We start from the raw sequence: 1141201 nt of genomic DNA on the forward strand, positions 1-1141201 counted from the left end.
GAGATCACGAATGACCATATCTTCCCCATTTACCATCGCTCATTGTGACTGAATGTTTTCACCCAAAAAAGGAGCAAGGCTGGCATCCTTAGGGCGTTATTAGGGCTTTATTGAAGGGAGCACAAACGCCTCTGCTATGGTAAAAGGTGATACACCCATTTCAGGTACTTTGGACCTTCTTGCTGCTGACCTTGCTTTAAAGTTAGAGAGCTGTAGGCAGGTTGTATTTCAGTTAAAACATGGAGAAACCTAAAAGATCCATACATTTTGTCTGCACCCGACACTTAGCTTTGGGTAAAAATGCAACACATGCTCTCCCCCTAGTAAATAGGTATCTAAGACAGAGGTCTGCATGACTTCTCTACTATGTCTGGCATCTCTACTATGTCTACTAATCTGGCATGGAAACTGTGGAGCCTGTGCAGAACGCCAAGTCCACTTTTGGGCTGATTGAGGCCGATGAAGAGTAGGTCTGGCTCCAGCCATGCTATCTAGGTGCGTTGGTTGAAATCACAAAATTTGATTGAGCCCGAAACATGAAAAAACAAACAAACAAAAAGGTTTTCAACATTAATGCCATGATGCTCCAACACATCTGTTTAAGTCTGTTTTTTAATTCTCTGCACTCTACCTGCCACACTGATGGTACTAAATTTTTCAGACACTCAGGAGGTGATACTAAATCTCCTCCAACATTTATTGAAAGCATTAAAACCTCACATTACTGCATCAGAAATCACAGACTCTAACCACAGTCTGAGATCTTCCTCCCTTGGACTTTTACAATAATGCTGTAAAGATAAAATAAAGTTTGAGCTTCTGCTGTCAACACCTTTTATTTCCACGTTACCAGATGTGACACAAATAAAAGTAGGACGGAAACAGAAGCTCAGGCTGCCTGTTGATGGTTGGAGACAATAAAACATTCATTTTAACCAACTTCCACTCTGCTTGTAAACTTGTTGACTGTCTGCGCCATGGATGAGTCTCCGTGGTTACTCGGGTTTTCAGGAAATTGGCAGACGTCCACTGTGAGCATTTGCTCGCAGCGTGAACACACCGTCAGGAATCTGTGGAAGTTTTTTTGGACAGCAGCCGTACTTGTGGTTTTGATTGTCTCTTCATAACAGGAGTACAGATTCAAAAATGTCTCATTTTTCAAATGAGTGAAATAAACATGAGGGTCTTTGACTGTGAACAAGACGAAGGCTGTGTGAATTTGGCACATTTATAAGACTATAGTAAGTACTGTGAACGTACTGTTTGTGCAGCATGTGGACTTTATACAATAAGCGGATGTGGCTACCATGTTCTTTTCAAAACTCAGACTTAATCAAGTGTATTTGCCAAATTCTTGTAGACAAGTCCAAATAAGCATTAATCTCTTTCAAGATACAAAAAGAAAAAACATAGGCTTAAACCCCTTTTAATAAGTGACTCTATGCTCCAAAGCAGCAAGCAAATATGAACTTTTGAGTGTCTTTATATGAGTTACATTTCTAAAGTCAGTACTGTAAAATTCAGAATATGCCTGCACTGGTATATCAGCCAAAACATGCATTTTCTGCTCAACTTTGTCTGTCTTTTAGTACCATCAGTTTTCACCATGTTGCATTTGTACTGCCATAGCGCAGTTGTGAGCTCTCAGCCAGTGGTGATAGTTGTGAAGTACAGACCCACACCCCGTGACTTGCCCACCCCTCTACTTCCAGTCACACCAGTATCCCAGTAGGAGGATTTACTTAACCACAGTAGCACATGATACATCATATGCCTTGTTGTGGTAGAAAAGCTGTTAAAAACTGACTGGATCACTTTTCATCCAAGCGCATTTTGATTAGTGAAGCAGCAGCTTCCAATTACCAGTAAATGGGGGTGAATTTCCAATAATGTTGATGTCATTGTTGTGTCTAATGCATGACGGTAGCAGCTGTACTCGCTGTCCTGACAGCTCTTGTCTCAGCATTGAACCTGCAACTTTATGTAGGACACAGCTCAGTTTCTGGATGACAAATAGGTTCAAAAAAATGTGTTTTTTTTTGCATCAGATTTTACTTTATGTTTCAAATACTCATTTTTGCTTGTTTTATTTCTTTATGCAAACAAATCGGGTCTTTATATCCTTGAATATCATAAAATCACATACTAATCTGAACTTATTAAGAAAACAAGGACTAATGAGAAATTTGGCTTGAAATTACACAAATACACTTGCTTAGATTTGTGTAAAGCCTCTATAAAGACAGCTTGAGTTCGACGTTGTCATATTTATGTTTTCTTATCTATAGATGTTAACACTATGACATCAGTGGATTTAGATTGATACCCATCAGCCCTTATGGTTGCTTATTTTAAAGTACTTTAAATGCAATCATAATTTACTAAACGAACATCATACTGTTTTGAATTGGGCTGTAAAAAAAAGTTAGGGTCTGTAAATAAAACAGTGGACATTTCTACCACAAGTTATTCCTGAAGATCTTGTTCTAATTTCTGAAATTTCCAAATGTTGAGGATTTTGGTTTGGAGTTTGCCTGTGGAAAATCTGTTTGAAAGGCCATTGTCGAAGCACTTTCACCTTCTCCTAGGCATAAACGCACAAAATAAAGGAGTTAGGATAACTGGTGGGAGCAAGTGGTGGACTGGGATAAATCTGGACTTGAATCAGAGTTGACTATAAAGTTTGATTGTTTGTTAAGAGGTTCAAGACAAACTTTAACTTCTCTTAGCTTGTTAGTGAGTTAATGACAGCATGTCCAACATGGCAACCTCCAACATCAGGCTTAAAAACAGCACTGTGTGATGCCACTGAGATCTCTACCTTTATTTAATACATCCTACACCTGCAACAGGTGGAGTCATCCCCTGCTGGCCATCAGGAAGAGCACAGGTATATGTCACTTCTACATTGGCTTCACTTATGAAACCAAAAGTCTGTAGCCACCTCTTCTCTGCCGTCTATGGTACAGCCCACTCCATCAGCCATCTGCCCAGGTTATAATGAACGTGTGCTCCATGTCTGTGTGCACCAGTGTGTATGCGTGTGTGTGTGTTGCTCAAGGACATGTGGCTAAGACCCCTACTGTTCCTCTCTCCCACCTCCTACACACAATCTGTCAATCCTTCCTGCTGTCTAAAACTGAACCAACACTACACAAACTTCACACACAATCAGGAGTAAACATGACTAAGGTGGAGCTGATTTTAAAAGGCTGCATCATGGTCTGATTCAATCCTGCACCGTTTCATGTTCAGACATGTTGCAGTGCAGAGCTGAGAGGTCAAAATTAACTGAACGTGTGTCAGTATAAATTAGTGTCTTCTTCCTCGTCTTCTTCTTCAGCTTTCATATTCTCACTCCACAATGAAATCTCTTTACAGTTCACATAAACACATTTCTCTGGGGCTGTTCAACTCAAAGAATAACATTGTGTCAGAGTCCAAATCTGCTTGGATCCATCTCTCCTCAACCTCTCTGCAGACACTGTGCTCGTCCGTCTCTCTCCTTCTGCTCTTCTTCTTTAATTTATTGTGAGTTGATTTCTAAGGTTGTTTCGCCTCTGTTGCTGATGATAAGGTTTTCTTTTCTGTCTTCCTTTTTGTAAAATTGACCCTTTTTTGTTAACTTTAGTCACTGCTAATGTAACAAAACGCACTGTGATGATTCCAGTATTAATAAAAGTTGTACTTAAACTGTGCTCTGCCAGGTGAAGTGGGTGTTTTTATTCAGAGTGAATACTCAAGGCTGGGTCATATTATCTTTGTTTTAGCTTTGTGTGGTGTTATTATCCCTGTAGAAGCCTGCAGACCCACACAGCTGATCAGAGGATATCAGTGCAGGGCATTGTGAAATAGTGCCTGACACACGTGCTTTGTACCTTTTTGACACAGTGTGCAGGCAAGCCAACATGTTCTCTTGGCCCATTTTTTATGTACAGTGCTTAAAAAATGTATGTAATAATAATAATAATAATTTAGGTAAAAAAAAAATCCGAGCATAACTTTTACAGGCCAGTGTTTCACATTACAAAAATGGAAACATACAGAGAAAAGGAGTAAATGTGTAAGACTGTCCTTCTTGTAGAGGAAAGTATGTTAAGGAACAAATCACAGGTGACTGTCAGAGTCATTGCTATGGAAACAATGCATCGTCTCCCCCAATGGCATGAACTGACACGCTGCTAGACTGATGCAGAGCAACCTGTTGCATGCAGTTGAGTTTCAACCCAGCTCATTTTAGATCTTCGGTCTGAACTGGGATTTACCCCTTGTTTGGCACTCACTGAAATACTTGTAAATTTAATATTTAAACCCTGTGGCATTGGTGGACATCACAAGACTTTTAATTTACCTTGACAATTTTTTTTCTTATTTTTTTCCTCCATTATTATGTGGCGAAACAAGGAAAACAAAATGACCATGCAAGGTTCCTTGCCTATCTGTAAAAAAAAAGAAAAATAAATAAATAGATAAAAATTCTAAATAGTGTGGGTATGTTGATAATGGAAAAAATAAACAAATATAAAATTAAATGAGCATTTATTCACAGAAGGAAACAGGAAGTTTGAGACACTCTGGGCTGGTCAGCTTTGCTTTCGCTCTCGGTGATGTTCAGTGATTTCTGCTGACTGGATGAGAAAAATATCATGCTGGTTCTACTGTATCACAGAGAGAAAGGGAGGGACCATAAAAGAAGTCAACAAAGTTGACCATGTAGGTACATCTCAGAAAATTGGAGTATGGAAAAAAAAAGTTCATTTTGCTGTGATTTATTTTAATATCTTATAGATTAATCTCATAAAGTGAAATATTTCAAGACCTTTTTGTTAGTGGACGATTGCAGCTCACGAAAAAAAAAAAAATCACAAAACACAGATTTAAAAAAAAAAAACATTATAGAAATGCCAACCATCTGGGAGATTATGTTCTTTTATGTGCTCAGTAATTGGTTGGAGCGCCTTCTACACACATTTCTGCAGCTATGTGACATACCATGGAGTCTGGTTTCTCTCATCCTTCTCTTGACATTTCCCAGAGACTCTCCAAGAGGTTCAGGTCAGACCAGTTGGTTGGCCAGTCAAACACAGTAACACCATGGTCAGCAAACCAGTTTCTGGGAGTTTTGGCTTCACTGTGGACAGGTGTCAAGTCCTGCTGGAAAAGGAAATCAGTATTTCTATAAAGCTTCTCAGCAGAGTGTCTTGACACCAGAAACACAACACTTGTCCATTTCCTGGACCTTTTCTGTGTGTCATGGCTCTTGATCCACTGACTCCAGTCTCAGTCCAGTCCCTGTGAAGGTCTCCTAAGTTCTTGAATATGCTTTGTTTGACAATCCTCTGAAGGTTGATCTCACCCCTGTTACTTGCGCACATTTTCTTACCACACTTTGCTCTTCAAGTCAACTTTTCATGAATCTGCTCTGATACTGCCTCCAAGAACAGCCTGCTCTTTCACTAGTGGCCTTCTGTGGTTTACCCTCCTATGATTTTCTTGTGGACAACTGTCAAGTCAGAAATCTTCCCTATGACTGTGGTTGTGTGGACTGAACCAGACCAAGAGAAATAAGTGAATTTTTGATTTTCATGAGCTGTAACCATCAAGATTAAAACAAAAAAGTTCTGAAATGTTTCACTTTGTATGAGATGAACAGCAAAAATTACCTTTTTTAATGATATGTTATTTTTAAAGAGGCACCCGTCTATGATTCCTGTCCTATAGAGAAATTCAGAAACAAAGAAATTCAGACCTTAATCTCATTACAATGAATAAGTTATTGCTTTCCTAAATGAACCTTCTTTTTTATTTTGCAATGACAGCTGAATACAATAAATGTGGGAACACTGTCTCTGTAGAAATTTTAAAAATATATATATATCGTGTTTTGCTGTAAATGTCTTTTTTCTATTGTTTATACTAGATCTATCTCTTGAAATGGCCAACATTTATGAGCAGCCTTTGCTTTGAAGAATCTAAATAAAGAAAATTTTGGAGCCATTTATGTGAACCCAAATATAAATTTAGCATTTCTACGTAGCCCCCTTTTTAATAGAGGAAATTCCATAGAACATTAAAAGTCTTTGCTATCTACACTGTAAAAAAAATTCCGTTAAATTTACGGTAAAACGCTGGCAGCTGTGGTTACCAGAGATTTACTGTAAAAATTACGGTGAGAATGTATGAGAAAAAACGGTGTTTACATTCTACAACTGTAAATATTACAGTTCAAACCTGTTTTTTTTAACTGTAAATTTCTGTTAAAAAAATACAATATTGTAACCGTTTATACAAGGATTTGCTGTAAAAATAACAGTTATACTGTAACCATATTTACGGTAATTTGCTGTACAACTTACTGTAATTTGATGTAGAAATTACAGCTCTATTACAACATTTTCTACAGGGATTGGCTGTAAAAATAACGATAATGAAACAAACCTGTTTACGGTAAATTACTTTAAAAACACCAGAAATCCTGTAAACCTAAATACAGTCTATCTCAGTAATAAAAACAGTAGACCCGTATAATGTTTAACGGTATTTTATTATAACTACTTAAATTTTACAGTAAATTACTGGCAGCTGTGGTTACCAGAAATTTACCGTAAAAAATACAGGACAAAACATGAGAAATTACAGCTGATGTTTGCAGATTTTACGGTAGTAGCAAAATACTGCCCAACTTTAAATTTTACAGTAAATTACTGGCAGCTGTGGTTACCAGAAATTTACCGTAAAAAATACAGGACAAAACATGAGAAATTACAGCTGATGTTTGCAGATTTTACGGTAGTAGCAAAATACTGCCCAACTTTAAATTTTACAGTAAATTACTGGCAGCTGTGGTTACCAGAAATTTACCGTAAAAAATACAGGACAAAACATGAGAAATTACAGCTGATGTTTGCAGATTTTACAGTAGTAGCTTAATACTGCCTTACTTTAAATTTTACGGTAAATTACCAGCAGCTGTGGTTGCCAGAAATTTACTGTAAAAAATACAGTACAAAACATGTGAAATTTCAGTTAATTTGCTAGATTTCTTGGAAGAAAAAGCTTGTGTCCATATGTATGACAGGTAGTCCTTGGTGTAATGCATGAAGATGAAACAAAGTCACTTGCCCTAAATGATTCAAGAGTAATGAGTCCAGTCTTGACTGAAGAAGGCCTTCCACTTGGGAAGCTTCACGTGGCCAAGAAACTTTATCTTCTTGAAGACTCGAGCACAGTTCATCAGGTGTTCTACTTTGGACTGGCTCCATCCTCTCTGCAGGAAGTACATATACAAAGCAAAGTTAGAGTGATTCAGTGCTTCAGTTTAATGCCTACACAGATGTAAATTTGAGAAAACTAGGCTCTAATAAGCCATGCTTACAATCAGCACAACAGAATAAAATAAACAGTGTGTACAGTACATACAGATCATTTCTATAATAGAATATGGTGAAGAAACGCAAATGTACCCACAAGTGCCAGCTATTAAGTCAGCAATCACCTAACAACAGCCAATTACTTTTTCCGTTATTGATTATAATGAGACAGTTATGACATATTAATTGCAATTTGCTTTTCCTTTATAGTTTAGAGCTGTGGTGCCCAGGCTTGTATCCACTGAGCTCCCCCCTCCTTCACATATCCAAGAAGATATGGACCCACACAAAAAAGTGACATAGCTATTGCTGTAAAAACTAAACATAAATTTGAATTGATGTCATTATTTAAAGCAGTTTTAATTTTGGCAGATATTTTTAATTTTAGTCTTAGTTTTAGTCTTTAAGTGAAATGAATTTTAGTTTCAGTCACATTTTAGTCATTTCTGTCCATTTAGTTTTAGTCCATAAAAAGTCCTCACATTTTAGGTTTTACTTTTAGTCCAAGCATTTATTGTCTTGCTTAAATCTGGTACCAAGTCATAGTGGGATGTTCTCTGCACCCTGCCAAACCTGGGGTCCCTGCTTTCTACAGCTGAGAGACAGAAGAGCTACAGCTGCATTGTTTTTGACAGAATTACCCACAGTGGAGAGATATCATGGATTTTGAATGTCCGGAAAACTACATTACATTCTAGTCAAAAACTAAACTTAGTTTTTGTCAGTTTTAGTCATCACAGATCTATTTTTGTTAGTCTTAGTCTAGTTTTGTCATGGAAAACAAGGCTGTCGATGAACATTTTTAGTCATAGTTTTAGTCAGAAATTAACACTGATTTAAAGCTACACACAATAGCCCAAACCACAAGTGTTAGCAAAAGACCTTGGTATGAACCATTCATAAGGGTTATATTGTGATTTTAGGTAGTTGAACCACAAGATAAATATTTGCAAACTATGCTCTTTATATATATATTTACTTGTAAGACCACCCAAATAAATATAGAATTTGCTTTTACATGTAAATATAATATATAATTTTATATATAATTTCTATATAATTTCCCTTCGGGGATGAATAAAGTTATTATTGTAGGGTAAGCCTACCCATTAAGCCCAGGCACCATTTAAGCCCACTTGGCGACTTTGAAGTCAATTTAAAAAAAAAAAAAAGAGGGCCTGTCTTATGCTATACATTATTTGTCCAATCACACAATTTCTTAATTATATGTCAGTTTTTGTTTGACACCAATCACATTTGTAGATATTGAAAAGGCCCGCCTACATTTGTGCAGTCTCAAGAGGCTCAGATAAAGTCGCCTAAAAACTTTGGTGTTTTGGGACCCCTCAGAAGAACCTCTTTTCAACCATTTTCAGCCACTGACTTGTTAAGTACATTCATATTATGTAATTTGAGAGATTATTGATTTGTTTTTTTGTGTATAAACAGGTAGTTTTTTGTAATTTCTTCCTATTTAGTTTTATGTGAAAAGATGAGTCATGCTAGCTAGCGTAGCAAGCTAATCACTAGTCAATACATGTAGCCCTACTGATAGATACACTGCTTAATGATTAAAAATGATAAGTACACAAACGGTTTTCTGATTCATTTTACATAAATCTTACATAAAACTTTGAACAAGAATTCCTTAATAATTCAGAAAGTTTGGCAGAAGAGGAATAACACTGTGATGGCAAGTTTTACAGCATATTTAGGCTACAGGCATTTCTTTAAACATTTGTTTAATTTTGGTGAGAACATATTATCTTCATTTCCTGGTAGTCACTGTAGTACCATTTAAGCCCATCTTATGTGTTTCAATAGAAAAAATGAAATTTTGAGGTTTGATAGCTTTTGCTGTAATCCTGTGTTGGATGTTGTTATACTAACTTCATTAACACGAGTACATCACAGATCACACACTGCCCAGAAGAATTGTTATGTCAGTTAATTTTGCATAATTATTTGTTTATAGTGAGAAAAATGCCAACAAAAAGAGGAATTACAGCAACTGTCCTAAAATCATCATTGTACAGCCAAACATTAAATCTAAGTTCAATAAGATATTGTTGATTGCACTGTAATGTCATTTAATACTTTTAAAAACAAACACATTTTTTTATTTTGTCAATATTGAATCAAATTTTGTCAATATTAAATAAAATGTTCAATGAAATGTTAAATACTGAATGAAAATTAGTTTTAGGCCTACTTAGTCATGTTTGTGGTGGTCCATTGTTACAAGCCAAACATTAAAGCCAAGTTCAAAAATAAATTGTGTTTAACATGTATAACATGTTACTGAATTAATGTATGTTTACTACTTGAAAAATGTAATAATTTTTAAATTTCTGTCAATAAACGTGGTTGTGGGCTTATTTGGAACACGTGGGCTTAAATGGTACTTAGGTACCAATTAAGGCCATGCCAGACTTTGACTTTATTCATAACATTTCTTTAATTTGTTCTTTAAAATATGCATAAGTAAATAAATATACCTTCAAATGAGGGATTAATCCTTCATTCTAACAAATGATCATGTTTATAAACCATCTTAGTATCTATGAAAATACGTGAACTTAGATTTTGGTGGGCCTAATGGGTACACTTACCTAAATGCTTTGGGGTGCAAAAGGATTTTGCTGTAACAAAGATGATGGGCACTGAATTTTAAATCAATCATAATGAAAACATATGACTCACACAGAAAACTGTATTGGCCCCCATATGGTGTGATCATCAGAACACTGAGAACAAGCTGGACAAAGCAGTGGCATGGCAGTATTCTGGGTATTTCTACATGACCAGATTAATCTAAAGAATCTATTGAGGTATGTACAAATGCTGTGCAAGGCTTACCATTATTAATCCTTGATAACTGGCGTCTTTTTAGAAGAGTGGAATACCGGAGACAGTATAAAGTAATGGAGTCCTAGTCACTACTAGCAGAAGAAACAGGACCTTAAAAAAGAGTAAGGAAAAATAGAAAGACAAGGTAAAGCACCAAATCATGTCAACTTAGAAGTTTTGAACACTTATGTATGCACTGATTGCAAAGTACTATCCAATTTTTGAATTCACTCAAAAAAGGAGTGGACCCAATCTCTTCTTGTCCCGTGAGCTGAATGTCTTGTCACATCCCTTGTGTTTTGTGGCAGAAGCTACAGCAGACACAAAAATGCAGACATACATGTAGAGTGATCCAGCTGTCAAGCAGTTATCAGACGGGTGTTGCTGTGTTTATATGTTCTTCTAAAATCAACACTAAGCTGTGACTGGTGCTACCCCCTCCACTTAGAGTGTGTGTTGATCCCACAGCTCTGTATGTCATCTTGCTTGCCCTTGCGCTTTTTCTGCTCACAACAGTTTTGGTTTAGAAAAAATGCTGCACATCTATTTTTTTTTTGTTTTTTAAATTTGAAAATTTGGACACTATCAAACCTAAAAATCTGAACCAGAATCTTTATTGTCATTGTACACAAGTACAACGAAATTTTGCACAGTTCCATTCAGTGCAATTATTATTACCTCTGCCAAGGAGGTTATGTGATTGGCAGGGTTTGTTAGTTTGTTTGTTGGCAACATAGCCCAAAAAGTTATGGATAGATTCTGATGAAATTTCCAGGGAATGTCAGAAATGGCAAAAGGAAGAACTGATTTGATTTTGGGACTGATTCAGATCATCGTCTGGATCTAGGAATTTTTAAAGGACTCTTCACTATTGGGAGATAGGGCTAATGGCGGAGGTCTGCGCTCTCTGAGTGCTTTTCTAGTTTATTATTGCAACTGCTCTGGGATATGTGCTGTTTTTCAGTCTGTTAGTTTTGGCTCTTATTGTCCTGAACCGTCTTCCTCAGGATAGCAGTTGTTACAGGTGACGATAACACAGTTATAAAAATAACTGATATTGTATCATATGATGCACACGGCTGGAAGGAAATAAAACATTTTGCCAGCATTACACTATACCATATAACTACCTCTAAAGAGGAAAAATTATTACCTCTGTAGGAACTCCTGAGTGGATCCCAATGCTGGTCAATGCATAGCATGAGCTGCCTTGAAGCCTAGCAAGAGGCTCCTGGGAGGATGATAAAAGTAGAAAAGAATTACAAGCAAATCATCCATTACCATCCAAATGAGTCTTTAAAGTGTTTCTGAGATCCACTTACTACAAAAAACAATACATGGGGCAGGCTTTCCACTGGTACCCCATCTGGCAAGAATGTTTCAACAAGGCAAAAGAGGTTGTCTTCTTTTTTGTCGAAACAGGAGAGAAGCCCTTTATGTCCTCTGAGCAGCCCTCCAACTGTCCTCTCTGAATCTTGAGCTTTGTGGCATCCTGCAAAAATCAAGTGAGCTATTAAATCTTTAGTGCCATGACACTGACGTGCACATATCCCCATTGTGCATTTAGGAGGTGCTGGAGCCAACAGGTAGTGCCCAGGACCACCACAGTCCACCACCACACTATCCCCCTTATTCCTGGGGCCGCTACTGCAAATGTGAATATGGGCGAAACTTCCGGTGCCAAAACGGAAGTAGGCTACATTAAATACATGTATTCTAGTACAGCACCTAACTATGAACGCTAACAAAGAACGACAGTTGTTTCAATAGGAATTCTTCTGGAATTTGTAAATATTTATATTTTTGTTATCACATGTTCACATTGTTTGTATTATAAGCTGTAGATAAGTAAATAAGGTGGATACCACATTATTCCTGGGGGTCTACTGTAGCTATGAATGGAAGTGGAACTTCCAGTACAGTAACAATAATAGCAAAAACATGATTCTTCCAAAGGCTTACTAAAGTGATTTAGTGTCAACAGTGGTTGTTCTGAAATAAATAAATATTTGCTGTAATAAATACTGCTTCATTTTTGTTAAATCAATGAGCTGAAATTTTTTAATCATATTTTCTGCAATGCTCAGTACCTGTTGCTATGTTCATGGTACTAATATTATGACAAAGTTAAATATGTCTCTCACAACATGCTGTCCACTGTCTAAGTGCATCGGGGATGTGATTCTTTTAGTATTAATTTATCATTAATTCTTAATACAAAACTTGACATTTACCAAACTGAAGAGCTGGCAACTTGAGTCATGGATAATTTTATAAATATAATTCCCATATTTAAGAGGGATTAGTTTGTAAAATGAGAATTTCAGCAACTCCACAAACTAGAAATGTATCTTTTTATACTGATATAAAGCTAATAAAGTTAGCTAAATATGCCCGTGTAGGTTATCTAAAGTAATGTCATCAATTTGAACTCTCCAGTAGAGGCTAGAGAAATAATAATAATATTATCCCGTTTGAGGTTAAGCAGTCTAAGTTTATGTAGTTTGGTATCAAAATTGCTTTAATAGTCACGTTTAGCATCTCGTTTCTATACAAAGTCCCATTTAGATAGAACGGAGCGGAAGTTGCGCCCATATTCATGGAAGGGTAGGAATAAGCTGGAAAGCCTACCTCAGGGGACTCTGAACACAGATATGAATGTGACTCTGAACACAGATATGAATGTGACTCTGAAGGGGAAAAATCCTTCACCTTAGGTCGCTCTGAAGCATCAGTGCTGCGGCGGGACTCTCACTTTTTGGCTAGGGGGCATCACGGTCCTCACGGTCACTCCCACCTCATCTGGAAAACTCCGTCCTTTTTCTCTCCCTCTTCCAAGTGTTCCCAGCACCCAACCGCCCATTTTTTGTACATTTTTCAAAAGTCTGAAGTGGGCGGAGTTAGCTCTGAGCTTGGGGTTCACTTATGGTCCCCAACACAGCAAGTGTTAAACGTTCTCCACGCTAAAATGACAGCAAAAAATACAAATCAGACAGCAATGTTGGCTGGTCTAGAATTGAAACAAAAAGCCTCCTGACCCATTTAACTTCTACCTATAAACACGTGGTGTTACTGAATGAAAAGAACTCAAGAAATATTTGACACTACGACAAAAGAGGTTCTACATACCTTACCAATAGCTCGTAGGCTGATGCTCCGGTGACGCGTCGAATTAATACACGCCAATGTCCTGCTTTGTATTCCATCTTCGTTTGCAGCTCGTTCTACGAGCAGACAGCAACTTTATGAAATATTTCCGCGCACACGAGACCACAGAAGACACGAAAAGCTGTAGTTTACCAGGCAGCCGTTGGCGGTTTGATTTTCCAACGAACCACACACGCATGCGTATAAGGTCCTTCTTTCCCGCGCCTGCGCGAAACCGTGTCGCGCATGGCAATTGACTGCAACCACAATGCGCAAACGCATTTCGAGAAAGCAGCACTGTTTGTGTGCATGGAGGAGGTGAATGAAAACTGTTCACTCTGGAGCTCGTTTCCAAATTGTTCCATTTTTAAACACCCAAATCGCTGTTCTAGTACAGACAGAATAGAAGACGTTCCTGTGTAGACAGGGTTGAATGGCGACGGAAACAGTTTTTCAAAATTATTTTTATATATTTATTTTTATATTGATACAACTTTATTGAACAGATTCCAATAGTTAATACAGCATAGGCACATGAAACAAAACGTATTTACTAGACATCAATAACCCCACATACAGGTAAAAGAAGTTTAGATTAAATTACATAAGGTATGAGAAGTAAATTAAAATTTCAGAAACTAAACCATGGTTTCATATTGTTTTTTTTTTAAGAATTTTTTTTCCCCTTAGAAATCAATTTGATAGACTATATGTACAGTTCACATTCATTTTTAAAACTGATTATGGAGGGTTTCTTGTCATTCTATTTGCATTCATGTTTAAGTTATTTAACCAGTAAAAATAACTATTGTATTTATATAATGTATATACTATATATTCAACTGTATTATATACATATTATATATACAGTATGTATCTCTCTCTCTCTCTCTCTTTATGTATATATAAAATAGTTCTTTCCAATTACCTTGTTATATTTCCTATCGGTAATATGTGTCATCCAATTTCAGTTCTGAAAGATTGACTGAAACATTAAAGTACATCAATGTATTTTGTGTTAGATGCATTAAAGGAAGTGGAATGGCTTTACAAATGCAATGGCATTCTTTGTGAGAGCAATTAACATCATTCTTTTCCAATAAATCAGTTAAACTAAAATAATTGACCACTTTCATCCATCAAATTAAGAACAAACAAAATGATTTTGGTACCATTCTTGTTTCAATAAGGTTTTCATATTAACTGTAACTGTCCGTTTATTTCACAAGGCAGCATCATGTGGTGTAGCACTGAGAAACAAATGTGAACATAACAACAAATTGGTGCTTGTTCACAGGTTTTGCAGGTTGACAGGTTTTTACTGTATTTTCTACAGAACTTTCCTGATCATGCAGTTTTTTTAACCTCTTGTCCCTGCTAAAATTACGGTATGTGATAGCAATTTTTTTCACAGATTTTTACTGTGAATTTAAATGTACATGAGAGAAAAGTCTGTAATTTTAACAAAATACTACTGTAATTTTTAGAGTAATTGCCCGTCTTGAAGATTACAGTATTTTTCCTTTATTTTCACAATCTTCTTTCGTTTAAACGGTACAATTTTGTAATTATTACGTACTTTAATTGTAAAAATTTATGTTTCATACCGTTGCTTGATTTACAGCAATTCTGTGTATTTTATACAGTAATATATGTTTATTTATTTTACGGTCTTTTACTGTTGCTATTTGACAGTCTTTTGCCGTATTTTCTACGGACATTTTTTACAGTGTATTTTTGGAAAATCTTTCAAGTAAAGACAATGATTTGTAAAAATACTTATTCCCCCAAATTAAACCGGATACTACAAATTAAGAATAAAAACATTTGTTATTAAAAAAAAAAGGCTATCATTAAAGTGCTGTTATTATATTTTGGACTTCAGACCACCTGACAGCACAGGAAGGGAAACTAAAGCAGACCATAGCATCTTAACATTCAGCCTCAGTCGATCCTGTGGGGTCTCCACTTCAATTTATTTGCCTTTTTCAGGTCACAACCCGAAGACAATCAGTTTTAGATCACTCCTGAAGGTGGAAATGAGAAAAAGAATAGGATAAATAGGCTGTGTGCAGATGTTAACAGGTAGGGGGCGCCAGAGGTCTTCCCCTGACCCTGCAGAGTCTTCTCATCCAGAGCAGAGATAATAACACAGAAAAAGTCCTTTCAAAAATGTCAGACACCTGAACGACACCTCCTTCAGCCAGCAGGTCAGCTGGTGTCCTCAGGTTTCCGGAGCGTCTGCTTTTCTGAGAAATGAAAGGATTTTTTTTGTGGTGAGAACACAATATTAGAGGGATAAATAAACCCTCCTCCATACAAAAGGAATTAAAAAGCCAATAAATTCCCAGGCACAAAGCAGCACTTAATCCATAAAAACTGACAAAACACTTTTATTATATTTCTCTGTGTATCTCCTTCTCCTTTCACTCTTCAACACAAAGAGACAAAAGCTGCAGCGGCTGCTGCTGCAGGCCACAGAGTCAGTGAATAGACTGTTAACTCAACCAAATCTTGTCAGCGAGTGTTGATTAAAGCGCACTGACAGAACAAGGACACACTTCTTTCACTTAACACCTACTCCCACATTACACACACAGACACTCCAAGAAAGTTTAATTAAAAAATATGTGGGCCGTAATTAATCTGAGGGAGGAACGCTGCATTCAGACTCACAGCGGCTCGGGCCTGTGAAGCTGACGACCCATCCTCTGTGTTTCTAGCATTTAAGGCCCTGCTGTGAGCTCGGCACCAATCGTCTTTGCATGCAAACTCACCAGTGTTGGGCTTTGTTACTTTAAAAGTCACTCTTTGCATTACTGAGATCAGTGGCGGCTGGTCAATGCGAGGGCTATGGTGCTGCGCCCCCTCATCACTCTCTCCACAAAGAGTGGACAGATCTTAAGTTCATTGAATACATTTTTTAAACATTTGCTTTAAATATCAATACATGTATATAAATATAGATAAACTCTATTATGCATTGTTTAATATGATTTATTAAGAGATTAAAATGTGTAATAAATTACTAGATCACAAATGTTCTACACATTTGCTTTTACTTGCTGTTCACTCATTTCCTCCCTGGGGGGCTTGACTCTCGTGCCCACAGCCTTCTAAAGACTAAAGTGCGCATACTCAGTACAACAGATAGGAGCTCTGTGGGCGCTACATTTGGGCGCCCCCGAAGGGATAAACACTAACTACTCGCCAGACACCAACAGGTGGCAGCAGAGAAAAACACTCCATTATTTGAGACAGCAGAGTAAGTCGTGTGCTGTTGTTCGAATCATTTTTGCACATTGACGCCAACATTTTCATTCGTCATTCCGCATCAGTCCAAGTCTCTTACATGCGTGACTGATGATTCAGATGAGCACCTGCTGCTTCATTTTCTCATTCTCACTCACCCCGCCCAACCCCTCCCCATCTCTCTCCCTCTCTCACACCGGAGTTCACTTTAAACACCGTTGTTTGCTGGTGTTTTATGTGGATAGCAACCATGGAAATGTAACACATAAGGGCATACATTTGTAGCCTATTCACAGGTCATAACAGAGACTGAAATAAAAAGTTGCTCTCTTTATCTCCATCTTGGCGCTATAATGCATAAGTGGTTGCTGTATGAAGCTCTCTGTCAGGATGGATGGATCCAGAGTGATTTCAAAGGAGTGACGGAGCAACAGCCTCGCAATGTGAAACAACTTGCTACATTCTACGTATTTTCGCAGTAAAGGCAGATTAAAACGCAACAAACTCTGCACAAGGTTTGGGTTCGTCACATTTTTTTGGATTATGGATCAGAAAAAAAATAAACACACATCTGAAAATAACGGACCCAGTGTGCAAAGACCTTAACAAAGAAAGGCGCAGAACTTGTTCATGTTGTGTACATTAGACATAACATAACACCGCATATTTCACTGAATGCATTCATAAACTTGAATAGTAGTTTGCTTCTTATATGTAGTGTTTTCTGTAAGCGGCAACCTCTGGTCCTGAAAAATGAAGCCAATGTGGAAGTGCAAAAAATTGCAACACAACGCGTGTCCACTTGAGGCTGGCTGCAGAAACACCAGAAGAAGAACACCTGTTAAAAAGCCGTTTTTACACTAGAAATAAACTGGTTTACAGCCTGGTTCAGAAAACCAAACATGTTTCATTAGCTAATGTCTTCAAGTGCTCTCACTGTACAGGGGGTGAATTTGGACTACAATGGTTTAGATTATATTTAGAAAAAACCTCACTGCAGACTGATTGGCGTGTCTCATTTGATTTACAGATAGCTGGACAGGTAGCAGCTACGCTTCTGTCAACCAGAATGCTAGCTAGCTGACTGCAAGTCGAGCTTAGTGGAGGGGTTGTTAGGTTGATCCAAAGTTTGGTTGAGACAGCGATTTCAATATGGAAGCCGCCGTGGATTGGCTTCAAGAGCAGTTTGAGTCCGCCTATTGTAAGCCACATCTGGCTTTAACATTACATTACAGTTTTTCATGTAGAATTGAAAAAAAAAATGCATATTTGACTGAGTCGGCTTAAACAGTTTTCAGCAGCACCCTTTCTCCTTATAGTATCCATTTTTTACTGTTTATTATATTCTTAACTTTCTTGGTGCAGAGGGAGTCACCACTTTTTCATCTTCCAACTAAGTTTATGTTCCAGTCTGACGTGGATGGACTCCTCTGACTGAACGCTTTGATTGTCAGTCACTGATGTGACAACATTACTGTCAGGAGATGCAGAGTGAAGGACTGCAAGCCAAAACGTGTCTGTCATGTTCCTGATTTTTTTGTGTGATATATCTGTAGTTTTTGTACTTGTATTTCTGTGTTCTGACAACTTTTGTGTTCTTTGTTGTTGTTCCCTTATTTTTAGTCTAGTGCCGTTTTGGTTTGATTTTTTAGCTTTTTCCCAAGTGATTATTGTTCTTGTATTTGTTATGTCAGTCCTTGACTCTCCTCTTGTCTATTTCCATTCGTATGTTTCTTTCTCATTGCTCCTCAGTTTAGTTTCCCTGGTTTCCTGTTTTATTTTGTCATTTTTATCCCTTGTGAATTGTTGTGTATGGTTATATTTTAAACCGGCAATATTTCCTCCTCCTTATTCAAAAATAATCCCATCCACAAGTGCAGCTTTTCAAAAACATCTCACCATGTCAACAGTAGTCTCTCCTTTACTGTGTGGGAGAAGCAGTTTATCTATAGACAAGAACAATGTCCTTGAAGAGTTAAAATTCTCTCGTTATCTACTTGAACTGGGTCTCATCCAAACTGCCATCCTTGGCAGCGGGGTTTGTGTCTCTCTAGCGTTGTATGAAGCTGCAGTGAGTTCCACATTGAGGCGTCTCTGTCAGTCAACTGTGTATGTATATGTAAGCATATCTAAAGTTCTTTGGCAAGTCCAGTTAGCATTTTTGGATATGTTTGCTGTTGCCATGGAAACAAAAGTCACACTAGTGATGTCGAACAGAGGAAAACCCAGGGCACACTGTGACAATTAGTGTTAGGGTAGTTACTCAAAAAAGTACTCCATTACACATAACTAGTTACTTTCTAAAAAATGTAATGAGTTGAATTACTTAGTTACTCACAGCAAAAAGTAACTAGTTATATTTCTTTTGCATTACTCGGTGTCACCTGAGATCTTGTCCATCTTAACTGTCAATAAAAATACAATTCTGAACCTTACATATTCCATCATTAGTATAATATACTATTATGAAATAATGTAAACGCACTATCAAGAATATGTGAGAAGAGAGAAAGGAGGCCAAGGGATCAATAATGGACTGCTTAAGCCAGATGAACAGGAAAGCTCACGTTTTATTGTTATTCTCCACTCTGCTGCTATAAAGTCTTTATTATTATTCAGAAGATTTATGAATGTAAGGAGAGTACAAGCGTGCATTTGTGTTGTAAAAAATGAAATTGTTGATGTTTGTGTGTGTCAGCGTGGAGCTGTCCATGGTGCTGACTAACATCCGTCCCTTACAGAGAGGCTGTAAACCACTCATTCTACCATCCTGGATATTCTGAGTGATTATTGTGATTGCCCGAGTATGTCATTTTGATTGTATTGTTGATGCAGTCAGAGACCCAATGATCATTGATGCTGTTGTTTATTGAACAGGCCGGCCAAAACATGTCTTTCCTACTGCATTCCTTAATGTGACGTATCTTTGGCTAATGTTCAAACAAGCTTTGGCTACCATTATTGATGCAAAGTTAGCAGAAAATTGTTTCTGGCCTGGTCACACTAGTGTTCATAACTCCACCATAGATAGATCCCAAAGGAAATTCAAGTCTCAGCCCTTCCATTATACTCTTAATAAGGACAGTAAAAGACTACAAGATCTTAAAAACAGAGAAAAAAGCAAAAAAAGCTCTGTGGTTCAGAGTGTGCAAAAAGTAGGCAGTAAAAATTTAATAAAAAAATATAAAGGAAAAAAGATACATACATATGTACAAGGACAGTGTGTAACCTTTTTTTGGGGTCAATAAAGTAAAATAACATTAGAGGCAGGATACCTTGAGGTGAATGTGTGAGAAGTTAAAGAGTCTGTCTGGAGTAAATAAATAAACATGGACACAGTATGGATAGAGAATTGCAATAAATAAATAAACTACGAGCAGTGTAAGGTATATAAAAATATTATGAGTACCACCTGAGAAGTTATAAGTAACTGAGAACAGCATGAGCAGAAATAAATACAGAAACTAAATAATTGCATTAAAATGAATATTTGACAAAAATAATTGAGTGTGAAATGAGAAAGACATTTGTGCGTGTGGGGTGGGGTTTGCAAAGGGGGTGCTTGATTTGTTTTCACCTATTTTACACGTGGTTGGAGGATTTACAGTAATGCAAATAACGGGCTTATTATTTTATAGTGTTTAGTAAATTAGCTGCTGTATCGCATTACACTAATGCATTACTGACAAATGTAATGTCATGACAGTACCGTGTTACACCAACACTGGTGACAACACAAGCCCATCTACATTGTGGTAAACAGAGTGTCTAACAATCTCCACCCTGGAAAGTTTTCAAAAAGGTGCATTTTCAGTGACCTAAAGTGCTGTTTGTGTGCATTTGGAAGTTCAAAATGCACAGAAAAACCTTAATTTTAGAAAATACCTGCCTACATGTGGACAGACCCTAGTTTTAAATCCATTAGGTTCACCTTTTTCCTGTTTGTCACACCTGTGTCTGATCCCTCCCAGTCTATTTCCTGTCTGTGTTGCTCAGTGAATGTGTCAGTTTGTCATGTGTCTTTGCCTATGACGCTCCTCGTGTGTTTTTCTGTTTTTTGGATATAGTTTTTTGTCTTCTGTTTTTGTCCTCTTTTATGGTTTAATTTTTTTTTTTTTCCAGTAGAACCTGAACTCCAGACCTTCCCTTTTGTCCGATATTCTGCTTGTCCTGGGAGTGTCGTTCTCATACAGTTGTTCTATGAGCTACAAGTGTTGCTAGAGCTTTTTGTTTCATTCAGGATTTTGTAAGAGAGAGGAGATTTTAATGATTAATGGGGTTGTGCTTTTGTGCCTTGTCAAAATGTTCCCTAAGTCATTTCAGTGTTTCTGATGTTGTGGGAATGCTTCAGTGAAATATTAATAAAATTGTACATCAGCATTTTTCAGTCACTGCCCTGTATGTTAATGGCACAAAGAAAAGAGAGAAAACTAGAACAATCTGGGGGATTTTTATGCCTTTATTGATAGAGGAGGGCATTAGAAAGAGACAGAAACAGGTTTGAGAGCGTGGGAAATGACAAAGGAGCTGCCAACCGGACTAAAACTGTCTGCCTGCATGCACGTAGCACAACTAAATCATTCGGCATTTTGTGGCCTGAGCACTCCATTGAAAGGGACTGAGAACTGACTCTGGTTTAACACACCCACACATGGTTTGATAGCTGTCTAGATGGTAAAATGTAGACAGACATGCCCAAACCACCTGCTTTGGACTGTCAAAATAGGGCCATTTATGTTTAAAATTTCTGCTTCAGAAAAAAGTGACTTCAATTTTTACTTTGTTAACATATAACCCGGTCTGTGTGGTGCTGAGGAATGTCAAAGCTTTGTTACTTACACTATATTGCCAACAGTATTCACTCACCCATCCAAATAATTGAAATCAGGTGTTCCAATCACTTCCATGGCCACAGGTGTACAAAATCAAGCACCTAGGCATGCAGACTGTTTCTTCAAACATTTGTAACAAAATGGGTCACTCTCAGGAGCTCAGTGAATTCCAGCGTGGTACTGTGATAGGATGCCACCTGTGCAACAAGTCCAGTCATGAATTTTCCTCGCTGTGGCATTATAAAAGAGTGGAAACGACAACAACTCAGCCACAAAGTGTTAGGCCACGTAAATGACAGCAGATGCTGGGGTGTATTGAGCTTCATGGAATAGGTTTAAATGGCCGAGCAGCTGCATCCAAGCCATACATCACCAAGTGCAACGCAAAGCATTGGATGCAGTGGTTAAAGCACGCTGCCACTGGACTCTAGAGCAGTGGAGACACGTTCTCTGGGGTGATGAAGCAGTCTTCTCCATCTGGCAATCTGATGGACGAGTCTGGGTTTGGTGGTACTTGTCTGACTGCATTGTGCCAAGTGTAAAGTTTGGTGGAGGGGGGATTATGGTGTGGGGTTGTTTTTCAGGTGCTGGGCTTGGCCCCTTAGTTCCAGTGAAAGGAACTCTGAATGATTCAGCATACCAAGAGATTTTGGACAATTCCATGCTCCCAACTTTGTGGGAACAGTTAGGGGATGGCCCCTTCCTGTTCCAACATGACTGTGCACCAGTGCGCAAAGCAAGGTCCATAAAGACATGGATGAGAGACTTTGTTGTGGATGAACTTGACTGGCCTGTACAGAGTCCTGACCTCAACCCGACAGAACACCTTTGGGGTGAATCAGAGCAGAGACTGAGAGCCAGGCCTTCTCGTCCAACATCAGTGTATGGCCTCACAAATGTACCTCTGGAAGAATGGTCAAATATTCCCATAAACACACTCCTAAACCTTGTGGAAAGCCTTCCTAGAAGAGTTGAAGCTGTTATAGCTGCAAAGGGTGGACCGACATCATATTACACCGTATGAATTAAGAATGGAATGTCACATAAGTTCATATGCGAGTCAAGGCAGGTGAGCGAATACTTTTGGCAATATAGTGTATCTTTCACTGACAGCAGTGCATTTAATCATGTTATCATGCTTGCTTATAATCATTTATGGGATTGTAACTCATCTATTTCTTGTTTCTGCTTCATTTGAAGCCAGAATACAACAACAAAACAATATGTGGTACCTCGTGGTTCACATCTGCCCACTTTAATTTAATTTTTACCAACTTCACCGATAAAAGTTTGGCAAAAAAAACAAAGTTACTCGTCACTGCAAAGTAAACACTTGAAAAACCTGCCTAAAGAATAAAGACAGAATAAAAAACGGCCTCATAAAATCAGATTAACTTTTGATAATCATGTTTCGGCCTTGAAGAGAGACTTGAGAGGGAAGAATAACTGCTTTATTTCAACAAATCTACTGAAGACTTTAAACCTTGAAAATTTTGAAATTGGATAATTTTAGACTCATGATGTGACAATCAAAGGACTCTTAACTCAACAACACCGTTGTTCTGTTGAGAGTGTTGGTATGTCGACCAATCAGTGGGAACACTTTAAAAACTGGCTGTAGATCAGGTGTTGTAACGACAAACAAGAATCAGAAATACTTCATGCACTTCCAGGGAGAAATGTTTGGATCCTAGGGTTTTACTTACACAGGTAAAGCAGCATAAATCAAATGAATATAAATAAAAATTTTGATAAAATTATGACAAATATGAGGTAAAGACAAAAGTGAAGTGGTGGTTGAAATACTTCAGAGTAAAATGTGTAAGGGAAAATCAAAAATTTGTCTGATACATTAGATTGATTTTCATCTTTTTTAATACAAATTTTTCAATGACATTTTTATTTCAAATACATAAAACTTTATTTAGATCATTTCATGATGTCATGATGACCCAAATCAAGCCTGATGATCTTTAGACCTCACACTAAAGATCTTCAAGCACTGGGTCCATTTTTTTTGGATCCGTAATTCTTAAAAAATGGACCCAGTCAATCTTGCACAATGAGTCCGTTACGTTTTTATCTGCTTTCACTGCAAACAATCATAAAATGTGGCAAATTGTTTCATACTGTGAGCCTGTGTCACTCCTTTAAAATCTGACCAGATCTTTCCTGACATAGAGCTTCATACAGTACCCGCTCCAGCGTCATAGCGCTGAGCCAAGTTGGAGAACAACTTTTTAATTCAGTCTCTGTTATGACATGTGAGTAGGCAATAAACTTGTGCCTTTATTTTTCTACATTGCCATAGCTGATAACCACATAAAACTTAGGCCCACTACAGTGTTGAAAGTAGAGGAACAAGCTGTGATCTAAATAATCAATCACCCATCTTTCTGTTTTATTTCTTTGGTTGATATCCACATAATAAACAAGCAAATCCCAGTGTTTAAAGTGAGGTTTCAGTGCGAGATAGAGAAAGGGAATAGAAGGGTCTAAGCTCCGTTTTCTAACATCTATTGCCCGTTGAAATGACTTGGACTGATGTGAATTTTGCATAAAATCAGATCTGTTCCAAAAGAGATTATGTCAGACAAAAACATGATTAGAACCACAGGAGCTGATTCTCTTTTTAAAGATTTAAAAAATTTAGATGACAAAACCAGACTCAGTGTGCGAAGGCCTTAAGGGTGGAAGCAAATCACGAGAAACGTAACTACCAATCGATACTTTAAATCGAGTGTGACATCATTCCAAATGGTGTGAAACAAAGCTATGTTGAAACATGCAAAAACGCAGAAGCTTAGAGCACAAGCTAATTTGACTCATTTTTTCAACATTGAAACCTTCATAGTTAAGACGACATAGCTGGTATAATACGTTTCTTTCCTGTATGTATTTATGGCATCTGACTTCAGCAAACTGAATCTTCATTAACTAGTTAAGCCATTATCCAATCATCATCCTGGGAGCTTCTTGGCCCTAATGTCTCATAGGTTCCTGTGGATTGTTGGAGTAGATGACCTGCTGCTGTGGACTTGCTCGATTCAGTCTACTCAAACTTGTGAGCCTTGGGCTGGCCACACTCTACATGATTTAGGCCAGATTTTCCCCACACAAAAGTTGGGTTTGTTGAATTGTAAATAACTATATGTCCAAATAATCTTTGAGTGTGTGGTGTCAGAACGATGACTCTACTACTCACAGCAGTGATTGCACACGTTTATTTCAAAATCATCTGAGAAAACTCTCATACAAAGCGTTTGGAAAGGGCAAGACTTTTCAAAAAATTTCAGAAGGTGAAAGGTCACAGGTTTGTCACAGACAAACTGCCATTATGATAAAGCTCCATCTGTGCTAACAGCTGCTACAGCATTGTATAAGCAACCCATAACAATCACAAACTCATGCCGAAACAGGTCAGAATAGCAGCGATAACGTCTTTTCTGTCATGAAAAACTTTCAGTGTGGTTCTTTGCTCTTTAATTCATACAGAAATGTGGTCCAATTCTGATAAAACTGGCACTATGCTAATGTTACATCTGAGCTAATTGCTGCACTGGCAGCAGCCATTGCTTTCAGCTTTCTGTACAACTAAATCCTTACCTTAGCTACCACCTCATTCTTTTCAAATAACGTTTTTGGTACCTCACAAACATTGCTGATTGGAAATAAAGACATAATGAAGATCTTTAAGAGTTATACACCCCATCCTGCAATCATCTCAGTGACTACTGTGGGCTTATTTGGTGCTGCAGATCTTTTTGAGACTTGGGTGAAGTTGTGAGATGACTACTTTCAGTTCATTTTCAATGGCCAGCTTTGGTCTGTTTTTTGTTTCAACTGGGGAAACTTGTGTGTCTAGCATTGTGTACTTATCCACTCCATTTCAAAATGCAGACAATGATTTAGACTTGAACTGCCATAACATTGTTGGATTTAAAGCTGGCCTTACACTAGATGACTTTGCTAAAACTTTTAAAAGAAAAGACTGACATCTAAGAGCCTCTCACATCTAAAGACAATTTGTCAGCAAGTCACTGAGTTTTTAGTCTCAGACTAAGATTTTACAATGACAGTGGGTCACTAACTACAAGACTAGAATGTGATTCCTTTTGAGATTATTACCCATCATGCATCTGGTGAAAACAATTTTTGGACAGAGAAGGAGATGGAGATCTTTTTCAAGTCAATATCTCTTATAATCTGATGTTTTTAAATCATTTACATCGAGTAGAAATGAAAGGAAAGTTAAACACCAAAGCAACTTTACATGTTACTGCAACAACCAAGGAACTATCCCGGTAACACTTTAGAACTAGAAAAGCACTCAGAGAGCGCAGACCTCTGCCATTAGCCCTATCTCCCAATAGTGAAGAATCCTAAAAAAAATTCCTGGATCCGTCCCAGCATTTAGAGTACAATTTGCTGTCTTTCTCTCTGTTACACTCTGACTCGTCTCCTCGACCAGACTTTGAATGGAAACACAGCCAAAATGCTGCTGGGATTGAAGTCACTCATGTCCGCCATCTCCTGTTGTAAAGTGGTAACAGCACAGAGCTCCACCATTAGTCCTATCTCCCAATAGTACAGAATCCTTAAAAAAATTCCTGGATCCAGACGGCGATCCAGATCACTCCCAAAATCTAATCAGTACTTTATGCCATTTCTGACTTTTCCTGAAAATTTCATCAAAATCTGTCCACAACTTTTTGAGTTGTGTTGCTAACAAACACACTAACAAACAAACGAACAAACCCACCTGATCACATAACCTACTTGGCGGAGGAAAGAAAAGTACCGTACAAAACGCGAGTACTTTCACCACAGAAACAAACTGATCGGGCTTATACTTTGAAAATCCCAGTGCTGGTTTATCGTACCTGTCATGTCAGCCTGGGATGAATTGGCAGACAAGGCACACAAACACACAGGTGCAGAGATCCGACTGCAGCTCTGAACAGAAATCTCTTGAGTCCTGAGCAGAGATTCAGCAGCTCCAGATAGATCTACGCTCACGCTTACACACAACACCGGCTCCCATTGGTTGTGGACGACGGTCGCTTCACTGAGAAGCACAATTTGCAAAACACCAGACTAAAGACTTACGATGATATCAAACACTTTTGATATTATCATGACGCCAAGTCTGAAGAAAGCCCGCCTTAAAACTGTTCAAATCGAGTCTTATGACCACCTTACACCTAACAACTGCCATTAGGTGGAAGGCTGCTTTAAAGGGACATCAATGAACTGCTCCTTCTCTGCAGTGCTGAAGTCATCATCCGGTGTTGCCTAACCTTGCCTTGTTTTCCAGATAATTTCAGGGTTGCCTTGTCCTGCCTCTGTTGTTTGCATTCAAACAAGCAGACAAAAAACAGCACATTTACCACCTCTATTCTCTGAAATCTGGTCTGGCCTGTAAGTCCTTGAAAATCATAAAATATTCACGCTTCCTCCCACAGACAGTTTCTACATCCCAGGACTTCCAAATACCGCCTGTTGACAGCCTGGGCCATTCAAAGCTGAACACAGATCTCCAGATGTGCTCTCACTGTGGGACACTGAAAAATAAAACAGGACTGCATGTTTACCCAGAGGTCAGGTGCCCAGAGAAGTCTTGTTAAAGTGCACCCTCAGACCTTTTAGCTGCGTGCTGTAAATGGGAGTTTAATTATAGATGTATGCTTGCAATAAAAGTATGATATGTGATACTGTGGCTGTCAAAGAAGGCTGTATATTTTGTGGCTCACTGTCACATTTCCTGATCATTTAGCTGATTTGTTTACTTATTGGTTTCTTCTGTCAAGCTTTTATCTCGCTTCATTGTTTTCTCCTCTTTTGATTCTGCACTTTGAGATGCATGGGGAGGGAAATATGTACGTAATTAACTCTCTCTGCCTTCTGCCTCTTTTATGCGCACTCCATTGTTCATGAGATGCTAAGTAGCATGGAGTCGGTACGTGTGATGTCTGTTTAGTCTCCTTGAAGATCAAAGAGGGCTTAAAGGCGGCCCTTTATCTGACACTACACACACTGACAGTGTGGATGAAACTGCACAAAAGGACTCTCGGCTCTGTGTATGAATAATCTTACTGTATAACATGTCTGGCTTCTCCAGGTTTATTGAGTTTCTGCTTTTAGATGCATGTTCTTGTATTGACAGAGCAAAGCATGTTCTCTCATAATTAACATTATAAATTGTACCTCATTATGTGTTCTGTTGTACATTATGTGCATTTTTCACAAAGTGCATTCAACATGTGAGGCCTTGAAGGCTAGGAAACTTTCCAACTTCATTGTCTCGGTGAGAAGAAGCATGTTATGTTCAATTACAGCAGCTGAGTGCCAACCAGTACTCAGAACAATAAATGGAGTTCAGCCTTATGTCTCCAGTAACATGCTGTTCCATTGCATCTCTTTAGAGTTAAGTTTGTCACAAAATTGAATTTGTAGCGTGATTAATGTCAGAATTTCTGTAGTTAATCATGATTACTCTCACATTTCTAGCACATTTTAAAATTCTACTATTTTGCATTTAAATTTCTTTTTGTTTGTTTTGGATTTTTCTACTGCCCTGCTTCTTTCATCCAGGCTGAAGCACCGGGAATGTCTCCTGGGTTGGAATCCAGGGTTTTGCAGATGCCTTGGATGCTTCCATCTGCAACTGTGAATGGTCAGAGTGTGAAGCTATAGAACAGTTAACCCACCATCCATTTTATATACCGCTTATCCCGTTTGGGTCTCAGGAAGGCTGGAGCCTATCTCAGCTGTCATTGGGCGAGAGGCGGGGTACACCCTGGACTGGTCACCAGTCAATCACAGGGCTGACATACAGAGACAGACAAGCAGGCACACTCACATTCACACCTACGGCCAATTTAGAGTCACCAATTTACCTAATGAGCATGTTTTTTGGTGGTGGGAGGAAGCCGGAGTACCAGGAGACAACCCACGCGTGACCGGGGAGAACATGCAAACTCCACACAGAAAGGCCCTGACCGGCAAGCGAAGCAGGGACCTTCTTTCTGTGAGGCAACAGCTAACCCTTGCACCACCGTGCAGACCCAGTTCACCTACCTTGGCAGTGTAATCCATCAATCCACCCACTGCAAGGCTCAGCTGCAGATTTAGACTCGTGTATGGGGCGAGAGCAGGGAGGGGAAGGGTCGGCTGCTAAAAACAGGAACAGCAGCTGTACTTTTATGGGCACCTTTATACTGGGGGCCTGGGGCTGAAGCTTGCGTCATGGAGGGGGCAGATGAGTTGAATCCTGATGATATTGGACATGGGCCTGGTGCAGGCCTGGATGATGGCAATCAAGGGCCTGGAACAGTACAGGACCAAGGGGCTAAACCAGCATGTGCTCCTATACCTGACCAGTGTTGTCTTAAACTTGACTTCCTGTATGGATTTGGAAGAAAATAAGATACTTTGAGTAGATTGAAGATTATGACATGTCCGCTGAGCTGTCTGTGACCTCCACTTTCCACATACTCCACCTGTGGTGCTGACGAAGTCCACTGTGGAGCAGAACTCCCCTCTTCATGTCAATCTTTGTTGTTCCACTACACATACTCTACTCCATTTGAGATATGCACCATGTCTGTTTTTCACACACTCCTGCCGCCAATCCTGCTGCACACCTGATACCCATCCACTAATCAAGCTCCTGCAGTGTATATATATATATATACACCCAGGTCTTTACTCAAGTCTTCGTCTGACTGTTCAGTTACACCTCGTTGTAACTGCTCCCAGCTCAAACCCTTGAGAAATTTTGAAACTTTGAATTTTTTGTGAAACTCTGGACCCTTAAATTAATCTCTGCTCTCCTTGTCCTAGGATCTCCACTCACCTGGATCAAGTCTGTTTTCCTCGCGCAGCCCTGATCAGAGGGCAGAGATCATTGGAGAACTGCGAGTTCACACAAGAAAAGTATGTCAACAGCAGACTATTATGGCTTTTGGGGTTTATTATTCTTTCCGGTATAAGTTAAGTGATACTATTGCTTCAGCCATTAGGTGAGTACATTAGGAAGTTAAAAGGTTAATGTTTGCTTCAAAGATCTGTGGTTTTATGTAAAATTCTTTGGCTAAATGTCCTCAAAAGTTAACTTTTCCTCATCATTGAAGCGTCATTGTAGCTCTGTGACCCACTGACCTCTCGGTGACCCTTTGCTCTCGCTGCAGGATGAGATTTGCGACAGGGAGTCCATGCATTGTGTTGTATTTTGAAAGAACCAGATATTCTACGCTTGTGACTTCCTTTTTGGTGCTTTCTGATTGATGGGTATTAACGTGGTTTGGCAGCGGCCGGCACTGAAAATAGAAGACCTGCAGCCTATCTCAAACGAAGTGGAGCGAACTGGCGTTCCAGGCACGCATCGCTGCTGGTCTGGAGCGCCGGCGGTGGAAATGCTCTGATAGACTAGAGAGAGAGGGATTTGCTCTGCAGTACGTGGAAATTGGAGGTCAGAACTCAGCAGCTGGTTAACGCTTGTGCAGAATTGATGAGTTACTATTCCAAAGCGACAGCCAGTTTTCACAAACACTTAAAACTCTATGCAACACCCGACCAGCTGAGATTAACTAACTCAAGTGGAAACCTTTTGAGACGAATTAAATGGTGAGAGAGAGGAGTTAAAGTGTTGAGTGGAACCAAGTTAATTTCTGGTGGATAATTCAGTCCTTTTCAGGAGGTTGTTTTCAATCTGCACAATCACTAGAGGACTTGAAAAAGTAAAATTGTAATGTGGAAAACCAAAGAATTTTGCATAAAACCACACAACCTATGTAGCCAGCACAAACCTTCCATCTTAATGGATTTCTCGTGCATCAGAAATTTTGGTTTGCACACTGCATACTCTTACATATTAGAAACAGAGCCACCAGCAGATTTCTTTTTCCTGATTGTGCCTGTGCAAAAAAAAAAAAAAAAAGACAAAAAACCTTTGAATTCACCAGGAAAGCATTGCCAGTTTTCTTCAGAACAGACAAATCATACTGTCCTTGTTTCCCAACCTCCCTCAGCATCCATGATGGCACACAAGGGCAGCTTCCACTGGTTCAGACTGGTGCATCCTGGCTGCATGATGGCTCTGTTTTCATGTTAGGCTGATGTTAGAATACATATATTTCATAGGGGATTATAGCCTGATCCAGCTATGATCCAGTCTTGTTAGTGACTTGGACCAATGAGAGCACAGATCACTCTGTCTGTGCAGCAGTCACTAATGTAAACAAACCAAACGGTAAACTGAAATAAGTACAATGAAGGAGCTGTAAGTCTGGAGAATAGTTGGTCAAGCTCTGGCAACATCTATGCCATAATATTTTGGCACTGAGGGATGTAAGTAAAGTGAAAATATATTTGTTTGCCAACTTTTTTTTCCAGTTATCTTTGAGCGCTTTAGAGTGGCATTTAGAGAGTGTACACGTTTGAATAGTATATGGTGGTTTAATGAAGTAGTTAGGAAGTACATTTAATGCAGTGGAGTAGATATTAATGGTGTTTAAATGACTAGCAATAATCACACTATAAATACATTCTTAACTTCAGTTTAAAGTCGATCTTGTAATTAATTCAAAGCTCTCTTCTCCCACACAGGTGCTTTAATTAACCTGATGATTAGACCTCCTTTCACTTGGAGGAATGGTTCTGCTTCGTTGGGAAATGTGAGACGAGAAATCTTATCAGAAAGGATAAATGAAAAAGCCTGGATTACAAACAGGGAGCATAATGTTTATATATATGAAGATGTACAGTGGAGTTTAGTTATCTGAGACAGGCAAGGTGACTTTATAGAGCACCATTCATAGGCAAAGAAATTTACAGTGCTTTACAGAGTTAAAACAGAACAGTTATAACATTAAAGCATTAAAAGACAACCAAAAGACATTAACACTGGTGATAGCAAAGCTGGACTCTCTGGCAGAGTTTGGTCTGACAAATGTTTTGGTCCAATGACAGATTGAACTTCATTATTTTCGAGTATTTCCCATCCAAATGGGCATCGTCTTCCCACCATCTTTGATTCTGCTTTCTTCAGTCCCCTGTTCATGTGACAACATTTGCACTCTCAGGTTCAGGTAATTTCTCTGTTCCATACTGGTCCTGTTTGTATGAAACTAAAATGCCCTCCAACTTGAAATCCAGGACATATGGGGATGCATTAGACTGTGTCATTTCAGCAGGCTCAGATGACCGGGGGATGGAGGGGATTTCCCCCTCCTGCTTCTGATATCCGCTGCTGATGACATTTTTTTTGTCTCTAGGGTGGAATACAATTTATCCTGACCCCTGCTTGGACTGAATACATCCCACTCTTTAACAGTGGTGGTCTAATGTCAGTATTCTCTGTGCAACTGAAACTTTTATGACACACGACCAAAACTAAAATTTTATGTGGTCATACTGCAGTACTGATTGAAATCTATCAGTCTGGAAAAGGTTACAAAGCCATTTCAAAGGCTTTGGGACTCCTGCGAACCACGGTCAGAGCCATTATGGAGAAATGGAGAAAACTGGGAACAGTGGTGAACCTTCCCAGCAGTGGTCAGCCAACCAAAATGACTCCAAGATTGCAATGAAAACTCATCCAGGAGGTCACAAACGAACCGAGAACCACATCCAAAGACCTGTAGGCCTTACTGGCCTCAGTTAAGGTCAGAGTTCATGACTCAACCATAAGAGAGACACTGGGAAAAAAAAATGGCTTCATGGGAGAGTTCCAAGGTCAAAACCACTGCTGACAAAAAAGAACACAAAGGCTCGTCTCACATTTGACAGGAAACATCTTGATGATCCCCAAGACTTTTTTCATTACTCAGGTAGAAGTATAGATACAAGGTTTTAAAAAGACTTCTGTAGAAGTTGAAGTATCAACTCAAGCTTTTTACTCAAGTAAACGTGTAAAAGTACTGGTTTCAAAACTACTTAAAGTGTAAAAGTAAAAGTAATGTAAGGGGGAAAAAAAGCCATTAAGGACAAAAGCTTAGCCCGCGCCACAGGAGCCTATAGTGCACTTCCCCACCTCCCCAAAAAACATTTTTCTAAATGCCATAATGACTATAATGTTATATCAAAATGTTAATGTTGAAAAATTTGGGATGCATCTGTTTCAGCCTCATTTATGCCCATTGAAAATAAACACATTCACTGTATCCAGATGGGGCGATTTCTCTGGATAGGTTTTTGTTTTTTTTAATTTGTGTTTATTTGAATGATGACAAGCCGTAATGAAAACAAGCTGAAATGAAATAGGAGTAACAAGGCTGTTTTTAAAATGTAAGGAGTAGAAAGTACAGATAATTGCTTGAAAAAGTAAGGAGAAGAAGTAAAAAGTAGGCTGAAAAATAATTACTCCAGTAAAGTATAGACACCCAAAATCTCTACTTAAGTAAGGTAGCGAAGTATTTGTACTTAGTTACTTGACACCTCTGCATCTGGTGTAAAAATAACGGCATGTGATAAAAAGAACATTATGCCAACAGTCAAACATGATGCAGCAGGATAACAACCCAAAACACATCAGTAAGTCCATCTCTGAATTTCTCAAAAAAAAAGGTTTTGGAGTGGCCAAGTCAAAGTCCGGACTTAAATCCATTTGAGATGCTGTGGTGTGACCTTAAAGGTCGGTTCCTGCTTGAAAACCCCCCAATATGGTCGAGTTAAAACAATTTTGTGAAGAAGAGAGGGCCAAAAATCCTCCACAGCGATGAGAATGACTTATCACCAGTTATCACAAATGCTTGATTTCAGTTATTGCTGAGAAGGGTGGCGCAACCAGTTATTAGGTTCAGAGTATTACTACTTTTTCACACAGGGCCAGATAGGTTTGGATTTTTTTCCTTAATAAATAAAATCATCATTTAGAAACCACATTTTGTATTTACGTGGGTTGTCTTGGTGAGATAATTATCATTATTATTATTATTTTATTTTTTTTTTTTTGATGATCCGCAACATTTAATTGTGATAATATGCAAAAAAATCAGGAATCAGAAAGGGGGGCAAAACTACAGCACTTTTAGCACATATTGTAAAATTCAAAGAGCTGATGTCTCGTGTTTTTTTAAAGTCTTCATTTGTTGGTGTTTTTACTTGATACTGTAATAAATATTGTGACGTGGACTTTTTTGATATGGTTACATCCCTATTAACATTTCATCCCATGAATGAGATAGATAGATAGATAGATAGATAGATAGATAGATAGATAGATAGATAGATAGATAGATAGATAGATAGATAGATAGATAGATAGATAGACAGACAGACAGACAGACAGACAGATAGACAGATATCTGCTGGAATGCACACTCTCCTGTCTGATTGTTGGCTTCATGCTCGGTCATGCCCTTTTTCTCCTCTCAGCTTGGTGCTGTCTTTGCATCACCTAGTCTCAGCTGTTGTATTAAACAGAACTGAGGTGGAGTACCTGGCGTCTTTTTAGCCAGAGGTTGGTGTGTGAACTAGAGCCATATAGCTTATTTATAAGAGTATTGCAAGTCGCTGCTAAAGTTAGTGCTGAAAGCAGGCGACTGGGGCGCTCAGAGGAAATGGGATTGATGCCATTCTCCCTCATGAAAGATATTTATTGTGCTAGATTGGCTTTGAAACTATTGTTTTCAGGTAGAAAAAGCTACATATTGTTGCTGTTATCCTCCACTCTACATCAGTGCCTCTTGATTATTTACTGTCCTTGATGCTGACTGTTCTCTGCAGCTTTTCCAAACATTTTATTTAGTCTCTGGTGCTTTCCATTACAAGAAAGACACCTCTTTTTACATTTCTCTCTAAATAACCATCTTTAAAGATCCTTTTTCTGCATGTGGAACAAAAGTACAGTTAGTAGAGGCTTCCTGGACCAGATTAGACAGTTTTACACATAAGAAGCAATGATGTCTTGTTTAAAGAATGCATGTATGGTGCATTAACTTATCCATCCTCTACCCACTGTCCTCTACTGTTTATTATGAAGGATATGAAGCAGTCAATCCACCAGCAGGCGTTTCATTTTAACTTTTTTCATCTTTTTTTGTACATCTTTCTCAGAGCTTCTTGCTGGGAGCTTTGCAAGTCTTGCCAGAAAGAGGAGGCCACCTTTTTCTTAACAATATGGAGTCACCACTTATTATAACTGTGCAGTATAAATTTGAAGATGCATAAAAAATTGACCAGAACCAATTTAAAACTCACTTGGTGATAAATGTATTGTATTTTGTGAAGCACAGTCTAACAGAGGTTATCTGCAGAGGGATAAACTTGCAATTTCTGCCTCAGCTGTGTTACTTGTTTCTAGTTCTACTTCTGCCACTTCAGCAGCCTCCCTATCTGTCCACAAAGTGCCCTCATACTGAGTCCTGCATCACCTGCTCACCTGTATCCATTTTCCATTACCACCCCTGCCAGTCTATGAACTTGTTCCCTGTAAGGTTGTACTGCTGCAAACATCTTTCTTTCAGCCGTCTGACTCAAACCCAGAAAGTTAACTTAGAAGCTGTACCCATCTGCCTCATCTTCACCCTCTGCTCTGCAACCTGTAAACCCAACCCTCATCCCTGAACTGTGTCAGAGGCCTCTGTGTCCCTTAGGGATGAGCATGCTCTTCTGCAGTGTTTGCATCAGATGCTGAGAGAGCCTGGATTTCTTAAATATTAACAGATGCTGAAAATGTGAGAGACCTTGCTGAGGATCACATTAATTATACATGTGACATTTTTTTATTCCTGTAGTGTGTGGAGTGCCACAGCAATGACCAAAACAGCTCACCACACACAGATTACATTATTGAACAAGCAGAGTCCTGACTCCCAAAACTGGAAATCATGCATAGTCTCTTTGGTCAAACACAGCTTTTAAAAAGAACCCCGTGTGATCAGACAAGTTTTTCTTACTGGATAGATATTTTTATCTCAGATATGCATTTTGGAAAAAAAATAAAATAAAATAAAAATAAAAAATCACTGTTTATGTGCATTTTGATTGTATTTGAACTCACATACCCACCAGGGTGCCACCATGTTTTGGTCCACACTGGTACTGTATCCTCATCTGGTCACAGCACACCTCAGTCTGTACTTTTTCTATGCTTCTATTTTTCTAAACTCTATTTGTGAATCTTTCTGTTTCCGGCCCAGTAAAATATGTCACTGGAAGGATAAACAAGGTAGGAGAAAACCTCTGGTCTGTGCTTTTCAAAATAAAAGCATGCTTTAGGATTTTCTTGGCGAAACTCCCTCTGTTTGTACAAAATGCTCTTATTTTGGATAGTTCCTTGCACAGTTCCACTGTTCACTGAATTAAGTCATTGTTGGGAGCTTTATTGAGGTAAAACTTATAAGAATGACAGGGATTTGACAGCAGGGAGACACACACCTGGTATGAAAGTTTGCCGAGGTGGACACGTGCAGTAGCAGCAGATAGCGAAACACGCTGCCAGTCTAACATGGTGATTACTGCATAGTTATAGTACAGGCCGAGGAGTGCTGTAGCCAGATGACATCACAGCACCAACGCCAGATTCCATATCTGCCATTAGGCAAATCCATATTGAAAAGCTCCATTTGAGAAGAACAAGGCAGAATGGGTGGGGTTTAGTTGAACTCAAAGCTGTTTGCAAAGGCAGCCTCCAGTGCAGCGATAAGCTCTGATATAGCACTAGTATAGCGTCACTTTTACCAGAATTTGACCACATTTCTGCATGAAATAAAGAATGACAACAACACTAAAAGCTTTTCGTGATGGGGAAGATGTGTTCACTCTTGTGCCAACCTGCTTGGGCTTGAGTTTGTGAGATGCATGGGGGAAGGGGTTAGTTGCTGTGTGAGTGGTTGTATAGAATGGTTGCTATAGGAGTTACCAGCTTGAACGTAGCCACAGCTAGTGTTATACTCAAGACCAAACTATCCAGAACTAAAACTTGCACAAGACCAAAGTGCACCGAAACAAGACAAGACCAAGCCAAGACTGAAACCAAGACAAAGACAAGACCAACACCAAGACCATAAAAATCAGTTTAACCCCTTAAAGCCTGCTGTATCATTTTGATACATACTTTTATGATACCTCTATCTAATCAATATGATCAATAAATAAATAAAAAAACTCCTGAACACAATCTGATAATTGATAAATATGCCCTGAAGTGGATTATCAGTTACCAAAAACACCTAACGTATCAAATGAGATACAAAACATATATATGTTAAAATTTATGGAAATTTTGATTTTTTTTTTTTAATTTCAGGAGAAAGTTAAATTAACATTTCAGTTCCAAAAAATGATCATTTTCTGGCTATAATTTGTGTTTTCAGGCTTTAGAGGGTTAAAAAAAACATGACAATATCGAACAGTTAAAGAGCATTCTCTCTCTTCAAGTTTAGTTTTCTTTTTAATAAATCTGACAGATAAAAACAAGGTGTCTGCAACTCTTTCAAACCAAAACATACAAATCTTGAATGTTAACAAATTTGTTCAACTAATTTCTTGTAAAAAAATATAAACCCTTGTATATATTAAAAGCCTGGAATTATTTGAAACATCTAAAAATTAGATGTTTATCTAGATTTGTTGGGTGAATAAGGCCTAAAGTAAGTGTTCAGAAGTATTTCTGACTAGAAATGACATGGATTAATGTCCGAGTTTTTGCAGGTTTAGCTATTTGTTATTTTTGCAAGTGCTTTTCTTTATTATCACATTAATGTGATAATAACGAGTAAAAAATGTTCTGGAGTCCGAGACAAGACCAAGACATTCAAAATGTGGTCTTAAGACGTTTATTTATGGTCACACACTATAAAACTATCACTATCATTCATCTCTATGAAACCAATTACATTTTGCACACGAGTTCCAGTGTGCTCCAGTTTTCTTACCTTTCCAAACTGGCAGATAACTAACTTTTTGTTAACCTTGGCTGGCCTTGAGTGGTCACGACTGCCCAAAAAAAAAATAAATAAATAAATAAATAAATAAATAACGAGGAAGAGATCAGAGCATCATGATCACTGCCGGGTACACCACAGTAAAACGCACGTCTTTAAACAGCTGATTAAGCTGATGTAATATGAGTAGCTGCAGCTCATCTTAAAGCCACAGACAGGACGATAGTACAGTCATTTGAAAGGAACCCTGCATGATCAGACAAGTTCATCCTGTTGGATAGATATTTGCATGTCTCAAATGTATATTAAACTAAAAAACTCACTAAATATCCCACATATCTGCATTTTGAGTTCATTTCAGTTCATAAACTCACCAGGAGACCGCCATATTTTCATCCGTGTCATGGAGTACGACGTCACGGTTCCACAGCACTCCTCTCTGTTGCTGAGCAGTAACCGTTTTTCAGACATGTTTTTCTGCTTGCAGCTGTTGCTGACATGAGTTTGTGGCGTGTTGGTTTTGTCTCCCTGCTGCCAAAGCTCTGTCATTCCTACAAAGTTTTACCTCAATAAACCTCCATTGAGTGTATAGTGGAAGCGTGCCGGGTGCTTTTCAAAATAAAAGTATTACGTACATAGAACAGAGTTTCTCCAAAGAAATGCTAAAGCGGATTTTTACTTTAAAAGGTGCAAACCAGAAGTCTGTTTATCTTTACCTCAACTGTGTGGAAACAGAGAGCCTCATAAAGAAGAGAGGTTCAGGGAACAACTTTATTAAACAGATGCATTTTAGCTCGTGGCCTTCATCTGGTTCATCAAGAAACAGATGTTAAACATTTTCTACCCATGTGGACGTAAATGTTTGCTACAACAAGGTAAATATTGCTCTGTATTTATCTCTGTCTAGATGGACAGATAACCGCTCGTGGTGCAAATATAACATAGATGAGACCTTAAATTTTAGAATTCTCCGTGCATGCTGCATTTCTGAGATGCAGCCCTAACACTGGCTGCCAGTCTGAAACAGGTTACTGCATAGGATCACCGTGGAACTGTGACGTCATGGCGCCAGCGCGGACTAATCGGTACCAAAACATGGCGGTTTCCTGGCGGATATCTTGTGAGTTTTTTAGTTCAATATGTATATGAGAGATACAAATATCTATCCAACAAGATGAACTTGTCTGATCATGCAGGGTTCCTTTTAATGTTGCTGTTAATGTAAAATTAGAGAGAACACATTTTTTACCTCATTACTGGCCTTCACATTAATCCTACAGACACAGACTGGTGACATTTGGGTTGTTATCTGACTGCTCTTTAGTTTTGGAGTGAAATATGATGAGTGGCTGCCTGTTTTCCACGCCTCTCAACTCCATGCCTTCCTGTTCAGGCTTTTGCCTGTCCAGGGGAGATAGATACAGCCACCATAGGCTGCCAACACACCAAGGTTTACTACACTCTGCTCAGCCCTGTGGCCAGCCCTCCCAGAATCCACCACAAACAAAGATGGATAAACATGGTTTTCCTGTGCAGTAACGTCTCCTGCTGGCCCAGGCTGGAGAATTCACATTGGATGGACACTAGCGGCTGTGTTTAGGCACTGGTGACTCATTTCATGGTCTGTCATTCTCGCTCGTTCTGAGGTTTCACCCCCTTCTGGTCTCTGCCGTAGGCTCCCATGTTGTCTTGCTGCTTTGCTTTTATGTCTCGTATTCCTCTTGTTTCTAACACCTGTTGCTTGTTGGCTGATGGCAGCCTGGGGAATGTGACTATGTGCTTCAGGGACCGTGGGAAAAAATGGTTGCACAATACTTGCAGCTCCAAATTAAGATAACTAAAAATGCAATCACAGTACATAAAACAGTAAAACACTCAATTGGTAAAATACAAATAGCAGTCAAATACAACACATAACAAAAGGTGCCTATAAAAAGTGTACACCCCCTTGGATGTTTTACACTTTTATTTTATTAAAAAGATCATGATCAATACAATTAGGTTTTTTTTTGTTTTGTTTTGTTTTTGTTTTTGTTTTTGTTTTTTTTTTTGTACAAAAACCCCTCTTTAATGTCAACGTGAAAACATATCTCTACAATGTAATGACCATTCAACAAAAGTATATAATGTAAAATAAGTGACTGACCTAATTCAACATGGTCCAGCCAACTGGTGCTAGGAGTCTCACGATTAGTGAATTGGGAATCTCCTGGGTGCAGTGAATGTGTCTCAGGTAGTTGTAGTATAAAGACACCTGTGTTTGGAAGGTCCAGCCATTAGTTAATCGATATTCCTGGCTACCATTACACCATAGGCACAAAAGAACACTCCAAGCAACTCAGAGAAAAGGCTATTGAAAAAAAGACAATTTCCAAGTCACTGAACATGCCCCAGACTTCAGTTAAATTCATCACAAAAAATGGAAGGAATATGGCACATGTGTAAATCTGTCTCGATCAGACCGTCCTCATAAACTGAGTGACCATGTAAAAAGGTGACGAGTGAGAGAGGCCACCAACACACCTATGACTACTCTGAAGGAGTTAGAGGCTTCAGCAGCTGAGATAGGAGAGACTCTGCATAGAACAACTGTTAACTGGGTTCTTCATCAGTCAGTCAGTGGCAAAGAGAAAGCCACTGTTGAAGAAAATTCACATTAAATCTTGACTGGAGTTCACCAAAAGGCATGTAGGAGAATCCATGGTCAGAATCAAGGACCAAAATGGTGCTTATTTGGCCATCAGACAAGAGGCTGTGTTTGCAAATCACCATAAACAAACCATCCCCACTGTGAAACACGGTGGTGGCAGCATCATGGTGTGGGGATACTTTATGGCAGCTAGCCCTGGAAGGCTTGAAAAGGTAGTGAGTAAAATGAATTCAGCAAAATATAGGTGGACAATCTCTATCAGTCTGCAAGAGAGCTACAGATTTATTTTCCAGCTAGACAATAGCCTGGATAATACAGTGAAAGCCACACAGAAATGATTTAAAGACGAGTGAGTCAGAGGCCAGACCTCAATCCAGTAGAGGACTTGAAAAGGGCTGTTCACACTCGATCGCCATGCAACCTGACAGAGCTTGAGCAGTTTTGCAAAGAAGAATGGAGTGAAGTTGCAGCATGCAGATGTGCAAGCATCACTGAGACCTATCCACACAGACTCAGTGCTGTGATTGCAGCCAAAGGTGCTTCGACTTAATACTGACTTAAATGGGGTGAATATTTATGCAGTCATTTATTTAACGTTACATAATTTACTTAATTGCCATTACTTTGTAGAAATCTGTTTTCACTTTGACATTAAGGAGGTTTTTTTTTCATAAAGACAAATTATCTTAACCATGATTGAATTATAGAATTGATAAAAGGGTAAAACAACTAAGGGAGTAAATACGTTTTTAGGAACTGTACCAAAGGGAAATTGTGGCAAGGTTTAATAGAGTTTAAAAATAAATACCACACAACCCTAGTTTCCAGAAGCTTTAACACTGACCCTGTCACAGATCACTCAACAGAAATGGCTGGTAAAGACAAATTCCCCTCCATTCCCAGAGGAATACGTCATCTATCAGAAGTATTTTAATGTAAGAGTTTTGTAATGCGTGGCTTTATGACATGTTAAATTCAGGTAATGGCACAGCTTCACTGCTGTACATAATGTAGCAGCTATTAATATTTTATTTGAGGCATTATGTGCTTATATCCTTCTTCTGCTTGGATTCTCTTGGTAATGTGATCTTAACTGATGCTGCATATCTGACATGCTCATATTATCAGTTGTCTCATCTGATTTATCTGAGCACAAATCTGGCCTCTGCAAACATCAAACCAAAGATTGATTGCCTTTCTTTATCCCACCAGATCTTGGCACTGTCTATAATACTGTTGTTCTATTTCTTGTAAGTTTCCTTTCCTGCTTCCTCCCTCTCACAGTAACTTTTTGTAAATGCAGATTTTCCTGGGAGCCGCTGTGATGCATATCAACAGTTAGCCGATGACACAAAGTTCTCCAAACATGAGTTCTGGGCCATTAATGAAAAAGGTTTTGACTTCAAAGGGAGACAAAACGTGAGGACAAATGGATACCAGACAGAGAGAGAGAGAGAGGGAAGGAGGAAAATAAAGAGCAATAGTTTTGCTGGTGATGAAAGGAAAGTCTAATCATGGAGCAACGAGGCCTCAGGGTGACATGTTTTGATTATCACACTGATAGGTGGCCCACTGTGAGCACTCACAATGAATGATGCACACCTCATGTTTAAATGTATATATTACTGAAAATAGAGGGAAATCAGGGGAGGAATAACAAAGCAAGGTTGCTGGAGATAAAAAGGATGTCTAGGTTCAGTTTTCTGAGAGAATGACAGAAAAATGTCGTGTCTTTTCTGCATTTTGTGGCTCTCATCATGTCCTAACAGGCCTGTCAGGCTTCTGGGAGAATGGCAGACTCCTTCATCTGCAAGCAGCTGAAAGCCAAATCAGAAATCACAGAATACCTCTGCTCACAGCGAAAAACCGTCAAAAGCGTCTCTTCTGCATACGGAGTGGCCTCGAGGAGGAGCGGGGACAGGGGAGGAGGAAGAAAGAAAAGGAGACTGACAGAGGAAAGGCTGTCAGAGTAAATGACGGGCTGGAAGCTCTCGCAGCATGTCCACAACAGAGTGACTGACAAAACAACACGCCGAGGATAAAAAAACACAGCTGTGAAGAGAGACGCTGACATGAGAGAGATGACAACAGGCACACAAATGTGCATAAATAATAACAGGATATCAGCTGTCTACTTTTCACTGAAAACTCGTCGATTTAACAGTTTCATTTGTGTGTATGGTGGCCCAGATTGGACATGTGGAGGGAAACCTGAATTCAACCTATCAACAGCAAAATGATTTTGATTCGACAGAAAATAAACTCTTTGATAGGCTGTTTGCAGTCACAGGATCCTAAATGTCTGTTGAAGGTCAGTCATTAAGAATGGACAGGATTACAGAAAAGTTTGTACTTAACAGCTCTAAATGGATCTCTACGCTGCAGTAATCATCAGAAAATTTCTACCTACATGGAAAACAATCTCTAAACTTTACTGAAACGAGATTTTTTGCACAGTTTAACTGATTTACCTGGCATGGAGGCGATCACTATCACAAAAACTCAGTCCCGCAGGCCTCCTAGCATCTAATATCGTCTAGTCCAGTTATACTCAACCTGCAGTTCTCGAGCCCCATGCGGCTCTTTAGTGACAAGCTGTGGCTCTTTTAAGGCTTACCTGGGGAAAAAAATCTTTATGAAGGTAAACACTGTCATCAGTAAAGATTCATTGTAAGTCACATCAATGAATCTGTTACCCACACAAAGAAGACAGGCTTAAACTACCAAATTGAAACCTTTATTTTTTCAATCTGTATATTTTTACCGTCAGTCATGCTTGACGGAGGAGCGTGCGTAAGAGAAAAGAGCAGAGGAAGTCCGCTGGTGGTGCATCTCTTCAGGAAGGTCTTTCATTGAGCTGTGCTTTCTTGTCTTTATATTGAAGCCTCTATGCCCTTGTTTTAACGTTTTTCTCCAGTCACTTCTCCCGATGCTCTCAAACTCATATTTTATGACGATTATGCCGATGCGCATCATCATCAACGAGCATAACACACACAGATCACATGTTGAGATATTGTAATATCTAGTAAAACTTGTCCAGACGTGGGAGTTTTTGTTTGATTTTTAATGTACTACTGATATTAAATAGTGTCAAAAGAGCAGAGATTTAAAACTAACGCTCCAAAATGAGGAAGGGCTGAACGATGGGTCTGGTAGAGCTGCAGGTGTGAGGCATGGCTGGATTTAGTCATTTGGAGGCCCCTCCCCCTTTAACTAAAAATTTAATAATGAAAAAAATAAGAAAGTATCTTTTTTATGTGAATAAAGCCAAAGAACAACAGTAAATGTCCCAGTGTGAGATATAAATACCCAAATAGCCAACCATAATTCATCAGCTTTTAAATCAGAAAATCTTTAGGCCAGGTGGAACCTACACAATGCTGGTGTCTGGCCAAAGACTTCAAAATCAATACACTTCAGGGAATAAAAAGCACATCTTTTGACATTTTTTATTGCTTTAGTGCTTTAAAATTGGTTTTAACCCACTGACAGCTGTAAGAAGGGTGCCCAATAGCACCGATTTATAAAAACAGAATCATAAAAAATTGAGATACAAGGTTGTGGCCTGATGTCAGTGATAAATAAAATGAATAGCCTATATTTCTCATTATCAGTGACATATTGTTTGTTCTGACACTATACAGACATTTTTGTATGCTATTGCATCACATTGAAGCTCACCATTATCCAACAATTTACTGTTTCATTTCATTTCAACTATGGATTAACTGACCTATAATCTTCATCCCCGGTTCGGATTATGGCTATCGTTAAAGTATTTTCAAGACAATGTGGCTCTGTGGTAGAATAAGGTTGAGTACCACTGGTCTAGTCTGATAAAGGGAGACAAAAGTAGAGGAGTCTTGTTCAAGAGCTAGCTGATTTTGTCACAAACATGCTTTTAATTTAAATGGTGATGTGCTACAACTGAATAAACCTTTGACGTGAGTGACCAAGAGATGGTGAGCCATTCACGAGTGAGCCTGTGCTACAAAACGGCTCTTTTCTATTAGCAACTGTTGCTAGCTCCCTGTATATGCGAGTTTCCTGTCCTCCATCCTTTGTCGTTATTTAATCTACATTAAAGAAGCCAAACTGGTACCAAATGAGGAGCCATTTGAGAACCAAGCAACCTGCTCCACTGAGCTGAGCCAAATATCTCTAATAAGAGATGGATTTCCCATCACAGTGAGAGAGCCTGGAGGTTTGTGAAATGAGCATCAGCTAAGGAGACACAGGTAAGATCAGTCTAATGTGCTTTAACATGAAAAAGCTTTTGGGCATGAGCCTCACAATTGTTGTAAAATCTCATCTCCTGAGACTCTGCTGCAAGAAAGCTGGACGTTCAAAAGCTGTTGCGTGTTGATACAGTTGTGATTACATCTACAGCGGTTGCCTTAACAGTTTTTCGAACAAAAGACAAAGGCAACGGATGCTAGTTCAGTTAAGGGTATATGTATGATGTTAAGAAAAGTACCGTCTCCTTTTCCGTCTACACGTACTGCTCCTTGTTTTCTCGGAGTGAAAAGGTCACATGACACCGTACATTACATCCTGTGACGTGTAAATGTGGAAAAAGGGTTTCCTTTACACTTTTTGCAATTTATTTCTATATTGAAATGTCTGAAAAACCTCCTCATGAGAGCATAAAGACTTTAAAGCAATATTTGAGAGGTTTTTCAGGAGTTGGCTGTTTTCATATTCAGTTTTTATTGTGCTGTTTAGAATTCTAATGGTAACAGAAACACAGCTTGTGACACCCAAGGCTGCTTTGAAGGGAGTAACAAGAGGCAACAATAGGTGAAAAGTGGCAGAAATTATGTGAAAAAGTTGGGTAAATAGGATTAAAAATTGGTAAAAGTTGGTCCAAAGTGGCAAAAATGGGTATGGAAATAGTTCTATGTGGTTTAGATTGGCAAAAATGGCAAAATGGCAAAGAATGTTGAACAGGGGTGGCGAGTGGGGCCTAGCTGAAGGGGGGCCATGGAGGCCAGCAGAATCATGGTCCACTGTAAGTCGTCTAATTTTTTAACCTGAATAAAAACCACTTTTATCAAAACAACAAGTTTTTATTAATCTATTTTTGCGATTGTATATAGCCTTCATCAAAATGTTAACTCCTCAGTAAGCCCTCATACAGGCTTGCTGGCCTCATCCTTACTTCAGCCTCAATTTTTGGCCCAAACATGCCTTAAAGTTCTCCAAACCGTCAGTCAGGCATCAGGACATACCACCTCCTTAAAAGGAACCTGCATGCACAGTCACGTTCATCTTGTTGGATCTCTCGACAAGTTGTATCTCTCAAATGTATATTGAACTAAAAAAAACTCACTAGATATCTGCATTTTGAGTAAATATGAGCTTATAAACTCACCAGGAGGCCGCTGTGCTGTTTCAGACGCTTTTTCTTCTTGCAGCTGTTGCTGCCATAACAGCTTTCATGCCAGACACGAGTTTGCTGCGTGTTGGTTTTTCCTGCCTACTTTCATAGCTCAGTCATTCCTCCTAAGTTTTTAATAAAAAAAACCTCCCCCCAAGTGACTGGATTAAGTGTATAGAGGAAGTGTGCCGGGAGCTTTTCAAAATAAAAGCATGATGTAATAATGAAGGGAGTTTCTCCAGTGAAATGCTAAAGTGAACTTTTACTTTGAAAAGTGTAAATGCTTTCGTACTGTGTTTACCTTTACCGTGTGGAAACAGAAAGCTTCATAAAGAGTAGAAGTTTGGAGAACAACTCCATTAAACAGACGCATTTTAGCTCATGGCCTTCATCTGGTTCATCAAGAAACAGATTTCAAACATATTCTACAGATGTGGACATAAATGTTTGCTACAAAAAGGTAAATATGGCTCTGTATTTATCATTTTCCTGCCCAGATGGACAGATAACTGCTCATGGTGGAAATAAAAAATAGAAGAGACCTCAAATTTTCCGTGCGTGAGACGTGCAGCGTCTCTGAGATGCAGCCCTAACACTGGCTGCCAGTCTGAAACAGCGGTTACTGCATAGGAACAGCGAGGAGCGCTGTGGAGCTGTGACGTCACACTAACAGCATGGACCAAAACATGGCGGGCTCCTGGTGAGTTTATAAACTCAAATTTAATTAAAATGCAGATATCTAGAGAATTTCTTTGTTCAGTATGCATGCAAGAGATAGAAAAACCTATCCAACATGATGAACTTTCTGATCATGCAGGGTTCCTTTTAAAAGAAATCATGACCCAAAGTTGTAAAAATGTTCAAACACTAAAATGTATTTAATCAAAAACTTTGCAGTTTGGACCCTGAATGAAACAAAAATGATTTAACAAACTGATAAGACAATTTTTTTCTTTTTTTCCAGAGGTATCATGGCCATATGGCAATTTCTTGAAAATGTCCTAATTATCTTAAAAAATTTATGTTTTCTCAATCAAAGCTTAAAAAAAATGCATGTCCACTTAGGTCTCTGTACATCATGGGCTATATGCCACTTTTTTCCCCTTGCGACCCACTGGAAACATCTGTGTGACCCATTTTTCTGTCCTAAACCCCCTGTTAAGGACCACTGGTTTAAAGCACTGAATCATTGCAAAACTTATCTCAGCAATTCACAAAAAGATAGCACTATTTGTTGTTGACACAGCAACCATCAGCCAATAAAAACTTTCCCACTTTTCACTGTGAAATAGAGGAAAGTATAACTTTCTTGAGGTCTGTTACAATCACTAGTCTGTAAAAAGATTCAGAATACTTGCTGCAGACCGATGTGTCTCACAGCAGGTGTTTGAGAACACATCGAGGAGTTTTGGTGGGTTCGGAGTGTTTGAACTGAATCACAGTAATCAGAGATGTCAGGGTGCTGATCGTCGTGTCAGACTGAGCTGCAGAGTGACTTCAGTCCAGGCACAGATTGATGAAGTCTCTGAGTTCATGGTTTTTACCGCAGCTACACTGGCCTGGTGTGATGTGACTATGACTCTGTTTTATAAAGAGAAGACCTGCAGCAGAAACTGCAGGAGTCTCTCTTTAACAGATAATTCATTCAATAATTTCAAACTGCCTCAGCATGATTCTTCAGGGGGCAGTTTCTCACTGAAGGATCATCTGAGCCTATCAGGCTGATGCTTATGCTGTTAGGGGGGAAATTTCAAAACAAGGTTGTCTAGTAGTGATTTCAAAATCAAGAGGGGGAAATGTTAAACTTCATGGAGAATGACAGACAATGATGGCAACAGTGGTCCAGTGAAAACCCGGTCTTGGTGTTTGACTGAGTCTAACTGCAAATTGAATTCACTTTCAAACATTTCAATTTCACATTTGTTATCATCACGCTTTTAGCTGGCATTGAGCCATATCATCTTTATCTGTTACAGCTGTTCCGGTCTTTCTGCTGTAGTCTATGTTGGATCCGGCCTGCTTCTAGTCCTGGTATGTCTCTGTAAACAGCATGTCTTCACATGAAAGAGGTCACGTACAGATACAAGCCACAAAAAAAATCTGATCAATGCATGCACGGCCCAGAAGAATTCATCCTAGCAGATACAAAACGAAAAAGTGCTTTAAAATGCTGACTAAGAGCAATAATTCAATGATGTATTTGTATTCAGAATACCTAACAACACTGTATGCACTCATATTTAAGGTGGCCATTTCTGAACTCAATGCATTCATCTCTATATACAGTCTCTCCTTAGATCCTCTGATGGTGCATGCCTCACTCTTTATGTCTCCATTCACATACACTATATGTACAAAAGTATTTAACCACACCTTTTTTATTATTGAATTTAGATGTTTTAATCAGACCTGTTACCACAGGTGTATTACATCAACCACCTAGCCATGCAGTCCCCTTTTGCAAAGATTTGTGATACAAAATCCTGAAGAGCTCAGTGACTTCAAGCGTGGCACTGTGATTGATGCCAGCTTTGCAATTGGACGGTTCTTGAAATGTCATCCCTGCTGGAGATTCGACAGTCGACTGTAAGTGATATTATTAGAAAGTGGAAGCATGTGGAAGTGGAAGCCATGAAGCCGAAGACCACATAGAATCAGAGTGGGGTCAACGACTGCTAAGTGCATGGTGCGTAATAGTCGCCAACGCTCTGCGGATTCAATAGCTGAGGAGTTCTGAACTTCCATTAATGTAAACACAAAAACTGTGCGGTGGCAGCTTCATGGCATGGGTTTCCATGGCCAAGCAGCTGCATGCAAGCCTCACATCACTTAGTCTAATGCCAAGTGTTGGATGGGATGGATTAAAGCACACCTGTTGAGCAGTGTTAAGTTGTTCTGTGAGGTGATGACTCACACTTCTCTGTTTGGCCATCAGATGGGCAAGTCTGAGTTTTGTATGAAAGAACCTGACTGGCCCACACAGAGCCCTGACCTCAACCCCATCAAGCACTTTTGGGATGAACTGGAACATAGATTGTGAACCAGGTCTTCTCATTCAGTATCAGTGTCTGAACACATAAATGCTTTACAGAATAAATGGGCACATATTCCCACAGAAACACTCAAATCTTGTAGTTAGCCTTTCAAGAAAAGTGGAGACTGTTGTAGCTGCAAAAGGAGGACCAACTCCAGATAACAGTGCATGTATTTGAATACAGTGTTATTTCAGTCCCTGTTGGTGTAATGATCAGGTGGTCGAATACTTTTGTCCATATAGTGTATCTCCCTGCTGCCATCGACTGACAGAAGCTTTGTAAAGCATTTGTGGGCACATTTTCTTTTCTTTTTTTCTTTCATTCTCTTTTTTTCCATTTGTCTAAAGCAGTTGTTGCCAAAGAGGGGGCCGGGACCTCTTGGGGGGGGGGGGGGTTATTTGACCTGTTATTGTAAAAAAAAAAAAAAACCCTTAAAATGAATTTAATTCAAAATAAGGCCATATCTATTGAGTGAGATTTGTGCTTAAATGACAGTAATTTGTACAAAAACTTCTTAAAGTGTGAATTTCGACGTGATACTTTAAAGTGGCTTTTACCGCCTCCAGGGGTGGTTGGGGTCCCAGCTTCTCTGGTACTGTTATTAGTGGGTCACAGGCTGAAATGTTTGGGAACGCCTGATCTAAAAGAATCTAGAATCTGTGCCCTTGGTCTGAGTTCTTCATCTGCTCATTTACTTCAGTTGGGAACATTACAAAAGGCTGATGTTTTTTCTTAAACACTAAAAAGTGGGCATTTATTTATTGTCCTGACCTGAGGAAATGTTGGTTTAATTAAGACTATTTTCACATACAGCTGGGTATACAGTCATAGCAGTACTGGCTTCAGTATTTGGGCTTCTGTCATAATAGAGTAAAGCTGGTTATGCTGACTTGCTATGCGAATGGCATTGTAAAAGATATTTTATAACCTGACAGAGACAGAGAGGAGACATCTGGGGGTTTGCTTGGGAACCTGAACTCCCTTTTGCCCCCGGGCCGCCCAAAGATTAAACATCAATCTCTGGAGACACTTTTTAGGGTGTTGTGACATCAGTTTCATCAGCGTTGTTCAAGTTCATACTTAACAGGAGCTAGCTAAAGTTCACTTGACACAGATGAAGTTAAAGTTAATTCCTCATAGTTTAAAAGTTGACCTTAGTTTGCAGTCCAATAACTGAACAGGTTTACATTTCTGTTAAGTGCTGCATTAAGCTTCACTTTTTCATGAAAACAGTCCTTTTTTGAACGTTCACTTAGGTTTTACCCAAATCAAGGACATAAACCGTTTAAATGTAATTACTTTTATAAATTTCACAAAATCAGTATAATTGAGACAAGATGTGCTTTACTGAATGATTAATACACTTTAATGTTATACACAGTGCAGATTAATCACTCTATTTAAGTAAAAAAGCTTAGTTTAGGATAAAAGAAAGTCTGATCTGTTTACTGCTCTAAACATTGGCATCATATAGACTCTCAGAGTATAAAACCTCAGCTATGTATGACACAAACCCTACATAACAGATGAACACAACACACCACTCTTCTAGGTCCCAGAGTCTGGAGGAAGAGTGGAGAGGCACAGAATCCACATTGCTTGAAGTCCAGTGTGAAGTTTCCCCAGTCAGTGATGATTTGGGCTGCCATGGCATCTGCTGGTGTTGGTCCACTGTGTTCTCTGAAGTCCACAGTCAACGCAGCCATCTACCAGGACATTTTAGAGCACTTCATACTTCCTTCTGCTGACAACTTTTATGGAGATGCTGATTTCATTTTCCAGCAGGACTTGGCACCTGCTCACACTGCCAAAGGTAACAAAAGCTGGTTCAATGACCATGGTGTTACTGTGTTTGATTGGCCAGCAAACTGGCCTGACCTGAACCCCATAGGGAATCTATGGAAGATGAGAGACACCAAACCCAACAATGCAGATGAGCTGAAGGCAGCTATCAAAGCAACCTGGGCTTCCATTACGCCTGAGCAGTGCCACGGGCTGATCGCCTCCATGCCATGCCGCATTGAAGAAGAGTCTGGGTGCTGAACTGGCCTGTCTGTAGTCCAGACCTTTCCCCAATATGGAGCAAAATACAGCAAAGACCCAGGACTACTGAGCAGCTAGAATCCTACACAATGGTAAACATGGCCCTGTCCTTACTTTTTTGAGATGTTTTGCTGCCATGAAATCTGAAATGGGAAATATCTCAATTCCAAAATCTGATATGTTGATTATGTTGTATTGTGAGTACAATAAGGGTTTATGAGATTTGATAATAATTGCCTTGTGTTTTTATTTACATTTAAACAGTGCCTTGGAATTGGAGTTGTACTTTTGAAATCTATGTTTGGCTCATTTACAGTAATCAAGCATTTCCATTTGAATTTGCACTTAAAATGATAAATTCTTGTATTATACATTTGATAAAAGCTACATATTTGCTCATTTCATTAAGTTATAAGTTATTATGATTGTCCCGATTCTCAGGCCACCTTGGTCAACACAGGTTTCCATCCCTGATTTAGATGGTAATGTACTTCTTCCATTGTTGAAAATACAGTATGTTACACAGCAGCCAGGGTTTATGAAGGCTTTGTGGCTAAGTTTGGAGTCAATATATCCACTCATGACTGTCGCTAACAGATAATACAGTTGTCTGACTAAATCCAGCACTAGACCTTCTACACCATCTTCATTGTGGTCTGGGGTCAAACTGTCCTTTAGCCAACTTCCCTTCCTCATTTCTGTAACATCGAGTGATTTTTATCATTACTTCACACTCATTTACATCTACAAACATTTGTTAATAAGACGAGACAGGCAGTCAATAACTCGATAGAGTGGAAGGAAAGGTCATAAATCAGTGCAAAATGCAAAACTATGTTTGAGAGTGTGTTCCCAATATCGTCAATAGCAGGCAGAGTGCAGATTTTCACCTCAGCCAATCTCTGCAGAGCTGATTTCTCCATCTGGTTATAGGTGGGCTCATCAGTGTGTTGATTGCATACGGACGAGAGACACTTCTTCCAAAATCAAATAACATAGGCCCTGGTTAATATGCAAAATAATGAAGTTGCTCTGCAGCGGCTCAAACAGTGCCGGGGTTGTGATTGAGTTTCCTGAATACTAAACGAGAGAGATTTTTTTGTCCATACTGTTTCTCCCTGCCAAAAAATTCAGTCATTTTTCTTCCTTCTCTTTCTCTTTAATTTCCAAACATTTCCCCCAAACTCTTGCCCCCTACCCTCCTTTTGCTCTTTATTTAAATATTTTCATAATAGCTTTTCTTCCTCCATTTGTCCCAGGCTGTGTGTCGGTGTGCGTCTCCTCTCCGTTGTGATGGTCCAGCATTCATGGCTGCAGTTAGCCCAAAGCCACAGCAGCACACTCGCTAATTAAAGACAGCTAATGAACGACAGCATTAGCATATCAATAAAGGCTGCTCTCCTCGGCCGTGCTGATGCTGCGTCCAGGGCCGGCCACACAGAGCCAGCCCTGACAGACAAGGAAAAGGGCAAAGAAGAACCTTGACAATCACACAGTTTTTTTTTTAAAGGCTTCTCTACACTGATGAAAATGAATAATCTGTTCTATAATCAGATTTTAAATTCTGATCTCTATAATCTCCAACCAATCAGTTACACATTATCAAATAGGCATCTGTGAAATCCCTTTAAGGCTTGTAATTACTGTTAGAGGGAGGGGACATGATGAATCACATGACCTTCACTAATCTCTCTCTCACATATTGGTGCTTCAAATGAATAATAATCAAATATATCCTGAATATCTGATCTTAGATTATTGCTGTTTTTGTTGCTATGGATATTAAATGAGCCTGGTGTTTCATACTGATCCTTTATCACTGGCAAAGCAGTATGAAGTATGGCTGGTTAATAAAAAGCTATAGACTTTAAAACCCTGGTTGTTACAAGAGCTCTGCGTTTAAAATGATGTCTTGATAATGACGGGAAAATCTACAGTGTATGTGTTTAAAATCAGAGGCACTGCTTCTCTAGAGAAAATGCAAGTCTCTCCTGATAGAACTATTAGTCTATATGCCTTTCAAATATCCCTAAACTGGGACAAATCCAGCTTTGACTTGAGCTTTAAAAAATTAACAGCTGCAAAAGCTGTGGCTTTGTCATTTAAAACACAGAGGGGGGAAATCAATGACAGGGAGGTTTTGTTATTTTTCTCAAATTTTGTAACCTTGCAAAGCAGATGGATTCGCCCGTTTCTGTGTTTCTCACTGGTGAATCCATCTTGCAAAGCTCCCGTCTGAACCGTTTGGTTTTAGAAAGTGACAGGACCAATCACTTACATAGGCTTTTCTTGTGAGCCAGGAACTTGGAATCCAGTCTTAGTAGGGGGGTTGTGACCCCCTTGAGAGTCGCGAGACATTGAGAGGGGTCACAAGAGTATCTTCAAATTAGTTCAAATTGTATATGTTATCCAGTTTTAAGTATGGTTGCTGTAAACGTGAAAACACAGATTTACATGTGACTGAATTCTGGATTTAGACTGTTATACCGATTTCCCACTAAAATTAGCGTGTAAAAGCGGGTTTTTTAAACGCGGGTAAACCCGCTAACAATCGGCAAGTGACTCCTTTCCCATTGCCAGCAGACCCGGGTCTGATCGCCAGCAGATGAGCTACGTGGCTGTTTTTTTTTCCTCTGGTGCGTCAAGCTGATGTCATCATGTTGCTTTTCTAGCTCAGTCTTTAATATAACAAAGATATCCTCTGAAAATAATTAATGTTCCACTGACATATTCAGCTCCTTGAGTCTTGAATTTCTCATGGATTATCCAGGAACGCACAGTGCTTCCTACTTATGAGCGCCGCCAAATAAAGTCAAGGAGAACCTTTTCTAGTTTAAATCTGTTTATTGAAGAATCAGTATTGGAATATTCCATACAGATATTCTCATTTTATAAATTGAACAAGAGATCTCACATAAAAAAGTGAAGATACAGAACGAAACACCCCTGATGAGACAAAAATTCAGGGGGAAGAGAAAAACAAAAAACAAAACAAAATACAAGAAACAACAAAAATACCATCAAAAGGCACAAAACTACCCCCCCACCCCCGGAACCTTCCTAGTATTATGTCACTCCCACCAGGGCACCTAATGCCATTAGATATCAGTTTGATTAGTGTTTCCGATGTACTGAAGAAGGGGTTGCCAAACTTTGTTAAAGTGTCTCAGTTTGTGTGAAAGTGAGAAACGAATTCTCTCCAAGTGAGAGAGCTTTACTGTCTCCTCCAGCCATAAGTTAACTGGTGGAACTTCTTTCCTTTTCCAAAACATTAAGATTAATTTCTTTGCTATGATAAGCATGTAGGATAATAGTTTTTGTTCACATTTATCAAGTTGAAAAACCTGATCAGAGACTCCAAACAGTATGAGAACAGGATCAGGTCTCAGTGTCCTATTCAAGATGTCTGAAAGTGCTTGGAATATGGTAGTCCAGAATGGAGAAAGCTTGGGACAGCTAACAAAGCTGTGGAGAAAATTAGCCTCTCCCCAATGACATTTATCACACTGTGGAGAGAGCTTGGGAAATATTTTGTGTAATTTTGTTTTAGTGTAATAAAGTCTGTGGGTGATCTTAAACTGAATAAGACGATGCCTTGTGTTGACAGAGTGTTTGTGTATGTTCTCTAAGATGTTGTCCCAAAGAACATTGTCTAGCTTCATCTCTAACTCCAACTCCCAGTTTGTTTTTATACCCTGCATAGATGGTGAGGATCTGTGTGTTATTGCGTTATATAGTACAGATAACAAATGATCTCTCTTGCACCCCAGCTGAAAGAGATCATCAAATTTTGCTGGCTCTATTCTCTCCAAGGTCGGTGTGTATTTTTTAACATAGTTCCTGATCTGCAAATATCTGAAAAAATTGTTCTTTTGGAGACCATACTGCACTTGAAGATGGTTAAAGGAGGTGAAACTCTCTTACTTACAATCAGGTCTCCAACTGTCCTGATACCCAGGTCCTTCCACTGAGTAAAAACGGAATCTAAAGTAGATGGGATAAAGGAAGGATTTCCTGCAACTGGTAAACCCATGGACAATGATTCAATTCCAAAATGTGTTTTAATCTGTTTCCAAGTATTGATAATGCTATGAATTACATTATTGTTATTATAAAATGATTTATCTATTTTAATTGGTGATAATGTGATTGCACCAATCTCATAAAGGAGCACATTCCTCTCGCTCCATTTTAATCCAGGTGGGATGCGTGAAGGTGTAGTCCAGCCACATAATAATGTTGTGAAGTGCACATGCATAGTAATAAAATAAGAAATTTGGGAAAGCCATACCCCCCTTTGATTTGGATTTGCAACGGTGAGCTTTACCAATTCTATGAGCCTTATAATCCCACAAAAATGGAACAATTATAGAGTCAAGCTTCTTAAAAAACTTTTTAGGTAGATCTGTTGGAATATTTTGGAACAGATAAAGTATTTGAGGAAGAAAAAACATTTTGATTGCATTGACTCTGCCTACCAGGGAAATAGGTAGGGACCTCCAAAATTGGATATTGTTTTCTAGTTTAGCCACAAGAGAGGGGAAGTTGGCTCTATAGAGTAATTGAAAGTCCTTAGTTATCTATATTACTAAATATGTGAATAAATCTGACGCAATCCTGAAGGGGAAGTTATTCAATATTGAAGGATCTGACAATTTTATAGGCATTAGTTCACTTTTAAACCAGTTAATCCTATAACCTGAAAATGTTCCAAAATGGTCAATGGTCTCTAATATAGCAGGGATGTACACTGGGGTTCCGTTATGTATAACAAAATGTCATCTGCATATAATGAAATTTTACTAATCGTAGTATCTGTTTTATATCCATGAATGGTGGGGTTAGAACGAATGATCTGAGCCAGAGGTTCCATTTATATTGTTTTAAAGTTGCAAAAAGGTAAGGCCATTCCAATTGATCAAAAGCCTTTTCTGCATCAAGAGAAAGGACAACCAGATCTTTCACCTCCCTATTTTGAGAATAAATTGCATTAAAAAGACGTCTTAAATTAAAAAAAGAGTGTCTGCCTGGTATAAATCCAGTCTGATCAGAATTAATTAGTTTTCCAATGACAGAGCTGAGTCTTTCAGCTAAAATTTTTGCTAGCATTTTCTGATCATAAGGCAAAAGGGATATTGGCCTATAGCTACCTGCATCCTCTAGATCCTTCCCTTTTTTGGGAATGAGTGTTATGACAGCCTCATTCAAAGTTGAAGGCAGGGTACCATCCATCTCAGCTTGAATGTACATTTTTAATAAATATGGAGATAAAAGATTGTTGAACTCTTTATAAAATTCACATGGGTAGCCATCTGGCCCGGGAGATTTTCCAACTTTCAGGATTTTGATAGCATGCTGTATCTCTTGAATTGAGATCTGTGCATTCAAATAACTTTGGTCTTCTTGACTTAAAGTTGGGAGACTGCAGGCATCAAGAAATTTTTGTATAACCATGTTGTCTGCAGCACTCTTAGAGGAGTACAATGACTCATAAAATTGTCTAAATCTATTATTTATGTCTTTCTGAGAGATTAATGTTACCCCATCTTCTGATTTTACCTTACTAATTGTACGGTCATTTTCCATCTTCCTCAGTTGCCTAGCCAGTAATCTGTGAGGTTTTTCACCAATTTCAAAATATTTTTGTTGAGTGAATAGAAATGCCCTGGTGATTCTGTCTGAGAACAATTGATTATACTTATATCTCAGGGAGAGTATTTGTTTGTGTATTTCCATGGAAGGACTCGCAGCATTTATTTTGTCTAATTTGTTAATTTGTTGTTCCAGATCTGCCAGTTCTGCACATTTTTTCTTTTTACACGCAGATTGGAAAGATATGATGCATCCTCTTAAGTAAGCCTTTAAAGTCTCCCATAGGACTGATGCAGATGTTTTAGGACTATCATTTATTTCCAAAAAAAAAGAAATTTGTTCTTCAATAAACTTGATGAACTCTGGTTGTTTTAGCAGCTGCGGGTCCAGTCTCCATGTCCTTTCAGGTTTAGTAAAATCATCTAAATTTAAAAACACAGATAGAGGGGCATGGTCCGAGACAACAATATCATGATACTTAACATTAAGGATGTGTGGCAGTAATTTTGCACCCACCAGGAAATAGTCAATGCGTGTGTATGCATTGTGAACATTTGAATGGAAGGAGTAAGCTCTCCCACCTGGATTAAAAACTCTCCAGATATCATACAAATTTGAATCCTTCAAGTATTCCTTCATAAAAATGGCCGAGTTTGAAATTGCTGCTCTGTGGGAAGATCCATAACCAAATTCAGATCTCCTCCAATTACCAAATTTGTCTGTGAGATATCAGGAATCTGGGCTAGAACATGTTTATAAAATGCAGGAGAGTCTGTATTTGGCCCGTATATATGGACCAGTGTCACAGAAAAAGAGTACAGCTCCCCCACTAATATTAAATATCTACCCTCTTTGTCTGCTATGGTAGTTTTATGGGTAAAAGGTGTACCCTTTCTGAACAGTGTCGCAACTCCTCTTGCTCTAACTGCACAAGTGGCATGATAAGTTTGACCAATCCATCTACATCTCAGTTTAACATATTCCTTTTTATTCAGGTGGGTTTCCTGAAGGAAAATTATATCAGCACCCAAGGTTTTCAGATGCACTAGTATTTTACCCCTTTTTACTGGGTTATTGAGACCCTTAACATTCCATGTAATCCAGGTAAGCTGTTTCCCCTTCTTCCTTTGTGTTACATTATCCTGCATGATTTAAAGTACAATATGACGCAGTATCCCTGTAGGAGTGAGCACAACATATGCGCAGTACATATTTAGTATTGAAGTCCCAACCCTCCCCAAATGTCTGGCCTATACTAAGGAAACCCTGTAAAGTAGTGCGCGACCCCGCAAAGGAAGCTAAAGAACAAACGAAAGGAAACAATACATACAAAACACATTCAAACATAGCGTGCTAACTTCCCTTATCAAAAACTTCTGTACAGAAGAAAATAGCTCTGCAGAAAATATAACTTGAGCACCAAATTTAGCATATTTTGCCAAAACAAAGGACCAACAGTTTAGAAGGAACATGGCCTGGATATGCAAAAACAAGGTCTTGAACAAAACTTAGTTGTCCTTAGGACATGTTAAAGTTTTCTCTAACACCTCTGACAGTAGGAGGGTTAAATAGATGCCTACACACATCTCAAAAATATAAGTGCATAGTACATTGTGTGGCTAAACGTCATATTCATGTCCCAATCCTACCCTATTTCACCACTAAGTCCCAGTCACTGGAAGCTCCCGCCGCGCTGTCTGTCTCAGCATCCTCTGGGCCGTGGCTGGTGGCGTTGCCGAAGTGAAGTTAAGCAAACTCCTGAGCCTTTTTCGCATCTGTAAATACTTTCTCTGTTCCGTTAAAAGTCACTCTCAATCTTGCTGGGTAAAGCATCCCGTACCGAACTCCTGGTTTGTTCCGAAGTAACTCTCTGGCTCTGTTGAATGCTGCTCGGCGTTTTGAGACTTCTGGAGCAAAGTCAGGGAAGATCCGGATCCTCTGCCCTTTGTAGAAGAGATCCTTCAGGGTTGCGGCTTTCCGGAGAATTGTTGTCACGTCACGGAAATAGTGCAACCGCACAATGAGCGGGCGAGGAGGCTCCGTGTCCTCCGGACGCCGACGCAGGGTTCGGTGCGAGCGGTCAACAAGAGGTGCATCATCCAAAGACAGCACCTCTTTTAACAGGTGTGAGACGAAGGTGTTGATATCCTCACCTCTCTCGGACCCTTCTTTTAGCATGGTGATCCGCACATTTTGTCTTCTAGCCCGCCCCTCAAGGTCCATGCACTTGTCAGTTAGCTGGCTCATTTCTGAGCTTATGCGTTTTACCTCTGACTGTAATTTAGAAACTGCATCTGATGAAAGACTAGCAGTTAGCTTTAGCTCGCCGATGATCTCACCATGCTGCTTACTGGACGGATGCAAGGCTAGGATAGCATTCTGTGTCTCTGTCTTGAGAGCGGTTAACTCTCCCCTCTCGTGTTAGCAACCTCTTCAATCCGGGTGTCGATTGTTTTGAAAATTTCCACCTTCGTAGCTTGAAGGTCCGCATGTAGCGATGTGATCGCTTGCAGTATAGTAACATCTACTGTCCCCCGACCAACCGCAGGCGTGACCGGGGCTGCAGGGCCTGTTGCACTCGGTGTATTATTCTTGGTGAACTGTGTCCTCAAGCTTGTCTTCATCTTGTCTGGCAACTCGGATATTAATTCCAGGCAGTTCCTTGTCTTGTACTTGTAAAAGTCGCTTAATTTAGATGTCTCAAAACATACATTTGGTGCCAAAAACTTAAATGAAATGCAGGAGGTATCGGGAAAAGCGACCTACCACTCCATGGCTCACTAGCGCCCCCCAAGGAGAACCTTTTCTAAACAATGTTTCTATTTCAGATTTTCACATCTGTCTGCTTCTTGGAAATATTAGGCAAACATCGATCTTTTTAATGATTTAAAACAGAAACTTCAGCCTGCCAAACTCCGGTCTCCTCCATCATTATATCGTTTGAAAAGGATCTCTCTTTCCAGCTGTGCACAGACAGGACGCACGGCGCTCTATGGGCTAATCCATGGGATTTTAACAGGCTGAATGAGCTAAATCTGTCCTTGGGGGAAAAATATATATATATATATTCTCAGCGGATATGTTCATTATAACGTCTGCATTTTTGTGTTTATATGCGCTGTTAAACTGTGCTGCCATGCTGTGAAACTTCTGCCTTTAAACTTCATCCTGTGTTCACCCAGGTGTGACGTTCCCACTGGAGCCGATCAGAGGTGAGCCGATAAAAACCCGTGTCCATTGCAGGGTCAGTCGACCCGGGTCTGAATGTTGATTAGAGCCTTTCCCACTGCCGACAGGAGCCGATTGTTAGCGGGTTTAAATAGGTTTTTTTGGCCAGTGGGAAAGGGGTATTAGAAAGTTTTTCACCTGTTTCCTGGCTTGGTTTCATGTGGGGGGGGCAATATGTGGGCTCATGATGCTACGAGCCCACAGTAGGGAATAACTCAGCCCCTCTAACACTACAGTATAAAATCACAGAGCAGTTCATCTCAGTAGTCTGTTGTTAGCTGATGTCACTGCCTTTATTGAAAGAAAACAGTCAGTTAAATGTTTTTTTTTTTGTAAATTGTCTGGTAAATTTGCCAAATCTATCAGCCACAGTGGTCTATGGATCATTTCAAAGCATCCCAACAGGAGATTTGAGGCAGAAAATGGACTTGTCTCTTCTTTGGCACAGGGCCAGGCAGCTGTATTCTGCTCATGAAGTCAACATTCAGGTTGTAAATGTTTTAAATCTGAGAGGATCATATTTCTCCTGAGTGGGTGTTGCTTCTTATTCAGACATGCCCACACCATCCTGGAGCACACATTTTAAATGATTTTGAAGCTTAATTTCATAAACTCAGGGATGTTTTGGTTGACTGAAATTTGATTTAGGGGTTCATAACACAGTGACCCGTCATACAACAAACCTAAATATAGATTCATTTATACTTTACAGGGTCTTAAACAACATTCCCAAAAGAGAGCATTGTCAGCTGTCATGGATGGAAGAGTTTAAAATTGGGTTTCAGATCAGGTGTTCCTCATCCAGAAACAAAGCAGCTACGTAAGTTGTATTCATTGTTTTCTGTCATTCTGGAGCAAGAACAAGCTTACTACTATTGTCTAAGAAAGCAGCCAGGAGAACTTTCAAAATGTCAACTTATTTCCTTGTTCAGGTTGTTTTTTCCACATCAAATTACGCTGTGAGCCAGGCCACTTTAATTTGTGGTCTGAACAAAATAATTGCATTCCCGCTTCGATGTATGCTTTTATACCTGTCTCAGTATACCTTATTCCTCAGAAAACGTCTACAGCTTGTCAGAATGGGCTCTTTTGAGGTCAGAGGCAGAATAGTAAAGAAACAGGACTTAAATGCAGATATAAAGGCAGCTCAGTGTGACTGAAAGCTACAGCATTATCAATAAAATTCCACTCAAAGAGCCAGTATTGCCGAAGAGTTACAGTAAAAGGATCAGAAGAAGTCTTAGAGGAATGAATAAAGGAAGATTCATTTTGTCCTCTGTGCTTCTTCTACATTGTAGCTTTAAATAAAATAAAATCAGGATCTTGCATCACAGAGTGAGTATACAGTGACTCTCTGATGCAAGCCTTCTCTCTGTGTTATTTCACAAAGCCACTGAGGCTCACTGACTCACCATGTGATCCCGTCCTCACAAGCTCACGTCAGAGCACCGCCGACACTCAGGAGACGCACCCTTTGAACCTGAATTTGCTCTGTGCCGGTTCAGTCTCGGCCTACTGTGAAATGTGAACTTGATGTGATGTAAGCCCATTCACAGATATTTGGCGTCTCAGACTGACATTTCCTGCTTGGGGTTACCATCACAGTCTTACCATAGACACTGTACAGTCATGTGTGCTAATTTAATAATGGATGAATTCATACCAGGTGTTAGGGTTAGTTACTGATGGTTACCCTGGAGAAAATAATCTAAATATCCTCCATTTATCAACACATCTATTTATTATTTGATTTTATGCCACTTTTCATTATATATACAGGAAAAATCTGGTAACTCATCCCTGTGCATAAGCTGCTGTCTGTTTTTGTAACCTCGAAACAGGGAAAACATTTTTAACTTTTCTCTTACGTGACAATTTTCATTTTCTTTGGCAAATCCAAAAGGGGCAGTTCATGTGCAACTGTGTTCTTTTTAATACCATCTGTTTTTGTAAAATACCAGAAAAACACTATCTTAGCACGCTATTTTTTAACTTTACATGGACTAACTTCATGCTAACCTCCTTGGGACTTTTCTACTATGACTTTTGTCCATGCCAAGCCAAACCAAGCTGTGTTGATCTGCTTTTCCATCACCAGTTTTTGCTGCGGCAAAAGGTCCTGCACTAGAGCAGGGCCAAATTGAGCTAGCCCTGCCTCCAAGCACACTGTGCTGACATCAAAGTGGTTTGCGAGGGGCGATTTGCCAAGGGATTTACCCCTTTTGCTTCTGATATCCTGCCTTCTTATGATAAATTTTCAGTCCAGCCTCTGCTTGGACTGACTACAGCTCTGTAACAGGGGTGTCCCCCTCTTATAGAAAAAATATAATCTATACTTTTTAGAAACAAAATACTGGAGATACTTGGAAAACCTGAAGCCTTAGAGATAGGGTGAGGAGCTCGGACATCCGGAAGGATCTCGAAGTAGACCCGATGCTCCTTCACATTCAGTGGAGCCAGTTGAGGTGGTTCAGGCATCTGATCAGGATGCCTTCTGGGCACCTTCCTGTGGAGGTCTGGGCACATCCTACTGGGAGGAGACCCTGAGGAAGACCCAAAACTCACTGGAGAAATTATATATGCCATCTGACCTGGGAGCACGTAGGAATCCCTCAGGAAGAACTGGAGTGTTTGGGGAGAAAGGGACGTCTGGGTTAAATTGCTTCACCTGCTGCCACCGTGACCCAGGATAAGCGGAAGAAGAAAGATAGAGAGTCTTTAAATTATTAACTGGCGCTAGTAAAGCATGCTGTTCTCTTTGTCTAGTCCAAAAATATGATTGTGTGGGCACGCGCCCTCAAATGGGTTGCTCGGTTGTGGACTTGGCAAGAAACAAGAGCCGAGCCGCGCTATGTAATAGAAAAGCCCAACATGGGCCCCCTGTGTGGCTGGACCCCACAAAGCTCTCCCCTTTACCCCCCTGTTGTGGGCAGCATTGGTCCTTTCCACAGGTAAATGTTCACATTCCTGTGCTGAATATCATCACCTAATGCTTCACTTATATGCGAGTATAACCTGACAGCCTTTGACCAACTTCGTCCCTATTTTCCAAACAGTGCTAATTGGCAGTGTTCCTGCAAGACTTTCTGTGCCCTCAGTTTGCTGTTGTTTACCTTCTGGTTTAAGAGCATTATGGCAGCATGGCAGTAGTCATAAACTGCAGCTAGAATGACACATGAGCAGGATTGATGATGAAATGATCAAACATACTTTCAGTATAAGGTTAATTGACTAGATTTCTGGTGCTAACGAGAGACAAGTGGTTTAGCTATTCAGCCTTGATCAGGTGTGACAATGTGGGCTATCCAGTGTCTATAAACATGTTTTAATTATCAGGGGTTTCACAAAGACCTGTGTTGAAGTAAGTCCAATCACATCAATCCACATAAAGAAGTCTGGCTTGTTTTAGAGAAATATGTCTGGTGATACTTTAGCTAAAAAGTATGAGCCTGAAAAACAACAAAAAAAGAATTTAACCGATGCAAAGAGCTGAATGAACAAAATGACTGAGTAAAGTATTTCTGAAGAAAAGACAATTTCCTCTCTGAATATTTGAGTCTGATTAATTGAAAAGAAAATGTCAACACACCTAGAATGACTCAGAAAGTTGAAATGCGTGCCATTTCTCTTTTACTTTTTCTCACATCATGATGACAATTTTTCTGACAATGGAAAACATCACCGTTTACATCCAAATTTAAAGACTACAGATTTTACTCTTGCTGTGGATTTCAACATTATACTGTATCAGCCATGAAGATGAGCAGACTTCAGGAGAAGAACACAAATCAGCTCAGAATTTTCCCAACACACATGACTGTTCCTGAATTTAGTAGGCCTGATCAGTCAGTTCCCAAATCATCATGTTTGGTCTACTAAATATATTTTTTATCAGAACAAAAGCAGCCACAGGCACAGTGCTGTGCACACGTTTTAGGCATGTTTAGGCCAGAAGTTGAGGCTGCAGTAGGGCAAAGATTTGGCAAGTACGCTGCCTGTGGGCACCATGGGGTGGGAATAGGGATGAGTATCGAAATCAGGCACCGAGAAGGTACTGGTACCAACACATCCGATACCTACCAGACCATATTGATACTTCATTTCAGTACCCTGCCACCCTAAACGTGAGGCCAGAAAACTGTTATGGAAATTGTGTGATTTATGTGTTAAGTTACACCAGGTTCCTTTTCTTATTCCATTTAGAAGGGCATCATGTAAAGATACTTCTGTGACTCATTTATGACAGCTTTTAGTCTCCTGCTGACTTTCATTACACTTTTTCCTCTTAAAGTATCGATTCAGGTACTTGTTTAGGCACTGGCATTGTGTGAAAAGTATCGTTTTAGCACCACTATCAAAAAACCTAAAAAATACCCATCCCTAGGCAGGAAGTAGGATCTACAAAACCCTGGTTGTGCTCTGGATGTCCTTGCACATACCAGAGGCATGGGCAATATTCTGTTGTAAAATATAAAAGTCCACACCTTTAGTCTGGATTACGAAGTGGATGATGGAAGTAAGCAGGGCCTAGCTTAGTGCCCAGGTGGGTAGAAGGGTTGCCATGAGCCTCTAGTCATGCTGTTGATGTCTCAAGGGCCCCAAGACCAACAGTAGTTTCAGGGATGTCACCAGGGTGAAAAGGCCTTGACAAAATAGATGCTGTTGAGCTGGACTTCGGCTGCTGAGCAATACAGGTGAGTGTTGACACATGTCAAGCTTAACCCTGGCCACCCACCTCTCTCCAGTCCAGGTTGTAGCACAATGCGCCCTTTTTGAATCCATAGCACCCTATAAACTTATGCACATGACTGTTTATTTTGTCATGGTGGTTCTGTTCCCTTAATAGCAGCCTAATGACCTGAGATCTTCTGCACTGACTCTTTGTCTTAAAGCAGTTAAAAACTTAGTATGTTTGACTCTGCGTAAATATTAGTGCAGCTGTGGTGTTGTTAAAGTACTGCAGTAGGATGAGGATAGGGGCTGTAAGACCTGTATTTCATATTCCATTATGATTGGTGTCCGGTTATTTTAAAAATGTGTTAAATGTCTTAAACTGAGACATCTTATTTCAGAACACTCAACAAGGCAACAAGGCAGGTATTTTTACCCATTACAAGCAAATCATGCCTTTCTTTTTGCTTTTCATATATTGAAATACAATGTTCATCAGCACTTGTTAGGCAGTGTAGCTGGTAAGAAGTGTTACTAGATTTTTTCAGAATAGAAATTTAACCCCAAAAAATTAAGCAGCGTAATAGTGGCAAAAAAAATAAATAAATAAAAAAATAAAAAATAAAGTCATTTAACAGGTGAAAACCTTGCAGGAACTCATGTTGAAGAGTGATGGATAGAGAGGGGTAGAGAAAGAGACAGATGAATATAGACATAGAGAAATTATAATATCATAGAACAAGATAGATTTATGGCTAGAATGGTAAAAGTATGTGTAGTATTAGCAGGAACAGCCATGCATGATAATAGACCAATCATTCCACTGCATTAAACACAGCTATAATGATAAGAAGTAAAGAGGACTGACATTGGTTATTACAGCAGTTACAATTGAGCAGTTATTCATTCATCTTTATATTAATAATAATATATGTACCTTCTAGAAAGATCGTGAGAGGTCATTTGACTGCTAGATTACGAAATACATGAATTGTGTTGGGGTATCTTTTTAACAATTAAACAACTCAAAAAAGTACATTTTAACTAATTCCTATATATTTTTTTTATATTATTTCCTATTACATACAGTACCACGTAATCATCCCATATGAAAACACCAGCATTTGCAATTGATATTTCATGTAACAGTCATAGAACAAGAAAATATTAACTTAATGCATCTGATTTGATGATAAAACATTCAATTTTTGTCGCCTTTATTGGTTAAATCATAATTTCCAAGTGTCATAAACAAACTATTTCTATGCATTGAGGGTGGAATTGTTTTTCGATCAACGGAGAGTTTGGGTGTGAATTTTCTGATTATTACTGCAGTGCTGTTACCACCTACTGTTTTCAACTTTACCAATACTTTCAGTCTAACAGCACAGAGCCATCTATTCAGGTTTTTGTGAATAAGCTGTTGATGCTTGGAGTTAATAAAGAAATACTGTGTCTTACTAAGCTTGCAAAGCAGATGGATACGCCCGTTTCTGTGTTTCTCACTGGTGAATCCATCTTGCAAAGCTCCCATCTGAACCGTTTAGGCCCGGTTAGAGAGTGACAGGATCAATAAGCGTCGAGGGGCAGTGCTTTCAGGTGCGTTGTACATAAGCAAGCAGCAACAAGAGACTGGTGCTGTTATGGCAGAAGACATTAGTGTGATTGCTGCTCAAGCGTAAGTTTTATTAGAACTTGACAAAACTTCTTCGTTAAAAGAAGATCAAAGAACAGCGCTGAGTTGTTTTCTTTTCAGAAATGACAAAAGTCGTGTACTGTCGCCATGGTTCGTGGAGTTTGATCCTGCGGTAGGGGCGCAGCTTGGTCGCAGCTACGTCACGTGTTTTGTTGCTCTGATTGGCCCGTAAAGATGTGACATACAGAACGTTCATCCAATCACCCTCCAAGTTTTTTTTTTTTTTTTTTTTTTTTTCAAAGGCTCTGCTCTTTCCCAAATGCTGCCTATGAGTAGTTAACTAGATGGATGTGTGAAACAAATCCATCTGGCATGCCAGGTTAAAGTCTTACCACCACCCAAGAGAAATGTTATAAGCTAAGCTAAAGCAACATACTGGCAACATCAAAGTGTATTTGCATTTATTACCCCTGCCAAGGAGGTTATGTGATCTGCAGGGTTTGTTTGTTACCCACACTGATGAAATCGGCAGGGGGTTATGTAAAGGGTTCTGTATCTTTGTATGTTTCTTTGTTTGTTTCTTTGTTTGTTTGATTGTATGTGTACAAGATAACTGGAGAACAGAAAGTCGGATCTTCACCAAACTTTCAGGGAATATTGGGATAGTGACAGGGAAGAATCGATTAGATTTTGGTGATGATCTTCGCACCCATTTGGTTTTTCTCGGACTTCGAATTTTGAACACCATAGTAATCAATGGGAGCGTGAGTTCCTCGGTGGCGCTGCTTAGGTGTGGGTCTGCTGCCTCAGACGGCCATTCTAGTTGGTTAGTTAGTTTGTTAGCAACATAAATCAAAAAGTTATGGATTTAATTAAGTTTTCGGGAAATGTCAGAAATGGCATAAGGAAGAACTGATTAGATTTTGGGAGTGATCCAGTTCACTGTCTAGATCCAGGAATTTTTTGAAGGATTCTGTACTATTAGGAGGTAGGGCTAATGGCAGAGGTCTGTGCTCTCTGAGTGCTTTTCTAGTTATTATTAATATCATTTTTGATGCTACTATTTTGAGGTGAATTTGGTTTATAAAATCTTGATGAAAGGTTTTGATTAAAGCCAAAACAGTGTTTTCTTGTGTGTGTCTCTCCATGACAGCTGGATAAAGGTGATGTGTCAGTATGGTCTCACTGAAATTGTCATTTAAACCAGCCCTTGATCAGCACCACAGAGTGGCATAGTTATCCTGACTTAAAACAGCTTGGAAACTTCCACAGCTTGGTTTAATTAAGCCACCGAACATCTAAAAACAGGAGAGGGCCTTACATCTCTGACGGTCACTCTCATCTGAGGTAATGTCTCTCGGAATTTAATTTGCCGGGACAACACATGTCCAGATTTACGTTTCCTTATTTATATTCAACACTATTCATAAACAGAGTCTGCCAGTTGCATGAGAAACCACATTGCAAACAATAAAGCAACATTTCATGAATGAATGAAAAGGTCAGAGGTCTAAATTATGTATAAAAGTAGCTATCATAACAACGTAGACTACAGTGTCCTGCTTCCCTCGTAACAAGTGATTTTAGGCTGATCACAGCAGCAGACTGTCCTTGCAAACAAATCAGAGGAACCTACCAGACAAGTGAGCTCATGAATTCCCAGTAAGATTCATGGTTACTGTGTTCCTTCTTGATTTATTTTGTTTTCTGCTTTTTTGTTTAATTTTTGATGCCCTACAGGCTATACTATCACAGATATTCCCAAACAACACTAGATGGAACAAACTGTAACTCGCAGTGACCTACTGCTGGTTCAAAATAAATTAGAAAAACCTTGAATTCTGTGTTATTGTTGCTTTTTTCCTGTTGAACCCAACTCAGACCAAACCGTGACCCCAAAACTGAGGCACAAACTAAACCATGAAGAACCCAAACCATTACACCTCTACTGTTGTGTGTGCATCTGATTATAGAGATAATTTATGAGATAACTGTTTGTAAGGTGAAGTGGTTTTAAGATAAATTTCCCATGAGACCAATCTGATGTCTACTAAAAAGTTCCCTGCATGCTTTTGTACCGGCAGCTTTCTGCTGATAATTAACTGGAGTCTGAACACAGAGCTGGACTGCTGTGAATGAGCTCAAAGCCAAAGAAAAGATGAACATACTTCATTTTTAGGCCTCCTTAAACCCAGTTGGTGAAACAGAAGGTGGCAGAAGAGGAGAGTAAACAGGTAGCTTGAAGATTTCGCTCAAACAAAAACGAAACTTTGTGAGCTTTGAAAGGATTTATGGCTCCACAGTCCCTTAAGTCTGCTGGAGCACTGGAGCCAAGTGGTGTGATTGGTTTGGTCTGGACGGCAAACATTCGGCGAGAGCTGGACTTTATTTCTTTCTTTCTTACTGGTCCCCATGTCTTGATCCCACAGAGGGTAATGGCTGCCAGGACAGTGAGCTTCAAAGGCTGACCCAACATCCTGTGGAGGAGACGGACGGTTTATTAATCTTTCAGCTGCATGATTCTTGGCGTCGAAAAAGAAGAGTAAAAAAAAGAGAAAAGCATTGATGATAAAACGCTGAATTAATTAGCCACTTTAATTGTGTGTTCTCCAACTCCTATTCTCTGCGGGCATAATTAAGATGTGTTTATTTGGACACAGTTTGCTCTTCAAGGAGGTAACACAACTAATTGGTATTATACTCAAGTCACACGTACATTGCAATTATATCAACTAGCTGCTGCAGCAGGAGCCAGCGTGTGGAGCTGGCATCTCCAATTACTGATTTAAAAGATAGAAATTAGGACATGCTTAATGGATTTGTAAATGCAATAACATTTAAAGGGGAAGTTGTGCACAATCTCTTGGGAGGAGGGGGTTGGCGGGGGTGGAAAATTCAATTGGCTTTTTCACCCACAATGTACTTCCTCCAATCAGTTCCACTGTTCCTTCAGTGAGGAGGATTCGGTGGCTGGGATTAGAGACTGGTTTATTCTCTACCTGATGATGTAACATAATTACACCCTTCATTAACAGATTAGGGTCACATCTAGTCTTTTCTCTTATGTTCTGCAGAGCTCAGTCTTAGCTACACTTATTATTTAAAGCCCAGTGTGACACTTCAGCTCCTGTTTTTCTGCAGAAAATAGAAAATCAACTCTTCACTTCCCTTCCATCTACCGTCCCAGAATCATAAATATTTATTTCCTCCACAGTTTCTTAAAAATCTTGAGTGATTTTTTTGGGAGGGATGTTTTTAGGAAAAGGCTGTCAGTCAAAGGCAGCAGAGGGTTATATGTGGAGAAAAGGAAATGAGCACGCAGCGGGACATACTGTACCAGACAGAGGATTCAGGGCTTACCCTTGTTCTCAAAAGAGCTTTAAAGTGAGCGGGAAACAGCTGCCAGGGATTCCACCAAGTCATATATTTTTGAGCAAAGGTAATTTGTGAGCAGACTCACGGAAAAACGGATACGTGAGACATATTTAATATACAGTTCATGTTTTACTGTACATTTTCAGTTTTTACCCTCATGTTATTTGACTTTTGTACTGTCTTAACTGTGCACCAACATCGAACCCCTACAAGAATCAAATACTCACAGAGAGATTCTTCAATAAATAAACCAGGCCAGCTTCACTGTATGATTGTGAAAATGTTGTGGAGGATTGTCAGCTCACATTGTACGTCACGGATGAATCATTTACGCCACAAGACTCACATCTAATGGGCTCACACTGTACGAGCCAAATCAGAACTGAGCGCAGACGACACTCAACCAAGTTTACTTCGAAAACTGCCTCAGACGAAGGTTAACGTCAGATATACTGTGCATATCAGTTCTCCTCTGCACAAATCAAATACAGGTACATCTAAAAAAATTAGAATATCAGGAAAAAGCTCCTTTTCCCCAATGTTGTAATCCATATAGAGAAACATCCATAAATCCTAGATTTGCCACACAAAAAATGAAATATTTTATCTACACTAAATTGACAAAAGTATTTATCCACACCTGTTAATTGCTGAAATTAAGATATATCAAATCAACTATCTAGCTATGTGGTCTCCACAAACATCCGTGATGTAAAACGAGTTGTTCTGAGGAACTCAGTGGATTCTAGTGTGGTACTGTGATGGATGCCACCTTTGCAATGACATGCTTTATGAAATTCCATCCCTGCTCAATATGACACAGGCAATTGTAAATAATATTAATGAAAAATGGAAGCGTTTGGGAACAACAGCAACTCAGCCACGACGCAGAAGACTGTGTTGTATTACAAAGCTGGGGGGGGGGGGGGTCACTGCTAAGAGCATGATGCGTAAAAGTTTCCAACCTTCTGCTGATTCCACAGCTAAAGAGTTCTGAACTTCATCAGCATTAATGTCTACACAGAAACTGTTGAGCAGGAGCTTCATTGAATGGGTTTGCATGGCTGAGCAGCTACAAGCCTCACATCACCAATTCCAAGTGTCGGATGAAGTGGTGTGTAGGGATGGGAATTGATAAGATTTCATTGATATCAAAGCCATCGTTGAATCTGCTAATCGATTCAATTCTTTATCGATTCCCTCATTAGTTCCTTCCTGTGAGTTTTCTTTCTGTGAAAAGTGGACTATATAGGTTTTCCCTGTTAACAACTCAAACTTTTATTGAGAACACAACAGGATGTATGCCACCTTCAGTCAGAGCCTATAGCTTCGTTTCCATTACAGTTTTTTCACAAAATAAAAGTGATAAAGCAAGCCTCATAATTCTCATAGAATCTCATTTCGCGAGACTCCACTGCCAAGAAGCTGTACACTCAAAACCTGTTGCGTGTTGATACAGTTATAATTACATCTAGAGTGGTTGCACTGACAATTTTGATCAAAAGACAAAGGCAACAGATGATAGTTCAGAGGCTAAGTCAGTATGCATGGCAAAAGCCACGTATAAGGGTTTAAGTTAACCTGACACGCCAGATGGATTTGTCTCACAAATCCATCTGGAAAACCTTCGAAATACAGCGTTTGGGAAATGGCAGAGCCTTTCAGAAAAATAACTCGTGGGTCATTGGATGAATGTTCTGTCACATCTTTACAGGCCAATCAGAGCAACAGAACACGTGATGTCGTCGCTGCTACCGAGTAATAAACTCTAGAGAGAGCACCATAACGCAAACCATGGCAACTATAGACATGACAGTAAACGACTTTTGTCGTTTCTGAAAAGAGAACAACTCAGTGCTCTTCTTTGTTCTTCTTTGAACAAAGAAATGTCGTCAAGTTCTAATAAATGCTAGAAATTAGAAATTCTAAGCTCTCTTTTTAGCTTATTAGAAATGCTAATCTCTTCTGCCATAATGGCACTGTCCTCTTGTTGCTGCTTGCTTATGTCACGACTCTGTGCTGCCTGAAAGTACTTCCCCTCAATGCTGATTGGTCCTGTCACTTTCTAAACGGGCCCAAACAGTTCAGCTGGGAGCTTTGCACGATGGATTCACCAGTAAGTAACACTGAAACAGGTGAATCCAACTGCTTTGCAAGGTTAGTAATATACTGTTTGAAAACTAAAAATGTTAAACATTAAGTGTTTGGGAGGAGAAATGCCAAAATATACAAAAAAGTATATATGAAATGTCTCAGTTAAAACAAACTGTTCTTTTAATCTTCAATCTCTGAACTTAAATTACAATACAATACTACTGCTCACTTGCTTTAAAAGATAAAACCTCAAAATAAATAGAAACTAGTCTCTGGATCTCTGGACAGATTATAATTGTTCTTGTGCAAAAACATAAGCATGTCTGCTTTATGTTGGGGGGTCCTGGATCTTTCAGGGCTGATGGTGTCTCCAGCTGTGGAAAACACCCTCTTGGATGCAGTGGAGGATGCTTGAACACATATACATATATAATTATATACTTATATGCATGCTCCACTCTGTCCCTAGTGGACTGGCTGGTCTGCAGCTGTTGGACTGTGCTGCAGCTGGTGGTCCTCCACTGCAAGTAGTTCCTCCAAAGCTGCCCTGGGTTTCTTTGAAGGGGTTGTCTGGATTTAAAGGTGCCATAAACAAACTTACTTCAGTATGAATTTGAATCTATGTCATGCCCAAGATACATTCAGATGTCACTAAAAGAATTTTATTGTGGCACATTTGAATTGATAACTGAGCATACATCCTCCTCTCTCCCCTCCTCCTCATTCTCTTCATCATCACACTGTGGCCAACTCGGTCCCTCCTCTTGCTCTGGTGGCTTAAAAAGAAAATAAGTCAGTTTTCTACACATTAAAAAAAGAGGAAAGGGAACAGAAAGGTGCCACCATCACCATACATGGCTCTTCATGCTCCTCTACTGGAGTATTTTCTTCTACTGCTGCTGCCCTTATACGGTCCAAGACGGCGTCTTAGTCTATTTTCAATTTAAATCTTGGGTCATGTGCAGTAGCCATAACATCCTTTATACAAAAATAAAAAGAAGAAGAATAAAGGGACCCAGAGGTGATTCTGGAGCTGCTCCAGGATGAGAAGTATCTGACCACATGTTGGGCTTGTGTCACTTGAGACACAGAGTAAATGTGTAGAGGACCTGCATCAGCTGCTCAAATCCTACTGCCTTCCTGAATTTGTCGTCATCCATTTTCTCCACCACTCTGTAATAGTAGATCAGTCTATTTCATTTTTAACTCTAATCTTCAGTTGCGTAGGAATAGGATGACTAAGCAAGCCATGTTGAAGTTATCACATAATCTCATCCTTACTTGTCCTTCTCACTCAGCCTCCTTAGCCGTGGGTCCATGACTGCCGCCTGAAAGACAGGGAACTGCTCAAAGAATCTTTCCACCATTAAAATAGAGGGAATTCAACCGTGTCTTCACATCCAGGATGGGTGTGTGATGGGGGAGAAAGCAAAGTTGAAGCACACACACCTGTATGAGTACAAGTACACTGTTAACCCAACACCAAACCCAAACAGTACCTAAAACCCAGGGTCACTTTCTCAGATCCCCTGTTTAAAAGTTAAGGCAGTCAATATCTGCAATAGTTTCTCCATCAGAGTGAGACCTCCTGTCTTACCTCTCTTCCTCATATCCCTGGGGAAACACCGACATGAGGAGACGTAGTAGAACAAACGGGACAGGGAGGGGAAAGCAGGTTGTTGGAATCCTGAGTCATCCATTGTATGGAAGGAGGAAATGTGGAGATTTTGAGCGGACTGTTTTTTCACGAGCTGTCTAGAGCTGCCTGAGGAGACGCTGGACGCACTGAGGCACTTCCGGGATGCGTGCTCCCTGGTAAGCTGGCTCCATATTCCTTGGAGCACGCAGGTATGAGTGCTGGTCGCCACAGGTTCTACTATTAAATTGTCATTTTGAATATTGTACCAGGCAGGGATGAGGTGGTTAGATAATATTTCTCTTGAGGGTTGGCTTACTCCAGGGCCATAGTGTATTTGTCAACTCCCTACAAAATGTTAAATCAGTTAGAATAGGTCATACAACTCAACATTCATTACCCTTTCTGGACATCTGTAGGGTAAATTCGTTACATCCCCATTATGAATCATGGCATTTTTGCCAGTATAATATTAATATTCAGACATGGCATAGAGAGCCCCAGTTAAGATTATTATACCACGTATTATAAATAAACCTGCTGCTGTTTAAAATAAAGACATCTGCCCTCAAACACTATAAACCCTTAACCGACTGGACTGCTGGCTTCTCAACAGTGAAAGGGTGCAAACCTTTCACCACAAATTTAGTACTGCACAATGACATTCGTCCTTATTCTCCTGTGTCATTTTGCCCTTTGCAGTGAGTGTGAATGGGGTTTTATGCTGGTTAACTATGAGGCTAGCAACGTTAGCCTGGGAGCTAAACCTGCTAGTAGACACAGCAGTACTGGGTCCACCATCGTTATCATCTAAAATAAATCAAATGGGAAACTATTAGTACAGCATTCATGTCACTCAGTATTAAGTCAATTACAGAATCTGTTAAGTCTGGCATGCGTTGTGCTTATGTTAACACAGGACCTATGTTCCTTCCATGCCCTGCTGAGATGGAGCAGCAACAGCTGACAAGTGGCGAAGGATATCAAACACATGTGACCCCTGATATTTGATACAAATGCTTCAGGATGTTGCTGGAGTTTCCACCCTTGCATAAAATCTCTGTTTGACAGATGCTGCATGTTACACTGTTCTCATCATTTTTTGAGAAATGAAGCCACACTTTCTATCGCTTTTGCCTCTTTTTGGTACTGTCCACCATGTTTACTTCATCGACTTCTGTGTTCTTGTTAACTGGCTCTTCCCAAACACTGTTTTTCAAGGCACCCGAAGGTAAGGAATCGATAAGGGAATCATTAAAGTTAGATGAAAATTATGTCGATGGATTGAACAAATGTGCACCGGTACTCACCAGGAAACAGTTTCCGATTACCATCCCCAGTGGTGTGAAGCACGCTAACAGTGGACTGTGGACTGTGTTTGGCAGTCAGATGGGTGAGTCTGGGTTTGGTGGATGCTGGGAAAATGTTATCTGCGGTGGGCGGACTGTGAAGTCTGGTGGAAGAGGGGTAATGGTATGAGGCTGTTTTTCAGGGCATGGCTCAGCCCTTTATCTCCAGTGATGGACAACCTTAAGGCTTCAGCCGTTCAGCCCAATATTTTCATCCTTTTGGATTCCTGATGTTTTTTTTTTTTGTTTGTTTTTGCATATTTATCACTTTTATCCCCCCCTCCTTGTTAAATCATGAGTGAGTGATTAACTATAGGTCTTGGCAAGCTGAGTTCAATTTCATTGGCCACACCCAGGCCTGATTACTGCCAGATCTGTTAAACCAAGAGATCACTTAAATAGAAGCTGTCAGACAAAGTGAAGTAGGCTACAAGATCTCAGAGAGAAACACATCATGCCACAATCCAAAGAAATTCAAGAACAAATGAGAAGCAGAGTGATTGAAATCTATCAGTCTGGAAAAGGTTACAAAGCCATTTCCCAGGCTTTGGGACTCCAGCCGACCACGGTCAGAGCCATTACCCACAAATGGAGAAAACTGGGAACAGTGGCGAACCTTCCCAGGAGTGATCGGCCAACCAAAATTACTCCAAGAATGCAACGACGACTCATCCAGGAAGTCACAAACGAACCGAGAACCACATCCAAAGACCTGTAGGCCTCACTGGCCTCAGTTCAGGTCAGAGTTCATGACTCAACCATAAGAAAGACACTGGGCAAAAATGGCATCATGGGAGAGTTTCAAGGCCTAAACCACTGCTGACAAAAAAGAACACAAAGGCTAGTCTCACATTTGACATGAAACATCTTGATGATCCCCAAGACTGAGAAAAATATTCTGTGGACTGATGAGACAAAAGTTGAACTTTTGGAAAGTGTGCAGCCCGTTATATCTGGAGCAAAAATAACTCAGCATTTGATAAACAGAACGTCATGCCAACAGTCAAATATGGTGGTGGCAGTGTGATGGTCTGGGGCTGCTGTGCAGCATTTTTTCCCTTTAATAAATAAAATCGTCATTTAGAAACTGCATTTTATATTTACTTGGGTTGTCTTTTTGAGATTTAAGTGTGATAAATATGCAAAAAAAAAAAGAAAAGAAAAAAACAGGATATCATCCCTCACTCTCTATTTCCAAAATGCCTGTTTTTTTTCAGGCTGTCCTATCAAACAGACTGGAAACAAATCCTAATCAAACTTCAGGTGTTTAGAAAAATCTGAGTTGGAGTCTGTTGAGTCGAAACAGTGTGAGTTGTGACAGCACCCTGATGATCTGGGAAGGCAGGGGACAGAGTGAGGTGCTGACCTACAAAAAACCTTGGCAGGTCTAACAGGAAACGGCCAACAGGAACAGGTTGCCACTTGGCTCTGGAATATATTTAGGCCTTTCAGAGGATGAAGCCACAGTTTCTGATTCTAAATAACACTCCTACCTCTGGATGTAGCTTCGTTCCTTTTGGGAAATAAGATCAATTAATGAGACAAAGATATTTCAAAGTAAGGTTGTCAAATGATGTAAAATTGCAAAATAGTAACTCAATATTGATAGAAAATATCAGTCGATCAAATTATTTATAGCATGCTTTAACTGGAATAATTCTTCTGTTCTAGCACATTAGTTTTGAAGTATATTTTGACAATGTGAAGCATTGTTTTCTTTTTACCAGTTTTGTAATTTGGGGATTAAATGAAGTCAAACAGTTTTATTTACAGTACCTATAAAAGTATTCACCCCTTGGATGTTTTATCCTTTTTAATATTTTATTTTATAGAGCACTTGTGCTCAATATAATTTTGCTTTTTTGAAAAAATAAAACCCATATGACTTTGTAGCTGTAGGAGTAAACTCCATAGAGAACTGCATAACACAAACCACGGTGACTGTAGACATGTCAGTACACGACTTTTGTCATATTTGAAAAGAAAACAACTCACTGCTGTTCTTTGTTCTTCTTTTAACAAAGAAATGTCGTCAAGTTCTGATAAAGCTGATGCTTTAGCAGCATCCACGCTAATGTCTTCCGCCATAATTGCGCCGGCGTCTTGTTGCTGCTTGCTTAGGTCACGACTCTGTGGTGCCGGAAAGCACTGCCCCTCGTCGCTGATTGGTCCTGTCACTTTCTAACCGGGCCCAAACGGCTCAGATTGGAGCTTTGCAAGATGTATTTGCCAGTGAGAAACACAGAGAATGGGCATAATCATCTGCTTTTCAAGGTTAACTTATCTGGGCTTACAGTGCTGAAAAAAATAGTTTCTGCAATCAAATTATTATAAGCCTCTGAATTTTAAAAATATGTATTTTTAACAAAAAGTACAAAAATCTCTATTTCTCTACGATAACATTTTTTTATGTTGTAAATGTTGTCTCATTTTTTCATTGGTCTGTTGTTAGCTGATGTCACTGCCTCAGTTGAAAGTTAACATTCAGTTAAATGCTGTTTTTTGTTCATTGTGAGGTAAATTTGCCAAATCTATCAGCTATAGTGGACTATGGATTATTTTAAGTATCATAAAAGAGATTTAAACCAGAAAACGGACATTGTCTCTTCCCTGGCACAGACAACGCAGCTGCACTCTGATCATAAGGTCAACATTCAGGTGTTTTATTTCACTGAAATTTGACCTGGTGGTTCATAACATAGTGACCAGTCATACAACAAACCTAAATACAGATTCAATTTTACCTTACAGGCTCTTTAATTTTGAAGAAAAAACAAAAAAAACAAACAAACAAAAAAAAAAAAAAACAACAACCAATGCACAGTTCATGTTTTTAAACTGAAATGAGACATTCATATGAGCAGCAGTGTCCTAAAATTCCTTCACTGAGGAAGGGGAAGATGCTGTGGTGTGCAGTATCTAGTAGTTTAATCAATGTGTGCTTAATAGTCAATTGGAGAAAGCAGAACCTTATAAATGCAACTTAAAATGCAATTCATTAGTTTGGACCTTAAATTCATGGTAAATGTATGTGTTAAAGCAGACAGCCGTAGTTGTGTTACTTTGCGTTTATTTGTTCTAGAAAAAGTCTTGGGTTTATTGAGAGTTTTGTACAGATGAACTCAAAAACCTCTTCTGAACAAAACTTTGAATGACTTCAGAGCTTTTTATGACTCTACAGTCATTGAGGTTTCTCGAGTGTTGGTGAAGGAAGTCCAACTTCTCTTCAGGCTCTGACCTGGATTTCTCTGCTCTTTGACAGTTTTTGAAGACTTGTTTTTAGCTCAGAGGTTTCAACAACTACTTAATACTGTACAGGAAGAAAAAAGAAAAAAAACACATGAAATTATCCAAATTTTTATCAACTTAAAATGAGGACCAAAGAAGAACTGGCCAGTGGAATCTGTAGCACAAGACACAAGAAGTACCCGTTACAGTGACTATGAGCTACCTGAGTGTGAAATGATAGGGTGTGCTCATTGCAGCGGTGGCTTGCTCAAGAGTTGCTCTGATAGCATGTCATGAATGTGATGGACAGAACATTCAACCAATCACCATCTGAAAAGTCCTGCCCTTCCCAAACGCTTTCTTTGGTAGCTTTCCCAGATGAATGCAAAATATATTCAGTCGATCTCGTGTGTCAGGTCCCCCTTTTTCCTGTCGACAGGACTTCATGTACTAAACTTGAAGGGTCCTTCAATTCTCATCCAGACATTAGGGACTGCACAATAACACACTGCAAAAAACTAATCACTCTGTCAGAACATACAATTCAGTGTGGCATTTCAACAGGCATCCCTGTGCAACCACAGCTGTGGTCAGCCATATACTAGGTTTTAACCTAGTCTTGTTTTCTTGTGACCCACTTTTTATGAGGTTCAAGCCATCACAATCCAACAACTTTGTTTCCCGCTGAGGGCTGGTACTTGCTCTAATTATGTTATTTCTGGACTGTCAGGTCTGAAACCATGTGTTTCTTTTTTATTAACCAAACATCAATAACTTATTCTGTTTTAACATCAGAATTATCTTTTAGTAGTTTATCCTTTGTTTTATTTCCCCAAGTTCTTCGTGTTTTATTTCCCTGTTCGAGCATGTTGCTGCTACCTTTTTAGTGTTTTTTATTCTCTTTACAGCACCCTTTTATTATTTTTTTATTTCTTACTTCATTTAAATTTATTTTTTATTCTTTTTAATGATATTGTTAATTTTACACTTTAACCTAACCTCCAGTGTTTACTCATTTTAAATCTTCAAGATGGCGTTTCCTCGGTGTGTACTGGGTACATGAATCTCCCTGTTCTACTAGTGTCTTTTACTTACGATGCATTTTGCCAGTACTGTGTATGGATTGGGGGGTGGGTGGGTCAGGAGGCTTGGTGGAGTGGATTTGGGTCATACTTCCTGTTATCTTCTTTTAATTCAACTGTCTGTTTGTAAAGCACTTTGTGCTACATTTTATTGTATGAAAAGTGCTATATAAATAAATCTTGATTTGATGTAAACTCATTTGGCGACCAAAAAAAAAATCTCCAATGACCCATCTTTGGGTCCTGACCTAGACTTTGGAAATGAATGCTCTGGACTCCTGCCAGCACTTCATTTGGCTAGACGATGCTAGGTACTGCAGGACTGGGTATTTGTGGTACTGATTGCCTCCATGCCAGGTAAATCTGTTTAACAGTGGTAAAGACAAGTTGTTGTCAAGTGTATGGATTGTATTCAACGTATTGTTATGATACTGTTTGAGGGTATTAGTCTGGTGTTAGGGTCTTGTAGCTGTAGGTGTGGTTGGTAGGCGGAGAGAAGCAGGGTCATGACTAATGTCACACAATGGCAGGTGTGGTGGCTCGGCCTTATGAGGTACACCTGTGGAGGTGGAGAGAGGAGGCTGAAGAGTAATGGATGCCAAGTGAGGAGGACGCTGAAACTCACTACTCCGAAGACAAACAAGACTGAGTCAGAACATTGGTTTTTCTCTTTGTTGACACGACAAGGACTTTGGGAGCACATTATAACTGAACGAACTACAAGAGCGGACTGGCTGCAGGAGACCGCCACTGTTGGCCGACTGAGAGTGAGCTGGTCGTAGCATGCGCAGCGTCTCAGGGCGGTAAGTCACCCGCACACAAACCCCACAGACAGGGGGAGTTTAACATTCATCGAGGGATATTCAGGTAACAAGAACACGTAAATGCATCAGGGTAAGGCACTAGGTTACAGGCTCTCTAGCCCTGGAGTCAGTTGATATTAGTAGCTGGGGTTGGTGTAGAAGCGTAGAAATTTTCTGATGACTACAGCACAAAGGTCTACTTTCAACTGTTAAGTACTAAGTGTCCTCTGTTTCCTTTCATCCCTGATCATTGTCCCCCACTTCCTGACCCCCAAATGGACATTCTGGATCACATGATTGCAAACAACCTGTATATATATATGTAACAGAAGCAAAATGCACATCTGTAGTTCCCTGTTTTTTTTGTTATAATTACACAAAATTACCTGGTAGTTATCCACAAGCCTGAGAGAAACTCTGAAATCCATGATGCACTATGTTGTTTGTAGCCCCTCCTTCCTTTGTTTTCTTCTTCGTTGGTTGTTTGTATATATTCTTTTCGCCCCCTCCCCTCTGAAATGACTCCCAGTGGGAGAGGTGGGTGTCCAGTGTTTTGAGTTTCTATCTGTTTCCATCTTTATGTTAAACGTTATATCTTGTACATATTTTAGTTCTTATAATGTCTTTAGTTATTTTTCCACTTGTTTACATGTTTATTTGCTTTAAGTTTCTTCTCTCCTTACTTTTATTGATGTTTGTTTGTTTGCTGTGCACGGTAAGCTAGCTCACGTGCGCAGCGTACACAGTTAGCTTGTGTTCACTTATGTCAAACTTTGTCATGTACTGCATTTCTGTTATGTGTAGGATATGGAGCGGGCTGTGGCTCATGGGAGTTTCTGTCTTTTTATATCGTTTGCCAGCCAATAAAAGTGGTCCCAGTGAGAGATCCAGTGTCGCAGTCTCTTTCCATCCACCATAAACACAACGCAGAGATATTGCCACCGGTTACATATAAATAATACACAAACTAGAAGTTTGTCAACCTTCCGCTAAGAAAGGCATGGTTTATTAGGGATCTCAGGCTACAGCACTACATTACCCACAATGCTTGAGCATCACAGCAACGTTGTTGATTGGTGGAGCACAAATTTTGGGTGTGGGCTGCTACAAGTGATGTTGACCATCAAGGTAAAAGGGGGCGGTAACTGCTGATCCATGTGGTGATGTCAGATGGCATAACATACATCTTACAGCACCAGATCAGACAGCAGAAAATTTTCAAATTAAGTCAGTTTAAGCAGACGATTTCAACGTGACGAGGGCGGTCACAATGCATGTGTATAGCATCAAATGTAGATACTAAATACTTTGTGCTAAAATGTTAATATCTGGACCCTGACTGATCAACAGTAACATTTAATCCTCACGTAAATAGGTTTTCATATGAATAAGAGGTCTAAGGTTTTAGTCTAAGCTTTATTTTTAAGACCTTAACTTACCTCTGTCCATGTTTACCTCTCCCATCTCTTTGAATCAAACGCTCCACAGAGCTCCTTTCTCCTCAATCCTCTGCTGTTATAGACACAAATAATGCCGTCACAGCTCAACAATAGAGACAAATAAGCTAACTAATTAAAGCACAAATCCCACAGAAATATCTGCAGAGGAGATAATTTGTCACAACACAAAGTCCTTCTTGTCATTTGCTGTTTTGGCTTGAAAACATGTTTTTTTCAGCTTTTGTTCCTGAATGTGTTTTGATTCTCCCTTGATCACTCAACGCTCCGTCTTCAATCATCACACGGTTAAAAATACAATTAGCAGGAGAGGAGGGAATAGGAGGTACGTTCCCATGCATCAGGAGATTTTCTTTCAAAACTGATTACCGGTTGTGAGATTTGATTTTTGAAAGCTTGAAACCTCAGCACCTGCCTACTTAATGATCCAGCCTTGGGTTCGATACTTTCAGAAACTTCTCCAAATGTTTTATTTTAGCAGAAAGTCCCATGAATCTTGGCGTCGAGGCTGTAAGAAGTCCATATATCAGTGAGTTATGTGGAGTTGTAATATGCTGGATAGATGTACTCTCTTTTGATGTCCGTACTCGATGGGTAATTTAGTCTACCGAGACAATATTAAAAGAAGCAACACATTGATTTATTATGAGAATTGAAGAAGAAGAAAAAACCCTCTTGAGTTCAGCCTGTAATGTATTGACAAAATCACAAGGCTTCTGCATGAAGAAGGGATTTCTGTCTGCTTGATCTTTGCTTTCAAAGGAGTCTGGGCCGGATTTTAGCACTTTTTTTCTATGTGAACTCTGAAGGCTGCGCAGAGTATTTCTCAGAAAGAAAAAGAGAAGTTATGAAATAAATATTCTCAAATGCTTGGAACTTTCCAAACAGATTGCAAGTGCATAAATAAATATAGTCTAATTAGCCCATGGAGGTCAGCTGGAGTGGGGGTTTGCTGTGAAGATGCATCTCTGTGTTACAAACACGTTTGGAACTCCACAGTGAAACAGTGCTTCTTTCACTTTAAAATGGATCTAGTCCTCCTCTTGAGGCGGCTTTAATATTTATTGCAAATGTAATATAACTTTTTTTTCTTAAGCTTATGTATTTCCAAAGAATCCACAGTGCATCTGGAGAACCTGAGAGGACGCTTTAATAGAAATGTTTCAGTCGGAGACATCTGGACGGCGGTTTGAAGCTTTGAACGCCTCCTTGTTTGATCATCAGAGATCCTCTCTTCGTTTACATGTCTTCATCTTTGTCTCGCCGTCTCTGATCAGGTCTATAGTCGGCCCGAACCCCCCTACTCAGACTGCATCACCACTCATGAAAAACAAGCAGACCTCACTCCTGCCTTTGTGACAACCCTGCAGTGTTTATTATGACGGCGATGATGAGCCACACTCAGCGAAGATCAGGGTAAAATTATCACTTGTTACCACGGAAACCTTTTTATTAGCTGTGTAAGAGTTTGAAAAAGTTGTAAATATTTTTTTTCAAAGATATAACTTTTAAAGCAACAAGGCAGAAGAATCCCCTTAATAAATCATAGTACGAGCAAGACGCTGATTCTATGATTTATTAAGTGGATTCTTTTTTCCAAAACATCTTTTTTCCCTTTTCCCACTTGTGTTTTATTCCTCAGAGTGACAGTGTGAGATTAATTGAAAATAACTGGGAGAGAATAGTAAAGTGTGTGGAGAGTGAAGAGGCAGAGATGCGGTTGAAGTCCGAGGAATAAAGAAAGAACAACAAAGATCAGAATCAGAGCTCGTTCTTAAAGTTCAGAGCTGGCAGAGCATAAAGTCTGTTTTCCTGCCTGTCAGAGATAGAGTCAAGTTTAACCCCTTGTTTCCTCTTACACATGTGACTGATGTTCATATAATTTTTATAAATGATTTTGACTAGTGTACAACACAAAGAAGGGCACTTCTTTAAAGATGGATAAGGACCTGAGAGAAACTACCTGTAGCCTTGAAGAGACGATAATTTTGCCTGTTTGTCATTCAGTAGCTTGGAATATGTAATCTAGCAATTACTGAGACATAAACAGTACTCATATTTAGGGTAGACCTCCGTCCTGATTTAACTAGGATTTTCAATCCCTGATTTTTTTTTTTTTTTTTTTTTGCAGATATATAACAAATGTATACATTAGACAAAGATAACTTTAGTCAATTAAAAAATGCTGTTTTTAAAAGATGATTTCATTTATTAATGACTTTAACTGTGATTAACCACATTTCTGAAAAGCTAATTCCAACTAGCCACACCCAGACCGCTAGACCTGTTGAATCCAGAAATCCCTTAGAAGTAAGCTAAAGGATCTAAAAACAAAAAAAAAAAAAAAAAAACCTGACGCCATGGCAACATCTAAAGAAATTCAAAAACAGAAGAGAAACAAAGTCATTGACATCTTTCAATCTGAAAAGGGTAACTCAGCCATTTCTGAGGCTTTGGGACTCCATAGAAACATGGTGAGAGCCGTTATCCACAAATGGAGAAAACTTGGAACAACAATGAACCTACCCAGGAGTTGCTGGCTGACCAAAATTTCTCTAAGAGCACATCCACGACTCATCCAGGAGGTCACAAAAGAACCTAGCACAACATCTAGACCTGTAGACCTGACTTAACTCAGTTCAGGTCAGAGTTCATGAAAGAGACTGGGCAGAAATGGCACCCATGGGAGAGTTCCAAGGCCAAAACCACTGCTGACAAAAAGAACACAAAGGCTCATCTCACATTTTACAAAAAACGACCACTGTGTGAAGTCTTCACCAATCAATTCAGGCAATTTTACGCTCCTCAGGCTTGGGTGTAGGTGCCAGTCAGTCTGGCTGTGTCAAAGACGTAAGTAAGGATACTTTGTCTCTGTTTTTATTTTCTTTTCTTTAGTTTTGAAAGCGCACTAAGCAGTTTTAGTTAGTTTTCTTTTTTTTTTTTGGCAAGGCCTAGTTTTTATTTACATTTAATTAACTGAAATGATTTTCAAATGTTAGTTTTAGTTATTTAGTTAGTTTTAGTCAACTACAATAACCTTGGGTCAGAGCGCTGCGCCGAGGCGCACAGGCCTGAACAGAGGGCAGAGATCACGGCAGAACTGTGAGTTCATGGAGGAATAGTATGTTAACAGCGAATTATCATCCATTATCATCCATTCTGTCATGAATCCATGACATTATGCTTCTGCCATGGGTGAGTACATTATGTGTGGTTTTATGTTATTCTTTGGCTAAATGTCCTAATAGTTGTCCTCCAGACAGGGAGCGTTTTGCTCTGCAGGAAGATTCGCCAGCAGATACCTGGAAAATGAAGGTTAGACAGACAGCTATGCATGATGGGAAGGGAAGGATAACGTACAGAAAGTAACAGACGGTAAGGTTTAAGGTTAAATCTATTTAACAGGACAGTGTGCAGTGTCATTGATTATTTACAGAAATAAAAGATGGCTGCACCAGATTTAGCATAAAGCTAATTTCCATCTGTAGTCCCCACATTAAAGACAGACATGTACAGAGTACAAATAGACAAAGTGTATAAAATGCAGGTGCCGCGTACCTTGAGCGATAAGAGGCACCCACTGCAAAATGCATGCTACAGTGAATAAATACAACAATCCTCAATCAGCAAAATAAAAGCTGTAAAAGCTGAACAAAACTACTCAAGGCCTATCAGTACTACTCCTCTTACTGCTAGCCTACTTCTGCTGATGATATGCTAATGCTAAAGTCATTAAATCAAGAGAAATATCTCATTAATTATTAACAGTGTCCAAAGGCATGTTTAGGTCACAGGCTTATGATTGACCTATTAACTTTGATGCTGCCTTCTTATTAGATATTTAGACCATTACTGTGTGTTTGAGAGACCAGAAGGATCTGCTCATTTACAGTCCACTTTAAACATTAATAACCCACTGTAACCATGCACTATGGATGTCATCCAGCCCTTACAGTTAGAGCTGCATGTCTAATGATGCTCATGATGTAACAACATTAAAATTTCACATCACTATTATAGTGGCCTAAAACACCATGGTCATCAGTATTATGGTATGTGATAACTTTCTGAAAATGCTAACAAGAACTATGTCATTTGAAATATAGTTTTAACAAGTTTTAAACAACTGATGAAATATGCAGCAGAGTGCACAAGACACTTTTTATACAGAGCAAAAGCTGGCTGGGTAGCTCAGTGGTCCTTGAGCAAGGTCTGATGTACCTCACGTTGGATATAAGCATCTGCTAAATGACAATGTAAAATACTTATCAAAGTAAACACAAAAACCTTATCATCTGTGCATTATCAAAGTACATTGTTTATAAGGTTTGTTATAACACTTAAATACTATTTTTGATACCAGGTGCTTGTGGGTGAGTAACAGAACCCTTCTCAGTGGGTCATGACCTTGTCCCTTAAAAACCAAAAATGGCACCAAAGTCCATAAAACTCTTTTAAAACATGTTTTTTTCTTGTCCTGTCCATTGGATTTGTTTGTGTTTTGTACTGTCTGAGGTCCAAACTGTACCATTTTTTCATTTTAAAAAATGTGAGTGGTTGAAAAATGCCTATCAATGTAAGATACCCCTGTAAGAAGCACAGCAGACATTTGCATGGGCACATTGGTTGCAAACAAGCTTTAAAATGAGTGACAGTTTGGATCATCTATGCACCAACTCTCTCATTATATATCATCTATAACTTGAAAACTACAAGCCTTGCTAATATTATACCTCATTAAAAATGCTGCTTGTTAAAATAGAGTGGCTGGTTGAAAAAATGTGGCTGGTAGATTTTTGACTCCACCAGCTGCAGTGACAGGTAAACAAAAAAAGCTAAATTCTTACCCTGGTGAAAATGTTTTCCTGTCAGAGTTTTTACCCTCAGTCCTACAGTAAAAGGTACAGCAGAAGAGAGAAACCTGATGCCTTCAGTCCCTAAAAGTTTCTTCTTTAAGTGATAAATTACATCAGTAAACTAAATTAATAATTACTTCAAAGCTTTTATATCTCCCTGGAGTCTTTCATTTTGTTATTCATCACTGGTTTAATATACCTAAATCAAAAACGTCACTGCTATGCACATCCCAGAAAAAAAAAAGTTATTTAATGCTACTGTAAAGTAATCACTAAACTCCTAATGTTTTTCTTTTACATTTCATTTGATTTATAGCATCAAGGGATTCACAAAATCCAACACATAGAAGCCTGTTTGTTATGTAAATATTGGTCTTTTTGATGTGTTTGATCATTTAGTGTTTTTTTGTGTTGCGTATGAATGAATAAATCAAAGTTTTGTGTCTAGCAACACTGGTTTCCTTTTAACCCTGAGCCCTCTGTATTTTAAAAAGGTATGTGTATTAACATTTTAATATCACCAAATAGCAGATTTAATCTGTGAAAAAAAGAAAATCGATGGATTTAGTCCTATTATTGAATAACTTCTCAAACCAAGTCTTAAAATCGAGTAGTTTGATTACATGGTTTACCTTTTATGTTGCAATGTATGGCAAATGTCAAGTTAAAAAGCATACAGTTTTTTGGTAACTCTCTTTACTCTTGAAGAAATATGTTCAAATTTGGACAAACCTGCCACTGTGGCTACATCCGAGCGAATCACGCCACCAGCAGCCATTTATGTACCGACTCACACTACAGCTCACTCCTTCCCTGTGTAACTATCAGAGACTCATGCAATGATTTCTGTCATGGAATGCTTTCAGTGTTATTTTCTGCTCTTTATTTCAAACAGAAATGTGATCAGATACACCTGCAGCTATTCTAAAGCTACACCTGACCTAACCACTGCAGTAGCTGCAGCCATTTCTATCGGCTTTCAGTACAACAGACCCCACCCGTAAAAACTGCCTTGTTCTCCTCAAATGACTGATTGTTTAAAACCATTTTCGGACTAGGCACAAATGATGTAGACTGAAGCTTTGCAAGATGATTGCCTGATTCCAGACATGGAGTCTAGTTAACCCATTTGCTTTGGAAGGCTAGGAAATCATATCAGAAGAAGATGTTTTCCTTGCACAAGTCCTACAGTTTAGAGCCTGATCAAATAATACTTTTTACTGGAACTGAGTTTTCCCACATTAATTAAGACATAAATAACACACACTCTCATCAAAGAAAAAAGAAAAATAATAATTTTATTTGAATGTAAAGGATTTTTCTGGACAGAAAATGACCTTTTTCATTGGGAAGGAAAGTAATGTGGATAGGCACACTGAGCTTAACCATAAGGAAAGTAATGTCAGACTCCAAAACTAAGCCATGATGTGCACAAATGTCAGAATGCCTGGAAAATAAAGCAGGAAAAACAGAGACAACTTAAATAGAGAATAATTATATTATATAATATATTACATAATAATTATATTAAAAAGTTGGCAAAAATCAGAAAGTAGCTAAAATGGGTTTAAACTGGCAAAACTATGACAAAAATTGACAAAAAGCAATAAATTTGTGTTAAAAGTGGCAAAAGGGAATGACATATGAGCTAAGATGGACAAAATGGGAGAAAAGCAGCAACAATTGGTTCGAAGTGGAAAAAAGTAGCTAAAATACAGCAAATGGTGAGAAAAAAGTTGGGGGAAACGTGAAAAAAATCGGTTACAAGAAGCTTAAGAAGGATTAAAAATATAGCAAAATGGGTAAAAAGGGATAAAAAAGGACAAAAAAATTGGCAAAAATGGGTTTAAAGTGGCAAAAAGGAGTGGCAAACAAGCTAAAAGTGGACAAACAATGGAGAAAAGCAGGAGAAATGGGTTCAAAGTGGCAAAAATGAACCAAAACCAGGGAAAATGGGTAATAACAGGGGCAAAAACGGATGAACAATGGCAAAAAATGGTTAAACGAGAAAAGTGGAAAAAATTACAAAAAGCTGCAAAAGTGGGTTGAAAGTAGCAAAATAGTAGAAAAAACAGTGGTAAAATTAATGCAAAGTGGCAAAAATGGGCACACAGTGGCAAAACAGAAGCAAAGGGTGGAAGAAACATTTGGGGAAATGTGGGAAAAATGGATTACAAATATAAAAAAAGCGGCAAAACCAGATTTAAATTGGCAAAACAGTGGCAAGAATAACTAAATGTGGCAAAACAGCTGCAAAAATTGGCAAAATTGGCAAGAATGGGCACAGAGGCAAAACAGTGGCAAATGATGGCATAAAAGGGCAATAAACAGTCTAAATGGGTTTTAAGTGAAAAAGTGGCATAAGGATGGCAAAAAAAGCTGTGAAAAATGTCAAAAAAGCCTTGAAAGTGTACAGAAAGTGGTAGAAGGGCCAAAAACAGGGAGCAGGGAGCGGGCGGCCTGGGTTCAAATCCAGCCTGAGGCCCTTTACCCCATGCCCTACCCCCCTTCTCCTGACCCTGTTTCTGACTCTATCCACGTCCTCCTCTAGCTAATAAAGGCACAAAAATTCCCAAAAATAAATTATGAAAAAAAGGGCAAAAAACAGCAAAAAGGGGTTAGAAGAGGCAAAGAGAAGTGTTCAAAATTGACCAAATTGTGTTGAAAGGGGGTTAAAAAGATGCACGTATAAATAATTCCTACATTAGGACCCAGTAGTAGTTTGACACACTTTTCAGGTCTACAATAAAGTAACTATTAGCCAGGATGCTAGCACCAATGCTACTGATCTAACAGGCATGCATTGATGTCATTAATGAATCACAACTTGGGGAGGGCCCATTCTTCAGCTGTCCTATCAAAATAAAGGCAAAAAGCCCCAAAAATAATACAAACATTTTAAGATTGGTTCCTCAGGAATGTACAACTTCATGATCTCAATTTGTTGTTGTTTTGTTTTGTTTTGTTTTTAGAAATTAACGGATCCTCTTTATTTTTAAATTTTCCTAGAGTAGGCCTCATGGGCCTTTTTACTAATGGGAATATGGATCAATGAAAAACCAACAACATAAACATAAAACTGACTATCAGTCAGCTAGAGCTAAAGCCTGACCAGCCAGATCTGACTATGTAAATCCTAAGTCAGGGACACCTCCAATTAAAACCATAAGAGACCTGACCTGGACTTGTGGCTGCCCACAAAGACTAGAGACTTGACTGAGACTTCAATAAGAGACTTGTGCCCATCTCTGCCTGTAATGCTCTTACTCCTCTTTACAAACAACACCTCTGCTCTCTTTCTCACCGCTTTTATCCTGTCTTAGCTCCAGTCCTTTTCTAGTTGCACCCTGATCCTTCCTCACTTTGTCTCCTTTCCTCTGATCCCACCTCTCCTCCCATCTCTGATAATCTCCTCTCCTCGTTGATCTCTCCTCCTCTCCTTTCTTTTCTTCTCCTTTCATCTCCTCTCCTCTCCCGTTATTGTGCAGCCCTGACATGCCACACATTCACTCCTACTTTTTTTTTGCTGATCTTCCTAATCTTCTTAACCTATTTGCATATTCACGCTGTAATTTTCCTCCCAGGTTGCATCTAAATAATACAAATCCGGTCTATATTCGTCAGTTGCGAGACTATCCTATATTTATGAATATAATTGAACACATTCCAGCCGTCAGAAGATAGTGCCAAGGGGGGCGTAGGAACAAGAAGTCACATCTGGAGGCCCACTTTCCTCAACCTCGTTTATTCTCCTCTGAAGCCGAAGCATCTTAGCCGGAGCCAGAGTTCGCTGCCTCGCAGCTCAGGCCTCTTCCATGTCTTAGCTTTCATTTTCATGTTGTTGTTTGTTAAGGTTTGTCTTTGAACAAGTTTCTAGCAGCAGAAGTGCGCCTTCTTTTCTTCCATGTTTCTTCTGGTATTGATGTGTGCGTCTGTCTTCACATCCACAGGGTTCATTAATCTGGTTTCAAGGGTGCTCCAACAGCAGCCTCCTTTAGCTCTGTTTCCATGTAAGTGGGTCAGATTCATGAACTAATGAGCCACTTTTAATACTTTGTCTGCCACTATGAATGGGAGCGTTAATCAGTGTGGTTAATCAATCAGATTAGATTTACACCAGAGATAACGAGATCGAGCGCAAGATGCACAAATCAAATGTTTTCACATGTCGCACAAACGTGTGTGCCTGTGGATTCTGCGCCTCCATATGTGTGTTTGTGAGATGTAAGCGGAGGTGGAGAAAGCATAACCCTCAGAGATTGTGATGTGATATGTCTCCTTTGAAGCTGTGTTCTTGTAGTAACTGTGGATAATTGATCTGTGCCTTTGATTCCAGCTCCGTGTCTGAGCGCCGCTCCAACCGTCATTCAATAAGAAGTGTGTGAAATCCACCAATTGAAGTGAGAGGAGCCATTACAAGCTTTGAAGCCGACATGATGTTTGCCCTCAAAAAGAGTTTTTTGAGATCATAAATTAAATCTCCGGCATTCAGAGTCATTGCACTGTTAAACACAAGCTTAAGGCTGTCAAACAATGCAGAAGACAGAAGCATGCACCAGCAATTTCAAGAGATGAGGGTGAACGACACGAGCACAAGGGTTGTGTTCAATCAGCATGTGCAGATCGCTGTCTGATGACGCAGCAATGTCCTGTTGCAAACTTTGCAGGAATGGTGATTCCTGAAGTTGGGTTGATACGCCTCAAGAAGGAACATTTTCCCACAGTCCCTATGTTGTTTTTTCTTTGTGGTCTGAATTGTTGAGATGTGAAGCTTGCTTCTCTTTGAAGTGCACATAAAATTTCCTGACATAACTTTTTGCAGGATTTTGTTAACCTTGGCAAGCTGATGGATTGGCCAGATTCCATGTCTGTCATCAGACAGATCCAACTTGCAAAGCTCCGATTTAAAAACATTTGTGACTTGTCTTAGAGGAGATAGTCCAGTCAGCATAGTTTAGTTTGAAGAGAGTGAGGCAGTGGCGACAGGCATATTTGGCTATACTGCAAGCTGGTAAGCAAAGGCAACTGATGTTGTAATCAACTATGATAGTGGTATTTTTACAGCCTTCTTTGATGCCACCTTTAACAACTATCTCATTCATAAACTTGTAAGTCAATGCATAGTTTCTGCCTGTATTTCCTTTGAGGATGCCACAACTGCCTCTCAGAGCTGCTGTTTTGAGATAGACTTCCCTGCCCTCATAGAACTTCATTTTGAGGACGCTCCACAGGTTCTCAATAGGGTCGAGGTGAGGCAATGATGCCTCTTTATGCCCATAGTGGCCAAAGCCTCAGTGGTGTTTATTGCAGCATGGGATGGTGCATTGTTTTGCATGAAAATGATTTTACTTTGGAGGGCACAGTTCTTCTTTTTATACCATGGCACTACCATGCAAAAGGGCAGTTAGGAGCTCCTCATATTTTGCTGAGGTTATTTTGACACCTTCAGGCATCTTAAAAGGGCCTACCAACTACCAACTCCCCCACCTCCTTGCTGACGTTGCAGCCATGATGGCCATCCACCAACCATCCAGACGTCATACATCTGGACCATTCAGTGTAGCACAGCATTCATCAGTGAATAACACTGTTTAATTATGAGAATAATTAATAATTTATCATGAATTAGTCTTCATAAATTTCTGAGCCCGACGTGATCGTTTCTCTTTGTGGTTAAGAGTGGCTGAAATACAGCTTTATGTAAATCAGCAAGCCTCTGGAGGATCCTGCATCCAGAGCTTGGGACTCCAGAGGCACCAGCAGCTTCAAATACCTGTTTGCCACTTAACAGTGGATGCTCTGCAACATTTTCCAGTTTCTCCTGAGCGATTGCGAGGTGCTCCCAGGCCAGATTGGATAATGATCACTCCAGCAGGTTCTGGGTCTGCCTCTGGGTCTCCTTCCAGTTGGATGTGCCCAGAAGACCTCCACAGGAAGGCATTCAAGAGGCATACTGATCAGATGCCTGAACCACTACTTAAATATTTTCTGGATGTCCAAGCTCCTCACCTTTCTCTAAGGCTGAGCCCAGCCACCCTCCTGAGGAATCTCGTGTCGAGTGCTTGAACCTGCGATCTCATTCTTTCAGTCATTACTCAGAGTTCATGAACATAAGTGAGGGTTGGAACAGATTGACCAAAGCTTTGCCTGTCGGCTCAGTTCCATCTTCACCACAGCGGTATGGTACAGCGCCTGCAAACCTGCTGATGCTGCAACATTCCCACTGTCCATGGCAGACTACATTCTACCCTCACTTGTGAACAAGACCCTGAGATACTTGAAGGTGTAAAGTCCTCTGTAGAATATGGCTGTCACGGTGATAGCTCTGAAAGACCAGATAACTCGGAGGGTGACAAGGATTTGATGATTTTACCGGAAATTTGGAATCAGCACTGCTGCTTTTCATGAACGGAGATCATTTCCGCCGTCCACTGTATGCAAAATGCCTTGTCATATTTTTCATCCACACTGGATGCTGTTTGAGGAGTAACAGCAGTTAGCATACGTTATTTTTAGCCATTAGCGTCTGTAGCAAACATCGGGTTAAAAATGCTTTTCAGTGATTGGTTAAAGTAAGAGAAGACGTCATATCTGCAACAATATTTTACTCAGTTTGGATGGAAATCTCTACTAGTTAAGATTCACCTTATGTCTCTGTGGTGCAACTGAACAATGACACAACTTAAGTTAGAACATAACCAGTTTCAACGTAGGGTTTAGTGTGGACTTTACACCAAAACTTAAAGCTGAACTTAAGCACAGCTGGTGCAACAGGCCACTGGTTCACTGTCCCACCATCAGAATGGAATCTGCAATGACTGAACAGTCATTTGAAATCTATTTTACATAATAGGTGCAGCAACATTAAAAGCAGATTTTCCCATCCTGTCTTAACTCTTCATATTTTTGAGGCAATCCAAGTCTAAAATCAGGTTTTATAGGGTGATTTGTTTCAAAACTTATAGAGATTGAACTCACAGTTCGGCAGAGTTTGCCACTGTTGTGCAGACACTGAGCTGTTTTGAAGGTTTCAACATAATCAAAACAACTGATAGGTCTGACAGTCAGCATAACAAGATCTTTCTGACATGGATCTCACCACCAGTGCTTAGTTCCTTGGGAATGAATGCAGACAGATGTGGGAGGGAGACTGGTGGGTGAATTTATGATCAGAACACATAACAAACAACACTGGAGTGAAGTGTCCCCAGGGATTCAGTCCTACTGTGTACTATCTTAAACACAACTTTATGCTATGTTTTAAAATCACAACAGCTCTGAGAAATGGTGTCTATAGCTCATGCCGGGTAAGCTGTTCAGCTATGGTGTGGGCCTGGTACTTCAGATCACAGAGACTGGAGTGGTCAGACCCAAAGCAGGAGGTTCTCAGGGGTAAAAAAACATCATAGTCTGATGGCAGAGAGTAATTGTGGACTTTAGTCAAGAGATTTAAGTCCAGATGAACCTGGATTCTGACAGCAGGGAAGGTGGAAGCACAGAGCATGGCAGAGAGATATGTTTTACAAAGCTGATTAGCCTCATAGCCAGTGTTGGCTCCAAAAACCCGATAAGCCTGACACTCAGTAGACTCCTTGTTGCTGTGATTTCAACATAGCGGGCTGAACCCTCTTATCCCCGAAACACCACTTTTGAAGGAAAGAAAAAATACATTTTGTTTTTCAAGTAGTTTAACACTGAAGAGTCTTTCTGAAAGATAAAAATAAACCTGAAAGATCCCATTGACAGAAGTTTTTATCATGAGAAATGTGGCAAACCTGAGCTGAATTTTACGTGTTGTTGAAAGGGTCTGAGTGTGATATGTAAATGTTGCTGTACATTTTTTATTTTTAATACATTAGTAAAAAATTCTAAAATCCTGTTTTCACTTTGTCATTATGGTTTCTGAGTGAAGATTAAAGAGAATAAAAATGAATTTAAATGACTGTAGCATCAGGCTGCAAACGTAACAAAATTGAAAAAAGTGAAGAGAGTCTGAATACTTTCTGAATGCACTGTATGGTAATTAAAGGGGAATTTTTCTACGCAAGATTAAAAATCAGCGAGTTTTCAGCTCATGTGTACATGGCATTCATCGGTTCTATTAATGCAGCATGCTCAGAGATTTACTTCAGACTTTGCACAATTGTCAAACTGGATTCTGAAAAGATCAACCCATTCAGGGTCATGAGGGTCTGGAGCCTATCCCAGCTGTCATTGTGCGAGAGACTAGATAATTAAAACACAATAAGAAATACAATTTCTACCAGTCAGACTACCACAAAACTACTCCAGCCATTCTTCTTTACCCACCACTTTTCTTTCACTGGCGGGAAACTTTACAGAGGCGTGGAACCGCCAGGGCGGTAGTTCTAGTTATACCTTGGAAACATTTTTATGAAAATTGAATCAGGTGAATGAAACTTGGAAACTGAAATTAAATATTGTTGACAAGTAATAAGGCAAGTACACAAGCTTGGATTAAAGTCTTTGCAGAACATTGATTTTGATACGATTCAAATCGAACGCCACTGATTTAGAAAAACATTTGCAGTCCTAAATGAAAGTAAAATATTTTTAGAAAATATTTTTTGTGTCAGTTCAGTCACTTTGGGAGACGTATCAAATTTCAGGCTTAAACGATGACATTAGGGATGTTTTATGGCTCTTAGATGTCAAAGTAGACCCAAACTCCATGTAAGAGTCAGAAAAATAAAAGAGCGCAACCAAGTTTATCTTTAGTGGCAATCTCTGGACCTAATAGATGAAGCAAATGTAGAAGTGTGAAAACTGCAGTTTCTAAAATGTACGCCTAGGGCTAGCTGTGAAATAGTAGTTGCTAATATTTGTATTGGTACAAAAGCTTCAGAACCCATCTCTTTTTAGAATTATGCCAAATTAGATAGCCTAAATCTGCAAAATTTGAAATGTGTTGCAGGAATCAAACTCAAAATTGATGAATATTTCAAAATGAAAAAGGTTCCATATCTTTTCTTGTGCTATATTCACATGAATGTGGTTGAAAATTCTTTATTTTCTTTTTTTTTTAAGGTTTATTTTTGTGTTTTTTTATGCCTTTATTTGATAGGAGGAGGACAATGGATAGAGCTGGAAACAGGAGAAAGTGGGAAGAGATTCGGCCGATTGGAGGCTGGATTCGAGCTCAGACTGCCCGCATACATGGGTAGCTCTGTAGACCGCTAGGCCATCTGTGCGCCCCTGGTTGAAAAGTCTTTGCAAATCATTGTATTCTCTTATTATTCACATTTTGGGTTTCGACTTTTTGTTCATAATTTCATCTGATTTTGTTGTATCAGAAACTTTGAGTCAGAAAAATTTGCCCAACTTTCAGAGTTGTTGTTCAGACATTTGCCAACAAAGATCAAAAGATGCAGCACTGCTTTCAGTCATTTGGTAAGTCATGATGATAAATGACCTTGGGAATAAAAAAACTCTTTTTATGATGATTTAGTTAGGTTTTATATTTTACTGCACTCAAATTCTGTATTTAAATTCTCATTTTAGTGATAGATTATGATCTTTTTGATGGAAAAGTCTTTTCAGCAGTAACCCTGAAGGTCAAAACATAAAGAATATAAAAGAACAAAAGCCACTCATTTATGAAGAACATTTTCTATAGCAGAAAAGCAGGACTGAGCATCTTGTTTGAAACTGAACATGAAGTCCTCATTTACACGTTTTTGCAGTATAGAAAGCTTTGGTTTAAAGACTGTTTTTCAAGGACTCCTGTTCTTCACATCACACCTGATGAGCTATTCACAAAAGAGAAAATCCTACAGTCACCAAAAATGCATTTTTCTGTACACTTAATTAAAGTTTTAAAGTTTACTTTTACCAAACGACATCATTCTGGTCAACAGAGGTTTATACATCCAAATAGAGCTGTTCTCCTAAATACTGGTGTTATCAGAACTGTTGGATTTTGTGAATTTTTGCTTTTTTGACCTTTAGGGCTACCATAGCTTTAACCCTTGAGTAGACTGACAGTTCACATGATCATCTCAAAGCAAGACCTATTTTTTTGTCCTGGGAATCAGCATGAAGACATTTTTGGTAAGAAAGCATGAACAATAGTGGATTTATCTTTTTTTTATTCACTTTCATAATAAAATTTCAAGAAAACATGAGGACTTGTGCTACTGAGTGGACTGGGTGGCTAGTTAGAGTCCTCAGGAGTGCACCACAAAGCCAGCTGTACATACCCTGACTTTCCTAGAGTAGGTTAGCCCAACACAGCTTGAAGACCCAGTCAGACATACATGCTGTCATGTCATGAGGCTGGTGATGAAACTTCCCTGTAAACACCTGGCGGGTAAAGGTTCATGTATTAGAACAGAAACCTTTTTGAAACTAGACTTTCAGTACAGTGCAGACATGTACCGACACACACTTCAAATCTGAGTTCTGGTGCACTGACATAATGATTACTTCTTGTAAAGCCTGGAAGACTGCTGACTCGACATCTGTCCAGAAGACAATCGCTGACATCCTCCATGAGGAGGGTAAGCCACTGGTGTCACTGGTGAAAGGACAGGCTGTTCTCAGAGGCTGTATCACAACATTTTCATGGAAAGTTGACTGGAGGAGAAACGTTTAGTAAAAAAGGAACACAAGGGATGAGATGAGAAGGATGAGCTCAGCCTTTGAAGGATTTTCAAACAAAGCAGATTCAAGAACTTGGAGAGCCTCACAGGGAGTGGACTGAGGCTGGAGTCAGTAGATCAAGAGCCAACAAACATAGACAGGTCATGCTCTTCTTATTGTGCCAATCCTGAATAGGGCTGAAGGATTTGCAAAAAGGATCTATTTGCAATGTTTTTTCCCAAAAATTACAGTCGCAATTTAACATGTGATTATTTTTAGGTTCCCCATCTTGTGTACTTTTCAAAAAATACAAGCAATAAATCATTCTATGTCATAAGCTACAGTCAGGAACACTGGTCATATATTTAGCAATTTTATTGCAAAAATGGATACACTGTTTTACTTGGCAGAGAAGGATCTGCTCAAAAGGTGCTCCCTGGGTCAGTCAAGCTGGGAGTGAGTAGCTAGAAACCCCCATAAGGATGGATACATTTATGATTTTGTGTACTGAAAACAATGAAATTAGTTCAGAAGTAGTAGCAAGAATCTGAATATGAGGGTACAACAAGCTTTAAGCTATGAAGGAAGAGGCTGGGGTGGAGGAGGTTAAGCTAGCCAGCATCAGCAGCTTGGTGCATCAGCATTGATGCAAGCAGGGATAAGTGAGAAAGACATCATCATAAATACACCGCTGTGATTAGAGAAAGAGCTGTGATTGGCTGTGGGAGCTGGGAGGTGATAATTGGTATCAACTGGCTATCTGCAAGTAAAACATATATTGCAACTTCTGCGATTTCTAAATTCCAGCAAACTATATCGCAATTTAATCAAATTTGGGATTAACTGTCCAGCCTTACTCCTGAACCACAGGAGTTATGTTTCTCACCAGGACTAAGGAGAAAAAGAACCGGACTGTACTCAGTGTTCCAAGACAGTCGGGCTGCAGTCTGTTCATCTACTCTCACAGACCGTTCATCTGAGATGATATCTCTCAAAACTGAAATACACGCTAAAACCATTCAAAATAAAATCAGAATTAACTTCTGTTTGGGGTTAGGGTAAGGCTTAAGACACCAGCTGTTAAATATCAATAACCTGACTTAAAACCTAATTATAAAATGTTTAATCAAGCCAAATACACAGCCTGCTTAGAGGAAAAGAAAGCTTGCCCTTCATGAAAACATTCTAATGCAGCAAGCATACATGACATAGCTGTGTTAGCTATGTAGGTACTTTATTTATGTAGCTGTGCTGGCTTTAGCTAGGTTTTCTAAAGCTCACATTTCTAAACCTAACTTAGCTACATTGGCTTATGTTAGCTTTAGTAACTACCTCTTAAACGGGTCTTAACGCAATTTAATCACAGATTAGACCCCCAGCCTTTTTCTGTTTTATTTATGAAATGTTTCACAGTTTGCTTATACTTTCTTCTATAACAGACAAAAACATTTTTAGTTCATACCTTTACATGTTTTGATGGAAAGCTTCCGTCTTCGTCAGAAGTGTCATCTGATGGTGGTGTGACGTGTCCTTATCAGCTGATCTTACTTCTGACACAGATGGAAGCTTTCCATCGAAACATGTAAAAGGTATGAACTAAAAATGTTTTGTCTGTTATAGAAGAAAGTATAAGCATATCATTAAGGATAGACATAATGAACCTTTTTGGACAAATATTTCATAGTGTTTATGTTTGCAATGTAGTTATTTCATGAATGTAATTGGCAGACATTGTTTATGGATAAATAAATTTCCTTTTTAAATCTAAAACTGGAAATGCATTGTAACGTTCTGTGAGAGAGGCCATGAGAGATGAGGGGTCTGCAGACAGACCCCTCTCCAGTGCTCCAGAGTCCTGTTTTCAGACAAAGGTACATTCTGAATTTCATTTTGAAATCAAAGCCCCAGACTCTAGATCAGAGAGGCACAGAATCCAAGGTCCTTGAAGTCCAGGGTTTTCATTTTCCTCAATCAGTGATAGTTTGGTGTGCCATGTTATCTGCTGCTGGTCCACTGCTCTTTATCAAGTCCAGAGTCAACACTGTCTGCCGTCTATCGGGAGATTTTAGAGACCTTCATGCTCCCATCTGGTGAGAAGTTTACGGTGATACGGATTTCCTTTTCCAGCAGGACTTGGCACCTACCCACAGTGAAGCCAAAGCTACCAGACACTGGTTTGCTGACCATGGTATTATTCTGTTTGATCGACCAGCCAACTGGCCTGACCTGAACCTCGAGAATCTCTGGGGAAATGTCATAAGGAAGATAAAAGACACCGGGCTCAACAATAAAGAAGAGTTTAAGGCTTCTATCAGAGCAACCCGGGTTTCACAACACCCTAGCAGGACCACAGCTTGATTGGCTCCATGCCACATCACATAGATGCAGTGATTTGCACAAAAGGAACCAGTTACTGCATGCATAAATGAGAAAAAATTCCAGCGGATGAACATTTCTGTATAGAAATCTTTTTAGGACTTGTGTTTGCAATATTCTAATATTTCAAGATAATGGGTTTTTAATTTTCGTGAGCTGTATGCTGTAATCATTAAGATTACAAAAAAGAAGTCAAAGTAATCAACTTTTCATGAGATGTATTTAGGATATATGAGAATTTCACTTCATGAATTAAATCACAGGGACAAAAATACATTTCTATATAATTTTCATTTTTTTTAGTTGCACTTGTACTTTGAAACAAGGCCCTGGAAAAAATCTGAAAACTGAAAGTGTATTATTGACCTTACTACAACTTCATGGCCAAACATCTAGAAGCGTAGGGACCAAAGGGTCCCTGTTTTCCCCACAGTCTGACTCTCTAATCTTGATTTAATCCCAGAGAGTAAAGTCTGCAAACAGAGGAGGGAAAAGAAGACAAAGCTATGAGAACCAACTCGCCACTTTTGTCTGTGCAGCCAAGACAGGCATGTCTCAGCCTTAAGCACTGTTGTAAACACCCTAACACCAATCCAAATGAGACAGGCAGGACTGTTTGGACAAAAGATCTGTTGGAAGACAGATGCAGCATGACACAAAGGGTATGAGTGAGTCTGCAGCAAAGAAAGAAAAGCATGAAAGCTGAATCTGATTTAAAAAGTCGACCTCATTTAGACAAAAAATGTGTTTGTTCTTCTGACGATTCCACTCCAGGTGAGAAGATACTAAAAATATCCTTGTTTCAGAAGACACTCAATAATTTTAGGTTCTTTTTTTGGGGAATCTCTTCCACAATCACACACACAGAAACATACAAATAAGACCCACTGCTACATGCCTCTTTTAGCCTCCCTGACAGACACATACACCAGTGATAAACGCACACCTACAAAGCACATCGATTCAGTGAGCAGAGCGGAGCAGCCCCTCGACACTGATCTATAGTCGGCGATTCATTACTCTCACTAATGAGTGAGGTGAGATGGCTGCTCTCAGAGCAACCCTACAACACACCACTGCAACACTGCAGCAAATTACACCCAGAGCTGACACACAAACACACAGACCGAGGCATAATCCTCCCACACTGTTTACTATCTTCATTCCCAACCTTTGTCTCATCTTTCTCCCACAGGTGCACACATACTGTCTATGTTGCTATCCATGTGTGATGATGCATCAACTGCCTATTGATCCAAATTGAGGATCCAGTTATAGAGTGGTTAAGCTGGCAATCATCCTCAGAGAAGGTGACTGTTGATCCACATCCGCTTCATCTGCCTGTAATCACTCACAGGGGAAATCAACAGGTGAAGACACAGGAGGAGAGGAGAGGGAGCGTCTTTCATTATTAAATGTTTGAAGGTTAAGTGGTCTCTCTCTTGCTCTGTCACAGAATCACTCAAGGTTCAGACATTACTATTAAGTAAGATTAAATCTCCTGAATGCTGGAGAAAAATGAAGAATCGAAGCACCAAAAAAGTGCTCGACCTCATGTGGCCACTTCAAGAGTTCATCTTACATTTTTTTGAGATTGTACCTGTAAGTATTGGCTTTCAAGGCTCGGCATCAGGCTAACTTGTCGCTCATGTTTAAATGTTTGATCCATATTGACTGTAAGCTTGTCTTTATGCTGATATCTTTCTACAGAGATGAATACATCCGCTTTGAAATTTCACTGAGAAGCGCTGATTTGTCATTAATGCCCTCATCATGGACAGTTTCTTTCATACGCCAAAGTCTGTTGGTACGTTAGAGCTGTGGTTCTCAACCTTCTCAGCCCGCGACCCCAAAATAAAGGTGCCAGAGACCTGGGACCCCCACTGTACCTGAAGGTGGTTGAACACGGCCATGCATGATCAAGAATAGTCATGTGCAGACCAGGCTGCCCATGAGGGGGATAAATGGGAGAGCTTTCTGGGGCCCAGTCAAACTAGGGGACCAGGTAGATCAGCAAAATCATGGCCCATTGTAAAGTTAAGCTGTGATATCCATATTTTTAACATGAAAAATAACCACTCTTACTAAAAAAAAAACATTTTTTAAATTATATTGTGCCATAGTAAGTAGCCTTAAAAATGTAGATCCCTTTGCTTTAAAACAGAACTAAACTGGGTTGAAAATGGTAAAAAATGGTGGGAAAGGTGATAAAAATGGGATTTTTAAACCAGCAAAATGAGTAAGAAGTGGCAAAATTTAAATAAAAGTGGCCAACAAATTGGCAAAAATGGGTTAAAATGGTAAAAATAGGCATAAAATGGGTAATAGGGGATTAGAAAATGGTTAAAATGGGTTTAAAGTGGCAAAAATCGGCTAACCGAGGCATAAAAATATGCAGCAATGGGTTAAACTGCCAAAGACGGGCATAATAAACAGTAAAATGTGGTTAAATGGTTTTAATTGGCAAAAAGAATTGGTAAAAGTTGTTAATAGAGGAAATACTGGGTCAAAAGAGGCAACAATGGGCAGAAAGTGGCAAAAAAAGGCAGGAAAAAAGGGTTTAGAATGGACAAATGGGTTTTTATTGGCAAAAATGTGTTACAGTTGGTGGGAAGAAGTGATGAAAACAGGTGAGAATTTGGCAGAATTGGTGTAAAGTGGCAAATGTGTCATTTAAAAATTATTAAAGTTTTTTAAGGCATCTGGAGACCCCCTCTTAGTGTCTCATGATCCCCAATGGGGTCTCAACCACCATGTTGAGAATCACTGCGTTAGAGAAGCCTGGACAACAATCAGAAGACCTTTTCCTTTGCTGGAAATTCAGACCCCTGTATACAGAAATAAGACATTTTAGCTGCTGAGACATGACATTTTCTTGTAAAGGGCTAATCCATCACTCATTTAAAGAAAGTTGTTTTGAATTCTCCAGCCTCTGCATGATCTTACATTGAAGTCATGAGCCAGGAAGTACCAGGTCCCATTTGCTCCACACACCCTCGTAGCTCTGTTGGTTGAATATATAAATCTCTTTTCAGCCACTATCACAATTAGAATCTCATTTTGTGGAGGACAATTGTTTACTTGCTAATTAGCCTGCTAATTAAATAGCCACAGGCAGTGAATGTAAAGCTTTGAACACTACAGGCCTCATTTATGAAACAGTGAGTAGGAATCCACACTGAAAAAGCAGCTTTATCAATCCTGATCCATGAGGGTCATCAAGTCAATTTGGACAAGGGCCAGATTTAGTCTTGACAGACTCTGGGGGCCTTCCTGTCAAACAAACAAAACTAAAAAAAATATTTTGGGCTTATTAGCTATAATTGTATTAGTATTAGTATCTTCTTTAGAATCCCAGCACCAATATTAACCCATTTTTGACACTTTTTAATCCCTTTTCACTACTCCATTCGACCATTTCTGCAACATTTTTGCCACTCTTAAACCATTTTGAAAATTTTGAAGCTTTTTGCCCATTTTACCACTCTTTAACCTCTGTTAGCCACTTGCCTGCTGATTATTGCAACCCCTTTTCACCACTTTGTCAGGCTACATTTGCTATATTTTTTATCCTTTTAGAATATTTTCAATACTTTTGCCATTTTTGCCATTCTTTAATTATTTTTTAACTCTTTTCCTTCATGTTTTATCCCCTTTGTGCTACTTTTTTTAATCAATTTTTGCAACTTTTCAACTATTTTTTGCCATTTTTCATCTATTTTGCCCCTTTTTTAACCCTTTTCAATACTGTGTTTGCACCATTTTTGCCACTTTTAACCCATTTTTGATATTTTTTGCCCCTTTGTACCTCTTTTGCTAATTTTAACCTTTTTTCACCACTTTTCCAGCCAATTTTTGCCTCTTTGTGGCACCCAACAACCCATTTTGCCATTGGCTAACCCCTTTTCACCACTTTATCTGGCCATTTTTGCAACATTTCCACCTGTCTTAATTTCTGTAAAAACAGATCAAATGTTAGGTCATTTTAGAACTTTTCAATATTAGTTGTTATTCTATTAATTTTGGGGTAGGTTTAACAGCTGCAGACATTTAAAGCCAAACAATACCCTTAAATCCACATCTTCTTTTCCTCCTTTTCTGAATATAATGATCTTCTGGGGGCCGGAAGAAGCTTTGGAGGGCCTGATATGGCCCTTGGGCCGCCAGTTGATGATCAGTGATGTAGCTCATCCCCCTATTCTCCCCTCCACACCCCCACTTTCAACCACAAACAGTCAATACAAAGCTCCTTCTAGATAAAAATGCATGATAATGAGCCGGCACATCAGAGGTTTCCAGCTGTGAATCGGGACAAGTGACAGGAAGTCAAACCAAATAAACTGACACCAAAATTAAATAAACAGAGTGACACCATGTTGCAGCAGCATTGATGCGCTCCTTCAGCAGTGCCAAAACATCCACCATTTCTCACTACACAAGAGTTTAACAGCGGTTTTACGGTTTATGGGGCCCCACAAGGATTTCTCTAAATAATATAGTAGTGCTCATAGACATCACTGATCTCTCTTCCACTATGTTATTAAAGGAGGTTAGGCTGATCACTGCAGGATTTTATCCTATTCACTGAGGCTGGCTGCTGAAACACCAGAAGTCACATACACAACATGTTAAAATCAGTTTTTTTACACTAGAAATAAGCTGGTTTACAACCTGATTATAAAAAAAAAACAAACAAAAAGTGTCTCATTAGCTAATGTTTTCTATATATATATATATATTGTTTTGTTTTGTTTTATTTATACTGAGGAAAAACCTCACTGTGCACTGATTGGTGCATCTCATTTGATTGACGGATAGCTTGGTAGGCAGACGCTACCACCAGAAGGCTAGCTTTAGTGATAGCTTAGCTGACAGGAAGTCCGGAGATTTGTGGATCTATGTGAGCAGCCTATTGCTAAATGAAAACGTGAACTGACGTTGAACTGAACATAGACTGTAAAAAGAATTGGACAAAGCCTATGTGACCTCAGCTGTTTGACTACAGGACTCAAACAGCCTATGAAGCCAATCCGTGGAGGCTTCCAAATTGAAATCGCTGTCTCAAACGAACTTTGGATCAACCTAACAGCCCGCCCACTAACATGACTTTCTGTCAGCTAGCTAGCTAGTATTCTGGTTGACTGAAAGCTGGCCTATGCCTGGCTCCAGTTGGGGATGTTTTTCCTCCATATAATCCAAAATGATTGTGGTACAAAAAAATGTACCCCCTGTACAATGTGAGGACATGAAGACTAGCTAATGAGACATGTTTGTTTTTTTGAACCAGGCTGTAATCCAGTTTATTTCTAGTGTAAAAAACTGCTTTTTAACGTGTTGTGTACGGGACTTCCGGTGTTCCTGCAGCCAGCCTGAAGTGGACACTCGGGGTATTGCATTTTTCTGCACTTAAGCATTGGTTTCATTTTTCAAGACCAGAGGTTGTTGCTTAGGGTGAAAGCACCCAGAAGCTTAACATTAGAAGGAAGTAGATGAGTAGACTAACCTGACATGGCACGGAAAACTTTCCATATACAGCATTTGGGAAGGGGCAGAGCCTTTTAAAAAAAAAAAAAAAAAAAACTAGGAGGGTGATTGGATAAATGTTCTGTCACATCTTTACGGGCCAATCAGAGCAACAAAACACGTTACGTCATCGCCTCGTACCGAGGTGCGCGTGTGTAGCTACTTAGGAATAAACTCCATAGAGAACTGCATAATGCAAAACATGGCAACTGTAGACATGTCAGTACATGACTTCTGTTTCTGAAAAGAAAATGACTCACTGCTGTTCTTTGTTCTTCTTTTAGCAAAGAAATGTCGTCAAGTTCTGATAAAAATGGCGCTTTAGCAGCATCCACGCTAATGTCTTCCGCCATAACGGCACCGGCCTCTTGTTGCTGCTTGCTTACGTCACGACTCTGCTCCATCCAAAAGTACTGCCCCTCATCGCTGATTGCTCCAGTCACTTTCTAACTGGGCCCAAACGGTTCAGACGGGAGCTTTGCAAGATGGATTCACCAGTGAGAAACACAGAAACAGGCGTATCCATCAGCTTTGCTAGTTTACAGGTAGACAGTTTGAAGAATAATCTGAGCCTCAAATCAACAAGTTAAATGCACTCGAGTTTTGTAAAATTAACAACTTTGTATAAATTACTCATTGATAAATAATTTGAAAGAGTATGGTCAATTCTGTGTGCCCCCAATGTCCCAGATTCTAAAATACACATAAGAAAGGGCCACTGCGCACATTTGACAATCAGGTTTGTTTTCATGGCTCATGACCCTGTATAGGAAGTGGCGTATGCCAGTTTCAGTCCCTGTTCTGTGCATTCACAGTGTTTATAAATGAGTCTCCAGGCCTTCTCCTCTTTGATGCATCTCTCTACCTCAAACATGATCATTCCTGGATTAAGAAAACAAACCTTCTGATTATAAATGCCAAACTTAAGGGTTTCAAAACAGTTCAAACGTGTGTGTAATACCGCAATCACGATTCACTAAGTCTTAAAAGTGTCTCCTTTAAGAAGAAGCCAGAGCCACTGCAGGAAAAAAACAGACTGTTGGCCTGTAGAGCGTTTCTTGAAGATGAAATGAAGAGTATTTGTGCACTTGTTTTAAATAACGGGTTTAAATTCCAATTAGAAGAATATGATTAAAAGCTATGTGTGTTTGTGTTTGTGCTGGCTCGGGATGCTGTAATGCTATATTCATAAATTCAGGCTGTTATGCTTCTGATTACATGCTACACCCCCAGTAAAACAATATGATGATACACACCAACCACTGGCAGTAGATGGAGATTGCACAGCAGGAATGTAGCACGTGTTCTAATCATGCCTCTGTAATTATGTGTAAACTAGGATTTGGCAGGAAGAAACTGGCAGCTAAATTAACGACCTGTGGGCTCAGCTTTGAATAAGAAACTAGTGTGTGACATTTCACGAAATGTGACACAGAGACAGCAGCAGGCCAATTGTCTTTAACTAGTATACTTTTGCACTGTGCTGAAGAGGAATAGACTTCTATGTTTAAGGAGACTATTATCCCCACATGAGGTACTCTGTTAATTGATTGTAGAAAGTCACTGTGAGTAGAAATAAGCATACTAAACACTCTGTAAAGGCAACTGGGGACATGGTGTAGTTTTCAAAAGGGAAAGAAAACCCAGGGGAAGAAAGGGAAATATTTATTTACAACCTTAAGATGTTTCTATATCATAGCTCACATTGATTTATCCAGTGTTTACCTCCTAAAGAACATTGGTAGTGAGTGGAAAACATCTTGTTATTATATAACGTGCTTAAAATAATGATGCAGGAAAAACTGTACACAAGATTTTTCTAACTGTATTGGCCTAACTGGTCGGTAAACTGCAGCCTAAACTTTTGGAGAAGCCATAAGGCTTTGGATCAGATTCAGAACTGTGTTTTCAGCTTTTGCAGTCAGGATTATTTCAAATCTTTGTTGAAACTGGAACACTTTTGTAGCATTTGAAAATGCAATGGTTTAAAACGGTTATTGTAGCAGCTGATCATAGCTGGCATTTGGCATCCAGGCTCCAACCTCATCACTCCCAGCAGATTATTTCACAATCTGACTATGAAGAGATCTAAGAACATTTTCACATTAGGCACAATGTCTGACACTGAAATGAAAAACAGGCTGACACCATGGTGTAGCTGCATTCATGCTCTCATGCTCTCCTCTAGCAGAGCCAAAAAATCCACCGTTCACCATAATGTCTGAGTTTCACTGCCGTTTTTATCTGTTTACAAAACCCACACTTATTTATTTGCATTTTGTCAAAGTGTCACATTAGGCACAACTGCATCATACCTGGGTATACCCCTGGGTGTAGGGTTACGCCATACCTAGAGCAGTGATCCTCAACGTGGGGGCCGGGACCATATTGGGTGTCAGGAAACACTGAGAGGAGTTCTCCAGATGCCTTTAAATAAAACTTTAATATTTTTTAAATGACACATTTGCCACTTTACACCAATTTTGCCAAATTGTCACCTGTTTTCATCAATTTTCCCACCAATTGTAACACATTTTTGCCAATTAAAACCCATTTTTGTCCATTTTTAACCCTTTCCACCATTTTTTTCTGCCTGTTTTTGCCCATTTAAATCAAATTTCCCACGTTCTAAGTATTTTTATCCCCCTTATTTGTGCGCTTTTTTGCAGAAAACAAGCAGTTGTTATGCCTTGTGTTCTCACACAACACTAGCTTTTTCTGCTCCTCTGGTAAGGACTGAATTTGGAAAAAGAGCTTTTAGCTTTGCTGCCCCCTCTGCATGGAATCTACAGACTAAACTGAAACTCTCTTAAGTTATTCCACATGGGGCCTTCCTTTCTATCCTGAGGGACAGACAACGTGAGAGACAATGGAGCAGTGCCTGTCATTTAAATCTTAAATTGTTTTGTTGTTGTGTTATAGTGCCCACACTTCTTATTGAAAACACCAATAGTGTTTTCAATAAGAAGTGCGGGTGCCATAACACAACAACAAACTGGTCCCCTTGTTTGGTTGGGCCCCAGAAAGCTCACCCATTTATCCCCCCTTATGGGCAGCCTTGTCTGCACATGACTATTCTTGAATGTGCATGGCTGTGTTCAACCATCTTCAGGTACAGTGAGGGTGCTTTGTTTTGGGGGTCACGGGCTTAAAAGTTTGGGAACCACTAACCTAGAGCAGTTACAATTGACATAAAGTTCTACCTCATACACCAGCTGGACTTAAGCTTTGTTTCAGTTATGCTTATGTGCAACTTTAACACAAGGATGGAGCAGGTGTAAGGTGTCAGATCAACAGGCATCCACCACTTGGAGTCAGAGATAAAGGGTTGTTCAAAGATGTTGGCCAAACAAGGCCACAGGACATCAACAACCTACTGTCAGCAGAAAACGTCATTCCAAGAGAATGCCGGCACTGCCACCTTGGACAGGCTGTCGTTTGTCGTGGGGAGTGCATGCCCTTTGAATGGTTTTGTCCAGATTTTGACTGCACTTTCCATAAAGATCATACTCAACACAATAAGAAAATCATCATCAAGGGATTTTATGAACACATTTCCCCAAATAAATTTGTGAAAAGACATTAAGGCAAAAATGTCACCTATGAACAAGGTGGGTGTATTATTTTTAATTGACCGGCAATACTTTTTCTTTTAAAGACATTCTGATTTTGTAGCTGATTTTCTTATGTTAAATGATTCTTAATTTTCCTCCCGACTGTTTTTTGGCTGGTAGATTGTTTGCTGCTACGAAGTCTCCCTGAGAAGATCAGTTGCTGTGGTCTCGGTTGGCAGGGCCACCATACTTGTTTGTAACAATGGTAGGATTGTGGAAAAAATACTATTGTTTATCTTGCAAATTACTCGAGTTAATAGTTGTTTTTTTCTGTCTTTTGTTTGCTCTCAGGCCAATATGATATTAACCCTCCATGCTCCACTGCAAAAAATGCAGTAAGCAATGGATCCCGGACATAAAAGAAATGGTGAAGAGTGGTTACCGGCCTGCCACCATGCAGGCTCACCCATTATTCCATAAAGATCAATTTCATTCCTTTAAATCTATGAAGACGGCAGCTCCAGGAATGTCCAGACAAGCCTTTACAGCAATGCTGGATCAGCAAACATAACATTTCAGAAGAATGAGTACAGCTATGAAGCTGAAAGACCAATGTTTTACTTATTAGTAATGCCAGTTAGTAGAATGGCAAAAATCATCAGGTGTGTTCAAGCAATACACCAACATCAGAATATCAGGGTACACAAGTCATCACACTATGTCTTGGAAATATTTAAGCTTATAGACTGTTGACCATACCAGAAAAAAAAAAAAAAAAAAAAACTTAAAAATCAGAAATCATTGATTATTCTTTTTTGTCTTTAAAAGCTGAACCATATTTTGTTTATTTCAGACTGACCAATTGAATTCCAGTGTATTTCAACTGAGCTTTCTGCTGTACATCTACTGCAACTCTGAAGCAAAACAGCTGCTTGGAGAAGCACCCTTTGTCTGCCCAGCTGTAGCCCTGAAATGGTGACCAACTCTGTTGATGGTAATAGGAAACTCTACAGGTTTCAGAAAATTAACAGGTGAGTTTTTTTACATGCATTATTTGGATTAAGTGAATATGACCTTGCTATTCATATTGTTATAATAAACAGATACCTTACCAAATGATTGAAAAGCCTTAAAAGTAGTGGAGACACATGAAAAAGTTGGATGGATATGCTCCAATTGACTGGGCATGAGGGGTAACACAAGTGATTTAACGAGCGTAAATCAAGTTTGAAAAAGTAAATCACTTTTGGTCTTGCGAGTTCTTAATCCAAATTGATACTTTTGGGAAGTTTTGGATCAGTCTCTCACACAGAACTCTTAACTTTCACCATGAAAATGTCTAATGAGGGAATGCCTGTATGAAATAATGATCATCCCTCCAGTAGAGTTCCAGAGACATGGAGAATCACAGCCAAAAAACACTGTAGCTGTTCAGTAGTTGCCTGGTGGCCCAACACCTTGGACACTTTCTGTGTTTTTCTTTAACTTGTCACTTATTCCATATGTCACATTTTGTTTGTAATTAAACCTTTGTTATTACAGCTGTTGAAGATGATTTCTGCATTTCAGACTGTCTTATTTGCTAAGAAAAAAGTGCTAGATATTAGCATTTTTTATATAAAACCTCTTGCCTGTAATTTAATTTGTAGGAGTGAGGAGACTGGGTTCTTAGAAGGAGTTGTCCTCGCCAAGGACTCTGAGGGGACCAGTTTTGTTGAGGAGGTCCATGGGGCAGTCAAGAGTGTACATTTTAAATCAGGCTAAGTAATGTGTATTAATTTAAGGGAGTGTTTAATCAGGTGTTTACTGAATGGCAGAGTTATGAGTTCAGTGATGCTGTCCAGCTGTCACAAACATTAAGTTTGAACTGGATGAAAAAATACAGCCTAATTCTAATCCAGAGAGCCTAGGTCATCCATAACAGTCTTGATACTTGATGTTGATACAGTCCCAACTGTGACTGTTTACCATGGTAGAGTGCAAGAAAGGGTGTGTGCGGGGAGTCTCACTGAACAGCCATTTTAGAGACAGCAAAGCAAGCCAGCAAAGGGGATGAGGAGGGTGTTGAAGTTGCCGTGTGTAGTTATGGATTCCTCCTCAAAGGATGGTATCAAAGTTTGCACACAAAAGAGGCTTCATTGCATAGCCTACAGTCTGCTCCTCACTAATAACTTTTTTTTTTCTCGAAAAGGCTTAATATGTTCAGAGGCGAGATCTTACCCTGCCTACCCAATGTTTCTTCAAAAAGAGTTCCAGAGTGCCACCTTTTTAGCCATGGCACACACAGATACGTGCCATACCTGGACAAAGTTGCTCAGGCTCTGACTCAGCTTAAGCCTCTTCAGAGAATGAAACGTCACCTCTCTGTGATGCATGCCTAAGCCCTCACACTCTGTATTGTGGGCTTTGGCATGCATGGCTGATGTACCAGCGATGTCTCATGCTTTATAGGAAAGTATTAGTAAATGGTAGTGATTACATGATTTGATTATTACACACCACCTAGTATCCACTTATCCTGTTGGGTCTCGTGTGGCGAGGCGGGGTACACCTTGGATCATCACAGGGATGACATATAGAGACAGAATGGCAGGCACACTCAAACCTACGGTCAATCTAGAGTCAACAATTTGAGCCGATCAGCCCAGCCAATCATTTACGTCAGCTGGTGTGAAGGGAGCTCAATCTACAATGAGCCGTAAACCCACCAGTCACACAACATAGCAGCGGTAGCAACATTAGCATTCCTGTGTTTAAAATGTCAAGAAGGACTTCAAACATGAGAGAGAAAACAGTCAAATCGCCACTTGCAGCATCAGTACCACGACTGCTTCACAAGGTGGTAGCAGCAGAGCTGCGTTTAACACTTCCAATTTGATCTGTCATTTCCAAACTAAACGTGCAGAGGGAAGCAGTGACTTCACTATAGCAGTGGTTCTAAACATTTTTTTCAGTGATGAACCCCCTGTGAAATATTTTTCAGCCAAGTACCCCCTAAACAGCACAAAGATTTTTTTGGCTAAAAAGAAAGACATTAAACAGCGCTATTACAGCTGTCTGATTTATCAAACTTTGTAACTGATAAACACTCTCAAATTTCAAATATTAGATTTTTTTTTTTCAAACATTTTAAATGTCGATAATGCATGGCTAAATTAATGGCAAATACTCTCATCATTAAATGTGAGTACTCAAACTAATGTAGTGAAAACAGTGACTTGACCGGCATAAGCCATTTCAAACCATCAGTGTGCAAAACCCTGCTCAGCTGCAGCGGTCTCTCTGGAACTATGTGGACATAAAACATAGAATAGAAAGAACTTAAAACCCTGTAAAAATCATGAACTTAGTCAAAGATCAACATTTAAAGAAAAATAATAATAAAATTTAAAAATTATATATATTAACCTATTTATGGCTGGAGTGATTGTGAATACAGTGATTTAAAGAAATGTGCCAGTTTGGGTCAAACCATCCTGCCATGGGGAAGACTCAGGGGGTTTTCAGGTATTCAGTTTAATAGCCTACAAAATATAAACTCCAGTGCATAAACTCTTTGTACACCTGCAATTTTTTCTTGCAAATAATTTGCACAAAGTATTTTTTCGAACCCATAGCAAGTCAATGCAACCTTCCACATCAGCAGCGTTAATGTGGCTGATAATTTTTCGAACCGTGTTCGATTTTTGTCAAAGTTTCACTCCGATGAGCACACATCTGGCCAATCAAAACACTTGATCGTGCAGACAGCGGGGCAAAAGTGTCCTCCTCTCCAACACCACATGATGTTGCTTCTCATATCTGTCTGTAGCCAGTGTCTGTGGTTTTTGCATTACGTAGCCTGGTAGAGAGGGAGAAAGGCAGTCCGACGTGTCCATGTTAACATAAAAGGGCTACTTGCACAGCTGGAACTGTTTCCAAACTAACGGGACTTATTCCAATGAAATATTTAACAACACAGTCTCCTCTGACCTCAGACATATGGCTTATCACTACTCTAGATCAATCAGTTCACGGAAATCTCTCCTCTGGCCAGTCTGTGACACAAACAGGTGAGCTGATCAGTGTGCTTTTGGGGAAGTTAACTTCTCTCAGCCAGTCTCAGCTGTGCCCTTATTATTGTTGATCATATTTACCATAGAATGAATAAAGACCCAGCCCCCTCCTCTGAGGAAACTTGGCTGGAACAGTGAATGAAACAGGGACAAAAATCAGCACTGACCTCCCGGCTGTGCGTAAAAAGTGCCATGAGGCACAGAGCAGAGGATACAGGGGAGAAACCTCCTTTTATATTCCGCTCCTATATAGTATGCCACTGTTCATCAGAGGACAGGAAAAAAAATAAACCGCAGACATTTGCAGTGCAAATGCTTTTTAGAATGTGGATGATATACTTGCAACATCATGTTGCTCTTGATGTGCATAGAAAGGTGCTGTTTTTTAAATAGTCTATATATTTTAAAATCTCACTTAGCCGTTGGAGTTCCTTCGCACCCCTATTTGAGAACCACTGCACTCTAGCAACAGTGAAGTCACTGGAGCAACAAACTGCACTTTAAGACGAAAGACAAGTACCCTTGAGAGAGCGATAAAGCCAAAAAGGTAATGGAGAAAGTGGTTGACTTCATCACTTTGGACAACCAGCCCATCTCCGTGGTGGAGAATTTGGGGTTTTGTTGTATTCCTGTAACCTGGCACGCCAATAGACTGGAGAAAGAATTGGACAAACCCCGTGTGACGTCAGTCGTCTGCTTACAATAGGCGGACTCAAACAGCTCTTGAAGCCAATCCAAGGCTTCTACATTAAAATCACGGTCTCAACTGAACTTTGGATCAACCTAACGGCCCGCCCACTAAGCGCGACTTCCTGTCAGCTAGCATTCCAGTTGACAGAAACGGAGCCTCTGCCTGCCAAGCTATCTGTCAATCAAATGAGACGCCCCAGTCAGCATTCATCCTAAATATAATCCAAACGATTGTGGTACAAAAAATTCATCCCCCGTACAGTGGGAGCACAATAAGACACCAGCTAATGAGACACGTTTGGTGTTTTGAACCAGGCTATAAACCAGTTTATTTTGTGTGTCAAACCAGCTGTTTAACATGTGTGCAGATGGAACTTCTGGTGTTCCTGCAGCCAGCCTCAAGTGGACAGTTGTGGTACAGCAATTTTTTGCACTTCCGCATTGGCTTCATTTTTTAGGACAAAAAGTTGCCTCTTGGGCACGTCAAATGGATGTGTTTCACACATCCATCTGGAAACCCACTCATAGACAGCCATTGGGAAAGGGCAGAGCCTTAGGAGAAAAAAAAAAACTCGGAGGGTGATTGGATGAATGTTCTGTCTGTCACAGTTTTACGTGCCAATCAGAGCAACAAAAAACATGTGACGTCGTCACTGCTGCCCGTGTGCAGCTACCAAGGAATAAACTCCATATAGAAATGCATAACGCAAAACATGGCAACTGTAGACATGTCAGTACACGACTTTTGTCGTTTTTGAAAACAAAACAACTCACTGCTGTTCTGCGTTCTTCTTTTAACAAAGAAATGTAAAGTTCTGATAAAACTGGCGCTTTAGCAGCATCCACGCTAAGCTCTTCCTCCATAATTGCATCGGCGTCTTGCTGCTGCTTGCTTACGTCACGACTCCACCACGCCATAAAGTACGGTGGCCATGAAGGCCAATACAAAATAAATAAATCAAAAGCGCAAAATATATTTCAGAAAACACAAAAACATTTCACAATACACAAAAACATTTCACAATACACAAAAACATTTCACAAAACACAATACATTTCACCGATCGCAAATACATTTCACGAAACCGGAAAGGGTAGGACCATGGTACTTGTTTGTGATTGGCTAAACCCAAGTCTGTCCGGCATCAGTCATTTATCATTTCCTGTTTACACTTCTTACCGCAATAGCCGAGCGAGCACGAAATTTCAAGTGTCTACCGGCATGGAAGAGGAACTTGAGTTGATAGCGGAATACTTCAACAAGGGAAATACATATAGTGTGATTCTTGATATGCTCTCCTCGTATCATGACATACACATTTCAATTGGAACCCTAAGATCGCACTGAAAGTGGGAGGAGAGCATATCAAGAATGTTTTGTGAAATGTTTTTGTGTATTGTGAAATGTTTTTGTGTATTGTGAAATGTTTTTGTGTATTGTGAAATGTTTTTGTATTTTGTGAAATGTTTTTGTGTTTTGTGAAATGTTTTTTGTGTTTTCTGAAATATATTTTGTGCTTTTGAAATATTTATTTCGTATTGGCCTTCAGGGCCACCGTAATAAAGTACTGCCCCTCATGGCTGATTGGTCCTGTCACTTTCTAACCAGGCCCAAATGGTTCAGATGGGAGCTTTGCAAGATGGATTCAGAACACGGAAACGGTCGTATCCATCTGCTCTGTGAGGTTAGTCTTCTTGAGTTTTGGGACCCACACTATGCCCTGCCGTCTCGACATTACATCACTGACACTGCCTTACCAGAGCTGTAAAACAAAGTGAGTGACAGCATACTAGAGAATTAAAAAAGCAACTTTTCTGTCATTAGCTTAACCACAGACATCGGGAGCTCTAAAGTTTGCCCCATGTCACTGCTGAGCCTCACTGCACACTGGATTTAGACCTCCACCTTCGAGTTAAAGTCTACAGTATTTCATGAACACCAGTTTCGTGGGCCTCACACAGCAGTGCATGTAGAGCAGGCCATCAAAGATGCTGGTTTTCCAAAACTGCTCAGGTCTGTCTGCGGTTTTGACCACTTTAAGTGGATTTTTGATTTTCTGATTTAATTCAAACTGTGTAACTTTATTTTATTGACAGATTACTAAAGTGAAACAGCTATTACACCATTCTGAGTAGAAATGTTATTTCATGTTTTTTACAACAAAGCAAAATGGAATAAGCTTGAGACATCTAGTAGTTATTCTGTTTACTTCAGTTATTTTTGTTAAAAAAAAAAAAACAATTTAAACTCAAATCTAGGGAATTATGAGAATAGGATCAGGATTCTGTATCGCTAGATATTCAATACTAAAAAAAAGGATCGGGACACCCTGTTTGCAGTTGATTATTAATGGTCTAATATTAGTGCCACATCAGCACCACTGATGTGGAAAAATTAACTTTTGAGATAAAAAGCCACAGAATTTTCAGGAAACTACAGGCTCCTTGTAGCAAACATAACTTCAAAATTTACTATTTTCAGAAGCAATAAAATCGTGGAGTCATGTGGAAATGAACTACAAATCAGCCCCAAAAAGGCAATCTAATCTGTTCACACCCCTGATTTTCCACTGCTGCTGGCTCGCTCGGTGTTCTTGTGATCTGTTGCCTGGCGTGTCTCAAGTTCCGCAATGCTCCCTCGCTTGTCCTGCCGCCACTGTTTTTCAGACCTCTCTTCTGCTGCTGCCGTCTTTTGTTCCCAGTTCCATCTGGCGCCCTCCTCTCCTCCTGCTCAAGTCCAATACGCCAACACTCTATCTTCTTTCATGGTCCGCTAAAGCGGTCATCAATAAAAACAAAAGCTGCCCAGGTGTAGATCATTTACTTGTCCATCACACAGGAAGTCTCTAAAAAGTCCAATGTATACAATAGATAGGTACAACAAAAACACAGCAACTCAATAAAAGTAGGTCAATAAAACAGAAAATAGAAAATCAGGAAAAATAAAATAATTAAAGCATGAACAAATTGCAGAAATCATAAGAAAACATTTCTGCCCTTTAACACACCTGAGCTGAAACTCCAGGGTTTAGTTACCCTTTAATCCTTTATCTGCGTATCTTTTTACATGATATACAGAGACAGATTTGTGAATGTACCGTGACTGCTACGCTCTGAACACACAGAAAGAATATGAAGCCATTAAATTTCCAGGGAAAGCTTCAGCTAAAAATATGGCAGCTAGAAAAGCGTTGAATAACAGATATATATAACATATCTGATAAATCCTATATTTGATGAGTTCTTTCACTGTTGAAGCTAAAAGCCTCCTCGATCTGTGTCAGAGCGCACCATCCTCGATCCCTCGTTTAATGAAGAAGCCCTGCAGGTCTTGTCTTTTAATGACACTACACATAAAGCCGGCTCTTTCTGGGTTCATCGCCTCAGGTTAGAAATGTTCAAATTTACAAAACTGATTGAAGTAAGATCAGAAGAATAAAGGGGGATCATAAGTGGATTTTTGCTTAAAGGTCTTCATAAGCTAGGGGGAGGTACATTTCTTAAGCAGACATTTCTTTTATACAAGATAAAAAGAGAGCTGAGAAAATGAATCATGACATTTATTGAAATTAGGTGTTCAGGGACAGACTAAGCACAGACACTCACTCTTTGAATTGACTAATTAAATTACTCAGTGAATTAAATGTACTCCGGTAATCTCTTGTAGAACTTTTCTCCTCTGTAGCCGCGGACTCTGAGGTCAAAATGTCAGCTACAGAACATTTTTCAGTTTATTTTTTTAGTTTAAATTAACACGATGTGACTTATTTGTTATCATTATGGAGGTGATTAACCCTGCAGTCACGGTTGGTTTGCCTATGAGCCTTTAACTAATGTTGAACCATTTTAGCCTAACTGCCTCTCATTAATCAGTTAATCTTTGTTTGATTACACGGTCACTGTGTTATGAATACTAATCACTTTTCAATATTTCATTCTTTCATATTAAATTTCATCATGTTGCATTAGATATATTGGAGCGTATGCTTGTTTGACACAGTAATATACTGCTCCATCACTGTGCTGTCATCATGGTTAGTGTAGATGTAGGAGAAAAGCTGCTTTGAATGTTAAATAACGTTAAAAGTGCCCTGAGAAATGTAAAGTCCTGTTAAAGGCAGCTTCAGCAAGGTTATTGAATTGCCTTATATTGATATGAATCAAGGTCAAGTTTTAGAGTGTGTCATGATTATTTGTATGCATAATCTTTGCGACAACTCAGGTCATTTCTCCCAATTGTCAAAGGCTGGAAATCCAGTCTGAAGTTCGGCCTAAATTCGTGTGGTTTGGCTAGCCTTACTAATATGTTTTGTCTTGTGTGTGTGTCCTTTTTCCTTCCTCTGTCCGTGTATCATTAATGTCCTTCTTCTTATTGTTTGAAACCTTTAATGTAATCAAAATGTTTTTGTGTGGATCCCCTGAAAAAGAGCAGTACTTCAAAAGGGGTTGGCATGAGTGTTTCTAATTAGTCAACTTTATGCACCAACCAAGGGCTACTGTCAGATATTTTGTAGGTTATTCTACTCTATTCAATTATATGAGCTGACATTATTGTTTTTAGATGCTAACACATTAGAAAGTGTTAAATAAACATTTCTTTTATTGTTCCCATATTATCCCCAGAGGAGGGTTCAATGGAACTTTGAGGATGCTGAATTAATAATTTTAAATTTGCAGTCAAAGTTATCCTGGGAGGTAACAACTAAAACCATCAGCAATTATATATAAAAAAGGAAAAGAACTAAAACAAAATAGTTGTCAGCCAAAAACAAACAAAAAAGCTCTCTTTTCCCTTTTCATGAAAAGAAAAAGAAAACACTTGAAAATGAAAAACAGAGACCACCTGGCCTAAAAGGCTGGGTAACAAACATCTTACCCAAAAGACTGCTACCTTAACATGGAGAAATCAAACAGAAACGTTTAGTTATTAATGCTCATTTTCATGCGCACACTCATAAACATCGAGGGAAAGTCCTGAAAGGAAACAAGCTATGAGGAAGAGATAATGAGTCGGCACAAAACGCTGCAAACCAAAGGTGTATGTAAGCTTCACAACCCCGGAATTAATCAGGGCCAATTACACAGACACACCTGGCTCTGCATCCAGAGAGCTGCGTTACCATGAGACAAGAGTGGCTGTTTCTCACAACAAGGTTCCTTTGGAAACTTTCACCTCTCCAAAAAACAACAAAAAAAAAACCTTTATCTAAGTCTAATTCCAAGAGCAGATTGTAAGTATTTAGAACTTTGTAGGGTTTCCGGACTGATATCCCTGTGTGGAAAAGTGAGAAACAATCAGGGCTATATGGAAGGAGTTTACAATGACCTAAAGTGCAGTTTGCATGTGTACGAAAGGTCATAAAGTGTAACATCCAGTTAAATTGCATTTCTTTCAGTAGTTTATTTGCATTTCCTGTTTTATTTTGAAATCTAACATATCCTGTCATTTCAGTGCCTGCCTTCAGGTGTGTCTCAGCTCCTTAATTACCTGCAGCAGCTGTCAGTACACACCTGCCTTTAAACAGCGTGTTAGCCGGCCACTATATAGACTCCTTTGTTTTCCCTCCTCAGTTGCTAGATTTTCTCTATCATCTCAGTGAATACATTGCCCTAAAGCCTTATTTTAGTTTTTGGATTTCCTTAGTTAACCTTGGCCTGTGTATTTAAGTTGGATTGTTTGCTTGGACTGCCTTTTTGTTAACTACCCAGTTTTGAAAGTAAAGGACCAAGAGAACTTTTGAACTGCTACTGTGTCAGCTCATTTCTGCATCTTAGTCATTTTGGTACCTTTCAATAAAGCACAGAAAACCCTGTGGACTTGTCTGTGCTGTCTCTTTCTCTCTTGTGCTTGCAACCTAAGGTTATCATAAACAAATTCATAAAATCTGACAAATTTCTTTTCCACACATAAGAAGATAGGCTTTAATTGCTATTTAATTATTGATGTGCCTTGCAATTAATCATTTCTGATGACAGTGTTTATCTTTAAAAAGTTTTTGTGAAGTTTATTCTTAACGGGTAAGCATTAAAAACACATCTGGCTTGATAGCTGTGGGTTGAGTTTCACTGCCCTAATGTGTGTATTACCAGGATTTGAGGGCACATTTTAATGTATTGAGAGCACTTTATTATGTGCAGTCCAAAGGAAGGGTACCTTAGAGGGCACATTGTCATGTTTGGTCCATTGGAGGAACACCCAAATGGGCACGCTACATTCTGTCCATTGGAAGGGCAACCCTAGAGTGCATTATTTCATGTTCTGGCCACTAAAGGTCACTCACTAATGTATTGAGGGCAACATATCAACTTTTTTCCTCTGAATAGACATCCGTGAGGACACTCTTGACTCAGCTTCTCCCCTAAAATAGAGGACTGTTAAACAGAGACAAGCTCCTTGGTTCAATTCAGAAATGTGTCAACTCAAACAAACGTCAGAAACATATGAAAGAATGTGGAGCTCCAATAAGACAGATTAATCACAGGAACTTTGGAAGCATAATCATATTAACTACATAAAAGCTATGCGACATGCTCAAGCTGCCTTTTACTCTACTTTAATTGAAGAGAATGAAAATAATCCTAGACACCCTTTCAGCACTGTAGCCAGGCTGACAGTCACAGTTACACTGAGCTGTGCATTCCCTTATCTCTTAGATGTGATGAATTCATGGGCTTTTTAATGATAGAATTATTTTTAGACAATTATAGCCTGCCTGCCAATATACTATAGATCCATATCTAGTCTTCATTTGTTTGCTAAGATCCTTGAGAAAGTAATAGCCAATTAGCTAAAGGTGGCCTTACACCTAATGACTTTTCCTCTGATTTCAAAGTCGCAGACAAAATTACAAAGTCGGAGTCGGAGTACAAAGTCACAGCTCACTCCTGTTGTCTCAGTCATTAGGTGTAAGGTGGTCATAAGACTCGATTTTAGCAGTTTTAAGGTGGTCTTTCTTCAGTCTTGGGGTTACAACAATATCAAACGTGTTTAATATTGTCATAAGTCTTAGGCCTGGTGGTATGCAAATTATGTTTCTCAGTGACGCGACATCATCTACAACCAATGGGAGCCAATGTCACTTCATTCTTCAAAATATAAACATGAGCGTAGATCAGTCTAGAGCTGCTGAAGGTCCATTCATAACTCAAGAGATAGAAAAACTTTTCTTCCCAGAGCTGCAGTCAGATCTCTGCACCTGTGTTCGTGTGCCTTGTCTGTCTGTTAATTCCAGGCTGACATGACAGGTATGGTAAACCGCCACTGGGATTTTCAAAGTAAAAGCCTGATCACTTTGTTTCTGTGATGAGATGACTATTGTTTTTATGTGGTACTTTTCCTCTGAAAGGTTTCCGGGTGGTTCTTCAGTTGTTGCGGTAACACACAAAGTTGCTTCAGTGTTTAACTTTCCTTTCCCTTCCCCATCCATCCATTTTCCTATACCCCTTATCCCATTGGGGGTCATGTGAGGGCTGGAGCCTATCCCAGCTGTCATTGGGAGAGAGGCGGGGTACAGCCAGGACTGGTTACTAGTCAATCGCAGGGCTGACATATAGAGACAGACAACCAGAGACACTCACACCTATGGCCAATTTACAGTCACCAGTTAACCTAACAAGCATGTTTTTTTGGTGGTGGAAAGAAGCCGGAGAGAACACACGCATGCACAGAGAGAACATGCGAATGATTTAAAAACATTGGATTATAGGAGATATTAATTCAAATGCAATCTCCATCTTGTTCTCTGCTCAAATAATGTTGTGAATTTCCTAAAGATGCATGATCGGATATAATCTTGAAAGGAATCGTATTCTAGTCTTGTAGTTAGGGACTGAGAATCTTTGTAAAATCTTAGTCTGAGACTAGACTAAACTCAAAGGCTTGGCGACAAATTGTCTTTAGATGTGAGAGGGTCTCGGTGTCAGTCTTTTAAGAGTTTTAGCAAAGTACTCTGGTGTAAGGCTGGCCTAAGTGACTTTCTTCAAAATAACAGTCTATTTGAAGACTTTGAATCAGAATTTAGAGTCCAACATAGCACTGGCACTGCATTGGTTAAAGTGACCAATGATCTACTGTTAGCTTCTTAGATCTACTGTTGACCATCATGTCCTGTTACAGAGACTTAATGGAGTAGCATTAAGCTGGTTTTAATCATATCTCTCAAATTGATCTCAGTTTGTACATGTACATGTGACTGATTCTTTTCACCCTCAATATACTTCCTCTAGGTGACAATGTGAGAATCATGCCATAGATTTCCATTGCTATACTGATGATACCCAACTGTATCAATCACTTTGCCATGCTTTGTCCTCTAGGGAGGCACTGTAAAGCATATTTTACTTCTAATTGTTCACTTGCAGGTCACCTTGGAGGGCACTTCGTAATGTACCATGGGCACTTTATCATGTTTTGTCCCCTGGAAAGTCCCCTTGGAAGGCACTTGGCCAAGTTTTGTCCATTGGAAGGGCATCTTAGAGGTCACTTTACCATGTTTTGTCCACTCAGAGGTCACTCTGTGGTGCACTTTATCATGTTTATTTCTACAGGAGTTCCAAGAGAGCCTTTTGCAGCATTTTTTCAAACATTAGGGCAGCGGGCGGATAATCACACCTGAGTTCATCAGTGTGGCAGACCTTCACCAGCAGTGCTATTTTATTCAGCCTCATCAAACATGAAAAAGGCTTTAAATGTTTTAGTCACATCAAAGTTGACAGAGTGATTGCCTGAAAACTAAATGTGGAGAAAGAAAAATCATAACCCTTTTCACCTGCACTGCACTCCTCAGCATGTCTGGACATTACAGAAAGGCTTTATGCACATATAAAAGAAAGTTACACATTAAATGGACTGTAAATGGTAAATGGAGTGCACTTCAATGCTGCTTTCTTTGTCTTACAAAACACTCAAAACACTTAACCCAACATGTTACACTCACTTTACCCTGCAAGCTATACATGCTGTACAAGGTCCTCTTGTGTGGCACAGCAGCCGAGATTATAATGAATAAGTAGCTGTATTCTGAACATCCATGTGAGCAGCTTTTTTGGTAATTTAGGTAGCCTTTATAAGTGAATGCAAACAAAGCAGAGGCCCAGCTGGAGTGCTAAATGTATGTGCAGACCATCTGAGAGGGGGCGGGGATGCACCAAGGTGTTTAATCTGTCGTTACATCACTGTCCTGTCCCATCATGCCTCAAATCCTCCATTTTCCTATAGTGACAAAAATAACATCTGAAATGTCTGAATAACTATGATTAGTTGTCTTTTACAGATAAGGATGAAGTGCAAAAAGGAAAATGGTGCCATCCCAAATCAGTTGTTTCTCATCCCTGAATAGGTTTTAATCATAAATTTGTTCAACAATTCCAAAAAAAAAAAAAAAAAAAAAAATGAGGCACTGTGTGAAATGCATACCCAAAATCTCATAAACACCTATTTGATTCACAATAAAACATAAACAAAATATCAGATGTTTAAGCTTTTACATTTCCCTATTTCATGAATATCTAAAATATTTTGAATTAGAGATATGTAGTGCCAGCTTTCTTCACCAAAGAGCTTAACAGTAGTACCCACTTTTCCCACGACTGTTTACTTCACATGCAGCAGCAGATCGCCAAAATTCAGGGTAACGATGGGCTCCACAAGTCAGAGTTGTGGCTATGATCATCTGGCACTCCACATGATCATATAAAAGTATTTGAAATATGAAAACCATACAGTTGCAGTTATTAAGAGGCCAAATCGAATAGCAAGTGAGTTGTGCATAAAAACTTGACATTTCTGAATAATATTTACCATCTTAAAATCATAAAATGAACAAAGTTTCAGGTGTACACTTGTGTCTGTACAGACTCTCTCAGTCCAGTGGCCTTGTTTTATGACCAGAAAATCAGAAACTGACATCACATATCTTGTGTGTGTATTTTGAACAAGTTATATAAGTTGATTCTCAACCTTAACTATGGTTAATACGTGAGGAAATCTGTTAACAGACAGCTTCTGCTGTCACAGAGTGATCGCTGGCTTAAAGTCAGCAGAAACACATTAAGGGCCCAATATTTGACTGCTATAACCCTTTGTAGTTTCTGCCCAGAGACACAGAGCTCTTCTTTACACTTCTTTGTCAATTAAAGATTAAAAAAATCATGAAGTAAATTATGTCTTTTTAAGTATTTTACATTTAAAAGCATTCAATCACTTTGCTTCTGGCATTTCCTGATCCACTGCCATTCAAACACAAATGGGGCTTTGGTACTCTGGTAAGCTGAAGTGAGGCACTGTTTCATCAATAAGAGATGTTGGTGTGACATTAGAGGATTGTGAGGAACTAAAATGTGTCTGTTTAATAAAGTTGTTCTCTAAACTTCTACTATATTTAAAAAAATTTGTTTCAATACTGGTGTAATATGTCAAAGGAGAGATAAAGAATAAAACATTGGACTAGCAATCTTTTAAAAAGTACACACTTCACACTAACAATAATGTATCAAGATCATTCAGAAATGCATTTACTTCCATTAGGTTTAACTTAATAACTCAAATTTAAATTTACTTCAGTCAGAAGGCAGTTGCATGGAGGGCTACATGGGTTTTGAAAAGTTTAAAAAATGCTTAAAATAGTATGTCTCGCTGGTGGGGATTCAACTTAAAGTTTTGAAATCTGAGGCACTCAGAGGGATTGTTGGTAAAAAGCCTTTGTTTCATGAGGGCTACACAATCATAAAAGCATGCCATGTTTTATGTCTGACACAAAATTCCAAGGTAGATGCATCTCAGCTGAAACTGGGGTTATATTACTCTTTAAACACTAGTGTATTTTTTTTAACAATTACCTTATTCAACAAATGGCTCCGCATGTTGGAAAACCAACAGTTTGACTTCTGAGTAATTTCAAGCTTACAACTTAGTGTAAAGACTAGAAATACTGTAGGTCAAATCAAAATTCAGATCTTAGAGTTAATTTAAAAACTGTCTTGAAAATTTTCAACATATATTGTTTCTGTAACCATCTTTGAGGCCTAACTAGCTAACTAAATGTCAGTTTTTATTTTCTAGGCAGTAATGAAACACATTCCCCAGTCTGGCATTGAGCACATCAGTGTTAAGAGATGTGTTTGCCTCATCATGCTTACATGGACCTAAATTATTTGAATCAAAGGTGTTGCTGATGCTCAAGGTCAAACCAGCCGCATCAGGGATCTGCTGGGCTGGTTAAATCTGGAGGAAGAGCCAACTGTTGTCCAGGGGAGATCAGCCCCCTGCTGTGATTTTATGGATTATATGAATAATAGAAGGTCAAATGTAAGTACTAATCAATATTTCAGTGTTTTCCTTATCTGTTCCCATGTTCAATGTATGGATGCTGCAGTTCAGATTCACTCCTTCATCAATGCCAGCTCTGATGTTCCTCATGTTCAGCTCCATGACTTTGGCTGTGGCACTTTTCTGTCAGAGGAGACATGCCTCTGATAAATAAAGCTATTTTTGGATAAACCAGCGATCACCAGCGATCTGAACTGGTACAAAGAGGCATGCTTTGCACACTCAGCTCTCGGGGACTATGGTCGTTTGTGCGGTTTCTAGAGCTACTTCAGGCATCACTCATTCAGGCAGGCAAGTTCCCAAATCTGGTCTTTATGCAAGGCTTCGCTTCTGAGTTTAACCCTAAGGCTGCAGCCTTACTAAGAGGGGGACAAGGTACAGTTCAGACAATCTTCAAGCTGGGAGTAAGGGCTGGACGCTGAGCAGCATCAACATTTAGACACTACATGACAGACGAGATTCTCATTACTGTTGAAAGCGCTACCGCGGCAGCGTTAGAAGCCGCAGAGGAGCAATGTATGCAAATTCATGACAAAAACAGGAATCAGATGGACAACTTTTCATAGTGAGCCACTGCTTCAGGTGATTTGAAGTCACGTGTGCTACATTATTTAAAAACAAAAAGACAAAAAAAAAAAAAAAAGGAATATTCAGTAAGTCAAGATTCATGTTTTTGTTATGCATGCCGTAACTTTTCCCTGCCAAATGTGCCCGTACCTACATTTACCTCCATGTCTGGCTTCTTCCTTTGAAAAGAGAAAAGGCCGTTTGGAGACGCTGGCATTAAAAGGAACCCTGCATGATCAGACAAGTTCATCTTGTTTGATAGATATGTGTATCTCTTATATGTATGTTGAACTAAAAAACTCACCAGATGTTCAAGATATCTGCATTCTGAGTAAATTTTTGCTTACAAACTCACCAGGAAGCCACCATGTTTTGGTCCACACTGGTAGAGTGTGACGTCACTTAGCCAGAGCGCTCCTCGCCATTGCTATGCAGTAACCGGTTTTTCAGACTGGCAGTATGTTTTGCTTCTTGCAGCTTTTTCTGCCATAACCACTTTCATACCAGGCACAGTGTTGCCAGATACAGCTGATAGTTTCCAGCCCAAAACTTGTCCAAAAACTGCCAGAATGCACAAAAAAAACCCACTCAAAAATCAATATTTAGTGCTTTTTCTTTTCACAAATGTACAAAACTCCATAAAAGTCCACTGACAACTTAAGTACACCAAAAATAACTCCTATAACGACAAGCAACAACAGTCAGCCATCACAACATACTGATTTCAGGTGCATGACCACCACTTGCATCTCTATTCCTCAAAAAATGGCAGATCTTACGAAGCTCAACAATATAACAGAATTAATATGTATTAGTGGAGGAGATAACCACAACAATTGTTCACTTTGTGATACAAGCATGAAATTTGGTACAGTTATAGCCAAAGGCATTCCAAAGAAAACTGGATGTGGAGGCATCCTGAATTTTCAACATGGTGCCCATGGCAGCCATTTTTCAAAATGGCCACCAATGATAACCGTTTTCTCATCAGTTTTCTTATCAAGGATGATAATAAAGGATGATGAAGAATAAAAAGAATGAATAATAATTATTGTGACAGTAGTCATCTGTCACAGACAATGTAATAGAGTGGATGTCGAAGCACAGCCAGGGCACACTGGTGACACCACTGCTGTGAAACCCAGCATGGGGTTCAGTGTCAGCTAAATACATTAGCCATTAATGTCATTATTTCTGTAGTCAGTATAAATCTACTCCTTTTAGTGATAGTTTAGTGGTAGTGTAGTTTAGTTTCCAAAATGCTATCTAATGTTAGTCCCATATCTAGTTGATATTGTGCTTATTTAGATGTACAGTCATGGATGAAAGTATTGGCACCCCTATATTTTTCCAGAAAATACACCATTTCTCCAGGTCTCTCAGATTTGAAGGGTGCCTTTTTGCAACAGCAGTTTTGAGATCTCTCCATAGGTGTTCAATGGGATTTAGATCCGGACTCATTGCTGGCCACTACAGAACTCTTCAGCTTTGTCTCCAACCATTTCTTGGTGCATTTTGAGGTATGTTTAGGGTCATTGTCCTGCTAGAACACCCATGACCTCTGACCCAGACCCAGCTTTCTGACACTAGGCCCTACACTGAGGCCAAAAATCTTTTCATAGTCTCCAGATTTCATGATTCCTTGCACACAGTCAAGGCACCCAGTGCCAGAGGCAGCAAAATAACCCCAAAACATCTTTGAACCTCCACCATGTTTGACTGTAGGTACTGTGTTCTTTTCTTTGTAGGCCTCATTCCGTTTTCTGTAAACAGTAGAATGAGGTGCTTTTCCAAAAAGCTCTACCTTAGCCTCATCTGTCCACAAAATGTTCTCCCAGAAGGATTGAGGCTTACTCAGGTACATTTTTGCAAACTCCAGTCTGGCTTTTTATGTCTCTTTGTCAGCAGTGGGGTTCTCCTCGGTCTCTTGCCATAGCGCTTCATCTCATTCAGATGACCACGTGTGGTCCAAGCTGACACTTTTGCACCCTGAGTCTGCAGGACAGCCTGAATTTGTGTGGAAGTTGACTGAGGATGTTTATCCACCAGTCTAACTATCCTGCGTTGCATTCTTTTGTCAGTTTTTTTCTTCCGTCCATGTCCAGGGAGATTAGCCACAGCTCCATGGGTTATAAACTTCTTGATTATATTACATACAGTGGACAAAAGAATCTCAAGATCTCTGGAGATGGTCTTTAACCTTGAGACTGTTTTTTGCATCTTAAGCCCTCAGACAATTCTAGGCTCTTCTTCCTCTCCTCCATGCTTGGTGTGACACACACAGGCACACAACACAAAGGTTGAGTCAGCTTTTAGACATTCTAACGGGCTTCAGGTGTGATTTCTAGATTGCCAGCACCTGTTACTGCCACAGGAGAGTTTAAGTGAGCATCACATCCTTGAAATAAAATTATTTACCCACAGTTTTAAAAGGGGGACAATAATTTTGACCGACCCATTTTTGAGTTTTGTGTAAAATTATGTCCATTTTGGTTTTTTTCTTCTGCTTTTTTGTGTTGCTCCAATAAAGGAAATAAACATGTGTATACCAAAAACATTCCTAACTGCAACAATTTCTGGGAGAAATGGTGTATTTTCTGGAAAAATTCCAGGGGTGCCAATACTTTCTTCCATGACTGTAGTTAGATAGCCGCACCTGAATTGACAGGATGTGCCAGCTCAGGATAGCTGAGCCAAGGGTAACGGGGCTTTACATGACTTCATGTAGTTACTTGGCTGGTGTACAGATCGCACAGGAATTAAATGGCACTGGATGAACGACTGGGCTAGGTGTAGGTCAATTTTTACATCTGAACTTAGTTGTATCCCATACCTGAATGTGTGTTTCTGCGGTAAGGTGGTAAAAGGATAACATCTCTGCCTTTACTGTTAGACAATGTGGATAAAAATGTCAAAGAACTTCAAACTTGTGCATCTTGATGGTCAAAGACCATCAGCTTCTTGGATAGCTAAGACTGAGTGGACACTCTGTATTATATGCCAAGAAGACAAGGCAGAGGCATTGACATTGGCAGCACACAACATTGATCTGAAACTTAATTAAAGTTGCAAGTTCATATACAAATTAGTGTAAATTGTAAATAGTTATTTTACTTTTGTGATCAAAAACATTGGTAGGAAACTCAATTCAAGTTTCAAGTTTATATAAAACTTACTGTAAAATATAAATAGTTCTTTCAGTCTCGTGATAAAAACACTGATCTGAAACTTCATTCAAATTTCAAGTTCTTACAAAACAGTGTAAATTTGAAGTGGTTCTCTTACCCTTGAGATCAAAATAATTGAAACTCATTTCTGAGGTGTCTCTAATTTTCTAATAAACAAAATATAGCAGGTAGCAACTTTTGTTCAAACTGTATTAATTTCAGGCTTAAAAAACAACAACCTCAAACTCAATTTCCATTCCATCTTTTCAATTTCTATGTGTCGTGAAATTGCAAAAATAAAACAACCCATTTTTAAGCTACACCCATTTCTGATCATGCCCCGCCAGTTTCTTACCTAACCTCCACCCTCTCCAATGGTATCTCCTAATTAGGTCCTTAATATCAGTAAATATCCATTCCTGATCAGAAAATTGATAAGAAAACGGTTATCATTGAAAAATGGCTGCCATGGGCGCCATGTTGAAAATTCAAGATGCCTCCATATCCAAATCTTTTGGGAATACCTTTGGCTATAACTGTACCAAATTTCATGCTTGTATCACAAAATGAACAATTGTTATGGAATTTCTAGTTAAGCTGCCTCACTACATATTTCATATCATCGATACAGCAACTGGTTAGGGTTATACACATACTCCAGTTTCAGAAAGATAAATAGATCACAATGATTATAATTTACAGGGGCCAGACATGATTGTATTAGCTCACCTTTAGATACTGGGAGTTGCTCCTTTAACACACTGTTGAAGAGCACAGAAACATCAGATCATAGCAGCTGTCTACATCAGCGTATGTGGCAGCTGGGTGTGCAATACAGTAACATGAGGCTAATTCATAACTCCTCTCACCAGAATGTTTTGCTAGTTATAATGTATAATACTGAAGTGTTCGAATTTTTTTTTACTTTATCAGGACCCCCACGCTTCCTATACAACAGGACGTTTTCCAGCTTTGTATAAGCTTCGCTAACTCAGTGCAGGCTACTGTGAGCCGTAGCCAACGCCAAAAATAACAAAATTTGCCATCTTTATCCGTCTCCAAGAGTATAGCTCTCTTGCAGAAACACACGCACACACATAAAAACACACACGGCACGACGTGCACACAACTATCCCTCGCTCGCTCTCTCCCAATCACATCACAGCTCCTTCTATTGAACTCTACTCTCAGGATACTCAGAGTGACTGACAGGCTTCAGCAGCGCTGCAGTAAGTTTGATACATTCACTGACATCAAGGAGAACGCACTTACTGTCATAACTGTCATTTTACTTAACTAAACAAAACAATTAAGGATGTAAACTGGTCTAAGATGCAGTTAAAAACCCGCCTAACTTAACCCGCCCAAATTATATCAACCCGCCCAAGCCCATTTTTACCCACATAAATGGCCGTAAACCGCCCAGTTGGGTGTAAAACTGCCTAATCTGGCAACACTGACCAGGCACAAGTTTGCTGCACATCAGCTTTGTCTCCCTGCTGTCAAAGCCCTTTCATTCTTCCTCAGTTTTACCTCAATAAATCTCTCTACAAGTGACAGTGTATAGTGGCAGCATGGTGGTAGCTTTTTAAAATAAAGGCATTATGTACAAACAAAAGGAGCTTCTCCAAAGAAATGCTAAAGTGTGCTTTTACTTTGAAAAGCGCAAACTGGAAGTGTTGTACTGTGTTTATCTTTACCTGCAACATTTTGAACCATGTGGAAACAGAAGGCTTCATAAATAGTAGACGTTTCGAGCAAAGCTTTATTAAACAGACATATTTTAGCTCATGGCCTTCATCAGGTTCATCAAAAAAACAGATTTCAAACACTGATATGGATGTACATATCTGCTACAACAAGGTAAATATGGCCTTATGTTTGTCATTTTCCTATCTAGTTTGACAGATAACCACTCATGGTGCAGGGAAAAAATAGACAAGACCTCAAATTTCAAAATTCTCTGTCCATGAGACATGTAGGGTCTCTACAGCATGTGAGATGCAGCCCTAACACTGACTGCCAGCCTAAACCAGCCAGTTACTACATAGGAACGGCGAGGAGCGCTAAGTGATGTCACAGCCCCAGTGCGGACCAAAACATGGCTGCCTCCTGATGAGTTTATGACCTCAAATTATTCAAAATGCAGATATCTGAGTTTTTTAGTTCAATATACATATGAGGGCTACAAATATCAATCCAACAAGATGAACTGTCTGATCATGCAAGGTTCCTTTTAAGCTTCACGCACTGATATGCTTCTATCTCATAGCAACAATATCATGAGACTAATGTATACCTCCTCTTTGTTAGGAGGATTTTTCAATTTGTAAAAATTATTTGTGTGACATTAACAATAAACATGAGTTTGTCATTCCACTGAATGCTTTCTTTAAGGAGTATTTCAGAGGTATTGCTGTCATTATGTCAGCTTAATGGCCTTAATAATTAGTATCGAAATAACCTACCTTTTAGTAAAGGGCCCTTCATCAGCTCTTTAGATGGGTTGTTACAGATCTATGACTACAGATACACAGTTTTTTTTTTTTTTTACAGTAGAGCATTATTTAAAAGCTCAGGAGTTTGAAGATGTCTTTGTCATTTTCTTGTCATTGTGACTTATCAAAAGACATATTTACATCTTTAAAACAATTTTAGTGTATATTAGTTGACTGTTAATGCATATTGTAAAAAAAGCTTGCATGCCGTTCATGCACATTGTTAGAACGTTGCGGCCACCTCTGCACATCCCTTCCCCAGAGAAAAATTTCTAGAACCGCCACTGCACAGAGACGAAAACGGTTATAAAGAAAAATTCTGTAAGCACGGAATCATTTCAAGAAATGTCCATGTAAGCACGAGAAACAGAGAGGAAGACTGTGAAGCAAGACCCAAAACTTTCTCCTGCTGTCCTTCTGTTACACTCAGCAATGGATCTAATAACATGTGCTGACCCCCGACAGGGACATACCTTCATGATAACAACCCACTCTCTATACATTACCCCGCTTATTACACAGCTACTTACTTAGAAAATCAGTATTTTGAAACAAACATTTGATTTTATGTCTCCCGCTTAAATCTACACTTACAGCAGCATCCAAAGAAAAACGGTTTACTCTTCATAGTATGAGCAAACATAGCTGTAGACTCTCTGGCCTGGACCTGGGTCTGGCGGGATACCCACCCCTCCCCTCAGACCCAGGCAATCAAAGACATCCTTATTTAGCAGCATTAGTATTTTGGTTGTTATAACTTTAAACAGCTCCTCCTCAGTGCAGATCAACTGTACAAATTATTAAAGGGTGCCAAGCTTTGATGGTCATGTTTCTTACATTAAGAAATCTTAAAGAACACTCCAAGCAGTTTATTTACAAAACATTATATCACTGTTTTTTGAATGTATATTTTCAGTTTAACGAGTGAGAAAAGCTGCTAAAAAAAGGCACTGAGAGCCTCCTCTACTTTGCCAGTACACTGTGAAATAGTACAGAAAGGGACTATTAATGAGAGATAGAGGGGCATGCAATTATGCAAAGGTAGAGTAAAAAAAAGCAAATACTTAAATCGATCAGCTGTGCTGTTGTACTAGAGGGACGGAGGACATGAACAAAACCATGTAATTAGCCATTACTGCTGTTGATGGCTGGGCTCTGGATGCAGGTTAAATGGGTCATGACGTAATCATTTCAGGAAAGATGTTTTTGGTTGTACACAGAGACGAATGAGTTGTGCGTTTGTTTATTCTGAGACCATGTAAACGAAACAAAATGATTAGATAAAATACTTTGCGGATTCTCTTAAACTCGTATCCATGTGGACGGCCCCTAAGTAATCCTGCGGCTCTTTGCCTCTAATCAGTATGCAGCAGGCCGGGGTATGACACTAATGCCATCACTCTGTGTCCACATCATTTTTATGGATAAATAGCAAGGTTATATTAAAATAATATAAGGCCACTTCTTCACTGCGTGACCATGTACAACAGAAATAAATCCCATTTTGGGTTATGTTTAAAAAAGCTCATTAAATCATTCTTACCTGTCTTATATAAACAAGGCTGAACTGTCATATAATATTGCATATGAACAGGCCACTACAGTTTAGGAAGAAACTTCAGAGTGTTACGTCTCTCGAGACATCTTGTTTGTGCTTGTCCATTAGATGGTTCAGAAACAATTTAATTAGAGTATTCCTGGAAAGGCATTTTTGACTTACTTTACCCAGAATTCTATGGGGTTTAATAATACTGACAACTGTGATATTTTAGGTCTTTATAACCATATGAAATTTTAATATCCTTACATCTCTGAAAACAACAGCTTGATGCACTGTCAGACAGTTCTGCTGTTTGTACACTCGTGGATACAAAGAAATCTCCTTTCTGTCTAGATTGTAGAGATTTATGTGACATAATGATAGCATGGCTGATGGTGGTAGTATAGTTGTAGTAGGAGCAGCCTGTCTTTATGGGAACATGTGTATGATAGTGTTTCTGCGAGTAAATCCAGCTTTCTTGATTTAATGAGGCAGCATGGGGATGAGGTGTGGAGACAGAACAGCTGTTTGGTGGGTGGATGTTTACTTTAACATAAATCGTAGCACAGCTGAAAAAAAAGGTTACACACTGTTGTTAAAATTCACAAACAAGCCACTAGTTCTGTAGAGGACTCAGCGTACTAAAATGCATCTTAATGAAGTGTTAAACACTAAAAAGTTCGATGAAATCAACACCTTAGAGCTCGGTATGAGATCCTTTTATCCTAGTGTATTTAAAAGTTAAGAAGAACTTGTTCATGCATGTTGGAAAGTTGGTTTTAAAGCCTCAGAGCTTGAAATAAAAAAATAAACAAATATGATGTCAAAATAGGATGTTAACACTCATTATTTTGGTAGTTCAGAACATTTCTGCTGCAGTTACTATAAATAGCTACATTTTTCCTCCATCTGTGAGTGGACTAAAGAGACTAACCCCCCCCCCACACACACACACACATACACACACACAAACACTGTTTTTTTAGTATTGCATCTTACTGTTGAAAAGTCATACACACAAACACATGCACATCGAATTACAGTAGTTATATTAGTGTCTTAAAAGCTGTGTGGGGGAATTCAGGCTCTTTTCAGTGATCTGGATCATTTGGTTCAGCAAAATGAACCAAACTTTTTGGCTCCCAAATGATTCTTCATTTGAGTACCAGGTAATTTACTCCATCTATTTTTACTCTATTTCTAAAATTGCTGAAAATATCATGTAATTATTTTCAAAACGTGCCGTCTCCCCCAAAACATCTTGCAGGTTGGATGAAATCTGCTTATTAGCTGAACTGTATGACTCACCTGAAATAAAACATTGATGTTACACCATTAAACACAACTCCTTAATGCATGGTGTGCCTGCAGTTGAGGATAAAATATCATCCCTACTCATTAATAAATTAACACACAGACAGAAAATATATGTGAAAATAAAATTGGTAAGAGTAATAATGATAAAAAATGGCTCTCAAATGGGATCCGGCTCTTATCGTTCACGTGAAAGAGCCAGCTCTTTGAACCGGCTCGTTCACGTGAACGAACGTGTAAAAAGACATATGCAGGTCATTCATGAATTCATTTAGCGAGAAACTTCAATTATATTAAAATGTTTGCAAGCAGGTTAAAACTAAAATAAATAACATATAATCATAGCACAAACTTGTATATAAAATCAAAATATCTACAACTATCAAAAATGACCAATATCTTTTCTTTGTTTTAAATTCAGTTAGAAGGGCTATATTAGCCTCCTGCAACCACTACTTTAAAACAAAAATGTGAGAAATTCAAGACATCATAGAAATATTTATCTTTTTATGTTTCTACATCTTGGTCTTCATACATTTTATGATACTGGCATATTATTTCTCAATATTTTTTATGTTTTCTTACAATTTTGAAATTTCCTTGCGGATACCACATTGAGTGAGAAGAACATCCGGGTGCACATCACAGACTGCAAAATAAATACATATGTGGGCAACACAAGTTGCTGAAATTTGTTACTCAATCATGGTTGGTACCCAAAGTGACATAGTACAGCAGGATAGACATATCTGATTGGTCTTCAAAGTCATGTGACACGGACGAGAAGGTAAAGCGTGCCTGATTGGTCTCTAAGTTCACGTGACACGTGAATCTATTCTCTAGATTCTCTCATTCGCTCTGTGCATGAGACATGACGCTTAAGTAGGCAGCCTGGATGCCCTGACTTGTTAACAAGCGAACTGAAAAGAAAATCAAGTTGTGTCATGGCATGTCTCACATGCCCAAGCTGAAGTTAGCTTCCAACACAAGTCACTCTGTAGCGCCTCTTTTTGTTGCCCACCGCCATGGCTGAAAGGTTGATCTGTTGGTTTTGCTTTGGTTTTGCCTCCAGGATGCTGCCCACTGAGCCCCCAGGAAGCAGCGTCTCTAAAACACAACGAAGGATGCTTCAACGGCAGGAGACGACGTCCAGCATGACCAACAAAGACTACACTCCTCGCAGGAGAACACAGAGAACTCTCATGTTGTGTCGTGTGCACCACAACACAGCATGAGAGTTTGAACTAGTGACGGTGTTGCACGTGTAACGCCAGTGACGATACCGGTTTTCCACCCACCACTCATCTAAAACAAGTATTGCAACCACATACATTAATCATGTGTGTTACATAATCCTTTAGAGCTCAAATATAGTACGGTGAAAATGTTCTTTTTATGTTAAACACAAAGAAGACGAGATGAGAGAGTGACAGCTCCTGTTCCTTCATAAATCATGTCAAAACAAAACAAGAAGACATAAATCTAAAAATAAATATGTAAGACGCGTCGGCTTTCAAAGGTTTAGAAACAACACATGACCCCACAGTCTCTGTCACTCAAACACATAAGCACCCAAAATAAACATAAGAGCAGACAGAGAAGATATTAAAATAAAATCCAGCCTTCTTTCTGCAGGTAATTTAATTTACAACCTAAATGACTTATGACCAGGAAGTCATGGAAATGTGTATTTCTGTTAATATAGAGATAATTCATCTACTTTTCCAAAACAGACAGGTATTAAAAGACAACGTTGTTTTCAGAGATAGATTTAGTCCATGTGGAGCCTCTGCATTGTTTTCTGGCCTGAGGCGTCTGAACTCTAGCTGCTTCTCAAGACTTCAACATTTTATAAGACTTATTTCTGGCCACCAACTGTCTGATTTACATATTATCTTTTTCTTTTGACTTTCACTGATATAAAGTTCTTTTTACAGCTTTTTTAAGAGGAGACTGCTTCTGTTCTCCTGGCATTTCCCTTATTTCTGGTTAACAGTTAAACATCTATTTCTCCTGGTTGGAGGGTAGATGGTTGTTTAAATATCTGCATCTCATGTCGGTGACTATAATATTTTCAGCAGCAAACACAGACACAAAACAACACATGTTTGAGAAGAAATTAAACTTTTCCTGTTTCATTTGGGTTTTTCTTTTTCTTTCTCCATCTTGTCTAAATGTGCTCACTCTGTAAGGATTTGAGTTGACTGCTTAGTCCTGATCAGATCAAGTCTGGAGATTAGTCTGGGAGGCTCCAAAACCCCCAGCAGCTCTGGTGCTCCTCTGTGTACAGTGGCCTCTTACTCTTAAATCTCTCTATAAATGCTTTTCCATTGGATCCTACATTACTGGGTGATGTATTTCAGCCAGTATGTGTGTGGCTTGTTTGCAGTCAGACGGGGGTCAAAGGAGTGAAAACACTCGCTGGGAAATGTTGAAAATTGAGGAGTAGTTGTCCATTACAAATATTTTAGAAAATTGACCCCCACACCCCCAGACATTATTTCTTTGTTGTAACAATGCTTCTTGGTAATAAATCTTCTACTGCTGGAAAGCTTATTCATTTACCTTTCAAATGGTGGCATATTTGTAAGGAACATGCTTTTGTGGGATGAGCAGCAGAGCTGAGCACCTGCGATACACCCATGAAAAATTTGCCATATCTTCTCTGCCAGTCCCAAACAGCTTATTTTGCTGTTGCTACTGACTCTTGTTTTGAGCTTCTGGTACGCCTTGGTGCTGACAATCAGGTGTATGATTGCAGCTGATTGATCTGTGAGCATGAGCCCTGCTGTGGTGGTCAGTAGGTGTCTGCTCCAAGAATCTGCATGCCAAAATTGACTGATCTGAACAGGGCCCATGCTAGAGGGCAACTCCAAGCTTGTGTTCCTCAAAACTAAATTGTGGCATTATTTGAGCCCTTGCACCATCTCCAAACTGAAGGCCAAGTTCTAGATAATGGGGGATGTCAGAGACACACAGCAAAGTGTGTGTCCAAAGAAGACGACACCCCAAGAGGAGCCAATCTCTGGTCTCATAGGGCTGCCATAGAACTGTCAGGCCAGTTGGCGCCGATGTTAGCAATTCATGCATTGGAGCCTGAACATGTAGAGGAATGTTATGTTCAGTAATGAGTTCAGATTCTGCCTGCAGCAGTTGGACAATAGGGTCAAAGTGTGGCGAAGACACGGAGAATGCTATGCTGATTGATGCATCGATAGAGTAACATCTTTTAGTGGAGACAGTGTGATGGTGGGGCGGCATCTCCCTCACTAGAAAAACAAGGCTTGCCATCATTGGAGACAATCTCAATGCAGCGACATATCCAGATGAGATTCTGCAACCAGTGGCAGTCCCATAATGCTTGGCCCCACAGAGCGGGGTTTGTCAGAGACTACCTCCAGGATTTAGTGTGTAGAGGATGGAATGGTCTGTCAGCAGTCCTGACCTCAATCCCTCTTAACTCTTGTGGTATCAGCTTGGGCGTGCTGCTCATGCCAGACTGACCAACATAACCACATTGGCTGACTTGCAACAAATGCTGGATGAAGAATGGGATGCCATCCCACAGAAGTGTGTGACCAGGCTGGTGACCAGCATGAGGAGGAGGTGCCAGGCGGTTGTGGCTGTGTATGGTTCTTCCACTCTACTGAGGCTCCTATAAATAAATAGTTAAACTGTCAATTTGCCTTTTTTTTGTCTTTTACCTGTTTGTTAAGACTTCAATCCACTAAACAAGGCAATGACAGAAAAAGCAGTGAAGATTTGGCACAAGATTTTGGCACATTTTCATGGGTGCAACCTACATACTTACAGCAAAGATGAATTGTTAGAACAAAGAAATATTTGGAGTAAGTTTCAGTCGTTACCTTAGCTTACATAAGAACTTTTGCATTTGCTTTTTAACTAAAATTGTTTCCGTAGTTGCTGTATATTTTTCCTATTGTAAGTGGTTTCTGGTCAGCACTCAAACACTTTAAAAGCAGAGCCCAAAATACATGTAATTTACTTTCTACAAATAAAAATCACCACTGCTTGCAAATATATTCAATTGTTTAGCATGTCCCAGTTTGTTCCTGGCACCACCAAGTAGCCAAAAATTAATAAATGCAGGTTAAATTAATCTTCAGTCCACATCCAATATAAGACCTGAGAGGGGATTCTGCTTCTTCCTATGGGTTTCCATTCTTTTTTCCTCCTGCTGACCTTTGTCTGCTGACCCAGCCTCTTAATTCCTTTTCATTCTTACCTTGCCATCTGCCTCAGCCTCATCATATCTGCTTCTGTGTACCTGCTCAACCAATATTCAATCCAAGAGGGAGAAACACAAAATGCCTCTTTACGGATGGCAGTGTTAATAGACCAGGATGCACTGCAGAGAGAGGGTGTTAAGGGAGCTGATGACGGAAAGACAAACCTTTCCTCAAAAATACAGCCAAAGGTGACTCTATACATTTTCTCTGGGGGATTTAGACAGCAGACTACTCTGAAGTAGTATACCAGGGTTCCTGTGTAATTTATCAGTTATAAGCTTTTGGCACTGCTGGACATCCTTCTATTGCAGAGGGAAATAAGTGAGAGGAGTTGTTCATCTGCTTTGCTGACTTTCCTAGACCAACTACAGCATCGACCACCCTCAATGGTGCCCATCTCCTGATGCTTCCTTAGCAAAGCTTGGACAGCACATGCTGTAACCTGTCTGCCATGCGATTTCTGCCTGCAAGATTCCTCGCTGATGCAGTATAACTGCTGTATGTCAGTCTCACCACATTTGCCGGGAAACCTCAAATTTGGTGCAGATTTTGGTTGCTTTTCACTGAGTTTTATCTGTCTGCAAAGTCTGTTTATTGGCTTGTTTCCTTAACTTCCAGCTGGTTCTCCTGGCTGCCTTAAATTTCTGCACCGGAGAGGCCTTCCCAGATGCAACATTCTGTCATCTTGTCCTATACTAAGTCCTACAAAGTGATCTTAAAAGAAGATTTTGTGTTACACCAATTTTTAGTCATCAGACACGCTACAACTTGTTTACCAGCCAACTCCACAGAGGTCGTAACACCTGATTAAGAACACCTGTACAGGGTCTGTAGGGATTACAAATAAAATAAATGAATAAAATTCAATAAATGGAAGAAGGAAAATAATAAGGAAAATAAGCAAACAGGTTCACTACTGACTAGATCCATGACATTTTTCCTTAATTTAAAAAAAACTGACACTGATATGGCTGCACATTTAACTTCAATGAGTTTTATCAGAAGGACATTAAAGGACTTAAACTACTTCTGAGTTTACCTGACATACCAGAGACCATTTGTATATCTGTTGCGTGGGATATAGTTCACATTAGGCACACGCAGCTCTTTTCAAACTCTTCAATGTGTAGCAATAGATGTAAACTTAACTAACAAAAAGAAAAGTCTCCCAGACAGGTGTTATGAAAAGAGAAAATCCAATACATACTCATACATATACCTGTAACCAAAATAAACATTAAGATACCGTTTTGTGGCACTAGGCTACTCAGATTGGGACAATGCTTTTTTCTTCTTATATTTCATGCATCAGTAATGCACCTAAAGGCCTTTTTGTTTATGAATTTACTACATTTTGGTGTACAATACAGTCTATTTGTTTATATTTGTTTTCTGAAAATCAATACCCCTTGTTCGTGCAAGTCAGTCAGGCAGAATTGATTTGTTTCTTTGAGAATAAGGAAAACATTAAAATGAAAAACTGATTATAATGAACAGAAAACAAGTTTCAGAAATTAAAAATGGACATTGTAATGTTCTGATTTCTTTTCTTTTTTCTTTTTTCATGTTTTTCCACACTTAAAGGGAAATAATCATGGAACATCACGAGACAGAGTTGTTTAAAAGGCAAATGCAATGCCGGAACTACCAAGTAACTACAGCACTGCCACTGGTGTGCACTGTGTTACTCCGCCCAGCGGTTTACTGGGAAAGTAGTTCCAAGTATTTTCTTCATGTGTCGTAATGTTACATAATTATACGTTGTTATCATTTTATAGCGTGGTGAATGTGCAGGTCACAACTTGTCCACGAGAGCGTTTTGGAGTTGTCGGATTGTGTATTCGATGAGTTTGATGAGGGGAAGCCGGAATACCGTCTGCTTACATTGAGTTGGCAGAGCAGCTGGCATCTCAGTGCAGCCGATCTAAAAATAGCTTGCACCAACAACTAAAGGTAACAAACCTATTACTAAGACTATAGGAATTATGACAATGGGCAAATTTGCCAAAACATTAAAGTATCCCTTTAAATGTTCCAGATGATAATACGATTTTTAATATTAGACAAAGATATCAATAATAAGAAAATAAAATCCAAACCTGCCTGGCCCTATGTGGAAAAGTAATTTCTCTCTAAACCTAACAATTGGTTGTGCGCACCTTGGCCGCAAAAACTGCATGCAAGCATTTGCAAAACTGGCAATGAGTCTTATAACAGTGGAGGAATTTTGTCACTCTTCTTTGCAAAAATGTTTTAATTCAGCAACATTGGAGGATTTTTGAGCATGAACGGCGTATTTAGGGTCATGCCATGGTCTCTCACTGTGGCTCACTTGAGTCTTAAAGCTTTAGAAATTGCTTTGTAACCCTTCCCAGATTGAGAAATCAATGGCTTTGTTTCTCATCTGTTCTTGTATTTTGTGAGATCGTGGCATGATGTGTTGCTTGCAGCAATCAGGCCTGGGCATGGAGAGTAGAATTTAACTTAGCTTTCCAAAAATGTGGTTAATCACAGAAAGTCTTTGGATGGGGATAGTTTTCAGCAACCTTGATATCATTATGTGAAGAACTAAACCAAGGATCAGCAGTAAAAACTCCTCTGCTAAGAAAAAAGTTATAATCTGTAATCGGTAGAAGAAGGTCACCAAACAGTGCTGATACCAAGCCTAAGTACTGCTGATACTGTCCGCAATATTGTTTACAACAAGCCCCTCAGCCAAATTTGAGCCATGTCTTCAGTTTGGTGATAAAAATAAGAATGATTAAAGTCAAGCACACTGCAGACTATGCACTGCAAAATTAAGAGCATGGACAGGGAACATGTGATTTATGTGTAATTTTACCATCTGCAGTGGTATAAAGAGTTCATGTTTGTGGTCTGTATCAATGAGTAGCCAAATGTAAGTACTAGTACTTGATCATAATAAATGGATGCATTGGTGCATCCTTGCTCCTGTGGTTGTTTATAATGAACTGTGTAAGTATTCCAACCATCTCACTGTCAGTGAACTTGGGACTGCAGCGTAAACAGATTGTAAGGTGGTTTTTCTGTGATTTACATCAGCATAATCCAAAGCGCAGAGAAAAACTGCTTCACCAATCCTCTTCCTTAATCTCAAGGGAAGCTGCTTACTTCTGTCTCTGCAGAAAAGTTTACTGAGAAGTTTTCTGTATGATAATTCCAACTTTTGATGGACTCAATGCTGGAGTAAAATGTGATCTCAGTCAAAATTAGAGGACAAACTGAGAGTCTATAGTGTCTTTATTCAATTGTGCCAGGATGTTTTTTAAAACAGCTGACACATCACCAAAATCAGAGGTTCACACCTTAGTAATTGTCAGCAGTTTGCACCTACTGTATGTACTGCCTTATATACGTCACGTATCAGGAGACAGAGGCAATGATACGACATGTATGAAACTTGTTGAGCTGGGTTATTCATATCAGAGTTAATTTTGGAAGCTATTTTTAATTTTAGTCTTAGTTTTAGTTTTAGTCACATTTTAGTCTTTTCTATCTTTTTAAGTTTTAGTCTAGTTTACAAAAACTCAAAACATTTTAGTGTAGTTTTACTCCATAAAAATTTATCACATTTTAGTCTGTACTTTTAGTCTAAGCCTTTATTCTCATGCCTAAATCTAATACCAAATCATGGTAGTGTGTTCTATTCACTCTGCCAAACCCGGGCTCCCTTCTTTCTACAGCTGAGAGACAAAATAGAAACAGCTGCATTGTTTTTTGACAGATTTACCCACAGTGGAGAAATATCACAGATTTTGAATGTTTGGTGAAAACTACATTACATTCTAGTCTAGTTTCAGTCATCTTGGCGAAAGCTAAACTTAGTTTTTGTCAGTTTTATTCATCACGGATCGATTTTATTTAGTCTAGTTTTTGTCAAGGAAAAAAGGCTGTCGACAAAAGTTTTTAGTCGATGAAATTAACACTGATTCATATGACCTACACAGAATTTACGAAAGCAGATGTTCTTTATTGTAGCAAATGGCAGCAGAGGCAAATTTTTGCAGATTCTGAATTTTAAAGACTTGATTTCAGATATTCAGAGATACAATAAGTAAATTCAAATGTCTTTCCATCAATCCATTTTCTTCACTGCGTTCTTCATCGTTGGGGACCGGAGCCAATCTCACCTGTTATTTGAAGGGAGGGGGTTAGCCCTCTCTGATGTCTCTGTTGCTGTTGTTTTTGATGCACTACAAATTCCATCATTTCACGTTACAATTAGACCACTTGTGATTTCAAGAACGTCATTTTGCTTTATATTTGCATAAAACGTAGGCACTGCAGTTCGTGTTATGAGCCATCAAGAGGGAATTAAACAGCATGACTCACACTCCTTAAGAACGCTGCCTGGAGCTGTCAGTATCAGCTATGCTGTGCTGATCAAGTCTTAACTAAACCATGAAAGTGCTGCTTGTGAACCTATGATCCTATTTAGAAGCTGAGGGAAATTTAGACTGTGCAGTGTCGTAAACTGCTGGATGTGACGGCACTGGTTTGGTGAGCTTAGATATTGTTGCTATCAACCAATTTGCCTAGTGTCCTGTCGTTCACATGAATATTGGTGCTGCTGCAGTATTTTACCTTGTTTTTTGCACTGCGTACATAGTGTATGACTTGTTTCCAACTCCAGACTTTCTGATGTTTGAAGAAACTGTCCGTGATCCAGTATCTGTACTTTTGGTCTTTCTGGCAGTAGTCAGACTCTCATCCATGTTACTGATAACATGTTTTGATCTGAGGCATCAAGGAGTTCCATGTCTGCAGACACCCACTGACTCTTTTTCACTACACAGTAGGCAGTGTGTATTTTGAGGTTGCTGTCACAGCCATCTGCAACATTTGTGTCGATACATATGTCTGTCAGGAGGAGTATTTCTAAGATAAACTGAATTTACAGCCTTGCTGTGGAACTGTGGAGTAGTGGCCGGAGTACCAATACTATAATATCGATATATAAATATTTAAGAGTACTCTTTTGATAACAATCTTTTCAACAAGGTATCAATACCAAATGAGTATATTTCAAATTGTAAGAGTACATAAAAAATTCTCTGAGGTCACATGCCAGAGCCACAAAATGAGGAAATTGTAGAACATAAAAAAAAAAAAAAAATGTATTTCTATGAAAATCTTTGATGACTTGTTCTTCTTGAATTCTTGCTTGAAAGTAGTGGCTATAGTTGGACAATCTGTCTCTCTATCTGATTTTTTTTAAAAAGAAAGGTATTTGGATATTTTTATGTGTAAGTTTGTGCTGTTACTTTTGATTTGTATTTATTTTGTTTACTTTTTACCCGCTTGCACAATTTCTGAATGACCTGGATACGTCTTTATATTTGCCTGAAAAGCCTTTCTTTTAAAAGTTAGATAACCCAATAGTTTACTCTTTCTTCAAAAGTATGGCCAGAGGCGCCGACTGGACTCCTTTGTAACAACTCCTTTGTACCCAACTTTTTGGGTATTGTTTGCAAGGCAGTATGTCTAATGCTGACATGCTCAGGAGAGTGTGGATGGGGAGGGTCAGCTGCTTGATCTGGGAATGGCAGCTGTGCTTTTACAGGCACCTAGTGCGCTTCCCCGGGCTGGGTCCAGCTCACCACATACTGGGTGCCCAGGTACTCTGTAGGCCGGTCCAGACACTAAGGCGACCGCATGTATCATGGAGGGGGTAGCGGGGATGATACGTGGAAAAATCTGGCATGGGCTTGGCACAGAGACATATACTCTGTCAGGTCAGGTGTATCTAAGTTAGTTAGACTTTTCTTGGTTTTGATCATATTGGGGATCATGGGTGGTTTTACCAGTCGGCAAAGATAGGCTACTGTATCGGGCCCAAGGGGTCCAAGGGGCCTTAAGATACAGTCATTAAAAGGTATGTAGCAAGTAAGGGTCCAAATATGAACAAAATGGCTTCATAATAGAGTTTGCGTATTCAATATTATTGTATACAACAAGAAGAGACACAGGTGACAAAACTTTAAAAACCATAAACTGTAGCCACTTACTCTGTTTTCATCTGAAAGCCCTCTGTTTTGCCATTCTAAAGACGCTATCCTAGCTTTTCTAGAGTTTTAAACTTAGGTGACTTTCCGGAAAATTTAAGGATTAAATCCGCACATGTAACTCCAATACTGAACAAAGTTTTATTCCATTTCTTTTTTAATTATTTGCGATCATTTCTGATGCTAGCAGCTAATGCTATCCATCATATTGTGTCGCATTGAGACAGAGAGCCTGAGATGTGGCCCTCTGTGTCACTGCAGTCAGGACAGGCAGACTGATTTGAATAATGGTTCAAAAACTGTAAATGTCGGCTCAGCTTAAAGCGGTATGTTAACTTGGTATATATTTTACATAGTTCAAGAAACTCAGCATAATATGTGTTGTATGAAGTAGTTAAGTCAAGACTGTATCCTACGAATCAGAATTTGTTCTCTCAGTATTAATCAAGTTGATTTTTTTTTACAGTGTATGTGTGTATTTTTGATCAATACTCAAACATGGAGCAGAATACTTAAAAAAACAAGGTAAAACAGTTATGTAAACTCTGGTACACCTCAAGGACCAGGGTTTGAATAACGCAATTCTTCAGGTGTACTTTTAACCATTCATACAAATGTGCACTGATCAGTAACATAACCACAATTTCAGAGAGAAGTGTCCTTGTTGATCCGTGTTTCTAATTTCCTTCCACAAACTCAATCTTACCTTTTTGTTTGTGTTTCTCCGTCCTCCTACCATAGCTTTATTCAGCCTGTGTGTCAGTTCCACTGTAATTTGGGCTTCTTTGTGAGCTGATTTGTACAGCATGATAACGCTTTGTGGCTTGGACTAATTGGTCCAATTATGGGCCAAACTGAGTCCCAGAAGGCCAAATCCTATGCTACCAATACCATCTGTTTATGAAACACCCTCTCAATTTCTATCAGATTGTCAGTCTGCCTAGGGGAAGTAAAACTCAAACAAGAAGCAAAAACCTTCATCTTCACATATCTGTGTTTTCATCAGTGTACAGAGTGTGAGACCCTTTTTATTTTAATCATTAAAATCTAAACTGACTCATGAGGAGGTAGCAGTGGGTTTAAATTTGCTTGTTTCAAAAATTGTGGAAACTTTTTATGTTGGACCAATTCTGATGAATGTCAGGAATTTTTTTAGAGAAACATATGGACTCCAGAATTGAACTAATAATAGTAAGTTACTTTAGCAACATGTTCTGTGTGCATTCTGTTCATCCAGCTGGCTTTAAAGAGCTGTAAAAATTGGAAAGTGCTGACAGACAACGCTTCAGTATGCCATTAAAGAATCCTGTCGCTCTTAAGTCCATCTACAAATTGAAGTGTTGTTACATGCATTCAGGTTGTGTCTGACAGATTGTACAAGCAGCTGCCAGGTCTGAAAAACAGTTAAAGGCAGCTACATACTTGTAATAAGAAGCTAGACATTTCTTGTAGTGGTGTTTGAACAGGAGACATTCTGATTGGCCATAGTAGAGCTGTTTTCATACTTGCACTTGTAAAGTTCTTGGAAAATGTTGAGTGTTATTGCAAGTATCCTTAATGTTAATTACATGCAACTGGAAAAAGCAGACTGTCTTGGTTGCCACCAACATGATTTATTTTTTTATGAGGGAAAGTTGTTGTTCAACTGGATGCACTAACTGATGAGGAGACAAGCTGGGGTTACACTTCAACAGAACCCTAGGCAAACCCAGAGAGGAGCAAAAAGGGGATTAGTACTGTTTGACGCTCTGCCATCCCTTAAGGAACAGTGTACTAGTCCCAACCAAGCCTTCCCTTAACCTGCTAACAGTCATGTGTTAACCTGAGCAGAATATGACTGTCTTTCAACAAACATTGCTGCCCAAGAATAGGGACAGTAATCATACTAGTTTCTCTGGTACTTTTGGGCCATCACCTGCCCACCTTCCCTTCTGTCATTTCTCCCAGGTAACTCCCATAATTCAAACTGAGTTATGGAGGCCACTCTGCTCTTGGGGAATTTTTTTATAGCCTTCCCCAGATCTGTGCTGGTCTACAATCCTGTCTCTGAGGTCTTCAGGCAATTCCTTTGACCCAATGGTTTGGTTTTTGCTCTGATATGCATTGTCAGCTGTGAGGCCTGCTGGAGAGAGGTGTGTTCCTTTCCAAATCATGTCCAGTCAATTTGATTTAACACAGGTGAACTCCAGCCAAGGTGCACAAAAATCTCAGCAAAGATCAAGACAAATGACAGACCTGGGCTAAATTTCAAGTGTTCTAACAAAGAGTCTGAGTAGTTATGTCAGTGTAATATTTCAGTTTTTTTATGCTTATTAAATTTGCAAAAGAAAAAAAAAATAAAGAAAAAAAATCCAATTCTGTTTTCACTTTGTCAGTATGGGTTACTGAATGTAGATTAATGAGAACAAACATGATTTTCTTTCTACTGTAGCATCAGGCTGCAACATAACTGAATTGAAAAAACTTTTTTAACCCTTTTAAACCTACAGGATCACTGGCACTCCCATTTGCACATCTGTTAACTGCGGGTAGAACTGCAACCAAATGAGATAGAGAAATAATTCTTTTTGCATAGAAAAGCAGAAGAGTAACACTAACACATCACATATTCAATGTGTACCAGAGTACTGTTTCCTTCTAGAAATGTCCTTCCTTCTTTTGCAGAAATGTAGCATAAAGCGCAAACATCAAACACAATATAATATAATATAACCCAGGCTATAATTGTGCTGTTTCCTTGCAGGTCACGAGTTGCACTTATTATTGTTTCAGCATGATCTTCTGCAAACACATGTATGCTCATTAGCATCTGGCATACTTAGAGATTTGATTTCACTACTGTTAACAGTTTATGTTTTTAAAAAGATGCTGTCTTTTTGCAAAATGAGGACAATTTCATTTTATTTTTGTTTTTGCCACAGTTTATAAAGATGAATGTATTTCTAAAATGAAGTTGTAACCATACTCAAAATAATATTTTTGTGGTTTGAAATTATATTGTGCAACTTTTTTACAATCACAGTTTTGAGAGATACAGCTATGAAATCTCTTGGGAAAATGTGTTAAAATATATATGCTTTACATTTTATTTTATTTTATTTTATTTTTTGCACTTTTCAGCAATTTAATTTGTTACGATGGACTCATCACATACATATCATTAAAATTTGGGTTCTAAGGGTTGTATTGATGTATAGCCAATTCAAATACTCAAAAAAAAAAAAAAAAAAAAGGCCCTACAGCATGTAAAAATGTAAAAATATGCTCTGGCGGACTTGGTCTATGGTAGGTCATAAAGGGATAATGCACTGTTGGTATGTCCCCACTGAAGAAATGTTTGTGTCCCCACCAAATCTGAAGACTGAAGCTAAGCCTAAACCTCTGTGACTCAAAGATATCAGCTAGAACAGGGGTGGCATCAAGGCACATGTCTTGGTGCCCCTTCAGCACACACAGTCTGTGAGCTGCATACATACAAAACAGGCTTTTGAACTTACGTTTTTGCTATGATGTTCTTGTTCCTCCTATCAGAATAATGGTGATAGAGCTTTATTTAGTGCTTATAGACCGACATGGATCTGGCTCTGGCTCCAAGCTGTACCTTGGTGCTTTTTGGCAAACCAGCCTACAGATGAACCACAGTGGGAAGATGTTACTCCGGCGGTTTCCTGAGTTCATTAATTATTTGGTCTGGCGTTTAGTTGAACCCAGCCTTCACCTTCCTCTCCACAAGTTAGGCAGAAAACTTGCTCTTCCTTGTACTACTCTAAAGCTTCACCTGGAATTCTGTTCTGCTCAGATAGCAACCAAACATTTTATCTCCTCAGCAGACCACGTCTTCTCCATTTTCTGCTTGTCTTCACAACCTAGAAAATGACATGATGTCACAGTCCACGAGGAAGAACCAACTTTTTGGTTCCTGCTCAGAACCAATTTTTCAGGTTTTGAACCCTTTTTGTTCGGTTTGAATGCTCCGACTGGTTCAAAATTAGGTTTGGAAACTGGAACCGGCACAAAGCCCTGCCGGTCTAAAAGGTCTATTTGTAGTGCTGTCTGCTCTGCTGTGTCACTAACTTAACCCTTTGCATGCATGTTTGACACGGCTTGTTTATCCTTTGCTGGTATACAGCTACATACATGCAAACATGTAGGAGGGAAACAGAAACAGTGCACAGACTGGACATTTCCATATTAGGGTAGTTATTTTAGTAAATGGCTCACTCTGTGATATGTTACCCCCAGCTGTTTGGACATTGAATTAGATATTAGACAAAAAATCACATCTGTGTAATGTAAAAGAAAAGGGTACTAGAACTAGAACAGATTTTATTTACAAGTAAGGTTAAATAAATCTAGATAAATCTGATTATATTCAATTTCATGAATTAATGGATTTGCTTGGCAGAGAGTTTTGCTTTGTTGCTTTATGGATGGTGTAATAACTGTCCTTTTCAACACCCAGGAATGTTGTCCAAGGTTATTCCATGTTTTTTTCTGAGCCGCTTTTAATTTGGCCAACATGTCAAATAGTCCTTTGGGCAGAATGATCTAGTGAATGAACACATTCAAGAAGAAGAGATATTCCTGCAGTACATATGCATACAACAATCTTTACATCCTCTCTATGGCAATGAAAATCTCATTTTCTTCATCTCTATTATGCAAGCCCCTTTCCTCTGCACATACTTTTTCTTCCTTTCATTGCTGTGACATAAGCAGTCCTCTATTTGTTCAAGGATGCCCTTAAATATGAAAGAATACAACACCCAAGACATAGAGCAATAACTGTTTTAATATCCTCTGCTCCATCAAAGCTGCTACATTTTATGAGCTCTGTTCCACTACCAAATTTTCTGGACCCAGCTCGATTTAAAAAACCCACAAACTTAAATTATGAAGCCCATTTTAAGAAAAGAGCTCTGTGGGATTTTACAGCGGAGACTGCTTTGAGCTGTGTCCTTGTAAGAGACTGGTGTGCTATGAGAGTGTATGTGTTATAAAGTTATAAATAGACGGCCATGTAAAGCACATAGGGAACATCTTCAAGCTCCTGTATTTCAAAGTAAAGGTGCTGCCCCTTCTATTCAGAGACATACAGTAGTATCCCTAAATAAATCTGCCATGTCTAACTTAATGCAAGAATGATTCACAGAATGTGGCTCAGATAACACCTAATAATAGATGTCTCAGAACTACATGGAGAATGGGATGTTTAAAGGGATAGTTTGGTATTTTTTAGAGTAGGGTTGTATGAGGTACTTGTCATTTATATGTGCAATACTGCAAAGAATGCAAGAAAGAATGTTTCCCCTTCTTGATTTCTTTTCTCTTTTTTTGCATATTTCCTAAATGTTTCAGATCATCCAAAAAAATTTAATATTAGACGAAGATAACCAAAGTAAATACAAAATGCAGTTTTTCAATAATTATTTAATTTATTATTTATTAACCTACCTGGTCCTCTGTGAAAAGTAATTTCCCCCTTAACCTAATATCTGGTTGTTCCACCCTTGGCAGCAACAACTTCGCAATAATTGATACTGAGTCTTTCACGTTGCTGTGGAGGAATTTTGGCCTACTTTTCTTTGCAGAATTGTTTTAATTCACTCACATTGGAGAGATGGCCTGTTAAAGGTCATGCCACAGCATCTCAATCAGATTTAGGTCCTGATTTTGACTAGGCCACTCCAAAAACTCCTTTTTCATAGCCATTCAGAGGTGGACTTGCTGGTGTGTTTCAGATCATTGACCTGGACGATAGCATAAGTGTGCTTGAGCTTAAAGAGGGGTGTTATACTTTTCCGATTTTTAAAACATAAATATAAAGTCACAATGTTAGGTGTCCATTAGGGGTGTGACGAGATCTCGTACCACGAGATCTCGTGAGATCAAAACATCACGAGATTTCTCATTGAGGAAAAATCCGTCTAGCGAGATCAATATTGCGCAGACACTTGGAGCAGCAGCTCCCTTACAGAAAACAATACCTAACTGGTAGTTATAAAAGATCACAAAGATGCCCTGGACACTATAAAACTGTTGGTGGGAGAGCTAAAGAAGAAAAGGAGCCGATCCGTGACCTATTCAGATCACGCTCCATCCCCCAAGTTCATCATAATGGTCCAAAATGATGAAATGTTGCTTCCATGGAGTCTCCATCAGGAGAATATAGTGTTAAATTAGTTCATGTATGCGCGCAGACTTGATCTTAGTGCTGGTATCTGCGAGTTTGTAACTTTGTTTCCACGCTTCTTCGTCATGTCTCCTTCTCGTCTCAGTGTCTGTCAGCCACACATCCATCAGCTGTTGTCCGTGCCTATCATCAATCAGAAGATTAACATAAGCAGCACAACAGGCGGTTGTATACTTCAGCGGTATACTTAGTGAAACAAACTCTCTTTCAGCACCATAGAATCCATTGTTAGCTCCAAAAACCGCAGTTTTAGCCCCATTTAAATGCGCCCTGCTTGTTGTCTGACAGGCAGAGCAGAGACCCACACATGCTCATCTGTGCGTCATGTCCAACACTGTCGAAGCTCATATGAACAAAAAGCGCACAAAAACGATTAAATAATCTATTTCTCTACATTACAGCAAATGTGTTATTGACAGGAATGTTTCTTTTGAGTGTTTTAAATCTGGATGTCCTTAAAGAGGATGAGAAATAGTTTGATTTTACTGATGCAGCTCTTTATAGCTCAGTCTGTTGTAAACGGTGTTTAAAGTACTTTCAAAATAATCTAAATGCTTTTATTATAATTATTGTATTTGTGGCAATAAGTGTATAATGTAGTACAATAAAAATTTGGTAGACTATTAAAATGAAAGATTTGATTTGAAGAGCATTAAAATGTACAGTTTGAGTCAGAGTTAGACAAGATAAACTGTGTGTAAGCATTAATAGCCTATTCAGTACAAGAGAAGTTAGTTGAAACATTTCTGAATAGACTTGAATGCTTTGCAATTATGATTTTCAGTTGTATAAAGGACATATTATCCACCCATCTATTTTTTTCCAAAATTAAAAAAAAGTGTAAAATCTCGTCTCGTCATGTGGGCCCAAATCTTGTCTCGTCTCATGAGTCAAGAGTCTCGTCAAACCCCTAGTCCATACTTCACGTATGCAAATTTTCAAGACACAAGATAACCGTATGTGGCACTAATCTTCGAATTAGTGTGTAAAATGATGAAAATGGTTCCTTGGGAATCTCTTCGAGATTCTCTGAGAAGAGATTTCAATGGAGCGAACTGATGAGGTCATCGCAATAGGATCTCCTGACTGGTTCATCTGTGCTGCTGGCAAAGCGGAACAGACTGCCCCCACAAGATGAAGAGATGAATAAATACTGTACACCGGTAAATGCGGCAAGGGATCAGTCCATCATTATCAAAACCATTTAGTAACACAGTAATTAAACACTTACCAAACTATCAGGGTCAGTTTAAGGGTCTAACACGTATGGATGTATATCAAAATTTGCCATATTTTACTCAGTTGGACCGGTTCATTCAAAGTTTACAAGTACTAGCATAGCTAGATAGTAACATAGCCAAATTGGAGGGGGGGCACAAAACATTGAGTCCTGCTGTCGGCCAGCCTCCGGAAAATCGACCAATTGGAGGGAGGAAAGCCGGTTCGTGGGGGGGGGGGGTTAAAGAGACAGCAGCGAAAACGAAGTGTTTTAGACGGAGGTTAAAATAAGGGTTTTTCAGGATGCCAGTGTGAGAAACAGGAGCAGTTTTTTGAGCTGTAAACCATGTGACGCTACTACGTGGGTATCAGAGAGATGGTGTAAAGCTGTGAAAAAAAGGCATAATACCCCCACTTTAAGATTTTTGTTACAGAGCAGAATTCATGATTCCATCATTTACAGCAAGTGATTCCAGGTCCTGAAGCAGCAAAGCAGCCCAAGACCATCACACCACCACCACCATGTTTGACTGTAGTTACGATGTTCTTTTGAGTTAGTTTTACGCCAGAGCAAAATATGAGATGAGTCTTTGTGATCTTTTTTGTCAGCAGTGGTTTTAGCCATGAAACTCTCCCATGGATGCTATTTTTGCCAAGTCTCTTGTATGGTTGAGTGAGGACTTCAGGTCTTTAGATGTTATTCTGGGTTCTTTTGTGGCCTCCTGGATGCACAGTTGGAGTCATTTTCGTAGGCCGGCCACCCCTGTGAAGGTTCGCCACTGTTCCAAGTTTTCTGTAATAAAAACTATAATGCAGCCTTCTTTCCATGAGTGGTTCACAGAGCTAGAAGAAGTAGCATCATAAAAAAAAATCTCTTTAAGTTGTAATGTCAGAGCTGAAATATACTTCACAAAACAGGGGGACTGAATTACATCAGCACTGTGGGCAGACCATGAATATAGCATATCTAATGTTAATGTGAAAATAAAATAAATTATAGTGCACATCAATTATGGAAGATGTAGTTTATGCTTATTTTTAAATATGTTTACATTTACTTTTTATGTATCATATGTATGTGTAGGTACATATGATTTATCTATCTATGTAAACAGGAGTCATCTGATTAGTCAATGAAAATGTTACAATGTAAATGAAAAAAACAATAAAATACAAATTACAAAAATAAAGATTTTTATGTGTGACACAGTAAATGAAAATGACTCAGACTTTTCTTTCTACATAGACTTGTTCTCTTATCTCCTGGGAACCAAAAAGAGAGAAAATAATCATTCTGTGACAAAAAGTCTTTAAATTATCCACAAATTGACAAAACAGAAGTCCATGTGCTTTTTTGTGTTGGCTGTTTACAGGGCTTGACGTTAACTTTTTTGCTCACTGGCCACCGTGGCTACTTGTTTTTGAAAAGTTACTAGCCATCAAACATTTCCACTGGCCACAATTGTGTTGACTGGAAACTATGTGTTACATGCCAAATAGGGTATGTCTGGTATGAGAGGAAACACTCCATTTCCTTCTTTAATGGATATTTAGTTTAAACTACCGTTAAAATATTGACTTTTAATTAACTTTCTTAAAAGAAATCTGAAATGCAGCTCTTTTCATTTAATTTCCACTCAGACAAATATCCAACAGAGAATGCTGAGGTTGTGTCACTGATAAATTTCACTGGCCAAAGTGGTTAGCTGAAGTCAATGTGGTACCTGCCACAGCTGAAATCCACCTGCATTTGGCTAGTTGGCCAGTGTAAATGTCAAGCCCTGGCTGTTTATGAGCCATTATTCAAAGCAGTTCCTGTCCGCAGAGACACAGAGGGCCACGGCACAGGCTCTCTGTCTCTCTTTCTCTCCAATATGAGCTATTCAGGCAGACTCCACTGTTAAGATATGTGCAGTTTTGCAAAGCATGATACTACAGAGGAATGGCCTGCCATTGGTGGTGACAGTCTATGTGATAAAACAGTTTGGTGGCTATGCTAAGCAAGCAGCAGAAATAATAATAATGAAAAAAAAAAAGGAGTATCAATAGATAAAAAGACATCCAATATCAGATTTAATCTTTACCACCCCAGAAAGTTACCTGAGTTCTAGGCTCACTAGAAAAGCTTCTGTGTATTTTAACACCAGTCTCAGGGGGTCAAAGGGTCGCAGCTTTCCTCTTAACTCGGTACAAATGGTTATGAATGGACTTAAGCTTGATTGGCACTTTTCCAGTCATCTTATCAATCATGGTTGTACACTGTATGTCACACCTACCCATTCACACCCTTTCAACCCCACATTCTCACCCTGATGGCTGAGGTTGTTGTGGAGAATTGGCTATCAGTATTAGCTATTCCCATTCAGATGCATCCATATGCATTGATACGCACAGACAAAGCAGTGGGAGCAAATTGGGATTAAGTGTCATGCTCAAGGACACACGTGACTACAGGAGCTGGGGATTGAACTGCAACCTTCTGATTGCAGGACGACCGACTATTCCTACCAAGCCACAGTTGCCCCGGCACTACTCAAGACTCTTGTCTCCCTTTATCTAGTAAAACTCGTGGTAGCAGGTCTGCAAGACGGATTTATTTGGGATATTGATCACCCAACACCAAGCAAATTGGTCGACTCTTAAAAAAAAGGCTTTTTGTAAAATATAGAGCTCATACTCGATGTATGTAGTAGTTTTCTGATGATAGTGTTCAGTTTGGAGTCCACATAGAGCTTTAAAGTACAAACTTTCCTCCATTCTCATTGATTCCTAGACAGTGCTCTTCATTTCATGCCTTTCATCTGGCACTCAAGCACTGCCGACTAACATTTTATGTAGATAATACACAAACTTACATGTACAACTGATAAGTACCTCATATAACCTGACTTTTGAAATACCGATCTCTTCCTTTGCAAGATTTTTATCCTTCAGGGACAAACTTAAGAAAAAGTTCTCCACTTAAAGTGATGCTCCAAACTATGTGATCTGATTCTCCCTCTGAGTTTGTGCTGTGTGTCAAAATGTGTTTTGTTGTGAAGGCAAACATGCGGTGTGTTTGTTTCCAGACTGCAGTGGAATAAGACCATAATCTACATATTTATAAGTCTGTTTGATATCATTAATTTGATCTTTGATATATGCATTGGTGTGTGCGTGTTTCTGATTGATGTGCATTATGCTTCATCTCAGCATAAACTGCGAGTGAAGATTAAAGGAAAATGGGGATTCAGCAGAATGCGCTTAAGCAAGATAAGTGAAAACAGAAATACACAAGCTCTCTCTCACACCACACGCAGAGACAGAATCTTTCTCACAATTTTTCTATCCGGCTGATTTGTTGATGTGTGTTTGTTTAAAAATCAGAGACACTGCAGATGTTGGATAACCCTTGGCTTTCCTCCTTCTCTGCTTCTCAAATTTCAATGAGCTTCATCAGCATGAAATATTTCTGCATCTGTTTGCCGAGGAACACGGACGAAAACGGGGAATGATTCATCAACAAACAGAACACCACCATTAAATCAAAATCAATTAATCAATGAGCTATTTATTAATATTTGTCCCTCCTGTCTGTGGTTAAAAAAGACGCTTATTCCTCTCTGGTCTATTTCTACCTCTCTCTCCTGCTGTGTCACTGTCATCGCTCTGAAATCTGCATGCAGCTCAATACATCATATGTAATCATGGTATGAAATCCTGACTCCAGGGCAGCCATATGAGCCTTATCTAGACACAAACACTGATTCTGTGTTATATCTGAACCCTTACACAGTGTGCAGGTTACAAAGGGGCCATGATGCATTTACAGCACATTTAGCCAGCAGCCAACATATTTACATCACATTTCCATTATAGTGCTCTCTTTACTTTGAGCCTGTTGCCATAACTAATTGGCTTAGATCAGCAATACGTGGGATTGCAAAGATTGCTTTCTTTGTAACAAGCCTCAATCACAGAGATTTGGGCAAATAAAGAATTTAGGAAAATTACTACCTCAAGTATGATCAACTCGGAGATGTGTCCTTTACGTCTTATTTAGTTGTATGCAATCATGCAAAGACATTAAGTCCGAAAACAGTGATGAACAATCCATTAGTTGAACATCAACACCAGGCATCAGCCTATCCACCAGAAAATTATGTGACACCATCAGGACTCAGATCGCAGCAGGGTCTAAGACTAGACATTTTTGGGAACAAATCCACCCTGGCATTTAAGATATGACACTGGCCATTTTTGATTTTTCTCCTAGACTATGTGCAGCAGGAGATCATTAAATGTCAAAAAGCTGTGAGTGTGTAGAGTTGATTTAGACTTCCATAAAGGTGGGCAGACACATTTTTATTATGAAGTTGAAGGAAAAGAGCAGCCCCTTGACACAGGTACTGGTTCTTTGAACTAAGAAAAAGGGCCTTATGTTATTTTCAGACTAAAAGATGGAAAGATTACCAAGCAAAATGGAAAGAATCAGATCTTCCTTTCTAAGGATAAATATATCCAAATATGATCATATACACTCACCAGCCATTTTATTAGGTACAACCATTCAATTTGATTGTTAACACAAATAGCTAATCAGCCAATCACATGGCAGCACCTCAATTCATCTTGGCATGTAGATGTGGTCAAACGACTTGCTGAAGTTCAATCTGAGTATCAGAACGGGGAAGAAAGGGATTTAAGTGACTTTGAACGTGGCATGGTTATTGGTGCCGGACAATCTGGTCTGAGTATTCAGAAACTGCTGATCTACTGGGATTTTCAAGCACAACCATCTCTAGAGTTTACAGAGAATGGTCAGAAAAAGGGAAAATATCCAATGAGTGGCAGTTGTGTGGGCCTCGTTGATGTCAACTAACTGGTTCAAGTTGATTGAAAGGGAACAGTATCTCAAACCAAACAACTTGTTACAACAAAAGTATGCAGAAAACCATCTCTGAATGCAAAAACCTTTAAACAGATAGATGCTACACCATGGTAAATATGGCCCTGTCCCTACTTTTTTGAGATTTGTTGCTGCCATTAGATTAAATGTGAGCTAATATTTAATTTCCACATTACTATAAGTTCAGCAGCCAAACAGTCTCATAAGCATCAAACAAACGTTGTAAACCAGTGATCAGTGACTTGTAGACCATATCAGGATCCCCACAAGTTTCCATCACAACCCCAGAAGATTTGTAATTTAGAGAAGTAGAGGAAGAAAACATAGTTTTGTAGTTTTTGGGTATCTTTTTTCTTTTAAACTGCTTCAGCTTTTAAAACAACTCCAAAAACAATCAAACTACCACTCCCAGAAAAACTTTTCTCACTGCACTGGTTGTGCATTCAACAGTGGTAGCAGAGAATCATTCAGGTCAGGTCAAGTATGGAAGCATGTGCTGGTTCAGCAAATCACTACTTCAACTTTGGACCTGTACCATTCCGGTCTCCTGATGGCAACTGTCCAGGCCTGTGCCAGGCCAATCTTGTCAGGTATCCTCCCAGCTGGCCCCTCCAAGCCAACCCCAGTGTCTGATCCCAGCCTACCAGGTCTTGAGCATCCAGTGTGCGGTAAGCTGGATAAGACCCTGGAAAGTGCACCAGGTGCACGGAAAAGAGCAGCTGCTGTTCCCATATCAGGCAGCTGACCCTTCCAATCACTACTCTCCTGAGCACGTCAGCATTAGATACACACTTGACGATGACACCCAATGATGTGCCAAAGAGAAGTTCTCTCAAAGGAGTCAAGTCAGCTCCTCTGGCCCTCAGTCTCCAGGCCTCACAAGAGTACAGTGAGACTTGGAGGGCCAAGGACAGAAAGAATCTAGCTTTCATCCACATGCTCAGATACCGGGAACGTCGATGTCTCGATCAGCAAACCCATTGCCCCATGCACAAGTCGAAGTTGGCAGTTGACCTCAGCCTCACAGTTAGTTGATAGATGGATTACACTGCCAAGGTAGGTGAACTGCTCTATTACTTCCATGCTCTCACCATCTACAGACACAGGTTTGAGGGCATCCCCATGTATCTGGATCTTTGTTTTGCCCCTGGAGATATGCATTCCAAATGCCCCAGCAAGTGAGGAACCCTGAGCGCAGCATCATCAGCAAAGTCCAGATCAGTGATCTGGACATCGATAAATGACAACCTACAGTTCGCTGACCCTGTTATCGCCCCATGATCCAGACCATACAAGTACTGAAGGGTGTAAAGGCTGAGACCCACCCCTGACTTACCTCAGAATCAACTGGGAAGAAGTCACAGGCGGAGCTATATCTCAGAGCATTCTCTGTCCCAGAAATCATTAGCTGGATGAGCGAGGGAATCAATGAAGATCAAAAACCAATGGCTGACATCATTAAGACAACACAGTATTGTGAGAAAGCATCATATCATATTTCACCCAGTGAAACCTCAGTAAAGTATGACTATTGCATTATGTAATCGGTAATATGACACAGCTTGAACCACTGCTAAAAGGTTAAACAGGCTTTAAACTGAAGGGGTGAGACTGTGTGGTGAGCATGATTCCTTTTTTAGTTTCACCTCAAGAGTAACTGAACCAGCAGACAGAGCTTGTCTACTCTCACTTGTGTCGGATTAATTAACAGATGGAGCTATTTGAGGCACAAGCTACTGGGAATACAACAGCATGGGATCATACTGTTTCACTGTATGAAATAAGAGTCACAATGCTCAAAGGATGACAATAACAGAAAGATAACAACAAAAAATGTTTTAATCTCCTCCGGGAAAGAGGAGAAACTATTCTCAAAACAATGTGTGATGCAACCAGAGAATCATGCATAGACGGCTCTCAATTACTTATTAATGTGAGGACTAACTTAAATCTTGAGTATTTGAAAATAAAGTATCAACTTTCCAGTTTCTTAGACAACTTCAGAAAGTGAAGTTAGTTGGTCAAAACTCCAGAAGTGGGCACAGCAGTGGAACCTCGATGGAGCTGAGGCCGAGCCGCTGCTTATTTCTACGGAGACACTGGCTGAATCCAAATGTGCGGACTTCAATGATCTTGCAGACTCTTCTGCTTCACATGTGCATTCCCAGGAAGTCTGCAAGGATCCTAACCCACATTTCTCTCTGTGCACCAGGGGCCTCGAGCTGACTTTCTGCAGACTTCACAAGAGGCTGACTGAATTGAAGACTTCTCCGGAATTCACTGATTTACCTACCCACAACTCATTGCAATACAGATGTGGTCCTGCAGTTTTATTATTGCTAACCAAAGTCATTATTAAGAATGTGTAAGAGTTTACTCAAAGTAGCCTGCAGAGTTAGAAAGTGTTTGTGGCCCAAATATCAAGTCTGTTTGCCTCTTCACAAACTTGATGTGATGGCATGTCAAATGTGAGAGCATATGATGGATGTCCTTCAAAGCCCATCACACAAGTCAAGAACATCAACATTTAAATTCAGGCAATGTCCAAATCCAGAAACAATGCTGACCTGAGGTGAAAACATCTTTCTCTAGTGCTAAAAATGCTTTTAAAAAAATGCACTGAACAAACAGACGCAAAATATCACACCAGTATATAGTTTAAGCACAAAACAACTACCAAAGGGAAGAAACATTTTTGACAACCTTAAAATTGTTTAATCCATCGTATGTTTTCACATGTGCACAAAAGGCCTGACAATTTCTTCAGATTTTCAAGATGAGCTATATGTGTTTTTAGCCCAACTTTATCAGGACTTTTCCCAGCCAGCTTCTGAATTCTACATGAAGTTGGGGTGTGCACACTAAAAGAAATGAGGAATATTCAAATGTGGAAGAGCTGACAGATCACCTAATCAGTGCATGACTGGTGCCCGTTAGGAAGCTGCTCTGCAGGCATTTCTGCTTTCCAGTATGTTCCCTTCCACTTGTTTATTGATATCAAGAATGCATTGTTTTCAAGAGGCAGTGATAAATTGATAATATGGCAAAAACACATAATAGCCTCTTACTCTGCTGCTTTGTCTGCCATGCCATTACTATTATGGTCTATAGAATAAATTAAAAATCCTGAATAATCTCAGAACATCTGTAGTTATTCACAATAAATTGGATTGCTTTGGTTTTGAAAGATGATAAGCAGCATCAGGTAGACTGAAGATAATGACATAAATGCAAAGATAGAAAAAGGAACTTGTTATGGGATGAAAAAGGAAAAAAGTAAATGTTTGATTTTACAAAGTGCACATGACTTATGAGTTGTGTACTAAGCTGTCTATGAGTTATTTTAAAGTGTAATGAGGCAGTAAGGAGTAGTAGTGGACTTTTGTTATGTTCCACTATGGCTGCACTGATTATGGCTCTTAACTGTGATTAATAAATTAATGCTGACAGACCAATACGTACAGCACTGTGCAAAACTTTAAGGCATGTTTGGGCCAAAATTTGAGGCTGAAATAAGGTGTGGATGTGGTGAGTAAGCCCACCAGAGGTTGCCAGAGGGCATCATCGGGTGGAGAGTAGGATTGACAGAACCCCAGTCCTGCTCTTGATGTCCTTGGATGTCTCCAGGGCCATGGGAACATTATCTGTTGAAAAGTAACAAAGCCCACACAGGGTGGAGTAAGGAGTGGATGTGGCAAGTAAGCCAAGACTTCAGGCCGGTTCAGACGGTCAGTAGGGTTACCACAAGCTACTGGTTGTACAGTAGGTGTCCTCAAGGTGATGAATCTGTCGGTCTAATTCTTGAAATCAGCATCCTTTAATAATTCAAACCAGAGATGTGCATCTTTGGTTACTGAGAGGGCCGCATTTATTGTAATGTCATAACCCTGCAAAGCAGATGGATTTACCAGACTCCATGTCTCTCATCAGGCAACTCCATATTGAAAAGCTCCAATCAACATTTGTAAGCACCAAATACGGTTTGGACCAATCAACATTTTTCAGGGAGAATGAGGCTGTAGCTATGGGTGATGTTCAGTTATACTAGCCATCTGCAATGGCTGCCTTCAGTGTGGTGATTAGCTCTGCTGTAGCCACAACAGCTATCAGAACTGGACTACGTTTCTGTATGACATAAAGAGTTAAAACAACACTAAAAGCTTTTCATCAGGGAAAAGATATTTTTGCTCCTCTGCCAAATTGCTTTAGCATGAATTTGTGATGTTCAATGTGGTGATTAGTTGTACTGTGAGTGGCTGTATACAATGACTACTAATAAAGTGATTAGCTCAGCTGTAGCCATAGCCGCCACAATGTTCCTTTGTTAAAACAAGAGCAAAGAGCCACACTGGAACCTTTAATGACTGAAAAGATGTTTTCGCTCTTCTCCCAACCTGCTTCAGCATGAGTTTGCAGTTGTTACAGGTGGGGTCTGCTGGTGTATCCAGTGGCTGCTGCTGAGGAAGTGATTAGTGGCAGTTTAATTGAAACTTGACTATTTTTTTCTTAAAGCAAGTACAAAGAGTCACACCGAAAGCTTGTCTTGGCAGAGATGTTTTTCATGTCTCCCGTCCGGTCGTGGCATGACTTTAAATAATAAAGAAGCTCGGCCATTCAAACTACTCCAAACTACTGCTGCAGCAGTAGCTGTCAGCTCAGGAGAAGCAAATGCACACAACCTCATTTTCTCTTGTTGCTATGATTGGCCTGTCATGAAAGAGACGAGAAGTTCCTCCCATCAGCTTCTGAGAAATTTTTGAGAAGTCCTGCCCTTCCCAAACTCTTTCTGTGGGAGCTTTCCCACATGACTGTGAAATATATCCATGCAGTAGATACAGTTGAAACCAGAAGTTTACATACACTATATAAAAAGGCACATAAACTTTTTTTCTCACCATCTGACATTAAATCAGATTAAACTTTTGCTGTTTTTGGTCAATTAGGATTACCAAAATTATTTCTATTTGCTAAATGCCAGAATATTGAGAGAGATAATTTTTTAGACAATTTTTTATTATTTTCTTGAGAGTCAGAAGTTTACATACATTTCATTAGTATTTGGTAGCATTGCCTTTAAACTGTATGACTTGGGTCAAATGTTTTGGATATGCTTCTACAAGCTTCTCACTATAGTTTGCAGGAATTTTGGCCCATTGCTCCTGGCTGAACTGGTGTAACTGAGCCAAGTTTGTAGGCCTTTTCAGCTCTGCCCATAAATTTTCAATGGGATTGAGACCAGGGCTTTGTGATGGCCACTCCAAAACATTGACTTTGTTATCCTTAAGCCACTTTGTAACCAGTTTGGCAGTATGCTTAGGGTCATTGTCCATTTGGAAAACCCATTTGCGCCCAAGCTTTAACTTCCTGGCTGATGTCTTGAGATGTTGCTGAGAATGTTCTTTCCTCATGATGCAATCTATTTTGTGAAGTGCACCAGTCCCTCCTGCAGCAAAACAACCCCACAACATGATGCTGCCACCCCCATGTTTCGCAATTGGGATGGTGTTCTCAGGCTTGCAAGCTTCCCCCTTTTTTATCCAAATGTGACGATGGTCATTATGGCCAAAAAGTTCAATTTTAGTTTCGTCAGACCACAGAACATGTCTCCAGAAAATAAGGTCTTTGTCCCTGTGTGCATTTGCAAACTGTAATCTGGCTTTTTTATGTTTCTTTTGGAGTAATGGCTTCTTCCTGGGAGAGTGGCCTTTCAGCCCATGTCGGTACAGGACTCGTTTGACTGTTGATAATGACACACTCTTACCAGCTTCAGCCAGCATCTTCACAAGGTCTTTTGCTTTTGTTCTTGGGTTGAGATGCACTTTTTGGACCAAAGCACGTTCATCTCTGGGACACAGAACCCGTCTCTTTCCTGAGCAGTATGATGGCTGGACATTCCCATGATGTTTATACTTGGGTATAAATGTTTGAACAGATGAACGTGGCACCTTCAGGCATCTGGAAATTGCACCCAAGGATGAACCAGACTTGTGCAAGTCCACAATTCTCTTCCTGATATCTTGAATGATTTCTTTTGATTTTCTGATGATGTTACACAAAGAAGCAGTGTGTTTCAGGTGTGCCTTAAAATACATCCACAGGTGTGCCTCGAATTAACTCAAATGTTGTTAATAAACCTATCAGAGGCTTCCAAAGACATGACATCATCATCTGGGCTTTCCCAAATTGTTTAAAGGCATAGTAATCTTAGTGTATGTAAACTTCTGACTTTAAAGAACGTAATAAAAATTGTCTAAAAAAATCCTTTTCTCATTATTCTGGCATTTAGCAAATAAAAAATAATTTTGGTAATGCTAATTGACCAAAAACAGGAAAAGTTTAATCTGATTTAATGTCAGACGGTGAGAAAAAAAAGTTCATGTGCCTTTTTATATAGTGTATGTCAACTTCTGGTTTCAACTGTATCTGACAGTCTATCTGGTGTGTCAGGTTAGTATTGTCATGGCCAGGGGGACATATTTTTACTGCAGGACTTCAGGAAACTCTCAGTCTAATAATTATAATTATTAATAATTTAAATGGGAGGAAAATAATTCATAGCTTTCATCACAATCTAATTCATCACTTTTTTATTCTCAGATACAAATCCTTAATTCAACGAAACACAGAACTTAAGCCAATTTAAACTGCTTTTGAATGCATTGGACATAATACTAAGTGGATATTTTGTCACGTTTTACTTCTAATTGTATTCTCATTTTCATGTTATCGCAGATTTCTTCAGGTTTTCCTCATATTCAAATGTCTTGATATTTTAAATTGACTTGCACACGTGCCCACCCCCCCTACCAACCAGTTGCCTCCCACTGCTATAAAATGTTCAAGATGTGGTAATCACTTGTTATTCACGTGAGGTCAGCCCACTCTGGGAGTTTGGCAGACATGTTTGCCATAGGATACAAGAGTTAGAAGGAAACCATCTCTCACTGAGATATTAGTTCTCCCAGGAGTCTGGCCCTGCTTATTATTTATAATTATAATAGCCTCATGATTAATAATGGCACTCTACTGGACCCTGTAGGTTTGGGGTTCAGGACAAAGCTACACGGACCCTGTAGGATTATGACTGGGTCAACTTATTCCAGTGAGGCCTGTTCAGGTCTACACTAATGCAAAATGATGGACGGAAGCATACAAGACTAATTGGTAACCCACTTTTACCATTAATGGCTTTCTCTGCTTTGCACAACCTGGTACACGTGTTCTGAAACTCATATTGTGCCTGACTTGCAAAAAATGTTGTCATACTGGTCTGGTATATGTGAAACTCCTAATAAGCTGCTGCTAACAAAAGAGTGCATACCAGGTTTCTACAATGCAACACATTTTTTATCAGTAACAAGCTCTCATACATACAGACCGTGTGTCTCACAGTGAAGTAAATGAAAAGCAGGTAGTACACGCACCTCCCACAGGCATATAGTGCTCACACCAGATGCAATTAATTAGCACAAATCACACATATTGTCTAATGAAACCGAGATTCAGGTGTGGGCCTCCGGAGTAAAGTATGTGTGTCGGTGTGGATGAGTGTATGTGAGCCCGTCTCAGGCTAATGCAGGTAGACTGGAGGCCTTATGGGAGAATCTGAAAAACAAAGATTAATGAATAATGCAGAAAAATGTGCACACAAACACACTAAAACACACATACATGCCAGTTTGACAATTGCACATACGCTAACAGGAGAAAAAAAAAGCATCAGGAGTCCCCTGTGAGAGTGATTATGTGTGGGTGCGTTGCTGGGTCCACAGTCTCCTCACAGGGCAGTGGGATGTTTTGTGAGTTACTATGGAAATAAAAGTGCTTCAGTTTAGAGGGTGGGTGGCAGGTGGAGGTAGAGAGGAGTCGCTCTACTGAATATTAATGACAGTCGCACAGTGCAGAGCGATGTGTCTTTTTTGACTGCAACTTTGTCAAATATCAGTGGGATATCACAACAGCAGACTGGCTGCAGGCTTGTGACTGTGAGATTGTGAAGGAGAAGAATTTTCTGTCATTGGCTCCTGAATTCAGATGTTACTGTGAAGGAGTCTTTCTTATATTTTTATTTCACCTTCCCCAACTCTGCATCAAAGGTTTGGGGACATATCTGAGTAAGTATAGCTACTATAAACACAGTATGGAAACTGCTCCTGCAGCTTAACCCCTAATTTTGCTCAGACTGATAGTGCAAGTCCTCATCCACTGGGTCCAAGCTGGATTACTAGTTCAGCATGTAACAGTATTGTTAATTTTGCAGTATTGTGGTGACAAAAGCATAGTGATCATGTGATGGTTTCAAATGGAAGATCTTCAGCATATGCCCCCATACCTTGGCCTTCAAACCTGGTCATGTACTGCTCTGGCTTCCTCATGGCCATTGTCCAGGCACATAGCTCATTTCTCTAGGCATATTCCCAGCTGACCCTTCCACGACACACCTGGCCGCCCCCGAGGTCTGGTCCATCCCACCGGGTCCTGGGCATCCAGTATGCTATGAGCTGGATGAGGCCTTGGAAAGATCATCAGGTCCCTGTAGAAGCGCAGCTGCCCCTCCTCTATCCAGGAGCAGACCCTTCCCATCCCCGCTCTCCCAAGCACTTCAGCATTACACACATGGTCTTGCCATCCATACCCAAAAATGTGCCAAAGAGAAGTTGTCACTAAGGAGTCCAACAGGCGCCTCTGGCCATCAGTCAGCCTGCAGGCTTCACAGGTATATTACAGTAAGACCGGGAGGACCAAGGACCAAATGACTCTGAGTTGTCAGCATACTCTGATACCATTAGTGCTGCACTGCCTTGGCCAGACAACTCATTGCCCCATGCACAAGTCAAAGTCTGCAGTTGATCCCAGATCTACCACAACCCAAGGGAGGGCAGAGTCAAGCTCAACACGTTGACACGTGTGTCCATTGGCAGTCAAGGTCAAGCTCGACAGTATCTTTTTTGTCTGGGCCTTTTCACCCCTGGCTGGGGACTGGTGGATTTTGGGCCATTGAGACACCCATGGCGCATTAGTGCAAACACTGTCTTGGCCAGAGACCTCACTGCCCCATGCATGAGTCAAAATCTACAGTTAATCTCAGTCCTGGACCCTCTTAGGGGAGCAGGACAGATTTCAGGAGTGGGCACAAGGCTCTACCTGCTCTGAGATACTATATATTACTTAAGAAATATTTCACAAATAGACACCTACCTGTAGGGAAAAAATGTGTGCATACATGAGCTCCCCACCATAAATGATATACTAGGTCTTGAACTAATCCAACATGTTTTGATTTTAGGCGGTCCTAATACCTCTAAATATCACTTAAATGCTGCACCATAGCCTCAAGTCTGTGGGCTGGATTTGGTGTAGCTTCTTTCTGCTTCCTCACATGAGAATGCATGGCTCTGTGCCTGTCCACACCTCATTTTAAGACAAACAAACCCATTGAACATAACAATGATATCTGTGCTGTGAACCAAGAAGCACTGAGTTTGGTGTGTATCATAGAGCCCCTTGAGTCTGAATTTTAAGCTTTGCAGTCTAATTTTTGCAGGGCCCAGAAGCATACTGTTGTTTTTTATTTAGTTGAGCATACCCTTGTTTATAACCCTGGACCATAATTTACAAAATTAACATCGTGCTGTAATTAAGAATACTTAAACCAGTGTTTCAGACCAGAACCTCATTATCCTGAGGTATGTATCTTTGAGAAGTGGAGTTATTTTCTTGTTTCATTTAATTATACTCCTTATTTTTGCTGCCTGTGGAGTTGCCTGCTGCTTACATAAAAAGTGCAGCTTTAACTTACTCATGCATTCATGTAGGCACAGAAACATTATCCTCATACTGATCATCACAACAAAACTTTGAGGAACTTGGAAGAAACAATATAAGATGGGACTGCCAGCACTGAGCAGGTCCTCACAACTTGTGTGTGTCGGGGTGTGGGGGAGCAATGAAAATTTTATAATAACCAACTAAAACACCTCACACAAAGCTTAATGGCTCCTGCCAGTAGTTGGCCTAATTACAAAGACTGGATATTGGCATGTAGATGTTTTCAGACAGGGATTGCTATCAAAGAAGCACAATTAGGCAGTTTGCCACTGTATGTATAAGTTGCAGCAACTTCCTTTGTATTGGCGAGGCACTAAGCTTAGATGAGGTGCCGCAGTCCATCCCTATGACTGTTGTACAAGAACCAAAAAGCTCTGGTTCAGTACGGTCCCCTGAGACTATACACCTAATTTGAAGTGGATGGACCCCCTTTAATCCAAGAGGGTCAAGAGGGCCTTCACTGAATTGCACATTTTTTTTTCTTTTTCACTCACATTTCCTCTTCAAAAGTAGCATATATCAAACACATCCATTCACTTGAATAGGTTCATACACCAAAGTGGCCCAAAACTTGAAAATATCCATTTTCACTGTAACGTATGCTTTCAAATTACCATGAAAAATTCAGTTCTAAGTATCAGATTCAGGTCACTTTGACCTGAATCAGCCTTAGTTGCACTAACAGTCACCACGAACACCATACAGGGATGAGCCGTCTGGGCCCAGGCTATCATCAAAAAAATCAAATTGTTAACAATTATTGATGATTTTTAATGTACAATTTAATTTTCAAACTATTTGATTTACAGTATATTCTCTTTATGTTGCTGCTTTAAGTCAGTGTTCAAGTCAGAGTTTAAATGACTCTACAGCGCCATCCTCTGGTCAGACAGAGGCTTTTAAATCAGTTACCTTTGCAGAGCATGCACAGCCCTAAGCTGCATTTGAGTGACATGCTATTAAAAGATGCTGTTTTAGCGCATGCACAGTGATTTTTCATATGGTTTATTTTGTACAGATAAAGGCAGGTCACTACTCCACTCAATTTTTGACATTCAGTGTTTTCATGCATTCATAGCTACGTATGTTCATCAAACTCAAGCTATCTGTGGATGTGCTACCGAACAGGCTGTTGTGTTTTCGCTGTTTGCTGTTCGGTGCTAGATCCACCGACACTGTTTTCACTAAAGCAGGTTACTGTGACTTAAACAACCTGGCTTGTGCCATATTTAAGCACAAAAAGTCAGCAGCACAGATAAAGAGCTAATTTTCTCTCTTTCTCTCAAAACATTTGGACACAAAAGAATAAAATTGGTCAGCTCTCTCTCGCTAGAGCTGTCACTTTTGTTTCTCTATTTTCAGACATTAAATTGTAACACTTAACCTTTTTCACACTCAAGAGGATTCTACTAGGAAAACAGAAAACCTTTAACCTTCAACAGCAATTGAATGAAATTCACCAGAAAATGTCATAAATTAAAAACATTACACATTTAATTGAGTTCCCACCTCACCTTGAATGTGCAAGTAGTGCATTAGTTTAAATTGATTTTTACTCTTGCAGTTTCAAAATAAATAAATTAAAGTCTGTGTCCGTTGCTGCTTTTGTCTTTCATGTCTTTTTAAGTACATTAATCCTCGCAAACACAATTATGGCTGTAATCCACCCCTCGCTGAAGGAAAAAACACAAGAGTTTCTTACCACACAAAAAAAAAGAATTAAAAGTACAGAAATTATGTATAGGTTACTGGAATACCAGGCATTGTTATTGTTTATGATGAACAAAATAAATTTGACTAGTACACCTTGTTATTAAATTAAATTGCTTAAAAAATACAACATGAATTTGACACAAAAAACACAGAAATTACAAATACACATATGAAACAAAACCACAAAAGGAGACAAAAAATGCTACATGCCATATGAGAAAGAACACACATGCTCTCTGGTAAATTAGCATATGAAACCTCATTCTGTACTTTGCATAAAACCATTTAAAATTGTTACTTAAACTTTTTAGCACTTTAAACTCTTTTGACACACAATGACCAAGACTAAACCAGACACTTACCTCTCCTCAGTGTGGCAATTGCCATCTGAGGAGAGCAAGACAAATATGCAGCAAGTGACATCATCACAGGAAGACCTCAAAAATAAAACAGATTTCAAATAAAATACAAAGACCTATTAAACAAATATTTACATATAGCAAAGTGTTAACTGAAACTGACGATGGTCTTAATTTTAACACATCTTTCACATTGACTGTACAGTAGTAACTTTCACCGATAATGCCATTGGAATCACAGATACACTATATTGCCAAAAGTATTCACTCACCCATCCAAATAATTGAAATCAGGTGTTCCAATCACTCCCATGGCCACAGGTGTATAACATCAAACACCTAGGCATGCAGACTGTTTCTACAAACATTTGTGAAAGAATGGGTCGCTCTCAGGAGCTCAGTGAATTCCAGTGTGGTACTGTGATAGGACGCTACTTGTGCAACAAGTCCAGTTGTGAAATTTCCTCACTCATAAATATTCCACAGTCAACTTTCAGTGGTATTATAACAAAGTGGAAGTGATTGGGAACGACAGCAACTCAGCCACGAAGTGGTAGGCCACGTCATGCGCCATGTGCCAACTTTCTGCAGAGTCAATCGCTACAGACCTCCAAACTTCATGTGGCCTTCAGATTAGTTCAAGAACAGTGTGTAGAGAGCTTCATGGAATGGGTTTCCATGGCCGAGCAGCTGCATCCAAGCCATACATCACCAAGTGCAATGCAAAGTGTCAGATGCAGTGGTGTAAAGCACGCCACCACTGGACTCTAGAGCAGTGGAGACGCGTTCTCTGGAGTGACGAATCTGGCTTCTCCATCTGGCAATCTGATGGATGAGTCTGGGTTTGGCGTTTGCCAGGAGAACGGTACTTCTGACTGCATTGTGCCAAGAGTGAAGTTTGGTGGAGGGGGGATAATGGGGCTTTTTTTTTTTTTTTTTCAGGAGCTGAGCTTGGCCCCTTAGTTCCAGTGAAAAGAACTCTGAATGCTTCAGCATGCCAAGAGATTTTGGACAATTCCATGCTTCCAACTTTGTGGGAACAGTTTGGGGATGGCCCCTTCTTGTTCCAACATGACTGTGCACCAGTGCACAAAGCAAGGTCCATAAAGACATGGATGAGAAAGTTTGGTGTGGATGAACTTGAGTAGCCTGCACAGAGTCCTGACCTCAACCCGATAGAACACTTTTGGGATGAATTAGAGCAGAGACTGAGAGCCAGCCCTTCTTGTCCAATATTAGTGTGTGACCTCACAAATGCGCTTCTGGAAGAATGGTCAAAAATTTGCATAAACACACTCCTAAGCCTTCCCAGAAGAGATGAAGCTTTTACAGCTGCAAAGGGTGGACCAACGTTATATTAAACCCTATTGATTAAGAATGGGATTTCACTTAAATTCATATGCAAGTCAAGGCAGGTGAGCGAATACTTTTGGCAATATAGTGTATGACCTTTACTTTGACCAGGCTCATGGGCAGAGGTGGAAAATGTGCATAGCTAGTGTACTCAAGTAAAAATACTGTTACTAAGGTTAGAACTGACTAAGGTAAGAGTAACAGTTCTCGTCTATAAATCTATTCAAGTAAAAATAAAAAACTATTTAATTTAAAGTTTACTTTAAGGACTGACTACTGAGTAGCTGCTGAGGAGTTAAACACTAAATTTATGGTCCTTACTGGCAAGAACAGCGAGAGAAAAGATCTCCAACTGGGCTGTTCAGGTAAAAACTCACCTCTATAAATAAAAACAAAAATACACAGCAAAAATGCCGGAGCAGATTAAACACATATGAAGTTAAATTTAAAACTTTTAGTGTCTATGTTGGTCCACACTACACCTTTGAAAACGTTAAATATTTTACAGTGGGACAGAGCTGCAGTGATTTTTTAAATTTTGTGGCAAGGTGGGTCTCCTCTAGCAAGGGAGTAAATGAAAAAACCTAAAGTCACAGAAATGACCTCTAACTCAGTGGGTAACTTCACTCATGGTGCAAATGTGTCTCACATAAAGAAATGAGCAAAAAAAAAACCAGCAGGGATCACTGTACTACAGACAACATTCAAACACAGCTAAACTCATCTAAAACACATATACTCTGCCCAAATAACAATATCATCCTGTTTCAGATGTAGCATACAATGTTTACATATTTAAATCTCTGAATCAGTCTTATAATCAGGATTATCATCTTGTTACTTTGCAAATTCCCAGTCTGATAGAAAGGAGCTGAAGTTGCTCACACAAAGTATCAAGTGGGCTATGAACAAGGTGGATAAATCAGCAGATATTTCATGATCTGAAAAACAGTGCCGGTTAAAATAGAACTGAGAAACTTTGGAGTTATCCCAGTTGTTATGATTTGTGTGGACAAACATCAGGAAACTGGCTTTAACTCTTAAAGACCTGACACTCCTGAGGATTGTAAGAGAAGAGTGGCTGAGTTTGGAAGAAGGGTATAAAGAGACGAACGAGACTAAGGTTCAGGTTCAGGATTTGTGCTGTACTTTGTGTGAAAGTTAAGGTTGTTGCTCAGTTCTGCACCTTGATTACACCGGTTAAAAGTCACTTCCTGGAAAGGTTTGGAAGCACTAGAAATGTTAATGGCAACATGTAATGATGAATTTTTGCTGTCAAGACTCAAATTAAGTACAAAGGAAACAGAATGATACTTTTAAAGGCTAAATGAGGCAAACCCGCAGCTGTGACAGAGCTATGAGTGAAATGTTCTTCTCTTTTAGCAGAAAACAAAAAGGCCAAAAAGCCTGTTACACAATCACAATGTTATGCATAAAACTGAAGCATGACTCACGACAAACACTGGAGACTTTTTTTGTTTTTAAAAGGGTACATTTACATGAATTGTAGTGGCTCTCAGAGTTAAATCAGACTGGTATTGTTTAGGAGATAACAGTTTACAATAAAAATGAATCTCAAACAACTTCACATTTATTAGCCAATTATTATGAAAATGGTTGCCATAGTAAGCTCTTTGGCATTTTCTGTAATTTATGATAAAAAACAAATGTTCTCATACAGAAGTACTTTAGTCAATCAGCAGGGATTAGTGATTATTTGCTGGTTTGTACGTCGACTTTACTCTCATGACTATCTGGCTGATAATTGGTTGACTTAACATGCTGTCAGTCATCAGTGCACACAAACACAGGTCCATTTACAGAGGAAAGCGCCTGCCTTTCTTTAAAAGACAAGTCAATGCCTGCCCAAATGTTGTGAGATTGAAAACTGAGTCGATATAAATCACAGAGGGGAATGACATTTAGAATATTGATGAAACAGAAATTATGAGATCTGTTGCTGTTAATTTCTCCAGGATCATTTTCATCAAAGGTCTCTTAGTTCATTTTAGGTTGTGTGAAAAAGAAATCTCTAGTGAAAGAAATTTACTTTGATTTGAGTCAACAGGATCAAAACTGAGTAAGACTACACCTCTGATTGTACAGTATAGTTTAAGTTTAGGTGTAAAGGAATTTGGTGTAGGTCTAAGAGGCTTTTTTGTAGGTCTATTCTTAATGCAGACCAAAATTCATCCACCTAGGTTGGTTGTTTGAAATTATTTTTAAAATAATTTAGAATTCAATCTTTGGAGCCAAATTGTGGCCCCATCCTACAGTGATAAGTCTCGATTCAGACAGCTTAAGATGAACAAGTTGTTTGGAATTAGAAATAAATGATCGAGACTGTTAATTTAAACCCCTCTGAGGAGAATATTTTGATAATATGAGACCTGTAAAACATCCAAAAAATGCTAAAATTGACATTTACCCATTCACAGACAGTTACTTTAGTTTTGTCTGGACATGCTGCATACAGTATGGTGCAGAACTTTTAGGCATGTTTAGGCCAAAATGTGAGGCTGAAATAAGGCATGTAATGGGTAAGTAGGCCACCTAAAGGCACCATCAGGCAGAAAGGAGAATTGACAAAGCCCTGGTAGTGCTCTGGATGCTCTTTTTGCAAACTACCAGGGGAAAACAATCTGTAGAAAGAAATAACAGAGTCTTTGCCTTTAGTGCACATTAAGGGTGGATGTGTGGCATAAGTATGGCCTGGGGTACTGTCTATGCAGAAACTAGGGTTGCCACAAGCTCCTGGGGCCTCGTTTATAAACGCTGCGTACGCACAAAAGAAAGCGTACGTCACTTGTAAGTAACGTTTGGGATTTATAAAAAACAAACTTCACGGGAAAATGTGCGCACCTCCACGGCAGCTCTGACCCTGCCGTATGCACAAAACCTGGATAAACGGGAAACTGACCTCAACAGTAGAAGGATGAAATTAAGACTAATGTGAAATTGATACATTTGTGTGAAATAATCAAACATTACACATTTCACAACATATAACATATATGAAGGATATATTTGAAAAAACGAAAAAAAGAAGAAAAATTTACATTGATGCCTGAGGGAGTGCGTGAATGCAAGCACGCGCGTGCCCACACACATAGGCTTTATTATTGAATCGATCATGTTTTGTCATTGTGAAACAAACCCTATATGTTTTTATGACATCCATTCACATAAACAATAAGGCGGTCAGTAACTGTGCTCCCAAAATGTGCTATACAAATAAAGTTTTACATTTATAATAATTGTAAATAACATGACATGATCAATGACATGATCACTTCTGGCGCATTTGGTGCATCCGTGTCCCACTCCGCCTCCGTCACCACACCGCTCAGGAGGGATTCCCCAATGATCCCCGCCAGCTTGTCGTCTGTGGGGATGAGCTCCGATGTGCCCTTTCCCCCACCTGTCACACAGACACTCTTTCTATGGAGAGCGATGCGCCTTTTCGCCTCCACTTTTATGTCGGACCATTTCTTTTTTACTTCAGCCACAGTCCGACTCTCTGAGGCAACGTTATTTACAGCATCAGCCACATGCTTCCACTCTTTTGCCTTTCTGGCATTAGTGATGCCCAAACTGTGCCCACCAAATAAGACTCTGCATGTGTCCACCTCTCCTATTAATATCCGACCTCACATTGAGTGGCATTTATTTTTTTCGTTCGTTTTCCGTCTTGGTCCATCGTGAAACTGATATCATTGAATATTCATCAAGGGCGTTCACCTGACCTTTTATAGGCACCATATGGGCGGGTCAAAGCGTTCCCTCACGTTCGACAACTTTAGAGTTGATTGTGATTTATAAATGGAAACAGCCGTAGGACATGCATGCACTCTATTATAAATCTGAAAGTTTTTGTGTGCACCCATTTCCTGTGTTTCCGGTGTACGCCACCTGTAGTGATCTTTCCTATGCACAGTTTTATAAATGAAGCCCCTGGTCATGATGAAAATCACCTGTGGTCTCTGGACCTGTCAAAAGGCCCGGACAAAAGAGAAGCTGTTAAGCTTGACCCTGGCTGCTTAGGGACTCTGAATTAATCAACATGTATTGACAATGTCCCCCCAGCCTGGGTTAGAGCATGTGATTCCTCAGTGTCCTGCAGGCCTAAAACCTTTGGACATGACTGCATGTGTACCAGATTTCATGCATCTGGCTGAAAATTTGTTGAGGGGCCCTCAAAAGGCATTTTGGGCCCCTGTAAGGCACATGAACACATGAAAATTAAGTACATTTTTCTAGGGCTGATATGTCTTCAAATTCTGTTGAGATTTTAGGCATGTTAAGTCCCTCAAAATAGTGATACATTTCACAAAAGAAAAATAATAATTCCATCAGTTTTTACTGGGTCCTGTTGGAGGTTGGTTCTCATTATTTGATTTTGAAGTTCAAAGGACAAAGGTTGAGATAATGAGGACTCATGTTCATACCTTTCTTGTAAAAAAAAATCTCAAACACACTTTTGGGGACTTTCTTCAAACTTTTCAAAAATGTCCACTTTTACTAAAGCTAGAACTGATTAAGATTTTTGAGGTCGTGGTCATTTGGCCTCATGTTTATTGCCTACTTCTTCTATCTTGACACTTAGGTTCACTCTGAGCTAACTATGAACTGATTCAATTTCAGAGGTCAAGGTTGTTTGGCCTCATTTTCATCTTTACCATTCCTTCTTATTTGGCAGATGGATGCAGATGGATTTGCCCGTTTTCGTGTTTCTCACAAATCCATCTAGCAAAGCTCCCGTCTGAACAGTTTGGGCCCGGTTAGAAAGTGACAGGACCAATCAGTGACGAGGGGCAGTACTTTTGGGTGCGGCAGAGTCGTGACTTAAGCAAGCAGCGACAAGAAGCTTGTACCGTTATGTCGGAAGAGATTAGCGTGGATCCTACTACAGCATCAGTTTTATCAGAACGTGATGACATTTCTTTGTTTAAAGAATAACACTGTTGTGTCAGGTTATTAAGCTCCACATTGTTTCAAGAACAAACTGATTCGGGCCTCATATTAATTCCTTCTTTGTTACCATAATATCTCAAGTTAACTTAGAGTGTTTTTTTTTTTTTCAAACTTTGCAAAACGTCCTTTATGATTAAAGGACATTTTGGGGATCAAAGTAACTTGGCCTCATGTTCATCGCTTTCCTTTTTTCTGACTTTGCAATAAGGTTGAGTCTGATTTGAGGGTTAAGTTGTTAGATTTGTTGATGAAAGGTCAAGGTTATTGGGCCTCACGCTCATTTCTCTAATGTCATTGGTATCTCAAGAAGACTTTGCAAAAAAAAAAAAAAAAAAAAACTGCTTGGTTCAAGGAACTGATTGGATTTGGAGGTCAAAGATCAAAATTGCTGGGCCTCATGTTAATTTTTTCCTTGTGAACATGTGATAACAATGCTTTGAGGGACTTTCTTCAAACTTTGCACAAATATCCACTCCGAGTCATGGAAAAACTGTTTAGAATTTTGGAGGGTCAAGGTCACTTGGCCTCATGTTTATCTCTTTCTTTTCTTCAAACTTCTAAGGTTCACTCTGATTTAAGGATGAACTGTTCCGATTTTGTTGGTCAGAGGTCAAGGTCACACATTGTCTGCTTTGATTCAAGGATTGACGGATTGAATTTGGAAAGTCAAGGTTGTTTTGCCTCATGTTCATCTCTTGCTTTCCTTCTTAGTTTGCACCAAAGTCCCCACTGACTCAGTTTCAATGATTTTGAAAGCTGTTGGTCAGTGATCAGGAGTACTGGGCCTCATGATCACTGTTTTGTGAACGTAAGCCAAAAAGTAACCAGACAAAATTAAACCAAAAGATTTCGAAAGGTCAAAGGTTTAGGCAATTGGACCTCAAACTTATTCCTTCATATTGATGTCATATCTCAAGAAAACTTGGAGGGATTTTCCACAAACTTTGCAAAAACACCCACTTTGATTCAAGGAAGTACAGCTTAGATTTTGGAGGTTGAGGTCATTTGGCCTCATGTTCACCTCTTGCCTTTTTTCTAAGTTTACTTTTTTGATTTTGGACGATAAAGGCCAGAGTTAAAGATTATTGGGCCTCACGTTCATCCTTTTCTTGTGAAGGCAATTTCTCAAGAACGCTGTAAGAGATTGTCTTCAAACTTTGCATGGATGTCCACTCTGACTTAAGGATGAATTGTTTAGATTTTTAAGATCAAAGGTCAAGGTTACTGGGCCTCCTGAATGGGATATCTGAAAAATGTTGCATAAAGTAAAACTTCAGGAGTGCAGACATTTAAACACCCTTTCTTTGGAGGCTAAACGTCAGTGTATTTCCACAATATTAAAAATGCTGAATGGACAGTGTGTTCCATAAGTTTTCCCTCATACAAGTGCTTCTGGAAACAGGGGTCATCCGTCCCTTTTTTGAGAAACACTGGTGTGCAATTGTTGGTATTCAAAAGCTACTTTTTTTTAGTACTTAAGGATGAACTATAAACATTATGGAGGTCAAGGTAAGAAAAAAAACATTTCAGCCCTTCGTCTTTGCCCACCACTGTACTTTCACTGTCCAGTACTTGGATACCCTGCGCCAGGTGGTAGTTCCAGGGTTTTTTTCTTTTTGTGTGTGCCTACCTTCACATCTAACAACAGCTTTGTAGACTCCTAGTCCTCTTCTGTTGGTCACCGAGCAGCTCCACTGCAGCGGTCAGGGGAGTTCAGCAGTTTGCTTAAAGGCAGCACAAAAGAAGTTATTGTGGGTTTCATTTCCCTGTCCGTCCTGCAAGTTTACTTTAAGTCCTTCCAGAGAAATAAAACTGTTTCAGCTCTGAAGTATTGTGGTAATTGGGCAGGTATGTCACTCTGACAAATCCTCCAGTGGTACCTCTGTGTGCTCTCTATCTGCCTTTAAGACCTGCAGCAAAATCCCAAACACATACTCACAGACACCCTCTCTCTCTTTCCACACACACACAAAGCTGCATCCAATGACCCTATCCATCTCCTCCATGCTGTTCCCTTGTGTCTGAGCCTCACAGATCCTTCCAGAAATCTGGAAATAAACACTGGCATCATCGTCTGCCTGTCCAGACTCAGTGCCAGTCTGCAGAGCCACCAGGTTCACATGCCAACATGAATCTGTTATCATGCAAAGAGCAGCCATGTCATGACACCGCCCTGACGAGCTGCTGATTCTAAAACACATTCATAAACATCCATATGGGAGTTAAATGTTACTTGGCCAACATTTTTCTCTTTTTTTTCCTAAAAAGAGGAAAAAACCCTCTTCTCTCCTGTCAGTCTGATGTGTTTCAACCTATAAAAGCGGAAGAAAACAATGACCAAATCTTTTCCATTTACTGCGTCACTGTAGTTATATAATAAAACAGAAATAGAAACTCTGAAGAATGAAACAAACAAAGGAAATAATGGATGAAAGTACAAACATGTCCCTCTTAATTGAAATGGGGTTTTGAGTCTCCAGCCAGTGGCTGAGTCTAGCAACACACTAAAAATAAGATAAGACTCCCTCTTAATTTAACTGCAAAACAAATTAGATGTCATTTTCTCTCCATGTTTTCTCTCCTCTGATGCTCTGTCCCCCATCTCTCCATCTCTCTGCCATTAAAAAAACAGGTAAAAGTCTCCGTTTCAGTGTGCAACAAGCTTCTGAATAATGGTTTTATTTTCTTGAGGCTTGTTTGATCTCCAGACCATGGATGACTGCGGGCACTCTTATGAGCAGTTATCAGTCAGAGGCATGTCCATCGCACTGATCCTTTTTTCAAACACTTGTGAAAGGAGCCTTGTGCTTGGCGAAAATTCGACTGCTTCGCTGTTTCAAGTGTTTGATGCTGTACATTCTCCACTTGCCTATAGACTGCAGTGAAAATAAACAAGCGCAGAAAGAAAAAACGTCTTGGCCTTCATGTAAAGTGGTCATGACAGTGAATGGCTATTCAAAAGCTGTTTTCTACTGACTAAAGAGGTTTTGATGAAATGGTTTCTCAACAGGCTGCACAGTGGTGCAGTGGTTAGTGTGTTCAGCTCTCAGCAAGGTTATAGTCCTGGTCAGAGTGTTACTATGTGCATGTTCTGCCTGTTTTCATACATGAGTGTTGCTGCTCTTCCGCAGACCACAGAAAATAAAAATGGCAGAGAGGGGGGCAGAGAATGAGATGAAAACTGCACATAAATTATCATCTCTCATCATCTCATGTTTTTAAATCATTTACATATTAAAAATACAGTTCAGGTCAAATGCAAAGAAAAGCAGAAGAAACGTTGAAAGTTACGGCAACAGCTGAAGAACTTCCCCAGCATTTCAGAACTGGCAGCACTAAAGAGCCCTTGACACAGTGTATGTCGGGGTGTGTAGCAACTGAGAGAGTGTTGGAATACTTGGGTGTTAGCAATCTGTGCAGGGTGCTGCAACGTGGTGGAGAGTCCTTGTAGATCCTACCAGGATGCACATTAAATTCAAAATAATGAGCACAATGCACTTTGTATACTAGGTAGTACCTTCTGTCAACAGTAGGTGGCATTAAAGCAAGATGCTGATATGTAGAGGTGATCAGGGCAGGACAAATATTTCTTGTGTGAGATACAAAGAAAATGGGACCCATAATGGAAGAGGTTTTACTGTGTTAATGTGTACATGGCCAGACCCTGATCATACATGTGAAATTTTAAAGACCCTGTAAAGTGAAATCCAAAATTTGTGTCTTAACAAACTAGATATGTTGGAATATTGTTGCTGTAAACATGTGAAAACAATGAGATCTACATGTGACTGAATTTTGGATTTAGACCGTTTTTCAACTCTTTCCTGGCTGGGTTTAATTTGGGCGGGGCAAATATGTGGGCTGGTGATGTCACGAGCCCACAGTGGGGAATGACCCCGCCCCTCTAACACTACTAAAATCACAGAGCAGTTCATCTCAGTACAATCTGTTGTTAGCTGATGTCACTACCTTTACTGAAAGTTAACAGTCAGTTAAATGCTTTTTTTTTGTTCATTGTGAGGTAAATTTTCCAAATCTTTCAGCCACAGTGGCCTATGGATCATTTAAGGCATCATAACAGAGATTTGAGCCAGAAAACGGACTTTGTCTCCTCTCTGGCACAGAGCCAGGCAGCTGCACTGTGCTTATAAGGTCATTGTAGGTCGAGGGGCAGGCTAATAGCGTAACCGCTTTTCTCCATTCAGATGGTAACATTTTTAAAATCTGAGAGGATTCTTTTTCTCCAGAGAGGGCGTGGCTTCAGCTCACTCAACAGACACGCCCAAACCATCCTAGAGCAGATTTTACTGCCCTATTTTTCATGATTTTGAATGTTAATTTAATAAACTTGGACATATTTTATTTGACTGAAATTTGAGCTAGAGGTTCAAAACACTGACCTGTGATACAAATAACCTTAAATACAGATTTATTTTCTCTTTACAGGGTCTTTAAAGCTAATCAGATGTATGAATGTAGTCATTTAGATGGTAATAGCAGCATAGCAGCAGAGGCTGGTATGGAGAATTGGCTATGGCTAACTATTCCCATTTATACGCATCCATACACATTTACAAGCCAGCAAATGTAGCAGTGGGAACAAATTGGACGGTTCTGACTTAAACCTGACTAAAACGCTCTGAATTTCCATCACATTAAGCTGGACTACAACTTTGGAGAGGAGCAAGTCCAAATGGGTTATTTGCAAAGTTGGAAGACCATCCCTCACAGTGTTCCTCAGATAAAGCATTTGCAGGAATGACCCATGTTAAACAGAGTCCTGGCTCTGGCTAATGCTGGCATCAAGGCATAAAGAGAATGAAGAATTATCTACAGAAAAGCCTTCCTCATTGTTTTATCTAAGCTGAAATCCAGGACAGAATGAACAAAATGCACTTAAACCATGTTGTGAGAAAGAAATCTAAGATAAACTGAGGTAGAAACAAACCTGGACAAAGCCTTTGCTCTTTTAATGGCTGTGAAATCGATTTAAGTGTGTTCTTGATCCTGTTGTTCTTTCACACACATATCTGCATGTAAACATAAAAGCCACCACCATATTGTCTTTGCAGCAGCATCAAAAGTCAAGTCCCCTTATACTGAAACACGTGTTTGCCTTTGTAAATGAATAATGGAGGAGGAAGATGCACTTTTTGATCTGTTGGTATTGAATGCAGGTTATCAACAAACGCTGGGAAAATAAGTTCTGCAGCCATGTCTTTGATATATCTGAGTTATCTAACCCCTGCCCTTGATTCCCTGAAACCAGCTGCCTCTATCCCAATGAGCATTGATTCAGCTAAATTATTTATCTTCCCTCTTGCTCTCTCTCAAAGACACACATACACACAGAGCTTTAAATGAAAAAAATATATTCTATACTACTTTCTACTTAGCACAAGCGGGGCTTTCTCTGAGCTTCCCTGCAGATAAGCCCTTAAAGGAGCAATGTATTAAGACTTTTAAAGAGCTCCTGATGTTTGCTGCTATCTCAAACCCAACTCTAGGAATTGTATGGTAATTCATTTCTTACCTTTTTACACTGATACTTGTGCCTTTTCATTTATAAGAGCCACAGAAAAGCAAAGGCAGCCAACACTACTATGAGTTATTCCTCTGTAATGGTTGGAGACAACCGTATGTAATACATTTTTTCAGCTGTAAGTTTTCATCTAGCAGCCCAACATATCTCCCACTGAGTTTCAGTGAATTCAGAGCTAACAAAATCTTTCCCTCTGCAGCTGCGTCAAGTTCAAACTAGGACTTGAACTCTGTATCGCAGAATCTTCACTTTGATGCATTAACCAGAGCACACATGGGAAGTTTACTTCCCGCAGATGTTACACATACTGCCACAACAATGGCAGTGCATACAGTGAAAATAGCTTCAGACTTGAGAGGGAATATCTCATATAAGGGAAGTCATGCAGATCAATTCAAGTGCAGCTAACTGTATTTTCTAAAGGCTGATTGCATCATCTTATAAGCTGGGCAACAAAGGCCTCATAAGTCAGCAGAGGTGGACACAGTGTAAAGTCTTTACAAACTTGGTCTGTTATGTTAGGATGCGTTTTATTTTTTATTTTTTTGGCTCCGTAATCTGAAAAAACATCACGGACTCTGACCTAACACACCGAGTCCAATGCATTTTCATTTGCCTTCACTGCGAAAATTCATAGAATGTGGTAAATTGTTTCGTATTGCGAGCCTGTGGCTCTGTCACTCTTTTAGATTCCCGCTGTATCAATCCTGACAAGAGAGCTTCATACAGCACATGCTCATGTCAGCGCTGAGCCAAGATGGAGAGATGGAGAGCAATCTTTTAATTCAGTCTCTGTTATGACCTGTGAGTAGGCTACAAACTTTATCTGATATCCACATGATACATGGGAAAATCACGGTGTTTAAAGTGAAGTTTCAGTGCAAGAGAGGGAGAGAGAGAGAGGAGGGGTCAGGTGGTGGTGAGCAGGCAAAGAGGAAACAGCAGGCACTGTTTTGAATCATCAGTCACCCATTTAAATTTTATTTATCTATTTATTGAGGGGATAGCCCCTTGAGATGGATAAATGACTTGGACTGATGCGAAATTTCACATAAAATCAAACCTGTTCCAAAAATACAGTGCTTAACAAATTTATTAGACCACCTGTCATATTTGTCTCAAAGACCATCCAGCATCATGAAGTGCTTCAATGCAGACTCTTTCATTTTCAGTGAGCTCTCCATGTTTTACCATTTTGAACAGGAATGAGGGATTTCAAACTGAATTCACCCAAATTTGAGCCAGCTCACTGGGCTTCTCTGAGAAGTCAGAAATGAATTAAGCATAACATTCAACCACTGAAACTCATTTTTCTGTTCAGAAATTCAAGTAAATATCTATTATTTGACATATTCATCAAGAAATATTAATGTGCTTTACTATACTTTCAGTTTTTTTTGTAAATCAGTAAATTTGAAAATTCATGGATAACAATAATAATTGTATTTTAGCATTAAAAATATCATTTGGGTTAAAGAGCTTCTACATATTGGTGTATTAACCATTGCAGAAACATCAAAAATGATTTTGGTAATTACCAATGCTGTTAATTTAGGGCAGCTGTGGCATAAACTTTACTTTGGTTAGGGTTAGGGTGGTCTAATATATTTGTTAAGCACTGTACATATATATATATATATATATATATATATATATATATATATATATATATATATATATATATATATTCTCATTAATCTACACTCAGTACCCCATCATGACTGATATATCACATATCAAATATATGACAAAGTTTTCAGAGTATTTGCAAAAACACCTACAGTTTAGCTCAGGTTCCTCCCATTTCTCTTGATTTCTGCTGAGATGTTTCTACACCTTGATTGGAGTCTACCTGTACTAAATTAAATAGATTGGACATTAATTAGAAAGGCCCACATGTATCTATAGAAGGCCTTACAGCTGAGAAAAAGTTAAAAAAAAAAAAAAAACTATCCACTCACCTTTTCAACCTCAAGCTGAAAATAGAAAGAGAGCAGCAGAGGTCCATTAAAATTCAATTTAACTGGATCTTGGTTGATACTAACAGTGGGATCTGTAATAACCCTATATTTAATGGTGATGTGTCATTTGTGAACAAACCTGCACTAAGAGCCTGCCCTTTAATGTGAACAACAGGAGCCTATTTCTATTTCTGTCTGAGTGCTGGCTTTCTTTTTTCATTTCTCTTCTTGTTATTATAATGATAATTTTAATAATGTATCAATTAGTGACAAATGTCATAAAGCCAGTGAGCAGGTTTTATCAGACCTGCTGGACCTTTGGGAGGGATGGAAAATTTAATAAAATTTAATTCATAGCTTAAAAAAGACAACATGGTACCAAATAGAGCAGTTGTCACCAACATTTTTTCCTTGGAGCCCCCCCCATCAGTATCTAATAAATGCCGAGCCCTCTACGACCCACATGAAGAGAGATACCATGCTGTCACAAATCCCCATAAATATGATTGTTTCATTAACAAAACCCAAATGAAATAAATCTGCACATTATTCTTACTTCCTGGTTTGACAGCGCCTTTCTGTTTGGAGTTTGCATGCTCTCTCTGTGAATGCCTGGGTTCTCTCAGAGTACTCCAGCTTCCTCCCATGCACTGAATAAATGCTGACTCGGTTAACTACAGACTCCAAATTGACCATAGTTATGAGTGAGAGCGTGCCACACTGGAAAAAAGTGAAACCTTAGTGTCATTCATTCTAATTGTATTTTCAAGCTGATCTGACTGAGAACCTTGGTTTCTACTTTAAACAAATTTTGTTGATTTTGCTTGAAAGCAAATTATGCTTCCAAATGAGATTAGTTAAAACTTTGATTTGACTTCACTGTTTTTCACTTTGAATCCATGGTTCTCATGTCATGTGACCCTGTGGCATCTCACCAAATTGCTCGAGTTTTGCTGTCCATCATTATGTCGCTGTAGCACACAGAGAAGGTTATCCGGTAGGGCTGTCAATATTTATCTACAGTCACATACAGATTTTGAACTATATTTGAATGTTTATGCATATTTTTATGATTAATTTGTTTGTAAAAGGTTCAGTTGCTTTAATCACTGTGTAGTTACACATTTGTCCACTAGATGACCCTCCAACATAACATTACACATTTTAAGGAAGAAATAATGAGTATAAACTAGTTAATGTTGATTTTTATTAATATTTTAGTGCAAACACAGCCACCTGCATCATTAAGATGCCTTTAACGGGTATTTTAGTTCTCTTGGTCAACTTTAAAACGAACAAACGGGTTAGAAAAAAATAAATTCTAAAAAATAAATTAAATTAAAAGTGACCGCGTTATGGTTTTCATTTAAATGCATTACAATGGATCAAGAGTTACTTGACTGGCAGGATGCAGACAGTGTTTTTTTTAAAGGTAGTCATTCTGATGTGAGATAGGTAAGCTGTGGAGTGCCACAAGGAAGTCTTGGTCCATAAATGAACACTATTTTCACCAATGATCTGCCTTTTGTTTTAAAAAAAAAGGCTAAGAGGGCCATGTTTGCTGATGATTGTGCTATATATATGTCTGCAGTAAGACAGAGATGGATGTGTGAAATAACCGGTACGCTGCGTCAGTATGCGCTGCTGCCATGCTGTCTGGATAGTTAGCATTCAGTAGTCTCCTGTTGATCAGGCAGTGTTCCGTGGCAGTTACTGGCAGCTTTTAAGCTAGCCAGGGTTGTAGTTGAGACTGAGGTTTTCTTTTTCATCTTTTTCATGTTTGTCTTGATGGAAATTTCCCGTTCTTTCTCAAAGTTGTCCTGGACTATCACTGTAACTCTAATAATGAAAGTAATTTTTTGAATTAATTTTTGATCATTTCTGCTTCTAGCTTAGCATTAGCCACCATCTTGTTTTCCCACAATGGATGTCACATGATTCGTAACGACCAATGGCTGTTCTGTCACTGTGTCATGCTTTGCCAAGCAGCTCAGGTCTATACACTGAGAGACTGGTGGAAACAGTCCGAATAGCTAATAATGGAGCGAGGCAGAGAGTCCGTGATGTGTCCCTCTTTGTCACTGCAGACAGGAACTGCTTTGAATAATTGCTTAAAACAGCCAACATAAAAAAAGTGCACCACAGAGCTTGTCTGTGCCTCACAGGGTTGATGTTTTACAACTTTTTAAAGACAATAAGTCCAGGCGAGACAAAATGGTGTGAAATAGCTCAAAGCTCAGACGGTTAAATGAACCATCTAGTGTTTTACCACAATCTTAGTTCATATTTGACAACCTCCAACTCAGAGGGTCCAAGATCCCAATTTGGGAACCAAGGATATAGAGGGGCGACTTTTATCACAAAGCTGAGCCATATCCAAATCTCTAAAAGATACATAGTTCCCATCACTTTATTTGACATATGCATTGGTAGTATTTATGTTCCTAAGTGCTCTCTAAATTTAATTTACAGGGAATCTGGATATTTAGTTAGTGCAGGAGATTACAGCTCAATTCTGGTACTTCAAAACAACAAATCAGACTTCTTTTAGTGACTTCTGTTTTTACAGCCAAAAATCAGGTTTTGTTTTTTAAAGGTATATCAACATCTACAACTCTTGTCTCTTCACAGCCTTGGCCCTGATAACCTCAAATGAATTATTGGCAAACATATCAGGACTGAAAAAGATGAAACTCAGCACCTCTACAACCAGCTCTTTTTATCCCAAGTTTTTCTTTTCCAACACAAGCTTGTGTTTTTCTCTCAGAGTCCAGGCCAGAGGATCGGACCAAAGGAAACCGTCAGCACTGCTTGTAAGGCTATCCTTGCTTTGGTACTACTTTGACCCTGAATATGTTGGTGTGTGAGTAGGTGGTCAGCTTTAGGAGGAACTTTGAGTCTCAAGACTTTTTTATAAGAACTTTGGAAATAGTTTTGTACCAGCTTCAAGTCTGACTTTCAGCTCCTTTCCAGCATGCCATTCCCCCATCTCTCTCCCTGATTCCCTGCCCTATCTATAAAGGCAGACCCCCATCTCTGCCAAAATAAAACAAATACAACCTAAGGAAATGATGCATTGCACTATTTCTGGGAAAGCACTGAAATTAAGCTTGTTTGAATTAATTACGATCTGGTTTATCATGCTCCACCATCAGGGGCTTATTAAGACGCTGAGGCCATCTGTCTGACAGCGTCCTATATATTCATGCACATAAAGATTTGCAGAGTTATGTTTATAAACTGACACTTATTATTATCTGTATTCAGACACACTTGTGTAAACACTTCCATAGCTAGATACACCATCTCAACCTTCTCCAAAAAAAGAGGGATTAGCTCTCTCATTGAAACATTGCCACGCTGAATCTTTAAGAATGGAAAGAAAGTCCTTTTGAATCCTTTCCTTTAAATGGACATTTCATCCTATAATCTATAGAAGCTAAAGCAGAGCTCATGTTCAGTATGTCCTATTTTAATATGTTTTCTGGCCTTGTTTATAAAGATACATCAAGGTCCAAAAATGTTAACCACATTCAGAGAAAAGTGGGACTTATTACTAATACATACAGTAAGAATGAACAGCAGCCACCAGTAGTAGATAGAAAAACTGCACCTCATAGGCTCCTGAAGTTTGTTTGCAATCACATGATCTGGAATGTCCACTGGGGGCTCGGAAGTGGGGGGGCAGCCATTGTGAATGAATAGGAAAGTTAGTACTTTACAGCTCTAAAAGTATTTCTACGCTGCAGTTGTCATCAGAAAATTTCTACTTACATTGAGTACGATCTAGACACTTTACAATAAGTAAGTTTACTACCGTTAAACTGATCAACCTGGTGTGAGGCAATCAATATCAAAATGTACTCAGTCCTGCAGACCTCCCAGCATTGTCTATCCAGATAAAGGGAGACAAAGATCTAGACGAGTGTTGTAGATGCTTTCACTGAAACAGAGGTACCAAATAAACCTTGTGGGATAAGTGACGCAGTAATGATGGGATGTTTGTGAACAAGACTGCTCTATGAAAGCCACGGCCACAGTAGCTAGCTTTCGTTTGAGTGCCAGTTTCCTTTTCTCCATCCTTTGTCATTAATTAATCTGCATTTCAAAAGCCAAACTGAGCTTTTAGGGAGCCAAAGAACCAGCTCTGCTGACCTGAGACAAATGATCTGGGTCACTAAAAGGAGACACATTTGGAGACAAATGTCACAATGGAATAGAGTTGATGGACATCAGCCAACATAGGAAAAATTAAGAGTATAATGTGCAAAACCAACAGCGTCAGCAGTTTTGAGTGTATTGTGCCCCCAAATTTTGGTGAAGAGGGAGCTGAGCCAGAAGGTCAAGCTTTAAATTTACCAGTCAATCTTCCTCCCACCTCTCACCTATGATCATGAATTCTAGGTAATGACTGAAAGAATGAGACTGTGGATGCAAGTGGCCAAAATGAGTTTCCTCTGCAGGATGACTGGGCTCCAGTCGAGGTAGTTTGGGCACCTGATATTGATGCCTCCTGGAGGCCTCCCTTTGGGGGTTTTCCGGGCATGTCCAGCTGAGAGGAGAGGTCGGGGAAGACCCAGAATACACTGGAGGAATCATACATCCTGTCTAGTGGGGGAATGCCTTGGTATCCCACAGGAGGAGTTGCAAAGTAACGCTGGGGAGAGGGATGTCTGGGTTGACTTGCTTAACCTGCTACCACTGTGACCCGGCCCCAGATAAGCGGAAGAAGTTGGATGGATGGGTGGATGGATGGATGTGCAAAACCAAAACAAACAGCACTGAACTAAACTGGACCGCTCTGTGGAAACGGATCATACACGAGCATTGTGTGACAGTGATCGTCCAGGCTTTGGATGGAGGCTTTTTTAAGCTACGCCAAAGGCTTCTCTTAGCAGATAATTCTCCTGATAGGCTTTGGCATGAACTTTAGCTGGCTGTTCAAACATTACGGTAGTGCTAGCCTGTATAGCTCTTGTTAGCACTGGAGCTGAGCGTGTCTACTAAATCATGTTACCTTGACGCTCTGATTGGCCTGTCATGAACGTGACAGATGCAATGTTTGTCCAATCATCTTCTGAAAATTTTTAGAAATGTCCTGCCCTTGCCAAACACTTTCTATGGGAGGATTCCCAGATAGACTGCTTCATGTATCCACGCAATGGATTTAAGAAACTTCCTATCTTGCAGGTTAGGTAACAATAAAGCTATAGGTTAAAAAAATCAGGTTCTTTAAAAGATCTTGGTTATGAATGACAAAACAATAAATGGCTTGTTTAAATATAGAAAACCTTCACCAGCACTCAGAAGTGCTGTTTACTCTACAGTGGTTACTGAACTTGCGCGTGCATTACAAATGCACTACTGTTTCCCCTTTGAAAAAAAGAGAAAATATTCTGTTAGACACTCCTGGTACCTTGCCATCTACCTCTCTCCTTGTCCCTCTTCCACCTCGATGCAGGCGAAGAAGACAGGTTGTTTCACATATCCATGGCATGGGATATATTTCACATCCACCTGGGCAGAAGGGGCGGGATCTCTTACAAAACACTGAAAAGGATGATAAGACAAATGTTCTGTCTGTCACCTTTGTTAAAATCAACCAGAGCAACTAAACATATGATGTGGTAGGTGTGTGCTGGCACCAGGAAGTAAACTATAAACCTGAGCTCACTCAGGGCTGGTTCAGCCATGAACCTGCTCTCTCTCTGTATGCATTTATGTATTATTACAGCATGCCCTAACTTAAAACCTTCATGTACAATTTAAGTCACCAACCATTTATCTTTCTAGGAGCTGTTTTGTTCCTCAATATCCTCAGGATCGTTGGAGTGGACAGCCTGCTGATTCCAACTGCCAGAACAGCCAGAAACAGGAAATGACGGCGATGAGAAAGTCACCACTTACTCTCAGAGCCCCACCAAGCCTGACAAATTAAAGCACAGCTGCTGAGCACCTGCTTCTTGTTACAGAAAAGCAGCTCAGTGCGTACATGATTTTTTAAAACACATTAAGGTATTCCTAGCTCCCGGCCAGTTTCTCGTTACCAGTGGGATTTATGTGCATATGAATGTTATGTCTTTGAAATATCAGTTCAGAACTATGATCAATCTGTTTCTATTGACTTTTCTCAATGCTGATGTTAATCCATACCTGGATATATCTCCTAAGATGATTTACAGCTTGTGTTTTGCATCCTTGTAAACCTCAGTGATGTCTGCAGGATCAGAATGTGATTAGAGTTATTGAATTACGAGTTGTTGCTTGTGAATTGATAGGAAAACCAAAAATAACTCATTAAAGAAAAAATAATATTTAGAGAAAAATGCAGCCTTGGTGGATAAGTTCTTTTAGTGCTTGTTTAAATTTCTGTTCTCATCAGAACAGCAAAAGATGGGGAAAATAAGACTTAAACCCAAGTGTAATATAGTCACTTATTTCTCTTATTTTTCACTCTGATCCCATCACAAATCTTTCTGCTTAAAATACCCCAAAAATATATTCACTTTTTTATTATTGAAGACCGATTCAGGAGGAATAGGTGACTGAAAACCTGTTTGACAGTCAAAGATTTTGTCAGTAAAAACTTCCTAATGAAGGAAGTGCAGTTTGCGGTTTCAAGGTTGCGCCCTTGGGCCCAGTGTGACTGAACACAAGTTTGGAGCGACGAAGAAAGAGCAACAAAGAGATATAGGAAGAGTAAGAGAGAGAGAATAAGGCAAAAACAGACTGCAGCCAAAGTAATGAGCATTAGAAAAGCAGAGCGAAGATGAAAAGACTGTCTTCCATGTTTTATTCATACGGTTTGTTTTTAGCCTGTCAGCTCACATTATCTGCTGTGCACACACATACACATCAGCATTTAGAAGAGCTCACACAAGCTTTTTTTTCTTCATAAAGGAAAAAAAATGTCCAGTTTAATAACTATTTATTGGTAAATTTGGAGTTCCTGGTTGGAGGCCATCTACTGCTACATGCTGTGGTTCTTTGCACATTTCAGATTTACTCCAGACATAGAAAGGCATTTCTTTTTTTTTTTTAAATAAATGGGATTCAATTATAAAAAACAAAGAATTGTAGGAAAATGGCTCTTTAGTTAAAGCTACTTCATAGCGTCTGCTTATGTCAGTTTTTCTGTTATCTACAATTCACTCAAATTTTTTAGCACATCAGTACAACTACTGAAGATTTTAAACTAAAGGAGGAAAAAACGTGGTGTCTTGTGTTTTTCATTCTAATTCTTGTGGGTTGTTCTTCAGATTATTCTTGAATTTGTTCACAAAAAACTGAAATAATGGGTGCACAGATGGCCAAGTGGTTAAGTCGCACCCCCATGTACGGGATGACCCAGGTTTTCGTTCGGCCTGTGGCTCCTTTCCCCCATGTCTCATGCTTACTTCATCATTCCAACTCCATCCACTGTCATTCTTCTAAATAAAGGCATAGAAAGCAAAAAAATATATATATTAAATGAAGCCTGTGAGTTATTTCTGTCGATAATCTCGAGTGCAATGATTCACACCTGACATGCATCTTAATCAGACTGCATGACTCACATCCTCCTAAATTAGTGAACTATTTGAGCTGCAAGACTTCCAGTCTCCTCCTCACCCTCAATTGCCCGCTCTGCCCTGTATCAGCACTGTGCTCTCGTTTCAGCCCACCTCCACCCCAGCATCCACCTGTTGGCTCCAACTGGGGGTTTTACGCGCTCCGACTGAAGGTGAGCGGCCTCCCACACTGGATGTGTGTCTACAGCGCTGCTATGGCGTGCAGCCCTGACCAGTGGGCAGAGATCATGGGAGAACCGTGAATTCACGCAGGAATAGTATGTCAACTATATGTATGTCAACAATTTATCATCTTTTCCAGTATAAGTCCATGATATCATTGCTTCCGCCATGGGGTGAGTACATAAGGAAGTTAAAAGGTTAATGTTTGCCTAATGAATGTGTGGTTTTATGTAAAATTCTTTGGCCAAATGTACTTAAAAGTTAACTTTTCCTCATCAGTGGTGCCGTTGTAGCTCTGTGACCCACTGACCTCTCTGTGACCCTTTGCCAGGAGTCTGTGCATTGTGTTGTATTTTGAAAGAACCAGATATTTTACGCTTGTGACCTCCTCTTTGAAGCTCTCTGACCGAGGGGTATTTATGTGGTTTGGCAGCGGCCAGCACTGAAAATAGACCTGAAGTGTATCTCGAACAAAGCGGACTGGTGTGGAGCTCCAGGGATGCTCCCCTGCTGGACTGGAACTGCTCTGATAGTGATGTGCTCTGCAGTACGATTTGCTGGTGGATTGTGGCACGGTCACTGTATGTGGAAATTGGAGGTAAGCTGTTATCTTATCGCCCCTCAAATGCTATTTATAAGAATCTGCAAGGACTGATTAAGACAGAGCCTGAAGCCAAGCATGTTATGTTGCCATAATAAATGCTAAATCAAACTACATCATCAGATAATTGGCCGAAATATATATTCCAAAACAAAAAAAGAAGGAAAGTGATGAAATACCAAGGTTAGATTCATGACCTGTTCTTGACCTGAAGAGTTGCTCACATCTGTGTTCTTAAACTCATTAATGCATGCCCCTGTAAGCAGGAAGCTTAAGATGCTTTTACTTTGTAATGCATACAGCCTTTTATTCACTTCCTGTTTGAATAAAAGAGATTTCTTTGAAAAACAAAACATGAAGAACTTCAGTTAGATCTGAAGTGAAAAAAAAAAAAAAAACATAACCACAGGAAAAAGAACATATCACAAATTAAATGAAAATTAGTTCAGGTGTAGTGATCCACACACCAATGCATGGAAGTTTTAGTCTCTAGTGAGTCTGTTTTAAGGCTATATTATGTGCCATTTGTATAACATATAAACATGTCTAAAGTGCCCTTGAAAACATGCAAAACTTGGAGCCCTCTTCAGTGGCGAGAACACGCTGTATGTGCCCTTTTTTCTTTTCGCCCCTGCCCTTGAAAAAGTCTGTGCACGCCGCTGTTTACATACCAACTGGAGGAAATTGCAGCGGAAGTTCCATTTTATCTTCTGCTCTAATGTGTCTCGGTTTACCAAAGGCTATTGTTAAATACGCTGCAGTATTATGCAGCACGAGTGTTTTTAGAATATATTTGGAAAGTTGGCACAGCAAAATGTGCCTCAGAATTATTAGTATTTTCATGTTGTTTATTCACATCACCCTTGGTGTGCAAAGGCCTTAGTTTCCTCTTGTGATCGGCTCACTGATCTCTTTTAGGATGATACTGGATTTGTCAGTGCAACAGTGTTGGTGATCCACCCTGTTCAGAGCTGAACCTCTTACATTGTTTTTAAATCCCAGGGTTTATCCTGAGGTTAACTTAAAAACTGAAAAATCTGTTTCAGGTCTACAGCTTTCATCCACAGGGTACGCTGAAATCAACACAAAATCAGTGTTCAGGACTCTCACTCTGACCAGGAGTCTCCATCTTAATTCATCCAAACAAACACTGAGAAAAAAAAAAAAAAAAAAAAACAGTTCAGTCAGTTCACACAAAAACAAAGTGAAAAGGGAACAAGGCCACATGCCGACATACAAGCGTTAACAGCTCTTCTTCATTTTAATGACTTATAAAACAATCTGATCATTTTCTGAAGCAACATTTGCACCAAGGCACTGATTCAGATTTTTCTCTGCACTGTTCTTTTCTGCTCTCCATTCTCATATTGATGGAAACACTCTCCGGGTTGCTCCTTAAAAACAGTGAATCCCATTCAGCCTAGCTGCAACAAAACAAAGCAAAGCATTAAAAACAACCTAAATATAGACATGGCAAGATTACAAAGTCATTCCCAGATTTGCAGCTCAGGAGGCACAAAAATGAATAATGTATCTGTTTTAAATGGTGTTTTAGTTATGAGTTTGTAGTTTTCACATACAGTAAGACAAAGCCTCAGCTCAGGGTAACTTTTAAAGTCAGCCTGATGTGACACACACAAGGATAACAAACAGGTACGCAGACAAAATTCATCCACACAGGAAGTCAGAAGTCAGCCAGGCAGCATCTCCTTGCTCTGTTTGTGGCTAAAAAAAAAAAGGAAGAAGACGAAGGTCTGCTATTATTAAACCTGAGCAGGCACAGGATGCACCTGAGGCATCAGTGTACCTGTCATACACACTAACTGTATCTGAGGCTGAGAGTGTGCTGTGTTTTCCCCGTAACATGCCAAGTAAACCATAAAAATGAGTTTCCTTAAAGACCTAATGTTTTTTTTAGGAAGGAGGTTTTCATCTTTGAAACAAAATTAAAAACACAAGGACAAACTCATGTACTCCCAGCATTTATTTTGATTTAAAAAAAAACAAGTGAAAGGTTTCAGGTCAATAATAGCTGCATTGGCAGCTCCACTTCCATCACATCTGGCTCGACAATAATGTCACATCCATCCATCCATCCATCCATCCATCCAGCCATCCATCCATCTGTATCCTTCCATGTATCCTTCGATCCATAATGTCATCATGTTTCTCATCAGGATTTTGTCACACTCAGCTCAGTTCTTATTACCTCCACCAAGGAGGTTATGTGATCGGGTGGGTTTGTTTGTTCGTTTGTTAATTTGTTAACAACATAACTCAAAAAGTTATGGATGGATTTTCATGAAATTTTCAGGAAATGTCAAAAATGGCATAAGGAAGAACTGATTAGATTTTGGGACTGATCTGGATCACCATCTGGATCCGGGACTTTTTTAAAGGATTCTCTGCTATTGGGAGATAGGGCTGTTACCACTTTACACCAGGAGATGGCAGACATGAGTAACTTATCCAAAGTTTTGGAGTTTATAGAGTTTGAAAGACGCACACCCGGTCAAGGAGACGAGTTAGAGCGTAACAGAGAGAAAGAAAGCGAATTGTAGCGAGAATACACACAATGCTTGGAGGAATAGAGGAATATTCACCCTCTGCAATGACTTTCAGTCGTCCAGTGAGACCATGAGTGCTTCCACCATGACAGTCCACACGTAGCGAAGCCAATGCTTTACCTCACCATGTCTCCACCCCAGTAGTAGGCGAATTAGATTTTGGGAGTGATCCGGATCACCGTCTGGATCCAGGAATGTTTTTAAAGGATTCTTCACTATTGGGAGATGGGGCTGATGGCAGAGGTCTGCACTGTCTGAGTGCTTTTCCAGTTCTCACAAAGTTTTTTGGAAACTGTCGTCTAAAAAATATCAATACATGCTCTAACTTGAATTCACAAAACTGAGAAGTCAAAGGTCAGTCCACTAATCCATGTCCAATGGAGTTATACCACCCTTACAAACTGATCCAATGAACTATTTGAGACAATCATAGACATGGTGGAAAAGTCCAGATGTGCTCTATACAGGCTTAAAAACTGGCAGGAAACCACACAGTAGACACTACTTTAAATATAATTTCCAGCTTTACTCCTTAATTTATGAAAATGATTATCCTTATTTCATCATAGATTATTTGGACTGAACTGCTTTCTCCTCTCTGCACCACTCCTGCCCATGAAACAACCTCAGGTGTTGATAAATGGAGTCACAGTGGAAGTGCTAAAGCTGCACTTCCTCGAGTGTCAACTTGAGACTGGCAGCCACAGCCAGAGAAACCTCAGCTTGAAGATAAAATATGTACTTTTACAGCAGAAATAAACATGTTTACAGCCTGGTACAGGAAGATGGAAGCTATAAAAAGCCAAACAATTTATTATTATACATTTTTTAACCAGTAAAGCTTTATTTGCTTTTTAAAAACTCCTTGGTTTAATTCTAGTTGGTCCAAAGGCATGATAAGGGTCGAGGCTCATTTAATTGGCATGAAGGCACACTGTAGCTGTCTGCCAGGACAGCTTCAGCACTTCTGCTACTAGCCAGAAACTGTTGGCTTTAGGTTTTTTTTTCTCACTGTTTATTGTATGCCAGCCAAATGATGAGCTTAATGGGCATATTTTTTCAACTATGTTTTTCATTCAGCCCACCTGAGCTCCATCTATCATCCTACTTCTTCATTATCCAGTTAGCTGGAGTCTGTAAGTCCAGTATGCCATCACCCTCACTGGCTTCATATAGCCTTTAAGGAATGAAATGGTGCCATCAGTGAGACTACATCCTAGTTTATACAGTCTCTAGTACTAGAGAACTCCTTCGCCTCATGATCCCACAAAAGACTCATTTAAACTCGTTCTCTTCACTCACAGAGCCGCTCAGATCCCCCAAAGCCTAACGGCCACACTCTCCTCTGCAGACTAAATCCCCTCTGCCTCTCTCTAAGAACATGCCGGCTCTGATCCTTCTATGTTTCAGAGCATGTTCAAACCTCATCCTAAAACTGCTTTTAACATTTAATTTATTCTGCTTTGATTTATTTTTGCTCTATTAAATTTGTTACTAAAAGCTCTTAAAGGCCGCTCTCATGAAACTTTAATGTTATCTAGTGTTACTGTGTTAATGTCAAATCCACCAACCTTTAGATTTTCAATAAGTGACTGTATTTCACTTTTCATTTTGTTCAGTAGAAACAATTTCTCATGCACACACAGGCTCAGAAAACAAACAGCATGATTCAAAATCTGCCACTCTTTACTTTTCTCCAAACATTATGAGACAGCAACTGTCTGCATAGCATGTCTGCACGGATCTGAGCAGTTTGCCTAATATACACTATGTGGACAAAGGTATTTGGCCACATCTGTTCAAGACCCTGTAAAGTGAAAACTAACCTGTGTTTAGGTCAGGTTGGTTGTATGACAGGTCACAGGTTGAAATTCAGTCTGATAAAATATCCCTAGGTTTATAAGATTAAGCTTCAAAATATGAAAAATAAGGCAGTAAATTCTGCTCCAGGATGGTGTGGGCGTGTCTGTTGAATGAGCTGAAGCCATGCCCACTCAGGAGAAAAAGGATCCTCTCAGATTTAAAAAATGCTCAGTGGCTTTATGGCTTTTTGGGAGTGAGCCGATTGGACTAATATTCCAACTGGGCCCTGTGTGGGCTCTGCCATCACATCGATGGGGGTCTGTGGGGCACTGCTAGCTGCTCTATGCCTCACCCAAAAGACATAACCCACCCTTGGTCCATTCTTGGCTCAAAATTATGTTAAAAAAAACAAAACAAAAACAAAACCCAACTTGAAACGTGTGTGGTGGTGCATTAATGCGTATGTGCAAGTCTTTATAGATGCATGTGTATGTACATACATGGTGTATATATGTAGGTATACATGAACACAAGTATACATAATTAATATTGTTATGACATTTTTATTTTATTCATTATTTGATTTACTACTACTCTCTGTCTACTATCGTTGTTTTTATTTTTGTTTGTTTTTATTATTCCTGGTTTGATTAGCTGTCTGGTATCCCACCCCTCTTTTTTTTGTTGTCTGTTTTTTTTTTCTTTTTTTTTTTCTTTTTTTTTCATTATTCTCATATATATAATTTCTTTATAGCCATCCCCTTTCCCTTTAACCCACAAAATTGGAATAATTTGTAAGGTATAAGCCAGGGCACCTTACCACACCACAAATTATTCAACACCAATGCCATAATAATGTCTGTTCTTGATTTTATTTACTCATTTCTTTTTTTTTTTCTATTTATTTGTTTGTTTGTTTTTTTGTTGGTTTGCATATTTGTTTTGTTGACTTAATTGATTTTTGGTTGTCTGTTTTTGTTTTGCCTTCTTGTTACTGTATGTATGTACACTTCATCACCAATTAAAAAAAAAAAGATTTAAAAGATGCTAAAATCCGAATTGAGGAAAGCACTCATGCTATTAGTCTGACCCTTGACCTTACTTTGACCTCAGAAGAAGAGACAAAGTCTGTTTTCTGGCTCAAATCTCTGTGATTCTTTAAATGATCCATAGAGTTTCATAGTTGTTCTAAATGGCTGGAATTCTTGAGGACTGCTGGTCATTTTGACCGGGGACAAAAAAGTCTAGCAGAACCTCTGGGCTATGTCACGTTTTGTTGCTCTGATTGGCCTAAGAAGATGAGACAGACAGAACGTTCATCCAGACACACTCTGAGATTTTTTTTCAAAGGCTCTGCCCTTTCCCAAACGCTGTCTATGAGTGGTTTTCCAGATGGTTGTGTGAAACAAATCCATCTGGCGTGTTTCTTACCAAGACATAGTTTGATGAGTTTGGTGTGGAAGAACTTGATTTCCCACTAAGAGCCCTGACCTGAAGCCCATCAAACACCTTCGGCATGTACTGAAACGGGGATTGTGAGCCAGGCCTTCTCATCCAACATCAGTGCCTGTCCTAATAAATGTTCTACAGAATGAATGGGCTCAAATTTGGACCAAGAAAACACTCCAAAATCTTGTAGAAAGGCTTCCAAAAGGAGAGGAGGCTGTTATAGTTGGAAAAGGGGGACCAACTCGTTATTAAAGTAAATGTGTTTAAATATAAGGTCATTACAGTCCCTGTTGGTGTCACGGTCAGGTGGCCGAACACTTTTGTCTATATGGTGGATAATACATGATAGAAAATTTCAATTCACTGAATATTAACAGCACCTTCCTTACAAAAGTTTTATTACACTTAAGAACTTATTTGAAGCTGTATATTGCAAAAAAAAAAAAAAAATACAAGGCCTAAATAATTTTTAAAAAAGATCTGTCACTGCAGCAGGAAAGTACTCGGCAGTAAAGATACACCAAGTACATTTTTATTTTTATGCAGAGGAGAGTTACTCCATTGAAGCTCAAATGGACCTACATGCTCTAATTATCATTTAACATAAAATCAGTATGATCACTGCACAAGAAAAAAAAAAAAAAAAAAAAAAAAAAGCTTAGTCGTTATTGTTTATCGTGTGTCACACATAAGAATATTTGAGCTTCAATTTCCTTTTAGTTTTTCTTTGTAGTCCCATAGATTGGTCAAAAAATTAAGTGACATTACTGCAGCACACATTTTCTAAAAACCCTGAAAAAATGGATGTTTAGAGCTTGACTGTGCACCAAAGCGTTGATGTTTTACAAGCTTTTTAAGACAAAAAGTCCAGGAGAGACAAAACATTTTAGTCTAGTTTTAGTCAAAAGAAAGACCTTAAATTTTACTCTTTAAGTCAAAGCATTTTTTACCTTTGAACTAATAAGCCATGTTAACAATAATCATGCATTTTAATGCATTGATTTTTTTTTCACTTATTTTGAAATATACAGATGTAAATAGTGATATATGTACCTCATTGCACTGTGGAGAAATATCATGGATTTTGAATATTTAGCAGTCCCGCCCTTATGCACACCCAGCCTGTTTTGTTTTGTTAAAAGGAACTTAAGTTTGTTATGCAGGCATAAAAGCTGAACACTGAACTCTGGTGTGGACCTCACAACCAGACCAGAGTGTTTGAAAAGTTGGGTCTGGTCTGCTTCAGTTGTGATGAGAACAGCTTGGATCTGGCATTGAGCTTTCTTGGATTAACTCACAGCCAGAGAAAGTTATGTTAAAAACCACAGGCAGACCTGAAGGAACACAGAAAAAATCTTGCCAGTGTCTCTATTTTCTTCCTCTCATCAGTCTGCTGTCTGGATCGGAAATATCGCAAAGGTCATAATCACCCAGAGTTTCCCACTCATGAACTTTACCTGGGTAAGTAACTCAATCCAAGATCAGTTAATAAACTCAAACCCAGCTCACTCTGCTCCTCACTCTGACACACTCTGTCCATGGTGCTGTATTCTTATGGTTCCAGAGGGGCAGATGTTTCTGTATTAGGAGGCATCACGCCCAGGCAGGGATTGATAACCTTTGGCTGTGACACACATTGTCATACACACACGCAAACACTGTGCTGTGAAGCACACTGATTCCGCCCCATGTGTAAATGAAATGGTTGTTTTGGATCTCAGAATTATTGATTTCATAAGTATTTGCCTTGCGTTGGACAACCTCTCCTTGACATATTTTAGGGCGTGTTGGCAAGACAGTGTGTCTAATGCTGAGAAGCACAGGAGGGTGGGGATGGGAAGGGTCAGCTGCCTGGAGCAGTAGGTGTGATCCTACTGGAATCTGACACCCTTTCCCAGGCCTGATCAAGCTCACCAGATACTGAGTGCCCAGGACCCAGTGGGAGAGGTCAGCTAGAGGATACCAGGAGAGATGGCATGGACCTGGGGCAGGCCTAGACGAGGACCCTTAGGAAAGCAAAGTACCAAATCAGGGTATGCTTCCGTACCTGACCTGATAAACTGCATGAAATGGACCGATCAGAGAGCCTTTTCCACAATATCACACATTTTGGTCCACTTGCATACGCCCCCATGTGAACACAGACAAACATTATGCAATTATGCAACAATGTAACAAATTGGTCTTTGATTAAGACCACATAAACCAAGGTAGAGGTATGAAAATACATCCAGTCTCATTTTAGTCTCCTTGATAAAAACAATCATTTGTGCCTCTGCAAACTCATTTTTGCAAAACTTCCATTATTTGAGTTCCTTAAAATCCATTTTTTTAATCACATTTATCTTACTATTGACACTTTAAATCACTTATTGCCACTCTTTAACCCCTTTTTCACCAAATGTCTCGCCTATTTTCCACTTTTAACCCATTTTTGCCAATCGTTTAACCAATTTTTGACATTTAGCCTCTTTTAACCCATTTCTGATATTAATTGCCCATTTTCACTCTTTGATACTTCTTGCCCCCATTTTGCCACTCTTAACCTCCTTTGTTGCCACTCTTTAACCCCTGTTCACCCCTTTTCCCACCAGTTTTTGCCATCTAACCCATTTAGGCCACTTTTAACCCATTTCACAGTTAACTGACTCTTAAATTGGTGTCAGTTTCTTCCTTTTTTCCCACTTCTAACCCATTTTTTTTGTCAATCTTTTAACCAATTTCGATACTTTCTGCTCTGTTTTGCCTTGTTTAACACATTTTTTGTCCTTTTTTGCCACTCTTTTAGCCCATTTTACCACTTATTGCCCCTTTTAGCCACTCTTTTACCAATTTTTGATACTTTTTGTCAATCTTTTAACCCATTTTAAATTTTTTTTTTCCTATGTTTGCCACTCTTTAACCCCTGTTCACAATTTTTCCTGTCAATGTTTGCCATCTGACTAATTTCAGCCGGTTTTAACCCATTTTTGCAGTTATTTTGCCATTAAAATTAGACTGGCATTACTTTCCAGTAGTCAGTGTGCCCGTCCACACTGTTGACATTACCAATGAGTTAAAATAGAATAAAGTTTTCACACATTAACTTTATAATGGATCATGATTATGTGGGCTTCTCTTGGGCTCCTCAGTTGGCTGGGCCCTGGAAGGCTCTCCCCTTTGTTAATCCTTATGGATGGCCATGGCTGCAGATACGCACAGGTGACAGATGTGACCTCGATCCCTGCTACACATTGCAAAAACATAAAAAAAAAAAAAAAAAGACCACCCCATGCTATCTGTTGTAAACTCTGGTTGACAGTATTTGTCAGAAGAGGAAACATCACCTAAATAATAAGTAATGCCTGAATATGAAAGTATTTACAGCTGATTTCATAAGCAAAGTAAATCTTTATTTTACACAATCAGGGCATGCAACAGACTAGGGTGCAAAAAAACAGCAGCTCCCACCTCCTCCCTACTGCACAAAACCAACAAAATGTCATGCAAGACTGCACATCATAACAATGCACACAAAGCTATAGCTCCAGAGACTCTGCGTACACAAGTTATTAATGAGGCTAATAGCATCCAGGACAAATGAATGCTTGTATTTCTTTGTCTTACTAGACAGGGGCGAAGGGAAACTCCTTCTCTCTCTGCATTCAGACACAACACAAAAACGTACTGCACACAGCAGGCCAACACTGAAGGCAAGTTTGCTCCTGAATAACCGGGGTTTCATACTTTGGGAATAAGGCTTTTGGATGGAGCAGATAACAGAAGAAAATGATGCACAATTTTTGCAATTTCTGGTGAATGAGACGAGAATGTCTTTAAAAGAAGGACTTATCATCTTAGACAAACTAGATATTTTTTTACCTAACCACTGGTATCAATAACTAGAATAAATACTGTATCACTTTTTAGAGCATTTCTGTGGTTGGCATGTTGATGAAATTCTCAAACACATCAACAGATTGGGAGATAATTACCAGATAAAAGCCTGTTGGACAACACGTCCACCCAGCTTCAATTGAAATATCTAGACTTTCATGATTTCTCCTGTCACAAATTGACAAGCTCTCACTTCTTCACATGCTCATGTTTAATCAGAATAATTTTTTGGACTCATTTCATGTCCAATCGAATGGAAAAGACTTATTCAGGCGACCAGCGCTGCAATTGTTATTTCAGTTCCAATCAATATTCTGACAGGCGCTCTGACACGTTCACAATTCTCCTCCAATGTTCCTGCAGACATCTCTTCTTAAATTAGCCTAAACTGTGCATCTTTTGAAACATCATGTGTTTTTTTTTTCTTTTTTGATTGGGAGCCAAGTCTGCAGAATCTGGCAGCTGCTTCACTTCGTAAACCGAGGCGCAAACCCAATTTGGCAGCTGAGAGCGTGTGAGTCTCTGAGAGAAAACGCTGGGTCCTGTGGAAGACGATGTTTGAATGACAAGTGAAGGGAGGGTGGATAGTGTGGTGATAGAGTCTGTTATTATGTCTCCTCCCTGTTTTTTTATACCTTCCCTTTCACATCTTAAGCCTCTGTGTGCGCCTGCCTCAGCGCCTCAGGATAGCACAGCACTCAGCGGGCATCTGAGGGAGGCTGTGTAGGTGAAGAGGCATGGCTCTGTGTGTTTTTTTGCTGTATCTTTCGCTGCTCTTCGATGTATTATTGGGCTTGGCTGTTGAGAGGGATGCTGGGAAGAGGGATGCTGGGAGGGTGAGTGTGTATGTGTATGTGTAGAGGGAGGTTTATCTGGTTGCCTCAGCAGCGTCTCGCTGAGCATCTTAGCTTGATAAACAGAGAGATTGGGAGAAGGTAGCAAATGCCTCCAGGAGAAAAAATGCAGTCGAATCAAAGCTCACTCTTGCTGTGTTTTCTCTTTCTTTCTGTCTCATGCAAACACTAACAAAGAACACTGAGACATAGGCACAAACACAATTAACACTAGAAAGGCCATGACAGTCATTGTCACTGTTCTCACATTTGTAATAAGTATAACTTTGCTGAGTTAAAAGTTACCACAGCGCTGGTCCCTAACTTTTCCTAAAAGTGTCTGTATTATAATTAGAAATGTAATTTAAAAAATATTGCACAGAAGACAACTAAAATATAATCAATGTTCTATCTAGGTATGGGATTTGCTGCACTTAAATTTGTACAGTTTTTGCAGTGGTGGAGAGGAGGAGGGGAATCTCTTCAAGGATCACTTGATGAGTTTATCCAGCTCTGACACGAAAGTTTTGATATATTATACAGGTGCAAGTAAAAAAACTAAACAATCGTGAATAGTGTTTCACACATCCATCTGGGAAACCTTCCATAGACAGCGTTTGGGAAAGGGCAGGGCCCTTGAAAAATAAACTCAGAGGGTGACTGGATGATCGTTCTGTCTGTCACATCTTTACAGGCCAATCAGAGCAACAAAACATGTGACGTCATAGCCCCAAACGAGGCAAGCCGCTACCGACGAGTATATTCATTAGAGAATTTCATAACGTGAACCATGTCCAACCAAAGTCTTGAAATGTCTTACTTTGTATGAGAGGAATCTAGAATTTTTTAGATGTTTAACTTTGTAAAGTAAGTCAAGGGAAAAGAATGAACATTTACATAATGTATTTTCACAGCTGCATCTGTACATTGGATACTTTGGTTGAAATGTGTCAACTGAAAGAAACTAGCATGTTCACTTCAAATCCTGCATAACAGGATGGCAAAGTGAGGAACACAAATGTGCTGATGAAGATCGTTGTCATCAGAGGTGCTATACTGTCTGATGCAACCAGCCAAAGAATAGGATGGAGGGGACAGAGTTCTAGACTACGTGTTTAAAATAAACTGTTTGACCATCACTATTTAAAAGGCAATGCAACGTTACCTTAATTCTGTTTCAATCAGGAGAGACTGATTATGAAAGAATAATAATTAATTTTACAAATTTGGAAATGATTGGAATTATAAAATGTCTGTGGCAGATAGACTCCAACATGATGATAGTGAGGCCAACAGCAGGAGAGGACACGCCCTTATGGAGTCATCAAAAAATTGTAATATTATGTAAAAGTTTATTTTTTCCATGATTTATTCCTTTACTTAACTTTCCATACAATATATTCGAGATTCATCTGATACAAAGCAAACCATTTCAAGGCAATTGTTTTAAAATGGCTTAAGCTCACAGATATCAAAAATCCACAATCTTAAAATATTAGAATAGGTTTCTTGAGCTTTTTTCCTCTCATTCTAGGTTAGTCCACACAACCACAATCATTGGGAAGACTGCTGACATGACAAATGTCCAGAGGACAATCATTGACACCCTCCACTGTAAGGGAAAAGTGTGGTAAGAAAAGGTGCACAATTCACAGGGATGAGATCAGCCTTCAGAGGACTGTCAAACAAAACAGATTCAAGAACGAGGGCAGCTTCAGACGGGTCCAGATAATGGTCTGAAAGTGACATGTTCCTGGTGTTGAGCCACTTCTGAACCACAGACTGGCTCTCCCCTGGGCTAAAGAGAAAAAGAACTGGACTGTTGCTCAGTGGTCCAAAGTCTTGTTTTCAGATGAAAAGGGCATTTTTTTCATTTGTTATTTAAGGTCCCAGAGTCTGAAGGAAGATCAGGGGGCATATAATCCAAGGCGCTTTAAGTCCAGGGTTTTTAGTCTCCACAGTCAGTGGTTTGAGATCTGCTGGTATTGGCCCACCTAGCTTTATCAAGTCCAAAGTCAACGCTGTCAGCCATCTACCAAAAGATTTTAGAGTTCTTCATTCTACCATCTGCTGAGAAGCTTTATGGAGATACTGGTTTCCTTTTTCAGCAGGACTTAGCTCCTGTCCAGAGTGATGACAAAACTACCAGAAACTGGTTAGCGGATCATGGTAATACAGTGTTTGATTGGTCAGCCAGCTGGTCTGACCTGAACCCCATAGAGAATCTCTGGGGAGATGTCAAGATGAAGATGAGAGACACCAGAATCAACAATACAGGTAAGCTGAAGGCTGCTATCAGAGCAACCTGGGCTTCATAACAGCCCAGCAGTGCCACAGACTGATTGCCTCCATGGCACGTCACATTGATGCAGTAGTTTATGCAAAAAGAGCCCCAATAAGGTATAAGTGCATAAATCAGCATATTTTTCTAGAAGGTCAGCATTTCTATATTACAAATGCTTTTTTGGACTAACGTTTTGTGATATTATAATATAGATAAAAGGTTTTAAAAAAAGTAATCTTATAATATTTCACTATGTATGAGGTGACTCTTGAGTATATAGAGGTTTCACGTCTTAAATTAAATCATAAGATAAAAATGAACTTTTTCATTACATACTATTTTTAGACACACTTGCACGTTGTTAAACTTAGATGTCATTACTTAACCATAAAGATGGATCAGAACTGAATATTTCATCAACAAATCAGAATCAACCAGTGGTTATTTTCTTATTCTGAGAGTTTTAGATGAATTATCTATTACAACTATAGGTGTTTTTATATATGAATTATTATGGTTTGGTGTATGTGATGAATAATATTTTTAAAAAGTCTACATTAATAAGTTAAAATTTACATTTTTGTGAAACTTAGTGATTGATAAGGACATCCCAACACAATAAATATGTGTCTACTGGGTGTCTAACATCAGAGATAACAGAGATGATATCGAGTAGTCAAAATGACCTCTCTCTGTCTTCTGGTAGGTTCGGTATTCTGACCTTTCCAGAGTTAAATAAAGCTTCCAGTACAGACACATCCTCACATGTATGCACATACACGTATGTCGTCTTTATCTGTGAGTTCCACCTGCCTGGAAAGGTTTAGTATCACCTGGCAGACAGCCCGACTGGATGATCTGTAGGGCAGAGAGGGACGGAGACAAAGAGCAAAGGAACGACACAGAGGCCAGACGCAGACAGAAAGAAAAACGGTGGAGACGCAGGCTTTTTGATATTCTTTAACGGATCTGAGGGCGAGGCAAAAAAACTGATAAGAAAAGTCAAGCAAGAGAGAAAAAAAGAGAGATGAAGGAGTATGGAAGAGGAGAACTCAGCAGAGAGCAAGGTGAGAGCCAGAAAGATCAATGACCCAATGAAGAGAAAGGGTCAAAGATGAAAGAAAGAGATGTGTCGGAAAAAAATGAGACAGCAAGAGAGAGAGGAGTGAGTGTGGCAGAGATGTGAGCGGAGGAGATGAAAAGGCTGGCTGCAGGAAGGAAGTGACAGAACGCTGCTCTCTGGAGACGAGGAGAATACATAGTGAGAGATAAAGTGTGCGCTGTGTAGCAGCTGTCGCTAACAGAATCAAGGAGTCCGACAACATGGGATGGTGGGATTGAATGATGGGGGGATCTGACCGTTTAAGAAGAAAAGACCCGCGGGGATTTCTTTGCATTCTTCACAAAACGATAGCGGCTGTGGGCGCAGTCTGTCAGGGACGTATTTTAAAGTAAACGTAGATGTCGTTTTCACAAGAGGCAATGGGGTAGGCATTTCAAAACAGATCGTTAGGAAGAGAATTTAACGTTTAATTAGCTGGAGCTTTAATTAAACTATTTATTTTCTAAAATAGCAATAAAAATGAGCTGAACACGAGGTACATGCTTGATAATAGCAGGCTTTTTTGCTAATGAAAAAGCAGATCGATTAATTTTCTCACTTTATGGGGAAGCTGGAGACGGCAGTTTCACAAAGAACAAATCAAAAGCTCTTGTGAGGAGTTTTTAGCTGAGAATAACACTGGGGGAGAATAATACTGATGCCAGTGAATCACTACTAGAGCATTCCAGACAGTCACTGAGAAGACATTAACTACATAACACAAGGACTATTTTAACAATCTGAGGCGCATAAGTCTAAAGCAGTGGCTGTAGACTGGCCTTGACTTAGGACCCTCAAGAAATAGCCACCAAAATGTTAGAAAACTCCATTTATTGTGTTGCAGTTTGGACCTAAGATGACACAAAGCATACAGCTAAACAAAGACAAAGGTCCACCACCATGCTGTACAGTGGGGATGGTGAATTTGTGGTGATGTGCAGTGTTTGGTGTCTGCCAAACAGTGCCTTGCCTGATGGACATACACCATTTTGGTCTCATCAGCCAAAGAACTTTCTTCCACTTGACCATGGGGCCTCCAACATGACCTGGGCTCTTTACCTGGGCAACAGTTGTTGTGTGCAGAGTCCCTCCCATCTCAGCTGCAGGTGCCTGTAACTCCTTCAGAGTAGTCATAGGTGTCTTGGTGGTCTCTCACTAATCTCCACTCAGTTTGTGAGGATGGTCTGATCTAGGCAGATTCACACATAGGCCATATTCCTTCTATCTCTTGATGACGGATTTAACTGAACTCTGGGGGGATGTTCAGTGCCTTGGAATTTTTCGTCTCAATCCCCTTATTTATACTTTTCACTAACGTTTTCTCCCAGTTGCTGGGAGTGTTCTTTTTCTTTGTGGTGTAATGGTGGCCAAGGATACTAATTAATCAGTGACTGGATCTTCCAGACACAGGTGTCTTTAAACTACAGTCACTTGAGACACAATAACTGCACTCAGGACATCCCCACTTCACTAACCATAGTTCAAAACAAGAAGTAAACTTTAGAGATAGGTAAAGCTGAGCAGAGTTAGTCTCTACCTTCATGTTCTATAACTGAAAGCCCCCTGGCTTCAGAATTTACATACTGAGCAAGTAAAAGCACATTAAAGATGCCCTGCGAACACTTTTTAACCTACATTCAATTGAATACAAGGCAACAATAACCTGACTTTTGTCGTTTTTGAAAAGGAAACAACTCACTGCTGTTCTTTGTTCCTCTTTTAACAAAGAAATGTTGTCAATTCTGCTAAAACTGGTGTTTTAGCAGCATCCACGCTAATATCTTCCGCCAGCCTCTTGTTGCTGCTTCCTTACGTCACGAGTCTGCCGCGCCTGAAAGTACTGCCCCCTCGTCACTGATTGGTCCTGTCACTTTCTAACCGGACCCAAACGGTTCAGATGGGAGCTTTGCAAGATGGATTTACCAGTGAGAAACAAGGAAACGGGCATGTCTATCTGCTTTGCAATGTTAGGGCAACTAGATAGCTTATGTACAAACTAATTTTATAGTTCATTCATTCTGTATTTTAACCTTCCAAAAGGTTGGGACAGGGGCATAGAAGACTGGGAAAGTTGGGAAATGCTCAAAAAGCAACACCGGTATTGTCTGGGTTGGTTTTGGACAAAATGCAGTGGGTGGGCTAATCTGGAGCTTATTACACAGAATGTTGCTATGGCCTATGTAAACTGTTTGTTACCCTTGTTAAATTCTGTGCCAAAATAATAAAAAGATGTTAGATTAAAAAAAAGCAACACCAGGAGCATTTCACAGGTAGATTGGGAACAGCTGATATTTCCATGACTGGGCATAAAAAGGGCTCTCCAGAAAGGCCCAATTGGGCTCTATTTTGTGAAGGAATGTGTGGACAAACAAAAAATTTATGAACAATGTTCATAAGTGGGGCTGTACAGCAGTGCAGGGGTTAGTCCTGTTTCCTCACAGCAAGACGGATCCTGGTTCGCTTCCCCGGTCAGGGTCTTTCTGTGAGGAGTTTGCATGTTCCCTGTGTATGCCTGGGTTCTCTCTGGATACCCTAGCTTAATTGGTAACTCTAAATTGGCTGTATGTTTGTACCTCCTCTCTCACCCAATGACAGCCCCCTGAGACCCCCAACGGAATAAGTGGTATAGAAAATGGATGGATGGTTGCTCCTCAGTGTTCACCAACTTCTGTCCATACTATTGTCAAAAGAGCATCAGAGCATCTGGGGTAATTTCTGCATGTGAGCAGAAAGGCCAAAAACCAACATAAAAGCTTTTGACCCATTTAAGAGGTACTGCACTGAGAACCGTAAAATGTATGAATGTATGCACATTTAGACCGTATGTACATCAGAGACTGGCATCTACTGAAATCAGCTCCGCAACCCACTTCTGGATCCCGGACCACCAGTTGAGAATTATTGGTCTAGAGTGCATGGTCCAGAACATACTGGGGTGTACCCCATTTTGGGATGGAAATCAAAAACCTGTTTTATAAAGACCTGGCTCTGCATTTTTAAAGACAACAAAAATTCATGAACATTTGACCACATGAATGCTGCTACTGAGTCTAGTGAGTCCTGTAAAATATATCTCAAGTCATGTCTTGTACATCAGGTCACTGTGCATGAATGTTTCTCTAGTAATGTCTTTGAATAACACTGAATCACCAGCTGATTGATATTTAAAATACATGCTGCTGCAGCTGGTCGGTCATCCTCTCTCGAGCTTTTTAAAAGTCCAGTTCTACCAAGGCCATAACTGATGATGTGACCCCAATGTGAGAATTGCTACCTCAGTGTCCTGAGAGCACTGAGGAGGTTTGGAGGACCAGAGATGGGCTTTTAAGTTAATGCAAATACAAGGACATGAATTAATGTGAACCAGCAGAGCCTGAGAGAGCATCTAGTCAGCTCCTATAGTCTGCTCCAACTCTTTTCCCACAAGGGATTAAAGAAAAGGGCACAATGGTATAATATTAAACATGAAATATAAGCTATATACAAAGAAAAACAAACCAGACTCACAGAAACAAACAAATACCAACAATTAGATCTGACAGCAAGGTAGCCTGCCCTTGTGCTAGCTTAGCTTGGTGCTCACATCAGACTAGCTATGTCTTAGCGATGGTGACAGATGTACTGTCTTACTCTCAATGCAATGCTGAATTCGAGCACTGGCAGCAAGTGTCAACATCTTCTTCACATTATGACTCTGAAGACATGAGTGGTGCCCACAGGTTTAATAATGTTGGAAGCTGGGAAACTACAAATAAAACATATGAAATTACACTAAATATACTGTATGCAGAGCTAAACCTAGCACAAACAGTTAACATTTTCTCATGTATGTGTAAATTATTCTCAAACTAGTAAAGTTAGCAGAAACTTAACAATTGTCCTTGTATTAGAACAGAGTAGAGCCATATAAACAATATAGCCTACATACAGAAGATTCCTCTAAAGATGATCGCTGAAGGCAGATGGATCTCTCTCATGTGCTCTCAATGAAAAGAAAACTACTTCCTGTCACATGTCAATGGAAACCTAACTCAAAATCAGCCACTACGGGCAGAAAAACATTAAGTTATAGTTGTTACAGGACAACAGACTTTATATTTTTGTTGATCTATCTGTCATGGGATGACTTGTGAACATAATTTGTCAAGAATGAAGTATTTTTCTTTAAACTTTGCAAAAAATTTCACTAAGACTACAGGATCACCTGATTAGATTTTAGAGGTCAAAGGTAAAGGCTGTTAGGTCTCATGGTCAGTGCTTGTTCATGAAATTTGTCGTAGAAAACACCCCAGCCCTTCCTCTTGACCCACCACTGTACTTTCACTGGCAATTTAAAACTTCACCAAGACATGAATATTTCTCAAAAATACATCCATGGCAAAAGGCAATGCAATGCAACAGGACAGCCAACAAAGGTAGCTCTGACCTTCAGGGCTGTACTGTGATGAATCCAACACATCTAGACTCTGCTGATGGCAAGTTGAATGATGTTGTCAGCGATGTCTGTAATGGTAGCCATTGTTCCCTTAGAGCCATCCCTCCAGGGAGTGGTGCCACTGCAAGACTGCATGTATGACAGAGTATGCAGAGATAAATGAGTCATGGGTTGATCCAGGATCATTCTGTACACATGTGTAACCTAACAGTGCATCATAAATCATGTGTGCATTGATGGAATGAGTCCTCCTGCAGGTTATATGTCAGTAGGATCTCTGGGGGCTCTATATCCACATTGTCTTTTCTTTTACAGAACTGGGTTGTCAGCTGGTGCAGTGATTGGTAGTGATGTCTGACTGCAAGAGGGTTCAAATCCCTGTCAAACAGGACCTTTCTCTGTGGACTATGCATGTTCTCCTGTTGCATGTGTTTGTAAACTGACTTCTTCCAACAATCCAAAGACATGCTCATTAGGATACTGGTGACAGAATTTTCTCTAGGTCGGAATTTGAGCATGACTGTTTGTAAGTAAATGGACATGAGGTTGAATAGCACTTTTTAAGCTATCTCACCACTTAACAGCACACACATATCACACTTACAGCACCAATAAAAAGCATTAACTCCCTTGAATCTTAAACCCTTTTATTGGTCAATAGAATTTACAAAAATGAAAAAAAAAAAAAAAAAACACAAAAGAAACTCTTTAATGTCAAAGCGAAAACAGATTTCCCCAAAGTATTCAACACCTTTTAAATGTCTGACCTAATTCAACAGAGGTCCAGACAATTGGTGCTAGTAGTCTCACAATAAGGGGATCACCTGAGAGCAGGTAATGTAATGTGTCTCAAGTGATTGTAGCTTAAAGACACCTGTGTCTGTAAGGCCCAGTCACTGGTTAATCAATATTCCTGTCTGCGATTACACCATGAGGGCAAAAGAACACTTCCAATACTCAGAGCAAAGGTTATTGAAAAGTATAGACCAGTAACCTTGCAAAGCAGATGGATTCGCCAGTTTCCATGTTTCTCACTGGTGAATCCATCTTGCAAAACTCCCGTCTGAACCGTTTGAACCCAGGTAGAAAGTGACAGGACCAATCAGCGACGAGGGGCAATACTTTCTGGTGCAGCAGAGTCGGGATGTATGCAGGCAGAAACAAGAGGCAGTGCAGTTATGGTAGAAGACATTAGGGTGGATAGCCAGTTTTATCAAAACTTGATGAAATTTCTTCCTTAAAGGAAGAACAAAGAACAGCACTGAGTTGTTTTCTTGTCAAATGCTAACTAGAACAGGGGAATCAACACTTATTTTACATTACATATTTTTATTTGATCGACATTATTTGTTTAATTCTGTTTTCATTTTGACATCAAAGAGTTTTTTTTTGTCAGAAAAGCCAAATTATACCATCCATGACTGAATCAATCTCTTTTCATAAGCACTGTTGATGAAATTGGTCTATGCATCCTTAAATTGTTCTTTAAGTGGGTCTCAGGGGAAAAAAGACATCTGTGATTTATATGAATAATGAAAATACATAACCTCAATCTTGGTCATTTAGAACTCCAGTCATGTTACATTATGGATTTTGTCTTGTTTATCCACAACATTTGAATTGCAAATATACAACTTTAATCTAGCTGATATATAACTTTCATTTCAACGTTTGGATTATGCTCCAATGGCTGATGACTTGAAAAATATTCTCAATGTAATTTTCATTAATATTTCGGGAAATAAGAGAAAAATGTCATTTGCTTAATAATGTAGAAAGCGGTGTACTCTTTATTTTGTAAAATTATGGCTTTTATCTTGAAATTAAATATTTAATTTTTACATTCTGTATTGACTGAGATCATGCTACTGTATTTAATATTGCATTTTTTCTTATTAAATTTATTCCCCACATATAAGAGAGGAAGATTTGGATTTGTGTAGACCAGTTTCTGGTTCGAATAAAAAAAGGAACTTTGAAAATTGTAATTGAGAAAAAATAAGCAGCTTTAATCGATGCATTCCCCCCTCAGCTAAGTTCTTCTCTGAGCACACCAGTAGAAAGCTTTAGTTGTATCTTACAATGCTGGATGTCTTTAATGAATAAAAGTGTAAAAAAAGTCAGCCAGGAAAGCAGATTGGAGCCATAACCTGAATAAATAATGGCTTCAGAATGTTCCACCTGATACATTTGGGTACGTACGTGAAAGGTTGAGATGACTCATTCAGCTCCAGTGATACCGACAACATGAATACAGGTTAGCAACAGCAGCAGGAAAACAGGGCTGCATAATGAAGAAAGTGTTATTGCTGTGTGGAGGGAGTAGTTATTTCTTCCCTCTTGTGCTCTGGATAAACTCCTCCTCTTCCTATAGGGCAATTATTCTCACAGAAACTGCCCCCTTTTCCTGTTTCCATCTCCTTCTGTTCTTTTTTCATCTTCATCAAACCACAGAATCTCCACTGCTATGTTCCCTTGACTCACCATGCATGGTTGCAGCAATGAAAATGCTGTGTTTTTTCTTTTGTTTTTTTCAAAGTTCATACAAAAATGCAATGTTGTGCACATAGTGTTGTACAGGTGTTCTTCATGTGTTTACAGATACTGATAACCAGAGTTTACAACAGACAATATGTGCTTCAGTGTTTCCTTCCCTGTCTCTATATATAATGTATATATTTTTAACAATTTTTAGATCCGTAGTAAGCTGCCCATGACTAATAAACTAGAAAACAGTCTACCCCTAACTTCCATTAGGCATGGAGGTTGTGTAAGTCACTGTCATCAGCTGATCAGATGGTGGAAGAGAGAGGAAGTCAGGTCCTTTTAACGTGCCTGCCCACAGATTTGGCTGGAACTCTGAAAAATCCAGTAAATGGGCTCTCCCTAGTTTTGATTTATTGACACATTAATGCATGTGTGTTGGATGAGTAGCATTTGTACTAGCGTCATGGCTAACAGCTACCTCATTTTGGAGCTGAAAAGTGTGTCAAACTATTTAACCTCTCTTCGTTGCTGTTTCTGCCCATTTCTCCACTTTTTTTTTCACTTTTTCCCACTTTCATCCCATTTAAGCCACTATCTAACCACTTTTCACCATTTTCCCACCATATTTCCCTCTTTTTGCAATTCCTGACCCATTTTGCCTCTTTGAACCCATTATTTCCCACTTTTTAACTGGTTTTCACCATTTTCCCACCCATTTTGCCCCTTGTTGCTTTCATTGACCAGTTTTGTCTGTTTTAACCCATCTTTAACCACTTTTCACCATTTTCCCCTCCCCATTGCCCCTTTTTTGCCTTTATTGACCATTTTTACCTCCGCCAAGGAGGTTATGTTATCGGGTGGGTTTGTTTGTTTGTTTGTTTGTTTGTTTGTTTGTTTGTTTGTGGACGGATTTTGATGACATTTTCAGGAAATGTCAGAAATGGCATAAGGAAGAACTGATTAGATTTTGGGAGTGATCCGGATCACCATCTGGATCCAGGATTTTTAAAGGATTCTTTACTATTGGAAGACAGGGCTAATGGTGGAGGTCTGCACTGTTACCACTTTACACCAGGAGATGGCGGACATGAGTAACTTCAATCCCAGCAGCATTTTGGGTGTGTTTCTATTCAAAGTTTTGGACTTGACAGAGTTTGAAAGACGCACGCTCGGTCGAGGAGATGAGTCGGAGTGTAACAGAGAGAAAGACAGCGAATTGTAGTGAGAATACTCACAATGCTGGGAGGAATAGAGGAATATTCACCCTCTGCCATGACTTCCAGTCATCCAGTGAGACCATGGGTGAGGATGTCAGTGCATCTGTTGGCACTGGCAGGCAATGCTTCCACCATGACAGTCCACCTGTAGCAAAGCCATTGCTTTGCCTCAATCTGTTTCCACCCCACCGAGGAGGGAGTAATAGATGAATGCCGTGGTGGGGGGCACATGGGGATGGATCTAGGAATTTTTTAAAGGATGCTTATTTCTATTATTTCATCATTTTTCCCCTAAAGCTATTTCAGTTCCTTTTTTTATTCTCTGGCATCCTGAAATTTCTGCACATCATGGCTTAGCTCTGAACTCTGAATTACTTTTCAAATAGTTTAATCGAGTTGCCTATGCACATGATTAACATTAGCAAAAAAAAAAAAAAAAAAAAAAAAAAAAAAAAAAAGACGAAAAAAAAGGTAATTTTGGTTTAAGAAAAGGGGTTCTTTTAAATCAGGCTATATTGTACTATAGTAAAATTAAGAGCTCATTTGTTTGTTTCTTTGATGAAAGTGGCTATTAATTGGGTCACATATAAAATATGGCTATCACAGATTAACTTTACAGTGGACAATGATTTTGCTGACCTCCATGGGCTCCCCCTTAGGCTGGGCCCCAGAAAGCTCTCCTCTTTATCCCCTATTAATAAATAATGCCTGTTAATGTGTGGGAGAGAGTGAGATGTCTTGTGTTGAATATAAATCTCTCCTGTTACTTTTAACCATTTCATGCAGGTGATGCAGTGAATATTGTTCTGCACACTGTAAATTTGGCAACTCTCGTCGTGCAGATTAGCTGTTGTAGCCGAACCAATGAACATTGAACGACACATTTCAAATCATTAATGCATGAAATTTGCGGCTAAATGATACTGATATAAGATCAGACACGTGCAAAGAGAAGTGTTGGGAAGCAGAGCAGTGGTGCGCACACATTTAGACAGGTATTGAATAAAAACGTAAAATAAAGCCATTTTTACGTGTAATTTGGCCTGGAATTTTTACTCCACAAATTACAGATATGGCTATTCAAATGGGAACTCAGATGTCCTGTGTGATTTTTACAAATTACCAGAGGTCCCTAGGTAATTCTAGTCCCATGCAAATAGAGCGCTAGTCTTATATCAGTAAAAATACTTGAAACATAAAATGCCAACTGGTCATTATGTAAACAGTGGCATTAACTCTTGGTTGGCCTGGACAGTCTGTAGGAATCTGGTTCAGTACAATGAACTCAGAAATAGCCTGTTTCCACAGACACCCATCCTCACTTAGTGGATGGACTGTAGACAGCACAAGTCCCTGCTGTTCCAGCCGCTGAGTTTCAGAAAATTCAGACCGGTGACAGAAATCAGCAGGGAGTAAACACTAAACAGCTTGATTTCAGCTGAAAACTGCTGTTTTTCAATAATTACATCTTACTGGTTTTCAATGCAGTCAGTACAAATCCTCAGCTGATTAAATATGTTAATAGAAATGTTATAACAGTATGTTAATAATGACACAAGATGATGTCTAGCTGTTACAGTAGCTGCGACAATCTGAACCCCACTCCATGCTACTTCCTCTTACCTAAAGTAGGATAAACACCTCAAATTTCAGCTGATCAGCCATACAGTAAAATAATATCAATTTGTAATGGAACCTGATTTCTATTTGGTTTAATACAAAAGTTATCTCAGTGAACGCTTCATAACGTGAACGTATCTGATGCTATAACAGTTTGTACAACATAATGTAAAAGTTGAGAGCTGCAACCTGTGAATTTGTCACATTAAAAAAATAAAATAAAGGCTTGACTGGTGTTTAAATCAAACTAGAAAAAGAAAGACAGGCAGAATACATCGATCTTGTTTAAAAAAATACAACCCAGATTTTTGCAAACAGATTAACGATGACAGAGCTAACTTCATACAGATAACCAAAAGTAAAACGAAGTAGACGAATCGCTGTAAAAGCTTTTTAATGACAAAACTTTTACATTAATTCAGTTTCACATCAGTCACTGATGAACTGGGCTGATGTGTGTCTTCAGGCTCTGCTTCTTCGTGTACTTGAAATCAGGTCCACATAAACATCAGGAAACCTGATTTATGATCACAAATCAATGTCCATGGTCCAGGTAATGGCATGGATCCAGTAGTCAAGTTGTAAAAATAAATCGGGGGTGATGGTCAGGGCTGTAGCCATCATAACAATAATCCCACATTTTTTAGCTCTGTTTTATTGGGGGTTTCCCTCAGAATGAAACTAGCATAAACCAGTGATCTTGCCCGCCTCACCCCCCTCAAACACACCCCTGCACCCCTCCCCTTCCCTAGCACAGTAGCTCATCCGTTTGGCTTCTGTATCTTTCTCACTATGTTTCTAGGTCATTATCAGTAGGCTTTATTTTATTATATCACCTTAAACGTTTTCTTTATTTGTTTTCACCCGCGATCTGATTTTAAAACAGCTGATCAGCGCGAGGAAGTTCTATGCTGTCAATCAGAACCAGCGCAGGAGCTTTAGGAAATTTTACCATAAATTCACAAACTAAAGGATAGTATGAGCTGACTTTTGACAAGAGAGGCTGCAGAATAAGAGGTGGATATGCAGGCCACACGTGATTAGAGTTTCTGTGCTGCTCAGGAGAGAGAGAGAGAGAGAGAGAGAGAGAGTGGGAGAGCGAGCGCACTCAGCACGCACCTCATTGATCACGGATGGCGCTGAATTCCAAAAATAGATATCGTGAGGGTTGATTTACTAACGAAACCACCAGGTACAGTTTTTGTTTGGTCAACATTGTATCTACATTACCTTGATTATATTTATCATACAGCTGCTACCCGCCACGGCCAAAATCTACCCGCATTTGGCTAGTTGGTGGAAGTAAATGTCAAGCCCTGTGCACAAAGCCCCCTAAATGTTGAAATGGTGGTAATATTTCCAGTGTTAAAATAGTAGTAATGTTTCCACATTCATTGATAAAAATGGCTCAAGGGATGGAAAGGGGGGATGATCATTTTAGAAGGGGGATGATTTTGACCATGTTTATTTCAGGGGGGATGCCATCCCCCCTCATCCCCCCTCAACTCGAGTACTGCATGGATCTCTGTCAAGTCCAAATATCCCTGATTTAAGCAGTTATTAGTCTGTTTTCTCCCTTATAGAGCAGACAGGCTGAGCAGTCTTGGTGTGTGCTGAAACGGTCTATTATGTGCGTAGCTCCAACTTTTTGGGACAGGTAAGTAAGCTTGACACCCATACTGAAGTAGGGGTGGGAGAAAAAAATCGATAGAGCATAGTATCGCAGTATTTTGTCTGGTGATAAATCGTATTGTCTCGTCCATCAAGTATTGATTTTTCTAATTAATTGCTAATATGATCTAAAGTCTATGATAATGTAAAAATAAAATAAACTGGACAATTGTTTCTCCAGTGAGGTCAGCAGAGTGACGGTCATAGAGCAGGAGAAAGTTAGTACAACAAACATGGCAGCACCAGGGGGAGGACATTAGGAATGCAAGCAGGGGACAAATGACAGACATGACACATGAGGTTTATAAGAAGTGCTACAAGGAAATAAAATGCTGCAGAAATAGGACAAACATGAGGGAAAGGCTAATGCCACATCAGCTAAACAGTTGAAAAAATGGTATAGATTGCAATATATCGCAATACATAGTACTCACTGTGTTGCAAAATGTTTAAAATCACAATAATATCGAATTGTGACTCAAGTATCGGGATAATATCGTATCCTGGGGCCACTAGTGATTCCCACCCCTACACAGAAGGGTGCCAAAAAATGAGGACAGTAGGGGTCAGTTATTTGGGAGCCTTTCTAAATTTGATGGAAACACAGATAAATGCAGACCAAACTGAACCTGACTGCTCAGTAGAAACAGAGTAGTCATAGTTGGAAGCATCCTGGTTCAGCCACGTCTCCGGGAAGCACATGAGGCTGCACCCAGGATACTCCATCTGACCTCTGGCTAACAGTGGTAGCTTGTCCACTCTGTTTAGAGACCTCATGTGGCCTCTAGTAAAAAGGGAAAACAGAACTTAAAACTCAGTTTTTTAAGTCTCTGTCGTCTCAGTCTCTTTCTCTTCCCATGCAGCTTTTTCCCTGCAGTGTCTTTCTTTGTAGTTCTCTTGGTTTATTCAGGGTTTTAGCCATCCAGCCAGCAAAATAAAAAATAAACTTTTCTACAGTTGGAACTCTCTTCTGATTTTTTCATTAAAAGTTAAAGTGTTTGCAGGTTGAAGTGACCACATGTGCACAGGTTGTAAAAACACTGTGGTGCACTCATCTTCAGCACCAATTATCACTTAAAAAAACACTCAGGTAGAAGCTTCTCACTCCTACCAGGCACAGACTGCAGTAAAGACGTCACTGGCAGATTGACCAGCTGTCACTTATTACTATTAACTCCATGTGTAACTCAGGAGCTCGCCAAAACTATACTTTACTGAGGATTTTTTTTTTTTTTTTTGCTCTCTGCAGGTTAGTGTCTGTACTTTAGTAAGGAGAATTTCATTTGAAGAGGGAACCACCTGCTCTCTTGAACACCAATGCTTAAATGTTATTTCATCTTGGTATTTCTTCGGTATAGCAACTGCAACAGACAATCTGAAGCTGGTTTTCTCTTGTTAGTTTCAGGCAGGGATTCTGGACCCCATGATAAAATGTCTATTTTATCCACACTACTGTGTGTAACCTTTTAACCAGAGAATGATTTGTCCTTGGTGATGCCCATCTTCTGAATGCTTCTTGTTTTCACCTTTATTCTAACTTACACCCTTCCCTGCAGAAACATTCTTTTTCATTTCTGGATTTCAGTCTAAATCTAACAGGATGATAGAAACACTTGGCGTGAGTGGCATGTTCTTTAAAAGCAGTGGAATTATATGACTTCAGAGCATTAAAACATGAATCCACTTCCAATTACATTGTAGACATCTGATTCTGGAGAGCATCCATTGAAATAAACATAGCATAGCAACATGTACGCCAGTGACTTATTTCTTCTAGACACACAATGCAGACCACAGATGCAGTTTAACCAGTCCAATTTTGAATTTGCAGAAGATAGTTGAAGTTGGAGGTAGAATAAAGTGTAACCCTGTTAAAATGGCTACTTGTTAAAATAAGTAGATGTTAGAATAGAAGTGTATCTGTAAATATGTTGATGTGGTTTAAAAAGCTTTTCATAAAAGGTTATAAATATTGTTATAAATAAGTGTAATAAAGATGTTAAAGAAGGGTAAAGAGATATAAATGTTTCTGGATAAATATTTTACTTTTATTTTGAAGACTTCAGGGATACGTAGGAAAATACTGTTCATTTATTGGTTGAAGAAATGTGACCCCAGGTCAGAGAGAGAGAGGTGGATGATGGGAGAGAGAGAGATGCCGGAGCCAAGTTATGCTAGCGTGCTTAGAGTGTTAGAAAGAAAAGTGTGGTTTCAATATCCACAGACTGTCGGATGGACATTCTGAGATGGGATACTTGTTCTGCACCTAGTTTGTGAGCAGCAAAAGACATTTCTAAGCGGAGTTGCCTTTATAGTTGCACACGTGTTTAGTTAGCTCACGCGCTAATCCGATGTGTGGACTTTTAGCCACTGCCTACCTAACTCAGCTAAAGCTATTGGTTGTCTTTCATCGTTTCAACGCGAAACCTTGAGGAGTCATCAGAGACGCTGTAAGTGTGCGCCACAAGTCATCTCTCGGACGCTGTCGCCTGCTGCCTGGTTGGAGACTACATCTGGACACCTGGGGCTGTCATATCCATCGGGCTGCTGTTTGGATCGGACTTTCCCTGCTCTGTGGGCTGAGAGGACAACTGCTGTGGATTTCATCGCTCTCAAGCATCACAACATCAGGCCTGCAACGAGAGGTTTTCCTTTATATGCCGGCTGTGAGTGAGTGTGTGTGTGTATTGGAGTGTGGGCCCACTGAACGTACTTTTGAGTGTGTTTAGAGAGACCATAACAGCGATTTAATACTATTTTAAACGATCCAGTTAAATGGGAAATTTGTGATAACAAGTTTTGAATTCTCATTAAAATAAGAGAGTTTATGGTTAATACAACTGTTTGGGTGTGATATTTAATACATAGTGAAGTGCATTCTTCAGTTAAAAGGTAATTTAGCCAAATCTTACTGTTTATTCTGTTCACTAGAAAATTATTCCCAAGCTAACTTATATTATTGTAGATTTAACAAGAAATATATATATTAGTTTTGAGCACTTTATTATGAGTGAAATCGTTTAGTTACACAAACTCAGGGCCCTTCTCTAGCAAAGCAGAGAGAAGTGGGCTACAAAAGGAATGAGAGGTAAGCAGGAGGAGAGTGGCTGAATGGTTGATCCTAAGCCAGGTGAGCTGAAGCTGGTAGGATGGTGGCAGAGGTGAACCTGAGCACACCAGGAACAGGTTAAATGGCTGAGCATGCAGGGAAATGATCTCTTCTGCATAAGAGTTATAAGCTAGTCTTATTGTTGTACCACAGAAGCAGGCTGAACCATCTGGTGGTGAACGAGTGAAGAATCAGGGTGTGTATGCACAGTGTGCTGATGACTGGATGAAAAAAAAAAAGTATTTGATTGCCTAACCGTTAAACACTAATAGTGCCTGTAATGACATTTTACTCAAATAGAGGTACTTTAATATGGAGTTGCCCCCCTTTTGCAGTTGTAACAAGCCTCCACTATTCTTCTAAGGCTTCCCACATTTTTTGATGTATTTCTGGGGGAATTTGTGCTCATTCATTCATTCATAAGAGCGTTTCCCCCAAGTTGCAGGAGCAATTGATGGCACACATATTGGGATCCAGGCTCCGAGTGACACCCCTTCTGACTACTTCAACCATAAAGGCTTCTGTTGCAAGGTGTGGTGGATCATTGCATGATGTTCTGGGACATAAATATAGGCTACTTAGGTAAAGTCCACAACGCAGGAGTCTTTGCTAATTCCTCACTCTACCGCTGCGGCCAAGCTGGAACTCTGTTGCCTGGATGGACAGAGACATTCGAGGGGGTGGATGTGCCTCTTGTCATCCTGGGGGATTCTGCTTACCCTCTCCTCCAATGGCTCATGAAGCCCTTTCCTGAGGGAAGAGCCAGTACACAAGAACAAATCCAGTTCAATCACTGGCTGAGTCAGGCCAGGATGGCAGTGGAGAGAGCATTTGGGAGGTGCCTACTCAAGAGAAATGACACCCACATCACTTTTGTCAGCAGAGTAGTAATGGCCTGTTGTGTACTTCACAACTTTTGTGAACTACATAATGAGTATTTTGATGAGGAACAGGCGGTTTTTGGGAGGATGGTCAGGGTGGAGGTGACGATGATGCAGCAGCACAGCGGAATCAGGCCAGTGTTGGCCATGACATTAGAAATGCCCTGTGTGCCTATTTCTCTAGTGTTTAAGCTCTGTGATGAACAGTGCCCCAGTTCCTTGTCCCAGTGTGATCTATTGAAATAGTAGTTTTTTGGGGGGGTGCAACACATGGATTGAATTCAGGAAAAGAGGAAGAGAGGTGAGGACAGAGGTGAGGACGGAGGAGAGGAGAGGAAAGAGGGGAGGAGACGAGGAGAGGGGAGGAGAGGAGGGGAGGAGAGGAGAGAAGTAAGGGGAGAAGAAAAGTGAGGAGATAGAAGAGGTGAGGATAGAAGAGAGGTGAAGACAGGTGAGGAGAAGTAAGGACAGAGCTCCTGGTCACATTAATTAATGCAATATAATACAGTGATTAATTTTTTTATTACTCATGATTTGATTCATGTAATTAACAAACTTTTTTAAAAGGCAGTTCAGAATGCTTTATTTTTGTCCAGATTGCACTCTCAACATTTGTGTGGGTGTGTGTGTGTGTGTACAATAATTGGATCACAGTATACTGTTTGATCTGTAATAAATTTTCACTGAGCTCATTCATGTCATGTTATGACTACTATGATTTGACCACATTAAAAGAAAGTGTATTTTGGAGTAATTGGCTGTCAATTTTCAATATACTGTGCACATAATTTTTTTAAAAACATAAATGTTTATTTTTTAAGTGCAAAAATATTAAGTCTGTGGTACAGTGTACAAACAATTACTCCAGTATAAAATCAAAACTAATGTATCATCATACATCACAAATCATAATACATAGCCAATATTTAACAAGGAGAAAAATAAAAGGCTATTTTTTGAGGTAGGACATAGTGCAAAACTAGTGCAATCCTTATCCATTTAAAGAAAATGGCGAAGTTTTAAAGGAGTTTTCTGACATTCAATTCAAGCTTCAATGCTTTGAGGTAGCAAAATAAGGTAGAACAATTAAACATATATGCTGACATCTGTACCTGAAAATTAAACATTTCAAGATTTTCTAGCACCAGCTTTTCAACTTGGCTGAACATTAAGCTATCAAACACTGGGTGCAAACTGGGGTGTGTTGCCTTTGAGCCCTTGCTCAGTCACTAACTAAAGGAAATACTTGGACCACCATTTTCTTCCTCAATGGTTACAGTCAGAGGTACGGGCTATTGGCACCCAAGCTCTTGGTTCACAGATGGAGCCGACCTGGGTGATGGAGTGGGAATGGCTGAAGGAGTTGGTATAGTTGGTGGAGTGGGCATGAATGGTGGGGTGCGTAAGAAAGGTGGGGAGAGCATGGCTGGTTGAGTGGGCAGGTGGGGCATGGACTGTAGGGGCATGGAGTATGCTGTCTGAGGTTGCATTGACATCCAGTCAGGCAGAGGTGGGGGTGATGTTTGGGTTGACATGGCATTCATAACAGTTCTAATAAGCTGCATAAACATTCTATTATTTTCTATATTTTGCTCCTGTAAGGCCTGGAATCACCGCTCCTCAGCTTCTTGCTGTGCCCGCAGAAAACTCTCAAAGATTGCGGACTCCTGCCACTGGTGGCTCTGCTCAGCTTCAATCAGGGCATCCAGTTGTTTCTTTTGCTCAGACAAATATTCTTTCAGACTGCTGTCCAGACAAGTCTTTGGCCTTTTTTTCCTGGATGCAGCTCCAGGAATGGCCCATCTCTTTCCTGTCTGCTGAGACTGGTCTGTGCGCTGCTCAGAGGGCTGTCCATAGTCTTTGTTGAGGCCTGCAGCTGGATCACCTGTTTGTAAAACATATATCATACTTACAGCCTACATGACAGGGAGATATTATGACCAGTAATTCAGTGGTAGATGAGGAGGTGGGCATACTGGTAAAGATGTAATGTTACTTGGATATGGAATTTTTTGACCCTTGTGTGTGTTTGTGTGTGTGTATTATATATACAGTTGAAACCAGAAGTTTACATACACTTTATAAAAAGGCAAATAAACTTTTTTTTCTCACCGTCTAACATTAAATCAGATTAAACTTTTCCTGTTTTTGGTCAATTAGGATTACCAAAATTATTTCTATTTGCTAAATGCCAGAATAATGAGAGAGATCATTTTTTAGACCATTTTTTATTATTTTGTTGAGAGTCAGAAGTTTACATACATTTCATCAGTATTTGGTATCATTGCCTTTAAACTGTATGACTTGGGTCAAACGTTTTGGAAATGCTTCCACAAGCTTCTCACAATAGTTTGCTGGAATTTTGGCCCATTCCTCCTGGCAGAACTGGTGTAATTGAGCCAAGTTTGTAGACCATCTTGCTCACACATGCCTTTTCAGCTCTGCCCATAAATTTTCAATGGGATTGAGATCAGGGCTTTGTGATGGCCAATCCAAAACATTGACTTTGTTATCCTTAAGCCACTTTGTAACCAGTTTGGCAGTATGCTTAGGGTCATTGTCCATTTGGAAAACCCATTTGCGCCCAAGCTTTAACTTCCTGGCTGATGTCTTGAGATGTTGCTTCAGTATTTCCACATAATGTTCTTTCCTCATGATGCCATCTGTTTTGTGAAGTGCACCAGTCCCTCCTGCAGCAAAACAACCCCACAACATGATGCTGCCACCCCCATGTTTCGCAATTGGGATGGTGTTCTCAGGCTTGCAAGCTTCCCCCTTTTTTTCTCCAAATGTAACGATGGTCATTATGGCCAAAAAGTTCAATTTTAGTTTCGTCAGACCACAGAACATGGCTCCAAAAATTAAGGTCTTTGTCCCTGTGTGCATTTGCAAACTGTAATCTGGCTTTTTTTATGTTTCTTTTGGAGTAATGGCTTCTTCCTGGGAGAGTGGCCTTTCAGCCCATGTCGGTACAGGACTCGTTTGACTGTTGATAATGACACACTCTTACCAGCTTCAGCCAGCATCTTCACAAGGTCTTTTGCTTTTGTTCTTGGGTTGAGATGCACTTTTCGGACCAAAGCACGTTCATCTCTGGGACACAGAACCCGTCTCCTTCCTGAGCGGTATGATGGCTGGACATTCCCATGATGTTTATACTTGTGTATAATTGTTTGAACAGATGAACGTGGCACCTTCAGGCATCTGGAAATTGCACCCAAGGATGAACCAGACTTGTGCAAGTCCACAATTCTCTTCCTGATATCTTGGCTGATTTGTTTTGATTTTCCCATGATGTTACACAAAGAAGCAGTGTGTTTCAGGTATGCCTTAAAATACATCCACAGGTGTGCCTCGAATTAACTCAAATGTTGTCAATAAACCTATCAGAGGTTTCCAAAGACATGACATCATCATCTGGGCTTTCCCAAATTGTTTAAAGGCATAGTAATCTTAGTGTATGTAAACTTCTGACTTTAAAGAAAGTAATAAAAATTATCTGAAAAAAATCCTTTTCTCATTATTCTGGCATTTATTAAATAGAAATAATTTTGGTAATCCTAATTGACCAAAAATAGGAAAAGTTTAATCTGATTTAATGCTAGACGGTGAGAAAAAAAAGTTTATGTGCCTTTTTATACAGTGTATGTAAACTTCTGGTTTCAACTGTATATATGTACACACAGTGTGTATGTGTGTGTGTACACATACATACATATACACACACATACTGTATATGCCCCTCAAAAACACAAAAACAGGTGGTTCAGCATTTTCATATTTAATAACATCACAACAACAGGTGAGTGTGATTACAGTGTTTGTTCACAGAGCAGTGTGTGTGTGAGACGGTGCACCATATTTATAGGTAATGAGTCATGACATGCGAATACAATGAATAAATAGGGCAGTCATACGTAGGCTAACGTTATAACCTCCACAACAAGCTGCACAATCTAATGTTACTACCCTTTGATGTTGGTTGGATCAATCAACTCATCCTCAAGTCAAAGGGAGAGATAAGGCCTGTGCACTGCACAGTCTAAATATCAGTTAAACATAAACTTACCACTTTTATCGGGGTCCTCCGCATCAACCGAGGAGCTTCGGCTATCCACTTCTGTATCAACTGAAGAGCTGCTCTCCTGGGTTGGTGACAAGCAGATGCATGCTGTTCTCTTGGCCCCCTCCTCCTCGTATGACTCCACAACATTTACGGGGCTTACCACGAGGTATCAAGGTCATCAAACCACGGTTGAACCCATTCCCTTTCATTTTTTCACTGAATATTTTGAATACCTCGGTGTTCTTGTGCACCTTCTCCAATAGTTGTGAAATATTCGTCGTGCCATATATCCAGAAGGCATCGCACTTCTTCGTAACTCCACGTCTGTCCTTACCCGACATTTTGTTAGCTGCAACTTGCTAACTTTTCCTCTGACCAAAACAGGAAATGACGCTTGAACGGCACGCTTCCTGTGATTGGTGTGAATGGGGTTCTCACCAGCAGTAAACTGCTCTAGAGTTCACTTGATAGCCGTCCGAGACCACCCCTTCCAGGGTGATGTTCATGTGTCCACGGTAAGACAGACTGTCTACAAATGGAGAAAGTTCAGCGCTGTTGCTACTCTCCCTAGGCATGGTCGTCCTGTAAAGATGACTGCAAGGGCACAGCGCAGAATGCTCAATGAGGTGAAGAAGAATCCTAGAGTGTCAGCTAAAGACTTACAGAAATCTCTGGTACTGCTAACATTTGTGTTGACAAATCTACAATAAGTAAAACATTAAACAAGAATGGAGTTCATGGGTAGACACCACGGAGGAAGCCACTGCTGTCCAAAAAAAACATTGCTGCAAGTTTGAAGTTTGCAAAACAGCACCTTGATGTTCCACAGCACTAGTGGCAAAATGTTATGTGGACAGATGTAACCAAAATTGAGTTGTTTGGAAGGAACACACAGCGATATGTGTGGAGAAAAAAAGGCACAGCACACCAACATCAAAACCTCATCCCAACTGTGAAATATGGTGGAGGGGCCATCATGGTTTGGGGCCTCTTTGCTGCCTCAGGGCCTGGACGGATTGCTGTCATTGATGAAAAAATGAATTCCCAAGTTTATCAAGACATTTTGCAGGAACACTTAAGACCATCTGTCCTGACCAACATCAAAGATGCTAAAGAAAAGGCATCAAGATGGCTGTGGCGGGGTGATCCGTGGACCACACAAGCTACTCAGACACAAGCTGAGACCTGATCACCCTGGCTGGGTCACCTGGGCGAGGGTGTTTGAAAGACCTGAAACACCTGAGGACCCTAGGGACATGACGGATTATGTGTCTGAGTTGCACCAAGAGGTATTTGCTAGAACTCCTGATGGAGGCTCGATGGAGCTGAAAGAAGACATCCCTGTTTGATAAAGGACCTCAAATCACATCTGAGTGCCGCAGAGCTTCAGTTTTAGCTGCCATTTCTACCACGGACTCATGGACTTTATTTGCAAAAGAAGACTGGTGAGTAATTCAACACCTGATCCTGGTTGATTTTTTTACCCTGTGTAGCCCCCCCCCCCACACACACATGATGTGAAAACTATGAATAATGTGACAGTGATAGTAGTCCTGTTAAATATCCTACTTGAGATAAAACTTAAACAATTGTCCATGCATCTACTGAGAGACAACAAGAAACACAAAAGAGCTGTGAACTTTCAGCTCAGGCTTAGATCTTAAAAGAAAAACACATGAAAACACGGCCTGTTTCTATAAACTTAACTAAAATCAAGAAGCTCTTGTTCTCTGAAATCAAGCAAATAGAGGTCCAAATCTTACATCAAAGGGAAAGATGTCTGTAATAAATAATTTAAGATCTGAACATTCAACACAACTTTAAACAAAACTATTGCAGGTTCCATTTGTGAGCATAACCTTTCTGCAAAATGAAAAAAATAAAATAAAATAAAAAATAAACAGCAGAACAAGGTTTACAACTCCAACAGGCACACGCCTCATCCATAAATACACAAGTAATGACTTTAGAAATTTGGCTGGAGTCATGAAAAATTCATCTTTTGTATCAAAGTCAAGAACATCAAAAAAACACTGTAGAAATAAACTTTTATAACCCTGTGAGAGAACTTAAAAACAGTTCATTGCCTGTTGAGGTCATTTCTCTTAAGTGTTTGGGAACTACTGAAAACAACTTTATCTGCCTTCCAAACAATTCAGCAAAACTATAAAACTTTTACCTGCCAATGAAAATGGATCAGAAACTTTCTCAAGCTGCCGTAGCAACAAATAATCAGCCAAGGCCAACAGCAAACATCTGCTATCTTTAATGATAGTGTGTGGACGACACAGGGTGTACAACAGTTGATTATACAAGGTTACTGGATGAAAAGAAACAACATTGATCTGAAATATTTTGTTTTACTTGTAAAAGAGTGTTAAGAGAACTGTAGTGTCTAATGACAGACTGGTTCTGCCTCAGATAAACAACTAATGTCCATGCTCCATTGTGTCCTCCTAATCCGCTGTATTAATACCACTATACTGCCAAGTTCATTACAATTATAGACCAAATCTGAGTTAATGTGTGGTGTGAATTTTTCAGTCTGTTGCAGTGTGAGCTGCTTTTGATTCTGGTGAAAATCCTGATAATTGACTTACACAGCAGGAAGTTTAATGGCACACAGAAAGACTTCTCTTTACTCTCACTAACCAATGATTGATTCAAACATAATAGTTTGTATGATGATTATCAGTTTTACGTGTTTTTTTAACATCAGCAGAGACAAAAGTGTGAGGTCACTTTGTTTATCTTCCTTTATTTCTCCAGTTCCTCAATCTCACAAAATCATCTAATGTGCCAACAGGTGTGTGTTTTGCTTCTGTCTCTGCACAAATGAGTCTGAAATTGTAATTTTCTTTCTCTGTCTCACTTTGTCATTGTGGTGTTGGTGATCTAAGTGTAAAGTCAATGATATGCCACATGGCCTGCGGTATAACATGCATTAGATGTTCTTGGCTGCGGGCATTTTAGTGCCTCCATATCATCAGAGTAAATTCTTCAGTGGATTAGTTACAGGAGCGGTGCAAAATATCGTAGTGGATCTGCATCACAGTGTGTAATTTCAAGATCAAACAGTGTCAAAAGATGATGCACTGCCTATCTCTTCTGGTCACGTCTTGCTTTGAATTGAGGACTTTTTCCAATCAAAACTGTTCACATGTGGTGTATTTGCTGAGGAACAACCCATTTTTGTTTCATGCATGAATTTAGAGGGTCAGCAATTGTTACATCAGTCTTCCTGATTCATGCTGCAGGCTACTCACAAAGCATTCTGGGATTGCACGCAGCAAGGACCCAGAGGGCCTTAACAATAGTCAGATATTGCTCTTCTAAACTGTCTTGTTGGCCTGTAGGCATTTCTTATATACCTTCACATTGATCAGCAGAACTCCAAAAAGAATTCTTGATGTTATCTTGTTTTACTCTCTGGGTCTCCTCTTCCTTGACTGCAGTGCCCATCAGATCAGACATCCTGTCTTACAGCATTGTGGTCCTCTGCCTCCTCTTGTTGAACTCCTGAGATGAGAAACACCGTTCATTTCTGCAGGATATGATTGGCAGGCTGGTGAGGAGCTGGTAGAGTTTGCCAATCTTAGGATAAGCTTCAAAAAGATTATTCTCTGCCGTAAACTGGTAAACAGCTGCCATCTTTCTGGGTGGGTTATCCTCACTCTGAAGTCTGTTTATCAGGGGTTTGTGTTCAATCTCAGCTTGAAGTGAATTAACATTCCCACGTATAACATGTACGCAGCTGCTGAAAGTTTGTGATCCTCTCCTTTTATGGCTGTGTCAGGCAGGTTGAGCATCTAGTGATGCTCTGGATGCAAAGGTCAAGACCTGTAAAGTAAAAATACAGTACCCCTCATTTGCAGTTAGCTGTGTCTGAGATTAACAGTTCTCCTCCAGTCTTTTTTCAGCTCCTCCTTTCAGTCGACTGTACATGGATCATGAAGGTAGCATCCTCAGCTTCGTCCATCTTTTCATCCATCTGTCCTCAGCATGTACATATCATTTTACAGTCTTCTACAAGCTGTGCAATGTTGCTGATATTTATCTCCTCACCTATTTTGGGAAAATAAGTAAAAGTTACTCTCAAAGCCATCAGATGGATGCACAACTCAAAATCAATGTCTTTTCTCAGTTTTAATTGCAAACATATAAAAAACCACCACCTTAGAGTCAGGGGTACTTTGACTTTTGAAGTTTTCAATACATGCTGCTCGTCTTGTGACACTCAGAGCCTTTAATGTTTTGGTTCTCTGGGGGTCATGTTCCATCTGTCCTTTTTGCAAATACATAAACAAACCATGTCTTTATGTGGAACCTTTCATGAAGGAGCAGAGTTGCTCATTCACTCCCAAAAAGTACTTCTTGATGAAGTTTACAGTATGCATCAATCAGGTTCCAACAATGAGAGTGACAGTGCACAAAAGATGCCTGTTTGCTTACCTGTTCATGAGGTTGAAACACCCCCTATATCCCCGACCTATCAGCAGTCATCATGTTCCTGAACCCTGATATTTCTAAAGTCAGAGTCATATTTCCTCCATGTCCTCATGAAGTTCTTTGCAAGACTAACACCTGTTGTTTTTTTATGACTGATATAAATTGATTATAACCTGGCACGCCAGATGGATGTGTTTCACACATCAATCTGGTAAAACACCTCATACACAGCATTTGGGAAAGGGCAGAGCCTTTGAAAAAAACTCACTGTCTGTCCCATCTTTACGGGCCAATCAGAGCATCAAAACACGTGATGAAGTCGCTACCGAAGGAGTGAACTTCATATAGAACTGCATAACGCGAACCATGGCGACTGTAGACATGTCAGTACACGTCTTTTGTTGGTTTTGAAAAGAAAACAACTCACTGCTGTTCTTTGTTCTTCTTTTAACAAAGAATTGTCGTCACATTCTGATAAAACTTACACTTTAGCAGCATCCACGCTAATCTCTTGTCTCAGGTCTCTTGTTGCTGCTTGCTTATGTCACAACTCTGCCACGCCCAAAAGTACTGCCACTGGACGCTGATTGGTCCTGTCACTTTCTAACCAGACCCAAACGATTCAGATGGGAGCTTTGCAAGATGGATTCAACAGTGAGAAACACAGAAACAGGCATATCCATCTGCTTTGCAAGGTTAGATTGATTAGGCATTTTTGTGTCTTACAGATTCCACATCTGTCATCAGGCAGATCCGTATCACAAAGCTTCCAGCTGGTAAGCTTCACTGACCAGGGGTTTGTTTGAGTTAGGCGTATGCACAAAACAGAGCTTGAAGTTGGCTTATGTTGTTTCCCACACAAAGTATGCACCTGAAAGCAGACGCCAACCCTTACGTACGAAAGTTTGCAGGCAGTGGAAAACTGCTTGTATTCAGGTATTCATATAGGCCTATTAACTGTGAAAGAGACAATAGCAAATTCCTATTTTCAGGCTACACGTAGGAAGGCTATAGGCTCAAATATGTTATTTCACCCAGGTGATTCCCAGAGAGCTATGGATATTACAAGGAGGCTTGTAGAAATGATTTTAAAGGACTTGTAGTGTAGACAAAGGTTTTAGGAATTTTGTCAAGGCACTTGATCAACGCTACAAGATTCCAGGTAGGAAAATTCTAATGGAGAGGCTAATACCAGCACTGTAGGAAGAGAGCGACTCAAAAGTGGAAGAAGTCTCTGGGTGAGCAATGCTCACAACAAAGATGTGGCCATCACGAACCATAGAGGCTTGTTTAACAATTTCATGCCATATTTTGGACAACTGTGCTGGCAATAATTGCAAAGAACTAAAAAGTAATTACTGATGAATGAGGCATAAATGCTAAAGTTGTGACTGTTGTTGCAGATAATGGTGCCAACATGGTTACTGCTGTGCACAGAGCAGGTGGAGTACATTCATGTCTTGATTACACTTTAAATGTAATATTTAAAGACTCTATCAAGGCTCTCCCTGATCTTGTTAACATCCAGCAGCAATGCTGTTATCGCTAATTTCTACCTATGCATAAGAGCAGCAGAAGGGCCCAAAGAAATCTAGAAACAACAAAACTCTCCAGAACACAAGTTGACACAATCAGTTGAAAAGAGCTGGAACTTCATGTTCTACATGTTGGAGGGGATGTTTGAGTAAATAAAACGTTGTAACCACAGCTCTCTGATGTCTAGGAGAGCTCACTGTGCATGAGTGAGGAAGACCAGTCTACGATTAGTCTCCACATTGATGCCTAAGACCATTTGAGAAAGTGATGAGAGTTATCAAAAGAAAATCATGCTTCAGTTTCAAAAGTCATTCCCCTAGTCTTACCTCTCCTGAGATCTACTTCATCCCTTGAGTGCCAAGGAAGCAGGCTAGCTGCTGAGCTGTCAGCACCATGCCAGCGTCACTTCAGAGGTATTGCAACCTTCTATGGTGTTGCCGTCAGCCTCTACCTGGATGCTCTATTTAAAAACCTTGGGTGCTGTGACATGGTAAATGTCAAAACTGTGAAAGGGTGACTCTTCCCTGAAATGCAGCTGATGAGCCAGACCTCAGCCCCTTCAACATCAGCTCAAGAATCAACCTCAAGCTCAGATCCCAGGTTGGGAACCAATGCCCTAGGCCATGCTTACTGCTCTCACCCACCTCTGGCTCTGTCCTGAAGGTGTGGACTTTATTTATATTATTATTTTTTATTCTTCCCATGCCCCTAGTAATATATGCAAAGACATCCAGAGCACGACCTGGGTCGTGCTAATCCTCCCTCCTGCCCAGTGGTGCCCTCATACAAGCTATCTCCCCATGTACACCTTACTCAGCCTCATTTTCTTTGCCCAAACATGCATAAAAGTTCTGCACAGTAATTTTCCCACTTTTGTTCTCATTTTCTTTTACCTTAATTTGTAAAACATGAAGCCATTCCGTTTTGACTTGTGCAGAAAGATTACTAGGGAATCCACTCAGGTTTTTGTTGGAAGACTGAAGGAGTGTGCAAATGACTTCATAATATCTTGCAACTAAATCACTGATTTCCCTGAAAACACTTTTGATTTTGAAGTCTCTGATTCATAGGGGTTAATCTCAAGTGGGCTAGAGTGGAAGTTTGTGTGAGTACAGCAATGTTTCCTTTCTCCTTTTTCTGTTGTCTTCATTTTCATCTGATCGGATTTCTGGGCTGACAGCTGCTGATCAATGGGCATTGTCATCAACATCTTCCACCTTTGAAAGTTTTGTTGGCTTGCATTGTGTTTGGCAAATCCTTTTCCTGTCTCTGGAGCTGACTTCTAGTTTTTGAAACCCTCAAACAGAAAACTTCTCGTCGGAAGAGCATCCAAAAACTTTACAGGAAGAACAAAAAGCTTCTTTTGGGGTTTTCTTGAGCTCTAACCATTGGCACTTTTAAATCCATTTTGACTTCCACTGGTAGGTCTCTTTCTCCTCTCTTTTTGATGTAACTGATATAACTATATGTATTAAACTTATATTTTAATTGTCCCTGTGAAGATCCCTAAATCCTCCTCACACATTATGACCTTCTGTCTCACTGCTGTTAGTATAAGAAAGAAAACTGGCACTAACATTAAAGAGCTATTTCACAGAACAGGCTTCTTTGTGAAAGGTGCATTTGGCTGACAGTCCTTCAGCTTTTCAATTTTGTCACATTTGAGACAAAATAAGATTTTTTTTTTTTCATATGGTTCAATGACATTCAGTCATCATTCCTTTGCAGTTGCTCTACCTGAGATGTACAACTAATTACAAAGTAAATGGGTGAATACTAAGACATGCTGCTGCTTTTATTCTCGCTAAATAGTGGACACATTTTCTAAAGTAAAATCAAGAGTTCAGTGAATTTTTTTTAAATTGGTTTTACAAAGGTTGTGCCACCTGACATTGAAAGTGTACCTGCCCACCTGTGACTGAAAACATTTTTTATCTTTACTTGACAAGGATCTATAAACCATTTCCCTGTGCAGTGAGTGTCAGCTACAGTAAAATGGATGATCAATTATGCCACCATCTGTTTTAACCTCTCCATTTCAAATTGAATTTCCCATGATTCCAGTTGCACAGCCTTGACAACTTGGAAATTCCAGGACAAAAGTTTTTGGTTGATCCTACTAGTGTCACGGCTCCGGCTGCCTCTGTTTTTTTTTTTTTTTTTTTTTTTCCTGTTTCCCTTGTTTCCCCTTCCCTGTCTGCTTTTATGTGCCACACCTCACATTCAGCAATCAAGCACTTGGTGGGATTACCTGGATCACACACACCTGCATTCCATCTACTCATCTGCTTTCAGTACAACAAGCCTGGCTTCAGCTCCACTCATCGCCGGATTATTATGTCCTCTCTGTGGTATTATTTGTTGGCTGCTCTACTCAATTTAAGTTCAGAGGTTTTTCTGCTGTTATATGTCTTCCAGTGAATCTAATAGCCTTTTCCCTGTGGTCCGATCCTGTAATCTTGCCATCAAGACAACTCCTAAAATTAAACGCCTACAGAAAGCCAACAGCTCCAGAATTCACCCGTCTCCTCTGCTCTACCCAAACTAGCCAGCCTACAACCCTGCCACTCCCCAGTCTATAAAAACCCCGACCTTAAAACTGTTCACCTTGTATGCCTGTAATATCAGGGGCGCAGCCACCCTCTTAGCTCAGCACAAGACTTCTCTACACTCTTGTGTCCTTTCATCTATATAACGTATCCTAGGTAGCATGGGGCGGCGCGTACGAACGCAGCAGCCCGGTGCTCCATCACTAGCAGCAAAACAAAGCCCTACACATACACCAGAGCTGACAGCATGCCCACGGAGTTTACATCTTCCCTGATGGAGATTATCTGGAGAACAGAACGCTTGGAGACTGACAGGAGGAGGACGTGGAGCAGCACAAAACCTATAGCCAGTGGGGAGGAGGCAGTGCCGCATTATGCAAGAAGGCGGAAGCGGGGCAAACAAGCTGGGCTGCAGGCTAGGCTAAGAGCAGCCCCACACAAACCTGCCCTACCAAGCATCTTTTCCCCGGGTGCCTGCTTCCTTGCCAGCAGGATGGACGACTAGAGGCTGTGCATTTCTAACTACGGCTTGGACCACTGTGTTTGCTGCTACAGAGGAAACTGCCAAACGTAATTTCAATGACAATAAATGACTATCTATCTATCTATCTATCTATCTATCTATCTGCCAAGAAGACACCAGCCACTAGGAGATCTGCAGGAGTTAGTGATTGTTTTTATTCCTTAAACTGGTTTAACTGCCAAAGTCTATCTTGAGAAGGTCAAAAACATCTTCTCTACTAAGAGAAGCTTTCGGTGTGGGTCTTTTCTCTAGTTATAATAAATAAATGTGGTTAGGGTCTGATTTAACTGCTGCTTTACTAAAGCTACATTCAAGCTAATGGCTACCAGCTTACAGTACAACTACACCCTACTGCCTTCAAAATGATTGGTGATGAAAGGTGTGGTCCACTTGTGCTAAAACTTCCGCTATACTTTAGCTACATCTCAGCTGATTGCTACACTGGTTGCAGACATTGCACTTGGCTCACATTACAACTAAACCCCATTTGTAGCCATCGATTTGGTTTCCTCAAAAGACACTGATTGGTCAGAATCATCTTTAGATTGGCAGAAAGGATGTGGATTGGAGCTTTGCAAGATTGATTTGTCTGATGACTCGCATAGAGTCTGGCCATTTCAACTGCTTTGCAAGGTTGCTGTTACATGGCTGGGAGTATAACAGCATACACATAATATATGGGCAAATAAAATCAGAAAAGTATCTTGTCTAAAAACAGGATATATTTCATAGTCAAACACAACTTTTGAGCAAACAAGCTGAATGTGGATAGCTGTTAGCCACCTGCTACGTGCACTGCAGTTGTAGTTTTGGTCCAGCTACTCTCCTGGTCTGTTGGGTTGTGGTATGATTTAGAGCAGGGGTTTTCAAAGTGTGGGAGAGTGAGCCTCTCCAGAGACAAAATGATTTATTCCAGGGACCCCCACCCCCATAATAAATAAGATTACAAAAATTAAATAATATTTTCAAAAAGTATGTCTCATGTTTGAACATTGTTTGATATTTTGTTCTTCATATGTCTCAAACATCCATTTTTTCCAGCCAATCAGTTATTTAGTTTCAGTGTTAAGCTTATCGCCAGTACTACCAGATTATTATGATCTACGCTCTAATTTCATGGGAACTATGGGTTGGCATTTTTTTTCCCACAGAGGGCCAAATACTGACAGTTATAAGGATGGTGGGGCCACTTTCATACACCTCATATTTATGATATTAAAATCAGAAAATCCAGTCTATGTTAAAGATGTGCTTAGTGATTGGATATGCTTGAATGAATGGCTAACAAATAGGCAGTCATTTCCAGGATTTTGAGAGCACTTATCAGATTTCAGCTGAGCCCTAGTTGGCCTTGGCTATCACTGGATCTGCCCTGGTCAGAATGAGAATGAGGATCCATGTAGAATTTACAGTAATGTCTCAGTTTAAGTCCCCAAAAAGTACATCAATTAATTGCCCTGTCAAAATGTTTGTCTACAGAATAAGCAAAGAAGTGCTGCCTAGTGCTGAAACTAAAATATACACTAATCCAAATCAATTCATAACTTCGTCACCTCCCTCTTCGTTTTCTTATTGACAGACAAAAGTATAATTTTGTGTTATCATCCCGGACAAGCCCCCAAGGTAACACAAACCTGTACTCCTCATTCAACAAGGAAAGACATCAAATGCACACTACAGTGAAGCATGAGCTTCCTATTAAAATGGGCCATTTTTCAGTGATGTTATAGATATTGCTGTGGGCCAATTAAAAATGGGCCAAGGGCACCCCTGATCTAGTAGATGCAGGATTGCATAACTACAGATCATCCTCCCCCCTCAACCTTGCCTGGTACCCGGTTTTGATCATTGTGAGTGGCCAAAACCCGCACTTGCAGAGGCTGTGTTAGTGTATACTTCAATGTCTGAAATTCCTTTTACTTCATGTACAAATTCCCCTTGTTTTTGGCCACTAGACTCAGTGATATGTCTTAATAGAGTTTTCACAGTCTTATGCTGTCATTGGCTTGTACATCTTTGCAAATTAACTAAGTTAACTCTATAGTATCCATAAAAATGCACATTTTGCCCCATGCACAGCAGAAGTTAGCAAAGCAAATCACCTTTTTTTTCTGGTTTATGGTTCCACGCCTCCCCTGAAGTCCTGCTGTGTCCCCCAGGGCAGGCCCACCTTATACTTGTGTTGTTGCCACAAATCAACATGTTTGTCAGTCAGCTTGCTACCTGAGTGGCTATCATTTGGCTCTGTGCAACAGTCCACAGAGCATGTAGACTGTTGCTAACTGTAAATGTTTTATGTACAATTTCTGCCCTGATATTCATCCGGGCATTTCAAGGAGGGTAAAATCGCCACCACAGGAGATAATCTTGAAAACCATCACCATCAGGATTTTCTTGTGTGGACCCCACTTTCACGAGAGAAGTCGAATTGTTTTTTTTTTTTTTTTTAAATCAGAGTGAACTAAAAGCAACCCATTGAGATTTGCCATTCTCTGACTTTGTAAAACTTGTATGCACAAAGGGAACTTCTGAGACAAATCAGTTGGAAAAGCTCTCTGTGTTATTTATCTTCATGCTGAGAGAGTTCAGTCTTTAAAAGAGCCATTCTTTGCTGGCTTGTGGTCACACAGCGGAAACAGATGAATCCTCCAATAAGAACTGACTTATCTCGAGCATCACAGGCTTACTTACAGAGATGATCTGTTACCATGATTGATGTGCAGAAGATTAAACATGTCTGAGCATATAAAATTAGCACTCGTGCCTTAGATATGCATATTGTAAGTGTGCACCAGTGCAGCGTGAGGAGAATACAGACAAGGGGATGTGATTAGAGGATTGTTTTATCAGGGTGGTTTCTATATTCACTTTGAAACAAAGAAAAGCATCAGTAGCTTTGATCAAAATACTTAACCATGAAGGAGGCTTTGCAATTTCAAACACTTTATGTCCAGATATGTATTTAGTTGCCTTTTTCTCCTCAAATCTCAACAAATGTATTGATTTTTTGTTTTCTTTTTACCAGGTGTTTTATTGTTTTAGAAGTTCAGCTTTAATTGGGGCCTCATGAGACAGTCATACAGAGTAATATATGTTTTTCTCCATAAATGTAGGAACTAAGGATGTTGAGAGATTGATTTTTCAAGTCCGGGGATTCACAGTTAATTGGACAGCATTTACACTTTGAGGTGTTCCACTATGTAGTTTTTCAAGGCAGCTACACCAGCTGAGATTCACTATTCAGCTAAAAGATCTTTCTCAACCAACTGTTCTTTGTTGTTTACTTTGTAATTTACACTGTCTCAAACTAATGGGATTTTGCCTTCTGTCTGGATAAAAAACCTGCTTCCTTATTTTGTAGGAAAATAAAGAATCAGATCAAAAGTAACAAAAGTAGCTCAACACCGTGGGTAAAAACAACCTGCTGCTAAAGAGTAGGGCCCAATCCCAATGTCCACACTCACACACTCACTGACTTTGAGGCATGCTCCCGTAAAGTCTGTGAGGGCTCAGGGCTGTCCTGCTGTCAAATCATAAAGTGCGTGAGGGATCTCTCGCTAACTTTTTGAGCTCTTCATGCACCCTTTCTGCAAATGGGCATCTCTGCAGACTTAGCGTGAGGGAATTACCCATTCATTGCATTGTGACGTAGGTCAGGGATTCTCGGGGGATGCCTGCTGGTAAACGCTACAAAAGTGAAGTGAAAAAAGCGGAACTGTAAACAAAAACATGGAGGTGCAAAAAGAGGTGGATGTTGCAAAAAAAATTATTTTTCCTGTAAGTATATTATATATAACAGTCTTCATCCACTGAGATAACAGGTATACAGGTGAGGCATGCTTGTTTTTATCTTTGTTTTAAGCTCTGCAAGATGCCGACTGTCAACAAAAAACAAAGGGCTGTCCCATTCCTGCTTCTATCACTTCAAGCCCTTGCAGCCTCACTCACTCACTCAACCACTTTCCAGGTGCAGTCAGTTAAGTCAATGAGGGCTCAGGGCTCAGGGTTTAGGGAGGAGATTGAGATTCAGCCTATGGTTATAAATTCAAATGCTGGAAAAAATGGGATGTTTCAAATGCAAAATGATGTCAGTCCTTTACTGTGAGTACAGATGACACTAGTGAGTTTTAGCAAGTACTGTATGGACAAAAGCTTTGGGACAACGGACTGTCAGGTTGTTCCACAATAAACTTATTGCACTGGATCAGCCATGTTGGAATAGAAGAGGGCCTTCCCCAAACTGTTGCCACAAAGTTGGAAGCATAGCATTGTCCAAAATGTCTTAGCATGCTGAAGCATTAAGATCTGCCTTCACTGGACAGAAGAGGCCTAGCCCAAACCCTGAAAAACAGCCCCATGCCGTTATCCCTCCTCCACCAAACTGCACAGTTGGCACAATATGGTCAGGCTGGTAAAGTTCTCCTGGCATCTGCCAAACCCAGACCCGCCCATCTGACTGCACAGAGAGGCATGATTCGTCACTCCACAGAACATGTTTCCACTGCTCCACAGTCCAGTGTCAGAGTCCTGCACACCACTAATCCAACGGTTGGAATTGGACTTGGTGATGTGAGGTTTGCATGAAGCTGCCCAGTCATGGAAACCCAATCATGAAGCTCCCAGTGGACTTTTTTTTTTTAACATACATTAATGCCAGTGGAAGTTCATAACTCTTCAGCTATGTTGACTTTAGCATAAAATGCACCACTCTGTGATTTAACGTGGTCTTCCGTTTAGTGGCTAAGATGCTGTTGTTCTGAAATGCTTTCACTTTCTAATAATATCAGTTTCATTTTTTTTTAACTTATAGAGTGCTTCCAAAGTACTTTTAAACCACATTTATTGTTGCTCAGTAGACCATGAAATTTACATGTTTCTCCCTTGTGTGAAACACATCCATCTGATGTGTCAGGCTACCTTAGTCCTTGATTCAGAACAGAAGTGGGATACCCCTTCACCTGATGGGAACATGCAAAACCAAGGGGGAGGGCTAAGATAAGGACTAAGAGGTAGAAACAGGATTTCTAACAAATAATCCTCTAAATAATTTTCTTTTAAGTTGTGTGACCTAGTTGATCTGTTTGAATATAGCTTGCTTGGATATAATGACATTGTTGGGCTTTATCAAGGGGCATAAATGTAAGGGGTTAACGATTCTTTTGGGTGTATTCAACATATATTTTGACCCCATATTCACATTCAAAGAACAAATTTCCATGATTGGTAATAATCAGAGGTATGTACCTCAGAAGTTTGGTGATGCCAGTGGGTCAGTTGTGTATAAGATCCAGATGTTAATACTTGGAAATAAATAAATAGATCTCTCATTGCATATTCACCTTTTGGTGTCAAATCCAACTGTTTTCAGTCTACAGCAAAAATAAGAAATAAATAAAGGAATTGGCCTCACTGTTTCAGTACTTTTGGAGAGGAGTGTAAGTGCCTTCAATGTGATCACTAAGTCATAGTCCACTAATTCAATAATACCAATAATAGTGATAAAATAATGTTGGTATTCTAATTTACGATTTTTTTTTAAAGTTACTTCAGGGTCTTATTTCTTACCCTTTCCCATGAGGATTGAAGTACACTTCCAAGTGTCACTTCTTCTTTTGCCGGTGTTCATGTAATGTGAGTGATTAAATGGTGAGAGAAGGAGAGAGAAAGGGCAACAGAGTGACACTGGATAAGAAGAGAAGAGGGAAAGAGGTGGGGAAGTTGACATTCAGGCAGTAGATTTTCATTTTCAACATTCAGAGCTCACACCTGCGTTCCCTTCATTCGGTGGCATCCTGGCAACTGTAAATTTCCCATGCCTTAAGGCTCCCTGAGGTCCCAGGTAAATTCCCTCATTTGCCTGGTGTTGAACCCACCTGTAGGGAGGTAGAATAAAAACAGCACTTTTTGGAAACTATGTGACACATGTTGAAAAGTAGTTGGAGTGAAGGGGAAATGGCTCAAAATCAAAAACTGTAGTTAAAAAAGAAGTAAAAATCCACATCAGTCACATCTGTATTCCTTGGTTAACCTTATTCACTATTGTAACACATACCAGGTGTGCACCCCTGTACAAAAGGTGTGTTTTATCTTTCAGTAGTTCACAAACTCACTGACAGTGCAGGATCTGTTTCAGTGATTGCGTAGACCGTTGCACTAGACCCAGGAGCTGAGGAGAAAGTAAACCCCCTCTGAACCCACTGCTGCTCTGTTCAGGCCTAAGGCCCAACACATCCACTGTCTGCCTGCCACTTTGATTTATTTCACCGTCCAGGTTGTTCCCATGGCTGACGGTTGGTGGGGTAAACAGGGGGCACTGACCAAACACACAGTAGTTACCCTGCAGGTCGACGACATCAGGTTCAGTTCCTGTTTGTCCATTCAGATCTACAGCCAGAACATCTTTCACTGAGCCAAGAAGAACTGTAGGGCATTTCTGAATGAAGAGTTTGTAGAGAATGCTTCCTGTGAATAAGGAGCACACAAAGAAATACAGAGATATATATTCATGATATATTCAAGGATTGATCTCACCTTAAAGAAGTGTCTCATTTACCTTACACTGCTATTGCTTTAAACAGGATAAAATGATGTTCTACCTTTGTGTCTTTGCTCTTTTATTTTCAGAGGCCACCATGACTGTAATTATGCACCGAAAGACTCTGAGAGAGTGGATTATTTAATGCTATAAATCATTTGCATCCATGGCTTTCATAGATGTCATAAATTCAAGGTTCCCTAGAGTGGAAATTCTAAATATTCGAACAGCCTGAATAAAATATATTAAAATTCAATGTAAAGCTTTGCATGTGTTTATGAATGAAAGAAAGTAATTTTTTTGCCAACTGTTTTTAGCTGGTATTGATTCACATAAAATCAAACGGTACCACATGTCAATATTTTGAGACTGTGGAATAGTAGGCAAATCCATGCCAGACATGAACGCAGCACTGCAGTGTTTTCAATCAAGCATGGCTGATGGGAGGTCGAAAGGTATGACTGCAAAATTTGTGACGCAAAGTCCAAGACTAGCCAGAAAAATACATCTAACCTGAGGAAGTAGGGGTTGGTTGTCACATGGGTTGGTTGTCACACTCATTATATCTCGTCACCAGAGGATGCTGTCACCCAAAATTTGGTATGGAAATTTCCAGAACTGGGACCAAAGCTCACCGACATAGTCTTCTCTGGAGTAGGACTGATGAACATAAGGTGAGAAGAGTTCTTGTGTTTTTTTTTTTTTTTTGTAATGTCACATTGTAAATATTCAGCCACTGAGTATTTTCCTTTCTAGGTTTCTACACATATGGTTTATAACAAAACAATTGTTACCCTTAAAAAGCGGGGGTGGAAAATAACTAATTACTTCTACTCATATTAATGTAATTAAGTAGTTTTGGGGGGTAATTGTACATTTTAAAATCAGTACTTTTACCTCTACTTATGTAAGTTTTAGTTCTTGTACTTTTCCACCTCTGTTGTCTACACTGTATTTCAAATCTGGGAGATGTCAGCAGAGTTTCCCAATTTGCCCTTGGGCAGAGTGTTTAGATGTATTTTATATTTTTCCTTGTGTTAAGATGTTGCCTGTTGTTGCTGGAGCTCTTTTTGTTATTTTTAAGACACATTTGCACCATGAGTGAAGTTATCCTCTGAGTTAGGGCTCCCACCTGTAACTAAGGATGCATAGTGTATATTCTTCATCAGCAACCTGAACCCCTTTATCTCGTAATTTTTTACTTTTTATCTCATTATTTTGATTTTTTATCTCATAATTGCCTTTTTATCTCACAATTTTGACTCTCCGTCTCATTTTTTGACTTTTTATCAGATAATTTTAATTTTTTTATGTCATAATTTTGACTTTTTATATCATTATATTTACTTTTGATCCTATGAATATAACTTCTTATCTCATAATTTTGATTTTTATCTTATTATTTTGATTTTTTTATCTCATAATTTTGACTTTGCATCTCATAATTGAATTGCTATCTCATAATATTGACTTTTCATCACATAATTTCAACTCTGTAACTCATTATTTTGACTTTTGATCTCACAATTTTGACTTAAGTCATAACTATGACTTTTTATCTCATAATTTTGACTTTATCTCATAATTTTGAGTTCTTATCTTATGAATGTAACATTTTATCTTGTTATTTTGACTTTTTATCTCACAATTTTGACCTTTTAGCTTTTATTTTTGACTTTTAATCTCATTATTTTGACTTTTTAGCTTTTATTTTTTGACTTTTTATGTCATTATTTTGATTTTTTATGTCATAATTTTGACTTTGTATCTCATAATTTTGACTTTTTATGTCAGAAGTATGACTCAGGGTTCTTTTTGTTTTGTTTTGTTTTGTTTTGTTTTGTTTGTTTTTTTATTGCCTAACTTCAACATTTTTCTTTTTAAAGCAGCAGTAATGGGCTTCCATAGAGAAAGATAGGTACAATCTTGAGAAAAAGACTGAAATAGAATCATTGTTACATATGTCTTTTTTTGTTCAGTAGAGCCAAAAAGGCCAAGGAGGAGTACAGAGAGACAGCCTGTCTTATTATGAGGGTAGTACTTTTTTCTCGGATGTATAAAATGATAAAAATCAAATTTTACAAAGCTAACTATGGTTGTAGAAACAATGACACATGATGTCAGCGTGATGAATTAGCTGAAATGTTATGTTTTGTCTGATTAATCAATTTCAAGTGAACATGTTATTTTGGCAGCACTACTTAACTCATTTGCATTGCATGGATTTGGTTACAATTGTGAGCCTTTTTGTTCTTTTAAGTCTTCTTGGGGTCCTCTGGGCTCTCTCTCTCTATTTTAATAAACCTAACATGGTATCTACTATCTAGATGAAACTGTAAGATCATTTGTACTGGCAAGCAGTGTTGTCAGTTTATATGCAGAAACATCTCTAAAGCAATAAGATAAAGGAGCAGCTGCAGAGTAAAATTCCTCACAATAATTTCTTTAATTGCCTAGAAAGTGACGGTTGAAATTATCTCCACTCATGGAAAACAAAAACGGGAGAACACAACAAAGTCATCATACATTTCTGAGGGATGTAATCTAAAGCGTCGAAAACTCTGTCGACACCAGACAGCTGCTGAAACCCTCTGCTGCTCCTCATCCCTCTATGATATCCCAACTTGCAAAACAATCCACATGAGAAATGTGGAGGATTTCACACCTACTATAGGAGCTTGGTGTCAGATCTAAGCTGTCACTTCTGCCTCTGTTGAGCTACACTATATTGCCAAAAGTGTTTGCTCACCTGCCTTGACTTGCATATAAACTTAAGTGACATCCCATTCTTAATCTATAGGGTTTAATATGGCGTCCATCCACCCTTTGCAGCTATAACAGCTTCAACTCTTCTGGGAAGGCTTTCCACAAGGTTTAGGAGTGTGTTTATGCAAATTTTTGACCATTCTTCCAGAATCTCATTTGTGAGGTCACACACTGATGTTGGACTAGAAGGCCTGGCTCTCAGTCTCTGCTCTAATTCATCCCAAAGGTGTTCTATCAGGTTGAGGTCAGGACTCTGTGCAGGCCAGTCAAGTTTATCCACACCAGACCCTCTCATCCATGTCTTTACGGACCTTGCTTTGTGCACTGGTGCACAGTCATGTTGGAACAGGAAGGGGCCATCCACAAACTGTTCCCACAAAGTCGGGAGCATGGAATTGTCCAAAATCTCTTGGTATGCTGAAACATTCAGGGTTCCTTTCACTGGAACTAAGGGGCCAAGCCCAGCTCCTGAAGAACAACCCCACAACATAATCCTCCCTCCACCAAACTTTACACTTGGCACAATGCAGTGAGACAAGTACCGTTCTCCTGGCAACCACCAAACCCAGACTCGTCCATCAGATTGCCAGATGGAGAAGCGTGATTCGTCACTCCAGAGAATACGTCTCCACTGCTCTGAGAGTCCAGTGGTGGTGTGCTTTACACCACTGCATCCGACACTATGCATTGCACTTGGTGATGTATGGCTTGGATGCAGCTGCTTGGTCATACGTACTACGTACTGTTCATGAGCTAATCTGAATGTGAAGTTTGGAGGTCTGTAGCGATTGGCTCTGCAGAAAGTTGGCGACCTCTGCGCACTATGCACCTCAGCATCCGCTGACCCCGCTCCATCATTTAAATGGCCTACCACTTCGTGGCTGAGTTGCTGTCGTTCCCAATCACTTCCTCTTTGTTATAATACCACTGACAGCTGAATGTGGAATATTTAGGAGCCAGGAAATTTCATGGCTGGACTTGTTGCACAGGTGGCGTCCAATCACAGTACCACGCTGGAATTCACTGAGCTCCTGAGAGCGATCCATTCTTTCACAGATGTTTGTAGAAACAGTCTGCATGCCTAGGTGCTTGATTTTATACACCTGGGGCCATGGGAGTGATTGGAACACCTGTTTTAAATTATTAGGATGGGTGAGTGAATACTTTTGGCAATGTAATGTATCTCAGCTAGTGCAACACCTTAAATGATAAAGAGTGTAAATCTGTCCTAAATTAGAAACTTCTTTGACTTCTGCTTAGCTGGTGCAAATCCATGCTCGCCTGCACATCCTTCATAACCCATAACTCTAATCTGACATTGTGCACCTCTTGTTGGCCCCTCTTGGACACGGGTTCATTTTGATATGGAGCTTTGAACTTCTCCAAAAATCCCAATATTTAAAATTCAGTTTTCAGAGTGAAAATGTTCTCATTTATTCTTTATTTCTTGGAATATTCATGTGCTGCCTGTTGTTTTTTGTGAACCAGTAACACAGCAGCCAAAAGCCGTGGCTTACTCAAAGACATACTTCATTCGGCCGTTAAAAACAGCAGGCAATTATGCAGATTTTGGGTCCATAACTCAACAGGAGAGGTTCGTTTAAATGCTCTACCCTGCCTCTACCCCTCCATTGCTTCTCTGAGGAGCACACATTAATTGGGTCAAAAATGCTGCGTTCTCCAACCCAGCTGTCACCATGACACATCTTTAATAAATAGTAAAATAGGCAATTATTGTTGGTAGAAATGGGGTTCAAGCCGTGAATATGGCTGCTTCCGACGGTCTGTGTGGAGCTAAAGCTTCTTTAAGGTCAGCCTTTTACACTGAGTTCTCTACAAATGATAAAGACTTTAATGCCCTCATAATATTTAGACTCCATTCCTTTTGTGAGTCTCTTGATTCCTCTGTTTTTTTGTAACAAATGATGTAGGAGGGTGTTTCTGTTGATGCTCCAAATTAAATTAGTGACAGATGGCAGCAGCGTTTTAATTACTTACAAGTGTCTTGCTATGAGGAGACGTTGCACAGCCTAAAGAAAAAAACTCCCATGTTATGTGTTTGGTAAAGCCAGTGCTGTGATGTCTATATAATAAGAGAAACCCTGCACTGATCACGTTCAGGACCACATCCAAGAACAAGCACACCTAAGAGCTGTGGGTCAGATGGGAATGGGGACTGTACCCTTGCCCTCACAGTCAAAGACATCTGATCATCCCTTCAGACTGGCACTGAACTCTTCATAAACATTCCTATGTTAACAGTTTCACTAAAGGGATATTGCAGTATTTTTGAAGTTGAGATGCGTAAGGTACTTGGCAATAGTGGGGCACTAGCCTCCAGAGATTTCAGAGAGCATTAAGGCTGGGGTTTCTTAGCCACCCAAACTTTCATGTCTAAGAAAAGCTAAGCCACCCAAAGACCCATTTGAAAAAGGCTACACATCAATTTTAATAGTTTTTAGACAAAATCCCTACATTATGGTGCTACAGTACATACACTTGTTCTTGACAAAAGGTCTCTGTATAAACTATCTATTATTCCAACAGTGTTTTAGTGTCACTAATAGAAAATAACAGAGGATCTGTACATTTTCTATTTTTTTTTTTTAAACACTGAAACTAGTAAATGTAAATGGACCAAAACTTTGATTTTTTTTCGGGTTGTAAAGTAAAAATTTAAAAATCCAGCCACTGTTTTCATTTTTGACTTAACACTGTTGTATATTTACAATTTTGAAAACTAGAAATTTTTGAATTTCTAGAATTAAAATTAAGGGTTTTTTAACCTGGAAATTTTGCTTTTTTTTTCTCATAAATTTTCACATTTTTGCACTCTGATATTCCGAGTTTTTTTATCCTTTAAATTTACAACGTAAAGATCATAAAAATAGATTTTTTTTCTCTCCAAAAATTAGACTCCCCCCCCAAATATTAATTATCTTTATTTTCTAATGTTTAAGGTTTGCTCTAATACACCTTTGTTTCACACATTATGTGTTTAATCATGATTTGAAAATTGCATGCACATTTTATTTTGACATTATCGAAGCAGACAGGGTCTTTTGTGCCTCCCTTAGGGGGTGGGGGGCACTGCCGGCATGACGCATATGGGTACAGTTTCTCTGTGTTTAGTGAATTTTGGGTGAAAATGGGCCTAAAAACAATGTTGGTACAATTGTATTGCTTCAGGGACAGACCTCAGTGTGGGCAGAAGATTGACTCACTGTAACCAAGGGTGTGCCTCAGGGTCAACTCTGGGGCTGCTCCTGTTCATTTTGTGCATAAATGACTATTAAACAAATGTCAGATGATTTTCATTTTTATGCAGATGACACTGTCATGTTCTGCTCAGGATCTACCCCAGACCAAGCTCCCCAACTACAACTTGCTTTTAATAATGTCCAGGTGAATTTTTATGGCTTGAAACTCATTTTAAATGCAAACAAAAGAAAGGTCATGCTTTTTTTCAAATGCTAAATCTAAGCCTTTAAAACTATCTTCGATCTCCACTTTTCAGGGTTTACAGATTAAATTTGGCATGAGCTACAGACATCTTGTTATTGTGACTGATAATGTGTCTTTTACTCCTCACATCCTGCATTGGGTTAGAGGTAAAAACTGAAACTGGGTTTTTACTTTAGAATCAAATCAATTCTTTCTTTTGAATCTTGACTGGTTGTTTTGATTTTTGTGTCAGTGCTGGACTAAGGTGATGTGACATCATGAGCCCCCATATTGGCCCTGAACCAAGCCAGGAAAAAAATGAAAAACTTTCTAACGGTCTCAATCCAGAATTCGGTCACATGTAGATCTCAGTGTTTTCACATGTTTACAGCAGCCATATTCCAGCATATCTGGTGTGTTTGGACATGGAGTGGATTTCACTTTACAGGGTCTTTAAATGCTCCACTCACTGTGTATCATGGAGCTCTGAGGTTCATCTCTATCTATGAACCCTTCACTCATCACTCTTTGCTGTGTGAACGTGTTGGATGGTCTTTGTCTTCATAGACTAAAACACTGGGTTTCCTATCTACAAGGCTATTCTCGGTCTACTACCTTCATATCTTCAGAAGAGCACAGGAACTAATAATCTTTGTTCCTAGGATGTTTTTTTTTTTTTTGCTGTCCGTCTCAAAGGTCAGAGCAGGAATTAAATAAAGGCATTAAAGTTTGCTGCTCCCTCTACCTCAAATGACCTGAAACTTCATGATCTTCACTTCTGCAGCCCATTTAACCACATAGAAATCCACCAATTCATTGTTTCATTTAGTTTCTATCATGGATCTACCTTACATCCCCAGTTTGAATTGTGTTTGAATTGAATTGAATTGTGTTTTTAAGATACAGTGGCTCTTGGGTAGAAAAAGGTTGAGTACCACAGACTGCAGTTGCATAGAGAAATACCAGAGGCAGGCAGAAATACACTTGTTTTATTTGGAAAGCATGGACAGTCTGAAAGTAGAAGGAGAATAGACATAGTTATGAAACTATGAATTTTTGGACATTATATTCCACATTTATATTTTCCATGAACTCACCCCAACTACTTTGAAATACCAATTCACAAACTTGCCGAGAATGGCTGTTAAAAAAACAAAGAAATATCAGAAGGCTCAGGAAAGGATAGGAGAGTGTCTTCCAGTTGAGCCAGATGATAAGACCTGATTAACGCTCTGCAACTAACAATATATTAATTCATTAAGCTTTTATAGATGTGAATCTTTTTCTTTGTATGCTACACGCCCATTACCTGCAGCCTTTGCGGCTTAGACCCCCCACCCCCACCCCAAGTCTTTCCATCCTAGTGATGTCTGCATTTGACACTTTTAAAAGAAAGCTAAATGATTTGGAGGCTGCAGATGTTTTGATGAACTTACATATGTGGTTGGTTTTGGCAAATAGTTGCTGCAGAAATTTCTTGTGTCTTCAAATGCATTTTTTCATCCACCATTGTAATCAGTTTTATTGTGAAAATGTACAGACTTTCAGCTGTTTGCAATGAACAAATCAAACAAAAGGAATTGAAATAGCTCAACACAACTAATGCTTCAAGTGGTTTCTCCAAATCAATGCAACTTATAATGACTTCTGCAGTTCCAAAATTATACAACCCCTGCACAGAATCCCTCACATCAGCTCAAATATACAAAAAAGTGTTTTTCAAGCACACATGATGCAGCTAACCAAGGGCATCTTCTTGTACTGGAAACCTGCAGCGTGCAGAAGGCAAGATGGATTCATTGATGTATCAGGAAATCCTAGGAGGAAATGTCATGCCGTCTGCAAGGAAACTGAAGCTTTGGCATCATTGGACCTTCCAAGAGCACACTGATCCCAAGCACACCTCAAATTCCACCAAAGCTTGGTTGCAGAGGTAGTTCAGGAAGATTCTGCAACAGTCATCACTTGCTTGACTTGAAGCCCATGGAAAAAATCTGGTGGGATTTGAAGAAGGTGGTTGCAGCATGCAGACCCAAGACTATTAGTGAACTGGGGGCCATTGTTCATGAGGAATGGGCTAAGATTCCTCAGGAAAGCTGCCAGAAGTTGGTGTCTGGCTATGCAGCTTGTTTTCTATTTCAATTGCTTTTGTTTGATTTCTTCATTGCATAAAGCAAGAAGTCTTTAGATTTTTACAATAAACCTGATTTGCCAAAGTTTTCTGAGTGCAATTGTATGTCTGCTGTGTATTACTGCTCTTTGTTTGTATGAAACTTTGTGCTGCTGCCTGTCTTGGCCAGGGCACTCTTAAAAAAGAGATTTTAATCTCAACAAGATTTTTCCCTGGGTGAATAAAGGTTAGATAAAATAAGAAATACCTCAGTGTATAATGCTGCTTGTTAAATTATGGCTGATGTAAAAAAAAGTTTGTGTTTGGTAGATATTTGAATCCACCAGCCACAGTGACAGGCAGATGAAAAGGTTAAATTCCAACCCTGGCTGTATGTGGGAGATTTTTGTAAAATACACACAAAGCAGGATTAAAAGTTCCATTAAAAGTTTTAGAAATGAATGAATCTGTGCAGAGAAAGTGGAAAATCAACAAATGAAAGCAGAGTTTGTTTTTGAAATGAGTGTTTATTAAAGATAATGGCATGTCAACCAGTCAATTTCATTCTGACATTAATTACTATATTGGAGCGCGTCTAGCTGATGAGGTGTTTAACAGGATTCATCAGAGAGCACAGCCGCCACAAAGAGGGACAAAAAAGCTTTCTCTCTCTTTTCCTTTTTTCAAACATTCCACTACAGATTCAATTTGCTGACAAACCGTAAACACCTATTGTTATTTTTCATTTTGAATGACAGCCTATTCTCCACCTGTCTAGATACTGTGCTGCGGGCAGGGGACGCATACTCACATGCACTGGCAGGAGTGCATGGACACAAACACGCTCAGCTCCTCAGGTAAAGGTTATGGACTTGAAGAATGTTCTCATTAGTTCTCTGTTCAACACTATCAGTAAACTCTGTGTGCGCGTGCACGTGAGTGTGCATGTATACGCGGGTATAATGAGCTGATAGTGCTCTCGTAGTGTGAGGTTGTGTGCTGAAAGCAAAGGTGGTAACTAACACTCTGACAACACTCTCCATCACCTTAAACCCCCCCAGAGTAGAGAGCAGCAGAAAGAGCACAATTATGTTTATTAGCTCCTCTAGCTGTCAGTCAAACACTCATGATAAAATTCAGTCTCTGACTTAATGCCAAAACACTCTGACATTAAGAGCAAGTGAAATTTCATGCCAGATACACGCCATCCAAATGTAGTGAAATAAACATTTCACATTTTGTATCTCTTTAGCGAGTAAAGCTGCAGAGATGTATTAAAGGAATTCATTTCTCAACATCAGGTTGCAGGAATGTGTAGGCCCTGATCCTGTGTGTGCAACACATGATGCTTTGACTTTATGTCACTTATTTATGCAGTTTGTACAAAAATAACAAGACCAAGACTGAAAAGTATTCCATCTTTGATTCTGCTTCTGAAGATTCCTTGCAGCTGTATTCAGAACAGTTGAGTTTTGACATTTACATTATTTATTCATCGGTGTGAGTGAAGTCAGAGGTGCCAAAATGTACACATATTCATCACTTGAAGTATAGACAGCGGTGTGAAAAAAACATCACTCTGATAAGTAAAAGTGAAGAAGCAAAGGCTTTAAACTCGATGTTTGAATGTATGAAGCCGGCTGGAGGACTTTCTGCAGACTGTTTATGGTTATGTTGAACTCTGAATTCTTTCCAATGTGCAAATCAGATTGATCTGGAATATAAAACATCTGAATCTTCTTCAACATTTTAGTCAGTGTTGGCTGGTTCATTTTTACGTTCATAGCTTTATAAGTTCTGATCTGTTATGAACATCCAGTTCAACATACAGCACTTCTCTGTGGACTCATGAAGATCAGTTTATTTTCAAGCAGAATGCCTGTTTAAGACTAATTTATTCATCAAGTTACTACTCATTCATGCCTTTCCCTCTCTTCTACTTACCCTTCTCTTTCTGCTGGGGTGAAGACTACCAAACAGCCTGCTGCTTTCATAGAACCCATATTCCAAAAAAGTTGGGGCATTGAACAAAATGTAGAGAAAAACTGTAATAGTGATTTGCAAATGTTTTTCACCTGAGATCCTATTAAATACAACAAAAGCGCAAGATCTTTCATGTTTGAATGGTGAAATATGATTGTTATTTAAAAATATACTGATTTTGATGTATGCAATATGTTCCAAAAACACTGGGTCAGGAACAAAAAAGACTGGGAAAGTTGTGGAATGCTCTAAAATCCACAGGTTGTGTGGTAACAACTACCATGTAGCATGATCGGGAATAAAAAGAGCACTCCTGAAAGGCTCAGTCATTCACAATCACCAAGGGTTCATGGTTATCCACTTTGTGAAAGAATGCATGGGCAAATAGTCCAACAATTGCAATTTTAAGGAATTTGAATATTTACAGACCATCTACAGTCCATACTATAATCAAAGATTCAGAGAATCTTGAGGAGTCTCTACACCAGGGGTCATCAACTCCATTTGCACAAGAGCCAGATTATTTCGTAACAGGCACTGTTAAAATAACTACAAGTAGAAATCAATATTTTGGTCTGATTAACATATTCTTGTCAAAATACTATATCCTTGAAAAATTAATTAAACTTTTAGTCATTTGAGATCAGCCCTTATCACCTATACTGCAGCAAACCACAAGCGGGCAATTGAAATATTTCAGCTACATATTTCTGGATCCCTCAAGATTTCCATCACTGAGTTTGATACGAATATGATATGTCAGGACTGGACCAAAACACATGAAGGAAACACATCTTCACTGTAGATTCTCAGAAAGGGTATTGCACTGTCAAAGAAACTTGCTTACTTGTGTGCATCTTGTTTGATAAGTTGCTGGGTTGAAGGTTTTATTCAAACTGCAAGGAAACGAGTTAAACAATTGCCTGGTGGGGCGTGAATGGCCCAGTGCTTAGGTCATGTCCCATGCACATTGGTGGCCCAGGTTCAAGTCAGTGGCTCCTTTCCTGCATGTCTCCCAAAAGCCCAAAATATATCTTAAAAATTTTTTCATCCTTAACCATCCCTCTCAAATTTTCTGAATTTAATCATCTTCAGAGGGCCAGATGGGAAGCTGTGGGGGGTCTGATGTAGTCCCTGGGCTGTCAGTTGATGATCACTGCTCTACACATAAGAGGCAAGGCCGTAAACCAACACTGAATGTGTGTGACCCTAGATCTCTTATGTGGTACTGCAATAAAAAACAGCATCATTCTGTGATGTGTATAACAATATTGGCTTGGAAACTGTAGAAAACGATAATGAGTTAACCCTCTGAGACTGTCATTGTAGGATACAACCAGAAGAGAAACAAGCTATAATGCTATAAAGAGCTATAAACAACTTTTGAGCCAGAAATTGTAGCTTTTTCCTTTTTTTCCCTCCCGCTACTCTCACTAGCCGCTAATGCTAACCAACCATATTGTTTTCCCAGACTGTTTTGAAATGGGCTGTGACAACCAATGGCTGGATGTTCCGTTGTAGCATCATGATGTATCAAACTGTGCATTCATTAGAATTAGATCCTGGTGGAGATGGCCTAAATAGCTCATAATGGAGAGAAAGAGAGACAGAGAGCCTGTGATGTGGCCCTCTGCAGACAGGAACTTCTTTGACTAATGGCCCAAATACAGCAAACACAAAAAGGTGCTAGGACTTTTTAAAGAATATGTTATTTTGAGGTCTTTTTTTCACTCCCAAAGAGAGGGGCTGCATGGCGGTGCAGGGGTTAGCGCTGTTGTCTCACAGCAAGAAGGTCCCCGGTTTGCTTCCCAGTCAGGGCCTTTCTGTGCTTGTGCATGAATGTGAGTGTGCCTGTTTTTTTGTCTCTATATGTCAGCCCTGTGATTGACTGGCGACCAGTCCAGGGTGTACCCTGCCTCTCACCCAGTGACAGCTGGGATAGGCTCTAGACCCCCAATGGGATAAAGAAAATGGATGGATGGGTCCCAAAGAGATGGTAGAATGAGTTTTGCAAAAAAAAAAGAAAAGTCTTAGTCTTGTTTACTGTGTGTCACCCATAAAATATTTTTAGTTTTGATATCTGTTTAGTTTCTTTGCTTTGTCTTAATGGTCTCATAAATAATTTAAAATTTTAGAAACATTAATTTAGCACACATTTTCTTAAAGCCAAGGTTGTCCTGAAATAAAGGATATTTAGAGCTTGATAGGGTTGATGTTTTAAAAGCTTTTTAAGACAGAAAGTCCAAGAGAGACAGAATGGTTAAAATAGCTTAGGGCTTGAAGGGTTAACACATTACATCACTACAGCTACAGATATAAGTCACAATTCTACCATGCAAAGTATAAGCCTTATATCAACATCCAGAAACTTCTCTGAGCTGAGCTCATCTGAGATGGACTAACCTGATGGAAAAACTGTTATGTGGTCTAATGAGTTCACATTTCAAAGTGTTTTTTAGAAATAATGGTCACCAAGTCCTCTGAGGCAAAGAGGAAAGTACCACCCAGATTGTTAGCAAGGCAAAGTTCAATAATAATGCCAAGCCACATTCTGCACGAGTTACAACAGCATGGCTTCACACTGATAGAATGATGGTACTACACTGGCTGCCCTATCGTTCACTTAAAATGCAGGAGGCAGAATGAAGTGCAAAACACAACAACAGTAACCCCCAACTGTGGAGCAATTTAAGATGTACATCAAGCTTGAATGGGGAAGAATTCTACTACAATACTTGAACAAGTGTCTTCAACTGTTGGAGGAAAAGAAGATGTAATGCAATGGTAGACATGGTCCTGTCCCAACTTTTTTGGTGATGCAGGCATCAAATTTAGATTGTGTTTGTTTTGCAGTAAATAAATAACCAGTTTTAACATTGAGTATGCTGTCTTTGTGCTGTGTCCGGTTGAATACATATCTAATACAATGTCCCAACTTTTTTGGGATGGGATGGTGTGATTTAAATCTGTTCTTCGCTGTTGTTCTGTCACCCCAGCTACCTCCATTTCATCCCATCAATGCCCACCACCATCATCAAAGATACAGCACATTCCTTTGAGGCTAGATCTGTAAAATAAATCATGTTAAACTCACATTTACGTCTTTCCAGATTTAGTCTTTTTTTTCTTCTTTTTTTTGTGATGACACATTCACGTCTTTTCTCTTCATGTTTTGTGTGTCATGTAAGATAAACAAGATGGATATATCTAGAAAGTGTCTGCTGTGTTTAATTGGTATATCTAGGATGAATTGGTCTGGATGTTCGAAAGAGGGCAAGAAATGATGCAAAATAAGATAAATCATAAAATAATAACAGAAGGAGTTATGCTTTATTCATCTCTCAAGGGTGAATTCATTTTCACTCTCTGAAATGCATGCACATAGCCAAACAGGATCCTATAGAAATGCTCGAATGAAGAGATGTCAGAGTGAGGGGTGGTGATGGTGTGGGGGTTCTGTGCCTTGCTGAAGGGCACCTCTGCAGTAGTCAGGAAGTGTACTAGCACTGTTCCAGCTACCAGAACAATTACCAGACTTTGTTTTACCTGGACTAGGACCAGCAACCTTCCAGTTCCCAAACCAAGTCCTTGCATACTGAGCTACCACTGCCCTACACTGTCATGGTCACTGATTCCTCTGACACAGATTAAAACCTAGTAACTGTGACATCATCTGTTAATTTCCGAAGCAGAGTATTGAAAGCCAATATGGCAATAGCCAAATCAGAAATGTAAACAAACCTATTTTTGGTTAATTTAGGCGAAACAGTCAGAGCTGAGGCAGGACTCCTGCTGCTTGACAAACAGCTACAATGAACCTGTCCATCAGATCAAATGCTTAATGGACCGCAAAAGCTCTGAGACCTCTGAGAGTGGAAAAGTGCTTTGACCACTTGAGAGCCATTTTATACTGAGGTCTAGTCCACATGTAGGTGGACCTTTTAGGAAACTGAGCTATTTCTGCTCTTTTTACTTTTCTTAGGTACATGTAGGTGGGGCTCCAAGGAAAATGGCTGGGAAACACTGACCTATTAGATAAGCTGCAATTTAAGTGAAAAACAACCTAAATATTTGAGGAGGAAATTCTATAAAAACAACAGGAATCTGGTTGCATAAATAAAAAAAACTGATTCAATATGTAGCATGTGTGTTAGGTTGTTGCCATGAGAGTCCATGGCTAAATGACTGCACTGAAGAGGTTACAAACTTATAAGGCTAACTAAGTTTAACAAGAACTGATACTCTTTTTTTGCAAGATGGATTTGTTTGTTGAAATGTGAACTGTGGAGTGACCAATCATGCTTCTCTGTTTGGCAGTCAGATGGGCGAGTCTGGGTTTGGTGGATGCTTGAAGAATGATACCTACCTGACTGCACTGTGTCAATTGTGAAGTTTGGTAGTGGAGGGATAATGGTATAGGACTGTTTTTCAGGGTTTGGGCTAGGCCCCTTATCTCCAATAAAGGGCAATCTTAATGCTTCAGCATGCCAAGACATTTTGAACAATGCTATGCTTCCAACTCTGTGGCAACAGTTTGGGGAAGGCCCTTTTCTATTCCAACATGACTGCGTCCCAGTGCACAAAGCAAGGCCTATAAAGACATGGTTTGATAAGTTTGGTGTGGAACAACCTGACTGACCCACACAGAGCTTTGACCTTAATAGCATCGAGCACCTTTGGGATGAACTGGAACAGAGCTTGTAACCCAGGTCTTCTTGTCAAATATCAGTGCCTAACCAGTGAGTGGGCACAAAATCCAACATCTTGTGGAAAGTCTTCCAAGAAGAGTGGAGGCTGTTACAGCTGCAAAGGGGAGCCAACTCCGTATTGAAGTATGTACATGTATTTGAATACAGTATCATTACAGTGCCTGTTAGTACAATGGTCAGGCAGTAGAATACCTTGTCCATACAATGTATGAGTTAATGTACCTTCTTCATCCTTATATGTCCAGCATTATGAGGTTTGGGCTAATTTCACTCTGTAAGACCTCGATGGAGTCCACTAGACTCTCTTCAAGATCTGAATTGAACAAGTCAGACTTGGAGCTCCCAAGACATCATTCTAGCATTGTGCAGAATCCTAAGCCTTGCTAACCTTGCATGGATGGATACGCCCGTTTCTGTGTTTCTCACTGGTGAATCCATCTTGCAAAGCTCCTATCTGAACTGTTTGGGCCCAGTTAGAAAGTGACAGGACCAATCAGCGACGAGGGGCAGTATTTTCAGGTACAGCAGAGTTGTGACGTTAACAAGCAGCGGCAAGAGCTGGTGCAGTTATGGAGGAAGAGATTAGTGTGGATGCTGCTAAAGTGCCAGTTTTATCAGAACTTGTCAACATTTCTTCGTTAAAAGAAGAACAAAGAACAGCAGTGAGTTGTTTTCTTTTCAAAAACAACAAAAGTCGAGTACTTATACATGCCTATAGTCACCATGTTTCGTGTTATTCCTCAGTAGCTGTGCATGCGCAGCTCGATAGCTGCTACGTCACGTGTTTTGTTGCTCTTATTGGCCCGTAGAGATGTGACAGACAGAACGTTCATCCAATCACCCTCCAAGTTTTTTTCAAATCCTCTGCCTTTTCTCAGACGTTTCCTATTGAACCTTTCCCAGATGGATGTGTGAAACAAATTCATCAGGCGTGTCAGGTTAAAGCCATGCACACTCTGACATTAGATTCTTGCCTTTTTTCCCAGCTTCTTGCTTGGCCCCTCTCTATTTTCTCTTTGTAGCTTCATCTGTTAATGTCCTCTTCTGTAACTGTATCTAACAGCTTACTTTTAGCTAAAAGTTAACTGTGAACTAGTACGATAAAGCTCTTGCTCATCTTACAAAAGAATTTCGGCCTGACCCCAAAGTTACATAGTGCTAAAACAGGGGATGCTTGTACTCTGTGGAAATGAGATGGGCACTGTTCTCACTGTTTAAAGTGATTGTACAATGAAAAAGATACATATTGTTGTTTCTGGCTTCAAATTTACTTGTCAGCAAGCCTGTGAGACAAGATTGTTGGTTTTCTCCCAAAAAACAAGCGACTACATTGTTCAGAATATGACTTGGACAACTGCTGCTCCTGATATTCAGACGAGGGAAATTGGCAGACCTGCATGTCCAACTGACTGTTTTTGCATCTTTATTCTAATAAATGGTAATGTTGAGACTTACTCAGCTAGGCACATTGGTTAACCAGTTTAAAGCAGCTAATTAATCAGCAACCGATGCCATTTAGTTTTGATTACTTAGTGTTTCAAACCCCTTCACTCCTCTCCTCTAAATTTTGTCACTTTAAGCTTTAGAAAACCAGTGGTATGCAAAACTGATGGACTCAAATACAGAGTAAAGAAACCACTGGGTGCTGGATTAATACTGCACCCATCACATATCTATCTGGTCTTTCCTTCACGTTGATTGTGCATTTTTTCTACTAACCCTACTCTGTATACAGCACCCTGACTGTCATGTAGCTCTGCACATTTTCCCACAACATAAATGCATATAGAACATATATAAGCTTGCTCTACCTACACATGAAAATTGCTCTTCTGCATTTGTGTTAGAGAAAAATGCAGCACATGAGCATATATCCTACTGGATTTAATACATTTGGCACCTCAGGCCAAGATTAAACCACGCTATGGTGGAATAAGAAGTGACAAATAGTGCCTGAGCAGAGCAGCTGCCTTTTCTCTTATCAGCTGCATGTTGTGAGGCTGTTTCTCTATCATGTTGTGTGCTGTGCATATGTGCAACATCTTCCACTATTGTTGGCATCTGTAAAAACAAACATAAAAATAGGAATAGGGGGTACATTAAGAATAGAATGGAGAAAAGAAAAGACAAGGTTTTCACCCCAGATTAACATCAAGCCTTTTTATGTTTGGAGTAGCAGCAGTGTGTAAAAATCTTTGGGTTGTATTTTAGTGTTTTGTTGCAGAGACAGGCACATGCAGCAGCAGAGAGCCAAGTCTCGTCACAGAGCGGACAGGCGTGCAGCTTCAGTGGCCAGGGCACCACTGCAATGATTTGTCAACTGTTGCAGTTAACTGATCTGTGCAGTTGTGCCACTAAAGTTCGATATACTGCAACAAAGCTCTGGGAAAAAAAAAAACACAATAGACATCACAACAGCTGTGGAGCTGCATCTGCCAGACCACAAAGCACAAACACTCTCATATTTCCTGATGAAATAGGAGTCTGGCAGGGCTGAGAGGTGATCAGAGTACAGAGGGGAGAGACACAGGACTACACTGGAACTTTGGGGAAATGAGTTGTAGGATTGAAAAAATAAAGTTTCTGTGCTACAGTGCCAGAAGCCAGACGATGCACCACATCACACCGGGTGGCTGTGAAACTCCATCAGAGTTTCTGATATTTTCCACAACAAATTAAGTGAAAATACAAAATTAAGAGAAATAGCTGAAAACAACCTTAATCTGGTCTTCCAAATCTCATATGCACAAGGCAAATATTAACATTTTATTCTGTTTTGGCATATTTGCAATCAGAATTTAGATTTCTAACCCCTACATTCTGTTCATATTCTCTCATAGAATGGCCAGGAATTCCCTCATAAAATTGCTGTACTACATTTTCACCACTAATTTATTGACAAGTCAATCTATTGAAAATGTTGAGTCTATCTCACATCAACACATGGGTGATTGATCTTGAATGACTCAGAGAGCAGGGAGTGTTTTGTTTGTTTTGGTTTTAGACCTGCTATTGTTTTAAGAAAAAAATCCTTTCTCACAAACTTGTGAAAACATCCATATTTATTTAAAACATTGCTTTGAGTGGGCTGGTATGCACCCGTGCAGTACCAATACTTTTAAATTGTATTTCTTGGTGTGCCAAGACTTTTCTCTGCATACTGGGACTTTTCACCAGTTGCTGGAATGCATTCCTGACCCTTCAACAGCTTTACAACATTTATGGATGGTTAATGATTGCATCTAAATAGATGCATTGCCATGCTGCAATAACTACTGACCATATATATTAGAGAAAAGAACAAGCCATGAGGTCAAGGAACTGCCTGCAGATCTCAAAGACAGGATTGTTGACAGAAAAAGATCTGGGGAAGGCTAGGAAAAAAAAAATCTGTTACTCTGAAGGCTCCTGAGAGCATTGGGCTTCATAATTCTCAAATGAAGAAGTTTGGCACAGCCAGGACTCCCCCAAGAGCTGGTCATCCACCAAACTGAGCAATCAGCTAAGTAATCAAGGTGACCAAGAACCTGATGGTTGTCCTGTCAGCTATGAGGCCTTCTTTAGAGAGGTGTGTGCCTTTCCAAATCATCTATTTTCCATTCATTTTGTTTTTTACACTGCTTATCCTGTTCAGGGTCAAAGGAGTGCTGGAGCCTATTAGCTGTCATTGGGCGAGGGGCGGGGTGGTCCCTGGACTGCTTGCCAGCCAACAACCAGACACTCTCCCAATCACACCTACGGTCAAATTGGAGTCACTAGTGCACCTAGCAAGGAGAACCAGGAACCTTCCTGCTATGAGGAAACGGTGCTAACCCCTGTGCCACCCTCAAATCAGGTCCAAGCAATTTCATTTACCACAGGTGGACTCCAATCGAGGTGAAGAAAAATCTCAAAGAACAAGAGCAGGGGAGGCACCAGAGCTAAATTTCAAGTCTTTTTAAAGGGTATGAAAACTTGTAAAAGGGATATATTTTAGATTTCTCTTCTTCTTGATAAAGTTGAAAACATTCCTAAAATTATGTTATAAAGTTGTCAGTGGACAATTCAAAAGTCATCTAAACTTTGTGATATCAATCATTGATTTGTCAACCTTCCCTTAGTTCCTTCTAAAAAATAATAATAATAATAATAAAGTTCTTGTATTGTATTGTATTGTATTCTCAGTGCATAAGAAGTTCCCTTCTGTGTGGTCAAGATCATGTTACAATCTTTGATCAACCCAAAGTTCTGTGTCTTTTTCCAAAATAAAAACAGATCTGTAGGCAAAAAGGAAGTCAATCTGCCTCAGTTTAAGACAGTAAAAAAATGAAAAACGAGTCAAAACTGTAACTAGAAAAGCACTCAGAGAACGCAGACCTCCGCCATTAGCCCTATCTCCCAATAGTGAAGAATCCTTTAAAAATATTCCTGGTTCCAGACGGTGATCCAGATCAGTCCCAAAATCTAATTTGCCAATTACTCCCTCCCCGGTGGGGTGGAGACACGATAAGGCAAAGCATTGGCTTCCCTGCGTGTGGACTGTCATGGCGGAAGCACCCATGGTCTCACTGGACAACTGAAAGTCATGGCAGAGGGTGAATATTCCTCTATTCCTCCCAGCATTGTGAGTATTCCCGCTACAATTCACTGTCTTTCTCTCTGTTACGCTACAGCTCGTCTCCTCGACCGGGCATGAATCTTTCAAACTCTATAAACTCCAAAACTTTGAATAGAAAGACACCAAAAACATGCTGCTGGGATTGAAGTTACTCATGTCCGCCATCTCCTGGTGTAAAGTGGTAACAGCACAGACCTCTGCCATTAGCCCTATCTCCCAATAGTACAGAATCCTTTAAAACATTTTTGGATCCAGACGGTGATCCGGATCACTCTCAAAATCTAATCAGTTCTTCCTTATGCCATTTCTGACATTTCCTGAAAATTTCATGAAAATCCGTCACTGACTTTTAGAGTTATGTTGCTAACAAACAAACGAACAAACCCACCTGATCACATAACCCCCTAGGCGGAGGTAATAATGCAAAACAGTGGAATTTCAAATTGTGACAAAAAGGTGAGATTCATTGCAGTTAAACTTAATTGCATGACAGCCCTAAAATAAACCAATTATTTTAACAGTACAGTTTTGCCATATCTGCATATTCATTTTACCACCACATGGTCAATAGTCACATCATAGGATCCATTATTTATTCATTTTCGTCTTATCGTTTTTCTTCATCTACAGTCAAGTCTGTGAGATAAAACCATTGGTCAACATTGCTGCTATCACAGAATTCAAGTACAGATTAGATGTGAGTGCATTTCTACTATCAGTAGCACCTGGTTCCAGTACCTGTTAATACTGCGGCTACATATGCAGACTTTTAATGGAGCAGATGTGCTCTGAGTGTTTACTGTTGCAGGTTACATCTGCAGCTCACATGGAGAAGTTTGTGTGAGTCACAGGCAGCTGATCAGGGTGAGTTTTCATTTCATCAGAAGTCACCATCACAGGAAAGATTGCATAGACTAAATGTAAATTTGATGATCTGTAGACATGTTTGCTGACGTCGTTTGTATAACCAACACGACTGTAAGCCACAAGTTTATTTGCAAAGATGTCGCTCCATCTGTTCTCCCTACACCTTTCCTGCTTCTACTTCACATATGAGTCAGAGCCGTTGTCACAGGTCTGGACTTAGTGTGTGATGAGAGTGGTCAGCAGGGGGGCTAGATTTGAAATCTGAAAATGACTTAGACACAAAAATAGTATTTATGTAAAAAGACTACATTTAACAGGCATAATTTCATTTAATTAATGTAAAGCATTCATTAAAAAAAACAATTACAATGAATGTTTTTTTCATTATCATTCAGCCTTTGTCTGCACTGAAGCTCATGGTGTGTAGCTGATGAGATTCAGAGTTAAAACACTGTAGGTTAAAGCAAACTTTAGATGTTATCACTGTTGTAAAGAGATGCAAGTTTGTAGCTGAGGTGTACAAATATTAGAAATGAGGGCTTTGATTGCAACCCTGTTCTAATAATTCTATGATCAAGCTTTATCTTACTCTTTCTGCTAAAAAAAATCAGCATTTTAATGCAAACTAGACTGCAAAAATACATAAAAGAGTTTGTCAAACAGGTGGTGTCTTCTGCTAAGTAAACATCTCTTATTTGAGTCACTGTCAGTTATACTTGGTGCTGACATTGTTGACACAACAGATGAACACTGCCTATCAGATGACATGCTATGTTTGGTGGACACCAAACACGGCACGTCACCACAAACACACCATCCCCACTGTGAAGCACAATGGTGGCAGCATCAATGCTGTGGGGATGCTTCTAGGCAGTCTGCCCAGGAAGGCTCGTAAAAGTAGATGATCAAGTAAATGTGGGAAAATAAAGGAAAATCCTAGAGGACAATCATATCCAGTCTGCAAGAGAACTATGGCTTGGGGGAAGATTTATTTTCCAGCAAGACAATGACCAGAAATGGTTTAAAGACAACCAGGTGAGTGTTCTGGAGTGGCTGAATCAAGGCTCTGACTTCGTTCTAACAGAGAATGTGCGGATGGGCTTGAAAAGGGCTGTTCACTCCTGAACCCCATGCAACCTGAGAGAGCTTGAGCATTTTTGCAAAGAAGAATGGAGTAAAATATCAGTGCCCATGTGTAGAAGCCTGACTGAGATCTATCCACACAGACTGCTGTCAGTTATTTTAAATTACATATTTTTATTTAATTGACATTACTTGCAGAAATCTATGTCACAATTCTGGTTGATGTATCATTCATCCCTTAAATTTGAAATGTATTTTCATGTCTGTTTTTGTTTTGTCTTTATTAGATCGAGGCTGAAAATGTGAGGTTGACATGCTCTGAAAAGTGTCTGGATCTTGAATTGAAACTTTAACTGGACTGATGAGGACTGTAGCCTGCATCGATCACTTGCTCTGTGAGCTGAGCTACCAACACCCTGAGCTCCACATTATTTTTTTATGTGTTTATTTCTATATATGCTCTCTTTACTATTTTCTACCTACATAAAGCACTTTGAATGGCCTCTGTGTCTGCAATGCGCTGTATAAATAAAGCAGCCTTACCTTGCCTATCACACTCTCAAAAGACTGTATGTTCTACCTTGAACACGATATTCTATGCCTATTGATCTAGCCTGCTCTCACTTTCTATCTCTTATACACACAAACACAAATATGCACACACACAGGCCTGCGGAGGGGCTGAAAGGTCAAGGTCAATGCTCCTCTCTGCAGCTGCATGTTTAAGCTTTAATCTGGAGAGCCTGAGCTCAAAAACATGCCTCTTCATACAACTACACAAATGAAAACCATCTGTCTACCAGCTGGAAAAGTTGTGTTATAAAAGAGGAATAATTACATAACAGGATTAGAGTTGATTTAGTTATTTTAGTGCCATTCTGACTAAAAACCAACCCAACATTAAACACATAATATCTCAGAGTACTTTAAATTAACAAGCTTCCAGATACCATCATTATGAAGGAGAACTGCTCTAGTCATTCATTATAATGATGAAGCTTCAGAAGTTTCTGACAAGACAAAAAAGATCTTCACTTTCTTTGATATTAAAGTATTGGTTTTCTGATGCTCTATATTTGAAGACTTTATGTGTTAAAAAAAATTGAGAGTAGATCTCTGCAAACACCTCACATCACCAAATTTAACACTAAACACCCAAAGTGTGCTGTGTATTCACAAGGAGTAATGTGAAAATAATACAGTGTAGTTAAAATGATGTGTTTACCAATGGATTTGACCTAACCACCCACAGGGTCAGATCATTACCATCTGAGATAAGTCTGGACATTTGGGGAACACAGAGGTACTCAAATACCAAAATGCACTCTTATGTAAATAGAGATCAGCGTTAGTTCATGCAGGACATGGTAATCGTACACGCAGCCGTCAGCTGATACTAATTATTGCCTCCCAGCTCCCATAGCCAATCACAGCTCTTTCTCTCAACACAGCGGTCTATTTAAAAATCATGTACTTCTTATTCATCTCTGCTTGCATTAATGCTGATGCATCACACTGCTGCCGAGACTGGCAAAGCTTAAACTCCTCCACCCCAGCCTCCTCCTTTATAGAATAAAGCTTGTTGATCTCTCATATTCAGATTTATGCTTCTATGGATTAATGCTTATGAACACATTTGAGTGTCATAAAAGTATCTACAGTATCTATATGGGGGTTTCTAGCAAAGTGCTACCTGTAAAGTCAAATCATGCTACTTGATTAACTCAGAGAGCATCTTGAGTGCAGAGCCTTTCCATCAAGTCAAACTCTATATCCATACTGCAATAAAATCGTTGAATGAATGATGAGAGTGTTCCTGACCGAACCTTGTGTAGCTAGATAACCAGCTTTTTTCTTGCAAGATCATGACAGATTTTAAGATTTTCTGTTTTTTTTTTAAGACAGTAAAAAAAATGAAAAACGTGTCAAAACTGTAACTAGAAAAGCCCTCAGAGAGCGCAGACCTCCGCCATTAGCCCTATCTCCCAATAGTGAAGAATCCTTTAAAAATATTCCTGGATCCAGACAGTGATCCAGATCAGTCCCAAAATCTAATTTGCCGATTACTCCCTCCCCGGTGGGGTGGAGACACGATGAGACAAAGCATTGGCTTCCCTGCGTGTGGACTGTCATGGCGGAAGCACCCATGGTCTCACTGGACAACTGAAAGTCATGGCAGAGGGTGAATTTTCCTCCCAGCATTGTGAGTATTCTCGCTACAATTCGCTGTCTTTCTCTCTGTTACGCTCCGACTCATCTCCTCGACCGGGTGTGCGTCTTTCAAACTCTATAAACTCCAAAACTTTGAATAGAAAGACACCAAAAACATGCTGCTGGGATTCAAGTTACTCATGTCCGCCATCTCCTGGTGTAAAGTGGTAACAGTGCAGACCTCTGCCATTAGCCCAATCTCCCAATAGTACAGAATCCTTTAAAACATTTCTGGATCCAGATGGTTATCCAGATCAGTCCCAAAATTGAATCAGTTCTTCTTTATGCCATTTCTGACATTTGACTGAGACCAGATCTCTGCAAACACCTCACATCACCAAATTTAACACTAAACACCTAAAGTGTGCTGTGTATTCACAAGGAGTAATGTGAAAATAATACAGTGTAGTTAAAATAATGTGTTTACCAATGGATTTGACCTAACCACCCACAGGGTCAGATCATTACCATCTGAGATAAGTCTGGACTTTTTTTTTTTTTTGTGGGGACTTGCTTGAGTTTTGAAATGTTTACCTGGGTTGCTTCCAGTAAGGAAGGAGAACAGTCCAGCAGCAGCAGCAGCAGCCAATACTGAGTGTTTGAATGCTGTATCAACAGTCAAAGTTGAGTGTTATCACTTTGTATTACAACACTGTAAAATAATGTTGTGTATAAATTTGAAATGTTTTTTGTGTGTTTTGTTTCTGCTCATAGGCATCTATGCACACACGAGTGCTAAAATAAGACAGAATGTGCACTGATTCCATCTACTGAGACAAGGAAAAAAAAAAACAACTTAAAAAATGAACTAATGCAAAATAACAGCAAAAATACAACAACCTGAAAAGAGAAAGTAAATGTCGACCTGATTAACGAACAAACTAACAGATGAGAGAAAGCTCAGGATCAGCACCTTGGAGAGCGCCGTAGCAACAAGGGCACACACTTGGGCTTCCAGCACTGATGTTGCACTTCCTGCACCCAGGTAGGCGACACCCCTTGCACAGGCTTATTTTGTTAATAATAAATAAAGGCCTTCAACTTGGCTACTCAGAAACTCAGCAACTAAGTAACTCGGCAATGGAGAGATCCCACAAGCTGTCCTCAATGCAGTGCGCCTCTGCCACAGTACAGTCTCGTATTTCCTGTCCAGCAGGAACAAGATAGCACTGACAGTGTGGACTCAGCACTCACTTTGAGCATGGAGGGTTCACGCTCCCTTTTTTTGTGTGAGCCAACCTCTGTGCACAAAAAGTTTTATTATGTGTACGTTTTCAGCGGCAGTCTTTGTGACCTCAGCAGAGAAAATACTAAAAATATATTTAGGAAATGTTATGAAGTGACAATCTTGCTGTGGTTATTTAGATATTTTTTTGCATCATAAAATCCCCAACAGTACGGGATTTTAGTACAAATTCCATTCCATACACACAACACACAGTTATGCAGGCTTTATTGGCTTCATCCATATGTAGGCAGGTACTTTTAAAAACAGTCCTCTTCCAATATTGAAAAAAAGGCCCGTCCACACGTGCAGTATTTTAAAATTATCTTCGCTCACATGAGGACGCAAAAACAAACTGCTGTAAAGAGCACATGATGTGGACACTATACTCTACTATACTCTACCCACTCTACTCATTTTTAAAGTTGTCACATCAGCTTGAACTGAGTTTTCATTCAAACTCCCAACATGGTGGTCTGTGTCTCTCTCGTGTTGTATGAAGCAGCAGTGAGCTCCATAGTCCATTCACCCTCTGTAGTTGTACTTTATTAATGGTATTGACCAGTTTGAGACATTTTTTACCACTTTTTGCAACTCTTTAACTCCTTTTCATTACATTATTTAGCCATTTATGCAACATTTTTGTCTCTTTTAACCCACTTTTGCCACTTTTTGCCCATTTTTGCCACTCTTTGATGCCTGTTCTCAACTTTATCCAGTCATTCTTGCACTATTTTGGCCACTTTAACCCATTTTTGACACTTTCTGGTCCTTTTTGTCTCTTTAAACCCAATTTTTCAAGATTTAACCACTTTTCATCTCTTTATTCAGCCATTCCTGCAACATTGTTGCCACTTTTACCCATTTTGCCTCTCTTTAAAGCCTGTTGCACCATTTAACTACCCATTCCTGCTACAGTTTTGCCATTTTAAATAATTTGACACTTTCTGGCCCTTTATGCCTCCTTTTTTACTATGATTTAACCCCTTTTCATCATTTTATCTGACCATCTTTACCAACTTTTTCACATTTTATTTTTACTGCCACTTTAAACCAATATTTGTTACTTTTTGTTCCTTTGACCACTTAACACCACTTTCTTTGGCCATTTTGGTGGCATCTTTTCCACTTTTAACCAATTTTTTGAAACACTTTGTTCCCCTTTATTGCCTCCTTTAAGCCATTTTTGCCACTCTTAAATGCCTGTTTCCCACTTTATCTAACCATTCCTGCAACATTTTTGCCACGTTAACCCATTTTTGACACTCTTAAACCCAATTTTTGTCATTTTGCCGGTAGCCATGAGAAGATAGGAACACTGAGGTTGTTAAGGGATTGACACGGTAAACAACAATACTGAGGTAGGCTGTGGCATTTTAACAATACTCGACTGGTACTAAAGGGCCCAAAGTATGCCAAGAAATGATCCACCACACCATTATACCACCACAACCAGCCTGAACTGTTGATCCAAGACAAGATGGATCCATGCTTTCATATAGTTTACCCCAGATTTTGACCCTACCATCTGAATGTCGCAGCGTAAATCAAGACTCATCAGACCAGGCAACGTTTTTCCTAGCTTCTGTTGTACAATTTTGGTGAGCCCATGCAAATTGTAGCCGCAGTTTCCTCTTCTTAGCTGACAAGAGTGGCACCCATGTGTGATCTTCTGCCGCTGTAGCCCATCTGCGTCAAGGTTCCACTTGCTGCGTGTTCAGAGATGGTATTCTGCATATGTGGCACTCACAAAATAAGTATTTTGTTGAGATTTTATTACTTTTTGTTTCCTTTCCTCTAAGATTCACTTTTTTGTGTTTATCACAAATTGTATTGTTATTTTATGCTGTCTAATTTATTTATAATGAGAAATTACGGAGAAGCACACAATGACATGCAGTTTCATAAAATGGACACTTGGCGGCAGCACTGACCAGCAGCGTCTCTGGAACTCTTTGCAATAGGCAGCGGGAGCTGGGCTCATAATCCGGTTGGATGAAGAATGAGCAACAGTTGTCCTGTTTCCCTGATTCCTGTGTGATATTTCTAATATTTCCAGGACACTCCTGTCAGCAGAGACCTAGCCAGGACCCGCTACACATACCTTGATTGTAACAATTGGTTATTTGAGTTACTGTTGTCTTTCTATCATCTTGAACCAGTCTGCCCATTCTCCACTGACCTCTGACCTCTGACATCAACAAGGCATTTTTGTCCACACAACTGCCGCTCACAGGATATTTTCCCTTTTTCAGACCATTCTCTGTAAACTCTAAAGATGGTTGTGGGTAAAAATCCCAGTAGATCGGCAGTTTCTGAAATACTCAGTACAGCCTGTCTGGCACCAACAACCATGTCACATTCTGAGTCACTTAAATCTCCTTTCTCCCCCATTCTGATGCTCATTTTGAAGTCAGCCTGAGCTGGTCTATATGCCTAAACGCATCAAGTTGCTTCCATGTGATTGGTTGATTAACTGATTAGCTATTTGTGTTAACAAGCAATTGAACAGGTGTACCTTATTAAGTGGCCATTGAGTGTATGAAGTTACAACTTATGTACCAGGCAAGTTTACACTAATCTAACACATCAGCAAACAGAGAATGAGACCTGGACTAAAATGGTTTTGACTGTATTTGAGAGAATAAGCACGTTGCAGCTGTCTCCTACCTCTAAGTCATGGTTTTATACCACTCTGGTGCAGCAGTAAAGAACATAATAAATCTAAAAGTCAACATCATAAAATGCATTGCATTCGTCTACTTCCCTTATCAACAGACTGGTAAGAATTGCATCACAGTCTCAATATGGACTTAAAAATGCTGTGAAATGCAAAAATAATTCCATTTTAAGCATGTGATTAATACTGTGATCAATGACATTTAACAATTAAATCCAGTGATTAATTGGGTAAAAAAATCATCCTTTGAATGCACAAGATGAAAATTGAGTCCAGCTGTTATGACGAATAGTCAACATCTATATGCAGTCTTTTTTTTTTTTTTTAAAGGTTATCCCTATTACCTTCTGTGTCCTTGACACACTCGCACATGCCCTTATATTCATGCATCTTTCCAGCATCCATCCTACTGCTGATAATAACTGGCTTGCGAAGGTTGAGCCTTATCTGCAAATACTGCAGCAAAGAGAGCAAACATTCTCATGAATGAAACAGCACAACAAATGGTAATCAGGAGGTTTACAACTACAGTGTTCTCACTGGCGGGATCTGTCCCTCATAATTAAGGAGATGCTCAACAGCTATGCAAACAAAGCAGCTCCAGAAAGTAACTGTGTCCAGCTCCAGTCAGTAAATCTCACAAACACTGCACAACAGCCTCACTCACTTGTTCATAGCATGCAAAGAAAAACAGAGTCAAACAGTGAGAGAAACTCTGGTCTCAACAGTCGATTAATGTGTGACAGCAGTTTTCATGCTACACCAGTCGCTGGGTCAGGCTGGGTGTGAAGCAAATTTCTAAAACTCATTGGACAAATACTCCGACAGAGGCAGGCGTCAGTGGAAAAGTAGAGGCAGTAAGGCAGAAAACTTGAATTTATAAAAGAAGCAGGAAGGCAGTCAATGGTCTGGCCTTTAAACAACACTGAATATTGAGTGATTTCAGGGGCTAGCCAACAAAAATAGTTTTCAGAGAGGGTTTTAAAGTCCCGAATGTGGCCCTGTGGGTTGTTGGGCTTGTTGATGGAGGCAAATCAATCCGTGCATATTGAGAAATATAAATGTACAAGCAGCTTTTTCTGACCCACATTGCAAAAGTGAAATACTGTTGTGAAATTCACATCAGTTTTGGTTTCAATGCTAACATCCCAACAGAGGGCTGCAAGGTGATGCAGGAGTGAATGCTGTTTCCTCACAGCAAGAGGGTTCCTGGGTCAGACAGAGATTTCCTTTGTTGAGGTTTGCATGCTCTCCCTGTGCATGTGTGGGATCTCCAGGTACCCTGTCTTCCTTCTACAGACCAAAAACATGCTCGTTAGGCTGTTAAGTGACTCTAAATTGCCTGCAGGTGTGCGTATGAGCATGCTTGGTTGTTTCTCTACATGTCAGCTCTGTGACTGACAGACGACCAGTCCAGGGTGTACCCTGCCTCTCATCTAATGACAACTGGGACTAGCTCCAGTCCCCTGTGCCTGAACAGAAGATAATAGATGTATGGACATCCAGACAGAAAAGGCCACCAGATGTTTGTACAAACTATCCAGTGACTGTTTTGATCTTTTTTAGTTTATTTTGACAGAGGACCAAGTGTTGGTTACCGAAGATCTTTGACTTGCTGAGAATCACTGACCTACTTCACAAACTCTGTACATTAACATCATGGTTGTGTTGGGAATGAAGGGAGAAGGTGGGAGGTGTCTGCTTCTACAGTGATATTTAAAAGGAACATTACTGTCCCATCACCAGCAGGAACCTGAACACAGCACAAAGCGACACACACTTACACAACAGCACCAACTCCAAGGAAGCAGGGAAATAAAATAACCACAACCTCAACATTATGGTAAACTCATATGAGTGAGTAATGATGTCAGACAGGGACAATGTTTGTCCCCAGCTTTAAAAAACGTGTGTATATTGATGATCTGCCCATGCAACTAAAAGCCTGTAATACTGGATGCATCATTGGTGATGGATTAGTAAATCAATTGATGTATGCAGATGACCTGGTTGTTTTTGGAGTTAAAGGTCAGAAATCCAGCGGGAGCGGGTGGGAGGCAGGGCTCTAGTTATGATGCCAGTGCAGTAATGGTCTGCCACAATAAACAGGATTAGACATAAAACTTCACTGTTTTTAAACTGAAAATCAGTAATCTAAAACAAAGTCAAATAACTCAGTCATTGTTATCACAGAAAAAGATGAAACACAGTGATATCTACAGGCAAGATTTACTCACAAGCAAACATACTTACTCTAGGATTAGTTTGTGTACAGATAATGTTAAGATGTTGTTTAAAATGTTTTGCACACCTTACAAAACATGTATGGACAGACAATAGGAAAGAGGCTACAAGTGGCCATATCAGAGAACGTGCTAGACTTTTTGCTGTCAGTCACTGTGACTAACAGGATCATAAAAATTCTGTCACACCATTTTACAATCTTTTTGTTAAGATATATTTTTGGGATTTTTATGCCTTTATTGATAGAGGAGGACAGTGGACAGAATCGGAAACAGGGATGAGAGAGCTGGGGAGATCCATGCGTAAATGTGCCACAGTCTGGATTCGAACATGTACATGGTGTGCCTTAAACCACTAGGCCACCTGCACCCCTGTCTGCAACATTTTTGATATGACGTTCAACTCATAAAGAATCCTTTTCCCTACTAAAATTCCCTATCAAAAAAAAAACAAACTTTGCAGGTTTTCATTTTTTTAATGGCATGGAGAGAAAAGCCTCACACAGCAGTATAGCATTCACAGCTCATGTTGTTTTTGTTTGTTTTGACAGACTCGCGCTTTCACTGATATTTGGTGTCAAAGTCTGCTGTGACAGAGCCCACAGGCTATAAGAGGAATCCCTCTTTAATAGATTTAATAACCTCCTTGATGGGTGTGAAATAGAAAAGGGCTCTGTGTCTGTGTGTGTTGGCATGCAGGGTCATCCTCATTATTCCAGCCCATTAAAACCAAATACTTTAATGTGTTGTGTTGTCCTCCATCTTGGCCTCCAGTCCACTTTAGAGTGAGAATGAACTGAATATGACTCAGTTGTTACAGAGGAGGAAAAAAATCATGAAATGCATCAGTTAACGCACAAACTCCTCTAACAACTAATCAATAACAAATATATTATTATTCTCAGTGCACATTCTGGGCAGAAAAGGAAGGTTCTTGAGTCCCAGACAATTTTCTGTCATGTGTCTAAGTGGAGTAGTAGAGGGCTGTGGATGCTGTAAAGCTCACTGCATTAATGTAGAATGCAGATTAATGTTGCTATCATGTATGTGCCGTTACTGCAGCTGCAGCATTTTGATTGGTTGAAGATCTCAATGCAGAGCAAAAGGAAACAGTGTGTGTAAATGAGAACACGTGTAGGTTAAAATGACTCTTTATTTGGACTCTTTGATCAGAGCAGACTGGCAACTGTTAAAGCAGATCTCTGTTAAACAGGCTGAGCTACCCTGCTGTGTTAAGCTGTCAGACTAGTGAACAGGCATTACATTTCTTTAAAGGGGGCCAACCTCACTTAAAGGAATCATTTCCTCTCCTATAATGACTTAAATGACATTTAAGGCTTTCTTTTTCAACCATCTACAACAACAATTCCAAAAAAGTCAGGGCACTGTGTAAAATGCTAATAATAGGATAGTTTGCAAATATTACAAAATTCGTATTTTACAGGACAGGCAAAATAACAGATGTTATAACTGAGACATTTTACCTTTTCATGAAAAATATGACCTCATTTAGCTGCATGTTGCTCTTCAACCACTGGATATCTAGGTGGTCCAGCAAACAATGTGGGCTTTACTGACGACTGGAAATATTTTTGGGGAAAGCCTGGTGTGATAGGTAGAGATGGTATTCATCCCACTTTGGGTGGTGTGGCTCTTTTACCTAGAAATTTAGCTGATTAATCGGGTCCTAAATCCTGACAAATCCAGAGTTGAGACTGCGGTTGAATCCCAATTCTCCCCTTAACCCTCAATCTGAACTTGTCCCTCAAAATTAAGTGTAAGGGCCATCTCGTAACTTAGAAATGGGACATCCCCTAATAGCAGTTACGATTTCAGACTGTAGAGGGCAGTAATGTGCCAAAATTGCTTAGTCTGTCGATTCATAGGAAGAAGAAGAATGCAACGCCACAGTTACCGGCTTACGGTCCCAAAAATTAAAAGTAAATGTTAAGCTACAAAAAGGCAAATAATCCATAAAATAACATTAAACTTAGACAGTGGAGTTGTTTTTGTGATTTTTAGATCTCTATACAAAGAAATACTTAAATTTGTAGCGTAATTTCTTCCCCGCATTCGCCGTCATCTTTCTTTGAGTGGTAACCCTCAATACCAGGGGAGCTTCAGGAACATCTCAAAAGTGAGGGACATAAAGCCCTCAAATTAGCCCCTCAACTCAACTCTCGGGAGAATTGGGACAGCCCTCGCACTTAACTGGAACGCACATTTTGAGACGGAGGGTTAAGATTGAGGGTTAAGGGGAGAACTGGGATTCAGCCAAAGAGGCAGAGCTGCTGTCTGACATGCTCCTCCACACTTTCCATAGACCAGTTTCCCAGCCACTCTCATTCTAATTATTATAATTATAATTTAGAGACAGTGTCTGTCTGCCAACCTAGAGCGTTTATTTCAACAAATACAGATACAGAACAAATACAAAATAAATAGAGTTAAAAACAGTGCAAATCATCATAATTCATTGCAATTAAAACCACAAATCGTAATAACTGATAAAACTATTATATGTGGTCTTCTTATGAATATATATTTATTTTGTGTAACTCAAACCTTGCTACAGCAGGATTTCATATGTGTTAAATTCAAATTTCACTAATTTAACCCCATACATTCAAGACTCAGGCCTTTGGAACTGAGTGCTGATTAAAAGCTGGATGGTCCTTCTCCTCCTTAGTCTGCAGGACACAGTGTCTGTGCTTTCCAAAAAGAATATCATCTGATCTGTCTAACCACAGAACAGTTTTTCATTTTGCCTCTGTCCATTTTAAATTAGCTTTTGCCCAGAGAAGACGGAAGTTTTGCTGGGTCCTGTTCAGATATGGCTTTCTCATTGCATGATAGAGCTTTTACTTGCATTTGTGGATGGCACTGTGAATGGTGTTGTCAGTGATTTCCAGAAGTGTTCCTGAGCCCCTGCAGTGATTTCCAGTACCTAATCATGCCAGTTTTCAATACTCTCCCACCTGAGAATCTACTGAATATCCAATACTGGCCTTTCATGTTGTCCTTTGGGCACAGAGATTTCTCCAGGTCCTCTGAGTCGTTTGATATAGTAGATATTAAAAGCCTTTGCATGCTGACATTGTGGTGCACTTGTTTTACAATTTTTAGATGCAGTTGGCAATCTTGATGAACTTCTGCCCATCTTCTCTTCTGAGGGACTCTGCTTATCTAAAATGCTCATTTAACCCTGTGTCTTGTGTCTGACCTGTTGCCAAAAACCTATTTAGTTGCAAAATGCTCCTCCAGCTGTTTGTCATCAGTAGCACGTACTTTTCCAGCTTTTTGTTGCCTCTTTCCCTACTTATTTTAGATCGTTTACAACCATCAAATTCAAAACGAGCTAATCGTTTTCATGAAATGGAAAAATGTCTCATTTTCAAATCTGATTTGTTGTTTATGTCCTGCTGTGAATTAAATATGGGTCCATGAACTTTGCAAATCTTTGCATCCTTATTTGTTTTTATTTTACACAGCATCCCAACTTTTTGGAGTAGAGTTGTTATTTGCATGCATTCAAATAAATGATACAAAAACAGATAAATAGAAAGAAGAATATGCTTATATATAGGGAATGGTTTAATTCAGATGCTTCAGAGGTAAATTTTTACATTTCATACCCTGAGGTGTCCTCGATGTTCTCTTTGTTTAACTCATCCGCCTCCTCAGCACTGGCCTCTCCATTTTATGTCCCTGCTTTGAAGACCTGATCAAAATAAAAAAAAACTTACAGAAAGAATCCAGAAATCACCATATAGGAGTATACTTTCAGCTTTAAGCCAAATTTTGTGTCTCAGAGGGAACAGACTGAAAATTTTCTTTGAAAAAGTGAAAATTCACACCAAGGGTGCCAAGAGGAGGGCCTGCCTAGCTTTGCATTGCCAAGGAAGGATCATCTAAAGCTTTATACTAGACTAACTTTTTAGACAGCTGAAAAAAGCAGAATTCAAATGTCTTCTCTCCTGCTGCATTCATGCTGCAGCCTGTGTTACACAGAGTTAGCCAGTGTGACCTTGTTGACTCTTCAGGATTTAGTCTAAACGCTGCCTCGCACTTTCTGATAATGTCAACGGTAAAGGTCACATTAGAGATCTCAGCCTACCTGATTAACTTTTTTAGACTAAAGACACAATAATCTCCACATTTTGTTTCCTGCAGAGCTAAAAGCTGCAGCCAGGTAATGAAGCTCAGCTCAGGCGTCAGTGCTACTGGCTTTCTCCTGCTACACCCTCCTGGGATCAATCAGCATGTTGGTCAACTTCATCAAAAACATCATTAAGAAAGCAGCATCCTTCTTGTTACTGATAGCTACCAACAATAACAGCTGCCTGTCCTGCTTGTGTTATGTAGTTTACTCTTTGGTGGCAGTGCTCTCCTACTATGTCAAGTTTCTTTAATAAAGGTTCTGCCCTTCATAAACACCATTCAGCACCCGCTGGGTGTCTCCCAGATGAATGTGAACTATATCACACTGTGATATGTGAAACAGTCTTTACCAGGTGAGTTTCAGGCCTTATTTTAATGACTCAATCTGGTATCACTTTACTGTGTTTAGTCCATTTAAAGGGCATCCTTGAAAGCACCTTACAACATTTTGTTATTTAAAGGACCTTGATGGCATTTTGATACAACAAAAAGGACATCCTTGAATGCATTTTACCACATTTTGATTGCTAGAAGGGCAAAGGACACTATACCACTTTTACTTAAGTGAAAGGGCAAATTTAAGGACACTTGAACATGTTTTTTTCAGCTAGGTAACCCTCAAAGCATATTACAACCTTTTGTCCACTGGAAGGATATCCCACAGGGCACTTTAACATTTTTCATTGCTGGCAGGGCACCCTTGGAGGCAGTTCACCTGCTTTCATTTACTGAAAGAGATATTTTTGTGCATTTTGCCATATTTTGTGCACTAGAAGAGTAACCTGAAAACACCACACCATATTTTGCCCACTGAGAGGAAACAGTTGAGTTTACTTTACCACCTTTTGTCCATTGGGAGTGCACCTTTGAGGCCTCTTTGCTACCTTTTGTGAACTGGCAGGGAATTTGGAGGGTGCTTTACCATTGTTTGTTTGCTGAAAGAGTACCCTTGAAGGCCTTTTACCATATCCCTTCACTGGGTGGGCAACTTTGAGGGTGTTTACTGGAAGAATAACACACAGAACACTTTACTATGTTTGGCCACAGCAGGACACCCTTGAATGTCTTTTACCATGTATGTTCACTGAAAGGGCACCCTTGGGGGCACTTTACTATCTTTCATTTACTGGAAGAGCAAGTTTTAGGGCACCTTTTCACCTTGGCATCCTCGAGGGCACATTACAAGTTTTTGTGCACTACAAGGGTACCCTTAAAGGCCTTTTACCACCTCGCTTAACTGGTAGGGCAACTCTGAAGGTGCTTTACTAGATTTTGTCAAATGGAAGTATAACCCACATTACACTTTACTATGCTTTCATTAATTGGATTGATACTCTTGAAGGTAATTTACCACCTTTTGCCCATTTGAAAGGCAACTTTAAGGGACATTTTTTATGTTTGTCCATTGGGAGGGCACCCACAAAGGCTTCTGACCATGTTTTTTTCCACTGAAAGGGAACACTTGAATGCATTTTAACAGCTTTGGTCTACTGGAAGGATAACCTAATGGAGCATTCACTTTGTTTTAACCACTGGAAGACCACCCTACAGGAGACATATTCCTTTTCTATCCATTGGAGGAGCACCCTTAAAGGCACACATTTGTTTACTAGAGGGAAACTTAAAGGGAACTTTACCACCTTTTTCCAACGGAAGGGCAATCTTAAGGGGAGCTTCCATTTTTTCCTTACTGGAAGGGCAATTTGAGGGCATTTTACCATCTGTTGTCTATTGGAAGACCACCATACAGAACACTTGACCATGTTTTGTCGAACCTTTGAGGACACGTAACCCATATTCCTCCACCATAGGGGCATCCAGGAGGGTAATATTGCCACATTTTTTCCAAAGGGCACCAGGTGGGGATTGGCCCGTCTGTCCCTGAACTTAGACTGCTCATTGGGCACTGTGGGTAGGTACTGTAGATACCCATGTATATGTGAAAAACAGGGTCTTTCCATGATTTGTCACCTTGAAAGTTGTGAACTTAGTTAAACACAATGCAAATCACTTGTGGAAAAAGTTTTAACCCTTTCCCCATTTTCCAGCCGACTGTGCTGCATACTGCTGCAACTTATTTTACATCAATCAGCCTTTATCAACAGCTAATACAGAGATTTTTGCAGGTAACCAAACTGATTAGGCACTGCTGCTACTGAAATAAAGGAATTTCCTCTCAATTCAGGCTGTCATCAAAGCATCCCTATAAAAATCCACAGTAAGAAAAGGTAATTTAGCACCTTTCCACTATCTGTGAATATTAAAGTTGACACACTGTCAGGCAGGAATGAATAATGAAAAGTAGGTCAAAATAAAGAAGAAATAGCAGAGAAGAAAAATCAATAAACAAACACAAATGTAGAGTCATAACTTTTTTGTTTCTCTATTTATTACACAGTTTTTTCTGCCTGACTGGAAACCACAAAGGAAGAAGGAAGCAGTGCATCCTCAGGATTTCTGAGCTCACTTTAAAGCTTTCCTAGAAACTTCTAATGGTTCCTACACTTTCAACACCCCCAAATCTGCTCTCTTCTCACCTCTTGTCCTGACTGAACATGACAAACAGACTCTTCAGTGGGATGATCAGTTAATCTCTCTGCTGAGGCAAACACAAGAAAGGAAGGACTGAGGGATTGATCTTCATAAAGCTGATGAGATGCTCTCTAGTTTTCTGACCGAGGCTACGGAAGCTGCAGCGTAGGAGCTGATTCAAATGAGGCTTTTTAATTCGCCGAGACAGAGACACGGAGGAGGGGAGAGAGAGATAGATCGAGGGAAGAAAGGAGAGATAAATGGTGGTGAAAGAGACAGAGGGAGATAGATTGAGCATAGTCAGAATAAATGGGGGAAGAGAGGAGAGAGAGAGATGGATTGAAAGAGCGAGAGGGTGCAAAGGGTAGAAGAGACAGATTGATAAAGGTAAAGGAGGAGAGGAATCGATCTTGTGGCGAGAATATGCCCCCTGGAGAATACAGCTCCTGGAGTACCATTGGTTTTCTTTGCTTAAAGGAAGAGGTATTACTGTGATACCTCAATGGTTGGACTAATATGGGTTTTTGAAGGTCAACAGCCAAGGCTGTGCACTGAATTTAGAGTTGTCACTTCAGATTTACAAATCTTCATGTAGTAATGACAGTTTGGCAGCCTAGGTTTGTCTGCTTAGTATGTTTTCCAAGTTCTTCCATGTGAGTCAGAAGGGAGCTGCTCTGTAAATCCCCTACAGCTGTAAATGTTAATGAATGGCGGCTCTCTGTCTCTGCAGTCAAACCTTCCTCCTTCCTCTCTCTGGGGAAAGCAGGACTAAATAATAAACAGCCAGTCAATCTGACTTCACTTGAAAATAGCTGTGAGACCGAGGCTCAGGAGGCATCAAGTGTAAGTGGTGGGCGTCAGCATGGAAAGATGCTGTGGATGTTGATACTGCTGGATTGTACAAAAAGGCTGCTGGCCAAATATAAACCACCTAGAAAATTCTTGAAACATGTAATTAGTCCCACTTGATTTTTATAATTCTCTTTATTTGTTACATTTTGACTATCACTGTCTTTCTTGTTTTTCAGTGCTGATCAAAAAGCATGTTGTCAGTGGCTGCTTGAAATTGCGATAACAGTTGTAGTATTCACTGACATTTTTAAATAATATGTGATGTTTAACAGGTTGTTTGCAGTCCTGTGATCCTGAGCAAGAAGTGAAGACCTGCTAGGAATCAGTGGTGATGTAAAATGAGTCGCTTAAAGCTCAATGTCAGGGGTCCTCAATTACATTTGAACAAAGGCCAACTATTTCCTATAGGGGCAATTTAGGGGCCAAACTCAAATAAAATAGATATTTTTTAAAAAGGCTGAATTAACCTTTTTTGTTTGTTTGTTTAAATACAGTATGTTTATGTTCTTTTGAATGTGCAGAATTTTTAGACTGCAAAAATGAGATCAGTCCTATATCACAGCCAGCCACTAGGGGGCGATCGAGATATTTTAGCTGAATATTTCTGGGGCTGTCAAGTTGTCCATCCCTGGGTTTGACTATAATATGCCGTGTAATGATATGTGAAAAACCCAAGCAGGAAAACTGAACTCCCAAATCCCCTGAAGCCTAACGGCTGACCCAGAAATGGCATTTTTCTTTCTCTTTTTTTGTTTTTTTAATCCACAATGGACTGATAAATATTTATAACATGCATTATATTTGTTAGTAAAGACTGACAGGTGGATTTCTTATAAACTCGCTTAAATTTACTTAAAATGCAGATATTTAGTGAACTTTTTAGTTCAATATAAATATGAGAGATACAAATATCTCTCCAATAAGGTGAAATTGTCTGATCAGGCAGGGTTCCTTTCAAGGAGTCTTGAACTAAGGGTCTGTTTGAATAGTCCATTTTGCTTAGGACAGTTCCTAACTGAGTGAAACAACCCAAAAGTATTTTAGTGTCGACCATGATAAAGGCTGTTCGGATTCTCTAACTGATAAGGAAAGGAGCTTCATCGCTTCCTTTATCTCCTTTGGCCTAGGAAACACTGAACCATCCTTTACCAAAAGAGAGATGAAAAATGACCCACAATTCTCTGCGTAAACTTCATTTAAAGTGACGCACTTGTTGACCGCTTATCAAAACAAGCGATCAATTTGACTATAACTTTACTAGCCTCAATTTTAATAGTTAAATTCACTGTCAAACTTATAATTCATGTGATGAACAGAAGGAAACAGGGATGAACAGAGGAATATTACAGACACGAAAACTATATCATTCCACTTATGATAACGATTTCATTTCTTCTCATTTCCATTTTTATCCAAACAGAAAACCAATCAGTCAGTATGTCAAACTGCAATTGTTTCTCTATTATGAAATATCAAAGTAAAATTGATTAAAGTTTATAAATCACATTCAATTCAAGTGATAAAATTGGTGTGTTGCTGTATTGTGAAAATTACATTTATCATCATAATAACGCAGGTAAGACGCAGTTTATAGAGCTTTTCACGTAAGGAGCTGACAGAAAGACAGAACCAGAGTAGACAAATAAAATTAACCCTTTAAAGCCTGTTGTATTATATTTGACACATACTTTTATGATACCTCTATCTAATCAATATGATCAATAACTTACTTAAAAAAAACTTCTGAATACAATCTGATAAATGATAAAAAAAATGCCCTCAAGTTGATTATCAGTTACCAAAAACACCTAATGTATCAAATGAGCTAAAAAAAAAAAAAAAATTATACGTTAAATTTTATGAAAATTTGAATTTTTTTGGATTTCAGTAGAAAGTGAAATAAACATTTCAGTTCCAAAAAAATGAAAATTTTCTGGCTGTAATTTGTGTTTTCAGGCTTTAAAGGGTTAACATTGATGGGAAAATTAAAGAAAAAAATAGATAGGGAATAAAACAAAATGATTTAATATGTTTGCAAAGTAAAAGGACTTCAATATCATTCATCTAGTTGTACTGACTATGCAGAGTTCAGATTCAGAGAAACGTTTCTGCTGTTCTAGATGTTCACAGTCACAGTTCATCGTCCGGAAGAGACTTTAGGATATAAAAATCTCAATGAGCTCTTACGTATTACTGAGTTTTTCACATTTGATTTGCTGCACATAACAACAAAAACGCACTGAGTGGTGGGTGCGAATTTTGTAGTCCATTGACGTAAAATTGCAGATTTTACACAAATAACACACGTCTGTAACATCCGCCTTGGTAAAGATCAATCAGATTCCCTGATCATTGCTGTTCTCCTTTCCTATCCTCTTACTCCCACCTTTCCTTAAGGAAAAGAGAATAGGACAGGACTGAATGGACCCTAAGAGGCTGCTGCACCTTTTGAACAGTTTTCAGCCTTTGCCATAAACAGGCTTTGAATGAAAACAGTGATATACTATAACAAAATGAACCTCAAAGGGTAATCGACCAAGCAATGATGTGCTGTTCATGAATGAGCCAGTTTTACAGAGTGGCTCTTTTACATGAACAACAAAGCTGTCAGACATTTTAGTGCCAGTTTCCTTTTTTCCATTAATTTGTATCAGTTTTCTTATATTGCAGCCTGGTGCCACTGTCCAAAAGAATCATTTTTATTCTCATTAATCTACATTTAGTAACCCATCATGACAAAGTGAAAACTGAATTTTTAGATTTTTTTTTTCACATCAACTGAAAATTAAAAACTGAAATATCAAGGTGACATCAGTATTCAGACACTTTGCAAAAACATTTCAAAATTAGCTCAGCTTCCTCTCATTTCTCTTGGTAAAGGCTGAGATATTTCTACACCTAGATATGAGTCCACCTGTGGTAAAATAAATTGATTGGACATGATTTGGGAAGGCACACACCTCACAATGCATATCAGAGCAAAAACCAAGCAATCAGGCCAAAGGAACGGCCTGCAGAGCTCAGAGACAGTGTTGTTGCAGACAGATCTGAGAAAGGCTACAAAAAACTTCTGCTGCACTGAAGGTTGTAAAGAACAAAGTGGTCTCTGTAATTCTCATATGGAAGAAGTTTGGCATAACCAGGACTCTTCCAAGAGCTGGCTGCCTGGCCAGATTCAGGGGAGAAGGGCCTTAGGGCGCACTCACACTAGGTAATGTGAACTGTGGGCACGTTTGAGCCAAAATTCCAGTACGTTTGACCAGTGTGAGTAAGGTCTTCCAAGCTTGGGTGCAGCACTCTTCCCAGGCCCCAGCACAGGAGGATGAGGTGGGTCAAAGCACGGCACTAGAGCAGATGAAGGAGCACGAGCACCAGTGATACGTAACATGATGTGGACCTGACATAAGACAGAAGTTTTGGGAAAGGAGAGATAATTTTGGAAAATACTGTTTTGCAATGTTTACAAATCAAAATATCTCTAGTACATATTTGTTTTTTTTTATCAAGAAGTTGTAATTAAAGCAAAGAAGAAGGTTAATATAAGGAAATAAATCATATGAATGAGGCACACTGGACGATCTTTTTGTTAGAATAATAAAGTTAAAAGGATGTGCTGCAGAGTGCACAGTGCACCAGCTGCATACTCAGCAAAAACACTGTCCTATCAGTTCACTTAACACAAACACCAAAGTTGATTCGCCTCCGTTAAAAGTTAGACGTGAGAGACACCGGCTAATATTTATCTCTAAAGTTCTCACTGGACATCTGCATTCCTACATCACTTCTGTATTCAAATTGGCAGAAAGTCATTACAAGACTCAATCAAGTAATGGGTTAACCCCATGGGCGTCGCACGGGTGGGGGGGGGTACCAATTACCCAGGCCCACAGTATCTATCCAACAGCAGGGACCCTTAAGACGCCTGGAATTTTATTTTAATTCCCTCGTAATTAATGCCATTATTGAATCAAAAGTCACTACATGAATTGGTTAAACTTAATCAAATAAAGTAAAATAAAATACTGGGGAGCGCCTGCTCTGTCCTTTAAAACTGTCCAAAGAGAGTCAAGATAGTGGAAGGAGGGAAGGCAGGGACAGAGAGCAAGATGAGGCTTATTAAAAGAATAAGCTAATGTGAATGTAATAACACAAGTAAATCTAATTTAACCATTGTTAAAATATTGCTTATTCATATAGGGGAAACGATAGTTCAAACATAAATTAAATTGAGTAAATATTCTTAAAACAATGCAACATTTTGTTTTCTTGGCTCCCTGGCTAAAGGGGGCCCTGTGTAATTTTCTTTCTGGGGGCCCAAAATCCCTAGCTACATCAATGGTTAACCCTCAAAGTGCCAAGAGTTAATACCAACATTATGAAATCATCATGTTGCACACAGCTAGAGCGCCTTGAAACCTAAAACTCAACACATTTATCTGGATGACTGAATTTAAAAACAGAATTATAAACTATACTCATCAATGTTACTGTTCCTGACTGCAGTCTGCTCATTTTGTGATGCTCACCATTCGTTTACTTTATCTATTCATGAATTTATTTTTCTTCTCCCTCTATTTTTTTTTCTATTTGTTTAAATTGTAACTAATGCTATGGAAAATGAGGGCATGCTCTCAAAGAATGAAGGTGAACTTCCTCTGGGGTTTGTTGTTCTCAGCTCTGTGCTCACACTGACAGAATGGCCTCTGTTTCTGAAGCTCAAATATGTTAAATACTTTTTTTTTTTTTTTTTTTTTTTTACATTAAGGACTCTCTCCATCCAACAGTGGGAGGAGAGACAGGCCTGTCCATGCAGGGATGCTGAAAGCTTGGTCAGATAGAGAGGCAGTGGGAGAGAGAGGGATCTCCTCACTACACCGGCATCCTTTAAAAAGATGCAATAACTCATGATGGACAGCATTACAACTCTAAAATGTGCCAAAAAAACTGACTCTTCAAACAGATAATCCCTCTTTTACATCATGAACATGTAAAGCACCTTAATGACTGCATACAGAGGCAAAGCAGACTAAATTAATTCACCTAGAGGAACCAGAGACAGGGGAAGCTTTGTTGATGCTCAAACCAGATTAAAACACTATGTGTCTGTTTGTGAAAGAAAAAAGATAAAATAACAATGAGCTGAGCTGGTGATTGTTTACTAAACTTCACACACCACATCCTGTCTGCAGGAGTTTATAAATGTGCATACTTTCTCTTCTTTTATGCACAAAGTCATTAACACTCCTCACAGCTTTACCAGTCTGGTCCACATGGTGTCTGGTATTCAGAAAAAAAGGCTCTGCTGCTAAAGAAATGGCAGGTTTTTAGTCTCTTATTTGTTGTGAATAAACAGCAGAAGAATAACAGGCCACAGACAAATGCAAAACAGAAACAGTGTAAGAGGAAAATGTTTAAATATAGGAATTTTAAGAGCACCTACAGAAAGACATTCCTTAACATAAAACGTGTTTGTTTTATTCGATGCACATTTTTAAGCTCTCAGCACCCTAAGGCTATGTTTTCATAAAATCCTGACTTTTATCACAGGAGGAAAAAGCTGCTCCACAGGTCTTTTACCTGCACATCAAAAGGTCAGTCAGTAATACAGAACTGATTTATTTATGGATATTTTCACATCATTTCCAAAAGATGAATAAAAAGAAACATTTGAATTACTACAGATACTTCAACAGGGAGATTTAATGGATTTATGAAACATATTATTCAGTGTTGGGTGTAACGCAGTACAAAGGAACACGCTACTGTAATCACATTACATCTGTCTGTAATGCAAAAGTGTAACGTGTGTCTTCTGCTAACTTAATGTTCACGTTACTGCAAATTAATCTTGATTTTGCATTACTGTAAATTCTCTAAGTACCTGTACAATGGTAGCATGAAGAAGACAAATCCCTTCTACGTATGTGACTGTGGTTTTTCATAGAATCATGTCGTATCTTATTCTTGTACTATTTATGCCCAACATTTACTATTTAAACTGTCTTTCAAGATCTTCCGTGACATTCTCATTCCTTTCAGTTGTGTTATTTTTTGACTTTTGTGTTTCAGTTTGCTCCAATTTTTTGCTCCCAAACTTTGTAGCAGGTCCCATTGGTTAATAAAGTCATCCAGTGCTGAAGTCCATGTTGAGATCAGCAGGAAAGACGTTTATTAGCATACTTAACAAGCTAACTTATGGTTGTATAATGATGTGTTTAAGTTAGCTGAGAAATTGTAGTGTTTAAAAAATTAGTTTAAATATGTCAATATATCAAGTAAAATAACCTAGTAATTCCAAAATGTATTTATTTATCAATATTTTTATTTATTAAAGACCTTTTGGAAGAGGTTGCAGCATTATTAATAATTTCAATGTAATTTATTCAGCCTTTTTGTTTTAATACAATATAATTAAAAAAAAATCAAAAAATAAAAATCTGTTATTTATTCCCCTTAATAACCGTACTGAAAAACATACCGAACTGTGACTTCAAAACCGAGGTACGTACCAAACCAAATTTTTCTGTACCGTTGGACCCCTGAAAGTAGCTAAGCTAGGTGGCTAACTAAGGCCCCATCCATATGGAGATGAATTCAGGAGTAGTTTGTTTTGGAAACGATGTTTTGGGAGGTCACATATGCGACTTTTTGAAACCGGGTCCCAGAGTGACCAAATCTGTATGCTTACGGTTTCGTCTCCGTCTGGACAGCCAACTACATCTTTCTTGAAACGATTGCATCGAACATAGAGTAGCCCACTTAAGCCAAAACAACAATGGCGGCTTACAGGGTTGTACTGGTGCTGCAGAGGCTACTGAGCTTTATGGCTTTTACAGCAAAATCTGATGCTCCTTTACCACCACCCCAAACAACGAATGGTCATGGAGAGCAGCAAACATCAGATGATGTTAGACCCACAGTGGAGAGCAGCCAGAGCAGCCAGCGGCCTTAGAGCTGATTTTCTTGTGCAGCTCCAGTTTCGAGTTAGTAGTGAGCCTGGCAGGCAGGCACTGTGATAGTTTATGAATGGTGGAGGTAGTTGGTGGAAGAAATGTTGCCCAACTCTTCCGCTTTAGTGAAGCAACGTACATCCAAGCTAACTGCTACACAGGCCAAGAGTACCTTGATGCAGACAAGATGGCCGACATACATCCAATCCATGCCAGAAGTCTCAACCGGAAGTCCCTACATCTAAGGTTGAGCTTAGGCATTAAAACCCGAGTGGTTAGGTTTAGGGTAAGGCAGTGGGGAAGGTGATATTTGAGACCCAGCACCAGGGGTTAGGCTTAGGCACAAAAAAGACACTGGCAACACACTGGCAGTTGAGTCCAGCATGAAGAAAAAACTTCCGCTTGGGACTGCCGGCATGGATTGGATGTATAGCGGCGCCCATGTCAGCTATCTTGACTGCAGTTGGGTCCCTCTCACATAGGCAGCCATACCAGCTTGAAGTACAACTAAGTCCCACTTGTAGCTGCCGCCTCATTCTTCTCAATTGAACTGATTGGTCCGGTCTGTTTTCAGACCTGGCACAATCCATTCAAACTGGAGCTTTGCAAGATTGATCTTTTCATGACAGACATGGAATCTGCCCAGTCCACTGGCTTTGCGAGGTTAATCTGAATAAACAAGCTTTGAACAATTTTTGTTCACTAGCAGTGATTGCTCTCAGTAAAATGAGGACAGGCCTTAATTCTCATCTGGGGCCTCCAAACTCACTAAAACTGCCACTGATATGTATCCCGATGGGTGCTTGACAGGCTGGTGTAACACTTTCTTGTAGATATCCACATGGGAGATTCTTGACTAGGTTACAGACGGGGGTTAAAGGGTGTGTTGGTGTGAATATCTATGTATGTGTGCGTGTGTGATCACAGAGCAGTGACTGGAGGCACAGCACACCGTGACAAGCCTCATTAAGAGGGAATCTCTCCACTGCTCTGGCTGTCGACATCACCACCGCCAGACTTCTCTAATTACGCTCTCTAAGTGCCGTTTGGTGCGAGCAATCAGCCCGCTGCTCTTTGCATATGCAAATATGACAGACCTGATCATTAGCTTTTATGTCTCACACTCTCTAATTGTTATTGTAAAAACTGCCGCATGGAGCCAAGGGCGAACGCACTCAGTCCTCTCGCCGACTCTCCCCCATTCACTCCCCCTCAATCCATCAGCCACTGTCGGCTCCCGTTCCTCTACATGTTTTATGAGGTTTTGTCGCTCCGAACAGAGTCGTGCAGTTGAATGTCATGGTAGTATAATCAGCTAACAAATGCCTCAGCTTGACATTGTTTCATCAGAGCAGAGGGGAGAAAAATAATAGAGGAGCATTTTCCTGGCGAGGGCTAATTGGTGAAATGGAGTTACTTAGTCAGAACAACAGCCCCATCACATCAATGATGATGATGAGGAGGGTCCCAGAGAAGTTCAGAGCCCACTGGCCCAAAAATATCTCAAACAATGATTCCTTCTTTCTTCGGAGTAATGTTGGAATACTAGGAAAGTCTTTCAAGGACTGTGGGAGATTATCCTTTAGAGAATTTGCATTTGTGAAACATTGCATCCTCCTGACCTGCTGAAAAAAAAAACAAAACAAACCTGAGGCCCAGGTGAGACAGGATCACTGTAAGATGTTTAATGAGGAGCAATGCATTGTGGTCCTTCGTGAATACATTAGGAACTGTACAGCCAATAAAAGATGACAGAATAAAATTTTCCAGCCTACTTTGAGTTGTTTCCTGTTGGTTTATCTGTCTGTATAGTTTTTTTAGTGTCAGACTCAAATTCAGACTCTGAGGTGTGTGGTCACTGTGGTGCAAAGACACATTCATGTATACCAGATATTTTTCATTATTGTAGTTTTAGGGACTGTTGAAGGACTTTTTTGCTCTTCTTTAAAACAACAGGGAGAGAAGAAGCAGAGCCACGGATGTAAAAACATGTTTAATGGCTTGTATTGACTGTTTGGCTAGCAGGTTGTTTGCAGTCATGGGATCCTGATGATGTGCAAAAGTCAGATGGGGTTATTGTTGGTGCATTAGTGCCTATGGTGTGGGCAGCTTTCCACTTCTGGAAAGGAACCGTCAATGCTGAAAAGTAGATACATGTTTTATTTTTATGTATTAGGGCCTTAGCACCGACCTAGGATCTGAGAGGACCCTTTTGTTTTGGTATGTGTTATTTTACCATCAGAGGAATCAACAATTTTGGGGGTTTAACGAGTTCAAAACTCACCAAACTTTACTGAAAATTTTTGGTTTTGGTGAAGTCATGCACAACTAGCCTCTGCGTGATAGTCAGGCTTTTCTAGCAAAAATATGTGCTCCTGAATCAGAAAACTGACATCACTCAGGTATCCTTGCACCATGAAATTTATCCATTACATTATATTATACTCATGTGGGAATATGTTCTATTTTGTATGTTTTTTTAAATTTTCAATTAAGTAACATAAGGTCTCAGGTGACAGGGAGTAACGCAAAAGTAATTTGTAATCTAACAAGTTACTTTTAGCATTGAGTAACTAAGTAATGTCACTCATTACTTTTTAAAGAAAATAGCTAGTCATGTGTAATGGATTACTTTTTGTGATTAACTTCCCCAACACTACTGATGTCATTTAACATTCACATTGCCCTGAACTCACTGACATTACAAATGCCTGCAACAAACAATTCTGTGTATACTTTAGACCTTGAGTTGTAAAATGATCCTGCACCTTAACATGTGTTTAATGCTGACATGAGTTTGTATAGTCACCTTATCGATCCTTTAACAGCTGAAGCTTCTGCTAAACATGTTACAGATAATAAAGACAGTCTTCACTGGTAACTCAGTGTTATCAGCTCTGCTCTCTAGGGAACATAAGCGTGGCCTATAGCTCTGCAAGGCCAAAGCACACAGACATCCCAAAGCTGAGTTATTCAAATCGGTGCACTACAGGCTCTTTTGTAAAGAGGAGGCTAAGGTCATGATTGCAATCTGAACATATATGTTTAGAAGGACATTTTCATTTTGTATTAGCATATGTTTATGAAAGACCATGTGAAGAGAAATGTGCCGTCTAATCGGCTTAATTTAAGTTGGACTTTTATTTTGAAAAGAGGTCTTTTATTTTGAAGCCTGTTTTGTATGCTTAGAGGCATGTGTCATTTTCTGTCAGCCATTTTTTGATGAAGCCAGCTGAATGAGACCTCATGCAATGCTGTAGACACCACAGAGGCAATGTCGTGATTTTCACTCTGTCTTTGTACGAAGATGTTGAGAGCCACAGTAAAGAGCAAAGTAATGTTAACTACGACTCAAGTCATCTTTTCAAAGAAGAGTTTAGCTGGTTGTATAGCTTCAGCTGCTACGCTGAAGTGAAGACAACATAGTGAAAAGACAGTGAAAAGCTGGTGTTGTACATTCTTGGAGGATGGAATCTAGAAAAAGTGATAAGCCATCCCTAAGTGGAGGAAGTTTTCGGTCATCTGCATCAGCAGCTAGCTCACTAACACGTGCTCGTGCTAAAGCGGAGGCAGCAAAGGCACGTGCTGCATTTGCAGATTTAGAGGCAAAAGCTAAGATTGAAAGAGCAGCTAAGGAGGCTGAGTACCTAAAAGAGAAAGCTACAAAAGACTTGGAGTTTCAGCTAGAAAAAGCACGGAGGGATGCTGAGTTAGAAGCGCTTGCTAGTCGCAGAGAGGCAGCAGCTGCCGCAGCTGAAGTAGCTGTGTGGGAATCAGCGGAGACAAAGGAAAAATGGCTTGTATTGGATGAAGAGGAAGACAAAATGAAGCGGACAAATGAATATGTCCATTCTCATTTCAACCCACAATCAAGTAAAAGTCTCCCACCTGTCGATACCACAGCCCAAGCAGACATTATAGCTACCCCAGTGTCATACCAGGCTTTAGTTAACAACAACCCCTTTAATTCACAACTACACCAAGCTGTTCCAAGTGAGATGCTACATGCTAGCAATACTAGTATTCCTGTCTGCAACGATTTTGATGATGTATATGTACCACCACATATTAAAGAGGAAAATCAGGCTCCACAAGGAGAACGTGAACATGAGAGACACTAAAAGATTTGTAACTAACCTAAACAAGTCTGCTCAACCCTTTCAACCCCAGCATACGCCAGCAGCTAATCAAGTTGTACCAACAACTGAATACTTGGCACAATACTTAGCTCGCCGTGACCTGGTGAGTTCAACTTTATATCAGTTTGATGATAGGCCAGAAAATTATCGAGCTTGGCAGTCATCTTACCTCAATGCCACCAGAGAGTTAGGCCTCACAGGTACCGAGGAATTGGACTTGCTAACCAAATGGCTCGGCAAGGAGTCCAGCAATCATGTCAAACGTCTAAGGTCAGTTCATATAGCTAATCCAGCCTTAGCACTCACAAAGGCCTGGGAACGTCTCCATGGATGTTATGCGGCACCTGAGATTATTGAAAATTCTCTCTTCAGCCGACTTGACAGCTTCCCAAAGATTTCTGCAAAGGAACATGTAAAGCTAAGGGAATTAGCAGACTTGTTAATGGAAATAGAAGGGGCCAAGGAGGATGGTTACCTTCCAGGACTTTCTTACCTTGATACTGCTCGCGGTATCGAACCCATAGTTGTTAAGCTGCCTTATGGACTTCAAGACAAGTGGATGTCTGCTGGAGCTAAGTACAAAGAGGAAAATAGGGGAAGATTTCCACCATTTCAGTTCTTCATCAAGTTTGTAAGCTACGAGGCACGGAAGAGGAACGATCCCAGCTTCGCCTTTTCAAGTGCTGGTGGCTCACCTCCTAAACCTGAAAAACCCTTCTTTAAAGGCACAAGATATCCAGTTTCAGTTCATAAGATGGATGTAAGTACAGGAAGCTTAAGCACAAATAGTGCTGAAAAAGGTGTCTGTGACCCAAACAAAAGCTGTCCGATACACCACAAACCTCATGCCCTGAAGAAATGTAAAGTATTCAGAGCTAAAAGCATCGAAGACAGGAAAACCTTTCTTAAAGAAAAGGGGGTGTGCTTTAAGTGTTGTGGCTCAACTACTCATTTAGCAAAGAACTGTGTAGCTGCGGTGAAGTGTTTGGAGTGTGGTAGCACCTACCACGACTCTGCTATGCATCCTGGCCCTGCTCCTCAACCAGTGGCTCCCTTACCCTCACGACAGAATGGCGGGGAGGGAGAAGACAGCAAAGACATGAAAGCTGTTGTCAATGCAAACTGCATGGAAGTCTGCGGCCCGGGACAAGTTGGAAGGTCATGTTCCAAAATCTGCCTTGTGAAGGTATATCCTAAGAGCCAACCAGACAAAGCTGTTAAGGCCTATGTCATCTTAGATGACCAAAGTAATCATTCCTTAGCAAGGTCCAGTTTATTCAAGCTATTCAGTGTTGAGTGTGAACCATATTTCTTTCAACTGAAAACGTGTTCAGGCACAGTTGAAACATCTGGACAGAGGGCTGAAGGATTTGTTGTGGAGTCTCTCAACGGGAAAGTTACCATTCCTCTCCCACCACTTCTTGAGTGTGAGGATATACCCAACAACCGTCCTGAAATCCCGACTCCAAGTGCAGCTTTACACCACCCTCATCTCGTCAAAGTAGCAGAGCACATACCTGAGCTGGATCCTGCTGCTGAAATTCTCCTGCTGCTCGGCAGGGACGTAATCAGAGTACACAAAGTACGAGAACAAGTCAATGGCCCTCATAACGCACCTTTCGCCCAGCGCTTAGACCTAGGCTGGGTGCTGCCGGGATGTCTGCTTAGGCAACACTCACAAGCCCATCGTCAATACATTTAAAACAACTGTCCTGGATAATGGCAGGCCTTCATTTCTCCAACCCTGCACGAGTTTCTTCCATATAAAAGAAAGGATGCATCATGGTGAAGAGACTCAAAACAAGGCCTCAGGGTCCAAAAGAGCAGCTGGGAATCTACTGGGACAAACTGTCTTTCATCACATAGAAAATGATAACAAACTGGCAGCTTCCATCGAAGATGAACTCTTCTTAAAACTCATGGATGAGGAAGTTTACAGGAATGAATCGCAAAGTTGGGTGGCCCCACTTCCATTCAGACAAGGAAGAAGGCATCTACCTAACAATCGTGAACAGGCTATGAAACGCTTCATGTCACTGCAAAGAAGCCTCAGGGCGAGGCCTGACATGCAACATCAATATGTTGAGTTCATGGGAAAAATATTTGAAAACGGCCATGCAGAAGAGGCACCTCCATTGGCAGAACACGAAGAATGCTGGTATCTGCCAACTTTTGGGGTGTTTCATCCACAGAAACCAGGCCAAATTAGAGTGGTGTTTGATTCGAGTGCCAAACACTCTGGCGTCTCCTTGAATGACATGCTTCTAACAGGTCCTGACATGAACAATTCCCTCCTAGGGGTTTTGTTGCGGTTCCGAAGAGAGAAGGTTGCTGTCTTGGCAGACATACAGCAAATGTTTCATTGCTTTCTGGTACGCGAGGACCACAGGAATTACTTGAGGTTCCTGTGGTACAAGGACAATGATGTCACAAAAGAAATCATAGACTACAGGATGAAGGTTCATGTTTTCGGGAATAGCCCATCTCCGGCTGTAGCTATCTACTGTCTAAGGAGGGCTATCAGAGAGGGTGCACATGAACATGGAGCTGACACAGTCAACTTTGTCGAACGCAACTTCTATGTCGACGATGGACTGCATTCTGTGTCCACCGATGCTGAAGCAATCAGCTTGCTACGTAGAACACAGGCTTCACTAGCTGAGTCTAACCTTCGGCTTCACAAGTTTGCATCCAACAGTTCAGCGGTCTTGGATGCCTTTCCTCCTGCAGACTGTGCAGTAACAAGCAAAGAGATAGACCTCAGTGGAGAATCTACATGCACTCAAAGGAGTCTAGGTCTCTTGTGGGAGACTATGTTTACACTTTCACCTTCTCTGTGTCAACCGACTCAAAGCCTTTCACACGCCGTGGAATCCTCTCCACTGTGAATAGTATCTTTGACCCCTTGGGGTTATTGGCCCCTGTGGTTATCCAAGGAAGATCTCTTCTGAGGGAACTCACAGAAGAGTTGTCAGAATGGGATGAGCCACTACCTGAAAACAAACTAAATAGGTGGGAAGCCTGGCGAGATTCACTCCAGGAATTAAAAAATCTCCATGTACCAAGGGCTTACACCAAAGATACCCTGGCCAACGCAGTATGTGCTGAACTCTGCGTCTTCTCTGATGCTTCCATGAAGGCAATTGGTGCTGTGGCATACCTGAAGGTTACACAACAGGGTGGACAAATCCAGATTGGATTCATTATGGGAAAAGCCAAACTCACACCTCAGTCTGAACCAACCATTCCCAGACTCGAGTTATGTGCAGCAGTTTTAGCTGTTGAGATGGCAGAACTCATTCAAGATGAACTGGACATAAAGCTTCATTCCAAAAGGTTCTACACTGATAGCAAAGTCGTTCTTGGCTACATCAACAACAAATCCAAACGTTTCTACGTTTATCTTCACAACCGTGTGCAGCGCATCCTCCAAAGCACAAACGCTGAGCAATGGCACTATGTGCATACTGAAGATAACCCTGCTGACCATGCATCGAGGTCAGTTCCTGCATCATGCCTGGCACAGACAACATGGTTTACAGGACCTGCCTTCCTGAGCAAACCTTCAGCAGAACAAGAACCATCTCAGTCATTCGACTTGGTTGATCCAGATGCAGATGTTGAGATCCGTCCGCAGGTGAGGACTTATGCTATGCAGGTTCAAGAGAAAAGCCTCAACACAGAGCGCTTTGAAAGGTTCTCCAGCTTTGATACTCTTGTTAAAGCCATTGCATTGCTGATTCATATTGCAAGATCTCACAAGTCTTCCAATGGCACAGACAAATGCAAAGGATGGCATACGTGTGATCTACCTCGCACCCCAGATGAGTTATCCCAGGCTAAGGAGGTCATTCTCAAAGCTGTCCAAAGGAAAGCATTTGCAAAGGAGTTTGAAGCTTTGGAAGCAAACAAGACAGTTCCTCTGAATAGCAAGCTTCAAAGACTTTGTCCAGTCTTACGGGACAACTTCATCTGCGTCGGAGGAAGACTAGAAAACTCCAGCCTGGATAATGGAGAAAGAAACCCAGTTATCCTTCCCCAAGATGACCATGTGTCCTTATTACTGGTTAGACATCATCATGCCAAAGTTAAACACCAAGGCCGGCATCTGACTGAAGGCGCTATTAGAGCAGCCGGAGTCTGGCTCTTGGGTGGGAAAAGACTCATCAACTCTGTGTTATATAAGTGTGTAACCTGTCATAGACTGAGAGGAAAAATGCAGGAACAAAGAATGGCGGCTTTACCTCTGGAACGCCTCAAGGCTTGCCCTCCGTTCACGTATGTGGGGTTAGACGTCTTTGGACCTTGGTCTGTAACCACCAGACGTACAAGAGGTGGAGAAGCTAAAAGCAAGCGTTGGGCCATGATCTTCTGCTGCATGAGCTCCAGAGCAGTGCACATCGAAGTAATCGACTCAATGGATAGTTCAAGCTGCATCAACGCTTTGAGGCGTTTCTTCGCATTAATCGGATCTGCAAAACAACTACGATCTGATTGCGGCACCAACTTCATAAGCGCTTGTAAGGAACTTGGCATGGGTAAGGATCAGCCAAAGAACACAGTGCAAAACTATCTACACCAACAAGGGTGTTCCTGGGTTTTCAATCCCCCACACGCTTCACACATGGGCGGCTCATGGGAACGTCTTATTGGGGTGGCCAGAAGAATTCTGGACTCAATGCTTCTTGAGCAGCACACCCGTTTGACCCATGATGTCTTATGCACACTAATGGCAGAAGTGACTGCAATCATGAATGCGAGGCCACTGATCCCAGTTTCAAATGACCCTGAGGACCCATACATCCTGTCACCATCAATGCTACTGACGCAAAAAGTTGGAGTCCCGCCTCCACCAGGAGACTTTACTGAAAGAGACCTTCTTACCAAACAGTGGAGACAAGTACAAGCACTTGCCAACAAGTTTTGGAGCCGCTGGCGTCATGAGTACTTACCTACTCTTCAACCTCGTAGGAAATGGACCAAGTCTCATCGAAACCTGCAGGAGGGAGACATTGTCCTTCTCAAAGATAACCAAGCACCCCGTAACCACTGGCCACTGGCCATAATCACCAAGACGCTCCCTGGAGGAGATGGAAGGGTGAGGAAAGTGGAATTGAAGACTACGGATCAAGGACGTCCAAAAACTTTTCTCAGACCAGTGTCGGAGGTTATCTTGCTTCTTAAAAAGGACTGATAGTTGCTAAATCCCCTCAGTTCATAGTCTGATTCAAAAATGTCCTCACAGAGGCCAGGCGGGGAGTGTGCTGTCTAATCGGCTTAATTTAAGTTGGACTTTTATTTTGAAAAGAGGTCTTTTATTTTGAAGCCTGTTTTGTATGCTTAGAGGCATGTGTCATTTTCTGTCAGCCATTTTTTGATGAAGCCAGCTGAATGAGACCTCATGCAATGCTGTAGACACCACAGAGGCAATGTCGTGATTTTCACTCTGTCTTTGTACGAAGATGTTAAGAGCCACAGTAAAGAGCAAAGTAATGTTAACTACGACTCAAGTCATCTTTTCAAAGAAGAGTTTAGCTGGTTGTATAGCTTCAGCTGCTACGCTGAAGTGAAGACAACATAAGAAATGTAAATCATGGGATGTTTTATGTCATTGTTGCCCTCTCAGCCACTCATATTATACACTGTTTTATAAATTATGAGCAACTTACATATTCAGCTAATGACAGAAACCCAGAGCGTATCAATTAAAGTAGGAATGTCAAACTTAAGGCCCTTGGGCCTTATCCGGCCCACCAGCAGGTCTAAGCAGGCCTGTGAGACGTTTTGGGTTAAAGAGAATGAGGAGGGTAATATGATGTGATAAACGATTTCAATGAGGTTCATTGAAAAATCTTTATTGTAAGGAGTAACATCGTTGAAGGACGCCCTTCAGGAAGTAGAACCATGTTCTGCAAACACACTGTCCAGAAAGAGAGGCTGATAGAGATAGCAAGATGCTTCAAGAGAGATGCAGAAATGTCTTTGGTCTTTTAACTAGTTGAAGTTTTATTTCAAAAAAGTTCTGAAGATTTTATCAGAGCTGGAGCATTTAACCAACTGCACACAGATCCACCATGACCTCTCATCCTAATTAAGCCTAGTCCTCAAAGACAGACTGACGTCCAGGGACTTCAGGAATTTCTCTGGTGGGCCAGTGGGCGATGGGCTGGGCAAGGAGGAAAACATTTTTCAGTCTTCCTGTGACTCTGAGACAGACTGATTCTGATTATGCTGCCTGGAGAAGGATAGAAAGACAGGGACACCAGTGGAGGGAAAACCACACGGCTGTTCATCTCCTTTCCTTTATGCTGCACTCTTTCACTTATGCATGCTTTGAGTACTCGGTGCTGATATGTGTGTGTGTTTACCCGTCTTTGCACATTATAGCACATCATGAAACGCCTGCAACCTGCAACAGCACCCAATAGTGCAGCCTATTAGTTCCACGATGAGATGTATGAAAAAACACTCGAACTTTATAGCCTGGTTCATACACACAGAGGGTCTGAGGCCTCACAAAGTGCATGGTTAAGTCTGTTACACCATGAAATTACAGTGTTCACATGATCAGCACCATGGACAGCACTACACATCAACCAGCTGTGACAACAGTGAGACCTCAGAGGGCATCATACCCTCATTATCAACATATTCAGTCAAAAATGTCAGATACAGCTGAGGTGGGAAAACACACCATTTGTGTGCATTAAGAGAAAGCAGCTTGAAGAGAGTGAGTTTCTAGGTCTTAACCCTGATGCACAACAATTTACATTTTTATATGACTATAATCTACAGAATATGTAGGCCATAATAAAAGTCAAATTGGTTACAACTCAAGCTAATACTGACTAAATGTTTTTGCTTGTTTTGTATTTTATTATGTTGATTTAATATTTTGTTAGACAATACTTAATAAATAAAACTGATTATAATTGATACTGTTATTATTTAGCTGTCAAGGCCAGAGTCACTTTTGGAGGTGATGATGGACAGATTGATTTCAGTTGTGGTGATAATGAGAAAAACAGAGCAGAAACCAGAAAAGGGACATTGACAGGCACAGGTGCAATGAGTACAGCTGGGTAGGCCATGATAATATCCCTAGCATTAGATGTAAGAGCAGGTCAAAAAATGTTTTTTTGATTTTAAAGATAAGTCCATCAAGTCTGAGCGCCATTCTTCTTGAGTGTTTAAACTTGATGACAGCATTAGAGAACTGCAGCAATGATTATGTGTGAATTGTTTCAGAAATTGTGAGTTTACATACTGTACACAGATTTCATCAATTACTACTTTCCAGGCACAAAGCACGCACCCTGAGGGCCTCGCCAACTCTAAGTCGCAGGCCAAATTCCTGTCCAAACCATTCCTGGTCTGGGCTGCTTTGCTGCTTCAGGACCTTGGCTACTCGCTGTAACTGATGGCGCCATGAGTTCTGCTCACGACAAAACTCCTAAAGATGAATGTCCAGCCATCAGGTCGTGACCTTGGCCTCAAAGACATCTTATTCAGCAGGACAGTGATCTAGAACATACAAGCAAGTCCACCTCTGACAGTCATTAAAAAATGGTTTTGGTGTGGCCTAAAAGTCCAAATTCAAATCTAACTGAGAAACCCTCGAATGTAGCTGACTTAGAGCAATTCTGCAAAGAAGAGAGAGCCTAAATTTCCAGTGAGGTTACAGATTTTTTCACGGTTATTGCAAATGCTTGCCTGCAGTTGTTTGACACCAAGGGTGGAACAACCAGTTGGTTTAGGCAGTTATGACTTTTTCCCTTAATTCATGAAATCATAATTTAAAACTGCATTTTGTACTTACTACCTTATCTTTGGCTAATAATAAAATGTGTTTGATGATGTGAAACATTTAAGTGTGACAAGTATGCAAAAAATAATACATTTGGAAGGGGGGAAAACCTTTTCCTCGCACTGTACAGTGAAAGGATAGCCAATCAGGAAACAAGCTGACTGAAGAAGAAAGAGCAACAAACACAGCCATTGCAATGATACAAAAAGTGAACACTTAAAGTAAACACAAATCTGTTGTTAGGATGTTAAAGTCTATGTTTGCCATTGGCCCACTGCAGCAAACTGACACAATTATCTGTGAGAAAATGTATCCAAAAACACTGACTCACTACAGGCTCCATTCCCCTCCTCAGAATCTGGCGGGCAAAAATGCAATACATTTTAAAATTGACAGAAGTCATTTTTGTAATTGCAGTAGGACCTGAGTATGCATGGTTGCATTTGGTTATGTCAGTTTTGATGGTGGTGAGCCATAAACAAATTGACACTTTAGAAATACAAAAACCAATCCACAGCTAAGTGAAGTGTTGTGTAAGGAAGATTATAATGAGAAATTATTGATGAAGCAATCATACAAACAGCTTAAGCACACTGCTCAGTGCTGCAGTCATATTACACTGCTGTAAACACAACCTAATCTTAATTAATGCAGCACAGCAGTTTAGGAGAGACAAACTAAGGCAAACTCAAAGTGCATCTGCTTTTATTTTCTACTTACACCTGCTCTACCTGCAAGAATGCTGGGACAACTGCTGCTGTGATTGGGTGCTGTGTTAAGACAAACTGAATATCCAGACACATTCAGACAATATTCAGACATAGGGCATTTCTGTACCAGTCTTCTTTGGATTCCAGAGAGGTACTGCTTTTATTCACTCCTCTGAGAAAATGCATATATTTGTATAAATATACAGTGCTTAACAAGTTTATTAGACCACCTGTCATAAAAACTAGAAAACATAAATATTTTAGAAATCTTTCAAAAACTTGTTTAAAACTAAAAATGTTATTGTTATTTATTTGGCAAATAACAAGCTGAAACAACTAAATAGTCCTTTTTCTCACATAATAACCAAAAACTTCATATTTTGTATGGCCTCCTTTGGCCTTGATAACAGCTTGCATTCTTGCTGCCATTGTTTTTATGGACTTTTCCACAGTCTCTTTTGTTATTGAGTTCCAAATAGTTTCTAGCTGTTTCCACAGACTTGCTTTAGATGAAACTTTTGTGTAATCAATCTTTGAATCTACTAAATCCCAAAGTTGTTCAATAGGATTCAAATCCGGACTTTGACTTGGCCAGTCCATTAGTTCCATTAGTTCCAGTACTCCAGATTCCTTTTTCTTGGTCAAATAGTCTCTGCACAGCTGTGAAGTATGCTTGGGGTCATTGTCTTGTTGGTATATGAACCCACGACCAATCAGATTCAGTCCAGAAGGGACAAAAATGGATTAAAATGGTAAAGAAAAATGGCATTAATGGGCTGAAAGTTGTAAAAATGGGCAATAATTTATTAATTTGCAACAAACAATGCAAAAATGGTAGAAAAGAGGCAAAAAATAAATTGAGTGGCAAAAATGGTCAAAAGAGGACAAAAGTGGCATCTGTAGCCAAAAATGGTACAAAGTGACAAAAAATTGGCAAAAATCTGCAAAAATGGATTATGAGTGGCAAAAATTGACAATAGATGTTTAAAAGAAGTTATTTATTCAGGCAAAAGTGTTGCAAAAATGGTTTGAAAATGGCAAAAATTTTGTAAGATGGCCATGGGCAAAAGCAACAGAAAAGTGGCTTGAATGACCAGAAATGACTACAAAGTGACACCAAATTGAGAAGAATTGTACCCTTGCAAAGCAGATGGATTCGCCGGTTTCTGTGTTTCATACTGGCAAATCCATCTTGCAAAGCTCCCATCTGAACAGTTTGGGCCCAGTTAGAAAGTGACCAATCAGCGTCAAAGGGCAATACTTTTGGGTGCGACAGAGTTGTGACATGAGCAAGCAGCAGCAAGAGGCCGGTGCAGTTATGGCGGAAGAGCTTTGCGTGGATGCTGCTAAAGCATCAGTTTTATTGGATCTTGATGACATTCTCTGTTAAAAGAAGAACAAAGAACAGCATTGAGTTGTTTTCTTGACAGACAGAATGTTCATCCAATAACCCTCTGAGTAATTTTTTTTTTCGAAGGCTCTGCCCTTTCCCAAAGCCGTCTATGAAAGGTTGATGGATGTGTGAAACAAATCCATCTGGCTTGCCAGGTCAGAAAAATTGGCAACAAGAGGCAAAAAGGAGTGAAAACAACAAAAAAGGGGTAGGGTGGCATAAAGGAACAGCAAAAATGAGCAAAAAGTTGCAAAAAGCAATTAAAAAAATGGTAGAAAATGGCAAAAATGGTCACAAGCATCAAAAAAGTGGCATCAATGGTTAAAAATGGGTACAAAGTAAAAAACAAAAAAGAAAGAGCAAATATTGACATAAATGGATTAAGACTGAAAAAATGGGCAATAAATGTTAAAAAGAAGTTTTTTTTTATTGGGGAAAAGGAAAATGGTTGAAAAGTGAAAAAAACTGGCAAAAGCGGCAGAAAAGGGGTATCAATTGGCCAAAAATGGGTACAAACTGGCAAAAAAAATGGGCAAAAGGTGACAAAAATTGAGAAGAATGGGCAAAAAGTGGCAAAATTGGGTGAGAGCAGTAAAAATTGGGAAGTTTCAAAACTGGGAAATAATGGCTAGAAACAACTAAAGTAGGCAAAAGTTGCAAAAAGATGCTGCAGAAATGGGCAAAAAGTAGCAGAAGGTAGCAAGAAAAAGAAGAGGGGGTCTAAATATAGGGGAAAAGGGGCACACTTTTCAGCTCCAACATGAAGTAACTATTAGCCAGGATGCTAGCGCCAATGCTAGCATCCTGGCTACAATGACACTGTAAATAAATCACAACTGGGGAGGGCCCATTCTCTCAGTTTTTCAGGGACAGCCAACTCTGTGGTCAGGTCTGCCTGTACATGAGGAGCCTGGACAGAAGCCCTCTTGCACTCTTCATGGTATATTCAGACTGAAGCTCAGCACAGATGCGTCATTTAGACCACAGGGGACTGTGGTAAAAAGCTGGAAAAGGGATTAAATGAGCCACCTTTCAACATAAAACCTGAAAAGAGCTTTACATAATTGCCTTAAAGGCAAGGCAGACGAAGCTTGTAAAAACACAATTGGATTATGGGAAATGTAGGATTTTGTGTTATGGTGCATTGACCTTTTATAACATTAAAGTCTGAATATTTCGATCTTTGCTTCTTTTCTTTGTCTTGCCTTACTAAATTTATAAGAGCTGCACATGTGTCAGAAGGCTACTATATATACTCTAACTACCACATTTTCATATAACATCCACATAATGTCAGATCCTTTTATTCCACTCTCTCAAACACTCGGTCTTAGTACCTACACAGCTTCAAACATCATGAAGACATTTGTATTATGCACATTTTACATCACCTACATCATCCTTGCCTGTCATCTGCAGAGGAGAGCTGCTTTCTTCAGCTGCAGAAATCATTATCACACTGGGAAATTGTCCATGAAAGAGTATTGATGGGAACATTTTCATATATTCTTATCTATCTTCTTTATTTTTATTATTCTGTTCACTGACTACTTGTTATTATCTTACTCCCGCTCTGATACACAATCTTCTCAATTTCCCCAGACCACAACTTTTATCTGATCTGATCACATATAAAAGTTTCAAACTCAGGTGATAAAAGCACTGCGGAAATGGAAAGTGATACGAGCTCTTAATTTCTTAGAAAGAGGGGGACTTAGCAGAGAATATATTGGAAAAACCAGTTGGCTCTGTGCACAAAGACTTATGATAAAAAGAAGTAAAGTATTTGATAAAGTAGACAGAAAGGAGGAGAGAAGACATGATCAGCTGTAATGGGGCTCAGTTCAGCAGCATAACTCCGTCTCTTCTTAATACCCCGCTGGCTGATCTTCAATAGCACTGCTTGAGGAAATTATCTGCTGGCCCAGTAGCCCCTGATATATGGGTTCCTTTCACTCAATAATCTATACAGTATTACTTCTCCGACTCAGACGGTGTCAGAGAGATATTGGGACACTTATGGAGGAGGTACTCCATGCAGCATGAGAAGCAGCACAGATTCACCAAGGATCAGTGGTAGCCTTGTGCACTTAAATATTGAACAGAGAGGGAGAAAGAATCTATTCGCTTTCATGCATTATTAAAGGGAAGTAAAAACAGAATTGAGTTTCTGTTCTGTTCTCTGACGTGAGAGGACAGGGAGTTTGGAGTTATGATTTTCTGACTCTATCGGCAGCTCGGAGATTCGAGTTTCCACATCTGACCCGGATGAATCAGACAAGCAGAGGAGCTTATTTCTACACAATGACTGATGTTCTTAAGGCTCGCTTGGTTTTCATTTGCTGCTGCTGAGTGGCTACAAAGGTGCTGAAAAATGAAGCCAATGTGGAAGTGCAAAAAACTCCAATGTCCACTGGAGGCTTGCTGCAGAGGCACCTGTCTCATGCTTTATTCAGTCTTTATTTATATATCCCGCATTCATAACCAAGGTTACGGTATCTTAAAGCACTTAACTAAGAGGGCTGGTCTAGACCATATTATTTATTACAGCTCCTATGAAAAGTAATCAACATGTTGGATGTTTTACCCCTTTTTTAATTTTATAAATCAAGCATGGTCAATATATTTGGTTTTTTGGACAAAAACATGACAAAAACATATTTCTACACAGTAATGTCAGTTAGATACAAATATGTAAGGTAAAATAAGTGACTGCATAAATATTGACCCCAGTCAGTATTTAGTAGATGCATCTCTGTCCGCAATCACAGCACTGAGTCTGTGTAGATAGGTGTCAGTCGGGCTTGCACATCTGGACACTACAATTTTAATCCATTCTTTTTTGCAAAACTGCTCAACTTCGGTGTGAACAGTCCTTTTCAAGTCCAGCCCCAAGTTCTCTACTACATTGAGGTTTGGGCTTTGACTCAGCCACTCAAGAACATTTACCTTGTTGTCTTTAAACCATTTCTGTGTAGCTTTCGCTGTAGTTCGTAGTTTCGTAGTTCTCTTGCAGACTGAATAAGACCCTCCTCAGGGATTTTCCGATATTTCACCACATTCATTTTACCTTCTACTTTTACAAGCCTCCCAGGGCTGGCTGCTGAGAAGCATCCCCACAGCATGATGCTGCCACCACCATGCTTCACAGTGGGGATGGTGTATTTGTGGTGGTGTGCAGTGTTTGGTGTTCACCATTCATAGCATCTTGTCTGATGGCCAAAAAGCACCATTTTGGTCTCATCAGACCAAAGAACTTCCTTCCACTTGACCATGGAGTCTCCCACATGCCTGTTGGCAAACTCTAGTCGAGGTTTATTGAGTTTTCATTCCATAAAGCTTTAACTGGAGAAGAACCCAGGCAACAGTTGTTGCATGCAGAGTCTGTCCCATTTCAGCTGCTGAAGCTTGTAACTCCTTCAGAGTAGTCATAGATGTCTTGCTGTCCTCTCTCACTAGTCTTCTTCTTGCACGGTCACTCAGGTTGTGAGGACAGCCTGATCTAGGCAGATTTACACATGTGCCATAATTATATTACTTTTTAATGGTAGATTTAACTGAACTCTGAGGATGTTCAGTGCCTTGGATTTTTTTTTGTCCATCCCCTGACTTAAACTTTTCATTCACCTTTTCTATACTTTTTTTCCGTATTTATTTTTGAGTTTATCATGCGGAAGTGGGACGAGAGTCGGAAATGGGACGAGAGCGGGGAGAGACCTGTGGCAAAAGGGCACAGGCAGGATTCGAACCTGGGCTGCCCGCACACATGGGTCGTGCCCCAGACCGCCTTTTCTTTTCTTTATTTTTAGAGTTGCTTGGGATGTTCTTTTGACTTCATGGTGTAATGGCAGCCAGCCATACTAATTATGCAGTGACTAAATCTTCCAGACACAGCCTGGTGTCTTCATACTACAAATACTTGAGACATGTTCACTGCATTCAGGTTATCCCCATTCCACTAATTGTGAGACTACTAGCACCAGTTGGACCTCTGTTGAATTAGGTCGGTCACTTTAAAGGGGGTGAATATTTATACAATCACTTATTTTACATTACATATTTTCATTTAATTCAAATTGCTTTGTTGAAATCTCTTTTCACTTTGACATTAAAAGTGATTTTTGTGATTTTGTTTGTCAAAAAAGACAATTTACATTGACCATGATGGATTTGTAAAATTAAAAACACTGGGTAAAACATCCAAGTGGGTGGCGGGGGGTGAGGGGGTATTTTTATAAGCCCTGTATTGATTATTAATAGAGCATCTCTAACTTCCTCCTAAATTGAATTTATGGATCACAGAGAAGTCGATTATTAACTATTCACTGAATCCGAAACATAAATTAAGCTTTACAAATTAAGCTTCTACATACAAATACGTGAGGTGTTTGTCAGGAGGCACACAATGACTGAAAGTAAGTTTCATTATCTAGGCCACCACAGCTTCAAAATAAGGTTTCAATGATCAAACAGGTGACCTCAGACTTCATTCAATACTTTCTCTAGTCTATGGCAGCTCCTATAATGATAATGATTTCTATGTCTTCTTGATTGTATTTTTTGTTATGTTAGTGATGCCTGTCGAAACCAGCAGAACTGAGTAGGGAAAAGGGTAACATACATGCTCACATTAATATTTAAAGTTCATTCATGGAAAGAAAGCAACAGAAATGACCGGCTCTTACTACTGCATTGCATTAGACTGACCAGTAATCCCCTGTGGTAGTTAAAAGCAGAACACTGTAGGTAGAGATAGAAAGAAAATGGCTGAATGAAGCATTAAGGTTTGCCTTGGAACACAGAGAAGCAGCAGAAGAAGGAGCAGACTGATGGAGAGTTAAACACAAGTGAGTCAATGTTTTGGAAACACTTGACTTTGTATTATGAAAAGGTTCACCTTTAAAAATGGACTCTTGAGTGGACCTGTTTCAGAGAGGTACGGTCTTTTTTAGACTGATTGCTCCTCAATTCTTTGCCTCCCTACACAATGCTCTGCATGCTAATGTACAGCAAAATATTTAAATAATTAACCCTATGGGCCAGCTTTGCTTGAGACTGGATGATGGATAAAGTTTGTGTGGAGCAGATTTCCTACATCCACATCCTTTGTCTCCCAGTTTTGCTTATAGACTGTATTGGTGTCTGTGATGTCATCCATCAGTTGTTGCTGACCTCTTTGAGCCCCTGACCCATGCTCTGCTTGAGTTTATTTCTAAGCTGTTACCTCTGAAGGTAAAGGACTTTATCGCTGCTCCCAACAGCCACAAGCAAAATATGATAAAACAACCGTCCTTCAAACCCTGATTTGAATGCAATAATTCTGCACATATCTTTCTCTAAAGACATTTTCAGTGATTCACAGTGATTTAAGAAGTTCCGAGTTCTATCTGTCATTATGTTTGAGCACATCCAGCAAATCCTCCAGTCCAATCAGAGGAAATGACGAACTTTACGGTCAGCTAATTTCAGTTTTTGCCAGGTGTCCACACCTGGTGTCGAAATCATCTTTATTATATAAGAAAGACCCAGGAGCAGAGCATGAGTCAAGGTAGAAAGGCAAAAGGAGTTTATTTCATAACAACAGTTAAAACGACTGAGTTCATTGGCTAGTGGTTGGCAGAGACACTGCCAAAGAAACAGAGACACTGCAAAAGAGGAGGACAATAAACAAGACTAATAACTCACTGAAAAATCAGTGGATTCAAAGGTTGAAGAGGAGCTGGGTTACCACACTAAAAGTAGTAGTATACTCTGGTGTCCGATGATTGAACAAGAAACTGATGAAAAGGGGATCTTGATTGCCAAGGATTAGATGCAGCTTTCACAGCTAACGAGTTACAACTGTGACTGCCCAGTGCTCTTTCCCTCACCAACCAGCCTGCAGTGTGTGTGTGTGTGTGTGTGTGAGAGGGAGAGAGAGAGAGAGAGAGAGAGAGAGAGAGAGAGAGAGAGAGATCTGGAACACAAAATCAGTCATATGAATGCAGAGAATCATTTATACAAATAACACAGGAGATCATCATTTATCATCATGTGCAATTGGGACAACTGTGGTTTAGTAGGCCAAGTCTGTTGTCTCATAATCTGTTGTGGGTTCGGTCCCCAGCTCCTACAGCCACATGTCGATGTGTCCTTGGGCAAGATACTTAACCCCAATTTGCTCTCACTGCTGCGTCAGGCACCTGATTGCCAGCACCTGTGGGTACCAGAAGCTCAAAACAAAAGTCAGTAGCAACAGCAAAATAAGCTGTTTGGCATTGGCAGAGAAGGTTTGGCACATTTTTCATGGGCGCAACCCACATACTCAGCTCTGCTGCTCATCCCATAAATGCATGATCCTTACAAATGTGTCACCATTTAAAAGAGTAATAAACAGGCTTTCCAACGGTATAAGACTTATTACCAAGAAGCATTGTTACAACAAAGAAATAATGTACCAAACACAAATTGCCTTACTTTATGTTTTAAGTTTATATAAATGGAATAGTCCAAGCTCTGCAGTTTATTTGAAATCATGCTCAATCCCAAAAAGGAAAAAAAAGAAGACTCTGGAGACATGCTCTGGCATTAAAGCAACAATATTGAACTTTTCAGCCTTGAAATAGCAGTTTTCATGCATTCATTCAACCTTTATGTGGTTTTGAGAAATCATTGAGGGCATGCACTCATTTTCAGTGACATTCAGAGTATAATTAAAACAAATCAAAGATACAGAAAAAACAAAAATAAATAAAAAATTGTGAGCCTAATGAAGTAAGCAAACTAAGATTGCAGTCAGATTACTGAAAGCACCTTTTACACTGCAGGTCACACTTAAGCGGACCACACACTACACAATAATCGTGTCTGAATCCTCTCTTTCTCCCAAAGACAGCAAAGACCCAATTATCAGATGGGTAGTAAGATTATTTTGCCAGAATATCCTGTGGTGTGCAAGAGTGATTTTTTCCCCTCTCTAACCTGACTGTAGGAGCTTTGACTCAAGATCACAAACATTAAACATGTTCAAAATTTACGATTACAAATCCTGTTGTGTGGTGAGCACCTGGGACAGCAGAGCAGAATTATTACATAGAATTGAGCCACAACCAATCAACAAAGTGAATTACAATTTTAACCTTTATTACTGCAACAAGATTTTGGTCATCAAAAGGATAATAATTCATGTGACTCGTTTTCCAGGTTGTTATTTGTTTTGCTAAAAGATGGGTCTGTGGTAGTGCTTTGTATGTTATCCTTGATGATGACTAAATTGTAACTAAGAACTGCCTCTTTTATATGCAACTACTGTATCTTGGGCTAAATGACAAATTGCAAATTTGGGCAGTGTGGCAGTGTAGGGGGACCTCCTACCAGAGTCTGTTTAGGGCTTCACTTTGGCCAGAGGTGGCCCTGGGTAAATCTAATTATGACCAGTTCTCAGATGAAGTGGAACTGTATTCAGCACAGAATCCCACAGAAGGGTGTGGGATTGTACTATTTTAGTAGAGGTTACAGTTGAGATCATCAGTTCATGAGGACTAATATGGGACAATTGATGGTGAGCCTCATTTTTCATTTGTAATGCTGAGTTCTAAGGTGGTGTCTAGTTAATGGAGCACTGCTTAGCTATTTATTTGGATGATTTATTGGTGTTTTCAGTGGAGGATGGCATTTGGTTTTATAGTAACAGCTAATGTGCTAATAGGCTTATAGCTAATGTTGCTGATGTGGCATATATTGTGTCAAAAATGGTAGTAATGTCCACAATTTAAAGGCCATCATTCCTCTTTTCCCAGTAGTAGCATCGTTTATCTGAGTCTCAGCTCCAGTTTAGACTGATGTGTTATGAGCCCAAAAGCATATTTACTGTGATTTTTTCCACAAATAAGCCGATTCATTTTTGCAGAAATAACAATTTCATAATGCTAATCCATAAACAGTATATCATCATGCTTTGTCAGGTCTCTTATGAGTGCAGGAAACTTTTGAAGTGTCATGATTTTTTTAACAGAGTTTAGTTTGATCCTATCTGTTCTGTTTCAGGATCAGCAACAGCATCCACCTGTTGGCTCCGGCTGGGGGTTAAAGCTGTTATATTATCACTCCTCAAATCTGTATGTAAAATCTGTTAGGAGTAATTAAGTCGGAGAATGGCGCCAAACAAAATATGTCGCATAATAAATGGTTAAACAAACTTCTACGTGAGATTACTGGCTGAAATGACGCAACACTTGTTGCTTGGTTAGCTGGATAAGGGGGGGCCCTGTGTAACATTCTTTCTGGTGACCAAAATCCCTAACTATGTCTCTTATTGTTGTCAATATAAAATGTTTTACCTATATACACCAAATCCCGCTGATTGGCCAACGGAGCTTGGACTACAAATGTACTAACAATGGAAACCTGATGACAGTGACAGTCATGCCATCTTTGTCGACATTCAGCATCTCCTTGTAGGATCTGTAAATAGAGATTACCAGAGTGTGATGAGTAACATTATGAGGTTTGTGTTTACGGAAACAGAAAGCTTTCTAACTGATTAGCCAATGGATTAAATCTTTGTCTCCCTGCAGTCAAAACACAGATCTTTGTCTTCCTAAATAAAGATCTTAATTATAATTCATTCTGCCTTTGAGCTCTTGTGACTGCATCATTTTCTAAAACAAACCTTTACCTTTAACCAAACTCACCTTTTCCCTCCGCTGTGATGTCCAGGAGAAAACAAAACACTTTCTGTGTGGAGTCCATTTGACTTTGGCCTGCTGACTTTGACTTTCTTGTTGCTTAATGTAGTGTAAAAAAAATTAAATGTGTTATTGACACTTCATGCTCCCAGTGAGGCAGGTGAATGTAGTGAGCCAGTCCTCTGGGAATGCTGAGCTTCAGGTGGACATGATCCATGTGATTGTTCACTATTCAAGCAACGACACAACTGTCACACTGCTGCTCTCAGTGTGTCAGCTCTGTGAAGGGAATCTTGAATATTCTGTCCAGTATACAGGCTTCAGCAGGCTGAGGCAAAGGTAAAACTGACAGAATAGTTGGTCCACTACTTTTGAAGGAGAGTTTCAAACTCTAAAAGTGACTGAATAATTGTCTGTCAAATCTAAAACCAAGTTAGATGCTTCAACATGATTAGGAGATTATTATTTCAATACAGGTTCTACTCAAGTATGCTCTAAACTAAAAACAGGGCATTTAGAAAGTATTCAGACCCCCTACCCTTTTTTCAATTGTCTTATGTTGCAGTCTGATGCTCCAGTAAAAAAAAAAAAAAATAAAAAAAAAATAAAAAAAAAAAACATATTTTTTTGTTTAATCTATGCTCAGCACCCCATCATGACAAGTAAAAAGAGAATTTTAGAAATGTTTGCAAATGTGTTCAAAAGAAAAAAAGAATAAAATATCACACTGATGTAAGAATTCAGATCCTTTACTCAGTACTAAACTGAAGCACCTGAGCCTGCAGTTACAGCCTTGAGTCTTTTTGAATAAGACACAAGCTTTGCACATCTGGATTTGGGGATTTTCAGCTATTCTTGTTTGCAAATCTTCTCAAATTCAGGCAGTTTGAATGGGAACTGTTGGCAGACTGCTATTTTCAGGTCTCTCTAAGGATGTAGGGTCAATAGGGTTCAAGTCTCCTACTCACTGCTGTTGAAAAACACCCCCACAGCATGGTGCTGCCACCACCACGCTTCACTGCTGGGATGGTTTGGACAGATGATTAGCAGTGGCTGATTTCCTCCAGACATCATGTTTAGAGTTGAGGCCAAACAGTTCGATCTTGGTTTCATTAGACCAGAGAATCTTGTTTCTCTCAGTCTGAAAGTCCTTCAGGTGCCGTTTCAAACTCTTAGCAGGTTTTTATGTGTTTTTTTCACTGAGGAGAGGCTTCTGTAGCCACCCTGCCATAAAGCCCAGATCAGTGGAGGGCTGCAGTGATGCTTGTGCTTGTCCACACAAGATCTCTGGAGCCTAGCCAGAGTAACCATCTGGCTCCTGTTCATCACTCTTACTAAGGCTCTTCTTCCAAGAGTCCTGGTTGAACCAAACCTCTTCCATTTAAGAAGAATGGAGGCCACTGTGCTCTTCAGAACCTTCAGTGCAGTAGAACTGTTTTCGTAGCCTTACCCAGATCTCTGCCTTGCAACAATCCTGTCTCTGAACTCTGCAGGCTGTTCCTTTTACTTAATGGCTAGGTTTTTGCTCTGACATGTATTGTCAGCTGTGAGGCCTTCTATAGAGAGGAGTGTGCCTTTCTAAATACTGTCCAGTCAATTCAATTTACCACAGATGGACTCCAGTCAAGGTGTAGAAACATCTCATCAACAATCAAGAAAATCTACAGTGTTCTTGCAATGGGTGTTGATACTCATGTCAAAGTGATATTTCATTTTTTTATTTTTAATAAATTAGCAAAAATTTCCAAGAGGATCTGGCTGCAGACAGTTATCTATAATAGGGCGACCTCAACCGGGGGGTGGGAAGTAATGTGCAAATGGAATGGCGTACTGAATGACATACACTACTGTGCATATGTTTTAGGCATTTAGAGCACTAACAGTCCTTCACAGGTCCTGATGTTCCACAACCCCGGGCTGAAGAGAGGAGGGAGGGCGGCCAGAGTCATTGTCAACACATTTGACATATATGTGTGTTGCTCAGCAGCCAAGGTTGAGCTTAACAGCATTTCTTTAGTCCAGGCCTTTGCACCCCTGGTAATATGCCCAGCAACCACAGCCTTCAGGTGCTTAGAACATACACACCAGAACTAGCAACCCTCCTGCCCACCCTAACAGTACCCTAGGCTATGTTTAATAGCCACATCTACCCATAACTCCACCCTAAAGCTGTGGTTTTTGTTTTGTTTTCATCAGAGTATTTTCCCATGTCCTTGGTAATATACAAAGACATCCAGAGCATGACCTGGGTCATGTCAATTCTCCTTCCCACCTGATGGGGCCCTCTGGTGGGCGTACTCGCCATTACATGCCTTACTTCAGCCTCAAATTTTGGCCCAAACATGCCTAAAACTTCTGCACAGTACTGTATTTCCCACTTGCTCTCAGAGGTGACAGCAGAGTGAATAAAAAACTAAAATTTACGGAGAGGGTTCAATTGAAATTCAAAACTCCACAAACTAAGGAAAACCCAAAGAGGGTTAAGGGTAGGCATCTGAATCCGGGGGGTTAGGGTAAGGGAAGGGGGATAAAATGAAAAATGACACACCACAACCTATGGAAAACCCCAACAAGGGTTGGTACGTCACTTTCCGTCCCCGATCGAGGTTGTTCCATTGTAGAGGTCTGGAACTGATCAGCCCAAAATGCCCCACCATGAAAGTCTGCAGCCAGATGTCTGAGTGTAGATTGATAACAAAAAAAAAAAAATGATGGCATGACCATTTCTGTTCAGAATGCTGGTAGTTGGCTGGTAGTTGTTGGCCATTATTCTAACTTCAGGTGTTGGCATATGATATAAACTGGAGCATTGGCATCACCGCTGAAGTACCTGACTTTAATTTTGCAGGACTTGTATTTTGAATACATTGTGCAGTGCATCTGCAATTTCTCACCAACATTTCTCTTTTTTTCAGTCAGCTGTGGAAGTCCCTCTAGGACTCATCATGAAGGCAAGGATGATGTTGCCAGAGTGCAACAAACTTTTCCTCTGTCTCATAGTTTCGACTCGTGGCACCAACGTCATCATTTTCTTTTGCTTTTCCATTTGTTTTGTTTACTCTCATGACTTTTGCATGCACAGAGTGTTCTGTCCTCTCATTGTACAGCTTTACTGGCGAGAATGAAGAAAAATCAAACATGCTAGAGTCTCTGCTGGAAGGTCATTACGTGTCCCAGACATGGCCTTGATGACTCACCGACTGAGAAACAACTGATATTTTGGAACAGGCTGGTCCTGAAATCCTACATCTCCCAAATCAGGCAATAATCCAGTCTTAATTTTGGCAGCTTTGCTTCAGTCGCATTTGAATCATTTTCAGTCTTACTGGTTTGGTCTGGTGTATTCTCAGACCAGGCACAATAGTTTCAGATTGGAGCTTTGCCGGATGGATCTGCCTGATGACAGACATGGAGTCTGGCCAATCCATCAGCTTTGCAAGGTTACGATGCCTATAAAAAGTATTTACCCCCTAGGATGTTTTACCCTTTTATTGATCTTATAAATCAGTCATTGTCAATATAATTTGGCCATTATATATAAAAAAAATATTCCCTCTCTTTTTACTTTACACTGACCTAATTCAGTAGAGGTCCAGCAAATTGGTGCTAGCAGTCTCAAACTTAGAGAAATGGGGATTAATTTTGTTGACTAAAACTATGACTAAAACTATTCGTCGATAGCCTTTTTTCCATGACAAAAACTAGACTAAAACTAACAAAAATAGATCTGTGATGACTAAAACTGACAAAAACTGAGTCAAGTTTTAGTCAAGATGACTAAAACTAGACTGAAATGTAATTTAATTTTTGTCGGACATTCAAAATCTGTGATATTTCTCCACTGTGGGTAATTCTGTCAAAAACAATACAGCTGTAACTCTTCTGCCTCTCAGCTGTAGAAAGCAGGGACCCCAGGTTTGGCAGGGTGCAGAGAACACACTACCATGATTTGGTTCCAGATTAGGCAAGAGAATAAATGCTTGGACTAGAAGTGAAGACTAAAATGTGAGGACTTTTATGGACTAAAACCAGACTAAAATGTTTTGAGTTTTCGTCAATTTAAACTAGACTAAAAGTAGACTAAAACTAAAAAGGGTAGAAATGACTAAAATAGGATTAAAACTAAAATGCATTTCATTTAAAACTAAAATTAAGACTAAAATTAAAAATAGCTGCCAAAATTAACACTGCACCTGAGTGCAGTGAATGTGTCTCAAATGATTGTAGTATGAAGACATCTGTGTTTGGAAGGTCAAATGTCTGGTTAATCAGTATTCCTGGCTACCATAACACCATGAAGACAAAAGAACACTCCAAGCAGCTTAGGGAATGTCATGTTTACTGAAAAGTATGTCAGGGGATGGCTAGATCAGGCCGTCCTCACAATCTGAGTGACCATACAAGAAGGAGACTAGTGAGAAAAGCCACCAAGACACCTATGACTACTCTGAAGGAGTTACAAGCTTCAGCAGCTGAGATGGGAGAGACTCTGCATACAACTGTTATCTGGGTTCTTCACCACTCAGAGCTTTATGGGAGAGTGGCAAAGAGAAAGACACTGTTGCAGAAAACTCATTAAATCTGGACTAGAGTTCGCCAAAAGGCATGTGGGAGACTCCATGGTCAAGTGAAAAAACAGTTCTTTGGTCTGATGAGACAGAAATGGTGCTTTTTGGCCATCAGACAAGATGCCAAACACTGCACATCACCTCAAACACACCATCCCCACTGTGAAGTACGGAGGTGGCTTCTGGACAGCCGGCCCTGGAAGGCTTGTAAAGGTAGAGGGTTGAATGGATGCAGCAAAACATAGGAAAGTCCTTGAGGACAGTGTTATTCAGTCTGCCAGAGAACTATGACTTGGGAGAAGATTGCTTTTCCAGGAAGACAATGACCCGAAGCACACAGCAAAAGCTGCACAAAAGTGGTTTAAAGATAAGGTGAATGTTCTGGAGTGGCCGAGTCAGATCTTAGAGCCCAGATCTTAATCCAATATAGAATATGAGCAGTTTGGAAATGAGAATGATCCACACAGATATAGAGGTGTGATTGGATGCATCTACTAAAACACTGATTTGAAGGCGGTGAATATTCATACAGTCGCTTATCTTACTTTGCATTTTTTTATTCAACTGACATTACTTTGTAGAAATCTGTTTTCACTTTCACATTAAAGAGTTTCATTTTGTGTCAAAGAAGCCATTTATCTAATCATTAAAAGGGTAAAACATCGAAAGCGGTTGAACAATTTTTTTAAGGCACTGTAACAATGTCAAGTAGTTTGTGTTAGGGTTTATTTTGTAATCTCTTTGTCCACTTCTTTGACAGTGGAGGAGGCCTGAGTGTGACAACTGCAGTTAAACTGTGTTGGGAAATTCACATGGCAGAGAATTAAATATTTTATAGATGCAATGTGGGCAGTCAGTGCCCGATGCTGTGCATTGTGATGTAATGCTGGCAAGCTATTAAGATACAGCTTTATAATGAAATAACAAAACAGAGCAGTAGATAGTTTTTCATCTGCAAATACCCAGTGTGAAGAGTTAAAGAAGATGCTTAGGGAAGAAAAGTTCAATGTGAGGAGTCTAGTTTTATCTTTTATTAAATATTAAATTTATTGATTCAGGTGTATTTGTTAGAACAGGAACCCTGCGTAAAAAAAAAAAAGAAAAAAAAAATACATATTCGCATAAAAACCCAACATATTGGATGCAAGTTATGTCTAATTGGGCTGAATGTGCAGAAATAACTAGCATCTGAAAGTGAAACAGTGTATGTTTTTGTTTGGACGACAGACTCAAAGCTCCAGGCTACAGTTCCCGAATGTCCCTATCTGCTATCTGACACTCCCACACACCAACATACACGAGCGTGCACACAGCGACATTATACCCAGCCAATTTACAGCCCAGTGGATCTCCAGATTGTGTTTGCAGCAAAGTCCAATTGGCGCCTCTCCAAAGCGCTATTGAACATATTCCCTGTCTCTGTTTTCTTTATCGTCCTATCAAGATATTTCCCCTGATGGCGAGCCTGTTGCAGGTGGGAGAGAGAAATTGTATGTCTGGATAATGAACTCACACCTTCCTCCTTTTTCATTGCCAAGTGCTCTATAAACCAAAGTCATGCTATATCTGTTCTCCGTCCCTGTGTGTGCTCATCTACAACAGGAATGGAGCTGCTGAAGAAAAAACGCCTGATTCAGGAGGACAATGCAGCTCCACAGCTGATAATCTACTAATTGAAATTTGGTTTTGCAATGAGAAAGTCGGAGCGAGAGGAGGACAAATGCAGATAGAAGGAGAATTAAGACTGGGTGGGTTGTTAAAACGGGTGGGTGGAATAATCAATAGCATTTAGACGAGTGTGTGTTGTGTCAATCTAACAGCTTGTTCTTGTTCTAGGGGGACAAACCCCAGACGTGAAAACTGCTCAGCAGAGCCGCAGCCAGATTGACGTTCCACTTTATTGAGATTTAGTGGGTCTGCATGGATTTGAATGATCCTCAGCGCAGTCTGTCACTTGTCATGATAATGAATGGAAGATGACAGGTTCACTGCTCACTGTCTCAGGCACCAAAACTTTATGACAAGGGCAGCCAAGAGATCTAAATATGACAATATTTGCTGAGCCTGAATTATGATCAGAAGGAGAAGAGTGATCCTTTTTCAGTAGATGTTACTCTGCATCTGGATTTTATTTTGAAAACCTTTCAATGTTAATGAGTTGTTTCTAAAAGAAACCTAATTAGAGACAACCAGGGTGTCATCTGATTACTAATTAACTTCTTTAAACTCACTGAAGTCATTACCTTACCTCTGACTAATTTACTACAGTAGGAAATTACATTGCTATCAAGGATGATGAGGTCAGATGACAGTGATTTTTAATCTGTTATGAAGGTCACTATGTCAGATCAGATGATAACAGAACCTTTAATCCATGCCAACCCTTGACAAAAAATATGCTAGATTTTCAGCAGGCCTTGGTTTTGGTCCATTTTGACAGTTGTTGGGTGGCATTACCTTTAAAAGTAACTATTACTTTATTTTGTTACATACCAAGAAAAGTAAATTGTTACGATACTGCATTAATTACCCCCTGAGAAAAGTAATGTGATGGATTCTCAGATAAATCCATGTAGTAGTAGTACCCTTTTATAGTACCTTTGCTTTACCAAAACATTTAAATTTTTTTCCACATGTAGGTTGTAAAACTGACCCTTAGCCGGCTGTGAGTCTGCCTTTGAATGTGTCAACTCTACTGTTTTTCCAAGGCATAGTTGACAACCCTGTACAGCCTAAGAACAAATCAGAATATATGATAACCTTAACAGCCCTTTTATATCCTCACAATCTGATAATGAACTGTCAAGAGGTATGTGGTATTACACACAGGCTGCATGTAATGCTATATACCTCATTGAACCAATGGTAATCAAACTTTTCAAACTGAAATGTACCTTGTTGTTCTTGTCCCTTCTGTCCAAAAATTAAGTTTAATGGGGATAAATCAAATATCAGCCACCTCAGTGGCATATCAGCTGGCCATTTCAACACACTGGCCCAGCTGAGAAAAACTAGAGCTAGCAGTATTTATCAGGATGCAATTAAGGTCAATAATTAGTGCAATGATTAGCGGGTTTATATAATCTCTTTCCTTGCTTTATGTCGTTTTCAGCATACGTTGGTTGAGCCTCCACAACAACTTCTTGCAGCTACAATGATGTTAAATTAGTCCACCACCGAACCACCAACATTCACCTTATTTTTTTTTCCTTAGTTACTTGTTCCTTGTGTCCATAACAAGTTCCTTTTTCATGGTTAAGTTAATGTTAAAAACTTTTTTCCACAAGTCTGTAGAGTTTTATTTCCAATTGATTGATTCATTCATTAGTTACATGAGGAAACTGAGGCAGACATAAGCAACAACCTGGCAATAAGTGGGCAGAACACCGGGCTGATTTATTGGAGAGGTAATGGGCTGATAGAGGACAGGTGTGCTGGGTGGACAGGCAATGAGCTGATGGCAGACTGGTTAGTAGATTCCAGGTTAATAACAGGACAGACACACAAAACTAGAGACAAGTAACAGAAACAGAGAATACAAGAAAACATGAGGAGAGACAGAGCACAGCTGTGACACTTCTACTCTAGTCAAACTGACTGTATAGTCAAACTGTTGCCACCAATCCGTTTGTGGTGGCAGTCATCATATTCAGTATGCTTTGTCTACCTAAGGCAACCATTTTTATACATACTGAATATTTTTAAACTTTAAACTTTTTTTTTTTATTTCACCTTTGAGCGCTATGAAAAGTGCAGCAGATAACAAAAATCCTGCCTTCTTAGAGCAACAAAAATGTTCTTGTAAAAGATGCAAAAGTTCTTCATCCTTTAGATCAGGCTCTGAGACGTCAGCAGCAATTCTGTATGTTTCTGATGTACTATAAGGACAGAAGTATTCAGCTGCCTGACCATGACACCAACAGAGACCGTGATGACATTGTAATCAAATTCATGCACTTTAATCTGGAGTTGGCCCCCTTTGCAGATATAACAGCCTCCACTGTTCTTGGAAGGCTTTCCACAATATTTTGGAGTGTTTGTGCCCATTTATTCTGTAGGGTATTAACGAGGCCACCATGAACCCCCTTTCACCACCTTTTACACCCATTTTTGCCCATTTAAACCACATTTCACTGTTTGTTATGCCTATTTTTGCAACTATAAACCAATTTCTGCCACTGGTTATTCCTTTTTGCCATTTTCTGCCAGTTTCTGCCACTTTTGTTTACTTTTTGCCACTTAATGCCCATTGTTTGCCCTTTGAAGCATTTTTGCTACTTTTTAACCATTTCTACTGCTTTTGGAACCACATTTCACCACCTTTTCTCAACCCATTCTTGCCAATTTTAACCCATTTTAATGTTGTTTTAACCAAAGGGGTTTGCATTTCAAGAAGATGAGTTAAAAAAAAATCAGTAATTGTTGCTTTGATAAAAGCTGTTATTATCCAGGTTAAAAAAGTAAAATTAAATGTTGTTATCTCAGCTCACCTTTACAATGGACCATGATTCTGCTGACATCCATGGGCTCCCAGTTTGATTGGGTCCATAAAGCCCTCCCCCTTTTACCCCCTTGTTTAAAGCTGTTTTTAACTCCAGTTCATCTCCTGTGCTCCATATTTGACAACATGTCAAACAAGTCACGTGGAAACCACAAAATTCCTGTCTTCCTCTCACCCTGGATGACATGCTTTTTCATTACCGTGAACACGGGCACTGTATTTATTTAGACTTAATCCCCCATACAGTACGTCCTGCTGTTTCCTGACATAGATGGGATTAGGAAATATGTATTAATCAATGAAGTAGTCCCCAAATATAATCTTCTCTTTACTCCTGTTTAAATTTTTTCTAAGAACTACAGAGCTGATGCATTTTCAGGAAAACAGATATTCACGACCTTGTTGATGTGTTTACAAGGAACCAGTGTGCTGGGGGCTGAGTTTGAGCATGTACAGTGCTTATAAAAATTATTTACACCCTTGAATATCTTACCCTTTTATTGATTTTATAAGTCAGTCATGATCAATATAATTTGGGTTTTTTGACCCAAAAAATGTGTGTGGGTGTGTGGGTGTTTGTGTAAATTTCAATAACCTTTTCTCTAAATTGCTTGGGGTGCTTTTTATCTTCATGATGTAATGGTAGCCAGGAATACTGATTAACCAGTGACTGAACCTTCCAGATGCAGGCATCTTTATACTCACAGTCACTTTAGACACATTCCCTGAACTCCGGTTATCCTCATTCACTACTTGTGAGACTACTTGCTCCAGTTGACCGGACTTCTGCTGAATTAGGTCAGTCACTTTAAAGGGGGTAAATATTTATGCAGGCAGTTATTTAATATCAGATGTCTTTTTTGACATTACTTTGTATAAATCTGTTTTCACTTTGTCATTAAATAAGTTTCTTGCATTTTTAAAAAAAGCCAAATCATGTTGATCATTATTGATTTCTAAAATCAATAAAAGGGCTTGAATTCTATTCATGACCGTCTTATTTTTGACACATTTTCTCCAAGACGACTCTTACATGTCTTTCAACCTTTCCCTCACCTTGTCAAATGTCTGTCATCTCCTAGAATAAAATGTTTCTACAATCATATTTCAGGACTTTTTGGAGCATTTCCTCAGCTGAACCTTGTGGTGGTCACATGATTTCAGTATCTTTGAATATTTGTTGGTTTACTGACTGAAATATGTGGCTGTCCCAGAGAAGTGATCAGCTGAAAAGCTTTATGTAATACAGTCAGACTCAGGACGGCAAAATGAATAAGCAAACCACTATGGGGGACGCTTTTTACATATTGGGTTTTATTTTAAATCCAGGAAAGATGCACACACAGAGACAGGATGAGATGAGAGGGAGATGATGATTCAGTTTGGTGCATGCTGGGCTTTTGTCACCGCCACTGAGAGGAATATTACTCCACTGCCGGGCTTAACAGCTGACCAGATCTATCTCTGTCTGTGGCTCTCTTTTCCTGCCTGCCCTCTGAATATATATTTATAATTTTGTGATTCATATGAAAGGCATCATATTACCAAGAAACATCAGTTTAATGCTTGTTTATTAAAAATTCAAAATATGTTACATCAAAACAAAGGTCAAATTCAATATAAAGCAAAACTGCCCTGCCAAAAACAACAACAAACATTAACATGGGGATTAAAGTACAGTGAAAAGCTCTTCAAGTAAATATTTAATGGAGCTAGAATTATAAAAGAAACAGCACAGTTATGCTGAAGTCATTAAAATCTGGCTTCAGATCTCTGATTGAAAATAAGACAAAGAAATGATGTTGCAATTCTAACCTTTAAACACTCTTTAGTTACTCAAATGATAAAAATAGTAGTTAGTTATAATGGTTTGGGTCTGTGCAATGGCGTAGGCAATGAAAAGAATACCTGCTGTATGCATTAGGCACCAGTGCATTAAAAGCTGCCATACATTTATAACACTGCCGCTGGAAACCAAGACCAAAAGGTTTTATTACTACATGATTATACCTGCTGTATCTCTGCAATAAAACAGACATAGAATTATGAACTATCAAGCAATTATTTCACAAAACTACATTAGAAAGGATGTTAGAGAAGATGAACTTTACACCAGAGGCTGACATGTTTGGGGGAAAGGAATCATTCTCATTCCACTATTCGATTACTTGATTGGGACAGAAAAAAAGCATGCATGAGTGGGCAGGAGCAGGAACCACCATAACAAGAAACCAGTTTTACAATATTAACATGCACATTCAGTTTTCATGATCATTTGGTTAGGTTTCATAGAGAAACAGAAACAGAAACATAGACATAATAAAGAGTAGATGCCACATTGGCTGCTGGGGCGCAAGAACTACGGCCGCCATCTTGGTCTGGTCATCCTATCGTAAACTACTGTAAACTGAAGCAGCAGAGAATTCAAGATGCCAGAGCACTGTGCGGCGTATTTCTGTGCAAATCAGCGGACTATTGAGAAAAGAAACGTCCCTCTTCATTAACATTTCTGCTTGCTCTTACAGCCCCAGAGCTTCTCTCTCTCTCACTCTCTCTCTGAGCGGCAGCTGTCAGTCAAATCTGCCGTGTTTCAGCACCAAGGACAGCGTAAAATCACCACCAGCTCATTTAGCCACTCTCAGCATAAACATTACTAAACTTTCACAACACAAAAACCCGCTTATTCGGCTGAAATCATTATTTATGAAACTGTACCTGCCACATCATTTAGTATTCAGTAAATATTATTCTGTTATTCAATCAGAGCTTGTCTGTAAAAACAAATCTTTTCTATTAGCTGACTGCCCAAGTAAACTTTCACGTCTATGGTCCGATCATTGATTACCCTCTGTCTCTCATCTTAATGCCTTTTAATTAAAAGATCTGTGGACTGCTTCCACAGTTCACAGCGCACATGCCCACGCTAGTAGCTGTGTGGGGCTTACCTTAATCACATCTATGCCAAAAAAGACAGCAGAAAGGCTGAACCTGAGCCTGCACTGCCCACATGGCACAATTCACACACTTCAGGTGTCACTGAATGATCTGCTGACAGCTTGTTTTTATTTCATAATGAAGCTATAAATGCATCGAAACATAAATATGGGCTGTGAAAATAAGGAGCTCCTGTTAGGCAAAGAGGCCAAATTTATAGTTAAAACATCGGCTTACCTTAATGACACTTTGACATGGATGAACCACTGCCTTTCACTCTTAGGTGTGTCCCGTTAGTCCTGCTGTGACTCAGGTACCCAGTGATAGCAGCCTGCTGGCGGATGTTGCTAACTCCTCATCTCAGCCCTCAGATGTCCATACAGGTGACAACGAACTCAGTGTCTGCAGGTGCATCAGCTGTTGTTCTAGTGACTGCGGCTGATGACGTCTGTCATGGCTGTTTTTATCTTTTGCCTTCAAAAATGTTTGTTTGTCCATTTTGTTAGCTGAAATTAACTCTCTGCTAATGTTAACTTTGAAAATAGCGCTTGATTGTCTGTGATTGGTCGGTTGTTTACTGATATGATGCTTTTGCTCACAAATCAGGATGTGATAGGCTGATATGACGCTTTTTTTGTTTAGCCTGCCTACCCATAGGCTGCAACATACAGTCACACACAGCCAATACTCCTCTACAAACTAGAAAACTAACACCCAATATTATGTTTACACACACTCAAGAACGCAGAAAAGATGCAAGAAAAAAGGCCTCGGAGCCCCTGGAGGCCTTTTTTCTTGCATCTTTTCTGCGTTCCCCCTTGCGCTTTTGTGGTTTATCCATTTCCAATCACTTCTCTCCAACTCCGGTCAGCTCAAATGGCAAAATTTGATAACCTTGGTCAAGGGGGAGGGAAGGGGTGGGCCGAGGAGGGCTGAGAGATTTCATTGGACTAGCCCGATGTCCTTCAAGAAAATCAACCGATGGGCCGTTGCGGTCGATAAAAATGATTTCAATTATCCTTTTTGGTTAAATAATGACAGCCCCGGGCCTGCCCAAAAATGCGCGTTGGCAAATCGGGCATTGCCCGGGACGCCAGATGGCCTGTCCATGCCTGTATATATAGATATGATTTATCTATATGTATTGTGTGTGTTTTGCAAAATACCTATCATACATCACATATATCACATATCAGAATATTCTATTACTGTCAAGCCCACTATGAATACGGCAAACCATGTGTCCTGCATCATACCTCCATATGTGCCGTTTGCAGAAAAAACAAAGGTGAAAATTTGTTTAGTATTCAGCGAGTTATAATTAATTAAACGCGCTGACACTTCATTATGCCTGCCAAACAGATTACACTGAGTGGAGTGGGTGGGTAAGAGGGCACTTTAGAACGCGTTTTGGCTCCCAAGAGGGCACTTTGGCATGCGTTTTGGCTCTCGAGCGCACTTAAGCACATGTTTTGGCTCCCAAGAGGGCACTTTAAAGTGTGTTTTGCCTCTCAAGAGGGCCACAAGCCCCCATGTACACCCCACTGTTCATAAGGGACAAGGCGCACTGAGAATGTCCAATGCGTGCGCAGTAAGTTTAAATGTCCAAGGGCTAATTGTCCATAGGCTAAAAGCCTTAAAGTGCAAGTGCGTGTGGGTGTGTGGAAAGGTGAGGGGGAACAAGGCTGCCAGAGCCTCCTACCAGACCAACAGAAGCACTTGAACTCAGGTTGTCCGGCTCCAAGCCAGTGTCTTAGCTTGCCATCGATTCTGCATCCATACAGGAAAACCTGGCCTGTATAATATAAACAGGACCGTATTTCAATAAAACATTTCATCAACTAGTTACATTCAGTGTAAACAATAATTAATAAATAATTCAATACTCTATTAGCAACAATAGAATAAACAATCATTTCTCAGTAAAGTGCTTTGGTTTGAACACATAGTAAGGCATTTCATAAATAACATGACAAATAACATGACAATTCTTACAAAATAGTGTCATAGTCATTGTGCTAATATCAAATTAAACTGCAGGCATTTCACAACTGTGCTGCAGTGGCACATTAACCTTAAGACACCCAATGTAATAAATTCGGGTGCCAGCATTAGCATAATAAAGCTAGGTGTAACGTAGCCAGTTCATAGAGATGCATTGACAGATGCTAATGCTAACGCTAACAGCAACAACAGACAGAAAGACTCACCAACTCTTTTAAATATCCGACACACCACGCGACCAACGTGTTCCACCCCGGCACTGGTTGGTGTCTAAAGGTGAATGATGCAGCAACAGGCATTTAGAATATAACAAGAATACAAGAGTGAAAATAACATTTGTTTGGGAAACCCGACCTGTAGCAGCTGCTCCGTGTGACTCCCCTCACCTTCTGAATGAGAAACAGTGCGGACAGCTTGTAACGTGCAACAGGCGACGTGATTGGACAGTCGCAGCCCCGCATGTGTGTATGTGACGACGCAAGTGCTACGTGACCAGAAATGACTCACTCACGTATGGAGAACTGACGGACTTTTTGTATTATAATAATGAACATAAAATCAACATTGAAATAGTGGAGTTTCACCCTGGTTACACTATGGTTAGAATCATAACTATTGACGTAACCCTGACTGGCTGCAGTTAGTCCACGCGTCCACAAGAGGGTTGCATTTCCCCTTGACTGTAGAATTCACCTGAGGAAAAATACCCAAACAAACTTACTGATACCCGTCTTCCAACAGCAAAACGTGCTATGTAGTGTATTCTACGTTTCCCCCATGAATGTAAAATACACCTGAGGAAAATACCCAAACAAGCTTTTCAATACTATACTCCCAACAGCAAAAGGAGCTAACAAATTAGACAAAGTACTACCAAATGACTTAACAATTTTTCATTTACCTTCATGAAGAAAATTTGGCCTGCTAAAACAGGGTCTGTTGTCTAAATTTGTCAGATAAATGAGGTGGTAGAATCATAACTGTAGTTGTTACCTTGACTGGCTGAAGTTAGTCCATGTGTCCACAAGAGGGCAACATTTCTCCTTGAATGTAGAATACACCTGAGGAAAAATACCCAAAAAAGCTTATCGGTACTCGACTCCAAACAGCAAAAGGAGCTACAGATTAAACAAAATACTACCAAATGAGGTATCAATTTTTCATTTAACTTTATGTAGAAAATTTGGCCTGTTAAAGCAGTTTCTGTCATCTAATTTAGTCCAATAAATGAAGTATTAGAATCATAACGATTGCATTACGCTGCCTGGCTGCAGGTAGTCATGTGTCCACAAGAGGGCAGCATTTCCCCTTGAATGTAGAATACAACGAGGAAAAATACCCAAACAAGCTAAACCGATACTTGACTCTCAACAGCAAACCGAGCTAACAAATTAAACAAAATGACAGCCAAGAGCTTACAATTTTTCATTTACCTTTATGTAGAAAATTTGGTCTGCTAAAAGTGGGTCTGTTGTCTAAATTATTATGATAAATTAGGTGTTAGAATCGTAATTGCTGACGTTACCCTGACTGGCTGCAGTTAGTCCATGCGTCCACAAGAGGGCAGCATTTCCACTTGCATGTAGAATTCACCTGAGTAAAATACCCAAACAAGCTTACCAATACTCAACTCCCAACAGCAAAATGATTTAACAAATTAAACAAAATACTATCAAACGAGTTAACTATTTTTTATCTACTTTTATGTAGAAAATCTGGCCTGCTAAAGCAGTGTCTGTCATCTAAATTAGTCCGATAAATAAAGAGTGAGAATCATAACCATTGACATTACCTTGAATGGCTGCAGTTAGTCCATGCATCCACAAGAGGGCAGCATTTCCCCTTGGCTGTAGAATACCCCTGAGGAAAAATACCAAATCAAGCTTACGGATACTCGACTCCCAAAAGCAAAAGGAGCTAAAAAATTACACAAAATAATAGCAAAACTGATAACAATTTTTCAGTTACCTTTATATAGAAAATTTGGCCTGCTTAAGCAGTGTCTGTAGTCTAAATATGTCAGATAAATGAAGAGTTAGAATTATAACTATGGATGTTACCTTGAATAGCTGATGTTAGTCGGTGCATCCACAAGGAGCAGCATTTCCCCTTGAATGTAGAATACCCCTCAGAAAAAATACCCAAACAAGCTTAAAGATACTCGACACCCAACAGCAACAGGAGCTAACAAATTGAACAAAATACAAGGAAATGAGTCAACAATTTTTCATTTACCTTTATGTAGAGAATGTGGCCTGCTTAAACAGTGTCAGTCATTAAAATGAGTGCGATAAATGGGGAGTTAGAATCATAACTACTGACGATACCTCAACTTGCTGCAGTTAGTCCATGTGTCCACAAGAGGGCAGCAATTCCTGTTGAATGTAGAATACACCTGAGGGAAAATACAAAACAGGCTTTCCTTTACTCTACTCCCAACAGCAAACTGAGCTAACAAATTACACAAAATAATAGCAAAAGAGTTAACAATTTTTCATTTATCTTCATATAGAATATTTTGCCTGCTAAAGCAGGGTCTGTTGTCTATATTAGTCTGATAAAAGAAGTGATAGAATCATAACTATTGACGTTACCTTGACTGCATGCAGTTAGTCCATGCGTCCACAAGAGGGCAGCATTTCCCCTGGAATGTAGAATACACCTGAGGAAAAATACACAAACAAACTTACGGATACCAGACTCTTAAAAGCAACAGGAACCAAAAAATTAAACTAAATAATAGCCAAGATTGTACTATTTTCTATTTACCCTCATGTAGAAAATTTGGCCTGCTAAAACAGTATCTGTTGTCTAAATTAGTCTGATAAATGAAGTGTTGGAATCATAACTATTGACGTTACGTCGACTGGCTGCAGTTAGTCCATACATCTACAAGAGGGCAGCATTTCCCCTTGAATGTAGAATACACCTGAGGAAAAATACCCAAACAAGCTTACGGATGCTAAACTCCCCAAAAAACAAAAGGAGCTAACAAATTAAACAAAATAATAGCCAAAGAGTTAACAATTTTTCATTTACCTTTATGTAGAAAATGTGGCCTGTAAAAACGGGTCTGTGGTCTTAATTAGTCCAATAAATAGGTGTTAAAATCATAAATATTGACGTTACCTTAACTGGCTGCAGTTAGTCCATGTGTCCACAAGAGGGCAGCATTTCCCCTTGACTGTAGAATACACCTGAGGAAAAATACCCAAACAAGCTTACGGATACCAGACTCTTAAAAGTGACAGAAACTAACAAATTAAACAAAATAATAGCCAAGATTGTACTATTTTCTCTTTATCCTCATGTAGAAGATTTGGCCTGTTAAAGCAGTGTCTGTTGTCTAAATTAGTCTGATAAATGAAGAGTTAGAATCATAATGATCGACATAACCTTGATTGGCTGCAGTTAGTTCATACATATAAGAGGGCAGCATTTCCCCCATGAATGCTGAACACACCTGAGGAAAATTCCAAAACAAGCTTTCCAATACTCAACTCCCAACAGCAAAAGGTGCTAACATATAAAACAAATAATAGCCAAAGAGTTAACAATTTTCATTTACCTTCTTTACAAAGTTCAATACACCTGAGGAAACCTACCCAAACAATATTACCAATACATGCGCCAAACATCAAAGGAGTAACCAAATTAAACAAAATAGTAGCAAATGAGTGAAGAATTTTTCATTTACCTTTATTAAGAAAATTTGGCCTCCTAAAACAGTGTCTGTTGTCTAAATTAGTCCGATAAATGAAGTGTAAGAATCATAGACATAATAAAGAGTAGACGTTGCATTGGCTGCTGGGGCACAAGAAATACGGCTACCAACTTGACCCGGTCATCCTACCTGTGAACATAAAATGAAGCTGCAGAGAATTCACGATGCCAGAGCACTGTGCGGTGTATTCCTGTGCAAATTGGCAGACTACTGAGAACAGGGCTCGGGGGATTGCTTTCCACAGGTATGACTGAACAATATTATTGCTTTTATTTTGTGAATATAATATTATTGTACTGTATTTATGTCCACCAGCGAAATCGTAGCCAGCTAATGTTAGCTAGGCTATGTTTACAGCCGATGTTCACACAGCTATTTGGCAAACTGAGACATTATATTTTTAAATAAAAAATGTAATTTATTAATTCAAGTAAATTTAATACATTTATGATTATTATTATTTTTATTTTTTTAGAATTTTCATCTTTTCTGATGTATAAAGATTTTCTCTTTTTTTTTTCAAATATATAGATATAGATTTTTAATTTTTCTGATATATAACTTCTGTCTATTGTGTTATATCTTACATATGGATATATAATGTATTCATATATTGTTTCTTAATTTTTTTTAACTTATTAAAATATTTGAGTAGTACACATATATGTGTGTGTATATGTATAATTTATTTTTACGTATCGTGTGTGTTTTGCAAAATACCTATCATACATCACATATCAGAATATTCTATTACTGTTAAGCCTATGAATATTAAAATATGCTGAACCATGTGTCCTGTATCATACCTACATCTATGATGTTTGCAAAAAAAAAAAAAGCGTGAAAATCACTTTAGTATTCAGCGAGTTATGATATATTAAATGCACTGACACTTCATTGCGCCTGCCAAACAGATTACACTGAGTGGAGTGGGTGACCGAACCAAGATGGCAGCCCCATGGCTAGTCAGCATCAATAGGTAGCGGTCGATGCGGCATCTACTCTTTATTTTGTCTATGAACAGAAACACCACATATTGACTGCACTTGGCAGCCATCTTGCTTGTAGTTTACGTTCAGTGAGCAAACACTGCAACCCAGGCTAAATGAACTACACCCCCGTCACTGACCCTGCCCTCTAACAAGAAAAGGCATATACAAATTAGATAATTCAACAAGTAGTCAGTGACAGCAGACAAGATTAAACCTCCCTAACCCTAACCCTTTACTGAACCGCTCTCTGGGGTATGTTCGCTGAGGGCACGGTCTTACCCTTCTCTTGCACGTTCCTGTTTTTGGTTTTTTGCTAAAGGCTGTGAGTGGAAAGCCTTAAGATGTTGTAAGGAAACAATATCTGAAATACATTTAATACAACATAAGATGCCATGTTTGGGCATATATTCAACTTTTTAAATGAGCGGTAAGGGATGGGTGTAAAAAAAAAAAAAAAAAAAACTGGGGTGGGATGGGATGGGAGCGATAGTTATCCTATTTGGAGCGGGATTTTTTTTGTTTTGTTTTTTTGTTTTGTTTTGTTTTTTTAACTCTAGTTTGAGATAGATAGATAGAATAATTTCTGTGGGAGTGGAAAGGGAAAAATGCTCTCCTGTCTCACCCTCTACATCACACTGAGAAGCTCACAGCTTTTTATTGCATTTTCTCCACAATCTAACAGGTGCCCAGATTTGTTAGATTATATAGTTGTATATTTATAAAGAACAAACTCAGAATTTTTTAGTTAAAAAAAAGCAGTAACTTTACAAGACCAAAAATTCAAACATTTCTTATTCCAAAAAGTTTTAGGTATTGCCACTATAAACTCAAAAATTTCAGGTTTTTAAGGCCATACAATATGCAATATTGTAAAGTCAAAAATTTATGCCACACTAGACTGAAAACAGTGGCTGGATAGACCCAGCTAAGAGAAATGTCTCTTCTGATAACGATAATGAGGATTCTTATCTAAAGTCATAAGTATTTTTTCTGATTGATCAGTCCTAAGAAGAATCATTTGATAAAGCTCTCAACTGCAGGGCTTGTGCAAGGAAAACAGCTTTATCTGGTGATCTTCTTCCACACAGGCGGCTATTTTTGACTTTATTATCTCAAAAATTAAAAGTTTAATTCACATAAATTAACAGTTTTAGAGTTTTTTTCCCCATGAGTTCACAAGTTTCTGAACATGAACATTTCATTTTTCTTGAAAATTAACAGCCCCTGTTTTTATAGTGGCCATATCATCATAATAAAGGGCTTTTTTAATACATTGATCTTTTAGCAAGAACAAGTGTGTGTAGGTCTATTATTTTGGGATTTTGTCAATTAAAACAAGTAAAGCTGATGTTTAATTTTTCTAAGTGGGTCCTGGGGGGGCTTAGCTTTTCTTAGATTCAAATAGAGGGGGCCTTAAGGAATTAAGGTTGGGAATCACTGTCCCAGAGGGTACTCTGTCACATCATGTGTCCTTGAAGGGGGATCCAAGAGAGCATTTGGTCACTGCAAGGGCCTTTCATCCCCTTTGTTCACTGGAGGAGCTCTGTAGAGGGCTATGTCACACCCTAGAGGGCACTTTGTTTCTTGCTGTCTGCTTTCTTGTTCTATCACTTTCTCCTCTCTCCTCCTCATTTTCCTCTTTTGTCTCCTAGCCTCAGCTGTTCTATCGAAGAATACCAAGCTGGGCTAACTGGCTTCTTCTTAGCTGAAGGCCGGTGTGTGAACTAGTGCCATAATTCTGAACTTCTTGTTAGAAAACCGTGGCCTTCTGCCAAAGTCACATAGTGCTGGAGCAGTTGCCCAGGGTGCTTTGAAGTCACACTTTGAAGTACAGTCTGGAAAAAAGCAAAAACAGCTCACATTGCTCACCACTGTCCATTTTATAACACATTAGTTAAAGCTCAACAATTAGATCAACATAGATACCTATACCATAGATAACCTCTGTGAATGCTTTTGGGATTTTAACTCTTTTTGTGGCAGCAAAAGGAACAGGGAACATTTTAAAGAAATGTTTTTTGAAAACATAAATAAATAAATAAATGATCATTTGAATTTCAAATCAAGTGTGTGATGTAACTTATTTCCACATAAAAACCAGCAGGCTGCTCTGTAACACATTACCCCCCACTGCGAGAGGAAAAGGAACAGTGAACTCAAAATGCATAGTCCAGTAGTCTTAGTTTTTAGTCTGTAGACCAGGATTGATGAAATATATGCTCCTCTCCTGTATCTAACACTAAAAATTAAATTCTGATCTTCATTCTCTGGTGTCCCTGTTCATAAGAAAGTCTGTTTAGCAACAGGTTTATTTGCAAGCAGTTTGTAAATAAATAGACAAATGTTAGATGGTGGCTACTATTCATATGACGCCATACACTCACTGAAACACCCCCTGGTGGGCAACAGCTTCCTACTAGCCTTGTAAAGCAAATGAATGGTCAGATTCCCTGTCTGCCACATTTGTTACAGGCCAATCAGAATGACAAGATAAAATGTAGTAGGAGGCATGCAAAGATCCAGTAGTAATGTGAGCGCAGCGGGGAGGCAATGACGTAGTTTATGAATGGTGGAGATGTTGGTGGATAAAATTCATGTTGAGGCCAGTCGGGAGAAGAGCAAAAATAGCTTTATTGCCAAGAGAAGCTTTTTGTGTGGCTCTTTGCTCTTGCTTCAATAAAGAACTGTGTTCCAGTTCCGATAAAAACTGTTGCTTTACATAAGAGATGTCTGAGCTAAACATCACATTAACGGCAGCCGTTGCTATTGTTTTTTAGTACAACTAACCCACACCTGTAGCTACAGCAACATTCTTCTCAAATGACACTGATTGGTGTGGTCTGTCAGACCCGGCACAATCATCAATCATGCCAGATTGGAGCTTTGTGCAACAGATCTGCCTGATGACCTACATGGAATCTGACTAATTCATCAGCTAGGATTGCCCTATACTGTGTACATACCAGTCCTCAGAGGTGGACTGACATATGGAGACACTGATGGGCCAATGGGCTGAACATGTAGAAAAAAAAAAAAAAAGATGTCAGCCTTGCTTTGACTGTGCGACAGGCTGTTTCTGATAAGGCTGCATGGAGGAGAGACAGACAGGCAGGTCAACTGTGTGCAAACCAAGAGAAACCACACAGCTGTTATTCTCCTTTCCTTTATGCTCCACTCTTTCTCCTGTGTGCACTTTGAGTTCTCAGAGCAAACCTCCAACTGTGTGTGGGTTTACCTGTCTTTACACGTTACCACACAAAATCATGACATACCTGTGACCCTGATAATGCAGCCTATTACTTACACGGTAAGGTGACCTATGAAAAAAACACTATAGTCAAAAGCATCTGAGGGCTCAGTCAGGAAGCTGTGCATGGTTAAGTCTGTTTCAGCACCATGGACAGCTACACACCAATGAGCTGTGGCAGGAGTAACAGCTCAGAGGGTATCTTACGCTCTTAACTCCTCAATATACACTCTTTCACCCATCATCCATCCATTTCATATGCTGCTTATCCCATTGGGGGTCACGGGGGGGCTGGAGCCTATCCCAGCTGTCACTGAGTGCCAGTCAATCGCAGGGCAGACAAATAGACACAGACAACGAGGCACGCTCACACTCCCACTCCCAATTTAGAGTTATCAATTAGCCTAAGCATGTTTTTGTTGGTGCGAGGAAGCCAAAGTACCAGAGAGAACCTACGCATGGTGGGGAGAACATGCAAACTCTGCACAGAAAGGCCCTAATCGAGAAGCGAACCAGGGAACTTCCTGCTGTGAGGCAACAGCACTAACTCCTGCGCAGCCGTGCAGCCCCCTCTTAACTCGTCACTGACAAATATTCAGTGAAAAACGGCAAATAAACAGCTGAGGTAGGAAAAAGATTTACAAGAATATATGATTATGATTATGAACTTTATAAACCTACACACACAATTTGTTTGCTTTAAGAGAAAGCAGGTTGAAGAGTTTCTAGGTCTACTTAATCCTGATCATGGCTTGTTTTGTTATTTATTACACTGACTTAATGTTATGACAGCTTTCTAGTGTCTTTACGACTAAGCAATCCTTTATAAATAAAGTGAATGATAATTCATACCATAATTATTTACCTGTTTAGGCCAGAGTCACTTTAGGTGGTGATGAGGGACAGATTGATGTCAGTTGTGGTGATGAGGAGGATGACAGGTACCGGTGAAATGACTGGGGCTGCTAGGCAATGATATTATTTTACTGCTTTTTTTAAGCCAATTGTTGCCATCTCTTTTTGCCACTTTTTCGCCCATTTTTGCCCTCTTTCACACATTTTTGCCTTTTATCCAGCTTTATTAAGCTGCCTTGATTGAATGGCACATAATTTTCCATTTTTTCCCTTTTTTGCTGGTCTTTGCTGCTTTCTGCCTATTCTAGTCACTTTTTTGCTCATTTTTGCCACGTTTTACTGCCTTTTTACTATTTTTGCCACCAGTTACTCATTTTTCTAATACATTTTGCAACTTTTTTTTCCCATTTTCACCATTATTCACCCAACTTTTTGCCATTTGTTGCCTATTTTTCCTTTTTCACCCATTTTTTGCCACTTCTTTGCTGCTTTTTGACCCCTTTTGCCACTTTAACTTATTTTTATTGCCACTTTAACCCATTTTTGCCACTTTTCACCACTTAGCCTTTGGCTCTTGCAAAGGTATTTTTAAAAAAAAACTTGGCTCATAGGTTGAGCAGGGTAGAGTAACACTGCTATAGCAGCTTTCATGAAATACTATATTCCACATGCATTAGAGCTTCATTATCTCAAAGTCCACGGCCTGAGTTTCTATCCCAGTCTGTCCCTGCTGTATGTAAACGTCACTTAAATTTTGGCTTAGAATTTTCTGGTTTCAGCAATTTAAACAGTATCTCAGATGCTGTGAGGGTCCAGTTAAAATTGAGATCTGTTTTTCTGCAGTTGTCAGGCGATGTTAACGTGTTCAAAGTTAGCCGCCTCTGTTCTAGCAGGCCACCAGGGTTCAAATCCAGCTCTTGGCTTCTTTCCAACATGCCTCCCAGCTCTCTCTCTCCCCAGTCTCCACTGTCCTGTCTGAATAAAGGCATAAAAAGACTAAAATAAACTCATAAAAGAAACAAGGAAGTGGACTGTTAAACATAATGTTTTTATGGGGCGCTGCTTCATAACGTCCACGGATCAAGCAGGTCCCCCGACACAAAACAAAACACACAAAAAGTGGTGATAAATAGTTTTCTTTAGTCTACATGCTGTAATTAAAATGTGGTTAATTATTACTCTTAAGAATTACTACTGTCAGTTGTTTTTTTAACTAGGGGGAAAATCTGCCTGTGGTCTGAGATAATTAGTAATTAGTGCTGATAGGATTTTGACGTGATCAGCATTTCCTGCTTTTCAAAGACTCTCATGCAGGTAAAGCGTCCTTAAACACGTCCAATCATTGCAGCTCTCTGGGGGTTGAAGTATGAAAAAAGCCTCAGATTGTGTCGAGGCCACGCGCTGTTATACAACATTTATGCTCATTTGTAGTCATTTGTTTTATAGTGAAGTATTGGCTGGTTGCCTGAGGTGTTGATACATAATATAATGATGAAGTGTTAAGTCAGGATAATGGCTCAGTCATCGACCACATCTTTCTCTGAGGTAACATTATAGAAAAACCTATCTATAATTTCCTAACAGTATGCATCCCATGATACCTCACTGTTCTCCTTGCTGCTGAAATCCTGCAGAGCAGGCTCACCTGCACATGCTGATTTTAAATGTTATGCTAAACACTGCTGGAAATGCACTCCCACACAAAGCCAAACTTTGACTAAATCTATGAACAAAGTTTTGGTATGAAGCCCAAAACTTGCGTTATCCAAGGACTGCTGATTTTAAACTTTCAAAAACCTGCACAGGTTGCAGTGTTAATGAGAGAAGGAGTTCAAACAGCACAGTGGCACTCTGAAGATCTGTGTTTTGGATGAGTTAATGACCACGTAGCATGCTTTGGACCCACACAGATTCTCTCATTTATGAGCGCATAAAGAATTAACACTCTTGTCTATTGATGGGAAAAATGAAAGAGAGGTGAATATTTGTTATATTGAATTTAAGATGTTCTTTTAGCCAAAGAGCTCTCTGCAACATTCACAGTCCTAAGACCAGGCGGTGTTAAAACAACCCGAGCAGGTGATGGACATGTTTAAATGCATCACCTCTGTGACATGACGACAGCTCTGAAGTTGTTCCAGAGTTCCTGCTCTGAGCTATACGCCTTTATTTTCTCTTTCTCCCCCTGGAGGCGTTTTAAGATGATCGATTTTTACATTATTTTAATCCAATAGCCTGACGTGTTATTGGAAAGGGGAGTGATGGATCTGGACGTGCACGGCTGGACATTGATCACAGGGAGAGGGGAGGTCGACTTGTTTCCCCGAGGATTGCCCCTGACGCGCACAGAGGCACGTGCGCACGCTTTGCTGCGCTCCTGGCTGTGGTAGTGCGGGTGTTTGGGCACGCGCACGGGCACGAGTTGATTCGCTTCACAGCCGGATTGCTGAGGAGTTCATTTCTGATGAGAGAGTCGGTTCCTGCCACTCTGTTACTGATGCATCAGCCTTGATAATGGAGAATGTATGCGTAAAACAGTCTGTTCTGGGACATTTCCTCACGGTAAAAAGCAGCTTTACGGTACAACAATAGGGCCGGGCAATATATCGACTTTTTCAGATATGCACTGATACATTTTTAAACCGGATAATAGAGTCAGAATGTATTGTTTATGTCAACATAGTTCAAGTCATCCTGAAAAAAAGATGCCAGACTTGATGCTCTGGAATAAAAAACACTGTTGACAGTAAAAACTGACAGCAACGTCCAAGATAATATATTTTAAATGTTTAGTGTAAATTTGTCCAACTTTTTCTGCGCACCCCCAGGGGGAGTGGCGTTATAAAGGGGTTGTGGTGCAGCAGGGCTTAGCAACACCAGCTGATGACTTCAGCACTGCAGAGGAGGATCAGTTCATTGAAGTCAACTCAGATTCAACAGTTAGTGCTTTCATACAGACATCTGTTCTGGTGTCCCAGAACCTTGGTTCTTTCTGGAGAACCAGCCTGCATTCACACCACTTTAAGTGGATCCAAAGTGGGAGGATGGGATGGTCATCTATCACCACGTCCAGCTCCACTTTTGCCCATGTCTTTTAGTATTCCCTCTTCATCTGCTTGAGTTTATTAAATATTTGGTCTGGATCCCAGCCTTCACCATCTGTCCTGCAAGTTTGGCATGTAACTTGCTCTTCTTTGTACTACTTTCCAGTTTCACCTGGAATTCTCTCGATAGCCCGATTGCAACCAAACATTTTGTCTATTTACAGACCACTTTTTCTGCATTTTTGTCATCAGTTGTCTTTCCAACCTAGAAGAAGACATGCCCACTGATGATGTCACGGTTTGCAAGGAAGAAACAACTATTTTTTGATTCCAGCTGAGAACTGACTTTTCAGGTTTCAGAATCTTCTTTTCTTTTTGCGGTCTGAACACACTGGCTGGTTCAAAATTATGTTCGCCATCTGGAATTGGAATGGGGCCCTGCTGGTCTGAAAGGCCTAAATGTGTCCATTCCAAGTCTAAGACATTATCTGCATTTTGGATTACAGTGGTAAAGGAGTACCCACTACCAGACATGAGAGCCCTGGCCATCCTGTTACCTTTTCAGCATCCTACCTGTGTGGGATAGGCTTCTCTGCACTGTAAAATCAACGGTAAAAATAACTTTAACTCAAACAAGAAATTTCATGTTGCATTTACAAAAAGCTTTTTTTTTTAAGTCATGCACTGACACTTGAGTTTAAATAAGTTGAGAAACTTTGTGATAACATTTGATAAAGTAAGTTAGATTCAGCTATGTTCTTCATGCATTTCATTTTCCATCATTTCTACCACATACATATATCTAGGACATTTATGCCTCTCAAGGTAGAACAACTTTAGTGACTGCAAGTGAGAATAACTAAAAGGTGCACACTGCACCAGGGAGACCTCTTCCATACCTGTAGTATACCATCAAGTAAATATTACGGTTGCTCCACACAGGTGGAAGTTATCTGACTGAGCCAGTAACTTCACTCATGGTGCAAAAGTGTCTAATGCCCAAAGGAACTCTGTGAAAACTCTGAAGGCCTCTGCAGATTATGGGATGATTGTCAAGTAATCAAAGTACAAACTAAAAGGTGCATTTGATCCAGGAAATACACTTCCTCAGGGTTTTGTACATCTTCCTTATACTGTTTAAGTTGCTCTCCAAAAAAAGGGACTTACCTAACTCAGTCAGTAACTTCACTGTTGTAAAAGTGTTAACATCCATAAACAGTCAAACTCTGCAGATTAAGGGATGATTGTCAAATAAGTTGAGCTGCAGAGATCTTACATTCAAGGCAAATATGCAATTGGCCTTATGATACCTAAACCTTAGCTTATAATTGCAATAACATCAACAGATTTGCACAAAAGTTGAAATCAGAAATTTTTTGTAAGAGTCACTTTTGTTTACAGTGCGGCCATCTTGGCTCTAGCACATGCTCAGACTGTTAAAGTTCTTCTCTTTGTGTTTTGTTTGACTATTGACTACTGCCACCTACTGGACAGCGGTGTGAATCAGCAAACCAGCAGCCTAGCTTTTGTTACCTGTTTACTTTAAGCTGACTTTACTGAAACAGCACTTAAATGGTTTCTGTCATCATGCAAGTAAATATTACCTGATCAAGGTTGCCAGGTATGGGTGAAAAAACGAGCCCAATGGCCAATAAAAAAAACGGCCCAAAACCAAGCCCAATGCTGAAATTCAACATTGGCCATTAAAGCCATACCACATATATTGCTTGTGTGCATACAGGCATGCTGCTTATGTATGTCTATTTGCCAGTGTGGTACAGTGCATCTCTGGTTGTTTGCTATGTTCTAATTTTTCCTGCTTCCCTGCTGGTTGATTTAGTTGTATTTGACAGTAAATATAATCGTTTATTCTGCTTTGGATATTGAAAACACATACACAAGACACCAAAAAATGGATCCACTCAACCCGCGGACAAAAAAATCTACCTGCGGCAGTAGCCCAATTCCGCAGGAAACTACAGACCTGGCAACTCTGGACCCGATGAAAGCCAGTCAGTACATATACTTGAGTATCAAGATAAGCTAACTTTATATGTGTGAGTCTAGATCGCTAACAGGGTTTACCTTGTAATAAATCTCAGCAATAACATCCTTTAAACCTACCTCAAAGATTTTGGCCTTTTACGGTACACTTTATTGTCCCCTTAGGGAAATTTGTCTTGTCAAAATCTGCACAGATGAAGCTGCCAATTAATAACAGAAGTAATAGACTAGAACAAAAGGATGCAATCACATAACCCACACATATTGCACATACCAATATTGCACAAGACCCTCATAGAAATACTTCAAAAGAAAAAATGCTGGCAATAAATAACAATGACAAAGAATAACATACAGCAAGACAAGATAAAGTAAAAAAGATAACACCATGACATTATTGCACAATCCGGCTACATCTTCAGGAAACATTATTCAAAACTCTAATTGAGGCGGGCATGAACAAGTTTTTAAAGCGGTTCAGTTTACATTTTGGGACTCTGTATCACCTACCAGACAGTAAGAGTTCATACTCAGGGTAAAGGATGTGAGAAAACACATTAAACCCTGTGAGCCATCGCCTGGCTCTGCCTGTGTCAGAAGATATTAATACAAGTTTGATACCAGGGCAAAAAAAAAAAAAAAATATATATATATATCCTTGGCACCAAGTAATGGGTAAGTTATTGTTTTAATGAGGCTGTCAGCATTAATTCATTAATTGCATGCTTTATTTTCCTTTTCAGCACACTCTGCTTAAGCCACTTCAACATCTCTCTGCAGCCACAGCGATGTAAAATAGTCCACCACTGCTCCTTTATGCCTCAAAAATTCAGACAGCACAGTGGAAAAGTCAAAAGTATTCTGCACTTTTTTTCTTTTTAAAGCTTATTTCCTTTTCAATCAATTACATTTTTTTAAAAATTTGAGAGGATCATATTTCTCTGGAGTGGGCGGGGCTTCAGCTCATTCAACAGACACGCCCATACCATCCTGAAGCAGATTTTACTGCCTCATTTTTCATGATTTTGAAGCTTAAATTTATAAACTTGGAGATGTTTTATTTAACTGATATCTAATGTAGAGGTTCATAACACACTGACCTGTCATACAACAAACCTAAATACAGATTCATTTTCACTTACAGGGCCTTTAAATCTACCCAAACCTCCTTTTTACTTTCAAAATGACAGCAGAAACATAACCAAACAGGAAGTCTATACCATTTAGTGAAGGCAGTGAAGTCTAAAATGAAGCAAGAACAGTATTAAATGCAAGATAGTGAAATTCAGAAATGTGATATTAAAGGAATCAACTACATCAAATCTGAGATTTATCAGGATTACAAATCTTAATAGTTTGATAGTTCTAGTCTTACGAATGGGTTCCTTACCTTTAGTTGTCAGTGCAAGCTATTTTTAGATAGGTGCTGCTGAGATAGTAGCTGCTCTGCCAACACAATGGATTCTTATGGTATCCTGGCTTTCCCTCATCAGACTCATCAAATACACAATCCAACAACTCCAAAACGCTCTGGACAAGTTGTGACCTGAACATTCACCACACTATGAAATAATAACGTATAATTATGTAACATTAGGACACATGAAGCAAATACTCGGAACTATTTCTTGAGTAAACCATTGGGCGGAGTGACACAGTGCAGCAGCCGTGTCTGGAGTGTAGTTCTGGCTTTGCATTTAACTTTAAAACATCTCCGTCTCATAATGTTCCATGATTATTTCATAGCGTGGTGAATGTACAGGTCACAACTTGTCCACGAGAGCGTTTTGGAGTTGTTGGATTGTGTATTTGATGAGTCTGATGAGGGAAAGTCAGGATAGCAAAAGACTCCATAGCGTTGGTAGAGCAGCTCCGAACTCAGCAGCACCGATCTAAAAATAGCTTGCACCGAAAACTAAAGGTAAGGAACCTGTTAGTAAGACTATAGGGCTTATGGTATGGCAATTGCCAAATTCGCCAAAATGTTGAAGTTTCCCTTTAAGTCATATTTTCAAATTATATCATTTTGAATTCTAGCTCATACTTTGACATTTTCAACTCTTACTTTTGGCTTTTTAATCCCACATTTTGACTTTTAAACTCATGATTTCAATTTTTTCTCATATTTTTACAGTTTAAATTCATAATTATTACTTTTTATATCAAATTTTAACCTTTTAAACTCCCAATTTTAAATCTAAGTAGGCTAATATTTTTAACTTTCATCATTTTGAATTCTAGCTCATATTTGGACATTTTCAACTCATAATTTTGGCTTTTTAATCCCATTTTTTGACCTGTCAGTCTCACAATTTAAAATTTTAAGTCATATTTTGACCTTTAAACTCATGATTTCAAGTTTGATCTTATATTTTGACCTTTTAAACCTATGATTTCAAACTTCTCCTCAAATATTTACTCTTTAAAAACATTATTTTTCTATCTTTAATATCGTGTTCTGATCTTTTGAACTAATAAGTTGGAATTTTTATCTCACATTTGAGCCTCTAAACTCATCATTTTTACTTTTTGAATTTCCAAATGATTTATCAGCAGTGCTTTTTTTTTTTTTTTTTTTTTCATATTTTATTACTGGTGAAAATGAGGTTGACAGTGATGGTTAAATGTTGACCCTGTTAGGCTCTCAGGTTAGACCTAAATCCAGAATCTGGCCCCTGCTGTGACTGAGTTTGACACCCCTGTTCTAGGTGTTATTTTTTTTATGTCAGCAAACTTCTGCATTCTGAGTTACACAAACATGTTGGCAAGGTTTAGAGAAGTGTGTGGAGCAGTCACAGTTTCAAAGAAATCTCTCTCTTTTGGTTAAAATTATGACTGAAGTTCATTTAGTGTCTGTTTTTGTATGCAACTGATCCTTAAATGAATGGAGATTTTATCACTTAAACACTGCTAATATGTTTGACAATTAGGTGTGTAAGGGTTTGCCTGAAACTTTAGATAATTAAGGATCAAACACTGTCCTTATGGGGTGTCTAGAACTTCTGCTTTGACTGTCATGGTATCAAAAAGGTTCCTACATTAATACATTTTCACAAAAATCATATCAGAGCTTCTAATTCGAGCAGTGTGACAAAGATTTGTTATTTCTTTGCAGGAAAAAAAAAATCAATTTGTATAATTCTCCCAGCTATTAAATATCAGTGTGATATTTGATTCTTAAAGCCCAGCCCTAAAAAAGGAACTCGATCTGGTTTGATCCGTCTCAGAGCGCACAGTTTGCGGCAATTCATAGTAAGATGGATTGAGAGTGAGATCGCTGGAAAACAACGCACACTGGAGAGGGCGAGGAAGGGAGCGGAGGTAAGCGCGCACTCGAGCAGTAAGAAGCATTTTTTTTTCTAGGACGCGCACAGGCAGACAGCGCTGCTGGTCAGACAGCACACAGAGGAGAGCAGGAGAAGAGGAGGACGCACAACTCCAACACGGAGACAAAGTTCTCCTGCGTCGAGATGAAGTGCTGTGCCAACAAAGCTCTGCGTGCTCATTCAAAGGAAGTTTTGGATCTTATCGGGAAAAAGGAGAAATATCCCAGTGGAAGGAGAGCAACCATGGATTTCTGCGTGGAACGAGCGCGTTAGTGCAGCGGAGTCACTGAGGTATCCAGTCATGATTTGGGTCGCTTTTTTACCCTTTATGGTTTCGTGCGCTTTGGGGAACAGGACCGTGGAGCAGGTGCCGTTCTTTCACGGGCATGTGTTTGAGAACTCGTCTCCGGGCTCGCGGGTCAACGGATTGAGCGTCCCGTTAAAGCGGCTGAACTCTAACAGGCTGTGCGGTCCAGGGGAATCCGGATCAGCGGCGACACAGTTTAAACTCCTCGGAGACGGGAGCGAGAATTTTCGAGTATTTGCGCACCACAACCGGGGGCATATATTACTGAAGACTTCTGGGGTCCTGGACCGGGAGGAGCGGGCTGAATACGCGCTGGGTCTTGGTTTGTGTTGCGGGCAATGCGTGGGACTCTCCCGGGATGTGGAAAGTGAGTCTCCGGTGGTCACAGAGGTGGCGTCTATAAAGGTGGACGTCCTGGACACCAACGACCATGAGCCCAGCTTCCCCAGCGCTGATGTGAAACTGATCGTGGATGATGCCACTGCGCTCCGCACGGCCATCTACACGGTCAGCGCGCGGGATGATGACAGTGGGAAGAACGCGGAGCTTATTTACTTTGCGCTGCCCAAAAACGGGAGTTTTTACGCGGTGCCGAAAACCGGAGAAATTCTCCTGGTGGACTCAATTCTCGGTCTGGACGAACCGATTAAGTTTGAAGTGTTTGCCCGGGACCGCGGGTGGCCACCTCGCACGAGCCAGAGCGTCTCTGTCGAGATCAACCCTCGACAGTGGCCCGCGTCCAAACGGAAAACTACAGCGACAATTAAAGCGCACGAGCGAAAGTCCAGGTCAGTCCTGGAACCAGACAGCCCCATTTTTATCAACGTGTCCGAGGATGCAGGGATCGGTTCCGTGGTGATGAACCTGAACCCGGTGAGGTTTCAGTCGCCGGCGTTTGAGCTCGTGGAGCCCGACGAGGAGAGCTCCCCGGTTAGCGTGAGCCGGGACACCGGGGATATTATCATATCACAAAGACTGGACCGAGAGACCGAGGCTCTTCTGGAGATCACTGTCAAAGTTCAGGATAAGAGAGGTGAGCAAAACTGCGAGCACGCACGTGTGTGCGCGCGAGTTGACAGCGAGCCGGTGTGAGAGAGTGACAGAGGAGAGGGAGAGAGCAATGAACGGAGGATTGTGCGACATTTCTGTGTCCTGTACGTGCACTTCCTGTGTGTCACGTTGTCTTTTATTCTAGTTCTGCATATAAGAAGTGATTTTCTCTTCTATTTCCATATCATGTCTGCGTATACGTGGAGGTCTGTGCGTAAATACGCACGGAGAGAGAAAGAATGACCTATACTCTCAGTAATCTCTGGATGCAGTGTTCAAAATTATTTCCTGTAATGGTTTTTGCAGCTGTTTCTCTGCAGAATAGACTTGAAGTAAGCTCTAGACTTGTGTTGCTGCAGGATACAGCTTTAGCTGTGTGGTGGTGCGTGGAGAGCTGGGTGTACTCTTACCCAGCGTAGGATAACTATCGTGTATTTCAAAGACATTTGAGCCTATTTTGCAAATTTAGTTCACCTAGAAATGGGCTATTGTTACTTTATTTCTCTGCCTTAGGAAGTAAGGATCATTCTGAAAAAAAGGCAGATTTTACCCTCACCACTGGCTTACCAACTACAGGCAGAGACATATGCATTTTGAGTTCATAATTCTTGGCGATTTCGGAGGCGGTGCATTCCAGTGCACTGCACAGGTGCTCTTCTAGTGCTAGTGTTGCCTTTGCCATCCTTGGAGAGATGATAGAAGTGGGTTTAGCCCACACAGGCTGGAAAATAAGCAGGTTTTCTCCATATACATGCGCAGCACCACTGGCTTTAACCAATCACTTTTAAAAAAAGAAATACACCAGCATGTATGGATGTTTTATCGTGCTGCCTGCTCTTTCTAAAAGTCTCCATCCACTCTTAAACATTTTCCCTTTGACATTAAACTTCCACTCTTCAGAAAAGACAAAGTCAGTGGGTCTTAAAATGCAACAAAGCCCCCATTAGAGGAGAAACCTCAACCACCTTGTCAGTCTGGTGCTGCTCTTCGATCCTGTTGCTGTTCTAAATGCCACCTCAAGTGCGTGCTAAACTCTGAGCTGCCTTTCTAACTCACATCTGAGCTTCCTGTCGTCCTTACATCCACGCGGATCAGAAAAGATATCAGACTTGCCTCCGGGGGGGGGGGAGTCTTGATGTCAGCGGTATCAGAGAGCGCGGTGTTTACAGTAGAGGTTAAACTGAGTGACATTCATCAGTGTTGATGATGACTCGTGCGGGGATAAATTAGGGTAAAGGGATTGTGTCTGCAGCCGCTGCCACTAGCAACAGATGCTGGGATGTCAGGGGAAAAGCGCTGCACGCGACAGCCACCTCACCAACAGGTTAATTATGTCCTGCGGATAGAGCAGAGCGCGAGCAGACAGACAGAGAGAAATGTAACATGCAGCCACATTTGAATTAATACATGCACATGTGGAGGAAGAGGAGGAGGAGGAGGAGGGCTAATTGACGGTGACACTGAACACTGGAGAGAGAAAACAAAATGAAAAGTGTTATACTGACTCTGAATACAGGGGCGTGTCCAGAGGGTGGCCGGGGGCTAAAGCTCCCCTACATTAGATTCCTTAATTCTGATTGGCTATTTTCTAGGGCTGCTTAGTTATCAGGAAATATAATCATGAATTAGGGCTGTCAAATTTACACTATATTATATTCCAAAATGTTTTAGGGGCATTTTGGATTTTTCTATTGCCTTAAACTGGGAGTTACTGAATAGGCTGATCAAAAATTTAGAATGAACTTAACCACAGAATAAGAACGTTGTACTGGACTAAAAGGAAAATAAGGGAATGGTAAAAAGGTAACTGTGTGATAACACTAAAGGTTAATGATTTTTGACTTGTCCATTGAGCTGTTTTTTTTTTTTTTTTTAATAAATTGAGGTATAAATGAGCATTGGTGGACTTGTTTTATATCACTGTGGTTGCAATGGCTTAACCAATGAGTGCTGAAAAGGGAACCAATAAAGCATGAGATTAATTACAGTTTTAAAAACGGTAATGCACTAATTGTGGACCTTAATCGATCATAACTAATCCAGTTAATCTTGACCGCTGTGATTAAAAACATTTGTCATGTAGCGTTCAGGGGTAGCAACAACTGTGCAACAATGTCTTCAAGTTATTATGGATTATTTGGAGTCAAGCTCCTCTGAACAGAAAAACTATGTATGACTGAAGTTGTTTTACCTTCTTCAGGGATGGGCACTTTGATTACCAGGGAGGCCATATTATTTGATTTTATTTTTTTCCAAAGCCAAAGAGAAAAATTGTTAGAAATTTTCAGATGTGCTCAACTTTACCACTATGATTACTAATAATTTAATGAAACAAATATATGCCTACATGATCATTCTTAAAACAACATTCATATTTTTAAACTAAAATGAAAATATGAATGGTTGAGGGTTGCATGGCGGCGCAGGGGTTAGAGTTTGCATGTTTTGCATGTTCTCCCTATGCATGCATGGGTTCTCTCTGGGTACTCTGGCTTCCTCCCACCACCAAAAACATGCATGTTAGGTTGATTGGCCGTAGGTGTGAGTGTGCCTGGTTGTCTGTTTCTATATGCCAGCCCTACGATTGACTGGCGACCAGTCCAGGGTGTACCCCACCTCTCGCCCAATGACAGCTGGTGGGGGGGGGGGCCGCACGACCCTGAATGGGATAAACTGTATTGAAAATGGATGGATGGATGAATGGTTGATTTTACCTCAAGGGCCAACATTTTTGCATACTACAAGAAGATACAGAGGTTAAAAAAAGTTAAATAACTTTTGAACCATAAGTCATAGCCACTTACTCCCTCCCCACACTGAAGCTAGCTGTTTTGCTGTTAAATGACACAACCCATGCCTTAGTAGCCCTTACTGCAGCTTCTCTAGAGACCCTGGAATTTGGGTGACTTTCTAGGGTCCTTAAAGATTAAATCTACACCAGTCACTCTGACATTAAACGCCTTTTTATCATTTTTTTTTCATATATTTTTAAAATTATTTCTGCTGCTAGCTGGTAATACTAACTGCAATTTTGTATTCCACAATGCATGGTGACGGACGTATAGGCAACCAGTGGCAGGCTGTTCTGTCCCAAACGTATCTTTACACATCATGGATGAGATGGCCTGATAAACTCATAATGGAGAGGAGGAGATGCAGAAGGGCAGTCAAATATCGTCTCTTTTTGACTTTTCTATTGGAAACTGGTTGAAAGGAATTTCAAAAATCACTGTTTGGTTTTTATTCACATTTTACGCTGCATCCCAACTTTTTTGGAGTTGGAGTTTACATAACCTTTTGTATTTCTTTATTCTGTTCACTTTTGAAACGCACTTTATTCTGTGAAAAATCCAACCAGTTGCTGATTGATCTCTTTCCTTTAACCATAATGATTCAAAGCTGTTTATTCCTCTAAGCTAATTGCTACTATGATGGATGATATTGAATCTACCAACAGAGGAAACTTAGGGAGAGAACTGAGAAAAGGAATATCTTAACAAGGTTAGTTAAAGTCAGATGGTACGTTAAATATGAAATTATCCTGTCTTGTGTTGTGTCCAGCCAATATTAGCTACTACCTGTAAAGACCAGAGGTGATTGGACTCAAAGTAACGACTCAAAAACAGTCATTTCAGGATATCATGTCTTTATTTTAGGAGAGTTAGGGTAAAAAAATTGAAAGTGGAAAGCACAGATGAATCCAAAAATATCTAGCACTAGAAACAGAGGCTTGAAGGCGTGACACTAGGGACGAAGAAGAACTGGCAAGACGGGAAGGAAAGACGAGGGGTTCATTCCAAAAGTACATAAAATTACCTCATTGGTTCTTTGCTTTCTGCTTTTCCTTAACCACGATGAAAAACATCACAGGGTGAAGGAAAGGTGTGAGTAAGAAGATAGGAAAGGAGAACCATGGTGATGAGGGAATCCAACTGCACTTCCCATAGGTGGATTTTATGTATGTCAAGTGGGTTTCCTGTGTAAAAACTACAATTCACTGTTGATGGACTATTAATAGCACATCTGTCACTCTTCCTGTTCTCTGTGTTCATAGAGGGTATGAATGTGATGTAACAGCAGTGCAGGTCCCTGTTGTTCCATCCACTGAGTGGCAGAAAGGATGGTAACAGAAGCAGTGTGGAGTTAGCAGCTGAAAATTGCTATCTTTTTAAATATGTACATCTTAACAATGTTCACTGTGGTCAGTACAGATCCTCAGCTGATGGAATATGTTTATAGATGTTTGGAGATGTAACAGTAAATCAAAAACACAAGCCAAATCTGGGCTGTTAGCATAGCTAGAGCCAGAGGTGTTAAGTTAGGGCCGGCTCAGACTGCTTTTTTTTGTTGGTCGCTCACAACAGCACTATTCCAGACTATGCAACTAAAATCTCGACCCATGTTTGCCGACACACTGGACGCACTACGGTATGATCCTGGTCACTCATCGTACGCTGACATCACCACTATGCGAGTTCACAGGTCATCAGGGGGGGCGGGTCAAAGAGTGTCATTCACTCTAGTGCTCTGAGATTGTACTGCTTGTAAAAGAAGAAAAAAATAAACAAGAAACAGTTATGAATTGGATTATGCATAATAATTAAGGATGTATCAAAAAGACTGGCTATGGACTGGACTTTAGGTATGCGTGTAATAACCTAAATAAAACAGAATATGTACACATTAGTAGCAAATGATAGCAAATCCTGTTGGTAGGCATCAGGACTGACAATGTTGATGTTAGGTCAAACTAGACAATGATGCAAGAAAAATTCTGACACACTAGTCTTGTCAAGTCATGGTCGCAGGTCAACGCTTGTCACACTCTAGTGTGTTTGCCATTACAGCCGGGCCAAAACCCCCCTTAATTCAAGCACTCTGATCTGGCCATTAGTGATGATTACAACCTAAACTCCACTCCATTCTTCCTCCTCTTACTTTAAATGAAAATGAAGACCTAAACTGGAAAATAATATCTAAGGTGACAAGGCATCTAACGATATGTCTTGTAGATCCATTATGTCCAATCAACATGGCTTTTTTTATGGAGAAACACCAAAAACAGTCAAGTCCATCAGTGTTTATCACAGATTAAATGAAACAGCCTTTGTAAAGTAGGTCGTTTTCACACCTGATAGTCCAGGGGACTCAGTTCGGTTTGGTTTGGAACTCAAATTGCAAAATTGTTGAACTTTCCTATAACCTGACATGACAGAGTATATGTGAAACAGTATTTGTTTCACACATCCATCAGGAAAACTTCCCATAGACAGCATTTTTAAAAAGGGCAGAGCCTTTGAAAAAAAACTAGGAGGGTGATTGGATGAATCCTCTGTCGCATCTTTACGGGCCAATCAGAGCAACAAAGCACGTGACTTAGCCACTACCGAGGAGCACCCCTCCATCATCAGGTGCACTCCACAGAGAACTGCATAACGTGAACCATGGCGACTGTAGACATGTCAGTACACGACTTTTGTCATTTTTGAAAAGAAAACAACTCACTGCTGTTCTTTGTTCTTTTAACGAAGAAATGTTGTTGAGTTCTGATGAACTGACTCTTTAGCGGCATCCACACTAATGTCTTCTGCCATAATTGCACCAGCCTCTTGTTGCTGCTTGCTTACAGGGACGAAATTTGGGGGGGGGCAGGGGGGACATGTCCCCTGCACTTTTTAAAAAGGCTGTTTTGGTCCCCTGCAGTTTTTACCATCCAAAAACAATGTTACGCTATATTAAATGGAGACAGGTTGAGCACTAGGACCAAGCGGAAAACGGCTGCTCAAGCTGAAGCCTGTTTCTCTTTAGACCGCCCACTGGCCCACAAGCTCATCGATTGGCTTTGCCGTTTCTTGCTAACGTGTGATTGGCCGTCCCCGCTGTCACTCCATCTAGTTGTAAACAAAGCCTGGACTATGGCACATGAGCGCACCGGTGTTTAGCTGGTTGGCAATGAGTCCACGTTCATCTGCCACTGTAAGTTGTTAACATGTTGGGCATTTGTTCTGCCTGGGTCACGTCAGCTAGACGGATTTTGATATCAGAGGTTTCGTTTATATTAACATTGAATGTGTGTCTGTGTGTGTGCGTGCATGTGAATGTGTGTTTGCTAATTAGGCGCAGCCAGGTGGCAAGATGTCGAAAAAAAGAAAACTGGATATAAGAGACTTCTTTAGAAGTGAAAGTGTAAGTTACTCAGAGGAACACATTACACCACAAACTCCTTCCCCTCATCCATCAGAAACTCAGACTCTCTCCCCTCCTAGTATTATTATAATTATTATTAGTAGTTGTAGTAGTATTAGTATTACTTGATTTTTTTAAAATAATCTTTTATTATATAACTTTATGATAAACTTATGTATTGCAATTTATATGTTCATATTATGTAATTGTTTTATTCTTGTAAAGTGTCTGAGTTTTATTGAAAGAGCTGACAAATAAAATATTATTATTATTATTATTATTACTGTAGAGCCTCAACAACACAGAGATTTTAAAAAAGCGTATATTTAAAGCCAAAGAGATACACTTTTTGATTTTTTTTTTCATGTGTTATTTGTGTTTTGAAAAGGCAGCCACTGTTTAAAAACACTTACAATGAAAGTTAGTGGGAAAAATAAAATAAAATAAAACCTTGGATTATAAATGTGATTTTATACATCCATATTGTCTGTGAATAAATTAGACATAATAATTGAGAAACTGAGTTTTTTCTTCAGACTATACCATCAAAATCAATGATTGTTGCATCCCAAATTGTCCCACTGTTCATATGTCATCCATCAATATTTTTTTTGTCAGGTGACAGATAATAGAAATCCAGAAGAAGATACAGGAGGAGGTAGAGCAAGAGAGGCTGGAGTAGATGGAGGAGGAGAGGCTGGAGGAGGTAGAGGAGGAGAGGCTGGAGGAGATGGAGGAGGTAGAGGAGGAGAGACTGGAGGAGGTAGAGGAGGAGAGACAGGAGATGGAGGAGGAGAGACTGGAGGAGGTAGAGCAAAAGAGGCTGGAGGAGATGGAGGAGGTAGAGGAGGAGATACAGGAGATGGAGGAGGAGAGACTGGAGGAGATGGAGGAGGAGAGACTGGAGGCTCACAGGTGAGGTTGAAAGAATAAAGATATGTTAGTCATGAGATTGAGCATTGTGACAAATGTTAGAGTGATGATAATCTTATTTTTATATCTTATTATAGCGTATTATAGCTTATTTTTACTCAAAAATTAGGTATAATTTTATGTAAATGAGGTCTATTGATCATACCCCCCGTACTCAAACCAGTTGTGCCCCCCCCCCACCTCTGAAATCAAAATTTCGTCCATGCTTACTTATGTCACAACTCTGCCACGCCCAAAAGTACTGCCCCTCGATGCTGATTGGTCCTGTCACTTTCTGACCGGTCCGAAACTGTTCAGACGGGAGCTTTGCAAGATGGTGAGAAACAAGGAAACAGGCGTATCCATCTGCTTTGCAAGGTTAACTTTCCTGTGGTTTGGTTCGCATTTACATTGCCCTTGGTGAAACAAACCAAACTATAAGTTTGTGGCACTGTCCCAAACGAAGAGTGGCGAAGAAGAAGAGGAGATGTAGAAAAGGACGAAACCAGAAATCCATCTCCTTCTGCCGGCCTTTTTTTTCCCCACATGAACAATGAAACAACACCAAATTTCTACTGTCTTGGGATTTCTGCTTTTGTTTTGGGCTGTTGTGAGCAGACAGCAAGGCAGTGAGCTGTCCAACATGTTGTTCTTAACATGAGACGAATGAATCAGTACCAAAGAAAAAGAGAGCCAACATTTGAGAAAGAGACTACAACATGTTGCTATGGCTACACAGACACCAAGCGAGGTACTGACATGAATTAAGTGTACCAAATCACATATATAAACCCATAAACCATTATACTTTGTGCCATCTTATGCTTTTGGTTTACAGGTTGGTCCACTTTGCTTTCAAACTTCAAACAAACCGCACCAGGGTTTGTTTGGAAGCGAATCAAAACTCCCATTTTTAACCACACCAGAATCCACTTACTTGGTCCGCACTAGACTATCAGACTATCCAGGAATATGACCAGGATTTGTTTAAAGCAGATTAAAAAGCTCTGGTGTGAATGCACCCTTAATGCGATTTCTATTTAGTAAAATACAAATCTTTAGCTGTGATTGCTACAGGAAGTAAAAGCATCTGACCCTTTAACAGTTTAAACAACTGTTGGCTGTACCATGTGAATTTGTCAGATTGTAAAACGAAAATGAAGGTTTAACTGGGTTTTAAGTTGAGCTAGATTAAAAACCTTTTGTGTGTGCTTGAAACAGCCTCCCTGATCATAATTTTGCACATTTGTTTCTACTTTTCTGTCTCAGTCTCTGTCTTTCTGTCTTACTAAGTTCACTGGAAATACGCAGTCCCACAGCTTGTTCCATTAAGCCCAGTTAACACTATTTGACTCGAGGAGTAACCCAATCAATGTGACCCATTGGTCTCAGTAATGTGAACTATCCTCATGCAGAAAAGAAGCTGAGCCTGCTCTTGGCACACGGCGCTAATTTACTCTCGAAGCCATGCTCACGATTTGTTACGATCATTGCCTTCTTAAAGCCATCAATACTGATGGAGGACTACACATCGTCAATGCTCCATGCGACTCTTGCAGCAGTGTTGGAGATGATCTGATTGAGATTTAACCTTCGTTTAAAGTTGCTTTTTGGTTTCAGGGATCCAAATTCATCATGATTCCAGCAGGGTCAGCCTGTCTAAAGTTAAGGAAGAATTCAAGTAATCAATTAAATGTGTCAGCAGACGCCGTTTCCCTGCTGCATTCTGTCAAAAGTGAGGCTGGTTTAATCTTCCATGACAGGCCGCACTGTTTTATTTTTCCTACAAATGATTGGAAATCAAACACACGGGAGACAGCTTAAATTACGTTCCTGTCAAAAATGACTCTCCAGGATATTGGTGGAGGAGGAACAAAACAAAACAAGTTTTTATTGTCGCTTTAAAACAGATGTAAATATTGTTTGAGAGCAGCAGTGAAATAAATGTTGTCTGCATTTTAATGAACTGAAAGTTAAGTGCATTGAGAGCGATTTGGAATGTGTAATCCAGCTAAATCCAAGCAGATACAATAAGGATGACTTATATATTAAGTGTAAACTGGCTTACTGTATTTGGAGATTAGAGACACATTACATACTGTTGCTTATGAAGCCAAATCCCTCCATGACCTCCGCTAGTTTATGTGATTGAATCTTCACTGGGCCTTGTGCCTTTGTATCTTTATTGTGTTTTCATGGAATAGCATGCACGTTAATACCATTTTTTAGGAGGAGGATCAGGCAAAATGATATCCAAATGGATGGCTTTCTAAAAAGAAAAAGGCCTAACCTTTATGAGAGAGGGGAGGGGAGGGGCGGTGTATGAAATTTATTCCCATGACCTGACTGTTTACCACGTCATGCTGAAAGATGTCAGTTTTCATTTCCGGGCTTAGCAGCGTGTGGTGGGGGGTGCGAGCCGGGCTCAGCTCGTTGTCTCAGGCGTGAGGAGCGCAGCATCCGTTTGGTTGTCGGTGGCTCGGTTGAAGTCCTTTAATCCTTTTGGAGTGGAGAGTCCTGATGGAGCTCCGACCTCCCTCCATCTGCTCGCATTATCCCTGTAATCCCATCTCATTCTCTCTGTCTGTCTCTGTGTCGCACTCTCTCTCCCTCTCTCTCTCTTTTGCTCTCTTACTTTCTCGCTCGTATTTTTACTCTCACTCCAGGGATTTAGTCTGAGTGGAGCCACAGTTTAACACAGCCTGAGAGAGAGAGAGAGGGAGAGAGAGATACTGACATGATTCTTAGAGAGACGTTAGTCTGAGAGGGAGTGAGGCTACAAGAGTTGTGTATCAGGATCCAGATCACTTCTTGTCTGCCTCTGCGTGTCTCTTGCTGAGCTTCAGGAGTGTTTGGGTTTAATGCAGGTTTCTGGTTCAATGACTCACATTGTAGGGACTCCCCTCCATATTGGGTTAGTTTTTAGTTAAGTCTCATTGAGGTCATGGGACAAGAAATATTAATAGTTATAAAGAAAATAATAAAACACTGAAACAGAAACATTCCAGATTTCTTTTTTTTTTTTTCCACATACACCACCTCTGCTCATGAACTGCACTGCAGAAGAAATCTCTTCCTCTCTTGTTAATCTTTGCAATCCCACTGCATGTGCTAAGGTCCATCTCTGGATTGTCCCAGACCTGTTGGCACAGGTGTATATAGTCAAGCACCTAGCCATGCAGTCTCTATTTGCAAAGGTGATACAAAATGGGTCGATGTGAAGAGCTCAGTGACTCCAACTGTGATGGATGCCACTTTTGCAATAAGACTGTGCATGAAATTTCATCCCTGGATATTCCAGTCAACTGTAAGTGATCTTAGAAAGTGGAAGCATTTAGGAGTAACAGCAACTCAGCCATGAAGCACAAAGTTGGGTCAACGACTGCTAAGAGTTCTGAACTTCCACTGTCATTAATGTACTCACAAAAACTGTGCAGCAGGAGCTGCATGGAAAGGATTTCTATGGCTGAGCAGCTGCATGCCAAGCATCCAATGCCAGTGGTGTAAAGCACTCTGACACTGAACTGTCGAGCAGTGGAAATGCATCTCTCTTCTGTTTGGCAGCCAGTTAAGTGAGTCTAGGTTTGGCAAATGCCAGGAGAATGTTGCCTGCCTGACTGCATTGTGCCGACTGTGAAGTTTGGTAGAGGAGGGATAATAGTATGGGACTGTTTTTTTCAGGGTTTGGGCTAGGCCCCTTATCTCCAGTGAAGGCCAATCTTAATGCTTCAGCATACCAGGACATTTTGGACAATGCTATACTTCCAACTTTGTGGCAACCATTTGGGGAAGGCCCTTCTCTATTCCAGCATGGCTGTGCCCCAGTGTAAGCAAGGACTATAAAGACATGGTTTGATGAGTTTGGTGTGGAAGATCTTGACTGGTCCACCCAGAGATTTGACCTGAACCCCAACTGAGCACCTTTGGGGTGAACTGGGACAAAGCTTGTGAACCAGGCCTTCTCGTGCAACATCAGCACCTGACCTCATAAATGTTCTACAGAGTGAATGGGCACAAATTCCCACTGAAACACACCAAAATCTTGTGGAAAGCCTTCCAAGAAGAGTGGAGGCTGTTTTAATGGCAACATGATCTTGTGATCCCCTGATTCTGGGATCTTGAGTCTCCAGGGCTTCTCAAAAAAGTCAGTAGCTACCCACTGCAGTTTTTCATAAAACAGAGGTAAAACATCAAGTTTGGAGCATATTTTGACCCTTTTTTGTCCCATCATCTTGCATTATCTTTCCTGCACACATCAGACAAAACAGAGGTTGAGAATAAGATTTTGACAGTTAAAGCCTACAGAGTAAAGGTTGAAAACACACTGATTGATGTGACTTGCAATGGATCATTTGTGAAGTAAAAATTTCCTTTTTTTAATTTTTTCTTCAGGAATTACTTTTCCAAGACTAAAGACCAGTAAGAATTAAAAGAGCCACAAGTCATCCTACAAGAGCCACACGTGGCTCAATAGTCTTGTGCTAAATTTTACTATTTTAGAGGCATTTTTAAAGAAGTTTTATGACATGCTTTAGTTCAGAGGAAACGATAGGGGTTTATTTACCCTTTAGGTTATGGTGTGAAAAGAAAAGGCAGTTCAACAGGTAGCTGGTTTTATGTTTAATAAATTTTATGTTTTAATACAATGAAAATTCTCGATTTAACATTTTTTTAAGTTGCTTTTGTGCTATTATAAAGTATGAGGCTTAACTGGTTTGCAAAGTATCACATTTCCGCACATATTTAACTTTTATACATTGTCCCAACTCTTTTGGTGCTTGCTAGACACATTTCTTCTTTTTTTCTTCTTTCTTGTTTTTGTTGACAGAATGTGAATTTTCAAGTATGGAATTATTTTGTTCATTTCTCACAAAATGGAAAAAAAAAATGTTGCATATTTCTGAAAGGAGAATATTGGATGAGATGCAACTATTTAACAGAGTTTTGTTGTGTTTCCACTTGAGCTGCTGAGACTGAAGAAACAGATGATAGTCTGAGGTTGCACTGAATAAACTCATCTTTTCTCAATGAGATCACCCATGTAGGAAAACTTCATCACGTAACTAGAATTCTTTTTTGTGAGTGAAAATCTAAAGCTGTAATTATTAGTGTTTTTCATGCTGGTTTTCTGTGGTATTTATACAGAGCCAGCTGACACTCTCCAACTTCAGTCAGAGATGTTATACATCGTTTACACATCCTGATGAGAGGTGTGTTTTGAAATCCAGCTCGAGCTGCCAGAATGTAGCATCACTCACTGCTTTGCCAACAGCCATGTAGTTGTTTTTTTCCCCCTACTTGGTATTTTCTAACAATTTCCTGTTACTCATGCCAACTATAAAGACATGTTTGATTATGTGAAGGAGAATCTGTAGCGCTGCAGAGCTGTTGACGGTGCCTGTAGACTTCCTGGTGATGGGATTAAAGCTTAATGAGTGAATGTGTACATTATGCATTTTTAAAGCATACGTGACTTATTTAAAGACTGAAAACTTTGACTTTTTTCTCAGACTTTGGGGTTCCAATTCACCTTGTGAGTGCATTGTCTCATGTACAGCAGCCTCGGTCGTCAAAGTATGTTATTCCCCCTCTCTCCTCCTGAATTCTAACTCTACACACTCTCCTCTCCTGTGAAGCCAGTCAAAAAAAAAAAAAAAAAAAAAAGCCCAGAAATAATTCCTCTCAAAAACATGTATATTAAGTGAAGGCATCATTTAAATAACTTTCACATAAAACCAAAGCTTTGTTAAAACAAATTATTTATGCTAGGGTAAGAATAAAGAATTATACTAAAAATTCAAAATAAATGTTTAAAGCCAATCTTATTTGTTTAGTTATTATTATTCATTATTAACGATATGTCAAAATGTCAAGACATCGAGACAAAGAGTAGGTCTAGATGCTACTCTTTGTTTTATTTTTCACAAAAAACAACATTAATCCTGCACAAATAAAGCACTTGGTCCCAATAAGTCAAAATAAAGTGCCAAGGGTAAACTGGATGTGAAACTAATCGGTTTACATTTCAAAATAAAGCTTGAACACATTTTACATTTTAGCATTTTTGGAGGTGCACTAATTAGGGCCAAATAATGTTTTACCACCATGATGGCAATGTGCACATCAGTCACTACAAACCTGGACTGTTAAATTCTCAGGGTTAAACATTTCAGAGTTGATTTTAATTCTCAAAGTGTATTTTTTAATTGTAATGAGTTACATGGCCTTAAGTGTTGAAGTTAGTAGTGTAAAGAGTTGTTTAACCTGAGCTCTGCCAAATTACATTTCAAATCTGGGGGTGGAGTTTTCCAATCATGCCCTTGGGCGAAGTGTTTGGATGTGCTTAGAAATATATACACGTATTGAGATGTTGCTTTTTTGTACAGTGATCACTGTTGGGATTCCTTTGCTCATGTTTCTGGTGAATTATTGTTTTTTCATGTTAGACACTCATGCACCATGAGTGAAGTTATCCACTGAGTTACTGACCTCCCGCCTGGGGCAAAGGAGGTAAGAGTGGTGAGCTGGTTCTCATCAGGGGGTGTTCCCCTACCCTGCGTTTGCCTTGATGCTGCATCTTAACTAGAATACATCTAATGTATTAACATATTTATTTTAGCAATATAAGTGAGTGCTTGAATGATTGTAATCAGTTTTGTCTCATCCAGGTGCTTTTTAGACACGGTCCATTCATGGTAAGGACATTCAGATTATTGACTTCAGCACTTCATGTATGGGCTAGAGCTACAGCAGATTGACAGACCTCTGCACTGGCTTCATTTTCTCAGGGTTGTTACTTAGTTGCAACATTATGCCAAATTTGACAGTCGCCATCATTAGGCTTTATAAGGCCTCTTCACAAACTACCAGGCACCATCATGGTAAATGGACTTGAACTTGTCTACTCAAAGCATTTTTATCCTTTCACTCCATATTTACACACTGATGACACTGGTTGCTATGGACAATTTGGCCATCAGTAGTAGCTAATATGGTTACATTCAGACTCATTTACATGCCACCAACAAGTCAGTGGGAGCAAACTGGGGTTAAGTGTCTTCCCAAGGACACATCCACATTTGACTGCAGGAGCTGGGGGTCAAACCCACAACCTTCCAATTGCAGGACAACCGACCCTACCTACTAAGCCACAGTCGCTCAATGTCCTAAACCACCCCTAAAGGACTTCATCCTCTTTACACTACACTACCTTACTTAAATGCCAAATCGGCAAAAGCACAGTGAAAAGAAATTATTTTGTTGGGGCACAAACATAATTACTTATTTATTTATTTATTGACACTGTTGGCCATGAAAGATGCTTCTGTATTTGACAAGACTAGAGTGAAATAGGTTTGTGAGGTCTGTGTCTTCCAAAGTTACCATGATAATCTTATCATTGTTGTGAAGACTAAGAGTCTTTAGTCCGTCACTCTATTTCTGTTACTCTGCTGCTGGTTGCATGCATGCATGCCTTCATGTGTGTGCCCAAGCATGTGTGTATATGTTATCTCTTGTCTCAGCTTCAGATTAATGAAGAGAAACAGCTGGCTTTAATCAAGACTGTCTGTTGATCATGGACAGATCTGTGACAAAATCTCTTACAGATATTTAGAATTGTAGTGAGGAAGCGCATGAGGAACTTGAGTAGTTTTATGCTCGAAACAGACACATCAGGATGCTGATGGCTCTGATGAATAAAAAAAGCATGAAGACTAAAGTGATTGGACAGCAAATCTACCGTCCATCCACTCAGGCAAGGATCCAACTGAAGGTTTTATTTCAGCAGATGAGCCCTGTTTGAATAAAAAGGATAATTTTGCCTCAACAGCGGCATGTGTCAGACAGAAATACAGAGCGGTCCACCATCCTTCAGGTGCTGATTGCTCTCAAAGTGAGAGCCAACTTTTTAAATACTTCTGTCTGCCATCAAGTCAAAATCATCCATTTAAAACACAGTTTGATACAGAGAACTTGTGGGTTGCTAATTTACTTGAAAAGACTCTTGACAGAGGAGCATGGCAGGGACAAGGGGGGATTTTCAAAACACCAAGAAACAGTTAATATTCCTCAGACAACAGCATGCCAGGGCCATAAAATGTGTTTCTTTGGCTCTAATAGTAAAATATGTGCTTTTATTCATTAGTTTCATCCAGATCATCAGTCCATATCACGACAGAAGAGCACGAGCATGAAATGACCGAGCACAGCTACGACCCTTCTCAGTCAGGCTTGGAGTCTCAGTCAGGCAAACTCTGTAAATTTGAGTCTAAAAGTTGGTTGAGTTGGATGTCAAGACATAAGGCAGACTTTATTTACTCCTGGCTGCTGCTCTGTGCTGCTGGTGTTTTATAGTGTTGTAGGATTGTTCCAGCAGATTTAACTTAAATTTGTGATCCACTGGCACAATGGACAGAGAGCAATTTCATGAGCTGGTCTGAGCCTGATGAAACAAATCTGCCTGCAAGCACACCTAGCTTTAAAGAAACAAGAGTTTCAGTCTGGCTGCTTTCATTTATGTTATAGCAAACATACACTATCTGGACAGAAGTATTTAGCCACACCTGTTGATAATTGAATCCAGAATTCAATCAGACATATTGGAATTACCTGCCAGAAGTTATCCAGCTAACTGCCTTATGCCAACTGTGAGTTTTGGTAGAGGAGGGATCATGGTATGGGGCTGGTTTTCAGGGTTCTGGGCCTCTTATCTCCAGTGAATGGCAGTTTTAATGCTTCAGAATACCAAGAGAATTTGGAAAATGCTCTACTTCCAACTTTAATGCCACAGCTTGGGAAGGCCCTTTTCTTTTCCAGCATGGCTGTGCCCCAGTGCACATAGCAAGGATTATAAAGACATGGTTTGATGAGTTTGATGTGGAGGAACTTGACTGACCCACACAGAGCCCTGACCTCAACCACTTAGCACATTTGGGATAAACTGGACCAGAGATTGCAAGCCAGGCCTTCTCTTCAAGTATGAGTGCCTGACCTTGTCAATACTCTAACAGAAGGAATGAGCACAAATTCCCACCATAACACTACAAAATCTCGAGGAAAGCCTTGAAGAGTGGAGGCTGTTTAAGCAGCAAAAAATCCATATTTAAGTACATGTATTTGAATACAATGTCATTACAGTTACTGGTGGTGTAATGGTCAGGTGAACTATTTAGTGCACCTTGAACATAATTATCAACTAAAATGCAAAGTAGCCTAATGTTAACCAAGGCCGCCCATAAGGGGGATAAAGGGGTAAACCTTCTGGGGCCCAACTGAACTCAGCAAAAGCAGGGTCCATTGTAAAGTTAAGCTATGATAGCAATATTTTATATTTAACTTGAATAATACCCACTCTTATCTTAGCAACAAAAAAAATAGATTTTTAATTTGTTAATGCTGAGGTAAATTATAGCCTTTAAAAATGTAAATCCCTTTTTCTTAATGTGAACAGTGTGGATGGGCTCATAGAACTAAATGATAAGTAAAGTCAGACTTCAGAGCTAAGCCATGGTGTGTACAAACATCCCGATCCCGGAAAATTGACAAGAAGAAACTTAAACAACCTTAATGGAAACAAAATACATATTTATTAAAAAACAAAGAAACAAACAAAAAACAAAACTGAACAAAACAAAACAAAAACAAAAACAAAAAGGCAAACGAACGGGCATGAAAAGTGGCAAATATTGATTTAAAGCAACAAAATGTGGGGAAAATTGGTAAAAAGCTGCAAAAAGTGATTTAGTGGCAAAAAAATTAAAAGGCATTCAAAGTTTCAAAAATGGCTTATAAGTGTCAAAAATTTAAACTGTTGTGAAATGGGGATAAAAAGTGGTGAAAATTACAAAAATGGGCAGAAACAGTGTTTTTTTTTTTTTTTTTTTAAAATGGCATGGGTTAGCAGAGGACAACATTGGTCAAAAATGGTAAACTTTGGTTAAACATGACAAAAATGGGCAGAAAGTGATGACAAGGGTGATACAAAGTTGTGGAAATGGTTGAGAGTTGTAACAATGTTTTAAAGTGGCAAAATTTGCCAAAAAAATAATAAAACTGGCCATAAACAGTAATGATAAGGGGTTTAAAAGATGCAAAAATGTGTTTGTAGAGGCAAAAATGGGATGAAAGTGGTGAAAAAGCAGTTAAAAGTTGCAAAAATCGGGGCGCAGGTGGCAGAATTGATAAGGCGCGCACCCCACGTACGCGGGCGGCCCGGGCTCGAATCCAGCCGGTGGCCCCTCACTGCATGTCTCTCCCCGCTCTCTTGCCTGTTTCTGACTCTATCCACTGTCCTCTCTTCTATCAAATAAAGGCACAAAAATGCCCAAAAAATATACCTTAAAAAAAAAAGTTGCAAAAATCACTCTAAGGTGGCAAAAAATGGCAGAAACAGTGGTGAAAAGGTCTTAACAGTGGCAAAAATGGGTTGGAAGAGGACAACATCGGCAAAATTTAGTTTAGAGTGAAAAAGTGGGCAAGAAATTGTGAGGTTAACAGTGGCAAAAAAAAATTGCAAAATTAGAGTTGAAAAGGTGTTGAAAAGCCACACAGATAGATACATTCAACATCAGAACCCAATAATAGCTTGACACTTTTCAGCTCTAAAATGAGGAGACTGTTAGCCAGGGTGCTAGCACCAATGCTACTGATCCAACACACATGCATTGATACTATCAATAACCTACAACTTGGGAGGGTCCATTCACTGGGTTTTTTAGGGGCCCAGCCAACTCTGTGGGAGGGTCTGATGTCAGGGCTGACGTGGGGCTCCTTTCTCTCAAGCCATTCTCCACTTTCTCTCTCTGTCCCTAATTTTTTTCCTCTTTTCACTGTGCTAGGAAATTAAAGGTAGGAAAAAGCCCAAAAATGCAACACACTGGGCACATATGCCTAAAAATATCAAATTGTGCTTAATTGCGAGAACCAGGTTGCAAAATGACTGTCTGTACTGAGACAGATGGCAGTGAGAAAAGCCTGTTAGCTGCATATGTTAGTCATCTTTTCTTTCATCAGGATGTGACAGAGGATGTATGCAGCCTTTCAAACAGCATAAACAGCTCCTATGTAAACACTTGTGTTCACACACATGAATGTTTTCTCTGCTTCACACAGACCGTGTGTACTCAAACTTCAGTGCTTCGTGGCTGATTTCACTTTGTGTTTCTTTCTATCCTCCATCACATGTACACATCAGCTTATCTAGGGTCTGCTGTCATCAGTTTCAGCTCCAGTGATTGCCTTAGAGAGCAGTTTTCCCCCTTTACCCTCATCATTTCTCAAGAAGTCTTGTTTTTTCTGTTTTCATTGTTGTCACGTAAATGGTTCATTAAGAAACATCAAAATTCAGAAGTCTGGGCATTGTCATCACTGCAATTATTTAGCTTCCAGAGGCATTTCCATTTGCTCTTTTCATGCACTTCCCTCGCTCTGCGCCGCTGTCAGTTGGTTTAGAGCCTGCAGAGAAACACACGAGTCAGTTTGAGTTTTCTTTGCTCAAAATCAGATCTGTTACTTCGAGTCTTTCGCCAACGGTTTTGCCAACTGCCATTTGTAGAAATCCCAATTCTCAGCTCCAGAAACTGTCAAATGTGCTGTGGTGTTTCTGGGTTTCACTGGCAATGCTCACTGACTGATGGTGAGTTACTGATCGCTGTGAGGAATGGAATATGATGTTGTTCCAGTCAGCAGGAGTAATGAATAAAAGAAACATTTCATTTACGGAGATATTCCGGATCATAATTAGTTCACACAGCTTTGATATTAAATTACCTTTTTATTAGGACTGACAAAAATCTGAATGACAAGCTCAGACTCTTGATAGTTAACTGCAATAATTTCCTTTAGTTGCATTATTTTTGTTTTATTTTAGATTTTTGCACCATCTTAAACTAAAGTCTGACTTCCTGTTTGTATAAAGCCCTGCTTTTACTTTGAAACAAAAATAAGGAGCCTCATATTAAACAGGGATAATTAAAGGAACTTCTGGTTCTGTATAAAAGATAAAACAACTAAGTGTACATTTGGGAGTCTTTACACTAAGGACCTTAAATTTAGCTTCCCCCTTAAATTATAACCCCCCTCTTTTTCATAAAACATTTTTGATATTACCTGGCAGCAGATTGTCCTATGTCTTTGTTTTATTATCTTTATTTCTGTTTCATTTATTTATTTATTTTTTGTTTTTTACTAATGCATTGGTTGCTGCTAACCTGACACGCCTAAGTGTTTAGAAAAAGGCAGAGGCTTTGAAAAAAAAACTTGGAGTGTGATTGGATGAACGTTCTGTCTGTCACATCTCTACGGGCCAATCAGAGCAACAAAACATGCGACGTAGCTGCGACAAGGTGCACATGCAAAGCTACTGAGGAATAACGCGAACCATGGCGACTGTAGACATGTCAGTACACGACTTTTGTCGTTTTTGAAAGAAAACAATTCACTGCTGTTCTTTGTTCTTCTTTTAACAGAGAAATGTCATCAAATTCTGATAAAACTGTTACTTTAGCAGCATCCACGCTAATGTCTTCTGCCATAATTGTACTGGCCTCTTGTTGCTGCTTGCTCATGTCACGATTCCGCCGTGCCTGAAAGTACTGCCCCTCATCGCTGATTGGTCCTGTCACTTTCTAGCCAGGCCCAAACAGACAGGAGCTTTGCAAGGCGGATTCGCCAGTGAGAAACACAGAAATGGGCGTATCCATCTGCTTTGCAAGGTTAGGTAGCTGCCATGCGATTGGCTGATTATACATTTACGCTAGTGAACAGTTGAACAGGTCCAATAAAGTAATCAACGGATGTAAATTCAGTATTTTTCAGTCAACACCACAGTTTGTTACCCATCTATTTGTCTGCACAAATTTGTTTGCATGCACTTATTAGTGAAAAAAGTTGTTTAAACAGAGGGAGCAGAACAGTGATTGGCTGGATGAAGCCAGCTGATGAGACAGCTGATTTCCCTGTGACAGTCCAGACAGTGACAGCTTGACAAATGACAGCAGAAGTTAGTGAGCAAGAGAGACGTGAATGGGAATGAATTATGATTGACAAGGCTAATATATAGTCTGTCTGACTGAAGTTAGGCTCAGCTTTATTTGTCAGCGTTTCAGTACCATGTGTACTATGTCAGAAAAGAAGAAATTACCCAGCTTTATCAGGGCTGGCCTTCTGTTTTGTTGCTGTGGTATTAATACAAGCATTGGTATTATTTGATATTCATAAAGCAGAAAGTTTATGAACCTGGTATGGTTGAGTCTTGCCACATGGTCGTCCATTGTCTTCTCTCTCTCTGTCTTCAAAGAGGACAAACATGATGGAGGGTTGTTTAATAGGCTTTTCACTCCTCTTCTTCCACCATCTGTCATAGCAAGAAACACTTAAAGCTCTGGCCTCATTCGTTGAACAGTGCATTCTTCTGTTCTGTGACCAGTTTGGTAGATTTTCACCCTCTCCCACACACACTGCAGGGATCAGGACAAGTCAAAAACCTAACCTTAGTCTGGATTTAGTTGAAGATACTTCTGGACCCTGAACCAGCCTTGGCCTGCAACCCATCGGTGCCCAACTGGAACTTTAAAGCTTTTAGTCGTTGAATGTCAGATATGAGCAACAAAATATGCCGGCAGCTTTATCAGTTTCTAAACTTTTTAAAATTCGGGCTCATAAATGTAAGAATCTACTGCTGCACTGTGGCAAGACTTGGTGTAAGGTCTAAAACTTTCAGATGCAGCTCACCCTGGGATATTAGGGAATCTTTTGTTTTACAAAAATAGAAAAAAACTAAATCAAAAAAACATATCAAATTAGACATGATTGTTAGGGCCCGAGCCTACTGTATTTGTAGTCGTTCTTATTATAATTCTCTCAAAACAATAGCTTACTTGGGAGCCTTAATGTTTTCAAAAACTCACCAAACTTTGCAGATATATCAGCTATGGTGAAAAACTGCTTGATTTTTTTGGTGGTTTCTTGTATCTGTGCCAGAAAAGGGGCCAAAAATCGTTTTTGGGGAACCCCTCCACAAAGTTTGGGCTGCATGCATGAAAATCAGTACAGAAATGTATCATATCCAGATGAACAAAAAACAAATGTACTGTCCATTGAAAATATTAAAAATGATTAACTGTAAGGTCAAAATTTGACATCTTACAGGTCTCACATTTTGACAAACTCTGCCGAGGGATTTTATTTAATTGACTCAAGATTTTTTTGTATGATTCTAGACAAGATAAAGAGCTAAAGTTATGCAAACTGTGAATTTTCTTTCTTTCTTTCTTTCTTTTTAGCTTATTTTTTATTGGGTTACATTTTTAGTACATGGATAAATAAATGAATAGAAAACAGAGAAAATGTACAGACTTACACAAATGAAACCATTCAGTCATAACAAAAAAAAGAAAGAAAAAGTTGTTTAGGTCCATGAGTTACAAGTGTTTTTTTTTGTTTTTTTTTAAACCACATTCACCCTAGCCTAATGATTTTGGTCTGCATATGGGTCATCAGGAGACCTACAAAAAAGCCTATTGAGCCAATATCCAAATACCAACAGGAAGTCCACCAGCTTCAGCTCAATTTTAAAAAAGGAGTTTTTGACAGCACCAAATGACTTTGACCGGTTGTAACTTTAGTGTGCACTATTACGTTTTATTTCAAATTTTTTGGCAAGAACATTAATAGACTGACCACGCCAACATGCAAAAATCTAATCAAAGTGCCCCCTATTGGCAACAGGAAGTCATACAAATGGCTCACCTTTATCCCACTTACTGTGCTGAAACTATCAATCTCAGATTTTGAACTGAAGTCAACAATATTTCTCCACAATTGTTTTTGTTAATGGTTACCTCACTAGTGATGGCAAGCATTTCAAAGACTCCCCAGTTTCACAGGAAGTTGGCATATCTCTCACATGAAACATGATTTCATTCATATACCACTGCTTGCAGCCCTAGTTTTGTATTGTGCCTGGACATAATTGCCCCCCTTCCTCTCAACCACTGGTCTGCTTTCACATTGGTAACATTATTCCATGCCCAGTTGCATACAGAGTCCAATACAGTAGGTGGAGGTTGTGGCTGCTATGGATGTTTTAAGCAACTCTCCTCTTCTTCTTCCACATCTATGCAGCTCACAGGATGAAACAGGTCTGTGCTGCACAGATGCAACAGTTTTTGAAGAGACCAGGATGTGAATAATTGTCTTCTTTACCTCTCCTGGGTACCGTTCCAAAGTCCACATGACTCACTGGTGTTCACACTGATCAAATAAACCAGACCTTGGGCTCAAGTGCTCTCAGATCCATGCCTAGGTTCCTAATGTACAATCACCCAGAGATACATTGATGTAATAACCAGGCTTATGCCTCTTGGACTTTCCACCATTTATCAATAAGTGTTGTTTTTTTTTACTTTGTCCATAAGCCTTTCTCTGTAGAGGAAACACAGCAGTCAGGGGTCAATATAAATGCCTTCAGGTGTCGATAGAAACGTTGGCCTTTTTCAATCTGGAGCATCTCAGATTTTTGTAGCACTCAAAATTCAAGAAGCTGAGTTAAAGATGTCACTCACCTCACACCTACTATATCTCTGAGTGAAAAGAAATACTAAAACCAATGTTTTCCACAACATTTTGAATGTAAATGAATTTGAAACCCATCAAATTTTTAAAATGCACCTCAGCTTATGAGATATCTTTGAATATAATCAAACCACACAGCTGCATCTCAAACACAACAACAGCATAAAAAGTTGTTTTGCTGCAAGTATCACAAATATAAGTGAGTGCTGAGCTTACAGACCATGTTAAAGTAGAAGATTGACATTATACTCAAAACAAGTGGCTCTGAAACTGCCTAATATTTAAAATAAAAAAAACCCTGTAAACATTTGTCTCTATTTTGCTATCGCTGACATTTTCGTCTTAGCTGAAACTAGGTGAAATGGAATCAAGTAAAACAACCCAAGCTAAGATTACGGGATGCTTTACCGCTAAGAGGCTTTGAACCCAAACAATCCAATCAAATCCAATCCAACTTTATTTGTATAGCACATTTTACCAACACAAAGTCTTCAAAGTGCGGTGCAGGATACTGCAACAAGCGGAACAGAAAAAAAGCACACACGAAATATACATCAAGTCAATATCACAACTAACAAATATACATAAATAAAAGCCAATCAAATAAAAACACTTCATAAAATCAATAAAAGACTGTCAGAGGACCACTCAATTCTCATGTTGGGTTAAATGCCAGTGAGCAAAAGACTTAAAAACATCAACTGAAGGGGCTGTCTTTATGCGGGGGGAGAGCGTTCCAAAGTTTCGGCCCAACAACAGAAAAGGCCCGGTCGCCCCGGCTTTTAAGTTTAGTTTTTTGGACAACAAGCTGGAGCTGGCCCTCAGACCTCAGCAAGCACGCAGGAGTAATAGGGAACCGGTTTTAACAGACGACATCACATCACCGCTCTTTTAGCATCCCTACACTGGCTCCCTGTAAGTTTTAGAATTGATATTAAGATTTTACTTATCACTTTTAAAGCACTGAAGGGTCTGGCTCCAAGCTAATTAACTGAGCTTTTAACCCCCTATGAGCCAGGCCGCAGCCTTAGATCCTTGGGCGGGGGCCTCCTGGTCGTTCCAAGGTCGAGGCTTAAGACTAAAGGTGACAGGGCCTTCTCTGTCAGGGCGCCTCGACTTTGGAACGACCTGCCCGAGGAGATAAGGCATGCAGAATCAGTGACATCTTTTAAATCACTTCTTAAAACTCATTTTTATAGACTTGCTTTTATGTGATATTGTCTAATGTCTTTTAAAGTCTTTTACCACATCTTCCTTCCTTCTATCAGTTTTCTCTTTAAATTTCCTTCAGCTTCCTGAAATTTTACCTTAATGCTTCTCTGTCTGCTCCTCTCTGCTTCTTATTGTTTCTTATTGCTACTGTATCTCCTCTCTTCTCCCAGTTATTTTCAGAGCTCTTACCCCTCCTCCTCTTTTATTCTCTTAACCTCTTTATGCTGCCTTGTCCTTATAACTGATTAATATTGTTGTTATGATTTTATCATGAACAGTATTTTACCACTACTAGCTTTCTGTATTATGACTCATTATCTTTACACATTTTAATTGCTTTTATTCTACTTCTTACTGCTCTGATTCATGTTCCTTTTTATCCCCCCCTATTATTTTATTGCTCTTACAGTTCTGGTCCTTAGGCCTCTTTTTAGGTCTCTTTTAGCTGGGTTCCTGTGTTGCCTGGATTCATCTAGGTTATTCTGGGTTTTAGTTATATTTTTATTCTTTATCTATAATTCCACAGTGGAATTTTATATATCAAGGATTCATAATGTATTTTCAGCTCGTCATTTTTTTGGACTCTGTAATGGTTCTAATAGGATGATAATGATGTTACATTGCTGGCTTTATCTGTCATGGGTTCCCCTGTTGATGTGGTTTTGTCTTTATGTTCTTGCTTGTGTTATGATGATGCTCTGTTTTATTGTGTTTCATCATCAATCACCCCTAAAATGAACAGGAAGCCAATGTAACGAGGATAAAATAGGTGCAATGTGTTCTCTACGAAGTGTGCCGCTTAAAAGACGTGCCGCAGAATTTTGGACTAACTGTAAGTGTGACAAGTTAGCCTGGCTGATACCAGTGTACAGTGCATTACAGTAGTCAAGACGTGTAGCGATAAAAGCATGGATCACCCACTCCAGGTCGTTGAAAGATAAAACCAGTCTGAGTCCAGATAAAAGCCTAAGGTGATAAAAACTGGATTTAACCACGGCATTTATCTGCTTGTCAAGCTTAAAATCTCCATCCATGTTGAGGCCAAGGTTGGTGGCTGTGGGCTTGATAAAAGGCTGGAGAGAGCCCAGGTCCAAATTAAAATCGACAGATGTGCCTGGCTTAAAAACAACAATTTCTGTTTTGGACTCATTCAGGTTTAAAAAATTCATCGCCAACCAAGCCTTGACGTCATCGAAACATTTCAGCAATGGTGCCAGAGAATTATTATTTGTTTTCTTTAGTGGCAGATAGATTTGGGAATCATCCACATAAAAATAGTATGATATCCCGTGTTTTCTAAAAATTTGACCCAGTGGCAACAGATACAAAGAAAAAAGAATTGGTCTGAGAATAGAGCCCTGGGGAACTCCACAGTGTAAAGTGGCCTGTGAAGAAAAGGAGTCCCCAACTTTTACAGTAAAGGACCTATCAGCCAGGTAGGACCTGAACCACTCCAATACCGTTCCTCTGACACCCACACAGTAACAATAACAGTATGAAGATTAAAGTCCAGTGCTGCTCACCTCTGAATTGAGGACACTGGCAAATTCAAAACTGCACTTCATGAAGTGATTTACTAAATAGTAAAGCAACATTTTGGTTTTATGGATAAATTTCTCGTAATAAGGGAAATAAGATGTTTAAAAGTGCCTCCTTCAGTTTGTTACAACTATGGTGACACAATCAGTATGACATGATGCGATACAATATGATTAGATTCAGTCAGAATGGAAAAAACTACACAGAATGATATGATACAATATGAATAGAACAGTATGGAATGATAGGATATAATACAATATGATACGAATATGAAATGATACTAAACGATATGATACAATCAATATGAACGTGCAACATCATATCTTTCAATCAGTATGAAACATTATGATGTATGATTTAGTCAATATGAAAGGATGTGACATGATATGATTACATCAGCATGAAACATGATATGATATGACATGGTAGAATACGACATAACTGGTTTTCTGATTTGATATCATACGATAGCATCAGTAGGATGTGTTATGAAACAATGCAAAATACACCAACATAATATTATGATATAATTAGTGTGACGTGATTCAATAAATGGATGGAAAATGAGCTTGAGCTTAATAAAACCTTTCTAGTCCTTTGTTACTCAAACTGCTTTTACGCCAAAGATGGCACCTACCCATTCACTCCTCATTTATACACTGAAAGCAGAGGTTGCTATAGCTGTAGCAGTATCGCATAGTCCAAGTTTATCTAGTTTTTTTTACCTTTAAAACTCATGTCTTTTAAATCAAATTTTATATTTTGACTTTTAAAACTCATAACTTTGAAATTTAATCTCCTAGTTTGACATTTAAACTCACTATTTTGATGTTTATCTCATATTTTGATTGTTAAATATCATGATTTTTTTTCTCTGTTTTGCCGACCATTTCAACTTCTAACTTGACTTTTATCTCATTTGTTTTCCTTTATAGTTTATGATTTTGAATGTTATTTCATATTTTGATTTTTAAAACTCATGAATTTGAAAACGTATTTCATATTTTACCTTTAAAACTCATGATTTTGACTTTTATCTTCATTTTTTGCCTTTTTAAAAAATTATTTTTTACTCTAAAATGTCATGTTTTTACCATTAAAACTTACAAGTTTGACTTTTTATCTCAGATTTTGAGTTTTTAACTTATCATGTTTACCTTTTAATCTCAAAATCATTTAGGTTGACGCTCAATAGTTAAACACTGACCCTGTTAGGCCCTCAGGTTAGACCCAAATTCAGAATCTGGCCCCTGCTGCGATTGAGTTTGACACCCCTGCTGTAAGATATGGTAGCATATCAGTATGATACAATTTAATATATGATACTATCAGTATGATATGACACGATATGATATATGATACGATATAAGATATGATGTGTTATACAATACTGTGCAATATGTTGCAATACAATTCGTATAATATGATCAGTGTTGGGGTAGTTAGTCAAAAAAATGTAATTCATTACACATTACTAGTTTCTATCTAAAAAAAGTAATTAGTTACATCACTTAGTTACTCAGAAAAAATTAACTAGTCACGCTACTAGTTACATTTTGTTTGCATTACTTCTTGTCACCTGGGCTCCTCTGCAATAGTTGGCAATAAAAAATACAATGCTAAACCTTAAATATTCCTTATTTGATAAATAAAGCCTTATCCTAGAAAGGAGGTCAAACAATATATCTTTTTCATGTTTTTAATCAAAAACAGGGTGACAGTAATGTTGTGAAAATCAGACCAAAAGAGCCCCTCACATAAAAATATGTAAAGAACAAGGCTACAGTACTAGCGGTATTCACTTAACGTCTGTCACAAAATTATTTCCAAAACTTCCCCTGAAAACTTTAATCTTTAAGTATCTGTTTCTACTTTGTGGCCATGACAGAAAAACTTAACAAATAGTAAAATAACAACACAACATTGTACAGTGCCCTTCCAACTGTGGAATGCAGCCATGGATTTATTCAAAATAACATTACACCTACCTGCTTGGTAGGTATTGGCATCATGCAGCTATCTTGAGACTCGCTTGGGCTTCAGGGGTCTTGAGCAGCTAGCTTAGTGTTAGCGTGTTGCCCTTGTAGGTGTTTGGAAAGATTTAATGTGGAGTTCTCAGCAGTGGAGAGTTGTTTCTGGCCTGGGCAAAGTTTACATTTCACTGTCATATTCTTGTCTTTCTGTGCAACACGCTTAAAGTAACATGCATATTTCCATGCATTGAAAGGTGTCCGTATTTGCTGCTCCCTCCTCCATTGACTTGAGTTTCTGTTTTCATTCACGTAAATCATCAAGCTACATGTGAGCGTGCACTGAAAGGGGCGCTTGTTTTATTTTTCGTGCTCCCGTTTGACACAGCGTTGGAATATTAATAGTAACACAAATAACAAGCTTATTGTCTTACAGTAACTGTAACGTGGTCACTGACTTGGCAGCAGTAAAGCGTTACACTCGTGTGTTACTGATAAATGTAATGTGAATACAGTACTGCGTTACTCCCAACACTGGATGTGATTATTTACAATGGGAAACTTATGGATATTTGTGTGGACTCCTAAGTACTGCCTAAGTCTGAGGATAGGAAATAGAGTCCTGAAAATTCTGTGCAAAACTCCTCTCTATTTTTAGATGGTTTTACAGACCTACCTGTAGTGTCCCCACGAGTAGAATCACACTGTAAGTAAGTATTGGCCTTTTTAGAGGGGTTTAGACTACTGTGCTTTTGGAGAACCATTGAGTTACTGCAGCCTGATTTATGATCCTGGAGTAAAGCCATTGACAACATCCTTTTATTTAAAGTGATGCTGGAAACCAGTGTGAAAACACTTGGTGGACAGGTTACTCAGCTGGCTTTGGAAAACAGTAGTGAAGTAATGATTAAAACAGGGAAAAAAAAGTGACCAAAGATGAACAATTTGCTATCCATAACCGAAGCCCATGAGGCTCATGAGTGGAGTATTGCTGCACTGGCAGCCTCACAGAGGAGATGTACCAGAGGCAGAGGTTAAATGCCCGTTTTAAGGGCACAGGTCGGCTTTTTAAAAATAAAAGGAGCAGATGGTGTTTGGGCTGTTCAGTTTAAAAATGATGCAACAAACATCAACAGCTACAGCAGTGCAACACATGGCCTCAGTCATGAATGATTAATCAGTCTGACAAAGTAAGATTTTCTTATTGTTAGAGTCTAGACTTTTTAATGCCAATGAACTGTAGGATCACAATACACCACTTATCTGTGAGGTGTGTATACCACTCATGAGAGGAGCCAGCCGTCACACACAACTATGGTGCCAGGGGGATTATTTGTGGGAACTGAGAAGAAACTGTACTGCTGGGTTTGAATGGTGAGTGCTGTTTAGGTGCTGCTGCTGTCTCCTTCACTTCCAGTGTTATAGTAATAGCTAAGTGGATGTGGAAGGAATTACAGCACTATCTGTGAACATATGCTACTATTATGTCACTGACCAGAGTGCACCAAAAGCAGGGACAGGGCCATGCTTACTATTGTGTAGCATCCTCTACTCTTTCAATGACAGTCTGTAAATGTCTGGCAAGTGAGAAGACCATTTCTTGGAGTTTTTGGAAAGGAATTTTGTCCCATTCTTGTCTGATGTAGCATTCTAGCTGCTCAACAGTCCTGTCAAATGATTTTTATGAAAGGTCTGGACTGCAGGCTGGCCAGTTTAGTACTTAACTTCTTCTACTGTGAAGCCATCCTATTGTGAAGGATGTGGTACATGGTTTAGCATTGTCTTGCTATGCAAGGACTTCCCTGAAAGAGGATTTTGAACTCTGCGCTGATAACAAGATGGATGATCCCTCTCCTCTTTACTCTGAATGAAACGGCATCTGTAGTTTTCCAACAAAAGTTTCCATAATTTGAATTATCTGACCACAGAACCGTTTTCAGTTTTGCCTCAGTCCATTTTAAATGACCTTTGGCCCAGGAAAGGGTGTCATTTCTGCTTCTGTTCTAATATGGCTCCTTTGCAATATGTAGCTTTAAACTGCATCTGTGCATGGCACAGCCAACTGTGTTGACAGACAATGATTTCTGGAAGTGTTCCTATGCAGTGATTTCCACTACAGAGTTTTTTTTAATGCAGTGCTGCCAGAGAGCCTGAAGATCAAGAGCATTCAGTACTGACCTTCAGCCTTGTCCCTTCCACACAGAAATTTTCCAGATTCTCTGAATATTCTCTGCATATTCAGAGTCTTCAGAATTTTATGTTAAGCACAACAACAACCAGTTTTTGACACATTTTTTCAGATTTGTGAACTTCTGCTCCTCTTTACTTCTGAGAGACTGCCACCATAAAATGCTCCTTTTATACCCAGTTATGTTGCTGACATGTTGCTAATTGACCTAATTTGTTGCTAAATGCTTCTCCAGCTGTTTTTATTTGTAACACTTACTTTTCCAGCCTTTTTCCCCTTCTCACTAATCCTTACTTGCACCCATGCTGATGCACCATGCTGCTGCTGCTGCTGGCAAAGCCTAATCTCCTCCACCCCAGCCTCCTCCTTTATAGCATAAAGCTTGTTGCACCCTCATATTGAGATTCATGCTGCTATGGATTAATTGCTTTTGAACTATTTTCATTGCAATCAATACACACTGTCATAAATCTATCTGTTCTTATGAGGGTTTCTAAATATAGTTCTAGGGTTGTATTTGGATCAACACAGAACATGGATCATTTAAAATCTATCATAGTAAAATAACTATTAAAAATCTCCTCTTTAATAATCTTTGAATTCCTGCTGTTGCTGTATGAGTGCCTCAGTTTTTACATCATCTTCTTTATCTTGTCAAAGATGCTTATGAAAATGTATGATGTCAATAATGTGATTATTAATTCATTTCCACATACAGATAAAGCCGGACACAGATACCTGTGACTGTGGTTCCCAGAGTTAATTTGTGAGTTCGTACTTATCCAAAAAAAATGCATTATGCATAATTCATTGTCATTGGCAGTGATTTTGTGCCAAGTTCAGTTTTAATTTCTGAACAATAAATTAGTTTTTTTTTTTTTTTCTTGGTGCTTTGCTTTTTAATGGAATTTGGACTGTTTTACAATTCCACCTCTGCTCCTTTTATGCTAGGCGTGTGCTGCTGCGTTCCCATCCATCATTTCTATATTTCAACAGCACTATCATCATCTGTGTAACCGTTTGATAATTAGCATATTTTAATATTATGGCTGGGTTCAAACTTTAGTGTTTGATTCACAGTGACCTTCATCATATCGTTGAAATGTCACTATTATAAATGTAAATCAGCGAGGCGGTTGTATTAAAGTGGTGCTTGCAGCTATTAATACCAAACCCACATCATCGTGTGGCTCCAGAAGCTTTTATGTCTCTTTTTTCCCACTCCAGATTTTTTCCTCCATGCACAGAACATCCCATTATCTCATTTAAACCTCTTTAAGAATTAAATCTGAGCATTAATTCAAAGTTTCAAGCATTAGCAGAAGAACATTTCTAATGCTTGGTGTATCAAAGGTGAATCTGGTGATTTCTATAAATACTTTATAGTAATTATACATTTTACCTCCTTGACTTAATGTTAAGAGCAGAAATATCAGCCTGCTGTAATCGGCCCTGGCCTGAAGCTTGTAAAAGCTCCTGTAAAACGGGTGTTGGGTAGGAACCAATCTGTGCAGGCTGTATAACTTTGTTTACAGACATGGTGCCTGTATAATACTTCAGCGATTTGAGAATCTGGAAGATTAATTCTAATATATCACAGCCTGTCAAAGTTTTATGGATTAATGGATGCTTATACTTAAAAGTGTGGAATGAAAATCAAAGGTGAGCTGGGGCAAAACCATAGAAGTCTGCTGCTCTTGAGGCCTGAATATTTTTTATTTTTCATTTGAATTGATGTGAAGCCAAAGAACTTGACTTATCAAATAAACTTGTTTTTGAAGAGCAGGCCTTGATGCTGGCTGCCAATATGAAAAGTATTGCACAAAGACTGATTTGTGTTTGGCAAACTGTTGTGAACTGAAAGAAAAAAACTTTGGTATGAAAGCTGTGACTCCACTCACGATAATCAAAAGGCAATAAACGACTGAAAATGTCCCCATTAATTATCGTCACATGTTCCTATCAAGGTGTTCTTGATATGTTTTTGTTTTAACACATCTCACAGGCATAGTGTTAGTGGTAAATTCCCCCATGAACAAGCTGATTTGCCAACACTGGCAATGACGATAACAAAATATACTAGAGGGGAATCAGACTTGATTAATTTAATTCTTGAAATATACAGACTAGCACATGGTGAAAAGCATGTTCAGTTATGGTTGGAGTTTTATGCCTCTGCCAGTGGAAGCAGAGGCTGCAGTTTTCAGGCAGGCATTTTATGAACACAATATTTTGAAAAGCCTTAGAGGGGATTTACTTTGCACACATGACCACTCTGACAAAAGGATGGGCTCATACGATTTAAGAGGCCATAGCTCTGAGGTCAGGGTGACTGAGCCTCATGGTCATCCCTTGCCTGTGAATGTAACACAGTTCATTCAGAAAGTATTCAGACCCCCCTCACTTTTTCAATTTTGTTACGTTACAGCCTGATGGTGCAATCATTTAAATTCAGTTTTATTCTTGTCATGATCTTCACCAATGGAAGCCTCTCCTCAGTGTAAAACACATGAAAGCCCTCTTTAAGATAGCAAAAATTCAGGCCCCGTCCACACGGAGACAAAAACGATATATTGCATTTCGTTTTGAATCAGTGGTTCCATAAAGACGGGATCATTTAAGGAAATATCCACATAATTACAGAACCACTGAAAATGACTTAAAATGCTGTAGTGCATACGCCAAGCCTGTACGTGGCCCTGTAACGCTGCCACAGAAATGCACCAAAAGAGAGGAGAAGACCATGGAAACCTGACACAAACTTTCTTCCAGTTGCCCTTCTGGTTGTTCACGTTTGATTTAAGAACATATGCTGTATTCGTTTCGTGGTGATGGTAAAGGAGCATCAGATTTTGCTGTAAAAGCCATAACAAGCTCAAAGTAGCTTCTGTAGCACGATCACAACCCTGTAATCCGCCATTGTTGTTTTGGGTAGACCCGCACAGGTATCTTAAGAGAGCTACGCTATGTGTGGCGTAATCATTTCAAGAAAGATGCGGTTGGCCGTCCACACGGAGATGAAACGGTAGTCATTTATGGATTTGATCACTCTGGGACCTGGTTTCAAAAAGTATCATTTACAGTCACTCAAAACGCTGTTTCTGAGTGGATGAAATGCAGAAACGACAAAAAACTTTTGTGTATACTCCTGAATTCGTCTCCGTGTGGACGGGACCTCAGAACCAAAGCAAAGCGAGCTTACACACCTGGGAGAGGCTTCCTTGTAGCAACTCTGACATAAAGCCCAGATCAGTGGAGGGCTCCAGTGATGGTGGAGCTCAGTCAGAGAGTCTACTAAGGCCCGCCTCCCTAGATTGCTCGGTTTGGCAGAACAACTAGCTCTTGGAAGAGTCCTGGTTGTGCCAAACTTCTTCCATTTCCATTCCATTAGTGCTTAAAAGATTTTGTGTTAATTTTGCACAACTGTCCACACTGACTTGAAAGCTGGAAGTTAAAGGCAATAACTAGTGCTGAGAAATCGATTGAAATATAATCAAAATGGACTTTAAGAGTCTCTAACTGATGTAAAACTGCTGTGCCTGTTATTTATTTATTTTTTCCCCTTGTTATTACCAGTGTTAATTTTGGCAGCTATTTTTAATTTTAGTCTTAATCTATAAATGAAACGCATTTTGGTTTTAGAAACTTTTTAGTCATTTCTATCTTTTTCGGTTTAAGTTTAGTTTTAGTTGGCGAAAACTCAAAAAAAACATTTGCATACAAACACACTACTGGCTGTGCAGTCTTCTTCCAAAAGAAGAAGATGGCACTGCCCCATCCAGTGCCTCATGCAGCCATGGAGGATTTTTTTCATATTAACAGGAATCTCAACTCTCTATCAAGGACTGAGTGGTTTGATTTTTGAGGATATAACTCTGTAGTTAGGGTCATGTTCACCCACTGATTGTGAATGCTATATGACAAGAACACCATGAGTATTTTTCTTTAAACTTTGTTGAGATTGTCCACTCTGACTCAGGGAGGAACTGACTAGATTTTGGAGGTTGTAGCTCTGCAGTCAAGGTCAACTAGCCTTACGTTAATCTCTTGGTTTTCAGTATTATTTCTCAAGAATGTTTAAGGGCTTTTCTTCAGACTTTGCACAAAGTCCACTCTGACACAGGAAGAACAAGACTCTGGAGGTCAGAGGTAAAGGTCATAGAGCCTCATTTTATCCCTTGCATTATATTATTTCAACAAATCAAACTACAACAGAGAAAAAATCCAGAAACCAGCCTTTTCTGGACCTACCACTGTTCAAACTTAGGCTACATTCACACTGCAGGCCTTAATGCTCAATTCTAATCTTTTCTGAGATCTGATTCTTTTTTGATTGCCTGTTTACCCTGCAGTCAACTTCCAAAAGATCAGATACGTATCTGATACAAAAGTGGCTTAATTCTGATTCAAAAAGGTCAGATTCAATGTGACTTGCGCTGTTCACACTGTCAGAAAAAAATCTGATACTTGTCACTTAACTGCAGTGTGAATGTAGCCTTAGTGTGGTACAATGGCACGTTGGTCTTTGATTGGTTGATTGAAGTGTCCCACACAGCCTGGCTCCTATTAATTGCAGGATTTCTTTAGTTATTTGTTTGAAACTTTGCTCCAAAGATATTTGAATGTGTCATCACTTGCGGTATAATGAAGTGTGTTTGGGGAAGCAGTCGAAACAAGTGGTTTAATTGCTCTCAAGCAAAGTAGGAAGGGTGTGTGCACAGCTGCTTTTGTTTTCCCTCAGATTGCTCTGAAAGTCAAAACACTGTAAAAATCATCACCTGTTTACTCTGATATTAATTAGGCAAAGTGGATGTGCTCGGCAGCGTTCACACAAAGGTTTTCACCATGTCAAATGGTTCTTAATTTATCAAAAAAAGACATGACAGCAGTCCCATTCAGTCTGACCATCTTTCTTAACAAACTCTTGCTCTTTGTATGGGACTCTCGTTCGTCCAAACAAATTTACTGAGGAGAACATGGCTCCAGGGTTCAAAATAATTACTTTAAAACAACAAGGAATGGAAACGCCCCAAGAGACTTTAGCTGTTGCATCACCTCTGTGGTTTCTATTCTTTCCTGTTATTCACAAGAAAGGATTCTAACGAGAGAGGCTCAGAGTGAATGATAAAGGGAAATTTAATTTCAGACTGACTAGTCTAAAAGCAAGAAAACAGTCTAAATTGAGCACTATTTATCTAAAAGTGTCTGTGGGTAAATAATAGTTTAAATTTGGGTGCTCAGTGCTGCTAACATTAGCAGTGCGAGCTCCACCACTGTCCAGATGCCTAAGCTGGATTTGGTTACAGATTGTTCTAGTTGGTGCCAGTTTAACCTGAGTCTGTCTACAATTAGAGCTCAACAAGACTGGAACTGATATTGCAGGTTTTTGAAGCCTCTGCTCTGGTGATAGCAGGACCTGGGACAATGGTTTTACAAACTGTTTGTCCATCTGCCCACCCATCCATACATCAAACGACCATCTGGGCCAGTCTTGTTAATGGAATATTTCGGTATTTTTGAAGCTGGGTTGCATAAGATCATTAATTTGGACCCCCTCACTTTGATTGGGTCACAACTTGGTCATAGCTGTCTGTCCACCCTATGCTATTTTCCTTTAGGGAATCCAATCCACAATCCAGTCTGCTTTTTCACTGAGAGACCACCGATTTTAGCGATATTTTGAGAGGTTTTCGAAATTCAGGTGTTTCCATCACCAGTTTTTCATTTGGCTATTTAGATTTTAGACATTTCTAAGGGTAATGGAAATGCAGCTATTGTTTGATTAGCAATGTGCTAATGCTAACATCAACAGGAAAGAGGAGAAATGAGGAGGGAGGCTCAAATAGTCATGATAACATTTTACTCATGACGCCAACAATCAGCTGGTTTGACCTGTTAATTTCCAAAATAGAAAGAGGACGTTTAAAGAAGAGAAATTAAATTAATGTTATTAAAATAATTCAGCCTCCTCACTCAGTAAGTTGAGAGCCCCCCAGGATAAACAGTCTACATAGGGAACACATCATCAGCAAAGTCCAGTCCAAAGTCTGACTCAAGGATGAATCGAAAATACTTTAGGGGTACAAAATCAAGGTCAAAAAGCACCTTAACTCTTCTTCTTGACCCTCCTCCGTACTTTCTTTGGTAATCTCCCAGAATTATATAGGAGCTTAAAAGACTGAGTCCAAGTATACATATCGAATTTTTAACCTACACAGAACCACAAATAGCACTAAAACTGTTGGAAACAGCTTTTTAATCGAGCAAAAAATGCAAATAAATAACAACAATTACACAAGACAGTGAGAATGTTTTGCAAAATGTACAATGAATATGTAATCCAACATATTTCTCTTTGTTTTCCTCCAGAGCCAACAATCAGAGAATGACAATAAAGAACTCAAACTACTGCCAGGCAGTTAAATGCCTCTGTGACCTTGCTTACTATTGTTGATGTTCTGGTGTCTGTCTCTTTTAGTTCCCGTTAGTGAAGCAGTAAACAGACTGAAGTGTCTTTACTTGCTCAAATGCAGGAAATGGTAAAGCTGAGAAGCTACAAGTAAAAGGTATCTTAACCTCACGCTATGTGAAGTAGCAGTGACTCAGAGTGGGAAATTACCACGCACCACCAGCCAAATGTGGGTATTTTTAAGCAGTCCAGTCAGTTTGCTCAACCTATCAGACACCAGAGCAGACAAAAAAAAAATCAATGTGGTAGAATGATTTGTGACATTAATTGGCTTCAATTGAGGCCCAGTTTGTTGCTTGTTTCTACCGCTTTATGTTAAAAACTGATAGTTACACAAGGCCTTAATTCCAGCAGAGATTGAAGGAATTGTGCGCTAAATATCTAATTCTCTTATGTCTGACACTAATAATGCTGGAAGATGTTGCATGAATTTACAGTGCCCCATATGTCATGCAGCAAATGATGGATGAGTAAAGGACAAACCAGTCTAAAAAGTGTTTCAGATGAGTGTCAGTTTGGATCATTGGAGCACCAACTCCCTTTAAAACAACATACTAATAATAAATACTATAATTCTTGAATTTGATATCATATCTCATCTCATATGTTGCTTGTTAGAATAATGTGGCTGGGAAAACGTGTTATTGGCTGGTAGAATTTTTCAATCCAGCTGTCAAAATGGTAGGCAGGCAAAAAGTAATTTCCAACCCTGCAGTGACGACTGACCTCCAAAATCTTATCAGTTCAACTTCAAGTTTTCTGCCAAATTTTGTCTAAATCCCTCTGTGTATTCTTGAGTTATTGTGTGCACAAGACTTTCATAGTGTCCTTAACCTTGTACCCCCAAATCTGATCAGTTCAAGCTCGAGTTAGAGTTGAAATTTGTGCAAAATATGGAGAAAGTATTCATGAGACACCCCTCTCAAGGAATTGAAAACGAGGACGACTGATCTACAGATGAGGATGAAACTATTAGCCCCTCATGAAAATTTCATTTTTAAAAGTATTCCTAAGTGCTGTTGAACAGAGCAAGGCATTTTAACACCACTTGTCCAAACATCCTTTTACTTTAACTTTGGACAGAGAAATGCAGTTTTGTGAAATTATTAAAAAAATAGAATAAAAATGAGGGTCTAAATTATTAGCCCCCTGGTGTTAACAGTCAGTTGTGTCTCCATTTTGCTGGGTATCATCCAGCTCTTGTTTATTGAAGTTTTCAACAAGTCTCAGACTCCCAGCCTATTCTTCTTTGGCCAGTCTCTAAAGCTCCTCCAGATTTGATGGTCTTCTAGCATGGACCTTCGTCTCCAGTTCATCCCACAAATTTCAGTGGGATTCAAGTCAGGGCTTTGTGTGGGCCACTCAATAACATTCACTTTGGTCTTCTGGAGGTAGTTCTTCACCAGGAGTGATGTAGGTTTTGGATCGTTGTGTTGGAAGACAAAGCGACAGCCCAGATCCAGTCTTGTTGCTGACTGCTTTCAAAATCTTCACATATCCTTCTTTCTTCATGATTCCTTCCACCTTTATGAGGGTCCCAGTTCCAAACACACTGAAGCATCCCAACAGCATAACACTCCCACCACCATGGTTCACTGTGGGGACGGTGTTCTTTGGGTTATAGGCTTCCCCATTCTCTCTCCAAACATAAGCATTGACTCTATGGACAAAGAACTCTAGTTTAGTTTAATCTGACCAAAGGACACACTTCCAGTATTCATAATCCTTCTCCAGGTTGTCCTTGGTAGACTTCAGTCTGGCTTTAAGGTGTCTCTTCTGCAGAAATGGGGTTTTTCTTGGTCCATAAGGCTCTAGCAATTGTCTTCTTTGAGTCTACAGTTCCTGACTTGGCTAAGTCATTCACTAGTGCAGGGGTGTCCAAACGTTTTCCACTGAGGGCCACATATTTGAAATATATAAGAATGCTGGGGCCACTTTCATATGCCAAACCTTGAAGATATTAAACTTATTAACCAGTCTAATGTAGATTAAGATATTCTTAGTGATTAAGTGTGCTCACATGGCTAGTTAGTGATTGACAAGGTAAATAGCCAATCAATTCAAGGATTTTGGGGAGGCCAGTCAGATTTCAGGGGGACCTGGTCGGCCTTTGGCTATGCACCTGGAACAGTATAAGTGCTGCTATTTAGTGAGATAATTAATTAGAGCACTACAAATCAAGATAATGTTATTACTTTGAAATCTTTATTATTTACAGTGTTGTCTTAGTGCATTCACAAATTGATAAAAACATCAATAAGTTCTTCTTGTAAAAATGTTTGTTTACAGAATTAGCATGGTAGCACTGCCTTGTGCTGAAACTAACCCCCAATTTCCATATACAGCGTGCGCACAGCGCGGAACGCCGGCGAATCGTACTGCGGAGCATTTCGCTCTCTCTCTAGTCTATTGGAGCATTTCCATCGCCAGCGCTCCAGACCAGCAGCGGCGCATGCCTGGAGCTGCACTTCACTCCACTTCATTTCAGATACGCTGCAGGTCTATTTTCAGCACCGGCTGCTGCCAAACCTCGTTAATTCACTGCGGTTCAGGAAGCACCAACCATGGAAGTCACAAGCGTAGAACATCCGGTTCTTTCAAAATAAAACACAATGCACAGACTTCCAATTGTAAATCATCACTATATCAATATTAAGTCTCATCCTGCAGCGAGAGCAAAGGGTCACCAAGAGGTCAGTGGGTCACAGAACTACAATGGCACCACTGATGAGGAAAAGTTAACTTTTGGAGATATTTAGCCTCAGATCCTTTGAGCAAACATTCACCTTTTAACTTCCTGATGTACTCACTCAATGGCGGAAGCAATAATATCATGCACTTGTACTAGAAAGGATGACAAATTAACCCCAAAAGGTAAAATAGTCTGCTGTTGACATACTATTCCTGCGTGAACTCGCACTTCTCCTGTGATCTCTTCCTGTTGGTCAGGGCTTGCGTGCTGTGGCGCAGCGCTCTAGACCTGCTTCCAGTGGGTGAGGTTGCTCGCCTTTTGGTCGGAGCAAACCCGCGGCACTTCAGTGCGTGGCACGCACGCTGTATATGGAAATTGGGGGTAAGAAGTGCAATACAGTCAAGCAAAAGCTTCATGTTCTATTTTCATATTATATTCAAAGTTATCTGCCGGCCAGTCAAAAGTGGCGCCACGGACTGGCGCACTGGAGCCCAAAGTCCGGTTTATTTGGGTAGTGTGAATGCAAACATATTGCTCCCGGGCACCAGGCCCAGGCCCACTTGAGGAGGTGCGATTCAAGTGGACTCTGGCACAGCTCGGATGAGATCTGAATGCAACTGCACTCGGATACGGGACAGAGCGTCAGAACCGCGGCGGGGTTCGAAGCAACTGGGCCTAATGTGAAAGCACCCTTTGAAATCATTCTCTTCCTGCCTCTGCCAGGCTTTTTCTGGACATGTGGCTCTCTTTAAATTTCTTGATGATACTTCTCACTCCAGTTCAGATTTCCTTTGTCTTGCCAAGATGTTATCTCCAGTGGTACCTCAAACCCTTACGCAGTATCTATACTGTGTGTAAATTGGAAGATAACCGCCAGTTCATTTGGTTTTACAAGCTTTGAGCATTACAAAGTTAAAGCACACCACAACAGTGGTTTTTGCTATGGTTTAACAAAAGGTCAGCTCTTGGGGGGGGGGGGGGGGGTAACTTATACCCTGATAGATTTTGTGAAACAGTTTTGTTTCTGTGTGCAAAGATAATGTAAGTATCCCAAATAAAACTAGGATGTTTGGAAAAGCTGTTAAAATTCCTTGCTCTGTTTAACAGCACTCAGGAAATCCCTAAAAAAAGGACATTTTCAGTGAGAGGCTAATATTTTCGTCCTGCTCTGACCAATAACATCCAATCATTTCATCCTTCAGGCAGGCTTGACATTTGTGCAAAGTTTGAAGAAAATCCCTCAAAGTATTCTTGAGATATTTTGTTCTAAAGAATGGTCCAGCGAGACAGATGGACAGATGAACTGAAAACATTATGCCTCCAGCTCTGGCTGTCACTGGCACTAATACATAAAATCCCCCTCTCCATCAGCCCTGGCAACATTTATATAAAACTGAAATTTATAGAAACCATGACACAGCCAGTTCTCCCCTAAGTCTTTTTCTCTTTGCTCCCCTTTGAACAGCTTTTGACCCTCTCTTTCTCCTTTTATCTGTAAAGGTTGGTCAGTATCTTTTTCCAAACACTGCACTGTTGGTGGAGAGTTTCGTGTTTTATCCAAGGGGCTGGAGAGTTCACTTTGAAGCATTTATATTAAAAGAGAAATTGGATTTTTAATACATCAATAGCCTCTGTCTTTTATGCCTGCAACAAACATGAGCAGCCATGAGTGAGAGCTGTTACCTCTTTAGCCATGCCTTTAATTGAAGTGTATGATGTTGTAATGTGAGGAGGCCACAGGGTAGTGTTGTCATGTCTCGGCTTTCTGCCTGCTTTTGCTGCAGCGGGATCAATTAATGTTTGCCTGCGTTTGTCTGTACCTGCAAGCTGGAGCGTGTGGGAGGGTCAGTGAATGCGTGTTTGTGTCAGACGAGGATTTTCAAATCTATGTGAGATGCTACCTCTAGCACCTCCTCTAATATGCCGAGCACACAGGAGAGCTTATTTTCTCGTCTGCTTCCTTGTTACTTTTTGATTTCTTGTTTTTGTCTGTCACAAAGAAAAACAAAGGGCCCTATTTTGATGGAGTAAAGCCCGCTGTCCAAACACACCAAGTGATCTGAGGTGTGTCTGTCTCCATATACCTGTTCCATGGTGCACAACCTGAGCAGTGAGTTTGGTTAAGTAGACTGACTGGGCATGTCATGAATTGAACAACTCAGTGTCAAATCTCCAGACATGCCAACAGGATCGGGCAAGACCTTTGTTAACTCATGTTCTGTGAGCTCAACATTAGTTTTTGGGAACACTGACTCAATTGTCCTCTTTGCGTAACTGACACAAGACAAGAGGACTGAGTTGTATTGAAGTTTTCATTACGCTGGTATAGGGCCATGGTTCTAAAGTGGTGGGTTAGGACCCCAAAAGTGGGTCACAGAGCTCTCCCAGTGGGACATAAACAGCTTCCTGCAAAATAACTGTGGCAAGATGTCTATAATGTCTGGAAGCCCTTAGATGACTAAGTCAGATACTTTTTCATTTTATCTGGTTTTCCTGTAATAAAAAGTATATTCTGGTCTCCATTCTCATTTTCTTAAGATTTCCACATATTTCTCCCATTTTCTTGAGATAAAAAAAAAGGTTTTCCCAAGAGAACAAGGGACTTCCTCAAGAATTCACCAAATCTTCCACGCTGACTTTGGAAAAGGGAATACAACAAATGTATGCCTACATACTCCTTATAATAATGTGCTATCTAAAAATGCATGTTTTACCCTGTCTCTTTGTTTAATCATGTTTTATTTCATTAAAGGTGTAAACTGCCACTTTATTCATAAATAAAGAAGAGGGATCTAAAATTAAAAAAAAAAAAAAAAATGGGTCAAGATTTCCGATAAGGAGGTAGTGGTGTGTTCTGATACTTGACCAGTTGAGAACCACTGGTAAAGGGTCTCACCACAACACATTTAAAAACCACATGGCGAGAAGCAGCTATGGCCAAGCACACAGGCCCGGTGAGCAGAGTGCATGCTTCTACATACTTTTCATTCAGAACAACAGAATGCTTCAAATCTATAGAAAAAAGACACTTTATCAGAAGAGTTTATCATTCAAAATGCCAAACTATCTGGAAAATTTTGCTTATTTATGAACTCTGTATTTGGTTGGAGCTCCATTTGCAAAACGTACTGCATAAATGTTATGTGTCATGGAGCCAATCAGTCTGTGGTCCAACTTGGCTGTATTAAAACCAGGTTACTCTGATAGCAGCCCTCAGCTGGTCTTTATTGTTGAGTCTGATGTCTCTCCTCTGCCTCTTGACATTTCCCCAGAGATTCTTCAAGGGGTTCAGCTCAGACCAATATGCTGGCCAGTCAAACACAGTAATACGATGGCCAGCAAAGGCAGTTTCTGGTAGTTTTGGCTTCACTCTGGACAGGTGACAAGTCCTGCTGGAAAAGGAAATCAATATGTCTATAAAGCTTCTCAGCAGATGGAGCATAAAGGTCCCCAAAATGTCCAGGTAGATGGCTGACAGCATTGGCTCTGGACTTGATAAAGTACAGTGGACTAATTCTGGCAGATGGCACCCCAAACCATCAATGCCTGTAGAAAACTGAAAACACAGGACTTCAAGCACCTTGGATTCTGTGTATCACTGATCCTCCTCTAGACTCTGAGACCTTGATTTAGAAATGAATTCGAAATTTGTTTTTTTCCTTAGCTCAGGTGAGACATGGTGTCTGTGGTTCAGTAGTGGCTCAACACTACGAACACAACACAGCACTTCCATTTCCTGGACCTGTCCGTGTTTGGTGGCTCTTGATCCACTCACTCCAGCCTCAGCCAGCTCCTTGTGAAGCTCTCCTAAGTTCTTGAATCTGCATTGTTTGATAATGATCTGAAGGCTGAGCTTGTCCCTGTTGCTTGTGCCCCTTTTCTTATCTCACTTTTATCGTCCGTTCAGATTCCCATGAATATGCTTTGGTAAAGCCTTTAAGATCATCCTGACCTTTCAGCAGTGACCTTCTGTGGCTTACCTTCCTCATCGAGGATGTCGATGACTTTCTTCTAGAAATTTGTCAAGTCAGTCTTCCCCATGATAGTGGTTGTGTGGACTGAACCAGAGTGAGAGAATGAAGGCTCAGGAAACCTTTGCAAATTGGACTTTTACACAATATTGTAATATTTTGAGGTAGTGGATTTTTGTCAGCGGTCAGCTATAATGATCAAGATTAAAATTAAAATTGTTTTGATTTATTTTATTTTATTTCATTTGAGACTAATCTAGACTTATGGATTGTGAAGTAAATAATGGGAAAAAATAACTTTTCCATGAGATGCCCTGTGATGGAGTGTTCTTGCCTTGTACCTGAGCTCTAATAGGAGTGCTAATTAATGCTTTCCTGCTAATAACATGAGGGCTTGGCGTAAAAATCAAATACAGCATTTGGTGGAAAAGAGGAAAGCCCCTTAGAACGAGACATTTAGGATCCATGAGCCTTATAAACCGTCATTTTCTTTTTTCTCTCAACAACATAAATGTTTTCTTCGATCTGTCTGGTTTGTTTTTCTTACCTCATGATCCAAATCTTTCTTTTGTTGTTTCCTTTTCCCTTTAATATTACATATTTTCCCTTCCTTCTTTAGCCCTGTCATTTCATACACCACACTTGATCGCTCTTTTTTCCATCCCTCCCACCGTCCACAGCAGTTTTCTTTTATTACATTCCCATTTTTCTCTCCCTGAGCCTTTTTCCTCCCTTTTCTTCCCAGCCCATTACATTTTTCTACGGTAGCTGATATATGCCTGCGTTATTCACCTTTTCTTCACTTATTCTTTCACTACCACTTTTTTTATATCAAGGGAGACTCATTTCTTTCTCTCTCTCTTTCTCTCTCCCGGCTATCAATGTGAGTGATTGTGCAATCCTGCGGCATGTTAAAGACATGAGGAGACTGTCAAGCAGATCAATAGACGGCGTCTGAAAATGTCTTCTAACGCCTTTTCACTAAACATTGCTCAGTGATATAGAAATGTGAAAAAGGCTGACATGTATACAAAAGCTGGCAACACATGGAATATGAAATGCCACACAACTGGCATTTTGATGGGATGAATCGATGTTTTATTAAGGCAGGTATGAAGAAAGCATTCGGGACATTTGTATGGGTCACCATTCAGGAGCTTTGATTGGTCTGCTTCACTGCCATCGATTTCCTCTTTAAACCAAAGCAAAGACAGTTCATCTGATTACAGACCGACAAGTTGGGAACGAAAGATTGGAAGCTTGTCTTTCTCTCTCACTCACTCACAGATACGCGCATACACACACAGACACACAAACACAATTATGTCCTACAAGTGCCTGATCTCTTATCTACCCACTACAGAATAGAGGCCACTGCAGATTGTGGAGTTGGCATCATGTACGAAGTTGTTTGTCAGATCATCCGTCAGCGTGAAGCAGCTCCAGCACGCAGTGAGGAGTGCAGCAGCAAATCAGTTAAATTAGACTTCTGCGAGAGCTGCATCTGCAAGAGCACACTTGATTTACATTTTGTAAATTTAGCTGACATTCTCATCCGGGGGGTTGAAGGAAATCCTGTGGAGATTCTACTGCAACAACAGGAACAATACAAACAAAAACAGAGAAAAAACTTAAAGGTCAGAGCTGAGGTGGTCTGACAGAGACGATGCAGTGTAATGCTAGATACCTCTGTAGTTTTCCATATGGTGTAGTGACTGCTCTGCTTCATCCTGCACAGGGAGATTCAGAAGAGGAGTGTCTTACCTTCACAGTCACACAGGGAAGCTTTGTTGTTAAATGCTGATGCAGGTTCTTTTTTTTTTTTTTTGCTGCAAAGTCTGAAGTTCACACAGATTATTCAGCACATTATTTGTCCTTCTATCACCAATTCTGATACCCAACTTTTTATTCCAACCAAACCACCATATGAGGGAAAAATGTAAGTGAAAGACAAATAGGCCGACACTGATTGCATTTTTGAAACTAAACTGTAATAAAGCGCCACCCAGTTTTCCAATTCAAATACCAATATCGGAAATAAGTCTGAATCAGCTTAAAATGCAGGTACTACACCACGCTCCAAGTTATTATGCAAATTGGATTTTAGCGTCATAAACATTCAATTTTTTGTTTTTACATTAAACTAATGGATGGTGTTGTGTCTCAGGGCTCTTTGGATCACTGAAATCAATCTCAGACACCTGTGATCATTGGTTTTCCAGGTGAGCCCAGTTAAAGGAAAACTCCTCAAGAAGGCAGTCTACATTATTAAGCAGGCCACAGGTTTCAAGCAATATGGAAAAGAAGGGACTCCTCTGCTGCCGAAAAGAGTCAAATACTGTAATGCCTTGGACAAGGTATGAAAACATTACATATTTCACAAAAACCATCCTCCCCTGACCTCAACCCTACTGAGAACCTTTGGAGCATCCTCAAGCTAAAGATCTATGAGGGTGGGAGGCAGTTCACATCAAAACAGCAGCTCTTGGAAGACATTCTGACATCCAGCAAAGAAATTCAGAAATCGAAATTCAGAAATTCAGAATTTCAGAAATAGAAACTCTTCAAAAACTCACAAGTTCAATGGATGCAAGAATAGTGAAGGTGATATTAAAGAAGGGCTCCTATGTTAACATGTAACTTGGCCTGTTGTAATGTTTATGATTGACATAGCTTTTGATTTCAGTAAATATGACCTCCTAATGCTGCAAATTCAACAAATGACCATTTTCAGTTCTTTACAACCTATAAAATGTTCTGAAACTCTATTGTGTATGATAATTTGGAACAGTGCATTTTGAATTTTTCATTTTGGAAAAAAAATAGTTATCATTTGTTTGTTCTGCAAACTAGCAGAGGCTGGTTTACTTTCTGATATCTCACAATATCCTGAATTGTGTAGAATGTTGCAAAGAAGAGAACCTGGCCTCTGTGATGTCTCTCTCTGATTTGTATAAGTAAACAGCTGAACTGGTATACCTAATGAAGTGGCCAATGAGTGTAAAGTTCTGTGTTATACGATGTAAATTCCCTAAATGGGAATGTCATGCCCCTGTGCAGCTACACATTGTTATGGTGTAAGTGCCTCCAGAAGAGTACTGATTGTGGCGATGTCAGCTCCCAAATTCACTCCTACTCCCTCTGCAGTTAATCTGTGCCTGTGCTCAGCTACTAATCCTGTGTGGCTCTTCGTTTAAAATCACTGAACTGTTTCTAGGCCAAAAGGACAACCACCTCTGGGTATTTCCTCCACCACAAAAACTGGCACAACGCCACGATGAAAAGTAATTGAAAAGGAGTGAAAAGAGGAAGAAAACAGCCAGCCATTAAGTATTCTAGGGAATGACTCCAATTTTTGACATCAAATGCCAACACTTGACACCAGCACAGAGAGAAGTACTGCCTTTGTTAAAGCTATAAAAATGCAAGTGAGCAAGCAGAGGTCAAGGACTATTGCCAAGTACAGCTATTGTTTGTTATTGTTTGGAGTAATATACCTTTTATGATAGGATGTTTTTTGTTCCTACATGTGAGCAGTTGCATCACTCACCATAAATATATGAAAAATAATTCATTTTCTACCATGTATTGCAACCAAAGACTGTATAAACATGGACATAGTCTCTGTGATGTCACTAAAAGGTTGCTGAAGCTGAATTTTTGAAGCTGATTAAGGAGATAACCATATTGGAAATACATTTAACCTGATATCAAGAAATCTGATTGGGTCATCATGAATCTGACAGTCAGAATGTTCATCCTATCACCTGAGAATTTTTTGAAAAGTCCTGGCATGTCAGGTTAGGAGAGGGAAGGGATTGCTTCATATCTCCACTGCATGAATATATTTCACATTTATCTGGGAAAACTCCAAGAAAAGAATTTGAGAAGGGCAGGAGTTTAAAAAAAAAAACATCTAAGAAGATGATTGGAGGAATGTTCTGTCTGCCATATTCATGACGGGCCAATCAGAGCAACATGATAAATGAGGATATACGTGCTGTCACACTACTATTGCTGTAGTTTTTGAATGGTGGCAAGGCCAGATGGGACAGATGCACAAACAGTTTTTCCTACCAAGACAAGTTTTAGTGTGGCTTTTTGCTCTTGTTTAACAAAAGAAATGTTGTCCAGTTCCGACTACAGTGGTGCTTTTCTACAGCTACATCTGAGCTATTCGTTACCACAGCAGAAGCCGTTGGATACACTGTCAGACCCCACCCGAAATGTTAACAAGCACATGCTGAAGCAGAACGGGAGAGGAGCGAAGACATCTTTTCCATCATTAAAGGATTCAGTGTTGCTCTCTACCCTTGTTTTAATAAATACATGTTCGTAGCTGCCACCCGCTTCCCCTTTAACAATGCTGACTGGTCCAAACAGTTTTCGGCTTGTTGTGGATTGGAACTTTTTAAGATGGATTTGCCTGATGACAGACATGGAGTCTGACAAATCCATATGCTTTGCTAGGTTAGCTCTTCCTAGATGCTTTGTATGGGAGGTGTCTAGGAGGAATGTGTAATATAACTATGTAATGGATATATGAAACAGTATATCAAGCATGTCACATTACCACAAAACCCCACGACTGGTTGTGATATTACAACATTTGATCTGTATCTGTGAGCTCACATAGTACAGACAGAAAGCTTCCGTCTGATTTTGCATCGATTTCAAACATGGAGCATAAATGGGCCTTCAGTAAGCTCTTTGTTCCCCTCTGGGTCTCGATCTCAGATGGGGTTCTCTAGAATCTAGGCTTGTCTCTTAAATGAAGAATAATTGCTTTCATTTAAGAAATAAAAATAATTCTGGTTAAAACATGTAACCAGCTAGCAAAAGCCTTAACTTCTCTGTGCTAACAGCAGTAGGATGGTGCGATGCTATGTGAAAGCTTTGAGCAGGCCAGATGAGATGGTAAAGACGATTTAATGTACTTTTCTCTTGTTGATATACGGGTGTTCTTACACGTGTTAATGTGGCTCCAAGGTTCCTGCAGCCACACCACAATGAATGCTAGTAGAATCCATTTTTTGCATTCGTACATAAGCCTCATTTTTTTCTTCAAGGTTGCAGCTTGCAGGATATGACAATTAAGCAATGAATGAATAGTGTGCAAGGCTATAGTTTCCTAGGCCACATAAACTGCACTTTATTTCTTCACTATGCACTATTCATATATGCAGTTCAACAGCATCTACATATTTTCATCTTGGTTTGACTTTTTATCATTTCTTATTACAGCATTGAATACTCCTCAACAGTTCAATGCCAAGTCAAAAGTACTTACATTTCTTCAATGATGTGCTGCCGTTATTAAAGGAGCCATAGTTCTGAATGATGCATTTATTTTATCACTTCTTTCTGGCCAGCTTTACAATGGAAAAGAAAATACTTTTACAAAAGTGACAATAAATGAAGGTAACTGAGAGGTAAGCTACCTTAGAGCATTTATTCAGCAGAACACTTGGGGATCGCTCAGAGGTTTCATCTATTAAATATGTCTTTGGAAATCATTTTTGAAGGCATTGAGAGGGTTTCTGTAAAGTTTAAAGATGGCTGCCTCTTTGAGAAGGGTGTCTTTTGTTAGCAAGGATTCAGTATGGCTGCAGTGATAACAAAGACAAACGAAAGAAGAGTCAAAGGGTGTCTGCACCAAACATGACTCCAAGTATAATACCAGATCATCCTGAGAGGCCTGATATCTACACTTCAGTCATGTCAGTAAATGACCTACAAGTGAACATGATCAGGACTCAGTGAAAAGCTCTCCAGCAGCTTTCACACTGAGGGCCTGGTACCAGGTTCAAGTACACTTAAGCCCAAAGTCTGTGTCTTTTTGGTCAGTGTGAATGCAAATGAGCCCAGGCACAGCGCCAGGGCCTACTTAGGGAGGTGGTCTCAGGTGTGATTTAAGTGGACTCTGACGCGGTTCGAATGGAAAATGAATGCAGTCGCTCACAGATACATGACAGAGTGTTGTATCAATTCTATGACGCCTTTGTCTAAACTAAACTTCCTCACTCTGTGTGCCAGTTTGTTCAGATTTTTTCCCATTAAAAGGCGGAAATCATCAAAATCAAGTCAACAATCTGTTATGACTCACCTTACTGATGAAAAAAACGTCAGAGTTAGAGTGATCAATTAACCTAGCGAGCATGTCTTTGGTGGCGGGAGGAAGCAGGAGAACCCAGAAGGAACCCACACATGCAGGGGAAGAGCATGCAAACTCCACACAGAAAGGCCTTGACCAGGAAGCAAACCAGGGACCTTCTTCTGTGAGGTGACAGCGCTGACCCCTTCAATGCCGTGCAGCTCGCCTTCCACTTACCTTAATGTGAGCATATCTCCAATCACCATTTTCAATATCAGCAAGTCAAGCTTCTATTATCACAAACAGTGTACACAAACTGGTGCTAACGGAGCTTATTGTTTCTTTCCCTTTGAGGAAAGTACTTTAGAGCACTGGTTCCCAACCTGGGGTCTGGGCACCCCCAGGGAGGGCGCCAAAGATCTCAGACCCTGTCTGCTCTGAGGTTGTCAAAATTAGATGTACATATACATTTTTTTTTTTTTTTTGATTCATGATTAGCAACATAATTTATTAAGGCCAACCTTAATTATTTTTTCTAGATGAAGAGAATCTGTTAATTTTTAAGCAAAAAAGTCAGCATTTTAAGGGGGAACAATGAGATTATAAAGTTGTTAATTTACAAGAAAAAAACTCAGAACTTCAGAGTTTGAAGCGTAGGATATTTACAAGAAAAATGGCAATTTACAACGAGATTATAAAGTTGTGTATTGTGTCAATAGAAATTGTAGATTTACAGTTGTGTTTGGCCAAAAACTTACAAGAGACCAAATTGAAAATAGTGGTCAAATCTTTGACCTTATAATCTCAAAAAACACTACGTTTTGCTTTACTTACATTTACAACTTTTAAAGTAAAATAGGTCCACTTTTTTCTTGCAAATCACTGACTTCTCAAACTTAACAATTTACTGATTTTTCTTAAAATAAACAAATCCTCTTTATTGTTGTTCTCAAGAGTGGCCACAATACACTCATAATATTTGATAGTTTATACATTAAATTTGGCAAGAACGAGTGTATGTGGGCCTATTATGTTCTGATTTTGTCATTGAAAACAGTTAAAATTGATTTAAATTTTTCCAAGAGGTTCTTGGGGGGCTTAGCTTTTCTCAGACCCGAGTGGGGGGGGAGGCCCTAAAGAAAAAGGTTGAGAACCACTGGGTTAGTAAAGATAAAAAATATCTTTTTGGACTTAAAAATGTTGAGTTTTTTTCTTAAAAAATGAACAGATCCAAATATATGTAGGCTGTGTATGTTGGGATTTTTTTTCAATGAAAATGATTAAAAACGATGTTTAATTTAATGGGGCTTAGCTTCTCTTAGATACGAGTGTGTGTCGTACTGATAACATTCAGTTTAACAAAACCAGTAGATTTGTGATCCTCAGGGAGTCTAAATTTTGTAGCCTTACAGTGTTAGTGCAGAATGCTAGAAATGAAATGTTACTTGAATAGTGTCAAATGGAAGCATTTCAAGTTGGTCCACAATTTTCATTTCTTAGTGCACCCTCCCTCAGTCCAGAGACATGCTTGGTAAAGAGATTGTTGACTTTAAATTGCCAGTAGTTTTGAGCCCTAGCAGGACTCTTTGTGTGTCTCTGTATGTAAGCCCTTGAACTGACTGGCAGTCCAGGGTGTACCCTGCCTCTTGCCCAACAACAGCTGGGATCAGCACCACATGGGGCCAGAAGTGTAGATCTGGGATGAAAGAACAGATGCTGTTCCAAAGCTATATGGTTTAGCTTTAAAGAGCCTAAAACCAAAAGTACACATGCGCCTCCAAACCATCATGGATGTTTGTTTTTAATTGAGCACCAACTACTTCCTTTTATATTTATAGAGTTGCTCAGCTAAACAAAGAACAGCTTCCTAATTTGCCCTATTTACAAGAGCTTGGACCTATAAATGGCAATATTGCTTCTGAACCTGGTTTAAATGTGACTGACTGACAGTCACTCCAGGGTGTTCCCCATGCATGGACATACTATCAAAGCTGATTTGTGAAAATGTACCCTCTTCAGTGCAGCCATTTAGCCATGGACAGTTACCCTGACATTCTGGATAGACTGATACAGTACGTATATCATGCATGGATGTATTTCACATTCATTTGAGAAACCTCCCATATTAAGCGTTTAAGAAGGGCAGTACTTTCACAAAAATTCTCAGTAGGTAATTGGAAAAACATTCTGTCAGTCACATACATTACAGACCAATCAGAGCAGCAAGAGAAAGTGAGGAAGTAGACGTGCAACTCTGGTAAGTGCAAGCACAACATCAGGCAGTCCCATAATTTATGAACAGCAGAGCTTGTTGTTGTTTAAAACTCATGCCAAGGTGAGTCCAGAGAAGAGGGAAAACATCTTTTCTGCTAAGAGAAGCTTTCAGTGGGGTTCTATACTCTCATTTTCACCCTCAGATACCGGCATTTTCATATACATCAAAAACAGACACATGTTGTTTACAGTTAAATAACTTCTGAACCTTAAATTGTGGCCACTTATTTCCTCTTAAAAGCCCTCTATTGTGATGTTCCAAGGATGATATCCATGCCTTTGTAGCCCATATCCAAGCTTTTCTAGTGAATCTGGAACTTGGGTGACTCTCTGGGTCATTCAAAGATAAAATCCTCACCACTAACTCTAATGTTGCTGGCTGTGACAACCAATGGCTGGCTGTTCTGTGGTCACATCATGCTTTGCCAAACTGTGCATGTCTAACTGGGCATTTTATGCAGGAGACAGCCTGATTAGAGAGACAGAGGGCCTAATAATGGAGAGAGAGAGAGAGAGAGAGAGAGAGAGAGAGAGAGAGACTGTGATGTGGCCCTTTGTGTCACTGCAGACAGGAACTGCTATGAATAATGGCATCAGTAAAGCTGACAGAAAAGCTCAAGGACTTTATTTGTAAACATGGGAAGATTTTGATGAATTTTTGTCACAGAATGATTTTTTTTTTCACTTTTTGGTCCCCAAGAGATGGAAGAAAAACTTTGTACAAAAAAAATCATAGTCATTATTGTTTGCTGTGTGTCATACATAAAAAACATAGAGTTTTAATTTCCGTTTACTTGTTTTCTTTTGTCTTTATAGTCCAATAATTTAAAAAAAATTCAAGTGACATTACTGCAGCACACATATTCTTAAATCCTAGCTCGCCCTGAAAAAAGAATATTTAGAGCCTGGCTTTGCACTACAGGGTTGATGTTTTACAAGCTTTTTAAGAGAATAAGTCCAGGTGAGACAAAATGGTTAAAAATTGGACTTGGAGGGTTGGTAAAGACATGCTGCCCAGTTCTGATAATATTGCCATTTTACTAGCTACATCTGAGCTAATTGCTCCTCCAGCAGCCAAGCTGTCAGTACATCTACTTAACCTTGCCAGTAATGGTTACAAACTCATGCTGAAGCAAGAATGAAAACATCTTTTCCATCATGAAAAGCTTACAGTGTGGTTCTTGGTCTTGCTGTGTGGTCCAGTTCTGATTAAACTGCTGCTATACTGTAGCTACATCCAAGCTACACTGACAGCAGCCATTGCTGCTCTCTCCCAGCACAACTAAACCCCACCCATAGCTGTCGCCTCATTCCCCTTAAATGATGCTGAACAATCATGTCTGTTTTAAGACCTGGCACAAAATTTCAGATTGGAGCTTTGCAAGATTGATCTCCCTGATGACAGCCATGATACTGGCCAACCCATCTGCTTTGCAAGGTTAAGGACTGTAGACGTCATGGAAACATTTGAACATATATACACACACTCCACATGCATGTATCTGTGCCAAAGAGAAAACAAAACAAAACAAAACAAACAAACAAAAAAAAAACAAGAAAAAGAAAAAAAAATGAACTCCTACATAATGTTGCTTTAAAGATGAAATCATATTACAAAGAGTAAAAACAGGCTTTGTTAAAACGAATGGCTCCTCTGAAACTGTGCTGCCATCTCCACACAAACAAGAGTGTGATCAAACAAACTGAGGCACACCACACACAACAAATGTGCTCAGGTTTAGGGAACACTTGTCATCCTAAATTGCACAGTCAGGGTAATTTAATTGCAGACACAGTAAACGCCTGAAGGTGTCAGAGCAGAAGCAGACCCACTTTAGCACATAAACAATTCATTGTGTGTGTATTTTGGGAAGCATGCTGCATGTTTGTATGTGCATGCATGCCGTTAGTGCGTGTGCGATAACAAGAGCCCATGCCGTGAGCGGTAATCTGCTAACACAGTGGATTGAGTTGGCTCTGCAGGATTAGCAGTGGTGTGTAACAGAACACACTCTTAATTACTGCTATACAGTCATGTTCAATGTAGAGGAAGACGCACACGGAGCTGGGGAGAGCGAAGGGCCACGCTGCTTTTAATTGGTGTAATACATTCATGTAGAGGCAAAGAGAAATTGAAAAGATTAAAGAGGAATGGAGAGTGGGTTTTATTGTCTGTGTTTTTGGAGATGTGCTCAGCGTAGGAGGATGGTATCGCATTACATATGTAGAACCGCGCATGCAGACAAACATATGTCATTGAACTATCTGCTGGTCGCCTCTACAGCCTCGACGGGATGAAACTGTTCCGTCACTGTCATCAGCATCCTCCTATCTGTGCGTGTGGGAGTGCGTGTCAGAGGCAGACCGAGAGAGAGGTTGCCAGTAGGGGAAGATCGATATCGCTGACTGAGAGATCACAGCAATGCTTAGTACCCATCAATGACTTGTTGTGTGTGGGTTTGTGTTTATGTGTTTGTGTGTTACACTGCATCTAATGACAGACAACTGGGAAATGGCTGGAGGAAAGATGAGATGAAGGAAGAAAACAGATGACTTGGTGAATCCCTTTTCCCCTCTCATCTTGCTCTGTTTCTCCGTTTGTCTCGTCCTTGTTCTCTGTCTCTGGTTGTGTCCGATCCACTTCATGGTAATACAGTTGTTAGACTGGCTTACAGAATCCTGAAGAGACAGATTTTTCAATTATTCATCCTGTTTCAGCTTTGGTCTTTGTGTTCATCTGTTTTTCCTCCTCCATTTCTCTAAATCCTTTCTCTGTATTTTCTTTTATCACTGTTCAATCCACAGCTTTCTTTTTATTTTGGACTCTTCTTTGAGTTGAACTACTGACCCAGAAATATTTACCGTAAATCACCAATAATCCGTGTCTCATGTATGCATTAGTGTGACTGCTGGCCTCCCTTTGTTGGGAATACTTTAATTGTATTGAAACACAAATTTTCTCAGTCAAGAGCAAAAGTCCACAGACTAGTTTGTTCTTTTTTTACTTATGTGTATAGTTTCTCTTAGCCTAAGGCTACTACATGCAAAATAACTTGATGGCAACTTGAAAAGTACAGTCCACGGCTTATTTCGTTTAGTAAATAACAGCTGATCAGTCTATCCTATTAAGCCTTTATGCTGGTGATAGCTGGGATACAGATGCTTCATGTTTTCTGATTGTTCATCTATCCATCAGTTATTTCCACGGCATTATCTCAAGAATGCTTTGGAGGATTTTCATGAAATATAACACTGGTGTCCACTCTTAACGGATGGATGAACTGATTAGATTGTGGAGGTCAAAGGTCAAGGGCATTAAGTGTCAGCTTGCAATGCTAATAGAATAAACAGAAAACCATCTCACACGCTGCAGGGCTCTATAAGTCCTAGTTTTTTAGTGCACCAAAGTTACTTGAGCACTGCAGGTCCTTACACCATAAGAACGGTTTCTTCTCCTCTGCTGTCAGCCTCATGAACAGTACACAGCCCTCCCCACTCCACCCACAGACTCTCACTGAACTCAAGAACCAGCAGAAAAAATAATGCATGCTTTAACTGACTTTATGCATCACATTAACACATACCGGACTTTATCTCTCCTGTTTACAACTGTGTGTGCTATACTCTTTAGAAAATTGCACAATAACTGATACCTGCACACCTGCAGAGTTTGTCCTTTTTTGTACTTCTGTACATACTGCTACAATGTCTATATTATCACTCTCTTATAGGGCTGAAAGGCTAAAGGGGTTAGCGCTGTTGCCTCACAGCAAAAAGGTTCCTGGTTTGCTTCCTGGTCAGGGCCTCTGTGTTTTTACATGCTTCCTCCCACCACCAAAGACATGCTCATGAGGTTAATTAGTGACTCTACATTGGCTGTAGTGTGAGTCCACAGTGTGAGTGTGAAAGTGTTTGTCTCTATATGTCAGCCATGATTGACTGGCGACCAGTCCAGGGTGTACCCCACCTCTTGACCAATGACTGCTGGGATGTGCTCCAGCCCCCATGACCCCAAGACAAGTGGAAAATGTATAGAAGGATTTTGCTACTATATTTTTCTACAATAACCTATTACATTACTAGCTTCTTAATATTTTTAGTCTCCCTTTATGTTATTTGTTTTGCACCAAGCACCAAGTCAGATTCCTTGTATGTGAAAATGTACTTGACAGTAAAACTCGATTCTCTTTCTGATGCGTTTCATCAGACTGAAGTGATATGTTCAGAGCGCCTCATTATGTACAGTTGAAGGTTACATCATATGAACAGTCACATGACCAGATGATGTGAATGAATTAAGGGTTCCACGAGAGGAGGAGTGATTTACTCCAAAAGCTGACAATTTAAAGAACACAAAACATTAATTTTCATCAGATCATAATCAAGCTGCATGTCTGGAGGCTGGAAGAATAAAAGAATTATACTTTATTTGCTTGGACAACAAGCTATTTAGATTTTAAATATTAATTCCAACAATACATCTTTATTTTCCAGCAACTCTCTTCTCAATGTAGAAATTTTAGGCTGGCCTTTTTCTCTTAACCTGCTGCTTCTTTTAAGAGCCTAAACATGCTCTTGGTATCTTAAGAGCTGGCTACATTTTCTTGAATGTCAGGAATATTGATTGCTATAATCTGAACAAAAGTATTTTGATGATATCATATCCAAGTTACATATCACAGATTTAGGCTTATAAATTACAGATTCAAATATCAACTGGAGTTCAGTTGTCTGCAACAGCACTGTTAACCAAGGTGATGTTTTCCTTCCACACGTGGTGTTTCTGATTGCCACTTTCTCAGGATAAAAAAAACAAATATTTTATTTTCCTTCTCTGACCTGGTAACCGGAGGTGCAAAAAGTACACAGCTATTGTTCTTAAGTAAAAGTACATTTCCTCTGGTTAAAATTTACTAGGTAGAAGTAAAAGTACTGGTCAGGTAAATGTAAAAAGTATTTAATTTAAATTTGACTCAAAGTGCTGAGTAGCTTCTAAGAAGATGTCCCATTAAATATGATCTTTTCTTCTTTGCAAGAACAAGACAACAGACCTCTGACCGGGTTGGTTAGGTAAAGTCACATTCAGTAAAATTGGCAGTATTAATTAAACTCCTGTATTCAATTCAATTCAATTCAATTATATCCTGTATTCAACACTTTAAAAAATATCTCTATAGGTCCACACTACAATTAAACTACATTTTTGAATGTGTTAAATATTATATATAATATATATAATAATATATATATAATATATAATATATTTTACAACACAACAAAGTTTGGGTAACTCGTATAAACATGTACCAAAGAGAGTTTCCACCTGCAAAACCAAAGTTGAGAGCCAACCTCATAGCGAGGTACGTGATGAAAAATATGGACTATGCGTCACTTAAAGTCACTGACATGAACTCTAAGTCAGTGGATAACATCATTTATGGTGCAAATTTGTCTCACATAAAAAATCCAACCACAACTGAACACATATAAACCTCAACTAAATACTCTGCCCAAGGGTATGATGGCGAACCTTTGGAATCATTCTCTTACTATATACAACTGTGTAGTCAACAGAGGTGGAAAAAGTAAAAGAGTATTTAACTCAAGTAAAGGTACAGTTACACTGGTTAAAACTCACTTAAGTAGAAGTAAAAGTACTAATTTCAAAATGGACTCAAAAAACTACTCAGTTACAGTAAGTGGATTGAATGTCATGTGTTACTTTCCACCCCTGCTGGAAACTTAAACCAGTATTAGGGGAGCGGGTGTCATTGCTATATTAGGTAGCTCCAAGTCTCGGCCTACCTCCTCTGAGGGCAAGGCCAGGACGTGTTAGTTAAATGACAATGGTTTTCACCTGCTGTATTAATCAACACAGATGCATTTAGTTATTGTCCAGATACGTACATCTCATAAATCACACATGACCTTTGTCGTTAGATAATTTCTACACAGCAAATTCCCAGAGAGAAAAAAATGGGAGTTTAACAAAAAAGAGTGAAAGGGTTAGATGTTCAGAGTACATTCATGCTCTTAGACTCCAGCTTGTGTTTAGTGATAGTCCCGTGTCGTGTTAAAAAAGTAGTTCACTCACACAGTGTATAGAGAGCAGTGAATCAACACTGGTCCTGAGTTCATTCCCAACAGCTTTGTTGCCACATCTACACTGCCCTTCAAATCTGGGGAGCAGAGTTTTCCTATCCTGCATTTTGTAGCCTATTTAGATGTATTTAAGATGTTTTTAGATGTGTTTATATGTGTTTAGATGTGTTTAGATGTTGCCTGTGGTACACTTATCACTGCTTTGTTTCATTTGCTCATGTTTCTGGTGGATTATTGTTGATTTTGATGTTAGACACATCTGCACCATTGAGTTATACACTTCCCACATGTGACAAGGGCTTGCCCTTAGTCATGGATGATAAGCTGTCCATCTCTTTGCACCTTCTCCACTAGAGCACACTAGCTTAGCCACAATGACCAGTGGGAATTGGCAGGTTTTAGTGGCATGGTAGCACTTCGTCTGGTTATGTTTAAAGTGGTCTGTAATATAATCTCCGTGCATGTAATGTAACACTATAAAGTGTTAATTACTAATGCTGAGAAAGAGTTTATCTAAGTTAAATAAGATAAGAGTTAGAAATCACCTCCCAAAAAAGAGTTACTTTAACTCAGCTCTAGAGTTTATTCATTGGTCTCACATGTGCACTCAGATTGAGTTGAATTTAACTCACTCAGAGTTTATTCAAGTGACCTGAATTTGCTGTGTACACCCAAATCTACGTGTTTTTATGCACGTTTGATAAATGATGGGTGATGGTGTGATTATGTCTTGTTGCTCTGATTGAGCCTTAATGAATGTGACACACAGAACGTTCATCCAGTCAACCTTGAATGATTCTGCTCTTCCCAAACATTTCCCAGATGGATGTTAAATCTTTCCTGTGCAATGCAAATATGAAACAGTTGATGTAGAGCAGTTTAGACATGTTCATTCTTAACAAACATGATAGCTTGCAAAAAAAATACTTGAGGAGTGTTTTTGGCCTGCAAAATAAATCAACTCGCTTATAGAGGTCAAAAGTCAAGATCAGTGGGCCTCATGTTCACCCCTTGCTTGTGACCATTATATCTCAAGAATGCTTTGTGGGATTTCCTTCAGAACTTGCACATTGTTACGCTTGGATTCAAGGACAAACTGAATGCATTTTGGAGGTATAAAGTCATGGTCAGAACCACCTCAGCCCCTCTTCTTGACCCACCACTGTTCTTTCCCTGTTCAGCCTCTCAGAGGTTAGCATCACAAAGCAGGAGTTCTAGTTTCTAATTCTAGGGGTTTGGATATTTGTGTATTGAAGTGAAAAAGGCTCTAAAGGTACACTTATTGTTGAATTTTTGAACCTCTTGGCAAGCTTCTATTAACCTGTCACAAGCTACAAGTACTGTAGCTCTGTGAGCAATGTTTTGTAGACCCTGCTGTAGTCATTTTGCAAGCATACACTGGAAATGCTATGGCCATGGCTGAGTCACCCTACCTGTCACCTTTATTATCAGATGAAATACTTTCTTATATTTCACTACATGAAGTAGCCACTTCAGCTCAACCTTCCTCATCTGTATCTTCTTCAGTTCCACTGAGAGCCAGAGATCAAGAGCTCCTCCACTCTACATCAAGTTAGACCCCTGCCTCCACCTACTCGTTGAACACACCACGTCTTTTGTCTCTTGGCAGCATTTATTCTATGTAACAGGCTTCTGCTGTTGGAATAGAAAGTGCTCTCTCTCTTCTCTTATACAATAAATTCATCCCTGCCCGCTTGCTGTACATTGGCTTGAACTCTTATAAAATGATGGCTGATGCTTCAGATTTGCTTTACACAGGACAAGAGCACAATTAAAAACATAAATGAGGCAGAAATGAAAGTGGCTGCTTTTAATAGCTGGAGTAGAAAAGGCTGGAATTGTTCTTTAAGGAGCAGTCGGCCTTGAAAGTGTTTTATTGGACTTTCATTGGAGACCTGAAGAGCTTTATTTTAGATGGAATACTTTTCTGACCCTAAAAACTCCTGACAAAATACAAAAACCTCAGAAACTTTTATCCTATAGTAAATTCAGTTTGTGTTCACAGTATTAACCACCTGTGGCTTCAGTCCAGAGGTGTTCCTCCCTCAGTGCTTTGACTCTCTCTTTTACATTCTGCTCTGTCATGTCTCATTTCCTGCCTTTTCACTTGTGCCAGTTTACGTCATCAGACTGTATCCTCTCATCATCGATCTCCTGTCCATCTTCCTGTCAGCGTTTAAAGACCTGGCCTGCTTCTTCTGTTTCTCACTCCCTGCCTTTTTTTCAGCCCCCCCTCCCTGCTTATTTCTCCTTCTCTTTAAAAGCAGAGGTTCTCAGTTGGTGGATAAGGACAGAAAAGTCTGAGCTGCTTTCAGTTGGTCATGAAAATGTTTATATTCCTATAAAAAACCTGGCGAAAGTCTGATGTTTGTAAGCTTAATGGCTGGAAAAGATTACCTGACTTTTTGTAAGACGATGTGACAGAAATCTTGTCCTGTAAGTTTGATCCTGACCAGAGTTTCTGCTAGACTGATGTGTCTGTGGCATAAAATGATCAGGCAGTCCTTAAGAATTCTGGCCATTTAGAACAAACACCACATGTTTTCTCTAGACAGCCATGTGACCAATAACCTGCATTTAACAGCAATGAAACACAAAAAAACAGAAACATAGTAATATAGCTTCATGTCTGGAAATGACTGTGGAATTTCTTCAAACAAACATAGTGAAAGTTGTGAGCTCTCCCTTAAACACATGCAGTCAGTTGCACAATATACGCCTACGTAAAGCCCATAAGCAACAAAGCACTGAGATTGATGTTTTAGATCATAGCACGTTAGCTGCTACCATAACTTAGCAGTGCACAACAGCCAAATACCATCGTCCACTGATAATTGTCCACCCAGATAACCAACCATTACAACTTCAAATTAAGTCTTACCATCTATTGTCCCATATCAGTCGTCATAGACTGATGATCTCAACTGTAACCTCCACTAAACAGTAAAATTCAACCATGGTGGTTTATGTGGAGTTATCCACAAGAAAAACAAAAGCGTCCACTGTGGATAGTTCAGTAGAGTCCTCCTCTCATGGATAGCTCTTCCTACATGCATGAACACCCAGCTTCAGAGAAGTGAGATGATGCTCTTACCATAGAAAATATTTTACACCCCTTAACAGCCATATATCCAAATATGGTTCCTCTTAAATCCTACGCAAACAAAACCTATCATGGCATTTAGTTCTACTATTCGCCAGTATAATATGTGAGTTTCATGAACTCATCATGGTTAGTTATGATTTTAGGGCCACTTGTTTGGGACTAAAAGAGATAAAAAGTTGCATTTTTTAAGTTCTGGAGGAAACAGGAAGTTTCCTCATAATAGGTCTGCATACACTTGTTCTTGACAAAATATGTATGTATAAACAATCCATTTTTTTTTACGGTCTTTCAGGGCCACTCTATGAGAAAGCTGTTAATGTACATGAACCAAAATTTAGAATTTTTGATGCTATAAAGTTGAAAAATCCAGCCACTGTTTTCAGTTTGGTTTCTGATAAGTTTTTGGCTTGTCGGGGCTATAAATTTGATATTTTAAAAAATTTCAATTTGTGAGTTTTCAACATGAAAATTTAAGACTTTTAAATTCTGACTTTGTTTTCATGTAAATATATGACTTTATAATTTTAAAAAATTCTGACACCCCGCAAAAAAATGCCTTTTTATACTAAAGAATTAATGCATTCTCTTTTTAAAATCTTTTATGTTGGCCCTAATACACCATATTACATTATTTTAAATCATTATTTCAATAAAATGCATGTATATCTAATTTTGACAATGTCACAGCAAGTCTGGGTCCCATGCCCCCCTTGCGATCTTTGGTGCTGTACCCCAGGTTGGGAACCACTGAAGTGAAGGATCCCTTCCTCCACATTGTGTAGCCTAGTTTTCCATGCCTGTACTCCTGCCAGTTTCTTAATCGAGGGGCTAAGCTGACTTACATCTCCTGTGGCTAATACACTTACTATTGACAAGCACCTCATACAACCCTACTTCAAAAATACCTGACTATCCCTTTAAGTCTGCTTCACTTCAAAGTGGTCTCAATCAAATCCATCATGATCCCAGTGTGAATCACTTACACAGATACAGCTTAAACCACTGGAATGAAATGCCCCTCCAATAATGTGAATGAATGACCGCTTTGTGGCGACGCACTGTTCAAATTTCTCTGCGACCGGTCTGTCTCGATCTATCTTCCCTCCAGGCCTGATTAGATTGTTTCCCACTCTGCGGCGTGTAGCGCTCAGCAGCTAATTGGCAAGTTCAATCAGGGAGACAAATGAAGAGAGGAGAGTGTGACCTTTCAGAGGTAGTCACTGCTCTCCTGTCTTTGCCCTTCTTTCCCCCTCATATCTTGCCACGAATTCCCTGCGCTCTCAGCGTCTTTCTGCTTTAGCTCTTTTCTTTTTCTCCCTCTCCTCAGCCTTCATCTCTCATCTCCATCTTGTCTTCATTCTTCCCTTCTTTCCCCTCCCTCTGCCGGGAATGAGTTGTCAGTCATTACAATTTATTTTGACGACTTATTCTCCAGCTTGTCAGGAGAAAATTACAGAGTACATTCTCGCACACGATCTTGTCCTTGTGTGTGCGCTCATACTGTATGTGTCTATTATCACTGCCACCCACAGCTAATAGCCCCTCCCCCACTCCCAGCCACTCATTGGGGGTGGAAAGCAATGGTCCAGAGCAGAACAATGGCCGCCTGCATGCTGCGGTGGAGTCGTTTATCTGTTTGAGGCCCAAGCGTGTCCCACTTGCTTTCCGTCTGACCCGTCGACCGTGACTGATGGTGCAGCCGCGTCGCGTTGGGATCTACATTACGCCGTGACCTCTCTGTGTCAAGCGCACTCGGTAATGGCGCTGCTGCACTGCCATTCATCACCACGTCAAGCGGAAAGATGTGAATGATACGGTGCAGGCATGAACGAGTTTCTGCATGGCAGCTCATGCACATGTGTGCCACACAGCCATGAGCACATAAGCATGAAATAAATTAGCACGGATGGTGAAATCTGGACATCACACATGTACAAGCACGCCCACTTGCACAGATTCACATTACACAACCTCATTCTTTAATATAAGGCTCTAACACAGCCAAATCAGCCTCTGTAGGCTTCTCACTTTGTTTGAAGAGGGAATTTGGTAACAGCTGCATTTTTTACATAAAGTAACAAATTGTGAAATTTACTTGTGTGTATTTTGAGATGGTGTGAAATTCAGCCTGCAGCTCGCTCATGAAAGAGTCATATAAATTTTTTACAGGGGAAGATAATCCTCAGCTGCACGGATAGGGATGTTTATCAATATTTTTTCCTCTTTATGTTGGAGTAAACAGATGATGAAAAGATTTTTCAGCATAGAGGCCAAAGCACACAAGCATTTAGAAAAGCTAAATTTTGAGCCAAAATCAATATTTCAGTGGAATTATGCGAGAAACTCCTCTGGTTGGGGGCACAGAGAAGTTCTTTCAAACATTTCTTTGGGATAAAGTTCAGCAAGCTTTGACATGTGAATTCACAGCCTTGACCATTCGCAAACAACCATGACAGCTCTGACCTTTGTTGAATAGAGAAGCAGAGTTTTAGTAGTGCAACTTTATGTCTTAATACAAATGGATGTTGCAAACAGAGTTTATGTGTAAGGCGTGTGGAAGTTTTACTGAATGAGCTGCCAGCTTTGGACTGCAAAAATCACTTATCTGTCTTTAATGAGGATCTGAAGAGCCTGTGCTGGCTGGACTCAGATTTTCAGGAGCTTTAAAAATTGATATGATATACATGTCTGCAAAACTTCATCTCCCTATAACAAGAACTGAACTCTGTGTTTCGGTTTTACTACTGCATGTGACATATCTTATCCTCATGTGTGTACCCTTTAACAAGAATTTTAGTTTTCTTTTAAATAAATTTGGCAGCTAAAATCAAGGCCTGCAGCTGTTTCAAAGCACAACATGCAAAAATCTCAAATCTTTAATCCTTTCAATTGACTTCTTGTAAAAAATAAATCCTTGTATGTATTTGAAAGCCACTGACAGGTTCGGATATATTTTATATATCTGAAAATGGGATGTTTATCTAGATTTGTCAAGTGAATGACCCTTAAAGTAAGTGTTCGGAGGTATTTCTATGAAGAAATAAAATGATGTCTGAGTATTTGTTGTTTTAGAAAGTGCTTCTCCTTATTATCACATTTATAAAGCCGTAGAATAGCAGATCAGTGCTGCTCTCGACCGGTCTTGATGGAAAATCCAGAGTCCGGCCAGTTGAGTCCGAGTAAAAATGCTCTTGAGTCAGAGACAAGACCAAAACATTAAAAATGTGGTCTTGAGACAGGTCTCAAGACCAAGACCGTTCTTGAGTACTATAACACTAATTCTCTGTGTTGTAACTAGTTATTCATCCACTTCTTACTTTAAGTAACCTGTGAAAACATCACTCTGTGGCTGGTGAACGTACTGTAAATTCTGGCTGCAGCCTATTTTAAAATGAGGTCAGTGCACCCAGGATTTCTCACTTAATCTGGTTTGATTTTAACACCACCGTTAGTTTATTTTAATGTGAAGGGTTCACATGGTATCACTCTGAACTTATATATTATGTCGTATAAACTGTTATGGACTAGATATATTTACAAATTAACGTACCGTAACGACTGAAAACATTTCTGTACACATATTCCATCAGCTGAGGATCTTTCCTAACTGGGGTTAATGTAATTAAGTAGGTTTTTTTTTTTTTTAAAGCACTTTCAGCTGAAATGAAGCTGTTTAATGCTTATTCCCTAACGGTGTCTCTCACTCATCCTTTCTACAAGCAGCAGCAGCTGGAGCAACAGACTCTGCTGCATGTGACTTCACATTCATAGCCTTTATAGCCCACCCACAGTGAGGGTATGGGTGTCTGTAGAGATGCAAACTATTTTGGTGTTGAGCGTACCAAACTCCACCAAGGCGTACTCAATCAAGCTGGACCACCTGGTGAAAACGTGGTTAGTTAGCATTGGTTCCCAACCTGGTTACCGGGACCCCCCCCCCATGGGGGCGCCATAGATCTTAGGAGGGGCGAGAGGCTTTGTCTGCTCTGAAAATTAGATTTGCAATTACTGACTAAAACCATGATAAAACTAACCAGACACACCAGGTGGATTTTTTTTCACACATCCATCTGGGAAAGCTTCTGTAGGAAATGTTTGGGAAAAGGCAGAGGCTTTGACAAAATCTGGGAGTGTGATTGGATGATCGTTCTGTCTGTCATATCTCTACGGGCCAATCAGTGCAACAAAACACGTTACGTAGCCACTATCGAGCTGCGCGCGCACAGCTACTGAGGAATAACGCAAAATATGGTGACTATAGACATGTAAGTACTCGACTTTTGTTGTTTTTGAAAAGAAAACAACTCACTGCTGTTCTTTGTTCTTCTTTTAAGGAAGAAATGTCGTCAAGTTCTGATAAAACTGGCGCTTTAGCAGCATTCACATTCCGTCATTACGTCATGACTCCGCCGCGCCTGAAAGTACTGTCCCTCGTTGCTGGTTGGTCCTGTTATTTTCTAACTGGGCCCAAACAGTTCAGATGGAAGCTTTGCAAGATTGATTCACTAGTGAAAGACAAGGAAACGGCAGTATCCATCTGCTTTGCAAGGTTATGTTAAAACAGTTAAAAAGTAGTTTTTGCAAATGTCTTTTGGTAAGAAAAGTGTGAAAAGGCCTGTTTTAGGGTTTTAACATTAAAACAATTCAAATCCATGTTGATTTTTGTTGGCAGTGTGTCACTTTTTTTCTCTCTTGGGTCCTGGGGGCGAGGTACATGTAGGGGGGCTCCTAGGGAAAATGGTTAGGAAAGATAAAGAGGCATTTTCATTTAAGGAGGTAAAATAAGACCTGTTAAACATCAAAATTGAAAGTGTTAAAATAATGGGATAGTGAAATAATGTTTTGTGTTTAGTGAAATGAATGGTTTTATATGCATCAATTTACAATCTGGCTTTAATTCACAAACTCTCGGTGTGTTTCCCTGTGCCTCTAAAACATTCGTACGCATGGGTCAGAGTTTACTCACAGGTGTGCACATTTTACCATCAGGTCTGATTTTTATAGATCACACACTTGTGGCACACATCAACTTCAGGACCCATTTGTCCATGTTTACACCTTTACAAATGAGACTCCTGCACATCTGTACATTGATATTTGAAGTAGGGAAGTTGGAGATCCTAAGCACTAACTGTTTCTTACTTTTTGTGCAAATGAAACCACACACAGGAGTTTGCTTATAATTTTTGTCGAAAACAGAAATTCTACAATGCTGGGTGCCTTTGACTTCTATATTTTGTCCCCTTGGTGTCAAAAGAGTAATCAGTTTCACAAGTTTTGCATTAAAGTTTAAAAATAAGGTATTGTGACAGCCCAATTCTATCCCAGATTCCCTCAGTGATGTCTGAATATGCTCTCTCTATCCCTTCACTGACTTGCACCCAGAGCCTTATCCTGACATCCTGACCAGCCACCTCAAACAGCTAAACCGTTGCTTCTCTCTCACTGCGTCTGCCGGCATTGATGCCATAATAAGCTTTTTCGCTGTGACCTTGAGCTGACCTTGAGCCGCTCAGTGAGTGTTGGGAAGTGCCTTACAAGTTTCACTTCTGGAAGCCACAGCTTAGCTCTTTTTGTGGTTTAGCTGTGAAAATAGAGTGTGTGATCCAGCCTCCCAGACAGATCCAGTTCAGGCACTTAATGGGCTCGTGTAAGGTGGGAGTGGGGGGTGGAGGGTGGGTGGGGGGTAAATCCATGTTTCTGTGTGTGTATGTGAGGCAAGTTCAAAGACTTTGTCGCAGAGGGATGAGGAGTCAATGCGGTCAGCGAACATCGAACCGCTTGCCCTGTAGATTGGCTTGTTAAACAGCGCTTGTCTACCTGTCAAAGTCCCTGCAGACCTTCTGTCTGTCTTCTCCAATAATATCAGCCACTAGAAGAGCAGTAAATCAAGAGAAGAGTCTCCTCTGAGCATCAAAGCCTCTTACTCTTTTTTTTTTGGAAAGATGCTCGTTGCTTAAGAGCCCCGGGTGCTAGCGGTTGAGCTTCCTCCTTTCTTCTTTCCCTTGTACTGTTTGAAGTACGTTCAGTTGGTCCCTCAGCATTTTGCATCTTTTGTCTGATTGCACCGAGTCTCTCGCTGCTTCTTCTGACGCTGGCCCTCTCTCATGGGTTGTCTCCCATCTGCCGTGAGAGATGTTGTGTGAAGAGCAATCAGAGGAGACAAACTTGACTGGATCTCACAGCTCCAGTTGTTTTCTCTGGCTCTGTCCTTTTCTTTTTTTTGTTCCACGTATCCATCTTGTCTTTTCACTTTCTTCCTACAACCAGTACCATCATTTTCCATTTACATATTCCCACAGCTCTCTGAAGTGTAGGTGGTTTATGTGTGTGTGATGTACATGCATTTGTGATGTGCTACTCTTCCAAATATGCTGCTGAAGCTACTGCACAGATCTGTGGGAAAAATAGCCTCAAAATGATATGATAATCGAGTGAAAGGCGAGATCAAACGATAAAATGCCCTCACTTTATTACTGGCATTGACTCATTGGTCTTTCACAGCTGTCTAATTAGAAAAATAACATCTCTCTCTTGACACTGCAGCTTTTTTCCGCTTTCTAAATGATTTTCCCAACACAGCACTGTCATCTCTTTTATATTCTATTTTCTTATTAAAGGGTCATTCTTTTTTCTGCTCTTGCTTTTGTAATACCCTTTTGTATTATTTGAAGGGATAATAATGGGTCTGTCTGTGAATGCAAGCCTTATGACATAACCACACTGGGATATTTCTGTCTTTCATTTTCCTGACAATGCAAAAAACCTGTCTAAAAAGAGATGTCTCTGTTTATTTACAAGGTAGTGAAGGTTGTAGGGGTGGGCACGGTTAGCAGACTAAAAGACCAAGCTCAGTTTTCTGCTGTCAGTCTTTTTTCATGAGCTACCCCAATGAAGGCCATCACACATAAACCATAATAATGCCAGGTATTTCTCCATGCAAAGCATGTGGCTGAACTTAGAAGTCACATATTATGCAAAATACACTTTTTCAGGCTTTTCTAGCAAAAACATCTGCCTCTGGCCTGTCCAAAATCCCTCCAAGAATCAGAAAAATCCTTTCCCTCCCCTCTCTCTTTCTCCACCTTTCAGAAAACGTGTGCTGAAACAAGCCATTTTCCCCTCATGATGTCATGTGGGGAGTAAGCCCCACCCCCAGGTTCAGTAGGGCCTCCCTGCTTGGAAGAAAGTTCCGCCCTCCACTCGGATCAGGAGAGTCACATCCGTTAATCCACATCCATTTCCAGAGAGGGGAGGAGTCAAACAGCTCAGTGACATTTAAAGACACAGACACAGCTGTGGAAACAGAGGGTCTTCATGACATGCAAAAATCCAATACTGGAGTATGTTTTCAGCAACAAACTTAACAGGCAAGTTTTGGGGACTTCTGAGACCAAAATAAACTTGTCTTAAAGGGGTAAAATATGTGACCTTTAATCTCTGCATGATTACCACAACAAGCATGTGAGAGAGACAAAGGAAAGAGAAGGAGAAGGAAGTGATAAAATGAATTCATCCAGTAAGATGTGATGTCTCCTCTTAAAAGTGAACCTTCATGTACCTTCATTTTAAAAGTTTCCCGCAGCTGCTTGCTGCCAAACTGTCCACACTCAAAGTTTAGGATAATCGTCGTAATACATGGCTGGTTGTGACTGCACACTTTGAGGACAGGTGCATGCAGGTATGTGAGTTAACTTGCACACTGACCTGCCATTGGTTCACTAGCTCATCAGTACTAAACGATATGGCAAGGGATGATCATGCAACTGAACATTATTAAACATGTAAATACAAAGAAAGCATGAACAAAGAGCTCTTATGTATTAACAAGGCAGTCAGTAGCCATCAGTGTTAAAGAGAAATGTTGGTATTTTTTTAAGTTGGGTTGTATCAGGTTCTTGGTGATAATAGTGGTATTAGCTTCAGAGGAGTAGTGCAAAAATCAACCCATAAGCATCGGTTAACTGATCTTAACGTCAAAAATCTAAGTGCATCATTCCGTGGAACCCTGGCTCAGTAAAAATGTGGCATGAATTGGTCTATGGACCAGTTTTAACATTGGAGATTGGTTCACTGAGCCACTGCTGCCTGCTGCCTCTGTTACCATAGCTGTAAGTGAACACTTTAACTTTTTTTTTTCACTGAGGTACCTGACTGAACAATGATAAAACACAACAATAATGGTGTCATATTTCTGACATTTGCACCAAACTGATAAAAATCTGAATTTTATGGCCTTTAATTTACTCAAACGAACATCTGTTTTAAAAAATCTTTTCTGACGTTATGTGATGTTTCTACGCCTCAACTTTATATAAAAGGTAGAATGTTACACCCTCAAACCAGCTTTACCAGAGTTGGTACTTTGGCGACCATCCTCTCTTGTAACTGCATTGCTTTGGCTCTGAGAGCTCCAGTTTTAGTATTGCCAGTGCTGGAGCAAACAGCCCAAACAGGTAGTGCTCAGGACCATCAAGGTCCACCACCACTGCACAGCCTGCTTCAGGGACTCTGGAGGGGAAAAAACCTCCACCTCTAAAGATCGCACGGAGGCAGCAGTGCTGCGGGATTCTGTGTCACTTTCTGGCAAGGGGTGTCAGTAGCTGAGTTTCCATTACAGTTTTTCGCAAAATAAAAGCGATATTTCTTAAATTTTAACTAAGTGTAATTGCGCTTTGAATGCGTTTCCAATTAATGTAGTTTTGGGCGTTCAAGTAATTCTTGTAAAGTCTCATCTTGTGCGAATCCGCTGCAAGGAAGTTAGATGCTCAAAGCCTGTTGCATGTTGGTACGGTTATGATTACATCTACAGCGGTTGCCTTGATAATTTTGAACCAAACACGAAGGCAACAGATGATAGTTCAGAGGCAAAGTCCGTATGTATGGCAAAAGCCACGTGTAAGGGTGTAAGTGATGTGAAGAAAAGTCTCGTCTCTTCTGTCCACACGTATCATCATGTTGTCCCGGAGTAACTGGTCATGTGACACCGTACGTTACGTCCTGTGACGTGTAAATGTGGAAAAAGTGTTTCCATCACATACACTTGCAATATACTTATATATCGAATAGCTGAAACACCTCCTCATGAGAGCTTAAAAACTTTTTAGCGATATTTGAGAGGTTTTTCAAAATTCAGGTGTTTCCATTACCATTTTTGTATTGCGCTGTTTAGATTTTGCGCATTTCTAAGGGTAATGGAAACCAAGCTACTATCATCCCTGCCTAATCTGGAAAACCTCTTTTCCCCTCCCTCCTCTCAGTACCAAACTGCCCATTTTTAGTGCAATTTTCAAAAGTCTGAAGTGGGCGGAGTTAGCTCTGAGCTGGGGGTTTATTTACACTTTAAGAGTGATTAATTTGATGACAAAATCAGTCTGAGCTAACTAATATATTAAACAGAGAGACTTTCACTAAGCTGGTGATCATTTGAAGTCCAGGGAATTAATTTGAGAACGAAAAAAAAGAAGAGTGCTAAGATACAGAGAGTGGAGATAACAATGTTTTCGTGTCATGTGCACTAAATATTCACTTTAAGAGGAATTAATAGGGGAAAATTTTAATTTTCATTTAAAAATGGTGTTTCAATGATTTGACCATTGTCAGTGTTACTTAAATTTACACAGTAGTTTAACTTTTTTTGGAACTAAGGTTAGTAGCTAAAACCAATAATAGCATATTATTCTCCCCTCTTCTGTGCAGTTTTTTTCCTTCTGTGGCTTCATAGCAGCTCAGATCTGTGTGACAGAGATAGAAAAAACCTGTGAAGCTGTTTGTGTATCTTTTGTTGGTCTGTCAGACAGTTAGTCAGCGTGCAGCAACTCATTTGTGTGCCTAAACACAGCTGCTGGTGGATGTTCAGTGATGATGTGAAAATCCTTGATGAAAAATTGTGTTCAAATCCTCGTATGTCTGCTGAAATCTGTCAAATAGTTTCAACAAAACATGCCATTTATTACTGACCATTTGAACAACACATTAAAGAGTTGTCTGATCTGACAGTCCCATCAGCAGGACCTCATTACTGTCTGTGTCTTTCCAAACTGTTTCTGATCACTGTTGGAAAAAAGATCAGGGGAATTCAGTGGCTGAGGTTTGGTCAGGCTTAGTGCTGGCTACACACAAAAAAAATTTCAAATCCTCACTAGTTTCAGAAACGTGGAAAGTCTGGAGACACAGAGGGACAGTTTCATCCAAATTAACATTATAGTCTCACAAACATACACACTAGTCAGTTTATCAGACCATGAGGGTACACACCTGACATTTGCAGTAATGATTCCACAGCAGTGATGCTACAGATGCGAGATCTCACAGAGACTCAGGTAATCAAAAATGAGAAGAAATGCAGAGGGCGATCATCATTGTCTCACATGTCTTGCATTAAAGATTATAAAGAAAGTTGTTTCTTGGTCTTTTTTTTTTTTTTTTTTTTTTTTACAGTTTTCACTTGGCTCCACACACAGTTTTCTTGATTTTTACTGCTATTTTAATTATCTGTAAAAGCACGCAGCTGACCACTTAGCATGCTCTTCATGCTCATTGCAGGTATTCCATTGGAGGAAGCCTAGTCTGAAATTTAGATTGTGAGGCTTTGAGCTGTAAAATAAGGGCATTGGTACCACATACTTGAGGGTTATTTAGACTAGGGATGTAACGATATGAAAATTTCATATAATGGTTATAATGACCAAAATTATCACGGTTATCATTATTATCACGATATTGTTGAAATGTGCTCAAAATGTTCAAAAAGTACTTACACACACACTGAAATCATTTAACCAAGGTTTTTTTAATAAAGTAAAATAACACACACAATGTACTTTGTTGGCAGAACATTAAAATATTAACATCAAAAATACAAATGTGCATTAAAGATGGCACCTTATGGCCATAAGAGGTAGCTGCACTTTGTGCAAATTGTAGATAAGATCCAAGAATACTTTTCTTTACATTGAGGGCTCAAGACTAGATCTAGTCTTACAGATCTAAGAAAAAGTGGTACAGAAAGAACACTTTCACTGTTTTATGTACCTTTGTGTTCAATCTCTCCCTCTCTCGCTCTCTCTCGCTCTTTGGCTCTCTCTCTCGCTCTCTCTCGCCATGTTTTCAAACTGCGCACACACACCAGAGTCTCAGAGAGCGCTGCTCCTTCTTCTTCTATGGTGTTTAACGGCAGCTGGCATCCATGAAGTTGTATTACTGCCACAGAGCGCTGCAGCTTCTCCAGGAATTGAGCAGTATCACCGTGAGTTTTCAAAGTGCGGTAATCAAACGCAGTTTTAACGGTAATTAAAATTGGAAACGGTAATACTAGCCGTCTCAAATTTTACCACGGTTTATAGTGATACCAATTATCGTTACATCCCTAATTTAGACAAATGATTAGTTGTGACAAGCCTTGAATTACTGGTCCCAAAGTCGAACCTAAAATGGTCTCATGTGTAGCCAGCTGCAGGCACCACACCAACATTAAAAGGCAGGTTCGTTAAAGCTCAGTGGGTAGAGCAGGTGCCCATAAACAGAGCTGTGGGATTGATTCCTGGTCTCTGCACTGTTGGGTGCATGTCTTCCCCCCTCTCTCTTCCCAATTTCCTATCTCTCATCAATCCAACTAGGACTGTCAAACCTTCAAACTTTGTATTTTTTCATCTTAGAATTCAGGTAATTGTGAGTAACCCCCAATATTGATGCACTTTGAAATTCCACTTCATTGCATTTAAAACAGATTTGTTTAGTGAAGTGGCTGTTGACTTACTGTTTGGATATAAAAACTACTTTAATTTTAAAGAAAATCCACTTTAAGTTTATTAAGGTTATGTCTAACTTAACCACGAAAAAATGAACTTGTCATGGATTGAAAATGAAATGAAAGAACAGAGAATTAGATATTTTTTAACACAAGGTTCAGATGACTTTTAATTTTTTCACTAAGCTCTCTGTGGTTTGTCTTTAAATGGAACATATGCATTATACACTTTTTCAGGCTTTTCTAAAATCCCCTCAAGAACCAGAACCCCCCCCCCCCCCCCCACCACCACCACCTTTTAGAAACTGTGTGCTGAAACAAGCCATTCTCAGATTTTCCCCTTGTGATGTCATGTGGGAAGTAAGCACCGCCCCAGGTTTGGTTGCCCCTCCCTTCTTGGAAGAAGGTTCCACCTTCCTCTCACCTCCTCTCAGCTCCTTTGAAAGGAGGATCCGGAGAGCCACATCCATTATGTCACATCCATTTCCTGAGCGGGGTGGAGTCAGACAGCTCAGAAACATTTAAAGCCACAGACACAGAAAGCTTGTTCTGAGCAGGGCTGAAACAGAGAGGTGTTTTTTTTAGACATACAAAAATCCAATACTGGAGTGTTTTTTCAGCGACAAACTTCACAGGCATGTTTTTGGGGACCTCTGAGACCAATATAAACTTGTCTTGAAAGGGTAAAATATAATATGTCCCTTTTTAGTGTGATGAGACAATAAGGAGCAGTTGTGGACTTATTTTACATCACTGTGGCTGCAGGGAGACAAGGTTAAACCAAACTGTGCTGAGAGGCATTGAGCAATTTAGGAGGGTAAAATCACATTTAACACATCTCACATCACAGGAATCCATAGTAAAATAATCCATAAAACCGTCAAATAACTAGACCTGTGCTGACTCTGGTCGGAAGGAGGAAATCAAGTCCAAAATCAGCATGATCATCTAGTAGTGCGTTCCTCCATTTAGGTGAATCAGCAAGGGCATTAAATACAGCAGAAGGTCAAGACTATGTATGCTTGGGTGAAGTCTGGACTTGGGAATCAATGAACAGACAGTGAGTGGAGGAACTTTCTTCTGTTGGACTGAAGACAGCAGGGTGTTACAGAAGTTTACTTGATCCTGAAGCAGAGAAAAAGTCAGCTAGAAGCAGGAAACACACAAGGAAACTTTATTAGGAAGGAAAAATCAGTCCTTAATCTTTATTATGGAGAATCACTCCATCATCAAGCAAGAGAGTGTTCATATTTATGTAGTTTAGACTGGGTAATTCATTGATTCGAGCTAAAAGTTTTATAGCTGAAATAGCGGTAATAACTTTGTAGATGGCTTCCTTTGTTGTGCTGGAATTACTGGAAAAATGTCTCTCTGGCTGTCATTGTCTTTTATCTGTTGCCGAAAGCCAAACTGTGAATGGCACCACACGGCCCGCTGAAATGTTAAAACTGCTTTTGGTGAAGGCTCTCTAATGGTCCCCACATTGTGCAGAATAATTAGAGTCCTTTTAAATGTCATAAAGCCATCAGCATGACGCTGTAATTAAAAAAGAAAAACCTTTATGAGCGTGGTAATGAATTGGCTAAGTCGTTATCATCATCACTAAACAGGCTCTGCTCCTCTGTGTCTGTGTGAACATGCTGCCATTAATGTAATGAATCACACTGGACCGTCTGTCCTTGACTAAGGTATAATGAAGATTTGATACATTACTTTATGAATATCTGGTGACATGTTTTTGGTTCGTGTCATCCCATAATCCTTCATCTCTTTATAATGTAATGTTTATTTCAACCTCTATAAAATTCATCTTCTTATTAGGGATGCCCTGATCACTTTTTTATTTTTGCTGCCATGGATCATGTATGAGTGAGATCTGCTGATCCACTGCCAAAGAAACTGGCATAATTCAAGTTCTAGTGGTCTCACATTGGTGAAATGGGGATCACTTGAGTGCAGTGAATGTACCTCAAGTGAAAATAGTGTAAAAAAAAAAAAAAAAAAAAACCTGTGTCTGGAAAGTCCAGTCACTGGTTAATCAGTATTCCTGGCTACCGTTACACCATGAAGACAAAAGAACACTGGCCAAGTCAAAGCCCAGACATCAATCCAATAGAGAACTTCTCACTGGACTTGAAAAGGACTTTTCATGTCTAATCCTAGTGCAACCTGACAGAGTTGAGCAGTTTTGCAAAGAGGAATTGGACATTTGCCATGTCTAAATGTGCAAGCCTGACTGAGACCTATCCACACAGACGCAGTGCTGTGATTGCAGACAAAAGGTGCTTCTACTAAATACCGACTTTATACAGTCACTTATTTTACGTTGCATGTTTTATTTAATTGAAATTCCTAAAGAAACCTGTTTTCATTTTGGCATTAAAGAGATTTTTTAGGCATTTTTTGATTAAAAAAAAGTTATTACAATGATCATGACTGATTTATAAAATAAATTAAAGGAGAGAGCATCCAAGGAGGTGATGCACTTTTTATAGGAACTATATGCTAGGAAGAAAGTAAGGAGCATTCTCTTCATTCATCAGTATCAAAGTGGCAGAGCATCAAGGTGATCATTGGATTATACGGCCCTTTCAGAGTTCTACCTGGTTTGATCCAGTCTGACACATTTGGCTCAGAGTATAATGTCCAGTCTCGACCTGCCCCCTGCTGACTAGGTCAAGGCATGAAGATGATCTCCTGCTGAGGTGCAGAAGTACTACATCTGTCAACAGTATCCACAGATCACTTCTTAGAAAGGCAGGACATCCATCATTCTGCCCTCCACCTCTGACTTGGAACACACAGGCTATAAAACAGCTGGATCTAAATGTAGACATGTATTACATTCAGCATTAGAACTGCACACATGTACCATAATGTAAAGACCTCATATAAATGTATGCATATCTATTATTTCCCCTTTATAAATGATGCAGCACTGCATCACAAGCATTGGTACCATATTCTTACAGATGTAGTCGTGCTATCAGAAAGCACTGACAGTCAGTGAAGCCTTGTGTTGTTGTTAGTCGTCCCCTTCAGGGCTGCACGATCCAAACGGCATGATCGAGAATTCAGTTGTTAATTGAGGTCCAATGTGCGAGTCCTTTTCATCAGTGCTCTCATTCTGTCACTGGGAAATGTTTTAGTCTTTATGTTTAATGCTCTTTGGAACTTCTGAAGCTATTCACAACTATCAAGGTTCTCCTTGTATAATAAATACCTTATTTTAACCAGCAGTGTCCCAAGGGAGTTTCTTTGACTCGCCCCGGGAGAGATTTCTTTCTTGATGTTTTTATAAGAGGATTTGATCCTTTTTTGTCTTGTTGATCTCTCCTTCAGTGAGAGGCCGGCCTTGACGAATTCGGGCCGTGTAGTATTTCGTGGAAACTGGAATGAAGTTTTCTTTTGTACAGCATTTTAAATTATTTTCATTATTTAAAAACAAAAAGACATGTAATGAAACTCATTATACTGGTGTCCCTGACTCAGTCATGTTTTTTTAAAAGCTTTCTTCTGTTTGAGTAAGGACAGAAGAAGAGCTGGCACTTGATGTTCTGCTTTGAGAAAGCTTCTTTTAACAGAGCTAAGATTGTCAATCTTGTGCTTATATGGGCCTGAGGCTGATTTAAACCTGAAGGATGAAATTCAAAAGAGTGATCCTGAAAGAAGAAGCCATTTCATTTGTTATTGTTTGTCAAGCCTGGTACACTCTAAAAGATGTGTGTCAATTTTCAGCCCGATTCCCTGATTCTGACCAAAGTCAGCAATCTTCAATATCTGCCTCGACAGATTTTCCCGTGGGGTGTGGTGTTTTAAGAGTGATCTTTACCTCTTTGATCTGCTCAGAAGACATCAGAGCTGCTCTGACTTAAGATTGTAAATATTTAACATGTTCAGTAATCAGGAATCCTATTGTGTGTACAGGAGCAGCACTGTTACCAGTATTGGAGAAATAGGCAAAAACAGGAAGTAATCTGACCATAGGAGGAAGCACAACAAGCACAGCCATGGCCACAAATGTACACTTGAAGTATACCGTTAGATGGACATCAGAAAATGGAGTAATAACACCTGACTGTAATCTCATTCTACTTGTCTTTATACCACGGTCTTGGTGAATACTCGATTATCATTGGCTCTGGAAATTCCACTGGTTTCCATTAACTCCTGATATATGGACAGCTATGGAACTTCTCAAGTAGTTCCGGTCAAAAAATCTTTACGCTTTTTCAAATTAATGCACAGCAGCCGTTAGATAATTGGAGTAACCATAGCAACCTGAGGCAATCTCAAGTGACAACCTCCAGTCCTGAAAAATGAAGCCAATGCGGAAGTGCAAAAAATTGCTATACCGTGTCCACTTGAGGCTGGCTGCAGGAACACCGGAAATCCCATCTGGACACATATGAAACAGCCAGTTTTGACACTAGAAATAAATTGGTTTACAGCCTGGTTTAAAACACCAAACGTGTTTCATTAGCGAGTGTCTTATTGTGTGCCCACTGTACGGGGGCTGAATTTTTTTGTACCACGATTGCTTGGATTATATTTAGGATGAAAGTTAATTGACAGATAGCTTGGCAGGCAGAGGTTCTATTTCTGTCAACCAGAATGCTAGCTAGCAGGCTTACAGGAAGTTGCGCTTAGTGGGCGGGCCGTTAGTTTGATCCAAAGTTTGGTTGAGACCGCAATTTCAATATGGAAGCCTCCACAGATTAAGCAGATGACTGACATCACATGGGGTTTGTCCAATTCTTTCTACAGTCTATGGGCAATCTACTGTGTTGCCAGCCCAAGTAGCCTGCAGGCAGGCATGAACCGTCACTTAACTTACATAAATGTAAAAGCAGACTCAAAGTTTAAGACCAGTAACATAAGACGGTCTTATTCTTTTGATGAATGACTTGTACCCAGTCTCACCTTAACACGGAGAGGTGAGTGTTGCAAAAAAAAAAGAAAAGGAACTGTCGTCCTGTTGTAACTTCTGTAAACTGTTGTCAGAGAACTTAAATAAAATAAAATAAATGCTTCTGATAAATCGGCATGATCATATCTATTGAGCTCGAAGTGCAGAGGGAGGAATTATTCTTTTATTCAAACAGAGCTGGTCTGCTAAAACCAACTTTTCTATCATATGACTGTCCATGTTAGCTTCAGTTTAGTCTGATGACAGATGACTGCGTCTCCCTCATCTTCATGCCTTTTCATTGATAAATCCATTAAGAAAGTGTGCTGGGTGGAGTGGTTTTTTGTTTAATTGTGATTTCGTATCCGTGGCCCATCCTATTTACTGGAGTACTGAACTACGGTTTCATTCCTTAAGAACGTTATGGGATTGGAATGACTATTCCAGTTATTAGTCAAGCCCTCAGGCATTGCAAGTGAAAAGGAATTGTTTTTTTAACTTTCTTTTTTGATCACAAAAGGTATGAAATTATCCATTAGTAGTTTTATTAATTCTTTTTGTTGGTAAGTGACCATGGTATAAGCGGGTTAATGCCCTTTAAGGTGTCCAATTATCAGGGATTAATTGACTTCACGGAGGCAACTGTCCTCCAGCCTCTACGTCGTCCATTAATCCCTGATAATTGGACACCTTGTCGGACATTTACCCTTACTTATACCATGGTCTTGGAGAATACTTGATTCTGATTGGCTCTGGAAATTCCATTTTCCAAAGAAAAACATCCCTCCTGTTGTAACTTCTATAAACTGTTGTTAGAAGACTCAAATAACATAAAACAAAAGAAAAAAAAAACACTACTTCTTTTTAGAGCCAAAATAAATGTTTCTGATAAACTGGCATGACCGATAAATACTGATGTGTCTCTAATGGGGAATTAGCAACTGCAGGGCGTGGACAGTTCTGTTTCACCTCTATGACCTTGTCTTGCAGCGGGAGGTATTATTCTGTTTATTCAAACAGAGCTGGGCTTTCTATCAGATGACTGTCAATGTTAACTTACAGGTTTATAGTCTGATCACAGATGACTCTCTTTCTACCTTCATGCCTTTTCGTCGATAAATCCGTTAAGAAAGCGTGCTGGGCGGACTAGTATTGGTTCTGTTGTGGCTTCGTATCTATGGCCCATCCTATTTACTGGAGTGCTGAACTACACGTTATGGGATTGCTGAACGTTATGGGATTGCTATTCCTGTTACTAGTCAAGCCCTCAGGCGTTGCTATGGAAAAGGAATGGTTGCTTAAGTAAAAATTTCTATTTCTATTTTTGCAAAAAGTATGAAATGATAAATAAGTGGTTTTATTAATTATTTTCTTTGGCAAGTGACCACGGTGTATGCGGGTTAATGCCCTTCAAGTTGTCCAGTTATCAGGGATTAATGGACTTCGCTGAGGCAACTGTCCGACACTTTGTCGTTTACTGGAAAATATTACTCTCACTAGTGTTACTGTAAATCCTCCAACAACCTGTAAAACAGAAGCACAGAAAAACATACAAGCACCCTGTCAGTGCAGGCTCGTGTGACACTCTTCGGGGTTTTCATTATAAGGAGCTGATTGGCTCTACTTGGTTTGACTCGGCACAGCAGCCCAGCATAGCTGGGGCTTTGCTTTTCCACCACAACCAAGCTACCCGTTTGAGAGCACGTCTAGAGCTGATGATGCCCTCTTCAATCTCATCCACAGTCACTAAAACTGTATCTGCTGAGAGTAATGTAATGACAAAGACTGGCAAAACAAAGAAGGAAAGACAGGAGTTAGAGTTTAATGTCCCTGTCTGGTCTGATTGTCTTTACATCCTCTTAAAGCAAAAATCAAACTGTTTCTATGCTTAGACTGACAGCAGAGCACTGCTCTTTCCCACTCACTCTCTCTTTCCACGATCAATAGGGATTATATATCCAATCTGGACTGGGAACGCCTTGGAGCCCCCAGGAAAGACCTGGAAATTTTGCTGGAGAAAAGGGCATCTGGATTGATTTACTTGGCCAGCCATGGTTGGATGGATGGATGGTTGTAAGGATGGATTGCAGGATAGTTCAAATGATGGTTGGATGGATGGATGGATGGATGGATGGATGGATGGTTTGATCATTGCTACATGCATATGTGTGTCAATAGCCAGAATTAACAACCATAAATAACGATTCCCTATGGTTGCTATTCTCTTGATAGTTACTGAAAATGTTTAGTTTTGCCCCAAATCTTGTCAAAATTTGGTATGTTGACAACTCTAAAGCTCACCTGCCACTATATTTTTTCTCTGTTTTGACCACTGAAGGCTGTATGTATATGCAAGTTTCTCAACACCACAACAAGAGCTTATCTAAAAAGAGGATATACTGTTTACGTGTGGAAATCACAACCAGAATAGATCAAAAATGAAAATATATAGGTTTTCAGGACATTTGTATGTCTTTTTTATACTGAATTACAGTATGTGAAATATGTGAAAGCTGTGAGCCATCATACCTGATTGCTGTATATATATATATATATATATATATATATATATTTTTTTTTTTTCTTTTTTAGAAAACCTGAACTCATACCCCCCCACCCCCCACCCACTTAGAGGTGAAGCAGAGTGTAATTTAAAGATGGCATTTCCAGTCTATACTTGAGTGGAAGTGTATGTGTGTGGTGTGTATGTGTGTGTGCTTCACCATAAGTACGTCTCTCTTTTGTGAGTAATTTGCCCCTGAGCAGCGGAGAAGCTTTATAATTATAACCCTGTTTTGAGTGAATACTAATTTCAGACTGGCTGTAGGGCTCTTTCTTACCTGTAAATGCCTTATAATGAAGTAAAGAACAAAAAGGGTTTGGAGTGTAATTAGTATTCCTTAAAGTGAAACACTACTAAAATGAATAGAAAATCCCCTCTAAAAGCTTTATAAGAAACTTTCTACTGCAGGTCTGTCTCATCAACACTCACACTGCATTGCAGATGCTTGGTTACTGCAGTAGGTGGACCATAGGTGCCATGTTGTTAGTAGTGTTACTGTCAATGACTGCTAATATTGGACAATTATATGGAAAAGTGACACTGCTTGTTCGCGTCTGCCACAAAACACAGAATCCCGTCAATTACAGAAACATTCATTTTATTTAAGGGGGCTTCATGTGACAAACACAGGGCTGTTGAGAATCATCATCACTATGTTCAATGTAGAGCAGTGGTTCCCAGATGGATGGATATGACTATGCTGTAACTTGATATTTAGTGTCTGAATGTTTTTCCAATCTTTATTGTGCAATCTTGGTGAGCTTGTCCAAATCATAGCCTCATTTTCCTGTTCTAAGTTGACAGGCGTGGCACCCTTTGTCCTGCTGTGGCCCATCTGATGCGTTTGTTTTCAGAGATGCACTTTTTTCCTTGCAATAAGTGAATAATGATTTTTTTTTTTTGCCTTTCTTTCAAATTCAACCAGTCTGATTGTTCCCCTCTGACCTTTGCCTAGAGGCAATCACTGCATATCACTTTTAACATCACCATTCTCTGTACCTGAACATCCCAGGAGATCAGCAGTGAAATACTCAGACCGAAGGGTTAGGGTTAGGGTAAGGGTTAGGGGGTTGGGGTTAGGGTAGGGTAGGGTTAGGGTTAAGGTTAGTTTTGACCTTGAGTTAGCTGGTATTTACCAGTCTTTGGCCGGTTTCACAGGCAGATGTCCAGGAGATAAGAATATTAACGGCCAAAATGCCTGGCTGAAAAATATGCAGAAGTATTTTCACTATGACCCACCTCCAGTTTGGGTTGTTTATCTACGTACGACTGCATATGGCTCATTTGGGCAGCTAATATTCTTGTGATCAACACGGATAATGTCAAACAAAGGCTGTCTTTGGGGAAGTTTAGAGCTACTTAAAATATATGCAGGGAAAATAACCATGCAGTAGCCAAGGCAAGGACGGGCCTGGGCCAAGCAGAGAGTTGTACTGGACCTCCATGAGTGGGTAAATCTACCCTTGGCAAATTCTCTGACAAAGTGGAACTGTATTCAACACAATATCATGTCATGCTGTAAGGCATGGATTGGTAGGGCTGATGGCACCATCTCTCTTCTCTGTAGCTGAGTGTTCATGCTCGGAGCGTCCTGGCTAACCAGCAGCAGTTTGGGAAAAGCCACTGATGAGAGGAGGATTGTACCGAAGTATTCACAGGGGAGGCTTTTGCTTTTGGCTGTTAATTTCATTGAGATCCTTACTTCTTAAAGCAGCAGAAGTTACTAACAATATACTAATACTAAAAGCCCATTTTTAGGTAAACTTTACATGCAAGATGTACACTTCTTTGGGCATCACTGCTTAGAGGCTCAAGTGATTGAACAATACTCTCTTCTACAAGCCTGTCAAAAATGACCTTTATTGGTATATGTGTTGTTTTATGTGAGTTTTTTATTTGTTGAGCACCCTTCACTGATACAACGTTACATTTGAGTCCACATCAGAAGATTTCTTCTTTGAATTCATTTTTATTTTTCACTTTTTAGCACTGTTAAGTAATTAGGAAGAATAAAAGTAACAGAAACAGAAAATGCCAAAACAAATGTGAGCATGTGAGAGAGACTGTCCATCATCTAAGCACTGAACAATGAGGAATTCACTGAAAAATGTCAGCAATCATTCTGTTTGTCTGATTTCTCAGTCACTAAAACCTTCTGTCTTTGTTTCTTTGCAGGTAAGTGACCGTGCTGGAAGCTTTTGAAGCCTTCCGTGTCTCTTTGCTGTATGCATTTATAACAAACTCCCCATTTCTGGATGTGATCATTGCACACAGGTACTGTACGTTTCATCTCCCACAGCTGCTGTTGACCTCTGTGATCTTGGTTACTCTGGCAGATCTGACATCTCTTTCTCTTTAGTTGGCCCTGTCTGCTTTATGATGTGGCTGGGTAGTGACTTTTGTCATCCCACGGCTTCCCATAGCTTGTGCGATTGACTTTTATTTTGCTATATAGTGTGAGCTAACTCAGTTGTAAGCTGGTGTTCTTATACAGGATTCTATAGTTGAAATCTCTCTCTGCTGAATTATACCTGTGATTCTCAAACTTTAAGACAACACATAAATGAATGCGATACAAAAAGGACTGTCGTGCAGGTAGAATGTGGTAAGGGGCAGAGGTGAACACAAGTAAAAGTTCAGTTACTTTGGTTAAATACACTGGCATTGAAGTAAAATTACTGCTTTGTAAATCTACTTTGGCAAAAGTAAAAAGTTTACCAAGGCACTGAGTAGCTACAGAGGAGTTGTACAGTAAATGTGATCTATCATTACTGGTAATAACAACCTGAGAGTATGCATTTCCAATCAGGTTGTTTAGGTTAAGTTCCACCTTTAAAAAATAGTGAAATGCAATAGGTGTATTTGGCTTAGTGATTCTCTCACTATGTACTGTGAAGTCAAAGCCAAACAACTGGCCAGTCTGATATTGTTGACAGAAAGCTAGAACCTCCTTGTTGACTTGTGTTTTACTCAGTTATTGATGTTTTTAACTGTAATGATGTACAGTACCGCCACCGAAAAATACTAAAGTGAAAATAAAATTACTTATTTCAAAATATATTAACAAAAGTACAAGTAACCACTGACGATACTCATTTACAGTAATTTGAGTAAAATGAAGTTTCTTTCCACCTCTGATAAGGGGACAGTGTGTGTCTCCCTTTTTAAAAACCAAACTTGTCCAGGAAAAGCTGATGCAAGATAGGACTCAACGTACTCTGATGTCTTTGTTTAGCATTTAGTATAAATTTCTGGTTTAGATTAGCCCCACATGTCAATTCACAACATTTGCTGTAAATACTGCCCCAGCTGCTGGAAGCGAAAGGCTCACTGATATTCCTTGGGCAATGCATGCAACTCATCTGAGCTGCTTAAGGAAGCTTGGGATAGTAATATAAAAACGATAGTACGATAAGTTTAAAACAACTGAAATATGATGGCAGAATGATAGAGCATATGGAGTTGGACATTCAGGCTACAGGTGACTAAGCTGCTAAACTTATAAAAGTAGCCAATGAGAGTATTTGTTTTGGTGTTCTGTGTACAATAATGCTGTATTCAAAGCACAGCATATAAAATTCTCCCACCAGGGGGCTCTAAACCTAGTGCTACGGGTACAGACCAGTGCTGCCCAGATCTACTTATCTCTGCTGTTTACTTCTTGTTTTGAATTTAGCATATTGTTCAATAAATCAATATTTTGTTTTATTCATAAATTTCTCACAAATAGGGAGAAATGCACTTAAAGAAGGCACTTCCAGGTTTGCGCTGGATACAGTCAGATATATGGTGTGCGTGTGCTCTAGCATTGCTTCCAGCACACATGTGTATTCAAGGACCACTTTCAGCATGTGTCCTTTAAAGTGCATTTCCCTCCCATTATGAGAAAATAATGACTGGAAAACATGGCTTTCCTTTTTTTGTATTTTTTAATTTAATATATCTGAGTTTCTGTTTTTACTGAAAAGAGTCCTCAATTCATAAAAAGAAGTAGCCTAGTCTTAAGAAGAAGGCGGCTGTCAATGAACTTAGGAAGTTAAGAATTTTTCTGTCCTTGAAACAAAACCTTTGGAAATATCTGAGATTCTGTAAGACCTCAATGGAATATATGAAATAGGAAATGTCACTTTTTATATTAAAAAAGATATAGGATAGAAATTCTACATGCTGTATCTTTGAGAGACTCCTAATCCCATTGATGTCCCAAATCCTACATGGCTCTTGGTAGTGGCGCTACTGATACTCCACCGTATAGGCACCTGAAACACCCACCAAGTTAATAACAGCCCACAAAGATGTCAAATTACCAGTGCATTTGTAGTAGTATGTAGCTGCTTACCTTCTGTGTGCTGTTGTTACACTGACAGGTGTTTCAGTCCCTCCAGCATCTAGTAGGCAGTCAGGTTATTGGCTATATCACTGGGACTGTCAAATGAGACATCCTTTCTCTGGTGGATCATCCACACAGACCCTCACCTCCTCAGAAAGTGAGCTCCCATATCCCAGATCCACCCCTCCATGCTAGCTCTCACTGTCCATAATACCCTCCCACAGTCACTGCATTCTTGTGCAAAAAGGCCAAACAAGCTACCTAATGAGAGCACAGCTACCCCTGGCATCCCCATTAAAGAGGAGGAAAAGACTAAAAACAGCAACTGTGGAATAAAAGGGGGAAAAGATGGGGAAGCAGGGTGAGAAGACTGTTAAGGGTACAGCTTACACCAGCTGGGAAGGTAAAGGCTTGTTTATGTGGTGTTTTTGAGTTAGTCATGACTTTTGCTGAAAACTGCACAGGTTACTGTTTTGGGAAGTAAAGTTACATAGAAAGTACAGTGACAAGTAGAAAATTATTGCCTTCTTTGGACAGCTCAGATGTTGATGGGTGATGCCACTGCAATGATGGCGGCTAGTCAACTTCGATTGCTTTTCCTTCATAGATTTCTGCTGCCTAACACAATGGCAGCAGCTTTATGCTTGCTGGAGGGGGACGGACAAGAGCAATTAACCTGATTTCAAACCACAAAGCTTGTTGAATTTTTTTTGAAAAACATCAATACTAATTGCTTAAACCAATTGACTATAAGAAGCAGAAATTCAGATGATTTTCAGCCATCATTTCAGAAAAAACATTGGTGCAGTGGAGTTGGTAGGTGAGCATTGTTATTTACAGACAGGGACGCTGCACCTGCTAAGCTACAGGTTTCTGTGTTGACAGATTTTGCAGCCAAGTTAGACTCCGTGAGTTCATGCATTTACTGATGTGTAGGGCTCTGAATTATGGTGTGATTGCTACATATCATTGACTCATAAATCTAGAAAGTTCGCCATGAAGTCTGATCATATACTTGGCTTTGTCAGTCAACCAGTGCTGTCAAAACACCAGCAAACTTTTAACCACAGTCTTTTCATCCTCATGGATACATAATGTTAGATTACCTCTGTGTGATTGCTTCCTTTGTTTATCTCCCCTGTTATTACATCCATGTGTTATCATCTTTCTTTCATACCTATGTTTTTCACTTGTTGAAACTCTTTGTTCCTCCCTTTCCAATGATTGTACTTCAAATTTGACGACCTTTGAATGAAAATTACAGATTCCCATTTAAATGTAATGGTTTAGTCATTTATTTTGTTTTGATGAAGCATCTATAGCCCTCATTCTCACAGCTATGAACCAGTGGCTCTGGAAGAGTATGCACAAGCCGTCTGTGCTCTTTTAGGATTAAACTCTTGATTTTCCAGCAGATGTTAGAATTCCAATGCATGATAGTATCCCACATGGCCTTTTCAACTTTCTACATGGCTGCATCTGACAGACAATTCTCCTCTCCATTGCCTGCAGGGCAGTGGAGACTTTAATATTACCCAGATAGGATATTTTTGAGCATTTAAAAAAAAACAGACAGAAGGAAAATTTACTTTTTTTCAGTAACAATGAAATAATAACCAGCAGAGGAAACCTCTCATCATAGGGCTGCAGCATAAACAGCTTTTTCTCATCATCCTGGTTAGAAATAAGAATTGAAACCATGGAACCAGGACCTGGTTCTGCAGTTTTCAGAACACAAAAAAATCAACAGGTCTCAGGTAGTGTAATGTCCATCCATTTTATTCCATTTATGTGGGGCATGGATAAGCAAGTAAACCCAGACATTTATCTCCTTAGTGATGCTTTTCAGCTCCTTCTAAGGGATCGGGGTGTTCCCAGGCCAGATCCCTCCAGTGATCTTTTGATCGACCCCTGGGAAGGCCACCTAAGAGAAGCAACCAGAAGGCATCCTTATCAGATACCTAAACTGGTTTCTTTCTATGCAAAAATCAGCAACTCTACTCAAACCTTGTAAGGATGATGTATGATGTCCAGTTTCCATGTCTGGCACCAGGCAGGTCCACCTTGCATAGCTTCAAGCTGAAACTGGTCAGACCAATCAGAAACATGGGCGTAGTTTAGTTGTACTGCAAGCTTGTAAACAATGGTGGTCGTTGAAAAGATTAGGGTAAATACAGCTTTAGCGGACAACATTACTTTATGAAAAGAAGAGCGAAGACCCACACTGAAAGCTTTTCTTGATGAAAAGATGTTTCTGCTCTTCTTCACTTTGGAAAATTTCCTAGTTAATTTACCAACTGGTTCCACCGATAGTGAGCAAGTAGCCTGTTGAGCTTGTGTCAAACAATTTTTTTCCCCAGAGTGGTGCATGCCAAATGTTTTGGTTGGCCAGCAATGAACTGGACAGACGGAAGGTTCATCCAATCCCCCCTTAAGACTTGTTGGTGAAATTTTTACCCTTCCCAAAAACTGTCTTTCAGATGGATGTGAATTATAGAGTATCCAACTGATAAGTGAAACAGTCTATCTTGCCTGTTGGGTTAGCTCTACTTCAAGCTCTCTCCATTTATCTGAGCTCCTCATCCAGTCTATGAGGCTAAACCCAAGCACCTTTGGAGGAAACTCATTCCTCTCTGACTCTCATTGTTTCAGTTTCACCTGAAGTTCATGACCGTGTGGTCACATCACGGAGTGGATCAGATGCATTATTGAGCAGAGTAAATGAATCTGCATCATGCACGTTACAGACGGCACTCCCTTCTTAAAGTTTTCCTGTGAGTTCTGAGTGTTTCTAATAAAAAAATTAAATAAGCTGTAAACTGTGAGTCTGCCAAATGCAGCTGTGGATACTGTCTCTCACATGTCATGTGCATCGCAGAGGTGCTAAATATTAAGTCTTGAGAAAAAAATCACCAAAAATCTAAATGACTATTCATTAAAACTCATGCATCACTAAGAACAAATTCATGTGTATGATTTAACAAATTGTCAAGGCTTTGTCCAAAACTATTCAGACATGAATCATGCTGATTTAAAAAGTGATCTCAGAGAAAGGAGAGGCAGCTTCAATGAGATTTAGCCTGAGTAACCTCCTTACTAAAGAGTTATGTTGAACAGAGATAACAAAGATGGAAAAAAAGCAGCAAAGATAGCATAAAAAGGGCCAAGAAGTAGGGGTAAAAAGTAGTAAAAATAGTGATAAAACATATCAAAACCATGGTGTGCAAAAGATGGCAAAATGGGATCAAAGTGCCAAGTGGCAGAAATTGACAAAAAATTGCAAAAATTGATGAAAAAGTGGCAGAATTTTGCCAAGAAGTGGTAAAGATGAAAAAGTGGCTGAACTTTGCCAAGAAGTGGTAAAAGATCATGAAAATGTGGCTGAATTTGGATAAAGGTGCAAGAGAGAAGTGACAAATGAATGACAACCTGGCAAAAATGGAATAAAAGTGGATAAAAAGCTTTTAAATTCAAAGTTGAATCCATTAATAAAAAATTGGCAAAAATTACAAAAATTGAAGAAACATGCAGTAATGGGATAAAAGTTGCAAAATAGAGACAAAATGGGCAATAATAATAATTACTATTATTATTGTTATTATTATTATAATGAAAAGAGGCACAAATGGACAAAAAAAGGCAGAAATGAGATTTAAGTGGCAGAATTTTGCCAAAAAGTGGCAGAAACTGGATAAAAGTGCCAAAAAAGAAGTGGCAAAATTGACCCCCCCCCCCAAAAAAAGTAGCCAAAATTAAATAAAAGTGGATCAAAAGGTCCACAAGTAGATGAAAGAGTGGCACCAATGGGATAAAATACCCCAAAAGAGGTGGGACTAATGGATAAAAAAGTTGCAGAAATGGGATAAAAGTCCAAAACAGTGGCAAAAATGGGCAAAAAAAAAAGAAAAAAAAATCTGAAACATTGCATAAAAGGGTGACAAATGGTGGAAATGGGATAAAAGTGCCAAAAAAGAGTTGGTAAAATGGACAGAGAAGTGGTAGAAATGGAAAAAAGTGGCAAAATAATGTGAATACTGGGCAAAAAATGGTTAAAATGGATAAATGCCATGGAGCTGTGGTAAAAATGGTTGGAAATTGGCAAAACAAAGTGGTAATAGCAACAAACGGCAAAAATTACTAAAACTTGGCTAAAAGAAGTAGCAAAATTGGATGGAAAAGTGGTGAAAAAAGGGGTTGAAAATAGCTTGAATAAATAATTTTATTATCAGAACCAAGTAATAGCTTGATAAACTTTTCAGTTCCATAATGAGGTAACTGTTCGCCAGGACGCTAGCACCAATGTTACTGATCCAACACACATGCGTTCACATCTTCAAAAACAACTGTGAGGACCTTTTCTTTAAGTTTTCAGGGGCCCAGCAGCCCTGCTAAAGGTTGTGTTGAGTTTAGGTGTATGTTAGATGTTTCAGCTGAGAGCAGTACAGAAGAAGAAGAATAAAAATATGTTGTTGAACATGTGTGATGTGCTTTCAGAACAAGTTCCATAGCTGTCAGTTGGACTGACTTTAATGATTACCTCATATGATGTTTTTCTTTCTGTCTTGTGAACATACATTTATCTTCTTTTTTGTTGTTTTCTCCTAGAAATTCACATGTATGTTTGTCACGCATTGGTTATTTAAATAGGAGTCTGTTTGTGAGTTATGGAACTAGATTATCAGTGTGATTTGTGCGTGCATCAGTGGGTGTGTGATGGATCAGCCTCGTTAAACTTTGATTGTACGCCTGCCCAGCGGGGACATGATCAGAGTGCAGATGTCTAACTTGTTATTATTGTGTGCAACGGTGTGCACAATTGTGTGTTTGTGTGTACATAAGAAGCATAACCACGGTGTCATACGTTGTCAGGATAACAGATGTGTGAACAACATGCACTTCAAAGGATGGAGGGAAGTGAATGAATCATTGTGTATTTGCGTTCCTCCGACTCCTGGTTAATGAATAGAGAAGTATATCTGAAACTGACTTAGAAATAAGAGACAGTGATGAGGAAAAATATGTCCAAATTCATTTGATTTGGTCTTTGGGGAAAAAAAAAACATGCTTTTATTTCATTTAACCTTTACAGTAGTGTGAGCAGAGTAAAGCTGCTATTCACCATGAATTGCTTTACACATATTTGAACTCTTGATGCTCTGACTGGGTTTATTTAATGTGCACACTCAGAGCATTAGCTGAGAAGAATTTGTCCACGTTCTTTACATTCATTTTACCCTCACTCTGATGATTACTTAGAGGAGGGGGTTTATTGCAATCTCTATCTAATACCCATGAGTGCTTTCATTTCTCTGATATGTAATTTCCTCTTTTAAACTGCAATAATCTGTACCATTTTCTTGAACAAATCAAAAATTCCAGAGCACAGTGCTCAAATGATGGGAAATATTTGATTTGAATAGCTGTCAGAAGCTACTTAAGGCCTCTGTGGCTTCAAATCAAACTTAATGTAAAGACAAATATTTCTCTAAGTTAAAAAGTCAATATATAGTCTTGTTTTGTGATCTTTTATTCAAACACATCTTATTTAAAGGGGTCACAGTCTGAATCGCTGGAGCTTCATGCATGGTGGAAGATGTCACTGTAGTACATTTCTTAAGTGTGAAGATAGCTCGGTAATTTGAGCTCTCAGCTCTCACATAAGAGCCAAAAAGTTGGTAGAAATGCAGCCAGATCAGTTAAAAGATGCCAGAGCAACATTTGCATGTTTTAAACTGGTTCAGAACTTTCTGTGTCGAGACTCTGAAGTGTTTGAATGCCCAGTCGTATGATAAAGACTCAATTCAAAGTCTCCAAATGGTAATAGTAAATGGGCCTGAGCTTGAATAGCACTTTTCTAATATCAGAGCCCTTTTTACACTGCAGGTCACAGCTACCCATTGACTCCGCATTCACAGAGATGAAGAGAGCTGCCATAGAGGCCATCAGTATTAACTAATCCCATTTAAAATCACTTTTTATCTGTCTTTTATTGATTTTAAAAATCAATCACGGTCACTATAATTTGGCTTTTTTTTTTTTTTTTAATCTTAATGTCAAAATGAAAACTGATTTCTACAAAGAAATGCCAATTAAACAAAAATATGTAATGTAAAACAAGTGACTGCATAAATTCCATCTCATTAAAGTGACTGATCTAATTTAACAGAGGGTGGTTCAATGGGGATCAGCTGAGTTTAGTGAATTTGTCTCAGGTGATTGTAGAATAAAGACACACGTGTTTGGAATGTCCAGGCACTGGTTGATCAGTATTCCTGGCTAACATTACACCATGAAGACAAAAGAACACCCCAAGCAACTCACAGAAAAGGTTATTGAAAAGTATAAGTCAGGGATGGTTGCAAAGAAAATTCCAAGGCACTGAACATCCCCAGAGTTCAGTTAAATCCATCATCAAGAAATGAAGAAATATGGCGCATGTGCAAATCTGCCTAGATCAGGGTGTCCTCACAAACTGAGTGACCGTGCAAGAAGGAGACTAGTGAGAGAAACCAACGAGACACCTAGACTACTCTGAAGGAGTTACAAGCTTCAGCAGCTGAGATGGGAGACTCTGCATAGAACAACTATTGCACAGGTTCTTCACCAGTCAAAACCGAAAGTACTTTGGTCTGATGAGACCAAAATGGTGCTTTTATTGCAATCCAACAAGACGCTATGTTTGGTGGACACCAAACACTGCACATCACCACAAACACACCATCCCCGCTGTGAAACAGCATCATGCTGTAGGTGCACTTCTAGGCAGCCGGCCCCGGAAGACTTATAAAAGTAGAGGGTAAAATGAATGTGGCAAAATATAACAAAATCCAGTCAGAAAATCTTATTTTGTCTGCAAGAGAATGACGGACCAGGGGAAGATTTATTTTCCAGCAAGTCATTGAGTCCAACAACACAGCAAAAGATAAACAGAAAAGGTTAAAAGTGGCAGCTTTAATGTGGCAAAATGGGTACAGATTAGGGGGAAAAGCAGCAAAAATCAGGTAAAAGCAGTAAAAATTGGTTCAAAGAAGACAAAAAGTAGCAAAAATGTGGTGAAATGGGTTCAAAATGGGCAAAAAGGTGTTAAAAGTGGGAAAGGAGTTGATAACTTGTTAAAAGTGGCAAAAAGGTGTTAAAACTGGCAAGAAGGGTGTGAAAATGGGGTGAAGGTGGGGTGAAGGTGGGAAAAAGTGTTAAACTTGGCCAACAAACATGGTGCATGGAAAAGTAGCTAAATTGCATTAAAAGTAGCAAAGACATGGTGAAAATAGGTTCCATATGGGGAAAAAAGATGTGAATTTTTTTTTTAAATATGACGTGAAAATAGGTTGCAAGTGGCAAAAAGTGGTGAAAAAATGGTGAAAAGGGATATGATTTAAATGATTCTAAAATCATTATAGCTTAACACACTTTTCAGCCCCAAAATGAGGTAACTGTTTGCCAAGATGCAAGCACCAATGCTAATGAAATACCACTTTTATTGCCATCATAATTAAGTCACAACTGGGCAGGGCCTGTTCCTTTTTCTGTTTATCTGGTGCAGTTCTCTGGGTCTGGTCAAAGATCTGGTACATAATTGCATTGACTTGCTTTGTCTATCTGAAGCCTGGCTTGATCGTGATGCCTGATTTGTCCTGCCTGTTCAGGACCTTAGACCCTGGTGGAAACGTAGAAGACAGTGGGCCATATGAACAATGTAACTCCTTGAAAAATAAATTCCTGGGTACATTTGGACTAAAATCCCCTTCAAACATCAATTTTTCAGTCAGTGAAAACCACTGGGCTGGACTGACACAGGATCCAATTTATTTAAACACAATTGTATTACAACTTTGCTCTCCCAACTTTGTAATATTCTGAGAAAAATTGGAATTTATTGAACTTCATAGATCAGGGTTTCATGGTGGTGCTGTGGTTAATGCAGTTTCCTCACAGCAAGACCCAGGGTGTGACCCCTCTCTCGCTCAGTGACAGCTGGGATTGGCTCCAGCCTCACCCCTCCAGGACCCTGAACGAAAGGAGCAGTGTATGGATGGATGGACCCACAAGATCATACCTACCACTGCCCTCTCTGTAAAATCTCTGTATATGAGAAATAATATAAAAATCACTGTGATTAATGTTGTTACCCACAAAATTGCCCTGATAGGTGGGAGTCATCTGTAATTCTTCTTTCCCTCAGAGTATAGTGATCCTCAGTTTTACTGGAAACATTGATGGATTCTTAAACTGCAGTCCAAGCCTTGGCACAAAACTTTCATTAAATTCTCCTTTATTGAATAGATGAACAATTTTCTACTCTCTCCAATACAGAGCATCAGAAGGGAAATGGCCTGTAGAAGGGTAACAAAGAGCACATAATGATTTTTTAAAAATCCGCCGCTCGGAAACAGAGGAAAATCAGAGGGTAAAAGTGCTGAGCTGAAAGAGCCAGAATATAAGAGAGGAGGTTTGCTGAGCACAGGACATGTCGGAGCGGATCAGGAGAGGGAGGCAGTGAGAGGGAGGAGGAGAGCAACAGTGAGGAAAAGGAGTAATGGGTGAAAGTTGGTGTGTTGTATTAAGTGCTGCACAGGTGGAGTCAAAGTCATATACTACAAACAAAAACCAAGCAAACAGGAAACTCTTTTGAGCTTTTATTTTATCTTTTTCAATTCACTGTGGGTTTTGAGAGTTTCATACATCACGGCTGTCTGACAGCATTAGTTTTAGTCAACTGATCAAAAAAGAAAGGGAAGCCAGCGTAGAAAGATGAGAACCCTAGCGCGATGTTACAGTCTCTTTAGCAGAAGCTTCCCTCCAAAGCAATGCTCCTCTGAGAATAAGCAACAAGCAAGGATCTAGAGGAGGGGAAACAACATTAGAAGATGCCAACAAACTGCTTTACGTCCACAGGTGCTAACTGGAAGAGCGCGGGTGGATATTTTTAAAATCTTCTTTAACTGCAACATCAACAAGTTACTCATAGATGCTCTAATTAGTACCAACAGTGTCTTATATCATCAGTCACAGCAGCATCATTTAATATGGAGTTGTTCATAAACCAGCTGGATCTTAAGCTTTCCTTTTAGGTGTTTAGGGATTCTGCACATGGAATAGAGGTGATGATTAGCCTAGGGGGACTACAGTGGAGGAGTCTGGCTGAGTGCAGTGACTAGGGGTCAAAAGATGTGTTGGATTCTTCTCTTATCATAGAGCTCAACAGTAACCACACATTTTTGGTGCCTCTGGTTCTGGAAGTAAAATTCGCCTTTTGAATCCTCTACTGATTTTTTGTAAAATCCTTATTAAAACACACACACACAAAAAAAAAAAAACATTTGAAAACAAAGACAAAGGCAAGGGAACAAGACTGTGTGTGCAATTCATTATGAGGATGCAGGAACTACATATCCCACAGTCCATTAAGATTCATTTTACTCCTTGTAAAGGATTGTTTTTCAAGCTTTTAAACCATATACGTGCCTCTTTTTACGGTTTTCCTCATTGTAGTGTTTACATTTAAAATGAATGTGTTATAAATTGTAGTTAAGTTCTTATCAAAACTATGAAACATTTTCATTCTTAAAAATATGCTATCTGGTCAGTGTATTTTCATCAGATCAATTTCCTGGTTGACACCAGACTTAAAAATTTTGAGAAACGGCTCATTATTCCGATATTTTCATTTTTTTTCTCTTTTTTTTCATTTTGGTCACAAAAACAGAAAAATAAATAACATTACAAAAAAAGGAATCCATGTTTCATTCGTCCATTTAGTATTTGATTGATAATTGAATAACCAATAAATGAAAAAAAAAGACTGTTTGTGATTTATCTGTTTCTAAAACCTAATCAAATAATGAAAAAACAGTACTAGCCTACAAAATCTAAATTAAATAAGTTAAAAAAAATACATATACAACTTGAGTTTTTGATTTTAGATATTTCGGTTGGGATTAAAGAATGGAATGTGACAAAACAACAACATCAGTTAGTTTGCTTATATTATTCATTTGCATAAGTGTGCAGGTGTTGTGCTCAGAGAAGCATCCCAAGAATCACATGCCCGTCACTGAGCGGCAGTGTATCTCGGTGCTGGTGTTTGTGTTCTGTATATCATGACAGTAAGAGTGATCTCCTCAGTGATGAGCATGTGATTTCCAGGGTGCTTTTCTGAGCACAACACCTGCACGAGTAACGCAAATGAAATTTGAAATCAAATTGACTGCTTACGGACGTTTTGTTCATATTCCCTTCTTTGATCCCAACATAAATGGCAAAAGTCAAAAGTATGAATCGTTTCTCGTTTATTTTATTTTATTTCAGGAATTAAAACAAGAAAATGAACCATTTATTAATGATCAGATTTGTTTTTTAAAACAGATCAATGAAAATGAGCCATTTATTTGTCATTAAATTATCAATCAAATAAAAACTGAATTAATGATACACATACTAAAAGGAGTCTAATTTTTGTTTATTATCAATTACATTATTTTTTTCCTTCATTTAATGAAATTCTTGAGGAAAAGGAAATCATGTGACCCATTGGTAAAGGTGAGCATTTCAAAATAAAAGCCTCCATGTCAAAGCACAGTAAATGCATGCCATGTCTGGACCTGAACTGAGAGTAAAAGATAATAAAAGATAATAAAAATTACAGTCCATCAAATCACCTGTACATTTACAATTTACATAGTTTATCACACATTTTATGTGAATTATAATTCTGTATAACACAATGGATAGCTCTTGTTTTGACATCGAGGCTTTTATTTTGAAATGTTCACCTTTCCCAATGGGTCATATGATTTTCAATTTCTCAAGAATTTCATTAAATGAAGAAAATTAAATAACATAGTTGAAAAGAACAACAATTGGACCCCTTTTTAAAAAAAATGTTATTTGTCTGTTTTTGTGACCAAAAAAAAGCTTGTTTTTCTGTTTTTTTCCATTTTCTGTCAACACAAAAAAAATTGAATAATGAGAGTTAATGATCTGATCATTCAGCATCATTTGAAAAGAGTGAGGCGGTAGCTACGGTTGGGGTTTAGTTGTACTGGAAGCTGATAGCACCACGATCAGCTCAGAAAACAAAAAACTGAACAATATACTCTTTGTTAGAGTATTTTTTATTCCATTCATTGTTTGTGCTATGTAACATTTAACTAATGGATTGATTGTTGTAACAGATGATTTATTAGGGACATTAACAGTGATAAGACTTGCTTTTGTTGCTGTTGTTGTTGTTGTTGTTGTTGTTTTCCCTTAAGCCTCTGATGCTGAAGCTGGCGTTTTGCTGTTCTAATGATTCTATCCATACCTTCGTAGCCCTTATAGAAGCTTTTTTTGGGAAGCCTGTAACTTGGATGGCTTTCCCGGGCCTGTAAAGATTAAATGCACAACAGAAAATCTGACTTTGAATGTCTGTTTTCTTCATTTTTAATGAAATTTTTGATTGTTTTGCTACTCGGGGCTGGTGATAATAATTTTGTATCCCAGATCGCTTTGTAATGGGCCTAGGCAACCAATGGCAGGCTGTTACATCATCACATGCTTTGTCAAACTGCTTCAATTTAACTCCACAAATCCTGGTGGATATCTTGATAACGGAAAGAAGGAGGGGCAGAGAGTTTGATATGTGGCCCTCTTTGTCACTGCAGACAAGAACTTCTTTGAATAAATAGAGCCAATACAAAGAAGCAGAAGGCCTTTTTCGTAGGTTGGTTGAATATAGCTAAGGCCTTGAAGGGTTAAGGTAGCCTTAGAAACCATTAACTATGGGGGACTTGTGACAAAACAGGCAGAATTTCTACATTTCTTAAATACATTTTTACAGTCTATGTGCTGAACTCTGTAATGGCATCATTAAAAAGGCTGAATTTGAATGTAGAGCAACTGCTTTTCCAATGCAGCAGCAACAAAAACAGTAGGAACCAAAGCAGGATGGCGATGTCAACAAATACCTCTAACTTTACATGTAATCCACTGGTAGGTGTGTGTTTATTTGTTAATTACATCAGTTAAGGCAATATTGAGCGTGTCAAAACAATGAGATTAGCTGGTGTTCTAGTGTACAGTTCTAGAGAAATAGTTTGATTTGAGGTTGCAAAGAAAGACATCAGAATATATTCTAGCTGATTAGTGGAGTATTTTTTCTTAAAATTGATGATATTTTGTTTAACCTGTTATAACACATGATTGCGATCTTCGTCTGTGTGATTTGGGGTCTTAATATGGAGGGGGCATGTTTGCTTATGGCAGTTTGAAAGCACTTTGTACAATATGTACTTAAATTTCTTGGGTAAATGTGCACGAGTGTGGTGCAGTGGAGAGGAGAGAAGAGAAGAGCTTTTGGGATAATTTTAACCAGGCATTGACAAATTACACCTTCACCCTGCTCACACACAGACACACACACATGCATGTACACACAGTGAGAGACAGTTCCATCTACAGTTTCTTCCAGCTCATTCCAACTTTGTAACAAGCCTCCAGTCAGCTCGTCTCCTCCTGCACCACAAATACAATTACTACAGAAACTCCCCTCCTAAAAACCATGCTCTCTACTGTGTCTCACACCCTCGCAGCACATGAGCACATGCACATCCTGTAAACTTGTGTGATCTATATTTATACATGCACACAAAAGAAAATAACAAATTGCCCTCCTCTTTAGAAAACCCATGACTAAATAGAACCTAATTCAGAATGTCTTGTTACAGGATGACTGGATATCCTCATCACATATCAAAACAGGCTTATGGAGTATGTTTAACGCTCCTGATCTCTATTTTGACTTTGTAAAATATGCTATCTGGTACAATGGCGTTTTGGATTAAATCTGCCAATATTTTGCAAGTAAAGTGGTGCACAATTTAGGCACAGAGTTCAAAGACGTGGTAGGAAGTTGCTTTATTATAGATTAATGTGTTTTTGGAGGAACAAGAATCAACAAATCAGAGCCTGGTGATCCTGTAGGCTAGTGTGTTGGTATTTACACTGCTCCAACTACCTCTGTGAACTTCTCTCAAAAGAAACTGTAGGTCAGGGGTGTCAAACTCAATCACAGCAGGGGCAGGATTCTGGCTTTAGGTCTAACCTGAGGGCCTAACAGGGTCAACTTTTAACTTTAAACTGTCAAACTTATTTCACCTGTGATAAAAAAAAAAATATAGATATATAAACAAAAAACAAAACAAAACAAAACAAAACAAACAAACAAAAAAAAAAACAATAAATGATTCTCATAATTATGAGTCTCATAATTTGAGAAAAGTAAATTTATCAGTTCAAAGAGGTCAAAACATGAAATTGAAATTGGAAAATCATGTTTTTAAGGGCAAATATATTAGAAAGAAAGTCAAAATGATGAGTTTAAAAGGTCCAAATATGAAATAAAATTTGTAATCATGAAATTAAAAGTCAAAATACATTCAAATTCAAATTCAAATTTTTAAATTGTGAGTCTTAAAGGTCAGACTCTGGTATTATAAAGTCAGGGTAAGCAGAGTAAGGAGTTGAAAATATGAGATAAAATACAAAATAATTTGTTAAAAATGTCCAAACATGACTTATAATTTGAAATTATAAATCTAAAAGCTCAAAATATCATATAAGAACTCAAAATTATGAGTTGAAATGCTCAAGTACAAAATAAAAAGCCAAACCCCCAAGTTTGAGTCTTTATTGTGACATGAAAATTGAAAATATGAAATTAAAACACAAATCAATTTATTTTACCACATTACTGAATTTTTATCTAATTATTTTTACTCCTTACTTTTTCATTTTTTATGACTTAAGGATATCTTAAATCATCAAGGATAAGTTGACGTTTTTATACCTGAGGAAATCTGCATACTGATGAGCCAATTATAACAGAAATATCATATGATCTTGAGGGTCGGATTTAACTGTTCCACGGCCACGATTTGGCCCCCGGGCCTTGAGTTTGACACCCCTGCTGTAGGTTGATCAGCAGATTTAATTTTTTTTTTTTTTTTTTCCCAACCAAAAGGTCACAGATGCATGAGCACAACCTATTCCTCAAAGAAGAGTCTTATATTAGGCAGATTATATCTGCTGTCATGGCCAAACATTAAAGAAAATGTTGGCAAAGGGTGAGTGTTACACCAAAATTAGTGATTAAAAAAAAAAAAGGTAATTGTTACTGTGAACATCAGTTTTGGCCCTAATTTTCACAATCTGTGCATTTCACACCTTTATGCTGGTGTGTTCACAGGGATTCTAATTGTCAAGAGTTGAACTTGGGCCTGCCACTTACAGAAACTGGCCAAAAACCTGTAATAGATAATGATTAAAATTAGGGAAAGCATACAAATAACAAAAAAAAGAAAGAAAATAAAACACTATTAAATTCAGATGGATTTGTTTCACATATCCATCTGTTAAACCTCCCACAGACAGTGTTTGGTAAATGGCAGAGCCTTTGGAAAAAAAACTCTGAGGGTGATTGGATGAATGATCTGTCTGTCACATCTTTACGGGCCAATCAGAGCAACAAAACACGTGACACTGTAGCCGCCACTGAGGAGTAAAGTCCATAGATAACTGCATAACGCAAACCATGGTGACAGGAGACATGTCAGTACACGACTTGTAACGTTTTTGAAAGGAAAACAACTCACCGCTGTTCTTTGTTCTTCTTTTAACAAAGAAATGTGGCGAAGCTCTGATAAAACTTGCGCTTTAGCAGCATCCACGCTAATCTCTTTCGCCATAATTGCACCGGCCTGCTGCTGCTTGCTTACGTCACGACTCAGCTGCGCCTGAAAGTACTGCCCCTTGATGCTGATTGGTCCTGTCACTTTTTAATAGGGCCCAAACTGCAAAGATGGGCTTTGCAAGGTTATTAATTCTATGAGCAGACAAGGAAAGGGGACAGATTACACAATACTCTTCCCTCCATTGGTCTTCAAGTAAAGTGCAGAAGTCTCATTTATTAACACAGTGCATATTATCCTGACTAAAAGTGTACGTGTGCCCTAAATAATTCACATTTATAAAACTGTGCTCATGGACATCTTCACACATTGCTCTCTTTATATCTCAATCCTCCTGAAGAAAATGCACACATCTGCCTCCTGTCCTGCCCTTTACACGCCTAAATTCAACCATGAACGGTCAGTGTAAAGCTCTTTATGAATGAAAAGGCATATGAATTAGCTGACACAGGAGGAAGTCAAAGAAAAGAAACAATCTGACACCGAAACTGAGGTGCTTGTAAATGAAAGGACAGTAAAAAAAAGTTGTTACAGGGATGTTCAAGAAAAAAAAAAAAAAAGATAAACACCATGCAGCTGCTGCATGCATTCCTCTTACAGTGCCAAAAACATCCCTCATTCATCATTGTGCACTGAGCAGTTGCTAACGGGCTGACAACCTTCTTCTACAAATAATGTCAGAGCTCTCCCCAACTACAGGATTTTATTAAAGACAGTTTTGAATGTTCACTTTGGGATATTAACAAATAAAAGTTTGATTGAAGTACAAAGGCATTCATTTGTTTACTCTTTTTTCTGGCAAGTTCAGCTTCAACTCTGACTGATTATGAAAATATATTATGATTGTGTCAGAGCTGCCCACGCTTCATTTACACACTTTACTTAATCATATGATTAAATTATAATGCAGGTGATATAGATGTGCTCAGTGATGAGAGGGAAAAGATGACTATTTTCTGGTCTCTCTGTGAGTCTTGTAGCAAATTGAAATTTATTCAAAATAAAAAACATTAAATAAAGAAAACATAACTTACACTGTGTTCCAAATCATTATGCAAATTATATTTTCCACTGATTTTCATAAATAGTTGATGAAAATGGCAGTAAGTATAATTTTCAAGTCATCAACCATTAGAGTATGATTCAAATGTTATTGAACAAACCTCTCAATGATAACTTTCCTTTTTTTTTTTCAAAAATAAAAAAAACTTAAAACACACTGTTCTGAATTTTTATTCTCAAGAGAGTTTCCAAACATTTTATAGGTTCTAAAAAACTGAAAATGGTCATTTGTTGACTTTGCAGCATTAGGAGGTCATATTAACTGAAATCTAAAGCTATTTCAATCAAAAAACATCTTAACAGACCAAGTTACATGTTAACATAGGAGCCCTTCTTTTAATATCACCTTCACAATTCCTGCATCCATTGAACTTGTGAGTTTTTGGAGAGTTTCTGCTTGAATTTCTTTGCAGGATGTCAGAATATCCTCCCAGAGCTGCTGTTTGGATGTGAACTGCCTCCCACCCTCATAGATCTTTAGCTTGAGGATGCTCCAAAGGTTCTCAGTAGGGTTGAGGTCAGGGGAGGATGGGGGCCACACCGTGAGTTTCTCTCCTTTTATGCCCATAGCAGCCAATGACACAGAGGGATTCTTTGCAGCATGAGATGGTGCATTTTCATGCATGAATATAATTTTGCTATGAAAGGCACAGTTTATCTTTTTGTACCATGGAAGGAAGTGGTCAGTCAGATACTCTATAGATTTTGCCGTGGTCATTTTCACACCTTCAGGGACCCTTAAGGCTTAAGGAAGTGTTCGCAGCCCCATTTCCCCACAAAATCGCAAGCGCTGTAACTAGACACATGCAAAAATGAAACTGCTTAGGATGACGTAGATAAGGGAATAAAGGTTTGTATTTAGTGAAATTGTCTGAGATGCATTAATGATTAGGCCTGAATTCATCACTTCAACATGTATGTTGCCAATTTTCCTTTGCCTATTTTTTTTTTTTAACCGATTTTTTATGATAATGTTGTTAATACCCACGCCACTGAAAAGTCATTGTACTCCAAAACTCACAAAGTTTATACCTTATAGACCCGGATTTCTTTATCCAAGACTACAAGAGCTGCTGTTAGTGCCAGGGCATGATTTATTTTTTATGTTTTCTTTAAAAAAAAAAAAAAAAACTGAAAATAGGCATGCAGAGCAACTTTAAACAGATTTATCAGTCATTACAAAGGGACACTGAAGTTTTATGGGAAAACTTTTCTAACTTACTACAGTGAGTGGTGGTGAGAGGCCCTCTGAAAAGGAGGTTGGTCCATCAGTGGACAGGCCCTAATCCTGCTAAATATAACCAAAAGAAAGAAGGTGTCGGAAATTTAAGGAATAACAGCTCCCCTCATTATGTCTAAAGGAGTTTGATCAAACTGATTAAGCCTCTTGAGGAAATTGCCATGTTTACCAAACAGTAATTACAGAGCATCTGTTTTGATGGTTATGTAAATCACTTTATTAAAAACTGATTAACAAACCTGATTGAACATGTAGACCAGAGCCGTCCTCCTTAGATCAAAGCCTTGATGAACGTCATATTAAAGAAGCTCTTGTCTAACCCTCAGATTCGCTGCTGAGGGATGATGGGACTCTTGTCGGTGCTCAGATTCAAGCTTTGGTGGGCAAAGAGCTGTGGCATTTACAGGCTAATTAAAAAGTGGCTGATAAATGATTGATATGCAGAAACTCTTTTGTTCACATTAAAATAATCTAAGACCTTTTAAAGGCCATATCAGCCACGGTTCATCCCCACAGATCTACTATAAGATGGATTAGACCTCTTATCAGGACTGGAACACTTTCTTTACCTGCAGGAGCAAAAGGATAGGAAAAGTACTGTGATATGTATGTTAAATAGGACAATTTGGAACACAAGCTTGTGAGATTGGAAACTGATATATACACAAAACAGACACTGTAAATGCCAGATAGGCACCACAGTAGTCACTGGGTCTGTCTCCGGAGGAGATCAAGCCACTTAAGAAGTCATACATGTCTTAAAGCATCCAGTCGGTTTTGCAAGTAAACACCACTTAAAGACTTCTGATCATATAGCCAATCACTTTTTCAACATTACAGCAAAACAGGAAGCAGATGAACAATAAATCAAACTTGGACAAGCAAGGGAGGCCTCAATGGACAAAAAGGTAGATCTAATCCTTTTGTTTTAATTGTTACAGCTGATATTTTTTCTGCTTTTTCATGTTTACCAAGTCTCTCTGACTTGCCACACACCTGGCGAGATAATCATGAATGAAATCTTTCAAAATTGTGGTCGTTTTTTTTAGTGAGGGAGGAAGTGATATTATTATAAATTAGGTTGTTTACAATCACATGATCCTGAATGGGGGCCAGGAAGTGGGAGACAGCCATAAGGAATGCATGAGAATGTAGGAAAGTTAGTACTTTAAAGCTCTAAATAGACCTCTACACTACAATTACAACAAGAGAAGCACTTGGAGAGCGCAGACCTCCACCATTAGCCCTATCTCCCAATAGTGAAAAATCCTTTAAAAAATTCCTGGATCCGTCCCCATGTGCCCCCCACCACAGCATTCGCTGATTACTCCCTCCCCGGTGGGATGGAAAAACGGTGAGGCAAAGCACTGGCTTCACTACAGGTGCCAACAGATGCACCCATGGTCTCACCGGGCGACTGAAAGTCATGGCAGAGGGTGAATATTCCTCTGTTCCTCCCAGCATTGTGAGTATTGTCACTACAATTCGCTGTCTTTCTCTCTGTTATGCTCCAACTCGTCTCCTCGACCGGACGTGCATCTCTCAAACTCTATAAAATCCAAAACTTTGAATAGAAACACACCCAAAAACTGCTGCTAGGATTGAAGTTACTCGCTATCTCCTGGTGTAAAGTGGTAACAGCGCAGACCTCCGCCTTTAGCGCTATCTCCCAATAGCACAGAACCCTCCTGACTCCCAAAATCTAATCAGTTCCTTGTTATGCCATTTGTGACATTTCCTGAAAATTTCATCAAAATCTGTTCAGAAATGTTTGAGTTATGTTGCTAACAAACAAACAAACAAACGAACAAACCCACCCGATCACATAACCTCCTTGGCGGAGGTAATAATAAGGAAATTTCTACATAAATTGAGTATGATCCTTGCCTTTACAAACAGTGCTTTTTTTTCTACGAAATTTAACAGACCTGGCAATGAAGCAGTCAAAATCACAAATTACTCAGTCCTTTATACACTAGCATCTAGTGCAGGGGTCATCAACATCATCTGAACAAAGGCCAGTTTTTTTATAGAGGCACTTTGGGTGGCAAACTTTCAAATAAGCCAAAGACATTTTTGAAAAGGTTTAATTAACATATTTGTTTTAAAATATTTTAATTTCTTTCAAATGTAAATGGTTTTAAGGCCAGCCACAAAGTGGCAATTGAGATATTTTTGCTGAATATGTCTGTGGCTGTCATGTTGTCCTTCACTGAGTTTGACGCGAAAATTGATTATCGCACTGTACCGAAATGCCTGAAGTTGAAAGTTGACATAGAAAACAGCCATTTTTATCATGAATGGACTGATAAATATGTGTATAACGTGTTGTTTTTCATGATGACACCACTGTTTCAATCTCAACTGTTTTTGGAGTTGTTTTCACTTTTGTAGGGAGTTTGTAAAAAAAAAAAAATCACAATAATAAAACATGTCTTTTTTTTCCCTGCACATTTTCTGAGCTTGATAAGGATCGAAGGGCCGCATAGGAAGATATGGGGGGACTGATGTGGCCCCCGGGCCACCAGTTGAAGATCACTGATCTAGTGTCTTATACCCAGATGAAGAGAGACAAGAGTCTAGAGGGAGGCTAGATATGTAAAGAAAAAAATCCTTATTTTGTCACAAACATGCTTTTAATTGAAATGGTGAGAGGAACTGCTTTGAATAATCACACAAATAGAGCCAATACAAAAAGTGCAAGGACTTTATTTTTGTTAATGTATGCATATTTTGAAGACTTTCCATCACAGAACGATTATTTTTTTACTTTTTGGTCCCCAAGTGATGAGAGAACAGAATTACCATGTGGCTGTATGGCGGCACAGGGGTTAGCGCTGTTGCCTCACAGCAAGAAGGTTCCTGGTCCACTTCCTGGTCAGGACCTTTCTGTGCAGAGTTTGCATGGGTTGCGTGGGTTGTCTCCGGGTACTCCGACTTCCTCTCACCATCAAAGACATTCTTGTTAGGTTAAATGATCACTCTAAATTGGCCATGAGTGTGAGTGTGCCTGGTTGTCTGTCTGACCCCCAATTTCCATATACAGCGTGTGCGCCGTGGAACGCCGGTGAATCGTACTGTGAAGCAATTCGCTCACTCTCTAGTCTATCAGTGCATTTCCATAGCCAGCGCTCTAGACCGGCAGCAGCACGTGCCTGGAACGGCACTTCGCTCCGCTTCGCTAAAGATAGGCTGCAGGTCTATTTTCAGTGCTGGCCGCTGCCAAACCTCGTAAATTCACTGTCGTTCAGAAAGCACCAACCATGGAAGTCACAAGTGTAGAACATCCGGTTCTTTCAAAATAAGACACAATGCATGGATCCTGGTCATAAATCATCACTTGATCAACAATACGTCTCATCCTGCAGCGAGAGCAAAGGGTCACCCAGAGGTCAGTGGGTCACAGAGCAACAACGGCATCATTGATGAGGAAAAGTTAACTTTTGGGGATATTCAGCCAAAGAATTTTGCATAAAACCACAGATCCTTTAAGCAAACATGAACCTTTTAACTTTATAATGTACTCACTCAATGGCGGAAGCAATGATATCATAGACTTATATCAGAAAGGATGATGAATTAACCTCAAAAGGTAAAATATTCCACTGTTGACATACTATTCCTGCGTGAACTCGTAGTTCTCCCGTGATCTCTTCCTGCTGATCAGGACTGCACGCCGCAGTGCTGCGCTCTAGACTCGCTCCCTGTGGGCGAGGTCGCTCTCCTTCGGTCGGAGCAAACCTGCGGCGCTTTGGTGCAGGGCGAGCAACAAGAAGTGAAATTATGGTCTTGATCACTTATGTTTAAATGTTTATAAATCCTGTGGCATATTTAACTCCAGCTCTCATTAAATGGTAGAAATTCTTCTCTTCATGGTTAAATGACTTAATAACTGAACATTCAATCCTAATCTGGACACGGACTGTCAGATGACATGAGAGGTCAGCATGTTTGATCTTGGCGATGCACTAAAATGCATCCAAAATACGCACAGAGATGCGCCAGTTCATCACGCATGCAGGGATGTCAGAGGGATTCATATTGAGTGGACATGAAGAAGAACGACTCTAAGGGCTCAGACGAGCGTTAAAAGTCAAGTTTTCACTCATCAGGTGAGAGTTTGCAGCTATATAAGAAGTAACATTTTGGATCAAAATAGATCAGATCAAATATTGTGATGACATAAATCCACAAACAGTCATGTTGAATGTATATTTTCAGGCCTAATGAATATTTCAGACTTGTAAATTCATCAGCAGTGGGTCATAAAAATGTTAAAGTCTGTAAAAATTGTCATGTTACAAGGACAGCATATTTTTGCCTGACCTGTTCAGTTTACTTGCAGGTAAATTCTCTTTCCAAAGTAGTTAATTAACCCTTTAGTGTGCAAACATGCAGCACTCATTAAATGGTAGCTGCGTCTAATATTGGGTTATTTCTCTTTATGAACATTACAGCAGCCTTTATGTCAGCTTTGGTCGTATAGATGTTGCTATAAAATTGTCCGGCCTGCAGGACATCTCATTGGAGCAAGTCTGGCCCCTGACCCAAAATGAGCTTGACATCCCTGTTTTGCTGCAGTACAGTATGATTCAGATTAAAAAATAGAGCCTTTTGTATTTTGTATTTTTTGTATTTTCTTTTAATAACATAGTAAAAAAACTCATGTAAGGCGGCTGATTTGATGCAGAAATACAAATTAACTGCATGAAGTTCTTGATGGGACCTTGGGCCAGATACATTTACTATAATGTACCTGAAAACATGAAACCCTAGAACAGGATAGTACATGAACTTCAGAAAATGATGAAGAAAAGCCCCAAGTTTGTGCATAATAATTATTTAAGTACAGAGAGTCTTTATTCTCATATCTTTTTGGAGGAGACATCAGATTTATGTTTGATTTTTAATTCTCTGTCTAAGGTGGATGCAGTTTGTCCAGCTTGATGTAACCAAGTATTCACTAATACTTAACCTAACAGCTGCTGGTTATAAGGCAGATTATCTTACATTGAATGGAGTCAAATGTGTTATTAGTGGCCACTACACACTGTGCTGCTTCTGTTAAATCACACTCATATGACGGTCATCAAACAAGTTTAGGTGAGTGAGTGTTGGGGGGGGGGGGGCTCACGTTGATCTTTGCCTGGGGCCTACAAGTCACTAAAACCGCCCCTGGATGTAACTGAATGTCACACATAAAAATCTGTGACTTTGACTTTTCTTTTTTTTCTTTTTTTTTTTTTTTTTTTTGACTTTTTAAACTTTTAAGTGACATCACTGCAGCACACATACTCTTAAAGCCAGGTTGTTCTGAAATATAAAATAAAGGATGTTTAGAGCTTGCCTGTGCACCACAGGGTTGATGTTTAACAAGCTTTTAAGTCAATAAATCCAGGTGAGACAAAATAGTTAATAAATGAATAATCAATCATTGAACTTGTAAATACTATTTGAGAGTGAAAAGAATGATATGGGGAGAAACACTGACTTTTTAGTCAGTAACTTCCTGATCACTTGCCCTTATGCTTGATAAAAACTACCTTGTGATAGTGTTAAAACTGCAGACATTAAAAGCTTCAAATAAACTAAAAATCCTCTCTCCAAAAGGCCTTTTGTAACACTTCACATAACAGCTTGACAAACTTAAGCTGACCTTTTTTGGGCATGCACTGTTTATAATCATATCAGAATTTGCTGAAAAAATGTCTTATTCTATGTGTGCATGAATGTATGTCAGTAATTTTAAGGCTTAGAATGCAATTTGTTCATATTCATAAGCCCACGGGGCTGATGGGAAGTCCCTGTTGCCAAGCAAAGAACAATGATTGTTTGAGAAGATGAAACATGCTGTTTGAAAAAAAAAAATCCTGCTGTTGAGTCCGAGAAACACGCTCTGAGGCTAACGTTATTCCACCTTAACAAAGATATAAAGGAGAAAAGACGTGATTTACCTTCATCAATATTTAATTAAATGTCTCACTACATTGTTAAAGAGATCAGCTTTATGAGTGTTGTTAAATGATGCATTTGGCAGCATTAGAGCGATTCTTTTAGGTGTTTGTTTATGTGAGAGATTATGTGATTCTGAAGTTTAGATGTATTTCAGGCAGATTTTTAATCCTCCGTCTTTATCCTCATCCAGTCCCTTTCATCATTATCGTCAGCATCATCATTATCATCTTTATCGTCATCACAACCACTGGCAGAATGAGCATCCTCCTCATCATAGCTGCCATTGTAATTAAAATAGCCTTCATCGTTATTCCAGTCAACACTGTGATCTCTATCGGCACCATCACCATTCATCACTATTACAGCTGCGGTCATAATCGCCCTCGTCATCCTGCTTTCTGTGTGCCATTTCTTCTGCCACCTCCGTCTCCTCCTCTTCTTCCCTCCTTCCTCCCACCCTGCTCCCATTCCCAGCTCACAAATCCCTTTATTAAATCAAATCCCCGAGCTCCTGGAAGCTGCAATACAACCAAGGAGCAGCTAAATCCCCGAAGGTTACATAAGCTCTGTCCATCCCCGTACACCGCCGGCCTGATTGTTTGTTAGAGCGCGTGCGTGTTCGCCGCATGCAATCCATCTGAATTTCCCATGGCACCTACATACTACTTAGCCGGAGGGGAGATGTGGTGTGCGCTTATGCTTGTGTGAGTGGAGGTTATAAGCAGGAGCCTATAACAGATTAAGGCTGCATGGTGCAACGCTCAGAGAAATGGGAGATGCACAATCCTGCAACACTAAGATGCCAAATGCCCAGCAGCCATTCTGACTGGTGTGTGTGCTGGACTGTATCCTGACACTAGTGTGTAAACATAATGGTTTTTAAGGTGCTCCATTTCACATTTTTGCCCCCATTCCTCTTCAGCTCATCCATTCGAACTTTTTTTCTCAATGCATGCCTCTCTCCTGTTTGTTTTTAACTCTCTTTAAATCTCTCTTTTCTATCCCTCGGCTCTTCTTTCTTCCTCTCCTCTGCCTTCCTCTCCTTCCCTTCCTTCCTTTGCTTTCAGTGTCTATTTCTTCCTTCGTTTTTCTTTTCATCTTCTTCTCCTCCTTCAGCTGTCTGGCCCCTTAGGGTGGTGTTGGTGGCGGTGGTTGTGAGGGGGTCTTATTACTCGTCTTCGACACTACATCGTCCAGTGGCACGTACACACATGCTGTCCTAAGCCCAAAGGGTGTTTGTCTTTGATTGAGACTAATGGTGAAATTACACAGGCTGCTGTTCCCAACAATAGTCCTCACTCACACTTATCTGGGTCGATGGTACGAAAATGGGAAGCCTGCTCGGGGTGTTGGGCGCAGTGGTCGTGGGTGCCAAAGAGTTGCTGGAGGATAGTGGGAGAGAGGGGGAGGGGATGCAGCGAAGGATCCCTCTGACTGTGGAGTATCTCTGAAATCAGGTCTTCCCTGTCTTTAGGTCATGAATTTCTTCTACGTCTTTTACATTTACATGAATTTACTGTATTAAGGTTAAGCTAAAAATAATCAGTACATCTGCAGCTGCTTTGCCTTTTACAGATCCAAAAATTTCAGATCAAGTTACCTTTGTTTTTCTGCTTTCTGTATCCATGTGATGTACGGTGCATTCAGTTTTCAGACCCCATTCACTTTTCTTCAGTTTTCATATGTTGCAGCCTGAAGCTACAGTTGAAAAAGGTTATTTTTATACTCATTCATTTTACATTCAGTGCCCCATCATCACAAAGTCAAAACATCATTTTAAAAAGTTTTTACAAATGATGAATTATGAAAAACTGACACAACATTGCCATGAGTATTCAGACCCTTTCCAAAAACACTCTAATTCAGCAAGTTCCTCCCATTTGTCTTGATCTTTGCAGAGCTGTTTCTACACCTTGATTGGAGTCCACCTGTGGTAAATTAAAGAGATTGGATAATATTTGGAAGCTTTCAATGCATATCGTTAAAAACCAAGACATGAGGTCAAAGGAACTGCCTGCAGACCTCAGAGACAGGATAGTCGCAAGGCACAGATCTGGGGAAGGCTACAGAAAGTTATTGCTGCACTGAAGGTTCCCAAGAGCACAGTGGCCTCCGTCATTCTCAAATGGAAGAAGTTTGGTACAGCCAGGACTCTACCAAGAGCTGCTCAAACGTAGCAATCGGGGGAGAAGGTACTTACTCAGAGAGGTGACCAAGAACCTGATGGTCACTCTGACTGAGCTCCAGAGATCCTGTGTGGAGATGGGACAAAGTTCCAGAAGGACAACCATCACTGTAGCCCTTCACTGATCTGAGCTTATGGCAGAGTGGCCAATTACAAAACACAAAAAGCCCACATAGCTTTAATTTGGAATATTTTGCAAACTCCTAGTTTTCACTTTGTCATCATGAGATAGTGAGTATCGCACAGTCATGTTGGAACAGAAAAGAACCTTCCCCAAACTATTGCCACAAAGTTGAAAGCAGAGCATTGTCCAAAATGTCCTGGTATGCTGAAGCATTTAGCCTGGCCTGCACTGGAGATGAGAGGCCTTGCCCAAACCATGAAAAAGCCCCATACCATTTTTCCTCCTCCACCAAACTTCACAGTTGGCATGAAGCAGTTAGGCAGGTAACGTTCTCCTGGTATCCACCAAACCCAGACTTGGCCATATGACCAGCAAACCGAGAAGTGTGACTTGTCACTCCACAGTACATGTTTCCACTGCTCCACAGTCCAGTGTCAGTGTGCTTTGCACAACTCTGTCTGACAGCTGGCATTGGCCTTAATAATGTGAGGCTTGCATGCAGCTGCTCTGCCATGGAAACCCATTCATGAAGCTCCTGACACAGTTTTTGTGCTTTCATCAATGCAAGTTGAAGTTCAGAACTCTTCAGCTATGGTATCAGCAGAGCATTGACTCCGCTCTGGTCTACTGCTTGGTGGCTGAGTTGCTGTCGTTCCTAAACACTGCCACTTTCTAATAATATCACTAACAGTAGACTGAAAAATATCCAGCAAGGATGAAATTTCATGAACCATCTTATTGCAAAGGTGGCATTCATCAAAGTACCACACTTAAAGTCGCCGAGCTCTTCAGAACAACCCATTTCATATCACAAATGTTTGCAAATGCAGACTGCACTGCTAGATGCTTGATTTTGAACACCTGCAACAATGGGTCTGACTGAAAAACATGGTTGAACTGGTGTGGCCAAATACTTTTGTATAGATAGTAGATATACATATAATGTGGCTTCTGCAATAGATCTCTGACGTGTCAGTCTATCCACCATCAAGTTACAGACACAAGGCAGACTCTCTTCTCTAGGGTTAATCAGCAAGTTAACCTCACCATCACACTCCTCCTGCGCTCTATTTCTGTAGCAAAACTAAGAGTGCACTCTGAGGAGATCTATTTTAATTCTCATTCACACAGCGGTGCGGCTGCTTCCCTCCAGGTTCTTTGCTGGCTGTGCCAAATGTTCAGTCAGAGAGTTAGTGCTGGGTTAGGGTTAGAGAGTTGTTGTAGTCTTCATGATAACATGGAGTCTTATTACACCTTTCCCTCAATAACAGAGAGAAAGAAGATGTTTTTAAAGATTTACCGCTATAAATAAATGCTCTTTATTTGTTTAGAAGTGTTTCATAATAAGAATTTAAGTCTACTGTGTTGGTAGTCTCATATATATATATATATATATATATATATATATTTATACATATATATTTATACATATAAGGTGTCCAGTCAGTATGGTGATTGATAAAAGGGCCTTTGAACATTGCAGTCATTCAAACTTGAGGAACACTTGGTATTTTTACTGTCATGTCTGAGGTAGAGCTTCATGCTGGTGCAGTGAGCACTGCACTGTCACTTCACAGCAAAGAGGGTTGTGGTTCAAATCCCCATCAGACAGGGTCCTTCTTTGAAGAAGTTGCGTCCTCTCCTGGTGATTGTTCTCTCCAGACACTCTGACTTCCTTCCACAAACCAGAAACATGCTCATTAGGTTAATCAGTGAGTCTAAATTGCCCGTAGATGTGAGTGTGATCTATCTGATCCTGTATGCCAGGTCCTGTGATTGAATGCTCCTGCTCAAGAGTCTGTTCCACCTCTCGCCTGAGGAGCCACAGTCAAAATCTCCCTTGAAATAATGTGGACGGTGCAGGACAGACTTAGGCTCTGCTAAAATGATGATTCCAGCTGAGGACTATAACCTTTTCATGCTTTTTGGCTGTTTGTTTCGGGTGCCTGAAAAAACAAACTTTTGAGTAAGCTTTCCAGAGTGCAAACCTTTGGAGGGGAGCAAAAAGTTCATTGAGTTCTTCTCAGTCCAAATAACCACCTGAATTTTTTTTCTCTTTGTTGTTCACATGGCATAGCAACCCTACCTCATCAGAGAGGAAGCCAGGAAGAGTATGTGTGCAAAGTCACAACATCTACCTGTCATCCATGAGCAAGGTGATTATCAATGCATTGTCGTCTGAATGCACAACATCTTTAAAAAACAAATGGATAACAGTTCAATCACAAGTGGATGGTTTCCATGTAAATGTACCTAGAAAACACAGGTGATAAGAAACAAACATTTTAAAAACAGTCAGGGCTATAATCAAAATCAATGAAGAGAAGACGCACAACGGCAGGAAGTAAAACAAAAGACATGACACACAGAGGGTGAAAACTGCAAATTAAAACAGAGAACACAAAGAACTAAACTCAGGGCTGGGACATGTCTTGTATTGAAAAGTCTGAGTTATGTCAGACTCTTTGTTTTAGGCACTCTGTCATTAAAACAGTATGCATTTGTCTACATGTGCTTGGCGGTTTCCTGTTTTTACAACTTGCAAAGCAGATGGATTGGCTGGATTCCAAATCTCATCGGGTGGATCCATCTTGAAAAGCTTCATGTCAAGTTTGTTCTGGTCAGAGAATTAGCGGGCCAATTAGCAACGTTTCAGGAGAACCAGTGGTTTGCCACAGTTGTGGTTTAGTTGTGCTCCAAGCCAGCAAACAACAGCTCCAACAACAGCTTTGTCATATTTGACAAAAAGTGGCACAGGTAATAAAAGTTAAATAACTTTTTAACTATATATTGTAGCATCTTGCCTTTTCTTTCTCTTCAAGCTCACAGTTGTGCCATTGCAGTGACGCTATCAATGCCTTCAAAGTCCTTATGGAGGCTTCTCTTGCAAGCCTGAAACTTAGATGACTTTTCCGGGTCTTTAAAGATAAAATTTACACCAGTAAATCTGATATTGAATATCTTTATTATCCTTTCATTGAAAGATGGGAGAACAACTTTTTGGGCAAAGAAAAGTCTTAGAATTGTTTAATGTGTATCCCACATAGACATTGTTAATATTTAATTATGGTTTTGTTTTTTCTTTTGTCTTTATACTCCCATATTTTTTTTTTTTTTTGAAATTCGAGTGACATTACTAAACCACACATATTCTTAAAGCTCAGGGTGTCCTGAAAAAAAAATGGATGTTTAGAGCTTGACAGTGCACCACAGGGCTGATGTTTAACAAACTTTTTAAGACAATAAGTCCAGGTGAGACAAAATGGTAAAAAAAAACAAACAAAAAAAAAATGGATGTATGGCTGAAGGGTTAATGCAAACAAAAGATAATAGAGCTTTGTTTTTAGTGTTATGGTTTGAGTGAAGCAACCAACATAATATTAATTTTTTTTCTTTTTTTTTTTCTTTTTTTTTTTTTTAAGGCGTGATCTGCTCATTGCCAAGTGCTTGGTCAGAACTGCTTATTTTAAAATGTGATTTTTAAAAGTGCAGCAGTTATGCTGTGGGAAAATTTGCATTAAAAAAATCGATGCTGCCCAATCCTTCTAGTCATATAGTCATATAGGTTGATCTTTCCTCCTATTTTGATTTTTTTTTTCTTTATAGTCCCATAACTTTTAGAAAAATTCAAGTGAAATTACTGGAGCACATATAATGAAAAAAGGATGTTTAGAGCTTGACTGTGCACCGCAGGGATGATGTTTTACAAACTTTTTTAAGACAATAAGTCCAGGTGAGACACAGTGGTTAAAAATAGCCCAGGGGCTTGAAGGGTTAAGAGAAGAGCAACGAGTCGCTCTGAAAGCTTTTCTTGGTGGAAAAGATGTTTTTCTTTTCTCTCGGCCAGCTTTAGCATAATTTTAATTTACCAACCGGCTCCACTGATAGTGAACAATGGTAATAGCTAGCCTTCATCCTGTGTTCCTCTGGGATTTTATGTGAAAGTCTATCTGACACGACAGGCATCTGTTTTACCAATTTACTGGTAAAAAAAAAATAATGTTTTACTTTATCTTTAGAGGTTATAGATAAGTAAGAAAAAAAAAACAGCCTATCAGTTGTCTATGGCTACATTTCTGCTAGTTTTATTGGGGATTGAGAGACGACTTTGCCACCCCTTACCCCAAAATGTAAAATTTAAAAGGCAAAGGCTTGTCTTAAATCTTGGTTAAACCAAAATTATGGACACATAACCAAGTCAAGTACAATAATGTCACTGAATTTAATGATTTAAATTGGAGTTTTTATTCTCATCACTGCCTGCCACTGTCAGTGATAGTTTAATTGATTCATTGCCATTTCATCATAATGTGACAGAGCTGATCCATCACTTTACTGCAGACAGCTCATACATGGAAACACACAGTTGAAACTCTCCTCTCTCTCCTCCGGGGTTAATCACCAAGTTAACCTCACTGCCATCCTCTCTCTATTTTTGTAGCAGACGAAGGAGATCTATTTTAACCTACTCATATTTTCACACAGCTGTACGACTGTTAAGCCCGGGGTGCTTTGCTAATTTGTGCTGCATCTTTAGTGAGAGATTTTGTGTAGTGAAGCTCTCTAGGTTACTGTATAGTCTTGTGTGCATTCATGATGACAGCTCGCTTCATAAGAATAAAAATATCAATTAAAAAAATGTGCGTAGTATTTTACCTGTTTTTCCTCATTTCTATTTGCTATAGGGTGTTTTCCCCCCACACCTTTTGATGTTGGCTATTACAAAATCAACCACTGATCAGGGTACCTCACCCTGGCTTTACTTCCAGCTCTCCATTTAGGCATTTTTCTGTGTTGTGCCCCTCTTGGTTCTCTTTGCTGCTCTCCTTCTTCATGGAATAGTTGCTTTAGTTCGTGAGACCATTATAAGCTAGGGTACTTTATACCACCATTGTCACTGGAGCTTGCATGTACAGAGCCTGGGTCTGTTGAAGGTGGTGATGCTGTGGCAGCTAAGGGCTATAGTGCAAGTTATGTAACTTCTCAGTAGCACATAGTGGCATGATGGAGATCAGGGGTCTCATTTCTGAGCACTTGTCTTTCATTAGGACACAAGCAGTGGTGTAGTGCAGGTATATGGAGCATACCCACTTACTTTTAAGCTCCAGAGTATGCCCACTTCTCAGACCCCTCTAATAGTCATCATTCAGTGGTATGTTGCATTTCTTTCCTAGGATGGGAAAAAGGTTCACTGTGTTTTCCTCTTATTGGCTCTTCCTTATTTGCCATGGCTGGTTGGTTGGGTAAAAATATCAGGTCATACATACGACAGACAGCTGCTGTCTATCGACTTCACGTTGAGTGCCAGAGTGCTAATATAAAACACCTAATTTGACGTAAACTAAACATACAAGAGCTGTGTATTACACTTTTTGCGCAAAGCTTTTAAACATCAACCCTGCACAGTCAAGCTTTAAACATCCTTTTGTTCAGGACATCCTGGGCTTTAGAAAAATCTTTGCTTTAGTAATGTCATTTGAATTTTTTAAAAGTAATGGGACTGTAAAGACAAAAGGAAAGAAAAAGTTTCCTCTATTATGAGTTGTCCAGGCTCTTTTCTACAGTTTTAAGGTCAGTGCTCATGCAAAGTTCAGCAAAGTTTGATATGACAACAGAACAGCCTCCCATTGGGATGCAAACAGACAATATGTTGGCATGCTAACTGGCTAGCTGCAGGTATGGTTGAAAAATAGATTATAAATGGTTAAAAAGGTGTTCATTATCAGAGTTACTGGCGTGACTTTAATCTTTAAAAATCCCAGAAAGTCAGCCAAGTTCCAGCTTGAAAGAAAATGTCTGTAAGAGCTACAAAAGCTGGATAGTGTCCTTAGAACGGCACAACAGAGAGCTTTCAGAGGGAAACAAAAACAAATAAGTGGCCAGAATTTTGGTTCAAAAGTTATTTAACTTTGAATGACATGAACCTCTTCTTGTTGTATACCATGACGCCAGTCTGAGAGGTTTAATTAAAAGTTTACCTGCTTCTGCAGTCACCACTTCACCTGGGCACAAGCAGCCTATCCCAGCAGCATATATAATCAGTAATAAAAATAACATACATTAATATTTATCTTCCACCTCTGGCACTATTTTTAAAATCAGGATCAGACCTGATCACAAATATTAAATACACATTTATTGGGGCGATTTAACCCTTTGATAGCCAGTTTAAGTGCAAAACCCTGATGTTTATTATTTTTTAATTGAATTCATTTGAAGTGAATTATTGCAGCCTTGAATATATTAATAATGAGCTACAACTTAGAGTTGAATGCTTTTTTTTTTATCTTAAGATTTTGATATGTTGCTACACTCAGAATGAATGCCTAATATAAAATGCATGTTCTTTTTTGCTGAGTCAAAATAGCAGTTAAAATGGTTTTGGTCACTAACAGCCTTAGTGTATACAAAAATGTATACAGACGTTATTATTTTTGATATCCAAATTTTTCGAAATTCTATCTTAAAATAAACTAGAAAAGCACTCGGAGAGCGCAGACCGCCATTAGCCCTATCTCCCAATAGTAATAGTAATTTTGCATTGCTGCTTTTACAGTAGGCTTCATATATGTATGTTCAAAATCCTGAAATATTTCAGTGCACTATTAATGACAACAAGCATAAGTAGTACTGACCAGCTACTTTTGTAAATAAAGAGTGGAATTTAACTTAACTTTGATATGAACTTTCAATGTTGATATTTTCTTAGTGTCCTTTGGCCTCTCTATTTCACTGATAATGACTTAGGACTGTTTAGGTGGGTCATATGGTTTTAGTATGACATAACATTTGTATTCATTCAATCAGTTCAATCTCAAAAGTTTTTGTGTCTCAAAAGGGAATTTAAGCTGCCACATCATTTCATAAAATGCCAGCGTTTTAAAATGTTTGTCTCCGTCTTTAACCTACCTGGAAGTTTTCCAAACAAAAATCAGCAAAGATGTGCAGAAAAAAATATTCAAATAGAGAAAGAAAAAGAAACCTCGATGTCTGGCTGTCAGCCTGTCCTGAAAAAATGACACATTTGGTTGCATGTTTAAAATCCAAAAACAACTGTGCTGAATATTTCCCTGTGCAGGGCTGTCGGTGAATAATAGATGTTGTCTGTCAGCGGCAAAGAAGGAAGCTGTGCTTCGTTGCTATGGCAGTGCAAAACTGAAACTACAAAACCTCTTATGAAGAGGTCAGGGTGAGTGACTGGGTCAACAAAGCCACTGCCTCTGATCTGCCAGACAGCTGTGTGCCTTCCGCTTTCTGCTCTGTGTAATCCTGCTGCTGCTAGCTGCCATGAAGAGATGCCTTCCTAATGTGCTTCCAGTGTGAAAGATGAGGGAGGAAATCCCTGGTCTTCTATTTCTGTGCAGCAATACTTTGAAAAGTTTGATCTCTAATTAAAAGCTTTAGATCATAAAGTGAGCTTTGACATAGTTCCATAAGTTGGTAAAACTCTGGATTTTACAATGATGTAAAAGAACTGAAAACTCTGTCTTTAATTTTGTTCCAAAACCAGTCAGATCAAACCACAAAGCTGATAAAAATGATTTAAAAAACAACTAAATGTTGTGATTTTCCTTCTCTTACATTATCCTCTCCACAAAAGGCAGACAAAATATTCCCCTACACATGTGAAATGGGCCAATCTAGCCTTGGTTCTTGCTCTAATGGTTACAGTCTGGTCAAAAGAAGGTGGTAGAAATAACTGCTTTGGTTGATAAAGAAGGATGGGATTAGGTCAGGATAAGTATCCTGGTTCAAATCATAAAAGATAAAACTGAGCTTTGTATTTAGAGTTGTAAAATGAGGTGAAGCAACAAACATATTCTTAATATTTTTAGTCTATTATGAGTTTTGACATGGATGCCATCAACCCAATCTCCCACCAAGAGTTGATGAACAGAAATAATTAAATACACTTGTAGAGGTGTGCCCTTCACATGGAGTGCTATGCACATTACCAAAGCGCTTGGCCAGAACTGCGTCTTCTATATCGTGATTTTTTTTTTTTTTTTTAAAGTATACTGTGGTAAAAGTTGCATAAAAGAGTGAATACTTTCCAGTCCTACTGGTAAAAGAAGCTGTTTGACTATCGTCCTGATTTTTGTGCAAGCAGTCTTCAATTTTGTGACGGTTGTGATTAATGAAGATCCATAATCCCAGAATTTTGCATACTCTGTCTGCACAGCTATCGGCTTGTGAAGTGCATTGCAGAGCATATCCCTCCCTTTCAAGTCAATCTTCCATCTCAGGTCCATCTTCAGTATGTCCCAGAACCACTGTCCATTTGCAATATATGCCAAGTCTTCTCTCAGGGGTGGCTGCCAAAGCCCACGAGTCCACATAGAGCAGATGGATCCACACTGGGGTAAGAACGCGGAAAACATCTGGACAACGTTAAGATACAACACAATGCATGGACTTCCGACTGTGTCTCATCAGAATATCAGCACTACATCCCGATCCTGTTGCATAAGCCAAAGGTCGTCACTTGGTCAGAGAGTCCCAGATGTAACACAATGCCACGGACAAAGACAAGCTAACTTTCGAGGTGGAAAAGCACAGGATTTTAAATGAAACCACATATTCTGTTTACACAACATAAGCCTTTTAACTTCCCGATGGACTCAACCGTGGTAGAAGTTTACAGCTTATCAAGTTCATAAAGGGTCACAAGGCTCTTACATGACCTTGTGACCCTGTGACCTTATGATCTCTTAACCTTGCAAAACCAATGGATTGGCCAGATTCCATGGTTGTCATCTGGCAGATCAATCTTGCAGAGCTCCACTCTAAAACAATTATGCCAGGTTTGAGAAAGAACCTGACCAATCAGTGTCATTTGATGAGAATGAGACAGTAGCTACGGTTTAGTAAGCAGGTAGCAATGGCTGCCGCCAGTGTAGGGATTAGCTCTGATGTAGCAGCAGTTTCTTTATTATAAGAAGATTAAAGAACTGCTCTGAAATCTTTCCATGGCAGAAAGAATTTCTTCTCCTGACCTGCTTCAATGAATTTATTAGTTGCACTGCATGCTAGCTCATACAGTGGCTGCTGGTGGAGCCATGAGCTTGGATATAGCTAAAGATGCAGTTTTAATCACATCTTGAGTTTTCAGCATCATTTTATTCAGACAAGAACACTGACAGCTTTTGTATCTGTGCAGAGAAGATGTTTTTCCACTTCTTCTTCCTGACCTGAGTGAGTTGAATAAACAAACACCCTCTGAGAATTCTTTGAAAAGTCCTTCCCATGAATGTGAAATATGTCCCATTTAATGGATAAAACAGTATCTGATGTGTCAGGTTAGTGACCTCTCATTTCCAGCTGTTTAGAGCTCCACTGCACATTACTAAAGGAAAATATCAAGTGGGCAAGACCTGTGATATTGGTTGGAGTAATTTGAGGAAAGGCCTTCAAATTAGAGAATAATCAGCAGGTTCTGTTTTGATTAACATGCAACACATTTGACATTGATTTTTTTTTTTTTTTTTTTGTGGCCTTCATTAAAATTGTCTTTTATTATGTTAAATGGATATTTCTGTATTCTTGAAGTTGGGTTGTATTAGATAAAGTACTGTCCAGACCTTTTAGGCATGTTTGGGCCAAAAACTGAGCCTGATGGAAGGCTTAGATTGGGCAAGTAAGCCTGAGGGAACCACTGGATGGAAAGGAGGATTGACACAACCCTAAGTCTCGCTCCAGATGTCTTTGCATAGTGCCAGGGGCACAGAAAAATAATCTGTTGAAAAAGTAACAGAGTCCACACCTTTAGGGCGGAGTCTATGGGTGGATGTGGAGAGTAAGTACTGCCTAAGGCACTGTCCAGGCAGGTAGTAGGGTTTCCATGAGCCCCTGGTTGCGCTGTGAATGTCCTAAGGCCCAAAAAACTGTGTAATTTCTGGATGTATCACTGGGCGTAAAAACACTTTCATTATGTGTTGAGCTTGACCCCCCAACCCCTCTCCAGGTTGTGGCAACCCTGTAAGGAATTCTTAGTGCCCTTCATGCCTAACACATGACTACACATGACTAACCATGACAATAATAGTGACACTAGCCCCCAGAGATTTCAGAGAGCATTGCCCTTTCAAACTTGGGGAAGCCTACTACATAGCACCACAGAAGGGTATAGCTGTGTAAAAATGGGCCTAAAACAATGCTGGCTCAGTGGTACAGAAAATCAAAAATTCTTTAAGCATCATATTGTTGACCCAGAGAGCCAGTGTGTTTGGTATTATTTTGCAATGCAAGCTTCAGCTATTGGCTATGTGCTCTTCCACCCCAGTGTATCTGATCAGCTGTTTGTGTCTGTGGGCTTTGTCAGAGGAAAGAACAACAAACTTAAAAAAAACATTGATATTTTAGCTAATTTTCCACTTCAACAGCTGACACGAGGTTTCAGCTGGTAAACACTGTGCCGATTGTAGATTGTCTTGTTATAAGACATTAGAAGAATGAATCAGCAGCCATACACTTAGCTGGATCGGGGTCAGCTATTCGAGTTTATCATTAGAAAGTTAAAGAATGCCTATAATATGCCAGTGTCCAGTAGGCTGGGAACTCTGGATGGGGAGTGATGCAGGCAGCAGGTTCCCTACAATCAGAAATATCCTGAAAAAATGTTGAAACTAATTCCCAGTTATGACAGCAGTAGCTCTCATGGATATAGGTTCATAGTTTCCGCATCTATACTGGCAGGTAAGTCAGACTCTTCCCTGCTACAGTCTCCACCAAAGTTTCTCTTTCCTCTTTCTTCCCTCTGAGTCTCCATCTGCACAAGTCCCTCTGAGTACTCCTGCTGATAAAAGTATCGACAGTAACCTGCACATTATCATCACTCAAGTCGAGATCGCTCACTTTAGTGTTTTAGATTAGTAACTTGTTGTTTCCTCTGGCAAAGCTGCAGACCTAAACAGCTGTTCAGATGTGCTGAGGTGATAGAGTGCTGGTAACTGAAGCTGGCATTGTAAAATAGTGCCAAACACAGAAGCTTTCTGTATCAAAAATAAAATGCTTATAGAATTTTCGATAAAGCATACAGCTGATTCAGCTTCTTTTTTTTTTTTTTGGGCCCACATTTTTCTTAAACTAACTAAATTATACAGAAAAACTGTACCAATCTGCTACACTGTATAGCCAGTTTCTCCGTATTTAAATATTCACTGAAATCACTGGAGGCTAACTCTACCACTCTGACCAAGTGCCTTATACAACCCAACTTCAAAAATACAGAAATATTCCTTTAAGACAGAGTGAGTGGACAGAAAAGATATAACTCATAACTCATTTCAAGGATGTTTCAGTTCCTCTACCCTCACCTGTTTGTATGTGTGGTTGTCATATACAGTTACAGCAGGGATTCTGATGCATCCCATAGATACAGTCAAACATTTTTAGCTCCCTGCAAAGACTCAATATGGGCTTCTCTTTCTCTGACTCCTTGTTTTTTTGTCATGATTTCACAGTGTTCGCTGTGCATTTACTCACTGGCAGTTACACAAACTTGAACACACACTTACACACAGAGCCATGATGTTTGTGTGTTTCCTGCTCTCAAAGGGAGAAGAGCAGACAGGGAGCCGTGTGGCTTTGTGCGTGTTTGTGTGGTTGTCTATGTGCACGCGTGTGCATTGGGTGGGCGATAGATGAAAAAAGGAGGTGACAGAAAGAGAGGGAGAAGAGCGAGAGAGCGAGAAGTGTCGGGGGAAAAAAGCCTTGTGGAGTGTGAAGACGACAGGAACAATGATGTGGTTTGTGGCTATGTGTATTTACTGTATGTGTGTGTTTGTGTCTATGGATGATGCACTTTTTGCAATGAAGTAGAATGGCAATGAATGTTGCTCTGCCCATTCACCTGACAGTCTTTTTATTTCTTCCTTTTTTTTCCACATTTTCAAGTGTTTACACAGAAGAGCGGCTCTACTCTGTTCAAATGTCACTTAAATACACAGAAATTGGAAGCTGTTTAGACCTTGTTTTCAATGTGACATCTCCAGGTTAAATAGTGAAGGATTCAGGTTTCATCAGAGCACCATTCATTCTAAAGCCTGTGCAACAGGGAAACAAACAAGGCTCCTTAAAGGACTCGATGGTTATGGTAAGGTCAAATAAAAAGTCTTTCTTGATTTTCTGAAATTTAAGGAAGATTTCAGAGCAGATTTTCTGACCAAAACAAATGTTCTAACCCATTTCTCTAGCCTCTCTTGTCTGTGAGTCTCTCTGAGCAGTTGTGTTGCGATGCCTGCAGGAGCAGTGTTGGGGTAGTTCCTCGAAAAAGTAACTGTTACATGTTACTAAACTTAGCACAAACATTAAGAAAATTTGTCTCTGGTAGATTATTTTTTTTGTTGTAAGAATGCTTCTTGGCAATAAATCTTTTACCATTGGAAAGCCTGTTTATTTCCCATTTAAATGGTGCCACATTTGTAAGGAACATGCATTTGTGGGATGAGCAGCAGAGCTGAGTATCTGTGTTGCGCCCTTGTAAAATTTGCTAAATCTTCACTGCCAAACAGCTTAATTTGCTGTTGCTGCAGACTCTTGCTTCAAACCTCAGGTAGACAATAAGGAGCCTGATTTGCACCTGTAAAGTTCAGGAATGAGTCCAGATCCTGCCTGCTGCAGTTGCACCATAAGGTCAAAGTGTTGAGAAGACGTGGATTACTACATCTATAGAATAACATCTTTTGATGAAGGTAAGGTGATGACATCAAATGGCATCTCCTTCTCTGGAAAACTAGGCTTGTCATCATTGGAGGCAATCTAGAGAAATATCAGGATGAGATTCTGCAACCAGTGGCAATCCCATATCTCCACAGTCTGGGATGGAACTTTATCCTCCAAGATGACAAGCCTCGCCCCCACAGAGTGGAGTTTATCAAGGACTACCTCCAGAATTTGGGGGAAGACAGAATGGGAATTGCCTGCCAGCAGTCCTGACCTTAAATCCACTTAACTCTTGTGGATCAGTTTGGGTTTGCCATTGTGCTAGATTGACCAAGAACCACATTGGCTGACTTGCGACAAATGCTGGTTGAAGCATCCTACAGCAGTGTGTGACCAGGCTACTGAGGATCCTGTTGAGGAGGTCTGTTGAATGAATACATCACCAGTATGTTTGTTTCTTCAGACTTCAATCATCCAATCCACCAAACAAGAGTCAATGGCAGAATAGGCTGTTTGGCATTAGCAGAGACAATTTGGCAAAGTTTTCAAACATATATGTACACTCACCAGCCACTCTATTAGGTACACATTGCCGGTACTGGGTTGGACCCCCTTTTAGTCCTCAGGACTGCCTTAATTCTATGTGGCATAGTTTCAACAAGGTGTTGGAAACATTCCTGAGATTTTGGTCCTTATTGACATGAAAGTATCACACAGTTTGTCACAAGTTTGCAAATTTGTCGGCTGCATATCCATGATGTGAATCTCCTATTCTACCACGTGCCAAAGGTGCTCTATTGGAGTGAGATCTGTTGTCTGTTGAGGCCATTGGAGTACAGTGAACTCACCGTCATGCTCAAGAAACCAGTTTGAAAGGATTTGAGCTTTGTGACATGGTGCATTATCCTGCTGGTAGTAGCCATCAGACGATGGGTAAACTCTGGTCATAAAGGGATGGACATGGTTAGCAACAATAGTCAATTAGGCTGTGGCATTTAAAAAATGCTCAACTGATACTAAGAGGCTCAAAGTGTGCCAAGAACATATCCACCACAGCATCGCACCACCACTAGCCTGAACAGTTGATACAAGGCAGGATAGATCCATGCTTTCATGTTGTTAGGCCAAATTCTGACCCTACTATCTGAATGTTGCAGCTAAATTGATACTCATCAGACCAAGTAATGTTTTTCTGATCTTCTACTGTCCGATTTTGGTGATCACCCTGTCTGCTTCAAGGATGTGTTGTGTGTTCAGAGATGGCATTCTTCATACCTTGGTTGTAACAAGTGGATATTTGGGATACTATTGCCTTTCTATCATCTTGAACCAGTCTGCCCATTCTTCTCTGACATCAACAAGGCATTTTCATCCATACAACTGCTGCTCACAGGATATTTTCCATTATATGGACCATTCTTTGTAAAAAAAAAATCCCAGATGAGTAGTTTCTGAAATACTCAGACCAGCCTCTATGGTAGTAACAACCATGCCTCTTTTAAAGTCATTTAAATCCACTTTTTTTTTTACATTCTGATGCTCAGTTTCAGCTTCAGCAAGTCGTCCTGAGCCCGTCTACATGCCTAAATGCACTGAGTTGCTGCCATGCAATTGGCTGATTAGCTACTTGTGTTAACAAACAATTAATCAAAGTGGCCGGTGAGTTTTTAACATATATGTACTCAGAGAAATTTTCTTCAGAGCACATTTAAGAAAAATCTCAGGAAGATATTGATGAATGAGCGCCGTTGGTTCCTTTGTTGAAAATGAGACACTGCTATGGGAAATACTGATTTACACTTCATAGAATGTCTTGCAGGTATTTAATGCTGACATTTCAAGCTTTCTACACTTTCACTCTTTTTCTCTTTCTAAACAAAACATGAACCACAAAGATTACAGCAGGGAATCTGTGGACAAAAGTATTTATTTAGCACTGGCATCCAGTAAATGACATGCCCCTTTTTCTGTCCAGGTGGGACTGGTGGGGATTTTGTGAGGTCGCCTGCGAAAGGTCTATGACATTTACTAACACTTATCAAATCTTTCAGAGTGTATTGCAGAACTTTCTTGGGATTATGTTTCTGAGAATCAGTAAGAAGTGTTAGAAAGTGCACAGAGAAAGAGACATAACGTCACTCAGTGTGCTCAGGCCGTCTCTAAGGCCACCCATTAAGGGGAGAGCTTTCCGTAGCCAAGCCAAATTGGGGGCCCATGGAGAATCGCCAAATCATGGCAAAAAGGGCAAAAAAAATCTGCAGAAAAGGGTTTAAAAGTAGTAAAAATGGGGTTAAAACTAGCAGATATGAGCAGAAAAAAGTGGTGAAAAGGTTTTTAAATAGGTAAAAATGGTCACAAACTGAGAATAAGTTAAAAAAGAGGCAGAAGGGTTTAAAAGGGTTGAAGGGGCTAAAAAGAAAACAAAATCGACAGGACGAAGAGGTTAAAATGGTAGCAAAAATGCATTAATAGTGACAAATATGAACATAAAAACAACAGAAAAAGTTGCAAAAATCGGTTGAAAGAAGCAAATATGGACAGAAAAAGGGTGAAAGGGGGTTGAAAAGAGATAAAAATAAGTAAAGATTGGTTAAAAGCAGCAAAAAAGGGGTCAAAAGAGGCAAAGGGGCAAAAAGACGCAAAAATGGGTAGAAAAGGTGTAAAAAAAAATAAGTGGCAAAAAAAATGGTTAAAACTGATAAATATGGGGAAAAATGAGGAAAATGAGGTAAAAAGGCATTTAAAGAGGGAAAATATAAAAACAAAATTTTTTAACTGTTTGAAAAAGTGGCAAAAGGGTCAAAGAGGTGAATGTGAGCAACGCTAGCAAAAATGGGTTAAAAGTGACAAGTAGAATTGGATAAGTAGCAAAAAATTAATTAAAAGAGGCAAAAAGACGCAAAAAGGGGAAAAGAAGCAGTAAAAATTTTAGTAAAAGTGGCGGATATTGGCAAAAAAAAAGGCAAAAATGGCTAAAACCTTGCAAAAAATTTGTTAAAAAAAAAAAAAGAAAAATTGGTTTAACTAGACACATATGGGCATAAATAGTGGTGAAAATAGGTTAAAAAGTGTCAAATATGGCCAAAGTGGCCAAAAAGTTGCAAAAAGCTGTGAAAAGGCATTAAAATATTTACTTCAATATTAGTGTTGCACACTTCTCCAAAATGAGGTTCGAACTGTTAGAATCAATGCCAGTACCTTTGCTACTGATCCAACACATATAGTATATTGATTTCAACAAAAAAATCCCAACTGGGACGGGTGCATTTACTGAGTTTTCAGGGGCCCAGCAAATCCAGTGTTCAGGCCTGCTCTGTGGATGGAGTTAGGTGGGTTTGGGTGTGACAAAGCTTTCAGACACCAGCTATCTGTCCGTGTAAATGGACTGAATCTACTCCATTCCATTTATGTATTGCCTGTTTGTGCAGTGATTTAGGCCCTTGATGGATGCATCATTACATGAAATCTTGCTTTAGTGCAGCCTTAATGTAAGTGTAGCCAAGTGTTTTTACTCTCAGTGTCCGGAGCGGAAAGCACCGCACTATTGTCACAATTCAATTTGAAAAATATTAAAGTGCCTCCGGTGTCTGGCTGTGCTAAGCAGCGACGCTGCACATCTCCCTGGGTCGATTTGATGGTAGACTCTGTGCGTGTGTGTGTGTGCCTGTGCGTGCACATATGTCCGTAGAGTGCCTGTAAACCATCTCCAGTCTCTGTGGAATTGTAATGGGCTGTCAGAGGCTCAGTGTCCCATGAGGTTTTACTATTCATAAAGTGTGTGTGTGTGTGTGTGTGTGTCTTTTTTTATTCCTAAGTGTGTGCGAGTGACAGAGAGATAGCGAGAGCGGGAGAGGCTCGAACAGTTTTCTGTAGTAAAGTATGTTGGCCGCTGTGCAGAATGATCCTAATTTACAGTGATGGCCATTTCCTAGGGGACTCACAGTGAGGGAGTGTATATGTATATGCCTGTGAGAGTGTGCATATTTGTATATTTTTATACTCTGCACTTCCCTTATCATGTAACATCATGATGGTGCATTATTCTTACTTCATATGGTAAGTTTAAAACTTTTTTGCAGTATTTTTTAGGTACACATAAACCTCACAGTTTCAGCAGCTGCATCTACCCTAGAGAACATAATGGGAAAGGGCTCAGAGGGAGGGTTGGAAAGATACGCCCACTTCCTTCCTCCTGCTGCCCCTCATCAGCCACATCAGTCTATGCTGCTTTTTATCATTTTTTCAAATGAAACCTAGCATTAGTTCATGCAGGACATGGAAGTCATATATCCAGTTGTGACCAGCTGATGGACAGCTAATCTCTTCTCAGCCCTCACAATCAATCACAGCATTTTCTCTCAATGCAGTGCTTTATTTATAAATGACATACTACTCACTTATCCCTGCTTGTATTAATGCTGTACTAATGCTTTCTGCTGCTGGCAAAGCTTAACCTCCTCCACCCCAGCCTCCTCCTTTGTAGCATAAGGCTTGTTCAGATTCATGCTACTATGGATTGATTGCTTCAGAACTAATTTCATTGGATTCAATACATGTTTTCATAAATGCAGTGATCTATATGGGGGTTTCTAGCAATGCATTCCCTGGAAAATCAAAGTATGCTGCTTGACTAACCCAGGGAGCATCTTTTAAGCAGAGCCTGCCCTGCCAAGTAAAACTGTCCATTTTGCACCAAAATGGTTATATGTATGATGAGTGTTTCTGAATGAACCTAGTTGGAAGAAAGGCATTGTTTATTCTTGGTCTTGTGCAATAGCATTGCATCACCGACAATCCCTGAGTGTCACAGCAACGTCTTAGCAACCTAACTACAACCCAACCACTGGAACCTCACAGTCGAGCCGTGTGGTGATGGCAGATAGCACCACAGTCACTTAGCGTTGGATGGTTCAGTACAGATAGAATCTTTTTTTTTGTACACCAAATGTTAAATTTAAACACCTTGTCTAACTGATCAGTGGTATTAATAAATACCCATACACATAGGTTGTATCTGGGAAAAAATAAGTGGTCTGCAGGTTAGTTTCTCTTAAAACTCCAGTCAAACTGCTTCTCTATTGAACAAAACCTTGCTGCTGACCCTTAAATAAAAATATTGTGTATATCAGTAGAATAATTTTTCCTTGAACAAACTGGAAAGTGGGACACAAACATCCTTGAGTCATTTCTCTGGAAAAGTGTAACCAGAACAACCATTTGGTTGTTATAAACCTCCATGAGGTATTATATTGCCGGACAGTGAAAGTACAGAAGTAGAGTCTGGGTGTTTTTTTTTTTTGTTTTTTGTTTTTTGTTTTTTTTTTGTGGTAGAGAGAGGGGTACAAATACTTCTGAATGTAATGATGCAGGAGGAAGTTTTGAAATAAAGTTTGGATTACAGAGAGAGAAAAGTGTAAGGGGGTCAAATTGATGCATGAAAAAGTCAGTTAGGAAAATGCCAAAAAGAAAAAGCTTAGATTAAATCAAATTAGACTAGTAACCTTGACCATCCACCTGCAAAGTTTGAAGGATAATACACTTGTATCATATTGAATGGATAACTTCTCAGTGAAGAAATCCTGAAACCCACATATAAGCCCTTCATGTTGGTCCCCACAAATCAAAAGTGCACACTGATGGGCTGCAAGAAGGCATACATAGTTTACAAAAAGAATTTCAAATTTTGTTTCAACTGACCACAGAACAGTTATCCATTCTGCCTCAGCCCATTTTAAATGAGTTTTGGCCCAAAGAGGACAGTGGTATTTCTGGATTTTGTCCACAATTGTGCTGACAGACAATAATTTCTAGGTGTGTTCAGTGTTCCTGAGCATAATAGAATGTACTATAGCTCAGGAGTTCCCAAACTTTTCAGCCTGTAAACCTCAGAATAACAGCTTCAGAGCCTGGGACCTTCACCATACCTGGAGGTGGGTAAAGTATATGATGTGGCACAAAGCAACATGTACAAATTTGCCTTTTAAGGAGTTTTTGTACACCCTACTTAGATTTAAGCACAAATCTCACATAACTATGGTTGTATTTTAAATTGAATTTATTTTAAGTTTTTTTTTACAACAATGGATAAAATATACCACTTGAAATCATTTTAAATTTCTCTGTTATTTTTGGAAAGGACTTCACAGCTCCCTTTGGAGTCTCTCGATCTCACAGGGGACCCAACCCCAATTTCGGAACCACTGCTGTACATAGTAGGATTTTCAAAGTCATGGCAGTTTCATGTTGAGTAACATTTTTCTGAGATTATTCCACACTTCTTTGATTCAGTCCATTTATACAAACAGATAGCTGGTGTCTGAAAGCTTCATCACACACAAACTCCATCCACAGACCAGGCCTGCCCACAGAAATTGATGGGCTCATGAAAATCTCCGTAAATGGACTTAACAGCAGTTGTGATTGTTTGAAATATTCATTCATGCCAATTTTCAACCCCCTTTATTCACTTTATCTGGTCAATCTTGCCACATTTTTGCAACTACATTTTTGCCCTTTTTTAATCTACTTTTGCCACTCATAACACTTTTATTTGCCAAATTTAACATTTTTGTAATCTCTTTAAACCCATTTTTGACACTTTTTAACCACTTTTCACCAATTTTTCTGCACTTATTTCACACCTTGTAACCCCAATTCTGCCCAATTTTGCCTATTGCTGCCCTTTTTGCCACTTGCAACCCATTTTTACTTTTAGTCCTTTTTTCACCACTTTTTCTGCCCATATTTGTCAATTTTAACACCATTTCTCACAGTTTTTGCCTCTTTCAATCCATTTTTTGCCACATTCAACTAATATTTGCCAATCTTTTGGCAGATTGGTCAACTTCTGCCTATCTTTACTTCTGACAGACTCTGCCTCCCTAACATGCTCCTTTTAACTCAGTCATTTTAAGACTTTGTTGTCCTGTCCCTACTTTTTTGAGATGTATTGCTGCCATCAAATTCAAAATGAGCTGGTATTTGTTCATGTAATTTCTACATCTGATTGTTTTATTGTGCATGAATAAAAGTCATTAACATTTTCAAATCATTACATTCTTTTTTAATTGACATTCTACACAGTGTCCCAACTTTTTTGATGGATGAGCATCAAAAGATGTCTTCACATTCTCATAAACGTCTTCTCTTACCTTGACCACACACAAACTCTGTCCAGGTCGCTTACCTGCGTTTTCCGACTGGCAAAGCTGCAGGATTAGTTCTCCAGACAGAGAGCGAGCTGAGCGGAGCAAATAACAAAGCAGCAGGGAGAGAAAGAATCGTGGTTACAGAGAGATGAGTGAGAGACGATTACAAGCCACACAAGGTGAATGCCACTTTTACACACTCTATCTTCTATCATATATTTGCTCAAATTGAAGTAAATGCTGGTGGCTGTCGTCACCATTTAGTCTGCACTTAGAGAGTGATGTTGCTCATACACATTTGAGGTCAAAGCTGAAAAAAAGTGTTATTTTCGCTCAATAAAAACTGCTAAAAAGGCTGCTCTGGATCTTGGCCTTGGCCTGAGGCTTGTTTTATAAATGCATTAGGCTGAAATATCTCTCAACACTTGACCTACAAAAAGTAAAAAGCTACCCCAAACTGGCTCAGCCTCCTGCATGTGAGGGCGGATTTACATCTGCCAATCCTTGTTACCATCCGTCTTTATTCTTCCTCCTCTCAGTCATGCAAGGGTGTCATCGCCCAGACAGCAATGATGTGCATCATAGCCGTCACAGCAATGACTGCTAAGCTCTTTGATGGAGAGAAGTGTTGGCGACTACACCTTTTTTTTCCTGCCAATGTCATCGTATTTTTCATTTCATCCTTATTTGTCAGAGTGGCCTTGAATCCTGTAAACACCGTGGGTTTTTGTCATTTTGCTTTCCACCAATCATCTTTAATGTTATTATTATTGATCATCTTTTCAAATCATTTCCTCTCCTGTCCTGTCTATTTTTCACTCATTTGTCTTCTTTGACAGAGAATTTCCAGTGGCTGACAGAGATCTGATATGAAAGCATTTAGTCCCTGACAGTGAAAACACAAGCATGAATTGTAGATGTTCCTCCTTCTGAGGAAGCTAATAAGAAGTGTCACCATGTGATTTGAGACTTGTTCCTAATTTGTGCTCAAGGGCTTAATGTCTGTGCTTAAAGTCGCTCTCAAAACAGCCACATCAGTCAAAGTATTTTTATACGTACTTTCACCGGGTAATGTGTCACATTAAATCCAGCGAGGTAGAAGCATGAAGATGGTGATGACTGAACATTAAGCTGCATTTTTACAATGTATTGTGTATAACGTGATGAGATAGGAGGCATCTATTGTCCTACCTGTGCCGTTTATGTTCAGTAGCCTTTTTTATGTATTTATAATGTGCAACAGTGTATAGAGACAACCTAAACAAGACACTTATAAACTTTTCAGCACCATGGACAGTGACTTTTAGAGCCCCACCAAAGACAGAGCCATGAAACTGGTCATAAAAACAACTCAGATGATCTGGCATTGCATTCCTGAAGTGCTGTAAGGATTATTGTCTGTGAAGTTTAAAAAGACAGAGACCTTCTGTTTCTTTGCAGAACTTGGTGTCTCGGTAAGCAGCTATTGACTGTAGACACTGAGATCAGTGTGTTGGATATGTTAGCGGTCATTTGCCTCAAGCAGGGTTCATGAACTGGCTGAAGAGGTCTGAAAGCTCTTTATAAACCCAGCTCCTGCATAGTTTGAATGATTAGTCCAAGTGACTGATCAGGCAGTCACCCTCAACCCTGGAAATCTTGTATTTGAATAGTTTTGCATGAGATTATGGTTTTCTATGGAGTCACTGGTGAGATACGGTGGCAGGGCTGCAGTCTCAATGTGATTCTGAAGTACTGTCAGAAAAAAATGATAGGAACACTCGTCTCATACATTTAACCATTTTACTGCAAAATGGATATACAGTTTTACTTGGTGGAGAAGGCTCTGCTCAATAGATGCTCCCTGGGTTAGTCAAGTAGCATGCTTTGACTTTCCAGGGAGCACACAGCTAGAAAACCTCGTATGGATGGCTGCATTAATGACAGTGTATACTAAATAAAATAAAATGCTTCAAAGCAATTAATCCATAGTAGCATGATTCTGAATGTACGGGAGCAACAAGCTTTATGCTGTAAAGGAGGAGGCTGGGGTTGAGGTGTTGAAGCTGTGCCAGCAGCAGCAGCGTGGTGCATCAAGACTAAAGAAAATGAGTAAGTAAGGTAAGGGAGGGTTAGGTTAAAAAATGGACTCACAAAACGTTTTGTGTGTTCATTGCAAAGGAGGTTTGTGCTGAGCAGCGCTGGTCTCTACCTTCTAAAACAGTGTTTCCCAACCATTTTTTCCTGAAGACCCCCCTACATGTACCTAAGAAAAGTGGAACCCCCCCCCTTACAAGAAGCCTTTGATACTATACAGGACACACTGTGTGAGTTAAGATTGATCTCAAATCCTGACAAAATCAAACTAATGATGTTTTCTAACATGTTTGAGTCTGCATCTTTTTATAAATATCTTGGGTTTTTTAACGATGGTTCTTTGACTTTTAGGCTTCATACTGAGCAACTTGTTAAAAAGTTAAAGTTGTGGCTGGGATTTTATTTCAGAAATAAGTATTTTTTTTCCTTTACTGCAAAGAAGACTTGTTACTGCCACTTTTCTGCCTCTGATTGATTACGGTGATTTTCTCAATGCCTTAAATCTTTAGATATTGTGTACCGTGGGGCACTGAGGTTTATAATGAACCTTAAGTCCCCAACTCATCATTGTACTTTGTATGATCGAGTTGGGTGGTCTTCTTTGACCACACGTAGACAAAAGCACTGGCATATCCTTAGATTTAAGGCTATTCTAAATCTGCTTCCATCATACTTGTGAGATTACATTCATGTGAAAAGTTCTGAAAGTTAAAGCCTTCGCTCTGTGACTCTGTCACAAAATGCATTTTTGCTATTTTTGCCAAAGGTCTGTCTTGAAATGGGTAAAAGGAGTTTCAGGATAGGGAATCTGCTACAGAAGACTTTATGTCTGGGGTAGTTGGTCTCTTTAAATGTTTTTAAAAGTAAATTAAAAGTGTTGGAGGATGAGGCATCTGGTTGTAGATGTTTTGACTAATGACTTGTTACTCTGTGACATGGATTTGTTTGATTTGTGTTTGTAAAAGTTTCTCTGTTCTATGTCTGTAACTCTGTGATTGTGCTGCTGCCTGTCTTGGCCAGGACACTCTTGTAAATTAGATTCTTAATCTCAATGAGGTTTCTCCTGGTTAAATAAATGTAAATAAAGATTTCACTGCTTCATTCTGGTCCTTTTGGTACTGACTGACATTCTGGTCCTTTTGGTACTGCCAGTTTATGACATTTGCTTGAGCCTTTTATATAAAGATATTTCTGTTTCCTTTTGCTTTTTTGGCATCTTTTTAAAATATTCCTCTGAAGAAATATAGTATGAATTCAGGCTGTGTTTGGACACCATAACTGTTCAAAAACTATATTTAGCCCCGCTTTTGGGAAAAACCCAAATAATACCCATCAAGGCTTCCTTTTGCTGTACGCTGTAGAGAAGTTGATGGTCTTGGTTGACTCTAGCCAGTTTTATTTTTTGAAATGAAAGAAAGTTGTTGTTCAACTGGATGTACCAACTGATGAGGAGTTATATTTCTACAGAACACCATGTGAGAAAGAGAACCCAGAGAACTTTAACAGCTTGGCTCCAGCTCATAAAGTCCAATGCACAGCTCCAAGAAAGCCTTCCACACTCGAAGGATCCAGGAAAAACACACAGATGTCTGCCTTTCCAAAAACTTAGAAATGCCTTTTTGAACTTCATATCAGCTACAACTGATAAAGCTATCTAAATTTGTGCACTTGTAGCACAAAGACAAACCACACAGTTGCAAAGGCCACTGTTGCATGAATATGTTGTTGAAGTTTAAGATTGGAAGATACACAATGTAGGAGTTGTACTGGTTAAATTATTTGGTTTAAGGCGAATACAAAATATTTGCCTTGAACCCTGTTGAGTGCAGGTCTAGACTGACAGGTAATCTCTGAGCAGTGATTTGCAGGAGGAGAGTGAACACAGATGTAAAACTATTTGATTCCTCACCGTCAAAGGCTTGTCAGGTGAAAACACCACAGTGTTGTTTTTCAACCTCCAAAATAAAAGCTCTGAGTGTCAGACTGTTCAAGGTGGGAACTGAAATCTTCAAGATGGAGAATTTGCTCTGAATGGATGCAGTGACAGTGACTGTCTGATGTTGCACCATGCAGAGTGTTCTATGAAGCTCACATGCTGTTAGGATACACTGGTAGTGTATGTTAATTATCATGTCACTATAGGTGTTTTAAGCAGGCTGATTTCTGAACGATACTCAAAATGATAATGGGAGGCTCTTTTCAACAGGAAATGTGTTACTGACTAAGGAGATAAGACTTCAAAAGGCTTCAGCTTTCTTTTTTTTTAGTCTGATCATTATCTAACCTTACAAAGTCAATGGATTGGCCAGATCAGGTGTCTGTCACCAGGAGGATCCTAGTTGCAAAGAGCAGCCAATCAGTGTTGACACTCCGAAAGGAGGAGGTTATTTGACCTTTACACAAACCACCGCTACTGTGTTACTCTAATGAAGACAGTGAGAGTTAAAATGTTTGTTCTTTGTGCTTTATTAAAATGTTAAAAGTGACTCATGTGCTCCAGTTTCCTCTTTGGAGTTTTTCTGTGATAATGAGTTGTTTGAAATATATTTTAAATGCCTCTGGTCGTTTCTGAGAGCACCGACCTCCACCTGTGGATGGGTTGAAGTAGAACAAGAACAAGAGACTCCTGTTGTGGTAACTGCTGGAAGCATTGTTTGGTTTGGATTAAACCAGCTACAGCAGCCAGTTAAATATGTGTGAAACAGTTGCACAAGTGTCCTTTTGTTCTTCCTCTCATCATCTCATCATCTGTGTGAGAAATATTACAAAGGTAATTAACATCCAGGTTTTCCCACACACAGACTTTACCTGGGCATCACTCCCAAATAGGCTATGAATGGTAAGTTTATTTTTGCAGAAATCCGTAATCTGAGATCAGTTAATAAACCCACCCTCTGCTCGCTCTGCCCCTCACTGTGACAGACACGGTGCTGCAGACCAGTGTTTCTAAACTGGTCAAGCTTCAGGACCCATCACCAGTTGTGAAAACACCAACAAATCCTCCTAAAAATAACTAACCAGTGCTCTGTTAACTAGACACCACCTTAAAACTCCACATTACAAATGAAAATAGAGTCTTATTATCAGTTGTCCAATATTAGTCCTTATAGACTGATGATCTCAACTGTAACCTCCAGTAAAACAGTGATATCCAACCTATGTGGTTTCTTTGGAGTCCCGAAGAAAGACACAAGCATCCACTGTGGCTAGTTTAGTACAGTCTTCCTCTCACTGATGGCTTTTCTCACACCACTGCTGCTGATGAGCCAGGACGCCCCGGGGATGAACACCCAGCAACTTGGACTGAGATGGAGCTCTCAGCGTCAGTCCTAATAATCCATGCCTTTCTGCATGACATGATTCTGTGTTGTATACAGCTCCACCACATTTTAACTTGGTAGATTTACCCACTTATCAAAGTCCACTTTAACTCTCTGCTTAGCCCAGGCTCATCCCTGTCCCAGTGTTACCAGCCATTGCATCTGGATCTGTTCCCTCAGCTATCTTCAGGTCCTTTGTATCAGCTCCTTTGTTACCAGCAGCGATGACGGATTTAAAATCCTTCCATATCGTCGACCATTTGAAGACATGATATTTCACTACCTAAATTAGCCATGTACTGTCTTACATAAACAACCCCAACACCAAACAGGAAGTAGCTTGCACTAAGATAAATTTGAGGGTTTTTTTTTTCTTAAGATTCTTGCAAAACATTTCTTTCAGGTAACATAATATATATGATGAAATTTTTCACTAGTTATTGGGTAATTAGTATATTTTTAAGCCAGACATTTTGGCCGTTAATATTCTTTTCTGCCATGTGAAACCAGCCACAGACAAGTAGATGCTGGCTGACTGATGTACAGTATTAATATCAGCTGAACTATTAAAGTTGCATACCTGTGTACTCTGCTTTTGTGTTCATAAACTGGAAGAACTTCTGACCAATCAGAATGCACTTACTGCTATCATAGTACATTTTAGTCTGCTTGTAAGCGCCCCCAAGTGACCACAGACCAAATTTAACATAGTTATGCAACAGTTTACCAAATTGGCCCATGATTCAGAGCAGATCAACCCAGCCAGAGGTGTGAAAACGCCCTTAAACGTGCTGTACTGTTGTTTCAAACTAATATATCGACAAACTAGTGAGAAACTGAGTCCGTGTACACCAGCTGTGTTTTTTGAGCGAGCCAGCTGTGCCAGAGGTTACAGATCACACTTCAGCTTTGTCTGATATCCTGTTGTCCTTACATACTCTTCAGTGTACACTCACACAAATAAGCATCCTCTAGCCTGAAACCCACACTGCACTCCTGGGCTCTTCTGTAATGACAAACACTCCTCGCCCACAGCAGATTGTCGCTCTGACGACTTGCCATTTCACATCAGTCTGCGCAGATGACGGAGGCACAAACATGACATGGCTTCAAACCACACAGATGGAGAGGCAGAGAGACCTACTGACATGGATGTAGAGGATGCTTATGATTTAAAAAAAAAAAAAAAACTGATGATTTGAGTGATGCTGATTCTATGACACAGCACATCACATAGAAGGGAGGAGAAATCCCTGGAGCCTGGGTGAAGATGTCAAAGCTGGAGGCAGGAGGTCAATCATAGCGTGCTGGAAAGGGGAGTCAGCATCAGTGAAAGAGGGGATCTCTATTTTCAGGGGGATTTACAGCATCAGCATCGGTCACATTACTGATTCACAGCTTTCCTTACGGCTGGCTTTGGGCTCCTAAATAAGCCCCCTTTTCACTACCAGTTAGCTGAAGGTTAACAGGGCTAAACTTTAAACTACTCTGCAACGTGGCTAATCTTGGATCACAGCAGGGAGAGCCAAGCCGGAGCGCTCTTGGTTATCCATTTACAGATGTGCCAGGTTGACACAATAGCTTTAATCTCTGTCAGCAGTGGACTGAACATTTTTGATACTGAAGTGCAGTGAGGCAGTCTTTAGATCATCTTTATGTTACTCTCTACAGCAGAATCAAACTGTGGGCCCTTGGTTCACTCGGCTGGTTTTAAATCAATACTGACTAATGAGTATAAACAAAGATTCACCCTCTGCAGGCACTGGAAACTAAGAGCTCATTGATATATTGAATTTTGGTCTCAGCCACGCATACACTGGAGACAAGAGTTGCTTACTGTGTATAATGCATATGACACTATAGTGGGATAATTAGATAGGCCTGGATGGCCTCGATTTCTGAAATCACAAGGTTGGTCTAATGGTTATTCCCTTGTGACTTGATTTTTTAAATTAAATAAACCTGCCACATGCAGGAATGAGATTTAACAACAACTTAACACTGTCTTTAGTATACATTTTAATGCATGTGCAGTGAACCATTTCACTGATGTCAAGGTCAGACTACATTATCTTTCTGTATTGTGACAATCACCACTAACCCTACAAAGACGATGAATTTGCTAAGTTTTTTCCCAGCAGGTAGATCCAATCTGAAATGCTTGTACTAGGCCTGAAAAGTTGCTGGAGTAATCAGTGTGGTTTAAGGGGAACGAGGCGATAGCCAGCAGGTGTGGTGTAACTGTGCTGCAAGCAGGTAAACAACAGAAGCGTTGCAACAGAAAGCTTAAAGATGTTTTTGCTCTTCTCCCGACCAGCCTTGAGTTAGCATGAGTTTGTGGCAATTCCAGTTCAGATTTAGTCATACTGCAAACTGCATTGCCTACTGTGAAAGTACTTTTGCATTACCAAACATTTAAACCCTGAGACCAACTTTGTCATACACGACATGGAGAAATGCAAGAAACAAAAAGCTGAATAACTTTTTACCATAAATGATGGCCACTTTCCTTTTTCCCCTCTGGAAGCTGTTCTTATTCCTTCATTTTGCAGCTCCAATGACGCTATCCATATCTTCGTAGCCCTGACAGAGGATTTTCTTGCAGGAACTTGGGTGACTTTCTGGGGTCTTTAGAGATTAAATCCACAACAGTAACGCCAACATTGATGTCTTTTTTTAATCTATTTTTTTTAACCCATTTTCCGATTGTTTCTGCTGCTTGCGTCTTAGCTCTCTGCCATTGTGTCTTTTTATTTCCCACAAGGCATTGTGACTGGGGATGTGACAACCAAAGACAGGTTGTTCTGTAATACTGAGTTATACTTTGTCAAACATTGCACTGAAGTTGGCCTGAATAGTTCGTAAGAGGGAAAGAGAGAGCCTGTGACGTGACCCTCTGTGTCTCTACAGGCAGGAACTTCTTTGAATAATGGCTCCTATAGAGCCAATACCAAAAAGCATGAAGACTTTTTATTTGCAAATGTGTTAATGTTTTGGAGATTTTTTTTTGTTTCTAATGATTATTTTTAAACATTTTTATGGTCCCCAAGAGATGGGAGAAAAAGTTTGGTTAAAAAAACTTAGTCATTATGGTTTCCTGTGTGTCACGCATACAAGTCTTTCAGCTTTCATTTCCATGTAGTTTTTTCTTTTGTCTTCATAGTCCCATAAGTTTTAAAAAAATCAAGTGATATTCCTGCAGCACACTCACTCTTAAATCCCAAGTTGTCCTGAAAAAAAGGATGTTTAGAGTTTGACTGTGCACCACATGGTTGATGTTTACAAGCTTTTTAAGACAAACAGTCAAGGAGAGACAAAATGTTTGAGCATGTTAGCGAGCTGCTTTTGCAGGAGTTTGGACAGATTCATGGCAATGGTGGGTTGTTTCTGACCTTTTCTGACCAGTTTACACTTCAGCATCACATTCTTTTCCCTTTTTTGTCCAACAAATCCAAAGTAGTGAACTTCATGTACTGGAGCTGGTTTTTCAGTCATATGAATAAATGTTGCATTAGCGCACATCAGAAGGGAGTTTGATTTGTTTTCTTCTATGTCCCCATTTCCCATGTAGTTTTAGGATTTACAGTGACACAAGTAATGAGATTATAATTTCACAGTGCATATAATCTAAATGATTAACAGCAGTAAAGTGATACACTGTTGTGCTTCAGACAAATGAAATGTGATTACAGTAAAGTGTTACTTTGAATCACGTCTAACCCAACATTAGTCACAAGTATTGAAACCTGGTACCGACATGGTACTGGTACCAACACATCTAATACTTACGGGACAGAAGCAGAACATCATTACCTCATTTCAAAACCCTGCCATCCAACTGCAATCCCAAATGAAAGGCAAAAAAGTTACAGAATGTGTGTGATTTATGATTTAAGTTGCACTGGTTTCCTTTTCTCATTTGACTTGCATCTTAAAAAACCCTTTCTGCAAATCATTTATGAATCCCAGGCAGCTTTTATTCTCCCGCTGACTTTCAAAACACTTTTGTCACTCAAAATCATCGATTCGGGCACCATTTAGGCACCACATAAAACGTATTAATTTAGTACCAGTATCAGAAAAAATCCGAAACAATACCCAACACTGATCCCCACCACCTATTTTTGTGCACATTTTCATAGTTTTTCTCCTATTTACATGCATTTATGCTCAGTTTTTCACAATGTTGATGGTGAGAGTGTTTCAATGTGAGTTTATTTTTTTTTTTTTTTTTTTTTTTTTTTTTCCAGAATTAAACAGCTCTCTGCAAGCAAAGAGCTTTTTTTTCTTTTCTTTTCTTTTTGCCGTAGCTGACGATAAATGGTAGCATGCTTGTAATAATTCACCGTGAAAACCTTTTATTAATTCTGGAGAACTTTTTTTTAATGAGATGAACAAAAAACATTTAAATTAATTAACAATAAAGCACTTAGATTTTGAGGTGTCTCTTTAAATATTCACTATGTTGAATCTTTCTTCAGTCAAATAAATGACCCGTCACTGAAATTTAACGGAGAACAATTAAAGGTCAAGCATTGTGTCAGTTTTTTGTGAGTTTACTCTGCAGCTTTGTTTGTGAGAGAGATGTTTTCTTCCTCTCTGAGTTATTTTAAAGTTACTGAAGTGTTGGTCAACACACAGCGACCCCGCTGACCCCGTATACCTTTGCTTTCTCTGCTGATGTGCTCCTCTCGGACAGATGTGGTCAACACAGGGCCCTGGGGTCTCAGGGAGGGAGTTGATTAGGATGACCTAAAAACACTGAAGAAGTGTGCACAGCCAACACACACTGAGCAACATCAGAGCGCTGATTAGCGTCTGTGTCAGAGTAATGAGGACAGAGCTTTGTAAAATATTAAATAAATAAAAATTATGATGCTAATTAGTGACACTGATCTGCTGTAAAAAGACTATGATGCGTAGGATTATGTTCTCATATACTATCACCCTGAACATGGAGAAAGACGTGATAATGAAGTAGAACTTGTGATATAATATGAATGCATGACTCATTACAGTGAGATGTTTGAGTACGGGTGGAAAATAAGTAATATAAGAGCGCTATAAGAGGAGTCGTCAGGCCTCCTACTTAAAGCAGCCCCGGGCAACATTTTAGGAGAGTATCAGATATGCACACTGCTGTCCAACTCAATAAGACGCTGTTGACTCATTTTAAAAGAGCAAGATTCAACGATTCCTCCTCCATCAGCATGAAGATGATGATTTCATTCAAAACTCCACAGCAGCTTTTCACAAAGTGGTTTGTTGTTGAAACTTCTCTAAAGCCAGGAATACACTGTTCAATTTCAAGCCGACCATATGACACTCATGGCAAAATGTCAACTCATACTGTGCGTCTGAATCGCTTACGATGCACGACCATCGCACATGATTTATGTGCTCACACTCCGATGGTCACGCCCAACCTGAGTGCCCACACTGTAAGAGTGAAGTTGGGATGGACTGTCACAGAAATCAGTGGAATTTCCTTCATAAAAAGTCTCACACACTGAGGGTGAAGTGTTTCCAGTCATATTCTTTCTCTACTCCGCTTTCTCTTTCCTCTCTCTCTCTCTCTCTCTCTCTCTCTGTCTCCCGCTTTCTCTCTCTATCCCACACACACAAACAGCATCACCATCTGTGTCAGCTGCAGGTCCGTGGGTAGGAATATATCATGCTTGTGTAATTCCTTTATCACCCTTGGGGGTGTATCATAAAGTCATCCCAGCTGTTGTCATGATAATTTAGAATGTTGTTGAATGTCGTACGATCAAAGTATCAAACATGCCAGGAATCCAACCGACCAGTCAGGAAATGCTCGTGGGGTCGAGCAGTTGGGCCGTGGTTGGCTGTCATATGCCTCTGTACACAACATGACAAACGACACCCGATCCAACGGAAAGTGTGTTATTCTGGTTGTGTCTCAAATACCACTGAGGTCGCCTCATCCATCCTTTCATCCATTACCTCAAAAGTAGAGGCTCTAAGGGCACATTCAAAGCTCTGCAAAACAACTCAACTAGTCTGCTTTAAACAACTCTGGTCCATTTTCCTGCATAGTCCGTTTCGTTTGGAGTGGTGTGAAAGCTCACACAAACTCTTGTGTGGACCAAACAAGGGGACTCTGGCCCACTTGAAAACAGGGGGTCTCTGTCTGCTTCCAAACAAACCCTGGTGAGGTTCGTTTGTGAAGCGTAATGATTAACGGAATTATATGTGATTTAGAACACCTAAATACATGTCGGTACCTTGCTTGGCGTCTGTGTAGCCATAGCAACACATCTTAGTCTCTTGCTCACATGCTGGCTCGCCTTTTTCTTTGGTGCTGAATTATTCATCTTGTGTAAAGAACAACATGCTGGACAGCTCACTGCCTTGCTGGCTGCTTGTAATGCCCCAGTGCAAAAGTAGAAACCCCAAGACAGCATTAGTTTGGTGTTGTTTAATTGTTTATGTCGAAGAAAAAGACCGGCAGAAGGAGATGGATTTCTGGTTCCATCTTCTTCTACGCCTGCTTTTCTTCTTTGTCGCCATTCGTTTTGGATGACAGCTCCCCTAACAGGTGGAGGTTGTAGGTGTTCAGACAGTTTGGTCTGTTGGGCCAACAATGCTGCAATTTTAATTCCAAAAAGGACCAATCCCCCGGACTATCAGGTGTGAAAACAACCTAAAAGGTACATTCCATTTCACTGAAGTTAAACCCTGTGAATTAGCCTGTCAAGGTATGTATGCGAAAAGCATCAGGTCCAAAAGGGTCAGAAGAGTCTGCATGGATCAGACCATGGCTGGAGGATAAGATTACAACATGAAGTGGCTGATATACTTGTGTAATTGAATGCAGACACAAGGAAAGACAAAGGAAAAGGCCATTAGTAGCAGATCTCCACATGCCCACTTATTGCTGCTTTCATTTGACTAATAATCAGGTGTTCTCAGTGTAGGTCTGTCAGTTTAACCTCAACAGAAGCATGTGAAAAACATAATTTTAATATCTGGCTTTATATCTAACATAAAATGGAGAATAGATGAAAATCTGCATGCTCTAAATGGTTCCCAACCATTCAGTGAAGGTCCAGATTCCTAAAAGGTCCAGTAAAGGACAAGAACAACGAAGAACCGTATGACAGTTCAAAGGTTCTATGCATCAGCCTTCATGAAGAATCCACAAACACACAACATTCCAGCACACGTGATCATAATGTCGCTCTTTAAGCCATCTTTGTGGGTTTAAAGTGTTAAATCACCCCAGACAAAAACAATTAAAAAGGAGACACATGCATCACTTTTTGCCAGGAAGATTTGTTTTTGTTGTGGATTATATTTGCAGATTTGGGGACACTTATCTTGTGTATTTTTATTTCCAGTCCTTTATCACTGTGGTGTTAAATTTGAGATGACCACAGGACTGAAAAATCTCATTTTTAGGAAATCTGCAGCAACATCTTCCAATAATAACAGTGTCCATGTTTGCAAAGATTATCTGGCAACACAATTTTCCCCCGCAGCAGAAACAACCCTTGCCTTTAAGAGGGACACAGCAGTTTGGTAGATTTAACTTCAAGTTGGAGATATAATCACCTATTTTTGTATCACACCATAAAGTGGTTAAACAAGATAGCACTTCAAGTACATGCATCTTTATTTCTTTTTCATTAATCAAACTTTTAAATCTTAAAGTAAGAATATGTAGGAATTCACTGAATGACTCCGATGGTAACTGCTCTGTTTTAAAACACACAGTTCTGTTACAGAGGTCAGTGTATTTTAAATTTTTTTTAAGATTTATTTTTGGCCTTTTTGCCTTTATTTGATAGGACAGTGGATAGAGTCGGAAACAGGGAAGAGAGCGGGGAGAGACATGGACGAAATAGTGCCACAGGCCAGATTCGAACCCGGGTCGCCTGCGTACATGGCGCACGCCTTAACCCCTCGACTACCGGCGCGCCGAGGTCAGTGTATTTTAGAGGAAATGGATTTTATTTTGAAAGGAGAAATCCAAAATCAGGAAACAAGCCGTCTCCAAATTACTATTTAGAAATAGGACATAACAACAAACGCTTGGCCCCTTAAGGATGTTTAGTATCAAATGGAGAATAAAAAAATTAGAAATGAAAAAAGAAAAGTTTTATCTTCGGTTTCAGTTGCTCATTTTATTTTATTTCTCATTTTCTGTTTTACTGAGAGCTATGCATTATTAACAATGGTATGTTTTTTTATCTTTTCCTTCTAAGGTTCAAACCAAAATGAAAAACAATAAGTGGATCTCTGTGGCTTTAGTGTTCAATATTTTTTCACTGTCTTCACCAGGGGACACAGAAAGAGAAAAATGGAGACTGTTACAGCCACAGTGATCTGTTTTTATTTCCTTTTTTCTTTCTTTCTTTCTTTGTCTGATTTTCCTTTTTTTTATTTGATATTCACCGGTTATTAAAAACTGAGAAGCAGAAGACTAAAAAAATCTTCTTTTTTTATGTATCATTTTTAAGATAATCAATCCAAGCCCACCACATGAAAAGATGAAGGGCACATTTATTCTGTTTTTCTGTTTTTAAATGGTAATTGTTAAAATGCTTTTCTTTCTAGATTGTAATTTCCATCCATCCATTTTCTATACCGCTTATCCCGTTCAGGGTCGCAGGGATGCTGGAGCCTATCCAAGCTGTCATTGGGCGAGAGGCGGGGTACACCCTGGACTGGTCGCCAGTCAATCGCGGGGCTGACATATAGAGACAGACGACCAGGCACGCTTAAACTCACACCTAAGGCCAATATAAAGATTGTAATTTCAAACTAAAAAATACATTGGCCATAAACTACTCTGACTGTTAGACCACTCTCTAATATACAATGAACATTTATTGGCAAACAGAGGGAAGTAAAGTTGGCAAAGATGTTGAGACAACTCAAAGAATCATGTCAATTGCTAAGGCTGGCCACACACGGCAGGACTTTCAGCCTGATTTCAGGTGACCCCGACGATCTTGGGGGTGGAGCTTCATCACAGAAAGCTAGTTGTCTGAATAATCCTCATGTGTGTGGAGTCAACACGACTGGTTTGCTGCTTCAAGTCGCATCGTAGCCTCCCAGACCGCAAATGTCAAACATGTTTGATATGTATTATTCTAGGTTGTAGTGCCTCGGCAAGAAAACCTGCAACAACCAATGAGAGCGAGCAGACCAGGTAGTGTCACAAACACAACTGTAGAACAGTTCCAGCCAGGACTTCATCCTGATTCATTCCCGTTTTGTGATTTTTGCTGCACCTGTAACACATGCCAGGACATGACTCTACAGCCTTTCACACCCATTCACTCCACATTCACACACTGATGGTAAAGCCTGCTGTGTAGAGAGGCTATCAGCATGAACTAATCCTGTTCACACAGCTGCTGGAGAGGGGTAAATTAGCATGCCTAGGGACACAATGACATGTGCCTGCAGGAGATGGGGATTGAACATTGAACCTTCAGCCTCTCAGTTAAGATGACAATGGCCTTTTAAAGAACTAGATAGGCTTATAAGGATCTAAACATACAAGGTTCAAAAGATCAACATTTCAGAGTGAGACTGATTTCAGAATTTCTGTCATTAAAGGCATTTGATCAAATTATCACATGTAAAAATTCCACAGTTTTGCATTTAAGACTGTTTGTGTGTCATTTTGGATTTTCTACTGCCTTACACTAAGGATTGTTGACTTCTTGTGTGGATACAGACCTGCTTTTAAAGGTAGATTGAACATTTTTAACATGAACTTAATCACTAAAAGTAACCTGCTATAGATGAAAAAGGAAATAAGTTAACAATGCAAAGGCAGATTGTTCATAACACAAGGTGCAGGTGACTTTTAACTTGTCCACTGAGCTGTCTGGGATTTTTTTTTAAGTGAAATGAGACATTAAGGAGCAGTGTTGGACGTGTTTTACATCACTGTGGCTGCAGGGAGACGCTGCAGTGACTTGGCCCTGGTCCACCAACAGGATTCTGGGCCTGTGAAAACCTCACAGTATGGGCCCTCCATGTGTTGTGATTTATTGATGATTTCCGTGAATGTGTGTGTTGATCATTGGTGCAAGCTTCTGTTTCTTAGTTACCCCATTTTAGAGCTTAAAACTGTGTCAAACTATTGCATGGTTGTGGAATTATCTATTTGTGCTACTTTAAACTCATTTTGCAACTTTTTGAACCTTTTTCCCCACATTTAACACATTTGTTGCAATTTTTCCCACTTATGACACTTTGAACTCTGTCCCTTTTGCCTTCTTTTGACATTTCTAACCTATTTTTGCCCCGATTTGCCAATTTTTGCCACTTTTGGACAATTTTTGCCACTTTTTAGATACTTTTTGCCCATTTCTATAAAACGTCTTTGACTCTTTAAATACATTTTTGCAGCTTTATTTCCCTTTCCCCCCATATTTTACTATATTTTTTGGACCTTATTTTGTCATATTTTTCCATTTTTCACCTTTTCGCCCCACTTTTTCCCCTTTTTGAAAAAAAACTTTTCTAATCGCTAATTTCAGTGTGCCCGTCCCCATAGTTAGAAATCAAAAAGTAATTCTGTTTTAAGAGAAGGGGTTTACTTTTTTTAAAAAAAAAAAAACTATATTGTAAAACACCATTAAAAATAAAATAAAGTTCTCACAGCTTAATTTAACAATAGAAATTGATTTGTGGACCCCCACTGGCCCCCAGTTTGGCTGGGCCCCAAAAAGTTCTCCCTGTTATTTCCCCTTTGGGTGTCCTTTGTGCTCAAAAGGACAATAAAGCATGCTTATTGTGGACTTCATTCAATCAAGATTAATATTATTCAATCTTGACATCCTTATTATAATGTTAACTTGAGGATCTATATGGAAACTTTTAGTCACAGCCATTGTAACAAAACATACCAGGGTTGGCTAACTGGCTTCTTTTTAGCTGAAGGCTGGTGTGTGAACCAGTGCAGTAAGGTTTATGAGCTTCTTCAAGAGAGCCCACTGCTAAAGTTACACAGTACCAAAAGCAGGTGACCAGGGCTCTCTGTGGAACAGAGGCCAGTCTCCCTGTTGAAAGTTATTCCACTCTTAGGCTGACTTTGTTACTGCCTTTTAAAGTTTTATTTAAAGGGATATAATGTCACTTTAAAGGACAGAAAATTAAATATTTTAACACCATCAACTGATAGTTGTGTGGGTGTATGGTCCCCTTGAATTCTTATTTTTAGATTCAGTATGTCCTTTTATATTCTTAACAGTCTTTTTCCTGATAAAACTACTTGAAAGTTAATGTGTATGACACCTGAGTGGCCCACATGAGGAGTGTGTCATTGAGCTAATTTTCAAGGATAGTTTGCCACCATCATTAAGCGCCATCGCTGAGTGAGAATTAAGTGAAACTGACATGAAAGTGGGCTTGTTGCAGTAAGTGCTGAATACACTCTGGAAGTGTTAAAGTGAAGGAGATGGTTTCTCCGTAAAGCTCACATACATTCAAGTCTGCTGCCAAGGCCAGGGTCTGCTCAAAGGAAAAAAAAACACTCTTTAACCAGACTGAAGTTTTTTTTTTTTTTTTTTTTTTTTTTTCTGTCTCCTTTACTCTGAAATAGAAAAAAGAAAGAAAGAAGGAAGAAGAAGTGAGGGAGAGTAGGAGAAAAAAACAGGGAGGAAGTGCTTTCCAAGTCAATTTCTTCTTCCTCAGATTGACTTCAAAGAAACACGGCTAATCCTCTCACGCCTGCTCGTTAATAATCCGGTTAATAATCCGTTTAGCCGCTTTCATGCTGCGCCGTTTGTTGGCATTATGGTGCTGCGGAAAAGTGAAGGGAGGAGTCGTGCCGTTTCACACAACGTGCACACACCCACTTTCCCCCCACCCCATCCTCTTTCTTTTGTTAATTGGCATCTATTTTCTACTTTTTAGACATTTACAGTATGCAGCTTCACATATCAAGGCCTTAAAGTAATGTGCAATGTTTTTTTATCTTGATTTTCCAACACCTGCACATATGCATATAGATGTACAAAATAATTTGCCATCCAAACAACTGGAAGTCGTCCTAATGACAGTTTTTCCATGCACACACATGCAAAGCACATAATTGCTCTGCCTCTACCCCCACTTCCCTTTTCCTCCCTCCTTTTTATTCCATATCCTCATTTCATTTATTTCTCTCACAGATGGAAATAAGCCGGCCTCAAGGTTTTGGATTGGACTAAGTTTTTTTTTTCATAGAGCTCGCGCTGGCTCACAACTGTGCCGTTCCCAGTGAGCTCGAACACACGGGTTGCCAGATCCATCATGGTTTTATCTCTCATTATCTCAGAGAGTATCAGCCCCCGCTACTAGCCTTCTGCAACTGCTGGAACAGAGAGCAGATGAGAGATGAAACAATTAACTCCCATTTTCTATAATCAGGTGAGAGACTTTGATAGGAGAACCAGCGAATATGGAAATAATGTGTGGTTCATTTTCCGTGTTCTGTCTCTGGTGTGAGAGCACTAGAATCTACAGCTGGACGGCTAAATCAGTGGATGGGTGAGATGTACTCTGTTTTTACCCTTTTTCATCCTTTTTCTCATATGAGTTATCCAAACTATTCCATTAAATATGGCATTTTTAAAATGTAAAATATAGTGGTAAACTCAGGTGTAAACCAACTCAACACTGTTAAATGATGAAGTTACACAAGGTCACACCAATGATGCAAGTTGGTCTGCTGCCTACAATATAGACCTTCGATCCCTTTCAGGTTAACGTTCACACTCCTGTGCTAAATATCGTCACTCTATGCCTATTCCCTACAGAACAGTGCAGAACTCTTAGGCATGTTTGGGCCAAAAATTAAGGTTGTATTGAGGCCTAGATGTGGTGAGTAAACAGGTGTGACAGAAGACTGACACAACCATGTTTGTGCTCTGGATATCCTTGCATATTTCCAGGGCCACAGGAAAAATAATCTGTTGAAAAAGTAACAGTCAACATTTTTAGGATGTCTACCGGGTAGATGTGACCAGTAAGCATAGCGTTGCAACAAGCCCCTGTTCAGGCTGTGGATGTTGCAGGGGCTGGAAAAATGTTGGTGGTCTCAGGGTGTATCACCAGGAGTGAAAAGGCCCAGACAAAAAAGATGCTGATGAGCTTGACTTGGGCTACTTGACAACAGATGAGTGTTGACATGTGTCAAGCTTGACATGATACACAATATATACCAAAAACAATTGTAATTGCAACAATTTCTAGGAGAAATGGTGTATTTTGTGGAAAAATTCCAAGGGTGCCAATACTTTCGTCCATGACTGTAAGTGACATCCCATTGTTAATCCATAAGGTTTAATAGGACATTGGTCCACCCTTTGCAGCTAGAACAGCTTCAGCTCTTCTGGAAAGGCTTTCCATAAAGTTTAGGAGTGTGTTTATGGGAATTTTTTACCATTCTTCCAAAAGTACATTTGTGAGGTTACACACTGATGTTGGATGAGAAGGCCTGGCTCTCAGTCTCCGCTCTAATTCATCCCAAAGGTGTGCTATTGTGTTGAGGTCAGGACTCTGTGCAGGCCATTCAAGTTCATCCACACCAAACCCTCTCATCCATGTCTTTATGGACCTTGCTTTGTGCACTGGTGCAGAGTCATGCTGGAACAGGAAGGGGCCATCCCCAAACTGTTCCCACAAAGTTGGGAGCATTGAATTGTCCAAAATCTCTTGGTATGCTGAAGCATTCAGAGTTCCTTTCACTGGAACTAAGGGGCCAAGCCCAGCTCCTGAAAAACAACCCCACACCATAATCCCCCCTCCACCAAACTTTACACTTGGCACAATGCAGTCAGACAAGTAGCGTTCTCCTGGCAAGCACCAAACCCAGACTCGTCCATCAGATTGCCAGATGGAGGAGTGCGATTCATCACTCCAGTGAACACGCCTCTACTGCTCTGGAGTCCAGTGGTGGCGTGCTTTACACCACTGCATCTGACGCTTTGCATTGCATTTGGTGATGTATTGCTTGGATTCAGCTGTTCGGCCATGGAAACCCATTCCATGAAGCTCTCTACACACTGTTCTTGAGCTAATCTGAAGGCCACATGAAGTTTTGAAGTCTGTAGCAATTGACTCTGCAGAAAGTTGGCGACCTCTGCGCATTATGCGCCTCAGCATCCGCTGACCCCGCTCCATCATTTTACATGGCCTACCACTTTGTGGCTGAGTTGTTGTCATTCCCAATCGCTTCCACTTTGTTATAATCCCACTGACAGCTGACTGTGGAATATTTAGGACACATTCATCTCTCTCTATATATATTCACCTCTTTTGCTAAGGCCCTTCTCCCCTGATTGCTCACCTGAGACCTGGACAGCCAGGTCTCAGAAGAGTCCTGGTTGCACCAAAAGTCTTCCATTGAGAATAATGGAGGCCACTGTGCTCTTGGGAACCTTCAGTGCAGCAGAACCTTTTTTGTAGGCTTCTCCAAATTTGTGCCTGGAAACAATCCTGTCTCTGAGCTCTGCAGGCAGTTCTGATGTGCATCATCAGTTTTGAGGCCTATAGAGAGGTGTATGCCTTTTCAGTCATGTCCAGCCAATTTCATATAGCAAAAGGGGATGCCATCAAGGTGTAGAAACATCTCAACAACAATCAAGGTCAATGGGAGGAACCTGAACTAGATTTCAAGTGTTTGCAGACAGACTGAATACGTATGTCAATGTGATATTTCCATTTTTTAAATTTCTGATAAAGTTGCAAAAAAACTAAAATTTTGTTTTTTTTTACTGTCATGATTGGGTACTGAGTGTAGATTAATGAGAAGATGACGAACTTTCTACAATAGCAGAGCTTTTTAAGGGAGCATGGTTGTTTGCTCAACCAGTCTACCTAGATTTTATGGCCTTATCAAGGCCCATGATTGTGTCCTTCAGGTGGTCATGTGTGGGATTCAGATGGAATATAGAGTCCTGGGGCTGCTTCCAGAGGCTTTGAAGTTCCTGTATGACTAAAGTCAGACTAATACTATTGTTTTTTAGTCGTTTCCCTCTGTTTTTTTCTTCATTACCTAAGGCAGGTCTGTGATTTTTCTATGTTTGAGCTATTTTTAATGAAATAGTTGATTAAGTGGCAAGACAGGAGCAGATTTGTTTAGACTGATACTAAATAATGGACATGTTTGTCCTTAAACTGCTCTTCTAAAAGACTTAGCTCTTATAAAGCCTTATTAAAACCCTGTTTGCTCAAAGGGCAGGTCTTAAGACAGCCCTTTTTTATGTGGGATGAAGAAACCTCTTTATCTTGTCTTTCTTCTAGGAAGAAACACATCAAGTTGACAGCAGCTGCTAAATCTTCCTAACCGTTCAACCATTTATTAATGTTTAGTTTGGATAGATGTGTGTTAGGGAGAAAAGAAAGCAATTAATCATCCATCCATTATCTATCCTACTTAAATTGTTCAAGGTCGCAGAGGGCTGGAGCCTATCATAACTGTCATCGGGCAAAAGGCGGGGTAACACTTGGACTGGCTGTCAGTCAGAGGACACAGGCACAGGTAGGAACTTTCTGCAGGTAGTAAGAAGCATTTGAGGAAGCGCTCTGATTCATGCCAGGGCCCCTAAAGTGAAAACACCTTAAACTTATGGCTGAAAAGCACCCATACAGAGATAGAAACTCACACTCACATCAATGGGCAATTTAGAGAGCCCCCAATCAGCCAAATGGGCATGTTTTTGAACCATGGGAGGAAGCCAGATGACTACAGGGAAGTTATTTGAGAACTTGAAAACTACATCAGTAGGAACCAGGAATCTCCTGTCAGTGAGGTTACAGCACCCAACCACTGCTTCACTGCGAGGCCCATCAATAAATCAATATTTTTAATAGGATTAAATCAGGATCATCTGCCCTCTGTTGTTATCCTCTTTCCCTGCTTCCTTCACAGTCAAATATGTTATTTGTGAACCTCATATGAGGTTATCATTTAATTCTTTTATGGTAGAATAAACAGTGAGATTGGCAGGCGGATTTGTGAAGCATCAGCAGCATTAGAGATGTTGTCCCAGGCCACTGTGGAAAGAGGAAGTTTGATTGAAGACAAAGCTGACAGTTGATTTACATTCCAGCTCTCACCTATGGTCATGAGCTTTGGGCAGTGACTGAAAGACCGAGATTGCAGATACAAGAGGTTGAAATCACATTACTGGGGACAGTGGCTGGGCTCAGCCTTAGAGAGAGGGTGAGGAACTTGGACATCTGTATGGACTTCGATGTAGAGCCATGGCTCCTTCGTACTGAAAGGTGTTAGTTGAGGTGGTTGGGGCATCTACAAGGATGCCTCCTGGTCACCTGTAACTGGGAGGAGACCCTTGGGTAAATCCTTGCTGGACTGCATATGGACTGGGGATAACATGGAATCTCTTGGAGGAGATGGAAAACGTTGCTTAAAAGAGGCATGTTGTTACACCTGCAAATGTAATGGCTGCCCATATATTTCTAAACCACAAACATAATACAAATATGTGTTTTTTATGTAATATTCACACAAATGTAAGAAATTTCCCCAATATGCAAAGCAGTTGCTGACTGCAAACAAAATTCCCAAAAAGCAATAATTATCACTTTTGCAGTAATATGTCCATGAAAAACTAAATTTTTGTTGCCGTTGTTACTTTAACCATTACAAAAATACTAGTGGGTTCAAGTCAGTTTAAGCTAAGCTAACATAAAAAGCAGCACTTTTTTGTTTGCCATGAAACAGGAAGTTGTTTTTTCAGAATCTTAAAAACAAAGCCTTTTTGATCCACATATGTTGTTCTACAGTTCAAAGAGAGCTGATTAAAACGCAACTTCTTCTGCACATTTGCCATAAAACAGGAAGTAGCAAGAAACACTGTTCACTCAGCCAGTTTTATTGTTCAACCATCACTTAAAATCCCCATCCACTCAAAACTTATTTTTAGTCTGATGGAGTTTGTACTCTGTATGTTTTAGACACAGTCACTTCCTTCATTAGGGAGAGCCTCAACAGCCTTTTCCTGTGAGTTTTGTTCATGTGCAGAAAAAGTTATGTGTACACATGAGAATTTTTCAAAATTGATATCAACCCTCTCCTTTTCACATTCAAAAAAATTGTGGTAAGATTCATGGCTTTACAAGTGATTTAAGGCAATTAAAAAAAAAACTACTTCCTGATTCATGGCGAACACTAAAAGTGCCAAAAACACATATTTTGATGTTACTTGAGCTTAAGCTGACTTAAATCCACTGGCAGATGTAAAAATGCGTCACTAAGCGATGATTATTACATTTAAAGCTGCAGATTTGTATTATGTTTGTGGGCAGTTAGTAAATTTGGAGGGGTTACAGATGTCTTGGTTGATTTGCTAAGACTGCTCTAGCCTCTTCCCAACCCTGGATAAGTGGATGGATGCATGGATGGATGGATGGATGGTTGGATGCAGTGGCATCGCCTGGCCTGGGCATCCTGGGCTCTAGCCCCAAACATTTCTTGTTTAGCCCCGGATGTTTTTTTTTAACCTTATAAGGAATGAAACAGTAGTGTACATTAACGGAGCCGCCCTATAACACCAAAGGAGAGGGTAGTTATGTAATTTCCCGGCTTCAGTGAATGCAACACAGGCACGACACCACGATCAATCAGAGAGGAGTTGTATGGAAGCGGAGTATCCTCCGTGTCTCCCTGCTTAGTACAGTCTTCCTCCTGTAAGCACTGAGTAGCGGACAGACATGTCAATCAATCAGCACCTACAGCATCATCCAACCCCCGCCTCCAGCCTCAACTCTCGCGAGCCAAACACAGCCCAGTTTGCTGACACACACCGGCGGTAGTTTGTTCAAAATTAGCTGACACAGCAGTATGTTCAAATGACTGGAATTATCTGGAAGCTAGCATTAAAGGAACAACTGCAAAGGAGGAAGGACTTCTGAAGCAAAGAGAGAAGTTTTGAGGTTTATTTTCAGTCAGTGTTGGAGGAAATCCTGATGGCTCAAACCCCGCGGGTCCAGACGTGGCAGCAAGTTTAGCTAACCACCGGGCAGGTGCCACTGTCAAACCCACAGACTCAGAACATCACTGACCACTCAAACTCAGCGAGAAGCAGCATCACCAGATCAGGATCTAACCTCTCTTCAAAACCACCATCAATTCCAGAAAAGTCTTGAGCTGGTAACATGAAACACTGTATGAAAAACCAGATTATCGACCGCTAAACGGCTGCAGCAGCAAGATCATACCCGTTTCTATAGAGAGCAGTTTTTCATCCAGTCTCTGAAATGTTATAATTTATTATTCATTTAAGTGTTGAACAAAATGGACTCTTAATAGCTTATATGCAACAACTTATTCACAATGAAGGTTCCAATAGACGTGGCTCTGATAAATTTAGAGTAACCTGTATAATACAGAGAGCAGTGATGATCAACGACCAGCAGATCCTTGCGCAGCTACTGCATGTTAGAGTGCTTTTATAAGACAGCAATGATCCATTAAAACACTGAATGGCTCTGTGCTGCACTATTCACTGGTAAACTGAGAAATACTGTCAGACTAGATCAGGGTTCATCAAGTACATTTGCACAAGGGCCAAGTTTAGTCGACAAAGACTCTGGGGGCCAGACTTCAAATAAACAAAAATTAATAAATATATTAGTCTGATTAACATATATTTAGTATTAGTATTTTCTTTCAAAATGCAGGAAATGTTTAGGCATTACCAGTTAGATCTATCCATATTATCAATAATGCAGTAGGCCACATGGAGACAGGCCTGCCCACAGAATTGTCCCTCTGCCGTTATGCACCAAGATTGACTCATTTTACACTCTTTAACCCATTTTCACTACTTTTTGCCACTCTTAACATATTTTTTTATCATTTTTGCCCCTTTTAATCCAATGTTTGACACTTTTCATCCATTTTGCCACTCTTAAACCCCTTTCCACTACTTTGCCAGGCTATTTTTGCTATATTTTTTGCCACTTTTATGCAATTTTTTATAAATACTTTTTGCCACTTTCCATTACTTCTTGCAACATTTCTGACACTTTTAACACATTTTTTAACCTTACTGACTAATTTTATCATCCTTTTTCTACTCAGTATTAATACTGATTATAGAGACCTTGTTTATATTATTCAAAATTAATTTTGAAAATAAATACATTTTGAAGTACATGTTGCAGTATTTGGCTGTAGACAAGGTACCACAACACTCAAGAAGGCATAAAGTGTTTTTTTGCGGGTAGGACCCCCCAGATTCCCCGACAAGGGTGTGGGCTCAGCCCCAAGTATTCCCAGGTCCAAGAAATGCCCCTGGTTGGATGGATGCATGGTTGATAGATGGATGCATGGATGGATGGATGCATGCATGGATGGATGGATGGATGGATGCATGGATGGATGGTTGATAGATGGATGCATGGATGGATGGATGGATGGATGGATGATGCTTGGATGCATGAATGGATGCATGGATGGATGGAGGCATGGATGGATGGTTGATAGATGGATGCATGGATGCGTGGATGGATGGATGGATGGATGGTTGATCGATGGATGCATGGATGGATGGATGGACGCTTGGATGCATGGATGGATGGATGGATGGATGGATGGATGGATGGATGGATGATGCTTGGATGCATGAATGGATGCATGGATGGATGGATGGATGGAGGCATGGATGGATGGTTGATAGATGGATGCATGGATGCGTGGATGGATGGATGGATGGTTGATCGATGGATGCATGGATGGATGGATGGATGCTTGGATGCATGAATGGATGCATGGATGGATGGATGGATGGATGGCTGGATGCATGCATGGATGGTTGATAGATGGATGCATGAATGGATGGATGGATGCTTGGATGCATGAATAGATGGATAGATTGAAGTGTGGATGGATGGATGCATGGATGGATGGTTGATAGATGGATTCATGGATGCATGGATGGATGGAGGCATGCATGGATGGATGGATGGATGGATGCATGGATGGATGGATGGATGCTCCCCTTTATGCCTAAATGAAATGACATTCTAGGAAAACAAGGTCAATTTCTTTCCAAATGCTACACCTCTTTTGTTTCTTTAATGCACTGTAGTGTGATATATACATGGTTAGTAACACTAGTTGTGCACTGAGCTTCATGAAGAATTATATGTAATGGCTGGTTATAAGAGTTGAAAATGTTTGCTTGCTATAAAAGAAAAATCATCGTTAACCACGCTTTCTCTAGCTCAATTTAAAAGAGGAATGTCTTTGCATTATGAATACTTATGGGCCTGTGTGGGTTATTACTATGTAGCACATCAGTCTGAATCCCTCATGGTTTGTACAGGATTTGTATTCTTTTAATCTCAGGTACATGATGATAAAATCCAATTTCATTTTTCAGCACACAGTGTTGAATTTTATGATGCATCTGTTGTATTTTATTTTATTTTTCAGCCAAAGCAGCCCTGCTTTCATGGCTCTCTGCCATAGTCGGCATATCACTCTTCCTAACAGCAGTGCATTAGGCAACAGATCCATTGTTAGAATTGATGTAAAAGGAGCACACAAATAAAGGAAACAAAGAAAGGAAAAGGATCAGGGTTTTCTGCAGTCAATACTGACCCCTTAAAAATTGCATGATGACCGAACCCAATCCCCTGTAGAGTGACTTTAGACTTCCCTACCCACATACTGTATTCTTCAATAGAAACAAAATGGGAAAGCATCAGCAGTCAGCATGTAATTATAGAAAGTAAAGTTGCTAGATTGTTCCAGAGTTTATGTCAGTGTTACTTTAACATTGTGCTGGTATAAATTGGTTTAGGCCTGTAGGAAAAGAAGTCGGAGTTGGACTCATACCAGGCGAGGAAACCTTCAACCTAGGAGCAGCCTGTAATAGAAAAAGCATTTCAGGCAACTTGTTTTTGACTGCTGCAGAACCATGATAAACAAACTCTACTTGTAACCTCGTCACCCAAAACATAGTGGCAAAGGTTTTGTTTGCAGAAATAACTCCTTTGGTATATTTTTGCAGTTTTAGGCCACCAAAATGAATGTTCATGAAGAAGAAAAAGAAGGAAAAACTTTGGTTAAGCAAGGAGAAAAACACAGCTTATGTTTGCGGCTAGGGCTAAGAGTTTCCCTTTCAGCTAACATGTTGCTGTCAGCAAATGACTTTGATACTGTGAGGCTCAAGCTCATGTTTGGACCAATCACAGCCGAATAAGCCAGCTTCCCTTGCAGCGCTTGGCACTGTCTGTGCAGCTGCTGCTTCTCTTTTTCTTTTTTTTTTTGCTAAATATTGCTGCATTGACTTCCACATTAATTTTTGCTGCACTGAGTATGCAGGCCAAGTCTAAGAGACAGGAGACAGAAGGTTGTAATCCCCACTGAATCACAGCACACCTTTAAAGGACTTAGTGAGGCCAGAGATAATAGAGATTACCTCAGCTGAACTGTGATCTGGACTCACACGGAGACACACATATGTTGACCTGAGCTAGGATGCTCTAAGCTAATTAAAGGATTCAGTAATTAGCTGCTTGTTTAAAAAGGGTAACGTATTGTCTTCTTTTTTGGCTCAAGTTTGACGTTGTAAACTTTGACTGCTATCACGGCTGAAAAGAGTTTAGTTGCCACAAAGAGACTATTCTTTGGTCCATATCAGGAGGGTGGTATTCTGAAATGAGCCGAACAGAGGAGGGGGATGGGCAACCAGCATTAAAAAATAATGGTTGAGCAATCACAAGCTCACTGAATACCAGAAATAACTACACATGCAAACATGATTTTAATACTTAAAGCTGTTGGTGTCTACAGCCTTTTAAAATAAGATTCCAATTCCCCTTTTCACATTTTCCGCTTAAAGTGTCCTGAAACCACTTGTCTGCAAATTGACGAGCTGAATCAGAGGCAACTCTGTGATGCAGTAGAACCAAATGATTTTTCTCAGCCAATCAGTGGGCATCAGTCAACATCACAGAGAGTGACATCACACTACCTGACCAATCAGCAGTGGCCCGATGCTGCTCAAACTTCCCGTTTCCTCCAAAACTCACAAAATGCAGTTTTACATCTCTGTTGGACTCAAACAAATGGCTCCAACATCATAACTATAAAGTAATAAAACTCACACATTGTAAAAGTGGACTTTAGAGCTAAATGTCATCATAGGTTTTGTTCCTACGAATTACTGAAATTGGTAACACTTTATTTGAAGTTTTGTTCATAAGACTGACATTATGCTATCATAATCATGACATGACACCTGTCATTAACATGAGTAGGGCTTCATGAATGTTGCCATTAAGTGTCATTAAGTGTCATTCGCTAAATTATGACACCTTTACCACAAATGTAAAGTTATCATGATTATGACTTCCAAAAAAATGTCAACTTTTCAGTAAAAGTGTCATAATTTACCTAATGATACTTAATGGCAAGATTCATGAAGCCAAAATTCATGTTAATAACAGGTGTCATGTCATGATTATGACAGCATAATGTCAGTCTTATGATTAAAACTTTAAATAAAGTGTTACCCTGAAATTTAAGCAGGAAAAATATTAGGGGAGTAAAATGTGTCAAAATCATGTGGCTATTTTATATAGCAACCCATCCTTCATTGTAAGTCTTATAATGCAGGATAAAAGTACACTACAGTGTAGTTGGACATTGCCACAGGTTTGTAAACAATTAAAATGCAATCCAGTGGTAAATTTTAGGAATTTAAAGCAATTTTTAAACATATATTGTGTAAATTAGCAATAATTTCTGGTCAGTTTTATAAGCTTGTAACGGTTATACAGTGGTTTATTTAAGATATTATTTTCATAAAATGCCTTTCATACCTAATTCTGTCATGAATTCAATTTTTGTGGGTTTTTTTCGTAGGTTTTCTGATGGAATTATAAGGTAAAATAACTGTTTTAAATAGCGAAATAAGCATGACTTTAGTCAGTTTTACAACAGTATAAAAGTTTTATTCTACTTAAATTGCATGATCTTTTTTTGAATGAGTCTCATCACTGTGAAAATTCACTTTGATTGTTTTAGGTTTCCTGTCTGAATTATGAAAATGAATAAATAAAACATAAAATTGGTGGCACTAGCATCTACAGCCATTCAGGTCAGATGACTCTTTGAACTCTGAGCTTTTCCCTGTTTGATGCTCCATGTCCCAAGTTAATGTATATACATGACAAAATAAAAAAAGTATGGAGGTACGCAGTATTAATGTTCTAGAGTTTAAATTTCTAATTTCCCAATATTTGTGTCCCCTAAAGGGTTAAAAAAGCAGTTAACACTGAGGGTCTTTTTGGCCCTTTGGATGCCTTACAATTAGTGATGCACAATATTATTTCTGGGGGCGTAGCGAGGGATTTTGGGCCCCCAGAAAGAATATTACCCAGGGCTCCTAACCAGCTAGCCAAGCAACAAATGTTACGTCATTTTTACATAATCTATGCATTTAAATGTGTTTTTCTGAACCATAATTTCCCACTGTAGGAGCAAAATTTTTACTTCGGTTAATTAAAATTTATTTCACGGTGCTGGACTATTACATTCGGACATTTTAAAGGGAGGAGCAGGGCCCCCAGGATTTTATTTCACTCCGTTTGATACAAATTTCAGTCTGTTCACCAATTCATTCAGTTGCTTTTGATTCAATGATTACATTTATTACTAAGAAAAAAAAGAATAATAAAAAAAAAAAAACACTTGTCATTGCAGGCTTCTTAAGAGCCCCTCCCTACTGGGGGCCCAGGTAATCAGTACCCTTTTCCCCCCTGTGCTACACCCATGATTGTCGGTATGGCAGATGTGAAAATTACTGTTTATATTCACAACTGATATGTTGGCTCTAAAAATCTGCAAATATCTGCCGTACACTCAAATGGTTGGAGTTAAAGGCAAGCCAACAACACTATAAAAGCTGAAATCTGTTTCCTTATCAGTCCTTACACTTAAAAGTGTGTTGTAGGGACTAGCATTATTAATTAGTCTGTTCACAAATTTAAAGTTTTGTGTTTTAAGGAATCAAGATTTAGGTCTGACATGCATCTAAATAATGGTATCAGTATTTGCGAAAATTCTTATGTAAGTATCAACAAAAATCCAATACCATGCATCCCTACTTGCAATGAAAACCCAGAGCTGCGATAGTTTTTAGTTGAAAATGGGTGCTGAGCAGAAATGGCACAAGTGAATACAGTCATTGACTCCTGTTTGGTTTCATAAAAGCCCTAAAGAGAATATTTGCTCCTTTTCTGCAAAATTCTTCAATTTTTTGCCTCAGATATCAAACTGTCTGCTGTTTGGTTCTGAGGGCTGGAGGAAAAGAAAATGACAAAAAAGAATATATACTTTATTGATCCTTTTTTTTTAAAGATGCTTCCTACACAAAGGCCAGAAATACAAACACACAGATTCAGAATCTTATAGATGTGCACTAATGGAGAGCTGTCAGAGTGAGGGGGCTGCACATGAAGGAACGTTTTGTTTTGGGGGAGTTGGTGCCATAGTCAGGAGCACCTCAGTATTTGAGAAATTAGCTGACGACTCTCTAATAACATACTTTGGTCTGCATCATGACCAGAACTTGTGAAACCTCAGTCCCCACTGACTGAGCTACTGCCCCCATTACACACTATCATAAATCTCTGATCTCCTTTCACACCACATTTAAGGAAAGACTTGAACTGAGAGATAACAGTTTTTTTCTGGTGATTTTGGACACTGTCTGTCTTACGCAACTCTCAGTGCTACACTATTCTCCCACACATTAGCTTCTTTTTGAGATGATGGAATTATTTAGTTTTTGCTGCATTTGGACACCACAATCAATGTGTGGAATTCTTGAAGTCAATGGCTTTGAAATTCTGGGGTAATCTTGTGGTAATGACGTTGTGTGTCTTGGTGTATAAGTCGTCCATTTGATTGAGCCTCCGCCAACTTTTAGATGAAAAAGAAGATATTGAAAGTGCAGCACCAGATTAACAGTACTAAAAGATTTAACAATTTTCTTGTTAAAGTGTGTGGTGTGCAATGAGATGACCAATACTGCACACCACACACCAAAAGATCCATTCACTGAAAACTTGAGTCTTGACCAGCTCTTTACAACCAGCTCTGTACCTTGCATCTTCAAATGTGACTTTAGAGTAAACAAGCTAAATGAAACTAGCACCTGCTACATCCATTTCCATCTTACTCCCTTGTCAGCTGGGTTGGTGTGTGTTTTACAGGAAATGCCATTTAAACATTCATGTCATTGCCACAAATCAACAATTTTTTCCTCCATTTCTCATGTCCGTCTAACTTTATGCTTCATACTTACTATTATTGCCATGGCTGGGTTTGCTGTGCTTCCTCCTTGGGTCAGCTTGCTTCCTGATTGGCTGTTGTTTTATTCCAATTGAAAATCCTACTCATGCCTGCTCAGCTGACCTTGGTCTTCCCCCCACACAACAGGATTTCTGTTGTAAATATTGAACAAGAATAATATTTACAATCTCAAATTGGGCTGCTGTAATCGTCTTCCGAGCAGATTGGAAAGCGAAAGATCATTCTTAACCAGTGTAGTGTTACTTTTAAAACTAACTTACATTATTGCATTACCCAATGCGAAAAAACACATTAGAGTTCTTTTATTTTATTATGTTTAGCATTTACAGTGCCATTTCAGTGTTGCCACAAAGAAAAAAAAAACACATCAATAAATTCGTCCAGTCAAAATGTTTGTTTACAGTGTTAGAATGTTAGCACAGCCTTGAGCTAAAACTAAGACCGAGTCCACACGGAGACTAATTCAGGAGTATACGCGAAAGTTTTTTGTCATATTAGCGTTTCATCCACATGGAAACAACGTTTTGGGAGGCCATAAAAGCTATTTTGTGAAACCGGGTCACAGAGTGAACAAATCTGTAAACGCTTACTGTTTCGTCTCCACGTGGACAGCCAACCACATCTTTCTTGAAACAATTCTTTCATACAAAGCGTAGCCCACTTATGCCACATGCACAAGTCGAACCAAAACAGCAATGGCGGTTTACAGGATTTTGTTTGTGCAGCAGAAGCTACTGAGCTTGTTATGGCTTTGACAGCAAAATCTTGGTCCTTTAGCAACACCAAGAACAGCAGACACCAGATGTTCTTAAATCCAACGCGGATAACAACCAAGGGGGGAATAAGGAGAAAGTTTGTGGAAGATTTCTATTATCGTCTGTTCTCTTTTGGTGCATTTCCGTGACAGTGTTACAGCGCCACTTACAGGCTTGGCATATATACTACAGCGTTTTCAGTCGTTTTCAGTAGTTCTATGCTTACACAGATATTTCCTGAAACAATCCCATGTTTATGGTAAACTTTTTCAAAACAGAAATATGATGCTTTTGTCTCAGTGTAGACAAGGCCCAAGAAGCACAATACAATCAATCACATGTTTATTGTACATCATGTTATGTTCTAATGTTGACTTTATTTTATTTTGTTGAGAGAATTCATTGTGGGCCACACAAAAATAAACCATGGGCCGTATTTGGCCCCTGGGCCATAGTTTGGATACCCCTGCCCTAATTGATTGTGGTGTTAAATTCCACTGATGTGGTTCTCTGAAGAAAAAGACAGTCCATATGTAGTTTTCCTGAGAGGAACTATGCAGTCCCTTCAACATGCACCTTTAGTGTTTCTGATCACATCATCTTTAAAGTTATTAAAGACAGATAGAGGTGCGGCGCTAAGCCTTGAAGAAACTAGTAAACAAGACGGACATTTTTGTATTTAATCAGGTTTTCCAAATTTAACAGACGACACTTCTTGAGGTTATGGCAATGAAGAAAACTGAATGGTTTCATGTCTAACATTTTGAGTACTTGTTTACATAATGAATCCGTAACTCTGCAGTCTCATAACGTAACTAATAGACATAAAAACCATTACAGCTTTTAGCAATAAACAATACAAGAAACGTTTTTAAAAATATATCCGATAATTTTCTTGTCCTTTTCGTCCAAAATTCTAGATAATGTGGAAAATTCTACAGCAGCTCAATGAGCTAGTGATGCACACTGTGTTTACCTTTCAACAAGGAGAGAAACAGAAACAGTGCAGATTTATTTTCTTTCTTTCTTTCTTTCTTTCTTTGTGCTGTTTTTGTGATGAATATAACTAATAACTTATAACTTCAATTGCAACACTAACATGTTATGCTACTTCCTAAAAAAATGTAAAATAGTGCAACGTACCAGGCAGCAGTGGTTCCCAACCATTTTTCCACTGAGCCTCCCCTTGAAATATTAAATAAAACCTGCCCCCCCCCCCCCCCCCACACATGAAAAAAGTGACATATTGTCACACCTACATTATAATATTTTCCACCGTTTTAAGCCAAACACAGTATCCCAAACCACAAGTGTTAGGAGCAAAATACCTTGGTATGAACCAGTCATAAGGGTTTTAACATGATTTTAAGTAGTTTGAGTGAAAGGGGTCCAAGACCCAAGGCCATACAGGAAACTCTGTCAAGGTAATCTTTAAAACAATAAGATCATCAGGTATTTTCTGACTTTGGTCAGGATTGGGGAATCAGTTAAAAACTGGCGTGATTATCTTACATAATCTTACATTAGCTGTTGCACTTTTGTGAGTGTGTTATGCCTAAGTGGAGATGATGACTGCTGTGTGTATTTTTTTGAGCACAATATTGGCAGTGTGGACATTTTCAATTATGAGTTGCTGTGCTGGAAGACTAAGCAGTGAAACTATTGGCTAACCATTTGTATCATTTGCAATTAGCGTAAGAACTAAAGCTTGATTTTCCACCCTTCTCTCTCTCCCTCTCATCCCTCGGTTTAATTGGCATGGCCAAGAAAAAATGTGAAAAGTCACTAAGACGGCAGCAGCTTTCCATTTACACAGATTATGGATGGAACAGTTACCAGTGAGAGCCAAATAGCCCTTTGTAATCCTCACAGAGGACATTTAATTAACTGGCCTTTTTCTGCCATCCTGTCTCTCTTGCATACTCTGTTTTTTTCCTCTTTTTCCAGCTTGCCTCTTTTTTCCATTCTGCTCTCTCTCCTAGTACATATGTGTGAGCATGTATAGCACACAGACACATTACAGAGCTGCATGCACACAAACAATCTAAGGCTGCAGGTGTTGTCAGGAGTAATGTAAGTCTTCTCCACAGAGGCAGGAAGAGAGGAGTAGCCCGCGCTGCATGTTAATGCTAAATGAGAGACAGAGAACGGGGGGGGGGGGGGGGTGCAGTGAAATGAGGAGTTCCACATTATGCCTTCGATGCTGTCAGCACAATGTAGAGCAGGCGGGGGAGAGACAGATTGAGGAAATGAGGTAGCAGAAAGTTAGAAAGGTGCTGATTGGGGTCATGGGAGGAGAGCAGAGAAGGAGGAGGGGTCTGTGTTTGATGCATCTGTTGTCAACTGAGTGCTTTCTGATGTGACATCCTCTGGCTCCATCACACTGGGGTTCAGTCATGCACAAACACTTCTACATACTGTACATTGTTGATATGCATGCATTTACCTGAAGACATGCACTGACATAAATCAGTGAAAAGACAAAGAACCTGTTGTCTTTCTTACACTATATCTGCCTTCATTTGCTCCCTGTTATGATGACTCAGACTGTGCACCACTTACATCTACTTGAAGAAGCCCCATCCAGCAGGCGCTGTCTCTTTTTGCTCTTTACTTAAGGCATCATATGACTCATCACTGAGTTCTTGTTTGACGGAGATAATGGAAGCAATCCGACAAATGTTTTTTTTTCATCCAGACAGGAAGGCTCTTCGAGTCGATGTTGAGTCTATTTTGAGTCTGTTGATGTACTGTAATTTACCAACAGAGATTACGAAGCTTAACTAATTAAATGATGCCCAGAAATTGCACAAATGCACACTTCTATCTACATTCTCTCATTAGATTAGATCTGTTAATTCAGTTAAATTAGATTTAAACCAAAGTGCATAAATGGTGTGTTGCTTCTGCTTTGATGCAAAACTACCAGAAGTGAAGCATTTGATGATTTACTCCATGAAGTAAGTCATCTGTTGTTTAAAGGCTGAAATTCAGATGAAGCAAGGGGATGTTAAGGTCAGATTTTTTTCATGCATTAGAATTTGTTTTGGACTTTTTTATGTCTCTGTGCACAGAGTTAGTCACAGAATTAGCAGCTGGTGTTACAAAGTGTGAAGAATGTGCAAAAAATATAAATTAGTTTTATAAAGCACATGCATCTCCATGGTACAACCCCAGTTCCAAAAAAAGCTGGGGCACTGTGTAAAATGTAAATTAAAACAGAATGCAATGATTTGGAAATCTCTCATATTTAATTCCTACTCAAAAATAAACAACATATATCAGATGTTGAAACTAAAAATTATTACCATTTCATGAAAAATATCAGATCATTTTGAACTGATGGCAGCAACACATCTAAAAAATTTTGGGACAGGAACTTTTTTTTTTTTTTTACCCTTGTAGCATCCTGGCCTTTGGGAGAGGAATGTTGTCCCATTCTTGTCTGATCTATGATTCTAGCTGCTCAACAGTCCTGATTCTTAATGCTGGATTTTCTTTCTTTTTTTTTTTCATCATACGTGAGATGTTTGCTATTGGTGAAAGGTCTGGACTGCAGGCTTGTGAAGCCATGCCGTTGTGATTGATGCAGCTTGTGGTTTAGCTTTGTCTGGCTGAAATATGCAAGGCCCTCTCTCTAAGAGAAGCTGTCTGGATGGGAGCGTATGTTGCTCTGAAACCTATACTTTTCAGCATTGAAAGTGCCTTTCCAGATGTGTAAGCTGCTCACGCCATAGGCACTAATGCACACCCATACTGTCAGAGATGCAGGCTTTTGAAATTAGTTGGATAGTCCACAGGACACAGCATGTGTAGTTTCCAGAAAGAACTTAAAATTTTGATTAATCTGACCACAGACCAGTTTTCTGTTTAGCCACTGTCCATTTTAAATAAGCTTTGGCCCTGCGAAGACAGCTGTGTTTCTCTTTAATGTTCATATATGACTTCTTTTGTGGATGGCACAGCACATTGTGTTGACAGTCAGTAGTCTCTGGAAGTGTTCCTGAGCCCATGAGCTGCTCCCTGAGGGCCCAGAGAGCATCCAGAACTGACCCTCAGCCTTGTCCCACAGAGATTTCACCAGAATCTCTGAGTCTTTTCATGATGTTATGTACTTTAGACAGTGGGATATTCAAAGTCTATGCGAATTTACAGTGAAGAACATTTTTCTGAAATTCTTCCCCAATTTTCAGACATCGTGTTGCACAGATTGGTAAACCTCTGCCCATATTAACGTCAGAGAGACTCTATCTCTACACTGTAAAAATGAAAGTAAGAGCCTATTTAAGATTGTAAATAACAAGTTTTTACATTTTTTTTTTCCTTTTTTGAGTTAAAGGGCCCAACAAATACTTTATGTTGCCTCTTAGTTGATGCAACATGTGCCTAACTAAAAAAGCTGAGTTGGCAGGAAGAAAATCCATTAGAAATATAAACTTCAGTTCAACTTAAAAAGTTGTGCCAACTATGAGCCCCAAGAAAATGTTGGCTCAGTTTAAATCTGTGTTCAAAGAGTATATCTTTCAAGTTTAAAGTCCTTGTAAAGTAATAAAAAAATATATTTATTTTAGGTTGTTTTCATGACAGGCCACTATGTTATAAACCACCAGGCCAAATTTCAGTCTTGAAAAACATCTCTAAGTACATAAAACCAAACTTCAAAATCCTGGTTGTGGTGGTGGTGGTGGTGGTGGTGTGGGTGTGGCGGTTGAATGAGCTGAAGACACACCCACTCACGGGAAATACAATCCAAGTTTGATTTAAGAGGGGAATTCAATTTGAAACAACCTGCAACCAAGACAACTCTTAAATGCATGTCACTCTTCATTTTCATGTTTTTTTTTCCATAAATCAGAGCTACTGGTCTCCCCAGATATCTGTCAGCAGGTTATAACTCATGAATGTTAAATCAGTTGAAGACTACAGTGTTTTTTCATTCCCTGAAAAGTGGTGATTTTGGAGATACAAGGTTGCATCTCAATTTGTGAAGTAAGTCTTTATAAAAGCTTCAATGTGACACTAAAAACTCTATACAATATGTCATGCACTTTCACAGCAGTTATTAATGAGTGAATATTAAAAAGAGGATTTTAAGAAGAAAGAAGAAAAAGTCATTCATGTATTTCTGCTTTGGTGTACTGCATCTAGATTATATGACCCTTATTTTGTGTTGTTTCCTATTTCGATGGAAAGGACGGATCAAGACAAGCTTTCCGCTTCATTCCACCTTCCCTTGAATGCATCATGAGTACTGAATGTTAGCTGTGTGATGAACTGACAGGGAAGAGTCTTTTGTAGTTCTTGTGGAATTTATGAACGAATCTTTTCGGTTATGTTTGAGAAATAAAGGTCTAAACCTCCTTACGTCTTACCCAAAGAAATCAATGTATAAACCAAGCTTTTGCATGTACAAATTCTTAATAATTTTGAACTAATACATAGATTTCTCCATACACAGGTTCATATGAAACTGGCACAAAATCATCCAGATTTTTCCCTCTGTGTTTTTGTGGAGTATTTTGAAGTCAGTTTTTTCCCTCTACAGTTTGGGGCCCCTGCTCTGTATAAGGAACCTGTTTCACTGCCTGGCTGCACAAAGAGAACTGTGTTCTTAAAGTGCATTTTCAGGTTCACTTGATATCTTCTGCAAATCCAGAAAGTCTCTATCTGTTCTACAACGGATGGCTGCTGCAATATGTTGTTCACCTCTGTAAAAACAGATGCAAGAAGTTCAGTTCAATTATTTTTCTTTCCAAGATCTCTATCCAGCCATTCATGCCTTTATTGTAGAGAGGACAGGGGAGCGAGAGTCAGGAATGGGGATAGGGAGAATGTGTGGAATGATACAGGACAGGGGCCACGGGCTATATTTGAACCAGGGCATGGGTCAAGGACAAGTGCATCTGTACACAGGGCATACAGATATAATTTACAAATCTGGCCTCACTTCAGTTCATTTATACAGATATTTGAAAACAAAACTTCTCAAACTGAAGCTCTTGTTCTGGTCCATTTTTATCAATAGATACATTTATTTATCGTTTCAAAGAATTCTATTGCACTAAAACTACAGAGGAAGGCACTATGAGAAACACACTGTATTTAGTTTTAGTGAAAAATATTGTAGCATTCCTGTTGTGTGAAGGGTCGTGCCATGTCTCAGCATTATTTTGTTTTTCAGGCAGGGCTTTAAAAAAGGAAAGCATTGATGCTGAAGAAATAATTGTGCTTCATTTTCTTCCTGGTAGCACAAACTCAGCTTTTGCTTCATTACCTACAGCTTATCAGAGCCTGCATTGCAAGATTTAAATTGTAATGGTTGCACTTAATGACAGAGCCAACGGAGAACAATGTTTTTCTCCCCCCACTGTAAAACCTATCAGAGCTCAGAGTTGTAAAAGGGACAGTCCGCAGCATTGGGCAGCGCGCAGCAGGGTGGACAGCTTTCTGACTGAATAAAACAGAGACAGGCTGTGCGGTCTGCTGCTGTTTGATCTGACAGACTGATAAAGCCTGTTAGAAATGGGAAGAGATGGGGGTGTGAGTGCTTTAGTCCACTGAATGTGACTTAGAAAAACTTACTTTAAAGCTCTGTTTGCCCAGATTCCTATTGGTGATAAATGCTGGGAAAAATACTACAAAAAAGTTTTCATACATTTGTTTCTGAGAAGAGAACTGACCAAAAAGTTTCTCATAGAAAACAGTTCTTTACAGCTAAAGGTTGTGTAGTTGTTTGTGCTGTTGGCTCACAGCAAGAAAGTTACTGGTTTGAATCCAATTCTATTGGATGTTCTACCCCTTACTGGTTATAAAAAAAAAATCAATCATGAGCAATGATGTTATGGCTTTTTTACCCCCCCAAAAAAACCCTCTTTAATCCAACCATCGATTTTCTATATCGCTTATCCTGTTGGGGGTTGCGGGGGGGCAGCTGGGGCCTATCCCAGCTGTCATTGGGTGAGAGGTGGGGGACATCCTGGACTGGTCACCAGTCAATTGCAGGGCTGACATATAGAGACAGACAACCAGACACGCTTACACTCACACCTATTACCGATTTACAATGCAGCTAGCCTAACGAGCATGTCTTTGGAGGTAGGAGGAACCAGAGTACCAGGAGAGAACATGCACAGGGAGAACATGCAAACTTTGCAACCCCGCCGCAAACTCCACAGCTAACCCCTGTGCTGCCGTGCAGCCCCCCTCCTTAATGTCAAAGTGAAAACAGCAAGACAATGGCCCGGGGCATCCAGCAAAAGCTGCACAGAAATGGTTTAAAGACAACAAGGTGAAAGCCCAGACCTCAGTCCCATAGAAAATGTGTGGCTTGACTCTTAAAAGGCTGTTCACTGATCCCTTGTAAACTGACGAATTAACTAAAATTGCAGTGTCCAGATGTTAAGCCTGATTGAGACCTATCCACACAGAATCATTGCTGTGATCGCAGCCAAAGGTGTTTCTACTAAATACATATTTGAAGGGTATGAATATTTAGACAGTCACTTATTTTACATTACATATTTTTATTTATTTGATATTGCTGATCATGGAGGAATTATAAAATCTATAAAAGGGTAACATATCCAACCAGGTGAATACTTTTTAGAGGCACTGCAATTGGATCAATGGTTGGTTGATTTAAAGGAGAAAGGAGAATTTTGCCACATTAAAGTCAGATTTGCATTCAGGCCTATGCTTATCTGCTGGTCAATGATAACTATTTTAACAAACAGACAGGCAAGGAACACAGATTAATGCAACCAAGAAATCTCCAGATTCAGCTGTAAAAAGTAGAAATATTTGCTGTGTCAAACTCCATAAAGCCTTTTTAAGCTACCAGAAGCAGAAACAACAGAAAATATTAGAGCCTTTGCAAAATGAATATCTTAACTCTTCTACAAACGTGACCACAGATTGTGCTCTGACCATAAAAAACATGAAAAACAAAAACGCTAGAGCACATATCTACATATCTTCAATTTTCCATTAAAGTGCAGAGCTTCCCCTGGGTTTTTCCTGCCAGTAGGGTGACCTGGCCCCTGACAGAGATGGGTTAAATCCTTTGTTTTTGGATGTTTTTTTTTTTTTTTCTTGCATGTTAAGTTATTGATTATCAATCAACCTGTCTACACTTTGCTCAGAGAGTGAAATATTCAGTGTTTTGCAAATACAAAAAGAGAACACTGCCAGTTTGGTTCAAACATATTAAAATGAACTTATGCACATACAAAATTTTACGATTCAAAATTTTGAACCAGGTTCACAGACCAAAACATGAACTTGCTCATGTTCATCCCCGACTCCTTTTTTAATCATCCCACACTTACAAGTTTTGTCCAAATAGAGTCATAAACTCTTATCTATTAATGCTTCTGCTTCAATTGTAAAGTACAGGTTAGAGGTTTCAGCTGAATGTAGAGGGAGGCAGAGAGACACGACAGGGGTCAAGATAAAACAACTGTTAAAATCACTGCAAAGATATGTAAAATAGGTTTTAGGTGTGTTATATGACAGGAGGCTGTAATATAAGCCACCAGACAAAATTACAGCACTGACAAAACTGGTAAGCCTGTAAAATAAAGTTTAAAAATTATAAAAAATGAGGCAGTATCTGAATGTGCAACCTGTCAGCCCTCTGCTTGACATGTTCATGTCATGACAGAGTGATAGTTTAGTAATTTTATTTTCTCATCATGCGTGTAAAGACTTAAGGCCCTCTGACGTTTCATTTTCTAAGTGCACATGCGATATTAACTTAAATTTCTCTCAAGTCTATATGAGACATCTGAGTAGTGAAGCTGCTGCCACATACAATCCATTTTCTGATGCTGCCCTTTAAAAAACTCTTTACTTTTGGAGATTTTATTGTGACAAATTTGGCAGAAATAGGCCTGTTGCACACTCATGTTTCTCTCTCAGCTGCGAGAAAATAATGACGTCCTTCTTTTCTTGCAGCCCTTGTTTAGGTGTTCTGACAGCTTGTTCTCGAAACATCATCTGAGCAGAACTCTATTTCTCTTGTGGTGTCAGACAACTACTGTGTGATTGGTCAGAAATTTGAAGTGGGCATGGTTTAAGGAAAAAAAAAAAAAAGGAAAAGCACTAACATGTACTGCAGAAGGAGGGACCTATGAGTTCTTCCCAGGTGTATCAGTGTTGCCAACGTAGCGACTTTGTCTCTATATTTAGTGAGTTTCAACACCCCTATAGTGACTCTCCATAAAGCAAGTAGCAACAAATCTATGACTTTTCTGGTGTTATTGGAGCCTTTTGGAGGCTCTGATGTGAAAGCGCATATCCTTCCTGTTCCTCTTAACAAGCAGCAAGTGCCGCCATGGGCTAACCTGACACGCCAGATGGATCGTTTCACACATCCATCTGATAAACCACTCATAGACAGCATTTGGGAAAGGGCAGAGGCTTTGAAAAAACACTCGGAGGGTGATTGGATGAACATTCTGTCTGTCACATCTTTACGTGCAAATCAGAGCAACAAAACATGATGCCACACCAAGCCTCTACAGAGTAGTAAAGTCTGCATAGCACGAACCATGGTGACTATAGACATGTCAGTACACGACTTTCGCTGTTTTTGAAAAGAAAACAACTAACTGCTGTTCTTTGTTCTTCTTTAACGAAGAAATATCGTCAAGTTCTGATAAAACTGGCGCTTTAGCAGCATCCACACTAATCTCTAAATGTGGACAGTACACAAAAAATATAAAAAATATTGTGGTTTAAAGTGTTGTTTTTTTTTTTCTTGTGAATTGTTGCAGGCTCTGAAGTTGACCATACGGTTAAAAACCAAACTTATGGAAACTAAAACCTGAAAAAATAACAAATAAAAATAAAATAGTACATAATCAAAAAACAAAAACCTTACCTAAGTAACTTTTAGGTACGAGGTAACTCTTAAGTAACTTGTGTGCATTTTAGATTCTCAGATTTCTCTTCTTTGCACGTACACCATGGATCAGATGCTTTGTTTCACAAAAAAGTGAAAAAAGCCATGCTGTTCTTTAGTAATTTGATATTTTTACTGCAACTTGATTCCTAGAATTGTCACATGTTTAGGGATTCAGTTCTGATTTACATGTACAGCAACTTTAATATGGCTGAGGACCTAACGTTATTCAGTTGTCAACAGGAAAGACCAGCCTTTGATCTATGACAGGATTTTCATAAAATGAGGAAGAACTACAAAAAGAAATGGAGCCTTGCGTTAGTTCATGCAGGAAACGGTAGTCAAACGCCAACCCGGGATCAGCTGACAGCCAGCTGAATCCCAATTATCGCCTCCCAGCTCCCACACCTCTTGCTCTCAACACAGCAGTGTATTTAAAGATGATGTACTTATCACATATTCCTGCTTGCATTAACCCTTTAACTTGCATTGTAACCGTGCAGTTGACCTTTTTTCACCACCATATTGCTGTATTTAAAACCCTGAAAACCAATCTTTGCTATTTATCCTCATTCACCTCACTGACTAGTGTATGTAACACTGATTATATCTAATGGGAGGCGCTACTGTACATAAATATCATCGTCTCAAAACTGTGAAAAAAAAAGCGGTGTGACTCAGTGCTGCACAGCTCCTTGGATATCTCAGAGTAAGAGCAAACATCCAGGTAATAAAAAAAAATCTTTTTATATATCATTTCTAGACCTTCTACACTGTAAGCCCGGATGAGTTGAATTTACTTAAAATTTTTGAGGAAACCGGTTGCCCTAATAAATTTAAGTAATGTATAATGAAAACTTGAGTTAATTCAACTTAAGTTTTTAGGTACAACAAACTAAATGCCAAGTCGATTTGACTTAAAATCTCTTGCAAAGTCAATTGCTTTGCATAATTATCAAACTTGATATTTTAAGTCCATCACACTAAATTACAAGTTGATTTAACTGATTTTTAACTATTACCTGAAATGTCAGATAGTACTCTCTGTAAAAGTGTTTTGAAGTTACCATTTCACCTAATGTGGACTAACTGTGCTACCATTTACAACAATGGCTGTTAGTGACCCACTGAACCAGTAGTTGATATTACATTAATGTCAGTGTGCCATCCAACATTCATAGACATCAATAATGTTAACATCGTCCCCTATGTTACTGAGACAGCAACTTCACTGATGGTGCATTTTATAAATTTGTTTTATTTAACCTTTATTTAACCAGGAGAAAGCCTCTTTGAGATTAACAATCTCTTTTTCAAAAGTGTTCTGGCCAAGACAGCAGCAGCAAACAGATCTCTGTTCATAAATGTTCACTGAGTTTCTGTTTACAGTGAATAAATTAGCATTGCGTGTTGTACTTGATTTCAATGAAATCGCATTGTTGATTTTATAAGTATTTAGAGATAAGTCAAAAAATATATTTGTTAAATAAATGAAAGGCTATTTAACAAATTCTACTATCTGTGATGTTATATATATATATATATATATATATATATATATATATATATAGCCCACCATGGCTACTTGTTTTTGAACAGTTATTAGCCACTAAGCATTTCCACTAGCCACAGTTTTGTTGTTAGGAAACTCTGTGCTGTATGCCATATTGGGTACGTCTGGTATGAGATGAAACACATGCTCCATTTCCCTCTTAATGGATATTTAGTTCATACCAATATTAAAACACTGACTATTAATGCAGCTGGTTTCATAAAACATATCTAGTTCTCAGTCAGACAAATCTCCACCAGAGAATGCTGAGGATGTGACACTGATAAATTCCACTGGCCAAAGTGGTGAGTTGGAGTCAATCTGGTACCTGCCACGGCTGAAATCCACCTGCATTTGGCTAGTTGGCAGGTGTAAATGTCAAGCCCTGTGTGGAAGTCAAAGGGTTAATGCTGATGCACTACACTGCTGCTGCTGGCTAAGCTTTACCTCCTCCACCCCAGCCTCCTCCTTTATAGCGTAAAGCTTGTTGCACCCTCATATTCAGATTCATTCTACCAAGGATTATTGCTTTTGAACTAATTTGATTGTATTCACTATGCATTGTCATTCATGTATCCATCCATATGGGGGATCTAGCCATGCGCTCCTTGGAAAGTCAAAGCATGCTGTTTGAGTAACCCAGAGAGCACCTTTGATCAGAGCCCTCTCTGCCAAGTAAAACTGTGTGACAAGAGTGTTCCTGACTTAAAATATAGAAATTTGCGAGTAACTTCATTCACCAAACAATTGTCCTGGACAAAAACAAACGATAAAGCTTCATGTGAAAATTGGATAGTCTCAGCACTGGAGAAAAAAAACAGTCTTTTACTTCAAAAGCAAACTGGATCAATGCCAAAGCACATGTCTAGCTTTGGCACGCCGTCTTCAGCCAGTCTCTGTTCTTCTTGGAACATGAACGATTGTTCACTGTCTCTGCAGTGAAGTAGGCTCATGTTCTCGTTCATTAGTTGCAAATTGATTTCAGTTCACCATTCACCAGATATGTGAGCGCTCTGAGGCCCAGCACTAGGAGCCGGTACTTGTAGGAGCAGTGACATCATTCAGGAAAGCAAAGCGCTGCACCTTAATCCCATCAGTGTTAATTTTGGCAGCAATTTTTAATCTAAGTCTTAGTTTTAGTCTTTAAATGAAATGCATTTATTTTCAATCACGTTTTAGTAATTTCTATCCTTTTTAGTTTTAGTCAAGTTTTCATCAACAAAAACTCCAAAACATTTTAGTCTAGTTTTAATCCATAAAAAGTCCTGACATTTTAGTCTTTATTTTCTTGCCTAAATTTTGGCACCAAATCATGGTAGTGTGATCTCTACACCCTTCCAAACCTGGGGTCCCTGCTTTCTACATCTGAGAGACAGAAGAGATACAGCTTCACTGTTTTTTGACAGATTTACCCACAGTGGAGAAATATGACGGATTTTGAATGTCTGACGAAAACTACATCACATTTTAGTCTAGTTTTAGTCATCTTGACAAAAACTAGACTTAGTTTTTGTCAGTTTTAGTCATCACAGATCTATTTTTGTTTGTTTTAGTCTAGTTTATGTCATGAAAAGTAGTTAGTAGTTTTGGTCATAGTTTTACTTGACAAAATAAACACATCAGCAAAGTATTGAGTGTCTTTTCTTTTGGAGGGTAAGAAGGGATGAAGGCCTCTTGCTCCTCAAAATGACTGAAACGGGCATATTAGAGCTGATTGGGGATAGGGTTTCAGGGCATCTCTTACAGTAAATGTGCTCTGAGAGCAAGAGAAAATGAAGGTGCAGGAACTCTTAAACTTGGACTACAACCCATTGGAGCAAATGAGGTCTGTGAATTGAGGAGTCTTCTGTTAGTAATTGCACTGTTTCTTGGGATTGCAACATATCATTAGATCCTGTGAGCTGCATTAGTGTGTGAGATGGCAACAGAACCAAGCTGCATCTCCCAATGGTCCTTCATTAGCCACTAATCCACTGATGATCGTTATTAGTGAGAGAGGAGTCGCTGTGTGTGTGCGTGCTTGCATGTGTATGTATTTTGGCATGGCACTGCGTATATTAGCCCAATGATTTATTATCTGGGTAATGCCGGCCCTTCTTCCCCAAAGCTGCATTGTCCTTTTGCCAATTAATTCTGAATCTGTTACGACCACAGGGAGAGAGGGAGGGAGGAAGACAGATAGAAGGAGAGAGTGTGAGAGATTATCAACAAATACATGGATTGAACCCCAGAGTCAAGTGTGTTATACATTTTTTGTAGGATGTGCTTCCTTAATTTCTGGCTTCGTTTGATGTACGCTTATGTTTTTATTCCTTTCAAACGTTCCCTTGCTCCCTCTCTTCTCTAATGCCATTGATTTATGCAATTGCTCTCTCATGGTTTCCTTTTTTCTCTTCCTCCTCAGATCCCCCACTTTTGGTTGTTCTTGTGTTACTATAACAACCACAGGGTCATTTCTCAGCCTCTGCGTTTCACTCCTAATCTTGTTCATGCGACACTTGACTAATAACTAATCACTCACCTCAGACCTCTCACTGCGCTCTGTATTATGGGATTGCACCCTCTGAAGCATTCATTTCTCTCCTTTCCCAGCCCTCCTGTGCCTTCCTTCATTTACTGTTCAGTCACACATACTGGAATTTTCTCCTCTCCAAATGTGCATTCATGTTTACAGTTTAAAATGTAAATCAGAAGAATATCCACCATGTAGATTTGCTGTAAATGTAAACACGTGTCAGCAAGTGATGCAGCATTTGGAGTAAAAATGAGCTATCAATTTTCAACAGGTACCTAAAGTGACAGAGTGGAGAGCAATCCTCCAGCTCCAGCCCTGAAATTACTCCTCTGCCCCCCTGCTGTGGCCCAGCAAACACTGCTGTGCGCTGCAGCTTTGAGCGTGGGAGTACTGATGAGGTCTGAACTGGACACTTTAGTGTGTTTTGCCCATGTCAGAGTGATGGCTGTTTACTATGAGTGCAGATAGAGCAACACTGATTATAATTACTGGTTTAGATACAAAGATGCCCTCAATTTCTACATGATCACATGTCTGTGTCAGCTATTCACATAAGAGAAAAGAGGGAAATTACAGTCAAATTTAGGCCCATGTGATTGACTAAGAGAAATGTTTGCAGAAAAATACAGGATGAGTTTGGCAGTGTCACTGTGTACAGCTTAAGTTTAAGGAATAGGTTATGTTTCTGAAAATTTGACACAAATCAAACACTGTGATCCCTTAACCTCCTGAGACCTGAGCTTTTGTTTGGAATGCATTTTTAGTTTCCCCCACTTCTTTTGGAATACGTAGGACCTCATAAGGTCAAGCATCAGCCTTGTCTTTAAAAAAAGGATTTCTTGGAAAGTTTCCACTCCAAAATCCACACATATTCTTCATATTCAAGTAGTCCCTAAATGTTTCAGTGAAACTTTATCATAAAGCCTCAACATTTCAAAACTTTTTCCCAAAAATTCTATGTGAAAAAAAGCAAATTCCCCATCAAATTTCTAGGCAAATTCCAAAAAATGTACAAATACATTTCATAAATAACAGAAACATCCAAACAAATTCCCAGAAACTTCCATGAAAATTCTTGAAAATTATAAAGCATCAACCTCCCATTCCCAATAAAGTTACCCAAATTTTACAAATGAATCTTCTGAAATTTCAATGACAGTGTCCAAAAATGTCCAAACAAATAATCACAAACATCCAAAGCACATTTCCCCAAAACTTCCAACAAAACTCTCCAAAATATATATACCATAGCTGCACAACTTCTTTGAAAATACTTAAGAATTTTCAAACTGATACCCTGATATACAAACAGCTAATTCTCCCATTATTTCATGCAAATTGCTTAAACTTCGGTGATAATTCTCAACACTCATCTCATAGAAATATGTTGTAGAAAAGCCAAAATGTAATGTACTCATATGTGCATGCAAGGTCTTACGAGGTTAAGCCAGTGGTTTCTAAAGTGGGGGTTGGGATGTCTGGAGGGGGGCATCATGGGAAACTGGGCCCACTGCAATTTCAAAATCTGGGCGATGTGTTGGCTTAGACTCTTTACAGAGGTAAACCAACACTGGTTGATCAACAATGTCAAATAACTCCAACACTGAAAACCATTTCACTCAAAATACACTTGCTGAAATATTTAACCCTTAGATATCAACGCCCAAGTTTTTACTGTGTAGCTGCTGCCAGAGTGGCAAATAGCTAGGATGTTTCAAAAGTATATCAGCAGATATTTCAGACCTTGTCTGCATTTCGTTATTAAAACTAGAGCAAAGAGCCCCACTGAACGCTTCTCTTGACAAGGAACATGTATGTGCAATTCTCCTGGCCAGCTTCGGCATGGGTTTTATCCACCAACAAATACCACAGTTCATAAACTATGGCAGGGCACTGCCTGCCAAGCTCAGGTTACTCATGCCTTCAAAGATTTTTGGAAAACTTTTTGTATGGGAGGTTGCCCACATGGATGTGAGTGCCAAGCAAATCAGCAATAGCTTCCTGTTCATTAAAGGGATGCTGAGTGTCTCTTAGAACATTGTTGCAATCATTTTAACCCCAACTGGTGGCTTCTAATGTGACCATGGACATTTAAATTTTCACTGAAGATCTTGGTTGTCAATTTGTAGAGATTTGCACATTTAATGAATAGGTAATTTGCTTCATCTACCATTGAGGAATCAAAAGTGTGTTTCAATGCATGCCTTCAATAAATGCATATCTGAATGCAGGCTGAATTTCTTACCGCTCCATAGACAATGCAGTACTTTAAGAAGGCATGCCCAGAGGTAGCACTGATAATGTTAGCACGGCTAACAAGCAAGGACATACACAACTCCTGCAGCACTGGTGCACCAAGGAAGCTTCAGAGGGTGCACTGGAAAAAAATGCCAGCAGTGACTCTCCCTGTGGACCATGACATGAAGAGACCAACACATACATGGATAAAGAAACAGACTCTGCCATATGACATTATGTTAAGGATATTTGCCTTCATAGCAGTGGTGCGTGTAGTTCAACATATTGCCAGTATTTAGAGAAGAACATCCTCACAACCAGCAAACTTAAGGAAATGATTTCATCACGTTTATTTGGATTGCACTGCTCATTTACTGGACTGTCTACAGCAGGGGTGGGCAGCTGGTGGCCTGAGGGCCACAAAACACCTTCCACCTCACTCAGTGCAGCTCCTAAGCCAATTTTAGATATAGATGAATTGCAAACATGGAAAAAACATGACGAAAGTTGCCATCAAAACATGAAAAATACAAATGATTCTTATTACCTGATTGCCGGTGTGCATTTGGTTATCCTTGCAGAGCAGATGGATTTGCCAGTTTCCTTGTTTCTTACTGGAGAATCCATCTTGTGAAGCTTCCGTCTGAACTGAAGAGATTAGTGTAGATGCTGCTAAAGCGTAAGTTCTATCAGAACTTGACAACATTTCTTCATTAAAACAAGAACAAAGAATTTAGTTGTTTTCTTTTCAAAAATGACGAAAGTCATGTACTAACATGTCTACAGTCGCCATGGTCCATGTTTTGCAGCTCTCTATGGCGTTTAATCCTCGTAGTGGCACAACTCGGTTTGGAGCTACAAAGTCATGTGTTTTGTTGCTCTAATTGGCCCACAAAGATGTGACAGATAGAACGTTTCTCCAATTCCTCCATGTTTTTTTTAAAGGCTCTGCCCTTTCTCAAACACCACCTGTGGAAGGTTTACCAGATGAATGTGTGAAACGAATCTATCTGGCATGTCAGGTTAGCGTTTGGTGCTCGGCAGAATATTACTGGATGTTTTCATTTTTTTGTAAAACTTTTGCATCACCAAATGTATTTGTGAAAGAAATGGCATTTACTGTTTCAAAATATCAAACTTAGCAGCAACTATTGTGTTTAAAGCATTGAAAAATTTAGCTTGAAATGGATGTAATTCTCTTTATAGCTCATTAAACTAGCAATTTATATTGGTACTAGGTTTTGAAAACAATGTTGGTTTAATTAAATATAATAGAAATAACATATTCTGTCTTACATAACATTGTAGTCACGAAAGAAGTTAGATTGAAAATATCCAATAATTTGTAACAAATTAGCCCTTTGGCATTGAAAGTGAAACTAATGTGGTCCATTCTTGGTATTCTGGCATTCTGCAGTCTAAGGATATAATATCTCCCACTAACTTGCTGTACATTTTGCTCAATATTTCCTGCTCACCCTGACTTCAAGTAGAAAATGAACTGCTTAGGCTTGCAGCTCACTCCTAAAGCTTCTAGAAGATGTTGGGACTGACTTTAAAAAGATTTTCTGTGTAACCTCAAACTAGCTCTAACTTCTACAGATGCTGGAACTGTTCTTAGAAAGGCTGCTTCTTTTTTCCATACTGCCAACTATTTTCCTGGCATGGATGCAGATTGTCCAAATTTACATACTGCAGCACCAAACACCAAACACACATGCTGTACAGATTACATACATGGTTTATAACACAACACTTTGACCTGACATTTGTTCCTGACATTCTGAACTGAGGTTTAGCTGCAGAAACTGCATATTAAACACATTTAGTAATTAATCCACAGGACATGTGTTAGACCATCTGGGATGTTCTGTACGGATCGCGAATCAAAAACAATCTCTTACACCACTGGTTGACATCTGTAGTCTAAATCTGTCAGTGTTCCTGTGTGGGTCAGCAGTTTAAGGACCATGGCTGCCTTTTATCATACTCAAAGTTATTGTGATGTTTTGATTACAATAAGAGCTTGCTCTGGGCTTTGCAATTACTCAATCTTTGCTTTTATTTACTCACTAATTCATTCATCCATTCTTCCATTTATGAACAGTATGTTTCTAAATTCAATATAGGAAATCACTAGAGCCATTTCCTTCAATGAACTCATTGTTTAGCGACTCATTTAAATTTCCATCTTCTTTTTAACTCTCTGCAGGTCCAGACTGGTACCTGGTCAGGGTTGAGCTAACTGTGACGGATGTAAACGACAACGTCCCTGAATGGAGTATGGTTCCCTCCCCCTACCTGGCTGTGGTCTCCCCTGATGCTCCTGCAGGTTCATTAGTCTACAAACTGTTTGCTCTGGACGGGGATGAAGGCAACAACGGTGAAGTGGAGTACTTTCTGTCTGATGGTAGGCCATTTATCTCTATTCTTCATGTGCTTTTTGTGCTTTCTTCTTTTATCAAAAAAAGTGGTCATTTATTTCCCTGTACTCTGACTTTGTAATAAATGGTCATTCACATGGCATATCAGAGTGCATTAACTGAACAAAGTAATCCCTCAAACTGCTGTTTCTGCTATTTGTAGCAATACACTTAGAGCATGATTCACTGAGAATGGATTGCAGCTGCTAAAAGCTTCAAATATTGCACATTATTTTCTCTAATGCTCTCTATTTGCTTGGTCTAAAGGTCTACACTAGAAAGCATTCAGCTCTAATGATGTTCATGCACAGACTAAGTTTTCCTGCACTGTGCAGGTTGCTCTTGTTTTGCATCTGAAGAGAGAAACTATCTGCACCTTTAATGTGCAGGAAGTTGTACTCTAATGCTGACACAGCATAGTTTTGTCTGCATAATAATGATGAGATAGGAGGAAAATAAACTTTTTCAGTGTAAGGCCAGCTTAAAAAAAAGAGATATGACATTGAGATGTGACTTTCTGGTTTTAAAACAAGCTTCCTTCCTGAATGGAGCAAGAAGGTTAACGAAGAAAATAAAACTTACATCCTTGTCATGTGCAGCGGCACCACAGATGTGAAAAAAGTGCTGTGCCTCCAACAGTCCCAGTGCTATCAAATCCTTTGTCATATGAATAATAGTACTATTTGAGCTCTTTATAGACTTCATTTACAGATCATTTGTTGTAGATCATACAGAGACAGAATATTCTCCTGATCCCTGGAAAGTTTTGCACAACAGATAAATACTCTGGGGGATCACTACCAACACTCAGTATGTTTTTAACTTCTTTTGATTTATTTACTCACTTATTTTTTTACCTAAACCGCTCGTGGCCACAAATGATGACATCTTTTAAACAGTCATTTTTTTCTTTTTTTAATAAGGCAAAACTGCATAAAAAGTGTTTTTTTCCCCCTTAAATGACAACATAACGGCTTATTTGAATACACAACCATCACTGACAGACAAGGCTGTTTCCCCTGAAACTCATGTAAATAAGGGTGGTTTCACATTTGTGACCAGGGCCCAGAACAAAGTACCCTTGACCCCAAAGTCCAGCTCATCTGATCAGTGTGAGCACAAACATACCAAACTCTCTCTTAGCATTCTTTAATGGGCCCTGGACACTGACTATGTCCATCTGGAAACTTTCATCTGACTCTGGAGACGTTTCTATGTCTATTTTGAAGCAACTTTCTCATGACCATAGAGACAACACTACATTGGACCAGCTCTGACTTAATCTGTACATGATATACACATTCAAAATGTAAAATGCATCCTCATAACCTCAGCCTCATAACAGCTGCATCATGGCTTTATTCCATTTTGGCATGCATGTTACCAAGTGAGGGCTCCTACAAAAATGGAAAATGATAAAAAGAGTGCCATATTTACCTTATTTTGGCACATATGCCCACATCAGTAGAATACATCACATTCAAGATAAACACAGTATGGTTACTGTTCTAGTTTGTGCTTTTCAAAATAAAGGCTCAGTTTGGAATTAATGTGACAAACACATCTTGTCTATACAGAATATTTTATGACCAAAGTGTACCCATCTTCTGATGGATACTTCCAGCGGGATTATGCATCATGTCACAAAGCTCGAATCGTCTTAAATATCTGTGTGATGCTATCATGTCAGTATGGACCAAAATCTCTGAGTGTTTATCTCCAACATGGTTTTTTACTATATGGTGTGCCCTGACCTATAGGGAAATGTTTTGGTGTGAAATGATGAATCATTCATGGTTCATGTTGTTGAAAGAAAGCCCTCGCTTTCTCCCTTGCTTATTAGTTATTAATTATTTACTTTGCCTTTTAAAATGTAATAATTCCCCTGAAATATACCCAAGTAAAAGTAAAAAAAAAAATACTCAAGCACATAAAAGTATTTACAAAAAAGAGATCTGTATATGGGATCATTGTTCGCATTTCAGTCATCATCATGTTTAAATATTGTAATTACCAATCTAATATAAGTAGACTGACATTTAAACATAGATTATAATGATTATAAGTGCTCTGTTATCATAATAAGTCCTGCATTGGTAAACCATTCATTCAAATGTTAAAATCTCCATCACTGGTTTTCCTGATAGAGATGGAACAAACTCCTCCATCTTTAACTTCTCCTAAATATTTACCATAATGCAGAATCAACTTTGTCTCTCCGTATATTTCTGCCTCTAATGGGCTGCTAAGTATTTCATGCACACTTGGTTATTTTCCAGTGTAATATAATTCATCTCTCCTCCATGAAAAATAATTGCTTTTCTTATTGTCTGCAGTGTAATGATTTTGTCCGCCCATTTTGGAGCACTACCTCTAACGAGACTGTCATCCAATTTTACCCATGGGGGTAGCTGAGGATGAATCACATTGGAAACTACATTAAAAACAAAAACATTGATTTTAGTTTCCCAATTTAAACTTCTTGTTTGAATCAGCTGATGTTGGTTGCATTTATTTTGTTAACACAGCATCCAGTGATAGAGGGCATTCTTCTCAGATCTCTTCAATCCCACAGTCAAAAAGAAATCAGCTTTTAAATGCCCCATACCTTCAAATCTGACAGTTCAGTCATATTCATTGTGTTATGGTGCAAGTTCAGCCAGCATTTATGATATTACTGACAGCTCCTTTTGGCAGAAATACTTGCACAGTTTCTTGTAAAGCAGCCGTTAACACTGTTCGACTATGAGTTGTAACCTTGGGGGGCTTTTATGTGTCTGGCTACTCTTTTCTGTCATGCTGAAAGCCTTCCCAGTATGAAACATAAGTAGGTCTAGAACAGGGGTCAGGAATCTTTTTAGTGAAAGAGCCATTTTTGGTTGCATCTTCTTCCAGAAAATCTTTGAAGAGCACCAAAACATATTTGAACCTCCCAATGAAGGTGACGCAGTCAGTTAGCCTAAGTCTTTGTCTATCAACATAACTGACTGAGCAAAGGTGTGTGGACATCCACTGATATGTTTGGTCTCAATGATAACTTTACACTTAGTAGTTATTTTATTCTTACTTGGCATTTTAATCATAATTTTTATGTTGATGCATTTATGGATTTAGAACTACAATAGAAACAACTGTGTACAGATTTTTATCTATAAGTGCTATTGTGAGCCAGTGATTATTTATTTTTATTCTTAACGATACTGACATAATCATTATCATTACTTCTTTATTCATCAAAACACATTCCTTACACCTGCTGTCAGACAGAGTTAATGCAGGATATTGCAGTAGCCTACTGGTCACCTACAGATAAAACCTTCTCCACTTCATCTCCTCTCTCTATGCTGCTGTCTGTCAATCTACGTCACTTACAGGTGTGCAGTAGGAAAGACGCGTTTTGGCCTGATCAATAAACAATAGCATCCATGACCACTGGGTCACAGACTTCATCAACAATACAGTCAGAATGACAAACCGGAGCAATCACAATGATCACTCCAAATATCCATGAGAGTAGAATCAGCTGTGTGTCAGCTACATTAACGCACGAGACATTTTCAGCTCAAACATCAACAATCCCATCTTTTACAGCACAAATGCACACTCGCACACTGAACCTTACATTCATAACACGCCAGAACTATTTAAACAATCATCAAATGCATCAGTCTTCTGAATTATAATATCGACTTCACAGCAGCAGAGAGAATTACAATAAAACTTGAGCTAACCTGTTCATTTTGCTCAAACAGCCCTCTTTTGATCCCTTGGCCTCCTTTCTCTCATTCTTTACCTGACTGATGCTGTTAAGTGTGAACTTGTATTAGTTTTTCACGCTGTTTTTAACATTATCACCACTCACATTCCCCGCTGACACTACTTTATTCCAACGGATGCACGGGCTTGGTATAAAACATCAAAGTTGATCGTTGTGTTTACATCCTGACCTTCTCTCTCGATGTGCTAAACCAGATTTAAGAAATTCAAAACTTAACTCATGTGATGAAGAGCACAAAACTCCTGCTTCAGGTGTCATTTGTGGCAAGACCGCGTCCCGACCTTTGCTCCCGAGACAGGAAATCACCAGTATGTGCTGCGCCATAGAGGCATGATATGAATCATACTTAAGTTGACAAAATAGACCTACTTGTAAAAATAAAGTTACAATTGAATGAAAGAGATACACGTTTTATAGATAAAATATACAAAACTATCTCAATATAGCATTACAAAAGAAATTCATTTAATGTTGAACAATTAGTTTCCTTTATTTCAAATTTGGCACAGCTCTGGAGCCAGGTTCCCGCCCCCCGGTCTAGAAAAAAAAAAGAATTTGGATGAAAAATCTCATGCATTCTTTGCGTTCTTTTAATATATCTGCTGATTTTATGAGTGAGAAATGTTACCACCATTTTCTTCAAATAGCCTACATGTGATTAAATTCCATCCACATCTACCTGAAAAGACCACCCGCTACTCTGAATTGCTCTCAATGTTTCCTTCGGATTCTCTATTCTCCAAGGATATTACTCCCATCACCAGTGTGTTTCTAAGAAGGCTATGTTTAAAGATGAAGTTTATAGGATTAAGTGGCCCTTAGCTGTGAGGTTTCAGAGTAAATCGAAGTGACAACAGCTCCTCTTCATGCTCCTCAGGAACCCTGTGGAGGCCTGAAGAAACAAGCGGACTGCAGTAGAGCCAGCTTTATTTTGTCCATTCTTGGCTGCAGTGAAACGAATCTATGTGCAGAAGATGTTCTTTATTTAACAAACTTATTTTATATTTAAAAACTGACTCTTAATCAAGCCACGCCCTCAACAGGAAGTGACACTCTCAAAACCCTTCCTCCAGGGTTACTGTAATATAACTGTAAATAACTATAATTTGACATATAAATCAAGAAATATTAATGTGCTTTACTATTTTTTCAGTTTTTTTGTAAATCAGTAAATTTGAAAATTCATGGATAACAATAATAATTATATTTTAGTATTAAAAATATCATTTTGGTTAGAGAGCTTCCACGAGTTGGTGTATTAACCGTTGCAGAAACATAAACAATGATTTTGGTAATTACCATTGCTGTTAATGTAGGGCAGCTATGGCATAAACCTTACTTTAGTTAGGGTTAGGGTGGTCTAATAAATTTGTTAAGCACTGTACATAGATATATTCTGCATTCATCTTGGAAAGCTCTCAGAAAAATTCTCAAAAGGGATTGGAGTACCATTCTGCCTTTCACATCCGTGACTGGCCAATAAGAGTGACAGGACAAAATGAGGTTATATGCATGCACCTCTCCTAGCAGACATGCTACCAGTGCTGTAAGTGTAAATTGTGGAGTACCGGTGAATAAATTTATGCAAAGTCTGGTTGGGAGACGGGCGACAACATCTTCCCTACCCTGACAAGCTTTTGGTAAGTTCTCGTTTAAAGAAAAAAATGTGGTCCAGTTCCAATTAAACTGCCACTTTCCTACTGCTACGTCTGAGCTAAAAGCTACAGCAACCATTAGATACACCAGCAGACCCCCTTTAACAATGGCAAACCCATGCCGAAGGAGGTTGGGAGAAAAGTGGATACCTCTTTTACATCATGAAAAACTCCCTTCTCCCCTCCTCCCTCCACACTTTTCAAAACTGACAACAAATTATTTATCAATTTCATGAAAGAATCGACATCTCAGAGTTTCAGTGGTTGTTAAATGTTTGACTCCGTAGGCCCATGAAAGTCTTTACCTTTGTAAAGTATGTTGTGTCTTTAGTTGCACTCTAGCAATGCAACTCTGTTGTCATGCACCTAAACCCAGTGTCCTTGGGCGGTGGGGTTGTTACTGTTCCCCCACACATTGGTGGGGCTATGGTTGGAGAGGAAAGGGTTCACTTATAATAAAACTAAAAGAATATGTTGTAAAAAGAGCAAAAAATTAATAAACTAAATAAAAACATGCTCACACCTTTAAAAAGTTCCTCTAGACGATGTAAACACAGAGATAATAACAACAAACCCAGAGGGGATTTTGACTTTGACAATCTATCTATCTTTATCTATCTTTATATCTTTTAACAAACTATTGAGCTAAAGACATAGGAATGTGTTAAATGTGGTAAATAACTGGTCTTTCACGCTGATCCAACGTTACCTCTATCTACAGGTGGTGACGGTCGTTTTGAAGTGGACAGGAAGAGCGGCCAGGTACGGACCACAGGCCTCCCCCTGCAGAGGGACAGGGAGTACCTGCTGACTGTGGTGGCTGCAGACCGGCTGGGCAGCCGCAGCGCCCCCGCAGTCGTCTCAGTGGTTGCTGGAGCCCGGCCGCCACAGTTCACCAACGCTTCCTTCACCATCTCCATACCGGAAAACACTCCTGAAGGACAAGCGTAAGTTCACACAGTAGCTGAGAATCCATGACTTTTTTATACTCTGGTGATAGACCTGCGGTGCATTCAAGCCTATCTTGTGAATGCAATATCTCAAGAAAACTTTGATGGATATTCTTCAAGCTGTGTACAAATGCCCAATCTTACTTAAGGATGAACTGATTATAGCAAAACTCCAGGTCATTAAGCCTCATAGTCATTACTTGCCCTTCATCTTTACCAACCGCTATACCTTCACTATACAGTAAAGGAATAAAACCACCAGCGAATAAATCTAGTCATCTATTTTGTGGCTGGCTTATTGAATTGTGCATTTCTATTTGCATTAGAGTTTTAAAATATAAATGGTATAATGAAGTCTGTAAGAAGCTATGAAATTGTTCCTTCTGGCAAATTTTAAGCAGGAAGGATTGGCCCTGGTGATATAGTTTGAGTTTGCTGTTGTAGAAAAACACATGAAGACATGCACATCAGTAAAACAGGGCTAGAACCATGAAGAGCAGTAAAAAGTAGAGAGGTCTGCACACCAGCAAGCTTCCATATCAAGCATTTAATCGCAACAAGCAACATTTGAGCCAGCAGACTACCAGGAAAGGCATGGCTCAGAACATCCCTGTCAACCATGGTGCTGATCTGCATGGTGTCTGCATGTTTTTCCTGTTTATGCATACTCCTGGGCCTCATGGTTGGTCCTTGAACAGAACATAAAATAGCCCTTTAACTTGGCCCACCAATGTACATTCACTATCAATTAATTAGAAACCTTATGGAGGCATGGAACCACCAGGCAATTCTGGGTTTTAGATGTGTTTAGCTCATTGTACATCAAGGCCAATGGGCCTCATGTTCATCTCTTAATTAGGAATGTAATATTTAAAGAATACTTTGAGGGATCTCCTTCAAACGTTGCAAAAATATCCACTCTAATTTAGAGATTACCAGAATGCATTTAGAGATACAAGGTCAAAGTCAAAAACCATCCCAGTCCACCTTCTTGTCCCACCACTGTCCAGCAATTTCTGACTTGCGGAGAAATATAACTATCCCTAAAGGCAGTGCTAGTTTAACCTGATATTTTTCTATAGACATCCAAATAAAAGGTTTCATTACACTTTATAGATGTAAATACAAAACTGCATTTATTTCACAGCATCTACTTTTACCATGCACAGACACAATCAATAACCACTTATATAAGAATGGTTTACAGCTCCTCTGAAGTTTATAACAGATCCATAATTTAATCTTCACAAGTAATATTTTTTTTTATTTTCTGTCTGCCCAAGTTCTTCTTTATTCAAGTGACTACTCAATAGATATTTGTATTGTTAGTATGACACATTTTGCCTTGAGCATGTCCAGTATACACATGATTCAAAGTTTGATCTTCAGGTAGAAACACTCAAACAACCACTCAGTCTCAGCACGGACTGTACTGGCAACAAGCATCCTTGCGTCTGTTGCTTTGTCCCCCCCAGCTCCTTTCATTGGACTACACATCTTGTAAAATAATGAAGTAGATATCTAAGTCTATTTTTTTTAAAGATTTCGCTAAAAATATCTAAGAAATGTCACAGAGTATCTAACACACAAAGTTTAACCCAGCACTGTAAACTAGTACATCCAAACCTCAGCCATCTTGTTATACCTGCAGACAGAAACTCACCTGGCTTTACTGAACCTATTTCTACTAAAAGTTGACCTCAGATGAAAATGTATACTCTGTCTGCTACTGTTTTGCTCAGTGTGAATATTAGAGGCTCATCAAGGTCTTGGGTTAATTTCATGATTTAATCATTTAATGGATTTTTGAGAAAGCTGAATCATAATTACTGCTATTCCTGTACAAATTATTTTAAAAAATACTGATATGTGACTGGACATGGTAATTAGTTATATTTTACATGAATTTGGCAGTCAATTTTTGCCCAGTTACAGTTATATTCAATTCTGCAAAGTTTTTCCTCCCACCATGTTGAAATGATCAAATTTCACTCTTGTTACTGTGTTACTCATTTCATCCACCAAACTATATCTAATCATATACTGTACAAAGCATTTGTATAGTCTCAGCAATGCCACCCATTGGTTTCTGCATGGGAATTTTGAAGCCAATAATGGTGGAAGCCATACTGGACAAAGTATCTTTTGGTCAGTCAAGAAACAGAAAGGGTGTCAGAGCTGGCCACTGGTGAACTCAGGGGGGGTATGGAAGGGTGATGGGGCCCTTGGTGCCCTCTCGTGTGCCCCATGGTAGAAAAACAGTTAAGTAACACAATTTGACAAATTGTGTCACAGTGTCCTCTAAAATTAAAAAAAAAAGATGACAACGTTCCCTTCTAAGTGCCCAAACACACACACACACACACACACACAAAAAACAAAAAAAACGGACAAAGAGCCCTCATTTGTAGCCTTTTAATAGACAAAACTAGAATGGCCATCTGAGGCGGCAGACCCACGCCTAAGCAGCGCCACCAAGGAACTTACACTCGCATTGATTACTATGGTGTTCAAAATTTCGAAGTCCGAGAAAAACAAACGGGTGCGCAGATCATCACCAAATTTTAATCAATTCTTCCCTGTCACTATCCCAATATTCCCTGAAAGTTTGGTGAAAATCCAACTTTCCGTTCTGGAGTTATCTTGTACACATACAAACAAACAAAGATACAGAACCCTTTACATAACCCCCTGCCGATTTCATCGGCATGGGTAATTATGCAAACAGCCCTCCTAAGTGCCCTCACATTGGACAAAATTAGACACATTACCTCAGAAGTGTCCTCTAAATCCGTGGCTCTCAACATTTTCAGCCCACAGCCCCCCAAAAAAAGATGCCAGACCGTGGGCCCCCACTGTACCTGAAGGTGGTTGAACACAGCTATGCATGATCAAGAATAGTCATGTCCTGCCAAACTAGGGGATCATGGAGGTCAACAAAATCATGGTCAACTGTAAAGTTAAGCTCTGATATCCATATTTTACATTTAACCTGAATAATGACCACTGTTATCAAATAAACATATCTAATTTTTATTATTTAGTGCCGGAGTAAATAATCCTATTAAAAATGTAATCCCCTTTTCTTAAAAACTGACTTAAAATGGCTTAAAAATGGCAAAACGTGGTGGAAATGTGGTGAAATTAGATTTTGAAAGTAGCAGAAATGGGTTAGACGTGGCAAAAAATCTATAAAAATGTCAAAAAATAAGCAAATAAAATAGCAAAAATTGGTTAAAGGGAAAAAAACGGGTATAAAAGTGGTAAGATAGCATCAAAATGGCTGAAATGGGTGTAAAATTTGGTGTAATGGGATGAAACAGTTTTCAAACTGGCAAAAATGGGCATAGCAAATAGTGAAGTGTGTTTAAATGGGCAAAAAATGACAAAAAAAGGATGAAAAGTGGCAATATTGGGTAATTAGAGGCAACAATAGGCAGAAAGTGACAAGAATTGGTTTAGAAGTGGCAGAAACAGGCAGTTAAAAGTGGTGGAAAGGGTTTGAAATGGACAAAAATGGGTTTAAGTGGCAAAAAAATGAAATTTAAAAATATTCTTAGTTTAAGGCATATGGAGATCCCCTGTCGTCTCACAACTTCCAAGGGGGTCCCCTCACTGAGAACCACTGCTCTAAACGGAGAGAATTTAACGATATGCCCTCTTAAGTGCCCTCTAAGTGGACAATACATGACACAGTGTCTCTAGGTTGCCTTTGACTGGACAATTCATGATAAAGTGCCCTCCATGCTGTCCTGCCAGTGGACAATAAGTGATACAGTGCACTTCAGCATTGTTTCAACAATATTGTAAAGTACATATTTTCTTTCTGCAATATTTACTGTGATTTTCTTATATAGGTCATTTTCAGATTTCAAGTATCACACTGTGCAGCCCTCTGGCAGTCGCTCTAACAAGGCTGCACACAGAGGAGGAAATGAGGAGAGAGAAAACAGGAAGGAGTGTCTCATTTCTTCATAAACTTTACAAATAAGCTAAGTTTCGCTGACCAGACCAGCCCTATGAGCTTAAGTCAAGCTTGTCAAGCTGCTCTGACTGTCTCACACTACAGCACACACATGAAGCTTGATACTAAACAACTGGCCGTCCTTGTCAGTAATTAACCATACATTAACAGGCACTGGAAAGAAGTGCTGCAGATAGTGAGACTCCGCCCACCTTTGATTGGCCTCGTGTACCTTAGTATCTGCCTTCAGCATAAAATTGGTGGCAGTAGTGTCACTTGTAGCCTGAATGTTTTACATGCAGGAGACATATAAACTCTGCCTGTACAGTCACTCCTCTAACAGCTGATGGTGACGTCAGACAAACTTTTGTCATAAAAAAGAGGAAACTTGCAGTTTTGGTTTACACCCAAGACCCAGAAGTGGCAGCATAACATGCCAAAGGTCACATGACTAACATTGCATATCTTGTGATGTGACTTTTGTGCATGTGCATATTGCCACTGCCACTGTTAGACAGTTCAACTCTGATAAAAATGAAGTGATGAAAGAAATCATCCCCAGACAGTGAACGCCAATAAAAAGAATTGAGTTTTGTTTTTTTTTTTTGTTTTTTTTTATTAGATTAAACATGTTTAGTCCTGCCAATGAAATGGGCATTTTATTCAGGGACATGTAGTTTTTAGTTTTGCCGCCAGCCTCAAGTGACCACTCTTAATCCTTCTATACTTTGGCTTAATTTTTTAAAGCCTGGGGTTGTTGCTGGTGTGAAACTGGCAAATCTCTATATGGTGCAGAAACCAACAATATCTTGGTGACTATATATATGACCTAAAGAAGGTTTAGTTCAGTGGTTGGACTTGTCTTTCACTGTTTTTTTGCTGTCATCCTTTTTTTTTTCCTTTTCCATAACAATTAAAGGCCAACAGATTATTCGGTTTATCTTCTTTGTTTTGTAATAGCCACAGTTGACTTTCTTAACCATTAACCCTTTCCAGGGCACTCACTGAAATACTTTGAAATTCAAGATGTAAGCCTTATATTACTGGTGGACATCCCATGACTTACCGTTGTCACTTTTCTATATATTTTACATTATTATGCTGAAAATCAAGGTCAATGAAGTGGCGATATGTATAGTTTTTTGGCCCATAAAGGGTTGACATGCATCTGTGCTTATTTATTTCAATCCTGGGGATTTTTTTCTTAATTTCTCCAAAACAAAGTTTGAGATTGAGAAGTTTATTTAAGGGTGTATCTCTTTTGTTTCAGGTTGGATGTAATTAAAATCAGTACAACACTGGTTTCAGCACTGAGCCAACCATGCTGTTCTGTGGATACAGCATGTGATTATCTCTGCTTGTTTTTAAGGAGCTCAGCTTGCTGCTTATTCACTCTTCAGTCTTCTCAAAGTTTGAGCCAAAATAAGATTTCCTCCTCTTAAAATCAAACATAACTGGTCATTATGAACAGCCAAAACAAAACAATGAGCTGGTAAAGTTTGTTTAGTGGGGAAGTTTCATCACATGAACAACAGATAGGATGATCCATGTTAGTAGGAGGTAACCAAGGCATTTTCTCCACATATTTCATGGTGCTAAGTCAAATTTTTTTTGTGTCTTTCCAAAAAAATGATAACTTTCTTTAGTGGAAGCTAAGACCAGGTATGGGTGATTTAAGTGCCCAGGAGGGGCAATCTTAATTCTATTCTCACTGCCAAAGGACCAAAGTGTTACAAATTGTAGGATACTCTATCTCTTCCATTATCTACACTATTTGTTCTGTTCAAGGTTCCAAAGCCAATCCCTGCTGTCATTGTCATTACAGACAGACCAAAAGCAACAGACAATTTAGAGTCACCAACCTACCTGAAAAATGTCTTTGGACCATGGAGGGAAGCTAGAGAGAACCTCCTGGCGACTCAATGCCTCCACAGTTGGTTGGACTGTAAATGTGCTGCTACAATGGTTTCTGTGGTAGTATCATTCATAGAATTGTCATGAGCAACTGCTAACCAAGTGACCTAATGACCTTGACCTTTGCTTCGCTCACTCCTGACCCATAGTGGACATTTGTTAAAGTTTTGAATAACATCCCTGAAAGCGTTCTTGAGATATCACACTCACCAGCAATGGATGCACATCGGCCTGACCTTTGACATCTGGCCTCCAAACTCTAAATAATTCTTTGGTGAGTCACGGTGGACATTTTTGCAAAGTTTTAGTAAAACCCCTCAAAGCGCTCTAAAGACACCACTGTTACAAGAACTGCCTGGAATGCAAGGGATGGTCATGGGGTGCATTTGGCTCAGTGTTTTTCTAAATCTCCTTTAATTGTTAAATTGGCTGGAATTCGTGCTTCTGGAGGGAATTATTGTTTCAACTGTTTTCCACTGGTATCAGGATAGCATAAAGCCAATGAAGTGAGAGGTAGAGCAGGATTAAACTCAAAATACTTGTGCCATACAGAAAGGATAACTGCTCAGTGAAGAAATCCCTAAACCCAATTAAGCCCTTACTATTTACCATCGTAAGTCAACCGTGCAGACTGATGGGCAGCAAAAAGCCAACACTCACCAAGGTTGTCTATTGGGAACCCTCTTTTTCCTGGTGTTTTGTTTAGTTAGTCCCATGACACTTTCAGGAGGTTAAACATTGATCTCCAGCATCCCAGAGCCAACTCTCTCCATGCAATCCTTCACTGCCCACCATGCCAATATCTTATCTAACATGGCCACCGTTGCTAAAACAGAACAACCACTTTCAACAGACCCAGGCTCTGCACATGCAAGCTCCAGGTAGTGACAAAGCTGATTCCACCTACCCTAACACATCTCTTCATCACCACAAAAAGAGAACTATTATAATATAGTTCTATATTATAGCTATAAATGCTATGTTATAGCATTTATATATAAATGCAGGGGATTGGTATTTTTTATATTTTCAAAACAAGCAGAGGAAAATTATTTGAAAAGATCATGTAGTCCTTCTGGTTTTATAATGCAAAAAAGTTATTGTGATTCCATGATCATTTGCATCAAACTGAATCATATCAAGCTGAAAGATTTTTATTCTAATGGATTGTGAATTTGATCATTGTCTATGAATCAAGTCTCTAATTGCATCTCTAATTGAGATGCCCACCCTAGAAAGCGCTTAGTGCAGCACTATAAAACTGATCAATAGTACCACCTTAGCATCCGCCTGTGGGCCCTGACTGGGGTTTAAGCTGTAGTGGCTGAACAATAGGAAGGGACAGGGCATCACCCTCCCACATCACTCTCCAGAAAGAGAAAGACAGATCTTAAGTTCACTGAATAATAGAAATGAATATGCATATCTCTACAACACCAATTCCAAAAAAGTTGGGGCACTGTGTAGTGTATAAATAAAAAATCAAATGCATTGATTTACATGATGAACTTATACTTTATTGTCACTAGCACATAAACAACATATCACATATTGAAACTTGGACATTTTACCATTTCATGAAAATTGTTCGCTTATTTGGAATTTCATGGCAGCAAACGTCTCAAAAAAGTAGGGGCAGGGCAACAAAAGGCTAGAAAAGTAAGTGGTATTGATGAAAAACTGCTGGACAAGTATTTTGCAACCAATTGCATTAATTGACAACAGAACAGTAACATGGCTTGGTATAAAAGCAACAATTTCAGGAAAATGTCCCTCAGCTTAACCCCTTAAAGCCTGAAAATATAAATAATAGCCAGAAAATTCAAATTTTTTGGAAATGAAATGTTTATTTCACTTTTTACTGAAATCTAAAAAAAATCCAAACTTCCATAAAATTTAACATATATTTTTTTGTATATCATTTGATACATTAGGTGTTTCTGGTAACTGATAATCCACTTGAGGGCATTTTTATCATTTATCTGATTGTATTCAGAAGTTTTTTTTAGTAACTTATGATCAAATTGATTAGAGAGAGGTATCATAAAGGTATGTATCAAATATGCGACAACAGGCATTAAGGGGCATGGACTCAGGAGCACTTCCAGAAATCACTGTCTGTCAACACAGTTCCTTGTGCAATCCACAAATGTAAGTTAATGCTGTATTGGGTGAAGGACAGGAACCAGAGCCAATGTTGTCTTCTCAGCACCAAAGCTCATTTAAAGTGTACTGAGGCAAAATGGAAAACTGTTCTGTGGTCAGATTAATCAAAATTTGAAATTCTTTTTGGAAAGCCTTGTGCTAGAGGAGGGGGTCCATTCAGCTCGTTATCAGTGCATAGCTCAAAAGCCTGCATCTCTGGTGGTATTGGGTTGCATTAGTGCCTATGAAGTAGACGGCTTACACATCTGGAAAGGCACTGTCAATGCTGAAATGTAGAAAGAGGTTTTGGATAAACATGTGCCCCCAATCCAAATGTCTCTCTGAGGAAAGGCCTTGACTATTTCAGCAAGATAATGCTAAACATCCATCATAACAGCATGGCCTCACAGTAGAAAAGTCCGGGTGCTGAACTGGCCTGCCTGCAGTCCAGACCTTTCACCAACAGAAAACATTTGTAGCATCATAAAACGTAAAATCCAGCAAAGAAGACCCAGGACTAATGAGCAGCTAGAATGCTAAATCAGACAAGAATGGGACAACACCCCTCTCAAAACACAGGCTATTGGTCCCTTCACATTTCCCAGCCATGTACAGACTGATAGAAGAAGGGATGCTTCACAATGGTTAACATGGCCCTGTCCCTACATTTTTGAGATGTATTGCTGTCATCCAATTCAAAATTAGTTCCATTATTTGATATGCTGTTTATATTCTATTTTGAATAAATTATAGGTTTATTAGTTTCCAAATCATTGCATTCATCCAAATCATTCACATTTCTCTGGCCCAACTTTTTTGGAATGGGGTTGTAAATAATATACTAGATAAATATACAACATTTTGCAATTATAATGTGCAACAATAAGTAGATTAGAAATGTTAAATGTGCTTGATGTTACTTCCTGGTCACATGCTTCTGGCTGAAGCGCTCAGATCTTTGCCCATGGTGTTCCATTGGCTGTGGTTGTAAGTTGCACATGCCTTAAGCTCCTCGCCAATACTAGAGATTGAAGCTCCTGGGTTGCAGAAACGATGTCCTCTTGGATGAATTACCAACCATCATTAATTCTGTCTTGTTTCTGGAACATCTGGATCTGACCCAGCTTGGGTTTAGATAGGTTTAACAATTTAACGCACTTCTTGGAGAAATTTAGGAAGCATGCTATTATAACCATCTTTGCTTTAAATTTGACCACAAACCTATCAAACACAGATGTTAAACAGGCATTTAAACTTATTTAACTCATAGTGTAATATCTGTTGATATATCTAACATATCTGAAGTATAAAATTGGGATTTGCTATATCCCCCATATAAAAATAAACCAGTAACCACTGGATTTAAGACACCATCTCATCACTTCTCAGATACCTGTATATCATTGAATGTTAGGAATTAGTGGTCAGTCTCAATGCAAAACACAAACCAAGGTGTGCTTCCACAATAAATATCTAAAAACTGTCCAAAAACTTTACCAACAAACTCCTGATCCACAACCACAACAGTTCATTCTCTTAACTGCTGGTCTGTGCTCTGCTCTTTACTTCTATCACTCCATGGTGTCCTTCTTCTTCATGTCTCCCCAGCTTCCTGGTCACCCCTGCTGTGTCCTTCCAGGAGAAACCAATCACCTACAGCCTTCTCATCAATCCCAGCAGCCTTTTCTCCATCACAGCCGAGGCTGGAGAAATCAGCCTGACCCGGCCTATCGACTACGAAAGCGACCAGCACCGCTACTTGCTACTGGTGCGAGCCAGCGAGGGCCTGGACAGCCTAAGTAGTGCTGCAGAGGTTTGTTTGTCTCGTGAAGTCACACTAATTTCTCCTGTTAATGCAGTGACTGCATGGTGTTTAGAACTCAAAGTTTCTTGACATTACAGGGCTTTCTCCTCAAGTCTTACAGTCTACTGACTACAGCAAATAATATCTGACAAGTCTTCAAATTAACAAGTCTCCTACCAGCGGGGTGATGTCATTTCACTTGTTTGATCTGCTATATTTCAAGTTGCTGTCACTTTATTCTTAGAGGAGGATTGTAAGAGGAGCGCAGTGATAGTTTCCTGGATGACAGCTTTTGGGCTGTAGTGAAGAGTAGTGATTATGATATCTTTCAGACAATAAAATAACCACACTCAGTCATAAAATCTCAAACTAGTGTGAAAACAAACTTCAGCATGATGTGCTTACATGCTGAGTTGTTGTTAGACCTGATCCTATTGATTTAAGGAGGCTGTGCGAGTGGAGAGAGTTGTGTTGAAGTCAAAATGATGTCCTGGTTCAAGCTCCTCCTGATGGGCCTCCTTTAAAAAGTGAGCCATTGTGAACTCAGCAGTGCTACATGGCCTGTAATCCTGGTGCTCTTAGCCTGAATTGATTGAAAAAGAACCAAGAACCTAAAAGACAAGTGAAGACATCAGCTCAGTCAGAAGTTATGAGATTTGTCTCCAGCCAAATCCAAATAGACTTGTCTGTCTGGACTGACTGCTCTGGATTCCCCCATGACTTCTTTGTGTTGTCAGGAGGTAAGAGAGAGAACAGCGGCTGACCGCTGCAGGCAGCGATGCATCTGCTCCGGTTTCCATCATTACTCTGGCCTCAGGCTAAAACATGTCCTGCTGAACCATCTGTCCTCCATTGCTCCGCGCTGAGCCCCGGTGGACTCCTGAGCACCGAGAGCCTCTTTGTAAAGAGACAAGGGGATAGAGCAAAGAGGGAAACTTTAGAAAAGCACATATAGATTTTGGGTAAGGAGAGAAAAGGGACTGAATAAGGAGGATGGGAGAATATAAAGTAGCAGCTGTTCTATATGAGCCCTTTGTCTGCGCAGCTTTAGCTCTCTGCCCTCACTATATAGTCTTAAAAAAAACTCTTCTCAATCTTGGGACCCATCCACTATCATATGACAACCATGTAGGGAGTGTTGGTGAACTGTTCAGGCATTTTTTAAGACAGCAATCAAGAGATAAATGAATGCTAGCGCTAAGTACCCATAAAGCTTAGCAGCTTTGTACAGTTCTGTTAGCAACTTGAGAAGAAGCCATGTGTTTAGATTAAAGGTGTCCAAAGTTTTTCCACTAAGGGCCACATACTGACAGTTATAAGGATGGTGGGGCCACATATACCTCATCTTTATGATACTGAAGTCAGAAAATCCAGTCTAATTTACATAGCTGTCTTGGAGTTTTACGTTAACACAACTTATTTTGTTAACAACCTTTAACTGTTTGGTCTCACAGTGTAGAAAAGCCTCCATTAGGGCTATGAAGGCATGGATAGCTTCATTAGAACGGCACAATGGAGGGCTTCCAGAGGGAAAAAAGGAATTAGCTTAGATTTATTGGTCAAAAATGATCTAACTTTAAATAACTTGTCTCTTCTTGTTGAATACAGCAGTATCTGGTGTTCAATCATGGCACCAGTGTACACCGTGTTCCAAATTATTATGCAAATGATATTTTTCTCTGGTTTCCTAAATAGTAAATGCAAAGGACAGTCAGTATAATTTTCATTTCATCACCTGTTAGAGCATAATTCAAATTCAGTTAAACAAACCTTCCAATGATAATGATTTTTTTTTTTATAAAAAAAACTCAAAATGCACTGTTCCACATTATTACACACAACAGAGTTTCAAAGCATTTTATAGGTTGAAAAGAACTTAAAATGGTAATATGTTGAATTTGCAGTATTAGGAGGTCATATTAACGGAAATCAAAAGCTATTTCAATCAAAAACATCTTAACAGACCAAGTTACATGTTAAGATAGTAGCCCGTCTTTGATATCACCTTCATTATTCTTGCATCCATTTAACTTGTGAGTTTTTTGAAGAGTTTCTGTTTGAATTTCTTTACAAGATGTCAGAATATCCTCCCAGAGCTGCTGTTTTGACATGAACTGCCTCCCACCCTCATAGATCTTTAGCTGGAGGATGCTCCTAAGGTTCTCAACAGGGTTGAGGTCAGAGGAGGATGGGGGCCACACCATGAGTTTCTCTCCTTTTATGCCCATAGCAGCCAATGACACAGAGGTATTCTTTGCAGCATGAGATGGTGCATTGTCATGCATAAAGATCATTTTGCTACAGAAGGCACTGCTCTTCTTTTTGTACCATGGAAGAAAGTGGTCAGTCAGAAACTCTATATACTTTGCCGAGGTCATTTTCACACCTTCAGGGACCCTAAAGGGGCCTATCAGCTCTCTCCCCATGATTCTGGCCCAAAACATGACTCCGCACCCTCCTTGCTGACGTCACAGCCTTGTTGGGACATGGTGGCCATCCACCAACCATCCACTACTCCTCCATCTGGACCATCCAGGGTTGCACGGCACTCATCAGTCAACAAGACTGTTTGAAAATGAGTCTTCATGTATTTCTGGGCCCACTGCAACCATTTCTGCTTGTGAGAATTGGTTAGGTGTGGCTGAATACTAAGTTTATACACCACTGCAAGCCTCTGGAGGATCCTACACCTTAGGGTTTGTGGGACTCCAGAGGCACCAGCAACTTCAAATACTTGTTTGTTGCTTTGTAACGGCATTTTTGCAGCGGCTCTCTTAATCCCATGAATTTGTCTGGCAGAAACCTTCCTCATTATGTCTTTATCTGCACAAACCCGTCTGTGCTCTGAATCAGCCACAAATCTCTTCACAGTACGACGATCACGCTTAAGTTTTCATGAAATATCTAATGTTTTCATTCCTTGTCCAAGGCATTACAATATCTGACGTTTTCTGCAGCCGAGAGGTCCTTTTTCTTTCCCATAATTCTTGAAACCTGTGGCCTGCTTAATAATGTGGAACATCCTTAAGTAGTTTTCCTTTAAATGGGCTCACCTGGCAAACTAATTATCACAGGTGTCTCAGATTGATTTCAGTGATCCACAGAGCCCTGAGACATACCATCCATGAGTTTAACTGAAAAACAAAAAATTAAATGTTTATGACACTAAAATCAAATTTGCATAATAATGTGGAACACGGTGTATTATTTAGTTGAACACCACAGTGCTGGGCCCAGGCCCTGCTGGCCCTGCTGGCCCTATTGGTTGTTCAGTCCATGTGCCTTGAATTTAACATAAAAATTGTAGTGTTTTTAGAGACACTTTTTAACTTTAGTTGTATGAATTTGGAGAAAGAAAGCAATTTTCTTGTTATTAACTTTCAACAACAGGGCACAAGTTTGTTAAAGTACCGACATCATGATGAAGAACTGTCAAAAGAAAAATATGAACTTTTTAGGGTCAGTGCTCAAGAGGAGGAGAAAACAACTTTTAAAGTGCTTTTTTTTTGTTGAATGGAGGTCAGATTGATATTTTCTGATGAATTTCGGGTTGTCAGAGGATTAAAATTCCACTGACTCACAAACCCAGTGTCGGCTTTTTACACATTTTCCAAAACAGTGATGAGTTGGATTTATATGTAACACAAAAAGATGTACATTTTTCAGTATATTTAGAGTTTAGATGTACCTGAGCCACTGTCTTGATTCTTGTTTGGGAATGTGTGTGGACCCTCCAAAAGTCATATGAGAGGAGAAGGAGAGTTCTGGGCTGACTTACTGAATGATTGCTGGTGGTGTTTTTCTCATGGATGGATTAAATAATAAACTTAAAAGCCTTTCCTGCTAGGATTTTATCATATTAACAAAATTGTTGTGCTCAGTAAGTGATGTATGACATGATTAATCCCCGTTCATTCTCCAATCTCATTTTTTCTGCAGTAAATTAACAAGATTGACTCATTTTTTGACAGCCCTGCTACAAATAGTGATTCAGTTTTAATACATAAATACTGGAATTCGTACAGTCATGAAAATAAGACAAGTCGTGACCTGGAAAACAGCCATTTCCATGCCTAGAGAAGATTTTCAAAAGTGAGTGAATCTCAGGACAGTCATGGGCATCAGCTTGATTAAAGCTTGTGTATTAAAATTTATAAAGGACCAAAACCCAGAGGAGAACAGAGCACTTTCTTCAAATCCTCAAAAACTGAGCAAAGAAACCTCTCCAGCTGGAGACAAGCAGTGCTGTGGGTCACTTCTGGAGCATGGGAGATGTAAGGCCGCTGTTACCCATTTCACAGCAGAAAACATACAACAGTCAGCTTTTTCAATCAGTGCATTCAGAGGGAATGAAAGAAAAAAATTCACTGCTTCAATGGCATAAAGCTGCTGTGCACAGAGTGAAAAAACACGTTCAGAGAGAAGTGAGGCATATGTTTTCACCGAGCGCTCAAGGCTAAAGAGGGGAGACAAAGCCAAACTAAATGTTACTGTCTAGGGGACAGTTCAGGCTTAACAAGCCGAGTCCATTCTTCTGTGTCCTAGAGAAAAAAATACTCAGAGTATTTTCACAAACCAAAGACATCATTCTTATGAAATCCAAGTTATCTTGACAAGGCAGCTGAGGAACTTTGGGTAGACATGACATGTTATGCCCTGAACTTAACTGCAGAAAAAAAAGGAACTTGTTATGGATCAAAAAGGAAATAAGGGAACAAAAATAGTATTTTTTTTTTTTTTTGCCACAAGGTGCAAATAACTTTTGGCCTCATTGAGCTGTCTTTGTGTTTTAAAAGTAAAACGAGCAGTGGTGGACTTATTTCACATTATTGTGGTTGCAGGGAGATGCTGGAGTGGTTTAGCAAAAGTGTGTTTAAAGGGATGATATGGATTTTCAGCAAAATCATGGCCCATTGTAAAGTTAATCTGTGATATTTTTTTTTTTTTTTTTTAATTTTTTTTTATTAGTAGTAGTAGTTTTTTGACCTGAATAATAACTAGAGTTATCAAAGAAAATTTCTTATGTATTTATGCTGCAGTGTATATCCTTCTTCAAAATGTAACCCCCCCCCCCCCCCCAAAAAAAAAAGAGTTACAGGTAAAAGTAACTAAGATGGGTTAACAGAGGAAATAAATAGGCAGATTCAGGAAAATTGGTTAAAGAAGGTAAAATTGGTTCAAAGTGGCAAAAATGGGCATATCAAATAGTAAAATGCAGTTAAAACGGGAAAAAAACAGGCATAAAAAGTGGTGAAAGTGGATTTAACAAAGGCCACAATAGGGGAAAAGTGGCAAAAATTGGTTAACATCGGTAAAAACAGGCATAAATTCATTGAAATTGGGTTAAGTGGCAAAAAGAGGGCAGAGAAATGGTAAAATAGAATGATAAAGTGGCAAAAATTGGAAATAAAGTAGGCAGGATTGGGTTTAGGGTGGCAAAAATTGTTGTAAGGAATAATGAAGTAAGTTAAATTTGGCAAAAATTGGCATGTAATTTGGTGAGAAGAGTTAAAATGGGCAGAAAAGATAGCTGATAAAGGCCTTTAAAAGCAGCAGTAAAAGTGGCTATGCTGTGTTTAAAGGAGCAAAAAAAGGGGGATAAATACAAAAGAAGTTAAAAATGTGGCAAAAATTGGGAAAAAGAAAAAAAAGAGGATAAAATGGTTAAAAGGTGAGCAAAATTGATGAAAATGGAAAACAAAAGTGGCACAAATTGGCAGAAAGTAGTTAAAAGGGGCTAAAAAGTGGCACAAGTAAATGATTTCAGCACCAAAACCCATTAATGGCCAAACACACTTTTCAGCTCCAAAATGAGGTAACTTTTAGCCAAGATGCTAGCACCACTGCTACTGATCCTACACACATGCTGTGATACCATCAGTCCATTACAACAGCGCTGATTCTCTGGGTTTGTCAGGGCCCAGTCTACCCTGTGAACAGGTCTGCCCAGAGGATCTCATGAATCTGAAGACAGCATGCTATGAGTCACTCTTCAAGGATTTGATTTGGTTCATAGTCATGCGCGTATATTACTTAGGCTCCGACTGTGCTGCTCAGAGATTATGGACATTTTCTCTCTGCATTTTTCTTGTATACATTAAATCTGATTGTTGAAAAAGCAGCTATTTTGCCTCTACTTGGATCAGTAACAGCTGCTTTACATGCAATTATAGTGACTGACAGTTTAACTGTATCCTTTATCAAGAGGAAGCGAACTATGTCTCTAGAAGTGATGCTTTAAACAGCTGTGTTTATCTTAAATGTGGCTCCTGTGATCAGCACCTTATGATTTAACTTCTTTTAAAGTTTGCTCGTCAGAGGAAAACAGCTGCATTTTTTTGTTTTCTTAAGACTGTAGAAATAACAGCAGTGCTTGGCTGTCCTTCTGCAGGGAGGTTGATTTTATGTTGCTTTTCAGAAATGTGTCTCATTTGTCTCAAAATGGCGAGCAGAGATGGTGTGTTTGTGTGGACCGGAGTCACTGAGCATGTCTTTAATTTGCAGGTAGTTTCCAAGTTTCTCCCTCCAGGAGTGATAGCTCATCGGCACCATTAGTTACCTAACCAGCCTGAGACCTGCCTGCAGCTGCCTCCAGAAAGCTCATCGTGCTTTATTACAGCTGACTTCCCCTCTCTTCTCATTCAATCTTGCTTCTGCTCACACTCAGTATGTACACACGGAGAGCGTTCATATATCTCGCCCAGCCTTCGCCATTTCCTGTCATAATGGCACAAAGGCCGGCCAGCATTGGCATGCAAACACAAAATCAAACAAAGATTAAGAATCCCTGGAAAACACAAACAAATCACCTCAGGGAGATGGTCAGATATTGTTCTGTGCTTCATTGCTTTGGAAGCTGATCTTTGCTGAAGGATTATCTAATATTACAGAACTTCATCTTACCTACTGGGACCTAATACCGCTGCTATTTACACTCCCTCCACAAACGCATCGCTACAGCGAGATGTTGTGAGCTTGTGTGTTGACCGCTGTGAGCAGAACCGAGGCCGGGGGGTCACAGAGGCTCGCCTGCCAGCGTATGTCTGTATTTATTCCTCCTGAATGCTGCGAGCAGGCAGTCAACATCTGGTAGAAGATGCTGTATTTGCCTTCATGTCCCTAATGAACTCAGCAGCATTACACTCACTCACACAGACACACCATACAAATTCATCTTTGCACACTGATCCACTCTCATTTGTTGGCTCAGGGCTTCTGGAAAACTGCACCTCATTGCATTCTGTGCTGATCTACTGAAGTGAATGCGGTGCCGACTCTGCAGCAGCCCGCTCACTGAGGAGCAGTAAATAAACCACAGGGATCAGGATCAGGGCATACTTTTGGAATATGTTGGGGGAAGGCCTTTTTTTTTTTTTTTTTTTGGTTAGGGACAGGGTTAATTTGGGTTACTCACACATGAAAACCTCCACAGCTCCAAAGAAATCCAATTCCAGATGCTGCCTGAAGTAGTAATCCCAGATTTTAAATTTCATAACTCTAACCCAGTGTGACTTTTAATCTCCAGCTTTTCCTCTTGTGATTGCCTGGGCAGTTTTAGCACATGTGGAAACATCGACAGCATTACTGAAACCTGCATGTGATCAGAAAAGCAGAGAAGCTACAGTCATTTCTGTTCCTTACATCAGTGGTGCTGCAAGGCTATGTGGGCCCCATGGAGGGACATCACATCGGGCTCCACCATTCCAGTCCAAATTAACCCTGCTAAATAGACCCTTCACTAAGGCTATCCCTAGAATGGCCACTGTCCAATCCTACATGAGCAATCATAACTGTATACGGGAGGCCTGTCAAGCTTTCAGCAGAAGCTAGTATGCCAAAGCAGTGTGCTTGCTGGACCTTCAAATCTGACAGCCAAAACTCCAAATGTGAAGTGAGGTGTTGAAATTTGCCATTTCCCAAAGCTGAACACTCTCAAGGAAGACATCAGATATGGATAACAGTGTCTGCAATTTATTTTGGCTAGCACAGGGCTTATGTTAAAGTCATATAATGAAAGCTAACTTCCATTATAATTCTTGCGTGTCAAGACATATTGACTTAGCCTGCTGTGCAAGAGCATGGTTGTTTTCCTATGTTTGCCCAGCCTGGGTCACATTATACAGAAAACAGGTGCATCTAAAAAAAATTAGGATATCATGTAAGGGCAGAGCTTTAAAAAAAAAAAAATAATAATAATAATTGGATGAACATTCTGTCTGTCACATCTTTAAGGGCCAATCAGAGCAACAAAACGCATGATGTAGCCGCTACTGAACCATGGCAACTGTAGACATGTCAGTACACGACTTTTGTCATTTTTTTAAGGAAAAAACTCAATGCTGTTCTCTGTTCTTCTTTTAACGAAGAACTGTCGTCAAGATCTGATAAAACTTTCGCTTTAGCAGCATCCAGGCTAATCTCTTCCACCATGATTGCACAGGTCTCTTGTTGCTGCTTGCTTACATCATGACTCCGCCACACCCAAAAGTACTGCCCCTCGCTGCTGTTTGGTCCTGTCACTTTCTAACCGAGCCCAAAATGTTCAGATGGGAGCTTTGCAAGATGGATTCACCAGTGAGAAACATGGAAATGGGCGAATCCATCTGCTTTGCAAGGTTTAGCCATCCCAGCATCTCCAAACAATATATATAACATAATTCTGTTTTTTCTTTATTTAAATTAAGGACATTTTGGGTTAACCACTACTTGATATCAGAAACACAACTGAGCAAATAATTTTGTGCAACACTTTCTTTTGGCTTCATTGACAGAACAATGAAAAGATCGATTGTGCTTGGCTATAATTGACCCAAGTGAAAAAATTCATTTTCCCATGATTTTCTTCACTTTCATTCAAATTTCCATATATTCTAGCTTCATCTCATAAAAAGTGAAATATTTAAGGACATTGTTTTGTTTTGATTTTTATGATTATGGCCTTCAGCTCACAAAAATCCAAAAACCACAATCTCAAAATATTAGAATGGGTCTCCTGAGACATTCACTCACTCTGGTTTAATTCACACAACTGCAATCATGGGGAAGACTGCTAACTTCACTGTTGTCCAGAGGACAACCATTGTCATCCTCCACAAGGAGTGTAAGCCACAGAGGGTCACAGCTGAGACGACGGAGGCTGTATCAAAGCGTATTCATGGAAAGTTGACTGGATGAGAAAAAATGTGGTAAGAAAAGGAGGGTAAACAAGAAAGATGACCTCAGCCTTCAGATGATTGTCAAACAAAGCAGATTCAAGAACTTAGGAGAGCTTCACAAAGAGTGGACTGAGGCTGGAGTCAGTGGATCAAGAGTTTCCACACCGAGACGAGTCCAGGAGATGGACTACAAGTGTTGTGTTCCTAGTGTTGAGCCACTCCTGGATGACAGATTCATCAGAGTATAAACCAAGCCATGAGATCAACAAAACTTCCTGCAGAGCTCAGAGACAGGACTGTGGCAAGGCACAGATATGGGGAAGACTAAAAAAAAATTCTGCTACTCTGAAGGTCCAAGAGCACAGTGGCCTCCATAATTCTCAAATGGAAGAAATTCGGCACAACCAGGACTCTTCAGAGAGCTGGTCACTCGGCCAAACTGAGCAATCAGGGGAGGAAGGCCTTATTAAGAGAGGTGACCAAGAACAAGATGGTCACTCTGACTTAGCTCCAGACATCCTGTGTGAAGATGGGACAGAGTTCCAAAAGGACAACCATCACTGCAGCCCTCCACTGATTTGGGCTTTATGGCAGAGTGGCTGGATGGACGCCTCTCCCCAGTGCAAAACACATGAAAGCCAAGCTCTGGCAAAAGGTCTGAATATTTATGTCGATGTGACATTTCAGTTTTTTTTTCTATTTTTCATACATTTGCAAAAAATTCTAACATTCTGTTTCACCTCACCATGTTGGGGTACTGTGTAGATTAATGGGAATAAAACAATTTGCATGACTGTAGCATTTGGCTGCAACATACTTCTTGATGTACTACTCTATAAACATTTAATGTTTTTTTTTTGTTGGCCTAAATGAAAATAAAAATCAATGCATGATGTAACTTTTTTCTGCCCCTCTGCTCGCCATGACTCAACATTTATTTTAAAACTACAAATCAGAATGAATCTCCATGAGTCGTAATGCTGTATGTCATCCTCGATTTTCTTCACTATACTGGTAGATGTTTTTTATTTTATTTTGGTAGAGCTTTTAAAATTCTGAGACAGACTTTAATATAAATATCTGCATGATTACAATATCAGCATTTTTGCCTCACATATCTAAAGAAGCCAGATCTTATTTCTCTCCAGTGAGCTTTGACAGTGTTGAACACAATATACACACACTGTTTAGTTAGCGGATGTTTGTGTGTCTGTCCACAGGCTGCTCCTGCAGTGAGTGATCTGTGAGTCAGACAAAACAACAAAAAGAGAGCGTGTGTCCAGGGACTACATCTTCAGAGTTCAGATTGAACACAGCGCTCTGTAAAAGAGTTTGTTTGGATAAGTTTACAGACCACAGCAGGCTGCAGGAGACAATGCAGAGACAATACAAAGGTCATTGTCATCAGGAATGAGCGGGGTCATGGCTTTGCTAACCATTATTGTGTTAACAATGGCATTATTAATAATTATGTGTTGCTAATGTTACAATAACTGGAATAATCATGAACAAGACATCAGCTTTGTGCAGTGTCAGCACTTTTGAATGCTTAAGAGGTCATGAGATGTAAAATCCCACTTGAGTCTGTTTTAAAACTCTCCATAGAAACTATTTTCAGAATCAAGCTTTATTGCCAAGAACATTTTCACATGCACAAATTCTGACTTTATGTTTGGTGCAAAATCAATCACTGCAGAGGAAAAATAAAAACAGTATGATGCCATAAAAACTGCAGGGCTTTTGCTGACAGAGAAGAATTAAACAGAAATTAAACATCAAAAAAGCAAGGTAGGTATAGTATGTTGGTGATGAGGTTATTGTACATTTATCTTTAAAAATGATATAAAAGACAAAAAGTGTCATACACCATAGCCCATTAGATATAGTTATGTTTGTAAGTACTAGGACAGCAACACTACTTTTTACTTTCTCTCTATTTTCCACCACATTGAATTTGAAATAAAACAGTCAAGTTTTGACTCAAGAATTGACTTTCATTTTTAGTTTATGGGGTTCCATTATCAGTTGAAGTAAGGAGGCTTTAAATAGGCTGAACAAGTCTAGCTGATAGATAGCATACATTCTAGAAGAGGATAAATCAATAATTTGGTTCATTCTTGAAAAGGAAGAATAAGCTGGCAGGCTCAGTGACATCAAAAAGTTGATGAAGCAAAACCCCTCCACAACTTCTCCTAGAGAAGGGGTGTCCAAACTATGGCCTAGGGGCCAGATGTGGCCTGCAGTCCATTTTTGTTTGGCCCTCAGCATATTGTTCATATAAAATGAAACATGACCCACATTTGAACATGAATATTGTGCTTGACTGTATTAAACTTTGTAGTTCCAGCACAATCTGGTGCTACCATGTTAATTCTGTAAACAAACAGTTTGACAAACATGTATTTATGCTTTCTTTGTGACTAAACAAGGACAACACTGAATACTGAACACATTTTCAACCAAAATAGTCACAATATATTGATTTATAAGTCCCCAATGGATTACAGTAGCAAATAGCAGTACCAGTAACACTTTAGGGCCAGAGCCATTGGTAGCCAGGGCTGAAAAGGGTCCCCGGAATCCTGAAAATGATTTGTCTATTTTCCTTGTCAGCTGTTAACTAGCCATTAAGACTTTAAGTTACTTTACATATCTTAAACTAAATTAAAATTGGTTTTTATTGGTAAGTAATATGAAAATGGCCCCACCATCCTTATATATTGCTGTATGTGGCCCTCAGTGGAAAGACTTTTGCACCCCTGTCCTAGGGGGTTGATCCAGTTCTGCTCAAATTTGGTTTACTTGTGGAAGACAACTTACTGACAAAAAGTTAGCAGACTCGTATACAAAATTAAAAATTTTAAAAGGCATTGGGCATGGGAAGCCCTCAAACTAACATGATTTGCCATGGAACAGGAAGTAGTAAGTTGTACATACTCTTTACTTACTCAGAATTTGTTGGAATAAGAAGGGTCAAGCCATCATTTTTATATGATTATATTTTGTTACAGTCATTTGGCCCTCTAGTGTAAGAGGAAATGTCATACTGGTACTCCAGGAGGTTCTGTTCTTATTCCGTCAATTAAATCCCAATCACCTTTGCTCAGAAGACCATTAAAAGTTGTTCTTGATGTATTCAAAAATCTTTTAGTGTAAGTCAAAGATTGCATCTGTTTTAACTCTACCAGCATAGGCACATTTCTTTTTGAAACGTAACAAGCCACAGCATCACCTACTGTCAGCATAAAGTTACTATTATTATCACCTGGGATTCCATTCCTATGTATTGAACTCTACATGTTTTCTCAGATACATCAGAAGATGTTCCCCAACCACTATGGCAAAAGCCACAAAGCTTTGCAATATGGCAGCCATGGCATTTTATTTATTTATATATTTTTTGTTCACCTTGAAACAGGAAGTAGTTCTTTCAGGGGCTGAAAATACATTAACTGCCATGAATATTGGCTGGCACAAATCCGGTGGAGTATTTCGAAGTTTAACATGGGTTTTATGGTGGGCAGGCCTAAATTACTTAATTGCGCCCCCTACAATAATTTTTAAGTCCAGCCCCAGCAACACCCACAACCTTGACTAGTGAAATTTGGCTGGCATATTTGCAATGTCAAGACTTTTACAATTGCTTTGTTTAAGCATATCACCAAATTAACAGCAAGTTGACCCTTTTAAAATGATTGATGATAAAGACTGGTTAAAATTGGAAATTTGCAGGGCTCATTTTGGGTCACCTGTTATGAAATCTAGTCAAACCCATGCAACATTTTTTGTAAAGCAGGAAATGAACTGGTAAAATAAAAAATTAAAAAAAAAGTTATTTAGCTCATATACAAACCTTAACGCAGGGGTGTCCAAACATTGTTTTTTTTAGGGGCCACATACAGAAATATATAAGGATGGTGGGGCCACTTTTATATAGCTCACCTTGATAATAAAGTTAGTAAAAACAGTCTAATGTTGGTGAAGGTATGCTTAGTGATTGGGTATGCTTAAATGGCTAGCTGATGGCTGACAAGCCAAATAGCTAATCTTTTTAAGGCTTTTGGGGAGTCTAATCAGATTTTAGGGAGTCCTAGTCATCTCTGACTATCACTGGCTCTGCCCCTGGAACATCTTAATCCCCTAACATTATCCATTAGGGTGTTATAAATCAAGGTATCTTTATTATTTTGGTTGCCAATATTTTTACCCCTCATAATGTCGTCTCAATTTTATCCTGATAAAACAGCAATAAATCCTTCTTGTCAAAATGTTTGTTTACAGTATTAGCATGGTAGCATTGCCTTGTGCTGAAACTAATAAGAATAATACAGTGTAGCACAAGCTTCATTCTCTAGTGAGGGCCATATTTTATTTAATTTAAAGAAACTTTTAGGGGGCCAATCAAAAATCGGTGGCAGACCACTTTTGGCCTCGGGCCATAGTTTGGACACCACTGCCTTAAAGGATGTGGCCCTGGCCAAAGTTTGATCTCTCACCACACAACAGGAAGTTTCTGTAATTCAAACATACTGAAAACAGTCTGAGACTGTACTTATGTGATTAAAAACCACCACTTATGCCAGCATTAAGTATCTGTCATAGCAACACCCATGGGTAATGACTATTAAGACCTGCATCACATGATCTTAACCTTCTGCAGCTGATAGACATCACTGCGGCCGCACAGTTTGCGACTTTGCCTTGAACCTAACATGCATCAAACCTTGATGCTTGCAGCCCAATGTTTTTAAAAAACTTTTTTCTGTTATTTTTTTCTCAGTTTTTCCAAGTTATTTTCCCCGAGTTAATCACCTCCAAAACACAGCAGAATCTCTCATGCAGACCGTTCAAGGAAGCAAACATGGCCCAACTGTTTAGTTTAATCCAGTTTTATTATGTTTGTTTGAAACACTTGGAGATACTCATGAAAACGGCCGTTGGAGGGTGAGCCTCATTAGTAGCAGCAACCACATTCAGGTGAGAGCTTCAGCCTCAGCTGGCCGGTGTATGAAATAAATTTTACTCAGAAAACCAGAGAAAAAATTTAACTCAAGAAACAGACAGAGCAGGAAAAATTTATTTGCACAAACCTGTCTGGTAATTCTGAGATAATCATGTCAGACTCAGAAAAACACAGCAAAACTTTATTTTTTTCACGTGGATGCGGTACATTCTGTTGAAATACACCAATATATCAACACTGAAGGGCCCATTTCTTTTCCTCCTGTAAGAGTCTTGTGGCATCTGATTTGACACCTACAGTTGGAATTAGTGGCTCTCATATCAAATTGGATTATAGTGAAGGTCAAACTTTTGTCTCCTGCTCACTAAGTTTTTGTCTTTTCATGTCCTCCTCAGGTTCGAGTAATCATCATCGATGAAAACGACTGTGTCCCAGAGTTTCTTCAGTCCATTTACAGCAAAGATGGTGTACCAGAGACGGTGACGACTGCAACCTCTCTGCTGCAAGGTGAGCCATCAGGGCAAATGTTCACAGATTACTTTGTTTTTCCATCAATACCAACCCCCATCACGATTAAACACCCATTAAAAATCATTCAACTTCACGAGCAGCAGTGAAATGATGTCTTAAAACAAAATTATGAAAAAAATTATTGACAAAAACAAAACATTTCATTTGTTCTGCTTACAATGGGAAAAGTGTTTCTCTTTTTCTTAAGCCTTTGTGTTTCTAAACAGCCATCAGAGAGGTGCATTACCAAAGACAGCTGCCTTTGTCATATGTTCCAATTTAATTTCTCTGATTTTAAACTCCCACACAATAATGAACATGTGAGAGTGTTTTTTACTAAGATTGTCCTGCTAACCAGCTCACAAAAACAACAAAAGAATGTGAGGAAAACACTCTATTACAGTATTTCCCCTCTGACAGCAGACTGGTAGCATGATGACTGCGTACTCTTTGTGACATTGCACTTTTCATTGTGGCATGCATGTTAAAGGTCACATATTTGACCCCTTTAAGACAAGTTGAGTTGGTCTCAGAGGTCGCTGAACCATGCCTGTGAAGTTTGTTGCTGCAAAAACACTCCAGTATTAGATTTTTGCATGTCTAAAAACCCCTCTGTTTCAGCCCTGCTCAGAACGAGCTGTTTCTGTGTCTGTGGCTTTAAATGTTACTGAGCTGCCTGACTCCAGCCCTGACTCCTCCCCTTTCAGGAAATGGATATAGCTCTCCTGATCCTCCTCTCAGCTGGCAGCTGATCAGGAGAGGAGGGCAGAACTTTCCTCCAAGTGGGGAGGTCCATCCGAACCTGGGGTGGTGCTAACTCCCCACATGACATCATGAGGGGAAGATCTAAGATTGGCTTGTTTCAGCTCACATTTTCTGAAAGGTGGAAAAGGGCGGGGATTGTTGTGATTCTTGGAGAGATTGTGGACAGGCCAGAGGCACATGCTGTTTTTAGAAAAAGTATATTTTGCATAATATGTGACCTTTAATAAATTAGGACTTTTAGACTGCCTGCATGATCCCTTTGTCACTGATAAGTGCTAAAAATCTTGGAAGTTAGAGGGCTGTCTATTTTTACCACATGCCATGTGCATTTTTTGGCCAAAATTGACAGAAAAAATAACAGAGTCATAATTACCTTGTTTCATTAGATTTAACCATCAACACAAGCAGAATATGTTACGGGGAAGTTAAACACAGTATGATAAAACTTCTGGTTCATGCTTTTCAAAGTAGGAGACTGCATTTATGTGGAGAAACTCGCCTTGTATGTACAGAATGCTTCCAGCATAATTAAACCCTGCCCGTAGCTACTGCCTCTTTTTCTCAAATGATGCTGAATGGTCAAAAAAGCGGTTCCAGGTCTAGCAGAAATGGTGCAGATTGGATCTTTGCCAGATTTGCCTGATGACAGACATGGAATCGGGCCAATCCATCTGCTATGCAAAGTTAGAGAATTCCTTTTAAGATAGACTAATTTACAGTGGATACAACTTGCTTTCCTCTTCTTTTAAATTAAATGTGTATGTCCATATTTCAAACATGTCATACTAATCTATTAGTCAATATTCTAGTCTTTCACAGCAGCCTGATTGTTACTTGTTTTTTTGTGGACAGAGTTGTACAAGCATCTCTCTGCAACACATCAAAAAATTTTAAAGTGTTTTAAGGGACATAAACATAATAATCAATGTCGCACACATACTTATTTACTGCTGCTGTCTCAAAAAACGATATGATGTTTACATGCCCAAACAGAAACAGGGACACTTAAAAAACCCAGTGGAAATGGGGACAGCCTACTTGTATCAATGTAAATACTGTCAATGAATTAGGTCACTTTTAGGGAGGTTTATTAATGTAAAATTTGTGATGATGGACAGGGCTGTGACAGTAGGAAGTTGCAGCCAACATGCAGCTCACATGCAAAGCTGTGGCTATGCGAGCTAGCGCTGACACACCACAGCAGTCATACAGCCAGCCTGAAATGGCTGCCAGCGTAATAAATATCAAAATATAATCCTCTGTGGATAATCAGGGGAGTGAGAATTTCTCATATTCCATATGCTGTGGTTACAAAATTCCAAACTCTTTCTAAAACAGTTCCTCTTTCACCCTCCAAGCCCCAGGAGGTAAATGCTAAAGTGGTTGCAGGTCAGTGTGCTAATGAGCACCTGCGTGGGGTCTCTTATATGTAAATGTGTGAGGAGCATGACTGTAGTGGCTCTCAGTTCAGAGTAAAAGTGGCTGTGCTTTTTTAACATTCATGTGTTTTGACTGGTCAGGAAACGGAGTAGGTACTTGTCTGCACTGGCAGCCGTGAAATCACCGGCACTTCCATCAGCCGTGCTGCTCCGGCCTCTCCTTCACAGTAACGACCCAATTTCTACCCGGGGATTGCTTAAGTTCCATCTTATTTGAGGAAACGGTAATAGTGACTGAGGTGGGTTTGACTTATCACAATGTGATCTGTCACAGTGTGACTTACCACTGCGAAGCCTCGTCTTCTTTATGGGTCTGACAGACTGCCAACAAAATTTACAGCAAAGAATTTCACCCTTTTCTTCTCCTCTACACCCTCTTAAAGTGCCACTCTATCAGAAAAATGAATCAAAGTGTGATGTTTAACATGAAATAAACACATTTATTCACACAGTTTAACTACAAAAACACCAACAGACCCAGAATTGTGTGTTGACAAAAATAAAATGTAGGGAAATAAAGCGCTGCATGCAGTGCTTAAATTATTAATGACTGCAGTTATGATACCTCTTTAGAAGTGCTCATTAGCTCAAGCTTCAGGCAAAAGAAGAAAACAACAACAAAAAGAAGACCTTTTGAGTTGGGTTATATTACAATGCTGGGGATTTTTTCTCTGGAGCTTTCTCTTGCATATGCATGTTGTGACAGTCGCACTTACCATTGCTGGTGTAATTATCACCATTAGTCAAATGCAGGTTATTTAACAAGGTGAAATGGGGGGCATGCATATTATTTACAGACCACAGGATGTCACGACCGTCATGACCTTTCAAATTACCTTTACTTCTAGAAAAGTCTCAAAGAATCTCCAACTATAGATTGCATTAAGCAGAGAAAATGTATATTCACAGAGAACTTGAACTTTAAAACCCCCGTCAAAAAGATACAAGAGTCTAAAAGTCTCTAAGATTGAAATGTATATAATGCGGGCCTTACACAAAACAGATCTGAAGTGATTTAAATGCCACAGATTTAGAAAGTCAGGAGATTTTTGTTAGTGTCTGGGTGCTCCCATGATCCCAGTCATTTTGACAGATTTAAGCTGTTTTAAATAGAGATACGTATATTAAAAAAATATTTTGTACAACCTCAATTCCAAAAAATTTGGCGCAATGTATAAAGTGTAAATAAAAACACAATGCAATGATTGCAAATTCCATAAGCTCATATTTTATTAGAACATAGCAGAACAGAATCTAACATGCCAGATGGGAAAATCTTCCATATAGGGCGTTTGGGAAAGAGCAAAACTTGAAGGGTGATTGGATGAACATTCTGTCTGTCAAATCTTTATGGGCCAATCAGAGCAAAACACAAAACACATGACATTTTAGCCCCAAACTGAGGCGTGCTGCTACCGAGGAGTAAACTCCACAGAGAACTGCATGACGTGAACCATGGCAACTGCAGACATGTCAGTACACGACTTCTGTTGTTTTTGAAAAGAAGACAACTCAATGCTGTTCTCTGTTCTTCTTTTAACGAAGAAATGTTGTCAAGTTCTGATAAAACTCCTCTCCTCGCTGCTTGCTTACGTCAAGGATCTGCCACGCCCAAAAGTATTGCCCCTTGACGCTGATTGGTCCTGTCACTTTCTAACTGGGCCGAACTGTTCAGAAGGGAGCTTTGCTAAGTGGATTCACCAGTGAGAAACACAAAATTGCCATTTAATGAAAAATATTAGCTCATTCAATGGCGGCAACACATCACAGAAAAGTAGGGACGGAACAAGAAAAGGCTGGAAAAGTAATTGGCACAAATGAAAACAGCAGGATGACCATTTTGCAATTAATTGGAAACAGGCCCGTAACATGGCAGAGTATTAAAAAAAAAAAAAATCATTCTACAGAGGCAGAGTCTTTCAGACTTAAGGATGAGCAGAGGTGCATCAATCTACAAAACATTAAAAAATTGAAAAATGTAAAACAATTTCAGAAAACTGTTCCAGGACATTAAATTGTGCAGACTTTGAAGACCCCACCATCTCCAGTCCATGATATCATCAAAAGATTCAGAGAACCTGGAAACATCTGTGCAACGGATAAGGCCAAAAGGAACACCACTGTCTGTCAACAGTGGCCTTGCCATCCACAAATGCAGGTTAAGCCTTATGTGAAAATGATCCAGAAATGCTGCTGTCTCCTCTGGACCAAAGCTCATTTAAAATGGACTGATGCACACTGGAAAACTGTTCTGTTGTCAGATAAATCAATTTTTTTTTTTCTCGGAAACCATGGACACTGTGAGGACAGGCACCATCCAGCTTGTTGTGAGCACAAAGTTCCAAAGCCTGCATCTCTGATGGTATGGGGTTGTATTAGTACCTATGGTGTGTGCCGCTTACACATCTGGGATGCCACTGTCAATGCTGACAGTGGATAGAGATGATAGAGCAACATATGCTCCCATCCAGTCACCTTCTCTTTCATGGAAGGCCTTGCATATTTCTGCAAGGCAATCTTCATACTGCATCCATATAAAAACAGCATGGTTTCACTGTAGAAGAGCCTAAGTACTACCTAAGTCCAGACCTTTCACCAGTATAAAACATTTGGGGCATCAAAAAATGAAAAATCAGACACAGAAGATCCAGAACTGTTAAGCAGCTAGAGTCCTACATCAGACAACCGCAATGGGACAACATTCCTCTCCCAAAGCTCCAGCAACTGGTCTCCTCAGTTTGAAGATATTTACAGACTGTTGTTTAAAGAAGAGTGGATGCTATACAATGTTAAACATGGCCCTTCTTTTTCGAGATGTGTTGCTGCAATCAAATTCAAAATGAGCTATTTTTCAAGAAATGGTAAAAATTCTGAGTTTCAGCATATGATATGTTTTTATGTTCTATTGCAAATGAAATACCAGTTTATGAGATTTCCAAATCACTGCATTCTGTTTTTTATTTACACTTTATGCTTTTTTTCAGAATTATTGCACATACACGTGAGTATCTGTACTATCTACCAATCCACAAAATGTGAAATGAGCAAACACAGTCCTTTGTTGATGATTCTGCTATGTCCATTTTGGCAGTTTGTTTCAAATCCGATCCCTCTGTGGCTTCACATTGATGCCCCTCACCTGATAAATGTTGAAGCTGTATTCAGCCACAGTTTTGCTTTGTTGTGGAGTTATATTTATGTCTGAAGCTTTACTGTTAGATGAAACAGCTGTACCAGCTCTTTTCTTTAAACTTTAAAGAGAGATAACCATGGTGACACTAACGCCACACTAACAGTAAGCAAACATGCAATTATGGTCTCACTTCCAGTAAGTAAATGGTGACAGCAGCCTGTGCTGTTTAGAGTCTTGTACCTTTGGGAGTCCCTTTTAACCGTCTGCAGAGGCTGCTGCTTCAAGCACGATGAAAGTGCACTTATTATATTTTTGATAAAGTTCATGTACTGCCAACTTTTTTTTTTTTTTTTTTTTAAGGCTGAAATCTTGAGCAGAACCAGATCATATTGAACAGTCAACTGCTGTTGAGTGCTGGAGTTGTGAGGGGACAGTGGGAGATTCAGCCAAGGAGACAAGCAGAGACAAACAGAACAGTGAAAAGACTTACATACTTTTACCACGTAAAAGTATGTATGGTTTCAGAAACAACCATGATTGACTGATTATTCTCCTGCCAATATTAGCAATTGTTATTAAATGGGGAGGTTAGTATTACACCTGCAAACATACTAACTGCCCACAAATGTAATAAACTTTATCAAACCTAAATGTAATAGCAATTGTGGACCACACACATCATACTGAAATCCCACAAAGGGGATTAACTATGACATGTACATGTGATGTGATGTAAAGTTCTTTTAATCAAATGCTGTGTTATTTTAACGCCAGTTGTAACAGGCTGCACACCTTCCAAAAAGTTCAACTTTTGTCTCGTCAGTCCACAGAATATTTCTCCAAAAGTCTTGGGGATTATCAAGATGTTTCTTGATGAGCCGAGCCTTTGTGTTCTTTTTTGTCAGCAGTGGTTTTGGCCTTGGAACTCTCTCATGGGTGCCATTTTTGCCCAGTGTCTTTCTAATGGTTGAGTCATGAACTCTGACCTTAACTGAGGCCAGTGAGGCCTGCAGTTCTTTGGATGTGGTTCTGGGTTCTTTTGTGGCCTCCTGGATGTGTCGTCGTTGCACTCTTGGAGTCATTTTGGTTGGGAAGGTTCCTGGGAAGGTTCACCACTGTTCTCAGTTTTCATCTTTATTTGAACTTTTTTTTTCTCTGTCCTTTTACATGGCTGTGATCAGATGATTAAAAGTCAACAAATATAGGCAACTAGCTTTATTATCTGGAAAACTTTGCATGCTTTTGGTAGGCCGACGCCTCCGGGAAAGGTTCACCACTGTTCCCAGTTTTCTTCTTTTGTGGATAATGGCTGTGACTGTGGTTGGCTGGAGACCCAAAGCTTGGGAAATGGCTTTGTAACCTTTTCCAGACTGATAGATTTCAATCACTTTGTTTCTCATTATCTTTGAATTTTTTTGGATCATGGCATGATGCAATTTGTTCTGAGATCTTGTAGCCTACTTCACTTTGTCTGACAGCTTCTATTTAATTGATTTTTTCATTCAACAAATCTGGCTGTAATCAGGCCTGGGTGTGGCCAGTGAAATTGAACTCAGCTTTCCAAAAACTGTGGTTAATCACAGTTAACACACTGGTAGAGCCATGAATCATTGCAAAGTGGGTTAAAATGTGTTGAAACAGCGCTGTGAGGAAATTATTAAGAACGTATAGAAACACTGTTCACCCAGTTTCATTGTTTTACAACAACTTCAAACTCCCATCCTCTCAGAATTTGTTTTTAGTCCAATAAAAAGTTGAACGCTGTATGTTTAAGACACAATGATTTACTTTCATGGGGGAGATACAGGACAGCCTTTGAGTTTTGTTAACATACACAAAATATTCCAAAAAAATGTGCTAAGATTCATGGCATTAATATTGTTTTAAGACCCTTAAAAAACTCCCTGTTTCCTGGAGAACAAAAAATCTCCATAGCTTTATATTCTGATGTGACGTAAGCTTTAGGGACTTGAACCCATCAGCAGTTGTGAAAAGGCTACAACAAACGATAACCACAACTTTTACTTTCTGATTTTCATATTACATTTGCAGGAAGATAAAAGGATATTTTGGGATTTTTTTAAGTTCCCATTTATAGCCACTATGGGCTCTCTACCAACCCAGCTTCAAAAATCCTGAAACATCCCTTTAAGAGAGTTTTGAGAGATAGTGATTTTAACCTTTCAAAAAATACCTGCAAATGTAATAGCTATTTTGGTTTGGGTATTCAACTGCTATTAAATTTGAAGGAAAACTTTTATATTTGCAGGATTGTTGCATTAAAAGCTGCGTTCGTTATGTTTATAGGCAGTTGTTATTTGCAGGTGTTACAGGTGAGACACAGCTTTGGCAGTTTTCCAGTGAAGAGTGAGAGCACATGAGTGTTTTTGGTACACCATGTTACCGTGCTCTACAGCATTTTTGTACGGCAGAAACATGCTGTACAGGAGTCAAACCCAGACAAAAAAACAACACTGCAAACTGAAACATTGAGTAGAGAGCCCTCACCAAGCCCTGACAAGCACACAGTGGAAAACAGAGAGGCTGAACATGATGAATAGTACATGGAGAGAGGTCATGTAAAATAAATCCATTCAATACAAACACAAACTATTTAATACAGCGCAGTGTAAAAGCAGTTCAGTCTCACACAGCTACTCCATCATCAGAAGAGCTGCTCGTTCTAGTCACTCCCTGTAATTATCTGGTTCAGTATGTACATTGAAGCTGAGAAAACTGTGATTTTATATTCACTCTGTACCTGTATGCATGCTCTCCATGTGTATAGGGACTATAAAGATGAACTGAGTGATTAAAAGATCATATAGTCTTTTGAACAAACAGAAAAGATGTAAAGCTATCAAGAATATTTTGACAACGCTTATCCAAGGACACCGTGTTTAATTGGGTCTTAAATCAAACCAGAAGTGTTCTCTGACATAAAGCGCTGTTTAATTAACAGGCAGTAAATACAGTATGACAGAAGTCAGAGGGGAGTTTTGTTAACACGAAGAGGCTTTGCTTACTATATTTTCTAAGTCAGAGATATAAATATCTTAGACACAAACTGTCTGAGTTTGTGAAAGCTGTATGCTTTCAAGAAGTGAACGTGGTGATTAATAGCAAATCCCACCCTTTGGTTTTAAGTATTATATTTTGAGTTGAATAGATTTAGGCACATGTACCCTGAGCCACTCCTGTGTTGTTTTAATTATCTCCTGTCAGAAAGGTAGAACCAGAGGACAGTCCCACATTGTATGAACAAAAGTGCCTTCATGTCATTTACATTTCCAGCAAAGATTATTCCCTCCCTTTCTTTACAGTGCACTTTGTGCTCTCCCCTTTCCATTAAACAGCTCTCACTTTAATTCAAGTGATGAGCTGAGGGAGCCATGGCCTGTACTCCAGGTGGTTTGAAAAGCAAGAGAGCTAAAGGAGATTAGAGAAAGGTAGCTGTTGGTTGGCCACAACATGAGAAATAAAAAGGACTCAGTCATAAGGAGCCACATTGGTTTTTAAGGATTCGGACATGGAGCGATTCAAGATAACTTTCATCATGACTTCATACTAATGACAATCATCCTAATTATGATTTTTGTCATTGTCTAGAAGCCCCATATTGAACTGTGGCTGTTTTGCTGCACTGTTAGCATTACCAGCGCTAGCTCTCATTGCCCGTAGGGTTTATATTGCTGTGTCTTACTTAGTGATGGTGCTGTGATTTGATCACCCTGTCCTGTTTTCACTAAAGAAAAGCATTAATATTCACCGTGGATTCTACAGTCCCTGGGTGACAGGAAGCCAGCCTGATTTTACGCTAAATGTTTGAAATGAAAGTAACGTATACTTCAGGAACATGATCATGTCATATACCACCATGCTGAATAAAGATAAACAGAATGAATGGTATGCACAATAAAAATAACCAGAGTCATGATAAAAGTTTTTAAAACCTTAGTAGGCCTCTTTTCTATGCTTTAATATATTTATTCTATATACAGTGCCGTGAAAAAGTATTTGCCCCCTTTCTGATTCCTGACTTTTTTGCATATTTATCACACTTACATGATTCGGATCATCAAACCAATTTCAATATCTCACAAAGACAACCCAAGTAAATACAAAATGTAGTTTCTAAATGATGACTTTATTTATTAAGGGGAGAAAGATCCAAACCTATCTGGCCCTTTGTGAAAAAGTAATCACCCCCTGAACTGATTAACTGGTTGTGCCACCCTTGGCAGCAATAACTGAAATGATGCGTTTGTGATAACTGGTGATGAGTCTTTCGCATCGCTGTGGAGCAATTTTGGCCCACTCTTCTTCACAGAATTGTTTTAACTCAGCCATACTGGAGGGTTTTAAAGCATGAACTGCCCGTTTAAGGTTAAACCTCAGCATATCAATTGGATTGAAGTCCAGACTTTGACTTGGCCACTCCAAAACCTTCATTTTGTTTCTTTTGAGCCGTTCAGAGGTGGACTTGCTGGTATGTTTCGGGTTGTTGTCCTACTGCATGACCCAAGAGTGCTTGAGCTTGAGGTCATGAACTGATGGCTGGATGTTGGCCTTCAGGATTTTCTGGTAGACAGCAGAATTCATTGTTCTATCAATTACAGCAAGTGGTCCAGGTCCTGAAGCAGCAGAGCAGCCCCAGACCATCACACTGGCACCACCATGTTTGACTGTTGGCATCATGTTCTTTTAATCAAATGCTGTGTTATTTTTACTCCAGATGTAACGGGCCGCACACCTTCCAGAAAGTTCAACTTTTGTCTCGTCAGTCCACAGAATATTTCTCCAAAAGTCTTGGAGATCATCAAGATGTTTCTTGGAAAATGTGAGACAAGCCTTTGTGTTCTTTTTTGTCAGCAGTGGTTTTGGCCTTGGAACTCTCCCATGATGCCAGTTTTGCCAAGTGTCTTTCTTATGGTTCAGTCATGAACTCTGACCTTAACTGAGGCCAGTGAGGCCTGCAGGTCTTTAGATGTTCTTCTGGGTTCTACTGTAACCTCCTGGATGAGTCGTTATTGCAGTCTTGAAGTCATTTTGGTTGGCCGACCACTCCTGGAAAGATTCACCACTGTTCCCAGTTTTCATCATTATTTTAGCTTTTTTCCATGTCCTATTACATTGTTGTGATAAGCTAATTAAAAGTTCACAAATTCAGGCGACTAGCTTTATTATCTGGAAACGTTGCATGCTTTTTTGATGTAAAAAAATACACAGTAGACTGGGGTAGAAGCTGAAATAATCACTTCTTTATAAGAGAGAGGAAAAAAATCTGTGAATAAGGAATCAATTTTAAGTTTGAAATGGAGAATCAAATCATGACCTTCAGTATCTGAATAAGAATTGAGAGAAAGTGAAAGACTCAACTCTCTGAATAAACAGTATGTATACACCACTGAAGTAAAGTTGTGGTAAAGACTGTACTGTGTAAGGATCACAGTTATCTGGAACTTTAGTATGTTATAAAATCAAAACCATATCAGCTATATTATTTTGAACAGAGAATTAAAAGGTCTTCTGTAGCTCCATGTTTTGATGATGGTGGCTGACACTTTTCATAGCTCTTTGTTCCCTCCAGGTCCTCACAGTAACAACAGAACTGAAATCTATGAATTGAAATATCCTCCTTTGTTTTCAATCTTTTCATGGAAACCTTTCTTAGAATACATAAGGATGATTCTACTCAATGTAGTTGAGAGTATAAATCTGAATCACCAACACTTACAAAGGCAGTGCTAGTAAATGCTGTCAGGTGACAGATTTATTGAAAGAGTAAGCGTGCGTGGAGATGTGAGGTGTGCGGTGTAGGAGGCACAGCAGGCCCTCAGCTCGCTGCAAACAACATGTGCAGCAAGGGAGGTGAGAAGCTTCACCCTGCTGGGCTTCTGTAGATGTGATGTCCCATAGGCGTGTTTCTCTTAACACATTTGATTCAGAGATTTTCTACACTTAAGTGAGTATATTTGATGGGAAAACAGATGCTATATAAAAATCAATTCTGTTGTGCCTTATGAAAAGAGTATCTTTTAAAACAATGCATGCATGGGAGAACCTTTCCAGTTTCCAATTTCCAGATTTGATCACAGACAATTAGTTTCAAAACTTGATGAGGTGGAAAATTGCTCACGCAGGTTGCATCTTGCCAAAAACACCTCTGTAGCTCTCATTAAATTTTGAGAGCCTGCACCTGAAACTACACAGCCCAATCTCCTGAAAAATATTCATGTTTTTCCTTCCACACTTGATTAACCGGGTTAAACAGCACAGTATTAAATTAAATGAGTGGGGAAAAATAGGCATCCAGCATCACTCTGCTAAATCATGTGCTAGTAATCCCATAATCAGTTCCATCGTGAGAGAAGACAAATGCACGTTTCGCCAAGTTGTGGGGGAAAAAATGCCATTCCAACAAGCCAATTATCTCACTTTCTGTGGAGATCTGAGGCTCCTGCAGTTTCCTTCTTCAGTGCAGAATCATTATATGCCAGAAGTACATGTGAGACTTGGCTAGAGATGTTCTGTTTCCCCCAATGTTGTAATGCCAACACAACAATGCTGATTCAAGATTAAAGATGGACTCCTCGATAAATACATCTTCAAACGACGCTCCGAAGAGTACAAACCTCTACCAAGGAAGTTAAATATTGACTCATCTGTTACATGTGTGCCAATGAAAGGACTGGACTTTGAGCAGACAGAACTGCATTTCTGTTTTTATTTTTCCATAGTCGCTGGATGAGAGGTTATTCATCACTTTAGAGCAGCAAAACAGCCACATTTCAGCAGCAGTTCAGAAAAATGTCAGTCCTTGTTACCAGGACTGAAGTGCAGGGTAAACAAATTTAAATTCACTTTATCCAGCCCTCATGGCTGGGAGAAATCCAAATAACCAAAATTACACACACCATATTGAATAAGATGAAACGTGTTGCCAAAAAAGCAGAGAGAAATCCATTTTCATGCCTGATTGCATTCATTTTTGTTGCAGTTTTTACCTCTTTAAAGGAAACAGGACTGAGCAGCATGTACAGAAGATATTTCTGTATTTATAAAACAATGCTTTAAGCTGTTTATTGATTAAGCATAGGTCTCAGCTGAATTCTTTTTATATATTAAATACGAGCATATCATCAAGCAGCTGACGAACCAAAAATTGAATTTAAGCTTAAAAAGATTAACCATACACCAAAGACATATTTATAGATCAGCTGTGGAGGTCCAGGTTTCAAACCAAGCTCCTGCATTCACACACTGATCTGTCACTATACCGTGATCTGCTCTTACTGCAGCATCAGTAATGTGGGAGTGTTTCTGAATGGGATTAGTGGATGGTGATGGACACTTTATGCAGCAGCCTTTACCATCAGTGTGAAATAATGTTGTCATAGTCATAAATACACAGTGATTAGCGTCATGTTTTGAAAACCTGAGTTCAATTTTACTAGCCACACCCAGGCCTGATTACTGCCAGACCTGTTGAATGAAGAAATCCCTTAAATAGAACCTATCTAACAAAGTGAAGTAGGCTAAAATATCTCAAAAAGCAACATTAAGCATTAAGATGTCATCTAAAGAAATTCAAGAACAGATGAGAAACAGTCTGTCACATCTACCAATCCAGACAGAGTTACAAAGACATTTCTGAGGCTTTGGGACTCCAGCAAACTATGGTGAGAGCCATTACCCACAAATTGAGAAAACTTGCAAAAGTGGTGAACCTTCCCAGGAGTGTCCGGCCTACCAAAACTACTTCAATAGCGCATCCATGACTCATCTAGAGGTCACAAGAGAACCCAGAACATCTAAAGACCTTTAGGCCTCACTTGACTCAGTTAAAGTCAGAGTTCTTGATTCAACAATAAGAAAGAGACTGGTTTCATTAATTAAGTGAAAAAGCCATCCAATTCTACCTGGCTCTGTCTTAAAAAGCTGTTGCCTGCTAAATCTAATAACTGGTTGTGCCTTGGCAGCAGCAACTGTAAGCAAGCATTTGCAATAACTGGAAATGAGCCTTTCACATCACTTTAAAATAATTTTGGCCCAATCTACTCTACAAAGTAGTTGAAATTCAGTCACACTGGAGGGTTTTCTGGCATGAATGGCCTGTTTAAGGTCATGCCACAGCATCTCAATCAGATTTCCACTCCAAAACCTTCATTTTTTAAAGCCATTCAGAGGTGGACTTTCTGGTGTGTTTTAGATAATTGTTCTGCTACGTAACTCAAGAGTGCCTGCACTTGAGGCCACAAACTGAAGGACAGACATTTTCCTTCAGGATTTTCTAGCAGAATTCATGGTTCCATCAATTACAACAATGGTCCAGGTCCTGACAATCACACTGCCGGCACCATGTTTGACTTTTGGTATGATGTTCTTTTTATGAATGCTGTGTTAGCTTCACTCCAGATGTAACAGGAAGTACATCTTTTTGAATGTTCAGCTTTTGATCTCTTCAGTTCACAGAATATTTTCCCCCAAAGTCTCGGATTGTGTCCTTTTCAGTCAGTGTTGGATTCGTCCATGGATGCCGTTTTGGCCCAGTCTCCTTCTTATTGTTGAATCATGAACTCTGACCTTAACTGATTCAAGTGAGACCTGCAGGTCTTTAGATGTTCTGGGTTCGTTTGTGACCTCTAGATGAGTCATGGATGCGCTCTTGGAGTCATTTTGGCAGGCTGGCGGTTCACCACTTTTGCAAGTTTTCTCAATTTTTGGGTAACAGCTCTCACCATAGTTCACTGGAGTCCCAAAGCCTCAGAAATGTCTTTGTAACCCTGTCCAGGTTGTTAGATGTGACTGCTTCTCATCTGTTCTTGAATTTCTCTAGATGGCATCTCGTTTTGTTGCTTTTTGAGATCTTTTAGCCTACTTCACTTTGTCAGACCGGTTCTATTAAAGGGGTTTCTGTATTCAACAAATCTGTCCGTAATCAGGCCTGGGTGTGGCTCGTGAAATTGTACCCATCTACTTATGAGAAAAAAAAAAAAAAATTACAGACATAGACGACACAGTGTCAAACAGAGCACACGTACTGTATATTTTTATTGTAACATGTAGTTTCCTTTTCTCTTACATTGCCAAATGTAATGCTGGGTAAGTCGGTGACTCTGATGCTGAAAGTAATAGTTAGCAGAAAATATGCTTATACAAATCCCTTGTGATCTTTCCAGTTTTAGTAAAGCAATCAATTTAAGGCAGAGCAGGTCCTGGCTGCCTGGATTTCCCAGTGTGTGATTTTAAAGCCACAGTGCATGCAAGTACCTCTGAACTCCCATTGTGTTGTAGGATGGAAGGTTTAAATCAGCTAAATTACCATTTTCCTTTCAGTTTTTATCTCTGTCTCACAGCATGAAAAGAGAATAGATCACCTGTATCCATGTCGAGACTATTTCTCGGTAATGTTGTTGATTCATTTAGTTGCCTTATCCTTATGTTCATGACATGAATAGGCTTGCTTTTCTGGTATCAAAAGCCAGTTTTATCAGAAAGTTTTGTTTGAATATATTTAATGTAGAAAAAGAAAATAAATGATGTAAAGCAGAATAAGGTTTATCTGTTTCCTGCTTGGTTTTAATATAAAATCTATGCAGGTCAGCGGTTTCAGGGCAAAAACACTTCACTGTCAGCAGTCTTTTCAGTGCTACAGTTAAAACAGTACCTTTTAAACACTGTAATGCTTGTCAGTGTGTCAGCAGATTCATGTAAGGGCAGGACACCTGATTGTGCCAGAAAAATTCAGGTCCAGGGTGTCTTTAAATTGCAGCACTGAATACCTTTACATTGCTTTCATTTTTTTTAGGTGGTGTTTTAGGAGGTGCACGTGCACAGCTACCGAGGAATAACGCGAACGATGGCGACTATAAACATGTCAGTACACAACTTTTGTCGTTTTTGAAAAGAAAACAATTCACTGCTGTTCTTTATTTATTTATTTTTTTTAACAAAGAAATGTCGTCAAGTTCTGATAAACTGGCGCTTTAGCAGCATCCATGATAATGTCTTCTGCCATGATGGCACTGGCCACTTGTTGATGCTTGCTTACATCACGACTCCGCTGCACCAGAAAGTACTGCCCCTTGTCGCTGATTGGTCCTGTCACTTTCTGACCGGGCCCAAACAGTTCAGCCAGGAGCTTTGCAAGATGGATTCTCCAATGAGAAACAGAGAAACAGGCGTATCCATCTGCTTTGCAAGGTTACGGACACAACAGAGGAAAGTTGAAGTTCATATTTAATCAAGCAACAATAAGTACTGTTGAAAAGCAGCGTGAAACTGAGGTCATTAGTAACACCAGTAAAGTGACACAGCACATCCATGTTTCACAGATCTGTTGTATGGGATATACACTCCTGATCAAAACCTTAAGACCAGCTGAAAAATTACAAGAATTTGCATCCTGCACTGTTGGATCTTAAGAAGGTTCTAAGTAGAGCTTCAAAATGCAAAGAGAAGAAATGGGAGTGAGAAAAAAAAATTGAGTGAGCAATTTATTGAAAACAACCATTAAACTGAAATAGACTGTTCATCAGCCGATCAAAAGTTTAAGACCACAGCCTTTAAAAGACAAAATCTGCACAAAAATGTGGATTCAATGTCATTTTCTGGCAGGTATTCACACTGTCATGATCTCCTGATGGCAAATGCAAAAATGCTTTCCGTCTTTGAACGTGGTCGGATTGTTGAGCTGCATAAGCAAGGCCACATGCCATTGCTGCTGAGGTTGGACGCGGTAAGACAGTCATTTTGAATTTCTTAGAAGGTCCTGAGGGTTATGGAACAAAAAAGTCAAGAGGTAGACCCAAAGAAGTTTCAAGAATGGTCCAGCTACTCATCACTGAGTCCTCTTTTTTAACTTTTATTTCTGTTTTGAGGTGGGATTCGGGGTTTTTTAGAGCTATGGTCTTAAACTTTTGCTCAGCTGATGAACAGTCTACTTCAGTTTAATTGTTGTTTTCAATACTCAGATTTTTTGTCTCACTCCCATTTCGTCTTTTTGCATTTTGAAGCTCTACTTAGAACCTTCTTAAGACCCAGCAGTGCAAAATGCAAATTCTTGAAAATTTTCAACTGGTCTTAAAATTTTGATCATGAGTGTATTTCATATCAGGTCAAGATTGCATTGACTCTGTTAGGGAAGGGCAGAACCCTTCCAGAAAGATCTTGGATGGTGATTTGATGAACTTTCAAACATAATTTATTATATTCCAATCAGAGCACATGATGTTGAAGTATGCACCACCCAGTAAACGGAATAAACAGCATAATTCAAGCCTGATGGGCTGCTTTTAATTGTGTTCACTATCAGTGGAGACAGTTGGTAAATTAAACTTTTGCTGAATCCATCTTTTCCACCACAGGTTTTCAGAGTGGTTCTCTCATTAAAGGCTAGCTACATCTGGGCTAATCTCTGACCAAATGGCACTGATTGGTCTAGTCATTCTCTGACCAGTTGCAAGCATATAAGCTTGAAGCTTTGCAAGATGGATCGATCTGATGACACACATGGAATCTGACCAATCTTTTGGTTTTACAACGTCATGCTGCTAGTGGAAAAAAGAACAGCTTTAAATGGACACAGGCCTAACATGACTTTGCATTGTGTTTGTATGAGTGTTTACTAAAGGAGAGGTCAGCTAAGACAGAGTATATTCAAATGCATTTAACCTCTTGATATGGCCATTATTGCAATGCAACATCTTCATGTTGGCATTGTTAGTAGAGTGGCATCAGATTGAAAACTGTGCGATAACTCTAAATTTGACTTTTAACTCTTTCTCTAAATATTTGAATGAATGATGTTTGGAGATCTGGTTGAGTTACATTTGTGCAATTTTGTGTAACTGTGAGGCTAATTGTAGACATCTGAACATCAAAGCCTATTCCACATGTTTTCAGATGTTTTTTTTACTAGTATCAAAACTTTTAAATAACACAAAGAAAAATACACTCCAAGTTCATCACTTGCAAAGTCTGAGTAAATGTGAACCCAGCACCGGATAAAAGCGGTTTTGTTGATAAATACATCAAATAACTCATCTATGCTTAAAGTGGTAAACCATCTTTTAAGAGGAACTGTTGGGAACCAAACACCCTTTTCTGGATTTGTTGAGGAACTTTCTCTGATTTCTCTGTTCTGATTCACAGTGTCAGCCAACGACTGCGACTCAGAGGAGAACGCTGAGTTGACTTACTACACCCTGAGCCAGGACTTCACCATTTCCCCACATGGGACCATTTTTCCTGCAGGACCTCTGGACTTTGAGAGGCCAAACCACCTGTACGAGTTTGTAGTGATGGCAGTTGATAAGGGGGAGGTCCCTCGCACTGGAACGACTACAGTACGGATACGAATGGCTAACGTCAACGATGAGGCTCCTGAGTTCTCCCAACATATGTAAGTATAAAAAAAGTCCTAAAACTGACTTCTGATACTCACAGAACTGTTTCATAATGATGAGATGGTAAATTGTTCTGGTAGAACTGTGTAAAACTGAAGATTCAGTAGGGATGGTCAGTCTGGTTAGAACAGGGGTGGCCAAACTTTTTCTACTGAGGGCCACATACATATATATATATATACAAGGATGTTGGGGCCACTTTATCAACAAGGTGAGGTATATGAATGTTTGTAAAACTAATATAATTTAGGTTAAGATATGCTTAGTGACTGAGTATGCCTAAAGGGCTAGTTCATTCAGGAAGCAGCAAAATCCCAGAGCAGAGCAGGAATCAATGACAACATAAAGACTGATTAAGTCAAATGCAGAATAAAGGAGGAGCGGGGGTGGAGGAGGGTTTCAGAGCAGCTTTCAGAGAGAGGATCAGAGCTTGGCCAGGCAGGGGGAGTTTTTATAAGACAGCATAAGAGTAGCCAATAGCTTGCTCAGAGAAAATCAGCTGGTCTGCGTAATTATGGCAGTGGCCTGACTAAAGTTATATGCTCAATTTAATGGCTGACAAGGCAAATAGACAATCATTCCAGGTTTTTGGGGTGGTCAATCAGATTTCAGGGGGTCCTGTTTGGCCTTAACCACCACTGGCTCCACCCCTGGAATATTACTGCTACTGCTATTTTCTGCCATAACCCTTTAGAGGGTTAGAAAATCAGAAAGCGTTATTATTTTAGTTGACATGCAGAGTGTCTCAATTTGGCCACACAAAAAACACACTGATAAATTATTCTTGTAAAGATGTTTGTTTACAGAATTAGCATGGTAGCCTGGCTTGTGCTGAAACTGCAGCTGCAGGCCAATCAAAATTGGTTCTCAGGCCACATTTGGCCCCTGGACCCCCTAGGTTAGAAGAACCAAGTTCGTCTCTGTGCAGTGACAGGGGACACATGGCAGCAATGTGTTCACGTACATGTAGTTAAAAGCAAGTATATCTTTAGCCTTATTGTGGTGCAAACTAGCAAGCAATGTTAAGTCAGCTAATCGTGCACATCTTTGATGTATAGCGTTCACACTTTTAAGCCTCTGCACGAATTTAAATTTGCAGATGGAGTCAAAGGAAAGAGGCTCTAACTGAAAACATTCTGCAAATAAATACAGCTTACAAAATACAGAGTTTTGTTTTTGAGTCTAGAAAAATGTTGCAATTTTGGTTCTTTCACTCTTTGATAAGAGTCATTTGATGTTTTCCTTCACTGATTCTCTGTTAAAGTTGATACTACACTAAACAGAAGACTGCAATTATCCTGAAAACAGAAAAAAGATTAAATGACCTCATTTTGATGGGGGCTTCGACACTGTTGTGATGATCTGACACATGATGCATTCAGACTTATTAGAAAAGCAGTCAGACCACCAAAGCTATTTACCAGCCAGGGGCAGAGAGAGACCGTGTATGTGTCCAGCCTTGTCAGGTCAGCTCCTTACAGCTGCTTCCCAATTCAACGTCGCAGCTGCTGTTACCCACAATTCCACTGCCCCTCTCCCCCCTGCCAGTGCTGCTGTGGTTGCCTGCATCTTTTAATTGGTTGATTTTCTGGCAGAGAGCTGGGCAGATTGGTGAGGCAGGGTCAATCAGCCGTGCCCACCAGCACCCTCAGGAGGGCCCGAGCCCACTCTCTGTGTGTGTTCGTGCTTGTGTATTTGTGTGCGTGCGTGGATTCAGTAATTGAGTACGTCCCTGCAAAGTGGGCCGTTGGTATGGACAGAGTGATGTAGTTATAGGGTGCATTCATGCATCATGCATCTGATATGCATGTGGTTATGTTGTTTGTAGCAGAAGAGGAGTGCGAGTGTGCTGAACGGGGGTCTGAATGCTTGTATTGATTTACTGTCAGTGACAGCAGAATAATCAGTTGGTTAGTTTTTCTTCTCAACCCTCAACCTTCCACTATCGCTGCTACAGAACAGAACTGGGCAATCCTTGATGTATTACTCAAAGACACACAATGGTACAAAATCATCCATGCTGGCTGAGGGAGGCCGTTTGACCATTTATTTCATACTGGCAATATCAGCCACTGTGTAGCTTTATTAGTACTCAGATTTTCAGTACTCATACTCCATTTCATAGTGCTAGTATGAAACCAGGCCTTAGTAGGAAAGCTAAAAGTCTTACTAGTAATACTAGCAAGGACAAAAATGTCAATTAGTGCGTGTAGTAAATATAAAAACCTCTACTAGTAATACTAGTATGATTTTTAGTATTACTGTTAAGCCTTAAAATGCATTCAAGTTCTATAAGTCAGAGCACAAATTTCCACAATGTTAGTAGCAGAAGGTTTTTAGGTTTACTAGAAGTTATGGTGACCATAAGTCCCAATTTTATTTGTCAGACCCTGCAACCTCTGTCCCAACAAAAAACATAAAACACCAATATTTCCCATTTTTAGACAACTCCTGTCCTGATTTTAGCTCATGTAAACACTAATCAATGTACCATGACTTACATTTGTCTGTATAAATGTCGTCGCACAGACTGTTGCTATTTAACCCTCTGAGACTGACGTTCACTCAGAAAATGATTGTAGGCCTTAGTAAATGTCAAGCTTTATTTTTGGGTAAAGTTTAAGTAAATTATATCAAATCTAATGTTATTTCATCGTCATAGCTAAACAACATGTAAATATGCTTCATGTAAACTAAAATTAAAAACTGGGTAGACTCAACACAGATTTTTGAGAAAAGTGTGACTAAATTACATCAAATTAAATGTAATTCAATAACAATAACTTTACCTAACGTAAATATACTTTGCATAAACTCTATCAAAGCAATCTGAGAAAACTCTATGTGATCAGATGGGTTTGCTCCAACTCTCTGAAAGGGGATGGGGCAAATGCGCGATAGCAAAGGTAATGTCACTACTGGGCTAATGCAATTCAGTTCAGTGCAACTCTTATGTCTGACTGGAAAGAACAATAAAGTTTCAGTAATCATGTAGAAGTCTTGCTTGAGATTATTATGAGACAAATATCTCCTAAATATTTCAAGCACTACATTTTAGAACATGTTGACTTTAACCAGAATTAGAAAAAGATTTGCGACCCTCTGTTCACAAATATAAGACAGCTTTTATCAACTAATAAAAATGACAAAATGAGGTTAGGTTACCTTATTTTATTTTGATGTAATCTTGATTTTCCCTCTCAAAATGGCTAAGAAAACATTATTATTATATTATAGTTCTAGAACTGAAAATTTGAGTGTGAGTAAAGCTACACGATATCACTGATATCAAATAAATGCTCAACATCTTCCCGTAGGCGCTCACACCTTCATGCTTGCATAAATACATTTATATGCACATTCACACAATGTCAGAAATGAACAAACACATCCGTTTTACTGTGAAGAAACAAATACAACAGGAACAATCCTGCAAGATGAATTTGATAAACATGAAATTCATTACTTTCCCTGCAGACATGCTGTTAGTCTGTGCTCTGGTGTGTGCATGGTGAGATGAGCATGTGTGTAGAGTAATGTGATGCACATGATGAACAGAAAGGGAGAAAGGGGGGGAGAGGTCATTAAAGATATCATTATCCAGGCAGAAATTCTGCCCTATTTGTATCGATTCCTGGACTTGGAAGCAGCAGTAATGACCATGTTTGTGTGTGCATGTCTGCCCGTTTTCACTTCTGTATGAATGAAGGCTACCAGTCCAGAAATAATACAGAACATACTCATTTTGATGTCAGACTGGTGTGATTTGATATGATTGATTTATAAGTGTGAGAATTGAAGGAATAAAGGATGAAGTAAGGAGAAAGAGGAGAGTTAATAAACAACAAGATGTATTTTTCAACTTTCATGAGTTCTACACTCTGGCTTTCAGATCTCCTTCTTCACTGCACAGCTCTCGCTCCCCGAGTGACAGAATAGTTGCCTTTCATCTAGGGGCTGTCACTTTGCCATCAGGAACCTATTACTGTACCTACCTTCACCTGCCTGTTGCCAGGGAAACCGCCCAGGGAGGCTTCCTGCAATGTTCTTGCTGTGCTTCTATTCACCTTACACCTTGAGAGCAAAGTCTTCACCTGTTTTCTAAGAGCACATGAAGCCAACAGAGATGGTCTTGGGTTTGCACCTGAACATTTTTGAGAAGAAATGAGACATTTCAGTGGGGTGTGATGATTTATCATGGATGAAGCGTCAGCTTTTTTACCATTTGAGGGTTTAGCATTGATACCAACAAACAGAAACATCTCTTTTATATCTTTCTTTTTCAGAATAGAAAAGCTTTTTTAAAGTGCCTCCCTTTTTTGGAAGCAACAAAATATTTCTATAATTTTCAGCTGTATTTTTCTAAGTGGAGTCCTGACCTCCAGGAGAGTCGCCGTGAGGATGCTAGGGGGTTTGTGGAAACCTGTAGGGAAAGAAAGGGAATGCAGAGCAAAAATAAAAATTAACTGATGACATTATTTGCTATAATTAACTTTGATATCCTGAGTATTTTATCTTATTTGTCATTTCCTATTACAATCTGTAGGCGTCATTCAAACAGTAGCTTCTATAGGATTTGTACTTACTTCCTGAGACCTGAAATTTTGCTTGGAATTTTTTTTCCTCCCTCTTATTTGGGGTCATAGGAGCTGATAAGGATAAAATCTCAGCTGTGAGTCAGCCAGATCAGTTATTGGGAGTTGTTAGAAAGTAGGAAATGGTGTAAATCACTGAGAGAGGTACTGCCATTTTTCCTTTTGTTTCTGTTATTTTGATGATGGATTAAGAGGAGATTAAAAAAGGAAAATTGCCACTTAAAGTTCTGAATTTCTTGGAAAATCTGCTTTCCAGAATCCATACAAACTCCTTAAAAATGTCAAAGAAATAACCAAAATTTTCTATTAAAAAAATCTTAAGCATTCTTAAAGTTTCCCACAAAAAGTATCCTCAAATTTCTTCAAAGAAAAAGAAAAGAAATCTAGTGAAACTTTGTCAGAAAGCCTTAACATTCTGACCAAAAAATCCTGAAAAATTTTCATATAAATGACAGAAAAATAATTAAGTAAATTATCACAAATTAAAGCAAATGCTACCAAACTTTCCTATCAAATTCCCCAAAAAGGAATATTTTCAGTGCAGTCTTTGCAGGTTTTTCTATGCGTGATTGCCCTTGAGGTGACTCACTTCAGTTGACAGAGTAACTTATATTTCTAAATAGGCTAATTCTATTTTATTTCTCTTACTTTAATTGCTCTGCATAGTAACTGCATAGTAGCCTAATGTCAGCAGAGGCGCTTTCTCCTTACACAGAGGGGGACTTCATGGTAGTCACATGCAGTGGCGGCTGGTCAATAGGGGGCGCTAGGGGGGCCACTCTCCATCACGCTCTCCACAAAGAGTGGACAGATCTTAAGATCACTGAATAGATGTTTTTAAACATTTGCTTTCAATATCAATACATTTATATGAATATAGAAAAATTCTATCATGCGCTGTATAAAGATGATTTATTAAAAGATTAAAATGTGTTGTGTGCAATAAATCAGTAGATCACTAACATTCTATGCATTTGCTTTACTTCCTGTTCACTCATTTCCTTCCTAGGGCGCTGAGCTCCTGCGCCCATAGCCTTCCATTGACTGCACTTAAAAGCTGCGCGTGTACATTCACTCCTCTTCAGTACAAGAGATAAGAGCTCTGTGGGCGCTACACGCCGGCGCCCCCAAAGGGATTACCACTAACCATTCACCAGACGCCAGCAGGTGGCAGCAGAGAGATACCCTCCGTTATTTGAGACACACAGAGGAAGTCATGCCCCGTGGTGGAACATCTCTGGCTTTCCTCCAGAAACTGCACCTACGTTTGTTGTCTATCTCATGGAGAGATGCTAGGAAGACAGTTAGTAAAATGCAATAAGAAAACTCAGTTAAGTGTTTAAGAATAAGGTCTTTTAATAGGAGGAGGACATTGTAGGAGAAACTTTGAATTAAAGAGCTTGGACCTGACTGGCCAGGTACCAGGATGAAGCAACAAAGCTGTTACAGGGGGGAGAAAGTCCACTGATGGCATATTAGATTAATTATTATAAGTAGTAAATCAATAAGTAATAGTTTGTGTGTTTAAACACTCTTGTCACATTCAGGTCTGGCATTTATATTTTTTACTTAACCAGTCACTATTGAAGCAGTGACTACTTGCATCTTATGTCTTTTGTAAATGTCCATATTTGGAATAAATATTCAATTAGCACTTTGACATAATATTGTCATGTATTGAGTTGATTTGTGATCATGTGTGATGAGTAAAAAATGTAACTTGACTGTGATAAGAGTTAGTTACTTGTGGCTGCTGGTGACCCTTATTATAGCCATCTTATACAGTATATTAGATTATATATTGTAACATTATATTATTATATATACTATTAGTTCACCAACCAAACAAATGCAGATGTAAAAAAAGGCATATTAATATGACTTAGCTCATGGTGTAGTAACATCTTTTGATGTTGGGATTTTGTTGTAGCGCCCTCTGAAGAAAAATGCCCCAGCTGCCACTGGTCACATGTCTGTAAAAGGTTTTTGTAGCTTTTTTTTATTTTTTAAAGAACACTAAGGTCAATAAAGTTACCCTATATTTAAAATGTAATATTACTCAGTAGAGCCAACACTAGACCCTATGCATTTAATTTTAATTTTTTAGTCCTAATTTAAAAACAGGAAGGAACTTAAGACAAAAACAATAAAGAAACAGTTTATATAATCAACATCCTGGCACTCCGGTTGGTTTGGTTCTCCTCCATCCATCCTGTTTGCCTGGACTTGGATAATCAGCCAATAATTTTTGGTCAGTCCCACCCCCCGTTTTTTTGAAGTTTTCCCTTCTGTGAACCTCGGGAGTGTGAAGGATACCAAAAGCACTCCTGCTGTCCCTCTTTTTGGTGGTTTTATTTCCTACTGTAAGACTGTAATCTCATTTGTAAATTTTCTAATCACTCAATGGTTACTAATAGTTATTATATGAAAAATCATAGACTCTAGAAGGCAAGACTGTAGTCTCAGTGTCATCACTCATTGGTTTATGAGGTATAGTTTTGAAGTCAATTGATGGCACTCACCATTTGAAATAAAGTATCACACCAACTTAATGTCGGACTGATAACAGGCAGATAGCTGGAGCTGAACAGCTTGCCTACCCTTGCTTCTAATAGTGAATATCCTTTAGTGTTCATATCATCTAAACAGAGGAGTTACAAAAATCCTACTTTTGCTGTTTTTGCCCATTTAAAAAGAACCACAGACATAGGCAGTAAACAGTTAACTTTACTGACATTTTTGAATGGGTGTCTACTGGTCCATTCAAACTGCCAGTTCAGATTGTGATACTTATGCCCCTGTGACATTTAGCCCACAGTGTGAATGTCAAAGATAGAAGGTAGCAATAAAGATGTCAAAGGGGAGAGAAGGGATTAGTGGAGCTAGCCATAAAGCATTGTGTGTGTATTTTTAGTTGTGTGGGTATGTGGAGCCCCCACTGTGTAATTACACTCTATGTCCACTATCACAATGAATGTATAAATGCATAATGGCAGAGGGAGCTCAGTTTAGTGCTTCAGTGAAAGAAAAGGGCTAATGTCCCATCTAGGGCATCTGCACCTGAGTTTCCATCAGCCCACATTCACCGGTCTGTGGCCAGTTTAACAGTTCCAATGGTGAAAATGTCCAGCTAAAAATTACGCTAAATTACGCTAAATATGTACATATCATATATTGTGCTGGGGTTGTTTATCCACTCTGGCAGTAAACACATGGCAAATTTATGCACGTAAATGTTCATGAGATCCGTGTGGATGAATTTAACAAAGCTTTTGTCTGGGAGAGTTTAGAGCTACTGAAAACTATGCAGGGGCATTTTGGCCAGGACACTCTTGAAAAAGAGATTTGCAACTTTAATGAGGTTTTCCTGGTTAAATAAAGGTGAAATAAAATCATTGGTATGGAAGGAATGTGAGGTAGTCATTGCTGCAGGTACTAAAGAAGCTGAAAGAAAGGGAACTAGAGACAGCTGAGCCGTATCAACACCAACGCAGTGGCCGAGACAAGGACAGGCCAGGGAGAGTAGAGTTGTGGTGGACTTCACCGAGTGTGTAAATCTACCGATGACAAATTCTCAGATAAATGGAACTGCATTCAACACAGAACCATGTCGTGCAGAGCAGCATGGACCACTTGGGGCCAATGGTGAAAGCACCATTTGGTAGGATTATCTACAGTTATTCCTTTCCCCAGTTCAACCAGCATCAGTCACATATCAGCTTTAAGAATCCAGACTCATGGTTCTCACTGAATTTTTGTGCCAAGGTAGAATTGGACATTAGTCTATCACCAGCCCTGAGACATCAGTCTGTTTTTGTTTTGATCTTAATGAAATTTTGAAAAGAAAAGACATTTTGTGACAATGTTTTAAGAAAGACGCAGACAAAAAATGTCTGAAATTCTTGTAAAAATATTTTAAGATATAACATATATGTTTGAAAATAGAGTTGTAGTACATTTATTGTTTATTGTTTATACTTTGAAAATTCCTGATTTTTAAATTCTGTATCATTTAATTGATGACTGATGATATCTTTATTTTTAACATGTGAATGACTACTTAACTTCCTGAGGCCTGAGCTTTGGTTTTGAATGTATTTTTAGTTTTTCCCACTTATTCAGGATAAGTAGGGCCTGATAAATTGAAACATCAGCCTGGTATTTGAACATCAATTTCTTGGAAATTTCCTTTTCCAAAATCCACACAAATTCCCTTAATTTTCAAGGGAATTGCATACAATTTCTGTGACAATTAATTATTACACATATTTCCAGAGTATCCGATAAAATGGTACCCCAAATACTCTTTGACAAGGCCCCAAATGTTTCAGCAAAACTTTATCATAAAGCCTTAAAATCCCAGTAAAAATGTTCCCCCAAAAAGCCATCAACATTCCTGCAAATTCACACAAAAAATTTCAAATCAAATTCAGCCTTAAAATATCAAAGCAAATTCCTGAAAATGTACAAAAACATTCTTCAAAATATCATTAAAAAAATCCTAATACATTTCACCAATGTCTATTTCAAAGGACTGAAAAGTTCAAAACTAATTTCCCCCAACATCCAAAAATGTTTCCCTATATTCCTATGAAAATGCCAAAAGAAAAATTCAAGGCAAAACCTTGATGGAGAAATATCTCAATTATCACCATGTAGGAAAGCCAGAATCTTCTGTTCTAATGAGGATAATTAACAGTTTTTCATGTTTAAACATTTGTATTTTAAATCTGAAAAGAAAAGTCTGATGAAATGTCAAAGATTTTGTCTGCCTCAAAACCCATAGAAACATTTTTTTTTTTTTTTTTTGGGCAGTTTTTACGGTTTTATATATATTTCCAGTGCATCTTATTATAAGATGTGTTTCAGTAGAGTGACAAACCATAAAGAAGCTCATAATCAGGATGTGGCTGCCTTTGACTGGCAAGGCATTGCTGTATTCACCTGTTCATCAGGACAGAGGCTACATGGAGTATAACTAACCTCTGAAAATGATGATGGATGATGAAATATTACACCTCTTGTTATAAAAGGGAGGTCCACAAATTGGCTGGTAATGCCACCGTGGTCAAATCCACTGCTTTTATACAGCCACAGACAAATGCTGTTCAATCCTTTGCTTTAATAAATAGAGAAGGAAACAAAACCTCTTTGTACATTAAACCTCATTTCAAATTTCTGACTGAACAAAACGATTATATTTCTTTTACTAGTATTAAAGTATGGGTTCTAGTCACCAGTTTTTGGTAGATAAATAAACGAAGGGTCCAGGGAGCTGGTCAGGCCAGTGAATAGAGTTTTATTATATGCACGTTTTTTTGCCAAAAATGAAGCCACTCAGCTGATCAGAGACCCCCATACTTTCTCTTTGTTTTATGTATGCCTCCTGATATCCTGATATATTGACGTCTCTGTCTGCCATCATCTCTTTATAATCCCTGCTCAGGCATCACTTGTTATTGTTCTGGGAGACACTTTCCTCCAAATCAGATTCCTCTCATACCAACCTTTATTTTTCATCCCCTGTATTTTGATTCCCTGTATTAAGTTGATAAGGGCAGCGACGCAGGCTCTGCAGGGTAAAGATAGACAACTCATGAAGTTAAAGTCAGTAGAAAACTCACTTTTAGACTTTTGTCCATGCACACAGATGCTGTGGTACCAATGATGACATGCAGATCAATTCTTTGTCTTAGAAATGTTCAAGTAGACCTTTGTTCTGTCTTTAGTGACAGGTGAGAGGGAGGAGATCATGCAGACAGTTACTGAAGTCCATCCTTTGTTTTGATTGCTTTTTTTAATGTTCTTTTTGTCTACTTTGATATGATTTTTAGGTCAAACGTGCTTAAAAGAAACATTTTTTTTGATAAATAATTGAACTGCCTGCAGAGTTCAGAGACAGGATTGTTGACAGACAGTTTTGGCACAACCAGGCCAAACTGAGCAACTATTGGAGAAGGGCCTGAGAAAGAGAGGTGACCAAGAACCAAGCAGTCAGTCTGACTGAGCTCCAGAGATCCTGTGTGAGGATTGGACAAACTTCCAGAAGGACAGCCTTCACTGCAGCCCTCCACTGATCTGGGCTTCATGGCAGGGTGGTGGAAGCCTCTCTCTCCTCTACAGTTCTTTGCTAACTCCAACCAGGCTTCATAAATCAGAACAAGCACATCCTACAGCTACTTCAATTTGGAGGAAACATCAAAACCTTGAACTCTCTGACTTGTTCCTTCAAGCTGTCTTCATCTTTTGCTCCATGGCCCAGTTCTGCTGCATACATAACCATTGTCAGCACTTCAGGAGGTGAAAAGGATTCAGTATGGGCTCCTTTACTGTCCTACATGTACACAGCCAACTGCACTCTGTGAACTTTTTCAGCTGTTTTTCTTCATGATCTGACCACACAGATCGGCTGTCCCTCCTGGACACCTTTGTGATCCTTGATTGCTTTTGACCCTGGTGTTGTGCACCAGTTGCAGACTGGGAACAGCTCACATGAGCTTCAGAGCTAGAGATGAGCTTCATGCAGACGTTGTCATTACAATTTGGCTCATGTTGAAGCTGCTTACATCCTCATCCTTCCCTTTTTTACCACTTCCTACCTTTCAAGGACAACGTGTCCTTTTGCTGCCTGACATATGCTCAAACTGGCAGGTGCCATGGTAAAGACAAAAGCAGCATTGTACAGAGAGAGATCAGGCTTCCTCCCTAGACTGCAGGGTTCTGTCATCATCATTCTGATGTGTTGTTACTGTGTCATTGAAAAACATAAAGAAAATCAACAGATTACGCTTTCAAACTATCCACAAGGCTTGTTTTAGGAATATTGATGGAAGCTGTTCTCAGATATTTTGTTTTCTAAATCAGGATGGCATATTAAAGCTGCCAGGGCTAAAGCAAACAATGCTGCTTCACTGCTCATATTACATTCACATCTGCTACCGTTATTACTGGTGCTCACCTTAGGCCCCACACCACCTGAACATGGCACCTGGCCCTGAATAAAGACCGCTTCTGCCAACTCTCTCTCTGTGTACTCAGAGAAAGGGACAGATTTCAGGTATAGCAACTGTGTAAAAGCTGTAAAGAAACTCTTTGATAAGTTCTGATGCCGTCTGCTTTAAATTATACAATCTCCATCATTTAAAATATTAATCGTGGTGAAGAGTATCAAAGCTTTAAGAGCCTACAGATCATCATTCATCTTTTTAGCCTCAAGCTGCTTCAAGAAGACAGGATACAGCAGCGGGACTCCAGATTCACAAGTTGGCAAATACTGACGTTTCTCAAGTTGTCTTAGCACCTCATAAAGATGTAAAGGAAACATTAATGCCTCTTAACGACAGTGTTCAGGGGGTGTCTCACAATTTTGGTAGCTGTAAACAAGAAATTACCAAACATTGGATGACTTGGGCTTCTACTTGTCTTGTCATACTTTTTTAAGAGACAGTAAAAGTTTGATTTTCACCAGTTCATATCAAAGTTTAACCAAAGTGAGCTTAAAGGGACAATAAAGAATGCAATTAGTCATGATTGTGCAAAATTTAATGCTCTGAATATGGACCTTTAATATATTAACTCAGACAGCCCCAAAACACACACGATAACCTTTACAACTCTTTAAAATGTTCACAATCTGACTAAACTGGGAAGAGGAATGCCGTATTACACATAGGCTGTGTATAACATTGTATGCCTTGGTGAAACAGGTGTATAGCACAGCCATTTCAGAAGGCACGCATTGTTCTTGTTCTTCTCCCTTTGGTGCAAAAATTCATCATCATGGAGATATTTCCACAGTGTAGTGCCCTGCTTTTTACTATGTCACTAGCTTAATGAGCTAGCTAACATGAGCACAGTTGTGTTTACCTTACGCTGGCATGTAGTTACATGTCAGTGTGCCAAAGGCAGGACAGAAAAGAGACAGTATTAATGCTTTCGGGATTTCCTTTTTTAGGTAATAAGGAGTCATTTATGGATTACTTGCACAGGAAAACTGATATGTTGCATTACTCATTACAACTGGTTAATCTCGTGAATTACTTTTTTTTGGTCGTGTATTCATTATAATGTTACAAGTAGCTCATCAGGTATGTCTTTAAAGAATTATAATTAAAGAAATGTTATGGAGAACACCATGTAGCATCAGTTAGCATGGACACAAGTTAGACCAGGGGTGTCAAACTTAAGGCTCGGGGGCCAAATCCGGGCCCATGGTACAGTTATACCTAACCCGCCAGATCATATCCTATTCTTATTATAACTGGCCCACTGGTTTGAGATCGGCAGATTTTTCTTGTTCTGTCATAAAAATGAATTAAGTAAAAAAATAAAAAAATAAATAAAAAGTCAGGAATGTGGGAAAAAAACATTTTTCTTTTCATATTCTTGATTTTGCATATCACAGTTATCACGCAAAGTTATGGTTTTGCCCTTTAATTTAATATTTTGACCTTTTCAGTTCACATTTTTGAACTTTTATTTATTTTTTACCTTTTAGATCCTCAATTTTAAAATTTTAAGTAGTATTTTGACCTTTTTAGCTCCGTACTTTGACTTTTATCTCATAATTTGGCCTTTTGTATCCTTAAATTTAAATTTAAAGTAATATTTTGACATGTAAAACTCAAAATTAACTTTTTTTTCTCAGTTTTTGACATTTTTAACTGATGATTTTGAAATTCATCTCATATTTTGACCTTTGAAAATCATTATTTCAAATTTTGGTCTCATGTTTTGACCATTGCAAATCATGATCTAATATTTCTTTCTTATATATTTGCCTTTTAAAAATATGATTTTGACTTTAAATGCCTTTTGAGCTCATAAGTTTGAATTTTTTTTTTTTTCAGATTTTGAGCCTTTGAGCTTACCATTTTTACTTTTATCTCAAAATTATTAATCAGAAATGCTATGTTTTTTTCCCCCCTCTTAATTCATTGCTGGTTAAAATGAGGTATGGTTAAATAATGACCTTATTAAGCCCTCAGGTTGGACCAAAATCCAGAATTCGGCCCCTGTTGTCATTAAGTTTGACATCCCTGAGTAAGACCATAACACCACCGAGCTTTGGGAGCCCCTCTTGTTCTTGTAGTGAGTTTGTTAACTCTGTTTGCAAGTGTTGTCAAACATTTGATAAATGCACTCGCTCGCTCAAACGCTGGTGAAGTATTTGACCTCATCGCTGCTCCAATTCAACCCGTTTTGTCATCAGTCTAACTGGCTAACTAGTGTCTTAAATGCAGTGTTGGACTAGTAGGCTAAGCAGGGTCATTTTTACCTACTATGTGGGTAAAAAAAGCAGGCTGTGACGGTTGTCGATGGGTGCTTTGGCCCACTTTACAACACTGTGAGCACAAAACGGCCCAAAGGAAAACTGCAACAATGAATCATTTTATCATCTGAATCAGAATGAAGCAAATGAGCTGTAGGTGTGGGAGCACCCCAACAATTAATGAGCACTTCATCCAGTTCACAGCATTTGACAGAAATGACCCAACAACTATTCAGAACACGCTCCCTCACATTCCTCCATTCTCTATCTTTGCCTTATCTGGAAACACTAAATGAGCTCAATAATTAAATTCAGTAATTAATTTTCACATCTGAAATCAGGAACCAGCCTCAGGGATGCATCTATTTTCTCTCCTGATGAACAGAATGAAAACAAACTAAAACAAAAAAGTGTAAAACAAAGGGGTAGAAAAGTAATTAGTGTGTGGTGGTGTATGTCTGAGGTGCTTTTCCATTGATTGCTGCATTGATCAGGCAAAATTAGAGTCATGGTAGAGCCCAAATGTGCCTGCAAAAGGCAGTTCAAACTCCCCTGACTTTAGGGAATTGTGCTCCAACAGCCCTGATCCCTCTCTACCCAGATTCTCTTTCAGGCAATATTATCGACAGTCTGTCACACAGTCAATTCCCACAAACATCTTCTTTAAAAGTATTATCGGTGTGTTTGTTTTGGTTGGGTGTATTTCAGTGGCAAGGCAAACAAATCTTACAAATGCACTCTAGGAACTTTACTATGGCATTGCACCATTGTCTTCTTGCCAAGAGATGTGCAGACTGACAGGGTGGTGACTGGAATTGTGAAGTTGTGTGTCTGATTGGTGACCAGCCAGCACGCTTCAATAAGCCCATATTGGACTGATCTAAAAACAATACACACAAGCAGCATTCTTAATGCCATATAACCGTGACTCACACAAAGTAAGCTAACTGCAGAACATGCTAAAACATCCCCGAGTCATTACCTCACTTTGCTCTGCTCAAAATGCGCACATCTGCTTTAGATTGAGGTGCTTCAAGCTGAAAACATCAGATCAACCTGGACAGGAAATCACTGAGCATTTCAAAATAAAACACCGTGCATGCCAGTGTTTCACACATCCATCTGGAAAGCCACTCATAGACAGTGTGTGTGTGTTTGAAAAAAACTTTGAGGGTGATTGGATGGACCTTCTGTCTGTCACATCAGAGACACTGGCTGAGCCAATATCTGTTCTTTTTTCTCCTTTTACAAAGAAATGTCTACAAGTTCTGATAAAACTAGCGCTTTAGCAGCATCCAGGCTAATAGTTGATGTAAAATTTTACTATTTTGTCTATTTTTGTAACTGTCTTTCTGCAATTCTTATGTAAATCTTTACTTTTACCTTCTTTCATTTTCATTTTCTAAAAGCCTAACTAGGGACAGGAGATGGAAACTAGCAATAGCTATAATCTCTATATGTGAAACATCAGTTACTTTTAGCTTGTTTGTAACAGGCTGAAGTTTTACTATGTAATTTGCATTGTCCCTATCAAATAAACTTTATAAATAAATAAATAGTTCCTCCGCTATAACTGCACCGGCCTCTTGTGACTCTGCCACGCCCAAAAGTACTGCCCCCTGTCGCTGATTGGTCCTGTCACTTTCTAACCAGGCCCAAACTGTTCAGAGGGAGCTTTGCAAGATGGATTCGCCAATGAGAAACACAGAAACAGGCGTATCCATTCACTTTGCAAGGTTACCATGCACAGACTTCCAATCACATATCCACACAAGCTGTTAGACTTACACTATTCAGACAAAGTATTTTTCTGCATCTATCAGTCGTCTAGTTCAGGTGTTTTGATCAGACTCGTTGCCACAGGTGTATAAAATCAACCACTTAGCCATGCAGTCTGCATTTGCAAACATTTGTGATACAAAATAGGTCGTTCTGAAGAGTTTAGTGACGTTTAATGGATGCCAGCTTTTCAATTAAGACGGTTGGTGAAATTTCATCCCTGCTGGGGAGCCAACTGTGAGGGATATCATTAGAAAGTGGAAGTGTTTAGGAACAACAGCTGTGCAACTGGAGCCTCATGGAATTGGTTTCCAATGCAGAGCAGCTGCATGCAAGCCTCACATTACCAAATCCAATGCAAAGTGTAGGATGGAGTGGTGTAAAGCGCACTGGCATTGGACTGTGGAGCAGAGGGAACATGCTCTGTGGCGTGACGAATCTAGCGTCTCTGTTTGGCAGTCAGATGGGTGAGTCTGGGTTTGGCAGATGTTGGGGAAACATCACCTGGAGGGATAATGGTATGGGGCTTTTTATCTCCAATGAAGGGCAATCTTAATGCTTCGCATAACAAGACATTTTGGACAATGCTATGCTTCCACCTGTGTGGCAACAGTTTGGGGAAGGCCTTTTTATACACCAACATGACAGTGCCTCGGTGCACAAAGCAAGCACTATAAAGACAAGGTTTGAAGAGTTCAGTGTAAAAGAACTTGACTGGCCTGCACAGAGCCCTGACCTCAACCCCATCAAACACTTTTGGGATGAACTGGAACAGAGATTGTGAACCAGGTCTTCTTGTCCAACATCAGTGCCTGACCTCATAACTGCTCTGACAGAATGAACGGTCACAGATTCCCATGGAACCACTTAAAACTCTTGTGGAAAGTCGTCCAATAAAAGTGGAATTCCTGTTGGAGAAATGGTCAGAGGGGCAGTTACTTTTATCTATGTAGTATACGTTACACTATGAAGTTTGTCTTGTCCTATTGGTCAAAAATATTAAAATAATGGGAAATACTTCCACATGGTGTCTTCTCTGCTGTCTCACTGACTTATTCAGCCAGCTACATGCATGCACTGACACATCCTTGTTTACCTTTCTCTGGCAAACAGCTGTGTGTCAACAGGTAGGAGAGAAACAGAAACGGTGCAGATGATTTTTTCTACATTTTTGTATTCTGTATTTGTTTGGTATGAAAACAAATACAGGAACTCATGACGGACCATTTGAATCAGAAAAATAATACATGTCATTGTTAGAAGATCATTATGTGAAAGATTGGATATAATTGATGAGGAAGGAACATTACATTTGCTTTATGAAATATTCGGGGGACACTTTGATTCTTGAGCACAAGGGAAACTAAAAAGTGTTTCACTTAAGATAGATGTAAAACAGCTGTGGCTTACTCAGGAAAAAAGAAATCCTGGTGAGAGTATTCTTTGTATTTGACGTATTCCAAATCTGAAATCCCCTGCTGATAAAACCGTTCAACATTTGCTGCTTTTTCCATTTCAGGCTGCTCATGATCTTAAGCCTAATTGTAAGCCAACTCCATCAGAAACTATGATTACTCAGTCTGCATCTGTAATGCATAACCAGAGGTAATTTGGGGATTCAGGACAAAAGAGGCTTAGCAGCCTGTGAGAAGAGTCATGCATAAATTCAGCTGCACAGACAGGGTCTGTAATTTTGCCATCAAATTATGGGCAAAAATTCACAAGGAGTTCTTACTGGCTTTCAGGTGAGATAAATACGAGCAATTATCTAATGATCTTTCAAATAGCTTCCTAAGACCTCAAGTGGAAGCTGTTTGATCAATGTGCCCTATGTACTCGTGGAGAAACGACATAATAAAGAAACACAGCACAGCTTCTCCCCTCGCCTGACTTGTGTATTGATCTGCAGGGGAGTGTGCAGCTTGCAGAGTGTGAGCTGAAATTACTAAACACGCTGCAAACGGAGTAAACGAGCGGCACATCACTGATCTTCCCAGGCAGAGCTACTGCAGCGGTTGTTGAGGCAGAGAGACGGCAGTGACAAAACATGATCACAGTGTTCTGCAAGTAATGAGAGTACCTTGTTTTCTGTGAAAAACAAATAGGTCTCCTCGCTAGAGTGGAGTGGCAGATATTTATGTCAGACCGTCGGAGTAGCTCGACCTGCATTCTGAACGTGAGTCACACGTGAATCACTGGAAACAACGGCAAAAGGAGTTTATATTCAGCTCAGCACTAAAAGGTTTTTCACCCAAACACAGACCGGTGGTTTGTTGAAGGTTCTGTCTGTTTCCTTGACCGTCAGACTCAGAACACTGGTTACAATTGCCTGCAGCTCTGTGAATAAGAGACAATTGTAAGATAATGTTTTCCTCTCACATCGTCATCTGCTGTTGTTGTGAAGCTTTTCAAGGAAAGATGACGTCCAAGTAAAACCTGTTCATATTCTCCTGAGCATTCACAACACCATCTTTTTAAATAAAAGCCTGTTGAGAGGAACAGGAAATGCTGAAACCATATCACCACCTTTCTCTGCTGCAAACACAAAACTGTCAGCTGACCGGCTCAACCAACATCTTCTTTGCTTTCTATTGCTTGTTATAGTGATAAAGTCTTTTTCTTTCAATGCTGTAGGTAAATCAGAACGATTTCATGGTAGAAGTGTTAAACTTTACTCTTACACAGTCTCGTGTGCAGTAAGGGCATTTTCTACACCTAGTTTGGTTGATCTTGTCCAAATCATGAACCTTTTATTTACAGTTACAATATTGCATAATTACACCATGATTGGTCTGTGGTCACATAGGCGTAATTAAGTGGACCAAAACATGTGATGTGTCAGGAAAAAAGTTTTCTAATTGGTCAGGTATAAATACACCTAACCTAGCAAATCAGATAGAGTTACAAGACAGGCAAATCTTATAAAGCTTTAATCCACAACATTCGTGGTCAGTGTCACTTGGGAAAAACAAGGCAGAAGTTACGGTCAGGGTTTAGTTGTAGTGTGAGCCATTAGCAATGACTGCCTCAAGTGTAGTGATTAGCTCAGATGCAGCTACAGTGCTGTGAAAAAGTATTTTCCCCTTTGTGATTCCTAATTTTTTTTGTATATTTATCACACTTAAATGTTTTGGATCATCAAACCAATTTTTATATCTCACAGAGACAACTCAGAGAATAGAAAATGCAGTTTCTAAATGATGATTTTATCTATTAAGGGGGAAAAAATCCAAACCTATCTGGCACTGTGTGAAAAAGTAATTGCCCCCCTTGTTAAATCATGAGTTAATTGTGATTGACCACACTTCTTGGAAAGCTGAGATCAATTTCACTGGCCCGCCCGGGCCTGATTGCCGCCAGGTTTCTTGAATCAAGAAATCACTTAAATAGAAATTAAGTGAAGTAGGCTACAAGATCTGAAAAAGAAACGCATCATGCCACGATCCAAAAAAAATTCAAGAGCAAATGAGAAAGAGAGTGATTGAAACCTATCAGTCTGGAAAAGTTTACAAAGCCATTCCCAAGGCTTTGGGACTCCAGTGAACCATGGTCAGAGCCGTTATCCACAAATGGAGAAACCCGGGAACAGTGGTGAACCTTCCCACGAGTGATCGGCCAACCAAAATGACTCCAAGAGTGTAATGACGACTCATCCAGGAGGTCACAATAAAACCCAGAATGACATCCAAAGAACTGCAGGCCTTAATGGCCTCAGTTAGGGTCAGAGTTCATGACTCAACCATAAGAAAGACACTGGGCAAAATGGCATCCATGAGAGAGTTCCAAGGCCAAAATCACTGCTGACAAAAAAGAACACAAAGGCTCGTCTCACATTTGCCAAGAAACATCTTGATAATCCCCAAGACTTTTGGAGAAATATTTTGTGGACTGATGAGACAAAAGTTGAACTTTTTGGAAAGTGTGTGATTGGGCGTCACTTGATGGACATGATCAGTACATGATGGGCTACTGTCCCTGTCAGAGCCAATCTGTGCCATGAGATAATTAAATGGAAGGTACACCAACAAGGGGGCATCCCATTCGGGGACAAACCAGTATAGTTTGAAACAGGAAATATCCCGTCTGAGATGGAATGGTTAAAAAATCCAAACTTTAAGGATAAAAAGTTTCAAGTTGATTCAGTTAAGCTTCTGTAAGTTAGACATTAAAAATGTTTGTAACTTTAATAGAAGAGGCTGCTGTCTAAATAAGGAGTAAAGTATTAAAAAGTTTAATTTCCTGTTACCTAATGTCTCTGAGCACCCACTTGGTTGATTATGAATTTGGATTAGTTTAATATGAGCACATTAACTGAAGTAGTCAGCCAAATTAAATCACAATAAATCAGTCAAAAACATTGCAGTAATTTTGTACAAAAAAGGGAAGCAAAATAAAAATCTCCATTCTTGTTTGACAGTACTTCTTTATCTCTTACAGTTTCCATTCTTCAATGATATCTGCCTTTATCTATAAGAACAGCTAAAATGTTTTTCCAGAATGGACTGTGTGATCTTAAGTCAACAAGGTAGAAAGGCCAGCCTTTTAAGAAAAGTTTTACTCCCAAGCACACCAGTGGTTTGAAGTTGTACTGTATGTGTAAGGCCAAACGAGAGTTCAAAGCTGAAGTTCAAAGAGCAGCTCCAAGATACAAAGACAAAACCGAGGAGGACTTTCTGGGCAGGAGACTCTGCTCAGTTTGAAATGTGTGGGCTGAGAAGAAATGTGTACAGGCTAGATTGATTTATATGCGTTTTTAACACAAAATATCTAGATTTCATCTGAAAGCAGATGAAATCTAGATGTGTGTAAATATAGTTGAAATGACCTGTACACTTTAACAAGAACATTCTGTTGATACTAGGAATTCAAGCAAACCACTCACAGCTGATAAAATGCATAACTAATATATCCCTGACCTCCTGGTGAATTATCATGTTTGTAGTATTAAACTGATGCGATAATATTGTTGCTTCTGTGGCACATTGCTCTGGAGCATTACTTAAGGCTAAATGCTTTAAGCACAATGTTGCTGTCTTTGCTGTCAAGGATGCTCTCCTTGACAGCTGTTACTCTAAAAATAAGATGAGATCTCAGTCATTTTGGTTTCCCTCCAGGATAGGGATGAATTAAGGCAAAAGCAATCAGGACAACAACATCATCAACATCATCTTCACAGTGTTTAGTCTGTCCCATTCATTCACACTAGGAAAATGCAGGAGTGCATGTACAAAATGGCTCACTGGCATTCGATGTTCACAAGCCTTGAACAGGCTGCACCCATGATTGTGGGGGATAACAGCCTGCTGGGCTGTTAGCAAACTCAGAAGACCCACAGAAATTACCAATAGAGACATAACAAGTATGCTCAAACTAAATATGGCAGTTTTACTTGAATGTGAAGTACAAGAAGTGCTACAGTTCTAAATGGTTGTAGTGTTTCTTCAGATAAAATCCACAGAGATTTAACAGTAGCATTTTAGCAACTCCAGTGATAGAAATGGCTGCAAACAGAAGAGGTACGCTGACCATGTCTCATATATTTTTTGAATAGTTACAACATGATGGTACATTTAGAATCACTGGGTGGTGCAGTGGTTAGCAATGTTGCATCACAGCATGAATCCACGTCTGAAAGGGCCTTTATGTGTGGCGTCTGCATGCAGGTACTCTCTGTTCCTCATCCATTAAAAACACCTGCTCGCTGGGTTAAGTGGTGACTCTAAAAATAGCCTATAGGTGTGCTTGAATGCTTGTTTGTCTCTGTGTCTGCCCTGTGATTAACCGGCAACTAGTCCACAGTATAGCCCGCCTCCTGCCCACTTATGGCTGGAAAAATCTCCAGACTTCCAAATGGAGGCAGCATGGATGGATTTTTTTCTTTGCTGTGAATATTCTTAGCATAAATTTAAAAATATATATATATATTAATATTATCTATTAGCTTTAATGGTCTTCCATGATATCAAGATCCATCAATCCATCCATTTTCTATACCGCTTATCCCATTCAGGGTCGTGGGTAGGCTGGAGCCTATCCCAGCTGTCATTGGGCGAGAATTGCAGGGCTGACATATAGAGACAGACAACCAGGCATGCTCACATTCACACCTACGTCCAATTTCGAGCCACCTATTGACCTATGAGCATGTTTTTGGAGGTAGCAGGAAGCCGGAGTACCTGGAGAGAGCCCACGTGTGCACAGGGAGAGCATGCAAACTCCACAGAAAGGCCCTGACCAGGAAGTGAATCAGGAACCTTCTTGCTGTGAGGCAACAGTGCTAACCCCTGCACCACTGTGCAGCCCTATATCAAGATCCAGTGTAGCTAAAATACTCGATTAGTAAGAAACTGAGATACTTCAGTGGTTTTAATATTGCTTTTTTTATAATGAAGATATGTCTACAAGGGTTTTTATCTAAATTGCCTGTAATGAGACATGCTGTCTATTATTCATTGTCTTTTTTAAGTGCCATAGACAGTTTCCATTTCCTGACAAGTTTAATTTTTAGTCTGACTTGGTTTTTCAATTAAACTTATCCTCAAATGCAAGGTTTGGTGTTGAATACAGTACATGTTATCTGTGTTTGACCAGATATAGAACGTTTGTCTCGGAGGATGCCGGCCCAAACACACTTGTTGCCACGGTGCTGGCCAAGGATCCTGACGGAGACGGGATCACATATAAAATCACAACAGGAAACGAGGAGGGAAACTTTGTCATCGACAGCCAAAAAGGTAAGACTCATATTTCTTCTCTATTTCTTTTATCTGGACATTGATTCACATTCAGGGCTGTCTTTGTTACTCTTGCAATGTGGTCTCAAATCCACCACACTGCCACACTGCTATGCCACACTTACTAAAATTTTCAGCCCTCACAAATATGACTGAGAGTCAAGGCAACAGTTGGATGGGTTAATTTTTTTCGTAGTTTTCTCTTTTTTCCATGTATTCTTTTATATTTAAAATCTTTTCTTTCTTTTCAAAGAACAGTGATTACATACAGAATAGTACAATATTTAGCTTTGGCAGCTGTGAGCTGTTCTGAAATAAGTGTCTCTAATTCATTACAATCAGCCACCAAAGTATGCTTGGCACCATAGCAACACTAACCTCATTTTCAGCACCACTTTTGAACAGCTTTCCCCCTTGTTAGGTCACAAACATGCATTTAAAGAAAACAGTGGTATACTGTTAGGCACATAAACCCTGTGGAGTGTTAATCTTTTAAAAAGTCTCCACGATTAGCAACAGCAAGTGTCCACTGGAGTGTGCAGCACGATTCAAACTAAATTGGCCCATAGTTTGGGGTCCCATTGGCTTAGAGCTCAACCACTGCACTACAAACATATACGCAAGCTCCACGTGACAGAAACACATGCTTCTTGGTCTGATGTTGGAGAGATGGAAAGCAGGAAATGATGGCGATGTTTTTAGATGTTCAAGTCTGAGCTGATGGTGTCATGTCTGTAGTCGTTACAGAGGAAGAGAAAAAATATATGAACTTTATTTTCTATATATTTTGGTTGTCTCAACACATGAAGGTCTCGTTGGTCTGTCATGTATGAGAGTGGTCAAAATGTTCTGCTCATGAAAGCTTTGAATCACATGCATGATGGTATATTGCTGGGCGAGTGACCACAATGCAATGTAGGATATAAAGAGTGCACTACTGGGCCAGTTTTTGTCATGAAAGACAAAGAAATGTTTTAGACTAATTATTAATTATAACATTGAAAAGCAGATGGGATTTCCAGCCTCTATGTCTGTCATCAAGCAAATCCATCATGAAAAGTCCTAATCCACAACGTTTTTACAGAAACAGTTTGGGTCAGTCAGCATCATTTGAGGAGAACAGGGCAGTAACTACGGCCAGGGTATCACTGAGCCAATGGCAATGGCTGCTGGTGGAGCATTTATCTTGGATGTAGCTGTAGTACAATGGCTTGTTTTGTCAGAACTCAGCCACATATCTTTATTAAAACCAAAGCAATAAGCCACACTAAAAGCTTTGCATGATGCTCTTCTGCAGACCTGCTTTGGCGTGACATTGTGAGTGTCGGGGGGGTTCACTGAAAGCAATAATAAATGCCTTAACATTATGTGTCTGTATCCACCAGCAGCACCACTAACTGTGGGTTCAGATTTTTTAAAATGTGATCAGTGAAATCAAAGTTCAAAATCCTGGAACCTTAAAATCCTGCTTAGGCCAATTTGGCTAACAACGAACATGCACATGTGTACTGACATATAAACTTGCATGTCTTGTCCAACTGTTAAACATTGGCTATAATGATGTCCATAGCAATGTAAGATTTAAAAAATCTTTAATTCTTCTTTCTGTGTGTAGATGGCTATTAATAGCCACACATCCTGCAGCAGCAAAGTCAAGCACAGTTAACTATCAGCAGTTGCTAAGAACATTTAAACTTTACCCTTTTCAGGTGAAATTTAGATAAAGTCATCAGTGCTGGTTAACCAGTGGGTCCATTACTTTCCGATACTTTTTTTTCCAATCCATAATCAGAGAAAAGTCACACACTCGGACTTTGCACAGAGTCCAATGTGTTTTTATCTGCCTTCACTGCGAAAATTTATAGAATGTGGCAATTTTTTTGGTATTGCCAGTCTGTGGCTCTGTTACTCATTTAAAAATCCAGTTGGATCCATCCTGACAGAGAGCTTCATACAGTACACGCTCATGCGTCAAAGTGCTGGGCCAAGTTGGAGGGATGAAGAGCAACTTTTTAATTCAGTCTCTGTTAATACCTGTTAGTAGGCTACACACGTATGCCTTTATCCATCACATTTCCATGGATGATATCCACATAATACACCAGCAAACTAGGGTGTTTAAAGTGAAGTTTCGGTATGAGAGAGGGAGGGATTGGGCAAGGGTGAGTGAGCAAGAGAGAATAAAGCAACAGGTGAGAGGCATCTGGCTGCAGACCTTGAGCAAACCTCTATGGTGGGTTGTTCAGCAGCAGACCTCGACACTGGGGCGATGACGGTTGCTGCTCTCTACATGACAGATGAAAGAGAGGAGCACAGGATGACATATAAAACTTTTTAAAGCCTTTTTTGTTGGTTGGTTTTAACCAAAGTATTTAATCTGTAAGAAAATGTTCAGGATTCAAAACGGATTAACTTTTTCCCCCTATGAGGATTACAAGACATGAGACCATCATCTCTCTGCAAGAGTAAGTGATGATGCACACAGAAATGTATACCATTTTACCACTAAAGACACAATATTTTTATCTATTGGTGTTTCATTTTTGTGAAAATACATTATGTCCAGTATCAGTTTTCAGTGAATTTCTACCGTTAATATCGATCCTCAGCTATTGTAGCTAAACATTTTAATTGTGAGATGGCGATGACGACATTTCCTGCAGCTGGAGTAGTGTCCAAAATCATTTTCGTGTTTTGCAGTTGAGCCCACTATATAGTCTACGATATGCTGCTCACTATATAGTGGTTAGGAAGTAGGGAATGAGTGTGTGGTTTCGGACACAGCCATGGCCATTTTTACATAACAGCACAGTTTTTTGAAAAACAAAAAAATAGAAAAAAAAAAAAAAGATTGAAACTCTACCAAGTCTTGCAATTTTGGCTCAGGTAATAATATACGTCATTGCCCCAGTGTATAGGTCTGCTCGAGGTCTGCAGCCAGATCTTATTGCAACAGGTGCTGATCTGAATCAATCACTCATCTATTCATTATATTTCCATGGTTGATATCCACATAATAGATGAGCAAACTGTGGTGTTTAAGGTGAGGTTACCGTGCGAGAGAGGAGGGGTCAGGTGGGGGTGAGCAAGTGGGGAGGAGGTAGCAGGCACTGTTTTGGATCATCAGTCTCCCATTTTAATGACTTGCACTGATGCAAAATTTTGCATAAAATAAAACCCATTTTGAAATAAACTACATGAAAATTTTGGCATCAGTGTGCAGTTAGGTTTAGAACAACATGAGCTTCATTTTATTTTTTAATGTATGAAAAATTTGGACAAAAAAATGGAGTGTGCAAAGGCCTTTAGACTTAATGCAGTTTGTTAAAGAACTGAATGAAATGCCTGCAGAGGCATGCTCTTCTTGCTGTGCTTGTGCATGCACGCCCACAGGTGCTTGTATAATGCGAGTTTTACACACATGGGGGTAATCGTGTCTACCTCCGTAAAATTTGGGGAAGGTTTGACTGTATCAAAAAATAGACACCGCCCAATCCTCATTTACAATATATATATATTTTTCTCATTTTCTAAATTAGTCCCAACATCTTAGAGGGGATCTGTTCCTGAGCCTTCTAGCCCTCTGTGTAGTCTTAAAGAAGAGAAAGCATTGAACAGCACAGGGAACCATGTCTGACATTAAAGTTGTTTGTTCAATTTTACTCACGTTCCTTCTCTTATTTACTTAAGCTTATCTTTAGTCTCCTCTCTTTATCGTTGCTGTTTCTGCCTATTGCCTTGTCATGTCATCATCCTGTTAATCACTTGTTTAGCATTTTTTATTACACACTCTGAAAACTCCCCAACCTCCCCCCAAAAAATAGATAAAAGAGACAAACAGGCATTCAGAATGAAATATTCAGTGCTATTCCCTCTTCTCTTCTTCCACTTTTAAAAATACTGAAACCATTAAGTATTTTCCATCTGCTTAAAGTGACATCGTACTGCAAGACAATTTATAGTCCTGGTTGTATATATCAATGCAGTATTCAGCAGAATCTACATACTTTACTTTAGACTTTCATGCCTTTGATATACTATTGCTTTGAAAATTGTTTTTACCTTGCTCTTGAAAATGTTTGCAAAAATGTCTTTGAACTTTAGGCTGCTCTGAGGTCTCTTTTTAATGTGCTATTCATATGGAAGCTGCAAAAACCCTGAAATATCCACAAAGCTTGTTTTTTTCTCCTTAGTTCTTCTCACCCTGCTTTGCTGTCTGCCCTCCCTGCTATATTTACGTACGCTGTAGAAATGTAAAAGCGCTGCAGTTTGTCAAGTGTGCCCCAGAGGGTCCTGAAAATATGCTTCACGCAGAGCATGCAGTATAGTTTTATGTCCTTCATCGGGTCCTCTATTCTGTGGATGAGAATGCTTCTCCAGCCTTCCTTTCAGCTGTGAGGAGCTTTGTCAAGGATATTTAAGTCCTGACAGGTGATGTCATGGAGCCACTGAGATAATCAGTGAATGCAAGGAGCATTTACACCGCCTCTTTGTAACAAAATATCAAGTGAGGTTTGTAGTCGCACATCTCAACCTCCTCTGAGGCAGGAGCAGCCGTGCCAGAAGCTACGTGAAACAGGAAACTGCATTAATGATGCACGGGGTGTTTGTGTGTGCTAAGTAGGTGGGGGATGGTGGCGTTTTCATATTGGTTCGACCCTTTTGTAAATTGCAACCACCTCTGAATCTACATATCATATTATAGGGTAATATGATGACTTTCACAAATTCAATTACTCAAAACTTCAAGGCACAATTTCCTCTGTTCAACAGCAATGACACTCGCTGTCAGCTGATAGCGACGGTCACTTTATTGAGCAGGGGGAAGATTTGTAGCTTTTAACTCGATTCCATCAGTTATCAGATGACTGCAGGCTCGCTTTGCATTTTGTATTATTTGTTCCTCATTAGCATATCTTCATGCTGACTGAGTTTCTTCTTGTAACTGGTCAAAAAGAACAATTTTAGGCTTTCTGAAAGACAAAGACATTGCAAAGTTAAATATCTATCATCTGGATGATTGATGTCTTCAATTTGACAGCTGTTTTTTGAGCATACTGATCAGGAATTTGGAGGCACTGAATGTGCACATTTTATATATTTTTTTTAAAATCCGTGCACAGTGCTTTAAAAGGAGTAATCACCCCCTTGGATGATTTATACATCAGTCATGGTCAATGTAATTTGGCTTCTTAAAAACAAAATTACAAAGAAAAAAATCTCTCAGATGTCAAAGTGAAAACATAATTCTACAAAATAATGCCAAATAAATGGAAATAGAGAAATATAAATCAATAAAGATCCACTAAATTGATGCTAGTAGTCTCACAATAGTGAAATGGGGATCACCTGAGTGCGGTGAATATGTCTCAAGTGATTGTAGTATAAAGACACCTGTGTCTGGAAGGCCCAGTCACTGGTTCATCAGTATTCCTGGCTGCTATTACACCATGAAGACAAAAGAACACTCCAAGCAACACAGAAAAAATGTAATTGAAAAGTATAAGTCAGAGGATGGATACAAAAAAAATCCAAGGTTCTGGACATCCCCCAGAGTTCAGTTAAATCCATCATCAAGAAATGAAAGGAATATGGCACATGTGTAAAGCTGCCTAGATCAGGCCGTCCTCACAAAGTGAGTGACTGTGCAAGGAGGAGACTAGTGAGAGAGGCCACCAAGACGCCTATGACTACTCTGAGGGAGTTACAAGCTCCAGGAGTAACAACCTTTTGTGCCCGGTTCTTCCCCAGTCAAAGCTGAATGGGAGAGTGGCAAAGAGAAAGCCACTGTTGAACAAAACTCAGATTAACTCTTGCCTAGAGTTCCCCTAAAGGCATGTTGGAGACTCCATGGTCAAGTGGAAGAAAGTCATTTGGGCTGATGAGACCAAAATGGTGCTGCTTTTGGCCATCAGATAAGATACTATGTTTGGCAGACACCAACCACTGCGCATCACCACCCTTACCCACTGTGAAGCACAGTGGTGGTAGCACCATGCTGTGGGGTGCTTCTCAGCAGTCGGCCCTTTAAGGCTTGTGAGAGGGTAAAATAAATGCTGCAAAATATAAGAAAGTCCTGGAGGACAATCTTATTCAGTCTGCGGGAGAAATACGGCTTGGCAGGAGATTTATTTTCCAGTGAGCTGAGTATTTCTATAAACATTTTTTCATACTCAGGCTGTTATTCTCCTTGGGCCAATGATCTTGTGTTTTTCTCTACCTGAAAATGGTCCCACAATAACATAAATAAAAACCCACATTGACCAGCTCTCCAATGCCAAGATTTGTTTTTTTATCTTTTATAATTCAATGTTTCCTTTCAGAGCAGATTATTGGAAAAAGGAGGAGAAAACCCTGAGCTCAAGGAGCAGGTGATGTGCGTTTTTACAACAGCAGCCATGAAAAGTTTTAGTACTATATACAGCACCTCATTCATCAGAGCACTTATTCAGGATTGTGCACAAGGTCAGCTTGTAGACTGCAGAAACTCAGAGATGAAAGTTTAAATTCTTAAGTTGGAGGAGAACTCAGTTTTATGCACTGAACCAACCACACCATCTAGAATCTGTCAAATGTTCTTTGTCATATTTACTTATTTTTAATCACTTTTTAACATGAAACCTGTCATGTCTGATACATTTGGATTCTATTAATCATTTTTGCAGCTTGATTTCACCAGTATCATGTGTAATGTGTAACATTAAGCGAAGAGAAAGAAAGTCTGTAAAAGAAGCTAAACCTATCATTGATATGTGGCACCAGTGACTTGTATATCACGAGTTGATGCAACATTAAAGGCATGCTTGGTTTACCTACTGTCTATTAGTTTAGCTAGCATTGCACTGTTTTACCACCCATTCCTACTGTAATGTCAACACAGTAAGTTTGTATGGTTTGTACAGGGGTATCTATCTATCTCTCGACATAACCAAGGTTTGTAATTCAGTAGTCAAAATGACCTCTCACAGTCCTTGTAGTAAGCATGGAGTTAGTGTAGGGCAATAAACTGTCATTCCCATGCAACAGAAGGCCATTTTGTGCTCGGAGCCACACTGTAGATTTAGAAGTAGAAAAAGGAATATTTCTTGTGTCTCAAAAAAAAGAAAGGAAAGCATCTGCTATAGCTTGTAGGATGGACTCAAACAAACCTCAAACCGTCCATCTGCAGAACGACTGACCCTGCCGACTGAGCCAGAGTCACCCTGCGCCAGAATTTGTGCCTTTACACCTAGGTTGGAAATGAACCCTTTTGCCTACCTGGCACTGTGGATGGTGGATTCAGAACTCCACCAGACACTCACTTTTTTACCAGTCTCTTTATTTTAACCACTAACATAATGCAATAAGGTATGATATAATAATCAAGGCCAATAGTGGTCAAAGCTAAAAGCTTTTTAATAAAGCGGAATGTTTCTTTGGTATTTCACTGCATAATCAGTGTCAGACTTGCGAAATAAAATATTTTGTGCACAATTCCTGCAATCTCACATCAGAATTCCGGCCTTGGTTAACTCTCTTGGACTTAAGATGAGCGAAACATTGGTTCAAGGACACCTTTAGCAGATACACCTGCTGCAGCACTACTACTGATATTGAGTCAAACCATCCCAGCCCACAGCTAACAGTTAGCATGACACAGCTCTGACACAGGAATGAGGAGGCACGGCTCTTTGGTCAGTGCGGCCATCCATTCTGGCATGAGTCCTTGATATTATTGCTTCCACCATCAGTGAGTACATTAGGAAGCTAAAAGGTTGATCTTTGTTTAAAGGATGTGGGGTTATATGTAAAATTCTTTGGCTAAATGTCCTAACACTTTTCCTCGTCAATGGCGCCGTTGTAGCTCTGTGACCCACCCTCCTCTCATTGACCCTTTGCTCTTGCTGCAGGATGAGACGTGACATTAATACAGCGATGATTTATGATTGGGAGTCTGTGCATTGTGTTGTATTTTGAAAGAACCAAATACTTTACACTTTCATTTTCCTATTTGGAGTTTTCTGATCAATGGATTGATGCGGTTTGGCAGCAGCTGGCGCTGAAAATAGACCTGCAGCATTTCCCCAACAAAGCGTAGCAGAGTGGTGCTTCAGGGAAGTGCCACTGCCGGACTAGAGGGAAGACAGTGGAACTGCTCTGATTGGCCAGAGAGGGAAGGATTTGCTCTGCAGTATGATTCAATGGTGGATTTCGGCACAGCCTCTGTAGAAATTGCGTGTTGAAGTGTTGATGAAGAAGGACATTTGTTGTTGTTGTTAACCTGACACGCCAGATGGATTTGTTGAACGTTCTGTCTATCACATCTTTACGGGCCAATCAGAGCAATAAAATGTGACATAGCTGCTATCGAGCTGCGCGTGCGCAGCTACTGAGGAATAACAACTATAACGAAACACTGCGACTATAGACATGCAAGTGCTCAACTGTTGTCGTTTTTGAAAAGAAAACAACTCACTGCTGTTCTTTGTTCTTCTTTTAACAAAGAAATGTTGTCAAGTTCTGATAAAACTGGCGCTTTAGCAGCATCCACGCTAATCTCTTCCTCCATAACTGCACCAGCTCTTGTTGCTGCTTGTCTACGTCACGACTCTGCTGCGCCCGAAAGTACTGCCCCTCGTCGCTGATTGGTCCTTTCACTTTCTAACCGGGCCCAAACAGTTCAGATGGGAGCTTTGCAAGATGGATTTGCCAGTGAAAAACAAGGAAACGGGCGTATCCATCTGCTTTGCATGGTTACATTTGTTGGTGATCATCACTGATATCACCAAGTATGCTGGCCAATCATAAACTCATCAAAAACTGACTACTAATGCAGGCTTATAAAATCAGCTGTCAAAAACACTGTAACATGATTCAAAGATGTATGGATAACCAATATTACTGTGATTTAAATCTCTTCATAGAGAAACACATTGAAGTGCCAGAAAAGCTCTGAAAGTTTGAACTGGTGTTTCTGCATCACAAAAGTTTGCAGCTTTTTCCTCATTCCGTGGTACTTTCACAGTACCTGTCTTCATCAAACACCTTCAGCAGTGATAGATTCAGAGGAAAATAGCTGCGGACAAGCCATTTTAACACATTCACTTTTAGAAGTGAGACTTATGCAGATGCTCACATAAGCACTACACAATTTTTCTGCAGCAAAGCGTTGGTGCCAAAGAGTGACACCATAATGCTTGTAATATGATCCAATATCTTGTTTCAAAGAGGCCAATATTTGGTCATTAAAACTGTTTTATGATTCTTATAATGGAGGGCGAACACATTGGATCCCTCCCACCCTCTCCAACCCATCTCATTCTCTCTGCGACTGATGAAAATCGTTTATTGCCTCCTCTCCCCCTCTCATTGCCTGCCCCCCTCCCGACTCATCCTAAATGTCCGACAATCATTCAAGCGATTGTTTTCCTCCCTTCTGGCAGGAGCAGCCCCGCCGGCCTCCCTCTCCATGTTAATTTGCCTGTAACTCACCCCAGAATACAGTGTGTTTCCCAGAGATTTAAGGCGTCCATTAGGATCTGGGCAGGCCAGTCAATATGATGATCACGCTCTTCCTATTAAAACCCATAAATACAGAAACAGTCGCTCTGTTGGAGGGGGGAAGTATTCACGGACAGCTGAAGGAAATGCTGGCGCCAATAAATAGGCTTCGATCAACTACTTTATTTCTCAGCTAAGTTTTATTGCATTTCAGAAAAGAGTACTTCCTGCAGAGGGGAGAGAGCTAAGTTTGTTGTTTTCTGTTCAGACTGTGAGATAAGCGTGATAGGGAGGCATTGGTCGCCCTGTTGTCTTGTTTTATTTCTGTTATTTAGGCTTTTTCACTGAACTGCTCACCTCTATATATTGTGTTTGGCCTGATGTGCCAACCTGTGTCTCATCCCAGCTTTATGCAACAGTCCACATTGTTTTCTCTTTGGAGAAAATCCTGTTATTCCCTCTATCTCTCCATCTCTTCTCCATTCACCACTGCCTGCTCTTTTTCTCCTTCTCTCCCTTTACTTCTCTTTTCTCTCCATCTGCATGTGCATTTTCTCTAGCATGATGGTGAGCTGAGGAAGCACCCCCCCACCCTGCCCCTCCCTCTGTCCCCCGTCCTCTGTGTCGTCTCATGCCCATCCCGTTGCTTTGTCCTTCCACTTGCTCCCTCTCGGCTGCACTTCATGTGAAGTGACGGCTGCTCGCTGATCCCCCAAGGAAACATCTTCTCCATCTCAGATCAGCGATGATATGTGCTGGCTCTGTAAGTGGCTACATACACAGAAATAAAACAAACTAACCGACCTATTCATAGTGACTGTACTTTCATTTTAAACAATAAGAATGATAAACAGTGCACATAAAACAGAAACATGAGGGGGTGTTGGTTATAGAGATGTAGCCGTGTTAACCTAATGCTGTATATGTTCAGTTTCAGTTCAGTGTCAGTTTCTTCTGTTCAAAATTAAAGGTGCAGTATGTAAACTGGGATTTCAGCAACATCCAGTAGTCAGATTCTAAATTGCAATCCTCGCTTCTTGTGGTAGATCTGGCAACCAGTGGAATTATAGCAAATACACATGAACACATATATCCAATCCAAACATTTTGCCACATTCTATGGATTTTTGCAGTAAAGGCTATTGTTGTAGTACTTGAGACCAGTCTCAGGACCACATTCTGAATGTCTTGGTCTTGTCTCGTACTCGAGAACATTTTTACTCAGTCTTGTCTTGGTCTCGGACTGGCTGGACTCAGGATTTCCATCAAGACCAGCTCTGACCTGCTGTTCTTGGACTTCATTACTGTGATAATAAGGAGATGCACTTGCTAAAACAACAAAAAGCTACACCTCCAAAGTTTTAGGAATCAGTCCATCTTATTTCTAGTCTGAAATACCACTGAACACTAAAGGCCTCATTCACCTGACAAATCTAGATATACATCTAATTTTCAGATATTTAAAATAATTTTAGACATGTCAGTGGCTTTTAAATACATACAAGGATTTATTTTTTACAAGATGTTAGTTGAACAAATTTGTTAAGATTTGAGATTTTTGCATGTTGTGCTTTGAAAGAGTTGATTTTATCTGTCAGATTGATTAAAAAGAAAACTAAAATTCAAGAGAGATTGTTCTTTAACTGTTCAACCTTTAATTTTTTTTTTTAATTGTTATTTTTATGGTCTCTGTCTTGACTCGGTCTGGACTCCAAAAAGTCTTGCTCTTGTCTTGGTCTTGGTGCACTCCAACCTTGTAAAGCTGACAGATACGCCCATTTCCGTGTTTCTCACTGGCAAATCCATCTTGCAAAGCTCCTGTCTGAACAGTTTGGGCCCGGTTAGAAAATGACAGGACCAATCAGCGATGAGGGGCAGTACTTTCAGCCGCGGCAGAGTCGTGACGTAAGCAAGCAGCAACAAGAGGCTGGTGCAATTATGGCAGAAGAGATAAGCGTGGATGCTGCTAAAGTGCCAGTTTTTTCAGAACTTGACAACATTTCATTGTTAAAAGAAGAACAAAGAAGAGCAGTGAGTTGTTTTCTTTTCAAAAACGAAAAAAGTCGTGTACTGACATGCCTACAGTCGCCATGGTTCGCATTGTGCTGTTCTCTTTGGAGTTTACTTGTTGGTATCATGTGTTTTGTTGCTCTGATTGGCTCGTAAAGATGTGACAGACAGAATGTTCATCCAGTCACCTGCCGAGTGTTTTTTCAAAGGCTCTATCCTTTCCCAAACATCATCTATGGGAGGTTCTCCAGATGGATGTGCGAAACAAATCCATCTGGTGTGTCAGGTTAGGTGCACCCTGGTCTCTGTCAAGTCTAGGTCTTGAGTACAACGCTAGTGAAGGCAAAAAAAAAGACAATGGACTCCTGAGTGCAGATTCAAGTGTGTGATGTTTCTTCAGATTACAGATGTAAGAAAACCCATCCAATAATAAGAGACTAGGAAGAAGACTAGCTGGAAGTACATCTTTAAAGATAAAATCTCTGACTAAAAGTAAGTTAGTGAAGAACACTTAAGACAAAAATGTAATTTAGTTTTCATCTGCCATTGAAAACATGATTTTCTGCCTCTCTGCGGTAGAAAAACGAGTTCCCAGGTTTTACAGGGTCCATAGAAAACACGTTTGATTTGGCTTCAGGTTCAGGCAAAGTGAGAGAAGGTTTTGACAAAAATGTGATAGTTTTTGACTGACTACAACAGGACTAAAATGGACTTTTTTTTCGTTTTCATCAGCTAAAACTAGACCAAGAGTGTAATGGTCAGAAATGACATAAAATATGACTACAATAATGAACATTTTATCCTTAAGACTAAAACTAGAAATAGCTGTCAGAATTAACGCTGCTACTGAAACACAGCTACCCACAAGGAAAGCACCCAACTAAACCTGGACCCTACCGACCACTGGAAATATGAGGACACGTTGGGCATGAAGAACTTCACACATCAGTTCCTTGGCCCTCTTAGCTTTTGGAAAAAATAACAATAATGATAAACAAGAAAACTGAGGCATGAGTGTCCCTGGTCCCCTGAGGAGTGTTGGGGTGCTGCAGGGCTCAGAGGTTTAGTAGAGCTGAGGGCACAGCTCATGTAGCTGACCAGCTTATTGTCCTTGAACCACAGGGAACTCTTCTTGTTTACACTGTCTACCTGGCTGTGGATGACAGTTGAACAATCCACCTCCAGGCCATCAGTGTGGTTCCTCTTCAATTATTTACAATCTGCTTTGTAAGGTTCATGTTGTACAAAGAAAGAAAGTTAGGATTGTTGGGATTTCAAGATAGAAACAACACAGTGGCCACAACCTACACCAGCGACAAATAAACAACAGTTTATAGCCATTTGAGTCACCTTGAAGTTTCTCATGGTCATTGTACCCCATCGCCACTTTTTGCTTTTCTAATAAAGCCTAATCACGTGAGTAGACCTAAACTGAGTACTACTTAAAATTTCCTATTTAGCCATACTTGCTGTTGTGCAGATAATACATGCATCCCTACTAAATATGAATGCACACATTAAAGACCAGAAGAGATAGGCCCTTATTTTCTTGGGTATCATGGACTAGCATTGGTGCAGATGGAAATCAAAAAAAACTTTTCTAGATAAATAAATGAAAGTTAAAAGCACAGAAGCTCACACATCTAAACTCACACAGGCCAGCACCCAGCACACTAACATTCACGCAGGGACCCACACAGAGAGATGGAGTTCATACACTCAAGCACGACTATGACCCACTCTGCAGGGACACATTTCTCTTAGATTAAAACAGACGCTCGCTGTGTTCTTTGTTCTTGGAATGTCCTGAAACCTTTTCCATGTCCCATTTTCGACCACTTACCCAGCATGTGTTGCTCTCATCTGAGGCTTTTAGGCCCTATTAGATGTTTATGCCAACCAGAGGGAGAGTAAGGACGGGATTGGAGTACAGGGCGCCTCCGGTGCTCCCTGTGTAACTCAGCGAGCAGGCCGTGGCCTCTCTCTGTGTCTGCCCGCTGCCTTTACTGAACCGGTCACATTTATCTGGCCTTCTGTCTCAATTCATTAGGCTTGAGTGCACTCCCTAGCACTACTGGAGCAGCGTGGGTGGAGAGAGGGAGAGCAGGGTGGACTAGTGCTTACACACTTAATGCATCTTTGCTATGGATATACATGGTTTTTCAATTCTGATTCAGGGTTCTTGGGGCTTAGAGTGCAGCTTTGGGTGATCAGAAAGCTGACTTTAACATTATCTGCTGCTTTATTTGTTTCATCATTTCTTTACTCTGGATCACTATACGTCTGCCAAAACTTGTTTGTTTCTCCTATTGAGAAATACCAGTGACACAAGACAGAATGAAATATTATCTGAGAAATTATGTTGCATGATGATGGGATGCTTTACAAGAATGTGTGATATGATACCATGCAATGGGATACAATATGATGTAATTCAAAAGGATAAAGTGTACAATACAATGACAAATAATACAATACCATGTAATTTAAGGCAACATGAACAGTTTGAAACTTTAGACTTTGTGTCAGACCAATCTGATAAGTCCATCAGGGTAAAAAACAAAGAAAAACAACACATACCATATGATATATTCAAATTTGCTAACCTTGGATGCATTTGGCGATGGTATGAAACAGTATGATACAATAAGAGATAATTAGAGTGCATCTCAATACAATATGAGATGATACACTTTGATAGGATAAGATCCTATATGATAGGATACTGTATGATATAATGCTTGGATACAACACAATATAATATGATACAATGGGAAATTTTCTGCATCAGAATCCTTAACTACTGTTTCCACATAATATAAGCTCCTAAGTAAAAACAATGACAGTTAAAGTGTTAAAACAATCACGGTATAAATGGGTGGTTGAATTCATGATTACATTGTGACCAGTTTTATTGACCCAATTTAGATGCTCTTTCTGCAGCAGACAATTGCTCTAATTTTAGTCTCATTGTATCTCTACGTTTTCTTTTTCTCTTTTTCTTTTGTTATGATGATCTCTCGTAAGCCTATTCTACAACCCAACCCCTATCAACCCCAGCCACACATGCTACAATAGCCTATTTGGGTTTGGATAATGAGAATTTGGGAGCAAACCATCCAGACGGTTATTTTGGAGTGGGGGCAAATTGCTTTTTTTTTTTTTTTTATCATAGAAAAGGTGTCCAGGTGGTAGGGATTGGCCTGAATATATTCAGCCACTGAAATGGACCTGAACTGAAAGTAAGCAACACTAAAGAGTTCATAACTGAAAGCCTGGTCTACATGAAAGGAGCAGATTGAATTGCTTACACAGACTTGTACTATGTAAAGGGACAGAGGAGCTCTGGTTTGAAATGAGAGGGAATTGTGGTGCAGCCTTGCAGGTTTTCTGTGGGTCAAGTCTGCAGAAAGCTTTAGTCGAACACTGAAGTAATTCTTGACACATTTCTATTGCAAGTTCTTCCATTATGATAACTTTTGTCTTCATCTGGGCTCATATTTGACCTCCCAGGTATGCAGCTGGTGCTCTTCTTCATACTTCTATAGTATTATATTGTGATAGAAACATAGAGTAATGCATAATGCAAATAAAGGAATCATCATGGCCATGGATCGTTCAAGTGAGTGCAATCACAGAGTCATTTTATGGAAATAACTGTAATAAAGACTTGCTGTACAATCAGAGAGCCCTGTTCTATTTAGGCTTAGTGTTGTTCCTACATAACATCAGAGCACAAAAGGTCTCTACTGTAATAAAGGAGAGGGTATACGGTGCTGTGAGTAAGTATTTGCCCCTTCTTGATTTCTTATTCTTTTTGTCACAATTAAATGTTTTAGATCATCAAACATTTTTTAACCTTAGTAAATACAAAATGCAGTTTTAAATGATTACTTTTTATTAGGTGGAAACAGCCATCCAAGCCTACTTGGTCCTGCATGAAAGAGTAATTTCCCACTAAACCCAATGACTGGTTGTGCCACCCTTAGCAGCAAAAAGTGCAAGCATTTGTGATGCCTGGCCATGGGTCATATCGCTGTGGAGGAATTTTGACCCACTCTTCTTTGCAGAATTGTTGAAATTCAGCTGCATTGTAGGGTTTTTGAGCATGAATGACCTGTTTGAGGTCACGCTATCTCAATCAAATGTAAGTCTGCACTTTGACTAGACCACTCCAAAACCTTCATTTTCTTTTGTTAAGCCATTCAGAGGTGGACTTGCTGGTATATTTCAGAACATTACCCTGCAGCATAACCCAAGTGAGCTTGAGCTTGAGGTCATGAACTGATGGCCGGACATTCTTCTTCAGGATTTTCTGGTAGAGAGCAGAATTCATGGTTCGTCAGTAGCAGCGAGTTGTCCAGGTCTTGAAGCAATAAAGCAGCCCATACCATCACACTGCCACCACCATGTTTGACTGCTAAAATGATGTTTCTTTATGAAACACTGTATTAGTTTTACTCCAGATGTAAAGGGATGCACACCTTCCATTAAGTTCAACTTCTGTCCCATCAGTCTAGAGAATATCTCCCCAAAAGTCTTGGGGATCATCAAGTTCTTTGTTGATAAATATGAAATGAGCCTTTGTATTCTTTGTATTCTGGAACTTTCCCATGGATGCCATTTATTCCCAATCTCTTTCTTATTGTTGGATCATGAATACTGACCTAATTTGAGCTAAGTGAGGCCTGCAGGTCTTTAGATGTAGTTCTGGGTTCTTTTGTGACCTCCTGGATGAGTCACTGATGCGCTCTTGGAGTAATTTTGGTAGGCCGGCCACTTCTGGGAAAGTTCATCACTGGGTTGTGATGAGACTCTTATCTCACAAGACGAGACAAGACAAGATTTGGGCCCACGAGACACGAGACGAGAATTTACACTTTTTTTTAATTTTGGAAAAAAACAGATGGGTGGATAATATGTCCTTTATACAACTGAAAGCCATAACTGCAAAGCATTCAGGTCTATTCAGAAATGTTTCAACTAACTTCTCTTGTACTGAATAGGCTATTAATGCTTACACACAGTTTATCTTGTCTAACTCTGACTCAAACTGTACATTTTAATGCTCTTCAAATCAAACCTTTCATTTTAATAGTCTACCAAATTTTTATTTTACTACATTATACACTCATTGCCACAGTTACAATAATTATAATAAAAGCATTTAGATTATTTTGAAAGTACTTTAAACACCATTTACAACAGACTGAGATATAAAGAGCTGCATGAGTAAAATCAAACTATTTCTCATCCTCTTTAAGGACATCCAGATTTAAAACACTCAAAGAAACATTCCTGTCAATAACACGTTTGCTGTAATGTAGAGAAATAGATTATTTGATCGTTTTTGATCGTTTCCATTTGTAGATAATGGCTCTCACCATGGTTCACTGGAGTCCCAAAGCCTTAGAAATGACTTTGTAACAGATGTCAGAGACTTTGTTTCTCATTTGTTCTTGAATTTCTTTAGATTGTGGCTAAATGCTCTTTGAGAGCTTTGTCAGACGGATTCTACTTAAGGGATTTCTTGATTCAACAGGTCTGGCAGTAATCAGGCCTGAGTGTGCCAAATACAATTGAACTCAGCTTTCAAAAAAATGTGGTTAATCACAGTTAATTCATGATTTAACTAGGGGGGCAATGACTTTTTCATATAGGGCCAGGTAGGTTTGGATGGGTTTTTTTTTCATTAATAAATGAAATAATTGTTCAACCGCTGCATTTTGTATTTTAAGTGCGACAAATATAAAAACAAGGTAAATCATAAAGGGGGAAATTCTTTTTTTACCCAGCACTGTAAATTAAAGGCAGTTAGGTCTTAATGGTCTGTCATCTGTAGGCCAATATAAACATAATATTAAGTTCAAGACTCATGGCCCAAAGCAAGTCATTAGAGTTGTACTAAAACTTAGGATTGGTTTGAAAAAGACCCTGAATATCTGTGAACCTCTCTATCAGAGAGCCAACCTATTCTTGTTTAGTTTCATATTTTCATCTTGCTAATGCCAGTTCCTTGTCTTTATCTCGTTCACCCCTCTCCATGCCTTCACGCATGTTGCTGTTGCAATGTATTTTCTGTTAAACTTGACACAAATTCATGTCTGTGCCAAGATTTATTGGAGCAAGTCCACTGTGACTCTGAAAATATGTTCATCTCCTCTATTTTCTTCTTTTAATCTTTATTAGAGAGCAAAACCACCTGCTATTGATTATTGGACAACTTTCTCTGCTCTTTCTGAGCTCATCCTTCTGCTGTCGTGATTGTTTCTAAGAGACAAAGAGAAATCATGCTGATTGATTTTGCTGCAGTCTTTCTTGTTTAAAGCAGGTCTACTTATTGGCATGTAAATATCATGTATGTATGTATGTATAGAAGGCATACAGCTATTAGGCACTAATGTCTTTAGTCTTTTTTATTACATTCAAATGTAAACTTTTAAAATTACAGACGGTACTTTTATTGTTTGAGAGAAAAGTTTGTTACATTCATGTCTCATAGGTTTTTGGTACAGCAGCAAGACTCCTTCAAACTGACCATATGAACCACATATTGGGGTCAAGTTGACTTGAATAGGGGCCAGGTTCCCTAATGTCAAGACCTATAGTCTTCCAATTAGGCTGTCCATATGGGCTCAGAAGCTCAAAAGTAGATAAAAAACTAAATGTAGAAAATGTTCACACATGTGTGCTCAATAGGAACCCATTAAAGAGTCCAGAATCACCCACTGTTGTAATCTTTTGGATGGAGGTGCCATTAAGGGTGCGTACAGCAGAGAGGCTATAGCGGGCAGGACAAAACACTGCCAGAGTTGCAGAGCGAATATGAGTGTGATTTGATTATTTGTGCTTTACAGCATCAACACTGTGATGTCAAAAGGAAATACTCACTGTTTTTTCATGCTCACATGGCTCCCTTTATTATTTTCCCCGACGGCTTTCCATACCATCACTGCTGTCGTCCTGTATTCCTCCTTAAAAGGCAGCTTTTGCACTGCTTAAACATCCTCATTACATTACACAAAAGTTTAAAGCAGTCACATCTGCCGTTCCCAACTTTTATTGAAGGGGAAAAAGATGCCACTGTTGCATTAAAACAATACTGTGTTTGCTGAGTCTAATACAGTTAAATATTCAGGCACTTGAGCATGAAGCGTTTAGGAATGATGCTCCGTCTGCTGTCAATATTTGGAGCATTTTGGTGTCACAGCTTCAAAGAATATTAAAATTCTGGGCCGTCAGAGCATGTCAACACTGTGCTGTGTGCAGCATGTTGTGAAAATTGGGTCAGCGCTGCAAAGCTAACACAACAGAACACAGCTTAAAGGTGCATTTGTGTTTGAATAAGAGGATGTAGACTTCCTGTAAACAGAGGTGTCTTTCCAATATCATACCATTAAAGCATAAAGCTTGATTAAACATCTTTGTTGACAAGATGACCCTGCTGTTCCCTCTGTACTCAGAAAGCTGGCCTTAGAAATATCCCTGCTGGACTTAATGGTGCCTGTAGAAACCTCGGCAACAGTTTTAGCTAAAATTCTGCCTTTATGTGCACCTTTGTGCACTTAACAGTGTAGATGTGAGTTTGAATATATTTATGCATTTTTATGAATATGACACTACACATGTGACACGTCTTTCTTCAGGCATCCCTCCCTCCCCCTTACACCTCTATGGCTGTAAACTGGAATAATCCTTCTTTCTCTTTTTTTAAACTCGTCTATTTTTATCTCTTCTTTCTCACACAAACTGCATTTACACATAACCTGCTTAAGCCCACCGGCAACAATAGTCACCAAAAGTTAACACTTTTCATTCCTCTTCAGTAAATACATTTTTTTAATGTTATGCATGTTTTTCTATCAATAATATCAAAATAGACACCTCTGTAAACAGTTTTTAGACATAAAGTTTTTATGTATTTCCTCTCACATGAAGTTGTTGAATATATTATCTATTTACTCAAGGGCAGAGCATCAATAAAGCCTCACAAGTAAAGCTGTTTTTCATGTTATAATGATGCGTTTCTGGTTGATATTTATACATGATAATTTTACATTAAAAAAGGAAAAAAAGTCTCAAGTTTACATCAAGAATGTGGCAATGTAGGACTTAAAACTGTGGTAATACTAACATTAGAAAATTAATTGTCTAAAAAATGTAACAGTAAAGTCTATTATAATGTGATAATGTAGTAGCTGGCGCTAACAACTGTTAGCATTGAAGATGCTAATGTTAATACTGTTTGTTTAGTCCAGATGGGCTGAATGGTCACAGAGGACATCAAAGACCTGAACAGAAATTTAGAATTGAAGCTGGATTATGAAAAAAACTAACCTTGCAAAGCAGATGGATTTTCCCATTTCTTACTGGCGAATCCATCTTGCAAAGCTCCCATCTGAACCATTTGGGCCTGGTTAGAAAGTGACAGGACCGATCAGCGATGAGGGGCAGTACTTTCAGATGCAGCGGAGTCGTGACGTAAGCAAGCAGCAACCTGAAAGCAATTATGGCGGAAGAGATTACTACTAAAGCGTCAGTTTTATCAGAACTTGATGACATTTCTTTGGTTAAAAGAAGAACAAAGAACAGCAGTGAGTTGTTTTCTTTTCAGAAGTGACAAAAATCGTGTACTGACATGTCTATAGTCGCCATAGTTTGCGTTATTCCTCGGTAGCTGTGCATGTGTACCTTGGTCGCAGCTACATCACGTGTTTGTTTGATTGGCCTTTAAAGATTTGACAGACAGAATGCTCATCCAATCACACTCCAAGTTTTTTTCAAATCCTCTGCAAACCCAAATGCATAGCATTGAAGGTTTTCGTGTCAGGTTATCTACAAACTGCATGTTAGAAATATGGCAAAGTCAAAAGAATGGTCCACAAAGTTCAGAGACAAGGTCATTGGCCTTCACAAACAAGGAACAGGATACAAAAAGATAGCAAAGGCACTGAATGTTCATAGAGACCATTGGAATTATAGATCACAAGCTCAAAGTTACAGGAACAGTGGTTACACTATCTGGACAGGGCAAAAAAAGGAAGCTATCAATGCTGCTACCTCAAATCTGAGATGTCAGATTGTGGAAAACCCTGGAGTGACTGCAAAAGACCTACAGCAAAACTTGGTGGCAACAGGAACTGAGGTTGCAGTGAGTACTATTACTAACCCCCAAAGTACAGAAAAGTCAGCCTTAGTGTGCTCAAAATCATAGATATAAGTCACAGAGGTTTTGAGATTATTTTCTGTGAAGCGATGAAATAAAACTTGAACTTTTTGGCATGACAGATCAGCAGTATGGACTAAGAAGAATGAAGCAAACACTGAAAAGAACACTGTGCCCACGGTTAAGCAGGGTGGTGGCTCAGCGCTCTGGGGCTGCTTTGCATCCTCTGGCACTGGAAACCTGCAGCATATAGAAGTTAAGATGGATTCATCAAAGTATCAGGAATTTCTAGGAGGAGACGTCAGGCTGTCTGTAGAGAAACTAACACTTGGATGTCATTGGACCTTTCAACAGGACAATGATCACAAGCATACCTCAGATTCAACCAAGACTTGGTTGAAGAAGTTAGTCGCTCGACTTGCACCCTATAGCAAATCTGCAGCATGTAGACCCAATAATATGATTAAACTAGAGGTTATTGCACACAGGGAATGGGCTAAGATTCCACAGGAATGCTGACAGAAGCTGGTGTCTAGCTATGTATTTTGTGTGCAGCAGGTCATAGAAGCAAAAGGGTACTCTAGTAGTAAAGATGCTCACCATTAAGGGCTGAATCATTTTGAGACAGGAGAAGTAGTGAGTTGCATTTTCAGTTGAATTTATGAAACCCCTTAAAGCACTACTTGTGTTGAGCTATTTCAGTTGTTTCAGTTTAATTTGTTCATTGCATAAAGCAGAAAGTCTGTAAATTTTATGATAAACCTGATTTGTAATGGGGGTTGAATAATTTTGATTGCAAATTGCAGGTGTTTTTGCACTTGTGTGAATGTGATATTTTAGCTTCTATTTTTAAGAAATTTAAAAAATTTCTAGAATTCTGTTTTCACTTTGTCATGATGGAGTACTGAGTGTAGATCAAGGAGAATAAAAATGAATTTATTCGACTGTAGCATCAGGCTGCAACCCACAAAAACTGAAATAAGTGAGAGGAGTCTGAATAGTTTCTGAATAAACTGTACGTGCCCACTGGCAACAATAGAATTTCTTTATAAGACAGCACTAAATGGAGGAAATAACTGCAGAACGTATTCATATGAGAGTCAATTAACCCAATTATGTACAAAAAGATGTAAAGAAAACTTTGGGAAGAAATGGGTTAACCGTGGATATTGTTACAAATACCTTAAGGCAAACACCCCCCTCTTTGGCAGACCTCCATCTTTTTTGAAACATACAACCACAATGGGAGAAATATGTGAAATGTTGTAAATGTGCAGTTAAAAATGATTAGATTAAGTGCATTAATCTGAGTAGAACAGGTCCTCTCTGCTTCAGCGTGTTTCTTTAATCTTTCATTCGGAGAGACTCATTACAAATCACTTAATGCTGATCCTCCTCCTTTATCACGGTGCGGCGTCTACGGACACGAGCGCACTCTTATAAAAACACAAAAACAAACAACAGAAAGAAGAATCATACATGGCCAGGCTTTAATCTATCTGGCTCATTCCCCTTGGATTAGTAAACAGAGACAGAAGGATGATTACTTTACGCTCACACACACATTATCTACAATAAGTGTACATATGATTCCTCTTCTCAGGTCTCTAGTGAAGCAGCAATCAAATGAACACACGACAGCACCTGCCCCTGCCGCTGGAGATAAGGAGGATGTAATAAGTGTGTCCACACTTTTAGCCCCCACACACATGCACGCGCACGCTCTCAGACACAGCGAGTAAACAGAGCACGGCCGGCTGAGCTGAATACAGAGTGGAGGAGAGTCATTCAGAGCACAGAGTGGGATGCAGATGAGACGCCTACACTGGACTGAAAGAGAGTCAGTAAGAGAGAAAAAAGACCGAGAGGATGAAATGGAATGCCAGAACGTTGCAGGCTAAAAGGGAATACCAATCACTTTAACGATTCATGTGTTTTTTTTTTTTTCCTTTTTTGTTACCCATAATTATTAAAATCTTTCCCAGAGCAAAGCAGAAATAAGAGAGCCTTTGTCCACCACAAACTTACTCCCCTAGGTTTGGCTTTTTATTCTCAAATTTCAAAGGCAGCTTTTATGTTCTTTTAACATCACCGAGGTTTTGAAGGATAATGTAGGTTGCTTTTAAACTGTATTTTTATGGTATCATGTTGATTGTGTTGAATATTTCATCCTTCATTTTCAAGATGTGCTAACCTTTGGTTGCTAAGAGCTCCTTATTGCTGCATCATTGTGTGCAGGTAATTGTCATCTCAAACTCTGAAAATGAAATCCAATTTTTGTATCCCTTTTGATACCATTCACCGGAAAAGAATACAAGAGCCATTGCTGTCATCTGTTTGTGCAGTCTCTCTAAAGTGTAAGCTTTGAGAACATCTGGAATCTGTAATAAATGTATTCTTATATGTTTGTAATGACTCTTATGCAAAAAATAAATAAATAATTTATCTTAAAAGAAGATAGAAATAGGGGGGAATAAAGCACACAGAATTTTGCCATGCACAACCACAAGTAATCATGTGCAGACAAGGCCACCCATAAGGGGGGATAATGGGGAGTGCTTTCTGATGCCCAGCCAATTGTGGAGACCCTGAAGGTCAGCAAAATCCTGGTCCATTTTAAAGTTAACCACTCCTATTAAAAAAAAAAAAAAAAAAGTTTAGTAATTCTATTGTGCCATAGAATATATATTTTTTAAATGTAAAACCCTTTGCTTCAAAACAGAATTAAAATGGGTTAAAATGGCAAAAATTGGTGGAAATTGCAGTGGCATAGGAATTTACAAAGTAGCAGAAATGGGTTAGAAGTGGTTAAATATAGCAAAAATTGACTAATGTAGCAAAAATGGGCATTAAAAGTGGTAAAAGGGGATTAAAAAGTGGCTGAAGTGGCAGAAATTGGAAAAAAAAATGGTGGAATGGGATAAAAATTGGTTTAAACTGGCAAAAATGGGAAACTGAGGCAGAAATATCAGCAGAAATTGTCAGAAATGGGTTTAACTGGCAAAAATGGGCATACTAAATAGTGAAATATGGTTAAAAAAAAGGGGGGGGGGTGTAAAACATGGTTAAAGTGGTAAATAAAGGCAATCATGGATCAACAGAGGAAACACAATAGGCGGAAGGTGGCCAGAATTGGCAAAATAGGAAGAAAAAGTGGTGGAAAGGGTTTAAAATGGGCAAAATTAGTTTTAATTGGCAGAATTGTGGGAAAAAGTGATAAAAATTGGTTAAAATTTGGCAAAATTGGTGTAAAATGACAAATGTATAATTTAAAAGATATTCTTCATTTTTTTAAGGCATCTGCAGACCCCCTCTCAGTGTCTCGCGACCACGAAGGGGTCCTGACCACTACGTTGAGACCCACAATAGAAAGTAATGGGGAATGAACTACTTATCATTAGAGGATAGACTGTTACTGTCAAGTTCAGCCCTCATCTACACATCGACACATAAACCTTTACTGAACAACAATCTCAGTTTTACTCTCTTCAATCCCCATCATTGCACAGGTGAAACTGAGGGTGAAATATCACCAGCAGTATTTCCTTGTGTTTGTCTTAGTGGTTGTGATTTACTGAAGATTCATTGTTAGCTCTCCCTGGAAGCTGTCTTAGCTGTACTTTTCTAGCAGTGCAGAACGGTGCAGAATGTCAATACTTCAGGAGTCCCACTTGGGGAGTCAATGTCTTCACCCTTGCAACCTCATTGACCATTTTTGGTCATTTGAGTTTATTTTTTGCATTCATTGTCGCTGTGGTCACTCCTCACCCGTCATTTTAGGTGGAGGTGGGGGTTGGATTCCAATGAATGGTAAAGGCAACACATTTGTTGCACTGTGATACAAAATACATGCATTCCCTTGAATCATTCTCAGATTCCCATTTTTTTCAATAGCTCACATTGCACAAGTATGAGCATGGATTCGCCAACGTGTACATAAACATGTGCACACATTTTCATGAATGAACCATGAACCAGTGCAGAGCTGTCGATGTTTGTGCCAAGCATAGTAAATTTGTGTGCCAGAACCGCACACTGAAAGCTTGTTTGTCATGATTTGGAGGAGGACAATAAAACAATAATGAGACAATAAAAGACTGTCTCAGTAAGACTGAGTAAGCAAGAGTGTAAATTTCTTTTTTAATTTTTATTCAAATTGATTTAACCAGAAAGCCTTTCTGAGATCAAGAATCTCATTTTTGTGCAGCAGCACCAATAGCAAAGACATGACAGCAGTCACAAACACAAACACAGATCAACCAATCTAAGTCACAGAGTCAGAGTTAAAAACATCTACAACCCCACTTCCTTTAACACCTTCAATCTGCTTTGGAAAAGATTCAAAGACAAAGTCTCCTGTAGCTGACTCCAGGCTATAGGAGCAGCATCTGAAACTCCTTTTATACATGTCAAGATGGACTTTGGGAACAAAGACCAAAAATACGTCTAGTGACTGAGTCACAGAGTGAAGAGAATAGCTTCCAGAACTTTTCGCCTGAAAAAAATCCCACAAGTATGATGGAGGCCATTTAGCTTTGTAAGTAAGGATATGCCAATGATTTAGCCTACGAGTGGTCAAAGAAGGCAAACCAACTTGATCATACAGAGTAAAGTGATGAGTTAAGGGTTTGTTATAAACCTCAGTGCCCCATGGTAAACAGTATCTAAAAATTTAAGGCATTGAAGGTCATCCCAAGGCAATTGGTCCTGGGGGAATGTCCAGACTAAGAGCAGCTGAATTGGGACTGTTATCTCAAGGCCGCCCACAAGGGGGATTAGAGGGAGAGCCCTCTGGGGCCCAGCCAAATAGGGGGTCCATGGAGGTGAGGAAAGTCATGGACCATTGTAAAGTGAATCTGTGATAACCATATTTTATATTTAAGATGAATAATAATCACTCTTTAAAAAATAATTTTATAGATTGATGCTGTAGTAAAATATAACCTTTTTCAAAATGCAAACCTCTTTTCTTAAATCATAATTACTTTTTTTGGTAATGTTTAAAATGTGGATGGACACATTAAGTAAACCACTTGGAAACCGAAACAACCAAAATAACTTTACAGGAAAATAATTCAAAAGGACAAAAAGTGGCAAAAACGGATGGCTAAAGTAGTGAATAGGTGTCAAAAAGCAGCAAAAATTGGCAGAAAAAGTGTTAAAAAATGGTTCCACTGTGGCAAAAAAGAGTTCAATATGGCAACAATGTGATAAAAGAGACAAAATGGGCATTTAGAGAAGCCAATATTGCTAAAAAAAAATGCAGAAATGGGTTCAAAATGGGTGGACATATGGTGAAAACTAGTTAAAAATGGGCAAAAGTGGGATGCAGAGGCAGAATTGGCCAAAAAAGTGTCAATAATGGGTGGCTAAAGTAGTGAAAATGTGTTAAACACAGCAAAAGTGGTAAAAGAGGCAAGAAAAAAAGTAAAGTGTGGATAGAATGTTGAAACATGCAGGGTTTTCAGGGAGCCCCGCCAATTCTGTGGGCCAGCCTGCCCAGAAGTGGCAAACCTGGTTAGAAGAGCTTGACTGTGAGTGTTTGGTGAAGAGATTTGCTCTTTTGGCATCAGCATGCTTCGAAACAGGCACATTTGTTTCTATAACAAAATACATCATGGATAAATATTATTTAGCAGAGCGTTTTACAAATCCACTCACCACCAGAACAGCAGGGTGCAGGTTGACTATAAGACACATGATGCATAATCTTGAGCTGTTACATGGTAGGCATGTAAGGGTGTTTTCTGCAAGAGTTCCCTTGCTTACTTTATCAGTGAAAGGAGCTTCTTTTTTCTTCAAGTCTAGCCTCATACAGGAAACTGGAAAAATGTCTCCACCCCTTAAAGCTCATCTTCTAAAAGTGGAAGCTCTTCACAGACAAAAGGTGCATTTAGCTTCTCTCCACATTCAGTCACAACACAAGAGCATTTTGCGCCCTGAATATCATTGCCACAGAATGTTTGGTGAATTAGCCCCTTAGACCAAGCAGAACAGGAGCAAACGCTGCACAATCCTCTGTGCTTTTAGAGGCCAGATTCCATTCATACTGAATTCCCCCAAAGATATACTTTTTGGTTAAGTGCACGGCTGAAAGTAATGGCTTGTTAACAGGAGGAACCATAGATTGACCCAGTAGCCCTAGAACTAATGGCCAACACCACTGTCTCCTCTCCTCTGGGCTGCAGTTGCCTCTGACGCTCCAGTAACTCTGGCTTAAATCCAGAGTTCTTAACTATTTATCCCAGACAGAGTAAACACAGCTCCAGGCCTTTCCAAAACACTCATTTGCACACGACAGATTCAGTTACACAAACAGTTACACTTATTGATACAGATTATGGTGTTATACCAACCACACCTCTTTAACACAGTAAATGTTTTTACACTTTCTGCCATAGATCATCTCTGGGCATGGTTGTGAAAAGATTTGAGACCAAATGATATTCAGAGGATTATTTTTAAATGAAAAGGGATTTCAGGTGGAGCATACATGAAGGGAATTAATCATTTACCTGTGCCAAGGTGTAGTGATAGCTGTGTATGAGTGCACTGGTACGACAAAGTGCAGTATTTTTAGGGACTTTCTGAGGTTGATACAAATAAAGGGGCCCATTCTCTGGGTTTTCCAGTCAACTCTGTGGGCAGGCCTGCTGACAGCCCTTATACTAATGTATTTTCATATGAAGATGAAAGATGGAGATGGGGAGTATTTACTAATGCTGCATCAGTAGGACCTAAAGCAGTCTGTGTTTAACTCATCTGTCCTTATGTTTGGCTGCAGGTTTGATCCGTCTGCGCTCCAGCCCTCCTCCTCACCTCCAGGGCGTCGAGTATGTCCTCAACATTACGGCGACGGATGACAATGCCTCGGGCGGACCTCAGGCCTTGTCATCCACAGCACAGGTCATAGTGGGAGTGGACGATGTGAATAACAATAAGCCCGTCTTTGAGAAGGTAAGACGTGTTACCTCGTTTAGCCTGGCTTGTTATCGTCTTGTGTCGGACACATAGTGGGATCTGCTCTCCTGCTTGCTGTGCTGTTTGCCGCCCTTTTTGTCTTATTATATCTCAACGACTTCTCACTCCATCCTTTTCTGTGATGTAACTCTCCTCCATCACTCCTCTGTCTCGCTCTCTTTGTCTGTCTATCTCCGCTATTTATTAGCTTCTATCTCTCCTCTCTGGAGAAGCGATTAGCCGGCTTGACCCCAGTCTCTGCTCTCTTGTCTCTCTCCCACATCATCTCAGTCTTTTAATTAAAGCTTTGAGGAATGTGGCAGAAATCCCAGCCAAGCAGCTCTGGAAGCGCTGAATCTCCATGTGTCTTTTCTTGCCATGTCTCAACTTTAAATAAGGCGACTTTTCCAAGGCCCCTGAGGTATCACAGGCCCAGATTAGGATGGTGGGCTTGCTGAGTAAATGTTGCTGACTCTCCTGGGGAGAGGAAATGGGCGCCAAGTGTTTCCCTTTTAGTTTCACCTTCTATGGGAAGACACTGAGGCATAGGCGACAAGATGAGAGCCAAGAGAAAAGAGAGTTGGAGAAGCAGGGGCCTCCTGGTCTGCACTGTTTCATGTGCTCTGTGTGCTCAATTGTATCTCTCAGGAATCTCCTGCTGGCATTGTACTCCAAGTCTATGATTCAGTCTATTTCTCTGCTGGCATGATGCTGATTGCAATGGACAAACACACCCATGAGCCCCCTGCTCACCATGCCTCTTCTGAGTCAAAGAGAGAATTAAAAAATAAAAGAATTGAAGGATAACTGAAAATGAAAAGAAACCAGCAAACAAAGCATATAAAAATGTCTGAACAAAGAAAAACAAAGATGGACGGAGAGAAAAATCCTGGACCAATACAGCTATATGTATCTGTGGCTTTGGTTAAAGTTGGACAAAGAAAGAGTCAGAAAAAAAGAAAAATAAACTAAAACGAGGGTAGAGTGCCCCGGTTAGTAGAGACGTCAGAGGTTAGTTGGTATTTGCTCTGTCACTGGCAGCCAGCAGCAGGATACTGAAGCAGAAAGGCTCTTTTATCTTCTTTTGATGCCCAATCTCATAATGTAGCGCAGCCTCTCAGGAACTTGGTCGACCATGAGACAGAGGGAGAGAGAGAGAGCAGCACATACAGAGGAGAGTGATCTCTTGGATATAGAAAAATCCTGTGTGCCCCTGTGGCAAGGATATCAGGATATTACCTTTAATAACCCTGTGGCCCACTTTATTATTGGTTTATTCACTTGTATTTGCCAACACAACATACTGAAAAGAAAAAGGAGAGCTCAAAGCACAGCTCTCTCCATTCTGACCATGCTTTATGCTCCAGGACTGGTCAGAAACAGAGTATTTTGGAAGAAGAACCTTTGCCCTGTAGGACATAATGGCACAGGTTTCAGGGAACACTGTGACCACCGTGGCAGTTTGAGCAAAGGCATTTAGTGTTTTCCTACCAAATGGTTTTCTGTCTAAATCCCTCAGAGCTTTAGCTGGGGTGCATCTTCCCTACTTTTGCCAGTTTATCACACTTAAATGTTTTTGATCATCAAACAAATTTTAACATTACTCAACAATACCCTGAGTAAATACAAAATGCAGTTTTTAAATGATGATTTCAATTTTGAAGGGAAAAAAGCCATCCAAACCTACTGGGTCCCATGTGGAAAAGTCATTGACCTTGTTAAATGGTAAATGAACTGTGATTGACCACATTAATTTTGGACAGCTGAGTTCAAATCCACCAACCATCCCCGGGCCTGATTACTGCCAGACCTGTTAAATCAAGAAATATGCTTGAACAGAACCTAACTGAGTGAAGTAGAGTACACGATCTGAAAACACAGCCGCCATCTAAAGAAATTCAAGAACAGAAGAGAAACAAAGTCACTGACATCTGTCAGTCTGGAAAGGGTAACAAAACCGTTTCTAAGGCTTTGGGACTCCAGCAGACCTTGGTGAGAGCCATTATCTACAAATCGAGAAAACCTGGAACAGCGGTTAACCTTCCCAGAAGTGACTGGTCTACCAAAAGTAGTCCAAGAACGCATCGACAACTCATCCAGAGGTTTCAAAAGAACCCAGAACAACACCTTAAGACCAGCAGGCCTTACTTGACTCAATAAAGGTCAGTATTCATGATCCAACACTAAGAAAGAGACTTGGCAACAATGGGAGGGCACCAAGGCCAAAACCACTGCTGCCAAAAAATAACACAAAGGCTTGTCTCATATTTGACCTGATGAAGACAATTGGAAAATATTCTGTGGACTGATGATAGAAAAGTGGAACTTTTTGGAGGGTGTGCGTCCCGATACATCTGGAGTAAAACTACAACAGCTTTTCATAGAAAGAACATCATGCCAGCAGTCAAACATGGTGGAGGTGTGATGGTCTGGGGCTGCTTCAGGACCTGGACCACTTGCTATAATTGATGGAATCATGAATCATGAATTCTGCTGTGCAGCAGAAAATCCTGAAGGAGAACATCTGGCCAATCAGTTCATGACCTCAAACTCAAAGGCAAGAGAACAATGACCTTAAACGCATCAGCAGGTCCACCTCTAGATGGAAAAAAAAATTGGATTGGCCCAGTCAAAGTCTGGACTTAAATCACATTCAGATGCTGCTAGGAAACCCTTACATGTGACAGAAATAAAACAATTCTGCCACAAAAAAGTGGGCCAAAATTCCTCCACAGCGATGTGAAAGATGTGTTAGCAGTTACTGCAAATGCTTGCTTTGCTTGCAGACGTTGCTGCCAAGGGTGGAACAACCAGTTAGGTAGGTTAGGGTGCAGTAACTTTTTCACATAGGGCCAGGTAGGTTTGGATGGCATTTTCTCTTAACAAATGAAATCATCATTTTAAAAAATGCATAATGTAATTACTCAGGTTTCCTGTGGTTTTTGATACTTTTTTTGGGTAACAGCCCTATATGCAAACATTTTCTCTTAACTTTTATTATAAAAACAGATTAGAGTGTATCTAACTGGCCACTTCCTCTTATAAAATTCCGCAGCTAGATAGACCAGGTAGCAGCATAAAGTTAATTTGACAACGTATAAATACTGGTAACAGATATCTTCTCAACATTATTTGGCAGACGACTGATGCTTGTAAAAAGAGCTGATGTCGACCAACAATGATGTTAAACTGATGTACTGATGTAACAGAAAAGAGATTCTCATCTTCAACCAAAATAGAACTATAGACTATTAGCTATGATAAAACATAACACCAATACGATGCAGGATACCTGAGAGGTCGACAGTTTTATTGTTGAGGACAATCCCAACAACCATGTTATCAAACTTGGAGGCGCTCTCTGACTTCTACTCAGCTGCAAATATTCTGTTTCCATTAAGATTCATACTACCCAGTTTGTCTCTTCTAATTGAGAATTGACAGCAAGGAAAAGTGACAGGCACGCTTTTGTCATTAGTCTTACTGTTATATTTGATTTTAATGGAATGTCGGTCTAATCGTCCTTGGTTGCACTCTCATTTCTGAGCATCCCTAGCACATAGCGCTCTCTTTGAAAGTCCTGGTTGATTGCACTGGTGAATTCTTAAATGGAAGCAGCATATCTTCACCATCTCCATCCCCTCCACTGTCTGTGGCACATCAAAATCAATGCTCAAATAAAACAGGACAAAAGGAGATGATTGAGACATAGATAAGAGATGAATGGATAGAGAGAATCCAGTAGAGAAAAATCAGGAAGCTTTCAAATGCCAAAGAAAAAGAGTTATTCTTGTATCTCATGAGTCCAGTGATTGACAAAATCTTTGACAATCAAATACTGAGATGCTTCCTCACAGACACCAGAATCTGAAATGAGCGTAAATCTCTTGAATGAGTCTAAAATTGATTTGTTAATAAATGGGAAAAGGGCTGTTATTGTTTGGTATAATTTCAAAATTGACAGGGAACAATGAGAAAAAGGTTGGGATTTCTTTCCAATTTCAGCACCGTGAGGAACATTTTTAATCAAAAGTGCTTTCTTTTCTCATGTTTGATGTTTTTGAAAAAAGAAAAATCTTTATCCTTGATTATTTTTTGGCCTTTGGGTAGAAACAACAAAATGATGCTCCTACAGAATCTGTTTCCAGCACTTCCTCGTATTAGTTTTGATACATGAGACAGGTTACTGAGGAAGTTAGGAGCAACTTTACCATGCAGACGGGGTTAATACTGCAAGCATAATAGAACAAGAAGATCACCCTCATGTACTTTTGTTCCATTTCAAAGGTTAATGGAGGAAATTCAGCCTTGCAATTTCATAAAAAGCTGCAGAGAAGAGAGACTGATATGTGGGTAAGAAAGTGGGAAACGAAGCTCAGCTTTAGTTAACAGAACTCTAACTCCACCAGAACAGCTACAGATTGCTTTGATTCTAATTGACTTACAGTACTTCAGCAGTGACCACAGTTTATGTTACCAAACCTTGACTCAGGAAATCTTGTGTCCCTTAGTTGATCAAGTCTGAGTCCAACTCACCAAAGAAGAATCTGAGTCCACCATTGCCTGAGATAGAGTCCAAGTCCTTAAGGTTGAGTCTGAGCCAAAGTGGGCCTCAGTTTTCCACTTAAGCACAACCTCAGTGATGATGTACAAAATGAGGGGTATCTTAACACTAGCATTAATGTTGTCAATGAAAATGAAAAATGCTTCGAATGTTTGGCAACCTCTTTCTGTGACAAAAACGCTTCAATGACCCTCAGTGCATCTCTGACCAACTTCTGTTTTATTAGGGAGACCAATCAAGACTGAAGTGGCGGGTGCTAGACCGTCAAACATTCAGAGATAGTCTTCCATTGTGTGCAGAATCTGTCAAAGTACAAGCCGAGGAGAGGTGAACGCGCAGGAGGAACATTTTCCACGTTCCTGTGTGAAGCAGTCTGACAGAGAGAGCATGAGCTGTTAGGTCTAGCTCTTCTGTGTAGGGGTAGTGTTTGCATCAAATTCAGCAGAAATGTGGAACCCCTGAATGCTAGTATTATCCATAGAGATGTAGACCATTCAGGAACACTGATCAGGACTACCAAGATCAATGAGCATTCATGAGCCCTATCCTTACTGTGAAAGTACTCCATTAAACATCAAAGAGTCTTTCATTCAAGGTTGTCAGGATTCTCACCAATTTATTTTGAACTTATTGGTAGAACATTTATTCAAATATTGTCAAATTGGCTCATTATCTTAGTTTAACAATAGAACCACTAGAGATCTCTTTATACCTAAAACAGTCAGTAGGAGACATTTCCCCATTATTAGAGTGCATTGATTTTCATTAATAGCACTGATCAGGAGCATTAATTTAACCACAGACAATGAACAGCTCATTAACCATGGAAAGAGAACTACAGCACTGTCAGGATATAATTTGTCACATCTAAAATTGTTCAAGAACGGATCCAAAACTTCTCCACCATCAGATTCTTCTTCACTCCAAACATTTAGCAAATCTAATGACATTTCACACTCATGATTCTCTTTTTTTGCCTGTAGTGTTCTCATTACAACAGCTATTTTTTGTCTCACTCTGTTTATCTAAATAAACTGTGGGGAAAATAACAGCTTCTTACATTTTACCCACATGGCAGCTCTAGGTAGAACTGGCCAGTTATGAAATTTAGATTCATGCAAACATTTTTTTTAATCATACAAAATGCTACAAAACAAACTTTTGGAAAAAGGTGGATGACTGACAGACTGTTATCAATGTGAAGTTAGGCACTATTGAAGAACAGCCTTGGGTAAATTTGTCTGGACAAAAACTTTTAAATTTTTTTTTTTTTCAGAGTAGACGTTCACATGAAAAAATATCTAAAATTTGACCTAAAAACAGGATATTTCTTGGTTGAAAATGATTTGATGTTACGCCTGCTACACTAGTAGATTTGGTTCCATTTGCCAACCAAGAATCCAGTCTCAGAACATGACATCAAACACAACTTTAAAATATAAACTGAAAATTGCTAGCTACCCGCTACATCCACTGCATTAGCATTATCAGTCCAGCACCTCTCCTTGTCATTTTGACTGTAGTGTGAACAATTCTGTTGTTTCCACAAATCATCAAGCTGGTCCTCCATTACTGACATCCATCTAACTTGATGCTCTAAACTTACGATTGTTTCAATGGCTGTGTTTACTGTGCTTCCTCTTTCCATCAGCTTGCTTCCTGATGAGCTTTTCCTCTGTTCCACATAAAAATGTTTAATATTTATGATTTCACATCAGAATGACTCCAGTTACCTTCCAAGCAAACAGAGAAAGATCTCTTTTGACACCTCACACCACAGGAAAATATGGAAAGATCATCTTTAGAACCATCACAATAATTGAGCCTTGTTTACTTTGCTCTGAAGGGGGAATTAGGCCAAAATTTGGTAAAATTGTTTTTTCTTCATTCCAAACTTGATGTATAACTCATAACCTTCTTAAAATCAAAACAGACAGGTACAGTGTACAACTAAAATCAATTTTTGAACCGCTATAAACATGTTTATTTCTACTGTAAAACCCATATAAAGAGTATTTCTCTGTGTTCGGAAATGGACCTAATTCCTTTTCAGTTTTTAATTTTCCCAAAATAAGGCCTTTTCAATTCAGCTGTGACCGTTTTCGGTTCCACTGCTGACCATCGCTGTGAACTCTGCCCACATTTTATTTGAAAAAATGTTTTGGACAGTGCAAAACACTCCAGGTGAAAAAGGGTTAGCAGCTTTTATTTTTACCAAAGCTTTATTGAGCCTCTTAAAGCAGCACATCAAGCAGCTACTGAGCACCTTTGGCCAAAGGCTCTAAGACCTCTGAACCCACTCCCACCACACAAAGGTCAAACAAACATATAAAACATGGCGTAATGGTTTTATTTCTGTATGCACTTATTATTCTGTGTCCATGTTACACTTTTTGTCCCACCAGGAAATAATCTGTCATATTTCCTTTTAGAGTAAAACCCTCCACTGCCCACATGCTTGTTTACAGATTCAGAAGAATGGGGTATTGATCTGAGTTTCTCCATACTTATATTTCTTCGATCCTCTCTTCCTCCCACCTGTCCTCTCTGCCCGCTGTCTTTCTATCTCATCAGTGTCAGCAGTACAGAGAAAGCACGTCTGTCCTGGAGAACCAGCCGGCGGGGACGTTTGTTCTGCAAGTCCATGCTGTGGATGCAGACGAGGGCTCCAACGGACGGGTCACTTACGGCTTCATGCACAAAGACTCGACTGTTCCTGCATTCAGCATTCATCCAGACACTGGTACTGACACAAACACAAACTAACTTTCTTTGTGCAAACAAACAGCAAGGAGCACAGATTTTTTTCCCAGTGGAGTTGCATGATGTACAACTTTCAGCATGTTTGATGTTTTTAAGTTTATAAGATTTTAAAAACTTGGATTTAGTGGCATCTTTCAGGCTTCAGGCTATGGTATCAGTCCAAATATAAGACTTTATTTATCTATTTATTCCCGTTTTTACTTTGAAACAGAGACAAATATAAAGAGGGGCCCTGTAAACTTTGAGGTCTAAAGTTACAGAAGCTACTGCCGTTAATGACTGAGACAAGCCACCATGATGAAACATGATGATTGGCCAAAATAAAGTGACTCAAAAGTCAGTCAAGTGAACCAGGTAGAACTGTGATGCAAATTTCAAAGTAGCCTCTTATTGCAAAGACTGTCATCTAAGTTTTCTAAGCTAGTGGACAATCTGCACAAACTCTCTACAATGCAGATGCATGCCCTGCAGGCAGAGTAGTCAGACAGACATCCACTTTTCAAGCCTTTAGTCACTTGACCACGTAGAGGCCAGGAAGGCAAAAAGAACTGTACAACAATGGCAGCTATCGTTGAGTGTTTTAAGGCTCTGCAGCACTGGGCATTTTATTTTCCGTCTAACCATTCTCCATCTTAAAAGGAACCCTACATGATGATTCATCTTGTGGGATAGATTTTTGTATCTCACAAATGTATATTGAACTAAAAAACTCAATAGATATCTGCATTTTAAGTAATTTGAGTTTATAAACTCACCAGGAGGCCGCCATGTTTGGGTCCAAGCTGGTGCTGTGACGTCACAGTTCCACAGCGCTCCTTGCAGTTTTTATGCAGTAACTGCTGTTTCAGACTGGCAGCCCATGAGGGCTGCATCTCAGAAACACAGCACGTCTTACGCAAGGAGAATTTTAAAAATTCTATATTTTATTTGCACCATGAGCAGTTATCTGTCCATCTAGACAGGAAAATGATAAATACAGAGCCATATTTACCTTCTTGTAGCAAATATTTACATCCACATCTGCAGAATATGTTTGAAATCTGTTTCTTGATGAACCAGATGAAGGCCTTGAGCTGAAATGCATCTGTGCAAAAAAGTTGTTCCCCAAACGTCGACTCTTTATGAAGCTTTCCGTTTCCACATGGTTCAGGTAAAGGTAACATGGTACGAAAGCACTTCTGCTTTTCAGAGTGAAAATCCCCTTTGTATTTCTTTGGAGAAACTCCTTTCGTATGTACATAATGCTTTAATTTTGAAAAGCTACCGGCACACTACCTCTACACGCTGAATCCAGTCACTTATGAGGAGTTTTATTGAGGTAAAACTTAGGAGAAATGACAGAGCTTTAACAGCAGGGAGACAAAGCCAACACACAGCAAACTCATGTCTGGTATGAAAGCTGTTGGCAGCAACAGCTGCAAGCAGCAAAACTGTTTGAAAAATAGTTATTGTATAGGAACGGCGAGGAGTGCTCATAGGGAGTGCTGTGGAACTGTGACGTCACAGCACCAGGGCGGACCAAAACATGGCAGCCTCCAGGTGAGTTTATGAGCTCAAATTTACAAGAAATGCACATATCTAGTGAGATTTTTTTAGTTCAGTATACATTTGAGAGATACAACTATCTATCCAACAAGATGAACTTGTCTGATCATGCAGGTTCCTTTTAAACATTCTGTGGTTGTCAGGCTCACGTTTGTATTACCTGACATCCATTATTACTTTCAACTGTTCAGAAAAGTCTGAGCCAGAGCTTAGCTTCAGGGATGTTTACTTACAGGTGTACACTATATTGACAAAGGTATTTGGCCATCTGACAATTACACCAATAGGGACTCTAATGACACTGTATTCAAATGCATGCAATTTAATATGAAGTTGGTCCCCCTTTGCAGCTATAATAGCCTCCTTTCTTCTTGGAGGAGTTTCGCAAGATTTTTGTGTGTTACTCAGTGCCCATTCATTCTGTAGATCATTGGACGAGAAGGCCTGGCTCACAATCTCTGTTCCATGGGTTTGAGATCAGGGCTCTGTGCAGGCCATTCAAGTTCTTCCACACTAAACTCATCAAACCATGTCTTTATTGTCCTTGCTTTGTGCGCTGGGCACAGTCATGTTGGAATAGTAAACGGGTCTTCCCAAATTCTTGCTACAAAATTGGAAGATCATTGTCCAAAGTGTCTTGGTATGCTGAAGCGTTAAGATTGGCCTTCAATGGAGATAAGAGAACTAGCCCAAACCCTGAAAAACAGCCCTATACTATTACACCCCCCATCAGACTTCACAGTTGGCAAAATCCAGTCAGACAGGTAAAGTTCTCTGCCAAACCCAGACTCACCACCAATCTGACTGAGTCCAGCCCTTTTGGTGCTTTATACCATTCCATGTGAACCTTGGCATTGAACTTGGTGATGTGAAGCTTGTATGCAGCAGCTCAGCCATAGAAACCCATTCATGTAGCTCCCATTACACAGTTTTTGTGCTTACATTAATACCAGGGGAAGTTCAGACCTCGTTGGGTTTTTCGTGGTCTTGCACTTCATGGCTGGATGGCTGTTGTTCCTAAATGCTTCCACTTTCTAATAATATCACTTTTAGCTGACTGTGGAATATCTAGCAAGGATGGAATTTCACAAAACAGTTTTATTGCAAAGGTGACATCCATCACAGTAACATGCTTGAAGTCACTGAGCTCTTTAGAAAGACCCATTTAGTATCACAAATGTTTGCAAATGGAGAATGCATGGTTAGGTGCATGACTGTAACAGGTGTGACTGAAACCCCCGAATTCAATAATTAACAGGTGTGGCCAAATACTTTCGTCCATATGGTGTATATCTACTAGAGGAGAATCTTTCTCCTTACTTGATGAAAGTCTGCAAACATGAATGAGATGCAGCTTCTGGTAGTTTTCACAAATTCTCTTGGTTTATAAACTGTTGTAAATATCCAAGGTGATGTAAGAACTTAATGAATATATAACATAGAAGTAGTCATTTTTTAGATTAATATAGACATTCTAGTGTAAAGACTCTACACGATGTAGCTTTAATTTGTCTTGCAGAGTTCATCTACAGTAGTCACTTATCCCAATAAGAGCTTGATTTCATTACTGAGTGATACCAGGGTCCACCATTTTTTTGGCTGTAAAATGACTTAACATGAAACAACAAGGGTCTGCACCCTGTTTTAAATTAGAGTTTAATAAGCCGATGAAAGCAAGCATGAATCTGTCAGCAGACATAACAAACAACGTCTTCCTACAAGGCAGAAAGCTATGCTACTTTTCCTAGAAGAGTTTTAATTGATAGCAGGAGGAGAAATATTGTTATTTGATTAAGCCAGTTGTTTGTGGGGCTGTAAGGTGACTGTTAAATGTTGGGCAGGCAGACTTCCTTTCATCACTGGTGTCTGTTGGAGCCAAACGGTGCCTCTCTGTGTACAACGTTATGCCTCCTCTCCTTTTGAGCTTTTTCTAATAAAATACAAGATCAGTTCTAGGAGTGTAAACAGTTGGATCGATACCAGATTTTTTAGTTTTTGGAAGATGTTCTTATGTTGTCAGATTGGCCAACTAAAACAGTTTGGAAGACATAAAGTTGTAACTTTTCCACAGTGTTTCAGAACGTTCTCATTATGGAGGCCTCAAGCTTACAAGACAAAAATGAAATGTTGTTTCAAAGATGGAAAAAAAAAATCAGCCTAAGTGGTTAAAGAAGGCTTTTGAATGTTGTGTTCAGGCTTTAATTGGCTTTTTTTGAAATACAGGAATGGTAAGTAAGGGTCAAAACAGTCAATGAGAGAGTAGCTATAAATGACCATAGGTCAGTGATACTCAACACGTGGCACTTGAGCCTCATGTGGCTCTTTGTGATGATTTGTGGCTCTTGTAGGTCTTAAATTTGAAATATTATTCCCCAGAAAATCTTAAAAATGAAAACTTAGAAATTATCAATTGCAAGTCACACTAATCAGTTTGTTTCCCATGCAGTAGGTTTTAATGGTCAGACTTAACTAAATTTTAACCTTTATCTTTTCTCTGTATAATTCCATTTCTCTTATTTGCAATTTTTGGCCCCTTTTTTTTTACATTTTTGCCACTTATTTTAGCCACTTTTGCCTGTTTTTACCCTTTATCATCAGTTTTAGCCACTTTTATGCTGCTTTTTTTGCATTTTTCCCCCGTTTTTGACACTTTTCACCCATTTTCCCACCTTGTTATAGCTTCTTTGTACATTTCAGACACTTTTCACAAATTTTTTGATGCTTTTTGACCACCTGTAACTAAATTTTGTGTGTATTTGCACCCATTTTTGCCACTATTCACCTTGTTTTGTCCATTGCATGCCTATTTTGCCCCTTTTTCACCCAGTTTTTGCCACTTTTTTGCTGCTTTTTGACCATTTTTGCCACCTTTTACTAATTTCTATTGTCACTTTTAACCCTTTTTGCAACTTTCACCATTTACTTTGTGGCTCTTGCAAAGGCATTTTCAACAATTTGGCTTTTTGGTTGAGCAGAATTGAGTAACACTGCCCTAAGTGGAAGTCAAACCTGGTACCATCGTGTCAAAGGTAACTGGCTCTGCAAAAGAGACACACAGTTTGATCACACTACACCATTGTCAAAGTCTGTGCATTTTAAAGCCAAATCCTAACCTGAGACTGTAACCATAGATTTTCATAAATGCGGCAACAGCAAATATAGCGTTGATAAAATAAAAAGAAACCTCGCCAGGCTCCATTTTGTCATTGCTGAATTTGCTTTCAATAGAGACAAAAACTGACAGAGGAAAAATGAGATTATGTCCTCATGAAAGTCAGAGCTTTATTGTTTTTGTTTTCTCAGCATGTTTCTTCTTCTTCTCTTTTTTGTTCAATTTATTTTTTTGGCCTTGTTCATCCCTTCAACCTCAACAAGTTGTTTTTTTTTTTCTTTTTTTTTGCAATTTTGTTAAACTGAAATCAAAATGATTCATGCTTAAATCTACCAAACATGCTTTAAATTAGAGTGATTGGATGAACGTCTAGTGTGTCACATTCACATTCATTATTACAGGCCAATCAGATCAGCAAAACATATGATGTACTGTATAAGGGGTGCGCTGCAACTGTGGAGTAAACTACATAATAAAAGTCTGTCAGAATCAGCTTAATTGACTGAGTATGCTCATGCAACACAGAATTTGACCTGGTTAGCTTTGCTCTCAATGTACAGGAATTGTAACCTGACACGCCAAATGGATGTATTTCACACATCCATTTGGTAAAAACCTTCAATAGACAGCGTTTGGGAAAGGGCAGAGCCTTTAAAAAAAAACTCAGAGGGTAACTGGATGAACATTCTGTTTGCCACATCTTTATGGGCCAATCAGAGCGACAAAACACGTGATGTCCTCCCCGCTACCGAGGTGCGTGTGCGTAGCTACCGAGGAATAAACTCCATATAGAACTGTATAACACGAACCATGGCGACTGTAGACATGTCAGTAAACGACTTTTGTCATTTTTGAAAAGAAAACAACTCACTGCTGTTCTTTGTTCTTCTTTTAACGAAGAAATGTCGTCAAGTTCTGATAAAAGTGGGGCTTTAGCAGCATCCATGCTAATGTCTTCCGCCATAATGGCACCAGCCTCTTGTTGCTGCTTGCTTACGTCACGACTCCGCTGCGCCTGACAGTACTGCCCCTCGTCACTGATTGGTCTTGTCACTTTCTATCCGGGCCCAAGCGGTTCAGACGGGAGCTTTGCAAGATGGATTCTCCAATGAGAAACAAAGAAACGGGCATATCCATCTGCAAGTTTGCAGGAATTGAGCATTAAACATAAAAATAAATAAAACTAAAAAAGTGGGAAAATAAAGGTTTAAATATGTACAAAGCATGGAGGGGACAGCATCGTGGTTTTGGGACTCCCTTTCTTCAGCTGGACCTGAAGTTAGAGTTTAGGTAGAGTAACTGAGAGGGACCTGGTTGCAGCTGAGGACCTCCACTTCATACTGGAAGTCGGACAAGCTCCGCCATATCTCATCTTCTAATAGCGGAAGTCACTTGAACTGAACGTCTTCTACTTGTTTTCTTCGTGCATTGCCGCCATATTAATATAGGCAGGTCGGCCACATAAAGAAATACAAGTAGACAAGAAATATGTGAGTTTTCAGACTGTCAGGCACAGCGATAACATTACATTAATTTTAATGAATCGATTTATAATCCAAATTCAAGTATCACTTTGCACAGACATAACATGATGGGAGATTGGCCGGCGCTGATGTCGCTGCCAGGTTGCGAGAGGCAAGTCCGCTACATCATTCAATACAGTAGACGAGGATTGTGCAAGTTTCTGGAATAAAAAGCGATCAGATTAACACACACACATATATACACATACACAAAAAATCAAAATCAAAAATATTTACACATATATGAAACTGTATTATATATAAGATTTTTTTTTTTTTATCATGGGTTGCATCTTTTCACTTAACTGAGAAAATACAAGAAAACGGAGTCTGCTTTTACATTTCACTATCAGTTATTATCTTAATATGGATCATTTATTATAAATGATTCATTAAAATCCATGTAATCTCATTGTTTGAGCTTTTTATTCCGAGAACGTGAACAGTCCTTGTCTGCTGTATTGAATGACGTAGCGACTTGCCTCAATCTCGCTTCACATATAATGTCTGTGCTCAGTGATACATGAATTTGGATCATAAATCAATTCATTAAAATTAATGTAATGTTATCACTGTGTGTGTTAAGCCGAAAACTCATAGATTTTACGTCTACTTGTATTTGCTTATGTGGCGGACTTGCATCTATTAATATGACGGCCACACACGGAGAAAACAACGAAGAAGACGTTCAGTTCTAGTGACTTCCGGTGTTAGAAGATGAGATATGGCAATGATTTTCCAACTTCTGGTATGAAGTGGAGGTCCTCGGCTGCATCCAGGTACTCTTGGAGAAACTTGAGCAATTCCAAATATCAGTCAGTTTTGTCACAAGACCTTCAGGCATTTTCTAGATAGATGAAAACAAATTTCCCCTTTGTATTTGGATGTTCCACCCAGAGTCCTGGAGTCCTCGATGTTAAAATCTTTGGGGTGACCTGAAAAGGGCTGTAACCAGGAAATGCCCTCTCACTCTGACAGATTTTGAGCACTTTTGAATTTTACAATAATTCATAAATGTGTGGATTTGATAGTGATAACTCTTGAAAAATTCCTTTCCCTTTCAGTCCCTCATCCTCTGTCGGGCCTCTTTAACATTTAGCTTTAAGGCAAACATAAAAATCATCAGTCTCAACTCTCAAATCCTCTGATGCCAAGAGACAGAGAGGTTTTCTGTTTGATTTGCTCTCTGATGAACTGTCATCCATCATCTGTGTTTCTAGGCGTAATTGTGACAGCCAGGAAGTTTGACCGTGAACGCCAACGGGAGTATGCTGTGACAGTGACCGCCACTGACCAGGCTGCTGACCCGCTGATTGGAATCTGTCAGCTCAACATCCTCATCCTGGACCAGAACGACAACAGTCCAAAGTTTGAGAACATCAGATATGAGTGTAAGTAGATATCAATAAAGTCTGGGGGATGTTGACTGCAAGGGATCAGTCACTGCAGTTTATTTTTTCTGTGACAATGTGGCACAGGATTCTGAAATTAGAAGAGACAGTGGTTACAGAAGGAGAGACACTTTCAATCATAAGTGTTCATCAGCGTTGAGTGACACCTAAAAATCCCTTGTCATGAGTAGTCATGTCCCATTTGCTTCCTCATCACTTGACATGTTGGTAGTTTTGTGTGTTTTATGGTTTGTTTGTTTTTTTCTTTTTAAACTCTGCAGCTAAATCCATCATGACACATCAAACACTGCACATCACCATAAACACATCATCCCTACTGTGAAGCGTGGTGGTTGCAGCATCATCCTGTAGGGATGCTTCTCAGCAGCCAGCCCTGGAAGGCTTGTAAGAGTAGAGATTAAAATGAGTGTGGCAGAATACAGAAAAAAACCCTAGAAGACAAGTTAATCAGTCTGCAAGAGGACTATGGCTTGGGAGACTATTTTTTTCCAGCAAGGCATTGACCCAAAGCATACAACAAAAGCTACACAGAAATGTTTTAAAGACAACAAAGTGAGATTTGAAAAAGATAGATTTGTGGCTGGACTTGAAAAGAGCTGTTCATCCTCAATACCTGTGCAACCTGACAGCGCTTGAGCATTTTTGCAAAGAAGAATGAAATAAAACTACATTATACCGATGTGCAAGCCTAACAGAGACCTGCCAACAACTAATCCACTCTGCAAATGGTATAGAACAGTGTTACTCAACACGTGGCTCTTGAGCAAGATGTGGCTCTTTTGTGATGATTTGTAGCTTTTATGTACTAATTTGAAATATTCTTCCCCCAGAAAACCTTAAAAAAAAGGAAACTTTGATCTTAGAACTTATCCATCACATGTCACATAAATCAGTTTGTTCTTACACTTCTACATTAGGCTTAATTGTCAAACTTAACAGTCAATCTTTTTGGTTTGTACATTTCCATTACCCTTATTTGCAATTTTTGCCATTTTTTGCCATTTTCTGCCATTTTTGATCCATTTTGCTGACTTTTTTAATTAAAGGCCACGTTTTCCCATTTTGCCACCCTTTTGACTGTTTTTGCCACCTGTAACAAATTTTTTTGTCACTTCTCACTCATTTTTTCCACTTTTCACAGAGTTTTGCCATTTAATTCCTATTTTGCCCCTTTTTTGCTACTTTTTGGCCACTTTTGCCACCTTTAACTTATTTTTGGTGCCACCTGAACCATTTTTTGCCACTTTTCACCACTTAGATTGTGGCTCTTGCAAAGGTATTGTCAACAGTTTGGCTCTTTGGTTGAGCAGGGTTGAGTAACACTGGTCTAGAAAATCTAGCAATGCAGAGCAGGCTGAGGAATACAGACAACTGTGGTGTTTAGTGAATATCCCTTGGATTGATTGAAAAGACTCTTCAATTCAAAACTGCCAGGGACTTATGTGTCCAAACTTCACTCAATCAATTGGACCGTAGTTTGAGAGCTCTTCTACCAAACTGGAAGCTAGCAGGACTGAAAACTCCACATGGAGAAAACAGATGGTGTGAGAACAGAAGCTCCACAATGTGGACTTTGCTAAACGCAGTGGAATTATTATGTAAGAAGACAGTTTATCCCCTTTTTCTCAAAGAGACTTCAAAAGACAGACTGGGTCTCATATTGGTGAGACTTACAAACCCCTGTTCCAAAAAAGTCGGGATACTGTGTAAAATATAAAAAAAACAGCATACGGGGATTTGCAACTCCCTTTCAGTCTGTGGAATTCAGCACAAAGACAAGATCTGTGAAACTCAGTGGTGTATAGAAAGGTATACAAGTAGTCTCCTTCAAGTATACCCACTTTTCAGTCCCCTTTGATTCAGGATTCAGTAGTATCCAGCATTTAGGACAAGTTGGCAAAGGCATAAACCCACCTTACTCTGCCTCTAATTTGACAGTACTTATTAAGTACCTGTTTAGCATTGCTTCATTTTAAAGGGTCTATTTCTAGGTCCACTGACGATGCAACAGTGGTCTGTAACACATACTATTTATCCTTTGCTGTGTTGCAAATGACAATACATGTCTTAAAATAAAGACTATACTTACTTCTACAGGCACGGGTTACACCACTGTTCAAACTGATCAACTTTGTTCATTTTTGGATATACCCAAATAATGTTAATGTCAAGCTTGCAGCGTGTTTCAAAAATGTTGGATAGCAGCATGTCAATCACTGCCTTATTCCTTTCTACAGGACCCTGTAAGCATCCAGGGACTGAAAAACCATCAGACTAAAATTTGCCATGCATTTTTAAAGAGAGACAGGTGTAGACTGCATGCATGCCAGTCTAGTATACTCGCTCTTTTACTGTGAAACCATGCGGTTGTAACTCTAACAGAGTTGCAGGTGACCCATGCCATGGGCTTTAATACACCCCCACACCATTACAGATCCTTGCTTTCAAACTTTGCACTGATAGCAGTCTGGCTTTTCCTTTTACTCTGTAGCTTGGAGGACTCAACTGCCATTATTTCCAAAAAAGATTTAATTTGGACTCATTCACAGAAACTCTGAATGTTGATATATGGTTGGGTCTCTATTTACATTTTTATATTTATGATTTTTATTCTTCGAGGTTCACTACCATCATCTATGCAGAGTTGGTGTTGTTTGTCTTTTTCATTTTAGTGTTTTTTTAAATCGGTGGTGCTTATTCTCACATGTTTTAGGCCTCACATTGTTCAAACTAAGGCATGAGACCTATTTCCTTTCCTTCTCTTGCAGACTTCCTTCGTGAGGACACAATGATTGGGACTAGTTTCTTGCGTGTAGCAGCTCATGATGATGACTTTGGCACCAATGCAGCCATCACCTACTCCATGTCCAATGAGCAACCGGAGTACCTGCGGGTCAACCCTCTGACAGGCTGGGTGTACGTCAACCAGCCTATATCACAGGTACACACTACAGTATACAATCCTAAAATAACCAGTAATGGCCAAGCTCCTGACAATGAGAAACACAGATACTGGAAATACAGATACTATCATGAAGTAGTTACTTGGGACAGTGAATGCAAGCATTACGTATTGTTGCTGTGGCAGTGTGTGACTAAACAACATTTAAATCCATACAACACTGCAGACATTTTCAGTATGTTGGTATTTTGCTGATTAGCTCTCTGAAGACAACAGACTCAGTGGTGAATATGGGAAGCATGGTGTCAACAATGTACCTGCTATCAGTTTGTTCAGGTCTGGTATACAGATCTTGGAGCTGGTGGTGATTTAAAACCAAGCCTTGTCTGTTTGGATGGAGTGGATCCTCCTCGGTCTGTCAGCTGATGTGAGCTAAGCCTGGGTCACAGGGGTCTGCAGCGCCGGGTTGTCTGACAACTTGAAATGTGTTGTTTGGCTAGGTGTTTCGTGAGATTGGAATTACTATTCTTAGAGATGGACAAAGTTTTCTTTTCTCTGCTTAGACTACAGCTCACTAATACATACTTTTTCTTTACCTCAAGGAGGAAAAAATAAAGTATTTCAAGACAAAAAGTTCCTGCATAAATGACCGTTAGCCTGTACATCTTTGTTCCATGTGATAAACTTTCTCTCAGGATCTTACCTCTACTGTTAACATAAGCGGATGTCATTGCAACTTAATTTTATGCAGTTTTCACAACTTTAACAGTAAAGTTGAGTGACAGTCAGCTACGTAGTTACTGATAACGTCATGAACAAATCCTCATAAGAAGGAAATAGTTTGCAATAACTAAAAATATGTATTTGCAAATTCTAATGCATACTGCTAACAACAGGCAGCTTACAAACTGTGCAAAGTACAAAAATACTAGTAGAGGGGTAGGAAAAAAGTTTAGAAAATTACAACCTGTTGACCTACTCACTGTCGTAGTCCTAGTCAGTCACAGCCAGGGCCGTTTCTAGTTTTGTGGAGCCTCTATGCAAAATGCTGTTTGGGGGCCCCTAGTTAGACAAACTACCATAGAGAGTTTCCTAATCCAGTAGATGATCCACGAACATGCTAATGATGCATGCATGCATGATATGCATGATAACCTCTTATATTAAAATTAAACATCTTAAATTGAGCCATTCAAGCAAAATAACAATGAAAACAAAAATCCTCTATATGTCAATAAATAAAACACATATCGAGTGTTTTAAAAAAAAAAGGTTTATTTAAAAAAAAAACAAGAACACAACTGATGTCACTTACTAAATAGTATTTATCTGAGGCTAGCTGAGGACAAACAAAAAACTATTTTTGTGACCAAAATAAAAAAAAAAGAGAAAATGGCCTTTTTTTTTTCTTTTTTTCAAACAGGAAATGGATGTGCAATTTTGACTTAATTATGCCTCATAAACACTGGCAACAGCTTATTCTTATTTCATCCTGATATCCTACTTTTGCTTTTAAGCATATACAGTAAGATATGAAGACAGGTAACCTTAATTCTCCTCAGATTAGGCTGAGCATTCAGCTTTGGAGCCCCTATTGGCTTGTGGGGCCTGATGCATTTGCATAGGCTATTTGCATAAGAAATGGCCTTGGTCATAGTTTTGATTTACAATCCTGGTTTGTATTTAAGAGGATGATGGACTTATTTCTCAGAAACTTTCTCCATGTACTGCTGCAAATTTAAGGGTCTAATATTACCAGTAAATTGGCAGTCGAGTAGACTGGGTTTGCTCCTCGGCTAGCATTAGCAGTTGCCATTTCAGTTGTGTTTGCATGACCTTTGTACTTCTTTTGTATTTCAGGGCAGTTTTGCAGATTTTTCAAGTTTCAGTATTACTAGTTCCCTTTTTTAGTGAAGTATTTCCACACACCTGATGCATTACTACTGGTTGTCTCCAGTGACACACTATGCCCCTCACCTGCTGTTTTTTTTTTTTTTGTGTCCATATTGTTTATGCCTAATCACCAGTATTGGGGCTAAGGCTTCACAAAGTAATCCATTAGAGTACTCAGATTACTTTTTTGTTGTAAAGTAATACTGCAACACTGTGGAATCATCCCCATCCTGATAGATTTTTGGATAAAAGGGACAAGAACAGCATCGTGATGAAATGCAAGTTTAAAAGCTCCATTTGCTTTCATTGAATCAGCTGTGCAGGCGTTCCAATTACACACTGTCATTACGCTCAACGTTTGAGTTATTCTCTATGCCTCTGCTTAGCTTGTTGCCAGGTTGTGAGCATGTTAAAGCGCTGTAAAGGTTTTCACATCTGTTAGTTTTGTTATCAGGTGGCAGGAATACAGATTGTGGGCTGTAAATTAGGCTGAAAATTGGCATCAGAGTCTGCAAATTGAAATGACGTGTGGTCGTTATATGCTGTTTTTGCGACTGACGAGTGGAACGGGTGGCTCAAGGGTTTTAATATTATTAATGTAAAAGTACTTTAATGTGTTACTTTTAGAAGTAGGTAACACAGTAACGGAATGAATCCATTTTCTCACTATGTAACTCAGTAATCTAACGAATTTGTTTGAAAAGTAAGGTTAACCCAACACTGCTAATCACATGATAACAGCTAGTCGAAAGGAAAAATGATAAAGACACAGTCCATGCAACCCATAGAGTGCAATTACTTTGAAATGTTGCATTTATAACAAGGTTATTGAATTTGGCAAATGCACTACAGGTTACTGCAAACATTGGTGAAGTTACAGTAGAGTTTTACAAAGTAACCTGTTAGTTGGTACGCTGATAACAATGACACCTATTTGGTACAATTGTCAAATGAATTCCAAAAGATAAAATACATAAGTAAAGTCATGTTCCCTTGAGGCAGTGATACTTTGTTGGAAATCTGTCCAGTTATTTTTCATTATTCCAAGTCTGACTCCTTAAAACTAGATTGAGTCGACTGATGCCATTCTACCTTTTATTTTGACCAATGGCCTTTCTTTATCTCCTCTGTTAACTAGGTATGTAGTGCAGTATAATCTTACTTGTTGAACTTGTTTGTTATGATTGCCAGCAGCTAAAATCATAATTCCTGTGTAAGTGTAATTCCTATAACTGCATTGAACACCACTGAAAGTATTTCAGATACTGAGAATCCTGCAGGGAGGAGTTAACTATATTGTTGAGGTCATCTTTAGTTAAGTCAGTTCTCCACAAAAGTATTGGCTTTGTTATGAATTTTTGCACTGAAATATCTATACTAATTGGAAATGACTACTCCTGTCTCCTAATATTTCAACAGCTGTCAAGCCCAGAGAAATTCCTAATATTTATCATTGCAGTGAGACATGTCTTGTTTTGGTCGATGCCATGTCAGAGCCACTGTGACTTGTTGATCATTGCCATGAGAACAATAGATGTTACAAGAAAGACTGCTACATGATGAGGGAGGAAGCTGCCATCTCATTCATATTTTGTGCTGCTTATTTGTGATGGAACACAATTATTCTGAATCAACTTCAGTTGTTTTAAAATGAGGACTCTGTTCATTAGCAATGGTGTTCAATGTGTAATATTTACAAAACACTATTTACAATATAATACAAAGATCAACTTACAACAATACAGAAGAAGAATCTTAAGACTGACCAGGAATAAAGTGACCATTACAGGTAAAGTGCATAAGGTACAGGGAAAAAATAGGTGCATTTATGTATGCAATATTGCCCAAAAGCTGCACACATACAGTCAATACACATGCCTTCAGATGACTGCTAAAACTTGCAAAGCTGGAGCTTCCCTACATGTAGGTGCAGCACAAAACAAGAACTTTGAACAGCTTTTCTCCCTCATTATGTGGAAAACAAAAAGTCAGCCCTAGTAGAGGTAGGCAGAACTTTGCAGCACATCACTACTCTTGTTTGTTATTGTTTTAATTGAGGCAGAATACAAATACTATGCATTTTAAATTGTGTGCACACATACAGCTTGTTACTTTCAAACAACCAGCTAAATTCTTTCTGCATTCATGTGCATAGCTTCTGTTTTGCGTGTCTGCGCTGCACAGCCTACCACAGCCAGACAGCAGCTCTCCCTTAAATGAAAGCTGAATATTTTTGGCAGGGAGCTTCTTCATTGCTGCCCTGGTAAACAGCCTTCTTTGAATGTAGTTGAATCAAAGGAAGCGCCTACAGTGAGCTGTAGCTTGCCTTGAGGATGATTTAGAAACTACTGATTCAAAAGGGCTGCAGACACTGGGATTCACCTGTAAAGGCAGTGAGTGCACTTCTACAAAACACATTTTTTAAAATTCAGCAAATTCATGCTGTTTCCTGTCAGACCTGGCTCTGTACATTAGAGCAGAATCGTCGTCTTCAAGCTGTAGTTCCCACCATTTATAGGGGTTCTAAGGCCACTTTTGTGTGCTCAGATTAACTGCATGTGATCATAGGCATCACCCTCTCCTTCCACTAACACATTCCCAACTAATGGAACATAATTTTTAAGGATCTCTTGAAAGTAATCATCTCAATCAAAGTTGCTGAATAACATTTTTAAGGGGAAAGATTGAAACGACAGGTCTAAGGAGAGTACTTTACATGAGGAAGTCTGTGTGAACATGTGAGATTGTTTGAGAGAAGTGAGGGAGGAAGAGAGCGAGCCTGCTCCCTACAGTACACTGTATTATTTGAGTTAGTTGTTCAGTGTCGATCTGACTGCTATGCAAAGATGCAATTACTCTCTGTTGGATGTTAAAGCTTTACCACAGTTAGTTTTTTATGGCTTAAATCAGTGTATACAATAGTCAGGCATGTTTGCCAATTCTGCATACCAATAGGGTGTCTCATTGTCAGAGCTGCTGGGCTCTGCAGGTTGAATAGATCAGCTAGGTCACCCACAGAAAAGCCATATCACGTCCAAGATGGCTCTGACATCAGACCATGACTATAAAGGTGCCATGTGCATTTCTAAACCAATACATTACAGTGAATTCAGCAAATTTCTACCCCAGCATGGAACAATTTGGGTTGTTTATTGGACTTTTTGCTCTACTTTCTATCTATGTGGGTGTTTTTAACACTAATGATGAGTGCAAACAGTGAAGACCATGCCTATGGGCCACTTAAAATGGAAAAAGCCCTTCAAGAAAGTTATAGACTGCAATAATTTCACTGACGGTCTCTGGAGATTTTATAGCACTGTACCTCACATTTCCTCTAAAACAACATGATAGTCCTCTCAGTGCGAGGCCAGAGAACAAGTTTATTTGCATTCCAGGTCTTTGCTGCTGACAGCGTTGGGGGCAGCAGCAGACAGGCGGCCTGAATATGTGATAATGTCTTCACTGGAACCTTTTTCTTGGCAACGGGAAAAAACAACACTGCTGTTATTTGCCTCACTTGACTGCCTCCAACCCTCAACCAGTAAGAAAAACAATCTTGGCCAGAACATGAAAAAGCAATAGGGGAAACTGCCACATAGTGAGCACAAACAAGTCTACGACTCGGAAGAGTGCCACGATTATAAAAGCCCAAAAAGCAACAACTCACCATCTTAAGCATCAAGAGTAAAGAAAGTGTCAATCCTCAGCACCTTGCATCTCATTTAAACTTCATGCCAGAACCTGTGCTTTCAAGAAAAGTTCCCTTTTGCATGCTTGTTTTTGAAGATACAAAACTCTGCCACTAATGAAGACAACTGCATACATTAAAATCAGAGCATTGCATTAAAACTGAGAAGGAAAGGTCTGGGTGAACTGCTACCATGGCTGTTAATAATTTAGTTAGTCTATTCATCAATGTTGGTTGGTAAATTCTTGATGCTTTGATAACATATCATCCTTTTTTATCCTTCTGAGCTTTTCATTTCTGATTTTGTTTAGATTTTGCCTTTATTTAACTATGAAAAAAGTCAACCTTGCTAAAGCTGATGGATTTGCCAGATTCCACATCTGTCATTAGGCAGATCCATTATGAAAAGCTTAAACCTGATACGGATGTGCCTGGTCTGAGATCCACTGTACCAATCAGTTTTGCTTTTTTTATTAATCAGATTTGGACATTTCTTTACCCTTTTTGAGCAAGTCACTTGGGTTTCTTAGTGGACCCCTCCAACTTTCTGTGGTACAGCTGAACCAGAAAGATTTTTCTCAGCCAATCAGAGGAGATCAGTCAATATCACATTAAGTGACTCTACAGCATCTGACCAATCAGCAATTGTCTCATACTTCTTGTGTCCTTCAGAACTTGTAAAATGCAGTTTTACACCCTTTTGGGTCCTAAATAAATGGCCCCAACATCCTTAATAATCATGATCAGTTGATGAAGCTTTTATAAATGCAAACAGTAGAGCAATTACTGAAATTCTGGTGTGAAAACTGGAGGAACCATATTTGGACATACACAAGTTTAGGCATGTAAAATGGTGTGTATGTTAAAACATATGGCCAATTCATCCAGCAGCTATACTAAGGGTATATCTTACAAATAACTAGAGGTGTTTATGTTTGTATTCATCGGTTCAGGGTTCACAGTTAGGTGTACGTAGTCCCATGACAAATACGTCTGAATCCTTTTACAGTCTGTGGTCTTAATGGCGAAAATCACAGATGATGGTACCCCCCACCAATCAAGGTGGCAGTGATGCACTTTAGTATCAGCTAAGGACTTTTAATCAAACACCGAAGAAGAGAAAGAAGCCGACAAAGCAAAACACACGATGAAGAAGAAAAGTCAGCTACGGGTGCAGTAGCAGCCAAAAGCAGAGAGGGTTAAGGATTTTAGCATTGTGAATACATTTTAGTTTTACACACTTTAACCAGTGTTCTCTACCTCTACATGTCAGCGTAAAGCCTTTTATATGCTGTCAACAGCTATGTGACAATGTCACAGCTAACCACATAAATCATAAATATGGTACCTTACAAAGGCTCTAAGATACATGTATTTTATTTTCATCATTAGGTTTTATTAGTCTTATTATTTAAAGAATGTTGCTTTTAATTTAGCATCTTTAAATTAATTTTTATTGAATAAATATTAAAAAAGATGTGGTTTTTGGTCATTTGTATACCACTAAAACAGTTTTATTAGTTACATGGTTTGTGACAGTTATCATTTTCACTGTGAGCCTCATTTCTATTTAAATTAAAATGTAATAATTACACTTTTACAATTTCATTTAGCAGATGCTTTCATTCAAGGCTGCATACATCTGACAAGTAGACAGATGTTCAAGGTATTGACAACCTTTCCCAAGGGCCCAAACTGGATAGTGATCAACCGTGATTTCAAACCATTGATCTCCTAAACTAAAGTCAGTGATGTAACCCACTGAGCTACCCAGCTGCTATCAATAATTGATATAGACATTCAATATTTATGACTTTTTTCAGGTTTTCTGATGAAATTATAAGGAAAAATAAGTGGTATAGATAGTGAAATATATGGGATTTTAGTCAGTTTTACAACACAACAATTTTGTTAGTTTTAAATGGCATAAATAAGCTTTTATTTTTATTGTGAGTCTTATCTGCTAAAATTCACTTAGTTTGTCAATATTCGTGATAACACATTTTAACAGATAGGCATAAGAAATTTCCCATCTTTCTGGCTTGTCAGGTTAAAAGAAAAACAAGTCTTGTGAGGTTAAAACTCTCAAGGCAGTTAACATGGTTCAGTCAAACAACAAGCAGCCATACAGAAAATGTCATATAATATACAAAATCCAAATGCAGTGAGACACAAGATAAAATTAAACAGCAAATGTTTGCCAGATTTGACCACTATTGTGAATTGATCAGACAAAGCTTCTGCAGCCAGATGTGCCTGCCTCCAAGTCATTAAACATCCTCTTTAAACATCCAGTGAGAGCAGCTCATTAAGTTTCAGGTCTTTATGCAATATGTTCCAAAGGAAGGGAGCAGCAAATTTGATTTTTTCCAATCCCAGTTTAACGTCTTAAAGAGGACGATAGATACAGTTAGAAACAGGGGAGAGAAAATGCGCTACAACATGCAAGGAGCCACAGGCTGGGATTGCATCCACACTGCCCCCACATAAAAGGGGTGTGACCTAACTGTTACGCCATCCAAAATGTTTTTTTAATGATACAGAGCTTCTTATGAGTTTTACCAAAAAAGATGCAAAGACAATTCCCTGTGGATTTGCATGGCCCAAACACCAGTACTGGCATTTTAAATTTACAGAGGCCAGAGGAAGTCTCAGCTAAACAAATACATGGCTCAAACATTGCCAGTGTTTCAGCAATAATCCCAGAACTACAGGGGTTTGGCAAACACACTTGTGTGCTCTGCAGTTGAAATGGTGTGGAAGAGTTTGCTCGCCATTTTTGGTAATTAAAAATTAAGAAATTGTCCAATTTTTGTTGTTTTGGACTTACTGCGTGTCCTAACAGCATGTGATGCAATCAAGTGTCTGCAACAAAATCTTCATGATTTCCCTTTACTCTATTGTAGGACTATAACAGCCAGAGAGCCAAGTAGCGCCAAGAGACACCAAGCAGTGCTTGGCAGCGCCAAGAAAAACCAAACAATGCCAAGCAGCGAGTCACAACCAACACAATGCACCATTTTTATCCTGACACCCTGGCTCTACTTCCATTCCTTTTAGTCGTTTAGACATGGATGAGGAACGAGGAATTAGGGAGACTTTTTCCCATTTTACTTTCACAACAAAGCCTGATAGCTTCTTTTATAAAGTGGAGATTGAGCTATAAGTAGCTTAATGTGTGAGGAAAAAGTGTCCAACTCACCACCTGGAATTGCTCATCAAAACCAAGCACCACACCTCTGTTTCTCCACCTTCAACATAAAGCCATTAGATGTCAAAGTATTTAACTGGAATTCACAGAGCAGAGAAGTGTATTACTGTGTGGACAGCAAGTGTATGGTGCCTAATTTGAAGCATAATCTGATGTTTGCATGCTAGTAGGACGTGCTGTCATTCGTGTTTCCAAAATTGTTTAAAAAAAAAAAAAGTTATTGGTATCCAGTAGTGTTGTAGTCAAGACCAAGACTTACCCAAGACCAGAGTGCACTGAGGCTTTTTTGGGGCGAGACTGAACTGAGACCAAGACAAGCTGAAACAGAGACAAGCCCAGATAAGACCAAGCCTATAAAAATCTATTTAAAAAGATCATCTCAAGTTTGAACAGTCAAAGAGCACTCTCTTTAATTTTAGTTTACCTTTAAATAAATTTAACTTGAAAACAAGGTGTCTGCAACTCTTTTTTCAAAGCAACACAAAGCACAAACCTCAAATCCTAGCAAAGTTTGTTTCAGCTAACAAAAATAAACCATGGCATGTATTAAAAAGCCACAGACAATTCTGGAGTTGTTTTAAATAACTAAAAATGTGATGCTTCTCTAGATTTATCAGCTGAATGGGGCCTACAATAAGTGTTAAGATGCATTTCTGACCAGAAAGAAGATGGACTGGTTTGTTAGTCTGGCTGTAAGCCACAGATCTCAGTTGATCCCCACGCCCTGACAGACCACTATGGTGAGACATGTAGGTCGTTTCCACCGAGCGGTCTGGCTCAGCTGTTTCCTAAAGCTAGAGCCATTTCAGAAGTACTGACACAAATGATGGCTTGCTTAAGCTATGTTTGCTTTAGCAAAACTCTTACAAAGTAGAATAACCACATAGTAAGTGGAGCTACAGTATATTAGCTTTAGCTAAAGCTTACATAGCTACATTGTGTTACGGCGTGATATTAACCACGTAGCAAGTGGAGCCATTTTAGCTTCAGCTAAAGCTAACATACTGTATCTCAAGTGTTCAGCATTTCTAATGTCCCTGGTCTTTTTTGCCATTTGGTGCTTGTCCCAAGTTCTGTTTTAGGACTTTTAAATGCAGAGTGCTGCTGACCAACAACAAGTTGATTGGTGTTATTTTTGGCCTGTCCCAGGCCAGCTGGCCAATGAGGAGGAGTCTGCTTGCAATGGCACTGTCAGAGAAGTTACAGTGGTTCTAGCAGACAGGCTAAAGTGGTGCAAGATGTAACTTGATATTTTTTGGTTATGCAACTCGTGTTCCAGGCCATTTACAGATCTCAGGCCCCTGGAGGATGCCTTGCTGCCCTCATGGTTAATACAGCCTCGCTAAGAATTTTACCAAAGCTTAAAACTCTGGTGGTTTGACAACCCTACAACTAAGTTCAAAATGATGATGTGCAAAGTGTTTGTGCATCCTGGAGTTGTATATTTCAGCTGTGGTTGCCTAAAGTGTTCAGTGGAAATGTTCTGTGACATGACCCGGGTCGAACAGAGACTTTATTTTAGACTGTTGGTAAAATACACAAGCATGGGAAAAGCTCTCTCTGTGACAGGCAGTTAGTTTAAGAAAGTAAGTAAAACATTCATTACATAGAGCCTAAAATAAATTGAAAAAAGTAAACATTGAGGGAGATAGCTCTTGGTTAACTTATTTAATTCGCTACTAAAACAGATCATTGCTCTTGATTGCAGCGGCTAAAGCTAATTGCATTTTTAAAGGTGACAAAATTGCTGTTCTGCTGTCTGACTACCCTTTCATCAATACAATTATCTTTAAGTGTGTTTGTTTAACCAGACAGTCAATTTCATCCTGCACTCAAGTATGGCAAAGGACCTCTTATATGAGAGTTGTCTCGTCTGTGTTTACAATGCTTATCATGCTTTAAGGAGGGTGTAGCTACAATAAAATGACCTCCTGCCTCTTCTTTTTCTTCTCTCCATCTGTTTGGTCTCAGCGGACCTACATCACCAGGGAGATTGTGGCCACAGACGGAGGGAACAAGAGCAGCTCAGTGGAGCTGGCCGTCACCATCACTAATGTGAAGAATCAGCCACCTCAGTGGGAGAAGGACAGCTACAGTGTGGTCATACCGGAGAACACTGTCCGAGACACGCCTATCGTGGTAGGTTGGGGTTTGGGTGCACGCAAATGGCTGCTAACAAAAATAATGTTGAAAAATGATGGCAGTGTTATTTTTATAGTTTCTTGAAAACTTGTAGAGGCACACTGACCTGTTGGATTGATATGGAAATGAGCAATGCATTCTGCCATGAAGGTGTCCTTGACAAAGACCCTTAACACAAGCTGCAAAAGAAACTGTGGCCTTCAGAGGAATTTTCTCATTAGATTAAGGTTAAACAAAAACAAGAAAAGGCCATTCATGGTGTGAATGTGGAGGTAATGGTTTCTTGCGTCAGTCAGTCTTCAATACCTTTTCTCTTAGAATCAAAGGCATGTTACAGCTATGACATGTCCTGCCTATAGGCCGTATAAAGGAAACCTTGAACACAATATTTTCTTCTTTGTATGTGCTGAGCATTTTACCTGCTGCCATCTTAATTGCCGGTATGGAAGTTATCAACCATGGACAGGTGGTGGGATGTAAAGAGCTCTACCTTCAGCTGTGTTGTCATTGTTAACAGGTAGCCTTTTCTAACAGGCCCTTCATGTGAGGACTGGTGCCAGGTTAAATTTATCCTGTAGGGAAATTATGAGACAAGCAACAGGAAGTGTGTTTCTTTCCCCACTTCTACCAGACATTTTTTCTTAACAAAAAAAATGTCTGTCAGAAGCACTTCAAACACATTTTAGATTTTTCTCCAAAAAAGATAACTTTCCACAGCTCAAAAACAAGTGCATAAAAATGATCTGAAACACCTGATTTATGCACCCAATTTAAAGAAACGTTGTGTAAAATGTCAATAGAAACAATCACTTTTTCTGAGTGTGTGTGCTGGGGCAACATGCTCCTCTTCCTGCTCCTCTAAACACTCCCCGACCTTGATGTCACAATATGGTGGCACAGAGCGTTAAGTATAGTAAAAACTTTGATTTTGACCTGTTTTCAGAGCCTTTTGCTGTTTCTAGGTGTATTTTTAGAAACTGTAGACACAGCTGTACCCTGCAGTTGCATGTAGTGTAGCAACAGTCTTATGATACATGAAGTACTGTGCAATGTGTTTTTTTTTAAGGCTAATCAGCTAGTAACTGGTCAATGTTGCTAGAAACATTGACTGGTTAACCCAAGAACGGCATCCATCGTTTTTCCAGCTCGTGATTGTGACAATTGGAACACAAACAACTGGGAAATCCTTTTTTTTTTTTTTTTTTTCAGACGAATGTGAAGTCATTCTCAGTTTCATCATCCTTCTTTTAAAGTAAATGGAACACAGCATTAGCCCAGGTGTGCCAGAGCCTACAGGTACAGGGAGGAGGGAAACTAGGGAGCCAGGGAGAGAGGACATCCAGTAACCCAGCTCCATGTAACATCACATGAACAGCATTGCACGCAAACAGAACTAGCAGCTAGATGATAACAAATATACTGTGTCAGTCTGAGGTCCACAGGAGGGCCTATTTTCTGCTCATTTATAATCGTCTGGCAGGCACGCCAAAGTTGGGTATTCTGCTTGTGTTTCTGCTCTCACTGTGGATGTGCTTGCCTTCATACAACCAAAATATCAAACATGCCGGGGATCCATCCAACCTTTTGGGAGCAGCTGGTCAGGCTGGGGTTGCTCCCAGTACATCAAATGATGCATGATGAGGCTGAAAAGTCGACACGACTACCAAGAGAGTCATGCATCTCAAAATACACTTACCAGCCACTTTATTAGGTACACCTGTTCAATTGCTCATTTACACAGATAACTAATCAACCAATCACATGGCAGCAACTCAGTGCATTTAGGCATATAGACATGGTCAAGACAACTTAATGAAGTTCAAACTGAGGATCAGAATGGGGAAGAAAGGGGATTTAAGTGACTTTGAATGTGGCATGGTTGTTAGTTGTTGTGTATTTCAGAAACTGCTGATCTACTGCGATTTTCACTCAGAACCACCTCAAGGGTTTACAGAGGATGGTTTAAAACAGGGAAAATATCCAGTGAGTGTCTGTTGTGTGGATGGAAAAGCCTTGTTGAGGTCAGAGGTCAGAGGAGAATGAGCAGACTGGTTTGAGATGATTGAAAGGCAACAGAAACTTAAATAACCACTCGCTACAACCGAGGTATGCAGAATACCATTTCTGAATGCAAGACATGTCGAACCTCGAAGCAGACCACACCTGGTGCCTCTCTTGTCAGCTAAGAAAAGGAACCTGAGCCCACAATTTTCAAAGGCTCACCAAAATTGGACAATAGACTCGGTAAAACATTACTTGGTCTGATGAGTCTCAATTTCAGCATTTGGAGGACATTTGGATGGTGGGATCAGAATTGAAGTTCCACTAATTTCCAGGTGCATAACTATCTAAAGGGTGTGTAGTTCCTCATAGTGGGACATGGTTGTCCCTCTTAGTTCACTCACTTAATGCTAACACACAATGGAACTTCCCATTAACAAGCTAATAAAGTTAGCATTATAAATGCTGTTAATTTAATAAAGCTAAATGGTATGAAAAAATAATTTGTTTCTTAGGTTATGAGTTACTGACTTAGTTTTTAGCATCTCTGTTGTCTGCAACACTTGAGTCTTTTGATTTAAAAATGTCATTGGCTAGGAGGCCGTCCATCCGTCCATCCATCCGTCCATCCATCCGTCCATCCATCCATCCATCCATCCATCCATCCATTTAGCCAGTGGGTGAAGAATCTTTTTAAAATGATGTGGAGAATACTTTCCTCTTTTAAACTGAACAAAAATGGATACATTTGCCCTGCTAGCCCATTCATAACGATTGTCTCTGCCCATTTCTCCCCTTGCTTCATAAAAATTTGACTTCATTTTTGCAGCTGCTGGATTTCCCTCCTCCAGTCCATTCAAAAAGCTGAAGGCTTTAAGTCCTCAAAGGGAGACTTCCCTTTTGAAACCAAAGGCTACGTCCACTTCTTAGATGCAGTCCTTGCTTTGAATAATTTATACCAACAATGTACTTCTGGGATTCCACCGGGTACTATGATGCTGCCTCTACCACACAGTTTTGCTCTGTCCTTCAAGTAACTTTGAACCCACAGAGAGCATTTCAGATGCAGAGAGTCCTGCCTGCAGAGTTAACTACAATTCACAAGTCTTGTTGTTTTGGTTAATCTTTAAATTCCATAAACTTTGTGCAACCACAGATCTTGTTGTTAAAAGTTGTTTTGTCAAAACAATTGGCTCATTTCATTCTCCATTCATGTGTGTAGCTTCCTGTTTTGCTTGTCTATGTTGCACAGCTTGACGTGGCCAGACAGCAGCTCTTCCTCAAATAATTGGTGACTGTTTTTCAGAGAGCAGCTTCTTCATTGCTACATCAATGCCCTGCTTTGGTTGAATCAAAAGAATGAACTAGAAGGCCTGCAGTGAGCTGTAGCTTGCCCTAAGGACGATTCTGAAACCTCAGCTTTGAAATAAGTGCAGACACTGGAGTTCAGGCCCACTGCTCCCCGGAGGGGAACTGATCATGCATCGTGTGTAGGGCCTCATCACCTATGGGTGCCTCACTTTGAGCTTTCATTTATTTATTTATCCATTTATTTTGTTACCAGGCATGTTCTGAAGGTTTTGATACAAGTTATAGACATCTAACTTCTTCATGTTGAGGTCTGTTGGTTTCAAATCAGAATCAGATTGCAGCAGAAAGAATAATGGTAACTTAGGCTTTCAGTCAGTTTCATAAGAGATCCTGCTAATAAAGAAGGTCACTAAAGTAGATACATAGCAGAGGAGAAAGGACTGTGAGCTGGAGTGTTCTGTCAGCTAGAAGCTTGTCCCCTTTTTTTTTTAATCTAATTTGCTTAAAAAGAAAGACACATTTTCATATAAGAGCATAATACTGCAGGGCCGTGTGCAAACACAGAAGATACATGGGATCAAACTGAGAGGTAGACAGCTGTCAGGAGTGCTCAGATTTAAACAGCTGAAGCTGAAAATCTGAATATGAAGTCAAAACTATGAGATAGAAATTCAAATGATGAGATATAGTAAAAAAATGGATATAGTATGTCATAATAATGAAAGATTAAGTCATAATCATGAGACTAAAAATATTCAAAAATATGAGATGAAACATCTAAATTGTAGAATACTTAGCCATAATTATGAGATAAAAAAAGTTGAAATTATTGAATAAAAAAATCTAAATTATGAAATAAAAAGTCACATTTTGAGATAAAAGATTTAAATTATGAGGTAACAACATTTAAATTAAGAGGTAAAATGTCAGAAAAAGGAGATATAGATGATTATGTAGTCATGATTATGTAATAAAACTTCTGATCATGAGATTAAAAAACAAAGTCATGAGTTAAAAATATCAAAAGTATAATGAGAGATCAAAATAGATAAACGATTATGAGGTGAAATATTACTATTTTGACTCATAATCATGATTTTTGAACTCATAATTCAAATTTTTTATCACTATTTTATTTTTAAATTTAATTATTTTTACTTTCATCTCATATGTTTGACTTTTCATCTCATAATTATGACTGTTTATCTCATATTTTGGAAATTTTTTGTCATAATTTTGATCCCCCACCCCCCATGATTTTGACCTCTTTTCTTAGAATAATAACATCCTACCTCATTTTTATTTAGATATTTTATTTTTACATTTTGTCTCACAATTTTACCTTTTTATCTTATGCTTCATTCAGATTTTTCAAAATGTAAAATTATGACTCCCATATTTTTGACCCTGTATCATGATTTTGAATTTTCATCATAATTTTGATAGTTTTGTCACATATTGTTGACTTTTTAAATCATTATCATGACATCCTTCCTCATTTTTCAGACTTTTGAAATAAAATTATGACACACTTTCTCTGATTTTTGACCCTGTCAGATCATGATTTTGAATTTTTATAACTTTGTCTAATAATTTTGATGTTTTATGATTTTGAATTTTATCTCTTAATTTAGACTTTCATAATTAAAACTGACTTTCTCATAATTTTGATTATAGATTTTTAATTTATATATATGTAATTTTAAAACTTTCTGATTTTTTTTCTTTTTTAAGTGGCAGAAATAGGCTGCCTCAAGTCGAGTTTTTCTTGAAATGAAACCAAACAATGCAGATTTATTGTTTGAAGCTCAGTGCCACTGTTTAAATTCAAAACCAATGATCTCACTCATTCAGAAAAACCTGTAGTCAGAGCAGTTACACATCACACTGCTATAAGAAAAGGATCTACAACATATAGCTTTAAAGAGAGATCATGTCTCATTTTTTCAGAATTATATTGATTTTGTTTAACATTTGTTGAAAATGAAAAGTAGTTAATTTTTAATCTCAATTTAGAAACCCTTACCTTGGTGCTTAGAGTTGACATTTACATCCATGATTGCATGAGCAGATTAAAAGTAGATGAATAAATAAAGATGATAAATCCCATGCTTATTCAAGTCATATAGGAAGACTTTTTTAGTGAACATAGTGTTCTTAAAAACTTTGCAAAATGATTTAAAGAACAGTTTTTTTCTTAAGGAGCTTGTTGAATAAGGTCCAGTGTTGTGATTAGAATTACCTGCTAAATACAACAAGCAATAAACCTCAATGACGGTTTTGTGCTGTGTTTGTTTCAGGTTAAACTTACTTTTTTGAAAAGCCATGTTGTTTTTGTAGTAGAGGAGTTTTAAATGTGACTTATTCAACACAGAATTACCTCTTTCATGTCTCTGTAACTCTGCATCAGGCTAAGTTACAAAACGTAAAAAGATGTTTGAAATGACATTCAGTTGAGTTCTTATTTTGTTTGAGAAACATAGAAGAGTATGTCTGAATGGTGGGGTATATAGAAAGCTTCATACAGAAGCCTGCTTAGGACTTCACTTTGGCAAGAGGCAGCTTTGCAGGAATTTTCTTCTATGATGGCATGTTTTTATCTAATCCAACCTGTTATGAATGTGGTTGAATCAAAAGAATGAACCAGAGGCGCCTGCAGTGAGCTCAAGCTAACCCTGAGAAAGAATGAGAAACCACAGTGTTAAAAGAAATGCCGACACTAGAAGTGAGTACACCTCTTATTCAAAACATTGCAATAAATTCTGCATATTTGCTCTCTGTCCTGTCAGATCTGGATCTAAAGTGTGTAGGAGGACCTACAAAAGGGCTCATCACAAAACCTGATGATATAAGCTTTAGTTTCCACTTTTTATAGTATTTGTAAGATCTCATAAAGTGTACAAGTATGATCAAGCCCATAAACTGCATGTGATCGTAGGCATCACCCTCTCCTTCCACTAACACATTCCCAACTAATGGAACATAATTTTTAAGGATCTCTTGAAAGTAATCATCTCAATCAAAGTTGCTGAATAACATTTTTTAAGGGGAAAGATTGAAACGATAGGTCTAAGGAGAGTACTTTACATGAGGAAGCCTGTGTGAACATGTGAGATTGTTTGAGAGAAGTGAGGGAGGACGAGAGCGAGCCTGCTCCCTACAGTACACTGTATTAATTGAGTTAGTTGTTCAGTGTTGATCTGACTGCTATGCAGAGATGCAATTATTCTCTATTGGATGTTAAAGCTCTACCACAGTTATTTCTTTATGGCCTAAATCAGCGTATACAATAGTCAGGCATGTTTGCCAATTCTGCATGCCTGATAGGGTGTCTCATTATCGGAGCTGCTGGGCTCTGCAGGTTGAATAGAAACAGCTAGGTCACCCACAGAAAAGCCGCATCACGTCCAAGATGGCATTTTTGATTTTAATTGGGGTGTTTATGGCGTCAGCTCTGTGTAGCATCCCCTTAATTAGTTTAGTGAAAATGCTGAATGAAGAGTGTTGCTTTGATCCCACAGTATTTCAGCCGCTCGCCATCTTCTCTAACGGTTTGAGACTCACTGCCTTAACATTTTAGTCTTCATTATTATATTATAAACTGTTTTTTTTTTATTATTATTTTGGCAAATTTCTCTCTTCAGTACACTTCGTACTGTTAAAGCAGAGCAGCTCCTCGCCATCCTCGTCCTCAGGATCATCGCTGGCATTAAGCCTCTCTTCCAGCTTGGAGATGATAATTGGAAACATGCTGTTAGTTGGTAGAGTTTTGTTTTGTTGTTTGTCTGTCACGTACACCAGAAAATGACCACAAGTCTCTAAATCTAACAGTGACAAAATGAGAATAAACTTTACTGAAATGGAAAATTACTTCCACACAACTTATAATAAGATTGAGAGAGGAATTCTTTTGGGTCAAAATTTATGCCACTTATCGAGTATGACTGTGAATGAAATGAAATCTTCAGACTGAATCTGGAGTCTCTGAGCAGCAAATACAACAGAAGGACTAAAAAGAATTACAAATAATGTGGGACTCTACACACTCCACATCAGTGGTTCTCAAATTTTTCAGTCTGCAACCCCCAGAATAAAGGTGCAAGAGACCCGGGACCCCCACTGTACCTGAAGGGGGTTGAGCACAGCCATGCACATTCAAGAATAGTCACGTTCAGACAAGGTCATATTATATATATATATATTTTTTTTTTTATCCAATTGTGCTCTAGTATGTAGCCATCTTAAAAATGTAAACCCCTTTTCTTAAAAGGAACCCTGCATGATCAGACAAGTTCATCTGATATTTGTATCTCTCATATGTATATTGAACTAACAAAGTCACTAGATATCCTAGATATCTGCATTTTGAGTTAATTTGAGCTTGTAAACTCATCAGGAGGCTGCCATGTTTTGGTCCGCACTGGTAGTGTGTGACATCACTTAGCCAGAGCACTTATCACAGTGGCAAAAACTGGAGGAATACTTGGTAAAATTGAATTTTTAAAGTAGCTGGAACAGGTTAAAAGAGACAAAAATGAGATGATGATGGCAAAAAAATGAAAGAAGTGGCAGGAATGGGTTAAAGGGGCAAACATTGGTGTAGAAGAGGGGAATAAAAGGGAATAAATGGGTTTAAAGTGGTAACGAAGGGTGGGAAATTTGGTGAAATGGGATTTAAAAGATGGGAAGAGTAGTTTAAACAGGCAAAAATTGGTTAACTGAGGCAGAAAAATGGGAAGAAATGGGCAGAAATGGGTTAAACTGGCAACAATTAGCATAACAAATAGTCAATTGTGGTTAAAATGGGCATAGAATGGGTTGAAGATGGCAAAAAATGGAGGATACGTGGTAAAATGGAACTTGATAAGTAGCAGAAAAGGGCTAAAAGTTGCAAATATTACATAAAAGCAGCAATATAGAAAGAAGTGGCAAGAGTGGGTTACAGTTGTGTATAATGGGAAAGAAAAGGGTTAGAAATATATTAAAAGTGGTAGAAATGGGTGGAAAATTTGATGAAATGGGATTTAAAAATGGGAAAGAGTGGTTTAAACAGGCAAAAATTGGTTAACTGAAGCAGAAAATTAGGCATGAGCTCTCTGAGCACAACCCTGTCAGTCCCATTAACTGTTACCAGGCTTGTGCAATATTTTAAACTCCCTTTTTTTAAAACAAGTTGACTTTTATTACTAAAATTAAAATGAAAGTCTGAGTTTTAACCAGACAAGTATGTTCAGAATGATTGTAATTAGCACAACAGACAGGCATGTATTACAGGCGTGACTCATGGTTGTAAGAGCAGCGAGGATGACGAGGACATAGACGTCACTGAGCACTGAACACACAGAGCTTTTACAAGAGCATCAGTCTCTTTACAGACGGCTTCACTGGTAAACTGAGTTGCATTAGAACAGATGATAAACTGAAGTGTATGCTACTTTTTCCTCCACCTGTGCATGATTGCAGGCTAGGATTTCTCTTCCTTGCTCATCATATGCTGACTGAGTGGAGCCGACTGGCAGCATCACTTTATACCAGCTTTACTCCCTCATTATGTTAAAAACATACATTTAACAAAACAGATTCAATGTTTAATAGATAAACTGCTTGGAATGTAGTTTTTAAAGGCTTCTAAATTCAAGAATCGTGACCACTGGTTCCGCTATTTTATAGGGGAAGTTGTTCCATAGTGGATAATAATGATAGGAAAAAGACTCAAAACTCAAAAACTAGAGCAGTGCCTAACAGGACGTCTTTGACTCCCCTGCAGCCTGAGGGTAGGGTGAGGAACCTGGCCCCACCTGGTTTGTGGCTGCAGGCTAGGTCGGGCTCAAGCAGAGATTCTAACCTCTATTTCTTGCGTTATGTTATACTTTTAGACTCGTGCAGTTATTCATTATTCATTGATGGTTCACTTTTGGTCCAACTTCGTTTAATGGTTTTATTGGTCTTTGCACACCAGGGGCAATGCAAATGAAAGAAGATTCTCTAACTGAATGATGTACTTTTTTTTAGAAAAGCTATTGTGCTGTAAAAGCTGTGTTTGCACTGTTCACTGGCAAACTTAGACACATGAACAGTTGATCAAATGAAGTGTTTTTTTTTCCTCCCTTTTTGCCTCCTGCCCTGTGCATTACAGCCTGGTCACTGCTGTTTCATTTTCTATGCCATGACTTTGATCAGTGCTCCCTTTCTTTAGCCCAGATAGCCAGGGAGGAGAGCCTACATGTCACTCATTCTAAAAGTAAATAATTAATATAATAGTGAGTTAATAAGGGTCTGATTAAGGTTTGCTGTGAAGGGAGGCGAGGCAACTTCAGGTGTCTGATTGACCTGGTGCAGTGATTAGCCGATTATTCATGTACATCTCCATCTGTTTACATAGCACATCCATTTCATTTAATGGCTCCCTTTAAAATCTGGAATAGAATTTAAATATAGGAGGTAGATCCTTTAGGCATCAAGCCCCTCTCCTTAGGCAGCATCTACCTGTTGGGTTCCAAGACGCAGACACTCTCTCTACCTTTGAGAGTAGGCTTAAAACTTTCCTCTTTGATAAAGCTTGTAGTTAGGGCTGTAGTGGTTTGGGCCAGTTCTTAGTTACTTATAGGCTTAGTCTGCTGGGGTCATGCACATTAGGTTTCTCTCTCTCTCCTCTCACTCTCTTTATCTCTATATACATTCATATCAAATTGATGCATCTACCACTATTTTATCTATTAACACCATCCTTTCTTCTGTTATCTTTTCTGAAACAGTTAAATTGAATCTCAGAGAAACTCTGCACTTACAGTTGTTAATGGCAGCTCTCTCTATTCATTATCATCCTGCTAATGCTAATATTTCATTGTTCTGTTTTCTATCGATCATGGTTGTTATTGCTAATTTTTAACATATTGCCAACATCATTATTGGTGTATTAGCAAAAAAAAAAAGTAAGATAATTTATGGCCATGACAGACATAAATTTGTCTTCCATTTTTTGTTTAGTTGTTTCTCTTGTCCCTGCTCCGCATCCCCCTCTTCTCTCTTCTTGCTTCCCTAACCCCTTTCCAAACCCAGCACAGCCTCAGCAGATGGCCGTCAACATGAGTCACAATGAGAGACAAGTTTATGGCCTTGACTGCCATAAAGTTGTGTTTCATTTGTTGTTTTGTTTTTCCTCTTGTCCCTCTCCTCATCCTACTCTTCTCTCTACTACCCCTTTACAACCCCAGCATTGCTTCAGGTAGTCAGCATTAGTCTAGTTCTGCTTGATATTCCTGCCCATTAAAGTGAAGGTTTTCCTCTCCATTGTAACAACAACACTCTGGTTATAAATTGGTGCTGTAAAACAAAAAATTGGTTGGTTGGTTTGTTGGTTGGTTGTTTGGTTGTTTGGTTGGTTCATTTCTTGGTTGGTTGGTTGGTTTCTTGGTTGTTTGGTTGTTTGGTTGGTTCATTTCTTAGTTGGTTGGTTGGTTGGTTGGTTTGTTGGTTGGTTGTTTGGTTGTTTGGTTGGTTCATTTGTTGGTTTGTTAGTTTGTTGGTTGTTTGGTTATTTGGTTGGTTTGTTGGTTGGTTGGTTTCTTGGTTGTTTTTTTTTTGGTTGGTTGGTTGGTTGGTTGGTTGTTTTGTTGGTTGGTTGGTTTCTTGGTTGGTTGTTTTCTTGGTTGGTTGTTTTTTTTTTTGTTTTTTTTTAGTTTGTTTGTTTGTTTGTTTGTTTGTTTTTTTGTTCGTTGGTTGGTTTTGTCTTTATCAGGCAAATGAATATCATAATAAACACAAATTTAACCTGGCCGTACCTAGAGACACATTTTTATATGAAAAGGAAAACTTTGCATCATGCTGATGAGTGTTTTTAGGAGGAGGAAGTTTTTGCACCTCTACGGTCTGCCTACAAACTCTTTGCCATAGAAAACACTGAGTGTTTTGATTGGTCAGATGTGTGCTCCCTGGTGGCGAAATGTTGGAAAAATTTTTAAAAAGTAACAATTGCAACTTTTTGGGAAAATTATATCATATGTGTGAGAGCATACATTAAATGGCTGCAGGTTTAAAAAAAATTACATACATACAAATTAATTACATAGTGGCTTGTTGTGCAATGACCTTCCCAAAACTCCACTTGTATGCTGTTCACAGTCTGTTTTTGGTCTCTAGCTTCATCTTGTGTTTACATGGCTGCTTTTACACAAATAAGTTGCTAATAGATAAAGTACTTTGAATTTCTTTTTCTTTTCTTTTAAATGAATTACTTAGATGTACCTTTTATTTTCAGTGATTTTTTTAACATATTTCAGAACATTTACCAATTTAGTACAGTGATGGTAACCAGTTTTTTCTTAATTCAGATCAAAAAGTCACAGTCATCATTAGAGGGTTTTATATAAGAATCATTAAGAACTTTTTCTTCTTTGTTCCCAAACAGACCATCAAAGCCACTTCCCCCCTCGGAGATCCTAGGGTAACGTACAACCTGGAGGACGGGATGGTCCCAGAAACCAACATGCCAGTTCGTTTCTATCTGACCCCAAATCGAGAGGACGGTTCAGCCTCCATCCTGGTGGCAGAGCCTCTGGACTATGAAACCACCAGGAACTTCATGCTGCGAGTTCGAGCACAGAATGTGGCTGCTGTACCATTAGCTGCCTTCACTACGGTCTACGTCAACGTCACAGGTCCGTGTGGTTTTTGCTTTTCTGTTCAATTTTGATTTCTGCTTTTTTTCACCTGTGTTGATGTCTGCAAGTTGTGCATGTTTTGTTCTGTGGTTTTTAAATCCAACTGTGGTTGTAGAAACTATTGTTAATTCTCAGACATCTGTGATTTTACCCCCAGTGTAAAGCACATTGGAGATTTTTTTGATGATCAATGAAGTTATATACATGTTTGTTCCTCATGCAGAAGTTTTAACTGCATATTTTTTCATCATTTCTGTTGTTGTGGGAATATTTCAATGAAATACAACCTTATATCCCCCATTAACATGTTTCATACAGTGCCCAAATAACAGTAATAAGAATCCAGCTGTAGATCAGTCTGTTAAAGAATAAAAAGTCAGATCTGCCATGAGAATAACAACAAGCCACTCCAATGTTCAGTCTCCAGTAGAAGTTCTTCAGTGCTGTAGGAGCACTCTGCTCACAGGTTATTGTTAACAGGAGAGAGTGAGGGAGACCAAGAAGTGATTCCTTTCTGTGGATTGTACAATAGTTGGATGACAGATAGTAATGATAACGGTTGGCCTTGTTTGCCTCTTTGCAGACCAAGCTGTACAGCTCAAGCATGAGTAATATGTGGTCTTTTTTCATCTTCTTCTTCTGGATTGGTGGTTTTATGATGATTTTCAACCTTCTTTTGAACATCACACAGACCATAAAAGAACAGAATTTCAGCTCTGGGGATCAATAAAGCACCATCTTACCTTTTGTCTAAAAAATAAAATGTGTTAAAATTATGTAAACATGGTTTAAAAACCCATTATGGATGCGTTTATCTGTGATTTTAAAACAAATGTTACCACCAAAATCCTAGTCAGTGATACTAAACCATGGTAAAAGGAATTCAGGCATGGTCTGTAGATGTGGTATGCAGAGGGGTTTTTTCTCCAGTTTTTTATGTGTTGTACCTCAATCCCATTCACCAACCAGCAGAGTGACTCTTTAAGGTTGAAGGATAGAAAGACAAATCAGGAGTCTCATGATTATTCTTTTGATTGCCGCTTATGGCTATAAGCTAATGGATGGGAATAAAAGATTTTTCTTCATTAATTAGCAAGATGGGCTTAATGGACTTTTTAGAGCATAAATAACAAAAGCCCCCTTAAGAATACCATTAGGCGCCATGCTTTATAAAAGCCTCAATGTTTTTAGGAGCTGGTTGCACTAAAAGCTCATATTTTACAAAAATGCACTCCCAAAGCACTGACATGCAGGGTATATACACAGTATCACTTTTGAGCATTTTAATCTTGTTTTTAAGTTCACTTAAATGCTCAGAATGTAAATTCAGCTGTATGAGTAGAGACCAGCGCTCCTCAGATTGGCCCATATCTAATACTTCTTGTTTTGAACTGAGAACTCTGTTCATAAAAAACTGCACTCTATACTAGGACTGGGGGGCTAATATGGTATCCCTGGGTATTTAAAAATAGTCACAGAATCACTTTAACCCTCTAAGACTGCAATTGTCCTATACGACAAAACACAGATTACAAGTGAAATAACTTTTGAACCATCATTTATAGCCACTTACTTTTCCCCTCTTGAAGCTGGTCATTGTGCCATTGTAATGATGCTATCCATGCTTTACAATCCCATTTTGGGATATTTAAAGAATGATTATAAGCCACTTAATTCAATATTGAGTATCTTTTTATCCTTTTTAATCAGTTTTCAATCATTTCTTCTGCTAGCGGTTAAGGCTAGATACCATATTGTTTCCAAAATGCTTTGTGATGGGCTGACAACCAACAGTAGGCTGTTCCTACGTCTCATCATGCTTTGTTAAACTGTGCAATTTTCTGGTAATTAGGTGGCATTTTCTACTAACCCTCTAACCCTAAACTCTAACATTAACCCTCTAACCCTAAAAAGGACTCACTTTAATTAAGTGGGTCAAGATGAAGAATTAAACTAGACATTATAAAGTGACCTATATAGAAAATTATCATCTTATTTCTAAGGAATTACTTGGTAAAATGCCACCTAGTTTCCAGAGAACTGCCACATTATTACGAGAGTAGGGCTTAGGGTTAGAAGGTTAGAGGTTTTGGGTAAAATATAACCTAATCTTCAGAAAATTGCTGTAATATTGCAGGGAATTCCTTAATAATAAATGCATTATTCCTAAGTGAATGCTTCCTTTACATGTCTGAGTTATTACCTGGTAACATGCCACCTTATGACAAGGTAATTACTACCCCATTGTTGAGAAATTACATGATAATTACACTCAGTAATATAAAATAACTGGGTAATTAGGGCCCACTAAAATGACGCACTACCTTTTTTGATTTTTTTTTTACTTTTTGCATCAGCACAGGTTCTTTCCACCCTGCATCCCTAAGACTATGTATATGTTTTCAGGTATATACTTTTTGTCAGTTTCACTTTTTTTTACTGCAGCATTGAAGAGGAAGACAGAAAACAGAGAAATACGGGGGGTATGACTTGAATCAGTGGTTTCCAGCTGGAGTCTAAGCTGTGACAGTTGCATCTGGGCTGCTGAAGCATGGGCTGTAACCATTTAACTGCCGGGCTGCTCCCAGCACAAAGGTTCTTCTATAGATCAGCAGAACAGAAGACTTAACAGTCAGTCAGACAGATCAGGGTTAATTACATTCAAAAGTTTTTAAGTCCTGGTGCATTATTTTCAAGGCCATGAAATTTTGGATATTTAATCAATTGTGGTTGCTGCAAGTGAGCATAATGAGCAGCCACATTCTTGTCCTTTATACACATCTCCAAGCCTCAGAGGAAGTCACCTTCACAGAAGGTCAGAAGAGTGTCCCGTGGCTTGTTTGCTCCCCTGGTTAAGCAAACACATTCAGGTGAACAACTTCTGGTAACATAAGTGATGAGATAATTGTCTGATCACTAACAGTGGTGTTATAAGTCAGCAGTTATGCATTACATTACTCCCCTAAATGTAATCTGATTATGAAAGCATGACTATTTCAGTCTGATGTCGCTCTGTTTCTAACCCCCTGGTAGTTTGGCTTATATCACCACCGTCGCCGTTAAACGGTGGAGTTTGCTCGACCCTGACCTCCTCTCACAGAATTACACTGCCTACATCACACGCTCAGGACTCCCCTGCATTTAATTCCCTTACAGCACACACACGCCCACATATTTCACACGTTAATCCAGTGAGGAATAATTAATTCAAACACACTCCTTCCTTCATCTCGCTCCTAACTCCCCCCTCTCGGCCCCCGTCACTCACCCCTCCTCTCCCTTATCACTCTTAATAAGAAAGCTCTTTGACTCCTCCAGAGGCACTGCAGCAGGGGGAGGCGGGGGGGTCTGTAATGGATTTAAGACCCCATTTTTAATTCATAGATTGAGACATTTGCTCGGAGGAGAATCGAGGAAATAAAATGGCACATGGAGCAGCTTTAGATTTAAGAGTTGTTCCATTCAAGTCTCTTCTGTAAGGCTTTTAGGCTTTAAATCAGCCATATACGATTTTGGCCCAAGCTTTCCAGGCGATTTTAGGTTCCTGTTCTTAATATTTATTATTCAGCAGCATGTAATGCTCCCTGTTCTCTGTCTTTGTCATTAATCTGCGGAAAAAGGCTCATTTTGTGTTAGTAATTGTTTGAAAAGAGGAGATTTCTGGAACCAAGCCCCATGTTTCTCCAAGAGGTCATCAAAATCACAGTTCATAGTTAAGCTAAGCTATGGTGATTATTTTTTAATTCTAGCCTGTCATCCTTAGCCTGTTTGAAAACATAAATCCCTCAACCTAAAAGAAACTTAGCCTGTTTCGATAAGTTTTACAATGAAGATGGGACAATTGAACTGAAACATTTGGCTTGTAATGTCAGATCTCATAGCTCAGCCATGGTGTGCCCAAACATCAGGATTCAAGAAAATAAGTCAGAAGAAACTGAGGCAACTTTAGAGGGAAAGATAGACAAATAATTAGGAAAAATTTTGTTAAAAAAGTGACCAAATAGTTGTGAAAATTGGCAGAAAAAGTGTCAGAAAGGGGTGATAAAACCTGGTTCTAACAAAGTTGGGGAAAGTTGGAGCCCAGTATGAACCTGAAAACACACATTTTTGCTCCAAAATGAGATACATGTTATCCTGGACACTGGCACTAATGCTACTGATCAAAAACACATGCACACATATTTATAAATCACATGTGGGGAGGTCCCATTCACTAAGCTTTACAGCGACTTACTGCATTACTGCAGGCCATTACATATGACCAGCTCTGCTATCTAATGCAGTCCCGGTACAACATATGCCAAAAACTCTTCTTTAAGCTTCTCTAAGTTCAATTTCCATTGATATGATCAGAGAGGTGTTAATTCTACCTTTTTATTGAAGTTGTAGTGGGTGGGAAAGCTGGTATCATTTGAATATTTACCATAGGTCCAGATGCAGGTGGATATCCTTGAGCAGTGTTAGTATACATTAATTATTTTCTAGCCCTGCTTGAATGCAGAATTATCTACATCCACATCTGGTTGCACTGTGGAAATGATGACTTTTTAACTCCTTAAGTCATCTACCAGATGTTGCATACTTTCACAGCTCACCTACAGTTAGAGCATCGTCCAGGCTCAGAGATTCCAGCTCAGCCCAACACTAGCACAAGCCCAGCCTGGTGAGTCCCATTTAACTGTATTCATGGGCCCAAGCTTGATTCAGAACTAGCTATTTTCTAATGCACTGGCTGTTAAAATGTATATTTTGCGCTAAAATGTTTTTAATGACGGAAAAAATATAATAAAGCTTAACTCAGGAGCATGTTTTCACTCTTGTTCCACTTAGTGTTTAGAATAAACATAGCAGTGCTGGGCAATTCATTGAGTTTCAAATTGAATCACACGTTTAGCTTTCCATGATCATGTAAACAAGATACTGTTTTGACCATGGGTTTGTCCATAGACTGTAAAAAGAATTGGACAAAGCCTGTGTGACATCAGCCATTTGATTACAATAGACTCAAACGGCTTTTGAAGCCAATCTGTGGCAGCCTCCATATTGAAATCGCTGTCTGAACTTTGGATCAACCTAATGACAGACAAGAGCCCACCCACTGAGCTGGACCTCCTGTCAGCTAATCTATCACTAAAGCTAACCTTCTGGTGGTAGAGTATGTCTTCCAAGTAATTGTCAATCAAACGAGATGTGCCAATCAGTGCACAGTGAAGTTTTTCCTGAATATAATCAAAACGATTGTGGTACAAAAAAAATTCACCACCCGTATAGTGTGTGCTCATGAAGACATCGCTCAAATGGACACTTGCCCTATTGCAATTTTTTGCACTTCCACACTGGCTTCATTTTTCAGGACCAAAGGTTGCCGCTTGGTTTTGTCTTGTTGTTGTAATATTTTAGGCACAGACTTTTTTTAATCCATGGTTTTATGATATTATTTCTTACATTTCTGATTTTTTTTTTTCACTTATTTTTATTTGTCACTTGTGTTTCAAATTGTTGAGTGTTTAGGATTAATAAATGTGGTTTAGCTTTAATGTGGAGTTCATAGCACACTACAAGTGAGCTTCCGTGTGTTTTGCACTGAGGAGAGGCTTCCATCTAGACACTGCTATAATGCCCAGATCAGTGGAGAGCTGCAGTGATGGTTGTCCTTCTGGCACTTTGTCCCATCTCCACACAGGATCTCTGGAGCTCAGTCAGAGTGATCATCAGGTTCTTGGTCAACTCTCCTATTAAGGCCCTTCTGCCTCCTCAACTCAGTTTGGCTGGGTTACTAGCTCTTGGAGAGTCCTGGTTGTGCCTGTTTTCTTCCATTTGGGAATTATGAAGGCTCATGACACTTAAGTCATTTTTTGTGGCCTTCCTCAGATCTGTGCCTTGCAACAATCCTGTCTCCAAGCTCTGCAGGCAGTTCCTATGACCTCATGGCTTGCTCTGATATACATTGTCAGCTGTGAGGCCTCCTAAATCATGTCTAATCACTTCAACTTACCACAGGTGGACTCCAATCAAGGTGTAGAAACATCTCAGCAAAGATGCAGAGAAATGGGAGGAATCTGAGCTAAATTTCAAGTGTTTTTGGAATGGGTCTGAAGCCTTATGTCAACGTTATATTTCCGTTTTTGTAAAGTTGCAAAAATTTCTAAAATTCTGTTTTCATTTTGTCGTGATGGGATATTGAGTGTGGATTAATGAGAATAAGGATTTTTTTTTTCTTACTGTGGCATCAGGCTGCATCATAAGATTATTTTTTTTAATGAAGGGGGTCTGAGTACTTTCTGAATGCACTGTAGATGGCAAAAAGATTGAATTATTATTTAAAGAGCTTAGCAGCTGATTGCTCCATGCTGCTTCTTAATGAAGGTCCACAACCAACCAGAATCCAGAATGCTAACAGGTAACATCATAAAAAGGCTTTTAAAAACTTTTCCCCAGCCCACTGATGGACTAGAGACATATGGTTGTTGTTGTTTTTTTAATCTTCCAACCAGAAAAGTCAGTGGAAACAGATTATTTTGGAAGGGAACTCTAAAACCGTAATGTTCATGTTGTTTAACAACCCTGTATCAAAACAATGCAGAAGGCTTTATTGGCAACATTCATTAGACTCAGCTACCTGTGAGTATACATCACATATCAAAGTGTATGAAGGTCTATCCAATGCCAAACACTCTTCTACAAATTGAATAGGTTTTTATACTACTTTACAAATCTGGAATATAATCACAGGGGTAATTATTTTATCTTGTGTTACATGATTGTAAGGTAAACAGGAAAAATAAAGCTCCAACGTTAAAAACAAATCCCTCGCCAATTTTGACTTGGCCACAGCAGAGCCTTGTCGAGTGATGCTTTATTACATTCTGGCAAAGCTTAAATGGTTCTTTCTCTGATATTTTTGTATTTTGTAAAGCCAAAGACAGAGACAGGAGGGAGATTTATTCTAAGTAAATATTTGCTTCCTAATGGAGGAATTTAATTAACTTGTTCAATTTGTATTGCTTACATTTGGTTAAAATTACAGTTTTTGTTCTTTTTTTCCATGTTGTTGAGGTTCTGCTGACCTTATAATAAGATAGAGGCTGTTTTAATGAAATTTGAGTTAGAAGAAACATTTTAATTAGTCTGGAGCAGAACAAAGCTACTCTGTCCATCAGGATGTCTGATGAAATATGACTTCAAAAATTGTAATATACTCGGCATCCAAACTGTGACTGGTTTTATTGTAACTGACATAATATTACATGGAATTTGATTATGTAACAGTAGAGCATGCAGAGTTTGGGAGACACAGATTTAGATTATCTGGATTTTCCTGGAAACAAAGAAGGAGCTTACAGGTTAAAGTAGTGACTTTCTTTTACAGGGCCAGTGACACTAAAAAGTCCGATCATAAAAGTTTAAATTTAGTTCAGTGAAAACAAGATGTTTGTCATCTACTTTTTGTCCATGAGGAAGGTGATGACTATGATGATAAAAGCAGCAGGTAGGGACAGAAAAAGGTATATACACAGAGGTATATAGATAAGAGAAAGAGGGTTAAGCTCAGTGCAGAGCTCCAACTCAGGTCATCAGGGATTCAAAAGCTTAAAATATGAAAATTATATGTTGGGAGCAAAACTCCAATGGCCAGTGAGATATACATATAATGAAGTCCATTTATGACATAAACTGGCATCACATACCCTATCTGTATTGGATCATAACACTTGAATGTGGTTAATAAGTTAGTTTATGTGTGAAAAAGCACCTAACAGGCAGACAAACTACAGCTGCTGCTGTCACAGAGCGATCGCTCGCTTAAAGTCATTAAGAACACAACACCAGTAAAACATTTGTTTTACTGCCATTCAGTCTAAGGGCTTGTTTTGGAAAGTGGGAAGTAACGTTGCGCTGTCCTATCCTTGATAGCTACAGGCTACTTTGATTTCAAAAGACTTCCAATGGCAGTGACCACTGCTGTTGTGAAGCCACCAAACTTCAAGTTGGACACAAATGTTCAGTCCCCAGCGTTTAAAATCTAAGTCTAAGCCACCAAAACAGAATCCAAGTCAAGTTCCTATCACCTGAGATAGAGTCCAAGACCTCAAGGTTGAGTCTGAGCTGAGGTGGGCTTCAAATCCTCCCCTTTAGCACAGCCTAAAGCCAGGAGTACTCTGTGATTTCAGCCACAGTGGCATGAATCACTTGGAAGTTTGGCTGACTTTCAGCCTGATCATTGGTTGCGCGGTGTAGAAGGAGACACGGCGAGCAGATTCTCTGACTGGTTGAGGATATTAAGTCCTGGCATATTATGTATTTTGGTTGTATGACTGTGCACACTTTCCAAATAAGAGTGTAGAGCTTGAGAAAACCACAGGAAGAATCCCCAACTTTGGGCCACTTTTCCTTTGTAATCTGTCAGACAGCATCTTAAATTTTAATGAAACCAGCAGGAATGATCCTTTTGTGTGTCTTTCCCGACTATATTAACGGAAAATAAACGAGCAAGAAGTAGGGCTACCAGTGGACCTCCAGCTAATATGGAATATTTGTTATTACATAGCTGCTGGTTGTGTTTGCTGATGATGCTGTTTATGTGTGGGTAAGAGGTGGCAGGAGCAGTTCTGAAGCTATCTGAAGCATGAAACAAGACAGTAGGTCTTACTTTAACATCAGTATGAGAGATCATTGACATTTGCCACAGTCCATCCTGACTTCACTTGTACAGTGTCAACACTCTGGACCATCAGACTGTACAGTGTCTGATGGATGGACATTTTAATCTCACACTGTGAGCTGAAATTCCACCATGACAGAGTTTACTTCAAATTGCACAGTGCTTTTAGAGATATGGTTTTGCCTGGTTTTAGAGATACCATGCAGATGAATGGGTCAACAATCAACATCAGGGTTAATTTCATCAATGAAAATATGACAGATTTTTTCCTGTCACAAAGATGGGATAGTGATGAGCTAAAAATAGAATTTTGATGGTAAAATGTCTAACCAAACTGTTTTTGTGAAGGAGACTAAAGACTGAAATATTGGCTTAGCTGGACAGTCAAACATCCAAAACCCATTAGATTTGTCCACTTTGTAAAGTCTCTCAAAATATAAGCAGAGGTGAGTCAAAAGAGCTGGAGGAGTCCATATGTGCTGGTATAAGAGGCAGAATAACTCAGAACAAGATTCGTCAGAATAGTTTTAGAGATAGACAGATGATCGGCCCTGTCAGTGATTGATGCCATTTGGCATTTAGCCAGATATCAGTACCAACATTTCATTTAATTTACAATTGGCCAAAATTAATTGATTCAAAGGTACTTTGGCACCATTGTAAGATGCGTCTTCCCCTCTGGTTTCATTTTCATTCTTCACAGTCTTACAATACCATGTGCCTAACCTATAACATTATCTGACTGGCTAGATGTCACAGCTTCCAGCCAATCAACACTGAGGCCTGGCACAGGGAGTGCATGGCATTGCATTCTTCTGTGTTTCTAGGTGCTGTTTTTCATACTGATAGAGCTAGTGCTTATTTTTTCCTTCATTTTTAACATGTTTTTTTTTTTTTTTTCAACCTTTGATTAGATTCCAAATCTGGGTTATTGGTCACATGCACTACTAATAAAAACCGGTATCCATATTGACCCTGAAAACCAATATTGGTCGACACTTAGACTGTTCAACATGTAACCCTTCTGTGCATGCCAGGGTAGTGTGTGCATCCAATTAAACATAAATGTGGTACAATTAAATGGTTGTAAAAACTGTCAACTTTAGTTACTGCTGTGAGTAACATTTAGACAAATGGTAGTAACAGCTGCTGCAGTTTGGTCCACCCATTCTCCTCCAAGTGTTGCTCTCACACAAGAGGACTTCACTTACACTTTTAAAAGACTCTTAAAACACTGACATCTGAGACCCTCTCACTTCTAAAAATGATCTGTCAGGAAGTTGCTGAGTTTTATAGTCACAGACAAAGATTTTGCACAGACTCTTTGTCACTAACTACAAGACTTGAATAAGACTCCTTTGGATATTTTTTCCCATTATGCATCTGGTGGAAATTCACAACAACAATGTTTGGCAGAGAATAAGATGTAGAAGGAGATGGAGATAACATATGAGTTAATATCTCTTATAATCTGATTTAATTAAATCATTTACATTGAAGGGAAATGAAGGGAAAGTTTAAAACCAAAGCAAGTTTGCAAGTTACTATAACAATAGAAGAACTATCCTGCACACTTCAGAATAAAAGACAGATTCTCTCACCACAGAAACAAACTGATTGGGCTTTTACTGTAAAGCACCGAATTATCGCCGGGTCCCAATTAACCGCTGGGTCCCAATTAACTGCCAGGTGTGGCAGTACATTTTGACAAATAAACACCTGTTCCAAATAAATGCCGGGTGTAATTTATTTACAGCTCCGATATGTGACTGAGATGAGATGAGAACCATATAGAATCAACTCCCAACTCCCCCTCCCTTCCTGTTCTTCTCCCTGTTTGAGCTCCGTAGCTCCGCCCCTCTCTTTATGTGCCTCCTCACGGGTGAGAATGTCCACTGAATTAAATACTCACAGTGGCAAAGCGCTCGTGGAGTGATTTTGCGCTGCTTTTCCACTGAAATCAATGGCCGAAGCACAGGCAAGAAAACACTTCATCTCATCACAAATTCTACACAGGACCGAACACCGCCGTAATTCCACCATTGAATCAACTTCTCACTGAACTGAGATACGGAAGTACAGCGGCCAATAGGAACACTCCCTCTGACCTGAGCCTGATTGGCTGTGAGTGCTAGCCTCCTCATTGGCTGGGGCACCCCTGTCCCTTGCTCGTTTTCTCAAGTGAGATAGAAGCGCCATGCCCCGGTGCAGCCAAAAAATAAAAAGTACGACATGAACTTTAAACTGTCTGTCGCCAACTTTGTGTTTGTTTAGTTCCTTACCAGTATTTAACTCATTCTTTAACAGTTGAAAATGACTGTGATGCTATATTAAAAGCAAGTTTTCTTACAATATAATATTGTTCTGGGTAGAAACAGAGGACGAATCAGACTTATAAATAAAATTCAATACATCTGGGATGGTGATGAGTTAAGATAGAGCATTTGGAAAGTTTTAAAGGCTTCCCATGTGACATTCAGAGCAGATTTTCAAACCTAAACAAAAGCTCTTTTCAGACACAATCTCCTTCATTCCTCTCCATGTCCTTCATCCCTCTGGTCCAATTTACCTGCACAGCATATGAACACTCATTTGATTGGTTTCAAAAAAGTACTCAATCACCGACAGTCATTATGCCCTTAAGTACTGTGTCTCTAGTCCATGTGGTGGCATGGTCAGGATCTGTGAGTGCTCTGCTGGAGCTGTATGGAGCTAAGCCTCCTCCAGTCAACGCTCATGTTTCCACTACATGCACCATGGTTGATCACTGGTGTATTCCAGAAGCACCACTCCACTCTGCTGTGCTTGAAATCCATGCAGGGTTTCTTTTCAACAGAGGTGCTTACACCATCAAACTCAACAGACCAGATCGACAGGAAGTCAGACACGGGGATGCACAGAGCCACTGGCCGGTTATAAAATGAAACATGTTCTGCCGATGGCACACTCCTATCTCCATATCAACATTAAGTAGGCCCAAAGTTCACCTCAGGAAAGGCACATCAACATGATGTTTGCATCAGGATCTTGTGGGCTTTAGGGGAAATAGAGCAAATGGGAGGAAAGCATGAACAAACAGGTATGAAACATGTTTGAAGCTCTGACTGAAATAGTAACAAGCTTAGGGAAGCACCACCCCATCTGTGTGAACACAGAGCTGATAACAACAACACCCAGAACCCTTTTTCCCACACATTGACTCTTGACTTGGGTGGAAGGGGCGGCTTATTTTGTATGTTTAACTCAATGTAGGCTGTTATAGGCTGCTGAATAGATACAGCTGCGTTGTTTTTTTTGACAGATTTACCTATAGTGGAGAAATATCATGGATTCTGAAAGAAAGATGAAAATTACACTACATTCTAGTCTAGTTTTAGTCAATTTCAGTCATCACAGATCTATTTTTGTTAGTCTTGGGCTAGATTTTTTCATGGATAAAAAGGCTGTCAACAAGCATTTTTGGTCATAGTTTTAGTTGACAAAATTAACACTGGCATGAAGACTGATTTTTTGAGGCAGAGTATTGCAACCATCATCCTTGAGTGCAGAAGCACAGGGTGATATCAGCAGCAAGCATCTGCAGACAGATGTCGAAGAGATGGCATAAGGTGGATTCTTAACATTTAACATCAGTCATCAAGTATTGAAAGTACAAGAAGACACCTCTTTCGTGCATGTATGGTGACTATATAAGGATTTAAAGAGGAAGAAGGAAATAAAATAGTCTGCAAATATACCTGGGTGGCCTGGCTGTGTTTCATCTATGTTTGGGAAACACTGCAGAGGGATTTAGTCATCACTTTATCTGATTTCTTCTATATATTAATACTTATAATGTCACATATCATAAAAAATAGAAGACTACAATCCAAAGTTTTTATGGCTCTCTATAGATGAGAAAATGAAAGCATAAAAATCTGATTTTAATATGCTGGTAGTTATAAATCGGCCTAGTCTAGACTCTTACAATGAAATTTGTACTCTTCTCTCACAACCAGAGATGAGCCCTGGTTCCTGGTCTGCTGTCCAGTGCTGCTAATGGAAACTACTCACTGAGAGTTTTGTACACACATTTGCAACTTGCATGATTACAGGGAAGCAAGTATATTAAGGACTACATTACTATCAGATGAACATAACCCGTAGAAATAAATTAGATGGATTTCTGGATGAGAAAATCCATCTGATTAGATTTTTATATCAAGCCTGGTTTCTTTAGACCAAAATGTGACCAGCTAAAAGGGTTTAAAATATGTATGTCTGGGAGTTAGGACAAGGTTCAAATAAAGGTCTAATGGGAGAGATGTGACTCTTAGAGAGACGGATTGGTTTTAATGTTAAAATTTTATGTGGACTTACAGTGATGGCTAATGCGGATCTGAGAACAGTCAGGTGGATTTTAACAGTAGATCAATTATGATTGTGATTTTCTTTCAATTAAATGTTTGGGAAAAACTATGAAAGTAAACAATTTCAAGTGTCTCCTTCCACTTTAAATTGTGAAAATAAACTTTTTTTTTTTTTTTTGGAAGGAAAAAAAAACACTGAATACGTCCCAGTGCAGCGGGAAAGTAATTGCTTGGCTGAGTGTCTGAAACAAGTTCCTTGTTTACAGCCTTATAACCATCTCTTCAAGGTTGTTGATGTCGACAAATTCATGAGGAAAGTGTTGTTTTCCAATTTGCAAAGACACTCCATAAACAAATCTAACTGAACAGCAATAACTCTTAAATTTTCTGCCTGAGCAGGCTAATGCTGCTAAACTTTATTTCCAGAATGAGGAGAGTACATCTGAGTAGAAATAATTTTGAAACAGCATTGTGGTGGAGTGAATCTTTGGAGTCTGTCTAAAAATAAGCTTTTTAATCAGGGGTGTAGCAGACAAAGAGGTCATGGTTTGATTCATACCTTGGTTTTTTAAAGGGATACTTCAACATTTTGGCAAATTAACCCATTGCCATAATCCCTATAGTCTTAGTAATAGGTTCATTACCTTTAGTTGTTGGTGCAAGCTGTTTCTAGATGGGCGCTGCCGAGTTCGGACCTGCTGTGCCAACTCAATGTAAACAGACGGTATTCCGGCTTTCCCTCATCAAACTCATCAAATACACAATCCAACAACTCCAAAACGCTCTTGTGGACAAGTCGTGACCTGTACATTCACCACGCTATGAAATAATCATGGAACATTACGAGACGGAGATGTTTTAAAACTAAATGCACAGTACTAAATGCTTTTTAGCCATCAGACAAGACGTTATATTTGGTGTAAACCAAACACTGCACATCAGCACAAACTCACCATTCCCACTGTGAAACACGCTGGTGGCAGCATTATGCTGTTGGGATGCTTCTCAGAAGTCAGCCCTGGAAGGCTTGTAAAGTTACAGGGTAAAATGAATGTGGCAAAACATAGGACAGTCCAGTCTGCGAGAGAACTACAGTTTGGGAGAAGATTTATTTTCCAGCAAGACAATGACCTGAGAGCGATAGCTACTCAGAAATGGTTTAAAAACAACAAGGTGAATATTCTGGAGTGGCTGAGTCAAAGCCCAGACCTCAGTCCCACAGAGAATCTGTGACTTGACTTGAAAAGAGCTGTTCACACCTGATCCCTGTGCAACCTGACAGAGTTTGAGCAGTTTTGCAAAGAAAAATGGAGTCAAATTTTAGTATCCATATGTGCAAGCCTGATAGAGACCTATCCACACAGACTCAGTGCTGTGATTGCAGACAACAGTGAATCTACTAAATACTGACTTTGAACAGATTGAAATTGATTCAGTCACTTATTTTACATCATAAATTTTTATCTTATTAACATTACTTTGTAGAAATCTGTTTTCACTTTTAATTTTTTGTCACAAAAGCCAAAATATAATGACCAGAACTGATTTATAAATTCTATGAAAGGGTAAAACATCCAAGGGGGTGAATACTATTTATAGCTACCATTCAGCTAGATCATATTTCAAGTTATTTCTTATAAATATTCAGCTATTAGCTCGGATGAGGCAGCTCACCCTCACTGCTCTGGAAAGAAGATTTACACTGAAAATGCAAACTTATTGGTGCAAAAATGCTTTAGATAAATTACTGAGCCGAAGTTGATTTGTTCCTTAAGGGTGCTCAGGTTTGAATCTGACCTCTGGCTCCTTTCAGCACTGTCCTTGACCACCCTCTCTCCCTCAGTTTCCAACTCTGTTCACTGTTCTGTCACTATAATAAAGGCAAAATAAAAATAAATACATAAAAACACAATGCAAATAAATCACAGTCTCTGTCCAACACAAATGTTTGGTGGCTGAGGACAGATAAAGATGCTGCTGCTGTCAGAAATTTCTACAAAAGTTCCTGAGTCTTATTTTAAGGTGTAATGGTGCATGTGGAACAATCAGTGAGCTCTCCCCCACCATTTAATTCCACTCCTGCAGCCTTTTATTTTTCATAACCTGTGAGCCAGCGACAAAGATCCAGACAACTAAAGACCAGACTCTCTCACAAATCTTCATGACCAGAGCTCCACACTGACAACATTTACCATCCAGGCATAAATGCAGAGTCACAAAACAATGATAGGGCCAGAGGCTGTAACAGTTATTTTTATGTGGTCGAGAAAAAGAGAAAAAACAAAAAAAAAAGGTGCAAAAAAAAAAAAAAAAAAAAATCAACAGTCAGTACTGTCACCTAGATTTGGGTGTAAATACTGAAACGTGTGACTGTCTTTATCTCCACTCAGACCTATTCAGTTCTGACTGCATATATGAACCATGATGTCCAATCTGTGATGGTACAGGCCAAATATGCATACCTTTACACCTCAAAATGTGATTCGTAAAGTTGTTACTAGAAGATGTGGCTCGTCCTGCAAGTTTGCAGGGTTGCGGGAAAACCTCATCTATCATCTTCGATGCTTCTGTGAAATACAAAGAGACTTACCTTCTCTGACTCTCTGACTCTCTCTTCCTTACTCTCTCCCCCAGATGTCAATGACAACGTCCCATTCTTCACCTCCTCCATCTACGAGGCCTCCGTTACTGAAGGAGCAGAATCAGGAACGTTGGTTTTCCAGGTGTCAGCCAATGACCTTGACCTTGGTCTCAATGGGAAGGTAGGAACCATATCACACTGGCAACATCAAACCGAAGGGTCTGAAATTAACACCCACCACGGTGCCAAATGCAGGCAGATTTTCCATTTAGCAAGTAAATCTCTGAGGGCACACCACCACATGGCTGGTAGTTGTTTGTGCTAAAGCAGTTATATAATAGAAACAAAATCCGCAAGTTTTATTACAGTTTTAACACCTGATCCTTTATACAACTATGTCTGTCCCAACCCTCTACTCCCCAGATCTCCTACTCCCTGCTGGAGGATCGCAGTGGGGACCACCAGTACTTCCGGATCGACCCAGAGCTGGGATTTATCTACACACAGACTGTGTTTGATCGTGAGACCAAAAGCTCATACCTGCTGGAGGTCCAGTCTGTGGATGGGAGAGAGTCAGCGCGGCCTGGAAAACATGGGCAACCTAACTCTGGTAGGGATGTCCCGCAACCTGTGAATGAATAAGGTCTGACTGCTTTAGTGGATGCAGTTTGTCAGTTAACATTGGCCTAGACAGCTGAATCTAACATATGAATGTAAGTGTAAGTGCAAAAACAATCGCATAACCAAAAAAGTTGGGACACTGTGAATACAAACAACGTGATGAAAAGTATAGCACTACAACACTGTCTTGAATTGAAAATGACACATAGGCAGCATTTCAAATGTTAGAACATACATTTTTCAAAGGCTTCTGAGTAAAGTCATGCCCACCCATCCATTTTCTACACCACTTATCCCACTCAGGGTTGCTGGGGGCTGGAGGCTATCCCAGCTGTCACTGGGCAAGAGGCTGGTGACACCCTGGACTGGTCACCAGTAAATTTGGGCTGACATACAGACAGACAACCAGACATGCTCACAGTCACATCTATGGCAAATTTAGAGTCACCAATTAACCTAACAAGCAGGTCTTTGGTTGTGGGAGGAAGTCAGAGAACCCAGAGAGAACCCATGCATGCACAGGGAGAACATGCTAACTCTACTCGAAAAGGCCCTGACCGAGACGCAAACCAGAAACCCTTTGCTGTGAGGCACCAGTGCTAACCCCCTTTCATTTATTTTATGTTTCACAACCTACCAAACATTTTAATGGGTGACAAGTCACCAAAGTGGGCAGGCCAATTTATCTCTCTTTGACTACAGAGACATGCTTTTTAATACAGCAGAGTTTATTCTAGGAGACTTTAGAAAGTCTACTGTGGGAGTGACATTAAAGTTATATTTCATGATTGGAAGATTCAGCAAAAGATGGGGACCCATGTGGTTAACAAAAAAAATTTGTCAATCAAAATACAAAAACCCAAAACAGCCTTTTTTATAAAGTCTAAAATCACCAAAGTTGAACTCAAGTCCAACCCTCCTAAAAAACACAAAGAAGGAGCCAAGAGACAAAATCCCATCAGGACAAACAAGAAGCAATTAGAGAAGAATCTAAGCTGCTGGCATGGAGACACACAACAAAGGTAATGATGGCAGACTTACACAGAAAGGAATTAACACAGAGAGTATTTCAGCCTAAGGGAGAGTCATGTGGTGAAGCTATGAGCAGGTGAGATTTGACTTTCAGGTGGTTCCATTTCTGTCATCAGGTGGATCTCTCAAGCAAAGCTTCAGTCTGTAATGTTTGCCCTGTCCCAAAGACTCGTCAGACCAGTCTGTGTCATTTGAGGAGAACAGTTTTATCAGAACATCTTTGATGTTTTCTGCTACTGGCCTGGCATTCTATCAACCATATTGTTTTGTCACATGGGTTGTGACAACTGGCATTATGTCAAAATTTGCCATACTTTCCATGTCTTTGCACTTAGAGCATTATGGAGACGGCCTCAATAGCTCATAATAGAGAAAAGGAGAGAAAGAGAACCCGTGATGTGGCCCTGTGTCACTGCAGACAGGAAATGCTTTAGATAGTGTCACATAATCAGCCAATTTAAAGAAGCTCAATTACGTTTTTGTAAATATGTCAGTATTTTGAAGGTGTTTAGTCAGAGAACAATTATTTTTTCACTTTTTGTTACCCAATAGATGGGAAACCAAGTTTGTGCAAAAAGTCTCAGTCATTATTGTTTACTGCGTGTCACACTTAAAAATCATTTAGTTTTGATTAAGTTTTGTTTTTACTTTTGTCCTTATAGTCCCATAAATTTGAGAAAAAAATGTTTAGAGCTTGACTGTGCAACACAAGGTCAGTGTTTTATGAGCTTTTTAAATTGATAAGTCCAGGTGAAGCAAAATGGTAAAAAATAGCTTAGGGCTTGAAGGGTTAATGTTAAAAAATCAGTCAAAATGGTCCCTATGTGGTCTGCCATGCTTTTAAAATCAGATTTAAAAATCATATAGTGTGCAGCCTGCCTAACAAAACACAGGTCAAAATGAGGGCAAGCAAACAATCACAAAGGACTGAAAACATACAAAGACAGAAAGTAAAACTAGACATGAACCACTGGGGCAAAAACTTCAAAATAAAAACAGGACTAAAGAAACACAGAAGACCAGACTCAGGTCAAACACAGTACAAAGACACAGGGAGTGAGAACCACAAGGGAAGACCAAATAAAACACAGACTACATCCAAAATATAACTCAACAAAAGCTTATAACACTTACCGTGCACAATAATACAGCATTATTCCTCATCTTGGGGATTTTTATTGTCACTGAATAATACGTTTTCACGTCAAATGTAAGCAGAATGATTTGATGGCAGGAGTGATTTAAATAATGTATGCACTAGAGTTGAAATATAGAGATAGTGGCGAAAAACATGACAATCACTGAGAGGGAGAGCTGCTAACAGCTGCTCTGTAGACTTCATTTAAAGCTCCAAATCTTCACTGAAGGCAGCAATAATGTCTGTTTCCTTTTTTCTGTCTCTTTCCCACATCTGCTCCTCTCTCCCCACTGAAGGACCAAAGGCCATTTTTCTCTTTTAGTCTATCTCTTGTGCTCTCTCTCTCTGTCTCCTTCCACCCATTTCTCTCTTATTTGCTGCCAGATGAAAAGCATACATGCTCTAACGGTATAATAGAGACACACAGAGAGAAGAGCAGATGTTGAGGCAGATGGATGGATGGGGAGAGGTGTCGAAGAAACAGCTAGGCAGCTAAGGATATATTTTTCATAAATGTGATCATAGATTATTAACACATCTTCACTCTAGGTTTGTCTCACTGTGACACTTGTGGCAACGTAAACAGAAGTTAAATATTAAGCAGAGCGGAGACTGGGGAGTTATTTTATTCCTTTTTCAGGATCATGAATATTGAATGAGTTAGCTCAGAGAAGGGCGGGTTACTAAATTAACACATACTTGGCACTGATGCACACACTGAAACACGATCCTGTGAATGTATCCAATTAACATTGTTGTAAATCCCTGACATGATGTTTCCAGGGAAAACATGGAAGCACTGTGAGCAAATGTTACCTAACAATCTGTTACACCTGAAGTGAAAGAAATTTCAACACATCTTGAAATGTCTCAGACCTCCACCTCCACCTGAGGTCAGACTGAAGGACTTTCTGGTTTCTGTAAAAGTAAACAAAATGGTTTGTAAAGGCATGGCAACATAACAGGAAGGCTTTTCTTATTAAAAAGGACCCAAAACACAACAGTACCCTGTACATGGAGCATAATGCAAATTACAACAAATAATGCAGTGCCTATAAAAAGTATTCATCCCCTTGGATATTTTACCCTTTTATTGATTTTATACATCAGTCATGGTTAATATGATTTGGCTTTTTTGACCCCAAACGTTACCCAAAAAAAACTTTGATGTCGAAGTGAAAAAAGATTTCTACAAAGTAATAAAGATTAAATAAAAGATATGTAATATAAAATAAGTGATTGCATAAATATTCACCCCCTTTAAAGTGACTGACATACAGTAATTAGTTAGCTCAAAGTTAGCCTGTTAGCACATAAGCTGCACCCACAACTTAGCAGCTTACAACAGCCAAATAACATTCTTCACTGAAAGCAACAACAAATTGTCCTAAACAAATAACTAAACACTGCTCTATTAACTAGACACCACATTTAAACTCCACAATACTACTGAAAAATGAGTCTTATGGTCATTTGTCCCATTTTAGTCTTCATAAACTGGTGAACTCAACTGTAACCCCCACTAAAACAGTAAATTCAGCCATCATGGTTAGTTGGAGTAGTCCTAAGGAAACATAAAATTGTTCACTGTGGATAGTCCAGTACAGTCCTCCTCTTATTGATCGCTTTTCCTACACTGCAGCTGTTGATTGGCCAGGATGCCCCAAGCATGAGCACTAAGCCACAGGGAAGTGAGGTGATGCTCTGAACATCAACCCAAATGACCCATGCCACTCTGCATCACATGACTCTGTGATAAATACAGAATCATGTCAGGCAGAATGGCAGCCACTTCATCAGAGAATTGGTCAAAGGTAGATTTACCCACTCATTGAAGTCCGCTACAACTCTCTGCTTGGCCCAGGCCAGTCCTTGTCCTGGCCGCTTCATTGGTCATTCAGCTATCTCCAGTTCCCTTTGTTTCAGCCTCCTTATTACCTGCAGTAATGACTCATTCAAAAGCCTTCCATACTGCTAATTTCCCTGCACAGTATTCAGTAGCTCTAAAGTACCCCAGAGAAAGGCTGTCCTTGACGTCTTCCACGTTGATCACATGAATATTGAGTGGCTAAATCAGCCATGTGAGATGTAGTAAAATTAGTTTGAGTTTATGATAAAGGATTATTTTGATCAATCTTCTAGGTAACACAATATGTAATAATTCACCATTTACTTATTTGGTAATTGGCCTATTTTTCAGCCAGACATGTTGACCGTTAATGGTCTTATCTGTAGGAAATCAGCCTGTGAAACTGGCTAAAGACTGGTGAAAACCAGCTAACAGGAGAACCTCTTTTTTTTTAACTGTTTGATTAAGTTTGGAATTGGCTTTAACTAAATAACTGACTCCAGAATCACCATGATGTAGATTGCCTTGCTTCATCTGTAAAAAAATAAATAAGGAAAATACTTTGAAGATGTTCCTGAGAGGGGAGGACATGCTAATATTTGTTGTTTTAACTTTGCATATCTGCAGAAACACCCAGGTGTTGCTGAGTAAAGATATCAGAATCTTGTCAAAAGATCACAGAAATAAACCTTGATAAAGAAAGTTCTCCCGGGGAGTAAACAACCTAACTTGTTAATCACAAACTTTAGTGTGGATTGGAGTTAGAGGAGTGATTTTATCATGTTCATGCCTCCAGAAGTGTGAAAGCACAGTTGAGAAAAAGGGCAATATTAGCAGGTGAGGGTGAGGCTGTTACATCTGCTCATCCACGTTCTGTTTTTGTCCTCCCTCCCACTGATTCTAAACACACACACAGCCTCGGCATCTGCCACTTGTTTTGTTATAGCCAAAGGGCTGCATTAGTTTTCTATCTGTGCCATGAACTATATACCATCTCTTCCAATGGCTTTAATAATTCATCCCTTCTTCAAATGTCTACAGCAAATTATGCTCCTTCTGATACTGGTATCAAAGGAGGTGTGGTGTGTTTGGTTGCTCAACCACCAAGCCTTTACACCAATGCCCCCAGGGTGCTTTGTACTGCGCTCCAGCCTGCGGGTTGATGCTGTAGGAAAAGAAGCTGCTGGATTTAATGGTAAAATAGGTAGACACAGTGTAGATGGATGACAGAATTAACAGAAAGGTGCTAGACAGTTTGTGGATGGAAGAGAAAGAAGTGCTATTTTTGTGTCTTTCTGTGGGATTGAAGAAATGTTTACTTTCCCATCTGTCTTTGTGTGCGTACATGCTGCTGAGAAGCGACTAAATTGTTTGTTTCCAGAAAGACAGACAGATGTTTGTGTTCACGTTGACAGAATAAGAACAACCACATGTTCATAATGGCCTCTCTTTTCTGTCTCTTCCCTACTCTCTCTCTTATCTTATTATTTTCAGACACGGCATATGTTCGAGTTTTTATCAGTGACGTGAATGATAACAAGCCGGCGTTCGCTCAGGCATCCTATGAAGTCGACGTGGATGAGGATGCAGACGTAGGCTTCGCCATCCTCACCGTCAGCGCCATTGATGGAGACGAAGGTGGGTGGCATGGATGAAGGAGGCTGTGGATGTATGCCTGTTTATAATGCAAAAGGTGTAGGAGCGATGGCTGAGCAGGTGCTTAAAATCCATAATTGAGCACCTTCAGACACACCGCTGAAGTGGTTCTCCTTCTCTTCTCAGGAAAACTTCTTCTCTTCACTCCACAGCTTTTGTCTGACCCCTTTTACTTTGAGGAGGGAAAAAAATGATTTGCACTAAAAAACATGTCTTGAAGTCATGAGAAATGCTGTAATGTGAGAGTTTGAATCAGCCACAGTAGAGGAGCCCATTTAGTCTAACCTTTTAATGTAAGGCAGAGAAAGAAGCTCTCATGCTTTTAAATGTCTACTTTGAACATTTTGGGCCTGAAAACATTTTTTTTTCCACTGCAGTCAAAAATATCTTTCTGTTCTGATGTATGGCTGGGTGTTCAGTGTTGGAGAGAAGTGACTCAGACATGAATGGTAGTTTTAGTTTTTCAGCTGGCAGCATTTGAAGGGACCAAACTGCTTTGGCCCAGCATCGAGAAAGTGGAAAAGTTAATTAAACTAAAGACAAATGGTTGGTTACTGCAGACTACTGTGAATGGTATACACTATATGCTCAAAAGTATTCAGCTACACCTGTTGGATTCAGGAGTTTCAATAAGACTTGTTGCCACAGGTGTATACATAAAAGCAAGCACCTAGCCTTGCAGTCTCCATTTGCAATCGTTCTCAAGAGCTCAGTGACTTCATGCATGGATGCCACCTTTGCAATAAGAGGGTTAGTGAAATTGTATACCTCCTGGATATTCCACAGTCAACTGTAAGTGGTTTTATAAGAAAGTGGAAACGTTTAGGAACAACAGCAACCCAGCCACCAAGTGGAAGAACATGTAAAATCTCAGCATGGATTGCTAAGGTGCAGATTGCGTCACCCACGCTCTGTTGATGCAATAGTGAAAGAGTTCAGCACTTCCACTGGCATCAATGTAAGCACAAAAAACTGCAGTAGGAGTCTCATGGAATGGGTTTCCATGGATTAGAGGGCACATGCTAGCTTCAAATCACCAAGTGTGATGTCAAGCATCAGATGAAGTGGTGTAAAGCACAAGGGTATTGGACTGTGGAGCAGTGGAAACATGTTCTGTGGATTGACCAATAACCCTACTCTGTTTTGGTGAGTCTTGGTTTGGTGGATGCTGGGAAAATGTTACCTGCCTGGTTGCATTCTGCCAACTGTGAAGTTTGGTGGAGGGTGAACCGGTTTGGGCCTGGCCCCTTATCTCCAGTGAAGGACAATCTTCAGCATACTAAGACATTTTGGACAATGCTAAACTTCCAACTTTGTGGCAACAGTTTAGGGAAGGCCCACTTTTATTCCAGCATGACTGTGCCCCAGTGCACCAAACAAGGACTATAAAAACATGGTTTGATGAGTTGACGGATCCCTGATCTTATTCCCACTGATCACCTTTGGAATGAAATGGAACTGAGATTGGCCTTCTTTTCCAACATCAATGCCTGACCTCATAAGTGCTCTATAGAATGAATGGGCACAAATTCCCACAGAAACACTCCAAAATCTTGTGGAAAGTCTTCCATGAAGAGTGGAGCCTGTTATAGCGGCATCAGCAGGGCCAACACCATATTAAAGTACATGTATTTGAATACAATGTTATTTTAGTCCCTGTTGGTGTAATGGGCAGGAGGCTAAACACTTTTGTCCATATAACGTATGATGATACTGATTGTTTAAGTTGCATATGGTATTGTTACATCCAGACCTTGAGAGGCAAATCTAGAGAACTGGGAGAATAATGGAGAATTAGGGCTAGGAGGGGCGATGTCCATCAGCTTTAAAAAAGGCTGCCCTCATCAGAGAGACACAGGCAGGAACACTCATTGTTTGAGTTGTTTTAACTCACAAAACTCCCTCTGAGCTTGGTTGGATGGCGAGGGCCATCCATGTCTGTTACAATGGTAAGGCATGAAGGCTGCCTTGTCAATGGTTAAATCCAAGACAGTCAAAGCGACAATAAAAAGAAAAAGATCGATAATAACTACAGCAAAGTTGACAAAAAAAAGTCAGACTAAGAAACATAAGGATTTAGAAGCAACAAAGCTGTAGTGTAACTTGAAGCATAACAGATGAGCAGACAAGCCTGAGTTGTATTCCCACAGAACCCCATCTAAAATAACAAAACCCAGAAAGGAGCAAATATCAGTTTCATACTGTTAGACGCTCCACTGTCTCTGCAGGTTTAAATAGACAGCTGAGCCAAAAAGACTTCTCCTGTCCTGACATAAAGCATCTTGTTAACTTGATCAGAAAATGACTACCTTTTAAATTTCAGGACACTGGGTGAATGTGACAGCTAGAACTGATCCTCACACTATCATGTAATAACAAGAACCAACTAATGTTGTATAATAAGCACTCACCTATGCTTTGATGATAAAGATTTTCTTGCCCTTCACTTCTCAAAGGTCAGCTTTACTGACCCATGTCACTGTTTTTTCATACCATTGTAAATTTTCACTGTGGAAGAAATACGTTCCTCTTCTGTAGTTTATTTATATATGTAAACACCACCAAGGCTAAGTCCTGGCTTGGACAACAATTTAAATGAAGGGTCCTACATGACCATAATTTACAGTTTTGTAAAAACATGGGACATGTTTAAAGGTATATTTCAGTGTTTTTGAGTATAGGTTGTATAGGGTTCTTGGCAATTGTAGTGGCATTAGTCTTGCTTTCAATATGAGTTGGCCTTTTAAGGGAATTTGCAGTATTCCAAAATTTGGAGTGTTTTATTTTTCCCCCAGAACGCCTCTGTGTTTGGCACTATTGTGTGTTCTTCTGCCTTTGTGTGTTGTCATCTCTTGATCAGCTGGTTTGGTCTGCAAAGTTCGATGGATACAATAACAAACTAAACTAAAACTAGTTCATCTCAGTTTTCCACTTCAGCAGCTGACATGTTTTCAGACAGGAAGCATACCATTTCAACTGTGGTTTGTCTAATAATCAGCCACAGAAGGATACAGCGGCAGCCATAGACTTACTTTGAAGACATATTTCCATTCAGCTCTTCTTGTAAGGGTTGTTTTTACTCATGTATCTTCAGGAAGTTTAAGGTCTATAAACCATTGGTTTTCAGTAAGGCAAGGAACTCTGGATGGGGGAGTGATGCAGGCTGCAGAAGTCTCTTAACCACTATCCTCTAATCATAAATGACCCAGAGTAGTATTATACCAGAATCCCACTCCTGACACTAGCACCTCTATGGTTGGTGGGCATAGGCTCAAAGTTTACACACCTACACAACCAGGTACCTTGGTATCTTTGGTGCTCACCAGTGTCAACGGAGGTTTTAACCCTCTTTGGCAGGTGACAATGATTCCAGGTCATATCTCCTCGAATCAGTGACGACATTGTCACCCATTGGGAATATTCACTCTCATCATGCCATGTACAGCTGCCATTGGTGGTGGCGGCACTTGCAGACGTACAGTACTGGCTTATGTTCCACCTTTTCTTTGCTGTTATAAAGGATATAACATTTTTTAGATGGAAAAACAGGCATAAAAAGTGCTTGCTAGACAATGAATGTCTTGGGTCATTTAAGAAGTTTTAGGATTAAGGAAGAAAAATACTATTACTTTAAGTCATCACATTTTACTCTTTCTATTGAATGCCATGTCAAATCTTATGGAAAATTATCTAAATTGACAAAATTATCTGCAGAACTTGAGCTCAGGGACAGAAAGTGGCTATTTTCATATTTAATTTAAGTTTGGTTACTTAATTAGTGAATGGCATCCTGGGTGTTCTCATTAAAACTTGCAAACTCTCGATTATATAGATTTCCCTTGCTGCTGCATTGTGTGTGAAGTAGCTGCAGTTTTAATCCTTATTTGCAGCAACAGCCATTCAAGAAGTATCTCCTCCTGTCTCAGCTACAATTTTCTGTTATTTCAGAATAAGCTTTATTTGTCAAAGAAGTGAACAAGTTCCAGGAAGTCAACTCTGTCTCTCTTTGTTAACTTGTATAGCTACAGCTCGACTGGTGGGCACAGCGACAACAACAACAGGGTGTTAATTTTAGCTGCATTTCCAGTTATTTAACAACCCATATCAGTAACATAGGTTTGAGTGGTTGACCTTTTCAGCACATCCATGTTCATGAATTACCTTAATTAATGTCAGCACAGAACATGCAGAGACACTCAGCTTAACTGGTAAGTGGTAGGCAAATGTCAGCTGAAGACAGTATAGATGAGACTAATAATACTCTGAGGAATGAAGAGGATCATACGAGCACTGTGGCACACGCCAACAAAGGCCATCTGTAAACTTGGCAGGGACTTTTATCTGAAAAGGACTGGTACTTACAGGTCAATAAAAAAGCAGAAGTCTTGTAAAATGGGAGTGTATCAGAATACCGCTGAGCAAGAGTCAATAAAGAAAAATCTGCTTTACCAGAACATATTAAACGCAGGTATGTCAGAGTTGTATTAAGCCATAAAAGCAGATTTAATACACTGGTTTGGATTAAGAACCATGAGAGCTTGGCTTTTTTACAACAAAATGAGGTAAATTATTCTGATACCATGATCAACATATATCAGATGTCTCTTAAACAGGTGCAAATCAGCAGCTAAGGTTATAGGTTGTTAAGCTGGAACGTTAAAGCTCTAGGTGGACCTGCATGCTACAATTATTATCACAAAATGTCTGTAACATCGAGTATGAGCCATACACTTTACAATGTATTTATTTTTATTTTTTTCCCATTGCTTAACCAATTTACCCAGTTTGGAGGCATTTAATATCACAACTTACTCAGCCCTGCAGACCTCCTACAAAATGTCGAGCCAAATGAAGAGACATTAAAGAGTTTTAAGAAGAGTAGAACTGAGCTTAGAGGCTAGCTGCTCCTCTTTAACAGCTTTTCTCCTTTGTATTGTCATGCTTTCAATGGAAACCGTGATGTACTATTGAACAAATGTACACTGTGGGGTGAAAAACCAATGATGTGTCTTTCAAGAATGAGTGCTTGCATTGAAATTGAGAGCCAGTTTTCTTTCTTTTATTATTTAATGTATATTTTAAAAGCCTGATTGGTGCCAAACAAAGAGACATTCAGATTACTGGTTCCCAGCCCAGGCACCAGAAACTAAAAACATAATTATATATATATAGTGTAACAATGTGTAGACCTATTTTGGAAGGGTTTTTTTTTTCCTTAGAAAATTGTGTCCTTTTTTTTACACAGTTGGGTTCTGGGGGGTCTCAGCTTTTCTTAGATTCAAGTAGGGCAGGACAATAAACTGAAACAATATGGCCTACCCAGCGGTGTTGTGCAGGCATATGGATACCCCGTTTTTAAAACAGACAGTATTTCCAGAAAACAGACTATAAAAATTCTGAGTATAGACAATTTTGCACACACTACATTACCTGGTTTCCTGCAAAGAAAGTAACATTATTTGACCTGAAATGTTTGTCAAAATACCAGTTTAATACTTTTTGCAGTTTCAGCAGCTGAAATGCTATGCACTACACATTGTGCAAACCTTTGTCAAACAAGTGCCATGTTTTTCTAGAATTGTTTCAAAAATATCTTACTTTCCTTATTTTGTGTTGTTTTTTTTTATTAAAAATGTTAATGAAAAAAAAGTTCATTCTCTCATAAGTTAACTCAAATTTGCATTTTGTGTAAAAAATAATTGCGATTAGATATTTTTTCTTAAATCATTCAGCTCTAAATATAAGTAGGGGGGAATCCGGAGATTACCAAAAATGGCATCTGGTCTAGCCTTAGAGGTAAGGTGAGGAGCTCAGGCTTCCAAGGTGGGCTTGGAGTAGAGCTTGTTTCTCCTTCACCTAGGAAGGAGCCAGCTTGGGTGGTTTGACATCCGATTAGGACTGGCTGGAGGGATTATTATCCCATCTGACCTGGGAACACCTTGGAATCCCCCAGATGGGGTTAGGAAGCATTACCTGGGAAAGTCTGGGCAGTAGCTGGAGTTGATTTGCTCAGCCTGCTCACCTTTCTTCTGAAAATAAATCAATTTAAAAAATCCTTACTGGCAGGATGATGCATTTAGTGTAAATAGGATGTTTTACTTTAAACCCGGGGTGCCCAATACGTCGGTCGATCGCGACCGACGTATTGGGCACCGCGATATGCTGGTCGATCATATGTCGTTTGAGTAAAGTCATATGTCAGTCGCCCCATTGACGTGAAGAGCGGCGGGTTTGTCAAACCCAAAATGCAAGGCGCACCAGTTCACTAACTGATTTTGTGAGCAAACATCTCTGCCTATCTTAAATTAATATGTAACGCGGGGAGCCAAAGTTGACAGAAAAATGAGGAGTGCTCAGAGTGCACAGCGCGCGCTTCAGAGAGAGCGCTTCAGACACTGATAGTCAGCTCAGACTTTGACACAAGCTCCCAAGACTTTGCTGTACTTTTTGCTGCATTCACATGCTTTCCGTTTAGGGAGAATAGCAAGGTTGAATCCCTGGCCTCAAAACTTGTTTCATATGATCTCATTCGCACTGATGGAAGAGATCTTGTCACTGGAGGCTGACATTTACTCCAAATCATGGATTGGATAGTGGTGGAACTTAGGGAAGAGTGGGGTGATTTGTGCCAATGGGGAAGTAGTGCCACCCCTTGTTTATAGAAAACCATAGAAGAAATTGGTCATGTGACCACATATTTTTGAAGAGCCATCCATTTTACTCATCCTGCAAAAAAGAGAGACACATGGCATGAGAGGTAAGCACGTTGTAGCTCAAAAAACTGTTTTTGCCTTTCAAAGTAAAATTTCTATGATCAAGGTTTTTTGATTGTTGTGTCTGAACAATTATAGACACGCATGTTTTAGTGCTTTGATATGAGTCTATACAGTTAGCACGATGTTAGCTCTAAACTGCTGGATCATGCTAGTTTTTCAAAATGGTGGGGCTGGGGTGATCTGTGCCAAAGGGCCTGGGTTAAGTTGTGCCAGTGGCACACCCACAAACCCAGACCCACAGACACACCCAAACCCTGACACCCACACAACCAGACTCAAATACCCACAAATCCAGACCCACACACCCAGAGACACAAATCCCAGACCAACAGACCTAGACCCTAACCCATCCACTCAGTCCTACATACTCAGACCCACACACCCAGTCCTACACACCCAGACACACACCAACACACCCACCCTAACAAATCCACACAACCACACACAGAGACCTACACACCTAGAACCCAGCAAAGAAGGGCCAAGAACAGCAGGAGAAGTGAGGAGATGGGCATGCCTCATCAGTGTTTGATTTACCTGTCATTTGTTTAATTTAGCTAACACTGATTTCAGTTTTGAGTTTGCACTGTTATTAACGAACAGTTTTTTTCAGTTTTTAGGTGGCCTAAGTCACAATGGGATGTTCAGAAACTGGCCTAACTCACTTTATTTGTATATGTTACATAATTGACAGTGTTCTATGTATGTCAACAGGCATCTATTGCCAAAGCCTTGTTGCCTGAAATAATTCACAAATATCATATACTGTGCATTAAAGTTTTTTGTGTTTTCCCAAAAACTAGAAAATCTGACTTATGCCATTAGTTTAATAGGGTGATGATATCTAAATAAACCTTAAATGAGTAATTTTGTATTGAATTTGTCTTGCTTTTATATAGTGTTACAGTTTATGAGATAAAAATGTTCTGTTTTACTTCAATAATCTTCAATAATCACTGGCACTATTACCCCAACGTATTATCCCCAAAGGCACAACTTGCCCCGCACCGGGGGCAAGTCGTGCCACGAGACCACTTTTTTCTGAAAGCTATATTTCTTAAACAGTTTATTTCCGATCCAAAGTTATTGTTCCCAGGGATGCACCACATCCTGAAATATGTGTACATACTTAAGTTGGAGGCATTACTGTCATGGCCTCACTTTAAAGTCACTTTGAGTAAAAACTGGCACAACTCACCCCCCTCGCCCCTACAGAGGAAAAGTATCTCAGCATGAGAAAATGTGCGGCCTCACTAACCCACTCTAAATCTGCTGAAACATATTCTGATGTGGCTCTTACTGCGTGTGTAGCATGCAGTGTGTTTAACAATGGATTCTGTGATGTTTCAGTACCATGGAGAGCACTGGTTCAGTGTATGGGCATGTGTTTTCACAGTAAAATAAAGGGACAGTCAACAAAAGGGGGAGAGGGAGAAAGAGAGAGAGATCTACAAACAAGTTTAAATATGCCTACTGGAACTATCAACTATTGTGTGTCTATTAAGGAACAAAAATTTTGAGGGACAGCTCGTATGTGTAAAACTCCTTTGAAAGATTGTGCTCTGACAACTCAGTTGGCTTTTGCATGTTAAGATTCTGCAAGTCACATACAACAGAAAGTTGACACTCCATTCACTTTCTTTCAGCAAAGAACTCACGTTTTGTGTTGTTTCTTGTGTTAGAAAGTTGTTGTTATCAAGCCCCCTTGCAATTTTGTGATTATTTTTTGTTTTGTTTTTGGTAGGTAGATCACGCTGAGCTGGTCATTTCATAAGTAGCTCACAAGCCAAAAAAGTGTGGGCACCCCTGCTTGAAACTATCTAGACTTAGTACTGCTCATAGCTGACAGTGATCCATTCTGTCTGGCCTGGATAAAACAGTGGTGAGATGCAATCTGTTTCTATTGAGACTGACAACCTTGTTTTGACCATTCTGGCGTTTTAGTGACCTGAATTGACCTCCATCTGGTCTTTCAGCTCAGGCTGAATTGGTCAAAATTGCCCCTTCCACCGTGGCAAAGTGTCTTTTCAGTTGGATCAAATAGTCGAGTTCTGGGACCCATTACTAGCTTGTCGTGTTTCAGCTGTGAAAAAGATGCTTGAGAGAGACCACTGTGTTAAAGAGGAGGGAGTGTTAGATGTTGAAGGTGCCCAATATTCAAGCTGTTTCCATCCATCAGACATGTTCAGTTCCATCCAAGACAGACATGATGTCCATATTCTAACTTTTATTGTGCTTGCAAAAGCAAAAAAGATGCTGATCCAGTCTTGGTTTAGAGCCAGAACAAATCAGTATTCATACTCATAAAAACCCTCATTGTCTTCTATTTTCTGTCCACAATTTGTCAAAATGTCCCTCAGAGAAATAATCCTTAAATCACAACACTCAGACTCTAATTGACGAAAACAGCAGTGATGATTTGCACAGATGTCAGCTCAGAAGGTTTATATAGACTCTTCATTTCACTCAGTGTTTTTAGCCCTTGGTGAACAGAACTTTTATATAACGATATATTTATATAACATATTATTCATCTATCAAAATAAAGAGCAAAGGCCTAAAACTACTGTGAAACTCACCATCAACAGCTGCACACATGCACAAAAGGTCACACTCATTCTGCTTACTTAGTTGTGTTTGAGAAACATGCTGACGGCTAAAAAGAGCTCATTACCTCAGATAGAAAGGGTTTGGGTGATAATCACTGTCCTATGTTCATGTTTGATATTTTTTTGGGCTGGTGTTTAAAGGGAGACATTTGTAATGGAGGACAAAAATGATGAAGTGCTTTATTGTTGCTGTTGGTATAATGAGGACAGTGTAATGTTTTATGCATATTCTACAGCTCATGTAAAGTATGTAAGCTCAATTTATCAATGTAGAGACTTTGGTATTTCCAGAAAGCTAGTTTAAAATGTCTTTCTTTCACTGCATTGATGAAAACTTTGGGAAGAACTGCTTATAAGTTGAAACACTGCAGTAAATCATATATTATTAGATTCTTTCTGATATGGAATAAAGGATCACTAATCTTTTCAGTTGCTCCTTGCATTGTACCTTGCAAATAGATTGGCCAGATTTCATGTCTGTCATCAGGCAGATCCAGCTTACAAAGCTCCAATCTGAAATCATTATGCTAGTTCTGAGAACAGATCTGACCAATTAGCATCATTTAAGAAGAGCGAGGCAGTAGCTTTAGGCGAGGTTTGGTTGCACTGGAAGCTGTTAGTAATAGCTGCTGCCGGTGTAGCATTTAGCTCGGATGTAGCTATTGTATAGCAGCAGTTTTATCAGATCTGGGGCACATTTTTTTTTACAAAATAAAGAGCAAACAACAGCACTGAAAGTTTTTCATGACAGAAAGGATGTTACTGCCCAATTAGTTGTACTGTTTATCCCACAAATGGTGTGGCAAGGTACACTGGTTTGCCTTGGGCTGTCTCGGTGTGCCGTGGGAACATGTACAACCATGCATAATTGCCATAATGATACAATAACTTGAGCTCCGTTAGGACCACTTGTCAAGAAACACACATGATGTGTGGTCATAAGTTTTCTTTATAAGCAGTTATAACTTTGAACTCATTACTGTTTATCATATGACTGTTCTGGGATCCCTCTGCCCTTCCACATGCCCACACTGAAAGCATGGTGAAACCTTAAGGAACTGTTGGTTTTTGAGCTTTTCCATTTACTCCATTTTCAATGCTGGGAGTTGTTGCTTGGTTTAAAGTAGAATATCTCTTATTTTCAAGATGAGCAGTGCCTGAAAATTAAAAAAAAAAAAAGGATATCAGAAACAACTGTAATCTAAGCTCATACAAAACAAAACTTATAACAACAAATCCCTTAATCAGTCCTATCTGGTAAATCAAGAGCAAAATGAATCAAACAAACAGGGGCTTCTCATTTCCTGAAAAGATAACAAAAGCATTGTGCTCCCATTTTAACATGATTTATTTGATAAAGTTACTAAAACCAAAGAGTTTGGAGTGGCGGGTTGAAATGAAGCTCTCTGTAGTGAAGTGAGATTTAGAAAGGCTGGTCAGTCTGATCCAGTAGCAAACTTTAAATGGACCGATCGGAGACAGCGCCTGCATCAGCACCACATTCCCAGAGAAGGAGACACGCTCACATACAGTTGAAACCAGAAGTTTACATACACTATATAAAAAGGCACATAAACTTTTTTTTCTCACCATCTAACATGAAATCAGATTAAACTTTTCCTGTTTTTGGTCAATTAGGATTACTAAAATTATTTCTATTTGCTAAATGCCAGAACAATGAGAGAGATCATTTTTTAGACGATTTTTTATTATTTTCTTGAGAGTCAGAAGTTTACATACATTTCATGAGTATTTGGTATCATTGCCTTTAAACTGTATGACTTGGGTCAAACATGTTGGATGTGCTTCCACAAGCTTCTCACAATAGTTTGCTGGAATTTTGGCCCATTCCTCCTGGCAGAACTGGTGTAACTGAGCCAAGTTTGTAGACCATCTTGCTCACACATGCCTTTTCAGCTCTGCCCATAAATTTTCAATGGGATTGAGATCAGGGCTTTGTGATGGCCACTCCAAAACATTGACTTTGTTATCCTTAAGCCACTTTGTAACCAGTTTGGCAGTATGTTTACGGTCATTGTCCATTTGGAAAACCCATTTGCGCCCAAGCTTTAACTTCCTGGCTGATGTCTTGAGATGTTGCTTCAGTATTTCCACATAATGTTCTTTCCTCACGATGCCATCTATTTTGTGAAGTGTACCAGTCCCTCCTGCAGCAAAACAACCCCACAACATGATGCTGCCACCCCCATGTTTGGTGGCAGCATCATGTTGATGGTGTTCTCAGGCTTGCAAGCTTCCCCCTTTTTTCTCCAAATGTAACGATGATCATTATGGCCAAAAAGTTCAATTTTAGTTTCATCAGACCACAGAACATGTCTCTAAAAATTAAGGTCTTTGTCCCTGTGTGCATTTGCAAATTGTAATCTGGCTTTTTTATGTTTCTTTTGGAGTAATGGCTTCTTCCTGGGAGAGTGGCCTTTCAGCCCATGTCGGTACAGGACTCGTTTGACTGTTGATAATGACACACTCTTACCAGCTTCAGCCAGCATCTTCACAAGGTCTTTTGCTTTTGTTCTTGGGTTGAGATGCACTTTTTGGACCAAAGCACGTTCATCTCTGGGACACAGAACCCGTCTCTTTCCTGAGCGGTATGATGGCTGAACATTCCCATGATGTTTATACTTGGGTATAAATGTTTGAACAGATGAACGTGGCACCTTCAGGCACCTGGAAATTGCACCCAAGGATGAACCAGACTTGTGCAAGTCCACAGTTCTCTTCCTGATATCTTGGCTGATTTCTTTTGATTTTCCCATGATGTTACACAAAGAAGCAGTGTGTTTCAGGTGTGCCTTAAAATACATCCACAGGTGTGCCTCTAATTAACTCAAATGTTGTCAATAAACCTATCAGAGGCTTCCAAAGACATGACATCATCATCTGGGCTTTCCCAAATTGTTTAAAGGCATAGTAATCTTAGTGTATGTAAACTTCTGACTTTGAAGAAAAGTAATAAAAATTGTCTAAAAAAAATCCATTTCTCATTATTCTGGCATTTAGCAAATAGAAATAATTTTGGTAATCCTAATTGACCAAAAACAGGAAAAGTTTAATCTGATTTAATGTTAGACGGTGAGAAAAAAAGTTTATGTGCCTTTTTATGTAGTGTATGTAAACTTCTGGTTTCAACTGTATTTCCCAACCACACACGACATGAGAAAAGAAGCAGAACTGCCTCCTCCTTAGCTGGGTTAGCAGCTGTCGGCTTACATTCACAGAAGTCTCAGTGTGTCTAAATAGCAACCTACATTTTTGCCCTGATTATCTGTCAAGATGTTCTCTCTTACATCCACCCCTACATAATGACACGTTCTACTTAACAGCTCACTTTGTTGTGATCCAGCTTGGCTTTGCTACCCTGGTATGAACTGCTTTACCCCAAGCTGTGCAGCTACAGGCTGTTAAAAGATAGTTTTCCTCTATGGAGCAACCCTAATCTGCTGTGATGGGCCAGATTTACTGTGCTCTGCTTGTTGCCTCAAAGTTTGCTTTATTTTTTAGTGGACTTTTGGCCATAAAGGTCTTGCTTTCAGAGGTACAGGGGTTGACTTCCACAACCTTTGAAAAGCAAAATGTAATTTTGTTAAAATACTAAGTAGTGTTAGTCCTTTTAAGCAAGCAAACTGTTATTTTTTCACACGTTATACACTCTACGATTTTTTAAATGGTGGAATGTCATCTCACACAATGACAGAGAATATTTTTTTCAATGCAAAATCAAAACTTATGCATGGTTCAATTCTCAGGCAAATCCTGAGAGCTTGAACTGTATGTGTTAATTAAGGATGTAACCTTGACAAATGTCATAAAAATGAAATAAAATACTTATATTGTCAAAAATGCTCTCAATCTCACACTCACGCTCAGCATCATCAACAATTATGAGCTAACTAACAGCTTAAACATAGCAAATATCCCACTGTCTGCAGATTATCTGTGGTTAGTTTTGTGGTTCATATTTAGACTCCGTCAGCACTTGAAGGCACAATTAGGGAAAATTTGGAGAATCAGTTCTTGGTTCTGCTATTACTTTGCTAGAGGATGCTGTTGTCTGACCATAATTTCAAACATGCCCTTATTAATGTGGGAGCCACTGATCAGCCTACATAGAAACAAACATGCATTTGAGCAGAGATTTGGCCAAACTTCATCCATCATGTGACACAGAATTTGGGGTAAAAACGGCCTTACTTCCCTCTTGGTTATGTTTTAGGCTCCTAAATGTCCTAGTTAGTTTGATGAAGTGATCATGGTTTAGTTCAAATCCTGAATTTAACATAAGATTTGATTTAATATTTTTTTTTAAACACGTAAAATCAGAGTGTATTAAAGTTGGCTTTCAAGCAAAAAAGATGAATGATTCCAAAAATAACTTTATTTGGCATGCCATCCCTCACTTCTTTCATAGGAAGTTACCTATGAATCTATAATTTTTGTTTGGAAAATAGAACACAGTAAAACTCTGTCTAGTATGGATGGCAATTCAACCACTGCTTTGAAATGATTTTGGAATTAAAATGAAAATGTGAACGATAACAGTGTAATATGATACTCTTTCTCCTTTCATTTTTAAGTTATAGAGCTATGATTAGGTCTAATCTGCTGCCTTCAATTAGCTGCGACAATGAAACGCAGCCTTGCCTGTGAGCCTGTGCTGAGGGGAACAAATCCAGTGCCTACATTTACAGATCTGAGTACACATTTGCAGATCATGCACAGCAGAAGTGTTGCAAAAGTCACATGGTTATGACAGCCAACTGAGTGGCAGATTTCAGTTTAACTGATGGCTTGTGAGGACTTTGACAACTTAAAGCAAAAGAAGAGTTGGTTTTCTGAACCAAAATATACTAAGTCCACAATTAGAAATTGGTCAACACATTTGAGGATTTGTGCAAACATTTGTGGATCTTTGTGCAAATTTGCAAATCTATTTACAGATTTGCAAATCTTTGCAAGAATTTGCAGATCTGTTCACACATTTAAGGATTTGTGCACACATTTACAGATCTGTGCATGCATTTGCAGATTTGTGCACATGTGTACAGATCTTTGTACACACATTTGCAGATTTGTGTACAGATCTTTGTATGCATTTGCAAATGATTTTGCAACAATAATAGCTGCATAGTTACCTACATAACTATGGTTTTATTGTCATTCTGATGTCTCAGTATTTTCAAAAGCCCTATGTAAACAAAAAGTCTTACAGGCTTGGACATACTTGCCATCATTGTACCTAGGGGCGGGAATTATGGAGGAAAAATATCTCACAATATTTTTTAAGGTTGGATCACAATCTCTATTTTATTGTGATTCTTTTCATTCTGGTTTTTAATGCTAATTTTTATGTTATAGACCAAGAAACAAACTCATTCCCACCATATATATTTTTTCAAATGCACAACACTGAGTTTTAAAGTACACTCCAGACTTTTAAAAATGTATTTTTTCTGCATCAGCAATCCGAGGGATAAATGAAACATTTTAATATTTAGCATTTTATAGTTGCCACCACCAGATAAGAAGGGTCTGGAGGTCCTTTCACAAACATTTTACTCACCTAACATTTTTATCTCCCTGCATTCATCCCAATGAAATTAGGTTATTATTTTGTGACCTCTTTTGTATTTTTAAATCTATTTAATGATGAAAAGGTACAGTTTTACACAGTAACATTTATTGTAAAACATGGACTATAGGAGGAATCCATACAGCTGTAGCTCTATACAGGTAGCGTGTTCATATGCAATATTATATGACAGGGTGTTTGTTTAGAGATTGGTAAGAACATCAAAAGGACTTCTTGAACATAACCCAAAATTAGAGCTATTTATGTGATATATAGTCATGCAAAAGAGGTTTATTTTATTTTAATATAATCATGATTTTTATTCATAAAGGCCTCAGGGAATCATTTATTAAGACACAGCACTGACATTAGTGTCACACCTGGCTGCTGCCACTGAAGGAGACAAAGAGAGCACCAGGAGTTGCATGCATGTTTCATGTAAACCATGCATGCAAATCAATAAGTATGATGTTTTAAAACATTTTGAGGACATCACCACCTTCCTCTACAAAACAGACTCTGGTTTAAAAGTTTCACTTGTGATTCTGTTATCTTGATGGGTTAAGCCTTGTGTGGAGGTGCTTGTTAATAACGGTTAAACACTAGGGGAGCAGAATAACATCAACCTTGACAATTAAAACAACAGGACTAGATCTGCCTCTACCACACGCTCTGTGATACAGGGTCATGCAACGAAGACTGCAGTTCTTATAGAGGTGTGTCTGGCCTCCCCTCACCTGTTTCTTTCTGAAGATGCTGCCTCATGAGATTGTCAATAAAGTTTGAAGACTTTGTGCTGTTAGTTAAAGAAATAGTTCTTTGTGTCCTGATGGTTTAGAAAAACCTGAAGCAGTTCCATAGAGGCCAGTTAGAGTTGTCCTTAAGGACAAAATCCACCTAGGAAGCAGAAGGGGAGGGGGTGAGTCAACATAGATCTACTCAAGTAAAATGCAGTTCTTCTGATGCCCTTAACCTTGAGGGTTAGAGTTATAATGTTTATACTATCATGTTGTTTATACTTAGGAGCATAGGAGCATCCAAGAGGACACTTTCTCTCACATTAGGGACCCCCCTCTGAGTTCACCTGTGTTTTCACTGTAGCCTCTGCTCTGAAAGCACTCATGATGCTGTCACAGTACTGTAACCAGTCAGTGCTGATGCTTTGTAGGAGGGTATTTAAATTTTCACATCACACCTCTGCTGCTTGACTCTGATGGAGACACAGAGCATGTTGAAATGTTTTGCACCTTATTAAATTGCAAATACGGCTCATGTGCTCCAACTGAAAGAATCAATTAAATTAGTTTTGTATATTTTAATACTTCCAGTACACTCTACACACCTTATTTATTTTCTAAAAGCATGTCTTTATCCTTGAAAAGAAATTAAAATATGCACTTCACATTTTATGATGGCTGCTATCATTGAAGACTTAATGATGATGAATATTGGAGAATAAGTGTTGTGCATTTCTAAAGTCATTAGACATGCTTATTTCAGTATTACTACTAAACACATACTTTTCAATATCCTCCTGCTTCAGCACTCTCTCGTCTTCACCTGCTGATGTTTCTCCTCTTGTCTGTAAACAGCAAACAGTAACACTGACAGTCGTGATGAGGGGGGAAATGTTCAAATAATTATTTTTTAACATTTTTGAACAGGTTGCCTTACTGTCAGATGTCTTACCCTGAGAATACTGCTTTAAGAATGATGTGATTGCTGCAGTTGCATGTGCCAGTTTGTATATTCTGTGAGTGGTTAACCATTTATTACCTTTACCACGAGGCTCCTTAGAGTATGAGTCTCCAGGCAGTTGCCTACCCTTGCATAATGGTGAAACATCCTGATTTCTGAGTGCTGAACAGTATACAGGCAATGTGAGACAGCAGGGCAGACTCACTGGCTAGGACGTTTATTCCCTACGTTCACATGGCGGCTCACTCCTACATTAATCTGTCTTCGTAATGAGACTCTAGCAGGATAAAAGCTGATAAATGTCTGGTGAAATGGATTCAGACGTGTGTGATCTCCCTTGACGCTCCCCTGGGTAATGTCCTGACATGTTCATGAATGTGGTATACATGTGAAAGGGGGGCTTTGGTCCCAGCAGCGCTTCATATTTACCTGCCTAGGTTCAGTCATTCATGATTGCTGACTCTTGACTGTTAAATCTCTATGTACAGTGCCTATAAAATGTTTTCACCCCCTTGGAGGTTTTACCCTTTTATTGATTTTAAAAGTCAATCATGGTCCATATAACTAACAATGTAAGTAACTTTTTGAACAAAAAAGCCCTCTTTAATTCACCTCGTTGATTGTAAACCATTTCTGTGTAGTTATCGCTGTATGCTTGCAGTCATTGTCTTGTTGGAAAATAAATCTACTCAAAAGGCGTAGTTCTCTTGGAGACTGAACAAAATTCTCCTTCAGGATTTTCCTATATTTTGCTGCATTCATTTAACCCTTTACAAGCCTTCCAGGGCTGACTGCCGAGAAGCATCCCCACAGCATGATGCTGCCGCCACCATGCTTCACAGTGGGGATGGTGTGCTTATGGTGATGTGCATCGGTGTCCTCCAAACATAACGTCTTGTCTGATTGCCAAAAAGCACCATTTTTGTCTTATCAAAACAAAGAACTTTCTTCCACTTGACCATGGAGCCTCCCACATGCCTTTTGGTAAACTCTAGTCCATATTTAATCTGAGTTTTCATCAATAGTGGCTTTCTCTCTGCCACTCTCCCATGAAGCTCTGAGTGTTGAAGAACCCAGGCAACAGTTGTCGTATGGAGAATCTCTCCCACGTCAGCTGCTGAAGTTGTAACTCCCTCAGAGGCATAGATGTCTTGGTGGCCTCTCTCGCTCGTCTCCTTCTGCACGTTCACTCAGTTTGGAGGATCCAGGCAGATTTGCACATGTGCCATATTCAATGCATTTCTTGATGATGGATTTAAATGAACTCTGGAGGACTTACAGTGCCTTGGAAATATTTCTTATCCATCCCCTGACTTGAAATTGTTATCTTTTCTATAAGTTGGAGTGTTCTTTTGTCTTCATGGTGTAATGGTAGCCAGGAATACTGGTTAACCAGTGACTAGACCTTCCAGACAGGTGTCTTTAAACTACAGTCACTTGAGACACATTCACTGCACTCATTTGATTCCCATTTCACTAATTGTGAGACTACAAGCACCAATTAGCTGGACCTCTGTTAAATTAAGTCAGTCACTTATTTTATTTTGCATATTTTTATTTAACTGACATTACTTTGTAGAAGTATGCACGACTATACACACTGTAACTGTTTATTCTCTAATGTCACAATGCTGATAATTGTCATATTTTTATGTGTAACCCATTGGCTGTTGGATTTGGGCTCCTAATAACTCCTCAACTGCATGTTTTTTTCAAATTTTAATCTTTAAAATGCATAAAGACCTATCTTTTTTCCATTTTCCATCATTCATTCTGATGGAATGTTTTCGCTTAGAGAGTGCAGGGCCGGTAGCACTCAGGAAGAGTACCCGGATTGATTCCTCTTAATAACAGTGTTGAAGTTGGAGCAGGAATAGAGATCTCTCCTCAGCCTCCATTTGTAAGGCCTTTTGTTTGATGTGTTGGCTTTAGTGATTTCTGTCAGCCGTATGTTTGTTGGTGTGTGTCCTTTCTTCCCTCTTCTCTGAGCTCGACACAACAGTTTGAGTAAAATAAATTAAAGTATCTAGGGAGAGTGGAAACAGTTCTGAAATTGGTACATCTGGGAGAATAAAACATTAATTTTCTTTTTGTTTGTTTATTTGAACAGTTGTATTACATCTTGTGCTGTTTCTTGTGTCCTTTGGGTCCGAGCAGTTTCTAAATACTTCAGAGACTGAAAACAGAAGAAAAGAGGGCGAGAGAGAAGGCAAGATGCTGTTGCATATATCCCCTAATGTCTCATTTAAATTGCCAACAGACAGACGGTACAAAACGATCTGGATTAGTGCTTTCTCCTCTCTCCTTCCTTGACTTTCATCTCGCTAATAAGCTGGGAATCTCATCTCGTCTTCTGAGGTTTGTGCTTTCCCTCTCATATTAACACGAGGGGTGCTGGATGCATCTGTGATTGAGATGCAGACCTTGGCTGTACCAGTAATTGCATTGAGGGGGAAGAGTTTGTTGATCAGCATCTGATAGACTTTATTAAGAATGCTTCGCAGAGCTTCAAAAGAAGAGAGATTATGAAGAAAGACAGCAGGAACTCAGGGATTATGCATAGAAACGTCTCGGCAGTATGACTTTGTAATGCTTGGAAGAATGGAGCACTTACTATTCAATTAAAAATCCCTGAATCTCTTTAGTGTCAAAGTATTCTATGGACCCCACTTCCAACAAAAGTTTGGACATTGTGTAAAATGTGAATAAAAACAGAATATAGCTATATGCAAATCCTTTTCCTCCTGGATGCAGCACATAGACAAGATATTAAGTATTCAAACTGACAAACTTTATTGTTTTTCAGAAATGTTCAAACATTCTGCATTGATGCCTCCAACATGTTCCAAAATATTTGGGACAGGTGCATGTTTACCGCTGTTACATCATCTAACAACACTCTAGGCGTCTGTGGACAGAAGGTACAAATTGTTGAAGAATTGAAAGTGGAACTTTTTCCTATTTATGCTTAATGTTCATCACTGTTTTCTGTATGTTGTGCTTCATAAAGTGTCAGTTACAGTGGGAGACAGGTCTGGACTGCATGCAGGAAGCCATGCTGTTGTAACTCATGCAGAATGTGGCATGGCGTTGTCTCTCTGAAACAAGCAGGGTCGTCTCTGAATATGGCTGCTTCATACCAGTGTCATAGGCACGAATACACCTCCACATCTTCACAGATTATAAATAATAATCTGGATGGCCCTTTCTTCTTTGGAGCCCAGAGGACTCGATTGCCATTGTTTCCAGAAACAATTAAAGTGGACTTGTGCCTGAGCAGCATGGCCATGCAGGGGTTTACCCCATCGCTTTACAACAGGAACATTCCTGATTCACATCCCAGTGAGGCCCTTTCTATGTGGAGTTTGCATGTGCGGGGTCTCTCCATGTGCTCCAGCTTCCTCCCACCAAAGACATGCTCGTTAGGTGAGGTTAGGTTAATTGATGACTCTGAACTGACTCACTGAATGTGAGCATGTCTGGTTGTCTGTCTCTCTGTGTTGGCCCTGTGATTGGCTGGGGTGTGCCCTGCCTCTCGTCCAGATGGACTTCAGCCCCCTGTGACCCCAGATGGGATAAGCGGAAGATGGATGGATGGACTTGTCAGACCACAGCACGCTTTTCCACTTTTTGTAAGTCCATCTCAGATGAGTTTGGGCACAGACAAAACAGCGGTACTCCAGGATGTTGTAGATATGTGGCTTTGGCTTTGCATGAGTGCTGCAGATGCAGCAACATACTGCATTAATTGACAGTGGCTTTGTGAAGTGTTTCCAAGCCTTTGTTGTCAAATCCATCACAGAAAGATGCCGATTTTTAAGGCAGCGCTGCCGAACAGATTGAAGGTCATGGGCATTCACTGTTGGTTTTGGCCTTGCCCCTTACATGAAGAAATTCTTCAGATTTTCTGAATCTTTTGATAATATTTTGGACTGTTGATGATGAAAACTTAAACTCCTTGCAATTGCCAATGAAGAAAGTTATTTACAATATGTTGGACTATTCACCAAAGCAGTCTTTAACAAAGTGGAGAACCCCATGCTGTCTTTGACTTAGGACATTTAAGCCTTTCAGGAATGCTCCTTTTAAACCTAACCATGGCATCATCTCCTATTAACAATTAACACACATACATATGAAGCGTTTGAGATGTTTTTGAGCATTCACCAAATTTCTCAGTCTATTTTGGCCTTGTCCAAACATTTTTGGAGCATGTTGCAGCAGTCAGATTTAGAGTGAGTGAATATTTCAAAAGCGAACAATACTTTTATCATAAGAAAGCTTGTCTTTGTGCTGTATTTGATGTGCATATTACTTTAATCTGTTTAATTCACATTTTACACATCTCAGCTTTTTTGGAATTGGGGTTTGTATTTCACTGACTCTGTGGATTAAATTCAGGCTCATGGCTACATTAGGCTTTGTAGTCAAGACCTGATTATAAAGTGTCACTATAATAAGCCTCGTTGTGTTTGATTCTTGTCCAGTTTAAATGAGAACATATAAATAAGTGAATTTCTGCATGCCTCTGAATGAATTTCATTCATTCTGAATTTGAACCTGCTCCAAATATTTCCAAATTAATTCTTGATTTTTCAAGGAGCAGGTCTTCTTGGCTGCATGAAATGAGAACTTTGAGACTTGAAAACACTATTAAACTGTGTTTTAATGGTCAGGCTCAATGGTATTCTGCGTTTTCAGATCAAAGTGAGTTCAGTGCTGTTTTCACAGCGGGTAGTTTGATTAATGAAACCAAACAAAAGTTTGCCTGGTGTTAAAGGCAACAAAACAGCATCAGATACAAAGTTTTCATGCCTCAGCACACAGCAGATTGCAGGAACCCATTGTGAATCATCTCAGCAATTTTGTTTCAGAGTTGTTTTGAAAAAAGCAATTACTTGGTTTAGCCTTGGTGATAAGATGGAAATGTTAATCATCATGCAAATAAGAAAGTCAAAGATGTCTGCTACTAGAATGGTTATATTACAAGAAGTTTTTTAAGACTTTGGCATAAGAGGACATTTCATTTAGGCTCTCTGACAACATGGTAATCATTTCTGCTCAGTTTTTGTGATAGTTGGGAAATTATAGTGTTTTTGTATTTCAGTGAAATATTTTTTAAAATTCAGAATATTTTCATGGAAATTTATGTAAAATATTTTTTTATATTTTGGAGGCTTTAGGGAAATTTGCTTTGGATTGCTTGCTTTGTCATTATAAGGAATTTGGTCATTATTTTGATGTTTGGGCATTCTTTTATCTATTTGCAGGCCTTTTCATAGAAATTTGAGAAGTTTTTGGTGAATTTTGGAATTTGATTGTGAATTTCAAAATTTCAAGACTTTTCATTCAAATTTAGCAGAATTTGGCTGTATGGATATTTCTGCTAATTTCATGGAATTTCTGGGAATGTTACGTATTTTTTTTTTTTTTAATTTGTTGCAAAATTTTGAAGGTATTACAGTATGTACTGACTTGACAATTTTCAGGAATTCATGTGGAATTTTTGGGGTAATATTTTGATGGAATGTTTAGGCTTTATGACAACATTTCACTGAAACATTTGGAGATTTTTTAATACATTTTGGGATGATTTTTATCATTTATTTTGAAAATATGTTTAAGAATTTTCCCATTAATTTCAGGTAATTTCTTTTGAATTTTAAGGAATTTGTGTGGATTTTGAAAAGAAAAAAATCTGAGTAATTCCTCTTCATAGACAAGGTTGTAATTTAACTAATCAGATCCTGCTTTTCCCAGTTAAGTGTGTAACTGCCCCCGGTGCAGTAAAAGGCAGAGAGTCTCGACTGATGCTTCTTATGGGTTCATTGACGTACTCGAAGCACCGTGAAAACTAAAACAAGAACAAAATCTTAGTAACAATTCAACAAAACAGACAATAATCTCAGCCAGACTTCACCAAAGGTAAACTGGTGACATATTAACACATTTTACATCAAATCAGTATATTTCAAATAAACATTAAACATTAAAGGCAGCAAATAAGTTTGTACAAAAGAAAATGCACAAATCTCTTAGACAACAATGTGACGTCACAAGCCAACAACCACGTGTAGACGCACATACCTAACAAATGGCCACTGGGCCACTCAACCAAACTATACAATTTAACAAGATATAAACAACCCTCACGTACCTCAGTCCGCTCACCCTTTGGTGAGTGGACTGAGGCTATACGAAATTCCCACAAACTCCAGGTTCCGTTCTCTATGATGTGGAGGACATAGCGCAACATTTAGAAACAGATTCATTTTAACTTAACAAGACGTGTTCTCCAGCACTGCTGCACGTCCTCACTCACGCTGTCAGGGACGATAGATCCCTTCTGCCGTCAACCCTGCCGTAAAGCAGGTCGTAAAAATACCTGGGTGATACCAACTACCGTTGGACAAGGTAAGGCAACAGTGCCGCCGAGAGGCTTGTTGCTGTAGTTGCAGATGAGTCGCCCAGATCGAGAATGATCACAGTATTTACAAACAAAAAAACTACCCCAAACAAAGTCTCCATCAAAGGCAACAAAATAAACTGAAACATGATCAATACAACATTCTGCAGTCAGTTACAAAGTGGGAGAAGCATTCCAAACAAAAGCTCCGGTTGCAGGAGGGTAAAGTAAGTAGCTACCTCGTCTTTGATGAAAATCTTTCACATACTTAAAGATTTTTAACATTTCAACAGTTTTTAAAAAAGTAAGAGACCTCACACATAGTGACAAATTATGACAGATTTATCAGTTTTGTTGTCGTACTGTGGTGTGAAACCTGATCAACACACTAACAGATTCATACACCAACAACATTTCTACCCTCCAATCTCTTCATCTTAGCAGTCAATTCTGACTTCAGAGAAAAAAGCTTTTAAATTTACCTGCATGGAAGATTTAGGTATAAATGGCCACGTATAAAATTTAGATTATGCAAACTTTTTTTTTATGACAGATTTGTGGGTGAAGTCAAAGGCTGAAAGACTTTAAAATTGTATAAATGCAAAGTTAGACACAATTGAAGATCAGCCTCAGGTAAATATTACTCAATGGCCATTCTTAAGTTAGAGCAGCTGGATTGTCTTTCGAGCAAATAGGAGAGGGGAGTGATCGCTCTTTACACCACAGGAAAATCTGTCAGGTTAATCTGTAGAACCATCGGCTAAATGAGACCACACAGCTCCAAAGAGACAGCTTTTATAGTGGACAGTGTGTAATGTCATCACAGACTCAGCATAGAATATAACAGAGAAAACTATTCACTTCACATTTAATGTGCTTGAACACATTTCTTATCCAGACTGCAGTCCAGTAACTGCTCTTTCAACTTACTCAGCATGTCTCACAAGATGCATGTGTGGACGGAAATAGAGGATTAAGGGAGAGAATATAACAGGGGATGAACATTTTTCCTATCATTTAGGCCTTAAATATCTCTTTTTACCACCATCCTATCTCCTTAACATAAAATGGTGTACAAATATATCACTGCATCCCGATTACAATTACTTTAGTTTGTATACTTTTTCCCTTGGTTTGTGGTTGTTTATTTTGTAAAGACAAAATAAATGAAAACGTAAATTTACTTTTGTTCTCTCTTTTCCCCAGTAAAATGTCATGTTATCCAAAAAAAACAAGCATTGCTAAAGTCTGGATTTATGACAGTGGTTGTGAAAAATTCTGCATGCAAGCAAACAATGCTTTCTCACCTATCATGTGTACATATTAGCTGCTGGATGGAGGCCTGAGTCTGATCCACATGCTTTCACACTTTTTCAAAGCAGTTAGATGGAACTTAAGCTAGCGTTCAGCAACTCTTATCATGATCTGGGCCAATATAGAGGCTTTTGTATTTATACTGGATTCAGACATTTATAGCAGTAGCTTTATATTGGATTTTTTTTGTGTGTGTGTGTGTAAGACTTTAGTTAAGGCTCCACAAATTATCAATGAGTTATCATGAATACATGGATGAAAAATGATTAATTAATGCATAAATTCCTGATGAAATATCAGTGGCACACATGTACTTTAAGACTCTCATGCATTACTGTATACATGAATTCATGTGGTTTAAATCAACATGACTCATGAGTTATTAATGATGTTCATGATGTCTTGGTCAGGTTGCATTTTAAAGGGCTAAACAACCGACTGACCAGTCTGCTGAATTCATAATCACCCCTTCAGCATGACTCCTTTATGGATTTCATGTACGGAGCCTAATTTGATTACAATGATTTGTCTTTAATGTAGAATAAACAATCATAGGTGGTGTAAAGCTTGCCCCTTTTAGTTTCAACTAACCTTCATAACCATTAATAACTCATGAGCCATGATGATTAAAATACCATTAATTCATGTATGTAGTCGTACAGCTTCACACATGTCACATCACGTACTCGCTGTCCACACTGCATCTGTTAACTATATACTCTTGAGTTTTCCACTTGTGAAAACAAAATATCTAGGGCTTTTAACTTGAATGGAGAATGAAGTGAGAATTGGAAGTGTGCTGCTTTTTACAGACAAGCCTTTGACGGCTATGATTCACAGTTTTGCTTCTGTGATAACACGATTCAGAGGACAACGTATCAACATATCACTGTCTATTTCAAACCCTTTCTACCACTTTTTTCACCCTGTTTTTGCCACTTTCCAACTATTGTTGCCTCTGTTGACCCATTTCTGACATTATTAACCGCTTTTTTTGTCCATTTTGCCAGTCTAACCCATTTCTGCCTATTTTCTTTCTGCCTCCGTTAACCCTTTTTTTGCCATATTGAACTAATTTCCCCTATTTCATCTAATTTTCCACCCATTTTGCCATTTTAAACCCATTTCAGGAACTTTTTAGTCCTCTTTTACCCATTTTTTTATTCTCGTTTATGCCACATATAACCCATTTTTGCTTTTTTCAACATCCCATTTCATCACCATTTCCACCAATTATTATTATTTTTTATTTTTATTTATGTATTTATTTATTGCCATTTTTAACCCATTTTAGCCATTTTAACTTGTTTTGATTCTGTTTTTTTAGGAAAAGGATTTACATCCTTGAGACGCCTATTTACTATAGCACAAAATCTATTTTTTTATTATTTGAAAAAAGTTGTTTTTATTCAGGTTAAATATAAAATATGGATATCAGATCTTAACTCAATAATTGACCATGATGTTGCTGATCTCGATTGTCCCCAAGCTAAGCTGGGCCCTTGAAAGCTCTCCCCTTTATCCCCCCTTACTGGCAGCCTTGTCTGCACATGATTATTCTTGATTGTGCGTGGCTGTGTCCAACCACCCTCAGGTACAGTGGAAGTCCTTGGTCTGTGGCCCTTTTATTTTAGGGGTCGCAGACTGAAAAGTTTGAGGACCAGTGCCTTACATGATGAGTCCCATTCTGCAAATAACGTTCAGGTTTGGTAAGCTCTGTGCTGCACCTGAACAAGGTGTTTGTGTGGAGCAAATGATGCTTCTCTTGCTGCATTTTTTTCAGTCTTCTGGTGCTGTCAATGTCAGTAAAAATGGGCCAGTTTTGCCGGCACCATTTGCTAACATGGTTTTCTTGTGCATCACTGTAGTAGCATGCTGTGTTTGGTCGTGTCACGTCATGTCATGTTTTTGTTGTCTCCAACAAAAAACCTTGGTGCTTTAGGCTACCAAGGTTTTTTTTTAATTTTCTTTCCATTGCTCACACTTGTTTTCTGAAGGACAGTGTTTCATTAGAAGTTTGTTTCATTTCATTCATTTTGGTATTGCACTATCTGGTTTATAAAATCAATCGTTTGATCAGTGTTTTATATATATATATATATATATATATATTTTTTTTTTTTTTTTTGTCATTATAGTGCAGCAGGTTACAGTACTCCGCTTTGTAGGGCCAGAGGCAGCATGTTTAAAGAGTCATACAAAACCACATAAAGGACTCTGTGTCTGATTCTATTGTGCCAGCTGAAGCTCACTGATGCTATCTATCTCACTTTAGGGAGACAGATTGGTAGATTGGCAGAAACAGACAGGAATAGAGTGGATGGGGACTTCCAGTCCATCGAGGATCCGGTTCTCACAAAAGCTCTTTTCATGGTTCAAATAATCTTAAGCTCCTGGCCTATTATTTTTCACCAAAGCTCCACGACTACTTACTCACTATGCGCTTCTCTGTAAGTAACTGGAGCTCATTTATATAAACTGTCATTCTTCATTCAAGCTTCATCTTCTCCCATGCAGGTGGAAATGCTAAGCTGCGCTACCAGATCACATCAGGGAACACTGGAGGGGTGTTTGATGTGGAACCTGAAGTGGGCACCATCTTCATCGCTCAGCCTCTCGACTATGAACAAAACAAAAGGTAAGACATACTCTGGAGGAATCCTATCAGCCATAAATATCTGTTTCTGTACTCTAGCTGTCTTGATTATTTCTGGAATTATTCTCAAAATCCACTCTTTAACTTACATGTTAATGTGTTTGCAATATAAAGTCTTGCTTATTTTGTGAATGAATTTGATGAAGATATATTTTTTGCTCAGGTACAAGCTTCATGTCCTGGCGTCAGATGGAAAATGGGAGGACTACACAACGGTGACGGTCAATGTGGTCAACAAGAATGACGAGGCTCCAGTGTTTACTGTGAATGAGTATTACGGCAGTGTCACAGAGGAGCTGGATGGCTCACCGGTGTTTGTGTTACAGGTACAGACTCATCTTTATTCAGCTGTTTGATAGAGATGCATCTTGATCTGCTTATTTAGCATATACTTTATGTTTATATGTGTAAGTTATAATTAATTACAATGCCCAGAAGACATACACTGCAAAAAAAATCAAAGGATTATGTAATTACTCTGCATCAAGATGAAATACCATGGATGAAATACCAGCACTCTGGCAGTTTCTCAAGGAGAGCTGGACAGGGATGTAGAAGGGCACCGACCCAGTAGCAAGGCCGTTATCTGCTCCTCTGTGTGAGGAGGAACAGAAGACACAATGCCAGAGCCCTACAAACTGACCTCCAGCAAGCTACTGGTGCTCGTATCTCTGACCAAACTGTCAGTGCTCAGAGCCCAGCACCGTTCAGCTTGATTGGTATTCGGCAGAGAACACCAGGGTGTCAGGTCAGCCGTTGGTGTCCCAGTTCACGGTGTGCACCTGCGACAGGCAGAGACTGAAGACACTGTAGTGAAGAGTATGCTTACTGTAACATCATCCAGCATGAGCAGTTTGGAAGTGGGTCGGTGGGAGTCTCGGAGGGACCCAGAGACCTCTATGTCATGTTCTTGCTAGCAGTACCCTGACAGCTGTTAGGTGCCACGATGAAATAACCAGAGTGATTGTCAGGTGCAGTGGGCCCTGGGTTCCTCCTGGGGCAGGACAATGCCCCACCTCATGTGGTCACAGAATAGAGGGAGTTGCATGATAATTCAAGGATAACTAGTGACCATAAAAAAACAACCTAATGACTTCTGGTAATGATCCTGTACCTGCGCTTTTGAAATCTGCTTCTACCAATCTGTTCCTGCTATTCAATTAAAGTATCTAGCTTGAAGCCTATAGGTTGTTTTCAATCATGTGATCCAGATTGTCTGCTGAGGGTCAGGGAGTGAGAGCAGCCATAAGGACTGAATGGGAATAGAGGAGGGTTAGTACTTAACAGCTCTAAATGGACCTGTACACTGCACTTAACATCAGAACCACGGTTTACCTGATTTACTTGGTGTGGAGGCGATCAATATCACAAATTACTCAGTCCTGCAGATCTTCTAGTGTCTAGCATCATCTTTCCAGATGAAAGGAGATAAGAATCTAGAGGAGTTGTGTACTGAGCCCCATAAACATGCTTTTAACTGAAACAGTGCTTTACTAACAACCCAATAAACTATGTGAGTTTAGAGTCTGAGTAATGATGTGCCTTTCACGAAAAAAAGCCTCTTCTACAGAACGGCTGTTTGATGCTAGCCACTGTAGCTAGTGCCAGTTTCCTTTCCTCCATCCTGTCATTATGTAATCCCTATCAAAAAAGCCAAACTGGTACCACATGAAAAACCATTTTGGAGCCAAACAACCAGCTCTACTGAGCTGAGCCAGATGATCTGGATCTCTTAAATGAGACAGAGTTCTTGTCACAACCAACAAGTCTGGATGGACATCAGCTGAGGAAATACAGGTAAGAACAGAGTTTGCTTCACCACTGTTTCCCAAACTCTGTTTCTGGTGAACTATTTTGTACATGGTCATACAAGCTATCACAACCTAAAACTTTGTTTTTCATACAGTATTGCTCATCAAGTCTGCCTTCTGCACCGTCCTTGGCTGGTTGGTTGAGCTGATGACTGGTTCTAGCTTGGATAACATTAATTCTGGACTTAATCTGGTGTTGACTTGGAACTTTCTGTTTTTACAAATCTGTAAGAAGCCACTTTAGCTCTGTCACATAGGCCTTCTTCTCACACTCACACCCTTTGACCCTGTAAGAGCTGATAATGTAACAAGAACAGTCTAACAAAAACTCATGTAATAATGTAAAGCAAGCAATTTTTTTTCTTCTAATAATGTTATAATTATGTGATATTATAGAGTGAGTATATAATTTGTGAAATAACATGATATCACCTCAAAACAGCGTGTAGTCTGAAATCACAATATAGCCTTCTTAAAAAAATGTAAACCCCCTAAAACAAAATGACCTTATTATTGGTATTGTTAAAAATGTGGATGGTCACACTGAACTAAATGATTAGGTAAGTAATGTTTACTTCATATCTATGCCATAGGCTTGCAACACCATTTGAGAACCGCTGGTCTATGGGGTGTACCCATCCATCCATCTATGCATCCATCCCTGCATATGTAAATAAGTCTGTCTATTATCCCGGGTTTTAAATGAGGTGTTCCCTTGTTTTTTTGAGCAGCATAGACATTACAGTGGTATAAAGCCTGATTTTGGTTAATGTGTGCTTCTTTGTTTACATCAAAACATGCTGTCTAAAACATTAAAAAGTAAACTTAATTTTAATAGACTACCTTTATTTTCTGTCTAATTGTGGCTGGATATGATCCATGAAAAACCATCCAAGCTTCAGCCCTGAAGCTATGTATTTTATAATTAATCAGAGATTTTAGCTTGTACAAATAGTCCCATTAAAAATGTGTAATCCAGCACAGTTTTAGATGAAAAACTCACTGTGAGAAGTGAGAATAATTCCTCTTAGTTTTTACCAAGTCTCAGTACATGAATAATAATTCTTTTCTTTCAACTTAAATCAATATAGTCCTTTTTTCTAAGCCTGGTGTTCTCTTTCCTCTGTACGCATGTGAGAGCACATTTCTTCCTCTTTAAATGAACACAAGTTGATATTAGCTCTACATCACAGTGCAATTACTGAACCAAATTGAAACATCTTTGGCCTGCCCAGGGTGTAATTGCTGCTGAGGCTGAGTGAAAAGGAGCAGGCAGGGAAGGGAGGCGGGATAAAGTGGGGGATTGGGGTTGAGCAGGATGGATCATTACCAGGCTTACCTACCGGAGAGTTTATAACTGTGCCGAGCAGGCGAGAAACGCTTCCAGTCAAGATATCACTTCACGTCAGCAGCATTTCAATAATTAAATAGTTGAAAAGTAAAAAGTGATTACACCCTCATCACCCTCTCTGTCTCGCTGTGCCTTTGATGTTGCAGGTAACAGCTTCTGACCCAGATAAGGATGCTGATCAGGAGGCCCTGCGTTACTCTCTCCATGGCCAGGGTGCTGAGAGCGAGTTTATTATTGATGAGGTCACAGGGAAGATCTACGCCCAGCGGACACTGGACCGTGAAGAGCGAGCTGTGTGGCGTTTTGTCGTCTTGGCTACGGATGAGGGTGGGGAAGGTCTCACTGGCTTCACAGACGTCATCATTAACGTTTGGGACATCAACGACAACGCGCCTGTCTTCACCTGCGCCCCCAGCTGCCTCGGAGAAGTAGCTGAGAACTCAGTGGTGGGGACGTCAGTGATGGAGATGACAGCCACCGACCTGGACGACTCCGCTGTGGGGCAGAACGCCGTGCTTTCCTACAGGATTCTGGGAAGTTTAGATGCCACTAACCTGGAGGTGGGGGGGTTGCCAACCTTCTCGGAGATGTTCACCATCAATCCCACTACAGGGACTATCTCTGTGGCTATGGGAGGACTGGATAGAGAGCAGGTGGAGTCCTACCTGCTGGTTGTGGAGGCCAGAGACGGAGGAGGGATGACAGGAACCGGGACTGCTACCATTAAAATCAAAGATGTGAATGACCACGCTCCAAGATTCACCGATCACACCTGTATGGCCAGGATTTCTGAGAATGCAGAGCCCAATGCACAGGTAAAAATTACTTTATTTATTTTGGATAGGACAGGAGAGTGTCCCTGTTGAGTTGATTTGAACTTTACGCCAGGAAGACTGTAATTTGTCTTCCATCTCAGTATTTTACAACATAAGAATTAAAACAAATACAAAAAGACACATTTGATATGACATTTAAACACCAAGAAAATATTCAGAGGCCTTTGGTTTGCTTTTGATCAGGGATTCAGCTCCAAAGATAATTTAAGAATTGACTGGAGTACAAAAGAGTGCTTCTCTCTGACCTTTTAAAAATGTGAAGACCCTGTATCAACATCGTAGATCACATTCACTCTTCAGGGTTTGGTAAAGGTCTCAAAACCAGTCGTCTATCATCATCTGATCAATGGTAGATGCCTCTGAACATTTATATGCATCATAGATTTTTTCATATTTCCATTGTAGCCAGGGCCGGCCCAAGTCTACATCGATCCCTAAGCAAAGTTTGTCTTTTGGCCCCCCAACTTCCAATCAATGTTACTGACTCAAAAAAAAAAAACATTTTATTTTGAATGGTAATAAAACAAATGCTACACAGAGTCAAATTCTACATTAGAAGTATGGCTATTAAATAATGAGACTGCGCTTATGAGGATAAAACCACATGGTTCACAGTCACTCTGAATGTTATATATAAAAAGGTTGGGTATTCACGCACAACCGCTGTAAGTTTCAGATAAGTGACGTCTTTAGATCACTGCTAGTTTCTGACTGAAGTGCATATTTTTTAACCTTGCGAAGCAGATGGATTTGCCCGTTTACATGTTTCTTACTGGCGAATCCATCTTGCAAAGCTCCCATCTGAACAGACTGGGCCCTGTAAGAAAGTGACAGAACTTTTCAGGAGTAAGAGGCAGTTCTTTTAGGCATGGCAGAGTTGTGACGCAAGCAAGCAGCCACAAGAGGCCGTCGCAATTATGGCGGATGAGATTAGTGTGGATGCTGCTAAAGCGTCAGTTTTATCAGAACTTGACGTCTTTGTTAAAAGAAGAAAAAAGAACAGCAGTGAGTTGTTCTCTTTTCAAAAACTTCAAAAGCCATGTACTGACATGTCTACAGTCGCCCTGGTTCATGTAATGCAGTTCTCTATTGAGTTTACTCCTCGGTAGCAGCACACGCCTATGATGTCACATGTTTTGTTGCTCTGATTGGCCCGTAAAAATGTGTGTTCATCCAATCACACTCCGAGTTTCTTTTCAAAGGCTCTGCCCTTTCCCAAACACCATCCATGGGAGGTTTTCCAGGTGGATGTGGGAAACAGATCCATCTGGCCTGTCAGGTTACACATTTTTTGCTCAGGCGTCAGAAAATGATTAGCTTAAATACTGAGCAATGCATTATCTCGAGTTTTTATTGAATTGAACAAAACAGCAGCCAAATCTTTTGGTACAATAAATGAGGTGCATGTGGAACACTGCATGTCACGTGTACATGTGTTTGAATGGCAAAAAAAGATTTAGTGAAGGCAGAGAGGATGTCCAAGACGATGAACACTCTGGGTGCCCATGGAAATCAAAAATTACTGAAAACATTCAAGAAGTTGAACACATCATTCTAAAATGATCTATGACTGTATAAAAATGATAGCAGAAATGCTCTCTTTTGACAAAGAGACAGTTCGGTAAATTCTGCATGAAAATTTGAACATGACATAAGAGTGTGCCAAAGTTTTTCCAAAACCTCTGACTCCTGATCAAGAAACACTTCTGGTGTAAGAGAGAAGTGAGACTTCTTGTGTTACATATGAACTACTATAATAGTGGAGTGTCTGTGCACCTGTATATGTCTGTCTTGCTCTGCACGCCACACCATCGCTACAAATTTCTTCTTGGGTGTATTTGCAAGATGGATTTGCCAGTGAGAAACATGGAAATGGGCGTATCCACCTGCTTTGCAAGGTTAAAAAAATGTTGCACTAATAATACCAAACAAGGTCCTACACTTCTACTAGAATTTAATCGCTGTTCGCAACCAACTTTTGAAGGTGCATATAGCCACGTACTGTACAGGAGTGTGCAACCTCAGGGTGACATACACTCTAGGTCACGACCAAACAGAAATCTCCAGTCATGAAAAATTAAGCCAGTGCGGAAGTGCAAAATATTGCAATACAACGAGTGTCCACTTGAGGCTGGCTGCAGGAACACCAGAAGTCCCGTCTGAACACCTGTTAAACAGACTTTTTTTAAACTACAAATAAACTGGTTTACAGCCTGGTTCAAAAACCAAACGTGTATCATCAGCAAATGTCTTCTTGTGCTCTTACTGTACAGGGGATGATTTTTTTTTTTGTACCACAGTCATTTAGATTATATTTTGAAAAAAAAAAAAATACTGTGCACTGATTTGTGCGTCTCATTTGATTGACAGATAGCCTGACGAGCAGAAGCTATGTTTCTGTCAACCAAAATGCTTGCTAGCTAGCTGACAGGAAGTCGAACTTAGTGGGTGAGCTGTTAGGTTGAGCGAAAGTTTGGTTGAGATTGCGATTTCAATATAGAAGCTGTCTTTCAAAGCAGTTTGAGTCCACCTATTATAAGCAGAAGGCTGACGTCACACAGGCTTTATCCAATTCTTTCTACAGTCTATGGTCAGGACTAGAGGGCTGCATTGGTAGTGGGATCCTGCTGGAACCAATGGAAATCTAGCAGGAGCACGTGGTTTTTTAAGGAAAAGCAAGTACTAACTATGATTGAACTAAACAACTGATGTGGAAAAGAGGATTTATACTATTCTTTACAACAAAAAAACAGCAATGCAAATCTGTGAAAGAATTTTTCATAAGAGCAAGTGAAAAAGAAAAAGAGAAAAAGACTGAACTTTGTTGAAACACAGCCACTAGGCATGGCTGGATGAGATGATACCCCTGCTCCACTCTCTGACCAAAGTAAGCTCAGTTAACTTTTGTAAATACCTGAAAAGGCACAGCTTTATCTGTGTGGGATTGGACACACCTGTTTCATGTTCAGGTGGTTATGGTCAGAAATCCAGTGGAAGTTGGAAATAGAAAAGAGTCCCATGCAGGGCTCAAGTTTTTAGTAGTTTTTATGCAGATGATGGATGTGGATGTTATTCTGCACTCTATGGATTTATGATCTTTACACACCAACAGCAGCCCTCCTCGCACAGATCAGCTGTTGTAACATAATAACTGAATGTTGAGTGACACGTTACCTAACAAAAATTGCGTTATGCATCAAATGTTAAGCTAAATAGTACTAAAAACAGATAAGACACAGGTAAAAAACAAAAAAAGCTGCTTGAGACAGAGCAAAAGAGCTCTGCGTATGAAGAGGGCAGCAGTGCATGCATGTACATCTGGACAGTACAGTCTGTATAAACAAGTGAAGAATAATAAGGTCATTTTTTTTTTTTTTTACCAGAAAAAGCCACACAGGTAAAGCCACACTGTAAAAAAAAACAAAAACAAAAACAAAAACCTACACAATTACCACCTTATCTTACAGAGAAGCTGATTGACACAGGATTAGTGTTACATGTGGACCTATGCGTGTGCTAAAATATTGTTGGTAATTTGTCCTGAAAGTTTTACAATCCAGGCATGGTCAGTTAGCACGGGATCAAAATACACAGACGTCCTGCACAATTATTACAAATTACCAGGAGTTCCCAAGGTAAAACTAAACTCTGACAGTAAGAATATCACATCACTGGGGAAAGTTCTGCTGATTAATAGCTTTAATGGTGTGGAAACACTGGATGTTTATTACCTCACAGAACCATAATACTGTCATAGGAAGCCTCTTGCAGACAATACAATGGTCCATATCTTTCCAGAGGGAAGCTTGTTGATTTCAGATTTTTATTTTCATGGGAAAAAAAAGGAAATCCACATTTCTTTTCTTTTAATTAAGTTCTAAATAACCACAAATGCTCTGTTTTATTGCTTCTTGAAGCTGGCTAAATAAATATTTTGAATTAGCACATTTGAAATGAATGTGAAATCCTGTTCAGTCACTTATTCTTATTATAGATTTTAATGCCAAATCTCAAGATTGAATTCATTTTCAGCCAGGATCTGTGTTTACAGATTCTGTGTTGCTTATTTGAAGAAGAAGCTTGTTTTGAAACACATGGTTCAGGAAAATCATCAAAACCAGAGTGATAATATTACCAAATTACATCGTGTGCAAACAGCTGTTCTTATTAAACAATGGCATATGCCGATATTAAACAGGAGAGGCCCAAAAACAAGCAGAGCTATTTCAGGAAGTGTTGTGCTAATAGTGTTACTCACTACTGTGAGCGTCTGTCACAGTGGACAGGAGTGGGAGGGGCATAGAGAGAGGACAGTGAGCACTTATTAAGTGATCGTGCCTTTTCCCATGAAAATGTGAACAGTAAATACCAAATTGTTTCATCAAATTTATTCAGGCAGTATTTAAGATCCCTATGGGTGGCCCAGTTATACTGTGTGTATCTGATAAGTGCTGGATATTCATTACTTTTGTTATTTTTATCATATAGCAGACACTTCACTGGTATAGGCAGCCTCTCTCAGGACATTAACCTTGTGAAGAAGAGTAAGAAGCTTGTCTTGTTGGAAAATATGTTTTTGCTCTTCTCCTGACCGGCTTCAACAAGTGTTTTCATTTCATATTGTCAAATTTTTGATGATGACTTAAACTGATGATTTTGACGTTTTATTTCATATATTTAGTTTTTAGATTCACAATTTTGACTCTGAAGTTATATGTTAACCTTTTAGGTTTACAATTTAAAGTTTTAAGACATTTTTTGACCTTTGTACTCATTATTTTGAATTTTATCTCATGTTTTGACCTGTTCAACTTTTAACCTTGATTTCAATACTATACTTTGACCTTTTAGTTACACACTTTAAAATTAACTCATTTTTTGACCGTTGAAAATCATGATTTCAAATTTTATGTCAAATTTTGTTCTTTTAAACTCATGATTTTGACTTTTTAGTTCATATATTTACCTTTTACACATATTATTTTGACTTTTAATGTCCTCATTTGACCTTTTAACTCATTGTTTTGAATTTTATATCATGTTAGGACGTTTTCAACTTCTAACTTTGACTTTTTATCCCATATTTTGATAACCTGACACACCAGATGGAAACACATCCATCTGGAAATCCTCTCATAGACGGTGTTTGGAAAAGGGCAGAGACTTTGAAGAAAACTCACAGGGTGATTGGATGGACGTTCTGTCTATCACATCTTTACAGGCCAATCAGAGCAACAAAACACGTGACGTCTTATTTTGGTGATGATCCGGCTCATCGTCTGGATCAAGGAATTTTTAAAAGGATTCTTTACTATTGGGAGATAGGGCTAATGGCGGAGGTCTGCGCTCTCCGAGTGCTTTTCTAGTTAAGAAATATCGTCAAGTTCTGATAAAACTGGCGCTTTAGCAGCATCCATGAGAAATGTCTTCTACCATACTCGCACTGGCCTCTTCTCACTGCTTGCTTATGCTATCCATCTGCTGGTTGTGTAAAGAAACCAAACTCTTTGCCCTTTATATTCACAAGGTTCTGCACCCTACACCAGATTTTTTTCAGAGAACTAGAAAAAGGGGCACTGTTCAATCAACAAAAAACTAAACTAGATGCATGACCAAGAAAAATTTTTAAGAAAACTGAAAAATCAGCAGACTAAAATGTACTTTTAGGATCTTTAATTCTGTACAGTGCCAGAGTTCAAACCACCACAAACAAATAAAAGATGGAACAGTCAAAGGCTGCTACCATTAAAAAGGCATGGTTTGTCAGAAAGTGTAAATAACCGCATCAATATGTCAACATTAATGTAAATATTCAGGATAAAGTGTATCGTATAAATGATCAGGTATACAGTTCATTGACCTCTGTCTTGTTTCTCAGGTCCTGGAGCTGGCTGCAGAGGACAGAGACACTGGAGAAAATGCTCAGCTGACCTTCAGCGTTGTTGCTGGAGACCAGGAGCAGAAGTTCTACATGGTCAGTCACAAGCAGGAGCAGCGTGGCACCCTGAGACTCAAGAAACGTCTGGACTACGAACGACACAGCGAGCAGAGGTTCAATCTCACACTGAAGGTACGTGAAAGCTGTTGGAAAGCCTTTCTGTGTTTTGTCTTTAATATCGGAGGTTTTATACCTTCAGTGAGAGGTTGCAGCAAATGCACATCAGGTTTAGAGTCTTATTGAGTGCAGTACTTTGGTATCTGGTTTTCTATTGTTGTAAATATTACATTTATTTTGGTTGGAATTTGAATTATAGGAGGAGATTTGAGAACATTTCATAACCACCAACCTCAGAGTTATTTGTTTTTCCTCAAAACTTATAAATCCCTCTAACCAACCTTTCAGCCCATCTGTCAAATGTCAAGACAGAGAAATTCCAGCTGAATTTGATGCTTTAAAGCCATCTAGCAAAAGGTACCAGATGTCACTTAGAGATGGGAACTTTAAGGTTCACAAGGGACATATTTAGCCTCTACTGTTTAAGAGCATTTAGAATAAGCTAGAGGAGATGTGTACAATTCTTTATAAATCAGGTAATATGGATTAAATATTTCCATCTATCTTTCAGGTTGAAGACCTGGACTTCTCCAGTCTCCTGCACTGTGTGGTGGAAGTAGAGGATTATAACGACCACGCTCCTGTCTTCATCCCACATTTCCTGTCTCTGGCCCCTCTGCCTGAGGACATCACCGTGGGAACCAGCGTGGCACGCCTTGTTGCCAGTGACTCTGACTCCGGCCTGAACCGGGAGATCACCTACAGCCTGTCAGAGGACTCTGATCCAGAGGGGCTGTTTACCATTGACCAGACTGGACTGCTCTCTGTGGCACGGCCTCTGGATCGGGAGAGGATAGCCCAGCATCACTTGGTTGTCATGGCAACTGATCATGGAGTTCCTCCTCTAACAGGCAGTGCCACAGTCCAGCTGCCTCTGTTGGATGTAAATGATAACGGACCAGAGTTTGAAGCATCGTACTCCCCGATCGTGTTTGAGAATGTGGCTGGACCACAGGTAGGTGAAGTCGGGTTAGACGTGGATATGTGTTGACAGGCCATGAGCCTTGGCATTTTGTGCTCACCACCTCGTTCTATTCTGGACAATAGTGTTTATGTATAGATCATAGTGTGGATATCTTTTTGTACACCACTATTTTAACTCCAAACTGGGACTAATGATGCTCTCCCTCCTTGTTTAGGTAGTAAGGATGAACCAAACATCCACCCTCCTCCGAGCGGTAGACCGGGACTCACCAGAGAACGGCCCTCCGTTCCACTTTACAGTTCCCTCTGAGTATCGCCACAGTAATGATTTCTACCTCCAGGACAACCTCAACGGCACAGCGACACTTACAGCTCTGAGGACGTTTGACCGAGAGCGCCAGAAGGAGTTCCTCATCCCGATTATCATGAGCGACAGCGGACGACCCGCCAAAACTGTGACTAGCACGCTAACAGTTACCATCGGGGACCAGAATGATCACGCACATGTGGCGGGGGAGAAGAAGATTTTCATCAATAGCCACAGAGGTGAGAGGGTCAGCGCTGTCTTTATGTCTCATTCAGAGACCCGGGCAAAGATTTATGAAGTGATTAAGCTCTGATCCATACAGTTAATTCTCCTCTCTCTGTGGGTGAAACTCAAACTGCTGACCAGTTAACTCTAAGTCAATGTACAGCAATTAAGATGCACAGATACTGGGAGTATAATGGTTCACAGAGGTCATGGCAGGGTTGTACCATTGGTTCAACAGGAGGAAAGAAAAAAAGTTCTGCATGCAAATTTCTAGGTTTCTCCTATTATTTGTTGGATACATCATTCTAATTTTAAATTAATATTAATATTACTGCTGCCTAATGCCAGAGTTAGCAGCTAATGTTAACTGTCCTCTCTTGGCACGTCAACTTAATGCTTGTTTCACAAATAGACCTAACAAAGTGTGCTCTGCAATATCTAGTACTGAGACAAAACACTGGTACACCCTTAACAGATACACCAGTCATCATTGTCTATACAACTGTAGGAACATATTTAGACTGAATTATTCCTAAGTTGCTTTGCTAAAGGTCACAGAAAAAATAAGTTGAATTATAAATGCAGATAATCACAGCTGCAGTGTTTTTCTTCTTCAGCCTGTTACATGTCCTATGCGTAAATAAAAAAAAGTAAATACATAATCATGCAATCAGGGTTAATGCTAATCATGCAATGCATCTAATAAAAGACACAGATCACTTTGTGAATATTTACTTGATTTAATGCATATTTTTTAGTTCAATCAAATCAAATATTTAACGTTTATTCAGATGGTATAAGTTGTTTACCTTTTTGTCCAAGTATAAAAAAGCTGTGTCAAGGTCTTTGCACACAGACATGTTTCTTTTTTGTGCAATGAATTTGCACATTTCTTTTATTTTGCAAGTCTAGCAAACCATGATCAGTTTTTCTAGAGTTTCACTCCTGACAAGCACACATCTGATCATTCACAACACTCTTTGTTTTCTATGGTAGAATACTTTTGAAGCAGACAGATGAGCTACAATGCCGCCTTCTTTATAACACATGATTTAGTCCCCTTTTGCATATAAATATTTGTCTCTAGCTAGTGCAAAACTGTTTTAGTCTTTAATCTGATATTATGTAGCCTAGATTGAGACACACAGCGGACAGCCTGAAACATGTCCATGGTAACAGAGATGTGTACAGCTGGTGCTAACGGGACTTTACTCCAATGATGCATTTAACATAAAAAATCTCCTCTTACCTCAGATGTACAACTCATCCCTGCTCCGGGTCAACCAGCTCTCTGAAATGACTCCTCTGATCAGTCCCATAACACAAACATTTGAACCAACTACCCTTATTGTGAACCTCGAGTTCATCCCAAATATTATATTTTAACTATACCTCCTCCCAGCCAGCTTTGCTGAAAAGAGGGAGCAGTGCAATGAATATCAGTGAGAAAAAGTGGAAACTGATCTCCTACCTGCTGCATAAAGGTGCTCTCTGCATAGACCGCAGAAGAACATTTCATGCTATAGTGATGGGAATTTCAACTCTTTTCAGTGATCTGGCTCATTTGGCACAGCTCAGCAAAAATAGTCAGCTCTTTCGCCTCCCAAATGGCTCCTCTTTCGGGTACCTGTTGGCTTCATTTGACCTGCCATTTTTTGCAATGTTATAACATCTGATCGATATTTTGGCAGGTATTTTACCCCAAATATGCTAATTTTTGAAAATGTATGAAAATATCATGTGATTATTTTTCAAAATCTACTGTCTCCCCTAAACACCATGTGAGTCACACGAAATCTGCTTACTGAGTGGGATGTATGACACACCTAACATACAACATTAATGTTACACCATCAAACATGAGTCCTTAATGCATGGTATGCCTGTGGTGGGGAATCAAAGAACATTCCTTCTAATCAAGCAAATATCACACATACATGCACAATCTATTTACAAATAATAATAATAATAATAATATTATTATTATTATTATTATTATTATAAAAAAAATATAAAAACAACTCTCTAACAGGATCCGGCTCCTATCATGTAAAAGAGCCGGCTCTATAAACTGGCTGGTTCAAGAACAACCCATCACTATCACGCTAATATATCTCAGTTTACCAGAGCAAAGTACAAAACACACTGCTGACTTTTGCAGCATTTATTTTTAGAATCTGTGTAGTTTATTTGGAAAATTGTGTTACTCCGGATGTAAATAAAAAGGCATGTAAGAATCGCCTCCAAATTTTTCGTATTTTTATGCCATTTATTTGTGTCAACCTTGATGTGCAAAAGCCTTTACAGTTGTTTATCACAACATCTAACTTTAGTCTGTTCTTTCTTACTTAAATTCTTAATGCTGGTTACAAAAAGCTTGGCACTATGAGCTGTCTCCATTAAATGACACAGGCGTTTTTCTGTTTAACTTCTCTGGCAAAGACAAATGGCAGGCTGACATTCAGCATGGCAAGGTCTGCCTTTTATTTTAAAGGCACTGACTGAATAATTCCCACATGGTTCACAGAGTCAAGTGAAGAAAGAGAAAGAGTTAACGCCAAAAACAAAAAGAAAACAAAGTGTCATTGTGCTTTCAAAGAGCAGTTTTCCGTGTATTTGCATTGTCATGATATGCAAGGCTCACCCTTGACAGATTCCTTTAATATCAAAGTTTTAACATAGTGCACATTCAGACGAATATGTTAGTGCGGATGCATTTGCAGTGAGGCAATATTATTTTTTATATACAGATTGTTTCTTTAAAACTGTTTAACTGCTGTTTTCTGTTGTCAGGCCGTATGCCGACCACCGTCCTGGGAAAGGTTTACTCTCCTGACCCTGACGACTGGGACAACAAGACATATGTCTTTGAAGGACATGTGCCAAGGTAAATAATCGGACACTACACGCTTCTGTTACAGATTTATCAATGCAGTTATCACAGTTTTATTCACACCAACTTCAGGCAAAGATGACCACAGATTATGAGATTAAAACAACTGTTTACTTTTTAATTGTCATATTGCACATATCAGAGTTTTCTAGTTGGGATGTGTACCAATAAATGTTCACTGAATAGCAGTGATGGATAAGCAGCAAATGTTTCATATTATAATCTGATTTAAAAATGTGTTTTTTCTCAGGATAGCTGTGTTCACTTTGGTATGATTGAGCTTGGTTACAGTTGATTTTTAGTTGAACCAACAACACAATACCATATTTATAGGCCGTGACTGACTGAAATCTGTTGTTTGATGATGATGCCGGTTTCCTCCTGCCTCTGAAATGTTCATGGATGTTCACAGATGGGCCACAGTTTGCATCCTAATGTGAATATTTTACCATCAGGCCTGTTTACTAAGTTTCACAAGATTACAAACTTTGAGTGGGAAGTGGTGTACGCCAGTTGCAGGCTCTGTTTTTCACAAAGGCAACATTTAGAAAAGAGATGCCATGATGAGAACTTTCACAGATTTCGGACCAGAACAAAATACAGGTCCATCAAACACATGAACATGCATGAGCCTTAATGATGCAGGATGAAGCCACAGGCGACCGCTGGAGCTCAACACAACAGTGTCAGTGCTGTCTTCATCTTTGGCTTTCTTTGCACTTCTGCAACAAGCAGTTAAAAGCTACTACATTCCATTGTAAAACCTGCATTGATGGACTGGATGGCTGTTTTAAGAGTCTGTGACAGCCTTTTATAAAGCATGGCTAGTCTTTTTCCAGTTTTTTACATATTGTTGGAGCATGTTTTTGTCATGTATTTTGCTCCCCAGTTGTGATGAACGCTGTAAAATGTTTAACCAGGCTGATCTCCTAATATTTTTTAATGTTGTTGGGGGTTTTCATGTAAAGATTCTGGTCTTTCTCAGTGAAAATAAATCCCTTCTTCAGACTTTCAACTGCCAGAGGCGACAGTGAGCAAACATACTTTATTTTTCTACTTTAACTCACTCACAGTCATCCACAGCTCACTGGTTCATGTAATCCCTTATATAGTAACACTTTGGCAACCCTACCCATGTATTCTTCAGATGATGTAAAATAAGCTAATCTGGCCCTTGTCTCTACAAGTGCTTTTTTATTTGATTTGCTGAGGTGCTGCCTTGGATTTGCTCTGTAATTAAACTTGAATGAGCTCATTTACTGTACAAGGGGGGCATGAAGAACAGGACCAAGCGAAATTACCTCCCTGCATGTCTTTGTTCCTATTAGTCAGTCTAATAGTCTAGTTTTCCTCCTCTTTCTCCCTGATGCATGGAACCGCTCACTTTCTGCTGTTTTCTTCTGGAGCGATGGGGTTCAATGATCAGACTGAGTAAACAATAGAAGATGAAATAAAGTGAGTTATACACAGTTTAATTAGATAAATGAGGAGATATGCCTGCTTTACTACTAAAAATGTGTCACATAAATAGCACTGTCAGGATTAATGTTTTCTGCTTCTTCCCACTGATTATATGAGCAGAGCCGAGCAGACCCACACATTCACTTACCAAAAAGCCCCACTCCGCCTCCCTGTGTTAGAATTGGAGTCAAATGTGTGCTGGGATGCTTTGACTCAGTATCATATGAGAGTTTCCACTTCAACTGGATGTCCCTTCACCAAGCCCCTCCCTAAAACGGCCAATATCCAATCCTAGGTTAGCAACTGTAAATATGCATGGGAGGCCTGACAAGCTTTAAACAGACACTAGTGTACCAGAAGTGATGAGCTTATGGGACCTCCAAATATTTACAGTGGGGTGTTGAATTTTGCAGTTGCACAAAGCTAAAACAAGCGGAGGTGATGTTGGATATGCATAAAAGACTGGAAGACTAAAGACATGAACAGCAGCAGCAATGTATTTTAGTTAGCAAAAGGCTAATGTTAACACAAATATATTACAGAGGGGGATAGGTTGAAGGTGAAGGTGAACTAACTGATGCTAAAACCTCCTAGCTGAATTGTTAACTATAAGAAGGCTACTTACAGAGAAAGCAACTAAACAGGAACTTCTGAAAAGTGTAAATAATGTCACATATACTGGGACCACAGGATGTCAGTGAGTCATTTTGTACATGCACTCCCGCATATTTATTAAAATCAAAGAGAGTTAAACTTTATATTCCATAGAACAGGAAATCTGAAGTTGTCATGTACCTAAAGCTGTGCTCTCAGAACAGACTGCAGCACTCATAATAAATCTAAGAGTCAAGACCAAAGATGCAGCTCTTTGTTAATTTGCTTCCAAAATCAAGACTCATAAGAACTGCTTCTCATTCTCTATGTGGATGAAAAAAAAATATTTTTAATGCAAAATAATAACATGTAAACAGGCAGTAAAATGCAATTCAGGGATTAATTGTGATTTAAGAGATCATTACTAATTTGACAGCCCCACATATAAATGATTCACCGTCTGCACTGTCCAGACCCTCCAAAACTGTTTCAAAAAATAAAAAAAAAAGCTGTACACATTCCCACTGACTAATTAATTAGGAAATGTCCATGGACTGAGTTTTCCGTCTCTGAATTATCCCCGCATGCAGCAGCAGAGAAATAGCCCCTGTCCTGCTTTGTTGACTGTCAGAGCAGAGCTCATGTGTAATAATACTGTAGGATGTCTGGTCTGGATGACTCTGACCCTCCAGACAATAACCATGCTGTCATAATGAACATTTCTTATCCACTTAGCTTGTTACCATGCTGACCTTTGATGAGCAAATATCAGAAATGACTTGTCTCTGCAGACTCACTGTGACGGTTTAATGACTAATCAGTACAACACCAGCAGTCGGTCCTATAGATTCTGCAGCTTGACCCCCTCAGGCACAAAGCCATTAGATAATCACTCATGTTGGGCCATGCTGAGACACACTGTTTGCCTGTAGGGAAATTAGATGTAGCAAATATACAATACAGGGTTTGACCCTTGTTGTATTGTGATCTGTCCTGCTGGGGATCTGACGGAGCTCCAGAAGGCTAATTGAATTTCCACAATCATCTTAGAACTCTAAATGTTGCCAGTTATGAGTCAATACTTTACTAAATAAGATGGAATTAGTGGTTATTGATCTATGATTATTTCTGACCACAATAAAGGCAAAATGTTAGCTCATATGGAGGGGAGGTCAGACAAATTAATCCCTTTATAGTGCTCAGCTTCAGTGAAAAAGAACAGAGGCATTGAAATCTGATTCTTAAAAGGATTGCTCTGGTGTTGGGTCCTCTAAACTTCTGCAGATGTGACAAAAACATTCTCCGAGCACCAGTGCTGTTGGTTCGTCTGTAAATGAGCCATCGTGCATTCATTTGGGCAAATTTTGCCAATTTCAGTACAACTTAACCTCTTCACAAACATCCCTAAACCATTTGTAGTAAAGTTTTACCTTTTTGTAATTAGAGCTGATGGGAAATGCACCACAATATCTGTAATGGCTGCTTCAGACGCCGTGTCACAGCTTGAATTTCATTTCAACTTGCAATGTCAACAAGTCAAGGTTGCCTGCATTAGCATCTTGTGCTCCAGATATGCACAGATTTTATAAAGAAACTCACTTTAGTTGTGCAGAATTCTTTTATTCTGAAAATTTTTTCTGTTCATAACACAAATCAGGTCACTTGTATAGAGATTTATTCAAGTCAAGCATGCAAAGAAATACAGGGCTGTTAATGCAGGGGGATGCAGCCAACATGCAGCTCATGCCTGGTAAACAAGCAGCAAACACACACCAAGCCTGAAGTGGAATTGAGGGATGTCACATGCAAATACTCCAGTGAACAGATCATTAATTCTGTTTGACACAGAAACATATTATCTGTTATTTACGTTTATGTGTGTAAGTTTGGAAATGATTGGGTCTTTGTAAAGGGTGGGTTTGTGAGTGGTTTTCTTGTCTGGAAGAGCCACTCAAGCTTGCTTATTTAAGGGAAGCGTTGTTATAGACCAGCCTTTCCCAAACTTCAGGATGCTGGATGCTATAAAACATTATTTATCATAATGTACAGTATATGCCTGCACTTTAGGAACGATGTAAAAGATTAAAAGTCGTACAATAAGATGCTGAGTATTGGATTTTTGCCAAAATCGGATACATTTCCAAATTCTACCAACATACACTATATGGACAAAAGTATTTGGCCACAATTGCTACCTCTGCCAGGGAGGTTATGTGATCGGGTGGTTTGTTCGTTTGTTTGTTTGTTAGTTTTTTAGCAACATAATTCAAAAAGTCATGGACAGATTTTCATGAAAAAGATTTTGGGAGTGATCCAGATCACCGTCTGGATTCAGGAATTTTTTAAAGGATTCTGAACTATTGGGAGATAGGGCTAATGGCGGAGGTCTTTGCTGTTACCACTTTACACCAGGAGATGGTGGATGTGAGTAACTTATTCAAAGTTTTGGAGTTTACAGAGTTTTAAAGACGCACGCCCGGTGGAGGAGACGAGTCGGAGTGTAACAGAGAGAAAGACAGTGAATTGTAGGAGAATACTCACAATGCTGGGAGGAATAGAGGAATATTCACCCTCTGCCATGACTTCCACATGTAGCCAAGCCAATGCTTTGCCTAACCGTGTCTCCACCCCACCAGGGAGGGAGTAATCAGCGAATTAGATTTTGGGAGTGATCCGGATCACCGTCTGGATCCAGGAATGTTTTTAAAGGATTCTTCACTATTGAGAGATAGGTCTACACTCTGAGTGCTTTTCTAGTTAATTATGGAATTAATTTCAATCAGACCTGTTGCCACAGTTGTGCCAAGCACCTAGCCATGCAGTCTCCATTTGCAAACATTTGTGATACAAAATGAAGAGCTCAGTGACTTCAAGCGTGCTGCTGTGATGGATGCTACCATTGCAATCAGATGATTCATGAACCTTCATCCCTGCATGATATTCCACAGTCAACTGTTAGTGATATTATTAGAAAGTGGAGGCATTTAGGAACAACAGCAACTCAACCACAAAGCAGAAGATTCACAGCGGGGTCATTGCCAACGCTGATGCTACAGCTGAAGAGCTTTGAACTTGGACTAGCATTAATGTAAGCACAAAAACTATGTGGTGGGATGGATTTCAATGGCCGAGCAGCTGAGTACAAGACCAAATTCAATGCCAAGTGTCAGATGGAGTGGTATAAAACACACCGTACTGTGTTTGATGGATGTTGGGAGAACATTGCCAGCTTGACTGCGCTGTGCCAGGGTGAAGTTTGGTAGATAAGGGATAATGCTATGGGGCTGTTTTTCAGGGTTTCGCCTAGGCGCCTTATTTCCAGTGAATGACAATTTAATGCATTCCAAAATATTTTGAACAATGATCTGCTTCCTGCTTTGTGGCAACAGCTTCTATTCCAACATGAATGTGCCCTACTGCATGAAGCAAGGACTATAAAAACATGGTTTGATGATTTCATTGTGAAAGAACTTGACTGGCCCGCACAGAGTCCTGACCTCAACCGCACTGAGCACCTTTGGGATGAACTGGAATGGACATTGCAAGTCAGGGCTTCTTGTCCAACATCTGTACCTGACTTCATGAATGCTCTAGAGAATGAATGGGCACAAAATTCCCACAGAAACACTCCTTGTGGAAAGCCATCCAAGAGGAGCGGAGGCTGTTACAGTTGCAAAAGGGGCGGGGGGGGGGGTACTCTGTGTTAAAGTAGATGTATTTGAATACAATGTCATTATAGTCCCTGTTTGTGTAATGGAAATACATTTGTCAATATAGGTTGCCTAAGATCAGTCTTTAAAAATACTTTCAAGTTTTAGGAACAAGGATGAAGAAAGAAAAAGACTTCAGCTGACATTGTTCTGTTGGTCTTGCCCAAAATTCCACAAATTCCCACTACACAATAACCTGTAATATAAAAAAAGAATGAAACATCCAGGCCATCATCTACTGGCAGGAAGAGAACAACAGAGAGAAGACATGCAGCCTGATCTACTTCTACTCTAACACATTGAGCAAAACACCGTTAAGTGCACTATTGTGCTCAGGTATAATCAGTGCAATATTCTTTGTGATTTGGGACTGGAGTTAGTGTCTGAAATCCCTCTGTTGGACCCTGCGGGTGAATGCCAGGAAATGGCGGAGGGGTTGAAAGCAAGACAGATGTAATGATGCAGGTCAGAGCCGGCGATGGCAGTGCAGAGAGAAAAGATTGGAAATCTGCAGCTTTAATAGAACGTCAGTTAGAGGATGTTTGTCAGCTGATTGGATAATGGTTCATGTCAAAGGTGAAATCAGCCCAGCTCCACTTGAGTTAGCTCCATTTAATGTGTCCATGTGTTTTTTTTTTTCCCTAGTTACTTCATCCTGAACAAACGAACTGGCTTCCTGATCATCAAAGAGAATGCTCCACCCGGCACCTATCAGTTCCAGGTTCGCGTGTCCGATGAAGTGTGGCCAGACGCCGTCTCTGCTGTCACCGTGCATGTTAGAGAGCTGCGAGACGAGGCCATCTACAACTCTGGGTCCATCCGTCTGGCAGGTGAGATTGACACTAGACACACAGAGACCCACACCTGCCTCTGGGTCTGGTCAAGAATAGTCTCTGGTGTCACTGCGTGTCCTTCGCGGTCAGACTCTGTCTGCCCACTGACACCTGGTGGATAACCTTTGACCCTTTACCCTGCTGTGTTTGGTTTTGGTCCAGTGTTCACAGACAAGCTCATGTTTTTTATGCTCACTTTGTCTCTGCTCCCTGGTAAACATCAGCTCTCCTCACAGCTGTTTGGAATTCTTCACTGGGAAACTTCATAGCTAACCAAGTACATTTGCCAAAATGGAGTTAAAACATCTCATCACATTAATTTGAGACACTTTCACAGACCCAGACAAGCTTTTTTCTTTTTAACCAAAATTTACAAAACATAAAATAAGGTCTGCAGAATTGTAATATGTACATTAATTTTTTGCAGTGGCAGCTTAGCTTTACTCTTAACAAGCAATTGACCTATGGCTATGTCCCGCTCTCAAATGCGATGAGCCAATCACAGTGTTTATAGCCACTCCAATGGCTATACACTCGGACATTGGCTGCCTTTTTTTTGGGGGGGGGGATTTTAAGTTTAAAAATGGTCAAACGGTGTTCATGGGGTACATGCGACTCCTACACAAGGTATCCTGAGAGTCTGGGTGACGGAGTGTATTTTTTAAAAGTTTTGCGGTAGACTACAACATCAACTCAACGTGGATAAAATTAACATCTGTTCTAAGGTAAGCCAACATTGTATTTGAGGCAGCATATTGTCATTTTGCTGGAAAGAAATATAAAGTTACCTTTAACATCTCTAAGGTTAGCTAAAGTTAGCCTAACGTTAGCCTAACGTTAGCTCCTAGCTGCGTTGTTTGTTGTGTCACGTTGTTTGTTGGGAGTTCATTGGCATTTTTTGTTCTAGTTTTTGTACTTTGGTGATCGTACATCATTGTTAGCTGTTGTCCAAAGGGCTCTAGTTAAACTAACGTTAACTTCTGGAGCTTAGCTTCATGAACTTATCTGTAATAGCCGAGATAACAAAGGTTGGCAGATGTTATGCTGAATGATTCAGTGTAAATACTGCAGCACCAAACTACCGGAGAGACACTCTTGGTAAAGATGGTAAAAAGGCCGTTATATTTTTCTCATATTCTGAGCCAAAAACCTTAACTTCAGTGGCACTTTGATGCTGATCCTCTATCTTGTGGTCTGAGTCACCCTTTTAGTGACTTCTAGATGATATGTGATCTTTCTGTCTCCAAAAATCATCAATGGCCTCCTGTAAAATGTGTACTACTGTGACAACTGCAATAGCGTCTGTTACTGAATGTTCATTGTTTGTCCGAGTGAGTGGAGGGGGCGTGGCTTAGCCATAGGTCAATTCAGGTGCTTCTACTGGTGCATCTCAAACATTAGGATATCATGTAAAAGTCCATTTACAAAGGTTTAACTTCCATTTTTCCATATGCATCACATATAAAATTTAATATTTCAAGGCTGTTTTGTTTTAATCCTAATGATAATGGCATACACCTCACAAAGTTCTATCTCAAAAATATTAGAATATTGCAGAACACCAATTTTACAAAATGATTAATAATACTGACATGGTGGCTCTCGATCCTCTGAACCTCAGTCCACTCGTTGTGAACACCCCCTAAGTTGTGGACCTGCTTTGTTTGACAGTCCTCTGAAGGATGGATTGTCTGGCAATCCAATTTTCATTGGAGATCCCCTACAATTACTTAAGAAAAGCAGCGCCCCCCCAGGACCCCAGAGAGAAGAAAAAGTGGCACACTGCTGCCAAAAAGCAACATAGATTTTATTTGTTTCACTGATAAAGCCCTAAAAATAGCCTATGCATGCTTTTCTTGTTAAAAGACCTTTGTCTACACTACTTAATAATTGCTTTATCACAGTTTTAGTCAATATTTGCAAATCTAATTTTGGCAGTCTCAGAGAAGACAAAGCCTCACACCCACCCTAAGATCTTTGGTTCCCCCCTTGGGGGTCCTGGGCCCCAGGTTGGGAACCAGTGTTGTAAATTATTCCTGTCCTGAAAAGAGCTCTTATCAACTAAATAACTCCAAACTCCTGTAAAGGTTTCCTGAACCTTCATTCTTTTCTTTTGGTCCAGTACGCACAACCACAATCATGGGTAAGACTGCTGACATGACAAATGCCCAGAAGACAATCGCTGGCGCACCTCCACAAGGAGGGTAAGCCACAGAAGGTCTCATGGAAAGTTGACTGGAGGGGTAAAGGATTGTCAATCAAAGCAGACTCTGCTTACTGGGTGCCGAACATGTCTAGCCCAGCTACATTTCTTGATTTTAAAATTTGGCCCAGTAGAATTTGTAATTGAATAGCCCTGGTTTAAGGTGTCATCATCTGCTGCTGTTGGTCCACTGGTCTTTATCAAATCAGAGTCAACACTGTCAGTCATCTACCAGGTGATTTTAGAGACCTTCATGCCACCATCTGCTGAGAAGCTTTATGCAGATTCCTTTTCCACCTGCCCACAGTGAAGCCAAAACCACCAGAAACTGGTTTGCTGACCATGGTATTACTGTGTTTGATTGGTCAGCTAACTGGTCTGACCTGAACCTCTTAGAAAATCTCTGGGGAAAATGTCAAGATGAGACACCAGACTCAATGATACGAGCTGAAGGCTGCTATCAGAGCAGCCTGGGCTTCATAACAGCCCAACAGTGCCACGGACTGATTGCCTCGATGCCATGTTGCAAAGATGCAGTAATTTTTTGTAAGCAGAGCCCCGATCATTTCTATAAAAAAAAAAAAAAAATTTTTAGGGCTGATGTCTGTGGGTTTTTGATTTTGTGAACTGTAAGCTGTAATCATCAAGATTAAAACAAAACAAAAAAAATCTTGAAAGTTTGACTGCTTGAATGAAATCACAGAAAAAAATTACAACATTAATACTTCACTAACAACCAAAATACATCCACAGAGTATGAATGTCAAACCAAGTTCCACCTCCAAACATCCTTTTGAATGAGTCATGTTTTGACACCTTTGCTCACGACCTTGCCAGCACACTTACCTGTTTCCACCCTCAGGAAATATCACTCACAGCCTCTCCTCTGCTGTCCGCTCTGATTGATGGTGTGAGACAGGCTGTCCCATCAGCCCCTTGGATTTAAGGCAACCTTTTTTTATATCTAATGAGCTGATAAAATCCAATGCTGCTTAAAAATAACGAAACTATGCACAGCTCAGCACTGCTGACGAGGGAGTTGTTGGAGATGGCGGTCATTATTTGCAGACTTCTCTCTGGACGGATAAAAATTAATGAGCGCTGATTACTTTCTGCTGAAGGTGTTTGCAGAGTTTCAAAGGACTGTCATCCCCTCAGTTAAAGATGTTTCCTTAGCAAAATTACAGCCATTATTAATTCCTCTCCCCTGACTTATGGGCTTCTCTCACGATGTTAGTGCACGCACAAAAAGAAGCCTGTTTCCATTACTTATGCCGGAAAAAATAATTAGTGGAGAGCTTTTGCTCAGCCAGCACATTCTCCTCACATGTTGAGCAGCATCCATCATTACCTGATGTACAGCGCATCGGCTGTCCGCTCAGAATTAAATTCGCTTTAGAGAAATGGGACATGGCTGAGGGATTTTTATGATTTCAGAGATATTGAAATAGAAGCGGAGGGTGGGGGTGGGCGGCGGGCGCTCTCCAAAGACGGGGCCGAGGGAAGAGGGAGGGGAAAAAGGAAAGGAAAAGGATTGAAGAGGGAGTCAAGCCTCATATAAGACGATAAAAGGATTTGCCTCTCATTGTGAAAACAGGGCTGAGGTAAATTAATGTGCACCAAACCTAGAGACAGTGTACAGAGGAACAGTTGGCACCCACATTTCAATATTGGTTTAAGGAGGATGAATCTGTCAGTAAAATGTAGACTGGAAAATGTGTGCTTAAGATGAATAATGTCAATTTAAAATGAAAGCTCTCCATCCTGTTATTTGTTTTAGTGATTGAAAGACGTATTTTCCTTATATTTGATTTGAAATGAGAGGGTTAGCTTTTGTCAACTGATTCTTGTGGTTTAGTGAATTCAGTTGGGATTGTAAATAGCTATATCGTCATCTGCTGAGAATAATATCTAACAGCCCCAGATGTAAACCGATGATCTTCAGCAGGGCAATCAATAATAAGAGAACCACATAGGGAACTTGTGAGAGGTTTCCATGCCATGAAGAATGTTCTGTCCATTAAACGCTACAAAGCCTCTTAACTTCTGGCAATAGCTCTGAAATGCAGAGCTGTCATGATACCAGAATTTAGAATTTGGATAATTCACTAGTGAAAATGACACTGACAATACTTGCTTCAATACTACGAATACAAAAAAACGTAACTTGGACACCAAAACTGCTCCATTTAGTTATTTATTCAATTTCCAACCTGCACATAAAAAGGCTTGAGACATGGTTCAACATAAAAAACAACAACATGAATAATATTTTTTTTAAAAGTGTATCACTGTACCATCCACTGATCTGGTCTTTATGGCAGAGTGGCTTAATGAAAAGTATGCTTGGAGTTTTCACCCCAAATTTCCATATACAGTGGGGTTCGCTGCGACCAAAAGGCAAGCGACCTCGCCCACTGGAAGCGAGTCTAGAGCGCTGCGCTGTGGCATGCAAACCCTGATCAGCAGGAGGAGATCCCAGGAGAACTGCAAGTTCACGCAGGAATAGCATGTCAACAGCGGACTATTTTACCTTCTGGGGTTAATTTATCATCCTTTCCAGTATAAGTCCATGGTATTATTGCTTCCTTCATTGAGTGAGTACATTAGAAAGTTAAAGGTTCATGTTTGCTTAAAGGATCTGTGGTTTTATGGAAAATTCTTTGGCTAATATCCCCAAAAGTTAACTTTTCCTCGTCAGTGGTGCCATTGTAGCTTTGTGATCCACTGACCTCTCGGTGACCCTTTGCTCTCGCTGCAGGATGACACGTAATGTTGATAAAGTGATGATTTACGATTGGGAGTCTGTGCATTGTGTTTTATTTTAAAAGAACTGAATGTTCTAAGCTTGTGACTTCCATGGTTGGTGCTTTCTGAACGACAGTGAATTTACGAGGTTTGGCAGCGGCCGGCACTGAAATAGACCTGCAGCACAGTGCACACTCCAGGCATACACCGCTGCCGGTCTAGAGCGCCGGCTATGGAAATGCTCTGATAGACTAGAGAGGGAGCGAAGTGCTCCGCAGTACGATTTGCCAGCGTTCTGCGGCGCGCGTGCTGTACATGGAAATTGGGGGTCAGACTGTGAGTAACAAATCTTTCTGGTCTGATGAAACAAGGATTGAAGTGTTTGTCCTCAATTCTAAACATTATGTCTGGAGGAAACCAGGCACCCTTCATCACCTGCCCAGTGCTATCCCAACTTTAAAGCATGGTTATGTCAGCATCATGCTTTGGGGGTGTTTTTCAGCAGCAGGGACTGGGTTTAGAGGGAAGCCTCTCACCAGTGCAAAAGTTCAGCACTTTTGGTGTTATAGAACATAAAAATGGCATTATATATTAAAATATCTTGCAAAATTCACTTGGGGGAACATTGCAAAATCCTGGATGGGCAGCCCAGCTAAGAGTGTGTCTGGAAGATGCTGCATGTTACTTTCTTCTGTAACATTAATCAGTTTGCCACACAGCCTTTATTGGCCATAGACAAACTAAAACATCAAGTATCTGGCCCAGGTGCCACATACATGCCAAACAGCTTGCCTAACACCAGTGCAGAAAGTGTGATGTGGCTTAACCAAGCATGCAATTAATATGACTGAACAACATTAATGCACACACTTTGGAACCATATTTTCATCTCTATTAATGCATTAATGCTGACATCCAAAAAGCCCTTATAGTCTTTAAACTAATGTCCAGAGATACCTTCACCAAAAGTGAAAGGTTGAATTAAAAAAGAGTCGTAAATCAGAGATTAAGGCCATGAGATCATCCTGAGGTGTAGGGAACCAACACAAATGTTGGTTTGTTTGTGAGGAGGATGTGTAACAGAAGCCATTTCCAGGATTGCATTTTTTCTTGTGGAGCTTTGGAGTAAACAGTCTCATTGATTTTCAGTGTCGGGGATTATGAAAATATTCTACTTATAGCATTACTTACACCCTCCTTGACATTTTAAATCCCATTTCAAGAACAAATGTGGATTGCAATAAGGACGCACAAAGAAAGCTCTGGTTAAATCTGCCGTGGTGAGATTAAGGCTCGCTTACTTTCCTTCTCTTTTTCTTGATATTAATGGAAAGGTAAAAAATGTAATAAACAAAAAGTCCTTGAAATACGAACATAACATGAGCTGAGGGTGAATGCAAAGTGCTTAGAGGAAAAATACAATGAGATGCACATAATGAGCACACACAGCACATGAGCTTTATTCAGCGAGTTGATGTGGCTTGTATAACATGACAAAAGGAGAATATAAAGAGAGGGGTGCTTCTCCTTCTCTGACCCTCTTTCTTCATCCACCTGCCCTCTGAGATATATGTGTGATCCATACGCACAGAGCTGGTTAATATCTCTGCCTCTTGCAGGGAGAATATGTGATTTATTTATCAGGCATCAGTCATATTGCGTCTGCTGCTCTCCCTGTGGGTGACTGGTAAAATTAGAAGTTCTTAAAATGCATTAGTCATGAAGGTTTTCTCTCCTTGTGTTTTTTTCTTTGTCTTAAATAAAACAGATATAAAGGATGGTGAAGGTGCTCAGATCCAATTCTGCAGCCCCTTTAAAAAGACAGTATGTAAAGTCTACCACTAGGGGGCTCTCAATTTAAACAAAAAACAAAAACAAAAAACAAAAGATTACAAGTAGATGCCAGTTCAAGTTCAAATGTAGCCTGGCTTGAATGTAAGTTTTATCTTGTGACAGAGTGTAAGTGCTACATTTAAGGAGTTGCACCAGCTGAGATAGTTTCAGTGTAGACTTTAGTTGTTACTGAAATGTCACACCTACTTTCTAGTAGGTATTGAGTCCTCTGTAATATGTGATTGTTTAAGTGATAGTTTTGAAAGGTGGGAGAACTTGGAGGACAACAAGATGCTGAGGTTAACTTAAGCTACCTATCGCCAAATTTTTTTTCTATTACCAAATTTATTATGTGTCTCCCTGATATTTATGTGTCTGCATAGATAGTCTAAGGATGAAAGCTTTAAGAAAATGTGGATCAAAATAATGTAAAATCCTTTCTGCTTGTTTCTACTTTTTCTAGCTTTGACTGTTGAGGTCAGTTCCACCTGATCAATAACCAAAGTCAAACTGATTCCATCTGACATAGTTGCTCGGCAACTTCTAGTTAAATCAACAGATGTTTCTTTTGCTAAATTCATCATGTTGCCATCGTTATTAGGCCTCCATGTTTGCCTGCTTCCTACAGATCAGCACCAATCACATCCTCCTCTGATTGGTCTGAAATGGTTGATTAACAAAAGGAACTAAACTTTTTAAAAGACCTGCTGCAGTAAAAAGTTCTTTAATAAAGAACAGTTTTGAGGTGCTGACTTGTCAAATTCATATTAATAATAAACAATAAGATATCTAAAACTGTTATGGAGCATTTTTCATGACATTTTTACCTCTGCTTTTAGCAGAATATTCTAGTTGGACAATCTAACTATTTCCATCCATCCATCCATTTTCTATACCACTTATCCACTTTGGGGTCGCTGGAGCCTATCCCAGCTGTCATAGGGCGAGAGAGGGGTTACACCCTGGACTGGTCGCCAGTCAATTGCAGGGAGACAGACAACCAGGCACGCTAATGTTCACACCTCTGGCCAATTTAGAGTTACCACTTAAACTAATGAGCATTTTTTTTAGTGGTGGGAGGAAGCCGGAGTACCTGGAGAGAACCCACGCATGCACGGGGATTACATGCAAACCAAGTACCTTCTTGCTGTGAGGCAACAGTGGTAACCCCTGTGCTGCCATGCAGCCATGATCTAACTATTTTATCAGTAAAAATTTGAATGCAGAGCTTTCACTTAACCTGCAGGCACACCCTTGGTAAATTCCTTGGTAACTTTTGTACTGTAAATCATACACACTGGCTTATTTTTCTGTCTGAAAGCTTTCAGTTTTGTCTTTCCAATGACCCTCCCTTTGTATTTGTAGCTCTTACAGAACATTTTCTAGTGAGCCTGGATCCTGGCTTGGTCTTTAAAGATTAAATCCACACCAGTAACTCCAATATTGGACATCTTTTTATACATCTATAATCAATTTTTCAATCATTTCTGCAGTTAGCCGGCTATACCTGTTAGCCCACTGCCATGTTGTCTGTTTGTATCCCAGAATGCATTGCAACTGGGCTGTGACAACCAATAGGAAGCTGTTCCGTCGTCATGTTGTGCTTTGCTGAGTAGAACATGTGCACAGACTTTGAAAATTAAGAAGATGGCCTGAATGACTCACAGTAGAGAGAAACAGATGCAGGGAGGCTGTAATTGTCCCTCAGAGCCACTGAAGTTTAAGAAAAACTTGGCCTGGAAATGCCTAGTGAAACCAAATCAGTACAGAGTAGGGGGTTCACATGAGCTGGGGTGATTGAACTTACATCCAATGGCAGAGAATAATCATGGTCCATCTCAAGTAAGCAGCATAAAACATGAATGAGATACAGCAACAGAACAGCAGCTTCCCTTCTGAAACATAAAATACAGAAGTGGTCAATTTCATATAGATATAGACATTTATAGACATCTCAGCGCAAAAATTATACTTACTGTAGATTCAAATAAAGTCGTTGCTGATAATGAACTCTCCTAACCTTACTTAGTCACTAAGAGTCAAATGGCATAGAAATACAGTTTATATTTGATTAACTGCAAATTCTGTCAAAGTTAATATTTTATCTGTTAAAAGAAGGTATCTGTTGAAGTCTTTGATTTGGGTTTTTTCTTTCTGACCAAAAGGTCAGAACTTTTGAACTTTTGAACTTTTGAAAAGATTTCAACATGAGGAAAGAAAATCTAATTTGGAAGGAAAGAACCAGGAAATAGGTAATATTGTTATTCCTCAGCGCTGGTTATAGCCAAGGTCAGAGTTTTGTATTCAGGTTGTCAGTCTGCCCGCTCATCCAGGCCAGTCTTAGGAATATCTCAAACACTTTGAAAGATTTTCAACAAACTTTCCACAAATGATGACCCAGACCAAAGGATGAAATGCTACAATCATGGAGGTCAGAGGTCAAGGTTATTGGTCCTCCTGCTCATCCATTGTTTTCCAGCCCATTCTGGTGACCACAGTTTCTTCAGAACGGCCAGAGGGATTTTCCTCAAACTTTGCACAAATGTCCACTTTGCTCATGGATTACTTTTGCTTATAACATTTTTACCCCCCAAAAAATATCCCACTCCTTTTATTTTCTTACCACTGAACTTTCATTTTCCACCACCTGGACACTTCATGAAGGAAAATAACAGCCAAGCAGTCCACTGAGTTTTTATTCTTACATTTCAGACATTACAGTTTGATATAGAGCTCCTTTAACAGGTTCTGGATCCGTTGGCTCAGGAGAAATAGTCAACTTTTCTTGCTTTCTCTGGGTGCGACAGAAATCCCAAAGTCTTTCCAGCAGCTGTTCCTCTAATGACTGATCAGGGTCCTGACAGAAAATTGTTTTAAACTAAGTATCAAACATTTCTGATTCTCTGCAAACATAGTCTGAGAGTTAATTGTGATTTGTCGTGTTTATTTTAGAGAATAAAGTCTACATTGACTCAAGTTAAGTTAGTAGAAATGTGACACCCGAGAGCCATCTGTAGACAATTATGCAAATGATAAATGTGTTAAAATTTGCTTCATTATCTCTGCGTGTTCTGTTTATTATGGTACAAAGCTGAGGGACAGGTGCAGAAACTTCCAAAAACCCATCACAGAAGCTAAACTCAACTCTTTAAAAGGGATTTATTGGCATAATGTTCCAAAATAATTTTGCCAAATTAAGAAAATTTAATCAGCTTAAGTTTCAAATCTAACTAAAAAACAGCTTTTTACTCATTTTATTCTAATAATGACACAAGTTGAGTATCTAAATTACTTATAAAGCCAAAGCAAACCATCAAAAATTAACCTTGCAAAGCAGATGGAGATGCCCGTTTCCATGTTTCTCACTGGCGCATCCATCTTGTAAAGCTCCCATCTGGACCGTTTGGGCCCGGTAAGAAAGGGACAGGACGACTCAGCAACGAGAGGCAGTACTTTCAGGCTCAGTCACAATGTAAGCAAGCAGCAACAAAAGGGCTTAGAAGAAGCTTTAGAAAAAGCACTTTGAAAAAACCTAATACGGACATCTCAAGCTGTATAAACTTTCTGAGTACAAAATGTGCACTACACTGATTACTGTGAGGGAATTTGTGGATGGCAGCAGTTATTTGGCACTGGTTTACAGAGAGTAACAAGGGTGGGGATGGATGGGATTGTCTGTGTGACAGATGCTAAAGATCTATTGATTGATCCTTAAAGCAGTGATTCCCAAAGTGGGGCCCAGGGCTCCTAGGTGGATCCAAAATTGACAACAAGGGGGGGCAACATAAAATCAATGCCCACTATTTTGCACTGCTACAAAAGGATGGAAAATGTTGCAAGACAACTTCCAGGAAGATGGAAGACTGCCAGGATTATATTTTGAGTCATTTCTGGCTGTTGGTTTCAACCTTAAACGGTGGGAGGAGAGCCACACTCGACAACGTACCTTTGTGAGTGACTTCTGCTTAAATACTGATATATGTTTAAGCATTGATGTGTACACTGGAGGTTGTGTGTGTGTGGTGGTGGTGGTGGGGCTTGAAAATATATTTATCTGCTAAACGGTTGCCCATTAGAAAGAGCTTGAGAACCACTACCTTCAAAGTTTAGAAGACAATAGGACAGTGCCATTTCAAAGGTTTGCACTCTGGAACCCTGTTTTTGAAGCTTTCTGTTTTCAGGCATGACAAAACATGGCAAATGTCACAGTTTTCAACTAAACTCTCTGTCATTTAATAGTTGCATATATCTACCTAGAAGATCTTATTTCAGAAAAACTCTTAAAAGTACATTTTGTCTGGGCATTCCTTCAAATAATGATGCTAACTGGACTTTTTAGATGATTCGGCTAACTTGAAGTATTACTGAATGTATTTTAGACATTGCATTTGCTTAGACTGGAGTTTTTGCCGTTTTGGAATGGGAGGACAAAGCAGCCAGTAACAGTCTGTCTCAGTGTTTCATTCCAGTCTTTCTCATATCACTTCTCTACATTGGTAGGATATGTATTCCTGTTTGTTCCCCTTTGTGTGAAATCAAAAGCCTACAGACAGGAGAGCATCTGTGCTCTACTGCCTCAGCACCCGACTCCGATGAAGCCCCTGGGAAGGAGAAAGCAGCAGTGAATAGTGAGGCTGGATCAAAGCCAGGTGCAAAGGCTGCCACTCTGCGTTAGGAGTAACTCCCCTCCCTCGCCAGCCCCCGTCCCTCCTGACGATCTCTCTGTCTGCCTGTGTCCTTGTTTCTCCCACCGGACTGACTGATAGGAGCTGACATTAGCCTCGATCCCTCTCCTCGTATCCGCTGAGCCCATTCTGAGCTCATTTTGAGCCCCATGTCTTGTCTCTTAATGCCTGAGCTCTGTCTCCCTACACACACCCACAAACCTAATCACCCTGCCCAACCCTTTATGTGTGGGAGTTATTGTACCTCCATCTCTGTGAGCAGCACTTTGAGCCTCAGAGTGACGAGCATGAAGACATTTTAGTGACGTAGTTTTCAGTTTCTGGCAGCCCTTGGAATCAGCCCTCAAGGTAAAATCTCACTTTTGAACAGCGCTCCCATGCCAATGTGTACAGAGAGAGAGGGAGAGAGATCTCTTCCTGATGTGATTTTAATGTCAGAGATGGGAGGAAAAACCCACAGTCATTGTCCTTGTGTATTTTCCAAAGGTACATTTCTACTTGGCACAAAACTCCACATTTATGTCACTGTCTCTCTGCTGGAGCTCGGCTACAAAGAACTGTCTGAGGACAAGAAGGAGGATTTATTTTTTTAACATCATAATCAGTCTCAACAACATGGTGACGCACAGACAGGAAGGTGGTTTCTACCAGTTTTTGAAATTAGATTTGAAAAAAGTTGGAGCGCTGTGTTTAGTGAAAATGGAGACAGAATGAAATGATTTGCAAATCTCAAAAAACAAGTATTCAAAATTGAACATCCATGACATATCAGATGCTAAACCTGAGACAATTTAACGCTTCATGAAATATATTAGCTTAATTTGAAATTGATGGCAGCTCAAAAAAGTAAGGACAACCAAAGGGCAGTCAAATGCTTGAGAGAGTAAGTGGTACTAACCTGACATGCCAGATGGATTTGTTCCACACATCCACACATAAATGGACTGAGGCAAAATGGAAAACTGTTCTGGGGTCAGATGAATCAAAATTTGAAAACTCTTTTTCAATTCAGGATACTTGGGTTGGACCATGATATTCTCTGCCATTAATTGCCAGTTTAAAATCAAATGTCGTGTCCTACAGACTAAAGAGGAAAGGGACCATCCTGCCTAATTATTAGTGCACAGTTCAAAAGCTTGTATCACTGATGGTATGGGGTTGCTTGGGCAGCTTGCACATCTGGAAAGGAACTATCAATGCTAGACAGCAGAGAGTGGTTTTAGAGCAGCAAATGCTCCCATCCATACAGCATCTCTTTCAGGAAAGGCCTTTATATTTATATCCGCAAGACAACGCTGAACCACATACCGCATCCTTCACAACAGTATGGCTTTGCAGTGGAGGAGTTTGGCCTGCCTACAGTCCAGACCTTTGACCAACAGAAAACATTTGGAGCATCATAAGACAAAAATCCAGCAAAGCAGACCCAGGAATGTTGAGCAGCTAGAATCCTACATCAGACAAGAACATTTTCCCAGACATCCCAGACATTCTCAGACTGTTATTAATAGTAGAGGGAATGCCACACAATGGCAGTCTCTACTTTTTTTCAAAATAAGCTATTTCTTTTATTTATGAAATGGAAAAATGTCTGTGTTTCAACATGCCGTTCATGTTCTCTTTTGAATAAAATATGGGTTTATGATATTTACAAATCATTGTATTCTGTTTTTATGTGTATTCTACACGCCGCCACAGCTTTTTTGGAACTGAGGTTGAAAAATATCTAAAATAGGGCTATTATTTCATTTAAGTAGACTTGATGTTTGTCTCCATGTGTTGTGTGAGGTGCTATCACTCTCACCATCCCTCCCCTCCTTCATCTTCATGCAACCCTCAGTGACACATTCACATGCTCTCCAGCTTGACCAGGCACCTGGGCTAGATCAAGCGCTACCTGACTCTGAGGATGCTGTCACATAAGGGGCCTGGATCCAAGTTCTCTTGAGCCCATAGTCTGCTTCCATATAGTCAGTGTAAATGCAACTGTACCACACTTAGGCTCCGGGCCTCAGGCATGATTCACACGGGCTCTGGCATGCTACACATGAGATGAGATGTGAATGTTCCTGATACAAAACAGAGTTTCAGCATCTATATGACATAAATATAAAGACAAAACGTAGTTCAGTTTATCCCAGCAGTTTGTCGACACTTTTCTACATGTACTGCGGAAATGATCAGATTGTAGTAAATAAATGATCTGATATGACTCACCTGTTATCAGTCAACTGCAAAAGCAATTCTAAATGTCTCCTCTCTTCTCATGAACCATCATATCAGCACAGCATGGGCCCATGTTGACCTCTCAGCTGCACAGTAGATGTGGAAGTATGACGAGGGTCCTTACGGCATCATAACAATGATTAGAAAGAAAAACACAAACACAAACAAGTAGCTCAGGTCATGACCTTAACAGTTGCTTCATCTTTCTTCTTCTTGGTGGATTTGCAAAGCAGCTGCATGCACACTGCCACCTGCTGTATTACTCTGTGCACATGCACAAGATGGCTCAGGCTGGAATTATGCTACTGGGAGAGAAAACCAGTGGGGAGGAGGGGAAGGGGGGGTATCACGCCAGGGCCCTGTATGAAAACATCTAATCCATCACCTAATGAGAAAGCACTAAAAATGGCAGTGTGATGTCAAAGAGATCATAAGAGATCATAAACATTGGCTTCACTAAAGAATTTGCGGATGCAGAGGAGAGGGCTCAGTGTGGTTTATGTGTGCAGGAGCTCAGTAATGAAAACTTGACACCAAAGTTAGACATCTCAAAACAAAACATACACCAGCTCTTTCTTGTTTTTTTCAAAGCACAAAGCTTAATGCCTCCTCTGTGGATGCTTACATCAAATACGCCAGATCCATCCCAACTCTTTTAAATTGCATCCATGCCAACTCTTTTGAGTCTTTTGCTTGAATATTCATCCTTCCCAACATAGAGAGACACGAGGAAATGTAACAGAGGGGAGAGGACCGAGGAAATACGTTTTAAGATATGAGACACTCTTTACTTGGCAGCAAACGTCCGACATTCATACAGCAATGTCCGTATGTGATGGCAGCATCTGCTGATCATCCGTCAGCTGTCGGCGTGCAAAAACAGTTGTTTGTATCTGTATCAATATACGCTGTATTTATTCCCATGATATAGCCACAGTATTTGAGCTTTTGTTTTAGTATGTATGTGATTGCAAACATATGAACATGAGGAGCAACCTGATTAAAAAAAAGTAAATGGGGAGACAGACCATTTCTACAGGCAGAAAGCTTCATTGTAATTGTTTCTTTCCATCTTTGGGCTATTAGATTTTTTCGAGCCAGCAGTCCCTCATCTGGTTGAAGTCACTTGACACACACAATTAAACTGAAAATGTTTTCACATTCATGCCATACCACTTGCTCTGACTCTTTTTGTTCTTGTTGTTAAAAAAGAACTTCAAACTGTTTTTTTCTTTTTTTGGTAGCTTTTCTTTAATGTAACATTTAACACTCCAGCAGCACAGAGCATTGTTAAATCTGTTGACACGGAGTTGAACAGATCATAGCAAAAGGCTGAGTAAAGGATAAAAGACTGCCTCCATTTCTGCCACCTCCCACACACTTTCTTTTCTCTGAGTTTAAGCTGCAACTTAGTGGAGTGACTAAACCCCAGAACAACCTCCTCGACTTAGAAAGCCATCTTTTAATCCATACCTCCTTTTTATAAGGCTGTGATTTAGTAGAAGCAAAACAAAACATGCATCCATCCTTGGTAATGTGTCCATTGCACATTCTCTCTGTAGTAGGGAAGATCAGTCAGGCCCTTTATCTTTTAGAGTATAGTCCCTTTTTTCTCTAAGTATAGGTTTAGTCCCTTTTATGTTGCCAGAACAAAGCAGGACTTTTTCCTGTTATAATCTAGGAATTTTCTCTGAACATAATAATGATTTTGGAGGTTTCATTGTCTTTTAAATACATATCCTTGGCAATTGCCATATTAGAAGATTAACAAGGCCACATATCCAGCTAGCATGTCCATGTGGGCCTCATATGGGTTATATGCATAAATAACCAATATGGAGTCTCCAGAAAGATGCTCCAACTGGGAGACCATGGGGACCCATAAAGGCCCCATCTCAGGTAGAAATCCACATGGGCACAGTTGGAGCGACCATGAAACACACGGACAAACCAACTTGGGGTGTATATTTGCACTCTATTGCTAAATGTATTCGCTCACCTGCCTTGGCTCGCATATGATCTTAAGTGACATCTCATTCTTAATCCATGGGTTTAATATGACGTTGGCCCACCCTTTGCAGCTAGAACAGCTTCATCTCTCCTGAGAAGGCTTTCCACAAGGTTAAGGAGTGTGTTTATGGGAATTTTTGACCATTCTTCCAGAAGTGCATTTGTAAGGTCACACGCTGACGTTGGACGAGAAGGCCTGGCTCTCAGTCTCTGCTCTTATTCATCCCAAAGGTGTTCTATCAGGTTGAGGTCAGGACTCTGTACAGGCCAGTCAAGTTCATCCACATCAAACTCTCTCATCCATGTCTTTATGGAGCTTCCTTTGTGCACTGGTGCACAGTCATGTTGGAACAGGAAGGGGCCATCCCCAAACTGTTCCCACAAAGTTGGGAGCATGGAATTGTCCAAAATTGTCCAAGGTACCTTACATAATATTTTTAGAAAAAGTGAATATTTTTCCTAGTCTCCAAACTAACAGGCAGGATCCAATGACAAATTTTTACAAAGTTTATTTACAATTTTTTAAATTAAACAGGTCACTCAATAGGCTATAATTTCAAACAAAAAGACTGAAACCAAACTAAGGAGGTGATCTAGCTCTCAAAAGTAAAATTTATCAAAAAAAATAAAAAAAATAAAATAAACAAAATTACTCAGAAGGGACAAACTAAGACTACAAAACAAAATCAAAGCTACAGCTAAACTATGCTGAAATGCTAAGAAACGCAGTTGTCACTAAAGTTTTGGAGTCTGGGATGAAACAAAGAGGTGCTGCTGTCAGTGAGGCTTCCTGTCAACTGCAGGCCACCGTATTTTAAAGACGTGGAGAACCAACCAGCGCCACGTCTCCTTGACGCCACCCTACTGGCCAATTACGCAGCACCACCTGGACACAACAAAGATCCACTCACACGACAGACCGCACACTCACTCACAAACACACGGGACAAAAAAAGGACTAACTCTCGCACGAAACAAGACAAAGATCCACACGACAGCAGAGCACTCACTCAGTCACAAAAGAACGATACAAAATACAAAACACAGTAATACAACACAATACAGCCACAGCCGTAACACTTTATTAAAAGAAGAACAAAGTTCTGCATTAAGTGCTTTTCTTTCCAAAAGTGACAAAAGTTGTGTACTGACATGTCTGCAGTTGCCATGGTTCCTGTTATGCAGTTCTTTATGGAGGTAACTCCTTCAGTAGGGGTGCAGCTTGGTAGCGGCTACGTCACGTGTTTTGTTGCTCTGATTGGCCCCTAAAAATGTGACAGACAGAACGTTCATCCAGTCACCCTCCATTTTTTTTTTTTTTTTTTTTTCAAGGGTCTTCCTCTTTCCCAGTCGCTGTCTGTGAGTGGTTTCACACATCCATCTGGCATGCCAGGTCACAGGGTTGATGTTTTACAAGGTTTTAAGACAAAAGTCCCGGCATGGCACAATGGTTGAAAAATAGCTTAGTGCTTAGAGGGTTAAATATTTCCATTGTCTTTGGCCTCATTTCTGCCATGGCCCATAAGATATGCTCCTAATCTTTACACAGGTCTTTTGTCAACACACAGTAAGCTTACTGGCTACATTTTTCTGGTTTTCATCAACAAAGAAAAGGAATAGATGTATTATGCATGAAGCTTACAAGAATTGAAATGACTTTGATGGAAGGATGAAGGAAAGAGGGGATGAAGGGGTTAAGGGTTGAGGGATTAGGAGATGAGGGAAAGGGCTCCAGGGATGAAGGGATGGGATAATATTGGTAGATGGCTTAAGTATGTAGTTAAAAGTAAAAGGAAGAGGGGATGAAGATGAGGGTCAAGGGATGAAGTGGTGAAGGAAAGGGTTGCATGATGTATGGTTAATTTTGTGGACTAAACTATGACTAGAAGTGTTAGTCAACTATCTTTTCTCCATGAGGAAGACTAGACTAGGACTAGCTAAAACTTCAATCTTTGGTGATAAAACTCTGACTGACACTACAAAAAAAAGTTAGTGTTGGACTGTTGGACGTTCAGAATTCTTGATATTTCTCTACTGTGCATATAGTTGGTAATACACAAGGAGCGATTAGGTAGACAGCATTAAAGAGTAAGTATGTAGACAAAAGTATTTGGCTGTCTGATCATCACACTAAGGGACTGTAATGACATTGTATTCAAATACATGTACTTTTATACTGACATAGGACCCACTTTTTTTCAGCAATTACAGCCTCCACCCTTTTCAGATGGCTTTCCACAAGATTATGGAATGTTGTTGTGGGAATTTGTGTCCATTCATTCTGTAGAGCAGTGTTTCCAAACCATTTTTCCTTGCAGCCGCCCCCCCAACATGCACCTAATAAAAGCGGAGCCCCCACCCCCCCAGGACCCAAGAGATGAGGAACAAGTAACACACTGCTGCCAAAAATCAACACAGATTTTAATCGTTTCACTGATTAAACTTTAGAAAAGGCCTATGATTTTCTTATCGACAGACTTTGTATAAACTACTTAATAACTGCTGTATCGTGGTTTTAGTCAATATTTGCAAATCTAATTTTGGCAGCCTCATAGCAGACAAAGCCTCATGCCCCCCCTAAGATCTTTGGTGCCTCCTTGGGGGGGCCCAGACCCCAGGTTGGGAACCAATGCTGTAGTGCATTTATGAGGTCAGGCACTGATGTTGGACAGGAAGGCCTGGCTTGCAAAATCTGCTCCAATTCATCCAAAAAGGTGCACGTTTGGGTTGAGGTCGGGGATCTGTGTGAGCTTGTCAGCCACTCTGAACTCATCCAACCATGTCTTTATAGTGCTTGTTTTGTAGACTGGGGCACAGTCATGTTGGAATTACAAAGGGCCTTCTCCAAACTGTTGCCACAAAGTTGGAAGCATAGCATTGTCCAAAATGTCTTGGTATGCTGAAGCACTGAGACTGGCCTTCACTGGAGATAAGGGGCCTGGCCCAAACTCTGAAAAACAGCCCCATACCATACCATATCCCTCCTGCCACAGAACTTCAAAGGTAATAGATGGAACAACTGGCCTGGAAACCATTCAAGCTATGTTGAATTGACGAGGTGGAGACCGAGGATGGGAAGTCATTTGTTGAACTTTTACAGACAGAGTGCTTACAGTAAAAGAGAAGGAGGAACAAGCAGGAAAAAACAGAGGAAAAGAAGAGGGTTTTTGGGGGAGGGAGGGATGTGAAAGCTGAATCAAAGGGAGAAGAAATGGATGAGGTGTGGTTAAAAATCTGTGCCATGGAGTTGGATGCATATGTGGTGTGGCTGCTGTCCCTTAACCAGGTGTATTAAACTTGATATGTTATTTCATGTATCTCTGATTGGAGAATGACCCAACAGCAGGTGCCAGACAGATCTGGGAAAAAAATCATGAAAATGATTCCTCACTGCTGAGTATGTTTAAAATTCTCAAACATTCAATTATAAATGTGTGTTTACCCTTGACTGGCAATATTAGCTATTATAATCCATTTTTAACAGACTACCTTTATCTGCAGAAACCTTTACACTCACACAGAGAAACGCTAATAAATCTGCTCAGACTCATATGCAGAACAATAGATTTTTGTGAGATAAAGTCAGTCATTTTCAATAATTTATCATTACAGCTCCAGTCAGTGAGTTTCAGGCTGTTTTTTTTTTTTTCTTTTTTTAGCTAAGCACTTGCGCCCAGTTTGAAAATAATTGGATTTATCCTTGAGCAGGGGTGGATATAATGAGGCCACTTCCACACAGTCAAAGATTTCACTGATGTGTGTGGTTGTGTGTGTTTCACAGACATCACGGCGAAGGAGTTCATTGAACTGAGAGGGAAGCAGCGAAGTCGCTATGAGCTGTTGGTGGACTTCCTCTCTGAGATGCTCTCCGTTCCACCTGACGACGTCAACATCTTTAGCCTGATGGACGTGAAAGAGCGAATGCTGGATGTTCGCTTCGCTGTGTACGGCGGCCCGTCCTTCATCCAGCCAGAGAAGATGCACGGATATCTGGCCGCTCACAAACAAAAGGTGAGAAGTTGCTCCAGTTCTTAAGCTTGTAAACCAAATGTTATAGCATAGTGTGATAACTTTTGTCAATGTGGCTGATCTTTAGGTGAATGAGCCACTGAAGAACCTGACATGCAATGCCATAAAATCAATGAAATATAACTATTAACCACAACAGTGTGGTCTGGTTTGATATGTTATGCAATTATTTGCACTTCCACATTCAAAAGTTTGGGAAATGTTCTACAATAACAGCCCACACAGTCCTAATTTCTTGTCACCATTCTGTCAGGTTACCCCGCCAAAGAGCAGAGCCCAAGAACAGGCTTATAAAGGAAACAGGGATATACTTTTAAGAAAATAAACTTGGAGGGTACTGGTTAGATTGGAACAGCCCCTTTCAGGATTACAAGAGACAAGGCATAGTGATGTGTCAAGCTAGTTCTTAAAGCTTTTTAGCTGGCTCCTGTTTGAGAGACTGTTTTCTTTCTTCCATTTTTGTTCTCACTTAATAGACATAAAATGTCAAACTGGTTCAAATGAAGAGCCATATGGGAGCCAAAAGGGTGTATTTTATTACTGAGCTGAGCCAAATGATCCAAGTCTCTAAAAAGAGCTGAAATTCCCAGCTCTGTGAGCAAGCCTGGACAGACATTGGCAGTGGAAAGGCAAGCAAACTCAGGGCAGCAGAACATACAGCTGATGGCGGAGAATAATCATTATCTGCCCAATTAAGCTGCACTAGACATGAATGAGATACTGCAACATAATAGCAGCTTCCATCAGTTCACACCATCTATGTAGCAGTCTTTGCATAATATGGAATGTTAAGATATACTTTTATTAGTTCAGACATTTCAGTGCAGAAATTCCCCATGTTGTACTGTTAATATAACTGTATGCAACATATTACATAATGACTTTATGATAATAAAGTAGAAATAAAGCAGAAACATCCACCAGGAACAAAGTGTGCTCAAATAATCCAAACTAACCTGCATATTTCACACATTCTGCCAGCAGCGAGCTTTAACTGAGTGTGTAAGCTCTCACCCATTGGATGCATAGTGGAGGAACTCTGAGTACAGAAGCTGGATAGGAGAGATCACATGATCACTGGAGAACTACGAGTTCACTCAGGACTTGTATGTCAACAACAATAACTGCCTTTACAAAGTCAATTTACTGTTCACTTCTGTATTACAGTATTCTGTTTTTTTCCACCATGGCAGAGTACAGTAGGATTTAAAAGGCTTATATTTTCTTTAAAAGATGTGGTGTCATATAAAACTGCATGGCTCTCCACCTTAGATGGAGTCCATACGCTGTGAAGTTGACCAGATTTTTCCTCCTTGTTTGAGTCGATCTGCTTTTCAGGGATTGACATGTTTTGGGAGTGGTCTCTGTCAAACATAGACCTGAGTGGTTCTTCTGACATGCCCAGCTGATCAGCCAGAGCACATGCATGTTTCTGCAAAGATAAAACAGAGAGTAGGGGTGTAATGATAGACAAAAAAATTTTGTTTGGTACATTCCAAGGTTTTAAAGTCATGATTAGGTACATCTTTGAAACAATAATTGAAACAATTGCAACACAGAATTTTCACTTAAAAACTTCCCTTGTACACATTGTCTAAATTGCAAAATCTGTAGTTCTGGCTCTCTGGTATACTTTTTTTCCTTTTACATTTAAGAAGAATGGAATATATTGCACAAAAAAATCACATTTGAATTAGGAATAGTGCTGCAACCTCCTACCAAAAAGTCTTCAACAAGAAAAGATACTGAAATAAATTCTGCGTATACTAGAAATGGGATAATATATATTTCTGAAATACCGATACTCTATCCTCTTATTATCATATTTCCCAGGTGACCTTGAACACACCATGATATAATGATTAGTGAGCTCATTAAGTGAGCATATCTACAGCTTTACTGCCAATTTCAGCATAGACTTCTGCACTGGATTTCTTTAGCAATGGAGCCTACTATAAAGTTTGGGAGCACTTTTCATGCCCTGTTTAACCGTTTGCCGTGCTTGTGTGGTTGACAAGACAGCATGGCTGCACACTCATTTGTCTCTGGGAGCTTATCTCTAGCCTACATGTATCTATATACTACACCAAAAGCCCTGTACTGTATCAGTATGGTACCAATACGTGTACATTTACACCCTGAATGGCCATAGGGTGCACTTCATGTGTGGATCACTGTGCAGAGTATGTGGAAATTGAAGGTAGATCTTTCATGTCGCTGCCTTTATACAGAACTATCTCTAGAATTACCCTGAAACACCTCTTTGTTTAGGTGTTAGAAAATAAACCCTTATATGTGTCCTTCTAGGCAGCCTGAACCGCTTATGTTAATGTGATATGAGATTATGAGATAACATTCACCCACTCAGACAGAATGTTAATTGGTTACTATAATAGTCCTAAATGGAAGGCTCTAACACTGTAAAAGTACTTTAATAATATGTGGCAGATGCCCCCTAAATGACTCTGCTGACGGCTCGACAGTGTAGCTGTTCAAGCTAACAATGGAGTCAGACACTGACAGCCAGAACTGCTTCACAGAACCAAATCCTGTAAGATTCAGGGCTTTTACAGCGATGCCCTTAAGTAATATCCATTAATGTGTAGCTTTGAGAACCTCTCTAATGTTATTATCTGACAGTTTCACTCTCTAATATATTAAAGGCTACTTAGCTTCCTGCTAAACACCTACCTTTGAATCTGATGAAACCATCCTCCTCTGTTGCTCATTCATCTTCCTCTCATTTCTGAGCCAAAAATACTTCTCCGACTCCTCTGTGCTGTCGATGCTCTCGGATGTTGAGGTGTGCATTGAAAGGATGAGGAACAGAGATTTAAAGGGACGCTTGAAACCTTAAGCAGATCAAAAGCAGGTGCAAAATGCCCACTACAGTGTTTTTTTTTTTTTTTTTTTTTTTGAAGTGCCGGCACTGAGTCTGAATGAGCCCCCTCTGGGTATGGAAGTGTGTGAGAACAGCTCTTTTAACAAGAGAAAAGCTGCTTATTTTCCACCACATTTTGGTACAGCCATTCTCACCTGTCAAACTGAACTTGTTCTGCTGTAAGCGCTGAATAGTTTTATTCAGCCTCTTCATGCACAACAGGTGTGAAAGCATCCCCGGGTGTGATCACACCTTTTTGTGCATCCAGGAAATATTAAGGCACTTTTTCCACTGATTTGGCTTTTCTATCAAGCATGTCTAAATTTAAACCAAACAGTTTTTCAGAGGTAAATATTCTGATGTTCATTCCTAAGGGCATTTTAGAAAATCTCACCATAAACACTGTAAAATATGTTGAGGATTTTGTAAATAGCCCCTGATTTTAAAAGACCTGAACAGAACAGTGACCTGAAACATTAAAGCTGCACTTATATAAAACTTTTTGACTATTAAATAGAAGTTTCAGCGCTATGCAACTCAGGCAGTGAGCTGCATATCTCCTCCAGAAAGTGTGCATGGCCTTACAGCACTAGTTTACACACCAGCCTTCAGCTTAAAACCAAACCTTTACACCCCTCTGTGTGATGTTTAATAAACTAGCTGAGGCTTAGGCACAGGAGAGCATGATGACTGACGAAACTAGGAAGAGAAAAGAGATCGACCTTGCAAAAAGCTGGACTTGAGTAAATTTTCCTCTACGTGTTAGTGAGAGCTTCATGGTTTTCTACAACACTGTGCTGACTGTTTTGTAAGGATGCATTACAGTGGATTTTTGCCGATATCCAATGTGCATGCATTTAAAGAATAATTCAAGCTAATAGCTCTGTTTAAATGTAGTTCAGACCTGTTCATTTCCTTCATAAAAACTATGATGAAAAATGCTTGTTTGTGACCTTTTTTATTTGACAAAGACAAGAATGGGCAAAAAATGGGTTACTGATTATAAAACTCTGATGAAGCGTATGTTGAATTTTAGTTACAGCAACAAGCCAAGACTCATATGCTAGTGCTGCTGATGGAAATTCAAATACCATGATACTTCTCCACTGTTTGAAAATATGAACTCAAAATTGAAATCCAAGTCAAAACTTGGCGAGACAAATGCTAATTAGCAACTAAATGAGGTGGTATACAATTACAATGTGATGTGTTTAATGACAGCTCATAATTTTGATCTTTAGGGTATAAGAAAAAAAAACCGCTTTATCATGATGTGTACAAATGTCATATGAAGAAAATGAAAATTCAGTTTCTTTAGTATGAAATCTGAATAAATGCAGCTCTTTAACCCTGTGAGCCTGGCATTGTTGTGTACGAAGTGACGCAGTTTACTAAAACTTAAATTACTTCTGAACCATAAATTGTTGCCTCTTTATTTCCTCTTGGAGGTCGTCATTGTTCCATTCCAGTGACTCTATCCAAGCCTTCAAATTCCTTATGGAAGCTTTTCTAGCCTGGAACTTTGAGTGACTTTAAAAAACAAGCCTTTAAAAAAAAAATATGGTATTGACATCTTTTTATTCCTTTTCAATCATTTCTGCTGCTAGCAGGTGATTCTGTTGTATCTCACAATGTTTTGTGATGGGCTGTGACAACCAGTGGCATACCTTGTCAAATTGTGCATGTCATAACACTTAGATCTGACGGAGAGGGTCTGAATATTTCATAATACAGAGAGAGAGACAGAGAGGCTGTGATGTGGCCCTCTGTGTCTCTGCAGACAGGAACTGCTTTGAATAATGACTTAAATATATCCAATACTAAGACATACAAAGACTTTTTTTTTTTTGTAAATATGTGAAAATTGTGATTATTTTTTTGTCAGAGAAAATCAGAGAACAAGTTTGTACAAGAAACAAGTCACCGTCATTATTACCTCCACTAAGGAGGTTATGTGATCGTGTAGGTTTGTTCATTTATTAGATTGTTAGCAACATAACTCAAAAAGCTGTGGACAGATTTTGATGAAATTTTCGGGAAATTTCAGGAACGGCATAAGGAATAACTGATTAGATGTTGGGAGTGATCCGGATCACCGTCTGGATCCAGGAATTTTTTTAAGGATTCTGCACTATTGGGAGATAGGGCTAATGGCGGAAGTCTGTGCTGTTACCATTTTACACCAGGAGATGGCGGACATGAGTAAATTCAATCCCAGCAGCATTTGTGGGTGTGTTTCTGTTCAAAGTTTTGGAGTTTATAGAGTTTGGAAGACACACGTCAGGTCGAGGAGACGAGTCGGAGCGTAACAGAGAGAAAGACAGCGAATTCTAGCGAGAATACTCACAATGCTGGGAGGAATAGAGGAATATTTACCCTCTGCCATGACTTCCAGTCTTCCAGTGAGACCATGGGTGAGACAGTGCATCCGTTGGCACCAGCTTCCACCATGACAATCCACCTGTAGCGAAGCCAGTGCTTTGCCTCACCGTGTTTCCACCCCACTAGGGAGGGAGTAATCGGTGAATGCCGTGGTGGGGGGCACATGGGGACGGATCCAGGAATTTTTTAATGGATTCTTCATTCGTCCGCGCTCTCCGAGTGCTTCCCCAGTTGTTACTGTGTCTCACATTAGAACATCTTTTGGGCAGATTCGCAAAAGAAAAGCACAGCTTTTTGCAAGTTTTTTTGCTGTGGAAATGGCAACAAGATGGTGTCTTATCCACAGAGCATGTGCAAAGGGGAAATCCATGCTAACTGGCCACAATAAGCATGCAAACAGTGCCCTGTTCCATTTACATGTATGTAAAGTAGTAAAAATTCAGTGCAAATTGGCTCCACTCACATGCAAATGAGCCTCATTACAAATAGCAGCTTATCCACAAAGGCAACAACACTGGTCCTAAATTACTTTGATTTTCCTGTAAAAGAGTGTAAAGAACACTGTAGCATCTGATAACAGCTGGTGCTATCTCATATTAACTAGTATGGTGTGAGTAGTGGTAAGAAATATCTATCGTCCTGCTCCGTTCATTCTAATTATAGATTACGTTTGTGTAAACGTGTGGTGTCATTGGTTCTCATGAAAAAAAAATCTGAACAGTCAGCATAAAATGACTTATCTCTGCTTTAACTGACCAGTGACTAATTTACAAATATACTAATTTGTATGATAACTATGTGTTCCATGGGATTTTATGATCATCTAATGTGCCGGCAGGTGTGCCTTCACTGTATGTCTCAGCATGAACAAAATCTTGGTATAAAATGTTTTTTTTCTCTCTCTCTCTCTCTCTTTGTTTCTGTCTCACTCTGTCATTTTAATGTTGGTGATCTAAGTGCACAGCCACTAATGTACAATTTTTCCTGTTGCAAAATGTGGGCTGGCAAAATTTAGGACATATCAGCGTCTGCATGCCTTAAGAGCAAATTCTTTAGTTAAGTTGTTGCAAAAAGTGAATCCCCCTATGAGTTTTGATTTCTGTTTAGGTTGTTCTTTTGTATTTACAGTCCCATAACTTTTTAAAAATTAAAGTGACATTGCTGCAGTACACATATTGTTAAAGCCCAGGTTGTCCTGAAAAAGGATGTGTAGTGCTTGGCTGTGCTACACAGGGTCAACGTTTTCCAAGCTTTTTAAGACAAATAGTCCAGGTGTGACAAAAATAGTCTGGGACCTGAAGGGTTGAAGGTGTGTTTTAACTGATGACTCAGTTTGGACAAAAGCAGCTATAAACACTGAAGCTCCATACACTAACCAGTACATCTACTAAAGCTAAACTAAATCAATTATAAACACAGGTGCGGTAACATAGAGATACCTATTACACCACTTCTCTTTATTTAAGAGCTTTATTTGTGTTGATTATGCCATCACATGTTTGTTTTAGGTAGAAAAGGAGGTAATAGCCCCTGGATATGCATCAAAATGTGTAATCCTTAAAATTATTATAAAATTAAATTATCAAAAAAAATACTAGGATATAAAATATGAGTTTAAGGGCCATATCACCCAACTCTAACTCTTTTTAAGACACTACCACAAAGCTGTATGAAACCAGGCAATGAACATTAGCCAAATTCTTGCTAAATTGTGTTGTAATCCATTGTATTAACTACAAAGCTTTCACATGGTCCAAAACGAACTTGGAGCCAAAACCTCACCACGTTCAGATGGATATATTCCTTTATTTGATGGTTCATCTAGTGCCAAATCTTGTTCCCATTTTTTCCACCAGCAATTGCCAGCGACAGAGCCTGTATAATTTAGTAAATGGGCCACCTGTGGAGAACGTTTTTTTATAGTGTCACTGATATATACCCGTCTCCACAGATCATCCTCTTCCTAGAATAAGAGCACAGGCCATTTCTGGTTATTAGGACACAGGGAACTGAGCCCAATTTAGACCATTGTCCTGGACGTTTTTTTTTTTTTTCTGGGCCAACTCAGGAGAAAAAAAAAAAAAGTTATTTGTAGTATATTCATAGTCCATGAGTGTGGAAAATCCTTTTAAATCCAACCCAATTTGACTCTAACAGAAATGCACAGTGTGGATTATGGGTGTAATACTTCGGCCGTTGCAGGCACGAAAAGATGAAAAAATACAAGCTCTGTTAAATGAAAGGGATTGAAAATGTGCATTTATCTACTTTGATAAATTCTTCATAAATGACATTAAAGAAGACAAGTTAAGCAGAATTCAAACATAAAGATCATTTTAAGAGGAAAAGTGTAGGTGAGCGTTGGGGAGATGAAGAGAAATGTCAGTGTTTTTCTGACCGCTGGCCTCAGTCAGACCTCATTTCACGTTTCAAAAGTCTGAATGGAAGAAAAAGACCGGTGTGTTTGTGTGAGTCTGTGTGTAGAAGTGAACCATAGAAAGTAGAATTGTACGTATTTCACCAGCGGGGAGAGAGCTGACCCAGTGTCCTCAGAGGAATGATGAGCTGCTCTGTATTTGCATATGTGCATCTGTGAGGGAAGAAATGTCACAAGTCCGATCATGAGCGTGGTGGTCAGTTCAGGTCCAACACGGCCCTCCATGCCCTGCCTTACCTGGTGATCTCCTCTCCATGTGCCGGTATTGGGCAGTAACCATGCAGCAAATAGTAGTTAATCTACATTTTCTAGTAGCTTTGGCATAGCATCGTGTTCTGAATTAAATATCCCTCTTGCAGCTAGGCTGCTTTATTCAGTAAATGGTATGGTAACATCCAAACATACTAAATTTCCACATTACACAGTAGGAGAGCAACAGAGCACTCTGTCAAGGTCTGCAATAAAACTTTATCGCATGAGTTGAAGATGCTAGCTGATACATGGACAAACCCAAATTTCCCAAAAATTAAGATGTCGTGTGAGTTGTGAGATCTAAACCGAATACAGCCCAGTAATGAACAGTGTTGACACGTTACTTTTAAAAAGTAATTAGTTCTAGTAACTAGTTACTTCTCCCAAAAAGTAGCTGAGTTAGTAACTGAATTACTCTACTATAAAAGTAACTAGTTACCAGGGAAAGTAACTATTGCGTTTTTAAGTTTAAATATGTCTAAGAATTTGGATTTTTTTCTAAGCAGGTTTCACACTCCAGTTGCATAGAGTAGACTTGCATAGAAAGGTACTTGCACAGTGGTCTGTTGAGGTGCTTTAGTGCACCTCAACAGACCACGACTGGTAGACATATTGTACTTCAAGTATTTTCTTCATCACAAAAATACACAGTTTAACAATATAACAATTAAGTGCTTTTAACTCTCTCACATAGCATACATGCCTATCATTCCAGTCAGTTCAGTCTGTGTCACAAGTTTTTGTGAAGCTGGAGCAAAAAAATCAAGCTTTAGCTGCTTGGACAACATGGCTCCAAGCTCACGTTAGCCTCACCTGGCCTGCTATCATCATCAACAGTGTCAGTGTAAGCTATTTTGTTGTTGTAAGGAAATTCAGTGTCCTGTTAATAAACCAGCAGTTTATGGTAGACTTTTATTTTGAAGGAAAAGGAGGAAGTACAATGCACAGTGTGTTGTTGTAACTTGACGACTGTACTGAATAAAGTTTGGACCGTTTCGGTCGTATTCCTTACTATATGTTGTTGTTTTCTCCATATTTACAGTTTAGGCACAGCCCAGATCACTTGGTTACATCAACAGCAGTGTTTTTGGCCACTAGTTTTGTAGAAGCATGTGCCGTTGAGAGATGCTTCATTAGATTAGAGTTGCTTACAACGGGCATGGACAAACACTTCACTCCGAGACGCAATGTACACTTCACATGTATGTTCTTGGCTTTTACCTCATGGAGAATAAAGTAGTGTCTGTACTACCACTTTAAAAACGTCAACTTTCCCTCCAGACTCGTCATTGCTGCCACTCACCTCTGTCAGTTTGGGTGTGTGGGGCCGCTGTGCGCATGTGGTCTGTGTGTAAACTGAACACTGCCTCTGACTGGCTTACCATGAAAGCTTACTCTACCTTAGCCAATCATCATCACTTATGCGGTTGTCATGTCCCTCCCTTGTCCCTCACCAAAGAAAAAAATAAACAATTTTGCAGCTCCTGTGACTGAGAGCCAAGTCGGATGACAAGAGCTTCAATGAGTAGTTTTAGTTTATAACACGCCCCATTTTGGAATTTCCCCTTGTGGGACTAATAAAGGAATATCTTATCTTATCTTAATTGTCAGTAACGGTAACGGCGTTGTAACGATGGAAATAGTGATTAGTTAGAGAAAAGCTGTTTCATCATATTTCTTCTAACAGTACTCAGAGAGAGGAGTATTCCAAGAAGAAGATCTGAGGAAGACTACCAAAATCAATCTGCTGCAGTGAAGGTTCCCAGGAGCACAGTGGCCTCAATAATTCTCAAATGGAAGAAGTTTGGCACAACCAGGACTCTTCCAAGAGCTGGTCACCCCTGCCCTCCTGATCAATCGTTGGAGAAGATCAAATGTGGACTTGTCAGAGTAGACTCTGCTCAACTTTAGGTCAGACCATCTCAGATTATCGCAGGCCCGGAAAAGTTGGTGGTAGTTTTCGAACTCTTGGGTTTATGACTTTTCTAAGCAGAGTCTTAACTTGCATTTGTAAATGCAGAGACATACTGCATTAACTGACAATGGCTTCTGAAGAGTTCCTGAGCCCAAAATGTAACATCCATTACAGACTGATGCCATGTAACGCAGTGTGACCATTCAATTTTGGCGTTCAACTCTGCCTCTTTAATCTTTTGTTTATAGACTGTAGATGCTCCAATTACTTTGCAATGCACATTGAGGAACATTGTTCATAACTGTTGGACCATTTGCCCACACAGTCTTTAAAGAGGTCGAGAACCTCACTCATTTTTGACTGTGAATCAGAGTTATTTTTGGCAGCTCTTTTTAATTTTAGTTTTAGTCTTTAGATGAAATGTCTTTCAGATTTGGTGACTTTTTTGTCATTTCTATCCTTTTTAGTTTTAGTCGATGAAAAACCCAAAACATTTTAGCCTAGTTTTAGTCCATAAAAAGTCCTCACATTTTAGTCTTCACTTTAAGTCCAAGCTTTTAATTTCTTGCCTAAATCTGATACCAAATAGTGGTAGTGTGTTTTATGCACTCTACTAAACCAGGGGTCCCTGCTTTCTACAGCTGAGAGGCAAAATAGATAAAGCTGGATTGTTTATTGGCAGATTTACCCACAGTGCAAAAATATCACAGATTTTAAATGTCTGTCGAAAACTAAAGTACATTTCAGTCTAGCTTTAGTCATCTTGACAAAAACTAAACTTAGTTTTTGTCAGTTTATGTTATCACAGATCTATTTTTGTTAGTTTTAGTCTAGTTTTTGTCATGGAACAAAAAGGCTGTTGACGAACATTTTTAGTCATAGTTTTAGTCAACAAACTAAACACTGCTGTGAATGACAGAGTCTTTCAGATGTGCTCCTTTTATGGTATTTTCACCTGTTACCAATTAACCTACCAACCTGTGGAATGTTCCAGGTGATTTTTAACCATTCAACAACTTTCCCAGCGTTTCCTTGCCCCTGTCCCAACCTTTTTTGGGACCCATTGCAGGCTTCAAACTCAGAATGTGAGTATATATCAAAAAAACAGTACAGTGTATTCATTTAAACATGAAATATCTCATCCCTGTACAGCACTCAGTCGAATTTGGGTTAAAATGATTGTAAATTGCTGTCATGTAGTAACAATCTAATCCTCAATGTCCACGTCTCTTCTGCTGCATACAGATGAGAGACATGAGTCCACATACTCAGAAAAACACAAGAGAATCCCAAATAAACCAACACAACCAGTGCTTGAAAGGTCAACTGCCACTTTCGGGAATTAACTGTAAAAAGAGAGAGACTTCTTGTAAAAAAAATTTCTTGTAATTTCTATTCCAACATTGTTTTGACTTTTACAGAAACATCTGATTTAATTTGTGTGACCTTTATTTAAACAGGAATACCTCGTAGTAGTAGAAAAAAACCTTTTCAAGAGTTTCCTGGCCAAGATGTGCCTCTCAATTTAAAATTTAAGCTCATTTTTCTAGTACAGAGTAGGCAACAAATTAGTTTGATATTTTACTGTGTTACTGTTGCTTTGCCTGCTTCATTCTACTGGATGAAGCTGTGGAATAGTAAAGTTAATTTTTGCATAGAGTAACTAGTCACTTAGCTTTCTATTGTACAAAAAACCTTGGCTAATAATGCCTATTATCAAGAAAGAAAAGGGAATGTATGTAATAGAATATAATGGGGTTTTTAGTCAAAAGATAAAGCTGGGCCACACACAGCAGCAGCCAGCGAGAGAAAGATGCATTAGGAGAGAAGTCTTAGTGGTTTTTATGTGTGATTTGTGAGGAGTGCAGCCAGCGTTCTCTGAATTCATCCAGGTACTCCAGTGAAGACATTGATCAGAATGAGATGTGAAGCGTGGCGATGGAGAGATGAAGAGGATGAACAGGAGCTGAAGAGAGGGAGAAAGAAGCGGGTGCCAGGGGGAGCTGGTGGAGGGGAAAGAAAAAGGAAGGAAATGGGGGGGATGGAGCTGCACTTATTATTAATATTCTCAATTCTCCAGTAATGCCTCAGAATTAGGAGACTTGAAAAAAGGAAATTTCATTCCCTATGTCTCCCTGTTCCTCCCTGCTCTGCCTCAGTAATGGAAGTTATCCCTCCGTGTTTTCAACCCACAATGCTCTGCTTGACTTTTAATGATACTGCTTTGGTTTTTGACTTCTTTAATGTCATTGGTATGATGCTCGGATACCGAGGCTCATCCTGTCATTAAATTAATGTGGCTCAGAGGACAGTGGAGAAGCTCCTTGTTGCAGCGGGACAATAGTCAAAGGAACAAAGCGTCCCTCTGGCCCTTTGTTGCCTACTATACAAACTCTAGCTTTAAAGGATTGAGTGTATGCCTCTCTTTGCATTGGTAAATCTAGTGCTCTATATCTAAAAGACCCTCTTGTGCATGAACTAATTTTTTTAATTGTGTGTGGGCTTTTGGGGTCTAGAGTCTTCCATCAGGATAATGCATATAAAATAACATATTAAGATGGAGTGGAGGGCTTTGCGATATTCTGGAATTAAATTCTAGCATAGAGCAATGCAGGCTGGAAAGAAGTGGAATAATCATGAGAGAGATAAAAGCTCTAAAAATGAAAACTGGTTGTTTTTTCCTTACAAAATAATTTAAATGACTTATTAAAAGTGAAAATAGATTTCTACAAAGTAATGCCAGTTAAATAAAAACACGTCATGAAAAAAGAGTGGTTACATAAATATTCACCTCCCTCTAGTCAGTATTTAGTAGATGCATCTTTGGCTGCAATCACAGCTCTGAGTCTGTGTGGATAGGTCTAAATCAGGCTTTCACATCTGGACCCTGCAATTTAACCCCATTCTTCTTTGTTAAAGAGGTCTGGGCTTTGACTCAGCCACTTGTCTTTAAACCATTTCTATTTAGCTTTCACAGTATGCTTGGGCTCATTGTCTTACTGAAAAATAAATCATCTCTCAAGCTGTTGTTCTCTTGCAGACTGAATTAGATTGACCATCAGGATTTTCCACTGTTTTGCTGCATTCATTTTTACCCTCTACCTTTACGAGCCTTCCAGGGATGGCTGTTGAGAATTATCCAAACAACATGATGCTGCCACCACCGTGCTTCACAGTGGGGAGGGTGTGTTTTCTGTGATACAAACCAAACAAAGTTTCTTGGCACCATTTTGGTCTCATTAGACCAAAGAACTTTCTTCTGCTTGACCGCAGAGTCCCCTAATTTCCTATTGGCAAATGCTAATGGAGATTTTGATCTACTTAGGTAATTTCCATCCATTCATGCATCCATCAGTTTTCCACTTATCCAGGGCCAGGTCGCAGTGGCAGCAGCCTAAAGGCCTGAACATACTCGAGCGTACTGTGAGCGGCGCAGACTCCGCGTGTAATGTCCGCGGTCATCAGAGCCTCCATAATCGAGCGCACTGCCATGTAGTAGTTTCCTGTGAAATTTCCGTGAAATCCTACATTTCCCACAATCCTTGCCCATTACTTACATTTTTCTGTCATAGCGTCGTACACTGATGACGAGGAAGAGGAGCTGCTCTGCCTGCTGGCTTTGCAAAGCAATAAAATTAAGAGATGGTGGTATGTACAGCCATTAAATGCCACAAGAGATGAGGAAGAGGAGTATGCCATGTTGGTGAAGGACATGCGAAGTATTAACGTGGAAAAACAAGTTCGAAATGCAGGTCAGTGTCACATTTAATGCGGGTCGATGTGAAAACTACATGCCGGGCATTGTTTTGTGTGACACCAGTATGCGGAGTGGAGTTCGCATGGTTGTAAAATTTGAGCTTTGCGCCCACAGGCCTTGCAGACGTCACTTTGAGTCTGCATGGACCTCCACAGAGTCCGTTCCACATACGTTCCGCTCTATTATGTTTGGGCCTTAAGCCAGTCAGCCCAACATCCCTGTCCCCTGCAACATTTTGCATCTCTTCTAGTAGGATTTTCTAGCATTCCCTTCTCTGACGAGAGCAGCGGCTCTGCTTCCATCTCCCTCTGAGCTCCTCACCCTGTCTCTAAGGTTGAGCCCAGACACCATCCTGAGGAATCTTATTTCGACCACTTGAACACGTGATCTCCTTCTTTTGATCATCACCCAGAGCTCATGACCATAGATGAGGGTTGGATTGAAGATTGACTGGTAAAGCTTGGACTTCAGGCTCAGCTCTCTCTGAACAAGACTCTGAAATACTAGTATAGAGGAATTTACTTGTGTAAGAACTAGTCATTTCAGGTTAAAAATACTCTAGCTTCTACCACCTAATAAATCATGACCAGTTCATTTGATATAGGGTTGTAATGATGTTTATGTGTTAGTCACAGAGAAGAGCTGAACAAGTACAGAGTCTCTATCAGTATTTTCTATGTTCATTGTCTAGCTGGGAGCGATGCTCATGTAAAACCTGTGGGAAATGCAAGATGTATTTTACCTTTGTAATATTTTTAACATAGACAATAGCCTGATGAGTGGAAGAAAAAAACACTGTTTAGTTGTTTCTTAAAAGTCTGCCTGTGGTTTTAACACATGCCCAAGCTGCAGGTGCACCTAAAGCAGCCAACATGACACCGACTTCACTGCAAACCTCCTGGTCTGCAGACATCTTCCTCATGTCTGTGCTCGCTGCATCTGTTGCCCCAAATCCCTTCTCCTTTCCCCCTTTCATCCCCTCCTCTGTTTTTAGACATGTCTCCTTGATTGAATCTCATTGGCTTTAAATGTCAAGGATTTGAAGGATCCATTATCCTGTGCTGGGAAGGAGACAGGAAAATTTAAAGAACTGACCCACATAGAGAAGGGCACGTGACTGCTACAAATGTTCAGATGTCCAGTTGTTGAAGCTTTTTGGTACCAGATGTTGGATCATTCAAATATGCGGCCCAACGTTGATTTAGTTTTTATTTCTTTAAGGAATATAAACGCAAAGTCTGTCTTTATGTGGGATTGTTGTGTGAATGCTGTGTAAATGGGACCTGCAGTTTGAAACCACTCTGAATAGTCAGAAGTCTTTAAAAGTGATGAAAAGCACCATAAAAATTCAATTACTGTTTAAAAGGAGCCTCATATTGGTGTCACTGGTGGAGTCTGAACTCAGATGGAATAAATCATATTTGTCAGTTTGCATGCAGTGAAGTCCTGAGCCTGTAAAGAAATGATCAGTCTTATCCCCCTGTCTACATGTACGTATGTGTCCGACCTAAACCAGAAAGGGATCCATGATAGGAGGAACAAACCGATGCTCAGCTTTTTATTGAGAAAAAAAAAAAAACGATCCTATTACATCATAGTATTTTAAGCCGTGACTCTGTTTTTTTTTTTTTCTTTGTTTTGTTTTTGTTTTTTTCTTTTTTTGGAAACTCCAAATTCGTCTAATCTCTGTGAAATTAAAATTGCATGCTTTGAAAGGAACTCTTTTCACCCTTCCTAAACCCTTCGAACCTCACTGCCAGGTTCATCCAGCGGTCACTGGTAACCTTATTTTGAGTCCACTGCATGTGAGTCGGGGAAAACCTCCTGGTGGTCATCCTAAACTGTCTAATAGTATTTTAGGCTTATCTGTTTCTTTGAGAGCCAAAATCTAGGTTATTAAAGTTCTGTTTACCAAATAAGACTAATATAATCCTTTATGGGGCAAGGAACCATATATGACCACTACGGTATAGACTTCCTTCCTGCCTCCCCCCAACTCTCTGTGATACAGTAGAACCAGAAGGATTTTCCTCAGCCAATCAGTGGAGATCAATCAACATCACAGAAGGTGGCATCACTCCTTCCAACCAATCAGCGGTGGCCCAGAGTATCTGAAACTTCCTGTTTCTTCCAGAACTCACAAAATGCAGGTTTACATCTCTTCTGGTCCCAGACAAACAACCCTAACATCCTAACTCTGAAAATGGAGAAACCATATTTAGACATAAGTTTAGGGGTGTAAAATGGCATCTATATCAACTCATATGGCCTTTTCATCTGGCAGCCATAGTAATGGTATTTTCTTGGGAACTAACTCATCATACTGTGGGATAATAATCATTTATAGAGTAGTTAGATGCTGGAACATATTTGTGAAAAATTTAAAAGTGATCCAGTAGTGAATCTGATTAATTTATAGAACGTTTCAAGGTATAATTAGTAAAAACTAACTATTAAACTTGTATGGTTTACATCAAATTTTATTTTAATTTTCAGTCCTTTTTTTCATTCTTTAAATTTCTGATTAAATTCATTTAGACATGTAACGTTTGGAGGGGGGGTTGATCAATTTAGTTTCTAATATTTATGATTATTATATGTCTTCTTTTGGAATTAAATGGTAAAACTGGTGGCACCACCATTACTTTTACAGTTTTCTGAATCTAGAAATGCCTTTCCTCATATGGACGTCTGAATCTGAAAGGCAACCTTATTGATAAGTTTTATGGAAAAGCAGGATGTCGATTAGTCCTTACAGTTTCATAATGTACACTAAATTGCCAAAAGTATTCGCTCACCTGCTTTGACTCGCATATTAGCTTAAGTGACATCCCATTTTTAATCCATAGGGTTTAATATAACATCTGTCCACCCTTTGCAGCTATAAGAGCTCCAACTCTTCTGGGAAGGCTTTCCACAAGGTTTAGGAGTGTGTTTATTGGAAAATTTTTGGACATTCTTCCACATTTGGGGGTCACACACTGATGTTAGATGAGAAGGCCTGGCACTCAGTCTCCGCTCTTATTCATCCCAAAGGTGACAAGTGATCAGGTTGAGGTCAGGACTCTGTGCAGGCCAGTCAAGTTCATCCACACCAAACCCTTTCATCCATGTCTTTATTTACCTTGCTTTGTGCACTGGTGCACAGTCATGTTGGAACAGGAAGGGGCCATCCCCAAACTGTTCCCACAAAGTTGGGAGCATGGAATTGTCCAAAATTTCTTGGTATGCTGCAGCATTCAGAGTTCCTTTCACTGGAACTAAGGGGCCAAGCCCAGCTCCTGAAGAACAACCCCACACCATAATCCCCCACCACCAAACTTTACACTTAGCGCTATGCAGTCAGACAAGTACCGTTCTCCTGGCAACCGCCAAACCCAGACTCATCCATCAGATTGCCAGATGGAGAAGCGCGATTTGTCATTCCAGAGAACGCATCTCCACTGCTCTGGAGTCCAGTGGCGGTGTGCTTTACACCACTACGTCCGACGCTTTACATTGCACTTGGTGATGTATGGCTTGGATGCAGCTGCTTGGCCATGAAAACTCATTCCATGAAGCTAATCTGAAGGCCACATGGAGTTCGGAGGTCTGTAGCAATCAACTCTGCAGAGAGTTGGCAACCCCTGCGCACTATTCACCTCAGCATCCGCTGACCCCGTTCCATCATTTTACGTGGCCTACCACTTTGTGGCTGAGTTGCTATCGTTCCCAATCACTTCCTCTTTGTTATAATACCACTGACAGTTGACTGTGGAATATTTAGGAGCGAGGAAATTTCACGACTGGACTTGCACAGGTGGCATCCTATCACAGTACCATGCTGGAATTCACTGAGCTCCTGAGAGCGACCCATTCTTTCACAAATGTCTGTAGAAACAGTCTGCATGCCTAGGGGCTTGATTTTATACACCTGTGACCACGGAAGTGATTGGAACACCTGATTTCAATTATTCGGATGGGTGAGTGAATACTTTTGGTAATATAGTGCGCATTAAAAATATTCACGAGTATAAATGAGATATTTGGTATTCAAATAGATTTTTTTATATGTGACTAATTAAAGTGATTTTACTTCATATGTGTTATTATTTCCATTTTTAACATTTAATATGCATATTCTTTATGGACTTTTTTTTTTTTACCATAAACAGGCAACAAACCATATATGCTCACTGTGTTGATCTTGACTTGTATCAAAATAATGACAAGAAAAAATTATAAGTAAAAAAAAGATTAAAAAAACATCTTGGGATGTCAACCAATAAAGTTCTAAGGCTTAAATTTGACAATGTCCAAGTATTTTAAATATAGTTATTATGGATTCTTAATATATTTATTTCCTGCAGACAATATGAGAATTTTTCAATTACAGAGCATAAAACATATCCTCTGATGAAATGACTTGTTTCTGTCTAGATCTGCACCATCATTGTAAACATGGAGCTGAGTTTTTCAAGCTGTTTCTTCAGTGCACTGCTGATCTAGTACATGGTACTGCATAATCAATCTTTGCCAATATTGAATAAGTCATTTAAACCAAAATCATGTGATTTTAAGGTGTATTTGATGGTTTGATTTATGTGTTAATATTGAGGTGGCAGAGCTTATTTCCCAGTCTGCGCAGGCATGTCTAAATATTTTGGCTTCACTCTATATAATCAGTTGTGCAATCCATATTTTTATACATTCACATTTGCCACTGCTTATGTATTTATATGAGCTCAGATTCAGTGAAGACCTTAAACTGTCAAAAACAGAACAATTTACTGTAATCAAGAATATACTGTACATATTCTGAGTAATATTGAGAGCGTCGTGTTCTTATAAATTGAAAACCACTTAGACAGGTGTGTGGTGGATACAGCTTAACTGAAACATGACATGGGGCAGCTCTGGCAGCGATCTATAAAACGTAACCTTTATGAGTGTTTCAGTCACAGCGCTGTGGGTCATTGCAGAGAATCAGTGGAATAAATGTGACATGCATGTTCAGTGAGCACAATCCAGTCACTGATGAAAATCTAATCTGCACAGAGCATTGAACATAATGCGACCCTGTTTCGGTTCAGCACGGTTCACCTGTGGTTCTGACGCTCTCTGTGGATGCATCCATGTACCTGTGCATGATGAGTTCACTGATTTGTATGTAAACTCAGCAGTAATCCACCTGTTACTCCTTCATCCAAATGCAAGAAGACAGAACACAGCAGAACACCACAACACTTCAGTGCATATTCAATTTCAGTTCATTTTTCCTTCCACTACTTTATCAAACTGTTCCGCCTAATTCAGGCTTTCCTTCCTGCCTCATACAGCCCAGCCCACTTTGCCAATAGCAAGAGTGCAGAAAAAGCAGATTTATTTCTTAGGCTGCCAACAGTTCTGTGATACATTCACACGTTTGGGTGCACTTTCTGCGTTATCCTGTTGTTTATGTGCAAATTGGTGTGTAGGCACATGTTTATTGTCTGTGCAAACCGGTTGAGTCAATAAACAGTGACTTCCCTGTGCTTTCACAGTGTATGAATGCAATCATGGCAGTGTTGGAGATGTTTTTATCAATTCTTGGACGGAGTTGTTTTTGCATATTCGGACAACTCTGGTCACCGTGTCATTTATCAGAAGGAAAGACTGAAAATATAAATAAGAAATGCACGCTGGAGGCTGCAGAGTAACTGCAAAATGAAGTCAATGTATGCAAGAGGATCAATAACACTTTCATTTTAAACCTAGGGAAGAGTCATTCAGTATTCTCTGGGGACGCTGTTGATTTCCAGACAGAGTGGTGCTGGGAATAAGCTAATCATCACTTATGTGTCTCACATGTAACTACAGATCTATCCCAGGAATTAACCTAGATTCATATTTATGTATTTGAGTTATCTAAGGAAAATAAAGAAGGAAACTGCTGCTGCATGTAGATATAACACATATTGTTGGTTGAAAGTGAAGCATGCTGTAAGCACTTCAACATATTCAAGGTTATTCCTCTCTTTAGTTTTACAGTCTATGACATTCAGATGAGAGCTCTATTTTAAATGTATACTTACAAGATATATTTACACCAGGTACCACGGTGAATGCAGCATGCTAAATAATATGAACCTCAAAATGCTTCTCTCTTGTTTTTTCTTGTTTTTTCAGATGTTATAGTTGGGTTTGTAATGCTTAACATTATTTTTAAATTAAAAACAAGTCAAACTAGCAATGTGCAATAACTGAAAGAGACATTTCTAAAGGTTTAGCTAAGTAAGACTTAAACACTCTTGTCTGTTTAGTTGTGATCAGACTGGCAGTAAAGGTACCAGATGATGGTTAAGTAGAGGCAGGGGCTGAAAAGCCTGTCAAGCAGGAATGGAGAGTTAGAGTCTGTCTGGTGGAGGTGGGATGTAGAAGGTTTAAAGCAAGATCGGCTTTCTTTGGCCAAAGCCGGAAAAATGTAACCTGGCATACCAGATGGATTTGTTTCACACATCCATCTGGTAATCCTCTCATAGACGGTGTTTGGGAAAGAGCAGAGCCTTAGAAAAAAAAACTCGGAGGGTGATTGGATGAACGTTCTGTCTGTCACATCTTTACAGGCCAATCAGACCAACAAAACACATGACGTAGCCGGGGAGTAAACTCAATAGAGAGCTGCATAATGTGAACCATGGCGACTGTAGACATGTCAGTACATGACTTTTGTCATTTTTGAAAAGAAAACTCAGTGCTGTTGTTTGTTCTTCTTTTAATGATGAAATGTCAAGTTCTGATAAAACTTGTGCTTTAGCAGCATCCACGCTAATGTCTTCCACCATAATTGCACCAGCATCCTCTTGCTGCTTGCATTCGTCATGACTGCTGCTGCGCCTGAAAGTACTGCCCCTCGACGCTGATTGGTCCTGTCACTTTCTAACCAGGCCCAAACGGTTCAGATGGGAGCTTTGCAAGATGGATTTGCCAGTGAGAAGTTGGGGGGGGGGGGCTCCAGAGATCTTAGGGGGGCACATGGCTTTGTCTGCTCTGAGGCTGCCAAAATTAGTTTTGCCAATATCCACTAAAACCATGAAAACAGCAGTTATTTAGTATTTTCAGGGTTTTATCAGTGAAACCATTAAAATCTATGTTGAATTTTGGCAGCAGTGTGCCACTTTTTCCCTCTCTCTTGGGTCATGGGGGGGGGGGGCTTTGCTTTTCTTAAGTACATGTAGGGGGTGCTCTAAGGAAAAATGATTGAGAAACAATGACTTAGATTACATGTAAATACTAGACAAAGGAAACAAACACTTAACTCCACTGCACAAACACAGGTTCATGACCAGGCAATGTTGGCCTTGTCTTGTTTTGTCCAGTAGTTGAACTCAGTCATATGTATTTGAGACTAGAAGCTGCTGGAATCATTGTCACTACACTTTAACTGCTTTTGATAGGTAGAAGTGCCTGTGCAACAGGAGATAAGCATTGTTGTACTACTCCTTGTCTGTGAGCTAAAGGTCACTCTGAGAAGGCTGAAATGGTTCGAAATAAAAAAAAGACTTCCAACACTTCACCTTGTATTTCATCAGTGTGGGCTCATTCTCTAACATGTCCATGTTTTCTTCTTTGTCCTTCTCCTGCCAGCTCCAGTCCTTCCTGCAGGTCAACGTTTTCCAGGTGCGGGTGGATGAGTGTCCCGGGTCAGAGTGTGCCGGGGCGGGTGGCTGCACCAGTGTTTTGAATGTGCGGGACACACCGACAGTGGTGGATTGTGGGACCATGAGCCTTGTCTCTGTGACGGTGGAATCCACAGCCGTGTGCTCCTGTCCTGGCAGAGAGCAGTCCCACCAGCCCTGCAGTGCATACCCCAGAAACCCCTGCTTCAATGGAGGCATGTGTGTGGACACGCAGCACGGCTATAGGTAAGAGTTTGATGAATTGACGTCACCGCGCTAAAAGGGAAATCATTATCAACAAGCTTTTACCATCTGAATGTTGATTAGTGCTTTCAGAATGTTAAAACCTGCAGACTCGAGCTCTGACAGCCTGCACAGACTGATGCAGATCAAAGCAGAGGTCTTTTTTCTGAGGGAAAAATCCCTTTTTTAATTTGTAATTATCACATCAAGAAAGTCGATAAACTGGGGCAATGATGTGTTAAGTGCTCAAATAAATGACTGAAGGTAGAAGATGAGTTATGAAAAACAGTTTGGAAAATCCTTCATAATAATAGATACATACTGTGATGCAATTAACTGAAACAGTTTACCTGTCAAGATGGTTGAAAAAGCTGAGACTTGATTCAACTGACAATTTATCTTGACACTGGCCTTTAAATATAAAAGAGCGAATGCTGTTTAATTCATACTGCAGGCACAAGTACTAACATTTAAGCTTTGGTGTTGGACCAGCTTGGATAGTTTAAACATGTTGTGCATTCAGAAAGTATTCAGACCCCCTTCACTTTTCTCAGTTTTGTTATGTTACAGCCTGGGGCTACAGTCATTGTAATTCATTTTTTCTCTTATTAATCTACACTCAGGACTCCATCATGACAATGTAAAGAAAATCATTTTAGAAATTTTTCAACTATTAAAAATAACATTGTAGAGTTACTGGACAGAAGCCTGTCTTCAGTGCAGAACACATGAATGCTAAAATGGCTTCTTCTGTAGAGGGACTTCCATCTATTCACTCAGCCATAAAGCCCAGATTGATGGTGGCTGCAGTGATAGTTGTCCTCCTGTAACTTTGTCCCATCTCCACACAGGATGTCTGGAGCTCAGTGACCATCAGGTTCTTGGTCACCTTTCTTACTAAGGCCCTTCTCTGATTGCTCAGTGTGGTGACCAGCTCTTGGAAAGAGTCCTGGTTGTACCAGTGTTCTTCCATTTGACAGTTATGGAGGTCACTGAGCTCTTAGAAACCTTTAGTGTAACAGATTTTTTTTCCAGATCTGTTATTTGCAACAATCCTGTCCCTGAGCTCTGCAGGTTGTTCCTTTAATCTCATTGTTTGGTTTTTGCTCTAATTTACAGTACTGTGCTGAAGTTAGGCATGTAATGGTGAGTACAACCACCTGAGGGCCCCATCGGGTGGGAAAGAGGATTGACACAGCCCAGGTCGTGCTCTGGATGTCTTTGTACATTACCAAGGGCATGGGAAAATAATCTGAGAGGCGGGGTACACCCTGGACCGGTTGCCTGTCAACCGCAGGGTTGACATATAGAGACAGACAACCAGGCACACTCACATTCACAGCTATGGCCAATTTTAGAGTCACCATTTAACCTAACGAGCATGTTTTGGTAGTGGGAAGAAGCCGGAGTACCCGGAGAGACCCAGCACGTGCAGGGGGAGAACATGTAAACACCGTACAGCCCCAGTGTGATATATCAGGGTTTTTTTTTTTTTTTTGGATAAAAATGTCAAATCCTGTTTTCACTTTGTCATGATGGGGTACTGAGTGTAGATTAATGAGAAGAAAATGATTTTAGATGACTAGCATTAGACTGCAACATAACAAAGTTGAAAAGAGTAAAGCGGATCTGAATAATTTCTGAATGCACTGTTTTTTGCTTTTCATGGTAGAGATTCATGGTTCAAGATTGTCTGAATCTTTTGATAGTATGGACTGTAGATCTTGAAATTGCTCCCCTAAAAGGCTCAGTTGATTGCGATCAGTCTGTTGTTAAAAACAACTTTTCCAGTTTTTTTTTATGCTGTCCCAGCTTTTTTGAAATATGTTACAGGCATCAAATTCAGAATATGTAATTTTTAATGAGACTGAACATTAAATCAGTTGTCTTTCTGATGTTCAATGGATTTTAGGTTAAAAGGGATTTTGAAATCACTGTGTCCTGGTTTCATTTTTGTAACAGTATTCCAGCACGTTTGGGACTGGAATTTGTTAAAACCTTAAATCCGAAAAGCTGGGACCAATCCACCTGACATCAGCTGCACAACAAGATGCTTTGCACCAAGACCCTTTGTGATGAGTGTACAACAGGGCTCTTTATGGGGCTTGTGGAGTTCAAACTAGCATTAAAAGATGAGATCTGAATCACATACAGATCAGGGTCACTTCTGGCTACAGTGCTAACGTAGCCTTTGATGTCCCTCTTGCATTGTCGTCATAATGAAAGGTATCCTTTGACTTCCAAAGCCATTAATATCCTGATCCCATTACTTATGGCTCTATCTCAGCATTCACACACACCTCCTCCATCAACCATGACTCCTCGTAGAGTCATAATTGAAATTTGGAATCCTTTCTCCCTTACTACAGGTTTGCCAGCTTCTACTGCAGAGCAGTTTCAACATAACCACACTTACTTCAGTGGCTTACTTCTGTAGCTGCTGTGTGTGCCATTGTTTTTGTTGCATTTGGGCCAGTTCAGGACCAGGAACAGTTTGAGCCACAGCTGTTAGGCCTTTGTTTAGCCTCTGATAAGGTACAGAAAAACTATGCTTGTATGAATTCTTCACAGCATGAAATATTGGTGCTGTAGACTAGCAGAGAAAAAGAGAATGAAGGAGAGATGGGACAACAGCAGTGATGGGCTACTGATGGAAAAAAATCACAAAGAGTGCAAAGGGTAAATCTGGACATGATTGTACACTAGAACGGCTCTCTGGGTGCACTCGTGTGTTTACTCCTCTCGCTCTCATACCATTGTGTATGTGTGTTCATATGTTGAGAGATTAAAGTTGAGACCATGTGGGAAGTCATTTTACACTTCAGGCTATTATTTTCTGTTCTGTGGCTGGAGAGTTTCTCTCTCTCTCTCTCTCTCTCTCTATGTTTTTGTTTGGCATTGTTGCCTGGCTTTAGCTGTTAAAAGTTTGCAGGGAGATACATGAATACTCTATGACGCCTGTAGAAAACTGTTTTTGAGTAGAGTCTCAGGGCACTTTATCAAATAAAACAACAAAAAGAAAAACTTAGCATATGCAGTAAACTTTATAGAAGAAGTGGGCATGACAACCTTATGCCACATACTGAATAACAGAGTTGTAGTTGAGTTGTGGCCTTGAGTTTTGCATTATGAATTCTTTAAGCCAAAATGGACCGTATTTACAGGTGCAGCCACAGAGAATGGAGGATTTTGTAAAGAGCTGAACTGTTGAACAGCATTCAACATGAGAAAAATACTCAACATACTCAGCTTTCAGCTGGGTTAGAGCCAAAAAAGTGTTTTCTACGGAATTAGATGATGTTTGTGATGAAAGCACTCAGGAGCTGCTAGTTTGTCTGAAAAATAAATCCAAGAGTTTGAGAGAACTCGTACCCGGTCACATATTTTGTATAGCAGAGTGATCTGCCATTGAACACAACGAAAAGGCTATTTTAAAAGAAACGGCCATCACTGCAGCCTTCCTCCATCTCTGCGAGGAAAAAGACATAAATAAGACTCCTCAAACTTGAAGCTTAAGATAAGTCAAGTATTACAAACAATGAACAAGCTTACCAGACAATAGAAGCACATTAAACTAAAATTTACCCTGGGAACCATTAGTCTGTTGACTAGAAATGATTACTGACCACAGTTAATGACATTATGAATAAACTGTAGTTAACATTTGTGTTAATTGGGGTCATTAATGAATTGGTTTCAGACCACTGTGGTGAAAGGGAACTGACTCAGAAAGGCAAAACTCTCACTTTACTGGTTGATCTTCATCCCAACCTTCAATGAATGAAAGAATGAAGTCGCAGATTCAAGCGGTCAAAGTGAGAGTCCTCAGGAGGGTTTCTGGGCTCAGCCTTAGAGATAGGCTGAGGAGTTCGGACACCTGGGAGGAGCTTAAAGTAGAGCTGTTACTCCATCGTCTCAAAAGGAGCCAGTTTAGGTAGTTCAGCATCTGATTAGGATGCCTCCAAGTAGCCTCCATGTGGAGGTCTTCCAGGCACATCCAACCAGAAGGATTCCCCGGGGTAGACCCACGACTCACTGGAGGGATTATATGTCTCATCTGGCCTTGGAGCACCTCAGAATCCTGCAGGAAGAGCTGGAAAATGTTGCTGGGGAGAGAGGTGTCTGGGCTGACTTTCTAAGCCTGCTGGCACTGTGGAATAGGCTACAGATAAATGGAAGTAGATGGCCAGTAAAATTAAAAGACATCAGCTTTTGCAAATCAATAGATTGGAATTCCAAAGAGGCCATGACAACTTAAAATCTCAAAATCATACAAAGATTTATCTCTTCTCTCTAGCTGTGCTCTAGAGGTACAGACTATAGGTACATGTAGGTGCCTTCACTGTTGCACCAGCTCTGGAAAATAGAGTCAATGTTGCACTGGAATCACATACTGGTGAGAAATCTTTCATGGACTTTCCTCTCTTCCTTCTGTGTTCTGTGTAGAGCTATAACTTTCGGCTTTAGAGTTTAAGAAGGCAGATTTTTCATAGTTTTAAAACACATCCTCAATTCCAAAAAAGTTGGGGCACTGCAAAATGTCAATACAAATAGAGTGCAATCATTTGCAAATCTTCTAAATCCATATTTTATTCATAATTGCACACAAACAACAGATCACATGTTGAAACAGACATTTTACCATTTCAAGAAAGATGTTACCTCGTTTTGAAGTTGATGGCAGCAGCACATCTCAATAAAAGTAGGGACAGGACCATGTTGCTCCTTTAACAACAGTCTGTAAATGTCTGGGAAGTGAGGAGACCATTTGATGGAGTTTTGGGATAGGAATGTTATCTCATTCTTGTCTGATGTAGGATTCTAGCTGCTCAATAGTCCTTGGTCTTCTTTGCTACATTTTTCCTTCGTAATCTTCCAAATGTTTGCTGTTGGTGAATGGTCTGGACTGCAGACTGGCCAGTTTAACAACCGGACTCTTCTACAGTGAAGCCATGCTGTTGTGGTGAATGTAGTGTGTGGTTTAGCGTTGTCTTGTTGAAACATGCAAGGCCTTCCCTGAAAGAGACGCTGTCTGGATGGGAGCATATGTCGCTCTAAAACCTCTTTCTACTTTTCAGCATTGATAGAGCTTATCCACTTTTGTAAGCTTTCCATGTCATAGGCACTAAATCATCTTACAGCAGAACATTTTTCCATTTTTCCTCAGTCAATTTTAATTAAGAACTAACCCAGAGAAGATGATGTTGTTCCAGGATTGTGTTCACATATGGCTTCTTCTTTTTGTGATACAGCTTTGACTTGCATTTGTGGATGGCACAGAGAGTTGACAGACAGTGATTTCTTGAAGTTTTCCTCAGCCCTTGCCGTGATTTCCAGTACAGAATCATGCCTGTTTTAATTCAGCCCTGCCTGAAGGCTGGCACTCAATATTGACCTTCGGTTTTGGCACAGAGATTTTTCCAGACTCTCTGAATCTTCTGATGATATTATGCACTGCAGGTGGTGGGACATTCAAAGTTATTGCAATTTTGAGATTCTGAGAAACTTTTTTCTGAAATTTTCAGCTGTTTTTCACTAGTATCACTTACTTTCCCAGCCCTCTGTTGCCCTGTCCTTACTTTTGTGAGATGTGACGCCACGGTAAAATGTCCCACTTTTAACGTATGATATTTGTTTATGTGCTTCTGTGGATAAAATAGGGGTTTTTGAGATTTGCAAAGCATTGTATTCTGTTTCTATTGACATTTCACAGAGTGTCCCAACTTTTTTGGAATTTGATTTGTACAAATACAGAAACTTTGGATTAAGTTCTATGGTAATGTTTCTAATCTGTTAAGAGGTGTTGAACTCTATATACAAAAAACTTGAAAAATAGATCAAATTTCATCAAATCCTGCCTTTTTAAGGGATTCTAACATCGCCATTTTACATTCACTGTTATTTTATATGGCCAGTGATCACTGGGAGCTTCAGGTATTAACACTGAGCACTTTTGTATTTTTGTTTGTTGTGAGGTCTTAAGAACCAGCCAGCATGAAGACATAACACCAGGGGGGTTTGAGGAAATGGCAGAGCTTATATTTATCTGTACTTGGTCTTATGTTTTTATCTGTTGAAAACAGGATGTTGGGTTGATTGGTTTGGTCTATCTGATGTAAACCTCTGAGATAACCTCCTCCTGCTACAGGACTCCTTTGATTTCCACTGTGTGAATTTGCTCCCTGTTGCAGTTATTAGTGTTTTCTTTGCTGTTTGAAAAGATGAAAATGTTTATAATTGAATAAAATGCTGAATAAAATGGAATGGCAATCAAAAAGGGATAATCTCTGGACATGGGTTTATGATACATAGGTGTACTTGTAAGCTTCTGCACTCTACAGCTAATCCTACTGGATCATGCTGGAGGAGTGTAGATATAACAGTTATCAAGAAATCCCAAACATCCCGTGTTTGCTCTGGAAATGAGAGCACACATTGATTTAACATGCCTGCCCTGAGGTTTGAACACTCTCTTGGTGCTTCAGGATCAGTAAACATCTGGTTCTGAAAAATCTTTCCCAACATTTTTACTGGGAGAAAAATTATGAGCTTAAGAAACTGAGGCACAGCTAGTTTAATGCCTGGCCTTTAGGCTTGAGAAACTGCACAATGAAGGATCAGGCCTTTGGTTATGAGGGGTCCCCTGTACAAAGAAGCCATGCCATGGTCAGCGAGACTGGTGTGATGGTTTATAAGGAGAGCAAGAGGGATAAAAGCATACAATGTGGTATATAAGAGGTCTTTATTTCATTTAAAAAGTTGGCTATGTCCTATAAACATGAGCAACCAATATACCACACTGAAAAAGAAAACTGTGGACCCACTTAAAAAAAAAACAGTTTCTAGTGATAAGCATCCGATTAGGTTTATTCAACTCAAGTTAACAAGTTGCAAGAAGCTAACTTGAGTTCCAATTTCAGTTTAATAAACTAAATATAACTGATTATAGAAAAAAAAAACTGAAGCAGCTTTTTTTTTTCTTTTTCTTTTTTAAGTTGGTCCACAATTTTCTTTTTTCAGTGCAGTATGAAATTGTGAGTACGGCTGACACCATCCACTTCAGGTTGGTCAAATAGAAGCTACCATGGCAACCACTTGGGTCTTGACCTGAGCAAAGATTGTTTTTGTTTTAACCTGGGAAAACATCCATCCTGCTACCATGGATGATTTCAAATCACTTTTAAAGATGCCAACAAAGTCACTCTTCGTATCTACAGAGGATTACATGGGCATTGAGGTGACAGAAGACTGTCATCTCACTGACTCCAACTTGTGTTCATTCCTAAGGTGAGTGATAACAGACCATGTGTTGATTTCCTCCTTTCATTGAGGAAAAATGTGAACAAACCGCCACACTGTGGAAAAAAGTTTACTTTTTACAATGATGTCGTATAGCTGATACAATGCTCTGTCTCATATCTGGATGTGGTTAAATTAACATCTCATTCAAAATTTGCACTTGAATCGGACCTGAGACCACCTCCCTAAGAGGGCCTGGGCCTGGTGCCAGGGAGCAGTTGATTTGCATTCACACTGACCAAAACGAACTGGACTTTAAGCTAAAGTGCACCCAGATCCAGGACCAGGCTCCCTATGTGAGCGCCACATTACTTACAGCCTATTATGTTTTGACCCTCACAGATCCTTTTGTGATTCTTTTGTTAGACTAATCCTTAATGTCTTAGGCTATTTATCAGTTTGTCAGCCTAATTTATCAGTTAATTTTAGATCTCATTTAGCTACACACGTTGTTGCATTCTGTGCCAGTTTTTTAACAATATTTTATATACTTGCTGACCCTTGGGGGATTAATAAACATGTCTGACTGAATTTAAATATTAAACATTTTATAAAGTTCAGAAAGTCATGGTTTACGGCATTTTTCAGTAAAGTTGTAAATTTACAAGAAACAAAACCCCACTGGTTGGATCCAAGTCGTCTCCATCATGCTGTCGGTGTGTTTTTCTTCTAAGTAGCCCCAGTTTTCACCTCGGCACAATTGTTCAGGAGTTTGTGTCACAGCTGCAGTTTGCAAATCTGTTTTATGAATTCCCTTTATCAGCTCATAATGATGTTCATGTTAACATCAGTGTCTGATACAGTCAGAGAGTAGAGCAGAGAGACAACAGTGCCTCCTGTCCCTTACAGTTTCCTTTCAACTTCTACTTATTTTCATTTGACCACAGTAGCCCCATCCTACCAGGACAGTATTAAAATTTTCAGCAGTTTTGAGCTGTCCTGTCCTGTTAGTTGTTGTTTTTATTTTAAAAAAATGACAAAAAACATTTATCTAAAGTTACAAGTATAGATTTCTAAGGGTGCTTTTACACTAGTGGCCTGGTCCTGGATCCGAGAATTCTTGAGCCTAAAGTCTGGTTCGCTTTGGTCAGCGTGAATGCAACTGAACTGCACCCAGCCTACTTAGGAAGAAGGTTTCAGGTGTGATTCAAATGGACTCAAATGAATGCAACCACGTCCTGAGAAGGGACAGAGAGCTGAGTCAGTTATTTGACGTCATTGCAAAACTTCTTTCCTGGTGCAGCAATTTGTTCAGTTTTTTTCTAAATAAACATCAGAAATCACCAGAATCTAGTCAAGAAATGCTCTGTTAAGACGCTTATGATTGAAAAGTTGGAGTCAGAGAGATGAAAGCAAAAGCAATGAGTTCTTCCTCTTTCCCTTCCTTGGTGGGTTTGCAAACCAGCTACATGCTTATCAGCATCTGCTGGATCTGAATATGTGCGCAAGTGTGCCCCGGCATGGACTGATGTTGCTAATGTGAAAGCAAGCCAGCGGGAGGAAAGGGAATCAGAGCAATCGCACTGTGGTGTGGTTTGAAACAATCATGCCTAATGTGAACATATTAAGTTTCAAAAGTAATTCATGCCACAAAGCTCCACTGCTTAAAATGCAGACAAGGTTAGCGGTGCTACTTTTTAACTGCTTTTCTCTCTTGTTTGATAATAATTCTATAAAAAATGATAAAGGAACAAAGTGTTTAAGTGAAAAGACTCCTCTGTTAAAGACAAATCTAGTGAAGTTGGGTCGTGCAACCCTTGCTGTGGGTCTGTACTTCACAACTATCACTATTACCAAAGGCTGAGAGCTCAACAACCTGTTCAAATACAGGGTTGAGAGGCATTGCAAACTCTACATGGTGAAAACAGGGGGTACAAAAAGAGCTACAATGCTGAACAGTTGTCACAACTAACAATCTTTCACACTGGTGAAACTTCAGATTTTGTGGTAGATGTGAAAGGCAACATTAAAGGAGTGATAATCTGAAAGCCTGCTCTTCAGAGACCATTATAAATGGAGGTAAATGCTGTAGTATTTGTGTGAAGCCTTGCACTGAAGTGTTCTTTTTGTTTACTGCAAAGGCAAACACCCTCAGAGGATGCTACTGATTAAAAACTGCTGAAGAACAAACACTTCAAAACAAACAAAAGGTCCTCTCAAGGAAACTTTTATTTAATGCTAGGCTCGTAAATGTTCCAATAATCTCATAATTGCTGAGCGCTTAATTTGAAATCCCAGGTCTTTTCAGACACATTTTGCTCAGTAACAGCAGAGTGTTGTTTGGCGACTGAAGACAAATGATTAAAACAGAGCTGCAGTCAGAGTCTTTAGTCAGCCTTGGAGGAATGCTTGAACCCTGTTTAGCTGTTAGAGGCTTTCACAGTGTGATAGAAATCCTCATCTGTCAGAGGAAATATCAACATGGATGTGCTGGCAGTGTCAGCTTACACACAGTAAACCTGAGAAAAACCTGATTTTTATAAACATCAGTGTGACCCAAACTGGGTTAGGTTTGCTGAGCATTATTCATAGCTCCACAAAGGCCAGGATCTGTCATGCTGCAGCAACAATAGGCAGTAGTTACCTGTGGTTTTAATGTGCTTTATTATTTTTTTTTTTTTTAAGGGATTTTTTAAGCCATACACACATGGACAAAACTGTTGATACCGTTCCATTAAAGAAAGAGGAAAACCCACAATAGTCAGTGAAATAACTTTAAACTCACAAAAGTAAAACAAATAAAAATGTACTGAAAATTAACTCATGAAAACCAGTCTTTGCATTTGAATTGTGGTTCAACAGAATAATTTTAAAAAACAAACTAATCAAAGTTGCCTGGACAGAAAGCTATTAAAGCTACATAGATAATGGAGCTAAGTAGTTAATGTAGCTGCCTAGCTAATGTATCTATGTAGCTAGGGTAGCTTATGCAACAAACATTGCTCCATAAGCTGCATAAGCTTCATAGATAAAGGAGCTATGTAGCTACATATTCAGTGAAGATATGTGGCTTATGCTAAACTCTCAAAGCAGCTACGTAAACTGCATAACTAAATTATCTACATTGCCACTTGCTTAAGCTGTGTTTGTTTACTAAAGCTAACATTGCTAAAGCTAACTTATCTACATTTTCTTGGACAGTAACATTAATTATGTAGCTAGTGTAACAATGTTAGTTTTAGCCACAGCCAATGAAGCTAAAGCAGGCCACCTTCTAAGGGGATTTTTTAACCCATACCCATGTGGACGAAACTGTAGGTACCCTTCCATTAAAGAAAGACAAACACCACAATTATCACTGAAATAAATTAAACTGACAGAAGTAAAACGAATAAAAATGTTCTGAAAATTAACTCCTGAAAAATAGACTTTGCTTTTGAATTGTTGTGAATTGTTCAACAGAATCATTTAAAAAAGAAACTAATGATGTGGCCTGGACAGTAATCTGTATAAGCTACATAGATGGTGTAGCTAAGTAGTCAACGTAGCAACTCAGTTAATGTATCTAAGCTAGCTAAGGTAGCTATGTAGCTAACTGCTCCATTAGTTGCGTAAGCTACATAGATAAAGCCAAACTCTGAAAGCAGCTATGTAAACTGTGCAGCTCTTATGGTAGCCATGTAGCTTAAGCTATGTTTGCTGGAGCTTTACTTGCTGAAGCTAACTTATGTAGTGTTATGATGTTAGCTTTAGCCAAAGCTAATAAAGCTAAAGCGAGCCTTCTAAAACAGGTCTTAATTCCAGATTCGACCTCTGACCTGGTGATTTAACATAAATACAACTAAAACTGTAAATATGTGTATCGGCAAATTACATTTCTGACACAGTCGACGTCTCAGGTGGACAGCCTGTGAGCCAGACAGTCTTGAAATAAGATGGGGGAATAGAAGGGAATAGTCGAGGAAGGAAGGGGAAATAATAAGGGGTGGGGATAAGGGACAAACAAGAGGGAAATAAGGGAGTGGTGAGTGGGGAGAACGGGAGAATGAAGGGAAAATGAGGAGGGAGTACGTTTGAAAAGGGAGGGATAAGGGATAAAGAAGTGAAAGAGGGGCTAGGTTATGAGGGAATATGGAGGTAATAAGAGTAAAATAAGTGGAAATAAAAAAGATAGAGGATAAAGAATGGGAGAATGTGGAAAATATGATGTGTGCTCCAATGCCTTTGGTGTGGGATTCATAAGAATGTGCAGAGCATTTTCTATTGCAGCTGTTCTGCAGCATCTCCATAGTTCCAATCAGAAAAGTAGATTTCAGTAAATGTACAGTGCTTAACAAATTTATTAGACTGCCACCCAAAGCAAGGTTTATGCCACAGCTGCACTAAAGGAACAGCATTGGTAATTACCAAAATCATTTTTTATGTTTCTGCAATGGTTAATACAACAATATGTAGAAGCTCTTTACCCCAAATGATATTTTTAATACTAAAATATAATTATTATTGTTATCCATGAATTTTCAAATTTACTGATTTACAAAAAACCCTGAAAAAACAGTAAAGCACATTATTATTTCTTGATTCATGTGTCAAATTATAGTTATTTACTTGCATTCCTGAACAGAAAAATGAGTTTTAGTGGTTGACTGTTATGCTTAATCATTTCTGACTTCTCAGAGAAGCCCAGTGAGCCGGCTCAAATTTGGGTATAAAAAGTTTAATTCAGTTTGAAATCCCTCATTCCTGTTCAAAATAGTAAAAGGAGGAGAGCTCACTGAAAATGAAAGAGTCCGCATTAAAGCACTTCATGATGCTGGATGGTCTCTGAGACAAATATGACAAGTGGTCTAATAAATTTGTTAAGCACTGTAAGTATTTTATAGACTTAATTCATTCTGTGGAAAATGCACCAGACTAAACACTGACGTCAAGGGAATTCACAAACTAGCAGAGAATTAGAGGAGGTCACCAGATAAATACAAATCTTGTAGGATTAGTGCTTTTTGAACCTGCTGTTTTGCAGAAATTGATTCTTGTATGACTGTATTTAGTTTTATTAAAATGTGTTATGTGCAGCTACTGTGTTTGTAGGTATCATTTGTCTAAGAAAGCCTAAAATTAGATCTTAAATTAAGTCCTCAGTAAGAGGAATGAGGAAAGACAGTTTTTTTTTTAGGTGTCTGCCAACAAGGACAAAAGATTTTAATTTGGTTTGACTGAGTGGTGTCTGTTCTGCCTCTTTTTCCTTCTCAGAATTTCCAGAAGTCTTATAAGCTTTTGTTAAATGACAGTGTCTGAAAATATAATTATTTTTAGGCGACCAAATCAGCTTTATGAAAGCATGTTAACAAAGCTATCTTCCTTTCCACTTTGCTGGCTCTAATAAAAGTTTTACATTCCTATTTGTGGCTCCTTTATCCATCTGCTCATTGTTGAGGCTGCATTAAAGTTCCCTCACTTTTTCTTAATAAAAGTACATGCTTCAGTTTAACAAAGCACAAGAGGACTACACTCACATTTTGCAGCATTTGGATTTATACTATGTAGTTTACAAGGCCGCAGGGATGAAGGCATCAGTGTTTCGCTGTTGCTGGGTAGGTGTTAATGCCTTGCTTTTCTTTGATAAGGAAGAGTAACTTACAGATGGAAAATTACATTTTCACAGGATCTTTTTGCTTTTATATTATTCCAACGTAAAGAATGGAAGAAAATCTTCACAGCTAATGGAAAGTCTCGCATGTTAGCTGTCACATATGAACAGCTCTTGTTATAAATTCCTGTAAATTAATGAATAGTGTCATTATTAGCATAACTCTCTGTATACAAGGGAAAAAGTGGGCTGAGAGCAATTCAACAAATCCTTTAAATACAAACACAATGACGAAACAAGCTCTTTCTAGTGTTTGTAGAGGAGACATGACGACCCTGTTTAAGTTTATGTAATCCATCTTGATGCTCTGTGTATCCTCAGGCTCGATCTACACTGGTGGAAGTGAAGGGCTCTTTGCAACCAATTAAATGAAACATCAGTGTCTGGATCTCAGCTTTTATCGCCGTCTCATTTAAACTCTATCCAGTAAACTAGTATAATGATGAAATTAAGAGCCAATTCACACATTAACATTGATTTATTAATAATGCTGACATCATGCTCTGTGCATCATGTTGGCTTTAATGGTAAAAAGATAAAACTATATTTGGTATTCAGTTGAGTTCACAGATAGAGATTTCAGCTTCTACAAAACTGTGTCCTTGATGAACTTTATTGATTGCAAATCATTATTCCTATTAATTAATCATCAAATGTATTTAGCAGCCTGGTAGCCATATTACTACCCAGCACTGGGATGTTGTTTTAGGCTAGTTTCAGTACTTGAGTTTCCGCTAGACTTTTTGTCAACAACTACCGAACATTTGCTTTAGAAAGCCATGTGACCAATAACCTGCATTTAACAGAAATACAACATATAAAACCAGAAACACTGTGAGCTTCCATGTCTGTGCTAAAACGGTACTGGGTACACGTTTGTATTTCTGAACGTGACTCAAGTCTGAAACTGAATTATTTAACAGGTTTAATGCACCTATGTTAAACACAAAAACAACAGCAGCACTTGGCTACAGATAAGCAAAGTTACCTCTAAGTTCGTCCCTTAGCACATTAGCTGCTACCATAATTTAGCAGTTAACAGCATCCAAATAACATCCTCTACTGAAAATACCAAACAAATAATTAACCAGTACTCTGTTAATTAGACACCTTAAAACTCCACATTATAACTGAACATTGAGTCTTACTGACAACTGTCTCATATTAGTCCTCATAAACTGATGATCTCAACTGTAACCTCCACTAAAACAGTGAATCCAACCATTGTGGTTTATTTGAAGAAGTACAGAAAGACAAAAAGCTCCACAGGTGGATAGTTCAGTATAGTCCTCCTCTCATTGATGACTCTTCCCACAGCTGAAGTTGCGTTCACTTTTGCTGCTGATTAACCAGGACGCCCCGAGCAGATAGGCCCAGCTTCAGGGACGTGAGATGGTGCTCTCTCCATCGCCCCTACTGATCCATGCCTTCCTCATGACATGATTGTGTGTTTAATACAGTTTGACTTCATCTGAGAATGGGTCATAGTTAGCTTTACCCACTCACTGAAGTCCACTACAACCCTCTGCTGGGCCCAGACCTGTCCTTGTCCCGGCCACTGATTAGGTGTTTATGCCACTCAGCTATCAGCAGTTCTTTTAGTTTCAGCTTCTTTAATACCTGCATTAATGACTTACTCAAAACCCTTCCATACTGCTGATTTGTCTGCATAGTTTTCAGCTGCTCTAAACTTCCTCATTTTTGTTTGATGTGATCCATGTTGAACACATCAATATCCACCGCCTAAATTAGTAATTTCCTGAATTGCTACATAGATGAACAACCCCAGCGAACAGGAAGTTAGTTGTAAAATTACTTATCATATGTAATTATTCACAATTTTCTTAATTGGTGAAAGGCATATTTTTCAGCCAAACAGTTTAACAGTTTGGCCATTAATGTTTGTATCTGCTGGAAATTTGTCCGTGAAACCACCCAAAGACTGGCAAATACCTAACGGGAAGCCTGGTGTATGTTCAGTATACTTGCATATACCGTGCACAACACCACGTCTATTACTAACTATTACTGCTGCCAAAGTTTGAGGAGACAACCAGTCACTTGTTCTGGTTGTTGGCTTGGTTGCGTTCTTGCTGTAAACAAACCGCACCATGGTTGAAATGAAAGTAAGCTGAGACGACCTCTCCTTCACATCTCAAACAAATTAGGCAAAAGGGGGAATGTCACCCTTTTTTTTTGTAATAGTCTCTGAAATCGATCCAGCTGCAAATATGCTCAATTTGCATATTTAAGATCCTGACCAATTTAAATAGCATGACTCTGATTTGTTGCATATACGTTAATGAATCGCACATTGGGTACGAATTACAGTTTCCTCTAAAGACACATTGGCCAGGCTACCCACAAAGCAACTATGGATGGTGTGGCAGAATAAAGCACAGGAAAAACTAACAGTAAAGACATATGGCATTAAGTTTTGGATAGACTAAAAGTTTTAAACAAGACACGACCAGTTGGTGTGTATAAAATTATCAAAACGAGCTGACAGATCATGTGAGGAGGACGTGAAAGCAGGAACACTTTTTGTCAGACTTTGGTCGAATTAGACAACACAAAAGAAGCAGCTGCTGCTACAGGTGTTGTTTGCTTAACATGCTCAAATATTTAATCCTCCAGCACCGACGCAGACATACGTGTTCAGACAAACACGCACAGTCTTCCTCTAAACTTCTGTGAGAGCAGATGAACGTGAAGCCTGGGCTCACATGTGGCTGCTAAGCTTTCTGCTTTTGTGTTGCAGAAGTCAATTTTACCCTTCAGCTTCATTTAATTAGAGGCAGCGAATGAAAAGGGCAGGATTTCAGTCTGGCTGGCTGCAGTGACCGTGTAATGTGGCTCACCGCTGGACCAGAGCAGGAGGACTGACCAGATCCATGTAAAAAAAAAAAAAAAAAACAGGATTATATGCTCATAAACTCAAACTGGTTGGTGGATGTTTTCTCCTTCTATTATTCTCTTTGTGGTAATCTTGTTTGCCTGCATTGAATCTCTTTGTATATGGAGGCATCTTAGTTAGTCGTTTAAGTCAGTGATTCCTAAAGATGGGCCTGTGGCTCTTAGGGGGCGCCTGAAGCACTGTCAGGGATTCAGCAAAGCTGAGTAAAAATGATTTGTACAGCTACCCCCTAGCAAACACGACAATATGAGAGGACTTTAAGTAAATGTAGGCCTACAAATGAATCTACACCAGAGGTCACAACTCTCAAAATAAAGACAACAAAGCTAGGCTGTGTCATACCTTCCTTGGCTTCATCCATACAGTGGGGGGTATTAAAGAGAGATCCAAACTCATTCTTTATGCCACATCCTGCCACTGTGAGATAGGATTACTGTGTACATTTCATGTATACGTTTGTGTTGATGAGCAGTGTGGGAGGCCTTTAAAGTATTACGATCTGCCAAAGAGAGGCCTGGAAGGAAAGTTTGGGACCACTAGTAATGATGCAGAAGATAATTGTTCATTTATTTCAGATCGGGGAGCAGATGACCTTGTGGTTAGGTTGCACTCAGGCAACCGGGGTTCAAGTCTGGCCTGTGGCTCCTTTCCTGTCTTTCCCCTTCTCTCTCTTCCCTGTTTACAACTCTATCCACGGTCCTCCTCTCTAAAAAAAAAAGGCATAAAAAGCCCCAAAATACACCTATAAAAATAATTGCAGTTAAAAATGCTTTACATGACAACGGAAAGAGTGACTGAAAAAAGATAGTAGATGCATACTAATGTACACCAATTTGAATTTAATAAAGTAGCAATAATACAATGAGATAAAAGTTTGAAATAGCAGATGTTAAGAATTCAAATGAAAAGCAATAATATTATGAATACATTTAAAGGACATTTTTAAAGTTAATAAAAAATAGTAAATCCTAAAAAGGTGACAAAATCAAAAATGATAAAATGTTAATGAAGTAGGAGATGAATTAATCAGAAAGTAATGACAAGAGATGAATATAAATACAAGAAACCACATATTAAACATTAAAGTTTGAAAGCAGAATAGAAAAAAGCAGTTGTGATAATAAATAATGAAGTAGGTTAAGTGACTAATGAGTTTTTAAGCATTTACAAGTATTGATATTTTAAAGTTCTTTCAAGGCAGCTTCAGCGTCTCAGAGTGAACGAGGTAAAAACAGCATCACCAAATCCATAGCTGGAGCAAGGGGCTGACTTACAGGACTTGAGCCACTAATGGTTCTCAAAAGCCCATAATCTTTTGGGTTTAAAAAAAGTACTTTATTGATAAATACAGAGAAAGCAAGCAAAGCAAAGCAAAAAGTTGACATAAATTTAGTTATGAATGGGTCAGGTAGCCTTAGCACTACACCCTGCCCTTCCATCCCAGCAAGATCTGGGACACCTTACCCTTGGGTACAAATGCACAACATTTAGGAAAGTTACATGAAAGGGATGAATCAAAACTGAACCTTTCTCTTTATGTGCCTCTTATTGCCATGTGGTACCTGTAAAACAACTTGCCAGTTTATATAGTTTAGGAATCATTAAACCTGTTTATGTCATCAAGTCTTTTTGTTTTCTCATAAACTAATATGTAACTTCATTTAAAATGAAGTAAAGTACAACACTTCCCCCAAAAAGTATATGTTACATTTACTGTATTTAAAAATTACTAAATAAAGTAGAATTACACAGCTCATTTATAGAAGCCTGAGTTACTCTAATGATCTACTTTTCACCTCTGCATGTGCAGTACTGTGCAGGACTTCTCAGCATGCTTGGGCCAAAAACTGAGGGTATTTTACCAGGGGTTAAAAAGGCCCGGACAAAGGAGATGTCATCAAGCTTGACCTTGGCTGAGAAACACCCATATGTGTCGACATCTGTTGTGCTTGACTCTTATACACATGATAGTATGTCATATAACTTTAAAGGGATATTTCGGGATTGAAGAAGTTGGGTAGTATGAGGTGCCTGGCCACAGTGGTAGCATTAGCCTGCAGTGGTTTCTGTGAAAGTTGATCCTGTGGTTATTATGAGCTCAGGGAGATCCGGGGCATAGAGGCTGTAGATGGGAACGTTTTATCTGCGTAGTTTAATGAGTTTTATGTAAAAATGGGCCAAGAAAGTGTGTTGGCTCACATGTACACTGTGTCGAAAACATATAAAGCATTTTATTCCTCCAAAAAAAAAAACCCCTCTGTGTCAGGGACTGATCAGCTGTGTGGGTCTGCTGGCTTCCACAGGGATATTTCGACTTAAATGATGATGTGCCGTTTACAGTGGATTCAAGAGGATAGTTGTATGAATCGGAGTACACTGAAGAAGAACTTTTACAGATGGAGAGCCAGCGGGCTGAAAGAGAGAGCAGATAAACTTCATTTGAAAGTTTTGAGCAGGAGAGATCCTGAGTTACCTGTCGCTGTAGGTGTGGAAAATGCAAACCCATGCTCAGGATCTCAAAACTTTCAAATGAAGCCCTGTAGAGGCCCGCAGACCATACAGCTGATAAGAGGATATCAGTGTGTGGCGGCAGAAGGAGACAAAAAGCCAAAAGCTGCATCGTAGATTAGTGCCTCACACAAAGTTTTTTGGGGGGGAGAAATGAAGTGCTTTGTACATTTTCAACAGGCGAGACAACATATTTCCTTGGCACATTTTTACATAAAACTTGTTAAACCATGCAAATAAAATGTATAACAACTAGCCGCGGATCTCTTGAGCTCATAATAACCACAGGATCAACTTTCACAGAAATCACTGCAGGCTAATGCTACTACTGTGGCTGAGTACCTCATACAACCCAACTTCAAAAATCCCCAAATATTCCTTTGAGAAATAAAGAGAAAATTTTTATGTTTTTTAGGGGGTGATTTTAAACTATTGTTGAATCAGATGGATTCATATTTTCTCTTCATTATGACAAGAAAAACAACAGTCACATTTTGGTAGTCATTGCTTTACCATCCGTAAAACCCAAAACTCACACTCTGAAATGACAGGGGTCAAACTTCTTACAACACCATCATTTAATATGTTAAAAGAAATTACACAGATAAGATTTGTAATATCAACTGATCAACTGGAGGTTTAGCTACATTTTAAAGGGAATCTAAGTTAGGATAAGGAATAGGTAACATGTCTGAAATATTCCTTTGCCCATACTGCCCTCCAACATCTATCACAACTTTGATTAAATGGAAATAATGATGATGGCTTGTTTTCATGACAGACCAAGATGTATGTTAATTTCACAAAGAATTGTGGGTCACACTTTCTTCTCTGGTTTTGGTAAGAATAGTCCTTGGCATCCTGCGCTAATGTGGAAAATAAAGTAATTAAAGCACCCTTCCTTTGCTATCAGAGAATTCAAACTACCCTTAAAATTCATTTTTTAAAACAGAAAAGAATGTTTCATTCATTTTAAAAGAATACCAACTAAAGTGAACTTTGAAGAGCAGATTTATGCCCACATTTTTACACAGATGTTGATTCCTGAGCTGGAGAGCCTGAGGGAAAATGTTGAAAATGTTTGTCTGTGAAGTGTCGCCTACACAAACTACAGTGGAAAGCAAACTTCAACAGGTAAAGCCAAGCTCTACAGCATCTTAATGTCATTTAGCAAGTGCAGTTTAGTCAAGAAAAGTAAAAGAATAAAGAACAAGGGAATGTAGAGACAAAACAAAGGGGGAAGCAAAAGTACAGACAGACATGGAAGTGGATATAAGTGGACAACAGGCGAGAAAAGAGGTGATGGGATAAACAAAGAGGAATGAATAAAGAGAAGTAGTAGCAGTAAAGAAAAGAGGTGAAGTGAGACGGAATAACATGTACTGTAGATCAGATAAGTGTTAACACAAGATTGAAGTGCTGTAGGGTTTTTTCTGCTCCAGAGGCTTTCTGATATGACCCCACCCCAACAAATACACAAACAGATTACAAGATTGAAAGAAGAACATGCAGATAATCGAGGCGCTGGGATTAATAATGAGATTAGACAGGCGAGGAGAGGGATGGGGGGTGGGGGGTGGGATTACAGCTCCCTGGTCTGACGTTAACAAACACAAATTCCCAGCAGACAGCGAATGAGCAAAACAAAGCTGCCTTAAGAGGATTGGAGGGCTTGGCCATTGTGACTAAAACTATGTCTCAGATTGTCTCTTGTGCAGAGAATTAGGATGACATTGCCAAAATGGAAATTCAGTCATGGATGTTTCCCCGGTGCATCTACTCACACACATACAGAAATTATGGGTTGTTTTAAGGCAGATAAAGGCATTAAAGCCTCCAGCACTTGGCTCCAGATCATTTTTATTAAGTACAAACAGCCATGACTAAATAAGAAACATTTAGATTTAAAGTTAGGGTAAAAGAAAAGCTCCTTTACATGTCAGATTAAAAGTTGGATTTAGCCAGCTGAGTGAAGCCCACTTGGGTGCATGAGGACCACGCCTCAGGAGCACCATGGTTTGAATTTTTTTGTGGTGTGCATTTAAATAAATCAGGGCTTTCAGACAGCCTGCTTGAGCTCCAAGCTCTTCATGCATCTGATACCTGCGTCTCATGCACAGATCATCAAGACAATAGAAGGCTTGTCTATTTTCTGCACATGCTCATTTCCCTTTCATTGGCACATATGCCTGCATAATCTGAGATTACCTCTATCCACTGTTGCAGCCAGAACTGTTGGAAGAGGAATGATAGCAAAGATAGAAAATAACCAATGTAAAAGTAGAGGAATAATGATAACATTTGATTTTTACTTTTGTGCTCCAATGATAACCTGACTGGATTAGGAAAGAAATACAAAACGACGAAACTTACTTTCAGTTGAAAACAGGACTTTTGACCACTGAGCTCATCAATAAATGTTGCTCACACACTAAACAGGGCCTGAAGGTGGTGTACGCCACTTCCCACTTAAAGTTTATGATCTATAAAAAACAAACGTGATGGTAAAATGTGCACCCCTATAATCTAACTCTGACACATGCTTACGAAAGGAAAGGAATGAATTATTTTTGCCGAAAGCCATTTCTGAGGTTTGGCAATAAAGCTTGGCAACATGACATCTCACCCCAGTCTAGTGATAGGGTTTCAGGCTCTTCTGGATCATTTGGCTCAGCAAAGAGAGCCGGCTCTCTTGGCTCCCCAACATCTTCATTCGGGTACCGGTTTCATTTGACCAGGCTTCATTTGACCCACCAAATTCAGCAATGTCATGATAAATGATTGATATTTGGGCATGTATTTTACTCCAGCTATACTCAGTTTTTTTTCCATCCATCCATTTCCTATACCCCTTATTCCTTTTTGGGTCGCGGGGGGGGCTGGAGCCTATCCCAGCTGTCATCAGGCGAGAGGTGGGGTACACCCTGGACTGGTCTCCAGTTAATCGCAGGGCTGACATATAGAGACAGACAACCAGGCACACTCACATTCACACCTACGGGCAATTTCGAGTCGCCAGTTAACCTAATGAGAATGTTTTTAGTGGTAGGAAGAGGCAGGAGTACCCAGAGCGTACCCACGCGTGCACGGGCAGAACATGCAAACTCTGCACAGAAAGGCCGTGGCCCTGACCGGGAAGGGAACCAGGGACCTTCTTGCTGTGAGGCAACAGTGCTAACCCCCGTGCCGCTGTTCCGTCCCTCTTTTCCAAAAGTCCATCCATCTATTTCCTATACCGCTCATTCCGTTCCGGGTCGCTGGGGGGTTGGAGCCTATCCCAGCTGTCATCGGGCGAGAGGTGGGGTCTCAGTTTTTCTATTTAATGAAAATATCATGTGATTGTTGATCAAAATGTACAAGACTTGCAGGTTAGATGAAATCAGATCACTGGCTGGGCTGTATGACACACCTGGCATTAAACATTAATTTTACACCATCAAGCATGAGTACCTAATGCACGGTGTGCTTGTAGAGAGAAATGTGAAGAGAAGCTCATCCCTTCTAATGAATCAAATAACACACAGACATAAAACAACAAATGATAATAATAATGATAATATAAGGCAGCTCTCAAATGGGATCTGGCTTTTATCATTCACATAAAAGAGCCGGCTCTTTGAACCTGCTCGATCATGGGGTTGCCATATTGTGTGGCCATGGCTGTAGCCCCTGCAAAGCGGTGTTACCAACCTCCTGGTTTCCACACACTTTTTTGTGCTTCTTATAGATCCAGCAGTGGCTGTGTTTACTTGAAATCCCTTCTTTTTGTCACAAGATAGTCTAGAATCAGATTGAATTGTAAGCCCTTGATAAATAAAGCTATTTTTCTAAGTAAAAACCTTAACATGTACCCAGCCATTGGTAAACTGTCAATGGGCTTCCAGACGTTTAAAATTTCAAAACTGGGCAGCATTTAGACCACATATGAGGAAGCTAAGAAAATTATGTGAAACGTAAGAGGAGGCGTGGTGTCTGGTTCACAAAGCCAGTCTTCCTGTTCTTCTTTTTCCTTCTATGTTTCTGATAATATTAACCTTTTCATACATCTCTTTGTGTCAGGTATGAGTCCGTCTCTGTATGTACCACTTTCTTTTTCAAACAACTTTCAGCATTATTAGGTTCACCTGAATAACGCTTGCAACTGATGGCCCTCCAACATGGCTGTTCCGACCGGTTCCAACCCAAACAAATCCCATAATGCATTGCACAGTGATGTCGATTGCCAGGTTATTTTCTTTGAGTCTGGATTCTACACACTGTTTTCTAAATGAAATCTGAGTTCTTTTTCTCTTTAGCCCAGGTGGGAGGCCGATGACATCTGTGGTTTAGGAGTGGCTTGACACTCCAAACACAAAACTAGTATCCCATTTCCTGGACCCGTCTATGTGTGGTGGCTCTTGATCCCGAGTCCACTGCCAGGGGCGGTTTTAGTCAATTGGAGGCCCCAGGCAAAGATCAATGTGAGGCCCCCCCCGATATCACTCACCGCAACTTCTTTGATGACCGTCATATGAATGTGATTTAACAGAAGCAGTACAGTGTGCAGTGGCCACTAACAGCACATTTAACTCCATTCAGTGTGAGATAATCTGCATTATAACCAACATCTGTTAGGTTAAGTACCAGTGAATACTTGGTGACATCAAGCTGGACAAACTGCATCCACCTTAGACAGAGAATAAAAAAACAAACATAAATCTGACGTCTCCTCCAAAGAGATATGAGAATAAAGCCTCTATGCTTAAATGATTTTAATGCACAAACTTGTGGCCTCTCTTCATCATTTTCTGAAGTTCATGTGCTCTCCTGTTCTTAGGGTTTCATGTTTTCAGATACAATATCTTAGTAAGTGTATCTGGCCCAAGGTTCCATTAAGAACTTAATACAGTCAATTTGTATTTCTGCATCATGAGTTTTTATGATGTTTTTAAGAGAAAAATACAATAGGCTCTATTTTCAGTCATTTTTTTCATTGAATCATGCTGTACTGTAGGAAAACAGGAGTGTCAAACTCATTTTGGGTCAGGGGCCGGATGTGCTCCAGTGAGACTACCTGTTGGCTGGGGATTTTTTTTAGCAACATCAGTACGACAAAAGCTGATGTAAAGGCTGCTGTAAAGAGAATTGATCCAATATTAGATGTAGCTACCATTTTAATGAGTGCTGCATGTTTGCACACTAAAGGGTAAATTAGCTACTTTTGACAGAGAATTTATCTGCAGGTAATCTAAACAGGTGAGGCAAAAATATGCTGTCCTAGTAACATATGACCATTTTTACAGATTTTAATGTTTTTAGGACCCACCGATGATAAATTTACAAGACTGTAATATTCATTACAAATATACATTTAACATGACTGATTATGGATTTAAAACAGCAACCTGTCATCCACAATGCCTGATCTGACCCTTATTTCACTGGGCCTGGGATAAATGCACAGAGTACAGCGGGAAGACGAGAGAGAGAGAGAGAGAGAGAGAGAGAGCTGGGGAGGCACGGAGAGACAGAGACAGAGACAAGGATCTTGCAGCGATTCATCGCACTTCTGCACTATTACTGCTTATAGAGATACAAACCCTCACCTGTTGAGTAAAAACTTGACTTTAAAGCACATGTCTGAGCCCCTAGAGTAGTTCTTCTTCATGTCCACTCTCTGAATCCCCCTGACATCCCTGCATGCATCATGAACGGGGCCATCTCCGTGCGTAATTATGGATGAGCTGCGCCAAGATCAAACATGCTGACCTCACTTGTCATAGGACAGTCCGTGTCCAGATTAGGATTGCATGTTCAGTTATCAGCCTAAGTCATTTTCACCATTATAAGAATAATTTCTACCATTTAATGAGAGCTGCAGTTAAACATGCCACAGTATTTATAAATGATGTCCTGATTAAACTGAAGCGATCAAGACCGCAAGTTCACTTCTTGATGACATAAAATAAGATCTTATGTAAATAGAATTAGGTTATATTAGTCTGGCATTGCAGATTTGTTTTAATGTAGGCTTAAATCAGGCTGGAGATTGAACTGAGCCGCTCACCAAAGCGTGATGCAATGTCTGTGTTTGTGGATGAGGGACAATTCCGCAGAGAAAGTATTTGTTATCCTAAATCAGCTGTTTTAATCCCACTCAGGGGAAGAACTTTGGTTCTACAAGGCAAAATCCTCTGGCTTTGACATTTGTTAAGACCCTTTTGTAAGAAACTTGTCAGAGGTGAACAGGACAAGACTCGGTGAGAGAGCAGAGTTGATGCTGCAGCTGCGCTCTGCTGTGCATCTTTTTTATGATGTTCCTCACGGCTCTAAATGGTAAACTATGAAAAATTTTCTTTGACCTGGGGAGTGGCAAAAACATAAGTGAGCTATAATTGTAGGAAAACAAACCTAGGCAAATTCTTGAGGCCCCCCTTATGGACGAGGCCCAAGGCAATTGCCTACATTTGCCTAATGGTAAAACCGCCTATGTCCACTGCTTGTGAAGCACCCCTAAGTTCTTGATTCTCAAAGCGGAAGGCTGAGATCATCTCCGTTGCTTATACACCTTTTCTTACCACATTTTTCTCTTGCAGTCAACTTTCCATGAATCTGCTTTGATACAGCCTCTGAGAACAGTCTGCACTTTCAGGAGAGACCCTCTGTGGCTTACCCTTTCTTGTGGAAGTTGTCATTGATTGTCCTCGGGACATTTGACATTTCAGCATTTTTTCCTTTTATTGTGGTTGCATTTACTGAGAGTGAGGGAAAAATTCTCAGGAAACCATTGAAAAGACATTGTCTTTTTCATTTTTATGATCTACACTGCATTCAAAATTATTATGCAAACATGCAAACTGATTTTCCTAACTAGTCAATGCAAATGGGAGTCAGTATAGTTTTGTAATCATCAACTGTTAGAGCATAATTCAAATTTTATTGAACAAACCTCCCAATGATAAGTTTTCTTTTTTTTTTAACTAAAAACTCAAAATAGACAGTTCTGAATTGTTATGCACAACAGAGTTTCAAAACATTTTATAGGTTGTAAAGAACTGAAAATGGTCATTTGTTGAATTTGCAGCATTAGAAGGTCATATTAACTGAAACAAAAGCTATTTCAATCAGAAACATCTTAACAGACCAAGTTACATGTTAACATTGGACCTGACCTGTTAACATAGTCTGAGTTTTTGGAGAGTTTCTGCTTGCAGTTCTTCGCAAGATGTCAGAATATCCTCCCAGAGCTGCTGTTTTGATGTGAACTGCCTCCTACCCTCATAGATCTTTAGCTTGAGGATGTTCCAAAGGTTCTCAGTAGGTTTGAGGTCAGAGGAGGATGGGGGCCACACCATGAGTTTCTCTCCTTTTATGCCCATAGCAGCCAATGACACAGAGGTATTCTTTGCAGCAGGGGTTGTTCAATTGTCATGCATGAAGATAATTTTGCTATGGAAGGCATGGTTCTTCTTTTTGTTCAATGGGAGAAAGTGGTCAGTCAGAAGCTCTATATACTTTGCTTAGGTCATTTTCACACTTTCAGGGACCCTAATGCGGCCTACCAGCTCTCTCCCCATGATTCTGGCCCAAAACATGACTCCGCCCCTCCTTGCTGATATTGCAGCCTTGTTGCAACATGGTGGCTGTCCACCAACCATCCACTACTCCTCCATCTGGACCATCCAGGGTTGCACGGCACTCATCAGTAAACAAGACTGTTTGAAAAAGAGTCTTCATGTATTTCTGGGCCCACTGCAACCATTTCTGCTCCTGAGAATTGGTTAGGGGTGGTCGAATAGTAGGTTTATACACGACTGCAAGTCTCTGGAGGATCCTACACCTTGAGGTTTGTGGGACTCCAGAGGCACCAGCAGCTTTAAATACCTGCTTGCTGCTTTGTAATGGCATTTAAGCAGTTGCTCTCTAAATCCGATGAATTTGTCTGGCAGAAACCTTCCCCATTATGCCTTTATCTGCACAAACCCGTCTGTGCTCTGAATCAGCCACAATTTTCTTCACAGTACAATGATCACACTTGAGTTTTCCTGAAATATGTAATGTTTTCGTACCTTGTCCAAGGCCTTGCCCTATTTGACACTCTTCAGCAGCAGAGAGTTCCTTTTTCTTTCCCATATTGCTGAAACCTGTGGCCTGCTTAATAGTGTGGAACATCCTTCTTAAGTAGTTTTCCTTTAATTGGGCTCAGATAAACTTAAATGATTCAGAGAGCCCTGAAAGACAATACCATCCATGAGTTTAATTGAAAACCAAAAATTTGAATGTTTATGGCACTAAAAACCAATTTGCATAATAATTTGGAACGTGGTATATAAGTTTAAGTTTTTGAACTTAATTACCATATAAAATGCACTCTTCAAGATATTCTAATTTATTGAGCTTCACTGGTAGTTCATGGGATGCAAAAAGTTTTACTATAACGGCACAAAAAGACTAGATAAGTGGTTTTGTATTTCCATGCATCTATTTGTCCTTTGTGCTAAAATTCAAAGAGGAGTTCTCCAGTCAATCAGTGACTCTCCCTTTTTTCAGTAATGAGAAGATCTGCATCACTGAAACAATTAGTGAGGGAGATAGCTGCAAGGGGAGGCTGTCTGAGAGGAATAACAGCCAGACTGGAGCAGAGTGTAGAAAGAATGCTTGTAGTCTTCAATATATTGAATGGTTCAAAAATAATAAAGTGGGGGAGTTTGGGATCAGAAAGCTGGCTTTCAAACTACTGAAGCCTTTTTGCATATGTGCATCTGAAAATTTTCAAATTGTGGAGGAATGGCAAAGAAAAAAAACACTATTGCAATCTTCATTCAGTAATTCATGTGATTTTGTCTCACGATTTCCTCTTCTCCCAAGGTGCCAATGCCCAGCTCAGTTTGAGGGGCCTGAGTGCCAGCAGAACAAGCACAGTTTCCAAGGCAACGGATATGCCTGGTTTCCTCCCATGATGCCTTGTTTTGAGAGCCACGTGTCCCTGGAGTTTATCACGGACGTTGCTGATGGACTGCTGCTGTACAGCGGCCCCTTAGCCCAGCTGCAGGCCTGGGACCACGAGGACTTCATAGCCATAGGTAGGAGGCATCACAGACTTCCTTACATGTCTAATTCTGCTCTTATTCTTCTTAGGTCTGAATTATGGCATAAAAGACTGTTCATGGTGTTTTTAATGGTTTTAACCTTTCTAAAGTTGTAGGTAAAGGTCCTCCGCAGAAACTGACTGTGAGGTTAAAAAAACTCAGTAAAAGTACAGAAAAAATCAAAGTAACAGTTCAGAGAGACTGTGCTTCACATTTTTATGAGGCTTAAGAAGCTGAACAAAAGCAGAATTGCATTAATGACTTCTAACATTATCTCAGAGGTACATATTCACTTCATGCTGCGTTTAGCTAAACTTTGAAAAGTTGTTTTGCTGCAGGGGGGTCATGACTTTAAAGTGAAGCTTATGGCGATTATTAGGTGAGGTGAAAATAGAATAATTTAGTTTGGTGAGACAGAAGAACAGGAGGTATAGAGGCATCTGCACTCGTGAACTTTGCTCAAAACAGACTAAAAGGACTAATGAGCACAGTGTTCAGACTACAGGTACAAAATATGGACTAGAGTATCTGGCTACACCTGTTCATTACTAAACTCAGGTGTTACAATCAAACCTATTGTCACAGGTGTATAACACCAAGCACTTAGCCATGCAGTCTCCATTTCCAAACATTTGTGATACAAAATGGGTTGTTCTGACGAGCTCAGTGGCCTAAAGTGTGGGATTGTGAAGGACGACACTTTTGCAGTAAGACTGCAAGTGATATTAGAAACTGGAAGCATTTAGGAACAGCAGCAACTCAGTCACGATGCAGAAGACCACGTAAAATCACAGAATGGGGTCAATGACTCCTAAGTGTGTAAAAGTTGCCAACGCTCAGCTCGTTCCAGAGCTGAAGAGTTCTGAACTTCCACTGGCATTAATGAAGCACAAAGTGTGTGTGGTGGAATCTTCATGGAATAGGTTTCCATGGACAAGCCGCTGCTTGCAAGCATCTGGCCCTCTGGCCCACACAGAGCCCTGACCTCAACCCCATCAAGAACCTTTGAGATGAACTGGAACAGAGATTGTGTCCCAGGTCTTCTTGTCCAACATCAGTGCCTGACCTCAAAAATGCTCTACAGAATGAAAAGGCCCGGATTCCCACAAAAACACTCCACAATCTTGCAGAAAGCCTTCCAGGAAGAGTGGAGGCTGTTGTAGCTGCAAAAGGGAGACCAACTCCATATCTAAGTACGTGTATTTAATGATGTAAGGCCAAATACTTTTGTCCATATACTGCATTTATACCCAAGTGTGCTCTGACAGGGTTATGTGAGAAATTTACAAAAATACAAAAGGAAAAGTGATCGTGATGAAATCCAAATGTTTGGTCTTCAGTATTACTCAGTTTTCATCAGCAGCTGCTCTCACAAACATCACATTGAATGTCTCTGAAAAGATCTTTTCTCCTTGAACACATATCTTTATTTTAATCGAACCACCAACGATACAAGGAACAAAATGCCATGGGGCTGTAATTGTCTGATTTCAAAGAAAGACACTATTGTGATTCAGCAGAACAGGAATATTTATCAGACAGTTACAACACAGGACTTGAAGGTAATAGCTCAGCTATTTCTTTCTTTTCCTTCAGGAAAATAAATCTGTGGTGAACTTATTGTACCTTTAGCCACCATGGTAACAGGACAATAAGCCTATGTTCATACTGCAAGGGAATCTGAACCAAATCTGATTTTTTTGTTCAAGTGTGACACAGCTGCAACAAAGGAAAAAAAACTGAAAACCATTTATGAGTGTTTTGGATGACTTAAGAAAAGACATTCAAAACAATGCTATTAGGGGTGTTCAAATAAGACCCTCAGGGTTAAGAGTGTACTGCTGCCAATAAAAGCTGGCGGTCTTTTAACCACAACGTTTGCAGTCTTTTTGGCTGACTGTTAAAGAAAAACATCGAAAATATCAAGTGTAAACTGGGTGTTAGACTTGTGAGAGCTCTGCACCACCTCACAAGGAATGATTTATGAAACCACATACAATCCCAAGACTAGTTCAGTAGCCAGAGAGAAACTTGTGTGAAAGTAGCACTTGTATTTTTCTGTATAGTTTAACTATTAAGATCGTGATTATAGAAATCCCATTGAGGGGAATGTTTGGGCTATAACTACATCTGTAAAAATCCCAGGAGGCATCAAGTGTGGATCTTCTTTAATTCTGGTCTTAGCAAGATTCAGTTTTTTAATGTCCTTTAGGCGACTCACTTTAATGGCCCTGAATTACGTCTCAAATGTAATTACTGAGGAACATGCAAATTCCGCAATACTCCACCTGCACTTGGGTCTTAGAAGCAATGGTTTGCTCCAACAGAGAGTGTGCGCCCTCACCCACTAGATGCATTTCTGGAGCAATGCGCGGTGTAGCCCTTAGCAGCTGGAGACGAGAGATCACAAAATCTAGGGAGAAGCACAAATGCACAATGTAATAGTAAGTTGACATCAGATCACTTTACCTATGTCAATTTGCTGTTAACTTCCAATATTAGTCTGGGATCTTTTGCCAATTGCTGCACATATGAAGTATGTGGAGTTGAATGAGCAAGTGTTGAGGCTCATTAATGCTCTGAAATGACTGAAATGACTATGGATATGGACAGAGCTTTCTGTCCACACTCTTGTAGGCTATGAATTGGGAGGAAATGGTGCAATACCAATGTAAATTGTGGGAGGAATGTAGCCTAAAGTTCTGCCACACCAGCAAAACAAATAAAGAATATATTGAAAATTGCAAACTTCATCAGTCTTTCTGGTGAGATGTCACTGAGAGATAGACATAGCAGAATAGGAGGGTAAGGGTATTAATGGAGCAGCAAGTAAGGAGTTTCGGAGTTCTGTGTGAGACAGCACATTTATTCGATTCTTTTTAGCCTTTAGGTTGGCGCACCCAAGACGATTACAAGTTTATCTTTAGGCCAATTTGACAGTCAAGGGGCTGTCCTGAGTCGAGGTTTGTTATACTGACAGCAGCTGTGTGATGAAAAATTATCTGACCCTGTCCTTGTGTCGGTGTTTTCATTTTTGAAAAAATGTTTAAGATTTGAAAATCATCCAGTGTGGGGCCAGCCTGAAATGCATTGTAACCTTTTATCAACACTGGTACTTGTGCTTACAATGTAGTTATTGACATCATGGTGGTCATGTAACTATATAGGCTGTTTGCAATCACGTGATCTCAAATTCCTGATGGGGGACAGGAAGTGGGGAACAGCTGTTAGGAATGGATGGGAATGGAGGAATGTATTTTTTTAAGGATCCTTTTTTGGGCTTTTTGTCTTCATTGATGGGTCAGCTGAAGAGAAACAGAAAATATGGGAAGAGAGAATGGGGGAAGACATGCAGAAATAATGCGCTATGACCAGTATGTTGAGTATTATAGCCTCAGCATATGGATGCCTGCTCTACCAACTGAGCGAAACCAGTGACTGTAAAGTTGGCACCTTACAGCTTTAATGGACCCGAATGCTGCAATTCTATCTCTAAGGCTGGGCTCAGCCTTAGAGAAAGGGTAAGAAGCTCAGACATTCAGAGGGAGCTAGGAGTAGAGCTGCTGCTCCTTCACATTGAAAGGAGTCAGCTGAGGTGGTTCGGGCATCTGATTAGCATGACTCCTGGCCGCCTCCCCATGGAGGTGTTCCGGGCACATCTGGCTGGGAGGAGACCTCAGGAAAGGCCCAGAACTTGCCAGAGGGATTATGATCCTGTCTAGTCTGGGAACGCCTCAGAACCCCCAGCAGGAGTTGGAAAGTGTCGCTTGGGAAAGAGACGTCTGAGTGGACTCGCTTTGCCTGTTACCCCTGTGACCCAGCTCCGGATAAGCGGATGAAGATGGATTGATGGATTTTTTTCCACAGTTTAACCTTGCATAAAGGTGATCAGTATTGTAATTACACAGTCTTGCAGACCTTTTAGAATTTAGCAGTGTCTAGCCAGATGGAGGGAAACAAGTGTCTTGGGAAGTCTTGCACTGGGCTTAGAGGCTAGCTGAGCACCTTTAAAAAAAAAAAAAATCCCAGTTTTTTTCACCAACATTCTGTCAACCTGAGCTTCGAAATGTGAGCCTCTGTAGCTAGTCTAGTGCCAGTCATTATTTAATCCACATCTAAAAAGCCAAACTGGTACCAAATGAAGAAGAGCTGTTTGGGAGCCAAACAACCAAACAACCAACTTGATCCAGTATTTTAAAAGAAAACGATTTCCCATCCCATTGAACGAGACTGGATGGCCATCAGCTATGGAAAACACTGGCAAGGTCAGAGTTTAATGGGCTAACCATGACAAAAGTGCACTGAACCAAACTGGGCTGCAAGATTGTATGACACCACTGATTTAGGCTTTAGACGGAGGCTGTTTTAATTCCTGCATGCTGTTGTTTCTCCCTGAGTTTTTTAAAACTTTTTTCCCTGAATATTTCACAACTTTTGAGACACACAAGAAGCTTAATAATTAAAAAGAATTTTATTCATTTCATTTTGAACGCTTGGCATGGTAATAAACAGCTCATATCACGGCCTTATTGGTAGCATTTTTTTATGCAGAAATCACTTCTTGCCCCCTGTCGGGACCTCTCTGCAGCTGCATGACGTTATCTGCAAAGAGTCTATGCAGTCAATAATGATGTTGCCTGTGTTCTTTTGCAGCTGTGCAGGTGAGCTTCTGCTCCAAGTTCTAACATAACCAGAAAAAACAGGGAGAAAAAGACTGAAAAAGAGCACTTTTTGATGCAACAAATGACATGGCAGCATAACACACATCACAGGTGTTGTTATCATTAAGTATGGCAGAAACAGAGATGAACAAACATGAGAAATGTACAACACTTCACCTTTCATTCCCCTTTGTTCTCACCCTGCAGCCAAGGGATTGATACCAGACACAAAGAAAAGTGTTCCAGGTTTAATTCCCTTTGTGCATTAACTTGCCACGACCTCTGGATTTGGCAGTGACTGTCAATCTTACAAAGTTCAAACACATGCTGGATTTTGATCTTATTTAAGCTGAAATATCATGCATTTTGATGTGAATCACTTTGATTCCCATATGAACATGATACAACCACCTACTGCTGCCTCTCTTGATGATTTATGGTGAATATTGGTGAGAATGTGCTTCAGCAGGTTTACATTTCTGGCTCTTAAGGGAAATAGTTTGTCCTTTCTCTCATTGCTGAGGCAATATTGTTGAAGTTTGAGGACAATAAAGGTAGTTGAACTGAAGGGCAGGCAGACAGGAATTACAGACAGATGGAAACAGAGAACAAAATGTCTCCAACATTTCGGTATATTTAGTGTTTTAATCTGAGAGACGAACGCCTCCTTGTCTCCCTCGCTACATCTTCCCTTGCACTGGCTCTCTCTCTCGGGAAGAGGCTGTTGTTCTGTCGCTGCCAAAGTAATATGTGTGGGAGGTGAGGTCTGCCTGGAGAGCTGGACGTGCTGCATATTAGAGTGCAAGTGTGTAATAAACCAGTTTGCAGAGTGAATTCTGAGTTATCTCTCTGGCTGCGCTCTGTGTCAGAGCCTCTGTGTGTATCTGAGGACCAGTCAGCATGTGCAGTCAGAGCAGAAAGAGTTAACGCTTTGTGGAGTTCAGGCTCATTTTGTCACTGCACAGACTAATTAGAGTCAGGCTGTACATATTTAGAGCTCTAATTAAGTTGTTTCAAGGTTCAGCTCCTGCATGGAACAAATGCATCGGTGAGCCTGGACTGTGCTAGAGCTCAGTATAACTGCATTAAGATGTGTTTCTATGTTAATCTATTAATGTGACAAATAGTGTAATGGTGGAATAATTTGTTTGGGGGCTTTCTAGTGCATAGCTGTGTAGAAGTTTTGCAGCTATAACAGCCTCCACTCTTCCTGAAAGGCTTTCCACAAGATTTTGAAGTGTTTTTTGGGGAATCCGTGAGCATTCACTCTGTAGAGCATTTGTTAGGTCAGGCACGGATGTTGGACAGGAAGGTCTGGCTTGCATCCTTATATTCAGTTCATCTCAAAGGTGCACAATCGTGTTAAGGTTAAAGTTCGTCCACATCAAACCATGTCTTTATAGTCCCTGTTTTGTGCAATGAGGCACTGTAATGTTGAAAAGGAACAGGCCCTCCACAAACTAGTGCCACAAAGTTGGAAGCAAAGCATTTACAAATTGTCTTGGTATGCCGAAGCATTACAATTGTCCTTCACTGGAAATAAGGGGGTTAGCCCAAAGCCTGGATAAACAGCTCCGTACCATTATCCCTCCATCCTTTATAGTTGGCACAATGCAGTTGGGCAGGTAATGTTCTCCCAACATCCACCAAACCCAGACTTGCCCATCTGTCTGCCAAGTAGAGAAGCATTATTTGTCACTCCACAGAACATGGTTCCACTTCTCCACTGTTGTGTGCTTTACACCTCTCCATCTAAAGCTTGGCATTAAACTGGTGATGTGTGGCTTGCATGCAGCTGCTCAGCCATGGAAACCCATTCATGAAGCTCCCACTGCACAGTTCTTGTGCTTCCATTAATGCCAGTGGAAGTTAGAGCTCTCAACTATGGAATCAGAAGAGCGTTGCCGACTTTTACACACCATATGCCTTGGGCTGGCCACACAGTACAGGGTTTTATGCCCAATTTCAGGCCAGATTTGCCTCCCCTAACAATCGTGGGGGTGTACACCAAGTTGAGGCTTGTTGCAAACGACTGTTTATCTGAATAATCCTCGTGTGTGGTGTCAACATGATTGTCTCACTGCTCTAAATTACACCATAGCCTCCAAGACTCAGAATAGTAAATATCAAATGTGTTTAATATTTACAATTGCAGGTCGTAGTTCCTCTGACGGAGTACCTTTAGGAACCAAAGAGAGCAAACAGGCCAGGTAGCGTCGCCTGCTGGCTCATACATACTTTCATCGCTCACAAGCATAAACACAACTGCACCTTTAATCCAGCCAGGACTTCATCCTGATTCCTTTCCTTGTTGTATGATTTTTGCTGCAACTGTCACACATGCCTGGACAGCTTGTGGTGGAGGGACAGCAAGCCATTGGTATGGATAGACATACATGTTTGTTTTTCTGAAGTTGTGATCACACCAGGCTGGCAGGTTGGCGGGTGTGTGATCTCAGTGGTCTCACAGCCTGGCCGAGTCATCCAGTGTGTGCGCTCAGAGGATCATAAGATGGAAAACTGTTCAAATCTCCCTCATGTCTGTGATCTCTCGTGTTTTAAAATCCTTTAAGATTTGAAAACCGTCTAGTGTGTGGCCAGCCTTAGCAGTTGTTGACCTTGCTCTTTCTTCTGCTTCTTGGCTGAGTTGCTGTTGTTCCTGAACACTTCAATTTTCTAATATTATCAAATATAGTTGACTGTAGAATATCCAGCAGGGATGAAGTTTCAGCAACCACCTTTCACCAACCACCTGCCACCTTTTCTTATTATAAAGGTGGCATCCAACACAGTACCACGCTTGAAGTCACTGAGCTCTTCACAATGACCCATTTTATATCGTAAATGTTTGCAGAGAAAGACTGCGTGGCTAGGTGCTTGATTTTATTCACCTATGACAACGAGTCTGATTATAATGAACACTAGGTTTTATTTTATGTACACTGTTTATCATAACAGTGGAGAAAGGGGTGTGTGTATTTAGGGGCTGCTGTAAATGTTTGCAGAGAAAGACTGCGTGGCTAGGTGCTTGATTTTATTCACCTATGACAACGAGTCTGATTATAATGAACACTAGGTTTTATTTTATGTACACTGTTTATCATAACAGTGGAGAAAGGGGTGTGTGTATTTAGGGGCTGCTGCTGTGTCATGTTTGACCAACTATTATGGGCTGGTGTTGGCCATAAAAGAGGGATGTTTTTCTGTCCCAGCCTTGCCTTGTTAAAAGGTAAATATGCTTCATGTAGAAGCCTTCCTTTGGCCTCAAATGTGCACCTGAAGTTTTTCCACTTTAGCTAAATCCAAACAAAAACTGTATGCAGAATGAGTTGGAAAACAGTGTAAACAATGCATCAATTTAGTTCTACGTTCTCATCCAGTATGTATTCTCATTTGTGGTAAGAGGTGAACAATATCCAAGTGTTGGAAAAGTTTTTCCACAAACTTCATTTTGTTTGTGTAATCCCCAAACACTGGTATGGTGGGTTCAAGTTAAACCTAACTGCTCATTCCTAGAACAGCTAGGCAGACATTAACTCACTAAAATAACTGATGGCAATGAACCTTCTTCCTCCTTTGTTTGGAGTTTCTGTTAATGCTTCTTATAAATCCTGTTCAAATGTACAGAACATAACCTAAAAAACCACAATGAACGAACTTTGACCTTGTGAGACCTTCTAATGGCTTCTTAAGGTAAGGTATAGCAGTTTTCCCAGGGTTTTCTCTCGCCTCATAAGTTTAATCAGCCCACACACCACATGAAAGGATTTCTTTGCTTGGACACCCAGTGCACCACACCATCTGATAAACAAATATTATTAAAAAGAAGCCATATTTACCAGCCACAGGGAGGGATGAATCTACATCATATCTGATATGAACAACATTGAAAGCCATATATCTGATTTTTAATAAAAAAGGATAATATTAGACCATATATTACAGTGGTGCTACTATACCACAGGCCGTAAAGCTCCACTATGTGTCAAAGCATAGGTAGGATTTTTTCATGTTTATTAGATATGAGAAAGAGAGGGAGTATTGACTCTACTGTATGTTGAATGTAATATTTATATCCATCTGTGACTATTCTTGTAAAGAAACGACAAAATATAATGAAGACTCTGTGTATGAGTCTCATACAAAACAGTAGGCTGATGCAGAAGTGTTGAATAAACAAAGCACAATAAAAGAGAGCAGGATGTATGAAAGCACAGTATTCATTAGGACCTGCTGTTTATTCTAACAAAGCTAAAATGACTCAGAGTTGATTTCCTGGCCAAACTCTGAACTTATCGTCTCCAAAACAACAAAAACAAAAACTTTTTGATTAAACAGGATTAGACGGTCACAGGGGAACAGGAAATGCTTTTTTAAACTCAACATAAGAATGCAGCTTCAAAGATTCACTGCTCACATCAGTGCTCAAAGAGGCAAATTAAATTGGCTCATTAGAACAAGAGGAATTGGATGAAATTGGAAGAATCACTTCAGAATAAAACAAATCTTAACTGATTGCCAAAATACCACAAATGTTAAAGTGAAAGAACTCCAAACTGTTCCTGTGTCATGACTACTAGTTGAATGTGTTGGATAACAAAGGCGGGGATCCCTCTCTTGGCGCTGCTTTGGCGATGTGAGGGAGTGGTGGAAAGCAGTGTTTGGTGCATGGCAGTCAAATAGGTGAGTCTGGGTTTGGCGGATGTCAGGAGAACATTACCTGCCCAACTGCATTGTGCCAAGCATGAAGTTTGGTGTATGAGGCTGTTTTTCAGGGTTTGGGCTAGGCCCCTTATCTCCAGTGAAAGCCAATCTTAATGCTTCGGCATACCAAGACATTGTTGACTATGCTAAGCTTCAGTTTGGGGAAGGCCCGTTTCTATTCCAGCATGACTGTGCTCCAGTGCACAAAGAAAGGGCTATAAAGGCATGGTTTGATGAGTTTATGTGGAAGAACTTGACTTGTCTGGACAGAGCCCTGACCTCGGCCCCATCGAGCACCTCGGATTGAACTGAAATGGACGTTGTGAGCCAGGTCCTTTTGTCCAGCATCATAAATGCTCCTACTGAATGAATGGGCACCAAAGCAAAACTAGGAACCGAACTTTAAATGATGCTAAGACAACACTGCAGTGGACAAAATTGCCAACAGGTCTGTGTTGAAGACGAACCAGGAAAGTTTGGTCAGGAAGAACAAAATTCAACATACTGCATTCACAGAGAAGCTGGGAAAAGTAATCAAATACACCATGATTGTGGCAGTGCTTAAGCAGAATCATGGGCTTCCAGGCAACATGAGAGAACTGTCATTACCTCTGAGGAAAGATAATGAGTCAGCTCAGAGTGTTGGACGCCACAGGTATGTAAAAATTCACCACACCTGGTCCAATCAGGGCCAGTCAGTCACAAACACACATCTGGCACCACACTGAAATGATTCCCTTACCACACTCTGGCCTTGTTAGACAACGATTTTAGTCAGAAATGGCAGCTTTTGTTGCTGGGTTTTTTTTTTTTTGCATTGAGATTTTAGGTGCCTGAATATGAAAAGGTGTGAAAACAGTGCTTAAGTGTCCCTCACAGTGTCACCTGTCGATATGAAAACAGAGACTTTGCACACATGCACATTAGGTTTCCAGCCAACAGCCACATGTGAGCAGTAGGGATGGGAATCATCTTTATTTGTCTCAGTGTTGATACCCGTATTGATACTCCCTTTTGATTCATGTCCTTATTGATAATGCTTTCAATACTTCTCTCAGCGTGACATGTTAGTTTTATTTCAGTGTTCGTTTTCATTCTACAGTTGTAAAAATCAATATTCTATCTATTTATATCTATTTTATATTACTGGAAAGAAAATTCTCATCTTTATTGCTCTTCTCATCAAAAACTGTATTTCTTTTAGATGTTACATTTGAGCCAGGGCTGTCAAATGGTTAGAATTTTTAATCGCACTTTATCCTAAATTTTTTTCAATCACAATTAATCAGGAATACATTTTAAATTTTTGTATTTAAAACTATTCCTGTGTTATTTTGTCTTAAACTAAGTGTAAATGGCTTTTTGTTGGATACATGTCTGCTTTTATAAGCACATTGAAGATTATGTATTAACTTAACTATGGAAAAAGGAACTTGTTATGGACTGAAAAGGAAATAAGGGGCCAGTAAAAACGTGCATGTTTGATAACACAATGTACAGATGACTTTTGACTTGGCTGTCTGTGAGTTATGCAGCAGTGGTGGACTTATTTTACATCACTGTGTCTTTGAGCTTAACCAAAGTTAACAATGAGCATGCAGTTAATTGGTATTTCTTTTTCAATGAATGCACTAATTCACCTGGAAGTGTGGATACACCTGCTTCACATTCCCCAAGCAAAGTTAGCTTTGATATTGCTATTATTTGTCAATAGGAGCCACCGGTGCAGAGTCTAGAATCTGGGTTTGCTGTTTTAAAGCTCCAGAATGAAGTGCACGCTCTAAAACTTTATAAATGTGTCAAAGGGCCCATTATGCTCCCATAACTGAGTGCACCAGCGTGCAGAGACCCTGAGAGAGTCCCTGAAACCTGAGACCCTCAGAAAAGTCCTGCACAGGGCTCTACTTAACAGTATTGCATTTTTGTTTAATATGATGCACCATGCTGATGTGCCTCTTGTAAGAACTGCTGTATGTTTTCGCTGCACTTGTATGATGAAAGTATGTTCTGTCACAGAGCCAAGGACACCTGTATGGATACGCTAAAATATTGATTTTTGAAGTTTGAAAAATGCAGACAAAGGCATACACTCTGTAGAAGGAATAATATGCACATGTGCTTACTGTTTCATTACAAAATCACACCACAAACTTCTGACCTGGCATGTTTTACAGCATATTAGGGAGTTTTGCAGATTGACGTACATGGCAGTTACAAAACGTTGTCGCCTGAATGCAGAACAATTTTGAAAATGCACATGAAAACCTTTTACTTTTTAAATAATCTAAGAATAAAGTTTGTAAAGATTACCTTTATCATCATCCACATGTGAAGACTGTCTGAAGCCGTTATGCACAAAGAGGTCGTGAGTACTGTTTTTCTTTGAGTTGTCCTTGCTCGCTATTCAGACAAGCAGGTGAAACTCTTATCACATTTTTCAAAGCTGGCCTCAAAATAAACTTGAAAAACTTCCCCCTCCCTTCATTTCATCATTGTTGTGTGGAGAAAACTGAGCTCCATCAGCATGAGAGCTGGGCTTCACACAGAGTGAAGGCGCGGAGAGCTTCTCTCCTCATACAGACACAAAAACAAGGCTGCAAACTGCATGAAGCAGGACAACTCTTTGTGTTTGCACCTGAATGTCATCAGCTCTACGAGCTTTGTGAATTAGACAATGAGGCAGAGAGAATGATGCATGACGTGTTGAAATCAGACATGTTAAAAACCGAGTAAGATCACAGTATGAGCACCAAACTTGCAAAAACAGGAAGATGACTCAATTCCTGACCTCAACACTGGGATTATGACAAACATAATTCATGCCTATAATTTTAACATTTGAATTCTTTTCCCTGTATAAAAAGTTTGTCAAGTATTTGCAGCAGTTTCCAGAAATCAATAGCTTAATATCCAGCTTAAACTAACAAAAACAATCCTACAGGACCAACATGAGATAAAATCTCCCTAATGATAGCGCTTAATGGTTCCTCAAGGCAGAGTTAAACCGTTTTTAGCTGCGTTTTCCTTGTCTGTTAAGTTTAATCAACCCACACACAGAATAGCAAAGAATTTCCTAAATAAAACTGGCAGTTAACTGAATGCCTAAAGTCCTATGAATGTGTTATGAGCTGTGCTGCACCTCTCTAGTGGCATGACTTCATGTTCAAGTGTAGTTTGAGAAGCTTATTACAATAATAGTTTCAGATACAGATGGAGCTGCAGTGAAAGCGAGGTGAAATATGGATTAGAAGGAGCAGAAGTGAAAGAGGAGGACAAAGAGAAATGCTCAGTGGATCCAAGGAGACTGCTTCACTACCTGAACTGATTTTTCATTTATGAATGTCAAGAGGCACATGAGCAGCTGCTGAACCTCCTGAGTTTAAAATATTGACCATTTCAATGTTCTGTGTGCGGACGCCATTGTTCACCCGGTTATTGAATATTGTTGGGTGATCCTGCACATCAAGCCTGATTGTTCCCTGGTGCTTCACACAAACCCACTCTGAGACCTTCAGCTCCTTATTGAGATGCCTGTTTGCTCCTCCAAAGCTGCACACTCATCCGCCCTTTATCCTGCCGCAAGGCAGCTGCACCGATTCAGCCCTGCTGAGTGGGCCAGAGAAGGTGTAAGGTACACACAAACACACACGCACACCGGGATCATGGTTGTGTACTGCACCCAATCTCTGCTGCAGGGAGAGAAAAGATTACATGGCTCCAACACACAGCTGGTGTGGGGCTTAATAACCCTCGTACCTGAGGTGATCTCTTGTGTTCGTGGTAGGATCAGAATATTTGATGTTTCCTTTAATCCTTTTACTTTTACATTCACTGCTAAATGTTTTCATCAAATTGTGAAGTCTTAAATTTTCATCAAGGTATTTTGAGGTTAGAGATGTTTTTGTGCTCAATTCATGGTCAGATTTTCTGGGTTAATCTCCTGCTGCACATTTTCATGCCTACAGTGCATAGAAAAAGTATTCACCCTCTTGAATGTTCTTCCTTTTTATTGAATTTATAAATCAATCAGGATCAATATAATTTGGCTTTTTTATTTTGAAAAAAATACAAAAAACCTCTTTAATGTCAAAGTGAAAGCAGATATCTACAAAGTAATGTCAATTAAATAAAAATATGTAAGGTAAAAAAAAGTGACTGCATAATTATTCACCCCCTTTTAAGCTGATTCAACAGAGGTCCAGCCAGTTGGTGCTAGTAGTCTCACCATTTGTGAAATGGATCACCTGAGTGCAGTGGATGTGTCTCAAATGATTGTTGCAATAAGATATCTGTGTCTGGAAGGTTCAGTCATTGGTTAATCAGTTTTCATGGCTACCATTACACCACGAAGACAAAAGAACACTCAAAAAAACTCAGAGCAAAGCTTATCAAAAAGTATAAGTCAGTGGATGGACATAAAACAAATTTCAGGCACTGAACATCCCCCAGAGTTCAGTTATCATCATCAAGAAATGGAAAGAATATGGCACATGTGCAAATCTGCCCAGATCAGACCATCTGTCAAACTGAATGTGCAAGAGGGAGACTAGTAAGAGAGGCCACCGAGACACCTATGACTACTCTGAAGGAGTTACAAGCTTCAGGAGCTGAGATGTGATAAACTCTGCATGCAACAACTGTTGCAGGGGTTCTTCACCAGTCAAAGCTTTATGGTCGAATGGCAAAAAGAAAGCAACTTTTGATGAAACACACATTAAATCTGGAATAGAGTTCACCAAAAGGGATGTGAGAGACTCCATGGTCAAGTGGAAGGAAGTTATTTGGTCTGATGAGACAAAAAATTTGCTTTTTGGCCTTCAGACAAGATGCTATGCTTGGCTGAAACTAAACACTGCTCATCACCACAAACACACACCACCCCCACTGTGAAGCACAGAGGTGGCAGCATCATGCTGTGGGAATGCTTCTCAGCAGCCGACCCTCAGGCCATATTGGAGCATATGCTGGTTCGGCACAACATGTCCCATCCTTCCAGGTTTCCTCCCAGCACACACGATCCTGGGGACCCAGTATTCAGTGAGCTGGATCGGGTTTTTGGTAATGGCTATCAACCAGGAAAAGACCTTTAGACCTTTATTTATCAAAACTTTACTAAGGATTAGCAAGATATGTGCAATCTTGCTTTTCCCATTGTTACTGACAGCCCAACAGCACCAGTAGCAGCTGCTTAAACATCTGATGTTATATTTGTGTTATCTGAGTAATTCTAGAGACTTTGATGATTAAGTTGATTTATAATTATCAACCACAAAAACTGCATTACTATAGGAGAATGACTTTTTCCTGTGAGCGTTTGTCACCATGCAGCTTCTTGGAGACTATTTTCTTTTCCTCAAGACTATTTCCCAAAGTGTCTACTCATATATCACTGAAAGCATGCACAGCATTTAAAAATGTTTTTATAGAAGGGAAATGACACTCATGAACATTGGCTCCTATTGTTGCTGTTGTGATTAAACAGGTTAAGTCATATCCAGATCCTACACTTAAACACACTGACTATAAATAAAACAGTATTATTAAAATTTAAGGTAACTCACTCACCTGTCCTGATCCTCCATGGCCCTCTTTGGCTGTACATGTGAGATTAATTGTGGCGTTAATGATTTGTGTCCTGCAGAATCAACGTTAAATGACAAACATGGCTGGAGGCATTAAACCTGCTCTGAGCTTCTTTACCAAGCATACACACATCACCCACACTGCCAGAGGCCAAGACTTGTCCAATCAATACACAAATTAACAAAACAAATTAAATTTGTGTAATCTCAACTGCCTTGTAGAGTGAAATAAGTCTGCCGGCAGGGGTTCAGATAAGGACTGGTGTGTGTGTTTGTGTGGTTTTTAACTCTTCTCTTGAACTATAGGGACAGTTTTCATCCTTGGATGGTTTCTCATGTCTTGCTACAATATGAGAGGTGGATTGTGGAGTAGATAAAGACAGTAAATGGAAGAAAAGGTTTCTAGCGAGCATGAGCACACACAAACACACAGATTCATTCTGGCATTACGTTCAATTTCCACAAAGCTGTTATGTAGCAGTACCCCCCAGCTTAGTGCTGCAACAGCTTTCAAATAGGAACTGCTGCTGGATGTGGAGATCCAATATGCGTCGGCTGCGGGGCTGGCTAGCTAGGTGACAGATCGTTTATACAAGAAGCTCTCTGCTCTGCACTCGCCGCTTCGCCTGCTGGTTTGTACACAGGCTGACTTCTTTGGATATTAGTCTATGCGTGGGTGTATGTGTGTAGCAGTGTGATTTGTAATGCTGTTTATGCAGTCCATATGCTCTCAGTTTGACTTCTGTGTATCCTCAGGCCGTCAGAAGAGGAGGACATTTTTCATATTTAAGAGCCCCCAACACTGTGGGAGTCGGACTCTTCTTACACACACAGCACACGCTGTTAGCCTCTCACACTCTCCACCACTGCTCTTTCTTTCTAGGAGGTAATGAATTACGTATGAGCCGCAGTAAAGAAGCCTGGTCGTGTGGATGAGCCCTTTAAGAGCAAAGTCTTGTCCTAACCCTGCTAGACCAGGAGCATTATAAAGGCAGGCAGACCTCCGTGAAGACGCTCCCAGTTGGCCTGCCAGCCTGCTGCTCTATGAGCAAGCCATCTCTGTTTGTCTCTGCATTACTCTTTGAATAATTCCATTAAACTTAAACAAAACCAAATAACTTATAAATCAGCTATAGAAGAATCATACAGCTGATCTCTGGGCATCACCCAGGGTGCATACATCTATGATTACTACTGATTTATCATCTTCTGTATTCAATTACAAATTTAGCTGGGCTAAATGTTGAAATTAACAAATGTAGCAGGGCCAGACATGTTCGTCACCCAGTAAACAGCTGGAAATGTCAAATTCAAACCAATACAGATCAACTTGATGAGAAATATGCACTTTGTATTCATAGTCGCTCTTTTGGCAACATGACAAAAGCACAAAAAGTGCATAAAAACACAACAACAGAGCTGTATTTGAACATAACCTGAGGTAGTAGGAATGTTTTTTTTCACTTGAATAAAAATTAAATGAAATTCTGTAAATAATATTTTTGGACACATCTTACCCAGGTACAGTATATCTTAAAGTGCATTTAAAGTAAATTTTCACTTCCGTGGGAATTTATGAAAACTTGCAAAACAGGTTGCCCTCTGCATCTCTGGCATGACCACAGGCTGGGCCATTTGGGGGTTGGTTCTGGGCCTCAAGTGGCCGCTAATGGAAGAGGCCTGCCGTAGAGTGTAACCACTTCTAAATTTTGTCTTCTATGATGGGTAAGACAACAAATTAAGCACATCTATATACCAGTGGTGATATTAAATTTTCTCCTCTTTCATTACGGTCTGTAATGTGCAGGACTGTGCATCATTGCACAGTAATACTGTGCAGGAATACCATGCATGGAATTTGACAATGTGGATATACTAACTAAATATGTAAGAAGGCATTTTATATCTATCTGCCTATAAGCAGACTACGCACAGTGTGTGGGTTCTCATCAGCTGGGGGACCCTCACTTTGAGTGATTTTTTTTTTCTCTTGCTCTGTCTCTCATGCCATCCGTGATCAATTGTTAAGTGTCCACTCGCTCTCCCTCGCTCTCTTCCTTGATATTTGCAGCACAGAAACTCTCATCGCATCTGTCACATTATTCTCCAACCTCTCTAGTCAAACGTGAACTTCTACCATTGTTTAGTTTGTGATTTATGATAAAACTTCATTAAGTTCCCACGCTTGTTCTAACAAGGAATTAATTGATGTTGTCGAACTTTCCTGCACACATCAGCTGTTTTGAAATCAGATCGTGGGTTAAAATAAATATAGACAATGTATATTTTACAGTGATTTAAATAAAAGAAAGGCTACTGATGATAACACTAAAGCAGAAAAACGATGAGGAAGAGAGAAAAGCAAAACACATGAGCTACTGCATGTGAGTGAAGAGGAGGGGTGCAGGGGTGTGTTTGGGGGGGTGAGGGGGCAGGGTTTGCTAGTTTATGCTAGTCTAATTTTTGAGGAGAATACCCCAATAACACAGATAGCTAATAAAGTGGGATTAATGCTCTGATAAAAATAATAATCCCACAGTGATTACTTTAAAAAAAGACATGGAAATTTAAAAACATATTTATGATTGCAACAAGGACTGTGATCATTTTTGTGATATTTTTTCAGATAAAGTTAGTATTGCTGAAAGACAGGTCTGGTAGTTTTGTAGACTTTGTATAAATTATTATTGTATTAATATTTCATTAAGTTATTTTAAAATAATTTTGCATATTGTTGAGTGAGTATGTTGGGACGATGGTGGTGGAGGTGTGGTGGTGTGGGGCGGCAGTGTTGGGGGACGTCGTCAGAGTCTGCTTAGGGCCTCACTTTAGCCAGTAGCAGCCCTGGATTTTCCTGTGGTGTTAAGATTAATCTTTCCCTCTTAGATCTGCTCAGAGGATAGCTGAACGTGGATTTTTACAATAAGCTGATGAATGGAAGAAGCACAATAAACGCCGCCATGGTGAGAATAGTAAACATGACGCATCAGAGGGATGTCAGGAATGGAGGACCAGCTTGTTGATTTGTGGTAACAACATGACTGTTTATACAGCGTGTCCTGTAAAAATACTGTGATAGAACAGACAAAAAGAGGAGCTGGGTCAAAATCGCATTCACAAGGATGTGGCAGGTAGCAAAAAGTCAACATTTAGTGTAGCCTAAAAGAACACAATTTAATGTCTCATGCAGTTTGTTTGGTCTCTAATATTTTCAAAATCTACAGAGCCCCAGAAATGACATGGTCAAAACAATTTTTAATTGTGGCCACATTATAGCTAAAATACCAAATACTAATTCATGGCCAAAAAATACTAATTTGTGGCCACGAAGGTATAATGTGCACAAGAAATACTAATTATTAATATTAATATCTATCCTGGACAGCTGGGTAAGCAAATCGAGCGCACCTTCTCTAACGTCTAAGGTAGAGGCAGTAGAGGGGCTAAAGCTACATGATGGCCAGGGATAGTATGATTGAACTTTATTTTAGGCAGGGAATGAATGCCTAAAATAAAATTAAAATTCACATTATACTTATTTTGTGGTCACAATTTAGTATTTGGTGGCCACGAATTAGTATTTTGAGGCCGTAAATTATTATTTTGTGTGACATTATAGCTATATTGTGGCCTCAATTCAATATTTTTTTGACAATGTCATGTCTGGGGCTCTGTAAAAATCAGTTGAGATTTAAAAAGATAACACTGAATGTGTGCCAGACTTTATGGATCCAGTCTTATTCTGATTTCTGTCCCACTTTTTATTTTCTAGGAAATACAAAGACAGCTCTTGTTAGAATCTTTGCTACATTCAGATTTCATCACTGATGAATTTTTCATAGTTATTACAAAATAAAAATATTCACACATTCTGATTCTGCAAACCATATAAACTTAAAAAAAAAAAAAATTAACAGAAACCAACCCTGATTGTCAGTGTTTTCATCAAGTTAGAAGAATACAGCATTGCCTTACTCAGATCTTTTTCCTGCCTTTGCTTCATCTGTCTCCATCTGCTATTTGTCATCTTCGTGATCCGTCATCATCTTTTCTTCTCATCACCTTCTGTTTTTGCTTTTTGTTAAATCTAAATTGTTCATTTCTTCTTTACTTCTCTCCCAGTCCATCCTCACATCTGTCATATTTTGGTTTTCTTCTCAGTCAGACTTTTTCCTGATCTTTCCTCTTTGTATCATTTCTTCTCTTCACTCCCTTCCCCCGTGTCTACTCTTTATTTTTCCTGCCCTTTTCTTACCAGTTTTTCCAGCTTCTTGTCACTCAATCTCGCTTCTTTCTTTGTCTGTCCATAATTAACTTGTGCTCCTGGGGAGACCTTGGAGACTGCATTAATGCCATGTGAAAATGTCACATCAGTCTTGACAAGAAGCCTCTTTAAACGTGCTCGATAAAGAGATGGCTAGTTTACTCTCAGCTGTGTATTTTTATATGTTGGCATACATTTGTCCTTATTGATTTGCAGTTCCTTATTAGTGGAGGTGTGCAGCTGTGAAGGCAGATATTTTTATCCTCAGTGGGGGTGTAAATGAAAGGTTGGGGGTAAGAGCACAAACTGGGGCTGGAGAAAGAATAGAATTCCCAAGAGGGTGTGGAGGTGGTCTCAAGGAGTGAAAATTGAAAGACTGAGACGTGTGAGATGGGGAAGACAAAACAGTGAAAATTCCCAGGCGAGAGAGTGAATGTGAAAGGACTGAGGGTGGCTACTGGGATGTGAGGAGATGTAAAGCCTAAAGACAGCACTGAATGAGTGAGAAAAAGAAGGAAGGCTTTTGATTTCACTGATAAATTGAACATTTATTTATCCCTGTAGGTCAATAGTCTGGCCAGTGTCTATACATTAAAATAAATTGGATTATTTCAGTGAGTCACACCTGCAGCATGCTTAAAAACACGTGCAGCTTGTTAAAGAAAAGTTGAAGGAAACAGATGCCAGCAGCAAACTTGCTCTCACTTTGGCTTGAAAAATTACATCGCAGGGATTTGATTTTTTTTTTTTTTTTCCTGTTTTTTTTACTGATATGAGAGGCAGCATAATGAAGTATGGGACACTCGTAACAAAGGCACATCTCAGCCTTGACAAGGCAATTAGAGAGGAGCAGCATCCCATGTGCTCAACAACACCTAATTTCATCTGACTCAAGGTGGAGACGCGGCAGAGTTCATGACATGAAATCATCAGAGGAGGTGATAACGTTATTACACACAGTCATTAAAGCTGGAGAGTGGGACTTTACATGTAAACAAGTCTGTTACTGCAAGGCACTGCCAAGAAAGTTCACCAAATGCTGCGTACACCTGTCAAAGGTGATTCTCTATATTTTGAAGCAAACTGGAGATTTTTTAATCTAATATAAGCAGAAACATCCCAGGCATGCAAACTGTGACAGAAATGCACAGATATTGATACCAAGCTTAAGAACTCATGCATGTATTTGAAAAATTCTGGGGGTTGATGTTGCTTCGTGTCTATTGTTTTAAAGACCAGTTGAATTGGTGGTGAGCAGCTGCAGCACATGTTGTAGAAGGACACGGATTTGCTTTAAATTTTTTCAGCGGTATCAGCTGCAGTGTAGCAGTCTAACGGTATGAATCCTGTCCACCTCTGTTGCCTACTATGGCCCCATCCACACGTAAACGAATTCAGGAGTATACGCAAAAGTTTTTGTCATATTGGCGTTTCATCCACACAGAAATGGCGTTTTGGGTGACTGTAAACGATACTTTTTGAAAACGGGTCCCAGAGTGCAAAAATCTGTTAACGACTACCGTTTTGTCTCCGTGTGAAAGGCTAACCGCATCTTTCTTGGAACGATCACATCACACATAGCGTAGCTCTCTTAAAGGGATACTTAAACATTTTGGCAAATTCGTCCGTGCCATAATCCCTATAGTCTTAGTAACAGGTTTGTTACCTTCAGTTGTCGGTGCAAGCTATTTTTAGATCGGCGCTGCCGAGTTCGGACCTGCTGTGCCAACTCAATGTAAGCAGACGGTATTCCGGCTTTCCCTCATCAAACTCATCAAATACACAATCCAACAACTCCAAAACGCTCTTGTGGACAAGTTGTGACCTGCATATTCACCACGCTATGAAATAATAATGTATAATTATGGAACATTACGACGCATGAAGCAAATACACTGAACTATTTATTGAGTAAACCACTGGGCGGAGTGACAGTGTAGCAGCCATATCTGGAGTGTAGTTTCCGGCTTTGCATTTAGCTTTAAAACATCTCCGTCTCGTAATGTTCCATGATTATTTCATAGCGTGGTGAATGTACAGGTCACGACTTGTCCACAAGAGCTTGCACCATCAACATAAGGTAACGAACCTATTACTAAGACTATAGGAATCATGGCAATGGACGAATTTGCCAAAATGTTGAAGTATCCCTTTAAGACGCCTGCATGGGTCCGACCAAAACAATAATGGCGGATTACACGGTTGTGTTCGTGCTGCAGAAGCTACTGAGCTTGTAATGGCTGTTACAGCAAAATCTGATCATTACCACGACCAAGAAACGCATACACCATATATTCTTAAATCCAACGCCAGAACCAGAAGGGCAACTAGAAGAAAGTTTGTGTCAATTTTTTGTGATCTTCTTCTCTCTTTTGGTGCATTTCTATGGCAGCAATACAGCATCACGTACAGTCTTGGCATATGCACTACAGCCTTTTCAGTCGTTTTCAGTGGTTCCATGCTTACACGGATATTTCCTGAAACTATCCCGTCTTTACTGAAAAGTTTTTCAAACCGAAACTGCAATGTATCGTTTTCATCTCCATGTGGACGGGGCCTATGTTTATATGAACTTGGGTGAAATGAGGTGTCTTTTCAATAACACCTGAACTCTGTAAGGTTTAGGTACTGTAGAGCAAACCAGCGTCTCATTTATGCGTATGAATTTCAATTACTGATGGAAAAAATATGTTTTGAAGTGGTGATGCCATTGAATTTCTGCCACTCTTTGTTTTACTTGCACACATTCCAGTGTGCGACCCACCAGCTGAGAACCACAGCTCTAGACACTGTGTGTCATGGAGCTCAGAGCTCCATATACAACTTTAAATTCCTCGATTATTTTATATTGTAAAAATATGTTGTGGTCTTCCTTGTGCTGACAGACTAAAACACTGGTGTGTTCTTATCTAAAGGCTTTTCTCAGTCTACTACATCAAAACCTACATTAGTCAGAAGAAAACAGGAATGTATAATTTTGTTCCCAGGATCTTTTCTTACTGTCTGATCCAAAGATCAGAATAGAGCTTGTAAAAAAGGTGAGAAGTCTGTTGCTCCCTCTGCGTGGAAGGCCCTACAAAAAGACAAAATGATTTGCTCTCATTGAATGTTTTTAAGAGAAAGCTAAATGACTTGGAGGCAGACACATCTGGCTGCAAAATTTTTTGGTTAACTTACATTTCAATGCATTTTTAACCAACCTGAGAGGAAGAATGTGCTCTCACAAAGGCCTGGTATAAAGTAAGATGTCAGTAGAAAGCGTTTGTGAACTATTTCAAATCTGCACAATATAAGAGTGTCAGTTACGGTGAAAAAGTTCATGAAAGAGTGAAGCAAAGCGCGAGGAAAAAGAGACGGGAGATGAAAGAGTGCTGATAGACTGACATGGCAAGAAAGACAGTAAGAGGGATGACGAAAGCTGAGCCGCAGTCAGACACAAAGCAGACTGAAGAGCAGTAAGAAGGGAATTTGATGCTTGTCAGCCTCTTTTGACTTCCAACTTCTTCTTACCCTTGCATGAAGACAGTTGTCACAGTGCAGAAGTGAGTAAAATTCTTACTGTAGTTTTATCTCGTTGAATATAATTCTAAAGTATACAGTAACCACCTATGTTTTTTGTTCTGCGGTAACCGGGAAAGTGCCAAATCGAAGTCCTCAGCTGGAAACGTTGGAGCAAAATCCTTGAGTTCAAACTGAATCTCTAATTCAGACAGTGGGTGTGTGGGAAAGTAGCTTCAAGGCGGCAGCGGGGAAACTTAGGAACAATGAGCTATTGGACATGAACTGTGACAGCCTATTATTAATTTTTAATTGAATACAGCCAACAGAGACGTACTGCAGTCTTGACACAGACATTCATTTAAAAACCACATCACTAAAGCATTTTTAATGAAGTCACTGCATACAGTTGCAGCTGTATTTTCTTTCAAAATTTCTTGTTTGAGCCAGACTTTACTTTTAGTACACCTCTTTAAAACCTGCACAAGAAGTCAGGACTAATGGGGATGTTAATTAGTCCTTATTGTGATGGCTGGCTGACTCAGAGACGTGTTCAGAGAAAATTTGAAGCTAAAAAGTACTAAAGTTGATTGTCCAATGTCATAACATCATATTAAAAAAGGCCTGTTGTGTGTGTCTTTGTGTTACTGTGTGTAATTAAGTTTGTTTGTTGACTTCACAAAGAAAGGAAAGTAATAGACTTATTTCCAGATTAATTAATGCCCCTGGGTTTTGTGCAAAGCAAAACCAGTTTCTGTAGTTACAGCTAAATCCAAAAGAAACACCTCATTGTTTGAAACAAACTAACTTGTCTTTAACCTGACACGCTGGATGGATTTGTTTCACACATCCATCTGGTAAACCTTTGATAGATGGCATTTGTGAAAGAGCAGAGCCTTTGACACCAAAGACACCAATTTTGTCCGATTTTTCAATGAGTCAAAATCATCATAATTAGATATTTTTCAAAATTATTGTATATCAAATCACAATAGCAACACTGGGGGAAAAAACACAATTAGATTATCTTCCCAAATCGTTCAGCCCTAATCAATACTTTTAAATGTATGCTATGATTTAATCAAAGTTCAACATTTGTGTTTGGTTGTAACTGTAGAGTGGACTAAGGACAGTATATGGACAGTATATGTATGCTACTGAATGTGGGAATAGTAATGAGCTAGAAAGAATGCGGTGTATATCCATTATGGTTTGCAGACAACTACATTTGTGAATAGTGTCTTTGTTTAAATACAAGCTGTCTCCATATTGCCACTGCGGCCTTTGCAGAGCACAGAGATGTTGAGTGTTAAGCCTCTGCATGGAGTTTTTTTCAGATTTCAGCATGCATGATGATGGATTACCAATGCTGATTGGAAGACACGCATTCCCATAATTCCTTGCATATGGTGCAAGCAGTCTTAACCACTTCATTAACTTTTAATTTCCCATTTGAGTAAGTCAGAAAATAGAATGTAATAACTTTTGTCTGATGTTTGTTGACATCACGACAGACTGTGTGCAGTAATCCTCATTGAAGTTAATGTGTAGAGATTACATTAGCAGTTTGGAAACTTATGCACCACACTGTAAGTATACGCTGTGTAATACGTGACAATTCTTTGGACTTTTTAACATTTTAATGCACATATATTGATTGAAAGGCAAATATCAGTCATCTTCAGATTCTCAGATAAACTGAGGCACTCAAGTTTACTCAAACCTGTTGTTCTCTGAGTGATCCTGAGCATAACCAGTCTTCTTTTTCTCCCCCTCCCTCTTTCTCTTCATCTAGAGCTAATAGATGGGACCCCCACCTTGAAAATCAACCACGGCTCGGGAACAGTGGTGCTACAGTTGCCAAGCAACGTGAACGTGGCAGACAGGCGGTGGCATCGACTGGATGTCCGCAGCAACAGCAAGGTGGGATGCTTCACCTATTTAACACCCATCAACTGTTATCTGGAAAATTAATGTCTAAGCATATTCTCGCTGAGCTGGAGAAGCAGAAAAAAAACTTGTTTTTGTGTTGATTTCGTCTTTGGTTTAAGAAATGTTTTCATGCATCCACATTCTCAAATTTTAAAAACAACATTTCAATGACAAGTGGATTCTAAAAGTCAGATTTCACAAATTTTCTTATGCAAGGAAATAAACTGAAGACTGCTGCATTTCAGCTCAGCTTTGGCTTTGTGAATACCTCAACATTTTATAGACCCTTATGTAGTTTGGAACAACTTTTCAGCTGAGTACAATACAAATTCAGCCAATCATCCCTGGCTTGATGAGGCTTTGTGCTCACAAACATCCTCCTACAACTTTGGCTGCAGTTTGAGATCAGCTCACGCAGAGAGCAGGTGGTTCTGAACATGCCTTTGTTTGGCAGATGTTTTTGTCATGAATATTTGTGAGCTGCACGCAGCTTGAATTCTGGTTGATGAGGGAGGTAACTATGACCCCTGAAACAGATCACATCAGGGACAAATCAAATTCATACGACACGATCATCTTCCTCTGAAAAGCAAAATACACTGTCTGGATGTCACTTCTCTTGGTTGACGTTACGTCTCTTACGTCTGTACAGACATGGCAGCAGCTGGTGAGCATTTTCAAAGCATTTGTACACTTCATGAGCAGCCATCTTTCCAATAATTCACAAGGCAGTCTTGGATATTTTTATGTATTTATAATCCATTTTTCAATAGTTGCTGCAGTTAGCCGTTTAGCCCTATGCCATATTGTCTGTTTATCTCTTTATTTATTTTCTGTTATCCCAGAATGCATTGGGTGGTGACAACCAATGGCAGACCCTTCTGTTGTCATGTCATGCTTTGCTGAAAAGCACATGTGCACAGACTTGGAAACTGCAATAGAGAGCCTGAAGGAGTCATAAAAGGGAGAAACAGGCCCAGGGAGGTTGTAAGTTGTCCCTCAGAGTCTCTGCACTTTAAAAAAAAATGACTCAAATTCCTTGAAGTACAAGGCCTTTTTTGGTTAAAACATAAATATTTTGAAGACTTTTCACCTCAGAATGATTGTTTTAATTCCTTAGTCCCAAAGAGATGGAGAAGAGGTCATTAATGTTTACTGTTCAATAGATAAAATCTTTGACTTTTAATTTCTGATAATTTTTCTTTTGTCTTTTAAAGTCCCATAACTTTTTAAATACTGGTTTTGAGTGTTCACGCCAGGTGACGGGGTATCCCCGTATTCTCTTTTGAATCAAGGGCCAAGGGCTTCGTAGTCCTTGAAACAAAAATTTTCCAGGACCACACTTGAAACCAAAGGGTATGTTAAGCTTTCCACCATGCACTGCATTTACTTGCAAAATGACACAATGGACTACAAAGGAGGCAAATAAATGTAAATATTTCTGCATTTATAAAGGATTATAGAAAATACAACAGTTGTGTTTTCTCATATATTCGATCTTTAGCTACTTGGGATGGGAATTTGTTGTATTTTTGGTATGCAAACATGTAAACTAGGGCTATTAACTATATGAATATATATAGAATATTAACATGGAGAGCTATAGTATGAATGGGATGGTCAAAGCTCTATTGTCACCTCTGATGATGTAGCTATTTATTGGCAGTGTGTGATGATAAACAACAATCAAGTGGCGTCTCGTTTCTTTAGGGAAGGTTTTCTCCCCTTCCCCTTACCGCTCTGTTTAAAGGTGCAAGATGAAGGGGTAGACAAAGGGGAAGGGTTAAGGGGTAGAAATTCGATTGGCCCTAAGACTCAGTTTTAACATACTGGAATCCATATTAACAAGTCAGGGCTTTCACACAGCCTGCATGCTCATCACATATCACAAGCTGGATATGCAGGTCTCACTTTCTGAAAATCTAGAGGATATAAGGTTTGCTTATTTCTGTTGAGCAGAGCATCTCTCGGCCCAAAACAGAAATTTATGCACTTGATATGTATGTCCATGTTGGTAGAAAATTTGTACTCTAAACTTCAACTGTTGCTTGAGCTTTCTGTTTTCAAATTGGTAGAATATGTCACAGGCAATATAAACACAGTTTAAGTTCACTTCTGTTTTTCTCCGTTTTTAAGTAAAAGCTTCATTTAGCAATTCTGTGAAGAAACTTTTATTCTGAAAATCCCAACTCAGTTTAGCGATACGATGAGTTGAGTCACTTGTAGGGAGATTTATTGAGGTTAAACTTATGAGAGGACAGCAGTAATAGAGTCTGCATCTGGTATGAAAGTTGTTATGGTGCAGCTGGAGCTGACATGCAAACATGTAGCAAACATGAACCCAGTCTGACACAGACGTAAGGGTTTATATGCTGTAGGGGATCCTGTCTCATTTCAGTTCAACCTGAGCTTAAGGGCACTTTCACATTAGGCCCAGCTGTTTCGAACTGCGCTGCAGCGCGATTCCTCCCCCTCCCCCTTCCCCCGCTGGCTTGCTTTCATACTAGCAACAATGAATGGGGCGCGGGCACACTCGCGTATTTACTCAGTCTGAAACAGCAGGTGGCGGTATGCACGTAGCTGGTTTACAACCCTGCCAAGGAGTAGAGTGAAGAAGAAGCTACCATGGCAACCACTGGGGTCATGACCTGAGTGAAGATTGTTTTTGTTTTGACCCGGCAAAAAGTCCATCCTGCAGCCATGGATGATTTAAAATCACTTTTTAAGATGCCAGCATCTTTGCTCTTCGTATCTGCACATCTACGTGCAGCTCAGAGGATTAAATGGGCTCACACTGCACAGATACAGTGGTTTTTGAGGTGACAGGAGACTTTTATTGCCTTTGCACCTCCTCTCACTAACTCCAACTTGTGCGCTCTGTCCTGTATTTGGTTGCATTCACATCTCATCCAAACTGAGCTAGAGTCCTCTTGCACTGCGCCCAAGACCACCTCCCCATGTAGGCCTGGGCACGGTGCCCAGGCATGGTTTGTTTGCATTCACACTACCAAAACGAACCAGAGTTTAGTCTGAAGTTCACTCGGATCCGGGACTGGGCCCCTAGTGTGAAAGTACCCTAAGTCCACAAAAGTAGGGAGAACGCTGCTCCTGGTATGATCTAGTAAGTAAAAATATGGTTGCAACTTGTGCGACATCCATATGATTAAGTCTGGCTTTTTTTGTTGTGAAATGCAGATTTTCACTGGCACCATTGTGCACTTTGGTTAGTTGCTTGGTCAAAAACACAATCTGATTTAATCTGAAAAAGCAGATTGAACATGCTGCACATTGATAGGGGTGTGGTTGATGAGTTGAATCAAAAAGAATCCCCGCTTGCCTTCATTTAAACCAAAGGCAAACTTACAGTACAGGTTCCTACATTATCCCATGTTAAAGGCTTTGAATATTACCCATTAGGCTTTGAACATGCCTATTATATACTATTATTAGGGAGCAAATTGGGGAAGATGGTAGCTGGTGATTTAGTGCTGTAGAGCCATCTGTACTAAGGGTACAAGGGAAGATAATAGAAGCAGCAGTCCTCTTATGACATTTTCCAACCTGGATCATTTCAAGGGAATTTAATTAGGGTGAAATTAAGCTAATCTTCATTTGACTAAGGACCGCCTAGAGCTGTTCACCCCCAGGACTCCCATATAACTGCTATCTTTTACTTCTTACCCCCCTTGAATATCAGAGAGACAGTCGGAGAAGAGATCCTATTTTTAGAGTCTTTGATAGAGCCCAGACTGAAATCTTCAAGCTTCACAGTCTCTCTTTCGGTACAGGACACCTTGAAGCATCTGGACAGGCTGCTTCTCTGCTGTTTTGAAACTCATCTGAATGTGGATGAGAACACTTCAGAGAAACAACCAAGTTGAACTTTTGTCAGAAATCTACCAAAAGTGAATGCTTTCATAGCAGTATAAAAAAAAAGCCTTTTCATTTAAAACTTCCATTGCTTTGTTAAGATGGTAACTCAGAAACAGTGTCAAATCAATGAGTTAATCAAGCTTTATTTGTTTGACACCAATTTACAATAAATGTTTTCTTAAGCCACTTTACACATAAAACAGGTGCAGACTGTACTTTTTTTGTTTTATTATGTAAAAAGACCAAACATTAATCTGTCATGTGCTCAACACTCAGCAAAGTTTTACTGGCAAGAAACATTCCAGTTTTAACAGGCAGAAACTTCGAGCAGAACTAGACTCATGTTGAAAGGCCATCTGCCAAAACCATATTTGGTATGAGGAGATATCACAGTGTTGCGTAATTGTAGGGATGAGGCTAATTGCTGGAATGGTTGTCCCAGTGTCACTTAAATCCAGCTTAGCAGAGACAAACACCCTTTTTCCTGAATGATTAAAATAAGTGGGATGTGGCTTTGTCTCTCTCAAAGCAGTACGTTATTCCCTGCTCTCTAACAGCACCACTGTGCTAAAGTTAGGTAAGTATCTGTTGATAGACACATTCAATTGCTGCAGCATTCATCTAAGTAGAGGTCTCCATTTTTAATTTTCATTGAGGGGTTTTATTATAAATGCCAATAAGAAGTAATTGATAGTTTTCAATGGAAACTTAACAACTCAGACATCTTTTAAAAACAGTGACACTAAGAAATTTAAATGTTAAGAAGCCTGAGTCTTTAGATGCAGGATGAGAACATGAAAATCACTTTTAGCACTAAACAACTGGCCTGGTATGGATGAGCTATCGGCCTTTGGTATGAATGTGATTGTAACTCTGGTGGCTCAGACATAGAGCTGATAGGCCATGTGAAGTAGACAAAGGAGTCCTTTGTTGAGGTTGTAACATTTCTGTTTCTTTTTTAAATTTTAAATACGATGATCTCTCTTGTGAGTAGGTATGGTTTCAGTGCAATCAGCCAATACACCTAGAGCATCCTAAAGCAAATATTACTGCCTCAGTTTTCACGATTTTAAGCTTGATTTCATATTCCTACACGTTCCTCATTACTGAAATTTCAACCAAGTGGTAAACAACAAACCTCAAAAACATATTTTGTATTGCATTACAGTGAAAATAACGACAGTGAGATCAATGTGGTAGAAATAGTTGTAGCTCATCCATGCCAGTAGTAACAGAAAAATTATGTTGGGTATTAGTGAGCAATCATGAACCATAATATAATTGTCCTTCTAATGTTAACATTAGCATCTGTAATGATGAAGAAATAGGTTGGTTATTGTAGCAGCTGGAAATCATTTCTTTTAATGATAACAGATGTCAGAGTGTTATGTCATTCTTGTGGCCTAACTGACAATTCAAGCCAATGTATAACTTAAACATCTTATACACACACTGCAATTTGAAATGAAGATTGTTTGATTTTGAACAACAACAAAAAAATCAGCATGTTTATGAATGAATCTATATCTGAAATAAATGTGTTTTGAACATTTACACTACACTTTGGTGCTGGGCAATTAATTGAAAAATAATCAAATCAACATTTAGAGCCAATAACTGACATAAACCTGCTGTGTCGGTTATTTTGGGTTTGTCCCCTTGTGAATTTTTATTAATGCACCATAGAAGCACACTATGTGAGAGGCAGTCACATGACACTGCCCCATCCAGCGCTACACGGAAGTGCTACGGAGTAAACTCGAACTGTGGTGCAGCGAAGGGGGGCACGCTTTGAGCATCTCTCTCTCTCTCTCTCTGCACATCAGGCTGGTGTTTGTATGATACATATGATCAAAATAATACGTAGCCCATACAACATTGACCAAACATTCTTATCTGGGTGTCACACATAAGTAAATTAACCCCAAAGATAACTAGTTATGGAGATCGATGCCATCTGTGATCAGTCAATAAGTGCACAGTGGTTACTCACACTGCATCTCTCTCTCTCTCTCTCTCTCTCTCTCTACACAGACTCTTTCATCAGGTCTCTCCTGTAAATGCATCCTCTCCTGTTAAACGACAACTTCTACCATTGTTTAGTTTGTGAATGTATTAAGAAAATACGTCAAGTTACTTCCCGGTACTTCAGCTTCTTCCCACCACCAAAGACATGCTCATTAGGATAATTGATCACTCTAAATTGACCGTACTTGTGAGTGTGAGCATGCCTGGTTGTCTGTCTCTGTATATCAGTCCTACCATTGTTTGGTGATCAGTCCAGGGTGTACCTTGCCTCTCGCCCAATGATAGCTGGGATAGGGCTTTTTTTTTTTTTAGAAAAACAGGCCAAAGTGGTCAACCGCTTTGGCCTGTTTTGTGACTGTCTGCCATGTTTACTTTCTTGACTTCTCTGTTCTTGCTCACTTCACTGACTGCCTTTCATGAGACTGTGTTTTTCGAGGCACATGGAAGTAAAGCATTGGTAAGGGAACTGATCAAATGTTAATGATGTCAGTGGATTGAACCAATTGGAACCGGTTCTCAACTGGCATCGGTTCTTCATTCCCATCCCTAACCAGTACTCTTCCAAGAGCTGGTCGCCTGGCCATACTGAGAAGGATCTTAGTACGAAGAGGACACACTACATACACACACTCTTGTCCCTGATTTGGGCCAATATTTGTCTCCCACGACGATCCCTCATCACAAACGACTGTTGTCTGAGTAGTCTGCACGTGTGTGGTGACAAAATGATTTTTTTACTGTTTTACTGCTCCAAATATAGCCTCCAAAATCCTAAATCGTAACAACAACCAATGAGAGTGAGCAGACCGGGTAGCATCACAGCCAGATCATACATACTTTCACCGCTCACAACCATGAACACAACTTTAACTTAATTTCAGCCATGATTTCATCCCAAGTCTTTCCCTTGTATTATGATTTTTGCTTCAGCTGTAACGCATGCCAGACCAGCCTGTTATGGAGAGACAGCAAGACGGTATCGACAGACATCCGTGGTTTTTTTTTTGTTTTGTTTTTTTCTGAAGTCATGTGATCACGCAAGGTCGTAGGCAGGTCGGCAGGTGTGTGGTCTCCAGTGATCTGACACTCTGGCTGAGTCGTCTAGTGTGTGCGTTCAGAGGGTTAAAGATGAAAAATCTTTTGTCCTGAAGTCTGTGGCCTCCCACAGTTTAAAAATCATTCCAGATTTAAAAAATATCGTCTAGTGTGTGGCCGGCCTAAGACTCTGATGGTATCTCTGACTGAGATCGAGTGGTCCTGGGTGACGATGAGACAAAGTTCTAGAAAGACAAACATCACTGCAGCCAAAGCGGTGCCTGAAACTGAAAGGCTCTACCTTCCATACTACTAATGGAAACTTTAGGTTACCACCAGCAGACCTGCTTTCTTGGTGCATCCTGTTCTTAGTCTTTATTTCACACAGGATTTAAAAAAAGAATGTAATACACTCTAACACTCTTTGAAGTACAAGCTAACCTTTTTCATGAAGGTCATTTTCTTCTCTGTGGAAACTGCATGTGTGTTCCTAACCAATTTAGTGCAACACAATCACTTTGAGAGAAACTGGTTTTGTTCAGTGTCTTTATTCCTTAAATGTGTTTTGAATGAAAGAAAGGAAGCAGCTCTAAGGTCAGGTTCACACTGACGACAAGCATAAGCACAGTGGAGCAGCCAAGTGATAACATGAATGCACCGTGACTTTGGGTTATACAAAAGCTTTATTTTGAATAACATGAACACAATAAAGCGATGGGGCTCTTGTGATTACAAAGAGGATTATTCAGCATCACGGCAGTATTATTTTTAATCACTTGTGAATCTATTCATTTGTCCTGACTTGAACGCAGGAGCTTGTACAACCTGGTTGTGTGACCTGGTTGAGAGTGTTGCTGTTATGTGTGATAACAGCACACTTTACAGATTCAAGCTGTGTCCCAATTTAGGGGCTGCATCATTGGAAGGACATCCTGAAAGACCAGTTATGGCACATGGTGTCCCATTTATTTTATTAACACAAGAAATCCCCTACATAGTAGACCATCTGACCTCACTACAGTTTATGGTGGCTTTCACACTGGAGGCCCTTGAGCAGTGCACTTGAGCCCAAAATCTGGTTCGTTTTGGTCAGTGTGAATGCAAACGAATTGTGCCTGGCACTGGGCCAGGGCCCACTTGGGGAGGTGGTCTCGGGTGCAACACAGTTTGAATGATATGTGAATGCAACCGTGCCCGGACATGGGACAGAGTGTATCAGCTTTATTACGCCAATTTAAAAAACTAAACTTTGTTCCACAGCGTGGCAGTTTGGTCATATTTTTCTTCTTTTAAAGGTGGAAATCATCAGAGTTAAGTCAACAAATGTCTGTTATGACTCACGGATGAACACAAGTTGGAGTCAGTAAGATGAGATGCAAAGGCATAAAAGTCTCCTGTCGCCTCGAAAACAACTATATCCGTTCAGTGCGAGCCTATTTAATCCACTATGTGCACTTAGATGTGCAGATATAAAGAGCAACGCTGCTGGCATCTTAAAAAGTGATTTTAAATATGATGACAGCTATCTGGAGTTTGGTTTTCTTGAGAACAGCGATGGAAGACCAAAATGTGTTGTGTGTCTTCATGTGAAGCAATAAAGCCTGCCAAGCTAAAGTGTCATCTGCTAACAAAACATGCAGAGTCTAAGGATAAGACAAAAAAAAATTTCTGACGAAAGGGTGAGGAATACATCCACTGAATGGTGAACCTGACCTCAATCCCAGAAAAAGCACGGAGGGCTTCTTATTTGGCTGCTCAAAGGATCTCGAAAAGTAAGAAGTCAGACTCAGTTGGAAAAGAGATTGTGTTTAGGTTGAAGAGTTTAAAACACAGCCCCTAGGGGGGGCGCAGTTGGCCATGTGGTTTAAGGAGCGCACCATGTACACGGTCAACCCAGGTTCATGGTGCATGTCTCTCCCCAGCCCTCTCATCCCTGTTTCTGATTCTATCCACTGTCCTCCACTATCAATCAAGGTATAGAAAGCCCAAAAATTTATCTTAGGAAAAAAAATGCAGCATCTAGGAGTACAAATGGCAGTTAACATGTTTAATCAGTGAGAGGATTATGTGGGGGTTCTTGGAAAATGTTTTGCCCTGTAAGGGGTCCCTAGCCTCCCAAAATGGTATATGGACTTTAGCTTGTATCGCACTTTTCTAGTCATCCGATCAATCAAAGTACTTTTTATGCGCTAACCCATTTACACCCATTCACTCCACATTCATTCCTGTGTTTTTATCATCTTGCTTGTTAACTGCATTTCTTAGCTTCATCCTTTACTGTCATCTTGTCCTAGACTCAACTTTTCTTTCAAACAGCCCTGAGTCGAGCTCACTGGCTTCTTTTTAGCTATGGCTGGTGTGTGAACTAGTGCCATAAAACGATATGCACTTCTCTCAAGAGAATGGGTATCCACTACCACATCTGGGTAGTGCAGTGCTGAAAGAAGGCAGCTGTTGTGCTCTGGGGTGAACATCGTTGTCTCTGTGAAAGTTATTGTACTGCTAGAACATCTTAGGGGCTGTTTTAAGCGAGGGAATTTACATATTGTTGCTTAAGGAAGCAGAGTTTTGTTAGTGTATACAGTCTGTGCTAACATTTCATTCTGCAAACAAACCCTGTTTATGTGATGGGATAGTGCTAATTTATGCTACTGAGCAATCAGCTGGCACAGCTGGTGTGAATAAAGTTAATAAGCTGCTGATTCCCAGCACATTCCTCCTGGTTTTAAAGTCTAATATAAACCAGAAGTGGAAAACATTCCTGCACAGGGGACTCAGGTTTAGCTAAGAAGTTAAATAATGCATACGGAGGCTGAGTTCTCCCCCTTCAACCCCATTCTCTGTTCTTTTTATAGTATTTTCCTCATCTACAATCTTTATTAGCAAACGGAAGTGCCTCAGCAGAAATCTTAAAAACATAATCATACATTTAAAAAGATCTGGTACGGATTGGTTAAGATAGTATGCCTTCATAAAATCACTTTCATAACTTATGTACTGTTCAGAAAAACTCCATATGAACTGCACCAAATTCAGGACCAGGCTAGATTGTCTGCCAGAGTTGCAACATTGCGTGCATGTTTACAGGGAAAGGATACACAGACTCTGACTGTAAACGGCTGCCTGAATGTGACATCAGATGGACTTTTCTTGTAGATAAGTGATGGGAAATGAGAGTCTGGCAAGTTTTTCCTCTTGCATCCTGCAGCAAAAAAAAGCAGCAGCATGTTTTACTATTTACTACACATCCTGCAGTGTCACTATTGCACATGCTTGCATTGGGATTTTATGCAGACCTTATTCGGAGGCTTCACAGTTTAATGGACAGTTCAGGTTTTTTGACATGAGTTTCTGTGTCCACAGTGTTCCACCCATGCCACAGTTTTGCTCCTCACCCACCTGGGCCATTTTTGAAATGGGATTTAGTCCAGAGCATCATGTTAATGATAAATGATTGTTTTCAAGAACCTTGGTTTAATTTGGAAATGTACTGCTTAGTGCTTGTGTTCCTGTGTCTGATTTCCTGTTTGGGTCATCCTGCTCTGCTGTGTACAGGAAGCAGCTCTGCTGAAAACAGACTTGGCTTGTATCTTGAGTGGAGAGATGGATCGTGGTGCATAATGTGGAAACCCGCTGACTGACTGATTGATTAAAAGGTGCAATTTGCCCTGGATCATGTGGTGCAGATGGACTGCTGCACGCAAAGACTATCTGGTAATTGTAGGTTAGCCACTGGAGATGCTGGCTAAAGGGATATTTCAGCATTTTTCATGCTGGTCCATATGAGGTATGTACCAGTGGTAGGGGCATGGGCATCCAGTGTTTTCAGCAAGCCCTACTCCTTTATGAAGGACTTGCTGGTTGTACTGGTAAGGAAGCAAGGCTATACATCATAACAGATTGGTACAGTTTCTCCACAGAATTTCACAATTTTGGGGGGAAAAAATGGGCCTCAAAACAATGTTGGCTCAAACAAACACACTATTGCTATAACTTTTGGAGCTTTTTTTTTTTTTAGCCCAAAAGCCTCTGTGTTCTTGGCACATTTTTGCAAAGCAGGTTTTAGCTACTGGTTATGTGCTCTTGCGCTGCAAAATACTGACAAAAACACAAGAGGCCTCCTGGATAAATAAAATGCCTCAGAAAATTTTGATTGTGCACACATTTGAGCCAACATCGTTACAAGCACACAAGTAACCCTTTCCCCCTTTAACTATCACACTCACGCTGAAGCAGGTTGGCAGAAGAGCAAAAACACCCTTTCTGTTGCAGAAAGCTTTTAGCGTTGTTGTCTTCACTTGTTTTAATAAAGAAATGTCCAGTTTTGACAAAGTGCTGCTGTGATTAATTCAGAGCTAACCGCTCCATTAGCAGCCACTGTACACAAGCATTCACACAAGTTACCTTTGCCCCTCAACTATCACATAGTCATGCCAAAGCAGCTCAGCAGAGGAGTGAAACATCTTTCCTAACATGAAAAGCTTATAGGGTTGTTTTTATTCTTTGGTCATACAGAAATATGGCCCAGTTCTGGTGAAACAGAGGCCATGCTGAAGCTATATCTGAGTATTTAGAGCAGTGGAGGCAGCCATTAGAGGGCTTTCAGCACAAATAAACCCCACCCATAGCGCAACTCTGTATGTGTGGCTCTAGTTAACACAGTGGAGACAGCCATTAGCGACAGCATTCGGTACAAGCAAACCCAACTCTGTATGCTACAGCTCTGAAAGTAGCATCACTCACTTACTTATGCTTATGCTGATGCTAATGGCTGCTACCAACCTGGCTGCTAGGGTGTGTCTGCTTTTTCTCCCCAACATCTCCCTTTTTACGATCATGGTGGTCCTTTGACAACACATCATAAAGGTAGAGGTGTTTTTTTAGAGCTCCATAGACTTTGCTTCTGTTATGGTTGCATCTCACAACACCAACTTCATCCCTCTTCTCTTATGTTGCCGTTTGGTTAGTTTACATTTGTGACTCATGCATGTGCAGAGTGCTCTGTGCTCTTTTTGGTCAGCTTCATTGATCAAATGAAACAAATCGTAGAAGGCAGGACAAGAATCAAACAGGCTATACTCTCTTTCCAGGAGGTCAGAAAGTGTCTCAGACGTGTTGTTGATTGTTGTCCATTCTACAAGATGAAATGATATTTGGGGCCAGAGGGTCCTGAAACTCTATGACAGTCAGACTGAGCTACAAACACACCAAAAACTGGAAGACTACCTTCAGCTTTTATAGGGGCTGGGCTAACCAGCATCTGCTAAGGCTAATATACTGTTTACAATCACTGCATACAGCCCCACATTAAAATATAAGAACATCCCTTTATACAGCCTTAATAGTATGTGATGGTGTTATATATGCCATAGTATGGTGATGGTGATGGGGACTAAAAAAAAGAAGGAAAATAAGAATGTGGAAGGGTAACGGATGGACCAGATTCTGTACTATTAAAAGACCTTATAAAGTTCTGATAGCCATGTTTGATGAGACTGAAATATTGGATGAAATTAGTGACTCCAGCTGCTTGGTAACATGTTGTCATGGTTTCATCTTCACCACCCTTTTCTTTCTGCATAAACACACCAGTGTATGCTTATTAGAACATGGTGGTTTAAGAAGAAGAGTCTGAGTGTTTTTGTTTGTGCAGTAACAGGAAACCTAGCAGGCAGCAGCAGAGTAATATGCCCTAATGAAAGAAACGGGAGTCAGAAGGCAGCTCCTGCTATAGTAATAATAGACAAAGAGCACTTGACAGCAGCAGGGGGTACTCTCATTATAATGCAGGAAAAGAAGGGCATTATTAGGGCTCTTGGTTTCTCTGATAAGATCGTTTCTATACAACATGTTCTTGTGTTTCTGTCCTCCCCAGGAGGTGAAGTTCACTCTGGATCGCTGCTCAGGAGCAGCTGTGATGGAGATGGAGGGACTGGGCAGCTGGTTGACCACAGAGGACCACTCCTCCTGTGAAGTGACAGGTGTCACACCAAACACAGACAGGTACACACCAACACCTGAATGAACACAAACACACCTTTTCATAGAAACTTTTCATACTGACTTTTTCAATGTGCCATAGCTGTTCATTTTGCATTTAGCTGCCAGGAGGTTCTCAAACAAACAGTTTAAAACATAAAGAAAACAGACACTTTGGTTCCTTGGTTCCCAACCAGGGGTCCAGGCCCCCTTAGAGGGGTGCCAGAGATTTCAGGGGGGGTGTGAGGCCCTGACTGCTCTGCGGTTGTGAAGTTAGATTTGCACATATAAAAAAATATATCATAAAATCGTGATAAAACACTAATGAATATTTCATACAAAGGTGTTTGGTTTAAAGGAAAATAAGGTGGGGAACCACTGCTTTAATTGATCCCAGAATGCTTTGTAAGTAGCTTGCACAGTAAACCAGAAAGGCTACTTTTAACAGCTTTTCTACCTCATCGTTTGAATTCATCCATGAAACAAAAAGGCGGTGTAGCAAAAAATACGCTACATGAAAAAAAAGTCTTTGGCCACAACTTTTGATTATTAAATTCAGGTGTTTCAATCAGACCTGTTGCTGCAGGTATATAACTCAAACACCGAGCCACGCATTTGCAAACATTTGAGATACAAAATGGGTTGTTCTGAAGAGCTCAGTGACTTCGAGCTGTGGTTATGCAACCTTTGCAGGAAGATAGTTTGCGAAATTTCATTCCTGCTGGATATTCCACAGTATATATATAGTATATGTATATATCACAGCTGTAAGTGAAATTATTAGAAAGTGGAAGCGTTTAGGAGCAAAAGCATCTCAGCCACAAAGCAGAGTGCCATATAAAATCACAGTGTTGGATCAACGGCTGCAAAGGCACATGATGGGAAAAGTCGCCAGCGCGCTGGTTCTATAGCTGAAGAGTTCTGAAATTCCACTGGCATTAATGTAAGGACAAAATATGTGCAGCTAGAGCTTCGTGGAATGGGTATCCATGCCCAGCAGTTGCATGCAAGCCTCACATCACCAACTTGTGTGCTCAGCATTACATAGAGTGGTGTTAATGCCACCAACACTGGACTGTGGCAGTAGAAACCTGTACTGTAGAGTGAAGAATCACGCTTCTCTGTTTGGCAGTCAAATGTGTTTGGGGGATGTTGGGGGAACAATACCTGCCTGACTGCATTGTGCCAACTGCAAAGTTTGGTGGAGGAGGGATAATGGTATGGGGCTGTTTTTCAAACCCTCTATCTCCACTGAAGGCCAATCTTAATGCTTCAGCATACCAAGACATTTTGGCCAATGCTATGCTTCCAACTTAGTGGCAACACTTTGGGGAAGACCCTTTTTTGTTCAAACATTTCTGTACCCCAGTGCAAAAGGAAAGGCCTATAAAGACATGGTTTGATGAGTAAGGTGTGGAAGCACTTGACTGGCCCACACAGAGCCCTAACCTCAACCCCATTAAGCAGCTTTGGGATGAACCAAAACAGAAATTTTGAACCAGGCTTTCTTGTCCAACATCAGTGTCTGGCCTCATACATGCTCGGCAGAATGAATGGGCACAAATTCTCATCGAAACACTCCAAAATCTTGTGGAAAGCCTTCCAAGAAGGGTGGAGGCTGCTGTAGCTGCAAGAGGGGGTACTCCATATTAAAGTACACATATTTGAATACAATGTCATTATAGTCACTGTGGGTGTACTGGCCAAACAGCAGAATTAGGGAATCCCAAGATATGGACAACAAAATTTGAGCTGGAATTTTTACAATTACTTTTTTCTTAACTTTTATAAGGTGGTAAAAGTCTCATTGTAAAATGTACGAATGCATGTTTTGTAGCTGGCATGTTTGTAAAACAGTGTGAAATGTTGAAAATCTAAATTTCTGTTACATTGATTATAAAGTTCAAGGAGCAGTTACAAAAAGGTCACTACAGCTGAGATTTTGCCCCAGTCTCAACTGAAAACATCCTTAGTTTTAATGTCTGGATGACATGCTGCTCTGTATTTTTGTATCTGTTTCAACATCGAGCTCTTGTTGCCCTCAGTCGCTGTTTTAATCGTCTATCCCTCTCCTCGTTTCAGACACCTAAACATGAGCCACGTGCTGCAGCTCGGCGGGGTGAACGAGGACATCCCTTACATCTACCCTCAGCTTCAGCACAAACACTTCACCGGCTGCATCCGCAACCTCATCGTTGACAGCAAGGTAACGGTGCCACAAACCTCACAACCATTAGAACGGTAGCATGCCAGCGGACTGAAACTCACACCTGCACTCTGGCTGATAAATGGATTAATAACAGGGCTCAACATTCACAGCACCCCTGTGCCGTGTTGAAGAAGTTTTTTATGCTTTTAACTGTAAAGTCAGAGCCCTTTCAACTACGACACACATGCACTTCAACAGTGAAACAGAATATGAACCTTTCTACACCCCGCACACTTCAACACCACACCAAGACTTTCAAGTAACCATCCCCTAATCTGTTTGAGTGAAAGTCAAGGACTCCATGCTCAACCATAACATTGCAAGGCTGACCTCAACAAAGCCCAAATCATTTCTCTATGAACACAGGCCTCAGGTTTGACAGCCTTTTGTCAGGCCACTTTCTTCTAAAGCCTGACATTTTGATTAAAATTGTATTTTCTGCTGCAATTTCTATGCTTTCTTCAAAATAAACCTCCATTTAACGTAGAAATTTTGAACCTACTAGTTCAAACTTCAAAGCAGTTTGGGTCTTTTTAGATATTATTACTACTGATGCAACAATGAATGCTATGCAGACTTCTTCATGATTTAAATCCTGAGCAGAGTGACTCAAAAAGTTCATTTAATTAAGTATTGGTGATTGGAAGATGTGCAGTTTACTGCTTTTTTAGCGCCCCTAACCTCAATGGAAGAAAGCAACCCACATTCTTCTAGGTCACGAATGTTGGACTCTGACTGGAAGTTGAACAGTGATCATGTATTTCTTCCAACAACTATAAGCTTGGAATGCATGGAATTAGGAAAAAACAAAAATAGATCTCTTTCACGCAAAAATAAAATAAAACAAAAATTTCAACGAGTGTCCGTTCTTCTGTATCAGAAGATAGAGTTCAGTCCTGTGTTGTGTGTATAAGTTTGTCTTACTACTACCCGGGTAGGTTTTTGTGGTGAACGTTCTTATCTGTGTCAAAGTGAAGTGAGTAGATGTCTGTAGTCCTCAGAGTGGATCCTGATCTCCGTTCGCTGTCGATTTATTGGCTCGCCACTGAATCGCCAAAGGTCCAGAATCGTACCGATCAATCCCTGGTCCAGCATAAAACCAATCTACATGCATGGTGCAAAAAGACATTTCAATAACTACAGTATCAATATTCATTACATGACTTTCTACTACTCCTACTCTGATGCTCTGCATAAACATATCCATTTGCAGGACAAGCACTGCTTCAATCATTGTAAATGATGGTGCACACATTTACATAAGAAATATTTTAACACAATTATTTATCATGAACTTGTATTTTAAAGTAAACTTATTTATCTCTATAAGCAGTATTTATATTTTTAACAGCTTCTTTCTAGTCAATATTTATCTTTTTAACTAGAAATGAACTGTATCAATCCACTTCTTTATTCAACATGAGTATTGAAATAACCCCAATGAAATAAATCAAACTATGTACACAAAACGGTACATCAAAATATAACCTGGCATCATACTCAATCTCTGTCTCCCTCATTAATATGGTGGTGGCATGATAGCTCAGCCAGCTACACCATTAGCACCTGTGTTGAATACCAGGTTGAATACTGTACATGACCTAGCTTAACGGCGCTAGCCACATTAGCGTTAGCACGGTGGCTAGCGATCTTTTTAAAGTAATATTTTCATAGAACACAATGATACAACAGTACCACGTTGGGTTAAAACATTGGATAACATATCTGTAACTCTGACTGGTTTTATGAAAGCCTCACAGTAAGCAGCTTTTCATATGAGCTAACATCAACTAGCTAATAACAAGGCTTAGCCTCTTATGTAGCACTGCTCTTACCGGAGTCCAAAAGAATCTTATATGGTTGAAATGGCTCCTCTTTCTCCTTACAACCCACAAGACTTTCTCCTGATAAACAAGAGATTTGTCAACACTATTCAAGGATTAATCAATTTATGAGGTTTACATCATGTTTCATACCAGGATGTGTCAGCTTACTCATGAGTGGTGCCTTTCGTCAGCGCCTCGTGTGAGTCTCAGAAAGTGCTCAGCAACAACGACACACAACAGGGCTAGCGCACCATCATGTGGCAGGGCACGGTAATTACCTCACATGACATAAATGGGTTTGATACTCCTTTCTGAATCCAATTCCCGCTGGATATCTTTAACCTGACATGTCAAATCCATCCGATAAACCTCCCATAGACAACATTTGGGAAAGGGTGATTGGATGCTGCAAAAACTCGGAGGGTGATTGGATGAAAGTTCTGTCAGTCACATCGTCAGAGCAACAAAACACGTGACATAGCCGCTACGGAGGTGCGCCCCTACTGAGTAAACTACATAACGCGAATCATGGCAACTGTAGAAATGTCGGTACACGACTTTTGTCGCTTTTGAAAGGAAAACAACTCACTGCTGTTCTTTGTTCTTCTTTAACAAAGAAATGCCGTCAAGTTCTGATAAAACTGATGCTTTAGAAAATCCACGCTTATGTCTTCTGCCATAACTGCACCAACCTCTTGTTGCTGCTTGCTTAGGTCACAACTCCGCCGCGCCCAAAAGTACTGGTCCTGTCACTTTCTAACCGGGCCCAAACTGTTCAGACGAGAGCTTTGCAAGATGGATTCACCAGTGAGAAACACAGAAACGGGCGTATTCATAGGCTTTGCAAGGTTATCACACATTCCAGCCTTTAAACATTCAGAATAACTGGCAGTACTGTTAACAAAAGAAGTGGCAATATTGTGTTCGCTAAAGCACCAGCTTGACAAAGTTTCCTCCCTGAATAAAGGAGAAAACAAACAGATCTGGTTGTTTTTTCATGTTTACAGCAACCATACTCCAACATATCTAGTCTGTTAAGACACAAATTTTGGATTTCACTTTACAGGGTCTTTAACTCCTGGTTATGGCTTAGTAATAGTAATGTAAAAGTAATATTTACCGACCTTATTTACACGTAATATATTTCTAAGTCACAAAGAAGTGGAATTGTTTCCTGATCTCTGGAAAAACCACAGCGTGAGCACTTTCATCACAGTAGGTTAATCTTTACTCTGTTGATGCTGTGCTGTTAATGTCCTTGTCATTAGAAGATTATTGCAACAATGCCATTTTACATGGAAAGGGGTGTTTTCCATTATTGTGCTGTGCACGCAATAACTGAAGGATTAAAGCTGCGCCTCTTGACTTATTTATAAAGTCTTTGCGCATGCACTTTATTGTGGAGCTTTAAATCAGCATCACACCATTTGGTTGCATGGAGACAACCCCAAATTCTAACAAGCTTACCATATGCAGCACAATTGACTTCAAATGACAAATAACGACAATTAAACTGTGATTTCTGACAGCAACAGATGGCACATCTCCTGTTATCTTGTTTAATATGAGCATAAAGAGAAGTAGTTGGATCAGAGATCGTAGAGTGGGTGTATCTTCTCATCTAGCCATGTCAAATACTTTTGTTGACGTTTCAACAAAGTGCAGTTGTTTCTGGCTCTGTCACTTTTAAGAAAATTAATTCACAGGCTGGCATTGCTGTTTAACTGGTTTTAGAACAGTATGAATCCTCCTCTCCACATTATCTGTTTAGTTCCGTCATACTAATCACTTGCTTTCCCTTACTAAATTTGATGTTCTGGACCTGCAGCATTTTTTTGGTCCTCCCACTCCTGCCCACAGCAACGTCAAAATCACCCACTCCTGCAAGATTTTGGTTGGGTCCCATGGGACCTGCGAGATCCTGCTCCCAATGCAGAACTCTATTTCAGTGCGGTGTTCATGGCTGAATCAATATAAAATGTGCTGTGAGTAGTTAGACAGCTAAAACTTTTCTGTTTGGTAGATTATTTCTTCTTTGTAACAATGCTTCTTGGCAATATATCTTATACTGTTAGAAAACCTGTTTATTTTCCTTTTAAACTGGGCAACATTTGTAAGGAACATGTGGCCATAAAAACTGGCTAAATCTTCTTTGCCTAGCCAAACAGCTTATTTTGCTGTTGACTTTTAGGTTTAGCTTCTGGCATCCCCAGGTGCTGACAGCCAGGTGTCCAGCTCCAAGAATCAGCATGACACGTTTGACTGAGCTGGACGGGCCTGTGCGATAGGGCAACTTCAAGCTGGTGTTCCACAAAACCAATGCAGCACTACTTGGAGTGAGCCCTCTCCATACTGAAGGCAATATTCCACTTACAGGGAAGGTCAGAGCGTTCCAAGAAGATGACACCCCAAGAGGACTGTCTCCTTACCCTGTCATCACTTAGGAACTGTAGGCTGTCTTCTACATATGTGTAGTCAAGATTTGCAGGATGATATGGCCCACGGCTCTCTTCAGAACAGAGTGCGTGCACTCACTCTCTGGTCTCATAGGGCTACCAGGAGGTCTGCCATGACTGCCTTTCACCTTCAGGCCCGATTGCGCTTGTGTCATGCACTGGAACCTGATCTTGTGGAGGAACTTTATGTTTGATGACATGTCCAGGTTCTGCCTCAACCCAACTCAACACTTCTGGGATCAACTTGGCCGTGCTCTTCGTGCCACAGTGATGAACACAACCACATTGGCTGACTTGCGACAAATGCTGGTTGAAGAATGGGATACCATCACGCAGTGACCAGGGGGAGGAGGTGCCAGGCTGTTGTGGCTGTTTATGGGTCATCCACACGCTAACAAAGTTCCTCGTTGTTGAATGAATAAATTGATAAATTGCCAATATGTCTTATTTCTTCAAATTTCAATCAGCCAATCCAGCAAACAACAGTGAAAAGCCGAATAAGCTGTTTGGCATTGGCAGAGAAGATCTGGCAAATTTTCATGGGTGCATCCCACATCCTCAGCTCTGCTGCTCATCCCACAAATGCATGTTCCTTACAAATGTGGCACCATTTAAAGGGAAATAAAAAGGCTTTCCCAGGGTATAAGATGTATTGCCAAGAAGCAATGTTACAACAAAGAAATACTCTACCAAACTCAACTTTTTTTGTGCCAGGTTTAGTTAAAAACTGTACAATTCTATTTCACCTAAGCTTTTGGTGTGACTTGTACTTGCTTTAAGAAGAAATTTGGTCCAGTTCCAATTAAACTGCCACTTTTCCTTATTTGATTTAATGTGTTTGGATTAAATCTTTCACTGGATTTGGATCCCAGGTACCCTTTCCAAGGCAGCAGAACCATTTTTGAGTTATTGTTTTGATTTGTTCAAACAGTAGTGTTTTAAATCATCGAATATCCAACATGTTCTAATATGATCCAATATGGCAACCACCATCAGTGGGCTTCAGTATATTGCTTCAAAAACATTTGGTGACATCGGTGAGGCTATTTACATGTTTTATACAGTCCATTGGCAGTGGTTCCCAGAGTGAGGCGGGCCTCCCCTGAGATTGAGAGAGTACTTTAGGGGGTAGAAATGTGGGAAAAAAAACAGCCAACTTCTACACTGTGAGGGGGAAAAAGGGAGATGTTTGATAACATAGAGAGAGGACTTTCTAGAGTTAGCAGGAAAAAAAGAGAAATATGACCACAAATGTTTAAAGTCTGGATTTTACTGAATTTGCCCTGATAATGCTCTGCAGCTATGTAATTTGCAAATAGATACAAGGTAATGACAGCTTGATGCCGCCATGTAAACTCCTGCATCATTTAGGTAAGCATCAAGGTTGGGTTGGTTTTTGCTTTTTTAATATTTTTGACAGGGAACTAAAGGAATTATAGTCACAGAAAAGAGTAACTGATGCTTTCAGTTTTATGAAAACCAAGGCAACCTTTGTGAGTACAGCTTTTTAGCATTGAAATGATGAAAAGCAGGTACCTGGCAAGGCTGAAGACTGTGGATGATCTGTAGTTATTCTTTGCACAGGGCCACCCTGCATCACCCACATAGAAGCAGACTTGCTGTTCCTACTAAATTACTTGCAATATCTGCAGTCAATTCACTGCCAAAAGCAATAAAGAAAGTGTTTCAGAAAGATGAATGTTTAAAAAAATATGCATAAAGAAAATTAAAAGTCTTACAGAAATGTTTAGAGATGAGACACAAATTTCAAAGACTATAATGATAGAGATTTTTAAAGAGAATTTTGCAATTTAAAGACCCTGTAAAGTGAAAATAAGTCTGTATTTAGGTTTGCTGTATGACAGGTCAGTGTGTTATGAACCCTGAGGTCAAAATTCAGTCAGATAAAACATCTCTAAATTTATAAAATTAAACTTCAAAATTATGAAAAAATAAGGCAATGAAATCTGCTCCAGGATGGTGTGGGTGTGTCCTGAAGCCACGCCCACTCAGGAGAAATACGATCCTCTCAGATTTAAAAAAAAAAAAAAAATGCTACCATCTGAATGTTGACCTTATGATTAGAGTGCAGCTGCCTGGCTCTGCACCAGAGAAGAGACAAAGTCAGTTTTCTGTCTCTAGTCTCTGTTATGATGCTTTAAGTGATCCATAGACCACTGTGGCTGATAGATTTGGCAAATTTACCTCACAATGAACAACAAAACAGCATTTAACTGACTGTTAACTGTCAATAAAGGCAGTGACATCAGCTAACGACGGACTGTACTAAGATGAACTGCTCTGTGATTCTATTAGTGTTAGAGGGGTGTGGTCATTCCCAACTGTGGGCTCAACATCATGAGCCCACATATTGGCTCCGCCCACATGAAACCAAGCCAGGAACGAGGTGAAAAACTTTCTAACAGTCTAGATCAAAAATTCAGTCATAAGTAGATCTCAGTGTTTTTGCTGGTTTACAGCGACTTTATTCCAACATATCTTGTGTGTTAAGACACAAACTTAGGATTTCACTTTACAGGATCTTTACTACTGTTTTTAATGTAATGGGATGCAGAATCCATTATGTTTTGTTAGGGAAGCTTCACTCCCACACTGACAACCCCTATTTTAGGTGTTTTCTTGGGAAAAAAAAACAAAACTTTTGTGAAAGCTTACCTAAGCATTATAGTTTTTACAATATGGTTGCATCTTGATGCAGTGTAACTGAAAAAAAAAATGAATGAATTACAAAGTAAGCATAAGATAGAGAATTTTGAAAGGCTGTTTGGCATTTAGTAAAGGCTTGGACAGAGTTGTTCTCTGTGGGTGAAATTTTTAAGTATTGAAAATGTTTTTTTGTTGCCTCCAGGCTCATCGGGTCATTCTATCTGCACAAACTGGATGGAAAGCATAGGAGATCTGCAGTATTGCACATTTGTTCATTCTTCATCCTCACCAGTTTAAAATTGATGTAATTGAAAACAGAATTGAACTGCCCCCTGGCAGGCAAGACAGGCCTCCTACTGCTGACCAATATAAAGAAGTTGATGGTCCGGGTTGCAACCTTCTCTGCAAGATTTAGTTTTACTGTTTTGAACAGAAGACTGTTGTTCTTCAGCTGGATGCTTAAACTGATGAGGAAACAAGGCTTGGTGATACTTTTACAGAACCCCCATCAGACAAACAGAACTCAGAGAGGAGTCGATAGCAGATTAATAGTGTTAGATACTTCATCGCTCCTTTAGGGAACAATAGAGCAATGCTAAAAAGATCCTGATTGAATTGTTAAGTTGTATTACCTAGCCATTTTTAGCTAATTAGCAGTCACCTATGCTCCTCACTTTTCTCTCTCTACTACTACAAATATAACAGTATGTAGTTATCACAGAAGTGAAGTTCTTAAGGTGACCAGACGTGCTGATTTGCCCGGGACTGTCACATTTTCAGGCTTTGTGTCCCAACAAAATCAAGAAAATGGCAGTATGTCCCGTTTTTGAACAACCCCTGTCCCAATCCCAAGCATATACCTTGAACACCAAAGCTGGGTTGCAGAAGAAATCCAGGAAGATTGTACCATCACAATGGCTTGACCTGAACCCAATAGAAAATCTCTGGTGGGGAAGAAGAAGGCGGTTGAAGCATACAGACCCAAGAATATTACATAACTGGAGGTAATTGCACATGAGGAATGGGCTAAGATTCCTCAGGAACGCTGCAGGAAGCTGGTGTCTGGGTATACATCTCAACTGCAGCCGGTCATAGAGGCAAAACAGCTCTACTAAGTACTTAAGATGCTTGCCATGAAGGGGTTGAATAATTTCGAGCCCGGAGAAATCATAAGTTGCATTTTCAGTTGAATTTTGGGAAACCACTTGAAGCATTAGTTGTGTTGAGCTATTGAAGTTGCTTTTGTTTGATTTGGTCATTGCAAAAAGCAAAAAGTCTGTAAATTATTATGATAACTCTGATTTGCAATGGGCATTGAATGTAACTGTGCTTCATCAGACCCAACTTAATACTGAAGTTATACTGAAATACTAAAATATCCCTTTAACCTCTTGAGACTTTAAGAAGTTAAAACATCAGCTTTGTCTTTGAACATGAATTTCTTTAAAATTTTCCTTTCCAAAATCCAAACGTATTCCCTAAAATTTCAAAGAAATCACCAAAAATTTCTTAAACATCTCTTTAAAGAATCTCATTAAAAACTACCCCAGAATTTCTTGAAAAGGTCCTTAAATCTTGCAGTGAAACCTTATCATAAAGCCTAAATATTCCAATAGAAAAAATCCTCCCAAAATCCATGCAAACTCATTATCAGACATTTAATGAAATGACCGAAACATTCAAACAAATTCCTTGACATTTCCATAAAAATTCCCAAATCCCCAATCAGAGTCCTAAAAAAGGACAAATCCCCATGAAAATGGCAAAAAAAAAAAAAAAAAACTCAAAATCTTCAAATGAAACTCTTAAAATCAAACAAACACATCCCCTAAATTTCAAAGAAAATACTTCATAATTTCCAAAAAAATTCCCCAAAATATCCAAACAGCATATTATCCCAACATTTCAATCAAATTACTTAAACATCAATTACAACACAAACACAATTTTCTAAAAAAACAAACAAACAAACAAAAAACAAACAAGCAAACAAAAACAGCAGAAATGATGACTATGTTACAGGAAAGCACAAATGTACTTTCCTCATGTGTGCATGCATGGAATTAGAGGTTAAATGAATATCTAAGGGTTGTCAGGTGATGTAAACATGAGTCATTTGAGAAGCTGAAGCATAAAAGGCCCAGCGCTGCAGCTCCACATAGTTGTCAATGCTGTCCAGAGTGTTTTTTACCCTCCAGCCATCCGTCCTGGTCTGAAAGCTTTGAAAAGTCTGATCAGCTGTGGCTGTTTGAATGTATAATTGCAGTCTCGTTACAGCTTTAAAGCACACCAATGTATGCAACATGTATCTATTCAGCAGACTTGAAAGCTCCTAAAATAAGATACCGAGTTTGAAAAGCAGGGACTTGAAAGGCTCTTCATTATCCTGCTGCAGTGCTAAAAGCTGTATGCCGATGTGTGGTACCTTACATGAAGACATGGCAGGAGGCTGCACAAATGTTGTGTATTAATGAGAGAAATCTGCATGAGATGTGTGGGTGGACATGAGGATAATAAATCTCCACAGAGCGAGCAACAAGCAACAGTAGGCGGACTGATGATTAATAATGTTGATGGACACGTTCTGGCATTGTATGACTCCTTTTTTCTTTCATTTTTCTTTTTTTTTTCTGCTGCACTTATTAGCACAAAATGTGATAATGTGTCACATTTGTTGCTATAGGAACATCATCTGTTTTCCTTGATGTGTGAGTGTCTATTATGTGAGAAAGGTAGTTGACATTGGTAAACAAACTGCTTTATGTTTTCCTATTATTCAACAGTTTTCTGTAGATTTCTCTGCGTTTATATATATATAGTTGCACATGTCTTTTTTTCATTCTAGATCAGTCCTTTATGTCTTTGATACATTAATGCACCTCTCTTGGAGCCAGACAGAGGTACAGCAGGTCAGGACCTTGTCACCTCAATTAAAACCTAATGAAGTGTGATACAAGACCCAGTGAATGAAGAGGAGGATGTAATAGACTCACTGCAGACAGACGAACATGGCAGGCTATGTCCAGGAAGAGATTTTTCTGTTTCATAATAATTGTGTTTCTATTCTGGAGTTATGGCTCTTCCCTCTGGCTGCCGTTCACCATCCCCAGTTTTTCACACTCAGTTCTAGTCCTGTCATTATCCTACTTGTTTTTCCTCCCTTCAGCTCCCAGTCTAACACTCCTTCTTTAAGTTTTTCTGTGTTTTTTTGTCAAATCTGTCATTCCATTGTAAGTATGGATGTTTGCAGTTTCAGAGGTAATGGCTTCATGAATGGTAGGAGCTCTGAGTGGGAGTTGGATTTTCTCGGCAAAAAGTTTGACTCGTTGAAGACAATATACAACAGACAAATGTAGAAAACATACAGTGTCATTCTGACAGAATATATTTTGAGACCAAATCTGATTCTTGAATGTTTGTGGTGGTTTTCAATGTTAGCAGGCATTCATGAAAGCTCTTGGGGCCGGATCCAGTAAAGAACAGTGCTGTTATTTGTACATGAAGCTGTGCAAACAGGGATTGAATCACGGTCTCGACACGTTTGGTGCATGTCTTCCAACACCTTCTCCGCCCTCTGTTTCTCTTCAGCTGTCCTATCAAATAAAGGCCAAAAGCCCAGAAAAATAATCTTAAAAAATGCCACAGTTATTTAGAAATGAAAGAAATGCAACTGATCGTTGGAACATAAATGAGCCCTAAAGGCCTCTCTCATCTCACAAAGCAAAAAAAACAACAACATGTGTTTGGCCAGAAAGATTTTGACCTGCCTGCACAAAGCCTTGACCTCAACTTTGTCTAACACCCTCTGAACAGAGAGGAACAACAAATATCCAAGCCAACAGCCAGCGGGGAGCTGCTGATTGGCCAAGGCTTTATATCTTACATCAGAATCCAACTCTTAAGGCCTTAACCCTCTGTGCCCTCCCCATGTCCTCACAGTCATTTATTCAGGAGACACCACTTGTTTTCAATGACACTGTCAATTGTTTTCTTCGAATAGTATTCTGCAGTCCTTCTTTGGTGGGCAGAACTGACACCTCTTCCTCTTACTACCACATCTAAGGGTAGTTTTGGGGCTATAGCTAAATTTGGGGGACTGTCATCTGCAGTGCCCTATAACCTCTGAGCAGCCACACTCACAATGTAGCTATATTTTTTAATCCCTATCATGAAAGCCTGGCTGTTACCAGCATTTCTCGACTCTCCCATCTATAGCACCACCTGTTTGGGTCAGAGCCAGTCAGACTACACGTCTTGTATTGTTTATGTGTGCAAACTTAACACGCTTATGTGGTAAGAAACTGACTCTGTGTCTGGGATTTCAACTGTCAGGTCATTTTGACCTGAAGACTAGAGTCGTGTGTTTTTTGTAAAGCTTACATGGAAATATGAATAAAGGCAACTTCACTTCTTCTAATGTAGGGGTCAATCTTGGAAAAGGCTTAAAATTTCAGGTTGAAAAAATCTGGTCTAGGCTATTTTTCTCTGCTTTTAAACACAGAGGCAGTTCATTTTGGAGGGTTAACACATCAAGGGCGACACAAATAAAGCACAGAAAATTGAATTATTTAGAGGCGAATTTCTAACTGCCTTCATCTTCTCCTCAGGTGTGACACTATTTTCTGAAATAATTATGGACATTCTAAAAAAAGTCATGTTGTAAGTCTGTTTTGACTGTTAGAGCAGAAGATAAAATGAGGTTTTTGTCCTTCTTTCCTCCTGGTTCAGAGGACTAATTTGAAGTGTTTGGCTAACCCAGGACACTGATTAGTTGTATGTCTGAGGTAAATGATTTTCATCAAACAGTCTTAAAGCCAGCATTACTGATGTGTTTGCAAATTTAAAGACATGACGATACACTATATTGCCAAAAGTACACTCCTAAACCTTGTGGAAAGCCTTCCCAGAAGAGTTGGAGCTGTTATAGCTGCAAAGGACAGACGTCATATTAAATCCTATGGATTAAGAAAGGGATGTCACTTAAGTTCATATGTGTGTCAAGGCAGGTGAGTGAATACTTTTGGCATTATAGTGTATGTAACTTTTAAGTTATTTGACCTGATTAGATATTCGCCCTGTAGGGGAGGTTTGTACAAGTTTCAGTCATTTTAATGAAACTTCTTCCACTGAAAAGCACAATTGTAACTTTGTCTTTTATACGTGGGTCATAAATCACTCCACATGGCCTGAAAATTTATAACAAATACATGAGATTCATCTTTGCAAACACCACATCCTGCACTGCTTTTATTTGTGGAAGTGTCAGTCTGATCAGCTAGGGCTACAATTTGTTATTTTAGGAGAAACAGGTTTACATTTGTACTTAACTCATGCATCAGTCTGAATGTTTTTCTCAGACAGAGAGCGTGACACAGATTCACAGAGGAATCAATTGTAGCCCCCTCAGATGTCTTTCAGACATTGATTGCTCATGTCTGTGCTATACTGCTCAGCAGTCAACACAACTTGCGTAAATGCTGCAAACAGAGGAGTCGTAGCTTTTAAAGGTCAGCAACCAATAAGATGCCTCTTTGCTGGAGGTCACAGCCAATCAGCAGCTCCCCAGCGGCACAACTCCGACAGTTTTTATAATCTGTTGCATTCCTAAATCCTCAGCGGTGGCAACACAACCCATAAAGTTAGGGTGAAGCAGGAAGGAGATTGATCATATTAATGTCTTTTATGGCGTGTTTTTGTGAGGGACACAAATTTAGACGGTCAAGGTTCCTCCGTCCTGTGAGGTCCCTGCACGGTGGGCTATGTTTTTGGTCTGTTAGAGCATCACTCTACTGTTTGGTATTGATCACAGTGGGAGGAGAGAGTATAGGAGGAGAGAGATGAAATCCAAAGTGTGTCCCTGAGCTGCTGTCCTTCAACACCTTTAAAAGTTTCCCTTCTGAATTCTTTAACTTCCACTCTGCGTACCTCCTATCTTGTCACATCAACTTTCACAGATTTCTTTTAAACTTTTTCCCCCACTGTCATTGACTTTTAATGTTTCTCTACCTGTCACCACTCACCTTATCCTAATTCACTCTCACTCCTTGTCGTCTGCTATCTCTTCCATTCAGCTGTATGATTTGGGCTCCCCGGCCGACTCTCAGTCCAGCTCACCGGGCTGTCTGACGACCGACAGCAGCTGTGTCAACATGGGCTACCCGTCCTGTGGCCACCGGGGTCGCTGTCATGGCGAGTGGGGCTCCTTCAGCTGCCAGTGTGTGCCAGGATACACGGGACACCAGTGTGAGGAGGGTAAGCCAAACTCTGTTGGACTTGTTCCTGTGGTTGATGAAACTCTCACCAGCAGAGCTAAATGTTTCATGTGTCCTGGAAGGACCATTTGGCTCTTCAGTAAATGTTTGGTTTCATTCAGGAAAGTCTGAGCTATCAGCCTTGATTAGCTGCAACAGTGCAGTCTATAAAAGTGTTGGTTTCTAAATTGATACTGCTTCCATATATAAACCTGACCATGTAAATAGGGTGATAATTATTAAATTACATGAACTGATAAAGGCATCACATGTGACATGGAAAGGGAGGAGTTTCTTGTAGCTTTTAGGCAGAAACATATGGCCTGCCCCAGCTTCACCTTTTTGTCTGTTATTAGGTTGATCAAAGTTAGTTTGAGATGCTGCAGTTGATATCCTGAGATTACATCCTTAATTTACAGTATACTGTTGATGTTCATTACCCACTGCTGTTCTATGGATCCGATACACTCACAGTTCCCAGTGCCAGCTGCTTTTTGGCAAACAACACAGGTTGGATGTAGTGTTATAAATTTATATATAAATAAATTTAACACTTCACTCTACCTTAGAGGATCCTTCATTACTGCCTTGTATAACTCCTGTTATAGTCAGAGACCAGCATGCAGGCCTCTCACAGCATCCATATTAAGGATCCTTACATCCTGCAGTAAGCAAATCCTCAATGTGTCGGCTTTAATGACCCACACCCCCTCTGGTCCTGGACCACCTGTTGTACAATTCCTGCACTCAGAGGAGAGCTGCATCGGAGATGTTTTCTGCTGATGCAGCATCCTGTGCCGAAGGAGTGCTGTGAGGATCTTGTCTTTAACAGCATAGAGAGGCTGCCTGACAGGACTCTGTAAAATGTGCAGGTATAGAATATGCAGCAGTCTTCACTTAACAAAGTCATTTCTGCTTTGATGAGACAAACATAGTTTTTGGTTTTAAAGAAACAGTAGGGGGGCTTGTAGACCACATTTTTCTCAGAATAACTAAGCCACCTAATTAATGAATGAAAAAATGTTCATTGTGAGTGAATCACTCACTGTGTTCTTGAGATGATTCAGAGTTTTGAATAAGCAACAAGCTCTGGGTTAATCACCTACAAGGGGCATGCATGTTTAAATTAGAATACCAATGAGGCAGCATCTCAAAGAGATGAGCTGCTTTCTTTCAGATCCTTCTCACATACAGACTGTGTTTATGTGAGTTATCCTGATTTCATTCAGATTATCAGGGAAGGCAGTTTGGCATGCTTCCCTTTAAAGGCTGTGCCCTTCAGCTCAGGGATAAGGTATAATATGCAACATTGGTTCAAATGTCCCACTTTGGCCCCAGTTTCCCAGACCATATCATGTATTTGCATTTGAAATCATTTTGCATGATGGCAAAAGCTTAACGAAGAGCCCAACAGAGTTTCCTTTCACCCCACAAAATGTGGTACATTGCCCTCTAGAGCAGTGGTTCTCAACCTTGAGGTCGGGACCTGCTTGGGGGTCATGAGACACTGAGAGGGGGTCACCAGGTTCCTTAAAAAAAAAAACGAAGAATATTTTTTAATTACACTGTTGCCACTTTACACCAATTTTAACAAATGTTAGCATGTTTGTCATTTAAAACCCATTTTTGTACATTTTAAACCCTTTCCATCTTCTTTTTCTGCCTGTTTCTGCCACTTCCAAACCAATTCTTGCCACTTTCTGCCTCTGTTGACCCACTATTGCCTCTATCAACCACTTTTTAAACCACTTTTGGCCCACTCCAACCACAGTTAACCCATTTTGCCAGTTTATATCAAATTTCCATCTAATTTTAACAATTTTTTTTGCACTTTAAAACCATTTCAGCCACTTTTTAATCACCTTTTACCACTTTGTTCCTTTTTTTGCCATTTTTATTTTATTTTTTCCACTTTTAATCTATTTATGTTCTTTAAAAATCTAATTTCACCCCCCTCCACTATTTTTGTCATTATTAACCAATTTTAGGAATTTTAACCCATTTCAATTATGTTTTTAAAAAAATATTTCATAAGAAGGCTAAATGTATAAATAAAGATATTTGTTTGTTGATAAGAGTGGTTATCATTCAGGTCAAAAATAAAATATGGTTTTCACAGCTTAACTTCACAATGGACCAGGGTTTGGTGACCTCCATGGGCCCCCAGTTTGGCTGCCCCCCCGGACAGCTATGTCTGCACATGACTATTCTTGAATGTTCATGGCTGTTTAACTACCAGTAGGGGTCCCCGGTCTTGGTACCTTTATTTTGGGGGTTGCAGGCTGAAAAGGTTGAGAACCCCTGCTCTAGAGTGCTTTCCCAGTGGATAAAATATGATAAAGTGCGCTCCAAATGCACAAAAGGTCATAAAGTGTCCTTCCCTCTCCTGTCCAAGATCCTCAAAATGAAAATGCCAAGTCCTGAGTAACAACTGCTTCAGTAGAGCGGTCATTTTCATATCTGAGGCTGATCAAGACCCAACTCAGGAACAGATGGGGGTGAAGTCAGACTCTGATCTTTTCCCAGTTGGCTCAAGCAAGTTGACTGATGTCTTCAAACATGACAAAAGAATTCTGCTCAAGTTCCAGCACCCTGAACACTCCTACCCTGACAAAGGTGATTTGTTTTACTGACATCCTTTGTATTTTTGTGAAATTAATAGCATAATAGTTCATAATTTCTCATCAGTTTTATTGCAGAGCTCTTGTAAATGTAAGATAACCCTTTGTGCAGTGTGCCTCCCCACATGCAGCAGGTGATCTTTTTATCATTTTTGCTCCTGGTCCTCAAACACCCTGACTCCACCACTTGATCTTTTACGTATTAAAGTTCCATGTGATGTGTTTGCCTACACAGTTGAAAAGAGGCCCATGTTAAACACCATATGTTGTCTTCATAGCAACAAAGAAACATTCTTCTACAATTACAAATACCAAATCTACAAATCAAACATGCTCCATCCAATGAACATTTACTGCAGACTTTAAATATCGAGTAACATGTGGTAACCTTCTCGATGACGTCTGCACACTCCTTAGCAATCTTATGGCGGCACACGCTTCCCCTCCTGGGATCAACTCGACACAAACAACCCAATCTGTTTAACTTCAGGTCGCCCTGACCTCCTGCATGATACTAAATGTTCAGCCAAAATCCTCCAAGATGCTGTTTTGGTTCACCTCCATGACAGGATTTATGTGCTATGTGTGTCTGCTATGGATGTATTATTATGTGATGTTCTTGAATATAAAAGTGAACTTTATACATTTATAAAAACATATTCAAACAGGCTTCTCCTCACTTATTATTTTATTTACGTAAAGTTGATGTTTGAATACAAGTCCAGACATAAAACTACCAATGTGTGAAGTCTTAACCAATCAAAACAGGCCATTTTACACTCCCCAGGCTCGGGTGTAGGTGCAAGTTAGTATGGTTGTGTCGGAGACTAAAACTAAGGATATTTTGTATCTATCTTTTTTAGTTAGTATTTTCAGGCGCACTATACAGTTTTAGTTAGTTTTTTTTTTTTTTTTTGTAAAGCTTAGTTTTTATTTAGTTTCAGTTAAATTTTTAGTTTTTGTTATTTAGCTAGTTTGACTTAACTGTATCGATCTTGCTTGAAATAAACTACACCTACCTCTCTATCAGTTTTCTGACTGTGTGCAGCCGCTTGCAATCCTGATCCTGATTCCTGATCTCCATTCAAATATGTAACCCAAACATGGTTTGGTTGTTTTTTTTAAGCAGTCACACATGATCATTATGTTCTTCTTTTTGGAAATACTCCACTTTACTCCTGTAAAGTAGTATGCCTCTACAGATAACATCCCTGAGTAGGTGGGCTTGTCTCGCTTCCTCCACATGATATCAGTTTTAAGGTGGGACAGAGTATGAAATATGTTTTAGCCTCTAATATACAAGGTAAAGGAGGCTTGTCAGTGTTAACACTGAGCTGAGGACAACAAACCCAAAGAGAGTCAGGCCTCTTTTTGTTTTACAGTGGTGTATTTTGTTCTAAAAGATTGATATATTCTAATCAGAGATGAAAATCTGTTGAGGGGCTGTCAGTGCATAGGTCTTTCTTTATTGTTTATCCATTTACTGAGTGTCATTTGGCTTCATTTTGAGTTACAAAAACTCTCTCCACTTCAATTAAGTGAAGTTTAGCACTAGAATTTATTTGTAATGATTCACACAGGGTATTTGCATTCACCATATTTAGATTATACTGATGATGAAAAACTGAAAAAAATACTTTTTTCTCATAGAAATATCTACATTTAAGATGCGAACTAGGAAAGCCTTCATTGAATGGCAGACACAAATTCTGGCCAAATTTTTTCATATGACAACAAAACTGATCACTTGTGGTAGGAAAAGAAAATCATATGCAGTGCTGTGTAATTCCTTATTAATGTGGATCTCTGTAATTGCAGTTACAGTAAGCTCTTGTGTTTTTTTCTGGCTTGCACTTACGTACGCTTGTCTCTGCAAGTGTGTGTTGTGCTTGTTTATGATGCTTAAATTTGTGTTCTTTTGAAGAGATTGAAGACAATATTTGTAGCACTTGGAGTCTAAGACTAATTTTCTAGGGACAATAGGATGCGATGCGGTGTGATGCGATACGACAGGACACAACACCACACTATATGATACAATACGATACAATACGATGTGATAAGATAAGCTTAAATAAGATCATTTGTATATTATATTACATATTGCATATTATAATTGTATATATATTCATATAATAAAATATGATATGAAACTACTGATATGAAACAGTACAATGTATTACAGTATGACACAATACAATTCAATATGATATGATACAATAACAAAACAAAAAAAACAAATAAAACTTTGAAATAAGAAAGCAGGCTGCACCTGAAAGCACTACATTTCCTTATGTGGGTGTTCAAAATAAAAGCACTCTGGAAAAACAAGAACTACAGACTTTTTGAAAGTAATATAAAATGCAACAATAACTGGTTTTATGTTTAAGTTACCATCTGAAACCAAAGGCTGGATCTTCTGGCTGCTGAATTTGTTGGATCTCCTTCTATCTCTGCTGTGTATGTGTTTTCTGTAGCAAAATATGTCTGAAAAATGCACGATAACTCAGTAATAAAGAATACAAGAGTGTCAATAAATTAGAAAACAGATAAGGTACCAGCTCAGACAGAAAGCATTCCAACATTTTTCATCCACATATTAAATAAACATTCTGTTATAAAGGTATTATTTGTCTGAAATAAGGATGCTAATATGGCATCATACAAATCCCGCACAAACAGCTCTGTAGCCTTGATAAGCACGATTAATAGAAAACAGAGTATTGAGGAGACATGCTTGATCAGATGCATATTGCATGCTTTGAAGAAATAAAAAAAGTGAGATTTAATATTGCCTCAAAGGAGGATCTTATGAATCACTCAACTCTGTCCAAATAACGTGGAAGAGAGACAAAGAGAGAGGTGTTGAAGAAAAAGACGGGCGGAAATGTTACTTGCATATGCGATGAGATGGAAGAATGGTTTGGAAAACATTTTAGGTGTGCTTGGTTTAGTCTGACTTGCATGCACAAAATCCACTTCTGGGAACATGGGTCTAAGAAAGAAGAACCAAGCATAACCCAGGCTAAACCACACATACATATTCAATCTTGTGTATTTTGCATATTCTGTCCTGCAACACAGCTCTCGGCATGAGAAGAAAGTTTAGTTTGATTTAGCTGAAGTTACCTGAGGTCACATTACCCCCGAGTGAGGCACTTTTTAATGTTTAAGACAGTTTAAAATTTTGTTTTCAATCATAGCTCTTTCTGACAGTTGTGTGTGTTTTTCTATCATCACCAGAGGTCCCAGAGTTTTCCTTTGACGGCCACAGCCACGTGCATTTTCAGCTGACGTCCCCGCTGTCGGCCCGGAGGACGTGGGTTCAAGTCCTGGTTCGAACCCGTAAACATAGCAGCACCATCCTCAACTTGATCTCAAAGGAGCAGAGTGAATACATACGACTGGAGGTAAGACCGCTGCCTGTGTTTTAAAGTGAGTGTGCTTGGTGACCAGTCTGCCTGTAACACAACGCTGGCATTTAGTAAGGCAGGAATGGAGAGTGATGCAGACTGCAGGCATGTGAGCTGCTATCTTCGATCAGAAATGTCCTGAAGAAGAGTTGTGAAGCAGCAGCAGCTCTCAGTGTTCCTGTGAAAGGACTAACATTTTACACATCTACACCACCAGGTAACCTTGGATCTCTCCCGCTAACCAGTCTCCACAAAAGTTTCTCTCCCCTCTTTCTGCCGAGTCTCTAGCTGTAAATGAATGAGTTCACGGTTCATAAAAGTATCCCCTCTTATCCACAGTAAACGGCACGCCATCGTCACTCAAGTTAGAATCACTCATTTTAGTTTTGTTTTGATTTAGTTACTTCTTTATTCCTCTGCTAAAGCCTGCAGAGCCGAACAGCTGATCGGATTGGCTGGGGCAGAAGAACACAGTAGCCGAAGCTGGCATAACAAAATAGTGCCTAGTAACTCACTTTAATAAACAGAGAAATTATACCTGTGAACAGCAGTTCATAGCCTAGCTTCTCTGGGTGCTACTATCATCAAGTACCTCATACAATTAAACTTTAAAGAATCTGAATAATCCCTTTAAAATACAGTAAAATATTGTAAAGTAAAGTACTGGGGTGGCCTGCTCCTCCCTTAAAAATGTCCAAATGTCCAGCATTGCAAAATAATACTAGTAAATCTAATTTCACCATTGTAAAATTATTTCTCATAAATGGGGAAATTATGGTCAAAAATTCATTAAAATGCATAGATATTTGTAAAAATGACGCAACATTTGTTGCTTAGCAAACCGGTAAAGGGGAGCCCTGTGTAATATTCTTTGTGGGGGCTCAAAATCCCTAGCTACGTCCCTGCAGCCACAGGTAATTACACCATGTGACTAGACCAGGAAGTAGTGAGAAAATGTCAACATGGAGGTGTTTCATAGCATGTGAGAGATTCCTGTAGCATCTGCCATTTGTCTAAGCCTTTGATAGCATCGTGGGTATGTATAATTTGTTTGATTGTAATCTTTATGCTCAGATGTGTATTTGCAGAAGGAATGTTTTATTTTGTGAGTTTGATGTCACGATTGTTTCAGGTGCCTTCCCCTCAGCAGCTATCAGGGCTACGCGGTGATAAATACAAATAAATACTTTAGTCCATTGTGAGAAAGAGGATTAAAAACAAGAGATCATTGAGATTAAAATGTAATAAATACAGTAAGGTTAAAAACAGATGTAATTCATATGATTGTGTATATTTTTAGTATATGATTTATGCGTTTTGTGTGTTTTAGTTTCACACTTTTCTGCACCTTCAATAAACCTGTGGACAAGCTTGTCAAGATATGTATGGCACGTATAATTAGGACAAAACACCAACCATGTTGATAATGAAGTATACACAAGACAAATAAGTAGAGCGGTAAAATTCATCAAGACACAATACAATACTAGAAAAGCACTCAGAGAGCGCAGACCTCAGCCATTAGACCTATCTCCCAATAGTACAGAATCCTTTAAAAAATTCCTGGATCCAGATCAGTCCGTAATCGAATCAGTTCTTCCTTATGCCATTTCTGATATTCCTGAAAATTTCATCAAAACCCATCCATAACTTTTTGAGTTATGCTGCTAACAAACTAATAAACAAACAAACTAACAGGCCCACTTAACCTCCTTGGCGGAGGTAATAAAAGGATACATTACATTACGATATAGAGTGGTACAGGTATGGTGCGGCAAGAAATAGTACGATACTGTAGAATAGAGCCGTTACTATACAATGCAATATGATAAAATACATTATGAGGCAATATAGTACACAATACAAAACAACAGGATACAATATGACAAAGGGACAGTGTGGTGCAAGTATGGTACAGTACATTATGATACAGTACAGTACAGTACCTTACAATGCATTATAGGATAATGGGATAAGATGAAATATATTATGTGATGAGATACAGACCAATAAGTTCTTATACAATAGTATATAATACGGTATAATATGATACAATGATATCAGATACAACATGATACAAGACCAGACAATGTATTGCTGTATGACACGAAACGATGATACAATACAAATGATAGGATACAACGATACGATAAAACAGCATCTGATAAAATACGATAGGATGCAAACAAATGATATAATAAGATACAATGAAATAAAATTATGTAATCTGGTAATAGTTAATACTTTAAGTTAGGATATGATAGGATAATATTTGTGATACAAGAATATATATTGATACAAATCTAACACCTGGGCGGCGGTAGTTTATTGGTTGAGTTGGTCTACATCAAGGATGTCAAACTTATATTGAGTCTGGGGCCAGATTTGCTCCAATGAGACGTCCTGAGGGTTAGGCCAGGAGTCTCAAAGTCAATGCGAGATTCTGAATGTAGGCCTAACCTAAGAGCCTAGCAAGGTCAACATTTAACCATTAACTGTCAACCCCATTTTCACTTCTGGTGAAAATGAGGTGGAAGAAAATATGAAAAAAAATAAAAATGAATAAATATATAAAACTGATAATAAATCATTCTGAGATGAAAAAAGTTGAAATGATAAGTTGAAGGTTCAGAGTCTGAGATAAAAAGTCAAACTTATTAGTTCAAAAGGTCAAAACATGAAATTTAAAGGCAAAATAATGTTTTTAAAAGGAAAATATATATAAGATAGAAAGTCAAAATCACAAGTTTAAAAGGTAAAAAAATGACTTAGAATTTTAAATTGTAAATTTTGAAGGTTAAAATATGATATGAAAAGGTAAAAACATAAAAAAGTCAAAATCATAAGTTTTCAGTCTGAATTGTGAGTTGCAAAATTGAAAATATGAAATGACAACATTAATTTCTTGTCTCACCTTCCTGACTTTTTGTCTAATTATTTTTACTCTTTACTTTTTCAGGATATTTTAAATGCTTAAGGTTAAGTTTACATTTTTATACTAGAGGAAATCTGCAGACCTCATACAGGTGGTCCAGTTATAATAGAAAGATCAAATGATCTTGCAGGCTGGATACAACTAGACCACGGGCCGGATTTGGCCCCAGGGCTTTGAGTTTGACGCCCCCGGTCTACATGGAAGGACAGGCTGCATTCCCCAGCTCCTGCAGCAACATGCAAATGTGTCCTTGAGCAAGAAGCGTAACCACAAACTGCTCCAATGCTGTGTCAGTGGATTGAAAATATGAATGGGTTAGTTTATGCCAATGACCGCAGCCACTGCCATCAGTGTGTGAATGGGTAAGAGTGACACGGTGTAAACAGCACTTTGTGTAGTTAAGATGACTAGAGCTCAAGTGTGCTCACCGTTTTAGATGTTGTTGAAAGTCTGGGAAATTTTGCTGCCTCATTTTCTTTTGCTTCAGTTCAAAAACAAATCCAGTACAAACTGAACGATCTTAAACGCAGAGAAAATGTTTCTTCTGCTTTTCCTCCTGAAAAATAACACCAGTCTTTTTGTTTACACTTTTTTTTTTTTTTTTTTTAGCTTCTAGCAGCCAGCCAAAAAGAAGCAACTAAAAACAATCACCTCCAAGAAACTGAGTATTTCCAACAGACGCTACAAAAGCTGCCAGGGTTTACTATATGACACTGCACCATCTGCATGGATCTATATAGGGGCCGTTCAACCTGAGGAGCAAAAACTTATCAAGTTATGTACTGTATACTGCAACAGAGAGAGAGAGAGACAGAGAATGATGAGAAAACTCCCAGCAATCTTGTCTGTTTATTGTGTTTATGCTCAGATTTGACTACCTCCTATATTTACTTTGAAAGGCACTTGGACTACTCTGTCTGTAAATCAAACATGGATATATACTTGTTCTTATGCATTGACCCATGAAGCAACATATAAAGGCTTATCCATGCTCTACATTTGAAGCGCATATGGGTACAGATGCACCTTTCTAATCATACTCTGCAATCATTTGGTCCATTTCTAGCCTGTTCTCTGGAAGCTTATGACTAAAAAAATGAAATTAATCGCATTTTCTGAGGAAATACTAAAGAATAATAAGTGAGATGCTGGTAAATACAAACATGTCAATGATGTTAGCTCACCTGGGAAGCAGTAGACGGCCAGTTCTTTCTTCAGTCTTTCAGCTCAGTAATAAAAGCCGGACTTCAAGCTCCTGCCTGACAAACGTCCTCCTAATTCATAGCTTTCACGTGGTGCCACACACTCACGGACTCACACTCCTGACAGGAAAGAAAGGCTTTCTACTGCTGTACACTACTAAGAAGTTAACAGTCTCACTTGCCACCCACCTGTTACAGCCAGTTTTATTTTTATCTTCAGTGAAAGGAAGTTGTTGTGGTACTGGATGTACTAACTGTTGAGGTGTTGCCCTTCTACACCACCCCATGTGAGAAAGAAACCCAGAGAAGATGATGAAAAATTTCCCAGACAGCAGCATAATAGATTGCAACATGTAGAAAATACATAAAACTACACATACTTGTGTAGGCCTTCATTCTGGTAGATGTTTTAATGGAATGATGCTCAACCACTGTAGATTTGGGCAGACTGGTAAGGACACATCATTGGCTGGGACTTTGTTGGTTGGAGTGATTTAAATACTGCCCCTGCTTTATTAGGGTAACCTGACACGCCAGATAGACTGCTTCATGTGTACATTGCATGGATATATTTCATCCGGAAAACCTCCCATACAAAGCATTTGGCAAGGGCAGGACTTTAAAAAACATCAAGATGATTGGAGGGATGTTCTGTCTAATACATTATGGGCCAATCAGAGTGACAAGGCAAAATGAGGTACAGCTCTGACAGTAACATGAGCGCAACAGGCTGGGGCTGCCATAGTTTGTGAATGCTGGAGCATGTTGATGTTTAAAACTCACTCTGAAGCCAGTCAGGAGATGCAAAGCATCTTCTCCAGCGAGAAAAGCTTTTAGTGTGGCTCTTTGCTCTTGCTTTAATAAAGAAATGTGGCCCAGTTCTGATAAAGCTGCTGCTGTACTGTAGTTATATCAAAGTTAAATGCAACTGCTATCAGCTCCCATTAAAACTTGATCCCAGGCATGGCTACTACCTCATTCTAAAATGACGGTGATTGATTAGGTTCGCTTTCAGACCCGGACAGTTGTTTCTGACTGAAGGTTTGCAAGATCTTCCTGATGACAGACATAGAGTCTGGTCAATTCATCTGCTTTGAAGGTTAGTATAAGGGTCCAAAGTGACAAAAACGTACAGTTTACAATAGGGATGCACAATATATTAAGCATAATATCAGTATCAGCAGATCTCAGCTCAAAAGCCCATTTAGCAATAATGTCAAATATGATAATCTGCTAATATTTACAGCCAATATTTAGACCTTATATATGAGTAGGTTTAACACATATATTTGTACCGCATAAAGCAAAACTGATGGTCCTACCTCAGCTTTATTCTTTCTTTATTTCATCCAGATTCCTCGCTAGTTTAATTTCTTGCAGTTCAGAAGAATGTGTTTTATGTTATTTTTGTGACTTTTGTGTTATATTTACTCAGCCTCCCTGGGAAAGTTTACTCCCAAGACTCCAACTGATTGTTGAACCCCAGATACAGGAAGGAAGATGTGGATTATGTCCTGGTCGTGGGACAGAGGACAAGCTCTTTACTCTTGCAGGGCTTCTTGAGGGAGTATGGGAGTTTGCTCATCCAGTCTACATGTGTTCTTTGAACTTGGAGAAGGCTTACGAGCATGTCTTTGGGGGCTCATGTGGGGGACACTGCAGGAATAAAGGGTCCCATGGCTGCTGCAGCAAGCTATCAGGTCCCGGTGTAACCAAAGTCAGAGCTGTGTTTGCATCCTAAGCACAAAGCCCCTGTGTGTGTTTTGGTGTGGCTTCCCCTTATCTCCATTCTGTGATTTTAATGGACAGGCTCAGTCAGGGGGAGGAAGGTTCTTGGTTTGGGACCTCAGAATTTCATCTTTCCTTTTGCAGATGATGTGGTTAGTGTCCTCCAGCAGGCATTGAGGCAGTTTGAAGCTGAGTGCAAAGCAGTTGGGGTTGGGGTCAGCATCTCCAAGCCTGAGGTCATGGTCCTCTGCCGAAAAACGGTAGATTTCTCCCTCCGGATGGAGGGGGTCTTTGCCCCAAGTGAAGGAGTTCAAGTATCATGGGGTCTTGTTCATGACCAAGAGTAGAACGGACGATGATGTTGACAGGTGGATAGGTGCAGCATTGGCAGTGTTGCAGACATTTTACCAGACCGTGTGGTGAAGAGAGAGCTGAGCTTGAAGGCAAAGCTTTCAATTTACTAGTCGATCTTATTTATTTATTCATTCATTTATTTAAGATTTATTTGTTAGGGACAGATACAGTAAACATAGAAGTAGTTCCAGCCCTCACCTATGGTCACAAGCTCTGGGTAATGAGACTGAGATTGACTGAAAAAAGACTGAGATTGCGGGGTTCAAGCAGTCAAGATGAGAAGAATGTGTCTTGGCTCAGCTTTAGAGATGGTTAGGAGCCTGGGCATCCAGAGGGAGCTCGAAGTAGAGCTGGTGCTCCTTTGCCTCGAAAGAGGTAGTTAAGGTAGTTCCGTCTCTTGATTTGAATTCTCCTGGACGCCTCCCTTTGGAGGTCTTCCAGACTTGTCTAACTTGGAGGACAACCCCCTGGTTGACCCAGGAATCGCTGGAGGGATTACAGTTCTCATCTAGCCTGGGAACACCTTGGAATTCCCAGAATGGGTCAGTTCTGTTACAGGAAAGATTGGCGTTTTTACAGTGATTTCTTTTTGTATATACTAATATTGCCACAAAAATGGAAATATAGCATATCAGATTTTAGTAAAAAGTTAAAATTGTGCATCTCTACTTCACATAAATATCTCAGATTTCCTGTGGTTGTTAGGTTAAGTAAACATGCATTGTGTCGAAGAAATGGAGAATAAAATGCCCGGCGCTGCTGCTCCATGCTCAGTGTTAGATGCTTCTGTCCTAAGCTGCATGTAAAATCAACCTGCTGGGGTGATGATGGGAGCCTAGACGGCAAACACAAACTCTGTTCTGCTGCTACAATAAACATTATGATCAGTTACAAATGGGAACTTGTTAATAAGAAAACTTGTTAAGAGGGGAAAAAGAGGTAATAAAGTAGGCAGCTTCATCAAAACAAACACTTGGCAGCTGTCACTTTTGAAAATGAGTTTTTATACGGTGGGTATTTAATATAAAAGAAGATTTAGATCTATGATGAAAGTCCACTGCCAGGATTGAATGCACCAAATATATTATTTGGTTTTGGTCTCAAAGGTTTCAATTCTTTCCCTCATCTTTTCTTCAGGTTTCTCTCTCACACTTGAATAGTCCTCTCATATTTGTTTTCCACCCTCCCTCTGGTTTTATTTTTCACCGTTTTTGTTTTCTCATTCTCTCCACCCCTGACTCACTCCCTGAGATCATGCAATACCTTCTCTGTGCTCTCCTCCTGCTGTTTCCCGCCTCTCACTGCGACCACGGGTATTGATCAAACATCAGTGTCTAAAATGATGATAGTTATCCCTACCACAGCTGCCGTTCTAGTACAACCTCTCCTCTGATCCCTGCCTGCCTGCCACCCATCCGTGTGTCCCTCCTATTCACCCATTACTACATTTCCTCCTAAATGTCACAACACAGCCACATGGGGAGAGGGTTCCTATCATTTATCCAATATAAACAATGCATTGATTCCTGGGTGAAGGCAGCATGAAAATGTGTGTAATCTCATAAAGGACCCCTCCTCTCTCTGAAAGACTGAAACTTCACCACGTCCTTTGATAGAAAAATAACCATTTTGCCTTCAAGGGTGATGTTTTTCACTTTAATAGTTCTGTTTGCTTTTAATCAGAAGGAGGAATTAGTATGCGTTACTCTTGGCTGGCTGCAGACTCACAATCTGAGGAGTTCTTTGTTTCTGTTGTTTCTGTGTGACTTGAATTCCAACAACAAGGTTGTTGAAAGATATTACATTTCCTTTCTGTACGCTCTCCATGAAGGTTAGTCTGTAGTGTGTTAGTATGTTTATAGATTCATATCATCATTCTGTGTTAAAGGTCTTGTATATGTGGTTCCAGGAAGTTAACGTGATGGGAATTTTTAAAAAGACAGGAAAGTTAAGACACCAACAACCATCAGCAGAAAACTCTGGATTTTATTCACACCTGCAGGTGGACACACCAACCATGACCACAGAATGGCCATGGCAGAATGTGCCCCAAACCTCTTGTCTGGTGCTCTCTTATATTCCAGTTTACAACACTCATTTGCATGCCTACAATTCAGGTTACACACAGATTTTAAAATCTGTCTTAAAAAAAACAGTTCCCCTGCTTACTGGGAAAACACGTATCTCCATGCTTAACCCCTCCTGGGCCATATTTTTCAGATCAAAGATCCTTTTGTTATGCCACACTTGATTGCCTCTGAAACTTCCCCAAGAGGGGAACACCTGGTCAGACACTGATTTCATTACTCTCAAGATAAGGCAAGGTTTAGGTTGGTAAATTCAAGGTTACAAGGTTAAGACAGATGTTCAATTACATTAATCAGTGTGGTTTTTCTGAACTCTTTCAATCCATTTCAGCTCATTGTATTCACATTTATACATACATAGCTAAAATGAAGAAATCAAAAATACTAATAAATACTCTACATTTACAGAACGACCTTAATCCAATCAAAACAAGGCATATTTCCTTAAGAAACAGTTTTATAACCTCTGAATTGTTCCTACTACAGAATGCCCACACTAAAGCAGACACAGACATTCACCAAAACATGGGAAAATACATTTTTAAACACATTTTAAAGGAACATACAGTTACAGCAGATCTCACATAACCATAAAGCTGTATCATTTACCAAAGGGCTGCACAGTGACATAAAAAAAAACATAAAAACCACAAAACCACAGTAAACATAAAAAACACCATGAGATACGTAAAAACTTCAAAAGTAGCTCAAACATTTAAACACACACATAAAAAGTAATAAAAAACAAAAGCAAGTGGAATGAAATGAAAGACACACAGGATATCACAAAATGCTAAACTTTCTGAGTCATGGCTCTGGTTATCCAGCTCTTCCGGTTTCCACTCCTCCAACATTTTAGACCATGCACACACATCCAGGGCTGAAATGTTCCACTTTAATGGAGACTAAAAAGCAGTCCAGACCATCTTCCTCCTCTTCTGGTGTCTCCTGCTTTATTTTAACCTTCTCTAAAGAAGGGAGTGATGATGAGATGAGGTCTCAGTGAATGTACCAATAGCACCGATACATCCATTATTTTCTTCTGCATCTGATTCTCCATCTACTTTCTGTGTCTTCACATCACCAGCTGGTCTCTGCTCTCCTTTCCCACCCATGTTTTCATGTTAGGGGTCAGGAAGCTGATGGTCTGCTGTGCTGACAGCTCTGACTCCACTGTCAACAGGATTTTGGCTTTTCTGGTTGTATTTGGAGTATAAATTAAAATCCAAGGAATTAAATTAAGTTTTAAGACACAGTTTAAAAGTAGATAAGATGGGGGGCATTCTGATTTTAAGAGGCAGCTCATTCCAGAATTTAGGAGCCACAACAGGAAATGCTTGTTCGCCACAGGTTTTTTAAGGGATATTTCGGGATTTTCCCGAGTTACCTGATAATGTAGATGTGGAAAATGCAAACCCATGCTCAGGATCTCTCCTGCTCAAAACTTTCAAATGAAGTTTCTCTGTTCTCTCTTTCAGCCCACTGACTCTCCATCTTTATAAGTTCTTCTTTGGTGTACTCCAGTTCATACAAATATGCTAATGAGCAGGGTCATTTGAGTGCAGCTCAGCTTAACTTTGCCAAACTGGTGATGGAAACAGTAAATAAGCATGGCTCGGTTTGGCTCGGCACAGCCAAAAGTCATAGTGGAAAAGCCCCATAGGACATTCACAGAATTACCCCTAAGCCACTCCAGTGTTGTCCTGGCAGTGTGCTTAGGACTATTGCCATGTTAGAAGATGAACCCCAGATGAACTGCATGAAGTGCAGAGCCCAGTCCGAGGTCCTGAGCTCTGCAGGACAGGTTTTCATTGAGGATATCTCTACTTGGCTCCATTCACTATGACTAGTCTACTAGACCCTACTGCTGAGAAACACCCCCACAGCATGATAATGCCACCACCATGCATGGGCAGTGTCTGGTTTCCTCATAATGTTTAAAACTGTGGCCAAACAGTTTGGTCTTGGTTTCATCTCACCAGAGATTCTTGTTTTTCACAGTGTGAGCGTTCTTCAGGTGCTTTTTTGCAAACTCCGAGTGGACTTTCATTCTGCCACTCTGCCATAAAGCCCAGGGCTGCCATTATGGTTGTCCTTTTGGAACTTTTTAACATCTCTACACAGGATCTCTGGAGTTTAGTCAGAATGATAATCCTTTTAAGCTTCATTACATTTATCAATACTTCTTTAATGTCTGTTTGGCTTCTAAAATCTCACCTCAGGATGACTAACATCTGTTTGTCCTTCTTTCGTAAAGTTATTAGTGTCCTTGCTCAGTATCACATTGCTTTAAGTACGAACACAACTTAATATTGTGTACTTGATATTAAACCTGTAATAAATATGGACAAGAAGCTGTGAGCCACAACACAAATTCATTATGTTGTACTATGGCTCTGATACAAACTCGGCTTGGACCATTGGGCTCCATTTAACTAAATGTCCCAAAAAATCCCTCTTGGCTGTGATGTTATCTGGATGCTGTTTCCTCTCCTCGCTGCTTTCTCAGTGTGTGAATAATACAGGCAGGATGATACTGGAGTCTACACATTAAAAATAACTCCCAACACTATATAACTGATGATATGAAAACCTCGAGAAAGGAAATTATTATTAGACAGCATACACAGCGGAGATTATTATTCCACAATTTGATGATTATATTTTGTCGAGAGCGTGGGAGAAGTTAGTCTAAGGATGCAGAAAGAACATCTTTAATCATTACAGTTCAACTAAGAAATAACAAGTCTTTTAATGCCAAGGGTTTGAAGCTGGGGCCCAAGGGTCAAATCTGGCCAGAAGGCAACCTTAGCGTGGCCCCAGCCTGACTAGCTATGTGAATCCGGTGTATTTAAAATAATGAGGCATATACAGTGTGCATAGAAGCAGCTTCAAAGTAAGCCATCTTCCCACATTCCTGTCTTTGTTAAGGGATGTATGTGTGCAGTACAGTTTTTAACACTGTGGCACCAAATCATGCAAGTGTCAGACACTGTGCAGCATCTGTTGAATATGTATTCTCTGCTCTGTGAGTTCCAGTTTCCTCTTGCAAAAAACAAACAACACTTTTATTTATAACATGGTGATACAGAGGTGTTGTTCTTTGCACTGATAAGAGTTTGATGGCTGAAAGCTTAATCGTTTTGTCTCTGTGTTCACAGTAGTCAGAGCAAAACATGTCAAACATGGATATGGATAATATTAAGGAGTAACTAAACCCCAGAGTTTCAGACAGGTACATCTACCCTGGAATTTCAATGAATGTTTCTAGAACATCATGGACAGGGCTGTGAGAGAGGGGCAAAAAGACACAAACACTCCCTCCTTCCTACTGTCCCTTATCAGCCACAACATCATTAGTCCATGCTGCTTTTTACATTTGATTAAAAGCCATTATGTCACCAACCAGTCACCATATGCTTCCTGAGTGTGAAAATATTGATGTATGGTCATGTAGAAGTCTTAAAAATATATTTCAGCAACGCTGTTTTAAGAGAAACCATGGTTTATTTGCAATCTTTGTCAACAGCACAGCATTACCCACAATCCTAGAGTGTCACATCAGCATCTCTGGCTTTTCCCACCTTTACATGTGAAATTACCATATTCACACCGTTGCTACTGGTACTTGTGAATTTAATGAAACAAGGTATATCTAGGGACAAGAAGATACGCTTTTAGTCATAAAGAACACAAGCACATGAGCAAGGACATTTTTGACCTTGTTTTAAGGAAGACAGTTTGTTTGGGATCTCAGGCAACAGCACTACATCACCCACAATCCTAGAGTGTCAAAGCAACATCTCTGACCAATGAAGCTGTGAATTCCTGCCAGGGGGTGCAGGTAGGGATTTAAGGCCCCTAGAAAGAATATTACACAGGGCCCCCCTTAACCAGCTAGCCAAGCAACGATTTTTGCCACATTTTTGCAGATACCACTGCATTTTAATGGATTTTTGTACAATAATTTCCACATTTGTGAGCAATATTTTTACTAAATTTACTTGCATTTTTTGCAGTGCTGGACTACAGCATTTGAAAATTTTAAAGGGAGGACCGTGGGCCCCAAGTATTGCATTTTACTCTATTTGATACAAATATCAGTCTATTGACCAATTCATTGAGTCACTTTTGATTCAGTAATGACACTAAATGCTAAGAAAAGTAAATAAAATCACACTTTTAATTTAGGGCTTCTCAAGGGCTCCTCCCTACTGTGGGCCTGGGTAATCAGTATCCTTTTCCCCCTTGTGATACGCCCCTGATTCCTGCTGTTGGTTGCTACCATTGAAGTGAACAGACATGTTAAAAGTAGGCAGAAAACTTTGAGCTCTGTATCAATGACAGTTTTCACCGCAATCGTCACTTAGCACCAGATCAGCCAGTAGAAAAAAATAAAAAAATAATAAAAAATTGAGAGGCATCCAGCTGCAGACCTCGACCTTGGCACAGGAAGTGATGTGCTTACTCTTGTTGGGGTTTTCCTTAGTCTGTGGTGTGTTATTTTTCATTTCATCCCCCTTCCTCTCCCCCTCACTCTAACCTTCATGGTGCTGGGGCCTAATCCTAACTGTCTTTGGGTTTGTGGTGTGTTTTTGTGAAAAATAGCCACTTACTGTACTCTCTGACAGCAAGCAGAAAATGTACTGTATGTCATTCAGTACGCCATTCTGGTTTGGGTTTGGGTAATGTACGTCACTTCCTGTCTGCGGTCAAGGTCGCCTCATTGTAGAGGTCTGCAGCCGAATTCACCACCATGCAGTCAGATCCTCTGCAAAAATCAGTTGCAGTAGAGAGTTTCAGCCTGTAGAGAGCAATTGCTATGCACATTTTTTACATAATATATAAATACTTGTACTAAAAAGTCAAGATTTTGACCCTAACTGGTTAACAGTACTACATCCTCATATATTTATCTTTTCATCTGAAAAGTGGTCTGAGAGTTTAGTTACTCTGTTATGCAACAGTTAACAACTATCTCCATCATCCAGCAATCTCTGTTGAGTGAGGAAAGTGACAGAAAATCAAGAAAATATTCCTGTCTGGCACTCCTGTTACCTTGCCATCTCCCTTTCTCCTTGTTCCCTGTCCATATCAATGCAAACAGCAGAGAGGTGAAGAAGAATGAAACAACACTGCGTCACTCTTGGACTGTCAGGTTACTGCAGTAGGAATGAATGTAATCAACCTGATGTTGTTGCTGATGCTTGAGTACAAATAAACTTATGTATTTATTTTCACTGCCAAATTTAAACACAAACTAACCCACCTCCTTTGCACGGGTGTACTGCAGTAATAAAGTTCAGCATTTATTCATTACAACTCTGATGCGGTCCTGCACAGCCCAACACAGAGCCGCTGTAGCTTCACTCTGTGAGTCATAGATGTTGGCAAAGATGAAGCAGTCATTCACAGACTCCAAAGCAGTGAGAGGACACATGCTGGCTGTTGTGAATGGAGTGACTGATAACCCAGAATTTAAAGGTAGCGTGCCATCGTCTATTAATAATGCACCCCTCTAAATCTTTAACATAGCTTTCATGTGATGTCACTTGCTCTTGGAACTGACCCCTCCAGGCAGGAACGGCTTCCTTCTGCTGCAGACTAAAAAGAAGTTTATCATCTAAGTTACCCCCCACATGTTCTAGCCAATCTTTATTATTATTTTTTAATGGAAAAAGTTGTTGTTCTAGATGTGCTTACTAATGAGGAGCTGAACCCCAGGTTATACTTTGACAAACCCTATCAGAGAAAGAAACTTCACAGAGGAGAACATAGGAGATTGATAATAATTAGACACTCCACTGTGGCTCCAAACCTGGGGTCTGGATAGCCCTAGAGGGGGGCACCAAAGATCTCAGGGGGTCCAGTGTGCTCTGATGTTGTCAAAGTTAGATGTGGATATGCATATTGTTTTTAATAAGGGCTGCCCTAAAAGTGAAAAAAAAAAAACAGAATCTGCTTTTTCTTGAGAAATAAAAGAAGTCATTATTAAAGAAACTAAAAAATTTGAAATTTTTAGTCATGAATTTACAACATTGTTAAGCCAAAACTTAAAAAAAAAACAAAAACAAAGAGAAAACAGTGATTAGATTACCTTAGTTTACAGAAAAGTTTCTTCTAAGACTAGAAAATGAATAATGATGATAATTTTGGGCTAAAATTGCAACTGTTTTCTTATCACTTAGCAAAGTATCATTTAATCAGGCTCTCTGCTGCAAGACAACTTGATCTGGTATATTTTTTATGTAGTCTTATTTCAACTTTATAATCTCCAAAATTCTACATTTAAGCTAATGTAAATTTAGTCCTTTCACATAAATCATGAGTTTTTTTTCTCATAAATGTATGACTTTTTAAACTTAAAAATGTTATAGTATTTTTACTAGAAAATAAACAGATTAGATTATGAAGAGGTCCTAATATGCTATAACAATAAGGGATAGTTTACACAGATCTTTTGGAAAGAACAAGTGTATGTAGGCCTATGGGACCAAAGGTTATTTAATTCTAAATGTAAAACAAAAGATTTTTTGTGTCTGTGTTTTTGACACAGAGGAGGAATAGGTGATTCAGGTAAAATTTGGTTTTAAAGTCCTTTCACTGGTTGCTTGTTAGTATCCATATTAAAGGGGAGATATTATGATATTATGCTTTTTTGGGCTTTTCTAACTAGAATATGAACCCCTGGCCTGTCCAAAATCCCCTCAAATACTAGAAAAATCCATTCACTTCAGCCCTTTCTTTCTTCACCTTTCAGAAAATATGTGCTGAAACCATTGTCATTGTCAGATTTTACCCTCATGACCTCACATGGAGAGTTAGCACCGGTTGGCCCTCACCGCTTGGAAGAAAGTTCCCTCCTCCTCTCCTGATCCTCCTCTCAGCTGCCAGCTGAGATGCTGCATAGCTCAATGGGTTCAACTGCTGACTTTGATCTGGGAGATTGATGGGTCCAATCCTAGTCAGGACCTTAATCAAAGTGTCTGTGACATCAGGAGTGCCATGTTTACATCCTGAGAGGGGTGTGGTCAGGGGCAGACATCTGCACTTATCAAAGATTTGTCTTTGAAAAAAGCAAAAAAAGACTTGAATTTCTGGTTTTCAGATCTTCATTTGTCATTGAATATTCCTGCCTTGCTGAATTTATTTGTGTCTCCAGTGATGAGGTTTACAGTGTACCAGAAATAAATATTAGCTAGTTATTAAATATATACTCATTGTGATGTTTCACTTTATGTAAAAGAGGAATCTCTGTTCTGATGCAAACAGGAAGGGAAAAATATGAACATAAGAAAACAATCTGCACTAAAGAAGCGTTCATGCATTCTTTGAGGACGCTGGTGTAATGTTTTCATCCCCTGGTTTTCCTTGGTAGGTGTAAATGACCTATTTTCTGACAGTGATAAATCACCAGCCAATAAATATGTACACAGCCAAATGAAAACCATTAAACAGCCTGACTACACACAGTAGCAACAAATTATGATTTCAGCTAAACAATTAAAGTTGGTAGAGGGTCACCTTCTGAGAATTTGAGCTACAAGTTTGGGAAACTGCAGCAACAGTAGAACTGAAATAAAGACTTCAGGATGTGTTAAGTGGTGTCCTCTGTGGTTCTGTGTTTCCCTTTAATAAAAGTTTGATTGGGGAAGGTGAGGATGACTCAGTGAAGACTTTTTTATCAGCAGACATCTGGAAACTGAAACTTGAAACAAAATTGAAGCTCACATGGATTTTTGCTCTCAGCTGAGGAAGATTTAAACTCAGCCGCTCAGATGTGTTTTCCATTCATGATAAGACAACATTAATTAATTACCTGGACTGATGGGGCATGCAGATCATGCATGCCTTTAACCCAGTCTGTAGAACTTTTTTATTTCCTGACATTTTCAGAACTCAGTTTTGAGGGTGACTGAGGTTTACATGTCCTCAGTGCATGGTGTATCATGCCTTTACTGTGTCACTTAAATCACACAAAAAAGAGCCATCTTAAGGACGGGTAACCTGACACGCATTGATGGGAAACCTTCAATACTACATTTGGGAAAGGGCAGAGGATTTGAAAAAAAGAAACTCAGAGTGTGATTGGATAAATGTTCTGTCGGTCACATCTTTACGGGCCAATCAGAGCAACAAAACACGTGATGTAGCCGCGACCGAGGTGCGCGTGGTCAGCTACCAAGGAATAACGCGAACCATGGCGACAATAGACAAGTCAGTACACGACTTTTGTCGTTTTTGAAAAGACAACAGCTCACCGCTGTTCTTTGTTCTTCTTTTAACAAAGAAATGTTTTCAAGTTGTGAAAAAACTGGCGCTTAAGCAGTATCCACTAATGTCTTCCGCCATAATTGCACCGGCCTCTTGTTGCTGCTTGCATACATCACGACTCCGCCGTGCCTGAAAGTACTGCTGATTGGTCCTGTCACTTTCTAACCGGGCCTGAACGGTTCAGATGGAAGCTTTGCAAGATGGATTCAACAGTGAGAAACACAGAAACAAGCATATCTCTCTGCTTTGCAAGGTTAAAGGACAGGTGATTTCAAAGCAATAATATTCACCACTTCTTTTCTTTTACATGAATAAAGAAAATAAATAGGAGTTGGGGAATAAAGAGGAATAAAGGATAGTATACAGTTGGATTAAGGGGAAAATCATGGCTGAATTGGGGGAATAAGGGGAATAAAGGGGGGATAATGGTGAAAAGGTAAAGGGGGAATATAGAGGGAATAAGGAGAATATAAGGTTGGAATAAGGGGAAGGGGGACAAAGGGAAATGCGTAGGAAATAATGGGGGGGTTAAGGGGATGTAAGGTGGGACTACAGGGGAAATTGGGGCAACAATTGAGAATAAATAGGGAAAAATGGGAGGGATGAGAGGGAAATTAAGGAATAAATAATGGAAAACTTGGCTAACAAGTTGGTAAATGCTCTTTTCAACATCAAATTGGAGCTTTGAATGTTAATACAAAGTATTTAGCATGAATTACTCTTATTTGCCTTTGGGCTGGTAGGAAAACGGTGCAATTTTCACAGCAGCACATGTTAGTTTTTATGCACAAATCAATATTTAGTCTGTAAATTTATGTACAGCACTACAAATGTCAAGAGGTGGGAACGCTTTGGAGGAATAAAGTCAGAAACACATGTATGAATGTAAAGCAGAATATTTCTCCTAATGAGCCTAGTTTAAATTTAACTCCCAGTATAACTCAAAGTGAAGGAAAAATGCATGAGACAGTCATACGAGCTCATAATCTCCATTTGCACACCATCATTTAATCATGAGAAGAGGGGAGATTAACACATCATCTGCACATGCCTGCACTTCCAAAAGGCTGCAGCATCTCAGGCAGTCTGTCACAGGAAGCATCTGGGGGAACCACAACGTCCCTGCAGTGGGACTGTTTACTCTAAAATGGAGTCACACACCTAGACGCCCCTGCAAAGACACACACACCATTGAACACATTCACTCACACGCCACCCAGGGAGCGGAGCAGGAGCCAAATTGCTCTGCTCCGTTCAACTTTAATTGGGGGTAAAATCAGGTGGCTGTGAGAGCGGCTGGTTAAAAAGCGCTGCCCCGGTGGATTCTAAATATAATTAATACTTCATCACAGAGCCTTGAAATGAGCCATGCTTCTCCAACTACGCAACCTTGGAGCTGTCCAGCTTTAACTGGCTGCTGTGAGAAGCAGCTGGGAAATGGAGAGCTAGATTCAGAGGAGGGCTTGATGAAGGGTTCAATGAATGAGTTAAAAAAGAAGGCAGGGAAAGAAAGAGTTTCTTTGAAAGAAGAAAAAAGGCAGAGAATAGAGATCCGGTGAGGAGTGACAACTGATTGATTCTTTTTCTTTTTGATAAAGTTTACGGTGGAAAAAACTTGTTTCACCATAATTTTGTTGAGAGGAGTGGGTGTTTGGGCGTGGATTGAGCGTTGGGACCACTGGGACATTTCCTGGTGGTTTAAGGGTCTGTTTGACCTGCTTTAAGCAGTCAGTATAAACAGCAAAAATCAGTGAATCGACCTTTTTGAATGCATGCCTCATCAGTTGTGAGTGTGGATTATTATGGTAGGTGAGATGCTGCAGTGTCCTGACCACCGTGAGTAAAAGATAACGTCACAGAATCCTTAAAATCAGATTTCATGTCAGTCATTAGGCAGATCTATCTTGCAAACCTCCAATCAGAAATGATTAGGCCTGGTCTTAGAATAGACCGGACCAATCAGCATCATTAGAGCTAGCTGTGGGTGGAGTGTTATCCTGCAAGCTTGTAAACAATGGCTGCCACTGGTGTAGCTAATAGTGAGGGTATAGCAGGAGTTTTTTATTCCTTTTTCAGAACTGGACTGCATTTCTTTATCACTAGAAGATCAAAAGAGCTGAAAGATTTTCTTGGCTGAAAAGATGCATTTGCTCTCCTCCTGACTGGCTTCAACATGAGTTTGCAATACCTAACAGTGAGATTTAGTTGTTCTGTTGATGCACTCAGCTTGGATGTTGCTACAGCAGCAGGTTAACCAGAACTGGACTGTTATTAGAAAAAGAATGACAAATTACACCAAAAAAAGTTGTGTTTTCTTTTCTCCAGACCACCTTGGACATAGATTTGTTTCACCAACTGGCTCCACTAGCAGTTAACAACCGTAGCTGCTTCTATGGGTCATTCACACCAGAGCTGATCGTGCACACCGAGTCATGATCCATCGTTCTGATCAGCCCATAATGAACAAGACACACAGAACATTTGGCCAATCACTGAGAGTTTTTTTTCAATGGTTTTGCTCTTCTCAAACTTTTTCAAAGGGCAGTGGTGGATGTGAGACATACTGTATCCCATTAATGGGTGTCTAAATAGTCCAACTGGCGCGTCAGGTAATTCCAGTTGCTTTCAACTGGTTGGGCACCAGGACCCGCCACCAGCTCCTGAAGAGAATTTATGACCAAAATGTAAAAAATTTCCAACAACTTGAAATTACTAAATTAAAGGTTGAAGTTTGGACCCAAAATGGATAAAAAAATAACTGAACAAAGAGACAGGACTAACCAAACATTCATGCATACATCTTATTTTCCTTCACTTTCAAGAGATAGCATGGAAAATTGATAATTTCTCAAGAAATAACTTATTAGAAATTCAGGCAATACTGAAATGTAAGATTCATCCGAGAATAAATTATGTGCAAGTCCAGTTATTTTTATTTTTTTTTTTTTTTTTTTTTTTTTTTTTTTTTGTCCTGGGACACATTCACGATTAGGGCTGGGCAGTTAATCAACATTAATTTGCCATGTGTCCTGCTGCCATTTCCAAGTTGCAGAAGGTGCAATATTTCTTTGGCCTGAAATATGTTTCAAAATCCTGGTTAAATACTTTTTCTGAGGCAGATATGTTATGCTTTACTCCAGTGAGTCAACCAGTTAAATGTTAGAACAAAAAAAGTTACATTTTGAACCATAACTGGAACATAAAAGTTGGAACAAAAGAAATATGAAGCAAATATGAAGGAAAAAAGCACATCATTAGAGAAGAACAAGCATGCATCTGTTTTATTTTACATCATTTTTCTCTAGACAGTATGCAAATTAGGTAATTACTTGAAGATTTTCCGTATTATCTTGGGGAAAACAGCTTTGTTATCCAGGAAAAGGAGATTGACTTGCCATCACAAGAAAACCTAACTAATGTAGAGATGTTCTGTCCACTCATGGTCCATTTACATCATAAACTTTCTGCTGCATTATTTTTCCCTGGCACCCATTCGTGACCCACTTTTGAGTCCTGCTCTACACATCATGCAAACATTTGTTTATGTTTGTCCTATTAAACTGAGAACAACAAATTAGCATTCCCTTCAGTTAATGGTTTGCAAATTTGCAAAGAGTCCAACTAATTGCAATTATATATTTTTTTTCTAAATTGTTTAGCCATAGCTTCACCTACCAAACACTCTGTTCATTATACTAAAGAATGATTTATTGCTTGTTTGTTGAGAAATACATAAGATGATGAACTTTAAAAATAATTGCATATTAAATTACAACTGGAATATTCAGGATAAAAAACGCAAATCGATTATTTCCTCAAATCTTTCAGCCCTATTTACGACCCACTGGAAAGAGCTTTGCTACCCACTTTAGGGTCCCGACCCACCAGTAGAACAACACTGGGTTTGGAAATACCACATGCCAGCATGACATTGATTGGAAAGACAACAAAAGACTGGTAACTGAAATCAGTTAATGCCACATTATGTAGTCAACTTGGCCATTATTTGTGAATCTGTTACCAGTAAGACTGTTTGAAGCACACTGCAGAGCAAATGGCTTCCTTTCTAGGCAATCTTAGCAGGTACACTCAGATCTGTGTCCAGGGCATTCGAGAAGCACCACTGTGCTCTACTTCATGGGAGATACGCAGCAGGTTAATTTTCAGTGCCGGCACTCCAATCCATGTAGAGCAGATCCGAACAGTCGGAAAAATGTGCTAAGTATCCAGTTAACTTAAAAAAAAAAACAACACAACACAATGTACGAACACCTGACAGTAAATCATCACTTTATAAATGTTAGGACTCATCCTTTGATACAAGCAAAAGCTCATCAGGAGGTCAGTGGGTCACAGAGCTGTAATTGCCAAACTTACATTAACTTTTGAGGTGGAAAACCAGAGAATTTTATATGAACCCACAAATCCTTTGTAGCAAACATAAACATTTTATCTTTATAATGTGCTCACCCATAGTGGAAGTAATAAAATCATGGAATCATGTTCAAATGAATGGCAAATTAACTGCAAAAAGGCAAACTAATTCGCTGCTGACATAATATTCTTGCGGAAACTTGAAGTTCTCCCGTGGTCTTGATCCCTTTTTGTCTCCAGCTGCTCAAGGCAGCGTTTTGCAGTGTTACAGACACACTTCCAGCGTGAGAGGTCAATGGTTTTAGTCGGCACAAAACTTTTGTACTGCATCCTGTGTATTTGTGAATTATGGGATAAAGCAATGCATCTGTGCATCCCTACAGAGCATGGTACCAAAGTGTGCTGTAGTGCATCCTGGGTAAGCTCAGTCAATGTTTATGTCCATCAGACTAATACGGCCTCTAAGGTGGTCCAAGGTGCAGTCTTCTTCTGCATTCTCAAAATAGGAACCTCCATCTTTGTGTCTGGCCACTCCTCATTTTAAGACTGAGTATAAAAATGACAACTGCAGCAGGTGGAAAATAGGAAAGTCACCTGCACTGCATGCCCAGACGCTTGAACTGAGTGTATAAAAGGGCCTTTAACGTCACAGTGACAATTTTTACTGAACGTCATCATGGAACTAGGGTAACAATAAGCCTGCACCATTAACATGTGGACAGGCTGGCCTGGATGGAGCCAAACTTCCAGCCTGAATTATTATCCCCGTCAACCCCTGAGTGGGGGCATAATTTTAGCCATCCACTTCTTCTTTCTCCTCACATCCCCCTCTGTGACTCTGCCCTTCTCATCTCAGTCCTCTGTTTACGTGGCAGCGGTGGCAGAGGAAGATGGAGGGGAGAAAATTATGCTCAGTGGGACACTTGGAGGAAACAGTTTGAAATTGAAATGAGGAAGACCCACACACCACCCAGTCCTTCTTGAAACGGCCTTCGGACTTATTATCTCCCTCTCCCTCCTTTGCTCTGTCATGCACACGCACGGAAATACTTTAAATGAAAAATGGTATATGATCGAAATGTGCGTTGCTATCACAGCCAATCCAAAGTGGAGCAGTTTTCATCACCAGATCCGAGGATGGAGAGAAACAGCTTGTTGTCTAAACATGAGATGAGTCATTTTTCTCTCCCTCATTGTCACTTCTCATTCATAAATTCTCTTTTCCCACATCACTCCTCAAAAGACACTTTCCCTCAACCATGTGTCCTTCAAGAGCATCGCTCAAAGTGTCTTTAAAGCACTGAGAGTACGGGATGTCTGTGCATGTCAACAAATCACAAGTCAAAACCTCAGCTTTTCCACAACACTGCCTAATTTAGGATGAATATAAAGCCTACATATGAGAGCTGTCCCATGTGCTTGTGATTAAATTATTGTCAAACATATTCGTGAGTGTGATTAGGTTGTGGAGGAAGGGAATAAAAAACAGTGAAGTCTTTGTTGCCAGTAAGAGATTTTCTTATTTTCCCTATTTTCTAACCTCCGAGGAGGACATCCGGCTTATTGTCCAACTGGCAAAATTGGTCTATTGATCCACTCTTTTACCAAGCGAGTAAAACCTTTTCTTTCTTCCGTCCCAATTAGCTTTAAAACAAGACACTTGGACTTGAGTCAGTCCAACTTCTCTCATCTATTCAGCCTCAATAGTAAATTTCCCTGTCACTCAAACTAAAAACATGAATGTTATTTGGGTTATGATTAGGAAACAGACCAGTGTGCCATCCTTTAGAGCTGTGGCATGTTTTGGATGTTAGTCTTATCACATTCAGCTCTGTTCTGCTCAAGATTAAGATGGGGTTTTACAGGGATTACGTTACAGTTGTTGACATGAAAATTTCATATCAAATTTATAGTAACATAAAATATCACAGTTGTCATAGTAGGTTCTTTACAGTCACATGATCCTGATGACACAGGACTTCCTAATGCAGGGCAGGAACTGTGGGACAGTATTAATTTTGGCAGCTATTCTTAATTTTAGTCTTAGTTTTAGTCTTTATAAGAATTGCATTTTAGTTTTAGTCCCATTTTAGTAATTTCTACCCTTTTAAGTTTAAGTCTAGTTTTAGTTGACAAAAACTCAAAACATTTTAGTCACATTTTAGTCCATAAAAAGTCCTCACATTTTAGTTTTTACTTTTAGACTAAGCATTTATTTTCTTGCCTAAATCTGGTACCAAGTCTTGGTAGTGTGTTCTCCCTTCAAACTGCCAAACCTGGGGTCCCTGCTTTCTATCTGAGAGGCAGAAGAGCTACAGATGCATTGCATTTTGACAGATTTACCCACAGTGGAGAGATTTCACAGATTTAGAATGTCTGACGAAAACTAAATAACATTTTAGTCTTGTTGTAGTCATTTTGACAAAAACTAAACTTAGTTTTGTCAGTTTTAGTCATCACAGATCTATTTTTGTTAGTTTTAGTCTAGTTTTTGTCATAGAAAAAAGGCTGTCAATGAATAGTTTTAGTCAGTTTTAGTTGACGAAATTAACACTGGTGTGGAACAGCTGTAAGGAATAATTGGGAACAGAAGAAAATTAGAACTTTAAAGCTCTGAATGGACCTGTGCACTGCAATTATGGTCACAGAATTTCTACATACATTGAGTACAATCCCAACACTTTACAAATAAGTGATTTTTTCCACACTCTAACAGATTTACCTGGCATGGAGGCGATCAATATCACAACGTATTCCTGCAGACCTTCTAGTGCCATCCAACCTACGGTGGCCTGGCAAAATGACAGAGTCTGGAACACTTTTACAAAGCTTGAAACAAATTTACTTTAGCATTAACACACCTTTTTACAAATGATGAAATGAATTTACATTTTAAAAAGCAAATTGGCAAAAAAAACAAAATCACAAAATTAAAAAGTCTGAAACACTTTTAACAAAAACATTTTTACATTTCATAAAACAAATTTTACATTTGCAGAGCCACATTATAAACAGAAGTGTTTCAGACTCTGTAGTTTTATACAGACTTTGTAAAGGAGTCTCGAGGTGTCTAGCTGAGCCACTCTAACATAAATTATAGAAATATTCTTTCACAAACATGCTTTTGGTAATTTGAAACGATGATATACTATCAACCAAATAAACCTTGAGGGGCGAGCGACAGAGTAATGCTGTGCTGTTGTTTGAAGGATCTCTTCTATGTGAACCACAGCAGATAGCTCCCATTAAAGTACCAGTTTCCTTTCCTCCATGTTGTTGTTTAACCCACATTGAAAAAGCCAAACTGTGACCAATGGAGCTTTTCCTCTCTGACTTTTGGCCAAACCAAGTCGTGCTACTTTGCTTTTCCATCACCAGTTTGGCCGAGCAGCTCCAAAGCGAACTGATGTCAAAGCTGTTCGCAGGGTGCGATTTGGTGGGCGGAATTACTCCGTCTGCTGCTGAAACCCCTCCATGATACATTTTCAGCCTAGAGGGAATATGTTTTTTTTAACCCTGCCTTTGCTCAAGCTGGCTAACTCTGTTACAGTGGTGGTCTAATGTCAGCATTCACTGCACGACTTTATCATTAATGACACAAGACCAAAACTTGAAATCAGGACAGACCGGGCACAGATCCAGTATTCTAACTTTTTTGTCACCTACTAATAACAAAAGCCCACAACAGAGTCAGTCTTTAATTTATCAACTGGTGCTAGTAAAGCATGCCGTTCTCACTGACCAATCCAAAAATGTGATTTTTCTAGAGACCCATAAATCAATCATCAGAAGAATTTTCTTTAACTTCCATGCAGTAGAAAATCTCTCTTTTTGATGATACGCTTGCATTATTGTTTCTTTATTGATCTTTATCATAATAAAAAATTTTAACAGTATGATAATCTTGGACAAATCTTGTGACGCTGACCTTTAAAACTGTTCACCATTTCATCAAACAAAGACCTGAATTTTCCTCCTTTTAGGAAAACAAGGTCCAGTATTTGAGAATTCACATACTTGATCAAAGGCTCTGGAAATGCTTGGGCTGAGGGTGCAAGTTCCCTCCAGAATGAGGTGCAATTAAAGACATAAGCTTTTAATAACATTTCAACACAAGAGGACCCCATTTTATAAAGTATACAGATATTATACAGTCTTGTTCATGATGTGTTTTTCATCTATTTACTGTATTTCAGCAGTCTGAGTCTGGTGTATACTTCCTACAGAGTGTGAGAAAGCTCACAGCAGGTCAGAGCTTTTCTATCACTGTGCACACATTGAGGTGTGTCAGAGGTTTTTCATCAAAATCAAACTAATCTGTGTCACCACCAAGGCTCAGTGGCAGGATGAAAAAAGAGGCCACACAATTTTAAAGAAAGTTTCTCGATAATTTATTGTAAACCACAACAAATCTTCTAAATAAAGATGTCTGCAGTCTCAAAATAAGTGCCGACTGCTATAAGGAAATGTGTGTGTTATTTTGGATACAAAACAATGACAACAAGCTGAAAGTGAAAGAGAAAGAGTGTTTTACATTAGGCACGATTGACAGCAGCTCCTCTGACCTTGTTTACAGGCCACAAACCAGTCTTTGGCTTATCATGGGTTAAAACACACCATAAAACAGTTCAATCAGGAGAGACTTAATACGAGTTTAGCAATCAATTATTTTACACGTTTTGATTAAAAAGGAATGTGTATAGTCTTTTGCAATTAGACTCCATTTTGATAATTTCATGTACTTCAAGGGGTAGCGAGGCCAGCGGCAGGAATTGGTTACCCTCCATGGAGTTTAGACCCTGGTGCTGGTCAGAATGAGGGTTAAGATTAAGAATAGACTCCTGAGAAGCTGGACCAGGACACCAATAAGGTGGCTTGGAGGAACAGAAGACCTGTGAGGATCTGGACTAGATGCTGACGAACTGAATGGAGGTGGCTGGGGTGGAGGAGGGTTGCTCTGTCCCCACTGAAACAACAGTCTGACTGTGGAAGAGAGGAGGACAGATTTTAAATATGACAAGTGTGTGATGATTGGGCAAATGAGGTTGTGGTAGAATCTGATAAGCTTAATACTTCAGATAGCACATGCCCATAATCAGTTGATCACTAGAGCAAGAAGAGAGAAAGAATGGAAAAGAGAGAGATGAACAAGTGATGACTGAGCTCTATTTGCATGATCCAGTATAAAATGAATCACTGCAGCACTGGGCTAAAACAAACCTAGTTGAACAAAAGCAGCATTAAGTGTGTGTTAAAACCAAGGCAAATGGAGACGCTTTGCAAAGTGAGCACACTTGCTGTATGGTACTGATTTTTGTCAAAAAACTTGGAGAAGAAAGAACACACATTTTACCACTTAATTGTATTTCACATTAATTACAATGGCATGTATGGCTGTTTAGTACATAAGAGAGAAGACAGGACTCATTTTCCCTGGAGCACCCCCCCCCCCCCCCCAGACCCACACAAAAAAATCAACAACAAATCAACATCCTTTTAATCATTTCCCTGTTTTTCTTACCAAAAGAACTTTGTGCAAACTGTTTAGTAAATTTTACTCACTTTTACTTACTCTATTTTACTAATAATGTGCAAATCTAATTTTTACAACCTCTGTGATCAAGCATCTACTCCAGGGCGGGAGCCACTGCTCTACAGCACATCACATGTGCTTAAATCAGTGGTGATGGTGTTGCAAAAACTCATCCATGGCAGAAATTTTAATGGTGACAGTATAAATACTAGCTTACTGTTCAGCTAGTGTAACCATTGTTTAAAAGTTTAATCTCACAGACATTTCCCTGATATGCTCAATTGTAAATCTGTAATCAGATTTCAGAAACTCTTGGTTATCAGTGTTAATTTCGTCGACTAAAACTATGACTAAAAATGTTTGTCGACAGCCTTTTATTCCATCATAAAAACTAGACTGACAAAAATAGATCTGTAGTGATTAAAACTGACTAAAAGTAAGATTAGTTTTCGTTAAGATGACTAAAACTAGACTAAAACTAAAAAGGGTAGAAATGACTAAAATGTGACTAAAACTAAAATACATTTCATCTAAAGACTAAAACTGAGACTTAAAGTCATGGCTTTGAGGGGAATCTTTACATTTAGGTCTCATTTACACTGTAATGTAGGCACATGAGAGACTTACTTTGTCATTACTAATCGGCTCATCTTGGTCTTGTACTGTTGTTATCACTGTTACTTAAATTCTGACTTTCATTATTTTATTTTTCCATGTTGTCTTGGACCTTTAATAATCTAATTTGAGTGGATTTTTTCCTTTTTTTGTCCCAATGAACCCCAGTAACAGCAGTGTCTTCTTTGGTAGTTGCTAATGGGGATCCAAATAAATAATTAGATAACTGTGGTAATCCACCCTTTTTGAAAAGAAATACAAATACATAATATAGTGATGAAAATGTGTCTGTATGAACAAAGTGAACTCAAAGCCCAGAAGCCTGATAATGTTGTTGGCACACAGCATTTAGAGTTGAGTCCTAATGAGTTACCTGGCAAAGATCCAAATGAGACATCATGGTAATTTATTAAAAGGCTTTCTGCCACCAGTTTGTCACAGTTCTTCTGGTGGTTCATGTTAATGTCAAGCCCTAACATTATGTGTTTGCCCAGTGCAGTTCAATTAAACTCAACAGGCTAATGTTGCCCATGATGATTAACTGAATTAAACACTGGATTTCAGTGTGTTGTAATTAAGTCTGAAAAATACTCTTAACCATTTCATGCATGAATTATTAGATAACAAAGCAGAATTTTATTTTATTTTATTACTTTGTTGGACATGCAAATTCATATTTTTAACAAAATTTCTTGACAAGAACATTTTTTAAAATTTTGAATGTGTTTGAATGTTAATGTTTTTCTGTCTTAAACAGGAATTAGAGTTATCTCCAGTCACTTATGACCTTTCTAACAATCGCAGTGTTCTGTTGTATGGCTGTTAAGCTCCACATTTATGTTTACTAATATATAAAAACAGACTCAGATGTCTTGTATGTGCTCAAATGAATGATTATAGCTCCATAAAGGCAACAATGAGGTCTGTGACCTTACAGATCTGAGGTCGCAATGACCTTTGACCTCCAAATTCTAATTAGTGCCTGTGACTGAATTAAAAAAATTGTTCTCCTTCGCCTCCAACTTGGCAAAGCACTGTGACATATGAGCGGGCACTGTATGGTGTTTTCCATCAGGGTTGATTGACTTAGGTGACTTTCAAAAACTAGAAGTTTTAGAGTACAGGATGATTACATGAGGCCCAGACTTTAAGCACTTATCTATCTGCCTATCATGACAGGAATTTGATTGTGTCTCTGGTAGCTCAAACCCTGAGCTGACAAGTCCAGTAAAGCAATAGATCAGTCCTCCATTTAGGCTTAGCATGTTTTTCTTAAATTTAAGAGAGGATAATCTTTCTTCTGAGTGGAAGTAGTTTGGCAAATTCAACTGACATACCCACAGCACCTAAACCAGACATTAATGTGTCATTTTCATTATTTTGGAAATACAGTTTTATAAGCTCAGGGAGGTTTGACCTTGTGGTTAGGAACACAGCATTCTGTCATGCATGCACACATACAATTACATGTTGCAAAGACATTTTGTGTATTATTGTTGTAAAGCTGAGTGAGTACTTTTCTCTCCAAAGATCTTTCAGGGCCTCCTCTGTGTTTTCTTCAACCTTGGTGACGGGGACTACAACCTGACCCTGCCCACGTATCGCCTCGACAATGGTGAATGGCATGAGGTCTTCTTGGATCGCCATGACAATGAGATTACGCTGCGGCTGGACGGTGGTGGAGGCCAGAGGGAGGTCACAGGACTGAGAGGCCGAAGCAGGGAAATCATCATTGACCCGTCTGCTGTGATGCTGGGGAACAGTTTCCCCTCTGGGATCAACAAAAGCTTCCAGGGTAGGTGAACCTACACATATTCACTGATATTACTCAACCTTTGACAAAAAACAGACCACATATTATGAAATTCTCTGGTTTGTAAGCATTTACATTGTTGTTTTTATGTTGATATGTACTATTTTCATTGTCAACCTTTCAAATGTCTGGTGGTATGGAAAGGTTTTGTGAGTTCAATGTACTCCAGACTGAATGCCAAGCTTTTTGCAGCACTTTGTGGTGTCCGTGTAGTTCCTTCTACTTCTCTGGTGATGTGAAAAGAGTCTGCATGGGAGCAGCTGTTGTAGCTGGAGGCTGAAGGACAACTTGTTAAAAGGACAATAAGAACATTTTTTACGGCCTAGCACAAAATCATAACAATGTTTGCGCAATCCCTTGGCCAGGTGCTGTCATCTCTTACAAAACCTCCATATTTCTTTCTGGATCCCAGTAGCATTCAATAGAAGTGGACAGAGACTGGACATTGCAGCCTTTCCTTGTGCTTTCATGTTCTTTTTTCAACACTGAACTTATCCAGACAGAGCTGCATGTATGAAAGCAAATGCCTGAATCAGTTTTTACCAGAACTTAAAGACACTTCGCCCTGCAAGCTGCCTGGTACAAGGTCTGTGTAATGTGTTAACAAAGCAGGAAATTGTCAGGAAAATTCACAGAAAGCAAGTGGGAATGGTGATGGCTTTCCACAGTGTAGCTGCTTTGCACTCTTTTCTCCTCGCCTGGATACTGCTTTCAGCTCATTTGATTCTAGTTTAAAATCTGCATACATCATTCTTTGTATCATTGCGAAAAACAATCTTGTGTAAAGATGAAAAGGAAAGCCATACAGAGGAGAAAAGCAGGGGTGTTGTAAAATATTATAAATAGTATAAATTAGTTTTCATGTTTTTTTTGCCACAGATATGTCTTTCCTCTCTTTTCTATATCTTTCTATATCTCTATATCTCATCTCAGCCACCAGCTGAGAGGCTGGATAGCTCAGTGGGTTACCCTGCTGACTACAGTGTAGAAGATTCATGGTTCAAATCCCAGTCTAAACTGTGGATAATAAAGTGTTTGTTATATCACAAGTGCTGCATCCATTTCCTGAGAGGGGTGTGGTCAGGGGTGGAGTCAGACAGCTAATTACCATTTAAAGACACAGACACAGAAACGGCTCGCTCACAGAGGGGTTTTTAGACATGCAAAAATCCAATACTGGAGTGTTTTTTCAGCAACAAACTTTACAGGCATATTTTGGGGACCTCTGAGAACAATATAAACTTGTCTTAAAAGGGTAAAATATGTCACCTTTAAATATCACTCTACAGAAACTAATGTTGGTAAGCAAAGCATGACTTGTGCTTTAACTTCTTTTTCCTGCCTTTAAACTTTGACCCTGCACTACTAGAAATAACTTTTATAACCGATCTGATACTTCATGGTGTTAAAAATTGTTAAAAGAAGTTTTTTTTCCAGCATTCAAGGACATGGAAGAGGATTTTGACAGTTTTCTCTTGATAGAAAGGCATCTATTTGATTTTATAAAAGTTCTTGGAAGTCTGTAATTAGTGTTCGACTCCATTTCTTTATTCCTCTTGGTTGTTCGCAGTACAAAGCCTTTGCTAGGGACCATTTGTTCTGAACAGTTTGATTTATATTTCAAAATCTGCCGTCATTTCTCTCATCGTTCACTGATAAATGCTCTGACAACTTCATAAGAGGCAAACATTCCTGCAGGGATGTAAAGATGTTTTAACCAACAACAGTACATTTCCTCCTGAGAGTCCTTTTGAGCGGTGAACTGGCTGGTTATAGAGTGTCAAAATGGCACTTTAACACCGTACCACTGTATGTAACGGGTCTATGAGTGTGTGGGAGAGACGGAGAGACAACATGATGTGTGTGATGTGTCACAAAGTGAAAAGGTTGGTGTGTCGTTCAGGGCCTACACTTATGAGACAGCCTAACAAGAATCCCTCCTGAAAAGTGCTGCCAGAAATAGAGCCTTTTATCTATTCAAACACACCCGGTTAAAAGGAGAATTTTTGACATTTTATGTGTTAATGAATGATTGATTTGACAGTTTAATGGCTGATTCTCCCAAATGCAGCTTTATTGTTGGCTGGGATGATGGACGTCCCCACGGCTTAGTGTATAGATGAGCTAGGAGGTACAGTGAGTGAACGTGGGGCTGGCTTGTGTAGTGCATTTGCCAAGTATTTCTGAAAGAGATAGATGTTGGTATGACTGGAATATGGATGGCTTTAGTAAAAGATGAGAGGCTGGTATTGTTTTTCTGTTATGATCATTTAGAGCATGGTTGATGGGTGGAGACATTGTCTGATTAAAACCCCTCTACACAGGATTTTTGACCTAAGCTTAGTTCAGTAAAATGTATTTATTTAAAGAATAATATCAATGAATGTCAGGCTTAAGTAAAGCTAATATCTCACTGCTTTAAAAAAGAAAGGTTGTTCAAGCAAGGATCTAGAGAAGCTTCAGTGTGGCTCTTTGTTAGGATAAAGAAATGAGGCCTGGTCTGATTAAAGTGCTGCTTTTCTACAGCTGCATCAGAGCTAATGGCTAGAGCAATAGCAGCCAATGTATAGATCAGCTTACCATACTTCCTAACCCCAACCCTAATGATAACATGCAGAAGCAGGCAGCAAGGAGAGTTAAAACATATTTTTTCATCATCAAAAGCTTTCAGTGTGGCTCTTTGTTCTCCTTTTAATAAACTAATGTTGTCCAGGTCTGATAAATCTGCTTCTATGCTATAGTTCCACCAGAACTAATTGCTACACTGGTGGCAGTCATTGATATCAACTGGGTAAATTTTAATGTTTGATCAACATTTCAACTAATTTATCTCCTCATCTTGCAATTAATGGCTACTTTTACCATGATAATGAAGTCAGACACAAGTTCTCTGGAAAACTGGCAAAAATTAACACATAATGATGGGGAAAGAGGGTATGAAATTTGTCAGTTTTGTCCCTTTTCTTTTTTAAATCAGGTGTTTTGGTCCAACCTTGCTCCAAACTGCAACATATTCAATTAACTAAACATACGTTGTTGAAAGTTATTTGGAAATTTGGGTCGCAATCTGTTGTAAGACAGGCTGGTGGGTCCTGAGGCCGGACCAGTTGAGAGCCACTGCTCCAAAGCACTCTTTGCCATGCACATTTAACAGCGAGCCATACACCTTTTAAATACAGCCCTAAGGGTTCTCTTGCCAGGACAGGCTCCATGATAGTTCGTATGAATTCTTCAAAACTCACTGAGAAACACTGGCTTTGGTATTTGAGTTTGTCCTGGAGCTCCTCTATAGGGTGGATGCTGTATATGAATCCAGATGTTTGCATATATAGTCAAAAATTCAGGCAGAAAACAGAAAAAGGTCAGAGAGGAAAGCTTTTAACTCAAACACTGGGTTTCTATATGATAAGAGAGTAAAAAAAAAAAGCTCTTTACTTTGTAGGAATGAAGCTGAAATAGAGAGCGCTCCCTTGAGTTGGACAGTTAGCGGTGTAGACAGCTGTGCCTCAGGCAGAAAATGACTATGCATGTTTATTAAATGGACTTTAAAAGCATTTTCCTTCAAAAGAGGTAGACGTGATGGATTGTGGCGGGGAGAGTGTTCTACTTTGTTGTGTGTTTGTGTGCGTGCATGCCATTGTGTGTGTTTGCATTTGATTTTATTAATGTATTTTCAAAGGGACCGAGGGTGAATTAAATACCAACTGAACAAACAAAGTAAGCAATTAAGCGATGAAAATATAAACACGATAAATATGTGTCCTCTGGAGTTTATTGCCTCCATTGCTCCATATTAACACATTAGCAACACTGAGTTACACAAATGAGTTTCAGAGCCATTTTCAGCTCCACCTCTGCTTCTGATAAACAAAGGAACTCATCTCTACAGCAACAAGACTGACGTGGAAAAGCACAAAGATAGTTGGATTTTTAGATATTTAGAAAAGTGTATTATCCCTGCATTTCACGTTGGATTTTAATTCTAAAGTTTATTAAATCCTACATGATAAATTGTTGAATAACATATGGCTATGTAGATTGGATATTGATTAAATTTAACATTAACAACACAAACAACATGGATTATAAGTCTGACCAGTAGATAAGTCATAGTCTGTTTTCCAGAGTGATAAAGGCTAGGTGATGATTTTAATGCCTTCTCAAAGTGACCAATGTGCTGTTTCTGTACAGCTGTGCAGCTCTTTATCTGTTGATATGAGGTTCTCTTTCCTGCAAGCTACAGTTAAGGTAGTTGAGCTCTGACCCCACTCTAACTGATAGTTTTGAACTATAGACCCTGGGGCCTGTTAACAATTTGACAAGGTCTGCTCTGCCCCTCGTTGGTCACTGAGTTGTCTTTTCTAACAATCCAGTACCCTAAACACATAAAGCTGCAATATTTGCTCTGAAATGTCTGTGTTAATAAGAAAATGACAACACCTATGTTGAATACTGTATAATTTTTTGTTGGGCTGTCAGGAATAATTGTATTAATCTGGATGAACAAGGACCCACAATTAATGCAAACATTTTTTTCAATCCTGATTAATCTAATGATGTTCTGTCCCTTTCAGCACACTCTTAAGCTAAATCGTTGTCTCCTGCAGCCACAGTGATATAAAAGAGTCCATCACTGCTCCTTAACATCTCATTAAAAAAAAAAAAAAACTTACAGACAGCTTAATGGATAAATCAAAAGTCATATGTCCCTTTTGTTATCAAACATTTACAATTTACAGTACCATTATTTGCCTTTCAGTCCATAACAACTTCCTTTTTCCATGGTTTAGTTCATGCTATAATCTTTAATCTACCTATAGAAGCAGGTCTGTATCTAATAAGGGTGAGGGGAAGAAATCGATGCAGCATAGTATCACGATATTTTGAAAAAATATTGTGGCGTATGAAGTCTATGATACTGGATAAACAGCATTAGTTGCTTTTCTGTTCACTTGATTGATGCTGTTGCACTCTTTGTCCGGTGAGGTCGGCAGAGGTTGAGGTCATACAGCAGGAGAAAGTTAGTAAAACCAATACGGCAGCGCCAGGGAAAGGACATTAGGAACGCAAGCAGCGCTCAAACAACATGGACATGACACAAGAGGTTTGCAAGGAGTGCCGCATGAAAATAAAATACTGTGCTAGTATGATAAAAATGAAGGGCAAAGCTAATGCTAATTAAGCTAAACAGTTGAAAAAAATGGTATAGATAGCAATATATCACAATATATGGTATCGCAATACTCTGTGTATTGCAAAATGTTTAAAACCACAGTTATGGTGGCATAGGCACTGTGTATAAGTATAGCGCTGGTCTTTACTTGTCATACTTTGTTATTGTTCTGACTGAGAGCCCCATGGCAGTGAAATTCGTAGACTATATTTAACATCATACCATGACAGTTTGGTAATGCATCACAAAGTAATTCATTAAAGATTTCATATCACTCTCTTCTGTAACGACAAATATAACACTTAATTTTTGAGATTCAAATAATCCATTATTTGTAACTTTTATAATAAATATAATCAATCACTGGAGAAATATAAATGTCATATTTCCCTTAGCTTTCTTTGGCACATAAAAGAAAATCCTCAAAGCATCTGCACTGTTTCTGTTTCTCTCCTACCTGTTGTCATTAAGCTGCCTGCTGGTGGAAGGTAAACACAGCTGTGTGGGTGCATGGCCTCATGATTCAGGTAGGGAAATAGCAGAGAGGATGGCATTGCACTGATGAATAATCTCCATTATGTTGAATTTTTTTTAAAGAAAAGGAAAAGAGCATCATCACAGCAAAATGTCAGTTCAGAAGCTTGTGTTTCCACAGCCGCACAGCCATTTCCAAAAGGTATTCAGTATTATGCACACGCCTCCACCCAGTTCATTGTCAGACTGTGAGCATATTAAAGAGCTGTAAAGGTTATCACATCTATTATTCTGTTATTAGGCTGCTAAGTTACAGATTATGGACTGTAAACTACGCAGAGTACAAGCTGGTGCCATCTGGTCTCACATATTCTCTGCCTGGGTGTAGGAAAAACAGATTCAAGAGCTCATTTGTCCTCAGTGTATTGGCCTCCTAAACTGCAGCATCTGATATGTGTTCATTGAGTTTGTTTAAGTGCTCTTCATGAGAGTGAGATATGTGCTTTTTCTTACTTTTGTTCACGACTGGCTATTATCCCCTACAGTGATGGGAAAGTTTACATTAAACTTTGAACCTTAAACTAGGCTGTAGAATAACGGCAGAGTCAACACAAGACAGATATGCAGTAACTGGAACACCACATTTAGAGAATGAGCCGTGATTTGTTGAGAGTGATGGAAGACTTTAGTTCAACAAGCTGTCAGTCAGCTGATTGCAGTTGGACATATGACATCCATGTCCAGCACATCTGTACAAGAACTTTGATAAGAGGCTGTGTTTTTTACATATCAGGTTGCACCATGGAGTAAAAGATAGGTCACATGAAATTTTAAGGACAAATGATGTTAAAGTGGATCATAAGAATCTTATCTGCAGAGGTGAAAATGTTGTTTCCAGAAGCTGGAGGGCAGAGCATTTACAGGTTACTCTCTTCACTCTGCTGAAACTGAAGCAGTTCTTTATGAAGTTCACAGGTCCAGAGTTTAAATAGATTATTGTGGGAAAAGGTTAAGGTTGCTGTAACTCTGCAAAGCTATTAAAAATGAAAAAAGTATCTTTTTTCAGTCCTTTCATTCATCAATGCATGAAAGTGTCTGTAAAAAATCAGAACCTGCTGCCCCTGAAATCTTTCTGAGTTAATCTTTCATGGCTTAGAAGGCAGGACATGATGTCAAAGGATGCAGCAGGATGTTTTACTACATACTCAGCCTTTCCATAGACCTTATACATGCTCTATGTGCAACTGAATACTCCCAGTATCATCTGAAGAATGGAAAACAATATACTGGGGAGTGAAAAGGAGAATAGAGCAGCTTCACAGCATGCATAAATATCACAACAATAGCACAGCAGATGCATGAACTCTGGCTGCTCATCTGTGGTACTTTTCCTGAGTTCCTGGGTCGATTTTTTATATAGTGGCTTGCAGGAAAAAAAAAAATCTGGATGTAAGAGTGAAATGTGGCAAATTTGCCTGTACATATCAAGATTAAAATGAGAGTTTTGTAGGCCTGTAGACGACCAAAGAACAACTTTAATCAAACTAATCATGAACAGTGTTCTCATTGCACCCTCCTGGTTGTCTAAATTAACTTGAAAATAAACATGACAAGCTTTTGCAGCATAACAAATTATGTTTTGCCCCATTATGAATAATAAAACTATAATTGTCAAAAGCTTGCACAGGCTTTTATTAATGTTTTCCAAGATCCCAGCACAATAACTACTTAGAATTCTATACAAAATGACTTAAGATAATTATTTTTGTCTTACTTTATAACAATAATAGTTAACAGGGCCCAGTTGTTCTGACCCATGCTGTGTAATATCCAAATATTAATACTTCCCAGACATGCAAACTAAATTTAAAGGGGTAAACTGAAAATATTTGGAACTCAGCACGTGTGTTTAATTATAATAAACAAACTTCAAATCATTTATCTCTAAATTCACCCTCTGAAAGAAGAATTTAAGTTTTTTTTTAAGTTCACAACCAGTGGAGCGTTTTAAACAGCTTGACTTGAGAGTTGACTGTTGCATGGTACCATGCTGTAACATTTAAGTGAGTATATATTAATAGTGACCCATTGTTTGTTTGACATATTGATTGTACATTTTAAACAGGAGTTATTTCACTTTTTAGAGAATCTCCACTCACAGACAGAAGTGCTGCTGCTGGAAACAGACACACAATCTCAGGCATTTATTTTAAACACACGTTTTTACACAGTGCTCTCTTTCGTGAAGGTTATTCAAGTAATGCTGTGGTTATTTTTAAAATCCCCAGGATATGGTATTACCACGCTCCCTCTCAGCTTTTAGAATGTCGGGAGTTTCATGCACAAACAGATTGTGGGTTGAAATGAAAGACCAGTCTGAAAACCATCAGCTTCTTACAAGCAAAATACCTGGAAAATACTTTTTTTTCTTGTTTTTGTACTGGCTGCAGAGTTCATATACCTCAAAACATTTAAAGCTGAGTGGGCTGATATGTCATGCACTAGGAATGAAGCAGAGAATTGAACCTAGAGCAGATTTTGGGCAGCTTTGTAGCACCTAATCTTGCTGAAATCTGTAACACCGGTGTAGGTTTCACAGACCTTTCTTTTGAAACCATAGGATCTTATCAAATTCTACTCTTTTGTTTATGTGGCTGTTGGAATTTCCAGCTGCCAGGTGTAAACCTCAATTGATCAATCATTTTTTATGCAGCCAGACTTTAAGGAGCTATTCACATACAGTCTTGGCTTTTTCTTATTTATGCCACTTCCATTCCTGCACAACAATCTTTTCACTATTTCTAAAGACCACAGCAGCTGTGGACATCAGTGCTACCTCTGGACTCACCTACCCCACCAGCTCCATATTATGAAGACCTGTGGGCCTGTGGACTAGCCTGCCTGTCTCCCACAGCAGCTCATGTACTTCTATGACTCCTTTCAATCTTCGGACTCTGTTGCTCTAAAGAAGACTTGGTTCACACACAGATCATTTCCAGCCCTGCAGCTCTAACCTCAGCCTACTCTTTCACCCACACATCCAGACCAGCGAGCAAAGGCTGTGGCACTGGTTAGCTAATGAATAAAACAATCTATAATAATTTACATCACATTCTACCCAGTTTAAAGTTACTGTGATATGTTCTTCTGCTTGCCTGTCTTGTCTCGTCTAGATCACTTTTTCATATTGCTCTTTCCCTTTCTTAAAACTCTAAGACTTCTTTTTTACTTTTACTGACCTTATCTGCCGCAGACTTCACCATCTGTCTCCTTCTTATTCATGGCTTCTGATGTAGCTACAGATATTCTCGTCTCTTCTTTATCCTCCTCTTTTGACTGTCTTTTACCTCTCAGCAGGTGCTTCTGACCCTTCTATGTCCGTGGTTATATGACTCATTGAACGCTTACAGAACACTTTTACAGGCAGCCTACCTGCAGCCAAAATCTTTATTTTTACTATCCAAATTCAACAGTGATTTACAAATATTCTCCTACCTTATCATACCTGAACTGGAACCTCAATGAGTATCCTAGTTAGGTTAAGCCCCTCAAATCTGTGCTCTGTCAACTTTAACTCCAGAGCCCTGCACAGGATTGGTTTCTTAATCCCGCTCCTGCTTGATTCTAACCGTCACTGTCTCCTCCTGTTGTGCATGTCATTTTACCCACACCACCAACATATGCAAGTCCAATCCCACACAAATTCTGACCATTCACATAAAACATCCAGAATAACAGACACTGCATTCAGTTGAAGGACTGATCATGGTTCCACAAGTTATAGATGCAGTTTTTTGCAGATTGGTGAACATCCACCAGTCAAGTGTTCTGAGAGACTTGGCCTCTCTAAAATGCTCCTTTTATACCCAGTCATGCTACTGACTTGTTCCCAGTCAACCCAGTTATGCTCCTCCTGCTGTTCTTCATTTGTACCCCTTATTTTCCAGCCGTCGTTCTCTCACTCTGGTTCAGTTCACACAACCACAATCATGGGGAAGACTGCTGACTTGATAAATGTTCAGAGGGCAATCATCGTCCTCCTCCACAAGGAGGGTAAGCCACAGAAAGTCATTCCTGAAAGGGCAGGCTGTTCTCAGAGGCTCTATCAAAGCATATTTATGAAAAGCTGACTGTAAAGGGAAAAGTGTGGTAAGAGAAGGAGTACAATCAACAGGGATGAGCTCAGCCTTAGAAGATTGTCAAACAAAGAAGATTTAAGAATTTAGAGGAGCTTCACAAGGAGTGGACTGAGGCTGGAGTCACTGGATCAAAAGCCAGTACACACAGACTGTACTGAATGTGTCATGTTCTTAGTGTGAAGCCAATCCTGAACCACAGACTTCAACAGCGTCTCACCTGGGCTAAGGAGAAGAAGAGCTGTAGTTCAGTGGTCCAAAGTCCTGTTTTCAGATTAAACTAGATTTTGCATTTGGAAATCAAGGCCCCAGAGTCTGGAGGAAGATCAGAGAGGTCCAGAATCCAAGGTGCTTTAAGCCCAGTGTTTCCACTTTCCACAGTCAGTAATGGTTTGGGGTGCCATGTCAGCTGCTGGTGTTGGTCCACTATGCTTTATCAAGTCAGCGCTGTTAGTCGTCTACAAGAGTGTAGATCACTTCCTACTTCCATCTCCTAAGGAGCTTGGTATCGATAGCAATGCATCACAATACAGTATATGGTATTGCAATACTCTGTGTATTGCAAAATGTTTGGGGCCACTAGTGATTTCCACCCCCATGCATGCATATGCATGTGTTAAGCACTTCATGATGCTGGATGGTCTCTGAGACAAATAGGTTAACACATAAAGTGCTTTCACAGTGTGCCGATCTTCAGGCAGAGATGGTTGCGTCTAGATCAGACACTGAGAAGGTCTCCAGAATGAGCATAAGCAGACAACTGATGGAACCAGGATTAAAGGGAAGAATAGCTGCTAAGAAACTATTATACAGGCCTGTAAAGATCCAGAAAAGCCTCAGGTTTGCTGGGGAGCACAAAAACTGGACTGTTGTTGACTGGAAGAAAGTGCTCTGGAGGGATGAGTCCAAGTCTGAGCTCTTCGTTTAGCATGTCTGCAGAATAGCTGGAGAACACTTTGATCCCAGAAGCATTGCACACACAGTGAAACACAGTGGAAATTCAGTTATTGTATGAGGTTCAAATTGTGTAAACGGCATGGGCAAATTTGTGAAAATCTGCAGTATCATGAGCAAGAACGTCTACTGCATCATCTTAGCGCATTATGGAAACCCCTCTGGACTGAATCTGATTGGTCAAGGGTTCATATACCAACAAGCAAATAACCTCAAGCTGACTTCAAAGCTGTGACAGCAGAGACTATTTGACCAAGACGGAATCTGGAAGACTGGAACTGATGGACTGACCAAGTCAAAGTCTGCATTTCATTTAAAGCAAGTCTGTGGGAACAGCTAGAAACTAAAGAAACTGTGGAAAAGTGAATGAAAACAATGGCAGCAAGAATGCAAGCTGGTATCAAAGCTAAAGGAGGCCAAACAAAATATTATGATTTTTGGTTGTCATGTGTGAAAAAGAAGTATTTAGGTGTTTCAGCTTGTTATTTGCCAAATCAATAATAACAGTTTTAGTTTTCAACACGTTTTTAAAAGATATCTAAGATAATTGTGTTTTCTTGTTCTTATGAAAGGTGGTCTAATAAATTTGTTATGCACTGTATATATAGTCAAAATAATGTTTCAATTTTGATTTATTAACTGCACAAAAAATCAGGGACAGGAAAATTTTTTTGCAAATCACACCGACATCATTCGCCAGTCTTTTCTAAAACAGCCCAGCATAGCTTTTTAAACTTGATGAGAACAAGCCGAACATTTGGTGGACTCTTGATTTTTTATAAATTTGCCCCCCCCCCCAAAAAAAGGACCATGCATGATTAATTTATGACAGCATATCTGTATATTTCCTTTTTCCCTCTGCGCCTTTTAGCGTGCACACATACATGCAGATGTAGACATTTAATTTATCTATTGATGAGCAGACCTCCTTGTTTAAAAGTGTACAACTGTAGCTGCTACTTTAAAACCTTCTACAAGAATTTCTTTCAGTGGTTTGTGTCTTTTAACAGAAGCTTCCCACCTATCCTGCTTGTAATAAAAACTGATGTAGTTGTTCTGTTCTGATAGACACTGCTGCTTTAGCTACATTCAAGCCATTGTTTATTAGCTTATAGTAAAACTAAACCCTGCCAATAGTCACATCTTCCTCCTCAAATGCTGCTGATTGGTCTGTCCATTCTCAGACAGACCTTAATTGTTTCTGATTGGAGCCTTACAGGATAACAGACACTGAATCTGTCCAATCCCTTTACTTTGCAAGGTTTCCTTTTAAAAAAAATGCCATTGTGAAAAGAAATACTGTAAAAAAAAAAACAAAGGCATATTTAACAGGCTTTTGCTGATCTTCATTTCCAACACTAAGGCCAATTGTGAAACATGTCTGTCATGGTCTGTTTGCTGCCATCCCCCACAATTAAAGATCCTCAAGGACATTTTTATGTGCTGATGTTTCCTGTTTTCTTCCTCCAAGCAAACACACCCCCCTCTCTCCATGTGAATGATTTCCTCTGATAAATAGCATGTTTTCTTCTAATCTGCAGCTCTGCAAACAGCCTTTCAGATATGTATAGTTCCTTTTCTCACACATGCAACTCAGTGGCATGAGTGTAAATATCTATCAGTGCAGCATGAAGCATATTATACAGAATCCAACATGTATGCAAAGAAGGCTGTCACTATTGTGACAGATTCCTCCAGTGTATGAATTTCATTTAAAGACCCTGCAAGAGAAAAACCTTTCAACAATAAATTCAATGTCACATTTTTTTTTTTGCACAAAAAATTGTATTTGTTAAAGCGTGGAAAGAACTAAATGTTCCCGAGGAGTCAGAGTGTTAAAAACCAGGATGGATTTGTGCTGCAAAGAATTGGAGGCAGTAATCTATGAGGAACACTTGGCTGATTTCCTCACCAGGTACATGGGGTAAAACTCAGGCTAATTACATTTTGCATCTGTGTAAGTGAAAGTAGATAACAGAGTATTTCTTGTTCAACTGAGTTCTTTTCCACTTTTTGTCCCTGCACACAGGCTGCATGAGGGATTTACGCCTCAATGGCCGCTACATGCCACTGGACAGCCAGCTTCGAGATGGGGTTTCCCAGGTCAGCGTGCAAGGCCTCTCCCCTGGGTGCTCGTCCGACTCCTGCAAAAGGAACCAGTGTAGCCCCCCCTTCACCTGCGTGGACCTGTGGAGAGTACACGAATGCAGGTAAAAACAAAAAAACAATCAGCATGCAATGTAACCGCACTGTTGGGCACATTCACACTTCAGTGTTTGTCATAAACACTTATCATTCTGACACAAAGGCATGAGGCGTCAACCAAATCAGTCAACCTCTGATGTCAACCTTCAACGTTTGACCTTGGTTTTGTGTAGTAGAAAAATGTAGAAAAAAATGATAATATAAAAAGCCAGAGCCACTATTTGCTCTAAAGCTGAGGAGATTGCCAGTTCCATGGCAACTATTTTGTCGAATATAAAGAATGTTGCATGCAGAGAGAAACTGGGCTGCAACTAAGGAAATGTGGTGACCAATTACCATCCAATTCATACAGACAACATCCGAATAAAGAGTCAGGCTGCTGTAATTGAGAGCAATAGCCCTGACTGCAACACAGCTGAATTATTTAAACATCATATATTTCACATAACCAGTTCCCGGAATCAGAGCTGTACCTCATTATATTAATGTGATGGCAATTTTAATATTGGTCTGAATAAAACAACAATTCACGTCAACAGTAATCAACAGCATCATCGACATACAAGCATTGCATTAACCCCTTTAACACAGCACAAGTCTGAAAGGAGGGAAACTGGAGCAGAAGAGATGAGAAGAAGAAAGTAACTTCCTGCTCAGCACTGCCTCTGTATATTTTACTTTTGCATCCATGCATATCATTAGTATGACTTAATGAAGACATGATACAGCATGTAAACATGTGGGCACTAACAGCACTACAGATAGCAACATTAGAAGTTTAACTACATTTTTTAGAAGTGTGACGCTGACGTTGCTGCTTTTCATGGTCAGATATCTTAGCTTGGTTGTTTTAGCAATCAAATTGTGTGGTAGAGTCCAAAAAAAGCAACATTTACTCCATAACAAAGATGAAGTGCAGTAGAATGCTCTATCACCGCCTGATAACAGGAGACGTGTTTGACATCTGCTTCACTTGGAATCTCCACACTTTCAAAATTGTTGCTCCTCCCCAGCTAGCAAGCTAACATTACAACTAGAGATGTTTTGATTCCGATCTGATACAGTTTGGCTTAACTTTACGTTTTGCTTCATTTAGCCATGCTAAATGTTAGCACAATAAACCTGAAATCACTTCTTCTTCACTGCCATAAGAAGTGCACTGCAGCAGCAAAAAATGTCGGCTGCGTCACATTTTCCTCTGAATGTAGTTGTTAAAATGCCTTCCAGACCAGGGCTGTCTTACACAAGAAGAAGTGACAGTTTATCAAATCATTGCCCCTTGCTTGTTTTTCCTTGCAGCAGGATTTTCAGCGAGCCTGGAACTCGCGTGACTTTTCGGGACTTTAACGATTAATTCCACACCAGCAAACCCAATATTGAATGCCTTTTATCCATTTTAATTCAATTATGAAAATTTATTACCACTAGCTTGAATGCTAACCATCATATTGCCTACCCTTTTTCCTTTTCAAGGGTCTGTCAGCCAATCACAGGCTGTTCTGTCATTACATCATGCTGCCTGAAAAGATCAGAATGGAGAGAGAGCCTGTGAGGCAGCCCCCTGTATTATTGTTATTTTAGTATTTAGCAGTAGTAATCATCAGCTGATTGTTATGGCCTCTATAGATTGAATTAAGGCTCAAAACACAAGAGACAGGAAACATATTAAGGACAGGGTTGAAGTAGAAAGGAAAAAAAAAGTCCAATCTTTATTAAACAATAACCATATAAATATACAAATGATGTAAAATGAATCAAACAACCAAAAGTATTACAGCCTTCATGTTGGCCTTCTTTTAAAACACCAGAGATTGCCATTTTTCCAGTGTCCTCTTATTCATGACTAACTAACTGCTGGATATCATAAAATAGGAAGCTCAACCTTCTCTCTAATATTAAATGATGAAATCAAACAAACTTGTAAAAGCAAAACTATCCACAAACAAGAATGGATCAGCGTTCAAAATTCTTGTACCTGACCTTTGTCTCCCTTTTTTTTTCCTCTGGTTTGATTGCCTGAATAACCATCTTTTCACGGCGTTAGATTATCATACTCTGACTTTGCCTGGCTGCTCAGGTTTCTTGATTAAAAGCTGGAGGCTGAATGACAAAAATCTGAGGTGACTGCGAGACAATCTCAAACTGCCAAACTGCTTGAAGGTCATGATGAATCATGTGTTTATTCAGTTTGTTATCTGCTCTTTGAAAAACAAATGAGCGAGAAAATTCATTTAGGCTCTTAGTCAGTGGCCGGGTGTCACGTAAATGATACCATCACTGTGACAAAGGAGAAAGACCCTGGAGCAGCTTCAAAGTCAGTCCCACTGTACTAACATACATCCATATTGACTCGACCTTGCACAAATGTGGCTGTAAAACTTTTTATATTTTGTTTAAATAATGCCAAAAGGCAACAAATTAAAAATTTGGATCACCTTGCAGCAGAAGATTTTTAGAAGGTCTATCTTTTTGAAGGATATGCTGGTGGGTATTAGGTTATGGTGTATTTATGCAAGGTAAATATATAAAAAGTCATGCCAAATTTCAGGGCCTTTCAAAGATAATGATACACCAGGTACACCTGTTCAACTATCCATTAACACAAATATCTAATCCGCCAATCACAGAGTGGCAACAAATGCATTTAAGCATTTAGATATGGCCAAGACAGTCTGTTGAAGTTCAAACTGAGCATCAGAATGGAGAAGAAAGGTGACTTATTAAACATGCAATGGTAGTCTGTTTCCAATTAAATCCTGATCTACTGGGATTTAAACCAAACCACCACCTCTAGGGTTTAAAAAGAAGGGTAAGAAATAGAGAAAATATCAAATGAGAGGCAGGTACCTGGGAAAAGGAAAAAGAGACACAAAATCAATTAAATGTTACAACATCAGGAAAACTTCACACAGCCATTTAAAGACATCAGTCTTTTTTCTCTAACCTTGCAAAGCAGATGGATTTATTAGATCCCATGTCTGTCATCAGGCAGATGAATCTTGCAAAGCTCTCTGTCATTTGAGGAGAATGAGGCAGTAGCTGTGGGCGGGGTTTAGCTGCACTGCATTCCAGTAAACAAAGGTGACCAGAGTCGCAATAATCCCTGATGTATCTATAGCATAGCGGACATTTTTATCAGAACATGACAACATTTCTTTATGACAAAAAGAGCAAAGAACCAGGCTTGGCAGAAAAGATAATATCGCTCCACTCTACCAGCTTTGGCAAAGTGTAATTTACCAGCTGGCTCCACCAATAGTTTGCAGCTACTGTGTCAAGTTCACTCCTAAGCATGCCCGCTATGTGATATGCTTTGTCAGTCTGATTGGCCTGTGAGAATGCTTGTCCAATCATCCTCCAAGTTTTTTTTCAAAGGTTCTATCCCTCCCAATAGCAGACTGTTGGCTGTTGCCTAGATGGATGTGAAACATATCCCATGCAATGGATATGCAAAAAAGTCTGCATGGTGTGGTTCTTGTCTCACACTTAACTGATTTTCCATAGCTGATGTCGGTCTAAGTAATCTGCGCTTTTGCTTGTTCTGATGGAAAATCCATCTCTTTTAAGAGATCCAGATGATTTTGCTCAGCTCAGCAGAGCTCTTTGATTGGTACAAGTTCTTTTTTTTTAATTTATTTAACCAGGAGAAAAATACTCACTGAGATTAAAAATCTCTTTTTCAAGAGTGGCCTGGCCAGGATAGGCAGCAGCACAGTCAAAGGTACAGACAAACAACAAGTAGTGATACAAAGAAAAGATCAAACACCAGTACATTGAAAGAGAAACAGCAAGTATTTGATAAGGTCCACTACAATCAAAACACATCATTCAAAACATCTGCAGACAAATCTGACTGCCTCTGTGTCAACCAACCTCCTCTTAACCCTTTAGGACCTTTTTGGAGTATTTAAATTGGCTATACATCAATTCAACCCTTAGAACCTAAATTTTAATGATATGTATGTGATATTTCCATAGTAACAAATTCAATGTCAAAAAGTGCAGAACAATCACAAGAAAAATGAAAAGCATACACATTTTTCTGAATACAGAAAAGTCATAGCTGTATCTCTCAGAACTGTGATTTTAAAAAAGTTGCACAAGATCATTTCAACCAGCAAAAAAATTATTTTGAGTATGTTCATAGCTTCATTTTTGAAATGCACTCATCTTTCTGAGCTGTGGCAAAAATGAAAATAAAATGAAAATGTGCTCAATTTGCAAAAAGAAAGCATCTTTTTAAAAATAAACTATTTACAGTAGTGCAATCAAATCTTTGTGCGCTTTATGCTACATTTCCTCAAAAGAAGGATATTTCCAGAAGAAAACAGTACTCTGGAACACAATAACTGTGTGATGTGTTAGTGTTATTTCTCCAGTTTTATATGAAAATAGAATTATTGCTCTGTCTCATTTGGTTACAATTCTTAAAAATAGATATGCAAAGGGAGCGTCAGCAATCCTGTAGGTTTTAAAGCGTTACAAGCTTCCATTGAGACCAGTTAACTAAGTTTTAGGTCTTTCTCTAAATCATTTCAGGCAAAGGGAGCAGCAAATTTAAAGGCCTTTTTCCCAGTTCAGTTCTGACCCTGGGAACAGTTCAGAGAAGATTCTGAGATCAGAGATTTTAAGTTCCAGAGTTCTTTGGGCTGACGTAGGTCAGAAGGTAGGAAGGTAGAATACCAAAAACAGTCTTGTAGATAAGAATATGCCAGTGTTTAAGTCTGTGTGAAGACATAGAATACCATCCCACACATTCATACAAAAACAGTGATGAGTAAGGGATTTAAAGTTAGTGATCAAAGTTCCTAACCTTGCAAAGCAGATGGATTTCCATGTTTCTCACTGGCAAATCCATCTTGAAAAGCTCCCATCTGAACCACTGGGCCCAGTTAGAAAACAGGACCAATCAGCGTTGAGGGGATGTACTTTCAGGCACGGTGGATTTGTGACATAAGCAAGCAGCAACAAGAGGCCAGTGCAATTAAATGAAACCAACTTAAATGCTCAATAGTGGAATTTTAAAAAGGGGACTCTAAACGAGATTATTTGATTGTAAATAAACAAAAATGTTTCTTTCCAGACCTGCATGGTTTATGTTAATGCAAAAAATTTTGCTACAAGAATTATACATTGAGCCCAGCGCTTATGTTTACCTTTTGATCATCTCCAATATGAAGTATAGACATGGCTTAAATATACGTCAAAGCTAAATCAAGAACCGATTGAAAAAAAAAGAAAAAAGAATGGTCACGCATGGTGGTCATATTTACATGGCATCATTTGGTGACCAAAATTCATTCAAAGTATGTTATTCTCCTGCACGAAACTGTGCATTTTGAGGTATTTCTATTTGGGAACAAGTTAGATTTACTTAAGGACAGTTAACATTAATTTCTGGGATGGTTCAGGGATAGGTAATATAAGTTAGTCTGCAGCCCTGCTCCAGCCTGATGCTAGAATGGTGTACCTAATAAAGTGCCTGGTGAGCTTTAGACCTTTTAAGGGAGGATTCTTCATCCCTGGCACCCTTCACTCTGCTTCGATGTTTGTGTGGTAAACAGGACTGGTGATTTTGTGGTAACCTTCTATAAAACTGCAGCAAAAGTTCAGCCAAGATGAAGATTTTGCCACAACAGCCCTAGTACTCTTTGCTAGCCATGGCCTCATCCATAATGAATGAGGTGGCAGTGTTATTGTCAGTCCAAACATGGCCTCTGAGAGGCTTTTAAACGTTAAAACCCCACAAGAGCAAGTGGTTTTTGCAAGAGCCACATCTCCTGTTAAAAGGCAATGAATAAGGAAGTGAACCCCATCTGCTCAGTCACCGAGCTAAATGCTTTAAATGTTGGAGGTGAAAATAAATACATTTCCCAGCCCTCTGACCCTGTCGGGATTCACTCTTCTGCTTGATCAACATTTCACATGACTCTCTGGATGAGGGCTGGTTTGTTTGTGAGCTGGAAATGGGAAATGTCGTGCATTGAAAAGCCACAGCAAACTAACAACCTCTCCTGTGGCACAGACCAAATCAAAAACCCAGTGCTCTTAGCCACATACACTAATCTCAGCAATTTTTCCGCCTTTGAGAACATCAGCCTTCTTTCAGTGAGCGCAGCCTTCTTGCTTTTAATATTCCCTCACCCTCTTTTTCACTCCTCTGATCCACTCACCCACATCATCCATCCAATAACCTTTTTTTTTTTTTTTTTTCAGCACAATGGCTCTCGCTCTTTTTGCACTCGGTCTCTTTTTTCTTGGTTTGTATGGCTCTCATCTTGCTCTCTCCTGCTCCGTGTTTTAACCTCCGTACCACTGCCAAATGCAAAAAACACATAACTTACACGTACGCACTCACATTTAACAGCTCCATTCCCACCCTTCCTGCTTCTACCTGCCTTGCTCTCTTTGCACCACTTGACCTGAACCTTGGAAAATGAGGAGAGTATAAAGTGTTGGCAGGAAGTCCTTTAAGCACAATGCTTAGTGCTCAGGGCCAACAGTTTCTGCAGTATGTGATCAAATGATCACATACTGCCGACTGCAGTTCCCTTCTCCTCTGGGATATAATAAACAGCAATAAAATGGAAATTTGATTAATTATACAGCACATAACTTGGCACAACATTATAATTTATAGGAACTAACGTGTTTGTCTAATATGCACAAAAGTTTCCCTAGTTGTTAATTAGACAGAGTTTACCATCTACAGTAGATTGATCACCTCCTGCCTGGAATCCAGTGGGTTTTTTGGCTTGTTTGGCTGTGATAAGTGGCTATCCTGTCATCCCTGTCGGGCTGCGTGTTTCATGCCATACACACAGCAGCTCAAACACAGAACAAGCTAATGCAGCATGTCAGCAGCGAGGACGTGAGGCGGCCATTGTCAGAGACAAATTTTGACCTTGAGGAGGATAAATAATGTTTCCTTGCTCCTCTATCTCTAAAGTTAAGGTGGCAGATACAGTGGGGGAGCTTGGTTGATGGAACAGCTCACAAAGCAGGGGTGGTTTTAGGAGCAGACATTTAGTGGAGCTCGGATTCAGGAAAAATGGTGACACGTAAAAGTGTTTGGAAAGGAAGATAGGTTGTGTAATTTTGCTCTTATTTCCTTTAAACAGTAATTTTACATTATTTTTAAAGTCATTCAGCATAAAAGCAGAGTTTCATTAGCTGCTATTTACCAGTCTTTGGCTGGTTTCATGGACAGATGTCCAGCGGATAAAAATATTTACAGCCAAAATGTCTGGCTGAAAAATATGCCATTCACCAAAAAGTAAATAGTGAAAAACTCAATATTATTTATTGTGTTACCTAAGAAGTATGTTGCTAAGACTCCTCTAATAATAACTCAACGTAATAAAAACTCAGTAATTTATCTACAACCTACTTCCTGTGCAGTTCTGGGGTTGTTTATTATTGTTTTGCTGCAGGGCACCCCTTGAAAAGAAACCTTGGTCTCAGTCTGTTCACCCTGCTAAATTAGAGGATAAATAATAAATAAATAAATCTAGGTAAAACAGCACATGGCTAATTTAGATGGGGAATATTCATGCAATCAGCATGGATGACATCAAACAAAGCCTATCTCTGGAGAAGCTTAGAGCGACTAAAAAACTTTGCAGGGAAATCAACGGTGTAGGAGGATTCTGAGTTTGTCATCTACGCTGGAAAAAAGGAAACATCAGATATTTGAGCGGCATAAACATCAGTGACCTGGTGTTGTAATGAACTTTGATGAAGATTGCTAGGGCTGATGTTAAAGGTACCATCTCATTTCCATGTAGCTGGGAGGAACTCAGGGCTTTTTAGCTAATCTAGCTTGTAGTAGCAGCAGCAAATGTAACTTCAGCTGCAGGGGAAAGCCATAGATGAGAGGAGGACTGGACTGAACTATCTACAGTGGATGCTTTTGTCTTTCTTCGAGACAACTGCACATAAACCACCATGGTTGGTTTTACTGTTTTAGTGGAGGTTACAGTTGAGATCATCAGTTTGTGAGAACCAGTGTTGGACAATTGATGGTAAGACTCTATTTTCATTTGTAATGTGGGGTATTAGGGTGGTGTCTAGTTAATGAAGTACTGGTTAGTTTTTTTGTTGTCAGTATTCATTGGTGTTTTCAGTGGAGCCCAGTTATGGTCGTGGCTAATGTGCTATCAGGCTGACATAGAGCTAAGGTGTTAATGTGAAGGTATTTGAAGGAACAGCTCACAATTTCATTATGTTTGATTACACAACTTACACAAATACAGATAAAATACATCTCAGTTATTTCCAAGGTCTGATCTTGACTTGTCAAGTTGGCTGTAATTACAGGGAAACAATTAATTGGGCTAGGTTTTTGCTGTGTTGGACTTGGATCGGTTTCAGATGGAAACGTGTTTCCTAAGTCCGGATTAAATGCAGACATTACTCTCTATCACCGTGTTTTTGTTTCTGTAGGTTTTATTGCTGTTAAATCCAGGTTATTGGTCACATGGCTGTTTGAAGCAAATATCTGGTTGTTGTTCTAATGAGCAACATTCTTAATGACCTCCAGCCATTTTGGCCAGACACAAAAAGTTAGAATTAGAAACTAATTTTTGATTGAAAAGATAATGCAAATAGATAAATAAATCGGATCATAATTTTTTATCCAATTGCCCATCTAAGGGTCATGTTAGACAGGATGCTCTGTTATAAGAGGTCCTTACAGAAATTATATTGTGATCCAGATAGTAAAACAAGCAGAAGGAAGAAATGTAAGTATCTTTATTTGGTGCTTAAGTTTAACATACAATATCCCATTTTTTAATTTAGTTTGTTGGAGCTCTACTCCAACAATTCCCCCTTTTCCTCATTCCACATCTGTGTTTGCATGCTAATCATGTTTTCCTACACCACTAAAAATAACCTCTGATGGCTCCTGAGATCGAATATAATCCAAAACACCAATGTAATAAAGTAAAAACACTTCAGTGACTGAAAAATCACATACAACCATGGCCATGGCTTTGCTGCTTTAGCATTTCTTCAGAGATCGTGTTTTAATAAAAAAGGAACACAAAATAATGTTATGTGTCAATGTCATGTCATTTATTACTCAGAAGGTATTTTTCAAGTTTAAGAACTGAGTCCTTTTATTAGACTCAGTCCAAACCAGAATCAGTCATCCTTCACAAACTCTTAGCAGTCACTAATTACAGCCGTTAAGTGTGCGCACTCGTGTAGGTAATAAGACACTCGTCAAAGCGCTGCCTCTTGTTATTGTTAATGGCTAAGATAAGAGAAAAAGAAGACCTGTTGTCTTAATGACTGACAGGCTTCCAGTATTCAACGCCCACACTGACTCCCACCAGGCATAATGAATATTGAACACTGAGCCTTTGTGATGGCAGAATAATCCCACCACAGCTGTGCTTCAAAAAGATAGGGCTGTTTTTTTCTAACATTATCAAGATAGTCAACATTTAATGCTTAATGAAAAAAAAAATGCTACACAGGGATTTTAGAAAAGGACGCCATCCGTGTTTTTTTTTTTGACAAATCATTTACTGTAAATTGTAATGACTCATGTGGGAATTAAATCATAGTAAATCTCTGATCTAGATCAAAAGACCAAGATGCATTTGTTTCTGAGGAATCTTTAAACAATGAGGGTTTAATTTACTAAAGATTAAATGATCTAAATAAGAATATCAGATCTGTAAACAACCTCTATGATACCACATAAGAGCCAGCTCGAGTCCTGGTCAGGACTCTGCTGTTCACTCACATCTTAAGAAGCGTGTCCAAAACTTTTTTTTTTTTCCTGTGGAGAGAGGAGATGCTGACGGCTTGTCTTCTCAGTCAGACACAAAAGAAGAGCAAACAACATGAAACTGACAAACTTCATAGGACTGTTGGTGCTCAAGGATGATGAGCGGTGTGCTTCATAAATCAGACCTTAAGATGGAGCAGATGGCAGAGCAAGAGGTGTGATTTGTGCTGCAATTCGCAGCTGCAGTCCTTTTCATGAAAACCAGGGTGGCATGAATTGAGATATCATTATTATTATGGATGTCAGTATGTTAACCATGTGCCTTAATTCAGTCATGAAAAAAACATCAATGAATTATTGTCAAAGTGTTTACAGAATAAACACAACAGCACCATGTAGTGAACTAAGACGTACAGTACAGTCGAGCACAAGCTTGATCTTCTAACATGTGCTATTTTTACCTCCGCCAAGGAGGTTATGTGATCAGCAGGGTTTGTTAGTTTCTTTGTTTGGTTGTTAGCAACATAACTCAAAACATTATGGACAGATTTTGATGAAATTTTCAGGAAATGTCAGAAATGGCATAAGGAAGAATTGATTAGCTTTTGGGAGTGATCCGGATCACCGTCTGGATCCAGGAATTTTTTAAAGGGTTCTTTACTATTGGGAGATAGGGCTAATGGGGAGGTCTGCACTGTTACCAGTTTAACCAAGGAGATGGCAGACATGAGTAACCTCAATCCCAGCAGCATTTGTGGGTGTGTTTCTATTCAAAGTTTTGGAGTTTATAGAGTTTGAAAGACGCACGCTTGGTCGAGGAGATGAGTCGGAGCATAACAGACAGAAAGACAGCGAATTTTAGAGAGAATACTCACAATGCTGGGAGGAATAGAGGAATATTCACCCTCTGCCATGACTTGCAGTCATCCGGTGAGACCATGGGTGAGACTGTCAGTGCATCTGTTGCACCAGCAGGCAGTGCTTCCACCATGACAGTCCACCCGTAGTGAAGCCAATGCTTCACCTCACCATGTTTCCACCCCACCGGGGGGGGAGTAATCACCGAGTGCTATGGAGGGGGGCACATGGGGACGGATCCAGGAATGTTTTTAAAGGATTCTTCTCTATTGGGAGATAGGGCTAATGGCAGAGGTACGTGCTCTCTGAGTGCTTTTCTAGTTTTCTTTTATATTTTAAAATGCTACAGGACAGTGTAAAGATCACCTCTCTGTGTACTGTTTCTTAAATGTGTGGTTACCATGGTAATGAACACCATAGGAAACAATAAATTTCCACTCTGTTTTATTTCACACCAGCAGGTAAACAATAGATGTTGCCATTAAAACACCTTCTGTCTAATGCTCATATTGATTGTTTAAACAGCACTTTTCAAAACAGAGTTATAAAGTGTTTCATAGCCTAAAAACAGACATACAATAAAACAAAGTAAGACAGAATTACAGCATCAGGAAAAAAAATGAAATGACCAAAACTGTCAGTCAGGAGGATATAGGTTAAAACTCAGTGAAATACGATACAGATTAAATAAGTTCAAACCAAGTTCAAAACAGTTAGACCTAGTTAAAACTTAGTTAATACTTAAGTCTTTTTAAAAATCAATAAAAACAAGATAAACCAGGTTAAAACTCAGATGCAGTTAAAGCGAGTTATATAAAAAGTGTTTTTGAAAGAGATTTTAAAGAAGAAGGGGAACTTGCCAGTCTGATTTCTTCAGGCAGATTGTTCCAGAGAGTGGAGGCCCTGACTGAAAGACCCGGTCTTCCTTGTCCTTAAGTTAAGTTTTCATTAAAAGTTTTAAATGAGTTCCAAAACTAACTTCAACATTCAGTCGTCTGAATGTTACTATCGGCTGCATGCAGAGCTGAATTATTTAAACCAGATGCTGCATTTTGGTTAAATTTTGTGCAAATCCTACCCCTGGTGTACACAGAGAAGCTACAGATTCAACCTACCTAACAGCTCACGCTCTCTCTGTCACACTGATACACAGAGACATGCACACGCATACACTCCTCCTGCTCTCTCAACGCATCTCTGCTTGTGTTTTGACAGGTTATTCCTACAGTGTGGAGAATCAAGGATTTTGCATGTCAAACAGTCGAGCGTTAAAGTTAGTCTTGTTCAGTCTCCTTCATGAGAACTGAAGACCAAAGATTATCACTCATCACTGCCCTGTCATCCACATTGAATAAAGGTTGTCAGGAACATTTTAGTACTGTCTTAGTCATCCAAGTTAACCCTTAAGAAGAGGGAAAAACAGGAAAATTGGGTAGATTGAAATACAGGATCTGTTGTTGCCACAGTTTAGAGAACAGCCAAGCAGATCATTTTCATGTGGAGTTAATCCACAGGAGTTTAGCAGAAGACTCAGCACATTAACTCTTTATTGTCTTGTCCTGATTGGTTTCGTAGTCATGAGATAAATTACGACACCGTTTTGAGTTAAACGTTCCCACTTCATGGTAAAGTTGAGTCAATACTTACAAGCATGAACAAATCTCCAGAGACCAGAGGCAAAATCTCATTCCTGATGTCATCAAAATGTACAGCCCAGAGCGGAGTGTGATTCTGAACTAATGGGCTCATAAAATGTTTGTTTGAGCTGTTACGCCCAAATGAGCTTTTAATTATAGTGGCGCTTTTTGAAGTGAGGCAGAAAATGTGCCCCTCTGTGCATAAAATCATCCTAGTTATTGCCAGTGTCTCTGTCAGCATTTCCATCTCCTCCACTGTTTATTCTCTATTGAGGTGAACACATGTGCATGATCACTGATTAAAGAAGAGTAATTAATTTTTTTAGCTGTAGGAAATGGTAATAAACATTTTTCTGCTGTGTTTTTTTCCAACTCTCCTGACTAATCAGCTCTGGTTCCACATTTAGCTCTTTTCAATCTAATCTGTGGGTCTCTTGTTAACCTTTTCTTCCTTCTGTTTTCCAGATGTCCTCCTGGCCACATGATCCGTGTGAACGGGACTAAAAAATCCTGCGTCTACACCCTCTGTGCTACTCGCCCGTGTCACAGGGGCACCTGCGTGGCCCAGTCACCGTCCAAATTCACCTGCCACTGCCCGGAGGGTTACAGAGGACGCCACTGTGAGACGACACTGGCCATCTACAGGGACGACGTGGGCTTGAGCTTCAGCTCCCTCTTTGCCATCTGTATCTGCTTCATGGCCCTACTAGGTAGCTACTTCATCCACTGCATGCTGCATACAAATTTTTTGATGGCATAAATGAGAAAGAAAGATACTTTTCTGTTTGCATGAGCGCGTTTGTGGGTTGAATTTTTTGTTTGAAAAATGCATCTTGCATTCTTCAATAACACAAAGATGCTAAAAAAGCAAAGTGAAGAAGACACAGGGCATCATTTAAGCACAAATGGCTGATGTTCTGATTATCAGCACTGTCGTGATTTGCTGGAGTTGCTGAAGATGATAGCACCAGTGCTCTTATCCTGTACAATATCTGGAGCTCAGGTTTAAAACAACTTTTATACAAAAGTTCTGTTGCATGAAAAAGGATGAAAACAGTAAAAAACTACAAAATACCATAAAATATGGTACATAATTAACCTTGGTATATATGGCGCAGTCTGTTTTGGGGATCTACTAGAGCACGGGTGTCAAACTCAAGGCTGGGGGGCCAAATCTGGCCAGTGGTGCAGTTATACCCGGCCCACCAGATCATATGATATTTGTATTAGAACTGGTCCACCAGTGTGAGGTCTGCAGATTCCCTCCAGTATAAAAATGTAAACTTAACCTTAATGATTTATAATGTCCTTGTTGAGTCATAAAAATTAGAAAAAGTAAACAGTAAAAATAATTTGATATAAAGTCAGGAATGTATTAGAAATTTGTTTTTTCTATACTTTCAATTTTGCATCTCCCATGACTAAAAGTTATGAATTTGACAGTTTTTCTCATATCTTAACCTTTTCAACACCTAACTTTGACTTTTATCTTTATTTACCTTTAAAACTTGGGATTTTTTTAAATATCATTTCATATTTTGACTTTTAAACCTCATGATTTTAAAAGTTCATCTCTTATTCTGACCTTTAAAACTCATGGTTTTGACTTATGTCTCATTTTTTGACCGTTAAAAATTATGGTTTCAGTATTGTATCTCATGTTTTGCCTTTTAAAAACATTATTTTGACCTTAAATGTCATGTTTTTTTATCTCTTAAACTTTTTATCTCAGATTTTGAGTTTTTAACTTATCATGTTGACCTTATAATCTCAAAATCATTTAGGTTAACACTCTGAAATATTGACCCAGTTAGGCCCTCAGGTTAGACCTCAAATTCAGAATCCGGCCCCTGCTGTGATTGTGTTTGACACCCCTGTACTAGAGGGACAGAATAGAAAATGTCTCCTTGTGTGATCGTTTCAATAGTGCTCAACCAAACCCACAGCATGCAGTTTCTGTACTGTTCAGTTTTTATACTGTCTCAGGATTTTTACTTTGTCTCTGGCGTCCATATGAGCAGCCAGCAAGGCTTGAAGCTGTCCAGCATGTTCTTTACATGAACCAAATGAATGAGTACCAAAAAAAGGGCAAGCCAGAATGAGAGCAAGAGACTATGATGTGTTTCTGTGATTACACAGATGCAAAGCAATACCATCATGTATTTAAGTGTATTAAATCAAATGCAATTACATCAAACTTTGAATAGCACATTTCATACACAGTGCAACACAATGAGCTTCACAATCACAAGCAAAGTCATCAAGAAATGGCATCAATGTATCTGTAAATCATTACGGTTTATGCCACTTCCTGGTTCACAAGTTGGTCCACTTTGCTTTAACACCTCAAACAAACCACACCAGGATTCGCTTAGATGCAAACCAAGACCTCTGTTTTAAAGTGGACATCAGTTCACTTGTTTGGTCCACACCGAAGCTCAAATGTGCTTTTACACCACTCCAAATGAACCAGAGTTCGTTTCAAGCAGACCAAACAGTTCTGGTGTGAACGTGACCTTAAAATGCAAAACTGGTACCAAATAAAGAGCAGTTTGGAAGGCATAAGTTCAGCTCTTATTGCTGAGCTAAGCCAAATGATCCAAATCTCTAAAAAGAGATGGATTTCCTGTCACAGTAATAGGGGCTCAATTATGATTGATGTTCCTAAGTGTCTATTTCCCCTCAGCTAAACACGCATTTTAATTTTGTTTAACCAACCAGTCTATAGAGGAGAAAATCCTTAGAAAACAGTCAAATTCCTCACAGGGTCATTGTGTCAGGGAGTTTGATGTGAGTCTGATTAATTCTGGACAGTGTGGCTAACATAAAAAGCTAGCTCCGCCAACCTTCTTTCCTCTTTGCAGATTAAAATCGTGTTTTGATGTGTGGCCTCTTTTCACTTCAGCTGAGTAGTTCTATGTGAATCCAACCCTTGACAGCCTACATAACCCTTTATTTTTTGTTTCACTGCTTTAAAAATGGTCATACCGCGGTATTCCTACTACACGCTAACTGTTAAGCTACAGCTGAGCTTATATTTATGTCCGGTGAAGTGCTGTGGGAAAGCTCAGACAAGAAGGCATGTGGCGGGAGGTTCATTACAGTTTAAAAGAGCATTATAGACTAGAATTTCAAGCTTGTGTTAATAAAAAATGAAAGGTAGTTAATTCAACTAACTCCTAAATCTCTGGCTGGCTAATTTGAAAAATGAATTTAACCATTTAAGCACACGCAGCCCTACTCCCAATGGACATTGGCATTTGAATTACAAGGAAGATAAGGGTCTACTGAGCTAAACCGTGCCAAACTGTACTGAAGCAAACCAGAGCACTCAGTGGAAGTGGACCATATATGAGCATTGTCTGACTCCACCCTCCAGTCTTTAGATGGAGGCTTTTAATCATGGTGTGGCTTCTCTGTGAGCTTTGTTAATTGTTTTTTATCTGAATATGTCACTGCTTTTGGGCCAAAATTTGAACATTTGGCACAGCTGTGAACAGGACAGAACTTTGGCATTGTGATTGTGCTTCTCCATGCAGAAACCCCCTCCAACTCCCCACCTGATTTTTTTTTTCACTGCAAACAACCTATAGTATGATTTTCTTTAAATGCAAAATTATGCTCTGATAGGATGACAAATTTAAAAAGTCTGATTTGCATCGTTATCCCTCCCAGAATGCCTTTCGCTGTGAAGTGACAGTAGGGTGACTAGTGTTGAATTTTTAATGGTGCAAGGTTGTGTACAGTGGGATGATTGTGGCACATTTGCAATAAAAGCAAAAAAATACAATTTTTAGTGCACAAGATGCAGGGAAGTGGTTTTGTAATGGTGTTAATGTAAAACACAATTCACTTTATGTATTGTTTTTGTCATTTTTGTGATACAAGTAAATTAATCAGCCCGTCTGTCTATGGAAAAATTCTACACTTAACTGCCTTTATGATACAGGATCATGAAAATAACAGTGGAGCCTGAATGCAGACCTGCAGTATTAATATTACAGTGTAAGCAAGAATGCATCCAGCAAGTATTTTATAGAGGTATTTCTGAAATGAAAGGCAATGTCATTTATTGATCTAGAACCTTTTCTAGCATGTTCATGATGATCTCGTGGAAAATACCAACTAAGAGGTGGATGTAGCTTAAATCTGAGGTCGCAGGTTACCAAACCTGGAGTTGTGGCCAAATCTTTCTCTGGATTTTTGGTATCTGTTGGCTTTTCAGTCAGAACTGCAGTTTTTCTGCACATCTGCTTCGGCTCCATTTTTCAACCACAGAGGTCGCTGCTTTATACCAACCTGAAAAAAAGCCTTTCACTCCAGCTTTGCTCTTTCACTCTCGCATGTTTACATTAACACGCAATCACACATCCACCATGTAATGATAGAGTTGTCGATGTTTTCAATTATGTTAGAGAAAACAGTGTGATAATTACGCCTCACATTAAAGCTAGGAGACTGTTTAGCAAGACACTGGAGACTTTATTAACACCCTCAGAGTAATGGGGACAAAGCTGTCACTTTGATGTCATAATTACTGAATGATGCTCCTCTCAGCTCAGCCTCTTCATGTTTACATCTCTCTTAATCATGTTATCATTATTGCACATTGTGTTTTCTTGACAGTGTGCTAAGGACAAACAGGGTGTGGTTAGTGGCTCTCAGAATCATTTACATCATCTAGAGATATATGAAAACATTTTATCACCTACATGTGAGATGTACAGTTTTTCCTCTTATTTCTATAAAACAGAAGGAAAGATTTAGGGTACCACAGTGCTGGAGGAGGTTATAAAGACAGATACATTCTAGTGCCGGGGGATCTGTTGCTCAGACCCAATAACAACTATGACAATCTCAGAACCCTTCGGCAGTCGTCATCTATCACTGACCAAAACATCCCAGAGTAGCACCGGTTTATCTGTTGAGTCTCTGTTCAGTTCATCAGTACATTATGTTAGAGGATTCACTCTGGAATATTTCAGCAGTCTGAGCCTGAAAAAGAAACTGATCTTGTGATTTACGAGCAATTAACAGAAAGTAAGTCTGCCAAAATCATTATGAAGTAGAAATGTAATAAGAAAGTCAAGCTTGGTCAGGTTTGTCCTCAAAAGGACAAAGAAACTCTTAAACTGTCAGTTTTGCTGAATGGAGGTCAGATCAATCATTTCAGTGTTTCAGGCAAGGTTAGAATAACAGCTTTTGTTATTTCTATTTTGTTTTTAATTTCTGTCCATTTCAGATGAGTTTCGATTAGCTTTTTCAACCTTAGTAGTCCATGATCATGTGAGTATGGCCTCATAATGCACTATTTTAGTCTTCTGATTGCACACAAGTAAAGCCAGGTTTTGCACTGTAGTAACTTTGTGTGGAAGTAAGGATTCAGTTTTTGCTTGATGTTAATATGTGAACAGAACAGGAAATTATAGAATTTGACTTGATATAAAAATTAATTCTAAAGCGTTCCATGCTGTACAGGACTGGAAATGGTTATTTTCTCATAATTTTAGCATTTTATGACATTTTTTTAAAATAACAGAAAACAATATTCATTTTTACTCTCTGATAATCATTTATTTATTAAAACTGTAGTCCATTTAAATTAATTCTCTGTGTCATTTTGTCCATGAAATATTTTACAGTGGAAAAATTAAAAGGAAGAAAAACATGAGTATAATGGTAATTTTATGCATTTAGCTTGATTTTGGCTCACTTGTACACCTTTTTTAGTTTAATTTGCACTGTTTGGGAATCCATAACAAAATTATTTTAAACATGAGTATCGATTAGTAGACAAAAATACATAATAAATATGTATTCTGTGTTAAATAATATTATTTTTTAGCTAGATAAATGTAATTTTACTTTGCCTGTATGTAGGTTTACAACATTTTAAAATTACATTCTTTAAATAACATTCTTAGATTAATTTTTTTTTTTTTTTGCAAAATAGATACACAGTTTTACTTGGTGGGGAAGGCTCTGCTCCTTAAGTTAGTCAAGTAGCATGCTCTGACCTTCTAGGGAGCACATTGCCAGAAACCTTCATGTATAATATATAGATACATTTATGATAATGCAAGTGGAATACAATAAGAATTTATTCTGCAGAAATTTTCTCTATAGTAGTATGAAACAGAATATGAGGGTGTAACAAGAGCTTGTATGCTAGAAAGGACAAGGCTGGGGTAGAGGAGGTGAAGCCTCGCCAGCAGCAGTGTGGTGTATCGGCATTTGTGCAGCAGAAGTTGGTGACAAGGACGTCGCATTTAAACAGAGTGCTGTGTTTGAACACAACTCTGGTAGCAATAGACAAGAGGGCGAGAACACAAGATCATGGGAGAACTATGAGATCATGCAGAAACAGCATGTATATAAGAGATGATGTTGCCGTTTCTGAGGTTGATTTGCTTTCACTGATATTATACTGTGATAGTTGTTGCTTCTGCTATGGGTTTTGCCACAGGATGAGATGTAATGTTGACAAAGAGATCAGATTTATGACAAGAGTCCATGTCTTGTGTTGTACTCTTATTTTGTAGTGGACTGAAAGTGTTGCACATTCTTCCTCCTGTTTGGAAGCTGCTGTATGGATTTATATGTTTTGCAGTGACTTCCACTGAGATAGAGACAGACAAGAGCTTGTGCAGTAGAACTGCAAACTAGAAAGCACTGGAAGATCAGAAAGAGAGTGATTTGCTCTGGAATGTGCTTTGGGTGCAGATCTTTGCACAGACAGTGCATGTGGAAATTAGGGGTAAGGAAGAGACTACACTAACTCAGGTTAAAGATCAACAACTTTCACTTGGGATGGACATTTTTGCCATATCTCATCCATAGTGACATACACTACTGCTGCTGAGTCATGTCTAATCTTATAACAATCAAAACACTAAGCAGTTAGGCAGAAAATCAATGTAGGAAAGACAAGAGCTGTTGTATCTGATTTGATTGTCTCTAAGCATAAAAGCACAAATAAATGGTTTCTTTTGAGACATGCTTATGAGCAAACAGCAATAATCTGACCACATGACGACTGGTTTGGCATTTCTGTTGAGGTGAAATAGATAACACATTATTGAAATAACTAAAGAATAAATGTTATGCCTAAGAACTGAGAACAGTTTAACCTGAAACAAGGAGGTGTGACTCAGTGTGCTCATGTCAAGAATAAAAATAAAGATTTTTGTATATAAATTTAGAATTTTTTTTAGTTGTTTTTGTTGGAATGCAACACAGTTCCAGTGAGCCTTAGTTTTTAGCAAAGCTTTATTTTTATTTTAGACTTTAGTTTACAACATTTTTATACTCAGCTTTCATTAGTTCATTAGATTTAGTTATATATTATTACTATATTCTGACTTTGTCAGGAAATCTAAACACTGAGTGGTTTCACCAAAGCATCAAGCAGATATGTGGTTAAAGTGCAAATATCTGTTGATATAACATTAACATAATATTTATAAATCCTAGAATACCAATTATTGGAAATACGTCATTCTCGCATGCAGGATATGCTCCATCTGTTTCTTGACGTCTGCAGTGGGACTCCACAATAAATCACAATTTCATCATTATCAGTTCAAACTTTCACAAAAATACACAACTGTCTGAATGTATTGCAAAAGATAATAAAATTGTATTTCGCCAATAAGCAATTCTTTCTTATTCCGCATGTGCACATTTTACATGCTTTCACCCACATTTGATAAATACCACTTCCAGCGCTTGACAGCCATGGTGAGTAGTTGCTTTGCAAACTTACCAGCCATTAGTGTTTCCACTAGCCACAATTTTGGTGTTTGGAAACTACATGCTATATGCCAAATTTGGTATGTATGGTATGACATGACACAAATGCTCTATTTTCCTTTATCAATATGATCAATATAGAGCTCTCCTCTAAATAAAGCACATCTCCCTATATGAAACAGCAGACTACAGAGTTATGTGTGAGACTTCACTGTTAGAGAGTCAATGACTCTTTTCTGAACCTTATGCTAATATTAAAATGCTGACTGTTAATTGGCTGTTTATTAGAAAAACTACAGCAGACTACAAGAACATCTCTCTAATTTTCACTCTGATAAATCTCCACCAGAGAATGCTGAGTGTCAAACTTCTCCCCTCCCCTCTATTCTCCTTTAAAAGGAACCCTGCATGATCAGACAAGTTCCTCATGTTGGATAGGTTTTTGTATCTCTTGTATGTATATTGAACTAAAAAAAAAAACACTAGATACCTGCATTTTGAGTAAATTTGAGTTTATAAACTCACCAAGACGCTGCCATGTTTTGATCCGTGCTGGCGGTGTGATGTCACAGTTTGGCAGCACTCCTCGCCATTCCTATGCAGTAACCACTGTTTCAGACTGATGGCCAGTGTTAGGGCTGCATCTCAGAGAGGCTGCACGTCTCACACATGGAGAATTTTAAAATTTGAGGTCTCTTCTATTTTTTATTTGCACCACGAGCAGTTATCTGTCCATCTAGTAAGGAAAATTAAAAATACAGAGCCGTATCTACCAGCAAATATTTATGTCCACATCTTCAGAATATGTTTGAAATCTGTTTCTTGATAAACCAGATCTAAAATGCATCTGTTTAATAAAGTTGTTCCACAAACTTCTACCCACAGTACAAAAGCACTTCCAGTTTACACTTTTCAAAGTAAAAGTCCACTTTAGCATTTCTTTGGAGAAACTCCCTTTGTATGTACATATTGCTTTTATTTTGAAAAGCTTCCAGCATGCTTCCTTTATACACTGAATCCAGTCACTTGTAGGGAGTTTTACTGTGGTAAAACTTAAGAGAAATGACAGAGCTTTGACAGCAGGGAGACAAGCCAACAAGCAGCAAACTTGTGTCTGGTCTGAAAGCTGTTATGGCAGCAACAGCTGCAAGCAGCAGAACCATCAGAAACAGCGGTTACTGCGTAGGAACGGAGAGGAGCGCTCATAGGGAGCACTGTGGAACTGTGACGTCACATTACCAGCGCGGACCAAAACACAGCGACCTCCTGGTGAGGCTATAGGCTCAAATTTACTCAAAATGCAGTTATCTGGTGATTTTTTTGGTTCAATATATATGTAAGAGATACAAATATCTGTCCAGCAAGATGTCTGATTGTGCAGGGTTTCTTTTAAACTTTATGGTGGAAATGTCTTTATATGTGTGAAGTAAAGCTCTAAAGTGGATTTAATTATTTGTTTAAATAATAGATGACCTACATTTTGGAAAACATTAAACAACTGTTGTTAAATATTAGAAGCAAAAAAATATCACTATTCATATGTATTCTCTTTGACTCCTATCAGTCACAGACTTGTGTCCTTCTGGTTCTCACTGCCTCAGTGAACTTATTTAAAGTTTCAGAGTTTCTATCATCTTTTATATCCATTGATTATCAATATACGGCAAATCTGTAACATACTCCACATATATAAAGATGTCAAAGGATTTAATAACATTTAAATAATGCAAACATCTGTGGAGGTTTGATCATTTCGGTTGCCTCAACAAACAAACAATACAAAGGGTTGTAAATCAAACAATATCTAGACACACTGCACACCCTGGCTCACACGAGAAACAGAGAAACACACTCACAGCTGGAGTGCCCTCACACATAAATGGCACTGAGGCGCTGATCCTCCGTGGACAGAGAGAAACTTTAAAGCAGAAGGAGAAAGTTCAGGTTTTTACTTATCCTCCAACATCCTCCAACACGTCACCTCACATGTCTGTGTATGTGTTTGAGTGTTGTGTTTGTGTGTGTGTCATTGTTACACAGCATGAATGCCCTTGGTGCTGTGTGAAAACACACAAACAGATGATGACACCAGACACTTTTCTGTTATTTTAGGGGAAATTTGAGCCTTCCATGTGCCAAACCGCCTTACTGCAACAAGCATCTGAATCATACGGGCTAATAGACAAGTGTTAGAGAAAAGCATAAGTTGTGACACTGATAATTTCAACCTGCTGTCGTGGCTAGTTAGAGTCACTGTTACAGCCACGGCTAAAATCTACCTGCATTTGGCTAGTAGGCTGGTGTCATCCCTGATCGCTTCCACCCAGCCAAACTGGACAGAGTTTGGCTTATTTTCTTGTATGAGAGGAATATTTCTTGGTAGTTATCAGGTTACTATGCAGGTTTAACTGGAATTTCTTAGTGCCGACTGAGTAATTCGTCTTTGTCTGTGATTGCTGTGTGTGTCTTTAAAGCTTCTTGAATCAGACTCCTTCTCTCCTTTGATGAAGAACTTTATTATATTGCTCAAAGCCAGTAATAAACCAGCCATATTTTTCTCTACAGTCAGCCTTTCTTCAGTGAAAGGTCAGAAAGTCTCAGGAGGAATCAGAGGTTTGGACTCTATGTTAACTTCGTTGCCTCTATTCAGTGGCTCGGTTTGGCCTTTGCTGGGATGAACTGAAACTTTACACTGCTGTGTGTTTATTTAAAATCCACTTTTCTCCGTCTCTCCGTGTGTCTGCTCTCACTTGTTGAATATTCATGTGCCAGTACCTTTAGCTCTGTGTTGCTATTCCTAAAGGATTCTTTGCAGAGAAAGAGCCTCGGGCGCAGTCGTACACAGAGAACGAGTTGTCAGTACAATGACATGTTCCCCTTGTTTAATTGAGGAAAATACAACAGAACAGCAAAGAGAAGTAGGAGACAGAGCAGACTACAAGAGATGAAAAAAGATCAGAGAAATAAGATTAAAACGGGACACAGAGACAAAACCAGAGGAAAAACAAGTGGGAGCTGAGAGATTACAAAGCTGTAGCAGTGAGTTACGCAGCATGAGGAGGAAAAGCATGAGAACAGAACTCTGAGGAAGACGGTGTCAATGTCACACTGCTGCCTCTATGTCTGGAGTCTCATTGGTGATTCAGAGGGCACCTCCTCTCCATCATGGGAGCAGACAGACACAGTTCAAATGTTCATTTCTCCTTCTTGTCTTCTCTCCATTTCACATTATCTCCCTTCATACTCTGCTCATATTGAATGCGGCGTTCGACCTTGATCCTGTTGAGGCTCAGTTCTGTTTTAAGTGTTAATTACTTGATTTGTAGGCATATAGGGCGCTGTTTACCCAAACCTGCAGAAATTGAGATCAATGCTCCAGAGGCTTTGGTTGTAATTTCAATCGGTAGGTTTCTGTGCTCGATCGGTCAAGCGTTCCTGACTCTGAAATTTAAGAAGCAGCCAGAGAGACTTTTTGAACGCCTTCTTCAAACATCGCTCGTACTGACTCCAAATGTTTGAATAGCAAGAACAAAAAGAGGGAAGAAACTCTCCTGATGTCGTCTTAAAAGAAACGGGCCGTTCTTTTGAGAATATTATGAAATGAAAGAGCAAACTCAGTGTAAGATAAAAGAGAATACATTTTTAAAGTGAACCACAAAAACTGGACAACAAAAAAACATCATGAAAGTGAGGATGAGAGTCGGCTTTTATGCAGTAACAGTTAAGGCTACTGATGTTTCACAGCCATGTGGATGAAGGGAGTTAAAAAGATGCACTCAAACCACAGCTGAAGTCCAGATTTAAGAATCTAAACAGCATAAAAGTCTCCAAACTGGACCCACTAAAACCTGACATGTAACCTATCTTAGCCTCATAAATCAACAACATCACAGTTAAATGAATGTGAAGAAACCACAGGATTGATTTTACCACAGAAAAGCACGTTCAGCTGTCTGTTTTCTGTTTAACATTCCTCTATCATACAGTTCAGTGGTTCTCAACTTGTAGGTTGAGACCCAAAAATGGTCAAACGAGTGCCTGTGGGGAGAAAATGTGTCAAAATTCAGTGACACTCCTTTGGGTGCTCCTCTGGCTTTGTGAATTTAAACAAAGTTTTGTTAAAAAAATGCTTGCTGATTCTCACCCAAGAGTTTGATTGGCTTACACTTGACATCACTGATATTTAGTGAGCCCTCTGAATTCATCATGGTGTTTGATTATTTGATTTATTTTGTCTGGTCATGTGGATTTTACATGTTCATGCTCTGTGTGAATCCCCTCATGGCCTGCATCTCCTTCCTTCCCTTTGTGTTTTTTCACCATGTCTCTCTGTCACCACTGTTCCTCTGTATATTTCTCACGTCTATATTCCACTGTGTAATCATAACCAGACTGGTATAGGAAGGGGAGATGAGGTGCCCGAACAGTTTTTAAACTATTATTAAACACACCCTCCTCCACAACAACGCTTGCATCCTTTGACTGTGTAATTTATAACTTTAATCCCTTAAATTTACTGCAATAATTGTGTAAATTTGAAGCTTTTGTTTCATAGAATTTGACTTCAGTGTCAAAAACGTACAATTTAAAAAATCTCTCAGCGTCTGGAACAACACGAAGTGGTGCTGCCTGTGACACCACATACGTGCCCTCCATAGTAACTGACTCAGATCTTAAAAGGGAACGTATTATGCAAAAAAACCCTTTTGAACTGAAACTTCACACTACTGTGTGTTTATTTAAAATCCACTTTTCTCCAGCTCTCTGAATGTCTGCTCCTACTTGTCGAATATTCATATTGAGAGAAAGCACCCCACACACACACACCTTTAAGAAATTGTGTGTTGAAACAAGCCGTTCTCAGATTTTCCCTTCATGAGTTAGCTCCACCCCCAGGTTCAGTTGCCCCTCCCAACTTGGAAGAAAGTTCCTCCCTCCTCTCCTGATCCTTGGCTGTTTTCGAATTCGCCTACTACACTAGCAGTGCGTACTGATTTGCCCAAAATGTAATATGCAGTATGCAGTATGCGAACAAATGTGAAAGTTGCAGTATGCCAAAAATACCCGGATGACGTACTGAATCGGGAAAATTTCACAGTATACATCGGACCAGTCTGCTTCGCCTACTGTTACCCACAATGCAAAGCGCCGGGTCAGAGTTCGTAATAGCGGAGAGCGGCGGAACTTTCACCGGAACGGCTGACGGTTACAAAAAGTGCCATTACCTTTTATCTTTACCGTTTTAACATGTGCTATAGTTGTAATAGGGTCAGTGTTGTTATTGTTTTACTGTTACAGCTCTAACAACCGGAGAGGTGCTGTCAAGTGTGTCCTTTCACTGCACTGTACATGCTAAGCTAAAAACAATGGCTATAAAAATCCCGAAAAATCAAATAAAAACACTTCCCAGATTTTCTCCGTATGCAAATGGATGGAAAACACTGTAGCATGGTTTAATATTGACCAGGGTATGACGTCCTTCTGTATACCAGAAACCAGCTAAACCGAGCCAAGCATACTACACAATAACGTCCGACTGGCAGTCATACTCCATACTACTGTCAAACGCAGTACGCAATGCACAATACATACTGCGTTTGGCAGGAGTATGCAGTAGGTCAGTTCGAGAGGATCAGGAGAGCCACATCCATTTCCTGAGAGGGGCGGAGTCAGACAGCCCAGTCACATTCAAAGGCACAGAAACAGAAACAGCTTGTTCTGAGAAGGGCTGAAACAGAGGGGTTTTTAGACATGCAAAAATCCAAGCAACAAACCTCACGGGCATGTTTCGGGGACATCTGAGACCAATATAAACTTAAAGTTTATATTAAGTTTACTTTCTGAAACAGCCATGAGCTACTCTTTTCTTGGGTTTGAGTTACCTCTCTTTTCTGAAATTGAAACTCAAGAGTTTCCCTCATTTCAGGGTAAGTGAACTCAAGGTTTACATTAAAGCTGCTGCCTGAAACAGGCCCTCTTTATTTTCTTTGTTTCCTATTTTTACTTTTGTTTCCTTTTGGGTAGAGCAGGTGGACAATTATGTCTCCTCAGAAAAATCCATGTGATCAGAAGTTAGCTAGAAGATGAGGTGCTCTAAAGAACATTCATCATGTATATTTATGTTTATTTGTATATTTATTGCAAATTGATCACGTCTAAATACACTGAGGTTGAGCTTGTTTGTCATCAGTGTGAGTCTCATGTTTGTGGATGTATGTTTTGTCTTGTTTTGTGTCATCATTTTATTTGGGAGTCTTTATTGTTCTTCATGTGATTACTGTACATGTGTGCATATTGTTCATACTGAGAAATCTCAATAAAATCTTTAAAGTATTTTACTTTCCCTTAATTGACACTGCAGATGGTTTGATCCCTTCAGTTTACAGAGGGCTATACTGATCATGTTTGGCTCTAAACCCCAAATAAGTGATTTTTTTCATCCGTCAAACGAAAGCAGTAGGAGTAGGAATCATAGAAATGTACAGGACATGATCATCAAAGACAAGAGTTTCATTTCTGTCCACAGGGAGCAACAAAATTGGCACCAACTAAAAGAATCACATAAAAAGAAGAAGTATAAAGGCTCCCTGTGAACTCTGGGCTGTCACACAGGCTCTGAATAAAGAGATTAAAGAAAGTTATCAGACACAAACTCAGATATTGTGTCACAATGCGGCCACTTCAGTCGTCTCAGTCTGCTCTGTGCTAAATATGTCTGAAAGGAGCCAGCATTGGGTCGAAGGTGAATGTTAAAGAAGGACAAACAACAGTAAAATGTGTTTGATTTGAAGTTTGAAGAGTTTATTCTTTGATAAAATGATCTGGCTGATTGCCTCATGTCAACATGTAACAAGGGGAGAGGGGGGATTAAAAGATAAAACTGTTTTTGCAGAAAGAAACTGAGCAAGAAAAACAAGCAGAAAGTGATTATCAGATGATAACAGCTAGAAGGGAAACAGTTTATCAGATATGATTAAAGAGAAATCTTTTCTGTCTAAGTGCTTCAAACAGCAGAGGTCTGACAGAGCAGCAGCGAGCTCAGAGGCCAAAACCTTTTTAATCTTGACTAAACACAGAATAGACAGCCTCTCATTAAATCTTCCTCCAGATCTGTTCTCATATTTTTGCAGAATAACAGAATCTCTCCAGCTGAAAGTGCATTAATAAGTCACGCAGAGTCGGATGTACCGCTGCTGAGGAAGGCGAAAGAACATTATGATCCACATGAGCTTTATGAGTCAGACATGATCAGTCTGATAGGGAGGTCTGCTCTTAGCTGAGTGAGGATGAGCCGGTCCATGCTTTTTTTTTTTTTTTTTTATGTTGTTACAAAAAAGGCCAAGAAGAAGGAGAACCATCCCCACATTACCTCCTTACACAAGCAAACTCATTCAACTTTAGCAGAACAAGGTTAGGGCAGAAAGACAAAGGAAAATATGAGATTAGTGTTTACTGTTAAAAAAGGCAGACTTGATGGATGTTTCAATTAAACATTTTGACCCCTCCTGGAACTTGGCTTGAAATATAAATCATTTAAATGCAATATTACAATTTTTCATTAAGTATCGATAGGAATTTGAGTGAAAATAAACACAGCTACAGTCATGGATGAAAGTATTGGCACCCCTGGAATTTTTCCGGAAAATACACAATTTCTCCCAGAAATTCATTTATGTGCATTGGAACAACACAAACACAAAAAAAGGGGCAAAATTGTTGGCACCCTCAAATTAATATTTGGTTGCACACCCTTGGGAAAAAATAAGAACTTGCAACAGCAATTCTGAGGACTTTCTGTAGTTGTTCAATGGGATTTAGATGCGGAGTGGTTTGAGGTGCTACCCATGTACGCGGGCGGCACAGGTTCAAATCTGGCCTGTGGCTCTTTACCGCATGTCTCTCCCTACTCTCTTCCCTGTTTCCGAGTCTACCCACTGTCCTTCCTCTATCAATTAACGGCATGAAAAGAACCAAAAATAAATCTTAAAAAAAATATATATATAAAATGTTATGTAGGCTCATTTTTGCTCTTTTTTTGTGTTTGAAATCAACAAATAATAGTCACTGCCCACTAGGACTGGGTGAAAAAAAAATCAATTCTCTAATTCAGACCGATTCTTTAAAAAGATAAATTGACATTGATTCATATAATCCAGAGATTGGTCTTTTAATATATGCCTTTTCCTTCTCCTGGCAGCTCCATGCACTACCAGTTTTGGACATACAGTACTCATGCAGCTTGAAACTTCACCTGCATTCACCTCTAAAAGCCTTTAGACTCTGATTTAAGGTTTGAATCTCCAGCCCAGTGTTTTTATTTTGGATATCTATGCATGTTACTAATACAAGCTGGATATCCACTCCTTAAATGTAAACCTCTGCCTGTGCAGAGGGCGTGATTATTTGATTATTCTCTGCCTGTGCCTGCCAGCGTGAGCAGTCGGACTCTGCAGGTGACTCGAGTGAGAGCGCTAAAGCTGCAGTGGCTACAGACCGGACTGACTCACACACAACAGAGGTGATTGTCTTGGGTGCTACGTTCCAGAGGAACGCTGCGTCAAACTCTGACTGTTTTGTGAAAGCCCCATATATGATGTTACATACAGTGTTCTATTTACTTACTCATATTCAGCCGTTTCATAGGCGCACAGTTTATGCACGGTTCCTGATGTTTACAATAGAGTACTCAGAAAGAAGAGAAGTTATTTGGAAAGAGATGAGTAATAAATATGCATCCCATGTAGATCCTCTCTAAAGTTGGCATAATATAACATTCACAACAACATACAATATACATAATATAACAAGGAAGATTACTTAAGATTACATAAGGGAGATTTTTATCCCAGTATGTTTTAGTGAGCCAGTCCCTTGTGGTATACGATGACTTTATGTTATATGCTGTGGGTGATGGTGGGGGCATCACTTGCAGTAACGGTACATGTGTCATTACTTTAAAATGGTTGATTGGTCACACAGGTATAGAGTGTGCAGCCAAAATTTTAGGGAAAATGCATATGTAGTGTCTTAATGACTCAGTTTTTAATTTCATGTTTTCTCTGTTTGTTGATTGAGCTCTGTGCAGTTATATTCTAACAGTAACACAGCCAAAAGGACCTCTAACTTCAATAGCTGCTTTGGATGATATAAAAGTCAGCTGCCCTTGAAGGTGAATTCTCACCTGCAGATCAAGAATAGAGTTCAATGATCAGAGACAAGTGGCTGAGATACAATGAGACTGAAGTGTAACTGTAGAGGCACTATCTTCACAAGAGGAGAAGGAGCAGTGTGTTAGAAAAAGAATAGACACAGTTAGATCAATAATGAGACCAATGGAGAGAGGAAAAGATAAGAAGCCCTGAGAGAATGAACAACAGAGTGAAAGCTGTGGAGTAGAAGTCCATATATTTGGCAGGAATTAACTTAGATAAACCATATTAGATTTTATTGAGGCTTTACAACCCTACCAGTGACAGCTGGTCAATAGAGGGCATCAGAAGACTGCTGTGCCACTCTTAGAAAGGAGAATGACAGACCTTCACATCACTGAATAAAATCTTAACACATTTGTTTGAAATAAAAATATACATACAGTGCCTAACAAATTTATTAGACCACCACCCAAAGTAAGGTTTATGCCACAGCTGCCCTAAATTAAAAGCACTGGTAATTTCCAGTGCAATCATTTTTTATGTTTCTGCAATGGTTAATACACCAATATGTAGAAGCTTTTTAACCAAAATGATATTTTTAATGCTAAAATATAATTATTATTGTTATCCATGAATTTTCAAATTTACTGATTTACAAAAAAAAACTGAAAAAATAGTAAAGCACATTAATATTTCTTGATTAATGTGTCAAATTATATTTATTTACTTGCATTCCTGAACAGAAAAATGAGTTTTAGTGCTTAAATGTCATTCCTGACTAATTTCTGACTTCTCAGAGAAGCCCAGTGAGCCGGCTCAAATTTGGGTGAATTCAGTTTGAAATCCCTCATTCCTGTTCAAAATGGTAAAACGTGGAGAGCTCACTGAAAATGAAAGTGTCCGCATTAAAGCACTTCATGATGCTGTATGGTCTCTGAGACAAATATGACAGGTGGTCTAACAAATGTGTTAAGCACTGTACATGTTTTTAAACGAGGGTCAGATGGTACATAGCTGGAGAGCAAAATGACTATTAATAAATAAGTGTTCTCTGTAGGTGTAATGGTCATTTAACCTTGCAAAGCAGATGCATTCGCCCATTTCCTTGTTTCTCACTGGCAAATCCATCTTGCAAAGCTCCTGCCAGAACCGTTTAGAAAGTGACAGGACCAATCAGCGATGAGGGGCAGTACTTTCGGGCACGACAGAGTTGTGATGAAAGCAAGAAGCAACAAAAGGCCAGTGCCCTTATGGCAGAAGAGATTAGCGTAGATGCTGCTAAAGCAAGAGTTTTATCAGAACTTGACAACAGTTCTTCATTAAAAGAAGAACAAAGGACAGCAGTGAGTTGTTTTCTTTTCAAAATGACGTTGTGTACTGACATGTCTACAGTCACCATGGTTCACGTTATGCAGTTCTATATGGAGTTTATTCCTCAGTAGCTGCGCATGCGCACCTCTGTAGTGTTTAGAGGTGCACGTGCATGTACGTTCATCCAATCACCCTCCGAGTTTTTTTTCAAAGGCTTTGCCCTTTCCCAAATGCTGTATATCTCAGGTTTTCCAGATGGATGTGTGAAACAAACCCATCTGGTGTTTTAGGTTAATGGTCTTTGTATTCATCTCATGATGGCAATGGTATGAAAAGTGCATCTGAACGAGAAAAAAGTCATACACCAGCCTAGGTGGAAGTAATGCTTGTAACTGTCCGCCAACTTCTATGAAGCATCATCGAAGAAGAGGAAAAAGTGGGCACAACAAAACACAGGATGTAAAAATGTTACTGCCAGCTTCTTAATCGTCTCCTCACCTGCTCTTCACCATTTAAAAAGTGTCTGGATGTGAATACAGAGGGTCGAAGACATTTGTGATGCCAATACATTTTGAAGGCTGTACACAGATAAAGAGAAGTATAGAGCATGGTTACAAGTATGGATTAGAGTGCTCTGCTCAGGCTCCATTACTGTGTTTATATAAGCTAGTCTGTGGTCCAATACTGATAGAAACAAGATATGATTTGCACAAATAACCATTGCTTATTACTAACAAAGATGAGACATTGGCACACCATGCACATATTTTAGTTTGCATGTTTGCACGTCATAGGATCAGAGCATAGACTTTACATAAAGATGAATCAAACAACAGCCTAGCCTAGTATAACAAGTCTCCCATTCCAATAATTAATTTCCACGGTATAAGGGATATTTTTGCCTATCTACAGAAGATATCATGATGGGTGGAACTTCTAGTGATGTGGCTGAAGTGGGAAAAATGCATTTCTCTCAGCTCATCATCAATGCTGGTTGTTATGTGAGAAATTTACTTTCAATTTAAGAAATACTGCCACTTTTTAAACCTCACATATTCAGCTTAATTATATCTGAAGTTGTTAGTAAGTTAAAATGTTCCTTCAGAATTCTGTTACCCCGTTATGCATTTTACAGTTGTACTAACAGCCAGACAAAGCTAAATTTGTGGCTTCAGTAATGTTTAACACTATCCCGATGAATCAGGGAGTCTTCTGAAGTTAATCCATAATTTGACATTTACCGGGCTGATCCTCAAAAATTATGCATCTGTCAACAACATTTTGAAACAGGGATTGATTTATGATTTTATGAGAATTTCACAGACTATCATGTGTGATAATTATTTCCTGTCCATGCTGACATTCAAAGTAGCATGGGAGCTGAGAAAAAGGTGGATAAGTGAGCCTATAGGCCTATAAGCCTGATAATAGTATTTTCCCTTATGTCAGCCTCAAGCTAACAATGAAAAAACTGTGACCTCCTTGGAGAATCCTGCACCAGCTGCCACTGAAACCTACAAACAAAATAAATGATGACATGAATATAAAACATTTAAGGCACATTTTTGCCTTTGTGGTTAGGCATTCAGGTTGTCAGTGGGGAGTGAATTCAGTTTCTGCATCTGTGTTTCTAAAAAGCATAAAAGTAAAAAAAACAACAACAACAACAAAACACCTGCTAGTTATCATTCAACTGTTTTTATTAAACTTTCCTGCAGATTTGCTGATTTAAAGTCAGAAAACAATGAAAAAAGCTGACAGCACCTGTTAGGATTACAAAGGGCGATCAGCAGAATCCTACTCTCGCTGGCCTTAAACAACCCGTATGGGTCCAGATACGGCTGAGACAAAGGAACAGAGGGAAGAAGAGACATGATTCATCGATTGTTTGGAGAAAGATGGCTGCAGTAAATAGAATTATACTGTGATGGGGGTAATATCCATACTATATTATTGACTCGTGTTGATGTACGCATAGACGCTGATCTCATTGCAGGGCAGCTCTGGTATTGATCTTCTGACTGGAAATTCCATTACACGCACACTCATTCAGCTTCATTGGAACTGCTCAAGAAACAATGGATTTCCCCGCTCATCACACAGCGGCATGCTGCATCACTGAGACTCCAAACTGAGTTAAAGGAGCAGTGCAGATTTCAGAGACCTCAGAAAGACATCTAATGGACATCTTTGTACTATCATACTCATACTTCATTAGTTTGACCCCTGGCTAGGTAGGACATAAACTAGCAGGTGATCTAAAGTCAGTTTAAGACAGTGTTGTCAATACGGTGGCCACAGCTTGCTTAGAAGCCCCCTTTCAGTAACCAAATAGCTGACATCAGTACAGCTTTGTCCAATATTTTCTATAGTCTGTGATCATTTTTAGTTGAGCTGTCTGCTCTAGAGCCACCGTGCACTTGATGATTTGGGACAGCATAAGCTCTTAGACAACCAAGGTCCTGCACATTGAGCCTTTTAGATGCATCTTTTAGGTCCCTAACCTGACAAGAAATGTTACCCACTCCAATGCATTTATTTTTGTATTCACTGCAATAATGGGGCAAATGGTTTCAGAAAAATGAGCGGAGTGGATTCTGTGGCTCTTTCACACCTTGGAAAATCCCAAACTGGGACCATTCATCCTGACAGAGCTCTTCTTATGGCATCAGCTTGTGGGTCATGTGCTGTGCCAAGTTGGAGGCTGCGAGTACAAGTTATGCTCCATGGTTGATATCCACATAATACATGTGCAAATCATGATGTTTTAAGTGAGATTTCAGTGTGAGGGAGAGAGAGATGGGAGCAGCAGCTCTGATTTGGACAGATGTGGAAAAATCCAAAAAAATCAAACTTGCTCTGAAACGTTTGAAACAGACTTGAACTTGTTCTGTCTTTAAATTTCTGTGTAGTTCTGTGTAGTTCTTCGGGCCATTTTCTTCTCCTAAGCTGTAGTTCTCTTCAAGTCTGAGAAAGATTGTCCTTCAGGATTTTTACTTTCACAAGCCTTCCAGGGCTGGCTGCTGAGAATCATCCCCACAGCATGATGCTGCCACCACTGTGCATCACAGCGGAGATGGTGTGTTTGTGGTGATGTGCAGTGTTTGGTCTCCACCAAACATAGCATTTTGTTTGATGGCCAGAAAGCACCGTCTTCATCTCATCAGACCAAAGAACTTTCTCCCAATTGTCCATGGAGTCTCCCACTTGACTTTTAGTGAACTCTAGTCCTGATTTGATGAGTTTCCTTCAACAGTGGCTTTTTCTTTGCCACTCTCCCATAAAAGTTTGACTGGTGAAGGACCCAGGCAACTGTTGTTTGCAATGTAATCTCTCTCATCTCAGCTGCTGAAGTCTGAAGGAGTTTTCAGAGTAGTCATAGGTGTCTTGGTGGCCTCTCTTACAAGTCTTCTTAATGCACAGTCACTCAAAATGTGAAGACGGCCTGATCTACAGTGGTGTGAAAAAGTATTTGCCCCCTTTCTGATTCCTGAGTTTTTTGCATATTTATCACACTTAAATGTTTCGGATCATCAAACCAATTTTTATATTTCACAAAGATAACCCAAGTAAATAGAAAATGCAGTGTTTGAATGATTATCTATTTTTTTAAGGAGGGAAAAAAAATCCAAACCTATCTGGCCCTGTGTGAAAAAGTAATTGCCCCCTGAACCTAATAACTTGTTGTGCCACCCTTGGCAACAATAACTGAAATCAAGCGTTTGCGATAACGGGTAATGAGTGTTTCTCATCACTGTGGAGGAATTTTGACCCACTCCTCTTCACAGAATTGCTTTAACTCAGCCGTATTGGAGGGTTTTCCAGCATGAACTGCCGTTTAAGGTCACAGCTCAGCATCTCAGTTGGGTTTAAGTCCGGGCCCTGACTGGGCCACTCCAAAACCTTAATTTAGTTTTTCTTGAGCCACTCAGAGGTGGACTTGCAGGTGTATTTCGGGTCGTTGTTTTTGCTGCATAACCCAAGAGCATTTGAGCTTGAGGGCACATACTGATGGCCAGACATTTGCCTTCAGGATTTTCTGGTAGAAACAGAATATTTCTTCAAAAATCTTGGGGATCATCAAGATGTTTCTTGGAAAATGTGAGACGAGCCTTTGTGCTCTTTTTGGTCAGCAGTAGTTTTGGCCTAGGATCTCTCCCATGGGTGCCATTTTTGCCCAGTGTCTTTCTTATGGTTGACTCATGAACACTGACCTTAGCTGAGGTCAGTGAGGCCTGCAGGTCTTCAGATGTGATTCTAGGTTCTTTTGTGACCTACTGGATGAGTCATGGTTGCACCCTCAGAGTGATTTTGGTTGGCCGACCACTCCCAGGAAGGTTCACCACTGTTCCTTGTTTTCTCAATTTGTGGATAATGGCTCTGACTGCTGGAGTCCCAAAGCCTTGGAAATGGCTTTGTAACTAGGGCTGTAGCCAACCAAAGAAAAACTTGGTCGACCAAAATCGCACCCAGACACCAATTAATCGATTAATTGTTCAGGTTAAAAAAAATTAATTCATGCATTCATTAAAAAATCACCTCACTGGGGACTAATTCAGTCCATCCAGGTTTCTCGCTGCACCCGCTTGGTAGTCTAAATAATCTTAGAATGAACATAACAAGCATTAATACGTTTTTTTAGACTCATCACATCGTACTAAAAAAATAATTGAGAGACAATCAGCGCGCACCTGCCTTTGATTTCTGTGGTCCTGGCGCAGTAACTCTTTAAACTCATACAGCCTACAAAATAACCTCAGATCATTGTTTTTTATTCATTTATAACAGTAACTAATAACAGGATTACTTGATCCAGCCTGTGCCATGTCATTTACGAGCATAAAGCAGGCAGCATGCAGCGTTTTTCATGGAGGTGAGAGGAAAAAAGTATGCTCGTCAGGACTCAACAACCAGCAGACATCGCCTTTTATCACCTCTCCTTTCTGTTTGTCTGTAAGAGAAGCTAACACTAACGTGAACACTTTAAGGAGATTATAAAAGGTGATGATACTTTAAGGAGATTATAAAAGGTGATGATACTATGCAGCCTATTTGCCGACAGGTGATTTAAACTGACCATGGGAGTTGATACAGTGAGGGAGAGCAGAGCAGAGAGACTCAGCAGCGCCACTTCAATACAAACAGCCTGCAACTTTGTGACGAGTTGATGTGTTGTTTCTGAGCTTTAGTGCTGTAAAATATCAGAAAATGTCCCACTCTGCATTGCTTTGTGTGCTTCTCTACCTGTTATTCCTAGAGCTGCATTGTTCCTGTCCGCAGCAGCAAGTCTCTCCCTATCAGTCAGCTAGAGACCAGCGTCTTGGGGGGGGGGGGGACGTTAACTGACCAGGGTAATCTTAGTCAAACAAAAGCTTTACGATCAATGAATCAACCAATTGAAGCTGTCAGCCCTATTTCTAACCTTTTCCAGACTGATAGATTCCATTCAATTTGTTTTTTTCATTTTTTCATGAATTTCTTTGGCTCGTGGCATGATGCGTTTCTTTTTGAGATCTTGCAGCCTACTTCATTTTGTCTGACAGTTTCTATTTAAGTGATTTTTTTTTATTCAACAAGTATGGCGGTAATCAGGCCTGGGTGTGGCCAGTGAAATTGAGCTCAGCTTTCCAAAACCTGTGGTTAATCACATTTAACTCATGATTAATTAACCTCTCTGGCCCTGTGTGAAAATTACTTTTTCACACAGGGCCAGAGAGGTTTGGATTTTTTCGGCCCTTAAAAAATTAAATAATCTTTCAAACACTGCATTTTCCATTTACTTGGGTTGTCTTTGTGAAATATAAAAATTGGTTTGATGATCCGAAACATTTAAGCGTGATAAATATGCAAAAAACTCAGGAATCAGAAAGGGGGCAAATACTTCTTCACACCACTGTAGGCAGAGTTACACGTGTCATATTCCTTCTATTTCTTGATGATGGACTTCATTCAGCTCTGGGAGTTGTTCAGTGCCCTGGAAATTTTTGTATCTTGTACTTTTCAGTAACCTTTAAAAAGTTTTGTTTGGGGTGTTCTTTTGTCTTCATGGTGTAATGGTAGCCAGGAATACTGATTGACTAGTGACTGGAGCTTGCAGACACAGATGTCTTTACATTACAATCACTTGAGACACATTCACTGTACTGAGGTGATCCCCATTTTACTAACTGTGAGACGACTAGCACCAATTGTCTGGACCTCTGTTGAATTATGTCCATCACTTTAAATAGGTGAATATTTATGCAATCACTATTTACTTTACATATTTCTATTCAGTTGACATTACGTTGTAGAAATCTGTTTTCAATTTTAGAGTAATGACTTTAGTTTTTACATTTTTTGGTCAAAAAAGCGAACTTATATTGATGAGAAATCTTCAGGATTTTGACAGGGCTGACTGTTGGACCCTAGAGGGCCAAGGGCATTGTCTGAGCTGTCCAGGAGTTCAGATTGAACAAAGATTTTTCTGTTATTATTGAGGTGTAAGAAATTTAGCTCCATCCAGGATGAGGGTTCAACTTCTTCCAGAAAAATTAACAAAGCATTCATGGAGTCAGTTTTTAAGGCTGTCTTGGCACCGTCCTGGCAAGAGGGGCATCTACACAATCTCAGTCAATTAACAATGTTAGTTAATTTGAAACCATCCTTCGACTAAGGCTATTAAATTGAGTGTAGTAATTCTAGTGATGTGCTCACAGCCCGAGGCATCCTCTGCAGCCCTAGGAGTAGCTCTGGGGTTTGACCTGTTGTAGTGTTTGTTGTTAAAGGCTGAGAAAGGAAAACATAGGAAAGCTGTGAAACAGAGACAGGGTAAATATACGTCAGGAGTTGGAGTTAAGCAGAGGGAGTAAGAAAGTTTAAAAAAGGAGCCATGGTCAAAGAGACCACAGGGCCTTGGAGGCAGTGTAAACAAATAAACACATAATCTCTCTTTTCAGGCTCACGCTTCACGCTGTCTCTAACACACAGAGTCAGACAGTCAGAAATACAGATGAAATCCTCCATTTCTCAGTTTGCCCTCTAGAGCAGTCCTTTGAACAGAGCAGATTCATCTTGTACACCCTGACCTGCAGCTTCCTCGCTCTCTTCCCCGCGGAGCTCACACCAGCCACTTCTTCACACACAAACACACACACACACACACACACATGCTGCTCTGCAGAAAGCAGCTGGAAACACTGAGAAATAAACTCCACCAACATACGCCAAACAGTTTTTATATTAGCAGCTTCTTTGTCTCAGATAGACGATTGGTTGTGTTTCCCCTCCTGTAGGCCTGAGCTCTAATGCACAGAGGATATCGATCGCTGCAGTGAAGCACAGTCTTCTCACAGCAGCTCATCATCGCACTTCTTTTTGGACCTCCACTCACATCCATCCTAACTTTTTTTAACTGGATATTTTTCACCCAAGTGAAAAAGAGAAGTCTTAATGAAGTCTGTTGCTTGTTTGCACATCCAGATAGCCTTCAGTATTGTTTGTTCATGTATCTCACACCGCAACTTTCTGTCTGACGGCTCACTCTTTATCAGTTGTGTGCCAATCTTGCTCAAAAAGAAACTTTTGTGGTTTCATTTTTCTGTTCATTGCAGGCAAACCCTCTAGAGACAGCTGAGGTTGAGAATTTCGAGAGTTTCAGTGCATTTTGATGCATTTACAATAATCCAGCCAACATGGAGAACATTTTAAAAAATGAAATCACAAAGAAGCCCCCGTATGGAAATTAAAAAGCAAGTCCAATTAAGTAGCAAGCCATAAAAACAGATAATTATACACAACAATACAACTGAGAGAATTCAGTCATAATGAGAGGCAGATAAAAATAGTCAAACTAGAGTTAAAACCATGGAGGTCACATTTATTTTCAGTTATGTCAGGATGGATTGGGATTAGCCGTTTTATAATTAAACTTTTTATTTTTAAAAATTAGATCTACATTAATAAATCACTGCTGGGAAACAGTGCAGTGATGGTGTGAATGTACAGTGTCACCACAGTGCTATATGTACATTCATGTGACATTTCAACTTCACTATGAGAGTTGTAGTGGTAGAAATGGGGGGATGGAGATGTTCCCCACTCCTTCACTTCTGTCTTGTCCTCTATAAGTTGACCTTTGCCCAGGTGAGCATACATCACATAAATGTTACATACACATGTTTTTAGTTCCTTACAATATTTCCTCAGAAAGTTCAAGTAAAGGTCCATTTTCCAAATTTCTCTAGTTTCTTGTGTCTTGCTGCTCTTCCTTGGGCTATTATCTACATTGCTAGCCACACACATGATTACCGGAGGTATTGCAACATTTGGTCAGTGCCCCTAAGCTTGTGCAAGAATGTGCAGAAATACTGACAAAGTTAAAGTGGAGTACTGACAGAAAGCTCCTTTATTTTTGCTGTTGACTGAAAACATTTTGGTTTGACAGCAAAAGATGATTATGAGACAATAGCTCAGCTTTTATTTCCAGGTATTTACGTCTGGATCTATCTAAAAAGATAGCATTATTTGTAACGAAACACAATTTTTTTAGGTGTGCAAAAGTACTGGAAAAGACTTAAAATAGGTTAAAGTAAATAAGACTTAATATTTAGTTGTAAATCCTTTGCTTGCAATACCTGCATCAAGCCTGTGATCCACTGACATCACCAAACTTTTGCATTTATCTTCTGTGATGCTTTTCCAGGCTTTTACTGCAGCCTCTTTCAGCTGTTGTTTATTTTGGTGGGTTACTCTCTTTATTCTCTTCTTTAGCAGATAAAATGAATGCTCTATAGCAGTGGATTACAACCTTTTCTAGTCCAAGGCACACCACAGATCAGGCCAAAATCTCAAGGCACACCATACCAATTTCTATCAAAATAACCTCTTTAATACATGTTTCAGTATCTGCAGTTCAGGTGGGACCACTTAGTCACCAAACATACGTAGTTCCCATTTATAACAATTTCATTTTAGTAGCAGCTGTTATTATGTATTTATTGGCATTATTTACAGTATATTTGGTGCTGTGGCTGTTCTGGGATCCCCCTGCCCTTCCACGAGCCTTTGTGGAAAGCATCAAGCAGGAACAGCACATGTTCTGCCTTCCTGTCCCTACAAGGAAAGCATGAGACAAGGAGAGAAGCGACTAAAAACCAAGGGTAGAACAGACATCAGAATGCTGTTGATTTACAGATGTAGCATAATGAGGAGCTGGGGTGGAGGAGGTTTGCAAAAGCAGCTTGCAGAGGGAGCAGCCAAGAGTAGGCAGCCAAAGCAGCTTGACTGCATTTAGCCAATAGGACGCTAAGCCTGAACCAGCTGATGAGGGCTTGCATGAGATCAGCTGATCTCAATGAAATGGCTGCACTTAACACAGTGGCCTGCTTGAAATAACACTGCTCAATTTGTTATATAGTTATAGTGATAACAGATTGTACAGATTCTCACGGCACACCTATGCTTGTCTCAAGGCACACTAATGTGCCTTGCCACACCATTTAAGATCCACTGGTCCAGAGGGTTCCAGTCTGGAGATGACTCGGCTGGTCTAAAACCTTCCACTTCTTGCCCCTGATGAACTCCTTTGGTGTTTTGGCAGTGTGTTTTGGGTCATTATCTTGTTGCAAAGGATTCCCCAATCAGTTTGGTTGCATCTTTCTTTAAATTGGCAGACAAAATGTTTCTGTGGACTTCTGAGTTCATTTCTGCTACCATCATGTGTTAAATCATCAATGAAGATTAATGAGCCCATCCCAGAAGAAGCCGTGCAAGCCCAAACCATGACATTACCTCCACTGTTTCACAGATGAGCTTGTATGTTTGGGATCATGATCCTTTCTTTCTCCAAACTTTAATCTTTCCATCACTTTGTTAAAGGTTCATCTTTGTCTCTTCAGTCCATAAAACTTTGTCTCAGAATTTTTGAGGCTCGTCTCTGTACTTTTTGGCAAATTCCAGCCTGGCCTTCCTGTTATTCTTGCTAATGAATGTTTTGTATCTTCAGGTGTCGCCTCTGTACTTTTGTTCATGAAATCTTCTGTGAACAGTAGATGGTGATACCTTCACTCCTGTCCTCTGGGGTTGTTGCTGATGTCACTAACAGTAGTTTTAGGGTCTTTCTTTATAGCTCTCACAATGTTTCTGTCATCAACTGATGCTGTTTTCTTTGGTTTACATGCTCGATGTCTGTTACTGAGTACACCAGTGGTTTCTTTCATCTTCAGGACATTCCAAACATTGGCTATGGCCAATGTTTATGCAGTGGCTCTGATTGAGTTTCCATCTTCTCTTAGCTTCACAATCGCTTGTTTTTCACCCAAAGACAGCTCTCTGGTTTTCATGATATAAAAAAGATATTCAAAAAAAAAAAACTGGAAATAAAAGCTGAAACGTTGATCTTGTGTCTCATCTTTTGATGTCAAACCAAAATCTTTTCAGTCTACAGCAAAAGATAAAGGATTTTGCCTCACTGTTTCAGTACTTTTGGAGGGGAGTGTAGCATAAATGAGCCTTGTGTGTATGCAGATCTCCTGCTGTGCCATGCTCTCTTTATGTCCCACAATGCCAAAACTTACTATGAATTGGCGGATGGGAACACGTAATATCATGCCTTCGTGACTTCAGTATAAATGGCACTGTAGCGGAAATGTTTGTGCTGTCTGTTCTGGAGATGTTTAGCTCCATTAACAAAGGCCACGCATAACATAATGCTTGTACATATTTCCCATAACCTAACCTAAGCTAGTTTTTCAGGGTATTCCCTCTCTTAGTTTTTTATTTGCCTGCCTGGGCTCTTGCATCTTTTCTTTGTTGTGTGGAAATGGTGTTAGTCAAATTCTGGGCTGATTCACAAAGCAGACCGAGAGCCTAACAGGAGCGCTGATTTGTACAGGGGTGACATTTTTAGACACACATTAATGACCTTTAGTCATTTACTGATTTATCCCCACAAATCAAAGTATCTTTAACATTTCTTACTTTTAAGTATGTACCTTAGCACCGTACCAGCATAAAAACATTGGATTTACATTTCCTTCCAATATGTTTCTCTTACCTTGAAATTGCACATACTCCATCTGTGCATGGGAAGCACATGGCAAGGCAAATCACTACCTTTCTAGCCTTCCTTTGCAGTTCCATTGCATGAACTCTGGTCTGTCTCTGGTGCATACTAGAAGTTCCATTCTGGTCCACTTGAGATGCATGCTGAGTCTATTATAACCACTGCCAAAGAGATTTTAAAAAGAAAAACAATATGCAGATGAGTTAGCCACCCCATAAACTTGCCTAGGTCTTTAAAAGTGAAGGAAGGCTTGACAGCATCTGTCTTATACACTGAGTAATGCTCAGTCTGTGAGTAATTTTCCATAGCAACGACATACATTGTTGATGTAAAGAAAGCTCAGATGAATGGTTCAAATAGTTGTTTAGCTATACCTTTCAAAATCTCTATCCCTGCAAAGCAGATGGGTTTGCCAAGCTCCATTTCTGTCATCAGGTAAATCCATTTTGAAAAGATCCAATCCTCAACATTTTTGCCAAACCAAACACTGTTTGGACCAATCAGCATCATTTTAGGAGAGCAAGACAGAAGCTGTGGGTGGGGTTTTGTTGTACTCAACCCTGTCTGCAATGGCTGCCTCCTGTGCAGTGATTGCCTAGGATATTGCCCAGTATAGTGTCAATTTTACCAGAACTCATCCGTGTTCCTGCATGAATAAAGAGTAAAAACAGCACTTTAAGCTTTTCATTATGGGAATGATTTTTTCCCTCTTCTGCCAGCCTGCTTCGGCATGAGTTTGCGATCACTACAGGTGGGTTTTGCCTGTGTATCCAATGGATGCTGCAGCGGTAGCTATTAGCTCAGATGTGGCTGCAGAAAAGCGACAGTTTAATCTGGACCACATTTCTTTTTAAAACTCTAAGAGCCACACCAAGCTTGTCTCAGAGGAGAAGACTTTTTTGCATGTTTCCCAACTGGCCTTGGCGTCAATTTTTTTTTTTTTTTCACAGAGAACTCTCCACCGTTGACAATCTACAGCAGCGGCAACCTAGCAGCTCAAGTGTAGTGCATGTGTAAAATGTCATTTTGTCTTGTCGCTGTGATTGGCTCGTCATGAATGTGACAGGCAGAATGTTCCTCCAATCAGCTTTCAAGAACTTTTTTAAGAGTCCTGCCCTTCCCAAACACTTTCTATAGGGGCTTTCCCAGATGCAATGAAGTATGTTCCTCTACTTTCTGAACATTTTCTGCAGATATCTACTATGTTGTTGTTGTGGTGGTTTTTTTAATGTAAACGCCAATGTTGCCTGTGTTTAGTCAGCTATAATACTGTTCAGGTTTTTGTTACTGCACACTTTTCTGTTGATAGAAGGATAAAAAGGAGAAGATTTTAAATCGAACTGAAACAAATTCTGCCTGCAGACAATAGCTGGAAGCTCTAGTGTTTTATATGACTGAACTTTAAAGCCTCAAGCCTCATATTATCTCTGGCTTCAGAAACCTCCAGGCTGCCTCTCATCACTGCTTTGTTTTTCTCTCAGTCTTTGGGAGCTCGGGGCAAACCCACAGTAAATGAGGAACATTGCAGTCAGAGCATGGGACTGAACCTGTGACCTTGTTTTTGCCTTTTTGGCTGCCGAGATAACACTCAGCCGCTGTGCAGCAGACAGCCACGTGTGCTTCCTGCCAGAACAAAAGTCTGCCTTTCACTTTCTTTATCTTTTTATCCCCTCTCGTTCACTGTCATTAAAAGCCATAATGCCACTCTAAAAATGAAACAGTGAATCTCTCAAAACAATTTCATCTCATAAATCTGCCAGACGCCGGAGTTGTGGCGAGGGGGACAAGTTGACAGTAAATGAATATTGATTTTCCTCCCGTTCTGTGCAGCTGGTTTCTGGCTGAATGGATTTACTCTTACAGAGTTGTCAGAGGGTGGGCTGTTTAATGGGGTGTTATCAATTCACAGGCAGTTTGAGTGCCGTCTGTTGCTGTGCTTACGTGATGGATGGGGTGTTGAGTTTTAGTTGTGATGAAGAAGAAAGACATGTAGATTTAAAGAAAAAAAAGCAGAGGTTGATGGAGAAGAAAATGCATTTAAAACACGTGTTAAGATCACAGTTCTTCCATAACAACGTCAAACCTCAGATTAATACGATCTGAACAGCGGAGGTATTTTTAACGCTGCCAGTTGAAATCATTAGCGCTGTGTGACTGCTGCTGTTCCCTTCTGATTAAACCCAGCTTTCCTATGTATAGCCTTCACACAAACAGAATTGAAGACAGCGTATGACTCAGACAATATTTCAGTCAGGCTCAATTAGTAACATGTGGTTATATTATTTATTATTAACTCAACGCCGAGCTCAAGTTTTCTTCTGTTGCAGACCGACTGGGAGACGAAAAAGTCCTTTTGATTCCTTTGTTTGATTCCAGAACAAAAAGCAAAGCTGAATAAAAGTTAAAGAATAAATTAATGACAGTGAAAGTGTGAAGTTTGTGTGGGTGTACGGCAGGTTAATATTGCAGAAGACAAGTGAAATGTGGAATGTTAAAGTACTGCAAGAGGTGATAGATATGAGACAAGGCACAGGGGATTTGTTAGACATATGAAAAGGTCACAGAGAAGGAAATACATGCAGATTGGATGAACAGAGAGTTTGTGTAAGTGCCGCCTCTATCTACCATTCACTGAAGTCAAATCACTTTCCTCCAAGTGAAACTAAAGCTGTGGCTTTTTCTTCCGTCTCTCTCCCAGCATACATTGTTTTAATTAATGTGAACACCTCCCCGTATCTCATACAGGATCCATGTTCAGTGTGAACGGTTCACTTTTCAAAGCTGTCAATTAGTAATGGAAGAGTAGGCCACTCTAATAAAACGTCAGGACACTAATTGTCTGTGCTTCCGTTGGTTAGGGCATCATTAGTATTCTCTGAATCCTGCAGACTGCAGCGGCAATAATCTGGAGGATGTTCTCAGCCTACAGGGCCCGTCATGCAGTCACACAGTTATAATTACTCTTAACCACACAGATATTGGCAGATGTAAAAATGGAGATGAGAGGCTCCATTTTAAATAGCTGTGTGTGGGTATTAGTGTCTAATTGAATTGAATATTGGCCAGACAAGTCAGTCATGAGATGTAATGGGGTTTCATGTTTGATTATGAATCAAACTGACCTCAGAAGAACATCGAATGAGGCCACAAACTTATACAATTGCAATGCATCATCTCAGGGTTATGAAATGTGTGGTAGTAGTTGTGATGCATGTGTTTAAACTGCATGGAAAGAAAGTAGGAATTAAAAAGTGGATGGTTGTATCTGCAGAAACTGATTAAGTGATTGTAGTAAAAGTCTCTGTAAAGTGACAGAAAACATGTATTTTAGGTTTGTTGTACAGCAGAAGGCTGTAGCTAGGTCTCCATCTTGATATACAGTCAATATACAGTCAATAGCAGAGTTACAGGCCACTATACAATGCATTCATCCCGACTGCATTCAGCTTTGTTTTGTTGCAGCCTAGTGCTACAGTGAAAAAAAATAATTTTTATTCTCATTAATCTTCATTTTGTAACCCATCCTGACAAAGTGAGAACAAAATATTAGAAATCTTTGCAAATGTATTAAAAATATAAAACCGAAACATCTCATTAACATAATTAGCACAGTGGCATCCACAATTCACGAAAGAACTTTGGCAAAACCAGGACTAAAAGGGCTTTTCCATTACATGGAGCAGCTTGGAGCTTTCCTATGACAACCTAGCTACCAGTTTGAGGGCGCGTCTTGAGCTGATGATGTGGTGGTTTGATTCTCAGTCTCATCCACAGTCCAATCTCTGCACTGTCTGATCTGAGTGACCGTACATACTTTAAAGCAAAAATAAAACTGTAGACTCACAGCGCTGCACACCACTCTTTTCCCCCTCTCTCTCTCTCTTTCTGAAAAAAAAAAAAAAATTCACACATCATCAAAAAGACTACAAGGAAATTAAAGAACGGTCCTCTGATGATTGATCTTTGGTTCTCTAGGAGAGCAGAAAAAAAGAACACAATCATATTTTTGGTAGGGTGATAAGAACAGTATGCTTTACTAGCGCCAGTTAATAAATTAATTCTTGTTAGTTGTTACAAAGAAAAGATTGTCTCTATCATGCATTCATGGTATTATTTTTATCCAGCATTTTATTTTGAAGAAGTTTTGAACTTATTTGTCTATGAAAAGGGGAAATGGTGAAACCTTTGTTATTAGAAGGCATAGACAAAGTTGTAATCCTGGTGCTGCGCCTGGTCCATCTTGATTTCTCTCATCAGTGTGAGAACTCAGGCCATGCACGACTATCAGCCTGTGGTATGAGCACGTAAATCTCAAGTTTTGGTCTTATGTCATAAATATTTCAATCATGCTGAAATTAGACTTATCAGGGCAAACTAAATCAGCATGGCTTGGTTTGGCTCGTGACAGCCAAAAGTCATAGTTGAAAAGCGCCATAAGAACTGGACGTCTGGGCAAACTGAGCATTTTGGGGGGAAGGGGCCTTAGTAAAAGCGATGACCAAGAACCTGATGGTTACTCTGACGGAGCTCCAGAAATCCTGTATGGAGATGGGACAAAGTTCCTGAATGACAATCATCAGTGCAGCCCTCCACCAATCTGGGCTTATGGCAGTGTGGCTAGACAGAAGCCTCTGCTCAGTGCAAAACACATCAACGCCCACTTGGCTATTTCATCAAGTTTTTTACAAACTTCAAGTGGGGTCACCTCTCTTACTAAGGCGCTTCTCTCCTGATTGCTCAGTTTTGGCCGAATGACCAGCTCTTGAAACAGTCCTGTTTGTGCCAAACTTCTTCCATGTGACAATTATGGAGACCACTGTGCTCTTGGGAACATTCAGAGCAGCAGAATCTTTTCTTTATTTTGTAGCCTTCCCCAGAAGTGCCTGTGCCTTGCAACAATCCTGTCTCTGAGCTCTCCAGGCAGTTCCTTTGACATGGCTTGGATTTTGCTCTAATATGCATTTTAAGCTGTGAGGCCTTCTATTGAGAGGTGTATGTCTTTATAAATCATGCCCGATCAATTTAATTTACCACAGGTGAACACCAATCAAGGTGTAGAATCATCTCAGCAAAGATCAAGAAAAATGGGAGGAACCTGAGCTAGATTTACTGTGTTTTACTCATGTACTTAAACTTATGTCACTGTGATATTCCAGTTTTTTATTTTTAAAATTCTGTGTTCACTTTGTCATGATGGGGCACTGAGCATAGCTTAATGGGTATAGAAATGATTGTTTTCAATTGCAGAATCAGACTGGCCATAACAAAATTGTAAAAAGTGAAGGGGGTCTGAATACTTTCTGAAAACACTGTATGTTTTAAGGTACATCTTCCTTGTGTCGCACTACTTGGCTGTGGTTGGCTGGTCGTTTTCACTTTGAAAATGCCTGAAAGCCTTCTTTAATCCTAGGGTGAAATCCTTAAAAGGACCCAGCCTTATTGGCCTGTGTAGACAGCTCAGTCTGTACTGAAATGAGATAATCTGATCTAAAATAAATTCCCCTGTTTGCATCACCAGCTGTCCCTGCTTTTGCCCTATCATTTCTAAATGCCCTGTAACCTAGCAAGCTCAACAACTGCACAGTTAACATTACAAGTTATTTCACTTTTTCATGCAAATGATTTAAGTAAAAGGTCCCTTTCGTTTTTTAACATTTGCTTTAGAAGCAGTTTGGCTAATTTAAAAACTCCCACATTAAAATAAACTGTTTTTGACTTTGTTGACGTGCAGAGTTTGTGAGTTTGATTAGAGTGTACCTGTTTATGCCGTCTGTAATGGATATGGATTTGATGTATCATAGTCCTAATCAGTCCTGATTAAAGATTGTAAATAAATGGATCCACATCCAAACAGATGGTATGCATTGGACATTAAGTCCCTGCCAGAGCTTGTTCCAGTTCCCCCTCAGCGGCCTGTTACAGACTACATTGTAGAAAGAGGTCCCTACAGTTAGATGTGCTGTGACTGCTAAAAACACCTGCTCAGGTTCAGCCGGTCTCCAGGGGAGGCAGAAAATACTTCAGTGTCGATTTTGCCAGCCCTGCAAATCTTTGTCTCTTATGTTCACCCAGTAAATAATAACAGGGTATGCAGGGGGTTATGGGACTTTTTATGCCTCAGTGACTGTGATAGTGTCAGAGGCATTATATTTTTGAGTTGTCTGTGTGCTCATCCATGCCATTGTTGTCAAAACTGCTTTTTTAAAAGTTTTCTATAAATGTCCACCTGACTCAGGGATGAGATTTTGAAGGAGATAGGGTCTAGGTCTTTTTGACCCCAGATTTTTCACTACATTTAACAATTGTATGGTTGGTTTCTGACAAATTTGGCTCTAAACTACATTTGGGCTCAATTCCAATACACCCCTTAGCCCTACTACTTTGTTCTACCCCTACATTTAGCATGTTCACATCTAGGTAAGGGTGCCCTGATCTTTGCTGGAATGGAGGAAGAGGGGAGGGCTACATGGCCCTTTAAATGGAGATTTTCCTGAGGCACACTCTAAACAGTGTCATGGTAAATCTCCCAGAATGCCTTGTAAATCATTGGTCAAATGGCTGCTCAAACATCAAGAGTCTAGATAAGAAATTATAAATTCTTATTATAAATGTAATAACAACAATCCAGAATCACAATTTGATTTTGTTCAGTGCATTATCGTCCTTTTGATTTCAGAAAATAATTTGAAAATAAACCTGATGTATAAATGTACATTAATGTCATTGTTTATGTACGGTAATGTGAGAGAGTGTTTCCCCTTCTCCTGATTTCTTATTTTTTGCACATTTGTCACGCTTAAGTGTTTCAGATCATCAAACAGATTTTGATATTAGACAAAAATAAGTCAAATGATTACAAAATGCACCTTTTCAATGATGTTTTAAAAGCCATCCAAACCTGCCTGGCACTATGTGAAAAAAGGTAATTTCCCTCTAAATCTAATAACTGGTTGTGCCACCCTAGGCAGCAATGAGTCTTTCCCATCACAGTGGAGGAGCTTTGACCCATTCGTCTTATAATAATCGTAATAATTCAGCCACATTGGAGGGTTTTCCAGCATGGACGGCCTTTTTAGGTCATGGCACAGCATCTCAATTGGATTTCTGTCCAGACTTTGACTAGGACTCCAAAACATTCATTCTAGCTTATTAAGCCAGTCAGAGGTGAACTCAGTGGTGTTTTTCTGATCATTGTTGTGCTGCATAACCCAAGTTAGCTTGAGCTTGAGGTCACAAAGTGATGGTCAGATATTCTACCTCAGGATTCTCTGGCAGAATAGAATTTATGATTCTGTCAATTGTAGCAAGTCATTCAAGTCCTGGAGCAGCGAAGCAGCCCCAGACCATCACAATTTATAAACATGTTTTTTGGCAAATGTGAGACCAGCCTTTGTGTTCTTTTTTGTTAGCAATGGTTTTGGTCTTGGAACGCTCCCTTGGATGCCATTTTTTCCGTCTTTTTTTTTTATTGCTTAAGCTTAACCGAGTCAAGCGAGGCCTGGTTTCTTTTGTGACCTCCTGGATGAGTCATCGATGTACTCTTTGAGTATTTTTTGGCAGGCTGGCCACTCCTGGGAAGGTTTACTGTTTCAAGTTTTCTCCATTTGAGGATAATGGCTCTTGCTGTGATTTGCCCTTTCCAGACTGACAGATGCCAGTGACTTTGTTTCTCATTTGGTCTTGAATTTCTTTAGATGGCAGTGTGATGTGTTGCTTTTTGAGATCTTGTAGCCCACTTCACTTTGTCTGACAGCCTCTATTAAAGGGAATTCTTGATTCAACAAGGAGGGGGGAGGGGGCTGACTTTTTCACATAAGGCCAGGTAGGCTCTGAGGGCTTTTTCCTTAATTAACTAAATCATCTTTCTAAAACTGCATTTTGGATTTACTTGGGTAATTTTTGTCTAATCTAAAAGTTTGTCTAATGATCTTGGTGGGACAAATATTAAAAAAAGAAAGAAGCAAATACTTTTTCAAGCACTGTATTTGCTTTCTGCAGCTAATGTTGAAGTATCAGTAACTGAAGAGTCGCCTCATTTTGTAGAGCAAGATTTCCCCGCTGCCCTTTGTGTCCCTTGTGGGACAAGGTGCCGTTGAAAGTAAGGGGTAGGGGTAAAACTTGTTAATGATATCGAGCCATAGACTTGATGGTAAACAGATTCAATTTTGGAGGTCAAAGGTCATTATTTTTATGCATTAGCATGACCGCCACAGGCAAATCAACTACATCATTAAAGAAATAAGCTTTCTACCCCATTACACTACTAAGAAATCAGCTAATAATGAACTAACAGAAAAAGGAGAAAAGAGGTTAGATAAACTGAAAAGTGGCTTTTATAAAATGAACCTAATGCAAACCCTTGGACAAAGAAACGTGGAATGGAAGAGGAGGGAGATGGTGTTCACCCTGTGCTGAGGCAAGGTCATCCTTTCAACTAGTTAAGCACATACAAAGAAAACTGCCACATACACAGCATGCACAGCCAATTTGGGGCAAACAGTAACATAACAAAACACATTATGACCACAGTCATAACAAGCCCTTCTTCTTGACTTTGCCTGTCTTTCCTTGCATTTCTCACAGTCTTCTTACCACCAGATGGTTGTTCTAGTTTTAAATCTGTTTTAATGCTGAAAAGCTTTGCTTGTCACTCCCAGGTCAATAGAGTGAAAAAGTTGCTTGTTTCAAACACTCTTTCAAATTCTTCCAATCTATTTTGTCAACTTGTTTGAACCCTAAAGCATCATTATGAGTTGATCCCTGAAACTCATCACTTTGCAGCCCACATTTTTAGCAAATGATGCTCAAGGTCAACTCCATCAAACAGCACCTCTCTCTGGGAACACACCTTAATTGGCTGAAGGATGTTAATCATGTATTTTCTAATGGTAATGCTCCGCCACGATGAACCTCTACATCTGTGCGTGTCTGTGTGTGTGTTTGTGTTTCCTGCAGTGCTGCTGCTGGGTATTTTCCTCTACACCCGCTGGAGGAGCTACAAAGGGCTGAAAGAGGGCGTTTACCACGTGTCGGCCCACCATGACGGCTGGGAAGACATCAGGGAGAACGTCCTCAACTACGACGAGGAGGGAGGCGGGGAGGAGGACCAGGTACACGTTACAACACATACACGTACATACGCATGAGACGTTCACTAAAGGTTTCCCTGGGTCTTTAAAAAGTCTTTTAGGTACAATAAAGTTCAAACCAGTTTCAAAAAAGTTGGGACACTGTGTAAAATGTAAGTTAAACAATGCAATGATTTGCAAATCACATAAACTCATACTTTATTCACAATACTACATAAAGAATATACCCGATGTTAAAACTGAGACATTTTAACGTTTCATAAAAAAATATTCAACCATTTGATTTCAGCAACAAATTTCAAAAAAGTATAAGCAGGGGTCATGTTTACCATCATGCAGCATCCCCTCATCTTTTGAAAATAGTCTGTAAATGTCTGGGAATTGAGGAGAGCAGTTGCTGGAGTTTTGGAAAATGAGTTGCCCCGTTCTTGTCTGGTCAGATTCTAGCTGCTCAACAGCCCTGGGTCTTCTTTGCTAGATTTTACATTTATGATGCACCAATGTTTTCTATTGGTGAAAGCACCCAGACTCTGTGGTTTATGCTGAAATAAGCAAGTCCTTCCCTGAAAGAGATTATGTCTGGACAGGAGCAGATGTTGCTCTAAAACCTCTATTTACTTTTCAGCATTGATAGTGCCTTTCCAGATGTCTAAGCTGCCAACGCCATAGGCACTAATGCAACCCCATACCATCAGAGAGCAGGCTTTTGAATTGTAAGCTGAAAACAAGCTGGATGGTTTCTCTCCTCTTTAGTCCACAGGAAACAGCTTTTGTGGTTTCAAAACAGGATTTCAAATTTTGATTAATGCGACCACAGAACAGTTTTCCATTTTGCCTCTGTCCATTTAAAAGAGCTTTGGTCCAGAGAAGACAGTAATGTTCCAGGTTTAACTTGAATTAGTGGATGGCATGGCAAACTATCATGTATTTTTTTAGTGCAGTGCTGAGAGCTCGAAGACCATGGCCATCAAATATTAATCTTCAGCCGTACCCCCTGTGCGCAGAGATTTCTCCAGAATCTCTGAACCTTTTGATCATACATGCGCTATAGATGGTGGGATATTCAGTCTTTTGTAGTCTTTTGAATTTTATGCTGAGGAAAATTTTTTTTTAATTTTCACATTTTTCTGCCTTTTCAAGCCTTTTGTTTCCCTGTCCCTACTTTTTTGAGATGTGTCGCTGCCATCAAATTCAAAATGAGCTAATACTTTTTAGTGAAATGGTAAAATGTCTCAGTTTCAACATCTGATATGTTGTTCATGTTCAACTATAAATAAAATATTGTACTCTGCATTCTGTTTAGAGTTACATTTTACACAATGTTCCATCTTTTTTGGAATTGGGGATGTAGATGAGGTTATTATAGGCTATTCTTGCTCACTTCGACATTTTTCTTTTTTTTATCTTCATGCAGGGGTGAGTATATCAGAGAGTTGGTATTTTCTAGCCATAATGTGTGGTTTTATATAGTCCATGCCATATAAACCTCTGTGACCCTATAACCTCGTTGCCACAGGATGAGGGGTAATGTTGCTATATTGATGGGATGTACAGTCTGGAGTCCATGCAGTGTGTTCTATTTTGAAACTGACTGGATCAATCTGATACGATTTTGATTTAGGATCGCTCTGAGTTTTGGGATGCGCTGTAGATGGACCAAAGTGTACTGTGGACCTGTGCAAACTGACTATAAAGGAAGTTATTTGTGTGCTTCATGTGCAGATTGTTCAGCTGACAGCGTAAACAGTGAACCACTATTTTGGTTTCATTGATGAGTTTTACACAATGAGGAAGAAAAGCTGTTCAAAGTGGCCTTTCTTGGTTTACAGTCCCAGAATGCTTTGTGAGTAGCTGGCAACATTTGCCATAAAGACCACTATTAACAGCTTTTCTCTCTTATTATCAGAAATTCATCCATAAAAAAAACATAAGTTTAGTGTTTCTTAAGTACGTCATACAGAGAGCTGTTTTAATGAACAGAGTCCTGGTTGGTTTTTCTGACTTCTACATTTGAATTTTTCTTCATGCTATGAGGAGATAATTTACAAACTACTTTAATCTCATCATGTTCCCTTTAGCTGACATCCTCCAAACACCATGCACCTCTGCTCTCTAAAGCTGCTCTCCTCGCCTCGCTCTCTGTTTGTCTCCCTTCCTCTTCATCATCAGGATGTTTTCTGAGTCGCAAAATATGATTTTGTTCCCTCATTAATTTTAAAAGCTGGTGAGTCTTTAGCGTTGAAGACTGGGAAAAAAAAAACACAAAATGACATTGCAACTTTACCAGGTTTAGAAACAGAGACAGGAGTGCATTTATATTTAAAGGGAAGGGTTGCAAGTCAGTAGATGTATTTATAGTTAGGATGTTTTGCAGTATGCGAGTGTGTGCATTTCTTGGCAGACAAACATGGGAAGAAAGAGAGAATGGAGCTTTTATAGCATGCTATTTTCTGGGATTAATAAATGCAAATTAACACATTACTTAGATTTATAAAAGAATACATGTTTGCCCAGGTTTCATGTTAAGCTCTCTGGATTCCATTTCCATTGTACCATTGCAAAAGTGTATACAAATCAAAAGATAAATCACTTCTAAGCCTCAAAAAATGTGTTTCACATAAAACAGTAAAGTGGATTACATGTTTTTTGAAATATCTATTGGCATCTTTCCATAGTTCAACCCCAAACACCTCCTTTTTTTTGCTTTTCCTTTGTGTTTATATAATAAAAATACAAACAAGTCTTTCATCATATAGGCTTCCCTAACTTAAAAAGAACTTTTGTACATTGATTTTTTTATTTAGCCTTATTTGTTACAATGCAGCAAATAGTCCATGTGTTGTTCTGCCTCACTGCACTGATATCCCCTTACCAGCTGTTAGGGTCCCAGAGCTGTAGCAGGGTCAAACACCAGTTACCAGAGCCTATATTGATTGTGCTAACCGTAGCTTGTCTAGTCATCAGAATAAAGTCAAAAGAATAAAGTGACAGCTGAAAACATACTTTGATTACAAATATTCATTCGGCTCTTCTGGTTGAGGGACGTTTTTACAATTTATCTCTGAAAAGTTGAAGAAGTACCCATAAAATGCCAGCCTTAATGGAGAGTGATGCAGACTGCAGGTGTATGTGAGTAGCTATCCTCTGATCCGAATCACCCTGAAGTTATGTTCTAAGTCCCCCATGACAGTGGTGCGTGGATTTGTGGGCATGGGCTCACACATTGCACACTTATACCGCCAGGTAACCTGGGATATCTCCTGCTCACCAGTTTCCACTGAAGTTTCTCCTCCCTCTCTTTTCAACCTGCTGAGTCTCCATCTGCACAAGTTATTCCTCTGTGCACTTGGGTCATAAGCGTATGCCTTATGTAACCCAGCTACCAAAATATCCCTTCAATGTTGTACAGAATGTATTGTTGAAAATGTGTTATCACTCCAAGAAAAACAAATCTGTAAATCATGTCATAAGCAGCAACACAGCCATATTAATTGCCAAATAAAAGTTAAGAATGACCCCTTATTTACAACCCCAATTCCACAAAAAGTTGGGGCACTGCGTAAAATGTAAATAAACATAGAATGCAATTAATTACAAATCTCATAAACCCATATTTTACTCACAATAGAGCTAAAGGACATGGCAAATGTTGAAATTAAGACATCTCACCATTTTATGAAAAAATATCAGCTCAAAATATTGAATTTGATAGCAGCAGCCATTCTCAAAAAGAAGGGTCAGGGCAACAAAAGGCTAGAAAAGTAAGTGGTACTCATGGAAAACAGCTGGAGGAGCATTTTGCAGCTGATTACGTTGATTAGCAACAGGTCAGAAGGAGCATTTTAGAGAGGCAGAGACTTTCTGAAATAAAGATGGGCAGAGGTTCACCTATCTGAAAAACTACATCGAGAAAAAGTCCATCAGTGTTAAATCACTCAGATGTTTGATGATCCACCATCTACAGTAAATAATATCATCAGAAGATTCAGAGAATCCCGAGAAATCTCAGTGTACAAGGGACAAGGGTGAAGGTCAATATTGAATGCTTTTGATCTTGGGGCCCTCAGGCAGCACGGCATATAAAAAGGCATGTTGCTGTTCTGGAAATTACTGCATGGACTCAGGAACACTTCCAGGAATCATTGTCTGTTGACACAATTCACTTTTCCATCCACAAATACAAGTTAAAGTTTTATAATGCAAAGAAGCCCTATGTAAACACGATGCAGAAATGTCTTATCAGGGCCAAAACTCATTTAAAATCAGCTGAGAAGAAATCAGTGCACAATTCAAAAGCCAACATCTCTGATGGTATGGGGGTGCGTTGGTGCCTATGGTGTGGGCAGCTTAGACATCTGGAAAGGCACTATCAATGCTGTAAAGTAAATAGCGGTTTTAGAGCAACATACAGTATGCTCCCATCAAGACAGCATCTCTTTCAGGGAAGGACTTGCACATTTCAGAAAGACAATGCTAAACCACATACTGCATCTATCACAAAAGGATGGCTTCAAGGTACAGTCCTGGTGGCTAACTGGCCTGCCTGCAGTCCAGACCTTTCACCAACAGAAAACATTTGGAGCGTCATGAACAAAAAAATGTGGCAAGAAGACCCAGGAATGTGGAGCAGCTAGACAATAATGGGACAAAATTCCTCTCCCAAAACTTTTTAGATTTGTTACTGCTGTCAAATTCAAAATGAGCTAATGTTTATATATTATATACATATTTAATGTATAAATACTAGCTGAATTACTTGAATACTTGATAAGTTGATGGGAGGGAGCAGCTTTACAGTATATTTCTGTCAATACAGTCCTCTTATGTGAGTCTGTACACACCAACGTTTCAATTAAGCCCACATAAAATCCTTATCTTCTCTCTCCAACAGCAGCTGTAACCCACAAGCACTCAGCAGTACTCAAGAGCTTTTATATCAGCACTCTGATCGAAGCAAACACGTGGCCACACATACAAACACATATATGTGCATCACAAACATACATAAATTGTTGTCACACCTTTTCAAAACCCTCTAGGTCCAGTCCTTTGTTCTATTTATTACATGCATGTGAACATTCGCATGTGCAAACAGAGTCCTGATTCCCTACAGTGGAGCAGATGCTGCAGATTATTCTCAAGAGTCTAGTTTGAAAGCTCTCTGGAGGAATAAAAAACAACAACTCACCACTCATCATGTAATCAGTTCAACTAAACAGCCCACACCTCCTCCCTGTGTATCTTTCCTCCTCCGCCACCTCCATCCTCATCTCTGCTGTTACAGTTTTGCTGGGCTCACATTAACACTAGAGTTATTGGCTGTTTCAACATACGCCAGGCTAACAGTGGCTCCTAAACTCGATGCACCAGTGCACATAAGAGATGACTGGAAGGAGAGTCGCCCTTCATCTCTGCTCTGAATCACCGCCACTCAGATGTTTTATCTTCTTGGCCTCACGCGTACACACAGAAGCTCCACATTACAGAGAATTCTCTGAGACAGTAAATGGAGATGGATTGGAAACTTAAACAGTTGGAACATTCACAGTAAACGTTTTGAGGAGAGCTGATGGTTTTTCTGCCCTCTTTCATTTTTCTCATTCTCTTCCTCTGTCACACTTCATCTTTTCTCCCTCCTTTCTCTCCTGGACATTAATTCTTTCACTCTTCTGTCATTTTTAGAGCCTTTCTGCTCTTCATGATGTGCACAAAAACTTCCACTTCATAGTGGACCCTTTTTCCTTCCAGGTCCCCATGCCACATACAAATTCTGATCAACCATAAATAGCCAGACAGCAGGGTTTGAAAACAAACCCCAATGAAATGTTGAGAGCAGTGTATTCTAATGGTATAAACCATTAAAGCTATTTTCAGAGAAGCATGAAGTGAACCTTAGTGTGCTCATATCTACTGTAGCTGGAGTTACATTTGAAGTAGTTGTCATAGTTAAGACAGGAAATGTCCTAACCTCTTTGCTTCACTATCAAATCTCTACAACAAGGGTGGAGAGTAATTACATTTGCTTACATCACTGTAATTGGGTAGCTTTTTGTGTAATTGCACAAGATTTATTCTTGGCCTTTTTTCGATACAACAGTGGATAGAGTCAGAAACAGGAGGAGAGCGAGGAGAGACATGCAGGAAATAGTGCCACGGGCTGGATTTGAACCCAGGTCGCCTGCATATATGGCGTGCGCCTTAACCACTTGACTACCGGTGCGCCATAATTGCACATTTTTGAATCACTAAGTAACTTAACAGTAGAAGGTAAAAAAAAGAGGAACTTTCCATCAACTATGTTAAACTGGAGACCACTTGAGTGTTATGGGAAATCTCCCAAAATTCCTGGGGATCATGTATGTTGTTTTAAGTCCATTTGACTTTGCAGTTGCATTCTGAGGAATTGCTTGTAGTTAATATATCCAGTATTGTCATTGCAACTGTTAAGATACAGTGCATTTGGAAAGTATTCAGACCCCCTTCATTTTTTTTTCAATTTCGTCATGTTGTTTCTTAGTACTCTATGATCAGTACCCAGTATAAATTTAGCTTGGGTTCCTCCCATTTCCCTGGATCGTTGCTGAGATGTTTCTACACCTTGACTGGGGTCCTTCTGTGGTAAATTTTATTTATTAGACATGATTTGGAAAGGCATACACCTCTCTATAGAAGGCCTCACAGCTGAAAATGCATATCAGAGCAAAAAGACAAGCCGTGAGGTCAAAGGAGCTGCTCAGAAACAGGATCATTGCAAGGCACAGATCTGGGGAAGGCTACAAAAGGTTCTGCTGCACTGTAGGTTCCCAAGAGCACAGAAGCCTCCATAATTCTCAAATAGTATTTGTCTGGCACAACCAGGACTCTTTCAAGGGCTCGTCACCTTGCCAAACTCACCTTGCCAGAAATCTGTGAAGAAGAAGAAGTCATATATTACTTTTCAATGCCCTTAGGTATCAGATACAACTCCTCAGTACTTCAGTTAGAGATTTACAGACCAGGATTTATACTGTCTTTTATCTTGTGTACACTATTCTTCTACTGTTTCCAGTCTCAGTTCATACCACTCAAATCATTCAACTCCAACCCTTTTCCAGTCTGTACCAGTGTTACCCAGAGTTTTGTCTTGGGCCCTCTTCCATTCTTTACTTTTTTTACTCCCTCTTGGCCATGATTCATATATTTAACATCAACTTTCACTTCTATGCAGATGACACCCAGCTCTACGTGTCCACCAAACCTACATCCATCCTCCCACCTATCTTCCTTCATAAATTTTTTGGGGAAATCAAATCCTGTTTCTCAAGCAACTTTCTCAAAATCAACAGTGATAAAACTGAAGTTCTTATTGGCAAAAGTTTTTTTTCTCTTCACACTAAAGTCTGCTGTCCTTCTAGTTCACACTCCTGGGTCGATTACTTAATTTCCCTTCTTTTTGGTCACCCTCACAAATCTTTTGATAAACTCCAACTAGACCAGAGTTCTGCCACCCCAATCATTCAAGATCCCTATCTAGTAATAACGTCACATCTGTTCTTCAGTAACTATGGTGACAAACACTCAATTGCTGCACTGACTTTGGGATTTTGTACCTTTCTGACATAAAAAAAAATCATAATAAGAATAAATAATTGAACACAGGATCTGCTGTTGTAATAGTTAAGTTTTCATAGACAAAATTATACAATAACAACATATGTACAGTGCATGCAGGATTACAGCTGACAGCATCCCTGACTCTACTAACTGGTACTTCTCCTCTATCTTCTCTTCAGGTGTGTTTCTTCACATTAATTTGTGTTTTTTGCTCTGTGTGCAGAATGCATATGACATGGCGGAGCTGCAGAAGTCCCTCCAGCCAAGCCCGGCTCAGTCGGTGCAGTACTGCCGCTCCAGAGCCCTGCACCACCCCCCACCTCCGCCACATCACCACCACCACCTCCTGCACCAAGCACCTCCAGCCCCACCCTCCACCCAGCCTCTGGATTCCCTCAGCAGGACGACCAGCTCCACCACCCTGCCTCCTTCTGCAGCATCCACCTCCTCCACCGGCACCACCAGCCTGCGCAGAGACGTCCCCCCCACCAGGCTTCCCGCCCAGGGCCAGGCCCGTCCCTCCCAGCTCGCCCGCCGCTCCCTCTCCTTCTCCAGCCAGGACCTGGCCCGCTACCTGTGCGAGATCATCCGCGATGCCGACCAGCATCCGGACACGGGGCCTTTTGACTCCCTGCAGGTCTTCTCAACAGAGGGAGGGGGCTCCCCTGCAGGCTCCCTGAGCTCCTTCAGCTCTGCAGGGCTGGATGGGGGGAGCAGCGCAGATGGAGGAGGGGAGGGGAGACGGGAGGAGACACTGGGGGAGTGGGGGCCTCGCTTTGAGAAGCTTCGGGCGTTGTATGAGAGAGCCGAGGCGAGTGACCTCTGAGCTCAGACTAAAACACTGATGGGACCCTGAAAATGTGCTGACCCCAAACAATCAATTAGCAGACGCTTGGCGGCGACCAAGGCGGGGGAAACAGCGAGAGAAAAGAGACTCGCTCTAAACCCCTCGCTCCCCTCGCCCTGACACAGGAGGTGTTGTATTTACTGGATGATGAGCACCGTCAATCAACACGGGGGCCTAACAGACAGATGAAAGTGTCCCTGAGAAAAGAGGCTGTCGCTCTGCGCTCCTCTTCCTCGGAGCAAACGTTATCAAACCTGCCACTCACCTTAAAGGCTTCAGAACGTCACTCTCTACCTGGGCTACTCATCATGATGGAGCTCAGCTTCACTGTCAGACAAATCTGTTCCAGTCGCAGCCAATAATACCACAAATTTCCTCTATTTTCTAACACTCAATCGCGAGCTGAGTGTTAGATGAAGGCCTGAAATGTGAAATGAAAATGTTTTGACAATTTTTTATATATCTGAGCAAATCAATGCCACATGAAATGTATTTTTTAGCACCTTGCTGCTGAATCCAATCTTTGTAAATATGGACTCTTTATGTGCTTCACTGTGCTTGTAAATGAAAGAACAGTGAAGATGAGTGGGATCATACTGAGTAGCCCTTGAACACAGAGTCTGGATTTTCACTATATAGTGGACACATTGTGTTCTTGCTGCCTGGCTGTAAACAGCTTCTGTCAATGTTTTGAAAAAAAAAAGTGCTTTGACCATCAACGGGTTGCAGATTGAGATTTATTTTCCGTTTCTGTTTTATTTTTTCTGGTAATGTGTCTTTGCTGGGTTGAGTAATTCTGTATTGGTTGGGTGTTTCAAGTTGCAATGCTCTGTGGGTTGTTAGACATCAAGCTTTCTACTTACTACTGCGCCCTCGTCTTCATGTGATTTCCCATTCTCATTCGAGCTCTCCTCCGCCGCTCGCTCCTCCTCACCCGAGGGAGGCTGCAGAAAAATTCAAACAGCTTTGTTACAAAGAAATGGGAGCGGACGTGCGGACCGCGGGAGGGAGGAAATACTTGCTCTGTTGCTCTGCTCCGCGTGCGCTCCTCCTCAGGCATACCAAATGTGGCGGCTGAGAGAGACCGCTTTACAGACGATCGCTCGGTAGAATACAAACTATGTCAAACAGCTTTCCAAGGTGACTACTCAATAAATACAAACAGGGAGGAGGAGCAGGGAGATTTATAATGATTATTCATGTGGTTCTGAGCTGCTCTGCCTGTGCCATACACGATTCTTACGCACATTTATCTATTGCTCCTTGCTAAAATATCGACTCTTGGCTGACAAGGTATGAGAGCTGCCGGAGAATGGACAAATAGAAAATTGCAAGGGAAATTATAACTCTGCGGTCATTATCCAAGCTGTGAATTGTCAGCACAGAATGAAGCATTCCTTGAACATGGCTTTCTTTTCACACCATCTCTTAAGTGAAGAATGCACACCCTCACTATTTTTCCCCTGCATTTCTTAGCCATGACAAATATAAGACAAAAGGAGGCAGAGTCTAAAGAAGACCAGATCTTTTTGTCTTTTGATGAGAGAGATGAGATGAGAAATGAGGCAGGAAGACAGAGAGGAATCATCTGATTAAGTGCCTGGCTCTGCTGTTAGAGGTGATGCTCCGCAGCTCCACAGGTAGCTTGAGAAAAAGGAGGAATGTGCTGGGAGACAGTGATGTGTCATCTGTGAATGAGCCTACTCAAAGAGCCAGCTCTTTCATGGGAACAGGGGTGTTTGCTTTACTGTCCATTTCTGCTGTCAGATAATAGATGAAATGAAAGGATGATCAATTCTCCACACTGCTGCCCCACTGTCACACCATGCACAAACAACTCATACTTGATAGTATAACATTTACATTTTATACTGAAGGTGTCAGAGAAGTAAGAGAACAAATACCATCTGACGCCAGAGGCTTGGATGAGACGAGACTTTTAGAAATATAATTGGGAGCACTTTAGAATGACTCCGACCTTTAAGCATTAATGAAGCACTAATAAAACCTCTCTGCAGTTTAAGTCATCATCTGCAAAGCACTGTTAACCCACAGTCAGGGTGTTTGTGATCAAATATGGCAGCATACATTAAAAAAAAAAAACAATAAAATAATATACATTATGTTTTCCAAATTCTTTTGCATTCATTTTTTAATCAAGATCAGACCTGAACATGAATATCACATATTAATTATTGGGAATTTAATCCTGTAAATGCCAGTTTAAATGCAAAAAAATGGTGGTTTTTAATGTAAAAAAATTAACAAAAAATAAAGTATTTTCATATACTACCTGCAAATTACATATCCATGAGAGGGATCATCACAGCCTTGAATATGTTCATAATAAGCCAAAACTCTGATTTTTCAGCGTAATTTATTTATTAATTTTTTCATTCATTTTTATTGTAATATTTTCATAAATTGTTGAACTCAGGCTGTAAGAGGCCAAAACTGGACGCTATACAAACATGGCAATTGAAAAACCTTTACATTTAAATGAAAAAATCCCACTTTTTGCATTGTTTTTTTTTTTTTAAATCAAGATCAGACCTGATTGTAAAAATCAAATGATGGTTGATTTTTAAGAACTGGACCATTTAAATCAGTGGGTCACTAGCTCAACTGGTCCAGCCTCTAGACCCATCAATATTTTTGATGACAAATCGCTACCCAGATTTCCATAAAATATCAACAATGCAGGTTAAGTAAATTAAAATGTTGCACTGAAGAATTAGGAGGAACAAAATTTATGATAGGAAAAAGACTTATGACAAAACTGATGTGTTTTACACCCACTCTCCCCATCATAACTATTTTCCAGAGATCTTGAGAAATTACTCCATTATCTTTGGTAAAAACAGCTTTATTTGTAAAATAATTTGCAATTATAATAATTATTATTTTTATTATTATAAATTGTTAATAATTGTTATAAAATTCTTGCAATAGAGATTTTGTATCTCAATGGGAATACTCCTGGTTAAATAAAGGTGAAATACAATTTGAAAAATTACAAATAAAATCCACTTTCTTTCTGCAATTGCTAAAGGATAAAAAAAAGTGTTTTTAATGGGTTTCAATGGGGCATTTTTGGTCACAAACACTCTGAGTGTATTCAAAAAGGCCACAGAGCTTAATTTTAACCTGTTACAGGTTCCAATGTTAAAATTTCAAAAATCTATTGTAAAACATGTTGTCAGCATTAACACAGTCAAAATAATCAAAAAGTAAACAATAACAACAAACGGGATCAAAAGATGTAAAAAATGGCCCCAACACCATCTATGGATTCATTGATTTATATATCAAATATAGATTTATTAACAAACACTTGTGTTCATATGTGTACAAACACAGCCTCATATGTTTTATTGATGGATAAGATACTCTGACTCAACCCTGATGGCCTTTGCACACTGAATCAGTTGGTTTTTTTATTTTTATTTTTTTTAATTTATCTATTCATAGTTATTTTTATCCATACCCTTATTTAAAAAAATCACAAACACAAACATTGCAAGTCAGATGTGTTTACTTTTCTGTTCATCATGAAGATCTGCAACACAAAAAGGTCTCATAATGCAACAGCAAAAGGCAGTTAATGCAGGTTTTTTGAATGAGCTTGTGCGTCCAGGTGTTGTGCCAAGTTGAAAGGAAAGCACAATTTTTCAATTCAGTCTCTTCATTACGTTGATGTGAGTTTAAGTTTTATTTATTATGCTCCATAGCTGATAAACATGAAATACATGGGTAAAGCATGGTGTTTTTTTTCTTAAAGTTTTTTTTTTTTTTTTTTTTTTTGGAGGGGGGTTAGCCTTTATTTAGACAGGATGGCTGAAGAGAGACAGGAAACATGGGAAGAGAGAATGGGAAAGACATGCACCAAGCGGCACTGAGGCTGAGGTTCAATCCCACAACCACTGCAGTGAGGACTATAGCCTCTGAACTAAACTAAGCTAAACCGGCACCCAAGCACGGTGCTTAAAGTGAGGTCTCAGTGCAAGGACAGAAAGGGAGCTGCAGGCGCTGCTTTGGACAGTCAAACACCCATTACGTTTGGAAAGATGCAAAAAAAAAGAGTCAACACTGTTCTGACAAAACTTCTGCAGGATGAAAGTTTCTGAGTCAGTGTGCAAACACACCATGATACTATATACAGACATACTGCGATTCTAGATACAAATGCACCCAGTGTGCAAAGGTGTTTATCCTAACTGTACTCATTTATTAATGTTTTACCAATGCATTAATAAAGCATTCATGATTGTGTTTACAAATGACACATAGATAAGTAAATAATGCTTTATATATGATGAGTTTAGTATTCAAATGCCTAACAGAGTGTAGTTTTTGCAAAGAGAGATATTCATGAATTGAAAATATTGAGCACAATTTCAAATAAGCAAATGTGCTTGTATCATTTATCGGTCAAATCATTGCTGCTACATTTTTATGTTGGTATTGATATCTTTTTGGCTAAAAAATTTATTTGGGAATATTGCTTTATCAGATATTAAAAATCTAATACTATGCATCCCTGTTAACATTTAAAAGTTGGCATCCAACTCATTTAGCATGGTTAAAATACACACATAAGGTGTGTGATGCCAGCTTACATCTCTGGTCACATGATGGGCTCATTGGTCCAGTTTGATTGAGAGAGGTTGAACAAAGATTTATAAAAACTGATAACTGGTTGTTGTATGATGTTATGATTGGCTTTTAAATCCCTATATATATACCATCTTCCCCATTCACACATCATTCATTTTAATGGAAAGGGGAAGGGTTGGCTTCTTTTGAGCCAAATATTCGGATTGATTTTAGCTGAGCTGAGCAGAATGATCCATACAATTAAAAGAGAGCTGGAATTCAAACCACTATGGGGGTCAAATGGTTTGTTGCAGAGCAAACGCCACACGTCCTCATCCTTCATGCCCTCCAACCTGGCCTCACCTTACGTTTCAGGTGCTGGATCTTGCAGGAAGTAGCAGCTGTGCTCTCACTGTTCTCTCTTTTTCTGTCTTTACGCTGGCAGAGCAGAGCCCGTCTGCAAAGAGCAGTTCAAGAGTGGGAGTGTGCGAAAACATGTCAGGCCACTAATCCTAATAGGAGCTGATGGCTCACTGTCATACTGGAGAAACCAAAGGGGTTGTGGGTACTTTCAAAAAGAGATGACGAGGAGTTGATTACCAGATTGTGGCTTTCCAGAAACACGCTATTTTCTCATAAGCAGAGGCAACAATGTGGCTGTTAAAACTAAGGGACTGAGGGATGATGCCTGAAAGCCAGACACACTTTTGTCTTTTTTTTCTTATAAACAGTGGGGATTTCCTAGAGGGGTATGCTTGTTTTGTATTCCTCTGCAGAGACGGGCCGAGCCTGAAGAGACGAAGGATGAAGATACTGTAGTCTTTGCCTTTCTCTCTTTCTGCAGCTGTAAGACGCAGCCTTTAACTCCCCACCAACACCACCACCACCTCCATTTCTTCATTTGTACCATAAAACAGCTTCTTAAATGTTGTGTTCCGGGTGCAGACATGTTGTGAACAAAGTTAATGTTTTTACCTCATTTGTAAATAAAGAGATTAATTAATGACAATTATTGCTTTTTATGTCGAAGAAAAGCAGCCTCGTTTTGAACTGTGCAGCTTCTGAGAAAAAACATCAAACCAAACATCTCTGTTTTATCATCCCGACGGTGGTGACGAGCTTTGGACAGTTATGTGAGTGTTTTGTATTTGCTTTCATCTTTTTTTCTCAATAAATTCATTTATTTGCACCACAGCCTGCCGAGTCGTGACTACACCTGAAAGAAATGGAGGAAAAATAACATATTTGACCTCACATAATAAAAACCAGGACACTGTTGGAAAAAAAAAATTAGTTTTATTGATCATACTGCCATTGAACATAGATGTTTCTAATATCTTACACTGCCACAGGAAGAGTTAGAGTCAGGAATCTCAGATATCCTTTAGACTGAAATGTACAATGCAACATTTTTAATCACTGAATAAACTTCTTAAATGAGTTCTGATATGAAAAATGTTCTGCAGTGGAAAAGCAGCTCTACAACACATAGAAGTGAATTTTTGGTGACAGAAACAGCAGAAAAACGCAGAAAAACCAAAGGCACTCACATACATTTCACAACACTCCTGTCAGTGACAGAAAATGAGTTCCACATTAAACAACTTCTTCCTTCTTAATCAAATAAAACATTAAAGACGCTCGGGATCAACAATCTTTAAGGTGCATCAGAGTGGTCGACATGTTGGCCAATCAGAGTCTGTCCCTTCTGACGTACCAACATGAGTACACAGTAGTACATAACATTTTCATTAAGACCCTTAAACTCAGTGATGAAACTTCACATTCATTGGTAGTTTTACTGTATTTACATCACACTGGCTCAGAGGCATCGTCTGTTTAGATTAGTGGTACTCAACCAAGAACCAAATTGGCCAACAATAACAAAATAAAGCGAACCACAAACCAAACCACGCTAAGCATGTTAGGCTTGTCCAAACGCCATTTTTGAATGTTGATCTAATGTGTAATGTATAATTTTGAAACTGATGTCAGCACCTGTTTTGACACCATTGTAACTAAAATGATCTCCTGTACCCCAAAAACTGCATTATTTTCTTTCAAATATACTGTACACTTTACATGATCTTTCTGGTAATAAAAGGCAAAACTAGTAAGATTTAATAGGACCTACCAAAAATCTTCCACATTATCATGTCACAAGTAAAGTACGGTCCCATTAAATGCAGAAGGAAATGATGCTGGAGGCTGTGTTTACCACAAACAGATGGCTTAAACCTGGCAACCACTAAATTAAAAAGCTGAAAATATATCAAAATGCTTTATTTTTGGCACCAAACAACCGAGATTGCAGCAGTCAGTGTTTGTTTTGGAAGCTATATTAAACGTAATTTTAACAATTTAGATCAAGATGTTTATAAATCATATTCATCTGCACTCTCAAAATTTCAGTCAATAAAAACTCAAACACATTCAAGTCCAGTTTTTAAAAGTTTTCGATAAAGATCCTAACGTTTGTGTCATTCCTTTAGTAAAATTATTTTCTTTAAACTAATTCAATTAACCATATCTTAAAATGCAATCACTGAAATTTAGTACTTTTTCTGTGTACTTTTTTGATACATTTTGAAATCAGTACTTTACTTAAGTAAGTTTCAGACAGAGTAACTGTACCTTTCCGCATTTGTTGACTACACAATATTACATAGACAGAGAATGATTCTACATCACAACCCAAAACAGCTGATAACTGCTGGGTTCTTCTGCTCATGTTTCGAGTGGATTGTTCCTGTTTTTCATGAGAGAAACAGTTGCACCATGAGTGAAGCTATCCACTTAGTTAGACCTCCCACCTGTGACATCAGGTGTCCCTAAACAACCAAGATTGTCTAATATAGAAACTTTTAAAGTGTTAAATTGAACTTTAAATTAGTTTAATTAACACTTTTAATTTTGCAGTGTATTTTACTTTATCATAGGGGTGTGACTTTACCTGAACAGCCTGGTTGGAGATCTATTCTCTTGGTGTTGCCAATAAGGAGGGATCACATTTACTGTATGACTCCCCGGTTTAAAGTTTAAATACTTTATACTTTTACTTGAGTAGATTCAAAGACCAGCACTTTTACATCTACTTAAGTAAACTCTAACCAGAGTAACTGCACTTTTACTTGAGTACAATAGTCGTGTACTTTTTCCGCCTCTGTATACAATTCATATAAATGTAAAGCACTCATATCAATACCATATCATTACTTTAACTGATTTAAAATATACAAGGGAAAATATTAATTTATCTTGAATGTTCTCTACCCAATCTCCTTGTGTTACTACTAGTTACTGTAAAAGCTTAACCTTCTAAAGCAGACAGATTGGCCCATTTCCATGTTTCTTACTAGCGAATCCATCTTGCAAAGCTCCCGTCTGAACAGTTTGGGCCCAGTTAGAAAGTGACAGGACCAATCAGCGTCAAGGGGCAGTACTTTCGGTCACGTCAGAGTCATGATGTAAGCAAACAGGGATGAGAGGCTGGCGCAATTATGGCGAAAGAGATTAGCGTGGATGCTGCTATAGCGTCAGTTTTATTAGAACTTGATGGCATTTCTTTCTTTAAAAGAACAAAGAACAACAGTGAGCTGTTCTCTTTTCAAAAATGACAAAAGTTGTGTACTGACATGTCTACAGTTGCCATGGTTAGCGTTATGCAGCTCTCTATGGAGTTTACACCTCAGTAGCAGCTACGATGTTACATGTTTTGTTGCTCTGATTGGCCCGTAAAGATGTGACAGACAGAACGTTCATCGAATCACCTTCCGATTTTTTTTTTTTTAAATGCTATTCCCTTTCCCAAACACTGTCTATGGGAGGTGTTCCAGATGGATGTGTGAAACTTTGCGTGACAGCTTGAGCTCATCAGGTAAGCCACACTAGGACAAAATCAAAATCAAGCTTGTTTGACCAATGTGAGATTTCTTTCCTGCACTCAAGCATGGTTCACTTCCCTGGTCCTGGCATGGATGGCAGAGGTGGTCTTCCATTGGTACAGTATAATTGCTCATGCAAAAGCAGAGGTGTGCAGACTGGGCCTGACGCATAATCGATAACACTCAACAATCTCCTTGTTTATAGCTAAACCTTACACATGGTCTTAGCTCTTGCATGTATCCTATAGTTTTGTCTTCCAGTTAGTTTGTCTTGTATGGGCAAGTATATTTGCAAGGCCATCCATGACGCAGATGCATATGGATGTATGGATGCATACATGAAAGCACATTAACAGAGTAAGTATAACTCTAGCCATGGTCACCTAATGTGAGATGCATATGTGAGCAACTAACTCAGGAAGATTTCAGGGCCGCTTTGCTGGATATTTTCTGAAAATCTCCAAGAGTAAATGTGTGAAAATTGCTTTTGAATCAAGTCCGCCATACTCCAAAGGAAAAAGAAGGTTGTGAACCACTGTCCTAGAGGGTTTTAGAATCTCTTAATGGACCTTGATTTGAGATGGTTTCCTCAGTAGAGAGGGAGTCCACATTTTCAGGCCATTTAATGTGCTAGGAAAGATACAAATCTGAAAAATCTAATTTTTAGGATTGAAAAGGGCTGTTATATTGCGCAGAATTCAGACCCTGATGTGATTTGACCTTGCAGTCCCTCTCTCTAGAAGTATAAAGTAATCAATTTTCACGTGAATATGAATAAAGTAGCATCATTTATTTTTTAAAATGTTCAACGTCCAGTTTAAAAACTCTCAAAATACGTGTTTAGCTGCACATACACACTGTTTCGTCATCCCTCTTTCATTAAGGAGAAAATATATGCAGGTTGTATGACTTGTTATGAACTACTAATCCCAATATGTATGGAAATTAAGAACGCTGCAAAAATGACATTAGTATAGTCTGATTAGGCAAACATAATGGAATCACTTCGCTCTGGGATAAAGCAATCAGACATCGTCTAAATTAAACATCCAATATAAGGGTAGGAGGGGAGAGCTGTTGCTGTGGCACACTGATCTGATTGGTATGCATTACAATGAGGCCGCGGTTAACGAACAACACGTTATCTAAAGCCCCACAACAACCGCTGCAGGAGTGTTCATGCATCTGCGAGTGTGCGGATTATCAAAGACAGAGGTCCTTATTAACAAGAGTACAAATATAGGCAGACTGAGATGAAGGAGCGAGGGGGAAGTGTGTGCGTACGTGTGAGCGTTGTACCCAACAGAACAGCTCTTTGTAGCCAGCAGCTGCGACTGGACGCCTCATAATTACCGACACAGCTCCAGCCTTTCAATCACCTCCTCTCCTCCTTCTTCTTTCCCTTTCTTCGAAGGAAGAAAAAGAACGCGAGAAAGTGGCTCAGATCATTGTGAATCCGTGTTTTGATGCGCTCTCATCCCTCCTCTGCTGCTGTTTAAACATGAGCCTTTTCTGTCCTCCCCGCCCTACCGCTCCTCCTCACTTTCTTCTCTAACCACAAAGCCTCAGTTTGATATGCAAGTGTTGCCCTCCTCCCTCCCTCCCTCTCTCTCTTACAAACTATTTTGGATTGCGGCGGGGAATCAGCATCGTTGTCAGCCTGCTGCAATTTCCTCGCCACTTACATTATTCATGTGTGTTTGTAGCTCTCTGTGTGAGAGAGGGAGAAGAGAGAGTGGAAAGGTTGAGGCTGCTGCTGATGAGAATCACAGAGCCGACAGCAATCAAAACAAAACAACACTGTCAAAAATATCACTTAGTACCAGCCTTGACCTCAGTTATACCGCTAAAAATGACACATTTTCACAGCGGGTACAACATGGCGTTTACCTGAGCAGAAATCAAAACTGACAACAATGTTTCTGTCTATGTTTTAGGATTATTGATCAAATCTATCACTGCAAAGCCAAACTCAAGTCAAGCTAGTGGTCAGAGTTATTCAGTGTGGACTTTTCAATCAAATGGTACATTTCCACCAAGAGGCTCTTGCTCAACTGGCCTTGACTCTACTCATGTTTTTACTTTCCCCTAAGGGTATTACAAGGTACCTGTTTAAATATGATTTTTTTGTTTTGTTTTTACTAGTTTTACTCCTTTTTGATTAAATGACTCTTCAAGACTCATCCAAGAGCTGGTTGTCCAGCCAAACTGAGCAATCAGGGGAAAGAAGAGCCTTAGTAACAGGGGCCACCAAGAACCTGATGGTCAGTCTGACTGAGCTCTGGTGATCTAGGATGAAGTTCCAGGACAACCATCTGCCTTTCTAGGCTTATGGCAGAGTGACTGGACTGAAGCCTCTCCTCAGTGCAAAAGACACAAAAGCCCATGTGGAGTTTCCAAAAAACTCCACATGAAAGTCAAGTGGGCTAAAGGTGTATACGGGTGTCTTCTGTCAACATGGACGATTAAACTGACATCACATATTTCAACCGCATCAAAGAGCTGGATTTCAACTTTTAAAATGTTGTTTATATATCAGTAATGTGTGAAGACAGCAGTCAGACTACAGCTCCTGCTGTCACAGAGTGATCGTTGGCTTAAAGTCAGTTGGAACACAAATGCAGTTCCACATCTGACCACTTCACTCTTAACTACTTTCAGCCAAAGACACAGCTCCTTTTTTTATATGTCTTCATCAATAAGGGGGTATCTTCCTCAGAGTGATCTTTTAAGATGGAGGATTTTTCCCCTCCAGAGTCCCCTGAAGCAGGCTATAGTGTGGTGGTGGACCGTGGTGGTCCTGAACACTATCTGTTTGGGCTGTTTTCTCTAGCATCGGTGTTACTAAAGCCGGAGCTCTTGGAGCCAAGGCAGTACAGGTGCAGGAGAGGATGGGAGTGGTCTCTGAATGGTAAAGTCATTTAGAGGTGTAACATTCTGCCTTTTATATAAAGTCTATACTAGAAACTTACTGATGGTAGGTTTCTACTTCACATAAACCCTGCTTTTTCAGAAAAGATTTTTCAAAGCAGATGTCTGTTCGAGCTAATTAAAAGCCAGCCAAGAACATTACTACACTACACTCTCCGAAAGCCTGAAATGAAAAGTTGACACAACAAACTGCAGATTTAATCAGAAGTGGACTGATAAGTACATGTTTAAAAAAATAGACCAAAAATTAAGTCATTCCTGACAAAAAGGTTGAAATCTTGATCATTTTGGGGTTGATTTGATAGCTGTAGGGATTTAAAGACAAAAGATACACTAAAAACCACAACAGCTTTTTTTCCCTTCTTCTCATTTTCTGAATTTAATCATCTTGTGGGGCAGGATGAGGGGCTTTGGGGGGTCTGCTATGGCTGCCAGCTGATGATCACTGCTATACAGTAAGGTTAACTGCATTGCTACCATGTTTTCTAATCTAAAGTCAATAAGTCTCAGGACATTTTTACCCCAGTGAGGGTATAGTCACACTGGAGAGCAGGAAGTAATGTTTCCCTGCTTTTATCAAAAGTATTTAATTTTGCTCCTGCAACCTTCAATTGAACAAAATTCATCAAAGCCGCAGAGTAATTTGGTTTCTTGGCAGTTTTTGTGAAGCCACACTATGACCATCTCATCTACTATACTATACATTAATTAGAAATAAAGAATCTGGTGTAGCACAGTTGAGCTGGTAAAACATAGTAGAAATGCACCAAGCTGAAATCTAGCAGCAGAGTAAAAATACACACAGGACAAACCACACAGTCAAACATTTTCAGGGAATGTGCTTGTTAAAAATCTGAATAAATAAATCAGGAGACATTTGAATGGAATATTTTTCACAGTAAAAGAAGGAATTTAAACCTCACCAGACTGAAGGCGCACCTTTCAGGTTTTCTGGGGCTTTAAACCAAAACCAACAGACCTTGGAGGATACGGTTTGGTAATATTTTGATTTTTTTTAAGTTTCATCAGAAATGGACCTTGGAAAATCAGTGAAATGAATGTAAAATTTTGTGAAATGGTAACCACAAACAGAAGGTATCTGGTCTTGGCGTCTGGCTGAATTATCTAGTGTGTGCGTTTGGAGGGTAATGATAATAATTGGTTCTAACGGTCCTAATATCTGTTGTCTCCCATGTTTATTAAATCAGTTAAGATTTGAACATCAAATGTTTATACAGCCTTATTTTATTCCTAATTTGTACCTACTTCTTTGTCTGATATTCTTGGATCTTTTTGCAGAAGCCCAAATGAGAACTATTTGATTAAAACAGTAAGGTCTTTAAAATTTAGCTCACTTTATATCAGGTTCAGTCATGAAGATCCACAGCTTTGTTGTGTTCAACTTTTCCTAAAGTTTCCCAGCATTTTCATGGAAAAATCAGATCCCATGTGTGCTGTTTAGTGTATGTTTAAAAATATGCTCCTTTAAGCACTATTCAGAGCTTTCAGTTACACGACTGCTGTGTAAGCCTGGAGGGCACAAAGAGTTTAGAAGAGTGGGGTCACATAGTGCCGCCTCATTTTCATCTTATTTTATTTTTTAAGACTGATTTTTTGGGGCTTTTTCCTCTTTATTTAGCAGAGACAGGATAATGGATTGCACAGGAAATCACAGAGCAAGAATAGCAGTAGAAATGCCAGCCACAAAGGATCCAAAGCTGGGATTCAAGCTTGGTCTGTCTGCCTGGAAAACTAGCTTCTTTAATTGGGGGAGGGGGATCTGGCCACAGCGCTCTTGCAGACTGTTCATCTGAGACACGGTCTGTATCACAATGGAAATACATGCTCTAACTTTTGAAATTAAATCGGAATAAACTTCCATTTATGGTTAAGGTTAGGGTTAGCATACCAAAAGTTAAAAGACCTGATCGCAAAACTTGACTACAAAACTACAGCCAGGGTAAACAGTCTACTTACAAGCGAAAAAGCTTATCCTCCATGCAAAGATTCTGATGTAGCAAATGTAGCTTAAGTAGCTCCATTAGCTGTGTAAGCTACGTAAATAACATAGCCACACAGCTAGTGTAGCTATTTAACTAAAACTAATGTAACTCCATTGGCTTATGTAGTAAGTTACATTATTATTTGCTAGCATTGCTTATGCTAAAGCTAACTAAGCTAAAGGCATGGTTATTTCATAACCTGAAAATACGTTATACAGGCAAATTACAGAACTTCTGTTCTGACTGAGACAGCGTTTCAAATGAATGCTCTGAGAGACTGGTCGTCAGAGATGTACAGTCTGCAGCCAGACTGTCTTGAAATGGGTTGCAACCTAACCACTGGGCCATCTGCATCCTTAAACTACCAGTTTTTAGTCTTTTTGGGCCTCTCTCAGCACATTAGAATAGTTTAAATTGGTAAAAATCAAAATTCATAGCCAATTAGCTTCAGCTATGTTTATACACTGGTTTATCCACTAGAGAGGACCATCCTTTCTCCTTACACCACTACCAGGATCAAACCTACTGTTTGGGAAGTGAAAGGCAAGAAATTCCTCTTCTGTAAGTACAGTTAGTATCACCTACTTCTCTTTACTTAAAGTTATGAGGATCAGGGCCAGCTGTCAGTCAGTGTTCTGGTGCTCATATTTTAGTTCTGTTCAGTTCGACTTTTTTTTATTCTCTAAAGGAACAGCATCTAACAGCCTTAATCTGCTGGTCTCTGGTGGTGTTTGTAGAATTATAACCCCACTGATCAGTGCATGCTTTACAAAACTAAAAAACTAATCTGGCTAAAACATGTAGGTGGCAAATGAGACCATTGACTTCTCTAAGTTGTACAGCAGTAGAAGGCTGTCCCTGTCCTCCAGGTGGAAGTTCAACGGAGTGTGTGGTGTCTTGTGAAAGCTATGAATAGGGACTTTCTGGTTGAGTTATGGCTCTTTAATTTAATTAGAACAAATTTCAAAGCAATACTTGGTTTTAAAAGTTTGCTATTGTTGCTTGAATGTATTTTACTCCAAAAAATATTTCATTTTAGTGTTGAATGTATAGGTTTCTGAAAGCTTTTTAATGTCAATTGAAAAAAACTGAATAAGTGCTGTGAAGATGCTGTAGCATGCAACAAAATAAATTAATAATGTTTGCTCAAGGTCTTTTGGACCCAGAGAGGTTTCCAATTGTTCCTCTTGTATCTTAAATATGCTTGATGCAGAAAAACAAAGATATTGTTTGGCTGTTTGATCTAAATTTGATGAAGGCTTTCAAAAACCCCAGATGGAAACAGAAACTTAAAAGTGTTTGTTCATTAAAAGACTCTGTAAAGAAGACAGACTGATGGGTTCAAATGAAACTAAGTAATTGTTGGTCTCGTGTTGTTTTGGACTCTGCACAGATGTCTCGTTGTTTCTGTGTTTGTCCATCTGTGCCAGTGTGAGCTGGGAGGAAGAGAGCTGGGTGAAGGGTTGTGTGGGCGTTGACAGATCAGCCTAGAGCAGGTCTCCTTAAGGTGCTTCCACACTCCCCTCTCTAAAATGTAGCTGCCGAGAGCTTAAAGCGGCCTGCTGCTCTCACAGCACAGTTCACAGAGCCGTGTGTTAAAATAATAATGGTCGTGATCACAGCTGGGCGCGGTGCAGAGAGGAGACAGAGGAACAGTGAGGACTCTTTTCTTCTCCTCCGTCTCTCTCCCCTCTGGCCTCCGGTGGAGTTTTTATCTTGAAGCTTTGCTCCTGCTACTGAGTCCCACTGGTCTCCGACGATGTCTTGGAGCTTTTCTTGCGTTTCTTCTTGAGTCTGTACACATGGAAGGTTTTATTTTGAAAAGTTCTGGTGAACAGGGCGGAGTAGGCTGAATCATCGGTCTTGATTGCTTCGCAGAATCGAGGGTGGGCGGCGGGGACGAGGTCCGGGTCGTTCTCTCCCGGTCCGTCCATAATCTGAAGGCACAGAGAGCGAGCATGTCATCATCAACGGTGACAAGAATGACAGACTGCTAACACTAATGTATAGTTTTAATGGGGCCATGTGCCAATCAATATATCAGCAACACATAGAGATAAACTTGATGTAGACAAACACCAACAGCGTGATTGACAGCCTGTCAGAGCCTCTGATTTCACTTTGCTCTTCTGCCAGCTGGATCTGACAGCCACTTTGCAGTGATTGATTCCTCATAAACTTGACTTTATGAATATCTATGTTGGCTGATTATTTTAACAGTTTTAGTGAAGATGCAGCCCCTAATTTACAAAAAAAAGGAAGTTGAACTATGCATACTGATGCAATGTTTGTATCTGTCTTGAAACTCTTACACCTGTAACATGAAGTAAAAATAAATACAAGATTGGACTTTAGACTTGTAACAAAATGCTACTATAACAGGGACATGGGAGGCCAAAGTAAAAACAAAAAGTTTATTTTTCACCTAAGTTCTTATAATAGGTGATTGAACATGAATCCGCAAGTTTTGCAGAGTTGCAATACTTCTATTTAGGTCCCATGACAAATTTTTGTCCCTGTCTCTAATCTCAAAAATTCAACATACCCTGTCTGCACAGTGTACCAGGAGCAACACTACACACTGACTCAACTGAGATTCACTCAATGGACAAACATTATGCCACAACTAAAGACAAATCGATTACAGGCATCAACCATAGCATGATCAAATTTTCCCAGTTATCAATTAAACTGTAAGCTTTAACCACACTATAGTATCACAGTAAATAATGTCCCAACAGCATTCTACAATGGACCAAAAGCTGACGTGAATGGGAAAAAAGTAGCTCTGACTGCTGGAGAAGCATGCATTCACTGGCTTTAACCAGCCAATGCAGCAAGTCCTGTTACTTAAATATCTTAATCCAGTGTTGAAATCCTTGTCAAAATCTGCAGATTGGACATTAATTATCTCATTTACCAAGCTGAAAGACAGTTATGATGTGTGTAGGGTCAGCTCAGAAAACTGATGATTGCAATGTGAACATAATGTCATGGTGTGTTCACATGTAACATCAGGAGTTACAAGTTGAATAAATGCACGTCCAATTAATCCACTGAGCAGTCGGTGAGTTTTTTTTAGTTAGATGAGACATTAAAGAGCAGTGGTGGACCCATTTTGCATCACCATGGCTGCAGGGAGACGTTGCAGTGGCTTACCCAGAATGTGCCGAAAGGAATAATAAAGTATGTGATTATTTGTGATTAAAAGAGATTGATGCAACTATTAGGAACCACACTGAATCATTATTTTTGCATCAACACTGACAACCATAATCAATGATATTCTGGGCGATTCAAATGGTCAGGGTGGCCCTCATGTCCTGGTAGACTTTATGAATTTGCCCATTGCATTTCATTGCCATTTCAGGATCATAGTGAACTTGGCATTCTCCTCAGTAAAAGACAGAAATTGGGTGAAAAAGAATATTGAATTAAACAAAGAGAAAGTAAAATAAGAAAAGAGTGAAAGCACAAAATGGATAAACAAGGCAGACAGAAAGGGATCCAAACAGAAAGACAAGAAAGCACGATAGAAATAAACACAAAAGTCAGAAAGGAAGAAAAAAGAGAGGCAGATGTAAACCCTGTCATCCTTCAATAAACCTGTCTGAGAGAAAGATGGGTGACATCTACGTTCACAGTCTTCATGTTTCAAGTGTCACCACAGAGAGCCAGAATAACAGACTGACACTCGTCTGGCCTCTGATAATCCAAATAGCCACCATGCACATCATCCCACATCAAAATAAGACAAGGTGGGGGAGGGAGGAGACGAAGGGAGGAGAGGGAAGAGAATAAAAGACGGTGACAGCGTGAGAGACAGTGACGTGTGGACGAGAAGTGAGAGTATTGATCGTGCGGAGGCAGAGAGCTTTCACCCCGTCACACAAGTTGGCAAAGGAGATGGCACACAAACAGAGAGACACACACACGGGCAGTCAGTGTGAGTCATGTTAAATAAATACCACCCACATGTCCGTTGGCCAGGTCGAGCAGGTCTCTCAGTCTGCAGCCTCGCCTGTGTCGCCGCTCATAACAGATGCTGTTTTCCAGAACCACGTAGTCGGCCCCGATGGCTCTCAGGATGTCGTAGACTTCCTCTGGGGAGCGCCGAGCGTACATCTGATACACCTGCTCTCACAAAGACAGGCAGAAAGTGGGTTTGTTTAGGATTGTGTGGATTTTATGATTGCTTTTCTCTGCCTAAAGATCTCCTGGCTTTGTAATTTACCCCCAATAATGTTTGAGGGAGAAAAACCTCTCTGCTGGAACTCTATTACCAACAACATTTATTTTCTGAGTTAAACTTGTGATGAAAGTCTGTTTTCAATTCTATTAAAACATATTTACTGAAGAAATCTCAATGAAAACAATCCTGGATGAAACTAAATCAGAGGGAAAACAAACAAGTGTTGAACCAAACTGATCAGAACTTTGAAATCAGTGATGGTTCATCATTGTAGATGAAATAGAACTTTTAATTTCACACAGCATCAGATTTAAATGGACAAATCATGCAACCAGCAAGTACTACAGTGAGTGAATTTTCCTAAAAATGTGTCTCATGGGACAGACTCAGCCCTGCAGCAGTGTTGGAAAACCGTGTTGGTTTAAATGAGGGCTGGTATACTGTAGTAAATAAACAACTTGTTCAAGTTTGACATCAAATTTAACTTCCACTGTAACTGTAATCACACCCTTTCTCCCTACCATTATAACCGACTTTCCAATTTAAAGTGTAAAAATGTAAAATTACACTAAAGTTACCCTTAAAATCTCCCACAACATATTCCCCCACACACACGCAGGTTAAGAGGATAATTGTGTGCTTTGCTCACTAATGAGGCATTTTGTAGAGAGACAAAAAATATTCCCAGAAAAGAACGGAAATAAGTGAAAGAAACATTGAGCTTTTCAACACATAAACACATGCACAAACACACACACTTGGAGCCCAGAAGGTCTGCAGCAGTGTCGTGGATCATTAATGAGCTTCACACTTGGCTCAGGCTCGGCCAGCGGCTCAGCATGGCTGACTCCCCGCTGGGAGGCAAAACATGGACTCAGCTATCCACGAGATGACCTACCTACACATACACTCACAAACACACACATCATGTCTCGCTTCTCATAAGAAGGGAATGCAAACAATGCAGGATCAAAAACAAATGAATATTAATAAGCTCATCTGCTACCATGTTCTCGTTTGAAGGAAATAAGCCTGCATCCATTCTTCCATCCATAATTAGCTTATATATGGTGAATATTGTTGGTATAAAAAGGGGGAAAAGGAAAGAAAGCAGGTACTGCAGAGGGTCAAATTAAAACAAAATTAAATCAGGGCAAAAATTATTCAATTTAATCCAGTATTCAATAGGGCTGTAAGGATCCATCGATATATATCAATACATCAATTGGTAGATTAATTATCCAGTCAGATTGATAGAAGGTCAAAACATCTATCTACACTGTCACTTTTAAAATATGCTATGAGACAGGAGATGGAAACTAGCAAAAAAAAAAAAAAAGTTATGATCTCTATATGTGAAAAATCAGTCACTTACAACAGGCTGGAGTTGTACTGTGTAATTTGCATTGTCCCTATCAAATACAAGTAATAAATAAAATGCTTTAATTCTGGAAATACACACACACCTGTTGACAGTCTCTGCCCTACAGCACTTCCTCTGCAAGCTAGCCATAGCAGCAGTTGCTAACAGCTTATAGCAGAGATAAAGAGGATATCTACTCCTCCCTCGCCTGTGTGGACACAGTCCAGTCGGAGACTACTGCAGGGCAGACAGCTTGCCTTTGCCTTTGCCAACTCCACCTGCATTTTATCCATACACAAGTGTAATGTGAGATTTTTAATGGATCTCAACCACTCTCCCATCGTTATGGCTGAAGTAGTGTGAGTGTTGTCTAATACAGGCTCTACAGATAAACAGAGAGGGAAATGTCTGCTGCTTTGCGCCTCCTTTGATACACTGATTGTAGTCTGCTGTCTCACATTAGATTTATAATAAAAAAATAAGCTGTCCTAATTCGAAGTGGTTCAATCAGGACAGCTGCTTTCTTTATATCCCCTCTCTTTCTTTCTTGTTATGAGGCTGCTCATAACAGCAGGGTTATCCTTTGAAAGAAAACTTTGTCCTAACCTCTCCATTTATCAAAACCAAGATTGCAATAAATCAAAACTATAAATTCATCACTGTAACATCACCTGCCATGGATTAAATGTCAATAAAATATTATCATGTATTGCAAAATTGCATATAAAGTACATTCCACATTAATTGGCCCCTGTGGAAAGTATGAAAGGAAGGAGGACAGGAGGCATGACCAGATGCCAGAACTGACTCATTCAATGTAAAGGAGCAACAGCTCTCCTCCAAGCTTGCACCAGCTTTCCAAACTCCTCACCGTATCTCTAAGACTGAGCCCGGACACCCTCCAAAAAATCTCTTTTCAACCACTTATATCAACGATCTTGTTCTTTTGTTCACTACCTGAGCAGTGTTAATTTCGTCGACTAAAACTATTATTGAAAGTATTCATCGTCAGCTTTTTTTCGACGACAAAAACTAGACTAAAACTAACAAAAATAGATCTGTGATGACTAAAACTGACAAAAAGTAAGTTTAGTTTTTGTCAAGATGACTAAAACTAGACTAAATATAATGTAGTTTTATCAGACATTCTAAATCCATGATATTTCTCCACTGTGGGTAAATCTGTCAAAAAACAATGCATCTGTATCTATTGTGTCTCTCAGCTGTACAAAACAGGGACCCCAGGTTTGGCAGGGTGCATAGAACACACTACCATGATTTGGTACCAGATTTACGCAAGAAAATAAATGCTTGGCTGAAAGTAAAGACTAAAATGTGAGGAATTTTTATGGACTAAAACTAGACTAAAATGTCTTGAGTTTTTGTCAACTAAAACTAGACTACAACTAAAAAAGAAGGAAATGACTAAATGTGACTAAAACTAAAAGGCATTTCGTCTAAAGACTTAAACTAAAACCAAAATTAAAAATAGCTGCCAAAAATGACTCTGTACCTGAGGTTGCTAAACATGGGTCAATTGAAAGGTTTACCTTATGCCTCAGCTCCCTCTCTAACACAATAGTCTGGTACAATGCCTGCAATACATCTGATCCTGCACCAATCCACCTGTCACAGTCCATTCAGCCCTCACTTGTGACCAAGACCCAGAGATTCTTGAACTGCTTCTTTGGGTAAAGACTCTCTCCTAAACCCCGAGAGAGCAATCAACTGTTTTCTGGAAGCAAACCACAGCCTCAGTGAAAAAGCTACCAGACTGAAGAAGACAGTGAGGGATGAAGACAAAGGAAAAAAGAATGACCAAGCAAGAAGCTGGACAAAAATGCTAAGCTGTATTGTTGTTAGTGTCACCATTGCCTCATTTTTAGGAACTTTACTGGGTGCAGAGACTAATCTAACCAATGCTATGTCTCAGGCTTTTACACAAATAAATGACTAAATTCATCTTTCGTTAAAAAGTTGTCTTTCTTCTTGTCCGTGTTGAAGTTAACTATAAATATGGAAACTTAAAACCCCTATGTCAACTAGCAAATGCAAAATGCACATATACATACATAAGGTCGTTGCCAACTCTATCAACCTGTTTGTCAACAAAAGTCTGTATTCCTAGAGTAGAAGGCTTAACAACACTACGAGTGCTCTAAAAGTGCAGCTCAAGTTGTACTCAGTGGATTTTGGCTGGTGCAAAAGTGCACTAAACCTGAGTCCTACATAATGTTGCTCTAAAACAGCATGAAAATACTTTTCAAAATATAAATTCTGAAGAATAAAAAGAATCAAATTGAATAATATAGTGCCCCCAGTCTGGTTTTAAGTGTGTTTTATTCTGTTGCAAACCCTCCACTCATGCATCAACATAAATAGAAAACAAGAGACTTTGCATAAATAATGCATTACTTTACATTAAGAAGATGAACTAAAGTGCAACCTCTACCATCTCATCTCTTTCCTACAGTGCAGCAGTTTTAGGCTCCATTGTTCCTCCATTACCATTCAGTCTGATTTAATGGATGCACCATGAGCATCCTCTGATCCTATATTCATTCACACAATCACTGCAGGTCACTGGCCCCCATATACACAGAATTCCCCCGTCTCTCACCAGGATGCCAGCAGAGAGAAAGAGACGGATGCACATCTTCAGCAGCACACAAAAACAGGAAAGACGCTGTCACCACAGGAACAGAAAGTAAAAGGAAGAGAGCCATACTTAATTATATAACATCTGTGTATTACAGTGTTTAATAATACAAAGACAGCCAAGAAAAAAGCATCAAATGTATGAAAGTACATCTGAGCACTCCAACAGCTACAGAGGCAGATTAACCTTTAAAGTAATATTCCTCTGACTCCTTATGTATAATGATGATTCAGTCATGGTATTTTAAATCTGACTTTTCTGTATTCTGTTCTCAGGACTCTGTAGGTTCTTCACTCTAAATAAATCTGCTTTGTAACTTAACTGTAAAATAAAATTAGTTCTTGTGGATATGCATAACAAATGTAAGCTCTCCTCAGAAAACAAGAAAGTAGAAGTGGTTGCAACTTTTCTTCATTAGATAAAATGCAGAAGGTCCAAATGAATTAGCCTGATCTACCAGATAGACTGTTTTAGTATACACTGGGGATGTTTCACTTCCATCAAGGCAAGAGCCCAGAGTCTGTTTGGGAAGAACAAAACCTTTGAAAAATCTCAAAGGGTGACTGCACAAATATTATGCCAGTCTCGTTCATTATGAGCCAATAACAGATAGAAAACATATAATGTAGTTGGCATGTGCCTGAGTACACAATGTGAGCTTGACAATGTGAGCAGCCACTATCGTTGTTCACTACCCGTGGAGCCATTTGGTGATTTAAACTCTTACCAAGGCTGGTTGGGAGAGGAGACAGGAGAAGTGGAAAAATATCCTCTCTGCCAGAAATGTGACAAGAACTTTTTTTCTTAAGTTTGATCTGTTTAATATCAAAATGTATTGTTCTATAATGCTGTGGCCTGCTGAAGACTAACAAAGACTTGAGGGCTGATGATGTGCATGCAACAGAAAGAGATGCAAACAGCATTTCTATATCACCAGGAGTGCAGACACTCAAAAAAACGGACATACAATTATGAATTTGAGCTGCTCTGTATAACTTCCAGGGTTTCACAACTGTCTCCTGTGTCCGAGTAATCATGGGCTGAGGCTCGACACCCCGAGCCTGCAGCCTCTCTGCTCTAAACAGAACAACGTTTACAACACAGCGCCACCATCACATCGACTTAGTGGCACAATTACAGTAAAACAATGTCAAACTCACCAAATTCTGTCCTGAAAAATCATTTTAAAGCGGAACACAATGAATAGCATTTTTCTTACACAACTTTCAAAGTACCTGCATGTGAAGTACGTGGACAACATCTCTTCAGTCCAGGGGAGCTCTGTCTTACCGCTGGTGGCATGTAGTGGGCTAGCTTTCTTTAGAACACAATGTAGAATTGGGCTCCCAGCTCCTTCAGTTTGTGGCACAAGCTGCAAAAACACTGCTTCTACAGGCTGGTTTTGTTTCCTGGAAGCTGTTATCAGTGGATGCTGCTGGTGTAGCATTTGCTCCGATATTGCTATTGTACAAAGGGCTGTTTTATCAGAACTGGACCACATTTCTTAATTAAATAATTCATGACAGAAAAGATGTTCTTGCTCTTCTCCTGACCTGCTTCAGTTTGTGATAGTTATGGGTGGTTTAGTTGTCCTGTAAGCCAGTATATACAATGGCTACCACCAGTGTAGCGAATTAGCTCAGATGTAGCTATAGTATAGCAGCAGTTTCATCAGAACTTGACCTCATTTCTTTATGAAAACAAGAGCAAAGAGCCACACTGAAAGCTTTTCTTGGCAGAGAGGATGTTTTTCCACTTCTCCTGCCCAGCCTCAGCATGAGTTTTATCCACCAACAATCTCCACCTTTCACACACAACGGCAGCGCCTGTCTGTTGAGCTCAGGTTACAACCAGAGTTGCACGCATACTACAATATTTTGTCTCATGCTGTGATTGGGTTGTAATGAATGTGAAAGACAAAATGTTTGTCCAATCACCTCCTGAGAATTTATTGAAAAGTCCTGCTCTTCCCAAACCCTTTCAATGGGAGGTTTCTCAGATGAATGTGAACTAAAGTAAAATGAGAACTGAAGCACTGAAATTACAGTACATTCCAATCCTTCTGTCCTTTCATTTTGACAGTTCTAGTATGGATGCCCCATGCCCCGGTCCTCATCACAGACCCTCACAGATTAAGCCTCAAACTACTCTGCCGCTTTGCTCCAGTCAAAATAACACAATATATTTACACAATCAGCTGAATCAGATGCTAATCCCACTGAAAGTGTCTCATAACAGACAACTTATTTAGGCTAATTAAGAGATAATGATGCGGCTCACATCATGAATAAAAAACAGATGGTGATAAAAGACCGGGAGCTTGTAAAGTCTTGATTAAATACATTTCTGAAGAACTAGATGTCTAACACAGAAAAAGGAATAATTCAAGCTGGATGGTGGAGACAAACTGACGAGTTCAGAGAAGCATTCACACCTGTTCAGGGCACACAGAGACACACTACCTGTCCAAATCAGGCTGATAATGTCTCTGCTGGCTCTCAGATTTTATACAACAAACTTCCTTTACCTCGGTTAACCTGCATTATATCGTTTGTTTCCTCTGGTCACATTCGGTTCATGTCAAACAGCAGACAGTGCGTAGTCTGAGTCGATGCAGCGTTTCTCGAATGACCCCGGTCTCCTTGGAAACGCTGCCTGTCCAGTGCTATCAGGACTGCTGTAAGAGGCTGGTAGTGACCTTCAGCTCTTCTGTTTGGTACTCACCTGTAAGTGTCTCAGTAATTCGCTGTGTCATGTAACCTGATGGCATCATTACTGCAGAGGTTTGTGCAGCACCTTGCTTTAACCTCAGCTAAACCATCTTATGTAACATGTCAAATAGATGATACCGGAGCCAAATAAAAAAAAAGTACAGCCACAAGCGTTAGCAACAGGACCTGGATTTTTAAAGTATGCCTAAAACAAGGTTGCATTAGGTTATACTAGACCATGTTTTAGTGTGCTTCTTATATTTTCACAGTTTGTATACGTTCAGATTTAGCATAATTAGTGATGAGATTTTCCTGTATCTCAATACTCAAGTACACAAATGGCCTACTAACTTTTTCTTGCCTTGGAAGTGACTGTCAAGTCTGTTTTAAAAATCTGTGTCCTTAAAAAGTACTTTATTGGAGGAAATGTCGCCATGAAAACATGGAAACAATGTAAAGGAATCATGTCCTGGTATTAGCAGCAATTCTAGACCAGGGAATTAAAATAGACAGGCTTTTCCCAACCTACTCTCTTGTCACTCCCACTCCCACTCTAAGTATCTGTATTTTTTATGTCTTGAATGGAGCTACCTCCCTTAAGGCGGAGGGTCACAATACAGCGGCTGGGTTTGAGACAAACTTTCCTCACTGTCACAAAAAACAAAACTATGCAGCTGACTTCATGCCACTAAAATAATCAACTGACCATAGACCATGGTATATTTTGTCCTTATTTGTTGCTGATAGCTTTTCAGCTGGCTTCACCTGCCTTGATTTTCCCTGAGTTGTGTTGCTTCCTCTAATTGAATGTCACTGGTGATGAGAAAGGCCACACCAACATGACTGATGTATAAGCCCTGGCCGAAGACCTGGTGAATGCTTGTCATTGGCTGTAGGTTATTCAGAGGTGTGACCACACCACAAATATTTGTCTTTTAAGGCTGACTGTTTTTTTTTTTTTTTCGTATCACATTTGATACATTAGGTGTTTTTGGCAACTGATAATCCACTGGAGGGCATTTTCATAATTTATCAGATTGTATTCACAAGGTTTTTACTTTATTGATCATGAGGATTGGACAAAAGTCTCATAAAAGTGTGTATCAAATATGATACAACGGGATTTAAAGGGTTGGGTGATTTGGCTATTATAATACGTAGAGGTATTTCCTTCCTCATTTTTTATCTTTTTATTTTTTGGAGTGTGTGGTTTAATCTTTATAATGGACATTCTTTCCCCTTGTTCCCCCAGAGCATACAACTTTGTTCTACAGTGCTTCCACTTGAAAAATTTTGAGCAGCCAGTCATCCCCCTTTGTTCCCTTCTTGATGTTGACTGATGAGGTGAGGAAGAAGTGGCATTAACAAAAGCTTAAGTGTACTAAAAGTTTCACTATTTTCATCAAAGAGTTTTGTGGGAGCAAAGACAGAAAATCAGCTGAAACTGGGGACATTTTTGCATGCAGGACACTAAAAACACTGATTACTGGATGTAAATCAGTGATGCTTAGAAAAAAAGCATTCATGGACACAGGCCCAAACAGAGGCACAAAGCGGGTATTTTATCAGCTCTTTTTGTTTTTCAAAGAGTAGAGTTCAGACTCTGTCAGCCATTACAGTAGCATCAAATCACAGCTACATCAAAAGAATATAAAACAAGCCTCAGAAAACTCAAGATGTGGGGTTCATTATCAAATATTAGGCTGCAAGAAACTCTGGGTTCTCACTCAAACTGTGCAAATCAGAAATCTGAGCTATCAGTAATAAGACTCAGGATGCTGAGATCAAAAATAAACTTCAAAATTGCATCTAAAATCAAATATTTACTCTTGATCTACAATATTTTCAACTGCACAAAGCTTAAAAAAGCCCTTTTTGGCCAAAAACAGAGAGGAAGCAAAAACAAACCAACAAATAAAGCACGATAGAAGACAGGAAAAACATACTCAACATGTTTGGACGAGGGAGGTCACATCTATTACTGAAATAACTGCCATTTATCAGCAACATAATGAAAGTCAAAGCACTTTTCTATAAATCTGTGTTCATTTAGAGAGTAGAAAATCGCTTCTTTCTGCTGCTCCCCGCTGTTTCTCTGTTTGCTCCTCATCTCTGACCAATCAAGAAGAAAATGTAAAAAAACATACTGCAAAATTTCCAACATTTGTCAGCTTACACATACAATTATTTGCAGCAATTTCCACTACCTCAAGTAAGAACACATCCAATCACATTTCTGTGTTGAATTTGTATGCAGCACTGATGCCTCTTAATTTTCCCTGGTGTTTTGTCTGAACACACTCTAATAACTCCCTTTGTTAGCGTGCTGCTAATAGGCATTCAAATCACTGTGACTCTCTTTTAAAGCTGTCGCTGTAATAGCCCTTTATTTACTTTAAATGTAAGTTTACCACACATTATGCTTGTGTTACCTTCCAGCCCTTCTGGCCGTCTCCTCTCCCTCGTGTATGTCAGACAGTATAGCATATCCTACAGTACCTGTTTGGTTCTCTCCCGCAGGTCTTTATCTTCATAATGGGGGTGGTTGGTGAGAACTCTGCCTGTGCACAGCTTGATGCCAGCCAGAAGCTGCATGCTGCCTGCGAATACAGCCCGCTTAGGGGTCTTTGTGCTGTGGACAAACAGAGAGAGGGAGGGACACATTATTTACTGCTACAGACAACATTCACCATAACAAGGCCTTTGAGAAACACAACTATGTTTTAGAGCTCTGCAAACTAAATTAGGATACTTTGAAAAGATAAAAAGTTTGGTAGCACTCACAGGTGCATCTAGTCGTCACAGAATTGATTTTGTTCTCCAGCTTTGTTATTCAGTCCTCATGCATTTGCAGAAATAATTGGGGCATATTGATGGCGTTTTAAAGTTTCACTCAGCAGCGCAGCTCCAAGGACAGAGGCTATATCCATCTCGAACAAACACAAAAACTTTCTTTGCAATCACACGGATAAGAAATAGGAATGCGACAGAAAAAAGGACATGGCAAGAAAAGAGGGAAAGCCTTGTTGTGTTGACGAGTTCTATGACAAAGTGGTGTATATTTTAATCTTTGTGTTTCCAATTCACCAAATTTAACCTTGAGTGGCCTCTATTATGACAAAACACAGGCCTGCATCCACACACTCATCTCTCACCTGTGACGTTAACCTCAGGGTCGTTTTTAATCTAAACTCGTGTCTACACACAGGACGGCTCAGAGATTCACAAACCTGATTGTATGCGCAGAAAAGATACACACTCTGGCCTTCAGGTTTTATATTCTCAGCACACGAGAAAGAGACAAGGCTTCTCCACAAAGATAACAGTATAATCAAAAGTGTAATCTAACACCTCTGAATATAACGGACAACTTGAACTGATTCTTTACAGAAGGCAAATGCTTGATCAAGAACAGAAACAACATACACAAGAGACTGAACACCTACATTTTACTGGACACTTCGCTTTTTCTATGATACTACACAGTAGAACTGGACAGTATCTAATTTTTGTACTATCAAACCTTCTCAAATCTTTCCTGTGGTACAGAGCAAGTATTCACCCAATCAGATGTTGTACCCTTTAACGATTTTATTAATCAATCATGGTCAATTAATTTTTTTTTTTTTTTTGACAAAAAAATACAACACCCCCCCCAACAGATTTCTACAAAGTAATGCCAATTAAATAGAAGCATGTAATGTCAATTTAGTGACTGCATAAATATTGAGTGACCTAAATCAACAGAGGTCCAGCTAATTGGTGCTTGTAGTCTCACAATTAGTGTCTGGAAGGTCCAGTCCTGGTTAATCCATATTCCTTGTTACCATTACACCATGAAGACAAAAGAACACTCCAAGTAACTCAGAGAAAAGGTTACTGAAAAGTATAAGTCAGGGGATGAATGCAAAAAAAATGTCCAATGCACAGGACATCCCCTGGAGTTTAGTTAAATCCATCATCAAGAGATGGAAGAAATATGACACATGTAAATCTGCCTTGATCTGGCTGGCTTCACAAACTGAGTGACCATTTGATTAGACCAATACTGTGCCTTATGGCCATCACACAAGACACTATGTTTGTCAAACACCAAACACTGAAGATCACCACAAACACACACCATCCCCACTGTGAAGCACAGGGGTGGCAGCATCACGCTGATGGGATGCTTCTTAGCCCCAGGAGGCTTGTAAAGGTAGAGGGTAAAATTAATGCAGCAAAATATAGAAAAATCCTGGAGGACAGTCTTATTCAGTCTGCAGGAGAACTACAACTTATGAAAAAATGTATTTTCCAGCAAGACAATAACCTGAAGCATACAGCAAAGCTGCAAAGAAATAGTTAAAAGACAACAAGATGAATGTTCTGGAGTGGCCAAGTCAAAGCCCAGACCTCAATCCAATAGAGGATTCTCATACATAAGGGCTGCTCAATTATGGCAAAAATCATAATCATGATTATTCTTATTGGGATGGAGATCTAAATCATCAAACACAGATACTCATTGAGTTTTTAAAATCAGATGTATTCATCTAACCTAAACACCCTTAAAACTTTGAAAAAAAAACCAAACAATAGATGAAAATGAACAAAACATGACAGAATGTGCGGACAAAACAAGTGTAGCAGGGAACTTAGCACAGTAATTGTTCCATCATAACTGTCTTGTTTTTGGAATCATGGGATGTCAAAATTGTGATTGACATTTAAACTCAATTAATTACCCAACACTACTCTATGTGCATGAAGAGCTGTCAGTTCAGGCCAGTAACTTTTTTCTCCATTGCATGGAGGTCTGATTAAAATGCTGCTTTTCTGCAGCTACAGCCAAGCTCATTGTTACCATGGCGGTAGCAATTGTATACACTGACTTACAGTACAATTAAACCCCATCTTTCAAAAATCGCAAAATCATGCAGAGGAAGGACTGCCGTAGAGCACAAATATTTTTTCCATCATGAAAAACTTTCATTGAGGTGCTTTGCTCTGGTTTTAATTCAGAAATGTGCCTGATGACAGACTGGATTTGCCAGTCTGTCATCAGGCATATCCGTCTTGTAAGGTTTCAATCCACACAGTTTGTTCCAAACTTAAAACGGTTTGGACCAATCAGCATCATTTGTGCTTTGCAAGGTTAAGATTTTCACAAAGAAAACAAAACAGTAAAAAAAAAAAAAAAAAAAAAAAAATCCTGGACAAATAAATGAAAACATATTTTCTCTTAACAACAGTCCCTGACAACAGCAAAGGAAAAAATATCTCTTTAATAATAGAAACTTGGGAAATCCTGTCAGAACTCAACCTATGAAAAACTTGTCAGCTGAAATTGAATGTTTTTTTGTTTTATTTTATTTTCTTTTTTTTGGGGGGGGGTTAACACAAGACAAACAGACAAAAACAATGTCTCAAGGTCAACTCCTAATCCACGGTCCACGCTGCAACCCTCTGGTAGTTGAAAGGAACTTTACTAACTTAACAAGCTTTATGCAGTGTAATAAACTTTTTCGACCTTTTTGTGTTGTACTGAAACAATAGCTTAATAAGAGCCAACCAGTGCGCTCCTGCCTATACTCATATGATTTTAAAGATCATGACACAAATATCTATCATTTTTATGAATACAGGCTTGAAATCCCAGTAAAATGCTCTTCTAAAACTATTAAGTTTCCTGCAACTAGTAGCTGCTGTGACTTCAGGGAGTGGCTGCTGGCTTCCTGCCAGAGCTTTCCCCTGTCACTTCCCTGGACATAAACATGTGTAACTTAGCGTTTAGCATATCATAGGACTCCACTGTGTGGAGGTGTTTGAAACTAGGAAATGGAAATAAAGCTGCACGTTCTCTGTTGAGGGTTATGCTGTAAAACAACTGAACTGAAGTGATGAGTGACCACATTAAGCACAATACTATTCTGCAAAGAGGAACAAAGGCTAGTGGAGCTATTGGCTAACTTTAGCCACGTTTTACTTTGAACGCTTACGAAGTGACCCTGTGATAAATTTGACTGTTTTCTGAGTCTCCTTTTTAGACTAGTTTGTTAAATGCAATTGATATGCATGTTTGGCCAAACAGGGAAAAAGGTGCCTGGGAACATCCTTAATAAGAATTGAAAAACAACTTTGGATAATAGTTTTTGTCTCCTTTGTTACAGCATTAATATTGGCAGGACCCACTTGTTTCATCCCCATGTGTAGTATCTAAATATAAATTCTGTCCATACAGCATGCAGTAAATATAAGGTGAGCTGAAAAAGTCAGCAGGCTGGGATGTAAAGAAAAACTTGTAGGGACCAGGAGCACCATTTTAGTATAAATTCCTGCACCTTTGTGTCGAGTTGAGAATGTGATGTTTTCAGGTTCTTTGAAGTGTAAAGGCTGTGAAACAATCAGAAACAAATAGCAAATTATTATGTTACCACTATTAAGGTTTTAAAATCACAAAGGCCTTGGGATTATTGTGTAAGAGATGAATTTATATAGTTCAATATATGCCATTAGAAACCTTTATGAACACATTAATAAAGAAAATTCTTTGTAAGGAATATTTCCTCATATTGTGACTATTTTCCTTACTAAAAGGATAACTGAGCACATGATGCATGCATGCACACATGAGAAATGCAGTGGTGGATTGTCAATGTGTATTAAAACATGCTCTCAGGCAGATGTGTTGACTGATGGTCTTGACTTTCTGACCTGCAGTTGAAGTGGGGTTATCTTCACTCTTCCTGTTTACTCTTTCTCTGAGTGGATTGATTTTAATGCTTACTGCATCCCATGGAGCTGCTTCCACCCCCTCCTTGATAATTTACATTTAATTTCATGGGTAAATTGTCATATGTAAATGCCATAAGTTACCGGCGTGCTCCCCACTGACTTTATTGAAATGTAATATGGCATTAATAGCCTCAATGTTGTGACGTGGAAGAGATGCGGACTTGTTTGTGTATGGACTGGTTGTTTACAGGTTTATGCACTCAGAACTTGCAGTTATCAGTAAATCCAGAATGCTCAATAGTTTTTGATAACGTTGGAACGGTGGCTTCCATATGGGAATTCTTAAGCAATTGGAAAATGCTGGACTGTGCAGAAGAGGCTCAGGGGTAATTAATAACAAGATGCTGTAACCAATTTTTTATAAACTGTCAGTTGTCAATTTAAAATTATTTACAACACAACTTTCCTGTTAGGTATTATTCCCAGTACTCTCATTAACTGCATTCCCAGTCACAATTATATCCAGTGATGACATTTCTATAAACATAAAGGGTTTTATATCCACCTGTACTGTAATGGCAGATAATAGAGGTGTTCATTTATCTAAATTTAATGTTGCAATGTGAGCATTTGTGATAACAACAATAAAAAAGTCTGTATGTGCTGCAATGGAGAACAATAAGTATAAAATCCAATGCTTAAGCTGCACTTGTAATGCATATTTATTCATCTAAAACATTGGCATTCTTCTTTGCAAATCCTCTCAAGCTCATTAAGGTTGGATGAGGACCATCTGCGGATGGCCATTTTCAGGTCTCTCAGATATGTTCGATAGGGTTTAAGTCAGGGCTCTAGTTGGGCCACTTGAGGGAATTCAGAGTTGTCCCAAAGCCACTCCTGTGTTGTTTCAGCTTTATGCTTAGGGTCATGTTGGAAGGTAAACCTTTGGCTCAGTCTGAGGTCATCAGTACTGCAGAACAGATTTTCATTGAAGATATCTCTGTACTTTGATCTATTTCCCTTCTCTTAACCCTGACTAGTCTTCCATTCCCTGCTGCTAAGAAAAGACCCCCACAGCATGATGCTGCCACCACCATGCTTCACTGTTGAGATGGTGTTGGGCACTTGATGAGCAGTGCCTGGTTTCTCCAGACATAATGTTTAGAACTGAGGTCAAACAATGCAATCTTGGTTTCATCAGACCAGGTAATTTTGATTCTCACAATCTGAGAGTCCTTCAGGTGCTATTTTGCCAACTTGAAGAGGGCTTTCAAGTGTTTTGCACTGAGGAGAGGCTTCTGTCTAGCCACTGCAATTTACTTGGAATCAGGTCCATTCAAACATCAAGAAAACCCAATTTGTGGCTGTACATTGATGCCAATGATCCAGGAACATTTTTTTATACCCTTTCTAAATTTTGATAGATGGAAAAGCAAAAAAATGCATGCCATGCTGTAGCAAACTAAACTGGATCACTGAGTGAAACAACCTTTCTGTCACATCTCCACACAGGATCTTCAGAGCTCAGTCTCACACCCTTGACCTCTCTACCAGAAATACATAATTTTCTCTTGTCACTTACCCCACAAAGTTTATGGTCCTAATAGTATATCACCTTTTTTAATTAAAAAGCATGTTTATGACAAGCTGCTTAACCGATACAGCTAGTGATAGTCCCCTTATGAATTCTGTTCCTTCATCTGGCTCGAAGTGCAGTAGCAGATCTGCAAGACTGAGCCAACGGTGATACTGATACTGATCCCCTTCACAATAAGGATGTTCCTAAAGCCTGATTTATTCTTCTGCGTCGCGTCGATGGCATAGCTACGCGTAGCCCTCTGCGTCGATGCAGATCCCTACGCCGTAGCCTGACGCGCACCTCCAAAAAATCCTAACTACACGCTGCGGCGACGCAGACCACAAGGGCTGTGATTGGTCCGCTCAAAATGTAATTTCCGGCAGTTCTCAGCCTCGGCTCGTTTAGTGGTCATACACACCACTTCTGCAAACGTGTTCCCTGTCGCCTGTGCTTCAACATTTGCAACAGAAGAATTTGTACATCGATATCAATGAGCTCCAACTCCAAACACAACCACTCCACCACGGTTGCCATTGTTTACTGTGACCGGAAGATACACAAGGATTCGGATGTGACCCCTCTGAAACCACACACACACACACACACACACAGCCACATCCCCCTAGCGGCATAGCGGTGAATTGCAGAGCGACATGTTCCCTCGACGCAGGACTTTGAATGGTCAAAGACAGTGCGGCATCGATGGCGTGCCTAAGCTGTCGACATGACACAGAAGCATAAATCAGGCTTAAGCGTCTATTTCCCTATTTGGCAAAATGCCCATTTATATCTATTTTAACCGACTACTCTAAAGAGGAGAAAATCCCTAGAAAAACATTTAAACTCCTCACAGGGTCACGGGTGTGTTGTTAGCCTGATATACTCTCTACAGCGTGGCTAACATCAAAAGCCCTCATTCCTCTTTGCAGATTAATAACATGCTTTGGAATGTGGCCTTGTTACACTTCAGATGAGTAGTTACACTTGAGTTCAACCCTATAGCTTACATACCACTTTATTTCCATTTAATAATTAAAAAACTGTCATACTGCGCTATTCCTGCTACATGCTAAACGCTTAGCCACCACTGAGCTTCTCATATTTACACCTGGTGAAGTGCCAGACAAGAAGACAGCGGCCATTAACTGAAGCTACAGTGGCCTCTAGTGGCAGGAGTTTCATAGTTCAAAAGAGCATTACAGACTTGGATTTCGAGCCGAGTTCATAAAAATGATAGGTGATTAGTTTAAACGACTGGTAAACGTCATGCTGGCTAATTTGATAAATGGATTTAACCATTTCACAGACTAACTGCGCACATCCCTACTTCACACCAGGTAAAGTGGTTAACCTGAGGAATTTTTTCAATTATTCCCAATGTACCTAGATATTTCCTGCAGCACGCAGGTCGACAACGTACAAACTTTTCTCTATTCCCATTGATTCCTTACTTCCTGCTCCCATCTGACATTTGTGCTTCACTGAGATCACATGACTTCAAATTAAATATTGAAGTCTTTGATACAGTCAAAAGATACTCTTTTTTTATCTGCAGAATACCAAGTGCCAATTTCAAGTAAAAGAAGCAGATCTTTATTTATTTCCAATTCCCAGAGACAACGCCACAAAGGTAATTTGTTAACATAAAGAAATGCAGACAAGAACCTTATACTTCTTGCATCATTGAAAAGGGAGGGCAATATACATTAGTCAGCACAACACAAACGTAAATATACCCCGGTTGGCCAAAAGGCAAATTTCAGAGATGATTGTTTCAGATACTTGCTTTAGAACTAGCGCTGGCTCTATTACTTTGAAAGTATATATGTTGTAAAGCATTGGCTTAAGGTAGTAACTGACTTTACCAGATGCAAATTAACAGCCTGTGCCATATCAGCTTGGCTCTATATGGTTTCTTCTTTAACCTTTAGTTCAGGGGCAAGTATTTTTCATTTGGGACCACTAAGCACAAATAAAACCTGCAAGCTATAGTGAAAACAGACTTTTTATACTTATTGCATGACTGGGCCTTGTCATACAAAATTTCTAAGCACTAATTAAGGAAGTTGTTAATGAACATATCTGAGCTTGTAGGAAAATATTTTACTTAGGAGTTTTTGGAGACTGAAGAAGCACTGAAAAGAGAGAAGCCATTGGACTCTCCTTTGGGAGGTTTCTGTAAACACATTTCTAAATGAATTCTTATAACAGTGTGTGCTCTTGTGTTAATATGCACATTTTTTTACACTGCTTGCCACAGAAACTTGATGAGATTAAATGTCAACGTTGCCTCTTCAAAGACCAAACAACCCTGACTGACTGCACCAATCAAAGATGCACACCTGTTTCCCAACATCTTATACACACCGTGCACCCTCCACGCTGTTTATGGTTCAGCACACAGGACCTCGCCTCAGGCTAATGCCAACATGGAATGACCAGCCGAGCATGCAAAGCAGCTGTCTCCTGCACTAGACATGGACTGAGCAAGTAAAACGTCCTGCCATTTGGATTTGATTTTAGCAGCTGATGGACCTTATCTTAGCCAGCATGCAGAGAGAGCTTGGCCATGTTTCATCAGACTCCACCAAACCATCCTGAAAATTTAACCTTCACAGAGCTGCCTCTTCAGCTGCCAGGTAACCTACCTGGGTCACACTGTCTCTGATGACAGTGAAACCACAAAGCAGCAACCTCTGTCATCAAAAAAAAAAAAAAAAAAAAAAAAGCCAAACGGCTGTCATAGGGCTGCATGTTCTTCATCCTGTGTAGTGTCATCCTTAAAACCTTTTCAAACACAAACCCATGTCCATCTTTTTTTTAGAGGGTGACATAAAGGAACAGGTACATGTAATGCAGACTAAGGGAGCTTGACCTGACGTGGATGCTAAGTGTGCCCAAGTTTACATTGTTAAAATACACAGAAAAAATGCTCACTACTGCTGACCAGCACAGACTATAAAAGTAACAGGAATTATCGTCTGTTTCATGTCAAAGACCGGTGTTATGATTTATTGAGTGACCATATTAAGTGGTGGCTGTGTGTTTTTTCCTCTGTCATTTCCTCTGTGTATTTACGTTATATCATCAGCTGATAAAAATGCAACATAGGCAAATAGGCATAATTTGAACATACTTTCTTAGTTTTTTCTTCGTTACATAAAAGTTTATAGCTCCTTAAAGCACAGCAGACTGGAGTACATGCTAAAACAAGCACCTCTTAAAAATTAGGACATGGGTTTGGTTGCGCAAATTGTTCTGAATCGAAAACTGATTCTGAATCGACCCCCAGAACTGGAATCGGAACCAGGATCAGAACCAAATTAAAACATGAGATATTGAAACATCCACATCTATGAAGTTGATTATAGTTTGAGTTTTTTATGATACCATAGTTAAACTAATACCATCAAAACCCTATTAATGCCTAAACCATGCCTTAATTGATACTTTTGGGAGGAAAGAAATGATAATTATCAACAACATTAAACATTTTTGAATAGTTGCAAAGGCAACTTTAAACTACAAAATGAGCAATATATCAACTCTTAAAGTCCCTGTGAAGTGATAAAAAAATCTTTATTTTAGGTTTGTTGTATGACAGGCCACTGGGTTATGAACCACTAAGTTAAATTTCAGTCATGAAAAACATCTCTAGGTTTATAAAATTAAGCTTCACTATTGTAAATGACCCATTTCTTATAAATGCTTTTAATTTGAAGGTGATTTTTTTTTTTAGGTTTCTGATCACTTCCTTTTATTACGTCTGTAACGTGAGGCTTTTATTTTGAAAAGTAACAAAACAGGAAGTAAAGTAAGAGACGATCTGAAAACGGAGAATGCTGCATAGAATATGAATCATTAAGACACAAACCATAGCGATTTTTTTTGTTTAAGCACCTTGCTGTTTGGGAACAAGGTTTGTGCCTTATTTGTTCTACATTTCAACATTATAGAGCTACTTTAAGTGCTAAATAGTAGTTTTGTTTAACTTTAGCATGTGTGTGAACTAGCATGTTTCCGCATTTCTCATCACCATAACGCGGTCCGGTTAACGAGTGTGTTTGTATTGTATGTGTGAAATACAAGGGAAAATGTGCATAAATAAGGTGAAATGCATTTCATATTGATTGAGACTTAAAAGGGACTGATATAATATTTCATTTGAGTCGCTTATGTTTTCTTGGTGCATTCTAATGTGAGATCGTTATGTACAAAAAGGGAAAGATACAATTTATGTTGAAATAAATAAGCTAATGTCATGTTGATTGTTAAAGGATAAAATTACATAACGTTAACAGTCTCTTCTTTTTTTTTTTTTTATAATGTGAAATATTTATAAGAGCTAAAATGATATATGTTTACTGTAAATGTATAGTAATATTTTGTTTTGTTTTCTTTTAGCTCTTACGGTGTTTTCAGCACAAAATGGTTAAGGAAAGGCGTAAGAAATAAAATTGGACTGAAACATCAGTTTGAGAGCCAGACCATCCTTCAGCAAGGGGTTGCTTACAGTAAGAGCTTGACCTCATCAGTCCAACCATGGTTCATCTTGATGTCAAGACAACATCAGAGGGACTTGATGTGATGGTCTAAGGCTGCGACCCTCTCTCACAAAATGGAAGCATCTGATAACCTACCTCTCGACATTAGAGACACAGACCAGACTACAGAAGCCTGTCAGGCCAGCGAAGAGGATGAACTTCGCCGTTCTGGTCGCACACGGATTCCCACGGAAAAGATGCAGGCATTTCAGAAGGAGGAAGCGCACAAAAGGGAAAAAAGGCTCATGCACCTTTATGATAAATGGAAGGCTCTTGCACAAGAGACGAGAGAGCAGCTGAAGCAAAACTTAACTGATAGCCAACTTGCATCTCTTATAGACACTATAGAAAAAGGCAAAGAAGATGTCACTAGTGTTTATGTTGAAATCAGAAGTAGTGTAACTCCATCCAGTGAAACAAGACGCCGTATTGATGCATGTGAAGCAGTGACAAGAGACATTGTTAAGGTTGCCTATGAAAGGATATCAGGAGTAGATGGAGAATTTGACAGTGAAACAGTTAAACAACGTCTCCGTGAACTGCTTAAAAAAGACTACGCCTGCTCCATCTATGACTCCACCATCACAACTTCAAGCCAAAACTCTATTGTAGCAGCTAAAAGGACAGAGGCTGCTGCAGAGTTAGCAGCGAAGGAAGCAGAGTATGAGATGACTCTGGAAGAGGAAAGACAACGAGAAAAGATTCAGCTCTTAGAAGAACAGCAAAAAAGAGACCTTGAGACTCAGAAACGTGAGCTTGAAAGACTAAAGGCAGAGAAGGATGTTAAGGCAGCACGAGCTAGATTAGCCTGTTATGATCAAGAAATGATGCAGGAGGAGAGTGTCTTCTCAGCTGATCATAACACGAGGACACAGCATCATTTGACTCTATTTCAACCTGTGTCTCCAGCTCCCATCCAACAGACAACCAATGTTTCTAGGGCTGTACAACCTCTACAGGCAGATGTATCATATCTTGCTCACACAGTCCAGGATGCTATATCATTGAACAGGCTCCCTATGCCAGAGCCACCTGTGTTTAGTGGTGACCCCATCCAGTTTATTGAGTGGAAGGCTTCATTCATAGCACTCATAGACAGAAAGAACATTTCCTCTGCAGACAAACTTCATTACCTAAGAAAGTATATTGGGGGTCCTGCAAAGAAGACACTTGATGGCATCTTTTACAGAAGTGATGAGGAAGCTTATAAGGATGCATGGAACCGTCTCAACCACAGGTATGGTCAACCCTTCATCATACAAAGAGCATTCAGAGAGAGGCTGGCAAACTGGCCAAAGATTCAGCCTAAGGATGCTGAGGGATTTAGAACATTTGCTGACTTTCTACATGCATGTCAACAAGCGATCCCTCATGTTAAAGGTCTTGACATTTTAAACGATTGTGAAGAAAATCAAAAACTTGTGCAAAAGTTGCCAGACTGGGCAGCATCACGATGGAATCGCCAGGTTACACAAGTCATGAAAGATCAGCAGGAATATCCAAGTTTCTATGAGTTTGTTTCCTTCATGCTGATGGAAGCGGAGATTGCCTGCAACCCTATTACTTCCTATCAGGCTCTTCATCCAAAGGAGTCACCTGCAGAGAGACACCATCTGAAAGACAAGAAAGGTAAATCTAGTGTTCTTCTTACACAGACATCAACAGACACTGACAAACAACAGAAGTCAAAGACAGGGTTAAAATCACCATGTATGCTTTGCCAAGACATTAAACATCGCCTACACTCCTGTCCTGAGTTTAAGGAGAAAAGTCTAGATGAAAGAAGAAAATACGTAAGGGAAAAGAAACTTTGCTATGGTTGCTTGAAGTTAGGCCATGGTGCAAAAGACTGCCGTCACAGACACTCATGTGACATTTGTAAGGGAAGACACCCAACATGCCTTCATGATGACAGTTTCAGCAAGGATAAACAAGTCATGATCTCACATCAGAACACGACAGATGAAGCTGCAACTACACTGTCTCTCAACATGGAAACTAAAGAGGCATCTAACAACACTTCAATGATTGTACCAGTATGGGTTTCCTCTGTCACCAATCCAGGTAATGAAAGGCTTGTTTATGCTCTCCTGGATACTCAGAGCGACACAGTTTTCATTGACAAAGAAGTTAGCAGCGACTTACAGATCCAGACACATCCGGTGAGACTCAAGCTAACTACTATGATCGGAAAGGATGAAATAATGCAAAGTGAAAAGGTCTCAGGTCTTACAGTGCGTGGCTACAACTCAACCGCTCTCATTCATCTCCCTCCAGCCTATACTAAAGACTGCATCCCAGTGAATAGAACAAACATACCTACCTGTGAAACGGCAAGACACTGGAATCATCTTAATGCAATTGCAGAAGAAATTCCACCACAGCTAGGATGTGAAGTTGGTCTTCTAATAGGATATAACTGCTCAAGAGCACTGGCTCCACGGAAGGTAATTTTAGGAGGAGATGATGAACCTTATGCAGTCCGCACAGATCTTGGTTGGAGTATTATTGGTTGTTCAACTCCTCATCTAGACTCCTCATGCATCACCAATGTGTGTCACAGAGTTGCAGTCAGAGAGCTCCCTCCAGTAACTCCTTCAGATGCTCTCAAGGTTCTTGAGTCTGACTTTCAGGACATCAGTAAGGATACTAAGACTGTGTCTCAGGATGACATTCTCTTTTTGAACATTTTGGAAGAAGGAATTCAAAGGAACACTTGTGGTCATTATGAAATGCCACTCCCCTTTAAAGAGAGACCCTGCCTCCCTGACAATAAGCAACAAGCTATTGTACGGCTCAATCATCTAAAAAGAAAACTTCTAAAGGATGAAAACTACAAGGAACAATATGTGAAGTTCATGAATGAGGTCATAGAAAAGGGTGAGGCAGAAGAGGTTTATGACAAGGGGAAAGAAGGAGAAAAATGGTACATTCCCCACCATGGAGTTTACCACTCTAAGAAACCAGGCAAGCTCCGTGTGGTGTTTGACTGTTCTGCAAAGCACCAAGGAGCAAGTTTAAATGATCATCTACTGTCAGGTCCAGATCTGCTAAATAATCTGACAGGTGTGCTCATTAGATTCAGGCAGCACAGTGTTGCACTGATGTGCGATATTGAAAAAATGTTCCACCAGTTCTACATAAACAAAGCAGACAGAGACTTTCTACGGTTTCTCTGGTGGAAAAATGGAGACCTGAGCACGGAGCCACAAGAGTACCGCATGAAAGTTCATCTTTTCGGTGCTGCATCATCGCCTGGATGTGCCAATTATGGATTAAAACACCTCGCTAAGGAGAATGAAAGCATGTTTCCTCTTGGTTCTCAGTTCATTATGAGAGACTTTTATGTTGACGACGGCGTCACAAGCAAGGTTTGTGAAAGTGAAGCTATTCAGCTTGCAAGAGAAGCTCAGCAAATCTGTGCTGCTGGTGGTCTAAGACTGCACAAGTTTGTGTCAAACAGTGACTCAGTGCTTAAAAGTATACCCCCATCTGAGCGTGCTGTTGAAGTAAAGACCTTTGACCTTGCTTTCAAAGATAATACCCTAGAGAGAGCCCTAGGGATCCTTTGGCACATTGAATCAGACACTTTCAGGTTTTGCATCTGCTTGAAAGATCAGCCGGCAACACGTCGTGGGATACTATCGATGGTGGCCTCCATTTATGACCCACTGGGGTTGGTTGCTCCCTTCGTGCTCATCGGGAAAAAGGTGCTTCAGGAAATGTGTCGCCAGGGCACAGGGTGGGATGACCCCCTCCACAATGAACTACAACCGGTGTGGGAACGCTGGAAAGGTGATCTGGCAAACTTGGAAAAAATTGAAATCCCTCGCTGTTATGTGCCAGCTGATTTTGGACTCATATTGAGAAAAGAGTTACACCACTTTTCAGATGCAAGCACATTTGGTTACGGTCAGTGTTCGTACTTAAGACAAGTCAATGAAGATGGAAAGGTTCACTGTGCTCTCGTCTTAGCAAAGTCCAGAGTTGCTCCTATTAAAGTCACAACAGTCCCGAGGTTAGAGCTGACTGCTGCAGTGGTTTCAGTTGCAGCAAGTAACACCCTGAAGGAGGAGCTTGACCTCAAAGATGCTGATGAATACTTCTGGACTGATTCCAAGGTAGTTCTGGGGTATATCAACAATGAAGCACGTCGCTTCCACACATTTGTATCAAACAGAATACAGAAGATACACCTCAGCTCTACTCCTCAGCAGTGGAGATATGTTCCAACAGATAAAAACCCTGCAGACCTTGCTTCAAGAGGTTCAAGTGCAAGTGAGCTTAGCACATCAGATTGGTTTAAAGGACCTCAGTTCTTATGGGAGAAGGAGTTACCTCCAGCTACAGAGGTCAGCTCAGAAACACCAGTTGGAGACCCTGAAGTTAAAAAGGTGCAGACGCTAAACATGCAAACCACAGAACAAGTAAGTTTGACAGAACATTTGTCAAAGTTTTCTTCATGGTACAAGGTCACACAGGCTGTTGCACGTCTCCTCCGCCGTGTTAAAGGTAACAAATCAGCAGATCACAGCACTGTACAAGAACGAGAAGAAGCAAAGTGCATCATCATAAAAGACTTACAGAATCAAGTGTATGCAGAAGAACTCAAGTTACTTAACAAAGACAAAAGACTTACTTCTCAGAGTAAACTGTATCACATGGATGCCTTTCTCAACCAAGATGGAATCCTCAAAGTGGGAGGACGGCTGAAAAACTCAACACTCCCTACTTCTCAGAAACATCCAATGATACTTCCAAAGGATCAGCACATTACCAGGATGATAATAGCTCATTATCATGAGAAAATCAAACATCAAGGTAAAAGTCTTACCATCAATGAGATAAGATCAAACGGATTTTGGATTTTAGGAATCAACCGAACTGTTGCTGCTTATGTGCGCCAGTGTGTCACATGCAGAAAACTCAGAAGATTTGCAGAAGAACAACGAATGGCAGATTTACCGCCAGAGCGTGTTAATCCATCTCCACCATTCACCTACTGCGGAATGGATTGCTTTGGTCCATTTCCCACCAAACAAGGACGTAAAGTGAACAAGAGATATGAGCTGCTTTTCACATGCCTCTCTTGTAGAGCAGTTCACATCGAGATGTTGGACGACATGTCAACAGATGCCTTCATTAACAGCCTTCGTTGTTTTATTGCTTTAAGAGGAGCTGTACGTCAAATAAAGTGTGATCAAGGCACTAACTTTGTTGGAGACAGAAATGAACTCAATGCAGCTTTGAAACAAGTGGATAAAAATCGAGTAACTGCATTCTTGGCTGAGAAGCAATGTGACTTTATCATGAATGCTCCCCACTCAAGCCATGCAGGAGGCGTATGGGAGAGACAAATCCGAACAGTCAGAAATGTTCTGCGTTCAACTCTCTCACTCTCATCAGACAGACTAGATGATGCATCTCTGCGAACATTTCTGTATGAGGCTATGGCCATTGTGAACAGTCGTCCACTCACCGTGGACAACCTCAATGATACGGACAGTCCTGAACCACTAACGCCCAACCACCTGCTCACCATGAAGTCTGTTACAGCCTTACCACCACCTGGTAGATTTATCAGAGAGGACATGTATGCACGCAAGCGATGGCGCCGCGTTCAGTATCTTGCTGAACAGTTTTGGAGTCGTTGGAAGGGAGAATACCTCTCTAATATTGCCACAAGACAGCGCTGGCACACACCAAGGAGAAACTTGAAGGTGGGAGACGTAGTCATGGAGAAAGAAGAGGATCTTCCAAGGAACAAATGGAGATAAGCCAAAGTTGTAGGGACAATGACTGATAAAGACGGACTTGTAAGAAGAGTGAAGGTTCGTCTTGGGGACCAGAGGATTGGAAGAGAGGGTCAGCATGCTGGCAAGCCATCTGTCGTTGAACGCCCAGTACAGAAGCTGATTCTGCTCTTAGAAACTGCATGACAGCCCCGTTTCATGCTGAAACCATATCCTTTACATTGTGAAGAGTTAAATAGACAATCTGATCATCTCACATGAAAATAATTGACTTTGTTATAAGGTAAACCCTTCTGCTTTAAAGGTCATTTCTAGGTGAATCATTCGTGTTTATATGTCTCACTCATGATTGGTGGGAGTGTAAATGACCCATTTCTTATAAATGCTTTTAATTTGAAGGTGATTTTCTTAAGTTTCTGATCACTTCCTTTTATTACGTCTGTAACGTGTGGCTTTTATTTTGAAAAGTAACAAAACAGGAAGTAAAGTAAGAGACGATCCGAAAACGGAGAATGCTGCATAGAATATGAATCATTAAGACATAAACCATAGCGATAAACCAAGGTTTGTGCCTTATTTGTTCTACATTTTCAACATTATAGAGCTACTTTTAAGGGCTAAATAGTAGTTTTGTTTAACTTTAGCACGTGTGTGAACTAGCATGTTTCCGCATTTCTTGTCACCATAACGCGGTCCGGTTAACGAGTGTGTTTGTGTTGTATGTGTGAAATACGAGGGAAAATGTGCATAAATAAGGTCAAAGGCATTTCATATTGATTGAGACTTAAAAGGGACTGATATAATATTTCATTTGGGTATTTTATGTTTTCTTGGTGCATTCTAATGTGAGATCGTTATGTACAAAAAGGGAAAGATACAATTTATGTTGAAATAAATAAGCTAATGTCATGTTGATTGTTAAAGGATAAAATGACATAACGTTAAAAGTCCTTTTTTACAATGTGAAATATTTACAAGAGCTAAAATGATATATGTTTACTGTACATGTATAGTAATATTTTGTTTTGTTTTCTTTTAGCTCTTACGGTGTTTTCAGCACAAAATGGTTAAGGAAAGGCGTAAGAAATAAAAATGGACTGAAACATCAGTTTGAGAGCCAGACCCTCCTTCAGCAAGGGGTTGCTTACAACTATCATTAAAAATCTTCCCCAATGGGTGTGGGTGCTGAAGCTACACCCACTCACAAGAAATAATATGATCTTCTCAAATCAAAAAAAAAAAAAAAAGGTTCTGATCATATTGCAGCTGTCTGAATCTGTGCCAGAGCACACAGACAGAAATTTACTGTTTTATGGCACAAATCTCTCTGTTGTGATACTTTTATATATTTGGGAAATTTACCTCACAGTAAACAAAAACACACTCTGCAGAAAATAATGAAGAGACATTCATGCTATGTTGAAATACAACAGGTGCAAGCCTACATGAATTACATTAATTCCAGATGGTGTTCAGTGCCTTTCATCAGGAGTGGAAGGTCATGTTCGGGAGGTAAGGTACCAAAAGGAAGCACATAAATCTGTGTTTTGATTCGGTTTGGTTGGTATCGGACGTGTTGGCCCTGGTGCCATGCTGGTAGCGGATCTTAGTACCTATCCCTAATCTGTAGTATATGCAGTCTGTTAGTCTTCTGCATGTATGTTCAAATCAAATCAGGCTAAACAAATAGCCTGTGCATAAGCCTCATATGTATTCATCTTTAAAAAATATATGTTGATGGTTGATGAGAATAATGTGTGCTGAGCTCCGATACAAAATAAGTTACATCCTCAGTTGATCTCTTACGTGGCCCCAGTAATGTTGCAGTTATGATGAAGAAGAGAAAACTTTACATCATTCTTCGGAAAACTTTAAAACGCTACAGTATGAACCCTTAAATGAGCTTTAGACATCAACAAATCCTGAAGCTGTCGAAAACCATCTGCTCCCCCACAGTTGATGTGCCCCATCTATTCAGTATACTTAGGCTGATAAAAGCTCAGCTCTGTTCTTCACCACTCTGAGAACATTTGATTGCAACCACTTCACCTTTAAAAATATTAGTTGTGTAAGTGTTTACATCCCCCACATTCTTGTGCTGATCTTTGCCTGACTTTAGTATTATTATTTTTAATGTTGTCCTTGTTTTCTTTTGTCTATCAGTTTTTATTTTTTTGTTTATTTTAATTTCCTTTAAAGAACATTTACCTCTCTTTATCTATTCATGCTTTGTACCTGGAGATTTGTGATAACACCTGCAAAGGCTTTTTTTCTGAGTCATGCAGGCTTTTGCTTTCAGAACTTATCACCTGCAGTCACAAAAGGTCTAAAACCAGTCTGTGCCCTTTTCATAACTTTCTTTTTCCAGACGCACAACTAATTTACATTTATCTTAAAGGCCCCACACAGCCACGGTCCACCCACACAGGAGTCTTTTTCATGTTTTAACTGATTACATACCATCTAAGTCAATGTAATTACCTACGTTTGTAAAAATTATTTTTGAATTCGGTTCTGCGGACTGATTAAGACTTAATAAAACCAAGGCAACATAAAAGCATGTTTGAAGCCGCCGTGTACCTTGACCTGTTTGATAAGAGTCAAATTTGCAATGTGTGATAATGTTTAGAAGTACTGCAATGCCAATATGATATGCAACAAATAAATATTAAATGCTGATAAAGGTCACCTGATCCCATGCTATGGGTGCAGGGATCAAAAACACTGGAGAGAAATTAACAGGAATGGAGGAAAGTCAGTATGTTAGAGTTTAAGGTGAGCATAAAGGCTTCACCTACCACCTGAAAAGTTTTACATACACTAGGAATGATCCATTTACTTTACTAAAAGTGACTTATTCCGTGAGTTAACCAATTTGCCTAGCACGGAGGCAATGAAAATCAGTAATGATTTGGTATGTGGAAAGTCCTGCATACTGAGTTGTTCAGATATATCCATGATTTTCAAACAAAGTGTTTTTCATATCTATCATTTATGTTGATACTGCTTTTTGAAATGTTTTGACTAAATGAGGCATTATTTAATTTATCATTTTTAATTAAGAAGCATTTCAACAATATGTAATGATCAAATACCAGTGGTAACTGCTTGATACCACGACAAAAAAAATTAAGTCTTAGACACCCAGTGATGGACAATTTACCATTTTCAATCATCAAAACTTGTAGGGAAATCCCTGCACAATATTGTTACTCAGTGGTTTCACCAACTTTTACAAATGTTGACAATGTTAATGTGCAGTGTAGACCGGACTCCCTCTCTCTGTTTTGGTGAAAAGCATGACTGAAGATCACTAACTTTTTGTACTTGTTGAAACCACCAATCATTAGATTTACCACTGTGAAACACACAGCATTTAAGAGTAGAGAACATTTTTACAACCTCAATATAGAGATTTGCTGCCAATGTTTTTGTACAATTTAGACAGTGTGCTCAATATTGTCTGCAACTCTTTCTGTTAGTTCAGTCAGGAACATTCTTGTGCCAAATTGCAAAATGCATCTACAGTATCACTTGCCAGAGATGATTCTGCTCAAAAGATGCTCCCAAAGTAAGTCCAGCAGCATGCTCTGACTTTTTGAGTGAACTGCTAGAACCCCCATATAGTTAAATACATATGTGTTAAGCAGGTCAAATACAAGGAAATTCATCTCAGCAGCAATTTACTCTATAGTAACATGGATAAGGTCTGCATCACCGCATAATTAGAGGCAGGATGTCCCATGGGGAAAAAGAATCTCATCACCTTGCCTGTAAAATTTATTTTAGCTCAGTTTTTCCATTTCAACAGCCGACACAAAGGTAAACACATTGTGCCAACTGCAGCTTGTCCAATTATCAGCCATTAGAAGGATTTAGCGACAGCCATAAACTTACTTGGATGAAAAAATTCCATTCAGCTTTCCTGGTTGGTCTATATCTCCAGAAAACACCTTGGAAAGCTGAAGAAGATCCAGTGTAGATACCAAATGTGTCCAGGCGGACAGATCTGTCCAGGGCCCTCAACTTCTGATGACATAGCACATTACGACTGGCTGATGCATAATTGGCTGGAAGCTTACAAAGCGAACCTGTTAGCTTTCCATGAAGCTAACTTTAAAAGCTAACTTTTATGTCGTACCTTTATTCATACTGTGACTTTCTCTTTACAGCCGAATCACCTTCTTTCAACCCTCTGTCTCACATGGCCATGGCTCCCTGTGTGCTCTTGCCAAATATCAGAAGGATGATCTGTAATTGATGTCTTAAATGATATTTTAGCAAGTATGTGAGAAAAAATGATAATTTTATTTGCTATTAATGAAAAGCAATAAATTAAACCTTGAAACTGAACAAATCTTATGCATAGATGTGTCACTCATATATTTTTATTAACTCCGCCAAGGAGGTTATGTGATTTGGTGGGTTTGTTTGTTTGTCTGTCTGTTTGTTTGTTTGTTTGTTTGTTCGTTTGTTAGCAACATAACTCAAAAAGTGATGGACGGATTTTCATGCAATTTTCAGGAAATGTCAGAAATGGCATAAGGAAGAACTAATTAGATTCTGGGATTGATCCGGATCACCGTCTGGATCCATGAATTTTTCAAAGGATTCTTCCCCGAGTCTCCATCTGTAGAAGTTGCTCATCTGATCATAAAGCATTCCCTCATTTAGCTCGTTTTAATTTTGTTATAACTTAGTTTGTTGTTTTCTCTGACCAAGCCTGCAGACCAGAACAGCTGATTAGATACAGGCAGATCAGCACTCAGCTGGTAGCTGACGCTCACATTGCAAAACAGTGGCAAAAAGAGGCTTTCTCTGTGAAAAATAAATGCTTCAAATGTTTATAGAGCATACTTTTGAGCCAACATTGTTTTTTGGCCCATTTTTACTTAACACTCGCTAAATTACGCAGTCAAAGTGCACCTGTCTGCTGTACTGTATGGCCTAACTTCTCTGCCGGAACGACAAGTGGGTCTTCTTAAAGGGGCAATGCAGACCAAAATCTCTGGAGGCTAAAGCCATTACTATCCCCAAGTTCCTCATACAACCAAACTTCAAAAATACTTAAAATATATATAAACTGTATATTAATTTAGTTTAACGTAGTATGGGAAAATCATTGCTGCCAAACATTAATGATTCCCAGTGTCATGTCAGTTATTCACATAACACTGGTATTGATATTGGCAGATACCCACAGCCCAGGTATTTGTCTGATATTGGAACTTAGAGAGTTTGATAAGAGCATCTCTGGTGCTAATCAGGCTGACAGTATTTCAGCGACAGTGGGAACAGGCTCCTCCTGTGTGCTCTGCATCTCTGGTGATAAGTGAGGGGGTGTTTGTTGAAGAAGAAGGGAAGAAAAAAACATCTATGCATGCCCTGTTGGTACACAGTGTTTGGTAACGTCAACATAATTTCCAAGCACGACTTTTCCCAAGTTTAACCACTCTAACCATTCAGAATAACTGAATAATAAAATAGTGTGTGGGAGTGCAGGTTCTGTAATGAAACAGCAGCCTTTCAGATGATTATTTTAGTTACTTTCACCTGCAAAGAGTTGAGATAACACTCTGACTGCACACACACTTAGTTAAGTGGCACTGAGTGGAAATAATGAGGACAACTAATAGTACGATTCTGAAAGGGAGTGGGAGTGTTCTGAGTGAGCGGGGCCACAAATTTCCTCCTGAAGTCTGATTGAGAGGAGGGTGGTTCAATCAAGGACATCTTTCTCCCCCTCCGACTCTCCTCTGAACTGCCTCCAGATGAGTTGGAAAAGAGAGGAAGATGCAAGCACGCTCACACACAGCTGCACTTCCCCTATTTAAGGAGCAGGCCAAATGCTGCTAATTTAGACAATTTAAAACACGACAAGGAGCACGATGACAGGAAGACAATTAGAGGAGCAAGGGAGCGAGGCAGAGCGAGCACAAGCAGAGGGTTTTTAAAAAATGATGGAATTTCCACAGTGCGATCTTCAAACTCTTTTCCCTTGCACAGAAGACACACACCATCCAGATGAACAGTGGAACATGTTTCTAAAGAATGGAAAAGATAATCTATTTAAATTACACACACACATAGAAACCATGAGATGAATCTATAAAACTGCCATGGAAGGGGACAGTAATGATGAGCAGTGTAAACTGGGTTGAAATCATCAGGGGGGCTTGTTTTAATTAGGATCTTAACCTTTACGTAGATAGGTTGACAACAAGGAAAACAACAACAGTGGTTATTAAAGAAAAAACACTCTTGGCTTTTTAATAAGCTGTAACCTGTATAAAAACTGTTCTCTATGCCAACATATAATCATTTCAAGAGAGCTGAAAGAGTATCTAAGCCCTCTGACCACTTTTTTCTTTCAGCTGAAAACCTCTAGGTTGCTCGCTATCACCTGACACAGGGATACATATAGATACTTCACAGCTCTAAATGGATATTTGCACTGCAATTATCATCAGAAAAGTTCCCCAAACATTGAGGACAACCCCTACACTTTCCAAAAAGAAAGGGATATTTTCCAAGATTTAAACAATTTACTTGGTGTAGAGGTGTTCAATATCACAAAGCCCTCAGTCTGGCAGACCTTCCAGCATTTTCTAGCCAGGTGAAGGGGGACAAAAGTCTTGAGGAGTCTTGTATTGAGCTAAGATACTAGCCACTTTTGACAGTTTTTCCCCCTCATTGCTTGAGAATTGTCAGTAAATTGTAAACAGTGGCTTACTGTTCATCAAAGAGGCCTTATGGAGAGCAGTTTTGATTGTCCTTAATACAAAACAAGAAGAAGGTAACAGAGGCGGCCGGACCTGAGCTGCCTAAACTCTTCCAGACTTGGAAATGTCTAGAGGAGCCACAGCTAAACAGGGGGTTGGAGAGTGGAGGGATAGAGAGCTCTGGGGGTGCTTGGGTGACAGAACATGCAGTTGGAGGCAGAAAATAATCACAAGGCCCACATTAAAGTTTTAAATCTTTTAATACGCCTTTACTCTAGAGAGAAATGTCTATTTTAACATATAAAAGAAAATTAAATGTGACAAATACATTTAAAAAGTTGTAGCTTGAAGTAAATGACACAAAAGGTTGCACTTTAATTAGTTCAATTTTCTCTTGTATACACAGTGAAGATGTTAATTGTTACGTAGGCTGTTTCATAGGGAATAAAAGTTCACCAAAAGTCCTAAAGCATTAACGCAATACTCCCATTTTCATATTCATTAAAATAAATGATGCCTCACATATGATGTCAGTTGTGGGCAATAAAAAGTTGAATTATGAAGATGTTTTTTTCTAGAAATATGTCATTAATAATTAACTTTCTGTACTTCTCTTATCTTAAACATATACAGTAGAGAGTTTGTGCTCAGTAGATGGATTTGCTTCCAGGCAAACAGAAATGTCACGGCTGTAATTATCATCACGCTAAGCTTTTAAGCAGGAAGTGAAAGCTCCTGTCACAACAAAATCAACATGTTAAAATACATACTTTTATATGTTTGACTTCTCAGAGTTTTGGGGCTATTTAAGTAACTTAAAGATATGATGGAGGTGTTAGAAAATCTGTGAAAAATCTGCTTCAATCAAAATGATTTATCTGTGTTAACTTTATATTTCTGAGTCACATCATATCTCTGAGTGAGTGATTCGAACAAGACTGAATCAATCCTGACAGGTATTGTCAGTGTTCATAGATAATTGATGATTATATTTAATTAATGAAATTATCACTTCTGGTGCTTCTGTGGAAAAATTAATTCAGCCTGTCTAAGTTTAGACTGTGCATATCAATATGCTGCAGTGTGATGGAAAAAACGTGTATATTTAGGCACAATCACATATGCAATAGATTAGACACCCACCCATTTTTCATGTGAGCAGAAGTATTGGAACCTGTGATTGACAGGTGTGTTTTGTTGCCCAGGTATGTCTTATTATATTGATTTTTCAAACAATAAATAGTGCTGAATGTCTATGCTCAGTTTCAGGTTTGGGTTTTTGCCTGTGCAGACTGCATTTATAGTTAGAGGTGTAACCAACATGAAAACCAGAAAGCTGTCTATGAGTGAAAAACAAGAAACTGTGAAACTGAGAGAAGATGGTAAATCCATCAGAGCCATTGCAAAAACATTGGCCATAGCCAGGACAACCAAAAGAAGAAGAAAGAAACCACTAGTGTACCCAGTGACATACGTCTAACAGGTAGATCAAGGAAAACAGCAACAGTTGACGACAGAAACACTGTGAGAGCTGTAAAGAAAGACCCAAAAACTACTGTTAGTAACATAAGCAACAACCTCGAGAGGGTGGCAGTGAAGGTATCACCATCTACTGCTCACAGAAGACTTCATGAACAGAAGTACAGAGGCTACACCAGAAGATGCAAACCACTCATTAGAAAGAAGAACAGGATGACCAGGCTGAAATTAAGTTTTAGGGACTGATGAGACAAAGATGAACCTTTACCAAAGTGATGAAAAGACTAACGTTTGGAGAAAGAAAGGATCTGCTCATGATCCCAAACAAACAAGCTCATCTGTGAAACAGAGTTGAGGTAATGTCATGGTTGGGCTTGCATGGCTTCTTCTGGGATGGGCTCATTAATCTTCATTGATGATGTAACACATGATTGCAGCAGAAATGAACTCAGAAGTCCACAGAAACATTTTGTCTGCCAATTTAAAGAAAGATACAACAAACTGATTGTGAGATCATTTATCATGTAGCAAGATAATGACCCAAAAGACACTGCCAAAACACCAAAGGAGTTCATCAGGAGCAAGAAGTGGAGGGTTTTAGACTGGCCAAGGCAATCTCCAGACTTAAACACTATAGAGCATTAATTTTATCTGCTAAAGAGGAGACTGAAGGGAGAAACCCCCAAAACAAATAACAACTGAAAGAGGCTGTGGTGAAAGCCTGAAAAAGCATCACAAAAGAAGAATGCAAAAGTTTGGTGATGTCAGTGGATCACAGACTTGATGCAGGTATTGCAAGAAAAGGATTTTCAACTAAATATTAAGTCTTATTCATTTTAATCTATTTAAAGTCTATCTGCTCCAATACTTTTGCTCACCTTAAAAATGTGGTGCTCCGTTACAAATAAAGCTATCTCCTAAGTTGTTAATCTGATCTAGATGTAAATACCCGGAAATGAAAGCTGAAATTTTGTTCTCTTGTCTCATATTCATCTTTTTGTGTCAAACCCAAATGTTTTCAGTCCACAGCAAAAATAAAGGAATCAGGCCCATCATTCCAATACTTTTGGAGGGGACTGTAGGCAGAAAGGGACATTTTTTATGCCAATAAGGAAAAACATCCACAAGCTTTTAGCTTACAAGCAAGGGGCAAAAATCAGACCACAGGTGAGAACAACACAGCAGCTTGAGAACATGTCATGAATATGGCGTAGGTTTCCTTTAGGTAACTTTCTGAAATATGAATTAAAGAAAAATCTTAAGACATTTCTGAATGGCAACTTAAATGTCCCATCCTGTCTAAAGGCTAACCTGGTCTTCTTCAGAGTTGGCACCCCCCCCCAAAAAAAAACACAACAAAACAAAACAAAAACATTATTTACAACCTGCAAAAGGCACTGACAAAAAGCTTAATTCCACACAAATGCATGCGGTGTTTTTTTATTTGTGTATCTGCACACACCAGAGAGACATCCAGTGGTAACCCACCCATGCTCCTCTTTCAACAGTTTTATCAACTTCTTGCTACCAATATCATCCTGTACTCCTGCACTCCAAGATGATGGCTGCAATGCTGAACCTTATTAACAACACACCTTTGCACATGAAGCTCACCTGTTGAGACTATGGAATATTTAGTGACACATTTAAAAAGGCAAGTAACGCTGTTTAGCGTCTTTACTCAACATACTGCTGATGAATACGGTCAAAAGAAATGAAACACTGAAAATTAAATGTACGGAATGAGGCTGGGCTAGAGGGCCATCCCTAAACCTTAAGTGCAGTGTCATCCTGTGGGAAACACTGGCATGGATTTGTGGTTTAAACAAAGTCAGTATATCACTCAAATATGCTGACTTTTACATTTAAGCTTGTTCCATCTGAAAACTGGCCATCATGCTGAGTAGCTAGAAGAGCCTCCTGAATTTGCAGCAAAACTGCTGTCAAAGCTCTCATTAATAATTTTCACTGCAGCCTTCATAATTCTCGACCACAGATTGTATATCTCGACCCAGAAGAGGAGAGGTGGCAGGAGGAGGAGAGGAAAATTTCACAAGGAATATTTCATAACAAAATATTTTAGCTCAGATGGTGAGATGCAGATTCCCACAAGCTCGGCATGATGACCTCGGTGCTCGGTGAAATTTTTGTGATGAGTGCTGATGACGCAAAACAAGGGAGAGCGTGAAAGAAAGGGCAGATAGATTCTGAAACTGCTATGTTTTATTCTTGTATAAAAGTTCAAGCGCTAAAACAGCCAAGGAGGTGAAAACAAGACGTCAAAAAAGCTGTTCATCAAGAAAATTTAAAAACCTCCCATTATCTTACAATTAAAATGTTCCAAATCTTGTCACGTTTGCTCCCTGCGCTGTCTGCAGCCTGCATGGAGTCCCAGCGTGCAGAGTAGTTGGCTGAGAAGCAGCAGTTTATTAACATGTGTCTGGGCTAAGCTGCTCTTCTCTATGCTGCACGTGTAACACTTGCACCTCACTGAACTCTGCATGCCAAACATCCAAGTTCAAGTGTGAGAGAGCAGAGCCCTAAAGCTTTTCCTAATCATCTCTTCTTCATTCTTTATGAGACTTTATTGATTGACACAATCAAATCAGAAAAAGGTGAAGATATAAACCAGGGAAGAGTCATGAAGAGAGTGGAGCCATGTTGGAGACTTTAAAAACTGCACACTCACAACTATAACTCAGAGGTGGAGGCAGTGGAACGAGCAGGCACTGCTATTGATTTATTGACTGTCCATTTAAACAGAGTATCAGCCTACAGCTGAGCTGTGGAGTCTCTGCTGTTATCAAGTGCAGAGCTGTAAGTTATGGTGCGGCAAAGTAAAGATGAAGCTCCACTGGTTGTTATCGTGTTAACCTGAACCTCATTCCTTCATAGTCCAGGGTCATAAGGACTGCACTGCAAATTATGATAATCCCCCCTCACTAACCTCTCCAGAGAAACTGACCTGGCTGTCAAATAGCAATGTGTAGGTATTCATTTACTGCAACAGCCTGCAGGAATCTGACCTGAAAGACATGGTAGGCTGTAGGCTGCATGAACTGAGACATATATGCAAAGAGGTCCAGAATGTTTCAGGTTAATTTTGTGGTGTGCAGCAGCATGTGAACACTCTTGCATACATTTTTTTTCTGCCAGGGCCTTAGTCAATTTTGCATATGGAATTGGAGTGAGCTAATGTGAGAAAGAAGTTAAAATCTGAGAACATCCCCTATGCATAGATGTGGGAGACCGTGACTCAGTAGGTTAAGTTGGTCGTCTCACAATCAGAAGGTTGTGTGTTCAATCCCCAGCTCCTGTAGTCACATGTTGGGCAAGCTGGGACACTTCACCAAGACACTAAACTCCCACTGCTTCTGGTGGCCTGTAAATATTATGGATGCATTTGAATGGATTAGCTAACACCAATGGCCAACTCTCCATAGAAACCCTTGCCTTTAGTGTATGAATGTAAATGGGTAGGTGTGACCTGCGGTGTAGTCTGAGGCTAGAAAAATGCTACAAGCCCATGCCCATTTAGAACTTGTACTGGGTAGATATTTCATACACTGAAACTGGCACACAGCTGGTGGGCTCTCCATCTAATGAAACCACTTCCTTAAGTTTAGATATCACTTAACCAAGAAGAAGGGGAACTTGCTTTGAATAGTAAAGTAAACATCAATCTTGAAGGGAAAATCATGTGACCTTGCAAAGGCCTGTAGGATAAATAGAGTTCAGGACAGCAGCTGTTAGGGATGGGACTGTACTGTATTTCAGTACCCAGGTACTCGCATGGCCTAATGCACAGCGTTAAAAAAAAAGGGAAAAAAGGAGCACACTCCCACCACTAAACAGTTTAGGTGTTCTTTCACTTATTCTTCAGAACGCCGGAGAAGACCACGAGTTGAAACGCATCTGTCGTACCTTAGCCTAAATAAACTGCTTTAAAGGACATTTTGAGTGCTGACTTTCTCAGTTTAACTAATGTACAGTGTTGCCAACTCCTCAGGAAGGAAAGAAGCTATTGGCTGCCCTAAAAGTTGCTAAATGAAATCATCACTCAATTTGTACGCAACTGTAATGGATGCTGTAGGAGGGAGGGATAAACACTGTTAGTAGAGACAAAAAGTGAGTAAAAAACACCCTTAATATGTTTAGAACAACAAATGAATTTTCCTTTATCAATTCTTGTTTTGTTTTTTTAAATGTCACAATTCCAAAAGTCCTCCTCGCTTGGGGTCGGCATAGGTGACCCAAGAGACCTCTTTGGGAGTTACTTAGGTTTTGAAAATCATTTTCTTCTTCTTATAAAAATAATAATAATAATAAGAAAAATAATAATTAATAATACTATTATTCTTATTACTATTATTATATTGTTAGTATTATTATCATAACTGTCAGTATAATTATTATTAGGGATGCACGATATTATCGGTAGTATATCGATATCAGCTGATAATAGCTTAGAAAGTTCATTATCGGTATCGACCAATAGTAAAATTTACACCTATGTGTACGGCCAATAATATGACATCAGAATTAAGCGCACGCTATGATGCTGCACGCGCAAACAACAACAAACTCAACATGTCAGCTGTGTGGGAGAAGTCTGAGGTGTGGGAACAAGACAGCAAAGTAGCTGTTTGCATTGCTTTTTAAGTACATCAGATGCGTCGAGGAGCTCGACAACATGCCTTTATAACCATCAGTTTAATTTTGCATCTAAAAAACCGCCAACCTGATGACTACAGGGACTATAAAGAATGGCAAATTTCATGCCAGGGAAAACTCGGCAGCAGCCTCTACTTAAGTCATTCAACAAAGCTAAAAAATACAGCAGTGACCACCCAAAGGTCAGGAGCTGAACAGGAAAATCATTGAATTTATAGCTCTTGCTAATCAGCCTTTCAGCATGGTGGAATATAATGGCTTATGATGCATTTAAAGCCCCGCTACGTTATACCTGGCAGGTGCTTATAGCCTTACCTGAACTGCTAAACTTCGTTTCCAGTCATGTAGAGAAGCTCCTCGTTAAAGTTAAACATATTAGCTTCACCACGGATATATAGACATCACTGCCTCCATGGATAGATGAGGATTTTACTCTTAAAAAGTCTGTCCTACACTCACAGCAGTGCTCACTCAGCAGCCACAGTTGCAGCCGCTTTTGATAACATGTTTAGATAGAGATAAAAAGAACGTGCATGTCGTCCTACGTGACATGCACGAAACATGGTAAAAGCAATGCCGGACTTCTGTGTGCCGTCTCCTGTGCGCACTCGAAGGTGCTCGAAGGTGTGTCCGGCATTGGAGATCTGGGTGTTACTGTGTTGTTACAGCGCTGTTTACAGTGAAATGCCCATTAAACTTGGTTTATTTGTTAGTTTGTGCTGTTTAAAGCAGAATCAGGAGAACTACTTTAGTTGAAGTTTTATTTCTGTTCATCTTGAGTCTCAGAAATTTAGAATTATAATTAAGCTCTGAACTATAGCTAATTTTTTTTTTTTTTTTTTTTTTTTTTTTTTTTTTTTTTGCATTTAAATCTGTGTTGTTGTTATTTAAAGCCCTTTGTCAGGAGTATCTCAGGGAGCCATCCTGCAAACTGGCTGAGTAATAAGGAGAATCAGTCTAAATGTATAAGCTATTTCTTTTTGCACTGTGGAGCTCAGTGTTGTCATTAGTGTATGGCTGTATTTGAAAAAAAAAACAAAACAAAAAAAAAAAAAAACAATATATCTTCCAGTTCTGATAAAAATCAAATGTTTTGTCAGTTTGTACAATAATAGACAACCAACATTTTTAAAAAAAAATTTTGTTTCAAAATATCAGCAAAAATCCAACATCGTGCATCCCTAATTATTATTGTTAGTATTATTATTATTATTATTATTATCATTATTATTATTATTATTTTTATTGATAGTATTGTTAGTATTATTATCAATAATATAACTATTATTATTCTGTTGTTAGCATTCTCATTATTCAGGGTATATGCAGGAATCTTGAAGTTAATTTTAATACCTTTTTAAGACTTTTTCAAGACCTTCTCAATATTTTCTAATACTCCACCGCCACTACAAGCTGTAACCATTTACGTCAGTGATATTTTTAACGTAACAGTTTAAGTTTGTGATAAAGACTATAGACCACTATGATAGAACAAAATTTAAATAGGCTGGGATAGTAAATCTTTGTGCTTCTGAATTTCCACCCGCTCGCTCGCTCTTGCGCTCTCAGAAACAATTTACGAACGCACCCACAATAGCCTAGTTTTTTTATGTACCTCTTCATCTTTGTTTTTTAATAAAAATGAATAAATTCACACACTTTTACAATGTTTTTGGGACTCAAACTCTTGGACAGCTAATTCAGAAAAAATACTTTCAAAATTTAAGACTTTATAAAGTCGTGATAAGACTTTTTAACACTTTTTGAAGGGTCTTAATTTTCCCAAAATTGATTTATCACCTTTTAATACTTTTCAAGATCCTGCGGATACCCTGTTATTGTATGTATCATAATCATTATTATTATCATTAGAATAAACTTTTTAGTTTAGTTTTCCTAAGTTTGCTTTGGTTTTTAACCTTATGGTTCACTTAGGAGCCTACAAGTCACATTAAAACTAGTATGAAGAGCAGGACTGCATTACAGATGGATTTACTGAATAACCCTTTTTTAATTGGTTATATATTTAAATTTAAGTATCCCTGATCATTTGTACCAAGTATTTACTCTGGTCTTCACATTATTAACAGTGAATCCACAATTTACTGCATCTGATCTGTTACTTCATTGACATTAGACATCCTCCTAAATCCCACCCACAGACACTCACTGTCTGTAGATCTACATCTGCTCTCAGTTTCACAGGCTCACTGCCTCCAGTTTTTGTCTCTCTGTCTTTCATTTGTGTTTTGTTTGATTCTCAAAGTAACCTTGTTATTCCTCATGAAAAGTTTTCATCATTCACAAGCCTGAGCTGGAGGTTTTCTGTTAGTGACGTCATTGAATGACGTATTTTTGAGCACCAGTGGAACTATTGACAGGGTTTAAAGCAGAAACACAGGAATAAAGTTCTAAAAAGGGGAAGTCTGCTAATTAGTAGACGAACTCTGCATTTTTGGACGTTGTATTTCAGCATGACTCTGCCTGCAGGTGACTGTGCTTGTCCCTGTGTATGTGGGTTAGTGTGTGTGCTCTGGAGGAATGACACAGGCAGGAGGAGGGATAGAGACTGTGAGTTGTCTTATTAATAAATCCTGAAAGGAATGTATGTTTAGATGCATGAAATAATACTTAAATTAAGACCAGGACATGTATGGCTTGTTTTTCATCCATCTTGCAATGCTATGGTGGAAAAACGTAGAAACAGTGGTGTACAACCTCATGAGGTTAATTTGCTCTATAAAAATGGCAGCACCAGCTGCTCATTGAGAAGAGTAAACAACAATACCTGCTTTCACAACAGTCACCAAAAGTCTCCAATAACACCAGAAAAATTGCTTGATTTGTTGATGGGCAGCTTTTTAGAAAAGAGTCACTAGAGGGGTCTAAATACTAAATAAAGCAACAAAGTTGTTAAGTTGTTAGTTCTCAAGCACATGCATATATGCTGCGGTAAAAACAGCTTGTGTCTACTCGAATGATGGTTCAGAACCATTGACTTTTCCTCATGAAGACACAGGACTTATTAGCTCTTGTAGCGGCTCTTCCTCCCTTCAGTCTAATCCTCCTAAAGTCTGAATCGATCCTTAAAACCAACACATTTTTTCCTCTCCACCTAATCCAAACTCTGAATTTAGACAATTATTGTACTGTGATGAGGAAAAGAGAAATGTCTTAAATGTTTATCCACATTCAATGTAACAAGAAAAGGAACACAAAATCTGCTCAGATTCAACCAGAGTCACATCAAATCTGTTTCTGAGCATGTGCAGCCTTTGTTAGTCATACATGATTCATGCATGCTGCAAACATCGCCTACAGCTACGGCTACGACGACGTGTTCCTGATGGTTTTACATAAATGAGCTTCCTGCGCAGAAAAATGCTCTGCACTATAAGCATGAATGTACCTCTGGTGTTTTCGTCATTACAGCACAGTTTGAGAATCTCCTGTGATCTTAAAATACAAAACTAAATGGCTTCAGCCTCAGCGAGCCGGAGAACACGGCGTTAAATGAACCCCCCTCCCTCCCCGCCATCTTAACACTTTCATCTGGAATGTAATTAGCGCAACAGCAAGAAGCTTAGCGCTCCGCCCTGCTCTCATCCCCAACCAAGGTAACTGTAGGCAGCCCCTAATCCTCACAGCCTAATGGGATTAGCTCCGGAGGGAAGGGAACCCATGTCACACACACAAGTACGTTCAAAATCCCAACCTCTCCTCCTCTGTGTTGCTATCCATCTCTCTGCCTCTCTCTGGGCCATTCCTCTATCTGTCTAATAGGATTAGACTAAAAATGGGCCATTTCTTAAAAATCACATCTGGTCCACTCAGTGTCATCATGCTGCTGATGATAGGATGGAAATAATGAGTTTTGGATTATAATTTATTAAGCATACAAGAGGACTACAGAGATCATCTATGGGGAAGACCATCTAAACTGGTTCTAAATTAGCCCCTAATGATTTCAATTAGCCATTTGCTTCCCTTGGAATTTGGCTGCTGATCAAAAATATTTTTAAAAATATTTTAAATCTTGCAAAGAAATACATGAATGAAAAATTCAGACACTGACAATAGAGAGATACAAACTACTTGTATCAACAGCTAATGAAAAAGTCTATTACTTAATCCTGATTTAGCTCAGACTGAGCAATAAGATTACTACTTTGATAGCTAAATAGTTATTGAGCTGATTGGTCAGTTATTTTGAAAAATAGCCCTATTACTTTATGGCTCTTATTTAGGTCATATGCAATGAAAAATCTAAATTTAATCAGTATTTTTGTCCTGGCTTTAAACATGACCTGTGATAATGTAGGTTGGAAGATTAGGTTTTTGTTTTTTGTGTGTAGACTGATAACTTTGTCAGGCTACAGGAAGTGCATGGGTTAGCGCTACTGCCTCACAGCAAGAAGGTTTCTGGTTCGAGTCCTTGTACTCCGGCTTCCCCCCACAGACCAAAGACATGCTCGCCTGTTGAATTGGTTACGCCAATGTGTGTAAGCGTGCCACCAGTCCCTTTTGCCGAATGACAGCTGGGATCGGCTCCAGCACCCTGCAACCCCAAACAGGATAGGTGGATGGATGGTACCTTTATAATGTAAATGGAAATGAAATTACATTGACGATCCATATCAATATGGTAAGACATTGATCCACTGTTTACAGTAAAGCCAGCTCAGACTAAAGATATGTCACGCAACAAGGCCTTGTTAGAATGCCACATCTGTCTAAACCAAGCCGTCACAGCTTGAATCAAGCTCTCCGATGATGCTCCTGTGATTTTAGCTGGGAAATCGCAAGCAGCTGGTTGCAGGACATTCCACAGAGACAAACAGGAAATGGAAATCTTGTTTTGAAAAGCAACAAATATCTTTATAAAGAAGAAAATTCCACTAAATAAATCTTTTCACATGGAAACTTCACCCAAATAGACACTTCTGCCTCCTTTATCAGCTGTGCATGTAAAGCAGGGCACACAGCTATACGGGCTACTACATGAAAAATCAATACTGTACAGAAGCTAAATTAGTTTGTAGAAAAGTCATTATTTTTAGCAGATAGCAGCTATTTTTAACACTTTCACTTTGTTGTTGTATTTGTTACGCTGGGCTTAATTGCATTTAGAGAGATCGGACAGAAGATAGATCCAGAAACAGGGATGAGAGAGCGGGGAATAACATGCTGTGATAGAGCCACAGGCCAGACTTGAACCTTGGCTGCCTGTGTACACTAACAAAAACCTATAACCACTAACCACTAGGTCATCTGTGCCTCACAGATGTCTTAAGACAAGACTCAGCTAGCAAAGCCTTTTTGGGTGAAAATTCACTGCCCAGCTACAATGGTGATGACAGAGGAGATAATGATGACAAGGAATCATACTGCCTGATCCTTTACATTATCAAGATGATGAAGATTTATTTTGATTTAAATTGAGTGACTGTGAGAGCAGTGAACTGGTGGGTTTTAGAAAGTTGCAGAGCAGCTCGTCACAAGCAGTTGCAATGTGCTTCTTGTCCCTTTGTGAGCCTTTGGCCTTAAAAGGGGCTGAAGAGTAGAACAAGAAAAAGAGCTGAACAGTAAGAGAAAAAAATGTGGGAAGGAGGGAAAGGATCCAGCGTTTGAGGAAAAAGGTTAGGTGAGAGGCTGTAAATGTTAATGAAGGGGAAAACACTGCGTGGCAGTAACTGAAATGTTTTCTTTCTGTTGTCTTTTTTTCTTTTTTTAGATGTATTTTTGGGCTTTTCATACCTTATTTGATAGAGGACAGTAGATAGAATCAGAAACAAGGTCGAGAGAGTTGGGGGGAGATATGCAGGAAAGAAGCCACAGGCCAGGCTTGAACAAAAAAAAGATCTTTAAAAGAGACTTGTCTAATGTGTCTTCTCTTCAGATGCTAGCATTTTAATGACATGCTTCCAGGATAAACACAAGTTCCACTTTGCAAGTCCCACAGGTAATCTTCATATGAAAAGCACAGACTAAAAACTCCTACAGCGTTGAGGGTAAAAGCTCCCAGAGTTTAGAAGTTTCAGGACAAGAGGGTGTTGCATTAGCGTCTGTCATTGTGCTATGATTTGTTTGTCTGTTGTAACTCTCAACAAAGACGGAAAGGATGTGAGATGGCTCACTCCTCATCAATCTCTGCTACAGAAAACAATGCCCTGAACCTGTGCAGCATGGAAAACACACACAATGATGTAACAAATGGATCATGGACAATTCAGTCTTCATGTAATAAATTCTGACACCTGTTGTTGACAATGTCAGTGAAGCATTTCATCCCTATACGTATACAACCCCAGATTCAAAGATGGCAATCAATGCATTCACTGCCACAGCACAGAGAAATGTGAATCTATTAAGGAGTAAGGTCGTCACAATAAAATATTGTTAATCCAATACAATAGAACAAAAAAAAATTAGACACTAGCGTGTGACAAGAAACAGCAAATGCTGGGTCTGCTCAGGCGCGATCAATGACCTGCTACTTCTCACAAGTGTTACAGATGTTGTGACAATGTCAGATTAACACATTCAAGCCGTTTTATGCCAAAGACACAGCAAAACAAACAGCAATGTGACACTCACATAACAAACAAGCTGATATGTCAGTGGTGTGAAAGTGAGGTGACAAAAAAGCACAGACACAAATGAGGATAAATCCAGAGAGTTCCCTGTTTTCGCTCCTCTTCATTCAAAGTACATCTTTGAACTTGGCAAATTTATGCATCCACACTTTTTTACTCTCTCTCTCTCCAGGTCTCTCTCGTTGGATTATACACAGGCTAGACGCATGTTCCATTAAAATATCAATTAATCACTATTCTGGTAATATTTATTTGATACAGTCGGAGACTTGAATGATAAAACCTCAGCGTGTGGGCGCGTGATTAAAAAGATCGACCTAGCGTGAGGCTTACCACTTTGCAGGCAATATTACAAATTAATATTGATTATTAACAGATAAAAACATGATAGAACCTCTTCACAACTACAGATACCCCTCGCTGAGACAGCAGCAACAAAAAAAGTAGTCAGATAAATATTATTGTAATAAAACAATCACTGAGATTAGTAATTTGCTGGGTGATTCATAATTTATTCACTCCACTGCAACTGGAGGAGACGATGCATCATTTCTATAGCATGACTTTCACAGTCACTCAGTTTTAAGGAATTTATTCTAAAGTTACTGTGCAATAAATGTGCCTCTACAAGAGGGACAGTACTACATATTCAATGCTTTTTTCTGTAGTTTTATCATCATAATAATCTGTATAGAAAGGCTGTATGATTCCTGCTTGAGGATTGGTTCATCACTTATTCCTCTCTGTCATCATTGTTGCATAGTAGATCAGGTTCACAGCACATTAAAAGAAGAGCTTTCCTAACTCAGTGTTATAAAAAAATATATCTGCTGAAAATAATATTTTTACACAGGAAAATTTAGACCCAAGAGCCTGGAATTTCTCATGTCCTATGAGTATAGTGCTGCACTGCCTGCTTATTGCACAGCTGATGGAGGGCGCAGAGATTACCACTTCTTGTTTATCAGCCCACTACGCCCAAAAAAAAGCTGTTGGTAATTTGACAAACCAATTTGGAGAGAAATCCATCAGCCTGCTTGATTCAAGGTGGGGCAGCTCAGTTCACACTGCTTCAACTGTCATCTGCTGCAATTGCATTGCTGCATCACGAATCTTTGGTCTCAATTGGTGCCAATTTTTTTGTGCTATTCAGAAAGTAGGCAGGAGTTCTCCTGCAGTTTGGTTACAAAAATTAAAGAAATTACCCAGAATTGGGTCAACTTGCAAAGCAGCTGACTTTCCCAGTCTCTAATGCAACGCTCCAATCTGAAACAGTTATTCCAGGTGAATGGATCCAACCAATCAGCATCATTTGGAGAGAATGATCTCTGCTACCAGTATAGCAATTAGCTTGGATGCAGCTATCGTACAACGGCAGTTTATCAGACCTGGACCACAAGTATCTTTAAAATGAAAGACACGCATCGAAAGTTTTTCATGACAGAAAAGACGTTCTTGTTCTTCTGACCTGATTTGCCAGTATACTGTATATCATGGCTGCTGCTGGTGTAGAAATTAGCTTGGATGAAGCTATAGCGTAGCAGCAGTTTTATCAGAAGGGGGAAATATTTCTTTGGTCAAGCAAAAGCAAAGGGCCACATGGAAAGTAGTAATTGCACTTTTCCTATCTGGCCTTAGCATGAGTTTGATCCACCAACAAGCTCCATCATTCGTAAACCACAACAGCCGTCTATTACCTCGATCTAATCCGCCGATAATGGATAGTAAAGTGTTTGTCCAATTACCTTCTGAGAATTTCTGAAAAATCCTGCCCTTCCTTGAATGGACAGTTTTAGACGAATATGAAATATTTCCCGATGGATTTATGAAACAGTCTAGCTGGCTTGTCAGTACAGCTTTAGAGTTAATATTTGTTTCCTTGGTGTTGAAACGGGTATCCACAGTTTGTTTTTACAAGTATCTCATCATTATTGCTCAGTCTATCTCAAATTCTGCTCTTTAAAAGACCCTACTCTGAGTCTGGCTTTCTCACTGATGCTTGGTTGTAAAGCCGGTTTAATTAACCTTGATTTAATCAGGAAAACCTCTTTGGGATAAACAAACTTTTTCAAGAGTTTCCTGGCCAAGACAGGCAGCAGCACACGCTTCAATGTTTCAGACTAAACTTAAACAATGCCAACATCAGCCAGCCTAGTCAAAAGCTCAGTCTGAGTCCAGTCGGCATTATGTTTTGCTCTATCATTACGAGCAGCTGGGTGTCTAACCAGACATCTCCCACTCATGCTGTTATACTTAAAGTGCATTACAGTTAACAGGTAAAATGTGTGTTTTTTTCCTCTCCAATTTTGATGTCTGTCATAACAGCAACATAGCAACTATGTTCGCTTTGCAGAGCATATCTGTTGGTCTGTCTAGGCTTTAACACAAGCTGGGTCATCTCGGGTTGTTTTTAGCCCAGCGCTGCAGTAATTCAGCTTAAAAGAAGCTCTTTGAACTTTCTAAAAAGAGGAAGATACTTTGATTCAAATACCAAGATATCTGTGTTATTTGAGAAGTACAGATTGAGGGCAGGTTTTACTAAATCCACCAGTGCTAAACATAGAGTTAAACTAAAGGTTTTCGATCCAATTCAACAAGATTTTCTATCATTTTTAGTCAAACTCTTGTCACAGTTTTGATCTGAACGGAGAAACACAGAGTAAAGAGAAATATGATGAGTCCTTTACTAGACATTGTGGTTGCATGGTTACATGCTATGTGCTATACACTCCTAAACCAACAGGAAGCTGGACACCCCACATCCAACTTGATGACTGGAAAATGTCAGACACACACAGATGTGCAAACACAAAAACACACACAGCAGCCGCAGTACGGAGCCTTTCCAATTCCCAGCTCCATCTCTGATCCCGTCGTGCTGATGCTCTTGATCGAAAGCCCGACTGCAGAGACCCTGAGGAGGGCTGCGGCTCTGCCAACAGCTGGGACCTTTCCAGCACCCCCAAGTCTTCCTCATGCAAACCCATCGACTCACATCACTCATCAGAGAGTCTATGCCACCAGCCCGCGTGAACAAGCAGCGACACATGAACACGGAATGCACGCACATGCTTTAATGAAGGGCATCAGGTGAAGAGAAACTCGATCTGCAGAGGAAGTTAATCAGATTTGCTTCAATTTGGTGTGAGAGTGTCGCTGCATGTGTTAATTTGTGTGTGCATGTACCTAATCCAGGTCATGAGCTCCACGGTGTCTGGATCATAAAACTCCCTCAGTTCTGAGAGCTCCTCCATTAGCTTGGGCCAGAACTGCAGGGAAACAGACAAACTTGGGTTAGAGCCTGCTTTAGTGCTCATTCAGGCTGTAATGCAGAGATGCAAAAGCTGATATACCCTAAATTAGACCTCATTATAGCACTGAATGTAACAGCATATATGACTGCCACTTAGGCTTCTCAAATGGCAGAATAAATAAAAGGGGACGGTATCCTGTTACGATCCAATTGCTTTCTATCATTTTCCCCCCACACTTCTATTTCAGGCATTTTCCTTCCCTTATATTGCTGCACACACTTTGTACAAACCGGCTGCAGCTTTGTAATGAGAGCCTCAGTACAGTGATGAACATAAACCAGCGAGTAAATGGCATACCTTGTAATACAGGCAAGCGATCATGGCCACTGGGACGGCGTATCTGACAAGCCTCAACTGCAAAATGAGAGAAAGAAAACCGCCATAATGAAATGAGAGAATATAATCGTATCAGAGGCAAGAGACGGTGGAGTCAGACAGAGATATACCTAAAAACGAAGACGAGCACAGAATGAGATAGCACAAAGATAACCAGGCAGAGCAAAGTTGTTCACAAGTCTCCTTTCTTATCTGATCCCTGCTTGTGTCATGTTATGACCACACTGACATCTAGTGGCCTCTGCAGCCATGTCAGGACCAGTGCAGAGTGGCTGTGGACTTTAATGCTACTGGACATGAAGCAGTGAGAGGCATTACCTTCATGTCAAACACCAAAATGATAGAGAAGGTGGAAAAACATACTTTTATGGATTCTTTGAGGATAAGCTGTCAGAGTTAAGGATCAGTGATCTGGCCTTACAAGACTTCTGAATGGAAAAGGCCTATTGTCCCTATAAATCTACTCAAAACTCACAACTGCAGACAAAAATGTATGTTTAGCTCCTTAAAACTGTACCAACAGCTGGCATTGAATGATTATTAAGGTTCTGGGTCATGGTTGCTAATTAAAAACAGGATCAGAGGTAAGATTTTTACAAGAAAAGGTCTACAGGTGCATCTCAAAAAGTAAGGACATGTTAAAGTTAATTTTCTTCCCTTGATATACTTCAGAATGTACATTTCCATATTATAGATTCAGCTCAAACAAAGTGAAACACTTTGCTTTAATATTGATGATTATGGCTTACAGTTCATGAAAATCACAACTCCACTATCTTAAAATTTTACAATAAAAAAGTAATTTGCAAAGGTCTCCTGAGCCTTCATTCTCTCACTCCGGTTCAGTCCAAACAATCACAATGATGAGGAAGACTGCTGACTTGACAAATGTCCAGAGGATATTACTGACACCCTCCACAAGAAGGGTAAGCCACAGAAAGTCACATTTGAGAGGGCAGGCTGTTCTCAGAGGCTGCGTCAAAGCATATTCATGAAAAATTGACAAGCAGGGAAAAGTATGATTAGAAAAAGTGCACAAGCAGCAGGGATGAGCTCAGCCTTCAGGAGACTGTCAAACAAAGCAGATTCAAGAATGTAGAGGATCTTCACAAGGAGTGGACTGAGGCTGGAGTCAGTGGATCAAGAGCCACCACACAGGCAGGTCCAGGAAATGGATGACACGTGTTGCATTCTTAGTGTCTAGCCCCTCCTAAAAACACAGACAACTCATCTGTGTCTCACCTGAGCTAAGGAGAAAAAGAGCAGGACCATAGCTCAGGGGTCCAAAGTCCTGTTTTCAGAAGAAAGTAAATTTTGCACTTCGTTAGTAAATAAAGGTCCCAGAGTCAAGGGAACGGTCTGAGAGGCAGATAATCCAAGGTGCTTGAAGTCCAGTGTTTTCAGGCTCCTCAGTCAGTGATGGTTTGGGGTGCCAAGTCATCTACTAATGTCGGTCCACTTTTTTTCATCAAGTCAATGCTGTCAATCAGGATATTGTAGAGCATGCTTTTACCTGCTAAGATACTGATTTCCTCTTCCAGAAGGACTTGGCAACCGGCCCCCGGGGAGGCCAAAACTACCAGAAACTGGTTTGCTGACAATTGTGTCTGACTGGCCAGCCAGCTGGTCTGACCTGAACCTCATAGAGAATCTCTGGGGAAATGTAAAGACGAAGATGAGAGACACCAGACTAAACAATGTAGATGAACTGAAGGCTGCTATCAGAGCAACCTGGGCTTAAAGTTGGGCTTGAAGTTCCCAGAATAAAAACACTAAAATTGGAGAAACATCTTTCAGCGTTTGTGCAGCCCACACCTGGAATACTGTACAGCAAACACTAAAACTCAGTTCAGTTATTAACATAGGTCACGATAAGGATCTACTATGTACATGATTGTAACGGTTTTTTAACTAGGCTCCACTTCCTGTCCCTTTTCTTATGTATTTATGTCTATTTACATTTGTGTTTCTTTCTCCTTGCTTACTCATTGTCTTGCATTTATTGTTTTAATGTACTCTCAATATCATTGCAAATGAGAGCACGCTCTCAATGGCATCCGGAGATTAAATAAAGGTTGATTAAATGAATAACACCCCAGCAGTGCCACAGACTGACTGCCTTTATGCCACATTGCATTGAAGTAGTATTTTGTGAAAAAGAGCTCCAACCAATTAGTGAGTGCATAAATGAGCATAACTTTACAGAAGGTCAACATGTCTGTATTATAAATCCTCTTTTGGACTGATGTTTTGTGATGTTCTAATATTTTGAAATAGAGAATTTTTGAGTATTGTGAGCTGTAAGCTGCAATCAACAACATTAAATTAAATTTTAAAAAGTCTTGAAATACTTTACTTCATAATGATGAATCTAGAACATGTGGAAGTATCTTGTTTAATTAAATCACAGGGAAATAATGTTTTGCATGATATATTTTTTGAAATGCACCTGTATATTACTGCTTCTACAGAGCATCTTGTTCAGCCCAATCAAAAAATAATGAAATATTCCTTTAAACTAGTGAAAAAGTTATGGTGTGTAATAGAGCCACTAAAATCCTGTACAGGGAGCAAATTTTAAAAACTCAAGCGTCACACTTTTTTAAATCAAGGCAGGAAAATAAAGACGGTACAGCAGATGCTCGTAGCTGGTGGTGCAGCTGTTGTTGATCGTACCAGAGTTTTACTGTTGCAGCGGAGAGCGTTGAGCAGAAGAGTCCACAGCTCCATCCCACACACACCGTAGGCTGCCACTGCACACATATGACCCGTCCATATATATTTCATCCTGAGTGGAGAGAGTAGGAGAGAGGCAACATCAGTATCAGAAGATTTTTGGGTGCACTTAGAGAAAAACTGATCTAAACTTCAATCTTCATTAAACAAGGGCAGATGGATTATATCATTGGCAAAAAACACTGCTTTTTAATTTGGCTACTAAAGCAAGTAAGACAAGAAAGTGGTCTTTAGTTCAGCAGGGAACTTTGTGAAGTGTTCTAGTGTGCTTTCATTTAGTGCCTAAAAGTATAACACATCATTATTAACAAAGTTTTTTGGTACAAAGCACAGGAATCAGAGCTCTGAACAAATGAGAAAGAAAGTGAATGAATGAGATTAAATAGAAAGGAGTGAACCGCAGAGAGAGGGCCGGGAGAATGAAATGAGCTGAAAAATTGTTGACAGGTGCAGAGATGGAGCAGAAAGAGAGAGAGAGAGAGAGAGAGAGAGAGAGAGTGCAGGCATGAAGAAGTGCCGCCTCACAGAAATAAATCTCAATACGTTTTTAATGCAAAGGAGCTGTCTGACAGAAACGAATGGCTCTCTGCACTTTTGGACTTTCGCTCTTCATCAGCATTTTAGAGAAAGTGCTGAAATCAAACGTGTCAGGTTCTGCACTGCCTGGCTGCTGCTGCGTGGAAAGCTTTTTTTTTTTCTCCTTTTGTGTGAATTCAATCAGTACTTTAATTCCTGACTGTAGCAGAATGCATTGTATGAAATGTTCGTATTAAAAATGAACCATTTATCACACAACACTCTAAATCCTGTCCACCACATAAACGCAGGTTAGCAAAGGGACGCAGTGAGCAATATTTTAATGCACAGAGGAATCTCTCTGTGCCAAGCAGAGGAGTCAAGGACCCCTATGGATGAGAATAAGCCACCATTGTTGACAATTCTGCAAAATTTCTCAGATTAATTGTACAAATTATGGCAAATTACAAAAAACATAAAAAAAAACTTCTCCATATGTTTCCTTGTTTTTAATTAATAACACTTATTCATTTTTGGATATACTCTCTTGCCATTTCCATGGTGATATTCTTTTTAATAATGTTTCATTGGGAGAGGAAGTAAGCAGGTACGTTCCAACTTTAAGCTGTATTAGTGTCACTTAAATCTGCTGCTCCATTCTGACTGGCTGGAAAGGGTTATTTTCTAAAATGGAGGATTTGCTTGACAAAAGAACACATGGGCTTCCAATATATATCTAAAAACATCTAAAAATTCATATTTAAATCTAGGTGAGCCATGGAAAATTAAGCTATTTCACTCCATATTCTCTTACTGAGCAGCAAACTGGCTGACATTTTGTTGGAAACTACATTCCACCCTTCAGTAATTGCAAAAGAGGTTAAAGAAAGTGTATTTGATTGAAAAGAAAGCAGAAAAACTTTCTGTAGGAATGGATTTGTTTTTTAACTTTTTAACCTCCTATCATTGCTTACCTTAGATTATTATTAAGACAAGAAAAATTGGTCTGTGGTTATAGAAACTATTTTAATTATTATTTGATTATCATTTGATTATCATTCAGCTAATTATGAAAGTGTTTTAGGTGTAATTTTGTGGGTATGAATGCATTTTAAGATTGTATGCATGTGCAGTGTATTCATAAGACCCTTAGCAAAAAACTCTGGAAATGTAACTCAGATTCCTCCCATTTCTCTGGATCAGTGCTGAGATATTTCTACACCTTGATTTGAGTCCACCTGTGGTAAATTTAACTGATTGGACATGATTTGGAAAGGCATACACCTCTCTAATAGAAGGCCACGCCATGAGGTCAAAGGAACTGCCTGCAGAGCTCAGAGTTGACAGGCACAGGTCTGGGGAAGGATACAAAAAAATGTCCGCTGCACTGAAGGTTCCCAAGAGCATGCTGGCCTTAAGGATTCTCAAATGGAAGAAGTCTGGCACAACCAGGACTCTTCAAAGAGCTGGTCGCCCAGCCAAACTGAGCAATCAGAGGAGAAGGGCCTTGGTAAGAGAGATGACCAAGAACCTGCTGGTCACACTGGCTGAGCTCAAGAGATCCTGTGTGAAGATGGGACAAAGTTCCAGAACTAGAAACATCACTGCAGCCCTCCACAGACAGCCCACTTGGCTTCCACATAGAAATCTTGGAAACTTTAACCAGGCTTTCATTGTATATTTTTCAAATTCATTTTTATCTTTGTCTTACATGTAGTCAAGCAGAAAGTCATGAGATAATAATTAAAAAAAATCTTTATTTCTAAATTTTGTCCAGATCTCCCCTAGGTCCCTCGTACCTGGGAACACCTTTGGATCCTTCTGAACGAGCTGGAAAATATCATGGGACCTTCTGTCTTTACCCAGATTTTGAAATCAATTTTAATACTTAAATTACTGCATTCTGAAAAAAAAAAAAAAAACCTTCTTATCACTTTCAAAAATCTGGAAGGATTTATGGAAAACAGAGTGCGAGCTAGTTCAGGTCGACAAGTCAAGCTGTGCCAATTTTACACTCGACATGCTTCATTATCACCTGACAAACTGACAAGCAACCTCCAAATTGGTGGAGATTTAGGATGCATGATTCCCAGTCTGCTCTGCTCTGCCATTGCCAGGTCTGCCCTGAATCATTACTGTCTTCTTCCTTTAAATCCCACCTCCACAGCATTCACATGTAAGCTCTGACTGTGGAGTTTAAGATCCTTCAAGTTCTGCATGTAAAACAAAACTGTGATATCAGAGTTTAGACACCAAACACAAAGAAAGTTCTTCTGTTGTAATAATCACTTTAACTATAACAAACAATATAAACTAAAGAGGCTTTTTTGTGGCTTGCTGTTGATGATTATGATGCAGGCGAGTCTATCCAGACACAGTCTGATAGTTTTAGAAACAGCAACAGTTACAAAAATGCAATAGCACTGAAAGAGTCAGTCTTTATACTGATGCTCTTGTTTGCTATTATAAATCATACAGGAAATAAATTCATTCATCCTGGCCAAAGGGGAGCAAACTAATTCCTAAGAGGAGCTTTAAGGAAACACTGTTCTGAATGAAGCCAGCCAGTCAAAAGCATTTCAAGATGAAAACTGTTATGTGACCAGCGAGTATTTCAGTGACAACAGCAGTACAGGCTGCCAGCTCCACCAGCAGAAACCCACAAGTGGCTGGAAATGAAAGTCGACCCATGAAAAGATGTTTCTGCTCAGGTAGCGTGTAGAAGATGCCAGAGTCTGTGTTTGGGTTCTCAACCCTCAGCCAGAGTCTTGTATCTCTGAGTGGAGCCTCACAGGGCAGCTGGCTCACTGAGAAAGCCTGCCAATGGATGACGCAGGCAGGTGAACCAGATAGATGAGCTACAGTTTAATATGTGCCAACAGGACACTGAAGAGAGCGCAGCAACATGAAACAAGAGAATATGAGAGGAGAGGCTAATGGGGTTAATTGTAGAGGAGCAACACAAAAGATGAAAAACTGTCTGGAGCATTTCTTGCCAACTGGAAAATATTATAAAAATCAGTTTGAGAGAAGAGTAAAACTTGTTTGAGACATTACTTCTCCCTTATCCTTGACCGTTTCCGTCACAAGATATGCATGTAATATCCTGACAAGATGTTTCTTATATAACCACAACATCAGAATTACTCCTCTCTCTTCAGATATGTGCTGCAGGTTAAAACCTTTGGACACAATCCATATAGCCCGCCTGGCAGAGACATGATGCAATGGTGCCAAGAAAACTAGTAAAACAGCCTCCAGCTGAATGGACATCCACTCACTTTTTGATTACATTTCCCACTGACTGGGAAATATGCATATATGTGGGTCGCAGTTTCCACGGAGGCATGCTCGTTCCGCTGTCATGATGCTTTGTTTTTTAACAGTCTTTGCGTGGGAAGCAGCTCGGAGATCTTTCGAACCCCATCTCATGTTGTTTATAAATCAGCAAAGAGTTCAGGATAATAAGTGCAGCTTTGTCCTTTTTTTGTAATGAATTATGGGAAAACTACAACCAAGCTACTCTAGCTATGATGGCTCACCACTAAATTAGTGTATTTTTCAAACTTCAAGCCAAATAAACCTCACAAGTCCAGACAAGCATCTAATTTGAAGATATAAAACAACAACTAAGGCCTGCAGTGCCTGTAACTGGTAAAAATAAGCTAATTTTTCTAAATAAGGGTCTTGAAATCAGATTTCTAAATTAGTACATTTCATTTTTAAACTAAAATTTGGTCGTCCCATTGGCAGACAAATAATTCAAGCCTTTTTTGATACATTTTAAAAAGATGTTTATCTGGATTTGCCAAGTAAGTGTGGCTTGAATTTGTAATTAGAAATTTTTTACCAGAAATTAGAATTTCATTTTAGTTTGAGTGTTTGCAGACTGTAATCCTTACAAGAGCAAAACAAGCCTTACATTAGATACATCAATACAGGAATAACATTGTTTTTGCACAAACCATGATCACCAACCTGGGATGACTTTTATTTAACAAAGCTATATGTTACCTTTATTTTACGCCTTTAAGGATGACAAAATGTATAATGCTATATTTTTATTTAGCCTTTAAAAACATGCTTTCATTGAAAGATGTCAAATGGAGCATGTCTGCTAAAACAAAGCTTTCTATCAGCTGGCTATCCATGTTAACTTCCAGATTTATAGTCCGACCACCAATAATTCTAACTCCATACTGCATACTCTTCTCTCCATACCCACCCATTATGCCCTTGGGCAGAGTTCTAGATGTTTTTAGATATATACGTACGTATATGTGTTAAATGTTTTAAGATGTGTGGAGATTTTGCGTGTTGTAAAGTGATAACGGCCAGGATTCCTTTCCTTGTTGTTTTAATGTTAAACACTTCTGCACCATGAGTGAAGTTGCCTAATAAGTTAGTGAATACCTGCATTTAGCAGTGGATGGCCTAATGGCATTGGATGGTGTGCAGGTCATTGACAAAGGGCATATACTAGCCCCGCACTTGTACAACGGTGTACAACGCCAGAAGGCCACTTTTATTAAGTATGATAAGTGCCTTGCACTGTGTCAATAGTTAAAGCTGTAAACACTTCAAATTTACACCCTAAGCAAAAGAAAAGATCACAATATTGTGTAAAGAGTTCACTTCAATGTGTAAAAACAACATTGTGAGTGAAAAAATAACATTACAATAGAGCTGAAATGTGAACACTCTCCAAAGTGTTGATTTAACTCCCATGAACCTGTGATTGAACTTCTTTTTTTTTAAATTTGGGTCCCGATTTCTCAGTAAAGAGTTGTTGATGGAGGAGGAAAGACCAGTTGAGAATCACTGCTCTAAAGTGAGATGCAAAAGATGTCTGGGCTGTCTGCTCTGAGGTTGTCAATATAAGATTATTTAAAACATAATGATAATAATTAAGAAACATTATTGATTTTTTTTTCAAAGTTTCTATAGGCCTTTTTTGTTTAGATTTTTTCTATAATAATAATTAAAACTTATTTTTTTATTTGGATCCTGGGGATTTTAGTTTTTCCTAGATACGTGTAGTGGGGCCCTGTGGAAATAGTTTGGGAACACCTGATTTACACAATACTTGTGTCTGCAACATCTCTTTACTACATCAAAAAACAATTGCCACTGAGTTGACACCATTTTATCTGAGGGTCATTGAAAGCTATTTGAAGCATCTTCTGACTTGAGTAAAATGATGTGAAAGCATGGCTTTTATACTCATGTCTCAATCCTGTGGGTCAAATGTAAAAATGTACGCTTAAAGAGTGAGTGGGCATTGCTCGTTAACATACTTTTTCGTTGTTGCTTGTTTTACCTTAAAAAAGTCTGAATGCATACATTAAAACTCATGAGGAATTTCTTATTAAACTGCATGTCTCTTATTAACTGGTAAATCAGCACTAATGCTCTTTATTAAAATGAGTCATCCTGACTGGTAAAACTAAAAAAGGGCAATCTTCAGACGTAGCACACATCATACACTGACGTTTGTGATAGAAATAACTGCGGGTGTTGACGTATGCAGGTTGATATTTTCAGTCTGTCCGTCATCCAGTGAATTTCAGAGTATTTATTATCCCTTGTCTAACTTTTATCTGATCCCTCTGCACTTCCTGTGACAGTGAGTGTCACTTTGTGAAAGATGAGGGTACACTAGAAGCTTGAATGGGGCTAAAGTGGACCACTCAGACACTTAGTGAAAGGCTTTGGGGAGGCACTTGGACTCCGGCGTCTGCTCACAAGCTCTCGTAATCAAGCAGTCAAGAGGACAAGTACATTCAAACCATCCCTGTCTGGGAGATAAACCAGTGAGACTTGCTAGGGAAGTGTGGATATCCAGGTATCTGTGTGCATCATATGGTTCTGAAACACTTAAAAAATGAAATTTAAGACTTTTAAGAGATGAACTGAGAAAAAAATAATTCCTGCTTTTGTTGCACAGCAAACAAGAGGCAAAAAGCAAAAATTAAAAAGGCTTCTAAGATTCCTAAGTAAAACGGGCCAGGGCCGAATTTTCTGATTTCATAAAAAGTGTCAAATGTTATAGACAAAGAAAGGTGTGCTGAGCTGATTCTGAACAGTTTAACTATTAAAGAAGCAGAATGATACTTTTTGGTTTTGGCTGTTAAATCCATCCATCCATCCATCCATCAATCCATCAATCAATCAATCAATCCATCTATCAATCCATCTATCAATCCATACATTTTCTATACCACTTAATTCGGGGGTCGCAGAGGGCTGAAGCCTATCCCAGCTGTCATTGGGCAAGAGCTGGGGCACGCCCTGTATGTCAGCAGTCAATCGCACTGCTGACATACAGAGACAAACAACCAGGCACGCTCACATTCACACCTACGGCCAATTTATAGTCACTGATTAACCTAACAAGCATGTCTTTGGTGTTCGGATGATGGGAAGAAGCTGGAGTACCTGGAGAGTACCCACACATGCACGGGATAACATGCAAACTCCACACAGAAAGGCCCTAATCGGGAAGAGAACCAGGGACCTTCTTGCTGTGAGGCAACAGCGCCAACCCCTGCATCGCCGTGCCGCCACTAAATCATCAATACACTGTTAAATTCTTGTAGCATTATACTTTTCTGAAATGCTTTCTTGTTAACAAGAAACTGCAGCGCTAATCAATTAACTAAATAGGACATCTCAAGGAGCATTCATTGCTCTACAGAAAGAGGGACAGAGATGCAGACATAAAGAAATGCCAATAAACATGGACAGAGAAGGGGGGGGGCACATATCACTAAAGTATATGCTGTTAATTATCAAATGAACTAGCAAAAAGAGCCATGAATATCATATAAAGTTGACCAGAGTACAAAGATTAGATAGAGACATATCTTAGTCAAAATGTCTTCTAAAATTTCATGATGGAAATAAGACTTTATTATGGCCCTAAATTTCTAAAGTCCAATTTCAGAGCTTTCAAGACTTTCCAGAATCCCTGGGCATGCTGTCATTCTGCAATAACAGTCACAACACAAGACTTACACAAATTAATGTGTTGTCAGCAAACTTCACTAACTTTGATTTCTCAACTTTGTTGTGTTAACAGACAAATGTTGGCTTTTCCAGTAATACAGGTGTTCAGTCAGAGATGCAGAGCAAGAGAGACAACAGGGAGGGACATTAAGTATAAAATACATCTATTGAAGTGAAGGTTCCTTCAAACTTTGCCTGTGTTGTTCTCTACAATAAAGAATAGCTAGTGCTGTGAATTTTATGTAGGACACATTTATCAGTCATGTTGAAAAAAAAAATTATAATGCATTGCGATGCTGACGTGGATAATTCTGCATCGATACAGAGCCAGCACATGATCGATGCAGAAGGACACTGCTAGTGTATTTTCCCCCTGCAGCAGGACCTACCATAAATACTCAGATACTGACTAGTTTACTTTCAAAAGGTCTGCTTTCAGTGCATCTTAGCTGTAGGCTATTTTAAATGGTGCAACTTTTCCTGTCTTTGCAGTAGCACCAGCATGTGATGCTACTGAACTGATCAAGTCCTAAATTACGACTATGCTGGTGCGTCAACATGGAAATACCCAGGAGTCTGCACAGTGCAGCCTGCTGACAGAAACACTGAGAGGCAGTGCTAGTCAGGGAGAATTTGAAAAGAAGACAGCGAAAAATGACGCCCTTATTGAGGATAGACGAACCCCGATATGTTTATTATGGTCACATGTCTAGTATGTTTCAGTGCCATCACAGTAGTCAAATGCATAATGTCTTACACTTCTGAGAAAAACACAGAAGTGATGGTGAACCTACCATGTGATGGCAGGGAAAATAAATTAACTAACAGTCCATCATGATTGATTCAGCAATGTCCTGACACAAACAAACACTGCCAAACAATGTGCCAAAAGGGTTTCCTTAAACTTATGTTAGTTTTGAGTCAAGAAAAATATTTCATTGTGTGAATATAATAGGGACATTTTTAGCTCATATTTAAAATCCTACAAGGCAATCTGAAGTTAATTTCTCTCATTAAATTAAAGATGTGTGATAGTGAAGGAAGGAAAGAGAGTAAGTGATATAGCTTCTTAATTCAAAATGTTTTATCTTTTATAAAAACATTTTAGAAAAAGGTAACCTATAAATTCAGAAAAAGGAAAACACAACTAAACCTTTAATAATACTTTCAAATATTAAGTTTATTTCAAGAAACCTTTTCAAAAGCTGTTATTTTACGTGCATTCTTGAAATAGGTGAAGAAAAATAATTTAACATCCATCACTGAAAATATTACTAATTATCATTTAGTTAAACAATGATGCATTGTGACATTGAATCAAATTTTCAGCATGATGAGCGTAATAGAATTGAATCTTGAGACGAGTCAAGATGGGCAGCGCTAATGTTTATCATCTAAAATAGACATGTACTGCAATATGTATTGTTTTATAGTCTCCGTGTCAAGACAAGTATCATATTGTGGGGCTTTAGGGAACACCTAGTCCTAGAAAATCCCCATGTCTCCCCCTGACTCTGTAGTGACTGATGGTTGGCCTCAGGTGCCTGCCGTACTCTTACTTTTCTATTAAATCGTTCAGGCTAAATTCAGAAGTCTAGACTTAATATGTAAGATAATTTCACTTATTTTCAGATGTGTTTAAAGGAAAAAATCTCCTATATACATACCAGTATGGTACATTTGTTGGCATGAGCTCACCTCATTGTGCTGAAAGCTAGCAGGCCATAGAACAGCGAGTGCAACAGATTATAGGCCACATCTGGACGAAAAGCCACCACTCGGCCCTCTCCGCCTCCTTTCCTCTCCTCAGCTGAACCTCCTTTAGGTCTGCTGAGACACAAAAAAGGCAGAGAGACAAAAGACAACAGTGATACATAAAACATTAGAGCCAGACGCTTCAGAAGCAGAAGGGAAGGTGGGTGGAATTGATATTATTCAGATTATTCAGATTTCAGCAGATATTATTCAGATTTCATTAGCTGCTTTTTTAAACAAGTGGATATGCAACGATGAACACGACTGTTTCTGTCTGCAGCAGTGAGCACTCAGACAAACAGAGGGAGGCCCCGAGGCAAAGATGTCACACCCACGATCTGGCCTCCTGCACCACACAAGATGGACACAAGCTCACATTAGAATACAAATCCAATAGCACTCTTTCTTCAGCATGAGACGAGCTGTAAATAATTTAATCAATTCCTGAATTGGGATATAGCCCTTTGCTCTTTGAGGTTAATATTCCAGCTGTACAACGGCAGAGGGCGAGTTCACATACTAATGTGCTTAATCCAGTGCGGCCCCTCGTCTTCGACACGGACAAATTAAGCTGTAAGGGGCAGCTAGAGGTAACATCTTTGTTTCAGTCCAAGAGAATTGGACAACTATTTGAGTTTAAACCCTCTGCTAATAAAAAGCCGCTATAAAGACAATGGATACTAATACTCCAGACAGTGATCTGACCACACTTCATGTTTAAAAACCATCTTTAAAAGCCTGTTATCTACCATTAGCATTAAACAATATTCTTGTTATCATTTAAATTTGATCATTATGGATTTGGATACAGTTACAATGAAAAAGGTGTGTTATAATTGAAACATTGTGTGTACCGAAGCAGCTGGTTCACATTACTATTCTGAGTATATGGAAATATACTGAATGTCCGTTGTCTGCAATTATCATCCAACAAGATTCTACATACATTGAGTACAATCCCTAACCTGACACTGCAGATAGATTTGTTTCACACATCCATCTGGAAAACCTTCTATAGACGGTGTTTGGAAAAGGGCAGAGCCTTTGAAAAAGAACTTGGAGGGTGATTGGATGAACGTTCTGTCTGTCTTATCTTTATGGGCCAATCAGAGCAACAAAATATGAGACGTCGTAGCCCTAAACTGAGGTGCACTGCTAGCGACGAGTAAACTCCATAGAGAGCTGCTTAAGGCGAACAAAGGTGACAGTAGACATGTCAGTACACAACTTTTGTCATTTTTGAAAAGAAAACAACTTAATGCTGTTCTTAGTTCTTTCAACGAAGAAATGTCTTCAAGTTCTGATAAAACCAGCATCTTCTCACTGCTTCCTTACATCATTACTCTGCCACACCCGGAATTACTGCCCCTCGACACTGATTGGTCCTTTCACTTTCTAACCGGGCCCAAACAGTTCAGATGGGAGCCGTACAAGATGGATTTGCCAGTGAGAAAAAATAGAAACAGATGAATCCATCTGCTTTGCAAGGTTATACAATCCCTACACTTTGCAAAAAAGTGATGTTTTTATACAGTTCAACTGATTTACCTGATGTGGAGGTGATCAGTATCACAAATTATTCGGTCCTGCAGACCTCCTTGTGTTTAGTCAAATCAAGTGAGAGAAGAGTCTTGTACCGAGCTAGGATGCAAGCTGAGCTTCTTCAACATATAAAAATGAAACGAAACGAACATGACTCACGTCCTCCTAAATTTGTGGGCTATTAAGCTCCAAGACTTCCGGTCTCTTCCTCTGCTGCAATCGCTGCGCCTGGATTAACACTGTGCTCTTGCCTTCAACCCACCTCCATCCCAGCACGCACCTGTTGGCTCCGTCTGGGGGTTTAAGCTGTTAACTTGTCACTCCTCAAATTCTGTATGTAAAATCTGTGAGGAGTGATAAAGTCAGAGCCTGACGCCAAACATGTTATGTTGCGTAATAAATGCTTAAACAAACTACAACGTAAGATTATTGGCTAAAATGTTCTTATTTTTTTCACAAACATGCTTTTAATTGAAACAGTGGTATACCACTAATTAAAAAAAAAAAAAACATTGTGGTCAGGTAAGTAACTGAAGGATGATGAGCTGTTCATCAATAAGCCTGTTCAGGAAAACTGCTCTTTAATGTGAGACACCGTAGAAAGCTTCCATTTGAGTGCCAGTTTACTTTCTTCCACCCTTTGCTATTTAATCCATATTGAAAAAGACAAACTGTTACCAAATGAAGGGCTGTCTGGGAGCCAAACAACCAGCTCTACTGAGCTTAGCTAAATGTCCTGGATCTCTGAAAGGAGACAGATTTCCTGTCACTACAAGAGAGGCTAGAGGTTGATGAGACAAACCTCAGCTGAGGAAACAAGGAAGGGTAAGATTAGAGTTTAGTGAGCTAAACTGTGACAAAACTGTACTGGACCACACATAAGCGTCGTGTGCCACCACCCAACCAGGCTTTAGACAAAGGCTCTTTTTAATTCTTTACTGTTGCCATTTCTCAATTAGTTTTTCAGCACTGTTTTTATGAATATTTCACTACTTTCAGGCCACTAACCTCAACAATTTAAAACACAGAATCACAGGTAACACCATCAGTTAGGCTTAAATAAGTTGTGATAACAAAAACTCACACAGCTACGACTGTCCCAGATGAAGATGTACAAATGTCTCACTGCACTGTGAAACTTTACGCTTTATATGCCTTTTACATCATATCAAACCTGTGATTATCAAACAAAACTAGGAGTATAGGAGCATGAATATGATAAAGTGGGCTTCGATCTTTCTTTAACATTAAATGTGGTCTGATTGCTCTGGATTTCATGATCAAGTGTCTTTATGGTCAATTTTCAATTTGAAAGTGACTGAAGAAAAAGTTTTAAGCTTCTCACTTTAAGTATGATGTCAAGAGGCCATGGTCACTGTAGGAGTATGGTCTATTACAGAATCTGTGGAGCACCTGAGACACTGGGGGATGACTGGCTAGAACCATTTTAAACATGCATTCCTGAAAAACTGGAGAAAAATTCACGTTGAGATTAGAGATTTTCTCATAAAAATGTTCTCTCACGTCATGTTTTTACTTTTAAGCTGCACTGTCTTAAGCTGAGGGTGCTTGCAACTTCCTGTTTGGATAATAACATGCTTTTATTTAAAAAAAAAAAGAAAAGAAAAGAAACTTCAGGTAAATTGAAAGTTACAACATCAGCTTAACCACAAGAAAAAAACGTGGAATGGATAGAAAAGTAAATGAGGTATCCACTGAGCTGAAAACTCAGAAGTTCAAAGGTGCAGTGGTGTCATTATTAACCATCACAGGGACACACTACAGGTGCTGCTGGGTCAACTTAGTTTAACTACGGTGTGCCTTTCAGACACAATAGGATGTCATAAAAGCTATTTAGAAAATTAAATGTGTTAATTTCAGATGTCAATCATCATGCTTTATAGCTCTACTTCATAAAGGTTCTCTCTCCATGTCCAGCCATTACCTACCTCAGGTTCTGCAGTGCAGACACCACCAACATGCCGCTGAGCAGCAACAGAGTGAAAATGTACGGGTACAGCAGCAGAGTGCCAGCCAGACGCTCCAGGGTGTCGAGAGGCAGCAGACCGAAGGCCTCCTCACAAAGATACAGACTGGCATCAAAATCTCTGCAGAGAAAAAGAAAAAGACTCAGAAACACGTGAACAGAGGACAAAAATGTCTTCTTCATACTGTGTTTGAAAAAAAAGATGTAAACTTAGCAGCACAAACTGACAATAAAATCAAAGGTAAATGTGAAGGGGGTTGGCAGGAAAATTTCAGGGTAAAGGCATGGTGAAAAACTTATGTTCGTGTTCACACATGAAGCTCACACAAGTAATTTCAAGCAATTTTCAGGAGTTTTTGCACAAATTTGATTGGAGCTAAAGAAACTAGATAAAATATATTGTCATTTCTTTACATTTTTTGTCCTACAAAAGAGAACTAAATCCTGCTCTTTTTAAAAAACATTTAAAACACAAGAATAATAACACTTAGAGCTGTAATTTACATTTTCATATCAGTTTTATAAACATCATACAGCTCCATATACATCAGCTTAAATATTACAGTTTAAACTGTCTGACATGCAATGTAAGAGTAAATATTTTATACATGGAAAGAAACCGGTATAATATTCAGATCTATTGCTTATTTACGCCTTCATTTGCATGAGCACAGTCTGTTTCCTTCTGCATTGCTGCAGCAGCTGTGGTGATTTTAGACTGGATTATACAGAAGAGGATTAGGGCCACTGGAAAAAAAAACAAAAATGAGATGCACATTTTTTTGATTGTAAGAAAAAAGTCAGAATTCTGACTTTTTTCTCAGAATTCTGACTTTTTTCTCACAAGTAATGAAAAAAAGAATTCAAATTTCTTTTCAGTGGCCCTTATCCTTTTTCGTTGGATTATCTGCTTGAGATCATATTTTTCTAAATTCATACTTTGTTTTACCTCGAAATAGATGTTGATTGGCAGACAGCATACCTGTTAATGATCTTGAAATTGTCTGTTGTCTGTATCTTTAACTCAGTTTTTAGTGTATGCAAAGGTGTAACGGATGCCACAAGGTTGAATGTGTTCTCGCCTGGTCGTTCAGACTGAGGTCACATTGCAAAGACCTGTGTCTGATTCAGGACTACATAAAAGATTAGGTTCTAAGTGAATTATACTCTTAAAACTGACATCAAGAACATAACAATGTAGTCACACAAAGCAAAAAAATCAGATAGGGTCACTTTTGCTAGCAGGCAGAACACTTTAAACCACATTGAATTAAAATAAAAAAGCAATGATAAAACTCAAGAACTGAATTTATTGTCTCAATATGTTATGAGCACAGTAAATAGAGCTTTTCGGGAGGATATATTTTAGAGATTGTATTACGATGTAGCCATTCTGCCTCTGAAAAACAGTTTTACAGATAAGTAATTGAACTGAGAATTGAGATACGAGTATACACATAACAAAACTCCAGGGATAACAAAAGCAGCAGTAGGAGAGAAGAATTAAGTGAGTGGGAGAAGCAGGAACAGAGGGAGCAGCAGAGATGGAGAGTAAGCTCTGCATTTTCCACAGCCTGCTGAATAATTGAAGGGCCAGTTGTGTGGCGTTGGGTGTGAGAGCTGTGTTATCTGCCACCCCGGAGCAGCTATCCAGTGGCTGAGCCGCGCCACGCACACACGGTGTCTGATCGATGGGAGGCCTGCTGCCGTTACCCCGCCATCTATTATTCACACACACACTAACGCTCCAGGTGCTACGATACTGCTGCTCAGTGAATAATACAGTCAAGCTGGATCAAATCAAGAGGTGTGTACCAGTGCAGACTGTGCGTGAGCACTCTCTGGTGTTAAAATCCGGCTCTGTCAGAGTGTGGGCCATTGTTTTCAGGAACACAAGCGAGTGAGTATTTTTTGAGTGCTTGTTCATACCTCGTGGATCCCAAGCCGAACTTTGACTGGATGAACTTAAAGATGTGCTCGTCTGATCTGAGCTGAAGCGCTTTCTGAAAATACACACAAACACAGAAAAGGTCATCTTGTTGAAGTTTAAGATCAGCTGGCTGAGATGTACAAAGAAGTAAGTGAATGAAGCTCAGCGTTATTTCATACAGCTGATGGCCAGTTCATCCCAATGATCATCCCCTCGCTCCCACAGCCAATCATATCTATTTCTCTCAACACAGCAGTCGATTTAAATATGATGTTATTCTTACTAATCCTTGCTTGCATTAATTTTATACCTTTATAGCATAAAGCTTGTTGCACCCTCATAATAAGATTCATTTATTTCGTTTGATTTATTTTTAGTGTATTCAGTACAAACTGTCATTAATGTCTCCATCCATATTTGGGTTTCTAACCATGCACTCCTTGGAAAGTCAAAGCATGCTGCTTGACTGACCCAGGGAGAATCTTCTGAGTGTAGCCTTCTCCACCAAGTAAAACTGTATATCCATTTTGCAATATAATATTAAAATGTTTAACAAGAATGTTCCTGACTGAAATGAAGACATTATGATAACTCGCATCATAAATACAACTTTTAGACACATGAAGAACGGGGAAGAGGGAGTAGGATGTAGATGGTGAAACAGGAAAGATGAGCTAATAGCCCTTTGCACAGTGCATTTCCACAACAGAGCGATAAAGGAGCGTACTGTTTTCTCAGCAGAAGCCCAGTTCAAACCAAAGATTTGACACACAACAGGATTGTTTTAAAACATCACATGAGACAGTCACTGCTGTGTGAAGTGAGCTGTTGGCCAGCTGATTGTGTTGCCTGCAATTCAGTTTGTCAAATTGAAATGGCCGATGTTTGCACAGTGTAAGCAAAACATGAAAATATAGAAATCTTATTTTAAAAGGCCTTAACTCAGAGATAAGCATCTTTGGTTGCTGAAAGAGCCACACAAATTTTATCCTCACAGCCTAATGGCCAAAATAATACAAATCATATGATATTACCAATTTAATAATTTAGTTACACTTTATTTGAAGGAGTTTGCATAAGACGGACATGACACTGTCATAATCATGGCATGAAACCTGTCATTCACATGAAGGAGGCTTTATGAACATTTATGAAGGTTGGGCTTAAGTGTCATTCAGTTAATTATGTCACCTTTAATGCAAAACTGACATTGGTTGATTGCTTATTGCTTCTTTGTACAGTAAGGTAAGGCTGTAGCCTGCTGCCTTAGCCTAGCGTAAGGACGGGAAATAATAGGGGAGAGTGGGGTAAGATCAGCAGAGTTTCACATTGAGTTTTTACTTGTGTGGCTCTGCAGGAAAGGAAAAGAGCTGCAGGGATACCAGATAGAGTGCAAGGTACACTGAAAACTTCCACTCTTGATTTGGGATGTCTAATGGTGTAATGGCATGTGAAATAACAATTCTAATTATTTTTAATTTAACTAAAGAAGTATGTATAAAGCCTTCATCAGAATTTATTGTCAACTCAACTCAAACTTTATTTATAAAGCACAATTAAAAAAACCGGAGTTGACCAAAGTGCTGTGCAGATCAAAAGCAGCACAAATGACAAAAATAGATACAATACTAAGATGCATAAACACAGTGCAAGTATATAGAAAAATATGAGTTAAAAAATTTAGTTAAGATTTTGCCATATGTCCGCTCAACCAACATTTACACTTTTAAACTTAAATGCAAATTGATATATGTAATTAAATCAAAAACACACATAACTCATGACATTTCAAGCTAAACCTTTGAATGCAATGAGCAGAGGCTGTTTGTTACCATTTCTATTCTTTTTTTTGTTGTTGTTTTGTTTTTTAAGCTTTATTTTTTGGGCTTTTCCTGCCTTTATTCCAAAATGGAGAACAGTGGATAGAGTTGGAACAGGAGAGAGGGTGGGGAATGACATGTGGTAAAGGAACACAGGCCGGATTTGAACCCGGGCCGCCTGCATACATGGAAGGAGCCTTAGACCACTAGGCTATCTGTGGGCTCCAACATTTCTATCCTTTTAAAAGGGATTTATAAATGCATCTAAGATGTTAAAAGTGTACTGATATTTGAAATTGACTTGTGAGTGCCATGATTGAAAAAGAGGGCAATATGTGGCCCTCAGACAGCCAGTTTGTCACTCCTGTTTTACCCCAGTTAGACCTTAGGCCACCTTAACACCCTCTTAAATCTAAGTATTGAAAACAACTTTCAACAACCTGGGGGATTCCAAAAAATGCATGAAAGTTTAACATTTAGTAAAATGGATCTTTCTCAGCCTAGGCAGCAAAAAGAGACAAATAGAGGAAAAAAACTTCAAACAATTCAAATATAAAGAAATATAGATGCACAGAAAGAGTCTTTTGTTTGTGGCAGTCCCAGAGTTTTTCCCTTACGACGCCACAGCATAAAAGTCGATTTCCCTTTACCATGGGTAGAATTGATCAGGTTCATAAAGAGTGTAGTGGTATGCGGATTCCTTAGTTGTGTTCAGTAATTGCTTTTTTACTGACAACAATGACATACCTTCAAGAGGTATGTGTCCTTTTAACTGAGACCTTCAGGAATTTGTCCAAGGTACAGAAAGATAAAGAGGAAATCAAATGTTATGTCCAAAGTTTCCGTAAAAAACTGCCCACTTCACTCCTGAGAGGTATAACATGTGGAAAAGGCCTAAAAAACATCAACATAATCCCAGGAAATGGTCCCACAAAGTAAGAAAACTGCAAACCACTTCATTATGACTTATGGTGTAGGGTCATAAAAATCCAAACAGATTATTCCATCTGAAATCTCACCACAAAAATTACTGTGGAAGTGACATTTCCTCTAAAACTCACGGCATTCACATCAAATAGAAAACGTCACAGCAGCATATATCTCACCCCTTGAAACAGCAGTGTGAATACGTCATATGAAACATTCAGACAAAACAGAAAGAGCAGACAAAAGAGAGGAGGAGAAGGGGAGAGATAAGACCATCGGATGAAGAAAAAGAAAATAAAAGAGCAAAGCAGACAGGCGAGAGGTTTAGATAAGATAAGATTTGAGAGAAAGGGGTCTAGAGGCAGGAAAGAAGAAGAATAGTACAAAAAAATAACTTGCAACTGTGGGGGGAAAAAGGGGACAGGCAGACAAAAATAACAAGGGGAAAGGGAAAAGTAAGAGATGGAAATGGAGAAGAGAATAATAAATAACTACAAGGACAATAAAAGAAGAGGAGCACCTTGGCCAGGTAGTTGATGGTACAGGTGAGAAGGAGGACCATGATGCTGTGGAGCAGCAGTTTGCCCAGTCGGAGCAGCAGACCTCCTGTCTTCAGACCAGACTGCAGGAGCACAAAAGACAGCACAAATCTTCATGCAGCTTCTTCAATTTATTTTTCATGTGGAAACATCCATTATTTATTCAATAAAAACTTTAACATTTACACAAAGAGGTGGGACGATATGATTATTTACTTGGCACAAGTCAGTCTCTAGTCCTAGTTGTGAACTTCACACATCAGGAGAAGACCAAAAAGTCTCAAAGTCAAAGACACTCATAAAGGTTTTGTTTGCAGTCGCAAAAAGTGCACTTTTTATCAACTTTTATTCCAATTCACTCTTTAAATAGCTTATGTTTGCCAAAACAACCCAACATAGAAGCAGTTTCTTCCCCCAGGCTGTCAATCTGATGACCACTCAACAGTCAAACAGAGCCAGAAAATAGAACTTTTATTTAACAAGCACCTTAGCCCTGTTCAATGTAAAATATCCAGCACTGTCTTTTACAGTTTAATGCTACTCAAATACTATATAAAAGTATGCACATTTGCACCAATTAATCTATTTAACGCACCCCAAAAACTGTAAGAAACCGCCCTGTCGTAAAATGACTCAACCCATATACACATTTGTTTACATTGTTTTCCAGTATTAGTAGAGAATTAATGACTAGTTAACTCATCATCTCTATAGCATGCAAATTCATAAATGATAAGGTAAGTATTACTAATGCTTTATTAACAGTAGAAGTCTGTAGTTAGTGTGTAGAACTTAGGATCAGAATTATTTCTGCTCTGCTTTGTGCTCTGCACTCAAACAAAAATGTCCACATATGATATTAGAATCATTTTACCCAGTGATGCTTTTTTAATCCCATAATTTTTGGCAAGGTAGACACACCAGCTTGCATATTACCCAGACAGCAGCCAAATGTTGCATTTCGGCCATTTACATTCATTAGCTTTGACTAAAACCATTTGAATAATTTGAGAGAATTTTCCTTTTTACGGGTGTATGTATGGTTTATAAACTGGCTTGTACAATATGATCCGCCCCTGTCACATTCAAACTTCTACCTGTTAACAGCTTTATGAAGAGCTGAAGCACCGCTCTCTGGGCCTGACTCAGTAAAGGACTGCATGACTTAAGTACCTGCTAGCCTGTGCAAATGAGCCAAAAAGATAGTCTAATTAACAAAACATGGCCATGTTAATGTGCAGCAGAGCAGGCAGCATCTCTGCGTGCATGTGCTGGATTTAAATGAGCTTTTAGGCAGTCATTTTGGGATAAATTAGCCCCTTTCTATGGAAGCAGGCCTAATTCACAAATGCTGGTGCACTGTTAGAGTGGAGCAATGACTGTGTGTTGAGAACAGGTGGTCACCGTTCTGTAACATTTATAAGAGAAAATAAAACATCTGTAGATAAAGTTGGTGTAAAAAAATACTTTGATACTCTTATTTTCAGTTAGTGCTTTCAGCGTTAACGTGTAAATCACAATGTTATAAAGGTTAAAAACAATACATTTTATTGTATTGTGTGATTTTTTTCCCTTTTGTGTTTAAAACGTGCATATCGTTTAAAAAAATCGCAAACAGCTCAGTGGACAAGTAGAAATTAATCTGCAACTTTAGATACAACAGTTTTCCATCTTTTATCATTACATTTTTGCTATTTTAAGTATGTTATGATCTATAACAGGTTCCTTGTTTTTATGATAGAGCTTATATTCTCACTTTTTATCTACCAGATTTTTCTTTCTTTTCATCTACCAAGACAAGGTAAATATGGCTCTAGACTTTTTTTTTAATTTGTTCTGTCGTTTTTGGATGCGAGATGTGCATCTCTAATCTCTAAAGATTCTCAGAACACAAGACGAGATGCTACTCTGCCCACCTGAAAGCCCTGACTTGTTCACATGCAAGCTGAAAAGAAAATCAAGCCATGACATAGCCATAGCCTTGCACCCAATCTAAAACTTCCAATGGTAAATCAGTCTATTTACAAAATCAAAAAAATATATAATTTAAGGAAAATACTGTATTTTAATATTCAAACCTGGGAAGAAGTAATATCTCCAGATAAAACCTCCTTGTGAAGTCACGTTTTTATTATGTAAGGATGCATGTTGAACCCATAAAGAGTTCGTATTAAATAATGGAACGAGTCTAACTGAGGTCCACTCCTGTAAAATCTGAATATGGATTATTAATGACCCTCTTCAAATGAAACATTAACATTTACAGCAAGCTGTTTCTGCACACAAGTTATTACAGGCGAGACATGAAATCTCTTTCTCTCCTATTTCTGTTTCTCCCCATTCCACTTTCATCCTGTCACTTTGAATGTTTCTGTAATTGTTACTGTGACAAGATCTGATTTAACTTAATTACATTTAGACCCAGCCACAAAAACGTGTCTCCAGAATACAAATTGAAGTTATCTTCTACAAAAACTGACTGTAGCGCAGGCCCCTTCACGTCAAACAACTTAATCTTCTTTCTGTTCTAAAGAGAGGCGACCACAACTGTCTGTATCCATCAAGACTTTGATACACTAAAATTTAATTCTCCTGGTTTCCAGTTCCTGCCTTTTTTTTCCTATCTCTAACAATCCCTTTTATACTCTCAATCTGTAAAAAAACACGAACAGACCTGACAGTGTCTGACGAAGAGTGCTGCTACGATGAAGCTCAGCACCAGTGATCCCAGTATCATGGAGTTACAGAACTGTAGGAGCCAAACGCTCAGCAGACCGCTCACCTGGACCAGGTATAAAGTGGTTACCTGGAAAAACACACAAATATAAAGAGCTGAGTAAAGACACATGAAAACAGTCCTAACAATAACAAAACAGGCTAAACTCCTTCCTGTTTCTGTGTGGAAGCTTATAAGCATACTTACTAATTTCATATTAAAACAGGATAAAGGAAAACAGAATAAAAATGATCCCCTGAAGTTTTAAACATCTTAAAGGGGCAAATGGTTCAGCTTGATAGCAAAAGTTGAGTTAAGTGAAAGAAAAAATTAAAAATGACATACTTTTTTAGTGTTCATAGATTGTTAAACAGGCCAAACTAAGTAGAAAATCTCCAAAACACCCACGCAGAGGACCGGAGGCAAATGTGCCTAAAAGCAATTTAATCCTCTTTAGAAAAAAATGGATAAATTTCAAAAAAACAGCTCTAGTATCAAATTAGTTTAAACTCCTTCACACAAAAAAGTGAGAAGAATCCAAACATCAGCTACAGCTGGTGTCAAGGGCTTGCAACTGCTGTTAAATTCACTTCCATTGCACTGGAGTGAGGCACAAATCTCACATTTACTGAAAAATATCGAAGCATAGAAAGGAAAAAAAAATCTGTGTGCCATGCAAGTAATTTCAAAAAAGTCCAACAGGAGGGCCTTTCCCATTTAGTCGAAAGCAATTATAGAGAGGGAAGAGAAGAAATGACAAGACAAGTGGAAGTATTTTGGAGCATCTCTTTTTAGGTACCAAGGTCAGAGAGCTACAGCACCAAAATACCCAACAGTACTGGCTCATCACTTCTAAGAAGAGCCTCATAACTTGAACTCCATCCACTGTAATATTATGACATGTTTCTAGGTCAGATGTAACATCTTCTCTTCTACGACATAAAATATTTTATTTATTTCATGTGATTTTATCACACATAATCCTCCAATTAAAGGTTTGGTAACACTTTCTATGCCCCCTCTCTATAATGCATTATGAAATATGATAAGTATACTTAGAATGCACCTTTAAGTCTGTAAAACCAGTTATAAGCATTCATGACTATGTATAAAACCTTATAACAGTAACGATAACTAATTTTAATGCCAGTGTCCATAATGACTTATAACTAAATGCACACTATAAGACATTAACAATCATTATAGACACTGGCATTATTATTTGTAATGATTACTGTTAAAGAACATTATAAGTAGTCATGAATGCTTATAATTTGTTATAATGCACCTATAATACTGCATAACCATAGTTATGGGCTTGGGGGCTTGGGAAGTGTTACCAATGTTTTAGTATGCTTATATACAGTACAGATGAGGACCACATTATTACAAAATATCCCTCTTTTAAGTATTTCCCAAATGCTGTTAAACTGAACAAGGAAATTTTAACACAGCTTTTCCAAACACCGTAGTTTTATTTTGGATGCTTACATTATTTTGTTTTGCACACAGAAAAAAAATTATTTCACAAAAAACTACCAGGGTCTAAATTATAAGCCCCATTTAGAACTGACCTTTTTGTGGAGCCATAGTACAAACTACTGTTGTGCAATGATGTGCGTGAACCTTTCAATGCTCAAAACTCATAAACAGCTTGAAAGCAACATGGAAAAAAGTAATCTGTTTAGATTTGAGAAAATAATTTTTGTTACTCAAAGAGCAGGAGAAGGATCTACAAAGTTATAGGGCTTCCAAATGTCAAGAAATGGAGTGAGAAGAATCATCAAGAAAATTGAACAAGAGCCACACAGTCCAGAAAAAACCTGGCAGCAATAGGAAGAGAAAGATTCCAAAGACTTTGGAAAGAAACCTAGTGAGAGATGTGTCTAAAGACCCCAGAACAACAATTGCCAAGACTCTAGTGAATGACTTAGCCAAGTCAGGAACTGTAGTCTCAAAGAAGACCATCACTAGAGCCCTGTACGGGACTGGACCAAGAAAAACTCCACTTCTGCAGAAGAGTCACCTTTAAGCCAGGCTGAAGTCTGCTAAAGACAACCTGGAGAAAGATTATGCATACTGGAAGCATGTCTTTTTGTCAGATGAGACCAAACTAGAGCTCTCTGGTCCTATAGACGTAGGTGATGTTTGGAGAAAGAAGGGAGAGGCGTATCCTCAAAGAACACCGTCCCCACAGTGAAACGTGGTGGGAGTGTTATGCTGTGGGGATGCTTCAGTGCATCTGGAGCTGGGAACCTTGTCAAGGTGGGAGGAACCATGAAGAAAGAAGGATATGTGGAGATTTTGAAAGAAAACCTGAGGCAGTCAGCAACAAAACTGGGTCTGGGTCGTCACTTTGTCTTCCAACATGACAAGGAGCCAAACACACGCCGGTCCTGATGAAGAGCTACCTTCAGAAGACCAAAGTAAGCGTTACGGGCTGGCCTGCACAAAGCCCTTGAATCCCGTTGAAAATCTGTGGGGTGAACTGAAGACGAAGGTCCATGCCTAAAAGACCATCAGATCTGGAGGAGCTTGAGAGATTGGTCAAAGAAGATTAGGCTGGGAGACGGGAGACGTGTCTGAGGCTTGTTGAAAACTACAGCAAACAACTGCAGGCAGCTATCCAGCAAAAAGGAGACACTATTGACTATTAGCACCAAGGGGGCTAATATTTTAGACCCTGGTAGTTTTTTGTGTGAAACAATTTTGTTTCTGTGTGCAAAGTCAAATAATGTAAGCAGTAAAAATACAGCTAGGAAGTTTTTTTTATGGGAAATACTTAAAAAAGTGACATTTTCTACGTGGGTGGTAATAATTTTGTCCTCTGTAGCTATCTCACTATAGCTACTTTGTTTGATATAAAGACTTTCCAGGGCTTCTGGAGGGGCTTGGACCTTGTTTTGTGGGGGTCAGTGGTCCTCTTCAGAGACTTTATGGATAATCAAAATCTAGCTGATGCTATTTAATTCACGCTTGGCATCTTACTACATTTGATCCATACATCTTCATCATTTAGAGTAGAGTAGAACATATACCACATACTTGATGCACACTTTTCCATCAACATAAAAGTGAGAGCAACTCTTAGGAGGCACTGAAAAGACTTTTATGTTTAAAACTCTCTCACAGCCTGAAAAAGAGTGCAAAGGTGCTGCATACTTTTCAAAATGGACTTCAAGATATTAAAGACCTCTGTAAGACCCAATTATAAAAAATAATTCATCTTTTGCACCGGGATAACATCAGCACTTTAATATTTCATGGAGGATTTGATGGCTTTAATTTCCTTGCTGCAAGTTTAGAATCTTTCTGGACATCTTGCAAGTTCTTATTAATGGTGTTTGCGGCTGCAAACCTTAATTTTTAATCATAAAAAAACAAATACCCTTGAACTAGTATTTCCCATCTTCTTCCCGAGTTTGGAAATGTGCACATAATGAGCTACTGTAAAGGCTGCTATAAATGTTCTGCATTTTTAATCGAACAAACACATCCACAAAAAAGAAAAGTAAAAAACATAGAGACTCAACTGCACAGGAAAGATCTAATGAAGTATTCACATGTCTCAGTCACAAGGCCTTCTAAAATGTAAGACTTCTCATGAGTAAAAAAACATTTTTTGTGACACTTTATGATCCTAACACTCATAAATCTAACAAAATATTTTGTTTTCACAAGAGCCTTGATTTCAGACTCTAGGTGCAGGTAAACATGAACAAATGAACATGCACAAGCAGTTCAACATCAAAATCATACAAGCAGCTAAAACCTTCATACAACAGCTAAATGAGCCTTCTCTAATTGTTGTAAAGACACATACATGTCCATTAAATTCTTCAGTCTTTCCTGTTGTCATACCTGTGTAGTGGTTAGGAAGTCTGCACAGTCCAGGCTGTAAATGATGAGAGCCTGAACGAGGAGGATGAACTGGTTGAACTGCCACGTCAGACAGAAACAGAACGTCGTCACATACATCAGCCACACCATCACCTTCTGCAGAGAGAAACACAAAAGACACACTCAGGTTAGAAATGCAAACTGGATACTGATGGCAAATCTTCACATTTATGTGTGTTGTTATCTCTGAAGGTGGAAGAAAAATACATACAGCTAAGTACTGTTATTATCACCTGTGTAAAATGTAACATGATTGAATCATTACGGCAGTTTTTGTTGGTTTATTTGAAAAATAAAGACTGCTTAGCAGCTTTCTTCTAATGGCTAATCATATCAAGCTGACAGTGGGACCAAAGATAAAGACAACAGGACTATGTCAGACAGCAGGGAAGAGAAATAAAAGGAAAAAACATATAATTTTCACAGTGAGATGTCTAAATTAAATACAAATAACCATATTTATCCATGACCTTTACAAAATGATCTTATAAACATTAAAAACATGTGTTTCACTAAAAAACAGGCACAAAAATAGAAAAATCAGAGCTAAGGGTAGAGAACTACATGGTTTCAAATCTCAAATGAAAAACACATAACCTGCAACCACTTAATTTAAATTTAAATTTAAATTTAAACCATTAAAATTAAAATTTAAGTTAAAATAACCTGTCCAATCACCCACTCGATTTATGATTTTTTCTTGTTTTACTCACAAGTGACTGCTATAACTTCTAGACTGCCCTGGAAACAAATTCAGAATAAAACACAGCCTGGGGGTCTTTACAAAACTATATCATGAAGTTAACTGTGTCAGACGTTGCAGATGAAGCTCCCTGGGTTAAGTTAAAGGGTTATACAGAAACAGGCTTTAGGACAAATTCCCCTCACTGACATGGAAAACAGAACTTTAAGCAGCATGATTTATGTCAATAAAATAACAAGATGTCCACAAGAATAGCATTAGGCACACTCATTAAAATCACTCTATAATATGAGAGAAAATGACATATTTGACAGCATTTTTAAAAATTGCAATTAAATCATTTATAAGAGAATTCATTTGTTCAGTCCCTGTGAACATAAATGTTAAGTTTTTTATTTGAAATCTGTGTAATACTGATATTTTTCAACTAATTTTGAGGTGTTAAAGTCTGTGTGGGTGATAATGTGGAACTTTAATCTATGGCATGTCACCCATGATGAACAACAGAAAGTGTTACACCTGTTTAATAAGCAGGCATCAAGTGTAGACTTGATGATGGAGGGTTTTACCCACTCTCACTCTGCTCTAAGAGGTTTTCGATGCAACTCAATGTTGCGGATCCTTCATGAGAGCAAGCAAAGGGAGTGGAAATGTTTAGAGGGAGGGAGGGAACAGTTTTGAAAGGCCCAAGTAGTCTCATCATTAAAAAAATGGGCTTTTACTTTGAAAAAGCTACCAGAAGTATCTGAACAACCCCTTACTTGTGGCTGTTTCTGACTGTATCCTCCTCCAGACCTGATTCCTTCCACCTGGGCTGCTGCTGCTGGTAAAGCCTGATGAGAGCATAGATGCTCTCTGTTAAACAATCAGCTCATCAGAAGACTGCACATTTAACCCGACACCTTTAAGAAGCCTGACTGGACCCAAGGTTTAGGGTACAGCTCCACTAATTTCAGCTTGCAACTTTGCTTTTTTTGTTTTGATTTTTGTTCTAGTCCCTCTGGATATAGGGATAGTGTTAACTTGTTGTTTGGCTTGATCAGGTCGTAAAGATAGATTTTATTTTCCACTTCTTTTTGCCAAGCAGTAAATTAGTTTTTAAAATTCCAGCCAGAGATCTTCTGTTTTACAGCAGAGGGTCCTCTCACTGTGCCTTAACTTTTAAGTAACCCAGTGCTCATTTTGGCAGCTATTTCTAATTTAGTCTACCCTTTAAATCAAAATGTTCATTAGTTTTAGGAGCCATTCCCAAAATTTTTTCTGCTAGGCCCCCCATATTTGACAGATGCAAATACGTCCAGCCACCCACCCACCACTGTACACATCTACATGAAAACATGTGTAAACATATGACAAACACTGTGAGTCATGATTTTTGCTTACAAGTCTCTACTGCTCTGATTCTCTGAAGAGAAGCCATTTCTTGAAAATTAAATTTTCATTAACATCTTTTAAGATTTATACTCTCAGTCCTGCACTCATCCCTGTGACTACTGTGGGCTTCTTTTGTGCAACAGATCTTCTCGAGTCTCAGGTGCAGCTGCAAGACCTTCCTCACAATATAGACTAGTATAGACTAGAGTGTTTTTAAACTCGTGTTGTTGTGGACGACCAGACCGTAGTGCCAGCATGGCATGCCATGACACGAGAGTATACTGCATATGCACCAGTATAAATGCATGCGTTTGACATTTGTCAAAATAGTCGACATCATTAACTGGAGTTATTTAATCACTTTCAGAGCATTTTCATGCACAGGCAGTGGTGGAAACAGAGACATACTCCCAAGGTCTTTATAATAAAAGTGCACTCATTACGCCTTCATGATGGTAACTAAAGCAGTACTGTGTCTAATTTTTATTACCCCAGGATATGGTATTAACACTTTTGTTATCCAGTTTTACTACATCTGTAATAAATAACTTAATTCACCAGCACCAACTGGCTATGTTGCTTCTCATATCTTTTGTTATTGTTTTGATCGATAGCCATTTGGCAGTGTACAAACAGTGTGTTCAAAAGATGATGCACAATAAGAGGTGAAACTGATGAAAAGAGGCAGCAAATAAATACATCAATCCTGCAACTTGAGTTTATTAGATATCTTGTGTGGCCACTTAATGTTTTAATCTATCAGTTAGCACAGAATTGTGGTTTTGTGAAATTCATTATCATGGGCCACATATTGCATATTCTATGAGTTACCCAGCCATACCCCTCTTAATTTGCTGTGAGAAATGCAGATTCATCAGTCAGACATGGTTTGGAGGGTCAGTTTGTTTGTTCTGATGAAACATAGTTGTGTGTGTACCTGCTGAAAGGCGCTGAGCTGAGGCCGGAGGTAGCAGGTGATCGTGGTGACCTGCAGAGCGAGGAAGGGCAGAGACCAGTTCTCTCTGAGGGAGATGGTGAATTCTACACGAGTGGTGTCGACCCTGACAGGAGGGAGACGAAGAGAGCAGGAGGAAGGATGGAGAGAGGAAATCAATTTTTCATTTAAAAATACTATTAAAACACCAGAGGCACTTGAGCTAACTGTTCGACATACCAGTCTGCTTGTACAACCCTGTCATTTGTGTAAATTTGGAGAAAAATTAATAACACAACAGCTGACTCACTCAACAGCATAATGATCCAGCCCAGTGACTCTAAAGAAATATATTAAGCTTTCTTTTTGATCATGGCTGCTCTTCTTAAGTTTTCAGAGGTTTTAAAACTCTGGACCCTCCATTTGACTGTCTGCAGGGGTCACGAAGACTCGTCACCTCTGTATTGATTCAAGAGGACAGCAGAGAAAACGCTGGAAGGATCCTGAATCTTTTTTTTACTTTCTGCATATCTTTAAATAAAACAAAGTAATAAAAAAGAGCACAGGACAAAAACTCCCACTCAAGACAACCACAGGGGTCATATTGACCACTGAAAGTCCAGTTCAGCCTCAGTTCTGAAAGAATAATTCAATAAAGTTTTAAAACTTTTTAAAAATATTCTACTTTTTTTAGATTTTCCCTTAGAGCTAGATGTGTCTTCAAATATCACTTTAATATTCTAAAACTGAAACAGGGCAAATTGCTACAGCAAGGCCCTCCACATCTATTTCTCTGTCATGTCTGGTGACCTTATCTGACCTTGCAAATTTATTTTACATGCAGAAATTTAGGTGTGATGTGATAGCATCATAAAACTCTGTCAGAGCCAACAGGTGTATGCTGAGGCTTTAGTGTGTTTAAAGCCAGAGCATAGCACTGATTCAGAGCAGAGCTAGCAATGGCAGAGAAATCCAGCTTAAATTGGGAAGATGCTTGTCAGGTGATTGGATAATGATACCTGTCAAGTCTGGACTCAGCCTGAACTTGCCTGCAGTCGTCGCTCCATTAGGTGAACTCAGCATTTAATTTATTGAATAAGGATTAATCCAATACCAATGAAGGAGGGGCTTAAGACAGCGAGGGTCAGAGTTGTGATTGGCTGTTTATCATAGCTTACAAAACAGAATAGCGGAGCTACAAATAATTCAAAGAATATGACATGAGCCACATGACACTGGTCACACTATTAACAACAAAACCATCAAAAATGTCAATCAGGTTTCATCATCTTTTTTCATCTGCTTAATATCAAATGGTATGAAGTATACTAAATCACACGATCCAGCAGCATCCCAGCAGCTACATCACATCAAAGTGAAATCTTTGCTTCTGATTGGATTCATATTCAGTTCACACCGTATTGATTTTGTAGGTAAAGTGCTTTGCTGGATTTCCATCCTGTAAGCAGCTGCGATGAATCAAAGTTTAAAGCAACTGGCTTTTAAGGGCGATTTATTTTCCTCTCCTCTTGAACACCGCTCAGAGCAAAAGAAACCTCAATAAAAATGCATCTTTGAAAATACTCCCACCTGACATAAAAGAAGAAGAATCTATTGAAACTGACTCATTCACACAATTTCTTTCTCAAGAGGCTCCACAAAATGATTTATACTTTCACTGTAGATAAAAAAAAATCATGAGACCTCTGTTTTACAGTTGATTTAAAGAAAGCCTTGAGGATTACGGATCAAGTCATCACACTGTTGTTGTCTTTAAAGTCAAGACAGAACGATATTAAATGAATTTTAAATATTTTAAATAAAAGCTGGTTAGTGGTTGTTACTTATAAATAGTCCAACGTGACCAGGGATTTCAACTAGGTCAGAGAGGAAAACACAGCCTGATGTGCTTAGAAAAAGAAGAAGAAAGGAAGGTTTCAGAAACTAAGACAAAAATATATGGATATAGGCAGGTATGAAAATTTCTCCTGATATTTACACCTGACATTTTGGCTTTTAAGCCTGCATAGATCAGCTGTAAATATTGACAGATACATTTGTGGGTTTTAGGCTAGACCAACAGACCTACATCAATGAAATGTGTTAACTTGTTCATCCTCAAACTTTAAACTTTGTATTGTAAGTCAGAACAATATTTTACCCCTTAAAGCCTGAAAACACAAATTATAGCCAGAAAATTCTGATTTTTTGGAAATGAAATGTGTATTTCAATTTCTACTGAAATCTCAAACAATCTAAATTTCCATAAAAATTTAACATATATATTTTTTGTATCTCATTTGATACATTAGGTGTTTTTGGTAACTGAGAATCCACTTGAGGGCATTTTTATCATTTTTCAGATTATATTCAGAAGTTGTTTTTTTTTTAGTAATTTATGATCATATTGATTGGTATCTTAAAAGTACGTATCAAATATGATACAACAGGCTTTAAGGGGTTTAATATCAGTATTGGAGATCAGATAAATCCACTAACATTCATCCCTAAATATATTAGAATTAGGTTTCTGTTCCTAAAAACTGCTTCATATTAACTGTGTTTCAGGCCTCTTTGGACTATTGCAAAGGCACATCTGAGCTGCAACTTGAGCAGGTGTTGCTGTAGGGGTCAAGACTATCATGCTTGAACAGTTGAAGGACTCTGCTGTGACTACAACCTGAGCTAACACTGGATTACTTCCCCCAGGAGCTGATTAGCACTACGCTGTATTAAAAAAACACTCATGCAGTAGAAGAGGGGGCACTGACTGTTCTCAGCAGAGATTCAAGCTGCCAACCAATCTGTACTTTTAACAAACCTGAGCTTACAAAGAGGAAACAAAAAGACAGAAAAATAAAAATACCTGCAGGATACTACAAAACTATGCAATATTAAAGGTGGGCAATATGGAAAAAATATCTTCACAATTTGATCACAATTATTTTTCATTCTGATATTTTAGGCTCATTTGTGAGTTACAGACCAGAACAACCAAACTATTTTCACCATAAATTATTTTTAAACGGAAAAATGCTGTGTTTACAAGTCAAATGTATATTCATTTTTTTGTCTTTGACTTCAGCAATGACCTGTTGGTCAATGCATGTAATATTCATGATACCTATAAAAAGTATTCACCCCCTTCAATATTTCACCCTTTTCTTTATAAATCCATCATGGTCAATATAATTCCTCTTTGTTGACCACCATTTTTTGTAGACCTTCTTAAATGTCGAAACAAAAACAGATTGCTACGTAATTTCAGTTAAATAAAAATATACAATGTAAAATATGTGGCTCCATATTTTATTCAGCCCCTTCAAGTCATTATTTAGTAGATTCCCCTTTGGCTGCAATCACAGCACTGAGTCTGTGTGGATAGGCCTCAGTCAGGCTTGCACATCAGGACACTGCAATTTTACTCCATTCTTCTGTGCAAAACTCCTCAAGACCTGTCAGGTTGCACAGGGATCAGTTCTTTTAAGGACTTAATCTTAAGTTTTGTTTTCATTTCTAGCCATTGAATCCCTGCTCTGTGAGGAGGCAGAAGTGGTGGGGTGAGCGAACTGATTCTGCCTCTGTGTAGCGTGTCGTTCGTTAAAATGACTGTATCGCGAATATCCGAGTATAAATTATGTGGAAGTTTTGAACCGCCAGCGTGCATTTCTCGCTGGAGTTTCGCTTCTCCCATTGTCCCTGAATGCATGTCTCACAGCAGAGAGCTGTCTCTCCTCCACCCATCCAGAAAACTCCTGCACATGTGGGTTTGTATCGGCGGCGAGAGAAGCAAGGAACAGGAAGGTAAACAGAGCAGAGCGGTGGGTTAGCGGTGAGTTAGATGGCTTTCAAGACCGACAACAAGAAATAATGCTGGATCTGCAGCGTTGAACAGTCGTTCAACTTTAAAAAGGAAGAGGTCAAACTCACGCTGTATTTGTTAAAATACGCCACAAGATGACTCCGAGATAACAGCGGCAGTAACAGAACACGCCGCTAAAGACATGAGCCCAGTGTTGTTGAAAAGCCAGGATTTAAAAAAATCTCATAAAGATCCTTAACTCAGAATATGTGATTTGCCTGGGTGCGAACATTGTGCTGAAAACTCCCTGCTAGAGTCATACATGTCAGAGAGAAGATGGCCCAGCAGCAGAAAAATGTGATCCACTTCTCCACAACAATGGAGACTTATCTCAGCCTAACAGTTCAAAACACTGACAACAAGTAGTTAAAAGGTTCCGGACAAGCTTTTTCCCCCATGATCACACAGGAGGGTTCATTGAATAAGGTCTAAAGACGCTCACATGTCATGAACTTTTCAGAAACTGGTCCAGTGTTCATCAGCACAGATAACTGACTAATATAATCACAGCTGTGACCATGAATTGAGGACTAGACTGCAGGGTTTTGGCCTGAATGGAGGACTAGACTAAAGGGTTTGACCTCTGGCTGCATGCCAGAGGGAAATTATCTTTTTATAAACAACAATAGTAATCACAGAAAACATTTCAGGATTTTCCATACACTGTAAAAGACCGAGTGTTTCAAGATTTATGTATTTTTGATTTATTAGTAAAAGACTGAGTAAAGTCCTTTTCAAAATAAAACTGCTAAATTTGACTTTATATTGATTTTTACTTTCTGCAAACAATTTTATTAAAAATACAATCACCAAACTAGTGTCATTTGGGGCTGTATTAAATACAGCTGCTGAGAGGCCATTTCAAAATATCACGATATATATATATATACATATGTTGTATTAGGATATAGTAAAAATATATCGGGATATCAATTTTAGGCCATATCACTCGGCTCTACTTTGGAATATTTTTTTAGGAAGCCCCTTAAAATAAAATGCCCGATGCCCCAAGAAAATGTGCAAACTCAGCAGGAACAAAATTGTTACTTATTTGATTTAGCTATTGTATTTTTCATTTTAATGTATTTACTTTAAGTGAAGTTTATTTGGTGTTTGTTTACATTTTACATTAAATGAAAGTTTTATATTCAAATCCAATTTTTTTTTTTTTTTTTTGTGTGCACCCCCAACCCACCACCACAAATAGGTTCCGGTCCTGTGGGAAACACTGCATCTGCTGGTCTCCATGCTGGTCTAAAAATATTTTTTGTTGCCAGTGAATTTACAGCAATGAATCTGAAGGCCATCTAAAATAAGGATTTTTCCTCCTATCCTGTGTTGACTCAAATTTAACATTTGAAATGAATGAATGTCTAAAAAGGGGCAAACAGTCCGCACCTTTCAGCGTCTCATTACCGCAGTTTTCACCCACCTGTTGAGGATGTACCAGACACCGGTGAGCGTGCCCGCCAGCCAGGAGCCCGACAGGAGCCATGCTGTGAGGTACAGAGCGATCACATACACGGCCTGAAGCGAGAACACTGTATAAATGTAGAAATATACAGGCTCCAGATACGACTGATCCAGGGCAGGCAGACAGAGAGAGAGAGAGAGAGAGAGAGAGAGAGTTCATTAGGGGCTATAAATGAACACACAGAGTTGACTACAGTGACAGCGGCTGACAGGAGCACTCAGGAACACTGTGGCATTTTCAAAGTTTGCTCTGATATTTCACTCGCTGGCGTTCTTGTCACTGTGAGATTGCTGAGGAAGCTAAGTTGCTGTTTCTCAGTTAATTGATATGCCAATACAGAAACCTTTTCCTCCAGTGTGACAAGTGCAAGTGTGCCGAGCCATGTCAGCTAAATGGACTAAATGCAAAATGCCACAGCTCCTCAAATGCCTGACATTCTCTTAACATGACTTTAATTCAAAACAGTAACAGGGCCCTGGTTAAAAAAAATGTCCGGATTAAAATACTATGGTACATATTTGATTTTTTTGTTTACATTTTTAATAAAACAACGGCATTTGGTGGACAAAAATGACAAGGAAAGTCACCTAGACAGTCAATCATTTTGAAAGAGCTGCTGTCTAATCTTAAGTGTTTTGAGGGCTTTTGTAAACAGCAGACAGCTGAGTGATGTGTTACCTGTATGGGCAGCGATCTGTAGAGAACACTGAGAAAGACTTCCTGGTAGATATTCATTCGCTGCAGGAGATTAATGGTCCTCTTGGATTCTGTCAAGTTGTCATGGATCAAATCCGAGAGGCCTGGGACACACACAGACATGCACTTTGAAAATACCACCACTTCTTCACTGTGACATCCACTGACAACAATTATTACAGGCTTTGTGATAACTTGAGAGAAAGGGATGTGAATGTTTCTTAAAGTAGGGAAAAAAGTGCAGTGCTATTCAAGAAAAATGTCAGTGTTTGAAATTCTGTCAGCTACTAAAACCACAGGCTGCTCTACTTAATTCTAATTCTTTAATTGCTGAAAGCACAATGAACGTCTGAACCCATCAGTGCGTTCAGCCTCGAAAGCCTCAGACACACCACATACACTGAATATAAAACCATAGTAATGCTGTGCTGCTTCTTCTCCAAATACTTTAACACCATAAGCTGATCATTCAAACTTTTCAGGGTTTCCTGCAGTATTATTATTATTTTAAAAGAACCCCTAACTTTAAAGGAGAGATTCACACAGCAAATAAGGCAAACAACGTGTATTTATTGGAGAACTTGCTGTTTAAGCTGTCATTTATTTAAAACTTTGACCAACTGAGTTAATTTGTAGATTTCTTTTGTAGTAGAAAGGAGGGCTGAGTGATATATTGTGTAACTATCTGCCATCACAGATACACGGGCATAATGCTCCAGGCAGATCCCCCATTGCTCGCATCCATTACATCAACAATTTGAGCTCCTCCTATCAGGTTCCCTTCTCAGACTTCCACCGATCAAAATCAACAGATACAAACACTCCTTCATTCCTACTGCCATCTCTCTTCTTAACTCCAGTAGGAGGAGATAGTCTTTGCACTTTTGCACTTTATGACAGCCAGTGTGATAAATGAAATGATCAATTTTCTTGTTGGATTTTAAATTTGTCTCTTGTTTTACATTACTTTGTGCTTTAATGGGTCAAATTGTGCTGTTACATGTTTTTATGTACTCTTACGTGTTTTATGTGGCTATGTTTCTTATGCTCCCCATATTGTTGCACACTGAATCGCCCCTATTAGGGACAAATAAAGTTCTTGATTGATTGATCGATTGATTGAGCCACACTGACGTAACCTTGCAAAGCAGATCAACTGGCCAGATTCCATGTCTGTTATCAGGTAAAACCACCTTAAAAAGCTCCAATCAACATTGTTGTGCCAAATTGATAACATGACCAATCATCACTGTTTGAAAAGAACGAGAGGGACGGGGGTTTTGTTGTTCTGTGAACTGATTGCAATGGCTGCCACCAGTGTAGCAGCTCAGATGTGGCTGCAGTATGGTGGAAGTTTTATCAGAGCTGGACCACATTTCTTTATCAGAACAAGAGCAAAGAGCCACACCGATCGCTTTTCATAACAGAAAAGGTGTTTTTTTTCTCTTCTGTCGTGTTTGCAGATGGGGGGGGGCATTGAGTTGAACTGAAACCTGGTAGCTATTAGCTTGGATGTATCTGCAGAAAAGTGGCAGTTAAATCAGACCTGGATCACATTTTTTTTTCAAACCATGAGCAAAGAACCACATTGAAAGCTTCTCTTAGCAAAGATGTTTATGCACGTCTCTTGTTAAGCTTTGGCTTGAATTTAAGCCACCTATAAACTCTGACGTTCACAAGTACCACAGTGCTAGCCTGTATAGCTGAGGTTAGCACTGAAGCTGCACATGCCTAAGACCTCATTTGGTCTCTTCAATCTGATTAACACGTCATGAATGTGACAGGCAGAATGTTCAAACAATTACCTTCAGATAATTTCTGGGAAAGTCCCACCCTTATCAAATGCTTTGTATGGGAGTTTTCCCAGATTAATGTGAAATATGCCCATCCATCAGCTATGAAACACTCTGTCTGGTGTGTCAGGTTAAGGCTGTTCTTAACTGCATTCCTACGGGAAAGCAAGAATATATACGAGAGCCTTATCCTAGTGCTCATAATAGGTGGCCTTATTAGCCAAATAGATGTGACAGTATTTTATTTTGCAATTCACATGTGCAAGATGCAGTAGAGATGCAATGTTAAAATGTCATGCCACAATTATTGTGATCTAAAATATCACAGTTATTAGTATTATCAGGGCATTGTGATCATTTGCTACAAATGATCAAAATGCAATAATTTATTATTTGATACCATTTTAGTGTTTATGGTATTAAAAAAAAACTATATCAAATTAGCAGCACAGGTGACAACAAACTTTTTTTTTTTTAATATATATAAGTATAAAACTTAACATAAGGTGAACTATGTTGACCGTAAATGATTACTGGAAGTGTTCCTGAGCCCTTGCAGTGATTTCCAGTCCAGAATGATAACTGTTTTTAAGGCAGTACCCTTTCAGAGCCTGAAGATCACAAGTATCCAGTACTGACCTTCAGTCTTGTCCCTTGTGCACAGAGATTTCTCCAGATCCTCTGAATCTATCGATGATATTATGTACAGTAGATGGTGAGACAGTGAAGTCTTTGCAATTTTACATTCCGTTATTTTTATAGCCAGTTTTTCACATATTGGTGAACCTCTGCCAATCTTCACTTCTGAAAGACTGCCTTTCTAAAATGCTCTTTTTAAACAAAGTTATGTAACTGTCCTGCTGCCAATAAAGTTAATTAGTTGCAAACTGGACATCCAGTTTTTTTTCAGTACCACTTGATTTATAGGCCTTCTTGTTCATTGATTCCCATTTTTATGTCTTTTAATGTCTCAGTTTCAACATCTGATATTTAGTTTATGTTCTATTGTGAATAAAATCTGGGTTTATGAGATTTGCAAGTCATTGCATTCTGTTTATCTATATTCAACATAGCGCCTCATCTTTTTTGGAACAGGGGTTGTACTTCTTGTTTTGTATTGAGGACTTCTTGTGAAAATTGAAACTCCATATAGTTTTTTCACCAAACAGTAAACCAAAAGACATTTGACAAAATGAGGGAGAAAAGCTGTTAAAAGTGCCCTTGACATTTAGCACTTGGAGCAATCCCAGAAGGCCTTGCATGTACCATTTCATGAATAATATTAGCTCATTTTAAAACTGATGGCAGCAACACATCTCAAAAAAGAAGGGACAGCGAAACAAAAGGCTGGAAAAGTAAGTGGTGCTAATGAAAAACAACTGGAGAAGCCAACTTCTTGGAAGTGGGGATTTAAAATCGGCCAAGCTGCACACTGCAGAGCAAAAACCTGCCAGAATATGTCATGTCTTAAAACAAAAGTGAGTAAAAACACAGCAGGCAAAGAGAGGAGAGTCTGTCGATGGTGTTTCTCACATTTCTTGCTCTGACATATCTTCAGCAAAATTGCTGCAGTCCTCTATCCCGGTAATTGCCTGCGGGGCACAGTGCTGTTGTTACAGATGTAAATGCTGGTTAAAACAATAAAAATGGGAGCCAAAGAGTAATAAGGCAGAAATATCCTCTAACAATGGCACGACACTAGGATCTGGTTTGACTGAAACAAAGTGTGACACCAAACCAGCAGCACAGAGCCCACTTCCTGCTGCAGGCTGCAGCTTGTCAGCCTGATCTCCGCTGTGTATTTGAGCCAGGCAAGACCATGAAACACAGAGATGTTTCCATAAACAACATACACATTACCACCCACACATATGACCCATGCTGCTTCATTCACCCATTATTATTCGTTTTTAAACTGTCATGTTTGCTTTAGTCAGTCCCTTTACTTCCTCGTTCTTTACTGTGATTCCTCTTACTCATGTTTGTCCCTCTAATACATGCTATGTTAAACCACTACCACCATTCCTGGCCTTGCCTAACGTATCAAACCCCAGCTTCAACATTACAAAAGTCTGCCCTCAGGCCTGTCACTTTCTCTTTTCCTCTGAGCTGAGCCTTACAGGGCTGCATGCTAGTGGCCTGCAATCAGATCACAGTTCTGCTCTGGCTGGCCCTCATTTATCAGTCTGGTGGAAAAAGCCCAGCACGGATCCTGTTGCAGAAATCATCAGGTCCATATGTTATTCAAGAAGCCTCCATATCAGGCCAATCACAGTTTAGAGTGATAAAGCAATGATCTATGTGTTGGCATTTAAATATCCTGCCTACTGTTTATCTAGAGGTTTGTGATACTGCCAAGAAGTGAAACTTCTGTGACCTGAGGACTGAAAATGTAATACAGAAAAAGATTCAACTGTTAGGTTGGAGGCCTGAAAAGTGAGATAAGTGAGATTAAAGGAATTAAGGTCTGAACACATGCAGTCATACAGCCAAAATATCAAACATGCCATAAAATCATCTGACAAGCAGATCTTGCTGTGATTAGCCTTTATTTCTCATTGTACAGTCATGAATAATAACATATGATCAAGTTCAAACTTGGCCTCACTATGAACATAATCTAGGGACCCAGATATTGAGTCCAACTTACCATCACTTATTTAGATCCGTTACATTTCCCTCCTTTCATTGTTTTGTACTCAGATAAAAAAAAGGAAAAAACTGAGGATATATCTAAATGAAATTCTTGCAGAAGTTCATTCAGGAGGAGTTTATTTTGCATTCACTCTTCTCGATCATTTCCTGTTCATTCTTCTCATTGCATGCTGACTCGCCCTTTCTGTTGTCTGCAACTGATAAATGAGCTTTCTCATCAGCTGGTCTAAACTACCCAATAGCAGGCTTTCTCACCTTCATCGGTAGCCAATCACATTACTTTTAAAATCTGCCTCTCTTCTACCTTTAGTTTCTTCAAGCTGCTGTTACGCACACCCCTTGACTTCTTCATCACTGCCAAGTCTTCACAGAGTCATCATCAATCAGTCTGGCTCATAATCGACAACAATCACCATTGTCTGGACTCATCCTGCTGCCATAAAGTCCAAATGCCAAAGATCTTCTGTCGAGCCAAATAAGCATTTCATTAAATGATTTGTCAATAAATATTCCTTTCCTCATTCACTTGACTCTCCAGATTAAAATGGCATTAGATTGTGCATTTAAAATTGCACTTCTTCTTTTTTGAGCAGAGATTACATCTTAGCTTTATTGTGCAATTTGTGATTGTTTTTAATGTGTTTGTATGGTTGCTACCCTGTCCAGATGTTTACTCCAAACAATATTTAAATCTCAGTGGGACTTTTTGGGCAAATAAATGTAAATTTAATATAAATGAAATGCCTCTGCTGCTTTTTGTCATCCATCCTTTTTTACCAATGCTTGGCTAATTTCTCCCAAATTGCTATGTTTTCATTCCAACATCAATCTTTCATTTTCCAATTTCTTCCATTTTGCCTTCTCTAAATCCTTCTCTTAGCCCCTTTATTTTCTCCTCAGTTAAAAGTTAAACTACTGTGGCTTCTGTGCATCAAGCCATTCTGCTGTGACAGAAAAAAAAGAAGTAAACTCAGAATGAGACAGAAATGGAGGTCAGCCAATTCCTCAACCGATTAGCCTTCAGCGAAATTATTTTCCTCGGTGGAAAATTAGGCCTGTTTCCAACTAGGAATTTTACATGATAATGGGGACAAAATAATTAGACTAATTTCCCTCAGACCAGACTGTGCGTCATAAAACTGCAGTGATTTGTTGGGTCTGCTTGGAAAATGGATAGGAAAGCTTTTTCTTTCCTTGTGAGAGTGGGATGAGACAGCCATCTGGTGACTCAATCCTTGAAATACCTAATTTATCAAGTTTGGCTGATAGAAATGTAAAGAATGTGTTTCAGATGTTTCACAACACAACAAAACCCCCAAATATCTGTCATTGTGCAGCTGTTACTGTCTGTTACCTGAGCTTATCTTTCTCTGAAACTTTCACTCCTTGTTCAGTGCAGATACAATGATAATTATGACCAAACCTCTAGAAATTAGTCATTTTAGAGTTAATAGATCCTTCATGCCTGCCAACAGTTTAAACAAGACATTTGTCATTATTTTTGGCTGCAAATGTCTGCGACAGATTTCATCAGTTTTAATAAGAATCAAGGTCCAGAATTAACCAACGCTAAGCACCAGAGATGGGCATATTTTCTTTTTGGCAATATAACAATAGAGAGCTATCCCACAGGGTGGCAAATGTTTTGACCAAAACATTTTGTGATTAAAAAAAAAAAAAAAAAAGTGTACTTTTGAACATACTTTGGTATAGCAGAGTTTTTGGATTTGACTTTTTCCATCAGTGATCTAGGCCTGTGCTAAAACAATCAAAGCTGGCACATTTATTGACACAGATGTTACACAATCATTGAAAATGCTGTGGTGGTAATTTTGGAATATACATCCCAGAAGGTGCAGTTAACAAAAAAACCACCAAGTGGCATCGCACACTAAACTGCTAATGCAGCGCATACTTGGATCAAAACTAAATGCCGCTAATGTGGATGAGATAGTCTATTGTAAGGCCCACCTGATTTTTCAGCTAGCCAATTTAATTCGGCAATTGTAGGCTGTTAAAAAAAAAAAAAAAAAAAAAAAATCATTCATCAGCAAAAACTTGGCCGATAGATGCCAATGTAAACGCATATTTTCACAAATAAACTGCAGAGGATAAGCCTTAGTTTTCCTCAGAAATGATGTCTGTGTTTTATTATTTTTCAAATAGAGGCCGTTTTTACTCCTTTCATGTCACAGCTACAATGGCTACAACTGAAGTTAAAAGTGACCTGAATCTGATTTTCTGCTCACATGTGACTCCTATCTGATTTCTGATAGCGTGAACAGCACAATCCACATTGAAAGTGACTTTTCAAATCAGATTCATGCCATTTCCATACAGGGTTCCAAATTAAATACGTATCTGATCTTTTGGAGGTCGACTGCAATGTCGCTAACCTTGCAAAGCAGATGGATTCACCCATTTCAATGTTTCTCACTTGTGAATCCATCTTGCAAAGCTTCCATCTGAACAGTGTGGTCCCGGTTTGAAAGTGACAGGACCAATCAGTGACCAGGGGCAGTACTTTCAGGCGCGGAGGAGTCGTGGCATAAGCAAGCAGTGACAAGAGTTTATTACTGAAGTTATAGGGAGTGTTGCCATTATTGTAAAAAGTGTTCCTAATATTTTGACCCTCTGGTGCATGTGAGTGGGGTTGGAAAAATATCAGACTGCTTACATTAACACCCACTACCACCTCAATATAAGGCAAACTAAACAATTTTCGGCTTTCTGACAGTCAAGCTACTTGATTTAGTTATTGATTAATTTCAAAGAGTAAAATCGAATCAGCTGATACATCTATTATCCAATTGTTTTTTTCTCTAATATCAGAATCAGCATGCACCCCAAATATCCAAATCGGCCAGAGCCTAGTCTAATGAATTCGAACAAGACAGAAAGCAAAGATGGTGGATTATTTCTATTTTTTTAAAACATCAGAAAGTCAGGAACTGGACTTGAATTATGCAATATGCAAGCGGTGTAAAAAACAAGGTAAAATACTGCAGCAACACCTGTCCTCACCTGCACATGACAAGACAACATGCTAGTGCGCAGTTAGCAACAACAGCTAGGCTCACTCCACAACGCTAGATTGTGTCTCCTATTCAGCACTTAATGACGTTAACTTCAAGTTTCCCTCAACTTCTAAAAGGGATCAGAAGATCACAAGCAGAACTTAATTTGTAAAGACTTGAGCCATACAGCATAGCTGATAATGAAGGCTTTAAGCAGCTGCTTAAAGAGTGAGTCACACTGTTTAATCCCCACTTGTCAGTTCATTGCAGTCACAGCAGCTCCTACATTTATGCAGATTTAAAAGAAAGAAAAAAGAAACATTCTTACAAATACAAGTGGGCTTATAGTGAAGTGAAACCAGAATATCATTGTTTTATCAAAACCACAGAAAGAAAGAGAGGGCCAATTCAGGTTCAGTTCCAACAGTTTTTGATCAGTTTGAAGAAGGTAGACTACAACAGCAGAAAACCCCACTGGCTACCACTCCTGTGAGTCAAGACAACAGAAAACAAACGCTGTTATTTGCACAAGTTCAACAAAATTGGACGACCTAAGATTGGAAAATCATATCAATATACAGTCCCCTCCAAAAGTATTGGAATGGTGGGCCCAATTCCTTTATTTTCGCCATAGACTAAAAACATTTTGGTTTGACATCAAAAGATGAATATAAGACAACAGATCAACATTTCAACTTTTAATTCCAGGTGTTTATGTCTTGATCTGATGCACAACTTTGAAGATATCATTATTTGCTCACCTAAAAATTTGGTGTTCCGTTACAAATAAAGCAATCTCCTCAGTTGTTTATCAGATCCAGATGTAAATACCTGGAAATAAAAGCTGAAATGTTAATCTCTTGTCTCATATTCATCTTTTGTGTCAAACCCAAATGTTTTTAGTCTACAGCAAAAATAAAGAATCGGGCCAACTGTTCCAACAACTTTTGGAGGGGACTGTAGACCAAAATCTCCATGACGTTTCCATATCCTTGTTGAATCTATGCACCAAAATTTAGGCAGCTCTGATGGCAAAGGGAGGTCCAACCCAGTATTACCAGGTTCTACCTAATGATGGTGTTCAACTAATGTTTTCAATAGACAGAACTTGTGGGTTCATGTGCATTTTAAGGTCTTCCTATTCCTTTTTATAACCACATGGTGTGCATCTGTGTGTGGGTGGTGATGAAAGTTTCTTGTTTTAAAGTATTTAGATATTTAGCCTCACTTACCTTATTTCCAGATTCATTAGATCTTTACTGACTGCTAAATATTTTTTTTTTTTACTTATTTTCCTGTTGAGGTTTTTTGTAAACACTCAGAATGACTCATAGATCCACATTGTCAAACTTGAGCCCTGTGTACAGTGCTTTAGCTTGTGTAGAGATCTAAAGCCTGACAGGCCTGTCATGCATTGTTATCTGAGTTTAGATAATGAATTAAGCCAACAGTCCATTAGATAAATAGAATCAAGAGTGGCACAGACAGACAGGCCTATATTTGGATAATTCAATAAAAGGACAATGCAATTGTTAGGACAATTCCCCACGAGTATAAAGCTTACCCTCCTGTATTGATGGGGCCTGCAACATTTGCTTGTAGTAGGAGTAGTACAGTCCACATTCTGTCCTGAAGGAGATCTCCCGCTCTACTTCCTGAAAGAAAAAAAAAGGGAATTTTGGTTTTATGAAACCAAGCACTTCAGTTCTCTGTAATATGGAAAGCAGATATCCCAACCTTGGCAAGACATGACAGAAATGGGGGAGGATAGAGGCAAAGCTGCTAATACACTCGTAATCCCCAACAACAACAACAAAAAAGACAGGTAAATAGGGTCTGTTTGTGCGTCTCTGGAGATTAGTGTTTCACTGGAGGGTAAAAACAGAAAGTGACAAACAGTAAACAACCAGCTGCAGGATATTAAGTCAATCATCTTTCTATCATCATTACTTTTCAAACAGGTTTGTAAAAGGTGAGCTGTGACTAATAAGAAATTCTCGTTGACTTTAGGGACAAACATACATGTATCTTAATATTGTTGTCCATTCAGTTACCAGACAACATTCCTCAAACATATTTATGTTTACAAAGCCATTTTTCAGTTATGATTTATGAAACTAGTTAATTGCTCATGAAAACAGATAGATTCCCATACTCAATTCATTAAACAACCTAAGATGTAACACTGGAAAGGCATAAATCCACAATGGGACATAAAATAGCACTTAAATTGTTCTATAATCTAATTATCTACCATCAAAAAAACCTTCCAAATCCTTCAGCGTGTCTCTAAAGACATAAACAAATTTAAATGATGTTTGATGCCATGCTATTAGAAGTATTATAAAAAAAGACTGCACAAAAGGCATTGTCTTTGATAATAAAGGAACTGATATTACTAGATCTTAGTGAAAAGAAAATGTTAATATTTTTGTCATATCTAATGATGGAGTTTGAACTTGGTATCGTGTTTGTACAAAGACTGACTGACTAGTTTTCTCGTTGGTTTAACAGAATTTAAATTCAAATGAACTTGCCAGAAATTGAAAGAACAGAGTATAATATGTGCTTAATTCTCAATTGCAAGCTGGTAAACAATGCCATATTGGTTTGCTGAGAGTGGCTAACATTAGCAGTGCTAACACCTCCCACCCTTGATCCTGCTTGCAGGTTAACATACACCTGCCTGTGTTAACTGTGGTGCTACTGGTGACTTTACTTAACTGTATTGCTACTATATTGGTTAAATCTCTACCAGATGTTCAGCTGCTATGAGATGCTGTATTTCATTCACTGTGATTGTTTACATCTGGACAGCAGAGCCAGAAGGCTAATTAGCAGGAGCTACAGCCAGTCTTTACAAACCCGGTTAAAGGTGAGCGGCTGTGTTACAGTTTGAGGTCAGCATTTGATCAGCATAGGAGCTGGCATTTCAGATTATCTATAAATTATTTAACCATATCTAATCTAAAAAGGGCTAAACAATCTGGAGGAAAAAACAATCTAATTGTGATTTATTTTCACCAGTATTGTGACTGTGATTTAATATGTAATTTTTTTTTGAGTTCCTCCTCTTAAGAATTTCTCAACAAACAAGCAATAAATCGTCCTATATTATGACAAACACAAAAGTTGGTAGATTAAAATAAGGCTGAACAGTTCTGAAAATTATCTATTAACTATATTACATCTAAATGCACCAGAGCTATAAAACAGCAGTGATAAAAAGTAGAACAGAGTTAATAATATATCTTTAGCTCAATCAACGCTACAAGAAACACGACAATGAACCAAAAGTGATGCAAAACTCTCAGCGATAGACGCCAATTGTATTAGCAAGATTGATATTACAGAGCAGAAATTCAACATTTGCCTTTAAATCACTGATCGTACTGAAAAGTACTGAACATTTGAAAAGTGAATAAATAACATCTTCAGTCATATCCTTTACTAAAGATTGACCAATGCATCAGATCAACATCTGTGATATCAGCCCTTATGACAGACATAGACACATTAGTAAATACCAGGGTATGAACAGATGTCAGTATGTTGATCTGTTTTGTAGTATTATTACTTTAATGCTGTCATCTACACCTAAAGGCTGATATAGAGAGGATGTTCATAACAGGCGGAAACAAACTTTGTTCTGTTTTGAAAATGTCAGCATTTTCAGTTTTACATCAAAATGAGTGATAAAAAACCATCAGCATATGTATCTGCAATTGGCTAATATGTAGTTTAGCTGATAGAAAGCACTGTCTAACATGCACAAAATCACTGGCAACATATCAGTAACTAAATGTAGACAATGTTTATGTACATTTTTGACAATGTGTTGGAGTTTGTCTGCAATGTTTCATTGAAATCATAACAACAAACAATACTGTCTTTTTATTTTTTTCTATTTAGAATCATTTTATTCAACCATGGTAACAAAAGCAATGTGGATGTAAACAGCTCTTTTTACCCATATGCAATCATCATCAGAGATCAAAATGACCCTTAAATGTTAGCCTTCATACACTGTTATTAATGCTTTGTGTGGCTGAATTCACCATTATCCTGCATGCTCTAAAGGTTTCATATCTCTCTCATACAGTGGTAACAGAATGGAAACTTTTTCAAATGGAAGTTGTGTTTTCTAGGTGACTTTGAGAAACTCACTGCTGATGAAGATTTCATTAAAGGCCGGGAGAAATGCAGGGAGGTAATGGTGTTTTTTGGAAAGTATAGCTACATTTTCTGCCCAGAGTGACCTTGGTTATTGAGCGACCTGCCACAGCCTCAACACCACTGAATTCAGTGAGAAATACTTCAGCAGATAACTAGTCTGAATGAGCTGTGGTTCTTTACCCTTCAGGGAAGATGAAAAATACCTAAGACATGGTAACCAAAATCAGTGACAACACAGTTATCCTCGCTTCACAGAACAAAGCAGGTATTCCTCCTTTTTAGCCAGAGTCTTAAACTTGTTCAAACTATCCATGTTTATAATACAGTGAGAAACATATCAAATACACACACACTTCTGTAGTTATACACTGCAGAGGAGTGGCCGAGACTCCCAAAACACACACAAAAGCAGTACAGAATAAAAAGCCTCTTAGCTAACAGTGTGACTGTGAGCACAGTGACAGTACTGAAAACAAATTAAATGGAAAGAGATTGAGTTTTTCACCCTCAGGACCCTCCACAGCCAAAGTATAACCACTGCGGTATTCACTTAATTTGTTTAATATGAGTTCTTCCCGGGACAAAAATGCCATGTACAAAATGAGCTCCGCTGACATTTGCCTGACTCTCTAATTAATTTTGTTGCACCTACTGGGATGAGACAATGTACAGTTTTTAAGTTCAGTGACGTCAGAAAATCCGGTGTAGCTCCAAAATACTGGCTGAATACATTACTAACACTGTTGTGATTATTCTTTACAAGACATCGCCTAACTCTGGAAGAGTTTGTTTTTTTTTTTGGCACATTTCCATCTGCTTGTGAATGTCCAAATTATGATTATATAAGACAAAAATACACTAGGGGTGTAACAGGTCAGTATGGTATTTCATGGTTTACAGTACAGTAAATGAAGAAAACACAACACAGAACTTATTTTTCCTCTCTGGGAACATGAAAACTTCACTTGTACACACTTGTCTCCATCAACAGCTCAGGCTCTAAGGCTATTTTGTTTTGCTTGACATTTATATAAAAAAGAACGTATTGCAACATAAATAAATTACATTTAAATTTAAAAAATGATGCAACCTCTTTAATAAGATCTTCAATATATAAAGATACTGAAATAAATTATCCAAACACTAGATTTTTTAAATTTATATATTGACCATTCTTCTAATCATCAAATTTCCCAGCCAGCGGATTTCAGTTTAGTTATCGATGATGGATCTAATGAGGCTGAGTCCTGGAGGATGTAAGTCAACGTAAGCATGAAGCAGCTGTGAGCCAAACTTCAGCTGAAGACCCATCAACTAGAGAACAGAACAGAACTATCCACAGTGACGTTTTTCTCTCCAAATAAACCACCATGGTTGGAGTTTACACTTTTAAGCTAACAGTTTAAAACTGTTAAGTACATAGGCTTGGGATTGGATGGTAAGACTCTAGTTTCATATGAAATTCTGAGTTTCACCACGGTGTCTGATGAGAACACACTGTTTTTGTATAATGGTTTGTTGGTGTTTTCTCAGGAGGATTTTAATTGGCTGTCATATGATAGTAGCTGATGTGCTAGAAGCAGCTAACAGCACTTTACATTATGCTTTTTAAACAATTTACATCCAGATAAAAAAGTAGAGTGGTTCTGATTCCGGTACCAGTATTAGAAATACATCTGATACTGCTCTAAATGCAGGTATTGGTAGTGGCGAGTACACAAGTTTATGCACCGATCCAATACTGTTTGGTTAAGCCTTATATTTAGCTTTGTTTAGCCATGCTAAATGTTAGCACTATAAACCGGAAATCAATTCTTCTTTGCTGCAAAAATACAGCATGCACGAGCCACTGTTTTTAGAGCATCTAAGAAGAAGCAAAGGACCCACTGCAGCAGCAAAGAATGGTGTCTGCGTGACCATTTTTCTCTGAATGTGATTGTTTAAGTTCCTCCCAGACCAGCGCTGTCGTACATGACAAGGAGTGACACAGTTTAAGAAAAGTTAAATAACTTTTGAACCTTAAATCGTTGCCTCTTACTTGTTTTTCCTCTTGACGCTAGCCGTTGTGCCGTCATTGACACTATTAATTAGGGGTGGGACAAAAAATCGATACACTGAAATATCGCGATACTTCCTGGCGTGATATTGTATCGATATTTTAAAATGCAGTATCGATATTTAATTAATTAGCTAATTATTCACTTTGTTGGTGCGGTAGTTTGTGGTGTAATTTCACCCCCTGACCGCTAGTTGGCGGCAGGCATCACTAGCTGGCAGTTGACTCTTGCCTCTTCTCTCTTGAGACAACGAGATCACACGAGACTTCCGGTCTGCGTGAGCCGGTTGCTTGTACCTACCCAGCAGAGGGACTTCTGCCGCATTCATAGTGGATGTGTGGACTTATTTTGGCTTCCAAAACATTAAAGACAGCACAAACTTAGACAGGAGTTAGACAGTCGTTTGCAAGATATGCCACGCCAGAGTAAAATACTGAGACAACACAACGAATCTAGTAGTTAGGCATCATCGCGTTAGCGCTACATCTAACGGCTAACGTCAGCAAACAAGCCCATTGAAGCTACCGCTGGTCTCTACTCATGCAACCATAATCACAGTCGTATTATTTGTAAGGACCTGTCCCGTGTAGTGTTGTTAAGAATGACAGCTTCGGTAACACAAGAAAGAAATACTGGCCTGTCACGTCATGCCCTCCGCAAAACAGTCCATCAGTCTTAAAGCTGGACGTGATGATCAGCTCGTCTCCCATAATCTCCCTCCGCAAACACATTATGTGATGACATAAAAAAACTGATAAAAATATGAAATATAAAAGATTGGAGTACATTCACTCTATAATAATTTATTTCCCTTTTCTTAAAAAAAAAACCAGGCAGCATTTTAATTCAGTGCAACAAATGGGGAAAATCCTCATCTTCAGATGAAACAAAGATAGGTAAAATGCGAGATGATGCAGGACTATATATTTTTTAAATAGCTTAATTCTACATTGTTAAATTCGATATTAACTTAAAATTACATAAGTTATACATATATATATACTACACACATGTATAGACTTTATGCACTTCATATTCAGTATTTAGCTAAGTGTGTGCCAAATTCTGTGAAATTGATACTAAATTGTTGTGAATAAACTGAGAAATCCTGCACTTGACCATTTTATAACTATTTTGTATTCTCTAGTTAGACATATTTTGTGATGTATCGTTATACACATGTGATGTGTATTTTTCCTGATATATTCTGTAGGCATCATTATCATTCATCTTTTTCACTGGTGTTTTAAAAGCTAACTAAAGATTGCAAAAATCGGCAATATCGTAGAATCACAATTTAAATCGAATCAGCACCTAAAAAATCGAAAAAAATCGAATCGGGAGAAAAGTGAATCATCCCAGCCCTACTATTAATGCCTTTTAATCCCTTGCAGAAGCATTTTCAGCAAGCCTAGAACTCATTTGACTTTTCAGGACTTTAATAATTAAATCCATGCCTGTAAACCAAATATTAACCATATTTTTATCAATTTTAATCCAATTTCTTTCATTTATTACCACTAGCTTGAATGCTAACTGTCATATGGTTTACCCTCTGTGAGGGTCAGGCTGTTCCATGATCACGTCATGCTGCCCAAATAGAACATAATGGAGAGAGAGAGAGCCCCTTGTATTATTATTTTCATATTGAGCCGTAAAACTCAATAATCAGCAGGAAAAACAACTTCAGGGTCACAGAGATGCTGTACATTATCATTCTATTTGTTTAGCCATGCTCTGTCAACTATAGGTCTAATATAATTTGCTAGTCTGCACAGTCAGAAAGTTTACACCCGTATCGGATCAGTACTCGGTATCAGCCGATCCCCAACACCTTGTTGGGAAACAACAACTCTGGTTTATTGTCAGGCTCGGTTTCTATGGTCTTGGACTTGGGTCAGAACAGAAAGATGTGACCCACCAGGACAAACTTCTCTTCTACTGTTCTCTATATATGATGACATTTAAAGCCAAAGATCAGTTAGCTTTTATTACATGTGTGTCAACGTTAGCCCTTTGCTAATGAAACTAAATTGCTGCTGTTGTTAATGCAGTCTTCCACTCTATTTTATTCATATCCATCATTTCCCCTCTTGGTTTTTGGCTTTGATAAAGCAAAACTTAAATGGCCTACCCTAAACATTTGGAGTATCAGCTGTCAGATTTGCAGGTCTGGTTAAGCTCACCACTTCAGCGTACTGCTGATAGCCTGACAGGACTCCTGTGCATAATTACGATTGCTAACGTAGGACTGGATAGGGCTGTTTTAGGAAGGGGCTTCCAGAAGGGTCAATTCTGCAAAGAGTGGGCCAAAATTCCTCCACAGTGACGTGGCTGACCCTTTGCCAGCAACTGCAAAGGCTTGCTTGCAGTTGTTGCTGCCAAGGGTAGAATAACCAGTTATCATGTTGAGGGGAAAATTACTTTTTCACATAGATCAAGATAGGTTTGGATGTTTTTTCTCTGAGTAAATGAAATCATAATTTAACAACTGCATTTTGTATTTACTCAAAAAAAGTTTGATGATCTGAAACATTTAAGTGCGACAAATATGCAAAAAGAAAGGGGCATATATTTTTTCTCAGCACTGTAATACTTGATCAGACCTTACTGTAGCGGTGATATCTCAACTTACATGGCCAAATGAATGGATTTTGTTGCTCAGGCTCTAAAAGTTTGGGATATAGTGTCCTGCTAATGGGCACAGATGTGGTAGAAAACATGCTGAGGGCTGAACAACCAACCCAGTAAGTGCTGGGCAAACCAAAAACCCAGATAATGAGTCACAGTAGGCACCAGACACCGTTTTCCCAAAGCTCTGTGAAACTGCACCATAAATCTGGCTGTGTTATATGAAACAGGACTGTAATTCTCAGAGCTGTTTCAACGACTGGTGCCTGATGTGAGCATCAATGTGTAATCTTCATAACACCTTTACTAAGCCCTCTTTAGATCTTTTTTAAAAAATAACACTAACATATAAACCTGTGAAAAGCCTTTAAAATGGTGTCTACTCAGATCCAACCTAAGGCACAGCAGGGTGCTTTAAAAAATACACTTATAATTTCAGAGGATGTCTCAGACTGGCAGCAAAAAGGATGCACACGTTTATATATAGTTACTTAACTAACTCCTACTGTGAGCAGAAATTGGACAGCTGGGGGGGTTAGACACTTTATTTGCACCGATTGATCCTCATGAAACTGGTGCCACATGCTGCTAGTGTGAGTGAGAGCTTGTCAGCAGTGTGTTTGTTTAATTAAAGCTTTATATTAAAACACTATCACATCTCCTACCGTGAGCTGAGAGAACCAGAGCAGATTCTCGTGTATGGCGTTGACACACCAGGCCTGAGACAGAGCCAGAGCCCCAGCCAATAACATCCCTGTTACCACGGAAACACACTGTCGCCAGGGTAGAATGCTTGAACCGGAACAAGTACCGGATCCTCTGAGCAAATAAACCCACGCTTTTCCCACCTGGTGTGAGGCGTTTGACTTTTTTTTGTCCCACATCTTGCTGCTGCATGTCTCGCCTTGAAAAAGGCTCATGTTCTGTCCAGGCTCACTCAGCTTGACTCTCTGACGGAGCTCCATCGTTAGAGATGGCAGAAATTACCAATAAATTGTAAGATCCTTTGAAGAGCTGAATCCAGGTAGATAAAAAGCATGCTCCTCAACATGAGCTATAGAACTCATCCAAATCCATTACAGCAAAAAAATGTAAATTTGGTGCGTCTTCTTTTCTTGAAGTCGGTCCAAATAAATTAGCTTTTTAATCGCTTCAAGTTCCTTGCCAAAAGAAATATGCAAAAAGCTTTCTCAGAGGGATTGAGTAGCTGATTTCCTTCCCAATCCTTCTTTTGAGTTAGCTCGAGGCAAAACAAGCCTTGGCTTTTCACCAAAAACTCTGATGAGATGGCTAATCCTCGGTTTAAATTAAGGTCAAAGAGAAAAGGCCCGGTTAACAAGTTCACGCAGTGCTCATTACCATGAAAGCTGTGAAGGCACCGATCCTCCTCTCTCCGTTTCTCTCTTCAACCAAATTTCTCTATAAAAGTCTCAGAGTAAGTCCCATCTCTCTGATGTGGTGCTACAAGAATCCAAGCAGGGGTCCTTCCAGCACTGGCCCGGCTTCCTCTTTCCCCTACTTTGTATCTCTGAGAGCCAAAACATGGACCAACCGCTTCCTCCCCTGAAGAGTCTTTGAAAACAAAAAGCAATCTTTCTCCACAAATCAGCAGCTGAGTTTGAAGAGAGGAGCAAATAGAGAGGCTGAGCTACAGTAAGTCTGCAAACAACAGGATGGGCCGTAGATCACCGGAGCAGCCAGGGGGAGGGAGAGAAAGAAAGGAGAGTTGACTACTTGTGACCTCTTGTCTATAAAAACACACACATGCACACAGGAAAAGAATAAGATTGAGTGGGGGTGGGGAACAGCGGGGGAACATTTTGGAACATCATTTGGAAAATGCGGGGAATTTGTTCGAGGGTTTGTGGATCAGCGACAAGCCGTGAGCACATGGCTGAAACAATCCCCCTTTTAGAAAGTGCGACCGATGTGGACATGACTTCACACCTGATGAATTCAGGAGGCCAGATTACGCCAGCTGTCTCACTGCATACGTAAGAGGCAGACGTCTGATAATAGGGATGAAAAAAAAAAGTGAGAGAGCTTGATAATAAACCCTCCACTCTCTCAAACCCCAGGCTATCGCTGCTACCGCTCTCCCTCAACAATAAACTGGAGAGGAAACCACATGTGAGGTTATCAAACCAGTCCCCTTTCTGTTGAACAGCGTCGTCTCTGCAGACTGCCGACACGCTGATACCATCAGTCATGTCAGGTTAAGTCAGGCACCGACAATCGCAAGCACAAACTCGGAGCAGGCAGGATTCCCGAACGCACAGATTACTTTCCAGCATGTTTCACAGAGCTTTCATGACCTGGACACACTTTGGAGCAGTGAGTGTGTGTGTGTTAATGGAAAAGTGAAGGGAAGAGGGAGAGAGAGAGGGATCTGAAGTGAGTGAATATATCATCATAACCGGCTGAGGGAGAAGCAGCCATGGTTCAATGTAAGGTCAGTTCACAGCATCAGCTGGCAGAGTCACAAACCTCTAAAAGGTGTGCTAGCTGTAACCTAAACCAAAAAAAAGTGCATTCTGCAGGTAGCATGTCCTGAATGTAAAAGATTTTAAATATGCACAGATCAACCTTTTTAAATATGAAATTGCAGCCATCTCTTCTGTTTTGGCCCCGCGTTTCCATGGAGAAATCAGTTTTCCACCTAAGAACAGAGCTTTCTTAAGAACAGACTCCCAGGTGAGTAAATGTGAAGGTGCTGGCATTGTTGAAGAAAACAACATAATGAAACGTCTACTCAGACACAAAAGTAGGTATGTGCACTAGAAAAGTAGCTACAGATGTGTTTTCTTCCTCTCTCTCTGTGATCTGTGGGTTGTAGAAGTGGGAATAGTCAGAATGATGTCACCTAATGACAGCAAGTAAATGAATGACATCAACAAGTTTTTTGTATTTCTGGTCACTTTGAACAGCAACCCTGCCTTATTGTCTGTCCACACAAATGCATGAACTAAAAGTATAAATGCTTATACGTACTTCAGTGATCTGTGGAAGGAAGTGTATAGCATATGCATGTGCTGTTTCACTTTAAGGTCAAAACATGGCGTGCATGCATACCGCAGCAATTAGATTAATTTCCATGGATCTGTGTGCATGAAGATTGTTCTCAAAGTGTTATCTGAATGTAAAGTGTTTGAACAGAAAAAATAATTATCGATTTGGTTTTCAGTGGATGATTTTGTGCTTAAATGGCCTAAATCTTTATCCTGACTTACATGTCACAGTGGTAGCCACTTGTGGATTATAGGTACTCAGGCTACAAAGCTCCCTTGATTTACAGTTTATACTGTTTTAAATGTGGCCATAATTTAGAATATGAACACCACGCTGTCTTAAATAGAGGCTTTAAATCACCGGTTCAGCACATAAACTCACTGTAATCATGTTTACTGAGGTACTAAATCAACTGAAAGTAGGCTAATTTTTGCATTTGCTTCATTGACTTTAAATTGAGATGGAAAGAGAAATAGCCGCCAAGGAGTGAGCGAAAGTACGAAAACAGTTAGAGGCCCATAATGATGACTGGCAATACTATAGGTCATACCCTTCCTTATCCTTTTTAACAGATGATCAATGATTTCTTTGTCAAACCCAGAATCTGATAATCACGCTGATCTATGTCCATGAGTCTCCATTAGTTATTTTATGCTAAAAGACTGCTCTCTTGACAAATGAAACTCCATTATTAACCAGATTAGCAGGAAAGGGAGAGAAAACATAACAAAAGCCAAAACTATAGCCATTTAACTTTCCATAACTATGAGTCTGCTTCGACTGACACAGTAATCTGTTCTGGTGTGGACAGCACAGTTCTCCATATCAACATAAAGTTGAAGCTCTGCTTTAATAATATTGGCCAACACTTTGCAACCAGTCCTCTTATAGCAATTTGACAGAATACAGACTTATGACTCAATGCCGTTGAGGTTTTCCTTTAAAATCTGTATTTCTCTTTCAGTTCACCACATGCATTGTAAGTGATTTAAAAGAAAAAAAATCCTCATACATAGAGGCACTTCTGCATTTGCCTCTGCAGCTACATCCATTTGTAATAACCCATCCATGAGCAGAACAGAAAGTACAGATGTCATCAAAACCAGCCCCTTCCTCACTGATGGCAAAAGTTCAGCTTGACTTAACTTTAAAGATATGTAGTCCTGTGTTTTCCTATCTGAGCCCTGTGTGTCAGCCTTAATGAATTTAAGGGCCTAGTTAATGTGAGGACTGTTTTTTTCCTATTGGATCACATTGGATATTAAAGTTCTGTAACACCAGTGAAGCTAAAGAAAAACAGCCAAATTGGACCGGGAGTGAGCAGACAGGCGTCGCTGAGATGGGTCAGACTCCATTTTTCAGATCAAAACGGCTCTGTGTGAACAGTCTGAGACAGAGGATTTTATTGCATAAACAGAAGGGAGCACTTCACTCACACACATTGCACACATGTGAGATGCGTGCGATGTGTGATGATGTCAGCCAGGAGTCCGCTTGTGTGGGAACAGTTCGGGGAAATGTTCGCCAGGCCTGTAAAGTGACCTGCATTTATTATGAATGGAAGCATCTGTCTGCCTCTTCCCTCTGCGAACACACACTGAACTACACACTTTTACAGAGAGGATCAGCACAGGACCACAAACAGAGTCCATATGGATTCCACTTAATTAACTGGATGAACTGCTTTGTCTCTCTGTGACTAAAACTTACAAATTATCCTGAGCAGATTACCTCTGTGTGGGTCAAGACACAATGCGCACATGCATTAGGAACCAACAAGGCACCTGGCTGCCAAAAGCTTAATTGTTTTGAATGACTCTTTGCTTTCTCCTCTGCTCCACACAAAAGTTGAGTCTTTCCTGTTAACAGGAGGATATTTCTCTGGGTCTCAAAGAGCTGGGCAATGAAGCTATTATTTAGAGCATTTATTTGGTTAGTTGCATTGCTGGAGCTATTTTGCAGTATTGCACATTAAAGTAAGGGTCAACCGATCACCAGCCTGGTCAATTATCCAGTTGATATTTGGTATCTGGTAAATTATCTGTATCTGTGTTTTATGTTACAGTTACCCGATTAAATGTCTTGATTAAAGAGTTTGATACTTTGGCTCCCCTTAAAGGCACGTCTTCTCTTTTGGCTCTGATTTTACTTTCCACAACCTCAGTCTGAATCATTCTACAAGAGCTCCATATTTACCATCTGCAAATTAGCTACAAGTTAATACCCTAAGCACTTGTACCTCTACTAAATCTTATTTTTCATTTTAACATTTAATATGGACACACGGTATAAATAATGCTGTGACATTTAATCAGGTCCCACATGCACTGCTATAGGTGCATTTGGGATGTCTCATTTTTCCTGTGATTTAATTAAAAAAGTTAAACTTCCATACAATCTGGAACCATCTTATATAAAGAAGTATTTTAAGACTATTTTGTTTAATCTTGACGATAACAGCTCATCACTTACAAAAATCCCCTATCTCAAAATATTAGAATATTGTGGAGAAGTCCTGTTCCTTGTCAGTTATTTCTCTCACTCTTGATCCCTCACACAGCCCTGACACCCTCCACAAGAAGGGTAAGCCACAGAAGGTCACTGCTTAAAAGGGCAGGCTGATCTCAGAATTGTATCAAGCTTATTTATAGAAAGTTAACTGGAAGAGAAAAGTAAGCTCAGCCTTCTGAAGATTGTCAAACAAAGCAGATTGAAGAACTTAGGGGAGATTCACAAGGAGTGGACTGAGGCTGGAGTCTGTGGATCAAGAGCCACCATACACAGATGGGTATAGGAGACGGACTAAAAGTGAAACACTTTTTACACATTTACATGTCACAGAACATTGCATACAGTGTCACATGACCAGTTCACTATGAGACAACATAGTGCAGACTTTTCTTAATGTCATACTTACGTATATCCTTATATGTGGCTTTTCCCATACATACGGACTTTGCCTCTGAATTATCATCTCATGCCTTCATCTTTTGTTCAAATTATCAAGTAATCGCGGTAGATGTAACCATAATTGTACCGACGCGCAACAGGTTTTCAGCACCCAGCTTCCTTGGGTTGGGGATTGTTCATTTCTATTGATATCGATACCCTTATTGATACTCCTTATTGATCTGAGTCTTTGTTGATACCTCTACCAATACTTTCTAATGTTTGGTGGAAAGACAAAATAAGGGCAAATATTTAAACTACAAGTGGTCTTAGCTGAGTAGTGCTTGAGTTAAAAAGCTATGATTCAGTCTGTCACATCTGTTGTATATCCCTTAAACTAAACACATATTTACAACTATATTTATTGAAGTTTCTAATCAAAAACTAAATTTTCCCATTTTGATATGACACACATGAACATATTATGAACACATCATAACAGGCTATAGAATGCAGTTGTCTAATATACTGAGGTTACCTGAAAGCATCATATTTTCCATCTTTCAGCTCGTAAAACTGGCTAATTTACGTCAATTTTGCCACTTCCACCATGGATTTCTACACTGGATTAATATTTTTAACAAACAGGACTTGCTACAAAGTTTTGGAACACTATTCAGCATTTATCTGAGCAGCTGAAGAAGAAAACTGTCCTGAAGCAGCTGAAGAGAGTGGTATGAATGCATGTTACTTCCAGCGCAGACGGCGATGATTGCATGCGACTCGCAAGCAGTCTTTTTTCCGCAAGCCGACAGTCGAAGGTACCACATTCTGGTTTCAATCCCCATACCGAGAATTACGAGGCTCATGCCCAAAACTTTCTTCAATAGAAACCCATTCAAAGCGCAGTTGTACTTAGTCAAAATCTAAGAAATATGGATTTTATTTTGCAAAAAACTGTAATGGAAACGCAGCTAGTGATGGTTTGGGATGCCATGTCATCTGCTGCTGTTGGTCCACTGGTCTTCATCAAGTTAATGCTGTCAGCCATCTACCAGGAGATTTTAGAGACCTTCATGCTTCAATATGCTGAGAAGTTTTAAGGAAATACTGATTTCCTCTTCCAGCAGGGCTTGGCACCTGCCAATAGTTAAGCCAAAACTACCAGAAACTGGTTTGCTGACAATGGTATTACTGTGTTTGACTGGCCTGCCAACTAGTCTGACCTGAATCCCGTAGAGAATCTCTGGGGAAATGTCAAGAGGAAGATGGGAGACACTGGATTTAACAATACAGATGAGCTGAAGGCTGCCAACAGACCGACCTGGGCTTCATAACACCCCAGCAGTACCACAGACTGAATGGCTCCATGTCACATCACTTTGATAAAGTAAATGTGCAAAAGGAGCCCTGACCAAGTCTTTCAAGATAGTGGACTTTTTATTTTCATGAGCTGTAAACCATAGGCCTAATCATTAAGATTAAAACAAATAATATTCTTGAAATATCTCACTATGAGATTGGTCTAGAATAAGGGTCAGTTCAGGTTGAAATTTTTCATAATATTCTAATTTTTAAGATGCACCTGTAGAACATGATGGCCTGAAGTGCACAAGATCATACTACATCTAGCTGCTGATGCCAGTGTCACAGTTCTCAGCTTCACAAATTCATCAAGGATTATTAGTATCAGCACTCATGTCTCATTTTTATCCACCTAAATGTAACAGCATGGTGTTACCAGCAGCTTCGCTTAGCTCATATAAAGATGGGACAAGAGAAAGTGATGCTTTTCTATGTGGACAACTAAACAGCTCTAAAAAAAAGAGAGCAGAGCTCGACTACTTTTATGTCAAGACAGCCTCACAAAAACACAAAGAAAGCAACTCAGTTCCTCAGAAAGATTTTGTTCGACATTTTTTTGTGTTTTTTTTTTTTTTACTTGTAGTGCGTGTCTTTTTTAACGATGTAGCTGCAAATCCAACTGTTGCATCAGTTTTCTGGCACTTCTTCAGTCCATTTAACTTCTAACGTCATGGAACAAACCTTCAGAATTACTTCTATTTTAAAATTTCATCCCTAATCACATTCAAACCACACCACATTAGCTAAACCAGGCCATACCAGCTGACCTGCATTCCTGGTCTGGGTTGACTCATACATCTAACAGAAGGAATGACTATTACTGCACTACTAAATCAAGGGAAAACAACAAACAGCCACTGTCTTCATTACAATTCTGCCCCAGTTCTGACTCTGACAGAGCAATCTGTTCTACCATGTCAACATGATTAAAATCTGCTATGTATATCCCTGTCTGAACCATGGTGCTGGTGCAGCTTTGGCGGGGGGGATTTAAATAACAGTGGGTCTGGCAGGGCACAATGTTCTGTTGCTGTATAACACTGAACAGACCATAAAAAGGACTGTGAAACCAGCAGTTTCCAAGTCGTGTTTTAGGACTCTGTGCGGTTCATTTAACATCCCTGAAAATCAATCCTCTACAGAGCATGGAAAAACAATCATCCCATTTCAGTATGGAGTGTTTATGACGTGTTTGCATGCCATTTCACAGAGGAAATCAAAGGAGGAGAAGCGCTGATTGTTACTTAAGTCAGAGCTACATTTCCTCTGGAGATAAGCGGAGAATTTGTGTGGAATTTTTGAGCTCTTCAATGACAAAACCAGGTGACGTTTTTCCTCTGTAAATATCCACGATTGTGATGTGGCTGATGACTCTTACATATGGATGTCAAATCATGAGATAACTTCCATATAAAAGTGACGAGCACATCGATCCAGTCATCGCTGCTGCGTCTTAACAAGTGCCTTATTACAGGAAAGAGTCCATCTGTTTTCATCATTTATAGATATGAAAGGAAATGTGAACCATCAAAGAGCAGCCATGGAAACTGCTATGAAATGAACAGAAACAGTATTGGTACTAATCCTGCTTATCAGTATTGATACAGAAACAAATTTACATTTAATGGTGAACAAAATAAAAATGACATGAAAAGATATGAACAGATTCAACAGATTTTCTGGCCAAAAAAAGGAAACTGGCAGTGGTTTGGTCTTTATCCTGTATGACTACTCATGTAGCAGAAGTAGGTGGCCCATGCCAGCCTGGCCACCACTTTGGATCTGCTATGGACCAATCAGACAAGTGCATTTTCATAATTCTAGCCAGAAGTTTCCAAATACCCCACTGAGTGTATGTTTAGCCTTATAATTTAAGACAGTGCATAGCTGACTGCAACAAAGGGAGCTTGCTTTCCCAGCATGCATTGTTCAATATCTTCTCAGATGAGCATTTTAAAGTAAAACTAAACTACTATAAACATACATTGTATGGACTCAAGTATTAAAGTGCCTGACCATTACACTGATAGTGTATGTAAAGAAATGGCATCCAAACGTAATTTCAGTCTTTGTGCGTTTCTTGGTACTGTCTTGTGAAATGTTCCACGTTTCCTGTTTTATTTTGTAGTTGCCTTCCCTTGTGTGTGATTCCAGTTTTTCTTCCTGCCTCAGTTTCCCTCCAGTGTGATTACCCTCACTAGTTTCACCTGGGTCTCCTTGTGCAGTCACTCCCTGTGTATTTAGGTCCTGTGTTTCTCCCCGTCTTTTGTCAGATCGTCGTATGTCTTCCTCCATGTTTCTCCTCATGTCTCCTGTGTTTGTTGCCTTTGATGGACTTTGTCTGAAGTAAGTTTTGTTGAGTAGATTTGTCCCTTCATGGTTCCTTAGTTTAGTTTTTCCTTGCTTTCAACTTTTGTCATTTTTTTAATTAGCATTTTTCTTTGAATTATATCGTTTTAGTTTATTCTGCATTTGGGTCCTGCCTTTTGTTTTTGCTAAACTTGACGCTGCCTGAATTTCAAGCCTGTGTTTACACATGATAGGTAATTAGCCGAATGGACTTGTAAATCTCACGCCAGCTAACTTGATAAACTAATTTAACCATTTAACCACGCAGATCTCTCATCTGTACCACATTAGTTTTTGAGGACATGAACAGTTGGCACGTCAAATAGACACAGGGATGTGTGGCAGCCATGATACGTCTGTGTATTTAACAGCAAGTATATTTCTGGCCTGATAAACAAATGTCCCAGATCCTCCTAAACAAGATAATAGATCACACCAATCAGTGTCCAACAGAAAAAGGAAAAGCTTTTCTGTAGAAGCAATCTTCATCTTCATCAGCCTGTCTGGTCAGATACGCTGCTACATTATCAGAGCAAAGTGTTTTGTGCTTTTAGCAAGTCTGTTCAGCTGGATTCATGGAGGACGACAAAGATAGCCATGCAAAGAAAAAGCAAAAGAAATCCTTTTATCACCAGGAGGGCAAATGTTTCCACAAATGTTGAAGGGCAAGTGTGAGGTGCCTCATCTGCTTTATTAGCTTTTTAGCCTGCAAAAGAGGCAACCTTCAGCACCACCAGACTCGTCCACAGTAACTTCTGATGAGACTTTACTGCAAACAGCAGACTACGAAGCAAAAAGAGGAAAGAGCTGAAAACACACATAGAAAACAGCAATCTCTATCCACCTAACACAGCGACGAAGACCTCATTTAAAGTGGCATACATCCTAAAGTAGTAATTCAGGACCACAAAAGTAAAAGTGTATATCTACTATTGCTGATACACAATTTTGTGCCAACACATTGGCAGATAGAGAATTTGCACTTTGTGAGCCTTGGACAGCTTATTTCAGTGGCTTAATTCGGATGGTTCATTTGTTTTTGATATGTGAGTAATGGTTAGAGATGTGATGCAAATAGCTCTCAGCCACTTCTGCTTTATCAAAGTAGCTCTCATGAAGAAAGGTTGGACACCCTTGATGTAGAGCATCAATCGCTGTTGAGAGAAAGTTGTTTTCCCCCTCAAGTTTAAGAAATGGCAATCATCTCCTTACTTATTAAATGGTAAACCGCAGTAAAAAAACAGCAAAGTGTCCATTTGATGGCTCACATTGGGAGGTTACAAACTGTCAGCCTGAGCTGATGTTGGTCTGTTCACGTCATTAAGACACTGATAGCAACCAGATGACAAAAATATCATGGAAGATATTTTCATGGCTGACTGCAGCACCAATCCTGTCTCTACAATAGAGATTTTTTCCTACTGGACATTTGACTTGTGGTAGGAAAGATGACAGCATGCGTCATCCAAAGATCCAAAGATCAAACAGTCTTCTCCGTATTTCATTTGCGGAAAACGGACATTGCACAAAAACCTTGTATGTTGTGGTAAACAGCCTTTCAGCAGCCTCATATTAAACAACTGATTAAGCTGTTTCTGAGTCTGCATGTCTACAAGGTCCTTTCAACAGCGTATCACGGGCTGCAACTGAGTTTTCAAAAGCTTTTTAGAGGAGAAATATGATAGTTTACCTTGATGTTGGAGAACCACAGGTCGTTCTCATGCAGTGTTGCCACATAGATACAGCAAAGCAGACCCAAACCAACTGACACAGACCAGCCAATTGAAGTCCAGATTATTGCACCCCATGACCAGTCACCTGCAGGAACAGGAACATTTTAGTAAGTTGTCATGTTAAAATAAAGAAAGAAATGGCTAGCTTAATATAATTTCCTTTTACCATACCATGCTGTTACACCAAAGACAGATATTCCAGCAGGTTAAGCCATTTCTAATGCTTTAAGTAAACTACAGCCCTCAAGTTAGATGTTAAATGCAGGATATCTTTCAGCCAGTAGGGGTAACTTTTAATATGTCTTTTGTATTGCTAAACCTAACAAGACAATGATTTGGGTACAAATAAATTATTGCACAGTGAAAGTTTTAAAGTCTAACATGGAGTGAGTGAAGATTTAATAAGCCAGAGCCCTCTGAGGCCTTGCAGAACATTTACAGTGCATTCAGAAAGTATTCTGACCCCCCTCACTTTTTTCAATTTTCTTATGTTGATGCTACAGTTGTTTTAATTCATTTTCATTAATCTACACCCAGTACCCCATTCAATTCTAAAATATTTTTTTTTAATTTATTAGAAATAAAAATCACATTGAATTAGGAATTCAGACCCTATGAAGAAACGCTTCAAATTTAGCTCAGGTTCCTCCTATTTCTCTGGATCTTTGTGGATATGTTTCTGCACCTTGACTGGAGTCCACCTGTGGTAAATTAAACTGCTTGGACATGATTTAGAGAGGCACACCTCTCTATAGAAGGCCTCACACTTGACAATGCATATAAGGTATTAAAAGCCATGAGGTCAAAGGAACTGCCTGCAGAGCTCAGAGCCAGGGCTGTTGGGTACACAAAAGTTCTGCTGCACTGTAGGTTCCCATGAGCACAGTGGCCTCCATCATTCTCAAATGATGCCAGGACTCTTGTAAGAGCTGGTATTCCAGCCAAACTGAGAAACAGGGGGAGAACGACCAGGAACCTGATGGTCACTCTGACTGAGCATCAAAGATCCTGTGTGGAGATGGGACAAAGTCCCAGGGTCAATCATCACCTATCTGGGCCATGGCAGATTGGCTACATGAGCCTCTCCTCAGTGCAAAACACATGAAAGCCCTCCTAGAGTTTGCAACAAACTACACACAAAAAGGATCCCACTCAGTCAGAGTGACCATCAGGTTCTTGGTCACCTCTCTTATTAAGGCCCTCCTCCCATGATTGCTCAGTTTGGCCAGGCAACAGGCTCTTAAAGGAGTCCTGGTTGTGCCAAATTTCTTCCATTTGAGAATGACATATGATTATGCTTCAATCTAAACCATTCCATTGTAGCGCTGGCTGTATGTATAGGGTCATTATCCTGCTGGAAGGTGAACCTCCGTCCCAGTCTCAAGTCTGTGGCTGATCCTAACAGGTTTTTCTCCAAGATTGCCCTGTATTTGTCTCCATCTATCTAGCCATCAACTCTGACCAGCTTCCCTGTCCTGGCTGAAGAAAAGCATCCCCACAGCATGATGCTGCCACCCCTATGTTTGATGATGGGGATGGTGTGTTCAGGGTGATGTGCGATGTTATTCTTCCGCCACACATAGCACCTTGAGTTTAGTCCAGAAAGTTACATTTTGGTCTCATCTGACCAGAGAACCTTCTTTCCCTTGTTTGGTGTGTCCCCCTCATGGCTTTTGGCAAACAGCAAACAAAACTCCTTATGGCTTTTTTCAACAATGGCTTTCATCTTGCTACTTTTCCATAAAGGCCAGATTTGTGGAGTGCACCACTAATAATTGTCCTGTGGACAGGTTCTCCCACCTGAGCTGTGAGCTCTGCAGCTCCTCCAGAGTTACCACGGGCCTCTTCTCTGATCAGTGCTCTCCTTGCCCAGCCTGTAAGTTTAGGTGGACAGCCATTTCTCAGCAGGTTTGTAGTTGTGCCGTGCGCTTTCCATTTTCGGATGATTGACTCAACTGTGCTCAATTACATGTTCAAAGCTTGGGATACTTTTTATAACCTAATCTGCTTTAAACTTCTCCACAATGTTATCCCTGACCTGTCTGGTGTGTTCCTTGGTCTTCATGGTGCTGTTTGTTCACTGATCTTCTCTAACATACGCCTGAGGCTGTCACAGAACAGCTGTAATTATACTGAGGTTAGATTACACACAGGTGGACTCTATTTACCAATTAGGTGACTTCTGAGGGCAACTGGTTCCATTGGATTTATTCATGGGGCTGAATACTTTTGCGCACTCCCCTTTCAAATTTCCATTTGTAAAACATTTTGAAAGCCATGCGTAATTTTCCTTCCACTTCACAATTATGTGCTACTTTGTGTTCGTCTATCATGCAAAATCCCAATAAAATATATTTAACTTTGTGGTTGTTACATGAAGAAATGTGAAGAAGTTCAAGGGGTATGAATACTTTTGCTAGCACTGTGCCAAAGCTCAGTCATGATGTTTCCTCTTTAACTGCAAAAGAAAGACCAAACTGAAAAAAGCCCAATTCACCTGGCTGTTTAGGCCATTATCATATAATAGGGGAAGAAGTGATCTCCCTCTGTGTCATCTTTGAAGGTAGCAGGTATTAAGGTATTAAAGGCACTTTAAAACCTGAAAATCAAAACTTTTTTGCTTATTGATACTGCTATCATTTTGTGGGGTTCTGTGTCATAGTGTGTTATCACATCTGTGGTACAAAAACATTCACTAGTGGAGGAGCTTAAATGTATTCTTCCTGGCCAGGATTTATCTGTGGTTCTCCATGTTTAGCAGTGTGGCTCATGTACTTGGTCTTCTTCTTGCTGTGACGATATTTTATGTATGTTGTGCTCCAGTTTCATTATGAGAGAACACATAGACATTAGGAACTCTCTTTATTTGGTGCAACCATTTTTACATTTCCAATGCATAAAGTATGAATGCCATTGCACTGTCCCTTGATAAAAAAAAAGCATAACTAAAATTTAACTGCTGCACTAGCTCTTTAGCCCGGTAAATATCATTCTGTGTTTGACTTGTCCTCATCCTAATTCAGGGTTAATTAGTCTTACCTCATCAGAAATTAAATGTTTTTAAACCTTCTATAAATGTCCACACCTTACAGGCTAAAAAGCAGATTTCACTGGCAGTTATCCTTCTTAAGACACAGACGGAGACTTTTTCAGGCAGTCAACCCTGGACGACATTTATTGAGCTGTACCTCATCATTCCCATGAAAAGTGACAGAAAAGATGTTTAAAAAGAAACTTGAACAAAGCAGAGATAAGAGGGAGGCTTTAAGCTATGACTCCTGTCTTATTCTGTCATCATGAGAGTCGTGTGGTCTCCGTCTTCCTGCCTTTTATTGGCTCTTCTTTTATGTTTTTATGTTTTCTATTTACTGTGCAGTCTTCTTGCTTTTATTTTTATGTGGTTTTATTACTGCTGTGATTTTATTTCTGCTTTTATTTACTGTGAAGCTCTTTGGCAAACGTTTTTTGAATGTGCTATATAAAAGAGTATATGTGATTGAATTCAACTGGGAAATAATTGCATGAGGAAGGAACTAAAAACTGGATTAGACCGGTTCTGTAAAATGAAATGCCCTGATATCAAAGAGGAGCGGATGAATGGGCTCCTTATTTGGCCGCCCAACAAGTCCTTCAGATGACACAGACTGTCAGAGCCTGTCACGGCTTTCTGGGATGATACAACAGAGCCAATGTTAATGTGAGTACTAACACCTGTGCTTCATGACAGGTCAAAATGTCTGCTGCCAACTTTATAAAAGGCCTTTTGTTTCTGGTCTGTATCTACATTTTTAAGTACTTAACCTTTTCCACAGTGAATATTTAATTCATTACATGAGGTAGAGCTCATCAAGGCTATCTCATTATGTTAAAAGAAACCTTGAAAAAAAATGTTGTCTTTATTGGATTAATATTAGTGTCTTCTATATGAAACACTCTAGATGTCTGCGTTTTGGAGTAATATCTTAAAAAGATTCAAATGTGGCTACCATTTTTGTGCCAGGAACTCTGGGAAGTAATGCCACAAGGCTGCAATGTTCTTTAACTGCTAGAGCAGCGATACTCAACGTGTGGCTCTGGAGCCACATGTGGCTCTTTTGTGATTATTTGTGGTACTTTTATGTCTTAAATCTCAATATTATTCCCCCAGAAAACCTTAAAAATGCTTACCTTTTTGCCATTTTCACCATTTTGCCACTTTTTGCCCATTTGAGCTACCTTTTGCCATTAAATACCCCTTGTTTCCCGTTTTCCCAAATTTTTGCTTGTTCTTTTTGTCACTTTTTTGCCCATTTGTGCCCTTTTTTCACCATTTGTTGACATATTTTACCCATAAAAGCTACCTATTAGGGTTACATACCACTTGTTTCCTGATTTTTTGCCAATCTTGGCCGCTTTTTGCCCATTTAAGTCACTTTTCACTCATTTTTTTGCCACGTTGTTGCCACTTTTGGACCATTTTTTGCCACCTGTAACTCACTTTTTGTCACTTCTCACCCATTTTTGCTACTTTCTGACCATTAGTCCACTTTTGTCCCATTTTCACCCCTTTTCACCCATTTTTGCTGCATTTTGACCATTTTTGCCACCTCTTACTTATTTTTATTGCTACTTTAAGCCATGTTTCCCACTTTTCACCACTTTGATTGTGGCTCTTGCAAAGGTTTTTTTCAACAATTTGGCTCTTTGGTTGGCAGGGTTGAGTAACACTGCTCTAGAGAGGTGTGTGCCTTCCAAATCATTTCTAAATAGTTTAATTTACCACTGGTGGACTCCCAACAAGGTGTAGAAACATCTCAGCACAGATCAAGAGAAATGGAAGGAGCTTGAGCTAAGTTTCAAGTGTTTCTGCAAAGGGTCTGAATACCATCTCAATGTAATATTTCATTTTTTAAACACATTTGCAAAATAATTCTGACATTTTTTTACTTTCTTTAAAAAAAAGTATGTATCATCATTCCGCTGATAACAATCAAAACATATTTTTTAGTCTATATCTCCTAGCCTTAATGGATACAAGTGTATGCAGTTACTCATAAAATAAGCTCTTTGAATTTTTATGGAACTAAATAGGAGAAATGCAGTGAAGAGCTCTAAAACATTGGTTCATTATGCCTGGAGTGCTCTGAGTCTGCAGCACAGTTCACAACACCACAACAGGTGTAAGGGTTATGAAACGTGGTGCTTCATTAAAACCCCACTGAGAACTTCCCTCCTCGCTCTGCCCCCACAGCAGGTCAGAAGTCAGGTTTAGATACGGAGCGTTGACCCTGGAGCTGGAACCAGCTCAAGGACTCTGCAGCGGGGCGGATCGCTGCCAGCCATGTTCACCCCTGATCAGAGGCTGCTGCAGTCACTGGACCACACAGCCACTTCTGTCTGTAAACAGTGTATGAAAATGAACTCATGTGGGCGGTAGGGGGGCTTACTCACCGTGCAGGGTCCTCTCAGGATGATGATCGGTGCAACAGTTGGACTGCTGGGGCTGAAACTCTGCACTGAGAGGGGGCTCCCTCCCCTTACTGCCTTTCCTTTGACGCAGGGCGGTCATGACGAAACTCTGTAACCACACGAAGAGTGAGTCTGAAAAACACAGAGATATGATTCAGGCGAGTGAAAAGACACAGACTGCTCCCAGGGGTGGTCCAGAGGGGAGGCACTGGCACCCTGTACAATCTGACTGGCCATCCCAGGTGGCCTTCCAAATCCTGGACAGTTATTGACTGTATGCCCTTTCAAAGGTGTGTTTTGGTGTATGGTTCAAACAAATTTTATACTTTTTCAAGCCTTTCTAAATGTTTATGAATTACACTTTCACTGTACATCTACTGCATAAGGCAGATGCTTTAAAGAAAATCCCAAAAGTTTCTTGCAAATTCCAACAGACTGTCTGAATAAACTGCACAATTTTCTTAGAACTGTTCCAGCACCAACACTGCAGATGTATTTGTGCAGCAGTCTGTGGGAGTTTCTTAAAAATTTTGATAATTAGGGGTGTAAAGGTACGCGTGTTCCTACCGTACAGATTCGGTATGGGCCTCTCGGTACGGTACAGACGTGTACCGAATGAATACATGTGGAATGAAGCTCATACACGGACAGAAAACCAGAGCGCAACTCACAGTCACAATGTCCTGGCAACCACACAACCACAGCAAACGACAGCAACAGCCTGAATATGCCCAGATAAAAGTGTCCTGTGCTCTGGGTCTGCGAATCAAATTAATTTTACCTTCAAATGTCAGCCTCGGAGGGGGGAGAGAGAGAACTCCATCATGTCTGCAGCTTTGTCGTAGTTAAAGTTATCCTCAGATTTCACACAGCTCTAACCACTTTATCCGCCTAGACGGGCTGTGAAAAGTTCTCCCAAACTTTGTAGTAGTTCCCATTGGTTAAAAAAGTAATCCAGTGCTGAAGTCTGTGTTGAAATCAGCAGGATAGACGCTAATGTGCATAACAAGTTAACTCACGGTTGTGATGACGCGTTCAAGTTGGCTGGGAAATTTTAGCGTTTAAAGAATGGGTATATATATCATTTAAAAAACCTAGTAAATAAAAATACATTTATTTATTAATATTATTAATCACTGAAGAACTTTTGGAAGGAGGTCGCCGCATTATTTATAATTTAAATGTGATCTATTCAGCCTATTTATGTTAATACAATTTAATTTTGAAAATTTAAAATTAAATTTTATTTTTTCGCTTCCACTACCATACCGAAAACGTACCGAACCGTGACTTCAAAACCGAGGTACGTACCGAAACAAAATTTTTCTGTACCATTACACCCCTATTGATAATCAAAGCAATGAGGTTTCCAGAATTGCCATAGCATTGAAACAGGTATTGATATTGTTTATTTTTTACTCATATCAAAGGTTGAAATTCTGTTATCCTGACAAACATTTTTGGTATGTTGCTACAGTAGTTTTCTCTTCTCTTCACAAAAATGCAAATTATTTTCCTTTGCTAGAGCTTTAATTGTAGAAAACTTTCAGATATTTGTAGACACTTGTGTTGGAAAGGAATGAATCCATTTAACACTACAAACAAACTTTTACAGACTTTCTAAGCTGCACAAACTCACTGGCATACTTGTTCAATTTAGACAGTCTGAGTTTGTTTGAAAGTTCGTTTAATTTTAGAAAAAAAAGCTCCCAAAGTTGAGTGCCTTAGACTTTTAATTTTGTGACTGAAATATTGAAACATTTTTTAAAGAATTGGATTTTATTTTTATGATATTAAAGTTAAAAAATCTGCTAAAGTGACAGGCTTGGTTGGTAGAAATTGTAGTTGTGTACGAGTGGAATTATTCCATTAGACCACAGGTGTCAAACTCAAAGCCCGGGGGCCAAATACGGCCGGTGGAACAGTTAAATCCGGCCCACAAGATTAACTCATATTTCTGTTACAACTGGCCCATTACCATTGATGATTTAAGATATCATTGTTAAGTCATAAAATCTGAAAAAGGAGTAAAAATACTTGGGGAAAAGTGGGAAAAATAATACATTCGTGTTATAATCTCATATTTTGCAATTTTGCAATTTTTTCATAATTAGGACTTAAACTTAGGATTTTGACTTTTTATTTCGTACTTTGAGCATTTCCACTCATAATTTTGACTTCTCATATAATATTTGAGCTTTTAGATTCATAATTCTAAATTTTTAATTCATATTTTGACCTTTTTAACCATTTAAACATTTATCTCACATTTCCAGCTTCAAACTTTGACTTCACAATCCCATGGTTTGACTTTTACGACTCACAATTTAAAATTTGAATCATATTTTGACTTTTAATTTCATGATTGTAAATTTTATTTCATATTTTTAACCTTTTAAACTCATGATTCTGACTTTCTTTCTAATATATCTGCCTTTAAAAAACATTATTTTTCCATTTTCATTTCATGTTTTGACCTTTCTGAACTAATAAATTTACATTTCTCAAATAGTGAGCCTTCAAACTGATCTTTTCAACTTTTTAAATGTCAAAATCATTTATCATCAGCGTTAAGTTTTTTCATATTTTATTACTGGTGAAATGAGGTTGACAGTTTCTGGTTAAAAAGTTGACCCTATTAGACCCTCAGGTTAGACCTGAATCCAGAATCCGGCCCCTGCTGTGTTTGAGTTTGACACCCCTGCATAAGACATTTACATACAGACTTCTGACACTTTCTAAGCTGCTAATAAGTGTTATGGAACCAAAACATTATCTGCATTTGTGGAATTTATACATAAATATCTCTATTTTTATTGCCATAGCATCAGTATAGATTGGATTTTACTCACGATCCTGAACTTTAAAACACTTTTATTCTGTCAAACCTATTTGGTAGACTGCTAATTTTCTTTTCATTTAAAAGCAGCAAAATTTCCTTGTAAATTTTTTGTCAGTCCTTTAAGAGAACATACTTCACACAGTTATTATAGAACAGGTGTGATGAGGAGGAACGAGCCCACAAAAATTGGAACCAAATTCTAGCACACCAACAGTAGGCTAAATATTATAATGCAACACTGCAGGACAAAAAACGTGCTAATAAATGCACATTTGGAATTCACACAGCATTCAGGGGTTTGCTTGCAACTCTTTAAATATACTTCTGATATAGATTTTGAACATACACTTCCTGTTAGAGTTTTTGATTAATTAAGCTGAAAAGACTGAAGAATAATTTAGTATAGGTTGGATTAGTAGTTGAAGTAGATATGATAAGGGGAACCAAAAAGGGTAATTTATCTTTTCATTTGTGTTTTAAGGATGCTAACTTGATGCCATGCCTGAAATAAGAGCCTGCAGTTTGGCCTTGTCATGAAGTTCTGCTCATGCTCCTGTGTCTGATAAAACATAAAATAAAAGCAAGTGAAAAAAAAAACAACAGACAAAATAAAGACTGGCGAACCCTTCACAAAACAAACAAAATGACCTGCACCCACAGGGGCTGGTATGGACCCTTAGTTCCACCTTAGGTTTCACCCTGACACCCTAAATGGTGATATTATTAATTTCTGCCTTGTCAGCGGACTTGTTTTAAAATCGTCTGCTTAGGCTGGCTACAGATTAAATGGGATTAAATTCCCCTGAGGTTTGTCGCCACTTATTACTTATCCAAATAATCCTCAAGTGTGTGAAGACAGGATTATTTTACTGCTGTCTGTCAAGTAGAAGCCAAACTGATCTTCAATCATGTTTCATGATTCATATCTACTATTCCATATCAGAGTAAGTGCATATACCAGTGAGAGAGGTCAGACTGGGAAGCATCAGTCACCAGATGCTGAAGGATTTTACAGTAAAAACACAAAAATGACAGCAAACATAAACACAACTGTGCACTGAACCAACGAAATATTGAAAAAGAATGTGGTTTCATGACCGTGACATGAGAGCCATCATGTCTCGTGCAACACTATACGGCTGTGGATATTTGTGTTTCTTCTGAAATCTTGTTTCTGTTCATTTCAGTGAAGTCTTGTCTATGGAATCGCAGCGATAACACTGTTACTACAAAGATGTGTGGTCTAGCGGTAGGGCTGGGCAAATTAATCGAAAAATAATCAAAACCGACATTTGGAGCCTCTAACTGACAGAAACCTGCCTCTTTCAATTATTTCAATTTTTTTCCTTGTAGTTCTCTCTCTACCAATACATGCCCCCCTTAAAAACACACTACTGGCTGTGTAGTCATGTGATAGGCAGCCAGGTGTCTCAAAGCGTGTATGTAGCCTTGAAACCCAAAAGTAGAAGTAGTCACCACTCTGCTAAAACTCAAACATGTGGCTGACTGCGAAGCGTGAGCAGCAGTTATTTTATACTTTTTATACAACAGAATAAAAATAATTCTTTTTTTAGCAAGTCATACCAGTTGTTTATCTGCTTTTCGAGGAAAATGTGACTTAAAAAAAATCAGCTGATAATAAATAACCATAACTTGTTAATCTGTGCATGTTCCTTTCAATTTTGTTTTTAAATTATATAAATATTTACAGCACCAAACAGAGTCAGGGATGGGGGATGGGATAATTGTACATCAATTGTAATCAAGGTGAAAGGTTCAATTAATTGTGGTTTTGATTTCTGCCTTAATCGTCCAGCCCTATCTGGCGGTCCAGCCAGGTTGTCTAGGTGTGAGATTGAAAGATTAAGGTAAATCTGGTTGAAACTGTCCATATGTCTGAGGTCCACCATGATTTTAAAATCAGCTGAGATTTGTTCATTGTCTGGTGAAACCCAGCCATCAGTTGTGTGCTAACAGGCTGCTTGTTCTACCTCCTGCACTCTGTCAAAAACTAAACTATTACAGAGTTTACCATTAATTATCTAGTCCAGTGCTATTTACTTCCACTTATGTGACACACAATTAACACTCATGGATATTTGCATGGTGTAGACCAGGGGGGAAAAGGGTACTGATTACCACAGCCCACGGTAGAGAGGGGCCCTCTGGGAAGCCTGCAATGAAAAGTGTTTTTATTTGTTTTTTCTTAGTAATTAGTGTCATTATGGAATCAAAAGCAACCAAATGATATGGTCAACAGACTGAAATTCGTATCAAATAGAGTGAAATAAATTACTTGGGGGCCCCTACTCCTCCCTTACAAATTTCCAAATGTTATAGTCCAGTGCTGCAAAATATTGCAAATGAATTGAATTTAACCATAATAAAAATACTACTCATACATTCGGAAATAGGGTTCCGAAATATATTTGAATGCATAGATATTTGTAAAAATGACACAACATTTGTTGCTTGGATATCAGGTTAAGGGGGCCCTGTGTAATATTCTTTCTGGGGGCCCAAAATCCCAAGCTACGCCCCTGGATATTTGAAATGAAGTGCTGTTAAATGCCTGTTTGAGTCATGGCTACATACACCAAGCCATAGCAATGATATTCAGTGCAAGAGGATTAGAATTTAAACATTTTCAAATGGACCAGCAATCTTTGCATTTTATGACTTTCACTAGGACAAAAGAAAAACATCCAGTCTTACGTATATTCTGGGAAGTTAAATAATTGTGTAATATCTCATCTCAACTGGTCTCATGAGCAACTTGTCTTGTCACACCCCTACTTACATGTCATCTTTTTTTTATCATTTATTTAGTCTGATGCACAGAAAAGGTGTTATGGTTAAACTGGTGCTGGATTAGCTGGACTGCTTTCCCATTAAAATAAATCAGAGACATTTAAATTAATAGGAAGGAGTCTGTGGAGCCATAAAGTATGTTTAAAGAAATGAATGTTTAAAAAGAAATAAAATATAGGTCATTTTGCAGTTGCCTGCTAAAACATAATAGACGATGGTGGCATGTTAATAAACACATTCACATCTACATTTTTTTAATTTATGAAATACTAACATGGTTGTTTGAGGACACTGGCAGGCCCCATTGAATTTTTAGGTTTAAAACCGGACCCTGGCATACTGAAGTTTGGGAAAGGCTGATCTAGACTATGGTGGCCCACCATAGTCTAATCTTTCAAGCCATAGTCGGGATAACTTGGCCTGCTAACCAGCCAGATCAGCTATGATCCCAGACACACACATGCCAGCAGTTTCATGCTGCATGCATAGTGAACAAACAGGTCCAGAGGGCACAGGATGGCCGCTGCTCAGACAGACCATGAGTTGTGACTCTTTTTAGCCTTAAACCAGTCATTTTGCCATCATTTCTTTACTTATACTTGATACTAGCTCTAGTAGAGTCAGTAAAAATAAGCTTTAAATAAGATATTTCAGCTGTAACATTCCTTAATGTTTGTAGATACTGTGCAAATGATTGGTGGAGCTACAAATGGTAAATAAACGCTATTAATTCATGTTTGTGTGCACAAAACTGATGTCAGTGCCACAGAAGAGCCTCCCCAGTCAAAAGTCTGCACGTATCCCTGCCTCTAATGATAAAGCACAGAGATGTGATAAAAGCCCAGACATCATAGTGGACCCTTAACCAAAGCAAACGACCTCCACCTCAGTTTGTTTTCCTTCACTGTCTGCAGCTCCTCATTCAGTCAGACACTGATAGATGGGACGGACAGGCCTGCTCACAGCGGTATTTCCTGCTCACGTTGGAAACCTCACATCTCATTTATCGACAGCGACATAGCCAGATGACTGAATTTAAGGCTACGCCAAGCATAATAACACATGTACAAGTCCCCAGTGACAGATAATGAGGGTTTTTGGTAATGGTGACACGAACAGAGAGACACGGACGAGCAGAAAGTACGATAATCCAGGTTTAAAGTCGCATTGTGCGTTCAGCGCGGATACACTTCTACAGCCGTTTTGTAATGAATGGGCATTTTGAATTTAAGCGCAGTGCCGTTATGGACGCCAGATTTTCTCTCAGTCCTGACAGCAACAAAGACGGAACATTTTGAAGCCTCACCCTCCTTCCTCTGCTGGTAGGACGGTCCGACAGCTCTCCTCTAGCTCCCTCTCTCTCCCTCTTTCTCTCTATCTCCCTCGCTCTTTCATTATTCTCTCCTCTCTTTTTCCTCCCAGTTAAAATTCAATGGTCGGCTTCATACGGTACCGTGTTTACACCGGAACACGAGAGAGAGCCCCCTTTCAAAATAAAAGCGTGAGATTACTCTTATTTTAAATGCGCATTAGAGAGGGATAGTGGCCCAAGAAATGGGAAATGACTTTTAGATTTGTACTACAGACATTTCTACATAAGCGTAAAAGCATTCTTAAACGATAATTTCACCTACTAATCCGTAAATACCTTAAGTGAAACTTTCAATTTCAATCTGTATTTTGTAAAGTTAAACCTAGATTCTTTTTTAAAGGTTGCAATGATAAGACTGTAATAAATTTCGTTTTTTCCCTGTTATTGTTTAAAAATATATATTAATTTCATGTATTTGTGCACTGCTTTGGAAATGCAAACAAATACCAAGAAGACAAATCAATTTAAAAGGTAGCATAAAATAAAATAAATATAGTAAAGTAACAGAAATGAGGAAATGACACAGTAACTAGAACACAAAAATATATTTATAATGTATTTGTGCACTGCTTTGGCAATGAAAAAATATGTTTTCCTCCCAAGTCAGCTAATTGAATTAGAAAGTGAAATGAAATAAAGATAGAAAAATAATTACAAAAATAATCTAAAATAAAATTAATAAGAAATCCATCCATCCATCCATCCATCTTCTTCCGCTTATTCGAGATCAGGTCGCGGGGGCAGCAGCCTAAGCAGGGAAGCCCAGACTTCCCTCTCTCTGGCCACTTTGTTCAGCTCTTCCCGGGGGATCCCAAGGCGTTCCCAGGCCTGCCGAGCGACATAGTGTCTCCAGCGTGTCCTGGGTCTTCCCCGGTGCTTCCTCCCAGTGGGACTTGCCCGGAACACCTTACCAGGGAGGCGTCCAGGAGGCATCCGGACCAGGTGCCCGAGCCACCTCATCTGGCTCCTCTCAAGCCGGAGGAGCAGCGGCTCTACTCCGAGTCTCTCCCGGATGGCCGAGCTTCTCACCCTATCTCTAAGGGAGAGCCCAGACACCCTGCGGAGGAAACACATTTCAGCTGTATGTGATCTCCTTCTTTGGTCATAACCCACAGCTCATGACCATAGGTGAGGGTAGGAACGTAGATCGACCGTAAATCGAGAGCTTCGCCTTTCGATTCAGCTCTTTCTTCACCAGGACAAACCAATGCAGAGATCTCATTCCCAACCTGGAGAGGGCTTTCCACCCTTTTCCGACAGAGGACCATGGCCACGGAGTTGAAGGTGCTGATTCTCATCCTAAAGCAAAAACTATTTTTAAAAAACAGAACTTGGAAACATCAAATAAATTGAGTATTAAAAAGTTAAAATAATGCACTGCAAAAAAAGGATTGCTAAGAAAGAAAAAAAAAACTTGTTTCTGGAAAATTGTTCTTATTTTTTACCTAAAAAGAAAAAATATCTTGACATGCGAGATTTGCATTAGAAGAATAATCGTATTTTAAGAAAATATGTCTTACGAAATCTTAATAAGATATTACAGCTAATATTATGATAACAGTTACTAGTAACAAGCTACAACAATGGTTTGAATTAAATCCTAGCAGAAGGACAAGATTATTTTACTTATTTTAAGATTAAAACCAATTACACAATTTCTCAATTTAAAAAGTCTATGAAATTACACGAATTAAAATTGAATTCATACTTTATCATATGAGCATTATTTACAGAACCATTAAGAAAAATCTTCACAACACCCACACAACACAATGAATGGCTCTGTTGAAAAAACATGAATTGCTCATGGACATCTGATTTGAAAATACACTTTAAGACAGCCAATGAAAACAAATGTAACAGACAGGCTTTGTGTAGTCCAATAACATCACCCAGGTAATATTTTGCTGTGACATATGTCATGTCCTTGTGAGTAAAACTGTAAAATGGAGAGAAATCAACAAGGTTATCAGAAGATTTAAGTTCTGTTGCTTGTGCCATGTTTGGAATCTCTATTTTGTAAGCCATGTAATCTGTGTCATGGCAAATAGTGCTGTGTGGTTGAAATTCAAAACAATACAGTGATTAATTTATGACATATATACTTCTTACAAGTCCAAATTCAGGTAAATTATGAGAATTGACAGCACTAAGAATTATTTACTTCTCTCGCATGTATTTATTGCCATTTAGATTTACCCATTTAACGGATATTGTGTGGTTTATTTCATCATTCCCAAAGAATGTCATCTTTTCTTTGAAGTAAGACATGTTGTTGGTCCCAAAGTACACTCTTTAGAAAAAAGGGGTGTTCAAAACTACTTAAATTCTGACCAAGGTTATAGTAGTTTTGGAGTTAGTTTTTATTTCTGTTTTGTTTCCACTTTCTGTGTTTCGATTTCAGTTTAGTTTTAATTCGTTTTTTACTGCTAGTTTGTTAGCTTAGTTTGTTTTTATTTTGCAAAAATGCTTAGTTTTAGTTTGGTTTTTATTAGTTCTAGTGTTAGTTTTTTTATGGATAGATTTTGGGGCTGAGTGAGCATCATACATTTTTAAAAACATATTAAAACAGACAACTCTTTACTTATTATTTTATTTATTTAATGATGATGTTTGAATACAACCACACATAAAACTATCACTATGTGAAGTCTTAACCAATCAGATCAGGCAATTTTACTCTCCCCAGACTTGGGTGTCGGTGCCAGTCAGTCTGGTTGTGACAAAGACTAAAACTAAGGGTATTTTGTCTCCATTTTGATTTGATTTAGTTTTGTAAGCACACTATACAGTTTTAGTTTTTTTTTTATTATTATTTTTGGTAAAGCCTAGTTTTTATTTAGTTTCAGCTAACTAAAATGATTTTTGAATTTTAGTTTTAGTTGTTTAGTTAGTTTTAGTTAACTATTACAACCTTGATTCTGACAGCATTCATACATTTGATTATGTCTTATTACATAATCACGAAAATCTGGACGACCTATGTGCAGTATTAATGTGACTCCGATTTCAGGGTCAAACCCACAAAGACAAAGCAGATAATACAGCGCCAAATCATATGTTTTGGGTTTTTCTTGCCCTGTTCCTATTTTTTACCCCCTGAACCATGATCTTCCCACATGAACCCAGGATAACATAGTTTAGTCCATTAGGGTCTTTGTAAAACTACTCATCATAATCCAATACCTTACAACAGCACTGATACATAATTATATACGACAGACTACATCTAAGTTGACTAATATCAATTATTTAATGTAATTTATCTGTCTTAATTATTGTAATGTGTTTTTGGGGAAATGCAAAGTTAACCCCTCCCCCCGCTTTCCGGGAGAGATGGTATGATCCAGTGTGCTGCGCGCGCAGAGAGAGAGGAACGGACCGTTGGAAAGAAAAAAGAGAAGAGCCGTTGCGTGTTAGCAATTCATACAGTTAGAAACTGCTCCTGCTTTCTTGGTAGTGTCGTAAATTCCTGTTTGTAGGTAAAGGTGAAAGCGAGCTATGGATAAACTGGATGAAGTAACAACTGCTACACTCAAAGGTATGTTGCTATCTTTTTTCACTCTAATAGCATGTCTGCAAGTTTAGCTAACCCAACTCGGTATGTAGGTGTTAACGACTATCGATACTTGTACTGTATGTCGGTGAACCGACATATATCACCACCACTGTTAATAGAGGCTTTTCATGAAGTAAAAAGTAGCACAGACATATTAGCATGGAAGCAGCATTAACCTAAAGGGACATCAGTTGTGCCATAGTTGACAAAACGGACAGCTTTTTAAAGCCACTGTAACCCAGGGTTAGCCTGCATATTGGCGGCGATAGCCACCACGAATTTCGTGCAGCCACCACTCTGTCAGGTACGCAGCCCGGGAGGTGACATGAAGGTTTTTTTTTTTTTTTTTTTTTTTAAATACGCACGTGCGATTTAGTATCTCGTACGTGCATTTTGTTATCTCGCAGGTGCGATTTCTCATTATCTCCCACGCGAATAAAACAGGCACGACATACTGAGAAATCGCAAGTACAAGATATGAATAAAATGCAGTATACTAAAACGCACACGCAAGATACTAAGTTGCACGTGCGTATTCAAAAAAAAAATGTTTATGTCACCTCCCGGGCTCCGTAGTATGGAGGACTGAGAGTGCCAAAATGAAATATATAATTGATTAATTAATTAAATGTGCCATTAATTAATTAAATATGCCATTAATTAATTAAATGTGTCATGAATTAATTAAATGTGCCATGAATTAATTAAATGTGCCATGAATTAATTAAATGTGTAATTTATGAATTAATTAAATGTGACATGAATTAATTAAATGTGTCATGAATTAAATAAATGTGTAATTTATGAATTAATTAAATGTGTCATGAATTAATTAAATGTGTAATTTATGAATTAATTAAATGTGTCATGAATTTATTAAATGTATAATTTATGAATTAATTAAATGTTTCATGAATTTATTAAATGTGTAATTTATGAATTAAATAAATGTGAAATTCACATTTAATTAATTCATGACACATTTAATTAATTCATTGTTCGTGCTCCAGCAGTGCATCATGAATTTATTTTATCTGTCATCCTCTCCCATCAAACTCAATGGGCGGGACTAACACTGAACAGTCACAAACCATTGGTTTGGTCTGCAGGGCTGCCAGACGAGGGCGTTTCCCACCAAACAACCTAAAACACAAACATGGCCGCTATCACTGAGGCTCTGCATGAGCTCTCCCATGAGTTAATAACAGATATATTAGTCCTGTCAGAACACGTTGACGCTGGAATTTCGGACCCTGAGCATGAGGCAAGCAAAGCAGAGGGATTTATTGAAGTTCTTGGAGTTATTTCCGCTCTGTCTGACCAAGATATTGACCGAAGAGTGTTCGCCAAGTGTTGATTAACAGGTTTGTCAGCGCAGTTGTAGATGTTGTATTGTTTCGTACACAAACGTATTTTGTCGAATTTTCCAGGCACTTCAGGTGTCGTCTTTGCTTTGTACGTAAACTACGCCTCTGTCATCAACTGGTCCACTAGCTCAGAGCTAGGATAGAACTCTGTCACTCAGGAGCCCAGGGTTCAAATCCCCCTACTGTCATAATTATTGATGTTTCTTTTAATTTTTCTAAATGATTTTATGGAATAAAAAACGATATGAACCCCTCTCTGTGTCCTTACTGGGCTCTGTTAACGTAGCGTACAGATCCTAGGTCAGGTAAAATAACCCTGATGCCCGATCATCCATCATAAAAATCAACAATACTAGGTAATATATTCTGTGATGACGTGTGACGTATCTGTGGTCAGGCCTGGATACGTTGAACAGTGTGACTGCAGGCCAAGGGGAGGACAGGGGAGGTTAACAGAGTCCAGTAAGGACACAGACAGGGGTTCATATCGTTTTTATATTCCATAAAATCATTAAAAATTGAAAAGAAACATCAATAATTATGACACTGGGGGGATTTGAACCCTAGTCTTCCAAGTGACAAATAACTGTCTTAGCACTGAGCTAGTGGACCAGTTGATGACAGAGGTATAGTTTACGTACAAAGCAAAGACGACACCTGAAGTGCCTGGAAAACTGGACAAAATACGTATGTGTACGAAACAATACAACATCTACTACTTCACTGACAAATAAACCTGTTAATCAACACTTGGCGAACACTCTTCGGTCAATATCTTGGTCAGACAGAGCGGAAATAACTCCCAAGAACTTCAATAAATCCCTCTGCTTTGCTTGCCACATTCTCAGGGTCCGAAATTCCAGCGTCAACGTGTTCTGACAGGACTAAAATATCTGTTATTAACTCATGGGAGAGCTCATGCAGATCCGCAGTGATAGCGGCCATGTTTGTGTTTTATATTGTTTGGTGGGAAACGCCCTCATCTGGCAGCCCTGCAGACCAAACCAATGGTTTGTGACTGTTCAGCCTTAGTCCCGCCCATTGAGTTTGATGGGAGAGGATGACAGATAAAATAAATTCATGGTACACTGCTGGAGCACGAACAATGAATTAATTAAATGTGTCATGAATTAATTAAATGTGAATTTCACATTTAATTAATTCTTAAATAAAACATTTAATAAATTCATGACACATTTAATTAATTCATAAATTACACATTTAATAAATTCATGACACATTTAATTAATTCATAAATTACACATTTAATTAATTCATGACACATTTAATTAATTCATAAATTACACATTTATTTAATTCATGACACATTTAATTAATTCATGTCACATTTAATTAATTCATAAATTACACATTTAATTAATTCATGACACATTTAATTAATTCATGTCACATTTAATTAATTCATAAATTACACATTTAATTAATTCATGGCACATTTAATTAATTCATGACACATTTAATTAATTAATGGCATATTTAATTAATTAATGGCACATTTATTTAATTAATCAATTATATATTTCACTTGGCACTCTCAGTCCTCCATATTCGTAGGCCTGATGATGTTAAAAATGAGTATCAGCTGGCTTGCTTCTCTGTTCTTAAAGACATTGTAGCTGCTGTTGTGTGGTTCACAGGAATCTAGCATACAGGTCTGATATGACGCGGACAGACAGACAGCAGAGTACATCAATACAGCATAAACTTTGAGTGTATTGTTTGGTGATGGATTTTTTTGTTTGTTTTATTTACCATTTGACCCCAATGTTAGTAATGTAATCTTTACACTGTGTTAGAGGAAAATAGGGATCTGTTCTTTTTGACTAACTTTATAAACATTAGGACCCAGTGTGATGGTACAATAGGGATCAAACACTAACAGTTTTTTTAAATGAATTTCTAATAATGTTAGAAATATTTTCCTTTTACTGATTATCATTTAATATTAGGGCTGGGTATTGCTAAGAACCTCACGATTCAATTCGATTTCGATTCTTTAGGTTGCGATTTGATGGGATATCGATTCGATATTGATTTAAATGCTTTGATGTTGATTCAGTAAGAAGTAGAAATACACAACTGACCTGTTGTATTGTATTGTTGACAATTTTTAAAAATTATTTTCATGCCCATGTGAACATATGTGGTAGGTCACCTCACATTTTTTTGCAATAAAACGTCTGAAAATAAAAATTTGCACAATAATAACTTATTTGTGCGTAAGGAGTACAAAAGTAAAAAACATGCCAGTTCTGTATAAACACTGAAAAAGTAAAGTGCATGTAAACTTTAATAATATTTCTTTCCTCTTGGAAATTGTGATAAACTTCACATAACATGGTTATGGTTGGTTGTTTGGTCGAGTGTGGCCTCCGTGCCATGAAGAAAGCCATGAAGTCTCCAAGAACTTTGAATGGAGGTATGGTCACTGTATCTTGATCTGTTTAGTGTGTTTTTCAGATTACATAAGAAACAGTTATTTATGGGTATACATTGTCTTGTTCCTTTTCTGTCAAACCAGTGGAGCATGCCACAGCTGTGTTCAAAGGACTGCCACTGCTCTTCCCATCCAGCACTGTACCTTCTAAGAAGCTGGGCACCAGCAGTGAGGCTCTTTTCCATGTCCTGATGGTAAGGCTGCAGTATTTTTATGCTGAATTATAGTTGTCACGATACCTAAATTTAAATTGGGTATGATATAAGCAAAAATAAACTATGTTCTATACCTGCTTCAATACCACTGTAACAAAAAATGACCTTCTGGGAACCAAAACTGGTTTAAGATCTTTCTTTATGACTAATCTGCACATCAGAATGAGTCACTGAATTAATCAAAATTAAACATAGCCTACTGTGCACAGTTATCAGAAGTGAAATGAATAAGATATTAATGAAAAACAATTTAGATCACTATCTCCTGTACATTCTTAATGTAGCTTAATCCAAAGGAAGTCTGTGCTTTTGCAGGGATACTGATCTTTGTTTTCTCTATTTATATGGGATGTCTTATGGCCATCAGTAATTGAGCAGGATGTTAAGCTTACTTTTCAAAAGTCTGCAGGTTAGGACGCGCGCATTTTGGCGGAGGTGCTACAATGTTGCTAAGTTTTTAAAAGCTTTTAAATGGTCAGGAAATACAGTTTCTAGAATCACTGCAGGGAAGCAGTGAATTGCTATGAGTTCCACCCACTTTCACAAATTCTAGCTTGCTGTGGTGCACATTTTCAATAAACAGTCGTTTTGCTTTCATTTAGATGGAGTAATTTAGCCAGGGGGTTTTCTAATCTTTTTCTTATCTTCATTATCTTTTGTCCTGTAGACTGAAGAACCAGACCTTTTCCTGCGCCAGCAGCCTCCGTCCTGTCCATTTTGGCTCCTCTCAGAAGACAACTGCATGATTGCCATAGGAAGCACTCAGTGACCACACTCGACAGGGAGAACCTGTATGAGGGACTGTTCTGTCTCATGGCATACTATTATGCCCTCCACCTCACCAACCCAAAGTGTATTTCCACACTGCTGTCAGTTCTGTAAACCAAAATCCTTCAAGATTCCATCCATGACCTCATCCTACAAGAAAGCCCTGGCTGAGCGGAAGTCATTCACTGGGTAAATCTTCCTCTCTGGGTATGTTAGTCTTTTTCTTCTGGTTGCTTGTCTGATGAAGTCTTTTACTGAAGAAAGTTAGTCAAACGTATTTAAACGTATTCTTAGATACGCTGGCAGTTATGCTGTTGTTATACTGTTGGAATGTGCCCTTTTGCCCATGTTGCATGACTGCTATAGTAAAGCAGGCACAATATTTGACAGTACAATATGTTAATAGCACAAAAATGTACTTTCTGAGAGTGACTGCTGAGTTGAGCATTATGCTGTTGGAACTGTTTTTCAGCTGTTTTGAATACTTAAATGAAAAAGGCAAGCAAAAAGAAATGCTCCTGGTGCCTTAATTTGAGACAAAGTCACATGTATTTTTGTGTTGTTTTTTTTTTAAGAAACTGTTTCTCATTCTAAGCTATTTTTTCTAATTATGTTTCTTGGAGTTGTGGAATAATTCCTTAAAACCAACCCAATCAAGAAAGAATATGTCTTGTTTTAAGAAAATCTGTCACATTGTAGGATTTTTTACGAAGTGAAAATTTTGTAAATTCTTAAATTAAGTAAAAACATTCTTGAAATCAGCTAAATCAAAAAGCAGAACAAAAAATTTAAGTTAACTTTTCTTAAAAAGTAACTTTTCTATGCTTGTACTAAGCAAACTTGAACAAAATCAGGCCCATTTTTTTCTAGTTTCAAGACACATTATGATCTTAAAAGGTCTAGATTTATAAGCTAGTTTTAAGAATTCTAGCTGAGCAAAATTTTCTTACCCCATTGGCAGATTTTTTTTTGCGCAAGATAAGAAATTTTTACCAAATTTAAGAATATTTGGCTTATTTTCAGAAGGGCTGTTTTTCTAGTGTGTGTTTTTCAGATTTTTTAATGAGGTATAGGACTCAATACTATACCACATGCTGTCTTGATGTAGCACCAAACGTGTTATTATTGGGGGCTTTATGTTCCTGGTTGGGCCCACCAGTTTGTCCAGTTGGCCCACCCTAAATCATTGGGAGATAACAGACTTTCCTTGCCTTTACTCCTATTCATCTATATTTGATATTTAAATGCAATTTAACATCTTGAATAGTTTTCACATTAAAACTGTATTCAGCGCTCATGTGTAAAGTCATTACCTATTATATCAGGCCATTTTAAGCTATCCAGGCCCATAAAACTAGCATTAGTGTGCATGCAATCACACACGCCATGCTTCTCAGCTAAGCAGCAGATGGTTTCTTACCTGATACACCACCAGAGGTTTTATACACCAGCTGCATGGCATTTATTTCACATCCACCTAGGCATTACCCCATACACTGTGTTTGGAAAGAGCAAATCGTTGGGAGAAAAAAAATCTTCGAGGGGGATGGGATAAATATCCTGTCTGTCTCATTCATGATAGGTCAATCAGAGGGACAAACCCTTCAATGTAGTGGGCATGCACAGCCCAGAGGAGTAAACTACTTAATGTTAGCTCAACAAACAGCTGCTATCGCTGTTAATGGGAGAAGAGAAAAACCATCTTTTGTACCAGAGGTAGAGCTTTTAATTAAGCCACAAGATGAAGCTTGGCTGTTACAGTAGCTACCATAAGCATTGAGTTAGAGATGAATATAAGCTAAAGCCCACTGTTCTTCTTCCTCCTTTCTTAAAGGAAAATCAAGGCCTTAAATTTCAGCATAAAGCCATTAACACAGCTTTAAAAATGAAAGACCAGAAAAATTACCACATCCATGGATATGTATCACAGGTTACATAAAGCGGCCTTTGAAAATTAGTGTGATTTTTATTTGGCTAAATACTGAAGTTATTTCCATGAACATTTTATGAAATGAGTGTATCCGATCCTATAAAATTTATACTGCATAATATAGAATTTGTGAGCTGTATTGTGTGAATTTGTCACATTAAAAATAAAATAAAGGTTTAACCAATGTTAAACTCAAACTAGAGTAAGTAAAACAACCAGGTTACATCATTCTTGATTTAAAGGGTATGTTTAACGCTTTAAAGACAAGTTTATATTGTTCTCAGAGGTCCTCAAAACATGCCTGTGAAGTTTGTTGCTGCAAAAACACTCCAGTGTTGGATTTTTGCATGTCTAAAAGCCCCTCTGTTTCAGCCTTGCTCAGAATGAGCTGTTTATGTGTCTCTGGCTTTAAATGTTAATAATCTGTCTGACTCCGCCCCTCTCAGGAAATGGATGTGGCTTAACAGAAGTGGCTCTCCTTTCAGACGAGGAGGGCGGAACTTTTTTTCAAGCAAGGAGGGCTAACCGAACCTGGGGGTGGTGCTAACGCCCCACGTGACATCATGAGGGGAAAATCTGAGAACGGCTTGTTTCAGCACATATTTTCTGAAAGGTGGAGAAAGGGGGGAAGGGAATGGATTTTTCTGTTTCTGTAGTACATCGTCGACAGGCCAGTGGCACATATTTTTGTTAGAAAAGCTTGGAAAAGTGTACTTTGCATAACGTGATATTTAAAATACATTCCAAAAAACAGCCACCAAGTGATCTTTTTACAAAATAGCAAAAGTTAAAAAAGTAAAGACTGAAATACAGAGAAATATCTGACCTACAGCTTCATATTAGCAAAACTCCTAATTCAGTTTCAGATCACATCACTGCTTAATCAGGTTGATGTGTGCCTTCATGCTCCACTTTCTGTACCAAATCCTGGTTCATATAATATCAGGAAAGTCAATTTATGACCACATATCAAAGTCAACACCCTACTCTGTCTTTAGTCAACAATGTTTAACAGTAATTTAAGCAGTCTGGATTTCGCCCATTTTCATCTGCTTTCCATTGTGCAGACATCGGTGTTCCAGGTTGTTTTCCAACTCACCCCACCCTAGTAGTCCTGCCACGCACTGCAAGTGACATCAGTGCATACCCTCTGTTAACTCAGTCACATTGTGCAACAGAATAATTTTATTTCGCTTATAAAACAAATTTTGCCTCCTAACAACTGTATTTGTTCAACTTTTTCATCAAATTTCAGATTCCTGAAATTTCATATGAACACATGTGGTTTTACCAACTGGACCTTAAACATATCATAGTCTACATGATTTTAGCTAATGCTCAACAGCTAACATGAGTTAACTAATAGGTTTTAATCTGCTGTTTTCAACACAGATTTCATCAAAGATTCTACATAGCAGCTTCAAGTGGAGACTGAGAAGCAGCAGTCATAGCAGCAGCAGGGAAAGAATTTTACACCAAAGTACTGACCAGGTAATTGGATTTTTTTTGTCATTGCTAATTCTCTATGTTTAGATTTGCTGCTCTGTAGTCACTTTAATGTGTAGATTGTGCAATAAATTTGGATTACCATTTCAGGCTGAAATATCTGCTTCTTTTTGTCATGCTGTTACAGCCAAACACTGGTTATGTTCAGACTTTATGAGGAGCTAAACAGACCATTCAGACTCATCATTTTTGTGCACTTTTTTTAGCCTGTATGTTAAATGACCTGCAGTGGTTGCTGTGATATATACCTGTGGTATTTCTTAAAAACTGCATGTTAATGGAACGGTATGAGCTGGATAAGTCTCCTGTATAGGCACAATTTTCTGTTGTTTGTTCAGGGCTGTAATGTGAAGCATGGAGGATGATGTTCTTCACCCATATTCACCAAGTCACACCTGATGAAGATCTGTATATGATAACATGAAGAGCTGCACTCTAAAAAGCGTGTTTTGTCATTATTATCATTGCATCAAGTTTCTGTGAGGAATTGGCCAAGAGGATCATGATATAGATTCATATTAGTTTATTGGTAAATGTTATATACACCGTGTTCCACATTATTATGCAAATGATATTTTTCTCTGATTTTCCTAAATATTAATGCAAATGACAGTCAGAATATTTTTCAAGTCATCAGCCATTAGAGCATAATTCAAATGTTTTTGAACAAACTTCATAATGACAACATTTTATAGGTTGTATAGAACTGAAAATGGTCATTTGTAGAAATTGCAGCATCAGGGGGTCATATTTACTGTAATCAAAGCTATTTCAATCAAAAACATCTTAATAGGACAAGTTCCATGTTAACATAGGAGCCCTTCTTTGATATCACCTTCACTATTCTTGCATCCATTGAACTTGTGATTTTTTTGAGAGTTTCTGCTAGAATTTTTTTTTGCAGGATATCAGAATATCCTCCCAGAGCTGCTGTTTTGATACGAACTGCACTATTTGACACTTTTCAGCAGCAGAGAGATCCTTTTTCTTTCCAATATTGCTGAAACCTGTGGCCTGCTTAATAATGTGGAACATGTGGAAAAGTGCATTTTGAGGTTTTTATTTTAAAAAAAATAATAGTTATTATGAAGTTTGTTCAAAAACATTTGAATTATACTCTTAACTGTTGATGACTTGAAAAATATTATGACTGTCATTTGCATTGATATTTAGAAAATCAGAGAAAAATGTCATTTGCATAATAATGTGGAACATGATGAAAGCAATCAAAGAACAAGGCAGACACTGAGAGTTTTTTCTCCAGTGTTATGTTGTTCTTTTATTTTGCTTTTGTTCCTGTTTGTTCCAGGAGAGAAGATCTTTTTCTTTTCCAGCATCAGTAATGGTGGATGCTTCCTCTGTCTTCCTGCCTGGCTGGCTCACAGAGATACGATGCAGCCAGAGACACAGGGGGACCCTGAGAGACCGACCTGACATCTCCACCAGGTTCAGAAATACAAGGTGTGGTTTCAAGAAGAACCTGCAGAGAGGAAAAGTTAGAGAATGCATTTAAAAATTTTCAAGAGGTTACACATTGTAAGCACTTATTGCATTTTTATTTTATTTTTTTACACAATAGGTAGGTTTATATGTAAGCACTTAAAATGAAACAAAGCGAAGGAAAAGGTAAGTGGATGTAAGAGTACTTACCACTCCACCAAGCCACCAATTCAGTGATCCTAAACTCCTGTGAAATAGTCACTTCTGGCAACACAGGAGAGAAGTCCATGATTGGATTGGCTGTGGTACTATCCAGCAGGCTCAACATATTTCCAAAGCTTCTTTTTTCCGTTCTCAAGGATTTACAGGAGTCTGTGGCTTTCTGAAGAGAACTTCATCATGTTTTGTCTACTTGAAGGTCACTTTGGAGGCCCCGTCATCTTGTTGTGTCTGCCATGATTGCATCCTTCCTCTGCCCCACCTCTCAGTCCAGAAGTGGCCTTAAACAAGCCACGGGTGGTCCCTGAGGCTCGTCAGGCTTGTACAGTTCTTTCTTAACTGAAACCTTCTCACAAAATCTTGGCAGTCTGCAGAGAGATCCTTAAGATTCTCACGATACATCAACAGCATGTCAGAAATAGCAGAACCAATCTGCCATGCTGTTCTTTGTTCAGCCTCATGTTCCAGTTCGGTGAAGTGTTGAAGGGAGGCGTCCACATTTGTTCCTGCAATACACATTATAAAAAATTGAAAGATTAGCTACTAATAGAGGACCGAGACAGGAATAACGGGAGCATGATTCAAAAACTGTTATCAAATTCTCTTTTTTTTTTTTTTTTTTTCTTTTCACAAATGCACTAAACTCATAAAACTCCCCACTTCCCACTAGATTTGTGAAGCGTATCTATCCTGAATCAGTGCTGATCTTTTCTTTCCACTTGAAAAAAAAGTCTGTGTGAGCTGATTTGTGATTACAAAAGGCAACATTTACAGCCAGTGCCTGGTGGGGTTTAGGCATTTTCATGTTGACAGTGACTCTGCTTCAAATTCTTTACTACAAGTCTCAATTGTATATAATTGTTTTCTGCTGTTGTGATTTTACTATAGATGCATGCATGTTGTAAACTGTAACCTGATATCTATCCAGACACACAAATAGAGTCAGCTTTACTTGATAGTCATGTGTGTGTACCTATTACTAGGTTTTTATCAAGTAGTGTTGGGTGAGGAAAACCATTTAACTGTTGTTTCAAGTAAAGTCAACCTAAAGTAAGCAAGTAACATCTAAGGGCTGGCCTGTGCTGTTAACAGAAGTGAGAACAACACAATTTTTTTTTTAAAACCTTTGTGCAGCTATTGATGTTTTTAAAGTTTAGGCCGAGGTATTAAGTGACCTAGAATTGCATATTTGCTCTGATTGTTAGAAGTCTGCAGCTTTGTGTTTTACGCAAATGCTAAACAATGTGTACATCTTTGCACACATCTGGACAGAGCATGACATACTTCTCTTTTCCTACTATGGCTGTTTTAGACAGAGATGACAAACCCTGCATTCAGTTACATTAACTTGTACTCAAAAACTACACAGCTGTCCTGCACTGCATGACCGAACTGTTATAAATAATTAGATGTGTTAACTTTAACATCCAAAATGGCTATTTCAGCTCTATTTTTCTGTGTTGATACCCAGTTTTAGTTCAGAGTAAACAGAACTCAATCACTTTGAACATTTTTTGTACTCAAATTATCTGACAATCATCCCTTAATCTGCAGAGTTGTCCCAGAACGCCTTTGAGAATTAGGCACTTTTGCCCCATGAGTGAAGTTGATGAACTGAACTCTGAGGAAGTGTACAAGTGTGGAAGTTTTCACAATATAATGAAACTTCAGTTAACCAACATAAATGTGCAGGTAAAACTGAGTTGATAATTTCAAAAAGCTAAGTACCTGCTATGAGTAGTTGACTGTTTGAAATAGCCCACTAATATGAAACGGGTATTACTTGTACTCTTCACTTATTCATTTGTACATCTTACTTACTTTATCAAGTGTTAATTACAAAGTATTTTAGGTTACTCAAACGCAAGTGCAAGAGACAATCTCTTAAGCTGCTTTGTGAGGGAAAATACTGGAAAATATCAGGTCTTTAACGCCCTGACATGATCCAAAAAATGTGTAAGTGAGACTGAAGACCAACAGCTTACCTCGCTGTGCCAGGCAGGTTTTCCCCAAAATCAACCTGCTGCATCCAAAATCGATGATGCGGACACGAGGGACGTCAGAGCCAAACTCTAAGAGGAGGTTGTCCAATTTTATATCCCTATGGAAAACCCCTCTAGAGTGGAGCTCTATCCCTGCATCCACCAGCTGTTTTGCAATGAACTATGGGAGAAAGACACAGACATAAAGAGTGAGTGACACCGTGTGCACAGATGGATAAAAATTCTTGAACTGTAATTCAACTTACTTTTGCCTCCTGCTCTAACATGGTTGACCTCCGACTATATACATAGTTAAAAAGGTCACAGCTGGGGACCGGTCTCTCCATGACCAGGATAACATACTCCTTGTCATCATACCAGTCCAGCAGGGCCACGGCTGAACTGGTTTCAGATGCTGCTGGATTGGCCTTACACAGCAGTGCCACCTCCAAAGGAACCTTTCTTATTTCCCCGTCAACAGGCTTTATTAATAAAAAGAGAGAAATAATTAAAGCTTCTTGGCCACTTTAAAAAGTAAACAGCATTTTTAGAATGCATGGGGGAAAATGAAAAATCATGTTGTTCTAAACATTAAAAAAAGCAGAGAAACATGCATCATAACATAAAGATTATATAAAGTATGTTGGCATAAAGAAGAACAAGTACAGTAAAAAGTATTCACCTCTTGGATGTTTTACCCTTCGTTGATTTTATAAATCAATCATGATTACCTGGGTTCTTCACCAGTCAGAGCTTTGTGGGAGAGTGGCAAAAATACAGCCACTGTTGATGAAAACTCAAATCTCTACTGGAGTTCACCAAAAGCCAGGTGGGAGACTCCATGGTCAAATGAGAGTTTTTTTTATACAGGATATATGTTTATATTTATACACATCATGATTGATTTATAAAATCAATGAACGGGTAAAACATTCAGGGGGTAAAAACTTTTTATAGGCACTGCATCACTTACTGCTTCTATGTATTCCACGATCATCGGCGATATGTATTTTATGGCCACCTACAGAAAACAAAAGATTTGGTTAGCTCATACTGTGGAGACATGAAACACCTTAACCCTTATCCATCTCACAGTCAAGCATACACCTGACTCTCAACATAGCATTTGTCTTTTGTGTTGTATCTTTTGTAAAGCAACTATATAAAGCCAAGTTATTGTCAATACTGTGTGTTTATGGAACATCTCTGAAACTTACCGGCAGGTTGTCTTCTCTTCGATAGCCTGCGTAGACCGTCCCGAAGGCTCCTGCCCCAAGTCGTCTCTCCTTCCTGTACTTGGTCTCAAACATGGCTACAGAAACAAAAGACAAGCAAAAACAGGTTTGAACTTGAATTTATTTATTTGATAGGGACCATGCAGTTCAACAGTTTCATAAAGGAGCATGAATCTGATGTGCTTCACAGAGAGTTTATAGCAATTGTGAATTTACAACTCTTTTCCCTAGTTGGGCTGTTAAAAATGCTTTTGGTTTTACAGTATTACCAAAAATAGCATAATTTAACAGAAACAAAATCATATTTACAGCATTAGGCTGAACTTTTACAGGAAAATAAGACAGTGTTCAACATTTCAGAGCTTTGCCAAGCTCATCATTGATACAAGAAACACTACCTGCATCTTTAACGCTCCCTGATTATCATAGTTGTTAAACAATAACGATAAAAAAATGATTAGAAATGTAAATATACCCTTATCTCCAGATTTGGCCAGCGTATTAGAAACACAGCCACTTAAAATGTTGATGATGCCCTCAGCAGAATCGGGGGACTCTCTTCTTCGTTTGCTGGGCCCCTCTTCAGGCTCAGTCGTGGGACTCTTCCTCTTTCTGCTGATTTCTTTGTCCAAACCTAAGAACAGAAAAACATTGGGAGGTGAGGAAAGGCTTGGGGTTCTTTTTCTGCTCTCATGAGAACAGAAAAAGTCAAATAAATGAGCATAATGACATGCGAGAACTTTTAAGGTGCATTTATCTGTGGATCATCCTGACATTTTCAACACTTGGTGGGTTTGTTCCTGCTTTTTGACATAGACTCTTTAAAATGGGCTTAATTTTATAAAATATCTTGTAACATGACTCAGTCATTCTCTTATTTTAGTAATCAATGATCAGAAACTTCTCAACATACTGGTGTTGTTGGATGGACAGGTGTTTGCTCCATCATGACTGGAGGACCAATTGCTGGAAGGACGTCCTCTTCTCTGCACTGTATAGGCGAGCGGGTCAGTGTAGCACCCTGCAGAAAACAAAACAATCAGGATGAATTTTACTTGATTAAAAACTGCTGGTTTAATTGACTACAACTTTAACTAAGAATGTTACCTATTTTCCATTTTGAAGATGGGACTTAGACTAACTAAAAATAAGTCTTGGACAATAGAAACTCAAAAAGTAAGCTTAATTGATGAAAAAGTTTCATTTCTGTAAGGGAGACTAAATAGAGACTAAACTATTAGTGCTGGACTGTTAAATATTTGTGATATTTCTCCAATGTTCATGTAAGGTTTGTCAGTATTTTCATCAGTATATTTAAATCAGTTAAAGTATCAATATTGCATTGATATCAGTGTTTTACATGTATACTAATTCTACAATTTGCCTGATTGAACTACTTCAAAGGAAATTAATACATTGACTTAAACTGAAGACTAACAACTTAGAATTCTTATTGACTAAAACTGGACAAAAAAGTTCTTAATACAGGTTAAAAATGACTAAAAGTAAAGACCAGGATCAAAATCAAGATATCTGCCAAAATAAACACCAGTTATCCTGTCCTACCAGCCCACAGCAGAGCCGATTAAACAACACATGTATAATGAATGCAAAGCAAACTCTCTTCAAGACAACCTTTCATAAAATCATTTAACAAATACACTCCTTAAGATCAACTAGTGCTGCTCTGTCTAATGAGATGTCAGGCTTTGCAATTACATAATCACATAAAAGGCTTCAGTTATTTATGTATCAAGTACATGAAATGTTTAAAAAATGCATGTAGAAAAACAAGTTTACAAACTACACTACTGCACATTGTAGAAGTATCCTTAATATCAAAAAGGATCAACTTTAACTGTGGAAAATACTCTTAAAGCAGTACAGTTAAAAATTCAGTTTTTATATTTTTTCAAATGCTGATGAATACTTGCATGCTTTAAGTTGAGAAATACTCTAAACACTACCATAATTCCTTTAAAACCAAGCAAGTATTCTCATCATTCCATTTGTCTTATTCCATAATTGCAAATCGCAATATTGTCCAGTATAATTGAGACCGCACAATATTTTTAAATCATGCAGCGCTTGAATTCACTACATTGACTTTCCCGTTTATTCAAGTAATTTAAGTAACAGCTAGCCTTATCCTTTGGATTAACAATAACATTGCTTTGGATAGTGTTCTGTAAATGATCAGATCTAAAATTTAGTCTATAATATAAATCTTGTTTCAAGTCTTTGCAATTGCATTTTTCTTTTAAAATCATGGAAAAGTTAGAACTTACTCCGTCTTCTACTGGTGGCTGAACGCCGAGCAGTGCGTCTTGGTTCCCAAGAGTTGTACCACATGATGACCAACAGGAAATACTTCCAAAATGCAAACGAAACGAAATCGTTCTCAAGCCTGTCAGAGTTGTTACCTGATGAACACTTGTGTAGAATGAGAAACTGTGGCAATTTCAGTGTTTAAGCCCTTTTCTTCGGAATGCTTTATGACATCATAGGAGGTCCATTCTTCAATGGACTCCATGTTCTAGAACCTTCTATAGAACCTCTGTGATGTCATAAAGCGTTCCGAAATGCCCTCATTGCTCCATCATTTGTGTGTGAATGTGTATGAATTAGACTAGTTAAGACTGATGGGGATTTTTTCAGAGCAGAATAAGAATGGGTCAATGCAAGCTGCAGTGTAAAAGTACTTTATAGTAAATTCTATTCACCATTTGAATCTAATACTAATCTCATGATTTGCTTCTCTGTGCAGACAGTCGAGATTTTCTGAAGAGGTGCCAGTCTGCAACTGCAATGGAAAATGTAAGTCTGACAACCCTCAGGGACCACCCGTGGCTTGTATAAGGCCACATCTGGACTAAGAGGTGGGGCAGAGGAAGGATGCAGTCATGGCAGACAAAACAAGATGATGGGGCCTCCAAAGTGTATTTATCAGTTTATTTGTCAGGGACAATACATAAGCATTGCTGCGCTTAATTACAGTGCAACCGATGCAATGTACAGTGCTTAACAAATTTATTAGACCACCCTAATCCTAACCAAAGTAAGGTTTATGCCACAGCTGCCCTAAGTTAACAGCACTGGTAATTACCAAAATCATTTTTGATGTTTCTGCAATGGTTAACACACCAATATGTAGAAGGTCTTCAACCCAAATGATATGTTTAATGCTAAAATATAATTATTATTGTTATCTATGAATTTTCAAATTTACTGATTTACAAAAAATTGAAAAAATAGCATATTAATAAGCACATTAATATTCTTGATTAATGTGTCAATTTATAGTTACTTACTTGCATTCCTGAACAGAAAAATTAGTTTTTGTGGTTGAATGTTATGCTTGATTCATTTCTGACTTTTTAGAGAAGCCCAGTGAGCTGGCTCAAATTTAGGTGAATTCAGTTTGAAATCCCTCATTCCTGTTTAAAATGGTAAAACGTGGAGAGCTCACTGAAAATGAAAGAGTCCGCATTAAAGCACTTCATGATGATGGATGGTCTTTGAGACAAATATGACAGGTGGTCTAATAAATTTGTTAAGCGCTGTATAAAAGATTTTGCAGTCCTTGTCCCTGTTGTCCCAACAGAATAAAATGGGCATAAAAGCCATATAAACCGATATGAATTTATTGTTTTTCATTTCATTTCCCAAGGTGCAAATGTTGGTTGTTTTCCCAGAAGTTTCCCAGCCCAATGCACTTAGTGTATGTTTTGGCACAGACTGAGAGGCACATCAATGACTTTGCACTTAGATTACTAATGAGACATGCAGCGAAACGAACAAGTGTGGGTATATTATACTATTTTTAGACTATTAAGTGTAATTTAGAGACTGGAAAAAAAGGAGAAATGCAAGGACCACATAACTGTACGTCTGCTGTTTTTTACTAAATCACATAAACACTACTATCAGACAAAAATACATGTTTGAAAATTAGTCACTGGTCATTTTTAGCTAAGAAGTCATTTTGTATGGTGTTAAATTAAACTTTCTGTTGTTATTCTACTGTGAGAATTAGCAGCAGCTCAAACCAAACCAGACTACAAACTTCACACCACATGATTACACAGATGTGGTCTTAATTAAAAAGAACAACGCTGCAAGGAGACATCCATTCAGACTACATGGAGACGCGTGGATAAGCAAATCATTTCAGGACCTAAAGTGGCTCATGTTGGGTCCTACAGCACATTGTTGTTAATATAAAGTTTATCTTGGTATACACTGTAACAGCTGACTGAGGTAAAAAGAGGAGAAACTAGGAGGAGAAAGAATTAATGCCAGTTTAATTCCTTGTTTCATTTGTTGTTAATTGCACCATTTTACTGCCTGTGCCAATATTGATCTTGCGAGATTGATTTTTCTGCAATGAGAAATCTTGTGGTGTTTTGATCTCGAGAGATCTCACACCCCTAACATATATTTAAAAATATATATCAACCTAACTGTTGTGAAAAAAAATTCAGTAAGTGCTTACAATGTAATAAACTCAAAGAATTTGAAATGTATTCTCTAACTTCTCCTCTCTCTGCAGGTACTTCTAGTTACCCATTAATACAGTTATTTCTGAACGTGTGTTGCCTTGTATATTTAGATAGTCTTGACATTTCCTGAGTTGGAGTTGTCAGGTTGGTCTCTCAGTCTCCGCCTGTGTCTCTGGCTGCATCGGGTGAGTCAGCCTGGCACGAAGACACAGGAAGCGTCCACCATTACTGAAGCTGGAAAAGAAAAGATATTCTCTCCTGGAATAAACAGGGAAAAAAGCAAAATAAAAGAACAACATAACACTCGAGAAACAACTCTGAGTGTCTGCCTTCATCTTTGGCGACTTCTATAACATTTACCAATAAATCAATATGAATCTATATCATGATACTCTTGCCCAGTTTCTTTGCAGAAACTTGATGCAATGATAATAATGACAAAACACTTTGTAGAGTGCATTCTCATCAGGTGTGACTTTGTGAACATAGATGAAGAACAGCACCCTCCATACTTCACATTACAGCCCTTAACAAAATTGTGCCTACAGAACTTAACCAGCTCATACTTCACCATTAACATGCAGTGTTTATCAAGAAATACCACAGGTGTATATCACAGCAACTACTGCAGGTCATTTAACATACAGGCCTAGAAGTTCACAGAAATGATGAGTCTAAATGGTCCATTTAGGTCCTCATAAAGTCTAAGCATAACCAATGTTTGGCTGTAACAGCGTTACAAAAAGAAGCAGCTATTTCAGCCTGGAATGGTAATTTAAATTTATTGCATAATGTACTCATTAAAATGACAGAGCAGTCAATCCAAACATACAGAATTAGCAATGACAAAAAAAAAAAAAATCCAATTACCTGGTCAGTACTTTGGTGTAAAAATCTTTTCCTGCTGCTTCTCAGTCTCCACTTGAAGCTGCTGTGTAGAATCATTGATGAAATCTGTGTTGAAACCAGCAGATTAAAGCCTTTTAGCTAACTCATGTTAGCTGTTGGAACATTAGCTAACATCATGTAAATTATGATGTTTGAAATTACATGAACCTGGTTTTGGTGAACAAAGTGGAGCCTGAAGGCACATATCAGTTGATTCAACAGTGTTGGATCTGAAACTGTATTTTAGTTAACAGAGTTTAGTTAATATGTAGCTTTAGAGCAGATATTTATCTGTATTTCAGCCTTTTTCAAACTTTCATTTTAACTCTGGCTATTCTGTAAAAAGAATAGCCAAAGGAGAATTATAAAGTTGTGTTAATCAGATATCACTAGGGCTGAACGATTTGTGAAAATAATCTCATTGCGATTTTTTCCCCCAATATTGTGATTGCGATTTAATATGCAACTATTTTTAGGTTCCTCATCTTGGATATTTTTCAATAAATGCAAGCAATGAATTTCTGTATTATAATCTTCACAACATTATAGAATATACTTGGGCAAAACTGTCATGAAGTGGTAAAAGCAGTATGCAGTATGTATTGCGCACTGCATACTGCGTTCGACAGTACTATGCAGTATGAATGCCAGTCGGACGTTATTGTGTAGTATGCTTGGCCCGGTTTAGCTGGTTTCCGGTATACAGAAGTACGTCATACCCTGGTCAGTATTTAATGACGCTACATTGTTTTCCATACATTTACGTACAGAAAAAATCTGGGAAGCATTTTTATTTGATTTTTCAGGATTTTTATAGCCGCTGTTTTTAGCTTAGCATGCACAGTGCAGTGAAAGGACACACTTGACAGCACCTTTCCGGTGCCTTAATGGCAAAACAAAAACAACAGTCACCTTATTACAACTTATTTCGCTATAGTACATGTTGAAAAGGTAAAGATACAAGGTAATGGCACTTTTTGTAACCGTCAGTCGCTCCAGTGAAAGTTCCACCACTCTCCGCTATTATGAACTCTGACCCAGCGCTTTGCATTGTGGGTAACAGTAGGCAAAGCAGACTGGTCTGATGCATACTGTGAAATTTTCCCGAATCAGTACGTCATCCGGGTATTTTTGGCATACTGCAACTTTCGCATTTGTTCACATACTGCATACTGCATACTACATTTTGGACAAATCAGTACGCACTGCTAGTATAGTAGGCGAATTCAAAAACAGCCACCAGCTCTTTCTTGAAGTCCAGGATCCTTCCTCTGTGAGAAGGGTCCTCCCGAGTCAGGACCCTTTGAGGTGAGGCCAGAGTCCTCCCTGGCAACTCTTGAACACACATTTGGAACAGGCTAGCGAGTGTGCGTGATTACGTCATAGGAAGGGTCACGCCCATATACACGGCGACGGCAGAAATCAGAATGGGAGGGGTGCTAACCACAACTGCCACAGGTTTTACCCTGCACCACCTAATAAGCTATCACATCATCATATAACCATTGTATATAAAATAATGTTTAAAAGTGTATTGAGTACGCTGGGACCGAGCTGGTTTCTCCTATTTATTTACTTTTTTAAGAGGAAAACAATGTGCATTGGATTGTGGGTAATTCCTTTGCATGGGAGATACACATGTGTATCCTTGGAAATTCTCTGTTTGAAGGACTCAGTTGTTCTAAAAATATTGAGGATCCTCAACATTGGAACAGTAGTGCGACAGAAGTCGATGGCGTATCCTGCGTTTGATTCATAGACTGTAGAAAGAATTGGACAAACCCCATGTGACGTCAGTTGGCTGCTTACAATAGGCAGAGTAAAACGGCTTTTGAAGCCAATCCATGGATCCTTCCATATTGAAATCGCGGTCTCAACCAAACTTTGGATCAACCTAACGGCCCGCCCACTAAGCGCGACTTCCTGTCAGCCTGCTAGCTAGCATTCCGGTTGACAGGAACGGAGCTTCTGCCTGCCGAGCTATCTGTCTATCAAATGAGACGCGCCAATCACGGTGAGGTGAGGTTTATCCTGAATATAATCCAAACGATAGTGGTACAAAAAAAATTCACCCCCCCGTACAGTGGGAGCACAATAAGACACTAGCTAATGAGACACGTTTGGTGTTTTGAACCAGGCTGTAAACCAGTTTATTATGTGTGTCAAAACCGGCTTTTTAACATGTGCAGACGGAAGCCAGCCTCAAGTGGACAATGGCGGTATAGCAATTTTGTGGACTTCCGCATTGGCTTCATTTTTTAGGACCGGAGGTTGCCGCTTGGTTCGATTATACTCGTAACTCGGATAAATCCGACCTCCAAATCGGGAAAGTGCAATAGAACAGCCCTTGAGCTCGGGACACCAACTCGGGATTTCGGGTAGGATCCAAGCAGCCCGAGTCGGTCGGAGTGACGTAGCAAAATCGCGTCGCACACCGTGAGAGTCACTTTCTCCTCAACTTTTACTTTTATGTGTTGTCTAATTTAGCATTTCTGTTACTACAGTACAGGCCTCTGCACAGCTCGCTTTGATGCCCGTATAAGTTCAATGATGCATCCCCTCGCTGGTGCATTCAAGTCATACTTACATGATGTTTCTCTTTCTCTCTCTCCCTCAAGAAGCTAATAGACACTGCCTAGCCCAAAAAAAAAGTCACCACCAACAAAAGGTCACACTAATATTTCATTGGACTACCTTTAGCTTTGATTACAGCACGCATTCTCTGTGGCATTGTTTCGATAAGCTTCTGCAATGTCACAAGATTTATTTCCATCCAATGTTGCATTAATTTTAATATTGATGATGGGAGAGTCTGACCACTGTGCAAATCCTTCTCCAGCACATCCTAAAGATTCTCAATGTGGTTAAGGTCTGGACTCTGTGGTGGCCAATCCATGTGTGAAAATTATATCTCATGCTCCCTGAACCACTCTTTCACAATTTGAGCCCGATGAATCCTGGCATTGTCATCTTGGAATATGCCCATGCCATTAGGGAAGAAAAAAATCCATTGTTTAAGAAATGAGAAGTTACTCATTGCATCAGCTTGGGTTAAATAACTTGTTGCCAGCTGAAAGATACTCGCCCATGCAGTAATTATCCAATAGGAGGCTCATACCTATTTGCTTAGTTAAATCCAGGTGGCGACTTTTTTTTTGGCCAGGCAGTGTATTTCCCCAACAGTAATTTTTGACACTCAAAAACATAAAAACAAACATCAGCTTACTGCAGCCGGCCACGTTTTCCAAGCTTATGCAATGAAAGGCATTTACCTCTGATGTCAGAAATTCCGACCTGGATTTTTCCAAGTTCCAAGTACAATCGAACGCAGCAGTAGCATCCTTAGAAAAGAGTGACAGGGACACAGGGAGTGATCGCAGACGGAGAGACAGGTGTGACTAAGGAGACCCAGATGAAACTAGTGAGGGTAATCAAAGTGGAGGGAAATTCAGGCAGGAAGAAAACTGGAAACACACACAAGAGAATGCAACTACAAAATAAAACAGGAAACTTCACAATACACAAGAACACATGACAAGGAAGATATTCACAATATAAACACTAGGAGGAGAGCAATGAAACAAATACAATCACAGGGAGTTAAACTACACATGAAACTCAGGGGACAAATCCCAACACTCTCAAAATACCAAAAGAACAACCTAAGAAAAACTAGGAAACAGGAAGATATAAAACAGAAAACACTAGAAGCAACTGGGACAATAACACACACAAAACCTAAATACAAAATAAAACTAGAATTAACAAAGGAAAACATCAGAGACACTCAGGAACATGGCAAATCAAAATCTGGATCATGACAAAAATTTAAAACTAATAGCTAACAGGGATTTTTTTTAGCTCATATTGCAAATTTGATATCGATTACTACATGAAAGGGATGATCATTTTTATGTCATCTCATTTTAAATAAGTAAAGGAATTTTTATTCTAAAAAACCCTTGAATGTTTGCATGTATATAAAATATCTCCTGCAAAAAAAATATTACACTGGTATTTTGACACATTTCAAGTTAAATTGATTTAGATGATTGCCAGGATTTTTTGTTTGCATTATTACTTTGGTTAATGGATGGATCCATGACTGTGTTCAAATTGCCTCTCATAATGATTCGACAGTTGTTAAAAAATGATAGGTCGTCAGTGTTTGGGCCGTAGACACTGACGATTGTGACTTCTTGACCATATTTTGCATGGGTGGTGGCCTGAATAAATCCTAAGTAAAGTCAGCCTGAAAATGTTGTAAATGCATCATAAGGTACGGTATGTACACAACGCCAAACATGTCAGCAATCTTTCAGGAGTGCGTTGCATGTTTGAAAGGAGCAAGAGGCTTTGACATTAAATTACTAAGAGAAGGGCATTCAAATCTAACGTAAAAGACAAAAATAGTCTAATAAGGGATTCTGTCAGTTTATTTCATTTCGACTTGATTTTCTAGTTCAGCTCCTGCGGATGATAAAGCCGACTCTTCTTTCTCTCTTAATATAAAACATCAAGGTTATTTATTTTATCCAACAGTGAACCCTTAGGAAGATGAACACTGGTGGGAACATTTTTATAAATATATTTCAGTATTAAGACATGAATAACTAACAAAGTCTTTTTATTAAAATCTCAGCTCTGTTAACGCTTCCACACACCAAAGTTTGAATAGCTTTGACCCATATTGAAAGATTTTGACCCTTCTTTCTGCTGCTATCTCAATGCAAACCAGATCACTTCTTTGTATCATATCACTCGTTCAGTGTCATATTTGATAACCAACCTTTACAGTTCATGTCGAGGAACTCACTGAAGGATGCAGAGACGTTTGTATCTCTCTACAGTTTACTAAACTTTAGTAGTTATCTGCTATTTTACCAGTTTTAGACCTTCAGTGGTGGATGAATGAGATAATATGCTGTCAGAAACTTCTTTCACATTGTATTATAGCTGAGTCAGCAGGCACAAAAAGTGTCAGGAGAGGGAAACCAACACTGCTATTACAGTGGCCATTAAAACAACAATAGGTCTTTCCACTCTGGTGACAGCCAGGGCCATAGGGTTGTCCATCTGTACTTCATGTTTGTGAATGCCATATCCTTAGAATGCTTTAAAGACCCTGTTAAATGAAAATGAATCTGTATTTAGGTTTGTTGTATGACAGGTCAATGTGTTATGAACCCCCTAATCAAATTTCATTTAACTACAGCATCTCAAAGTTTATGAAATAAACAAAATCATGAAAAATGAGGCAGTAAAATCTGCTCCAGGATTGTGCGGGCATGTAAATAAGCTGAAGCCACGCCCACTTAGGAGAAATACCATTCTCTCAGTTTAAAAAATAAATAAATAAAATACAGTCTGAATGTTTATCTTGTTAGCAGAATAAAGCTGCCTGGGTCTGTGCCAGAGATGAGACAAGGTCCATTTTCTGGCTCAAATCACTGTTATGATGCTTTAAATCAGGGGTGTCAAACTCAGTCACAGCAGGGGCATGATTCTGGATTCAGGTCTAACCTTTTTAACCAGAAACTGTCAACCTCATTTCACCAGTAATAAAATATGAAAAAACTTAGCACTGATGATGAATGATTTTGACATTTAAAAAATTGAAAAGCTCAGTTAAAAGGCTCACTATTTGAGAAATGTAAATTTATTAGTTTAAAAAGGTCATAATTGAAATTGGAAGATTCTGTTTTTTAAAGGCTAATATATTAGAAGGTCAAAATCACGAGTTTAAAAGGTCAAAATATGAAATAAAATTTATAATCATGAAATTAAAAGTCGAATTGTGATTCAAATTTTAAATTGCAAATCTGGTCACCAGTCAATCGCAGGGCTGACATACAGAGACAGACAACCAGGCACACTTACATTCACACCTACGGCCAATTTCAGCCACCAACTAGAAAAGCACTTGGAGAACGCAGACCTCTGCCATTAGCCCTATCTCCCAATAGTGAAGAATCCTTTAAAAAATTCCTGGACCCATCCCCATGTATCCCCTATCACGGCATTCTTCAATTACTCCCTCCTCGGTGGGGTGGAAACAGGGTGAGGCAAAGCATTGGCTTCGCCACAGGTGGACTGTCATGGTGGAAGCATTGCCTGCTGGTGCCACCAGATGCACTGACAGTCTCACCCATGGTCTCACTGGATGACTGAAAGTCATGGCAGAGGGTGAATATTCCTCAATTCCTCCCAGCATTGTGAGTATTCTCGCTACAGTTCGCTGTCTTTCTCTCTGTTACACTCTGACTCATCTCCTCGACCAGGCGTGCGTCTTTCAAACTCTATAAACTCCAAAACTTTGAATAGTGACACACCCAAAATGCTGCTGGGATTGAAGTTACTCCTGTCCACCATCTCCTGGTGTAAAGTGGTAACAGTGCAGACCTCCGCCATTAGCCCTATCTCTCGATAGTACAGAATCCTTTCAAAAATTCCTGACTGCTAAGGCACATGGTGTGCAAAGGTTGCAAACGCTCTGCTGATTTCATAGCTGAAGAGTTCTGGACTTCCACTGGTGTTAGTGTAAACACAAAAACTGTTCAGCGGGGGCTTCATGATATTGGTTTCCATGGCCAAGCAAGTCCAATGCCAACAACATGACAATGAGCATTAAAACTGCAAACACTTGTTCCAGTTTAAAACTATGATAATGGACTACTCTGCTTATGAATGTAAATGTTTTTAACTTTGTCGACATTTTTTTTAACTGTTCTGATTTATGCATATTTATTGACTTATGTTGTTTACTCAACATCATTGAAAATGAAGGCATGCCCTCGATGATTCTTCGATTAAATAAAGGATGAATGAAAGTGTTAGATGGAGTGGTGTAAAGCACACTGACACTGAACTGTTGGGCAGTTGAAATGTGTTCTGTGGAGTGTCGCATCACTCTTCTACGTTTCCCTGTCAGATGGGTGAGTCTTGTTTTTTGGTAGATGTCAGGAGAACGTTACCTGCATGACTGCATCGTGCCAACTGTAAAGTTTGGTGGAGGAGGGATAATGGTATGTGGTTATTTTTCAGGGTTTGGGTTTGGCGCCTTATCTCCAGTGAAGGCCAGTCTTCAGCATACAAAGCCATTTTGGACAATGCTATGCTTCTGACCAACTTAGCAATAGTTTGGGGAAGGCCCTTTTCTTTTCTATCGTTATTGTTCCCCCGTGCACAAAGCAAGGACTATAAGGACATGTTTGACGACTTTGGTGTGGAAGAACTTGACTGGCCTGCACAGAGTCCTGGCCTCAACCCCAACAAGTACCTTTGGGATAAACTGGATCAGAGATTGACACTCCAAAATCTTGTGGAAAGCCTTCCAAGAAGAGTGGAGGCTGTTTTAGCGTCGGTTACACCCTATAGGTGTAATGGTCAGGTGTCTAAATCAATTTGTCTATATAGTTCAGCTTCTTTGGATCTTTTTCATGTTTTGATGTAAATATTTGCCTTTCTTGTTAATCATGTGAACACCTGCAAATAAGTTCAGCCTGCTGTGTTTCTTATTCCTGTTGACTAAACATGACAACTAATAAGATGTACAGCACAGCACAAAACTGGTAACTAAGGCTGCAGAGACGTGTAACAGCCTTACTGTATTTTTAATTAAGACTGCTATTATCTTATGTGAAAAAGGTTTTTGTAATCAGTCAGTGGCAGATATAGCACCCTCCCCTCTAGTTCTTCTCTGGTTGTATTGTAGCATACTGTCTAATGTCCAACTTTTGTGTGCTACAACTCCCACCAGCATCATTTTAGCTCATTAGGCCTTATTCACTTTCACACTATCCATTCTGTGGTGTAATGTGATGTCTCAGTGAGTATGCAGTGTGATAAGAAATCACAGTATGCAATTTGTGCAATCCCAAATAGTAAACTAAGTTGGGCACATTATTTTAAAGTATGAAACAAGAGCCCTCTACCAAACTTAACTGCCCCACAATGCACTAGGGCTCTAAGAACTAGCCAAAGAGCAGCTTAAAAATAAAAGTAAACCTTCCAAATGTTTTTAAATGGCTTGTATGTTGTGCCAAACCGTTGCTCTCAATAGATACCAAGTTTGTACGTGACACCACTTCTATACCCATGGGTGTTGTGAAGCTGTTGTCTGTGGATCTTGGATGTGTGCCTGAAAAAAAAAGTGTCAAAAATTCTATGATATGCTTTTATTTTGAAGGATATGTCTCCATCTCTTTGTTCTGTCACACCTTTTGTTCCATCTCAAGTCCATACTGTCCTATTTTCATTGAAAACATTTGGCTAGATTTTAAAAAATGTAAGAAATGTGGGTCACAGTTTGTTGTCAAGGAAGTGGTGGTGGGCCCTGAAGCCAGACCAGTGGAGAACCACCCCACCGGCGAGAGAGTGATCTGATTTACTCTGTTTACCTACATTTACCCTGCATTACTCCACTGGATGTCAACAATATCTTGTATCACCTTGAGTTCATTGTGTGTGTGTGTATATATATATATATATATATATATATATATATATATATATATATATACTATGAAATAGAACCCAAATTCAAAACAAGTTGGGGCACTGTATTAACTGTAAATAAAAACAGAAAGTGATGATTTGCAAATCTCATTAATCTGTGAACAAAAAAACACCTCATAAAATCGGACGAAAACTGACTTTCTCCTATTCATTTCAATGGACATCCAGGCAGCAGATGTCCGAGTGTATTGGAATGGCTATACGCAATGTGATTGGCGGTTTGAGGGCGGGACTTAGCCATAGGTCAATTAGGTTCATTGGCAACAGGTCAGTAACATAACTGGGTATATAAAGAGCATTTTTGAGAGGCAGTGTCTCTAAGAAGTAAAGATGGGCAGAGGTTCACCAATCTGCAGCAAACTGCATCAAAAAACTGTCAGAAAAACATTCTTTAATGTAACTCAATCCACTGTGATAGAAGAAGCCATATATAAACCCGATCCAGAAACACCACCGTCTCTGAGCCAAAGCTTATCTAAAATGGACTGAGGAAAAATGGAAAACTGTTCTGTGGTCAGATGAATTAAAATGTGAAATTCTTTTAGAAAACCACAGCTGTCATGTCCTGTGGACTTAAGAGGAGAGGTGCCACCCACCTTTGCATCAGCGCACAGTTCAAAAGCCTGCATCTCTGGTGGTATGGGGATGCATTAGTGTCTATGGTGTTGAAGACTTCCACAGCTGGGAAGACACTATCACTGCTGAAAGGTAGCTAGAGGTTTATGAGCAACATGCTCCCATCCAGACAACGTCTCTTTCAGGGGAGGCCTTGAATATTTCAGTATGACAATGGCCCTGTTATGTTTTTAATCAGGGTTAAGGAAAACTGGATAGGAGGGGACTAAGGAAGTAATTTTTTATCTTCTTAAATGGACCCTAAAATCAGCAGATTAGCTTGGAAATGGTAGGTCAGAAGTTTAGAATTTGAGCCCCCTGTGAACTCAAAATTTTGAAGTGGTGTTATCTAAACTTTGCAAAAAGGTTCACTCTAACTCCAGGATAAACTTATTCAGTGTTGGAGGTTAGAGGTAATCAAGGTCACTGGGTCTTTGTTAATCCCTTGGGAACGGTTTAACCCTCAGGCCCTCCTTTAAAAAAATCACACTTTCCCTTTAAAAGGACATTGCATATATTTAAACTATTAAGCATTAAAAAAATGTTTTCTTTTGGTCCTTAACTCAAGTTTTCATCATTTATCGCAAATGTGAATTCATTTTCATAATTTTAACCCTTTAAATGCCAGCTTATTAACATAATGCCGCTTTTTTTTAACCAAAAATTTAATTATTTTCTATTTAATAAACGCAAAGTGGATTTTTTTTGTGTGTGGATTATCAGTTTGTGATATGTTAATGATTAGAAACAACACTGATTTTGATAGATTATTACTTTTTGTGCAGTTGCATGACACATGAAAATTACATTCCAGTTATTTTATTAACTTTTTGAACACAGAAATTAAATTGATTTGAAACATTTTTTTAATGTTCAAAACGAACAAATTAGCATCAACCAAAATATTAGAGCCCCCAGGGAAGCAGGTGCTGCAGAGCATTGAGGTTTGGGCTCTGCAAATGTGCTGTCGACATTTGCAGCGAATCCTCTTGGGGCAAAAACAGCACTTTCGCCTTGGTGTGGCAACTACTGGCGTGCTGTTATTCTCCTCCAGCTGACCTCCCCGCTCTGCATGCACCATGGCAACCATGCTTGGATTCCGGGGGAGCCACCCACAAGCTCCTCCAAAAACAAATGCCTCTTGTGGGTGGCTCCCTCCTTCCACCGTGGATCAACACACATCCATTGGACAAAGGCATTGTACGCAGAAATGTCCAGGATGTTGTGAAACATTGTCGGTGGCCACCTCTGAGTTTTGTGCCTGCAGCTGTATGTGCCAACAACCTGACGGGGTGGGGGAAAATAAATGAATACACATTCTTTTTCATTATGCCCAAATATAAAATTCATTCTTTCTAAGAATGCAAGAAATTAACAACTGAATATTAATAATAAAATAATAAAATAATAAAAAATAAATCGGGGTCTGCCCAGCCCGGCATGAGTGCTTCTCATGCCTCCAGCCCCGCTCTGGAGCATATAGGCCTAATGCACACATAACACCTCCACCAGTGTAGTAATAGTAATTTCAATAATATGTGAATTATTTTTATCATGAAAAATTACAACAACCTATCTTGCCAAGATTATCAACACCGCCCTTGTTCTTGTTGTAGTCCATGATGATGGTGAGCTTTCAGTGGACTTCATCACTGATGGGTGGCTCACAGTGTTTTGTGCTCAGCAGGATGACGTTTTTCCTCCGCTGGACACTGCTGTGTGGGTGCTTGTGAATGCGAACATGGAGGAGAGAATGGCCTGTTGCCTGACCTCCAGGAGCTTTGGGAGCAGCTTGAGCTTGTTTCTCCTCACGGTTACCACCATGGCAATCTTCCGTTACAGGAGCTCAAGTTCATAGGAGGTGTAAAACTTATCACACGTCACAGTGTGATCCTCCAGAGCCTCAGAAAGCTCCAGCACAACCTTTTTGCCCTGGTTTACCTTTCGAGCGGGCTCCTTCTGAGTTCCCCGTGTAGATAGACTTCTTCCAGGCATATGAGGTCCTGGCGTTACACACGGCCCACACCTTCATGCCATAGCAGGCCAGTTTGCTGGGGATGATCTGACGAAAGCGGCAGCGACCCCGGAACGGCACCAGCTGCTCATCCACGCAGATGTCGACTCCAGGGTTGTGCGTAAGCTGGAGCAACAAAGCCCACTTCTCCAACAGCGGGCAAATTGCTGCCAGCTTGCTCTCCTGCAGCTGTCTTGCTCTAGAAAGCTTGTGGTTGAATGAATCTTTGCAGCAATTAACTCAAATATTTCCTGTGGCTGGGAAGATAACCCGGGCCGTGCCTTCTGACCACAGGTTTTTTTGTGGCAAATCAGCAGGCTGAGGAAAGCTCTCAACTCCGTTATGGTGATCTCTTTCCAGCATCACCATCGCAATGCTGGCCATGGAGATCTGTGTATCCCAACACCAGCTTGATTATATCCTCTGTCATGCATAAATCCATGCAGGATTCAATATCATGGATGCAGCGGAGGGCATAGGTATGCTGTTGGCCCCTCAGGGAGATGGGCGTCTAGGGTGTACCGGAGCATTTTAGCCTCGGTGGGTGCACAGAAAATCAGGCCGTTTATAGACAGCCACTTCTCTCTCTTTCTCCCGCTCTGTCACCCACCTTCGACCCCGTGGAGTTGTCGGAGCTGGAACAGGCTTGCATGGGGAGTTCATCATCGACAGAGTTGCTGTCATCTTCTGTGGAGGAGACAGATGAAGACGTTTATGAGGAGAATCCAGTGGCGGTTTGCGGGGTTGCTAAGGGTCTGGAGGGGCCAGGTTGAATGGGGCTGGACTTGCAGTTGCTGCGCCATGTGGAACCGGCGCGTTGGGGTCTGGAAGTCCGGGATGGGCGCTGCATGGGGCAGCAGGAGCATCCATGGTCAGGGGGCAGTAACCATGTCCATTGCTTCCTCGAGGGTGATGAAACGCCACTCCATGTTTGCAAAAAGGAAGGATTGTAAAATTCTGTCCCTGGCTAAACTTATAACTCTATAGAGTGGTGCAGTATGGGTCCTAAAACGCAGAAGTGAGTTAGCATTTTAGCACTTCAGATTCCCTCGTTTAAAAGTCTATGGGATTTTAGAATGAGTTTTCAGCTAAATGCCCAAAATAAGGTCTGTGGTGAACACAAGCTCAAGAGAGTTTAACATTTTATCCTAAAACACAAAATACATCTGAGACGTGCCCCACCTTTAAATTGTGTATCTTTTCACATCTAAACAAAGGCAGTTGCTAATAGACTGTACGTCATCATCCTGCTGTTCACTTGTATCCACGGGTGATGATAAGTTCAGTTAACCATGTTGTAGCTCAGTATAGCATTACATTAGCTTTTTACTTTCGTCAGTTAGATTAATGAACCAGATGGGATGCTTATATTATCAATTTCTAAAGATTATCTTTATGAACAAAATGTTTAAGTTTCAGGAACTTTTATTGGACACAGATGTTATTTTCAGCAATAATCCAAAAACACATTAAAAAATCCAATTGGCTTAACACTGAGGTAACCAGTGGGACGCTAACTTCCGTGTTCGCCTACAAAATTACGTCACGACTGCAAATTGAACAATTTGAAGCACCCGGCTGCATTGTTTACGTTCTGCTCCGCAGGTATCGGCTGCTTTTTGGGTCAAAAACTTTTACTTAGGATGCAGACAGGATTGAAAAGCTCATGTTGATAAAATGAGATTTTTATTTCACCTTTTATCTTTGCACTTCAAAGACATAAATCAAAGAAAACGCTGTGAGAGCCACTGATTTTACAAACCACGTCTGTCTTGTGCGCAAACACCCACGCACACACACGCACATACCTTGAATGTTCAATGGCATTGGGGAACAAAGACACCGTTTTCAAATGAAAAATTTGGCTTATAACCCTCTTGACCTCTGTAACCCTGAAAGTAGCATTTTGCACAATAACCTATTGGAAATGCCATGAAACATCTTTGCAAATCTATCATATAAGAAATAAGTGAATCAGATGAAAGACACAAAAAACTTCAACTTTGAAGGCATAAGTCAAGGATGCACTCCAAAAATGATTTTAAAAAATATATTTTTTTACACCATGGCTTTGAGGTACATAAATGCAGTTTTCCTAGGTTTTCATCAATACAGTTTTTTTAGCATAGATTTCAGTGTGTGTTTTGGCTGCACTTACACACTCACATGCACACACTCTAATTTCTCAATGCACATACACATCAGACTCTGACATCCACAGAACACACACAAAATACTTTCAGAAAAAAATTATTCCACTGGCCAACAGTCACTTTTATATCCTATCAGTTCAATCACGGTTATCATCTCCCACAATGCCTTGCAGCAAACATGGAAAAATGGTGACATCTGGCAGTGTTTTTTTTTTTTTTTGTGAGTGCAATTTTTTTTGTCTCTGGATGACAGGATTACAGAGGAATTAACAAGATTTCTTTTTTCTTATTGCAATGGCAGTAGAATGAAAAAAAAGTAGTTTTAATGGTAGTCAATGTGGCCTAAAAGGGCTTCAGGAGGGAGAGTGTGAGTATTTTGTATTATTTCACAGTGTGGATGCTAAAATTCATAAATTTATTAAAAAATGGACATCTTTGTCAAATATCATCTTATCATGAAAACTGCCAAAATTAGAGCAATTAAGAGGTCAAAGGTCATAGCTGGTGAGCCATGTTCACTCCTTGCCTATTATGGCAATAATTCAAGAACACTTTGAGGGATTTTCTCCAAACTTTACACAATGTCCACTATAACTCAAACATTAGCCGATTTTGGAAATGGCCAGTCGATGGCTAAACCACATACAGCAGGGGTGTCAAACTTAAGGTCAGGGGGCCAAATCCGGCCTGTGATGCAGTTTTATCTGGCCTGCAAGGTGATATCAAATTTTTATTATAACTGGCCCACAGAAATGATGTCTGCAGATTTCCTCAAGTATAAAATGTAAAATGAACCTTGATGATTTAAAATATCCTTGTAATATCATAAATATTTGAAAAATAAATTAGATTAGATTAATAAATTAAAAATAATTAGATTAAAAGTCAGTTATATGTGAAGATAAATTGATCTGTTTTCATTTCATATTTCAATTTTGCATCTCACAATTACAACTGAAACTTACAATTTTTAATCTCAAATTTTGACCTTTTAGACTCACAATTTAAAAATGTAGTCACATTCTGACTTTGTATACTCATGATTTTGAATATTATCTCATATTTTGACCTTGTAAACTTGAGCTTTAGAATTTTATCTCATATTTTGATCTTTTTAACTGATACATTTGCCTTTCATAAACATTATTATACTTTTGATTTAGTATTTTGACCTTTTGAACTTAAAGGCTTGCCTTTTTATCTCAGATTTTGACCTTTAAGGTTCACAGATTTTAATTTTTAGCCATATTTTGGCCTTTCAAACTCTTTATTTAGAATTTTATCTCTTTTGACCTCGTCAGCTTCCAACTTTGACTTTTAATCTCATATTTTGAATTTTCAGACTCTTAGTTTAAAATGTAAGCTCATATTTTGATCCTTTATACCAATGATTTCTACTTTATATCTCAGATATTTCCTTTTAAAAACTTTATTTGACCTTCAATTTAGTGTTTTGACCTTTCGAACAAATATATTTGACTTTTTGTCATATTTTGATCCTTTTGATTAGCAATTTTACATTTTAAGGCATATTTTGGCCTTTTAGACCCATGATTTTGATTCTTTAGATCTAATTTTGACAACTCTTGTCAACTCCTAACTTTGACTTTTAATCCAGTATTTTGAACTTTTAGACTTGCAATGTAGAATTTAAACTCATATTTTGACATTTTAAGCTGATGATGTCAGATTTTATCTCATATTTTGATATTTAAACTCATGATTTTGACTTCACATCTCATATATTTGCCTTTAATTTATTTATTTATTCATTTTTTAACCAAACCAAGTTTGTCTTTTAATCTCAGATTTAGATTCTTTAAATTTTTTGTTTTGCCTTTTTTTTTTTAAATCTCTAAATCATTTATCATCAGTGCTTAGTCCAAGAAATGGCCTCCTCACTTCCCAGACGTTTACAGACTGCTGCTTAAAGAAGAGGGGATGCTACATGATCGTAAAAATGGCCCTGTCCATACTTTTTTGAGATGTGTTACTGCCGTCAACTTCAGAGGGATTTTTTTTTTTTAATGTCTGGGTTTCAACATCTGACATTGTTAATGTTCTACTGTGAATAAGATATGGGCTCAATACATTTGGAAATTATTACATTCAACTTCTATTAAAGTTTTGCACAACACTACAACCTTTTTTGGTATCAGGGTTGTAATTGTAACCCTGAACTTCTCTTTTCTTTGCTGTTTACTTTTAGAGGCTGAACTGAATCAAAAATATAAGTTATATACTGTTCTGAAAACATTACAGATCCTCTTTCTCTCCAGCAACAAAAGCTATACGTAATTATAAACCTGAGAGAAATCACATGAAAGCACGCTGCAGTTTTATATCTTAAGTAAAAGGATGATTTCAATACTGAAAAGGTTTTTCATGGTACAAAAGCAATTTCTACCTTGACCCCGGTAAAATAGAAGTGACTGTAATTACCCTCAGCGATGAAAAATTAACTTCTGAAAAATCTAACATCAGTGTGGCTCTAAAGAAACACACAATCACAGACCTTGCAGAGGAAAGTTTAAGGTGGAACTTCTGTACTCTCGAACAAATAATCTCTTCTGAAGCTGCTGACACTTTGGTCCCTGCATTATGCTGGAAAGTTTTCTATTCTTACATTTACACCTCAATCACAAAAACCACCACCACCACCAAACAAATAAACCAAGTGTATCAATACAGAAAAAGCACTCTTGTTTGTTAAGCAGCCTTGAGAGGGTGAACACATGTTGGAGATTGTTCCGGGCATTCGCACAGAACGAAGAGAGTGTGTAAAAGCGGACATGAAAGACCTGAAGATTATCAAAGAGATTTCAGAAAATAAATTGGCTTCACTCTGGTTGCAAAAGGATTATTGGAGGAGAAAAGAGTTAGAGTAATGGCCAAACTCTTCGACTTTGGCTAGTTAGTTATTGAATCATTTCCTTGTGGGCACACTTAGACCCTGTCCCTCCTCCCCTCGCCTCCTTTCATTTCTCCGAGTCTTGTCATCCCAAGCAAGGGAGTGAGACGGCTGGATGACGGCCCATTAAAGATACCCATCGCTTCTCCCACTGCGCCTGGCTCCCTTCAAAAAATCTGCTTCTTTTTTCATCTAGAGCAACACAAAGCAAGGTTCAAAACGGAAAATTAACCAGACCAAACCTTCGACTGATTCTAGAGCGACTCCAACTTCTCACCCTGTCTTCACCCTTATTTCTTTCATTTTATGTTTTCCTTTTTTTCCAGCCTTGATCTCCACTTTCATGGTGGGCTCTTAAAGGGTTTAGGTAGGAAAATTGATCCTGCAAAGATGTGAATAGTTGGGATATTTTTCCCTTGCTTGTGCAGTCAGGGTCCATGTAAAAGCAAAAAGGATTACAGAAATATGGTTTTTCTTTCATAATGCCTGAAAGTGCATGGGGGTGTATTTTGTGTGTGTGGTCAGAATATGAGGCTTATCGTGGCTCTGAGAGACCTTGAGTCATTGGATTTTGAATTTGGTTTATTTAAAAAAAAACTGCTTTAATATTAAGTTTTTTTCTGTGTTAAACTTAAACTGGATTTTGTGAGAAGACAAATGGAACTCCACCTTATTCCACGTATTACTGCCGGCATAAATACGGCGATGCTGAACTAAGAGTTTAAACTTAGACTCGTCAGCGGTCCAGTGTTTGTGCTCCCTGTCAAAACTGAGGCTTTTCTGGATGTCTGCAGGCCTCAATAATGACTTCTTAGCACCTATTCTTCCCTTTAAACCAGGGGGTCAAACTAAATCACAACAGGGGCCAGATTCTGGATTCAGGTCAAACCTGAGGGCCTATAGACTCACCTTTTTGACCATAAACTGTCAACCTCATTTCACCAGTAATAAAATATGAAAAAAAAAAATCTTTGCACCAATGATAAATAATTTTGAGGTTAAAAGGGTAAAAAAAAAGATCAGTTTAAAGGCTCATAATATGAGAAAAGTAAATTTATAAGTTCAAAAAGGTCAAAACATGAAATTGAAAAATAATGTTATTTAAAGGCAAATATATTAGAAAGAAAGTCAAAATTTGAGCTTAAAAGTTAAAAATATGAAATAAAATCTGTAATCATGAAATTAAAAGTCAAAATATGATTCAAAATTTTAAATTGTGAGTCTAAAAGGTCAAACCATGGGATTATGAAGTCAAAGTAAGGAGTTGAAAATATGAGATAAAATATAAAATAATTAGTTAAAAAAGGGCAAAACATGACTTAACATTTTAAAATATGAATCTAAAAGCTCAAAATATTATATAAGAAGTCAGAATTATGAGTTGAGATGCTCTAAGTACGAAATAAAAAGTTAAAAATCCCAATTTGGACCACATTTCCTGTTAAAACAAGAGCTTAGCGCCACACTGAAAGCTTGTCTTGGCAGAGAGGATGTTTTTTCACGTGCCCCATGCGACCTTGGCTTCAATTTTACTCACAGAAAAGCTCCACCATTAGCAATCTATTTTTGTAAAGTGCCTATTACTTTTACCGTAAATAGTGTTTTTTGTGGTGAAGATCCTTCTTTCATATGTAAAACTCATATTTTAACTATTTAATAGTAGAAATAGATTTGTAATGAAAACTATAAAGGTTAACAAAAGAAAAAAAAACATTTTTAATGTGTAATTTATTGCTTTTCATAAATATATTAGGCTATTTGTTCTCTCTCACTTGTTAAAATACTGTTTAAGACATCAATCACACACCATCCTTGAAAAACAGTAAAAGCAAACAGTGAGTCATGGCCATTTCAGACACAGTAAATGTCACAGAATTTAAAGATTTTATCTAAAATGATGTTTCTCACACCCTCAGCATCACCTCCAAACATACAGCCTCCAAACATTGGCGGTGAAGAGAACGTCAAAGTATGAATAACATTACAACACTGAAGTTAGTGAGATTCCAGTAACAATGCTAAAAACAATGTGTGTTGTCATCAGCAAGCGCAGGCTCCCAGACACATCTGGTACCTACACCAGCATTACAACAGGCATCCCAAATAGTAGTGGTCAGCCATATTTTAGGTTTTAACCTAGTCTTGTTTATAGTTTAATGGTTTGAGTGGTACTGCTGGCCGTTTCCTTTGGAGAAATAAAAACTTCCTTGATCCTACAGCACCTGCTCCTCTGCTGCAGACTATCACTCTGTACTAAGAATATGTTTTGGTACTGTAATGCTGTCTTTATTTAAAACCCTCTTGTGTGCCTGAGACTCTCTCATCTTGGTGCTCAACTTGCAGCTCCCTTACATAAAAATGAAACACTCATGGTAATGAAATTGATCATTATTGTAATTATAAATTTATTTACTCATTCTGTTGTTGTTTCTGACATTAATTTCTGTCTAGAAGGAAAGTGCTGTACTTCACTTCATTTGGATTCTATGTATCCAGCACATTTAATTAAATGTCATAAACAGCCTCGCAGCATTTTAATTAAATCTGTTTGACAACTCGGCAAAACTGTTGACAATTAAAAGTTGTAAACAGCCTCACACTGGGCGGCCCAGAGCTGACGTGTTTAGAGGAGTCACCTTACAAAAAGGTTACAGGTTCAGATCTCTGCTGCTGTAGAGCTGGCATGTTTAACTTCATCCTAACACTCAGAACTATAATACCATATTAAGATGGATACGCCCATTTCCTTGTTTTTCACTGGCAAATCCATGTTGCAAAGCTCCCGTCTGAACTGTTTGGGCCCGGTTAGAAAGTGACAGGGCCAATCAGCGATGAGGGGCAGTGCTTTCAGGCATGGCGGAGTCGTGACGTAAGCAAGCAGCAACAAGAGGCCAGTGCAATTATGGCGGAAGAGCTTAGCGTGGATGCTGCTAAAGAGTCGGTTTTATCAGAACTTGACGACATTTCTTTGTTAAAAGAAGAACAAAGAACAGCAGTGAGTTGTTTTCTTTTCAAAAACGACAAAAGTCGGGGACTCACATGTCTACAGTCGCCCTGGTTTGCGTTATTCCTCGTTAGCTGCGCACGCATACCTTGGTCGCAGCTACATCACGTTTTGTTGCTCTGATTGGGCCGTAAAGATGTGACAGAACGTTTATCCAATCAAATTGAGTTTTTATAAATGTTCTGCCCTTTCCGAAACACTTAGTATTGAAGGTTTCCAGATTGATGTGTGAAACAAATCCATCTGGCGTGTCAGGTTAATCCATCACTGCATTAATCTTGAATTGTCCAGGTCTGATGCATTGTGGAAATGACAAGATTTTAGCACCCCTATTTCACAGCTTTTTAAGGGTCTCTAAAAACACAATGTCATGTGGTGACTGTCTGTTCATCATCCTCTTCAAACACAGGTAGGCTCTTCTCAAGACAGGATAAAGCAGGTGAAAAGAACACTCCATGTCGGTGTACATAATCAGGAATGCATATTTTTTGAAGTATCCTGATTGCTATAATAACTGACAATCTTATTCTCTTAAATCAAAACACAAATAAAGTTGTTACTGATTTTGTTCTGTCATTATTGAGCACACATCTGTTTCTTTCTTCAGCTCAGAATGAAATCTCACCAACTACAGCATCCAAACTTTGATAAGCATCCTTTCATCTCACAAAATGACCAGAGACACAGAGCCATCTTTTATTTATCAGTCTTTATTACCAAAAATACAATGACAAAGAGGTGACATAACAAAGCCTATGATGTTCTAAAAATAAATAAACATAAAGCAAGCATCAAAATCCCGTCTGACACAATTTCACGTTGAACTTTAGATAGAAAAAATGAGCAGAAACACACTGATCAGAACTGACGAGTCCTAACTCTCCTACTCCTTTGGTTTCAATGCAAACAGATCGTTCAGGTGTGTTTAGCTTAAAACTGTCAGTTCCCTTTAAAACACTGAGAGTACACAAGATCAGAGCTTCAATTTCAATCAAAACTATTTATTTTATTACAAGATTATTAAAAATAGATTTATCTTTAAAAAAAAAGTCAGTTTTTAGCTTCTGTAGTATTCAACTGAATTATATACACACTTAATGTACAGTACCTTGTGTCTGGGTTGTTACTAGGTAAAGAAGTTACTAATGTATAGTCACCTGCCACTTTATTAGGTACACCTGTTCAGCTGCTCGTTAAAGCAGACATAATCAGCAATGTTCAAAGTCACTTCACTCATCCCATTCTGACGCTGTCTGAGCCTCGGCAGATCATAATGATCATGTCTACATACCTACAGTCACTGAATTCTGCCGTGTGATTGGCTGATTAGATATTAGCATTATTAAGAAGATGAACACGTGTTCCTCATACAGTGAGCATTAAATGTAAGACAGGTCTGTTTCACATTCTTAGTTTTTTTTGTGTGTGTTCTGACTGCTGAACAAAATTTAAATGTGGATGTCCCTCTAATTTATTAACATCATAACAGACAGAATAGTCATGTTCAATTTGATCATTGTGATTATTCTTTTTCTTATTTTATCTTAATCAAAATACATGTAAATGCAGATCTATTATTAAAAGTATTTTGACTTTGCCTTTAAAGACAAAGAGGTCGAAATCTTTAACAAATACCTAAACTTAAGGCATAACAAACAAAAGAATATGGCACACACGTAAAACTAAAGTTTTGCATTTATCAGACTAGAATTGAATGAAATGGAGCTTAAATGAGGAGATTTGTTTGCTCTGAAAGTTATAAATGAACACTTACTCTGCCTACTTTCTATTTTGACACACTTTTTAAATTTGACAACTTTTAAACACCAGGAGAATGACCTGAAATCCATTTCTAATATCTGGTCTGTTCTATCTTTATGCATGTGAATTAATTTAGTTACTAGTGTAGGCCTGGCTAACAATTCAGCATCTGGGTCGTTTTACAAACAACTGGAACACTGTAGAAAGGGTCAAATATTGCCCATTTGAAAAGTCACTCATATTTTTTTAACTAGTTGCAGGGTATTTTTGCAGCTTTTAGCTCACTGACTTTAAAGAAAGAAAAAAAGAAAGTTCAACACAGACAGGTAAAGAAAGACTTGATCTCACCAAAACTATCATCTTTATGCCAAAACCTGAATTATTGTTGCTCTGTTTTTACCAGGTAGTGGTAAACCACTACATAATAAAGCATTCACACTGCAAAAGCTAAAATCTTTAAAGGGATATTTGTCAAATGTCTAGTCAAAATAGGTATATATATATCATTTATCATATAAGTCATGTTCACCTAACAAAAATAGGCATTTTATCGAAGATATTAAAAGAAGAGTAAGATCTGATCTGCTTGTAATCTGTGAAAATATCCAACACTGGAGCAAGAAATGGTTTACATTTTGAAGGTCATATTTTCTTGCCCCATAAACAGATTTTTATTTTTACTTATTACAAGCTATTTAGGTTTAAGCTTTAAAATAAAGACAAAA

The 1141201-nt window shown here is 39.4% G+C and overlaps 2 protein-coding genes across 5 annotated transcripts; one reads left to right on the top strand and one right to left on the bottom strand.

The window, feature by feature from the left end:
- The first annotated feature begins 336930 nt into the window (after window positions 1-336930).
- On the top strand, window positions 336931-954792 carry si:ch211-186j3.6 (neural-cadherin). The gene is made up of 37 exons (XM_041792306.1): window positions 336931-337969; window positions 516858-517055; window positions 523223-523448; window positions 533083-533287; window positions 547792-547903; window positions 565400-565649; window positions 587890-588032; window positions 615473-615645; window positions 622787-622955; window positions 630376-630546; window positions 633336-633508; window positions 644233-644400; window positions 656123-656372; window positions 672021-672148; window positions 672391-672577; window positions 678102-678245; window positions 705174-705294; window positions 705476-705638; window positions 708621-709289; window positions 715189-715380; window positions 715877-716320; window positions 716505-716835; window positions 719615-719708; window positions 726125-726309; window positions 745799-746028; window positions 767276-767553; window positions 794712-794926; window positions 819437-819564; window positions 832385-832512; window positions 834571-834694; window positions 847718-847898; window positions 853762-853928; window positions 882564-882828; window positions 895613-895793; window positions 908491-908735; window positions 946240-946394; window positions 954190-954792. The coding sequence occupies exons 1-37, from the start codon at window positions 336931-336933 to the stop codon at window positions 954790-954792; spliced, it is 8835 nt and encodes a 2944-aa protein (XP_041648240.1).
- An 8344-nt stretch (window positions 954793-963136) lies between these two features.
- On the bottom strand, window positions 963137-1097505 carry dpy19l3 (dpy-19 like C-mannosyltransferase 3). 4 transcript variants are annotated; one of them, XM_041787092.1, is made up of 19 exons: window positions 1097367-1097505; window positions 1090390-1090539; window positions 1084917-1085044; window positions 1066315-1066405; window positions 1057268-1057389; window positions 1056548-1056693; window positions 1051257-1051380; window positions 1048204-1048338; window positions 1044301-1044432; window positions 1041608-1041709; window positions 1038340-1038413; window positions 1036373-1036531; window positions 1032825-1032956; window positions 1023543-1023654; window positions 1020828-1020884; window positions 1020403-1020485; window positions 981652-981784; window positions 972203-972361; window positions 963137-970164 (listed from the first exon to the last, which is right to left on the bottom strand). In XM_041787092.1, exons 2-19 carry the CDS (start codon window positions 1090505-1090507, stop codon window positions 969961-969963), a joined length of 2211 nt encoding a protein of 736 aa, XP_041643026.1. In that variant the 5' UTR covers window positions 1090508-1090539; window positions 1097367-1097505; the 3' UTR covers window positions 963137-969960. The 4 variants fall into 4 exon arrangements, with proteins under 4 accessions (XP_041643026.1, XP_041643017.1, XP_041643009.1 ...); XM_041787083.1 differs by lacking the exons at window positions 1084917-1085044; window positions 1090390-1090539; window positions 1097367-1097505 and adding an exon at window positions 1074280-1075084 and having other exon boundaries at window positions 1032825-1032953; XM_041787075.1 differs by lacking the exons at window positions 1084917-1085044; window positions 1090390-1090539; window positions 1097367-1097505 and adding an exon at window positions 1074280-1075084.
- Between the last annotated feature and the right edge of the window lie 43696 nt (window positions 1097506-1141201).

Source organism: Cheilinus undulatus, linkage group 1, assembly GCF_018320785.1.
Source record: "Cheilinus undulatus linkage group 1, ASM1832078v1, whole genome shotgun sequence".
NCBI lineage: Eukaryota > Metazoa > Chordata > Actinopteri > Labriformes > Labridae > Cheilinus > Cheilinus undulatus.

Bases quoted from the DNA above. Each gene is read 5' to 3' on its own strand.
- si:ch211-186j3.6 (XM_041792306.1), top strand. From the start codon at position 336,931: ATGATTTGGGTCGCTTTTTTACCCTTTATGGTTTCGTGCGCTTTGGGG. The intron at 847,899-853,761 runs GTAAGCCAAACT...TATCATCACCAG, and splicing joins GGGACACCAGTGTGAGGAGG to AGGTCCCAGAGTTTTCCTTT. The intron at 895,794-908,490 runs GTAAAAACAAAA...TCTGTTTTCCAG, and splicing joins TGGAGAGTACACGAATGCAG to ATGTCCTCCTGGCCACATGA.
- dpy19l3 (XM_041787075.1), bottom strand. From the start codon at position 1,074,579: ATGGAGCTCCGTCAGAGAGTCAAGCTGAGTGAGCCTGGACAGAACATG. The intron at 1,066,406-1,074,279 runs GTAGGAGATGTG...TTTTTCTTTCAG, and splicing joins TCTGGTTCTCTCAGCTCACG to GAAGTAGAGCGGGAGATCTC. The intron at 972,362-981,651 runs GTACTGTAGGAT...TTGTGAGAGCAG, and splicing joins TGCGGGAGAGAACCAAACAG to GTGTATCAGATGTACGCTCG.